General features: G+C 41.3%; 6 protein-coding genes and 2 long non-coding RNA genes across 19 annotated transcripts; 3 read left to right on the forward strand and 5 right to left on the reverse strand.

Annotated features, from left to right (window-relative positions):
- Positions 1-105727: 105727 nt before the first annotated feature.
- On the reverse strand, positions 105728-115550 carry LOC140195392 (uncharacterized). The gene is made up of 3 exons (XR_011885458.1): positions 115085-115550; positions 112775-112965; positions 105728-106652 (listed from the first exon to the last, which is right to left on the reverse strand). It is a non-coding gene; the product is annotated as an uncharacterized lncRNA (long non-coding RNA).
- Positions 114389-181805, forward strand: lancl2 (LanC lantibiotic synthetase component C-like 2 (bacterial)). The gene is made up of 9 exons (XM_072253616.1): positions 114389-115429; positions 122062-122179; positions 128677-128884; positions 139529-139676; positions 146872-147018; positions 150507-150689; positions 153982-154158; positions 170464-170536; positions 181490-181805. Exons 1-9 carry the CDS (start codon positions 115265-115267, stop codon positions 181564-181566), a joined length of 1296 nt encoding a protein of 431 aa, XP_072109717.1. The 5' UTR covers positions 114389-115264; the 3' UTR covers positions 181567-181805.
- A 14412-nt stretch (positions 181806-196217) lies between these two features.
- On the reverse strand, positions 196218-248707 carry vopp1b (VOPP1 WW domain binding protein b). Of its 2 annotated transcripts, XM_072253624.1 has the most exons (5): positions 248536-248707; positions 223329-223387; positions 221528-221605; positions 218328-218479; positions 196218-200651 (listed from the first exon to the last, which is right to left on the reverse strand). In XM_072253624.1, exons 1-5 carry the CDS (start codon positions 248593-248595, stop codon positions 200458-200460), a joined length of 543 nt encoding a protein of 180 aa, XP_072109725.1. In that variant the 5' UTR covers positions 248596-248707; the 3' UTR covers positions 196218-200457. The 2 variants fall into 2 exon arrangements, with proteins under 2 accessions (XP_072109725.1, XP_072109726.1); XM_072253625.1 differs by lacking the exon at positions 221528-221605.
- On the forward strand, positions 248319-278970 carry LOC140195396 (uncharacterized). Of its 4 annotated transcripts, none has more exons than XR_011885460.1 (3): positions 248319-248560; positions 258920-259023; positions 278421-278970. It is a non-coding gene; the product is annotated as an uncharacterized lncRNA (long non-coding RNA). The 4 variants fall into 4 exon arrangements; XR_011885461.1 differs by having other exon boundaries at positions 278449-278970; XR_011885462.1 differs by lacking the exon at positions 278421-278970 and adding an exon at positions 264921-265510.
- Positions 266313-328295, reverse strand: blvra (biliverdin reductase A). Of its 6 annotated transcripts, none has more exons than XM_072253617.1 (10): positions 328207-328295; positions 327572-327646; positions 325729-325855; positions 323036-323223; positions 302363-302489; positions 290210-290329; positions 280602-280699; positions 278166-278273; positions 274980-275151; positions 266313-268011 (listed from the first exon to the last, which is right to left on the reverse strand). In XM_072253617.1, exons 4-10 carry the CDS (start codon positions 323148-323150, stop codon positions 267750-267752), a joined length of 1002 nt encoding a protein of 333 aa, XP_072109718.1. In that variant the 5' UTR covers positions 323151-323223; positions 325729-325855; positions 327572-327646; positions 328207-328295; the 3' UTR covers positions 266313-267749. The 6 variants fall into 6 exon arrangements, with proteins under 6 accessions (XP_072109718.1, XP_072109720.1, XP_072109719.1 ...); XM_072253619.1 differs by having other exon boundaries at positions 328233-328251; XM_072253618.1 differs by lacking the exon at positions 325729-325855.
- Positions 328238-425681, forward strand: coa1 (cytochrome C oxidase assembly factor 1). Of its 3 annotated transcripts, XM_072253626.1 has the most exons (7): positions 328272-328355; positions 354064-354137; positions 411995-412106; positions 417731-417882; positions 418217-418293; positions 421668-421733; positions 425507-425681. In XM_072253626.1, exons 3-7 carry the CDS (start codon positions 412013-412015, stop codon positions 425592-425594), a joined length of 477 nt encoding a protein of 158 aa, XP_072109727.1. In that variant the 5' UTR covers positions 328272-328355; positions 354064-354137; positions 411995-412012; the 3' UTR covers positions 425595-425681. The 3 variants fall into 3 exon arrangements, with proteins under 3 accessions (XP_072109728.1, XP_072109727.1, XP_072109729.1); XM_072253628.1 differs by lacking the exon at positions 421668-421733 and having other exon boundaries at positions 328287-328355; XM_072253627.1 differs by lacking the exons at positions 354064-354137; positions 411995-412106; positions 417731-417882; ... (1 more) ...; positions 421668-421733; positions 425507-425681 and adding exons at positions 328717-328900; positions 349264-349784 and having other exon boundaries at positions 328238-328355.
- A 4336-nt stretch (positions 425682-430017) lies between these two features.
- stk17a (serine/threonine kinase 17a) lies at positions 430018-527086 on the reverse strand. The gene is made up of 7 exons (XM_072253629.1): positions 526858-527086; positions 486289-486501; positions 458639-458783; positions 441636-441762; positions 434216-434264; positions 433950-434129; positions 430018-432058 (listed from the first exon to the last, which is right to left on the reverse strand). The coding sequence occupies exons 1-7, from the start codon at positions 526956-526958 to the stop codon at positions 431761-431763; spliced, it is 1113 nt and encodes a 370-aa protein (XP_072109730.1). The 5' UTR covers positions 526959-527086; the 3' UTR covers positions 430018-431760.
- A 9673-nt stretch (positions 527087-536759) lies between these two features.
- LOC140195398 (E3 ubiquitin-protein ligase HECW1-like) lies at positions 536760-946151 on the reverse strand. Its single transcript, XM_072253630.1, has 29 exons — positions 946082-946151; positions 861230-861530; positions 840152-840259; positions 768683-768777; positions 742152-742224; positions 728657-728826; positions 723149-723291; positions 719127-719227; positions 716368-717723; positions 697234-697335; positions 665140-665290; positions 652698-652768; positions 647155-647276; positions 643308-643493; positions 639091-639225; positions 634308-634413; positions 633245-633341; positions 626174-626257; positions 612951-613060; positions 612223-612343; positions 611454-611567; positions 596491-596643; positions 579671-579769; positions 565751-565880; positions 562766-562912; positions 560294-560408; positions 557321-557406; positions 556710-556822; positions 536760-537425 (listed from the first exon to the last, which is right to left on the reverse strand). The coding sequence occupies exons 1-29, from the start codon at positions 946121-946123 to the stop codon at positions 537314-537316; spliced, it is 4743 nt and encodes a 1580-aa protein (XP_072109731.1). The 5' UTR covers positions 946124-946151; the 3' UTR covers positions 536760-537313.
- Positions 946152-1050266: the final 104115 nt, after the last annotated feature.

Raw genomic sequence — 1050266 nt, forward strand, 5'->3', positions numbered from 1 at the left:
CGTTTTTCAAGGCATAGATAGTACAAGGGAAAAGCAGTAACAAAATGCAGAATATAATGCTACAGTTACAGAGAAAGGGCAGTGCAGACAAGACAGTAAGGTTTAAGGGCAATGATGAGGTAGATTGAGATCAAGAGTTGATCATTAATGTAGAAGAGGTCTGTTGGAGGGATGGAAGCTTTACCTGAATCTGGTAGTGAGATTCCAGCTGTTGTATATTCTGCCCAATGGAAGGGGGAGAATAGAGGATGTCTGAGGTGGGAGGGGTCTTTTCTGAGGCATTGAGAAGTGTTGAAGAAGTCCATGGATTGGAGGCTAGTTTTCATGATGGACTGATAGAAAGAGGACATTCAGCCCATCAAAAGTTATGTCAGCCCACTAACTCCTTCCCCTGGTCCCTGTTTTCATGTACCTTACAATCCTTGTATCCACACTACACTTGGTGTGATTTGGAGTAGCTCATTAACCTGCCAAACTGCACGTCTTTGTGTTGCAGTAAGTGTTCAGCAAAAGCCACTCTCTCCTGGGGGTCGGGGATTGGCCCGTGTAAGGAGCATTTCACTAGCTGCTGTTTAGTTGGTGACATCATGCTACTGGTCCAGGATAATTCTAATGCACAGAAACCACGCTCGCTTTTCACTCTCTGGGTCACCACAGGTTTGGGTTGGTGCCGTGGAAACAGCAAATACTGGAGGTGTTCTGCAGTAAAGTGGGCCCGAGTGCACACTTTGGATAAATACCTGCCATTGTGTGCTCGTTTAGTGTCTGTCTTGTCCTGACACTTCGAGCACTCAACTTGGGTAAGTGTTTGTAACTGAGCAAAGCACAAAATGCTGGAAAACTCAGCAGGCCAGGCAGTATCTATGGAAAAAAGTGCAGTGAACATTTGGGCTGAAACCCTTCAGCAGGACTGGAGAAAAATAAATGAGTGTAACTTGAAGGGTTTATTGAGTGTTTAGTGTCTATCTTATTCCGTAAATAAATAGCTTACTTACTGGTAATGAATATCTTCTATCCCTGTTCACCAGTCCCACAAACCTGATTTCGTCCAACAATTGGCGCTGCAAGCAGGGTTCAGTGACTCAACAGAATGAATATCTTTAAATGGAAAAGTAAGAGAGAAAACCCGCTGTATGAGGAGTGCTGAGTTCCAGGGTGGATCGGCATCAGTGCCGGATTTAGGAGTCTCGCCAACCTATTGACAGGCCAAGGGACCCCAGAAGACTGTTCAGACAAGTTAGACTCCCGTGGGGTGAAAATGAGACACCACATCATGTCTGTACTGAGTGAGGTAGGGTTCCCCAGGTGAATGGGGAGCCAAAGGCAGCCATAGTAATGCAGCAGTACAAGACAGTCTCACTGAAGGAGGAAGAGATGGCTTAGCTTGAAAACGAGGTTGAAGAGCTAAACCAGCAATGTTACCATGGGAGAGGCTGTCCAGTCAGCGCAGACTCATGCCAAAGAAGGTAAGAGACCTGATATTGCAGGGAGGTAACGCCAACGTGGATGGGGGGGGGGGGGGGGGCATTTGGTTAGGTAGTGAGGATGGGGAAGAGAGCCTCAAGGTTTCCCCTCTAAGTGAGCATCCTTGCCCATGCAGCCGCATCAGTACAGGCCAGAGAAGAACATGAGATATCGGAGTAGAATTAGGCCATTTGGCCCATTGAGTCTGGTCTGCCATTTCATCATGGCTGATCCAATTTTCCTCTCAGCCCCAATCTCCAGCCTTTCCCCTATATTTCTTCACGCCTTGACCAAACAAGAGTCTATCACACTCTGACTGAAATAAACATTAAAAACGGACTCCACAGCTGCCTGTGGCAAAGAATTCCACAAATTCACCACTTTCTGGCTAAAGAAATTCCTCATGTACATACTAAAAGGATGCCCCTCTATTCGGAGGCTATGTCCTCTGGCCTTAGATTCTCCCACCAAAGGAAGCATCCTCTCCACATCCACTCTTATCAAGGCCTTTCACTATTCATTAGGTTTCGATGATGTCACCCCTCATTCTCCTAACGTATACAAGACCATTCAATCCTGGAATAGTTTTCGTAAACCTCCTTTGAACCCTTCTCCAGTTTCAGCACATCAGCAGTTAGGTGGTCACGGGGTCCCAGACCTGGCAAGGGGGCTTCTAGCCCATAGCACCTCCAGCTTCCTTGGAACAGGGTGGGGAGAGAAGCAGTGTGAGGGAGAGGATAACACTATCCTCCACTAAGGAACTGATGGAGTTGGGAGAGAAGTGTAAACAGAAGCCGGGGGCATCTGCTCACGAGGGCAGCAGGTTTCAGCTACATCCAGGGTGGCTGAATGGAGCCTGTGACAGGTGATGAAGGAGCGTCACGTTCCCATGGAGTTTTGGAAGAAAGTGCACCCCGGGTGGCAGCCGGATAGACCCACTTCGAGAGGCAGCTATTGGTCTGCTACTGGGCTCTCTTGGCCACAGAATATCAGACCGCTTTTTGGGTGACTACTGAGCAGAAGCAACAAGTTAGGTTTACCAATGGCTGGAGCTGTTGGTGGAGCAGTAAACGGTGGTAGAAGGCTGCTGCTTTCTGCCCTGCATCAGGGAGGGTCGCTACCCAGGAGGGTAAGCTGGGATCTAGCCAATTGGCTGAGCTAAGACCACAACCCTGCCCCTCCAGGAGACAACAGGACTTGTGATCTACATCTACTCCTGGGCAGTGGTTAACAGCATATGGTGGTGTGACTGCCTCATTAGCATAGGCAGAGCTGGGAGTGGCATGGGCTCCTTTTGGGAGCACTTCAACACACAATCACAGACTACCATGTCAATGCCCACACCTCTCAGGGCACTAATTTGCAGCGCAAATTGAGATGGCCACAGTGTTTTCCAAAGAGGAGGAGGACCACAGGTGCCTGGCACATCAGAAGAGTGGGCATCTAGGTAGGGAAAAACCAAGGAAAGGGACAGAAGCCCAAGGGGTGGCGATAAGATGCTGGGATGCAATGGCCACTCTGGGTCCAATCGAACACGTGTTTGTCTTGTATGTAATTTTTACAATCCCAAGTCACAGATTCTAAATACATGAAGTACTGCAGGACCATCCCATCAGCAAGTTGCTTGATAGTGATGGAACTGGACTTACTGTCTTGTCACTTGGACTTGTCATGTACCATTGGACAGTGTGCAGTGCAAATAATTGTCTTGGAAGTTTTTATTGTGATCACAAGACCCAATTGGACATTGGTAATGTAGAATAGAGTAAGTCCAGTTCATTGAGTCATAGGCAAGACCAATGGCAGGAGAGCTTCAGTCATGGTAAGGACCAGGCCCTCCTACTGCGGTGTGTTCTGTTGCATCCACCCAGGGGAGGAGGTGCTGAGGCGGTGTGAGAGAGAGCAGGGGCCTCAGTGGGCACACTGGGATTTGGACTGGGTTGGGGGATGCCCCTCCCATCAGTGCTGCCCCCCTAGTGTTTGCTCGGTGGAAGAACAAGCTGGACCAAGACAAATTACCATCAATCTACAGTCATGGCACTCAGGGACTGGTACTATGTTTTTTTTTAATTTGTTGCAGTATGTTTTCCTGAGATCATAAATGTGTTCTATGTGCAGTGTGTTGGTATTGTGTTTTACATCTTGGCTGCTTGGTTTGGCTATATTCATATATGATTGATAATTAATCGAACAAACTTCAACATTTGATGAGGCCAGGACAGCAGCTGCAAGATGCCTTTCCTGTCAGCAGGCTAAACCCAGGGGGTGGCCAGTGTACGTCGAGACATGATGACAGGTCAGGTATGGAAAGTAGATTATGTGGGGCCCCTGCTTCCAAAGAACAAGAAATGGTATGTGTTCATGCTGGTGGTCACATATCCAGGGGTCCTGGTGGCGGTGCCACGCAGCCATGCTGATCGGGAAAGCACTGTAAAAGGTTTGCGGCACTTGCCGTCAATGTTGTACGGGATCCCCAAGAGATCCAGTTGGACGATGGCTCAAATTTTGCAGGGGCCAAAGTGCAGAGGTATGCCGTGGAGTCTGGCATTCTGTGGGTGTTCCACAGGTGGCAGGGCTAACCAAGTGCATGAGCGAACTGCTGAAACAGCATCATGTTAGTGACTGTGCTCCTGAGGTGTGGCTGAGGCTGCTGCAGCAGGTGCTGAGTAACCTGATCTCCTGGTGTCGGGCCCAGCCGATGGAGTAGGGGGATGTACAGCAACCACCAGAGTGCACACAGATTGTGGTGCATGGGGAAGGCAGTATGCAATGGGTGGCATAACCAGAGGAATAGGGAATAGTCAGTGATTCCCAGCGGGGACAGTTACGTGTCCTTTGCAGGCATTAGGGGAAATAGATGTCGTCAGGGGGGGGGGGGGGTCGGTAAGCAGCAACCTAACTTGAGGCACGAGACCTGACCAATCATTAGCAGAGCAGGCACTTCCACAAAAAGGGCGAGACACCGGAACACAGGATGCTCTGCAGGCAGTGAGCACTCGTCATCACAATGCATCTGAAACTCAGTAATTTTATCCAAGCTTATCAACCAAACAGACATTATTGGGGATATATAAATTGGATTTGAGCGATACGGAAATTCCAGACTGGGTAATTAACCCAATTCTTTGCAAGGTGGAAGAAGAGGAAGAGAGTTTGCAAGAAGAAATAGTCAAAATTCAGAATGACGGAGAAGCAAAAACACTTTTCAAGAATGTCGGCTTTTGTGGTACGTGGCCGCACCATCATGCAATGTTTCCTGGTCTTTGGAGAAGAGCCAAACTGCTCTTCATTGCATTTCCTCCGACCTTGATGTAAGAGGCTTCAGTGCAGTGAACCACATCCTCACAAAAATCAGAACCCACTTAGACATTGCTACGCATGGGGGGCTTGAGGCTTGCTTTGTCACAATTTGAACTAGATTTTTCAACTTGTCTTAAAAACCATCAAGCTCATTGATATTGTAGCTGTTGTGCAATGCACAAGTACCGTGTAAACCAGGTTTAAAGACAAATAAAAACTTAAAGCAAAATCATTTTCTCATGTTAGCATATTGTCGACGTGTTTTTACATTATAGGGGCGCTGGAGTGTATATTGTGCCTAACAGGGGCTTTGGTAAGTATGAAGGCACTTTGGGCTAAAAAAGGTTGTGAGCCACTTGTCTAAATGCCCAGCAACTAACCAGGAGGGAGTGAGAGTGTGTCTCCTGTATTACAGAATGACAAAGTGGTGGATGCTGACGACAGTGGCAATGATGGTGGTCAGTGTGAAATGCTATGCCATGTTCTTATGGATGATGTATGCATATGGGAACCACACCAACACTTCAGACTGTTGAATCTGCATGAGGACGCCATGCCACGCTGATACCAATCCCCTTTCACGAAGACTTTGGAGAAATTTGCCCAGCTTCTTGGGTTTTGGCATTCTGTTTTAGGGGAAGCTGGGAGGGAGTAGTCCACCCCAGCCAACCTTGCCCCTCCAGTTGGGAATGCCTTAAAGACCTTGAGTCTCAGTAACCGTCAGCAGAGTAAGTGTTTTAAGGGCCGGTACTTTCCCACTTGTGATTTGTCTAATCCCGTGCTCCTACCTTGGATATTAATCCTTGTGCTAATGGAAGGGGAAGGGGTATTGCTGCAGGTGGTACGATGAGCACAAGCCAACCACTCACACAGTAAGGGTGAGCAAAGCAGTATTCTGAGATGAGTGTGTCGACACTGAACGGTGCTGTGAAGGTGGGCATCCCTCGCTGCTGGATAGTATGTATTGCGCACACAGCACCCAGGCCCTAGCTGTGGCTTCCCGCAGGATGGCATAGCTGCTGTCTCCCGGGCACGTGGTACCATACATACACCGCATTAATAGCCTGGACGAGCACCCCGGCCGTGAGGGTCAGGTAGTCGGAGGTGTATCACAAGAGGCAGAAAGGATTCTGAATTACAGCCTTGCCCCTGTATGGTGCGGGCAAGCTTTCCTGGGAACTGATACGCAGGGCCTTCGTGATGGAGACACTGGCTCACAGCCACGGTGCTCAAGCATACCAAGAAGGCGCTGAGCAGAGTGACGGCTAAGAAAATGGCTATTCAGATGGCAGCCTTACAAAATCGGAATTACCTGCCCGTGAAGAAAGGTGGCACCTGTACTGAGATTAGTCAGGAGTTCCCCGATAAGTCTGGGAACATTACTCACCAGGCTGATCATGTTCAGCATCAGTAGCTAAGACCATGAAAGCAGGCAGCCTGCTCCATGAGTACTATACCCTGGGAGGCTGGTGGACTACTGTAGCACACTGATGCACTGATAATTCGGGGTGTTATAGTGTTATGTTCTGTGTGTAGTTGAGTGAGGTGTCCACAGGGGTTATACCAGCCTGGGATGTATCTTTTGAGGGAATGCTGCAGTAAGGGTTAAACTTACCTGCCCATCAAAAGCCAGCCCCGTGAGAGGCGGAGATTACACCATGTAAGGAGCATTTCAGCCCATGCCACCAGCTGCCGTTTAGCTGGTGACATCACGCTAGAGTATAAACGTAGCGTGCAGAAAACACGGGCTGGGGGTCGGCGGGTGCGATGGAATCAGTAAACAGTGGAAGTGTTCTGCAGTAAAAAGGGCCGGGTGCACACTTTAATTAAATATTTGCCATTGCATGCATGTTTAGTGTCTGTCAATCCTGCTGTTTCCAGCACTCAATTTAGATAGGCATTTGTAACGGAGTGTAACTTGAAGGGTTTACCAAATGGTTAGTCTCTTTCTTTGTCCCGTAAATAAATAGTTAACTTACTGGTAGTGAGTGATTTCTGTCCCCACCCACTGAACCTGTAAACGTGATTTCAAACAACACTTTGGCACATGGGAGGAACTAGCACAGTGGGAGCAAGCCCATGTGGACACGGGGAATTTACAATCTCCACCCAAACAGGAACAGAGGTCAGGATTGAACCTAGGTTACTGGACCCATGAGGCACCGGCTCTGAAGACTAAATAATGAATCAGAACTGGATTCCATATCACACACTGGCGTGGCGTGAAGTCAGCTGATTTGCGGCAGCAGTACAGCACAGAGGCAAAAATTGCTATAAATTACGAAGTAAATAGTTAAGAAGAAAGGACTGTTCAGAAATCCGATGGCTGATGTGGAGAAGCTGCTGCTGAATCATTGAGTGTGGGTGTGCGGGCTCCTGATGTGGTAACAAGGAGAGGGAATATCTGGATAGTGAGGGTTATTAATGATGGGTAACTCCAAGTAGCACCGCCCCTGGAAAATGTCCTCGCTGCTGGGGAGAGTCCTGCCCATCATTGAACTGTCTGAGTCTACAACGCTCTGCACTGTCTTGTGATCCTGTGCCAGTGGTGCAACGATTCAGAACGCTCGCCTCTGTACATCTGCAAGAAAATTCAGCATGACTCAGGATCAGATTCTTCCTTTGAGTATCTGGCAAATTTATTGAGCATGCGTAATGTTCTCGGGGCTTTGCTTTATCCTTTTGCTCAAATCTTCAACATTATGCCTTTTCTTATCACGTCCTGTGCCTCTTCTCCCCGGAGTGCTAACAATTCCACTTATTAATCCATTTGGATGAATGTACGTTTGGTAAGAGTAAAACAATAACAGATACCCGTTATTTCTGATTTGTATCAAAGATGACCATTTCTTCAATCTGTGAGAGTATCTTTGCTTCTCGCTCCACAGATGCTGTGATGTTATAGCATTTTCTGTTGTTGTTCCAGATTTGCAGCATCTGCAGTACTTTGCTTCTAGTTTGTATCTCCAGTTACAGAATTTCCCCCACTTGCTGTTCTTTCCTTTTATCTGCACTTTGACCCGGTGCATCACTGGCAATTAACAATCCCTCACCATTAATCACAGCCAGCACCACCACTTGCTCCAGATAACCACCCTATCTTAGATATTTGTTTCACCCCACCCCTTCTTCCGCCGCTGTAATCATTTGATTTCTTAGTTTTTATGAAAGGGTATCAACATCAAATATTAATTATCCTATATGTACAGCCTGACCTACTAAACACTTCCAGCATTCACTGTATACACTTAGTGGCTTAGTGGCCACTTCATTAGGTAGGAGAGTGGAACCCAGTATGGTCTTTTGCTGCTGTAGCCCATCCACTTCAATGTTTGACGTGCTGTGCATTCAGAGATGCTCTTCTGCACACCACTGTTGTAACGCGTGGTTATTTCAGTTACTGTTGCTTGAACTAGACTGGCCATTCTCCTCTGACCTCTCTCATTAACAAGATGATTTTACCCAGAAAACTGCCATTCACTGGATTTTCATTTTTGCTTTTCGCACTCTTCCCTGTAAATTCTAGAGACTGTTGTGTGTAAAAATCCCTGGGGATTAATAGTTCCTGAGATACTCAAAACATCCCATCTGCGAAGCAAAACAGCCTGCGGAGCAAACTCGATGGGCCAGATGGCCTACTTCTGCTCCTATATCTTATGGAACCAACAATCATTCCATGGTTAAAGTCACTTGAATCACATTTCTTCCCCATTCTGATGTTTGGTCTGAACAGTAACTAAACCCTTGACCATGTCTGCATGCTTTTATGCATTGATTTGCAGCCACATGATTGGCTGATTGTAAATTTGCATTAATGAGCAGGTGTAACAGTATACCTAATAAAAGTAGCCGCTGAGTGTAATAAGATGTTGATTTGCAGGGAACGTATTCATTCTACGTTCTCAGCAATGTGTTGTTAAAATATTCCACTTACTGAAGTGTGACCAAACAGCATTGCTCAGTTACTTTGCTTTAATGGTTCCCCTATGTCCCTTCAAATCTATTTCTGTTTCTGCCAGAGCTTTTAGAGCGTTTCCCAGGGCTACAGATTTATCATCCTGTGTCCCTGCAGATTTTCCTGATAGCTGTAATTTCTCACGCTTTTAAGAGGTTTTGGAAAATCAAGATCTTGCCATGAAATGATACTGCCAGGCTATAGTTTATTTTAACATTTAATTTGCCTTTCTGTTGTGCAGCCACCTCAGTCAAAGCTAAATCATTCATGTGGAATTCATTTGAATTGCCTTTCATTGGCTGTCACTTAGCTGTAATTTATATAGATGTGATTTTATTGGGAGCCAGCTTGGGACTGTGAAGCATTTGAGTTGGGAATGTAATCTCTCAGAACACATTAAAGAATAACTAAAAGAAAACTTTGGGAAAAAATGCTGGAAATCTGAAATTAAAACAGAAAACAGCAGCACCTTTAGAAGAGAAATAGAGCTAATGTTTCAGGTCAATGACACTTCAGAACTGAGATGGGTCTTCATTAACTCTGCCTCTCTTTCTGCAGATATGCTGCCTGACCTGCTAAGTCATTCCTGCATTTTCTGATTCTGTAACAGGGAAATAGCTTTGCTAAGAAATTTCTGGTACAGTTTGTTGTTTCAGAGTTTATTACTACATGAGTTTATTATTTAGATATCCCAAAGATATCCAAAGACCGATAGTCTACCCTGAAAAGAAAATGTAACCCAAGAAGTAAGAACACATCTATCGAAAGTAGAATAACGTGATGACCACTAGGTGGCACCAAAGAGTTACTGTTGGTAATTAAATGCTAACACAGTGCTTGCACAGCTGCTCGAGAAATGTACCTACTTTTGTATAATCTCACCATTTGCTCTTTTGTACTGCCAAATAAGCCATGCCAAAGGTTAGCATTACACTGGATTTGCAGAATTTACATTTAAAGGTAAATTCCTTTAAAGCATTGCAGAGGAAAATGGTGAAATGTAGAGTTGTGAAAATCTATGGCCCTTGTGGCTACGGGGATCAGGGAGTATGGAGGGAAGGCTGGGGCGGGGTTCTGAGTTGGATGATCAGCCATGATCATAATAAATGGCGGTGCAGGCTCGAAGGGCCGAATGGCCTACTCCTGCACCTATTTTCTATGTTTCTATGAAAAACACTCAGAATCACGAAGGGCCAGTGCATAGAACCAATGAGTTCTGAAAGAGATTCAAACACATACCATAGGGTAAATGACTTCTTTCTGTACTGCAGCTATTTAATGACTCTAGGAAAATGATTGCTATTAGCCTTCTGAGTTAAACACAATTGATCTCTTGTGTATTCTGTGGATTTTGTATTCCCTGCTAAGAAAAGCATAGTTATAGTAATTCTTTTAATCCACAATTTTTTTGATTTTCTTTAAAGTATTGGATTGTGTTACAAATTATCTTTAGCAATAATGGAAAAATTGCCTTTTCCATCTTAATTCCAAAAATCTTGTGCACTCTATGTGAAATTGACAATGTAATCTAGCTTATTTATATTCAAAAATACATATATTTCCTTTAATCAAACTGTATTTTAATGGGTGAATGCAAATGTATCTTATGTTCTTTGTTTCCAGTTGAATTGTGATTAAGTGCAGACTTTCTGATAAATGTCTGAATGCATTTTTTCTGTGAATCCACTAAAATGGCATTCTCATCATAACTGTTTACATTTTCATTAAGAAATTACTTGTCCTTTGGTATGTATGTCCATTATATTGATTCAGTTACAAAATATCCAAAGTGGCTCTCTTTGGAAGGGTATATATGACTGCTTACTGTCATTTTGAGGATAGAATTCAGAGAACAAGTAACAGCACGGATACTCGAATCCAAACAGTTTTCTGGCAACAAATCTAACTACTATTCCCTTCAGTGGTGGAGGAAAAGAAGGTTTAGACTTATATGTATATTTTTTCCTGAACATATTTTCCTTTAGATTTGACTAGCTGCTAAGCTAGGTACTGAAGGGCGGATATCATCAGTGCTTTTAATTTTAACCATATACCAGTCTATTTAGGTTATATTGCTGAGATGCTCCAGGTGTGTACACAAATGATTTGTTTATTTTTTTCTTTTCATATTTAAGAGTATCTGTTCTTGAATGTTTTATGATTTTATTTAGCAGCTTAACTGAACATGTGTTTAGTTATGTGTACAAGATTGTCCTTATTTTCATGCCTACGTTAGCAAAAGCCAGCAAGGGAACTTTGAAATAAGAGATGGAACAATTAGAATAAAGGTAAATTGTAGATTCCAGCAAGTGTCTGTCATAACTATAACCGTTTGGGGTTCTTAGTTGCTCTCATGGCTGGTTTAATTTCTGCATTGCAGTATGGTCCCTATTATAATTTAGTAATCTGTACACATGGACTCCTTGGTGCCTTTAGAGATAGAACATTGCTTGCTCAACATCATATCTGTTCTATTCACCCTGCATCCCCATTGTGGGAGGGGGCTCACATTACCCTACATCAAAATTAATTCGAGACCTTTTTTTTCCATTCACTTAATCCATTAATATATTTCTCCAAGTTAGTTCTTCCTTTGATCGACCCTCTGACTTTTTGCCATCACCAAACTTGAATCTTTGGTAAAATTTAGCTTATTGTTGGAAAAGAGTAATGTTTCGGTCTGAGACCCTTCATCACGACTGGGGGAAAAAAAAGATGAGAAGTTAGAGGAAGAAGGTGGAGGGAGGGGAGGTAAAATTACAAAGTGGTAGGTGATAGGTGAAACCAAGAGAGGGTGAGGGATGAAGTAAAGAGCTGGGAAGCTGATAGGTGAAAGACAAAAAGAACTGGAGAAGGGGGTATCTGATAGGAGAGGGTAGATGACCATGGAAGAAAGGGAAGGGAGCACCAGAGGGAGGTGATGGGCAAGTGAAGACGAGGTGAGAGAGGGGAACAGGAATGGTGAAGGGTGTGGGGGAAAATTACTGGAAGTTCAAGAAATCACATGCCATCAGGTTGGAGACTATCCAGACAGAATATAAGGTGTTGTTACTCCAACCTGAGTGTGGCTTCGTCATGGCAGTAGAGGAGGCCATGGATTGGCATGTCAGAATGGGAATGGGAAGGAGAATTCAAGTGGGTGGCCACTGGGAGATTCAACTTTTTCTGGGGGGCGGAGTGCAGGTGCTCAGTGAAGCGGTCTCCCAGTCTATGTTGGGTCTCTCCGATATACAGGAGGCCACACCAGGGGCACCGGATACAGTAGATGACCCCAACAGACTCACATGTGAAGTATCTTCTCACCTGGAAGAATTGCTTGGGGCCCTGAATAGTCATGAGGGAGGAGGTGTAGGGGCAGGTATGGCACTTGTTCCACTTGCAAGGTTAAGTACAAGGAGGGAGCTCAGTGGGGAGAAATGAATGGACAAGGGAGTCACATAAGAAGAAATCCCTACAGAAAGCGGACAGTGAGGGGAGAGGGAAAGATGTGCTTGGTGGGGGGATCTAGTTGAAGATTTTGGAAGTTACGGAGAATTATGTGCTGGACACAAAGGCTACTGGGGTGGTAGATGAGGACAAGTGGAACCCTATCCCTGGTGGGGTGAGGGCAGACACGTGAAAAATGGAAGAGATGCGGGTGAGAACAGTGTTGATTATGGAGGAAGGAAAGCCCCTTTCTTTAAAAGAGGACATCTCCTTAGTTCTGGAGTGAAAAACCTCATCCTGAGAGCAGATGCAGCAAAGGTGGAGGAACTGAGAGAAGGGGGTGGCATTTTCTAGAATGAAAAGCCTCATCCTTAGACCAAATGTCTTATCTCAATTCTTCATCTCTCCCCCCACTGATTTCCCTCCTGGTACTTAACCTTGCAAGTGGAACAAGTGCCATACCTGCCCCTACACCTCCTCTCTCACTACCATTCAGGGCCCCAAACAGCCCTTCCCAATGACACTACACCTGTGAGTCTGTTCCGGTCATCTACTGTATCCGGTGCTCCTGGTGTGGCCTCCTGTATATCGGTGAGATCTGACGTAGACATGGGAGACCACTTCACTCACCATCTACGCTCCGTCAGCCAGAAAAAGCAGGATCTCCCGGTGGCCACCCACCTGAATTTTACTTCCCATTCCCATATGTCACTGCACAACCTCTTCTACTGCTGCAATGGGGCCACACTCAGGTTGGAGGAGCAACACCTTATATTCTGTCTGGGAAACCTGATGGCATGAACATCGATTTCTTGAACTTCCAATAATCCCTCCCCCCCCTCACCATTCCCATTCCCCTCTCTCACCTCCTCTTCTGACCTGCCCATCACCTCCCTCTGGTGCTCCTCCCCCTTCACATTCTTCCATGGTCATCAACCCTCTCCTATCAGATTCCCCCTTCTCCAGCTCTTTGTCTTTCACCCCAGAGCTTCCCAGCTCTTTACTTCACCCTTCCTCCTCTCTTGGATTCACCTATCACCTACTACCGTGTACTACTTCTTCCCCTCCCTCAGCTGTCCTGCTATAGCTTCTCGTCTTTTTTCCCCAGTCCTGACAAAGGGTCTCAGCCTGAAACGTGACTGTTTACTCTTTTCCATCGATGCTGCCTGGCCTCCTGAGTTCCTCCACCATTTTGTGTGTGTTGGTTGGATTTCCAGCATCTGCTGATTTTCTCTTGATTAGCTTATTATCGTTGTATGTACTGAGCCACAGTGAAAAGCTTTGTTTTGTATGCCACAGATCAATTCATTGAGGCAATACAAGGGAAAACAATAACAATGCAGGATAAAGTGTCACAGTTACAGAGAAAGTGCAGTGCAGGCCGATGATAAGGTGCAAGGCCGCAGCATGGTAGTCTTTGAGGTCGAGGGTCCATCTTATTGTATTAGGGAACTGTTCAATAGTCTTATAGCAGGGTAGAAGCTGCCCCTGAGCCTGGTGTGTGTGCTTTTAGACTTCTAGAATCTTCTGCCCCGTGGAAGGGAGAAGATAAAATATCCAGGGTGGCAGGACTCTGATTATTTTAGCTGCTTTAGGAGGCATTGAGGAAACCTGTGGCTTACTCTCTTAGCATCTAATTTGTTTATTAAAAAAAATGAATATTCAATATTTAGCTAAATTTTGTTGGGGTTTGTTAAATGCCTACATAAACATGTCTGTAAAAGTTCCCTTGTTCCTAACTCAAATCAGCTTTTCAAAAGCACACATTTTTTTTAGGTGTGACTTCCCCTTTACAAATCCATACTGGCTCCATCTGATCAGCTGAGCATTTTCAAGCCAAGATGTCCCACAGATCTACCTTCTGTTACTGTCACACCATGCATGTTCCTTATGTTCACAAAGTAACTTCACGGCATGGACAAGTGTGTGGCAGCAACGAAGTGTTGGAATCAACCATTGTGTATATTCAAGGTACTTATCATCCAAGTTAGGCAAATGAGTTGGGTTTCTCAAGCCTAAGGAACTCCCTGCAGCGAAGTCCAAGAAACAATGTCTATGGGGCCTGCTTTAACAAGGCAGCCCATCATGGACACTAGCCTCCCCAGCATCCAGGACATCTCCAAGGGACAATGCCTTAGAAAGGCAGCATCCATCAATAAGGGTCCCCATCACCCAGGACAGGCCATCTTCTCATCGGGGGGATGTATAGGAACCTAAATGTACACACATTCAATGATTTAGAAACAGCTGCTTTCCCTGTCATCCAATTTCTGAATGGATGTTGAGCCCATGAAAATACTACCTCACTATTTTTTTCTCATTATGAACTACTAATTTAATTTAACTTTTTAATAAAAACTGTAAACTAAAGTTTATATTAATGTATTGCAATGTATTGCTGCTGCATAACAAATTTCACGACATATGCCAGTGATATTAAACCTGATTCTGATTCTGAATCTGAATCTAGTTCTGATAATGAACTGATTGTTCTGGACATGCATTGGGTGGTGTACTCTAATATATAATATGAAACTGCACTGACGGACTGAACAACAATAATTGCATCTCACACAGTGTGATGATCTTTTGAGCTGCATCGCATTGGACCTATGCTGCACCTTGCAGGAAGCCACTGGTTTCAATGATCTTTAATGCATCTGACTGTTCTGCTCAATACTTCGTGGGACACTCTAGACTTGCCATCCCAACCAAATTTCTCTTGATTTAATTCCAAACTTCTCCCAGTTCTAATCGCAGGTCATTGACATAAACTGTTAAGTCTCTTGCTCCATAAGTGCTAGCCTGCTACTGTTTTACCCCCAGCCTCAAACATCTACAGTATATGTATTTCAATCTACCAGTATCGTATTTGTATACTTTCAAAGCCCTGCATGCCTCCCTCTGTTCTGAGCCACTACAAATACTGTATGTCTCCAACAGTTCAGCAGCTTTTTGAAGTATTACATGAATCCAAGTAATGTCTCTCTTCCTGGGACTTTCCAGAAGTACAATTTCCTGAGTGCAAGAGATTTGTTATCACCTCGCCTAAGTGAGGTCATGAGCCCTGTGCTTGTTGGACATCACTCATTTCAGCTTCAGAATATCATCACAGGAGTTCTTTGCGACAGTATCCTCGTCTCAACTCTCCTCAGTTGTTTCATCAATAACCCTTCCATTATAAAATTAGAAGTGGAATTGTTCATTGATTATTGCACAAGGTTCTTTTCTGTTTGCAATTCCTCTGCTAATGAAATGGTCCAAGCCTTCAGCAAGACAATGTCCCAGCATACAGTAGGCTGAGAAGTTCTTGCTATGGCAAGAATATGGTAATATTCCTGCCATAGCAGTATCATCAATAATCTTTTTCAACAAGAGACAGCCTAACACTTTATCCTTGACATTTAATTGCATGACTGCCACCAAGACCCAACCATACAATTGATTAATAGGTTTCAATAGGTAACTATGGGACATCTAAATTCAAAAATATGAAATTTTCATCAGCTTTCATCATTTTATCTAATGGGCAGTTACGAGAACGTGGAGGTGTACCAACACTTTGAACTTCTGCATTCCCTTTGTGAAGATACTGCTATGTAGGCTGTTGGGTGAGGAGTTCAAGGATTAATACTCATCAATGATGAGGAATTAGTGATAAATTTCCCAATCCAGAAGATGTGCAAACGGAAGAGAATGGTAATGGTGATATTACTGATGCTCTTGGGTTTGGGAGCTGCTGTTGGAGAAACTATGGTACATTTTGTACACACTGCTGCCACTATGGAATGGTGGAAGAAATAAAGGTTTAGGTTAGTTGACTAGTGTTAATCATATTCGCAACTTCTTCAAGCACCTTCGCACTGTCCACTACAAAATGCAGGACTACTTGGTGGCTATCTATTCCAATTCAACTTCCCATTCCCTTACCAACATGCCTGTACATGGCCTCCTCTACTGCCATGATGGGATCAGACACAACACATCAAATTCCATCTGGGTATTCTCCAACTTGATGGAATAAACATCCATTTCTCTAACTTCCGTTAATTACTCCCGCCCTTCTTTTTCCATGAGCTAGAATTATATGTTCCCAAGAATCAGTCATAGGGATCTATGGTCTCTTTTTGCTTTTCGATATCGTCCCCATTCTGCTTACCCTTTCACCTCTTCTCCTCACCTGCCCATCACTTCCCTCTACTTTCCCTCCGCCTTCCCTTTATTCCATGGAAAATACCTGCGGCTTCAAGTTAATAAATGTCATGTAAAGATCTGCTCTAAAACAAACATAGTTGCATTCCACTTACCATATGTATGATAAGTATATCCCCTCACCACAATAATCACTATGTAACTCCATATGAGTAATATCCATAAAACTGTAGGACTAAAGTCTGACTAAGACAACGTCTCTGAAAATAAAGCCTAAATTGAAATGGTTATAGATGAATGTGGGGGGGAGGAGGGGAAATGTTCACATAAACATGCCTTTTTGGATATTATCTCAATATCAAAGAATATAATTGTAAATTTACCACAATATTGGAGCTGTTTAGATGCTAGAGCCACTTTGATCCCAAGCGTATTGTTTCTCCATCAATAAGAAAATTACAGGAATAATTCATACTATTTTCAAATCTATTGGACAATCTGTCATAAGAGGATAATGAATGATGCTTCACTGCAGTTACCTGAATATCAGTTCTTTGATCTGAAGATTAGATGAATGCACTTCATTAAGTAGCCCTGTGTGCAGATGGACACTGATATGAAACATTTCCTTTATTAATTTAAAAGAAATATGATAAAGAAAGATGTTTTTTTATTTTGATAGTGAGATTCTGAAATCTTTTCCATTAACTTAAGTACTCTGCCTCCCATTTCAATGAACTAGAATCATATGTTCCCAAGAGTCAGTCATAGGGACCTATGGTCTCTTTTTGCTTTTCGATATCATCACAGCATCTGTTATGAGTGTGGGGAAGAGAAAAACAAGGCAAGATTAACACAACATCAGGACATTACAAATTGCAACCAACTAATTTCTTTTGAATAGCAGTGACTTGTTATGTAAATAAGCATGTAATCAGTTTTCTCATGGTAAGTGCCCACAAGTAACAAATGGAAGATTTTCTGCATTTAAATTTGAACTCATCTGAATTTACAGGATGATGAAAACTACCACAAATAATCATTGTATCTGACAGAATAATGGAAATGATGAAACATAAAATCTTGTTAACTTCTCTCATTGTTTTATGTAAAGATAATCTGTGATGTTGTACCTATTTAAATTAGAACAAATATGCTAGCTAGCGATGAAATTATACAAAGATATTAGTCTACTATTGTCACATGTACTAAGATACAGCGAAAAGCTTGTCTTGCATATTGTTTCTACAGACCAAATCATTGCATGGTTCAGTAAGCTAGAATAAGGTAAATAATAACAATGCACGATATAGTGTAAGAGCTATCGAAAGTGTGCAGTGTAAGTAAACGATAAAGTGCAAAATTATATTGAGATCGTGGTGGGGACAGTGTACTGAATGAAATTATTCCCTGATAAAATATGAAGATTTTTTAAAAAATTCTTCTGCTCATTGTGCTGTACCTGGAGGGTGCATTGCCCATACTGTGAGCTGAGGGAAATTTGTTTGTATAGCCGTGGAGTGGTAGGTTTGATACAGACACTGTGCAGTCTGGTGAAGCTACAGTTGGCCACTATCCTGCAGTTTATTAAATCACATAGCCCAGAAGGAAACCACTCAGCCATAGCACAAGTATTGGTTCTTTGAAATTTTTTTGGGAGGAATAAAGCTACACTTCTTGGCTGTGGAATGATTTTACTCAGTGTCTGGAACAATTTACTTTCAGTGGATACTGCTAAGTGTGAGGCAGATTAAGAAGAGACTGAAGGTTTAAGGAGTGTGCCAGCAGATTTCTCTTTCAGTTCAGTGGTTCTTCTCTTCAGTAGATCACTGGTCTGTGTACAATTAGAGATGGGTTTTGTAATGAAAACCACTCTGCTGCCTGCCCTGGCACATTGGTTCCCATCCCCCTGCAGCTGTAGTTTTAACAACAACACCCCCCCCCCCAGAGCAGTATTACCAAACCTACCTGAGGAAATGTTAGTCCCCATCCAGTTTAACTACGTACAAGCCATGCATTGGAAAGGGAACCTAATGATCCAGAAATGTGAAGTCCTCCCTCTTGCACCATCTACTAAGACACATGCTAATCTGAATTATCTTCCTATTTCTGGCATCAGTAGCGCATGACGTGGGTAGCAATCCTGAGATCAGAATCCTGGAGTCCTGTCCTTTAACTTAGCACCTAACTCCCTGAATTCACTTTGCAGAAACTCGTCGATCTTCCTACTCATGTCATTGGTGCCCACATGGACCACGACCTCGGGCTGCTCACACTCCCACTTAATGATGCTTCAGAGTTTGAAATGTCCCGGACCCAGGCACCGGGAGACAACATAGCATCCGGGAATCTTGTTCTCATCCACAGAACCTGGTGCTGGTTCCCCTTACCATCGAATCCCTTATCACCACAGCTCACCTCTTCTCTCCCCTTCCCTTCTGGGTCACAGAGCCAGACTCAGTGCCAGAGACCTCACCACTGTGGTTTTATTCTGCTAGGTCATTTCACTCCCCCAGCCCTTCCCAACAGTATACATGTTATTGAGGGGAATGACCACAAGGCCTCTCTCTCCCTCCTCCTCCTCTTTCACCATTCTCCCTCTCTCCACCTCCCTTACCTCTCTACCCATTCCCCCCTTCCCCCTCCCCCATCCTTCAAAGATCATGCTGCAAGAAATAATATACTGGAGAGGATAGAAGCTTGACTAATAGACACAAATGCTTTTGCTGATGGTTAACAAGATGAAAGAATTGTGTGCCACAGAAATTACTGCTGGTACACTAACCTTTTACAATTTATATGAATGGCTACAAAGTCAAAGTCAAGTTTATTGTCATATGAACAGTACATTGCACAGGTGCAATGTAAAACTTGCAGCAGCATCCACAGTAAGCAGGAATGTGAGGATGAAATTGCAGTCTCATCGCCCATTATCGGGCTTATTCCAGAACTAAGTTGTCAAGTTGCTTGTATTTTAATTGGTCACTGATCTTAATGATCAATGGCCAGTTAATTTCAGGTAAGTGTCCCCCCTCCACCCACTATTTAACATTGTTTCATTCAATTATGGCATTTGAGAGTTTTAAGTATATTTATTACTTTTATCTTTTTAGTTTTGTTAACAGGTTATTTTAATTATTAAAATTCTTTTTAAAACTATTTAAGCTATGTTATTCAAAGGCGTTTTGGAAATGGTCATCAGTGCACTCAGGAGCAGAACTTCAGGAGAAACTCAGTTGCTACTGACTGATCACTCCCCTTGACAAGACGACTACAGCAAGAAGACCTGCAGGACAACCTTGCCGAATGAAACCTCAAGAATATTCTATAAATTTCCGTCATAAGATTATGAATCATAGGAAGGTGAGAAGATCATCCAGCCTTCTGTGGTTGCTCTGCTGTTCATCAGGACCACGATTGATCTACTTAAATGCCACCTTCCATCACTGACTCCAAATCCCTGAAATTCAATGTCCAGAACTCCATCAATCACCTCTTTGAATGAACATAAAGCTGTGACCCTGGAAAACACAGAAATCACAATGTTCACTGACCTCTAAGTGTAATAGAAATGTCATAGAAAACTACAGTACAGTAACAGTACCATCTAGTCTGTGCCAAGCAATTTAAACTGCCTAGTCCCATCAACCTGTATCCAGACCATAGCCCTCCATAACCCTCCCATCCATGTATCTAGTCAACCTTCCCTGAAACATTGAAATCAAAATTGTATCCACCACTTGTGCTGGCAGCTCATTCCACACTCTCACCACCCTGAGGGGAAGACATTTCCTCTCATGCTCCCCTTAAACATTTCACCTGTCACCATATAACCATATAACAATTACGGCACGGAAACAGGCCATCTCGCCCCTTCTAGTCCATGCCGAACTCTTACTCTCACCTAGTCCCACCGACCTGCACTCAGCCCATAACCCTCCATTCCTTTCCTGTCCATATAGCTGTCCAATTTAACTTTAAACGACAACATCATACCTGCTTCAACCACTTCTGCTGGAAGCTCATTCCACCTGTCACCTTTAACCCATGACCTCCAGTTGTAGTCTCACCCAACCTCAGTGGAAAAAGCCTGCTTGCATTTGCCCTATCATACCTCTCATAATTTTGTTTACCTCTATCAAATTTCCCCTCCCCTCAATTTTCTATGTTCTTGGGAATAAAGTCATAACCTGTTTGAACTTTACTTGTAACTCAGGTCCTCCAGTCCTGGCAACACCCTTGAAAATTTTCTCTGTACTCTTCTAATCTTATTTACATCTTTCTTGTAAGTAGGTGACACAATACTCCAAATTAAGCCTCACCAATGTCTTAAACAATTTCAATATAACATCCTAACTCCTATACTCAGTACTTTGATTTATAAAGGCCAATCTGCCCAAAGCTTTTTTTACAACCTTATCTAACTGTGATGCCACTTTCAATGAAATATGGACCTATATTCCTAGATCCTGCACTCCTCAGTGCCTTACTATGTAAGACCTACCCTGGTTGGTCCTCCCAACATGCAACACCTCACATTTGTCTGTGTTAAATTCCTTCTGCCATTTTTCAGCCCGTTTTTCCAGCTGGTCCAGATCCCACGGCAAGCTCTGATAGCCTTCTTCACTGTCCACCCCCCCCCGGCAATCTTGGTGTCATCCGCAAAGTTACTGATCCAGTTAACCACATTATCATCCAGATCGTTGATATAGGTGACAAATAACGACAGACATAGTACTGATCTCTGCAGTATATCACTAGTCAAAGGCTTCCAGTCAGAGAGGTAACTACTTACTACCATTCTCTTCCTGCCCCACAAAGTCAATGTCTAATCCAATTTACTACTTCATCTTGATTGCCAAGCAACTGAACCTTCTGGACCAACTTCCCAAGCTGGACCTTGTCAAACACCTTGCTAAAGTCCATGTGGACAATATCCACTGCCTTGCCTTCATCAGCTTTCCTGGTAACTTCCTCGAAAAACTCTACAAGGTTGGTTGGCAACAAGCTATAACGCACAAGGCCATGCTGACTATTCCCCATCAGTCCCTGACTACCCAAATACTCATATATTCGGTCCCTTAGAATAGCTTCAAATAACTTTCCCACTACTGATTTCAGGCTCACCAGCCTATAATTTCCTAGCTTATCCCTAGTGCCTTCCTTTCATAAACAGTAGAACAACATTGGCTGTCCCCTAACCCTCTGGTACATCACCTGTTGCTAAGGATGATTTAAATGTCTCTGCTAGGGCCCTGCAATTTCTGCACTTGCCTCCCACAGGGTCTGAGGGAACATCTTGTCAGGCCCTGGGAATTTGTCCACCCTAGTTTGTCTCAAGACAGCAAACACCTCCTCCTCTGTATAGGCTCCTGTTTGGTTCAAGAGCTTGATGGTTGAGGGGTAGTGCCTGTTCTTGAACCTGGTGGTGCGAGTCCTCAGGTACTTATACATTCTACCTGGTTGCAGCATGGCCTGGTGGTGAGGATCTTTGATGAGGGATGCCGCTTTCTTACGACAGCATTTCGCGTCGATGTGCTCAGTGGTTGAGAGGACCAGGACTAAATCTTGCTGCTGCTTTGCCTCACTTCGATAGAATCCGTGTCCACCTTCTGAGTAAATACGTGTGCAAAAAATCAATTTAAGATCTTTTGGCTGCGTGCATTGATCACCATTCTGGTCTCCCAGAGAACCAATTTTGGCCCCTGCAATCCTTTTGCTCTTAACATATCTGTAGAACCCCTTAGGGTTCTCCTTCACCTTGTCTGCTAGAATAACATCATGCATTCTTTTAGTCCTCCTGATTTCTTTCTTAATTGTTCTCTTGCATTTCTTAAACCCCTCAAGCACCCTATTTGTTCCGACCTGTCTATACCTGCTATGCTCCTCCGTTTTTCTCTTAATGAGGGCCTCAATATCTCTCAAAAATCAAGGTTCCCTAAACCTCTTTTCCTTGCCTTTTATTCTGACTGGCACATATAACCTTTGTACTTCCAAAATTTCACTTTTGAAGGCCTCTCACTTACCAAGGACACCTTTTCTAGAAACAGCCTGTCACAATCCACACTTGCCAGATCCTTTCTGAAACCATCAAAATTGGCCTTTCTCCAATTTAGAATCTAGGACCACACCTATCCTTTTCCATAATTACCTTGAACGTAATGACATTATGATCACTGGAAGCAAAATGTTCCCCTACACAAGCTTCTGTCACATGCCCTGTCTCATTTCCTAATAGGAGATCAAGTATTGCACACAGTCTTGTTGGGACTTCTATGTACTGATTAGTAAAACTTTCCTGTACATGTTTGACAAGAACTGTCCCATTTAGTCCTTTTACAGTAGAGGGGGGGTCCCAGTAAATATGTGGAAAGTTAAAATCTACTATCATAGCCTATGTTTCTTGCAACTGTCTGCGATCTCTCTACAAATTAGTTTCTCTAAATCCCATGGACTGCTGGGTGGTCTATATTATAGCCCCATTACGTGATCATACCTGTCTTATTCCTCAGTTCCATCCATAAATCCTTACTAGACAAGTTCTCCAGTCTGCCCTGACAGCCGTGACATTTTCCCTGACTCGTAATGCCACACCTCGCCATTTAATCCCTCCCACTCTATCACGTCTAAAACAAAGGAACCCTGAAATATTGAGCTGCCAGTCCTGTTCAACCTGCAACCAAGTCTCACTAATGGCTATAGTATCATAATTCCATGTGTTGATCCATACCCAGAGCTCACCTGCCTTCCCTACAATACTCCTTGCATTGAAATATATGCAGCTCAGACAGAACATTAGTCACATCATGCTCAACCTCTTGATTCCTGACTTTGTCTGAGGTCTTAACAACGTCTGTCTCCATAACTACTCCACAATCTGTTCTGGCATTCTAGTTCCCCCTGCCCCTGCAACTCTAGTTTAAGCTTACTTTTCATTTCTGGCCTAAATAGCCTATCCCTCATTTAGAGACTGTACCTCTTGGTTCTAGGCTTCTCATTCAGAGGAATCAAATAGACTTATGAAATTTAAAATTCTTGTGCTTCAAGAAGATCTTCTCTCATCCTTTTAAGCGGTAGCCTATTCCCATGGTCTGTGACAATTTGACTTTCTGTAAGAGTTTGAAGAACAAGACCTCAAGACTGATACCAGGCTCATGGTCCAGTAGGCAGCAGTGATTTCTGTCCTCCTGTACGTGTTGGAGATATGAACAATGGACAGGTGCCTCAAAGCACTGGAGAAGTACAAGCAATGCTTGAAATGTTCTGGGAGGTCAGGTGAACTAATATCAACATGTGCGCCCAGAGCAACACCCTGAGAATCCAGGCCAATTTCCAGTCGAATACGGGCCAAGAATGTGGCGGCAGGGTTCAGGCCCAGAGCGTATCGATGCAACAGGGGGCTGTGTCTGAGGGTAAGAAACGACCCGATATTTGGACGATTTAAGTGCCAGGCCAGTTGGATTGAAAAGGCTGGGTGTTGGGACCAGAGGTGAGGGTCGAGCCTGTTCTGCTCACTGCTCCATGACCTTTACTCCACCCTTCACTCCACTGAGCTGAGGCTGTAGGCCTGCTCCAGCTGCACTAGGCTTTTTGCCTGTGGACTGCCTTTCGTTCTTTTGGGTTTCTCGTTTTTTTAAAAACCATCCCTCATATGGCAAAACATCATTCCTGGAACGATTCTCACAAATCCTTGCTGAACTCACCCAGTGCTGGTATGTCTTTTCTTCAGTAAAGTAACTGAAACTTGACAAACTATTGCAAGTAGAATCTCACCCAAGCCCTACATGGTTGCAATTAGACGTCCTTGAATCTTCAATTTCTCATAATAAGTTCATAAGATATAGGAGCAGAATTGGGTTATAAGGCCCATTGAGACTGCTCTGCCATTTTATCATGGCTGATCCATTTTCCTCTCAGCCCCAACCTCCTACCTTCTCCACAACCCCCCCCCCCCATCCTATCCCTTCTTACCCTGACCGATCAAGAATCTATCAACTTCTGCCTTGGCCTCCACATCTGCCCGTGACAAAGAATTCCACAAATTCACCACTCTCTGGCTACAAGAATTCCTCCTCATCTCCATTCTAAAATGATGCCCCTCTGTTCTGAGGCTGTGTCCTCTGGTCTTAGACTCTCCCACCATAGGAAACATCCTTTCTGTCTCCATGCTATCAAGGCCTTTCACCATTCAATAGGTTTCAATTAGATCACCCCTCATTCTTCTGAGTTCTAATGAATGCAGGTCCAGAGCCACCAAATGAACATCATACGACAAGCTTCTCAATCCTGGAATCATTTTTGTGAATCTCATTTGAACCCTCTCCAGTTTCAGCACACCACTATGAAGATAAGGGGCACAAAACTGCTCACGATACTCCAAGTGAGACCTCCGTAGTGATTCATAAAGTCTCAACATTACATCCTTGCTTTTATATTCTAGTTCTCTTGAAATGAATGCCAACATCACATTTGCCTTCCTCACCATAGACTCAACCTACAAACTAATTTTTAGGGAATCCTGCGCAAGGATTTCCAAGTCTGTTTGTCCCTCAGTTTTTTCACATTTTCTCTCTACTTAGGGAATAGTCAACCCTTTCATTTCTTCTCCCAAAATGTATGACCATACATTTCCCAACACTGTATTCCATCTGCCACAACGTTAACCATTCTCCTCATCAGTCTAAGTACTTTTATAGACTCTCAAAACTACCTGCCCCTCCACCTATCTTTGTGTCATCTGCAAACTTTGCAGCAAAGCCATCAATTCCATCGTCTAAATCATTGACATATAACATGAAAAGAATTGGTTCCAAGACAGAATACTGTGGAACATCACTAGTCACCGACAGCCAACTAGAAAAGGCTCCCTTTATTCCCATTCTTTGCCTCCTGACAATCAGCCACTGCTTTATCCATGCTAGAAACTTTCCTGTAATACCATGAGCTCATAGCTTGTTAAGCAGCCTCATTTGTGATACCTTGTCAAAGGCCTTCTGAAAGTCTAAGTACACAACATTAACCAATTCTCCTTTGTCTATCCTGCTTGTTATTTCTTCAAAGAATTCCTACAAATTTGTCAGGCAAGATTTTCTCTTAAAGAAACCATGCTGACTACAGCCTATTTTATTGTGTGCCTCCAAATACCCAAAACCACATCCTGAGCAATTGACTCCAACATCTTTCCAATCACTGATGTTAGACTAATTGGCCTATAATTTAATTTTTTTCTGCATCTCTCCCTTCTTGAAAAGTAGAGAGACATTTGCAATTTTTCCATCTTCCAGAACCATTCCAGAATCCAGTAATTCTTGAAAGATCATTACTAATGCCTCCACAATCTCTCAGCCACCTCTTTCAGAACCTTGTGGTGTACACCACCTGGTCCAAGTAACCTACCTACCTTCAGACCTTTCAGTTTCCCAAGAACCTCCTCTCTAGTTATGATAATTTCACACACTTCATGACTCCTGATACCTGGAACTTTCACCAAACTGCTAGTGTCTTCCACAGCAAAGACTGCTGCAAAATACCTATTCAGTCTGCCATTTTCTTTCCCCCATTACTACCCCTACAGCATCATCTTCTAGTGGTCCAATGTCCACTCTCACCTCTCTTTTACACTTTATGTATCTGAAGAAAATTTTGATATTTGCTTGAATATTATTGGCTAGCTTCCCTTCATATTCCAACTTTACCTTCTTAATGCTTTTTTTAATTGACTTCTGTCGACTTTTAAAAGCTTCCCAATCCTCTAACTTCCTACTAATTTTTGCTCCCTTTGGCTTTGACTTCTCTTATGAGCTACGGTTGTGTCATCTTTCCTTTAGAATATTTCTTTCCTTCGGAATGTATATATCCTGTGCCTTCCGAATTGCTTCCAGCCATTGCTGCTCTGCTATCATCCCTGCCAGTGTTCTTTTCCAATCAATTCTGGCCAACTCCTCTCTCATGCCTCTGTAATTCCCTTCACTCCACTGTAATACTGATACATCTGACTTCAGCTTCTACTTCTCAAATTTCAGGGTGAATTTGACCATATTATGATCACTTGTCTCTATGGGTTCTTTTACCTTAAGCTCTCTAATCAATTCAGGTTGATTCCACAACACCCAACCTAGAATATCTAATCCCCTAGTGCAGCGGTCCCCAACCACTGGGCCACAAAACATCTGCTACCGGGCTGTGAGGAAATGATGTGAGTCAGCTGAACCTTTCTTCATTCCCTGTCACACACTGTTGAACTTGAACATAGGGTTGCCAACTGTCCTGTATTTGTCGGGACATCCTGTATATTGGGCTAAATTGGTTTGTCCCATACGGGACCTCCCTTATCCCATATTTCCCCTGCTAAGGTAGAGCATTCCTATGAAACCTTTTGTGTCGAAATGACGTAAAGCAAAGAAGCAATTACCATTAATTTATATGGGAAAAATTTTTGAGCGTTCCCAGACCCAAAAAATAACCTACCAAATCATTCCAAATAACATATAAAACCTAAAATAATACTAACATATAGTAAGTGTATTAATGATATGATAAATACACAGCCTATATAAAGTAGAAATAATGTAAGTACAGTGTAGTCGGGAAGATTAAGTCAAAACCGATTTGTGGAAAAAAAAATCAGCATGTACGTGCATGCACACGTCACATACGCATACATCACGCAGGCGCACACACGTGCCCATGCAAGGCTTCATGGTCAAGGTAGTCTTTCTCGGGGTAAACTGTGTCCCGTATTTGACTGCTACTTTTGTCCCTTATTTGGGAGCGAGAAAGTTGGCAACCCTAAGTGTAAAAGACATGCTGAAGTGAGTTTAACCCGACTTGAACAACCGCGCCCCCCCCCCCACAGGTCGGCCGGTCCGCAAGAATATTATCAATATTAAACCGGTCCACGGTGCAAAAAAGGTTGGGGACCCCCGCCCTAATGGGCTCAGTCACAAGCTGCTCCAAAAAGACATCTTGTAGGCATTCTAGAAATTCCCCCTTTTGTGATCCAGCACCAACCTGATTTCCCCAATCTACTTGTAATGTATGGATCTATTTCTTTTAGAGCAATGACCTCCCCATTAGCACTATGTATCGATCTGTTGTCTACGCATACGCATGTTCTCTCTCTCACTCTTTCGCTGCAATGTAAATCCACCAGTTAAACATCTCCCGCATGCATATTTTCTTTTAATCAATATGTAGTTAAGCCCAGACACAATAAATTGGCAATGAGTACGAACCTGAATATCAGAAAATATCACAAACAGCGCTGACAGTTACAGGACAAACAGTGAGAGTTAGCATTAGAAGGCTGTCACGGATGCTAACAAAGGAAGGCGTTAGTACAGCAATATAACAGTGAAAGCTGTGCTGAATTTAAAGTGAAAATAGTGTTGTGATGGCTTCATTTGGGAGTGTTGACAAATTTGATAGCGCTAATGAAGGCTGGGAGTCGTATATTGAGAGGGTTGAACTGTATTGTAAAGAGAACAACATGGTGGAGCAAAAGAACGTCCCTATACTTCTTAGCTTAATGGGCCCAAGAATGTACAGTCTCTTATGCAGCTTAGTAACCCCTGAATAGCCAGAAAGCAAGATGATTGACAAAATTGTTACAATTTTACAAAATCACTTGAGCCTTAAACCACTGGTAATAGCTGAGTGATTTAGATTCTACTAAAGGAACCAGTCAAAAGATGAAAGCCTTTCTGTCTACATTGCAGAACTGTGCAAACTTTCCCAGTACTGTGACTTTAGAGATGGACTTTCTGATGCATTAAGTACAGGGTTGTATCTGGCATGCATAGTCAAAGAACTCAAGCAAGGCTACTGGCAGAAAGAGACCTGACCTTAGAACAGGCATGCAGAAGTCTGCAGAAAGTGTCACAGATAAGGTCACATAGAGAGAGTGTGCAAGGAAGACAAAAAGCACGACTGAGTGAAGTCTCAAACACAAAACTAAGCAAATGCATAAAGTTACCAAATATAAAACAGTATCAGACAACATAGAGTCTGACAAATGTGAATTGTCATGCCTAGAACTGTGTAGTATAACTGAAGCAGATCACAATCGATGTGGCCGGTGTAAAACTGAAAATGGAGCTGGCTACAGGGTCAGCTTTGTCCATAATCCCAGTGGCTGTCTACAACAGACTGTTTTCTAAGATACCATTAGAGAAGACCTCAGTGATGCTAAAGATTATACAGGTGAAAAAGTGTTTCCCAAAGGCAAACGGAAAGTAATTGTGATATATGGAGGCCAAACACAACAGTTAGTATTGAAAAGTTGTGGGCCAGCATATTTCAAGCGTGAATGGTTGCAAAAAATCCAACTAGACTGGGACTCAATCAAAGCTGTCAGTGTGGCATCAACAGGCAACTGCAGCCCAAATGGTAGCACTAACCAGAGACTGGCACAGTTGCTTCATGCTAATCAGAATGTGTTGAGAAGGGGATTGGTAAACTCAAAGGCATGAAGGACAGAATTGAATTGAATAAAGGAGAAACACCAAGATTCCATATAGCGTGTCCAGTGCCTTACGTACTACATCCTAAGATGGACGCTGAACTTCAGAACTTGGAGGTGTCTGGAACTCTCTCCAAGGGTGAGTGAAGTCATTGGATCATGCCCATTGTCCCAGTGATCAAGAAAGGAAATGCCAGCATCATTCACATATGTGGGGATTTCAAAGTGAGCATCAACCCAGTGCTGTGTACTGTGCAGCATCCCCTGCCATGAATAGAAGACATTTTTGCATATTTGGCAGGCGGGGAGAAGTCTTCAAAAATTAACTTGTCACAAGCCTATCTACAAATGGAGATTGAGGAGTCAAGTAGGAAGTTCCTCACCATCAACAAGGGACTGTACCAATGTAATCGTCTCATCTTTGGTGTCACATCAGATCCAGCAATTTGGCAAAGAGCAATGGACCAAATGCTCCAAGATATCCCAGGAACATAATGTTACCTTGGTGACTGGTAAAAATGATGATGAGTTCCTCCCGAACCTTAGTAAAGTGCTTACCAGGCTAAGTGAGTATGGTCTGTGCACAGAGAGAGAAATGTGAGTTTTTCAAGAATGGAATCTCATATTGTGAACATGTGATTGACAAGCATGGCTTACATAGGTCACAAGAGAAGACTGAAGCCATGCTACCAGCACCCAAACCAGACAATGTGTCACAATTCAGGTCATACTTGGCCTAGTAAACTGCTACCACCAGCTTCTCCCAAACATTGCTACGGTGTTGCATCCGTTGAATGCACCGATACAGACAGGAAAAGTGGGAGTGGTCAGAAAGATGTGAAAGAGCATTCAAGGAAACAAAGAGACTAATAACATCTGATGAACTGCTCACCCATTATGATCCATCCCTACCCATCAGACTGGCGTGTGATGCGTCCCCTTACGGCATTGGAGCCATTTGTTATACATTATGAAAGATGGATCAGGACACCTGATTGCGCTTGCTTCAAGATCACAGAGAAGTGCAGAATACAACTCTGCACAGATCGACTGAGAAGCCTTCAGTCTAGTATGGGGAATGAAGAACTTCAACCACTACCTCTACGGACAAAAGCTTATGCTAGTGACAGATCACCAGCCACTTGTGTTCATTTTCAATCCCAGGAAGAGAATTCCTGTCACAACGTTGGGCACTATTCCTAGAAGCCCACTTCTATGACATAGAGTTCAAGGGTATCAAACAACACAGCAACACTGATGGCTTGTTATGTCTTCCACTAATGGCAACTGAAGAAGAAAAGTCTTCATCCTGTGACCCAGCAGAAGTGTTCCACACCACATCGGTGGACCAGTTGCTGGTTACACAAGGAATGACCCAACACTGTCAAAAGTCTATGAAACCACCATGTAAGGATGGCGGCTCAGAGTTTCCAGAGTTCTCAGTAAGACAAGACCTACTGTCGGTGTGTCAAAGAACACTGATACGTGGATTTAGTCTTGTGGTTTCTCGAAACTCCGTACCAGAGTGTTAGAAAATCTGCATGAAGGACACCTGTGTACAATAAGGATGAGGAGTCTCACCTGAAGCTATGTGTGGTGGCTGGGAATAGATAAACAGATTGAAAACTTGGCCAAGAGCTGTTTGAGGTGGCAAAAAGTTCAAAATGCACTCCCACAGGCACTGTTGCACCCATGGGTGTGGCCATCCTCACTATGGCAAAGAGAACATATTGATTTTGCTGGGCCATTCATGGACTCCATGTTTCTGATTGCTGTGGATGTTCATTCGAACTGGCCAGAGGTCATACCAATGAAGTCAATCACCTCAGCAAAGACCGTCTCTGCTCTGATGACAGTCATCACCAGAAATGGCTTACGAGAACAAATTGTGAATGACAACTGATCACAATACACATCAGAAGAATTCCAACTATGGGTGCAGAAAAATGGCATCAGATATTTCAGGTCAGCTCGTCATCACCCAGCAACAAATGGATCATCTGAAAAGTTTATCCAAACCTTCAAGAAGTCCATTAAAACGATGGACAAGGAGGACATTTCTCTACAGCACAAGGTGGACAATTTCCTTGTTGTGTATTGGAACTCTGTTCCTGTGATGAAAAATCAAACACCTGCAATGCTGTTCATGAGGAATTGGACCACTGATATACACAGTGGATGGTGGAAACAGACATGGAGAAACCATGTGGACCAGATACTGGATGCTCACCTGAGTCGACTGCATCAAACAAGACGGACACAGTACAGCCACCGCAGTGATGATCATTTCACTGACAACAATGTAACACCAGAAACCAAGAACATCATGTCATACCCTGGTTCATATCTTTACTGTTATGCTGTAGGTATTTCATTTAGCAGCTCTGAGCATTGATCCAGTGGTTGTGTGTTGAAGTCTGTGTTAAACTATTGTTCGGTAAAGTGACTACAATACATGATTATGGATGCTGCAGGGGTGGAGTGGAGGTTTGATAAAATGGTGGGCAAAGACTTTGTTCTAGTTCAGACTAGTGCTGACGTAACGGCATCAGAACTGCCTGGTACTATTAGGGCCGGGGTGGGGGGAGCTGTGGGCTGTCTATTCTTTCCGGGAGGAAAAGTGAAGACAAGTTTCCTGTAGCTGGGGGTGGAGACTTTAAAGATAAGTTGCTCTCATTTCTGTGGAGTGAGAGGAAGGAGTGGTCTGATGTGGAGGGTCTAATGAGTCCTCCAGTGACGGCTGAGCATTCTGAGTTGGTAGCAGCCCTTACCTCTCAGGGGAATAAATGGCAAAATGCCCAGGTTCAAAGTCCCAGCTATCGGAGGCTCGGCCTGTCCTCAGGAACAAAGCCCACCCTTAAAGGGGAAGAGGAGTATGAGACTTGGGCAGAGCGGAACGCTCTGTTGCTGGATGAAGGGCAGTGCTCTGATGATGAAAAAAGGCAGCGATTGACTGAAAGTTTGAAGGGGCTGGCTGTTGACATAATGAGATCCACAGAACCCCTTTGCTACCTCTGTGGCCTACATGCAAGTGCTAGAAAAGGTGTTTGGCGTGACGGGAAGCCCATTGGAGCTTATGATGGGGTTTCAGAACATGTTTCAGGAGAAGGGGAGAAGATTTCTGCCTACATTTTTTGACTGGAGAGGCAGCTAAATTGCTTGCAGGATAGAGGGGCCATTCAAATGGCTGAGGTGAATCAGTTAAGAAGGGACCAAGTGGCGAAAGGTGCCCATTTACCAGACCTGATCGGTTGGGGTCTCAGAATGTCATGTAAGACACACTCCCTCCCTCGTTCGTCATGCTGATAAGAGAAGTAGGAGAGAATGCAATGGAGGTACAGGAGGCCTCCATCCGTAGGGTACAGTCCTCGGTAGTGGTCCCATTGGCTGAGGGGACCGCTGATAACCCGCCCCGGGGAGTGGTGAAGGAGCTCGTGGCAGAGTTTAGGCCTGAGATGTCCCGGTTGTTATCAGCGGGTGTGCCCCCTCCCCGTTATGATAGAGCTGATAGGGAGGCGGCCCCCCCAGGGGGACGATCTACGCAGAAGGCTGCTAGAGGCTGGCGTCCCCCAAGAAGGGGAGTGGCTAGTATTGTCTGTTATAACTGTAGTGAAGAGGGACACTTCAGGCAGGAGTGTGAACGACAGGAAACCCCTCGGATAGTGAGCCCCCGGGTACCTAAGCGGAGAGACCCAGTGAGGGAACGGCCTGCCATCTCAGGGGGAACACATTCCCAGCAATATATCTAGGAGCACCCTAAAGCAAAAAACCCTATTCCTGAAGGCTTAGTGAGGCCAAGCTCCAATGTATCGCTATAGATTGAGGGTATTTATGCTAGAGCCATACTTGACACTGGCTCTCAGGTTACTCTGCTATACCGTTCATTTTACAACCGGTATTGGACGCGTTTACCATTGACGCCACTCAGTGCGCTAGAGATCTGGGGTCTTAGTATGGATGACTCTCCGTACAATGGTTACTTGCCATTGAAGCTGGAGTTTTCAGAGGCAGATGTGGGAACAGCAGAGGTCCTTGATACATTAGTGCTGGTTTGTCCGGACCCAGTCGAGAGGGACGAAGCTTCAATTCTCGTGAGGTCGAATACTCCTATGGTGAGGAGGCTAGTGGGAAACTGCAAGGAGAAAGTTGGAGAGGGCTTTCTGAAAACATTGACCATCAAATCACCTGGTGTTTCAAGCTGCTTTTGAGGACGTGCGTGGCTGCACCGGGCTGGATGATGAGCATTAACGATGGACTGTGTGCTTCACCCAGTCAAAACCAGTCGTGTTACAGCCTGGGGAAGTAGCGAGAGTGATGAGAAACCCCAAATTTCCTGGAGTGCCTGAGGCCAAGGCCAGATGGATGCTCCAAAAGACCATGAAGAGGAGTCAGGGGTACTGGTGAGGCCTGAACTACAGAAGCCCTCAGTTGTACAGGTGAACAGGATGACAGTGAGCGTCAGGAACACTTCGGAGCAGGAGGTAACCCTCAGGCAGGGGATGCCAATGGAGCATCTCCTCCCGGTGATGGTGATGTCTAGTGTCCCTGTGATATGAGCTAGCGAGACATTCTCCCCGAAAAGAGGAAAGATGACTACCAAGTCATTCATCTTTGGGCACTCCCTGGTACCTGAAGGTTGGAAGAAGAGGTTGATAGTGAAAATGTTGAAGCTAGAAGATGTCTTTTCAACTGACAAGTTTGGTATGTGTTGTTCCAAGAGCACTCACCACACCATCTGGGTGACAGGACTCCACATTCAGAGCAGAGTCGTGGCAACTGGAACTTGCAGAGGTGGAGGGTGTTCAGCAGCATCTGCGGAAGTTGAAGGAAGCTGGGATCACCACTGAGTCCAGAAGACCTAATGCGTCTCCAATAGTAGTAGCCAGGAAGAAGAGTGGGAAGGCACAGATTTGGGTGGACAATCAGACTCTGAATAGGCGATAGCCCCGACCAGTTTTCAGTCCCGAGAATCGAGGACGCGCTGGCCTGCTTGAATGGTGCGACGTGGTTCATTGTGTTGGACTTGAGGTGTGGGTATTACCAGATACCCATGACTGAGGCTGATAAAGAGAAGACTTATCTGAAGTCTGTGACTGATATGAGAAGGGAGCTGGAAAAGGCTGATGAATTGGCTGAGTTCTTGGCTGCCAAGCAGAATCAAGGGAAAAAGGGAGGTATGATCAAAAGGTTAGGTTCTCCCACCTCATGCCTGGAGACTGAGACCTCATAAAGAATTTGAAGCTACCTCAGAAGCATAAGTTGAAGTCTCCTTTCGGCAGCCCAAGGAGAAAGATGTGTGTTGGCGCTACTCCTTCCTTTTACAACTTACTTCCCACTGCTAGCTTTGTTTAAACTTTGAAGATTTATTACTTTTAGTGAAGGATTTACGATTTATTTACGATGGCTGGAACCTGAACTGGTATTGAATTAAGAGGTCGCAAAATTGGTTCTGAAGCTGAACAAACAAAGGAGTCAGAGGAAGATTCTACTTCAGAAAGAATGTTTTCTTTGATGCAAGATATTAATACCAAGATCGGAATGGTGGACACCAAGATTGATAAACTGACGAATGCTAATGAAAAGCTTGAAAAAAACGTTCCTGCTGTCCAGGAATCTTTGAGAGATCTGGAATTTCAATATCAGACACTTCAAAAGGACACTAATAGAATCAGAAGAGAACAGGAGACAGTGAATCAAGTGATTAATGAACAAGAATTAAAGATATCTACTATGGAAAATAAAATTGTTGAGCTTTCTTCGGAATTATTAAGAATTAAGAAGAAAATGACTAATCTGGAAAGCAGAAGTCGTAGGGTGAATTTACGCATACTGGGTTTGCCTGAAAACATGGAAACTGGAGAGCCACTAAAGTTTTTCATGAATATGCTATACTCACTTTTTAATGAGATACCTGAAGCTCCTCTGATGATAGATAGAGCTCACCGAATCCTCTGCCCAAAATCTTCTGTTGAGTTGAAACCTCGCCCTGCGATTCTATGTTTGCATTACTTTACTACTAAAGAAGCAATTCTTCGAGATGCCAAGAAGCAGGGGAAGCTAATTTATAATGGAGTAGAGATTCGCATAGTTGAAGATTTTGCCCCAGAGGTTTATACAGAAAGAATGAAATACCGGGAAGTGATGGCTGAACTTTATAACAAAAACTGTCGTCCCTCCTTGCGTTATCCAGCACGTTTGAGAATTTCCCCATCTAAAGCCCGCCCAAAACGATTTGACTTCCCAGAAGAGGCTTGGAAATTTATAAAGGAGTTTAAGCCTGTCTTGCAAGCAACTTAAGCAGTTAATCCTCGGCTGGGAGTCGTTTGTAGCTGGATCGTTGAAAGTTCAGTCTGCATTTTATGACTGCCCAGACATTGTTTTGGCTGTTTTATTTGTTCCTTTGGGATTTTTAGAGTTTAACACTAATCGTAACATATTATTTGGTTGGATATACCTTTTTTGAATATATGATCAATTTTTATTCAATGAAGTTAAGATGACCACTGTTGACTACGGTTTAACCTCTGTTAGATATAATACCAAAATATTTGGAATTTTTCTCTTCATGTATGTGCTGTTGTGTCTTTAGTCAGTGGTGTTAGCATATAACTTTTTAAGACGAATCTGCCTATTGGAGACAGGTTAAGGGATTATAGTTTAGCATGCCTCCGCCTATTGGATGGTTTTCGGGCTTGTGGGGGAGGGGTGGAGCTATTAGTTGAGGCTTTTTCGACTGGGCAGTCCTGAGAGGTTTTCCTGTCAATCATGTTGTTTTTTCTCTCTGATCGAATCCATAATTTGTTCTTCCCTGTGGGTGTGGTCTGTGCCGGCGCACTAACTTACATTATAAAATCTTAAATTAAAGCCTTATTATGGATGTTAATAAAATTAATATAATTTCTTGGAACCTGAATGGCTTGAACCAACCTATTAAACATAGAAAGATCTTTAAGAAATTAAAAGCACTCCAAGCTGATATTATTTTTGCACAAGAGACCCATATCCGTAGGGAGGATGAAAACCGTTTTTTTAAGTTTTGGAGGGACTCTCAGTTTCACTCTTCATCAGTAACTAAAATTAGAGGGGTATCTATTTTTATTAATTTTGAAATCCCTTTTGTACATTTTAATAGAGTACTTGCACCTCAGTTTCATAGATTTTTTTGAGTTTAACAACTTTGTTCCTTCTAGTAAAATCCATCTTAATTATGTTTTTAAACCATCAGTTTCCGATAAGACCTTTTTTAATTTGGAAAACCAAAGGAATAACAACTTTTTTTAGATTTGTTTATGGGGGATTGTTTAATGTCTTTTACTCAGTTAGTGGATAAATATGACTTATCTAATGCTCACTTTTTTAGATATTTACAAATTAGGAATTTTTTTACGTAGTTTACTTCCAAATTTTTCCTCTGCTTATCCACCCAATATGATAGATACTCTTTTACAGGTTAAACCATTTCAAAAAGGACTGATCGCTATAATTTATAAATGGTTATTGAATTTGCAAAAAGTATCTAACGATAAAATTAAAGGTGTGTGGGAATTGGAATTTTGAGAGTCACTTTCAGATAATCAATGGGAAAAAAATTTTCATTTGTTAAATACTTCATCTATTTGTGCCCATCATTCCTTGATACAGTTCAAGGTAGTACATCAGGCACATATGTCAAAGGATAAATTAGCCCGTATTTTTCCCAATATTAATCCTATTTGCAACAGATGTAATATTGTGGTGGCTACTTTAACTCATATGTTTTGGTCTTGTATCAAGATAGATAAATTTTGGAAAGATATCTTTAAAACTTTATCAAAAGTTTTGAATTTGGACCTACAACCAAATTTATTTACAGCAATTTTTGGGATCATTCCACTGGAAGCAAGATATGTTCCTGTTTCTGCTCAACGGATGATAGCTTTTACAAATTTATTGGCTAGGAGAGCCATTTTGCTTAAATGGAAGGATTCTAATCCATCTACTGTTTTTTATTGGCTTTCCTCCATTATGTCCTGCCTAAGCTTAGAGAAAATAAGAAGTCGGACATTTGATACATCCTTTAAATTTGAAGAAACCTGGCGACCTTTTATTCAATATTTTCATATGGTTTGATTTATTGCTCTTCAGTTACTTTCTTGAAACTTTGGATTTGATCAGAAAGTTTCTCTTTTTTCTTGCTTTTACTCTCAATATGGGCTGCCCAGTCCCCTTTTTTTTCTTTTTCCTTTTTTTTCTTTTTTGTTTTTTGTTTATAGAGAATAGTGGGGTTTATATATATAAAAGTTTCTTTATCTTTTTATGATAAGAGGAGAATTGATTACCTTACTTTTTATTATATACTACTAGATTAATACTATGTATGATCTTGATAATGTTTATTTTACCTTTTACATGTATTGTTATCGATATAGATATCTGAGATAATCCTCTTGTTTGTATATATGTACTTTTTAAAATTAATAAAAAGATTGATAAAGAAAGAAAGGAAGCATAAGTTGGCTGACGGCTGGGCGGCTATGCCCTATGTGGTGGAGAGTCAATGCCAAATGTACCAGTTTTCCAGGTGAAACCAGAGGATGGGAATGGGCCTGACAAGATTGTCCAGCAGAACCACCTTCTGCCTCTGGAACAAGAGGTGCGTGACCTGGACCCTATACCTAGTAAGAGAACTCTGCAGCGACGTGGAAAGACTGAAGGATCAGCAGCAGGTAAGATTAGACTGGCACCCACTCCTGAATGGGATATGAATTCAGAGGATGAGGAAATGGGGATGTGGGATATGCTGCCTTCAGTTAATTCCCCACTAATTGAGGAACAGATTCCCAACCCTTCTCATGCTGAGGTAGGTGAAATCGGGGTGCTGTCTGTGGACAGGCAGGTTTGCAGCTGGACCCTGAAGGGTGGCTGGGCTCTAAAGTAACTGGCAATGAAACTGAGCTCAGCCAAGAGGCAGAGGGACCTGAGTTGCTGGGAGGCACGAATAATAGACAGGGGGAGGCCTCACCATGTAGACCAGAAGTATCGCAAGGAATGTCTGAAACTGAAGATAGGATATGGAGGTCTCAGAGAGTCAGGAGACCCCCAGATAGGCTGGCAATGTAACACCAGGGGAACAGAGGGTTGCGACTCTCCCCCAGTGAGATATGTCACTACCATTTACAAATTGATTGGAGGTTTGGAGGTTCTGACATCATAAAATTCCTTTGAAAACAGTGCTATTAATAACAGGATGATAAATTATTTCAAAGTCATGAGGATATGACTATTTGTGGTGGGGAGGAGAGTGTATAGTGCCCTTGTTCACATCTTTACTGTTGTGCTGCTGTAGGAATTTAATTTAGCAGTTCTGTAAGAGCTGTTCTGCGTTCAGCCTGCTTGGGTTATTGTTGAAGAGAAGGGATGATGTGGAATATGTGCCATCCAATTAGCAGGAGGTTTTTCTTGGTGAGGGACAATAAGGTTGGTCTTGGGCTTTTGTTTGAGAGGGGATGAAGAAAGAAGACGCCGAGGGAACCGGTTGTAGCATACGATCCAGTGGGAGACCCATTTCTTCAAGATGAATTGTGAGCGACATTCAGAAGGTGGTGTGAGCTTTCATGTTGACTGAGGGCCCGGCACGTGAGTGACAGAGAAGTACAAGATGAGCTCCAACTTCTGCACATTTGGCTATTTAATTAGAATGGACCCTTTTCTTTTAGTTATTCTTTGCTAACCCTTTAGTTAAGATGCATAAGTATGATTTCTTTAATCGTATGCAGTGTACCGTCTGTTATTTTGTAGCATTAATTTGTAACAGGGTAGCAAATTACACAGCATCTGCACAAACCTGATGCCACTCCACAGGTCCAGAGGTGAGACAAGAACGTTAATGCTGACAAGACACCTGCCAAACCTGATGCCACTGCACAGGTCCAGAGGTCCTATCCTGAAAGAAACAGAGCGTCACCCAAACGACTGAACCTTTAGAACTGTGAATTTAGTTATGGATGGTTATTGTGAAAGCATGTTTATTTGGAATATGGGTTTATGAGAGGGAATATTTTTGAAGGCAAATTTATTGGAGCTGCTGCGAATGGTTTAAACTAATATGGCAGTAGGAAGGGAATCAGTATGATAGAGCTGAGGATGATCCAGCAGGTTTACAAGTAGATGATGGATATAACATGAAAGTAAGGAAGGACAAGCCAATAATTAGGTACAAATGCAGACAGAGCAAAGAGCTAAATTGTACCACAGAGGCCAAATTCAAAAGGGTGAAGAATGCAGGACAGAAGGTGCTGTATTTAAATGCACATAGCATTTAGAATAAGGTGGACAAACCCCGGCGTAATTAGAGATTCGTTGTTATAACATTGTGGGCATCACTGAGTCACGCTGAAAAAAGACCATCGTTGGGAGCTTAACATCAAAGGATATATCTTGTATTGAAAGAACAGGCAAGAAGGCATAGGCGGTGGTATGGCTCTGTTAGTAAGAGATGGAATTACATCTTTAGAAAAAGGTAACATAGGGTCAAAGAATGTTGAATCATTGTGGGTGGAGTTAAGAAATTGCAAGGGTAAAAAATAACATGGGAATCATATATAGGCCTCCAAATAGTAGCCAAGATGTGGATTTGTAATTGCAAAGAGAGCTGGAAAAGGCATGTTTAGAAGGGTAATGACACAACTATAATGGGGGACTTCAAGATGCAAGGGGATTGGAAAAATCAGGTTGGTGTCAGATCGCGAGAGAGGGAATTTGTTGAATTCCTGCAAGGTAGCTTTTTAGAGCAGCTTGTGCATGAGCCTACTCGGGGAAAGGCAATCTTGAACTGCATGTTGTGTAATAACCCAGATCTTATTAGGGAGCTTAACGTAAAGGAACCCTTAGGAGGCAGTGATCATAATATGATTGAATTCATACTGCAATTTGAGAAGGAGAAGCATGCCACATATATCAGTGTCACAATGGAATAAAGGGAATTACAGAGTCATGAGAGAGGAGCTTGTCCAGGTGCATTGGGAATGACAGCAGAGAAGATAGATGGCTGAAGCTTCCGGGAATAGTTCTCATGGCGCAGGATAGATATGTCCCACAGAGGAAGAAGTTCTCAGGTGGCAGGGGTAGGCAACCGTGACTGACGAAGGAGGTTAATGACTGCATAAAAGCCACGGAAGGGGCATAAAGTTGGATGATTGGAAAGCTTTTAAAATCCAACAAAAAGCAATTAAAAAGTCTATAGGAAGGGAAAAGATGAAATAGGAGGGCAGACTAGCCAATAGTATAAAGCAGGATACCAGAAGTTTTTTCAGTTATATAAAGACTAAAAGGGACATGAGGGTTGATATTGGACCACTGGAAAATGATGCTGGTGGAGGTAGTAATGGGACAAAGAAATGGCAGATGAACTTTATGGGTACTTTGTATCTGTCTTCACTATGGAAGACAATAGTAGTGTGCTAGAGGTCCATGAGTGTCAGGGCGCAGGAGTGAGTGCCATTGCTATTACAAAGGAAAAAGTGGAAGGCAAACTCAATAGTCACCTAGGCCAGATGGGCTACATCCCAGAGCCCTGAGAGAGGTTGCTGAAGGGATAACAGATGCATTGGTCATGATCTTTCAAGAATTACTTGATCCTAGTATGGTCCCAGAGGATTTGAAGAATGCAAATGTCACTCCACTCTTTGAGAAGGGAGGAAGGCGAAAGAAAGGAAATTATAGACCAGTTAGCCTGACCTCAGTGGCTGGGAATCTATTAATAATTGGAGTCCAATAATCTTGCTGAAGAGAAAGCTCATGCATTGGTCATGATCTTTCAAGAATCACTTCATTCTGGCATGATCCAGGAGGACTGGACGATTGCAAGTGTCATTCCACTCTTTAAGAAGGGAAGAAGGCCAAAGAAAGGGAATTATATGCCAGTTAGCCTAAATTCAGTGGTTGGGAAAGTGTTTATTCAGGATGAGGTTTCAAGGTACTTGGAGACTAATGGTAGAATAAGCATGGTTTCTGTAAAGGGAAATCTTGCTTAACAAATCCGTTAAGAGTTCTTCGAGGAAGTAACAAGCTGGGTGAACAAAGGAGAGGCAGTGAATGGCATTTACTTGGATTTTCAGAAGGTGGTTGATAAAGTGCCACACATGTGATTGCTTAACAAGATAAAATCCTGGTATGGATCGTGAAATGGCTGACAGGCAGGAGGCAGCAAGAGGGAGTAAAAGTGGTCTTTTTTGGTTGGCTGCGGGTGACTAGTGTTGTTCCTCGGGGATCAGTATTGGGACCACTGCTTTTCACATTGTTTGTCAATGATTTAGATAATGCAATTGATGGCTTTGTGGCAAAGTATGCAGAGATATGAAGATAGATGGAGGGGTAGGCAGTGCTGAGGAGGCAAAGCAATTGCAGCAAGACAAACAAATTGGAAGAATGGGCAAGACAGTGGCAGATGGAATACAGTTTTGGGAAATGTATGATAAAGCATTTTGGTTAAAGGAACAATAGTGTGGAATATTATCTAAATGGGGAGAAGGTTCAAACATCAGAGATGCAGAGGGACTTAGGAGTCCTCATTCCTCATGCAAGACCCCCAAAAGGTTAATTTACATGTTGAGACTGTGGTAAAGAAGGCAAATGCAATGTTGGCATTTATTTCAAAGGAAATAGAATATAAAAGCAAGGAGATAATGCTAAGCCTTTATAAGACAGTAGTCAGGCTGCACTTGGAGTATTGTCAACAGACTGGGGTCCCATATCTCAGAAAGCATGTGCTGTCATTGGAGAGAGTCCAGAGGAGGTTCACAGGGATGATTCCGGGAATGAAGGGGTTAACGTATGAGGTGCATTTGGCAGCTTTGGGCCTGTACTGTCTCATTGAAACCTGCCAAATGTTGAAAGGACTAGATAGGGTGGATGTGGAGAGGATGTTTCCTGTGGTGGGGGTATCCAGAACTAGAGAGCACAGCCTCAAAATTAAGGGGAAACCCTTTAGAACAGAGGTAAGGAGGAACTTCTTTAGCTAGAGAGTAGTAAATCTGTAGAATGCTCTGCCACAGACTGTGGTGGAGGCCAAGTCCATGCATACGTTTAAGGTGAAAGTTGATTGTTTTCTGACTGGTCATGGCATCAAAGGATTTGGCAAGAGGGCAGGTGTATGAGGCTGAGTGGGATCTGGGATCAGCCATGATGGAATGGCAGAGCAGACTCAATGGGCTGAATGGCCTATTTCTGCTTCTATGTCTTACGGTCTTATGGAAATAGAATGTTTTGTACATATACAGTTTTATGATATTTAATCTAAAGGGGGAGCAAGTGTAATGTATGGATCTATTTCTTTTAGAGTAATGATGCCCCCCCCAGCACTACGTATTGATCTGTTGATTTTACATGCGCTGTTGTCTACGCATGCACATTGTTCTCTCTCACTGCAATGTGAATACACCAGTTAAAGCCATCTCCCGCATACGTGCTTTATTTTAACTGATATGTAGCTCTGCAGAGACATAAAGCTACCTGTATATTGAAGTTCCGCCTGACTATTGTAGCATTGCCCTTTTGACATGCTTTTTCTCTCTCCCATTGTAATTTGTAGACCACATCCTTATGACTGTTTGAGGTCTCTATATACAACTCTCTTCAGGGTCTTTTTACCCTTGCAGTTCCTTTGCTCTGTCTACAATGAATCAACACCTTCCACCACCATGTCACCTCTTTCTAATGGTTTGATTTCATTTTTTACCAACAGAGCAACACTGCCCCCTCTGTCTCCCTGCCTGTCCTTTTGATACAATGTGTATCTTTGGACATTAAGCTCCCAGCTATAATCTCCTTTCAGTCATGAATCAGTGATGCCTACAACATTATACATGGCAATCTGTAACTGTGCTACAAGTTTATCTACCTTATTCCATATACAGTACTATGCACATTTCAATATAACACCTTCAGTCCTGTATTCACCCTTTTCGATTCTGTCCTCCTAATATGGATCATAAGCCATTTGCTCTGCTAATCAAACTGCTGCACTGCATTGAAATGTGTACAAGCCTTCAAAGGACTTGCAAATGTACATTACTGAATTTTATTGCTGTCCAAATAGATATATTTTGTATATATTCCCAAAGCCAAGCCAGTAATAAAATTATTTTTATATTTTGTCAAGCTGCTGCAGCGCGTGTGGAAAAGAGGTAGCAGAATGCAGACCAGGAAGCTAGAGCTTCTTGGAGAACACAGACCATCTAGAACATAGAAATTTACAGCAGATTACAGGCCCTTCAGCCCACAATGTTGTGTCGACCATGTAACCTACTCTAGAGGCTGCCTAGAATTTGCCTAGCGCATAGCCCTCCATTTTTCTAAGCTCCTTGTACCTAAGAGGCTCTTAAAAGACCCTATTGTATCTGCTTTCACCACCGCCACTGGCAGTGCACTCCACACACCCACCACTTTCTGTGTGAAAAACTTACTCCTGACATCCCCTCGATACCTATTTCCAAGCACCTTAAAACTGTGCCCTCTCGTGTTAGCCATTTCAGCCCTGGGAAAAAGCCTCTGACTATCCACACAATCAATGCCCCTTATCATCTTATATACCTCTATCAGGGCACCTCTCATCCTCTGTTGCTCCAAGGAGAAAAGGCCCGGTACACTCAACCTGTTCTCATAAGGTACACCCTCCAATCCAGGCAACATCCTTGTAGATCTCCTCGGCACTCTCTCTATAGTATCCACATTCTTCCCATAGCGAGGTGACCAGAACTGAACACTGTACTCCAAGTGGGGTCTGACCAAGGTCTTGTATAGCCGTAACGTTACCTTACGGCTCTTGAACTCAATCCCATGGTTGATGAATGCCAATACTCCATATGTCTTCCTAACAACACTGTCAACCTGCACAGCTCGAGTGTCCTATTGACATGGACCCCAAGATCTCTCACATCTTCCACACTGCCAAGAGTCTTTCGGCTTACCAGAAATCTAACAGATTCAAATGAAAGCGGTGTAGAGTACATTCCTAAGATGGATTGGTGGGATAAAGGAATGGTTATGAGGAATGATCAAACAGATTAGGCCTATGACTTGGAAAAATAAAATGCTATTGAGGGAGGCAAGAGTCGAGTTTGCTGGGTCCTTGACCAGTATTTTCATGTCCTCTCTAGGCACAGGCGAGCTCCTGGAGAACAGCGTAATGTTATACCTCTGTTTAAGAAGGGAATAAGGGAAATTCCTCGAACCTATAGACTGTAGGAAATTGCTGGGGAAAATTCTTAGGGATTGGGCAATTGGAAACCTGGTTAGGCCACATATGGAGTACTGCATACAGTTCTAGTCGCCCCACTATAGGAAGGATGTTGAGGCTTTGGAGAGGGAGCAGAAGAGGTTTACCAGGATGCTGCCTTGTTTAGCGGGCATGTGCAATGCTGGACAAACTTGAATTGTTTTCTGTGGAGCGGTGGAGGCTGAGGGGAGATCAGATGGAGCTTTATAAGATTATGAGAGGCATAGATAGAGTAGACAGGGAGTATCTATTTCCCACGGTAGATATGTCTAACACCAGAGGGTGTGCATTGAAGATGAGAGGGGCTGGGTTCAAAAGGGATGTGAGGGATAGGGTTTTTTGCTCAGAGAGTGATGGATGCCTGGGAGGCGCTGCCTGGTATGGTGGTAGAGGCTAATGCATTAGAGATAGGCACATGAATATGAGGAAGAGGAAGGGATATGGACATTGTATAAGTAGGAGGGATTCGTTTGGGGAGGTGGGGTTGATGAACTTTTAGCTGGTTCAATACAGCAGCGGTCCCCAACCACCAAGCCGCAAGGCATGTGCTACCGGGCTGCACCTTTCCTCATTCCCTGTCACGCACTGTTGAACTTGAACATAGGGTTGCCAACTGTCCTGTATTAGCCGGGACATCCCGTATATTGGGCTAAATTGGTTTGTCTCATACGGGACCGCCCTTGTCCCATATTTCCCCCACTAAGGTAGAGCATTCCTATGAAACCTTTTGTGCCGAAATGGTGTAAAGCGCAGAAGCAATTACCATTGATTTATATGGGAAAAATTTTAGAGTGTTCCCAGACCCAAAAAATAACCTGCCAAATAACACATAAAACCTAAAATAACACTAACATATAGTAAAAGCAGGAATGATATGATAAATACACAGCCTATATAAAGTAGAAATAATGTATGTACAGTATAGTCGGGAAGATTAAGCCAAAACCGAATTGTGGGAAAAAAATCGGCACATAAGCGCATGTGCACGTCACGCATGCGCACACAGGTGCCCGCACAAGGCTTCATGGTCATAGTAGTCTACCCTGGGGTAAACACAAGTGTCCCGGGATTTGACTGCTACTTTTGTCCCTTATTTGGGAGTGAGAAAGTTGACAACCCTAACTGTAAAAGTCATGTTGAGGTGAGTTTAACCCTACTTGAACAGCAACCCCCCCCCCCCCCCGGGGTCGGCCAGCCCACAAGGATATTGTCAATATTAAACTGGTCCAAGGTGCAAAAAAGGTTGGGGACTCCTGCAATACAGCATTGTGGGTCAAAGAATCTGTTCCTGAGCCGTACTGTTCTACGGTCTATAATTCCCATTGAAATATTGAGGGATACAGTGAGGATGTTTCCTCTGGAGGTAATCTAAAGTAAGGTGACAAAATCTGAGAGAAAACATCACTCTCTTAATTCCTCAGTTAGAGAAAAAAATTCTTCCTGTGGAGAGTCGTGAACCTTTTGAATTCTTGAACCTTGAGTATCGTAGATGCTGAGCCATTATATGTATTAGAGACTGAGATAAACGGAATTTCAGATTGTGGAGAAGTCAAGGATTTTGGAAGATAGTTCAGGGAAAGATCAAATTATTGAAGGGCAGACTATGCTCATTGGACTATGTGGCTATTCTTGCTCTTATTTTTTACGAACTTTGGAGTGTTTTTCAAAAAGCACATTGTGCTTTGACAGTTTGACATAATAATTAATACCTTGTTAAAATCTATCTTGCTGAATTTCCTATAATTACATTTAGCAGCAAAAAACTGAGTTATATCAGCCTGACATAAGTGGCAGCTTGCACATTGCTGAATAAAAAGGCAACGTAACCTGCTCATCTCTGAGCATACACTCATTGCAATATCAATGACTGAGATGCAAAACAAGGCGAACTTTGAGTAACAGGTTATTAAAGTGTAGCACTTGTGCCTACTTAAAAGACATTGCTGCACTGTTTAAAGAAGAGCAAGAATAGGGTCATGGATTGGTAAATTGATTTATTATTATTACATGTACTGATACAGTGAACAAACTCTGTCATGCATGCCACTCATAAAGATCATTTCATTATAATCAAACCATTGAGATAGTACAAAGGAAAAGGGAACAATAGTTAATGTCCAAGGTGGTTGGGTCTTGATTATGTTGACTGCTTTAAAGAGTCAGTAAGAAAATTAGACTAAGTACATGGAAGGGAGATTGGTTTTCATGATGAGTTGAGCTGTGCCTACAACTCTGCAGTTTCTTGCGGTCTCTGGCAGAACAATTGCTATATCAAGCAATAATGCATCCAGATAGGATGTTTTCTATGATGCATCAATAAACAACTGGAGAGTTTCAAAGGGCACATTACAAATTTCTTTAGCCACCTGCTGATGAAGAAGCATTGGTGAGCTTTCTTGGACATGACATCAATGTAGTTGGACAAGGTCACAATATTGGTGACACCCACTCCGAGGAATCTGAAGTGCTCAGCCCTCTCGACCTCAGCCCCGTTGATTCCAGCACCCCCCCCCCACCCCCCATGTCAATGACCAAATTGTTTGCTTTGCTGGCATTAAGGGAAGGTTGTTATCATGACACCATGCATTAGGCTCACTGTCTCCTTTGTGTACACTGATTTAATGTTATTTGAGGAACGGACAACTGCAGTGGTGTCATCTGCAAACTTGTAAATGGAATTAGAGAAAAGTCTGGCCAGTCAGTTGTTAGTGTGCAAGGAGTAGATTAGGAGGCTGAAGATGCATCCTTGTTGGACCCAAGTGTTGTGGATAATCATGGTGGGGGTGTTGCTCTCTATCCTCCATGATTATGGTCTCTTGGTCAAGTGGTTCAAGGATCGAGTTGCAAAGGGAGGCGTTGAATCCTGTGTCATACAGCATGAAAATAAGCCCTTCAGCCCAGTTGGTCCGTGCTGACCAGAATTCTGATCTAAGCTAGTCCCATTTTCCCATGTTTGGCTTATATCCCTCTAAATCTTTCCTATCCATGTACTTGTCCAAGTACTTCTTAAATGCTTTTAACATGCATGCCTCAACTATTTCTTTCAGCAGCTCATTCCATATACTGACCACCTTCTGGATGAAACAGTTGTCCCTCAGATTTCTATTAAATCCCTTCCCCTCATCTTAAACCCATAACCAAAGCAGGGAATAAGATGCTGTACAATATCCTATCTATGCTCCTCATGATCTTGTACAATTCTATAAGCTCATTCTTAATTCTCCAATGTTCCAAAGAAAAATGTCCCAACCTGCTCAACCCCTCTACATAATTCAATCCCTGAAGTCCCAGCATCATCGTCATAAATCTCTGCTGCATTCTTTCCAGCATAACGTCCAGCCCAGCTTTACTTTCTTCAGCACCGGTCATTGATGGCTTATCTTGCTGTCAGTATCTGCTGTGCATTCAGTATATTGTGCAGCCAATATATTTGCTGACTTCACAAAATTATTCATTGAAAGTAAATCATGTGGCATTAACATCTTGAGATATTCTTTGATATGTTACATCAAAGTATTTTCTTCATGCTTTTCTTTAATCACAACTCAAGAATTTCAAAACATTCAAATGTAAGATTTATTACTTTAAAACTTCCGTTTTTATTTTATTTGGAGTATCACACACTGTTAAACTGGAAAGGGTGCAGAAAAGATTGCGGGGATGTTATCACAACTTAAGGTCTTAAGTTATAGAGACTGGATAGCTAGGATATTTTCCATGGATCATAGGAGGTTTGAGAGGTCATCTTGTGGAGATACATTATATAAATCAGGAGTGGGTCAAATAGAGCGGATAGTCACGGGGTAGGAGAACCTCAACATTGGAGAACACATGGGAGATGAAAGATTTAAAGAGGACCTGAAGAACAAATTTTTCACACAGATGCTAGTGAATAAATGGAATAAGCTGTCAGAGGAAGCTTTTGAGGTGGATATAATTATTATATGTAAAAGACATTTGGACAAGCACAGGTTTAGAGGAATATAGGCCACATGCTGGCAAATGGGACTAACTCGGTGGTCGTTTTGGTCAGAACGGATGTGTTGGGCTGTAGGGCCTGTTTCTGTGCTGCATAACTCTATGACTTTATAAATGTTTTCATTTCTTTATTCATGGAACATGAATGTTGGCTTGTAGTGAAAATTCATTGAATTGTCTCCAAACTGCTTTGTTGGCCTAACTGAGTCAACTACTTTGGAGGAGTTTAGAATCACGTACAGTGCATAAGACACAAAATGCTGAAGGAACTCAGCAGGCCAGGCAACATCAATGGAAAAGGGCACAGTCAATATTTCAGGCCGAGATCCTTCATTAGGGCTCTTTTCCATAGATGTGCCTGGCCTGTTGAGTTCCTCCAGCATTTTGTGTGTATTGCTTGAATTTCCATCATCTGCAGATCTTCTCTTCTTTGTATAGTACTTTAGATGCAGATTTACTCTCCAAAGAGTATTAACATACAAATGGGTCTTTCCAACCAGCCAATATTTCATGGCTACCATTAAAGATACTAGCTTCCTATTCCAGATTTATTTAATTAAGTAAATTTAATTTCTGTAGCTGCTATTATGGGATTCAAATTAATGCTTCTGGATCAATTATCAGGGCACTGTATGCTGATTCAGTATTTTAACCATGATACTATTTTAGAGATTTGGTGCTAGTGATTACACATTTGTTTGATTTTGAAAGCTATCATTCATTACATCCATATATGCAGAGGCAAGAATGTTGTAAAATGTTCAAACTTCAAAAAGGCAAAGTAAATCTATTATCAAACTACATGCATGTCACCATATACAACTCTGAGATTCATTTTCTTATGGGCATTCACAGTAAATACAAGGAAATTTAATAGAATTGATGAAAGACCGCACACAACAAAGGAGGACAAACAACAAATGTGCAAAAGACAACAAACTGCAGAAAGAAAGAAAGAAAGAAAAGAAATAGATAGATAGATAGAACATGAGATGAAGAGTACTTGGAAGTGAGGCCATAGGTTGTGTTCTGTTCAGTGCTGGGGTGAGTGAAATTGAGTGAAGTTATGCCCTCTGGTTCAAATTATAGTTGAGCCTGATGGTTGAGGGGTAATAACTGTTCCTGAACCTGATGGTATGGGTCCTAAGGCTCCTCTATCTCCTTCCAGCAGTGAGAGGAGCACGTGGAGTAGATGGTGGGAGTCCCTGATGATGGACACTGCTTTCTGCAACAATTCTCCATGTAGATGTACTCAACGGTGGGGAGGGCTCTACTCATGATGCACGGTATCCACTGCTTTTTGCAGTTTTTTCCATTCAATGCATTCATGTTTCCAGTCTAGACCCTGATGCAACCAGTTAGTATACTGTCCACCGTAGATCTATAGAAGTTTGTCAAAGTTTTAGATGATGTGCTGTACCTACGCAAACTTCTAAGAAAGCTGCTGTGCTTTTCTTTTTGTAATGACACTTGTGTGCTGGACCCAGGACAGATCCTCTGAGATGATGGCACCCAGAAATTTAAAGTTGCTGACCCTCTCCACCTCTAATCCACTGAGGAGGACTGTCTCATGGACCTCAGGTTTCCTCCTCCTGAAGTCAATAATCAGCTCCTTAGTTTTGCAAACATTGAGTAAGAGGTGGTTTTTGCTGCGCCACTCAGACAGATTTTCAATGTCCTTTCTAGAAAATGACTCATCACCACCTTTGATTCAACCAATGTCATCAGCAAACAAATATGGCATCGGAACTGTGCTGAGACTCTCAGTCATAAGTATAAAGCGAGTAGAGTATGGGGCTAAGCTTAACCTCGTGATGCACCTCTGCTGATGGAGATTGTGAAGGGGATGTTGTTGCCAATCGAAACTAACTGAGATCTGCAAGGGAGGAAGTCAAGTATCCAGCTACACAATTAGGTATTGAGGCCTACATCTAGGAGGTTGTCAATTAGTTTTGAGGGGACGATAGTATTGAATACCAAGCTGTAGTCAATGAGAATACTGATTTATGCACCTTCATTGTACAGGTGTTCCAGAGCTGAGTGAATAGCCAGTGAAATGGCACCTGCTGTGTACCTGTTGTGATAGTAGGCAAACTGGAGCAGATCCAAGTCACTGCTCGAGCAGGAATTGATATGTTTCATCACAAAACTCTCAAAGTATTTCATCACAGTGGATGTCAGTGCTACTGCATGACATCAGGAAATCAGCGTTGCTCAAATCATGAAGTAGACACAATAGGCCAAATGGTCTCCGGGAAAACACAAATGCCAAATTTGGAGGAGCATAGCTCTCCTGGAGATTACAGAGATATGAGGAAGTGAAGCATCAAGCCATCTGAAGATGAGGTAAGCAATGTTTAAAATGAGGCATTGCCAAAACAGAAGCTGGTTCAGGTCAGCAAGCACAGAGTGATGAATGAATAGGACTTCAAATGATTATTGGATAAATTCACATTTATAGAGGGTGCTGGAAGATGGAATGCCAGCGGGGAAGTATTATCGTGACCAAATAACTACAGAGGCATTGGTGAGGTTTTCGGCAGCAGATGAGCCAGATAGTTGGACCGCGGCCAATCATTCAGCGGGAGTATGAGAAGAGAGCTACCTTTTCACTTAGGTTCACACTCAGGAGTAAAGGGAGAACTTTGCAGCAGTTTTTCGGAGTTGGACTGTGACCAGTCACTGAGCGGCATTGTTGTGAGTGGACCAATGTTTGGAGTGGCTTTGGCTCATCAGGCTCAGGTGACTTGGGTGAAGTAAGTATCTCGTAAGTTTCTCGTTTTCTTCTTTATTTTTCACTCCTCATTCGTAGAGCAGTTACTACAGTGTTTTGTTCTATGTATGAGAGGTGGGAATTCTGGGAGACCTCTAGTCTCTTGGATAACCACATCTATACCAGGTGCACCGAGATGCAACTCCTCAGAGAATGTGTTAAGGAACTGGAGATGCAGCTCGATGACCTTCGGCTCATACGGGAAATTGAGGAGATGATAGATAGGCGCTACAGGGAGGTAGTCACCCCTAGGCTGCAGGAGGCAGGTAACTGGGTGACTGTCAGGAGAAGGAAGGGAAAGGGGCAGCCCATGTAGAATACCCTGTGACTGTTCTCCTCAATAATAAGTACACCACTTTGGATACTGTTGAGGGGACAATCTACAGGGGGGAGCCACAGTGACTGGGTCTCTGACACTGAGTCTTGTGCTGGGGCTCAGAAGAGAAGAGATGTGAAGGGGACTACAGTAGATTCCATAGCCAGAGTAACAGTGGTGAGATTCTGTGAACATGATATTCACACCTGAATGATATGTTACCTCCCAGGTGTCAATGTCAGGGATATCTCCAGTCAGGTCCACAGCATTCTAAAGGGGAAGGGCGAGCAACCAGAAGTTCCAATACATATTGTCATCAATGACATAGGTAGGAAAGGTAAGGAGGTTCTGAAGAGAGGCACAGATAAAGTGGATAGTCACAGGATCTTTCCCAGGGTAGGAGAGCCTCAGCATTGGAGAACACATGTTTCATGAGAGAGAGGAAAGATTTAAAGAGGACCTGAAGAACAAATTTTTCACACAGAGGCTAGTGGGTAGATGGAATGAGCTGCCAGAGGATTTTGTCCACCTTTTACATCGCACCTCTTCTAGATGACTGTAATTTTGCTTCATCAACAGCCTCTCCTTGATGGCAGTCTCACTACAGACTGCTTCTGTTTGTAAACTAACTATTTCATTCTCAGCTCTATCACTACAGTTTCCATTCCCCTGCTGAATTAGTTTAAACTCTCCTGAACATCGAAAGAGTGAATACAGAACTGAAGGTGTTATGTTTGAATGTGTGCGGTATCCAGAATAAAGTAGACAAACAAGTAGCATAGTTACATGTATGATGTTGTGGGCATCACTGAATTATGGTTGAAAGAAGATTATAGCTAAGAGCTTAATGTCCATTGTATTGAAGGGACCGTCAGGTTTTCAGAGGCGGTGACATGGCTGTTGGTAAAAAATGAAATCAAATCACTAAAAAGAGGTGACACAGGGTCAGAAGATTTTGAATTGTTGCGGGTCGAGTTAAGGAGGTGCAAGGGTAAAAAGACCCCAAGGGGAGTTGTAAGTTGATCCTCAAACAGTAGTAAAGGTAGGCTCTACAAATTACAACAAGAGATAGAAAATGCATGCCAAAGTGGCAATGTTACAATAGTCAATGGGCAGGTAAATTGGGAAAATCAGGTTAGTGCTGGATTCCAAGAGGGAGAGTTTCTAGAATGCCAACAAGATGTCTTTTCAGAGCAGCTTGTGACTGATCCCACCCGGCGATCAGATACTCGGGATTCGGTTTTGTGCAATGAACCAGGATTGATTAGGGAGCTTACAGTAAAAGGGACCCTTAGGAGTCAGTGATCATAATATGATAGAATTCACCCCGCAATTTGAGAAGGAGAACCTAAGTCACATGTATCAGTATTGCAGTGGAGTGAAGGGAATTACAGATGCATGAGAGAGCAGCTGGCTAAAGTTGATTGGAAAAGAACACTGGCAAGGATGATAGCGGAGCAGCAATGGCTGAAACTTCTGGGAGCAATTTGGGAGGCACAGGATATATACTTCCAAAGAGAAAGAAATATTCTGAAGGTACAATGACATAACCGTGGCTGACAATCGAAGTCAAAGCCAACATAAAAACCAAAGAGAGGGCATATAATAGAGCAAAAATTAATGGGAAGTTAGAGAATTGGGCAGATTTTAAAAACCAACAGGTGGCAATTAAAAAAGTAATAAAATGGAAAAGATGGCAAGTCAAAAATATTAGAAGTTTCTTCAGATGCATAAAGTGCAAAAGAGAGGCAGGAGTAGATATCAGGCCATTGGAAAATAATGCTGCAGAGATAGTAATGGGGACCAGGAAATGGCAGACAAATTGAATAATTCTTTTGCATCAGTCTTCACTGTGCAAGACACTAGCAGTATGGTGGAAGATCCAGGTGTCAGTGGTCATGAAGAGTGTGAAGATATCAATACCAGGGCAAAGATTCTTGGGAAACTGAAAGGTCTGAAGGTAGACAAGTCACCTGGACCAGATGGCATACACCCCAGAGTTAGGAAAGACGTGGCTGAACAGATTATAGAGGCATTAGAACCATAGAAACTACAGCACAGAAACAGGCCCTTTGGCCCTTCTTGGCTGTGCCGAATCATTTTCTGCCTAGTCCCACTGACCTGCACACGGACCATATCCCTCCATACACCTCCCATCCATGTATCTGTCCAATTTATTCTTAAATGTTAAAAAAGTACCCGCATTTACCACCTCGTCTGGCAGCTCATTCCATACTCCCACCACTCTCTGTGTGAAGAAGCCCCCCCTAATGTTCCCTTTAAATTTTTCCCCCCTCACCTTTAACCCATGTCCTCTGGTTTTTTTCTCCCCTTGCCTCAGTGGAAAAAGCCTGCTTGCATTCACTCTATCTATACCCATCATAATTTTATATACCTCTATCAAATCTCCCCTCATTCTTCTATGCTCCAGGGAATAAAGTCCTAACCTATTCAACCTTTCTCTGTAACTGAGTTTCTCAAGTCCCGGCAACATCCTTGTAAACCTTCTCTGCACTCTTTCAACCTTATTTATATCCTTTCTGTAATTTGGTGACCAAAACTGAACACAATACTCCAGATTCGGCCTCACCAATGCCTTATACAACCTCATCATAACATTCCAGCTCTTATACTCAATACTTTGATTAATAAAGGCCAATGTACCAAAAGCTCTCTTTACGACCCTATCTACCTGTGACGCCACTTTTAGGGAATTTTGTATCTGTATTCCCAGATCCCTCTGTTCTACTGCACTCCTCAGTGCCTTACCATTAACCCTGTATGTTCTACATTGGTTTGTCCTTCCAACGTGCAATACCTCACACTTGTCAGTATTAAACTCCATCTGCCATTTTTCAGCCCATTTTTCCAGCTGGTCCAAGTCCCTCTGCAGGCTCTGAAAACCTTCCTCACTGTCTACTACACCTCCAATCTTTGTATCATCAGCAAACTTGCTGATCCAATGATCCAATTAGTAATGATCTTTCAAGAATCAATTCTTTCTGGCATGGTACCAAAAAATGGAAAATTGCAGACATCACACCACTCTTCAAGAAGGGATAGAGGCAGAGAAAAAGAAATTATAAACCAGTTAGTCTGACCTCAGTGGTAGAGACGATGTTTGAGTCAATTGTTCAGGATGTGGTTTCATGTTACATGATAAAGTAGGCCATAGTCAACATGGTTTTCATAAGGAAAATTCTTGTTTGACCAATCTATAAGAATTCTATGAAAAAATAACAAGCAGGATAGACAAAAGAGAGTCGGGGGATGTCATGTACTTGGATTTTCAAAAGGCCTTTGACAAGGTGCTACAAGCTACAAGACCATGGTATTACGGGAGAGTTTCTAGCATGGCTAAAGCACTGGCTGTTTGGCAGGAGGCAAAGAGTAGGAATAAAGGGAAATTTTTCTGGTTGGCTGTTGATGACTAGTGGTGTTCCACAGGGGCCTATGCTGGGACCACTTCTTTTTGCATTACATGTCAATGACTTCGAAAATGGAATTGATGGCTTTGCGGCAAAGTTTGCAGATGATATGAAGACAGGTAGAGGGGCAGCTAGTTTTGGTGAAGTAGAGAAGCTACAGAAGGACTTACTCAGATTAGGAGAATGGGCAAAGACACTATAGATGGAATATAGTGTCAGGAAGTGTATGGTCATGCACTTTGGTAGAGGAACTAAAAGGGTTGACTATTTTCTAAATGGAGAGAAAATTCAAAAATCTGAGGTGCAAAGGGTCTTGGGAGTCCTCGTGCAGGATTCCCTAAGAGTTAATTTCCAGGTTGAATTGGTGGTGAGGAAGACAAATGCAATGTTAGCATTCATTTCAAGAGGACTAGAATATAAATGTCAGGATGTAATGTTGAAGCTTTATAAGACACTGGTGAGGCCTCACTTGGAGTATTGCGAGTAGTTTTGAGCCCCTTGTCTAAGAAGGGATAAGCTGACATTGGAGAGGGTTCAAAGGAGGTTCATGAAAATTATTCTGTAATTGAAAAGCTTGTTATATGAGAAGCATTTGATAGCTGTGGACCTCTACTCATTGGAATTCAAAAGAATGAGGGGTGACCTAGTTGAAACCTATCGAATGTTGAAAGACGTCGATAGAGTGGATGTGGAGCAGATGTCTCCTATGATGGGAAAATCTAACACCTTAGAACACAGCCTCAGAAGAGAGGGGCTTTTTTTAGAATGGCGACAAGGAGGAATTTCTTTAGCTAGAGAGCGGTGAATAAGTGGAATCCATTGCCACCAGTGACTTCTGAGTTCAAGTCATTGGGGAAATTTAAGGCAGAGACCTAAAGATTCTTGATTAGTCAGGGCATGGAAGGAGACAGGGAAAATGCAGGAGTTTGGAGCCGAGGGAAAATGGATCAGCCATGATGAAATGGTGGAGTAGGCTCGATGGGCCAAATGGCCTATCTCTGCTCCTGTATCTTATGGTCTTATGTCTTGTAGGGCTGGCTGTCAAAAGCAACAAGCATTATGACCATGAATCTAAGTATTATTACATCACAGCATTAGTTAGGTACATCTTAATATTAAAAACTCCAAATTGTTTTTTGTAGATTACAAAGTTGTGGTAGCATATTTTCAGACCTACTTAAAGATTTATTACTTCATTCATTGGGAGCAAAAATACTGAAGTGTTCAATCTTTTTGTGACGCTTATTAAGCTCTGTAGAGATTTAGTAGAAGTCATGATGATTAAGCTCATATATCCTTTGTCCATACATGCTCAATGAATCAAACCAAGCCTAAGGCATATTTTATTACATAATTGTACCTTTAAGAATAGAGTTTGCCATTTGGTATGACTTTTACATGTTGTTATTGATATCTTATTTGTGAGCTACTAGCACCACTAAGCGTGAGGTGTATTCTGTTTGTAATATTATACCTGTCTTCTTATACCAACTACACAGCAATTTACAGACACTATAGAAAGAATTAAACATTTTGCTTGATATTTGAATCTATTTTATCAATACTCTGATATCAATGTTTAAACAAAAACCACATGTTATTTGTAATTCTTTGGAGTAAATTACATTATATTTCACTTAAAATAATATGTCTAAAGTGAAGAGCAATTGGAAAAAACATTAAATAGTGTCAAAGTTAAGATGGATATCAATTTGCTTTAATTTGTATTGTTATCACAGAAAGGAGAAATAAAGGTAACTAGATTATAAAAATGCTCATTTGAAAAGGTGCAGTCACTTCACCTTAATGAATACAGATCTTTGCTTTGAAAGAGCATATTTTGTAATGATACTGGATAAGATGATATTGTCATTATTTTGCTTGTTAAAGGTAGTACTTATTTCCAAACAGTTCATACCTTGCATACTTAATTTGTTTAACTGCAATCTACTTTCCTCATTTGTCTGCCATAATGAATCCAAATGAGCCTCCCTGCTGTGCCTTCTCCTGTTATGGCTGAATGGCTTGCTGTGACTCGATCTATTAACTAGATTTGCTTGCCTTATGTTTCATTAGTAAAATCAAAACAAAATGCATGCAAATACTCTATTGAGTAATTCTAGCTTTTGTGCTGGTGGTGTAATAAATCATTGCAAGAAGTATGATGAAGAATATCCTAATATTTGTTTACACAACTTTTTTTTCAACTTTAACCTCTGATCATTTTCTGACAATTGATTCTTGCAAATCACTTTTATTTCTTCCAATTTAGGACACTACTTTTGGTACTTACTATGTGCTCTCTATCAGAGAAAATAAATTCAAACTGGGTTATCACTTTGCAGAAGATCTCCAGTCTGCTAGGGTGAGTTCCAATTGCCTGTCACTGCACTATTCTTTCCCCTTTGGCTACTATGACCTAGTCTTCTTACTCTCTCAAGGAACAGCATTTCATCTTTAGACTAGGAGTGTTATAACCTCCAGGACTTCAAAGTACAGTTATTATCAAAGTATGTATAGAATACTTGCTGTATGCTTCCGGACCATGGACTAATACACCAGAACTCCAAAGAAACTTAGAAGCAACAGAAATGTGGTTTCTTAGAAGAATGCTGGAAATATCATATAGAGATAGGGTAACTAATGAGACAGTACTCCAACATGCCCACACAAAAAGATCTTTAATGAGAACATTAAGTGAGAGGAAACTTAAACTCCTGGGTCATGTCAACAGAAAGGGAGAAATAGAATGCCTTACATTACAAGGCCGTACGCCTGGGAAACGCGGAAGAGTAAGGCAAAGAAGAAAATATATGGACACTGTGAAAGAACTAACAGATCTAAGTGTGCGAGATATCATTGACGCTGCATGGGATCATTTGATGTGGAAAGCCATGATCACCCAAGCGTGTAACACACGAGGCACATGAAGAAGAAGTGTGGAATATAGCTGTGGGATTTGTCCTCCCACAAGAATCCATGAAACAAAGAAACACCATAGAACCCGTTCAAAAAACATCAAACACCCAACACATGAGAAAGAGGCAAATTGCGCAAATGGCATAAAGCAGGCGAAGAACACACGGAATATCAAACATCAGACCCGTAGTATTCAGCTAGTCCAGTTCAGAGCCGTGCCTTAAGCTAATGCAGACCATAGGGCCATTCTTTGCTGAAGCACACCAGTCCACATTGATCACCCCGATCAACCCCTCAAAAACAGAAAAAAAATAAAGAGTAACCAGAATCTATCAGCCTCGCCGATCAATCCTGGCAATGTGGATCCCAAGATTCCTGCACTTTTCTCCGACAGCAGTGAGAGAGAGAGAGAGAGAGAGAGAGAGGAGAGAGGGGGGATCGGTCAAATGCAGGCAGATGCGCTGAACACCTGCCCATCCTCCACTCTTGTCCTCATTGTCGTCAACCTTGTTCGACAATTCATTCGGAGAGAAGCAAGGGAGTTGTTCATGAACTCACACGGTCGACGCCTCAGTCAGAGTGAAGCAATGGAAACAATCATGGGTTCACACTGTCAATACTCAGTCAGAGTGAAGCAATGGAATCGATCGGGGGCTCACACTGTCGATACTCAGTCAGAGTGAAGCAATGGAGTCGATCATGGGTTCACACTGTCAATACCCGGTCAGAATGAAGCAATGGAGTCAATCATGGGTTCACACCATCGATACCTCAATCAGAGTGAAGCAATGGAGTCAATCGTGGGCTCGTACTCCTTCTCCAGGCTACCAGGCCCCCAGGCTGCACAATCCACACCAAACCTCATCGAATTCCATCAGAAGATACCACATCACTCATCTGGCACCGAAACACACCATCAAAATATAAATCACAGGTTCCAATAGCATGCAGCGTAGTCATAGAATCAAATATGAAAGAAGAAGTAACAGTACTTCATGAACTGTCAGCAGGATGTTGCCACTGGAGCCATTTTGTCTGCAACACTTTCAACAATTTCAGGTAATCAGCCCTTCCAGTTTGTGTCGGAACTAGCTAGTTCTGATGAAAGATCATTCGTCTTTTTCTCTCTCCACAGGCGCTTCCAGAATTGTTGAATATTTCTGCCATTCTTTGTCTTCATTTCAGATTTCCAGCATCTGCTGTTACTTCACCTCTAAATGATTGTTACAGCTTAATTTCACTGAACAAAGTAACAATGCCATAGTAATAATTAAGTATGCACCAATCAACATTGACATCGCAGTAAGCAATATAAAACTGAACTCTCTTCAACAGGTTATGTGCTGAGAAAATAGGACTTAATAAATAAAAGGTACTTGAATTTATAATATAGTGAATATTATTCCCATCTTTTCATAAACATGAAGCACAATAACTATTGCTCATATAAGTAGGTATAGCAGCCATTTGGCACACAGCAAGATTCAGCATTGAATGCCCATATGAGAAATGTCCCTGGGATTTCACCAACTTCACAGTTGTAATTTTGGTGTTTGTTCAGTGGGATCCTTATTTATAAAATAAGTAGGAGTTCCACTGTAGTCTTAGCAGTGATCAGGAAACATGCAGACATGACAATGTTGAAGGGAGGATATTGCCCAGAACACATTGAAAAATAATAGCTTAAACATGCGCCTGGACCAACAGAGAAAATAGACTTTTATTATTTAATCTAAATGATACGACTGTAGCTTACCCTCCATAGTCCACAGTATTCTACAGAAATACTTCTTCAAAGAGTGATAACATATGTATAATTGAGCTTGTGAGATTATTTTCCTTTTTACAGAATAACAATGTTGTCTGTAGATTTCTTTGTTGTTATTTCAAAACCTACCCCTCAGACTAAGGCAGAGCTATCAACAGAACATTCTCTATTAAAGACTTCAAGCTAAGGCATAATGGAGGTGAGGTCCTGGGGTTTAACTTTGAATATCGGAACACGATATGTGAAAAGACTGATGACGGTGCTGACTGGCAGCAGAATCAGAAAAATTTGTGGGTCCACTGGTACATCATGTCACAATATGTATGTTCAGTAAGAATACGGAGCATTGTAATGATTGAAAACAAAAATAAACCAATTGAACATTTTTGATATACTCCATTCATGAATGTGGTAAACTATTGTTGACCCAACTTGTAAAGAGATTTCTTACACCAAAATCTTGTATACAAATTGTAATGGTATGAACACTAAAATATTTAAGTAGCAAGCCATGTTAAAAGTCTCACAGCATATAAAATATTGAAAACTTTTAATGAGCAGGCTACCAAAAAATCTGCAGCTTGGATAGGAAATTAGTTAAAATGAAGGCCAAGAAACCACTAAATTATGTAAAATCCTCAAGATAATAAATTAATGAGCAAGGACTATTCTCAGGACTTTTATGTCTTCCATTCATGATTTTATAAAGCAACAGTCAAATAGTGATTTAAGTTTTGTGAAAAAGGTTGCTAAACATTCCTTTAAAACTCAATTTACTAAACATAGGCATGTTTCACCAATAACAAGCTTCTTGTATGCTGTAATAATCAATGTTGAATTCTAAATGAGTAAATACTGGGTTTTATTTCTGTCCACTTTAAATACATGCGTTATTTTTTCTACTCTTTACCAATTAGTAATTGCTGTATATGTAATACAGGTTGTGCACAACGAAGGCTAACTTAAGGCTGTCAACCTTTGGCTGCTCATTGGGCTGCAACAATTTTTTGTAGAAAGTTCCAGAGACAGTTTGTGAACACCTTTTTAGAAAAGCATACATGGGGAATTTTAATAGAAACCTCTGCGCTTACTACAATTGATGCTGTTAGAGGTTAGGAACTCAATGAGCCCAAACACATTACACTGTCAATGAAGAGAATGACAAATCACAGGCTCAGTGAGAATGTAGAGTTACTATGTGACTGTTTTGGGAGGGTGCAAAGCTCATCATAATTTGCAACACATTTGAGTACCAATAAGACATAGCATGCAAAATTGAATGCAGATGAAAGGTCAGCCCTAGTAATGGTCACCAGTGGTAGACAATATAAACTGATGGACCAGTCAAGGACTGGTTTGATATCATAAACTTTGCCGATTTCAAGAAGGCGTGGGAGCCCTGCAATTTGCACATCAAAAGAATGTAAGTATCTTTTCAGGAAAAACAGAGATCAAGGACGAAGTTATCAGAATGATGCAATATGGAAATTTCATCGATGGAACTGGAACTAAGTACTTTTGTAACTGTGGCAACCTTATATACACCCCCTTGGACAATCAATGTCCCATTTAACGATGCAACAAAGATAATTCTACATAATTTCAATCCAACACCATCTAAATAGTGGAAAATTATGGCAAATGGAATTTACTGTAGACAGTACAGGTAATGCAGGCTGCATGCTTCAAATCAGCCACCGTTATCCCTCTACCAAAGGAGTCTACAGGTTTAGAGCTAGTGCCCAGTGGCATCGACACCAATCATGAAGTGTTTTGAACAATAATGGCACATATCAAAAACTCCATTCTTGCCACACTGGACATTTATCAATATGTTTAACAACGGAACCACTCTACGATAAATGCCATAGCACCTGTCATTCTCCTGACCTTGACACACCTAGAAAACAAGACCACTTGTGTCAGAATACTGCTTCAAGATTTCAGTTCACTTTTCAACACTCTTCTTCTGATGAAGGATCTCGCCCTGAAATGTCGACCAAATATTCATTTTCATAGTCAGCTGACCAGCTGAGTTCCTCCAGTACTTTGTGTGTGTGGCAAAGAAGACAGTCATCGATTTCAGGAGAACTTGCACCATTCACTCTCCTTTTCACTTCCGGCGCACAGCAGTGGAAACTGTGAGCAGTTTCAAGCTCCTGTGAGTGCACATCACACACAATCTCTCATGGTTCCAAACAAACATCCTACACAATCAGTAAAGCTCATCAACACTTCTACTTGCTGAGGAGGCTGAAGAGACCTGGTCTGTGCACTCAGTGCTCACAGCCTTCCATAGGTGGGCAGCTGAGAGCATCTTAACATGCTGTCTCACGGTCTGGGACAGAAACTCCTCTGTGGAGGATAGGAGTGTTCTACAACGAGTAGTTAGGACTGCCCAACGTCAGCCTACCCACCATCAAAAACATACATACAGAAAGGTGCTAGATAAAGGCCGGCAATATCATTAAGGATCCCACCCTCCCTGTTTATGGACTGTTCATCCCACTCCCATCACAGAAGAGACTACTCAGCATCCACGCCAGGACCACCAGATCCAAGTCAGTTACTTCCTCCTGTCAAGCTGATCAGAACATCCAACTACTAGCCCATCCCAACACCCCTACTATTAAATACACCAGGGGTCCCCAACCTTTATTGCACTGCAGACCAGTTTATTATTGACAATATTCTTGCGGACCGGCCGACCCGGGGGGTGGGGGGTAGGGTTGCCAACGGACAAGAGAAGCAGTCAAATACATTGTGTTTACCCAGAGAAAGACTACAATGACCATGAAGCCTTGCGCAGGCACCAGTGCACATGCGTGACTTGTGCATGCGTGTACCTGCTGATTTTTCTCTACAAATCGTTTTTGGCGATTCTGTTCGGGGTGGGGTGGGGTTAATCACAACCGGAGTAGAGGTAATAAGTGGCTAATACACTCAATTTCATTTCTAAAAGGGTTTATCTAACGAATTTAATATTAAACACACAGTGCTTATTTTCCTCGCATGAATATAGTGATAAGTCAATTATCAGGGGAGGACAGGGGAGCTTGAAGTAAGCGTTGAATGAACTTCCAGTAGAAGTGGTAGAGGCAGGTTCAATATTATTATTTAAAGAAAAAGTGGATAGGTATATGGACAGGAAATTAATGGAGGGTTATGGGCTGAGTGCAGGTCGGTGGGACTAGGTGAGAGTAAGTGTTCGGCATGGACTAGAAGGGCAGCGATGGCCTGTTTCTGTGCTGTAATTGTTATATGGTTATATAAGTCACTTATAAGTCAACAGCATCATAACATTTTAAGTAACGTTTGGATATTAAACACACAGCACATATTTTCCCCGTATGAACATATAAAATCATTGCAACACACCGATATCGCTGAATCAGTGGGAGCTGATCAGTGATGGTTACAACACCTTATATTCTGTCTGGGTAGCCTCCAACCTGATGGCATGAACATTGACTTCTCTGACTTCCGTTAATGCCCCACCTCCCCTCCATAACCCAATGGTTATTTATTTATTATTATTATTTTTCTCTCTTTTTTTTCTCCCTCTGTCCCTTTCACTATACTCCTTGCCCATCCTCTGGGCTTCCCCCTCCCCCTTTCTTTCTCCCTAGGCCTCTTGTCCCATGATCCTCTCATATCCCTTTTGCCAATCAACTGTCCAGCTCTTGGCTCCATCCCTCCTCCTCCTGTCTTCTCCTATTATTTCGGATCTCCCCCTCCCCCTCCCACTTTCAAATCACTTACTATCTCTTCTTTCAGTTAGTCCTGACAAAGGGTCTCAGCCCGAAACGTCGACTGTACCTCTTCCTGCAGATGCTACCTGGCCTGCTGCGTTCACCAGTTACTTTTATGTGTGTTAAGTGCAAGGCAAGTTATTTTGCTCAGAGTGGGGTAGGTGCCAGGAATGCGGTGTCAATAGAGGAGGCAGGAGATGATATGACAGCGATATTTAAGAGGCATTTAGACACAAACAAAAGGGAACAGAGGGATATAGATCATGTGCGAGCAGAATGGCATCACAGTTGTTGCAGATATGGGGGGCCAAAGGCCTTTCCATGCTCTGTACTGTTCTATGTTCTATGTTATACGTTACTATTCATCACCAGAGATAAGGATAGGAGGATACAAATTAGTGACTACATAGTTGCTCCAAATGGATCTGTTGTAGCATTGTAACATTGATTGAGGAGGGAGGGGAGTAGTTGGATTGGTTTATGTGTGAACTGATGGATGATTTTCCAAACCAAGTTACTGCAAACAAAATGTTGGAATGGGCAGGCAAGATATAACACTGGAAATGGCATCTCAGAAGGTGAAAGCATTGTTATTCAGACAGCGTATGAATCAATGGCAGGAACAATGCTGGGAGCTCTGACCTTGAATCCAGGACACGTGAGTAAGAATGCTGCGAGGGCCAAGCCCAGCAAGCAACCCTTCCACAGTGGAAAACACTTCGCTTAAGTGTGTCAGTTCAGAGACAACAGATGCTTTAACTGTAGGAAGCAAGCTGCTCAATACAAAATGAAACAAAGTGCTGCAAATCTACATCATGGCTATCAGGAAGTGTCCCAACAGCTAGAAGCAACAACAGTTGAGAAGTTTCACAATATTTGAGAAAATGAACAAAGAGTTTTGAATTTTATATGTACTTATATGGTGATAAAAAGTAAACCAGTATTTCCTTCAAATAATCTGACTTCCATGGTCACCAGTTGCACTGAAAGCCCACAGTGTTTCCTACTGCCACATGATCTGTAAACAAAATTGCTCTTGGTTTGTAGTCTTTTATGATAGCCAACTTGTCAATTATGCTGGCTTGTTGATAACAAATCAGTGTTAAAAAAAATTCATGCTGTTGTATTAAAACTCCTCAGCGTTCCCAACAAATACCATTCATTTGAAATTTCTTGTCTTTGAAGGTCACTTTATACAAACATGGACATTAAGCTCCTTCCTAGCTCCGATTAACATTATTGTATGAAAAACCAAAGGAGGTAATAATATCAATCCAGGCTAATTAATCCCAGTTGTTATTGATTACACTTAGCACCAGTGGAAGTGAAAGATGATCCTTTTAACTAATTCTCACATCATTCTAGGTAATCAGTGTTAGTCCTCTATTCTGCTACTCTGGTCCCCTAAATGTACATAGAACACAGAGGAGTAAAGTTTAGAACAGGCCCTTCAGCCCACTGTGTCTGCGCCAACCATGATGTGCAATCCAGTTAATCTATCTGCATAATCTGTATCCATGACTAAAAATCTCTTAAACTTTGCTGTCATATCTGCTTCTACCTCCTCCGCTGTCAATGCATTCCAGGAACCTATCACTGTCTGTATAAAAACCTTCATTGCCTATCTCCTTTAAGCTTTCCCCTTCTCACTTTAAGATTATACCTTGTAGTTGACCTTTCCACCCTGTGAAAATGACTCTATCTACCCTATCTATGCCTCTCATAACTGATAAACTTCTGGGAAGTCTCCACTCATGTCCCAGAACAAATACACACAAATCCAGGCAACATCCTGGCTACCCTCTTTTGGGCCCTCTCCAAACTGTTCATCCCCTTTCTATAGTGGGCAACTAGAAATGCACATTATATTCCAAATGTGACCTCACTAATTTCTTTTTACAGCTGCAAATTGACTTTCTGACTTTTGGGTAACAATACCATATTCCTTCTTTACCACACTATCCACTTGTGCTGGCGTGTTCCTGTGGACTTCCTCCCCAAACCCATTCTGGCACAAGAGACTACAGATGCTGGAATCTGAAGCAACAAACTATCTGCTGAAGGAACTCAATAGGCATCTGTGGGAGGAAAGAATTTGGATTTGTCAATGTTTCAGGTCCAAGCTGGAGAGATGATGGCCAACTGGAGTAGTGAGACAGGAGTCTGAGGTGATGGGTGGACTGAGAACGGTGTGAGGTGACAATAGATTGCACCAGATAGGGGATGTGAGAGTGGGGCTCATTCTAGATACACAGTATATATAACAATTCTTTCCTCTTGCTTGTGACATCCCAAAATACATCACCTCACACTTGTCAAGATTAAATTACGTATTCCAATTGTCACATAATACTGTTTGGTTTCTGTTGTTGTATGCACTCATGGTGCAAGGAATAATTTTCTGGAGGTTCCTTTGCCTTTTTTTATTGTGCTTCTACTGTATTTCTAAAATACTGCATAAAAAGATATTTAAATGTATTTCCTGGCAGGAATACCTTCAGACCATACACTTTCAAATCACTTCCCACACTTCGTCCTTCAGTGTGTTTTAACCCAAACTTCAGTAGAATGTCTTTTTTTTCCACTTTGCACACAATTTACACATACAAATTCCAACCTGATCTGCCAATATGGTATCTATTTATTTCTGATTTCAATTTTCTTCCTTTTATCTAAATGCTTGCTGCACAGGATTCATTTCACACTTAGTCAAAAAAGGAGAAATAATATTCTATCAGGGACATTTAGATTTAGACCTGATCCCAAAGATGAACAGTGAGAATACTTTTTACCACTATTAAACCACTTACTTATCATCAAGAAAAATCTAATGCGTTATGTACAGAAACACCCAAAATATTTTATGGCATGGATCATAGAACCAAATACAATCGGAAAAGGTTAACCAGAGAAGTGGAATTAATCCTCCAGTTAACTTAATTAATGAGAGGATTTATTAGTTAGTCTTGCCGCACATGGTTTTGCCATTCAACACCATCTATTGAATATGGAAAGACCTAGAGAGGGTGGACATGGAATTTCTTTAGCCAGAGGGTGATGTGGAATTCATTGCCGCAGACGGCCGTGGAAGTCATGTCATTGGGTATATTTGGAGCAGAGGTTGATAGGTTCTGATTGGTAAGGGTGTCAAAAATTACGGGGAGAAGTCAGGAGAGTCAGTTTGAAAGGGATAATAAATCAGGCATGATAGAACAGCAGAACAAACTCAATAGACTGAATAGCCTAATTCTGCTCCTATGTCTTGTGGTCTTTACAACACAGGCACAGGGTGAATTTTCAAAATCCAGCAATCCAAGAACCACACATCAAAGTTGCTGGTGAACGCAGCAGGCCAGGCAGCATCTGTAGGAAGAGGTGCAGTCGACATTTCAGGCCGAGACCCTTCGTCAGGACTAACTGAAGGAAGAGTGAGTAAGGGATTTGAAAGTTGGAGAGGGAGGGGGAGATCCAAAATGATAGGAGAAGACAGGAGGGGGAGGGATAGAGCCAAGAGCTGGACAGGTGATAGGCAAAAGGGGATACAAGAGGATCATGGGACAGGAGGTCCAGGAAGAAGGATAAGGGGGTGGGGGGGAACCCAGAGGATGGGCAAGAGGTATATTCAGAGGGAGAAAAAGGAGAGTGAGAGAAAGAATGTGTGCATAAAAATAAGTAACAGATGGGGTACGAGGGGGAGGTGGGGCCTTAGCGGAAGTTAGAGAAGTCGATGTTCATGCCATCAGGTTGGAGGCTACCCAGACGGAATATAAGGTGTTGTTCCTCCAACCTGAGTGTGGCTTCATCTTTACAGTAGAGGAGGCCGTGGATAGACATGTCAGAATGGGAATGGAATGTGGAATTAAAATGTGTGGCCACTGGGAGATCCTGCTTTCTCTGGCGAACAGAGCGTAGATGTTCAGCAAAGCGGTCTCCCAGTCTGCGTCAGGTCTCGCCAATATATAAAAGGCCACATCGGGAGCACCGGACGCAGGATATTACCCCAGTCGACTCACAGGTGAAGTGTTGCCTCACCTGGAAGGACTGTTTGGGGCCCTGAATGGTGGTAAGGGAGGAAGTGTAAGGGCATGTGTAGCACTTGTTCCGCTTACACGGATAAGTGCCAGGAGGGAGATCAGTGGGGAGGGATGGGGGGGACGAATGGACAAGGGAGTTGCGTAGGGAGCGATCCTTGCGGAATGCAGAGAGAGTGGGGGAGGGAAAGATGTGCTTAGTGGTGGGATCCCGTTGGAGGTGGCGGAAGTTACGGAGAATAATATGTTGGACCCGGAGGCTGGTGGGGTGGTAGGTGAGGACCAGGGGAACCCTATTCCTAGTGGGATGGTGGGAGGATGGAGTGAGAGCAGATGTACGTGAAATGGGGAAGATGCGTTTAAGAGCAGAGTTGATAGTGGAAGAAGGGAAGCCCCTTTCTTTAAAAAAGGAAGACATCTCTCTCGTCCTAGAATGAAAAGCCTCATCCTGAGAGCAGATGCGGCGGAGACGGAGGAATTGCGAGAAGGGGATGGCGTTTTTGCAAGAGACAGGGTGAGAAGAGGAATAGTCCAGATAGCTGTGAGAGTCAGTAGGCTTATAGTAGACATCAGTGGATAAGCTGTCTCCAGAGACAGAGACAGAAAGATCTAGAAAGGGGAGGGAGGTGTCGGAAATGGACCAGGTAAACTTGAGGGCAGGGTGAAAGTTGGAGGCAAAGTTAATAAAATCAACGAGTTCTGCATGCGTGCAGGAAGCAGCGCCAATGCAGTCGTCGATGTAGCGAAGGAAAAGTGGGGGACAGATACCAGAATAGGCACGGAACATAGATTGTTCCACAAACCCAACAAAAAGGCAGGCATAGCTAGGACCCATACGGGTGCCCATAGCTACACCTTTAGTTTGGAGGAAGTGGGAGGAGCCAAAGGAGAAACTATTAAGAGTAAGGACTAATTCCGCTAGACGGAGCAGAGTGGTGGTAGAGGGGAACTGATTAGGTCTGGAATCCAAAGAGAAGCGTAGAGCTTTGAGACCATCCTGATGGGGGATGGAAGTATATAAGGTCCTCACCTACCACCCCACCAGCCTCCGGGTCCAACATATTATTCTCCGTAACTTCCGCCACCTCCAATGGGATCCCACCACTAAGCACATCTTTCCCTCCCCCCCCCCTCTGCATTCCGCAGGGATCGCTCCCTACGCAACTCCCTTGTCCATTCGTCCCCCCCATCCCTCCCCACTGATCTCCCTCCTGGCACTTATCCGTGTAAGCGGAACAAGTGCTACACATGCCCTTACACTTCCTCCCTTACCACCATTCAGGGCCCCAAACAGTCCTTCCAGGTGAGGCAACACTTCACCTGTGAGTCGACTGGGGTGATATACTGCGTCCGGTGCTCCCGATGTGGCCTTTTATATATTGGCGAGACCCGACGCAGACTGGGAGACCGCTTTGCTGAACATCTACGCTCTGTCCGCCAGAGAAAGCAGGATCTCCCAGTGGCCACACATTTTAATTCCACATCCCATTCCCATTCTGACATGTCTATCCACGGCCTCCTCTACTGTAAAGATGAAGCCACACTCGGGTTGGAGGAACAACACCTTATATTCCGTCTGGGTAGCCTCCAACCTGATGGCATGAACATCGACTTCTCTATGCACACATTCTTTCTCTCACTCTCCTTTTTCTCCCTCTGAATATACCTCTTGCCCATCCTCTGGGTCCCCCGTCTTTCTTCCCGGACCTCCTGTCCCATGATCCTCTCGTATCCCCTTTTGCCTATCACCTGTCCAGCTCTTGGCTCGATCCCTCCCCCTCCTGTCTTCTCCTATCATTTTGGATCTCCCCCTCCCTCTCCAACTTTCAAATCCCTTACTCACTTCTTCCTTCAGTTAGTCCTGACGAAGGGTCTCGGCCTGAAACGTCGACTGCACCTCTTCCTACAGACGCTGCCTGGCCTGCTGCGTTCACCAGCAACTTTGATGTGTGTTGTTTGAATTTCCAGCATCTGCAGAATTCCTGTTGTTTGAATCCAAGAACCAGATGCTTTTGAAATCATTCCTATGACATTCAGTCAAATGAAGTTCTGATTTGTTGCCCAGATCCTGGGACACTTCAGCTAGGCATTAGTTCTTGATAGCACATTAGTTTTCCCACTTAATTTATACTGGCATGTTGGTTTAATTCTTCTGCTTCAACTTAAGATACCTTGAACACCACCAGACACAGCTTGAACTGCCTTGATGTGATTACCTATCTTGTGTACCATCGCAATCATTGCCAAGAGTTCTGCACAATCACAAATGGTAGCGTTTCAGAAAGAGAGTATGATTCATGCCTATCTTACAAGGACTAATTATTTTCTTCTTGCTTTTGGTATATTCAAACTCCATCACAGATTTGTCCTAAGGCTTCTACAGTGGTACATGTGGCCTACATTGTAAGTCATAAATTTTGTTTTCAGACATAATTAAATGATTCTTCTGCTGGAATCATGTCGACTAACTAATCAGTGCCTGAAGGAAACTGCTTAAATGAGGATTTTAAATAAGTGTGATAAATAAGGTTGCAGAAACTGTTGTTGGAAGATTATTGACTTGGGAAATTATCAGTTACATCACTGGTAGCTCTAATCTTGGCCTGTGGAATAAAGGGCTGAACCTTGACTCCCAGGAATAAATATATTGTCAGATCAGAAGGTAACATACCAAAATGAAACCTAAAGCAAGCAGGGAAACATCCTTGAACCTGGCTATTTCAAATTTTTATAGAGGCAGGATGCTGAATTGGTGACCAATTTACTTTCAGGAGACAGATCTGTCATTTTGATGTGCATCTGCATATTAATAGGCATTATATTTAAAATCACATTGGGCAAGTAGTTCAGGCTTTTGGTTGCCCAGCATGTAGTGCTAGGTAGGATCAAGTCCATGAGTTAAATGCCTTCAAAGCACTACCTATATGCCAGGAGTATTTCCACCAGACTCAATGAAATATCAAACAATCCTCCCATGCTGATATCATAATATTCGCAAGATTACAACTCACACATCTGTGACTTCCATCATATCTTCCCCAATGCAAATGGATAGCCACAATCTGATCAAGGGACTCACCCATTTATGGAATTCTAGACAGAGAACCAAATGCAATTCTGCCGATCAAGTGAGTGTCCCATTCTGATGCTGCAGGCCTTCAACATTCCCTCTATTTTTTTTTAACAGCTGCAAAGACCAACCAATGCTCTGAGAAGGAATTTTTTACATGACCTAAAACAGCATGACACTTTAAATGTTTTCTGTAATATACTGAGCAAGCAAACACAAACAAACAAATGCACAACACAAGTGTAGTTTTGTATTGTTTCATGTAGCACCATGGTCTTGAAAAACATTGAATAGATGGCATCGGTGGTTTATTAACAATGAGCTACTGTGAACATTCTGTGTTTATTGCTACAGTGTTACAACATAAAATAATTAATAATAGGCATCCGTTAGTCTCATGAGACCATGGATTATAGCCTTGGAAAGTTTCCAGGGCACAGGCCTGGGCAAGGTTGTGTGGAAGACCAGCAGTTGCCCATGCTGCAAGTCTCCCCTCTCCACGCCACTGTTGTTGTCCAAGGGAAGGGCATTAGGACCCATACAGCTTGGCACCGGTGTCGTCACAGAGCAATGTGTGGTTAAGTGCCTTGCTCAAGGACACACACACTGCCTCAGCCAAGGCTCGAACTAACCACCTTCAAATCACTAGGCGAACGCCTTAACCACTTGGCCACGTGCCAACATGAAATACTGACAATGTAAATACTTTGAAGCTCTAAGATGTTCAAAGTAAAGGTTGTGTTACATTTACTATTTAGAAAATGTATGGATTATACTCTTAACACACAATTAATTACACAGTATTTCACAATTATATTAACATAGAGTTCAAAATTATATTAACATTATATGAAAGCAAATTCCAGCTGTGTGGCACCAAAGGCAACATGCGCAGGAGCATTCCATTTACTGAGTGGCTATTTACCTGCACAGTTTAGAGGGAACAGTGCAGGGCTTCCTTAGAGTTATGCTGCAACCAGCTCCTTCCCACACTCCATCCACCCACCTCGTCCTCCTCTAACCATTCCCACCACTCTACCTGCTTGTAGGCCAGCTCAAATATGACATAATGCTATAGATTTCTCCCAGCAAGCCATACCCCACAGTTGACTGGCTCTGGATGAAGAAACTGTAGTAAATTATTTAAAGTTCTGCAATATATAAAAGCAGCAAGATATTCAATAAAGCAGTTCTCCTTACATAAAGTGGCCCTACCACACAGACCACTCTGAGTTAAGTTCCACAGTATAGTTTGCAGCAAATCATCAAGGTAATTGTGACAGCTATCTCTGTCAAAAAGTAGGTACTGTGTGTCATAAACATTTATAGTAAAAGGTAGAATAGAAACAAGACTGCATCAAGATTTTCAGCTGCAGTAAATCCTCCATAGAAGATATTAGCTTGCCTCATTTTCAGCTTTGTGTCATGCCTTGTGTAAATTAAGGCTGCCTCAGATCAGAATGTACGGTAATAAACTCCTGTTTTGGTCAATGTTCCACACTTTGCTAGAATATTTTAAGTTGTCATCACAGTAAATCAATTTCAAAAATAAATACATGGGGTCTAAAATGATAGAATCTAAATCATTTGTAAAGATATAGTCAGTGATATATTTAATAAAAAGGCATTGTTTTTTCTTTGTCAGATCTAAGGAAATTATAGCAAACTGAAACATTGCTATAGATAGAAAATCTTGGTGAACTTAGATTCACCCTGATTTTGAGTCTTGAAAGCAACTATATATATCTTGTGAAGTAAAATCTGGTGGGCTCCACATAACTTGTGAGAAGAGATCTGACAAAGTGCTTTCACCTCCCTCCTAGAGCTGAAGTTATATTGAAGCGGAAAACATTGTATAATTGTGAAAAAGGATCGAGTGCTTTCCTGACATATATGATGAATAAACTCTTCTCGGGCTGCCAGCCAGGTACAGATCTGGATAATTATGTTTGTACTTGTTAATGACCTTTTATATTTCCCACACAAGTGCATCTCTAAATTAGAGTAAGTATTTTCTTTATGTGTCTAACAAAGTGGTCTGTAGTAGTTTCTGGGTCATTAATTTGTTTCAAATGTTCTGCCTGATTTGTTAAATTTCCATCTATATCCTGAAGGTCGAGAAAACTGCAAGACTTTAATGTGAATTCCACATAATTCCAGAAAAATTATTTAATCTGATGACACCTTCAAAAACAGCAAGAAATAACAATAACCTAACTTCATCATTCAAGATTCAGGATCACTTGTGATTCTTCAACACATAATTGTAAAGGAGAGCGAAATAATTGTTACTCTGGATCCAGTGCAGCATAAAAAAAACACAAGAAGCATCAAAAACACAATAAGTATAAATATAAAAGTTCAAGACAGATATATTCCAAACAAGAAATTTTAAGGCAGAAGGACACTACCGTGGCTGACAAGTGGGGTCAGAGCCAAAGTAAAAGCAAAAGAGAGGGCATACAAGGAAGCCAAAGCTAGTGGGAAGATAGAGGATTGGGAAGCTTTTAAAAATTTGCAGAAGGAGATTAATAAGGTCATTAGGAAGGAAAAGATGAATTATGAAAGGAAGCTGGTGACTAATATCAAAGAAGATGGTAAACGCTTTTTAAGCATATAAAGGGTAAAAGAGAGTTGAGGGTAGATATAGGACCAGCAGAAAATGACGCTGGAGATATTGTAATGAGAGACGCAGAGAAGGCAGAGGAACTGAATACATATTTTGCATCAGTCTTCACAGTGGAAGACATCTCCAGTATACCGGACACTCAAGAGTATCAGGGAAGTGAAGTTTGCGCAGTGAAAATTACGACGGAGAAGGTGCTCAGGAAGCTTAATGGTCTGAGGGTGGATAAATCTCCTGGACCTGATGGAATGCACCCTCGGGTTCTGAAGATTAGATTAGATTCAACTTTATTGTCATTGTGCTGAGTACAAATACAAAGCCAATGAAATGCATTTAGCATCGGACCAGAAATGCAAAGAATACTGTTATTTACAAAATAACTGCAAATAAAAAGTAAGTGCTACAGCACACAATTATAAGACTACTGAGACAGTACAATATGGATGCAATACTGCTTAGCGTTGTGATGAGAGGTTCAGCAGGGTCACAGCCTCAGGGAAGAAGCTCTTCCTGAGCCTGCTGGTGCAGGAGCGGAGGCTCCTGTAGTGCCTACCGGATTGGAGGAGAGTAAAAAGTCCATGATTAGGGTGAGATGCATCCTTGATAATGCTTTTCGTCCTGCCCAGGCAGCGTTTGTGATAGAAGTTCTCAATGGTGGGTAATTGGATGCCAATAATCTGCTGGGCAGTTTTCACCACACGCTGGAGTGCTTTGCAGTCCAATACGGGACAATTGCCATACCACACTGAGATGCAGTTGGTGAGTATGTCTCAATGGTACAAAAGTCCTTCAGTATCCTGGGACAGAGGTGAGCTTTCTTGATGCTCCACAGGAAATAAAGGCGCTGTTGCGCCTTTTGATCAGGATGAAGGAGTAGCTGGAGAGATTGTTGCGGCATTAACGATGATCTTTCAAAAATCGATAGATTCTGGCATTGTACTGGATGACTGGAAAATTGCAAATGTTACTCTGCTATTTAAGAAGGGTGGAAGCAGCAGAAAGGAAACTATAGATAAGTTAGCCTGACATCAGTGGTTGAGAAGTTGTTGGAATCAATTGTTAGGGATGAGATTACGGAGTACCTGGTGGCACATGAAAAGATAGGCCAAAGCCAGCATGGTTTCCTGAAAGGAAAATCCTGCCTTACTAACCTACTGCAATTTTTTGAGGAAATTACAAGCAGGGTAGACAAAGCAGATGCAGTAGATGAGGAATACTTGGATTTTCAGAAGGCCTTTGACAAGGTTCCGTACATGAGGCTGCTTAACAAGATAAGAGCCCATGGAATTACAGGGAAGTTACTAGCATGGGTGGAGCATTGGCTGATCGGCAGAAAATGGAGAGTGGGAATAAGGGGATCCTACTCTGGCTGGCTGCCAGTTACCAGTGGAGTTCCACAGGGGTCGGTGTTGGGACCGCTGCTTTTTACAATATATGTCAATGATTTGGCCTATGGGATTCATGAATTTGTGGATAAATTTGCCAATGATACAAAGATAGGTGGAGGAGCGGGTAGTGCTGAGGAAGCAGAGAGCCTGCAGAGATACCTGGATAGTTTTGGAGAATGGGCAAAGAACTGGCAAATGAAATACAATGTTGGAAAGTGTATGGTCATGCCCTTTGGTGGAAGAAGTAAATGGGCAGACTGTTATTTAGATGGGAAGGCAATTCAAAATGCAGAGATGCAAAGGGACTTGGGAGTCCCTGTGCAGGATACCCTAAAGGTTAACCTCCAGATTGAGTCGGTGGTGCAGAAGGTGAATGCAATGTTGGCATTCATTTCTAGAGGTATAGAATATATGAGCAGGGATCTGATGTTGAGGCTGTATAAGGCACGCGTGAGACCACACTTGAGTATTGTGTGCAGTTTTGGGCTCCTTATTTTAGAAAGGATATACTGACATTGGAGAGTGTTCAGAGAAGATTCACGAGAATGATTCCAGGAATGAAAGAGTTACCATGTGAAAAACGTCTGGCAGCTCTTGGGCTATATTCCCTGGAGTTCAGGAGAATGAGGGGGATTTCATAGAAACATTCTGAAAGATAAAAGGCCTGAACAGATTAGATACGGCAAAGTTATTTCCCATAGTAGTGGAGTCCAGGACAAGAGGACACAGCCACAGGATTGAAAGACGTCCATTTAGACAGAGGGTGGTACATCTGTGGAACTTGTTGCCACGAGCAGCTGTAGAGGTCAGGTCATTGGGTGCATTTAAGGCAGAGATAGATAGGTTCCTGATTAGCCAGGGCAACAAGGGGTATGGGGAAAAGACAGGGGAGTGGGTATGACTGGAAGAATTGGATCAGCTCATGATTGAATGGCGGAGCAGACTCGATGGACCAAATGGCCTGTTTCTGCTCCTATATCTTATGGTCTTAAAGGCAATCCAATTAAGCAAATGTATAAGAAACTGTAAAGTGGCAGGACATGAGGGGGATGAAGAGTGCCAATTGGCTATGAGTAGAATTTGAAGGGAAAAAGGAAGTGATCGTGTTTCCTTGGCTTGCTGCTTCTTGCCCTCTTGTTGGTAAAAGCCTGAGGAAAGGGAGGTGTTGCTAAAGTCACCTTTGTGAATGACTGCTCTGTATCCTGATTTTAACTGCAGATACCACAGTATGGTATTCCAATTGCATGTGCTTCACCCTGCTCTGGATGACGTGGCTTCCTGGGTGTTGCGGCAGCTGAAACCATTCAGGAAGGCATCAACTCGTCTCACTTGAATTGCAAATGTCGCTGCATGACATCCCCAAGAAATATATAGACAGCATTACCAACAACAATATTTTCTTTTTTGACTCCTTCAAAGACATTGCTTCCGTCAATCATGAAAAAAGTGTTAAGTACACTTCTTGGCTCATAGAAATTCAACACAATCTTTGCTCTGTAACATTATTAAGCCATGATATTAACCAAGAGTCTCGACAGAACCATCCTCAGTGAAGACCAGTAACAAACAATGTAGTAACATTACCTCAAAACTTTTTTTTCAGTCCTTCCTGTAATTATATTTCATCTTACCTCCTACAAACCTCGCACAGGAGTGGAAATCATCCACAATTACATAGACAGTTTTGGTCTTCCAACATCTTCCCAACCACTGAGGTCAGCCTGTAGTTTCCTTTCTTCTGCCTCTCTCCTTTCTTACAGAGTGGAGTGACATATGCAATTTCCCAGTCTTCCAGAACCATGCCAGAATCCATTGATTCTTGAAAGATTACTAATGCCTCCACGATCTCCTCAGCCACCTTTTTCAGAACCCTGGGGTGTACACCACCTGGTCCAGGTGACTTACCTACCTTCAGACCTTTCAGTTTCCTAGGAATCTCTCTTTACTAATGGTAACTTCACACGTTTCATGATCACTGACACCAGGAAATTCCTCAGTATTGCTGGTGTCTTCCACAGTGAAGACTGATGCAAAAGGAGATGATTCAGTTCATCTCCTATTTCCTTGTCCCCTATTGCTACCTCTCCAGTATCATTTTCCATTGGTCCAATATCCACTGTTGCATCTCTTTTACACTTTACGTATCTGAAGAAATTTTCGGTAATCGCTTTAATATTATTGGCCAGCTTACTTTCATATTCCATCTTTATCTCCTTAATGTTTTTTCAGTTGCCTTCTGTTGGCTTTTAAAAGCTTCCTATTCCTTTAACTTCCCACTAAATTTTGCTCTATTATATATCCTCTCTTTGGTTTTTATTTTCATTTTGACTTTCCTTGTTAACCATAGTTGTGTCATCTTTCTTTTAGAATACTTCTTCCTCTTTGGAATGTATATATCCTGTGCCTTCTAAATTGCTTCCAGAAATTCCAGCCATTGCTGCTCTGCTGTCATCCCAGCCAGTGTTCTTTTCCAATCATTTCTAGCCAACTTGTCTCTCATGCCTCTGTAATTCCCTTTACTCCACTGTAATACTGACACATCTGACTTTAGCTTCTCCTTCTCAAATTTCAGGGCGAATTCAATCATATTATGATCACTTGTCCCCAAGGGTTCTTTTACCTTAAGCTCTCTAATCAATTCTGGTTCATTGAACACCTAATCCAGAACAGCTGATCCCCTTGTGGGCTCAACCATGAACTGCTCTAAAAAGCCATCTCACATGCACTCGAGAAATTTCCCCTCCTGTAATCCAGCACCAATCTGATTTTCCCTATCCACCAGTATATTGAAATCTCCCATGACTTTTGTAACATTGCCCTTTTGGCATGCATTTTCTAACTCTCATTGTAATTTGTAGACCACGCTGTTACTACTGTTTGGGGGTCTGTTTACAACCAGTCAGGGTATTTTCACCCTTGTGGTTCTTTAGCTCTATCTTCTGAGCTTATGTCACCTCTTTTTAATAATTTGATTTTATTTTTTTACCAACAGAGCAATGCTGCCCCTTCTGGTCTTCCTGCCTGTCCTTTCAATACAATGTATATCCTTGGACTTTAAGTTCCCAGCTATAATCATCTTTCAGCCATGATTCAGTGATGCCGACAACATCAAACCTGCCAATCTACAACTGTGCTGCAAGTTCATCTACCTTATTCAAATAACACTTTCAGTCCGGTGTTCACCCTTTTTGATTCTGTCCACCTTCTACCCTGTTGACTGCAATTTTGCCCTATCAACAGCCTCTGCTCACGACACATGGGAGGAGGAGGAGCTTAGGAGGATTAATGGTGCCTAACAGCAACTCCTTTGCTTGCATCTTCAGAAACAGTTCTATTTCCATTTTTAATATCTCTATTTTTCCCTTTCAGGGTTCTTTTGAAGACCCTGACCTGGAGTTACACGCTGATTATGGTTCTTTGCGGGAATGGGACCAGCTCTCGGGATTTCACAACTGGCTGTTATTCGGCACACCAAGGGCTCGGCCTGTGAGCTGAGCTTGCCTTTGGAGGGCCACGATCTTGTGGCTCTGGAGACAGATGGATCGAAGGTCAGTGTCCAGACAGATCGGTATGTTGTGGGAGATGGAGGATCTAAGGCTGTGTGCCCAGAGACCTGAGATCTTTGGGCACAGAGCTTGGAAAAAGCAATGCAACGGACTTTTAACATCATAAACCAGTAAGCTGTTTGTTATGTCTCCCCTCTCGCTGTGAAACAGAGACATCTCTTTCTCCCTTATTAGGGAGAGAGAGAGAGAGCCTGTGGTATGTCGAATACCGGACGAACAAGTTAAGTAGTCTTTGGAACACTGCAAGTCTGTGTCTTTGCTGTGGCTTTGCTCCCGCTTGAGTGCTTAGTGGCGGGTGCCAATGCTTTTTTTTGCTGGTGGGGGGGATCGTTGCTTGCTGCCACTTACGCACAGGAGGGAGGGGGTACTGGGGGGGTCTGGGGTTCTAACATTTAACTGTTATTCATTCTTTGGGGGCACTCCTCTGTTTTCGTGGATGGTTGTGAAGAAAAAGCATTTCAGGATGTATATTGTATACATTTATCTAACATTAAATGTACCTTTGAAACCTTTGAAACATTGTTTCTGTCTGTATACCAGCTACCTCATTTTCAGCACTATCGTCCGCCTTTCCTACGATACTTCTTGCATTGAAATATAGGTAGCTCAGGACACCAGTCACACCATACTCAACCCTTTGATTCCTAACTTTTTCTGAGGTCTTATTAACATCTGCCTCCACAACCTCTTCACTAACTGTTCTGGCATTCTGGTTCCCATCCCCCTGCAGCTCTAGGTTAAATCCTGCCATGAAGCATTAACAAGCCTTCCCCCAAGGATATTAGTCCCCCTCCAGTTCAGGTGCAAACTGTCCCATCTGTACAGGTCCCCTCTTCCCTGGAAGAGAACCCAATAATCAGAATCAGAATCAGAATTAGAATCAGGTTTATTATCACTGGCATGTGATGTGAAATTTGTTAACTTAGCAGCAGCAGTTCAATACAATACATAATCTAGCAGAAAGAGAAAAATAATAATAAATAAACAAGTAAATCAATTACGTACACCAAGATGCAACACTGAGCATCATAGGAAGTCATTCCTGCCTGTGGCCATCAAACCTTACAACTCCTCCCTTGGAGGATCAGACACCCTGAGCCAATAGGCTGGTCCTGGACTTACTTCCTGGCATAATTTACATATTACTATTTAACTATTTATGGTTTTATTACTATTTAATTATTTATGGTGCAACTGTAACGAAAACCAATTTCCCCCGGGATCAATAAAGTATGACTATGACATTAAATAGGTTATTTAAAAATGTGCAAAATCAGAAATACTGTATATTAAAAAAAGCGAGGTGTCCAAAGCTTCAATGTCCATTTAGGAATCGGATGGCGGAGGGGAAGAAGCTGTTCCTGAATCGCTGAGTGTGCGCCTTCTGGCTTCAGTACCTCCTACCTGATGGTAACAGTGAAAAAAGGGCATGCCCTGGGTGCTGGAGGTCCTTAATAATGGACACTGCCTTTCTGAGACACCGCTCCCTGGGTACTTTGTAGGCCAGTGCCCAAGATGGAACTGACTAGATTTACAATCCTCTGTAGCTTCTTTTGGTCCTGTGCAGTAGACCCTCCATACCAGACAGTGATGCAGCCCGTCAGAATGCTCTCAACGGTACACCTATAGATGTTTTTGAGTGCATCTGTTGACATGCCAAATCACTTCAAACTCCTGATAAAGTATAGCCGCTGTCTTACCTTCTTTATGACTACATCAGGAGTGCATGAGGTGTCAGGGAGGGGTAGCACCTCTGGTGGGGGAACATGTCGCATCCTTTCAGGGCAGTTTGTCCACCTTTGGTCCCCACCTGGAACTCAGCTCTCATCTGTGGCTCCCCGTAGCTGTTTGTATGCGACAGCGGCCACACCCTGGGCAATGGCTTCGACAAGCCGGCTAAATCAGGTGAGGGTAGCCAACGGGTCTCAAACCCTCAGTGAGATAGGGAGTTGTCTATCCCAGCATGTGAAGACAGACTCCGGCGGATTGAGCAGACGAGACCAATGGAAGGTCCAACGGTCAAGAAGGCGGTCTCTGCAGGTGTCGTGGAACGTGTAGAGCAGGACAAGACACAGAAGACGTCCTGGTCATCCACTGCACCTAGTCCCATCTCCAGCCGTCTCGAATCTGTCTTGCCACTGGATCCAGATGGGAATTGGGAAGAGAGAGTGAGGCTGATGCCGCGCAACTCTCCCTCACTTAAATCCAAATCAAGCGCTAGTCTCGACACCATCAGCCGGCTGGTAGCGTAGTGACATCAGCGCCAGACTCTGGAGCAAAGGTTCCCAAGTTCGAATCCCAGGTACGCTTTCCATCCATGCCAGGTTGAGTATCAAGCTGGCAACTCGACCTCGTTAGAAGTACTAATGGTGTCGATGTCTTCATCTATGACGATGGACAAACCTTATGAGTGCATCAATAGTTGCAACCAGGTTAGATCCTCAGAGATCTTGACACCCAGGAACTTGAAGCTGCTCACTCTCTCCAATTCTGATCCCTCTATGAGGATTGGTATGTGTTCCTTCGTCTTACTCTTCCTGAAGTCCACAATCAGCTCTTTCATCTTACTGATGTTGAGTGCCAGGTTGTTGCTGTGGCACCACTCCACTAGTTGGCATACCTCACTCCTGTACGCCCTCTCGTCACCTCCTGAGAGTCTACCAACAATGGTTGTATCATCAGCAAATTTATGGATGGTATTTGAGCTATGCCTAGCCACACAGTCATGTGTATATAAAGAGTAGAGCAGTGGGCTAAGCACACATTCCTGAGGTGCGCCAGTGTTGATCGTCAGCGAGGAGGATATGTTATCACCAATCTGCACAGACTGTGGTCTTTCAGTTAGGAAGGATCCAATTACAGAGGGAGGTACAGAGGCCCAGGTTCTGCAACTTCTCAATCAGGATTGTGGGAATGATGGTATTAAATGCTGAGCTATAGTCGATCAACAGCATCCTGACATAGGTGTTTGTGTTGTCTAGGTGGTGTAAAGCCATGTGAAGAGCCACGGAGATTGTGTCTGCTGTTGGCCTATGAGTCAACAATGGGTCCAGGTCCTTTGCAGGAGTTCAGTCTAGTCATAACCAAGTACTTAGTTTCCCAAATATCGATTGGCATCTCCCTAGAGCAAGGGGTTTAGATGGGGTGGAGTTTGTTAGGTGTGTTCAGGAAGGTTTCTTGACACAATATGTAGATAAGCCTACAAGAGGAGAGACCGCACTTGATTTGGTATTGGGAAATGAACCTGGTCAGCATCCTGACATAGGTGTTTGTGTTGTCTAGGTGGTGTAAAGCCATGTGAAGAGAAGGTGTCAGATCTCTCAGTGGGACAGTATTTTGGAGATAGTGATCATAATTCCATCTCCTTTACAATAGCATTGGAGAGAGATAGGAACAGACAGGTTAGAAGAGTGTTTAATTGGAGTAAGGGGAATTATGAGGCTATCAGGCAGGAAATTGGAGGCTTAAATTGGAAGCAGATGTTCTCAGGGAAAAGTATGGAAGAAATGTGGCAAATATTTAGGGGATATTTGTGTGGAATTCTGCATAGGTACGTTCCAATGAGACAGGGAAGTTGTGGTAGGGTGCAGGAACCATGGTGTACAAGGCTGTAATAAATCTAGTCAAGAAGAAAAGCTTACAAAAGGTTCAGAGAGCTAGGTAATGTTAGAGATCTAGAAGATTATAAGGCTAATAGGAAGGAGCTTAAGAAGGAAATTAGGAGAGCCAGAAGGGGCCATGAGAAGGCCTTGGCGGGCAGGATTAAGGAAAACCCCAAGGCATTCTACAAGTATGTGAAAAGCAAAAGGATAAGACATGAAAGAATAGGACCTATCAAGTGTGACAGTGGGAAAGTGTGTATGGAACCGGAGGAAATAGCAGAGATACTTAATGTCAGTATTCACTATGGAAAAGGATGTTGGTGATTGTAGTAAAGATTTGCAGCAGACTGAAAAGCTTGAGCATGTAGATATTAAGAAAGAGGATGTGCTGGAGCTTTTGGTAAGCATTAAGTTAGATAAGCCGCCAGGACCAGATGAGATGTACCCCAGGCTACGGTGGGAGGTGAGGGAGGAGATTGCTGAGCCTCTGGTGGTGATCTTTGCATCATCAATGGGGATGGGAGAGGTTCAGGAGGATTGGAGGGTTGCGGATATTGTTCCTTTATTCAAAAAAGGAGTAGAGATAGCCCAGGAAATTATAGACCAGTGAGTCTTACCTCAGTGGTTGGTAAGCTGATGGAGAAATTCCTGAGAGGCAGGATTTATGAACATTTGGAGAGGTATAATATGATTAGGAGTAGTCAGCATGGCTTTGTCAAGGGCAGGTTATGCCTTACGAGGTTGATAGAATTTTTTGAGGATGTGACTAAATACATTGATGAAGGAAGAGCAGTAGATGTAGTGTATATGGATTTCAGCAAAGCATTTAGTAAGGTCCCGCATGCAAGGCTTATTGAGAAAGTAAGGAGGCATGGGATCCAAGGGGACATTCTTTTGTGGATCCAGAACTGGCTTGCCTACAGAAGACAAGAGTGGTTGTAGATGGGTCATATTCTGCATGGAGGTTGGTGACCAGTGGAGTGCCTCAAGGACCTGTTCTGGGACCCTTACTCTTCCTGATTTTTGTAAATGACATGGACGAGGAAGTGGAGGGATGGGTTAGTAAGTTTGCTGATGACACAAAGGTTGGAGGTGTTGTGGATAGTGTGGAGGGCTATCAGAGGTTACAGCGGGACATTGATAGGATGTAAAACTGGGCTGAGAAGTGGCAAATGGAGTTCAACCCAGATAAGTGTGAGGTGGTTCATTCTGGTAGGTCAAATATGATGGCAGAATATAGTATTAATGGTAAGACTCTTGGCAGTGTGGAGGATCAAAGGGATCTTGGGGTCCGAGTCCATAGTACACTCAAAGCTGCTGCGCAGATTGATTCTGTGGTTAAGAAGGCATACGGTGTATTGGCCTTCATCAATCGTGGAACTGAATTTAGGAGCCAAGAGGTAATGTTGCAGCTATATAGGACCCTGGTTAGACCACACTTGGAGTACTGTGCTCAGTTCTGATCGCCTCACTACAGGAAGGATGTGGAAGCCATAGGAAGGGTGCAGAGGAGATTTACAAGGATGTTGCCTGGATTGGGGAGTATGCCTTATGAAAACAGGTTGAGTGAACTTGGCCTTTTCTCCTTGGAGCGACAGAGGATGAAAGGTGACCTGATAGAGGTGTATAAGATGATGTGAAGCATTGATCATGTGGATAGTCAGAGGCCTTTTTCCCAGGGCTGAAATGGTTGCCACAAGAGGACACTGGTTTCAGGTGCTGGGGAGTAGGTACAGAGGAGATGTAAGGGGTAAGTTGTTTTTTTTAATATATAAACGCAGAGAGTGGTGAGTGCATGGAATGGGCTGCCAGCATCAGTGGTGGAGGTGGATATGATAGGGTCTTTTAAGAGACTTTTAGATAGGTACATGAAGCTTAGTAAAATGAGGGCTATAGGTAAGCCTAGTAATTTCTAAGGTAGGGACATGTTTGGCACAAATCTGTGGGCCGAAGGGCCTGTATCGTGCTGTAAGTTTCTCTATGTTTCTATAACCAACCTCTCAGAGTATCTCATCACAGTCGATGTGAGTGCTACCGGGCGATAGTCATTAAAGCAGTCCACATTATTCTTCTTTGGCACTGGTATAATTGTTGCCTTTTTGAAGCAAGTGGGAACTTCTGCCCGTAGCAGTGAGAGGTTGAACGTGTCCTTGAATACTCCCTCTAGTTGATTGGCACAGGTTTTCAGAGCCTTACCAGGTACTCCATCGGGACCTTCTGCCTTGCGAGGGTTCACTCTCTTTAAAGACAGTCTAACATCAGCCTCTGAGACAGAGATCACGGGGCCATCAGGCGCAGCAGGGATCTTCGCAGCTGTAGCTGCGTTCTCCCTTTCAAAGCGTGCATAGAAGGCGTTGAGTTCATCTGGTAGTGAAGCATCGCTGTCATTCATACTATTGGGTTTCGCTTTGTAGGAAGTAATATCTTGCAGTCCCTGCCAGAGTTGCTGTGCATCTGATATAGCCTCTAACCTTGTTAGAAATTGTCCCTTCGCCCTTGAAATAGCCCTCTGCAGATCGTACCTCGTTTTCTGGTACAGGCCTGGGTTGGCAGACTTGAATGCCACAGATCTAGCTTTCAGCAGACAACGTACCTCCTGGTTCATCCACAGCTTTTGGTTTGGGAATGTACAGTACAGAATGTACAGATCCAAATATCTTATGCCCTCCCCCCGACACCAACTCCTTAGCCACATATTAAACTGGATAATCTTCCTAGTTTAAGCCTGACTAGCATGTGGCATGGCTAGCAATCCTGAGACCAGAGGTCCTGATCTTTAACTTAACACTTTCCTCCCTGAACTCCTTATGCAGAACCTCATCACTCGTCCTATCTATGTCATTGGTAGCTATTAGGACCACAACTTCTTGCTGTTCACTTTCCCACTTAAGATTGCTAAGGACTTGATCTGAGATATCCCGGATCCCGGTGCCTGGGATACAACATACCATCTGGGAGTCTCATTCTCATCCACAGAACCTCCTATCTGTTCCCCTTACTAACAAGTCCCCTATCACCACGGCATATCACCAATTCACATATTTATACATATAACCTGTAATGAATTATTTAAATGAACAAGAATGCTTAACACACACACACACACACACACACACACACACAAGGTTATTCAAATATTACTGAAATATTAAATACAGAGGAGACAGATTCTTGGATATTACGGACTCAAAGGATATTGTGAACAATATTTTTAAGGCATAAGGTAAGCTATAAGTTCAGCAGAACAGATTCACAGGGCCAGATGGCTGACTCCTATTCCTACTTCTTATATTCTTTCTGAGGTGAGGAGGCTCAAATTATGTTGATACTACTAGATGCAAAAATAGGTGATCCCAATAATGGCATATATATGAAAACCTGACTCCATGGCATAAAGGCCATGAATAATATGATTCTGTTTCAGAACAATGCCAAAAGGCAACAGACATACAGAACAAATTTTGTAATGGGGATCATAGACAATAGTTTTACGTTTGCAATCCTTGGATGCCATTGAGACCATTCTCATAATCTGGTTTTGAATGTGGACGAAGAATACTGACAACTTAGAAACAATGGACAGGAAGTGGTGATGAGCTAGAACCAGATATTATCAGAGAACATGTAGAGACAGAAGCTGAGTTTTTGTTAGATTTTGCCCAAGGGATGCAGGTAGATAAGAAGTAGAATAAGTCCCAAGGAACTATTGAGGGAACATAGTGGGAGCAGTCACAGTAACTGAGAGTACAATGGTGGCATAATCATTGTGATTAGACTGATACCCCAGAAGCCTGGTCTAACAGTCAAAGTTGAAATCACACTGTGGAAATTAAATCCGGATTAAAAAACTATCACATCAAGTTTGAAAATATAATTACAAAACACACATCACATTAATACTGAATTTGAAACTGCTGAATTAAAATAAAAAGCTATCTGATTCACCAGTGTGTTTTGCCGAGTAAAGCTGACATCCTCGCTTAGTCTGACCTTGGAACACACCAGGAATATTATTGTCACTAACGGAATCATGTCATTATTTAACCTCGGTAAAAGGACCTGAGGGGTAACTTTTTCATACAGCGGGTGATGAGGGTATGGAATGAACCGCCAGAGGAAGTGGTTGAGGCAGGTACAATAGTATCATTCAAGAAACACTTGGATAGGAAAATAGAGCGGGGGCAACGGGGGCTTCAAGAGATATGGGCTGACTCCTTGTCATATTGCTGTGTGACCTTGTAGCTACGGAGATTGAAAATGGTGGCTCACCACCATCTTCTCAAAGGTGATTTGGGACGGACAATAAATACCGGCCTTGTTACTGAAACCTTCATCCCAACATGAATAGGTAAAAGAGATGGCATTTCTCCTGATGAAAGGGATGGAACCAGACCAAAAAAAAATCCTTCTCATCTGGGAGCTGGTGAAGAGCTTTCATGAAGCATCATGTGATCAATTGAGTTGAAGAATACGAAGAGGTACAAAGAAAAATGTTAGCTTTGTCAGACTCAAATGTCAATATGTATTTTTATAAGAACTGTTGGTAGTAAACTAAGGATGTCATTGGAAGAATTCAAACATGAAGGTCAAGGAAGAGTGGACATTAATTACTGAGACTAGAGCATAATCAAAGGTTTTTTTTAATTTAGAGATACAGCATAGAATAGGCCCTCTGTCCCTTCGAACTGTGGCTCCCAGCAAACCCAATTTAACCAAGGTCTAGCCTAATGGAGTGACAGTTTACAATGACCAATTAACCTACTAGTGGGTATGATTTTGGACTTTGGGAGGAAACCAGAGCACCCAGAGAAAACCCATGCATCCCAAACTCCGAGGTCCCAAGCTGTAATAGCGTTACACTAACTACTATATTACTGTAGCAACCCAGGGAAAAGAAAGATGGCAATGGGATAGTATTTTACAAAGACAGGCAAGGTAAAAATCAGTTAAGTTTCTGGTGTTCAGTGTGGTCATCACTGGATAGAGTCAGTCACCTTAGAGGGAGTAAAGCAGAAAACGCCTCAAAGGCTTGAGGGAGATGAATAGCATTGGATTTAAAATGAGAAGTTTTAGATAGAACTAGGCTGGGCAAGAGGGCAAAGTTGGTTTATAGTGCATGTACTGTATATAAATGCAAAATAAATATGTTGAATAACTGCAAGAGTAATTAGCCATAAGATAATGATGTGCTGCACATTGGAGACTGAAATATGGCAGGACTAGGTATAAGATATACCTCTTTAATATAGAACAGTACAGCATAGTTCAGGCCTTTTGGCCCACAATGTGATGCCGACCCTTTAACCTACTCCAAAATAAATCTGACCCTTCCCTCTGACGCAGCCCTCCATTTTTCTTTCATCGATGTGCCCATCTAAGAGTCTCTTAAATGTCCCTAATGAATCTGCCTCTACCGTCACTCTTGGTAGTACATTCAATGCATCTAATAACACTCTTTGTGTAAAATACCTACCTCTGACATCCCACTATACTTGCTACCAAACAATTTAAACTTATGCACCCTTGGCATTATTGATTAAAGAAAATATTTTAGTGCTAGAGAGAAAGAGCATCCTAGAGTGCCCAATGACAAAATCTATTTAGCTCAAGAAATGAAACAGTAGATATGTCTACACTAATGGGAGAAGATTGAAGGTGGTCAATCAGTGATAAGGTATTGGAGGCTCAAATTTCCACAGATTTTGGGTAAGGACTTGAAACAAAACTTCTTGCAGTACTGTAGGGGGCAAAGAAGGAAGTAGAATTCCTGGGTTACTCATGACTTGATCATCCAAATGGCCTTCTTCCTTCTGAGATTATATGTCATGAATAAATTGGATGTATTTTTATGACAATTGGATCATTTCATGCTCAGTATTCCCTGCATGTTCATGTCCCTGTCTAAACATTACGTTATTATTTACTTCCACCACCCCCAATGCTCTCTGTGTAAAAACACCTGCACTATACATTTTGTTTACACATCTCCCCCCCCATCTAAAGCATATGCTCTTGGAGAAAGACTGATCAGTTATGGCTCTCATAGTGTTAAAAGCTTCTGTTCAGTCTCACCTCAGCCTTCAACAATCCAGATAAAGCAATCCACGCTTGTTCAATTTCACTTTACAGCTTATGAATGAGCAATTCCTCTGCAATCCAGGCATCTTGCTCTTCTGTACCATCTCCAACTCCTTTACATCCTTCCTGCAATGTAGCTACCAGATCTGAACACAGTGCTCCAAATGTGGCACAACAACAGCTTTATACAGCTGCAACTTGACTTCTCTTTTGGTCATTGACTTCAGCAAGTGAGACAGCGTACATGGGCTTAGGACATGCATTTAAAATGAGGAGGGTATGTCCAAAGAGATCTGTGGGGCAATTTTTTTTTACACAGTGGTATAATCCTGGAATAGTCTGCCAGAAGAAATGGTGGAATCAGATAAGAGAGAGGCATTTAAGAAACTTTGGTGGAGATGGTTGTGAGCTTCAAGTTCCCAAGTGTAAATGTCACAGACAATCTGTCCTTGTCCAACCACGTGGACACCATGACCAAAAGAGCACCAAAGCACCTCTACTTCCTGAAAAGGACATGTCCCCAATGACCCTCACCGATTTTTGCAAATGCACCATTAAAAGTGTCTATCACAGCTTTGTACGGTAACTACTTGGCCCAAGACTATAAGCAATTGCTGAGTCTATCAATAAAATCAACCTTCCCTCAATTGGCAGTCTGCATTTCCTGTTGCCTTGGGAAAGTAGCTCATATTATCAAGAAGCAACATATTCCTATCCTAGTCATTGTCTCTTCTCCCCACTCCCATCAGGCAAATGCAAAAACTTGAAAACACGTACCACCAGGATCGAGCACAGCTTCTGTCATGCTGTACCAAGACTGCAGAACAGACCTCATATGTGATTTAAATGAACTCTTCATCTGTCACCTACCACGACATAGTAGGTTATTTGTTTCCCTGCACTGTCCTATCTCTATAACTGTTACACTGTATTCTTTTTCCTTTAGTACTAACTCAATGTACTTACTGTATGTATGGAATGATCTGTCCAGATATTATGCAAACAAAAGCTTTTCACTGTATCTCATTACATGTAATAATAATAAGTCAATTAGCATTATTTTTAAATGTGAGTACATCTGATCCCTAAGAATTGTCTCCATGAACTTCCATACCATTGATGTAAGGTTCACCAGCCAATAATTTTCTTACACAAAGGAACAAAAATCTTGCGACCTCACATATAGCTAGAGAAAATACAAAGATCTCTATCAAGCCTCAACAATCTCCTCTCTTGTCTCTCACAATAGCTGGAATAGACCCCATCAGGCCCTGAGGAATTACCTTTATGTTGTTTAGGAGACCAAACACCACTTCCTTCTTGATATGAACATGTCCTGAAACATTAGCATACCCCACATTTATCTCACTTTCCTCCATGTCCTCTTCAGTGATACTGATCCAAAGTACTCACTTAGTATCTCTCCCAGTTCCTCTGGCTGCAGGCATAAATTCCCTCTTTTGGCCTTGACTGGTCCAACCTCATCCTAAGACTATCCCGTTTTCAATGCCTTGTGATTTTCCTTAATCCTACTTGCCTATGGTATTTCCAATGTAAATAGTTGTTTTTTTACATTCCTTAAATGCCCTGTCCAGTTTTAACTTCCTCACCGTACACAAGCTGCTTTATCTTTCCTAACTCCACTCCTGCACCAGCAGGCCCAGGAAGAGCTTCTTCCCTGAGGCTATGACCCTGCTGAACCTCACATCACAGCACTAAGCAGTACTGCACCCATATTGTACTTACTGTCTCAATACTTTTATATCTGTGTGCTGTAGCACTTACTTTTTATTTACAGTTATTTTGTAAATAACACTATTCTTTGCATTTCTGGTTAGATGCTAACTGCATTTCATTGGCTTTGTATCTGTACTCGGCACAATGACAATAAAGTTGAATCTAATCTAATCTAATCTAAATGGACAACATCTCACATTATCCAAGATTCTCAAACCTTGCATCCTTATCTTTTTTTACCTCACTGGAACATACCAGTCCTGAATTCAGATCAGCTGGTCTTTAACATACTCTCACACGTCAATGAGGATTTATCAGCTGCTCCCATCTACTCTCCCCAGTGGTTGCCTGATGTTTTCATTAGCTTCCCCTAATTTAACACTTTCTCCCAATGTCTACATTTATCCTCATCCATTAAAAACCTTAAAATTTAAGATAGTTCCCACAATGCTTTCCTTGAAAGCCCAATCATGCGACCTGGTTTATTTCCCAATACAAAGTTTAGTATGGCCCTCCCTGGTTGATCCATCTACATCTACATGCTTTAAAATGCTGTGACTAGTTGACTGTGATTCATTAATTTGTTTTTAGTGGTACTAGTTAAAGAAAAAAAACTGCCAAAATATTGGAAGAATTCTTCTTAGACTAGTACCACAGATATTTAGATATATAAAATGAAATCTCACCTCCATATTATATACCAATAATAGGTTATCTGTTTGATAAATAGTTGTGTATTAGTTCATCCTTACTACATATTTTTCATCTTCTTTGAGAGCAATCATCAATTCTTTGCAAAATGTTTTAAATAGACTGCCAGATGGCTGTGTTCCATGAAATTAATGAAGACTTTTCAAACAAGCGAACTGGTTTTAAAACTGAAGCTAAACAAGCACAAATGGATTTCTTGATAATTGTGAAACATTCCGTCCTCTTGACAAGCAAAGTACAAGAAATTATTATTGAGCTATCTAAATAAGGGGCATGGGTCAGGTATAAACTCCCACACTATTCAGCTTAATATTCTAATATCATAAACAGTAATTAAATTTATTATGATTTCATATGTGGCTAATGAACATAGCAAGTAACATATTTTTGAAAACAACATTTAAATATAATGAAAGTTAAATTGATATTCTTGTAAACAAACTAGGGAATCTTGATATATGTAGTGTATTTAATATTGTCAGTAATATTTGAATAATATTGTAAATATTGTTTAAGCATTCTTTGCTTACATAATTCATTATAGGTTTATGTAAGTACATGAATGGCATACATCATTATATCATCACATCACACGTAAGCATCTCATTAAAAGAAAGGAAACAGAAGAACTAAGTAAACATGTCCCGGCTCATGCGTTTTTCGTTCAATTAGCTTCTGGAGTTTTAAAACAGAACAATATATTGTACAATAATTTAAGTTCTTTTACATTGGGTTGCAGACAACATATTAAATTCATTCTGTCTCTAGTTTTAAAAGATGACTTTAAGCATCCAGCATGTCTTGCACTGTTTAGTGACAATGTATCAAATATCACTGATGGATGGCACTAAGCAGCCTCCTCCTCTTAAAGGGGAGTAATACTGTGAATTCAAGAAGTGGTGGGTGTTTTCTCACAAGTTATCTGGTCTGTGGTAGTCTGAGCCACCGAAAATGAAAATGAAATGGCATCATGCAGTTAAGATAACGAACTGCCCGTCTTGGTGGAAGAGTTGGAAATGAACATGGCTCTTCAGTGTTGTAGCAGCCTTTCAGACATATGCTCAGGAAGCAGTTGGGATAAGCAATAGTAGAAATAAATGCCAGGAATGTTGCTCCAACGAGAAGGGCTCGGTAGAAACTTCACAATCTGGCAAGCCAGCTTAATTCTCTTAAATAACAGAACATACCATCTGCACCACCGGTTTTATCCACTGCCTCCCAACAAGCTCTATCAATCAATACTCAGCCGTGAAGTAAATATGCCTTATCTCATCCTCACACAGTTTGTCCTGTTGCAAGCCTTCCAGCCATGATTTATGGCTCGCATGTACTGGCAGCTGCTCAAAAAGACATCCATATCACTCAGACATGACATTCAATCACACATTTCATTCTTGCTTACAAGAAAAGGTTGTGCATACTAGCAGATAACAGGAAGGAACAAGAAAGCGATAAGTGCATCTATAAGTTCCAACCTTTTTTAACTCCCCTTCTTCAACACTATTTAACTACTTAACACTATTCATTTCAGAAGTGAAAGAAGGCACTGAAGGTGCAAAAGAATTATTTAGACTTACACCGACAACCGCCATCTCAGTAGAAGACTGAGTGAGTACAAGTGCATGAGAAAGCCTGCCAAACAAATCCTATTCCCAATCACAAGGAGCATGAAGAATCCAACACTGATTTGGCAGAGGACACCGCACAGTCTTCGGAATTCATCTACTATGATGTGGATTTTGATTGCTAATGTCATTGTATCTAACACAAAGAGCTTTCATTGTATGAGCAAGGTCCAAGTTCAGCCAAAGAAACCCTGAATGCTGTCTTGCAAATTCAGTCAGCTCACGCTATGGCTGTAACATGCTCCCTGATAAAACATGAAGCCAACAAACAACTTGGTCAGTATTCACTCTGGCACTGCAATGTAGGAACTAGACAACTCCAGGCTGATGTGCAACAGCATTAGAATAACTCCAAAAGGTAAATAAACTGATCAAGAGTGGTACAAAGAGAAAATAAATAACAGATTTAGCCGTTGCAAAGGCAGGATTGGCTGCTTGGGGTTCCAAGGTTTAGTTGTTTCAAAAGAGACAAAGAGGGAGGTAAAATGGGGGTGGGGTAGGGGGAAAGAAGTGCTGCTAATTAAGGATAATTTCACAGGTGCAGAAAGGGAGCGTGTTGTGGAGGGATCATCCACTGAACCGGTGTCGGTGGAAGTTAGAAACAGCAAGAGATTAAGCACTCTACTGAGAGTATTCTATAGCACTCCCCTTCTCACCAGTAGCAACTAGAACACTGAGGAGCAGATAAGTAAGCAGATTTTATTTATTTAGCAATACGGCGCAGAACAGGTTCTTCCAGCCCATCAAACCGGGCTGCATAGTAACCCACCTATTTACCCCTAGCTAATCACGTGGGAATTTACAATGAACAATCAATCCACTAACTGGTATATCTTTGGACTGCGGGAGGTAACCAGAGCACCCAGAGGAAACCCACACAGTCATGTGGGTGAGAGCATACAAACTTCTTGCAGACGGGGCTGGAGTTGAACTCCGAACTCCGACACGCTGAGCTGTAATAGCATTGCAGTAACTGCTACACTAACGTGGCAGAAAGTGTGTTGCCATGGGTGATTTCAGGTTTCCTGATTTTGATTGGCACCAATTCAGGCACCATTAGCATAGTTTTATGAGGGCAGATCATGCTTCACAAGCCCGAGTTTTTTGAGGAGTTCATAAAACAAATTTTTAAAGGTTGAAGAGTGCTATATTGATTTTAGTAAGACATTTGACGAGGTTCCCCATGGTAAGCTCATTAGAAATTCATTAGGTATGGGATCCAGCGAAACTTAGCTGTATGGATACAGAATTGGCTTGTTCACAGAAGGCCGAAGGTGATAGCAGATGGTGCATTTTATGCCTGGAGGTCAGTGACCAGTGGTGTTCCACGGGGATCTGTTCTGGGAAACCTGATTTTTGTGATTTTTATGAATGACTTGGATGAGGAAGTGGAATTTTGGGTTAGTAACCTTACAGATAACATGAAGGTTGTGGATAATGCAGAAGGCTGTTGTAGGTTATAACAGGATATAGACAGGATTCAGACCTCGGCAAAGTGGCAGAAATAGTTCAGTTGGAAAATTGTGAGTTGGTTCATTTTGGAGGATCAAACTTAAAAGCAGAGTAGAAGGTTAAAGACACGATCCTTAGCAGTGATATGTGTAAACCAAATGGGCACATGTGCACAGTTTGTTGGAAATAATAGAATAAACAAGATGCAGGTGTTTTAAGAATTGTAAATGTCTCTTAGTGACTCATTATATTCCTGGCACTGGATAGCATTAGAATAAGGTCTGTGCAATTACAAGTTATCGATGAGAACATAAAGATCAAACCTCACAGGAAGAAAGACAACACAACTTGTGTCAAATCACAAAGCAGACCTGCAAGCCGATTGCTGAGGTGGTCTTGGTGGCAAGTTAAAGAACAATCAACATTGCTGACAGTTAATCCTGATCGAGGAGACAATAGCAGCCAAATCATTGCACAAGGTGGATGACCTGTGTGGCTTGAGATGTCGCTAGGTGAGTACTTTTGGTGAAGACCAGCACAACTCCTAATTGAAAGAATGGGATTACACAGATACAGAATAATTACTGGAATTGCTTCATATGTGTGTATATGTGTGAACTTTGGTAAGAGAGCTTTCTACTGATCCAAAGCACAGAGCTCAAATTAAGGGAAACATTGCGGGTTAGTTTAATAAATCAAAAGGTGCAATATTGAACTCAATAGGCTCTCAAGTGATGAGGAATTTCACATAATCTCTTAAGATATGATCAGTTATGACAAAAATGGACAAAAGGACATGCTCGTTAGAGCAGTTTGGCACAGAGTGTCATGATGTGTATATGAATGCCTTGATGGATATGAACAGATGCATTATCCTTTCTGAAAAGCCTACAACATTATTCCTTCTGTTCACACACTGGAATTATTATTGTAGAACAAATAACTTAGTGGAAATTATCAGTATGTGTGAGAATGTACCTGTGCAAAATGATGCTATACAAGAAAAAGAATGTTACATGATTCATTGAAGTGAGATTGAGAAACATATAGAATGTCAGCAAAGCTTCCAATATCCTGAAAGTAGAAATCACAAATCAGGTCAGACTGGGAACAAGTACATTGCCCCATTAATGACTTTGGCATTTTCTTAGAGCATGATTTGTTTGACAAGTCTGTTTGTGTTTTATTCCAAGAACGAGATAAATTACTAAATTCCCACAATCTCACTGTTGATTTTGCATGTCATATTATGAAATATTTGGAAATAGCATCAAGGAATCACTAATAAAAGTATACAATGTAAGCTAGAAATGCAATGGTCATTTACAATCACTGAGCAATATTATTGTGAATTTAAGGTTTCAAACCAAAGTTTGAAACACATGCACAAAACTGACAAGAATACATGCAATATGACCCTTCATAGAGATAACTAAAATAAGAAGACATAGGTTCAAGGTAATAGGCAAGAGGTTTAGCAGACATCTGAGGAAGAACTTTCATCACCCATGTATTCTTGTCAGTTTTGTCAGGAAGGAGGTTCGGAAGCCAGAAGGCAAACACTCAGTGATTCAAGAACAGCTTCTTGCCCTCTGCCATCTGATTTCTCAATGGACACTGAACCCATGAACATTACCTCCCTTTTTTATTATTTCTGTTTTTGCACATTTTTAATTTAACTATTCAATATACATATTTACTGTAATTGATTTATTTTTTTCTATATTTATCATGTATTGCATTGTACTGCTGCCACAAAGTTAACAAATTTCCCAACATACGTCAGTGATATTAAACCTGATTCTGATTCTGAAACTTCCTTCAAGAAAGATCACACTGCTGGAGTTTTCTCAGGTTTAGACTTACACATTGAGGATGTGTGCCCTTTTTTCTTACATTTAAAACATCTTGCTGTTTGGAATTGATAAACATATTATGGATTATTCGTAATCTTCCATTATGGAATCCTAGAATAACAACTTGCTTTTTGGCCCACCTTGTCCATGTTGGTCATGAAGTACTCTTCTACACTGATCCCATTTATCAGCATTTGACATGTAGCTGCCTATGGCTTGGCATTTTAGGTGCTTGTGTAGATTCATCCTATGGCTGATGAGAATACCTGCCTCCACCAGCCACTCAGGCAGTGTTCTCCAGTGTTCTTGAATTGCTGAGCATGTGCCTTCAGACTTCTGTACCTCCTTCCTGACAGTAACAATAGGAAGAGGGCATGTCCTGGGTGATGGGGATCCATTTTGAGGCACCACTCCTTGAAGATGTCTTGGATACTATGGAGGCTTGTACTCTTGATGGAGCTGACCAACTTTGCAACTCTCTGCTTTGATCCTATGCAATAGACCCCTCCCCGCCATACCAGATGGTCATGCAAACAGTCAGAATGCTCTCAAGGTACATCTGTAGTAGTTTTCAAGTGTTTTACTTAATAAACCATCTCCTCAAACTCCAAATGAAATATAGCCCAACATCTTGCCTTCTTTACAGCTGCATCGATATGCTGGGACCAGGCTAGATCCTTAGAGATATTGACACCCAGGAACTTGAAATTGCTCACCCTCTACACTTATGATCCATCTATGGGGATTATTTCATTTTCCCTCATCTTACCCATCCTGAAGTCCACAATCAGCTCTTCAGTCTTACTCACATTTAGTGCAAGGTTGTTGCTGTGACACCACTCAACTAACTGGTATATCTCACTTGTGAACAACCTCTTGTCTCCATCTGAGATTCTGCCAACAATGGTTGTATCATCAGCAAATTTATAGATGGCAATTAAACTATACCTAGCCACACAGTCATGTGTATAGAAAGAGTAGAGCAGTGGACTAAGTGCACATCCTTGAGGTGTCCCAATATTGATTGGCAATATGGGGAGAAAAGATGAGATACAAATGCAAGCTAGCCAAGAATATAAAGGAGGATAGTAAAAGCTTCTTTAGGTATGGGAAGACGAAAAAATTAGTTAAGACCAAAGTTGGGCCCTTGAAGACAGAAACGGGTGAATTTATTATGGGGAACAAGGAAATGGCAGACGAGTTGAACAGGTACTTTGGATCTGTCTTCACTAGGAAAGACACAAACAATCTCTCAGATGTAATAGTGGCCAGAGGACCTAGGATAATGGAGGAACTGAAGAAGATTCACATTAGGCAGAAAATGGTGTTGGATAGACTGATGGGACTGAAGGCTAATAAATCCCCAGGGCCTGATGGTCTGCACCCCAGGGCACTTAAGGAGGTGGCTCTAGAAATCATGGACGCGTTGGTAATTATTTTCCAATGCTCTATAGATTCAGGATCAGTTCCTGAGAACTGGAGTGTAGCTAATGCTATCCCACTTTTTAAGAAAGGAGAGAAAGAGAAAACAGGGAATTATACATTATAACAGGTACTCACATTTTATTGCCTCTGCCTCTCGCCGCTTCTCCCGTCAAGCTCTGAAGGCGACTCTCTCCGCCATGAGGAGGTACTTGGTGTCCCTATCCCAGACCCTTCCACACCTTCGGGACACTTTCTTCGCCGTCTGTAATGGTCGTACCCGTTATTTCATCCTCAGTCGGATTCACGCCTGCAATTGTCGTTTTTTTGACTTTGTCATGTTAGGCAAAGATCGCAAGATCCTACATCGACGGACTCCAGAGCCTGCTGGCCCTGAAACTAGCAGACATGAACTTCAGGTTGCGGCTCCTGCCATTGATCTCGCCGGCTCCAACACCTCAGGGCATATTCAAAACCCTGACTCCAGCAACGACCATGGACACCTTCACAGCGATTGCGCAACCACCAACTGCGACTCCAGCCTTGAGCTCCAGGCCGGGTCTTTACGTGCCGCTGTTGTGACTCCCGTCTCCACTTCCCCCACCACCACTCCGCAGCCCCGTCTCCCTCAGATCCCACCGTCAACTCCTGGGCCCTCGGAGGCTCCATCTTCCTCTCACCCCAACCCTCCCCTCTCCATTGACACCCCCAGCCTCCCCCCTCCCCCCTCTGATCCCAGCTCTCATCCGTGCCCGGTCTTTACCATCCCCTCCGACCTTCAACTGTCGGAGGCAGAGCGCTCTGTCCTCAGTAAGGGCCTCACGTTTGTCCCCCTTCGCCCACACCTCAGCGAGTTCCGTGTTCGCCACGATGCGGAACTTTTCTTCCGCCGTCTCCGAGCCTACTTCTTCGGCAAGGACTCTGCCAACCCCACCGATGACCCCTTCTCCCGTCTTCAACCCTCCTCCTCTTCATGGACACCCCGCTCTGGTCTTCTGCCTGCTCTGGATCTCTTTATCGCTAATTGCTGACGGGACATCAACCGTCTCGACTTCACCGCACCTTGTCCCCATTCCAACCTCATTCCTTCGGAAGCTCTGCTCTCCACTCCCTCCGCACTAATCCTAACCTTATTATTAAACCCGCCGATAAGGGGGGTGCTGTTGTAGTCTGGCGTACTGACCTCTACCTTGCCGAGGCACAGCGACAACTCGTAGATGCCTCCTCTTTTTTACCCCTCGATCGTGACCCCACTAAGGAGCACCAGGCCACTGTCTCCCACACCATCACCGACTTTATCCGCTCAGGGGATCTCCCATCCACTGCTACCAACCTTATAGTTCCCACACCCCGCACTTCCCGTTTCTACCTCCTACCCAAAAACCTGCCTGTCCTGACCGACCTATTGTCTCAGCTTGCTGCTGCCCCACCGAACTCGTTTCTGCATACCTCGACACGGTTTTATCACCCCTTGTTCAATCCCTTCCGACCTATGTTCGTGACACTTCTCACGTTCTTAAACTTTTCGATGATTTTAAGTTCCCTGGCCCCCACCGCTTTATTTTCACCATGGATGTCCAGTCCTTATATACTTCCATCCCCCATCAGTATGGTCTCAAAGCTCTACGCTTCTTTTTGGATTCCAGACCTAATCAGTTCCCCTCTACCATCACTCTGCTCTGTCTAGAGGAATTAGTCCCTACTCTTAATAATTTCTCCTTTGGCTCCTCCCACTTCCTCCAAACTAAAGGTGTAGCTATGGGCACCCGTATGGGTCCTAGCTGTGCCTGCCTTTTTGTTGGGTTTGTGGAACAATCTATGTTCCGTGGGGCAAGAACGTCCCCAATGTCGCCCTCACCCTGATGGCCAGCTTCGTGTGTGGCTGCATCAGGTTGTGTGTGGATCCCAAATACGTGGGCACAAAGTACTACTATGTGCCCAGGTTCTACCTGTCGCCCTGGCTACGAAGGATGGGTCTGGCCCCACTCCCGCGCAACGCCCCCATCAGCTGGTCGTTGCCCCCTTACCTGTCCTTCGTAGAAAAATTCTTCAAGACCAACGCATTTGACCACAGGGCCATCAGGCAGTGGTCGGCACGTAGTGTCCTGCAGGCACTGCAGAAGAAGGACGTGATGGACACAGTGGCGTGGTTCCCTGAGCAGACCGTCCAGTTCATCTGGCAAAATGCCTCATCGCCAGATCTCACCAACAGGCACAAAGACCTCGCCTGGCTGGCGGTGAGAGGGGCCCTCCCAGTCAGATCCCTCCTGTACGCCCGGAACAGTTCCTCCACACCCCACTGCCCACGGGAGGACTGTAATGGGGTGGAGTCGGTGGCTCACCTCTTTGCACACTGTGGGTTCGCAAAGAAGGTGTGGAAGAGAATGGAAGGGACAGTACTAAGATTCATGCCCAGCAGCTGCGTTACCGAGGACTCCGTGATCTACGGGCTGTTCCCGGGGACGCACACGGAGACCATCATCCGGTGCTGCTGGCAGATCATCAATTCGGTGAAAGACGCTCTTTGGTCGGCCCGAAACTTGATGGTCTGCCAGCTGACGGAGATGTCCGTGACTGAATGCTGCCGACTGGCACACTCTCGTCTGCAGGAGTACGTTCTGAGGGATGCACTCAAACTTGGTGCAGCCACCGCGAAGGCCCGGTGGGGAAGGACCACAGTTTAACGTTCATCACCCGTAGGAGGGGGAGAGGTTGGGTGGGGAGGAGACCTACCCTCATCAGCGGTGTGGACAGATAATCAACATGGTGCCCAAGGAGTGGGTGCAATTGTTAATTTGGGAAAGTATTAGAGCCATTGCCTGCCTTTATTGTTGAAAATTTTGATTGTTAATAAGTCTTAACACTTGACCAAGAGTTGAGAGTAAACGCATGATTTACTGTAAACATCTTTCATTTGTAAATGAACAGAGTCAACGCAAAATTTTATTGTTAATAACTGTATTGAATAAGGACTCACAGTCAACGAATGGTTTTCTTTTTCTGTATGTAATTATTTTTATTTTGTAATATTTCTGAATAAAGTATTTTTGGAAAAAAAAATATTCTGGTATCTGTCCCCCACCTTTCCTTCGCTACATCGACGACTGCATTGGCGCTGCTTCCTGCACGCATGCAGAACTCGTTGACTTTATTAACTTTGCCTCCAACTTTCACCCTGCCCTCAAGTTTACCTGGTCCATTTCCGACACCTCCCTCCCCTTTCTAGATCTTTCTGTCTCTGTCTCTGGAGACAGCTTATCCACTGATGTCTACTATAAGCCTACTGACTCTCACAGCTATCTGGACTATTCCTCTTCTCACCCTGTCTCTTGCAAAAACGCCATCCCCTTCTCGCAATTCCTCCGTCTCCAGCGCATCTGCTCTCAGGATGAGGCTTTTCATTCTAGGACGAGGGAGATGTCTTCCTTTTTTAAAGAAAGGGGCTTCCCTTCCTCCACTATCAACTCTGCTCTTAAACGCATCTCCCCCATTTCACGTACATCTGCTCTCACTCCATCCTCCCGCCAGCCCACTAGGAATAGGGTTCCCCTGGTCCTCACCTGCCACACCACCAGCCTCCGGGTCCAACATATTATTCTCCGTAACTTCCGCCACCTCCAACGGGATCCCACCACTAAGCACATCTTTCCCTCCCCCCCTCTCTCTGCATTCCGCAGGGATCGCTCCCTACGCAACTCCCTTGTCCATTTGTCCCCCCCATCCCTCCCCAATGATCTCCCTCCACTTGTTCCACTTATCCGTGTAAGCGGAACAAGTGCTACACATGCCCTTACACTTCCTCCCTTACCACCATTCAGGGCCCCAAACAGTCCTTCCAGGTGAGGCAACACTTCACCTGTGTGTCGACTGGGGTGATATACTGCATCCGGTGCTCCCGATGTGGCCTTTTATATATTGGCGAGACCCGACGCAGACTGGGAGACCGCTTTGCTGAACATCTACGCTCTGTCTGCCAGAGAAAGCAGGATCTCCCAGTGGCCACATATTTTAATTCCACATCCCATTCCCATTCTGACATGTCTATCCACGGCCTCCTCTACTGTAAAGATGAAGCCACACTCAGGTTGGAGGAACAACACCTTATATTCCATCTGGGTAGCCTCCAACCTGATGGCTTCTCTAACTTCCGCTAAGGCCGCACCTCCCCCTTGTACCCCATCTGTTACTTATTTTTATGCACACATTCTTTCTCTCACTCTCCTTTTTCTCCCTCTGTCCCTCTGAATATACCTCTTGCCCATCCTCTGGGTCCCCCCCCCCATCTTTCTTCCCAGACCTCCTGTCCCATGATCCTCTCGTATCCCCTTTTGCCTATCACCTGTCCAGCTCTTGGCTCTATCCCTCCCCCTCCTGTCTTCTCCTATCATTTTGGATCTCCCCCTCCCCCTCCTACTTTCAAATCTCTTACTCACTCTTCCTTCAGTTAGTCCTGACGAAGGGTCTCGGCCTGAAACGTCGACTGCACCTCTTCCTACAGATGCTGCCTGGCCTGCTGCGTTCACCAGCAACTTTGATGTGTTTTGAAGGAATTATAGACCAGTTAGCCTGACATCAGATGCTGGAGTCAATTATAAAGGCTGAAATAGCGGCACAGCTGGATAGCAGTAACAGGATCAGTCTGAGTCAGCATGGATTTAGAGGGGAAATCATGCTTGACTAATCTTCTGGAATTTTTTGAGGATGTACCTATGAAAATGGACAAGGGAGAACCAGTGAATGTAGTGTACCTGGACTTTCAGAAAGCCTTTGATAAGGTCCCACATAGGAGATTAGTGGGCAAAATTAGAGCGCATGGTCTTGGGGGCAGGGTACTGACATGGATAGAAAATTGGTTGGCAGACAGGAAATAAAGAGTAGGGATTAACGGGTCCCTTTCAGAATGGCAGGCGGTGACTAGTGGGGTACCGCAAGGCTCGGTGCTGGGACTGCTATTTACAATATACATTAATGATTTAGGTGAAGGGATTAGAAGTAACATTAGCAAATTTGCAGATGACACAAAGCTGGGTGGCAGTGTGAAATGTGCAGAGGATGTTGAGATAATGCAGAATGACTTGGACATGTTGGGTGAGTGGCCAGATGCATGGCAGATGCAGTTTACGGTGGATAAATGTGAGGTTATCCACTTTGGTGGCAAGTACAGGAAGGCAGATTATTATCTAAATGGAGTCAAGTTAGGAAAAGGGGAAGTACAATGAGATCTAGGTGTCCTTGTTCATCAGTTACTGAAAGTAAGCACGCAGGTACAGCAGGGAGTGAAGAAAGCTAATGACATGTTGGCCTTCATAACAAGAGGAGTTGAGTATAGGAGCAAAGAGGTACTTCTGCATTTGTACAGGGCCCTGGTGAGATGACACCTGGAGTATTGTGTGCAGTTTTGGTCTCCAAATTTGAGGAAGGACATTCTTGCTATTGAGGGAGTGCAGCAGAGGTTCATGAGGTTAATTCTGGGAATGGCAGGACTGTCATATGTTGAAAGATTGGAGCGACTGGGCTTGTATACTCTGGAATTTAGAAGGATGGGAGGGGATCTGATTGAAACATATAAGATTATAAGGGGATTGGACATGCTAGAGACAGGAACCATGTTCCCGATGTTGGGGGAGTCCAGAACCAGAGGCCACAATTTGAGAATAAGGGGTGAGCCATTTAGGACGGAGTTGAGGAAAAACTTTTTCACCCAGAGAGTTGTGGATCTGTGGAATGCACTGCCTCAGAAGGCAGTGGAGGCCAATTCTCTGGATGCTTTCAAAAAAGAGTTAGATAGAGCTCTTAATGATAGCAGAGTCCAGGGATATGGGGAGAAGGCAGGAACGGGGTACTGATTGTGGATGATCAGCTATGATCACAGTGAATGGCGGTGCTGGCTCAAAGGGCCGAATGGCCTACTCCTGCACCTATTTTCTATTGTCTATTGATCATCAGTGAGGAGTAAATGTTGTTACCTATCCACACAGATTGTGGTCCTCCAATTAGCACGTCGAGGATCCAATAGTAGAGGAAGGTACAGAGGGCCAGGTTCTGTAGCTTTTCAATCAGGACTATAAGAATGATGGTGTTAAAAGTGTTAAATCATCAACAAACAGCATCCTGACATAGGTGTTTGTATTGTCCAGGTGATCTAAGGCTGCATGAAGAGCCATTGAGATTGCATCTGCCGTAGACCTATTGTGGCAATTGGCAAACTGCAGTGGGTTTTCACATCAAAAGGACATGTTGCAAAGGTTTACATGGGATTGAATCCAGAGACTGCAATGTAAAATTGGACGTGTATATCCATTGTGCATATAGGAAGTGAGTCTTTATTAATTCATATTTGCCCAGTCCATGCAATGAAATCTGCATCTAATGCTTTAAATTGTGGTCAGAACCTGTCATTGTTCATGTAATAGATAATGGTCAAGAGAAAACAGTTTTGTTTGCATCACATATATAGATGAGGAGTGGGGTGAAATTAACTTAATTTGAGAAAGAAATGTTATTTGTTTTACTTGAAGCAAATGTTTCTATTCCTTACACTGGTCACAGTTCTGAAGCCTTTGCTGCCAATTCTTGGTTGCAGGTCGGCAACACTAACAGTGATTGTGACAAGAATACAAAGGTAGGCTATTCTCTTTGAGATGCCAATTCAAATATAGAACTTCAAAGCATAATGCAATTGCAGATGCGTTGTCAAGGTTACCATTTGAGAATTCACACACAGGCATTGAGAGTGTGATTTTCACACTGAAAATAAGAGGTTTTTCAGTTCACAGTATTGGAAATGGTTGAGTATACAGAAAAAGATTTAATTGTCAGATTTATTAATAAATAAAAGGTGTGTTGAATCTTACAAATGCTCAGTTAAATACATGAGATCAAGCTCTATAGTCAATGAAATACCTTTATTTTGCAATCACTATTTCAATGTATGAAATACAGCTGTCAATCTGCATACAAGATATCATTAGCTATGTGAATATGACATACAATGTTCAATTTTCAGCCTACTCAACTTGTTGAACCAAATGTTTACATTATTATACCAGTTCCACAGCTATCCTTAATATGGCTGACTACAGTGGAATGATGCGACATATGTGCACTTGAGGAAGAAAGCGGGAGGGCTAAAAGAAGGCATGAGATTGCTCTAGCAGGCAAGGTGAAGGAGAATCCCAAGGACTTCACAGATATATTAAGAGCAAAAGGATTGCAAGGGACAAAATTAGTCCTCTGGAAGATCAGAATGGTAATCTATGCATGGAGCCAAAAGAGTTTGGGGAGTTCTTAAATTGATTTTTTGCATCTGCATTCACTCAGGAGGTGGACCCAGAGTCTATAGAAGTGAGGCAAAGCAACAGCAAGGTCACGAACCCTATACCTATTACAGAGGAGGACATGCTTGCTGTCTTAAGGAAAATTAGGGGGGACAAATCCCCCGGGCCTGACAAGGTGTTCCTTCGGACTCTGTGGGAGGCAAGTGCGGAAACTGCAAGGGTCCTAGCAGAGATACTTAAATCATCCTTAGCAACAGGTGAGGCGCAGGAGGATTGAAGGATAGCTGATGTTGGTCCGCTATTTAAGAAAGTCACTAAGAAGAAACCAGGAGATTTTAGGCCAGTGAGCCTGACATCAGTAGCGGGGAAGTTATTGGAAGGTATTCTAGGAGACCGGATCTATGAATATTTGCATAGACAAGGACTGATTAGAGATAATCAGCATGGCTTTGTGTGTGGTAGGTTGTGTCCAACCAATCTTATGGAGTTTTTCAGGATAATACCAGGAACATTGATGAAAGTAAGGCAGAGGATGTTACCTACATGAACTTCAGCAAGGCATTTGACAAGGTTGCCTTGCACAGAAGGTTGGTCAGGAAGGTTCAATATTGAAGTTGCACAAGACATTGATAAGGCCTAATTTGGAGTATTGTGTGCAGTTTTGGTCACATACCTACAGGTAAGATGTAAATAAGTTTGAAAGAGTGCAGAGAAAATTTACAAGGATGCTGTAGGGACCGGAGGATCTGAATTATATGGAAAGGTTGAACAGGTTAGAACGTTATTCCCTCAAACATAGAAGATTGAGGGGAGATTTGAAAGTGGTACAGGGTATATGAAATTATGAGAGATATAGATAGGGTAAATGTAAGCAAGCTTTTGCCATTGAGGTTGGGTGAGACTACAACTAGAGATTATGGGTTAAGGGTGTAAGGTGAAAGTTTAAAAGGAACATGAGGGGAAGTTTCTTCACTCAGAGTGTGGTGACAGGGTTGAACAAGCTGCCAGTGCAAGTGGAGGATGCGATTCCGATTTCAATGTTTAAGTGAAGTGTGGATGGGTACATGGATAGGAGGAATATGGAGGGCTATTGTCCTGATGCAGGTCAATGGGACTAAGCAGTTTAAATAGTTCACAAAGGCTTGATGGTCTGAAGGACCTGTTTCTGTGCTGTAGTTTTCTATGACTCTATATGCCCTGTCGTTGGAAACAGTGGAATAAAGAAGGTGGAAATATATTATTATCAGTTCTCCGTGTCTCTTAGTGATTCACAATATTCTTGGCACCACTTGACATTCGAATAAGCACCCACACAAAATTACGCTTTTGCGTCAGGGACATGATTAATGTACCTCATGAAGAGATGGTGCTCAGTGCCACTAATTTCCATTTGAGTGATTTATAAAATAAAATGGTATTCAGCACATATCTGTTTCACAGGATCAAACAGCATCAAATGGCATAGTACAGAGATCGCTGAAAATTGCCAAAGAAGCAAAAGTTCCCAAGTGTAATAATGAAACATAGATTAGAAAACCTCTTGCTAAATTACATACAATATCCACATTCCATACAGGTTATAAATGGACCAAAGGCAAAGACACAACTGTGTTTGGCTTAGTCAAATTTTGATTAAGGAGGAAAAGAAGCAGTTGAGACAGAAACACAATTATGTCTCAAAGGTTTTAAATAATATGACAGAGCTTACACATTAACATCACCTTAGAACTATGGCATCTAGAAACAGGGCATTGAAATATGCATTGTAGAGGAACACATTGTGAAAACAAGAGACAGAATTATAAATCCGGCAAGTTATACATTATACCAAAGAACTATGTGATCACGAGAGCATTCCAGAAGTTAATCCAATGGATACTGTGCTGTAGAAGAAATGGCACAAAACTCTACTAAGTCCTGTCAAGAAGTAACAGCTTCCACAAGATAAGAACTGGATACAATGCCAAAATCACCGCATTTGAGAAGTTCAGTGAGGTGTAACCTATAGAGTTGTAAATCTACAAATAATGCGTACACGTGAACTGATCTTTTCTTTCAAAAAGTAAAAGCAATGCAGCATATGAAGTGTATACTGAGGTCTGTGTACGTGAACAGAGTAGTTGGAGAGAATACATTAGGCAAGATGGGAGTATTTTAGCATTTCTCCATGTTGCTTCAGTATATTCCTAGTACTATATATTGGTGTAATAATAACACTAACATCACTACAATGACAGTTTTGCTGAGCATTTCTTTGTAATGCTGGTGGTGACACAGTCAAATTATCTATATAACATCAGTGCTGCCAAAGATAGGACTGCTGTCAGTGGTGGTATTGTGAGGTAGATGCAACTCATCTCTAAGATAGAGCAGGGTTGCACCACACAACACAGTATATTTCTACAGTTAGGAGCCTGGATGGTCCATATGAAGAAGTGCATGTCAATTTTAAAAACGATTTGTGCCAGAAATGACGATGCAGTATTTACATGGCTGTGCTGTGCATCAGCTCACTCGAATACTCCTGCAGTGACATTACAAGTGCACAGGTTTGTAAAGAAGGCATATGGCATACTTGCATCTGGAAGCCATGTTGTAGCTGAATAACATTTTTGTTAGGCTACATTTGGAGTATTGTGTGCAGTTTTATTCACCACTGTAGGAAGAAAGAGGAGGAGGTGCAGAAGAGGCTTACCAGGATATTGCTTCGTTTGGTGTGTACGAGCTATGGAGAAATGTTGGACAATGATGAATTGCTTTCCCTGGAGTGTTCGAGGCTGAAAGGCGGCCTTAGAGAAATGTGTAAAATTAAATGAGGCCTGGATAGGGTAGAGAGTTCGTTTTTTTTTGCCAGGATAGAACTGTCAAATACTGGAGGACATGAATTTAAGATGAGAGAGGAAAAGCTTGCACATTTATGAGGCAAGCTTCGTATGCAGAGAATGTTAAGTGCTCTGCACACACCACCATGAAAGGTGTTGGAAAATATATAGTGGTGACATTTAACAAGCACTTAAATAGATGTATTGTCTAGTGGACTTTGGTGATACAAAGCAGAATAGTTATTTACTGCAAGGACGTAGGTAGTAATAATCACTGCAAAGGGCACTCACTTCCAATGAAGGCAGAACTTGTCCACAAGGATTTTAGTAAGACTTTTAACAATTCCCTCATGATAGTCTTACCCAGAAGATTAATATGCACAGGATCCATGAAGACTTGGCTCTTTTAATTCAGAATTGGTTTAACCATAGAAGACAGATAGTACTGTAAAGTAAAAAAATTATTATCAGAGTACATACATCACCACATACAATCCTGGGATTCTTTTTCTGCGGGCATATTTAGCTAATCTATAGAACAATAACTGTCGACTGTAAACATCAGGAACTACTAACTGTAAACAAACTGTGCAAATGCAAGTCTAAATTCATAAATAGCAATAAATAACGAGCATGAAATAACAATATAAAAGAGTGTAGTTATCCCTTTTTGTTCAAGAGCCTGATGGTTCAGGGGCAGTAACTATTCTTGAACCAGGTGGTGCAAGTCCTGAGGCACCTGTACCTTCTACCTGATGGCAGCAGAGAGAAAAGAGCATGGCCTGGGTGGTAAGGATCTTTGATGTTTGATGCTGCTTTTCTACAGCAACATTTCATGTAGATATGCTGAATGGTCGGGAGGGTTTTATCTGTCAAGTACTGGGCCGAATTCACTACCTTTTGTAGGATTTTCTGCTCAAGGGCATTGGTGTTCCCATACCAGGCCACCGCCAGTCAGCACACTTTACATCATACATCTATAAAAGTTTGCAAGGTTTTTGATGACATGCCGAACCTACGCAGACTCCTGAGGAAGTAGAGGCACTGTTGTGCTTTCTACACAATAATATTTATATGATGGATCCAGGACAGGTCCTCTGAGATAGTGACACTCAGAAATTTAAAGTTACTGACTATCTCCATCTCTGACTCTCTGATGATTACTGGCTCGTGGACCCCTGGTTTCCCTCTCCTGAAGTCTACAATCAGTTCCTTGGTCCTATTAGCATTTAGTGAGAGGTTGTTGTTATGACACCACTCAGCCAAATTGTCAATCTCCCTCCTGTATGCTGATTCATCACCACTTTTGATACAGCCCACAACAGTGGTTTCTTCAGCACATTTGTAAATGGTGTTGGAGCTGTACTTAGTCACACAGTCATAGGTGTAAAGCGAGTAGAGCAGGGGGAGACCATAGCCTTATGGTGCTCCTGTGCTGATGGAGATTGTTGAGGAGATGGTTTTACCAATCCAAACTGACTGGGGTCTGCAAGTGAGGAAATTCAGGATCCAACTGCACAAGGGGGTATTGAGGCCCAGGTCTTGGAGTTTACTGATTAGTTTTGAAGGGACAGTGGTATTAAATGCCGAGCTGTAATCAATAAAGAGCATCCTGATGTATGCATCTTTGTTGTCCAGATGTTCCAGGGTTGTGTGAAGAGCCAATGGGATAACATCTGCTGAAGACCCGTCGCTCTGGTAGGTTGATGGAACCTATCCAGGCTGGAGGTTCATGATAGTGGTGTTCTGCAAGGATCCGTAGTGAGACCTCTGCTGTTTATGATATATAAAAATGGCATGGATGAAAATGTAGATGGGTGGGTTAGTAAATTTGCAAAGATTGGTGATATTATGCATAGTGGAGGATACAGCAGGTATAGATTGGTTGCAGATAGGGGTGGAGAGATGACAGATGGAGTTTAATCCAGACAAATATAAGGTGTTGCACTTCAGGAAATCAAAAGCAATTGAGAAGTACATGGTTAATGACAGGACTTTTAACAGTGTTGATGTACAGGGGGATATTGGGGTCCAAGTCCATAGGTCATTGAAAGTGGCTGCACAGGTTGATATGGTGGTAAAGAAGGCATACAGCTTACTTGTCTTTATTAGTTGAGGCACTGAGTTCAAACATCAGGAGATTATATTGCAGCTTTATAAAAATCTGGTTAGGCCACATCAGGAGTATTGCATTCAATTCTAGTCACTCCATTGAAGGAAGGATGCGGAAGCTTTGAAGAGGATGCAGAAGTGGTTTACCAGCTTGCTGCCTGAATTAGAGGGCATATGCTATGGGAAGACGTTGGACAGGCTTGGGTTTTTTTTTCTGGTGTGGCAGAGGCAGGGGGGAGAACTGATAGAAATTTATAAGAGTAAGTAGTGATATCTCTTTCCCAGGGTTGAACCACACTCTCAAAAACATTCCTTACTTGCTCAAAAAAATTTACACAACATTCTCTTAACAAATTCACATTGACAGCCCTTGATTAACCTAGGCTTCACTAACTGCTGATTTATGCTACAAATCACAATATTTTTCCATAGTTAGTTATTCCTCTTTAAGTAAAATTTACACAATCTGTAATTGTCTAGCCCCAGATGAGCAATGAATAATTATAATAACAAGAAGACAGCAAAACTTTAAGTGCAATCAGCATACTGCAGTTCAGTTGACCTTTACACTCATGTCCAAATGTCTGTGATAAATTATAATACCAGAAAAACAAGGCTTTTCTTTTAAAATATGTTCTTTTGCATCGTTCTTATTCTGTAAAAAGAAAATCACATTATGTTGACTATTATTACGGACATAACAAATGAATTTTATTGGATATTCAGTTGCAAGTCAAATTTACTGTTCCCTTGCATAATAAAACAGTAACACTACTTTTGAAATCTTGAGCAAGATATAGTGTGTCAAAAACGATTAATTAAAAGAATTAATAGTTCAAATCAGGTCTTTTATCTTCTTCAGTTGCAGCATTACATAGTGTCAACCATGTCCGAATTATTTAAATGCTTAATTACATTTTGTCTTGGACACCACTGGGAACATTCAACTAAAATTGTTGAAGGATTTCAAACCACATTTGTTGAAATTTGTTAAGTCAATAGTATAGCTGGGAGAGTCAAAGATTGTTAAACTGTTCATGTCAGTCAAGTTATGTGTCATACTTTAAGGTACCTGGACAAAGGCATCCCATAATCTAAAAAGCCTCTTTAGAGTTTATCGGAGATTAATTAGATCACTAATGTACTTAAGAAAGTCATATTTTCTGTGCATACTGCAGTAATTTTAATGCAGTGTTCCATGCAATACTATGTACCAGAATCAGTTAACTTAGAACAACCAGCAATGACACAGCAATATTCCTGCATGTTATAACGTATTGATGCAGACTCACTTTAACTTTCATTCCTTGGCACTGAGCTTCAGGTCCAGTTTGATTATTTGGAAATATTGTTTTGCCCTTTGGACATCAGAAGTACTAAGTCTGAAAATGGTGCTTACTTGAGCAATAAAATGAAGTCTTCATTCCTGATTAAAGTAATCCTTGTGAACCAACATGACAAGAAAAATCTATTCAGTCCTGAGCTCACCAACCTATCATTTGAAGATGACGCTGCACATTACAGGAATGACCACTGCACAGTCCTTGCAGAAACAAAAATCTCATTTTCACACCAAAGACACTACCAATATACTAAATTGAATAGGCTCACAACAGATCTCGCAACTTCACATGAAATGCATCAGAAGCAGAAGGATTGTATTCCACCACATTTTAAAACCTAATCATTCTGAATCTATTTCATACTATCATGATCATCAAGCCAGAGAACCTTCAGTGATTCAATGAGGGGTGTAGAGGAGTACCCTAGGAACAGTACCAGACAAATCTAAGAATGAAATTAAAAAAACAAAGATGCTGTAATCCTCAGCGGTCAGGTAGCATCTGTGGAAAGAGTCCACTCCACCATTTCATCATGGCTGATCTTGGATCCCATTCAACCCCATACACCTGCCGTCTGACCATATCATTTGATGGCCTGACCAGGGATCAGGAATCTATCAACTTCCGCTTTGAAGATACCCACAGACTTGGCCTCCACCACAGTCTGAGGCATAGCATTCCACAGATTCACCACTCATTGGCTAAAAAATGTTCTCCTTACTTCTGTTCTAAATGATTGTGTCTCAATTTTAAGGCCATACCCTCTAGTTCTGGATATCCCCATCAAAGGAAACATCATCTCCACATCCACCTTATCTAGTCACCTCAACATTCAGTAGGTTTCAATGAGATCCCCACACATTCGTCTAAATTCCAGTGATTACAGGCCCAAAGCTGCCAGACACTCCTCATATGTTAACCCCTTCATTCCCAGAATCATCTTTGTGAAACCTCCTCTAGACTCTCTCTGTTGACAATACATCGTTTCTGAGATAAGGTGCCCAAAACTGTTGACAATACTCCAAGTACAGCCTAACTAGTGTCTTATAAATCTTCAGCATTATCTCCTTGTTTTTATGTTCTATTCCCCTTAAAATAAATGCCAGCATTGTATTTGCCTTTACCACAGACTCAACCTGTGAATTAACCTTCTGGGAGTCTTGCACGAGGACTCCTAAGTCCCTTTGCACCTCTGATGTTTGAATTTTCTCCCCATTTACATAATAGTCTGCATTATTGTTCCTTTTACCAAAATGCATTACCATTCATTTCCCAACACCGTATTCCATCTGCCACTTTTTTGTTGTCCATTCTTCCAATTTGTCTATGCTGTGATCATAAAGTCATGCAGCACAAAAAAGGGTCTGCACTGACCATCAACCGCTACTTACAACTTCATTTCCCCACGTTCCCATCAACTACCTCTTGCTCCAGTTCCACTACTCATCCATTCACTCAGGACAAGTTACAATGACCAATTAGCCTACCAATACACGTCTCTAGTACGTGGGAGGAGACTGGAGCACCCTGAGAAAACCCAGGCACAAAATGTACACAGACAATGTTCGAGGACAGTATTGAATCCTGGTTGCTGGAGGTGCAAGACCGCAGCTCTAATATCTTTTCTTCTCCAGTCCTGCTGAGGGTCTCGGCCCAGTATGTCAACTGAACTCTTTTCCATAGATGTTGCCTGGCCTGCTGAGTTCCTCCAGCATTTTGCACATGTAGCTCTAATCTCTGTACCATTGTGCATTAGAAATGGCTGCCCATGGGATTGTTAATAGGCTGAATGCAATTTAAATTATCTGCTAGCATTTATCAGGGCAACTGCACAGAATTTGATGGATGACATTTGATCTGATGCTCGCTAATAGCCATTAGATGATGATGTCTTTTGATGAACATTGAGAATAAATATCAGTAAGTTTCAAGTTTTGTACAGTAGCATACTTTACGTGTTATTTAATGTGCAGTGTAGGTAACGTTATCATATTGAACACTTCATTGTTGTCACTAAGACAAAAGTGAGCTCTTGGAGGCTGGCACCTTTCTGGGAGACTACCTTCACCTGAAAGATGAATGGGACTGAATCCTACCAGAACATTCTTTAGAGGTACCACACTAGGATCTTAAATGCTGCATCTGAGAGTGTAGAAGGCACAGTTCCTAAGCTATACTCAGCTCAATACATCACAGACACGTCTCCCCAAAACTGAAAAAATTTATACCTCAAGAAGTTAATATCTACAAACAAAGACCCCCACTATCCAGGCCAGGACATCTTCTCACAGCTATCGTTGGGTAGGAGATACAGAAGCCTTAAGTCCCATTTCACCACATTCAAGAACAATAACATCCCTTCAACCGCTGGTTCTTGAACCAAGCTGAACTACAATGAACTGTTTTTTATTCTAATGTGTTCTTTCCTACACTATTTTGTATAATTTATGTATAATTCATATTTTTTTCTGAATATTGTGCCTCTAATGCTATGTGTCTATAATGTTTCTGCAAATAAGTTTTTCATTGCACTTGTGCATAAGACAATAAAATGACTTGGCTTGATACCAGCTGCTGTATCAAATTGTACACAGAATGGAGTGAGTGTAGGTCACATATAGTGTACATGCTAAAATTCCCTTAGCTTTTCAGCTTTTCAAATTCGCTGTTCAGTGCCAAAACATTAATGTTTTTATATTAGAGCTCTAGGCAAATTAAAATTATTGGAAAATCAGTAATTAAGATCAAAATTCTGTGCCAGACATCCAACAGGCATATCCTATTACAGTTACACAAGTGGTTTGCAATCTTTATACACAGGAGACAATTAAAATTGTTGTTTCAGTTAATTTCTTTTGACAGCACACACAGAAAGATAATCACTCAAGAAAATAAGGTCAAGGTTTCCAGTTAGGAGAACCCAAAATCATGCAACAATACATTTATCCTTGCTTTGATTAAGAACTTAGAGAACTAAAATAATATTTCCAAACCCTGTAATAATGGAGAATTCAACCAGCAAGAAACATTTTCTCCAAAATGCACTGAAATAAATGAAATATAATTGATATAACATAATAAAGGAATGGGGTTAATGTTCCACATCACTTACATTTCATCAATGCTATCTGATCTACTGAGTATTTTGAGCATATTCTTTCCAGATAACTGGAAGAGTGGATTACTTCACGAGCAATCCCCATTTTGTCAAAGTATCTGCGGCTTCTATGCCAGCCCTGTTAGCCACCCAAGAACACACAAAAATGGAATGGAATTAATTCATCCTCAATTCCAAGGGACTACCTAAGAAGAAAAACAAGGAAGAATAACTTACATTTATCTGCATTAACTTGAGTGAAAGTACAGTCAAAAGTTGAAATGTTGCCTTGGGACTGAATCCAAATGAATTAATTTGACCTTATGGTTTACCATTATAATGGTCTTTGTTATGACAAGTAATAAAAGCATTCATACTACCTGCAATCAGGCTCACAATAAATGATTTAACAGAAAATGTGATCTATTGTTTTGCTTTAAATTACTTAGATGCCTCCAATAATTAAGTGGCTACATAAGTTACTAAAAAGATACTGATCATACATATCTGTAAAGTTCTACTTTCACAATTAGTGTTAAATTAATTAAGTTCAGATAGAGCACAACAGTTTATCTCTGTACAGGAAGGGCCCAGAAGTATAGAATCAAAGAAACTTTACGACACAGAAGAAAAGCAATTTGGCCCATCATATTCAAGATGGCCAAAACATTAATCTCACTTTCCTTCCAACAGTTGGTGCACAGCCCTGCAAGTCAAGATTCATTAATTGCACATCCAGGCATATTATAAATGTGGCAAATGGTTCTGCCACCACCACCCTTTCAGGCAGTGAGCTCCAAACCTCCTTCACACAGTAATTTTGCTCTTCTCGCTTCTAACAGTTCTGCCAATCGTATTAAAGCTAGGCCTCACTGTCTGTTGACCTCCCAACCAAGGGAAATTGGTCATTCCTTTTTCTCTCCAGACACCTCAAAATTTTATACACCACAATTAAACCTCCTTGGTTTCAAAACAAAACGACGGCCTTCCAAATTTTTCATCAAAGCTAAAAAAAATCGTCGTGAATCTTTTTATGAAATCGCCAGGAAATTTTAATTTTCGAGCCACCTCTTTTGAAACTTGCGAGCCAGAGGCAGTTTCATAAGTCAGTAATAATTGGTTCCGCAAAATTATATGCCGTCTTCCATAGAATCGATCCATTCCAAATTACTGTATTTCTAAAAGAAACAACGGAGGACCCCTATTGCCCATTAAACTTTGCTTCGTCCCGCAAAACAGATAACAAAAATTGCGTATTCCGGATTAAATAAAAATGGTTCAAAAAATAGATGGGAAAATGCATGTTTCGATCCACCCAAGAGCACTGTACTGAAATTATAAAGGCACCATTTGTTCATCACAGTGGTCTAATACTCCAACAACAACTGAGTCTACACAAGATTATAAAGATCAGAATAGCTTGATAGCTCTGCAAATCTGCCCAATCCTTTTCACATTCCCGCCTTTATTGCAGGAGAAAAACGAAATACAGTATAAAAGTGATGTGTCGAAGTTCTTGCCGTAAAGCTCATATCTCGATTAGTTTTCGAAAACGGAACAACCTATCATTTTAAAGTGATGTACAGAGTGGCCGGTGCGGGATGAAATAGAAATAAAAGGATCTATATGCTCAGTGCAACGGACGAACGAGCTTCTCGCGAAAGAAGTCAGACTGGAGGGGTTTGTCAGCATTAGGAAAAGCAGATTAGTACAATCGTGTTTTGAAGAGACCAGTAATTGTTTCTAAATCATAAGTGTATTTTGTTTACTATCGTAAGATCGTATTCAAGGGACTATTTTCATGCAGATGGATTTCATGATCAAAAATAGCTTTATTGCAATGGTTGTGCGAAATTGCTTAGTGATGGAGTAGGCTGGTATATTTTGAGAAAAAATAGTTTATTAGCGTGTAGTAATTTATCAATGAATATTGCTTGTATTGAATCGACGGCACTTATACGATATGAGTAGCCTACGCACATACTTGAAGGGCATACGGCGGTGCAGTACATTTTAAGGGCCGGATTAATTTTGTGATATTAGGTGTGTTTGGGTTAAAACCGTGGACAGAAATTTTCTTCAGTGACCTGAAGTGTAATTTATGTTAGGAGTGGGTGTTGCTGTGTAGATAAACTCATTTCGAGAGGTGACGATCTTGGCTGTTTGCAGCGTATATATGTGTATGGAGTTCTTATACTTATGAAGCGTTCATGAATGGTACAATAGTAACCGAATAAAGGGGGAGCGACTGCTGCACTTATAACGAGTGTGCTTGCAAACCGAGATCGGCAAACTGCGCACCGCTGCCGGAGAGCCTCCTCCCACCTTCATTGTTGTCAAGTGTGTGACAGCGCACGGTACTGTGTCCCGGGTTCGGGCTCCTGTCCGCGGCCGGCGGCCGTGCGGGTGTGTGTGGCTGTTGAGGGAGGTGGGAAGGAACGCCTGGATCCGCTGGCGAGGGGCTGCCGGTTTGTCCCGTGCGGAGCTCCGTAGTCCCGGGGTGTGATGGGAGAAACGATGTCGAAGCGGCTGAAGTCAGAAATGGAGCTGGAGATGGGGGAGAGGTCGTTCGTCAACCCGTACCCGGACAGGGGCGACGTCGCCGCGGCCGGGGGAGCGGGACCGCCCGAACAGCAGCAAGGGATAGATTGCTTCGACGCACATGGGAAGGTAATGGAGTCAAGACAAATATATTGGAAGGTGCTAACAGTGAGCAAGTATGGCGGGGGGCGCGGCTGAAGCGAACCTTTCCCCACAGTACAAGTGGTGGCGAAAATGAAGCTTGGCCAAGGTGGAGTGGAGGGGAGGGACTGTGCCGGGCCAGGCTGCTTTCTGCCTGAAAATACTGAGTAGTCCCTCCCCCTTCTCCCCTGAGCCCGCTTGGGTCATTGCACAGGGAGGAGGTGTCGGCAAAATAAATTGCCCGCTGATTACTGGAAATATTACAGCACGCGTGGGGCCGCTGCAATTGATGTGTGAGGGGAGAGGTTTTTACGTTAACCATCACATTTACTCGGAGAGTTGTTTTGGATTGCAGACTGAAGCAAAACGGAATATGCCGGAAGCGCTCAACAAATCAAACAACATTCTTGAAGAGAAAAGAATCAATTGGGATAGGTCCATTCATGATCATTTGGAACTGGAAACGTTTTTAAGTTGTAGAGAAAGGATGGGGAGCTTTTGCAATGGGGCGCGGACCAAAATTGTAAAGTTAACTTTGAATACTGTATTTACAGTGTCCACCAAACAGCTATTTCTATATTTCAAAGATCACCCATGAAACACTTCCATCTTTGTGTACTTGGAACTCACAAGTAGTCGCCACTACTTTTTAGAAACCGTGCAGATTGGATGATTGCTCCATATGTGAGGGTGACCCACGCTTTCTGCCCCTCTATTTTTTCTATTTCACCCCCACTCTGGTTTTGCTGTCTCTGGCCAGAGATGCCCAATGTATAGGAAGATCATACTGTTGGAACTCAGTGGGTCAGGCAGCATTTGTGGAGACTGAAGGATGGTTGATGTTTTGAGTTGAGACCCTGCATCTGGACCCACTGAGGTCCTCTAACAGTTTGTTTTACCTTGCTCCAGATTTATACTGAGTAGTTGTTTTATCTGTGGTCTCTTGTATTTCCATTCCCAGTTTAACCTTGAGGAACTCTACCTCATCTTCCATCTGGGCATGTTCCAGCCCTTAGGACTCCAATAGTAATTTTGGTATTTAGCTTTTTATTCTGTCATTTTCTTTTTTTCATCTTTCTCTAGTCTAGTTGTTAGTGTTTAAAGTCAATAATTTTAGCCTGCATTCTGTTACAAATATTGCTTGTGTTTTCTTGCTCTCATTAATTTGCAACAAACTTATCTTCTCACTTTTCGAATTCTGAGAAGGGTCAGTGATTTGAATTATTAACTGTATTTCTCCTTCCATGAATGCTACATGATGTGCTGAGTGCTTCCAGCATTTTCTGTTTCTGTATCATTATTCCTGTCATTATTGAAAGACTGCAGTGTGACCTCTTTTTGCACCAAGTTCAACATCATGGATTTTAAATTGTCAAATGCTAATTAAAATATTCAAGGCATGAGATTAACCAGGATGTTGTCTGTATTGGAGGACTTAGGTAAGGGAAGAGGTTGGATAGCTTGGATTTGTTTTCTCTGGAATAAAGTAGGCCAAGGAGTGACCTAACAGAGGTGGAGAAATTAAGAGAGGTGTAGAAAGAATTGACCTTGCTTGGTAGGATATAAAGAATAAGGATGCAGAACTGGGCTGAAAAGTGGCAGATGGGGTTCAGTTTGGAAAAGTGTGAAGTGATTTATTTAGGAAGGTGAACTTGAAAGCGGAATACAGGGTTAATGACAGGACTTAAGAGTGTGGAAGAACAGAGAGATCTTGGGGTCATGTCCATTGATCCCTCAAAGTTGTTGCGTAAGTTGATAGGGTGGTTAAGAGGATTGTATTGGCCTCAATTAGTTCAGGGATTGAGTTCAGGAGCCTCAGGGTGATGTTTCAGCTCTATAAAAATGATTTGACTGTCCTTGGGGTGTTGTGTTCAGTACTGATTGTCTCATTTTAAGAAGGATATGGATGCTTTTTGAGAGGGTGCAGAGGAGATTTACTAGGATGCTGTCTGGATTAGAGTGTGTCTTGTGAGGATAGGTTGAGCGAGTTTGGGCATTTCTCTTTGGCAAGTAGGAGGATGAGAGGTGACATGATGAAGGTTTGCAAGGTGATAAAAGAATTACTGTAGATTGAGTGGATAGCCAGAGACTTTTCCCCTGTTTGGAAAAAGCTGATGTGAAGAGGTACAACATTAAGATGATAGGAGAATAGAACAAGGAGGATGTCAGAGGTAGTCTTTTTCACACTGAGAGTGATAGGTGCATGGATGAACTGCCAAGGTGATGGTAGTGGCAGATACATTAGGGACATTTAAGAAACTCTTACGTAGGAACATGGATGATTTTTTAAAGATGGAGGGCAATGTGAGAGGGAAGGGTTGGATTGAACTCGGAGTAGACACAACATTGTGGACAGAAGAGCCTCTACCGTGCTGTAATGTCTTATGGTGTGCAAACATCAACTTGCAACAGTTGCAGTATGAATTATTTAATCAAGCTTTCATACTAACATAATTTTAAATTAAATCATCCATTTGGACACGGAGCAAAGTAATAATTTCTTCTCTGAAACTCTGTAATTCAGTGATAGTCCCATTTTATCACCAAAAGGCAGCATTGTACTACTTGCATCTTCAGTTTTTAGAGCATTGGAAAGCTGTGACAAGGAATAGCCAGTATTAAGAAACTTTAGTACAGTGTGGAGGAAATAAAAACTCCAGTTTCAAAAAAAAAAACTAATTTCAATATAGTATCCAAATCAGTGTAATTTAGTATCATGTTACTCTGCATCTTCCATCGTGGTATGTAAACGTACAAGGTTCTTGAATTTCAAATAGGGTGAAGATGAATAAAAATGATGGCACAAGAAGAATAGTAAACTAAACCAGCCACATTCATGAGAATGAAAGCAGTAAGTTCTCTGCTAAGAATATGGTAGGAACTCCAGAGCAAAATTTGCCTGTTAAATGTTCAAAAATTTCTCAGATATCATAATTGGGTATTTTAGTTTTATGTTTGAAACAACAGTATAGTGGAGTTCCAGCCTTGAATTTTAGAAACACTTCAGGAATTGAACGAGCAACACACACAAAATGCTGGAGGAACTCAGCTGGCTAGGCAGCATCTATGGAAAAGAGTGCAGTCGACGTTTCGGGTTGAGACCCGTCGGCAAGACATCCTGCTGAAGAGTCTCGATCTGAAACCTTGACTGTACTCTTTTTCATAGATGTGGCCTGGCCTGCTGAGTTCCTCCTGCATTTTGAGTGTGTCACTTGGATTTCCAGAATCTGCAGATTTCCTCTTGTTTAAGTATTTAACTAATTCACTTGGATGACTCAGATGTCATTAACTGCCAATCAACCTCAACATGCAATTTCAAAGGGCACTTTTTTTTTACTATTGTATCCCCAAAACCATGCAAAATGTAGAGGTAATTCTACAGTAATTTTTTTCTAAGGTTCTGAATTCCTCATGAGAAACATTCAGTGAAGTAAAACTTTTATGGTGCTTTTATCTCTATACTTGTGCTTTCCAAAAGCCAATAAAGTTTTGTTAACAATAAATAAAATGTTCTTGCTTTCTAAAGCAAAGCTGCAAGAATGTTGTCTTGATAAATAAAACTACCAAAGAAGTTAAAGCTTTTTTGAATACCTTCACAGTCTTATACAGACAGAAGCATCCTTTGGCCCAACTCATCCACACCAACCAAGGTGCTTACCTGAGCTTGCCTGCATTTAGCCCATATCCTTCTAAACCGTTTCTGCACACGTACTTGGCTAATGTCTTTTAAAGGTTGTAATTGTACCCGCCTCTAATACTACCTCTGGCATTTTGCTTCACCTATGCATCACCTATCTGGAGAAAAGTTGTTCCTCAAGTCCCCTTTAAATCTTATCAATCTCACCTTAAACCTGGATATTGTAAGAAGAGATATTGAATTTAATGTTATAATGAAATGGGGACAGACATGTCCCAATTGCAATTACTGGATATATTATTAAATATGTGCAGATATGGTAAGGCAAGTGACTATGTCCTTTGCTGTATATTACAAAGGAACACAATAAAATAGGAATAGAAGATGGCTATTTGGTCCCTCCAGCCTGCCACTGACATTCAATATGATTACTGCTGATCTGTGCTGGCCGCAATATCTCTTTATGCCATTTCACTGTAATCCTCAATTCATCAGATTCTTAAATCTGGTTCCTCTCCATATTGTGAGTTGGAAATGGATTTTTTTTTCCACATAATGAAAATTACTTAAACTTGAAAAATTTATTTCTGATCTTTGAATGTTGGCAGTCCATCAAAATTTTATCAGGTATTATGAAGATCCTATTTTTTTGCAGGGGAAGTATGAAAGTCCTGTGGAGTGAGCCTTGAGCTTTTCTTTTAAAGTATGTTTCGGCTGTTAGAGTTGTGAATAATTGATCATGTACAGCTAACAATGTAATTAACTCAGAAAGCATTCTATTTAAAGTTTAGAGGAAATGGAACTTGTAAAAGAGATTGTAATAAATTTCTTTATCGCCAGAAACGCAAGCACTGAAGATTAGTTAAATTATTAGTTCAAACTATTGCTAAAAATTGTGATGGAGAGTCTTGATTAATGGTGGTATTATCCACTGGTGCCCAATGTCTAGTAACTGTCACTTAATGTAGTCTCTTTTGGAAAAGGTTGCAGGTTAGACCATAAGACAAAGGAGCTGCAGCCGGCCATTCGGCCACTCAAGTCTGCTCTGCCATTTTTATGTGCTGATCCATTCTCCCATTTAGTCCCACTCCCCCGACTTCTCACCATAACCCGTGATACTCTGGCTACTCAGATACCTATCAATCTCTGCCTTAAATACACCCAATGACTTGGCCTCCACAACCGCCCGTGGCAACAAATTCCACCATTAGTTTTATCTTCACAGATGTTTTGTGACCTTTGCTGTTTTTTACGCAGTTGTACAAGCTCTATTCATCTTGTAAGGAAAAGGAAACGCTTACTTATCTGTATTAGTCAAAAGTATTTAAATTACATCCTGGTTTATATACATTGTTGTTTTTAGTATTCTGATCTAAAATTCCATTGGAAAAACAATAATTTTAAATGTTGCTGTTTTGATCAATCATATCTCCAAATTGTTACCAGTGATTCTACTCTCTATTTTAATTTCTATCCTAGATAAGTACATTCAAAGGTGGTGAACCTATGGCATGTGTGCCCAAGGTGGCACATGCTAAAAAATTTTGTTGACCGATGGCATGCAATGCTGCCCCTCGCTCTCTGTCCTTTAAAACCCATCCATAAAAAGATACATAATGATATCTTTACTGCCAAAGAAGCAAAAATTCATTTTATTACAACCCATAAATTCATCCCTTGTTCTTTACAGTGCATGATCATTGTTACTAATTAATTAATGATAATCTCTGAACGAAATTACCGTGATACATGCGAAAATTATCTAGATTATCACCAATTTTGCACACACTCTCAGAAAAGTTCAACAGTCCTGAATATATCTGAATATAAAAGTATAAAATTAGATTTACTATAAATATGCAGTATGAATTAGGCTTTCTTTACATATCTGAGTGAAGAAGGTCAATCAGCTGAAGACCTGAAGAGTACACTACACATTTCCTTAAAGCGCTAAAACCTCCATAATATGATAGTAAATGGACATGTCATAATAAAGTAGTTTTGTTACTGGACAGATCAAATAGAAGCTTGGATTTATATTTTACAGAGTAATTATCTCTTTTTTTTTTTCCCTCTGACCTCAGAAGCTACCCAAATGTAATTGAAAAGCCCATCATGTTTATCTTTATCCAGTCTTTCAACAATGTATTGATCATCAGGCTAAAACCTTGTACGATTTTGTATTCAGTGTAATTTGTTAACTACATTTTGCTTGAATTTACTTTTGATTTCAGTTTAACTTCTCTTGAATATGTATCTCTACTTCTATAAAGCCCATTATGACTTAAATATTTTACCTAGGCATTTTTGTCCACCCTTTTGAGTATATACAGGTTTGTAATTTTAAAATTACAAGCAGTGTCCTAGGACAGATGGAAAGATTACTTACTAGATAGTCTCCTTTTGCTCCAGATTGAGATATACACTATATATTTGTCAGCAAAATAGGAGAGCTACTTGATCCTTGCTGACATCATGGGCACGTTGCAATTTCCACTGAGAGAGATGGGCCTCGTTTCAATATGTCGTTCTTGGATTGGCAATTCCAATTATGTACCACTTCTTCAGGATCATGTTGAAATGTTAATTTAAGGAATGTGTTATAATATCTTGATTGTAGTTTCACTGAACAACCTTCATGAGTATAGCAAATGATCTTTTTAGCCTACCTGTGAAGATTTTCCGGTCATGCTTATTTCCCCTCATCTGAGAACCAAATGGTATTCTGATTCAGATGGACCATTGCACACACCATTTTGAAACTGGAAAAAGGTAATCTTAGATCTGTTTCATTATATGGAAATCAAAACGTCTAGCCATCCCTACAATCTACAAGACATTTTTATGTTGGGCACACGTTTCATCCTTTGGTATATACAAAGAAGTCCTGTGTGTTAAAATTCTCATTTATACTCAGTAATTTTGTAATAATAGACTAACTTCAAAACTGTATGATATGTTTGTATTGTATTTCCTTTTGTAGATTTGTCCTGCCTTCATAAAGCGGATTCAGTCTAAAATCAAAGACCTTCTGATGCAAATGGAAGAAGGTCTCAAGACTGCAGATCCTCATGACTGTTGTGCTTACACTGGCTGGACAGGTGAACATTATATTGCTTCAGTCACTTGCAGTTTCAGATTTCAGACTCTAATTTACAATTTTCTAATAAGGCAGATCAAATGTCCAGGTATCCGGATTTCTTTAAAGATTTGCCATAGTTTATTATGGTCCACACTGTCACAGGCTTTAGAGTAGTCAATAAAACATAAATACTTTTCTGGAAGTCCCTTGATTTCTCCATTATCCAGCGTGGGTCAGCAATTTGGTCTCTGGTGCCTCTGCCTCTTCTAAAACCAGCTTGTACATCTGGCATTCTCGTTCCATATATTGCTGGAGTCTTGCTTGTATGATCTTCAGCATTACCTTACTAGCACGTGAAATTGTTCAGTAATTTGAACATTCCTTTACATTTCTCTTGTTGGGAATTGGGATATAAACTGATCTTTTCCAGTCTAAAGGCCACTGTTGGGTTTTCCAGATCTGCTGGCCTCCTCACGGACTGTTACCTTGTCATGGTGCGGGGCCTTGTGTATCTCAGTGATGCTATGAGCTATACCATGTAGAGCTACACAAGATGGCAGTAGGTTTTTGGATTGGATATTCTTATGGGCCAGAGGAATGAGGGCTCGTGACCCCCTAGGTATGTGAATCAGCAAGTCCGGAGTTTAAGGCCTAGTGTCCGGTAGTTGATATCAAAGGTTGATTGGCAGTCGAGGCCCAATAACCAGTGCCTTAATTCTGTGAATCTCTGTGAGTCATTTTGCTGGGGAAGTTGAAAGCCCAATGTCTGTGAGTCTCTGAGTCCACTGGAAGCAGAAGATGGCTTGGTGTTGGAGGACTGTGTAGATGGGTCAATGGGTGGAAGGGAGGAACAGGGCTTGTGTTGCTGTTGTTATGTCACTTCTGTTCTGTGTTGTTTTGCAGAGCATTGTGAGCATGCTTTGTTGGCACCAGAAAGTGTAGCGACACTTGCTGGCTGCCCCGGCACATCCTGGATGTATTAGTTGTTAATGAGAATGACAAATAAGATAAATAACAGGCTTTTCCATACACTTTGCATTTCTTGATGTATGTGCAGATGTGCTACTGTGTTACAGAAAATCAAGCTATTGACCATTTTCTAGGAACTAAACTCACCTCTTTTCAACCTCCCCATAATGTAAGTGTCATCAGTACATCATTATAATTACTTAGTACTACTTTTCCATTTGTTCTCAGAATAAAGGTATCTCTGTCTAGCTGGGTTGGGGTGACCTCTACATAAGGGACAGGTTGTATCTAAACTGGAGGGGAACCAATATCCTGGTCAGGAGTTGCATTAGTGCTACTTGGAAGAGCTTAAACTTGTTTGGCAGTTAGATGGGAACCAGAGCACCCGGTCAGAAAGTGGAGGGATGGAGAGAATGGTGGATGTTAGGACCAGTAAAAACAGGCAGTAGCAAAATAGTAGATACGATGGAACAAATGGTTTGAAGAGTGTGTATTTCAATGCCTGGAGTATTATAGGTAAAGGTGATGAACTTAGAGCATGTAGTAGTACATGGAACTATGATGTTGTGGCCACTCCAGAGACTTTGTTGAGAGAGGGACAGGAGCTTAATATCGTAGGATTTCGATGTTTTAGAAAAGGTAGAGACGGTGATAAAAGAAGTGGGGGAGTTGCACTACTAATCAGGGACAATATGGCATTGCACTTAGAGGGAACTTAATGGAGGGCTCATCCACTGAGTCTATGTCAATGCAATTCAAAAACAGGAAGGGTGCAATCATTCTGGGATTGTACTACAAATCCCTGGTGGCCTTTGGAACATTGAGGAACAGATATGTAGGCAGATTAAGGAAAGATGTTAAAATAGTAGTATTGTCATGGGGGGATTTCAAATACCCTAATGTAAACTGGGACCTTAGTGCAAAAGATTTAGATGGGGCAGAATTTGTTAGGTGCATCCAAGAAGGTTCCTTTTATCCATATGTAGATAGTGCAGCAAGAGGAGGGGCTGTACTCGACCTGGTTTTGGGTACTAAGACTGGCCAGGTGACTGACATTTTTGTGAGTGAGCAGTTAGGGAATAGTAACCACAACTTCTTAAGTTTTAAGATTGCTCTAGATAAGGATCAGTATGGGCCTTACAGGAGAGTATTAAACTGGAGCAGGGCAAATTACGAAAGCATTAAGCAGAAACTAGGAAGAGTTAATTGGGAACAGCTGTTTTTGGGCAGGTCCACATCCAACATGTGGAGGGTGTTTAAAGACTGACTGCACAGATTACAAAATTATGTTCAGAATCAGGTTTATTATCACCGGCATGTGATGTGAAATTTGTTAACTTAACAGCAGCAGTTCAATGCAATACAGAATCTAGGAGAGAGAGAAAAAATAATAATAGTAAATAAAATAAAACATAATAAATAAACAAGTAAATCAATTACGTATATTGAATAGATTTTTTAAAAATGTGCAAAAACAGAAATACTGTATATTTAAAAGAAGTGAGGTGGTGTCCAAAGCTTTAATGTCCATTCAGAAATCGATGGCAGAGGGGAAGAAGCTGTTCCTGAATCGCTGAGTGTGTGCCTTCAAGCTTCTGTATCTCCTGCCTGATGGTAACAGTGAGAAAAGGGCATGCCCTGGGTGCTGGAGGTCCTTAATAACGGACGCTGCCTTTCTGAGACACCGCTCCCTAACGATGTCCTGGATACTTTGTAGGCTAGTGCCCAAGATGGAGCCGACTAGATTTACAACCTTCTGCAGCTTTCGGTCCTGTGCAGCAGCCCCTCCATACCAGACAGTGGTACAGCCTGTCAGAATGCTCTCCATGGTACAACTATAGAAGTTTTTGAGTGTATTTGTTGACGTGCCAAATCTCTCCAAGCTCCTATTAAAGTATAGCCACTGTCTTGCCTTCATTATGACTACATCAATATGTTGGGACCAGGTTAGATCCTCAGAGTTCTTGACACCCAAGAACTTGAAGCTGCTCACTCTCTCCATTTCTGATCCCTCTATGAAGATTGGTATGTGTTCCTTTGTCTTACCCTTCTTGAAGTCCACAGTCAGCTCTTTCATCTTACTGATGTTGAGTGCCAGGCTGTTGCTGTGACACCACTCCACTAGTTAGCATATCTCACTCCCCTACACCCTCTTGTCACCACCTGAGATTCTACCAACAATGGTTGTATCATCAGCAAATTTGTAGATGGTACTTGAGCTATGCCTAGCCCAGTCACGTGGAGGATATGTTATCACCAATCCACACAGAATGTGGTCTTCCGGTTAGGAAGTTGAGGATCCAATTGCAGAGGGAGGTACAGAGGCCCAGGTTCTATAACTTCTTAATCGGGATTGTGGGAATGATGGTATTAAATGCTGAGCTGTAGTCGATGAACAGCATCCTGACATAGGTGTTTGTGTTGTCTAGGTGGTCTAAAGCCATGGGAAGAGCTATTGAGATTGCATCTGCCATTGACCTATTGTGGCGATAGGCAAATAGCAATGGGTCCAGGTCCTTACTGAGGCAGGAGTTCAGTCTAGTCATAACCAACCTCTCGAAGTATCTCATCAGTGTCGATGTAAGTGCTATCGGGCGATAGTCATTAAGGCAGCCCACATTATTCTTCTTTGGCACTGGTATAAGTTGTGCCTTTTTGAAGCAAGTGGGAACTTCTGCCTGTAGCAGTGAGAAGGAAGGACAAGGATGGCAAGGTAAGAGAATCCTGGATGTCGAAGGAGGTGATGAATTTAGTCAAGAAATAAAAGGAAAAGTATGTAAATCTTAGGAAGCTAGAATCAAACAGAGCCCTTGTGGATTATGAAGAAACCAGAAAAGAATTCGAGAAGGGAAATAGAAAAGCCAAGTGGGGCCATGATAAGTCCTTGCAAGTAGGGTTAAGGTGAGAGCATTGAAAGATAAAGGGGGAATATCTGCTTAGGTGCAAAGGATGTGGGTATGATCCTTAAATACTTCACATCAGTATTTAACAAGAAGGACGAGGCGGATAGGGCAATCAGTGCTGAGAGTATTGATATGCTAGCACTTTTCGAGGTAAAGGAGGAAGTAGTGTCTTAAAGAGCATTAAGGTAGCTAAGTACCCTGGGCCTGATGGGATGTACCCCAGGTTATTGAGAGAGGCAAGAGATGAGATTGCTGGGTTTTTGACCAGTATCTTCGTCTCCTCTCTAGCCACAAGCGAGGGTTCAGAGGATTGGTGAGTAGCCAATGTCTTTCCATTATTCAAGAAGGGAACCAGAGATAATCCTGGAAACTATAAACTAGTGAGGCTCATGTCATGGTGGGGAAGTTACTGGAGAGAATTCTTAGTGTTAGGACTTATTAGCATTTGGAGAACCATGGCCTAATTAGAGAAGACCAGCATGGCCTTGTGCAGGGCAAGTAATTTCTTACTAACTTGATTTTGTATTTCAAGAAGGTGACAAGGGTGATTGACGGAGGTAGAGCTGTGGATATTTACATGAATTTTAGTAAGCCATTTGACAAGGACCCTCTTGGGTGGTTCATCCAGAAGATTAAAATGCACGGGAACAATGATGAATTGGCCATTTGGTTTTGGAACTTGCCCATAGAAGACAGAGGGGTAGTTGCCCATAGTTGTGAAAGGGAGGTCTGGTCTGTCATCAGTGGTGTTCTGCAGGGATCTATTCTGGGACCTCTGCTGTTTAGGATGTATATAAGTTACCTGGATGCAAGTGTCCTGGATTGAATTGTCTAATACAGTACCAGAAGGCATGCATTTAAGGGAAGGGCCAAGTTCTTTTTTACAGGGAGGGTGGTGGGTACCTGGAATATGCTGCCTGCTGTAGAAGCAGAAACATCAGGGACTTTTAAGAGGCATATGACTGAGAGGAAAATGGAAGGATATTGTGCAGGTAGAAGAAATTAGTAAGCCACTTGATTACTAATTTAATTGGTTTGTTATAACATTGTGAGCCAAGGAGCCTCTTCCTGTGCTGTGCTGGTCTCTGTTCAATGTTCTGTCTAAGTCAGGGTTTATTGGTCATCCCTCATTTCCCTTGAATTGCTTGTTGGGCTGTTTCAGAGAGCGACTAATGGCTAATCAAATGCTAAGATGAGTACTTCAGATTTCCTTCAGTGAAGAAAATTTATGAACCAAATGGATTTGATGACAATTCACAGTTCATTTATTTAAAGTTTTCTAGCTGCCACTGTGGGATTCATCCTTGTGCCTCAGATCAGTAGATGATTTGGGCTCTGGATTCTGAGCAGGTGTGATTCTATAGTAAACTATCTTAAAATTTCATTCTTCTGCCATACATAGGACTTTGGTGCTGGATTGGCATATTTTCTGCATGTGGGATATTATTCTCAACCAATAAGCCAACATTCTTAAGTTACTTTTATTTTTTTGATGTTGCACAGTAGTTATACATATAGGATTAACACCCCTTCTCTGAAAATCTGAAAACCTTCAAAATTGAAAACTTTTTTGACCACTAACATGACAGTGCTAATGGAAAATTCCACAAGGTGTTGGAAAGTTGATTCGCAGGTCTCTGCACACCACAGATCTAAGTGATGTCACATTGGGGCACTGTTGGCACCAGTTTATTTTCAGCAGTCATTGTAGCCAAACCTTTGTGCATTATGCACCATGATTACCATGTGGTTTGCACATATCTTCACAGCACAGCAGAGAATATTGTCGAAAATGTCAAAAAGGTTGCAGTTACCCCTATGGGTAATGGCGAAAAGACAAAAATACGTTTATGTTTATCTATTACATAAAGTCAAGTTGTCGGAAAAACTTGAGAGCGGTGTAAGTGTGAAGCGTCTGATGAGGAGTATGGTGTTGGTACATCTGCAATCTACAACCCGAAGAAACAGATAGATAAACCTATGGGGGGTGATTGGTAAGTTTGTGGCCTAAGATAGGAGGAGTCAATTTTAGAAAATATAGCACATTTATTTTTCAACATAGTCCCCTCCTACATGTACACACTTAGTCCAGCGGTCGTGGCACATATGGAACTTGGGCCTCCAGAAAGCGCCCACAGATCGGTGATTGATAAGTTTGTGGCCTTCTACCTTAGGCCATGAACTTATCAATCACCCCCGATGAGTTATTAACTTCAAACTTTCTGCATAATCACTCAGAGTTGAACTGCATGTGCATGTAACGAGAGCTGTATAACTCATCTCCTACCTTAGGCCACGAACTTATCAATCACCTCTGCTGTGGACACTTTCTGGAGGTCCAAGATCCGTATGCTCCATGACCGCTGGACGAAGTGTGTAAATGTAGGAGGGGACTATGTTGAAAAATATATGTGCTACATTTTCTATATGAGAATAAACCCTTTTGTCAGAAAACGCAGTGCTGTTCTTGGAATATTTGTTCATACAAATTCTAATTTTCCTGATTAGGTTGTCTTAAGTTGCTGATTACAAAAATGTTTTTTCTTTTTAGAAATTGTGTTAAAAGATACATATGCCATTTCTGTAGGTTAGGCATGCTTTCAATTTAATTGCAAAGCTGATGTATTCTCTTTTTTGGGACTAGGGATTGCTCTTCTTTATCTGCAATGTTTCCGTACAACCCAGGATCCAGCATATCTCCAGCGATCTCTGCACTACGTGAAGAGGACTCTGCGTAATCTGAATGGTCGAAGAGTCACCTTTCTATGTGGTGATGCAGGACCTTTAGCTGTTGGTGCAGTTGTACACCACAAGCTCAAGAATGCAACAGAATCACAGGAATGCATTGCAAAGTAAGACTCGTTTTTCATTAAGTTCAATAAATGAATTTTTAAATTGAATTTCAAGCTTTGTTGTAACTTGTTTATTCAGAAGTTCATGAGGTTATGATTTTTTTAGATGAGCTAAAGCTGAATAGTTTATATTTTCTTTCCTTCCATTATTATATTTGAGGAGCATGCCTTATGAGAATAGGTTGAGTGAGCACAGCTTTTTCTCCTTGGAGTGACGGAGGATTAGGGGTGTACAAGGTAATGAGAGGCATTGATCATGTGGGTAGTCATAGGCTTTTCCCCAGAGCTGAAATGGCTAGCATGAGAGGGCATAGTTTTAAGGTGCTGGGAAGTAGATACGGAGGAGATGTCAGGGGTAAACTTTTTTCGCAGAGAGTGGTGAGTGCGTGGAATGGGCTGCTGGCAGCAGCGGTGGAGACGGAAGCGATAGAGTCTCTTAAGAGACTCCTGGATGGCTACGTGCTCAGAAAAATAGAGGGCTATGGGTAAAGCCTAGGTCGTTCTAAGGTAAGTATATGTTCAGCCCAGCTTTGTGGGCCGAAGGGCCTGTATTGTGCTGTAGGGTTTCTATGTTTATATAATGTACGTATAACATTTGCAAACAACAGTTTGGAGGTTTTAATTTAAGATGCACTAAGTGCTTTTAACAAATCCAAACTGATGAAATTGTCCTTGTTCTTTCCAATCTACCTTTGGCTTATGCACCTGTGTTGAACAAAGCTGGTAGGAGTAACTACTGTACAAGCACTGTGGAGACAAATTCTGTCTTCACACTGAGCCCTTTCTTCACAAAATATTGCAACTATCATAGACATTGCTCTTTAGCTTGTAATCTTCTTCTTCTCATCATGTCCATGGTCAGTCTATACATGGCCCAGCCAGAACTGGACATATTTTTGTGCCTTGTTGTTGAATTCGGCAAGATCTGCAACAGTACAGGCTTCCTTTAGTGATGGGCATTGCAGGACATGTTGCATAGTTTGTGGCTCAGTTCCACATTCACAAGTTGTCAGGCTGATTGTATATCCCCAATTGCTTAGTGACACCTTTGAACGACCTACACCAGTCCTAGGTCTGTTAAGGCACTTCCAGGTTGCCCAGTTGCAATTAGCTCCAGGGGGAAGACTTTTATCCGGTGGAATTTCCATCGTTGGGGGTTGTTTGAGGCTGGCGAACCGGTCTTTCCACAAGGCGATGCGGGCTTCAGATGGGGTGGATTGTAATGGAACAACACTGTCCATGAAGCTCTTCCTTGACCTTAGGCAGCTGGGTGTAGGTGTATGACCATGTAGAGGGTACCTCTCATCTGATGTTTGACAGAGTCATTCTTTCTTGCTGGCTACCATTCCTCTTATATCACGGGGAGCGATACCCGCCAGGATATATAAGCTGTTGGCATTTGTTGGTTTTAAACAGCCTGTGCTAAGTCGGCAGCTTGCATTCAGAATGGCATCGATCTTCTTAGCATGAGTAGATCTTTCCCATGCAGGGCAGGCGTATTCGGCAGTGGAATAGCAAAGAGCAAGTGCACTGGCTCACAATGTTTTCAAGCTTGTTCCCTATTTTGTGTTAGTGAGCTTATTCAGGATGTTGTTTAATGCGCTCACTTTTGCCTTTGTCTTATTGATGTAGTTCTTGAAAGTGAAGCATCTGTCAAGGGTGACTCCTAAGCAATATTCCCTCTAATTTTTAGTAGTCAATGTGCACAAAAATCTTATGTTGTGCAAATTTTTTTTTCCTGTGACAAAAGTATGTGTATACTGAATGCACACATGGCACAGTTTATGTAGGTTTACAAAATATTTGACATAAAACTGCACAGAATAACAATAAAATAACATACATATTTAAGTCACTCAGTTAGTTTTTTCTCTCTCCTGTCTTTGGCATTTACCCATTCTTTGTAAACTCTATCTAGATTAATAGAACTTCCATCCAATTGACAGCTTTTGATTCTCATTAACATATCCAAATGTCATTCACCTAAATGGTTTCTCAGCTTGTTTTTGAGTTGATTCATTAGGCTAAAACCTCTCTCACAGTCCGCACTAGATGCAAGAAAGGTTCCCCCAATGTCCAACGACTGTGCAGGGTCGCAAAACTGTTCATTTTGAAGTACAAATGCCACCATTTGAGCAAAGTTTGAAATCAGTTTGGATTTAATTTTTTCTTGCACGGAAAATTTGAAATCATTAAACTGTCTAACTATTACAGTATTTTCAGCTAGAAAATCATGATATTTTAGACATAAGGCATTAACTTGTTCATTGCCAAATGTGAAGTCACAATCTGTAATAGCAGAGAAATCAAAAGCTGACCATTCTTGTACCTCATCTTCAGGAAACTTAAATGAACACAAAAACTATTTATAAAAGTCAACAGAGAACTTGTATCTACTGTGGCGTTTTCTTCACGTTGTTGACTTAGCAAAACTTTAACTTTGTCACTCCATGGAACATTGTCTCTCAGATACTGTTTTCTTATCTTGTTAATTGCGCCTCACGCAAATGAAGTGAATTCATTGGTGTCAGGCCACTCTTTTGCAGAATCTTGCACAGTGCAGCCAGTTCATCAAAGACATCACTTAAAACCTGTAAAGCTACTTTGTATGTGATGTTTATCAATTTCTTGTGATGGTATTTAGCCATAGGGTCATTTGACTGATCTTTTTCAATAAAAACTTAGTAAGCTATCTACAGGATTTGAAATAGATCTTTGTAAACTTTACGATATGATCACTATCCGCCAAAGATGGCTGCCGCCGTGATACAGCTGTACAAACTGGAACAGGAAAGGTGAGGTGACGTAAATTAATGACGTGCATTGTGGTATTTGAAAAACTGACTAACTAGTTAACAGAAACATTCAGCTAAAAGATTATTTTCAATAAGTATAATTATTAATTACTACATTATTTTAAGTAACTAACCTTTTGTGCACACATTAATTTCCTTTGTGCGCTGGTTGAAAAATGTGTGTGTGCACGCACACGCGCACAGCTAAATAGGTAGGGTGCCGGCAATGCATCAGTGTTGCTCCACACCAGGTTACTTTAAGCTGTCGTTTGGCTTCACGGTGTCGTTTGGCTGAGGTGGAATGCAGGAACTTGTGTCTTTGATGGGTTTGCGCGGAGGTGGTTTTCTTCATAGTAGGATGTTAGTCCCTTCAAGGCCTCAGAAAGCATTTTCTCCACGATGTTAAAATCAGTGCTTTGGGCCGTGATGCATAAGTCATCAGCATATATAAAACGGCGTGTGACATCATCTGTAGATTGGTCATTCATGTAGATGTTGTATATCGGCGGTGTAAGCACACTTCCCTGAGGAAGACCATTCTTCTGAATATGCCACCTACTGCGCTTCCCACCCAGTTCAACATAGAACCGGCGATTCTGAAGCATGCTTTCAAACAGCTCTGTTAAGTGAATATCTTTTGTCAGAGAATCTCTACGATCTTGCAAAGGAGACGTCTATGGTTTACTGTATCGTAAGCTGCTGACCAGTCTACAAACACAGCACCTATTACCATCCCTTGCTCACAACCATCTTCGATATATTGTGTGAGGTTGAGCAGTTGGCTTGTTGTTGATTTGCCGGGGCGGAAACCTGCCTGCTCTGGAATGATCTTCTCATCTACAGTTGGTGCTGTCCTATTGAGTAGCAGGCGTTCAAACAGCTTATTGATGTGGCAAAGCAGTGAGATTAGCCGAAAACTCTTAGGATCTGAGGGATCTTTCCCGGGCTTTAACAGTGCTAGTACATGTGACTTCTGCCAAATATTAGGTAGCTTGTGTGTTGCCAGACAGTGGTTGAACAATTGTAGGAGCCATTTCTTTGCTTGCTGTCCAAAATGCTTTATCTGCTCCGATGCTATGTTGTCAAGACCAATTGCTTTCCCGTGTTTTAGACTAGATATACCAATTTCCAGCTCTTCCATGGTGAATGGTCCAGTGAAGCCAGGTTCATCGCTGTACTTCTTCCTATCTAGTTGTGCTGTTGCTTGTTTCTTGTTGGTTTTTCCATTTAGGAGCAACTGGTGTGCAACTTGGTTAGCAGACACATTGGGATGTTGGGCAGCTTTCTTGGGATCGGCTCCAAGTTTGCGTATGAGAGACCGTGCCTTGCTGTTTTTTGTAAGATCTGTTGTCTCTATCAAGGTGTTCCAGGTGTTTTGACACTCTTGAGAGATACTTAACATCACCCTCTCACCGGTAGTTATTGTTTCCTCTGAGAAGGGGTCAGATTCAAACATTGAGACGTACTCCCTGTAGAGTTCAGCATTCTCTTTGGTGAGGGCAGAGATGTAGTGTGCTCTACAACCTCGGGGGATCTTTTGGCTGTTTTCTGGACAGCTTTTGCAAACAGGTTGTAGTGCTCAGGTAGTGGTTTAATACGTTTAACCTTATGGTCAAGTGCTCTTGTGCACCCGTTCCAATTGGCCGCCTTGTAGTTGAAGCGCCTTTTGAATGGTACGACAGTTGGTAACACTGCTGCATTTATCTGAATACCAATAGGACGGTGCTGTGTCTGTGGTATTGGGTCTGTGACAGGCTTCATGCAGAGGCCAGCGATGTCGTTGCTGACAATGGCAAGATCTGGGTTATAACTGCACTTCCAGCAGGCACTGTGGAAGGAGGCTGGCAATTTAGGATCATGGATGAGACTAAGCTGGGTAGTGTCCATCCATTCTTTGACTGTTTCTCCATCGTTGTTAGACTCCTTGTACCCCCATTGGGTACTGTGGCTATTAAAGTCTTCAATGATGATCTACGGTTTACTGTGCAGGTTGGATACAGGGTCAGAGAAGCTGAAAACTGTGCCCGGTGGCTTGTACACTGAGGTCACTACTACCTTGTTCAGCTCTACAGTTAGAATTTCAATGTTGTCCTCTTCTGTTTCAGAAGTGGCTTCTATGACTGAACTATCTCTAACAAATATAGCACTGCCATATTGTCGATGAGGTCTTTCAATAACCAGGAACATTCCTGGAATTTTTGGGCGGTTGTTTTCGCTTCCTCTGTGTGTCTCCTGCAGGCAGAGGATATCACACTGCAACTTACTGCATAATGCAGCGAGGATGTTTTGCTTAGCTGCAGAGAATCCTTCAATGTTAGCAGATATAACAGTCAATGCCGGTCTTGAAAAAGACCCGTGTTTCTGACATCAATGACCTCTGTCTTCAGGCATGATCAAATCAATGGTACAAAAATGTTGAATACACTACTTGCTGCGCGTGGTAAGTAGTGTAATAAGTAGAACTAAGCGATTTCGTGACAACAGATCATATCAATGCTTTGTAAATCTGCTTGTCGTTAATGTTGATGGAGTAGATTTCTAAAAGTGGGAGGTTGCAGCGTTTGACAGGTTTGAAATATTTGCTATCGCATTCAGCCAGAATTGCTGAGTGAATGATTCATTTTGGCTTCCTCCTTCCTGTAAAATCCACCATCATAGAAACTAGTTGTCAATGAATTTAATTTGCACCAGTGGATCTCAAGACGTGGCTTAGAGCACTGGATGCACCAAAAACTTTGGGAATAGACAGCATCCCATTTGTTGTCCTACAGTATAGGGCCACCCACATATCTACCCACACTGTGAAATAAAAGGAAAATGGCCCAGGTTGCCCTGTCCACAGAAATGGAATCTGGTTAATTACTGCCTTCCACCCAGTCTTCAGCTACATATTGGGAGATGTTTTCATCAGTGTTTGGCTGATGCTCAGTTTGAGTTTTACCAGGACTATTTCAACTCAAGACCTCTATGCAGCTTTGATCAGATCAAGTCAAGTCGCTTTTTATTGTCATTTCAACCGTAGAAAACTACACTAGACTAAGTGAGACAACTCAAGGCTACACTAGACTATGTAAGACAACACAAAACTACACTAGAGTACAGACCTACACAGGACTACATAAAGTGCACAAAACAGTGCAGAGCAGTACAATAAATAACAAACAAGACAATAGGCGCAGTAGAGCAGGGGTCCACAACCTTTTTTGCACTGTGGTCCGGTTTAATATTGTCAATATTCTTGCGGACCAGCCGACGGGGGTGGTGGGGGGGGGGGGGTGGTGTTCAAGTTGGATTAAACTCACCTCAACTTGTCTTTTACAGTTAGGGTTGCCAACTTTCTCGCTCCCAAATAAGGGACAAAAGTAGCAGTCAAATACGGGACACTTGACTTTACTCAAAGAAAGACTACCATGACCATGAAGCCTTGCGTGGGCACCTCTGGACGCATGCACATATGTGACGTGCGCATGCATGTATGTGCTGATTTTTTTCCACAAATCGGTTTTGGCTTAATCTTCTCGACTATACTGTACATACATTATTTCTACTTAAAATAGGCTGTGTACTTATCATAACATTCATGCTTTTACTATATGTTAGTGTTATTTTCGGTTTTATGTGTTAGTTGGTATGATTTGGTAGGTTATTTTTTGGGTCTAGGAACGCTCAAAAAATTTTCCCATATAATTGCTTCTTCACTTTATGCTACTTCGGCATGAAAGGTTTCATAGGAACGCTCTACCTTAGTGAGGGAAATACAGGACAAGGGCGGTCCCATATGGGAGAAACCAGATTAGCCCAATTTACGGGATGTCCCGGCAGATATGGGATAGTTGACAACCCTATGTTCAAGTTCAACAGTGCGTGACAGGGAATGAGGAAAGGTGCAGCTGACTCATATCGTTTCCTCACGGACCGGTAGCACATGCTTTGCGGTGGTTGGGGATCGCTGCAGTAGAGGGCAAATTATAATAAATGATGTAGATGTCAGTCTCGTCTCTGGGTATTAAGGAGTCTGATGGCTTGGGGAAAGAAGCTGCTGCACAGTCTGGTCGTGAGAGCCCGAATGCTTCGGTGCCTTTTGCCAGATGGCAGGAAGGAGTAGAGTTTTTATGAAGGGTGTGTGGGGTCCTTCACAATGCTGTTGGCTTTACAGGTGCAGTGTGTAGTGTAAATGTCTGTGACGGCGGGAAGAGAGACCCTGATGATCTTCTCGGCTGGCCTCACAATCCGCTGCAGGGTCTTGCGATCCGAGACGGTGGAATTTCTGAACCAGGCAGTGATGCAGCTGCTCAGGATGCTCTCAATACAACCTCTGTAGAATGTGGACTTAGGAGCTGAGTTCTCAGGATGAAGTGAGAGTGACTGATGTCAAGCTAGCATTTGGCCAAAGAAGTGTTAAGGAGTACTAGCAAAGCTGAAATTAGTGGGCATCACATGGAAAAGTGCTGCTTTTTTTATGTCGTACGAAATGATATGGAGTGACTATTGATGGTAAAAGGTATGATCTGAAAACCTCACTGTTCATGTTGTTAACACTCTACCCACTGTCTATGCAGGCAGCATAGCTTGTGTACGTGTTGCACCATATACTGCCACAAAGCAACAAATTTCACAGCGTATGTCAGTGATATTAATTCTGACCCTAAGAATAAATCATTGGGCTGTAGGGAAATAGGATAAGGAACTGGACAAGGAGATTGCCCTTCTTGGAACTGGTGTAGAACCAATGCTATTTTTCTGGGTTACATTAACTTCTCTGAATAGTCATAGTCATACTTTATTGATCCTGGGGGAAATTGGTTTTCGTTACAGTTGCACCATAAATAATAAATAGTAATAAAACCATAAATAGTTAAATAGTAATATGTAAATTATGCCAGGAAATAAGTCCAGGACCAGCCTATTGGCTCAGGGTGTCTGACTCTCCAAGGGAGGAGTTGATGGCCCCAGGCAGGAATGACTTCCCAGGACGGTCCGTGTTGCAGCTCGGTAGAATGAGTCTCTGGCTGAATGTACTCCTGTGCCCAACCAGTACATTATGTAGTGGATGGGAGACATTATCCAAGATGGCATGCAACTTGGACAGCATCATCTTTTCAGACACCACTGTCAGAGAGTCTAGTTCCATCCCCACAACATCACTGGCCTTACGAATGAGTTTGTTGATTCTGTTGGTGTCTGCTATCCTCAACCTGCTGCCCCAGCACACAACAGCAAACATGATCGCACTGGCTTGTAGAACATCCTCAGCATCGTCCGGCAGATGTTAAAGGACCTCAGTCTCCTCAGGAAATAGAGAATAAACATATAGTTGTTAAAGTATATGCAAATATCACATGTATCTATCAAAGAACATTACTGATAAAAAAGCAGTAGCACTGAACTACAATGTAATGTAGATTTAGGTAGCAGAAGAGATTTTGCATATGATGTGTCTAAGATGATGAGAGGCATTGATCGTGTGGATAGCCAGAGGCTTTTTCCTAGGGCTGAAATGGCGAACATGAGAGTGCACAGTTTTAGGTACTTGGAAGAAAGTACAGAGGAGATGTTGGGTAAGTTTTTTACGCTGAGAGTGGTGAGTGCGTGGAATGGACTGCTGGCAACAATGGTGGTGGCAGATACGATAAGGTCTTTTAAGAGACTCCTGGATAGGTAAATGGACCTTAGAAAAATAGAGGGCTATAGATAACCCTAGATAATTTCTAAAGCAAGGTTATGTTCTTACTATAGCTTTGTGGGCCGAAGGGCCTGTATTGTGCTGTAGGCTTTCTATGTTTCTATCTCAGGACATGGTTGCAGGATATCTCAGGATGGTGTCCTGTACTCCAGCAGTGAGTCCTGGATTTTGGGCAAGGTTTAATTGATGTGATTTGTGGATTGGACTGCAGTTCACATTATGAAGAGTATCTGGTCATTCCCTTTTCTTTGTTGCTATTTTGGACGATTTTGAATCGGGGGCAGCCTGCAGATAACAAACCCTTGGCTAAATTGAATATGCCTGGACTCTTTGATTTTGTGTTTTATATTGTGTTTTTTGCTTTTTTTTGTGTTGTCATTTGCATCATTTGGCTTTTTTTGTGCATGCAGGGGGTTGATAATTTTCTTTGAACAGGTTCCATGGTTTTCGTTTTTCATGACTATCTGAGGGGAAGATGAATCTCAGAGTTGTATAGTGTATACATACTTTGAATCTTTGTTTTCAACTGCTTCACTGACTGACCTCTTATCTTAAATTCCGAAGTGAGCATGTATACACAGCATTCATGAGGTTGTTGTCTGCATACAGCGAGATGGAGACAACATTTGAATACTTGCAGATAATTGGCACAAAATGTTCTTGCCAGAAAAGTAGTCATCTTCTTGGAGATCACCAGTACTTCTGACCCCTATTATCAATATCCTTGAGTCCTGTTGACCAGAAACTTAATTGGATCAGCCACACGTGCACTATATGAAGAGACAATCTGAATATCCTTTGAATGAATGATATCAAAAAGTAAAAGCAGGATTAGGCCATCTGCCCACTCTAGTCTACCCTGCCATTCAATATAAACATGGTTGATGTATCCCAGGCCTCAACCAGTCCTCTGTGCCAGATCCCAGTAGACCTCAGTTCCCCAATCTTTCTAAAATATACCTACCACCTCTTTGAATACTTATAATGATCTACCCTTCATAACTGTCTTAATTAAAGAATTAAGGATTTTCTGTCCTCTGCAACGAGACCTTTCTAAGCACACTGGTTTTAAATGACCCCCCCCCCCCCATTTAAAAAATGTCACATTGTTCAAGAAACACACATCAAAGTTGCTGGTAAATGCAGCAGGCCAGGCAGCATCTATTGGAAGAGTTTCAGTCGACGTTTCAGGCCAAGACCCTTCGTCAGGACCAACTGAAGGAACATTGTTCAAGATGTGACCACAAGTGATAACATCACAGCACCTACTATTATCATGCTCCCTTTAGGGTATTTTATATTTCAATAAGATTACCCCTCATTTTTATAAAATTCAAAGAATATAGACCCCTCCTGTTTAGCTTGTCTTGACAGGAACGTCGTCTTGTACCAGGTATTGGCCTAGGGGACCTCCTTTGGGCCACAGTGTTCTACTTTTTGACTAAGAAGATCAAGAGTGTGTGATCTCACCAATTCCCTGTAAGTTGTAATAAAATTTCCATATCTGTAAACTTCAACATCATTTCAGTAAAGGCTATTATACTATTTCCACCTTAATGCAAGTCTTTCTGTGATCGTCAGGGCACTTTATCAGGAGTGATACGGAATACTTTTCACATGCTGGATGAGTGCAGCATCAACAAAACTCAAAGATTGACAATCAAAATGGCTTTATTAGCACTCCATCCATTATCCTGCTTCTTAATTTTCACCACTACTTGTATATCTTAGAGTCCCTACCACCTACAAATGCATTGCTCTTATTCTCAGAGTCATTCCGACAGAAGGTTCCTTATACCTGCCCACTGAAGCAGGCCACAATTGCATGGAATTAATGCCACCCATATGTTCCTCTCCCAAGTCGCACACGGCCTTCGTTTGGAATTACATTGCCAACAATGTGTCTTACCCCTGGAATACCCTTCCTAAAAGAGTTCACCAGAAGTACTGTAGGAGCTAAAGGTGATTCACCATCACATTTCTTAAGCGCATTAAGAAACTGGAAAGATGGCAGACTTTGATTATAGATTTTTAAAAAAGGATTAATATTATATCTAATTGTTTACAGTTCTTTGGATTTAAAGTATTTTCTATCTTGATTGTTGCAATATTTTTTAATGATGACTAAGAGTTTGTTTAGGTGTATATGCTTTTTTTTCTTACTAGATTGATACAATTGCAGAAAACAGTTGTAAGCTTGGACTCTGATATCCCAGATGAGCTGCTGTATGGCCGAGCTGGGTACTTGTATGCTTTATTGTATGTAAATACAGAGATTGGACAAGATACTGTTCCTCATTCTGTTATTCGGGAGGTAAGAAAAACACCTTTTGATTATATTGTTTGGTGTAATCAATTGCTGCATTATTGGAAAGCTACCCTTGGATGTGGTATGGTGCTGTATTCTGTTTCAGAAGATGTAAAAGATTGTGTGAGAATATTTGGAGCAGAGAGTTCAATGTCTTTTATTCAGTGGAACTGAAGATAATGAAGTACTCTTGCTATGTGCTATTGCTTATAATGTTTTCATTCATAAGTGACAAATATAAATTGCTCCTTAAGAATATGATTAAGGCACTGCAAGAATTTGATTAAGATACTGCAGTAGATTTGTTTGCTTGTCAAAGTATGCCTAATGAAAGGGGGGGGGGGGAGAAGCATGATAAATTAAACATAAAGTTGCCCCTGCCAAATGCACTATGAAAATAGAGACACAAGAGAGACTGCAAGATGCCAGAAATCTGGATCAACACACACACACAATGCTAGAAGAACTCAGTGAGTCATGCAGCATCTATGGAGGGAAATGAAGTCTTGATGAAGGGTCTCAGCTCAAAACATCAAATGTTCATTTCCCTACTTCCTCCAGCATTGTATCTGTGTTAACACCGTCAAAATTACCTCCTAAGACTTGTTTGCCATACTGGTAATTACACATTTCCCCTACTGTTTATGAATTCTGTTTATTGCACAATACATAAAGATCTTGCTCTGCTTTAATTTCATGTATTTAATATGCAAGATCCATTTTTAAAATCTCTTCGCAATATGTCCCTTATCTGTATAAATATTGGGACAGATCTGTCGTTGCCCTCAAATCACTCTGCTGACCCATATGGCATTTACTGTTTGTTCTCATCTGGCCTTGGCACATGTGCTGTTGGGTGCTGAGTTCCCAACACAAGATATGTCCAGCCCACATGAGAACAACCGTGGCCAGCTCAGTGGCCACTTCAGGGTCAATGACTGACTGATCTCATCGAACTTCTGATAGTTATTAAGGCAGTCAGTTTTGTTAGAGCGATTAAATGGTTGTGACCAGTTTTGAGATTTGTCAGAATTCGGTAATCTGAGCACAAAATAAATTAACTATGCTTAAGATGTTGGGAAAGATTTGTAGCTTGGGTTGAGGATGTTGTTGTTGAGTAGCTCACTGAGCTGGCTTGTTAGCTTGCATATGTTTCATTACCCAGCTAGGCAACATCATCAGTGCAACTTCGAATGACATGACGAATAAGTACCAACATCCTCACTTGCGTCCTCGGGGAGAGTGTGGAGACCCCACGGCCCCGCCTCCCCCTGGGCGTGGACTGTCGCTGGTAATTCTAAAGTCATGACGTCGGCACTCGCCCGCACCAACGTCCAGCTAGCCTCCAGTTCTTTCCCACCCCTTCTAGCTACAAGTTCTACCTGCCCGATACCTTTAATCAAACTCAACCCTCGCACCAGTACCTCTGCCGAAATGCGATAATCAACTCCACTTACCACACACGCATGATTCACCGGTACCTCCTCCATTTCACACCAACTTACAATCTTATCTCGCTCCATCTTCACACCACTTACTGCAACAACAAGTACAACTTTCCTGAAAAAAAAATCCAAATCCCTGACGGTAGCCCCCACTTGTAACGTTCTGTTGTATTGGCTCGTGAATGTCTAGGGGAAATCCCGCCCAGCACCTGCTTCAACACTCCCCTCAGGGTCAATCGTCGCCCGAATCAATCACAAACATCAATCATCAGCCAGCACACCCAGTAAATTTTAACACATACACTTTATAGATATTACTAATTCTATGGCATTAATATACATTTGATACAGAGAGGAAAGTAATGGGAAAAAAAAAGGCGTCAACACTTATCAAAGTCCAAGTTCTTCGTGCGCTACCGTTGGAGCTCAGTTCAACGTCAGACGACCACCCGAATTCCGTCGACCCACGGCTCGGGACCACCCGGAGTGATCGACCGGAGCCTCTCCGCACGTCCGCCATCCTCCTCGTCTCTCCTCCGACTCCCCGCCAAAACTCAGTCCACAGTCATATCATACAGCATGGCATCCGAAAACAAAACAATACATAACCACCCATTGGCTAATAGAACCTGGTTATCTCATTTAAAGTAAAACAAACTGTTAGCGCAAACTCTCTGCAGCGTTAAAACACAACAAAGCCGCATTCCACAGATTAACATAACAAAATCGCCATTTTAAATGTAACAAAAGAAAGACCCCGTACATTTAAATCTTTTAAAAAAGCTCATCCACAGTCTAAAATTAATCAAAATTAATAAACTATCTTGTGTTACCTTTCTCTTGAAAAATAATGTATCTCATTAATATGAAGACTCATCAGTTAGGCATGGGCTGGCATTTCGATGGAAAATCATTGTACCCACTGTGGCACGGGAAACTGGAAGAATTGATGATTTTGTGGAACACCTGTAGAGATCCCAGAAGTCATCATTTAAGCACCACTGTTAGAGCAGTAGATCTGCTCCATTGCTTTTGTCTGGCTGTTCCCTTTTTATTTTGACAAGCATGTTGTATCTATTTGGGTACCACCACTTTGTTTGTAGACCAGCACTATTGTTGGTATGGGGTTTTATCTGAGACATTTTGCTAATATAGTGGAGAATTGTCCCTGGTGGCATTAAATTGTGAGAGTTGTTTGTAATCCTGTTTCTTAAATGACCATAACGATCTTTTTTGTAACAGAGGTTACCTCCTCCCAGTAAATATCAGGCTGGACCTGGCCTATGCTGTTTTTTTTTTTCCTTCTGTGCTCTGCACCAAGGGTTCCCAACTGAAGTCCACAGACCCCTCGGTTAATGGTAAGGGTCTATGGCATAAAATAAGGTTGGGAACCCCTAATCTTTACAGTGCCCTTGCATTCTGATGATCTGACATTTTAAAAAAAGATGGGGAAATACCTTTTAATTTTTAAGTTGACATTAATGTATGACATTTAAGTGAGAGAAGAAGAGATCTTCATTTAGCTTCTTAGTGAAGGTTAGCAACAATCCAAATGATTGGGACTGTGCTATGATTGGCATAAAGTTTAGAGGCCAAGTATGGCATTATGCAATGAAGCCAGACTGATGATATATGTAAAATAGGAACAAGAGGTCCAATGTATATGATTTCCAATGTGTTCTATAGTCCTGCCCTGTTGTATACAGGCATAATGGCTGACAGAACAATTCAGTACCAACATTGAGTCTTCATCAGAAGTAGCTGTGTTTAAGAAGGTCAAGACCCATTTGAATTCATATTGCAGAAGCCCCTTGTTTTCCCTTAATGTACCTTTTCTGCTCTCTTAATTATCCTTTACCTCCTAAGATCATTTTTCAGAGATTTTCCTTTCTCGGCTGACACTCTTCGTAAATTCATCTTTTGGACATAGATGAATCAGTGTTTGCATATCCACCTTTGACTTCCAACAATTTAGTGGAATACAGTACTCAAGTTACAATGTGAACAAGGCACTGTTGCTTGGTCTCTAAATACTTAGATTCTATTTTGAGAATTTGCCATTCTGCTTGAACATCCTTAATTTGGCGTTCACAAAAGCAGGCCTTTCATTATCTTGTATATCTTTGGTGTGGCAAGCACAACTGCACACAATAGTCCTCATGTCCTAACCAAAGTTTTATGAAGTTACAACGTGATTTGCCAATTTTTATATTCAATACCCTAACCAATTTAAAGGCATAAATGTTGCCTGCTGCCTTTACCACCCTACCTAATTGTGTTAATGCTTTCCAGGATCTATGTGCATCCCAAGATCCATCTGTATGCAAGTCCTCTGAAGGATTCTTCCTTTTACTGTATGTTTTTCTGACATATTTTTCTCTCAAAATGCACCACCTCACACCTTTCCATATTAAATTCCACCTGCTATTTCTCTTCCCATATTTCTGGTTGATCCTGCTGTATCCTCTGGCAGCTTTCTTCATGAGCTGCAACTCCACCTATTTTTGTCATCTGCAGGCTTACTAATCAAACTAGTTGCATGTTGATCCAAATCATTAATATATTACCAATGGATGTCCCAGCACTTGTGGGAGACTAGTTGGAGAGGCATCCCTTCATTGCTATCCTCTGTCTTCTATGTCTTCAATTTTGTATCCAGCTTACGAGCTGACCGTGGACCGCATGTGACTTAAATTCCTGGACCAGCCAAGCATGAGAGATCATGCGGTATGCATTTCTAAAAACCACATCAACAGCATCCACTGCTGTACTCTCATCAATAATAAAAAAAAAATCAAATTTGTATCACAGGACCACTTTCACACAAAAGCCATGCTTTCTTTCCATAGGAAGTATATTTTTTCAAATGCAAATATATCCTGTCCTTAAGAATGTTCACCAATAATTTTTCTACCACTAATATAACGATCACAGACTTGCAGTTTTCTTTATTATCCCATTGTCCTCCTTAAAGAAAAGAACAACATTGGCTATTCTCCATCTTCTGGGAGTTTGCCTGTGGCTGAAAAGGATACAAAGATCTCACTAAAAGCCACTGACCTAATTCAATCTCCATGATGAATACTGTTTAATATGCTTGATTTTTTTTTTTAGTTCAAATTAGATTCTGGAAAGGTGTAATAGTAACAGGGTTGTCATGGTGGGAGATTTTAATTTCCCAAATATCGATTGGCATGTCCCTAGAGCGAGGTGTTTGGATGGGGTGGAGTTTGTTAGGTGTGTTCAAGAAGGTTTCTTAACACAATATATAGATAAGCCTACAAGAGGAGAGGCTGTAATTGATCTGGTATTGGGAACTGAACCTGGTCAGGTGTCAGATCGCTCAGTCAGAGAACATTTTGGAGATAGTGATTGCAATTCTATCTCCTTTATCATAGCATTGGAGAGGGATAGGAACAGACAAGTTAGGAAAGTGCTTAATTGGAGTAAGGGGAAAAATGAGCCCATCAGGCTGGAACTTGGAAGCGTAAATTGGAAACAGATGTTCTCAGGGAAATGTACCAAAGAAATGCGGCAAATTTTCGGGGGATATTTGTGTAGAGTTCTGCACAGGTACGTTCCAATGAGATGGGGAGAGAACGGTGGGATAAGAGAACTGTGGTGTACAAAGGCTGTTGTAAATCTAGTCAAGAAGAAAAGAAGAGCTTACGAAAGGTTCAAAAAACTAGGTAATGATAGAGATCTAGAAGATTATAAGGCTAGCTGGAAGGAGCTCAAGAAAGAAATTAGAAGAGCCAGAAGGGGTCATGAGAAGGCCTTGGCAGACAGGATTAAGGAAAATCCCAAGGCATTGTTAAGAGCAAGAGGATAAGACGTGAGAGAATAGGACCAATCAAGTGTGACAGTGGAAAAGAGTGCATGGAACCGGAGGAGATAGCAGAGGTACTTAATGAGTACTTTGTTTCAGTATTCACTACGGGAAAGGATCTTGGCGATTGTAGGGATGCCTTACAGCGGACTGAAAAGCTTGAGCATGTAGATATTAAGGAAGAGGATGTGCTGGAGCTTTTGGAAAGCATCAGGTTAGATAAGTCACCGGGACTGGACGAGATGTACCCCAGGCTACTGTGAGAGGCGAGGGAGAAATTGCTGAGCCTCTGGCGATGATCTTTGCATCATCAGTGGGAACGGGACAGGTTCCGGAGGACTGGTGAGTTGCGGATGTTGTTCCATTATTCAAGAAAGGGAGCAGAGATAGCCCAGGAAATTATAGGCCAGTGAGTCTTACTTCTGTAGTTGGTGAGTAGATGGAGAAGATCCTAAGAGGCAGAATTTATGAACATTTGGAGAGGCATAATATGATTAGGAATAGTCAGCATGGCTTTGTCAAAGGCAGATCATGCTTGAACCTGATTGAATTTTTGAGCAGTAGGTGTAGTGTATATTGATTTCAGCAAAGCATTTGACAAGGTACCCCATGCAAGGCTTATTGAGAAAGTAAGGAGACATGGGATCCAAGAGGAAAGTGCTTTGTGGATCCAGAACTGGCTTGCCCACAGAAGGCAAAGAGTGGTTGTAGCTGGGTCATATTCTGCATGGAGGTTGGTCACCAGTGGTGTGCCTCAGGGCTCTTTTCTGGGACTTCTACTCTTCGTGATTTTGATAAATGACCTGGGTGAATAAGTGGAGGGATGGGTTAGTAAATTTGTTGATGACCCAAAGGTTGGAGGTGTTGTGGATAGTGTGGAGGGTTGCCAGAGGTTACAGCGGGACATTGGTAATCCTATTATCAATGCAGAACTGGGCTGAGAAATTGCAGATGGAGTTCAACCTAGATAAATGTCAGGTGGTTCATTTTGGTGGGTCAAATATGATGACAGAATATAGTATTAATGGTAAGACTCTTGGCAATGTGGAACATCAGAGGGATCTTGGTGTCCAAGTCCATAGGACACTCAAAGCTACTGCGCAGATTAACTCTGTGGTTAAGAAAGCATAGGTGCATTGGCCTTCATCAATTGTGGGATTGAGTTTAGGAGCCAGGAGGTAATGTTGCAGCTATATAAGACCCTGGTCAGATCCCACTTGGAGTACTCTGCTCAGTTTTGGTTGCCTCACTATAGGAAGGATAGGGAAACCATAGAAAGGGTGCAGAGGAGACTTACAAGGATGTTGCCTGGATTGGGGAGCATGCCTTATTAGAGTAGGTTGAGTGAACTTGGCCTTTTTTTCTTGGAGTGACAGAGGATGAAAGGTGACCTTATAGAGGTGTATAAGATGATGAGATGCATTGATCATGCGGATAGTCAGAGGCTTTTTCCCAGGGCTGAGATGGCTAACACAAGAGGGCACGGTTTTAAGATGCTTGGAAGTAGGTACAGAGGAGGTATCAGGGGTAAGTTTTTTACGCAGAGAGTGGTGAGTGCATGGAATGGGCTGCCAGCAACAGTGGTGGAGGTGGATATGATAGGGTCTTTTAAGAGGCTCCTGGACAGGTATATGGAGCTCAGAAAAATAGAAGGCTGTGGGTAACCCTAGGTAATTTCTCAGGTAAGGACATGTTTGGCACAGCTCTGTGGGTCGAAGGGCCCGTATTGTGCTGTAGGCTTTCTGTTTCTAAATGGTATGCTTAAATAATTTAAAACCACAATTTTACAGATTTGGTCATATGACTGTAATTTAGTGTTAAGAATTGTGTTGTTGCCTTTAATTCAGTTTTCCTTTCTTCTTTCTTTGACCTTTCCAACCCCAAAAATAAAATCTTTTCTATTCCAAACTCCAAACTTGACAAACAGGTGGTTAATGCCATAATTGAATCTGGCAAGAACTTCTCCAAGGAAGAGCGCAAAACGGAACGCTGTCCCCTTTTGTATCAATGGCATAGAAAACAGTATGTTGGAGCAGCCCATGGTCTTGCTGGGATCTACTACATGCTAATGCAGGTTGGCTTCTAATTCTAAACTTCATTAGAATTGTTTCAATGCTGTTTTTTTTTTTTTTTAAGTCATTGGTTCCTGATGACCAAGATGCTCCATCCAAGCTAGTCCCAATTGCCAGCGTTTGGGTCAAAACCTTGTAAACCTTTCCGGTCTATGTACCTATCCAGGTATCGTTCAAAAGTTGCAATTGCACCTGGCTTAAACACCTCCTCTGTCAGCTGATTCCACATAAGTACCACCCTTTGATTTTATTTTAAAGGCTGCCCATCAAATTCATCTTAAAGTTTTCCCTTCTCACCTTAAACCTAAGGCCTCTAGTTCTTGATTCTCCATCTCTAGGGTTGGGGGGTGTTGTGTGGAGACTGAGTGCATTTACCCTATCTATGCCCCTTATGATTTCATATACCTCTATAAGATCATCTCTCAGTCTCTTTCACTCTAAAGAATAAAGTCCCAGTCCGTCCAATCTCTCCCTATAACTGTTCCCTTTTTGGAAAATAAAGTTCTATTTGTGGCATTTCTATCATATTTTAACAGAGCTAAATTCAATAATCTAGTGGACAGAGAAAATAATAAGTAATGTCGTGTTGCCTTCGATACCAAGAACTATAATATTATTACAAGCCAGTGAAAGGAAAAGGTGTCAATCTAATTATATACCAATTATCCTAGCCCATGTTTAGTTGTTTAGAAGCAACAGTACTTTGCCACTTTTACTTACTAAAGAACAGATTGGACAACGATTTCAGGTATCGGTACATTCATAGATTTAAACCAGGAGTTTAAGAACTTTTCATTCTGCTCCTCCATGTTTCTTAAGTCTCTTTTTGACAAATTCAACATCAAAGCATGTTAGATGTGAAGTTCTGAAACATGACATTAGGCACACCCTAAATGCGGTTGAAATAGTTGTTGCTTTTCAATTTGTGTAAACTTTAGCAAATAATCTTAATTACTACTGAACAGACCATAGCACTAAACTGTATTTTTAAAAGCATCTTGTATCTTAATATTTAATGTTGAGAATTTGAAAGAAACTTGCAATATCTTGGTCTATAGGAAACTTGAATATAATTAAGAGTGTTATGCTAAAACTTGTCCGTAACTTGTCTGGGTGTTCAAAGGCACGAGCCCCTGAAATGTATGTGTTGAATAATAGTTTTAAATCATTTTGAACATGCCCCCTAAATATGAAATAAGTGTTTCGTGGAAGTAAAGTTTAGACCTGAACTCAGTAATTAAGATGCTTTCTTTGTCTACATTTTTGAATTTGAAAAGTGCAAATGCTGGCTTTGTGTAGGGGTCCATTAATCTTTTGCAAATTCTATATTTGAGATTGGTGAATATCAGCCAATAAAGCAAGGAGGCGGATAGGGTTGTGTTCTATCACCAGACCTGTTCTCCCGGCACAGTGAAAACATCAGGTGAACCATACAAGACCTACCTGGAATAAGTATAGGAGGATACAATATCACAGCCTCCGCTATGCGGATGATACGGTACGGATAGCAAACAGTGAAGTAAATTTACAGAAACTAGTATCTACCATCAACACAGAGAGCAAAAGGCTTGGCCTAACCTTAAACAAAAAGAAAACTGAAGTAATGGTAATATCAAAGAAACCTGATATCCCAAAGTGTAGGATCGTATTGGGAAATGAAATCCTGAAACAAGTTCACAACTTCAGGTATCTTGGATCATGGGTAACATCTGATGGCAAATGTGAAACAGACATGAGCAAGAATAGCAATGGCATGAAGAGCATTTACAGAAATGAGAAACATCCTAATGAACAAGAAAATAGCAATTGACATCCACCTTAGAACTCTCAGCTGCTACATTCTTCCTATATTGATGTATGGCTGCAAGTCATGGACCATCACAAATGCAATGGAAAAAAGAATCAATGCAGCAGAGATGTGGTTCCTCAGAAGAGTGCTATGCATATCATATACGGACAGGATAACCAACGAAGAAGTTCTACAGAGAATGAAAACAAAATGTACATTACTTAAAAAAATCAGAAAACAGCAATCAAAATCCTTTGGATACATCATGCGAAGAGAGACATTAGAACATTTAGTTACAACTGGAAAGCTGGAAGGAAAAAGAAGCAGAGGCTGACAGAGAATGAAAATGATAGATGGAATAACATCATGGTTAGAAACAGGGGAGGCAACAACTTCAATCCTGAGGGTCAGGGACTGTGATGGGTGGAGAGACATGATCGCCCACGCCAAACGTTAAGGCACCTGAATGAATAAAAGAGATTTGATATTTGTTGCACAATTTATAATAAAACACTTTGAACTTAAACCCGCAAACACAAGGAAATCTGCAGAATTTCAAGCAACATACACACAAAAAGTGCTGGTGAACGCAGCAGGCCAGGCAGAGATAGACTATCTCTTCTTTCAGTTAGTCTTAACAAAGGGTCTCGACCCGAAATGTGGACTGTACCTCTTCCTATAGATGCCGCCTGGCCTGCTGCGTTCACCAGCATTTTCTCTGTGGTATTGCTTGAACTTAAACCATTATTTTCTGGTCCTTTGCATTTTAAACTTGAATGAGGATTTGCTGATTGCATAAAATTATGTAATCAATAAATTCAATAATAGAAATATTTAGTATAGCAATGTGTTCAAGTGTAGACTGTTACAGAAAATGTTGCTTACATTTGAAATATTACATGTTCTCTCCAGATATTATTCTTAGGGCTGTAAAAACATCTGAGTTTTTTTTTTGTTCTAAAGTTTGTTTACTTGCAGCAACAAGATAAATTTACTTTAAAAACAAAAGCATTTAAAAAAAAATCAGAATCAGAAGCAGTAGAAAATATTTTGGAAGCAGGCAAGTTTCTTTAGAAGAATTCAGGACAGCAGAATAATTACATAAATTGTGTCCATGTGCTTAATCTCAGTTACTTGCAGAAGTGTGATCACTAAGCTCCATCTGAAAAGCAATGTTGGTTAATATAAAAAGAGTTGTGAACATTTGTGTAAAGCTGTAATTCATGCGATAATAAACAGCACAAGAAGTTGTGTACTTCGCTCATCAGAGCAAACTTGATTCAATCTATCTGGCAAGAATCTGATGTTACTCTGTTAACTTACTATTTTATGCTCCCCATGATTTCATTGACTAAGTAAAATGTGTAATTGACGCAGAGGCACCTGTTTTTAACATTAGATGTGTTAGGGTGAAATCAATATTTTTTGACTGTGAGAACTAGACTAATCCCACAAGCCTGCACCTGATTTGATTGATTGACTTTAAATTTTTTTCTATTTATTTTCTCACTTTTACAAAATAAAAACTCCATCCACAGGTATCTGTTCTTATTGTCTCTTATTGTAATGGAGTTTAGTTTTGCATTCCCTCTGCAACAAACCAGCTGCAGCAAAAAGAACTTCTACCAAAAATATGTTTATTTTAATGTTTTTGAATGCTGTTTGTTAGGATTTTTATATTAAAAAATAATTCTGTTCCAGCCGGGTTCAAAGGTGGATCAAGAGACTTTGATTGAATTGGTAAAACCCAGTGTGGACTATGTGCGACATAAAAAGTTCAGGTCTGGAAATTATCCTTCGTCATTAAGCAATGAAACTGACAGACTGGTTCATTGGTGCCATGGGGCTCCTGGTGTTATACACATGTTGATACAATCTTATAAGGTTAGTATGTTTTTTTTAAAGGCTCTTTTGGGAATTTTCTGTCATGGAATATGCTTTTATTTTAAAACGGCACTTCCCTTTCCTCGTGATCATGTTTAATGAAAGTAGCTTTAAAGGAAGTGAAGAGGAGCATACTGATATTTTTTTCTAAGGCAAGCCTAAATCTGAGGATCACTTTGGAGCCATGTAATTAGTGGGAAGTATTCTTAGAGATGGTATATATAATTATCTGGATAGACAGGGTCTGATTAGGAACAATCAACATGGATTTGTGCGTGGAAGGTCATGTTTGAAAAATCTTATTGAATTTTTTGATGAGCTTACTAGGAAAGTTGACGCGGGTAAAGCAGTGGATGTTGTCTATATGGACTTCAGTAAGGCCTTTGACAAGGTTCCACACGGAAGTTAGTTATGAAGGCTCAGTTGTTAGGTATTAGTATTGAAGTAGTAAATTGGATTCAACAGTGGCTGGATGCGAGTTGCCAGAGAGTAGTGGTGGATAACTGTTTGTCAGACTGGAGGCTGGTGACTAGTGGTGTGCCTCAAGGATCTGTACTGGGGCCGATGTTGTTTGTCATATACATTAATGATCTGGATGATGGGGTGGTGAATTGGATTAGTAAGTATGCAGATGATACTAAGATAGGTGGTGTTGTGGATAATGAAGCAGGTTTTCAAAGCTTGCAGAGAGACTTAGGCCAGTTAGAAGAGTGGGCTGAAAGATGGCAGATAGTTTAATGCTGCTAAGTGTGAGGTGCTACATTTTGGTAGGACTAATCAAAATAGGACATACATGGTAAATGGTAGGACATTGAAGAATGCAGTAGAACAGGGTGATCTAGGGATAATGGTGCATAGTTCCCTGAAGGTAGAATCTCATGTGGATAGGGTGGTGAAGAAAGCTTTTGGTATGCTGGTCTTTATAAATCAGAGCATTGAGTACAGGAGTTGGGATGTCATGTTGAAATTGTACAAGGCATTGGTAAGGCCAAATTTGGAGTATTGTGTACAGTTCTGGTCACCGAATTAAAGGAAAGATGTCAAGAAAATAGAGTACAAAGAAGATTTACTAGAATGTTACCTGGGTTTCAGCACCTGAGTTACAGAGAAAGGTTGAACAAATTAGGTCTTTATTCTTTGGAGTGTAGAAGGTTGAGGGAGGACTTGATAGAGGTATTTAAAATTATGAGGGGGATAGATCGAGTTAACATGGATAGGCTTTTTCCATTGAGAGCGGGGGAGATTCAAACAAGAGGACGAGTTAAGGGTTAGGGGGCAAAAGTTTTGGGGTAACACGAGGGGCAACTTCTTTATTCAGAGAGTGGTGGCTGTGTGGAACGAGCTTCCAGTAGAAGTGGTAGGGGCAGGTTCGATATTGTCATTTAAAGAAAAATTGGATAGGTATATGGACAGGAAAGGAATGGAGGGTTATGGGCTGAGTGCAGGTCGGTAGGACTAGGTGAGTGTAAGTGTTCGGCATGGACTAGAAAGACCGAGATGGCCTGTTTCCGTGCTGTAATTGTTATACAGTTATATAATTGCCATAAAATACAGTCATAGAATGATAGATTTCATACTTCACCTGCCATCATGCTTTTCCTTCATGAATTGGCTGAAGTGTCTTAAAGCAACATATTCTTAGCAATATTTACTCTTTCATTCCAATTATTATTAATTTCTTTAGCCAGTTGGTGTACAATGAACAAAGTATATAAGGGGATTAACGGTAAACATTTCTTTCTGATGTTCCGTAAATCCATGCAGAATTTTGCCTTGTGAAGTGTCAGAATTGGCAGTGTTTAATTTTTGTAGTGAATATGCTATCTATAATGTAACTTGAAGTATGAAGATTAGTACAATTAAATACTTGTCATCAAAAACAAGATTTATGAAGATTATAAACACAAGATCATACAGATGCTGAAAATCCAGAGCAACACACACAAAATGCTGGAGGAACACAGGTTAGGCAGCATCTGTGGAAATGAATAAACAGTCAGCATTTCAGACTGACCCTTCCATCAGGACTGGAAAGAAAGAAAGGGAAGAAGCCAGAATAAGAAGATAGGAGGAGGGGTTGGAGGACAAGCTGGAAGGTGACGGGAGGTGAGTGAGAGAGGAGGGGATGAAGTAACAAGTTAGGAGCTGATATGTGGAAAAGGCAGAGTAGAAGGAATGTGATAGGAGAGTAGAGTGGATCATGGGAGAAAAAGGAGGAGGAGGGGCACCGGGGGAAATGAGGAGAAGGGGTATGAGGCCAGAGTTGGGAAATGACAAATAAGGAAAGAGAAGGGGATAAAAGTTACCAGAAGTTGGAGAAATCGATATTCATGCTATCAGGTTGGAGGCTACAGAGACAGAATATGAGGTGTTGCTCCTGCAACCTGAGAGTGACCTCATCATGGCAGAAGAGGAGGCCCTGGACCAACATGTCGGAATGGGGATAGGAAATTAAGTCATTGACCACTGGCAAATCCTGCTTTTTGCAGATGCACTGAGGTTCTCAACAAAGCAATCCCCCAGTCTACGTCAGGTCTCATCAGTGTAGAGTAAGCCTAATGAGGAGCACCAGATACAGTAGACAACCCCTACAGATTCACAGGTTAAGTGTTGCCTCACCTGGAAGGACCTGCATTGGTTCCATGTAGCCAACGAAAAGGCAGGTGTAGCTGGGGCCCATGCAGGTACCCATGGCTACATGTACAGAGCTGGTAAAGAAATTGTTGAGCGTGAGGACCAGTTCTGCCAGACAGAGGAAGGTGGTGATGGGGGCAAGCTGGTCCGGTCTGTTGTCAAGAAAGAAGCAGAGAGCTTTAAGGCCTTCTTGATGGGGGTTAGAAATATATAGGAATTGGACATCCATGGTGAAAAGGAGATAATCAGGGCCATGAAATATCACCTCTACCTTGTGGCCGCTCCTCCTTCCATGATCCACTCTCCTCTCCTCTCAGATTCATTCTTCTCCAGCTCTTTGCCTCTTCCACTTATCACCTTCTTGTTTTTTTTTTACTTCATCTGTCTCCCCCACCCACCTGGCTTCACCTATCACCATCTTGCTTGTCCTCCTTTCCCCTACCCATCCCCCCTAACCTTCTTATTCTGGCGTCTTCCCCCTTCCTTTCCAGTCCTGATGAAGTCTTGGCCTGAAGCATCGACTGTTTATCCATTTCCATAGATATGACCTGAACTGCTGAGTTCCTTCAGCATTTTGTATGTGTTTCTCTGACAATTTCCAGTATGCTGTATGACCTTCAATACTAAGATTAAAATTGGTAACTTTTTTTCTATACAGACTTTCAAAGAAGAAAAGTACCTGAGAGATGCAACTGAGTGCAGTGATGTTATCTGGCAGCGAGGGCTACTGCGGAAGGGTTATGGAATCTGCCATGGAACTGCAGGAAATGGGTACTCCTTCCTTTGTCTATACAAGTTAACTCAGGACAAAAAATATCTCTACAGAGCTTGTAAGGTGAGTTGAAAAATGCATGGAGTAATAAATATCTGACTTTTGTATCTAATTGATTAATACAGAGTAGCAATTGTAACATCCTATGCAAGCATTATTTCATTGTAGATATTTTACTTTCTATATCTGCTTCCAATTTGAAGTTTTCTATTGATGTGTCTTGTGCATTGGACATGTTAGTGATGGTGTGAGCATCTAATAAAGGGTGCTTAAACTGGAATGAAATGGGATGCAGAGGATGTGGAAAAAGTTAGAAGTTAGTAGAACAGGTAGTTCCACTAAAGTAGGTTGTAAGGGATTGTGGCTGAAATATGAGAAATAATGCTATGTACTGAGTTGAATGTGAACTTAGCTGTATTATTGTTGAGTAATTTAATGGGTTAATAGTGTAATGTAAAAAAAAGTCTTAATGAACTGTCTTATAACATGGGTAGTTTGGAAATATTGGCAGAAAATATTGAACTAAAAATTGGAATCAGGTTTATCACTGACATGTTATGAAATTTGTGTGGCAGCAATATAGTGCAATAATTTTTTATAAAAACTTTTTCCATAGATGTAGATATTTTTAGTAAATTGTTCACAAGTTTTGGAATTTTTCTTTTGATATGACATGCAGTGCTTTCTAGATTAGTTCAAAACTTCAACTTGAATATATTTTTAAATTTAGAAAATGAAACAGTAATACCTGAAAATAGTTGTGGGGGCTGAATACTTTTTCAAGGCACTGTTTATGTAGGGCCGAGGATTGATCCTCAGGAAAAATTGACACCTAGAAATCTGAAACAGCTCACCCTTACCATTACTGATCCCTTGATAAGGACTGGTATGTGCTCCCTCAACTTTGCCTTTCTGAAGTCCATAAATCAATTCTTTGATTTTACTGACATTGAGTGCAAGGTTGTTGTGATAACTCTCAACCAGTTGATCTATCTCACTCCTGTATATTTCCTCGTCACTAACTGAGATTCTGCCCACAACAGTTGTTCATCGGCAACTTCATAGATGCCATTTGCACTGTGTCTAGCCACATAATTGTGAAGATAGAGAGTAGAGCAGTGTGCTAAGTATACATCCTTGGGATGTGCCTGTGTTGATTGTCAGTGAGAAGGAGATATTATTTCCAACAGCACTCACTGTAGTCTCCTAAAGAGGAAGTCAAGCAGCCATTTGCAGAGGGTGGTACAGAAGCCCAAATTTTTAACCTAATTAATTAATTAATACTGAAAGATGATGGTGTTGAACACTGAGCTGTAATAAATAAACAGCAGCCTGATGTAGGTATTGCAGTTATCCAGCTCATCTAAGGCAAAGTGGAGAGGCAGCGAGATTGCATCTCCTGTAGACCTGTTGCGATGACAGGCAAATGCAGCGGGTCCAGGTCCTTACTTCGCCATGATCAGCCTCTCAAAGCACTTCATCACAGTGGATGTGAGTGGAACTGTGACAGATGTTGTGGCAGCTCACCCTTCTCTTGGGCACTGGTATCAATGTTGCCCTTTTGAAGCGGATGGGAACTTCCAACAGCAGCAGTGAGAGTTTGAAAATGTCCTTGAACACACCTGCCAGTTGGTTGGCACAGGTTTTCGGTGCTCTACTGGTACTCCAACGAGGCCTGATGCCTTGCAAGAGTTCACCCTCTTTAAAAAGTACTCTGATATTGGCCTCTGAAACAGAGATCATAGGGTCGCAAGATGCTGTAGGGATTTACACAGTTGTAATTTTGTTCTCCCTTTTAACGTGTGCATAAAAGGCATTAAGCTCACCTGGGAGTGTGGCATCATGCCCAATAATGATTGCCTTTTGGAAGTAATGGCCTGCAAATGTTGCCATGGCTGACATGCATCTAATTCCATCTCTAACTTCACTTGGAATTGCTTTTTCACTCTTAAGATACCTCTCTGTGATTCATAACTAGACTGTGTAGGATTCTGGATCACACGAGCTAAAAATTAAGACTAGAGTCTAGAGGTAAAAACAGGATGTTTCAGCAAAAAGTGCACAAGATGGGTGAATTTTGGAGACTGATACAGCTTTCAACTCTATGGGTTGTGAAATTCTGCTTGAGGTTGAACAGTATGAAGTTGCAAACAGTTTGTAGACAGCTGCCAAGGACAGGTGTGAATTTTGTGGAAATAATAAGGTAGTTGTTGCTGGTCCATGTGGCCATGTGGCCAAGTGGTTAAGGCGTTCGACTAGCGATCTGAAGGTCGTGAGTTCAAGCCCCAGCCAAGGCAGCATGTTGTGTCCTTGAGCAAGGCACTTAATCACACAGTGCTCTGCGACGACACTGGTACCAAGCTGTATGGGTCCTAATGCCCTTTCCTTGGACGACATCGGTGTCGTGGAGAGGGGAGACTTGCAGCATGGGCAACTGCCAGTCTTCCATACAACCTTGCCCAGGCCTGCGCCCTGGAGAGTGAAGACTTTCCAGGTGCAGATCCATGGTGTTTAATTTAATTTGTTGCTGGTCCGTAACCTTGATCTTGCTAATAAATTCCACAAATTAGGATTTTCACTTGTGCACTGTTAAATGTGAAAATTCTGAATTGACTGGTGTGGAACTCAACACTGGATCACTGTCTTACTGAGATTTCCCAACATTTTTGGATAATTGCCCTCTTTGGATGATATGCTGGGTATGTACAGGATTCAAGAACCTACTGATTTCAAGTCTTTGTCTAGCTCTTTCTTGTAAGTTTGCTGATTATTCTTTTGAATCAGTATCAACAAGCAAGGCCTGTCTGTGTCAAAGTATGGGTGCCGAATGTCTAATCAGGTTCGTGGGTTTGGTAAGCGAGACAGGAAATGCTCTGACTTCAAATAAGTATATTAATAATTTATTTACATACAATAAAACTTTGTCCAAATATTCATGTTTCCCAAGTTACAGGCAATATAAAGATGAATACTCAGCAAACATACATACATTCAACAAACATACTTAACTAAAAGTGTGCGGAGAGCATACCTTCCCAATAGTCTCGCCTAAAACAAAGGAAGAAGAGAGCAAGTCCTTTCCACGTGTTATTTTATATACCCAGGGTATTTGAAACTGGACGCCAGGCATCTATCCCATGTGAAAAGCAGCTGCAGCATCTGAACTAACCAATCACAATGGAGGTGACTTCTGACAATCAGAATAAGGCACGCCCCCACAGGACAGGGTGTGACGCTTCTGGGTCTAGGCTATAATATGTGACTCATCACCACTGGATATTCTTGCATATAACCGCAAAGCAAGGACATTTATTCAGAACTGGTAGGCTGACAAGCATTGTGATAGAGCTGAAGAGCACCAAATCTAGTGTCATATTTTGATTTCTTCAGATCACATGAATGTGAATCCATTTGGGGATACATCTGCAATAAAACTACAAATGGATTATACAGGAAAAGAAATTCCTGACTAAAATTTACTCTGAGTTTATCAGTGCTTCCTTGCTGGTGCACAGCTTGACAATGCAGAATGATTACAATACTGAAATAGGCTAGTACATAGAACATAGAAATTTACAGCACATTACGGGCCCTTCGCTGACAATGTTGTGCCAACCATGTAACTTACTCTAGAGACTGCCTAGAATTTCCCTAGCACATAGCTCTCTATTTTTCTAAGCTCCATGTACCTACCTAAGGGGCTCTTAAAAGAGCCTATTGTATTCACTTCCACCACCGCTGCCAGCACTGCATTCCACACACCCACCTCTCTCTTTGGGAAAAAAAATTTACCCCTGATATCCCTTCGGTACCTAATTCCAAGCACCTTAAAACTATGCCCCCGCATGTTAGCTATTTCAGTCCTGGGAAAAAGCCTGTGGCTATCCGCTTGATCAATGCCCCTCTTCATCTTATACACCTCTATCAGGTCACCTCTCATCCTTCGTTGCTCCAAGGAGAAAAGGCCAAGTACACTCAACCTATTCTCATTAAGTATGCCCTCCAGTCCAGGTGACCAGAACTGAACAACAGTCCTCCAAGTGGGGTCTGACCAAAGTCTTGTATAGCTTAGAGTTGATGAATGCCAGCACACCATAGGCCTTCTTAACAACACTGTCAACCTGCACTGCAGCTTTGAGTGTCCTATCCACATGGGCCCCAAGACCTCTCAGATCCTCCACACTGCCAAGGGTCTTACCACTTGTATTATATTCTGTCTTCAAATTGGACCTACCAAAATAAAACACTTCAGACTTATCCGGGTTGAAGTCCACCTGCCACTTCTCAGCCCAATTCTGCGTCCTGTCGATGTCCCGCTGTAACCTCTGACAACCATCCAGACTGTCCACAACACACCCAACCGTTGTGTCATCAGCAAACTTACTAACCCACCCTTCCACTTCTTCATCCAGGTAATTTATAAAAATCGCGAAGAGGATGGTTTCCAGAACAGATCCCTGTGGAGCACCACTGGTCACTGACCTCTGTGCAGAATATGAACCATCTACAAACACCCTTCATCTTCTGTGGGCAACCTAATTGTAGATCCGCAAAGGCAAGGTCTTCTTGGATCCCATGCTTCCGTACTTTCTGAAGGAGCCTTGCATGGGGAACCTTATCAAATGCCTTACTGAAATCCATATACACTACATCCACTACTCTACCTTCATCAATGTGTTTTGTTACATCCTCTAAAAGAATTCAATCAGGCTGGTAAGACATGATCTGCCCTTGACAAAACCATGCTGACTATCCCTAATCAGATTATGCCTTTCCAAATGCTCATAAATCCTGCCTCTCAGGTTCTTCTTGAACAAGGGAACAACACTTGCAACTCTCCAATCCTCTGGTACTTCTCTCGTCCCTATTGATGATGAAAAGATGATCGCAAGAGTCTTAGCAATTTCCTCCCTTGCTCCCCACAGTAGCCTGGGGTATATCTCATCCGGTCCCGGTGACTTATCTGACATAATGCTTTTCAAAAGCTCCAACACATCCTCTTTCTTGATGCTCAAGCGTTTCAGTCTGCTGTAAGTAAACCCCACAATTGCCCAAGTCTTTTTCCGTGTTGAATACTGAAGTAAAGTATTCATTAAGTACCCCCGCTACCTCCTCCAACTCCGTGCACGTTTCCACTATTGCATCTATTCTCACACGGCTCATCTTCTTGCTCTTCACATGCTTGTAGAATGCCTTGGGGTTTTCCTTATTCTTGCTCACCAAGGCCTTCTCATGGCTACTTCTAGCTCTCCTAATTCCATTCTTAAGTTCCTTCCTAGCAACCTCGTAATTTTCTAGAGCTCTAACAGTACCTAGCTTCTTGAACCTTTCGTAAGCTTTTCTTCTTAACTAGATTTTTTATATACTTTGTACACCATGGGTCTTTAACTCTACCCTCCTTTCCCTGCCTCAATGGAACATACCTATACAGAACTCCATGCAAGTGTTCTCTGAACATTTGCTATATTTCTGCTGTGCAGTGCCTGAGAACATCTGCTCCAAATTTTTGCTCCCAAGTTCCTGCCCAATAGTATTATATTTCCCCCTATCCCAATTAAATGATTTTCCAAATTGTCTGCTCCTATCCCTCTCCAGCATTATGGTGAAGGAGATAGAGTTGTGGTCACTACCTCCAAAATGCTTTCCCACGGAGAGATCTGACACCTGACCAGGTTCATTTCCCAATACCAGATCAAGTACAGCCTCTCCTCTAGTTGGCTTATTAACATATTTCATTAGGAAACCTTCATGAACACACCTAACAAACTCCACCCCAACTGAACCCCTTGCGCTAAGGAGATGCCAGTCATTATTAGGGAATTTTAAAATTCCCATCACAACAACCCTATTATTATTGCACCATTCCAGAATCTCTCTCCTTATCTGCTCCTCGATATCCCTGTACTGTTGGGGGTCTATATAAAAAAAACACCCAGTAGAGTTATTGCTCCTTTCCTGTTTCTGACTTCCACCCACACTGACTCAGTAGACCATCCCTCCATGACTTCCTCCTTTTCTGCAGCTATAACACTATCCCTGATTAGCAATGTGGTTCCCCCACCTCATTTGCCTCCTCCTCTGTTCTTTTTGAAACATCTAAAGCCGGCACGCTCAGCAGCCATTCCTGCTCCTGAGACATACATGTCTCTTTGGTGGTCACAACATCATAGTTCCACATATTGATCCACTCTCTTAAGTTCATCCGCCTTTGTTTTAGATACTCCTTGCATTAAAATGGACACATCTGAAACCATCAGGCTGAGTGCATCTTTGCTCTAACAACTGCTTATCCTTCCTCACAAACTCCCTATGAGTTGTCTCTGCTTGTGCTCCAACCTCCCCATCCTCTGCCTCTTCACCGGTTCCCAGCCCCCTGCAAATCTAGTTTAAACCCTCCCAGTAGCATTAGCAAACCTACCCGCAGGATATTGGTCCCCTTCAGATTCAAGTGCAACCATCCTTTTTGTTTAAGTCACACCTTCTCCAGAAGAGATCCCAGTGATCCAAAAATCTGAATCCCTGCCCCCTGCTCTAATCCTTCAGTCCATGCATTTATCCCCCACCTCATTTCATTCCGATACTCACTGTTGCATGGCACAGGCAGCAATCCTGAGATTACTACCTTTTGAGGTCCTGCTTCTCAGTTTCCTTCCCTACTCCCTGTATTCTGCTTTCAGGACCTCCACCATTTTCCTACCCATGTCGTTGGTACCAATATGTATCAGAACCTCTGGCTGCTCACCCTCCCATTTGTGGATGCACTCAGAAACATAATGAACCCTGGCACCTGGGAGGCAAACTACTATCCTTGGTTCTTTTTTGCACCCACAAAGTCGCCTATCTGTCCCCCAACTCTTGAGTCCCCTATTACCGCTGCCTTCCTCTTCTGTTCCCTACCCTTCTGAGCCACAGGGCCAGACTCAGTGCCACTGTTGCTTCTCCCAGGTAGGTTGTCCTCCCCCAACAGCACTCAAAATGGAATACTTACCGTTAAGGGGGCAGCCACGGGGTGTTCTCCACTACCCGACTCCCTTGCTTCTCTCTCCTGACTTTCACCCACTTATCTGTCTCCTGTGGCCCCGTGGCAAATACCTGCCTATAGCTCCTGTCTATCACCACCTCACTCTCTCTAACAAGCTGAGCGTCATCGAGCTGCAGTTCCAGTTCCCTAACTCACTCTCCAAGGAGCTACAGCTCGACGCACCTGACGCAGATGTGGCCATCAGGGAAGCTGGAAGTCTCCCGAAACATCCCACATCTGACACCCAGAACAGAAAACAGGCCTCATGGTCATATCCACTATTTCTAATGTGCCGAGCTCTGTGAGACGCTCCTTTTTTTAAAAAAAACTCTCCTCCCCGACCTGTGCGAAGCTCTCTGTTTCTGTGAATTGATTGGTCTGCTGCTAATGCATTAAATTAATCTTGTCTCTCATTTAAGCAACTAGCTCCAGACAGATTTTCTTATCCTTATTCTGTTCTATCTTACTCTTTAGCACTTCAACCCTACCTCCTTCATTCATCTAACCAACCTAGCACTGATTGTTAAATTTTGCTCTATCCTTAATCCTACAAATGATTTTCACAGCTTCCAGTCTGAATTAGTTGTCTTTCCCTATCATTAACAGATTTGCATTTACAGTACATTGTTCTAACACTTAAGTTACTGGAAGCCATGTACTTTTTCCATGTATCTCTTTCCATTCCTTTGTAGTTATTTAATTTCTGTCTAATTGTAATCTCAATCAATATTTAGTATTTATTTCCGTTTGGATTAGCTTTCTGTTGCTGGCCATTGCTACATGTTCTGTGAAATATTAGTATTTGTCCCTATACCGAACCATCATTGCTTATAGTACTCCAAATTCAGCTGCTGTTTTCGGTATATCTTCGTTATCACTTGGCTGTTTCTGCATAATGCAGGTTCTTTACCCACTACCCTCTATCCCTTGTTAGAATACATTTAAAATTGCTTAATTTGAGCAATTTTCCCCCTCTCATACAAAATATCAGTTTCCAAAAAGCATATCTTAATAAGGGAGATAAAATGGGGATTTATGGAACAAAGGGTCTCTGTTAACTACAATAAAATTCAAAATACCATTTGGAAGCCAGATGTCCCTTGTGTACAAATCTGCTTTGCACACTTACTTAACAGTGTACTTTGCCTTTGGTCTGTACCCCATCTCATGCAATCCAATTATCTTGGGAAAACTTGTAATATCAACAGTGAAGGATCAAATATGGGTTTAGTGGGTGTATTGATGGCAGTCAAAAAAGAAGGGATATTGTCTAAAGGAATCATTTGCATTGGGGTTCTGTTCTGAGGCCATTAACCTAAGTTAAACAATCTGATTAGAAAGCAGAGTTGACTTATGATTGGATGATTTAAGTGTAAAGATTTTCTTTGGGCTATAGTCATACAACTTGGAAGCAGGCGTTTCGGCTCAACTGGTCCATGCCAATTATGTTGTCTAGTGAGCTAGTTATGTCTGCCCATGTTTGGCCTATAGCCCTCTAAAGACTTTTAAATGTTGCTAATGTCCTGACCTCATCCACTGCTTTTGGGAGCTCGTTCCAGGTGCACATTAGCATTTGCCTGAAAAAGCTGTCCCTGATGTCTTTTTTAAATCTCTTGCATCTGATGTTAAATCTATGTCCTCTTGTGTTTTATTTAGAAAGAAACCCCTCCCGGAGGGAAAAAAGACTGTGCTTTCGCCCTGCCTATGCTCCTTTTGATCTTGTATATCTCTTTCTTTAGCTCACTCTTCAATTCTACTGCTGCTGTTTGCTGTTGCTGCTTGTCTTGATCTGCTGTGAGCATTCTGTGATGGCACCAGAGTGTGCGGCGACACTTACAGACTGCCTCTGGAACACCCTTAGGTGTATTGGTTTTTATGTAAACAATGCTTTTCACCATATTTTTCAAAGTACATATGATTAACTTTGAATCTGCTCTCCTATGTTCCAGGGAATAAGGTCCTAGTCTATGCAACCTTTGCTTGTAACTCGGGCTTCCAAATCCAGGCAATATCCTTGTAAATCTTTTCTGCAATCTTTCCAGTTTAATAACATTTTCCTTATGTGTGACTAAAACTACACAGTACCCCATGTATGGCTTCACCAACATCTCGTATAACTGCAACATAACTTCCCAACTCCTTCACTCAGTGGCATGACTGATGAAGGCCATTGTGCCAAGTACCACATTCACTGCCATATCTACCTGTGGATACTGTTTTCAGCAACCTATGCGCTCTACTCCGAAGTCTCTTTGTTCCGTAACATTAACTGGTGTCCTACTGTCCATTGTACAAGTCCTACCCTTCTTTAACCTCCCACTATGGAATACCTCTCATTTTACTGGATTAAAACCCACTTATCAATCCTCAGCCTGTATACCCAGCCGATTAAGATCCCCCAGTAATTTTTCTGTAACATATACCACTACCAAATTTTAGCATCATACACGTATCTACTAACTGTGTCTTGTACATTCATATCCAAATCATTTTGTATAAATCACAAACAACAGAAGTTCCAGTACTGACCCCTGAGGCACACCACTAGATAGAGGCCTTCTTGTCCGAGAAACAGCCCTCACCCGTCGCTCTCTTCTACTGATTCAATTCTGAATCTAGTCCACTATCTCCCCTGGATCCCATGTGATCTAACCTTCCACACTAGCCTGCCATGAAGAGCCTTGTCAAAGACCTTGCTAAAACAACATTCACTCCCCTACCCCATCTAACCTTAGTCTCTTCCTTGAAGAACTCCAGGAGGTTTGTCAGACACTATTTTCTATGACTTGTGTGGCTTTACTGAATGATCCCCAAGAATAACCTTTTCTAAGGACTGTTGTTATGTCCTCTTTCATCAAGAAAGCAATCCTCCATCCTATTCACCTGCACTTCTGACACACCTGTGGCAAATGAATCCTGCAACATTGAGTTGCCAGTTCTGCCCTTCCTTCAGGCATGTTTCTGTCACCAGTGCCAAGCCATAACTTGAATTCTTCCACATTGCCTGCTAAGCTTTTTGCATCAAAATAAATGCCATTTCAACCAATTGCTTTTCCTGTCCCTGTACTATGCTGATGAATAAACTTTGTTCTCAATAGCCCCTGATTTTTCGTCAACCACCTAACTGCTCAGGACCCCAGCCCTCTGTTGCTCCACTATAAATCTTCTGAAGTAGCATTTCCAAAATTCCTATCCAGCATATTGATTCCCCTCCAGTTCAGGTTCTCTTATACATGACACCCCTACCCCAGAAGAGATCCTAGAGATCCAAGTACTTGAATCCCTGTCCCCTGTACCAGCTCCTTAGCTGCTCATTCACATGAGCTTTCTTTCTGTTTCGACCCTCTATATGTGTGGCACTTGGAGTAATCCAGATGTTACTATCCTTGAGGTCTTACTATTTAGGTTCTCTCTATTTTCACTGCACAGGACCTCATCCCTCTCTCTACTTACACATGTCTTTAGTACTAACATACATCATAATCTCTGGCTTCTTATCCTTAACATTGAGGATATTCTATAGCCTGTCCAAAATGTCCTTGACCCTGTACCCATGAGACAACACTCCATCCTGGCATCTCATTTCAGGCACAAAATCTCCTGTTTGTTCCTTTAACTATCGAGTCTCCTATCACAACTGTCCTCAGGACCCCACCCCTCTGCCACTCTAGTATAAACCTTCCAGAGTAGCATTTACAAATCTCCTATCCAGCATTTTGGTCCCCTTCCAGTTCAGATGCAATAAGTCTCTCTTGTACGGGTGATCCAAGAACATTCCTCTTACCTGCTGAGCCTCAGAGCCAGTCACTGTGCCTCCAACAGTGCCACCATTGCTGTTCCTCCCTAGCGGTATCCAGATATTGTTAATGCTGAGGGGAATGGTCACAGGGAGACCCTGCTCTATCTGTCTCTTCCCCTTGCATCACCTGGTGATCACTCAGCTTGCTGCAGCATACATCTTAGGTGTGACCACCTCACTAAAGCCCTTGTCTCCAATTCTCTCAGCGTCTTGAAAAATCCAAAGTATGTCCAAATCTAGCTCCATTTCTGTCGTGTGGTCAGTCAGCAGATGTACCTGGGCACACTTCCTACACATGTATCTTTGGGGACACTGGGAATCTCATTGATCTCCTACATCTTTCAGGAGTAGCAAACCACTGGCCTAACTGACATCCCAACTGCACTCATTCTAAATAGTGAAGTTAAAAATAATTTGCTAGACCTTACTTGTTTCGTTCCTCTGCTTCACTCCTCTGAGCCAAACCCTGCACTCAGGAATTCAAACTCTGCTATTTATGATTATGATAACTCTTTGCCTTGCCTTTGTTTTATTGGCTGTCCTCTTTGCAAATTAGCCAATCAGACTGTTTCGATGTTCTGTGCAATGTTCAACGTTCATAGTTCGTTTTAATATAACCATACCTAAACAGAACATGGAACATAGTATAGTATAGTACAGCACAGGAATAGGCCCTTCAGCCCATGATAATTTAAACTACGTATGGTCCATATCCCTGCCAGTTAGTGTTTATATGTAAAGGCCTTTTAAACATTGCATTCATATCTGCTTTCACCACTTCCCATCTGAGTTACGAAAACTGGCCTTGTACTGTAAATCTTTCTTGAAGCTTTTTCCCTCTTAACTGAAATCAGAATCAGATTTATTGTCAGTGACTTAGCTGATGTAAAATATGTCTGAAGCACTGTCTGAAGCAGCAGTACAATGAAAAGACAAAAAAAAATTACTATAAATTACAAAAATAGTGCAAAAAGAAGGAATATTGAGGTAGTGTTCATGGCCTCACAAACTGTTCAGAAATCTGATGGAGTGAAAGAAGCTGTTTCTGAATCTTTGAGTGTGGGTCTTCAGGCTCTTGTACCTCCTCCCTGATGGTCGTAGCAGGAAGAAGGAATGTCCCAAATGGTGAGAGTAATAAGACCTAGGAGCACAATTAGGCCATTCAGCCCATCAAGTCTGTTCTACCATTCCATCATAGCTGATTTATTATCCCTCTCAACCCCTTTTCCTGCCTTAGCCCCATAGCCTTTAACACTCTAATCAACCTATCCACCTGTACCTTGAAATGTACCAAATGACTTGGCCTGCACAGTCTTCTGTACCAAAGAATTCCATACTTTCACCACCCTCTAGCTAAAGTCACCAAGACCAGATGGACTACACCCCAGGATTCTGACAGATAGCTGAAGAGATTGTGGAGGCATTAATGATGATATTTCAAGAATTACTAGATTTTTGAAATTACTGGAAATCACTGGAAAATTGCAAACGATATTCCACTCTTTAAGAAGGGAAGGAGGCAGAACAACAAAGGAAATTATAAGCCAGTTAACCTGACTTCAGTGGTTGGAAAGATGTTGGAAAGATCCTGTCTTCTCATTTTATAGTGTCTTTGACTTCCCTTTTCAGCCACAGTTGACTCATCCTCCCTTTTGAATACTTCTTCACCTTTGGTTTGTATCTTTCCTGCACCTTCCAAATATCCCCAGATGCACCACTTTAGCCGTACTTTATAAGTATTTTGCATTATCCCTTCTAGTGTTCCCTTTCAATCTTTGTGGCTGTCTGCAAGGAGACAAGTCTCTAGGTTGTATGAAGTATTATTTGTGCTGTTCCTTTTCGCGCTTTGTGGCACTTCGGGTGGTATTTTTGCTGTTTCTGTAATATTTGACTTTTTTTATGAGGCTGAGTTGCTAGTTTAATGGTCAACCCTGCGTGGGTGGAAAACATGCAAGGAACCAGCTGGATTCGAACTTGGGACCAGTAGCCTTGAAGTCTGGTGCTGATGCCACTACACCACCAGCCAGCTTATGTATGAAGTATACATACTTTAATAATAAATGTACTTTGAACAATCAACTGTGGCCAACTCCTTTCTCATGCCTTTGTAATTCCCTTTACTCCATTGTAATACGGATACATCCAATTTTAGCTTCTCCTTCTCAACTTCATGGTGAATTCTGTCATCATATGATCACTGTCTCCTCAGAGTTCCTTTACCTTAAGTTTCCTAATCCAATCTGGGTCATTATATGAGTTTTAATCCAAAATTACCATTCCCTTAGTAGGTTCAACCATAAGCTGCTCTAAAAAGCCATCTCGTAGTTATTCTACAAATTCCTTCACTTGGAATACAGCACCAACTGAATTTTTCCAATCTACCTGCATATTGAAAACCCCATGATTATTGCAACACTGTCCTTTTAACATGCATTTTCTATCTCCTGTTGTAATTTGTAGCCTAAATCCTGGCCGCTGTTGGGAGATCTATGTGGCTCCCATCAGGATCTTTTTATCCTTGCAGTTTCTTAACAATACCCACAAGGACTCTACACCTTCTAATCCTTTGCAGCTCTTTCTAAGGATTTAATTTCATTTTTTTAACAATAGAGCTACCACACCCCTCTGCCTACCTGCCTGTCCTTTTGATACAATGTGTATCCTGGGGTGTTAAGTTCCCATCTGTGGTCTTCTTTCAGCTACGACTTGGAGATGTGCACAGCATCATACCTGCCAGTCTCGAATTGTGCTATAAGATCATCTGCCTTATTTCGTATACTGCGTGGATTCAAATATAACAGCTTTGGTCCTGTATTTATCATCCTTTTTGGTTTTGGCCCCCTGTTACACTTGAACTCCCTCCACTTATTGCAATTTTCCCCTAACATCTGCCTGTACTTCCTCACAGTCTCACTACACACTGCACCTACTTGCCAACTACCCCATTGCTGATGGTCAACATTATGATCAGCCCTATCATTGATGATGGATGCTGCTATTTTGCAGCAAGCTTTGTGAAGACGTCTTCAATGGTGGGGATGGTTGTACCCATGATGGAGCCAGCTGAGTCTACGGCCCTTTGCATCTTCTTGTGATCCTGTTCATTGAAGACTCTATTCCAGGCTGTGATGCAACCAGTCAGAATGCTCTCCACTGTGCATCTAAAGAAATTTGTAAGAGACTTTGGTAACGTACTGAATCTCCTCAAACTCTAATGAAGAGTGTGCGCTGCTCTCTATGTTTGACATTTTTTTCTGGGGATAAAACTCTTGACTATCGAAGCTATCCATCAGCCTTTGCTCCTGAGAAAACAATCCAAGTTTGTCCAACCTCTCTTTATAGCTAATGTGCTCTAATCCAGACAACATACTGGCTAGATGGTTCCATTCACTTAGGTGTCAAGAGGTGTAGGGATGCTGAAGCGACAGCACTCCTGATTTTTTGAGATACTCTTTTCCTCTTTGTTTTCCCTATTCTAACTTCCTCATGTATGAGCACCACTTTTTGTGCAGTTACACTAAATAAATGATCCAGCGCTTGAGCACAGTGGTATATGTTAATGTTGAAGCTCTTCCGGGATGTTCTACAGGAGACTTTGAATCTCTTTTTTATGCCTCCCATGTGATCATTTGCCCTTAGATAGTTCTCCATAAAGTAACAGATTAGGTATTTTGTCCTTAGACATTCTTCGGATATATCCTGCCCAATGACATGTAATTCTTTTAACAATGGTTTTTGGGACATAATCTGTGTGTTTTGGAATCTTGCCACTTCACATGGAGTATTCTACATAGTTAGGCCACATGGAAATGGTTGAGTTGTCTGGCATGCCTATAGTACACTACACAGTCTCACAAGCATGAAGTGGGCATGACAACAGAATAATATATCTTCAGCATGATCCCTCTTCCTTTCCAAGCTTCTCAATCTTCCAAAAGCAGTGATGGCTTTGTTATCTTGTCTTCATTTTCAATGTTGACTGATCTGGAGAGAGTGATATACAGAAAGCCTCTGACCTTTCACAAGGACATTTGATTCTGTGCATGGGGTGTTTTGAGTATGCTGGTTGTGAAGTGAATTGAACTGTGAATTGTGATAGAAACTTGTCCAGAACAGTTGAAGTATCAACAAATGGAACAATTAGTATGGTCTGCGTTTTCACTTTGTTTTCTTTTTTTTAAATTCTCTTTCAAATTATTAGGCTAGTATATATATTTTTGCATGAGGTTAACCATTCTTTAAGCAATCTTTAGGTTGCAGAAGTGTTAATTTTGTACATTAATTTATGCTTCGTGTGTGTGCGCACACGCATGCCTGCAATAAAACTATAGGCTTAATTTTAAAGCTTTATCTCTGAACATTTAATCCTGACAAAGTCATCTCTGTTGGCCAAATTCACCTCATTTGGCTTTTCTAATTTTCTGTTTCTTGATGCTAGGAGGAATGCCCACGCCCACTCCCCCTCATACCCTATCTATTAACATCTATCTCCATAATTGTAATTCATACCATAGTCTTGTTCGAAACTTGCATGCCTTGTTAAAACCTTAACCCTGGCCATGCCATTTGATTATCATACACAATAGCCTTGTCCACAGTACATACATTAATATATTTCATCTGTGTTGGCCTTGAGCTAGGGTTGTTCATGATTTAGCTTATCTGAAGGTGTGTGCCTGTTAGCCAGAAAAAAAAAGCTTCACAGAGAACTGAACTCCAGTCTAAATATCAGAATTCTTCCTTTTCTACCTACAGCTAACCAACAGTCATATGTAAATGTGTGCTCATTTTTTTTATTATAATGGATTTATTAGATTATCATCTAAATAGTTAAAATGTGGTTAGGAAATGTTTATCAATTTACAATCTAAAAATTATCAGATTGTATGGCAGAATTCTAGTAGCTTCACCACATTGAGAGGGAAATATCTTTATTTCTTACATCTTGCGTCTCTCAATGTAATAACTTGTCTTGGACTTCTTCATTAGTTAATATGAAGGAATACATGTTGTTCAGCATTTAACTTTTTTAATCCTACCATCAGGAGTCTTGAAACAGTGTATGTATTCAATTTTTTTTTCAGCTATCTAAATTTATTAGTCACTAATTCTGAATTATCAAATTGTTAAAAATAAATGTGTTGTCCGTAGGTGCATTTGTGACTCATTATAATTTTGATTGACTGCATCACGGTGTCTCAGTTGGAACCAAAAATACAAAACATTCCTCAGTGTTCTATTTTAACTATATCCTTTGTTTAAATTTCAAAACTGGCCCAATTTTATTATTCCTCAAGAGGATGTGGGCACATAATTAGCTTTTAATCCTAATTATTTTTAAACCAGCTGTGGGGTATATGACAGTGAGTTCATGATTTAACCAGCTTCCCCCCTCTTCACATTTTTTCTGTAAGCCTTTATATGCCTGATATTCTAGGCTTTTTTCTGTGAGCTTTTATATGCTTGCTGCTCACAAGCAATTTTTGACTAGTTATTTAAAACAACAAAGAAATCAACTTAACGCATCTTTGAAACTTCTCATTTATAGTTTGCAGAATGGTGCTTGGATTATGGAACTCACGGATGTCGCATTCCTGACAGACCATATTCTTTGTTTGAAGGTAACACATTGTGCAGTATGTTGGCCTTTTAATAATGTCTTGAGATGATACAAATCTCTGTATGATTTGACAATCTGAAACAAATTCGATTTTATGAAAATACTTAACAGGACAAGTAGTGCTTTTGGAGAGAAAAACAGTTAATGTTTCAGTTGAACAAGTCTTCATCTGAAAATCACAGATAAAAGCTGCAGATGCAATAGGCTAGAAATAAAAATAAAATTCTAGAAAATCTCTGCCCTGTGGAGTGTTGTAGAATGGAATGTTCCAAGGCTGTAAGTACATAATTCCCATAAGTTCTGGCACCTGTAGACTGGTGATGAAAAGGCATATTGTATGTTTATCTTCATGGGCTAGCACATTGAGCAGAGGGACTGGGATGCCATGATACAGCTGTACAAGTCGTTGAGACTATACTTGGATTATTGTGTGTGCTTTTGGTTGATGTACTATATATTAAGGATGTGATTAAGCTTGAGAAGGTACAGAAAATATTCACAAGGATATTATTTGGACTGGAGGGTTTAAGTTTTAAATTGAGACTGGATAGGCTGGGACAACAAAGCAGACTGAGGGGTAACCCTATAGAGCAGGGGTCCCAACCTGTTTTATGCCTTGGACCAATACCATTAACCAAGGGGTCCGAGCACCCCAGGTTGGGAACCCCTGACACAGAGGTTTAAAATCATAGGAGCGTAGATACATTGAATGGGCACAGTCATATTCCAGTTTAGTGAAATCTAAAACTAGAGGGCATGGGTATGGTGGATATGGGGTGGGGTGGGGAATAAAAACTGGCAGAGAAGTGGTAGTGGTAGGTACAATCACAATTTTAAAAGACATGGATAAGGAAGAACTTGGGCCAAACACTATCAAAGGGGACTAACTCAGGTAGGCACTTTGGTCCCCATGAATGAGTCGGGCTAAAGGGCCTTCTTCTGTGCTGAATGACTGTTCGAGCAGCATCTGTGGAAAAAGAAATAGTTAACATTTCAGAGTGAAGACCCTTTGTCAGAAGTGAGAAAAAGAGAAAGCTAGATATTTTGGGTAGCAGAGAAGGTGGAGAGGTTAATATATGGGAACAAAATAAGTATATGTTATAGCATGAAATAATCATACAAAATGGGCATTTGAGCTCTTTTGACTGTAGAATGGGTTACTAAATTTAAGAAGGGTGGGTAAAGTTGTATAGGTGGCAAACTGGGGTAAGTCCAACAGGCCAGAATATACAAAGGAAAGAAAGAGAGTGACAAATGAAAAATGACCAGTCCTGATACAAACAATGGAAGTGCAAGATACCTGAAGATACAGACTTCAAAATTGAGTTCTGATGGTCGCAGACAAAAGATGACATGCTGTTCCCCAAGATTACATTGGGCCTCTTCATCTGAACTTACTAGAAAAGGTGAAAAAGATGCCATTGCTGGGTTGATCTACAAATTGATAAGCATTGTATTTTTTTTTAAGTTTGCTGATTCTGAAACAAATATTAGATTCTGATATTCTCCTATTTCCTGTATCTTCCATTTTTATTTCAGAGTAATTGTTTCTGCAGTATTACATTTTTACATAGTTTCAACTGATGTAATTCTTACATTTGTATCCTGTAAACTCAAACATTATTGGTACAAGTAAATTCCTCCAAATAAATGGAACTCTATTTAATAAGGCTACCATTTTCCATTAAATATTTGCTATTATATTGAGTCAGGACCCAATATACATTTAGCTTGTAATGGAAGTTGAACAGATTGCATGAATGAGGACATATTAGCCCTCTAAATACTGTAACAGAGTAGATTTATTGCACATGTTATACTTAGGTGGGGGGGTGTGGATGTTGTATGCCAAAATGACACAAAAGTTGCATACAGATGATGTGAAAGTTTGCAGTGTTGGTGGATAGTTTAGATAATGTAGGTGCTTGTTGTATGGGACACTGATAGGATACAGAGCAGGGCTGAGCAGTGGCAGATGTAGTTCAGTCTGGAAAAATATGAAGTGATACTCTTTGGAAGATCAAACTTTAAGACAGAGTACAATGTTAATGGCAGGATTCTTGGTATGGAATGTTGATTCCTAGTATGGTGTGTTGGCCTTCATTAATCAGGGTATTGAGTTCAAGAGCTGCAAGGTAATTCTGCAATTCTCTAAACCGCTGGTTAGAACAAAGAACAGGACAGCACAGGAACAGGTTCTTCAGCCCACAATATTATGCTGAACCAGCTAAAAGGTAAATCCAAAATCCTCAAAAACAAATCCATCCTACCTACACAATGTCCATATTTCTCTGTCTTCCTCATATTCATGTGCCTATCTAAACATCCCTTAAAAGCCTCTAATGTATTTGCCTCTACCTGCATTCCAGGCATCCACTACTCTGAGTACAAAAACTTATCTCTCACATCCCCTTTGAACCTACTCCCCCTCACTTTCAATGCATACCCTCTGGTATTAGATATTACTACTCTGTAAAAAAGATAGTCCCTATCTACTCTTTCTATGCCTCACATATTCTAATAAACTTCCATCAGATCTCCCCTCAGCTTCTTCTGCTCCAAAAAAAAAACAACCCAAGTTTGTCTAGCTTCTCATGATAGCACATGCCCTGTAAACCAGGCAGCATCCTGGTAAACCTCTCCAAAGCCTCAACATCCTTCCTATAGTGGGGTGACCAGACCGTATGCAGTACTCCAGATGTAACTTTTAAACCAGAGTTTTATAAAGTTGCAACAAACCTCATGACTTTTGTACTCAATGCCTGGATTAATAAAAGCAAGCATTCCATAAGCTGCCTTAACCACTCCATCAACCTGTGTAACCACTTCCATGGAGCTGTGAATATGGACCCCAAGGTCTCTCTGTTCAGCAACACTTAAGCAACTACCAAAGTGCAGCACCTCAGATTTATCTGGGTTAAACTCCATCTGCCATTTCTCTGCCCATGCCTGCATCTGATCTATATTGCACTGTATTGTTTGCCAGTCTTCTACACTATCCATACCTCCGCCAATCTTGGCATCATCTACAAACTTACTAACCTACACATCTACATTTTCATCCATGTCACTTACATACATCACAAACAGCAGAGGTCCCAGCACCGATCCCTGTGAAACACCACAAATCACAGGCCTCCAGCTTGAGTAAGTCCCTTCAACCATTACCCTGCCTTCTATGCACAAGCCAGTTCTGAATCCACATAGCTAATTTGCTGCATCCTAATCTTTGGATTAGCCTCCCATGAGGGACTTTGTCAAACGCCTTACTAAAATCAATGTAGACAATGTCTACCGCTCTACCTTCATCAGTCTTTCTTGTCACCTTATCAAAAATCTTAATCATCTTGGTAGGACATGACCTACCCCAACAAAGCCAAGCCGGATCTCCCTAATTAGGTCACGGGTTTCCAAATGCTCATATATCCTGTCCCTAAGAATTTTCTGCAACTACAACTACAACTGATGTGAGACTCAACAGTCTGTAGTTCCCAGGATTTTCTCTTGTTCCCTTCTTAAACAGAGGTACAACATTAGCAGTCCTCTGGCGAATAACCTGGGGTAAATGCCATCAGGTGCTGGGGAGGTATCTGTCTTAATACTCATTAGGCAATCAAACACTTCCTCTTCCTTGATCTCTAAATGTTCAAACATATTAAGGCACTGAGCATTGATCTCCATCTCCTGATCCTGATCCTCCATGTCCTTTTCCTTGGAAGTACTGAAGCAAGGTACTCATTAAGTATCTCACTCAGATTCTCTGCTTCCAAGCAAATGTAAGACCACACATGGAGTAGAAAAGATGTGCAAGCTTTACAAAGAATGCAGAGAAGATGTACCAGGATACTGCCTGGATTAGAGAATGTGTCATGAGGAAAGGTTGAGTGAGCTATAGCTTTTCTCTTTTAATCAAAGGAGCATGAGAGGATACTTGACAGAGGTGTATAAAATTATGACTGGTGTGGACCGAGTGGAAAGCCAGTGTCTTTTTCCCCAGGCAGGAAGTGGCTAATACTGTATGAAAGGGCATAATATGAGATGTAATTGGTGGAGAAGGTATTGGAGGAGGTCAGAGGTTTTTTTTCCACAGAGAGTGGTAAGTGCATGGAAAGCACTGCTGGGGATGATGGTAGAGCCGTATACTTTAGGGACACTTAAAAGACTCTTGGACTCATGAGTGAAAAAATATGGAGGGCTATGTGGGAGGGAAGGGCTATTTGGAGTAGGTTTAAAAAGTCAGCACACAGTGTGGACTGAAGGGCCTGTGCTGTGCTATGCTGTTCTAGTTCTATGTAAGATAGAAATAATTATCAATCACAGTCTCCTTCAGATGCCACCCAGCTTGAGTGTTAATACATAATGCAAAGAGAAAATCAATTAAATCACTCAGAAGTTACACATGTATGCCATTCTTCATCCTTTTACAATCTGCATATAGTTTAAAAAAATAAGTGCCATTGACACTGAAATTATACACCTGTAATAATTGACTAAGGATCTAAAATGAAAAGACCAGTAAAAGATTCTTCCAAGTAGTGTTATAGATTTATAAGGCTATAGATTAACACATCAAGGACATGGGTGCTTTGGCCTGACAAGTCTGTGATGACCATGCTCATCATGCCACCCAGCTAGTCCCAATTCCCTGCATTTAGCCCATAGGACCATAAGATATAGGAGCAGAATTAGGCCATTTGGCCCAAAGAATTTGCTCCGCTATTTCATCATGGCTGATCTATTTCCCTCTCGGCCCCAGTCTCCTGCTTTCTCCCTGTATCATATATCATTCTCTGCCTTAAATATACCCAGTGATTTGTAAACAGAAAATACTCTGCAGATGCTGGGGTCGCTCAGTTTTACCTCATGCTCAAGATCCACAAGCCTGACTGTCCTGGTAGACCCATAGTTTCTGCCTGCTCCTGCCCCACCGAACTTGTATCTGCCTACCTGGACTCCATTTTGTCACCCATAGTTCAGTCCCTCCCCACCTACATCCGGGATACATCCCATGCCCTCCACCTCTTCAATAACTTCCAGTTCCCCGGTCCTGACCGCTTCATTTTCACTATGGATGTCCAATCTTTATACACTTCCATTCCCCATCAAGAAGGCCTCAAAGCCCTCCGCTACTTTCTGGACAATAGACCTCACCAGCTCCCCACCACCACTACCCTCCTCCAGTTGGCGGAACTGGTACTCACACTTAATAACTTCTCTTTTGGCTCTTCCCACTTTCTTCAGACCAAGAGTGTAGCTATGGGTACTCACATGGGCCCCAGCTATGCCTGCCTCTTCGTTGGTTATGTGGAACAGTCTATGCTCCAAACCTACACTGGTACTGCTCCCCAACTTTTCCTTTGCTACATTGACGACTACATTGGTGCTGCTTCCTGCACCCATGCTGAGCTCATCAATTTCATCGACTTCACTTCAAACTTCCACCCAGCCCTCAAATTCACTTGGTCCATCTTGGACATTTCTTTCCCCTTTCTTGATCTCTCGGTCTCCATCTCTGGAGACAGACTGTCCACCGACATCTTCTATTAGCCCACTGACTCTCATAACTACCTCGACTATACCTCTTCCCACCCTGCCACATGCAAAAACGCCATTCCCTATTCCCAGTTCCTCCGTCTCCACCACATCTGCTCCCAGGATGAGGCTTTCTGTTCCAGGACATCTCAAATGTCCTCTTTCTTTAAGGATCATGGTTTCCCTTCTGCTGTCATCAATGATGCCCTTACCCGCATCTCCTCCATTTTCCACACTTCGGCCCTCACCCCATCCTCCCGTCACGACAACAGGGACAGAGTTCCCCTTGACCTCACCTACCACCCCACCAGCCTCCGGATCCAGCATATCCTTCGCAACTTCCGCCACCTTCAACAGGACCCCACCACTAAGCACAGCTTTCCCTCTCCACCCCTCTCCGCCTTCCGCAGGGATCGTTCCCTCCGTGACTCCCTGGTCCACACGTCCCTCCCCACAGATCTTCCACCCGGCACTTATCCCTGTAAGCGTAAGTGCTACACCTGTCCCTACACCTCCTCTCCTGCCACCATTCAGGGCCCCAAACAGTCCTTCCAGGTGAGGCAACACTTCACTTGTTAAGTCTGTTGGGGTCATCTATTGCATCCAGTGCTCCCGGTGCGGCCTCCTCTACATCGGTGAAACCTGACACAGATTGGGGGACTGCTTCATCGAGCACCTCCGCTCCATCCGCCACAACAGACAGGATCTCCCAGTTGCCACCCACTTCAACTCTGCTTCCCATTCCCATTCAGATATGTCTATACATGGCTTCCTCTACTGCCATAATGAGGCTAAACTCAGGTTGGAGGAGCAACACCTCATATACCGTCTGGGATGTGTCTCCAGCCCCTTGGTATGAACACTGAATTCTCCAACTTCCGGTAGTCCCCTCCCCCTCCCTTCCCCCATCCCAGTTTCACTCTGCCCCCTCCCCCAGCTGCCTATCACCTCCCTCATGGTTCTGCCTCTTTCTGCTACCCATTGTGCTTTCTCCTATTCCTTCTTCACCCTTCCTGCCTATCCCCTCCCCCACCCCTTTATCTTTTCCCTTACTGGTTTTTCACCTGGAACCTACTAGCCTTCTCCTTCCCACCCTCCCCCCACCTTCTTTATAGGGCCTCTGCCCCTTCCCTCTTCCCTCTTCAGTCCTGACGAAGGGTTCCGGCCCAAAACATTGACTGATCATTTCCACGGATGCTGCCCGACCTGCTGAGTTCCTCCAGCGTGTACCCAGTGATTTGACTTGCACAGCCAGCAGTGGCAATGAATTCCACAGATTCAGCACATTCTGACTCAAGAAATTTCTCCTGCTGTCTGTTCTAACTTGACATCCCTCCATTCTGAGGCTGTTTCCTCTTGTCTTAGACTCGCCCACCAAAGGAAACATCCTCTCCACATCCACTCTCTCAAGGCCTTTCAACATTCGATATATTTTGATGAGATAGTTCTTCATTCTTCTGATTTCCAGTGAGAACAGATCCAGAGCCATCAAATGCTTCTCAGTAGATAAGCCTTTTAATCCCAGAATAATTTTTGTGAACCTCCTTTAAACACTCTACAATGTCAGCATGTCCTTTCTTAGATAAGACACTCAAAACTGCTCACAATACTCCAAGTGAGACCTCACCAGTGCCTTATGAATCCTCAACATTATTTCATTGTTCTTATATTCTAAGCATTCATTTTGAGAGGACAGCATTGCATTTGCCTTCCTCACCACCGACTCAACCTACAAATTAATCTTTAGGAAATCCTGCACGAGGACTTCCAAGTTCCTTTGCACCTCAATTTTTTAAAAGTTTTCTCTCCATTTAGAAAATAGTATATGCTTTTATTTTGTTTACCAAGGTGCATGACCATACAATTTCTGACACTATATTCCATCTGCCACTTCTTTGCCCTTCTCCTAATCTGTTTAAGCCCTTCTGTACCCTCTGCTTCCTCAACACTATCTGCCCTTCCACCTGTTTTCATATCGTCTGCAAGCTTGGCCACAAAGCCATCAAATCCATTTTAAAAATCATTGACAATTAATGTAAGAAGAAGTGATCCAATGCAGACCCCTGTGGAACACCACTAGTCACCAGCAGTCAACCAGAAAAGGCTCCCTTTAGTTGTACTTTTTGCCTCCTGCCAGTCAGCCAATGCTCTATCCATGCTAGTATCTTTCCTATAATACCATGGGCTCTTAACTTGTTAAGCAGCCTTATGTGTGACAACTTGTCAGAGGCCTTCTGAAAATCCAAGTACACAACATCCACTGATTCTCCTTTGTCTATCCTGCTTGTTATTTCTTTAAGGAATTCCAACAGATTTCTCAGGCTAGATTTTCCCTTAAGGAAATACTCTGACTTTGACCTATTTTATCATGTGCCTCCAAGTACCCTAAAACCATATCCTTAACAATTGACTCCATCTTCCAACAATGAGGTCAGGCTAACTGGCCTTTAACTTCCCTTCTGCTTTTCTCCCTTCTTCAAGAATGGAGTGACTTTTGCAATTTTCCAGTCTTCCAGAACCATGCCAGAATCTATTCATTCTTGAAAGATCATCACTAATGCCTCCACAGTCTCTTCAGTCACCTCTTTCAGAACCCTGGTATGTAGACCATCTGGTCCAGGTGTTTTGACTACCATCAGACCTTTCAGTTTCCCATGCACCTTCTCCCTAGTAATAGCAGCTGCACTCAGTTCTGCCCCCAACATTCTCAAACTTCTGGCATACTGCTAGTGTCTTCCACAGTGAAGACATGCAAAATACTTATTCAGGTCATCTGCCATTTCACTGTCCCCATTACTACCTCTCCAGCAGCCGATATCTACTTTCACCTCTCATTTACTCGTTATATATCTGAAGAAACTTTTGGTATTCTCTTTAATATTATTAGCTAGCTTACCTTTGTATTCCATCTTTTCCCTCTTAATGACTTTTTAGTTGCCTTCCGATGGTTTTTAAAAGTTTTCCAATCCTCTAACTTCCCACTTTTTTTTTCTATATTATATGCCCTCTCTTTGGCTTTTACATTGGCTTTGACTTCTCTTATCAGCCATAGTTGCATCACCCTGCCTTTAGAATATGATTTGTTCTTTGGAATGTATCTAACTTGTGCCTTCCAAATTGCTCCCAGAAACTCCAGCAATTGTTGCTGTGCCGTCATCCCTGCTAGTGTCCCCTTCCAATCAATTTTGGCCAGCTCCTCTCTCATATTTCTGTAATTCCTTTTACTCCCTGTGATACTGATACATCTGACTTTAGCTTCTCTTTCGGAAATTGCAGGGTGAATACTATCATATTATGATCACTGGCTCCTTTACCTTAAGCTCTCTAATCAATTCCAGTTCATTGCAACAACTCCCAATCCAGAATAGCTGATCTCCTACTGGGCACAACCACAAACTGCTCTAAAAAGCCATCTCATAAATATTTTACAAATTCCCACTCTTGGGATCCTGATTTTTCCCAATCTACCTGCATATTGACGTTCTCCCATGCTTATTGTAATGTTGCCCTTTTGACATGCATTTTCTATCTCCCATTGTAATTTGTAGACCATATCTTTGCTACTATTCAGAAGTCTGTATATAATTCCTATCAGGGTATTTTTCCCCTTGCAGTTTATTAGCTCTGCCCACAATGATTCCACACCTTCCAATCCTATGTCACCTCTTTCTAGTAATTTGATTTCATGTTTTACCAATAGAGCCACCCACCCCTTCTGCTTCCCTGCCTGACCTTTCAATACAATGTGTATTTTTGGATATTAAGTTCCCAGCTATAATCTTTCAGCCATGACTCCATGATGCCCACAAGATCATACATGCCAATCTGTAACTAGTCATAATAGTCATAGTCATACTTTACTGATCCCGGGGGAAAATGGTTTTCGTTACAGTTGCACCATAAGTAATTAAATAGTAATAAACCATAAATAGTTAAATAGTAATATGTAAATTATGCCAGGAAATAAGTCCAGGACTACAAGTTCATCAACCTTATTCCGTATACTGCATGCATTCAAATGTAACATTTTTAGTCCTGTATTCATCAGGCTTTTCAATTTTGTGCTCAACTCATCCCATTGACTGCAATTTTGCCCTATCATCAGCCTCTTCTTATTAGCAGTTGTACTACACACTGCCTCTGTTTGTAAACCAACGACCCCATCCTCAGCCCTATCACTCCAGCTGTTGTCCTCCAGCCAAGATTTGTCTCCTCCCAAATAATCTAGCAAACCTGCCTGCAAGGATATTGGTCCCCTTAGGGTTCAGACGTAACCCAATCCCTTTGTACAGGTCATACCTTCCCTAGAAGAGATCCCAATGATCCAGAAATCTGAACCCCTGCCCTCTGCACCAATTCTTCAATCACTCATCATCTGCCAAATTATCCTTTTCTTACCTTCATTGGCATGTGATTGCAGCCCTCAGGCAGCAGTCTGGAGATTACTACCTTGGAGGTCCTGTTTTCAGCGTTCTACTTACTCTCTAAAACCTCTCTTCAGGATGTCCTCAGCTTTCCTATCTATGTCATTAGTGCCAATTCATACCAAGACTTCTGGCTGCTCACCCTTCCCCTTTTAGAATGCCATGGACCCAAAACAAGACATCCCTGACCCGGCACCTGAGGGATAGCATACCATTCGGGTGCCTCAATCGCACCCACAGAATCTCGTATTTATTCCTCTATGAAATCTCCTATCACTACTGCAGCCCTCTTCATCTTGCTTCTCTTCTGAGCTGCAACGCCAGACTCAGTGCCATAGACTTGGTCGCTGTGGCTCCCCCCTGGTGGATTGTCTCCTCAACAGTATTCAAAGTGTTATCCTTACTATTAAAGGGAATGGCCACAGGGTTGCACGGGCTGCCCATTTTCCTTCCTTCTTTGAGGTGGCAGACACCCAGTTACCTGCCTACTCATTTCCCTTTAAGACCCTTCCCTGCATGTACCTATCCAAGTGCCTCTTAAGTGATAGCATTGTACCTCAACTGCTTCCTTTGGCAGCATGTTCCATAATAACTATTCTCTGCATGAATAAGTTGCCCCTCAGGTCTCTTTTAGATCTTTCCCTCTCACCCTTAATCTCAGCCCCCTTGTTGTAGACTTTAAGGAAAAGACCGTAAGCACTCACCTTATTAATGCCACATAATTTTAAATATTATTTAAAATAATGTCAGGTAACCCCTTGTTCTGCTATGTTCAGAGCAATAAAGACTGAGCCTGACCAATTTCTACAGATCACTGTTTACAATTTCTATTTTCAATCAGAAATTGAAATGTTTAATATTGCACAGAGCTCCAGTTTCTACTAAAAAAAATCGATGCACAAGGTGGCATGTGGAAATTGTTAGCTGGATGACCTCTCTTACTGGACTATAGATGGATAAATGGGCTAATAACTGTACTTTTGTATTTTATTTTACAGGGATGGCTGGCGCTATTCACTTCTTGTCTGATATTTTGAATCCAGAAGCAGCTCGATTTCCAGCCTTGGAACTGTAATGTACAACAAAGTTGTGCTAATTGAAGAATGAATGATTTTGGATTTGGTGTAGGACATCTTTTCTGTGGAGAATAGGACTTCTTGGTACCTGTTTCCTCAATACCTATGTACTCCCACTGCTATCTTAAGAACTTCAACAATCAAAGGCAACAAATGAAGCAAAATCTCTGAATAACATTGTTTTTGTCTTGTAATTCATTGCATTTCAGTTGAAACAAAATTAAATAACTAAAATTAACACATGCTTACTTCAGAGTTTGATTGTATGCACGCTTAAAATCTTAAGCATTTTTAGTTGTCTTCATTCATTTGGGATCCATGCATTTTGTAAAATATTGGTCATAGTACATTTTGTGCATGTGAAGAAGGTGATCATTGATCCACTGGTGCCAATTTATTTATGATTCTGCTTGAAGATACCCTTTAGAATAAGGTAGTATGTAGTTAGGGTTGTTGGTCCTGTTTGATTTTTTTTATTTGCAACACGACAAATAAAGTACATATTTGCTAAATCTGGCAGCTGGCTTGTGTTGGAAAAAAAAATTAAGTGTAATTATCCCCAAATAGCATCTTTCTCACTTAAGTTTCATTTCTTTCCTACTCTTTCATTATTACCATTCGGTTGTGTTATAATCTTGCAACATCAGTTGTAATACAAATGTTGATTTAATACTGGTTTTGCTGTTGGTGATAAGGAATAATTGCTATAGAAAATTAAAACATAAAAGCAACCTTAAAGGATTTTATGACAATAAGACATAGGAGTAGAATTAGGCTATTCAGCCCATTGAATCTGTTATGCCATTCCATTATGGCTGATTTATTATCCTTCTCATTCTCCTGCCTTCTCTCCGTAACCTTTGACACCCTGCTAATCTATACCTATCAATTTTTGCTTTAAATATACATAATGACTTGTCCTCCACAACCAACCTTGGCAATGAATTCCACAGATTTACCACTCTGGTTTAAGAAATTCCTCTTCATCTCTCTTCCTCAATTCTGAGGCTGTGCCCTCAGGTCCTAGACTCCCCTACTATGGGAGACATCCTCTACACATCCACTCTGTCTAGGCCTTTCAATATTCAAAAGATTTCAATGAGATCCTCCCTCATTCTTCTAAACTCCAGCGAGTACCGGCCCAGAGCCATCACATGCTCCTCATCCAACAAGCCTTTCATTCCCAGAAGCATTCTTGTGAACCTCCTCTGGACCCTTTCTAATCCCAGTGCATGTTTTTGTAGATAAGCGGCCCAAAACTGCTCACAATACTCCCAAGAGCAGTCTGACAAATGCTTTATAAAGACATCACATAATTGCTCTTATGTTCCAGTCCTCTCAAAATGAATGCTAATATTGCATTTGTCTTCCTTACCACCAACTCAACCTGCAAGTTAACATGGTAGGAATCCTGCACAATGACTCTCAAGTCCCTTTGCACCTCTGATTTTTGAATTTTCTTCCAGTTAGAAAATTGTCTACAATTCTATTCCTTCTTCCATAGTGTATGACCATATAGTTCCCTCCACTATATTCCATCTGCCACTAATAGCCCATTCTCCCAATCTGTCCAATTCCTCTGCAGTCCCCCTGCTTCCTCAAAACTACTTGCTCCTCCACCAATCTTCATATCACCTGCAGACTTGACCACTAAGCCATCAGTACCATCATTGAATTATAGTATTGTGCAAAATTGTTAGGCACGTATTGTGAAAAGAAGCAGTCTCAGTAGCGACCCAGAACACCACTAGTCACAGTCACCAACTAGAAAAGGTGCCTTTTATTCCCATGCAACACACACAAAATGGTGGAGGAACTCAGCAGGCCAGGCAGCATCTATGGAAAAGAGTGAACAGTCGGCATTTCGAGCTGAGACCCTGATGAATTCCTCCAGCATTGTGTGTGTGTGTGTGTGTGTAGCCTGGATTTCCAGTGTCTGCAGCTTTTCTCTTGTTTACTTTAATTTTCCCATTCTGTCTTCTGCTAGTGTGCCAATCTTCTATCCCTGCTGTAATACCATGGGTTCTTGTTACGCTGCCTTATGTGTGGCATCTTGTCAATGGCCTTCTGAAAATCCAAGTAAGCAACATCCACTGACCCTCTATTGTCTATCCTGCCTATTATTTCCTCAAGGAATTCCAACAAATTCATTAGGGAAGATTTTCTCTTAAGGAGACCATGCTGGCTTTGGCCTATTTTTATCATATGTCTCCAAGTATCCTAAAACCTCAACCTTGATAATGGACTCCAACATCTACCCAACCATTTAAGTCAGACTAACTGGCCTTTAATTTCCTTTCTTCTGCCTCCATCCTTTCTTACTAGTGTAGGGTTTCACTGATGATGTAAAGGTTCCTCTGTAGCAGCAATGTTTGGGTTATGACTAGAGATGAGGGGGTTTGGAATGCTGTTGTTCTTTCTTGTGAGTCTGGAAGAGAGATTTTCGCGGTCTTTTGCCGGGGAGAGATGAGGAGAGAAGACACGAATGGAGAGAGTTGGTAGACCGCCGGACGGGTGGACTTGGAGCGAGGGTCCAAAGAGCAGCGACGATCGGAGGAGGTCGATGGTGGACAATATCAGTGAGCTCCAACATTGCACATTAGACTGTTTCATAAGATTGGGCCCTTCTTTCTTTTTTTCATTTCTTTACTAACCGTATAATCAAAGTAAGAATTATAAAGCGTAGTCATTTAATCACATATTGCGTACTGTTTGTTATTCTGGGGTACTGATTTGTAATAGGGGACACATCACGCAGCATCCACCCAATCAAGATTTCTTAAGTTTGGCTGGGCCGGGGGCTATCACCCCCTATAGTAAGCCACTAGCCCAAAGCGAGAGTTACAGTGGTATCTTTCCTGTAATACTATTGGCTTTTATCTTGTATAGCAGCCTTGTGTGCAGCACCTTTTCAAAGGCCATCTGAAAATCCAAGTGAACAACATCCACTGATTCCTTTGTCTATCCTGCCTGTTACTACTTCAAAGAATTCAAAACAGATTTGTTAGGCAAGAATTCTTTAAAGGAAACCATGCTGACTTAGGTGTATTGTATCATGTGCTTTCAAATACCATAAAACCTCATCTTTAATAATGGACTCCAATATTTTACCAACCACTGAAGCCAGACTAACTGCCCTATAATTTCTTGTCTTTTGCCTTTCTCTCTTCTTAAAGAGTAGAATAACATCTGCAATTTTGCAGTCTTCCAGAACCTTTACAGAACCTTGTGATTCTTAAGAGATCTGTACTAATCCCTCCACAATCTCTTCAGCAGCTACTTTCAGGACACTGGGGTGTAAGTGAATTTGTTCCAGATGACTTGTCTACCTTCAGACCTTTCAGCTTCCAAAGCACCTTCACCTTAGTAATAGCAACTATGCTCACTTCTGTTTGCTGACACTCTTGCATTTCTGGCACACTTCTAGGGTATTCCACAGTGAAGACTGAAGCAAAATACTTAAGTTCCTCCACCATTTCTTTGTCTCCCATTGCTAATTATCCAGCATCATTGTTCAGCAGCCTGAAATTCACTCTTATTTCTCTTTTACTCTTTATACATGTGGAAAAACTTCTTGTATCTTTTTTTTAATATTCGCAAAAATGAGAAAATCTGCAGATGCTGGTAATCCAAGCAACACAGACAGAATGCTGGAGAAATTCAGCAGGCCAGGCAGCATCTAAAGGAGAGTAAACAGTCGACATTTTGGCCCAACACCCTTCATCAGGACTGGGAAAAAAAGATGAGAAGCCGGTGGGGGGGGGGGGGGTCGGGGGTAGGGGAGGAAGAGGTACAAGGTGGTAGGTGATAGGTAAAACTGGGAGAAAGGGAGAGGTGAAGTAAGAGATGGGAAGTTGACAGCTGAAAGAGATATAAAGGGCTGGAGGAGGGGGTATCTAATAACAGGGTTAAAAACCATGGGAAAAAGAAGGGGGAGGAGCACCAGAGGGAAATGATGGGAAGTTGGGAGATTAGGTGAGTGAGAGAAACAGAATCTAGGAATGGTGAAGCAGAAAAGTTTGAGAAATTGATGTTCATTCTATCAGGTTGGAGGCTACCCAGACGGAATAGAAGGTGTTGCTCTTCCAACCTGAGTGTGGCCTCATCTCCTCAGTAGAGGAGAGCATGGACTGACATGTTGGAATGGGAAGTAGAATTGAAATGAGTGGGCAGCGGGAGATCCAGCTTTTTCTGGTGGATGGAGCATAGGTGCTCGGCAAAGCAGTCTCCTAATCTGCATCAGGTCTCAACAATATACAGGAGACCACACCAGATACATTAGATGACCCTCAACAGACTCGTAGGTGAAGTGTCACCTCACCTGGAAGATCTGTTTAAGGCCCTGAATGGTGGTGAGGGAGGGTGCAGGGGCAAGTGTAGCAGTTGTTCTGCTTCAAGCAAAATGTTGGCTGTTTACTCCTTTGTATACATGCAGCCTCACCTGAGTTTCTCCAGCTATTCTCTGTGTGTTCCTTTTTTATATTATTGGCTAGCTTACCTTCATATTTCATCTTTTCTCTCCCTATGACTTTTTAGTTGCCTTCTGTTTTTTAAAAGCTTCCCAATCCTCTAACTTCCCACCAATTTTTCCTATAGTATCTGCCCTCTCAGCTTTTTATGCTGACTTTGACTTCCCTTGTCAGCCATGATAGCCTTATCCTCCCTTTAGAAACTCATTCTCAGTGTTATTTTTTGACTTTTTTCTTTATTATTGGCACAATTTGTCTCTTACACATTGGATATTTGTCAGTCTTTGTTATAGAGTATATAGTTTTTCATAAACACTATATATTCCATAAATGCCTGCAAGAAAGTGAATCTCAGGGTAGTATATGGTGACATACAGTATACAGTGCCTATAAAGAGTATATACCCCACCCCACCCCAGAAGTTTTCATGTTTTACAATATTGAATCACAGTGGATTTAATTTGGCCACTGATCAACAGAAAAAGACTCTTTTGTGTCTACAAAGTGATCTAAGTTAACTACAAATATAAAACACAAAATAATTGATTGCTTTAGTATTTGCTCCTTTAATATGACACACCAAATCATCACTGGTGCAACTAATTGGTTTCAGAAGTCACAATTAATTAAATAGAGATCACCTGTGTGCAGTCAAGGTGTTTCAATTGATTGTAGTAAAAATAAACCTGTATCTGGAAGGTCCAACTGCTGGTGAGTCAGTTTTGTGGGAAAAACTATACCAGGAAGACAAAAGAAGACTCCAAGAAACTCCACAATAAGGTTATTGAAAAGCACAAGTCAGGATATGGATACAAGAAAATTTCCAAGTCACTGAATATTGCTTGGAGTACAGAATCATCAAGAAATGGAAAGAATATGGCACAGCGGGCAGGCCATCCTCAAAAACTGAGTGACTGTGCAAGAAGGGGACTAGTGAGGGAGGCCACCAAGAAACCTGTGATAACCCTGGAGGAGTTACAAGTTTCAGTGGCTGAGATGGGAGAGACTGAACATACAACAACTGTTGCCTGGGTGTTTCACCAGTCACAGATTTATGGGAGAGTGACAAAGAGAAAGCCACTGTCAGGGGGGAAAAAAAGTCACATGAAATCTCAGCTAGAGTTTGTCAGAAAGCATGTGAGAGACTCTGAAGTGAGTTGGAAGAAGAAAGTAAAATTGATCTTTTTGGCCATCAGTCTGAACACTGCCAAACACTGCACATCAAAAACACACTCTAAAGTATGGTGATTGCTATATTGTGTTATGTGGATGCTTCACTACAGCAAACCCTGGCAGATTTGTGGAGGGTAAAATGAATGCAGCAAAATACAGGATACAGTAATCCTGGAGGACAACCTAATGCAGTCTGCAAGAGACTTGGGGGAAAAAAATTTGTTTTCCAGCAAGACAAATCACCCCAAGGATAAAGCCAAAGCTCCAAAGGTCTGGCTTAAAAAACAACAGAGTTAATGTCCTGGAGTGGCCAAGTCAGACCTCAATCCAATTGAGAATTTGTGGTTGGACTTGAAAAGGGCTGTTCACTCATGTTCTCCATGCAATCTGACAGAGCCTGCGCAGTTTTGTAAAGGAGAATGAGGAAAAATTGTGGTGTCGAGGGTGTGAAGCTGATAGAAATGTATCCACACAGACTCAAGGATGTAATTGCTGCCAACGGTGCATCTATTAAATACTGACTTGAAAGGGATGAGTAATTATTTTGTGTTTAGTAATTGTAATAAATTTAGACCAGTTTGTTGAAATTTGTTTTCACTTTGGCATGAAAGTCTTTTCTGTTGATCAGTGTCCAAAAAAACCAAAGTAAATCCACCGTGATTCAATGTTGTAAAATGATAAACATGAAAACTTCTGGTGGTGGGGGGAGATACTTATAGACACTTTATGTACTTTGACAACAAATTTACTTTGAACTTTATATATTAAAAATGGTTAACCCAAACTGATCATTGCAACTCTTATTATAGCTTGGTGGTTTGATTATTGTTTTTTATTATGATTTATATAGACCTTCCCAGTTAATTAGGTCCCATTAACCTGAAAAAAAGGCTGTTAAATGTTATTGGTCTTCACACATTTATTTCTGTTCTGTCTACTGAAAATCAAATTGTATCTGTTGTGCTTGTTATTGAGACATAGTGCAGAGTACATTGAGAACTTCACCATCAATTTTGCAAATTCACATTTCTTTTTGTTTAGGGTGATTCCAGCCAGTTTCAATTTCTCCAAGGTAGCTTTCAGTCTTTTGTCAGGTTCCTCACTTGAGCCTCTGAAGATGAGTATTTTGTCCATGTGCAGACTACTTCTTCCATTCCCTCCAAAATTTGGTTCATCCTCATCTGAAAAATTTTAGGGGCTGATGAGATGCCAAAAGAGGGAGGCTCTTGCAGGTATAGCATCCATAGGTTGTGGGCTTCTGTGACTCGGGAGCTAAACCATGAGTTTGCATGTAGTTGTGTAGAACTTTGCTCCACCCAGCATACCCAATGTGTGCTCAACAGAGGGTAGAATAAATTTCTCCTGCCTCACTGCATTATTCAGTTTTCTTAGATCAACACAGATTGCCATTGTGTCATCTGGCTTGGGAATAGGAACAATACCTTCACACCAGTAGTAGGTCCATTCACTCTAGTTCTGATGTCAAGCACCCCCATTCTCTCAAGTTCAGCTTTGACTTTGTTCATCAATGGGACTGGTTTATGCTGCACTCTGGTAAGTGAGTAGGGTATCACTCCTGGCATCAGTTGGATAAGGTACTTTTCTTTCAGTACCCCCAGGCCTGTGAACAACTCCAGGTACTTTTCCTGCCACTGAAGATTGTTCAGTGAATCCAGTCTTGCAATGAGGTTCAGCTTCTCGATGGCATGTTGTCCCAGTAGTGGTGAGAAAGTTTCTGAACTTTCTCATTTTTACAAATGGAAGTAGTAAACATCCCTTTCACACTGAGCTTAGTTTTCCCAGCCCCATGAGCACTTTCTTTTTTGAGTTCAGTATAATGCCTGTTTTCTTCACCAGTTTTGTGAACACACATTCCGGGATGGCTGTGGCATCTGCCCCAGAGTCTATTTTGATTGTCACTGCCTCACTTTGCAACTAAACCATAGTACACCAGTCTTGTCTGTTTGAATCTACAACCCCAAGGAAGGCTCTCTTTTAATCTGAATCATGGTCTTCTTTGACCTCCTGAAGAACTGTTTTTAGAGTAACACTGGCTTTTATAACGGCCAATTCTAATGCATTGGTGGCATTTCACTTCTGCTAAATAGAGCTCTTTGACATGGAATGAAGATTTATCACATCTCATGCAGTTGGACATTTTACCTGCACTTTGCTTGTCTGTTTTCTTTGAGCAGACCTCTACTGTCTTCTCTCTCTGTAGTCTTTCTGACTGCACTTTGTTTGTACCCTTTTTGTACAGCTTCTAGCTTTACTTCAGCATTGTTTGTGTCTTGAGTGCTGCCTGTCGCTGATGAACATTCTCACTCAGCCCAACCATAATAATCTTTCTTTAGTGTGAGACGTACCAGCATCTGATGTCTCTCTGAGAATTTAGTGTCTAGTTGCCAGACAACAATCCTGTCTCTAATGAGCTCATCTCTCAGATTCTTATATGCACAGTTGTCTGACAGGAATTACAATGCTGTGATGAAGTAATTTACACTTCCATCTGACTCCTGTTTTCTGGAGTTGAACTTTGCGCTCTTGTATATTACATTTTGCTTTCCTGTGAAATATTATGAGTTTGTCCTGCACTGTTTTGAACCCCTTTCTCTGAGCATCTTTCAATCCTAATGCACCTGTGATGTCATCTGCTTTGTCACCTATGCAGTATATCAGTGTGCTTACTTGATGAACTTCTGAAGCCTGAGTGAGATTGCTTGTAACCCTAAATCTGTCAGTGTCTGAGCCATCTCTCAAAGTCCCATGGTTTAGAGAAATCAAATATCTCAGGAGGCTTTATTAAGTAGATGCAGGTACTGCAAGCATTTGCCCATTTTCCTGTTTGTTTACTTATTATTTGGACTACAGAAGCCTTCTTTTATCTCCCAGAGATTTTGACTGACTTTTCTGCTGTGTATGTGTCCTGTACACTTCCCCAGGCTAGTGGCCCACAGATTATGACAATGTATCCACTTTTGGATGTAGCTTGAAGGCATTGCCTAACAATCCTAGCCTTTTCTCAGCTCAGCCTTGGTGGACACAGTGAGTAAACTTGTATAGGCAGTTTATGTTGATAAATCGCTGGATATTTTTCATAGATGTATGCAAACAAGAAAGGTGGAAAAAGGTGGATAATAGTGCCGAATATGAGATAGTTCACTTACAAACAGAGGCAATGTATAGTGAGGAGAGGCTGTTGATAGGGCAAAATTAAAATGGAAGATAGGAAAAGCATGCCAAAAGAGCAATGCAACAATAGTCATGGGGGATTTCAATACGCAGGTAGATTGGGAAAATCAGTGTATGAAGTTACTATAACTAGAGAGAGGGTTCTTGGGAAACTGAAAGGTCTGCAGGTAGGTAAGTCACCTGGACCAGACGATGTACACCCAAGAGTTCTGAAAGAGGTGGCTGAAGAGATCATGGAGGCATTAGTGATGATCTTTCAAGAATCACTAGATCCTGGAATGGTTCTGGAAGACTGGATAATAGCAAGGGAGAGAGGAGGAAGAAAGGAAACTATAGGCCAGTTAGGCTGATCTCAGTGATTGGGAAGATGTTGGAGTTGATTATTAAGGGCATATAAAGGTAATTGGAGGCATGTGATAAAGCTGTAGGCAGCATGGTTTCCTCAAGGAAAAGTTTTTCTCTGACAAATCTGTTGGAATTAACAGGCAGGATAAACAAAGGAGATTCAGTTAACGTTGCATTCTTGGATTCTCACAAGGCCTTTGACAAGATGCCACTTGTGAGGCTGCTTAACAAGCTATGAGCCCAAAGTATTACAGGATAAAGTAGTGGCTGATTGTCAGGAAGAAGAGAGTGGGAATAAACGGAGGCCTTTTTGGTCAACTGCCAGTGACCAGTGGTGTTCCACAGGGACCTCTTTTTTTGGACCTTTTTTTTTTTAAGGACACTTTATGTCAATGATTTAGCAGTGGACCAATGGATTTGAAGAGAGAGAGAGTTCCACACATGTTCAGGAGAAGAGTTTAAAAAAGGAGGGTTTCATGGGGCTCGGCGCACTAGTGACAGACCAATCGATTCAAAGAGAGAGCGAGCTTTGCACAGGTCGGGCAGAAGTGCACAGACACAGTAACGCCGTCGCATAAGGGTGCTGAGAAAGCTCCAAACAGAGAGAGATGCTGTCTAGCGGAGTGGTCATCAAAAGAGTGGGCATCGGGGTAGTGTAAGAGTAGTAGGGCTTTGGCTCATGGGCTTCAGCAAGGACGGGCCCAGGCAAGGTAAGTTACTTTTTTTTTCCACACCCTCTAACAAGAATAGTGGGTATGGCTGCGAGGCCAGTTTTCTGTTCTGGGTGTCAGATGTGGGATGTCTGAGAGACGTCCAGCATCCCTGATGGCCACATCTGCACCAGGTACATCGAGCTGCAGCTCCTTCGAGACAGAGTTAGGGAACTGGAGCTGCAGCTTAATGACCTTCAGTTTGTTAAGGAAGAGGAGGTGATAGACAGGAGCTACAGGTAGGTAGTTGCCACAGGGCCACAAGAGACAGATAAGTGGGTGACCGTCAGAAGAGGAAGGAGAGGGCATCAGGTAGTGGAGAGCACCCCTGTGGCTGCCCTCTTAACAATAAGTACTCCATTTTGAGTGCTGTTGGGGGCTGCCGACCTACCTGGTGGAAGCGACAGTAGCTGTGCCTTTGGCACTGAGTCTGGCCCTGTGGCTCAGAAGGGTAGGGAACGGAAGAGGATGGCAGCAAAAATAGGCAACCCTCTAGTTAGGGGGATAGATAGGTGATTCTGTGGGCACAAAAAAGAAACAATAGTAGTTTGCCTCCCAGGTGCCAGGGTACATGATGTTTATGAGTGTGTCCCCAATATCCTGAAATCAGAGGGTGAGCAGCCAAAGGTCGTGGTACATATTGGTACCAACGACATAGGTAGAAGAAGGGTGGAGGTCCTAAAAGTAGAATACAGGGAGTTAGGAAGGATGCATGGCTGAAGGATTGGAGCAGGGGGCAGGGATTCAGATCTTTGGGTCATTGGGACCTCTTCTGAGCAGTTGTGACCCGTACAAAAAGGACAGGTTCCACTTGAATCCGAGGGGGACCAATATCCTGGTGGGGAGGTTTCCTAATGTTTTTGGGGAGGATTTAAACTATATTTGCAGGGATGTGGGAACCGAAGAGAAAAGGCAGAGGATGGGGAGGTTGGAGCACAATTAGAGACAGCTTGTAGGGAATTTGTGAGGAAGGATAGGTAGATGTTAGAGCAAAGATGCACTGAGTCTGATGGTTTGAGATGTTCTATTTTAATGCAAGGAATATCATAAGACGGATGAACTTAGAGGGTGGATCAATACATGGAATTATGGCGTTGTGGCCATCACAGAGACTTGTATGTCTCAGGAGCAGGAGTGGCTGCTGAGTGTGCCAGGCTTTAGAGATGTTTCAAACAGAACAGAGAGGGAGGCAAAAGAGGTTGGGGTGTGGCATTGCTAATTAGAGAGTGTCACTGCTGCAGAAAAGGAGGAAGACATGGGGGGGGGATGGTCTACTGAGTCAGTGTGGGTGGAAGTCAGAAACAGGAAAGAGGAATGGTGCAATTATAATAGGGTTGTTGTGATGAGAGATTTTAACTTTCCTAATAATGATTGGCATCTCCTTAGCGCAAGGGGTTTAGATGGGGTGGAGTTTGTTCACGAAGGTTTCCTGACACAATATATAGATAAGCCAACTAGAGAAGAGGCTGTACTTGATCTGGTATTGGGAAATGAACCTGGTCAGGTGTCAGATCTCTCAGTGGGAGAGCATTTTGGAGGTAGTGACCACAACTCTATCCCCTTCACCATAGCACTGGAGAAGGATAGGAGCAGACAATTTGGGAAAACATTTATTTGGGGTAAGGGGAAATATGATGCTATTAAGCACGATCTTGGAGCAGATGTTCTCAGGGAAATGCACAGCAGAAATGGAGTTCTGTACAGGTATGTTCCATTGAGGCAGAGAAAGGATGGTAGGGTTAAAGAACGATGGTTTACAAAGGATGTAGAAAATCTAGTTGAAAAAAAAACTTGTGAAAAGTTCAAGAAACTAGGTGCTGTTAGAGCTCTAGAAAATTACAAGGTTGCCAGGAAGGAGCTTAAGAATGGAGAGCCAGAAAGGGCCATGAGAAGACCTTAGTGAGCAGGATTAAGGAAAACCACAAGGCATTTTACAATTATGTGAAGAGCAAAGCCGTGTGAGAATAGGACCAATCAGGTGCAACAGTGGAAACGTGCATGGAGCCAGAGGAGGTAGCGGAGGTACTTAATGAATACTTTGTTTCAATATTCAACAGGGAGAAAGACCTTGGCAATTGTGGAGATGACTTGCAGTGGACTGAAACACTCGAGCATATAGGAATTAAGAAAGAGGATGTGCTGGAGCTTTCGAAAAGCATTGAGTTAGGTAAGTCATCAGGACCGGATGAGATATACCCCAGGCTATTGTGGGAAGCAAGGGAGAAGATTGCTGAGCGTCTTGTGATGATTTTTGCATCATCAGTAGGGATCGCCGAAGGATTGGAGGGTTGCAAATGCTGTTCCCTTGTTCATGAAAGTAGCTAGAGAGTTTCTCTAGTAGGGAGCTATCACATGTTGAAAACTAGAATAGCCATAGAGAAATACAGCACAGAAACTGAGTTCACACCAAAAGAAATTACAAAGTTCAACTCAAAATATTGCAAGCAGAAATGCAATTACACTTGTGATAAACGTAGGTACAGGGTATGGAGCAAATGTAAAAGGAGTACTGCCAGATTACCAGAATGAATGAATTGGCTTTATTTCTTACATCCTTCACTTGTGCTACCTGTTGGCTGCATGTTGAGAATTAAAAACTGTTTTGTAATCATAGTATTTTAAGTACACTTATACATGTTCAACATACACCATAACTCTGCAGTAGTGGGAAGGTGATGAATGACTGGCAATGCTGGGAAGATGCTCTAAGGATCCATGAATGTTGGTAACCAGTTTGGGGAATCTGGTTACTTGGAGCAGGGGAGGATTTCATGTCTCAGGGCAGCTATTGAGTGGTGAATTGGTTAATTTGAAGCAGTGAGAGGGTCTGATATTTTGGAATACATAAGGAGAGGATCCAGAGTTATTTAGTGAAGAGGTGTAAATGGAATTGAAATAGAAAACAGGCATGCTTTTGTATTGAAAAATCAAAAAATAACTGCAGATGCTTTAAATCCAAATAGAAATTCTGGAAATACCTCAGTCAGGCCACATTTGTGAGAAGAGGAAGAGAGCTAACATTTCAGATTGAAAACCCTACGTCAGAACTGGGAAGATGAGAAAAGTAGCTCATTAAACTACAGAGAGGGTGGTGGACTGGGGAATGACTTGGATGTGGTGAAACCTAATTGACTGCAAGGATAGCCAGCAAACGAGATTATCTTGTTAGTAAACAAATAAATGTGAACAGTTGAAGAGTGACCACATATCTAATTGAGTTTTTTTGAAAAGGTAATTGTGGAAGGCAGCATGATCTAAATAGATCTTAGCAATGCCTTTGATAAGTTCCCACATGGTAGACTGGTCCACAAGTTTAAAACATGTTGGCAAATTGGATCCAGAATTAAAGCCCAAAAAAAAAATTGCCAGAGGAATTCAGTGAGTTTGGTAGCATCTGTGGAGGGAAAGGAATGGGTGACAGTCCAGGTTGAGATGATTCTAGATTCTGTAGTCTCTTACGGATCCAAAATTGGCTTGTTGGTAGGGGACAGAGGTAGTGGTGGGTGGGTGTACTTCTGCCTGCAAATCTTTGAGCGTGATTGGTGCTGGGAACTTTGTAATGCATATATGATGTGTGTATAACGACTTAGCATGCAAGGAATATCATTAGTAGTAACATGCAGATGACTAATTTCAGAGTAATAGATGTCAAAGATGGTTGTTTCAGGTACAGTGAGACAGGAGCTGGAAAATATGGCAGAAGCAAATGGAATTTAATGTAGACAAGTGTGAGGTAATTCTCTTTAAAGAAAAATACTTTTAGGACCTGTAAAATTGCAGGAATCTTAAAAGCTTTGATTACAGAGAAACTTCAAGTGTATGGCTGCAGCTCACCGAAAGTGATAACACTGGTGGATGTTAAGGCCTTTGGTATGCTTGCCTTCTTTGGCTGAAACATTGAGTATGAGAGTTGACATTATCTGGCAACTACACAAAACATTAGTTTGACTATATTTGTAGTATTGTGCAGTTCTGGTCATTGCACTACAGGAAGAATATGGCAAATAGTCTCAAATTAGGGATGATGGTTAAAAGAGTAACAGGTTGCTAAGTACTTAGATAAGGAATTCTTTGCCTTGGAAGATATGCATGCTCAATCATTCAATAAACCCAACGGAAAGATTAATAGAAACTAAGGAATTAGGAGAATATGGAAAGTGGTAAGATTCTTGAGGCATCAGATCAGTTGTGATTTAATTAGATGGAGCTGGCTCAGAACTTTTCAATGCAACCTTGCCAACTTTGGACATATACTGAAAAAAAAGTCATCTATTTACACTCTCTTTTCAGAGCCAAAAAAGGATTCAACCAGAGCAGAGAAATTATTTACAAATGATCCAGAACTTGGTACAATAATTCTGCAAAATTTCATTACACCTCAGCCCAGCCACACACAATACACTGGTTAAAGTAGGGCAGACCATGTGAATGTAGGGCAGAAATCCTTCTTAATCTAAAAGGTTTGTTAATGTGTAAAGGAATTCTCCACTCAATAGAGACTGAATTGTACACTACAGTTGAGACAACAATCAGAATTTGATTACTAAAGTCAGGAAAAAATGGATTGTGCAAGAGCTGGAGGAGAAGTGACCTGATTAGGCATTAATAAATAGCAGAGAAAGTTTGAAGGAAGATAGCTGCCTCCTCCAGCTGTTTACATATATAAGGGGGAGGGGGGGGAAGACACACATTGATGACAGCATGAATGACCAGCTTATTCATGCTGTCATCATTTAGAAACAGGAAAAGTCAGTAAACATCTTTAATGAACAAAAAGTTAATTTAATGTAAACTTTAGTGACTTGAGGCATGAATCCTCAATGTCTTGGATGAGCAGCAGTGCCACCTGCTGTTCAAACATCTATTTAATGGCGTTTCAACCGACAAAATAAAAAATTCAAGTGCCTGGCATTAATTTGAAAGAGATGACTAAGTCAGTAACACTGACAAATGGGAATGCTGTTGGGCACAGGACTTTTAAACACGTTTTGGATTATAATATGAATGCACAAAGTGGTGTTGTGCATACTAATAACAAAGTAGCATCTACTCTTTAAGCCCAAGCCTTGTAGGAATTAAGTTAGCAAAGCAACATACTAGTTTTGGGTAGCAAGTACAAAATCCAACTGAAGATTGTAGTGCAGCTGGTAGAGCTACTGCTTCACAGCTCCAGCAACCAAATTCAATCCTGACTTCAATGTAGAGTATACTAACTGCATGGATTTCTCCCAAGAATAAATTGAATCTAGTAGGCAGTTCATTGCAACACGAGGACAACATAATGGTATTAATGTAAGATTAATATAAATAGATGCTCAATGGGCCTGTTTTTGCACTGTTTGACTTGGCTCTGAGTTGATAATGGGAGACCTTTCTTCCTTGGTCTTCTATCTTCTCTGATCAGATTCCCTTCTTCAGCCTCTCTTTTACCAATCAACTTCCCAGTTCTTCACCACCCCCCCGTTTCACCCATCACCTACTGCCTGGTACTTGCTCCCCCACCCGCACCTTCTTACTGGTTTCTCTTCCTTCCAGTCCTGATGAAGGATATCAGCCAGAAACGTCGACTGTTTACCCTTTTCCATAGATGCTGCCTGACCTGCTGAGTTTCTCCATTCCTTAAAACCACATGTTCTTCACCTGTTCCTTGGGTTTCCTCCCACAAGATATACTACTTAGGAAGTAACTCTTCCTTCAGTTAGTCCTGACGAAGGGTCTCGGCCCAAAACGTCGACTGCACCTCTTTCTAAAGATGCTGCCTGGCCTGCTGCATTCACCAGCAACTTTTATGTGTGTTGCTTGAATTTCCAGCATCTGCAGAATTCCTGTTGTTTGCCTACTTAGGAAGATAATTGGTTCCTTAAAATCCATAGGTGAGTAGGAGAACTTTAATGGATTTGATGGGCAGGTGAGATAATAGATTACAGAGAAATAGCCAACATTGATAGGATGGGCCGAAATTGTATAGAACATAAAACAAATTTCTCATGTTTGAGCTCATTAAAAGTGAGCAACCTAAATTATGGCAAGTATTACAGCTGAACCCAATTCAATCTTCATCCAAAAATCTACATTTGAGCAAGAATGACTGAAAATAGAAGGGTTCCCTTTCTACCGAAGTTTTTCTTTCCTTATCACTTAACGCACTGTTCACTAAATCTTTTAAACTAATATTCAGAAGTTAAATTTCATTGCTGTGCATGAGAATATACTGTAGTTACAATGAAATCATGGGATTAAATAACATTTTGTTAGCTATAAGATTGCAATTCTACAAACTAAATCATGAAAGAACATACTCTTAAACAACCTCATGCCTCCTAAATTAATAAGCCCTTTGATAAAAAGGGAAAATAACTGGTAATAATTTGCTGCTTTTAAAATTGCTTTCTTATATACATATAGCAGTTAGCATAGTGCAGAACTGAATTTATTTTTTACAGATTTTTTTATATTAAATCAAAAATTCTATTCCATTAATTGACAAATCACACATGAAATTGGTGCTCAGAATGAGAGTTGTACAAACTGCTACCTTAGTATTTAAGTAGTTGATAGAACTGAACATCATGAATACAGAGATCAAGCACTTGGCTCCAAAAATTCAAGAGCTACTGAAAAATATACAAATTGAAACAGTTGATTTTTTTTTTAAAAAAACAGAATCAAATACAGTCATGCATCTTTCTGAACACCATAATGTTGAGAAATTATTTAAGGGTTTTTAAATTAACAAGACTGACTTCACTATGAAAAACCAAAAATACAATAAGCATTAACACTACTGAATTCTCAGTCATACCGTTTGTCTAATTTCCTAAATTTACAAAGCACTAAATGATTCTTCATTCACCATTAAATATAATCCATTTATGGAATATTCTAGAGTAAACATCTCTAGCTAGCCACTGTAAACCTGTGTTTCACATGACAAATCCTTATACAAAAATTTATTCAAAGCCTCCAAGGTGCTATTTAAAATACAATGCCTTGAAAAAGTATTCAGCCTCCACAACTAATTTCATATTTTACTGTCTCAATTTCTAAATTTAAAATATACTGAAGATTTTAAGCTAATCTACAAAACATTGTGCATCATGTCAAATCAAAAGCAAAATTTCCAAAACTTGTCAACAATTTACCAAAAATTTAAAACCAAAATTTAGACTGAAAAAGTATTCATCCCCTACGCAATTACTACTTTAACTTTCCTCAGGTGCAATATGGTATATTATTACCTTACCAACTCAACCAATTTGTTGATGTAAAAAACTGGAAGGAAGATCATCTGTTTTCAATTAATTCAAGAATAATTTCAAAAATAAATAACCCCCTCTCTCAGCAAAGTCCAACAGAATGGTAGATTTTTCACAGCACAAACCACAATAAAGACTAACATGCATTCAAGACAAGTCAGGAAAATGATTACAGAGAAGCACAAGTCTGGTAGAGTACAAGACCATCTCAAAAGCACTGAATGTATCTTGGAATTCAGTTCATCTTGAAACCACACACTACCAAGGTCAGGCCACCCCTCTAATCTTAGCTGCTGGAGAAAAATGGCACTTATAAGAGAGGCTACTGTGGCACAGTCACTGAATGAGGTGCAGATGTCAGTGGCTGCAACTGGGGATAAAGTTCATGACTCCACAATCTCCAAGGCCTTGAACAAATAGGGTGTTTATGGAAGAATGGCAAGGCAGAAGCTCTGGCTCCAAAAAAATACAAACTTGCCCATAAAGACTTCACTTGCACACAAAGCAAGACTTAGAAGATTCTGTTAAAATGTGGAAGAAGTTCTTGTGGTCAGATGAGACTAAAGTGGATAAGCCAGATAACACCATATCAACTGTACAGTATGGTGGATGTAGCATCATGCTATGAGGATGTTTTTGAGCAGGAGGACTGGAAATCTGACTGGAAGATGAATGCTAAGTACAGAGAGATCCTGGATAAAAACCTGCTGGCCTCTGCTAGAAAGCATTTAACTGGGGAGGAAGTTAGTCTTTCAACAGGATTACAACCCAAAGTGCACTGCCAGAGTAACCATAGAGTGGCTTCAAATGAAGAAAATTGATGTCCTTGAGTGGCGAAGAGTTGTAACCTTAACCCGATCAAACACCTCTGGCAAGACCTCAAGACTGCCCACCAACTAACCTGGCACAGCCTGAGCAATTTTGTAAGGAAAAAATCTTGCTCCATCACATTTAGGATAAGTCTCTTATTAGCTTTGCACCAAGAATATTGGCTGCAATATCTGCGAGAGGTGGTTCTAATTACATGGTAAGGGGGGATGAATACTTTTGAACTGTTGACATTTCACTTTTTTGAATTTTTTGCTTTTCATGCTTTACAATTTTCCCTGTCTTTTGGGCTTGACTGTGAAAAGGGGGTATGTAATTCACAAATAAAAATTCAGTTAAATTGATCAAAATCCCTAGTTGCAATACTCATTTATGTGAACAAAGGTTTGGGAACTAAATACTTTTAAAAGGCACTGTAAAGACTAAAATGAAATGTTAATCCATAAAACATTTCAATCTATTTTCAATGACTTTAGCAGTTAACAACATGTATCATAAAAATTAAATGTCTTCAGCTTAGCTAACCAGTATGCTGATTAACAAGTCCAGTTAAACTGAGAATGATTTTTCTTCTATTTTAATCAAATCAAAAACTGTCAAATATTTAAAAGGAAGACAGTTTACTCATAACCATCATCGGGAAAAGCATTTTAGACATCTCTGCAGAATCTGATGCACAGTTTCTTCCAAAATCCTAATTTAAATTTTAGGTTTTCAAATAAAACATGTTATTTTCTTTAAATTCCTGATCATTCATGCTTAAGTCACTACAATATATTAACTCATCAAAAGCAGAGCTAAATGCAACTCCTAGGGTGTACTGAGGTCAAGCATATATCACTGAAGATTTGCAGCTCTCCAGACTGTCTATAAAAAGGTAAAAATCAGCAACTGTGATGTTTGCTGAAATCACATGTTTATCTCTCTGATTGCTTATTTGTGGTTTTTACAACTTGCTCATAGGGAGGAGGTGGCTGATTGCAATATGCTGGTGGGGGTGGGTAGGCTGGGTTGAGGAGAGGAAAATTTGGCTGGATTTGGAAAGTTGAGGCCATGGGATTAACAACAGGTGCTCCAGGTTCTGTATAATATTGCATTCCACTCTGAGTATCTGTAAGAAAATAGGAAAAATAATTTACAATCAAGGACAACACTGACATGAAAAATTACTTAAAGAACACAGCAGTACAGAAGTCACAGGCCCTTCAGCCACATTGTTGTGCTGACCTTTTAAACTACCCTGAGCAATCTAACAATTCCCTTCTGCATAGTTCTACATTTTCTTTCGTCCATGTGCTTATCTAAGAGTCTCTAATACACTTGCCTCTAACACCACCTCTTGCAGCACATTCCATGCATCCATTGTGTAAAAATAATATATTGTCAAACTCACATTCTGGAAATCAATCTACAGTACTGTGCAAAAGTCTTAGATATATATACATACACACATACTTGCCCAGTACTGTATTTGTCAAAGTGGAGCAGAGAGTAAGTTTGTAAATCTGGCAGGAGTAAAGGATATTGGGTTTGGCAAGGGTGGAGTGCCACGGGAGGGGGTAGGATGGGTAGCAGAGAAGGAATGCTGGGGTGGGGGGTGGCATGGGTGCAGACACAGCCAGCCCTGTGACACCAGGCAAGGTTATTTGACTCTAAATAATTGGTTTCTTAATCATTGCAGCATGTCTTTCTGGTGCTTCCTGCTCTCTCTCTCTCTCCTCACCCTTCCCCTTTTCCCAGCCATGACTCCCCTCTCCCTGCTCACTTCCCACTCCCAGTCCACAATAAAGACCCATATCAGAATCATTTATCACTAACATATGTCATGACGTGGTTTTTTTTGTGGCAGCAGTACAATACTGTAAATTTACTAAGGTACTATGAAAAGTCTTGGGCATCTTAGTTACATATAAACACAAGAAAGTCTGTAGATGCTAGAAATCCAACACAACACACAAAATGCTGGAGTAACTCATCAAGGGTCTCAGCCTGAAATATCAACTATCTATTCACTTCCATAGATGCCACCCGATCTGCTGAGTTCCTCCAGTATTTTGTGACATATTCCAGCTATTTACATGTGCCCAAGACTTTGGCACAGAACTGAAAATGCAATTTGAATTAAGTTTCATGTAACAAATCAGCAATACCTCAGCAGTAGCCCGAGATTGCCACTCTCCAGAACTACAAAAACTGTCTAAATACAGCTAGCATGTATTCTCTACAAGTATATCTTCCAAGTCTAACTTTTATAAAATAAAGGCAGACTTGGTTATTATTACAATGTAATTACACATTTTAGATTTATAATTTGAGTGAATTTTAAAAGTAGCATTTAAGCCAGAAAAACATTGTCAGCAAGTTAGATTATTTAACTATACTAGAAAATTAGGGAAAAAAAAGATTTCCTTTAGAGTTTCAGCAAGTTTACCTAGTGACCAATGAGAATTGATCAATTAGTTCTCAGTCTGATCATCAGCTTGTGTTAATTCATGGATGTAATGTTCATGCATTAGGGAGAAGTTAAGATGCCCAAAATTCCTGCTGATAAATGTAAGAAATTCTACCCTGAAATGCATTATTCTAGTCAAAAAGAGAGATTCCAACAAAGAATCTTCGGTCTGAAACATTAATTGTAGTTCTTCCCATAGATGCTGCTAGTTCTGATGAGTATTTTCAGCTGTTGTTTTTTCATTTCAAATTTTCAGTTTCTGCAGTTTCATATTTGGTTGTGACAGGCTCCAACAAACCAGCTTACGAGTGGTGCATTAACTAGCATGAAACGAGCAATAACTAAGAATTAATAGACAGTTTAAGATAAAGGATTTGACATGATTGGAGAATGTGAAACAACTATGCTGAGGTACAGCAAGTTGGTAATAGATAAAGGGTGTAAGACACTGTTTTGTGAGAATGCAGATCAGTTTCCGAATTAGAGCTCAAAACATAGAAACATAGAAAACCTACAGCACAATACAGGCCCTTCAGCCCACAAAGCTGTGTCAAACATGTCCTTACCTTAGAACTACGTAGGCTTACTAACAAGCCCTCTATTTTTCTAAGCTCCATGTACCTATCCAGGAGTCTCTTAAAAGACCCTATCGTTTTCACCTCCAACACCGCCACTGGCAGCCCATTCCATGCATTCACCACTCTCTGCATAAAAAAACATACCCCTGACATCTCCTCTGTACCTGCTTCCAAGCACCTTAAAACTATGCCCTTTCGTGATAGCCATTTCAGCCCTGGGGAAAAAGCCTCTGACTATCCACACGATCAATGCTTCTCATTATCTTGTACACCTCTATCAGGTCACTTCTCATCCTCCGTTGCGCCAAGGAAAAAAAGCCGAGTTCACTCAACCTATTCTCATAAGGCATGCTCTCCATCCAGGCAACATCCTTGCAAATCTCCTCTGCACTATTTCTATGGTTTCCACGTCCTTCCTGAACCATAACTGAGCACAGGGTACTCCAAGAGGGATCTGACCAGGGTCCTATATAGCTGTAACATTACCTCTCAGCTCTTAAACTCATTCCCACGGTTGATGAAGGCCAATGCACAGTACGTCTTAACCACAGAGTCAACCTGCATAGCAGCTTTGAGTGCACTATGGACATGGACCCAGACCCCAAGATCCCTCTGATCCTCCACACTGCCCAGGGTCTTGCCATTAATGCTATATTCTGCCATCATATTTGACCTACCAAAATGAACCATCTCACACTGATCTGGGTAGAAATCCACTTGCCACTTCTCAGCCCAGTTTTGCATCCTATCAATGTCCACTGTAACTTCTGACAGCCCTCCACACTATCCAGAACACTCGCAACTTTTGTGTCATCGGCAAATTTACTAACCCATCCCTGCACTTCCTCATCTAGGTCATTTATAAAATTCACAAAGAGTAGAGGGTCCCAGAGCAGGTCCCTGAGGCACACCGCTGGTCACCGACCTCCATGCAGAATATGACCCATCTACAACCACCCTTTGCCTTCTGTGGGCAAGGCATTTCTGGATCCACGAAGCAATGTCCCCTTGGATCCTATGCCTCCTTATTTTCTCAGTAAGTCTTTCATGGGGAACATTATCAAATGCCTTGCTAAAATCCATATACACTACATCTACAGCTCTACGTTCATCAATGTGTTCAGTCACATCCTCAAAAAATTCAATCAGGCTCATAAGGCACAACCTGCCTTTGACAAAGCTATGCTGACTATTCCTAATCACATTATGCCTCTCCAAATGTTCATAAATCCTGCCTCTCAGGATCTTCTCCATCAACTTACAACCACTGAAGTAAGACTCACTGGTCTACAATTTCCTGGGCTATCTCTACTCCCTTTCTTGAATAATGGAACAACATCTGCAACCCTCCAATCCTCTGGAACCTCTCCTGTCCTCATTGATGATGCAAAAATCATCGCGCTCAGCAATCTCCTCCCTTGCTTCTCACAATAGCCTGGGGTACATCCCATCCGGTCCTGGTGACTTACCCAACTTGACGCTTTCCAAAAGCTCCAGCACATCCTCTTCCTTAATATCTACATGCTCAAGCTTTTCAGTCCACTGCAAGTCATCCCTACAATCGCCAAGATCCTTTTCCATAGTGAATACTGAAGCAAAGTATTCGTTTAGTACTTCTGCTGTCTCCTCCGGTTCCATACACACATCTCCACTGTCACACTTGATTGGTCCTATTCTCTCATGTCTTATCCTCTTGCTCTTAACATACCTTGTTTTCCTTGGGGTTTTCCTTAATCCTATCCGCCAAGGCCTTCTCATGGCCCTTCTGGCTCTCCTAATTTTATTCTTAAGCTCCTTCCTGCTGGTCTTATGATCTTCTAGAACTCTATTATTACCTAGTTTTTATAGACAATAGGTGCAGGAGTAGGGCATTCGGCCCTTTGAGCCATCACCGCCATTCACTGTGATCATGGCTGATCATCCACAATCAGTATCCAGTTCCTGCCTTATAACAATTACAGCACGGAAACATGCCATTTCAGCCCTTCTAGTCCATGCCAAACTCTTACTCTCACCTAGTCCCACCGACCTGCACTCAGCCCATAACCCTCCATTCCTTTCCTGTCCAAATACCTATCCAATTTTTCTTGAAATGACGATATCCCCATAATCTTTGATTCCGCTATCTTTAAGAGCTCTATCCATCTCTTTCTTGAAAACATCCAGAGACTTGGCCTCCACTGCCTTCTGGGGCAGAGCATTCCACATATCCACCACTCTCTGGTGAAAAAGTTTTTCCTCAACTCCATTCTAAGTGGCCTACCCCTTATTCTTAAACTGTGGCCTCTGGTTCTGGACTCACCCATCAGTGGGAACATGCTTCCTGCCACCAGCATGTCCAATTCCTTAATAATCTTATATGTTTCAATCAGATCCCTTCTCATCCTTCTAAATTTCAGTGTATACAAGCCCAGTCGCTCCAATCTTTCAACATATGACAGCCCCACCATCCCGAGAATTAACCTAGTGAACAAACACTGCACTCCCTCAATAGCAAGAATGTCCTTCCTCAAATTTGGAGACCAAAATTGCACACAATACTCCAGGTGTGGTCTCACCAGGGCCCTGTACAGTTGCAGAAGGACTTCTTTGCTCCTATACTCAATTCCCCTTGTTATGAAGGCCAGCATGCCATTAGCTTTCTTCACTGCCTGCTGTACCTGCATGCTTGCTTTCAGTGACTGATGTACAAGAACACCTAGATCTCATTGTACTTCCCCTTTTCCTAACTTGACTCCATTTAGATAATAATCTGCCTTCCTGTTCTTACTCACCAAAGTGGATACTCTCACATTTATCCACATTAAACTGCATCTGCTATGCATCCAGCCTGTCCAAGTCACCCTGCATTCTCATAACATTGTCCTCACATTTCACACTGCCACCCAGCTTTGCATCATCTGCAAATTTGCTAATGTTACTTTTAATCTCTTCATCTAAATTATTAATGTATATTGTAAACAGCTACAGTCCCAGCATTGAACCCTGCGGTACCCCACTGGTCACCGCCTGCCATTCATTAATCGCTACTCTGTTTCCTGTCAGCCAGCCAATTTTCAATCCATGTCAGTACTCTGCCCCCAATACCATGTGCCCTAATTTTGTCCACTAATCTCCTATGTGGGACTTTATCAAAGGCTTTCTGAAAGTCCAGCTACACTACATCCACTCGCTCTCCCTTGTCCATTTTCATAGTTACATCCTCAAAAAATTCCAGAAAATTAGTCAAGCACGATTTCCCCTTTGTAAATCCATGCTGACTCGGACCTATCCTGTTACTACTATCCAGATGTGTCGTAATTTCATCCTTTATAATTGACTCCAGCATCTTTCCCACCACTGACGTCAGGGTAACCGGTCTATAATTCCCTGTTTTCTCTCTCTCTTTCTCTCCTTTCTTGAAAAGTGGGACAACATTAGCCACCCTCCAATCCACAGGAACTGATCCTGAATCTATAGAACATTGGAAAATGATTACCAATGCATCCACGATTTCTAAAGCCACCTCCTTAAGTACCCTGGGATGCAGACCATCAGGTCCCAGGGACTTATAAGCCTTCAGACCCAACACCCTATCCAACACCATTTCCTGCCTATAATATAAATTTCCTTCAGTTCATCCATTACCCTAGGTCCTTTGGCCGCTATTATATCTGGGAGATTGTTTGTGTCTTCCCTAGTGAAGACAGATCCAAAGTACCTGTTCAACTTGTCTGCCATTTCCTTGTTCCCCATAATAAATTCACCCATTTCTGTCTTCAAGGACCCAATTTTGGTCTTAACTATTTTTTTCCTTTTCACATACCTAAAGCAGCTTTTACTATCCTTCTTTATATTCCTGGCTAGTTTACCTTCGTACCTCATTTTTTCTCCGTGTATTACCTTTTTAGTTATCTTCTGTTGCTCTTTAAAAGTTTTCCAATCCTCCGGCTTCCCACTCATCTTTGCTATGTTATACTTCTTCTCTTTTATCTTTATACTATCCTTTACTTCCCTTGTCAGCCACGGCCTCCCCTTACTCCCCTTAGGATCTTTCTTCCTCTTTGGAATGAACTGATCCTGCACCTTCTGCATTATTCCCAGAAATACCTGCCATTGTTGTTCCACTGTCATCCCTGCTAGGGTATTGTTCCATTGAACATTGGCCAGCTCCTCCCTCACAGCTCCATAGTTCCCTTTGTTCAACTGTAATACTGACACTTACGATTTTCCCTTCTCCCTCTCAATTTGTACACTTTGTAGATTAAAACTTATCATATTATGGTCACTACCTCCTAATGGCTCCTTTACCTCGAGGTCCCTGATCAAATCCAGTACATTGCACAACACTAAATCTAGAACTGCCTTCTCTCTGGTAGGCTCCAGTACAAGCTGTTCTAAGAATCCATCTCGGAGGCACTCCACAAACTCCCTTTCTTGGGGTCCATTACCAACCTGATTCTTCCGGTCTACCTGCATGTTGAAATCACCCATAACAACTGTAGCGTTACCTCTGCTACATGCCAATTTTAACTCTTGATTCAACTTACACCCTACATCCAGACTACTGTGTGGGGGCCTGTAGATAACTCCCATTAGGGTCTTTCTACCCTTAGACTTTCTCAGTTCTATCCATACTGACTCTACATCTCCTGATTCTAAGTCCCCCCTCGCAAGGGACTGAATATCATTCCTCACCAACAGAGCCACCCCATCCCCTCTGCCCACCTGTCTGTCGTTTCGATAGGACGTATATCCTTGAATATTCATTTCCCAGGCCCTGTCCACTTGAAGCCATGTCTCTGTTATTCCCACAACATCATACTTACCAATTTCCAACTGTGCCTCAAGCTCATCTACTTCATTTCTTATACTTCGTGCATTCATATATAACACTTTTAATTCATTACTCCCCTCACCTTTCATATCAATTCCTATTTCACCTGGCCATACTGTACAATCCTTTCTTCAGCTTTCTGCTCCATTGATTCTGTTGTCTTTCTTAACATTTCTTATTCTCACTTTCCCTTTAACTCCATCCTTATATTTCCAGTTCGTCCCCTCCCCCCACTACTTAGTTTAAACACACCCATGTTGCAGAGGCAAACCTGCCTGCCAGAATGCTGGTCCCCCGCCCATTAAGGTGCAACCCATCCCTTTTGTACAATTCATCCTTACCACAAAACATACCTCAGTGGTCCAAGAATTTTTTGAACCTTTCGTAAGCTCTTCTTTTCTTCTTGACTAGATTTACAACAGCCTTTGTACACCACAGTTCCTGTACCCTCCCATCCTTTCCCTGTCTCATTGGAACGTACCTATGCAGAACCCCAAGCAAATATCCCCTGAACATTTGCCACATTTGTTCCATACATTTCCCTGAGAACATTTGTTTCTAATTTATGCTTCCAAGTTCCTGCCTGATAGCCTCATATTTCCCTTTACTCCAATTAAACATTTCCCTAACTTGTCTGTTCCTATCCCTCTCCAATGCTATGGTAAAGGAGATAGAATTGTGATCACTATCTCTAAAATGCTCTCCCACTGAGAGACCTGACACTTGACCACGTTCATTTCCCAATACCAGATCAAGTACAGTCTCTCCTCTTGTAGGCTTACTGTATCAAGAAACCTTCCTGAACACACCTAACAAACTCCACCCTATCTAAACCCCTCACTCTAGGGAGGAGGGATTGTTGACTCAGGCCTAAGAGGGCAGCATCAGGCATTTTCATGCCTTACCAGGCACGGAACGAAAGACTGTGGTGTGCCACTCCTCACACAGACACAGAGCAATGTGTGGTTAATTGCCTTGCTCACGGTCACAACACGCTGCCTCAGCTAAGGCTCAAAGTGGTGACCTTCAGATCACTAGACGAATGCCTTAACCACTTGGCCACGTGCCCACTAGGGAGGTGCCAATCAATATTTGGGAAATTAAAAGCTCCCACAACAACCCTGTTATTATTACAACTTTACAGAATCTGTCTCCCCATCAGCTCCTCGATGTCCCTGTTACTATTGGGTAGTCTATAAAAAAAAACACCCAGTAGAGTTATTGACCCCTTCCTATTTCTAACTTCCACCCACAGAGACTCCATAGACAACCCCTTCATGACTTTCTCCTTTACTGCAGCCGTGACACTATCCCTGATCAACAGTGCCAGCCCCCACCTCTTTTGCTTTCCTCCCTGTCCTTTCTGAAACATCTAAAGCCTGGCACTTGAAGTAGCCATTCGTGCCCCTGTACCATCCAAGTCTCTGTACTGGGCACAACATCTTAGCTCCAAGTGCTAATCCACCATCGGTCTGAGTGTGTCCCTTTTCTGTCACCTGCCTACCCTCCTTCTCGCACTATCACCAAGCTTTCTCTACCTGTGAGCCAACTTCCCTTTCCTCAATCACTTCAGTTCGGTTCCCAATCCCCAGCAATTCTAGTTTAAACTCTCCCCAATAGCCTTAGCAAACCTCCCTGCCAGGATATTGGTCCCCCTGGGATTCAAATGCAACTTGTCCTTTTTGTACAGGTCACACCTACTCCAAAAGAGGTCCCAATGATCCAGAAATCAGAGTCCCTGCTTCCTACTCCAATCCCTCAGCCACACATTTATCCTCCAGCTCATTCTATTCCTATTCTCTCTGTCGCGTGGCACAGGCAGTAATCCCAAGATTACTACTTTTGAAGTCCTGCTTCTCAACTTCCTTCCTAACTCCCTGTACAGTCTGCTTTCAGGACCTCCTCCCTTTTCCTACCTATATCATTGGTACCAATATGTTATCTGGCTGTTCGCCCCACTTTAAGATATCGTGGGCACAATCAAAAACATCCCGGACCCTGGCACCTGGGAGGAAAACTACCATCCGAGTTTCCTTCCTGCGTCCACAGGATCGCTTGTCTTACCCCCTAACTATAGGGTCCCCTATCACTGATGCCATCCTCTTCCTTTTTCTACCCTCCTGAGCCACAGGGCCGGACTCTGTGCCAGAGGAACGACCACTGTTGCTTCCCCCAGGTAGTCCGTCTCCCCCAACAGTACTCAAGCAGGAGTATTTATTGTTAAAGGAGACAGCCACTGGGACACTCTCTAGCATCTGCCTCTTGCCCTTCCCTCTCCTGACTGTCACCCACCTCCCCAGGCCCTGGAGTGACTACCTATCACTCCCTCACTCTCCCTGACCAGATGAAAGTCATCGAGCTACATTTTCAGTTCCCTAACGCGGTCCCCAAAGAGCTGCTGCTCAACGCACCTGGTGCATATGTGGCTATTCGGGAGACTGGGAGTCTCCAGGACCTCACACATCTGGCACTCACAGAAAACTGGCCTCACACACATACTTTCTGTCTGTACTCTACACAGATAACCTACCTCGCCTCGACCCTTTATCACCGAAACCTCGTTGAGCCAAAGCCTTCCTACTCTGTCTCTCTCTACTCTGATGCCTGCTGCATAAATCTTTCTTCTTTTTAAACTCTTCTTGCTGTTCTCACTGGCTTGCGCAGTTGTGCCCCCATTCAAATTTTCAGAAACTGATTCTTGGAGGAAATGATTAGGCAATACACTACAGGTTTTAAAAAGTTAAAGTAGAGCCAATGGCTGTGTGCTTGGATAAAGTAGGTGTCACAAAAGGTTAACACCAAGGATAAAGGCTTATGGGATTAAGTGCAATATGAGCATGACTGGAAATCAGTTTATGATAGAAAACCAATTAGGGAAAAACAGGTTATTTGCAGTTAGTATGTTGTAATAAGTGAGATGCATGTAGAATCCGTAGAGCAAGCATTAACTTAAAATTTACAGTATATTGTGCGAAGAGAAAGACAGGCAGGAAATTGTGAGAATTTCAAAGGAGATAGGGTAGTTCAGCAAAAGGATAACAAATAGGATGCAATGAGAAAGAAATCAAGAGATTTTCCACTCAGTGACAACAATGGTCCAGAAACAACACAAAACTAATATCAATTTTCAGGGTGCCGCATACTAAGTTAGCACGGAGATACAGCATATTAAAATGGCAAATACAATGTCAGGCTTTATTGCAAGGAGAATTGAATAATACACCAAATGAAGTTTTGGCAATCTTTTTGCTGGGATCATACCTGGAAAACTGAAGTTTTGATTGGCTTACAGACAATATGCAGTGCCTATAAGAAGTATTCAAACTCACCCACCCCCTCCCCCGGAAGTTTTCATGTTTTGTTTTACAACATGGAATTACAGTGAATTTAATTTGGCTTTTTTGACACTGTCTGTCTGTCTAGGTACCATATCCGATGCGGACTTCGGTGACCATGGTTTTCTATATAGATATATCCTTCATTTTTTGGATGACTTCCATTTCCTCGATGTGCAGCCACCTGGCTATGCTTTTGATGTACATAAGCCGAGGTCTTCCTCCAGCTTTACTCCTCTCCATCTTTCCAGAGAGTATGTGTTTTTCTAGTTCACCTTTCCGCATGATGTGTCCTGGAATCTGAGTTGTCTTTCTCTTATTGTTGGTATGAGTAATCAAACTGCTTGGGCTCTTCTGAGAACTTCATTTGATGTGTCTGTGGTCTATGAGACACTGATTTGACACACATTTGACACTGATCAACAGAAAAAGACTCATAGAAACATAGAAAATAGGTGCAGGAGTAGGCCATTCGGCCCTTTGAGCCTGCACCGCCATTTATTATGATCATGGCTGATCATCCAACTCAGAACCCCGCCCCAGCCTTCCCTCCATACCCCTTGACCCCTGTAGCCACAAGGGCCATATCTAACTCCCTCTTAAATATAGCCAATGAACTGGCCTCAACTGTTTCCTGTGGCAGAGAATTCCACAGATTCACCACTCTCTGTGTGAAGAAGTTTTTCCTAATCTCGGTCCTAAAAGGCTTCCCCTCTATCCTCAAACTGTGGCCCCTCATTCTGGACTTCCCCAACATCGGGAACAATCTTCCTGCATCTAGCTTGTCCAATCCCTTTAGGATCTTATACATTTCAATCAGATCCCCCCTCAATCTTCTAAATTCCAACGAGTACAAGCCCAGTTCATCCAGTCTTTCTTCATATGAAAGTCCTGCCATCCCAGGAATCAATCTGGTGAACCTTCTTTGTACTCCCTCTATGGCAAGGATGTCTTTCCTCAGATTAGGGGACCAAAACTGCACACAATACTCCAGGTGTGGTCTCACCAAGGCCTTGTACAACTGCAGTAGTACCTCCCTGCTCCTGTACTCGAATCCTCTCGCTATAAATGCCAGCATACCATTCGCCTTTTTCACCGCCTGCTGTACCTGCATGCCCACTTTCAATGACTGGTGTATAATGACACACAGGTCTCGTTGCACCTCCCCTTTTCCTAATCGGCCACCATTCAGATAATAATCTGTTTTCCTATTTTTGCCACCAAAGTGGATAACTTCACATTTATCCACATTAAATTGCATCTGCCATGAATTTGCCCACTCACCCAACTTATCCAAGTCACCCTGCATCCTCTTGGCATCCTCCTCACAGCTAACACTGCCACCCAGCTTCGTGTCATCCGCAAACTTGGAGATGCTGCATTTAATTCACTCATCCAAGTCATTAATATATATTGTAAACAACTGGGGTCCCAGCACTGAGCCTTGCGGTACCCCACTAGTCACCGCCTGCCATTCTGAAAAGGTCCCGTTTATTCCCACTCTTTGCTTCCTGTCTGCTAACCAATTCTCCACCCACACCAATACCTTACCCCCAATACCGTGTGCTTTAAGTTTGCACACTAATCTCCTGTGTGGGACCTTGTCAAAAGCCTTTTGAAAATCCAAATATATCACATCCACTGGTTCTCCCCTATCCACTCTACTAGTTACATCCTCAAAAAATTCTATGAGATTCGTCAGACATGATTTTCCTTTCACAAATCCATGCTGACTTTGTCCGATCATTTCACCGCTTTCCAAATGTGCTGTTATCACATCCTTGATAACTGACTCCAGCAGTTTCCCCACCACCGACGTTAGGCTAACCGGTCTATAATTCCCTGGTTTCTCTCTCCCTCCTTTTTTAAAAAGTGGAGTTACATTAGCCACCCTCCAATCCTCAGGAACTAGTCCAGAATCTAATGAGTTTTGAAAAATTATCACTAATGCATCCACTATTTCTTGGGCTACTTCCTTAAGCACTCTGGGATGTAGACCATCTGGCCCTGGGGATTTATCTGCCTTCAATCCCTTCAATTTACCTAACACCACTTCCCTACTAACATGTATTTCGCTCAGTTCCTCCATCTCACTGGACCCTCTGTCCCCTACTATTTCTGGAAGATTATTTATGTCCTCCTTAGTGAAGGCAGAACCAAAGTAATTATTCAATTGGTCTGCCATGTCCTTGCTCCCCATAATCAATTCACCTGTTTCTGTCTGCAGGGGACCTACATTTGTCTTTACCAGTCTTTTCATTTTTACATATCTATAAAAGCTTTTACAGTCCGTTTTTATGTTCCCTGCCAGTTTTCTCTAATAATCTTTTTTCCCCTTCCTAATTAAGCCCTTTGTCCTCCTCTGCTGAACTCTGAATTTCTCCCAGTCCTCAGGTGAGCCTGGCAGAAAACCTGATGCAGTCTACAAGAGAACTGAGACATGGGAGAAGATTTGTTTATCAGCAAGACAATGACCCCCATGCATAAAGCCAAAGCTACACAGGAATGCTTAAGAACAACAAAGTTAATGTCCTGGAGTGGCCAAGTCAGAGTTCAGACCTCAATCCAATTGAGAATATGTGACTGGACTTGAAAAGGGCTGTTCACTCAGGATCCCAATGCAATCTGACAGAGCTTGAGCAGTTTTGTAAAGAAGAATGGGAAAAAAATTTTGCAGCGTCCAGATGTGCAAAGCTGATAAAGACCTATCCACACAGATTCACGGCTGTAAGTGCTGCCAAAGGTGCATCTACTAAATACTGACGTGAAGGGGGTGAATACTTATGCAATCAATTATTTTGTTTTATATTTGTAATTAATTTAGATCACTTTGCAGAGATCTGTTTTCACTTTGACACGTCTTTTTCTGTTGATCAGTGTAAAAAAAGCCAAATTAATTCAACTGCTCTAAAACAATAAAACATAAAAACTTCCAACGGTGGGGGATGAATACTTTTTATAGGCACTATATTTAAGCCAATTCAGCAAAGTTTTAACAGATGGATTCTTTGAATTAGGGGGTTGACTTGTGCTGAAAGATGAGCAGATTGGACTTTCATTCTCCAGCATTAAGAACCTCATTGAAACAAGACTCTACGGTGAGAATGTTTCCCTTAAGGATGGGAAAATACAGGACTTCAGAAAAGATCAGCCCCAAACAGCAGAACAAATTTAGTGGCAATTCACTATAATTCTTCTACCGAGCATATTGGAAACGTAGAAAATTTATTCAAGGCAGAGATACTGTACGTTTCTGAACAAGAGAAGTCAAAGTTACAGGGATTCGGCAGAAAATTAAATTGGAGTCAAATATTCGATCAATCTAATTGAATGCAAGAACAGGATTAAGGGGTTGCTATGGACAACTTCAATTCATACGTTTATACCTTGTAGTGTCAGAATATATTCCAGGGGAAAATTGAAGAAGCTACAATGGACCATTATAGCATTACCTAGAGATAAATTATTGATGTAGCAGGAACCAAGTGCAAATTCCTATCTGCCACGCCACTGCATGTTATTACATCATGAACCCGGCAGCAATGAATGTGGAGAGACTGCCTATGAGGATTCTGATTCAGATTACATTTTTGTCATGTACAACAGAGTGCAATGGAATTCCTGGCTCATGTGAAGCAAAGAGTGAACAGTATACTTTGCAATAAATGCAACAATAACTGGTATTATATGGGCTCAGTCAAGCAATGAAGTTATAGAACATAAATGCTGGACTCATGGCTGAAACTTGGGCAGCAGGATGAGTGCAGGCCTTTGCAACACCTGTTCCATAGATCAAGGGTGCACCATATTCATATGGTTTCTCTCAATACCTCCTGTTAGATGTGATAGGAGATGGAGTCTCCCAAGAAAAGCAGGAGCACTTCAGTTTATTATTTCCTTCTTTATAATTGCACAGCTAGAGCAATGGGGATGTCAGGCAGGGTCCCTGGTGACTTCACCTACAAATAGTACATCCAGCTGCAGCTTCTTACACTGTGTTAAGGAGTTGGAAGATGGAACTGGAACTGGATGAACTCCGGTTCATTTGGGAGGGTGATAGACAAGCCATATACAGAGGTAGTTACACCCAAGGTGCAGGATACAGGAAACTGGGTGACAGTCAGGAAGGTCAGAAGGGTTAAACAGCCAGTGCAGAGTACCCCTGAGGCCATCCTCATCAACTACAGGTATACCACTTTAGATATTGTTGTTTGGGGGGGGCAGGGGGGAGAAGAGAGAAGAAAGAGAATGAACTAGCAGAGGAAAGTCACAGTGGTCAGGTCTCTGGCACTAAGTCTAGCTCCAAGACTCAGAAAAGAGGGAGGGTGGGGGGAGGAGGAGAAGAGGCAAGCTGTGGTGATAGGGGATTCATTAATTAGGGGAACAGAAAGGAGAAATGTAAAAGAACAGTTAAAGAAACCAGGAAGACTAGAAGTCATTCTAAAAGGATGTTATAGCAGATAAGGTGAAAGAGAATCCTCAGGACTTCTACTGATATGTTAAGAGCAAAAGGGTTGCAAGGGCCAAAATTGGTCCTATGGAAGATCAGAATGGTAATGTATGTGTGCAGCCAAAAGTGATGGGGCAGTTCTTAAATGGATTTTTTTACATCTGTATTTACTCAGAGTCAATACAAGTGAGGCAAAGCAGCAGCGAGGTCATGGAGCATATACAGATTACAGAGAAGGAGGTGTTTACTGTTTCAAGGTAAATCAGGGTGGACAAATCCCCAGGGCCTGGTAATGTGTTCCATCGGACGCTGTGGGAAGCAAATGCAGAAATTTCAGGGGCTCTAGCAGAGATATTTAAGGCATCCATAGCGACAGATGAAGTACCAGAGAACTGGAGAAGCCAATGTTGTTCTGCTGTTTAAGAAAGGCTCCAAGAACAAACCAGGAAATTACAGGCCTGAAAAGAGAATTTAGAGAACTAGGTAGAAAGCTGAGAAGCAGAATCTTCCGGGTAGTAATTTCTGGATTTCTGCCTGTGCCACGCGCCAGTGAGGGTAGAAACAGGATGATTTGGCAGATAAATGCATGGCTGAGGAGCTGATGCAGGGGGCAGGGCTTCAGGTTCTTGGACCATTGGGATCTCTTCTGGGGGAGGTATAACTGTTCAAAACTGACAGGTTGCACCTGAACCTAAGGGGGACCAATATTCTCACAGGCAGGTTTGTTAGAATTGTTGGGGAGGGTTTAAACTAATTTGGCAGAGGGATGGGAACCGGAGTGAAGGGACTCAGGATAGGACGGATGGTAAAAAAGTAAAGATAGCATGCAGTCAGATTGTTAGAGAGGGTAGGCAGGGGATGAGAGTTAGTTGCAGCCAACAGGCTGAGTATCAAAACATTAGGGATGCAGAATCAGAAAGGATAGCAAATACAGTATTCAAGGTGTTGTACCTAAATGCATATAGTATAAAAAATAAGATGGATGATCTTGTTGATAGGTGAGAAGGCAGGTGTATGGGGTTGAGGAATAGCAGAGCAGACTTGTTGGGCTGAATAGCTTAATTCTGCTCCTGTGTCTGATGGTCTTAATGCAAATGAAATATTGGCCTTCATTGCTAGAGTGATTGAATTTAAGAGCAGGGAGATTATGCTGCAACTCTGCAGTGTAGTGGTCAGGCCACAGCTAGAGTACATCCTTACTTGAGGAAAGATACACTGGCTCTGGAGTTGGTACAGGGGAAGTTCACAAGGTTAATTTTGGAAATGAGGGGGTTAACCAACAGTATGAGGAGATATCATGTCACCTGGTATTATACTCAATGGAATTCTCAAGAATGAGAGTGGATCTTATAGAAACATAAAATTATGAAAGGGATAAAAAAAATATAAGCCATAATAGAGGAAGGAAAGTTGTTTTCACTAGTAAAAGATGTGAACTAGAGGACATAGCCTTAAGATTTGGGGGAATAGATTTAGAACGGAGGAAGAGAAACTGCTTTTCCAAGAGAGCAGTAAACCTATGGAATTCTCTACCCAGTGAAGCAGCAGAAAATACTAGCTTTAAATAGTGAAATTTTTGCATAGTAGGGGAATTCGAGGTTATGGAGAAAGGATAGTTAGCTGGAGCCGAGTCCATGGTCAGATCAGCCATGACCTTATTGAATGGTGGAGCAGGCTTGACAGGCCGGATGGCCCACTCCTGCTCCTATTTCTTATGTTCTTATGTTTTTAAACTAAGAATAGCTTGCCCATTCCAGGTATCAGGCTGATAACATATCTTTGAATTGCTTCCAATACATTTACATGCTTCCTTAAATATGACCAATAACGCACAGAGTAACCCTGATGTAGTCTCACGATGGCCCCATATAACTGAAACAAACTTCCAGATTTTGCATCTCCCTGTCAATAAAAAAAAATTCCTTGATTACATAGAGTACACAGAAACTAGGCCTTTCTGAATAATTCATTCAGATATTCTAGTACTTGAACCCTTGCATCTCTCATTATTTAATAGATACTCTTTTAAAAAAAAATTTCTTGCCAAAATGGGCAAGTTCATATTGTTTCACTTTACCAGATCTTTGTCCACTCAGTTAAGCTATCTTTATCCCTTCATAGCCTCCATGTCCTCATACTAAATCAGGGACTCCCAACCTGGGGTCTATGAACACCTCCGTTAATCGTAGGGGTCCATGGCATAAAAAATGTTGGGAACTCATGTGCTAAATCTTTGTCCACTCAACTTCTTCCCTTCATTGCTCTTCACAAATTATTTTCCTATCTACTTTTGTCATCAGCAAAATTATCAAATTTATATAACTTGTATATAGTTATAAGATATTGACAATGCCAGATATTAAGCACTTGCCTCCTCTCTCTCCTTCCAATTCTCCTCCAGTCTTCCAATTATTGTCATCTTTCCCTAGTACCTACTCAAACCACCACCCCACCTGCCACTTCACTCCTTCCTGGTTCTATCCATTCACTACACTGTGCAACCACATTTGCCTACCTCCTCTATCTGCTTCTGGTTCCAGCTGCCACTCACCTTTCCCTAATGGTTCTTTGTTTTACCATTTTCACCACCTATATTTATCAGAGTACAGTACAGGTAGCCCTTTTTGTCCTGTTAACTCCCTCCAGCAGCTCTCTCCAATCTCCACACTCCCCTCTCCCCACCCCCCACTTGATCTGCCTCTCCTTTCCCACTCTTTCACTAACTCCTAACTTCGCCCTTTTTTCCTTCCTCTACTACCTGCCTGTCATCTTCCACCCCTCCTTACCCAATCAGCTTTAGTTCCTCTCATCACACCTCATTTTTATACCGACCATCTTAATTCTCCACTCAGTACTGAAACAGATTATCAACCTGGAATGTTCCCAAGCAGATTCTCTTTTTGAATAAAGAGGTATTTGTCTCTCCAATATCACGGCAACTTTGAACAAGCAATTACAGTTGTAGTATTTGGCTTATACTCAATACAAACAGAACTGCTTGGTCCAAGGTCAACCAGATTTTAGGTATGCAGGTACTTCACTGCTCTGGACAACTTTCTTTGTGCACTATTTTGTGAGTTTAACGATGTTCAACAGAAATGTACTCACTCATTGGCACAAATTTACTCCTAGAATTTGAGTAAGTTTAATACTTACTTCCCGTAGTCTGACAACCAGTTGTGTTAACAGGTTGCCTGGTGAAACCCACTGTAAAAGGAGGGTCATCGGTCATTTGAGGAGGATGCAGTCTTCTCCGAATGAAGAAACCAGCTCCACAACAAAATAGGACCCCCATCATTAAAAGAAACCTGTGAATAGCAAAAAGAATGATGCACACACATTTTATAAAATTATATGGTATGTGGATGCCACTGGCAAAGCTACCATTCATTACTGTCAATCCCTTGTCTCAGTGGATCCAGGATTTCAACGCTGTTATAAAACCAAGAATGGCAAAACATTTCCAAAGCAGTTAAAAAAAACACAGAAAACCTACAGCACAATACAGGCCCTTCAGCCCACAAAGCTATGCCGAACATGTCCCTACCTTAGAACTACCTAGGCTTTACCCATAGCCCTCTATTTTTCTACTTACATTTAAGGAAAACACTCAGGTTGTGGTTCCTTGGGCCTCTTTCCCTCATCCTATGTCTATACTGACCCAAAGTAAGCTCTGGATTAATCCCTTTCCCTCTTCCATTGTACTCATCCAAGTACTCATAAAACTTTGTGAGGGCTTTTAAGTTCCAGATCACACCCTCAGTTATACGTTTTCCCTCCAGTTTTTCTCTAATAAAAACAAATCTATACTTCGTATTATGTCCTCATGCCCTTGGGTCTAAGGAATCTAGATGTTATTCACACGAAACTTGTGCACATCATGCTTTTATGTAATTAGCTAGAAAGTACAACTCAGTTTTACAATTATAACAATTCAGTAAGACGTTAAATGCTATGTATTCAGCTAAACCAAAAGTTGATTTGTAATAGATTTTATTGCACAAAGCTGACTGCCTGCGAATAAACTAAATATTTAGATATTTCATAGTGTAGATATGGAATGCCTACTGTTCCATGACCAGACCACACATCCACCTGTATATAGGCAGAGACTAAAGAGCAAAGCTCCAGAGTTCAGGACAACAAAGAGGTAGTTGTGGGAGGCAAAACAAAGAGGTAGTTGTGGGAGGCAAAAGAGCAGCTACTGGATTGCTTCAAGTTAGTGGATTGGGCTGTGTTCAAGGACTCATCTGTGCATCTGAATGAATACACCATGGTTGTCATGGTCTTTATAAAAACAGCAGTATCCCCACAAAATCATTCGGAGTCTTCTCCAACCAGAAGCCCTGGATGAACCAAGAGATCTGCGATCTGATGAGGGCCAGATCAGACGCTGTTGGCCAAGAAAATTACAAGAGGTCCAGATACAATCTCTGGAAATCCATCTCACGGGTCAAGTGGCAATTCCAGACTAAATTTGAACCAATGAAGGATGCTCATCAGTGTGGCAGGCCTTGAATGTCATCACCTCTTATAAATTTTGATCAAGTGACATAGGCGACAACAGGGTTTTGCTTCCAGATGGGCTCAATGCCTTCTATTCTCACTTTGACTATCAAAACATATAGGAACCATCACAAATTTCCACAATCCCTGATGATACTGTGACTTCAGTTTCTGACACCAACATGCGAGCAGCCTTTAGGAGGATGTACCTATGAAAAGCATTCAGCCCGGATGGGGTACCTGGCTAAGTATTAAAGACCTGTGCTGATCAACTGGCTGTTCACTGAGATCTTTAACTTATCACTTCGGCAATCTGAGGAACCCACTTGCTTCAAGCAAGGTTCGCTTGTACTGGTGCCTAGGAATGTGGTAACCTGCCTCAATGACTATCATCCAGTAGCACATACATCCACAATGAAGTTATTTTGAGAGGTTGGTGATGAAACCAACTCCTGTCTGAGAAACAACTTGGATCCATTCCAATTTGCCTACCGGAGCAACAGGTCGACAGCAGATGCCATCTCATTGGCTCTTCACTCAACCCTGGAACATCTGGACAACAAAGATGCATACTTCAGGATGCTCTTTATTGACAAAGAATCAGCATTCAATTCCATCATCCCCTCAAAATTAATCAATAAGCTTCAAGACCTTGGCCTCAATACTACCTTGTGCAATTTGATTCTTGATTTCCTCACCTGCAGATCTCAGCAACTTTGGATTGGCAACATCTCCTCCATGATCTCCATCAGCACAGGTGAACCTCAAGGCTATGTGCTTAGCCTTCTGTTTTACTCACTTTACAATTATGACTGTATGGTTAAACACAGCTCCAATGCCATTTTCAAGTTTGCTGATGACTCCATTGTCAAAATGAATCAGCATAAAATCTGGCTGAGTGGTGCCACAGCAGCAATCCCTCAATGTCAGGAAGACCAAGGAGCCAATTATGATTTCAGGAGGAAATGAGAGATCTATTAGCCAGTCCTCAGAGGATCAGAGGTGGAGAGGATCAACAACTTTAAATTCCTTGGTGTAATCATTTCGTAGAACCTGTCCCGGGCCAGCACGCAAATGCAATTATGAAGAAAGCACCATGGTGCCTCTAGTTAGGAGTTTGCAAAGATCCTGCATGAAATCTAAAATTCTGACAGACTTTGATAGATGCGTGATGGTGACTATATTGACTGACTGCATCACAGCTTGGTATGGAAACACCCATGACCTTGAATGGAAAATCCTACAAAAAGTAGTGGATGCAGCCCAGTCCATCACAGGTAAAGACCTCCCCACCACTGAAGCACGTCGACACAGAGCGTTGTCATGGTAAAGCAGCATCCATCATCAGGAACCCCCACCACCCTTCTCAGTGCTGCCATCAAGGAGCTTTAGGACTCACACCATCGGAATCAGGAACAGTTATTACCCCTCAACCATCAGGCTCTTGAACCAAAAGGGATGACTTCACTTGCCCAATTATTGAAATGTTCCCACAAGCTATGGACTCACTTTCAAGGAGTCTTCATCTCATGTTCTCAATATTTATTATTTGTTATTATTTCTTTATTTTTGTGTTTGCACAGTTCGTTGTCTTATGCACATTGGCTGAATGCCCAAGTTGGTGCTGTCTTTTATTGATTCTATTATAGTTATTATTCTATTATGGATTTAATGAATATGCCCACAGGAAAATAAATGTTAGGGTTGTATATGGTGACATATACGTACTTTGATAATAAACTTACTTTGGACTGCATCAAAAACTGCTAAGGTTTGCAGATATTGATCGATGGCTTCTTCCCCTCACATTCGATTACATGAAACCAAAGCATAAAATATCACACACTTACCAAAAATACCATAATCGTTGGATAGAGAATGCTCGCATGCAGCATCTAGTACCACAGCAATCCTCATATGCACGACAGCTACGAAAATATTGGATAAACCAGTCAACATAACTGCTAATGTATTATGTGGATCAATCTCATTTTTTATGCCAACTAAGTCCTTAAGGACAACACAGCCAGTCTCATTCCTGATTATTTCATCATGTGGTACAAGCACAAATGTTTTTCTAGTTTTTAAGCACTCAGTCTCAAACTAGTAAACTGCAAGTTCAATTCCACCGCAGAATTTAAAATATTAGACAAGCAAACAGTAACAAGTGCAACAGTGAAATATTGCGAGCACTGGCATGTGAAATCTTTCAGGGGAGAACATCAACCTGAACCTCAGCTGGTTAACAAATATCATTGCTTTATTACACCTTAGCCAGCATACAAACAAGAATTGCTCAATATCCCTATAAGCAAACTTGGCAGAGGTAGTTTATTACTTCTCAGCTACAAAGGATCTGTATTTTAATAGGTCAAGTTGGCTAATGCCCTGCTCTCACCAAAAATGGATGCTATTGTTCAGTTCACTTGGTTGCTCAGTAGTGTTTCTAAAGTTATGACACAGGCATGGAAGACCAGCTTAACCTAGCTGGGTCACAAGGCCAAACATGAAAGCATAGGTAATCTTCTCTTCAAGTCTGTTATCAAGAGATAACAGTCTGATTAGAGGTTATCAATATCAAAAAGGACACAGACAAATGTTCAGGCCTTTATTTTTAAATATTGCCCTGCCAACTTTTACTTTAATTGTGCTGCTGAATTTAAATTTGAAATTCTGTTGGACCATATGAGGAGGGCAGCCATTTGGTTTCAGCAGAGTTTATCAGTCAGACTGAAACACATTTACAAAAACCTGTTTATTTGTGCCATCAAATTCGTCTTTTTATTCTTACTCAATTGTAATGAGAGTGTTGCCCAAATAAAGCACCTGATGTTTGCATGTTTATATCCTGACTCCTGTGTTCAGTTGAGTGGAGAATGACTTACTGCTGAAATATGTACTTTCTTCTTCACACACAAGGAAAGCAGTACAGTAAAAAGACTGATTTCAACACAGGATTGGCACAGACAGAACAGGATTGTGTAGGTGTGCTTTAGTATTACTTGCAGGGGCAATGCAAAACAAAACCCATTAAAACAAGATAGTGTCAGTAGATTCCATTAAAAAATTTCACCCAGAAAGCAGTTTTAATGAGGAATTTTCCACCTAGTATAGAGGAGATGACTTAACATTTTCATCTAAGGTGTATCTAGGTCATTTCCCCTTAAATCTTCTTTCGTGCACAATCTCACAGAGACAGCACACAAACTGCCATTAGCCTGCGGGTTCAATTAATACTGGTGGCAAAGGGCAAACTTTTCAATTTCTCAGCAAACCCTTTAACCACATATATACCACATCAGCATCCATCTTACCCAAACAGTAGTACTATGAATTGAGGATGTAACCTATAGCAATACGTTGTTGCTTTATTATGATGCCTCAACCCCTAAAACCACAGATAAACCTGGGTATAAAGTTCCAAATAGGCAAAGTAATAAAGGACAAATCATTTTATTTATGTTAATATACATAACCTATAATTTAGAATTGAGGTCTCCATATTTCATATGTTTACACTAGGAAAATATTTTAATTTAAACAACTGGACTAGAATCTTCATCTATCGAGGTATTTATGACTGCTGTATTTGAGTGCATTAACAGTGTGAAATACTGTAAGAAAACATACATTAAGCTCTAAAATACTTACATAAAATAGGTGGGATATCCTGCATCCACATACCAGCAGTATTTTTTGGCCGCTGTACTCTGGGGAGTAAAAAGAAATCATTTAAGTTTTTTTACCAACAGGTTCCATTTCGCATCCTCAGTAGACAAAATACTTACTCAAGTACTGAAACCAAGTCAAACCCTGTGCTCCCACTTCCAATTTAGATCCCGTGCGTTAACAGGATCATCTTCAATAGTAAAAAAGTGCCATACGTAAGCCAATATTTCAAAGAATTTTCTTAATGCACATGCTTTCTTTGTATTTCACACAATAGGTTGAGCACCAAGCTGCAAAAGGAAATGAGGTGATAAAAGATACATCGAGCTACCTACAAATGTAATTTTAAAAAATCCTCAATAATTACTTACAAATAGTTAATCAGCATTGAACACAAAAAAAAATTAGGTTTGTGTTTGTTCTGAAACATTAATCCAAACATTAGCAGGCAGTTCACTGGTTTTCTTGGTCAAGCAGAAATCACTCACTAACCTGGTTCAGTTTGCCTACAATTTAATTTTACGCATTTGTAGATTTATCTCAATCTCTATTTATTTGTGACATTACACACAAAGAAATGAGGTGTAATAGAGGCACAGATTAAATTACTAGACTAGAAATCTATAGGACAGAATGAACAACCGAAGTTCCAATTCCACTATAGCAAGTGTGGCATTTAAATTCAACTAACCTTCTAGAATTTGAAAAAGATTTTTTAATAATGATCATACATAAACTACCAGATTGTCATCAGAACCCATCATGCAAGTGTCTTTCAAGATGGATCTGTCACTATCTGGCATGTATGATTCTCCAGGCCAGAAACTGCTTAACAAAATCCTCGAGGGGCAAATACAGATGGACAATAAATGCTGGGTTTGCCAGTGATGTTCAGATCACAAATATAAAATTACAGTGTTAAAATAAAAGAAATTACATCATGGAATTCAGCATGAGTCAGTACAAAAGGAAATTTGGCTTCAAAGGTGCTGAATTAGCTCATGATATTAAGTAAATATAAAACCCGAGATCTTTGTCTTTTTGGCTTTCACACAAGATAATACAGTCTCCGGATAAACAACTTTCATTTGGCATCATAGGATGAAGAGCCTGTTCCTGTCCTGTACTGTTCTACGTTCCATGTTTCCCATTGAACTAGACAAGTCATTATCAGGATTTAGGCCTTGCTGGCAAAACCAGCATTTATTACTCATCCCTAATGACTCTTGAGAATATGGTAGCATGTCACCTTATGAATTGCTGCAGTCCTTCTGGTGAAAGTACTCATAGAGCTGATGATGGGGAGTTTCAGGACTCAGACTCAGAGATGATAAGAGAAACTGGTGGCAGAGTAGCATAGTGGTTAGCAATATGCTATAACACCAGTAACAGGGGTTCACTTCTGCTGCTGTCTGTAAGGAGTTTGTACATTCTCCCAGTGGGTTTTCTGAGGGGAAGTAAGACATCTTCAATCTCAAGAATTTACCTCAAATTCATTATCTCACGCTCTTGTTATTTAATGCTATTTATTTATATTTGTACTTGGACAGTTTGTTGCCTTCTACACTCTAGTTGATCTTTCATTGATCCTGTTATAGTTACTATTCTACAGATTTGTTGAGTATGCCCACACGAAAGTGAATCTCAGGGTTGTACATGGTGATATACATGTACTTTGATAGTAAAATTTATCTTGAATAATTTTAAAGATCAAAGTAAAACAGCCAATGTGTCATTCCATGGTGATCTGTGCTGCTTTTATCAGCATTGGCATGTTTCTGTCTCTCTCATTTAGAGCAGTATCTTGACATCTCCTCCTGAGAGTGTGACTATTATTGACATACATCTCCAATTATGCCCTCAAACAGTTCATCACTATTCATGCCGTGATCTATCTAGACAAGACAAAAACTATTGGCTTTTGGGCTTATTACTTTCCCTTTCAAATGCATGGCTATAGTCCCTGCAAACTTCCTTTCTGGTTAGGTTGCCACTTTGAAGTTATTCAGAACCTAACTTGGGTCTATATTTGATACAGCATCCATTTTATTACACAAGTTGACAGTTAGGCAAGAAACAGCCACCCAGAGGATTTTTAAGGCAACAACTGTCACTTAAATTACACCTACACTCTGTCCGCCACCCGTCCCATTCCCATTCTGATATGTCTATCCACGGCCTCCTCTACCGTCAAGATGAAGCCACACTCAGGTTCGAGGAACAACACCTTATATTCCGTCTGGGTAGCCTCCAACCTGATCACATGAACACTGATTTCTCTAACTTCAGTTAATGCCACTCCTCCCCTTCTTACCCCATCCCTTATTTATTTTTATTTCCTCCCCTTTTTTTTCTTCTGTCTGTCCCTCTCACAATCACTCTTTGCCTGCTCTCCATCTTCCTCTGGGCTCCCCTCCCCCTTTCTTTCTCCCTGGGCCTCCTGTCCCATGATCCTTTCCCTTCTCCAGCTCTGTATCCCTTTTGCCAATCAACTTTCCAGCTCTTAGCTTCATCCCTCCCCCTCCTGTCTTCTCCTATCATTTCGGATCTCCCCTCCCCCTCTCAAATCTCTTACTATCTCTTCCTTCAGTTAGTCCTGACGAGGGGTCTCGGCCCGAAACGTCGACTGTACTTCTTCCTATAGATGCTGCCTGGCCTGCTGCGTTCCACCAGCATTTTGTGTGTGTTACTTAAATTGCCTGCTCTTTTTATTAAAGGACTAAAAAGGATCACAGTCATACTCAAGTTTTAGCCAACATATCTGGGAGATTACCCTAGATACAGTCAAACCACCAAAATTATAATAAATTCAAAGTCTTCTCCAAGAGAGCCATGTAGGCATGCCTACTGAAAAAAACAGTTTTGCTAGGAAAACATTAGTTTGCAGAAGTAATGGGAGCAGGGCAGAGAGAATGCAAAGCACAGGAACACCAAAGAGCGAGAGAGAAAATGCACTCCTTCCTTTGGACCTTCAGAGCCACGTTCACAACCCATCCTGCCACTGTCAATTCATAGACCACATACAGTAGCAATGCAAGCCAATGTGTGCAACCCACTTAAAATGCTCTGACACTTCTAGTCTTAGTACTCAAGCTTTAACAAAAGTACTGTTGACCTGGAACCCTGGTAACCCAACAACCATTTGGCTAGAAGAGAAATTGACAATTTTTATGTTCAAAAACCATTAACTAAAATCAAAACGCAGAGGTTCAAAAACACTAAGACCTGACAAAGACCCAACCATTCCATTTGTAGCTGTAGAAATTTTTCAATATATCCTTGGTATAAATAGATGCTAGTTTCCCAAGTTTTGCTTTTCAGTAATATCAATGTTTGATGGCTGCCATCAGCAAAAATGGACAGTAATTGTGAATTATCATAGTAAATTCATTATCTGACTGATCCAAGCTTGGCTCTATTGTGCTATTAATGTTCTGTTGCTGAACCATATTTGATTTTTCTTTACACATAGGCCAGCTGATTCCACACAATAGATGTGTTTGTGCTTACAGCACTCCCATTTGTGTGCTGTCTTACCCTTGTAAATGGCAACAAGGAAACTTAAGTCAGGCATGTTGATAGAACAAATGACTTCATAGTTCCCAACACGAATGGTCAGATATCATTCAATATATACCAGGTGATTCATTTCAAAACTTACACTTGTTGAAAAAGCTTCCCTGGCTTGAAAATATAACTTACAAAGAAAAATAACATGCTCCTGATGGTACAAATGTAAAACACTTCACTGTAGCTTACCTGTCTTCCCCCTTTTCTTGAAAAACACCAATGCCCATTGGTTGGAAGGAGGCAAGAATAAAACACCTAACACTGAGTTCTGCAGTAAATTGCTCAACTATTTCTCATGTGTGTAGCTAAGAAGGCGGGACAAAGATAACATGGCACCAAACGGCAACTCCTTTGCTTGCACCTTTGGATAACTTTTATTTCTATCCCAGACATCCCACCCTGCAAAAACTCATTTCAGGGAGATAGCATCATCAATTTGAGGGAGACTCCCGGGAGAGGTGGGATGACTGCAATAGAGTAGCTCCTTAGCAGCTAGCCAGCTAGTTTAAATAACGTTAGCTATGCTAATGCACGATTGACACCTGTTAAACTCACCTCAACATGTCTTTTACAGTCTTAACCCACCATGGGCAAAAGAAAAGTCACTGTTGGAAACAGTGCAGCGAGCAATATTGTCATTATTTTTGACCCCTATTAGGCAGGGGTACACCTTAGTGTAGTCTGGGCTGATGTACATTTTATATTTTGTTTTGGAACACTCTGCCACTCTGACTTTTTTTGGAACTCTCTCGCTCTCTCTCGCGCTTGCTTTGTCGCTCACTCTCTCTTGCGCTTGCTTTCTCGCTCTCTCTCACACTTGCTTTCTTGCTCTTGTGCTTGCTCTCTCGCGCGCATTCTCTCATGCTCGCTCTCAAAAAAATCAATTTCCGGGACATTGTATATAATTTGCAGGCATCAGTGAGCCACTATTAATTTGCGGGAGACTCCCGGACCTTCCGGGAGAGGTGGGATGTCTGCTATCCATGTTCTCTCTTTTTTTTTTCCCCCTTTCAGGGTGTGTGGGATTCTTTTGAAAACTCTGACCTGGAGCTACACTCTGACTTTGGTTCTTTGTGGGAATGAGACCCACTCTCAGGGCCTCACAACCGGCTGTTTTTTGATATCCCAAGGTCACAGGCTGAAAGACAAACGTGCCTTCAGGGTTCCAGGATTTTGTGGCTCTGGGGACGTGCTGACTCTAGGCCGGTGCCCCTGACTGAAACACCGCGGAGAACACGGAACATCAGAAGCAGTGGATTAGCTGCCAGGGGTTGAGTAGCTGAAGAGCTGCGCCTTTTTGGTGCTGCCTCTCTGGGTGAATAAGTAGTTTTTGGGGTACTTCAAGTCTGTGTCTTTATTGATGCTTTGCTGCACACTTGAGTGCTCGGTGCTGATGGGGGGATTGTTGACTTGCTGCTTGTGTGTGGGGGGCTTTGGGGTTCTAATGTTTTCACTGTCATCCTTTCTTTGGGGCACTCCACTGTTTGCGTGGATGTCTGTGAAGAAAACATGTCAGGATGTATATTGTATACATTTCTCTGACATTAAGTGCACCACCTAACAGCATGTTCCGGTTATTTCAACAATATTGATAACAACTACCTGAAGTCAAAAATAAATAATTCTAAGAAATCAGAGAAGTGCTTCAAACATCAGATCCATCTAATTTCTTGCAATTACCAGTAAGAATTCTAAAAACATTGAACTCAATATTTATAGTCATATAATTTTAAATTTCAAGTAAATACAGCAAAAATATGCAAGACTGAACTAAGAGCTTTGCACGAAGCGTGAAGGATCAAATAGCAACTGTTTTGTTTAAAATCATAGGACAGGTAAAATGAACCAGTTCCAAAATATTAGAAAAAGAACCTTTTTAAATCTAAACCCATCATTGGTTAACTAAAAGCTATTTACTGTACAAAACTGCTCCAATTGTATTCTTGTATTATAAGCTTTCCCAAATGGTTTAAGTGATTAAATGTTGTGTTGACCCAGCTTAATCCTAATTTGCATGTCAGTAATAGTATTAAAAGAATTCTGGGCTCTGACACTCATTGCATACAGCAATAAAGTCTTTAGTTAATGTATACAATGTTTCCCTTCAACCACTTTAGGTTTTGCGGGGCTCTCTGAAATTCACACACAAGAACACCAAGATCAAAATCTTCACCATGATTTAAAAAAAATGCTTGGATGTGTATAACAGCCATAACCCACAGGGCAATAAATTAAGGGTTGGGAAATGGAATAACTATTTTTCCCCTGTATAGACAATAAACGGAATGGCCACCTCCTGTGGCATGAATTTCTATAACAGAATTGGACCTGGGTATGAGTGTAACAATTGTAACACTAAGTTTATGATCAATATAGATATCTGAAAAACTCCCATGATTCCAAGTTAAAATTCCATTGCCTGTTAATTTCCAGGGTTGAAACACATTTAATGGTCATTACAATAATTAGTACAATTGATTCCAGTGAATTGGGCCAACAATTAATCGGACACTGTTTAATTTGGACAACTCAAAGAACAAAAAACTTAACCAAATTATCTGGGATTCCCTTTGTTTATTTGGGACAACAGACTGTTGCCGAAAAGTTTCTAACTAGCATGAACTGCATGAATCTGTGTGGCCGTTAGAATCTACACCATGCTTAGAGTGAATAGTTTTCAAAATAGCATCATTTGGGTGTGTTGTGTTAAAAAAAAAGTGATTTTGTCACTGGTAGTTGGAGAAAAATAAGCAGCAATTCGGAAATTTTTGCCCACTGTGATTTCAAGAGTTCAGGCTGGAAGATGCCAGAAACGGCCAGGAGTGAAAATGAAATGTTTTCACTACTTCAACAAGTTAGGAACTACAAACGCATCGACAATCATCTTGAATGTTACAATGAAAAATGAAAATTTAGAGGATACAAGCATCAACAGCATTGTATGAAGGCAGTCCATTATCTGCACTAGGTGGCTGCACTGATTTTGTATATTTACAGTCAAAAGAACATGACACGGATAAGTATTAGGAGCAAATACACAGATTTATGGCACTGTTGTAGTATTGGTTGTGTTCCAATTTGTTCTGTATTTCATTTAAATACATAACGTTACCCTATTTGTTTTTGTACTTTTTAAAAACTATTTCCATGAAACTTCAGCTAATTGGGGCAGCCACTTAATTGGGCCAAAATGTACTGGTCCTCATGTGTCCCAATAACCAGAGCCCACTGAATTTTAAAATTAACATTAATGTTGTTTGCCAATTGCATGAGCTTTCTAACTGGTGATGTTAGAACAAGCCTACAGATGGTTGGAATGGCCTGTGGATGGACAATGCCTTCAGACAGTTAGATGATGGTTTTAAATAAAAGTGGGTTTCATCAGAATCTTTAAAAAGCCATTTTTTCCTTAAAAAAAGTAGAAAAGAGAAGAACCAAGTCATCAAAAATAAAGAGCTTTTAGGAAACCAGGAGCTTGGAAAGAGAAAAACGTAGAAAAATTAAGAGGCTGGAGGGTTGTAATTATCCAAGGTGGAGAAGCAATATTTGACTAGTAAACGTAATGTAAGTGTTTAAAAAAGATAGATGGGGTGGCTAGATGACAGCACACAAAAGGATAAGGGAAGGAAATAAGGGTCGAAGGGGCTGGTGAGGGTGTGGCAGAGCAAGGCCATAATTAACAGAAAATTCCTGAAGGAACAACCACACATCATCATTCATAGTCACATGAGTATTGCTGGAAGGCTTCAAAATAACAAATGTTCTATCCCAGTTTCTTAAAAACAAGGATGCAAGAACAAACCCTGCTGAAGTTTCCAGAAACGAGAAACAGGAAGAATTACCTTTTTCAATAAAAGGTAATAAAAGCTTGTTAAAAGATAGAATATAATCGACAAACAAGTTGAATTTTTCCACTAATTAACAGAGGATGGACAAATCAATTTTTGAATGAGATTTGATAAGCATACCAGGCTGGCTGGCAAAACAAAACCTGTAGAATGACAGGATCAGTGGTGCCATAGATAAAAATACTTATAGGACAAAGTAGAATCGCAGATTTTATTTTAAGGTGCCGAGAAGCAGAATGGTATTCTTCCTCTTCTCACTCACCTAGCAAGTTGTGTCAGACCTGCAAACGCAAAGGAACCTCAGCCCTTAGTGCAGTATACAGCGAGTACAAATGTAGCAGGTCTCAGTTAAACAATGACACACTGAAAAATAAGCAAAATGTTTTCTTCTGCCACAAGTACAAAAGGTAACATCCTGGCAGGAAGATACAGGAGAAATTAAATGGTGTAATTCTCTAAAAGATTGTAGGAACAAAGATGTATTGTATAAATCTTTGAAGGTAACAGGGTAGGTTAAGGAAGCAGTTAAAGCAGCACGTGGCAGTCTGGGTGTGTGCGTGTACACACAGACACACATATATAAAGAACAAGGTCATATTAAACTTGTATAATCACTGATAGACCACAACTAGAGTAACGTTCTGAATCTGAAAGGGCACCAGGTCCTGTGATGGATGCTGATGAGATTTAATAGAATAGAGTAAGGGATTAAGGAATTTTGATTACAAGAATTGCCGAGAGAAACTAGCACTGCTCTAAGAGCAGAAGAGGTTTGACAGCTTAGTAACAAAATAATGAAGAGAATGAAAGGATAAATAGAGAAATCATGCTCTCATTAATGTGGAAGCAAAGAAGAACCAATGTGATTAGAAGATCCAGGGTGACATGACAAAAACTAACTGTAGTTATGATTTAGAATGTACTGCAGTACTGAAAGCACAGGGAATGCGGAATCAATTTCAAAAATAAAATCAATAAATATTTGAAGATCAAAGCATTCACAGGGTTATGAAAAGAATGGCAAATGAAAAGGACTGGATTGTTCTGCAAGGAGTCAGCAAGACTTGCTAGCATAAATAGTTGCCTTGTGCTATAATGATTTGACCTAAAGGGAAGGTCATAGTGCAGGCCCTATCAGCATTTGTATTCCTACCACATTCTCCTCGTCAGCCCCAGCTTCGATCATTTTCGTGAGACCATTGGCTAGGGAGTTGTAGTGTTTAAATTATACATCTACTGCAGAGGAGGACTGGGGACACATCTTTATGACATTAATCCTGGTAAATTAGTTCTTTGCTAAAGCAAAACTAGTCTGTGTAAGCAACTGAATCAAGCATGAAAAATTAAAAAGTGAAAATTCAACACAAAGGCAGTATATGAGGAAAGAGATACAGTTAACATTTTAGGGCAAAAATTCTTCAACAGAATTGTTGAGAAAAAACATGCTGTGGTTAGGGTGAAAGTGAAAAATGCATAAAACAAAAAATATCTCTCAAATGGAGAGGCCTAGATTTCTGTGATATAAGCAGCATATGAAGTCATTCTGTGGATAGAGTTTGTGGTTCTTTCATTAATCAATGTAAAGCAATTACAGAATCAGAACAGAAACAATAGACATTACATGCTGCGAAAAGCAGCAGTATAGGAAATGCAAGTTTGGCCAGTTCTTATATAGACGAAGAATTACCCGAAGTTGTAGAATTTGATGGGAGTCGGTAGGATGCTATGGCCCCAAAAGAAAAATTAAATGGGGATCCTCAAGCTTACACTGGGCCTTGATATAACAGTGTCAAGCTGCATTTGGTGTCTTCAATATTAAAGACGACCAGATTGTGACTACACTAGATTGGAAGAAGTGCAAATCACTGCTTAGGTGCCTAGGTGAGAGGGTAAAGACACAAGGACAATTGCTGCATCTTCTGCAGCTGCCTGGGGAAATATCTTAAGAAAGGGAATGATTCTTATTTCAGATTTTCAGAAGGTTGTGAAGAAAGACATGACCATTTATTTACATCCTGAAGTGCTGGGAGACAAAGCTGATACTGAACATGACAAATCCTGTGAATTCACACAAAGCCCAATTTCTTGGAGAGGCTGGCCCAGTTGCCCTTACTTCAAAAGCAGCTCCCTCTCCCCCAATCTGCATCAGGTCTCAACAATCTACAGTCGGCCACACCAGAACCATTGCATACAGTAGATGACCCCAAAAAACATACAGATGAAGTACTGCCTCACAGGGAAAGACTGTTTGAGACCCGGAATGGTGGAGGAGAAGTGTAGGGGAAGATGTAGTACTTGTCCCATTTGCAGGGATAAGTGCCAGTAGGGAGATCAGTTTGGAGGGACAAGCGAACAAGAGAGTCACAAAGAGAGCGATTCCTGCAGAAAGTGGAGAGTCTGGACGGGGGAAGGAAAGGTGTGTATAGGGGTAGGAATCTGTTGGGGATGGCAGAAGTTAAAGAGAATGATATGCTGGATACAAAGGCTCGTGGGGTGGTAGGTAAGAACAAGAGCAATACTAATAGTGGTGGGAAGATAGGGAGAGGGCAGATGCATGGGAAATAAAGAAGATACGGTGAGGGCAATGTCAATGGTAGTGGAAAGGCACTCTGTTCTTTGGAGGAGGACATCTCAGATGTTCTGGAATGGAAAGCCTCATCCTACGAGCAGATGCGGTAGAGACAAGAGGTACTAAGAAAAGGCATTTTTACAAGTGACAGGGTGAGAAGAGGTACTGTTAAAATAGCTGTGAAAGTCAGAAGGTTTATAAAAGACCTCTAGATGGTCTGTCTCCAGAGGTTGAAACAGATCAAGGGAAAAGATGTCAGAGGTGGACCAAGTAAATTTGAGGACAGGGCGGAAATTAGACATGTTCAGTGTGGATGTAGGAAGCAACACCAAGAGTTGGGGAATATTGCCAGTGTAGCCTTGGAGCACGGAGTTTTCCACATAGCCTATGAAAAGACAGGCGTAGCTAGGGCCAATGTGGGAGCTCATGGCTACATTTTGGGTTCGGAGAAATTTGGAGGAGTCGAAAGAGGACGATAACCAGATGGAGGAGGGTGATTGTGGAAGGGATCTGGCTAGATCAGTTGTCTAGAAGCAGGCAGAGTGCTTTAAGGCATTCCTAACGGGGGATAGAAGTGTAAACGGACTGCTGCATACAGAATATAAACCAGAGATGATAGCATTTCAAAATGGACATCAATGCCCAATAAGATTTTTTTTAGCCTTACACTTCTGACACCACACCAACAATTTTGATAGATGAAAGTGACATACCAATTAACGGCAGAAAAACCACAACTTATCTTAGTTTCCACTGAAAATAAAACTGAAAGTTCACGTCAAGGAATCACAATGCATTTGTTCAAGGTTATAAATGTATGTATTTAATGCAAGCACTCTTTTGGCATTGATAAGGAACCACTTGGGTACAACAATAACACTAAAATTTTCAGTAGAACGTTAGTGGCATCAGTGTTAAAGGCTTAGAGATTTCAACTGAACTCAAGTGTAGGGTATGTACATAGAGCATGCATTACAGAGGTACACATTAGCATCATATTGATTACTATAGTTGGAAATTTCTCAAATAATAACTTGCTTTCGACATCAGTTAATACAATTCTATTGAATTATTGACTTAACATGCAATAAATTTGTACTTAGATTTCCATTGATAAGATAGCCTAATTTCCCAAAAGTTACAGAATGTAGTATTTCAAGACTCTTTACAAGAGAACAACAGTAGCAGGCTATTGGCTCCATGAGCTACTGCCATTCTAATGATCATAGTTTATTGCATTTGCCTTCCTCAGCACCAACTCAACTAGCAAGTTTACCTTTAGGGTGTTCTGAAAGGATTTTCTCCCCATTTAGAATATAGTCTGCACATTTATTTCCACTACTAAAGTACATGACCATGCATTTCTATTCTTTATTTGCCACTTTCTTGCCCATTCTCCTAATCTGTGCAAGTCATTCTGCAGCCTTCCCGGTTTCCTCACTGCCACCTGCCCCTCCACCCATTTTTGTATCATCTGCAAACTTGGCAACAAAGTCATCTATTCCATCATCTACATCATTGATATACAGCATAAAAAGAAGTGGTCCCAACACACACCCCTGTGGAACGCCACTGATCACTGGCAGCTAACCAGAAAAGGAACCTTTTATCCCCACTCACCACCAACCAGCCAATGCTTTAAACAAGGTAGTAACTTTCCTGTATTACCATGGGCTCTTAATCTGTAATAGTGCCACAAGATCATTCACCTCATTTCTTACACCCTGTGCACCAAGTACTGTATTTGCTACCCATTTTGATTCTGGACCCTTAATGCACTGATACTCACCCTGCTGGCTGCAATTTTGACCTATCATCTGCCTGCCCTTCCTGATAGTCTGACTGCACGCCATCTTTGCTTTTTGCCCCATCCGTCCTATCCTGAGTCCCTTCACTCCGATTTCCATCCCCCTGCCAAATTCGATAAAACCCTCCCCAGTAGCTCTAACAAACCTGCCTGCAAAAGATATTGGTCCCCCTCGGGTTCAGGTGCAACCTGTCAATTTTGAACAGATCATACCTCACCCAGATCCAAGAACCTGAAGTCCTGCCCTCTGCAACAGCATCTCAACCATGCATTAATCTGCCAAACCACCGGTTGGTGGCACAAGCAGCAATCCAGAAGTTACTACCCTGGAGGACCTGCTTCTCAGTTTTCTGTCTCGCTCTCTAAATTCTCTCCTCAGGTCCTCTTTGCCTTTCCTTCTCTGTCATTGGCACCTACATGTACTGAGACATCTGACTGCTTACCTCACACTCCAGCTCCCACCAAAATGGTGTGGACGCAGTCTGAGACATCCCTAACCCTGGCACCTAGAAAGCAACATACAATTTGGGTGTCCATTTCACGTCCACAGAATCTCCTGTCTGTTCCTCCTACTACTGATAGTCCCCTATCACTAAGTACTCCCCTCTTCTCCATCTTTCCCTTCTGTACCACAAACTCATGTTCAGTGCCAGTAACCCGGTCTCCGTGGCATTCCCCTGACAGATTTTCCGCACAACAGTATCCAAAACTGTATACTTTTTATTGCGAGGAATGGCCTCGGGGTGCTCTGCGCTGACTGCCTATTCACATTTCCATTTCTCCCGAGTCACCCAGCTGCTCCCCTCCTGCAACTTAAGGGTGACTACTTCCCTGTAACTCCGATTATCTCCTCACTCTCCAGTACAAGCCGAAAGTCATCCAGCTGCTGTTCTGGGTCCCTAACCCGGTCTTCAAGGAGCTGCAGGTAGATGCACTTCATGCAGATGTTGTTCCCTGGGAGAGGCTCTGGGTCTCCCATGACTCCAACATCCGGCATGAAGAACATACAACAGCCATTTACTACACTAGGTACAGTAACAGAAAAAAAAAGGAACCTTAACAGAAGCTTACCCAGAGCCAACGCCTCTTCCGAGCTGAAGCCTTTGAGCCAAAGCCTGACACTCCTACTCTCACTAATGACCTACACCAAACAATGGCCATTCTGCTTGCCCCTTCTGTACTTTTAAGCAAGCTTCATCGCCTGATCCAGTGAAATCTCCTCGCTGTGCTCCGCTCCTGCCACAGGCTGAGCTGCTGGAACGAGTACGAACATCCGCGAAGCTCTCCTTTTAAACAAGCACCGCCAACCTGCGAGGAACCTCCTCACCGTGCTCTAGTCCTACCGCTGATTGGCCCAGATTATATGATAATATAATTATCATTTGTACTATATCAGCTATGCATTTACCAGTAACTTATCCAAATCACTTTCACATCCCTTGGCATCTCTCTCACACTTCACAGTCCCACCTAGTTTCCTATCAGCAAATTTAGAAAATTCTGACTCCTTTCCAAGTAACAGCATTTATATTGCAAATATCTTGTATGCAAGCACTAAACCCACTAATCACAGCCTTCAACCCTGAAAGGGGCCCCATTTATTCCATCTATTTCCTGGCGGTTGTTAAATTGTGGAGTTACATTTGCATCCCTCCATTCCACAATCTATCAAAGTTTGGAATAACTAATGTTTCCATTGACAATCCACCATTTTGCTGCCTCTGTTATAAAGTGGGATGTAGAACAAGCTTTCAGTAGCATTTCTTCCATCAGCATTTAAGTGAGCGAATTTCTTTTAATTCCCATTTCATTATTAACCCCTTGGTTCCTTAGCATTTGGGAAGCAAATTGAGTCCCCTTTCATGAAAACAGAACCAGGTAAGATGTTTTAAATGCTCTGCTCGTTACAGTTCTGATCAGAGGGGCTTAAAATTGTCTTCTCTAATCTCCCCGCACAACACGCTGGAGGAACTCAGCAGGTCGGGCAGCATCTGTGGAAATGATCAGTCAACATTTCGGGCCTGAACCCTTCGTCAGAACTGAAGAGGGAAGGGGCAGAGGCCCTATAAAGGTAGTGGGGAGAGGGTGGAAAGGAGAAGGTTGGTAGGTTCCAGGTGGAAAACCAGTAAGGGGAAATAAAGGGGTGGGGGAGGGGAGGCACGGAGGTGATAGGCAGGAAGGGTGAAGAAGGAATAGGGGAAAACACAATGGGTAGTAGGAGGCGGCGAAACCATGAGGGAGGTGATAGGCAGCTGGGGGAGGGGGCACAGTGAAATAGGGATAGGGGAAGGGAGGGGAAAGGAGGGGGAGGAAGTTGGGGAATTCTATGCTCATACCAAGGAGCTAGAGACTACCTAGACAGTGTATGAAGTGTTGCTCCTCCAACCTGAGTTTAGCCTCATCATGGCACTAGAGGAGGCCATGTATGGACGTATCCGAATGGGAATGGTAAGCAGAGTTGAAGTGGGTGGCAACTGGGAGATCCTGTCTGTTGTGCTGGAGGTGCTCAATGAAGTGGTCCCCCAATCTGCATCGGGTTTCACCGATGTAGGGGAGGCCGCACCGGGAGCACTGGACGCAATAGATGACGCCCCCTTTTACACACTTGTAGAAACTGCTACTGTCTGTTTCCAATCATACCTCTATGCTGAATTCTAAACAGCCCGCAATTCTCAGGCTTGCTACTTTCTCTGGCAATGTCATTGCGTCTAATATGATTCTTAGTATCTTTTTTGCCACATTTGGTCACTTATCCTTGGCTATTGCAGTTTCTGCATTCATTCCCAAAGTATTCGCTACTGCCTATACACAACCATGCCTTTCAAAGAAGCTCCTCCAATCTATTACAGCTAACTTACTCCTCATATTTCAAAAGCTTACTGTTTAGGTTTAAGACCCCAGGTTGGTAACAATACCAGTAATTAACTGAACATAGAACAGTACAGCCCCTTCGTCCGATGATATTGTACTGACCTTTTAACCTACTCCACAGTCCTTAGCTCCAACATTTCCCTTCATATTTCTTTCACCTAAGTTCCCATCTCAAAGTCTTTTAAATGTCCCTAATGCACAAGCCTCTACCACAATCCCTGCCAATGCGTTCCGGGCACTTACCACTGCAGCCCTGGGAAAAAGGGACTGTCTACTCACTCACTGTCTCTTACAATCATGTATTCCTCTATCAATTTGCGTCCTATCCACCTTCACTCCAAGAAGAAAAGCCTTGGCTTTCTCAATCTTTCCACACGTCATATTCTCTATAATGAGGTGACCAGTAATGAATATAATACTCCAAGTGTGGTCTAACCAGTTTTATGGAGCTGCTACATTATTTCACGACTCATGACATCAATCCCCCAACTAATGAAGGTCAACACACCATACGATTTCTTAACCAACCTACCTACCAGCGTAGCAATTCTTATGGATCTATGGACCTCAAGATCCCTGTTCCTCCACAATGCTAAGAATCCTGCCATTAAGCTTGAACTTTGCCTTCAAGTTTAGTCTTCCAAAGTATATCACTTCAGAAGATTGTAACTCAATTGCATTGAAAAAGTTAAAAAAAAACATTTAACAGGACAAATTCATGCCTCTCTTCTCCACCCCAGACTAACATAAAAAGCCCATGTAAGAGAAACAAGAAGCTTACTTAAAAGGGCTGGAACTCCAAATGGATAGTCAACACCTTTGGTCACATAGTTCAGCCATTGTCTGCTATATGGAAATTAGTGAGATTACTTAACATGCATAAAAAAATCAATGGGGGCAACCATACCATTTGTGTGATGTGGAACCATTATCAAAAGGCAACGTGGCGATACAAAGCATTTCAAGGAGCATCTCTGCAATTTAACAAAAGGAATCTAATATGGCGATAAAATGCAGAGTTTTGTTTTTGCAATGGGTGTACTCAAACTCAAAAGATCTGAATATATTCTGACTGGTGCACAAGAAATCAAAAGTAGACTAGACTATCAAAGGCTTAAAAAGGAGTATCACACCAAATCCAAATCCCTCATCAGATAATCTGTTGTAATTATTGATTGGATATCAGAGCAGAAACCCTGACCAATTGCCATTTCCTTAATTTAATAAAATGAGGTTAGGAGTTCCTTTACCCTGGCCTGGACAGGACAGATTAGAATTAAAACAACTTCAATAATAACAGAAACAAGACCGGGGAGGGGAGAGGGAAGAGAAATAACAGGAAATACTGTTTATGCTCTTTCAATAGTCTAATATTTCTCTTTCTCATTCACCATTGTGCAGTGGATAAGTCAAATGATGAATTGTTAACTTTTCAAAAGAAATTATGTGTATACATCTCCCAGACTATAGAAATAGCGACTTTTGTTCAATGCATCTTAACATACATCTTAAATTATATCAGAAAATAAAACTCAATTTTTTTTTCTGCATTTAGTCCACAGGAGTGATGATGAGCTTTCTGCATCCACTTCTACCCTGACCTGTCTGTAGCCCATGAAAACTTCTCTCTGCTTCTATCTGAGCACACTGTAGAATTCGGTAGCATTCAGAAACTACAATTTCAGCCTTCCAATTGCTTTCTTTATCAGAACTGGTCAGATTACTAACTCAAGATTTTCTTTCTCCATTAGCAGAGCCTAACCTTCTGGGTGTGTCCTTTAGCTCCACATTTTGCAACTTTTACATACCTTTACATCCTCACGCTCTAAATTCCCCTTCTTTCATACATTATGTTCTGATTTTCCCCATTATCAGAGGACCTAATTAACTGCTCATCACCAAAGCACCTTACAGATATTCCCTTCATCTTCCCTGCAGTTTGTTTTTTCTCATTCCCAGTACTGCCTGACTTCATGTTTTCAATACAATAGACAATAGGTGCAGAAGTAGGCCATTCGGCCCTTCGAGCCAGCACTGCCATTCACTGTGATTACTGATCATCCACAATCAGTATCCAGTGCCTGCCTTATCCCCATAACCTTTGATTCCGCTATCTTTAAGAGCTCTATCCATCTCTTTCAACATAGTTTTCATTAACAAATCTTTCTTTTCAAATCTTTTTATTGTTATATTATACAGGAAAAACATAAACAAATCAAATCTTCAGTCAATTACTCTGAAAGGTTGATGATTCATGGCTGAAATATATTTGATCAGCTCACAATACTTAGCTGATTTAAAAAATCATTGTTTAATTAACAAAGCTTAATCTTTCCATTTCAGTTTAGTGCAATGGGACAACTGCCTTTTCAAAAGTAGTCTTTCTAATGATATGTTAAAGCAAGGAATCCTCTGACTATCCAGATGGTAAATATACAAATCAAAGGATTATTTGTAGAATAAATCTATTTTTTTCCAAAACAATATTCACGCATCAGACAATAGTAAAGCAGACTATTGACTGTTTATCTCAGTGCCTTCTCCAACTAATTTCTGATAACTTAAAGCAAAAAGCTGCAGATGTTGCAAATCCGAAAAGTGCAGGAAATGCCTCAGTACATCAGCCAGTATTAATGAAGAGACAGAATAATCTTTTATCAGAATTGGGAAAATTAAGAGTACAATGTTTTACTTCACTCATGTATAAAATGGGAAATGATTTTATTGGAGTAAATTGCAAGAATAAGAATGGTGGAATAGTCTGCTTCAGTTTCTGCACTTCTGTTTACATTTCTTTTCTTCCTCTCAGAAGCACAGTTCTCTCCTTATCTTCATTTTCAAAGCAACTTCTGAATCCTCTCATCTAACAAATTCTAAAACATCTTCCCTCTTCTCCTTCAGCATTCCAATGAGACCATTTCTTTTCCAGCTCACTAGTTCACAATTTCACCTCAACAAACATTCACTCAACTTCTCATCGTACATAGAAACATAGAAAATAGGTGCAGGAGTAGGCCATTCAGCCCTTCGAACCTGCACCGCCATTCAGTATGATCATGGCTGATCATCCAACTCAGAACCCTGTACCTGCCTTCTCTCCATACACACTGATCCCTTTAGCCACAAGGGCCTTATCTAACTCCCTCTTAAATATAACCAATGAACTGGCCTCAACTGTTTCCTGTGGCAGAGAATTCCACAGATTCACCACTCTCTGTGTGAAGAAGTTTTTCCTCATCTCGGTCCTAAAAGGCTTCCCCTTTATCCTCAAACTGTGACCCCTTGTTCTGGACTTCCCAACATCGGGAACAATCTTTCTGCATCTAGCCTGTCCAATCCCTTTAGGATTTTATACGTTTCAATAAGATCCCCCCTCAATCTTCTAAATTCCAGCGAGTATAAGCCTAGTCGATCCAGTCTCTCATCATATGAAAGTCCTGCCATCCCAGGAATCAATCTGGTGAACCTTCTGTGTACTTCCTCTATGGCAAGACTATCTTTCTTCAGATTAGGCGACCAAAACTGCACACAATACTCCAGGCGTGGTCTCACCAAGGCCTTGTGCAACTGCAGTAGTACCTCCCTGCTCCTGTACTCGAATCCTCTTGCTATGAATGCCAGCATACCATTCGCCTTTTTCACCGCCTGCTGTACCTGCATGCCCACTTTCAATGACTGGTGTATAATGACACCCAGGTCTCATTGCACCTCCCCTTTTCCTAATCGGCCACCATTCAGATAATAACCTGTTTTCCTGTTTTTGCCACCAAGGTGGATAACCTCACATTTATCCACATTAAATTGCATCTGTGATGAATTTGCCCACTCACCTAACCTATCCAAGTCACTCTCCATCCTCTTAGCATCCTCCTCACAGCTAACACTGCTGCCCAGCTTCGTGTCATCTGCAAATTTGGAGATGCTGCATTTAATTCCCTCATCTAAGTCATTAATATATATTGTAAACAACTGGGGTCCCAGCACTGAGCCTTGCGGTACCCCACTAGCCACTGCCTGCCATTCTGGAAAGGTCCCGTTTATTCCCACTCTTTGCTTCCTGTCGGCCAACCAATTCTCTATCCACATCAATACCATACCCCCAATACCGTGTGCTTTAAGTTTGCACACTAATCTCCTGTATGGGACCTTGTCAAAAGCCTTTTGAAAATCCAAATATACCACATCTACTGGTTCTCCCCTATCCACTCTACTAGTTACATCCTCAAAAAATTCTACGAGATTCGTCAGACACGATTTTCCTTTCACAAATCCATGCTGACTTTGTCCGGTGATTTCACCGCTTTCCAAATGTGCTGTTATCACATCTTTGATAACTGACTCTAGCATTTTCCCCCACCACTGATGTTAGGCTAACCAGTCTATAATTCCCCAGTTTCTTTCTCCCTCCTTTTTTAAAAGGTGGGGTTACATTAGCCACCCTCCAATCCTCAGGAACTAGTCCAGAATCTAAAGAGTTTTGAGAAATTATCACTAATGTATCCACTATCTCTTGGGCTACTTCCTTAAACACTCTGGATGCAGACCATCTGGCCCTAGGGATTCATCTGCCTTTAATCCCTTCAATTTACCTAACACCACTTCCCTGCTACCATGTATTTCCCTCAGTTCCTCCATCTCACTAGACCGTCTGTCCCCTACTATTTCCAGAGGATTATTTATGTCCTCCTTAGTGAAGACAGAACCAAAGTAGTTATTCAATTGGCCTACCATGTCCTTGTTCCCCATGATCAATTCACCTGTTTCTGACTATAAGGGACCTACATTTGTCTTAACCAATCTTTTTCTTTTCACATATCTATAAAAGCTTTTACAGTCAGTTTTTATGTTCCCTGCCAGTTTTCTCTCATAATCTTTTTTCCCTTTCCTAATTAAGCCCTTTGTCCTCCTCTGCTGAACTCTGAATTTCTCCCAGTCCTCAGGTGAGCCACTTTTTCTGGCTAATTTGTATGTTTCTTCTTTGGAATTGATACTATCCCTAATTTCTCTTGTCAGCCATGGGTGCACTACCTTCCCTGGTTTATTCTTTTGCCAAACTAGGATGAACAATTGTTGTAGTTCATCCATGCGATCTTTAAATGCTTGCCATTGCATATCCACCGTCAACCCTTTAAGTATCATTTGCCAGTCTATCTTAGCTAATTCACGTCTCATACGTTCAAAGTTACCCTTCTTTAAGATCAGAACCTTTGTTTCTGAATTAACTATGTCACTCTCCATCTTAATGAAGAATTCCACCATATTATGGTCACTCTTACCCAAGGGGCCTCTCACGACAAGATTGCTAATTAATCCTTCCTCATTGCTCAATACCCAGTCCAGAATGGCCTGCTCTCTAGTTGGTTCCTCGACATGTTGGTTCAGAAAACCATCCCCCATACATTCCAAGAAATCCTCCTCCTCAGCATCCTTAGCAATTTGGTTCACCCAATTTATATGTAGATTGAAATCACCCATTATAACTGCTGTCCAATTATTGCACGCATTTCTAATTTCCTGTTTAATGCCATCCCCAACCTCACTACTACTGTTAGGTGGCCTGTACACAACTCCCACCAGCGTTTTCTGCCCCTTAGTGTTATGCAGCTCCACCCATATCGATTCCACATCCTCCCGGCGAATGTCCTTCCTTTCTATTGTGTTAATCTCCTCTCTAACCAGCAATGCTACCCCACCTCCTTTTCTTTCATGTCTATCCCTCCTAAATATTGAATATCCCTGAATGTTGAGCTCCCATCCTTGGTCACCCTGGAGCCATGTCTCTGTGATCCCAACTATATCATATTCATTAATAACTATCTGCACATTCAATTCAACCACCTTGTTACGAATGCTCCCTGCATTGACACACAAAGCCTTCAGGCTTGCTTTTACAACACTCTCAGCCCTTATACAATTATGTTGAAAAGTGGTCCTTTTTGATTTTTGCCCTGGATTTGCCGGCCTGCCACTTTTACTTTTCACCTTACTACTTTTTGCTTCTACCCTCATTTTACACCCCTCTGTCTCTCTGCACTTGTTTCCATCCCCCTGTTGTGAACTACCTCCTCTCTCCTAGTCTTTTTAATTTGATTCCCACCCCGCAACCATTCAAGTTTAAAGTCACCTCAGTAGCCCTCGCAAATCTCCCCGCCAGGATATTGGTCCCCCTAGGATTCAAGTGTAACCCGTCCTTTTTGTACAGGTCACACCTGCGCCAAAAGAGGTCCCAATGATCCAAAAACATGAATCCCTGCCCCCTGCTCTAATCCCTCAGCCAGGCATTTATCCTCCACCTCACTGCACTCCTACTCTCACCGTCGCGTGGCACAGGCAGTAATCCGGAGATTACTACCTTTGCGGTCCTTTTTCTCAACTTCCTTCCTAGCTCCCTATATTCTCCTTTCAGGACCTCTCCCCTTTTCCTACCTATGTCATTGGTACCTATATGTACCACGACCTCTGGCTCCTCACCCTCCCACTTCAGGATATCTTGGACACGATCAGAAATATCCCGGACCCTGGCACCAGGGAGGCAAACTACCATCCAGGTCTCCGGACTGCGTCCACAGAATCGCCTATCTGCCCCCCTTACTATCGAGTCCCCTATTACTACTACCCTCCTCTTCATTTCCCTACCCTTCTGAGCTACAGGGCCGGACTCTGTGCCGGAGGCACGGCCACTGTTGCTTCCCCCAGGTAAGCTGTCCCCCCCAATGGTACTCAAACAGGAGTACCTATTGTTAAGGGGCACAGCCACCGGGGTACTCTCTATTACCTTACTCTTCCCCTTCCCCCTCCTAACCGTGACCCACTTGCCGCCTCCCGTGGCCCCGGTGTGACCACCTGCCTGTAACTCCTCTCTATCAACTCCTCACTCTCCCTGACAAGACGAAGGTCATCGAGCTGCAGCTCCAGTTCCCTAACGCGGTCTCTTAGCAGCTGCATCTCGACGCACCTGGCACAGATGTGGACGTCCGGGAGGCTGGGAGACTCCACGACTTCCCACATCCGGCACCAAGAACAACAAGCTGCCCTCACACTCATACTTCCCCTCTCCTCAAATAACAACAAAAAATGAATACCAAACTCTCTTCGCCTCGCCCGTTTCCGGCTAAGCCCGTTGAGCCGAAGCCCTTAAGCCTTCACTCTGCCGCCCGCAAAATACGCAGCCCGCTGTATGAGGCTGTGTTCCTTTTAAATCTTCTGCGCTTCACTGCCCAACGTCACACGCCTGCGCAGTCCCGCCTCTCTGAACGCCAATGAAAAAAAAAACTAAAAAATTCAAAAATGGCTTCCTCCGCACTCCCACTCCGATTCTCAGACTTCCTTCTCCGAAGTACCTGCCCAGGCAACTGTAGGAGTTGCAATAGCTGATCTTTGCACTTTTTTTTTGCTTTATTGTAGTTCAGAAGCCCAAACTCTCCAACTAAAAGCTCACCCAGAATCACCCCGTGTTATCACTATCTCTGTTACCATTCTGTCATAAGCAATCTGTTCTCTTCACTGCTCCCATTTCTTTGCAACTTAAAACATGTCCAATTTCCAACCGAGTTCTGACCAATTGTCATTGACCTGAAACAGTAGCTTTCCTTCGCCAAAGATGCTGCCTGATTTGCTGAGCATTTTCAGCTTGTATTTACGGCTGTTATGGTTGGTACTCCAATACAAAATATACTTGAATTTCAATGGCTCCAAGGCCACTACCATATCCCAAGGTTGTGAAAGATGCTGTTAAAAAAAAACAAAAAAAACCTTTTAATAGAGAGCAACAGAAAAGGTGCTGAGGACCTCAGCAGGTCAGTCAGCATCTGTGGAGAGAAACCGACTGTGTCCAGATGAAAGGTCTCAACCTGAAACATTGTCTATTTCCCTTCACAGATGCTGAGTTCCTCCATCACTTTTTGTGTTGTTCCAGTTTCCAGCATCTTAAGTCTCCCATGACCCTGCCTTTCCATAGTGGAATATTTCTAGAACTGAAAAGGTAAGTTTTCAAATTAGAAAACATAATTCTACATCAGTCCAAGAGCAATAAGTGAAAATCTGTTATTTGGAGTGCATCCAAATTTGAAAGTCAGACAGTAATAAATACAGCCAAATAATTCATATTTGGTTATATTACAGATCCATTAGTAGGTACATGGATCAGTTGGTATTGATCCTTGGTTGTACTTTCACCACCCATCTAGTTCTTACCGTAAAAATGCACGTTCAATTAAACTAAAAATAATTTACTGTGATGTTTTTGATATTTGAAACTCAAGTTGCCTCTATTTTATAGATGACGACTGATTGACATTTTGAAAAGTGCATGTCAGATTACTAAATGTCAAGACAGCTTACCTTTAATTAAACAGTTTCAACTTTAGACCAAAATTAACTAGAAAGGATCCAGTTAAAAAAATTAGAGGTACCAAATTCCCAGATGCTAATTCATGGCAATTAAAATATTGTTTTATAAACCATAAAATTGTATCAAAATAAAAAATAAATTAAAATCTCCCTTCAAAGTGGCAGCTACATAATGCCTCTTAGACCTGCAGTCCCAACACCAATTCTCAGAGGAGAACATCGCAAACTTCTCTCTAGTCTAAAAATCAGACATTAGAAGAATTTCTGTTCTTCACTAGTTCCTTTACCATGCTGCATTCATCTCTTTAATCCTATGGACTTAAACTGTGATAAAACACCTTTTAGTATCTATATGTAGTATCTCTGGCACTACCTTCAGCAATCCACTGTCATATCTATGAAATTTACTCATCTACATTTAAGTCAATGTGACCTCCATTTCTTAACATACATTTCCCAAAACACAAGCATCTGAAATTGTTTTGGTGAGTAAACATCTAAAACTGGATGTATTGAAGTAAAACTAGTTGAAAATGTCAAATTACTCCATTATCCACTTTGGTCACATGATCCCTTATTGGTACTTTTTCCACTACCCTTCCATATGTCTAGTGTTATAGCCATGTTAATAAACAACCACAAATGTTATTATATAGCAGCAGTTACTAAATAGCCATCAAGAAAGGAAGTTGAACAATCATTTTCTCCTCAGTCTGTGTGTCAAAAACAATTATGGTCATTCTGACAGACAAGGTCATCTGAGCATTCTCTAGTCTATATATCTCAAACCTAATATTTAAACAGCTACCAGGGAAAGCAGATTACTTTAGAATTGTGAGCACATCATTCTCTGCTCCATTTAGTTAATATCACTAAAAAGCCACAATTCAAACACAAAACTACCTATTTTATGTAACTACAGATAAGTGTTGCTTTGCTAATTACATTCCAATTTTTTCTCCATTAACCATTGACAATAATTATGTCAATAATTTTACATTGCTGTATTTTGTAGCAGATTCAATATACTTGAGAGATTCATGTCCAGCACATTTTTCCAAATTGAATACATGTTCTGATGAAGTCTTCAACCTCAACATTTACTCTGATTCTCTTCCCACAACTGCAGCCTGACTTCCAACATTTTGTTTTAAACATTCAAATATTTTCTTCATTTCCAAAGATATCATATATTATTGGCAATCTGGGTATCAAATTCACACATGAATTTCCAGAGGCCAGCTTAAAGTTTGATGCTGCAGTTTGATCCAACACATTTTCAACAGCTGCCATTGAATAACAACCATGACTTTTCTTGCAACAAACGATGGGGCACATACCATTACTCCAATTAAAACTGAGTCACATGGAATATTTAGTCTATGAGTGGCATTCTGAAAACAATATTTTTATTAGACCTTTAACTGCAATGTGAAAATACTGCTTTAATCCACTAGAATGCCATTTAATTTCTATGTTATAGTCTAATCTGTTGGCAAAAACTTGTGAAACAAAAAAAAATTAAAATGACAGATGAAAAATAAATCCCAAGATAACGGTATAACGAAAGAGCCAGCATTTATAGAAAGAATATATAAAATTTGTGATTACAATCCAATACAAACTACACCTATGACAAAAATATTTTCATTGATAAACCATCACGACTTATCTTCTACAATTTCCAGACATTTATGTAACGGGATACTGGATAATTAACAGATTCTATGACCCCGGACATCGTAAAATTGCAGAGGGTTTAATGATTTGGGGGTATAACTAAGTTTCCAACCCGATCTAGAATAGCTTGTCGCCGCAAACTCAGTTCCGTTTCTGCACATTGACCACGATACATATTCGATGTGTGAGGATTGCCTGTTTAAAACAAAACCTACAGCGGATGCAATGTACGTTTCCAATCCCACGTTCACAGAAACAAATGCTCTTCCATAGTGGGAGATAGGGAAAGGAATGGACGGCTCCCACCCAAGCATCGGGTCCTTCCCCGGAACCCGCCAGACTCAGCCGGTTTGATTAAGACACAAGCTGCAAGACTCCCTCAAACTGTCGACATCGGCCGAGCCGCCTCACTGCCAGCTCGGCTGCTCCGGGGTTTAACAGTTGCTCCGTCCTCCCAGTCCCGCTGTGTAAACGGCCCCGGTCGCAACCCCTCACCTCCAACAGCAGCAGGATCAGGCAGGTAATCGCCGAGCTCGGCCTGGAACTCCCGGCCATCGCGGCCGCGAAAACCACCCCACTACCGGAGCGGGGCCAGAGCACTCAAGCAAGTCTCATGTTCCGGAGCGACCAAGTGTGCTGTTATAATTAGCCTTATGTAATGGACCGCCCCTTCTCGCGCGCACACGAGCCGCCGACGGCGCGCGCGCACACGAGCCGCCGACGGCGCGCGCGCACACACCCACGAGCCGCCGACGGCGCGCGCACACACTCACGAGCCGCCGACGGCGCGCGCGCACACGAGCCGCCGACGGCGCGCGCGCACACACCCACGAGCCGCCGACGGCGCGCGCACACACTCACGAGCCGCCGACGGCGCGCGCGCATCGACCAAGGAAAGGCGATTGGAGGGATCCTGTACAACTCGGCAGAGGAGTGGGAGGGGTTCGTGGTGCCGAACTAGCGGGTGTTCCGGACTATTGGATGTTATAAAACACAGTTTTCTATTTATTTTTGCTTTAAGATGTTACAGGGTGGAAATTATAAGATTTATAGAGAGCTATTAGGTTTCAGGAGAATGCAAGAAATAGAAACGGGTTATTTTCAAGTGAACCTGGGGGAAAGAACCAAGGGAGTTTCAATGGCATAGGAAATCAGAATCAGGGGAGCTTGAAGTGAATCTGGGCCACCAGTCATGGAAAGGAACACGGGGAACCGGACCACAGTGAACAGGAAAAAAAAGGAGCCAGTGTCTGGAAAAAAAACGGAGGAATGAGGCCCTGGGTTTCTGAATCCTTGGTTTCTATTATAGAAGGAATAAAGGTGATGATGCGAACTTGTGCGAGTCTGAGTAGTGAGGAGGATTTGGATGTAGGAGTAAAACACTCTTACTACAATAAAAGGAGTCTTGGTGACACCACAGCTGGAGTATTGTGCATAATTTTAGTCTGCTTACCTAAACAATGATGTATTTCATGGGAGTGTAATGAAGATTCACCAGAGTGATTGCTGGGATAGCAGTTCTATTATATGGGGAGACACTGAGTAAGCTAGACCTCTGCTTGAGGGCTTGACGGAGTAAATATGGGGAGCATGTTTCCCTGGTTAATGATGCTACAACTGGAGTGTCATAGTTTCAAAATAAAAGATAAGCTATTTAGGATAAAGGAGAAGGAATGTGTTCACTCAGAGTGGTGAATTTTTGGAATTCTCTACCGTCACCCCCCCACCACAAAGCCTGTGGAGGGTCAGTCACTGATTGCATTGAAAACAGAGATCATTAGTTTTCTGGATATAGCAGAATTAAGGAATGGAAGGATAGTATTGAAAATATTATTGAAGTAAAAGATCTTTTGAATGGCAGAGCAGACTTGAGTTTCTGAAAAGCCTACTCCTGCTTCTATTTCTTGTTATCTAGATATTTTATTGCAACTACACATGGTGTTACCATGTGTTAGATCTCCAGTTTGTCCCAGAATAAATAGTGGATCTGTATAATACATAACAGGGAGATGATAGACAGATTGATACCTTTGGAGCCATTAACTACGGTGACGTAATTTTGTTTAATACAAGCACAGCTTGGAATAAATAACTGTATCCTGGATGACTTTCTCATTGCTTTGGGTCAGGAGTTTTGTGAGGTTTAATTCAAATGAGCCAATTCTCCCTCTGATGTAATGACAATATATGGAAGAACAGACATGCACAAACCAGAGGATTCAAGGTACAGTTTGTGTATTTTCACCCACAATGGAAGATGCTAATGCTGTAGTTAACCCAACTTAAATTAGGTCAAAAAAATTAACCACACATACTTCACCCATTTGTTCTCTGCTGGGAAAATTTCTATGAGGTCAGCTATACAGTAATAACCTCCATTGCAGAATAGCCTGACAAAATTTGCTTTTCTGAGCAGAGATGAGAAGACTATTTAAATAAGGTTTTGGAAAACTGTGCGTGTGTTTGTACATCAGCAAGAATATTTTATTTATTTTAAGCAAGGAATATGGAAGTAGCAGATAAAGCTAATAATATATATCTAACAAAGCTATTTGTTAGATATTTGCTATTGTATGTTAGTATTTTAGAAAACAACCAAGATAAAACTTATTTGTTTGGATAACACACAAAATGCTGGAGGAACTCAGCAGGCCAGGCAGCATCTATTGGGGAAAAACACAGTCGACGTTTCGGGCTGAAACCCTTTATGTGCATTATCCATGCGCTTTTGTTTATAGTTACCATTTCTCCAATGTATGTGTAAGCTGCATGTACTACCCTGGTTAAAGACCATGCTTTAATTTATTAATACAGTTATGCTGCTGGGCATTTTATTTTCTGCAGATTTTCTCAAAATGCAATAAGTAGTAAATATGCATGGGTATATCGGTAATCATACAAGTAACAGCCCTACTTCCTCTTAAAGAAACATTCAAACTTTTATGTTTGTGTTTACCTCAACCATATTTACCCCAAACAGTTTTATTTATTGGAAATGACCTTTTCATTGTTATTCCCAAGCATTGTCGAATTACGTTGCTATTAGCTTGTATGCACTGTAATAGCTAACTTATGAGTCTACGGTGAGAGGGTTACATGCATAACGTATGCTATAATTTACTGATCTCACAATAACAATAACCAATATAATTAATACACACAAAATGCTGAAGGAACTCAGCAGGCTGGCAGCATCCATGGAATAGAGTAAACAATTGACATTTTGGGCTGAGACACTTTATCAGGGCTAATATAGTTATGAGTGACACCTTGTTGGGTCAGTGAAGCAATGAATTTTTTTTTGATCTCAGCCAAAAAGTCGAGAAGTGATTGAATATTTTAAACTGTAGACAATTGTAATTACGTTCAATATATAGTACCCATGTTTTTTTAATGTCAAGTTACATATAAGTCTAATCCAGTGCGAGTGAATCTAAGAGCAGATCACATGTAAGGAAAGTCATATAATTTGCTGGAATTTTCCAGTAGCGTAAGAGAATAAACACTTTTAAAATTAAATATCTGCATGCTAATAGTTCATTTGAATTGCATAGTTTCAAAGCTAACCACAAAATCCTTCTTCAGGAATTTTGAACAGACAAAACTTACATAGATTTTCATAATTAGTAAGAAGTGCGCCCCAAACAGAGATGTTACTCCAGGGCTCTAAGAATTAGTCTGAAGCAGTTGACTCAGTGAAATTGTTTTCTATTTATCTTCAGAGGAACAATAAACCATAAAGTAGGAATGCTCTGAGCCATATATACTCAGTGGCTACTTTATTAGTACACCTGTACACTTGCTCAATAATGCAACTATCTAATCAACCAATCATGTGGCAGCAACTCAGTACAAAAAAGCATGCAGACATGGTCAAGAGGTTCAGTTGTTGTTCAGACCTGACATCAGAATGGGGAAGAAATATGATCTAACTGACTTTGACCGTGGAATGATTGGTGCTAGGTGGAGTAGCTTGAACATCTCAGAAACTACTGATCTCCTAGGATTTTCACGCACCACAGTCTTTACAGTTTACAAAAAATCCAGTAAGTGACAATTCTCTGAGTGAAAACACCTTGTTAATGAGAGAGGTCAGAGGAGAATGACCAAACTGGTTCAAGCTGACAAGAGATGGACAACTGTGGTGCAAATATTACTTGCTGTTTAACAGACCAATTACTGGATATTATCCGGGTTTTGCAGGCGTGACTGCTTCAATTAAACACTGTTCAGTCATCAGTGCATGACTCTACCTCTGATCTCATGAAGGAAAATGATTATTGATGAAGTGATTGAAAATAATTGGATTTTGGAATTCCTTCAAAGCTGATTTGGAGCTGGTATTGTAGGTGGGCACAACCATATTTTTTTGTGCAACATACAAAATGCTGGAGGAATTCAGCAGGTCACATAGCATCTACGGAGAGAAATAGATAAGCAGAATTTAGGTTTAGACTGATGAAGGCCCTTGACCTGAAATATTAACTATCCATTTCCATCCCGAGCTGCTGCCTAATCCACTGGTTTCCTCCAACATTTTGTGCATTGCTCCAGATTTTGAGCATTTTTCTCCTTTCTCCATGTTTTCTGAATCCGAGTCATAGACCAGTACTGCATGGATACATGCCTGTCATTCCAATGAATCCATGTCAGCTACAGTACATACCCAACTTGTCCCAATTCTTTGTGTTTCACAATATTCCTTTAGGCCCCGACCCTCCATGTACCAATCCAAGTGTTTCTTAAATTATACCATTGTACTCAAGCTAATCACTTTTTCTGGCAGCTCGCTCCACATACCCCACCTATGTCTGTATGAAAAAGTTATGCCTCAGGTGTTGGGTCCCTCTCAAATCCTTCCCCACACCGCAAATCCATGCCCTGTAGCTCTGGATTTCCCAACCCCAGGGAGAAGACCACAACCTTCCAACCCATCTATGCCCCTCATTCTCTTGCAAGGTTTGACTCTAACGGTATGCCTTTCCCTTAAAGCCCTTTGACTTGGAGATGATAAACATGAAGGAAAAGAGAGCAAAAATTCCTAAAGTAAATCAGTAGATAAAGCTAGGGATTACAAAAATAATAAAAAGTAAATGCTAAAGAACCTACACATGAAACAAAACAGAGAATACAAATAGAAATAGATAGGTACTATATATTCTGATATCCATTTCAGTGACATGCTGCAGGACAACATAGACTGGAACATGGTTATTAAAGGGTACATAATTTTAAAAAGAGGGAGTAGAGCTAGGAAAAGATGGGGGAAATTGCACTGCTAATTCGCATTCAAGAGAAATTTCCTAGTTCAGAAAACCAGAATGCGAAAGTAGTTGTGGGAAAGGTACAGAGACCTCCTAATAGTCGCCATGTCTTTGGGCAGGGCATAAAAGAAGAAATTATATAAGTAGTCAAGTATGGTGAAGTACATAGGGGATTTTAATCTACATATAGATTGGAAAAATCAGATAAATAAAGGTCACCAAGATGCCATCAAAGGCTTTGCAGAGCAGCAGGTTCTAAAACCAACCAGAGAGCGGGCTACTCCAGACTCCAGACAGGTATTGTGCAATGAGACAGGATGATTAAATCACTTCGGCAACCCTAAGTAGTGAGATGATTGATTACTATATGAGGACATGAAAGCAAAGCTATATGAACTGAACTGACAGATTAAGTTAAAACATCAGTCAGTTTAGATGCGGTGGCACACATTTTCAGGGATCTTTCTGAATACGTCATAGATGCAATGCAATGCAAAAGAAAATTCCAAAGGGAGAACCAACATCCATGGTTAAGTAAAAGGTATTATAGATAGTAGCAAACATGCAGAAAAAAGGCATATAATTGTGCATAACAAGTAACAGGTCAGAACATGGAAAAGCAACAAATGTCAAGTTGGATTTCTTTTTCTTCTTTGAACATGTGCAGCTTCCCCACTTGAAAGAGATTGAATGCATCTACCCATATAACCATATAACTGTATAACAATTACAGCACAGAAACAGGCCATCTCGGCCCTTCTAGTCCGTGCCGAACTCTTACTCTTACCTAGACCCACCGACCTGCACTCAGCCCATAACCCTCCATTCCTTTCCTGTCCATATATCTATCCAATTTAACTTTAAATAACAACATCGAACCTGCCTCAACCACTTCTACTGGAAGCTCATTCCACACAGCTACCACTCTCTGAGTAAAGAAGTTCCCCCTCATGTTACCCCTAAACTTTTGCCTTTTAACTCTCAACTCATGTCCTCTCGTTTGAATCTCCCCCACTCTCAATGGAAAAAGCCTATCCACATCAACTCTATCTATCCCCCTTATAATTTTAAATACCTCTATCAAGTCCCCCCTCAACCTTCTACGCCCCAAAGAATAAAGACCTAACTTGTTCAACCTTTCTCTGTAACTTAGGAGATGAAACCCAGGCAACATTTTAGTAAATCTCCTCTGTACTCTCTCAATTTTATTGACATCTTTCCTATAACTCGGTAACCAGAACTGTACACAATACTCCAAATTTGGCCTCACCAATGCCTGATACAATTTAAACATTACATCCCAACTCCTATACTCAATGCTCTGATTTATAAAGGCCAGCATACCAAAAGCTTTCTTCACCACTCTATCCACATGAGATTCCACCTTCAGTGAACTATGCACCATTATTCCTAGATCTCTCTGTTCTACCGCATTCTTCAATGCCCTACCATTTACCATGTATGTCCTATTTTGATTAGTCCTACCAAAATGTAGCACCTCACATTTATCAGCATTAAACTCCATCTGCCATCTTTCAGCCCACTCTTCTAACTGGTCTAAATTTCTCAGCGAGCTTTGAAAACCTACTTCATTATCCACAACTCAACCTATCTTAGTATCATCTGCATACTTACTAATCCAATTTACCAACCCGTCATCCAGATCATTAATGTATATGACAAACAACATTGGACCCAGTACAGGTCCCTGAGGCACGCCACTAGGCACCGGCCTCCAATCTGACACACAGTTATCCACCACTACTCTCTGGCGTCTCCCATCCAGCCACTGCTGAATCCATTTTACTACTTCGATATTAATGCCTAACAATTGAACCTTCCTAACTAACCTTCTGTGTGGAACCTTGTCAAAGGCCTTACTGAAGTCCATATAGACAACATCCACCACTTTACCCTTGTCAACTTTCCTAGTAACCTCATCAAAAAATTCAATAAGATTTGTCAAACGTGACCTTCCACGCACAAATCCATGTTGACTGTTCCTAATCAGACCCTGTCTATCCAGATAATTATATATTCTATCTCTAAGAATACTTTCCATCAATTTACCCACCATTGACGTCAAACTCACAGGCCAGTAATTGCTAGGTTTACTCTTAGAACCCTTTTTAAACAATGGAACAACATGAGCAATACGCCAATCCTCCGACACCATCCCCATTTCTAATGACATTTGAAATATTTCTGTCAGAGCCCCTGCTATTTCCACACTAACTTCCCTCAAGGTCCTAGGGAATATCCTGTCCGGACCCAGAGACTTATCCAGTTTTATATTCCTTAAAAGCACCAATACTTCCTCTTCTTTAACCATCATAGTTTCCATAACTTCCCTACCTGCTTCCCTTACCTTACACAATTCAATATCCTTCTCTTAGTGAATACCGAAGAAAAGAAATTGTTCAAAATCTCCTCCATCTCTTTTAGCTCCACACATAGCCGTCCACTTTGATTCTCTAAGGGACCAATTTTATAACTGCAGAAACCCTTTGGATTTATGTTCACCTTACTTGCCAAAGCAGCCTCATATCTTCTTTTAGCTTTTCTAATTTCTTTCTTAAGATTCTTTTTACATTCTTTATATTCCTTGAGCGCCTCATTTACTCCGTGCTGCCTATATTTTTTGTAGATCCCTCTCTTTTTCCAAACCAAGTTTCCAATATCCCTTGAAAACCATGGTTCTCTCAAACTTTTAACCTTTCCTTTCAACCTAACAGGAACATAAAGATCCTGTACCCTCAACATTTCACCTTTAAGTGACCTCCATTTCTCTATTACATTCTTCCCATAAAACAATTGTCCCAATCCACTCCTTCTAAATCCTTTCACGTCTCCTCAAAGTTAGCCTTTCTGCAATCAAAAATCTCAACCCTGGGTCCAGTCCTGTCCTTCTCCATAATTATATTGAACCTGATGGTATTGTGATCACTGGACCCCAAGTGCTCCCCAACACATACCTCCGTCACCTGCCCTATCTCATTCCCTAACAGGAGATCCAACACTGCCCCTTCTCTAGTTGGTACCTCTAAGTATTGCTGCAAAAAACTATCTTGCACACATTTTATAAACTCCAACCCATCCAGCCCTTTTACAGAATGGGCTTCCCAGTCAATATGTGGAAAATTAAAATCTCCCACAATCACAACCTCTTGCTTACTACAAATTCTGCTATCTGCTTACAAATTTGCTACTCCAATTCTCGCTCCCCATTAGGTGGTCTATAATACTCCCCTATAAGCGTCACTACACCTTTCCCATTCCTCAATTCCACCCAAATAGCCTCCCTCGACGAGTCCACTAATCTATCCTGCCAGAGCACCCGCCGTTATATTTTCTCTGACAAGCAATGCAACACCTCCCCCTCTTGCCCCTCCGATTCTATCACACCTGAAGCAACGAAATCCAGGAATATTTAGTTGCCAATCACACCCGTCCTGCAACCATGTTTCACTAATAGCTACAGCATCATATTTCCAGGTGTCAATCCATGCTCTAAGCTCATCCATCTTTCTTACAATGCTCCTAGCATTAAAATAGATGCATTTAAGAAACTCTCCACCTCTTAATCCTTAATGGAGCAAACAACTTTGTTACCTTTTTCTTCCTTCTCCCCTACATCTTCAGTCTGAGTGCACCCAATCTCTGTCCCCTGCCTATCCTCCCTCACACACTGTCTATTAGCTTTCTCTATTTGTGAACTAACCTCCTCCCTCCTAGTCTCTTCAATTTGATTCCCACTCCCCAACCATTCTAGTTTAAAGTCTCCTTAGTAGCCTTCGCAAATCTCCCCGCCTGGATACTGGTCCCCCTAGGATTCAAGTGCAACCCATCCTTTTTGTATAGGTCACATCTGCACCAAAAGAGGTCCCAATGATCCAAAAACTTGAATCCCTGCCCCCTGCTTCAATCCCTCAGCCACGCATTTATCCTCCACCTCATTGCATTCCTACTCTCACTGTCACGTGGTACAGGCAGTAATCCTCAGATTACTACCTTTGCGGTCCTTCTTCTCAACTCCCTTCCTAACTCCCTATATTCTCCTTTCAGGACCTCTTCCCTTTTCCTACCTATGTCATTGGTACCTATATGTACCACGCCCTCTGGCTCCTCTCCCTCCCACTTCAGGATATCTTGGACGCGATCAGAAATATCCCGGACCCTGGCACCAGGGAGGCAAACTACCATCGGGGTCTCCTGACTGTGTCCACAGAATCACCTATCTGACCCCCTTATCACTACTGCCTTCCTCTTCCTTTCCCTACCCTTCTGAGCCACAGGGCCAGACTCTGTGCTGGAGGAACGGCCACTGTTGCTTCCTCCAGTTAAGCTGTTTCCCCCTCCCCCAACAGTACTCAAACAGGAGAACTTATTGTCAAGGGGCACAGCCACCAGGGTACTCTCTATTACCTGACTCTTCCCCTTCCCCCTCCTAACCGTGACCCACTTGTCTGCCTCCTGTGGCCCCGGTGTGACCACCTGCCTGTAACTCCTCTCTATCAACTCCTCACTCTCCCTGACCAGATGAAGGTCATTGCGCTGCAGCTCCAGTTCCCTAACGCGGTCCTTTAGGAGCTGCATCTCGGCGCACCTGGCGCAGATATGGACGTCTGGGAGGCTGGGAGACTCCAGGACCTCCCACATCCGACACCAAGAACAACAAGCTGCCCTCACACTCATACTTCCTCCTCTCCTCACATAACAGGAAAAAAAATGAAAACCAAACCTTCTTTCCCTCACTCGTTTCTGCCTAAGCCCGTTGAGCTAAAGCCCTTAGTCCTTCACTCTGCTCCCGGCTCACTCCGCTGCCCACTGTATAAGGCTGTGCTCCTTTTAAATCTTCTGCACTTCACTGCCTGACCTCACATGCCAGCACAGTCCCGCCTCTTTGAACTCTGATGAAAAAAACGAAAAATTCAAAATGACTTCTGCCGCACTCCCGCTCTGATTCTCAGACTTCCTTCTCCAAATTAAACCCAAATCAGGATTTCTGACCTTTTAAATCTTCCGAAGGTTTTTTAACTGGATTCACTCGATGACCAAACAACTTTTCCTTTTTCCTCCTTTTATTTTTCACAAGTGTGGCAATTTGTTAGTTCCATCAACCATTAGCCATTAGCCATTAGCCATTAGCCATTAATCATTAGTCATTAGTCATTAGACACTAGTCACTAGTCACCAGGTGAAAAAACTGGCTACCACTCCGGACCTTGTAGACTTGTAGACAGATTCGACCTACACAGTCTCCGCTCCCTAATAGACCATTATGTTTTCAAACCAGGTGACCCTTCCCAAAGGTTCCCGAGCTCTCCTTAAACCTCACGCCATTTCCCAGAAGCGCCTGCACACGATGATCCCCGTGACGTGAAGCTCGCCCAAAACGCAGTGACTGCAGTGCTCTTTTCCATGAAACAGTCTCTCAAGTTATTTAAAGTTCAGCATCTTACCGCAGACTCCAACGCTGCTCCCGGACTGCTGCTGTGATGCTGCAGGGTCCCCGCAATGTTCCGGGCAGGAGCCGCACTCAGGTAGTCAGTTCCATCCAGTCTATCAGTGGATTCTTGCTATTACCTTTAAATCTTATTTTCTTTTGCCTCTAGGTCCCAATACTTCCTAGAAACTCTAGTTTGACTTGACAACAAATGATGAAAAGATTCACAAGGAAAAACAAATGGAAACGTAAAGAGGTAGAAAGTAGGAGCAGGTATTGACTTTGGCTCTTTGAATTTATTTTATTACTTAATATGATAATGTCTAACCCTGTGACACAACACCATATTGCCACCATCTCCACATTATATAAGATAAAGCTAATCAGAAAGTTAATATGTATTTCTTATGATCTATGAATGAATTAACATAGTAAATATTGGTCTATGAAACACAAGTTTGAGGCAATAATAATGAAAAATGAGGATGAGGTTGGTTGTTTAATGGGCATATGAGAATAGGTTGCAATGCAAATGGATTGGTTGAAAAGCATTGACACAATGGGTAGAATTGACTCAATCCATGTTTAATAGTGTTGATTCAGTCACTACCTGCTTTCTGTATATATCTAGCGACACTTTTCCCACTTGTATACCAATGTACTGCCTCTGTTTGATCAATCCTGCTGCTGGATTGGTCACTATCCGAGCATGTGTTGATAGTTGACCATGTTCTCTTTAAGGTGTGATTCTGTGAGTACCACTATATCAGGCTTTTGTTTGTTTGGTCTGTGAGATATCTTGCAACTTAGATACCAATTGCCAGATGTTTGGGTGCCTGTGTTAGGAGTAAATTTGCCATATGTGAATTTGGTGCCTTCGTTAATATTGATGATTTGTCTGGCTTTCCTTCATTCTGTTTACTGTAGTCATTCTGATATAAGTGAGTGGCCGACCAACCACTGCAAAGGGTAATTAAGACTCAACAATAAAGCCAATGATCAGGAGTCAGACACCAGACAAATAGAGTAAAGGACAGTAGCTTTCCTTCCTGGTGTTAGTGAACCAGAACGTCTTTACAGTTTTTACAGTTTACAAAAAATCCAGTGAGCACAATTCTGTGAGTGAAAACATCTTGTTAATGGGATTTTCGTAACAATCCAGTGGTTTCCTGGCCATTTTTATCAAGACAATTTCTTTATATATATTTCAAGTAACTAGCTGCTATGGTAAAATTTGAACTTGTATCTCTGGATTGTTGCCAGATGGCTGGGTTAAGTAACATGGCAACATTATCACTTGTTGCCATGCTAAGATCTCAAATCCCAGAAGACGTGATTAATAAAACTCAACATAAGCTTGAAGAAGAATGCCAAACTGTTGTACACAACACTATTTTTGTCACAGCTTGAGTACTACATATGCTGAGGTACAGTGAAAAGATCATTTAATTGTATCAGCGTATCAGTACATTGAGGTAGTACAAGAAAGTACAATAATAGAAGGCAGAACAAAGTGTTACAGCTACAGAGAAAATGCAGTGCAGGCAGAAAATAAGGTGCAAGGCCAGATTAAGGTTTTATTGTACTACGGTATTGTTCAATAATCTTATAACAGCAGGTAGACACTGTCCTTAGGCCTGGTGTTACGTGCTTTTAGACTTTCGTATCTTCTGCCTGATGGGAGTGCATAAAGTGAAGAGGGAGTTAACTAGTGTAAACAGGAGGGTCTTATTTCCTTGAGTAGAAGCATCAAAAACAGGGTAATAGCAGATTTTTTTTCAGCTGGAGAATTTTAGGCTTTGAAAACAAACTCTCACCATATTTAATAAGCATTTGGAAGCACACTTAGAGAGCCGTTAACTGCACAAACAAGAATCTCATACAAGAAACAGGGTTAGATTGGGTGGAAATTTTTTGAACAACACATAACACAATGGACTAAATAGTGTCCTGCATCATAAATTTCTATGACATCTCATCTTCCAGTTTGACATATTACAATCTGACGGACTCAGTATCAAGTTTAATAATTTCAGACAACTATTCATTTTGGTCTTAAATCTCACATCTCTGCCATTTGTTTTATTTTTCTCAGTCTTAATGTGATATTTCAGATTTCATTTACCTCCTACTTACTTCGTATTTCACAAGGAAATAAGCTGTTCTGCCCATCAACTATCTGGCTCTTAGAGCAATCCGATCAGTCCCATTTTCCCATCTATTTCTCTGCAAATGATTGTCATGCTCTGACTTTCCACTGGTTCTCCCAACAGCCACCCCTGGCAAGATTAATTTACAGTAGCCAATTAATCAATCCAACAGCATGTCCTCAAATGTGCAAAGGAACTTCAGAACCCTGGGGAAACTCAAAGGCACCAGGAGAACACACAACCTCCATACAAATTGCACCAAGGTCAAAATCAGACCCAAATCACTGGTGATATGAGGCAGCAGCTCTTCTCACTTCACTGCACTACTTTAATATCACTTTTGTTCCTGTGAAATTCTGTAACCAGGAAAAGAGTAACAGTGGTAAAGATTGGGAACAGGTTCAATCTCCTACAAGCATTATAGTTGCATGTTTCCATCTGCTATTTTGGCAGGAGTTTTGTTTAAAATTCTTTGTTATTCTGTATAAATACATCTGTGCTCTTCAAATTCTAGCTACTTGCACATTCCTGATTATAATCACAGCAGTTCTGATGCTATGCTTTCAGCTCTCAATCCCTGAATCTCTGAAATATCCCCCCAGAGTGTCTCAGTCTCTCTTAATTCCCTTAAAAACCCGCTTTACACCCTACCTCACTGAACAAGTTTTTGGTCATCCACACTAATTTGTGGCCATCAAAAGTCTTGGGATGTTTTACTTTGTCAAAGGCTGAACGAGTTGTTACTGTTTTGTCTTTACTCTAAAAGACCACCATGGTGAACTTGCTGTAGACTATATCCATTGTTCTTTCTACACACAAACTAGCATTCAAGGCAGGTGATGTGAACCCCAAAACAACGAGAATACTCCTAAATATGACAATTTGATCAATTTTAAAATGGACAGAATTAAGAGAGTGGACACCAATTTGTTCAGTCACTTGACAGTGTTCAATCCATCTTTTCTATTCATTGACTTTATGTGAATCTCACTTTTTGATGAGAATGAAAAAAAAATGGATGTAAACCAAAATGTATTGTTAAGTACACATAAGGCAGCTGTTAGATCATCTCTGGACTAAAGAGCTGGCAGTAAACTACATATTTTGATTCCTGTGCTATTGCTGCAGCCCTACCATGGAGTGCTGCTATAAATTATAAATCTATATTGTTGACTATTGGCCCAATGTTAATCTATGTTCAAGTTAGCAGCTGAATTGAAATGGCTGCTTCAGTATTCTACTTGCCTTGCTACAATTTAAATTAACATATCCTTCATGAATGGTGGCAGTTGTCAGTTTCATTGCACCCAGAAGTGCTCATGATTGAATGGTCACTTATGTGTTTTTTGTCCAGATCATTTTTATGTGGTGACTAAAGTAACTGAGACAATGAACAATAATCTAGTATTACTGCTTACTATATTGATAATTTTGATCTGAGTCTTAGTATTCCCAATGAACTTGTTGTTAGGAGACCACAAATGAAGTACCACCATTTTATTTTCAATAAATGGTGTTATTTCTTTCAAGATAAAATCATTTCACTTATACTAAAGTGATAATGTAAATGAGTTACAGAAATTTATTCTCCAAGGTTGTGGAATATTGGCATTTCAATGTTAAAATTCAATACAGTGGATTCTGGTTAAATTGGGCCATCAGTTGATTAGGCAGGCATTTCCTTGGGATAACTCTTAAAGAACAAAAACAAATTTTAAAATATAGCCTTGATTTACTTTGTTTATTTGGGACACTATGCTGCTTAATTCAGGCAGGAGACGATTACTGAATATTTTCTAACTAGCATCAGTGGCTTTTGGCTGTTTGACACTACACTGCACTTAGAGCAAATAGTTTATGAATAGTATCACATGCGTGTTTATGTTCAAAAAGTAGCGATTTTTGTCATTGATGGTTGGCAAGTAATAAAGAGTAATATAATTCAGAACTGTTTTACTCACTGCGGTTTCAGATATTCAGGCTTGGAGATGCCAGAAATGGCCGGGAGTGAAAGTGAAATAATTTTACTACTTCAACAAGATAAGAACTACAAAGAATTTGAAGGCATCGATAATCATCTTGAATGTTACAATGAAATGATTTAGAGGATGCAATCATCAAAAGCACTGTTTAAATGAGGTCCACTATCTGCACTAGCTTTTGTTCATTTAGTCAATCAAAAGAATACATCAGCGTACACTGAATGAATTCCTCCATCAAAAACTACTAGCAAACTAATGCAGTTTTATCATAATGTAGTAATTTTGGTAGTGTTCTAATTTATTAATGATTTCATGTAAATATACAACTTGCTTCTCAGTTAAACGGTAGTTTGTCTTTTTTTATATACCTTTTTAACTATTTCCATGAAAATTCGGCTAATTGGGGCATCTGCTTAATTGGACCAAAATGTACTGGTCCCAATGTGTCTCAGTTAACTGGAATCCACTGTATTTGAGAGTTAGCTGCTAATGGCAAGAAAAATAACTCACATCATAACTTCCTTCTTTTTATTTCTGCCTTCATTTGAATTATTTCACATGAAAAGTAGATGAATACCTAAGGATAATAATCTCTTGTATATTATACAGCACCTTAGAGCTACTTCTTAATGACACAAAAATTCCTGTCAATCATTTATTTAGACTTGTCATTACTCCGTCCCATTTCTCTCAGCCTGTCTTTCTAATTGTACAATGGAAACCGATGTCATATTAATACAGTACATCTAGAATATGAATGACCAGGCCAAGTATCTGTTTCTCTCCTAAACAAATCAGTGAAGAATTCTAGAATATTCAATACAGGACCTGAACAAAGATGAGTTAAACTGATGAACCAATTGTTAGATAAGACTCAAAGAGAAATAAAATAGGAATTAAGAGAAATAGCACTGAAGAAAATAATTCTTTGTGAAATGTTAATCCCTATTAAAACCTGACAGATTAAAATTCCTACTTCTTAAAACTGTCAGTGCCCCTCCACAAACCAAAATTAAGTATCAGAACTTCACACTATTCATCCATTGGAACAAAAAGCCAACATCCAGGTTGTATATTGGTAAAGCTAACAGTGGAGCAGCATATGTCTACAAAGATTGGAATTCCCATTTTTAATAACATACCTGTTTTTAGTTACATATATTTTCTTCTGACATGCAAGGAGGCCATTTGGCCTGTTGCCTATTGCAACTCAGAGTAATTCCATTCCCCCACTGATACTGGACAACAAACTTTTTCAGAAGTGTTGCTTCCCCAGAACTTTGTTTATGATAGACAGCTTGCAGCTGAACACATATATAATTTCAGACTAGTTGTATCATGTAGGAATTTGCAGAAACAAGAAATTAATTTTTATTGAATATGATGTATTTAATTGCATGATGGTGCCAATGCTTTGCAATAGTTCAACTAAGCTAAAAATGTTTAGTAGGTGATTTTCATTTGTACTCAGTGTCTGAGGCTTGTCGCTTAAATGTCCAAAAATAATCAGCCAGCTCTGATAGATTCCAGTTGCCCTGATATCATTTCTCCATGACCTCAATATCCTGGTGAAATCTTTCACTATTCTTCTCACTGATAGCACCAAGATTTGCGGGGAAGAAGTCTAAATGGGAATGCAGAAAATTAATCTTTGTGACGTTGCATTTCATGGTTTTGTATGCTTGAAGTATGTTGTCAACCAGCTCCATGTAGTTTGGTGCTATGCAACATCCTTGAATGCCTTTCATCTGATTTTCTCTGGTCCCAGAAGGTCTCGAATTGCCTGTGATTAATGACCTGTTTGATTTGTGGACTAACAAAAATGCCTTCTTTAATCTTGGCATCAGGTATTCTGACTTGAACTATGAATTGAAATAACAAATATAGGCAATTTCAGAACAATGGTGTGTAATAAGGATTTTTGTGATCAACAGCACAAAATCTTTGTTGTCCAGTGTAATTATTCCTGTAACCTGTTGCCCTCACGTTCTAATGAACATTTTCAGGATCTAATTACTTGCTGACAATTTGTTTGTAGGTTAAATGGGAACTGTTAATGCAATGAGGGAGGAGCCAATGAACCCAGGGGATATCCACCTGGTCACAGGCAGACTGGAGCATACGAACTTCACACAGCACCCAAGTGCAGCATTTAAAACAGGTTGCCGGAGTTGAGAAGCAGAATTGCTGTGAGCTGAACCAGCATGCAGCCGTTAACAAAATCTCTGTTCCTGTGAAATCAGGTAACCAGGCAAATAACAATTATCCTGGTAGAATTTTGGAACAGCTTCAATTTCCTGCAAGGCTGACAGGACAACAACTCTTAACCATGTTATTCGAGCTTTTTATCAATTTGAGACATAACAGTGTACAAAATCTGAAGACTAATTGGTCCAAGTACTCTTCCTTCTCCCATCTTAGTCTGCAATTGTGGAAGTAACAGGATTGAAACATGTATGAAACATACTTTCTGAGAATATAACATTTGTGATTGTGCTTATTGTTGGTGCTGCAGGATAATAGTGGCATTAACAACAGAAGAGATAATGAACCTTGTTCAGAAATCTGTCAGGGAGTAAGTCCTACTCAACATGACGATGGAATACATCTGAATTAGAAACATCAATGCTGACAACTCCAAGTAAAAAATAAAATCTCTTGTGTTTGGATATCATTGTATATTGTGGCTTGTATTAGAATACTTTCTTAGAGAACCACAGTTCCAATTTCATTAAGACAAATATCTTGAATTTTTGTTCTGTCATTAAAATTTTAAAATGTCTGTGGAACCTGGATGACACACTTGAAAGAATATGAGGATCTGTAAAACTGCAAATCCATAGTGGTTATAGACCTTCCCATCCAATTCAGAACTCTCCTTTTAAAATGAATCAATGGTTTATTTTGAAATTCCAATATCCAACATGGAACAGATCAGGAAAGCATGTTTTGTCTTTGTTGTCTCAATAATGTGCTGTTGCTCTGGTTGGTTTCAATGTCTCCGGGCAAGGGAAGTGGAAAATATTAACTAGGCTTCTAGTTTTGCAATGATATTTAATACACCTGCTGGATATTCAGTGAAGGTAGGTTATAGCACAGATGGGGTGCCTCTCTAATTTCTCAGAAATCAAATAGTTTGCTGACATTCCAGTTCATACATGGGGAATTTCATGATTGAAATATAAAGAATGTTAGTTACTATTAAATGTATTGCTGCATGACTGACTGATCTTGATTGTGGAGGGTAAAATTGGAAAATTGCATTTAGAGGGTTTGCCATTGCTATTTTAGACCTATTTAAGTGAACTTATATTGATATTTTAACTGTATAATCTAGCTCTTACATACCATTTGGTTACATTTTTAAAATTCACAAGTTGTGACAAGAACAGAAATCAATTTAATTTAATTAGATGACAAGCCAATGACATAATTTGCATAAATTACATTAGCACATTGAACCTTCACCATAATACTAAATCTGGTTTATTTGAAGTAATCACAAGAATGATTTAAGAATCTCACAGATTATTAAGTCATTCTTTCATTCAAATTCAATTATATCTCATTTATTATATATGACATAACTAAAGGAGAACAGGGTAATGATTGGCTAATAATTTTAGTCACTATGGAAATATAATACAGTGGATTCCAGTAAATTGGGGCACACCGAGATTAGAACATTTTAGCCCAATTAAACGGTTCCCCAATTAGCCTAAGTTTCATGGAAATAGTTAAGAAGGAATAAAATTGACAAACTACTGTTTAACTGAGTAGCAAATTATATATTTAAATGAAATACAGAACAAATTAGAAGACTACCAATACAACAGTGCTATAAAACTGTATATTCGTTCCTAATAGCTATCGACAGAAGAATTCATCCAGTGTTACCCCATGTTCTTGTGATTGACTGTAAATGAACAAAATCAGTGAAGACACCTAGTTCAGATTATGGACTGTCTTCATACAATGCTTTTATCGAATGCATCCTCCAAATCTTCATTTTCATTGTAACGTTCAATGAAATGAACCTTCAAATTCTTCATAGTTCCTAACTTCTTGAAAAAGTGAAATTGTTTCATCTTCACTACTGGCTGTTTCTGACGTCTCCAATCCTGAATGCAAGAAACTGCAGTGAGCAAAACTGTCTTACTGCTCATTTCTTGCCAATTATCAGTGACAAAAATCACTGCTTTTTGAACACAAACATGCAGCGCTAAGTAAAAACTGTTCGCTTTAAGCATGGTGTAGTATCTAACGGCCACATAAATACATGTGACTGACATTAATTAGAAAATTCAGCAACATTCTCCTAATTAAGCGACATAGTGTCCCAAATAAACAAAGTGAGTTCCAGCTATTTTTTTGATTAGATTTTGTCCCAGGTAAGTAGCTACCCTGATTAACCAATGGCCCAATTAACCAGAATCCACTGTATTTAAGTCTCAACTATTACATACCTGTATATCAAGTCTTAATAAGAGTGCATAAAAATGTAGCAAAATATTAAGAACACTTGCCCCATTTATTGCTTAACACAAAGATTATGTCCTTTATAAAGAATAATAGTATTTCCAGTTATGTTAAGTTTTAGCAAATGCTATCATATTAGAACAAAACAAAAAGATTCCAGAGGTCAGACTTCATCCACCTGCTTGTTGGTAACATATAACTATGAAATAACTATATAACTATCACTTTCTTTTTCTTAACACAAATTCTGCAAAGGACTAATAAGGTAACTGTATTAATCAAAATGTTAAAGTTCAGGCATACATACTGTATTTAATCCTTAAAATAATTTCTATTAATCTAACAGAATGTCAATTATATCTGCAGAGTCAGAAATGTAACAATAATTTTATTTTGGTGGTGTCTGTTCACAAAAAATTCTAATCTCATCTGCCAGGCCCAGACAGTGAAGGATGCGTTTCTTTTCAGAGGCGTCAGTCAGCTTTTGCCCTACTAGTTTTTGGGCAAACAGGTTGAGGTCTTTCATAAATAGTCCAACATGATTATTAGGCACTTCTGGAATATGATCCAAATGGTCTGATTTAAATTGAAAATTGATACGTTTTCCACGTTTTAATCCTGGTCCTCTTTCTTCAATCCAGATTACTGGTCTAAAAAAATTAATAAAAAGCAGACACTTGGTAAGATATTGTAAATTGAAATTTCATATCACATTACTTGTTGATACATCAGTAGAACTGATACTGTTACAACCTACTGTTTCAGAATGACATGCCAATCACCCTGTCTCTTGTAACATCAGAGACAGTGGGAAAGCAAACAAAAAGTCACAGTTAAAGTCTCTAGGAAAACGTCTCTAAAACAAACTATTTTTGTCATCATTACAATTATTTGTGTAGAATGAATTGACAAATGTTCAGTTCTGATGTACAGTAACAAAGATGTCCTAATGGAGAAGATTCTTATATAATGGAAAGGGATAAATCCTCTTATACTTAAAAATTGGATCCACTCAATTTATTTCAATGGAGTAATTTTCACATAAAAGCAAACTTTGCCTGTTTTTAAGTGTGCCCATTTCTAGCAGAAGCCCTGCCAATCAGGGAATTGGATCAGAGACATAGTGGTGTCAATTACTCTACTGCAAGTTTCATTTGCTTGTCATATTTCCTGCATGTATTGATGTTATCAAAATGCACAGCTCAGTTTAATTATTTAACTACAGAAATTGGATCAAAAGTTGTGAACACTGCTTTCTTTATCACCATACAATTAAATGTTTATAAATATGAAAATAGGAATTGTGTGTGGTTTAAAGTACAGTGGATTCTGGTTAATTGAGACAGCCACTTACTTAGAACAACTCAAAGAACAAAAACTATTTGAGAAAAAAAACTGGGATTTGTATTCTTTATTGAGACACTACGCCATTCAATTGGGACAGCAGACTGTTGCTGAATACTTTCTAACTTGCGCCAGTCGTGTGCACTTGTGTGGCCGTTGGACACTACACTGTGCTAAGAGTGAACAGTTTTGAAATAGCATCAGTTGTGTGTGTTCAAATAAAACAGTGAACTTGTCACTGATCATTGTGGAGAAATAAGCAGTAAGGCAATTCAGAACTGATTTGCTCACTGTGGTTTCAAACATTCAGGCTTGGAGATTCCAGAAAAGTACAAGGGTGAAAATGAAATTATTTCACTACTTCAGTAAGTTAGGATCTACAAAGAATTTGAAGGTATCAACAGTCGCATTGAATGTTACAATGATAATGAAGATTTAGAGGATGCAATCATCAAAAAAAATGTGTGAAGGCAGTCCATAATCTGCACTTGGAGTCTGCACTAATTTTGTTCATTTACAGTCAATCAAAACGACATGGGAGCATACACTGGTTGAATTTCTCTGTCAATAACTATTAGGAACTAATGTAGTTTTATAGTACTGTAGCAGTATTGGTAGTGTTTCAATTTGTTGTACATTTCATTTAAACAGTTTGTTTTTTTAATACCTTTTTAACTATTTCCATGAAACTTCAGCCAACTGGACCATTTGCTTAATTGGCCAAAATTTACTGGTCCCAAAGTTTCTCAATTAACTGGAATCCACTGTATTCCCTTCCCCTTCATATTGTTCTTCTGTGAAAAAAATCTTTCCATGATTTTTTTCTATTAGAAAATAAATTTGTGTCAGCTAATAAACTCTTCAACCTGTGAGCAGTTTCCAGCAAACCACTCTGCCATTACTCTTACCATCCCTCTTATTCCTGCATCTCATTGCCACCATTTCCCCATCTCCCACCACTTCCCCATCTCCATATCTAACCCACTCACACAACCTATCTGGTCTAGCAAGCTGCTGCTGCCTGTGAAGCACATGGAGGGAGGTTTTTAAATGGGCCATAATTTCAATCCACCATAATTATTTTCTCAATGTCCCAATTTTGTGACTTTATGTGTTTTCTGATTTGGTATTATTGTCATATGTACAGTGCCTATAAAAATTATACATCCCCTTGTAAGTTTTTGTGTTTTATTGTTTTACAACAATGAATCACAGTGGATTTAATTTGGCTTTTTTGACAGTGATCAACAGAAAAAGATTTATTCATGTCAAAGTGAAAACTGATCTCTATAAATTGATCTAAATTAATTACAAATATAAAACACAAAATAATTAATTGCATAAGTATCCACCCCTCTTTAAAATGACACACCAAATCATCACTTCATCATTGGTGTAGCCAATTAGTTTTAGAAGTCACATCATTAGTTAAATGGAGATCACCTGTATGTAGTCAAGGTGTTTCAATTTATTGTAGTAAAAATACACCTGTATCTGGAAGATCCAACTGCTGGTGAGTCAGTTTTGTGGTAAAAACTACACCAGGAAGACAAAGGAACACTCCAAGCAAGTCTGTGAAAAGGTTATTGAAAAGCACAAGCTAGGAGATGGATACAAGAAAATTTCCAAGTCACTGAATATCCTTTGGAGTACAATTAAGTCAATCATCAAAAAATGGAAAGAATATAGCACAGCTGTAATTCTGTCTAGAGCAGAGCAAGCCATCCTCAAAAACTGAGTGACTGTTCAAGAAGGGGACTAATGAGGAAGGCCACCAAGAGACCTACTGAAGCACCTTCAATAACTCCAAAAGACTGAGGTTTGGTAAAATACTGAAAGGCTTTTATTCGCTGTACAATACGACCTCCACGGTTAGTGTCTGCCCCCAGACTGAGGGGGAGGGGCAAGGTGAGACACCTTTATACAGGACTCTGTGGGAGGAGCCACAGGGCAGTCAGTGGAGGGGCGTGTCCAGACAGTTAACCCAGTTACAACATATATATATATATATATATATGGTTTACCACACCTATGACAACTCGGGAGGAGTGACAAGCTTCAGTAGCTGAGATGGGAGAGACTGTGCATACAACAACTATTGCCCAGGTGCTTCACCAGTTGCAGCTTTATGGGAGACGGGCATAAAGAGAAAGAGGAAAAAAAACTTACATGAAATCTCAGCTAAAGTTTGGCAGAAGGCATGTTGGAGACTCTTAAGTCAGCTAGAAGAAGGTTCTATGGTCTGATAAAACCAAAGTTGAGCCTTTTGGCCATCAGACTAAACACTATGTTTGGCATAAGCCAACCACTGCACATCGTTAAACACACACCATTCCTACTGTGAAGCATGATGGTGGCTGCATCATGCTGTGGGGATGCTTCAATGCACCAGACCCTGGAAGGCGTGTGAAGGTAGAGGGTAAAATGAATATAGCAAAATACAGGGAAACCCTGGAGGAAAATCTGATTGCAGTTTGCAAGAAAACCACAACTTGGAAGAAGATTTGTCTTCTAGCAAGACAATGATCCCAAGAATAAAGTCAAAAAGCTACACATTAATGGCTTAAAATCAGCAAAGTTAATGTCCTGGAGGGACCAAGTCTGAATCCAGACCTCAATCCAACCGAGTTTGTGGCTAGACTTGAAAAAGGCTGTTCACTCACGATCCTCATGCAATCTGACAGAGCTTGAGCAGTTTCGTAAAGAAGAATGGGGGAAAAAGTGCAGTGTCCAGATGTACAAAGCTAATAAAGACCTACCCACACAGACTCAAGGCTGTAATTGCTGCCAAAGGTACATCTACTAAATACTGACTTGAAGGGAGTGAACACTTATGCAATCAACTATTTTGTGTTTTTATATTTGTTATTAATTTAGATTGCTTTGTGGGGATCTATTTTCACTTTGACACGAAAGAATCTTTTTCTGTTAATCAGTGTCAAAAAAGCCAAATTAGATCCATTGCGATTCAATGTTGTAAAACAATAAAACATGAAAACTCCCGGGGGGGGGGAATACATTTTATAGGCTCTATAGCACCCAAGAAGAAATGTCCAATTTCTAGACACAGATCTTTATGCCCGAGTCTGTTAAATATTTCTCATGAATTTCTGGAATAGAAATATTCTTACAGAATTCAAGATCAATATTATACAACATAACTAAAAGTCACCAATGTTCTTTATAACATTGATTCTCCCCTGTGGATTATATTAAACATACTTGCATGCAGTAAGAGCTGCTGTGACAATATGAATATTAATAGAGTAAATATTTTGTAAAATTTGTTCCTGAGTTGTGAATAAATTACTTCAGAAGTAGGGAATATTTGAATACCACTACCCTGAGAAATAAGGCGGCAAAATGGGTGACAAACCAATGATGGAAGCCTTTGTATATCATTTTGCAGCAGTTCTGAGTAGCAATGGCACAAACACTGGATCAAGTATAGAATTTCTTCTCATTGTAGTTCTATTGAGTATTTTCAGCATGTTCTGCTTTGGATCCAGTTACACATTTTCTTGTTACATTCAAGTATTTATTTCAGAAGAATGAGAGAAAACATGTTCAATTTTATACTACATAGAGAAATAATTTTAGACATTGCATCATATCCTTTTTTTTTACTATTTCTCTGACTTGTTTCATCACTTAATGATTGTCAATTTTGAATAAGAAAGCAAACCTACTCTCTTAGACTGGACACCCACATCAGGTTTTAGAAATCCATTACAGGTGTAGCTTGATTTGCTTCTTTTGCTGTAGTTCTCTCTAATTAATCTATTTCATACACAGACATTTTCTGTGCTGCCAAAATGATTAAGTTCAGTCCACTAGACTAGAAATTTGATTGCTTTGTGTTTTTCTTGTGTGCTATGAGATTGAATTTTACCTAAAGGTTGATTGCTAAACGTGATTAGTTATTGTGAGCATGCAGAGAGCCACTTAGGAAATTTGCTCCTGCTGTTCTGTCACAATTGCACTTGGACTATTAAGTACTTAACAAAATTCTGATGCCACTTTCATTTTTTTCTACATGGTAAATACCCAATACTTAAAGAGTGTGAGCTTTTGCTTCTGCATTCATTGATGGGGTCAAATTTGCCTGGGCTTCTGGCAATGAAATTTGTTGCTCTTCCTAATGTTAACATACGTCCTGTATGTTAACATCTTCACTATCAATTCCATCCTGTAATTGCTCCACTCCCTTTGGAGCACTGCCTTTGTGATGTCCTCCTCATCAATCAACCTCTACCCAGTGATCCAGTTCTTTCCCTCAGACTGCTGTCTCCGTACCACGTACCAACTACCTCCATAATCTTCTGCCCAATCATCTCCAACCACTACTCTCATCCTAATTTCTGTATTTCCTGAACTTCTGATCCCATCAATCTCTTACTTCTCCCTCCATTCCCAACTATAATGATGATCTTGGTCTTTGGTCTTCTCTCTGTCCAGTATTGAACCTAACCTCATTGTTTCCCTATCCCTTTAGTATTGAACCTAACCTCATTGTTTCCCTATCCCTTTAGTATTGAACCTAACCTCATTGTTTCCCTATCCCTTTCTATGTATGCATCCTTTCTACACTTGGTCATTTTAAATTTCCAGAATGGAAATATACATGTACAGCTCAGGATTGATGTACTATTGTGAGTAATGTTTAAGGCATAATGAGTAATGAAATGTTGGACTTAGAGACTCAATCAGACTCCACTGATCCCTCAATTCTACTCAAGCCCTTTATCACTTTTTGTTTCTACTGTGAAGAGCCACCAAGAAATATCACAAGAAGTGATCCAATGCAATGATGATCTCCTTGCAAAGTTTGTATAGATTTTCTCCCTCTTCCTCTGAGAATCCCATTATGTCTGGCATTCTGTGCCACACTATTGAATTCATGCTGTTAAGTTAGATTGCTGTTAGTTCCTAGGTACAAAATGAGATGCTGCAATTAGTGCAAAATCCTCAATCTTGTAATTTCCATTGAAAAAAATAAACTGAAAAAATGCCCCACTCAGTGTACTGCGGACTTGTGTTAAGAGTTCTCAAGTCTACATGGTCTTCTGCTAGAGTGCGGGCATTCATCTTAGTCAGAGAAATATGGCACATAAACAAAACCTTCAGCCCATCGAGTTTACGCTGACCCATTTACACTAACCTTACATTAAACCTGCGTTTGTATTCTTACCACATTTGAATCAGCTACCTCATATTCTATTGCTCATCTACAACTAGAGACAACTTACAATGCTGAATAACCTACCAATCCACGTGTGTTTGTGGAAGGAATCTGGAACTGGAACTGGAACTGGAACACTCAGAGGTCACAGGGAAAACATGCAAACTCATGCAGACAACACCTGAGGTCAGGAATGAGCCTTGGTCCCTGGCAGTGCAAGGCAGCAGCTCTAATACCTGCTCCATTGTGCCACCTATCTTCTTCTAGATAGGTGCTTCTTTAAGTATTTTTCTTAATGATTGATTGCTCCTAACTCTATTCTTGCCTTAAACACACTTGTTGCTGGTGTTATTGGGCACTCAGTCCTTACCCCTGACCCACTTCTGCCCCACCCCTATTCCTCGCACCTTTCCAAGTTATCCTGACCTTTTGATTACTTCCAGAACATCCTTCATCCTCCAGTCTGACGGTAACTCACTGGTTCACTGAATCTCTCTCAACTGGCTGCTCAACTGACCCAGTCCCCATTGCCTATCTTTTTCCTGAATGTCTCCCCCCAAAATTACTGCCTTCTCCCAAATCCATGACCTCCCACTTTTAAGAATGCTTCTGTAAACAAATAAGTCCTATTCTTTCATGCAGAATGCTAAAATGGCATGGTTGTCCTGTATGGTACTGCTTAATGCATATTTTCAGGCACAGTATAATTTACAGACAGTGGAAAGCAAGTCACTATAGATGATGGGTCAGTACGGGATTCTGATTTCACTATTTCTAGCCAAGCATTTCTATCTCATTTCAACTTTGAAGCCTGGTCTCTGAATCAAAAGATAGTTTTGCAATTTACTGTACTATGACTTTAAGTTACTAAATTCCCTTTTCCTCTATTGGGCCCTGACTGTTACCACTAACCTTTAGCTATACTTTGACAGAAACATTCCCTTTGACAGACACTATTAGCTCACCCTTTACCTCTCTTTCTAAATGAAAGTGGGCAATGCTTCAATTATACTTTACAAATAACTCCTTATTTCTACTGCTTGCAATTAGTAAAACTGAAATTGTCACATGACTGATATCAGAAACTCTAACCTGCTATTTTTAGTGTGGAATTGTACTGTCATCTTCGAGTATTGCTGTATTTGATCTTCACTGAATATAGCAGACTTCAATGTGAGTTCTCCAAGCAAATCCACAAGCCACGTCAGTCGGGATATCCCGCTGAAGGCAAGGAAGCCACTACGTTGTCTATTCAAAGGTCCACCTGGAAGATAAGTAGTTATAAGGCATATAACATATAACCATATAACAATTACAGCACAGAAACAGGCCATCTCGGCCCTTCTAGTCCGTGCTGAACTCTTAGTCCCACCGACCTGCACTCAGCCCATAACCCTCCATTCCTTTCCTGTCCATATATCTATCCAATTTAACTTTAAATGACAACATTGAACCTGCCTCAACCACTTCTGCTGGAAGCTCGTTCCACACAGCTACCACTCTCTGAATAAAGAAGTCCCCCCTCATATTACCCCTAAACCTTTGCTGTTTAACTCTCAACTCATATCCTCTTGTTTGAACCTCCCCCACTCTCAATGGAAAAAGCCTATCCACGTCAACTCTATCCATCCCCCTCATAATTTTAAATACCTCTATCAAGTCCCCCCTCAACCTTCTACGCTCCAAAGAATAAAGACCCAACTTGTTCAACCTTTCTCTGTAACTTAGGTGATGAAACCCAGGTAACGTTCTAGTAAATCTTCTCTGTACTCTCTCAATTTTGTTGACATCTTTCCTATAATTGGGTGACCAAAACTGTATACAATACTCCAAATTTGGCCTTACCAATGCCTTGTACAATTTCAACATTACATCCCAACTCCTATACTCAATGCTCTGATTTATAAAGGCCAGCATACCAAAAATTTTCTTCACCACCCTATCCACGTAAGATTCCACCTTCAGGGAACTATGCACAATTATTCCTCGATCCCTCTGTTCTACTGCATTCTTCAATGCCCTACGATTTACCATGTATGTCCTATTTTGATTAGTCCTACCAAAATGTAGCACCTCACATTTATCAGCATTAAACTCCATCTGCCATCTTTCAGCCCACTCTTCTAACTGCCCTAAATCTCTCTGCAAGCTTTGAAAACCTACTTCATTATCCACAACTCCACCTATCTGAGTATCATCTGCATACTTACTAAACCAATTTACCACCCCATCATCCAGATCATTAATGTATATGACAAACAATATAATATGTTATCTCCTCTTGTCTTGTAACAAGAAGATTCTTAAAATGTAAGTATTTAAAAATAAGTTAATAAGAAACCAAACACAATACATTTGTAATAAATGCCTCCTTAAAACAGTAATGCATTCAAAATTTTGTTGCCGAGAATATAAATGTAGTTTTCAACATAAATGAACGTCAATATTGAAACTACCTTGAGGTATTCAATTCACAATTGATAAAGGAGATGAACCTGGTCTTACGAAATAAGAATCTCTTGCACAAGGATCATATTTTACCATAATTGGTGCTAAATTTGGTTTGGAATCTCAACTGTTTTTACTATATGACGGGAACGAGAATCACCCTGCGCTTGGGTCTTTTAAACCAGAACATTAATTGGTTCACAGCACTTTAGTAACACACACAAAATGCTGGTGGAACGCAGCAGGCCAGGCAGCATCCATAGGAAGAAGCAAGTCGACGTTTCAGGCCGAGACCCTTCGTCAGGACAGCATTTTAGTGATTATTTCTTGAGATGTAATCTTAAAGAGCAAGCATTAACTGCAGACTTATCTGCCTGTAAAGGGTGATTGTCTAAAGATCAGACATGATTTGCTGGCATTCTGGCTAACACCTAACTCTCCACAAACACCAGTTTACACTGGATATTTATGTGAAGTGACATGTGGCCTCCTGAGGAATGGAAAGGTGCTATATGAATACAAATTATTTAGTTCTTATGGGCTGAATTAAAAACATATAAAGTACACTGAATGTGGTAGGAAATGAGAATTTTCAGTGAGAATGCAGAGCTTTATTTTCAATGACAGGTGCGTGACAAAACTGGCCTCAGAGAGAGAAAACATCACTTTCCAGGCATGGAACTGATTAAATATCCTACAACTGGGTGCTTTAATGCCAATGTTTCACTTAAAAAGTACCAGAAGATGGTTTGGGGAGAATTAAGAGTAAAACCTGCAGTAATTTGCTTTTCTCTTCCACAATACACTTCTTTTTCTGCCCTACTTCAAAAATGCACTTCACTGAAATATTAAGCAGCTATAAGTGGACTGATCGTAGTTATTAGCCAGTAGCATGCTTGAGACCCTAAAGAGACTGGATAATTGCTTTTTTGTGCTGTTGGCTGAAAATGTTATGCTCTTCACCTGATTTGTCCTCCTGTTGAGTAAAGCTTTATGTAAAATTCATCACCTTGTTTAAAGTGGCAACAACTACACCGCATGGGGTTACTTCAGATGGTGCAAAACAAACCAAAAATAAAACAACTGCTGAAGAAACTCAGCGAATTAAGCAGCATCTGTGGAAGCAAAGGAATAGTTGATGTTTCTGGTCACATCCTGAGAGAGTCTTTGCCTCCACAGATGTTCCTCAATCCACAAAGTTCCTCTAGCAGTTTGTTTTTTGCTGCATTTTATGGGATTTGGTTAAGTTAAGAAAAACTTGTATTTATATCATGACTTCCATCTATCATACTTTACAGTAAAAATACATTGAAGTGTAGTCATTATTCTAATGTAAAACCAAGTTAACTGATGCTGCCTTCAATTTTAATAAAAGGCGTTCACTGGTGTAACAAATACTAGGATAATAATTCTTAGTTACTTTCTTTCCCTCACTAACCAGAATAAACAAGAAAAGTATTGGCCAGGATTAGCAAAGAGCTGAGAACTCTCGGAATAAAATCATGGTAGAAAAAGAAAATTTTACATTTGTGAGACAGCTTTCATGACATTAGAGCCTTTTAAAATATAAATCAGTGGAGAGGTTTTGATATGTAGAAATGAAATTTTTTGTTATTGAAGGTGAGTTAGCATCATCCTATCACTGCATAAAAGTGTGTCCCAGTCAAAAAGGAAGCTTTTCTTACTTCAGTTATCATCTCTGATAAATTAAACTGTTGTGTTAATAGCAGAATAATATATAACCACGATTGTAAAAGCAAGTTTTCAAGTTTGTATTTTATAATGTTCATTTCTTCTGCTTTTCAGATGCAAGTGTTTTATTACAGCTACCTGTGAAATGCAGAGTACCCTCGATCAGCTCTTTCCCATCCACTTTTTGTTTTAACAGACCGTATTCTGCTGTCAGTAGTTCTATATGCTCCACATGTAGAACCTTTCCTGCATTCAGAAAAATTACATACACAACATATACATTATCATTGTATCTGTGACATCACTGTATAAACAAAACTTACTCAAATACATAAACACCATAAAATTCTAAACAGATTAATGCTATGTTATTAATTCTGTGTGCATTTATAGAATTTCCTCATTTATTTTATGATGAAAGCTGGACTTCAACTACTGCACAGAGTCTTATCATCTTCAGAAGTCTTCTGATGACTCTGCCATAGTTGGATGCATCAGCAACGGAGATGAGGCAGAGTACAGGGCTACGGTAGGAAACTTTGTCACATGGCGTGAGCAGAATTATCTGCAGCTTAATGTGAAAAAGACTAAGGAGCTGGTGGTAGACCTGAGGAGAGCTAAGGCACCGGCGACCCCTGTTTCCATCCAGGGGGTCAGTATGGACATGGTGGAGGATTACAAATACCTGGGGATACAAATTGACAAACTGGACTGGTCAAAGAACACTGAGGCTGTCTACAAAAAGGGTCAGAGCTGTCTCTATTTCCTGAGGAGATTGAGGTGCTTTAACATCTGCCGGATGATGCTGAGGATGTTCTACAAGTCTGTGGTGACCAGTGCGATCATGTTTGCTGTTGTGTGCTGGGGCAGCAGGCTGAGGGTAGCAGACACCAACAGAATCAACAAACTCATTCGTAAGGCCAGTGATGTTGTGGGGATGGAACTGGACTCTCTGACGGTGGTGTCTGAAAAGAGGATGCTGTCCAAGTTGCATGCCATCTTGGACAATGTCTCCCATCCACTACATAATGTACTGGTTGGGCACAGGAGTACATTCAGCCAGAGACTCATCCCACCGAGATGCAACACAGAGCGTCATAGGAGGTCATTCCTGCCTGTGGCCATCAAACTTTACTCTTCCCTTGGAGGGTCAGACACCGTGAGCCAATAGGCTGGTCCTGGACTTACTTCCTGGCGTAATTTACATATTACTATTTAACTATTTATGGTTTTATTACGATTTAATTACTTATGGTGCAACTGTAACGAAAACCAATTTCCCCAGGATCAATAAAGTATGACTACGAAAGATGATTACTAAGTAATTATTCCCTTTAGTACAGGTAAAGCTACAGTGTCTCAGAGTGTGCATTTTCTCAGCCAGAGGTGCAAAGAAATTCAGTTTTACTTCCAACCAACATAAGTTTTCAGTGTCCACATTTCTGTGAGCTTTCTTATCCAAAAATAATAAATATACATCAATAATACTATAAACTTGGATGTTGTACTGTAGTGTATTTAAAAATTTATAGGAAGTTTCTTCTTGAGATGAAGCAATGAAATAAAATTAAATTTTCCAGTGGTTTAATATGCTGGGTTAAAAGGAAAAGATAAAATAAATTCTGCATTTGTCACTGTCATTGGTGTTCAGGTTTTCCATTCAAATTCTCTTATGATATATCTACAATTTAAGATATCATGTGTGGATAATTATACACTTTACTAATGCTTAACAAGGGATGAAAAAGTCAACACCTAATGTTGAATATCAAAACAGATTAGATGACTGGTTGTGTTGCCCTTTAAAAGATATAGCAAACCTCTTTGTCTGAATTGTTTGATCAACTGCCTGACTAAGCAAATGGAGAACTGTACAACATTATAATGTAATGCTTAAATTGTGATTTAAGAGTTGATATTTCTGTGTATAAAATTAAGTTTGATATTTTCATATGAATGGAACACATTATGAGTCTAATTTCAAAATATGCTTTTGCTTTATTTTAAACTCAATATTAACTATGTACTTCTATTAAATGAGTAAATAAGTACCTTTTAACTACAGGGTATAGAACTGCTGTGCTCTTATCAGTGAACTGAAAAGCCTAAAGTTTTGAATAATTACTTAAGAGTTCCTCAATAATACGGAACAAGTCTTTAGCAAAAACAAATAAAGTGTGTATTTTGAAATGTTCACATAGAGTTTATGTATGCATCTGTGAATAAGTTTGTAAAGAAAGCTAACTGTGAGCAGAAATATCATTTCTTCTGCTCCACCTAATTTTATTTTGGAATGCAATGAATGTTCATAGAATAAAATTTTTAAAAAAACACAAGAAACAAAAATAAATTTCCTTTTCACTGTTGAACTGGTGACTGAAATTACCAATTGGAGTATTTAGTGTGCTAGTTGATATTAATATTAGAAGCAATTAGTTAGATAGGCATGCTCAGGGTTGACCCCGATTCTGATCTGAAATTCACCACGCTCTATCATTGGCACTTGGACTCATGTCCAATTATTAATCCAATCCCTGATAACATTGTTTTACCATAACTGTCTCATTAAATTACCTTTGGCATCAGCAAGTTCCCACAGTTCACGGGCAGCATCCACTGAGAGTGCCATTGGGTATTCTACACAAACGTGCTTCCCTGCATTCAAAAATTTCCTTTTGAATAAAATGAACATAATCAACAAACTTGCATGATTATTTTGGAAACAAACTGAATCTAACACAGTCCATGTTCTTCTTGGAAACAAAGGATAATTATTATTTTCTCACTCTTTCTAGTCTGTATCATACTCTGACATTTAAAAAAAGGCATGGAGCACCAGGGAAGGTTTTAGCTTCATGAAGAGAGAAACATAACCATATTGAAGATGATGGCCTGATTGAAGAGTTTTAACATTTCAGACTGGCCTGCTTTTTGTTACTCATAAATCTGAATATGAAATGTATAGTAGAACAGCAAGCAATTTGGCCCACAATGTTGTGTTGAACTAATTAAAGTAGTAATCAAATGCCTAATTAAAACTGATTCCTTCCTTCTGCTTACACAATGTCCATATCCCTCCATCCTCTGCACATTCATGTGCCCATCCAAGAGCCCCTTGATGCCTGTAAGATAGTTGCTTCTACTGTTAACTCTGGCACCCACCATTCTCTCTGTAAAACAAAAATTGCCATGCACATTTCATTTGATCTTACCCCCTCTCACCTTAAATCTATGCCCTCTAACATTAGACATTTTGAGTCTGGGGAAAAAAAGTACCAGTTGTCCACTGTTGTCTGGTCTGCTTCCATACACATTTCAAATTGCCTTTAAGGTTCTCCTCTGGAATCACAATTGTACAGCACCAAAATGGGACCTTTTGCCCACCACATCTATGCTAAATTTTTGACAATTTCTATTATTCCAATGCCTGCATTGGTCAGTATCCTTCAATATCTTCACCATTATAAATTTCTGTCTGAATGGTAGTGATTGAAGCTGATTCCACCACCTTCTTTACCAGAGAGTTCCAGATATCAACCACCCTCTGTACAGATATCAATCACTCAGTTTAAAAAAAAAGCTTTCTCTTCTAAGGATATTTTTCTCTCATCTTAAATCTACAGTATGTCCTTGATTTGTTACCCCTACAATGGGAAAATGATTTTGATCTATACTCATAAACATAATATACCTCTTATCAGTTCAGTCCTCAGCCTCCTTCCCTCTAGGTTTATATAAAAAAAAGCCCACTCTATCTAATCTCTTCCCATAACTAAAGTTCACTAGTCCAGCCAACATCCTGGTGAATATTTAACTCAGTGGTGTAGTCACAGCTGAATTGCAGAGAGGCCTCACGGAGGTCAGGGAGTGAGAAATTTTTGAAAAGGAGCTTTCTTAGGACAGCATTTATTTGGCAATGCAGTCATGATTCATTAGCAAGGGTAAATAAAAATAAAGCAGCAACAAACAGAGTGGCCCTTGTTGGAGTAGACCAGTGATAGAGTGGGCTTTTGGTTCATCAGGCAAGAGCAGGCTTGGGCGAGGTACATATTTGGTAAGTTTCTTCTTCATCATCTGTTAGTGCATAGTTAGAGCAATGAGGATGCTCCAGGTGTTATGTTGTGTTCTTTGTGTGAGATTTGGGAATTCTGAGAGACCTCCAGCGTCCCGGATAACCACATCTGCACAGAGCTGCAGCTACTCAGAGAACGTGTTAAGAAACTGGAGCTGCAGCTCGATGCCCTTTGGCTCATACAGATAACTGAGGAGATGACACACCGCAACCGGGTCTCTGGTACTGAGTGTGGCGATGCAGCTCAGAAGGGAAGGGGGAAGAATAGGACAGCAGCAGTGACAGGAGATTCCATAGTTAGAGAAGTAGACATGAAATTCTGTGGACACAATAGAGACACCCAGTGGTATTTCGCCTCTCAGATGCTAGGGTCAGGGACATGTTAGATCAAGCCTACAATATTCTAAAGGGGGAGGGTGAACAGCCAGAAGTCTTGGCATATACTTTCGCCAATGACATAGGTAGGAAAAAATGAGGAGATCCTGAAGAGAGAATTTAGGGAGCAGGTAGAAAGCTGAAAAGCAGGATCTCGAAGGTAGCAATCTCTGGATTGCTCCCTGTGTCATGTACCACTGAGGGTAAGAATAGAATGATTTGGTAGATGAAATAGCTGAGAAACTGGTGCAGGGAGTAGGGTTTCAGATTTCTGGGTAAGGTAAGACCCGCATAAAAGGGAAGGGTTACATCTGAACCACAGGGGACCAATATTCTTGCAGGAAGGTTTGCTAGAGCTGTTGGGGAGAGCTTAAACCCATTTGGCAGGGGGATGGGAACCAGATGGGCTAAGGACAGTTTACAAGCAGAGGCAGCGTGTAGTGAGATTGTCAGGAAGGACAGATGGACGTTAGGTCAAAATTACAGTCAGTGGGATTAGTTGCAGTGCAAAAGGGGGACAAAGTCGAAAAGGGTGATGAATACAGAATTCTAGGTATTATATCTGAAAGCACATAGTACAGGGAAAAAGGTAGATTGTGTTGTATTTCAGTTAGAGATTGGCAAATATGATGTTGTGAGCATCACTGAGCATAGCTGAAAGGAGATTATAGTTGGGAGCTTAACATCCAAGGACACACATTTTATCAAAAGGACAGGCAAGTAGGCAGAGGGGGTGGTGTCGCTTTGTTAGTTAAAAAAAATGAAATAAAATCCTTCTGACATAGGATCAGAAGATATGGAATTTTTAAGGATAGAGCTAAGAAACTGCAAGGGTAAAAAGATCGTTAAGGAATTTATATACAGGCCTCTGAATCTAGCCAGAATGTGGAGTACAAATTACAATGGGACATAGAAAAGACATGTAAAAAGGGCAATATTACGATAGACATGGGGGATTTCAACATGCAAGTAGATTGGGAAAATCAGGTTGGTGCTGGATCCCAAGAGAGAGGATTTGTAGAATGCTTACAAGATGACTTTTTAGAGCAGCTTGTGGTTGAGCCCACTAGAAAATCAGCTATTCTGGACTGGGTGTTGTGTAATGAATTAGATTTGATTAGGGAGGTTAAGTTAAAGGAACCCTTAGGAGAAAGTTATCATCATATGATAAATTGCAGTGGGACTTCTGAGAGGGAGAAGCTAAAGTCAGATGTACTAATATTACAGTGGAGTGAAGTGAATTACAGAGGCATGAGAGAGGATCCAGCCAATGTTGATTGGAAGGAGACACTAGCAGGGATGTCGGCAGAGCAGCAATGGTTGGAGTTTCCGAGAACAATTCAGAAGGTGCAGGATAGATACATCCCAAAGAAGAAGTGTTCTAAAGGCAGGGTGACACAATCGGGGCTGACAAGGGAAGTCAAAGCGACCATAAGAGCAAAAGAACGGGCATATAATAGAGCAAAAGTTAGTGGGAAATTAGAGAATGGGAAGCTTTTAATAACATATATGAGAGAGAGAGAAGAAAAGATAAAGAATAAAAGTGAGGCGAGAGTAGATATTGGACCATTGGAAAATGATGCTGGATAGGTAGTAATGGTGAACAAGGAAATGGCAGATGAACTGAATAAGTATTTTACATCCGTCTTCACTGTGGAAGACTGTAGCAGTAAGCTGAAGTGCGAAAGTGTCAGAGGTCAGAAGTGTGTGAAGTTGCCATTACTGGTGAGAAGGTTCTTGGGAATCTGAAAGGTCTGATGATAGATAAGGTAGATACCAAGATAGGAGGAGGAACAGGTAGTGTTGAAGAAGCAGGGAGGCTGCAAAAGGATTTGTACATATTAGAAGAATGGACATGGAAATGGCAAATGGAATACACGGTACAGAAGTGAATACTCGTGTACTCTCGTAGAAGGAATAAAAGCATAACCTATTTTCTAAATAGGGAGAAAATTCAAAACTCTGAGGTGTAAAAGGACTTGGGAGTCCTCATACAGGATTCCCAAAGGGTTAATTTGCAGGTTGAGTCAGTGGAGAGGAAGGCAAATGCAATGTTAGCATTCATTCTGTGAGGACTAGAATATAAAAACAAGCGCTTTTTAAGGCACTGGTGAGGCCTCTCTTGCTGTATTGTGAGCATTCTTGGGCCCCTTGTTTAAGAAAGGATGTGCTGACATTGGAGGGGGTTCAGAGGAGGTTCACGAGAATGATTCTGGGAATGAAAGGCTTATAGTTTGAGGAGCGATTGATGGCTTTGAACGTTTACTCGCTGGAATTTAGAAGAATGAGGTGGGGGATCTCACTGAAACCTATTCAATATTGAAAGGCCTAGATAGAATGGATGTGGAGAGGACTTTTTCTGTAGTGGTGGAGTCCAGGACCAGAGGGCACAGCTTCAGAACAGAGGGACATCTATGCAGAATGGAGATGAGGAGGAATTTCTCTAGCCAAAGGGTGGTGAATCTGTGGAATTCATTGCCACAGGTGGCTGTGGAGGTCAAGTCCCTGACTGTATTTAAGACAGAGTTTGATAGGTTCTTAATTAGTCAGAGTGTGAAAGGTCATGAGGAGAAGGAAGGAGAATGGGTGGACAGGGAAATGGATCGGCCATGATAAAATGGTGGAGCAGACTTGATGGGCAAATGGCATAATTCTGCTCCTATATGACTTACGATCTTATAACCACATCCTACTTGTAGTTTGAGATCTGCACGTAATACTCCATGTATGACCTTACTAGTGTTATGAAAAGTTGCAACTCTACTTAACAACCTGCATATTCCGTGCCCTGACCTATGACGGCCAGCACGCCATATGCCTTTTTCACCACCCAACCTGTGTTGCCACAGTGAGGCATCTAAGAGATTGGAATTGGTTTATTACTGTCACATGTAATGGAATACCATGAAATATTTGTCTTGAATACTATACATACAGATCAAATTGTTACACAGTGCACCCGGGAAGAACAAGGTAATACAATAACAAAATGCAGAATAAAGTGTAAGAGTTCGAGAGAAAGCGGACAAAAAAAAGAAGACAATAAAATGCAAAGTCATGCAAGTTATATTGTGAGGTCCAGAGTCCATCTTATCATACTAAGGAACCACTTAATAATCATATAATAGTGGATTAGAAGCTGTCCTTAAGCCTGATGGTACATGCTTTCAGGATTTTGTATCATTTGCCTAATGGTAAAGGGGAGAAGAGATAATGTCCGGGGTGGGTACAGAGGAGTACAGGGAACTACAGAGGCATGAGAGAGGAGCAGAACAAAGTTGGTTGGAAAGGGACACTAGCAGGGATAACTGCAGAACAGCTGTAACATTCAGTTATATTGGCTCGTGTATGTCTAGGGGAAATCCAGCCCAGCACCCGCCTCAACACTCCCCACAGGGTCGGTTGCCACCCGAATGAATCACAAACATCAATCACCAGCCAGCACACCCAGTAAATTTTAACAAATACACTTTATATATTACTAATTCTATGATATTAATATACATTTGATACAGAGAGGAGAGTAATGAAAAAAAAAGGCGCCAACACTTATCAAAGTCCAAGTTTTTTGCGCGCTACGTTGGAGCTCAATTCAACGTCAGACGACCACCCGAATTCCGTCGACTCACGGCTCGGGACCACCCTGAGTGATCGACCGGAGCCTCTCCACACGTCCGCGGTCTTCCTCATCTCTCCTCCGACTCCCCGCCAAAACTCAGTCCACAGTCATATCATACAGCATGGTATCCGAAAACAAAATGATACATAACCACCCATTGGCTAATAGAACCCTGTTATCTCATTTTAAAGAAAAACAAACTGTTAGCGCAAACTCTCTTCAGCGTTAAAGCACAACAAAGCCACATTCCCCAGATTAACATAACAAAGTCGCCATTTTAAATGTAACAAAAGAAAGACCCTGTACACAACATTGGCTGGAGTTTCTGGGAGCAATTTGGAAGATACAGAATAGATACATTCTAAAGAAGATGATTTCTAAAGGGATGATAAAGCTGACAAAGACAGAGTAAAAGTAAAAGAAGGCATACAATATAGCAAATATTAGTGGGAAACTAGAGGATTGGTAAGCTTTTAAAAACCAACAGAAGACAACTATAAAAGCAATAAAGGATGAAGTATGAAGATAAGCTAGCCAATATTATAAAAAGAGGATTCTGAAGGATTTTTCAGATATATAAAGTGTAAAAGAGAGGTGAGAGTGGATATCAGACTGCTGAAAAATAACACTGGATAGTTAGTAATCAGGACCAAAGAATTGGCAGACAAACTCAATAAGTCTTTTGCATCAATCTTCACTGTGGTAGACACCAGTAGTATGTCAGGAGGCCAAATAAGCCGAAGTGAGAGTGATTACTATTACAAAGGAAATATGCTTGGGAAACTGAAAGGTCTGAAGGTAGAGAAGTCACCTGGACCAGACTGACGAAACCCCAGGGTTCTGAAAGAGTTAGCTGAAGAGATTGTGGAGGCATTAGTGCTGATCTTTCAAAAATCACTAGATTCTGTAATGGTTCCTGAAGACTGAAAAATTGCAAATGTCACTCCACTCTTTAAGAAGGGAAGAAGACAAAAGACAGGAAATTATAGGCCAGTTAGTCTGACTTCAGTGGTTGGGAAGATGTTGGAGTCCAATATTAAAGTTGAAGTTTTGTGGTACTTGGAGGCACACAAATAAGCCAAAGTCAGCAAGGTTTCCTTCTATTTGAATTCTTTGAAGAAGTAACTGGCAGGATAGACAAAAGAGTCAGTGGATGTTGTTTACTTGGATTTTCAGAAGACCTTTGAAAAGGTGCCGCACACAAGACTGCTAACAGCACATGGCATTGCAGGAAAAGAAGAATGAGGGGAGATTTGATAGAGGTATATAAAATTATGATGGGTATAGATAGAGTGAACGCAAGCAGGCTTTTTCCACTGAGGCAAGGGGAGAAAAAAACCAGAGGACATGGGTTAAGGATGAGGGGGGGAAAGTTTAAAGGGAACATTAGGGGGGGCTTCTTCACACAGAGAGTGGTGGGAGTATGGAATGAGCTGCCAGACGAGGTGGTAAATGCGGGTTCTTTTTTAACATTTAAGAATAAATTGGACAGATACATGGATGGGAGGTGTATGGAGGGATATGGTCCGTGTGCAGGTCAGTGGGACTAGGCAGAAAATGGTTCGGCACAGCCAAGAAGGGCCAAAGGGCCTGTTTCTGTGCTGTAGTTTCTATGGTTCTATGGTTCTATGGAAAGGTCCCAGCATAGATAGAAGGTTGGCTGACTGACAGAAGGCAAAGAGTGGGAGTAAAGGGGGCCTTTTCTTTTTGGCTGCCGGTGACTAATGGTGTTCCGAAGGGGTCAGTATTGGGACTGCTTCTTTTCATGTTATATGTTAATGATTTGGATGATGGAGTTGATGGCTTTGTGGCTAAGTTTGCAGATGATATGAATATAGCTGGAGCGGGAGGTACTGTTCACGAAGCAGAGTTTATGTGGAAGGACAGACAGATTAGGAGAATGATCAAAGAAGTAGAAAATAGTGTAGAGAATCGTATGGTCATGCACTCTAGTAGAAGAAATAAAGGTGTAGACTATTTTCTAAACAGGGAGAAAATTAAGAAATCAGAGGAGCAAAGGAACTTGGGGGGCCTCATGTACGATTCTCTAAAGGTTAACTTGCAGTTTGAGTCAGTGGTAATAAGGCAAATGCAAAGTTAGCATTCATTTCAAGAGGACCAGAATATAAAAGCAAGAAGGTTAAGCTGAGGTTTTATAAGGCATTGGTCAAACTGCACTTGAGAGTATTGTGAGCAATTTTGGGCCCCTTGTCTAAGAAAGGATGTGCTAGCATTGGAGAGGGTCCAGAGGAGGCTAGAAAATTATTCTGAAAATCAGACGATTAATGTATGAGGTGCATTTGGTGGCTTTGGGCAAGTACTCGCTGGAGATTAGAAGAATGGGGAGGGGATCTCATTGAAATCTATCAAGTATTGAAAGGCCTGCAGAGAGTGGACATGGAGAGGATGTTACCTATAGTGGGGGGGGGGGGGGAATCTAGGACCAGACGGCATTGCCTTAGAATAGGAGGACGTCCCTTTAGAAGAGAGATAAGGAGGAATTTCTTCAGCCCAAGGGTGGTGAATCTGCGGAATTCATTGCCACAGACGGCTGGATTTATTTAAAGTGGAGGTTGGTAGGCTCTTGATTAGTAAGGGTGTCAAAGTTTGCAGGGAGAAGATTGGAAAATGGGGTTGAGAGGGATAATAAATCAACCATGGTACAGCAGATTCGATTGGCTTAATTCTGTCCCAATGTCATAGAGTCGCACAATGATTTACAATCCACAAAGAAATAGCAGATTGGTAAACACTGCCACCTAAGGCAAAGGGTTCACATTGGAAACCCGCAGCCTTAAGCCTACATGATAACTTCTACGACTCTGCCTTCATCAATCTTCTTAGTTACCTCTACAAATATCTCAGTAATAAGAGTAGATTTCTCCTGCAGAAGTCTGATTGTTATGCTGAATGTCCCTAATCAGATATCCCCTTTCCAAATAAACATAAACCCTGTCCCTCTGACTTTTCTCCAGTCATTTCGTTGTCACTGATATAGGGTCCACTGGCCTGTCATTTCCTGAATTATCCCTACTGCCCTTCTTTAATACAGAAACAGCATTAGCTATCCCCAGTTTTCTGAAATGTAATCTGTGGCTAACAAAGATGTAAAAATCTCTATCAGACCCCCATCTATTTCTTCCTGAGTTTGATCAGCCTTTATACACCCCAAGACATCTAACAACTCCTCCTACACAATACTGACCTACTCCAGGTTATCCATATGCCCCTCCCTGAACTCACGGTCTTCCATATTCCTCCCCTTGGTGAATATAGATGAGAAGTATACCTTCCAGGACTTTTGCAGACTTTTCCTTCCATTTTCTCCATCCTCTCTGCAACTAAAACATACTGGGAATCTCACTTTTCCAGTTCTGCTGAAACACTATCTGTTTCTCTCCCCACTGATGCTACCAAACATGCTGAATACCTTCAGCATTCCATCTTTTGGTTATAGATTTAAGGTACGGGCAGCCTCTGGGTTATGGGTAGCTAGCATTCTGACAAGACAATCCAGTCATCTGCATGTCCATTAAGCGAGTGGAAAAAGAATCAATAGTGTTTATTTACCTCTTTTCACATAAATTCTGTAAGAGAGAATTTTATTCTGAACCTCACATTTTTGTGCAGTGATTTGTGAATTTTGAAACAAAGAATTTCTGTTACCCAAATAGCTATAACCTGTAATAGACTGAAGAATAAGAGGCAAATTAAGACATAGCAAAAATCAACTGGTGGATGGTGAAATGTGATTCTCATTGTACAAAATGCTTGGATGAGCACTTGATGTAGTTACAAAACAAAAGCTGGACAATGAATTAAAATAGACAGTACTCTTCCAGTTGGCATAGACTTAATGGGATGTATGGTTTCAGTGCCATAAATTTCAATGAATTAATCATTGTATGTAGAAGATAATGAAAGTGAAATCACTATGTGTGAATGGATGGAAGACTGAATAAATATTTGAAGGTGAGGATAATTGAGAGCTATTATAGTTTTTGGATAAACTAGATAAACTGCAGAATATTCTGTCGCCTTAATCAAGCTAGTACTACAGTGGATTCCTGTCTAACTCATGATCGCCAAGTTTGAGAACCGTCTTCCTTTCAGTACCTGACATTCTCTTCATGGGCCTCATTCTCCACACTGATGATGGCAGCCTGTACTTCATCACTGCCAAGAGCTTCATCCAAGGTGATCTGACTCAGGTGCTCTATGTTGCCTAATGAACGCCTGCAAGATTGAAGGAAGAAGCACAGCAATAAATTCACTTCCAATAATACAGATGCACATGGCAGAATGTTCACTGTGAAATATGAAGAAATGCACCACCTTCCTTTCCTCAGGAGTTACCTCTTTACAAACGCAGGTATCGGTGATGAGTTTCACCGTAACTTTCAGTGCAGCAGCACTGACTGAGGCAAAGAGATCAAGATGTCAAACCCAACACCAAGCTCATCCTCTATTGAGTAGCAGTGATCCTTATCCTCCTGTGATAAGTGGAAATGTAGAAAAGCCAGGGCAGGCAAAGCAGTGGGAAAGTATGATCAATAGCACAACCGAAAACATCCTTCCCATCATAGAGCCATGCGGCATAGAAGCAGGTCCTTCAGCCCAACTTGTTCATGTTAACTAGCGTGTTCATGAAAGTTGGTCCCTTTCGTCTGCAACTGGTCCGTATCACTCTGTAACTTTCTCACCTACAGTATGTAAACACCTAAATGTCCAAATCAGCAAACTAAGGAAACCGTATTTTGTCATAACGTAGAAAAGGGCTTTCTACGTAGAAAAGGGCATAGCAAGGCTAAGCTCTATCTAACTTTCCCACTGACTTCCTAAAAACCTTTTCTCAGCTCCCATTACACAGTTCTCCCACGTCCCACCTACATAAGGGGTCATTTACAGTAGCTAATTAAGCTACTAATCTGTATGTTTTTGGGATGTCAGGGAAAACCCGAGTCCCCTGGGAGAGCATACAAACTCTATGGGTCAGGACTAAACCCGAATCACTGGAGCTACCAGCCAACAGCATCAGCTACTGGGCTACTATGCCACTCTACCCTACTCCAGTGTCCTCCTCCAGAGCAACATTTCAGCATTAAGGCTCTGATCACACTCAACCAGGTTCCTTGGGTAGGCACCATTATCTACAAATGTATCACTAGGTTCTGAGACAGCGTCTGAGTTCCAAAGCAACAGGAGATTTCCTACAGGGGAGCAAAGCTTTCCAAAGAGCTTTCCTTGGAAAATAAAATGAAATACCCTCACTGACTCAAGTAAATCTCAATGTGGAAAGAAAGCATCCTGGAAGGCGCTGAGCCTTGGAGAATATCGAGTGGGAACATGGGGAGCCTTCCACAAACAATTGCAGGAGCATGCACTGTTCAAAATATTCCACTCTCACACACCTTCAAGCAACACATACCCCACATGGGGCAGAGTCTACCCATTCCACACAGGCAACTTAGAACACACAGACTGAAGTGGAAGCATGTTATCCTTGATTCCTAAGAAGAAGGAGATTAATACTTATTCACTGAATTCCTTCTGGAGGAAGATGAGTTTATTTTTGCACAGATCCTTGTATTACCAAATACCAGAGGTGGTTAGGAAAATATCTTAGAATACTGCTAAAAACCTCTTTGGTCTCCTGGGACAGTTTAAATATTTTATAGATGTTCACAAACTCGCACAGGGTTTTCTCTTTTTATCTCACATACTGAGGCAGACATTATTCTAAAACTGAAGTTTAAAATGTCTTGCCAGGATCAACATAAAAAATAAACAGCAATTCCACCAGGACTGCTTTAGAGGAAGTGCTTGAAAAAAAAATCAAGTATGCAAGCAATGCTTATACCAATGGGAAATAAGATCGTACCTTTAGTCAATTTGACTTCATAACCATAGCAAAGTCACAATTAAATGGTTCAGAATCAAAACATTATCTCAAATAGCTGAATTGAAATCAGCACTTTTGATCTCCAGCCCCCACAGCTTTAATTCCCTCTGCAGAATGATGCCCAAACTGGAATCTGCATTTAGTCTAGTCTTTAATTCACTCCCATTTGGGCACCTAAAGCATTTCTAGCCTATAGGCTTCATTTGCTCATTACTTTCAAAAGGCTTGAAATGATTCATGGAATGAATTTCAATAAGGTTTTTCAGTACAGTTTTGCGGAAAGTGTTTTGGATGAGTTCAGCACGTTGGCATCAAAAACACGGCATTAGCAGCCTTTCTAGTTGAAGTATTCTACGATAAGAAGAAATGCCAGCAACATCTATGCTAACGTGATCTATCTCTGCACGATCTTTTTTGCTTTAGATGACACTGTCTTTGAATTCCACTTACAGAATTGTTTATAGCATTATGAAATCAAATAACATAAAGGAGAAATAATAACATTTATCTATAAAGTTACATACTCAATTGCCTTTTGTGTTTGACAACCTTGTATGTACGGTTTAATGTTCTAGCCTATGTCATGGTGCTCCCTTCAGTCTCTTGGCTGGAAGGTTGCTTTCTTTCACTTTTTGTCTTTGGTCACCTATGAGAAGCTCTTGCCCCAGACTTCAGCCATTGTCAAGGGCTACTGAAGGAGCAGATGGGATGGTTGGTTGTAAAGTACGGGTGAATGTGCTACCTGAGGGTATCCTGTGTGGGTAACATCAATGTCCTGTAGCTGCACAGCAGGTGATCTCTCAGGAGACCGAGTACACAATCAGTACAGAATCAAAGAGCCCTAGAGAGAGATAGCACAGAAAAATGCCGTCCGGCCCACTGAGTCAGCACCAACCACCCATTTACAGTAATCCTACACTAATTCTTTTTTTCTGGAATTTCCCTACATTTTCATTAACTTTCCCCAGGTCCTATCACTCACCTCATACTAGGGACAATTCACAGTAGCCAATTAACCAACCAACCTATACATCTTGTGAGGAAAAGGGAAACAAAGCATCTGGAAAAAATCCACATGTCATGGTCTGGTCCATGAAGTCCGCATTCCGGTTCACGGTCTGGTCCATCGACCCTTGCTCCAGGTTTTCCTGTCTACCCTGTTTCGGTTCCTGTTGAGCACTAATTGAGGCAGCTGATTCTCATTGGGGTTGGCTGCATAATTACCTCCAGAGACCAGGGCATAGCTGCTGGATTGTTCTTGTCCTTACTCCTTATATCCCTTCCCCGCCTTCTGTTTCCTTGCCTGAAGCCCTGCCTTGTCTTGCCGATAACTCTCGCCTCGCCTGAAGTTCTTGTCTCGCCTTGCATTGCCTGAAGCCTTGCCTTGTCTTGCTGGTAACTCTCACCTCGTCTCGCCTGCAGTCTTGTCCTGGAGCCACCCTGTACCTAGCTCCCTTCCTGTTCCTTGCCTCCGCTGGGTAAGTCAGGCCGTCTTGCCGTTACCCTGTGGTTGGTCTGTCCCTTCCTGTCCCTTGCCTCCGTTGGGTAAGCCAGGCTGTCTTGCCGTTACCTACAGTTGGTTCTGTCCCTTCCTGTTCCTTGCCTCCGTCGGGGAAGCCAGGCCGTCTTGCCGTTACCTGCAGTTGGTTCTGTCCCTTCCTGTCCCTTGCCTCCATCGGGTAAGCCAGGCCATACCGCTGTTACCCTGCAGTTGGTTCTGCCCCTTCCAGTCCCTTGCCTCCATTGGGTGGAGATCCGCGCCCTGCACAGGTGTACCGCGCCCTGCCCAGGAGGAGCTTCAAGACCTCAAGTCTCTGGTCCCCAGCCTCACCTCAAGACTGAAGACTCCAGCTTCGTCCGGTCTGCCAGCCAAGTCACGTCCTTGCCTAGTTCTGGGGTCCGAGCCAGAGGCAAGACCCAGGTTCTGGGTCCTTGTCCAGTCTCTGGCTTGGAATCTAAGCCTGGGCTTCTAGCTCTCTTGTCCAGTCCTGTTCCAGGTTCCTGGTTTTCTGGTCCATGTCCTAGCCCTCACCCTGTATCCTAGTCCTGTCCCTAGTACTTCAGTGTCTGTGTCTTGCACTTGGGTCCGTTCCCAGCCACCACCTTATGACACCACACAGTCAAAGGAAATACGTGTAAACACCATATGATCTCAAGGTCAGCACTGAGCCTGAGTTTGTGGCACTGTGAGGAAATGGCCCTTTTATCTACACCACTGTGCCATCCTTAAGTATTTTAATGATGTTTTTGGTATGTGGCACCCTGTTTGTGACGAGCATTACAACAAGATTTTAATATACTAATAAAAGTGAAAGCCAATTTTCAGACAAATATAGGATTATTATGAACACGGGTTATAGAATTCAAAACAGAAAATTACACTAGTTTTCACCATATTTGTAGGCCGTTACTCCAGTTTCATGAGCACTCATCTTGCAGCTGAAGAACATGTTAAAACATCAGCTATTCTAGAATTGCTTGAAACATTATGGTAACAATCCATCACAAATTACTGCATCCCAGGAGGGAGTATTTAAAAATGAATCCAATCAGATCATTGTATTATCAAAGATCAACTGAGTTACCTCATCAGGTCTTTCTCCTGCTGTGTCTTATGGTCTTATCGTCAAATGTTATGGGAGAAGGCCGGAGAATGAGGTTAAAAGGGAAAATAAATCAGCCATGATCAAATGGCAGTGCTGACTCAGTGGGCCAAATGACTTAATTCTATACCTATGTATGTCTTATGGTCGCATTCTCATGCTGATAAAAGGTAGCATTTACAATAAATTTAAACTTCAGATGGCTTTCTTGGAATAATGTAGTATTGGAACATAAAGCACTAAGACTTTGCTTGCCTGGCAGTGAGAGAGATCCTTCCTACATGGTCAGAGTCTCACTTCCAATGCATGCTAGCATTGTTGTGGCTCCAAAGTAGAAGAGACAATTTTCCACTAATTTGTGGTCTGTGCATTTGCCAAGAAAGCCTGGCAAAGGATGCAAGTGTCCTTGTTGAGGTTTGCCTGAGCAGCTGTATAACAAAGGAATCTCTGATCTATGGGCTATTCTCACTAATGCATTCTGAAATAAACATCACATGCTGCTGGTAGATCATCACCTCCATGAAATAGGTACTTTGGTTTGTTGAAAACTTGTCGGTTCTCCAGTGTAAAATGTCCGGAAGTGAATGCTGTCAACTGACACTTACCACAATGAAGAAATACAATCTGAGGAAGCCGACTACATACTGATTCTCGGTGCAGCCACCACAAAGGCTCTATGGGGAGGATTATAGTCTAAGTTCTGTAACCAGTGGACCCTGATGGGCTGTGCCCTGTGTAGCAGCCTCTGAAACACTTACAGGTGCACTGTTTAAGAAGGAAAAATGGGTGGTTTTGATACATTTTAATAGAATGTATCAATAGTAAATTGATGGTAAAAATGAATGTAGACAAAGGAATGTATAATTTTGTATTCCTGTATATTATTAAGCATTAAGTATTTTGAATAAAACGAGAGGAAACATGGGGGTCACGTGAGGTCTTGGTATGGAGTAGACGTGTGTCCCGGGAGCTGCGCCTACCTTCACCTTTTGCCTCACCCAAATAGCAGTTAATTCTTATTTTTTAAGTGACTGAAGTGAGCTGTAACGGGCTGAACGAAATGACGAAGCCAGGTAAAGGAAAGAAACAAGAAAAGGGCGCAGGAGAAGAAGATTCTGGCGAGGGTTCCGTGAAGCTAGCTGGCTTAGGAGAAGCTAAAGCCAATGCTGCTAGCACCCCGGTCCCAACTACCATTGAAGAAGTCCTTGTGGTGGTAAACAAGCTGTACAGTTTGGTAGACGGGATACATGCAGAGCATAATAATTCAATCATGAACCTAACAGCGGCTCTAACCGAAGTCAGTAAGCGTGTTTCTTTAATAGAGGATTATGCCGAATTGTATGAGAGGCGAATCGAAGAGTTGGAGAGGCGGTTTGATAGCCTAATATCCCAGAACACGCAGATACAGGCTAAGGTGGATGACCTTGAAGCTCGGTCTCACCGTCAAAACATTCACATTATTGGGGTTCAAGAGAAAGACAAAAACAATACGCCCACAGAATTTGTAGCCACATTGCTTCCGAAGTTGCTGGGGAAGAACATTTCCATCAGCCGATTGAAGTGGACTGTGCCCACCGGAGCCTAGCACCTGCTAAAAATGGCAGGCCAAGAGCTATTATTGTGAGGCTACACCACTACCAGGTTAAAGAGCTGGTGCTACAGGTGTCCAGGGAGAGAGCTCTGCTGCTATATGACGGGCGTCCGGTGTTCATTTACCCAGATTTAACCTTAGTTACCATGAGGAAACGGCAGGATTTTCAGCACATTAAGGAGAAATGCAAAGCCAGGAAAATTAGGTGTGGATTCCGGTATCCGGCGAAGTTTGTGGTTACAGTTAACAATACCACCAGTACATTTAGCACTGCAGCCATAGTGGAGGAGTTCCTGAGCCGAGAAGTGAAAGATTGGCATTCGGACACTGTATCAACCTAAAAACGGATTAACGCTGGGTTATTGGATTTGTCATTGATCGATAGTGGCTTCATCTGGAGACTGTTATGTTCAGTGCACGAGGAACTGAAAAATAAGCTCACTCTAAGATGTGGGTGAGGTCTGATTGTTATTGTTTATTTTTATATTTCAGAGTGTATTTGTGAAGAGGTGTTTCTCCCGTGTTTAGTGAGTAATGGGTAGTTATCTCGCTATTCCAGGCCATATGTTGGTTCTTGGATATAGCTTTGACTCTAGGTTAGGGGTATGGAAGTACCACTCCTGGTGTGTTTTTATTTTTGGGAGGGTTTTTTGTGTTTCTCAAGGGGTTGTTACAGCACATCTATAAGTTCAAGTTACAGTTTGTGTTATGTCACGACCATACAGCATATTTTTTCTGTTAAGCAGCAGTTATGACATCTAATTCGCACATGCACAGCATTGGTGAGACTAAACTTGTTAGTTGGAATGTACGGGGGATGAATAGTCCACTGAAGAGAGGGAAGGTGTATGCACATCTTCGTACACTCAAAGCTGATACTTGCTTTCTCCAAGAAACGCACATTAAGAAAACAGCAGCGAAAGTGCTTTGTCCCTCCTGGTCATCTCAGGTCTACCAGTCAAATTTTAGTACTAAAACTAGAGGTGTTGCAATCCTAATGAAAAAAACCATACTGTTTATTCACACACAAACTATCGCTGACCTGAGGGGCAGATATGTAATAGTAAGTGGAATATTAAATTCTATACCATTGACACTAGTGAATGTGTATGGGCCCAACTTTGATGATCCAATTTTTTTTCAGAACCTCTTTAAGGCCATACCTAATCTGCCTGACTTTAACATAATTGTAGGTGGAGACTTTAATTGCACCTTAAACTCCCTCCTAGATAGACAATGTCCCCAAGTTTCTTCATTTACAATTAGTGTAACACTTAATAATCTCATGCAATCGTATAACATAGTGGATATATGGAGGCTTCTTAATCCAACGAAGAAGGATTTTTCATATTTCTCCACAGTACATAAATCCTACTCTAGGATTGATTATTTTCTGTTAGATTGGAAATTGGTCCAGTCAGTAGTCGGTTGCACTTACTATAATATATCAGATCATACTCCTGTCTCCCTTACACTCAAATTGAACCACAAAAGAGGTGAATATAGTTGGCGTTTAAATAACGCTTTGCTAAAGGATAAGGATTTTTGCTCTTATCTTTCAGATAAGATAAATCTATACTTAAGCACCAACGATGTGGGCGATGTTGATGATTCCACTCTTTGGGAGGCCATGAAGGTGGTTATTAGAGGTTGCATAATAGCATATGAGACAGCGGAAAAAAGAAGACTAAAGAAAAGATTAACTGAAATAGATGATCGGTTGGCAAATCCGGAAGCTTCTTACAAAATAAACCAGGAAGCAGAATTACCTAATAAGATTACTGCCTTAAGGTATGAGTATAATTCTATAATGTCCAAGAGTGTTTAAAAACTACTGACACAAGTCAGACAGAGGTATTTTGAGCTTGGTGAAAAGCCCCATAAGTTATTAGCCTGTCAGTTAAGAGAGATGCAGGCCTCCAGGGCCATACATCGTATAAAGGCGAAAGATGGCTTTTTATTGACGGACCCAGAAAAAAATTAGTAAGTGTTTTGCGCAGTTCTATGCTAATGTTTACCAATTACAAAGCACTCCGGACATTGAAGCTATGGAAGCATTTTTTGATAATCTGAATCTGCCCACGCTGACGACAGATTCAGTAAATACACTTGATGCTGATATAAGCCTAGATGAGATCAAGAAGGTCATCTCTTCCCTCCCCAGTAATGAGGCAGCAGGTCCAGATGGTCTTAGCATGGAATTCTTTGAAGTATTTGGTTCAAAATTGTCACCTCTGCTCTTACGAATGTTGAATCACTCTAGGATAGCTTCCAGATTGCCACCCACTTTATGTAAAGCCAATGTTCCTCTGATACCAAAACCAGGCCGTGATCCCAAGGTGGTTTCATCATATCGCCCCACTTCGCTGCTGCCCACTAAAACCAAAATTCTTGGGAAAGTCCTGGCCAATAGGTTAAAAGAATGCATTTATTCTATTATTCATCCAGATCAAACTGGCTTTATGCCAGGAGGACATATGTATTTTAATTTGCATCGTTCTTTCAATATTTTATATACAAAACACGCAGAAGAGGCTGTAGTCATTTCATTAGATGCGCAACGTGCGTTTGACCAAGTGGAATGGCCATATATGATGTTTGCACTTAAGAAATTTGGATTTGGACCACCTTTCATTAAACGGATTGAGATAATTTATTCACACCCATCTGCTTCTATTATCACTAATCAGAATATTTCCCCCCCTTTTGCAATTCATCGTGGGACTCGTCAAGGCTGCCCCCTTTCTCCGTTTTTGTTTGCAGTTATCATTGAGCCATTGGCTGTTAGCATCAGACAAGACCCTTTGATATCTCCCATTGAAATACATGGACATAAACATCACCTTTTGTTATACGCTGACGATGTCCTTTTATATATCTCCAGCCTACAAACATCAATGCCCGCCCTTCTGACTCTAATTTATAATTTTGGTAGTTTCTCAGGTTTCTCTATTAATTGGGATAAGAATGAACCAATGCCAGTCACTGCAGTGGTTAATACAGCATATTTACAGTCCATTCCCTTTAAAATAACTTAACGATAATTTTTCTTATATTGGTGTGACTATTACAAAAAACTCAGATGACCTTTTGCAAGTGAATTGGTGAAACAAAGTTGAGCAGGTTAAATGCAATATTGACTTTTGGAAAACCCTTCCAATTTCTTTGGTGGGGAGGGTTAACACATTCAAGATGATTGTACTGCCATGATTTCTTCATCTTTTCCAGTCAATTCCATGTTTTATTCCTCTGTCGTATTTTAAACAATTGGATTCTATTATTATACCCTTCATTTGGAATTATAAAGCCATTAGAATTACCAAAAAACACTTGTCAAAGCCCAAGGAAGCAGGTGGTTTGCCCTACCAAACGTTAAAATGTTTTACTGGGCTGCCCACCTATCCATTCTTGCATGGTGGAAAAAAGGCCCACCCTCTACCTCAGACTCGTGCCCAGCATGGTTACTCATCGAGCGAGGGCTTTGTAAGAAGACTTCCTTACCAGCTCTCCTTAATAGCCCCTCTGCAGCTAATAAGTCACATTTTAGTAACAGCTTCGTAGCTGGCAGCTCTATAAGAATTTGAAAGCAGATTCAACTACACATTAAGGCCCCCAAAACTTATATTGACACTCCGATTTGTGACAATCATTCCTTTTTGCCTGGCTTGAATGATACTCTGTTTCTACCTGGAAACAGAGAGGCATCTGTAGTGTAGGTGACCTGTATATTAATGGAAACTTTGCCTCATTTGCGCAGTTACAAGCAGTTTACAATATCCCTGCATCTAGTTTTTTTAGATATTTACAAATTTGAGATTATGTTAGGATGTAAATACCTAACCTTGAAGTTTTAGACAAACATGAGTCCTTAGAGGCAATAAATAAATTTGATCCTGTTACTCGTAGTGCAGTGTCCTATTTTTATCAGATCCTACATAATGGAGCTTGGGTGAATACTGCAGGTTTTAAACAGGCATGGGTGGATAAATGGGGTATAGAACTGACAGAGGAGGTCTGGGATGAGTGTTTAAAGAGGATACATGATTGTTCAGTCAACGTCAGACACAGACTTATACAATTTAAAACAATACATAGATTCCATTATTCCAAAGAAAAGTTGCACAGTTTCTACCCTGATGTTTCACCAGTTTGTAATAGATGTAAATCTGTGAACAGTAACTTGTCACATGCATTCTGGTCATGTTGTAAGCTTTATGCATACTGGAAAAGTATTTTTCACTGTTTCTCTGAGGCTTTGGGGAAGTGGTGGGAACCAGACCCACTCATAACCGTCCTTGGAGCAACAAGCTCCCTATCTTCAGCCAATATGTATGAAAAAATGGCTGTATTGTGTGGAATGGTGATTGCTAAGAAGTTAATCCTGCAAATGTGGAAAATGGACTCTGTGCCTACGTACGATCTGTGGCTGAGAGAACTGGCAAATACTTTACACTTGGAGAGACTGAGACTATGTAATGAGGACAAAGGGGACATCTTTGAAAGGATATGGGACCCTGTATTGGACTTTCTCATGGGGTGAGGACTGAGGTTTTTTGGTGCGGTGCACCTCTGCTGTGTATGTTTACCTTTGCCTTTATATTTTTCTCTCTTTTGCTGCTCAATATTTAATTTGATTTTGTTATGGTTGTGGTTTTTGTGGATGCGCTGTATTTTTTTTGGTTTTTTTGTTTGTTTGTTTGCAATAAATAAATAAAAATGTAATAAAAATATATAAAAGAGGAAACATAAGGGACACTGACACATTGTAAGAAAATGTGCTGAAATAATAGTGTAATCAATTAAGAAAAAGTTGTCTACCATATATATTTACTGTATATAGTTCGAATAAAAAGTGATCTGCACAGAATGTCCTTGAGAGGCTGTGGGGAAACGAGACAATAGGTTCTATTGGATAATTCCCCAAGAAGACTACTGAAGGCATTTGGAGGAATGTTTCATCACTAGAACTCTAACAAGCACCAGTTCTCATGTGGCTGCCGTTGAGAATAGTTCTCCTCATCAAATCCTTCCAGCCTCTTGTGCTTCATCTGCCATGATTTTGATATCTGGGGAAAGAATCATAGCAGAGGAAAAAAAGTGCTAGAGAGGTATAAAAAAAATCTTCAGAATATATGAAGAGATGAATTTCCAGAAGAGTGCATCAGCACAAAAATTTACTGAGTGTTGCCAAATTGTAACAGTACAGTGCCAGATTTATGTTTATTTGCAAGGTTTACAAATGATTTGGGCAAAATTGACAAAATTTTCTGACACTACTAAACAAGGTTTTCTTTTATAAATAGGGGCATGTAACAAAGCAAGACTTTTGTGCTTGGGGGTATACCCAGGCAGAAGAGTTGCACAATGTGAATGAAACCGCTGGTTCCTACCCACCTAAAACTAAGGAAAATTCCAAAGTACACTGTGCCGTCTTTGAAAAGGATTGTTTCAATTTTTAAAAGAGGCAACTCTAGCTTTCAAGAATCCTAACCACAACAACAGCCAGCAGTGCTGTCCTATTTGCTCTGAGAACCAGAGCTTGATATGCCTGCACTCTCCTCAAGTGTGCCTCTGGTGCACAAAACAGAGAGTACAGTATTTGTTAAATGGTGAGAGACTAGGCAGTGCTAACACTTGGGATGTTATTGGCATTCTTGGGCACAGGTCACTGAAAGACAACATACAAGTGCAGCAGGTGATTTGGAATGCATATGGCACATCAGCTTTCATTACAAGAGGAATAGACTACAGTTGGAATGATGTCCTTTACCGTAATTAATATCACAGTACATACTTGCAGCAAGGATTGAGTAGAATAGGCTTGTATTCTCTAAGGATTAGAAGAATGAGAGATTTCATTAAAACCTGCAAAAAGGCTGGACTGATCCATTTGATTCAATTGTATTTCTACTGTGAATGTCTACAAGAAAATGAGTATCAAGGTAATATATGATGACATATATGTATTTGGTTAATAAATTTACTTTGAACTTTGATGAGACTGGCTGTGGGTTTCTCTTTGTGTTTCACCTGTCATCGGTGTGCCAGCAGATTGCTGATTTTTAGCATCAGCTAGAGTGCAACCAAAACCATAAGTTAGTTCAAATTTAGCGAAAACTATATCACAGCCTTATGTTTGAGCAAAGGTTGGCATTTTGGTTAATAGGTCTTACCTGGAGACAAAACCCATGAGTTTAAGATTTTCTATGGGACTGTTAGGCAATGGATTCAGAAGGTCACGGATCCGAACTCTGCCAGCAATACCAATCCCAACAACAACAACACCCAACATTTCAATGTCTGAAAATAAGCACAAAATTGTATAGAAAAATTATGTTAAGTGTTCTTTTACATCAAGCACATTGCCATCAAGGAAAAAACAAAGAAACATATTTGTCATGTTAAGCCACCTACTGGTCAAAGTGAAAGACTGCAAATTTTGCTCTTCACTGTTTCTAGTAACATTAAGTCTAGTTTTTGTAATTATAGATTGAGAAACCCCTTATTGGAAATTCCAAACTCTGAAAACCTCTGAAATTCAAATTTTTTTTGAGCACTGATGTGATGTCACAAATAGAAAATTCCATTAGGTGCTGGGAAGGTCTCTACTTCTCATAGACTGGATAAAGAAGTGACCTCACATATGTAATGAATAGAAGTTAATGAAAAACAGAAAAACACTGCATAAAGTGAAAAATGAAGATCTTGACCATGTATTGAAACAGTGGATTCGTCAGTGTCAGCGTGGTCATACAATATGCAGCTTAATGGTATGCTGATCATAAAACAAGCAAAGATCTATCATGATGAACTGAAAATTGATTACTCAGCAGGCTGGTTGCAGAATTTAAGAAAATCAACGGCATCAAATTTTAAAACTTTATGGTGATGAAAATCTAACACGCTGAACGGCTACATCACTACATACTGTATGTGTGATGAACAAGTGTAAGACAAAGACTGCTTACTGGCACCACATAAATTCAGAGTCGGAAATGATGGTCATGCCAAACAGCCACTGACTGTCCACCTGGGTGGCTGAGGTATTGATAGCTTACCTTTCAGATGGTTCAATGTACACATTATTGTTTCATGTACAAAAATATTAAATTGTGGCGGCTCACCTACACAGCAAGTGAACCAGCTCCAGCAGTCGCGGGCGAGTCCGCAGCCAGCGGCAACCGAGAGGGCTCTGAGTGCGGGGCAGGCCTCGGTCCGGAAGCCGACGTCACTTCCGCCCTGCAAAGAGCAGGGGATGCTGGGAGCAGGCATTTAAGTGCGCGCCAATTGAAACAGTAAACAGTTCAACCAGACCCTGCTCAACTCAGTGTGTTGCTTTCACTCGTTGTGTGTCAGCGCGACTACAGTGGTGACCCTGACACTCCAACGGCACTTGGACCCAGCATGAATGACTCAGCTCTGCAAAATGCAGTTTCCTTTAAACTGCCAACCTTTTGCACCACCCAACCCCTGGTCTGGTTTGAGCAAACAGAGGCCCAGTTCCAGGTCAGGCAAATTGTCTCAGATGCCACCAGGTATTACTATGTGGTGGACACCCTCAACCAGGAGACAGCGGGCCACGTTATCGGCTTTCTGCATCAACCCCCGGCAACAGCCAGGTACAAAGCACTCAAGGCCCTGTTAATCCGCACATTTGACCTCTTCCGCCGTGCGGTTACTGCATATGGATGGCCTGGGCGACCGCGCGCCATCAGCCCTGATGAGCGACATGCTAGCACTGGCAGACGGCCATAAGCCTTGCCTGCTTTTTGAACAGATCTTCTTGGAGCAAATGCCAGAAGACATTCGCCTCCTGCTAGCAGATGAAGACTTCAAAGACCCGCACAGGGTGGCTGCCCGCATGGACGTGCTATGGCGCGCCAAACAAAATGGCGGAACCACCATCAAAATTAGTGCTGCGGCACGGCCGAAAGCCCAGCCCTCCCACACCCCAGCAGCGGAGCACATTACACCCACACCAAGGGACAGCACCACTTCTGAGTCTTGGTGTTTTTATCATCAAAGGTGGGGTTCTGGGACCCGCCTATGCCGACCGCCATGCTCGTTCCAGAGAAACGTCAGGACCAGCCGTCACTGATGGTTACAGCAATTGGTCACCGTGATAGCCTCCTCTACGTTTGGGACAAGCACTCCGGGCGTAGATTCCTGGTGAACACGGGGGTAGAAATCAGAGTCCTACCCTCCCCCCCCCCCGAGCCACAATACCCGAACTAGAAGAACAGGACCGGAACTTATGGCAGCCAACAGCAGCACCATCCGCACCTACACACAAGAACCATCCCCTTGCAGTTCGGTTCCAGCCGCTTTACATGGACATCTACGCTGGCCGCAGTATCACAGCCATTGCTGGGTGCAGCCTTCCTCCGCGTGCACTGCCTGCTCATGGATTTGAAGGGATGACAATTGGTCGATGCAAAGACTTTCCAGACTTTCTCCCTCGGTGAGGTTAGGTTACCGGCCCCGCAGCTGGACTCCATCACTTATTCCGACAACGAGTTCGCCAGGGTGTTATCGGAGTTCCCATCTATCATCACGCCGTAGTTTTCCTCAATAGACCCCGAGCATGGCGTGATGCACCACATCCCCATACAGGGACCTCCCCTTCATGCCCGGCCCTGCAGGCTACCGCCCGACAAGCTCCGCCTCGCGAAACAGGAATTCAAGAAGATGGAGGAGATGGTAATTGTGCGGCGTTCCGACAGCCCGTGGGCCTCCCCTCTCCATATGGTGCCCAAGTCCGCGGGACGGTGAAGACCATGCAGCGACTATAGGAGGCTGTACGATGCCACCACGTCCGATCGCTATCCGATACCGCACATCCAGGACTTTACGGCCAACCTGCATGGGGTGTGCATCTTTTCGAAGATTGACCTGGTCCGAGGGTATCATCAGATCCCAGTCCACCTGGATGATGTACCCAAAACGGCCCTCATTACCTCCTTTGGCCTCTTCGAGTTCCTCAGGATGCCATTCAGGCTCAAAAACGTGGTGTAGACGTTCCAGCGCCTGATGGACACTGTAGGGTGAGATCTGGACTTTCCGTTCATCTACCTGGATGACAAACTTATCGCCAGCCGCTCCCGCCAGGAACATCTAGCACATTTACGCCTGCTCTGCCGCTGCCTAAGCGACTACGGTCTGGCTATCAACCCCGCCAAGTGCCAGTTCGGCCTACCCGCCATCAACTTCTTGGGACACCGGATCGACCGCCATGGAGCTGTGCCCCTGCCGGCAAAAGTTGGAGCCATCCGCCAATTCGCCAGACCCAGCACTGTTAAAGGCCTGCAGGAATCTGTTGGGATGGTTAACTTTTATCACCATTTCCTGCCCTCAGCGGCCCGATCATGCGGCCCCTTTTCGGCTTGATGTCCGGCAAGGTCAAAGAGGTCACCTGGACAGAGGGGGCAACGGCGGCTTTTGAACAAGCCAAGAACATGCTGGCAAACGCCACGCTCCTGGACCACCCTCGGGTCGATGTCCCCACTGCCCACACTGTGGATGCTCCAACGCGGCAGTTGGTGGCATACTCGAGCAGCCCATCAAAGGCCAATGGAAGCCGCTCGCTTTTTTCAGCCGGCACCTACGACCCCCGGAACTTAAGTACAGCACTTTTGACAGGGAGCTGCTGGCCCTGTACCTTGCCATCTGGCACTTCAGTTATTTCCTGGAAGGGAGGGAGTTCACGGTCTTCACAGACCACAAGCCCCTCACTTTCGCGTTTGCCAAAGTGTCAGACCCGTGGTCGAGCCGCCAGCAACGCCACCTGTTGTACATCTCGGAGTTTACCACCACAATCAAGCACATCTCCGGGAAGAACAACGTGATGGCTGACGCGCTGTCACGCACCTCCATCCAATCAGTGCACTCTCTGTCTCCGGGGGTGGATTATGTGGCGTTAGCTGAGGCGCAACGACTGGACAATGAGATGCCGGCGTACTGAACCGCAGTCTTAGGACTCCACCTTGAAGATATACCCATTGGGCCCGAAGGTAATGAGCTCCTTTGTGACGTGTCCACTAGGCAACCTCAGCCCACTGTCCCGACCGCTTGGAGGCGCCGCATTTTCGACGCCTTACACAATTTAGCCCACCCTTCCATCCGGGCGACCATCCGGCTGATTGCAGACAGGTTTGTGTGGCACGGCCTACACAAGCAGGTCGGGCACTGGGCCAGGACATACACACACTGTCAAACCTCCAAAATCCAGAGGCACGTGAGGGCCCCACTGCAATCCTTCCAGCCAACACATAGGGGGTTTGAACATGTCCACGTGGGCATCGTCAGCCCACTGCCGGTTTCAAGAGGAGCGAGATATCTGTTCACCATGGTGGACAGGTTCACGAGGTGGCTGGAAGCTGTCCCACTCGCTGACACGGCCACAGAGACGTGCGCCAGAGCCCTGATTACCACCTGGGTGGCACGGTTCGGACTCCAAGCCCACGTCACTTCAGACAGGGGTGCGCAGTTCACATCGGCTTTGTGGTCTGCACTGGCACAACTCCTCGGAACTCCACCGAATGACTGCTTACCACCAGCTGTCCAATGGCCTGGTGGAACGTTTCCACAGGCACTTGAAGTCAGCCCTGATGGCACGCCTACGAGGGCCAGACTGGGTTGATGAACTCCCCTGCGTGCTGCTTGGCAACTGCATGGCACCCAAGGAGGACCTGGCCGCATCATCGGCCAAACTTGTTTATGGTGACCCGCTCACAGTTCCCAGTGAGTTTGTGCCAGCACCCCATGGCCAGGAAGACATACCTACGGTGGTCCTAACTAAACTCCGGGAGCAGCTTGGAACACATGCCCCAGTCCCAAAGTCCCATCACGGACAACACCCTCTTTCATGCCCAAGGGCCTACAACAGAGCAAGTATGTTTTCGTTCACCGAGGCGCGCACAGACCACTCTGCAGCGACCATATGAAGGACCCTACAAGGTGGTGCGCCATAATGGGACGACCTGCGTTCTCGACATCGGAGGTCGTGAAGAGACTTTTACCATTGACTATCTCAAACCAGCGCACCTAGACCTTGAACGCCCGGTTGCGGTGCCACCCCCATGACAACGAGGCCAGCCACCTAAAAGAACCGACAGTGTGCAGGCTGCGGACTCTGCACCTCCTAGTGCCGGTTCTGGGGTGGGGGGGGGGGGTCATGTGGCGGCTCGCCCACGCGGCAAGCAAACCGGCTCCCGCTGTCATGGGTGATTCTGCAGCCAGCAGCAACTGAGAGGACTCTGAGTGCGAGGCAGACCTCGGCACGGAAGCCGACGTCACTTCCACCCCACAAAGAGCGGGGGATGCTGGGAGCGGGCATTCAAGCACGTGCAGATTGAAAACAGTAAACAGTTCAACCAGACCCTGCTTGACTCAGTGTGTTGCTTTCACTTGTTGCCTATCAGTGCGACTGCAAAATAAAATTACCTTTAGGGTATACATATAAGCTATTTATGGAATGTAAGTAGATTATGTGTAAACTTAGGTCCCATCCCCAAGGCATCTCATTATATAGATGTAAATATTCTAAAACCTGAAAAAATCCAAACTCCAAAACACTTCCGGCCCCAGGCATTTTGGATAAGAGGTGCTCAACTTGCATCACTAAATATTTACGTGGGTGGATATCTCACATTTCTTTAATAGTTTGAAGAATTGTGCATTGGGACACCCATTCTGAAAAAGGATCTGAAATGTTACCTCTTGTTTTTCTTCCCGCAGCTGCTGCCTGACCTGTGGTGTGTTCTTGGTATTTTTTGTCTTATTTTAGATTTCCAACATTTGCGGTTTATGTTTCACGTGCAAAGAGGCAGTTGGTTATACATACTGGCATTTGCAGTGTCATCCTCATTCCAGCCCTTTTATTTCACAAACTGGGAGAAGTGATGGCCATTTGTTCCAATTAAGTGGCACAGCTTTCCACGGATTTATCCAAGATACCACTCAAGATCACAGAGAGAAGCAAAGCCAGCAAAAACCTTTTGGATGATGGTAGAATGGCAGAGTAGTGAACTTGCCACAGTAATCAACACACTAGGCAGGTGCATGGGTGTTACAGTCAATGTAGCACCTGATCCTCCATTTTTTGACCAAGTCATGACTAAGTTATAGAGACTTGTTTGAGAGAGGGACAGGAATGGGTGCTTAATGTCCCAGGGTTTTGATGTTTTAGAAAAGATAAAGAAAGACTTAAAAGAGTGGGGAGGAGTTGCACTGCTAATCAGGGACAATATCACAGCTACACTCCGAGGAGATATAATGGATAGAACTCAAAAATAGAAAGGATGCAATCACTCTGATGGGATTGTACTACAGGCACCCCAATAGCTACCAGGACATCAAGGAACAGATGTGCAAGTAGATTAAGGGAAGGTTTAAAAACAACAGAGTTGTTGATATGGGGGGCTTCAACTTCCCTAATATAAATTAGTAACTTCTTCATGCAAAATATTTAGATTGGGCAGACTTTGTTAGGTGTATCCAGGAGAGTTTCTTAAATCAATATATAGGTAGTCCAACTACAGCAGGGTCTGTTCTGGATCTGGTGTTAGGTACAGAGCCTGGCCAAATGACTAATCTTTCAGTGGGTGAGCAGTTAGGGAACAGTGACCACAACTCCTTAAGTTGTAAGATGGCTATAGATAAGGATAAGTATGGAGCTTGTGGGAGAGTATTAAACTGGAGCAGGGCAAGTTATGAGAGTATTAGGCAGGAACTAAGCAGAGTTATTGAAGAAGAAGAAGAAAGCCCTTAACTCCAAGTGGAGTCATTGGGACGCTGTCATGACAGCGTTTTTTCAGCATGCTTTCTTATTCTTATGAGGCAGAGTTGCTAGCTCGACGCTCAACCCAGCACGGATGGAAAGCGTGCAAGGGAACAGGCTGGATTTGAACTCTGGAGCCTTCGCTCCGAAGTCCGGCGCTGATGCCACGACACCACCATCTGGCAAGGAGAGTTATTGGGAACAGCTGATTTTGGGCAAGTCCACATCCGACGTGCGGAGGGTATTTAAAGCCCAAATGCCGAGTACAGGGCAGGTATGTTCCAGTCAGAGAGAAGGACAAGGATGACAAAGTAAAAGAACCTTGGATGTCAAGAGAGGTGCTGGATTTAGTGAAGAAGTTAAAGGAAAAGTATGTAAGGATTTTGAAGCTTGAAACAAATAGAGCCATCGAGGATTATAAAAAAGCCAGAAAAGAACTCAAAAAGTGAATGAGGAAAGCCACAAGGGGCCATATTAAGTCCTTAGCAAGTAGGATTAAAAGAAATGGCAGATGGAATTTAACCCAGATAGTGTGAAGTGTTGTACCTTGGTCAAATGTAAAAGGGCAGCACACTGTTTAGTGCAAGACCCTTACCAGTGTTGGTGAGCAGACGAATTGTGGGGTTCAAGTTCATATCTCCCCGAAAGTGGCTACACAGGTTGATAGGGTGGTTAAGAAGGCATATGGCACTCTTGTATTTATTAGCTGAGGCATCGAGTTCAAAAGTCAGAATATTATTTGAAGCTTTATAAAACTCTAGTTAGGCTGTACCTGCAGTATTACATACAGTTCTAGTCATCCCTTTGTTGAGGGTACAAGAGAGGTCTATCAGGATGCTCTCTGGATTAGAGGGTGTGTTCTATTATGAGAGGTTGGAAAAACTTGGTTGTTGTCTCTGGAATGGTAGAGGATGAGGGGAGATCTAACAGAGGTTTTACAAGATTATGAGAGCCATTGATAAAGTAGACATACAGTATTATTTTCTCAGGGTTGAATTGTATAATACCAGAGGGCCGGTGTTTAAGATGAGAGGGGCTAACTTCAAAGGAGACATGTGGGCAAGTTATTTTTTTCCCTGCAGAGATTGATGGGTACCTGGAATATACTGCCTGGAGCAGTGGCAGGGGCAGATGTATTAGAGACTTTTGAGAGACATTTATATCGACACATGAATATAAAGAAAATGTAAAGATATGGACATTGTACAGGTAGAGGAATTAGCTAGGATGGCAATTTGATTGCTGATTTAATTGGATCGGTCAATCATTGAGGGCCAAAGGGTCTATTCCTGTGCTAGACTGTTCTATGTTCTGTGTGTTCAGTCGTTGTGGTTGTTGTGTGGGGGTAGTTTAGTTGGTTTGATTATTATCGCATATACTGAGATATAGAGAAAAGATTTTTTTGGGTGCTATTCGGTTAGATTATGCCATACACAAGTACATCAAGTAATAAAAAGAAAAAGCAGAATATAAGTTTCATAGCTACAGAGAAAGTGAAGTACATATAAACAAATAATGTTCAAAGGCCATGAGAAGGTAGATTGGGAGATCAAAAATTCATTTTACATATGATAGGTCTATTCAAAAGTGAGATAACAGTTGGTTGCTGGGGAGGGGAGTAGAAGAAACAGCCAGTGTTATTTAAGGGCAGGATAGGTTGGAGGAATAATTGTTGTTGCTCAGGGATGATATTGGGAGGTGCTGAGTGTGAGGGTGTTTTTCAATGACAGATGATGCAATCTGTGAAGGGACTGGGAACAGGAGATCTGCTATGTGAGAGTGGGGAGCGTTAAAGAGAGGGAGACCAGCAGTTCACAAAGGGATCGGTTGTGGGAAGTCCTTTTGTTAGGAATAGGATTAGGAACACAAGGAGGGTGGAGTTAGCAAACAGGAGGTGGACATTTTATGAGTTGGGGAGGGGAAGGATAGAGAAATCTATGTGCAACCATCCCAGTTTAGTTTCCTGTCACACTGTGCCTTTAAATCTTCAATGACAAGCACCCTATGGCAATGTGATCAAATTCCCCTGCAGATCTTCAAAAGGAGATGGCATGATCCCACCTGATACAGAAATCACTAGGGTCACAAGGATGACTGACACAACGAAGTTATAAAGCAAAGAAATGGGCCCTTTGGCCCAACTCATCCATGCCAACTAAGATACCTTCTTGAGTTACGCCTACAGTATGTGCATATGTTTGACACATATCCCCCTAAACCAGGGGTTCCCAAACTTTTTTATGTTGTGGGCTCAAGTTGGGAACTCTTGCTCTACACCGTTCCTCTCTGATCAATTTTCCTGAACTACGTAATAAGAGCTGGAAATGGTTGCAATTATCATCTACTCTGAATAAAATGATTTTCAAAGCATAGCACTAATAAAATAGCAATGCAGGATGTAGTTTCTATTAAGTGCCCATTCAAGACTCTTCAAAATTGCACCTTCCCTCTCATAAATCCATACATATGTGCCTGAGAGACTCTGTACAAGGTTTGAACTCTACTTCTACTATGGACAAAACCCACATAATGGGGTGTGGGGTATGGCATTTCTGGAAAATAGTCCCATTGCGATATTCCGCATTACAAAGCTGTGTTATCTGCGCATGACTCAAGAAATGCAAATTGAAAAAATTATTATTTTTCCACATAAAATCTGAGAAAGCAAATTTTATTCTTATCTGAAATAACTAGGTGGTGTTTGATGAATTACATAAGAACAAATTCCACTACCCAAACAGATGTAACAGAGGTGGCCTGTAATTATTTATTAAGTTGGCAATGCTAATAGTTCTGAAAATTGGGACATTCACGTCAATGAAGCAACATTAGGGACAGCTCAGGCTGAACTTTCAGCCCACCAAATGAAAATAACTGTATATCTGTTATCAGGAACATGATTTCTCTTATCCTCAATTATGTCCAGGTGTATGCAATTACATAAAAATGGCCAAGCAGTAAAAGATACGTTTTAAAGTCTAAAGCAGGGGTTGGCAACCATTTTGCCTCTGTGGGCCGGATCACGTATTAATGAGTGGATGGTGGGCCAGATAAATGCCATAAAAAACTTGAAATATGGGAACTATCCATTTAAATACATCTAGTTATGTTTTGCCTCAAATTAATAACGCATGCTAGAACATCATTTGTGCTTAACCAAGGATGCCAATTAGTGATCGAAGAACTCAGTTTAGTTGTAATTTCTCTCAATCAAGGCATCTTTTGAATCTATTAAAAGGACAGAAAGAATCTTTAAACATAAAACGTATGAATATGATGCATTGAATAGTGGTAAATTAAGTATAATAAAAAAAGAAAATTTTAATGCAAACAGTCGATAAATCAACGTGAAACTTGGTGCTGTTTGTTGGTTGACAGCTTCTCAATATTGGGTGTCAGACTTGTTGATGCCAAGAGCAAGACATTAACCAGATGGGCATCAGTCAATCTTGTTCTCAAATAGTTCTTGGTATGCTTCATTTTTGAAAATAATTGCTCATACAGATAAGTGTTGCCAAACAATGATGCCATCTTTTTTGCATGGTCCACTAAGTTAGGATACTTTCCACTTGGATGAATATATTTTCTGTAGATGTCAAGCACTGACACATCTTCAGAATGAAATTTTGATCTCAATATGTCATCATACTGCATCTCAATCAATTCCATTTGAAAAATTTCTGATGCAGCGTTCAATTCCACATCAAATGGAGTAGCAAACAGCTTGAACTCAGTAGCATGCAAGCAAAATCAGCAAAACGAGATGAAAACTCTTTTCTTAATTCTTGGACCATATTCACAAAAATGCCTGGATCTTGTGCTTTACGTTTTTGAAATGTGGGAAAATGTGCACAATTTCCTTTTTGAAGCTGGTACTCCCACAATTGCAGCTTTCTTTCAATGGCCATAATAAGACCATACATCTCATTTATCAGCTAATTTTTTTCCTTGAAGTTGTAAATTCAAGTTATTTAAATGAGATGTAATGTCCACAAGAAATGCCAAGGTTGCAAGCCAATCAGGATCATGAAAATGTGAAGCATCTTCATTTTTGCTTTCAAGGAATATTGCCACCTCTTCATGAAATGCAAATACTCTTTCCAGCATTGACCCTCAGCTAAGCCAGTGTACATTGCAGAAATAAGCCAGGTCCCCATATTCTAGTCATAGTCATACTTTATTGATCCCGAGGGAAATTGGTTTTTGTTACAGTTGCACCTTAAATAATTAAATAGTGATAAAATCATAAATAATTAAATATTCTGCCTCCACATCCAACAAAAGCTGCTGAAACTGGCGATCATTCAATCCACGAGATAGGATCAGATTCACCACCTTCACAACAATGTCCGTAACATCCTTTAATTTCAAAGACTTGGCACATAATGCCTCTTGTTGGATAATGCAATGAACTTTAACCAGTTTCTGTGCGATTCCAAGGTTTTCCATTTGTCCTTGCAGCAATGTGATGATACCTTTTTTCTGTCCCCACCATTGCTGGTGCCCCATCAGTTGTGATGCCAATTAGCTTCGACACATTAAGTTTCACTTCCGATATCATTTTCAACAAAGCTTCAAAAATGTCTGCTCCAGTAACCGTGTCCTTTATAGGAATTAATTGAATAAACTCTTCAAAAATTTGAAAAGTTGAGGTCACTCCTCGCACAAACTCTGCAAGTTCAGCAGTGTCTCTCAAGTCTGTACTCTCAAGTGCATTTGAAAAAAATGCAATTCGTTGCAGGCATCCCTTAAACAACTTTTAACATCTGCTGACATTTCTTCAACTCGCCATGTGATCGTTCTTGCTGACAGGCTGATAGATGCAAATAAAGATTTCTTTTCAGGACAAACAATATCCATCACTGACAGTAAATATTCTTTGACAAATTCTCCATCTGTAAAAGGCTTCATCTTTTCTGCAATCCATTTTGAGACTTCGTAGCTGGCATGGGTATCCTTCATTTTCACTACTTTCTGAAATTAGCCTTCATTCGCTCAACTTCATCTTTCCTTGCTTGCCCAGTAAACTTGTTAAAATTTCCACTATGGCGGGTCTCATAATGTCGCCTGATATTTGCCTACTTCACAGCAATATTTTCTAGGCAAATGAGACAAACTGGTTTCCCAGCTTGCTCGATGAAGTAGTAATCTAGTGTCCAAGTGTCTTGGAAATTTTGGCACTCAATGTCTACCTTCCTGCGTTTTGCATTCACCGCCACTGGAATTTTTTTCTTCGATTTTATTTCGAAACGCGAATTATTCAACAAGTATCGTGGCACACATAAATATTTGGATTTCTTGTTAAAACACAGTGACGCTGTTTCTGTTTACAAATTTGAACAATCCCATCTGAAAACCTGTGCGTGCACGAAGAGTATCTAATATATATTAATAAGGCAGTCTGCCTTCCCATCATTCGTATATACCAGTGTTTGGTTTGGAACAAAACGGAACCTGGGGCCAGTGCAACAAGATGCCATGCATGTCCATCAGTGTGGTTTTGTGAAACACTCAGAATGAGAAAAAAAATCGCTCACAGGCCAGATAAGCATAGTATCCCAATATTTGCTTGCAGGCCGGTCAAAATAGCTTCGCGGGCCGGATCTGGCCCGCGGACCATAGGTTGTTTACCCCTGGTCTAAAGTTTATTCTTTCTCACTCAGTGCAACATGCCAGAAGCAAGAGTTGTGGGTTCTAAGTGCAAGGAACAATGGTGATGCACACTACTGTTGCCATTAGGATGTTCTTCAAGCAATGAGTGTAATTGTTTTGCTTTAAACTCTAAAGCGCAGAATAGTCCTATTTCATCCCATAAATATTTGAAATGATTGATAGCCACATTTGCCTAGGTGAAATAGCTGGGTCAATGGATAATGTTATACTTTCAATCTTGCTATTTCCATTGTCCTGAGTTGTAATATCAAAATGAACATTGCTATCCCAACAATATTCAAACAGGCAAAAGCAAATAGTTGGTTGTGCTAAAGATCTGAAATAAAAACTGGAAATTCTGCAAATATTTGGCATGTCAAACACCTGAGAAGAGAGAACAAGCCAACATTTCACAGTGATCTCATTAATCTGGCCCTTTTCTACCTGGTTGAACTCGTTCTCATATTGAACAACTTCAGTCCCTGGCAGAGCATTCTCAGCATTTTCTGTTATATTCCAAAAGTAAACTAAAAAGAGCATAGTTATCTTAACTTTGATAGACAGGTAATTAGAATTCAATGGCAACTCGTGGAGCATAAATTTTATTTTGAACTCCTTTGATCTCTGGCATTATTTTATGATCATTTCTGATCAGTCTTCAGTCGAATTCCCAAAATCAACTTGGATTATACAATACTATTTGGCTGACATCAGCTGTGCTACTTCAGTTAAGTACCAGACTTCTAGATGTACATGGAACAGAACTTGCTTGAAATATTTTCCTAACATGTAATAGAAAGTTCAATTAAAATGCAGTATACACAGTAATTCTTTTTAGAAATGTTTGCAGAAATCATCTGGACCACCTGATTAAAAGCAGTGAATTCTAAAGCAACATATGTTGTAACTCATTTTATAGAGTCATCAACAAAAATTATGGTAAAGTGCCCTTCAGACTCTGGTGTCCAAGCCAACCATCAAATGGACGTTTTTAGACTAATCCAAAACTAACCAATTTTATTCTCACAACATTTTCCATCTATTTACCCAGAATCAACCATTCACCTACACATTTGGAGCAACTTATACTGGGGAAATACCCTACCCACTGTGTGTCTTTGACACGTAGGAAGAAACCAGAACCCCCAGAGGTCACCCAACCCCAGTTCATTTAAATTACATCTTTGCCAAATTAATTCCAGCATCTCAAAATCAACTCAAGACAATAATTTGTGTTCAGTTATCCTTGAAAGAAAATGATCAGCAGTGCAGTGTAATTTATTCATTTTCAGCATGTGGGTACCACTGGAAAGGCCAACAATTATTGTCAACCCCTAATTGCTTTTGAAGTGAATAATCTACTGGTTTATTGCAGTCAACATTTAAGAATCAACTACATTCATGGGCCTAGGGCTATGAATGGGCCAGATTGGGTGAGAATTCCAGATTTCTTCCCCTAAAGAACATTAACTGATGAAGGGACTCGGCCTGAAACCTCGACTGTACTCTTTCCCATAGATGCTGCCGGGCCTGCTGAGTTCCTCCAGCTTTTGGGTGTGTTGCTTGGTTTTAAAGCATCTGCAGATTTTCTCTTGTTTGTGATTAGATGAACCATATGGATTTTCACAGTGATCTGGTAGTTTTCTGGTCTTTGTTACTTATGGCTAAAGTTTTACCAAAATAGGGAACTTCGTATTACTAAACTGTACTTCACTTACCAAATTACTGCCCATTTGCTTAACCAGTCTATTTTTTAATTCCTTTGCAAACACACTGCTCCTTCCTCACAATTTGTTTTTCAAATTTTTGTATCATCAAAAAGTGCAATACATTTAATTTTTTTATCTGTCATTAATATGGATTGTAATTAGTTAAGGTTCCAGCATTCAGCATGGTTGCATTCCACTAATTATAACTTGCCAACCTGAAAGTCATCCAGAAGGGTCTCAGTCCAAAATGTCGACGGTTTATTCTTTTCCATAGATGCCACCTGACCTGCTGAGTTCCTCCAGCAATCTGTGTGTGTTCCCTTGGATGTCCAGCAAATGCAGACATTCTCGTTTTTATCATTGTTTTCTGTGAGATGGTCCATTCACTGTCAATGTTGTTATGTTATCTTTAAAATCACAACTCTCACAACTCTCTACTTTCATGTCACAACTCTCATCTTGTGCAGTAACATTTTATAGATAGATAGATATACTTTATTGATCCCAAGGGAAATCGGGTTTCGTTACAGCCGCACCAACCAAGAATAGAGCATAAATATAACAATACAAAAACCACAAACAATCAAACAACAAAATGCAACCTATGTCAGCTAGAAAAAAGTCCAGGACCAGTCTATTGGCTCAGGGTGTCTGACCCTCCACGGGAGGAGCTGCAAGTTTGATGGCCACAGGTAGGAACTACCTCCCGTGCCGCCCAGTGTTGTATCACAGTGGAATATGGCCAAAGTCCAACAGTTAAAAAGTTCAGTATCCGGTCTACAAACACGTTCCTCTATCGTAATATGACCTGGATTGCACCATCTGTTGTTAACCAGAACAGTAAGCACCCAACTCCTTTCCGCTTACCGCTCTCAGTGCACTTCTGGTCAGCCTGAACAGTCTGGAAGCCATCCATGGAAAAGATTTGATCGGGTATGTCCTCGTGCAGCCCCGTTCCAGTGAAACACATCACACTGCACTCCCGAAATGTTCTCTGACACCTGGCTAGCGCTGTGAACTCGTCCATTTTAGTAGCCAGCGAACTTCTCTTCTCCATAAGTCTCTGTTGTCTCGACCCGGTCCTCTTTCCTCGACTTTGTGATTCCCCCTCTGCATCCTCTGTGTGTTTTCCTCCAGATTTCAGCAGGAGTGTTCACCGCTCTGCTCGCTAAACCAGCCAGCATAAGCGCAAACAGCTGGTCCCTGGAATAAACAATGCAACCATGCTTCTGTCCTGCTAATGAGACATGTTGGAATGTAACTATTTCCAGCACTAAAAACTCAAATAAAACTCTCTCTACCAGCATGTTAGAGAGGGTGCAGCTTCGACATGTTACCGTGAAAAAAAATACAAAAAATAACGTAAGTTAAAAAGTAAGAATACTGATTGAAACGGCTATAACAGGCTGCATGCACGACCGGCGCATACGCCCTCAATTGGCCACCTTATCCATTGCCTTTTTGAAATCCGAATACACTACATGTATTGGTGTTCTAAGGGCATGGCTTCTAGAGAGGCAGCTTGCTGTTTGGCCGCTTGGCATGAGAAGAATTGCCTGCTTCCCCAAGTAGAAAAGAGCTTCTTATCCACTCTGTCACTCAACGAGTAATTAGAAATATTTCATGAAATTAAACTATGTTCTCATTTTCCTAATCCCAATCAATCCCAAAGAGTACTATCTGCAAAGAACAGCATAGGGCAGGGTCTTCAGCACATGATGTTGTGATGAATTAATTGAACTAATAACACCTAATTAATCTAATCTTTCTTCCCCACACATTGACCACATCCTTCCCTTCTCTGCCTGCACTGCCCGCCTTCGCAATGCATTCTAGGCCCTACCACTCTGTGCAAAAGGAAAATCCCTCACTCATCTTTGTACTTTTCCTCTCTCACCTTCAAATTTCAAAACTTGGGAAAGAGATATTGGCTATCTACTCCATCTATGCCTTGCTCAACTTTTATAAAATTCTATTAAATATCCCTTCAGCCTCCACTGCTCTAGAAAAAAACAGCCCCAGCTTTTTGAACCCTTCTCAAGGCACATGCCCTCCAAACCAGTCAGTATCCTGTTAAACTTCCTCTACACCTTCTCCAAAGCCTTCCCATTCTTCCTATAATGAGGCAACCAGAAATGAATGCAATACTCTGAGAGTGCCCTCACCAGACAATTGTAAAGCTGTAACATAACCTCCTGACTCTTGAACTCAATGCTTCAAATAATGAAGGCAGGCCTGTCATAGATCTTCTTTACCATACTATCCTCAGGTTTAATGAATCTCAGAGTTGTATATGGTGATATATACGTACTTTGATAATAAACTTTGAACTGTGGCCACTTATAGGGAACCACGTATTTGGACCCCAAGATCCTTCTGTTCATCAATGCTGTTAAGGCTCCTGCCATTAAATGTATATTTTTCCTATGTGTTGCATCTCCCAAAGTGTAAAATTCCCACAGAACACCACTAGTTGCAGACCCCTATCCAGAATAATACACCACCATTAACCTCTGTCCTCCAAAAGCACCACCACCTTGTCATAGGGTTTGGAGGTTTGTGTGCATTAATTACCCAGACAGCTATGTTGCTGGAGTCAGGGCCCTGTGCTTTGGCTCTTGGTAGGGTCACCCTTGCCAAACAGGTCAAAGAGTAAAGGCCAGACTAAGAGTGCTCCACTGGTCCTCCAGGTTTGGGGGTTCAGCTCTGGACTAATGACCCTGATTGTTCATAAAATTTGTTATGGAAACAGCAATGAAGAATCTTTCTATACCTGAATTCCTGAGTCTCCACCTAGAACTTGCATGGCTGACAGTAGTGACAACTGAGAGGATGCTACTGACAAGATGAAGGAAGCCCTGAACACTACCAAGACCAAGGCCAAAACTGGTTTTTTGAATGTACAAATAATGTACAACACTGGCAAGCTAGCATAAATGTGTTGCTCCAACATACATATATTGGGTGTTAGTGAAGACGGACAGGGTCTGGCAGACTAAAGGCAGCAACTAGTGAAACAGTTTTATACTCAGCAGGGGAAGATAGTCAGCATCATGATAGTGTAGTTGTCATTTTGAATAAAGGCATTGAGAAGTGCTTGTTGGAGTGGAAACCCATCAACAGTAGGCTGATGACAGTCAGGCTGAAAGGGAAGCAAGTGAACATGACTCTACATCAGTGCTATGCTCCAACTAATAATAGTGACATTAAAGAAAAGGATAGCTGCAATCAGAGCCAGAGTTAACACTGTGCCATGACATAATTATTGTCATGGGAGGACTAAATGCCAAAGTAGGAAATGGTAACTCACAATTCACTAGGCTCATGGGCATGCATGGATGTGCAACGATGAATAACAACAGTGAAAGACTGGTGGAATTCTTTGCCATGAACAATCTGGTTATAGGAGGGATCCTCTTTCCAAACCGTGAAATCCACAAACTGACATGGTGCTCAGTCAATGAATGTGACAAGAACCAGATTGACCATTTGATGATCAACCGTATATGGAGACAATCCTTGCAGGATGTAAAGGTGGAGACAGGAGCAAATAGTGATCACTGCCTTGTTGTAGCAGTGATGAAGCTCAGGCTGAGAAGTACTGGGACCAGCACACATGTACAAAGACATTTTGATGTTGTTAAGATCAAGGACACCAGCGTGAGATCTGCCTTCACCATTCAGCTGAAGAACAGATTTCAGGCCTTGCAAGACCTTGACAGGGATGTGTCAATAGACACTATCGACGCACTGTGGCAAAGACAGTGGCAAGGCTTGTCTAGGATACAGAGCTGGAAAGAAGAATAAAGAATTGATACAGCAGGAAACATGGACAGCCTCAGAAGACAGAAAATTAAGAAGAACGTGTTAGATCCAAAGTCAACACAAATTAAGATGAAATTTCAACTAGCATACACTGAAGCTAACAACAAAATAAAGACTTATAAGAAAGGATAAAAGAGTCCATATGGAAGACCTTGCAGTGGAGGCCAGAGCAGCAGCCAATCAAGGTGATCAGGGAAATATATACACGATTTCAAAATCGGTATGTGGGAAGTTCTAGGCCAGATCCAGGGGTCCCGTGAGAGATAAAAATGGTCTACTTTTAAAGGTTCAAAGGTTCATTTTATTGTCAAAGTTTGCTTGTAAAATACAATTCTGATATTTGTCTTCTTCAGATAGCCATGAAATACAGATAGATCATGGAATTAATGAAAGAATACACATCAACTTCCCACTGCTCCAACATGAAAAAGAGAAGAAAAAACTCGCAGATTCCAAAACTCCCCCCTCCACTGAAAAAACAGCGACATCATCAAACTCCACCTACCCCGCAGAAAATAATGATTAACAATCTCCACCCGCAGAAATAAACAGCGATGATAACAATCCCCGACCCTCTCACTCACAGAAAAGAGTGATAGTAGCATTAAAACCCCCAAACCCCCATGAGACAGAAAGCAGCAAAAAACTGGAAGAGAACAAGAAGCATGATGGATACAGTATATCAGAGGATTACTGAATAGAAGACCACCAGAGGAAGAATGTGGCATACAAGAGGCAGCAGAGGACCTTGACATCAACAGAGATCCACCCAAGGAAGAAGAGATTGTTGCTGCAATTTAATCATTAAAGAACAGCAAAGCTCTAGGGCACGACAATCTTAACACTGAACTGTTCAAAGCAGAAACGAAAGTTGCAGCAGCCATCCTGTAACCACTGTTTACTGTAATCTGGGAATGGGGACAAGTATCCAAGGACTGGACAAAGGGAATTCTTGTTAGGATCCCCAAGAAAGGAGCACTAAGTGACTGCAACAACTGGGCTGACATCACACTTTTGTCAGTGGCCAGCAAAATTCCCGCCAAAGTCATTGTCCAACGGATTACAGATGCTGTTGATATGCTTGAGGGGGGAGCAAACTGGCCTCAGGAAGAACAGAGGCTGTGTCGACCAGATCTTTGTGCTGTGAAACATCATACAGCAGTGCACAGAGCGGCAGAGAAAACTGTATGTAAATTTCTGGATTTTGATAGAATTGTTAGGGAGAGCCTCTGGCAAATTCTCAGATCATACAGGATCCCTTCCAAAATTGTCTAGCTTATCTAGAGTTTCTATGATAAAGTTACCTGCACAGTTGGGGATCACAATTTGAGCTTTGAAGTCAAGATAGAAGTCAGGCAATGTCCGCTATATTGTTTAACATGGTGATTGACTGGGTTATATCAATCAAACAACAAAAGATAAGCAGAGAGGCATCAGATAGACTTTATTCTCTACTTTAGAAGACCTTGACTTGTTCAATGGAAAAACATTGAGGAGAGGATACTTTCCATCCCCATACAGGCAATTTTGGCTGATAACAACCTACGAAGTTACATAAATAATATTGATAACCCGTGGGTGAAATGGACTCTGAAAATATGGAAAACTATTATAAAAGAATATAAACTAGAGAGAGACATTGCAATTCTTAAATGGTATGCATATGACTCGGATTTTACACCGAATAAACTGGATGCTAGATTTAAGGGCCGGACAGCTAAAGGAATAACAGCTATTTGCAATATAATGAAAGAAGGAACTCTGTTCAGTTTTGAAATGCTCAAAGTGAACCACTTATTAGAAAATAGAAAAACAAAACTTTTACCGGTATTTACAGATGTGACAGTATGTTAATAGGACAGTTAAAAATGTAACCAAGGCAAATACATGTCTGATAGAGCTATTTAGAAAACCATATAATTCAGACAACGGTAGTAGAATAATTTCAAGCGTGTATAAGGGTTTGTCAAATCTTAAAACACATTTGACTTCATACATTAAAACAAAATGGGAGAAGGAAGGAGGGATAATAATATCTAAGAAAGACCGGACAATAAAGTGTACCAGTTCATAGAAATGGAGGGAGTTCAGGTAGAAAAACTTGATAAGATATTTTATTACATCCTCTCAGAAATCCCATCATGATAGTAACCTCCTTGTTTGCTGGAGAAATTGTGGAAATCAAAATGCAAACTATTATCATATTTTCTGGGAATGCCCTGTTATCAAAAGCTATTGGAGTGGGATACATAATGCCCTACAAGACATCTTTAAATGTGAAATACCTTTAGAGAGTAAGACCATATATTTAGGGTATATACCTCAAGAATGGTTGAAAAGAGATAAATATTTAATGAATGTACTGCTGATGGCCAGTAAAAAGACCGTTACCAGGAAATTGTTATCACAGGGGAGTCCAACTTTAAACGTGTGGATGGAAATTACCATGGACATTTACAAAATGGAGAAGATAACAGCATCTGTTAATCATAAGTTGGAACAATTTTATTCATACTGGAAAAATGGTTTAACTACATAACACCTCATAGGCCTGATTTTATTCTCATACGTCAATGAATATGTTGTAAAAAAAATCACTCCCTACTCTGTACATAGTTTTCTTCTTTCCATTGTTCTTTCTTTCCTCTCCTTTCTGTAAGTGTATACCTCAGATAAATATTATGTGGAGATTTGTGACAAATATGATTATATGATATATATGTACAGTATCTGAAATACATCTTATGGAAATGTTTGCTTGATGATGAAATTCAATAAAAAATAAATTACAAAAAAAAAGAAAAGCTTGATTTTGCGGATGATCTTGCATTACTATAACATACACACCAAAACATGCAAGAGAAAAGTCAGTGCCTGTGTACCTTTGGTGGTCAGGTTGGACTCAGTCAGCCAGAAAAAGACTGAGACCGTGATCCTCAATGTAGAGTCTCCTCCTCCCATCAAGGCATATGGCATCGACTTAACCAGCACTGGCATATTCACAGACCTGGGTACATCATTCTGCAGCTTGGTAGGGCCAAGGGCGACATCCAGCACAGACTCAGCAAAGCTAGAAATGTCAATAGATCAATGAGCAACATATCGGGATCAACCAAGTACAGTATCCACACCAAGGTGAAGCCGTACCAGAGCCGTGTTGTGTCCACGTTCCTGTACGGGTCAGAATGCTGGTGCATGACAGAGAGTGACTTTGCCAAGCTGTTGTCATTTCACACCACGATCCTCCGGAAGATCCTCCATATTTTCTGGCCAAGAAAGACCTCTAGCCGCACCCTACTCCTTCACTGTCATCAAAAGGACATGGCCACAATCATCCTGAGAAAATGTTGGAGATGGAATGGGCATGTAACGAGTAGAGAGGCTGACTCCATCACAAAAACAGCCCTCTGGTGGATCCCCGAAAGGTGGAGGAAATGTGCAAGACAACTTGGTGCTGTAGAGTTGAGGCAAAAATGAAGAACCTGAACTACATCTGGGTTGCAATAGAAAAGATGGCCAAGAACAGAGAGAGATGGAGGACCTTCATTGCTGCTTTATATGCCAACGGGCAGAAATTAAGTATTACCCTTTGTCTTCTGCAGGCAAACCAATTTTGGACTTTCCAATTTCTGCATGAGCCTTCCACAGGGTCCCAATGCTTCTCTAAGAGTCTCTGAAATGTCCCTAATGTATCTGCCGTTTTTACTTTATGTATGGAAATACAGGAAAAAGATTGTGGACTTTTCAAAGTTCAAAGTAAATTTATTTTCAAAGTATGTATGTCACCAAAAACTACCCCGAGATTCATTTTCTTACAGGCATTCACAGTAGAACAAAGAAATACAACAGAATCAATGAAAATCTCCATAAAAAGATTGACAAGCAACCAATGGGCAAAAGACAAACTGTGCAAATACAAAATTTCAAGTTTAATTATCATTCAACCATACATGAATATAGCCAAACAAAATCAGGTTCCTCTGGGACCAAGGTGCAAAATACAGTACCAACAGCACAAAGCACATTGCACGTAGCACAAATTGCATAAATGTTTACGATTTCAGAAAAAAAAAACTACACACACAAAGAAAGAGAAAAAAATAATATAGGTCAAGTCACACACATCAAAGTTGCTGGTGAACGCAGCAGGCCAGGCAGCATCTCTAGGAAGAGGTACAGTCGATGTTTCGGGCCGAGCCCCTTTGTCAGGACTCACGAAGTCCTGACGAAGGGTCTCCGCCCAAAGCATCGACTGTACCTCTTCCTAGAGATGCTGGCTGGCCTGCTGCGTTCACCAGCAACTTTGATGTGTGTTGCTTGAATTTCCAGCATCTGCAGAATTCCTCGTGTATAGGTCAAGTCTCTGAGTTGTACTGGTCCAGCTTGCACTTTCACTGAGCAAACACCTGAGGGCAGCACCCAGAAGAGCAGTCAGCCCTCAATACAGTACAAAATCCAGCAGCAAACAGCCAGTTCTGGTGTCTCCTACGCCAGCAACTGCAACAGGTGAGTCAGAGGCACATGGGCCTTGTACATTCAACAACCAACATAACTCAGAGCCCACTCCCCGACACACACACCGTCAGTTTCGCCAAATGAACTAGCAAACTGAGCTTGCAGTATTCTATGTTACCAATGTCCAACAGGATCTTGCAATCATGATAAGAAACGTCCAAGACAATTATTCACACCATTTTTGTGACCATGCACCATTTTGGCACAAGTACAGGTGACAACACAACAATGGTATGCAAAAAGTCCAGCTCCATTGCCATTCAGCAACTCGCTCCTGCAGTGCTTGAAATTCTAAGCATCCAGCAGTGACACAGCAACCTGAGGTGTACATGGTGAACAAATACAACTGTTGTCACTTGAACAAAGTCACTGGAGAGACTGAGCTGGTAGATATGGAGTAGTCTTTTATTCAACAAAATGAGACACAGCAGGCGTCATATTGATGAACAAGAGACAGTCTGCAGATACCAGAAATCCAAGTAACACACACAAAATGCTGGAGGAATTGGAGGTCCTGTTGTAGGGTGTCAGCCCGAAACGTCGCCTGTACTCTTTCCCATAGATGCTGCCAGGAGTCATATTGAGACCCTTTTGGAGGAAGAGGCCTGCTCGACCCAACACTACATGATATTTTATATACTAAAGATCAAAGGACAATTCTAAATTTACAACGTATCTACAATGCTTCCTTTGAACCACATGCAAGTCTCACAACCCAACCCCAATTTACACCCACACTCCAGACAATGTTAATCAACATTGTGTGGTCCTTTAATCAACTGCTGTTTTCACAGCTCTCAGATCCTTGTCCAGAGCTGCATTTTAAATTTAATCTACATTCCATATTCAGATCTGAAGATTGGTGGTTGAAGTTGCTTGCTATATGTCATAACCCTAAGAACATGCCAACACACATTTGATTGGACCCAGAGTGGCTGCTGCCTCTAAGTGCATCACCATCTTACCAGGGAAAAAAATAATACTGAGAACATTAGTTGTAAAGTCCTTGTAAGTGAGTCCATAGGTTGTGTTCAGTGTTGTGGTGAGTGAAGTCACACACCTGTTGGCTCAGCATTTCACAGCTGCACAGCTCCATACTACCAATAAGTACTTTCGATCAGGAGTCTTGCGACATCGTGTACGGGCAACAAATGGGACCCTTACTCTTCGTGATTTTTATGAATGACCTGGATGAGGAAGTACAGGGATGGGTTAGTAAGTTTGCTGATGACACAAAGGTTGAAGGTGTTGTGGATAGTGTGGTGGGCTGTCAGAAGTTACAGCGGGACATTGATAGGGTGCAAAACTGGGCTGAGAAGTGGCAGATGGAGTTCAACCCAGATAAGTGTGAAGTGGATCATTTTGGCAGGTCAAATATGATGACAGAATATAATATTAAAGGTAAGACTCTTGGCAGTGTAGAGGGTCAGAGGGATCTTGGGGTCCGAGTCCATAGGACGCTCAAAGCAGCTGCGCAGGTTGACTCTGTGGTTAAGAAGGCATACGGTGTATTGGCGCTCATCAATCGTGGAATTGAATTTAGGAGCTGAGAAGTAATGTTGCAGCTATATAGGACCCTGGTCAGACCACACTTGGAGTACTGTGCTCAGTTCTGGTCGCCTCACTACAGGAAGGATGTGGAAAGCATAGAAAGGGTGCAGAGGAGATTTACAAGGATGTTGCTTGGATTGGGGAGCATGCCTTATGAGAATAGGTTGAGTGAACTCGGCCTTTTCTCCTTGGAGCGACGGAGGACGAGAGGTGACCTGGTAAAGGTGTATAAGATGATGAGAAGAGGCATTGATCATGTGGATAGTCAGAGGCTTTTTCCCAGGGCTGAAATGGTTGCCACAAGAGGACACAGGTTTAAGGTGCTGGGGAGTAGGTACAGAATGTCAGGGGTAAGTTTTTTACTCAGAGAGTGGTGAGTGCATGGAATGGGCTGCCAGCAACGGTGATGGAGGTGGATATGACATGGTCTTTTAAGAGGCTTTTAGATAGATGCATGGAACTTAGAAAAATAGAGGGCTTATAGGTAAGCCTAGTAATTTCTAAGGTAGGGACATGTTCAGCACAACTCTGTGGGCCGAAAGGGCTTATTGTGCTGTAGGTTTTCTATGTTTCTATGTTTATCTTGTTTTTCTTTGAACCACCCAACTCATAATGAAAGTAAGGCCAACCATGGCATATCTGTGGCTTATCTAACAACTACAGCACTTTTGCTTATACAGTACAAAGAAACTTTAAAAAAAGACTGAAAACGAGGAAGTATGGCAACCACTTTTCACAGTAATGAGAAAACATGTGCCAATTAGCCAATCATCCTATGAGATTCCTTTATTACAATAGTATCCCAGCAATGACGAAAGGTAGATTACACAATAGCTTCACTCACACTAACTAAATTCTAGCTTCAAATTTGATTCATATTAACTGGAAACTCAGAAGGTCATAACTATTAATAGATATTTATACTGCTATTCCTTTGAAAGTTAAGTTGCTAAAATCTCCATGAACTAGTCGTCTATATTCCTGTACCATATTATTCAGGACATCAAAACAATTTCTCAACTCCACAGATGTCCAGATCCCGAAAAATTATAATTGAGAAGGAATTTCAGGATACAATTATAAATATAACTCTTATTCGTTTAAGTCTACATCCTCTTGCCTTCAGTACAATTTGTTACAGAGAGTATAATATTCAATGAGAGACATATTTAATGAGAGACACTAAAAGAAGTGACTCCTTACATAATGGTATTTCACTTTAAATATGTACAAGCAAACTTCGGTTATAGTTACCAATTAAAATGCATTTACGAGTAATCAACAAATGCTTATCACTACTGATTTCTGAACATGTGCAATTACTTTCTTTAAATACAATTATAAACACTCACCCAACAATACGCAAAAGCCAAGTTATGTAAGATCTGCTTCCGGTAGTTTGAGCATGTCTGACACACGTGATCCGGCTACAAAACATCAAATAGATCATATTCTTATGACGCTGTAGCAGGTAGTTTTCTTTACATTACCATTTTCTTATCCCAATAAAAAGTTATTCCTTTGTAATTTTTACCGGGAGTTGGAATTGAGCGAATGTTTTGCAGTTACATAATTTATACTAATCCTGAGCAACAATATAATGGAACGCATCGGTATCTATATCAAAATAGCAAAAAGTATAAACGGAAAAGCCATTCATCTGAAATGTAAACTTTCTCTCTCTCCAAGACTATAGCCTGACTTTCTTACTATATCCAGCATCGTCTGTCTTATTTCATTAACTCCTTTTTTTTTGCTTTTGGGTGAGAAGAGTAGGGACATCGGTGAACAATTGCGGTGACAATTATTGTTCCGTGGCCCTCGTTGGGAGATAAACGAAGAAACAATTTTAAGATACATCAGTCAATGATTAGTAATATTTAGAGTTTCGTAGTATGTGTTAATAAAGTCAGTGAAAATTAAACTAAACCCTGAAAATGCTGGAAATCTTAAAAAGAAAAAGGAAATGTGGGGAAAAGAGAGAGACCTTCTTCCTGAAGTGCTGGCTCTTACTTTTCTCAGTGAAGAAACCCGACTCGTCAGGGATCCTCGACAATTTCTGTTTTGTTAAAGTTGTCAATAAAGTTATTTTGACAACATGGCGGCCCCCACGGTTTGAAATCGCGGGGAACAGGGGTGAGTAATTATTTTAATTCTGTTTTGTTGCTGTCACCCCAACCCGCAAAATAACACAGATACAGCCATGGGGTAGGAGGGATCGGTGCAGGGTGGACGGTAACGTGTTTCTCCGCAGTGATTTGCTGGTATCTATCACAGCCCGCGGCAGTCGATTGACACGGAGTTTTTCGTGGGTCTGATGAGTTGGCTTGGATCGGAAGGGTTGAATAACAGCTGCATATGTCGTGAAATTTGGTGTCTTTGTACGGCAATGCAATACATAGTACTAGAAAATAAACATGAATTGTGTGTGTATATAGTGTAAAAATAGAATTTAAAAAGTAATGATGTAGTGTTAATGGGTTCAATGTCCATTCAGAAATCAGATGGGGAAGAAGCTGTTCCAGAATCACTGAGTGCGTGCGTTCTCCTGACAGTAGCAATGAGAACAAGGCATGACCTGGGTGATGGTGTGCGCTCAATGGTGGATGCCGCCTTTTTGAGGCATCGTTCATTAAAGATGTCCCGGATACTACAGAGTCTAGTGCCCATGATGGAGCTGAGTAAGTTTACAACTCTCTACAGCTTATTGAGATACTGTGCAGTAGACTCCCCCGCCCCCCCCCCCATACCAGACGGTGTTGCAGCCAGCTAGAATGTTCTTCACTGTACATCAGTAGGTATTTACAGATGTCTTTGGTGACATGCCAAATCTCCTCAAACTCCTAATGAAATAAAGCTGATCTTGTGTCTTTTTTTATAGCTGCAGTGATATGTTGAGTCCAAGTTAGATCCTCAGATGTTGACACTAAAGAACTTGAAACTATTGACTCCTTCCACTTCTGATCCCTCTAGGAGGAATGGTGTGTGTTCCCTTGTCTTACCTTTTCTGAAGTTCACAACTAGCCGTTTGGTCAATCTCGCCTCCATACGCCCTCTTATCACCATCAGAAATTCTGCCAGCAGTAGTTGTATCATCAGTAAATTTATGGATGGCATTTGAGCTGTGCTTAGCCCACAGTTATGGATGTAGAGAGAGTAAAGCAGTGGGCTAAGCACAGATTCCTGAGCGCATCAGTGTTGATTGTCAGCGAAGTGGAGATATTATTTCCAATCCATAAGACCATAAGATATAGGAGCAGAAGTAGGCCGTTCGGCCCACCGAGTCTGCTCCGCTATTAAGTCATGGGCTGATCCAATTCTTCCAGTCATACCCGCTCCCCTGCCTTCACCCCATACCCTTTGATGCCCTGGGTAATCAAGAACCTATCTATCTCTGCCTTAAATACACCCAATAACTTGGCCTCAACAGCTGCTCGTGGCAACAAATTCCACAAATTTGCCACCCTCTGACTAAAGTAATTTCTCAGCATCTCAGTTCTAAATGGATGTCATTCAATCCTGAAGTCATGCCCTCTGGTCCTAGAATCCCCTACCATGGGAAATAACTTTGCCATATCTAATCTGTTCAGGTCTTTTAACATTAGGAATGTTTCTATAAGATCCCCCCCTCATTCTCCTGAACTCCTGGGAATACAGCCCAAGAGCTGCCAGACGTTCCTCATATGTTAACCCTTTCATTCCTGGAATCATTCTCGTGAATCTTCTCGGAACACTCTCCAATGTCAGTATATCCTCTCTAAAATAAGGAGCCCAAAACTGCACACAATACTCCAAGTGTGGTCTCGCAAGTGCCTTATAGAGCCTCAACATCACATCCCTGCTCTTATATTCTTTACCTCTAGAAATGAAAGCCAACATTGCAGTCGCCTTCTTCACAACCAACCCAACCTGCAGGTTAACCTTCAGGTATCTTGCCAAGGACTCCCAAGCCCCTTTGCATCTCTGCATTTTGAATTCTCTCCCCATCTAAATAATAGTCTGCCCTTTTATTTCTTCCACCAAAGTGCATGACCATACACTTTCCAACATTGTATTTTATTTGCCACTTCTTTGCCTATTCCCCTAAACTATCTAAGTCTCTCTGCAGGCTCTGTTTCCTCAAAACTACCCGCTCCTCCACCTATATTTGTATCATCGGCAAATTTGGTCACAAATCTATTAATACCATAGTCCAAATCATTGACATGTATCATAAAAAGCAGCAGTCCCAACACTGACCCCTGTGGAACTCCAGTGGTAACCAACAGCCAGCCAGAATAAGATCCCTTTATTCCCACTCTCTGTTTTCTGTCAACCAGCCATTGCTCCACCTGTGCTAGTAACTTCCCTGTAATTCCATAGGCTCTTATCTTGCTAAGCAGCCTCATGTGCAGCACCTTGTCAAAGGCCTTCTGAAAATCCAAGTACACCATGTCTACTGCATCTCCTTTGTCTACCCTGGTAATTTCCTCAAAGAACTGCAGTAGGTTTGTCAGGCACGATTTTCCTTTCAAGAAACCATGCTGGCTTTGGCCTATCTTGACATGTGCCTCCAGGTACTTCGTAGTCTCATCCCTAACAATCGATTCCAACAACTTCCCAACCACTGATGTCAGGCTAACAGATCTATAGTTTCCTTTCTGCTGCCTCCTACCCTTCTTAAGTAGCAGAGTAACATTTGCAATTTTGCAGTCATCCGGTACAATGCCAGAATCTATCGATTCTTGAAAGATCGTTGTTAATGCCTCCACAATCTCTCCAGCTACTTCCTTCAGAAACCAAGGGTGAATTCCATCAGGTCCAGGAGATTTATCCACCCTCAGACCATTAAGCTTCCTGAGCACCTTCTCAGTAGTAATTTTCACTGCACAAACTTCACTTCCTTGATATTCTTGAATGTCCGGTATACTGCAGACATTGTCCACTGTGAAGACTGATGCAAAATATGCATTCAGTTCCTCTGCCACCTCTGCATCTCTCATTACAATATCTCCAGCATTATTTTGTATTGGTCCTATATCTACCCTCAACTCTTTTACCCTTTATACTTAAAAAAAGCCTTTAGTATCTTCTTTGATATTAGTCCCCAGCTTCCCTTCATAGTTCATCTTTTCCTTCCGAATGACCTTCTTAGTTTCCTTCTGCAAGTTGTTAAAAGCTCCCCAATCCTCTATCTTTCCACTAGCTCTGGCTTCCTTGTATGCCCTCTCTTTTGCTTTTATTTTGGCACTGACTCCACTTGTCAGCAATGGTAATGTCCTTCTTCCCTTTGAAAATTTCTTCTTATTTGGAATACATCTGTCTTGCACTTCCCTCATTTTTCACAGAAACTCCAGCCATTGCTGCTGTGCTGTCCTTCTTGCAAATGTCCCTTTCCAGTCAATTTTGGCCAGCTCCACTCTCATGCCATTGTAATTTCCTTTATTCCACTGAAATACTGACACATTGGATTTCATGTTTTTCCTCTCAAATTTCAATGTGAACTCGATCATATTGTGATCACTGTTTCCTAAGGGTTCCTTAACCTTAAGCTCTCTTATCACCCCTGGATCATTGCACAACAGCTAATCCAGCACAGCTGATCCCCTAGTGGGCTCAGCAACAAGCTGTTCTAAAAAGCCATCCCTTAGACATTCTACAAATTCTTTTTCCTGAGGTCCAGTTCTGACCTGGTTTTCCTAATCCACTTTCATGTTCAAATCCCCAACGATTATCATGACATTGCCTTTCTGACATGCCTTTTCTATCTCCTGTTGTAATTTGTAATCCACATCTGGCTGCTGTTTGGAGGCCTGCATACAACTGCCATTAGGGTCCTTTTACACTTGCCATTTTTTAACTCAACCCATAGAGACGCTACACCTTCCAATCCTATGTCATCTCTTTCTAATGATTTAACATTAGTTCTTATACCCAGAGCCACACCACCCCCTCTGCCTACTAACCTATCTTTCTGCTACACCGTACAGACCGTACAATCCACACAGATGGTGGTTTTCTGGAGGAAGCTGAGGATCCAGTTGCAGAGGGAGGTGTAGAGGGCTGACGTCTGGAGCTTTTTAAATAAATCTATAGGAATGATTGTGTTAAACACTGAGCTGTAGTCAATAAACTGCACCCTGACATAGGTATTTTTATTGTCCAGGCGATCCAAGGCCATGTGAAGGGCCAATGAGATCGCATCCGCTGTAGACCTATTGTGGCGATAGGCTAATTCCAGTGGGTCCTGGTCCTTGCTGAGACAGGAGTTAATTTGAGCCATAACCAGGGTCATGTGTTTGAAAACTAATTTGATGGCATCAGGAGATGAGTTGGAGATTGGATATCAGGAAAGCCAAGCTTCCCCAATGGTGTTAACTTAGATCATGAACCCAGTTGGGCCAAATGACCTGCTTCTGTGTGCTATGACCATGCCACTTTGACAGGCTGGAATCAGCTGCTCAGAGTCACCTTGTGCAGATTTTAAAGTGTTTGACCTAAAATTCCATTGCATTGCCTAGTGCTATGTGGGTGAGGAATGGAATTTTGTCAGAAAAGCGTGTATTGAAAGTGTCCACTTTCATGGAGTTTCCTGTTTTTAAAAAAAAGCTTTGTTTTGGATACCATCCATTTAGATAATTTCATCACATCAGTTCATTGAGGTAGTAGTTGGAGAACAATAATGTAGAATAAAGTGTTACAGAGAAAGTGCAGGCAAACAATAAAGTGCAGGCCATAAGGAGGTAAATTGTGAGGTCAAGAGTCCATCGTATTGACTGTTCAAACTCTAGTATAGGAACCCTTACTGGTTTTTCACATGGCACCTACCAACCTTCTCCTTCCCACCCTCCCCCCCCCCACCTTCTTTTTAGGGCCTCTGCCCCTTCCTTCTTCAGTCCTGACGAAGGGTTCCGGCCCAAAACATTGACTGATCGTTTCCACGGATGCTGCCTGACCTGCTGAGCACCTCCAGCGTGTTGTGAGTGTAGAAGCTGTTCCGAGCCTGGCAGTACGTGCTTTCAGGATTTTGTTTCTTCTGCCTGAAGGGAGGGATGGTGTCTTTGATTGTGCTGTCTGCTTTACTGAGGGAGCGAGAAGTGTAGACAGTCTGTGATTTCCATGACGTGCTGAGCTGTGTCCACAATTCTCTGCAGTTTTTTGCAGCCAACGGGCAAAGCAGTTCTGATATCAAGCTGTTATGCGTCTGGATAGGATGCTTTCTATGGTGCGTCCATAGAAGCATTAGTAAACATGGACAGGCACATGCCAAATTTCTTTAGCTTCCTGGATTAGAGGAACTGGGGCACCTTCTTGGCATAGTGTCTACACATTTGGACTAGGACAGACTATTGCTGGTGTTCACTCCTAGGAACCTGAAGCTTTCGATCCTCTTGACTTCAGCACCATCACTGTAAACAGAAGCTTATAAATCAGTTATTTTGCTTTGGTGATATTGACAGGTGGTTGTCATGACACCATTTCACTAGGCTGTCTATCTCATGCTATACTCTGAGACCATAACTGAGATACTACCCACTACGGTGCTTCATCTGTGTGTTTCACAAGGATTGTCTTATTGTTCCAGATCCTGTGATCAAACGTGGTGGCGTCCAGCAATGTGAAATACCTATTGGGTGCCACCTCTGTAAAATTTATCTGCATGCGTGTGCTGCATGGACAGCAGAGCAATCTCTTTGAAGCAGGCCTTTGCTATCAGTGCGTACACACTAGCATAGCTAGTTGAGTTGCTGCCTCCCATTTCCGAAAAGCTGTTGCACTGGGACAGTTTCACTCTCAAACTCAGAAGTCCAGGCCCAATGGTGTGAGTAGCTGTCACAAACTGCGGTCTTTCTTGGTTGCCGTGGATAACCTTAACCTCTTCCACGCCTTATCGTGCCCCTTGCTCTCCACGAAGCCTTGCAGAGCTACCTTCTTGGCCATTGGATAGCACTGTTGATCTCATCCACCCAATCTTCCAGAAGTGACTTCACATAGTAGGACAGCCATGTCCCTATTTCACTAGAATTTCAGGTCCACTGGCTACCCTCACTTGTTTTAGCACGCCTGTCAGAGTAGTGTATCGGGGTGTGGCTGATGTCACATGCTAACAGAAACTTGGAGACACAGGTAAGAGCTGAGTATCCAGTGGGGACCAAAGGTGAGTGAGCTGCCCCAGAAAGGACATGACAAGCCCCTTCCCGAGTGTAGCTACCCCTCCCTGGGCACCTCATACATGGTAGCTTACTCTGGATGAATTCCTCCATCGATAACTACTAGGAGTTCATCTTCATTGGTTGACGTGGGTGAACATGGTTTAATGTGTCCCTGTTTGGGGGCGGGATGCTAAGCAGGTGCTATACCTTGCCCATTGATGACCTGCAGGTTAGCGGAGGGAAGGAACACCTCTTCTGGTCAAGACTTATCTCCTTCATGCCATCCTCACTAGAAAGGAGTACACAATTTTATAGTACAGGTGTCCCCCGCTTTTCGAACGTTCGCTTTACGAAACCTCACTGTTACGAAAGACCTACGTTAGTACCCTGTTTTCGCTTTCAGAAGGTGTTTTCACTGTTACGAAGAAAGGCAGCACGTGATAAAAGGCAGCGCGCACCCCGAGCAGCCGCTGTCTCCCGGATTCGGAACGGCACTGCTGAAACACGTTGCATTGAGCAGCCGTTTGCAAGATGAATTCTAAGGTGTTGGAAAAGCCTGAAAGAGTAAGGGTGTTACACTTAGCGTAAAACTAGACATAATTAAGCGTTTTGATCGTGGTGAACGAAGCAAGAACAAAGTGGGTTTGGCTCATGGAAGCTGACGAAAATGATGTCGAAGAGGTTTTGGCATCCCATGACCAAGAACTGATAGATGAAGAGCTGATGCAATTGGAAGAGGAAAGGATAACAATCGAAACCGAATGCAGTAGCAAAAGTGAAGTCGTCCAGGAACTAAACGTGAAGCAACTGCGTGAGATTTTCGCTGCAATGATAAAGTACGACTTTTATTTGAAAGGGTACATAGATTTAGGGGATATTTACAGGATGGTTTGAGTCCTTATTAAAGAACTGTGTGATAGAAAAATGCTCGAGGCTCAGCAGTCAAGCAAGCCTTCCACATCAGCGACAGCAGACGACGAACCTCGACCTTCGCCATTGAGCCAGGCAGTCATAGGAGAAGATGAGCTGCCTGCCCTGATCGACAATGAGATGACACCCCCGTGTCCCAACACCCGGGCCCCGGACAGATACTGTACCGATTCACGGAGAATGCAGCGGTAGCTGGGACGCACACAGCACATCTTTAAGAAAAAGGCCGAAATAAACATGCTAATTAATTAGGTGCTGCCTAGCCGTAATTGTCGGCCCAGATCAGTGCCGATACAATCGCCTCTGATCTGCGCCGACATTAACGTGCCAGGCAGCACCTAATTAATTAGCATGTTTATTTCAGCTTTTTTCTTAAAGATGTGCTGTGTGTCTCCCAGCTACCCCTGCGTGCTTCGCGGCAATGTATCAGTCGGCGGCCTGGAGGGTGGGGGCCACTACACCACCCCAACCTGCGACGACTCAGTCTAACTCACCATTATCAGTGTGCTCGATGTCTTCCCATTTCCCATAAGTGATACTACACTGTACAGACATTATTTCTACTTTATATAGGCTGTGTATTTTTTACGTGTTATTTGGTAGATTTGGCAGCTTTATAGTTTAAAGGTTACTGGAGAGTGTGCTTACGCCAACAGCGCTTGCGTGAGATTTTCTGCCGAGAGCATTTGCGTGAGATTTTCGCTATGGAGATCTGTGCAGGCAATTGTTGTAGAGAAGTATTTCTACTTTATATAGGCTGTGTATTTATCATATCATTCCTGCTTTTACTACATGTTACTGTTATTTTAGGTTTTATGTGTTATTTCGCATGATTTGGTAGGTTATTTTTGGCTCTGTGAACGCTCACAAAATTTTCCCATATAAATGGTAATTGCTTCTTCGCTTTACGACATTTCGGCTTACGAACCGTTTCATAGGAACGCTCTACCTTCGGATGGTGGGGGAAACCTGATACTGTAGTAGCATTGGTAGTGTTCTAATTTGTTTTGTATTTATTTAAGTACATAATTTGTTACTCAGTTTTATATACCATGCCGTTTTAACTATTTCCATAAAACTTTGGCTAATTGGGGCAGCTGCTTAATTAGGTGAAAATGTACCAGACCTGATATATGCCAGTTAACCTGAATCAACTGTATATATAAACTCTTTATCCACCTTTACTACCATTTTCAGGAATTTATGTTTTTGTTTTGTAAGGTCCTTCTGTTCACCACCGTCCCAAAGGCCCTGCCTTGTGTCCTAATTTTGTTTGCCCTCCCAAAATGCATTACATCACACTTATCAAGCTCAAATTCCATTTGCAATGGCTCTACCTAATATTGCAGCTGATCTATCTCCCTGTTCCATTTACAAACAAATTAATGTGCATCACAGATAACAAATGTTCCAGTACTGTACTGATCCTGTCATAGACTTCTTTTCAAAAAGTACTCCTCCTCTGCCTCTATTTACCAGGCCAGTTTTGAAGGCATTTTGGGGGTCATGATTAGGGTTGTACAGGTTGGTCAAGAACCAGTTGGTTTAAGAGAAGTAGTTGTTCTGTAATTGGTGGTATAGGATTTCAGGCGTCTGTGCCTCCAGCCCGATGGTAGCTGTGAGAAGGTGAACAGGCTGACATGGTGGGTATTTTTTGACGGTAGATGTTGCCTTGTTCAAATACAACTAACGGTGGGGAGGGATGTAGCCTTGAAGTCCTGGACTACGTCCACTATCCTCTGCAGTTTCTTACATTTCTGTGCATACCAGAATATGATGCAACAAGTCAGGATACTTTCAACGGCACTACTATTGAAAGTATTCAGTGACATGCCAGACTTGCTTAACCTTCTTTTAAACTAAAAGAAGTAGACACTGGTGTGGCTTCCTTGTGATTGCATCTATCTGCTGGGCCTAGTACTAGTCATCTGATATGTTAATATCAAGGAACTTAAAGCTGCTGACTCTCTCCACCACTGATTCCCCAATATAGTCTGAGTGTTCACCCTTCTTCCACTGTATGAAGTCATTTCTTTAGTCTTACTGACGATGAGTGAGAGATTGTTGTTGCAGCACCATTCAGTCAAGTGTCCTTTCTTGCTCCTGGATCTACTTGCAGTGGAAGATAGGGAACTTGGGTCTTGAAGCCTGATGGTAAATTTTGTGATGATTGTGTTGAATATCAACCTTGCATGTGTGTTCCTGTTGTCCAGAACAGAGTGAGGAGCTGGAGAAATCACATCTACTCTCAGCTTATTGAGGCACTAGGCAAATTTAAATTTTTTTTTTTTCTGTATTCATTTTTGGGACGTGGGTGTCACCAGCTAAGCCAGTGTTTATCGCCCATCCCCATTGCCCTTGAGAAGGTGGTGATGAGCAGCCTTCTTGAACCACTGCAGTCCCTGAGGTGTAGGTACATCACAGTGCTGTTAGGGAGGGAATTCCATGATCTTGACTCAGCAACAATGAAGGAATGTCAATATGTTTCCAAGTCAGGATGGTGAGTGACTTGGAGGGGGATTTCCAAGTGGTAGTGTTCCAAGGTATCTGCTGTTCTTGTCCTTCTAGATTAGCAGTCGTGGGCCTGGAAGGTGCTGCCTTAGGAATTTTGGTGTGTTGTTGCAGTGCGTCTTGTAGATAGAACACACTGCTGCAACTGTTCATCAATGGTGGAGGGGTTGGGTGCTTGTGGAAGGGGTACCCATCAAGTGGGCTGCCTTGTACGGGATGGTGTCAAGCTTCTTGACTGTTGATGGAGCTGTACTCATCCAGGTGAGTGGCGAGTATTCCATTCCACTCCTGACCTGAGCCTTGTAGATGGTGGACAGGCTTTGAAATAGATGGAAATGGATCCAGGTCACATTTGAGGAAGGAGTTGATTCACATCATAACCAACCTCTCAGAGCACCTCATTACAGAACTTTGATGTCAGCAGTTTTGGATGGTAGTCACTAAGACAAGTCTTCATGCTCTTCCTGGGCACTGGTACAGTTGAAGCCATTTTGAAGCAGGAGGGCACTTCAAACAGTCAAAGGTTGAAGATATCCATAAATATCCAGCCAGTTGGGCCACACAAATCTTTTGTACCTAGCTAGGTATTCCATCTGGACCAGATGTCTTTCATGGATTCACCCTCTTGAAAGATGCCCAGATGTCAGTTCAAAGACTGAGATTAGAAGGTCATCTGGAGACTTGGAGGCTCATGTGAGTGTTTTATAGTCCTCCCTATCAAACCATGTGTAAAAGGCATTGAGTTCATCTGGATGTGATGGATTATTGTCACTTGCGCTAACTGATCTCACCTTGTAGGAAGTAGCATTGTGCAAACTCTACCACAGCTGTCAAATATTTATCTGTGATTCTAGTTGAAACTGAAATTGTCTCTTTTGCACTCTCAGTGGCCTTCCAGAGGTCATTCTTGGATTTCTTGTAGGTCCTCAGCCATAAATGCCACAGATCTACTCCATCAGATTATACCCTTTCAGTTCCTCTCGGTGTTTTGGTTGGGAAAGACACTGTTTTTGTGGGTATACACTCATCAATGCATTTCCTTATGAATTCATATTCATTGAGGTCTGCTGACAAATCGTTGAATGTGATCTAGTCCACCAACTAGGAGCACTCCTGACTGCACTCCTCTGCTTCTCCTGTCCAGCTCTTTGTGGCCCTCTTCACTGATGCTACGCTCTACTGTCTCTTTATGTAGGCTGAAGAAGCACAGCTAGGTGGTTTGATTTATCAAAGTGCAGACGAGAGTTAGAATGGGAGGCTACTTGGTGGTGGTATGGCAGTGATCTAGTGTGTTAGGTCCTCTAGTTGAGTTGATAGTAGTCAGGCAGAGACTTCTTCAAGCCCAAATCAGAATCAGGTTTAATATCACTGCCAGAGGTCATGAAATGTATTGTTTTGTGGCAGCAGTTCATCGCAATATATAATTAAAAAAACCCTGTAAACTGCAAAACCCAAGAACATTCAATAGTACAGTATAGGAACAGGCCATTTGGCCCACAGTGTTGTGCAAAATCAGCTAAAAAGCAATTCAAATATACCCAAACACTATTCCTTCCTACCTACACAATGTCCATATCCTTCCATCTTCTGTACATCCATCTTGCATCTTAAAAGCCTGTATCGCCATACCAGGCAGCACATTCCAGTCAATCACCATTCTCTGAGTAAAATTTTGCCCCTCACATCCCCCTTGAACATAACCCTCTCACATTGATAGGGTGTAAAACTGGGCTGAGAAGTGGCAGTGGAGTTCAACCCAGATAAGTGGTATTAGACATTTTAACCCTGGGAAACAAATACTCCCTATCTACTCTATTTATGCCTGTCATAATCTTATAAACCTCTATCAGATCTCCCCTCAGTCTCTGCCGTTCCAAAGAAAACAACCCAAGTTTATCCAGCCTCTCATGATAGCATCTGCCTTCTAAACCAAGCAGCATTCGAGTAAACATCTTCTGCACCCTCTTCAAACCCTCAACATCCCTCCTGTAGTGGGGTGACCAGAACTGTATGCAATACTCCAGATGTGGGATAAACAGAGTTTTCTAAAATTAAGGAGTTCCTGACCTTAAGGAGGTCTTGCCCTTAACAGTGTACCATCTGCTTGCATTTGCCCTACCAAAGTGCAACACCTCACATTTATCTGGGTTAAACTCAATCTGCTATTTTTCTGCCTTTATCTGCAACTGATCTGTATTATGCTGTATTCTTTGCCAGTCTTCTACACTATCCAGAACTCCACCAATCTTTGTGTCATCCACAAACTTACTAACCCACCCATCTACAATTTCATCTAGGTCTTTTGTATACATCACAAACAGCATAGGTTCCAGTACAGATCACTGCAGAGCACCACTAATTACAGACCTCTGGCTTGAATATATCCCTTTAACCACTAACTACCCTCTGTCTTTGTACAAAGCAATCCATTGTGGACCCCATGCATCTTAATCTTTAAGATTAGTCTTCCATGAGGGGACATTGTCAAACACCTTACTAAAGTCAGTGTGGATGACTTCCACTTCCCTACCTGCATTGAGCGCTCTCATCACCTAGTCAAAAAACCCATTCAAATTGATAAAGCACAACCTGCCTCAACAAAGCTGTGCTAGCTTTCTCTGATTAGGCCATGGGTTTCCACATGCTCTTATATCCTATCCCAAAGAACTTTTTCCAGCAATTTCCCTAAAACTGATGTGGGACCCACTGCTCTGTAGTTCCCAGGAATTTCCTTTGATCCCTTGTTAAATGGTGGTACAACATTAGCCACTTTGCTAGTCCTCTGAGACCTCCTCCATGCCCTAAGAGGACACGAAGATACTGGTGAAGGCCCCTGCAATCTCGTCTCTTGCCTCCTTCAATAAGTTGGGGTAAATCCCATCAGACCCTGGGGACTTATCCACCTTAAAACTCATTAGGAGGCCCAGCACTTCATCCTCCATGACCTCTAGATGCCCTAATGTATTTATACACTCAGCACAAATCTCTTGGTCCTCCACGTCCTTTTGCTTGGTAAATACTGAAGCAAAATACTCATTAAGTACCTCTCTCACACTCTCTGCATTCTCAAGCAAATGTTCTCCCCTTTATCCTTGAGTGATCCCACTCTCTGCCTAGTTATCCTCTTGCTCTTGATGTATGCATAGAATGCCTTGGGATTTGCCTTAATCCTACTTGCCAAGGAATTTTCATGACCCCTCCTGACTTTCCTAATTCCGTTCTATAGTTTTTTTTTCTGGCTTCTTTATAGTCTTCAGGCACTTCATTTGATCCTAGCTATCAAAGCTTTACATATTTGACTAAATTCATCACGTCTCTGGACACCCAAGGTTCTCTTATATTTCTATCTTTCTAACCGGAACGTACCTTTCCTGTACTCTGTGCAATTGATTTCTAAACACCCTCCGCATGTCTAATGTGGACTTGCCAGAGAAAAGGTGTTCACAATTAACCCTTCTTAGTTCCTGCCTAATGCCGTCATAATTCTTCCTACTCCAATTTAAAACCCTCCCGCAAGAACCGTACTTATCTACAGCTACTCTGAAAGTTAAGGAGTTGTGGTCACTGTTCCCTAATTGCTCACACACTGAAAGGTCACTTACCTGACCAAGCTCATAATCCAACTACAGGTCCAGTATGACCCCTACTCTTGTTGGACCATCCACATATTGATTTAAGAAACCTTCCTGGATACAGCTAATAAATTTTACCCCAACTAAACCCCTTACATTAAGAAGGTCCCAGTTTGTATTTGGGAAGTTGAAATCCCCCATGACAACCCTATTATTTTTACACATTTCTTTAATGTGATTACATATCTGTTCCTCAATGTCATTGGCTATTGGGGGGGGGGGTCTGTAGTACAATCGCATCGGTGTGATTGCGCCCTTCCTATTCCTGATTTCCGCCCAAATGGACTCAGTGTTTGACTCCTCCATTAGGTGACCCTGATTAGTAGTGCAACCCCCCCCCCCCTTTTTTACCTTGTCTATCTTTTCTAAAACTTTGAAAACCTGATACTTTAATCACGCATTCCTGACCCTCTCTCAGTCAAGTTTCAGTAATGGCCATAACATTGTAGCTGCATGTACTGATCCATGCTCTAAGTTCATCACCCTGTTCCCTGCAGCATCTCCTCAGCCACACATTCATCTGTGCTGTCACCCATTCCCACCTGCATTAGCCTATGGCATCAGGAGTAATCTGGAGATTACTATCTTGGAGATCCTTCTCTTCAGCTTCTTTCCTAACTCTATATACTCGCTGCATAGGACCTCTTCCCCCTACTGCCTATGTCAATGGTGTGAATATGCACCACGACCTCTGGCTGTTCACCCTTCCCCTTGAGAATATCCTGCAGCCACTCCAATACATCCAGGACCCTAGCACCTGGGAGGCAACACACCATACTGGTATCTCTTTTGCAGACACAGAACCTCTCCTGTCAGTCTCCTTAACTATTGAATCCCCTACAGCTTCCGCACTGCCTGACTTTACCCTTCCCTATTGAGCCTCAGGGCTGGCCACAGTGCCACCAACTTGGCAGCTGCTGCCACGCCCTGATGGGTCATTTGCCCCCCCCCCCACCCTTCCAACTGCTGAAGTCTCGATGAGGACTCGTGAGTGTTCCTTCAACTTCCCCTTCCTGAAGTCCACAATCAATTCCTTGAACTTACTGACACTGAGTGCAAGGTTGTTGCTGTGACGCCACTCAACCAGCTGATCTATCTTGCTTCTGTACGCCTCTTCATCACCATCTGAAATTCTGCCAACAATAGTTGTGTTGGCAAATTTATAAATGGCGTTTGAGATGTGCCTAGCCACACAATTGTGGGTGTACGGAGCGTAGAGCAGTGAGCTAAGCATGCATCATTGAAGTGTGCCAATGTTGATTGTCAACGAGGAGATGTTATTTCAGATTCCTACAGACTGTGGCCTCTCAGTGAGGAAATCAAGGGTCCAGTGTAATGGAAAAAAAATAGGCACAGGTTTTGGAGCTGGGGTGATTAGAACTGACGATATGATTGTGTTGAATGCTGAGATGTCATTAATAAACAGCAACCTGACTTGGGTGTTACTGTTGTCCAGGTGATCCGAGACCAAGTGGAGAGCCAGTGAGATTGTATCCGCAGTAGACCTATTGTGGTGATAAGCAAATTGCAGTGGTCCAGGACCTTGCTTAGGCAGGAGTTGATTCTAGCTATGACCAACCTCTTAAAGTACTTCATCACAATAGGTGTGTGTGCAACTGGGTGGTGATTGATGAGGCAGCTCACCTTGCTCTTCTTGTGAACTGCTATGATTGTAACCCTTCTGAAGCAGGTGGGAACCTCCGACTGCAACAGTGAGAGGTGGCGGATGACCTGAACACTCAACCTGCCTGGTTAAAGTTTCCTGCCACAGGATGACAGGTGTTGGGATACACTGCTTCATTCTTGCTGTTGTGGAATTTGGCTTCAAGTGGTAGAATGGTCGGCACTTCTCTGCCAGATGCTCCAAGTCAAGGGAGCAGGAATGGGACAAGGCCAACATGTCTGTACATCATGATCAGCTTATCATAATGCGAGTGTTATTGCCTTTTCCCTTTTCCGATGCTGCCATCTGGTCCATGAGGTGGAACAAGAAAGCCTTGGGCTGGAACACTCTGTGTCAGGAGAGTTGGGGGTGAGCCATGTCTGAAACTTTCTTATGTCTCTCTGATAAAGCAATCTTGCACTCATGTCTTCTATCTTGTTCCCAGTACAACTGTGCATTGGCTAGAAGGAAGCTGGGGAGAATCACAATCGGGTTTATCGTCACTGACATAGAAAGCTTCTTCACTCCAATTTAACCTGGTCCTCCTCAGCTGCAAGGTTTTGGCACAATGGAAGTCTGTACCAAGTCTGTCAGCTCTGTGTAAGGTTTATAGGATTGGACTTGAGTTCCAGCCAGTTTCACAAGAACAAGGGTGTAAGAAACCACCACCATCTCTAAACAGCACACCTCTGTGACTTGGAAATATGTCAATGTGCCTTCAATGTCATCGCAACAGAATCCTGCATCCTTGTATCTAACAGCATTATGGTTGTATCTTCACCATGTAGACTGTAGCGATCTAAGACATTAGCTTGCTACTAATTTTTCAAGGGCAATAAGTATGTCTTTGCCCTCATCCCACAAAAGATAAAATCATTGTGGATATTCCATGTTTGCCAAAAATATTCAGCAGGTTTAATTAAACACTTAAGAAATATGATCAGAATGACACAAACATTCTAAATTTTTCATAAATATCTTTCCATTATAGAGTTGTGCTCCTCACTGTATTGAAGAAGCACGAAAACTACTACTTTAATGAAGACTACCTCATACCGGAGAGGGCACCTGACAATTTCACTTGCCCTATCAACATGGGATGGTTCACAGTACGGTTGTTACCAGATATTATCTGCAGAGGGCACTGGCTGACTGTAAAATGACTACATCATTCTGAGACTAAACATTCAAAATTAATATTCCCTCCGCGGATTTCCTGGCACAGTTGTGATACTAAACAGGCATGAATAGGAAAGCAGTCTGAATTAAAAGTAGGCTTTACCTGAAAATGTTAGATGAAATTGCGAGTGAACATTAGAAATATAGAATTATATGCATGTAATCTAATGGTTTCTTGCACCATGCTCTTCTATAATAATATCCTTTACTATTGTGAAATCACCTGTTTTTCTCTCTTCTCATTCTGATCCCCTTTTCCTAAAGCCAGCGTTTGAAGCTATTGACTCCCACCCTCTAACAGCAGACTCATTGTTTGATGTACAAATCGGTACAAGAGTATCCATTGGCACCATGGAAGTCCCGAGCAATAAGCATTTCTTCTCCCATCAGGGGTCAGGGGTTGGTGATCAGAAGAGACCTGGTCACATGACACACACTGCAACAATCAAACTTTGTATTTGTCAATATGCGGTCCTGCTTTTCTCTGCTTTCACAGTGATTAGCACAGAATCATTATGAGCAAGAAGATGAGTACCCTCTTTAGAAGGATGCCTTCCAATATAGAATCATCCATAGCCTAATACAAAATGCTGGTCAATAGAACAACTATCTTCTGTTTGAGAAATTTGATGATGGAGAGCTCTGGAATTAAGTCCTCAGGCAGCATATTTAGAATTTAATTTAACAGGCTGGAATTTTTTTTAGTTTTCAGTTATTCATTCCTGACCTTGAAGAGTTTGCATGTTTTCCTATGACCACGTGGCCTTTGTTCAGATGGTTTGGTTTCCCATATCCCAAAGATGTGCTTGTAGGTTGATTGACTACTGTAAATTACTCTTTGGTATTGGCAGGTGGCAAAAGAATAAAGAGGAGTTTATGGCCTGGTGATAAAGACGAGGTTATGAAGAAAAGGGACTGATAGAATTGCTTTACAGGAAGTCGGCATCAATCCATTGAGCTGAACTACTGTTTCCTGTGCCATATTAAGTAAGAAAATTTCCATTTCTCCTATTCCATCTGTATTTTGGTTCCTTACTGGATGTGCACACAGTTTTACCTTCAGTTTTATCTATGCTTTGACAAAATTACAACATAATGGTTTGCAATGCAGAGGTGAAAGATTTCTGATGTCTACACTGACACAGCACTGTTTCAATAGTTAGTATGGAGTAGTCTGTTCCACACCCTGGATTTATCACTGACCCATTAGTAGGATAGGTTCTACAGAGGGAAGTCGGGACTGAATTAACATTGATTGTTTTAGAAATTATTTCGCATTTCGTTTGGAATTTGATTTTTATCCTGTCTTCCGATTTGGAAATTAAGTGTTTCCTGTCCTGCTGGGTGGATTGAGTGCTGTAGCCTCTGGGGATCAGAACAGCTGTTTCTGTAAATGACACTGCATGGCTGACTTTTGTCTGAGGGGTGTGAGCTGCCTATTTTAATTAGCCATATTAATTAATCACCTTTCCCAACTTTTGCAGAAATATTAAAGATTATAGTGATTTCTATTAGTATCCTAAATGCTCCCTGCCTTTGCATAGCATGGCTGCTTAACACGTAACTTTAAGATTACTATAAAGCAGGAAAAGGCTTGGTTGTCATTTTGGATCATGTTTTCATATGATCATAAGATATAGGAGCAGAATTAAGCCATTTGGCTGGTCAGTCTGCTTTACCTTTCTATCATGGCTAATTTATCATCCCTCTCAACCCCATTCTCCTGCATTCTTCCTGTCATCTTTGATACCCTTACTAATCAAGAACCTATCAACCACCACTTTAAATATACCCAGTGACTTGGCCTCCACAGAGGCTGTGGCTATAAATTCCACAGATTCTCTGCCCTCTGGCTAAAGAAATTCCTCCAGATCTCTGTTGTAAACGGACATTTTTCTATTCTGAGGCTGTGCCCTCTGGTCCTATACTCCCCCATTATATAGACACATCTCCACATACACTCTATATAGGCCTTTCAATATTCAATCGGTTTCAATGAGATCCTCCTCCCCCCAATTATTCTAAGCTCCAACAAGTACAGGCCCAGAGCCATCAAACGTTACTAATGTGTTAACAATATCATTCCCTGGATCATTCTTGTGAACCTCCTCTGGAATCTCTCCATTGCCAGCACATCCTTTCTTAGATGAGGGGCCCAAAACTGCTCACAATGTGTGGTCTGACCAATGCCTTAAGTCTTCAGCCTCAGCATTCCCTTCCTTCAATGGTGCTGGCTCTCTGGGACAGCTCTTTCAGAGATCACTTTACAGGTGACAAGGGTTTTCCCTCTGTAATTCTTTCCTCTCTCGATGTTAAGCTCTACATTGTTAACCCCTCCCCACCTTGTTCCAGAGGAAACTGTCAGCCTCTCTTATTACATCCATCCCTTTAATGTGGAGCCTGTTTTGGGGAAGTACCATTACAGTGCTTCAGCACAGGAGAAGGGACATTGCCCAATCTTATCTGAAGGAGGTGGTGTTGGCCCTTCCATGGTAACCACGAAGCATCATCTACTAAAGATGCAGATAAGGAGCACTAACAATGCAATTTTGAACATCTGTGGATTCCATTCTGAACTGGGTGCTTTGCACCTTCAGAGCGTGCGTTCAGACAGTTGCTGCACAGAGCAATGTTTTCCTATTAATCACTCAACATTAAGCTTTGTGGCTGAAATACTGTGATTAATGAAAGAAGATAACCACCATTTCATTGTGACTCCACTCCTATGCAAATTAACATAATTTAATTGAAAGTAGGGATGCTAGATGATAGAGAAAGTAGTTTCCTGGTTGTAGGAAGCCTACTGAACAATGAATTGCGAACTACATGTTTGTTGCATCTTTCTGCAGCTCCTAAGAACGCTCCTCTCCACTCCTCTGTTCTCAGTTCTTCATTGCATTATCTTAAGAAGAGGATTTCCACTATTAATTATTTTCAGGAAATGGTAACTTTGGGTATAAAGACTTATTTAACATTTCACTGGGAATAGAGGACAGGAAACTCAATCCTGCCTATTTTGTTCACCAAACAAGAGGGTAAGAGGATGATGGCAGTTTATTGTATTGTCTCTTTTCCTAAACTGATTCAGAGAAAAATTATATAAAAGTAAATTGACCTGGCACTCTATCTTTGGAGTATCAGTCTGGCCCAGCGTGAATGAAATATAGAACTGGTAAAACTATAAATGTATAAACCAAAAGAAAGCTGTTTACTTTTTTTAAAAAATCCTTGTGTATATTTTTGAATGAATATAGTTTATTTAGTAAAGTTGATGAAATGTATTACATCCCTATTCTTACCCCTCCACTATTATTGCTCCAGCAGTCTCCTAAGTTTTCATTTAATACTTCAATTTTTATCGATCTTTGTATTCTGTGTAATACTTATCAATAAACTTCAAAGTTTCTGAACCTCTTGCACAGAAAGGAATTTTATACTAAGTTGGCCTTTGTTCTTGTATGCTCATTCTCTGCAGTAAAGCTATCTGAGCTCTGCCTCAGATGTCTGTCTTATATGAATGAAAACTGTCTGGAAAAAGTATCATCTTCAGAGAGAGAGAAAGATGTTTAATATTCCAGAAATTGATTTCTTTGGAATAGTTGTACTTCTTGTTTAATCCTTTAGTGTATGTAAAATATTTGCCAATTTAGATATACTTTATTGATCCCAAAGGAAATTATAGTGTCGCAGTAGCATTGCAAGTGCATAGGTATACAAACATTAGAAGAGAAGTAAGAAGGAATAAAAAAAAATTGTCTCAAACAGTCTAACAGGAGAGGGTCATCACTTCCCCGGCTATAGGTTGACTCATTATCGAGCCTAATGGCCAAGGGTAAGAATGACTTCGTATAGCGCTCTTTGGAGCAGTGCAATTGTTATAGTCTATTAGTAAAAGTGCTCCTCTGATTAGCCAAGGTGGCATGCAGAGGGTAAGAAACATTGTCCAGAATTGTCATGATTTTCCGTTGGGTCCTTTGTTCACCACAGCCTCCAGTGTGTCCAGTTTGACTCCTATAACAGAGGCAGCCTTTCTAATCAGTTTATTGAGACTGTTGGCATCATCCATGTTGATACTATTGCCCCAGCACATCATTGCATAGAAGATTGTACTGGTGACAACAGACTGGTAGAACATGTGAAGGAGAGGCTTGCATATTCCAAAGGACCTCAGTCTCCTCAGGAGCAGAGGTGACTCTGGCCCTTGTACAAAGAAGGCCCTTCTTGGCCCTTCTGGCCCCTCTTGTGTTGATGCTCCACTCAAGTCTGTTATCCAGGCACACCCCCAGGTACTTGTAGGTCCTCACCATCAATAGTAACAGGGAGCTGTGCAGGCTTAGTCTTCCTAAAGTCCATCACCATCTCCTTTGTTTTATGCAGGCAGTAGAAAAATCATCTCACTTGTGCTTGATCTCGTTATTTGAGGTTCAGTGTCACACAAGCCTGCCATTTTGATCTGGCCCATGCCTTCATTAACCAGGCCTAACACTTGGGTAGAGTTGGTGGATGCATTTGAGGGGCTGGGGGAGATAAGGTTGTGGGGTTTAGTGTCCGGAGGCATGTAGATCTGTGGCAGATAGGGTCACAGAGCCACTTTAATCTGGCCCATGCCTTTCATTAACCTGGTCCAACACCGCTTGGCTTAATTAACCAGGTGTGCACTAAGACACATCATCAGTAATGTAACCTGGGGCCTTCGGGTGTTTCTGGTCTAAAATCACTAGATACTCTCACCCAGGTGACCCAGTCAGGATTGATCAGGCCCAGCCTGTGCCTTTCCCATAGACAAAGATAATGAAAGCCATGTCATTTCGGGGTTAGTGTATCTTAGACCTTGTTCTTTGATTTTACTTTGACCATTTGGGGAGAGATATTTTTTGAGGCCTAGTTATTAGGCTTCATCTCAAAGTAAGATGTAAGTTACTTTGGAGGGAGGGAGAAGATGGCGGTGCAACGCAGTGCATGCGGCCATTCCGAATGAATATTGTATGTGTAACTAGGGGGCCGTGCACAATCCGGATTTGATGGAGACAGCCATGAGAAGCATGGAGGAACACCTGGAGTAACTTCTGAAATGTCTGCTTCGCTGCCGCTGCTACCGTGCGATCGAGAATCTCCGGAGATGAAGGCCCCAAATCCTCGGCTTTGCCTATTGCCGGGGCCGGGGTCGAAGCGCTCGGCAGAGATGGTGCTCGGTGCCGGAGAGCTGGTCGGAGGCTCGGAGTTTTCGGATGGACTTGGAGTTGGACTGTGGTTGGATGCTTCCAATATGCTGCATCGGCAAGTTGGCGGCGCTGGAGGTTTACCGTCTGTGTGAGGTGATGGGACTTTTGAGAGACGTTGAGACTTTTACCATGCCATGGTCTGTTCTTATCAAATTACGGTATTGCTTTGCACTGTTGTAACTATATGTTATATAGTTTTTGTTAGTTTGTCGGTTTGTCATGTGTTTCCGTGAAATCATTCTGGAAAAAAACATTGTATCATTTCTTAATGCATGCATTACTAAATGACAATAAAAGAGGACTGCGTGTCCTCATAATCATAATCATAACTTCCCTATTTTAAACTTGCACTGATTTTTGTTTTGCAACTACGTTTGTGGAGATCCCATGGGTTAAATTAACAGGGTCGACAGGAGATTTAGTGCCACTGGAGGTTCAGTGGAGATAGTGATTTAATTTCAGTATGTCTTGTATATAATCAATTTTTACCAGTGTTCTCTTGCTTATATATGCCATGAAGGATATAACCAAGTCTAAAATCCCGTGGAATATCACTAATGGGCACTGAGGTACATGGTTTCTGTTGGAGTATCTGTCATTGGCCTGGTCCTAATTTTGGAAACTTCCTTTTTAAAATCCTCTGTGACAGCAATTCACTATAAGAAGTTTAACCACAAACATGTATGGAAATCGGATTATCAGTGCTGTCGTGCTTGGAAGCTCTAGTACAATGCATTTAAAACAAGCAGAAACCAATGAAACCCTAAACCTCAGCCTCTCTGAGGACATACCTTTCATTTTTTAAATACTGCAGGCATGTGGGATCGTATCTGATGGATGCTTTTAGATCCCGATTTTGTTCATTGCTATCCTCAAGCAGTGTGATCAAAAGCAGACCTAATCAATAACTATTCAATCTTCCAATGGATTCAATTAGACCTTTTAAAGGAATGATCTGAGTTTTTTTTTCTTGTGGGGAAAGTGCACGACAGCTTGATGTGTTGGAGATGTGATGGCTATAAAATCCACAAAAATTTCACTGAAGTACTGGGGAGGGGGAGTGGCTGGCAATAATTGCATGCAAGACTGGCTGCCTGTTGTTCTTTTATCTCCCCATTGTTGGTTCCTGTGAAGGTAATTGAGATAACATGTTAAGAAACTCTTGAATCAATTTAGTGCTAGTAACCAGAAGTGGATTTCTCTGCCTTCAGCATTGCCACTCTTCAGATGTTATTTTTTTCTAGGCTGCTGGAAGAGAGCTGTAGATGGTTAGCATTGCAGCTCGAGAAAATAAATTTATGACTCAGATTACCAAATTCTCTCAAGACAGATCTTTCAAAAGTGTTTTGTTAAAAATGCACTTTTGGTTCAAAATCTCTTTGCAAGGTAGATCAGAAATAATCGTCAACTCAAAAATAGTTGGCTATACCTTACCAAGTGCATTCTATACAGGGCAGCAAATCTGAGGAAGGGTGTATTGAACTTGGAGAAAATTAAGTGCAGATTCATTAAAACAGCACAAGGGATCAAAGTCAAGTTTTCTTGATAAGACTCTCTTTGTGACTGTTGAGAATTAAGAGCTAATGTAGAGCCATGGGATCATATCCAGTAGCACAGAAATAAGCCCTTTAGACCACTGTCATCTATCCATCAATACCGGTTTTGAACAGTTGGCCCACAGCCTCCGATGTCCTGATGATTGTACTGTTCATTTGGATGCTTCCTGAAGGTAGCGAGAGTTCTGCCTCCATAACTCTCTCACACAGTGCATTCTAGATTCCAGCCACCGAATGGTAAAAGAAACCTTCCTCAGATCCCCACTAAACCTTCTAGTGCTTACCTTAAACCTTTGCCCTCTGATTTAAAAATTAATCTATACCCTTCATAATTTTGTATACAACATCTCTTTCAGATACTCCACTCCAAATAAAACAAACCTAACCTATCCATCCAGTCCTTATTCATACCTAAAACACTCCTTCCTAGGTAACATCCTAGTAAATGTCCTCCACTCTTTCCTGTGCAATCTCTCCCTTCCTATGTGGCTGTCACTATTCCAGCGGTGGCCAAACCATTGTTTTACAGAGTCATACCGTAACCTCCCAGCAGTTGTATATCTGTGCTGCTGTTTTTAGGAATCTTTGGATTTGTACACTGAGCTCCCTCTGTTTCTCATTACTTCCTGGGATTTGTCATTGGTCCTCCTAAAATGTATTACTCATGCTTACCTTCCAGCTGAGGCGACACTTCACCTGTGAGTCGGCTGGGGTGATATACTGTGTCCGGTGCTCCCAATGCGGCCTTCTATATATTGGCGAGACCCGATGCAGACTGGGAGACCGTTTCGCTGAACACCTATGTTCTGTCCACCAGAGAAAGCAGGATCTCCCAGTGGCCACACATTTTAATTCCACATCCCATTCCCATTCTGATATGTCTATCCACGGCCTCCTCTACTGTCAAGATGAAGCCACACTCAGGTTGGAGGAACACCACCTTATATTCCGTCTGGGTAGCCTCCAACCTGATGGCATGAACATTGACTTCTCTAACTTCCGCTAATGCCCCACCTCCCCTTCGTACCCCATCCGTTATTTATATACACACATTCTTTTTCTCTCTCTCCATTTTTTCCTTCTGTCCCTCTCACTATACTCCTTGCCCATCCTCTGGGCTCCCCCCTCCTCCCTAGGCTTCCCATCCCACGATCCTCTCATATCCCTTTTGCCAATCAACTGTCCAGCTCTTGGCTCCATCCCACCCCCTCCTGTCTTCTCTTATCATTTTGGATCTCCCCCTCCCCCTTTCAAATCTCTTACTAGCTTTTCCTTCAGTTAGTCCTGATGAAAGGTCTCGGCTTGAAACGTCGACCGTACCTCTTCCTAGAGATGCTGCCTGGACTGCTGCGTTCGCCAGCAACTTTTCTGTGTGTTGCTTGAAATTCCAGCATCTGCAGATTTCCTCGTGTTTGTGTAAATTCTGCCTGTCATTACTTTGCAGACCTTAACAACTAATTGGTAATATCCAGTAGACTAAGATTACCCTCTTTAGTTGTAACAGCATTGCCAATTTTGTGTCATCTGCAAATTTACTAGACATGTCAATCATATCCAAATCATTAATATGTATAACAAGCAGTAAGAGTCCCATCACTGATCCTTGCCTTGTATTACTGTCACGGGTTCTCAATCACAAAAACAACTCTGTGCTTCCTATAATCAAGTCATTTTGGATCCTTAGTAGATTTCCTGAGCTCTTACCTTTTGGACTAGTTACCCATGTGAGACTTCTTCAAAGGCTTTACTGAAATCCAAAAGGACTGCATCAACTACATTGATCTCTACAAAACATTTTGTTACATCTTTGTTAAATTTAATCAAGTTGGTTTGAAAGATTTCCTCCTAACAAAGCCATGCTGACCATCTTTGATTAATTCATACTTTTCCCAGTATAGATTATTCAGATTTTTTTTTCAGTAACTTACTTAACTAATTGTAACATTTAAGATGGCTAAAGGAGTGGGCAATGTTTATTTTCCCTCTCTTTTGATGGATGAAGTTCAGCATCACAGTAAACCGGGTGATGAAAAAGGTACTCGGCATACTGACCTTCAGTCAGGGCACTGAATATAGAAATTGGGAGATTATATTATGGTTGTATAAGTCACTGGCGAGGCAGCTTTTGCAGTACTCTGTAACAAAGTTTGGATTCTCTATTATATTACTTAAAAAATGTTGAACTAGAAAGAGTGCAGTGAAGAGTTAAGAGGATGTTGCCAGGAAGAAAAGACTTGAGTTATAGGGAGAGGTTGGCCAGGGGAGGTCTTTATATCTTGGAACATAGGGATGGTCTTATAGAGGCATTTAAAATGAGAGGCATAGATTAAGTAGATGTTAACAGTCTTTTCCATAGGATAGGGGAGTCCAAAAGGGGCATAGGTTTAGGGTGAGTGGGAAAACACTTAAAAGGGACCTGAAGGGTAACTTTTTCATGCAGAAAGCATTAAGAAAATGAAGTGAGGTGCCAGAGGAAATGGTTGAGGCAGTTATAATAGTAACAGTTAAGGAGCATTTCAGTAGGTGCATGGAGGGGCGGAGCTCGGACAGATACGGGCTGAATGCAGGAAATTGGAACGAGGTAGGTGGGCACAATGATTGACATCGACTGGTTGGGTTGGGAGCTTGTATCTGTGCTGTATTGTGCTTTGATTATATGTGTAAAACAGCCAGATGACTTGGGTTGATGGGAAAAAGCAGTTCGCTACACAAAGGCAGTGAAAATATACAGTTCTCCTTGAGTACAGGTCAGATGAAAATTTAAAAACAGAGGTTCATAGAGTATTTTTTTTGAGAAATGGAACCCTGCTGGTGATTTGGGAACAAGATGCACATAAAATTGTTTTAATGGAAAGGAAGATGAAGCTAGTGGGTTGAGCAGCCCACAGATGTCTCTGGTCCCATGATATATTTCTACAGATAAGTCACAATCTGTAAAAAAAAAGATCATTCCATTTGCTCCCTGTTTACCTTCCATTCTCTGTGGTAGGTTTTTTACCTTATTGTGTTACTTTTCCAGGTCTTCTGTGGACTTGCCCAAGTATCTGCTCTTCATTTTCTTATTCTGCATTTCTACCCGCAATCACCAAATAGGTGAGTTAGTCATTTAACCAGAAAATAGTTCTATTTACAAATAAACAGTAGATTTTACAAAATTTCAGAACAAGTTAATTTGACAGGGATGTGTTTCTCTGGTCAGACTAAATGGTTACATATTAAAGTGTACTCACCTAAACATACGTACAGCACTGGAACGGGCTCTTCATTACCATATCATCCATTTTGCAGTTCCTTAACCTTTCCCGCAAGGATTCAACATCTTCTGATCTTGTCACCTTTTTCTAAGGATTTAATTTCATTTTTTCCCGACTGGACTATTCCCCCCTCCGCCCCCCCCCCCCCCCAGGCCGCCAACCTGCCTTCCCTTTTGAAACAGTGTGTATGAGACACATTTTATATAAGGGCAAGGATGATGTAACACCGAAGCTTTATAAGCCACTGGTGAGGCCTCACTTGGAGTATTGTGAGCAATTTTAGGGCCCTTTGTCTAAGAAAGGATGTGCTCCCATTGGAGAGGGTTCAGAGGAGATTCACGAGAATGATTCTGGAGATGAAATTATTGTATGAGAAGTGTTTGATAGCTCTGGGCCTATGTTTGCCGGAATTTAGAGGAATGGTCGGGGGGGGGGGGCGCGGATCTCATTGAAATCTATCAAATGTTGAAAGGCCTAAACGGAGTGGATGTGAAGAGGATGTTTCCTATAGTGGGGGAGTCTAGGACCGGATCACCCAGCCTCAGAATAGAGTGACATCCAATTAGAACGGAGATGAGGAAGAATTTCATCAGCCAGAGGGTGGTGAATCATATCATTCTTTTCTAATGCCTTCTTTACTCCATCTAGCATCACAGAGCTGCATTTACATATCTTGTATCTTGCATGAAGCTACTGCTTCATCACATATAGAAACATAGAAAACCTACAGCACAAAACAGGCCCTTCGGCCCACAAAGCTGTGCCGAACATGTCCTTACTATAGAACTACATAGGCTTGCCCATAGCCCTTTATTTTTCTAAGTTCCACGGATCCATCCAGGAATCTCTTAAAGACCCTATCGTTTCCGACTCCACAGCCGCCGCCAGCAGCCCATTCCATGTACTCACCACTCTCTATAAAAAAAAACACATAACAACAACAACTTACCATACCCCTGACATCTCCTCTGTACCTACTTCCAAGCACCTAAAAAATATGCCCTCTTGTGCTAGCCATTTCAGCCCTGGGAAAAAGCCTCTGACTATCCACACGATCAATGCCTCTGATTATCTTCTACACCTCTATCAGGTCACCTCTCATCCTCCGTCACTCCAAGGAGAAAAGGCCAAGTTCACTCAACCTATTCTCATAAGGCATGCTCCCCAATCCAGGCAACATCCTTGTAAATCTCCTCTGCACCCTTTCTATGGTTTCTATGTCCTTCCGGTAGTGAGGTGAATAGAATTGAGCACAGTAATCAAAGTGGGGCCTGACCAGTGTCCGATATAGCTGCACCATTACCTCTCAGCTGTTAAACTCAATCCCATGATTGATGAAAGCCAATGCACCGAATGCCTTCTTAACCACAGAGTCAACCTGCGTAGCAGCTTTGGGTGTCCTATGGACTCGGACCCCAAGATCCCTCTGATCCTCCACACTGCCAAGAGTTTTGCCATTAATGCTATTTTCTGCCATCATATTTGACCTACCAAAATGAACCACCTCACACTTATCTGGGTTGAACCCCATCTGCCACTTCTCAGCCCAATTTGGCATCCTATCAATGTCCCACTGTAACCTCTGACAGCCCTCCACACTATCCACAACACCCCCAACCTTTGTGTCATCAGCAAATTTACTAACACATCCCTCCACTTCCTCATCCAAGTCATTTATAAAAATCACGAAGAGTAGGGGTCCCAGAACAGATCCCTGAGGCACACCACTGGTCACCGGCCTCCATGCAGAATATGACCCATCTACAACCACTCTTTGCCGCCTTTAGACAGGCCAGTTCTAGATCCACAAAGCAATGTCCCCTTGGATCCCATGCCTCCTTACTTTATCAATAAGCATTGCATGAGGTACCTTATCAAATGCCGTGCTGAAATCCATATACACTTCATCTACAGCTCTATCTTCAACAATGTGTTTAGTCACATCCTCAAAAAAAAATTCAATCAGGCTCGTAAGGCATGACCTGCTTTTGACAAAGCCACGCTGACTATTCCTAATCATATTATGTCTCTCCAAATGTTCATAAATCCTGCCTCTCAGGATCTTCTCCATCAACATACCAACCACTGAAGTAAGACTCACTGGCTTATAATTTCCTGGGCTATCCCTACTCCCTTTCTTGAATAAGGGAACAATATCCACAACCCTCCAATCCTCTGGAACCTCTCCCATCCTCATTGATGATGCAAAGATCATCACCAGAGGCTCAGCAATCTCCTCCCTCGCTTCCCACAGAAGCTTTGGGTACATCCCATCCTGTCCCAGTGACTTATCCAACTTAATGCTTTCCAAAAGCTCCAGCACATCCTTTTCCTTAATATCTACATGCTCGAGCTTTTCAGTCCACTGCAAGTCATCCCTACAATCGTCAAGATCCTTTTCCGTAGTGAATACTGAAGCAAAGTATTCATTAAGTACGTCTGCCATCTCCTCCGGTTCCATACACACTTTCCCACTGTCACACTTGATTGGTCCTATTCTCTCATGTCTTATCCTCTTGCTCTTCACATACTTGTAGAATGTCTTGGGGTTTTCCTTAATCCTGTCTGCCAAGGCCTTCTCATGGCCCCTTCTGGCTCTCCTAATTTCATTCTTATAACTTCTGTATTTCCATCTGGAGAGATCTTGCTACTTAATCCACACAGTGCATGAATGTTTTCTTGAATTGCATCATCCACATTTCACACATTGACATGGAATTACTTAAACCTTTTCAGGAAGCCAAATTAGTTTTATCTCTCACTTGAGCATTTCATTACCTTTCTAGTCTCAGGATTAGTATTGTATTCCAAATTCGGAATAACTTGCTTTTTCCAATTGACCATTGAGACCACCATTGCCCTTACCATTAACTCTGCTTTCATTGCATGTCCCCATCCTTAAGGCTAAATGGAACTGTGTAAAGTTTCATCCTGTCCCATCTGTAGTGTAGCTTTAAACCCCACTCTCTCTGCGACTGTTATACCAAAGGGCATATTTAATCCCACTGAGTAATTAGGTTTGTTACACAATGTTGAATTTTTGGGTAGTTGATATTTTTGAGCTCACCAAGGTTATTAATGTTAATATAGCTGAGAATGAAATTTTCCGATCCACTGCTAGCAGTAAGTAACTCTTTCATTAGTTACAGTAATGTTAAATCCTAAATGAAGGCCCTCATTCTGTCAGGATGTACATCATGTACATTGCAACTAAATATTCCTGGATTTCGTTGCTTCAGGTGTGATAGAATCGGAGGGGCAAGAGGGGGAGGTGTTGCATTGCTTGTCAGAGAAAATATAACAGTGGTGCTTTGGCAGGATAGATTAGAGGACTCGTCTAGAGAGGCTATTTGGGTGGAATTGAGGAATGGGAAAGGTGTAGTAACGCTTATAGGGGTGTATTATAGACCACCTAATGAGGATCGAGAATTGGAGGAGCAAATTTATAAGGAGATAGCAGATATTTGTAGTAAGGACAAAGTTGTGATTGTGGGAGATTTTAATTTTCCACATAGACTGAGAAGCCCATTTTGTAAAAGGGCTGGATGGTTTGGAGTTTGTAAAATGTGTGCAAGATAGTTTTTTGCAGCAGTGCATAGAGGTACCAACTAGCGAAGGGAATGAGATAGGGCAGATGACAGAAGTATGTGTTGGGGAGCACTTCGGGTCCAGTGATCACAGTGCCATTAGTTTCAATGTACTTATGGAGAAGGATAGGTCTAGACCCAGGGTTGAGATATTTGATTGGAGAAAGGCTAACTTTGAGGAGATACAAAAGGATTTAGAAGGACTGGATTGGGACAATTTGTTTTATGGGAAGGATGTAATAGAGAAATGGAGGTCATTTAAAGGTGAAATTTTGAGGGTACAGGATCTTTATGTTCCTGTTAGGTTGAAAGGAAAGTTAAAACTTTGAGAGAGCCATGATTTTCAAGGGATATTGGAAACTTGGTTTGGAAAAAGAGAGGGATCTACAATAAATACAGGCAGCTTGGAGTAAATGTGGTGCTCGAGGAATATAAAGAATATAAAAAGAATCTTAAAGAAGTAATTAAAAAAGCTAAAAGAAGATATGAGGCTGCTTTGGCAAGTAAGGTGAAAATAAATCCAAAGAGTTTCTACAGTTATATTAATAACAAAAGGATTGTGAGGGATAAAATTGGTCCCTTAGAGAATCAGAGTGGACGGCTATGTGCGGAGCTAAAAGAGATGGAGGAGATTTTGAACAATTTCTTTTCTTTGATATTCACTAAGGAGAAGGATATTGAATTGTGTAAGGTAAGGGAAACAAGGGTAGTTATGGAAAGTGTGATGATTAAAGAAGAGGAAGTATTGGCGCTTTTAAGGAATATAAAAGTGGATAAGTCTCCGGGTCCTGACAGGATATTCCCTAGGACCTTGAGGGAAGTTAGTGTGGAAATAGCAGGGGCTCTGACAGAAATATTTCAAATGTCATTAGAAACGGGGATGATGCCAGAGGATTGGTGTATTGCTCATGTTGTTCCATTGTTTAAAAAGAGTTCTAAGAGTAAACCTAGCAATTACCGGCCTGTGAGTTTGACGTCAGTGGTGGATAAATTGATGGAAAGTATTCTTAGAGATGGCATATATAATTATCTGGATAGACAGGGTCTGATTAGGAATAGTCAACATGGATTTGTGCATGGAGGGTCATGATTGACAAATCTTATTGAATTTTTTGATGAGGTTACTAGGAAAGTTGACGAGGGTAAAGCGGTGGATGTTGTCTATTCGGACTTCAGTAAGACCTTTGACAAGGTTCCACACAGAAGGTTAGTTAGGAAGGTTCAATCGTTAGGTATTAATATGGAAGTAGTAAAATGGATTCAGCAGTGGCTGGATGGGAGACGCCAGAGAGTGGTGGTGGATAACTGTTTGTCAGATTGGAGGCCGGTGTCTAGTTGTCTGCCTCAGGGATCTGTACTGGGTCCAATGTTGTTTGTCATATATATTAATGAACTGGATGATGGGATGGTAAATTGGATTAGTAAGTGTGCTATGCAGAAGATACTAAGATAGGTGGAGTTGTGGATAATGAAGTAGGTTTTCAAAGCTTGCAAAGAGATTTAGGCTAGTTAGAAGAGTGGGCTGAAAGATGGCAGATGGAGTTTAATGCTGATAAATGTGAGGTGTTACATTTTGGTAGGACTAATCAAAATAGGACATACATGGTAAATGGTAGGGCATTGAAGAATGCAGTAGAACAGAGGGATCTAGCAATAATGGTGCATAGTTCCCTGAGGGTGGAATCTCATGTGGATAGGGTGGTAAAGAAAGCTTTTGGTATGCTGGCCTTTATAAATCAGAGCATTGAGTATAGGAGTTGGGATGCAATGTTGAAATTGTACAAGGCATTGGTAAGGCCAAATTTGGAGTATTATGTACAGTTCTGGTGGCCAAGTTATAGGAAAGATGTCAACAAAATTGAGAGAGTACAGAGGAGATATACTAGAATGTTGCCTGGGTTTCACCTCCTAAGTTACAGAGAAAGGTTGAACAAGTTGGGTCTTTATTCTTTGGAGTGCAGAAGGTTGAGGGGAGACTTGATAAAGGTATTTAACATTATGAGGGGGATAGATAGAGTTGACGTGGATAGGCTTTTCCATTGAGAGTGGGAGAGATCCAAACAAAAGGACATGAGTTGAGAGTTAGGGGGCAAAAGTTTAGGGGTAACATGAGGGGGAACTTCTTTACTGAGACAGTGGTAGCTGTGTGGAACAGCTTCCAGCAGAAGTGGTTGAGGCAGGTTCTATGTTGTCATTTAAAGTTAAGTTGGACAGCTATATGGACAGGAAGGAATGGAGGTTATGGGCTGAGTGCAGGTCAGTGAGTAAGAGTTCGGCACGGACTAGAAGGGCCGAGATGGCCTGGTTCCGTGCTGTAATTGTTATATGGTTATATGTTATATGTTCTTATTTTCACTCTGTCACAGAAGAAATACTAGGTTTCCATAACATTTCTTATTGTTATCTGCAAATGAGGTTTTGCTTTTTGTGCATAATTGAAAGCAATATTTTTTCTCTCTGGAGCTGGATTAAAACTGGCCAGATCTATAACTCTGTGAGTCAGTGTGATAACATTTCATCACGGATGACGTTCAAAGTAATAGTGTACAACAACATTTACTGCCTTATTGCAATTAGTTCTTGTTACATTGCAACAAAATTGTTTACCATGAAGTGTGATGTAATGTCCATCCAACTTGATAATGAGAGACTCCAATGGGGAAGTTACAGAAACAGTGGATGGTAAACTGCAACTTGTTGGACTTGATTTGGATTATAATGTAAATCAATGTATATCAGTTCTGCAAGGTGTATCAGATCTTTGATTTTTTTTTGTATAAGGAATTAGCTGCAGAGTAGGTCAATATTCACGAATCAATTTTTTGTTTAAAGTATCAAACTCGTATCTTATAAAATTGCACTTAGCTCTTACAATAAAGTTTTCAATTTAACAACAGCTTAGCTATGTAGCTTTAGATATCTATGTCTCTTTATTTCATTGTAGTATACTTTGAGGGTAAATACTTTTATCGAATACCTATTCTAGCATGCAACATGTACTGATCCCAAGGGTTGCTTTGTAATGTGGGTGGAGTGAATGTAGAGAAGCACTGTTAAGGACAAAGGTAATTTTATGGTTTCTACCTGTTTAAAGTGGCTAAAACTGCAGGGTATATACTTAACTTAATAACACACATATTTGGCCAAGCTAAGCTGCAATACAATCCCATGCTGGTAGCTACAGCTATTTATGGAAGATTAGAAGTAAGCATCTGTCAAATTTAAAGCTATGGTTTTCCAACAATGGGGATAACTGCTAATCATGGGTTTAAATATTTGATGCTCATAAATTCCTTTAAACTTGGGCACCTGTTGCAGCCACAGAACAACCCAACTCTAATTGAGGCCTGTGGGGGTACTTCAAAAGCATCATATTATGCACTTCAGCTGACCTGAATGTTTGTCCATTTGATAAATTGCCGCATCTGCTGGGTAAAAGAAAAGTTTGCAGTAACTCGGGTTTGAGGAACCTCTCCCTCTGAGGAAACCTAGTGGTTGCAAGTTATGCCCTGCTGATTCAATTTGAACCACTTAAGATTGAGGTAAGTTTTCAAGTTCAAGTTTATTGTTATTCAACTGTACATGTATATACTGCCAAACAAGGCCGCATTCCTCCGGACCAAGGTACACCACACAGTACGTATAACTCACACACATAAAATAATATTACCACAAATAAATTAAACAATGAAGATGCATACATGATACAAGTTAAAGAGTAAACAGCATAACGCTACTGGCACTTCATATGTGATGAGACCTGGGTGGTGGCAGGGAGTTCAGTAGTCTTGTGGCCTGGGGGAGGAAGCTGTTTCCTATCCTAACAGTTCTTGTCCTAATGCTGTGCTACCTTCTGCCTGATGGTAGGAAGTCAAAGACATTGGTGTACGGATGGGAGGGATCACTGACAGTGCTAAGGGCCCTGCGTGCGCTGCACTCCTGATAGATATGTCAAATGGATGGAAGAGAGACCCTGATGATCTCTCAGCAGTCCTCACAATTCTTTGTAGGGTCTTGAGATCAGATGCCTTGCAACTCCAGTACCAGATTGTGCTCCTGTGGAAAAATTGATTAAAATGAGTGTGGGGGAGGCCTCAACCATGAACAATCTCAGGAAATGGAGACAGTGCTGTGCTTTTTTTGACCAAAGAGGTGGTGTTGAGGGACCAGGTGAGATCATCCATTATGTGCACTTCCAGAAACATGGTGCTCCTAACTCTCCACGGCAGGAGCTGTGTATGTGCAGTGAGGTGTGTTAGCTTGCACCTTCCGAAAGTCCACAGTCACCTCTTTGGTCTTGTCCACATTGAAATTCAAGTTGTTGTGCTCGCTCCACTCTACCAGCTGCTCTGCCTCCTCTCTCCATGCCGCCTTGTTGTTGTTTGTTGAAGAGGCCAATCATTTTTGTGTCATCAGCGAACATCAGTTTGAACTGTATCTAGCAATGCAGTCATGCGTCAGCAGCGGTCTGAGCACAGGCTAGGGAGCGCTGGTGCTCAGCGTGATGGAGCCAGCGATGTTTCTGCCAAAGTGGACTGACTGATGGATAGATACTTTACTAATCCCAAAAGAAGCTACAGTGTCGCAAAAGCATTACAAGTGCACAGATATAAATATTAGAAGCGAAGTAGAAAGAATAAAAAATGAGTTGCCACATACAGTCTAACAGGAGGGGATTATGACTTTCCCAGCTACAGTTTGACTCATTATAGAGTCCTAATGGCTGTAGGTAAGAATGACCTCATGTAGCACTCTTTGGAGCAGCACAGTTGTCTTGGTCTATTACTAAAAGTGCTCCTCTGTTCAGCCAAGGTGGCAGGATTTTGTGCAGGTCCTTTGCCCTCACATATATGTATTTAATAATGGTGGCATCCTCGATGCACTTCTGTATGTAGCCAGTCACATCTTGTATGTTCGATGATAATGTGATGGTTGTAGGGAGCTGCCTCTCTGAACATGCTTCAAAACGGTCCTGTAACACTGGCCAGGTCTTCATCTCCCTTTGAATTGCTTTGACACACTTAATGAGGGAATTAGCATCACAGATAGATGGTCAAAAAACCAGGGAAGGAGGAGGAGCACCAGGAATTCTTCTCACTACTAGTAGCAAAGTCAACATGCTGACAGAATTTAGGCAGGGCTGTGTTTAAGTTAGAATGGTTGAAGTTAGCAGCAACAATAAAGAAACCATTGGGGTGTGTTATTTGCAAGTCTCTGATGGTGCTGTAGAGCTCACCCGGCACTTCCTCAGCATTAGCAGGGTGGTGGGGGGCTGTACACAGCCAGAATCACAATAGCAGTGACCTCCCTCAGTAAATAGAATGGACTGCACTTCACCATTAATGAACTGTACCATAGGCGAACTACCAAAGTGTTCGCACACCAGGTCTTTTTACTATTAATACATACACCTCCATCGTGGGTCTTGCCAGAAATCTTGGGAATTCTGTCAGCGATGAAGCCCTCTAAAAACACAGGAAAATCTGCAGATACTGGCAATCCAAGCGACACACACAAAATGCTGGAGGAACTCAGCAGGCCAGGCAGCGTCTATGGAAAGAGTAAACAGACAATATTTCAGGACAGGCACTTCATCAGGACAGGAAAAACAGGTGGGAAGTCAGAGTAAGATGGTGGGGGGAGGGGAGGAAGAAGTACAAGGTGGTAGGTGATAGGTGAAACAGCAAGAGGGAGAGGGCGAGGGGGTGAAGTAAAGAGCTGGGAAGTTGATTGATGAAAAGAGCTGGAGGGGAGGAATCTGTTAGGAAAGGGTAGAAGACCATGGAAGAAAGGGAAGGGGGAGGAACACCTGAGGGCGGTGATGCGCAGGTAAGGAGATAAGGTGAGAGAGGGAAATGGGAATGCTGAAGGGGTGGGGGGGGGGGGAAACGATTACCAGAAATTTGAGAAATCAATGTTCATGCCATCAAGTTGGAGGCTACCCAGATGGAATATAAGGTGTTGCTCCTCTGACATGAGTGTGGCCTTATTGTGGCAGTTTTAGAGGCCATGGACTTGCAGGTGGGAATGGGAATGAGAAATAGAATTAAAGTGGGTGGCCGCAGAGAGATCCCACTTTTTCTGGTGGGTGCTTGGTAAAGCAGTTCCCTAACCTATATCAGTTATCACTAATATACAGGAGGCCACACTAGGAGCACCGGATACAGTAGATGACCCAACAGACTCACAGGTGAAGTGTCGCCTCAGCTGGAAGGACTGTTTGGGGCCCTGAATGGTAATGAAGGAGGAGGTATAGGGTCAGGTGTGGCACTTGTTCCGCTTGCAAAGATAAGTACCAGGAGGGAGATCAGTGGGGAGGGACGAATGGAGAAGAGACTGGCATAGGGAGCAATCCCTGCAGAAAGCGGAAAATTGGGGAAGAGGGAAAGATGTGTTTGGTGGTGGGATCCCATTGGAGATGGTGGAAGTTGTGGAGAATTATGTGCTGGATGCAGAGACTAGTGGGGTGGTAGGTGAGAACGAGGAACCCTATCCCTGGTGGGGTAGCGGGAGGGTGGCGTGAGGGCAGATGTGTGTGACTTGGGAGAGATGTGGGTGAGGGCAGCATTGATTGTAGAGGAAGGAAAGCCCCTTTCTTTGAAGAAGGAGAGTACCTTATTAGTTCTGAAAAACGACATTCTGAGAGCAGATGCGTTGGAGACAGTGGAACTAAGAGAAGGGAATGGCATTTTCACAAGTGACAGAGTTGGAAGAGGCCAGGTAGCTGTGAGAATCAGTGGGTTTATAAAAGATATCACTAGATAAGCTGTCTTCAGAGATCGAGAAAGGGGAGGAAAGTGGTGGAAATTGACCGGGTAAGTTTGAGGGCAGGGTGGAAGTCGAAGGCAAAAAAAGTTGAAACCCCCTAGCTGGATGACTGCTTCAGGGATAGTATCCTGAAACCACATTTCCATCAGAATGAGCATGCACCTCTCCTTCATCTCATGCTGATTCAGTCCCAGATGCAGGTAGCGATCAAAATTTTGAAAGCAGAATTGATGGGAGAGCTGGCCTGCAGGATTTCACCCTTAGTCTCACATTCCTCGCTTTTGCTTCCTTGCACACTGCTTCCAACGGCATCTTCCCGTGTGACTGGAGTAGATGACAACATGGTGCGCAATAAACCCATGCTGTAGAGCTCATCTGCTGTCCAACAACTCGCTACTGAGGTGGACTTGTAGTACCTGGCGTTCTTCAAATCCAGCAATGTCTTGTAATCATAAGAAAGATGTAAAGGACGAAAAATTACATCATTAGTTGGAGCCAGAGTGGCCGCTGTATCTAGATGCATTGCCATTTTATCAAATTATTTTTTTGTACTTTTTGCAGAAGGTTTTCGCTATCAGTGACATCAAAGTAAGTGCAAGATGAGCATAGAATCAACATCACAGACAACAAAGTAACAATCCCTTAGTGGATCTGAAACACGTGGTCTCCAGATCAGGTAGCAGCACATTCACTTCTAAGTCAGAAAGTGACTTGAACACAAAATCCTGGGCTGTTGCATCAGTCGAGCACTCAGAGCATTTTGCACTATTAGAGTTTTTCTCATTTGAATAAACTTTAAACCAAGAGGTGATCTTCTCCCTCTGCTGGATGTAAAAGATCTCAGTGCTTTTTCTTTGGTGAGGATATGGGGAGTCTTAGCTAGTGTATCCTTCTACATCATTTTAAAGTTAGTTTATTGCTTTTAGAGTACCTAGTCCTTTATGGACACTGAGTTTTCTGCATTACAAACGTGACAACATTTCAGCAGTATATTAGTAGTATTTTTCAGCCAATTGATTCTATGGCTGTAATTGGTTTATTATTGTCAGCTGTAACCTCTTGTGCTCCTCTATCTAACAAGTTAAGAGCCTATGGTATTAAAGGAAAGTTATTGGCATAGATAGAGCATTGGCTGATTGACAGAAGGCAATGAGTGGGAATAAAGGGAGCCTTTTCCGGTTGGCTGCCAGTGACTAGTTCTGTTCCACAGGGGTCTATGTTGGGACCACTTCTTTTTTTCGTTATGTCAATGATTTGGATGACAGAATTGAGAGCTTTATGGCCAAGTTTGCAGACAATACAAAGATAGAGGGATAGGTAGTGTTGAGGAAGCAGAGAGGCTATAGAAGGACTTAGACATATTAAGGACAATGGGCAAAGAAGTGGCAGATGGAATCTAGTGTCGGGAAGTGTATGGTCGTGCACTTTGGTTGAAGAAATAAAAGCAAAGACTATTTCCTAAAGGGAGAGAAAATTTAAAAATCTGAGCTACAGGATTCCCTAAAGGTTAATTTGTAGGTTGAGTCTGGTGAGGAAGACAAATGCAATGTCAGTATTTATTTTGAATATAGAGGCAAGGATGTAATGTTGAGGCTTTATAAGGCACTGATGAGGCCTCACTTGGAGTATTGTGTGCAGTTTTGGGCCCCTTATCTAAGAAAGGACGTGCTGACATTGAAGAAGATTCAAAGGAGGTTCATGAAACTGATACCAGGATTGAAAGGCTTATCATATGAGGAGCATTTGATACCTCTGGGACTGTATTCAGAAGAATGAGGCATGACCTAATTGAAATCTATTGAATGGTGAAAGGCCTTGATAGAGTGGATGTGGAGAGGATGTTTCCTATGGTAGGGGAGTCTAAGACCAGAGGACATAGCCTCAGAATAGGACATCCTTTTAGAACGGAAATGAGGAGGAATTTCTTTCACCAGAGATTGGTGAATCCGTGGTATTCGTCGTCACAGATGGTGGTGGAGGCCAAGTCATTGAGTATAATAAGGCAAAGGTTGATAGATTCTTGGTTAGTCAGGGCATGAAAGGATACAAGGAGAAGGTGGGAGATTGGGTCAGAGAGGGAAATGGATCAGCTGTGATGAAATGGACCAGATGATGGGCCAGTGGGCCAACTGGCCTAACCCTGGAACCTGTATCTTCCAGTCTTGTAGTCTTGTGCACCAAGATTCAGTGAAAAGGTTTTATTTGTAAGACTTCCAGACAAATCATTTCATACCCAAGTACATTGAGGTAGTTCAAAAGAAAAACAAAACAATGCTGAAACAGTAGTGTAACAGCCACAGAGAGAGTGTAGTACGTGGAGATAGTAAAGTGTGAGGGCCGCTATGAGGTAGATCAAGAGATCAGGAGTTAATCTTTATCATATAAGAAGACTATTCACAAATCTCATATTGTCAATATACTTTTCCCCATTTATTTACTCATTCTATCCTACAAGCCAATCAACTCCCTGTCCTCCACCATCCCACATACCCAGATTCTCCCCCTACCAATGTTCCCTCTGACTTTTAGTAGTCAGTGTGCGCAAAAATCTTACGTTGTACAAATTTTTTTTCCTGTGACGAAAGTATGTGCACACTGAATGCACACATGGCATAGTTTATGTGGGTTTACAAAATATTTGACATATTTAACAGCTAACAACACACTGTTGATAAGAACTTTGATCTCCTCTGGGTTTGATCGTTTTCACTCTTGCTCCTCTGCACTCAACCGTAACATGCGTAGCACTCCTGTAACAGGTAATGACGGGTTCTGTTGCCTGAGCTTTTGTACACCATCCAAATGCAACTTACTTGCCAAATGATGCTTTAAAAAGTCAAGTTTCCAAATATCATCCCATTTCTTTCCACTAGCAAATTCTCCAGCAACTTTTACATCACGACAATATGAACGGATAACTCCAGTTTCTGAATCATACATAAATATTTCTCATAGCTGAACATTCATGACCTCATGAGCTTTCGGTGTAGCAGTTTCTACTGTTTTGTTAAGCCATTCAACTTTAAACAAATTTGCAGTTCATTTGCACTTCACGGCTTTCACTTCTCTTGAGTTCGACATAGTGAACCAATATTTTTTTCAATAAAAACTTAGTAAGCTATCTGCTGGATTTGAAACAGATCTTTGTAAACTTTACAGTATAAACACTGTCCGCCAAAGATGGCTGCCGCTGTGATGCAGCTGTGCAAACCGGAACAGGAAAGGTGAGGTGATGTAAATCAGTGACATGCATTGTGGTACTTGAAAAACTGACTAACTAGTTAACAGAAACATTTAGCTAAAAGATTAATTTCAATAAGTATAATTATTAATTACTACATTATTTTAGGTAACTAACCTTTTGTGCACATTAATTTCCTTTGTGCGCTGGTTGAAAAACGTGTGTGTGCACACGCGCACAGCTTAAAGAGAACATAGCCCCCTACCCTTCTAAACCAAGAGTAATTTACAGTAGCCAATTATCCCCACAGCCAGCAGTTGTTTTGGATGTGGGTTGAAAATGGAGCATCAGAATCTATCCCATCAGTTACAAGAAGTGGATGCAAATTCTGCGCAGATGATACTAGGCGCTAGATTAAACCTTAAATCTGTGAAGTCATTGGGATGCCCATGGTTCAGTAATAGACCCAGAGGTGTCTGGTACTAGAAGTGTTTTTTTACACTCTCTGCTGGGTTCCTCTTGCATCTTGTTTGTTGCTTCAGATTCCGGCATCTGCAGTCTCTTGTGTCTTCAAATAACCTTACAGTTTTGAAAGCTTCTAACGAGATGACAAATGGGTAAAGGTCCAGGTTGACTTCCCTGGCAGGCTGTACAGTAAGGCAGCTACAAACATGGATGTGATGTGGCTGCATTGAACAATGTTTTAGACACTTTTTGCTTTCAGTTTAACCTTTAAAAACCATAAAACAGATGGATACCATTCATTTCTTGTTAACTGGGAAGCAGTTCATGAGATGATTTAGAAATAGTCTAGGAGCAAGCTGTGCAACATTAAATGCAACTGGCCAGCCAGCAATGAAAGTTCCACTGGAATCTCTTGGGAGGTTTTTACAATGATAAAGGTTTCTGCCACTTCCTTTCCAAGATAATCTTCCTTTACAGACATGTACCAATATGATCGTCTCCAACTGACGAGGGCAACAAGAGCTCATTTTACTGTGGAAGAATGCGCTTTGCCTCAGCAACAGTTGTGGTATGATGATTTTCTCCAACCAGTTGTGATGAAGTGATCTTTCCCAACCAACTGTGAGAAGATGATATTCTCCGTCAGCTAGGCTAATATTAGTCTGATGACAGCCTCTCCTTTTCCATTGATCAACACCACCTCTGTGGCCTTGGTTCAAATGTCATGTGTACTGAGTGTTTCCACCTCTGTGGTGTGTGTGGTTGACCTTGTCAGATAATTAGTTAATAAAAAATAACATTTGAGAGATGTAATAAATTTACCATTGAGTTTGAGGTAACACCGTATACATAGAAATCTACAGCACATTACAGGCCTTTCAGCCCACAATGTTGTACTGATCATGTTACCTACTGTAGAAGCTGCCTAGAATTTCCCTACCGCATAGCCCTCTATTTTTCTAAGCTCCATGTACCTATCTAAGAGTCTCTTAAAAGACCCTATCGTATCTGCCTCTACCACTGTCGCTGGCAGTACATTCCATGTACCCACCACTCTGTGTGGAAAAACTTACCTCTGACATCCCCCTTGTATCTACTTCCAAGCACCTTAAAACTATGCCCCCTCATGTTTGCCATTTCAGCCCTGGGAAAAAGCCTCCGGCTTTCCACACAATCAGTGCCTCTTATCATCTTGTACACCTCTGTCAAGTCACCACTCATCCTCCATCATTCCAAGGAGAAAAGGCCAAGTTCACTCAGCCTACTCTCATAAGGCATGCTCGTCAATCCAGGCAACATCCTTGTAAATCTTCTCTGCACTCTCTATAGTGTCCACATCCTTCCTGTAGTGAGGTGACCACAACTGAACACAGTACTCCAAGTGGGGTCTAACTAAGGTCTTGTATAGCTGTAACATTACCACTCATGAACTCAATCCCACAGTTGAATCACACCATATACCTTTAGACATTTAGAAACATGAAAGAGAAGTCAAACCATATTGTTTAAAACTAGGAACTTGCTTTAAAATTGAATGATGGCACAACAGGATCATTTACATTGCAGCAGTTGTGGGAAAATGTAAAGCTGCAATGGTTTTGAATTAATTTCATGAAGTCGTACATTCAAATTTTGCTTCCCCTCAGTTTGCTTCTTGATGCATTCACGTTTGATGGAGGCATTGTTTGTGAATTTTCCAAAATTCCACATGTAGAATGCTTCTAGAATGATTCAAGAGAATTGAAAGGTGGCAAATACATAATCACTAGTGAAGGAGGGAGGAAGAGGGAGAGAGAGACCGAGACTGACTGCAGGCCAATTAACTTTAACATCGTTCGTCATCAGAAAAATGCTGGGGTTAAGTATTATAGTTTAAAGTAAATTTATTATCAAAGCATGTATATGTCACCATATACAACCCTGAGATTCATTTTCTTGTGGGCATACTCAATAAATCCGTTGTAGAATAATAACCATAATAGAATCGATGAAAGACTGCATCAATTTGGGCATTCAACCAGTGTGCAAAAGACAACAAAATGTGCAAATACAAAAAGAAAGAATTATTAATAATAAATAAGCAATAAATATTGAGAACATGAGATGAAAAGTTCTTGAAAGTGAGGCCAGAAGTTGTGGGAACATTTCAATGATTGGGCAAGTGAAGTTATCTCCGTTGGTTCAAGAGCCTGATGGTTGAGGGGTAGTAACTGTTCCTGAACCTGGTAGTGAGTGTCCTTAGACTCCTGTACGTGTTCCTGATGGCAGTAGCAAGAAGGGAGCATGTCCTGGGTGGTGGCGATTGCTGCTGATGATGTTGCTTTCCTGCAACAATGCTCATGTAGATGTGCTCAGTGGTAGGGAGGTCTTTCCCTGTGATGGACTGAGCCGTATCCACAGACAAGAGAAAATCTGCTGATGCTGGAAATCCAAGCTACACACACAAAATGCTGGAGGAAGTCAGTAGCCCAGGCAGCATCTATGGAAGAAAGTAAACTGTCAACATTTCAGGCTGAGACCATTCATCAGAACTGGAGAAAAAAGATAGGAAGTCAGAGTAAGAAGGTGGGAGAAGGGGAGGAAGAAATACGAGGAAGAAGGTGATTGGTGAAACCGGGAGAGGGGAGAGGTTAAGTAAAGAGCTGGGAAGTCGATTGGTGAAAGGGATAAAGGGCTGGAGAAGGGGTTATCTGATAGGAGAGGAAGAAAGGGAAGGAGGAGGAGCACCTGAGGGAGGTAATGGGCAGGGAAGTAGATAGATGGGAAAGGGAAATGGAGAATGGTGGGGGAGGGTGCATTACCAGAAGTTTGAGTAATCAGTGATCAGCTCATCAGGTTGGAGACTACCCAGATGGAATATAAGGTGTTGTTTCTCCAACCTGAGTGTGGTCTTATCACGGAAGTAGAGGAAGCTGTGGAATGGGAATGGGAAGTGATAGACAATTGACAATAAGTGCAGGAGTAGGCCATTTGGCCCTTTGAGCCAGCACCACCATTCACTGTGATCATGGCTGATCATACACAATCAGTATCCAGTTCCTGCCTTCTCCCCATAACCTTTGATTCCGCTATCTTTAAGAGCTCTATCCATCTCTTTTTTGAAAGCATCCAGAGACTTGGCCTCCACAGCGTTCTGGGGCAGAGCATTCCATATATCCACTACTCTCAGGGTGAAAAAGTTTTTCCTCAACTTCGTTCTAAATGGCCTACCCCTAATTCTTAAACTGTGGCCTCTGGTTCTGGACTCACCCATCAGCGGGAACATGCTTTCTGCCTCCAGCGTGTCCAATCCCTTAATAATCTTATATGTTTCAATAAGATCCCCTCTCAGCCTTCTAAATTCCAGAGTATACAAGCCCAGTCGCTCCAATCTTTTGAGATATGACAGTCCCGCCATCCTGGGAATTAACCTTGTGAACCTCCGCTGCACTCCCTCAATAGCAAGAATGTCCTTCCTCAAATTTGGAGACCAAAACTGCACACAGTACTCCAGGTGTGGTCTCACCAGGGCCCTGTACAGCTGCAGAAGGACCTCTTTGCTCTTATACTCAATTCCCCTTGTTATGAAGGCCAGCATGCCATTAGCTTTCTTCACTGCCTGCTGTACTTGCATGCTTGCTTTCAGTGACTGATGTACAAGAACACCTAGATCTCGTTGTGCTTCCCCTTTTCCTAACTTGACTCCATTTAGATAATAATCTGCCTTCCCGTTCTTACCACCAAAGTGGATAACCTCACATTTATCCACATTAAACTGCATCTGCTATGCATCTGCCCACTCACCCAGCCTGTCCAAGTCACCCTGCATTCTCATAACATCCTCCTCACATTTCACACTGCCACCCAGCTTTGTGTCATCGGCAAATTTGCTAATGTTACTTTTAATTCCCTCATCTAAATCATTAACATATATTGTAAACAGCTGCGGTCCCAGCACTGAACCCAGTGGTACCCCACTGGTCACTGCCTGCCATTCCGAAAGGGACCCGTTAATCGCTACTCTTTGTTTTCTGTCAGCCAGCCAATTTTCAATCCATGTCAGTACTCTGCCCCCAATACCATGTGTCCTAATTTTGCCCACTAATCTCCTATGTGGGACTTTATCAAAGGCTTTCTGAAAGTCCAGGTACACTACATCCACTGGCTCTCCCTTGTCCATTTTCATAGTTACATCCTCAAAAAATTCCAGAAGATTAGTCAAGCACGATTTCCCCTTCGTAAATCCATGCTGACTCGGACCAATCCTGTTACTGCTATCCAGATGTGTTGTAATTGATGGAGGCAGATACAATAGGGTCTTTTAAGAGACTCCTGGATAGGTACATGGAGCTTAGAAAAATAGAGGGCTATGGGTAACCTTAGGTAATTTCTAAAGTAAGTACATGTTTGGCACAGCATTCTGAGCCGAAGGGTCTGTATTGTGCTTTAGTTTTCTATGTTCTATGTTGTAAACTTGCGTGCCGGCCCTGCACAGGTCATCTGAAATGAGAACACTGAGGAATTCAAATTTGCGAACCCTTTCCACCTCTGATCCTCCAATGAGGACTGGCTCATGGACCTCAAGTGTCCTCCTCCTGAAGTTAACGATCTTGCTGACATTGCAAAAGAGGTTGTTGTTATGCCACCAGTCAGCCAGATTTTCAATCTCCTTCCTATATGCTAATTCAACATTACTTTTCATTTGGCCTGTGACAGTATTGTCAGCAAACTTGTATATGACATTGGAGCTGCCCCTCCTCCTTCCGTATTTCCCATGGTCCACTCTCCACTCCTATCGGATTGCTTCTCTATAGATATTTACCTTTTCCATCTATCACATCCTGGATTTTTACTCCATTCCCCCCTCCCAACCCACTTCTTAATCTGGCTTTCCCCCTTCTTTTCCGGTCCTAATGAAGGGTCTCGGCCCGAAACATTGATTGCTTATTTATTTGCATAGATGCTGCTTGACCTGCTGAGTTCCTCTGCAGTTTCTTGTGGACACACACAGACCAGTTCCCGTACCAGGCCGTTATGCATCCAGATAGGATATTTCTATAGTGCAGTGATAAAAATTAGTAAAGGTTGACGGAGGCATTTAAGCTTCCTTTAGCCTCTTGAGAAGGTAGAGACATTGGTGAGCTTTCATGGCCTTGGCATTAATGTGGTGGGACTATGATGGGCTATTAGTGATAGTTACTTCTAGGAATTTGAAGCTTTCAACACCCCCCCCCCCCACACTTTCTGAAGTCAACGACCAGCTCTTTTGTTTTGATGACCCTGAGGGAATGATTGTTGTCATGGCTCTGTGTTACTAAGCTCTCTATCTCCTTCCTGTACTCCAAGTCATTGTTTACAGAAGCAGCCCACTATGGTGGTATCAACTGCAAGCCTACAAGAAAATTAATCCAGGTCATGCTGTCTTCTTGCTGCTGCCATCAGGAGGGAGGTACAGGAACCTTAATTCCTACACCGTCAGGTTTAGGTACACTTATTACCTCTTCACTCACTCCAACACTCAACTGATCCAGAATCAATGGACTCACTCTTAAGGACTCTTATAAATCGCGTTCTTGATATTTCTTACTTATTCTTTTCTTTTATTTTGTATTGTCTTTTGCATGTTGGTTAGTTGTCCATCTTTGTTGTGTGCAGTTTTGCATTGATTCTATTGTGCTTCTTTGTACCTACTGTGAATGCTGGAAAGAAAATTAACCTTAGGGTAGTATATGGTCAATTATAGGAACTTTGAAAACAAATTTACTTTTGAACTTTGGAGGAGTTCAGGCTCCAGGTTTAAAACAGTGACTGACATCAGTGCAGCCCTTCTCTGAAGCTAACTGTCTTATACATAGAATATGGTAGTCATCCTGGAATTCAAAACTGCAAGGACTGCAGTAATTCCATCTACAAGTTTGCAGCTGACACTACCGTAGAGGGCCGCATCTCAAATAATGAGACGTACAAGAAAGTGATAGAGAACCCATTGACATGGTATCATGACAACAACCTTTCCCTCAATGCCAGCAAAACCAAAGAACTGGCTATTGACTTCAGGAAGGGGAGCGGTACATGTGCTTCGTTTGCATCAATGGTGCTAAGGTTGAGAGGGTTGATAGCTTCAGGTTTTAGGCCATGGTGTCTAAATGTTTGGACCAGGACAGCCCACCAACGCTTCTACTTTTTGGCATGTGCCCTCTGACCCTCACCAATCAATGTACCATAGAAAGTGTTGAATCTAGATGCATCACGAGTTGGTCTGGCAGTGCCTTCACCCAATAGGGCTAATTCCTTACAGAAGAAACTGTGTCACATTCATTTAATGCCTTGCCGAAATCTGTCTTTACCTAAGGGAGCTGCACTGCATTGCATTGCACAGCATTGGAGTGATCCATGGTAACACTGATAATTGCCTCAATCTGCTGCTAAAGTTTTCAGCAAAATGAAAGACTAAACTATTTGGTTTAATTTGATGTATGGCAACAAAAATAGCTTTTGCTAGCAGTTTAATTGAGTCTGGCTGGAACAGTTGATTGTTCAGTACTGATAACTAAGTGAAAAATGTGAGCTGGAAATAGACATAGTAGGACATGTATCATTAACAAGTGCTAAGTGAGTTATTTTCATGCAGAGTTTTATTTAATATTTTTACAACAAATCACTGGTGTCAAAGAGGCACTTTGTTGCAGTTTGTAGGTCAGAGAACGTGGAAGATCAGCCAGGCTCTGCATGGATTTTGGGAAGGAAAGGGGGCATCAAAACTGTACTGGCAGCGTATATCCTGAGACAAAAATCCCTCTACTGAATGGCCTTCATTGGCCCTTGATGGGCCACTACTTGCAGCATGTAGAAATTGAGACTGACATTTACTTTATCTGACTCATGAAAATTCCTACCGGGATTGGCATGGAACCTCAATGTGCAGGTTATACATGTGTTCCAGCACATGAATTCAATTGAATTGACTTTATTTCTTACATGAGGAGTAAAAATCTTTACGTTATGTCTCCATCTAAATGCGCAATGTGCAATTTATAGTAATTTATAATATATACTATGTACAACAGGATAGTCAATATAACATAGAAATACAGTTGCATCAGCATGAATTAAGCAGTCTGATGGCCTGGTGGAAGAAGCTGTCCCGGAGCCTGTTGGTCCTGGCTTTTATGCTGCGGTATCGTTTCCCAGTTGGTAGCAGCTGGAACAGTTTGTGTTGGGGTGACTTGGGTCCCCAATGATCCTTTGGGCCCTTTTTACACACCTTTCTTTGTAAATATCCTGAATAGTAGGAAGCTCACATCTACAGATGTGCTGGTTGTCTGGATCACACTCTGCAGAGTCACATGACTGAGGGAAGTACAGTTCCCATACCAGGCAGTGATGCAGCCAGTCAGGATGCTCTCACTTGTGCCCTGTAGAAAGTTCTTAGGATTTGGGGGCCCATACCAAACTTCTTGTGCCTTTTTCACTACACTGCTGGTATGTACAGACCACTGTATGTACAATGCACCACTCAACAAGTGTGGACAATAGTGACTAATGGACTTTGATAAGGCAAGACCGAAAAACCATGATCACAAGGAACTGCAGAGAGTTGTGGACAGAGCTCAGCATTTGGCAGAAACCAGCCTCTCTTCCATGGACACTTTCCATGCATTGGAAAAGTAGCTAACACAATCCAAGACCTCACTACCCTAGGCATTCTCTCTCCTCGCCTCTCCCACCAGGCAGAAAATACCAGAGCCTGAAAGAATGTACCATCAGGCTCAAGGACGGCTTCTGTCCTGCGGTTATAAGACTATTGAATCGTCCCTGGTTCAATGAGATAGACTATTAATCTCACAAGCTATCTTGTTGCTACCTGGTGCCTTACTACCCAGCTGCAATTGCACTTTCTATAACTGTAACACTTTATTCTGAATCCTTTATAGTTTTACCTTGTACTACCTTAATGTACTGTTGTAATGAATTGATCTGTCTGACTGGTATGCAAGACAAGTTTTGCACTGTACCTCGGCTAAAGTGTCAATATTAGACCAATTTACCAATGCATTTGCCAGAGAGGGTCTGGCCAGGCAGATGATACAAAGAACAGACAGGTGATCCAGGAAAGCCTTGAAGGGATCTTGGTCTTTAATCAATGAGTAATGATGGGTAAGAATGTTTCCAACTGAGACTTAAGCATTTTGGATGTCTGAACTGTACAGGGAGGGAGGGGAATGGTTAGCAGACCAAAACTTATGTAAATTTGCTGTAGTTAGGTGAGCAGATAGCAGTTTTTCTGGTTACAGATGTGGTTCTAGTATGGTATGTTGCCTCCCTGGTACCACTGTTAAGGATAAGCAGTTACCATCAAGCAGGAGTTACAGATACCTTTAATTCCACACCACCAGGTTCAAGAACAGCAACTTCCATTCAACCATTCAGTTCTTGAACTAACCAGCACCACCCTGATCACTAAAGATTAGCAACACTCTGACTACTTTGATCACTTCAAAATTAGCTTGGCTTTTATTTGGTCTGCTTATGCTCCTCTAATCATGTTCTTTCTAGTTAAAATTGTGAGTAATATTATTTCTGATTTTATGTTCTCCATGTGAATGCTGCTTGTCGGACCATAAGATATAGGAGCAGAATTAGGCTATTTGGCCCATCAAGTCTGCTCCACCATTTCACCCTGGCTGATCCATTTCCCTCTCTGCCCCGATCTCGTGCATTCTTCCTATATCCCTTCATGCCCTGACTATTCAAGAATCTATCAACCCCTGCCTTAAATATACCCAATGACTTGGCCTCCACAGCTGCCTGTGGCAATGAATTCCAGATTCACCATTCTCTGGCTCAAGAAATTCCTGCTCATCACCATTCTAAATGAGCGTTCCTCTATTCTGAGGCTGCGTCCTCTGGTCTTAGACTCCCCTACCATAGGAAACATCCTCTCCACATCCACTCTGTTGAAGCCTTTCCACATTGGATAGGTTTTACTGAGATCCCCTCTTGCCCCCCCCCATCCTCATTTTTTTTTCTGAATTCCAGTGAATATAGGCCCAGAGCCATCAAACACTCCTCATAGAAACCTCTCAATCCTGGAATCATTTTCATGAACGTCCTTTGGGCTCTCTCTAATGTCAGCACATCCTTTCTTAGATAAGGGGCCCAAAACTACTCATAAGTGAGGCCTCATGAGTGCCTTATAAAGGACTCAACATTATATCCTTGCAACAAAGCCCTCAATTCCGTCTTCCAAATCGTTGCCATATGACGTAAAAAGAATTGTTCCCTACACAATCCCTTTTGGAATATCACTAGTCATTGGTAACCAACCAGAAAAGGCTCCCTTTACTTCAACTGTTTGCCTCCTACCAATCAGCCAATGCTCTATCCAGACTACTATCTTTCCTATAATACCATGGGCTTTTAACTTGTTAAGTAGCCTCGTGTGTGGCAACTTGTCCAAGGGTTTCTGCAAATCGAAGTCCACAGCATCCACCGATTCTCTTTTGTCTATCCTGCTTTTTACTTCTTTAAAGAATTCCAAAAGATTTGTCACGCAAGATTTTCCCTTCAGGAAATGAACTTGACTTCAACCTATTTTAACATGTGCCTCCAAGTACTCCGAAACCACATCCTTAACAATCGACTCCAACATCTTCCTGACCACTGAGATCAGACTAACTGGCCTATAGGTATTTTGCATCAGTCTTCACTGTGGAAGACACCAGAAGTATGGTGAAGTTCCAGGTGCCAGGGGTCATGGCGTGTGTGAACTTACCATTTCTAGAGAGAAGGTTCTTGGGAAACTGAAAGGGTTGAAGGTAGATAAGTCAGCTAGACCAGATGGTGTACACCCCAGGGTTCTGTAAGAGGTGGCTGAAGAGATTGTGGAGGCATTAGTAATGACCTTTCAAGAATCACTATAGGATGCAAAACTGGGCTGAGAAGTAGCAGATGGATTTCAACCCAGATAAGTGTGAGGTGGTTCATTTTGGTAGGTCAAATATGATGGCAGAATGTAGCATTAATGGTAAGACTCTTGGTAGTGTGGAGGATCAGAGGGATCTTGGGGTCCAAGTCCTTAGGACACTCAAAGCTGCTACGGAGGTTGACTCTGTGGTTAAGAAGGCATATGGTGCATTCACCTTCTTCAATCATGAGATTGAGTTTAAGAGCTGAGAGGTAATGTTGCAGCTATATAGGACCCTGGTCAGACCCCACTTGGAGTACTGTGCTCAATGCTGGTCGCCTCACTACAGAAAGGACGTGGAAACCATAGAAAGGGTGCAGAGGAGATTTACAAGGATGTTGCTTGGATTAGGAAGCATGCCTTATGAGAATAGGTTGAGTGAACTTGGCCTTTTCTCCTTGGAGTGAGGGAGGATGAGAGGTGACCTGATAGAGGAGTACAAGATAAAGAGAGGCATTGATCGTTTGGATAGTCAGAGGCTTTTTCCCAAAGCTAAGATGGCTAGCACAAGAGGGTATTGTTTTAAGGTGCTTGGAAGTAGGTACAGAGGAGATGTTGGGGTAAGTTTTTTATGTAGAGAGTGCTGAGTGCGTGGAATGGGCTGCTGGAGGCAGAAACAATATGGTCTCCTGGATAAGTACATGGAGATTAGAAAAATAGAGGGCTATGGGTAAGCCTAGGTAGTTCTAGGGTAAGGACATGTTCGGCACAGCTTTGTGGGCCAAAGGGCCTGTATTGTGCTGTAGGTTTTCTATGTTCCTATGTTCTGGAAGACTGGAAAATTGCAGAGGTAGAAGAAAGGAAATTCTACCAGATTTTCATTTCCAGCTTCCTCCTTTTACCCTTTGAATCCTTAAGCAGAACATTACCAGTTGACTTTTAAAAATCTTTATAAATGCCTTCCTTCGATGAGTATGAGTATTAATTGTGTTATTTATTTATTGATGTATCTGTGCTGGATTAGTTGCTGTTGAAAGTCCATATAAATGTTTTAGTTCCATGTGAAATCTGTACATCCTAAAGAAGCTAGGAGTTTGGTAGAAAGGTTTTGGCACTTTCTAAGTTCCATGCTGATGGTGTGACAGAACTAGCAAATACGTCAACTTTAACTGTAAAGGCGGAATAAAAGTATTACCTCTATTAAATCTGAAGTGAAACAGAAGTTATCAATTTTACCTACCTGTATCCTGTAAAGGGTGGGCGTGTTGCTGGGGCAAAATTCTTAAAATTGTAAATTCCTTTCCAGACTTGGCAAGTTCACTTCATGTGCCCATCCTTGATGGCAAATGCTTAAAATTGTTTCTTTGCTTTATTGGTTTTAGTTGCCTGTAATTTTCATTCTTAAAGAGGGGTAACTTTGAAGGTATGAGACGTGAATTAGCTATGATAGACTGGCAAATGACACTTAAAGGATTGACGGTGGATATGCAATGGCAAGCATTTAAAAGTTGCATGGATGAACTACAACAATTGTTCATCCCAGTTTGGCAAAAGAATAAATCAAGGAAGGTAGTGCACCCGTGGCTGACAAGAGAAATTAGGGATAGTATCAATTCCAAAGAAGAAGCATACAAATTAGCCAGAGAAAGTGGCTCACCTGAGGACTGGGAGAAATTCAGAGTTCAGCAGAGGAGGACAAAGGGCTTAATTAGGAAGGGGAAAAAAGATTATGAGAGAAAACTGGCAGGGAACATAAAAACGGACTGTAAAAGCTTTTATAGATATGTAAAAAGGAAAAGACTGGTAAAGACAAATGTAGGTCCCCTGCAGACAGAAACAGGTGAATTGATTATGGGGAGCAAGGACATGGCAGACCAATTGAATAATTACTTTGGTTCTGTCTTCACTAAGGAGGACATAAATAATCTTCCAGAAATAGTAGGGGACAGAGGGTCCAGTGAGATGGAGGAACTGAGCGAAATACATGTTAGTAGGGAAGTGGTGTTAGGTAAATTGAAGGGATTGAAGGCAGATAAATCCCCAGGGCCAGATGGTCTGCATCCCAGGGTGCTTAAGGAAGTAGCCCAAGAAATAATGGATGCATTAGTGATAATTTTTCAAAACTCGTTAGATTCTGGACTAGTTCCTGAGGATTGGAGGGTGGCTAATGTAACTCCACTTTTTAAAAAAGGAGGGAGAGAGAAACCGGGGAATTATAGACCGGTTAGCCTAACGTCGGTGGTGGGGAAACTGCTGGAGTCAGTTATCAAGGATGTGATAACAGCACATTTGGAAAGCGGTGAAATGATCGGACAAAGTCAGCATGGATTTGTGAAAGGAAAATCATGTCTGACGAATCTCATAGAATTTTTTGAGGATGTAACTAGTAGAGTGGATAGGGGAGAACCAGTGGATGTGGTATATTTGGATTTTCAAAAGGCTTTTGACAAGGTCCCACACAGGAGATTAGTGTGCAAACTTAAAGCACACGGTATTGGGGGTAAGGTATTGGTGTGGGTGGAGAATTGGTTAGCAGACAGGAAGCAAAGAGTGGGAATAAACGGGACCTTTTCAGAATGGCAGGCGGTGACTAGTGGGGTACCGCAAGGCTCAGTGCTGGGACCCCAGTTGTTTACAATATATATTAATGACTTGGATGAGTGAATTAAATGCAGCATCTCCAAGTTTGCGGATGACACGAAGCTGGGTGGCAGTGTTAGCTGTGAGGAGGATGCTAAGAGGATGCAGGGTGACTTGGATAAGTTGGGTGAGTGGGCAAATTCATGGCAGATGCAATTTAATGTGGATAAATGTGAAGTTATCCACTTTGGTGGCAAAAATAGGAAAACAGATTATCATCTGAATGGTGGCCGATTAGGAAAAGGGGAGGTGCAACGAGACCTGGGTGTCATTATACACCAGTCATTGAAAGTGGGCATGCAGGTACAGCAGGCGGTGAAAAAGGCGAATGGTATGCTGGCATTTATAGCGAGAGGATTCGAGTACAGGAGCAGGGAGGTACTACTGCAGTTGTACAAGGCCTTGGTGAGACCACACCTGGAGTATTGTGTGCAGTTTTGGTCCCCTAATCTGAGGAAAGACATCCTTGCCATAGAGGGAGTACAAAGAAGGTTCACCAGATTGATTCCTGGGATGGCAGGACTTTCATAAGATGAAAGACTGGATGAACTGGGCTTGTACTCGTTGGAATTTAGAAGATTGAGGGGGGATCTGATTGAAATGTATAAGATCCTAAAGGGTTGGACAGGCTAGATGCAGGAAGATTGTTCCCGATGTTGGGGAAGTCCAGAACGAGGGGCCACAGTTTGAGGATAGAGGGGAAGCCTTTTAGGACCGAGATTAGGAAAAACTACTTCACACAGAGAGTGGTGAATCTGTGGAATTCTCTGCCACAGGAAACAGTTGAGGCCAGTTCATTGGCTATATTTAAGAGGGAGTTAGATATGGCCCTTGTGGCTACGGGGGTCAGGGGGTATGGAGGGAAGGCTGGGGCGGGGTTCTGAGTTGGATGATCAGCCATGATCATAATAAATGGCGGTGCAGGCTCGAAGGGCAAAATGGCCTACTCCTGCACCTATTTTCTATGTTTCTATGTTTCTTTCTTTGTGGCTCTGTCACATTGACATGTTTTAATCCGTTTCAAATCCTAAGATCCAGAAATTCATGGTTTCTCTTTTTGCCTCCATTCTCTATCACAATTTTATTGCCATATATTTTCCATATGCCTGGACCTTGCTCGCTTTTTCTGTCTTTTGTCCATACTTCCCTGTGCACCCCCACCTTTTCTTGGATATTTTCTTTCTTTCCTTTTATTTCTATCTGTACATGTAATTCTTCTTATCTACATCTATATATATAATATATAATATAAAATATATAGTTATTTTTCTGTTTTTGAATGTCTAAAGGTTAACCTTTTAGAACTTAAGGGCATTTTTCAATGCCTATTCTTATTGCAGAATGTCCCCTTAAATATTTGTTACTTTTTTTTTCTCTCTCGTTCTCTCTTTTCTGCTCATTGAAATCTATCGAATATTGAAAGGGCTGGATAGAGTGGGTGTAGGGAGGATGTTTACTATAGTGGATGAGTCTAGGACCGGAGGCACAGCCTTAGACTAGAGGTGCGTCTACTTAGAACAGAGATGAAGAGGAATTTCTTCATCCAGAGGGTAGTGAATTTGTGGAATTCATTGCCACGGATGGCTGTGGAGATCAAGTCATTGGGTATATTTATAGTGGAGGTTGGTAGGTTCTTAACGTCAAAGGTTATGGGGAGAAGGCAGGAGAGTGAGGTTGAGGGGGATAATAATCAGCCTTGATATAATGCTGGAGCAGACTTGCTGGGACGAATGGCCTAACTCTGCTCCTATTTCTTATGGTCCTTTTAAAGCAACACATACAGACTTTGTCATTCATGTCATTTCAAGTGTCTTAATCTCAAAATTTATGGGTTAGTGCATAATTCATCAGGATGTGGTAAAGTAGTGATTACAAAATTGGACTGGCAGCCTTAACATCCTGACTTGAAACCCACATCCACATGGGGGTGGGGATGGGGTGGAAGAGAAATGAATCAAAACCCACGAATCAGAAACATGGAGATGAGAAGGTCCTGCCAAAATTAATGACAAGATCTTATTTGAGTTATTGTGCTGAGCTTCCTGCCTGGTAGCCAGCCAGATTAGGAAACCAGCTGGCTGCCAGTTGGGAACACCTCCTTTTCAATGGCACAGTTGGGAGCTATAGAGCAGGGAAAGGGTGTGGGGTGGGAGGAGGGAAGTTATCAGTTTGTTGGGTGGGCTTTACTGACAGAGAAGTACTTTTGAAGAGTGACTACTGTTGTAAGACGGAATACATTCTGCATATCCAAAAAGCTCCTAAATAACAGTGAAATCATTAATCATCTCTTTAAGGAATTGTTTAATGCACCAATGCCAGCTAGTGTATTAGAAGAGCTTGGCTGCTCTTCTTTAACCAGTACTGTGGGATCTTTAATATCCATCTAAAGAACAAAACAAGGGCTGAATTCTGTATCGTACCTCCTGTGAGAGCAGCACTCCCTCGGTGTAAAATTGAAGTAACTAATCTGGGAGGTTGTTCTGGGGATAATACTTGAACCCACAACATGGAGTCATGCAGCATGGAAACAAGCTCTTCTGCTCAACTGGTCCATGCTGACCAGAATTCAAATCTATGCTTGTCCCATTTCTCTGAGCCTGGCCCATATCCATCTAAACCTTTTTATCATGTACTTGTCTAGGTACATTTCAAATGTGTTAATGTACTTATCACAACCGTTTTCTTGGCCATTCATTCCATACACTGACCATTCACACTTGAACAAGTTGCCCCATGTATTTCTATTAAGTCTGTCCCCCCTTGCCTGAAACCTATGCCGTCCAGTTCTTGATTTCCCCAAACCGAGGACAACGTCTGTTCACTTTCACTCTATCTGATCCGTCATAATTTTATTCTCTATAAGATCACTTCTCATTTTCCTATACTCTAATAAAAACTATACCAACTTGCTTAACCTCTCCATAACTAATTTCCAGCAAAATCCTTGTAAATCTCCTGTGCACTCTTTTCCAGTTAAACCAATATCTTGTACAACTGCAATATAATATCACAACTTCTGTACTCAATACGCTGCTTGATGAAGGACAGCATGCTAAAAGCCTCCATCACTGCATTGTCTACCTGTGATGACACTTCTACTGAATCATGTACTTCTCCAAGCTTCCGGTTTGGTCACCGGCCGCTCGACCATGGTTTTCAGTTGGGTGCCGGATGCTCAGAGAGATTTGGTGGGGGGGCAGGCGCCCGGCGCTCAGCCGGGGGCCATGGTTGAATGGTTGGTGACTTGGGCCGGCTCCCCCACCAGACTTAGTCTGGTGAGGAGGATGTGAAGACACCCAGCAGGACTAAAAAAAAACAGGACCTGACAAAGGGCGGATGAGCTCCTGGTGAGCCAACGGCCATCTTCCGTGGAAGAGATTAAAGCCGCACCACGTATCTACGAATCGTATGCTATGCACCTAGTTAGAAGAGATAGGATGAACTTGGGCGCTGCACCGTGTGCCTGGACCTGCCCAAGGCCTCCGCCTAAGGAAGGGCCGAGCTCAAAGAAGCGGCCGCGGCTGGGAGCCGACATGGCCTCAGGCTCGAGTTCGGCGGAGGTGGCAGCAGGCGGTGCCAAGGTCCCTCTATCCTATAACACTCCTCAGTGGTCTACCATGCACTCTGAATGCCCTACCCTCTTGACTTAGAGGCATGAGTGCTAGCATTCAGCCAATTTCTAACAACAAGTTTGAGAGAGGTGATGTTGAGTCAGAGTTGTACAGTCTCTAGCTGATGCGGTTTTCAGTTTGGAAGGTGCTGTTCAAGGAATATCGATGAGATGCTAGTGTGCTTCCTGTAGCTGGTAGAAACTGCTACTAATGTGTCCGTGAAGTAAGTGAATGGTTTGGACATTGTGGCTATCAATCAGGCTTCTAAATCCTATATGGTGTCACACTTCGTGCATGTTGTTGAAGCTGCACGTATCCAGGCAAGCAGAGTATATTCCATCACATTCCTGCTTTGAGTCTAGTAGATTGTAGACAGCCTTTGGGAACTAGGAGGTGAGTTACTAGCCTCTTATGTAATATTGTAGCCATTTTATCCACATGGCTATTTCAGTTTAGCTTCTATCAATGATAGCCTCAGGATATTGATAGTGATGGTAATGCCATTGAATCTTGGGGGTGCTAACTAGATTCAATCTTGTTGACTATCATTATTACCTGGCACTTGTGTGGCATGAATGTTACTTGCTGGTCTGATTTTGGATATTGTCCAGGTTGTGCTGCATTTGGATGTGGACTGTTTTATCATCTGAGGAGTTGCAAATGGTGCCAAACTTTCATCAGCAAGCACCTCTACTTCTGACCTTACGATTTAATTTCATAACCATTCTGACATGTTTATTACAATAGATGAAAGATGGGAGATTTTCAAAGCAATTCTCATGTCACGCGCAATAAAAATGTGGTTTCAGAGGAAATTAATTTGGCTTAAACTTGCTGTCTAGATTTTGCAATATTAACGGGAATTTCTGTGATCAACAGGCAAAGGTTATATCTGTTCCTGCATACTCATTCAGCTAGCTGTTTTTACAAGTTTATACTGCCACCACAAAGAGAGCAATCCTATTTTAAGTTACAATTTTTAACCCTGATTGCTTTGAATCTAACATCTTGTGTCAGCTGAACTTAAAGCGTATTGCACTGTGCCAAGATGAATACTTGTGCAATACTTATGCAAGTAAAGAGCGATGTTTTTCAATGATGTTGATAAAAGCATAGTGTGGCATGAAGGTGTAGGTTTTCACAAATAAAATGGCGGAGGCACTTTAAGCTTGGGAAAAAAACTATAGCAACTCATTTATTGATCGCCAAAAAAACTGAATATAACGTGCGCTAAAAGTCCTTTACATAATTGCCTCAGCACATCAGACCAGGCTCTTAAAATCAACCCCAACCCAATGTGGGTGATTGTAAATTCTGTACATTTCCACCTACCCTACACTGGCCCCCCACCCCCCACTACCAAAACTGACACTGTGAGCCCGTCATGGGTGGAGGAACAGCAAATGCCTCTGGCTCGTCCAGAGCTGTGTTGACACGCTCATGATCATGTTGTGACAGCAGAGGCATGGTAGCGGAATGAGGGCCGGTTTGAGGCGATATACTAAAACACATTCAGGTTTACCCCTTTTATCTATGATAAAAGTCTATTCTCTCCATTCCAAAACACGGAAAGGGCCATCATTTAGGGTGCCTTAGGAAATGTTGGTGTGTATCACAGTGGCCAAAAACAAACGAGGTGGAATGTAGATCAGCAGTGACCCAAGAGTGCTGTGCACCTTGATGGGAGGTAGGAATAGGTGCAAAGGAATTGAATTTACTGAGGAGGGTGAAACTCTGAGAGGCTAACCAAGCAGTCATGGTGACAGGAATAAAATCACCTGTCACTCGTAATGACTGCCAGCATACCAATTCAACCGCAAACGACTGCAGGTCCTTTTTTTGGAGCTGTACTAAGCCCCAGCAGGACCCACGGGAGACGATCATGCCAACACTCATCTGTCAGGGAAGCCCACAGAGCAGTGTTTAATGAGTGGTGAAACCACTGGCATAGGCTATTGGGCTGTGGTGTGATGTAGCCTAACACCAAGGTTCCAGGCCATCACAGCCCAGAGGTCTGAGATAACTTGGGAACCATGGTCAGAGGAACTATCAGATGGAGTGCCAAACCGAGGAATCCAGGTGTTGATGAATGCCCAAGCCATGTCTGGAGCTGTTGTTGATGCTAAAGGCACCACTCCTGGCCACCTAGTGGTGTGGTCCACCACGGTAAGGAGGTGCGAGAAACCACAGGAGGGGGAAAGAGGACCAACAAAGTCCCCCTTGGTGTGGTCAAACCGTCATTCCAGGACCTCAAAAGTTGCTAAGGACCTCAAAAGTTGCTAATGATGCCTGGACATGCCGGTTAATTTTTGCCCGCAGGCTGCAGTCCAGTCACGCGCATCTAAGTCCACACAAGTTTAGTGCAATCAGTTTCTGTGAGGCCTTCTGGCCAGGATGTGAGAGGCCATGTATGGTGTCGAAAACATCCGCCTTCAGTTTGCAGGCGCTATGGGGTGGGGGTGACCGGTTGAGCCATCACACAGGAGAGCAACCCCACCTTCCCTGAACATAATGTCAGTCAACCGCAGGCCCGTGACTGCTATTCAGTAAGCCTGGACCTCTGAGTCAGTGGCTTGGTTGGCTGCCATCCCAGCATATTCAACCCCTATGTGTATGGCCTCAGCGACTGACTGTGAGAGGCAATCAGCCACAGCATTATTTTCCCCTTTGATGTTATCATATATCATTTGTGAATGCTGAAATGTAGGTCAGTTGGCATTGCCGCCATGCAGACCAAGGGTCTGATATTTTGGCCATTGCATGCACAAAGCATCTGTGGTCAACAAACGCTAAGCAATGGCAACCCTCTAGAAGCAAAACAAAAATGGCGGACAGCGAGCTGGAGACCAAGAAGCTCACGGTCAAATGTGCTGTACTTCATTTCGGATGGGCTGGAACTGCTGAACGAAGAAGGCAAGCAGCTACGACGTGCCTCCGATCATCTGTTCGTGCACACCACCCACAGTTTAGTCTGAAGCATCAGTAGTAATGGCTACAGGTGCATTGGGGAGTGGGCGCACCAGTAAGGTCGTGTTGGAAAAAACTTGCTTAGTGTCATCAAATGCTCTGGTCACATCCTCCGACCGGTCAAGTACATGATGAGGGATATTGCCTTTAAGCACACTACAGGAAAAGCACAAGTTCAGCGTTTCGCAGAATGAAGCAGTGATTGAAATTTACCATGCCTAATAATTCCTTTTTTTTAAGTAGAGTGGGGTGATGTGAAACCCATAATAGTGGCTACTTTTGATGGGAGGGGTTTCACACCTCCTGCGGTGATGCGATGGCTTAGAAAGTCAATGAGTGATAACACAAACTGGCATTTAGCAGGATTAATAATCAACCTGTGTTAGTTTAAGCGCTTGAAAAGTGTGTGGAGATGAGATAAGTGTTTAGATTAGGATGCACAGGTGATAAGTATGTCATCCAGGTAAACAAAAAGAAATTCTAAGTCTTTTAATACAGAATTCATCACTTATTGGAAAGTCTGTGCTGCATTTTTCAGCCCAAATGACATGCAGGGAAACTCAAAAAGGCCAAATGGGGTTATCACAGCTGTTTTGGGAATGTCTTCCAAGCACACAGGCACCTGATGGTAGCCCCTACGAGATCGACCTTGGAAAAGATTAACTTTCCAGCTAAACATGGCGAAAAGTACTGGATGTGTGGACCCGGGTAACAATCAGGGGTGGTGGCCTCGTTAAGGCATTGGTAATCACCAGAAGGTTGACAACCACCATCAGACTTTGGGACTATTCACCCAGCATACAATGCCAAGTATTTCCATGTTGGCAAACTTGGCCTTCACAGTTGCCAGCTTTTCTGAGTCCAATCTACGTGGGCAGGAGTGGCAGGCCGGCCCTATGTTTTGTGACTAGTGGAGAATGTGGGCCTGGTGAGGTTTGGGAATTCACTGAACAGTTGAGTAAACTCACTTAGTCATAGTCACAGTCATACTTTATTGATCCTGGGGGAAATTGGTTTTCGCTACAGTTGCACCATAAATAATTAAGTAGTAATAAAACCATAAATAATTAAATAGTAATATGTAAATTATGCCAGGAAATAAGACCAGGACCAGCCTATTGGCTCAGGGTGTCTGACCCTCCAAGGGAGGAGTTGTAAAGTTTGATGGTCACAGGCGGGAATGACTTCCTATGACGCTCAGTGTTGCATCTCAGTGGAATGAGTCTCTGGCTGAATGTACTCCTGTGCCCACCCAGTACATTATGTAGTGGATGTGAGACATTGACCAAGAAGGCATGCAATTTGGACAGCATCCTCTTTTCAGGCACCACCGTCAGAGTGTCCAGTTCCATCCCCATAACTTCACTGGCCTTACGAATGCATTTGTTGATTCTGTTGGTGTCTGCTACCCTCAGCCTGCTGCCCCAGCACACAACAGCAAATGGTGCATGCGATTGACAGAGTCGTTGTGGGTAACTTACTGGTGGAGGAGGGTAATGACCCAAAGTCCTTGACATCCACAAGCCAGCAGATCTTAAAATCAAGTAACAGTCCTTGGGCACACAGGAAATCTGCACCGAGCAGAGGTCTAGCCAATTTAGCCAAGGTAAAGTCCCATGTGTAACGTCACCCACAGAAGCAGAACATCACCTGTCATGTCCCGTAGGTGTAGGTCCTGCTGCTGTTGGCGGTCTCCAATGTAGTTTCATTGCTCTTTGCCTTCTTATCAATAGGTGACGCTGGCTGCACACTCACTTGAACACCTGTGTCACACGGGAAGCATCGCCCTGGAAGGGTGTCTGTAATGAACAGTAGACGAAGCTGGAACCCATGGTGTTCACAGACCTCTGATGTCCCAGTGCTCTGGCACTGTCAAAGCTGTAATGCAGTTGGCACTTACTAACTTTCTTACCAAAGTGAGCATGATAAAATGTAGGCCCAGTATCATCTGTTTCGCAGCAGCAGGTGTCCTTATGTTGAGAGCCTTGCTGACCAGGCTAACTGAGGTAGAGAAAGGAGGAGGAATGGTGCACCGCTGCCTTGCTGAGTGTAGACTATTTTACTGAGCTCCATATAGTTCTTCATGGGTGCATTAGTGAGGGCTATGCGAACTTGATCAGGCATTTGCTGCATGAACAGTTCTTTAAAAATAAAACAAGGATGTTGATTTCCCAGGAGAGACAGCATGTGGTCCATTAGCTCTGATGGCTTAGCATTGTCAAAGCTGGGCAAGGAGAGCAACTTTTTGGCGTGCTCAGACTCCAATAGTCCAAAAGTCTGTAAAAGGTGAGTTTTTAGTGATTGGTATTCTGTTCTAGGAGACTTACCAGTCTCGTAGCCATGGAATTACTGAGCAATGCTACCACGTAAAAATACTTGGTGTTGTCAGTGGAGATGTCTTGCACCGCGAATTGGGCCTCAGCTTGAACAAACCAAGGGACGGCATTTTGCTCTCAAAATTCTGGCGGTTTCAAAGCGAATGCATTGTCTGTGTTCAATAACTTTGGAATCGCCCGAGAACATCTGGGTCACCAGTGTAGGTTCTCAGAAATAAAATGGCAGAGGCGTTTTATGTTTAGGAAAAAATGTAGCAATTCATTTATAAAACACCAAAAAACTGAACACAGTGCAGTGAAAGTCCTTTACGTAATTACCTCATCACATCAGACCAGCTTCTTAAAGTGAAACCTCAACCCAATGCTAGTGGATGTGAATTCTGTACGTTTCCGCTCATGATACTACCCTACAAGGGCAATGCACTGATACTTCGCTTTATACTTGGGGTGCATTCTCAAGATTGAAAGGAATGAATGCTAAAATGTGTCATAGCATTATACAGCGGAGAGGTGCTTTACTGACAGCACTACAGTGCTGGGAACCATGTGCAGAATCCTGAAGTCCCTGTTGTTGCGGTTGATTCCACTGGTTAAAATGAGCTCATCACAGTGTGACTCATTGTAGAGTGAACCATTGATACAATATGCAGTGGTTGCTGGTAGAGGTTACAGCTGGGCAGAGCAGTGCGACCACTCAGCACTGAGGTGTGGGGTTCAGGACTACACTTTGGCCAGCATGGTAAGTGTCAGCCATTACTGCAAGTAGTAACATCTGTTCCCACCTTAAGCTTGTTACAATAGGGAAAACCTATGGTTTTGGAGAGCTGTGCAATTTAACTTGCAGAAGACTAGACAACAACTTTCATTGCATCCCGTGAAAGTTGATGAGAAAGACCCAGAGAGTTTCAGGTGCTGTGTCAGTATGTGGAGATATCAGTCCCTGGCATTGGATTGGCACTCGCAGAGAGGCTGGGGGGGCAGCACTGAGCTCTGCACTCACTTACGTGTGTCTGCATGAGTCACCCCAGCCTGTCTGACAGCAGCAGTGAGGGCACCAGAAGGAGGCAGGGCTTTGCGGCAGGTTCATGGTATAGTAATCCACAGTCCCAGCAGATAATTTCAGCATTCAGGAAGATACTCAGGTGTGTATGTTCAGACACTAGGTCCAAGAGCACTATGATTTAGTGCCCTGCAAAGTAGGTCTGGTGTGGGATTAACAGGCAGGTGGAGGAAAGTTTCAGGGATGTGCTGAAAGCCTTCTGGGTGAAATACAGCGTCTACATTATCCCCTGGGAAGCCCCGGCCATAGATGCATGAACTGATGAAGGATCATTCATCAGGAACACACAAGGCTCTGTGCAACAGATGGAAGGAGTTCAGCACTTTCACAGCTATGCACAGGCTGCTTAAGAAGCAGTGTAACTGAACTGGCCTGAGGAATCTTTGCCATCTTAGTGTTCTACATTGTGGTGGGATGCATTATAGCAGGGATCATACTGCGTACTCTCTCTCACTGAGTAGTATAGCAAATACGTCCATGGTCTTCAGCTGCTGTAGCCCATCCATTTCAAAGTTTGACATATTGTGCACACCACGGTTATAATGTGTGGTTATTTGAATTAATGTCAGCTTGAACCAGTCTGGGCATCCTCCTCTGGCCTCTCTCATTAACAGGGTGTTTTTGCCCATAGAACTGCTATTCACTGAATTTTTTTGTTTTGTTTTATGCACCATACTCTGTAAACTGGGACTGTTGTGTGTGAAAATCCTAGGAAATTTATTTATCTATTTATTAGGCTTATTCAACGATGGGGCACAGACCTATGAGAATCTAAGTAACCTTGATCTGTTTTGCTGAGTATTTTGAAAAATGTAAGATGGCCGCATTCAAGCATGCAGAATTAGCCAGAGACTCCACCACTCCATTTGTATGCGTTACCTACAATTGCCACATACCCTTCCTGCTTGTCGGTGGGCTGGAATTTACAAACAGCTTCAAATCATCAACTCGTTGCTAGATTTGGAATAAAAGTCAAAATTATCTGGAATAAGTTGGACTACACTGTGATATACACTCAGTGTCCACTTTATCAGGTACTGCCTGCACCTAACAAAGTGGCCACTGAGTGTATCTGTGTATGTTCATGGTCTTCTGCTGCTGTCATCCATCCACTTCAAGTTTTGATGTGTTGTGCTTTCAGAGATGCTCTTCTGCACAACAGTGTTGTAGTGAGTGGTTATTTGAGTTACTATCACCTTCCTGTCAGTTTGAACCAGTCTGGCCATTATCCCTCATAAACTAGGTACTTTCACTCACAGAACTGCCGCTTACTGAATGTTTTTTTTCACACCATTCTATGTAAACTCTGTGCAACACTTAAAAAGTAGTGATGTGGCATAAAGGTCTTGGACAAAACAAATGATTATCAAAATCCTACTGCATCTAAATCATTATCCTTTATTTCAGCATTTCAAAAGGCCAACTATAATTCTGAAACTGAAGCTGTAATTGACGACTTGAGAACTATGACATGGTTTCAGTGCATGACTGGATTGCACGTTAGCGGAAGCATAGGAGTAAGATAAGTAGCATAGATTATTTTAGATAGAAACATAGACATAGAAACATAGAAAATAGGTGCAAGAGTAGGCCATTCAGCCCTTCAAGCCTGCACCGCCATTCAGTATGATCATGGCTGATCATCCAACTCAGAACCCTGTACCAGCCTTCCCCCAATACCCCCTGATCCCTTTAGCCACAAGGGCCATATCTAACTCCCTCTTAAATATATCCAATGAACTGGCCTCAACTGTTTCCTGTGGCAGAGAATTCCACAGATTCACCACTCTCTGTGTGAAGAAGTTTTTCCTAATCTCGGTCCTAAATGTTTTCAGTTTTCTAACTGCAAATAAACTACAATGAATTGAAGCTCACTGCATACTGAAAGCCATGTACAAGCAAGCAAACACTTAGTTTTTGACCTTCAGTATGTCAATAACATCACTTTGATTAGTTGGTGTGAGTTTACAGTCTGGATTGCTTCCGTTGTCTTCTTTAAAAACCTTTGTTTTATGAGAAAATGATCAGAGAGTTAACATCAGAGGATGAGTGGTAATGTTTTTGATGTTTTTCATTACAATTATTACAAACTGGTGAAAAACAAGTGCTGGTTGCCAGTTGTAAATTTGCCAAGAAAAATAACTACTCAAAGTGCAAAATAATTGGAGCAGCTGGTTCATAAAATGATAAGCTTGGAAATTTAAAAAAAATTATGATGAATGACTATATCAGATTTTCTTTCATTTGAAATCTTTCAAAGATCTCTGCCTTCCTTTTCTCACTGATGCAGATGTTCTATTTTGTCAAAGATGTGCAAATCATTGTTCTTGGCTGCAGAAGAAATGAATGAGAGGAGAATTTTTTAACAAAATGATTCTAAGCAAACAAGATATTTTGGAATGGAGGAAATGCAGATGCTGGAAACTAGTTGAAAATGAATGTTTTACAATAATTTTTAGCATTTGGTGGTAAAAGTTAGATACAAAGCAAGACATTGAGCACACAATACAATAAATGAATGAGCAGTCATTTCCTAAAACTAAATACTTTTGGTTGGTCCCAAAGCCAAACTAGATAAACTTCTTGATAAACTAGGGAACCCAGCTCCGCTTGTAAAATCAGAAATAAAGCCTGGGTGTTATACCTGATTTACGTTTGAATTTTAAATCCCGCATTAAAAAAGTGACCAAAGCAGCATTTCAACACAAGAAATATTGCAAAGGTACTTGGGTTTCCATTACATAATGATCCTGATAAACTTTTTACTGGCCTTCCACCCTCTGGCTAAAGAAGTTGCTCCTCATCTCTGTTCTAAATGGATTTCACTCTATTCTGAGGCTGTGCCTTCAGGCCCTACACTCCCCCAACACAGGAAATATCCTCTCCACATCCACACTATCTAGGCCTTTCAAATTTGATAGGTTTCAATAAGATTCCCCCCTTCATTCTTCTAAATTCCTGTGAGTAAAGGCCCAGAGCCATCAATCGCTCATCATAAGGTAAGCCTTTCATTCCCAGAATCAGTCTTGTTAACCTCCACTGAACCCTCTCCAATGTCAGCACATCCTTTTGTAAATAAGGGACACAAAGCTGCTCACGATACTCTGAGTGAAGTCTCATCAGTGCCTTATAAGGCCTCGGCAGTATATCCTTGCTTTTATATTCTCGTCCTCTCAAAATAAATGCTAACATTGCCTTCTGCACCACCGACTCAACCTGCAAGTTAACCTGCACAGGGACTTCCATGTCACTTTGCACCTTGAATTTCTGAATTTTCTCCCTGGTTAGAAAATAGTGTATGCTTTTATTCCTTCTACCAAAGTGCAATACCATCCACTTCCTGACACTATTCAAACTGCCACTTCTTTTTCAATTCTTCTAATCAAAGTCCTTCTGAAGCCTCCCTGCTTCGTTAACGCTACTTGCCCCTCCACCTCTCTTTGTATCATCTGCAGACTTGCTCTGCAAGATATCAATTTGCCATCCAGATCATTACCATACAACGTAAAAAGACGTGATCCTAACACAGACCCTACAGGACGCAGGATATTCTCAATGGGGAGTGTGAAGAGTCAGAGGTTGTGATGTATATTGGCACCAATGAGGTAGGCAGGAGAGGGGAAGAGGTCCTACATAGTGAGCATATAAGAGTATGAAGTAGCTGAAGAGAAGAACCTCTAGGTAGTAATCTCTGGATTACTCCCTGTGCCACAAGCTAGTGCAGATGGGAATGGGAGGACGGGATGGATGAATGAGTGGTTGAGGAGATGGTGCAGGGAACAGGATTTCAAGTTCTTGGACCATTGGAGCCTTTTCTCGGGAAGAAGTGACCTCTACAAGAGGGATGGGTTGCACCTGAACTGGAGGGGAACCAATATCCTGACTGGGAGGTTTGTTGATGCTACCCAGCAGAGTTTAAACTAGTTTTGTGGAGGGATGGGAACCTGAGCCGCAGGTCAATAAAGGAAGGGATTGGACTGGAAGGTAGATGTCAGGGAAAGTAATGAAGAGCAAAATCGAAATAACGGGTATGATAGGTCAGGTGGTTTGAAGTGTGTATATTTTAACGCTAAGAGTATTATGGGAAAACGTGCTGAACTTAGAGCATGGATCAGTACATAGAACTACAATGTTGTGTCTATTACTGAAACTTGGTTGAGAGAGGGACAGGAATGGGTGATTAGTGTACCAGATTTTTAAAGTTTTAGAAAAGATGGAGGAAGTAAAAGTAGGGGGAGAAGAGTTGCACTACTAATCAGGGTCAGTTTCACTATTGAGCTCAGGGGAGACAATGGAGGAGTCAAACACAGAGTCCATTTGGGTGGAAACTCAGGAATAGGAAGGGCGCAATCACACTGGGTTTATACTACAGACCCCCCCCCCCCCATAGCCACCGGGAGACTGAGGGACAGATATGTAATCAGATTAAGGAAATGTGTTAAAATAGAAGAGTTGTTGTTATGGGGGAGTTCAACTTCCTGAATGTCAACTGGGACCTTCTTCATGCAAGGCATTTAGATGGGGCAGAATTTGTATCCAGGAATGTTTCTTAAATTAATATGTGGATGTTCCAATGAGAGGAGGGGTCATACTGGACCTGGTGTTCGGTAATGTGCCTGACCAGGTGACAGACCTTTCAGTGGGTGAGCAATTAGGGAACAGTGACCACAACTCCTTAATTTTCAGGTTAGCTATAGGTAAGGATAGGTATGACCCTTGTGGGAGAGTTTTAAATTGGAGTGGGGAAAATTATGAGGGCATTTAGGCAGGAACTAAGAAGAGTTCATTGGGACGCAAACACAAGGAATTCTGCAGATGCTGGAAATTCAAGCAACACACATCAAAGTTGCTTGTGAATGCAGCAGGCCAGGCAGCATCTCTATGAAGAGGTACAGCTGACGTTTCAGGCCGAGACCCTTCGTCAGGAACGAAGGGTCTGACGAAAGGTCTCGTCCTGAAACGTTGACTGTACCTCTTCCTAGAGATGATGCCTGGCCTGCTGCGTTCACCAGCAACTTTGATGTGTTGTCAGAGCTCATTGGGAACACCTTTTCGCTGGCAAGTCCACATCAATCATGTAGAGTGTGTTTAAAGATCAGTTGCACAGAGTACAGGACAGGTATGTTTCTGTTGGAAGGAAAGGTGGGGATGGAAAGATAGAAGAACCTTGGATGTCTAGAGAGGTGATGAATTTAATCAAGAAGAAAAAGGAAAAGTATGTAAAGCTTCGGAAGTTAGGATTAAACAAAGTACATGAGGAGTATAAAGAAGCCAGAAACGAACTAAAGGAGGGAATTAGGAAAGCCAGGAGGGGCCATGAAAAGTCCTTGGCAAGTAGGATTAAGGTGAATCTCAAGGCATTCTGTACGTATATCAAAAGCCTGAGGATATCTAGTGAGAGGGTGGGACCACTCAAGGATAAAGAGGGGAACATTTTCTTAGGTGCGGAGAATATGACTGAGGTACTTAATAAGTACTTTGCTTCAGTATTTACCAAGGAAAAGGATATGGAGGACCAGGAGATCAGAGCTGAATGTATAAATATGTTAGGGTGTTTTGGGCCTCCTAATGAATATTAAAGTGGATTAAGTCCTCAGGGCCTGATGGGATTTATCCCAGTTTATTGAAAGAGGCAAGGGAGAAAGTTGTTGGGGCCTTGACCAGTATCTTCATGTCCTCTCAGAGCACCGGCGTGGTCCCAGAGGACTGGCGAGTGGCCAAGGATTTAACTCTATTTAAGAAGGGTACAAGGGAAAATCCTGGGAACTGTGGACTGGTGGATCTCAGGTCTGTTGTAGGGAAATTGCTGGAGGAAATTCTTAGGGATAGGATATATCAGCATTTGGAAACGCATGGCCTAATTAGGAAGAGGCAGGGCAGGCTGTGTCTTACCAACTTGATTGAGTTTTTTTGACAAGGTGATGAGAGAGATTGATGAAGGTAGGGCAGTGAATGTTGTCTACATGGATTTTAGTAAGCCGTTGACAAAGTCCCTCATGGGAGGCTAATCCAGAAGATTAAGATGCATGGGGTAACTTGGCTGTTTGGATTCAGAACTAGCTTGCGCATAGAAGAAAGAGGCTAGTGGTTGAAGGATTTACTTGATCTGGAGGTCTTTAATTAGTGGTGTTCCACAGAGGTTTGTGCTGGGACATTGACTGTTCGTGATGTATATAAATGACCTGGATGAAAGTGTAGATGGGTGGGTTAATAAGTTTGTGGATGATACCAAGATTGGTGGAGTTGTGGATGGTATGGAAGACTGGCAAACAATACAGTGCAATATAGATCAGTTGCGGAGATGGACAGAGAAATGATAGATGGAGTTTAACTTAAATAAATGTGAGGTGTTGCACTTTGGCAGAGAGATCTTGGGATCCAAGTTCATAGCTCCTTAAAAGTAGCTGCACAGGTCGATAAGGTGGTTATGAAAGCTTATGGAATGCTTGGTTTTATTATTCCAGGTATTGAATTTAAAAGTCAAGAGGTTGTGTTGCAACATTATAAAACTCTGCTTTGGCCACTTCTGGAGTACTGCATACAGTTCTGGTGGCCTCACTATAGGAAGGATGTTGAGGCTTTGGAGAGGGTGCAGAAGAGGTTTACCAGGCTGCTGCCTGGTTTAGAGAGATGAATAAACTTGGGTTGTTTTCTCTGGAGCACCAGAGGCTGAGGGGAGATCTGATAGAGGCTTATAAGATTATGAGGGGCATAGATAGAGTAAACAGGAAGTATCTTTTCCCAGGGTTGAAATGTCTAATACCAGAGGGCATGCATTCAAAGTGAGAAGGAGTAGGTTCAAGGGGGATGTGAGGAGTTTTTTTTACTCAGAGAGTGGTGGATGTCTGGAATGGGCTGCCTGGTATGGTGGTAGAAACAAATAAATTAGAGGCGTTTAAGAGATGTTTGGATGCAAGGAAGATGGAGGGATATGGACATTGTGTAGGAAGGAGGGATTAGTGTTTGGGTGTTTTTGAATTGCTTTGTAGCTAGTTCAGCACAACATTTTGGGCCAAATAGCCTGCTCTTATGTGTACGGTTCTATCTACTGACCACTGTAGAACACCTCTAGTCACCGGCAGGCAATCAGAAAAGGTTCCGCTTATTTCCACTGTTTATCTCCTGCCAATCAGCCAATGTTCTACTGATGCTAATAACTGTCCTGTGATGCCATGGGCTCTTATCTTGTTTAGTGGCCTCATGGATGGCACCTTGTAAAAAGCCTTCTGAAAATCCACGTACACAACATCCACCGATTCTCCTTTGTCTGTCCTACTTGTTATTTTCTCAAAGCATTTCAACAGATTTGTCAGGCAAGATTTTCCCTTAAGGAAACCATGCTGACCTTGGGCCTATTTTTATTTGCCTCCAGTTACCCCGAAACCACATCCTTAAAAATCAATTCCAACTTCTTCCCAACCCCTGAAGTCAGGCTAACTGACCTATAATTTTCTTTCACCCACCTGCTTCTCCTCTTGGAGATGGAGTAACATTTTCAATTTTCCAGTCCTTCAGAACCATGTGGAAAATCTTGATTCTTGAAGGATCATTACTTGTACCTCCACAATCTCTTCAATTATCTCTTTCAGAACCCTAGAGTGTACTCCATCTGGTCCAGGTGACTTGTCTACCTTCAGACCTTTCAATTTCCCATTCACCTATACCTGAGTAATAGCAACTGCACTTACTTCTGCCCTCTGACACTCTCGAACTTCTGGCATACTGCTGGTGTCTTTCCCAGTGAAGACCGATTCAAAATACCTATTCAGTTCATCTGCTATTTTCTTGTCCCCCACTTCCTGTGGTGCAGTATCTACTCTCACCTCTCTTTTACTCTTATCTGAAAAAGACTTCTGGCATCCTCTTTGATAATATTGGCTAGCTTACCTTCATATTTCATCTTTTCCTCCCTTATGGCTTTTTAGTTGTCTTCCACTGGTTTTTAAGTTTAACAATCCTCTAACTTCCCACTAATTTTTGCTCTATTACATGCCCACACTTTTGCTTTTATGTTGCTTTCACTTCCCTTGTCAGCCACATTTGCATCATCTTGCCTTTAGAATGCTGCTGCTTCTTTGAGGTGTATCTATCCTGCACCTTTCAAATTATTCCTGGAAATATCAGCCATTGCTGTTCTGACATCACTGCTAGTGTCCCCTTCCAATCAACTTTGGCCACTGCCTCTCTCGTGTTTCTGTAATTCCCTTTACTCCACTATGACACTGATACATCTGACTTCAGCATCTCCCTCTCAAATTGCAGTTTGAATTCTATCATATTATGATCACTGCCTCGAGAGGGTTTCTTTACTTTAAGATCCCTAATCAAATCTGGTTCATTACACCACACCAGAGTAGCTGATCCCCTAGTGGGGTCAACCAAAAATGCTCTAAAAAGCCATCTTGTAAGTATTGTCTCCCTTGGGATCTAGCATCAACCTGATTTTCCCAATCTACTTGCATATTGAAATCCTCAATGACTATCATTACATTGCCCTTTTTGACATGCCTTTTCTATCTCCCATTGCAACTTGCAGCCCACATCCTGGCTACTACTTGTAGGCCTGTATATAACTTCCATTAGGGTAGTTTCTTAACTCGACTCACAAGGGTTCTACATCATGCAATCCAATGATTTGATTTCATTTTTTTTTACCATCAGAGCCACGCCACCCCCTCTGCGTACCTGCCTGTCCTTTCAATACAGAGTGTACCTTTGGATATTAGGCCCCCAACTATAATTTTCTTTCAGCCATTACTCACTGGTACCCACAACGTCATTCCTGCCAATCTCTAACTGTGCCTCAAGATCGTCTACTTTATTCCTCGTATTGTGCATATTCAAATATAAAACCTTCAGTTCTGTTTTCATCACCCTTTTTGATTTTGTTCCCTTTTTACACTGGAACTCATCCCACTAACTTCCACAATTTTACCCTATCATCTGCCTGTCCTTCCTGACAGTCTCACTACGCACTGCCTCTGCTTGTAAACCAACAGCCCAATCTCTCCACTACCCATCCCCCTGCCAAATTAGTTTCAACCTTTCCCAACAGCTCTAACAAATCTGCCTGTAAATATATTTGTCCCTCTTGGGTTCAGGTGTAACCCATCCCTTTTGTGCAGGTTGTTCCTTCCCCAGCAGAGATCCCACTGATCCAGAAATCTGAAGCCCTACCCTGTGCACTATTTCCTCAGCCATGCGTTCATTTGCCAAATCATCCCATTCTTCCCCTCACTGGCACGTGGCACAGGCATTATCAGATAATTTTTCTTATTTTTCTTCATCCATTCTTAATACTTAAGTGCTATTGGGGTAAATGGTATTAAATATTATGAATTATAGCTCTCTGTCCTTGTTCTAACATTTCTGAGATTATTTTTGAAATATAATCACTAATGTAATGGAAGAACTGCAGCAGCCAATATGTGCACAATAATCTCCCACAGACACCACAGCAGAAAATCTGGTTTTGTTGGCTGAACGATAAGAATCAGCCTGGACTCCAGGGATAACTTTGTGGCTCTTCTTCAAAATAGTTCAATGGGATCTTTATATTGAATTGAATTGACTTAAGATTTCTTACATCCTTCACATACATGAGATGTAAAAATCTTTATGTTACGTCTCCATCTAAATGTGCCATGTGCAATCATAGTAATTTATAATAAATAGAACAGTCAATGTAATATAGAGTATACTCAAGTCAGCGTGAGTTCATCAGTCTGATGGCCTGTTGGTCCTGGCTTTTATGCTGCAGTAGCTATAATAGATTGTGGTTGGGATGGCTTGGGTCCGCAATGCTATAATAGATTGTGGTTGAGATGGCTTGGGTCCGCAATGATCTTACGGGCCCATTTTACGCACCTGTCCTTGTAAATGTCCTGAGTCATGGGAAGTTCACAACTACGGATGTGCTGGGCTGTCTGCACCACTCTCTGCAGAGTCCTGCAATTTAAGGCAGGTACAGTTCCCATACCAGGCAGTGATGCAGTCAGTCAGGATGCTCTCAAATTGTGCCCCTGTAGAAAGTTCTAAGGTCTGGGGGCCCATACCAAACTTCCTCAACCTTCTAAGGTGAAAGAGGCGCTGTTGTGCCTTTTTCACCACACAGCCGGTATGTACAGACCACGTGAGGTCCTCGGTGATGTGGATGTCGAGGAACTCGAAGCTGTTTACCCTCTCAACCCCAGATCCATTGATGTCAATAGGGGTTAGCCAGTCTCCATTCCCCCTGTAATCCACAACCAGCTCCTTTGTCTTTGTGACATTGAGGGAGAGGTTGTTTTCTTGACACCACTGTGTCAGAGAGATTATTTCTTCCCTGTCGGCTGTCTCGTTATTGTTTGAGATAAGGCCAATCAATGTAGTATCGTCAGCATATTTAGTTAGCAGATTGGAGCTGTGGGTGGCGACACAGTCATGGCTATACAGGGAGTAAAGGAGGGGACTCAGTACACAGCCCTGAGGGGCTCCTGTATTGAGAGTCAGAGGGTTGGAGGTGAGGGAGCCCACTCTTACAACCTGCTAGCGATCTGACAGGAAGTTCAAGATCCGGCTGCACAAGGCAGGGTCAAGGCTGAGGTTTCTGAGCTTCTTGTCGAGCCAGGATGGAACTATGGTGTCCAACTTAAAGAGCAACTAGGAGATGATACTTTTGGTGCAATGCCTCCAAATTAATTAATTCTGCTTTTTCTTTAAAATCTGATTTGAAAGTATAATTGGTCAGGGCTATACTATGGTAGATTTCTGCCACTGTGGACAAATCATTTGTATTTGCTCTAATCATCTACGTCAAACTAAAGGCAGAGAAATTGTTTGTGTGCTGGATACTAACACCTTTCAGTCTGGAGAGCACAGCCAGAGCCAGAGGTGAAAGCTTTGCTACAGTTTGGGTCTTGCTCTCATTTCCTCAAGTCCAGTGAGTTGCTGATGCTTCAGCTTCATAATGCCAATAATACCCTTTTCAATAATGAAGGAGCCTCCATGCAACATGTTTAAAATGTGTGAGAAAACAAGGAAAAAAAACTGCTTATTCTTTGACAACCATCAGCAATCTTGTATGAAGCTCCTGCTTTGGTCTCTGTATTTCGAGAGGCATATGCTTGCATTGAGGCAATTCATATTAGACTCAGTAGTTTGATTTCTGGGATGAGAGGCTCCCATCAAGTTCTTGCCAGGTTCTGAAGTCTGAGTTCTGTGCGGACAGAAAGTCTGGATATCGATGCCCATTGGCCGAAGCCAGGTCTGTCATTCTCTACCGAGTCTGCTGGGGAGATTGAAACCTGGTGTCTGCAGGCCCAAGTCCGTGTCTGCTGGAGGCTGGGGGCCTGTCCTGGGGTTAAAGGATTGTGTATGTGATGGAGGATCAGGATTGCTTTTGTTGTTGTTGTTTCGTTCCATTTTTCTGTTCGGCATTGTTCTGCCAAGCATTGTGGGCATGGTTTATTGGTGCTGGAATTTGTGGTGACACTTAAAAGTAGCCCTCAGTGACTGGACTTCCGGGTCATCAAGGGAATGGCGGCGTAAGGAAAAGGTCTCTCGACAAAAAAGAAGGTAAACTGCCCCATAATCGAATTTAGACAAATACTTAATATTGCATAACTATATTAATAAAAGGGGCAAGGATGATGTCTAAGAACAAGATTAAAAAGTCCACTCCGAAGGCTGATAAACATAAAGAGACGCAGCAAGGCGACGGGCCTAGCTCCCTCACGGCAAGCCAGGACGGAGATAATGAGGGGGAATCGGTGACTCTGTCCTTGATTCTCGGAGAGATTCGCGAGTTCCGACAAGATAACAGCAAACAGCTGGAAGATATTAAAGGAGAAATAGTAAAAACTAACTCGCGGATAGATGAAGCCGAAGCGAGGATTGTTGGAATTGAAGAGAAGCTACAAAACGCAGAGGAGGTGATAGCAGAAATGCTGAAGCTGCAAGACCAGCTCCAGTGGAAACTAATAGATCAAGAAGGCCGCTCGAGAAGGGAAAATGCGAGGATTTACGGAGTTCCCGAAGGAACTGAAGGTAAACCCGGATTGATGATTCCCTTCGTGGAGAAGCTACTTAGAGAGAACCTTGATATACCGGCCACAAAAGACCTACAGATAGAAAGAGCTCACCGCGCGTTGGCACCACAGCCTCCAGCAGGCGCCCAGCCCAGATCGATTCTGGTCAGATTTCTGAGTTACAGAATGAAGGAAGAGGTGCTTAAAAGGGCATGGCAAGAGAAAGGTTTCATGTGGAACAACTGTAAAATCAGTTTAGACCACGACTACGCACCGGGGATTCTTGCCAGACAGAAGGAATATACGGAAACACGGAGAGTCCTGAAGGAAAACAACATCAGATTCCAGACCCTGTATCCAGCTCGGCTGAGAGTCTTTTACGACGAAGGGACAAAAACTTACGCTACGGTGGAGGAGGCAACGTCGGACCTGGCGGACCGGGACTACCTATTAAAGTTATCACCCAACCGGAGTCGCTACTGGAAAGGATTCGGCAGAAGTCGTGGCAGTTAGTGCAGCGAGGACGCTCCACACGAACCAGAGTGTCAAACTACAAGGAAAAGCTGCAAATATTCAGACGCAAATGTACAGAGAACACAGATTAATTAAGAGAAATGACTGAAAAGAGTAAATCGGACTTAAAGGTAAAATGAAAACTGGTAACTGAAAATAAACTAGACGGAATAACTTGAATGATAGCAATATGGTCGAGACATAAATAGGAGAAAATTCTCTATGATTATTGAAACTGCTGAGGGCCCTCTAACACAGGGTGAAGATAGAGATTATCCCTCTGAACTGAGGCGGGTCGGTGCTCAGGCCTCACTGTGGGAAGTCGGGAAAAATTTTCAAATGTTGCACGTTCAAAAATGTCTAGGGTGTGGTTATATGTCTTGGTTTACTGTTAAAAAGGGATTGCTTACTGTTTGGTTAGAAAAGGAGAGTTTTTTTTCTACTAGAGAAAAATGCAAACTGAATTGGAAAAAATAATTTCCTATAATGTTAGTGGGGTTTTGAATCCAATTAAAAGAAATAAGATTATGTCTAAATTGAAAAAAGAGAGGGCACAAATAGCTTTCCTCCAGGAAACACGTATGAGCCAATCTGACCATGGAAAATTAAAAAGAATGGGCTTTAAGCATGTATTTTATTCATCATATAAATTGAGTCACAAAAGAGGGGTAGCTACTTTAATATCAAGTACTCTTAATTATGAACATATTTCAGAGACTAGAGACAAAGAAGGACGGTTCATAAAAATCACAGGAAGAATAGAAGGTACAGAAATAACATTGCTGAATGTTTATGCTCCTCCAGGTTGTGAATGGTCATTTTATAGACACATTTTTGACCTAATGGTCAGTTCTCAAGGGGTAGTAATTTGTGGAGGGGATTTTAATATTAGATTAAATCCTATATTAGATCCTTCAAGAATAGTTACTCAGAATAAACCTCTGACTCGGAAAGTGAATTCATTGATGGAGGAGTTGGGAATTATAGATGTCTGGAGGGAATTACACCCTACTAGTAAAGATTATACATATTACTCTTTCCCTCATTCAGGCTATTCAAGGATAGACTATTTCTTTATCTTTAATACAGATAGACTCAGGATAAAAAACTGTAATATTGCAACAATTGACCTGTCGGATCATAGCCCAGTCTCTATGTCTCTAATCCTGGAAAGGAAAATGAGGAAAACACTATGGAGGCTAAACTCACATATACTCAATAACCCGAAAGTAATGGAGAGATTAAGGGGAGAAATCAAAGAATATCTAGACCTTGATGACACGGGAGAAACATCACCAGTGATCTTATGGGATACATTGAAAGCTGTACTGAGAGGGAAAATTATTTCCATTACCACTCACATGAAAAAAATCAATGCACAAAAATTAGCAGACCTTCAAGGAAAATTAAAACAACTTCAAGTTGTAGATAGCAACAAAAGTAATTCAAATCGAAAACAGGAAATTAGGAAATTGTAAAGTGAAATTGACGATATTTATATGTTGGAAACTCAAAGAAATTTTCTTTACCTGAGACAAAAGAATTATGATGTAGGAGGTAAATCAGCTAGATTATTAGCATATAAATTACGAAAACAACAAGCAGACAATACAATTCATAAAATAAAGAATCCAAAGACAAAGCTTGTGGAGAGTACAATAGGGAAAATTCAAGAGAGTTTTGAAACATATTATCGAGAGCTGTACTCCCAACCCCGGGCCCCCAATGAGCCCTATATAGACAGTGTATTGAATTTTTTAGATCTACCTAAACTTACAGATTTACAAAATGAAAGTTTATTAGAACCAGTAACTGTCAAAGAACTGAACATGGCCATCTCTAGGTTAAAGGCTGGAAAGTCCCCGGGTTCTGATGGGTTTACCTCAGAGTGGTACAAGTCCCTGAAGACACAGTTAGCCGCATTACTACTTAACACCTTTAATTGGATCTTGCAGAGAGGAGAAACTCCACCTTCCTGGAGAGAAGCGATTATTTCAGTTATTCCTAAAGAGGGTAAAGATAAACTAGAATATGGCAATTATCGGCCAATTAGTGTTCTTAATTTAGATTACAAACTATTTACATCTATATTAGCGCGCAGATTGGAAAAGCTTTTACCTGGCCTAATCCATTTAGACCAGACTGGATTTATTCAACAAAGACAAACACAGGACAACATAAGGAGAACTCTGCACATGTTAGAACAGGTTAATAAGAATGAGACAGAGACAATGGTAGTAGGATTGGACACTGAGAAAGCTTTTGATTCGGTTAGTTGGGCATTCCTATACAGAGTGTTAGGAAGATTCGGCTTTCAAGAAAAGTTTATTAAAGTAATTCAGACTCTATATGACAGCCCTACAGCCCGAATTAGGATAAATGGGGACCTCTCTGACTCCTTCATCTTAGAGAGAGGCACTAGACAGGGATGCCCAATTTCTCCTCTCCTTTTTGCGCTATATATTGAACTGCTTGCCCAACTAATAAGACAGAGCGAAATCGTAAAAGGTATCAAGGTGGCAGGGATTGAACAGAAAGTGGCGTTATTCGCAGATGATGTTTTGGTCTATCTGAGTGAACCAGAAAAATCATTTATAGGATTGTTTACACTGTTGGATGACCTTGGGAAAATATCAGGTTATGAAATAAATGTAAAGAAAACACAAGTTATGTCCCTAAATTATACACCATCCAAAAAATTGCAGGATACATATGATCTTAAGTGGGAAGCTAAATCATTAAAATATTTAGGAATAACCCTGCCGAAGGATCTTTCAACACTGTCACAGGTAAATTATGGGCCATTAATCTCAGAGATAAAAGCAGATATGCATAGATGGAATCTTATCCCCTTTTTAAGTTTAAATTCAAGGATAAATACTATAAAAATGAATATTCTTCCTCGGTTATTGTATCTTTTCCGTACTTTACCGGTGGAGGTGGATGATAATCAATTCAGGGAATGGGACAAATGGATTTCCCGCTTCATTTGGCAAGGAAAGAAACCTAGAATTCGATATAACACCTTACAGTTAGGGAAGGAAGAGGTATGGTTCTTCCTTGCCTGAGAAATTATTTTTATGCCTCACAGATAACCCCTCTGTTATATTGGTGTAATAGGGAATATAAGGCTAGATGGAAGGAAATAGAATTTGGATTAGTTGACAGTTTTCCTCTTCAGGCCTCAATAGCTGACAAAGGATTGATGGCCCAGTTGGAAAAATTTAAAAACGCTTGGATAAATCTTACATTAAAAGTATGGCAGAAGGTGGTTAATTCATGTGGAATTAATAACATGTTAAAACTCTTTAGATGGTGTGCATATGATACCGAATTCCTTCCCAACAGAGGAGATAAAAGATTTGAGCTATGGATAGGTCTTACAACCTACCTCTCATTTATAGATAAAAGAGTATTACAATGTTTCCAAATCCTGCAGGACAAACATGGCCTAGAACATAATGACTTTTTTAGGTACCTTCAAGTACGAAACTATGTTAACCAGATTTGTAGATATACAGACCTATCAACAGTAGAATTAGAATTTTTCAAGATTCTGAATTCGGCTTGCAGTACAATACCTAGTAAATCAGTTTCTCGATTATATAATGCACTTTCCCATGCTAAAAATGTAAATACACTGTATATTAAAGAGAAGTGGAAGAAAGAAGCGGGGTTGGTACTTTCAGAGGAGGCTTGGGAGAAAATCTGCAGCTTTCAATGGTCCTCGACTAATTCTTTGACTTGGAGAGAACATTGTTGGAAAAACATTATAAGATACTTCAAGACCCCATATCAGGAAAAATATAAAGATACAAATGTGATGTGTTGGAGAAGGTGCGGCTCCAAGGAGGCAAATCATTTTCATATTTTTTGGGATTGCCCTAAATTAAGTCTATTTTGGGAAGGTATTCATAGAACATTAGTTAAGGTACTTAGGTCCCAGATACCTCTGAACTTTGAGACGCTCTATTTGGGGCATGTATTGTTTCTTGAACAGAAGGAAGATATAAAGTTGCTGCAGGCCCTCTTAGCAGCAAGTAAGAAATCAATCACTAGAAAATGGCTAAATCCAATACCACCTACATTAGAAGATTGGTATGAAATTATCTTGGAAATATTTAAAATGGAAAAGTTGACTTACTCCCTGAGAACTCAAAAAGAAAAATTTTATCAAATCTGGAATAAATGGATTGAATATATAACCCCAATGCGAGCAGACTTTAGATGACTCTCCTAATGATTTATACTGCTCTTCTCTTCAACACAGTAATATTGCTAACGTAAGCACCCCTAGTCTAAGTGTTTGTTTTTTTTTGTTTTCTTTTGGAAAATAGAGTATTAACACAAATAAAGGGAAAGATTTGGAAAGGGATAAAAAAACGAAAAAATTAAGTAAATAAGTACATAGGGATTGGATAATTATGTCTGCGGGCAGGAGCAAGCATGAACGAATTAGGATATAAACACCTACAATGGTTGATACATAGGCTTATATACAACATTTTGGACCAGTGGAAATGGTCCAGAAGGGTTATATGGAAACTATTATTACCATTTTTCTTAACAACTAATTCCATTACTTAGCCTAATAGGTTAGATTTACCACAGTACATAAGTATCTATTTAAATGTTTATTTTCCTTTTATATCATCTCAATGTGTACTTAAGAATGTATAAATAATTGTAGTTTTATACATATAAAAAAATGGAAAAGGTTATATGTGTGAAAAAAGTACATGATATTTGTGAATTCCTTATCCAAATAAAAATAAAATTAAAAAAAAAAGTAGCCCTCAGTATACCTTCTGGTGTATTAGTTGTTACCACAAATTTACTTATTTCACTGGATGTTTTGTTGTTCATTTGACAAGTAAACTTGAATTTTGAATCATAAGTGGAAAGGTTAGTCAATTGATCATTTAAACCCTAGGTGAGTAGTTCCTTTGCTGAAGATTGTGAATCTACAGAATTTTGTACATCAGAGGCTAGGGCTTTGAATATGTTCAAGACTGTGATAGATGGATAGGGAAGTCACACGTAATGGTGAACAGGCAGGAAGGTGGATTACAGGACAATGTCACCACTGAGTGAGCGATATGGGCAGGTTCTCGACCCCTTTGAGGCAGGCCATCGGACAATCTAGTATAAAATTAGAACAAATTTTATTAACAAACAAAAGTTTAAAAAAAAACTTTGTACATAGAGAGACAAGTCAGTTTTCAAATAAAATACAGCTCCCGAGCTACCATCAAATCAAATAGAGTGCAATAGTACTATATTTAGCTTATGGTCTATTCAGTGCTAAAGTCTCAAAGCTGTCCACCACCATGTGAAATGAAATGAATCAATGCAATAAAGTATGTTAGATGAGGTTGGTACATCAGTACAATAAAGCACGTCAGTGCCTCAGGTTCACATGGAAATTTGAGACTAGCCATACAAATAGCACAGGTTAAGCTAAGCAAAATGCTAAAGCACTGGCTCACACAAAGATGTACGTGGTCCAAAATAGCTACGTAGGTAACACACCTCACACAGGTACACACGGTCATTAAAATAGATTGGCCAAGATGATAAGCAATGCCGCCCACTCATCTACTGTAAACTTGACCCTGGTCTAAGGATGTGTGAACAGCAAGCTTCTTTAAGGCAACCTGGAGAGTATAGTCCTTTGCTATTTTCCTTTCAACTGGAAGCAACAGGCACAGTTCTCAGTTCTACCCAGCTATACCTAGATCAGATTAATCAAGTTCTTTTGAAATAGTTGGGCAAGAATGGCTTACTCTTGTTCTTGGTTTCCCTGAAAATGTGTGCAGATCTACTGTTTTTGTCTGTTGCTTGGCATATTCGATTTGGGCAATTGTTTACCAAATTCAGTGTGTCTAATTGCTTAGTTAGAACAAATGGATCCAGCTGCCAGATTTGAGGTTGGCACTCATTCATTGTGAAGATGGACTGTGGGGCAATTAGGCACAAGGCAGCTCATCCCAGAAAGTGTGAATTTTGAGCCCAAGGAAACAAGTCCTTGAGAATGATTTCTCCTTGAATATTTTCAACAACCAAATGATAATCATGGTGAGAGGACGTAAAAAGGTTTGGTGATTTCACTATTGATGACTTGCTGCTTCCCAAGAGAAAAACATCCTTAGTTTCTTTAAAAGCAACCGTGTCATTGTTGAATGGTTTGGAAATAAAGTTCAAAGTAAATTATTATCAAAGTACATATATGTCACCATATACAACCGTGAGATTCTTTTTCTTGTGGGTATTCACAGTAAGATGAAAAGCAATACAATCAATGGAAGTCCACACCTAGCAGGATAGAAAATCAACCAATAGGCAAAAGACAACAAGCTTTGCAAATACAATAAAAATAATAATTAATAAACAATAAACATCAAGGACCTGAGAGGAAGAGTCCTTGAAAGTGAATCCAGGGGTTGTGGGAACAGTTCAATGATAAGCACTACTGTTGTGGAATGGTGTCACTCCATTCATAAATATTCTCATGACCATATCCAGATCTAGAAAAGTTACCAAGATCATCCCAAATAATGAATAAGAAAATGGAAAGTAAGAAACTCAGTGGAATAAGTGGAAGGATAAAACAGCCTTTTAATATCCCCTGCTGAAATTTTTGCCTGTTAAATGTATTTTTCAGTCAAATTATAAAGTTAAGGAGAGCTTATATTTTTATAACTATTCCCTTTAAATACTTCAGCCTGCTAACAATTTTTAACAAATTCCAAATTTGTGGCATTGTGGAAAAGTCTAAACATTGAAAAAAAACTGAGGCAATCACAATTTTCTTTGCAGAAAGATGTAAATCTCCTTTAAGGCCCATCAGGATGCTGTTCTGCTGAATTCAAATACAATCACGTGGGCACTGGTGTAAGGTATAAAACCTTTTCTAACAAGGCAATTTTGACGGCCAGACTTTTCCACATGGGGTGAGGCTAATATATTTACATGGATTATGAACTAGTTGACAGTCTAGAAACAGACTGAAAGAATAAACAATCTTCTGAATGGCAGGCAGTGAATATTGGGTACAGTAAGTTCAGAACTTGGATGCTAATCATAACATACATTAATGATTTAGGTGAGAAAGCTAAATGTAATAGCTTCAAGGTTGTGGATGATACAATGGTAAGTGGGAATTGTGAAGAGGGTGCTGAGAGGCTCCAGTGTGCTTTAGGCAAATGACTTAGAAGTAGGTGTAGATGGGCTGGTTAATAAGTTTGCAGACAACACAAAATTGGTGGAGTTATGGAAAGTGAAGGAAGTTGTCAAAGGATAAGGCAGGATATAGTTCACTTACAGATGTAGATGGAGAAATGGCAGATAGAGTTTAATTTGAGGTGCTTGGGTGGTCAAATGTAAAGGGAAAATATACAGTTAATGGCAAGGAATCTTGGGGTCCAACTCCATACTTCCCTGAACATGGGTACATAAGTAGATAGAGTTACAAAAAAGGTGAATGATGAAGGCAAGTATGCCAGTCTGAGCACTGAGTAAGAATTGGTAAGTCATGTTACATGTGAACGAAAGTTTATATTGGCCACACTAAGTATCATGGGCATTTCTGGCTGCCCCAAGGAAGTAGAGGTTTTCGAGAGGGTGCAGAAGACTTGATTCCATGCCATTCCCCCTTCTTTTGATACTATGTTCCAATTTCCTCTCCTAAAAGCTTTAATCTTCAGCACTTTGTTACTTCCCCCGTCACTTCCCAGTTTCTGGCACTATTCCAACTCTCTCCTACACCATCTGCCTCTCATGCAGCCTCACCTTATCTTTCTATCACTTGGTTGCTTTTGCTTTACCCCTTCCTCCTTCTGTTCATTTGAAGGGTCTCAATTCAAAATGTTGATTATCTGTTTGACCCACTGAGTTCTTCCAATGCTTTGTGTGTTGCTAGAGAAGAATATTGCCTGTTATAGCTGAAGAATAGCAATGCTGTACAAAACTTTACCTTACTGAATGAGAGGGTTTACCAGTTCTGTTAAATGTGGTGTATTGTCAGAATGGAACTGGGTCACATTTTTACATTACATGTGCTTTTACAGCTTTTTAATATTGATCTGGTTTGGTGTTGTGGCAGATGCTCTACTGGCTTTTAGTGTGTAGGAATTACCTAAAATATATATTTTATTTGAATTAAAAATAATCTTGAACTGCATATGTGACCATATGTTGGGTCTGCCTTCTTCCCACGTGCCTTCCAATTAACATTTGAACTATTCATACCCAGAAATTTCACCATAAGAACTGTAAAAGAGTGTTTGGCCATAAAGACGTACAGAGTACATCCATTATTTATCCTACAGCTTTGGTTATGTATGGAAATGTACTATCTCCAGACTTGTGGTAGCATGAGGACAGTTGCTGGGTTCAAAATAGAGAAAAACAGAAAATGCAGGAATTGCACAGCTGCTTGTTAACAACTAAGGGAAGGATAGATTTGTGCTTTTTAATGAGTTTTCTTGTAAAATGCAGAATGAAAGATTCATCTGATCTTTTTATTTTGATGTGCAATAGGCCCTATAACTACAGAGGTTCTTCTAAAATTCTCCAGATTTTTTGGGTATGTCTGTTAATTAAAATATTGAACGTGAGATTACAAATATCTTGGGGACTACTCTTTACTGATATTTAACTTTCTTTTTATTAGGGTCTGAAGTTTTTCACGATGCCGGTTTCAACATATGCTTTACAACAGATGGCAATATATTTAGGAATAGTTTCTGGAGGAGGATGTGCAGTGATGTATTATCTTATGCAAGGTAAGTAAAAAGATGACCTGTTAAACCTATTTTGAAATTCATTGCCCTTTTTGTTTGCTCTAAGTATCCTGTTTACAAATACTCTTACTCATTAAGTTGCACTATCCTCCAGCCTATCTGAAAATAGTCCTTAAAACCATGAGATGTAGGAGCAGAATTAGGCCATTTGGACCATTGAGTCTGCTCCGCCATTCTATCATGCCTGATTTATTATCACTCTCACCTCCATTCTCCTGCCTTCCCCACGTAACCTTTGACATCCATACCAGTCAAGAACCTATTAACTTCTGCTTTAAATATATGCAATAACTTGGTCTCCACAGCCATCTGTGGCAATGAATTACACAGATTCACTATCCTCTGGATAAAGAAATTACTAAAAGGACATCCTTTTCAGAAGTTGTGCCCTCTGGTCATAAACTCATCCACTAGACTCTTGCTGTCCACTTTGTCCAGGCCTTTCAATATTCAGTAATCTCAGATCCCCCCTCATTCTTATAAACTTCAGTGAGTGCAGGTACAGAGCCATCAAAAGCTCGACATACGTAAACCCTTTCATTTCCGGGATGATTCTCGTGAACCTTCTCTATACCCTTTCAAATGTCAGCACACCCTTTCTTAGATAAGAGGTCTAAATACTGTAAGTGTGGTCTCCCCAATGTCTGACTTTTTAAAAAAAGTCAGCATTACTGTATATTCTTGCTTTTATATTCTATTCCTCTCAAAATGAATGCTAACATTGCAGTTGCCTTCCTTACCACCGACTCAACCTGCAAGTTAACCTTTAGGGAACCCTGCACAAGGACTCCCAAGTCCCTTTGCTCTGCTGATTTTTGAATTTTCTCCCCATTTGGAAAGTAGTTTATCCTCTTCTTCCTTCTACCAAAGTGCCTAACCATACACTTCCCTATACTATATTCTATCTGCCGATTCTTTGCCCACTCTTCTAATCTGTCCAAGTCCTTCCGAAGATTCCCCACTTCCTCAGCACTACCTGGCCCTCCATCTATCCTTGTAAAAAAAATGGTCTACACCTTTCTTCCTTCTACCAAGGTGCCTGACCATACACTTCCCTATACAATATTCCATCTGCCACTCCTTTTCCCGTTCTCCTAATCTGTAAGTCCTCCTGCAGACTCCGTTCCCTCAACATATCTGCCCCTCCACCTATTTTCATGTCATCAGCAGACTTGGCCACAAAGCAATCAATTCTGTCATTCAAATCATTGACGTATAATGTGAAAAGGAGCAGTCCCAAAACAGACTGTTGCAGAACATCACTTGTCACCAGCAGACGACGAGTTAAAGGCCCCCTTTATTTCAGCTCTTTGCCTACTACCGTTCTAGTATCTTTCCTGTAATACCATGGGCTCTTACATTGTTTAGCAGCCTCATGTGTGGCACCTTGTCAAAGGCCTTTTGAAAATCCAAGTAAACAACATCCCACTGCCTCTCCTTTGTTTATCCTGCTTGTTTTTCATCAGAATTTCAACAGATTTGTCACGCAAGATTTCCCCTTAAGGAAACTGTGGTCAAACATGTATTACTAAGTTTTAAAATGTTTAGACTTTCTAGGAACTGAGTTTGTTTTGTATATGGGCTGTTATTCCTACAGTTGTTTTTTCCCTGATGCTCGAGTTGTAAAAATGTTCTTGGCTGCAAACATTTGTTCTGTCATTGTTTTAATTGTTGCTTCCTGTTAAACCTTAGGATTTTTCCTGTTGCATAGTTTTGCAAGTGTCATATAAAACAGCATGCCTGATTTGCTAAATTGTGTACCGTGGAGCGGTAAGATTTGAGGTTCATAGTCACAATTTGCCCAAATGTTTAACTACTGATCAGCTCTGTTGCCATGGTAATGTTGGAGGTTTTCCAACAGAGTAAATAAATGGGAAATTAATGTTCTTGAGTGCATCCTTGGATCACAGAGTACAAGTCCACCAATCTGCGGTTTAAGCACAAGATTGACTGAACATACCCTACTAATAGTTCGTAGTCATGGGCCAAAATAATTTAACATTAAACCTTTACGCTATGGAATTTCACTAATTTTCTTCACACACCATTCACCCATCCCAGTTGTTTCACTCAGCTCTGTAATCTGCTCGTCTACAGCAGAGTCCTATGAGTTGGATATTATGTTGCAGTATACAATTCAATGGTGAGGCCACATTTGGAATATTGTGATCAGTTTTGGTCACACCTACATGATGCTACCAAGCTGGAATGAGTGCAGAGGAGACTTATGAGGATGTTGCTGGGGCTCAAGGGGCTGACTAGTTGAGAGAGGTTGAGTGGGTTAGGCCTTTGAAGAGTAGGAGAATAAGGGATGATCTTATAGAGATAGATAAAATTAAGAGGGGTATAGATTAGATGAATGTGCACATTCTGTTAATTAGGTTTGGGAAATTAAGAGCTCGAGAGCATGGTTTCAAGGTAAGAAGACTTAAATGGAATATGAGGGCTACTTTTTCCACCCAGAAGGCGGTCAGTATATGGAATGAACTGCCAGAGGAAGTGGTTGAGGCAGGTACATCAACAACATTTAAAAGGTACTTAGACAGGTACATGACCATGACTTGCAAACTTACAGGTGAGCTTGAAATAAATACATATAAAAGTCAAATTTGAGGTCATGTGTGAAGTTAAGAAACATTTTTAAACAGAGGTTGGTGGAAATCTAGAATTCGTCCCTCCAGAATGTGGCAAGTACTGGCTTAGTTAGAATATTTAGAAACTAAAATTATTGCTGTTTTCAGATAAGAAATAACAAACTATAACTGCTCAAGGACAGAGGAGGAAGCTGATGCCTAGAGCCAGAGGAAGTGGAATACTTTGCATTGGTATTGACTCAGGAGAAGGACATTGAGGATAGCAAGATCAGGGAGGGGTATGCTGATTTTCTGGAGCAGGTTGATAACAAAAAGGTGTTGAGTTTCTTGAACATTAACATGGATAAGTTCCCAAGGGCGGGAGGTTCTATCCCAGATGATTAAGAGAGGCAAGTGAGGAGACTGATGGGCTTTTGCCAGAGATCTTTACATCTTTTTAACTACAGGTGAGATCCCAGATGACTGGAGAATGGCCAATGTTTTACTTCTATTTAAGGGCAACAGAGGCAGACCAGGAAATTATAGACAAGTGAGTTTTGCAGCAGTGGTAGGGAAATTCTCTAACTGTATGCACTACATTATTTTCTTTGTACTCCCCTGATATCACTCTCTATGGCATGATCTGTCTGAATAGCATACAAAACAAAATCTTTTTTATTGTATTTGGTATATGAGACAGCAATAGTCAATTTCAAGATTGTTAGATAGGATCTAATTGCATCTGGAAAATCATAGATAATTATGACTTTTTGTGTGGGTAGGTCTATGTTTTACAAACTGGATTGCAATTTTTTTTAAGAAGGTGAAAAAGCTGATTGAAGGCAGCAGGAGGTACAAATATGGTATACATGGGCTTTGGTAAAGCTTACAATAACATCCCATATATTATCCTGAAGACTGAGGCACATGAGATCCATGGAGAATGGTAGATTGGATTCAAACTTGGATTGGCTATAGAAGACAGAGGTAACAGAGGGGTGTTATTTTGATAGGAGGTTTCCACCAAGATCAATGCTGGAGCCTCTGCGGTGTATAAATAAATAATGTGAATGTAGATGGCTGATCACTAAGTGTACAGAAGACAAAAAATGTGAAGTTGTGCATAGAGAAGGTTGTCAAAGGATGCAACAAGATAAGTTGAGAACTTGCGCAGAAAAATAGTAGATAAAGTTTAATCTGGAGCTCCTGTTCTTTGTGAGGTCAAATATAAGAGGAGAATATACAATCAAAGGCAGAACCCTTAGGGCCATAAATGTAGAGAGGGATCATGGAGTGCAAGTCCATAGCTCCCTGAAAGTGGCAAGATAAGCAGATGGGGTGCTAAAGGTGTGTAACATGCTGGGCTTTATCAGTCAGGGAATTGAACAAAAGCTGAGAAGTCATGTTGCAACTGTATAAAACTTTGATTAGGCCACATATGAGAATATTGTGTGCAGTTTGGGCACTGCATTACAGGAAGAATATGGAGGCTTTGGAGAGGGCACAAAAGAAGTTCAAAATGTTGCCTGGACTGGAGAGTGTTAGCTGAAAGAAGTCGGACAGATGTGAATTGTTTTCTATGGTGTGATGGAGGCGGAGGTGGCAACCTGATAGTAGCATACAAAATTATGAGGCATACAATTTTTTTTTCCTAGGCTAGAATTATCAAATACTAAAGGGCCTAGAGTTAAACTGAGATAAGTTTACAGGAGATAGGCAGAATTTGAGGCAACTCATTTATAAAAACACTGATTGGTACATTGTCAAAGGAAATGACAGAAACAGATCCAATACCCATGAAAGAAGAAAAATTACAAGAATAAGAGACAACCAAGTAGAAAACATTTATTCAAATACTGTAGTAAAAAGTTAACCAATAGAGGGAAAATCTTATTCACCTAATGCAGTACAAAGCTTGCAGAATTATACTTTGTGTAGCCACTACTAGAGGCATATAAAGTCACTTATGTATATAAAAGCTACTTAAAATAAGGCAGATATTTAATTGTTAAACTTCAAAGAAAATGACAATTAAACAATCTGATCCAACATAAGAATACAGAAGCAGAACATTGATTAAATGTTGTTGTAGAGAGAGATTTGGCAATGCTCATGGCTCAAAAAGAGTTGCTGTGCATATATATCAAGTTGTTAGGAATGAAAATGAAATAGTGGCCTCTTTGCAAAAGAAATGTAATATAATGGTAGCGAGGTTCTGCTATAGCTCTACAGGGTACTGCTGTACTGAGCAGATTTGGTCGTCTTATGGAAGAGATATACTGTATATTTTCTATGTAACAATAGGGACAAGATTCAATGGGCTGTAATCTGGAGCAAAAAAAAATGCAGGAAGAACTCAATAGGCTATCAGCATCCATGGCAGCAAGGGGACTGTCAATTTTTAGGTCAAGTGCTTGCATCAGAACTGTCCTGATAGCATCTCAACTTGAAATGTCGACTGCCCCTTTGTCTCCACAAATCTTCCTTCATTCCTCCAGCAGTTTGTTTTTATTTTGCACCACAAATGAAGCTGTTACCTTATAAAGGTGGCTGAACAAAGTGACCTATTGGAATTTCCAATTGACATTCGTAAGACTCTAAATGGGTTTTATAGAGCTGATTCTATCAGAATCAAGATGAATACTTACATCAAAAAGACAAAGCTGTGAACCCAGAGCTGGTAAATAAGATAAATATAGATGGGTGCTTGATGATCAGCATGAATGAAATGCTTGTTTCTATGTTTGACCCTATGATAATGTCATTATTAGGTATTGTTCAGAATAACTGTCATTCATTTTACCTGGAAATTATGAGGATACAGTATACATGCAGTCCCAGGGAGCGATGCATTTGTGTATTAAAGGGAACAGGTATGAATGTACAGAAAGACCAAGTTCAGATGAATGATAATCTTATTGAATTAAGGAGTAGATCAAGGGGCCTTCTTTTTTTTAAGCAATTCTTGGAAGTGCATAAAATGTTCATTATTAATGTATTTTGTGAAGATCTTACAACTATATGATTTTATAGAAAATTTTGCCAAGTCAGAATACTACAAGTTGGCAATTGAGGAGCTCAAGAAAAGTGACGTAGCACTGGATGCCTTGGGAGCCCCTCCTCTCCAGATCCGAAATATCAAACTCACCGACAGAAATAATCGGGTGGATGGAATAAGTGCAAGGGTACAGTATTCAGGTGTTGCTTTTTTTAAAAAAAAAAACTGGTTTTGTACCTGAATTGTAGGTCTCTTCTATGTAAACCAGCAATTCTAATAAGTGGTTTTCCTCTCCCTTGTAAATGCATGGCAGAATTCATGTTTCTTGATTTAAACATAGTTTATCAGTTTTTGTACTGTTACTCATGCATTTGAGAAAGTGTATGCTCTTTGAACTACAGTACCTGGGGTACACAGTTAGAATAAATGGCATTCTAAGGACAGTTATTGGCAGACAGTTACTTTATTAAATTATACTTTTCCCAAAAATATTCTTTATAACTTGTCACATTTGTTTACAGATTAAAATTCCAGTAAGTGGAAACAAATCAGCTGGTTATCTCCACACCTATTGTATCAGAGACACAGTAGAAAAAAGGTAACTTTTAGCTGATGTTGAAATGTCCAGTTTCAAAATTTATCGAATAGAACAAAACAATGCGAGAACTGCTGATTTCCTGAGGCATTTTCTCTTGGGCCTATTTCTGTGCTGTATGATTCTGTAACTGAAGTTAAATATTTTACCCAAGACGCTGGAGGACTTGTGTCAGGCAGCACCTATGGAGGAAAATGGATAGTCAACATTTCATGTTGAGTCTCCTTCATTCCCTAAAACATCCACTTCCATTTTCCTCCAAAAGATGATATCTGACCCAACTAATATTTTACAGAACAGCTTCAAGGATGGAAAAGACTGTGTTATTGTTCTAGAATTGCTGTTTTTGCACAGATTAAGATAGTTTTTATTACCAACGTAAATTTTTTTTTGTGTTGAAAAAAAGATATGTAAAAATAAGGATGGCAATTATCAGAATGGTTTAACCTGACTAAAATGAGGTTTAGGAGATTTAAGCCTAGAAGCTGGGTTGTAAATTTTTTTAAAGCCTTTTATATGCAATTTTGAAAATGCCCTTTAGGACCTATACAAACCTGGAGGGAAGGTTGGATGGAGTTCAGAGATATATGCAAAACAGATTTAAAGTAAAGTATAAAACAGTTAGAATAGATCTGAGGAACAAATTTTCCATTCACAAGTGACTGAGATCTAGCTGAGGCAGGCACATTCGCAACATTTGAAAGCCACCTAGATAAGTACAGGGGTAAGAAGACGTCTAGAGGGCTATGGGCCAATTGAAGGCATGGGACTAGTTAAGTGTGGACAAGTTATACCAAAGAATGTTTCCATGCTATATAATTCTATTACTCTTAAATACATGCGTCACCACTGCTAGAGAGCTATGGATTTGAATGCCATTATCCCTCTGTACATCACTGGACAGAAGGGTCCTGCCATTTATTGTATTTTTGCATTTGACCTTCTAAAATGAAACACTTCACACGTCCCCATAACTCTAACCCGAGGAATTCTGCAGATGCTGGAAATTCAAGCAACACACATCAAAGTTGCTGGTGAACGCAGCAGGCCAGGCAGCATTTCTAGGAAGAGGTACAGTCGATGTTTTTCAGCAAAATGATCTCCCAGTCTGCGTCGGGTCTCGCCAATATATAGAAGGCCACATCGGGAGCACCGGATGCAGTATATCACCCCAGCCGACTCATAGGTGAAGTGTCGCCTCACCTGGAAGGACTTTCTGGGGCCCTGAATGGTGGTAAGGGAGGGAGTGTAAGGGCATGTGTAGCACTTGTTCTGCTTACAAGGATAAGTGTTTTCAGCAAAATGATCTCCCAGTCTGCGCAGGGTCTCACTAATATATAGAAGGCCACATCGGGAGCACCGGACGCAGTATATTTTCCACAGAACGATCTCCCAGTCTGCATCGGGTCTCGCCAATATATAGACACCTGCATGGGTCTGAGCTATGCCTGCCTTTTTGTTGGGTTTGTGGAAGAATCTATGTTCTGTACCTATTCTGGTATCTGTCCCCTACTTTTTCTTCGCTACATCGACAACTGCATTGGCACTGCTTCCTGCACGCATGCTGAGCTCGTTGACTTTATTAACTTTGCCTCCAACTTTCACCCTGCCCTCAAGTTTACCTAGTCCATTTCCAATACCTCCCTCCCCTTTCTAGATCTTTCTGTCTCTATCTCTGGAGACAGCTTATCTACTGCTGTCTACTATAAGCCTACTGACTCTCACAGCTATCTGGACTATTCCTCTTCTCATCCTGTCTCTTGCAAAAATGCCATCCCCTTCTCGCAATTCCTGCGTCTCCGCCGCATCTGCTTTCAGGATGAGGCTTTTCATTCCAGGACGAGGGAGTTGTCCTCCTTTTTTAAAGAAAGGGGCTTCCCTTCCTCCACTATCAACTCTGCTCTCAAACGCATCTCCCCCAATTTCACACACATCTGCTCCCACTCCATCCTCCCGCCATCCCACTAGGAATAGGGTTCCCCTGGTCCTCACCTACCACCCCACCAGCCTCCGGGTCCAACATATTATTCTCCTTAACTTCTGCCACCTCCAACGGGATCCCACCACTAAGCACATCTTTCCCTCTCCCCGCCCCCGCCCCCCCAGTTTTCTGCAGGGATCGTTCCCTGCACGACTCCCTTGTCCATTTGTCCCCCCCCATCCCTCCCCACTGATCTCCCTCCTGGCACTTATCCTTGTAAGCGGAACAAGTGCTACGCATGCCCTTCCACTTCCTCCCTTACCACCATTCAGGGCCCCAAACAGTCCTTCCAGGTGAGGTGACACTTCACCTGTGAGTCGGCTGGGGTGATATGCTGCGTCCGGTGCTCCCGATGTAGCCTTCTATATAGTGGCGAGACCCGGCATGGACTGGGAGGCCGTTTTGCTGAACACCTACACTCTGTCCGCCAGAGAAAGCAGGATCTCCCAGTGGCCACACATTTTAATTCCACATTCCATTCCCATTCTGACATGTCTATCCACGGCCTCCTCTACTGTAAAGATGAAGCCACACTCAGGTTGGAGGAACAACACCTTATATTCCGTCTGGGTAGCCTCCAACCCGATGGCATGAACATTGACTTCTGTAACTTCTGCTAATGCCCCACCTCCCCCTCGTACCCCATCCGTTATTTATATACACACATTCTTTCTCACTCTCCTTTTTCTCCCTCTGTCCCTCTATCTATACCCCTTGCCCATCCTCTGGGTCCCCCCCCCTTGTCTTTCTTCCCAGACCTCCTGTCCCATGATCCTTTCATATCCCTTTTGCCAATCAACTGTCCAGCTCTTGGCTCCATCCCTCCCCCTCCTGTCTTCTCCTATCATTTTGGATCTCCCCCTCCCACTTTTAAATCTCTTACTAGCTCTTTCTTCAATTAGTCCTGACGAAGGGTCTCGGCCTGAAACGTCGACTGTACCTCCACATAACTCTATTTACATTTCTCCACCCATAGAAAGCTATAGACCAAGTGCAGAGATATACCTACGTTTATATATAGGCTTCTTCCTGTGCTCTGCTTTCTTCTGCTTTAACAATTCTTAGAACGGAAGTAGCTACAAAGAATTTGGAGAAAGTTTTCTTTTACAGCTACAGGTGGTAGCAGTTCTGATCAAGGATCCACAGCTAGAAACGTTTCTAGTGCTGTCACCAGATCTGCTGACTGCTTTTAACATTCTCTATTTTCATTTCAGAGTTTGAGTATTTGCCATTTTTTTTTTAAACCTTCATTTATATAGTATTTGTTATGTAAATATGTTGGACTAAATAGCTTCAGATTTTTTATCTTATTATTTTTCATTGGAGTAACCAGAAGGAAGCTTAGGAACTGGAGGAACAGGTAGTCTCCACAATTGACTTGCCTTTTTTTTCCCAGTTTCGCCGGACCAGGCATACAGTGGGATGCAAAAGTTTGGGCACCCCGGTCACAATTTCTGTTACTGTGAGTAGAAGATGAACTGATCTTCAAAAGTCAAAGTTAAAGATAAAACATTCTTTTCAACATTTTAAGCAAGAATAGTGTATTATTTGTGTATTGTACAATTTTAGAGAAGAAAAAAGGAAAGGAGCACCGTGCAAAAGTTTGGGCACCCCAAGAGATTTGAGCTCTCAGATAACTTTTACCAAGGTCTCAGACCTTAATTAGCTTGTTAGTGCTATGGCTTGTTCACAGTTATCATTAGGAAAGGCCTGGTGATGCAAATTTCAAAGCTTTATAAATACTCTGACTCCTCAAACCTTGTCCCAACAATCAGCAGCCATGGGCTCCTCTAAGCAGCTGCCGAGCACTCTGAAAATTAAAATAAATGATGCCCACATAGCAGGAGAAGGCTATAAGAAGATAGCAAAGCGTTTTCAGGTAGTCGTTTCCTCAGTTTGTCATGTATTTAAGAAATGGCAGTTAACAGGAACGGTGGAGATCAAGTTGAGGTCTGGAAAACCAAGAAAAGTTTCTGAGAGAACTGCTCATAGGATTGCTAGAAAGGCAAATCAAAACACCCATTTGACTGCAAAAGACCTTCAGGAAGATTTAGCAGACTCTGAAGTGACGGTGCACTGTTCTACTGTGCAGCAACACCTGCACAAATATGACCTTCATGGAAGAGTCAGCAGAAGAAAACCTTGTCTGCAGCCTCACCTCAAAATTCAGCGTCAGAAGTTTGCAAAGAAACATCTAAACAAGCCTGATGCATTTTGGAAACAAGTCCTGTGGACTGATGAAGTTAAAATAGAACTTTCTGGCCGCAATGAGCAAAGGTATGTTTGGTGAAAAAAGGGGTGCAGAATTTCATGAAAAGAACACCTCTCCAACTGGTAAGCATGGGGTGGATCGATCATGCTTTGGGCTTGTGTTGCAGCCAGTGGCACGGGGAACATTTCACTGGTAGAGGGAAGAATGAATTCAATTAAATACCAGCAAATTCTGGAAGCAAACATCACACTGTCTGTAAAAAAGCTGAAGTTAAAGAGAGAATGGCTTCTACAACAGGATAATGATCCTAAACACACCTCAAAATCCACAATGGACTACCTCAAGAGGCACAAGCTGAAGGTTTTGCCATGAATCTCACAGTCCCCTGACCTAAACATCATCGAGAATCTGTGGATAGACCTCAAAAGAGCAGTGCATGCAAGACGGCCCAAGAACCTCACGGAACTAGAAGTCTTTTGCAAGGAAGAATGGGTGAAAATCCCCCAAACAAGAATTGAAAGGCTCTTAACTGGCGACAGAAAGTGTTTACAAGCTGTGATACTTGCCAAAGAGGGTGTTACTAAGTACTGACCACACAGGGTGCCCAAACTTTTGCTTTGGGCCCTCTTCCTTTTTTGTTATTTTGAAACTGTAAAAGATGGAAATAAAAAAAGTAATCTTGCTTAAAATATTAAAGAAATGTGTCATCTTTAACTTCATGCCTTTTGGAAATCAGGTTATCGCTTAGCTTTTCACAGTAACAGAAATTTTGACCAAGGGTGCCCAAACATTTGCATCCCACTGTAAATATTCTTAAATTTTTTTTTTTTTTTTTTTTTTTTTTTAACTACACACAATCAGGCTTCAAACACAAAATGCTGAAAGAACTCAGCAGGCCAGGCGGCATCTATGGAAAAAAAGAGTACAGTCGACATTTCAGGCCAAGACCCTTCATCAGGACTGGAGAAAAAAAGATGAGTAAATTTAAAAGGATGGGGCTGGGGAGGGAGAAGCACAAGGTGATAGGTGAAACTGGGAGGGAGGGTGAATTAAAAAGCTGGAAGTTGATTGGTGAAAGAAATACAGGGCTGCAGAAGGGGGAATCTGATAGGGAGAGAACAGAAGGCCCTAGAAGAAAGGAAAGGGGGAATGTAGCGCCAGAGGGAAGCTATGGGCAGGCAAGAGGATAAGTTGAGGGGGAATAAAGGGGATGGGGAATGGTGAAGGAGCAAAGGGGCAGTAACTTCCATGGCCTTCTGTCGTCCCCCAACAGCTACCCCCTTCTCCAATCAATTTCCAGCTCTTTACCTCACCCTCCTTCCCTCTCGGTTTCACCTATCACCTTGTGTTTTCTCCCCCCCCCCCCCCACCTTCTAAATCTACTCCTTGTCTTTTGTTTTCCAGTCCTTTTACCATGGCCCTCACAGTCCCCGACCTAAACATTATTGAAAATCTGGTTAGACCTCAAAAGAGCAGTGCACGCAAGACAGCCCAAGAATCTCACAGCACAAGCCTTTGCAAGGAAGAATGGGCAAAAATCCCCCAAACAAGAATTGAAATACTCTTAGCTGGCTACAGAAAGCGTTTACAAGCTGTGATACTTGCCAAAAGGGTGTTACTAAGTACTGACCATGCAGGGTGCCCGAACTTTTGCTTTGGGCCCTTTTCCTTTTTCGTTATTTTGAAACTGTAAATAAAAAAGTAACCTTTCTTAAAATAATAAAGAAATTTGTCATCTTTAACTTTATGCCTTTTGGAAATCAGGTCATCTTTTACTCGCTTAGCTATTCACAGTAACAGAAATTTTGACCGGGCTGCCCAAACTTTTGCATGTCACTGTATCAACAAAATTATGCTTAATAGTCTAAAATTAAACACTTTATTTCTCATTACTGTATTGTGACATGATTACTCCAAGATGGCAGGTTTCATCATGAACCTAACACTACTTGATTTCTTTCAATACTCATAAGGGAGAAAAGGATTAAAGTCTCTCTTCTTCTCCCCCAGCCCCCCCCCCCCCACTTCTATTTGAAAATTTCTTTTTTGCTGGGCAGTCCCTCAGTGTCAAAGCTGGCCCAATTCTAATATAGTTCACTGGAGTCTGGGGTGGCTAATAAGTCGGAGCTGTAGAGGATGGAAATAAAAGCTCTTCAAACCATGTCCATGCCAACTAGTGGGTAGCCATCTGTATTAATGCCATCTTCAAGGTCGGCTGGTGGCGCAGTGAGATCAGCACTGGGCTCGAGAACAGAGGTTCCCGAGTTCGATCCAGTGACAGACCGCCCCCGTGTGCGCTCTCCATCCGCGCCGTGTTGATGTCAAGCTTGCAACTTGGCCTCGTAAAATAATACTGCAAAATGTCTGTGCGAGGAGTGGCGCCCCACACAGCCTTTCGAACTGCGCCTGGTAAGGCATGAAAATGCCCGACACTGGCCTCTCAGGTCTGAGTCAACGTCATTATCATCAAGCACTTGACGTAGCTTTCTATGTCTAGGCATTTGTAGGGTATGTCTTTTTAAATGGTGTCAGTGATTCTGCTGCCACAATTGTCTCAGGCAGTAAATTCCAGGTGCTCAGCATTTAGGCATCAAGGGTCTCCCTGAAATCCTTTGTACATTGTTTACCCTTTAGCTTAAGGTTTTATTCACTTCTGATACACGTTTTGTGCAGTCTTCCCTATCTAAACCCCTCACAGCTTTACATACCTGTCAGTTCTCTTCTACTCCAGGGAAATGGCCTCAGACCTTTCCTTTCATTCAGTTTGTCCCAAAAATGCATCACTTCAATCACTAGGATTAAACTCCATCTGCCACTTATCAGCCTATTTCACTAACACATTACCATCATTCTGAGGATAAGGGGGGAGAAAGGAAGGGAGGGGAATGGAGCTCAGTGGAGCGAGGAGAGGACTAAGAAATGCAGAGAAACTCAAACAAATATTTGTTTTAATATTCCTTTGTTAGAGTTTTGTTGAACAATTGTTAGCCCATAATCTTACCTGTGTTCTTTGCTTTTGTCAGATGGTTTTTGCAAGAAGCCACTTTACAGTTGTTAGATGGTCAACAGCTTTCAGTTTACAGCGTGAACAAGGATGAAGACCAAAGTTAATGCATGTGTGATGGCTTTTAAAATTGTCGTCAATATGTTTATCCTGGAAGTATCTGGATGTGTTTAATAAATCTATACAAATCAAAATGTGCTCAGCTTCTCTGCTATTTAAAAGATAAAAAAAAATCAATTACTTGTACAGATTAAGCTTCATGGTACAGATCTGGTTCATCCAAAAATAATAGTAATATTCTATGAAGCAACACACACAAAATGCTGGAGAAACTCAGGTCAAGCAGCATCTGTGGAAATTAATAAACAGTCGCCATTTTGGACTGAGACCCTTCTCCAGGTCGGTAAAGGAAGGGGGAAGACGCCAGAATAAAAAGATGGGGGCTGGAAGAGGAGCGTAGCTGGAAGGTGGATTGGAAAGATAAAGGGCTGGAGAAGAACAAATATCTGAGAGGAGAGTGGACCATAGGAGAAAGGGAATTAGAAGGGGGACCCATGATAGGTAGGTGAGAAGAGATGAGAGGCCAGAGTGGAGGGAAATAGATGAAGAGTGGCAGGGTTTTAAACCAGAAGGAGACATCAATATTCATGCCATCAGGTTAGAGGCTACTCAGATGGAATACGTGGTGTTGCTCCTCCACCCTGAGTGTGGCCTCATCTTGACAGAACAGGCCATGGACCAACATGTCAGAACAGGAATCAGAATTAAAATGTTTGGCCACCAGGAAGTGCTGCTTTTGGCAAATGAAGGAGAGTATTCTGTGACGCTAGGTTCTCATTTGGTTGATGGAAGGATAGATCATAGCCTGTAAGCTTTATGCTATATATAGACATTTTCAAGCAAAGATGAAAACTTTGTGGTGTGGTTATTTAATAGGCCTAGCTATTATTTTCTGATTCATAATTGTGCAAGAGACCAAATACTTTGGTACAGCACAATAAATGAAATATGAACACTACTTAAATGTTTATTTACTGGAACACATGGTTGTAATTCCATTAAGAAATGTTTTTCATCTTTCAGTCTCAAACATTGAGAAATCATTTTGTAGTGTGAAATGTATACCGACATCTGGTAGAAATCAGAAGGATGCAGAAATATTTCAGCATAATAGATTCAAATTTTAGGGAAGTGCATATGTAAGGAAACAATGGCCACCATTTGGAGGTAAACTGGACATATAGTGGATTTGTTTGGTATGCATAGCTAATCCAACTTGCATTCAACTCCAGATACCAGCATTAAATAGATTATTCAAAAGGATTGTGCTGATAATCTTGGAAAACTACATAAGCATTTGTTTTGACAGAGCTGTTGTTTAGGAAACTCTCTTAAGGAAGGTGTGGGTTAATTCTCCTAACAGTGTCTTGCCTTCCCTTTGTGCAATATATTCATGTCTCGTGGACACTGCTCTTTTTGACCCAAATAACTAATTTCAGCCACAATGGTTATAACTGGGTCCTGTTTGTGAGAGAATTCAAACAAATTAACTTTAATTTGTAATTTTTTCATGAAGCAGGCATCAGTGGCAAAGCCAGTAGTATTGTCTTTGCAAAGGAGGTAGCAAAGTACCTTCTTAAATCATTGAAGTCTTTCTGCTTAATAATTTACTGTGTTGGAATTTCCAGAATTTAGACCCAGCAACAGAGGAATGGCACTGTATTTTCAAATGTACGATTTAGAGCAAAGTGCTGAGGTTCTCCTGAACCTGAAGCCCTTGTTCTTCTTCTTGGTACAGAACTCAGGATTGGAAGGTGTAGTTGGGATTAGCCTGGTTGAGTAAATGCCTGTAACACTTATTGCAGCCACAGTGAACCACTGTTTGGCATTGTAGAAAAATCATAGCAGCATTTAAGTATTACCTAGTCCAATCCCACCTTCCACCACAGCTTCATTAGCCCTAGGGCACTGTTCTTCGGGTATACATTCAATTGTCGCTCCTTCTATCAACTTTAGTGAGTGCTGGACTCCTACATAGATACTAGACATAGATTAGGGAAGATGACAAAAAAGTCAATCCATCAACTACTCTAAATGGTTATTTTTCAATGGTTTCTGATCTATCTGCTGAGCAAACTATGGAGACATCAGAGACGTGCAGGTGCTGGAATCTGGAGCAAGAAACAATCTGCTGGAGGAACGGAGTCAAACAGTAGGGAAGAAATTATCAATGATTTGGGTGCTAACTATGCACCAGGACTGAGTGGAGAGGTAAGATAGCCAGTAAAAAGAGAAGTGATGTGGTGAGACAGAGTCCAAGATGACTTGTAGATTGAAGAGCAGTGAAAGATGACAGGCAAGGAGTGAGATGAGGTTGAGGTTGGGAAATCTTGGTAGGTGAATTAGATGGAGAGAGAGAAATATTAAGAGGCAGATGGATGATGGAGGAGCCAAGAAAGTATAAAGTTTGGATACAATTGCTGGAAGGATATGAGCAGGAACTCAAAGGGCTATCAGCACTGATGAGCAAAAGGAGGACCATTGTTGGGGGGGTGGCAGATGAAACCAGAACATGAGGGAGGGCAGAACTGGGTTACCTACGGGTGAACAGTATGTGTAGGAGGTGGATGGAACCCACTGCAAGGGGATGAAGATGGATGATAGGGTCCAGGGGGAAGGGGGGCAAAAATGGGAGCATGGAAATATGATTGTGGGGGAGGAGATAAACTATCAGAATGGGAGGCTACCTAAAAATCAGAAAATTCATTGTTCATCCCATTTGGTTGTAGACTGTCCAAGCAGAATATGAGGTGATATTCCTCTTACCTAATGGCATTGATAAATGGGTGAGCAGTAGGCAGGGCTGTCAATAGGAGATGATAGGAATGGGCACAGAAAAGTGTGATGTGTACAATCATTTCCATACTAGATGGAAAGAACCACCCATCCTAATCACTTATTTCAGCACTTGACTTGTCCTTCAGGTCAGTGTTCTTCAAAGTGTGATTAGGATTTGTGTCTACCACTCTTTCAAGGAGTGGGTACCATGCCCTATCCACCCACTGGATAGAAAGTTTTCCTTACCACTCCTTCCACGAATTACTGTAACCCTCTGGCCCTCACCCAGGGTAATTAGGTTGTTCCCATTTATACACTAATAAAAGCTCACTGCACACCGTACCACACCCCCCACCCCCAGCCCCAAAGAGGACAACCCAGGCTCATCCAACAGTTTCAATTCTCCACATCTGGCAACATATTTACAGAGTTTCTTTGCACCCCATCGAGTGCTATCACTAGTGGTGATCAGGCTGTATTAAATACTCAAGCTACCTCCTGAATATGCTATCCAGAAAACACTGCAGTATTAAAACAGCAGTGCTAAATCCACAGCGGTGCTATATAGGATCTGCAGAATCTCTTGTGCTATGACTACACTGGTTAAAGGATCCGAAGTGGAATTTTCATGGAGAAATGTAGTTTTGTAAAGCAATGCTGGTTCCAGCTTTGCATACAATAACTAGTCACAAAACAGGGATGTTGGTCTCAGCTTGCCTGTCCCCTTGAGTTTTTTCCCTAGATCTTGTGCAGAGCCTGCGTGCTGCAGAGCGTCTGTTGATGTCTGTTGCTTGTGGAAAAAACACTAAATGAGGTTGCATGCTTGAAAGTGACTTATTGTGCATTAGTTAATCATGTGGCCCATGTGTCTACCACTTCCAACTGGAATTTTTCACTTGGTTATCAGTACAGAATACAAATTGTTCCTGCCAGTTTTAATTATATTTCCAGAAAAAGGCATTACAAAGAAAGTTAAAATCAACAGCCTAGTTTTCTTCCATATTGAAATCTTCTGCAGCACAGAGGGGCAATTATTGGTGATGGTATTAATCACCACAATGCAATGCCATTCCCTGGTACAGGGGCATTTAGTGGACAAGATCCTTGCCTTGACATTTTTCGCAGTAGTTAGGCATCAGTCAAACATCCTGATTAGGAGATTTGTCAGACAACATTTAAAGTTGACAATATTAACATGTGCTTTTTTCATTGGGCAAATTAATGCTTACCTGCAGCTTGCTTTTCTGTAATTTGCAGGACACCTTGGATTTATATGCCTGTGTGTTGAAATGCAGCGGTCCAAGACCAGCTGGGAGTTGGATACTGACTCATTGAGTCAATTTGTGACCTTGAAGATAAAAAGTACTCGAATTATTTTACTTTATTTTGTGAATTTTTAAAAGTTATATTTGAATAGCTTTTAAATGTCTTTACATTTAAAAAGAACAATGCAAAAGTCTTATAGCAGCAAGCTAGAAGTGCATTCTAGATACAGGAACTCAGTATTTTGCTACCCAAAGCTTCCTGCTGGGAGTACAGTACATTTTGCACAACTTCTTTCAGATTTAGCCCACCACATCCTGGAAAAGAAACAAAGTCTGGGTCCAGCATGATTCAGTTCAGTAAGTACTGAGCCCTATAATACAAACATTTGTAGAAGATTTTTACTCAATGATACTCAAACTACAAAAATCAATTAGCATCCAGATGTTTATTAAAGGAAATATATGCATATTTGATAAGGGTACAGAAACTGCTACATTTTCCCCGAGTGGAATATGGTATACATAGTTTCATAGGTAAACACACTGGCTAGCTGTTGATTAATTTTACGGTATTGTCCTGAAAATAAAGGCAAAGTTCAACACAACATTGTTTCGAGAAAAAAAATGTTACGAGACAATTATGAAAATATGGCTCTCAAACTCACCAGAGGGAAATTTACATCAAGAATAATAGCTAGCTTTTTAAATACAGAAACAAAAAATATATCTTCAGTAGCACAAGGAACTGCTCTTTCAGCTAAGATTGTATTCAGCATCATGTGCAGGTGAATACTGCAAATTGGGGGGAAAAAAAACACATTCCTGATTAGACATTTCGGAGTATGATAAGAACTTTAAGAATTCAATCCAGCTGCTTACTTTCAAGTGGACACTTACATGTGAATAAGCAGAAGTTGATTGCTTATACTTTGTGGGAAAGGGGGTGTGAGGAATTCAAAGAAAACTGATAAACTTAAGATTCAATACTAAGATCACCTTAAAATAAAACCTTTTAGTAGTAAAAACAATAATTAAAATGTGACCATATTCAGGGATCCCTGAGTTATTTAAAAAGGTTATTGTAAATTATACTTTTGTGCTGTTGAATTAGGAACTCCACAGTCTGCTGAACAGAACTCACTTTGCAACTGAAGAACTGAATCATAAGCTTGAACTTCTAGAGACAAGCTTTCAGTATTGACTGTCGCAAAATACAGTGCAATACTCCTGTTTAAATGCCTGCACAAAGTGACATGGATAGTTGTCCCAGCATTTAATTTTAGCTACATTTTTAAAATGTATTTAGAAAAGCTATTTTGTAAAAACCCTCTCACTAATCAATAAGCCAAAGTTTGTTCACTGCTCCAAGTAGTTATTCAGGTTACCAATATTGAACAAATTGGTGTACATTTTATCAAATTAATTCTGCAGTCCCTTGCATAATGAATACTATATTAATTTCTAATCTGTAAGGCACAAACTACATCACTGAAATCTTGCAAAATATCACAAAAATCATATGAACAAAAATACATATACAAATACAATATTATTCAAAGAAACAGTAACACAAATCAAGTATGATGAAAGCCATCAAGAAAATCAGCTGAGTTGTGCAATTCAAATATACATAATAAAATAAGGAATGTTGTGAATAGTTCCAGTTCATATCAAAATCAAACATGCATTATTTGTGAACAGTTTATGGGGGAAATACAGGCATTTTCAAATTCCAGCTAAACATCAAGTGCATTATTCACATGTACTGCACATTTAAAGTGTACTGTTAACTGTACAGTGTCTTGAAGGACCAATTTGGAACAGAAGCTTTTCTTCACCCTCCCCAAACAAATTGCTCACCACCCACTGTGCAAATAGAACCAAAAACTCCACCATAATACTCATCCAACCACCTTTCGTGAAACCAACATTAGCTCAGAGCTGTGTACCGAGGAATGTACTTCAATTATATACTATTTCTTACATCGCTTTGCTTGGCTTTAGTATGAGCATTTCTCACACATATCCATAAGATAGGCACATTAGTTTTTGGTGTTTAGACATTGTTTCTACTTGAGTATCTGTAGCAGAAACAGAAGTCTTCTGTGACAGAATCTATTATTAAAATAAAAAAAAGTACTGTCAAATATGAAGTGCTTCATCCCATTACTCAATAGATAAACTCTCCTGAAATTTCCTGTAAAGTATTGAAGGGCTCTTCAAACTTGAAGCGTTTGGAAATGGCCTTTTGGTCAGTTTTTAGATTCTCTTTCTCAGACTGTCTACATTGTCCCAGTGTGTATGATGCCATGACAATGAGCTCTTCAGTTTCTTGACTTTGCCTTTCTGATTCTTCTGAAATTGTGGACTCAAGTGTGCCAACTGAGTTTTCAGTGACAAATCCAGTTTCATCGCATTCACATGCCATCCATGGGTGTTCAAGACACTCCTCAGCTAAAGCTCGTTCTCTGTGAAAGAAAACATACAGCATGAGTTTAATTCCTGGCAAATATAGTAATGTGCCCTTGCATCATAAGGACACAACTAAAATTGGAGAAAGGTTAAAAGTGATGGTGTTCAAAGGTTATTGCCAGGTTGCAAGATAATTTGAATTTGATCATAAAGAACTCAAATAGTGGCTGGCAGTCTTCCTGAAGATGAGGAATAGTTAGTAGAATGAAGAAATACATCTTAAAGTAATAGGGACACTTGAAGCATAATGCATATTCAATGGTAAATGATGGAATGAGAGAATAAACATTAAGCAAAATAGTATGGATGAGTACGGAGACCAAAGTTTCTGTAATGAACTTTGCAAGGCTTTATAATAGTTGGTTACTATTACATTATAAATGTGAGAATAGATTGTAATTGATAAATTTGTACAAAATATTAAGAATTCAATAATACATGTAGAATTTTAAAGAACCTTGTTAGAGAGGTTGGCATCAACCTCTGAGGGCATACAGCTTAGATTAATCAAGGTAAAGATAAGAATGGCAAATGATAGTGCTTTCAAATAGGATTAATTCCATTAGACCAGAGGAGAGAGAATGTTATTCAGTGTTTGATAGAAAGACTACTTCCTCTTCTTTGTTCGTAAACAAAATGCTTTCCAGCAAAGAGAGCCAAGAGATTTGTGTCAGCAGCATTCAAGGGAATATTGGAAGCACATGTAGACAGGAGATAGAGAAAGGAGTAAAGTGCAATTAGTTTTGGAGTCTCAAGTAGCACAAGGCTGTGATCTGTCAATAAACTACTCTCATTAATATGTGAGCCTGCAATTATGTGCCAAACCAGGCAAATAATTAAAAACTGCCCACTACCCTATGTAAAGAAAAACACTCAAGCATTTAAAAGGCAATAAGTACAGAATACAGAGAAAACTCAGTTATTTTGGGTTTGTCAAATGATAAATAGTCCTCACCTATCAAGGGAAAATGGTGACAAAACAATTTTTGCTACACTTGAAGGAGAAATAAAGCACAAGTTTGAATCCAGAATGCTGAATTTTTGTTAATATTTTAGCATTTCTACAGATCCTTCCATTATTAGCTGTCCCTTTGTTTATTATCTTCATTGATCTATATTGTTCACAACTATCTGTTCACTCCTTTCTCCTCCTTTCAGACTCCCACTTCACTCAATGCCATGCACAGTGACCTGGCCTAAACTAACCCCAAGGGAGCTGGTAAGTTCCTGCTTGCAGTGTACGAAAGTAGAGAAGAAGTAGGGAAAAGCCCCTGCAAATACTGTGCAGGATGGAATGAGGAATGGCAGGCAATATATTTGGAATAATCTCACAAAAATCCTATGTACTGGATTTCACCGCCACCCCAACAACAATAAGTAGCCAAGTGGTACAAGAATTTAAAGTGCTGACTTTAAGTTGGGTTGTAAAATGTAAAATATTTTTGGTAGAGAACATTTCAAAATCTGCTACTCATTCCACTTAAAGGCAATAATCTAGTAGAACAATTATAATATGAAGACAATAGGCTTGACACTTAGAAAACCCGAAGCTCAAGCAGAAGATAGCACAAGCTGAAGGAAAGATGAGAATAATGCAAGTTTACTACTTATGAAAATAGGATTCGTAGGAACTCATTCTAGCTCATTAAAAGTTAGCTTCAGCGTCCATTGACCCATCTAAGCATTTAAAAGTTTTAAAAAGCTTTTGTACAACTGACTCAGCATCAACAGAGAACACAGTGACAAAAGAAAATAACAGTTACATCAATGTAACTAGTTGTTCCTGGCCAGGAGACGCAAAGCATAAATTAAGCTACCAACTACAATGGCTTCAAAAAGGTTTGGCATCAACAAATATTAGTAAACATTATTAAGTTAACAACTTACTCAGGTTCCTTAACAAGAAGTGACTTAATGAAGCCTATAGCTTGTTTGGAGACATGCTCAAAATCTTCATCTGTAAAACTGAGATTTATTTGAGAGATGTTGAGAAAAGTTTCTTGCTTGTCATCTCCCAAGAAAGGTGAGATCCCTGTCAGCATAACATATGCAAGAACACCTATACTCCTGGAGAGAAAAGTTGTCATCAGCAGCAGTTTCAACCAATTTCATTGCAGCATGATTTTCTAAAGTCACACTTCAACTTTACTTACCACATATCTGTTGCAGTGCTAATTGGCTCATAATTTAAAATTTCAGGAGCTGCGAAAAAATGAAAACAACAGATTTAAAAGTGAATTTATTGCACAGCACAAACTGCCAAGGTGTGTTACCTGGTGTAACCTTCTTCCCAATATGCCAAAGCAACAAAGGTTTATATTAGGGAAGTAACCAATCCTTTAAAATTAATAGTTGGTTTTAAAAGATTTTTAAATTTTTAAAATTTATTTAGACATGCAACACGCAACAGGCCCTTCCAGTCCAATGAGCCTAGGACAATTAATCTACTAACTCATGTCTTTGGAATGTGGGAGGAAATCCATGCAGTCATGGTGAGAATGTACAAACTCTTTACAGATAATGGCAGAATTGAACCTCGGTCACTACTGTAACAACTACTGAGTTGTCTTCATATTGGGTACTGGAATGAGTTAGACAAGTCTGATCCCATAGGGCAGGTTTTCATGAGCTAGCTTTGGAAGAGTGACAGGTAATCTCATCAAATCACACTAGGGTTTGAGGGTACCAAGAGGCAATTGCCTCCAACTGGTGTGTCTAGAAATGTGGACTCGTACAAGAGGAAACATTTCTTTGAGTAAAGAAAGTGATAAATCTTTGAAATTCTCCACTCCAGAATTGGATGTTTATGTAGTTGTGTGTACTGAAGGCCAAGATCCAAAAGCTTTGGGGCACACAGTAAATCAAGTGGCATGGGAATTAATCAGAAAAGTGGACACGAGGTACAAGATCAGCCTTGATTTACTGTGCAGCAGAGTAGTCAAATGGCAATGTGACCTATTCCTGCTTCTATTCAGGCCCTTACACCTGACAGCACAAAGGGAGGAGGGTATGTCTCTAGTGGACCAGTGTTGAAAATAGGCTAGCTACCACTGGAGCTATGGCAAGTAACAGGAATTCTGCAGATGCTGGAAATTCAAGCAACGCACATCAAAGTTGCTGGTGAACGCAGCAGGCCAGGCAGCATCTCTAGGAAGAGGTACAGTTAACGTTTCAGGCCGAGACCCTTCGTCAGGACTAACTGAAGGAAGAGTGAGTAAGGGATTTGAAAGTTGGAGGGGGAGGGGGAGATCCAAAATGATAGGAGAAGACAGGAGGGGGAGGGATGGAGCCAAGAGCTGGACAGGTGATAGGCAAAAGGGGATACGAGAGGATCATGGGACAGGAGGTCCGGGAAGAAAGACAGGGGGGAGGGGGGGGACCCAGAGGATGGGCAAGAGGTATATTCAGAGGGACAGAGGGAGAAAAAGGAGAGTGAGAGAAAGAATGTGTGCATAAAAATAAGTAACAGATGGGGTACGAGGGGGAGGTGGGGCCTTAGCGGAAGTTAGAGAAGTCGATGTTCATGCCATCAGGTTGGAGGCTAACCAGACGGAATATAAGGTGTTGTTCCTCCAAACTGAGTGTGGCTTCATCTTTACAGCAGAGGAGGCCATGGATAGACATGTCAGAATGGGCATGGGATGTGGAATTAAAATGTGTGGCCACTGGGAGATCCTGCTTTCTCTGGCGGACAGAGCGTAGATGTTCAGCAAAACGGTCTCCCAGTCTGCGTCGGGTCTCGCCAATATATAAAAGGCCACATCGGGAGCACCGGACGCAGTATATCACCCCAGTCGACTCACAGGTGAAGTGTTGCCTCACCTGGAAGGACTGTTTGGGGCCCTGAATGGTGGTAAGGGAGGAAGTGTAAGGGCATGTGTAGCACTTATTCCGCTTACAAGGATAAGTGCCAGGAGGGAGATCCATGGGGAGGGATGGGGGGGGACGAATGGACAAGGGAGTTGCGTAGGGAGCGATCCCTGCGGAATGCAGGGGGGAGGGGGAGGGAAAGATGTGCTTAGTGGTGGGATCCCGTTGGAGGTGGCGGAAGTTACGGAGAATAATATGTTGGACCCAGAGGCTGGTGGGGTGGTAGGTGAGGACCAGGGGAACCCTATTCCTAGTGGGGTGGCGGGAGGATGGAGTGAGAGCAGATGTACGTGAAATGAGGGAGATGCGTTTGAGAGCAGAGTTGATAGTGGAGGAAGGGAAGCCCCTTTCTTTAAAAAAGGAAGACATCTCCCTCGTCCTAGAATGAAAAGCCTCATCCTGAGAGCAGATGCGGCGGAGACGGAGGAATTGCGAGAAGGGGATGGCGTTTTTGCAAGAGACAGGGTGAGAAGAGGAATATTCCAGATAGCTGTGAGGGTCAGTAGGCTTATAGTAGACATCAGTGGATAAGCTGTCTCCAGAGACAGAGACAGAAAGATCTAGAAAGGGGAGGGAGGTGTCAGAAATGGACCAGGTAAACTTGAGGGCAGGGTGAAAGTTGGAGGCAAAGTTAATGAAGTCAACGAGTTCTGCATGCGTGCAGGAAGCAGCGCCAATGCAGTCGTCGATGTAGCGAAGGAAAAGTGGGGGACAGATACCAGAATAGGCACGGAACATAGATTGTTCCACAAACCCAACAAAAAGGCAGGCATAGCTAGGACCCATACGGGTGCCCATAGCTACACCTTTAGTTTGGAGGAAGTGGGAGGAGCCAAAGGAGAAATTATTAAGAGTAAGGACTAATTCCGCTAGACGGAGCAGAGTGGTGGTAGAGGGGAACTGATTAGGTCTGGAATCCAAACAAAAACGTAGAGCTTTGAGACCTTCCTGATGGGGGATGGAAGTATATAAGGACTGGACATCCATGGTGAAAATAAAGCGGTGGGGGCCAGGGAACTTAAAATCATCGAAAAGTTTAAGAGCGTGAGAAGTGTTCCTATTCCTACAGATGCTGCCTGGCCTGCTGCGTTCACCAGCAACTTTGATGTGTGTAGCTATGGCAAGTACTGGTTTGAAGGAAATCAGAGTAGGGAAAAAAAAAAGCATGAAATCCATCAACTAGTAAAAGAAATATACATTGTGTATTTAGTAGCCACTTTACCAGATACACTTGTACATTAATGCAAATATCTAATCAGCCAATCATGTGACAGCAACTCAATGGATAAAAACATGGTCAAGAGGTTCAGTTGTTCGGACCAAACAGCAGAATGGGGAAGAAATGTGATCTAAGTGACTTTGACTGTGGAATGATTGTTGGTGCCAGATGGGGTAAGTTGAGTATCTCAGAAACTGCCGACCTCCTGAGATTTTCAAGTTGCAAGTTTATTGCCATTCATCCATATACCACCAAACAAAACATTCCTCCAGACCAAGGTGCACATTAAAATACATAGAACTCACACACAACACAAAGCAATATTATGACAAATAATTTAACAATTAAAATAAAATGTATTCCAGAAGACTGACATTGAGTATAAGGTGCATTTATGATACAAGATAAAAAGTGAACAGTGTAACACTTCATAACTGATGAGGCCTGGATGGTGGCAGGAAGCTCAGCCATCTCGCGGCATGGGGGAAGAAGTTGTTTCACATCCTAACAGTCATTGTCCTAATGTTATGGTACCTCCTGCTTAATGGTAGGGAGCCAAAGAAATTGTAGCACAGATGGGAGGAATCCTGCGTATGAAGTCCTCCTGATAAATATCCCAGACGGGTGGAAGAGAGACACCAATGATCATGCACAAGAATCTCTAGAGTTTACAGAGAATGTGCAAGATACTGAAAAAAAATCCAGTGAGTGGTAGTTCAATGGTGAAAACTCCTTGTTAATGAGAGGTCAAAGAATAGCCAGACTGGTTCAACCTGTTTCAAGGTAGCAACAATAACTCAAGTAACTGTTACAAGAGTGGTGTACAGAGGAGCATCTCTGAATGTAGACCACGTCAAACCTTGAAGTGGATGGACTACAGCAGCTAAAGACAACATCAGGTTCCACTCCTGTGGCCACTTTATTAAACTCCTATACTTAATAAAGTGACTGAGTATACACATTTCTGTAAAATTAAATTAATATGGGAAAAGCAAACACTGGCAATACAAGTCAAAGTGAGAGGGAACACTGGTGGAATAGATATGGCAGGTAAAATTTAATAAAGAATATATTTTTGCACCAAAATATACTTAGTGGTTTTAATGAGAAGAATGTTGCAAGATGTCTCACAGAAGCAAATTGAAGTTAGACAATAAGCTACATAAGGAGAAATGAGGCTAGATGACCAAGCTTTCAAAGAATATCAAACTAAATGTAGAGAGATGTTATTGGAGGTTATTCCAAAGTTCAGACTCTTGGCATTTAGGGACAATTACATTACATGACTAAGTGTTGCAGAGTGGGATAGATTACTATACAGCAATTGGAATGGGCAAGATCATGGATGGATTTAGAAACAAGAATGAGAAGTTTAAAGTGAAATTGCTGTTTAAACTAAAGACATATTTGTGGATGAGCAAAGGAACAAAATAATAAATGAAGCCGCGAAGCCAGAACAGCAGAATTTTTTAAAATGAGAAGGTCATAAGAGACGAGCAGAATTAGGCCATTTAGCCTATTCAGCAGGCTTCACCACTTTACCACAGTTGATCCATTTTCCTTCCCAACCCCATTCTCCTGCCTTCTCCCCTTAACTTTTCATGTCCTCACTAATCAAAAACCTATCAGCCTCCATCTTAAAAACACCCAAATACCTGGTCTCCATAGCTGCCTATAGCAACAAATTCCATAAATTCACCAGCCTCTGGCTAAAGAACTTTCTCATCGCCCTTCTAAATGGATATCCTTCTATTCTGAGGCTGTGTCGTCTAGTCCTAGACTCCCCCATTATAGAAAACATCGTCTATCTATGCTTTTCTAAATGTATTAGGTTTCAGTGAGACTCCCCGCCCGCGCCCCCCCTCCCACATACCCCATTCTTCTCAATTCCAATGAGTACAGGTCACTGCACAAATAACCCTTTCATTCCTGGAAACATTCTCATGAACCTCCTTTGAACTTTCCCCAATGTCAACACACACTTTCTCTGATAAGGGGCCCAACACCACTCACAATACTACAAGTGCAGTTTGACCAATGCCTTATAAAGCTTCAGTATTAACATACTTGCTCTTTTATTCTAGTACTCTCAAAGTGAATGCTAATATTGCATTTGCCTTCCTCGCCACCGACTTAGCTTGCAAGTTAACCTTTAGGGAATCCTGCAAGAGGACTCCCAAGTCACACTGCATCTTGGATTTTTGATTTTTGAATTTTCTGCCCATCTAGAAAATAGTCTACACTTTTATTCCTCCTACCAAAATGCATACACTTCCTGACACTGTATTCCATCTGCTACTTTGTTGCCCTCCTGCCAATCAGCCAATGCTCTATCCATGCTAGTATCTTTCCTGTAATACCGTGGGCTCTTAAATTAAGCAGCCTTATGTGTGGCACCTTAACAAACACCTTCTGAAAATCCAAGTCCACAACATCCATTATCTATACTGCTTGTTATTTCTTCAAAGGATTCCAACAGATTTGTCAGACAAGATTTTCCCTCAAGGAAACCATGCTGACTTTAGCCTATTATATCATGTGCCTCCAAGTACCCTGAGACCTCATCCTTAACAATCGACTCCAACATCTTCCCAACCACTGAGGTTAGGCTAACTGGCCTATAATTTCCTTTCTTTTGCCTCCCTCTCTTCTGGAAGAGAGGAGTGACATTTGCAGTCCTCCAGTTCTCCAGAAGCATGCCAGAATCATGAAAGATCATTACTAATACCACCACATTCTCTTCAGCTTCCCCTTTCAGAACCCATCGGGTCCAGGTGACTTACCTACCTACGACCCTTCATCTTCCCAAACAAGTTCTCCTTACTAATAGCAACTGCATTCACTTCTGCCCCCGACACTCAAAATTTCTGGCATACTGCTTGTGTTTTCCAGTGAAAACAGATGAAAAATACTGTTTAGTTTATATGCCATTTCTTCGTCCCCATTACAACCTCTCCAATGTCATTTTAAAGTGGATCATTTATCTACTTTCATCTCTTTTACTCTTTATGTATCTGAAAGAACTTTTGGTATCCTCTTTGATATTATTGGCTAGCTTACCTTCATATTTCATCTTTTTCCTCCTTATAGCTTTTTAGTTGCTTTTTACTGGTTGTTTTAAAAAGCTTCACGATCCTCTAACTTCTCATTAATTTTGCTATATCATATGCCCTGTATTTTGTTTTTATTTTGTTTTTGACTTTATTTGTCAGCCACAATTGCATCACCCTGCCTTTACAATACTTCTTTGGGATGCACCTACCCTGTGGTTTCTGAATTTCTCCCAGAAATTCCAGCTATTACTGCTCTGCTGTCATCCATGCTAGTGTTCCTTTCCAATCAACTTTGGCCAGCTCCTCTCTCATACCTCTGTAATTCCATTTATTCCACGGCGTTCATATTATGATCGCAACCTCCTAAGGTTCTTTTACCTTAAGCTCCCTAATCAAATCCCATTCATTACACAACACCCAATCCAAAATAACCAATCACCTAGTGTGCTCAACCACAAGCTGCTCTAAAAAGCCATATTGTAGGCATTCTACAAGTTCCCTCTTGGTATCCAGCACCAACCTGATTTTCCCAATCCACCTTCATTTTGAAATCCTGCATGACTATCATTGCATTGCCCTTCTTTCATGTGTTTTCTATCTCCCATTGTAATTTAGAGCCCACATCCTGGCTACTGTTCGGAGATCTGTATATAATTTCCATCTGGGTTTTTTTTTAATCCTTCCAGTTACTCTACCCATGAGGATTTTGATTTTACATCTTCTGATCCCATGTCACCAGTTTCAAAGGATTTAGATTTCTAGATCATTAAGATCTCTTCTGAGGATGGTATGGCCTGTACAAAAGAGATGGGTTACACCCCAACTCATGAGGAACTGATACCCTTGTTGGCAGGCTTGTTAAAGCTGTTGGGGGGTGAGGGGGGGCAGGTTTAAACTAATATGACAGGAGAATAGGAATTAGAGTGATAGGTCTGTGGACCGGGCAGTTGGTATATAACCAGATAGTGTACAGTAAGACTATCAAGAACAGGCAGATGATAGGGCAAATTTGCAATCAGCAGCAATAGTGATTATTTTCTGGAATGAATCATTGGAATAATCACACATGGGGTAGCATAGATGTCTTTTTAAATACATTATTTGCTCTGATCTGCAATATAACACTGGCAATGAGGCCAAATGCAGCTTTCAAAATATATTCATTTTACAGAAGAATTCATGCAGTGCTATGGAGAAAGAAATGGGATCTAAATTGTATTGCCCTATATCATATACCAATGAGACAAGTATCTTCCCCGTGCTATATCCCCAAAGAAAAATCTTCTTAGATTGGATTTTTTAAAAAGCACATTATTTCACAAACTCAGCAAATCAAAAGAGAATGCAACAAATGGTCTGGTTTTGGAGAGTACACAAATGATTTCAGCTATGCTGCTGTAACTTCAGTGAGGTTGAACTTGGGTTACCTACCTACATATTCAGGTGTTCCCATGATTTCCCTTAGCTCTTCATTATTATTGATCCTTCTAGAAAGGCCAAAATCAACAATCTTAATATCTCCCAGAGGCGACTCACTTGTCAGAAGAATATTTTGCGGCTGAAATGGAAGCAAAGTATAGACAGTGGTTAGAGGGGAACAAATAGCTGTTCCAAATAATATACCAAACAATTGCTCTAACTTATCGTCATATTTTCAATACTCAATTCAAAAAGGATTTCCACACATAGCACAAACCAAGATTTTAAAGTTTATCTTGGCACTATTACCACAATTTAAGAATATTAGAATTTATTAGTCAGATGCAAGCACCAAGGCTCAAATAAAATAGTTGCTTGTTTATACAGCCCAGGTGCAGGACTATGAGACTAGGCAGAATAATTGTTCTGACTAGATGGGCTGAAGGGTCTATTTCCCTGTAGCACTCTGTGACACTAAGATATGGAAGTTTTATTGTAACAACTCTTTCGAATTATTGCTAAGATTTTTGCTCTCTTTATTTTTTCCAAAGTGTACACGATTCCCTCCATTCCTCCCATGCTCAAATTCATGTCTGGAACCATTAACTTGACTGCAAGTTAACAAAGTAAATCTGCGTAGGTAGAGAGGCAGCATAGTCTGTGGAATAGAACAAAGATTTTAGTTGATTGTAAAACACAAACTTAAGTATCTGGAATGAAGGTACTGACAACTGTTTCACATCTGATACATGTGCACAACATATTTAACATAGTTACCGAGCAGTGTGGTGTTTATGTTAAAACTCTCCCTTCCCCCCCCCCCCCCACTGACTGGAGCTACCTAGTTGTGAAAAGATTTAGTATTTTTTACACAAACATTTTGACAATGAGAATGCTGAAATAATTCCCATCTCTCTCAAATACATTCCATCACTGACCATCTTTTCAGAATGCTTTTTCCTCACTTCTTAACCTTGGATCATGCAGGATCACAAAAAATTATATTTGTCTTGGAAGTACAGCAAAAACTGACCAGAATGGTTCCAGGACTCTGGGGATTAGATTACAAAGAACTATTATGTAAAATGCACTTGACTTCCCTAGAATAACAACAAGTTTAAAGAGCAATTTAAGTAGGAATTTTAAGGATTTTGAAAGTAATTGTCTGAGCTGGAAATCTTTTGGCTGGTGTGGTTGTCTAGCAGGGAAGAGGTATATGAAGAAAATCAGAAAGACCACTGGAAAAGTTAGTAAATACTTCTTCGTGCAAAGAGCAGGAGCTGTGTGAAACTCCCTATTGCAAAGAGCAGATACATTATATGCTTGTTTTATATTTTCTCCATAGCATGCAACACAAGTACATTATTCTTGAACATCAGTCACTGAAAGCAAGCATGCAGGTACAGCAGGCAGTGAAGAAAGCTAATGGCATGCTGGCCTTCATAACAAGGAGAATTGAGCATAAGAGCAAAGAGGTTCTTCTGCAGCTGTACAGGGCCCTGGTGAGACCACACCTGGAGTACTGTGTGCAGTTTTGGTCTCCAAATTTGAGGAAGGACATTCTTGCTATTGAGGGAGTGCAGTGTAGGTTCACTAGGTTAATTCCCGGGATGGTGGGACTGCCATATGTTGAAAGATTGGAGCGACTGGGCTTGTATACACTGGAATTTAGAAGGATGAGAGAGGATCTGATTGAAACATAAGATTATTAAGGGATTGGACACGCTGGAGGCAGGAAGCATGTTCCCGCTGATGGGCGAGTCCAGAGCCGGAGGCCACAGTTTAAGAATAAGGGGTAGGCCATTTAGAACGGAGTTGAGGAAAAACTTTTTAGCTCAGAGAGTGGTGGATATGTGGAATGTTCTGCCCCAGAAGGCAGTGGAGGCCAAGTCTCTAGATGTTTTCAAGAAAGAGATGGATAGAGCTCTTAAAGATAGTGGAATCAAAGGTTATGGGGACAAGGCAGGAACTGGATACTGATTGTGGATGATCAGCCATGATCACAGTGAATGGCGGTGCTGGCTCAAAGGGCCAAATGGCCTACTCCTGCACCTATTTTCTATTGACTAAATACAGGGAAAATATAAATGCTGTAAACTATTAATAAAACATGCACATTCCAATCCATAATTATACTCAGTAAAATAAATGTGGGGTGGATTAAGGGTTGGCAACTAAACAGTGTCAGAAAGGAACAGGATCATGTCACTGCCATCATGGAGAAGAGAGGTCTTGTCAACATATAATTTGGAATGAACTGTATCTTGCTCAAAGTAAATTTATTATCAAAGTACACATATATCACTATATACTATCCTGAGATTCATTTTCTTGTGGTTATTCAAAATAAATACTAAGAATCAATGGAAAACTGCACACAGAGAACCGACCAATGTGCAAAAGACGACAAATTGTGCAGATATAAACAAACAATATAATAGAGAATAAATAACACTGAGAACATAAGTTGTAGAGTCCTTGAAAGTGAGCCTATAGGTTGGGAACCAGTTCAGTGATGGAGTAAGTGCAGTTAGCCGTCTGTGGAGTAAATTTTGTGTTTGGTTTCACCATTTAATACTACATGAACATTCTGTACCCTCTTGCAGTTGCAGCTAGGAGCTCTGGAATTACAGTATGCAATATTAGAGTAATCAACAATTATTGATCAGAAACAGGGCAACCAGCCCATCAAGCCTGATGCTGAGCATCACTTCACCTATCCCTTGATACTCTATACCTTCTATTTTTTTTTTTATATACACAAGTGTATAGTTCCATTTTCAAACAAGAAACAGTCAACTTTTGTGGCAAAATACTCCACATTCTAATCACTATGTAAGTTCTGAATTGATATTACTAAAAGTTGACAATTCTTCCTTCCTACACCAAGTGCCCCAAATAGATTACTGCTCCAGATTCTACCATTTGCAGTCTCTGGTATCTTCATGATTTTAGGTTGGTTCTCCAGTTTATGGCCAGTGAAATCAATCCATCATTATATTCCTCAATCACAAATACCTTTATTTAATTTCCCAGTTCAAGTAAGAAAATCATTTTTTCACCCAGCAACACACACAAAATGCTGGTGGTCTCCTGGCAAAGGGTCTCAGTCCGAAATGTCGACTGTACCTCTTCCTATAGATGCTGCCTGACCTGCTGCGTTCCACTAGCAGTTTGTGTGTGTTGCTTGAATTTCCAGCATCTGCAGATTTCCTCGTGTTTGCATTTTTTTTTTCCAGCATTTGCTTTATAACTACAACTCCTTTTGAATTAGTGCTGTATCTATTCTAGTGTGTTGCCTTAATATCTCCAGTGGAGTAGACAATATCAGTCTTTTGTTGTTGTCAGCCAAAGAACAAAAATACATTTATAGAATACTTTCCTCGACTGCAGAGAGCTTTCAAAACCGTTGTCAACAAGCTGCTTTTTCTTGTAAAAAGGTAATTTTTGATATGCACATTGCTGGCATGCTTGGCATTCATTTCTCATCTCTAAATAGACTAAAAAAAAAGATGCATGTGTGAAACAGCCTCTTGAGCCATGGGAATCTTTTTGGTGAAAGTACTGGCACAGTGTTGTTGGGCAGAGTTCCAGGATTCAGACCCTGGGGAAAAACAAAGGAAATCTGCTAAATTTCTAAGTCAAGGCAATGTGCAAATCATGGTTCAAATGGGCCTGCTGCCCTCCTCCTCCTCATTCTGAAAGTTTGTGAGGTGTTATTAGAGCACCCTAGGTGAAAGAGTGCCATATGTTTTACAGAATCAGTCAGCCAGACAGTGGAGGAAATGAATGTTGTCAGTTGCGGATGGGCTACAGTCAGTAACTGCTTTGTTAAGCTTTAAAAGTTATAACTACATCCAACCATTCAATGCAATTCTAAACCCTAAAACCCAATTAGTAAAGAGCATCCTATTAAGCTCTTAATGTTTCCTATAAATGGTGGAAAGGCTTTCAGGTGTCAGGCAGAGTCACTCATAGCCGCATACCTGCCTTATTATCTGCTCTTGTAGCCACAGTATTTATGCACTTGGTCCAGCTGAGTTTCTGGTCAATGGCGACCTCTGGGATGTTGAGAGTAAGGAGCTTGGACAGTGAAAGCTGAGGATTGGTGTTTAGAGTCTCAGTTTTTGAAAATGGTCATTGCCTAGCACTTGAATATGACTTGCTTCTGGGTACCGTCCAAGTCTTGCTTCATGTAGGCATTATCTGCTTCATTTGTTGAGAAGATACAAATAGAATTGAACATCAAAGATCCCCACTTCTGACCTTAAAATGGAAGCTCAAAAAGAAGAACCAACAGAAGATGGCTGAGCTCAGGCATCTGCCCTCTGGATCTCAGAATTATGGGTCCGAACCAAAAACCATCTTCTAATATGCAAGTTTTGACTCCAGTTATTGGAGTTTATTCCCCTTGATTTCAGTTTGGTTTATCATCGTTTCATGATGTTACTATTTGTCAAGTGTTGCTGTGATGCCACCCTCACCTCATCTCTGAAATTCAGCTCTCAGGTGTTGACTTGGACAGAGACGGTGATGAACTCTGGACCCACATGATACTGGTCAAAGCCAAAAATTAGGTTTCAGCAAGCATACTGGAGAGCTAGAGACTATTCAATTAGCCAGATTTTGTCCTGGAACAGGGTAAAGCATGGCAATTTTCGACAATCCCAAATAACTGAGGCATTGTAATGTACTTTAATAGCTTGGCTACAAGAATAGCTCATTCTGCAGACCATAATCTGCGATGATATCTTGTCCCATTAACCTTTGGCTGTATCTAGTGCTTTCAGTTACCTCCTGATATTTACTTGGATTATGCTAATCATTAGTGATGTAATCTCGCAAGGAAAAGAAAACTGTCATATCTATTCAGTACCTCTGGCTGTCCCTGGTTGAAAACACTTTAGCCTCATCTTTAGAACTCACGAGTCAGTTTGTGCTGTTAAGGATGGAGACGTCCATGTAGTCATTCTGGCCCCTCACCCTTCCATTAACTATTTGATTGTACTTCATCATTCAGGACTAGATCAAAGTCACGGAGTCGTAGAGCACACAGCACAGAAATAGGCCATTTGGCCCATCTAACTGTGCCAAATTCTATTGACTCACAGCCGGTCCATAGCCCATCATACCCCTCTCATCCACAGACTTATTCAAATTTCTTTAAGCGTTGCACCAGAATCTATATCCACAACAACAGACACAAAATGTTGGTGGAACTCAGCAGGTCAGGCAGCATCTATGGTCAATATTTCCAGCCGAGACCTTTCTTCAGGACTGTATCCACCACTTACAATGGCAGTTCATTACACACTTTCACCACCCTCAGTGAAGCTACCCCTCAAGTTCCCCTTAAAATATTTCACCTTTCACCCTTTAGCTCAGACCCCTAGTTCTAGTCAATATGGTAAGTTTGGAGAGCTTTGATCTGATCCACTGGTTGTAGGACTGCTTGGCCTGATGCCTTGGTTGTTCTGTGCTACAACTTCAAGACTTGGCACATTATTTTTAGGTACGTTAGGTGCTGCTTCCAACATGCCCTTCTACGTTACTCATTGAACTGTGGGGGAACCCCAGTCAACTGGTGGAGAGAATATGCAGGTCCATGTTGGTAGTATACATTTCTGTTGCTGTTCATGGCCCACAGTGCCTCACAAACACTGTTTGAGCTGCCACATCTGTTGAGAAAATTCCATTGAGGCCATATAATACAATGGATGGCATCCTCAATGCAAAGTCAGGATTTTTGAGTCCATCAGGACGCCTACCAAAGTCACCACTAAAGAAGCAAATGAAGCAAAATGCTGAAGACTACCAGGACTACTCTCTCTCTCTCTCTCTCCCCCACCTGAAGCACCAGCTCTGCAGGGATTGTGCAGACTCAGGGAGACTACACAAAAGGTTCTTTATTAGATACATTTCTGAACTAGGGTCACTGCAATCCACAGCCTGGAATCCCTATTTAAGTGTACTTTTGAACTCGTTAAAAGGAACTATTGATTTTACGATCTCCTGAAGGATCTGGCGAACTTGACTCGAGGATGCAGGTACAGGCGTCACCGGAGTGGCCATTGGTGGGGGGAGACACTGTCCAGACCCGAGAACAGAACACAAACTCATGCTCAGGTCCATAACTCTACACTGATTAAAGTGTCAAGCCAGATTAAATCATTGATGCCTGAGAGTGGAAACCAAACCGCTGTTCAACACCGTCTGCCTGCGCTTAACCCATCTCCCCCTCTTTTTGCTATTACCATCGGACAGGAGGTACAGGGGTCTTGGGTCCCCCACTACTACGTTTGAGGGCAGTTGTTGCCCTGAAGCATCAGGGTCCTGGAATGACTCCACTCACCTCAGCGATGAACCGACTCCACAGCTGCAGACTCACTCTTGGGGTCTCTGCAGCTTCAAGTTCTATGTATTAATTGCTTACTTTAAAAAAAAAACACACTACTTGCACGATTTGGCCTCTTTTGTACATTGGATGTTTATCAGTCTTTGTTGTGTGTATTTTTGTGGATTCTATGAGGTTTCTTTGCTTTGTGAATGCCTGCAAGAAGATGAATCTCAATGTAGTACATGGCATACCTACTTTAATAAATTTGACCTTTGATTCAGTGAATCAGCTGGTCACGAATCCACAGAACACCTCTCTCAATTTAGGTATTAGGCCCCATAATCATGTATGAACTTTGCAAGGTTGAATCAAAATTAGAACCAATTTACTAATCATTGACATATGCTGTGAAATTTATTGTTTTGCAACAGCAATATAGTGCAAAACAAAAATTACTGTCAGTTACAAAAATAAATAGTATGAAAGAGGAATAATGAGGTATTGTTCATGGACTGTTCAGAAATCTGATGGCAGAGGAGAAGAAGCTGTTCTGAAATACTGAGCATGGATCTTCATGCTCCTGTGTCCCTTCCCCAATGGTAATGAGAAGAGGACGTATCTCAGGTGGTGGGGGTCCTTATTATGAATGCTACTGCCTTGAGGCAAGGCTTCTTGAAGATGCTCCCTATGATGGGGAACACTGACCTGTGATGGAGCTGGCTCAGCCTAGGACCCTCTGCAGCCTGTTGACCCTGCACAGTGGAGTCTCCATATGAAGCAGTGTTGCATCTGAATGCTCTCCACCATACATCTGAAATTTGCAGGAGTTGTTGGTGACATAACACAAACTCCTAATGAAGCAGAGCTGCTGGCACGTCCTCTTTGTATTTGTAACAAAGCTTTGGCACCAGGCCAGATTCTCCAAAATGTTGACAACCAGGAACTTGAAGCTGCTCACCCTTGCAAACTGCAACTTTGGACTGGTGAGTACTTTCCAAACTTTGCCTTCCCTATAATCAATTCCTTCGAAGATCAGCAGGTTGAGTGTAAGGTTGTTGTTGCAGCAACACCATTCAATCTATCTCATTCCTGTGCACCTCCTTGTCACCATTGAGGAACGGCTAGAAAAGTTTGTAGTTAAATGCTGGGTAGTCCAGCTGGTTTTATCTTTTGTTTTAACATGGTAGCTATGTTATAATCCAGTGGTTCCCAATTTTTCTGGATTACCACATCCTTGTTCCCAGATCACATCCCCAGCACCCCTCTCTCCCTTTCCAGCCATTGTGTAAAAACTAAAGAATTTTAGTTACAATGGAAAGTAAAAGAAAATAGGCACTGCAAATTGAAAACAGTGACAAACAATTCCAAAAGTTATTTGAAATCTATTTAAAGCTACAATAAATTTAGTTACAGTAAAATTTAACAGGAATTTTAGAGCATAAATTAGACCAATTATTCCCTAGCTTTTTTTTCCCCCATCTTCCTCAATGAGATGAAAAAGCTTGGTATAGTGCATCAGCTTCCTAACATCAGGCTGAATGTTACTCTGAAGGCGTCTCGGACCCCTACATTCAGGAATCTGCAGCCTGTTTCATTGCTTTTAAGAAATTGGGCAACTGGCACTGAAATTGCACTGCACTAAATATGATGCTGGAAAGGGAATAAATAACATCTTGACCTTTTCCCACAGCGCTAGATAGCATTCAGAGATTTCATTCTGCAGCCAATAGTTTTCATATGTTTTTTTGAACCTCTACTTCAGCTCAAAGTCACTTTGTAGTGAGATCAGCTCTTTCTCCATCCTTCCTGTTAATTCCTCATTAACAGTGTTCAGGAATGGATATATTACCAAATCTGGGATTTGGATCAAAATGATCTTGAAATCTTTTTCATGTGTTTATGCAGCTCAGCCAGGTGGGCACAGTCTACTTGAAGATCATCATCTGGTATTCTTTTCTCTTCCAACTCAGAAATATGAAAAGGTCATGGCAGGAAACACTGCACTTAATTAGGGTTAAACTGGACAGAAAAATAGAGATGACTAATTTGACTTGGATAAGATTTGCACCACTTCCTTGTAATTAAAGACTGATTTCATTAAACGTTATGAATAATTCTGACAAATAAGCAATGTCATGCCTAATATTTTTCAGCTGATTACTGAATGAAGCACTCAAGTTTTCTAAGAAATTTAGTTTCAAAAAGTGCAGTCAAGCATCTCAAGCAGTTTCCTGATCAGAGACATGTGACTGTGCAACAGCAAATGTTCAAACTGTTCATCATTCTACATACAAAGCTCTCAAAATAGTCACGAATTGAGAGCATGGGATTTGATTTTATTTACCACTGTGATAACAGTAGTTAATAATTTTTGCAGTCACTTTTGTTTTTTGTGACAAGATGTTGCCTGTGAATTAGTGATATGTTAAATATGTTAGGTACAGCTTTTTTCCCCCCAAGATAGCAACAACTCCACAGTGGCATCCTGGCATTTATGGTGCCCCATCTCTGGCACAAGCAGGAATGTTGGTGAGTGCAACGTCATTCACTTTGAAAAATTGCTCAATAACCCAAAAGTGTTGACTTTTCTTTGTATGTTTCTAGACCCCTTGTAAGTAACATCTCCTGAACCATGCTTTCATTTTTGACGAAGCAAACATAACCAAGCATAGATCTGTTAGCTGACTCATTCAACTGCAGAGCAAACTCTGTTGTCCTATATGGCACATGTGTCTTCCACATTTTCAGACATTTCATCTATTCGTTTTTTAACAGAGTTGTCATTGAGTAGAATCACTAATTATTTGTTCTGGTGACTTATGCAAAACCATACTCACAATTTCCCTTACTGCTGGGAGAATCAGTTCTTCTCCCGTTGCATGGGGCTTTCCAGATTTAGCACTGAAATGTTGTATGAAGCACACAAACCATTACTGTTTTGTTATGAAATGCTAACAGACATATTTTGAAGTACTTTCCATTTCTGTAAGTGACTCAAAATAAGCCCAGTTCACATTTGCTTTATTAGAGTGTATTTTCTTCAAATGTTCGAGGAGCCTGGACAGTTTCATTGCCTCATTACTGAAAGCTTTTTCTCACAACAGACACATTGGCTAGTTGCTTGGTGCTGGTATAAATCCATATTTCAGATACTCCACACTATAATGTCCACACTTTCATTTGCTCTGCTTCTGTTATTTGCATTATGAATTAACGACCACGGTCAATTGCTTATGGCTCACGTCCAACCTCCAATGCTGTGATCAATAAAGGGGAAAGTTATATCATATCTCAGGCAGAACCTGACTCTCTGCCCGAAGGTACATAAAGTGGGGCAGCAGTATGTCAGTTGGGCTGAGAGCTAGAGAAATGTGGTGAAGACCATTCAAGTAGGCAGATTCTGAACTTAACCCCATTGAGTGCCATATCCTAATTCACAGGTATTGTGTCATTGTATGATTAAAGTATGGGAATCATACTAGCTAACACTATACTACAGTAGTGAATGGCAAAATGCACCAGCCGGACACTGAAATAACAGTTTCTTCTGTCCTGATTTCTCATGATATGCCAGATACAGAAGTGTCACATTACTTTTCAACAACTATAATGCACCTTGAGCAAAGTCTAAGAGAACGGTGGGTTAGCAAGAGATGAGGTGATTACGTGATCATTGTAATCAATTATGAGGCACTGAGGATAAAATGTTTATAATAAGTAATTCATTTCTTAAATTAAGCCTGTAATCCTTCATCTGCCACCCCACCCCCACCTTGCTATTAAGCAGTCTCTCACTGGCCCCTTAGAAATTTCCATCACCCCCAGGAGTGCGATATCGTCCATTTTGGGAATCACTTCACTTACAACATAACTGAAAAGCTTTTAGTTTGGGCCTGGAGTCAAAACGATTAAGAGCATTCATTAGTATACAACAAACACAATACATTTTATGTTCATCATTAATGAAAAAAATCTAAATCATTAATTGCAACTATATTCCATAGCCACCATGGTGGAATTTCAACTCAAATCTCCGGAATGTTTGTGCAGACCTCTGAGTTACTGATCTTGTAACTTAACAACACACAAAATGCTGGAGGATATCAGCAAGCCAGGCAGCATCTGTGGAAAAGAGCAAATAGTCAACATTTTGGGCCAAGACCCTTCACGAGGATTGGAGAAAGATCTTATCTTTTTCCCCCCCCAGTCTTGATGAAGGGCATCGACCTGAAAAGACAACAACAATGATACAAGAAGGGGAAGGAGAAAGAATTATAAAAATAACATGCATCTTACCATAATACAAAGTTCCTTTGCACCTCTCATGAATGCTGCCTATCTATTTCATTGTATGACTTAGTACTTTAAAGCACTGAAGGCACAGCTGACTATAGTGGAGTGATAAAAGTTTCAGGATGCTCTAGTAGACTGAAATTGGAGTATCAAAACCTCCAAACTGACAGAGAACAAAACAATGCATTGTTTTGAAAACAATGAGAAAACTTTCAAGTCAATATATTGTTTAAATGGGGTCATTTCTGGACCAGCAAAGGTTACAAATACCAGAGAGAACTTCATTCTTCTTCAGTGAACGCTGGAATAAATTTAATGTCATAATGTTTACTACAAGTATTTCTGCTGTCACAACACGAACTCAGTATTACCTAATGCGTCAGCCTGTAATCTGTGCACACATGTCCACGGTCCTACTTGAATTACAATCTTGTGGCTGCAAGACACAACTGCAACCTCGGAGTCACGGTTAGAACGAAGATCTTGCACAAAATGTAAAATATCCTTACAAGGGTGGGGCTCTTCAAAGGAAAGCCATATATTCCTTGTGAGATTGTGGTTCCTTATCTCATGAACTAGCATGTTACTGCCCGGAAATAAAATCTGAAATCTAGCAAGATTTAATTCCTTTAGAAGAACTGCAACAATATAATAATTTGGGTTAGTTGAGATGATTTTAAAATTCAAGTGAGTAGAGTTGTAAAAATTTGATATCAACACTTAGATGATGTGATCCAACGTTGAGGGTGACCTCAAACCCGGCACTATGCTCAATGTCTACTTGGCAGTGAATTTCAAAAGGTTGGGAGAGATAGGACTGACACCATCTCCACAAAACGCTCCTTATCCTTATGAAAAGGAAGCAAATAAACACCGGGTCAGCACAGGGGCCCTATTTATGTTAAACCAGCTCCAATGGGTAGGTCACATCATCCAAGTGTCTAACACCAAGACAGATGGTTTATTCAGAACTATTTGCTCAAACCTTGAATGAAATGCAACATCTTCAAGACCACCTAGGAATCTTTGGCCTGTGACCAGTCATAAAGGAACAGGATAGCCAGGAAGGCAGCACTGAATATTTTTAAAAGAATAATATAGCACAGAATTGGGCTTTTCAATCACAATGTCTGTACCAACAATGATGCCAAACCAAACCAATCCCATCAGCCTGCCCACAGTCTTCCACCTTTGTTACTTGTTTGTTCGCGTGCCTGTTTAAATGCCTCTTTAATGTCATTGCATCTACTTACACCACTTCATTGACAGTACATTCCAAGTTACCGACAACTCAGTAAAAATAAAATCTCGCCTTGTAGATCTTCTCTAAGCCTTCACCTCCTCACCTTAATGCTATGCCCTCTAGTATTTGACATTTCCACCCTAGGAAATAGACACTCACATTCTACCTTATACAGGCCTTTCAAAATTCTGTATCTGTCAGCTTACACCTCAACCTCAGACACTCCAGAAAAACAAGACTTGTTTAACCTCCCCTTAAAGTTACTGGCCTCTAATCCAGGTAACCTCCAGGAGAGCTTATCTGCACCCTCTCCAAAGCACCCTCATCCTTCCTGTAATGCTGCAACCAGAACTGCAAACAGTTCTCTAAAGTTGTATGCAGCTGTGACAGGACTTCCCAACTTTATACTCATCGCCTTGAACGATGAGAGCACGATACAGCGTGATAGCAGAGCTGTTAGTGTTACATGTTAAGAGCGCCAGTGATCAGCGTCCAATCCCTGTCACTGTTTGTAACGAGTCTGTACGTTCTCCTCATGACCGTGCACAGTTTCTTCCAAGTGCTCCTGTTTCCCCCAAAATTCCAAAAAGACATACAGATTAAGGTTAATAAGTTGTAGCCAGAAGCATGGCAACATTCGCAGTCTGTCCACAGCACACCCCTAGACTGTGTTGGTTGTTGATGCAAATGACACACTTTATTGCATGTTTCGATTTATGTGACAAATAAGCTAATCTCTTAAGTTTGTATTACACCTTTACCACCCTATCTACTTATGTCCCACTTTCAAGAAAATATGGACTTGTACCCGCAGATCCATCTGTACATCAATGCACTAAAGGATCCTGCCCTTTACTGTATACACACTGGATTTCTCCTGCAGTGGCAACCAAACAGTGCATCTTAGATAGAAACATATTGAAAGATATTTCAATATTAAAATATCTTGTCAAGAGTGAGTTAAATCAGATAGACAAGTGGTGTCAGAACAATAAATTTGCACTTAACATCAGTAAGACCAAGGAATTGATTGTGGACTTTGGGAAGCAGAAGTTGACAGAACATACACCAGTCCTCATCGAGAGGTTAGCAACTGATAGGATGAGCAACTTTAAATTCCTGGGCATCAATATCTTAGCAGATCTATCCTGGGCTCAACACACTGATGCAAATCATGAAGGATACCAGTCATACTTCTTTGTTTGGGGTTTGAAGAGATTTGATTTGGACCAAAGGCTTGCAAATTTTTAAAGATATAAACCAAATCTTTTCAAGCTCCAAACAAAGGCTTGTAAAATTCTACAGAGGCACAGTGAAGAACATTTGACTGGTTGCTTCACAGCCTGATATTGAGCTTCCAATAAACAGGATTGCAAGAGGCTGAAGTTAATTGCAGGCTCAGACAGCTCCATCACAGGCACAACCCTCCCAAATGAGGACATCTTCAAAAGGCAGTGCCCCAAGGCGGCAGCATCCATCATCAAGTACCCTCACCAACTGGGACATGCTCTCTTCTCTTTACTACCATCAGGTAGATGGTACTGGAGCCTGAAGACTCACACTTAATGTTTTAGGAACAGTTGTTTTTCCTCTACCAACAGGTTTCTGAATGGCTCACAAACTATCTTTTTATTCTTTTTTGTACTATTTTGTAATTTATAGCAATTTTTATCTTTGTACTGTACTACTGCCACAAAGCAGTATACATAATGTACATTTCACATCGTACGAGTCAGTGATAATAAACCTGATTTTGAGGTAGCACTGGCTTGGTTTCCCACAACAGAGTGTTACAGTGCTTCAGGATTGAGACCATTTTTGGCACACAAATTGTTTAGCCCTGTTCTGACAGGACTATTCAAGTGCTGCCAAACTGCCCTTCCTGCCAAGACCAACCACTTCCAAATTCACTCTATGTGCAAAGAGAACCAATCACTTCTTCAGCACAACTAATCCTTGTAAACAACACTTAATAAACAAAATATAAAATAATTTTGTGAGCTTTGATAATAGCACATTCCTTAAAGACAAACATAAATTGGCCAACTAGTCCCTCAAGTTCACATCACCATTCAATACGATGAAGACTAATCTAATCAGAACCACCACCTCTAGACATACCTTTGGATCCCTCATCCTCAAGTACATTCAATGACTCTTCTGCAGCTTTGACTCAAAGAAACTCCTCATTTCTGTCTGAAACGGCCACCTTTTTTGAAAATGCACTCCTTAGTTCCAGGCACACTTCCAGCATTCCCGTGCCAATGACCTGTTCACCAATGCCCAGTTCAAGCATCAAAAATTGACATTAAGGCTGGGTGGAGCATTAAGTCAATCTGGTAAAATCTAAATCAATACACAACAAAAATGAAAACAATTAAGTAACTGGAATCATATTCAATTTTAATTGCCATTCAAACATACACGAACACGCATGAATACAGCGTTACCCTGTCGCAAAGGTGCAAAACAGCCACACAACAGAAAGCACACATAGCACGAAGATAGCAAGCACAAAAAGTATCAGTAAGACACAGCCATGCAATTAAAAAGAGTCCAGACTTGAGCCATCAACACCACAGAAATCTGCAGTTGACGGCCAAGCAACCACTGGGGGCAGCACAGACTCCAGCATGGACGTCTCGCCACACTACCCCCGGTGGAGCACACCAACTTTGACGCCTCTCTCCTGGTGGCAGTAAACAGGTGACACTATGTCTTGAGGCCGAGTTCATTGAATGCCACAGAAATCTGCAATTGACTACAATAGAGCTCATCATCTGCCGAGCGAACACTGGGGTGGGCAAACCACACCGATACCCCAGTGGCCTGAATTGGCTTCGATCCCTCGCTCCAGGTGGCTGTAAAACCGCTGCTTGAGGCCTAGTTAGTCCTTGCTATGACCGAGGCTGTTCACCCCTGCTCTTAGCCAATATATCAGTGAATTAAACTTGCAGCATTCCTCAGTAAGAACGTCCAAAAGGGTGATGCAACCACAAGAAAAGCGACTGTGACAGTCAGTTGCTATTTGACTGTATGCCCCCTTCAACTCAGGCAGCAGCACAATGCGCAGCTCCTTCATTATCTCCGCCAACGAGCAAATCGCTGATGGGGTAAACCTGCAGTACTTCTCAATGTATAGCAGAATATACTCTACTTGATAGCAGTTCTTAATGTATAGTAGAATATTGCAATCATACCAAATGTATCTAAATAGGACAGTAGCAACACTTCTATCACATCACTTATTTCCTCAGCAGTTTCATAACCCCAACCCTTCTTTCTTCATCATCAGCCTTCCTCCTATCATATGTTTAAACACGGAGGCTTTCATGATGATTGCACCATGCTCAATTCCATTTGTAAATCCTGCACAAATAAAACAGTCCCTGCCTGCACAGAGCACGTCTGAGGTAACATTCAGGCAAGTGCTGATAAGTGACGAGTAACATTCATGCCCTGAACTGCTAGTCAGTGACCTTCTCCAAAGAGAGTCTAAATAAGCTATTGATACTGAATGGCATTACATCACCAAGTTCAACAGCGTTAAGATCCTCGGGACACTTCTGACCAGTATCTGTTAACGGGACAATAGTTTCTTGCTTGCTGTCTCTCTATCTTGAATAGCATTACAGTTGCAGTTTTTTTTTAAAAAAAAACACATCTTTGACTTTTGCAGAATCCAGGAAATGTTGGTAAATGATGGAATGTTCTGATTGTGTGGAACATCCTGAGACGGGTGGTGGTTGAGGCAGGCACATTTGGGGCATTTAAGAAACTGATAGATGGGCACATGGAAAAATGGAGGGCCATGTAGGAGGGAAGGTTTAGATTTACCTTAAGTAGGTTAAAAGGTTGACATAAAGTCATGGGCTAAAGACCTTGTACAGTGCTGTAGTGTTCTGTGTTCTACAACCAACATATCGCTGCAGCCACTTCTTTTAAGGTCCTGGGATGCACATAGCAGATTCAGATACCATTAGTTTACCTACTATTTTTCCCTCTAGTGACAGATTCTTAAGTTTTATCCCTCCCCATAGCCTCTACAGCTTTAAAGAATCTGAACATTGAGGGCATTTTCTTTTTATCTAGGTACATGCACAAGCATTTGAACTTTTCACTTTTGGAGAGACAGATTAAAACACATTGAACACATGGATACACATTCTTAATGATAAGCATCCTTAATGTTGACCAATATGGGGGAAGGAATGCCCCTGCTGTCCCTCCACTGCCCTTCACCTTTCAATATCCCTTTCTGTTCCCTCCTGATTTGGACAGGAGTAATACTTGACTTACGACGCTTCTATTTTGTCACATCCAGCTTTGTTTTACAATTTCTCTAAATGTAAACATGAAGTCATAACCTTTGTAACAAATCTTAATGTATCCCATAGTACATTTTAACTAAATTCTCAAAAATTCAGTTAAATTAGTAAAAATTATTGTAGAACTCCAAAATTATTTTGTGGCATTTAAATCTTTCTCCATCATTGAATCTTCACATTCTCCAAATTTCTAAATGTGTTCTGGAAAATTATGTTCAGCACTGAAATCCCCCCAATTAAGGAAATTATGCACTTAGTCTAGACTATATTTATTAACTTTAATATACAAAGAATTCACTATTTAAATTATACAAGGGCAAAGGTTCAAAGGTAAAAGCTGCATCTGGATTATATTTACTTCACAGTAATTGGTACAAATAGTTCATTGACTACAAGTAGTTAATCTAGATTTAAACTGTACATATGTGTACACACACACTCACTCTCTTAACCAAGGCCCACTGACTTGACATGAAAGGACAATGTACAGAACAACTACAAGTGAAAATCTTCAGATGCAGTTAATTCAGACAACACAGAAAATGCTGGAGGAATTTAGAAGGCCAGACAATGTCTATGGAAGTGAGTAAGCAGTCAACGTTTTGGCCAAAATCCTTCATCATGAAGGGGCTCTGCCTGAAATGTCAGCTGTCAACTTTTCTCCACAGATGCTGCCTGACCTGCTGAGTTCCTCCAGCATTGTGCGTGCACGTTGCACTGATCAACTGCCAGGTCACTTGAAAGCTCGTGGTATATAATATCCCTTCAATTTTCACAGTTGTTATAAATTTTAGAAATAGATGATGACACTTACTTTTAAATCAAGATGAACAATGTTATTTCTGTGCAAAAAAGCAACACCCTCCAAGATCTGTCTCATCAGTCGTTTGACATCTTTTTCTTTGAAGGCCTCTTCCCGCTCAGCTACACATTGGTTGAAAATCTCACCACCAGCAGCACTGTGGATGAAAGGTGAAAGTTAATTTAACATAGTAGTGGAGACAGTAAATGGTTCCAATAGATGAGCTATACTTTCTTTGCTAAGTCCAAAAATAAAATCCAAAGGCCTTGAGTATTTTTGCACAAGTTTTTCCATTTATAAAATGACATACATGAAATACTCTCTTGATTTTGTACAACTTGATCACTGGCTTTATTCCCGTACAAGAACACTGAAAATGATGGCTTTCCACGGCCAGTTATAAAATTTGTATACAAGAGGCCATTCCAGAAGCGTAATGCTGTAGTACTTCCTTACAGAAACAACTTACACATAGGGAAAAAATTTATTGGTTGGAAAATTCACCCCAAAATAAACTTGCGATATAGTAGTACCTGTGGATCACACTCCAGTTAAATTGAATTCCACTGAATTCAAAGGAAGCAAGCTGTGAAATGAAAAAAAAATCTTTTCTGTAGCTTTAAGGGAAAATTATATGGGCCTAAACAAGCTCAAGGAACAGCACCTCAATTTTTCTCTGGGCACCTTGTAGCTGCAGAACCCTGCAGTGAATTCTCTAACTTCAGATGACTTCCGCTTTGTTTGTACCACGGCTGGCCTTTTTTGGCTGTCTTTCCCTTTTATTTTTCATTCTCTGGCCTGTTACCACTAGGCCAGACAATACATCATTACACCACCTTTACAACACCAGCACCACATTAGAAACAAAGCAGCTCTAATTATTCTACTTGGCCACATTAATTCAAGCTGACAGCAAATCCTTTTGTTCTATCCCTCACACTACTCTTTCTGCTATATGAACTAGAATCTCTTTCACATCTCTGATGAAAACATTGATTTCCCTTTTCACCGACAGTGCCTGATCTGTTAAGTTTTTTTCCATTTTTTGGTTTTATTTCAGATTTCCACCACCTGTAGTGTATCTTGATTTTCCAAAAACAAATAACCTCACTTAATTCAGTCTTTTTTTTTAAGATTAAGGCAACACAACGTCAAATGCCATGTTAAAATTGACTCACAGCAAAGCAAAATTTATTGATAATTTTCCATTAATCAAATATTATCTAATCTCTTCATGATGGCAGGGAATCCCATGCATGTTATACTCTATGCACTGCAGGGGACGACTATGAACTAGTGACTTAACCATTGTTCAATTTCAATCAAATATTCCATTCCACTTTCAATGGAACTCAATATTTTAAAATAAAAGCATCTGATAAAGTTGAACTGAAGGTTTATACTTTACCTGATATAGAGAGGTTGTTGCATTCAAATTATTTTAATTTCTGCAGTATGAATGTCAATGTAGGTTTATATTTTAATACAAGTGACAGAACCTATTAATTGCACTAAATATGAATTACTATACCATTTAAAGCTTTTAGAGTAACCACAATATTTTAATTTGAAGGTTTGCAGTCACTTCAGAAGCCCAATGAAAATACCAGCCTAGAAAGCAAAAGCTGCTTAAAAATAGCGGAATGTAACAGCACAGACTATTCTAATTTAAATCTACATTCAAGTTGACATTTGAAATTGAGAAAACCAATGCATCAATTTATCTCCAATTTAATCTTGCTACCTATCTTGCTACAGCAGCAAAAGAGGACACTTGGCCCAACTACTCTACATTGCCATCTTAGCTTCAAAAAGCAGCACATCTAATGAATGCCCTGTTCTTTTTAATAGGTTTTCATTCAACCACTACTAACACGGCAACAATCTCGACTTCAACCATAAATTTTAAGTGATAACCTCCAGTTCGAAGAGTTTATCATGTACATTTGTTCTTGTGGCTTTTTACAGGTGTTCAAATTTCAAACTCACTGCAAGAGGCCATTTATATTTATCCGCTACAAAAAGTTGCAATCCTTCTGTTAAATCACTTAGACATTATTTAACACAATACTAATTTTCCTAAGTTTTTTTTAGTTAATAGTTCGTTATTGTCAATCAGCTGATGACTCTGCTGTATGTAATCTGTTGTCTCAGAATCGCTCCCAATAAGTTGAATACCAGATGGCACTCACTAGTCCAATCAATGCATCTCTACAATTTTCCTAGTGACATTCAGAGCTCTACACTTAGCTTCAATGAGTTTCACCCATCACTGTTCAACATGATAATTTCAGTCAACTATTTAATCCTTACATTTGCTGCTATCCTGATGTAACACACACACACACACACACAAAATTGGGGGGGGGGGGGGAAGGCAGGGAGGAAGGGGATTTTGGTGCCCCAAGATCACCAGTTACTTCTGCTCTGGAAACTTGATTGTCCACTGTGGTGCATGGGACACTCTTGCACTGAAGATCTGGTTGCCAGTTTATTGGCTTGGCCCAGGCCAGCTTGTCAGATTCCAGGCTCACCACTGTCAATGCGGTCAAAGACACTGAATATCCATCTGTAAGTAAGGACATTCAGACTCACGACGTCTGTTAAAAAACACATACACACACCAGAATTTAAAACACCAGAACTAAATCAGATACAAAGCTTCACTTCTGTAGACAAATAATTTTCTTCCATTCATTTCAAATGGACCTGCTGTATTTATGCGAGTTAACCTGGTACAGGTTCAGAGTTGGAAAACCTTCACAATTTCTCTCTGACCAGTTGCAGTGCACCTGTACAGCATAGGTGCACATGGCCAACACACACCCCCAAGCATCAGGCAGCACAAAATCTTCCGCAAGAACATTCAGTATGAATGCTTGAATGTATGAATTCTGAACATTCAGAAGTAGCCTTGTGATAAACACGTCAGCTTGAAGATCTGGGGGGATTCCACACAGTAACAGAGTGACTAAATTCCAAGTCCATCCCTCCACCCCAGTCCCTTTCTATTCCTTTATGAAAGTACCAACTAAACATAGTAAGTTCAAGAATATACCCATTTTCATTCTGCAGTGTCTCCTGCCGAAACCCAGCTTTGAACAACGGAAGTTGAAAGGTGATTTGATGTAGGTGAATAAAACTAAAGGACTGGCAGGGTAGATTGGATCTTAACCACCCCCCACCCCCCCCATATAAGGAGTATAAAAAAAACATTGGTTTATGTTGAGAGGAAAGTGTTAAAAACCAAAAAAAAAGGACTTCAGAAGGTATATATCCCAGAACTCTCTCCCAGAGGTGGTGGTGCTAACAGTTACAACAACCAAGTCTAAGAGACATCTAGACAGTTACTTGAATAGAAGGCACAGGACAAAGGACTAATGCAGGCAAACAGAATTAGCATAGATGGGCAAAAAGGTCGGCTTGGACAAGGTGAATCAAAGGCCCTGACAGACAACTGAATTGCAGGTGACAATTTTAAACACATTTGAAATATTCCAGCATTTAAAAAATGTTTTAAGTGGGTTATAATAGTTACAGATCATCTTGCTCACTTTGAAATTTAACGCAATGCTATTTTCCCTGATAAATGCAACAATGCAAGCTATCCAGTTCTAAGCAGCTGTCGGAGTCTAAATGTCCTATGGCACTATTCAAAGATTGAGGAAGTTCTCTCCCACCACCTCCAAATCAACAAACTATAACTGCTTTAAAGCTATATCAGTTTTAATAATCTCACCGTTAATGGGTTCTTGCTGAGCTGGCCCATCATATAAACAGTAAGCTTCATCATGGTACAATTACAAGAGAATGCTCAACCTTCTACTACAGAATTAAACCTTGAGATCATATCACAATGAACAATAAAGTCACACAGGAAATTTCAACCAGCAACAACACCCTGGAGTTGAAGATCACAATTTCAGCTTGAAATGCTTTACTTGCCTTTTAGTCTGCTCTCTGTGCAATGCATCTGACCCATGAAGCACATAATATAGAAAAGTATTTTCCACTGCAATTTGTCAACTTGCAGTCAGCTCTGTGAAACAATAAATTACCTTCCAATGTGTGGTAAACCATAAATTATATGTGTATGTATATATATGTTGTAACTGGGTTACCTGCCTGGACACACCCCTCTGCTGACTGCTCCTGTGGCTCCTCCCACTCCGGGTAACTCAGTTTATGCAACTGTTGGATTAGAACAAGATGGTTCAGACAGACCTTTTAGTCAGGCCCTCTGTTGGTTGGGGTCGACTATGAATATTGTGTCCTCACTGCCCACGTTCAGTTGATACGTACCAGGGCAGTAAGGTACAGACAGCAAGCTCCTGCTCTCCACAGGAACAGGAACAGACAATACAGTTTGGAACCAGCAGTGCTGCAGGAGCTGCCACTCAGTGCTTACCTCAATGTAGGACTGTCTTAGAAATCCAGCTCCGGACTTTTCCCTCAGGGCTACTCCCAAAGCCTTCCCCAGGAGTGAGTATAGCCAAAGGTGGCAGAGGTTTGAGATGAGTTTTTCTTCTCCTAGATGAGCTGCTTAACCCACAGCTGATGAGCCACACTTGCCCAAAGCAACTAGTTTTAACCCACTTTTGCCCCTTCTCTTGTCAGTAGAAACAGTCTGAGTAGCACTGTTGGGAGCATTTACTAAGTAGTGAGAAATTATCCCCACTACCCAGCCCCCATCCAAGCTATGACAACCTTAATGAACTAAACAATTGGACATCACGGCTCACATCATAGATAAACAAGTCTTTCAAGCCAACGAGTCTTCACTTAGCAACTCTACACTAATCCCAATTTTTTCCTCCCACATTTTAATCGACTGCCACTGATCCTGCTACACATCTACACATAAGGACAAGCCGGTGCCCTATGACCTATATACCCATCTTTGGGATATGGGAAGAAACAGGAGTCAGAGGAAACACACCCCAGACATTGGAAAGTATGCAAACTCCACACAGACAGTACTGGAGATGAAGCTGGCCACGATAATAGAGGGAACAAAGATTAATAGAGGGTACCCAAGCAATAAAATGAAAAGTGAAAATTTGGGCAAAGGTCAGGGCAAAAAAAATATCAGTCCAAATATATACTTGAGCTATGATGAGGGAAGTAAGCATTTTCACTTGCAAAAACTTCCTGGGAGTAGTAGAGAATGTTTCAACATTTTTCTAAAGGCTTTTAAATTTCCTGTCTGCCATGAATGCAGTCGTAAAACATGACGCCACTTAAAACTAAAGATGTAATGACATACGCGTGGTCAGCCAATTTAAAGTGCCCACAGATGTAAAGTTTGTTGTGTTTGGGGGAGCATGATCCACAAGCAGAGAAACAAAGACCTCATGCACATGGCTTCAGCTCAATCCATTTACCTGCTAAGATTCTGGAGGACTGCAAATTCCATTATCAGTGTGTTAAATATAAATCAAAATGTGCAGCCCAATTCCAAAGGTTTTGTGGACAAACACATCTTCTGATATCGTACCAATTACATGACTCAACCCTGATAAAACCAGGAGAGTAATGGGGAGAAAATGAAATATTTTAACTTCCAAACTTACTTTGCTGCTCTAAACACCAGCTGCATAACAGGCAGTAACTGTGTAACTTACTTTGAAGTTTACTTTCCAACCTCTTTATCCCCACCCCACACAAATTGCTGTGTTACTTCTAGGATAATGCTAAAAATAAAATACCTTGATGTATATAAACATTTAATCATTTAAAGCAGAAGATTGGCAAATAAGGAGCACACAAGTTTACGAAAGAACTCCAAACACCAAAATGCAGAATACAAAAGGAAGCACAAGTTTAATAACTGAAAGACAGCAACTCATTCACAATGTACAAAGGGAACGAGTTTGATTACTCACTCAGCTATACAAATTATCCAACTGTCCCATTTCTGCAAAACTAGCATTTTCAAAAGATGTTAAGCTATTTTTTCATGAACATAAACACAAGAAAATAGGAGCAGGAGAAGACCCCAGGGCCCTCATGCCTATCAAGTTTTGCCAATCTATCTCAGGTTTCAGATCCTCTTTGTGCCAGTTCCCAACCGCTCTCAATTTTCCCCTAATTGTTTTAAAAAAATCTGCACTTCCAATGATCTGGTCTCTGCCACCCTCTGGAGAAACTTAGAGATTCACCACCCACATTCTTCTACCATCTCAACATCTGCCCTATGATGCAATTCAGGATCTTGTATGTTTCAACATGATCACCCCTCATTCTTCTAAGCTCCAAATATTACATTACATCTATATTTTAGCAGCTCATGGTGCAGCAGCACTCTCATCACAGGATTCAGTAGAATGAATCTCTTTGGGATTGCCTCCAGTGTAAATACATCTCTTAAATAAATGACAAATGTAACAATACTTTCCTATTGCTGAATTTCAATTCCCTTTTTGCCTTTCTAATTACCTGTTGTGCCTGTTTGCTAACTATTTGATTCATGCACAAGTATCCAGATATCTCTGAACATCAATGGGGTGGAATTGAGAATTCTGGTTTGCTCATCTCATTATTAAATTTAAAAATGAAGTTGATATAATATGGATATTTGAGCCATACAGCTTCCTCTGTGGGGCCATTTTCAACCGATCTCCAAGTATGTTATAGCTACTATATGATATCTCCATTTATATACTATATTCTAGCATGCATTCTTGATTTCTATCTGGATCAAAACCATCACTCTCAGTATCAACTCAAGAGCTTATTGCATTGATTACCCGCTTACACACTGAACCTCTGCTTCACATGATGAACTTTGAACCTATCTCTGATGCAATGACTTACTTCATCTATTTAAATTTAACAGGTTGGAGGTTTGTGATAAGGACAGGCACATGACTGTACATGAATTATTCTGAAGCACTGTATGAGTTAATGGGTTAATTGGTTGTAAGAGTGGTGCAGGCTTGTTGGATCAGAAGGGCCTATTACAATGCTGTATCTCTAAAAAGATTGAATTACAAGGTACAAAGACACACAGATAAACAAGCAAATGAAGCAAACACATTGAGTAAGTGGATTGACCACTGAGTGAAATTTGAATTCACACCAGGGTTGCCAACTTTCTCACTCCCAAATGATGGACAAAAGCAGCAGTCGAATACGGGACACTTGTGTTTACCCAGAGAAAGACTACCATGACCATGAAGCCTTGCGCGGGCACCTGTGTGTGCATGTGTGACGTGCACATACGGGACATGCGCATGTGTGTATGTGCCGATTTCTTTCTACAAATCGGTTTTGGCTTAATCTTCCCAATTCTGTCTAAGTGAAACTACACTGTACATACATTTCTACTTTATATAGGCTGTGTATTTATCACATCATTCCCACTTTTACTATATGTTAGTGTTATTTTAGGTTTTATGTGTTATTTGGTATGATTGGGTAGGTTCTTTTTGCCTCTGAGAACCCTCAAAAATTTTTCCCATATAAATTAATAGTAATTGCTTCTTCACTTTACACCATTTTGGCTTATGAACAGTTTCATAGGAACGCTCTACCTTAGCCGGGGAAATACGGGACAAGGGCAGTCCTGTATGGGACAATCCAATTTAGCCCAATATAGGGGATGTCCCGGCTAATACTGAACAGTTAGCAACCCTAATTCACAAACAAGGAAAAACTACAGCACAAAAAATTTTCTTTCACTTTATTGCAAAGCTCAACTGCACTGATTCTCGAAGTTGTGCTAAATGCAAGAATCAATAGCAAACCCAAGCATTGTTCTTTTATACAAGTGTTTCTCTGTGCAGTTGCGTATGCACGGTACACATTGCTACAAATTTCTTCCATGTAGCTACTCTTGACCTGTTGGCATATCGCTTGCTAAAGATTAGATCAGTTTTCTCCCCATGTTGAAGAAACCCATTAAACAAGCTATCAAGCCTGCATTTATTGACCATTTGGTGAGTTGGTACTATACTTTCTCCTTTTTGCTGTCCCAGTGCTGATGTTCCCACCACAGCATTAGATGAGAAGCTTCAAGATTCCAGTTAGGAAGTATGATGAAATATATCCAAGATGGGATTTTTTCTTAATTACCCAAAAGGAGAAATGTGAAATAATGTTCTTATGAGGTACATCCATTGGTTGAGATTTTTCAAAACTTACTAAATTCAGGAAGGATACCAGAAGCTTAGAAAATAACTAATGTTACTTCCTAGTTCAAAAGGAAGGGGAAGACAAAACATGCTGTATTATAGGCTAGTTACTTTAACATCTATTGTTGGCAAGATATTATTAGAACCAATAATCAAGAAAGGAACTAATAATTTCAGAAAGATAAACATAATCACACCTAATCAATGCAGTTTCATGAAAGGAAAGCCCGAATTCTTTGTGGATGTGATAAGGAGAGTTGATAGAAGGGAACCCGTAAATGTAGTCTATTGAGATTTTCAAAAGGCACCTTACAAGGGGCCACATAAGAGACTGGTGCATAGTTTACCAGCTCAAGATATTGAAGAACAAGTGTTAGGATGGTTCTCATAAAAAAATAGTTTGAATAAATGGGTCTATTTCAGGCTGGAAAGATGCAACGAGTGGACCATGCAGAAATTGGTTCAATACAGAGTATAAATATAGGCCAAATAGCACACTGTGATGAGGACACCAATTGTGATGAGGTGCATTTAGATCGAATGACTGGAAGAAAACCTGGCAAATGGAGTTTAATGCATGGAAATGAGATGTCATGCACTTCAGTCAGAGGAATCAAAAAGTTAGATTATTCCTGTATACTCCTGCAATAGAGAAGATGACAAAAACACCCATATCATGATTTTCCATACCCCGCCCCCTCTCCCATATTGAATCCAAAGTTATGAATGGAAATGGATTCCTACAAGTTTTACATTCAACAGTAACGTTGCCACAGCTGAACTGTCTACAGGCAAGGGAATTCTGATTGTATTGTAGACAGAAGAGACGGTGCTGTTTTAATTAGAAATAGATGTTACAATACTTAACAAAATAGCAACAATATAGGAGGTTGGGTTGGTTGAGGCTGGAATGTTAAACCAGTGATTGGCGAGTTCTGGGATTGAGGCGTGAAGATCAAATCCATGATTAGCGAGTCCTCAGGTTGGTACCCAGAGGTCAGCAAAGTCCAGAGGGCAAAGTCAAAGGTTGTAGTCCAGAGCCAGGCAAATCCGGAGGAAGAAAGCCCAAAAGGTCAAAAACTGAAGTCAGCGAGTGTGATGGTAGAGGGCAATTCTGGGCCAGAGACTGGAGGATTGAGGCTCAATGTCTGTGAGACTGAGAGTCTGGGGCCCAAGGACTGGAGGCCCAGAGGCAGCCTGTCCCGGGCTCGGGGGCCTGTGCTTATGAGGGGAGTTGTTCCTGCTGCTGCTGCAGCTCCTCGTGTTCCGTGTTGTGTTAAATATTGTGGGCATGCTATGTTGCTGCTTGAGTGTGTGGTAACACTTGTGGGCTGCCCCAGCACATCTTTGACTGTGCTGGTTATTAATGCAAATGGCACATTTCACTGTATGTTTTGGTGTACAAGTAATAAATAAATCTGAATCTGTTGTAAAAGCATCGAGATTGACCTGACAATTTCTAAAGCAAACTCTAAGTTCCTGCTATGAGCGCTGACACTGACATTAATAATATTTTCATGTACTTCTGTAGGAAATTCAATGTTAGAAGCATTTTGAATACAAGTTATACAGTAATATCTACAGCCACAATAGAGTACTGATGGAGTGAAGATCAGTGATGAACCAAATGAATAGGGTAACAGAAGGAACCTTTGGCCCTAAAAATCTGCCCCATCAAATAACTGAAAGACAATTGTTCTGAATCTTAACCCGTTACTTAGTTTGGCTCTGAATACTTTTGTCTCATTCATGAGGAGTCCTGAGGCTGAAGGCATTTAAGTCTCATAATCACCATAATTACACAATGGTCTGGTATGGAAACCCCAATGCCCTCGAACAGAAAATTGTACAAGAAGTGGAAATGACTCAGTTGAGGTAGAGTCCTCCCCACAAAAAGCATTGTTGCAGGAAAGTAGCATCCATCATCACGGACCCCCACCAGACAAGCCATGCTCTCTTGCTGCTGCCATCAGGAAGGTGGTATAGCAGCTTCAGGACCCACACCACACCAAAGTTCAGGAACAGTTATTACCCCTCAACCATCAGGCTCTTGAACCAAAGTGGATAAATTCACTCAACCCGTCAATTAACTGCTCTCACAACCTATGGACTCACTTAAGAACTGTTCATCTCATGCCCCATATTTATTGCTTATTTCTTACTTTTCTTTTATATTTGTACAGCTTGGTTTATTTTTGCACATTGGTTATTGGGTATGGTTTTTTATTGAGTCTGTTGTGTTTCTTGGATTTACAGTGTATACCCATGAGAAAACTAAGCTCAAGGCTGTATATGGTGACAAAGATTTACTTTAATAATACAGTGGCATGCAAAGGTTTGGGCACCCCGGTCAAAATTTCTGTTACTGTGAATAGCTAAGCAAGTAAAAGATGACCTGATTTCCAAAAGGCATAAAGTTAAAGATGACACGTTTCTTTAATATTTTAAGCAAGATTACTTTTTTTATTTCCATCTTTTACAGTTTCAAAATAACAAAAAAGGAAAAGGGCCTGAAGCAAATGTTTGGGCACCCTTCATGGTCAGTACTTAGTAACACCCCCTTTGGCAAGTGTCATAGCTTGTAAACGCTTTCTGTAGCCAGCTAAGAGTCTTTCAATTCTTGTTTTGGGGATTTTCACCCATTCTTCCTTGCAAAAGGCTTCTAGTTCTGTGAGATTCTTGGGCCATCTTGTATGCACTGCCCTTTTGAGGTCTATCCACAGATTTTCCACGATGTTGAGGTCAGGGGACTGTGAGGGCCATGGCAAAATATTCAGCTTGCGCCTCTTGAGGTAGTCCATTGTGGATTTTGAGGTGTGTTTAGGATCATTATCCTGTTGTAGAAGCCATTCTCTTTTTATCTTCAGCTGCTTTTTTTTTTAAACAGACGGTGTGATACTTGCTTCCAGAATTTGCTGGTATTTAATTGAATTCATTCTTCTCTCTACCAGTGAAATGTTCCCCATGCCACTGGCTGCAACACAAGCCCAAAGCATGATCGATCCACCCCTGTGCTTAACAGTTGAAGAGGTGATTTATTCATGAAATCCTGCGCCCCTTTTTCTCCAAACATACCTTTGTTCATTGCGGCCAAAAAATTCTATTTGAAATTCATCAGTCCACAGGATTGTTTCCAAAATGCATCAGGATGTTCCTCTGCAAACTCCTGATGCTGAATTTTGTGGTGAGGATGCAGGAAAGGTTTTCTTCTGATGACTCTTCCATGAAGGTCATATTTATGCAGGTGTCGCTGCACAGTAGAACAGTGCACCACCACTCCAGAGTCTGCTAAATTCTCCTGAAGGTCTTTTGCAGTCAAATGGGTGTTTTGATTTGCTTTTCTAGCAATCCTACGAGCAGTTCTCTCAGAAAATTTTCTTGGTTTTCCAGACCTCAACTTGACCTCCACCGTTCCTGTTAACTGCCATTGCTTAATTACATTACAAACTGAGGAAATGGCTACCTGAAAACGCTTTGCTGTCTTCTTATAGCCTTCTCCTGCTTTATTTTAATTTTCAGAGTGCTAGGCAACTGCTTAGAGGAGTCCATGACTGCTGATTGTTGGGACAAGGTTTGAGGAGTCAGGGTATTTAAAGCTTTGAAATTTGCATCACCTGACCTTTCCTATTGATGACTGTGAACAAGTCATAGCCCTAACAAGCTAATTAAGGTCTGAAACCTTGGTAAAAGTTATCCGAGAGCTCAAATCTCCTCGGGGTGCCCAAACTTTTGCATGGTGTTCATTCCTTTTTTTTCTCTAAAATTGTACAAAACAAAAATAATACACTAATCTTGCTTAAAATGTTGAAAATAATGTTTCATTTTTAAATTTATGACTTTTGGAGATCAGTTCATCTTCTACTCACTTAACTGACGTAACAGAAATTTTGACCCGGGTGCCCAAATTTTGCATGTCACTAACTTTAATTTGAACTTTGATTTTCTTGCATCAGGTCTACATCCTGCCATTAATCGCACTCAGTTAGCTTTTTAAAAAAAAAAAAAAAAAAAGTATCCCTCATTGTAAACTCCTTTATACTGAAATTTCTGCCACTTGTTAGCTCGGTGACAGGTGCTATACAGTCAGGTAACATCAAGACAAGAGCAGCCTCTTCCCTAACAGCTAAGAGACTAGCAGGGGACATTATGCAAAACACATTTTAAAAATTGTGGCTTGAGAGCTTTCCTGGCAAAATTGAAATGCGTTAAAATCAGAACTACCTGGAGTCACACTGAGTAAGCACCCAATAATTAAATGAATGAAATCAGAAAATCTTGAATAAGACCACAATGTGTAGGAGCAGAATTAGGCCATTTGGCCCATTGAGTTTGTGCCACCATTTCATCATGGCTGATCCATTTCCCCTCTCAGCCCCAACAAATTTTAAAAAATCAACCTGGAACATTAGCCTCATTTCCCTCTCTACAGTTGCTGACTGAGTTCATTTATTAGTTCAGATTTCCAACATCTGAAACTTCTTTTGCTTTTACAGCAACCAACTTTGAAGAACTGTGCAAAAGCAAAATTATCAATTCCTGATAAACAGAACAGAAAATAGAAAAAAAAGTATCATGGACATGTTACTAAATAGGTACAACACAAGTCATGATCTCAACTAGTGTTATTTTCTCTCTCATAAGGAAATCCTGATCATCTGAAGTCAGGGGCATGTACACTGGATTCAATTCAGGTCTAAAACCAAAAAGGGAAAATCCTGAAGGGCACCTTTCACACACATTAGTTTGATTTGAACCTCTGCCACACTTACTCTCCAGCACATTTGATTCCATTCTTTGCGACCAACTCTCTTCCTGTTAACAATGCAACTGAAGTGTAAGGGGTTTCTTCTTTTATGTTACTGAGACAGCTAATAAAATGGCTTTTCTTTAAGTATAACTGCGATGCAAGGAGTTCTCTCTCTCTCATTATATTATTGATAATAGAGGGAACGAACCAATGAGTGTCCATGTTATTCTTTTGTGGGTGATATTCTGTCTCATATGCTGGGAACCATGTGGTTTGGCAGGCTTTTCAGGAAGGAGACCTGAAGAAGAAGGACATATTGAACGCGCTCTGGTCGACCACCGTGGTTAGTCCCGAGCAGCGAGTCAAGGGGGTTGGAGGAGATCAGCTTGGTGGAATGAGGACCCCGTTAATTGAGCTCCAACGGTTGTGCATGAAGTGGATGAACTCTGATAAGATTGGCGCCTTTTACTTTCCCTTTTATATTGTATCTATTAATTAATAATTCCAGTAAGATTTATAAAGTGTAATCTGTAAATCATACATTGTGTGCTGTCCAATATTTGATATGCGAGTTTGTACCAGGTGGCATTACACAGCAACGACACAAACCATGAGACACGGTTGGGCGGGCAGACAGGGTTTCCCCTAATAAACACGAGCCGATAGACCTGAGCGTTACAGAAGTAAATTATGAGAAGATACCCAGACACAGAGGAAGTGTCAAGTAAAACCAAGTCATTTTCAAATAAGGTGATGGATAATCAGCTTAACTATACAAGTACAATAGAGCTCAGGATTAAAAAATCCGATCAGCTGAGTGGCATATTTAAATTCAATTTAAGTCCTCCAGTTCAGCTGAGGATAGTCCTATGGCCACTGATGAAGGAACAGTATTAACCATGACCCACTTTACAGTCAGAGTTGAGGAGTCAAAAACATTTTTGAAAATACTTCAGCAGGGCAAATTAACCAGGTGTTGTGGAAAATCATGCATCAGTTCAGTTCTAACACATTAGACAAATATTAAAGTTGTACATTTTTATTAACTCAGACTCCATTTTGCCATCATGGATCTGTATTTACCTTGATCAAATTTACAGGCCAATTAAAAGTAAAACATAATCCACAGCAAAGAAGCACACTCAAGCCTACTGGAATATAGAATGAATGAAAAAAAATAACTACATACACACACACCTACCTACCTAATGGAATGGTTTAACTGTCCAGACTTCTAGAATAGTTCACACCGAGGTTTGCTCATTTTGGTACGGATAAAGAAATTTAACTCATTATTCAAATGTTGCCCTCAAAAAATCCACTGTGTAAAAAATAAAGTCTAACTTCCCCTCATGAAAGCAATTTGCACCCCAGACGAAGTTTGCGAGTAGTATCCTACCCAAACTAAACATTGAGCCCCTGGTAACTGAAGGGCCCACTTTACTCAGTGCTGCTTCAGGCCATGAACAAGGACTGTAACGTGCAACTGAAAGGACAATGACACAATGAATTCACAGCAGGAAACCAGTGAGCAATGAGGCCAAGTTTATGTGCCAGATGTATTGCTACTTTTGATCTCAAAGCAGGCATTAAACAATAGGGCTATGCTGTCTAATTCTTCTATAAAATCTATCACTAGTCAAATACACTCAGCAGCTTGAACTAGAAATACTTTCTACTTCAATAAAATCTGCATTATTCACAACAAAGAATAACAATTCTACAAATTACATTTCTTCTTACAGTTCTTCAGAATAGAGACCAACTTGTTTCTCGTGCAGTTTTGAGAGTTTCAGGATAGCTACTGCTAGTTTGGGAATCTGCTGTCAGGGCCCCAAATGACAGGATTTGCCCAAGATCACAGACTCAGTACATGGGATCTCAATGTCAGGAATGCAACCCTGGGAGAGAGGACACTGATGTTGATTTGCTTACCCTTCCCATGAATATGGCAGCTTTGTGGAGACAACATTGGTGGTATTACACTCCATTTAATCTACAAACTTTGTTGATGGAAGACAAAATGTGCTTTCGTTCCTCTGCACAGGAAAGTTCTACAAAGGGCTTCTTCAAAAGTCAAAGGATGCAAACAGATGCTTACGCAATATAGAAGAGAATTATTGCACAATTTCCCTTCAAACAAAATAAGTTGGCCTGGTGCTACTATAACATATGTTAGACACAAAAGAAATCAGGCCCTGCCACTGCCTTCAACTAAACCTTTGTTTATCAAATTAATTTCCACTAAGACAAAAAAAAACTTAGGTTCTTTCAATCACTTCAATGAGCACAAACAAGACAACAGAAGTAAACTTGCAACCAATTTAATTAAAAGGCTTTCAAGTAAATGGATCATTACATAGAAAATAATTGGACAAAACTCATGTCTCATTTTCCCAATCAACTGCTGTTCAATGTCTTAACAATGATGTATATACAGTGGCATGCAAAAGTTTGGGCACCCCAGTCAAAACTTCTGTTACTGTGAATAGTTAAATGAACTGATCTCTAAAAGTCAAAGTTAAAGATGAAACATTCTTTTCAACATTTTAAGCAAGTTTAGTGTATTCTTTTTGTTGTGTACAATTTTAGAGCAGAAAAAAAGAAAAGGAGCACTATGCAAAAGTTTGGACACCCCAAGAGATTTGAGCTCTCAGATAACTTTTACCAAGGTCTCAGACCTTAATTAGCTTGTTAAGGCTATGGCTTGTTCACAGTCATCGTTAGGAAAGGCCAGGTGATGCAAATTTCAAAGCTTTATAAATACCCTGACTCCTCAAACCTTGTCCCAACAATCAGCAGCCATGGGCTCCTCTAAGCAGCTGCCTAGCACTCTGAAAATTAAAATAAATGATGCCCACAAAGCAGGAGAAAGCTGTAAGAAGATAGCAAAGCGTTTTCAGGTAGCCATTTCCCCAGTTTGTAATATAATTAAGAAATGGCAGTTAACAGGAACAGTGGAGGTCAAGTTGAGGTCTGAAAGACCGAGAAAACTTTGAGAGAATTGCTCGTAGGATTGCTAAAAAGGCAAATCATAACCCCTGTTTGATTGCAAAAGACCTTCAGGAAGATTTAGCAGACTCTGGAGTGGTGGTGCACTGTTCTACTGTGCAGCGACACCTGCACAGATATGACCTTCATGGAAGAGTCATCAGAAGAAAACCTTTCCTGCGTCCTCACCACAAAATTCAGCATCAGAAGTTTGCAAAGGAACATCTGAACAAGCCTGATGCATTTTGGAAACAAGTCCTGTGGACTGATGAAGTTAAATCAGAACTTTTTGGCCGCAATGAGCAAAGGTATGTTTGGAGAAAAAAGGGTACAGAATTTCATGAAGAACCCCTCTCCAACTGCTAAGCACTGGGGTGGATTGATCATGCTTTGGGCTTGTGTTGCAGCCAGTGGCACAGGGAACATTTCACCAGTAGAGGGAAGAATGAATTCAATTAAATACCAGCAAATTCTGGAAGCAAACATCATACCATCTGTAAAAAAGCTGAAGATGAAAAGAGGATAGCTTCTATAACAGGATAATGATCCTAAGCACACCTCAAAATCCACAATGGACTACCTCAAGAGGCACAAGCTGAAGGTTTTGCCAAGGCCCTCACAGTCCCCTGACCTAAACATCATCAGGAATCTGTGGATAGACCTCAAAAGAGCAGTGCATGCAAGACAGCCCAAGAATCTCACAGAACTAGAAGCCTTTTGCAAGGAAGAATGGGCGAAAATCCCCCAAACAACAATTGAAAGACTCTTAGCTGGCTACAGAAAGCGTTTACAAGCTGTGATACTTGCCAAAGGGGGTGTTACTAAGTACTGGCCATGCAGGGTGCCCAAACTTTTGGTTTGGGCCCTTTTCCTTTTTTCTTACTTTGAAATTGTAAAAGATGGAAATAAAAAAGTCATCTTGCTTAAAATATTAAAGAAATGTATCTTTAACTTTATGCCTTTTGGAAATCAGGTCATCTTTTACTCACTTAGCCATTCACAGTAACAGAAATTTTGATCAAGGTGCCCAAACTTTTGCATCCCACTGTAAATATTCTTAAATGTTTTCTAAAGACAATCCAGCTTCAAACACAAAATGCTGAAAGAACTCAGCAGGCCAAGCAGCATCTATGGAAAGGAAGAATACAGTCGACATTTCAGGCCAAGACCCTTCATCGGGACTGGAGAATAAAAAAAGATAAGTAAATTTAAAGGGTGGGGGCTGGGGAGGGAGAAACACAAGGTGATACATGAAACTGGGAGGGAGGGTGAAGTAAAGAGCTGGAAGTTGATTGGTGAAAGAAATACAGGGCTGGAGAAGGGGGAATCTGATAGGAAAGGACTGAAGGCCATAGAAGAAAGGAAAGGGGGAAAGCACCACCAGAGGGAAGCTATGGGCAGGCAAGAGGGTAAGGTGAGAGGGGGAATAAAGGGGATGGGGAATGGTGGAGGGAGACAGCAGTAACTTCCATGGCTTTCTGTCCTCCCCCAGCAGATTCCCCCTTCTCCAATCAACTTCCAGCTCTTTACCTCACCCTCCTTCCCTCCCAGTTTCACCTATCACCTTGTGTTTCTCCCCCCCACCATCTAAATCTACTCATCTTTTTTGCCCCCACTCTAGTCCTGCTGAAGCGTCTCTGAGTGAAGTATGGACTGTAATTTTTCCCCCCATAGATGATGCCTGGCCTGCTGAGTTCCTCCAGCATTTTGTGTGTTGTTTGGTTTTCCAGCATCCGCAGATTTTCTCGTTTGTGAATCAAGCTTCAAATTTGTATTTTGCCTGCATATCATCTGAAAATTATACTAAAAAATATTATGTTTTCATTTCATTTGCTGAACATAAATGATTGGGTAAATAAATACATGTCGTGTAATAAAAACAAGGCTTCAAGTTATGGTGGACAATTTCCACATAAACCTACAAGTAGAACAAGTTTCCAGTTCCAAATAATCTCCCTAAATAAACTGCTGCAAAACCTGCACAGAATTTTATTGTTATTATTCAATTTAAGAAATCAAAGGAAAATATTTAAGCACTTCACTTAATGAACAATCAATGACCTGAAATGTTAAATCTCTCTCACTCCTGAAGTTTTGTTTCAGATTTCCAGCATTTGCAGTATTTAACATTATGATCAGAGTGCTTCAAAAGGAGCAGATTATTAACTAATCCAGTCACACTGTACATGGCCAGAACTAAAACAGTTTGCTCTGTTCAGGAAACCAATTCCAAAGGATTTTATGAACTCGTTCTGAAGATTTCTGCTAAATTAATTCCATCAGCCCATGAAATTACACTTGACCACAATTTTGGCCTTACTTTTATAAAAAGTATGCACTGCTACTGTTAAGACTGCACTACTACAGGTAACACTGTTATTCGGGTCCAGAATTAGTCCATCATTGCTTTCCAAGGCACCTCAGTTCTCATCTCCACCTTAATTTCTCCTTCCTATTATTCTGAACAAGGGTGATTTTTAAAAAATGTTGTTCGAACCATTAGATGATCAGATCTTTCTTCCCCCATTCTACCAACCTCTTTCCATATTGACTATCTTTTTAAAAAGAATTCAGACAAATAAAAATTGGGGAACCTAACACACACCTTCCTTTTCTATTGTGTCAACACAATTACCAAATGACTACACCCATAATTCATGTGCACTTGTGGTATAAACAGCAACACAGTACAGCTTACAAACAGAGCCAAATACACTAGCAACTCCTATCAAAACCTACTTGTGTAAATTGTATTAGTTGGGCATTTCCACAATTTCTGTATGATTTATATACAAATCCATAGGACTAGCTGCACCATGCATGCTATTTGCAACACATTAATGGTTAATGCATCATCTGGCTCAAATATCCAAACTGAAGCATGAAAACAAGACTCCAAATGAGTTACGCAAATACAACCTTGCACAATGTTGTTAATTCGCCACAAAATTTAACCATGAAACAGGGTATTTCTTTTTTAAATTCAGTTGTGGGATGCAGTCATCACTGGCGAAGATGCCATTTATTATTGTCCCACACTGCATCTTGGACCAGTTTAGAGAGCAGCAAGAGGGAGTCAACCATACTGGAGATGGAGGGAGGGGGGGGGGAAGGGGGTGAAATCATGTAAAGAGCAGACTAGCCAAGGCTTGCAGATTTTCTTCATAAAGTGCATTAATGAAGCTGATAAGGTTTTCCCTAAATTCAGGTAGTTTCACACAAATTGAGCTTTTAAAAAAAAAGAAAAATCTAAATCGGTTTAATTACTTGAATCCAGGTGCACTGGAGGACAGGATGAAGAGTGACAGAGAAATGTCACGGATTCCATAGACAAAGGGGGCAAAATGGCATTTCTATGGCCACAAACCCAATTCCAGAATGGTATGTTGTCACCCTTGGATCAGTGCTGGGTCCATTGTTATTTGTCATCTATATCAATGATCTGGATGATAATATGGTAAATTGGATCAGCAAATTTGCTGATGATACAAAGATTGGAGGTGTAGTAGACAGTGAGGAAGGTTTTCACAGCCTGCAGAGGGTCTTGGACCAGCTGGAAAAATGGGCTAAAAAGTGGCAGATGGAGTTTAATACAGACAAGTGTGAAGTACTGCACTTTGGAAGGACAAACCAAGGTAGAACATACAGGGTCAATGGTAAGGCACTGAGGAGTGCAGTGGAACAGAGGGATCTGGGAATACAGATACAAAATTCCCTAAAGGTGGCATCACAGGTAGATAGGGTCGTAAAGAGAGCTTTTGGTACATTGGCCTTTATTAATCAAAGTATTGAGTATAAGAGCTGGAATGTTATGATGAGGTTGTATAAGGCATTGGTGAGGCCGAATCTCGAGCATTGTGTTCAGTTTTGGTCACCAAATTACAGGAAGGATATAAATAAGGTTGAAAGAGTGCAGAGAAGGTTTACAAGGATGTTGCTGGGACTTGAGAAACTCAGTTACAGAGAAAGGTTGAATAAGTTAGGACTTTATTCCCTGGAGTGTAGAAGAATGAGGGGAGATTTGATGGAGGTACAGTATATAAAATTATGATAGGTATAGATAGAGTGAATGCAAGCAGGCTTTTTCCACTGATGCAGGGTGAGAAAACAAAAACAGCAGAGGACATGGGCTAAGGGTGAGGGGGGAAAAGTTTAAAGGGAACATTAGGGGGGGATTCTTCACACAGAGTGGTGGGAGTGTGGAATGAGCTGCCAGATGAGGTGGTAAATGCGTTTTTTTTTTACATTTAAGAATAACTTGGACAGATACATGGATGCGAGGTGTATGGAGGGATATGGTCCGTTTTCAGGTCAGTGTGACTAGGCAGAAAATGGTTCGGCACAGCCAAGGCGGCCAGAAGGCCTGTTTCTGTGCTGTAGTTTTTTTCTATGGTTTCTATTACTAGCAAATTCTATGGAAAAACTCAAGTCTCCTCTAAACCTCTCCCTGTGGTCATAGGGATCTCTGCTAAGTGGAACATGTTCCCACAATCAACTTCAGCACTGCCTTTCATAACATTCACTCAAGTCCATCCTCAGACTTCCCCACTACAAAGAAAACAAACCCAGTCTATCAAGTCACTTTCTGAATGAGCACACTGTCAGGGTTCTGAAAATCTGTCACCTGGTCTGTATTCGGTTTTGACAACAAAAAGTTCAAAGCTCAAAAGTAAAAGTGCATATATGTTACCATTTACAATGCTCAGACTTATTTTCTGGTGGGCATTCTCAATCCATTATAGAATAACCATAACAGAATCAATGGAAGACTGGTTGTCTTTTGTTAAACCTGTGTGTAAAAGACAAACTGTGCAAATACAAAATAAAAAAATAATTATATTAAATAAATAAGCAATATCGAGAACATGAGATTAAGAGTCCTTGAAAACGAGTCCATAGGTTGTGGGAACATTTCAGTGATGGGTCAAGCGAAGTTCAGTGAAGTTATCCCCTTTTGTTCAAGAACCTGATGGTTGAGTGGTAATAATCGTTCCTAAACCTGGTGGTGTGAGTTCTGAGGCTCCTGTACTTTCTTCCTGATAGCAGCAGTGAGAAGAGAGCATGCCCTACGTGGTAGGGATCTCTGATGTTGTGCTGCTTCCCTGTAACAATGCTTTGTGTAGATGTGCTCAATGGGGAGGAGGGTTTTTACCTGTGATGGACTGGGCTGTATTCTCTACTTCTTGAAGGATTTTCTGGTTAAGGGCATTGATGCTTCCATAACCATAGCAGCCAGTCAATATACTAGCCACTACATATCTATAGAAGTTTGTCAAGGTTTGAGATGTTATGCCAAATTTTCACAAACACCCAAGGAAGTTGAGGTGCTGCCATGCTTTCTTCATAACTGTACTTAATATGCTGGGCCCAGGACAGGTCTTCTGAAATAATAACAGGGGAATTTAAAGATGCTGATGCTCTCCACATCTGATTTTCCAGAAGGCTAGCTAATGAACATCTGGTTTTCTCCTCCTGAAGTCAAAAGTCCACTCCTTGGTCTTACTGACGTTGAGCAAGGGGTTGTTGTAATGACACCAGTCAGCCAGGTTTTCAATCTCCTTCCTCTTTGTTGATTTGTCACCACCTTTGGTTTGGCCTACAACAGTAGGGTCATCGGCAAACTTGGATGTAACACTGGAGCTGTGCTTAGCCACACAGTCACAAGCATAAAGCAAGTAAGGAAGGGGGCTAAGCACACCACCTTTTGGTGCACCTGTGTTGATGGAGATCATGGAGATGTTGCCAATCCAAACTGACTGAGCCCGCAAGTGAAGAAATGGAGGATCCATTTGCACAAAGAGGAGGCAACATTAGTAGCAGCAAATGCAGTAGACAAGTTTGGAGGTGGTACAGGCAAATCTTTGCCTTACTGGAAAGCCGTTGAGGTCCCTCAATGGTTGTGAAAGAAAATGTGCAAAAAGTGAATAAGCAGGTGAACATGGGGAACAGAAGGAAATTAATATTAGTAAAGCTATACAGGACTTTCCCAGATTACAAATGATCTGACTTATGGAAATCTAAGTTTATGTAAATTTTCCTTTTTAAAAGTATTTTTCAAGCTAGTAATAATATTTTGTGCAACACACATCAAAGTTGCTGGTGAACACAGCAGGCCAGGCAGCATCCCTAGGAAGAGGTACAGTCAACGTTTTGGAACGAGACCCTTCGTTTTGTGGTGCTCATTAATGACCGGATTCAGTCCATTTTCCATTAGTGATGCCAGCCAAGAACTGCTCAGCATGGAAGTAGTTTTTATTTATAGAGGTGAAACTTAACTTAATGACTGTGCAATTTTAATAAAAAGGTTATGCAGGAAATTGAAAATCTTATTAGATTAATGAATGAGAATGACTCAGAACTGTTAGTAGCTTATCCTACAGGATAATAATATCAGTGCAAATATAATAAGTGCTATTGTTTCCCTATCGCTACAACAACGTCAATTACACTTAGGTCAGTAATATTGCTTACCTATGTGGTTTTGACTGGTCTTTCATCTCAGTCCCACATGTGAAAAATTCCCAATGAACATGCATACTCTGTCAGATTACGTCATAATCTTTAATATGGTTCCATTAAAGACTTCCACAAAGTTTTTTTTGTTAATTAGATCAACAAGGATGTGTTATTTTCCAGATTTAGCTTGGACCAATTGATGAAGCTCTTCAGTCCCAAACAGCAGTTTTCAGATTCATCCAAGTTAGGCGACTCTTCAATCAAGTATAAACAGAGAAAATGATACACTACCACGGATATGGTTTTTGGATGTTGAAGTCCTATGTCAGTACAAGGATCCTGTTCAAAGCATTGGCACTCAGTATTCCTGCTAATGTACATCATTTAATTACTATTAACAAAATTAATTATTCTATTTCCTATAGGATATTAGGACAAATTGACAACTTTCCTACATAAATAATGACATTTCAGAAGCAATTGTCATGAAGAAAGAAGAAGAAGAAAGCCATTAACTCTGAATGGAGTCATCAGGATGCCGTCATGATGGCTTTTTTTTTTTTAGCAGGCATTCTTATTTTTAACGAGGCTGAGTTGCTAGCTCAATAGTCAACCCAGCAAGGATGGGAAGCGTGCAAGGGAGCCAGCTGGATTCGAACTTGGGAGCCTTCGCTCGGAAGTCTGACGCTGATGCCACTATGTCACCAGCTGACTATAGTCATGAAGAACTTGGCATATTTTCCTCAATATGAGCAAATACTGATAAATACATCATTCATTGTTCTATAATGAGAATACAACCAAACTATCAGGATTTTGGTGGTTTCAGAGTAACAGATTTTCCATATTTATTGGATGTTACACCCATTAACCCCACATATTTTCAATTCACCATTGTTTTTAGAAGATGATACATAAAAATTCTCCAGTGAATCTCATTAGTTTAAAGGCGGCACAGGAACAGGACACCAGCGAGCCAGATGCCTAGCCATTGGGATTTCCAAACAATTGGTTAGAAGATTATTGCTGTTTTACTGTACAAAGACATAGCTGGATCATTTCTAATTTGGGCAAATATTTACCTGAAGGCTAAACACAAGAGAGAAATGTGAAGGCTTTCTTTTGCTGCAACTTGTTTTCTACCACACGCATATCACCACCCCATTCACCAACATTCTTTGCAATAGCCAATTAAACTATCAGCATATTTTTGAGATGTGGGAGAAACCAAAGCAACACACACACACAAAATGTTCGAGGACTCAGCAGATTCAGGCAGCATTTATGGAAATGAACAAACAGCTGATGTTTTGACCTGAGACTCTTCTTCAGGACTGGAAAGTAAAAGGGAAAATTCCAGAATAAAAGGGTGGGGGGAGGGGAAGGAGGATTGCTTGTAGGTGATAGGTGAAGAAAAGTGGGTAGGAAAGATAAAGGGCTTGGGGAAACCCACATCGTCACAAGGAAAACCTCCAATTTCTACACAACTAGTACCAGAGTCAGGATTAAAACTGGTCCCTGCAACTCTAATGCAGCAATGTGAACTGTTGCATGATAAAATGTCCCATTTGTCTCTCTAACCTTGTGTTGAAGATGAAAGCAATCTTTTATATTGCTCAATTTTAAGCACAGTGGCAGAGCTACCAGAAATTCTGTAATGGACAACAGCTGATGATTAGTGTTTATCTAAAGGACACAACCCAATATCACACTGCCAGTTATCCTATCACACTGGTAGCAGAAACAGCCAGGAAAATTAATTTGTAAAACAGTATGCAGGGTGTTTCCCCATTTTTTTTTAATCTATTAATTGAAATAGGTTTGTCCAGTGGAACAGAATACCATGTGACATATCATACTCCAAGTGATACTGCTTTCGCTGACCCTTTCCAGAACCACAGCTCAGAATACTTATCTAGACAGGGATTGGGAGGAGCTGGAAGTGGATAAAATAAAAGCCACTATTAACTATAGTGCACCATCTAACAATGGAATTTTCCCTTCACTTATCTACTGTCCACAGATTAAAAAGCATTTAGATGTCAAAAACCAACCAATAAGCTCCAAGACCTGGGCCTCAATACTTCCTTCTGCAATTGGATCCTCAACTTCCTCACTTGCAGATCTCAGTCGGTTCAGATGGGCAACATATCCACTATGATCTTCATCAGCACTGGTGCACCACAAGACCGTGTGCTTAGCCCCTGCTCCACTCATTTTACACTTGTGACTGTGCCCTTAGCACAGCTCCAATGCCATATTTAAGTTTGCTGATGACATCACTGTCATAACTGGAAGGAAGATTGAAAAACAGGCTGAGAGGTGCCATAATAACAACCTCTTACTCTTTGTCAGCAAGACCAAGGAGCTGATTGTTTTCAGGAGGAGGAAACACGTGTTCCATAAGGTGGTCCTCAGAGGAAGAGAGGGTCAGCAACTTTAAGTTACTTGATATTACTTTTTAAAAAAAAAAAAAAAAAAAAGACTTGTCCTGGGCCTAGCACGCTAGTACAATTATAAAGAAAGCATGGCAGTGCCTCGACTTCCTTAGGAGTTTGTGGAGATTTGGCATGACATCTAAAGCTTTGACATACTTCCATAGATGTGCAGTGGAGAGAATATTGACTGGCTGCGTCACAGCCCGGCATGGAAACACCAATGCTCTTGAATGGAAGCTCCTATAGAAAGTAGTGGATTTGGCACAATCCATTACACATAAAAACCTCCCCACCACTGAGCACATCTACATGAAATGCTGCTACAGGAAAGCAGCATCCATCATCAGGGAACCCCGGCACCCAGAACATGCCCTCTTCTCGCTGCTGCCATCCGGAAGGTGGTACAGGAAAATCAGGACTCAAACCACCAGGTTCAGTAACAATTACTAATCCTCAACCATCAGGCTCTTGAACCCAACGGTACAACTTCACTTGCCCAATCACTGAAATGTTCCCACAACCCATGGATTCACTTTCAAGGGCTCTTCATCTCATGTTCTCAACATTTATTATTACTTGTTTTATTTTTGTACTTGCACTGTTGTCTTCTGCACTGTACTTCAACGCCAACGTTGGGCGGTCTTCCATTGATTCTACTAAGGTTACTGTTCTATAGAATATTTGCTATGCCCACAAGAAAATGAATCTCATGGTTGTATATGGTGATATACATGTACTTTCATGATAAGTTTACTTTGAACTTTGAAAACCACATAATAAAAGTGGAGAAATGTTTCCTTGCCCACTAATGCACTTCAATTCAAAATGCAAATTTTTTTTGTGTGGGGGGGGGGGAGAAACATGGTTAAGTCATGTCATGAATCATTTGTTCTTTATACACTCAGTGATCACTGTCAAAGTCAGCATGGTTTCTGTAAAGGGAACTCTTGCCTAACAAATCTGATAGAGTTTTTAAGGAAGTAACAAAGGAGAGGCAGTGGATGTCGCTTACCTGGATTTTCAGAAGGCATTTGATAAGGTGCCATACGAGGCTGCTTAAGATAAAATCCGACGGTGTTACAGGAAAGATACTGGCAAGGATAATGGAATGGCCAACAGGCTGGCGGCTGTGAGTGAGAATAAAATGGGGCTTTTCTGGTTGGATGCCAGTGACTCGTGGTGTTTCTTAGGAGTTAGTGGTGGGACTGCTGCTTTTCACATTGTTTTTCATTTATTTGGATAATGCAATTGATGGTTTTGTCGCAAAGTTTGCGGGTGACATGAGGATAGGTGGAAGGGTGGTAAGTGCTGAGGAAGCAGTGTGATTGCCGCAGGACTTGGACAAACTGGAAGAATGGGCAAAAATATGGCAGATGGAATACAATGTTGGGAAATGTATAATAATGCATTTTGGTAAAAGGAACAATAGCGTGGACTTATCTAAATGGGGAGAAGGTTCAAACAACAGAGGTGCAGAGGGTTTTAGGAGTCCTCGTGCAAGACTCCCAGAAGGTTAATTTACAGGTTGACTCTGTGGTAAAGAAAGCAAATGCAATGTTGGCATTTATTTCAAGGAGAATAGAATATAAAAGCAAGGAGATAATGCTGAGGCTTTATAAGACACTAGTCAGGCTGCACTTAGAGTATTGTCAACAGTTTTGGGCCCCACATCTCAGAAAGGATGTGTTGGCATTGGAGAGGGTCCAGAGGAGGTTCATGAGGATGATTCCGAAAATGAAGGGGTTAACATATGAGGAGCATTTGGCAGCTTTGGGCCTGTACTCACTGGATTTTAGAATCTCATTGAAACCTACCAAATATTGAAAGGCTAGATAGGGTGGATGTGGAGATACCCAGATCTAGAGGGCACAGCATCAAAATTGAAGGGCGACATTTTAAAACAGAGGTAAGGAGGAATTTTTTTTTTTTTTTTTTTTTTTTTTTTTTTTTTAAAAAAGCCAGAGTAGTAAACCTGTGGAATGCTCCACCACAGACTGCAGTGGAGGCCAAGTTGATCATTTCCTGATCGGTCAGGGCATCAAAGTATATGGCCAGAAGGCAGGTGTATTGGGTTGAATGGGATCTGCGATCAGCCATGATGGAATGGCAGAGCAGACTCGATGGGCCGAATGGCCTAATTCTGCTCCCATGTCTTACAGTCTTAATTACTTCCTGTAACTAATAAAGTGACCACAATGTATGTTAATGGTCTTCTGCTGCTGTATCTCATCCACTTTGAGGTTTGAAGTGTTGTGCATTCAGAGATGCTCTTCTGCACACCACTTTTGTAATATGTAGTTATTTGAGTTATTGTCATCTTTCTGTCAGCTTGAACCAGTTAGCTATTCACCTCTGACTTGTCTCATTAACAAGACATTTTCGCCAACAGAACTGCTACTCACTGAATGTTTTTCTTTCTGTTATTCTCTGTAAACTCTAAAGCAGGCATTCCCACCCTTTTTTTTTTGCCATGGACCCTTAACATTAATTGAGGGGTCAGTGGAGCCCAGATTGGGGACCCCTGCCAATCACTGTTGTGCATGAAAATCCCAGGAGATCAGCAGTTTCCAAAATACTGAAACCAATCATACATCAGTCACTTAAAGATCATTTCTTCTGCATTCTGATGTTTGGTCTGAACAACTGAACCTCTTGACCATGCCTGTATGCTTTTATGCATTGAGTTACTGTTACATGATTGGCTGATTAGACATTAGTGTTAACATACAACTCTACAGGTGTATCTAAAGTGGCCACTGTGTACAGATATCAAAGGTTTAACAATTTCAATGAACTGATTAATCCATTAGTGCCTTTGTCCAATAACTTACCCAGTGTACTCTTAAGCCAAGATTGAAACAAAAGACAATGGAAAGAATTAAAAGATATACTTACTATTCCAATACCAAGATCATTTCTGATGCTGTCTCATACACTTCATACAAGTTGATGACCCATGGATTGGATTTAGCCAGTTCTAATACTGCAATCTCATGAACAATTTCCATTCGGCAGTCTTGACCCTTCCTTCTTTTTCTCATAAATTTGGCAGCATACTCTTTTCCTGTTGCCTTTTCAATGCACTTTTTAACGACTGCAAATTTGCCTCTGCACGGAAAAATGACAAAACATATTCAAGGTTTCTAAATAGTTTTAACAACACCTGTTTCTTAAAAGACTTCAAACAATTACAGCTCAGCTGTTGCATTGTTTTCCATTTTAAAATGAATTTATGAAACCATCTAAAATTAAAAAGGTATACATTTGGGAGAAACACAAATAAGTTGTTTAGAATTTAGGTTGCATTTTGAAATATAATTAAGATTTATTGTTTTAAAACCCAATTTAAAATTGTCCTAAATAGTATATAACTACTCTTTGAATTAATTCATATGAATGGCTTGCAGGAACCTGTAATGAAATGAAATGAAACGTGTGAGTAATAATCAGGCACAGAAAAACAAAAGTAAATTAGAAGCTTCAGAGTAACTTCAGCTCATTCATTGGCTCACCAGTCACCATAGATAACAAAGCTTTAAAAACAAGTGGCTATTTGCATGCAAGTCAAATAGAAAACATTCTAACCAATGGCAAAAGCTTCATCCTCTGATGACTGTAAATTTGCATAAAGTTGCAATTGCTCAGGTAGGAAAAAATTTTTAAAGGATTTCAGGTGTTCCTATTAACACCACTTCCCTGCAGGGAAAATACCAAAGGTATGCCCAACGCGGAGTGCAATATTGCTCCACCTTCACAACTTTTAAAAAAAACAAAAGAATGTTGACTGGAAAACTTAAAATCTGTATTATTATACCCCACGACATTTCAAACATAATTGAAAAATTTCAAACTACTCTGCCTTCTGAAAGATAGGCCCAAGATTTATTTTGGCATACCCAAACACAGCTGAAAATAATTTAGCTTTGTTTTTCTTCCACTAAGTCATTCTTCGAAAAAAAATTGTTTCTGACCACATCTGAATAGTCGGATGAATATTTTCCGCATTACTTAGAGCAAAAATAACTAGTTTCACTCAGAAAAAAGGTTGTTGCACGGATCATAAACTTTATTTTCCAAGTTTCAAATCCCCGCAAGTTGACTGCATTATTCCACTTTCTCAATCAAGCCATGGCATGTGGAGTGGAGGGCACAGTCATTGAGACTTGCAGTGATGCTCCTTTCTCAATTATAAAGTAGTTTTCTATTTTGGCAATTTATCAAAAGGAAATAGACTACCAGGCTGACAACATAAAATAGGCTTGTTTTAGAACCAGATTGACTACAATGTAATTTTCCACTGTCAATCATAAGGACCGTAACTAAATGGCCTTGAGAGCAGAATCCCTAAAATGGTACAATTGTCTTTTCACCACTGCAGAAATATTGTTAGCAGACAACTATGCTGACAGAAACCTGGGGATTCAATAATTCTTTTCAGCCTGAGTGGTTAAAATGAACCTTCAGTCAGAAAAGCCAATCAAATCTGTAAATGTTTGAGTGTATGCACAGATCTCCCACGTAACTGCTTGAAGTGCATTGCTAAATACATTTACCATATGTGACTAATGTCAAATACTGTTCTTTACATCTTTTTAAATTTGAGTTTGAGGACTGACACCCACAAGTGCTTGTTTTTTTTTAAAAACTGCCACTCAGTGCTGATAAATACCTTGTGTATTTTTCTCTCACTCTGTATGCAATAGAAAATGGACTAGAAGTTTAAAAGCATTATGGTGGTCACATCATGGAAAATGATGGCAATCATCTGACACATCATTCCTGCAACATCGTTTGAAATCTATCCATTTAATCTCACTGCTCCTACTCTTATCCTCTATTCAAACAGTGTTATCCCTTCCATCAATGACAGACAGCACATCTAATCCCACTGCACAAAATGAAAAAAAAATCCAAGTACCTTAAACCGAAAATTTTTGGTTAAGGAAATTTAGACAGTTTAGCAAAGCCCTTCATGATTCTATGCATCTTGATTTAACCTTAGCTGCTTTAAGGGATAAGAATCTAGATTACTGTTCCCCATATAACAGAAATATGAAAACTGCAATTCTGGAGCTCTATTTCAATTGGTTATGTTACTTAGAGCAAGGTAGTGTGTGGTTTGTCAGCTCAGTAGGTAAGGGGAACCAAAAGTTTAATAAAAGAGTATTTAGAATGGGAGATTTAGTTCACTCCCCCACCCCACCCCCATGAGTTTGTTCTGGAGTAGGGGCAAGAAAACACCACATGATAGCTTTGGAAGAGGAAACTCTGAACGCAGATTTCAGTCACCCATTTACACTAATCCTATAGTAATTCCATGTTCAAATTCTTCCCATGTTCCCATCAACCCAGATTCTGCCATTCATCTACCAGATCACTATCATCTACTAAAGCACTAGATCCTTATCGACCACTCTGCTGGTAAGTTCAGAGTCAGTGAAGTCCACTCTATTTGAAGTTGTTTATCCCCCATTGTCACAGTGCAGAAAACTGCCCCATCCCTTGAAAACAGTGGTGCAATTCATCCAGATAAATGTTACCTTGCCACGGTTCCTGACTTGCAAGAAAATATATAGATGTGGGATTTCCATATCCATCATAAAGAATGGCGTAAGCATCACAATTGGCTATCAGGATGATCAGTAGCAGGTTAGTGAGTGAACCAATACGAGACAAATACCCTTGACCTTCTCTACAGCAAGCTACCACTTGCAAATGCAGGGCACACTCCTTGTCAAGGCAATATCTTGTCATCAGATGCAAAAGCAGGAGCATTTCTATAGTGACAATGGTACAGATTCAGAACTGGGCATTCACAAGTCAAACACTCCAGATACTGAAAATCACCAGGGACACTTGACTGGAATTACACCCATGACCCTCTACAACCAGTCAAGATTCAAGATTGTTTAACAGAATTTCCAGTAGACAAATGTAAAAGACAATGAAATAATTGTTACTCCAGATCAAAAAAAACTCAAGATAAAGAACACAATGAGAAAAAAACAAAAATAAATACACAAGTTTATATACAGACATCCCACCTCTCCTGGAAATTTCAGGAGTCTCCCGCATATTGATAGCGGCTCCCTGACACCCGCAAATTATATACAATATCACGGAAATTGACATTTTTGGAAGGAAGAGGGAGAGGAAGAGGAACAGCGAGTGTGAGCATCCTGAGTGGTCTCTCTTCGTGCTAAGACTATCTACCAGTTTTCTCTGTGGGCGGGCTTTACAGTCGACCTCTAAAGTAATGACAGTGTTGCTCTCTGCACTGTTTGCCACAGTGACTTTTCTATTGTCCATGGTGGGTTAAGTGACTGTAAAAGACATGTTGAGGTGAGTTTAACAGGTGTCATTTGTTCATTAGAATAGCTAACATTATTTAAACTAGCTGGTTAGCTGCTAAGGAGCTACTCTATTGATGTCCTACGTGATGAGGCCAAACTCCCCCTAGATTTCCTTAAAGTTGTGATAGAATAAAAAAACGACTCCATGATAATATAAGTACATATTTTAATGTCACATTTTCTGCATATACCCAATTTGGTTTACAGATTAGACAAAATCACTAATCAAAGTATTACATACACCCTGGGAGGTTGACTGGGACGGTGGGGGGTGTTACCTCCCTGAAATGAGTTTTTGCAAGGTGTGATGTCTATACATACATAGATTGAACTGTCCCAATGACGTTAAGCACAGGATGTGTATATAAGGTGACACTGACAGCAAATGATAAAATAGTGCAGGTGGGGGTTGTGGAGGGATGGGTTAATGGGTGGAGATATTGATCAGCCTTACTGTTTGGGGAAATTAACTGTCTCAGCCCAAAACGCTGACTGTATTCTTCCCCGCCCCACCCCCCCAATAGATGTTGCCTGGCCTGCTGAGTTCCTCCAGCATTTTGTGTGTGTTGCTTGGATTTCCAGCATCTGCAGATTTTCTCATTTGTTTGAGGCTGGTGGTCTTGGCACGGATGCCACGTACCCTCTCACTGATGGGAGTGGGACACACAGTGCATGAGCATGGTAGGTGGGATCCTTCATGATGTTACTGGTCTTTTTCCTGACGCTTTTCTGTAAACATGTCCTTGATGGTGGGTAGGCTAATGCCGGTAACACATTGAGCAACATGGACTGTCTGTCATAGAGCCTTTCTGTCCGCTATAGTGCAGTTTCCGTACCATGCAGTGATGCAGCATGTTAGGATGCTCTCTACAGTGTATCTGAAGAAATGAGTACAGATGTGTATAATTCAGCTCTCTTCAGCCTCCTCTGACTGAGGTGGCACTGAACTTCCTTGACTGTGTAGGATGGGCTCTGGAACCATGAGTGGTTGTGTGAGATGTGCACTTCCAGGATTCTGAAACGGCTTGCAGTTCCCACTGCTGTGCCACTGCTGGAAAGAGGGCTGAGAGTGGTGCGAGTTCCCCTGAAGTCAAGAACTGTCTGCTTTGTCTTGTTGACATTGAGGAAGTTATTTGCCAGGCACCAAGCCTTAAGCACTTCCACCTCCTCTTTGTATGCTGTCTCATCATTCCTCACCAGTGTAGTGTCATTGGCGAACTTAACAATGTTATTACTTGGGCGTTGGCCGTGCAGTCATGTGTGAGCAGCCTACAGCAATGGGCTCAGCACACAGACCGGGAAGGGGTGGGGGCGAGAGAAGTTACCATATTGAGGATGACGGGGAGGGAGAAGCTGCTGTGCAACCTGTGAGGTTCGTTCATCAGGAAGTCCAACACCCAGTTGCAGTGATATATTTAGACCAAGGAGCACAAGCTTGTTCACCAAGATCCCTGTTGAATGCCAAACCGAAATTCAGAAACAGCATTCTGGCACAATTGTCCTTATTTTCTAGGTATGTCAGGACCGGGTGCATGACTGATGCTATTGGATTTGTAGTAGAGTGGTTCTGTCTGTAAGCATATTAGTGAGTGTCCAGTATGGCAGGAAGAGTTTTTGCTATGTGCCATTACCAGCTATTCAAAGCACTTCATGAGGATTGGTGTCAGTGCCACCAGATAGTAGTTACTTAGATCTCAATACGTGGTCACTGTGACAGCATTGTGTTGATACTCCAGAAACACAGGAAATCCACAACTTGTGTGTGCGAATGTGTGCACGCGTGGGGGAGGGGGTAGGAAGGGCAAGTGTGAGCATTGAATTAGGGCAGCAGGAACCCTACATGAGCAATACTCCAGTTTACACACCATTTTCACTTCATTCATTCTAAAGGGTCACAATCCTGAAGTCCCTACTCATCGTGGGAGTACTGCTATGTTTTGTAACTTGAAAACATTAAATTAATTAAAATACTCGGGACTGGGAATGCAATCCTAACTTTGTGTTTATTTGAAGCGAGGTGCACACATATCACGTGCTAGCATCATGACTTAAGCAACTCATTTATTTCTACATATAACCAGCAAATTATTTACATGAACATGAATGCAACATACATATACACATACACACACCCACAATATTATTGAAATACTACTGAATTATTCAATACACACATATCTTCATGAGGCTGATGAGGTTCACTATCACATTCTCAAGGCAAGTTAGGTGGCAATAGAGCCATCTTTGCCAGTGCCATTAGAACCACCCCACCCCCAAAAAATATCCAAACTCCAGGTTACAAACTAATGAAAGACAAGGAACACTGAGGCAAACATTTCATTTATGTTGAGTGGGAAAACTCCTCTTCTTTCTCTCCCCCCCACCCCTGCATCTCAACCCAGTTTATTTTTCCACTTAAAGTCATACCAAGTTTATTGTGGGTTTAGTGATTCTGTGGAAACGTGGTAGTAGTAGAGCACACCAATATGTCAATTCAAAGCTTTGAGTTAACAAGAAGCTGTTATTTATTGCTATGTAAGCTTCATAACACCACAGTGCCTGAATATAATCCATTTCAGTGGATTATGTAAAAAGTTAAGCCCTGCTGGCAAGCCATTTATCCCACTTTTCAAATAAACAGTAGAGGTTTGTTTACTGGTAGCAAGTGGCAGAGAAGACATAATTAGGCACTTTTCACTGACTGGGAGTGCATGATCCAAAAGTACAGAACTCCCTGGTGTGACTCACTAATAATTTCCTGCAATGGGAGCCAATGGGAGGTGGTAATGTGCTGCTGCCCCAAATCTAATCTAAACATGCACCCTCCCAAAAAGAATACAAATCTATTCTTTTGTGCAACTGCATTGCTAACAGATGAAGTCATTCATTCACTTCTCTCACACATTTTCTAGAGATTGAGGAATAGTAAATCACGCATTATAAATGTGTTATATAGAGAAAAAATATTTTGAACAGTTTCACTGGATAGATTACGTGCCTGTACATAATAATCAGTCCCTCTTATAGTATGTTTTTAATTTTTTTTCTCCCACATAATTAAAAACTATAATCTAACAGTGTTAATGCCTGCCTTCATCTTTCCAAAAGACTGCAAGTCAGCTCCAGTAATAAAGGAGTTGAACTTAACTGTTAAAAAATTACTACTAATTCCAGAGTCTGAAGTCTTAACAACTGTGCAGCAATTCAATGATACAGCTTGGCAATGTAATTCAATTACAGTCACAGCATAAACTTGTCTGGATACGTCAGAACACCCTGTACATATTTAAAGATGCACTGTTATCCTGATGAAGGAGAGGATTATGTGGTGTACTCATCTCGCAACAAATGTAACTACACCAGGCACACACAATTGAAGGTTACATGTACAGTAAACACTGAAAGCACTATCCTATTGTTTGGAAATCCCAATGGTTTGACATATAACTCCTTGGGCCACTAGTTTCACTTCCCCACGCTCCCTTCAACTCAACTGGCATGGCATTTTGGTAAATTTATTGTAGCACTATGCAAATATCTACAAGAAACAAGTGTGGTGGTCTTAAAAGTAATTCTAATAGTCTGGACAATCCACCAGTACAGCACCAAGGTCCCAAGGGAGTCAGATTAAGTCTACTAAATCTCTGATAAAATTGAATGAAATACATAAATTGGAATCCAGAAGTAAAACAAAGTGACATCAGGTCAGGCAGCATTTGCTATGAGGGAGATCCTCTGCTTAATCCTTCATCAGAACATGACCACATTCATGGCAAGTTCAGCTCATTTTCATGGTGTCTCCTCTGATCATACACATGAAATTTTATTTGCCCAATGTCTCTAGAAAGACTCAGTAGGAAGGACAGCATCAACCCTTCAAGCAGCACATTTAGTTGTGTCATTGCTGAACAGCATTTGAACAACACGGCTGCCCCAAAATGGCTAAATGGGGAACCTGACCAAATGTGAGAAACATCAAGCTCTTTAACTGAATAAAGTTACATTTACTGCTTAAAGCAAAGGTTGGCCATCCCTAGCCTAGACCAGGGATGGCCAACCTATGGTGCATGCGGCAAAAGTGATGCATTGGATGATTAGAAGTGGCACATTGCACCCCAGTGATAATTATTAAGTAAGCCTACTCATGCAAAAAGTATTAACCAAAAACCGATTTGTAGAAAAGACATCTATAACAGAAATTCAAGTAGCTTAGAGCTAGAAATGGCTTTTACTGAGAATAAATCTAAAACTTAGCAATTATTTTTAGCGATTTTATTATTTTGCGCACACCTTTTGGCGAATGTTATCTTCTTTCACATTAATCCGTTTTCAATTTTTTAAAAAATGTTCAATGAGTCAGACTAGGAAAGAAAGACTTTTGTTCTGTACTTGTTCCATAACTGTTCAATACACATTTCATACTTGTTTGATTCTGAGGTGCCAGCACCAGCGGTGCATCGCAGGTTTTTGCCAGTCAGTTTACAATCAACACTCCATAGAACCATAGAAACTACAGCACAGAAACAGGCCTTTTGGCCCTTCTTGGCTGTGCCGAACCATTTTCTGCCTAGTCCCACTGACCTGCACACAGACCATATCCTTCCATACACCTCCCATCCATGTATCTGTCCAATTTATTCTTAAATGTTAAAAAAGAACCCGCATTTACCACCTCGTCTGGCAGCTCATTCCATACTCCCATCACTCTCTGTGTGAAGAAGCCCCCCAATGTTCTCTTTAAACTTTTCCCCCCTCACCCTTAACCCATGTCCTTTGGTTTTCTTCTCCCCTTGCCTCAGTGGAAAAAGCCTGCTTGCATTCACTCTATCAATACCCATCATAATTTTATATACCTCGATCAAATCTCCCCTCATTCTTCTACGCTCCAGGGAATAAAGTCCTAACCTATTCAACCTTTCTCTGTAACTGAGATTCTCAAGTCCGGCAACATCCTTGTAAACCTTCTCTGCATTCTTTCAACCTTATTTATATCCTTCCTGTAATTTGGTGACCAATACTGAACACAATACTCCAGATTCGGCCTCACCAATGCCTTATACAACCTCACCATAACATTCCAGCTCTTATACTCAATACTTTGATTAATAAAGGCCAATGTACCAAAAGCTCTCTTTACGACCCTATCTACCTGTGACGCCACTTTTAGGGAATTTTGTATCTGTATTCCCAGATCCCTCCGTTCCACTGCACTCCTCAGTGCCTTACCATTAACCCTGTATGTTCTACCTTGGTTTGTCCTTCCAACGTGCAATACCTCACACTTGTCAGTATTAAACTCCATCTGCCATTTTTCAGCCCATTTTTCCAGCTGGTCCAAGTCCCTCTGCAGGCTCTGAAAACCTTCCTCACTGTCTACTACACCTCCAATCTTTGTATCATCAGCAAATTTGCACTACGAAGTTGTGCTTTGTTTGTCCTTTGTGAACAATTGTAGTTTTGTACTTTTTTGAAAATTAAGCCTTGTTTGCACATTCAGTTACCCATCACAGTGCAAAGGAAAATGAGCAAAAGAAAAGCAGAAAATGATAGTAAGCATGAATTCAATGAACAGTGGGAAAATGAGTTCTTATTTATAGCGGGTCCGTCAGGAAAACCGTTGTGTGCTGTTTGTGAAAACATTTTCAGCCATGAAATTGATTAAAAACAAAACGAGGTCACGACTGACTGATTCAAATTTGAAGAATTCTCTGCTGCTCTCAGTAACTAATTTAACTCCAAACATTAAAAGCTTGTCAAAATCAAAACAGACTCAGTCTCATTAAGTAATGTTTATCTTGTTTTTATATTAAATCAATGTAAAAATGCTAAATATGTCTATATTAACATATTTTTACAAGAATTGAATGGGGGTACAAAAGTTGTATAGCACATCTGAACTCGTGAGTGAAAAAATTGACGCATGGAATATAAAAGGTTGGCCACCCCAGCCCGAGACACTTGAGGAGGCACTAATGCAGTATGCAAAGATAGAAAAAGCAACAGCCCAAGGAGTTTTACTGGGACAAATCTCAGTGAACAAAGCAAACAGTTCCAGTTTTTAAGGCAGTGTAGAAAGTGGAATGCTACTTTGTTGCTTCAGTAATCGAGGACAGAAACAATGGAAAGCCTAAAAACATAGAACTAATCTCCACCAAATATTCTCACAATACAACAAGACCTTGTAAAATACGATTTGGAACAAGGGACAATAATGGTGCATACAACATTATAGATTTTTAAAACTTGACAAGTTCTCCCAATTCATCGCAATATAAAGTTTCAACTTTCAACTGAAGTTGAGAAGTGACCTAATGAATGAAAGACACTTTCCCTTCTCCCATTCACAAAAAGAGAGACTGTAATCATGTAAAATTTGATAAAGGAACTCTGAGTGGCATTACATCACCTTTCAAACCAGGCAAGTCCTTTTTTCTAACAATATCTTGCAAGGTAAATTGGCAACAAAACATTCTAGAAGTAACACCAAAAGTACAGCAATTCACAGGAGATTGAGTTGCACAGAGTCAGGCTAGGCCAAGGATCGTTTTCCCCCTGGAGCGTAGGAGGCTGAGAGATAACTTTACAGTGTAAAAAAAATGAGTGGCATCTTTTCCCCAGTACAAGTCTAGAACTAATAAAATAGGGAAAAGCATCTAACCGGGAAGCGACAGGCAGTTCTTATCACAGAGGGCAGTGGCCTGTCAGAGGAGTTGGCAAAGGTGGGATCATTTATGTTTAAAAGACATTTAGACTGGTACATGGATAGGAAAGGATTAAAAGGGAAATGGACCAAACACAGTCACAATTTGATCTGGTTGGAGGAGTTGGATCAAGAGGCCCATTTCTGTGATGTATTTACTGTATGCCTATTACATGATGCATATAAAAACAGGCCATCCTATCATTCGTAAGGCCAGCGATGTTGTAGGGATGGAATTGGACTCTCTGACGGTGGTGTCTGAAAAGAGGATGCTGTCCAAGTTGCATGCCATCTTGGACAATGTCTCCCATCCACTACATAATGTACTGGTTGGGCACAGGAGTACATTCAGCCAGAGACTCATTCCACCGAGATGCAGCACAGAGCGTCATAGGAAGTCATTCCTGTCTGTGGCCATCAAACTTTACAACTCCTCCCTTGGAGGGTCAGACACTCTGAGCCAATAGGCTGGTCCTGGACTCATTTCCTGGCATAACTTACATATTACTATTTAACTATTTATGGTTTTATTACAATTTAATTACTTATGGTGCAACTGTAACGAAAAACCAATTTCCCCCAGGATCAATAAAGTATGACTATGACAAAGTAAAGGTGTTTGAAATAGAACTCCATTGCAGATATTCTTTCAAAACTACCACAAGGGAACTCCAATGCCTGAGAAAAACATACAATCGTCACCTGAAATACAATAGCCTTTGGGACCATCTTGGTAAAAGAAGCCATTGAAATAAAACTAGAGGAAAAGAATTTTAACAAAGACAAATGTCTGGCTCTGAGTGAGAACTGGAATTTGATTGTAAACAAGGTAGATGAGCGGAAACCTGATTAGATATTCACCCTATGCCCCTTATGGCCTCAAATGATTGGCGAGCAATTGCATTGTTTGTGGAAGCTGTAGGACAAGCTACCAAACACATTGGTGGTAATGATCGTGGCCTTGGATATATTTTCATGGGTTGAGTGTAGACTTGTGAGAGAAATTAATGACAATTTTCTGGTGCTGGTCAACAGTCACTCAGCGAATCAAAACGAGAAACATAGGGTACAGGTACCACTACTGAATGTACTCTCTCTGTTCAGGCAACAGCCACCAGTTTTGATCTCTTCTTTTCCATCTTTGAAATAGACTGATGTCACACATTCCCCAGTTCCTTACTTTTAAAAAGGGGCAGCTGAGGTCAGTCAGAACAGTTGAAGCACCTTTTGAGAAAGATATCTTGCAGGGATATCCAAAATTCAGCATGAAATATTGCTTGGTTAATCCCTTCAAGAAAGAGCTATGCCACACACAATTACAGAGTATACACTTACACAGCTCTAAGAGGAAACAAAACACTTGAACCTGGATCAAAAAAAAAATTAGCTTCTGTTATTGAATAAAACAGTGAAGTTAAAAAAAAAGTCCCCATCATGCTAATCACAATGGAAAAAAAAACAGTAAAACTCCTTTCATCTATTGTGTACCAGAATTGACATATCCAGAAAATCAAATGCACCAGTTAATCAAATTATAATGCAAATGCTAGAAATTTTGCTTACACTTCATGTCTTGTTATTCAGAATCTAATTGCACATCTAATGCTCTTGCTGTACTTCCTAAGGATTATTATGTTGAGTGCCTTTTGGCATACACTGGAAACTCAGATAACAGCCAGCTTAGAGGAGGGGATCTTGAAATGCTGAAGGCTAGAAAGTGCCAAATGGCGAGATGCCAGATAACAGGGCTTTACTTTATTTAAAGCAAAATGGGCACTTTTGTGTTCGTAGCCCACCACGCAAGCTGAACTTACCCAAGTGAAACACAGCAGCCAGTAAGAGGACTAAGAGATATTTAGTTGAAATTTAGTGATATAATCCAGTCACCTCTGACAGAGATGTTCAATCAATCGAATGTTAAGTTTGGTCAGACTGAAATCCAAAGCGAACTTCAGGAAATAAAATTGCACAACCAAGTCCGACAACAAAACCATTTAATTCAAATCCAGAACTAAAGCAGTCCAAAATTTGTCCACATCTCCGATCAGGTCCACAGTATTTTAAAGTGGGAGGGTGAACAGCCAGAAGCCCTGCATATTTTGGCATCAATCACACAGGTAGGAAAAGAACAGAAGGCCTGAAGAAAGAAATTAAGGAAATTTAGGTAGAAAGCTGAAAAGCAGTACTTCCAGGGTATGAATCCCTGGACTGTTGCCTGTGCCACGCACCAGTGAGGGCAAGAATAGCATGTTTTGGCAGATAAAGGTGTAGCTGAGGAACTGGTGCGGGGGTCAGGTTTTCAGATTTCTGCATCATTGGGATGACGAATACAGGACATAATTGAATGGAGGCAGTAAATGGAATAACATAGATGATCGTGTCGCATAGTTAGAGATTGGTAGGTATGATGTTGTAGGCATCACTGAATCACGGCTGAAAGAAGATCACAGTGGGAGCTTAACACTATCAAAAGGACAGATAGGTAGGCAGAGATGTGGGCTGGCTCTATTGATAAAAAAAATCCTTAGAAAGAGGTGACATGGGATCAGAAGTTGTAGAATCCTTTTGTGTAGAGTTAAGAAACTGCAAAGGTAAAAAGACTGCAATGGCAAATGTATACAGGCCTCCAAACAGTAGCCAGGATCTAGGCTACAAATTACAATGGGAGGTAGATAAAGCATGTCAAAAGGGAATTATAGAGACAGGAATTGGTCGAAGTTGATTGGAAGGTGCAGGATAGATACATTCCGAAGTATTCTAAAGGCAGCATTATGCAATCATGGTTGACAAGTGAAGTCAAGAACATAAAAGCAAAATAGAAGGCATACAATAGAGCAAAAATTAGTGGGAAGTTAGATTGGGAAGCTTTTAAAAACCAACAGAAGGCAACTAAAAAGCCATAAGGTAGGAAAGATAAAATATGAAGAGAAGCTAGCCAATAATATTGAAGAGTTTACTAAAGTTTTTCAGAAATATAAGAGAGTCAAAGAGGCAAGTGTAGCTATCAGGCCACTGGAAAATAACACCAGGGGACTGTAAGAGGGGACAAAGAAATGGCAGATAAACTACAAGTGTTTTGCATCCATCGTCACTATGGAAGATAATAGCAGCTTGCCAGAAGTTCAAGAGTGTCAGGGGCAGAAGCAAGAATTGCTATTATGAGGGAGAAGGGGTGCTTGGGAAGCTGAAAGGTCTGATGGTAGATAGGTCACCTGGACCAAATAGACTACACCCAGAATTTTGAAGGAGGCGGCTGGGGAGATTGTGGAGGCATTACTAATAATCTTTCAAGAACCACTAGATTCTGGCATGTTTCCGGGGGACTAGAAAATTGCAATTATCACCGCACTCTTCAAGAAGGGAAGAGAGACAGAAGAAAGGATATTATAGGCCAGTTAGCCTGACCTCAGTGGTTGGGAAGAAGTTGCAGATGACTGTTAATGTTGAGGTCTCAGTGTACTTGAAGGCACAAGATAAAATTAGCCAAAGTTAGCATGGTTTCCTTAAGGGAAAATCCTGCCTGACAAATCTGTAGGTATTCTTTGAGGAAATAACAGGCAAAGTAGACAAAGGGGAGTCAGTGGATGTTGTTTACTTAGTTCTTCAGGCCTTTGATAAGGTGCCGCACATGCGGCTGCTTAACAAGATAAAAGCATTTCCTGGTATTGCCAGTGACTAGTGATGATGCACAGGTGCTGGTGTTGGGATCTCTTTTGATGTTTTATGTCAATGATTTGGATTATGGAATTGATGGCTTTGTGGCCAAATTTGCAGACAGTGTGAAGACAAGGTGAGAAGCAGGTAGTGCTGAGGAAACAGGGAGGCTTCAAGAGGACTTGGACAGATTAGAATGGCAGATGGAATACAGCGTTGGGAAATGGTTGATTGTGCACTTTGGTAGAAGGAACAAAAGTGTAGACTATTTTCAAACAGGCAGAAAATTTAAAGGTCTGAGGAGCAAATGAACTTGGGAGTCCTGATACAGGATTCCCTAAAGGGTTTTTTTTTATTTTATTTATATATATATACACACACATATATAAAAAGATTATGAGGACACGCAGTCCTCTTTTATTGTCATTTGGTAATGCATGCATTAAGAAATGATGCAATGTTCCTCCAGAATGATATCACAGAAACACAAGACAAATCAAGACTGAAAAACTGACAAAAACCACATTATAACATATAGTTACAACAATGCAAAGCAATACAGTAATTTGATAAAGAACAGACCATGGGCACGGTAAAAAAAAAGTCTTAAGTCTCTCGAAAGTCCCATCATCTCACACAGATGGTAGAAGGAAGAAAAAAAAAAAACACACTCTCCCTGCCGTGAACCTCCAGCGCCGCAAACTTGTCGATGCAGCACCCTGGAAGCACCCGACCACAGCCAACTCAAGTCCGTTTGAAAACCTCGAGCCTCCGACCAGCCCTCCAACACCGAGCACTTCGACCCTGGCCCCGGCAACAGGCAATAGGCAAAGCCGAGGATTTGGGGCCTTCCCCTCTGGAGATTCTCGATCACAGTAGCAGCAGCAGCAAAGCAGGCATTTCAGAAGTTTCTCCAGGTGTTCCTCCGCGCTTCTCACATCTGTCTCCATCAAATCAGGATTGTGCACGGCCCCTACTTAACAAATACGACATCATTTCAGAGCGGCCATGCGCACTGCGTCACGCCATCATCTTCTCAACTTGCAGATTGAGTCAGTGGTGAGGAAAGCTAATGCAGTGTTAGTATTCATTTCAAGACGGCTAGAATATAAAATCAAGGGTTTAATGCTGAGGCTTTATGAAGGCATTGGTACAGCCTCTGTTGAAGTATTGAGGAGTTTTGGGCCCCTTGTCTATGAAAGGATGTGCTGGCATCGTAGAGAGTTTAAGAGGATGATTCACCAGAATGATTTCCAGAATGAAAGACGAGTACTTGATGGCTCTGGGACTGTACTCACTGGAACTAAGAATGGGGGGGGGGGGGGGGGGGGAAAGAGAGGAGGGGGAATCTCATTGAAACCTATCACATGTTGAAAGGCCTCAATAGAGTGGATGTGAAGATGTTATTTCCTACAGTGGGAGAGTCCAGGACCAGGGGCATTGTCACAGAATAGAGAGACGTCCATTTAGAATGGAGACGAGGAGGAATTTCTTTAGCCAAGGGGTGGTGAATCTGTGGAATTCATTAACACAAGCAGCTGTGGAGGCCAGCTCATTGGGGGTATTAAAGGTGGAGGTTGATAGGTTCTGAATTAGCCAGGGCATGAAGGGATGGCAAGGAGGAGGCAGAAGGATGGGGTTGAGAGGGAAAATAGATCAGTCGTGATGAAATGGCAGAGCAAACTCAATGGGCTGCATGATTTCATTCTCCTGGTGTATTTTACAGTCTTTAAAAGTTACCTTCCGCTACTCTGGTCATTATCTAAACAGATACCTTCACCAAGTGGATCTTAAATTTTGCTCAGCCTAAATATGCTTTACTGGTGGCAATTTCTTTATTTTCTCACAAGATGAAGATTGAAGCTACTTGACGATTATTCAAATTGTACGCTGCACTTAAATTTTATGAAGACTCCACTCCCACAACCTATTGCAGTAAGTCACTGATGCCATTTGCTTCAATACCACTTTGCTCTGCAATACCTACAGCAGGTTGTAGATATCAGCTGCATCATCATGAGAACAACCTGGTATGGAAGTTATCCTGTCCAAGGCCGGAAGAAGCTGCAGAAGATCGTGAACACAGCGCAGTACATCACACAAACCAATCTTCCGTCCTTGGACTCACTTTACACTGCACGCTGTCGGAGCAGTGCTGCCAGGATAATCAAGGACATGACCCACCCAGCCAACACACTTTTTGTCCCTCTTCCCTCCGGGAGAAGGCTCAGGAGCTTGAAGACTCGTACGGCCAGATTTGGGAACAGCTTCTTTCCGACTGTGATAAGACTGCTGAACGGATCCTGACCCGGATCTGGGCCGTACCCTCCAAATATCCGGACCTGCCTCTCGGGTTTTTTTTTTTGCACTACCTTACTTTCCATTTTTCTATTTTCTATTTATGATTTATAATTTAAATTTTTTATATTTTAATATTTACTATCAATTTGTAATCCAGGGAGCGGGAAGAATATCGCTGTGATGACTGTATGTTCTAGTATCAATTGTTTGGCGACAATAAAGTACTAGTACAAAGTATAAGAAAATGTGCATAAAAGTATTATTCCACATTTCCCATACTGTTATTACCAGTTACCAACCTATCTGCAGTAGGAACCACCATATCAAGAATGGTAATAAAATAAAAAGGTTCATTATCTCAGTCTCCTTATATATTGAAAAAAAAGTTTCGGCCTAGGCGGCATCACCAATAAACCAAGCAAAAACATGATAATGAAGGGTAATGAAGCAGGCTCTGATCTGATTCAGAGGTACAGTAACACATGGCTAACTACAGTGCAACATCCATATTTGCCTCTCCCAACCTCCTTGGTTTATCATTTCTAATTAGTGTTTAAGTCCTGAACAGGAATATGCATTCCTTGTAATCTGAATTTTCTGTCATTAACAAATAACTATGTTAAAATTTTGCTACCCAATGTTACAAGCAGGACTGAACTACACATTACTTTTTACTTTGAAAAGGACCATTACTTGAGCATACCTACACACTGTTCAGGAACTTTTCAATCGAAAATTACACCTGAAGAGCAAGCCGACTTGTAAATACTACAGTTCAGTTTCACAACACGTTTCTCCATGTGTCACTTACAAAATTAACTATTAAACACAAGGTTGATTCTAAATACCCCACCCATAGTAACCTTCAGAAGCAATGGAGGACAAAATATTACAAATATGCTTAGAAGTAGGTGAAAAGTAAAACGGCTTGTATTACCACTATGAAAATAGCTGATCCAAGTTAACCCAAGAAATTACTTCACTATTAACAAAATGAGCCACCTATTTGGCTGTAAATCAATTACAAAGACATTTGCCAGAGCAGGCCTTTAACAGACAAAACAATGTCAAGATGTATCTGTATCCACCATAAGCTGTATGGATTCACTTCACAGACCATGCAACCAGCATGCCAACATTACCTTTTCCCATTGAACCGAACAGTTTAAAAGAGTCAAGCTCCCTTCATTCCATGCCCAGAAAACACAAGCAGCTCGCTTTGGTGTGATACAAACCAGCCCTGTAGCTTTAAAATCTTTTAATTCTTCAAGGAACAGCTAACTGCCTTCATCACCAATATAATTATTACATTTAGTCTAATAAAAGAATATTACAATTTTATGGTCAGAATATCAATCTCCTCATGCAAATCCCCAAAATAGAAGTGAGCCTTGCATAAAAATGTGGTTACCTGCTCTCATTCCTTGACCAAAATGAGCAAGACATTCACCAAACTTTCTAGTCATAGTATAATATTTTATATATAATAAAATCAGTGCTGAAACACCATCCAAATCCCTATATTGTTAAATAAACTTTTCTTAGACTTCTAGCTGGGCACAGATATTGATTATAACTGATGTTTTGATGAGAGACTCTGCCATCTTCATCGGGGTGATGCCCAGGCACGTCTAGTCCAGTGGTGTTTATAACTCCATAGTCCATCCCTCCCAATTGGCTAGTCCTCATCCAATCAGGTTTCCACTGTCCCACTTTGTTTACCATCAAATTCCAGTTCTTAATTAGAGCGAGACCTTCGCCTTTGTTGAAATTCTTTTCCTCTAGTTTTATTTCATGACTTTTTAACCAGGCAGTCCCAAAAGTCATTGGCACGGTAATGGATCTATTGCTTTTCAAAGCAGCGAGAAGCACTAGATCCTTTTTCACCATGTTGTTACTACATTATATATTGGACTATGGGTGTTGCATTTATTGCCCATCCCGAATTACCTTCATGTAAGTGAGCTTCTGCAACCCTTCCAATAAAAGTGCTCTAAAAATGCTATTGGTAGAGGTCCAGGATTTGGACCCAGCAACAATGAAGGACCAGTGACATATTCCCAAATCTGGAGGGAAACATGCAGGCGATTACTTTGGGGAAGTGCTATCACTGTAACCATCACACACATTGCAGTTGCTGTATACTGTTTAGTGAGGAAATTAAATTCGGGGTGGGTGATGGGGTGACAATCAAGCAGACTTCCTTGTCCTGGATGATATGGAGGCTCTTGACAGTTGGTGAATTCATCCAGGCAAGTGAAGAATGTTCCATTATGCCTCTAACTTTTGCCCTATTGATGATAAAAAGACCATATGTGGTTTGCCTTGGTAGTTTCTACTAAGCATTAATAAGTCCTTGGTTAACAAGTTCTCCATATGTATTCATCGTGTATTGCATTGCACTGCTGTCGTATGGTTAACAAATTTCACAACATATGCCAGTGACCACAAACCTGATTCCGATGTGGATGGTGGGGCTCTACAAATATAATGTCAATATTTATAGTTATCAGACTCTCTATCAAGATGGTCACTGCCTGGTACTCTAATGGCACAATGTGTAGGTACTGTTGCATGCACACTTCACTTGCTAAGAAGCTGCAAGTTAAATATATTGTGCCATCATCAGTGCTTCTGACCTTTATAATAGAAAGAAAATCTCTGAAGCAGAGCTCAAGATAGATCAGCCCAAGACACCATGCGATAAAACTTAACCATAGTCATCTACCTTTGTGTGAGGAATTGAGTGTTTTGCCATTAATGCTTATTGACCTCAGTTTTACCTGAATACCTTACTGCCAGAGTACCTTTTAATTTTGATTCTGACTGGTGAACTACAAGCAGATTTAATCATTTCTCATTCCTTGCACAAAACCACTGCAACCTTTGCACAATTTTCATCTCCCCTCACTACATTCTTCAAACAGTATAAGAAAAAAATCAAACTGCTGGAGCTGGAGGAACTCAGCAGGCCAGGCAGCATCTGTGGAAACCAATAAACAGTCAACATTTTGGGCCGAGACCCTTGGACTGGAAAGGGAGGGAGAAGATGCCAGAAAAAAGAATGTGGGGGGGGGGGTAGGAAGGAGGATCATTAGGTGATAGGTGAAGCCAGGTTGGGGGGGGGGGGGGGAGGGAGGGAGGATGAAGAAGCTGGGAGGTGATAAGTGGAAAAGATAATGGGCTGGAGAAGGAATTTGATGGGAAAGGAGAGTGGATCATCAGAGAAAGGGAAGGAGTAAGGGTACCAAGGGGAGGTGATAGGCAGGTGAGAAGAGGCAACAGACTAGAATGGGGAAATGAAGAGGGAAGGGGGAGGGGAAAGTCACCAGCAGTTGGAGAAATTGGTGTTGGAGGCCAACTAGTCAGAATATGAGGTGTTGCTCCACCAACCTGAGAATGGCCTCATTGTGGCAAAAGAGGAAACCATGTCACTGATGTAGAGAAGGCTACATTGGGAGTGCTGGATACAGTAGACAACCCAAACAGATTCACAAGTGAAGAGCTGCCTCACCTGGAAGGACTGTTTGGGGCCTTGAATGGATGTGAGAAAGCAGGTGTAGCACTATTGCCACTTGCAGGAATGTGGCAGGAGGGAGATTAATGAGGGACAAATGAACAAGGGAATCATGGAGGGTGTGACCCCTATGAAGAACAAAAACTGGGGAGGAGGGTGGCAAGGGAGAGGTAGAGATGAGTTTGGTGGTAGCCAAATTAAAATAAATAAATAAATCACCCATTGAAGATGGCTGAAGTTGCAGACAATGATGTGTTGGATGTGGTGGTGCATGGGGTGATAGGTGAGGACAAGAGGAACTCAAACTATCACTTTTTAGGCAATGGGAAGTTAAGTGAGTGCAGATGTTTGGGAAATGGAGGAGATGCGGGTGAGACAGCAACAATGGTGGAGGAAAGGAAACACTGTACTTTGAAGGAGGACATCTCTGATATCCTGGAAAGGAGAGCCTCTTTCTGGGAGCAGATATAGCAGAGACGAAAGAACTGATAAAATGGAATGGCATTTTTGCAGGAGACAGTGGGAAGAGGTATAGTCAAGATAGCCATGGGAATCAGTGGGTTTATAAAATATGTCAGTAGACAGTTTGTCTCCAGTGATGGAGACAGGGAGATGTCAGAAATGGGTCAAGTGAATTCAAGAGCAGGGTGGAAGCTGGAGGCAAAGTTGATGAAATTGACAAGGTCAGCACGGGTGAAAGTAGCAGCACCAGTGCAGCCGTCAATGTAGCACATAGATTTGGCCGCATTACCAGAGAAGACTTGGATGTGGACTGTTCCACACAGCCAATGAAAAAGCAGGCATAGCTGGGGCCTATGAAGGTGTTCATGGCTACATCTCGAGTTCAGAGAAAGTGGAAGGAACCAAAGGTGAAATTATTAATAAGAACCAGTTCTGCCAGACAGAGGAGAGTGGTGGTAGAGGAGAAATGGTCAGGTCTGTTGTTGAGGAAGAAATGGAGAGCTTTATGGCCCTCTTAGTGGGGGATAGAAATGTACAGATTCTGGACATCCATGGTGAAAATGAGGCAATCAGGGACAGGATTGAAACTTGTTGAGATCAAGAGAAGATAAAATTTCACAGATGTAGGTAGGAATGGACTGAACCAAGTAGGACAAACAATAGGTCTACTCAAACAATTAGGTTTGTGGATTTCGGGTAGGAGGTAGAAACAAGTAGTGCAGGCTAAGGTAACTGAGGTTGGTGGCTATGGATGGGAGATCTTCAGAGTTGATGAGTTGGTGATGGTGTCAGAGACAATGACCTGATGTTCCCGAGTAGGGTTCTTTCTAAGATCAAGAACTACCATTCAACCACAATGAAATTTCTTCAAAATTATTTTCCCAATACCAAAGTTGTGTCCTATGGCCAACTTCAACAGTGAAAACATGGCAAAATGTTTATTGCTCCAGAGTTCACTCATCTGGACAGAGTGTACACAATTGGTCTAGGCAGGTCCTCTCCCCCACCATCAATGCTAAATTCCTGTCATAGTCTGTTGTCCTCTCCTAATCTATTTTTAAACAATTAATAGCAGATTATCTGTGGAAAATTAGTAAATAATCTGGTTGAGAATTTTTTTTTTGTTTTTAAGAAAAAGACCATCCATTTCCTGTCAAGCAATGACCTACCTGTTTATTTTGAATAAAGTAATGATAGAACTTGACGTGCAGTTTTCAATGTTCAAGGCCATGAAAAATTTATAACCATAATGAATAATCGTACTTTTGAAGCAACTACTATAACACAAAACATTATTAAACATTATAATCTGAAAGAGCAGTTATTCAATGACAGAAATAAGTTTGTGTTTTTACTGAAAAGGGATAGAGACTTGCATTTCTGCTTCATCGTTTATCACTCCATAATGGTTAATGGCCATTGCAATAGATGGAACTTCTTGCACTGAAAGGAAGACTACAATTTAAACTTAGGAACTTCACTTTTGTCAAAGCTCAGGGGTGGGGAAATTGGTTTTAAAATTATACAAACTACACATTTCAAAAGAGACATTTCAATATAAAGCACTTAATCATTCCCATCAGTTTATCCCTTTCAAGCAATTCCAATTATATTGAATCCGTACCAGCCCGTCCAAAGTCCCTAACATTCATAGCCTAATATCAGTGGTAAGGAAGAACAACCTTAAGGTTGTTATAGCTGGGGGTGGTAACGGGGATAAGCTCCCATTATCTATTAAATGCTTCATTGGTGTGCATTTCAAACAGACTCTGACAGCCAAGTCCAGCTCCCAGCCTTCACATGTGGCTCAGCTACGAAGCCTGGTTCACCTGTTGCTATTGACACGAGGTGGTGGGTTACTGGCACCTTAAAACCAGCGCATCAGGTAGATTGGGCTCAGCAGCTGTGATTGGCAGCTCACCTAGGAGAACGAAAACTGAATGCAAACCTCTGCTGTCTTGGTTGCTTTACCCACTCGATAGGAAGGCTTTCGGTATTAATCCCAAGGAAAAACCCGGAGCTGGAATCCCTAAAGCAGTTATATTGAGTTTAACGCTGACCGGCAACTCCTGCAATGCTACTGCTGTGAAACTGTATTGTGCTCTGTCATTCCTTTGGATTCATCAGCTGCGTGGAGAGGGGGAGCCCATTGCGTGGGCAACAGCTTGGTCTCCATATCGTACTTTCCTGGCTTGCATATCAGAGACAGCTGGGACACAACATCCATGGTTGACCCTGACCAATGGAGGGCCTTGAGGAAGGTAGTTCGGGGGGAGGGGGGGGGGGAAGAAAAGGGAGAAATCTGAGGAAGAAGATTAGTGATTACTTTGAAATGGCAGGGACTAATCAGAAGTAGCCAATACATCTGTACCGAGGGCAGATGCCATCTGACTAATTTGATCAAATTCTTTGAAAATGTATTGGTGACTGTAGTTAGATTTTAACAAAGCCCCACGTGGAATGGTTCAAAAGATTACAGCCCATGGGATCCAGGTCAAATACGATTGAAGGTGATAGCAGAAGGTTGTTCTTACAACTGGATGCCTGTGACTATTGGTAAGCCACACGGATCAACACTGGGACCTCTTACTTGTAAGATACATAAGTGACTTGGACATGTATGTTGATGGCATGATCAGTAAGTTTGCAGGTGGCAGGAAGGTCGGCAGAGTGTGAAAGTTAGTCAGACTGCAGACTGTTAGCAACATTTTGTTGAGATAGGATTAAAAAACAACAGCAGATGAAGTTTAATGCAAATGTGAGATAATTATCTGGGAGTATGAATGAGGCTTGGACAAACACCAGGTCACAGGGAGTATTGAGGTACAGAGACCACATATTCTTGAACACCAGCTATGCAGGAAGACAATGTGGTTAGGAAGGGATATGGGAAACTGGCTGCAGAACACAAATTTTATAAAATTTGAGTCAGACTTCATCTGTAGTATTGCAGATCCAGTCACCGAGGGACAGGAAGGATGTGATAGCACTGAAAACATGCAAAGGAGATTCACCAGGATGTTACCTAGAGTGGAACACTTCAGCTTTGAGGAGAAATGGGAAAAGCTGGTCTGTTCTCCCCGAAGCAGAGAAGACATGATTGAGGTATATAAAGTTATGAGGGGTATAGATAGTATAGACTACCAAAAACTTCCCCCAATATCAGAGGTAGATAAAACTAGAGGACAAGGAGATAGAGACAGGGAAGAGATTCAGAGGAGGCAAGAGTATCTTGTTCAGTCAGAAAGGTGTTGAATACCTGGAATGCACTGCCTGAGTGTGTGACTGAAATTGGGTTGCTGACATTGTTAAGTATCTAGATAAACACTTCACATTGCTTGGGTATAGATGCCTATGGACAAGTGCTGGGCCATGGTGTCCACCACAGCACAGACAAATTGGAATGACCCATTTCCATGATATACAATGTTACAATTCCACTCAGCTCAGAAATATTACCAAACTAGATCCTCATAACAATCCGCCCCATTACTTCAACTGGCCTTCAACAATTCTTCAGTATACTTTACTACATGTTGGACAAAAATTACATTCCATAATTTGTGTTCTTTATTTCAATTTATTTATAAAACTCCATTGGACAGGAGTTGCTTCTCAATCATGAGTGATTCTGAAACACAACTTTTGCTGAAATTCTTTGTTTCCTCACATGAAATTCTGGTGAAACCAGCCTGTTTTCAAGCTACATTGAAATAAAATGCTCATTTTTATAAACAGAAGAGAGAGGTTTAACTGAAGATAGACTTGTCAAATAAATCTTGAACCCCAGAATGACAGGAAGCAAAATTAAAACAGCAAATACAGGAAGTACTCGATAGTTTTGACAAATCTATGGGAAACAAGAATTAACAATTCAGGTTGAACATCAACTCTGTTTTGCTTCCCATGGGTGCAGCCTTACAGAGTATTTCCAGGATTTTCTCTTTTAATTTAGGATTACCAGCATCTGCAACTTTTTAATCTGATTTTCACTGACAAAAGCAGGCCACTCTTGAATGGCAATTATGGACCGGTACCTGTCGTCAGCTCCAATCAATTTCCTTTCCAATGACTTCAAACACTAGCTAAATAACCATGCGAACCCAGCAGAAGTTCAGTTCAAACCTTTCTTGAGCAGATGCAAAGTTATTAAAATAGGTTGAAAGCTACCATTTTGGTTGGGAAAACAATTGAGCTTCCTTTTACTGTGATACAATACAAGGCAAAGGTCATAAGGACAAACACCAACACTAGGATCAGCAGAAGACAGTCACTTCGCTCCAAACTACAGGAACAGTGAAGTGTATGATGCTTAAATGAGTTTGTTTTAAGTAAATTTCCCAAGACACTCACTGAAGCATTGTACTGCAAAGCAAAAATGTCCAAAGGTGGCACTCCAGAGAATGCTTAGAGCAATGGTAATCAAGCAATTCAAAAATGGCCAAGAATCCCACAGGCAAGCCTGCAGCAAACCAGAACTCCTACAAATTCATTGTCAGGAAACACAATAGTTGAACCCAATTTTGATAACTTCATGCCATCCTTAGTGCTGACAGAAAACTATTGATCTCACTCTAGAATACATTAACACCGTGAGACAAAATGACAAAAGAACTGCAGTGATTGTATTGCCCAAGCAGACTGATGATCCAGAACAGCCATTGAATTGTGAAATAACTGGCACTCAAGACAGAGGACAATCTTGTCTGCATAAGCAACATAATCCACGTTTTTAATAATCAAATTATGCTGAGGAATGCAAGCAGTTTCACTGATCAACACCTCCTTTCCTACTTGCACAAGCGTGCCATTAAAGAACATGGCAGGACTTTATAGATTAAAATTAGAACTGAAGATTAACAGAGACTTATTGTTTATGGCTATTTTAAGTGGTTTTTTTGCTGCAGTTTTCTACATTGCAATAATAAAAAACTTTTAAAGCTGACTTCAGGCACTGATTGTTAAGAGTCACAAGGTTTCAAAATGTTCCAACTGCATTGGCTGGTAACCAACAGTGCAAAACTGAGCAATAACTTTCCTTGTGATTATTTGGAAAGACACTCTGTAAAATCTTTAATTATCCTCCACTGTAAAATCAGTTATTACCCTGTTGACACTCAGTTCCAAGATACAGTACACCAGAACTCCCACTTCATGTATTACCCAAAAATGGTCACAGTTGCTAATGCAGTTAACTGCAATTCAGGGCTGGTCAACACCTTATCCATTTGCAGCTAATTTGAGACCCAGCTATAGCTAACTGCATCTGATCTGGCTAAACATAAACATTATTTTTTTTTGTATCAGGAAACTTATATGATAAAAGGAGTGCTTTTGATTTACTTACATGTTTAAAATAACATCACAATCTTGTCAGCAATTCCTATGATTGTCATTGTAGTTCATCAATATTGATATTCTCTCCTACCTACAGGTTTCAAAATACTGTGAAACTGTACAAATTATTTTAAAATCATGACCTGTGCAAGTTTCAACTAGGTGGTCTGGTTGCTTTTCAGATCATAGCTGGCTACTGGGAATGTCACTGCAGGCAAGTGCCAAATGATTCAAGGGAGAATTTATGTGCATGTGAGTGATTAGAGGAACACAGGGAAATGGAAGGGGGAGAAATGGGACCAATGCAATTGTTTTCTGAACGCAGCAGGTCCCAATGGGCTGAATAGTCTACTGCATAAAAATAAGCTACAGACCCATAGAGGTCATTCCTGGTTACTCAAATCCACCATGGCTCCTCAATGCAAACAGTAGCAGTAAAAACAGTAAATGCTATGATACAAAGCACCACAATGCAGGAGATGCCTGGCTATATTCAGGGCTGTTCCTGGGATTTCACAATAAATTTCTAGTTCCTTAATTATCAGTAATGTTAGGCCTATGTAAACTAATTAAATATAATCTATACCAAAATTCAAACTTTGAAGTAAAAATATCAAAGTACATATACGTCACCATATAGAACCCTGAGATTCATTTCCTTGCGGGCCATACATTTCCTTACAAGAACCATATCAGTAAATCCAAGAGACATATGAAATCAAAGACCACACCCAACAGGGCAGACAAAGAACTAGCATGCCAAAAAAAACTGTCCAAATACAAAATAAGAAAAAATAAATGAGCAATAAATATCAAGAACACAAGATGAAGAGTTCTTGAAAGTGATGGGACAAGTGAAGTTGAGTGAAGTTATCCCCACTGGTTCAAGAGCCTGATGGTAAAAGTCCTGAGGCTCCTGCACCTTCTTCCTGATGGCAGCAGAGAGGAGAGAGCATGGCCTGGGTAGTGGGGCTCCCTGATGATGGATGCTGCTTTCCTGCAACAGCCCTATGTAGTTGTGTACAATGGTGGAGAAGGCATTATTGTGATGGACTGGGCCCTTATCCACTGCTTTTTGTAGGATTTTCCATTCAAGTGCATTGGTGTTTCTATACCAAGCTGTGTTACAACCAGTCAATATATTCCCCACCACATATCTATAGATGTTTGTTAAAGTATTAGATTTCATGCCAAAAATTCGCAAGCTCTTAAGTAGAGTCACTGCTTTCTTCGTATTGCACTTGCATGCTGGGCTCAGTTCAGGTTCTCTGAAATTTAAAGTTGTTGACCCCCTCCACCTTTGATCCCCTGATGAGGGCTGGCTCATGAACCTCCATTTCCTTCTCCCAAAGTCAATAATCACCTCCTTGGTAAGAGGTGGTTGTTGTGTCACCACCCAGCCAGATTTTCAATGTCCCTCCTATACGCTCGTTCATCACCACCTTTGATTTGGTCCATGACAGTTGTGTCATCAACAAACAAATATGGCTTTGGAGCTCTCCTCCACAGTCATACTCTGTGTGCAAAGCGAATAGAGCAGGGGTCTGAGCACACAGCCTTGTGGTGCACTTGTGCTGACTGAGAATCATTAATACCACAAAACATTCGATTATTATTGAAAAATGCTTTAAAAGTGCAAGGAGAACTTGCATAGTAGGATCTCTGTAAATCAATTCATTTGTAACCTGAGGAGCCCTATGTTGCACTTCAACCTCAGAAGTTCTGAAGACTGCAACTCAGCAAGAAGCTGCCCTTTCCCCAACTTGTCACTTTATGCAAGACTGCAGGTGTCTCCTTGGTTGCAATGTTTTACATTTATTGCATAGGCTACCCACACATTACAGGGAAGTCATTATGAGGATAACAAAGACATCACTTGCGCATGTTTCAGCAGTTGAAAAAAAGTTCAGATATTTATTTTCCTCCCCAAGTTTGTTGAGATTTGTGAATACAGTCAGGGTGAATTTCCATTACTTGATCTATGATAACACAAGGGTCACCTGCACAAATTCAAATTTGTTTTTTTTTCAAAATTTTATCTGAACCAGCATAATTATTCAACTATACCAACTGCTTGCCCTGATGTCTTTGGTTTGTTTACATTTGAATATTTGTGAAAAGTTACTTTAAAACAACTTAAATGTAAAAAAAATCTCAAAACACATCAGGAGTTAAATCTCATCTCACTGCAAGAATGGGTGATTATGTCTGTTTTGGAAAAATATTTTTGTTTGAGAACAACCAAAGAAAAGTTTGACTCAACTGAAGATTATTTGCATGTAAACATATCAATTCTGCATTAAGAATATTAATCAAAGTGCTGCAACCTACAGAATGATTAAAAGAAATCTTCCTGGTGCCTGTTCCTTTCTCTATAATGTTGACAATTTCAGTTACTTGCTGTAGTTGTAACAAAAAGTGAGTATTAAAAATGCTCAAAGCTATTAATGAAGCACTTTGAAAGATGCAGAGCAAAGTAAAGTAGTGCACAAATAAAACAATTCTTGTTGACAACATGGAACAGTCCTTTTCCAACGCACTCAAACACACACCCCTGCACTATTTCTCTGCGACATTTGCAGCTGCATTAGTGCTGCTTCCTCTACCTGTGCAGAACTGGTCAACGTTATTAACTTTGCCACCAATTTCCACCATTCAGGAGCAGAGATGGAATTCCCCCGATCCCCACCTAGCTTCCACATCCAGCATATCATCTCTGCCCTCTCCACCATCCAGGTTTAACAGCCCTTCCAGATGACAGATTCTTGTGCACCTCCTCCAACCTGATCTATTGTGTTTGTGACATTGGCTCATCTAAAATGGCGAGACCAGTCAGTGACGAGATGGCTCTTTGTCAGCGCACCAATGCCTTGCCAATAGTGGCCACCTCGAGCTTCTCTTGGCATGGTATTTCTACTCCCCTTCCCAATCCCACACTTACTTGTCTGTTCTCAGCCTTCTCCATTGCAGAGGCAAGGGCAAACAAACCAGAACAACATTTCATTTTCCATTTGGGCAGAATTTAGCCTGATAGTATGAACACTCACTTAAAAAAAAAGTAACACACACCTAGTGCTTCATGTTTACATCCAGACCACCCAGGTTCTCTCCCCACTTAGTTCATCTTCTCCATCCTTTTGCCTCCCTCAAGCTCATTACCTACCTCCACCCAGGTCAACCTGCCCTTCACCCACTCCACAGGGTTTCCACTCCCTTGGTGCCCCTCCCTACCCTGGTTCCACCTGGCCTTCACCCCTCCCTTATCTATTCATTACTAGAAGCAAATATCTCAGAGCTGGAAGGAGAGTAATACATTCATTTTTTTAAAAAAATAAGTTAACCAATCCTTCATAACACTAAAACTCAGTACATCTGAGGCTCTGCAATTATATTTCAGCAAATGCAAAGCAAAACCAGTGCACAACTGTATACTGTACTGTGTAAAATTTCAACAGCCACTGAGGTCCAAAAAAAAAGACATCTTGTTTCATTTCACAGCTTGTTCAATGAGTGACAGCAAAAATCTATTCCATTTATCTTTTACCTTCATCCCTGCAATGTTTCCCAAGGTACTGCTCAGGAATGTGAACAAACAAACAAAAATGGTGCCAGGATATTTATCAACCTGTCATTTCAGGCTTTGCCAGTACCAGCAATTATTTCATACCTGCAGGTGCTTTCCTGTCAAGCTTTGAGAATATGGGAGATGCCAAGAGTTTGTCAAATAGAGGTTTTAAGGAGCACCACATCTGTGTGCATTTCTGGTCACTTTTCTACAGGAAAGATGTCAATAAGCTTGAAAGAGTGCAGAGAAAATCTACGAGGATGTTGCCAGGACCTGAGTTATAGGGAAGGGTTGAGTAGGGATGGACTTCATTCCCTGGAGCACAAGAGAATGACGGAAGATTTATAGGGGTACATAAAATTGAGGGATACAGAGAAGGTGACTGCTTGCAGGCTTTTCCCCTTCAGGATGGTGAGACTAGAACTTGAGTCATAGTCTTAGGGTGACAGGTGAAATATTTACAAGGAATCTGAGAGTGAACTTCATTCAGAGGGTAGCATAAGTGTGGAATAAGCTGCCAGTGGAAGTGTTCGACATGGGTTTAATTTAACATTCAAGTTTGAATATGCATATGAATGAGAGGACCAGGCTGACAGATTAGATGGGCTGAAGGGCTGGTTTGGGCACTGTAGTAATCCATAATACTTCTACTTTATTTGTTAGACGCATGCCAGAGCCAGACGATGCCTGATACAGCTCCTCTTCCATCCATAAAGCTGTTTAAAGTGGCACTCATCCAGGCACACACATTAGAAGGATTTCACTAATAAGCGCAGAGAACCTGTAGCTGGGAAAGTTATCAAAAAAGCTACCAAAAATATTAAGGGCACTTACTTCTAATGGCAAACAATGCAACCAAGTAGCACCAAGCAAACTGCCAAAGCCAGTACGAGGAATTCTGCAGATGCTGGAAATTCAAGCAACACACATCAAAGTTGCTGGTGTACGCAGCAGGTCAGGCAGCATCTATAGGAAGAGGTACGGTCGACGTTTTGGGCCAAGACCCTTCGTCAGGACTAACTGAAGGAAGAGCTAGTAAGAGATTTGTAAGTGGGGGGGAGGGGGAGGGGAGATCCGAAATGTTAAGAGGAGACTTTGCCACATCTGCTATTCCTCCGTCTCCGCCGCATCTGCTCTCAGGATGAGGGTTTTCATTCCAGGACGAAGAGATGTCCTCCTTTTTTAAAGAAAGGGGCTTCCCTTCCTCCACCATCAACTCTGCTCTCAAACGCATCTCCCCCATTTCACGCACACCTGCTCTCACTTCATCCTCCTGCCACCCCACCAGGCATAGGGTTCCCCTTGTCCTAACCTACCACCCCACCAGCCTCCGGGTCCAACATATTATTCTCCGTAACTTCCGCCACCTCCAACAGGATCCCACGACTAAGCACATCTTTCCCTCCCCCCCCCCCCCACTTTCGGCAGGGTTCACTCCCTACGCGACTCCCTTGTCCATTCGTCCCCATCCCTCCCCGCTGATCTCCCTCCTGGCACTTATCCTTGTAAGCGGAACAAGTGCTACACGTGCCCTTACACTTCCTCCCTTACCACCATTCAGGGCCCCAGACAGTCTTTCCAGGTGAGGCGACACTTCACCTGCGAGTCGGCTGTGGTGATATACTGCGTCTGGTGCTCCTGATGCGGCCTTCTATATATTGGCGAGACCCGACACAGACTGGGAGATCATTTTGCTGAACACCTACACTCTGTCCGCCAGAGAAAGCAGGATCCAGTGGCCACACATTTTAATTCCACATCCCATTCCCATTCTGAAATGTCTATCCACGGCCTGCTCTACTGTAAAGATGAAGCCACACTCATGTTGGAGGAACAACATCTTATATTCCGTCTGGGTAACCTCCAACCTGATGGCATGAACATTGACTTCTCTAACTTCCGCTAATGCCCCACCTCCCTTCGTACCCCATCCATTATTTATTTATATACACTCATTCTTTTTCTCCTTCTGTCCCTCTCACTATACCCCTTACCCATTGTCTGGGCTTCCCCCCCCCCCTTTCCTTCTCCCTAGGCCTCCTGTCCCATGATCCTCTCATACCCCTTTTGCCAATCAACTGTCCAGCTCTTGTCTCCATCCCTCTCCCTCCTGTCTTCTCCTATCATTTCGGATCTCCCCATCCCCCTCCCACTTCAAATCTCTTACTTGCTCTTCTTTCAGTTAGTCCTGACGGAGGGTCTTGGCCCAAAACCTCTTCCTAGAGATGCTGCCTGGCCTGCTGAGTTCACCAGCAACTTTTGTGTGTTGCCAAAGCCAGTGATGAAATAAATTCTTGTGTGTAGGGTAGGCAAAGGGAATATTACTGGCTCAAACAAGGTGGCTCTCAATTAATTACATTTCTAAATAACTTTATGGCCATTAGCACTCATCTAAAGTACTAGAAGAGATAAACAACATTTGATTTAACTGTTTTATCTGAAATAAACAATACTCTAAAGCACTGCATTAAAATGACACCAAGATCACCTACTCAAATTCTTGACTGGACAAGGCAAAGGGCACTGTTGTCCATAGAAGAGACCTGGGAGCAAGGATGAAGAGTGATTGACTTTTGTTGAATGCAGAGCGAATATTAATCACCTCGATTTTAAGACAAGATGCAAATCAAAACCAAAATATTCTTTGGAATTCCTTCCCTACAACATTTTTTTTTATTCTTTTAAAGGTCCTCCTTGAAACATCTGTTCGCCCAAACTTTTGACATTTCCCACATTAGAGGCTCTGCAGGAAAACACTCACAGATATGAAATAATTGCTGGAGCTGCCAAAACCTGTAACAACAGGATGATAAACAGCCTAGCACTTTATTTTTGTTTGATCACACTTCAGAGCAGCATTTTGGGAAATTTTGCTGTGATGGTGAAAGATAGATAAATGGAACACATTAACACTTGATCATTCAACAAGCTGTGAAGTGAAGAGTACAATTACAGTGGGGACTGCCATTTTTTGGGACAACTCTTAAAGAATAACAGCTGGGTTGTAAATACTCTGCAGATGCTGGGTCCACCACAACAGACAGGATCTCCCAGTTACCACTATGCTTCACATTCCCATTCAGTTATGTCCATAAATGGCCTCCTCTACTGCCATGATGAGGCCAAACTCACGTTGGAGGATAAACACCTCATATACCGTCTAGGTAGTCTCCAGCCCCTTGGTATGAACATTGAATTCTCCAACTTCCAATAATTCCCTCCTCCTCCCTTCCCCCATCCCAGTTTCACTCTGCCCCCTCCCCCAGCTGCCTGTCACCTCCCTCATGGTTCCACCTCCTTCTACTGTGCTTTCCCCTATTCTTTCTTCACCTTTCCTGCCTATCCCCTCCCTGCTTCCCCTCCCCCACCCCTTGATCTTTCCCCTTACTGGTTTTTCACCTGGAACCTACCAGCCTTCTCCTTCCCACCCACCTCCCACCTTCTTTATAGGGCCTCTGCCCCTTCCCTCTTCAGTCCTGATGAAGGGTTCCAGCACAAAATGTTGACTGATCGTTTCCACGGATGTTGTCCGACCTGCTGAACTAATAGCTGGGATTCTCTTTATTTGGGATACTATTACACTTAATTGGGATAGGAAACTGTTACCAAACAGTTTTTAACTAGTGAAAGTCTTGTGCACTTGTGTGGCTATTAGACACTCAACCATGCTTAGATCAAATAGTTTTTAAAAAGAGCACCAGTTGTGTGTACTTGTATTTAAAAAAAGTGATTTTTATTGGCAAGAAATAAGCAGCAAGATAATTCAAAAGTGGTTTGCTCACTGTTGTTTCAAGTATTCAGGCTGGGAGATGCCAGAAACAGATGAGAGGGAAAATGAAACAATTTCACAACTTCATCAGGTTAGGACTTACAAAGAATCTGAAGGTATGGACAATCTTCATGAATTTTACAGTGAGAGTAAAGCTATGGAGGATACAATCAAAAGGCAGAATATAGTATTAATGGTAAGACTCTTGGCAGTGTGTAGGATCAGAGGGGCCTTGGGGTCCGAGTCTATAGGACACTCAAAGCAGCTACGCAGGTTAACGCTGTGGTTAAGGCAGCATATTGCGTATTGGCCTTCATTAATCGTGGAACTGAATTTAGGAGCCAAGAGGTAATGCTGCAGCTATATAGGACCCTGGTCGACCCCACTTGGAGTACTGTGCTCAGTTCTGGTCACCTCACTAAAGGAAGGATGTGGAAGCCATAGAAAGGGTGCAGAGGAGATTTACAAGGATGTTGCTTGCATTGGGAAACATGCCTTATGAGAATAGGTTGAGTGAACTTTTCTCCTTGGAGTGATGGAGGATGAGAGGTGACCTGATAGAGGTGTACAAGATGATGAGAGGCATTGATTGTGTGGATAGTCAGAGGCTCTTTCCCAGGGCTGAAATGGTTGCCACAAGAGGACACAGGTTTTAAGGTGCTGGGAAGTAGGTACAAAGGTGATGTCAGGAGTAAGTTTTTGCGTGGAATGGGCTGCCAGTAACGGTGGTGGAGGCGGATCCGATAGGGTTTGGGTATTTGATCCTCCATAATATTCCGCCTGGGGATTTAAATTGGAGGTGGCAGTGTTTTTTTTTTTTACAAGGTCCAGTTGCGAGCTCGACATCAACCTGGCGCGGATGGAGAGCGCGCTCGGGAGCGGTCTTTCACTGGATCGAACTCGGGGAACCTCCGTTCTCGATCCCGGCGCTGATCTCACTGCGCCATCAGGGTCTTTTAAGAGATTTTTGGATAGGTACATGGGGCTTAGAAAAATAGAGGGTTATGGGGAAGTCTAGTAATTTCTAAGGTAGGGACATGTTCGGCACAACTTTGTAGGCTGAAGGGCCTGTATTGTGCTGTAGGTTTTCTATGAAGGCAGTCCATTATAAACACCAGGTGCCTGTGCTATTTTGTTCATTTACAGTCAATGAAAACATGGCAGAGTGCATTGAATGAATTCCTGTCAATAGCTATTAGGAACTAATACAGTTTTATAGTACTGCAGTAATACGAGTAGTTTCTAATTTGCTGTTTTTCCCCATTCAGATACACAATTTGCTATTCAGTTAAATGGCAGTTTGTTTTCTTTTTTTAAAAATATCTCTTTTTAACTTTCCATGAAACTTGGACTGATTGTGGAAGCCACCAAATTGGGCCAAAATGCACTGAATTCACTGGAACAAAATAACTGGAATTCAATGTATTATCAAACTAATAATGGCTAATCAGCCTGGACACTCTGCTCAAAAATTGCCTTTTGCTGGCAAGATCTAGGATAAGACAAAGGAGATCACAGGCTTGCAAACAATGTGTCCAGTTGGAGTATTGCCTGATGTGCTCACTCATCTATTGAAATCTAAACTCTGGAGAAGACAAGACCTCCAATGGCCCGTGATTCAGGGACAGCACAGGTCTGCACGCTGGCACATTTATGATCAGTTAGAGGGCCTGCATGTAGATGAGAATTAGAAGTTTGCCAAAGGTAGCAACACCTGCAGCCAAAAACTAACAACACAAACTAACGAACAAAAATGTTACCAAAATTTCTATTCCAGCAGGTCCAAGGGGACCAGGGGGTTCAGCAGTAAACTTTTCACACAGGCTCCAAGCAGAGAGGACAAATGACCTGCTGATACAAATACACATAGGCTTTGCTGAGCTCCCTAGCTGACAAAGTTTGTAAGTAAAAGTGGTAACAACATAATACATTCTGGGGGTAAAATTAACCAAATATTAATGAACTTTAAAAGGATCTGGAGTTGTGACAGGTTTTACCCCAATTAAATAGGCTCAGGCCAAACTGAGTATTGACTATATACAATAGTTGTGGCTTTAAGGTTGTTCCCCTTTAAGGATTGTGTTACAACTTTTAAGGATTGGCATTTTGGGGGTTGGATTTTAGTGTCCCTTGTGCTTTCTGTATGGGAAGGGTTGGGGATTGGGGGGGACCTGATGTTTTTGTTGGTGTTTTTCCCCGTGTGAGTGACCGGTTGGTCTTTTTGCTTCAAGAGGGGGCGATTGGAGGTTTGATATTATTGCTGCTGCCTGCCACCCCCCCCCCCCATGTGGGCAATATGCCAGTTGTTGCTGTGTTTTTTTTTAAAAAAAGAGGGGGGTTGGGGTTCGATGTTCTAGCTGCTGTTTTCCATGTGGGTGATCTGTTAGTTTTTGTGCAAGGGAGGGGGTAGGGGTTTGCGAGTTTTTGTTTCTTTCTCTTTTTTTTTTTGCACAGGGCAGGGTTAATATCTTTTCTTTCAATGACTTCCATGCTTTTCCCCCCCCGTTTCGTGGCTATCTGGAGAAGACAAATTTCAGTTGTATTTTGCAGCTCCCAACAGTGCAATGCTTTCCCATTCTAATACATCCCTGCAACTTAGTCTTGCCCACATGGCCAACTACTCTAAAGGAATTCTTCTGTTATCTACCCACACCACAGGTCAATTTATAGTGACCAATCAACATGCCCATACATCTTTGGGAGCATGATTAATAGCTACATTAACTAATGCCCTCCAAAAATATCTTAAGGACTTTCAGCCAGCACAAAGTGTTTGTGTAAACATTAAATATAGAATAGGATGAATGGTGGAAGCTCACAGTCACGAATGCAAGTTACATGAAGAAAAGGGGCTGGTGGGAATCTCTACTATGGTTTCCAATGTGAATCATCATGCCATGTGTGGCTGCTCAAAGCAGGGAAATGTTTCAATTGCAGAAAGCAAGGACAAATCCTGTGTCTAGGACTAAACAAAATTCAGCAGCCCAAACAAGCAAAGTCAAGTAGTGCCCTGTGAGGAATGCACTTTAAGCAGCATTCATTTTTTTCAAATCAGTCACACAACTGTGATAGAGGCAATGCTTTCAAATTCAAAGATTAATAATTAAAACACCTGTACAACTGTTTACAAGTACAAGTGTACACCTGTTGATAAAGCCACAGACTGCTTCATCATGAGAAGAGAAACTTTTCACCAAAACCACAGGACAGTTCCATTAATGAATAGTTTAATATTGAGAATATACTCTGATAAGACTGAACATGCACAAGGACAAATGGAACATGAAGAACTCTATAATGTGCCAAAGACAAAGCTACTGATTATGCTTATGACTGAAAAAGGATCTAGTGCTTTCACGGTGTATATGATGAATAAACTCTGCGTATGATGCCCAAATCACCCCTGACGAAGATGGCAGAGTTTGTCATTGAAACAGTTATAGTTGATAGTTGTGCTTAGCTGGACGCCTGAGAAGTTTAATCTATTGAGAAACCAATTTCATGAGGGGAAGAATGGTTGAAAGTGTGAAGGGTGGATTGATAGTCAAGGTAGATATTACAACTTTGTTTAAAGCTGCTTCTGGAATAGTATGAAGATGTAATTAACAAATAACTCATGAGGTCACACATAACAAACCAAACTATCTACAGTAAACAGACTCAAATGATGAAAAAAGCTGATGGAAGAGCTAAACAAACCAAAAAGCTGTGGGACACTAACAAGTGGCAGGATGATACATATAGTGGTGATAGCTCGGGCAGCCAAGACCATCCATCTCTAATGAGATTAAGGTGCCTTAATAATCTGATGAAAGACAAGATTCATTTTCAAGGTTTGTAGGCTGATTTGGCAGAGGACAAAATTAGATTCGACTTGTGCCCAAGTCTAGTTAATGCAGATATAGAAAGCCAACACCATTTCAAATTAACACCCACCAAGCTACAGCAGGGAATAAAATAATTTCCAAAATTACTATGGCTGAGATGACCATAAGATATAGGAGCAGAAGCAGGCCATTCAGCCCATCGAGTCTGCTCCCCAGGATATTGAAAATTGTCTGTGCAATCAAGACAAACCCAAGGGGAAACCCCTTTGAATAGAGGAGGGAAGTGCTCATCAACATAGCATCAAGTTTAAGAAAGGCAGCTATTCTTTCACACTGAAGAAAGTGATTTATTTATGTCTATAAGTCAATGTTGTGGCCTGTTAAAAGGTTCAGACCGTCGTCATAGCTAAAAGCACTGCAAAATGTAACTGAGCTCTGGGGCTCCAAGGTAATGGTCTTCCACTACGCCACATCTCTAACCAACCTTGCAAGCGTTGAAACCACTTCACTAATTAAAAAGACACAAATTGAGATGATAGGAAAAGAAAAATAATCTGCTAGAACACATGCCTTTTTCATAGTAAAGAGTCATCACCGAGTCCTTTTTGGTACATCAGAACATAAACTAAAAGCTAAAACTTACTTGATGCATTTCTAAACATGAAGGTCAGGTGATTAGCCACATGTGACCATAAGCAGCTCTATTTATGTATCATACATGTAAAGTACAGGAAAGACAAATCCAAAAGAGAAAGTTTCAACCTGCAAGGTAGAGCTTGTGTACCAAGATCTTCTTACAGGTTGGAGATAAGTGTACATGATCCAAGGCATTACCCTGTGAAGATTGGGAAAAAATTTGAAGATTGGAAAAAAATCTGGAGTCCTCATAGATTACAAGTTTCTTTGCATTTTTCTCCTGGGAATTATGCACAAGCTCAAAGTACATACCATATATTACCCTGAGATTCAGAACAGAATCAATGAAAAACTGAACAGAAGACACACAAAAAAAGTTAATAGACAACAGTGCAAGTACAAAGAGAAAAAAAAGCAATAAATATCAAGAACACAAGATGAAGAGACCCTGAAAGTGACTCCAGGATATGGATACAGTTTCAGTACTGGGGTGAGTGAAGCTATCCCCTCAAGTTCAAGAGCCTTACGGTTGAAGGGTAATAACTGTTCCTGAACTTGGTGTTGTGGGTCCTGAGGCTCTTGTGCCTCCTTCCTGATGACAGAAGTGAGAAGAGAACAAGGCCTGGATGGTAGGGGCTCTTGAAGGTGGATGCTGCTTTCCAGCAAAAGCACTCCTTGTAGATGTGCCCAGTGCTGGGGAGGGCTTTACCAAGATCTTCTTACAGGAAATGCAGAAGACATGGTTGAAGATGCTCCCAAAGAGAACCCACAAACACTCGCGAATAAACAACATTCAATATTTTGGTTAAGAGTCCAGATAAGTCAATATCACAAGAGCCCAAGAAAGGAAGATATTTCAGCCACAGCTAATGAACATGCAAGTTGAACAAAATTAACACCAGGTCAGAGAAGACAAAAACATGTGCTGCAATGAATCAGTCCTTTTAAAAAGAAAATCAACATAGTATGCACCAGTGATCCAGGACTATAAATTATTTTCTTAAGGAAAATAGCATTTCAACAGGCAGCATGGTAGCATAGCAGTTACACTGCCAGCAATCTGTGTTCAATTCGGCTACTGTCTGTAAGGACTCTGTACACTGTCCCCATGACTGCACGGGTTTCCTCCCATGTTCCCAAGCCATGTGGGCTAGTAGGTCACATGGGCATAATTGAGCACCGGGTGCTTGTTTGACCAGATGGGCCTGTTATCATTCTGCATCTCTAAATTTAAAAGACTAACAGCTTTTTCAGCTGCAAAAACCTTTCTATAGAGTTCCCGACACAAAGTGAAGACTCAACAAATAAACTACATATACTTGGACTTCCTGTGTCTCACAGCATCGCTGGTGATTTGGATTCAACACTGATGAAGACACAGTGAAACATTTCCAAAATAGGGCAGTGTACAACTTGGGAGGGGGAAACTCAGAGGAAAAACATCAATGAAACCAATATTCTTGTGCACTTTCTACAATAATGAAAGGAAGCCATTTAATTTACTATCCTCTGACAATCTAGGTCATTTATTATATTATTTAGATCTGCTTCAGGAATTTTCAAAGCTGACAGTGTTTATATCTAAAGCTTCATAATTTATGGAGAGCTTTCAGACAAGTGACAGAATCCCCTCATCTCCATGACATGCTTGTATTGAAGTACTGTAAAGAAGTATGAAGATCCTCATACACTTCATTCTGACAAATCTTTATATTTTAAGCATAGGGTCTGCAACTAAATTGCTGAACTGTGGCAAAACAATTCACAGTTAAATAGACACCTCTGGTGGGAATCTGAAACGCAGTTTCTTTGCTGCCCCAAGTGGACTGACTCACTGCAGATCATCAATCTACTGTTTAAATACACAAAGCTGGAGTTACTCTTGGAAAAGGATGCAGTTCAGGGTGAGGAGTTCAATCACACTGATCAAAGACATTAAAAACAAATAACCTTGAATTTAATAATCTGATTCAAAAATCCTATATATTGGGCTCAGATTGCATTAATATTGAAATACAAAAATGCAAGTTTATTCATATTGACTTTATCTTCCCCATTAAATGAGTAGTAAGCCCTTCAGACTTCACTTTCCATGTAAATATTTTCTTAGTTAATTCCTCATTTCTCAAAAATTTTATAAAGACTTAGCTTAACAATATGGATTGGTTAACCTTTAATCAAATTCTTTGAACGGGAGGTTGATTGCAGCAATATTTCTAATGACAAAACAAATTGGTGAATATTCTGCATGAAAGTTATTCCTCTTTAAAAAACAAATAACCTTTAGTGTCAGAACATTATATTTTACATCTATTAGACAGAAATATCAGACTATTTCTGGTCATTTTCTCTTACTGCATCTGGATTTAACCAATGGGAGTAGGTCAATTTGGGAACTACGTCCTTGCTAAACAGTGCAGCCTATGTACCACAGCGTATCAATTTGTATGATTTCTTTTCCCATTTAATGAGCAACAATTAAATACAGATGAAAGTTTCTAATCCCCAAACGTAGTTTTAAAGCTTCCATTGCGCAATAGAGTAGCCAGCCGATTCTTTTAACTTAATTATTTCACAAACAAATGTGGAATAAAGTAGAACTTAGCAAAGACGCAAGTCAGAGCACAAAGTTCACAATTCAATGTCAATTAAGGAATTTTTCATAAGCTTTGTGAAGCATTACAGCGCCTCAATAGTAGCACGGTACCAGCTTCCTTTGGACTTTCTAAAGTGATCTGGTTATATCGATAAGGGAAAGTACAGCTCTAAATATTTTAAAATATAAACTACTAGATACCAAAACACTTGACTACTTCCTCTTCCAGAATCCGACAGTCACAACTCATTTATGAGTGTTCCAGAACTTACATTACTTACACGTAATGAATAGCAGTGAAGAGACTTTCAAAACTCGCAACAGGTCATTAGAACATGTGGAGCATCTGCTTCGGACACAAATTTCTTCCACAACTTAGACCAACATCAAAAGGATAAAAGTTAGCCGCCTAAAGTAATTCAACCGATTCTCTTAGCCCTCCGCTGTATTATTAAAGACTGTCAACTTTCAAAAGGTGCTAAAGAGTTTCGTTTTTCTTTCCATCTTTTCAGAGAACTCCTCGTTATATCGAATGGGGATGTGGGGTAACCATGGCTGTTTCAATATGAGAGGACATCCTTGGACATAAATCACAATGCACGGCCTCGCTCAGTCACAATGTATAACAAATTTACTCTTTTTAAAATAAAAACGGGATCGCTCTCTCTCTCTCTGGCCCCACACGCGGCCGCCTCCCACCCCTTCCCCGGTCCAGAGCCCTCTCACTGCCAACCATGCCCAATTTACCTTCCGAGCTCCTTGCCCACCAGCGTGTAGCAGTTGTTGAAGCTATCGCTACAGATTCGGGTCTGGATGTCGGACACCAGCCCGCTTCGTGGGTGGGTCATGGCGGCTACAGTGACCACAGTCAACGTGGGTGAGAAAGGACGGACACTAGCAACACCGGTGTACCGATACAAACGCCGCACCGCCTGCACTCCTCCACTGCCGACTCTCGCCAGCGGCCAGACTACACACCCTCCCCCAGCCCCGCCGCCATCACCATGGAGACACCGCTGATTGACAGCACGGGACAAGCGTACGCTGCCGTTTCCATTTAAAACGGCAATGAAACAATCCTATTAAAGAGCCGTTCAGGTGAAGGTTAGCTAATTAAATGTTTATTTTTACCCCCTTATAACTTCCACCAGCGTTTACGGAATAATCTTATTACGTTATTAAAAATACACTACCCTGCGCGGAAGTGGAGACACGAACGCAGGATACTGGGGCAACAGAGTAGAAAAAGTTGCGTTTCTGTGGAGACTTTCACAGCTTCAATTCATTCCGAAGCTTTTCAGCCAGAGAAGATTTTTAAAAAATTTTTGTCGAAGCTGCTGCTGCTGCTGCTTGCGCGGGGGAGGGGGCAGAGGGGGCTTTGGGGTTCTAATGTTCTTCTGTCGTTTATTCTTTTTGGGGTTATTCTGCTTATCGTGGATGTCTACGAAGAGTAAGAAGTTCAGGTTGTATACTATATACATTCTCTGATAATAAATGGAATCATTTGAACCATTTAAACTGTTGTAATGTGGAGAATGTTATGCAGTCTGTACTCAATAAAGCCATAAATGTAGCACATGGAAACTGTAGATATCAATAAGGTTCTTAATTAATATTTTGCAATTGCCTTCATGAGAAAAGGAATGATGACACTGTAGTTAAGTGTGAAATATTAGATGGGATAAACATACTGAAAGGAGATTTGTTAAGGATTCACTGTCCTTGAAAACTGATAAATCACCAAACCCAGATGAAATGCATTTCTGGCCACCAAAAAGTAACTGTGGAGATACTACAATTTTTCAGTGCACTTTGGCGACTGAATTGGTGCTGAAGGTGTGGAATGTTGATGACATCAAACCTTTTTTTTAAAGGATGTAGCGATGAAACCAAGAAATTGCAGTCCAGTTGGTTTAGCATCAATCTATGGCAAATTATTGGAATCCATTCTTAATGTCAGTACACAAGTTCATTTAGAAAGACAAATTAATCAGGCACAGTATTAGGGGGAAATCTGCTTTGAGAAGAAAACAAGATCAATAACAGCAGTGTTAAATGTAATCGATGGGCTTTAAACAAGGTACTCAAAAAGTCCATGCAATCTGGGGATTGGCCAAATTGGATCCAAAATTGGTTCAGTGGCAGGAAGCAAATGGCAATGTTTAATGGCTGCTCTTATGACCAGAAGGCTGTTAAAAGTGGGTTTCCTGAGGGCTTGGAGACTCAGTCACTTACTTTTTATTGTATATATTGATTTCAATCTAAATGTAGCATGCAAAAATTATCTGTTGTTGATAGTGAGGAGCTGTAGATTGCAAGCAGATGGTCTGGTCATGACCTGCACCAGTTAGAGAATTTGTTAATGGAATCTAATCCATCAATAATAAACCATATTATTAAGACTGCATTCTTTCATTTAAAGAACATTGCAAGAGTTCAATTTCTTATCTCAAGATGCAGAAAAATTGATACACACTTTCATTTCTAGCTGATTAGACTATTGTAATGTACTCTTTTCAGGACTGCCTAAGAAAGATATAAATCGGCTGCAGTTTGTTCAAAATACAGCAGCAAGAATTGTTACCAAAAAATAAAGAAAATCTGAGCACACTTCACCTGTTTTGTCATCATTACACTGGTTGCCTGTGTCCTTTACAATCAATTTTGAAATACTCTTACATTGTATAAAAGGCTCTGAATAGCCACTCCTCCATATATTTGGGGTGTCTATCCCCTTACATCGCTAATGATAATCTTAAATCTGTGAATATTGGTTTTCTTAGTGTTCCTAAAGCCAAGCATATAAGAAATGGTTATGTGTCCTTTTGCTCTTATGCACCAAAAACCTGGAATACTAATACTGTGGAACATTTCAAAATGCTTCTTAAAACCTATTTTTTTTAAAGTAGGCCTAGTTATAGGATTATTTGATGTCTGTTGATGTTGATTACACTTACATAATATGGTATATTCAATGACATTTTATTCTATATAATGTCTGTCTCTACTTATGATTTTTAAATTTTGTCTCATATTTTATGGCTATATTGATTTATTTTTATAACCTATGTAAAGCATTTTAAGCCTGCATCTTGATAGGAAAGGTGCTATATAAATAAATAAAGTTATTACTAATCCAGAAAAGGATGGATTATCACATCTGAGGATGTGCAACAAGGCAAAGGATCACATGACAGATTAGATAATACTGAGTTGTGTGGAAGGCGTTAGTAACCTTTGATGACAGGAGATGTCAGGAACTTTGTTTAAAACACATGGGGATGCTATATTTCATTAGCTGAGGAACTCAGTAACATGGAAGTTATGTTAAAGTTATATAATTTACTGGTTAGATCTTTCTTTGAATATGGGATACAGTATTGGTCATCAAAATGTAGGAAAGTTATGACTGCATTGGAAAGGGTATGGGGAAAATTTACAAAGATATTGTTGTTCTGGAAAATTGTAGTAATGAAGAAGGGTTGGATGAGATTGTGTTGTTTTCTGTGCAGTTCCTTTCCTGCAAAATGTGGGAAGTCAGGGAACCTCACAGTCTCCCTAATGACTAAAACTATGGGAAGTGCAGTGGGGTCTGGAAAGCGCAATGGGATCAAGGAATAGAAGCTGGTGTTTGATAAACTCAGGATCTTCTACAAAACTGAAAGTTTCATAAATGAGACCTTACCTGAGGTGGTGGTTCCCAGGATACAGGCTTAAGGTAGATGGGTGACCACCAGGAAAAGTAAGTGGAGTGGGCAATCAATACAGGGTTCCCCTCTGGTGATTCCCCTGACTAACAGATACAACTTTTTGAATACTATTGAGGTAGATGCTCTTTCCAGGGCTGACAGCAGTACTCAGGTCTCTGGCACTGTGATTGGCTCTGAGCTCCAGGTTGAAAGGATGCAGTCAGACAGGGCGGAAGTAATGAGATATTCAATGGTGAGGGGAGACAGACAGGAGATTCTGTGGGTGCAGAAGAGACATCAAAATGTGCTGTCTCATGAGTGCCGGGCTTAAGGATGTATTGGAGTGGCTGCAGAAAATTGTTGAAGAGAAGGGCAACATTCAGAGGTTATTGTACGGTACAAGTTGGTACAAGTGACATGTGTAAAATGAGGGATAAGTTTCTGCAGAATGAATATAGAGGGTTAGGTAAGTAGTTAAGAAACAGAAGCTCGAAGGTAGTGATCTCCAGATTAGTTTCAGTGCCACGTACTAGCAAGGTCAGAAATAGAAAGGTAGGCTAGCTGAATTTGTGGCTGAGGGGCCTGTGCAGGAGGCAGGGAATCAGATTCTTAGACCATTGGGATCTTTCCTTGGGGAGAGGCAACCTGTACAAGAGAAAACAAATTGCATTTTAAACAGAGGGGAACCAATATCATTGAAAGGAAATGCGTAAGTGTTGCTCGGGAGAATTTAGATTGACCAGGGGGTGGGACCCTGAGCAGGACCAAGTCATAGGAGAAAGCAGTAGCCAGCAAGAGCAAGTTTAGTCATCAAGATAGCCAAGGGCACAATAATGGCAGGGAAAAGAATACCTAGTTATACTGTAAGTACTTCAATGCACAAAGTTGAACTGATAAGGCAGGCAAGTTCAGAGCCTGGATTGGCTCAGAGGCTGGTATATTATAGCCATAATAGAACCATGGCTAAGAGAAGGGCAGGGCTGACAATTCAATATTGCAAGATACATATGCTACAGGCATGACAGAGGTATGGGTAAGTAAGGAGAAGGTGGAGCTTTTTTGGTAATAGAGGACACAACAACAGGACTTAAAGATGACATTCTTGGAGGATTGGCCAGTGAGCCCGTATGGGTAGAACCTAGAAACAGGAAGGTGAGGGTCACTCAAGTGGGGCTGTATTATAGATCCTGCAATAGTCAATGGGAACTTTAGGAACAGGTATGTAGAGAAAGTTCTCAGAGTTGTAGGAATAATAGGGTTGTATTAGTTGAAGGAAAAGTGTTTGAATAAAGTTTAGAACTCAGTGCCTGAAAAGTTGAAGGAAACGTAAGAAATAAAAGGCAAGTGCAGGCCTGCTCCATCATTCAATAAGACCTTTTATCTCAGTATTGCTTTCCTGCACTGATGTCTAACGTCAAGAACCCCAAGTGCAATGCAGAGAGGGAGCAAATGAACAAGCATGAGAGTGGATGGGAGAGTAGGTATGAACAAAAGATATTATGAATAAGTGAAGCAAGATCACTGCATTTGTCACATAGGAATGCAATCTCAAGGTAGAAACCATCATCATGATTAAACATTTACTTGGATATGTTCTTGAAGAACCATGTCTTGATTTGGACCAGGTTTGGAAGGTGAGATTAAACTGGAGGTTTCTGTTTTGACAGGCAATGACACAGTAGGTTGAAAGGTCTCATTCAATGTTGTCAGTTTTCTTTAATCCTCAGATTCTAATGTAACAATAACTTGTTAATCTGTTTTGGAGCTGTAGATTGAAGGATAGAAAGAGGTTAGTAAGTCAAAGAGACTTTTCCTGCTTTTCCCCAAAGTGGCATGGTGGCATAGTGGTTAGCACAATGCCTTATGTTACAGGTGACCCTGGTTCAGTTCCTGCTGTTGCCTGTGAGGAGTTCGTACATTTTCCCCGTGATCGTGTGGGTTTCCTCTGGGTGCTCCAGTTTCCTCCCACAGTCCAAACTGTAAATTAGGCTTGGATTACATCAAGAGATTACTAGGCAGTGTGCCTCAAAGGGCCTATTTATCTCAATAAGTGAAAAAATAAATAACGCCAGTGGATTTTTACAATCATTTGAGTGTGCAGTTCAGTGTCTCATCCAACACTGCAACTTTCCCTGAATGCTTTCCGGGAGCATTACCCTAGATCTTCATGCTCTCTCCTTTGGGCAAAGGGTGAATCCAGAACTATTAAGCTATAACTATCAGAAAAAAGACTGAACAGGTTGGAGATCTTTTAATAAAGTGAGAGATTGGGGAATGTCTATAAACAGAAAGGAAAATAAACCCACCAATTATAAAGCAGTCAGTTTTTATCTTGGGTAGAGACTCCTCTAGAGTCAATAATTGGGTCAAACTTAGCTGGCAACGGGGAAAATATAGTTCAATGATAACTTGTGCTTGACTAAATTTATTAAATTCTTTGATGAGTTAAAGGACTGTAGGCCAAGTGAAATTATGAATGTGGATTTATAACAATCACTTGCTAACTAGCAACATAACCGTCTTAATTGGGATCAAGATGGAAGTCTTCTCAAATCATATATCTAGCTGAGGTGTTTCTAGACAAGAAACAGAGCAGTAATTAAAATGTGGCAAACACTTTGCTAAACTTACCTATCATTTCATAGCTTTAACAATCAGTTGATCATGTGTCAATGGGCAGAATATAAAGAAATGCTTTTTAATTGGTTTCATAATTACTGAAGATCACTTACATGAAATACAATTATCTTCCTTTATTATGCAAATAATTAAATCTGGTTATTGTAGCTCTTCATAGATAACATAAAAATCAGTGATGTGTCAATGTGCTTCTATCTTAATGCCTCTACAGAAAATCAACTTAGATAAAGATAAAGAATAGTTTGGAAAAATTCACAAGTAGAATATCAGGATTAAAGAGATCAAAAATATCTGATCAAGTTACATATGTCAATATTAGTAGCTTTTCCTATTTTCTTAATACTCTTTGTTTCTCTCTAACTGCAATAAATTGATATTTCAAAACTGTTTGACATTATTTCTCTTAGAACACATTGTCAGAAAGATGTATTCAGTGTATTCTTTCGACTGATAAAATTTATGCTGGGATATGCCTACAATCAAAGTTAATGAAAAGCTTGATCACAATACATTGAACCATACAGCGCAGAAACAAGCCCTTCACCACGTTGATTTGACCATCAAATATCCATCCACACCAGCACTTGGCCTTTTCTGGTCCTTAACCAGATTTGTTTTTAAATGCACTGTGAGTACCTACCTTCACCACTTTCTCAGGCAGTGTGTACAAAAAACAACTACTTTATGGGTGAAACTACTTTTTTTGTACATTTTCTCAGCTTAAACTTGCGCCATCTATTTTTAGATATTAGTATAATTAAGAAATGTTTCTCAATAGCCACCCTATGTACGTCCCTCATAATTACATATATATCTACCAGGTTGCCCCTCAACCTCCTTCACACCAAGGAAAATAAACCTAGCCTATTCAGTCTCTCCTCATGATTAAAACATTCTGCCCCAGACAACATCCTGGCAAATCTCCTCTCCAGTGTAACCACATCTTTTCTATGGAGCGGCAACTAGAACTGCACACAATACTCCAGCTTTGACCTAACTAAAGGTTTGTCAATTTGCACCATTACCTCCAGGCTCTTTATTCTATGCCCTGGCTAATGAAAGTCAGCATCTTTATGCCTTCTTCACCATCTTCCCTTCTCACCCATTTCTGATGGTTATGTTATAAATGCCAAGTGATATAGCAAGTCGTGCTGTCACCTCACAGTGCCAGTGCCTGGATTTCAATCCCGGCTTCCTGTGCTACTTGTTTGCATGTTCTTGCTGTCATCTCAGGGATTTCCCATGGGTACTCCAGTTTCCACCCATGCCCAAAACAAGTCGGGTGAATTAGATACAGTGGAAATTAGTAGAGGAATATGATTGATCTGAGCTAGCATTGACTCAATGGGCTGAATATCATCCTACATCATAATCAAATCTGAACCAGTACTTAATGTTTCCAGCATAGCTTTTGTTTGCACAATCAAATAGATTAAAATAATGAATAACAATCTAGGAACAACTACTTTTTCAAGGGAAGCACGTGTCTAAACCTCCCCCTCCTCAACAATGTCGAAAATTACTCTTTTTAAATTCCCACTGTACGTTTACTGCAATGATGAAAATGTGCAGTGCTTTTGAAGAGGCCTCCTCTCAGATATGGCATAAAGGTCACATCTGCTCATTCACGTTAATGTAATATTTCCATTGGCATAATTTTAACAAGGAACAGGAGCGTTTTTTTCTAGTTTTCAAGCTGAAAAAAAATCTGGTCACCTTTTATCATTTTGGGAAATTGATATGCACAGACTGCTGCATTTTCTACTTTCAACAATAACCAAATCTCAAAAATGCTTCACTGAAGGTGAAGAAAGATGCAATCAATAGAAATGCAAGGTTCTATCTTTCTCTACAGTTTGTATCATCAAGTCTGATTGCAGTTTCATCTTTGGGACTGCAAGATTCTGGCCAAGGTGCAAAGCCATGCAAAATTACCGTAATGAAATCTCCTGCAATTGAGCTACAGTTAGAATGATAGGTAGAAGTTATGTTTTCCTGGAAAACAAAACAGCAAGACTCACTTCAGCAAGTGAATAGAACTGTGGCATTGTTGTTCTATTAAGGTATATTTCTTCACAGAGGTGAAATGATTACAAAACAAAAAATGATAATCAAAGCAACAGGCACATTGCAGAGAATGAACAGTAGTTATCGATCGAGCATTCTTAAAGATCCTATTTCAGTATCAAAAGCAATGATAACTAGAACAAATTTCTCTCCCTACTCTTCTCGAATTTTAAAACCAGAAGTAGGCTATTCAGGGACAAAGTCAGAAGACACTCTTTCCACAAAATGTTGAAGAAATGCTCCAAAACCAAGTCAGTAGGTCCAGTTAAGACATATACTCAGTGGCCACTTTATTAGGTACACCTGTTCGTTAATGCAAATAGCTAATCAGCCAATCATGTGGGAGCAACTCAAAGCATAAAACATGCAGGCATAGTCAAGAGGTTATTCAGGCCATCAAAATGGGGAAGAAATGTAATCTAAGTGACTCTGAGCATAGAATGATTTTTGGTGCCAGACAGGGTAGTTTGAGTACTTCAGAAACTTGATCTGGGATTTTCATGCACAACAGTCATTAGAGTTGACAGAGAATGGTGCAAGAAACAAAAATATCAAGTGAATGGCAGTTCTGTGGGCAAAAACGCCGTGTTAAAGAGAGGGGCCAGACTGGTTCAAGCTGAAAGGATAGCGACAGTAACTCAAATAACTGTGTGTTACAAAAGTGGTGTGCAGAATAGCATCTCTGAACACACAACACTTTGAACCTTGAATTGGAGGGGCCATAGCAGCATAAGACCATGGACATACACTCAGTGGCCACTTAATTTGGTACAGGGGGTACCTAATAAAGTGGTTACTGAGTTTATATTCGCCATGATTTAATCAAATAGTCGAAATGCTATAAGAAGCTCTTGTGGCTGAATGGCCTACTCCTTTTCCAAAGATATAGAATATGCTGTGAATGAAATATTTTAAGAATGTTTTCATAGTATAAAATAACAAATGCTGAATGTAGATAAGTAATAGGTAAAGAATTCTCAATTAAACCCAAAAATCTTGGTTGATAAACAAAAATCCAATCTGGTACTAGATTCCAGATATGAAAAAGTCACAAACTATCTGAAGCCCTAAATTCAGCCTGAAGAACACCACTACTATAATTCACTATATTTGTTACTAGTGGAATTTTTCACAATTTCTCCAATATTTAATGGTTTCAGAAGATCATATTTTCCATTTATTATCCATAGACATTTGGTATGTGTGTGTGAAATACGCCAATTAATTATTGGTTTTCGTTCTTCTGAGGTCAACATTCAAATTCAATTGTGATTGAAGTGTCATTTCATCCAGTGAATGACACCACAGGCTGAAAGATCTTTTACCAGCCATCCATTCGTTTGATTTGTACTATTTAAGATGGTGTATTTTTTCCAAATTCTAAAATACGTTAATGCAGGTTATGTTTATTTTAAATCATATTAAAATTAACTACATTTTACTGTGGCCATATTAAAATGCAAAATATTTTTATTAAGATTTATATTCTGTCTCAGCATTCTTATGCACTTTAATGTTAGTTGATTTTTATTATTTTGCACATGAAATGGAATGTTTATGTATGCTTTACCAGTATCTACTGTTTGTTCTCTTTTCCATGTCACTTTATCTTCCTTGGTGAAGTACAAATGACACATGTAACATTTTTTATCCTTCACTTTCAGTTTGCATAGTTTGCAACTGATAAGCTATTTACAATTATGGATTTATTTAATGATTTGTTCCTTAGGAAAAACTGGAAACATCAGTTGAAATACTGCAATGAAGGATAACAAAACAACATCAAATTAAAGATGCCATTCTATACAGCAAAATTTGACAACTAAAAACAATGGCTCTGTTGATAATAATAAAACCTCTTCAAATTAAGAGTTTGACACTGCTTACAGAATATGATGGAAAAGAGTGAACCAGTTAATATTCACTGGCTGCATTGGTGCCATTACTTGATGAACTTCTGGCTTTCTGTGACACACTAAATTTACATTTGAAAATAGGATGTGGTGGTGTGCTGCTAGGAAAATATACCAAGTGTATTTCTTTTCCATGGAAGCTAATACAAAAAAAACAGAACACAGGATTTTTGAACATTGCGCCATAACTCAATAACAATAAATTTAAGTCAAATCTGCAATGATCCATAATGACCTTGTACGTCTCTACTTAACATTGATAACTACCATCATACAGGCAACTGATTTTGGATAATCTGAGGAGAAACTGCATAACAAGACTACCATAAATATTGTGGCATAACAAATTAGTTTTATTGACATTCTTATACAGCAGCATGATTGTACAGGAAGTGCAGCCTGAGTATCATGTGACTTTCGAACCAGCCAATCAGCTAATTAATATGTAGTTGTCTGATAGTGAAGTTCCATAAAATATTCCACAAATCAAAGATAGACCCTCTTTCGTGAACTTGTAACTGAATGTGATTACAATCAATGATTCTTACACATTAATTTGCGAAGATGTGTTAATGAGGTTACATTAGTTAACTTAACATAAATGGTCCTGTCAAGAAAGAAAATGGCTTTAATTGCATGAGATTGTCTATAATCCATTTGTTTAGGAGAAATGTTTATTTACAAAAATAAAAAAATGAATCCAAGCAGGAAAGTAGTTACAATGGTTCAACATCAATGTTTTCTTCCTTTCTTGAGATCAAGAGGTGTCTATAATACTTTACATTTCAGGCATCTTCTTTGCACATGCTCATTTTGTGCTTCTCATGTTGTAAAGACAAGGATGCCCTTGCTTACTGCAGTAGTGCAACTCATCATGAGAAGTGAGCACTTCTTTCACTCAAGACCAAAGGTACTGGTTTCTTCCACGGCTGTGAGCAGCTTTTCGTACAGCATAGAATACGATGGGTATGAAGGAAGATCCAAGCGGTTGAAACATGTGTGTGCCCTGCAATGGTACAGAAAAAAAAATCAACATTATTAATATAATTCACTTTTCAACTAGTAGTGCATTCAGGGATAATTTATGTTTATATCCTATTCTTCCAAAAAATTAGCATTGTTGAAATATAATGTCATTGCCATTAGCATTACCCCTCATATGATGAGAATCTAAGGCAGGAACAAATGGATCAAAGACACTGGAAAACCAAGACAAACTTACAGCCACACATAATGTTGCAAAACACTGTAACAAAGATATTTTATAAAAGTTCCACTTGATTCAGCAAGGGGAATCAGATATACCAAGTTTCTGCTGATTACAGAATCTCTTACACAACCTCATTGGGGTGGAATCATGAATACAGGTTGCAAAGCCTGTAACGTTAGGGATAGATGCAGTAATCGAAGTGAGACATGCTTTTTAATGACATCTATTATGCTAGGGGTTGAGGGGTATATTGTAGAGTAACAGGAAAGATGGCTTAACCAAATGCATTGTTAGTGGAGAGTCACTTTAGAGCCATATATGGCAAAAGGGAATTAATGATTACCAGTCATGGCATCAATTACTTCTGCATATACAATCTGCCCTCCCACGGAATAAACCATCTCTGGCAAGGCCTGTCAGCGGGCACACTGCCACACACAATCCTGGTGTAGTGAGTCCAAAATTTCAGCCTGTGAATTTTCCTGAAGGCAGTTTCCAGAATATTTTGACACCAACATAATTTTAACACTTTATTACTGAATACAGTGTTTTGAAAACAATTACTACAGTTTTTGTTTTTGTTTATGAATTCTTGCATTTGCTGTGAATTTTCTCCTCTTGCCTCTTCCCCTCCTTTAAGCTTTACTTCTTGCTTGGGGTTTCATTCCATATTTCTTGGGTACTATCCAGCCAAACTTGGTTTGCATGTAAGCCATCTGAAGCAGGACTGGAAAATCTGTTCTTGGCTTGTATTCTGAATGTGCTCAACAGCAATGTGTGCACATTGAACTCCGCTTCAAAAATCCAGTTCCATTGATTTCAATCATCAGTGGCAAAACAGATGGTAATGTGTTTTCTCATTCAGTATTTAATTGTAGGAAGATCAGATTCATCTGAGCCTAACATAGGACAAACACTCTCAAACAAAGACGATCAGTCGGAAGGTGGAACTGAATGATGTTTGTTGTATATGTGGAGGCTAACCCGCATTGTGTATGTATGTGAGGATGAATGTGTATTTGTGGAAGTGTGTGAGAGAAAGAAATCGGAAAAAGAAGCATGACAGACTTCTCAGCGTTCATTGGTATGACTAATGACCAATAATTGCTGAGAAGTCTGTCATGCTTTTTTTCCTTCCTTCTTTCTTTCTTTCAACACTTCCATAAATTTTGTTTAACATTCCTTATTAAGCTTGATTTTGTAGACTAGTTATTGGCAATCACTGAGTTCCCACTTTGGTTTCCACACATTACATAGCTTTATGAAAGAAGAGTAGATAGTTTAGACATCTAATGCAAGGAGTTCATGCTAAGTAGGCAACCTTTAACCATATGCCCACTGATACTCATGCCTTTCCATCTATAGTTACTTCATGACATAGCTGAAATACACAGGGACTGCAATTCCTAAGGCAATAGTTTCATCAAGAGACAGGTGCAGATAAAGCTGACATTCATCTGACTAAAACCTCAGCATAATTTTAACAGAGCTCAGGCATCATGATCTCCATTTAGCTACTCAGTGCTGGATGACACTGCCAGTTGTGGCTCAGGTGGTACTATTCTTGCTGCTGCTTCAATTACCCATGTTCAAACTTCACTGCAGAGGTAAAAGACCCTGGGCACAATGTTCCAGGTTGACACGCAAGTCCAGTTCTGAGGGAGCACTGATCATTCTTGACTAGCACATTAGTTATTTGCATTTATCTCGCAGTGGAAAATGAAACTATTATCCCTCTGAGAAGTCTGAAAACTAACAAATAAGGAATTCCAGAAATTAATATATGGATAGCAGCATTGAATATGACCATAATGAAAAATTCAAAGAGAAACCCTTTAAGAATAATTAACATATCACTCCTTCTGACTGCACAAACATTTGAAATATTTTGGATTTACTTTTTGGTTCCTTCTCTCACGATAAAAGCTTTCCTATTGTGAGTTAATAAATTATAGGCTATAGTTGTGAGCCTGATGAGTCTATTAATTGTAAAGTAATGTTAATGTTTCAGTTATGTATTTCACTAAGATTTATTAAGACCAAGCCTTTTCCAATGGGCCTCTGCTCAGGGCACTTTACTAGTATGAACAATTGACATGTCATCCATTTTCTTCCTCCCCTCAAGTTAAGATTAGTACACAGAAATTGTAACTTTTTGTCCTGGTATCATACCTTACATTATTCCATTTACATGTCAAGCAACACCTAAATGCTAATGGAATCATACAGAATTCTAATTTAGGTGTGTCGGGGGAAGTGGTTAAGGGCTTCAATATTTCATCAATGCCATAAAAGACAGCGCACATAAAAGATTACGGTCTCATAATAGTGCAAACTTTTCAGGTGGTGTTAGTTATTTGTCTATCATGGTTAATAGTTATTCCTTAAACAATGTGAATATAATTACGAGAATGCCTGATTATTATAATTGTTTATGGGAGCTGCTGTTTGAAAATTGGCTATTGCATTTTATATTTTGATATCATTGACACAATGATTACACTTTGGAGAACATAACACAAAAAAGGAGCACCAATTGGACATATGCTGCTTGTACCTCCGGCACCATTCAATAAGAACATAAAACATAGAATATTACAACACACTACAAGCTCTTCGACCCATGATATTGTGCTAACCTTTAAACCTAGTTTAAGATTAATCTAATCCTTCCCTCCTACATAGCCCTCCATTTTTCTATCATCCATGTGCCTATCTGAGAGTTTCTTAAATGCCCCGAATGTATCTGCCTCTACCACTACTCTGGCAGGGTATTCCATGCTTCCTCCATTCTCTGTGTGGAAAACCTACCTCTGGTAGATCGGAGATCTCATCTTTAAATTCAGTTATATTTTCTTGTCTGATCCTGACCAACATTTATGCTCCTATGGTCCAAATACTTCTACATTAGACTGAAATATACTTAATGGTGTTGAGGGAGAGAATTCCAAGGATTGGTATGTTAAACTTCCTGTGAGAAAGATGTTCCTTCTCACCTCAGTCCTAACTGGGTCTTGTGAGACACATGTTCTTTCTAAACTCAGTCCTAAGTGGGTCTTGTGAGAGAGATGTTCTTTCTAAACTCAGTCCTAACTGGGTCTTGTGAGAGACACGTTCTTTCTAAACTCAGTCCTAACTGGGACTTATGAGAGAGATATTCTTTCTCACCTCAGTCCTAATTCGGTCTTGTGAGAGAGATGTTCTTTCTAAACTCAGTCCTAACTGGGTCTTGTGAGAGACATGTTCTTTCTAAACTCAGTCCTAACTGGGACTTATGAGAGAGATATTCTTTCTCACCTCAGTCCTAATTCGGTCTTGTGAGAGAGATGTTCTTTCTAAACTCAGTCCTAACTGGGTCTTGTGAGGGAGATGTTCTTTCTAAACTCAGCCCTAACTGGGTCTTGTGAGAGAGATGTTCTTTCTAAACTCAGTCCTAAGTGGGTCTTGTGAGAGAGATGTTCTTTCTCACCTCAGTCCTAACTGGGTCTTGTGAGAGAGATGTTCTTTCTCACCTCAGTCCTAACTGGGTCTTGTGAGAGAGATGTTCTTTCTCACCTCAGTCCTAACTGGGTCTTGTGAGAGAGATGTTCTTTCTAAACTCAGTCCTAAGTGGCTGACCCATTATCCTTTGACAACACTCTACTTCTAGATATCCCCAACTCCTCAAAATTTGATGCTTTCATGACATCACCTCTCTCCATTACAGCTCTGGCGAGTTTATGCCATTTTAGTCAATCCTCCCTCATATTATAGGTCTCTCATCTCAAAGAAAAAAGAACTGGTAAATCTTCAGGGCAGACTTTAAAGAACAAAACTGTATGCAGTGATCCAGGTGAAATCTACCAAATCCTGCATATTGTAGCAAGACTTCATCTGCCGTGTTCTCCATCCTCCTGCAACATTCCATCTGCATCCTTAATTACTTGCTTTACCGGTATGCTAGCTTTCTACATTTCATGTACAAGATCACTTTGATCACAAACACTTAATAGTTTCACGCCATCTGCTCTTCTCTTTTTCCTAACACAGTGGTAATCTTATATTCACCTCAATTATACTGCATCTGCCATCTTTTTTCCCACTCACATAAATTGTTTCTCTAAAGACTTTGTTCTGTTCGTAACTCACTCTCTTATCTTTGTACTGTATGTAATAGTGGATAACTTCTATTCATTTATCTATTCTAATGTATTACCCTTAACCCCTTGACTCAATAATTTTTTTATCTGATACCTTATTTAGTGTCTTATGAAAATTGAAATGCACCACATTATCCGTTCCTTGCAAAACTGTAGGAAACATTCTGACACCAGGAATGACTCTCTAAAAAGGAAACTCTCCTTTTCCACTTTGTTAATATGATATTCCCTCTGGGGTAAAAATATATATTAAACATCAATACATCATCAGTTATCTATGTGTCAAATGCCATCAGTGCTGGTTTGAAATCAATCAGGACCTCTGGTAATTTTCATAGTAATACGGAACTGAGCATTTGGGATTGTGTCCCTGAACTAAATGCCACAAGACAATTGCCTTGTTTGTGAACTGATAATTCTCTTCAATATATCAAAACTCGTGTTCACTTAGACCTATTTGCTTGAATGCAGGGCTGAATTTTAATGGATATCAGATTCCATATTTTTCCCAGCCTGTCTTAAATTCCTCTTTTTCCTCCAAATCCACAATAGCCATTGACAGTCTAATGGAATAGCCTTGTGTAGAACTGTGGTCACTGGAAGCACTGAGGAAGCAGCTGTTGTCAGCAGCTGTGCTATGAGAAGTATTTCTTTGAAAGCAAGTCTTTTATTTCTAAAATACACAGATAACAGTAGAAAAAAGGAATATAAAAGATTATGTATTAAAAAGACCCAAAGATAATCATTTCCAATGCTTTCTGAACATTCAATCACATTTCTAAGAATGCACCTTCTCAAGACCAGAAAATAGAAGTACAGGAAAACACATTTCATTGGGCAAGAATCCTGTGTGCCCGGCAGGGGAATCGTCTTAGTAGAGTTAGATTATATTCCACGTAGAGAAGGAGTAAACAAGTAAACTGACAATAACGTTTGAAACAAGGAATAGAATTTGACTGGACAAATAATTCATTTTGGAAATTATTTTTCTGGTAGCGAATGGTGGCAGTGAAATCCAGAAAACAAGGGTAAAGCTTTGAATTACAACCAAACAGATTAAAAGGTAATTAAATTCTGAACATCACTGATGCATAATTTAAATATGAAATTGCTACTTTTAAAGCTAAGACTCTTAGAGGTGTACAGCATGGATACAGGCCTTCAGCCCAATTTGTCCATGCCAACAAGGTGTCTTCCTCAGCTGCATTTGGCCCTTATCTCTCTGAACTTGTCTTATCCACGTACCTGTCCAAATGTCTTTTAAAAGATGTAATTTCATCAACTTCTGCCACTTCCTCTGGCAGATCATTCCATTTAACCACAACCCTCTGTGTGAAAAATCTGCTCTTCAGGTCCCCTCTCACCTTTAAATAACTATTTATGATAATAATTCACAGAAAGATTGAGTAATCAAAACTAAAAGTTTAGAGATCCCATTGCAACACAGTTGTTGGAACAAAAGGCTCACTGCTATCCCTGGTTTTGCTATTAAATTAATAGAACTAGCTTTGGACTTCTTCCCTGAAATACTCCATAGTACAATTTGAAGAATATGATTGAAGATTCATTCCATAAGATAAGTAGCAACAGGCAGAGCAAAACAAGAGCAGTTGCAATGCTGGCAAACCACATTCCCAGAGACTGAAACATATGGTACAACATTGAGAAACAAACCACAAGCCAGAGGACTGAGCCAGAGATAGTGGCGCAATAGATATCAGGCAAGCAGGAATGAATGGAAAAGGGAAGGGCCATATGCTATACCTGGTGATGATATAACCCAATGGCTGCTTTTTCACTCACCATCTGGTATTTAAACACCAACTAATTCCCTGCACCATGATAGAGAGAAATCCGATTTACAAGAGGAGAAATTCAGAATCGGGTTTATTATCACTGGCATGTGACGTGAAATTTGTTAATTTAGCATCAGCAGTTCAATGCAATACATAATTTAGCAGAGAGAGAAAAAAATAATAATAAATAAAATACAACATAATAAATAAACAAGTGCAGGTTAACCTTCACTAATCCGGCACCACCGGAACCTGAGGAGTGCTGGATTAGTGAAAATGCTGAATTACAGAAGTATCACATTAAGCATAATCAGTGCCAGATTATCAAAGGAACCGGATTACAGGTAGTCAGATTAGTGAAGGTTGACTGTAAATCAATTTCATATATTGAATAGATTTTTTTTTAAATGTGCAAAAACAGAAATACTGTATATTAAAAAAAAGTGAGGTAGTGTCCAAAGATTCAATGTCCATTCAGGAATCGGTTGGCAGAGGGGAAGAAGCTGTTCCTGAATCTCTACGTGTGTGCCTTCAGGCTTCTGTACCTCCTGCCTGATGGTAACAGTAAGAAAGGGGCATGCCCTGGGTGCTGAAGGTCCTTTATAATGGACTCTGCCTTTCTGAGACACCGCTCCCTAAAGATGTCCTGGGTACTTTGTAGGCTAGTGCCCAAGATGGAGCTGACTAGATTTACAACCTTCTGCAGCTTCTTTCGGTCCTGTGCAGTAGCCCCTCCATACCAGACAGTGATGCAGCCTGTCAGAATGCTCTCAACTGTACACCTATAGAAGTTTTTGAGTGTATTTGCTGACATGCCAAATCTCTTCAAACTCCTAATTAAGTATAGCCGCTGTCTTGTCTTCTTTATGACTACATCGCTATGTTGGGACCAGGTTAGATCCTCAGAGATCTTGACGCCCAGGAACTTAAAGCTGCTCACACTCTCCAATTCTGATCCCCCTATGAGGATTGGTATGTGTTCCTTCGTCTTACCCTTCCTGAAGTCCACAATCAGCTCTTTCGTCTTACTGACGTTGAGTGCCAGGTTGTTGCTGTGGCACCACTCCACTTGTTGGCATATCTCACTCCTGTACACCCTCTCGTCACCACCTGAGATTCTACCAACATCAGCAAATTTGTAGATGGTACTTCAGCTATGCCTAGCCACACAGTCATGGGTATACATAGAGTAGAGCAGTGGGCTAAGCACACACCCGAGGTGCGCCAGAGTTGATCATCGGCAAGGAGGATATGTTATCACCAATCCGCACGGACTGTGGTCTTCTGGTTAGGAAGTTTTTTTTTAGATTAGATTATGAGGACATGCAGTCCTCGTTTATTGTCATTTAGTAATGCATGCATTAAAAATGATACAATGTTCCTCCAGTCGATATCACAGAAACACAAGACAGACCAAGACTAAAAAACTGACAAAGACCTGATAATTATAACATATAGTTACAACAGTGCAAAACAATACCATAATTTGATAAAGAACAGACCATGGGCATGGTAAAAAAAAGTCTCAAAGTCTCGAAAGTCCCATCATCTCACACAGACGGTAGAAGTAGGAAGAAAACTCTCCCTGCCATGAACCTCCAGTGCCGCAAACTTGCTGATGCAGCACCCTGGAAGCACCCGACCACAGCTGACTCTTGAGTTCGTCTGAAAACTTCGAGCCTCCGACCAGCCCTCCGACACCGAGCACCGAGCACCATCTCTGCCGAGCGCTTTGACCCCGGCCCCGGCAACAGGCAATAGGCAAAGCCGAGGATTTGGGGCCTTCCCCTCCAGAGATTCTCGATCGCACAGTAGCAGCGGCAGCGAAGTGGGCATTTCAGAAGTTTCTCCAGATGTTCCTCCATGCTTCTCACGTCTGTCTCCATCAAATCAGGATTGTGCATGGCATCCTACTTGACAGATACCGATATCATTCACTGTAGAGGCCGCGCACGCTGCGTCGCGCCATCTTCTCCTCCCCAGTTGCAGAGGGAGGTACAGAGGCCCAAGCTCTGAAACTTATCAATCAGAATTGTGGGAATGATGATATTAAATGCTGAGCCATAGTCAATGAACAGCATCCTGACATAGGTGTTTGTGTTGTCTAGGTGGTCTAAAGTCGTGTGGAGAGCCATTGAGATTGTGTCTGCCGTTGACTTATTGTGGCGATAGGCAAATTGCAATGGGTCCAGGTCCTTGCTGAGGCAGGAGTTCAGTCTAGTCATGACCAACCTCTCAAAGCATCTCATCACTGTCGATGCGAGTCCTACCGGGCAATGGTCATTAAGGCAGCTCACATTATTTTTCTTTGGCACTGGTTGCCTTTTTGAAGCAAGTGGGATCTTCCGTCCGTAGTGGTGAGAGGTTGAAAATGTCCTTGAATACTCCTGCTAGTTGGTTGGCACAGGTTTGCAGAGCCTTACCAGGTACTCCATCGGGACCTTCTGCCTTGCGAGGGTTCATTCTCTTTAAAGACAGTCTAACATTGGCCTCTGAGACAGAGATCACAGGGTCATCAGGTGCAGCAGGGATCTTCACAGCTGTAGTTCTCCCTTTCAAAGCGTGCAAATTATGTCTTGTACTGAATACTGAGAAGAGCAGACAACAACAGTTAAGGAATGTTAAGCAACATAGACCGAGTGGATAGTCAGGGACTGTTTCCCAGGGTGGAAATGACTAACCTCAGGGGGAATGGGGGGATGTCAGAGGCAAGTTTTTTCACACAGAGAGTGTTGGTGAATGGAATGGCCAGCCATGGGTGGTGGTAGGTGTGGACACATTAGGGACATTTAAGAAACTTAGATAAGTATATGGATGATAGGAAAAAGAGAGGGTTTTGTGGAGAGAAGTATTAGGTTGATCTTGGAGTAGGTTAAAAGCTCAGCACAACAATGTGTGCTGTACTGTGCTGTAATGTTCTATGTTCTAAATATTTCATTGAAACTATGTTGATGCTGCATAATGAAACTTGTAAACTCCCTTTTGATACCTGTATTGAGATAGATTGAGTAACTGGGCAGAATATGTAGTGTCTCCCTCAAGGCGTGTTTAGGAATGACCCTAGCAAAATTCCGAGGGAACCTCTTATTCACACTGTGGCAGATGTTACTGGGGTAGTTGATAGAAAGGAAATTATTGTGTGGAAGATTTGGCAGAAGAGGAGAAAATGATTTCTCAACACTGTTATGATCTGAGTGCATTGTCTTAAAGGAAGGTGGAAACAGGTTTAACAATGGCATTCCAATAGGGAAAGCAATTACAGAGAAGTAAGACCTCTCTGCCATAAAGGCACTGCAGTTGGACAAAAAGTGCTTTGGTTAGTCACCATAAGTTGGTGAATTAACCACTGGGACAGACATAAATATATACAAATCTCTGTTCAGAAAGGTAGAGATGAAGAGAAGGATGTTCTAGTCTCCGCTGTTGCTTTAAGATTACTGCAATGTCTCAACCACAAGCATTTAACCATAGATTAAGGACTGCAGTTCTTTTCATCCTTTACTGAAATTGCCAAGGTAGGACTTGTGCACAGCTGCCAATTATTCGGTTAATGGTCCATTATCAACATAGGTAGGCAGAGGGAGACCAGTCCTAGAGCCAAGAGTAAGACAGAGTTTTAACAAGAGACAAGGATGACAAGACTTTAGATGAGCAGGTGATGTTCCACATCACCAGTAAATTACCTCTGAAATAGGAATGGCTTCGGGATATCGGAAAGTAAGCAGTTCTTTCTACGAGTCTAAAGCAAGAACACGAGGGCCCATATTTAAGTCTTCCCAGAGAAAACTGACATGACTTTTGACATGTGGGATGAAGAGGAAAAGACAGAGTTATAGAGTAGGTAACTAAGAGGGGAACGGTTAAATGATCAGGAGAATATGGTAGATGGAATGAGCACTATTCTAGGAAAAGATAAATGAAGTGTATGAGGATGACAGAGATAAGTGAGTCAACAGGAAACAATTCCATAAGGCTTAGTGTCTGGCTTACTAATGGCATTAGCAATTCTAGCATTGCACTTCTGTTCTCCTATGCCACACCTAGCAGTCAAAAACAAAGCATTCCATATGCTTTTTAATGACTTAATTGACTAGTCCTGTTACACTTAGGAATTGGGTACCTATAAGTCGAGGTCCCTCTGTTCCTCCACATCTCTCAAAATACTCCCATGTGCCATATGCTCCTTTGTATTTTTACACCTCCTTAAATGCATTATTTCACACTTCTCCCAATTAAATCCCAGATGCCTCTTTTCTGCCTGATTGAGCAGACCATTTATATCTTCCTGCAGTTGAAAACCTTCCACCTCAGATGTAATAAGCTCTTTGGGCCACTGAAGATGTCTGAACAGCTGGCAGTCATTTCTGAAACTGCACGGTCAGCTTCCTTTATAAAAGTTAGAATGTCCCTTTAAATAACTAGAGAAAAACACAATAGTGGGGCACCACTTTTACCTACAGGAGAAGGGGCAAAGGCAGATTATAGGGCAGATGGGGCTCATCAGCTGTGGTTGGCAGCTCATCTAGGGGAAGGAAAACTCTGATCTGAATCCTTCACTGCCTTGTGGCTATACCCACTCATGGGGACGTCTTCTGGAGTAAACCCTGAGGAAAGAGCTGGAGCTGGTGTACCTAAGGCAATCCAATATTGAGGTCAATACTGACTGGCAAATCCAGGGATGCCACTAGTGCCAAACTGTATTGGTCTCTGCTGTTCCTTTGGATTCATCAGCTGTGTGGATGGGGATCCTGCTGCATGGGCAACTGCTTGCTCTCCAGATTGTACTGCCTTGGCTTGCATATGACAGCTATTATGCAACGTCCATGGTTGACCCCAACCAGTGGAGGGCCTTGATCAGCACAAAGTTCATGAGTTAGAATGAGACTGTTCCACCATGACTGTTGTGTGAAGCTTTGGCTCTAATTTATTTTGGTACAGGTGTAAATGGGCATTACATTCATAATGATATCTCTGAGTTTAGAGAGATTCTGGGTAAGGGTCAGTCACCCTAACATACATCACATTATGACATTATTGAACCTAGAACTGATAACTAGCACAATTGACTTGAGGGAAAATGGGTGATGGTTTTTTTTAAATGGAAAAAACAAGCTACATGAACTAATTCCTAAGTTTTTCTTTCTTCAGACTTCACTATCAGGGCTACTTCCCTTCTAAAACCACTTTCTTTCCCATTTTCCATCCCAATGAAGGGCTTTGACCCAAAGTGGCAAAAGTTCCTTTTCTACCACAGATGTTGCTCAACCTGCTGAATTCCTCCAGCAGATTGTTTGTCACTACAGATTTCAGCATCTGCGGCTTCATGTTTCCTTTTCCATTTTACCTATTTATTCTAAAATGTCAAGTTGACTACAAAGTTTAGTAACTAACCTTGGCCATACCTTTCAGCATCTCTACAATGACAATTTTCCTTTGTCCTATTTTGTTTTGAGCTTTTCCCCCTTCTGTTACCTTCAACATTAATGTCTGTTATCTTGTTGCTTTCAGAGCCTTCCTTATTTTTAATAACAGATCTGACATCTTTGGTACTATTTTTGATTTACCATTTCCTGAATTTTTCTGTCCAATTAAATAATTTAAAGACTTATTGATTATCAATTTGCCAAGCATTGATTTCAACCTGATTTAATTGGAGATTAAACAGAATAGCTTTCTCTTTCCACAGTACACAAGATTACAATGCATCTTAATCATCCTTACTGAATGGTGTCCTCCAGTCCAAAGTCCATTTATTTTGATTCACTAGAGATAGTACCTCAACAATAAGACCATAAAAGGTTCATCAAATCATTTCTGGTGTCAGCAATTTTTTCCACATCATCATCCAAGATCAGTCCCATTCCTCTTATTCTTGTGATTCCTGACGTGAGACAACTTTCTTCTAATCTTGTTTTGTTTTCACAAGGTAGCTCATTAAGTTTCCATTTTGTGGAGCAAAAGAAGGAAATACAATCATCCAATGCAAAGCAGTGTCTTCATACCTGTACCACAGGGGTTAATGGCCCCAAGAGCCTTCTGAAGGTATCATTTGTTTAAAAGCACAGTCTTTGGAATATGGAACTCCACATCATTCTGACAACTCTTCCCAACTCAGTGGTCAGGCATATCTCACTTTACATTTTCCATCTGGCTTGCTTATTCTTTATTTCATGACCCTGTCTACTCACTTTTGGTGACTCTTACTTTTCCACCCCATAGTTAAACGTCGTAAAAGATGCATATGCATAAAAGAGGAAGAGTGAATATTAATGTATTTGCCCTGATTTGATGGTACAACTGGATGTAAAGAAGCATGTTTCTTTATCTTCTCTTTCTTCAGGTCTTGGAGACACATCTAGAGGACAAGAAGTTTGTGTGTATAGAGAAGCTGGATATATATTAACAACAAATTAGAGCTCCAGTTCATAATTCTGAAAGGTGCTGGAGGAAACTATAAAACAACGGGGGAGAGTATCAGAATGTATTTTCAGCCTTGAATATGCAACTCACTCCTGCATCTTTTTTTTCTCACTCCTTGTTGTGTAACCTTTCCCAGAAGCTCCAATTCGGAGTTCTCGCTCATGTTGAAGCTGATGGGAATGGTCCATTATTTGTGAGGCCAGTGCTTCTCCGCTGGTGTGAGAAATAGTCTTCTCCATGAAAATATCACAATTAACTGATAGGTCCAAGGCCATTTCTGAAAACAAATCAATTGAAGCAGAACTGGACAGGCATAGAGTAAAAGAAAATAGATAATTGTAGACCATATTCAAAGTCTTTATCTCCTTAATTCATACTACAGTCCTTATCTGTCAGTAAAACCAATATAGTTATCATTTCACAACCTTTCCAGTTGATAATTATGAAACATGATAGCCTTGTAATTTTATTTTCATAATATCATAACTTAAATGCACATCACACTGACATCTACACCTCCATGTATTATCTAATGTATTAAAAAGCTGATAACTGATAACCCAAGTTCTTTTCTGAATGATTGACAATGCAAATTGCTATACTCTTTGGTTTTCTTCAAAAAAAAGTTAACTCCAGTCCTGCTAATCAAATTAACCAGATATCTGGAGCACTTCCAGAATTCTCATTTTCCTGAAGGCACAGACAATGTAGAACATAGAATGGTAAGGCATGGGAGAGACCATTCAGCACATGATGATAGGCCAATTTTGATATATATCTTCCTGTATATCATCCACATCTCTCCATTCCCTCTATATTCATGTGTCAATCTAAAAACCTCTTAAACTCCACCAAACTGCTTGCTTCCATGACTATGCATGGAACCTATCCAAATACCTACCACTCTCTGCTTCGTTCCTCATGTCACCTTCAGACTCCCCACCTCTGACCATGAAAGCACGTCCTCTGGTGTTTGACATGCCTATCCTGGGGAAAAGATTCAGACTGTCCGCCCTAACTATACTTCCCATACAGCTCACGTACAAGAGAAAATCTGCAGATGCTGGAAATCCAAGCAACACACACAACATGGTGGAGGAACTCAGCAGGCCAGGCAGCATCGACTGTACTTTTCTCCACGGATGTTGCCTGGCCTGCTAAGCTCCTCCAGCATTTTGTGTGCATTGATTCTCATACAGCCTCTGAGACTCTAGGGAGAACAATGCGCATTTGTCCAACCTTTGAATAAATGGATAAACAGTCCCAAAGAAAGGTTTCAGCTTGACTGTTTATTCGTTTCCACAAATACTGCATGACCTGCTGAGTTCCTCCAGCATCTTTTGTGTGTTGCTTTGGATTTCCATCAACTGCAGAAATTTTCGTGTTTATAATCTCCTTATACAGTGGCATGCAAAAGTTTGGGCACCCCGGTCAAAATTTCTGTTACTGTGAATAGCTAAGCGGGTAAAAGATGAACTGATTTCCAAAAGGCATAAAGTTAAAGATGACACATTTCTTTAATATTTTAAGCAAGATTACTTTTTTATTTCCATATTTTACAGTTTCAAAATAACAAAAAAGGAAAAGGGCCCGAAGCAAAAGTTTGGGCACCCTGCATGGTCGGTACTTAGTAACATCCCCTTTGGCAAGTATCACAGCTTGTAAACGCTTTTTGTAGCCAGTTAAGAGTCTTTCAATTCTTGTTTGGGGGATTTTCGCCCATTCTTCCTCGCAAAAGGCTTCTAGTTCTGTGAGAATCTTGGACCGTCTTGCATGCACTGCACTTTTGAGGTCTATCCACAGATTTTCGATGATGTTTAGGTCAGGGGACTGTGAGATTCATGGCAAAACCTTCAGCTTGCGCCTCTTGAGGTAGTCCATTGTGGATTTTGAGGTGTGTTTAGGATCATTATCCTGTTGTAGAAGCCATCCTCTTTTCATCTTCAGCTTTTTTACAGATGGTGTGATGTTTGCTTCCAGAATTTGCTGGTATTTAATTGAATTCATTCTTCCCTCTACCAGTAAATATTCCCCGCACCACTGGCTGCAACACAAGCCCAAAGCATCATTGATCCACCCCCGTGCTTAACAGTTGGAGAGGTGTTCTTTTCATGAAATTCTGCACCCTTTTTTCTCCAAACATACCTTTGCTCATTGCAGCCAAAAAGTTCTAATTTAACTCCATCAGTCCACAGGACTTGTTTCCAAAATACATCAGGCTTCTTTCGATGTTCCTTTGCAAACTTCTGATGCTGAATTTTGTGGTGAGGACAGAGGAAAAATCCCCCAAACAAGAAATGAAAGACTCAGCTGGCTACAAAAAATGTTTACAAGCTGTGATACTTGCCAAAGGGGGTGTTACTAAGTACTGCCCAAACTTTTGCTTGCTACTGTATGTGTCTTTCAATATTCTGGGGTATATGCAATAGTGTAGATACAGGAATCTAGAACAAAGAAGCAAACTGATGTGGATCTCCGTGGGTGAGGAGGCATTTATAGAATGAAACAAACAGTCAATATTTCAGGTTAAGCCCCTTCAGCTGGACATATTCATCTGAAAAGCCACCTTTCCATTTCCCTCTGCAGATGCTGCCTGACCAAATGAGCTCCACCGGCAATTAATTTTTGATTCTCACTTTGTTTGTTCTGCCTTGCTTTCATGACTCACTTTTACCTGCTCCATGTCATACATTACCAAGTATTCTTGATTGAGCAACAGGCTTCTCAGTCTCCTGCATAAGAGGGCAATTTTTTTTTTGGGACCAAGTGATAGGCCTGTTTGTAAAGCAACAGACAATTGATAGTCCCATGTGTGTCAGCTATTCTCTAGAATTCAGAAGTCTCCTAAAGTACTTCTATATTATTGTTGCTCTGTAATCTCAAGAGCAGATCTAGGTGCAGCTGAAGCTACAAATTCCTTGATTTATTGATGCCTCCTCCCCCCATCTTGCCTGGCCTTCTCACCCACAGTTATGATTTCCCTTCTGTCTGCATTGTTATTATGCAGCTTACCGCACTTACGTCCTGACACAAAATTAGGTGCATGATGCAAGCCTACTGAGTCAATCCCATACAACAGTTGGCTTGCATCATGCAACTAATTTGTGTCAAGGCACATAGATCTGCTCAAGTGAATTATTCTATACAATAATATTGGAGAATATATTACAGATTATCCTCTGCATACTCTGGTCAAACAATAAAGTGACCAGTTCACAGAATTAATGCTGAAGTCAGGTTGCCTTTCCAAGACATGAAGATTTGAAAGTTGCTTGAAGCACAGCATATGACTTAAAGCCTGGCCTGCTGTGTTTCACCAGCATTTTGTGTGTGTTGCTTGACTTAAAGCATGTTTTGCTTTGATCTGAGTCTACCTACACTTTACGTCTGAAATAGCTGCTGATGATTCAGCTTAGTTCCTGTTTTCAGCCTTTTTGAGAACTATCTTTTTTTTATTATTGTATTTGCCCTGATGTAGCATAGCTATCAGTTCTTGATTATGATATAAAGCCTCGAATTTGCACTGACATTTCTAATGAAAAGAATCTGACAATAAACCCATGACTATGTACATGTCCAGAGAGACTCAAAAGCTGTTGTCAACAATTCCTACTCTTCCACAGGTTTTAACGTTGGAGCATTCTCTAGTGTAATCTCGAGAGATGATAAAAGCTTCGACTATTTACAAATTGTTCTCCTTGTTCAAAATCATGAAATGTTACATCTTGTTGAATTGGTTACAACTCAGTTAAAATGAGCCACAAATACTTCTTAACAATCTCTCTGGCCCTAAAAAACTGCTCTTACATAAACATCCCTACTTCAGATTCCATTGTTTTCTAAAAATATTATTTTTCAGATGCTGCTGTAATCTTGTGTTATTATACTTTATCTTTATTTTGCTTGCTAGTAGGAGGTCTAAGAATTAGTCTTTATTTCCTGATTGTTTGCGTTTTTTTTTCACTGCCCAGGACATAGTGTTACTGAGCACCACAGAATTCCCTTCAGTTGAACCTAGACAACAGTCAAAATCTCATAGAGATCACAAGGTTTGTGAAACGAAAGATTCTGGAAATCCATAGCAACATACACAATATACTGGAGGAGCTCAGCAGGTCAGGCAGCATCTATGGAAGGGAATAAACTGTTGATGTTTGGGGCTGATACCTTTCATCAGGACTAGAAAGCAAGGGGGTAGAAGCCGGAGAAAGACGGTGGGGGGGAGGGGGAGGGGAGTAGCACAAGCTGGCAGGTAATAGATGAGTCCAGGAGAGGCAGAAGATGGGTGGGTTCAGCTGGGGGATGAAGTAAGAAACCAGGAGGTGATAAAGGGCTGAAGTATAGGAATCTAAAAGGAGAGGAGAATGGACCATAGAAGATAACCAAGGGGGAGGGGAATCAGTGGGAGATGAATGGCAGGTGAAGAGGAGGGATGAGATGGGATCCAGAATGGAGAATGGAAAAAGGAAAGGGGGGTAATTACCTTAATTTAGAGAAATGAATGTCCATGCCATCAGTTTTGAGGCTACCAGATGGAATATGAAGTTTAGGATGGTGATGAATATGAGGTTTGTTGTAACTTTCTTTGTGATTGGTGGCAGTGCTATTGCTCTGTTGCTGACCACAAAATCTGGGCCATGGGTTGTACAGTTAACACTCTTTGACAATTTTCATTCAACATACTAAGTGATTTTTTTATATGTCAGAATGATAAAGTCAAAGATCTTAGGCTTGAGGAGAGAAGACACAGTATAGCCCACCTGCAGAGAGCTGCTATGTTGCGGATCACCTCATTTTCTGATTTGCACCAAAATCTGGCTGGGAACCTAGGAGACATTTCTAATTTCCTCCTTTTCTGTGAGGCAGAATCATTATGATATATCTGACGGCAACCCCTGAGCCTGGTGTAGGTTCTGTTTTTGTCTTCAAGAAGATACTAAGACTGCAGAGACAGAAAATTGTTTACTTCTACTTTCTACAAAAGATTTTTCCAGTAATATTTGGCCTTTCCAATATCCTCATCACAACGTCTGATACAAAGCAGTGGGCAACTCAGGTGCAAAATACAATTTTAAAGTTCAAAGTTCAAAGTATATATATGTCAACCTATACAACCTTGAGATTAATTTTCTGTGGGCAATCACACTAAACACAAGAGACACAATAGAATCAATGAAAGACTACATCCAACAGGATGGGCAAAAAACAATGTGCAAAAGAAAACAAACTGCAAAAAAAAATAAACAATTAAGCAATAAATATCAAGAACAGGAGATGAAGAGTCCTTGAAAGTGAGTCCAAAGGTTGTGGGAACAGTTCAGTGATGGGGCGAGTGAAGTCATCCTCTCTGGTTGAGAGATAATTACTGTTCCTGAACCTAGTGTGGGTCTTGAGGCTCTCGTACCTTCGTCCTGATGGCAGCAGCAAGAAGAGAGTATGGGGTGGGAATGGTGAGAATCCTTGATGATGGATGCTGCTTTCCTGCAACAATGCACCATGTAGATGTGTTCAATGGTGGGGAGGTCTTGAGTGTGATGGACTAGGCCATATCCATTATTTTTTGTAGGCTTTTCCGTTCAAGGGCATTGGTGTTTCCATACCAGGCTCCAATGCAACCAGTTGGTATACTCTCCACCGCACAAATACAGAAAGTTATCAAAATATTAGATGTCGTGCCTAATCTTTGTAAACTTCTAATAAAGTAGAGACGCTGCCATGCTATCTTCATAATTGCACTTGTGTGCTAGACCTAGGACAGATCCCCTGAAAAGATAACACTGAGGAATTTAAAGTTGCTGACCCTCTCCACCTCTGACCCTCCAATGACCACTGGCTCATGTACCTCCGGTTTCCTCCTGAAGTTAACAATCATCTACTTGGTCTTGCTGAGACTGAGTGAGCGATTGTTGTGGTGCCACCACACAGCCAAATTTTCAATTTCCCTTCTACGTGCTGATTCATCACCACCTTTGATTCGGTCATTGACCGTGGCGTTGTCAGCAAACTTAATTACGGCATTAGCCTCACAGTCATAGGTGTAAAGTGAGAAGGGCAGGGGACTAAGCACACAGCCTTGTGGTGCACCTGTGCTGACAGAGATTGTGGAGTTGATATTCTGTAGTCCTCTTAGCTCCAGAAATGACCATGTTTAACAACTCATGCATGAATACAAAATGTTTAAAGATTATGCATTTTGCATCATGCATTTAAGCAGTTTTATTAAATTCTATCTACTTAGAAATGCTGGTGCTTTAACTGAGGATTTATCAGTTATCAAAACTAAAAGGCATTAATTTCCTAATGGTCAGCATTAGTTATTAGCATGCAGTGTTGCAGAAATTACACTTTCCATGTATGAAGGACCATACATCCAGTGCATTATTTCAATTAGTTGTTATACAGGAATTAATATATTTGTCAACTATTGTCAAAGTGGGTTCTATTGCTGCTCACATATATTTTAGGAATATAATACAGCCAACTTATGTTCAATATCATTTCTGGGCACAATTCTTCCTTGTAGGAAGTGAGGACAGAGGAACGAAGAACTGAATTATATACATCATATCACCTAGCAAAGAAACACAATGCAGCATTGATTCAGGTGATCAAGAAATCAGCAGGTCTTATCACCTCATTCCTAAAGAACATTTTGATGTACGAAGCAACAGGATTATTGCTACACACTGAAGTAACTTTTTAAAAAATTATTCCCTGAAATATACCTTGGCAGTGATGTCACTTTTCCCCATTTCTCGATACAGAATCGCCTGAGTCCATTGCTCCCTCTCAGTGCAGCAAAGCCTTCGTAAGGGATGCTGGATGTCCCCGTCACAAACTGGTAAAGAAAGTGAAAACTGTCCTATAAATAAATATACCAGCTACTAGTTAACTTACAGTGCCTAATCATGTAAAGAACTGCTTAATTCAAGGACCTCATTACCACTTGTAAACCTGAACAATGTAACTCTCTGATAACATCCTGCATAGATTTAGGCTAACCAGAACATTGTCTCAGGTAAATATTCACATTGCTTTTGAAAACAATCAGTTGAAATTATTTTAAAGAGCTTTCACCGATTATCTTTTATTCTGTAGTAATTTTGTAAACCAAAAATGGCCATTTACAATACTAATTAGCAACACCTCATGCATTCTAATTGGATGCTTCTACTGGTTACTTTAACAGAGGTGTTCAGTGGTTCAACACAGCAATTTTGGGTCTTAAAAACAGTTATAAGAAATGTGAAACAAATGGACTTAAACCAAACTGTTAGGGCTAGCATCCAACCTCCTGAGCCATGTGAGATCAATACCAACCTCACCTATTACGTACCTGTAAAAGCCGGAGACGCTGCTCATTGTTGAAGTGCTCCACAGCCGTCCAGAACCACTTTATCACAATGTGACCATCATGATAACCTGTGCAAGAGAAAACCTGCATTAAATGCAAGACCATATCCATGACTATATGTTTATCAATTGGCTGGGTTTCTGGCACATCTGAACTTTTAACAAGAGTCTTCACAATAATTTCCATCTAGATTTAGTAGGGCAGATTACTCCAGAAAATAATTGATAAATTACTTTCAATCCTGATAATAGCAAAAAAATAAATTGAACTGTATATTTAAATCAATAATTAAATATGTGTGAATGTTGTAGTGGGAGAAGAATTTTTATAGAAGGTTGGAAATAGAACTTATTTCACACAAAAATGGTATTCATTTTGCAGATAACAGGATCACATAGAAACATAGAGAATAGGTGCAGGAGTAGGCCATTCAGCCCTTCGAGCCTGCTCCGCCATTCAGTACGATCATGGCTGATCATCCAATTCAGAACCCTGTACCTGCCTTCTCTCCGTACACACTGATCCCTTTAGCCACAAGGGCCTTATCTAACTCCTTCTTAAATATAGCCAATGAACTGGCCTCAACTGTTTCCTGTGGCAGAGAATTCCACAGATTCACCACTCTCTGTGTGAAGAAGTTTTTCCTCATCTCGGTCCTGAAAGGCTTCCCCTTTTTCCTCAAACTGTGACCCCTCGTTCTGGACAATCCCCAACATCGGGAACCATCTTCCTGCATCTAGCCTGTTCAATCCCTTTAGAATTTTATACGTTTCAATCAGATCCCCCCTCAACCTTCTAAATTCCAGAGAGTATAAGCCTAGTCGATCCAGTCTTTCATCATATGAAAGTCCTGCCATCCCAGGAATCAATCTGGTGAACCTTCTTTGTACCCCCTCTATGGCAAGAATGTCTTTCCTCAGAGGACCAAAACTGCACACAATACTCCAGGTGTGGTCTCACCAAGGCCTTGTACAACTGCAGTAGTACCTCCCTGCTCCTGTACTCAAATCCTCTTGCTATGAATGCCAGCATACCATTCGCCTTTTTCACTGCCTGCTGTACCTGCATGCCCACTTTCAATGACTGGTGTAAGCAACACTGAGGGAAGTGATCAGTTAAAAGGACTGAGGGAGCAAATTGCTCTTTCTAAATGGCACCACAACATCTTTCACATCAATCTAAATCAACAGCATAGACAAAAAATGGTTTTAGATCATGGAAAAATATGACTTTTGGACAATTCAATTTTCTCTCAGTATCGCACACAATGTCAGCTAAATTAAGTGTTCAAGAATAAGTTTGGGGTTCAAATCCTTTTTTAATTAGAGATGAATGACATTGAAGGAAATAACATTCCATTTAATTTGAAATTAGATATGGGGACTGGATTAGCAGTTGATTGTAACAAACCTTTTTATCTCTAGGAAGTGGATGGTAATTTGGTACATGGTGATAGGCTTAAGGTCACCTCTTTCCCTCTCTGTTATATAATGACCCTTCTAGAACAGGTTGGAGAGTCTCAAAGTGGATTTTGGAGATAAATCCTTTAGACAAGATCTGATGAAAAATGGTATTAATGAAAAAAGAAGTATACGCATCAGTGTGAGCTGTAGTCCGGTGACAGAGATAAGAGAGCTGCTACCTCACAACTCCAGTGCCTGGGATTCAATCCCGACCTCATTTTCAGAAAACATTTTCTGATTTATGAATGTCTTCCCATTGCTTGAAATACATAAGAGAAACAGAACTTATCTGATCTGAGGAACTTATCTGAACTAATCTGAGGAAAGACATCCTTGCCATAGAGGGAGTACAGAGAAGGTTCACCAGATTGATTCCTGGGATGGCAGGACTTTCATATGAAGAAAGAATGGATGAACTGGGCTTGTACTCGTCGGAATTTAGAAGATTGAGGGGGGATCTGATTGAAACGTATAAGATTCTAAAGGGATTGGACAGGCTAGATGCAGGAAGATTGTTCCCGATGTTGGGAAAGTCCAGAACGAGGGGTCACAGTTTGAGGATAGAGAGGAAGCCTTTTAGGACCGAGATTAGGAAAAACTTCTTCACACAGAGAGTGGTGAATCTGTGGAATTCTCTGCCACAGGAAACAGTTGAGGCCAGTTCATTGGCTATATTTAAGAGGGAGTTAGATATGGCCCTTGTGGGTACGGGGGTCAGGGGGTATGGAGGGAAGGCTGGGGCGGTGTTCTGAGTTGGATGATCAGCCATGATCATAATAAATGGCGGTGCAGGCTCGAAGGGCCGAATGGCCTACTCCTGCACCTATTTTCTATGTTTCTATGTTTCTATGTTATATTTACACAGGAGAACTGTATGGAGGGCATGAAATTTGGTGGAGAGTTAGAAGGAAGTGGTTGCTGAGATGTGGTGACAAGCAATTAGACAACAGTTAAATGTTCAGAACATTTGCCTAAACTTGTTAAGTATGGTAATCAGGTAAAAAATGCACCTTAAACTGAGTGGATATTGTATTTAATTTTTATTCTTTGAATATGAATTTGAAAGCTTTTCCTTCCCTCAATATTCCATGAATATTGTATTTAATTTTTCCAGATCTGTTGGGAACTAACTAGTCCTGAAAACTGCTGAGAAAATACAAGTAAACCCCACATCTCATTCCTCAGTGATGACGTGAGCCTTCATCAACCCAGCACAGACCAACGTTTATCCCAGGGCCTCAGAGCCAACAACCTCCTTCCAGGGCCCTGGATAGCAAGCTGTATCACGATATGTGAGTGCCATCCCCAGTGCAGTCTTCTTAGATAATCATCTACTAGGTCAGAATACCATGACAGCAGAAGGCCACAACTGCACTGTTGTGTAATGAGGATTTAATTTTAATTCAGGGTGGCAACGAGACAAACATATTGTCAAGCATGTAATTCAGCTATCTGCAGTCTCCCAAGGACTGAGAAACAGGGAAGCACTCACCACTTCGATACTCAGTGTTATTGCGCCAGTCATTCAGATCAATCTCTGCTGTGCCTGCAATCACCAGTTCCAGCTCTCGGGCATCAAACACTGATACCAGCCTTGAATCTACCACCTGTAATACAAGTCAACTGTTAATCTGTTGGAAGTTTAACAACAGGTTTACAACAGATATGACAACTACAACAGTTTATCTGTAGAGAATTATCTCACATTGTGAATCAAAATAGAACTGGAAAAATACATATTGGATGTAGCTTTGTAAGTATAAGATGAATGGTGTTATAAATGTAATACTTGGAATTTGATTTACTGAATCAAAGAATTCGGGAGTATAGACAGAGGCGGCTTGCATATCACTCATGGCACTTCTTTGAATAGTCTAATCTATGTATGTATACATTAACGCCTTTTTCATATATTTATCACTTTTGCTTTAAAACATCTTCATGAGAATGGTGGCAACAGAACAGCTCTATTGTAGACTGATAGCTCACAGGGCTGAGTTCAAACCCAGGCACAGCTGCTGTGAATTTTAATTTCAATTAGTAATCTGGAAATTGTGGGGGGGGGGGGGTCTTCCAGTGGCATCGCTAAACGCTCCACGTCCTTCACTAATGTCCCTTGAAGGTATTTACTTATCCGGCCAGAATGTGACTCCAGACTCAAAGGTGTGGCTAATTCTGAAATGGCCGGGGAAGACATCGTTACAGAAAAGAATGAAGTCATCCAGCATCAACCAAGGAAATGAACTTGAATGTATCAGAGTCACTCCTAGCCCAGTCAATTTTGAAATATCCTCCAGTTGAACAAGTAAATTGGTCTCTAAATTGGGATGGCTGTCCTACAGATTAGTCAGGAAACAGTCTGAGATAGTCTTCCTCATACAATCATACCTTACAAACTCCCTGCACTGGGTACTTCCTGTCCCACTGGCAGGACACACCATCAGAGGAACTACCAAACTAGGAGAGCCAACCTTTACATCGGTAAATTGGTTTAGTATTGTCATAGGTACTGAGGTGCAATGAAAAACTTTGTTTTGTGTGCCATCCATACAATTCATTTCATCGCATCAGTTCATTGAGGTAATACAAGGGAAAAACAATTACAATATGCAGAGAAATTCCAATGTAGCTAGATACCAAGGTCCAAGGCCATAATAAGATAGACTGTGAGGTCAAGAGCCCATTTTTATCATACTAGGTGACTGGTAGTCTGGATAGAAGCTGTCCTTCAGCCTAATGGTAGGTGCTTTTAGGCGTTGGTATTTTCTGCCCGATGGTGGGGGGAGGGGAAGAGAAGAGAGAATGCTGAGGTCATTTGGGTCTTTGCTGTTTTATTGAGGTAGCCAGAAGTGTGGACAGATTCCATGGAGGAGAGGTTGGACTCTGTGATATGCTGAGCTGTAGAAGGCAGCACCAAAAATGAATTGCCTACCTGGTGAATTGCCAACGCAAGACTACATATATATTAAGCAGAAAATGCAGTACACAATTGGCAGAGATAACTAATCTCATAACCAGCAGATGGAAAGTCAAATAGGTGGGAACTTCCAAAAGAGATGGTTCTTATCACATTGTATTAACTGTGACTGATCGTCCAAAGGATCAAATACCCATAACATTTATTCAATAGAAAAAGTAATGGGTAGTTCCAGGAATGTTTGATTTTGTTCTCATAAACAGATTAATTTGAACATATTTTCTAATGCTAGATTTCAATTGCATGACATTATGTCAAAGAAAAACAGTGAATTTATACAGTATATCTGCATGCTTTGTATCAGAAATTCATTTATGACTCATAGCATCCATCAGTCATAAACTGCATTTGTCATAACTTCTATCAGGATTATTGAGTACTCAGTATTAGAATTCTGATCTGGAATTGCAAGATGAGCAATCATTCTATTTTAACAACAATGTCCTCACTCAGAAATTCAGACCCATCAACATCAAATCATTTGTTCCAGCTCCTGGATAACTAAACGTCTAAAATTCCAAAACTTGACTCTCCTAAATGTTAACTGTATCCAGTGACTTCTCCTGAAAGTCTTCACTGGGCAAGATCAGTCTCAGCTATTACATTAAGTAGTTTGTCAACCCTTACTGTTGGGGGTTATACATTATGAACTTGGTCAGTCCATAAGATTTCCCCTGCCAAAGAACAAAAGTTTTCAAAAATTCTGAGAATAACAAGGGGATGTAACGATTGGTGGTTAGGGTATTGGGAGAGAGTGGCCTGTTGTTGGCTGGATGGTGGATCCAGTTGGAAGTAGAAACTCAATTGGAAGTTAATTTTAAAGGAATTTCTCCAATCATTTACTAAAGCAAAATGAAAAATGTATTAATGCCAAGGAATCTGAAATCAGGAAACTCTCAGTAAGTCCAATAGCCTGTATGGAGGGAATGTTGTGTTTTACTGATTGAGCTCATGTATATTTTCAATATTCTAAAGGCTTCAATCTACCTCATAGAACCCACGAACCAAGGCCTCAGTCTGCTGAACAACACCCCTTTCCACTCTCCATTTCACCATCCGCTCAATATATTCCTTTTTGTTTTTCTCTGATACTTGAATATTGGCTCCTCCTGACTTTAGTTCTCGTTCGGTGACCTATGAGTAAAAGTAGTAAAAGCACTATTTAAACACAGAAGTGCAAATATTGAGGGAAGGAAAAGCTTTCAAATTTATATTCAAAGAATAAAAATTGATATTTTATTATTAAAGGTTTGCACAGACAATAAATAAGGTTCATGTACCCTGCTCCTTGGATAATCAGCCTTCCTTTTCCTCTTTAAGTAATAAAGAAACTTAAGATATTTCCCATAGTCATAGAATTACAGTAATCTGCCCCAGGATTTCAGGAAAACCTCCACAAAAACTTTCAGAGAATATGAATGTTTTCGCTGCACAACAAAATGGAATTATCCCATTAAGCAGAAAGCAAACAAACAGCATATTTTACAATCTAAGTTTTCCTATTTCAGCAGGATTTCCACTCTGCATTGAGATCTGACCTCAACCTCAGTAATATCCAAATCTGGTGGTTCCTTAAATATTGCGGAAGCTTAGTTGACATCCCATGGTAAGTCTCCAAATGAGAGAGAGAGTAATTGATGTACTGGAGTGAAAAATCACAACCATGACAATGGAAGCAGTCTCTGTGTAGTCTGTGATATGTACTTTTTAAAAATCTAAATGTTTTTGGTCTGTCTTTCCCACCTGCACATTTCATTGATCTGATTACAAAAAGTGTATTGGTCTCTCTCTGCAAACTTTATAATCCTGCAGCCTGGAATTACTTATCCAGTTGCAATCCAGAAATCATGCCTGAAAATATATCCATTCAGTCGTGTTCAAAATTCCTGGAAATCAATACAAACATGAAAACGAGAAATCGACAATTACTGTTCAGATGCTGTATTCACACCACGAGTACATTTCTTCTTTTAAAAATTAAAATTAAAATTTCAACCATTAATCATTGAAAATGGCACCCATCATCAAGAGTAACACAAATGATGAAGAAGTTTTAAAGAAATTCTAAGAACTTCATTTAGAAACTGACTGGATACACCAACATAAGAAAACCAACTTGGTTTATTTTTGTATGGTCAGTTTCAATTAGGAAAAATCAAAAGCAGAATAGCCAGATTTTGTAAATCTGAAACAGAAACTAAAAGCATTGGAAACATCTTGGTAGCATCTGATGAAAGAGAATTAGATATAACATTGTAGGTCACAGGTGCTTTATTGGAACTGGGGAAAGTTAAAGAGAAACATACTTTAAAATGCAGTCGAGACAGAAGAGACTGCAGATGATGGAAACTGGGGAAACACACAAATGGAAGAACTTTGTGGATCAAGCAGAATCTGTGGGAGGAAAGAAACTGTTGATGTTTCAGGCTTAAACTCTGCATCAGGAGCAGTATCAACATCAGGTGCTGATGCAGGGTTTCGAATCAACATGTGGACAATTCCAGATCGTCTGAGCTCTTTCAACAGCTTGTTTGTTTTAAAATGAAGAGAAAGGTAGTAAGATAGCTTTGTAGTAGATTGGGAAGCAGGGAGAGGAATGACGATTAAAATAGCCTTACTCGGGACTTGACCCCTAACTAAAATGGTTACTTTTGGCAATTAAATTATTTCCAGCTATATTACACAAACTTTGCATTTTGACTGCCCTAAACACATTAATTTAATGTCTTTTTAAAATTAGATTAAAATTAGTTTGAATACAAATAAGGGAAAATGGCTTTGTGCCCAGATCACAGAGTGTGACTGAAGTAAGACATTTAAGAAGATGCAATCACATAAGTTTTTATTGTACCTTAAACAAGTGCCAGAAATCTGTATGAGGAAATCAAGAATTGGTAACACAGGTTCAATGATGTTAATAACTTTTTTCAAGTTGTGTTTGAAAAACTGCTCCAAATCTGAAAGGAGTCTCACAGTTTTAGGAATCTTGGCTTGAAGAAGTCATATTAAGAAATGGGTTATTAATATATGTGAGGGTACATTCAGACTGAGTGGTCAATAAATGATGGTCATATATCAAGAAGATTTTTGGCACAGTGCGCATAACTCAGTCTTGCTCAAAATGTCACATTTGTTTATGTGATGTCCCAGATCGAAGTGCACAGTCTCAGAATAAAAGGATGTCCCTTTAAATGTGAGATGAGGAGTTATTTCTTCAGCCCAAGGATGGTGAATCTGTGGAATACGTTGCCAGAGAGGGCTGTGGAGGCCAAATTGTGGGGTATATTTACGGCACAAATTGAAAGATTCTTGATCAGATAGAGGTTAAGTATTATGGGAAGAATGGAGTTGTAAGATAAATAATCCATGATTGAATAGTGGAGCAAAGTCATTGGGCTGAATGTGCTAATTCCATTCCTATACCTTATGTGTGTTTGATTTAACCCAGACTGCATGCAATTGAGGGAGGAATTACTCATGAAATTTTAACTGAGCAACATGGATCCAACAATTGTCCTTTCAGATCAGTATTGAAATCATTCAATCAGAGGAAATGTTGAGTTCTTCAGTTGCACAACATTTCCTTGCATCAAAAGGAATTCCTTCAATACCATGGAGTGGGAAATGAGAGGGTGTGCCAGGAAGTGGGAATGTAGCGTTTGTTTCTGGGCTGTGTTCCATCCTTCTTGCCTTAAATCGGCCAAATATTTAGCAGGAAGCAGTTTGGAAGCTTGTTCAAGAATGTCTGATAATAAATTTGGAGCAAAATCCCAGAGATGTCAGAAGATGAAAGGCAACTTGTGTGTTAAACAGTGGTTTTCAGGGAGTCAATGAACATTTTGCTGGTGGGCTTGACACTGGCAAATTCATCAAGGAAACTCTTTAATAAATTAACTTCATCACTTTGGCTTTCAAATATCAGCCTCTGTGTTTACCCGGTCTTGCTATTGCTGCAGGAGAAAATGCACAAACCTGTCCAAACACCTCCTCATTAACTGTAAAGGTGAGGTCAAGGATATCTGTAATGTCATTATCCTTCATCCATTGTAGACTTTGATGGAACTCTTCATCCAGGTATTCCAGGTCACTTAAGTCACATGGTCTGAAAGAGAATAACAAACGTTTAATATAAATTTGCAATACTGTATGCATCCTCAGACAAGTTTATCATATGTTTTATCAACTGTAAATTGGTGTTAAGAATAAAAGGGAATTGCTGAATATTGCCCAGTCCACCAATTCAGAACAGTCCTGTAAGCTTCCCTTGACTATACCTTTTTGGTTGGGTTCGGGCAGGTGGGGCTCGTCAGCCTTGGAGGGCTGATTTTAAACCTCCGCTGCCTTGTAGCCATACCAACCCATGGGAAAGGCTTCAGGAGTAAACCCCAAGGAAGAAATCCAGAGCCGGGGTCCCTGAGACAGTTTGATGTTGTTTACAACTTCACTCTGGCAACCTCTGCGACGACACTGGTGCCAAGCTGTATTGGCACTTGACCTTCCCTTGGACCGTATCAGTGACATGGAAAGGAGGAACCTGCTGCACAGGCAACAGTCGGTTCTTCAAATCTTCCCTCCCAGGCTTGCACCCTGGAGAGGACACAGACCACCAGAGGTGCAAAGCCATAATCCCCTGGGATCAACGGCTGCCTACTACCTTTTTGGTCCTCACCATTGGTGTTGCAGTCTGTAGTCTCTGCCAAAAGTACAGCCAGGTGATTGGACTTTCTAAAGTGTGGGTGAGGGATTGCATGGAAAGTATTCTTGATGGTGATATGGTGTTGGCTCCTCTGGCTACAAAGGTGATATGTTGCTGGTCATTGTTCAGAGACTTCTTCAAGTTGGCCTGGTTCAAATCCCCTGCAATAATAGGGAAACTATCTGGGTGTGGTGTTTCATCACTGCTGATTGCAACACTCAGCTCCGTCACTGCCTGTCTGACATTGACCTAAGGTGGAATGTACACCACTGCTAAGATGTTGATGGAAAACTCCCTCGGCAGATAAAATCTCTGTGACTAAGAGCTCTGTTGGTTGTATCAATTACTGCAGCTGATAACTTTGATAAACGCTTTATCAAGAATATGTGACTGAAAGTACTCTGGAAGAATTTCCATGTGAAGTGCTTATTTCTTGATCTTTATAGCCACAGTTTATTAAGTCTTAAATTTTATTTACAAATATCATGAACCCTATTTCCAGTTGTTGAAAGCAAATTCAAAAAATGTAAATAATTTAAGCAAATATGTTTATCAATAATGAAGATATGTAGACATATTTTATGTGTTAATGCTGAATTAATTACTGTGTTATTTATTAAATAGATATTAACCTTTGTAATATTATGTGGAAGTACCTTGACCACATTTTGAAATTTAAATTATTAATTCATGTCCAAAGGTACCTCAACAAAGTGCAATAATAGCAAAATATCTCAAGATATATTTTCTGAAATCTTCAGAATCCATAAAAAAAAAATCAGGAATAGACTCTCTAATGATTTAACTTTTCTAAGAAACGGTGTAGCCTGCATTAACTCTTTAGCGAATAAGAGGAGGCTATGTTTAAATCTTTTATGTTATATCTATGTGGTAGAGTAGATAGTTTGGATAATATTTTAAAAGTGCTTTTGCAGATTATTTAGTACCCTATTACGTTAATAAATGAATGTAGTAATTAGTCAAGGCTTGATGCAATAACTGATGTTTATTGCATGGTGAGTGAAGTCAGCTCTTCACATAACCCTGGAACATCTGGACAGCAACGATGCATACATCAGGATGCTCTTTATCGATTACAGCTCAACATTCAATACTATGGTGCCCTCAAAACTAATCAATAAGCTTCAAGACCTTGGCCTCAAAACCTCCTTGTGCAATTGGATCCTCGATTTCCTCACTTGCAGACCCCAGTCAGTCCGGATTGGCAACAACACCTCCTCCACGATCTCCATCAGTGAAGGTGCACCTGAAGGCTCTGTGCTTTGTACCTTGCTCTACTTGCTTTTCACTTATGCTATACACATATGCACTTATTCCAAGTGCAGTGCCAGTGCTATCTTGAAGTTTGTTGATGACACCACTGTCAGGCCAAATCAAAGGTGGTGATGAATTAGCATATAAGAGGGAGATTGAAAATCTGGCTGAGCGGTGCCACAACAACAACCTCTTACTCAATGTCAGTGAGACCAAGGACTTCAGGAGAAGGAAACCAGAAGTCCATGAGCCAGTCCTCATCAGGGGATCAGAGGTGGGGCAGGTCAGCAATTTTAAATTCCTTGCTATTATTATTTCAGTGGACCTGCCCTGGGCCCAGCATATACTGTACGTGCAAGTACGAAGAAAGCATGGCAGGGCCTCTACATCCTTAGGAGTTTGTGAAGTTTCGGCATGACATCTAACACTTTGACAAGCTTTTATAGGTGTGAAGTGGAGAGTATATTGACTGGCTGCATCACAGCCTGGTAAGGAAACACCAATGCACTTGAATGGAAAAATTCTACAATGAGTAGTAGTTATGGCCCAATTCATCAAGAGTAAAGCCCTCCCCACCATTGAGCACATCTACATGAAATGCTGTCACAGGAAGCAGCATCCATCATTAGGGACACCCACTCTCTTCTCGTTGTTGCCATCAGGAAGAAGATACAGGAGCCTCAGGACTCTTACCACCTGGTTCAGTAACAGTTATTACCCCTCAACCTTCAGACTCTTGAACCAAAGGGGAAAGCTTCACTGAACCTCACTTGCCCCATCACTAAAATGTTCCTTCAACCAATGGACTCATTTCAAGGACTCTTCATCTTATGTTCTCAATATTTATTACTAGCTTGCTTGTTTCTTTCCTTCTTTCTTTCTTTCTTTCTGTATTTTCACAGCTTGTTGTCTTTTGCAGATTGTATGCTCAGCTGGTGTGGTCTTTCATGATTCTATTATGGTTATTGGATTTATTGCATATGCCTGCAAGAAAATCAATCTTGGGCATGAATATGGTGACATCAGTGTACTTTGATAATAAACTTTGTTTGAACTTTGAGCTAATTATGAAATGAATAAATACAATATGCTAAAAATAGAGCAGGTAAACTAATTGCTTCATTGTACTTTAAAACTAACCTTTATATTGGCATATTTACACTCTTGCAATATTTGCACGAGATGTGAATAGATGGAAGAAGTAAACATTATGAGCCTGAAAATCCAATAGATTTGATCCAATGGAGGGAATGCGGCAGGGCAGTTTATTAATCCATCAATCCCCAATCCACATTCCATGTCACACTGTGGATAAGTGCATTGTCTAAGGGCAGGATGAGCCAGAGGAACACAGCAGAACCTCAACAGCACCAGCCTGATCTTCTTAAGGATGGAATGATCCACAGACACTCCACCATGGGTGGATCCAATATTCCAGGCACATCTAGTTTATTTCCACTGGTGTCACTTCACATGAATCTTTTGAGGAGCCTGAAGCATTTCTAAAAGACTCAGCTATCAACTTGTAACTGAATAGAAGATCCCCCTATGCCTCCAGCTCCCGACTCAAAGTTCAAAGTAAAATTTATTATCAGAGTACATACATGTCGTCACACACAGCCCTGAGATTCTTTTTCTGCAGGCATCTAAGCAAATCTATAGAATAGTAACTGTAAACTGTAAACAAACTGTGCAAATGTGGATATAAATAAATAGTAATAAATAACAAGCTTGAAACAATAATACAACAGAGCCCTTAAATGAGTGTAGCTATCCCCTTCAGTTCAAGAGCCTGATGGTTGAGGAGTAGTAACTGGTCTTGAACCTGGTGGTGTGAGTCCTGAGGCACTTGTACCTTCTACCTGATGGCAGCAGTGAGAAAAGCACATTGCCTGGGTGGTAAGGATCTTTGATGATGGATGTTGCTTTTCTATAACAACGTTTCATATAGATGGTTGGGAGGGTTTTACCTGTGACGTACTGGGCTGAATCCACTAACTTTTGTTGGACTTCCCACTCAAAGGCATCGGTGTTCCCCTACCAGGCCATAATGCAGCCAGTCAGCACACTTTCCACCACACATCTATAGAAGCTTGTGAAGGTTTTCAATGACATGCCGAACCTCCGCAGATTCTTGAAAAAGTAGAGGCACTGTCACGCTTTCTTTGCAATAATATTTATATGACGGGTCCAGGACAGGACCTCTGAGATACAGGTCCCCAGTAATTTAAAGTTACTGACCCTCTCCACCTCTGATCCTCTGATGATTATTGGCTCTTGGACCTTTGGATTCCCTTTCCTGAAGTCTACAATCAACTCCTTGGTCTTATTGAAAACAATGACAGAATGGCAGGTGTGAGGGCAAAGAATGAGATACTGGGGAATAAAACTCTATCTTTTCTAGACACTCTCTGGGGTTCTCTCATTTTTGCTATAATCTGACTTTCTGCATATTTTTGCGGTATTACAGCAAAATTGTCCCAGATAACAGATGTAAAAAGAATCATCAACAGAACAAAACTAATTTCTTTGTATTTCATTGTTCTTGCATCACTTTATTCTGCTTACATATTTATCTCACATATCTTCCAAAGGCTTACTTGGCTACTGGAGCAAGGATCATCTCAACGATTGGAAAAACGAATGGTTTTGGGAGAAAAGTGGTCTCAGTGCACTCACCTGAGTCCTTTGTGGCAAGAGCTGTTGCCATGGCTCCTGAATAGACTGACGAAAGAATCAATTTGACTCCACCCAGTTTGCTTCATAGCACTACCTGACATCCAACAGACCTTTGGTTTTTCTGAATTGGTAGATATTTGCAGAATGGTTCTTTATTCTGATAGAAAAACCTGGTATTAAAATGCCTACATAGTTAGATTAAGTAGCTTGCACTAATTTCACCACAGAAGGTTTTATGGTGCTGAGAAATACAAATGAGGAACACTTCCACTATAAACAGTGCACACATCAAAGTTGCTGGTGAACGCAGCAGGCCAGGCAGCATCTGTAGGAAGAGGTGCAGTCGACGTTTCAGGCCAAGACCCTTCGTCAGGACTAACTGAAGGAAGAGTGAGTAAGGGATTTGAAAGTTGGAGGGGGAGGGGGAGATCCAAAATGATAGGAGAAGACAGGAGGGGGAGGGATAGAGCCAAGAGCTGGACAGGTGATAGGCAAAAGGGGATACGAGAGGATCATGGGACAGGAGGTCCGGGAAGAAAGACAAGGGGGGGGGGGACCCAGAGGATGGGCAAGAGGTATATTCAGGGGGACAGAGGGAGAAAAAGGAGAGTGAGAGAAAGAATGTGCGCATAAAAATAAGTAACAGATGGGGTACGAGGGGGAGGTGGGGCCTTAGCGGAAGTTAGAGAAGTCGATGTTCATGCCATCAGGTTGGAGGCTACCCAGACGGAATATAAGGTGTTGTTCCTCCAACCCGAGTGTGGCTTCATCTTTACAGTAGAGGAGGCCGTGGATAGACATGTCAGAATGGGAATGGGATGTGGAATTAAAATGTGTGGCCACTGGGAGATCCTGCTTTCTCTGGCGGACAGAGCGTAGATGTTCAGCAAAGTGGTCTCCCAGTCTGCGTCGGGTCTCGCCAATATATAAAAGGCCACATCGGGAGCACCAGACGCAGTATATCCCCCAGTCGACTCACAGGTGAAGTGTTGCCTCACCTGGAAGGACTGTTTGGGGCCCTGAATGGTGGTAAGGGAGGAAGTGTAAGGGCATGTGTAGCACTTGTTCCACTTACACGGATAAGTGCCAGGAGGGAGATCAGTGGGGAGGGATGAGGGGGACGAATGGACAAGGGAGTTGCGTAGGGAGCGATCCCTGTGGAATGCAGAGAGAGGGGGGAGGGAAAGATGTGCTTAGTGGTGGGATTATACCTCTTGCCCATCCTCTGGGTCCCCCCCTCCTTGTCTTTCTTCCCGGACCTCCTGTCCCATGATCCTCTCGTATCCCCTTTTGCCTATCACCTGTCCAGCTCTTGGCTCTATCCCTCCCCCTCCTGTCTTCTCCTATCATTTTGGATCTCCCCCTCCCCCTCCAACTTTCAAATCCCTTACTCACTCTTCCTTCAGTTAGTCCTGACGAAGGGTCTCGGCCTGAAACGTCGACTGTACCTCTTCCTACAGATGCTGCCTGGCCTGCTGCGTTCACCAGCAACTTTGATGTGTGTTGCTTGAATTTCCAGCATCTGCAGAATTCCTGTTGTTTGCACTATAAACAGTGTGTTGTCAGTTCGTACACATATCTTCAACTGGTGCTGTTGATTTCAATATGCTAAGGATGATTCATCAATTCAAGACACTTCATCTGAGATGATGAAAAGGACACTATAATTTTACTGACTAACGGCTATATACCTTTGCTAAATCGGAAATCATACTGCAGTTGCCCAAATCAACAAAATAATTTCTGAAGTTCAAATGCTGGGCAGAAATATGGACAAAAAAAGTCATTGAATTCTCATTACACTTTAATACAATTGAGTTTTGTACTGATCTTGGGTGGGTCTCCCTGTTTCATTTAAAATATGTTTCACTAGTAAATGTTGATATTCCCATATGGGCTGCACCTGGTATAAGGTCTGTTACCCTTCTCTTCTCCCCTCCCCCCCACTTTCCACAGGGATTGCTCGCTCTAATATTCCCTTGTCCATTTGTCCCTCTCCATTAACCTCCCTCCCGGCACACACCTGCCTATTCACCTCCTTCCTCATCTCCATTCAGGGCTCCAAACAGTACTTCCAGGTCAGGTAACACTTCACCTGCGAATCAGCTAGATTCATCTATGGCATACAGTGCTCCCGATGCAGCCTCCTCTACATTGGTGAGACCTGTTATAAATTGGGGGACTGCTTCGTCAATCCCCTCGGCTCTATCCGTCAAAAGTGGAACTTCCCAGTGGCCAAACATTTTAATTCTGATTCCCATTCCTGTTCCAACATGTTGGTCCATGGCCTACTCTTGTGCCTAAATGAGGCCACCCTCAAGGCGGAAGAGCAACACCTTATATTCTGTCTGCGTAGCCTCCCTCAATGTTGGCAAATCAAAGGAGCTGGTTGTGGATTACAGGAGGAATGGAGACAGGCTAACCCCTATTGACATCAATGGATCTGGGGTTTAGAGGGTGAACAGCTTTAAGTTCTTCGGTATACACATCACCAAGGATCTCACGTGGTCTGTACATACCACCTGTGTGGTGAAAAAAGCAGAAGAACGCCTCTTTCACCTCAGATGGTTGAAGAAGTTTGGTATGGGCCCCCAAATCCTAAGAATTTTCTACAGGGGCACAATTGAGAGCATCCTGACTGGCTGCATCACTGCCTGGTATGGGAACTGTACTTCCCTCAATCGCAGGACTCTGCAGAGAGTGGTACAGACAAGCGCATCTGTAGATGTGAACTTCCCACTATTCAGGACATTTACAAAGACAGGTATGTAAAAAGGGCCCGAAGAATCATTGGGGACCTGAGTCACCCCAACCACAAACTGTTCCAGCTGCTACCATCCGGGAAAGGGTACCGCAGCATAAAAGCCAGGACCAACAGGCTCCGGGACAGCTTCTTCCACCAGGCCATCAGACTGATTAACTCATGTTGATACAATTGAATTTCTATATTATACTGACTGTCCTATTGTACATACTATTTATTACAAACTACTAAAAATTGCACATTTAGACAGAGATGTAACATAAAGATTTTTTCTCCTCATGTATATGAAGGATATAAGTAAGGTTAATTCAATTCAATTCAACCTGATGGCATGAATATCGATTTCTCCTTCTGGATAAAAAAAAATGCCTCCCCCCTCCCCTCTTCTTCTATTCCCCACTTGGCCCTTTACCTCTTCTCATTTGCCTACCACTTCCCCCTGTGTCCCCTCCTCCTTCTCTTTCTCCCATGGTCAGATTCCTTCTTCTCCAGCCCTTTACCTTTCCCATCCATCTGGCTTCACTGGCTACCTTCTAGATATCTTTTCATTCTGTCCTGAAAAGTTGACTGTTTATTAATTTCCGTAGAAGCTGCCTAATCTGCAGAGCCTGCCCAAGCACTTTGTGCGTGTTGCACTAATACTTTCAATGGGAGGAAATAGAAGAGACAAACCATTGCATTAATTCATGTTTTAATTAATTAAGCTTAAACATTTTATTCTTCTACTTTCCAAATCTTTTAGCACTTTTAAAAGATTTTGAATGTTACTGAACATTTGTGAATACCTGGGCCATTCAGAAACAGTCAAGAGTACCTTACAGTTGAGACAGTTTGGCCTACGCTGGAGGGTGTGGCTGAGCCAGCTATTCGAAACTTCTCACTGCACTGTGGTTGGACTTGCTTTGCCATGAGGGATCCATGGTTATCGGGATCACTCTATAAATACAGACTTTATTTGGCCATCAGTAGTAAGCCAGGAATAATAATAGTCACTTTATATATGAGTAATTACTCAACACGTACAAATGCACAGAAATCACTGAGCAGCTATTCAACAGTATCATGTTCCATAACCAAAAGGGATTATTTATAAGGGCAATTTGTACATCAGGTATTGATTACAGTAAATTAATTAAATCTAAACCAAGTGGCATATGTGACAGCAAAGCTTTGCTCTCAGATGAGCTCAATGCCTTTTATGCTCGCTTTAACTAACACCTTCGTAAACTCCCACAGTTGCCGTTGACACTGTGATTTCAGTCTCTGAGGTCGACTTGAGAGCATTCCTCAGGAGGGTGAACCCACAGAAAGCATCTGGCCCAGATGGTGTACCTGGCCGAGTATCAAAGACTGATGCAAATCAACTGGCAGGAGTGTTTACTGATATCTTTAACCTCTCGCTTTGGCAGTCTGCGGTCCCCACCTGCTTCAAGCAGGCTTCAATCACGAAGAATGTAATAACCTGCCTCAATGACTATCATCCAATAGAATTTATACTGTGATGAATGGATTTGAGAGGTTGTTTCAGAAACATATCTACTCCTGCCTGAGGAGTGACGGATGGGCTCCAAATTGCCTACCGTCACAACAGATCAGCTGTAGATGCTGCTTTATTAGCTCTTCAATCATCCCTGAGACATCTGGACAGTGAAGATGCAATATCGGGATGCTTTATACTTAAGACTGTGTGGCTAAGCACAGCTCCAATTCCATATTCAAAATTTCTGTTGTTTGCCAAATCAGCACTGTTTTGATGAATTGGCTTATAGGAGAGAGTCTGAAAATCTGGCTGAGTGGTGTCATAGCAACAACCTCTCACTCAACGTTAGCAAAAGCAAAGAGCTGATTACTGATACAGGAGGAGGACACCGGAAGCCCATGAGCCAGTCCTCATCAGGGGATCAGAGGTGGAGCTGGTCAGCAATTTTAAATTCCCCAGTGTTATCATTTTGGAGGATGTGTCCTGGGTCCAGCATGTATGTACCTTTATCAAGAAGGCACAGGAGCACCTCTGCTTTCTTAGAAGTTTGTTCAGATTTGATATGTCATTTAAAACTTTGACCAACTTCTCTAGATGACAGTGGAGAGTATCCTGACTGGTTGCATTGCAGGCTGCTGTGGAATCACCATTGTCCATGAATGAAATAGCCTACAAAATGTAGTAGATACAGCCCAGTTCATCACAGAAAAAGCCTTCCCACTGTTGAGCACATCTATAAAGAGCTCTACCTCAGGAAAGAAGCATCTATCATCAAGGACCTCACCACCAAGGCAATGCTCCCTTCTCACTGCTGTCACGGTGAAGAGGGTACAGGAGCTTTTAGGTTCCACTCTGTCAGGTTCAAGAACAGTTATTACCCTTCAACCAACAGGTTTCTGAATCAGTGTGGATAACTTCACTCACCTCAATAATGAACTGGTTCCACAAACGATGGGCGCACTTTCAAGAAATCTACAAGTCACATTCTCAAAATTATTTATTGCTCATTTATGATTAATCTTATTTGTCTTCTTTTGTATTTGTAATGTTTGCTTTTTGTACATTGTTTGTTTGTCCAATTTTGCTTCTGTGGAGTTTTTCAGAATCAAAATCAGAATCAGGTTTAACATCACTGGCATATGTCGTGAAATTTGTTAACTTAGGCAACAAACCAGATCTCCTCAAACTCCAAATGAAATATAGCCACTGTCTTGCCTTCCTTACAGCTGCATCAATATGTTGGGATCAGGTTATATCCTCAGAGATATTGACACCCAGGAACTTGATTTGCTCACTCTCTCCACATCTGATCTCTCTATGAGGATTGGCTCATGTTCCCTCATCCTACCTTCTGAAGTCCTCAATCTTTGGTCTTATTGAGATTGAGTGCAAGGTTGTTGCTGCGACACCATTCAACTAGCTGGTATATCTCGCTCCTGTACACCCTCTCGTCTCCATCTGAGATTCTGCCAACAATGGTTGTATCATCAGCAAATTTATAGATGGAATTTGAGCTCTGCCTAGCCACACAGAGATAGTAGAGCAGTGGGCTCAGCACACACCCCTCAGGGCTCCAATGTTGCTCATCAACTGGGAGGTGACTTTATTACCAATCTGTACAGATTGTGGTCTTCTGATTAGGAAATCGATGCTCCAATTGCAGAGGGAGGTACAGAGGCCCAGGTTCTGTAGCTTTTCAATCAGGACTGTAGGAATAATGGTGTTAAGCGCTGAGCTATAGTCAACGAACAGCATCTTGATACAGGTGTTTGTATTGTCCCGGTGATACAAGGCCACATGAAGAGCCATTGAGATTGTGTCTGGTATAGATATACTGTGGAAATAGGCAAATTACAGTAGGTCCAGGTTCTTGCTGAGGCAGAAGTTGATTCTAGCCATGACCAGCCTCTCAAAGCATTTCATCACTATAGATGTGAGTGCAACTGGATGATAGTCATTAAGAAAGCTCACCCTACTTTTCTAGGGCCCGAGTATAATTGTTGCCCTTTTGGAGCAGATGGAAATTTCTGACCATAGCATTGATTCTATTGTGTTTCTTTGTATCTACTGTGCATGCCTGCAAGAAAATGAATCTTGGGGTAGTATATGGTGACATATACATACTTCAATAATAAATTTTAAAAAACAAAAATATTAAAACGAATATGCAAAAATAGAATGGAAGTTGGACGTGAGGCACGCTCGTAGCATTTACAAAAATGGTTCTTCCCCTTGTGCTATGTCATTGTCACTTGATCATTCTGTAGGTTTTGTTCAAAGTCACAGCAGAACTCCAGGAGAACTACATCAATCACAACTCCTGCTCTTATTCGCTATCCACTGATCTCAGTTTAAAATGCACTGGTGCAGATTTTGATCAATGTAGTGTCTGGGTCGTAGAGCGATACAATATGGAAGCAGCTCTTCAACCTAATTGGCACATGCTGACAAAGATACCCCATCCAAGATAGTCCCATTTTACCAGAATTGGCCCTGTAATCTTCTAAATCTTTCCAATCCTTGTACCTGTCCAACTGCTTTTTAAAAGTTGCTCATATACCTGCCTCAACCACTCTGCTAGCTCAGCCCACGTAGATCCATTCTTAGCGCAAAAATGTTGCCCCCAAGATCCTATTAAATCTTCCCCCCCTCACCTTCAAATTTAGGCCTTCTAGCTTTTGATTTTCCATCCCTGGGAAATTCACTCTATTCATCTCTTGCTTTTATAGTCCTCTATAAGATCACTGCTCAGTCTCCTGCAGTCCATGGAATAAATTCCTAGCTAACCTCTCCTTATAATTCAGTGTCTACAGTCCTGTATACATCCTTGTAAATCACAAAATGCTGAAGAAACTCAACAGGTCAGGCAGCATCTATGGGAAGGATTAGGGCATATATGTTTCAAGCCAAGACCCTTCACCAGGACTGGAAAGGATGGAGGAAGAAGCCAGAATAAGAATGTTGGGGGAGGGGAAGAAGTGCAAGCTAGAAGCCGAATGAGGGGGGAGGTAGGTGGGTGGGGAGGGAGGATGAAGTGAGATGCTGGGGGGTGTTAGGTGGAAAAGGAAGTTAGAGATATCCATGTTCATGCCATCAGGTTGGAGGCTACCCAGATGGAATATGAGGTGCTGCTCCTTCAACTTAAGAGTGGCCTCATGGTGCCAGTAGAGGAGGCCATGGACAAACATGTTGGAATGGGAACTGGGATTGGAATTAAAATGTTTGGCCACCGGGAAATCATGCTTATTGTGGATGGAGCAAAGGTGTTTGACAAAGCGGTCCCTCATCTACGTCGGTTTTCATTGATGAAGAGGAGGCCAGACTGGGTTTACCAGATACAGCAGATGACCCTGACATACTCACAGGTGAAGTATTGCTTCACCTGGAAGGGATGTTTGGAGCATGAATATTGATTTCTCTAACTTCAGGTAATTTCATTCCCCTCCCTCTTCTCTCTTCTTCCCTTCCCTATTTTGGCTCCCCTCTTACCTCTTCTCTTCTCCTTACCTGCCTATCACCTCCCTCTGGTGCCCTTTCTCGCATGGTCCCCTCTCCTCTCCTATCAGATTCCTTCTTCTTCAGCCCTCAATGTTAACCACTTATCACTTCCTCCCCCACCCACCTACCTCCTCCACTCCTGGCTTCACCAATCACCTAGTTTTTACTCCTTCCCCTCCCTCCACTTTCTAATACTGGCTTCTTCCCCTTCCTTCCCAGTCCTGATGAAGAATACTGGCCAAAATGTAGATTTTCTATTCCTTTCCATAGATGCTGTCTGACCTGCTGAGTTCTTCCAGCATTTTGTGTGAGTCACTCTGGATTTCCAGCATCTTGTGTTTGTCCTCATAAATCTTTTCTACACTGGTTCAGCACAGCCTATTGTGACATTCGTTGTCTGACTGAATAAGAATGGCTATTTTGGTGGACCAAAAAAAATAAAGCTGGGTATGATAATAGTTACAAAATGTATAAGTAAGAAAAAAGTACTGTGCACCACATTTACCAGATTTTCGGTTCTGAGGAGACATTGTCTCTTTGGTCGTCTATAACTAAATGGCTCAGAATCAACTGGTCAGATGATTTTTTTTAAGTTTTAAAGTCTTAATGGCTTACTGTTATGTAGTGGATTAGTTATTCAACTACACTTTCACTGTCACACATGTTTGAAACTAGAGGTTTAGTAATCTTCAAAGTGAGGACTTGTTTTAATTTATCCAAATTGCCATTGACTGTGCTTTATTCTGTTCTCAGCAAAATACAATTTTGGCAAAAGCATATTGTAATAATTGTTACTCAAGTACAAGAGAACCCAGATATCATTGCTCTTTCACATTCATCTCTGTTCTATGTCTTCTATGATAATGTATTCATTAACATCCACTCACTTTTAAAACATTGTTTGAATAGTTTAAAAATCCAAAATACATCAATGCAGGCAATTTGTTAAACTACCATGGATTATAATCCTGAGTCTTCAAGGCTTTGATTGTTAAAATCATACAGATTTTTCCATTTAGTTGTTGAAATTGATATTATAAAAGTCTAACACCCCTGTAACATGACTGAAATTTAAGGGAAAATTCTTACTATCTTTACCATATCAAACTCTTGCGAAGCTACAATTGTAACTGTTTTTCACAAAAACCATTGAGCAGTTGGAATTCTTTACAATATTCAATGACATAGCCCAGCAAAACATTATGGATCGAGGGAACTCCGTGGATAAAACTGAGGAACAAAGCTGACTGACAACTGTAGGGTCTGCAATGTTAGCTTTTGATTTTACATGCTGTGGGATTCTGGTTAGCCTCAACTAGAGGAAAGTTTACGATTTAAAGCTAATAAAACATTTATTAAAGGGCTAAAATTACATAAAATGGCCTCAGAACCTCATTCCAAAGTATATTAGAATGATATTGCTTTTGAAGCTATATCTAAACAGTTATGATACATAAATCCACCAAATTTGTGCAGAGGCTTGCAGAGTTCTACACTTACAGCCGTAGTAGTGCCTTATAGAAGGGCCGAGTGAAGAAGGCATCCAACAGGTACTGGTGAATTAGGGCAAGGCCCAGAATACGACCACTGAATCGGAACCTGAAAGGAAGAGTAACCACTGTGAGGTTATTAAGGAACCATTTAAAGCCGCACTTGTTAATGTTAGGTTATTCATTTATGCCTCCTACAACCTGAAAAATATCTAAATTGGGACACTCCCCTGTTATGGAAGATGGTTTACATCCAGTCATCAATACTGAGCAGTGCAATAATGAACAGTTTAATAACCCTTGTAAGAGCAGTACACTTGAGCAAAAAATCAGTACCAAGATGACAAAAGCAGATTTACTTTCCATCTGGTTTTCCTGAAAACAACTGCCATGTAACATTAAAAAATACATGGGATAAAATAACAGCTAAATGTCTATATAGTCCAAGGAATTTTGTGGAACATTTAACAAATATTGAGCCGCATAGGAGACATCCAGGGAGCCAGAGGGGCTTCAGAAAAGAATTCCAGGGCTTATGGCCCAGCAAGATGAAGAACAATGCCAATTCAGAGTGATTTATACAGTAGATGTACAAGAAAGTAGAATTGGAGGAACAGAGACCTTTCAGAGAGCTGTAAGACTACAAAGAGATGAAAGAGTGAAACTATGTAAGGAAATGAAAGTAAAGATGTGAGTTTTAAAATCAAAGTGTTTCTAGCCTGGGAACTGATGGAGGTCAGTGAGCTCAGGGGTTTGTGTGAACAGACTATTGAGTTAGGTTTCAGATTGAAGAGTTTTAATTAGTCTATGATTACAGAGGAGGAAAGATGGAAGGTAAAACAATGGAATGGATACATGGTGGCAAGCTCACTTTGTCTCATGTAAGACTCTTATTGCACAAATATGTGCAATAGGGAAGTGGTCCCAACACTTAGCCCTATTTCTGAAATGTTCTTCTTTGATTGTTCTCCAAGCTAAATAAAACCATTGAAATTGATACACTTCAGATTTAGTTACTGGAACTGAGCAAGTAGCTGGACATAAGCATACAGAGCAAACTGGAATGACTGGACTGTAATATTTAAAAGAAAAATCCAACTTCTGAATTTTAGTGAATATCTAGTTAAAATATTGGTATCGCTGAGTATGTAAAATTCAGAAAGATTCTGAAAAATGTTAGACAGAGACACGAGAGACTGAATTTGCTGTAATATGGAACAACAAAGAATCCGCTGGTGGAACTCGGCAGACTGAGTAGCATCTCTGGAGAGGACTGGGGACTGAGGAATTGTCAATGTTTCAAATTTAAATCCTGCATTAACTGAAAAATGTTATCCTTCTTATTGCTGTTCATAAAGATAAGGGTTAAAACACCAATTCTTCTGCACACCAGTTGATAATAAAACACTAGTAAATGTGCAGCTTTAACCCTATCTCATTGTTATTTGAGATATGACCTATCATCATTGTGGATGGTATCTCAAATAACAACGAGTCAGAGTACATGAAGGAAATGGAGAGCTTAGTAATATAGGGTGATCACAGCCTTTCCCTCAATGCCAAAGAGCTGGTCATGGACCTCAGGAAGGGGTACAGTGCACGTGCTCCTGCCTATCTTAATGGTGTTGAGGTTGAGGGGGTTGAGAACTTCAAGCTCCTAGGAGTGACTATCACCAAGAGTCTATTGTAGTCTAACCACATAGAATCCAAGGCCAAGAAAGCTCATCAGTGCTTCCACTTCCTCAGGAGGCTAAAGAAATCTGGCATGACCCTATCAGCCTTACCAATTTTAACTGATGCATCACAGAAAGCATCCTATCAGGATGCATAACGGTTTAATATGGCAATTGCTCTGCACGTGACAGCAAGAAACTGCAGAGGTTTGCATACACAGCTCAGCACAGCTTTGGAACCAACCTCCTCTCCACCGGGTCTGTCTATACTTCTTGCTGCTTCAGTAAATTGGCCAGCATAATCAAAGACCCCACCCACCCCAAATATTCGCTCTCCTCTCCTCTCCTACCAGGCAGAAGATACAAAAGCTTGAAAACATGTACCACCAGGCTCAAGGACAGCTTCTGTCCCACTGTTTCGAGACTATTGAATGGTTCCCTAGCATGATAAGATGGACTCTTGACCTCATAATTTATCTTGTAATGATTTTGCATTTACCTGCAGTACACATTCTCTGTAGCTCTTGCACTTTATTCTATAAAGTGCTATTATTTTACCTTGTTTTACCTCAATATAATGTGTAAAGATTTGATCTGTATGCAAGACAAGCTTTTCACTTGTGGCATGTGACAATAATAATAAACCAATTCCAAATATATAGAAAGAAATTTTTCGGAAGGGAGGTTTGACCAACTGGAAAACATTAAAATAATGGAACAAGCATTGTGAGTAAATAATTCACTTTCTTTATTTGGACACTTTCACTCTTTTAAGGGCAAGGTTTACACATAGTATGATTGGTAAGATATTAAAGGCATTTTATCAATGTTTGAAGTCTAATTTGAAGACATCATTACACGCCAGTACTGTGCCACTGTACATTGATGATTGGTGGTCTGAAGACAGGCTCAGTTGCTGGAATCTAGGGGAGGGAGGGAATGTCGACTCAGACCATGAGAGGCCTGCATCAGGCATTTTCATGCCTTACAAGGCGCAGATTGGAAGTCTGTGTGGGGTGCCACTCCTCGCACAGACCCTAGAGCAATGTGTGGTTAAGTGCCTTGCTCAAAGACACAAACACACTACCACAGCTGAGGCTCGAACTAGTGACCTTCAGATCACTAGACGAACACCTTAACCACTTGGCCACGTGCCCAACACAAATCTGGAATCTAGAACCAGAAGTAATTAGTGGTACTAGTTAGCTTAATCCTAATTGATGCAGTTCCTACAGGTCATGATGAGGAATGTGACTTTTACTTCATATCTTTTATATCCAAGAACCAGCTTTCAAATTGCTTAATCTGAGTTTTGTCATGGTTCTTACTCATCAGCAGAAGAATGCATCTCATCATTTTATTGGATGTTAATACACTGCCAGGAATGCTTGCACCACTAATTGCAAACGGTATCCTGCAGAGATAGTTTCTTCAATTTTCTCTATATTATCAACAAAGTAGTTTCAAAACTTTCTCCCCAAAATTCAGGAGTGCATTTTACTTGTTTTTCTGACCTACTATGATCACTTTTACCAATGTATTACAGTTATACCACACTCGATATAAAAGGAAAAGAAAGAACAAGATCCTTTTGTGGTTGATTCATGCACCCATCTACCCTTTCTGCAATTATCAGTAGTTCATTATTCATAATCATTCCAAGTTCCCCACCCTGAGTGACATGTTTAACATTGTGTAATGTTGTCTTCAGTGTACCTGAGAAACAGCTCAAACAGCACAGCACTGTGACTAATAGATGATGAATAATTATTCCACAGCAATTCAATCCTCATAGCAAAACAAAATGTGAGAGACATCTTTGTAAAAGATGTCAGTAGTTTATAATAAATTATTATGAGTATCTGGATCATGCTCATAGATAGGTACATGGAGCATAGAAAAATAGAGGGCTATGCCGTCGGGAAATTCTAGACAGGTTACATGGTCGGCACAACAGTATGGGCCAAAGGGCCTGTAATGTGCTGTAAATTTCTATATTCTGTGAGATTTTTAAAAATTGTATTGCAAAGGACTTGTCAATAAAGATAGAAGAAAAGAGAGCAAACTTTGCAAGCTTTTACCAGTGCTGCAGAGTTTTAGATTGAGGAAACGTTAAGCTATGCCACACATACTTAGTTCAGAGTATTTGCTCCTCAGAACCCCAATGCCTTGGGAGAAGGTGGAGGGAATCCAAGAAAGGGTAAGATGTCCTTTTGAGGGAGCGTCTGAGAGATAGGGTGACAATTGGGTGATGGGGAGTAGAGAGTGTCAGCATGAAAAGGATCATCATTTGAATGTTGGGGTCATGACAGGAAGGAATGGAAAAAAGAGAAATATTCACATCAGTTAATACTGTAAAATATAACTTGAAGCTTTATCTGTTTATGGATAGGGACATAAAATAATAATGGCACCACTGATAAGGAGATTGTTGGGTGACGTGTAAGGAGTGGGATAAGCAATTATGGTTAGTTATACAATAGAGAATGCTAATTAAATAATTAAGAGCAACAAATTACAGGAAAATAATTTATGTTTATATTGCTCAATTGTAAATTATTCTAATATACTTTACAGGAAAAGGAAATGGTTTAGAAAACTCTCTTATCTCTCAGCAGGTCAGGTTTAAACACTTTATGGAAAATATTTTGCAAGGAAGGAATACTGTGACTCCCTGGTCTACTCATCTCACCCCACCCATCCCTCCCTGACTCAAAAGTTCAAGGTTCATTTTATTATCAAAGTATGTACACAGAATACACCTCTAAGATTCATCTTCTTGAGAAATACAGAAAAACTGGAAATCATTGAAAGAAAAGAGATCAACGCCCCCCCCGCATGAAATAGAAAAAGATACAAAACTCACAGATCCCAATGCCCCCCCCCCCCCCCCAACGACTCCCTCACACCAAAACTAGAAGATCGCCCGCCCGGAAAACAGCAGTCAGAACATCAAACCCCTAACCCCCAAGCCCTTCCCACTCAAAAAAGCAGTGACAATATCAAACCCCCAACCCTCTCTCTCACAAATGAAAAAATGGACAGATGGCCCACGCAGAAAAACACCAACAGGAACATCAGCCTCCAAATCCCCAACCCCTCCCTCACACAAAAAGTAACATATTACACTCCCAGAAAATGGCAACAAGAAAGAAAACACAGAAAACTGAAGGAGACAATATAAACTACAGTCCACACTGATAATTACATATGTCTTGGAAGTTCGAAAACATCCTGTGTCAGCATCAAGAAGAACGACAGTTTGAACTTAGTCCTTCTTTGCAGAGTGACCACCAACCCGTAGCCTTGGTCCAACAACCCACGGCTTTCTGACCACCGGTCCAGTGCGGCCTCCCAACTGCTGGCCCAGCATGGCCTACCGACCTGCAGCCCGGCGTGGCCTCCCAACCACTGGCCCAACACGACACCACCCCACTCCACCCATCCCTCCATGACTCCTAGTACGTCTTGCCTACAGTCAGTCACAAGAGGTGTAGCACTTGTCCTTACATCCCCTCCCTCACTACAATCCAGGGACCACATCAGTTCTTCCAGTTGAGACAAAGGTTCAAGTGCATCTTCTCAATCTTATCTACTGTGTTTGGTGCTCCTGATGTGGGTTCCTTTACATTGGTAAGACCAAATCAATAGGATGTCCATTTTGTACCTGCATTTGGCCCTCAGTGAGCATCCTTAGCCCTTAGTTGCATGCTGTTTCATTTCCCCTTCTCCTTCCCACAGTCACCTATCTATCCCTGGCCTTGGCAATTTAATGTGGATAAATATGAAGTTATCCACTTTGGTGGCAAAAACAGGAAAACGGATTATTATCTGAATGGTGGCCGATTAGGAAAAGGGGAGGTGCAACAAGACCTGGGTGTCATTATACACCAGTCATTGAAAGTGGGCATGCAGGTACAGCAAGGGGTGAAAAAGGTGAATGGTATGTTGGCATTTATAGCGAGAGTATTCGAGTACAGGAGCAAGGAGGTACTACTGCAGTTGTACAAGGCCTTGGTGAGACCACACCTGGAGTATTGTGTGCAGTTTTGGTCCCCTAATCTGAGGAAAGACATCCTTGTCATAGAGGGAGTACAAAGAAGTTTCACCAGATTGATTCCTGGGATGGCAGGACTTTCATATGATGAAAGACTGGATGAACTAGGCTTATACTCGTTGGAATTTAGAAGATTGAGGGGGGATCTGATTGAAACGTATAAAATCCTAAAGAGATTGGACAGGCTAGATGCAGGAAGATTGTTCCCGATGTTGGGGAAGTCCAGAATGAGGGGTCACAGTTTGAGGATAAAGGGGAAGCCTTTTAGGACCGAGATGAGGAAAACTTCTTCACACAGAGAGTGGTGAATCTGTGGAATTCTCTGCCACAGGAAACAGTTGAGGCCAGTTCATTGGCTATATTTAAGAGGGAGTTAGATATGGCCCTTGTGGCTAAAGGGATCAGGGGGTATGGAGGGAAGGCTGGTACAGGGTTCTGAGTTGGATGATCAGCCATGATCGTACTGAATGGCAGTGCAGGTTCGAAGGGCCGAATGGCCTACTCCTGCACCTATTTTCTATGTTTCTATGTTTCTCTACCGTCAGGATGAAGGCCAATGCAAACTATCTTGTACGACATCTCACATTCCACCTGGGTAGTCTACAACTAATGGCATTAATGTTGAGTTTTTCAGCTTTAGGTAACCCTCCCCTCCAGTGGGTTGTTTATCCCTCTCCTTCTGATCCATTTTCGTCCCCTTTCTCTCGATAATTCCCCGTCCCCAGTCTCCATCATCCATCCACTACAGACAATGTTTACCAAATGCATCCCCACTTCCCTGTCTGGCTTTGGTTCCATCTGCCATTCACTCTCCATTATCACACTGCTTACTTATCAAAGTCCAGCACTGGTACAGTTTATCTTTCAGCTCATCTCCCTTCGGAGCCTGTTTTTAGCCTTCACACACTCCTCGCCTATCTTGTTCCAATTAACTCTCATTTTTTTTCTCTCTCTCTTTGACCCTCTCCATCTTGCCACTATCTCCCAACTCTACTCCCACTCCCTCCCCTACCTGGAAAAACGTCTGTTACCTTCCACCCTTCCTCAATCCACCAGTCGTCTTGAACTCTTGCTTCACACTCCCCCAATTTCTCTTTATACTAGCCGTCTTTGTGAATCCTGATGCAAGGTTTCAACCCAAAACGTCAACAATTCCTTTCCCTCTACAGATATTGCTCAACTCAACTCAGCTCAACTCAGTGAGACAATCCAGTGGATTGTTTGTAGCTTCAGATTCCGGGCTGCAGTCTGCTGTGTCTCCAATATCAAAATGACTTGCAACTGATTAAATAGGGGTTTAAGTTAAAAAATGACTTAGAAGATTAGGGTTCAGGCTTAGGAATTGAACTTCATTGCTGGCAACACCAGATTACTCCCCCAACTAACTGGCAGAATAGAAAGGATAGAAAGATTTACTTGGTACAAATAAAAGCAAATCGACCATTTTGATGAAGGCATTAGAGCAGAAGCAGGCGAAAATTGTGCGGGCTGTGTGCGTGAACACTAAATATTTTAGTACAATGGGGAAACACAAATGATAAAATGATTAAGTTGGGAAATTAAAATGATCAGAGATGATGCCATTAGAGGAATAAAATGAGAGGACAAGAATCAGGAGTTCCCTTTTGGAAAGGGTGGTAGATGAAGATTCAACAGGGATTGTTAAAGGTGGTAGGGCATGTTATTGAAAGGAACATTCAAATGATTGAGGGATAAAAGAGAGGCAGTGACCCTAATTAGTTATTTTAATGAGTTAACGCAGGGATAGTGGATGAATTGGTCCCTTTTTGATCTGTGGGAATAGAATACAGAATGCTGTGCCCACCTTTTTACCCACTCGAAATTCAATCTAACCCTTCCCTCCTACAGAGGCCTCCATTTTTTAATTATTCTGAAATGTCATCATTTTAAATGACCGAAATGAAGATAAGAAGTAGTTTGGCAAAAGAAATGCACTACATTTAAGGCAAAGAACAGTAGATTAAGGAGCATCTAGGAAGAAACAGAATTAACATTTCACACTGAAGACTCTCAGAAATAGGAAAGAGTTTTTGTTTTCATCTGCAGTTTTTTGATTACCATTATTTATGGGGTAGAGTTTTAAAACTGAGAATGATAGTTGGATTGAATATATTATAATGAACAAAATGGGAAAAATATCAAGCAAACTAGAGTTAACTATTTTAAAAGAAGACCTAGGCTTGTTACTATGACTCCAAGGTGGACAATAATAGAAATTTAATACATGACGTGCTTGTCTTCATAGGATGGGTCGCTGAGTACAAGAACTGGCATGTCATGTTACAGCTGTACAAGACGTTGGTGAGTCTACACATGGAATAATGTGCGTAGTTTTGGTCACCGGACTATAGGAAGGATGTGATTCAGCTAGAGATGGCGTGGAAAAGATTCATGAGGATGTTGCCAGCACTGGAGAACTAAGGAGAGACAGGAGAGGCTGGAGCAGTTTTTCCTGGAGTGAAGGAGGCTGAGTGGTGGCATTATGGAGGTTTATTAAATCTTGGGGGAGGGGGCAAAGATAATTTGGATAGTCAGTCTTTTTCCCAGGATAGAGGGCATTGGTTTAAGGTGGGAAGGAAAAATTTAAAGGCGACCTGAAAGGCAAATTTTTCACGAAGAAAGTGGTGGGAACATTGAATCAGTTACCTGAGGAAGTGGTATAGGTGGTTACAATTTTTAACAGTCTAGTGAAGCCTATGAACCCCTTCTCAAAATAATGCATTTAAATATATAAAATAAAGTACATTGGATTACAAAATAAATCAATTATATTGAAATATAGTTATCAAAATATTAAAAAACACATTTGTGGTATAGTAATATATGTACTTCCTTATTAATGCATTAAATAAGATTATATACATTTAAAATATAGGCAAGTTAAAATTATATTTTATTTTTTAAAGGTCTATCACTGTGAAAGCTGTTGTTGCTTAGCTTGAACACAAACATTAAATGTGGGGTGATCTTTGACAAAGCAACATGCGTGTCACGTTGGACTTCCAATCACAGGGCTGCCCAATAATTGGCCAGCTACGTTGAACGAGCTGCGATTACGTTCAATCTAGCGGTGTCTAATAACTACCATAATTTTGAAGTAGTGATGAGCATTCTGTAAATGATATTTTGAGATACTGATAACAATATATGACATGAAAATATCTGTGGTTTCTATTATTGGTAAAGTCACAGGCACTGCTAATATCACTGTGGTTTGTTGTCTACATTCTTTATTGAAGGAAATGTTAAATTTCAGTCAGATGTTTGTGAAAGTAAAGATGTAATTTTTTTTCCCATCCAAGTTCACAGACCCCCTGGAATCTATTCAGGGAACCCAAGATAAGACCCCTGGTTTAGAGGGATATGGGATAATTGCAGGCAACTGAATTAGCTCAAGACGGCATCTTGGTCAGCATGGATGATGAACCAAAGGGCCTGTTCCATAAAGTACATCTCTATCACTCTACATTGGGACAAGACTTGCCATGGAATAAGATGTGATAATGCCTCTCCAATACTTTAATTGGCCCTATTGCAACAGCACCCCATTCACAGTGTCCTCCTTGATCTCCATCTCTCCCAATGCTCCACAATATGCGATTCTGTCTAGGTTCTGATACTTACACCTGCCTCCAACCACTTGGCCAGTAGGATCATCTATCCTTTTCAGGCTCTGACCCTCCCACTCATTTCTCTCTCCCTCCCTTACCTCTCATCTAGCATTTTCTTTAGACCAAACTGTACACTAATCTGTTTCTCATATCCCAGCAATTCTACAAAGCCCTAATCTCCACCTTCCTTACCCATACCACTTGCCCGATAATCAGTCCAAGTCTAGGTCATGCTCTATGATGAAAACTGCTGGTCCTTTCCCCATGGATATCTTATGCCAGGCTTTGCTCCTGGATGGCCTATATGCACCCCTGAAAATGTGCAATATTTTGATCTTGGGCGTGAATGAAGTTCAAGGTGGTACCACCACAGTAACCATTTGTTTCAGACTTGTAGAAATTTATTAAGTGTCTCTGGTTTGACCATTCATTATTTCCTGCAGTATGCTATAATCAGAATTGACATCAGATAATGGGAAATCCTAAATTACAATTAAAACTTTGCCAAATTATTAAACTCGATTCCCAAATTTTGATAGCCTTTTGGCTGGGTTTCCAGAGGAAACCTTTCTTGGATATGGATTTTATTTTGAGTAGGCAGGGAAGGGAGAAGACAGAGACAGGAAAAGCAGTATCTATTGAATATTCAGTAGGAATTAAACATCTCCTCAGCAAAATGCCTGGTAAGGCAGAACAGTGAACCAGATCAAATGATCATGCTGCACTCCCTTTAATTCAATAGGTAGCCCCTTTAAGAAGGAATGAAAATATACTTTCCAATTTAGATGTTATCAAGCTGAAATCTAATTGTAAGCTACTTTTAGAAAAGTGTTGTGGCTGAAAGCCATTTTCTAACAGTGGACATATTGTGCTGGCTGTACAGCTGTTTCTATATTGGCCACAAAGAGCGGCTGTTGAACACATTTAAATACATATAAGTGCTTGTTTTGAAGTGCAATTCTTGCAGCAACAAAATGTTAGAAGAAAACTATCTCAATACATATATAGTATGAGTCTAGTCAAACCTAACAAATATAAATGTTTTATGAGCTCAGCATGGATTCCATATTTCTCCGATTGCCACTGCCGCCACATCAGTAACTGAGGGGCTACTTATGCTGAACTGTAACTTCTGGAATTCCTTAGAAAAGGAAGAAAAATAAAACAAAACCATTACACATACACATTTGGGAATATACATGCTGTGATGCTTGTTATCTAACTCAGGTACAGTTACAATTTATATCACAGTCTGTATTTTCCTATGATAGATTGCCAGCTCTGCTTGGAACTACTGGCATGCTCCTGTGTCGCAAGGAATCTTATAATTTATAAATAAAAAAGTAGAACTGTAAAATCATATTGTAGATTGTCGTACTTAAACAATTGATATTTTCCAGTAAAAGTGCAAAAACCTTTCATCATTTCCATAGAAATGATTCCACTTAGATTTGCTTTTGTTTCAAGTTTAGCACCAATCTACCTGAAGCAACTGCACAGTCTACACCCTGGTTAAAGAACAAAAACAAGTTTCTGCATGTTACTGTTAGGAGGATGCATTTTATACATGGTCACATCTCAAACCCACCTGCTTTAAATGAAGGCGCGGAAACGGGGAGTTTTCCTGATCAAACATTTTAAAATCTCCCAATGAGGTAGCATTGCTTCATTTAATATCATTTTTGTTTTTATACCTTCTGCTGGGTTTCTTGATTCATAGAGAACCCAAAAATTTAAAAGGTGAGAGAAGGGATGAAAGCATAAGTCAGCTTTAGGCCTTGATGGCATTGCTTGTGTACCAGAGATGGCATGACTGTATGTCACACTTCTAGGTTTTCTGTCCATAATTTCAACCCATCCCTGCATTGTAGTTAGTGGTTTCACAGTGGCTGGTTCCATATTCAAGCTCATTAGACCCAGATCAAGCTCTCAGTCACCTCCACTGAACCATTCACACCCTCTATGTTATCATGCTGCTTGTCTCAGTTCTGGAGGAGGGACAATTTCCTCTGGTTAAATAATGGGAGGCTTGAAACCATTATGGGATGGAATTTGCTTGGAAATCCCAGTGTTTCTATGCTGACCAGATGTCATTTCTTGATATGAGTGCCAGTAGGTCAGGGATTCCTGCATACTCCTGTATCAATGTGGAAATTACTTTTACTTAGTGATTTCATGACAGCTCCACAATGTTGAACTCCTTATGGAAGTCCAGAATGAAGGCTTAAGCTTGCTGCAGTCCCTCAGCAAAATCTACCTGCTGAACCTTATTCAGAAACATTGGGACCAAGCATTTCAAAAGAAATGACTGCAAGGAACAAAGATGGGCATTAAATGATACATATTTTATGAACTGAGTTTAATTGACTGGTTTTAATAATCCAAAAGTATTTAAAAATGTACTTATAATTTAAATAATTTTTATCATGTTAATTGCGTCAATGTTTTTTTTAAATAGTTTTTGAATGTTTAGGAATGTGAAGGACACAGAAAGTGGGGTTGGGTTTGGATGTTTGTCAGAAGTCTTTGTGGTTTCCTTTCATCCTAAGGACAGGAGACAATATGTTCACTGAAGAATGTACAATGTTCAAATTCATTTGTGTCCCCTCAGAAATTGAAGCTGTCTGTGCTTGCATACAATAGGACCTCTTGCAATCTGTTACACTTTTAGATTCATAGTCAATGCTTTCAGTACTCTTCCATTGCATTCCGTAAAACCAACAGGATTATCACCAATCATGTGGCCCTCTGTGATGGTACAGTACTACAATAATTGGGGGGCTTCCTCACTCAACCCAGACATCTCCAGTAGTGGAAGAACCCTATATAGCAGGAACTTGACCCAATTCAGGCATGTAATGATAAATGCAAGCAATGATTTATAATGCAAATTCCAGGAAATGTCCTTCCTCTGCCACCTTAATAAAAGAGGAAGAGAATAAACAGGGAACTGCAGACCAATTAATAGTAGGAACATGCTATGTTTTGTTATCGAAAAAGTGATAACAGGGGACGTGGATAATGAAAGAGGAATGGTAGAGTCAGCACAGATTTATGCCCAGAAGTCATGTTAGACAAATCTGATAGAAGTTTTCTAAAGTATAAATAGAAAAATAGATAAGGTAAATCATTGATACAATATGTTTGGAGATACAGAAGGTCTTTGGTGGGCGATCATTGAACAAAACCAGGGGGCACAGTTCCTGTGATAATATACAGGTGTAGAATAAGGATTAGTGAATGGACAGAAATTTAGCAGTAGGAATTAATTAATTATTTTAAGATGGAGAGGCTTGAATATTGGATGCTGCAGGAATATGTGGTGGGTCTCAGCTATTCACAGTTGATATTAATGATTAAAGGATCTAATGTAGTATATACAGACTTGTTAAAATTACAGAACTAGTCTGGCAGTGAGGCAGATGGAGGGGTTTTTAGGGGACTCTGGCGAGTTAGCTGAATAAGCATGAACTTGGCCAGTCGAATATGAGACCATAAGACCATAAGACAAAGGAGCAGAAGCTGGCCATTCGGCCCATCGAGTCTGCTCCACCATTTTATCATGAGCTGATCCATTCTCCCATTTAGTCCCACTCCCCCGCCTTCTCACCATAACCTTTGATGCCCTGGCTACTCAGAATCTCTGCCTTAAATACACCCAATGACTTGGCCTCCACTGCTGCCCGTGGCAACAAATTCCATAGATTCACCACCCTCTGACTAAAAAAATTTCTTTGCATTTCTGTTCTGAATGGGCACCCTTCAATCCTTAAGTCATGCCCTCTCGTACTAGACTCCCCCATCATGGGAAACAACTTTGCCACATCCACTCTGTCCATGCCTTTCAACATTCGAAATGTTTCTATGAGGTCTCCCCTCATTCTTCTAAACTCCAAGGAATACAGTCCAAGAGCGGACAAACGTTCCTCATATGTTAACCCTCTCATTCCCGGAATCATTCTAGTGAATCTTCCCTGTATTCTCTCCAACGTCAGCACATCCTTCCTTAAATAAGGAGACCAAAACTGCCCACAGTACTCCAAGTGAGGTCTCACCAGCGCCTTATAGAACCTCGACATCACATCCCTGCTCCTATACTCTATTCCTCTAGAAATGAATGCCAACATTGCATTCGCCTTCTTCACTACTGACTCAACCTGGAGGTTAACTTTAAGGATATCCTGTACGAGGACTCCCAAGTCCCGTTGCATCTCCGAACTTTGAATTCTTTCCCCATTTAAATAATAGTCTGCCCATTTATTTTTTCTGCCAAAGTGCATAACCATACACTTTCCAACATTGTACTTCATTTGCCACTTCTCTGCCCATTCTTCCAATTTATCCAAGTCTCTCTGCAGACTCTCCGTTTCCTCAGCACTACCGGCCCCTCCACCTATCTTCATATCGTCAGCAAACTTAGCCATATAATAGGAAGGAGTGAAGCCATCATCTTTGATAGAAAAACTCAAATAGCAGAATATTTTTTACATGATTGACATGACACCTAGTGAGTTCAGGAGTGTAACAGTGCTATCCTAGAACAGAGGGATAAGGAACACCTCTGTGTTCCTTACCCACATCTACTGGTTCACCTAGACTCACTGTTCACCATTCTCATTTCCATCTGCTCATTACCCATACACCTGTCCATATGGGTTTCATCCCCCTGGCCTACCCTTCCTATTCCCCGTCTGGTTCTATCAACCACCAATTCACCTACCAACCTATCTCACCCCTCCCTTATACTAGCTATCTTCCCTTTATACTCTCAGCCCTGATGCAGGGTCTCGATCTAAGATGTTGACCATCCCTCTGGAAGGCCAGCATGGAACAGTACAGCCCTTCAACCCATGATGATGTGCCGATCTTTTAACCTACTTTCAGATCAATCTAACCCCTCCCTCACGCATAGCCTTCCACAGAAAGATTCGATTGAATTTAGAGTAGATTAAGAACATTTCATCCATGTGCCTATCTAAGAGTCCCTAACTACCTGTCTGGACCAATACTCCTGGCAGTGCTTTTCATGCATCTACCAGTCTCTGTGCAAAAACTTACCTCTGACATCCACCTCCCCCTATACTTTCCTCCAATGATGTTACAATTATTTTCCCTTGCATTAGCTATTTCTGCCCTTGGAAAAAAATCACTTCTGTATACTCTACCTATTAGAGAGGAGTTGGTTATTTGCTAATTATTTTGTTCTCAGGATGTGGAGAATACTGGGTCAAGTTGCTTCTGTGACATGTAGGAAAATTAGCAGTAAACTGTGACCCCTGGCTTAGCTTGATTTTCTTACCAACTGTTAATCTTGCTGTTCTACTTTCTTCTAATCAAAGGTTCAAAGTAAATTAATTATCAAAGTACGTGTGTCGCCAAATACTACTCTGCGATTCATTTTCTTGCAGGCATTCATAGTAGAACAAGTGCAATAGAATCAATGAAAAACTACAGACTGACAAGCAACCAATGTGCAAAAAAAGACAAACTCTGCAAATTCAAACTGAAACAAAAAAATAAATAGATAAGTAAATAAATAATAATGAAGACATGAGTTGTAGAGTCCTTGAAAGTGAATCCATTGGTTGTGTTCAATGATCAATTCAATGTTGTGGTGAGCGAAGATGCCCACAGTGGTTCAGGAATCAGAATCAGAATCAGGTTTATTATCATTGGCATGTGACGTGAAATTTGTTAACTTAGCAACAGCAGTTCAATGCGATATGTAATCTAGCAGAGAAAACAAAATAATAAAAAATAAAATTTTAAATAAACCCAATGGATGAAGGGTAATAACTGTTTCTGAACCTAGTCGCCTGGGCCCCAAGGCCCCTGTACCTCCTTCCTAATGGTAGTAGCAAGAAGAGAACATTGTCTGAATGTTGGGGTCCTTGATGATGGATTCTGCTTTCTTGTGGCAGCACTCTTTGTAGCTGTGTTCATCTACTGTCAGCGACATGACTATGACACAGAGGGGTAAAAAGGATATGGTTCTGTGCATAGAAGTGTCTCATATAAATTGTATCATCTGCTGTAATGTGAAAATTTTGTTTCAAGGGCTCATTATTAAAAGCCATTGATTATTACAAATATATTCTCTAATCTTAAAACAGTTCTTATGAATAATGTGCAGAAAGCTATAAAAAAATTACTTTAATGTAATACCAATTTAATCTTCTGGTAGCAATGACCACAGTGAATCATTCCAGGCCTTCACTGTTTGCCTGTTATAGAGTCAACTGAATTTATAGGGCAAAATAAAGCAGACAGAGTGATCACTGAAGTTTCAGGAGATATGAATGTATGCAGTTTGTTATCTATCAATAAACTTTCTTAGGTTAAGGCCAGCGGGATGTGGACAATTTGACCGAATTCTGACAGCTTATTATAAAAAATAGTTTTAAGATGTATGCAACTGTGAGAACTTTTATTCACTCAAACCACTAAATCCCACTGAGCATAAACCTGGCATGCAAATTGCATAAATTTCCACCATTCTCTGAGTGTTACCACAGATATTCTGGCTAAGTTACAACAAATAAATGAAAGAACTCCCCTTAAATTCATCTCGTAAATTTATTCCAAATAGTAACAGCACTCGTAAAAGAGCATGGCACTGTGAAGGAATCCATACCTAACCTATTTTATGTTTAAATGTTGCTTCTAATATTGAAATGATGCCAAATATCTAAACTTAATATCCTATTTAATAATGACCCATTTTCCCAAATAGATTAAGACATTACTGCTGCCCTCAACACTTTTTTTGACTCACAATTCCAACGCAAGTGCTAAATCTTGAATCTCACACCACCCCAATCCTGCCCTCCATTCTGTGCAGCTCTACTAAGCTAGTTCAAGGAAGCACAGTGGAATAGAATGCCTTCTGGTTCTCTCATAGAAATCAACTCAGAATAGCAAAGATACTAGCAAGAATAAGAAGAAAAGTATACCTTCATTTCTTTAGAGAATAACAACATATGAATTATGATTTAATAGGATAGGCCATAATTCAAGCAAGTTTCACTTCTTGCATGAGCCAACAGGATAAATCAGAGAGGGAAATGGGTAGATAAGAAAAGGGGAACTTTTCACAATGGTTTGATAAGGGTGGCAGTCAAATAATTGTAATTGCCTAATCTTTAGTGACACACCGAGGAAAGCTATGATCTGGAATCACAGGGAGATGGAAGCAGTATCAGTCAAGACTTTCAACAAGGAATAAACCAGGCATCTGAGTGTCAATACATTTCAGAGCTACCAGCAAGGACTAGAGTTATGGGACTGATGAACTTGCTCTGCAGAGCCCTGAACCGGATCCTCAGGACCGTGGTCCCTTTTGTGCACTGTAAAAATCTATTTTCTGATCATTGCATTCTTTACATTAAAATTTATGGGAAATAAGGCTTTTGTGACTTTGTTTTTGGGAACATCAAGAGTGGAGGAAGAATGAAGGAAGAGACGTTACCATTCCAGGTGATTTTCAACAAACGCCGACATCGGACTGATCTGCACAGTGTATGTATCATTGGCTGAGTATTCAAATAAACCGTAGTAAGGATTGAATAGCTCTTGTGATAAGAGGAAGAAAAACTCTCTCGATGGTCCACTGTAATCCAGACTGTAAAAGAAGCACAAAAGAAAATAAGGTACAATATACAGTACAGCTTGGAGGACATCTTGGAACAGTCGTATACTCTACTAAATGAGTTAAAATGCTAACAATAAAGCTGCGTGTTTCTGAGAGGTTCTTCTGTGTCCATTTATTTTCAGGGCGATTTAAGTTAGATTACTTAGTGACTTCAGCCTCCAATATCATGTTTATCCTCTCCCTTAGTAGCCAATAGCTCACAGTGGACTCTCCCACACCTTGTCTGAATGGTAGTTCTTCCTGTGAAAGACCAGAATATTTTGGCCATGTGGAGGCATCTGCTTTTACCATCAGTTTTCAATCTGAATACACTTTTTCAGAAGTTGTCTAAACAAGGTGTGTGCGTCTTCTTCATCTTTGGAATTCCAGCCCACTGAGGTGAAGGTCAAGATTCCATTGGTTTTTTATTTATTACTTTCTATACCTATTCATCAGGTTCTCATGATTTAAGGATGTGGACTACCAAAGTTCTGAGTATCTCACTAGTAAAAGCACTGGAAAAATGGTTTTAATAGTAAGATACCCACACAATCAAACTATGTTCCTTTGATCAATGAGATCATCTGCAATCTTGAATTTTATACCTGTCATTCCCTTATATTTCATAATACCTTTGCTTAACAAAACTCGATCCATCTCAAATCTAAAATTAACAATTATCCTTGAATCAAATCGTGCTTATGAAAGAGAACTTCTGATTTGTCACCCTCAGTTCTAATATGGATTACCACATCTTTCTTATATTTAATCTGTATTTTCCGAACTATTGTAGCTCCTCGAAATTACTTAGTAACTTCCTCCTACCATGAATGCAACAGCAAATCCTTGTCCATAGACTCTGCTTCCTCACACATTTGATGCGAGGTCAAGATCTCTTAGAATGACACTTGGTAAGCCAAGCAAACAGAGGAAAAATGATGTATCATTATTCTTCATGTCTAAAACCTACCACCCACTACACAAGATAGCTTCCAGTTACTCTTGTACATAATCATGCATGGAACACAAACACAGACAACATTACAGACACATCTAGATGTACACGCTGGTCACCTACTTTAGAAATTCAAATTGTTAATCAGACCTATCTTATCCTTCATGTGTTTTTTAAGAGTATGTTGCTTACCATTAGCATTTTCCAAATCACCACATACACTACCCAGAAGAACAAGAGAGCAGGTGCATGGGAATGCCACCACTTGCAGGTTCTCATCAATGATGCACATTATCCTGACTTAAATTATTCTTGTTCCTTCATTGTAAAGGCTGGTATTCCCCACTGAATGGTGCAGAAGTTGTAGCTGCATCAATTGGACTGCAGTGTTTCAGAATGGAAATTCACTATGATCTTCTCATTGATCTTTTGGTAAGATGGCGGCATGCTCAGATGCTGCGGCCTCTCTGGATCCAACCAAAGATGCAATTATTCATCTTTAACATCTTTATCATGATCGCATGACACTTTTGAATATTAAGAACACCGAGAACCTCAAGTCTACCCCACTAGAGAGTTATGGTTAGCAATGGAAGAAACCATTAACCATCTATCTTGCCATCCTATTCCAACTCTCCATCTTGATGCAGCAACCCCGAGGCAGTCAATCTCCTCTCTTGGAGCCCTGGATTCCGGTGTCTGAACACATCAACAGATCCCCAGCCCGATGCTGCAACTTCCTGTCCCAGTACATCTTACACTTTGAGCTCCAGCCATCTCTCCATTCTACAGACCGAGCCACAATTGCCTTCATCACCTCTCTTGACTGGGTGAGCCCTGATCTGGTCTGCTACTAACTGGGACAATGAAACTACTATTTGCAATAAATATGGAGAATTCACTGCTGAGATGTTCGGGGTTTTCGACCATCCGGGAAGTGCAGGGGGTGGGGGGAGAGCAGATCAGATACTTCACCTGTGTCTAAGTTACACCATGGAATTCAAGACCCTCGCAGTGGCGCACGGCTGGAATATGTAAAACACTGCTGGCCCATTACCAGCATGGCCTCTCAGAGCACTTGAAAGATGAGTCATCTACCTAGGAGATGCCCATCGATCTTAAAATCCTCATCACTCTGGCCCTCCAATTGACAAGCGCCTTATGGAACGACCCCTCCAGGTCATCAGCCAGAACCCCAGTTCCATCCCCAGAACCATTTCAGGCTGCAGGACCCTCGTCATCAACATCTTCAGAACCCATGCAAGTTGGGTTTCAGTCTGAAACATCAACTGTACTTTTTTCCATGGATGCTGCCTTGTAAGGCATGAAAGTGCTGGATGCAGGCCTCTCATGGTCTGAGTCGACGTTCCCCCCTCCCTCCCCTGCCTGGCCTGCTGAGTTCCTCCAGCATTTTGTGTGTGTTGTTCAGGTTGGGAGAGCTCACTTAATCCCCTTGAACATTGAACATTGGTGGGGAAACAACTTGTGAGCTTACTGTGGAGCCACCGATCATCCACACATCAAATGCTCACTGCGTTCAGGAAATGACACCACCAGGCAGAGTTCTTGTAGAGGTCTTCTATCTGGTAAGTCTCCCCCAGCTCCTCATCTCAGCACCATACTCTGACTCACTCTCTCTATCCTTTACACCCTGACAGCTCTACACGCACAGGAGGCCCTGATGGACACCAATGCAGCAGGCAATTTCCTGTGCAGTTTGGACTGCCCACTGAGCCTATTTCTCATGCCTTCAACATCACGTCCATTGATGGACATCCCTTGGGGCCTGAGATGGTCAAAGCTTGCACATGAGCATCAGAGAGCACTGTAAGTACATCTCATTCCTCCTGATCAATTTATCCAACACCTGACCTCACCAAATTCCCTTAGGAATACCATGACTTAACTTTTGCCTTCAGTAAAAGGGAAGTCAGCACTCTGCTGCCTCACAGACCACACGAGTGCATGATCGACCTCCTCCTGGGCACCAACCCTCCCCAAGGTCATCTGTTCTTGCTCTCCCCTTCTGAGACCCAAGCCAGGAATGACTACATCGCTAAAGTGCTACAGCATGGCTTCATTCAACCATCCCAGTTCTCAGCCAAGGCAGGATTTTTCTTTGTCAAAAAGAAAGATGGGGGTCTTCGTCCCTGCATTGACTACCATAGACTCAACAAGATCACCAGTAAGGACAACTCCCTTCTTCCCTTGACAGATAGTGCATTCAAAACACTCTGTGGTACCCAAATCTTCACCATCTGGATCTATGGAGTGCATACAACCTGAGCCAGGGGTATGAGTAGAAGATGGCGTTCATAACACCCACTGGCCACTACGAATACTTGATGATGCCATTTGGACTTTCCAAAAGTCCAACTGTTATCCAAGTCTTCATTAACAAAATCTCTGAGATGTGTTACACAGGTAGCTAGGGTGCCTAAGGCTTTTGTACAGGTAAGTATTTGTCAACATGGAGCAGAGAGTGAGTTCGTAAATCTGGTGGGAAATAAGGATGTTGAGAACGGCAAGGGTAGAATGCTACAGAAGGGGTGTGGGACAGGTGGCAGAGGAGTGCCAGGTGTGGGGGTGGCATGGATACAGACACACCCAGCCCTGAGATATCAGGCAAGGTCATTTCATTCCAAAGAATTGGTTTATTGATCACCACAGAATCTCTCTGTGGTACTTCCTGCTTTTTTCCCATTTTCCCAACCATGATTCCCCGTTCCCTGCCCCCTTCCCACTCTCAGTCCACATTAGAGACCCATATCAGAATTAGGGTTATCATCACTCACATATGTCATGAAATTTGTGTTTTTTGTGGAAGCAGTACAGTGCAATGCATAAAATTATGACAGTACTGTGGCAAAGTCTCAGGAACCCTAGTGTAAGACTTTTGCACAATACCATGTTTGTCTACTTCGATAACATCCTCATCTTCTCCAAAAACCCCCAAGATGATGACCGTCACATTCATTCAGTCCTTTGTCTCTTCGAAAACCAACAGTCCTGCAAGTTAGAGAAATGCCTGCTCCACACTCCAGTTGTTTCCTTCCTGGGTTACATCCTTTTACCCGAAAGCATAACCATGAACCCAGAGAAGGGCACGCCATCATTGAATGGTGCCGACCGTGCTCCCTCCAACAGCTACAGCACTTCTTAGGCTTCTCCAACTTCTACTCCCATTTTATGAGAACCTACAGCCAGATCATTGGTCCTCCCACCTTCCTCTCTCTCCAAGCCACCTATGTCTCGGATAACCAGGTCTGCTGCCGCAAACCACGCCTTCGAGAAGCTGAAAAGATGTTTCACCACTGCTCCTATTCTCTGCAATTTGAACTCCTTTTGTGGTAGAGGTGGATCCATCTGACGTGGGCACCGAGGTCATCGGGTCATCCTCTCCCAGCGAGGATCGAACAGGAAGACACACCGTTGTGCCTACTCGCACAAGTTCAACTCTGCACAGTGCCCTATGGAGCTACTCACCATCAAATGGGCCTTGAAGGAAAGGAGATGTTGGTTGATGGGAAACACCGAGCCCTTCCAAACCTGGCCTGACCACCAGAACCTCATATCCATACAAGAGACCCAGCAACTCAGCCTGGGTCAGGCTCACTGGGCCCTCTTCTTCAAAAAATTCAACTTCACCATCTCCTACTGCCCCAGTTCCAAGAACATTAAGGTGGATGCCTAGTCACAGCAGTTGATCCAGCAGAAATGGCGATCAACCCTCAGCCCTTCATCCCATCTTCTCAGATCTTTGCCTTGATTATCTGGAACCTTGAGAAGAGAATTAGATCCACCAGTCCCTACAGCACAAACTCATTCCAGCCAGCTCACCGAACAACTTCATGTACATGTCAGCATCTGTGTACTCTGCGACACACCAGTGGGCCCACACCTCAAACCTCTCCAGCCATCCAGGTGCACAATGGACTCTAGATTTCCTGTGTCACCCATTCCTGTGACCCACCATGATTGCATATATACGTTAGTTTGTTACTGCCTGGTGTATCACTGCCCTCCCCAAACTCAGCCGCTGAGATGGCGGGCCCGGTTCTCCAACATCTATTTTGCCTCTACAGCTTCCAGCTTCCCACAGGGCACGGCATCAGACCGAGGCCTACAATTCGTCTCCCACCTCTGGGAAGCCTTCTGCTCCCTCCTCCACACCTCAGTGAGTTTGTCCCCTGGCTTTCATTCACAGACCAACGGTCAATCAGAAGGAGCCAATGGCAAAATGGAGAGGCTTCTACACTGCTTTGCTATCTCTAACCCTTCCACATGGAAGAAGAACCTGCTCTGGGCCAAGCTGTCCCACAATCTACATACCTCCTTTGCCACCCTTTGAAGTGCGTCATGGCTACCAAACCCTGTTATTCCCCACAGAGGAGCAATGGTGGAGAACTCGGCCTCCAGGGTCCAGGTTTGCCCCTGCCAGAATGCTTGGAAGAGGGGCACGGAAAGCCGTTCTAGCTGCCAACTGCGCTACTGCTGCCAGGCCAACCACTGGCAGTGCCCAGCCAGACGACTCCTGCCTGGAGACCATGTGAGGTCATCCACCCGACATCTGTCCCTGCGCACCAACTCCCACAAGCTCTTTCCCCGGTGTACTGGCCCCTTCAAAATTTCCCATCGCATCAATCCAGTTACATGCTGTCTCCAACTGCCACTGTCCCTCAAGATCACATCTACCTTCTATGTGTCCGCCTCAAGCCTGTTGTCCATGAACCACTTGTACCACCTGAGACTGTATCTCCATTACCTGGAATACTGGAAGGTGGTCTAGTGTGACGGTTTGACGGTTGATGGATTCAAGTCATCATGGATGGGCTATGCTGTATCTGGTTGAGTGGGAAGGGTACGGCCTGGAGGAGAGATCTTGGGTGATGTCCAGTTTCATCTTGCACCCATCACTCATTGATTAGTTCCACAAGACCCATTCGAGTCATCTAGGGCCGCTGCGTGCTGGGTACCGTCTATTGGAGGTGGGAGGGGGTGTGTCTTGTCGGGCCTCCCTTTCTCCACTCAGCTAATAGGAGTCACCTATCAGTCATTTCCAATTCATTACCTGCATCGTATTTAAACCCAGTTCTCGTCCACAACTCTGGTTCACTTATCAAACCAGCCAGACTCAACCAGTTGTTCCAAGCCTTCAGTTACCTTGTTGCCTGTGAGTTTAGATCTGTTCTCTTTTGTTTTGTGGCCCCTCGTGGCTTGTTATTTTGCAGTCAATTATTAAAGTTATCATTCCAGCTATATCGTTTCCGCTGCTCCACTTTTGGGTCAAGCCTCCTCCACATTTTTTGACACATTTGGATCAACTGGTCAAGTCCAAGTGCTCAGTAGTTATTTATGATAAAAGACTTGCTAGCAGAATTTGTTAATAGGATCTTAATGGGGCTTGCAGCTTGCACCCCCACCCCCCCACTAACATCCTTCCTGTGGGAAAGTAGTCAGTTTGGCTGCTGTTTATGAGATTCCTAAGTTTAGAAACAAACATTTTGTACATTTGCCAGGATGAAGTGATAGTTTGCTCCTTTGCAATATCTTCCATTGCACTTTATCAATTGCTCAGCTTGCTATCAGCCACATTAAATATGCAGTACTTCATTTCCCACCAAGTCTCCACATTATCCTATTGTTTTCAATATGCTGGCTTGTTGTCAAAATCAAGTTTAAGCAGTGTTTGTCTCTAATGAATATGGACACATTGAACTGTAATGTCACCATCATTTACTCTAATGCCACTCCCTCAGATTTTTGGCAAGGTTCAAGAATTTTTCCAATTGGTATGTTTCCCGTTTTTAACAATTTATCAAACAAAGGTATTTTACAAGTTGTTAAGTGCATGCATCACTGTTCCTGTTTTTCTTTTTTATTTCTGAAAGAGGTCTAATTGGGTTCTCTTTTTAATTTGTTTTGATTTGCACTAATAGAAAAGATATAATCCAAATGCAACGTGATGCATTCTGGGAGATCTTTAAGAAGTATCTCGTCTAGCGCATGTATGACGAAGGCATAGAAGGCAAAGGACCAAGTGCTGATGAACAGGATTGGTATAGATATGTACTTGATGGTTAGCATAGACAAGGCTGGCTGAACGATCAGTTTCTGTGCCATTTGACGACATGATGAACATACACTTTCCACCTCAAATAAACTGCTGGAGGAACTCAGTGGGTGGAGCAGCATCTGTGGGGGCAAAAGGATAGTCAATGTTATGGCTCTTCACTCTGCATCAGGTTTGAATGTGGAGGGAAGATAACTGAAAGAGATGAGATACAGGGGCTGGTATGTGATATGTGGAACTAGATGGGGGGAAGGAGGATGATGCGTATATGGAACCAGGTGAGATGGTGGGGAAGAGAGCAGGTGTGTGAATCCAGAGACTGGTGGAAGATAAGAAAAAAAAACAAATCAGCAGATGGAGTCAGGTGTGGGAGGGGACAGGAAGAGTAGACCAGGGAAGAGGAAAACCCAGGTGGGTGGGTGTGTGGGTGATCGACAGATGGAATGGAAAAGGTAGGCACAGAGAGAGACAACATGGCTGGAGTGGTAGAAGGAACAGAGTTGGGGGGGTCATCTGAAAATATAACGTTAATATCATTGGATTTCAATTGGAGTTCGTCATATTTCTTCTACACTCTCAGTTCTGATGAATGTCGAGCACCCCTCTGCCTCCACCAATGCTGCTTCACTTGCTGTGTTGCTCCAGCACCTTGCTTCTTTTCTCCAGTGCCTGTAGTCTCTCTTGTGTTAACTTTCCTTCTAAGTTGAACTGACAATGACAGAGATCTGCAAGTTCCTTGGAGCTTCTCTGAATCTGCCATTTGAACTTTGGTAGAAAGTCAGAAGTGGCAATTGTGAAAGGACCTTCAGTCATTACAAAAGTGGAACAAAAAGGAAATTGATCCATCATTGTGAAAAACTGTTGATTGTTGGGATACTTGCTAGTTTTAGAGCTTTTTAAAGAATTCTTGGAACAAAACAATGTACACCCATGTGTATCATGTGAGAGATATGTTAAAAACCCAGCTGATTGTGATTGGAATTAGGGTTCAAGTTTATAGCTTGAAATTTGAGATGGTGTTGGTTTTTTGTGGTATGTGATCTTACAAGTACTACAATAAAGAGTAATTGGAAAATTACTCTTTCCCGGATTACTCTGACCCGGATCTGGGCTGTACCCTCCAAATATCTGGAACTGCCTCTTGGTTTTTTGCACTACCTTACTTTCCCTTTTCTATTTTCTATTTATGATTTATATTTTAAATTTTTACTATTTACTATTGATTGGTACTCCAGGGAGCGCGAAGTGCAGAATCTAATATTGCTGTGATGATTGTATGCTCCAGAATCAATTGTTTGGTGACAATAAAGTAAAGTAAATTAAGCGACAAAATAATTTATTCCTTCATCAAGCTTTCTCATCATTTTAAAGACAAATCATAGAAATGGTACTGCAATCTAGTGAAGGATTTAAGATCAAGTTCTCTTTAAAGTATTAATATTGCTTGGTTTAATTCATTAATTTCCTTAACAATCACAATGGTTGGTAATGGGGTTACCCACTGCAGCACACAACACACGTCTAGTCAATGGAGACACAAGCGATGGCAGATGCTGGAACCTAGAGGAATGTACAATTTGCTGAAAGAATTCAGCAAGTCGAACAATATCTGTTGGGTGGGGGGGAGGAATTGTCAACAGTGTAGGTCAAAGCCCTACATCAAGGCCAAATTCTTCCCCTCCCCTCCCTCTCCAAACAGATGACCCACTGATTTCCTTCACCACACTGTTCATTGCCTATCAGTGAATTATTCACCTTCAAACTTTGGCATCCTCATCTCCAATATTGTTCCCTCACTCTCTCTCTGCCTCCTCACCCCACAAATGCTATGCCCCAGGTCCCATAACCAATAATCCACCTATTTTATAATCCCGTTCACCCTTGTGAAACTGTGATCCCAACCCATATCCACATGTTGGGAATTTGCGAGCTGTCAGTGCCCAACTCCTATACCCCACCCTTCCCATACCTGTTCTTACTTAGCTTAACATGTTTTTCAGGAGTTTGTATGTTGCCTACTGTTTCCTCCTTGTGAACTAAAATGCAGTTGCCTGCACTGAACTTCACGAGTGAATATTCCATACAAGCATCTAAAACTCTGAAGTGAGTTCTTGAAACCGAGGCATTTATGGAAATAAATAAACTATTATACTTCTTAGTTCCATCTTTGTCCCTGAAATTATACCTCCAGTAAATACTTTTTTTTTGAGGTTGATTCTGAATCCATCTTTGAGCTTGCCTAGTAACTGCATGGAATTTTGGTATAGAGCTTTCCTCAGTACTGTTTATTGCTCAATGCTGAAGTGATAGCTCAGGCATGATCTTGCCTTTCTGAATCTTTGAGCTCTGTTTATCAGTCCATGAAGACCTATCTATCTGCACTGCTGCAACGGGAGTAAGGGATTGGCCAAAATCTACCAGACTCAAAGAGGTAGAAATTAGTGGGAGTTCTTGACACAGGTTATGATTGTACAAATGATTCTTACTTCTTCTTGTGAGCTAATTCTACAATTTTTTAAATAGACCTGTTTCCTCTAGCTGTTTGGTCATCCTGTGTGAAGATGTGCTCCCAGATGTGAAATACTGATTCATTAAATACATCTTTTTATGCAGAGATCTTAGAGCTTATTTTGTATTTCTCCTGATTGGATTGTGCTCAGAATGTTTCTGTTCAACAATACAGTCAATGACCACTTTATTAGGTACCTCCTTTACCTAATAAGGTGGCCTCTGAATATATGTTTGTAGTCTTCTGCTGCTGTAGTCCATCCACTTCAAGCTTTTATATATTGTACATTCTGAGACACTCTTCTGCACACCACTGTTGTAACACGTGGTTATATGAGTTACTACCAATTTCCTATCAGCTTAAACCAGTCTGGCCATTCACCGCTCACCTCTCTTATTAACAAGGCAGTTTTGCTCACAGAATTGTCTCTGTAATTCAAGAGGCGGTCGTGCGTGAAAATCCCAGGAGATCAGCAGTTTCTAAAATACTCAAATCACTCTGTCTGTTATCAACAATCACTCCACAAACAAAGTCACTTTGACCACACTTCTTCTTCATTCTGATGTTTGGTCTGAACACCTGAATTTCTTGACCATGTCTGCATGTTTTTATGCATTGAGTTGCTGCCACATAATTGGCTGATTCAATATTTGTATTAACACGCAAGTGTCACTGAGGGTACAAAACCAATTTAAAATGGAGTATTTACATGCTGTGCTTCCCAGTGTTCTGAATTCTATTGCAGTGCCCCAATGGTAATATTCAATGTCTTAGTAGAGTTGTTAAATAGTTCAAATGGCAATTGTGTTTCTCATTAGTGAATGATCTTTGATGACTAAGATCTCTGTTGCTACAACAGAAAACAGTTTGCACTTAAGACCATAAGACAAAGGAGCAGAAGTCGGCCATTCGGCCCATCGAGTCTGCTCCGCCATTTTATCATGAGCTGATCCATTCTCCCATTTAGTCCCACTCCCCCGCCTTCTCACAATAACCTTTGATGCCCTGGCTACTCAGATACCTATCAATCTCTGCCTTAAATACACCCAGTGACTTGGCCTCTACTGCTGCCCGTGGCAACAAATTCCAAAGATTCACCACCCTCTGACTAAAAAAATTTCTTCGCATTTCTGTTCTGAATGGGCGCCCTACAATCCTTAAATCATGCCCACTTGTACTAGACACCCCATTGTGGGAAACAACTTTGCCACATCCATTCTGTCCATGCCTTTCAACATTCGAATGTACACACTTGTACGTTCAGTGAGTGAGCTTGCAGTTTTTATGATCACGGTCTGCATTGCCACGACGCCAGTTGACAATTGCATTGCAGTCGGGGCAATAACATAACCAAATAAGGAAGATTTGAAGTGTCACACACAAAATGCTGGAGGAACTCAGCAGGCCAGGCAGCATCTATGGAAAAAAGTAAACAGTCAACGTTTCAGTCCGAGACCCTTCAGCAGGACTCATGCATTTTGTGTGTGTTGCTTGGATTTCCAGCATCTGCAGATTTTCTCTTGTTTGAGATTTGAAGTGTACTGCTTGAAATTCCCTTGGCATGTTGTAGTGATATCACGTATCACGTGTAAGAACGTGATTGGACAGGATTCAGAGTATGTGCAGAAATGACAGAATGATCTAGAAACTTGCATGGTGAAAACGTGGCTGATGTTTGCTGTTGCAAATAAAAGTTCTAGTTTTAATTCTTCCAGAATATGGTTTGTTCTTAGTAACCCACAGTATATATAAAGAACATAACATGGTGTCAGAAGTTGGTCTGGAAGAATAATATGTTTCGCTAACACAGGAGTAGTGAAGATAATTGAAAAAAGAACGCGCACTTTTTCATTGTTTGCTAACAGCTTTAAAAATGGAAGTTTTGCAACCCCCATCGACACTTCAGCTGACTGGAAATGTAGCTGAAAACTGGAAGAGATTTAAACAGCGTTTTGAAATTTATTTATCGGCAATTGGAGCAGATAATAAAATGGAAAAAACGAAAGTTGCAATTCTACTCCACATAATAGGGGACGACGTAGTTGAGGTATACAAGCATTTTACTTTTCAAAATGGAAAGAATTTAAATTTCAAAGCGATAATGGACAAATTTGACGCATTTTGTATACCGAAGCGCAATATGGCGTATGAACAGTACAAATTTTTCAAATGTCGGCAGAGACCTGGTCAAACGATTGATCAATTTGTTACGGAGTTGAGACACCACAGTAAAACTTGCGAGTTTGCAGAGCTCACAGACTCTCTCATTAAAGACGGAATTGTTTCTGGCATTTTGGATAATGGTCTGAGAGAAAGACTGTTAAGAGAGCAAGACATTGACCTGGAATAAGCTTTGAGGCTGCGCAAAGCTTCAGAATCTGTGATGTCGCAGGCAAAAAGAACTTTTTATTGAGAGCTGCGTAGATGCTGTAAAGCGCGAACATATTAGGAAAAATAATGAAGCGACAATGAAACCGACAGAGAGCAAGACGTCATCTGAAAGAAAAAAAACTTTGTGATTGCTGTGGGCGGCAGCAGCAACCAAAAAATTTCCAACGTATCAGAAAACGTGCAATGACTGTGGGAAGAGTAATCATTTTTCCCACTGTTGCAGAAGTAGAAAGAAAATAAAACAAGTAGATGCTGTGCTTGAAAATGAATGTGAGGAGTTTTATATAGATGTGCTTTGTGAAAAAAAACAAAGTAAGAATGACTGGACTATTCCATTGCAAGTGAACCAAAACAATATTCTGTTTAAACTTGATACTGGAGCACAAGTAAATGTTCTTGCAGAATCTGAGTTTAATGTATTAAAGCCAAGACCAAAGTTACATAAGACAAATATAAAAGTGACTGGGTATTCAGGAGCAGACATTCCAGTTAAAGGAACATGTGGCTGAAGTATCGCACAAAAATATTGTGCACACGCTTTCATTTGCGGTAGTACCAAAGAATGTACAGCCAATACTTGGTTTATCTGCCTGTGAGAGACTGAATTTGGTGAAAAGAGAATTAGTCCTGGATAGTGACACAGAGTCAGAATAGAGTGACTTGATGAAAGAGTATGAAGCCATACAGAGACCAAACTTGCCGGTACAGTAACAATACTGATCTGAAGCTAAAGAGTGACAAGAATCAGGATCCAATTGAAGAATTCAAAGCACAAGTGAAGGAATTGAGAAGTTTTATTCAAATGATGAAGTCTCAGTATAAAAAAGAGATTACACAGTTAATGAATGAATTAGATGAAGAAAAGATTTGTATTTCATTACAAATGGAAGTGGAAGAATTAAGAAAGCTACAGTATTTGAGGAAGTACAACCCAGATCATATATGGTCCAAACCGAAGAAGGAGCAATGTTAAGAAGAAATCGCAAAGACCTTAAGAAAGAGCCAACTTCAGAGTTTCAGTTAACTGATGCAGACCAAACAAAACATGAAAATAACAACGAAACACAAGAACTGTGTGAGCCACTTAGAAGGTCTATTCGTGTTCGTAAACCCCCAGAGAGACTGATAGAGACATGTTAAATTATGCATTTGTTTTGATTAATGTTGCTAATTGTTTTTCTTTTTAAGGAAAGGAAGATGTGGTGATATCACGTGTCACGTGTCAGACTGTGATTGGACAGAGTTCAGAGCATGCGCAGAAATGACAGGATGACCTAGAAACTTGTATGGTGTAAATGTGGCTGATGTTTGCTGTTGTAAATAAAAGTTCTAGTTTTAATTCTTCCAGAATATGGTTTGTTCTTAGTAACCCACGGTACGTATTATTGAAACATATAAAATCCTAAAGGGATTGGACAGGCTAGATGCAGGAAGATTGTTCCCAATGTTGGGGAAGTCCAGAATGAGGGGTCACAGTTTGAGGATAAAGGGGAAGCCTTTTAGGACCAAGATTAGGAAAAATTTCTTCACACAGAGAGTGGTGAATCTGTGGAATTCTCTGCCACAGGAAACAGTTGAGGCCAGTTCATTGACTATATTTAAGAGGGAGTTAGATATGGCCCTTGTGGCTAAAGGGATCGGGGGTATGGAGGGAAGGCTGGTGCAGGGTTCTGAGTTGAATGATCAGCCATGATCATACTGAATGGCGGTGCAGGCTCAAAGGGCCGAAGGGCCTACTCCTGCACCTACTTTCTATGTTTCTATGTATAAAGATTACAACACATGTGAATATAATGGTTTTGCTTCAACTAATTTTTAAAGGGCACATGGCATCTGTAACTGCAAGCATGTGCCTGCACAAAATGTTAGTCAACTCAGCAATTGTTCGATTTGCAGCTTCGCCCCAGTTGTGCAGGTTGTGCTAATCCTTTATGGAACAGAGGATAAAAAGTTCTCAAAAAAAACGCTTTTCCTTTGGTGCTCACTTAACCCATCACTGGAGTCAAAAGATTGCCATGTGGAGTTTGGAATACTCAATCATATTCAGCTATAACACTTAAAAATACTTTGGCTTCCAATACATCCAGAAGCCTCAAGGTAGTGAGGTTTCCCTATACTCTCTCTGCACATTTTGTAAAATATAGCCAATGGCTATATTCTTTATAAAGCAAGTTGGATAGCAGAACTGAGATACAACCCTGTCATCAGTATTTCCCAGTGAGGTTCACTGTTTATTTCCCAACATAGTTAAAGTTACCGGGAGAATTCCTTTAACAATTCACCCCCATGACTCTAGTAAGAAAACAATTTCTGCATGTTGCAAAGTGTTAGGAAATGTTGAACACTAAGTCTCTAGAATCAGATTTTATTAAACAGGACTATCTAGGGTCAATTCTTATTGCAAGAAGAGCGAACTGTTAAAACATGCTGATACTGTACAGGAGAATCCAGGATTGACCCTGAATGCCTGTGGATTTGCCTTGGATTTACATTATAAGGAAAACATTCATGGAATACTGTACATACATTCTTGAATGCTGTTATTTGGGCAGGATTTCATATTATTTGGCAAATCTTAAATCATATGGAACCGTGAAGCTGTAAAAATCATGTATAAATATGTATTAGACATGTTATGAGGTCGTATTCACTTACTGGGAATTTACAATCTTCATCAGAAAACAAATAGATTATTCAGAGGGAGGAACAGTTTGGAATAAGGGTTTAGTGATCAAAGTGAGCTTTTCTATAAAGTTACTTTGGCAAGGTTACAAAAGTATTCCCATTCGTATTGATTGACAATTACTAATGTAATGCAAAAAATAAAGTAAACAAAGTTTAATCAATGGCAAGCTAATGAAGGAACTCCATACCCTTCTTCTCCCACGAATGTGACAAACAGCTTGTTCCGTTGGAGGTCTTTGCGTGAATAGGCCATAACCTGATTGAAAGTACCCTCCAGCAAGTGATCCCGCCGTATAATTAACCTGTAACGGATAGAGTAGTGCTCAGAGTGAGGTAATAGAAATAGCTGGGTGTGAAGAACTGTTGCCAGTGGGATTGTCACTTAAGGAATTTCATTTTTTTATATAATTGAAAGCACATGTATTACTCCTTTAGAAAGTACCAAATTAATTTTCTTGAAGAAAATGTGTACGTTTTTGAATTGGGGTTTTTGTTTATTAACACATCTCTTAAATTGACCTCATCTTCACAAGACACTTTTTAAAAATGAAACTACAAAACACTGTTGACTGAACTATCTGCCATTAGTTTTAATACAATTCTCACATACTTCTACTATCACCAGATAGAGATTCCTTTTACAAAAAAAAGGTGTATTTTTGCAAAGGAAGAATAAAATATGCCTTCATGTGTTATTTCATCATAACATTAGAAATAGCCAAGTGTTTTACAGCCAAAGATTACTAATGTACTCAGTATATTGAGCAGTTACCACAAATATATGTTCTTGCCAACTTTTGCCCATTGGTTTTAAGGATAATACATTCAGTGATGCTCAATCAAACCCTATGCCAAATTTCTACATGGTTCTGTTTCCCAAAGCTCCATGCTGCTGCTTGAGTTTGTAAAATAGAGCTCATTAACAACATGAGGAAATTATAAATGTGGTGTCCTTACTTAATCTTTCCTGGTCCTTGCCCATAACCTTTGGCTTCAAGCTTTCTGTAGAAATTTCTCAATTTAGCTTCAAAATCCCTCCTGTACGGTGCAGGGGCCCTTGCACTTGCACGCTGCATACCTAGCAAATAAAACATTGAACATATCATTTCCATTTTCTAGTTTATGACATGAAGTAAAATCAGGACTTACCCATTTCTGTGACATGAATTCTCTCAGTGCCTGTGCTATGGTCTATATGACAGATTGCAATAATTGGCACAATACTATGATCTGTTTGATCAATTAGTGCCCACCTACACAATGGTCCTTAAACAATTGTATAAAATGCAATGGTGTAGATTGACGTAAACAATCCTAAGAGCCAATCCATCTGATCGGAGTCTGACAGGACCCAACAATGTGTGTCAGCTTCAGGTTCGCTTGCAACACTATTGTTGATCCTTAGGCTTTGATCATGTTCTATTGTGAAATTTAACACTAAGAAAAATAAGTGCAACTACTGCTGAACTACTGGATAAAAAGAATTGAGTCTGTGGTGTTCCAGAAGACATGCAGTGCATATCTATTTTAAGAGCTGCTCACTTTTGTTTGACTGAAAACGACCACCATGAATGAAATTTCCAGTTTTGATTGTGTGCTGCATGGCCTACGCTGGTTTATCTGCCTCAGGTTACAATGATGTGCAGATGTGCTTCAATGCAATTCCAACACGAAACACAATTCACCTGGCGAATTCTGAGGTGAGGATCCAGGGGAGCACCGGGGAGAGTAGCTGTATCCTGGGTGAAATAAAGCATGCGCTGGAACATAGGACATGATTTCATCTTCAAAGAGGCTAAAAGAAAAGAGAGCATAAATCCACATTTGATTTCTTTGGCAATTTGCTTTGGATAGGGGCAAACTCAAAGTTGAGTTTATTGCCATATGCAAAAGTGATACAACTGCTATTGACAAAAACATTTGCTTTTCAGAATGCAGTGTGAATTTTAAACTTACTTCTTGTACGTGAACGTAAATAAGATTTCATACTCAGAAAAATGTTAAAATAAATGCCAGGTGGATTCTGTGGTCAGTGTCAAAGGAATGTTCTTGATCATGATCTTACGATGGGGTTTCTTCAGAGCTACAAACTCTACAGTTTGCTGCTTCCATCCGGGGATTTGTGCCGTCCATCAAAGCAGCAGGTATAGAACAAACGTTCATCAGAGCACTTAACAGTTGACAAAGCAGGAAGTGAAAAAGGGGGCAACACATATCATACATAAGTCATTGGATGTAATAGAAAAGTGGTTGGGACATCTATGTGGTGTGAAAAGAAAGTTACATAGCAAAATATCAATTTTGATTGAAATTTTAATAACATTAATATTTACATTTTCTGTCATGACAATGAGACTCGCATTACAAAAATAAATTCTACACTGGCTGCATCTCTGACAAATTCAGTAAGCTCACTCATAAAGCAAAAGTGTATTCATATCAGTGACTTCTAAACTTCTATGTTTAACTCTGTATGTCTTGAGTTGCTGTTGGTTTCAATAGTATCATATTAGCATCAACTCGAAAAATTTCCCATAAGGAATTCAACATACAGTAATTTTTTACTTGAAGTGTAATCTACATATATTCAAATAATATTGTTCTTCTATATATTTGACATAATAAAGACCTGCAATTAACATATAGCATTTGAATTATATAAATAATTTAAAACCTGACAGCATCAGTCTATAAATAGAAACTGTTGTGTTTTGTAACTCCAAAGTGTAATAAACAATTGAAAGGAAAACAAGGGAGCTGGCAACGTGAGTCCAACCAGTTTTTATTTTAAGTGAGGTGTGTATGTATGGTGTGGCAGCAAAATGACGTTTGCAATTTACATACTTTTACATATAATCCACAGTGAATTCTGTAAACAACAAAGGATATTTAATCAAACAATATATTTACAATATTACTTAAATATTAAATACACTACACTCCTCTCTGCTTAGCTGTAAACTTCAAACTAATATAGAATGCATCTCAACTGTATATACAGTATACTATATAATACAACTACTGTATATAGACATCCACAGCATTGTAAATTTTAAATTGTCCCATTCAGGCCTGAAGATTTAATTGCTGTGGAGGCTTTTTTCACTCTTGTGGGATAAGTAACATCAGGAACAAGTGAAACGACCATTGTTGGAGTGGCTGTCTTTGAAGTAGACAGTGTAGAGTGGTTATTAGAGGCTTTAGCAAGGAGAGGCTTAAGAGAGAGAAGGTGAAAAGGCTGTAGGTAGATTTTTTTCTCCCCGTTTGTTCATTGTTTTCCTTCTTTACACTTACATAGTTAGAACAGTGGCGATGCCAGGCAGGATTGTAGAATGCTTAAAAGATGTGGGAAGGCAGGGAAACCTCCAGTGTTCCTGATGATGACGTCTATGGGAAGTGCATCCCGCTGCAGCTTCTAACAATCCACACTAAGGAGTTGGAGCTGGAACTGGATGAACTCCAGCACATTCGGCAGGCTGACGGGGTGATAGACAGGACATATAGAGGGGTAGTTACACCCAAGGTGCAGGACACAGGAAACCGGATGACAGTCAGGAAGGGGAAGGAGGTTAAAAAGCCAGTGCAGAGTATCCTTGAGGCCATCCCCCTCAACATCAGGTATATCACTTTGGATAGTGTTTGGAGGTGTTTGAGATAGCAGAGGAAAGTCACGGTGGTCAGATCTCTGGCACTGAGTCTGGCTTTGTGACTCAGAAGGGAAGAGGGAAGAAGAGGTAAACTGTGGAGATAAGTGATTCCTTCATTCGGGGAACAGACAGAAGGGTCTGTGGATGAGAACGAGATTACTGGATGGCATGTTGCCACTTGGGTGCAAGGTTCGAGTCCTCAGTGTTCTTTAAGTGGGAGGGTGAACAACCAGAGGTTGTAGTTCATGTAGGTACCAATGACATAGGTCGGAAGAGTGATGAGGTTCTGTATAGGAAATTCAGGGAGTTAGGTGCTAAGTTAAAGGGCAAGACCTCCAGGGTTCTAATCTCAGGATTGCTACCCATACCATGTGCTAGTGAGGTGAGAAATTGTAATATCATACAGTTTAACATGTGGCTAAGGGGTTGGTGTAGGCGGGAGGGCATCAGATATTTAGGGGAGGGGTTTCTTTCAGGGAAGCTGAGACCTGTACAGAAGAGATGGTTGCATTTGAACTGGAAGGATCTAATATCCTAGCAGGATATTTGCTCGTGCTGCATGGGGTGGGGGGAGAGGCATAGGAACCAGAGTGAATGAACAGAGGGTGCAGTGGTTATGGAAGCAGATGTTATTAAGACCCCAACAAAGTTAGGAATCAAAAAGTTGAGCATGGTGTGACTAATGTTCTGAACTGCGTATATGTCAATGCAAGAAGTATTGTAGGAAAGGCAGATGAGCTCAGGGCATGGATCAACACATGGATATTAGTGAGTCTTGGTTGCAGAAGAGACAGGACCGGCAGCTCAATATTCTGGGGTTCCATTGTTTTAGGTACAACAAAGTGGGAGGGACTAAAGGGGAAGGGGTGGCGTTACTAGTCAGGGAAATTGTCACAGCAGTGCTCAGTCAGGACAGATTGGAGAACTTCTCTTGTGAGGCTCTATGGATGGAATTGAGGAATAAGAAAGGTATGATCACATAAATGGGATTATATTATCGACCACCCAACAGTCTGTGGGATTTAGAAGATCAAATTTGTAGAGAGATCGCTGACTGTTGCAAGAAACATAAGGTTATGATAGTAGGTGATTTTAACTTTCCACATATTGACTGGGACTCCCATACTGTAAAAGGACTAGGGGATAGAGTTTGTCAGCTGTGTTCAGTAAAGTGGCCTTCATCAGTCCATAGAAGCCCCAAACAGAGAGTGTGTAATACTTGATCTGCTGTCAGGGAATGCAACATGACAGGTGACAGAAGTTTGTGTAGGGGAACACTTTGCATCTAGTGATCATAATGCTATTTGTTTCAAGATATTTATGGAGAAGGATAGACCTGGTCCTCGGGTTAAAATTCTAAACTGGAGAAAGGCCAATTTTGACGGTATCAGAACAGATTTGTCAAGTATGGATTGGGACAGGCTGTTTTCTGCCAAAGATGTCCTGTAGTAGGCAAGTGCAGAAATTGCAGGGGCCCTAGCAAAGATATTTCAATCATCCTTAGCAACAGGTGAGCTTCCGGAGAACTGAAGGATAGTTCTTGTTGTTCCACTGTTTAAATAAGGCTCTAAAAATAAACCAGGAAATTATAGGTTGGTGAGACTGACATCAATAGTGGAAAATTATCATATTTTTCATCAACAGGATGTAAATTATGCTGTTTTTGAACCTGCGACTTGACTTTTTATCTTTTTCTCTTCCCTCTGCGGTCCATTTATTTTTGTCTGCCCAACAAGTTCTTTGTATATTGTGTCCTACTTTGCTGCATTTTCAACAAGTTTCACTTTTAAACCTGCATTGGTCTGGTATATGTCAGCCCCTGCCACAACAGTCACACAATTAGTTTGGCCAGGCTGGTTATTGTTTAAACAATGGAATTCTCTTCACTCTCACTTTCATTCCTGACTGCAACTCATTGCGTCTCTGTCTGCTCTTTCCATTGATTTTATCTGCTCTTTTAAATGTAAGTTGTATTTCAGTTAGGAGCCGTTTTGGAATGCTTTCTTATAAGATTCCACAAACTAAATGACCTCTCAGAGCATTACTGAACTGACAATGTCCAGACTATCTCTTCAATTCAATCACACTCGCTGAAATGACCTCCCATTCCTTATGAATCTGCTTATGAAACCTAAAGCATCTGCAATCAACAATGGTTTCAGTTCTAAATATTACTGCATCACTTTCACGATATCAGCAAAGCTCATTGTAGCTGGTTTGGTTGGAGCAGTCAAATTTCTAAGCAAACTGTACCCAAGACACTGAGCAAAACTAGCATTCACTTCACACTGGCTATTTCATTTGCTGCAAAAGTACAGCTCAACATGCTCAGTATACATATTCCAGTTATCAGTTGTTTAATTAAGGGAGTCTTTCTTTCTGACATAGCCAGCCATTTCTGCTTTTTTAAAAAAAAATATGATTCTTATTACCCAGTACTCACTGTTTATGAACCTGTGAATTTGTCTTTTTTTTTGCTCTAACATCTCACTGCACTTTTTTTAAAACCTCAAACGTCTCACTGTGCTTTCTTCAGACTCGACTGTCTTGCTGCACTTCAACAGGTAGGTCTCGCGTTCATCTTAAAACCTGGTCGCCACTCCAAAACACAAAAACTAATTGAAAGGAAAACAAAAGAGCTGGGAATGCGAGTCTAACTTCATTTTTACTTTAAGCGAGGTGCATATGTATGATGTGGCAGGGTAATGACGTATGCCATTTTTGTACTTTTACATATAACCCTCAATGTATTATGTAAACAACAAAGAATATTTAATCAAACAATATATTTACAATATTACTCAATTATATTCTAAAATATTAAATACACAACAGAAACCAAGTGTTTGCAGAAACATACAAAATGAAATGCATGAAACACATTTGTTCAAGATTCAACTTGCATTTATTATCAAAGAATGTATAAATTATACAAACTTGAGATTTGCTTGCTCACAGGTTTGTGTTGGTTGTCAGTCGTTTCTGACAATGATGTTTGTGCAGCTCAACAATTGTGTGTTCTACGGTGGCTCTGCAGTCCAATTCTAGGAGGACATGAGTGTTGACAGTGAGGTAGGTAAACCGTCCGGCCACTGTTGGAGCGAGTGATATGGCCATTTTCCTCCTCTCTCCAACAGTGACCAGTTCTGCATGGTGACTATTCTTTAAGTTATTGGAGGCTCGTCTTACCAGGGCATGCCGTCCAGTCCTGTCCTAAGCACTCCACTCAAGTTGCTGAGGAGCAATGTCAGCATGCGTGAGGTTGGCTTTCACACAGGCCTTGAACCTCTTACAAGGTCGCCCCCTGTTTCTTCTTCCTTGCGACAGCTCTCTGTATGGCAAATGTTTAGGTATTCTGGAATTCTCCATGCATATAACATGTCCTGTCCAGCAGAGCTGGGCTTGCAGGATCATTGCTTCAATGCTTGTGCTCTTTGCTCTTTCGGGGACTTTCAGTTTGGGACACGGTCCTGCCAGTGGATGCCCAGGATTGATCTCAGGCTATGTGTATGGAAGAGTTTCAGCATTTCAAGGTGCCTTCTATATGGTTTCACAGCCATATAATAGACTACTAAGGACTACCGCTTTGTACACCTTGAGTTTCATGGCTTTTCAGATATTATGCTGGTTCAGTACAGGTGATCGCAAGTGCCTGAGTGGTTGACTGGCCTCACAGGTAGCCACAAAGCAAGAAACTCAAAGGAACCCAATTAAAGAAAAGAAACAATAAAAATAAAAATAAAAGACCAACACCTGATGCACAAAAGAAAGAAAAAAAATACAAATCATGAAAACATTTGAAGCGAACAACAGCAATTCTGAACCAAAATTGATCTGAACCCCGGAGCAGCCCAGAGTAGGCCCAAAGCCTTGCTTTTCAGTTTATCATATTACCAGGCATGGAGCACAGCAGCCGAGGCAGTCTTCATAGCCTCAGCGCCATGGAGATAACAGCAGAGAATGAGTGAAATCACCTCTTGTCCTGACCAACACCCTGTCTTTTCAGTCCACCTGGGCTAGCATTTAAATTGATCCAACAACAGAACAGCAAAAGGCTCCAGCGCCCTGGAGAGAGGAGTGAAGATCATGGAGTGAGTGAAATCAGCTGGCATTTAAACTGTCTGAACAGCATAATGTACCTCGCACTAGGACCCAGGCACTGCTACACTTAAAGGCTCCGGGCCTAGACCACGTTGCTCAGTGACTTGCTCCGTGCCCAGCCTGAAGCTGCTCTCAAGCTCTTCAGGTCAGTTTGGTGCCCAGAATGACACAACCTCGCACCCAGGCCAGTTGAACGAGCATTGGATCTTCTCTGCCCAGGCCCCAGCTTCTCCTTTTAGTGCCCAAAGCGATCCAACCTCACTCCTGGGCCAGCTGTACTGGCATCAGAACTCCAACTGCAACGATTCTACAACACACTGTCTCAGCTCAGGCCCTGAACTCATCTTACCATTGGCTGCCCCTTCACTCTTGAGGCAATAATTTAACGCGATTTACCACAGAAAAGGTATTTTTAGTGATGTTTTCAATCGGATTTCTTATCTTTTTGACTTCCAGAAGCTGTTGTGCACATTCAGTTGTGCCATCTTAACTGGAAGTAATGTTTTATCCAGCTCTATAGCATGAGATGGTCCTTAGCAATGGCCCAGGTCTGCCATGTTTACAAAGAGCAGCACAAATTCAGTCAGGTTGATTATCATCTTATCCAAACATTAATTTCTTCTACCACTAGCACATTAACACCGCAGAGAGTGAGATCTACAAAATACCTAAAAATAAAAGCTGGTCATGGCAGCAATGCACAAATTTCAGATTGACTGAATCATTTAAGTACCTCTGTAAATCAGCTTTGAAATCTTCAAGGGATTTAATAAAATGGAGAAATTGGAAGGAATTAATTCTGATGGAGAATTCAGAAAGATTACAAGACCTTTTTGTTGAAAGGTGAAATATGTTTAATGGTACATCAAAGGAAACTCCGGAGGAACAGTGCAAGTGCCCTCTTTACGCCACTTTGGTATATCCTCAAATGCTGTATATCATTTTTTTCTTCATATTCTAGTTATTACTCCTGAAATGTTGATTTCCCTAATATTAATAATACTTATGTGGATTGCTTTAATTAACAACATTAAAATGGATGGTTTCCATGTAATAATCTTATGGTCATTTTGTATATTTAAATTTGGGAACACTCATTGCAGGCCAAAACCACCTTTCTGATTAATCAGGCTATTATTTCATGGTTCTTTACAAGCCTCTTTCACCCAGTGTCATTTTAGAATATGGGGATCCTGCTTCAACAGTGGTTTTAATGTGATTTCTTCACTCCAGCCTTCATACCAAGAATGGCACTTCAACCTCTCTCTCTTTACATTTGCTATTATCCTAAAGATGTTCCTTCTAAACCTCTTGCAAAAATATGAGCATGGAAATTAAAATGGACTCTCTGTGCAGTAGTGAGGGAGTGATGTGCTGTCAGATGAATCATCTTTCAGACACACATTAAACCAAGGTTCTGTCTGCTCTCTCGGAAGGACACGTCACTCATTTCAAAAGTATTATTTTGCAGAAGAGTAGAGGAAATATTTCTGGAGACCAGATCAATGTTTATCTTTCATTCAATATCCCCAAAGCAGGTCAACATTGTTGCTTGTGAGAGTTTTCAAAATTCATTGACTGAAGGGGGTGAACAATTTTTTCTATTTTTTTAATGTGACGTACCTTCATGTCATATGAACACAGAAAACGTCATTCTATCTTTTTGCTAAAGTGATATATTTGTGGAGATGGTTCACCACTCCATGCCATTTTGACATCTTAATTCATGTTCTTAGGACAGCTCTCAGACTGAACAAAATAGAAACAATACTTCTAAAAAATCCATTTTTCCTTTTAAGGCCATTTTCATTCTGACCCCCTGCAATATTGATCTCTCTGCTTCTTCAAGAGGATTGTCACAATTTTCCCCTTTTTAAGGTCTTTTATTTTAACCTTTTATGATAGTTTTCCCTAATTTTCAATGGCTATGAGTTTAGCCTGTCAGCTGTTTCCTTCTAATCTTGAGGGCCCTAAATTCAGTGCTCCCTAGCTACTTCTTAAGGTCTTAAAAGTTTCAACAATAATCACTTTGGATCAACCTGTTTTCATAACCTCTAGTTCTGAACTCCATCTGTGTCTACCTTACATTGACTGGCCATTGAAGCAAATGCATTCAGTTTTACTGTTCATTTTTCCTGCGCAGAGACAAATGAATGAGGTATTAAACCTTGTTCCAGGGAAAACAAAACACATTAGCCCTGAAAGCTCTGAAAGTGATGGGGGTGGGGGGAAGCGTTTAGTTTAAATTCTGATATGGCACAAAATTAATGATCAATATAAAAAACTTCATCAAGTCTCTCAGAAGGAATTAATCAAATATGGCATGGTTTTACAGGAAAATAAATCTAATCAATACAGGATGACCTTCTATAATCCGGCACCATTGGGACCTGAGTGCCGGATTAGTGAAAATGCTGAATTACAGAAGGGTCACATTAAGCAAGAGCTAACCACCTCAGCATACCTCTAAAATATCAAAGGATTCAAAGGTTCATTTAATGTCAGAGAAATGTATACAATATACATCCTGAAATGCTTTTTCTTCGCTACCACCTATGAAAACAGAGGAGTGCCCCAAAGAATGAACAACAGTTAAATGTTAGAGCCCCTAAGTTCCCCCCGCTCCCCTCCCTCCCACGCGCAAGCGGCAGCGAGCAACAGTTCCCCCCTCCCCACCGGCAAAAAATAAAGCGCACCCGCTACCAGCGCTCAAGCGATAGCAAAGACACAGACTTGCAGTTACCCCAAAGACTACATTGCACTCGCAGTTACTGAGGAAATCCTCGTTAGTTTCTTTTCCCGCTGGCGGGTGAGACGGGCGGGTGCCGGGCGGCCATGCCTCAGGCAAATGATATTAATAAATGCAGGAAGACAAGCAGGAATCACCTGTCTGTGCTTACAAGAGCGTGCCAACACTTGAAGAGATCTAGCGCAACCAAAACAACGCGCAGCAGATTATCGAAGGAACCGGATTACAGGTAGTCGGATTAGTGAAGGTTGACCTGTACAAATTTATCCAGCATTTTGTATATGTTGCACAAGAAAAAAAGGACTTTATTATGAACAGTAAATCTCTGAGAAATCTGTGATTACTCACAGCAATGAAAATCCTAAACACTTTCCTTTCAAAAGCCTGTAGAAAGTGGATCAACTGAAATTTACAGCCCTGATTAATGAATTAGTATTAGCTCTGCTATCAAGAGATGGTGAAAAGGTGAGTAGAGTTAATATACCAAATAACCAAGATCAAAACAATGTGTGAATGGCTGAACAGCCATTGGAACTAAACAATTCAACATTGCTTTATTTGTCAGTACTTCCTACCTATGAGAAATATGTTTTGAGATTTTCCTGAGGTTAACACCTTTTAATGGAGCTTGGCTAAGAAACGCTTGTGCTGTTGCATTGTCACAAGAAAGATCTATCTACTGGACTATCTGTTGGTTGTCCAATTGGTCTTCGTTCAAATTATTGAGAATACTTTTCAAAGCACAGAACCAAAGCCAAGGATTGATCCCTAGAAGTGTAAAATTGGAGTTGCATGGGCCACTCAGCATTATTGACTTCTGAAAGAGCTGATTTTCTAACTAGTATGTGATGAGTATGAGAGAAAATACACAAAAACTGACTGTTTTGCAAAAGGAGAATGATGAATTACTCAACAGGCTAGGCTGCAGAGTGAGTTCTGATGAAAGGTTGTTGAGTTGAAACGTAACTTGTTCCTTTACCCACCGACACTGTCTAACCTGTTGAGAGTTTCCACATTTCCTTCCTTTATTTTAGATTTCCACCACATAGTGCTTTGCCATTGCACTGAATAATTTCCAGCCCAAACGTACTTTAGTGCTATTGTTCTTTTTGATGTATATTAGTGAAGTGGCATTCAATAATTTCCAAAGTCTGCAAGTAATATGAAACTTGCGGGGAATAGTGAAGAGTGTGGAAGACTGTAACAGACTCCAGGAGGTTAAAGAGGGACCAATGAGAGAGATAACAACTGGCACATTAGACATTGAATGAGTAGAGAACTCAAATTAAATGATACAGTTTTACAGTGGTTTCAAATTTACCCTGTAGTGAACTCTGGCATGACATTTTTTTTACTACACATTATGGATCTTAATCCAGAAACAGGACATACATTTCAAGCAGCTTTTTTGACTGTTGGCAAATATAAGTCATAGAGCATAAGAGTGGATTCAGTAATGGATTTTTTTTGGTTGCTGTGAGCTCCAACATGATATTAATGGCCTGTGTGAATAGCTGGGTACGTGTATTAGTGCTTACACACTGAATGTGCATCAGAAGCAAGCAGAGAAGGCAGATTATCATCAATCACAATTCAATGTCGATGTTAGAAAATCATTTCCATTGTGGAACATAATACTCCTGTTGACAACTTCTCTTAGCTATCCCTTTCCCAACCCACTTCACTCAAGATCACTATTTTATATTTTATACTTTATTGTCACCAAACAATTGGTACTAGAATGTATAATCATCACAGCGATATTTGATTCTGCACTTCACACTCCCTGGATTACAAATACTAAATATTAAAAATAGTTAAAATTAGTAAATATTAAAAATTTAAATTATAAATCATAAATAGAAAATAGAAAAATGGAGGGTACGGCCCAGATCCGGGTCAGGATCCGTTCAGCAGTCTTATCACAGTTAGAAAGAAGCTGTTCCCAAATCTGGTTGTACGAGTCTTCAAGCTCCTGAACCTTCTCCCGGAGGGAAGAGGGACGAAAAGTCTGTTGGCTGGGTGGGTCGTGTCCTTGATTATCCTGGTAGCACTGCTCCGACAGCGTGCGGTGTAAAGTGAGTCCACGGACGGAAGATTGGTTTGTGTGATGTGCTGCGCCGTGTTCATGATCTTCTGCAGCTTCTTTTGGTCTTGGACAGGACAACTTCCATACCAGGTTGTGATGCACCCTAGAAGAATGCTTTCTACGGTGCATCTATAAAAATTAGTGAGGGTTTCAGGGGACAGGCCAAATTTCTTTAGTTTTCTCAGGAAGTAAAGGCGCTGGTGGTCCTTCTTGGCAGTGAACTCTGCTTGGTTGGACCAAGTCAGGTCATTTGTGATATTGACTCCGAGGAACTTAAAGCTTTTGACCTGTTCCACTTGCGCACCACCGATGTAAATTGGGTCATGCGGTCCGCTACTCCTTCTGAAGTCAACAACCAATTCCTTCGTCTTGCTGACATTGAGGGATAGGTTATTGTCTTCGCACCATGCCACCAGGTTCTTAATTTCCTCTCTGTACTCAAACTCATCATTACCCGAGAGGCGGCCTACAGTTGTGTGATCAGCATTTAAAAAGATAATCAACAATCCACAGTTTGCTTATCTTTATAGAATTCCACAAGTCATTAAAGACTCCCATCACCCAGAACATGCCCTCTTCTCATTGCTACCATCAGGTAGGAGGTACAGAAGCCTGAAGGCACACACTCAGTGATTCAGGAACAGCTTCTTCCCCTCTGTCATCCGATTTCTAAATGGACATTGAAACCATGAACACCACCTCACTTTTTTTTATTACTTCTGTTTTGGCACTATTTTTAATTTAACTATTTACTATACATACATACACTTACAGTAATTTATAAACTTATTTATTTTTCTACATTTATCATGTATTGCATTGTACTGCTACTGGTAAGTTAACAAATTTCACGACATAAGCTGGTGACATTAAACCTGATTCTAATTCTGAGCCCTCTTTTGTGGGTTCAGATTGGCAGATCGTTGTGTATCGCAGCAGTGAAAAAGGTCATTCAGCTTATCTGCTCCATTCGAGCTCTCTGTAGGGCAATCCAGTAAGTTCCATTCCCCTTGTTTTAGCCATATTCCTGCAAGTTTATTTTCCTCAAAACCTAACCCAATTCTCTTTCAACATTACTAATCATCTAATTACTGTTTCAACATGTCCTGCCAGGAGGAGTAGGGGGAGAAAGTAATCTCAGCAGGACGTAATATTCAACAAGTAATCCTGATGTGTGAGTCTCATCCACAATCAACATATGATATGTCTCCACCTCAGCAACAAAACCTTCATGGAAATCTGCTGTCAGGAGCAGCCACATTATTTTATTATCTTATCTCTATCTCTCTCTCTGTCTCTCTCTCTCTCTCTCTCTCTCTCTCTCTATCCTCTCTTTCTGTTTCTCTTTCTCTTTTATAACGTCTGAACCACAGAATTTTGGTAATCAAAGGAATTCTTGATATCAAAATAAAAGGTTAACTGCCTTCACAGTCACCTCTTAAAACCTGAGGAGGCATGACATGTGATCCAGGGGATTTGTGGGTCATTAGTCCTACTAATTTTTAAATCTTTTTCTCTACTAATATTCGTTAACTTACATTTTGGTATTGCTTAGCTGGTTTTCCTCCAAGAGCACCGTAACCCTTGTCGTTGGATTTGGAGGGTTGCTTGCCTCAATGACCCAGAGTGCTATGTTGGCTGGAGTCAGGGCTTTATGCTTTAGGGTCATCCATGCCAAAAAGGTCAAAGGGTGGAAGCCAGACTAAGGTTTACCGGTTCTCCAGGTTCAAGGGTTCAGCTCAGGGCTAACAAAATTGTTACAGAAACAGCAACGAAGAATCCTTCCACATCTGAGTGTGACAGTATTCCTGAGTCTCCACCTGGGACTTCCATGACTGACAGTAGTGAAAACTGAGAGGAATCTACTGACGTGATGAAGGAAGCTCTGAACTCTGCCAGAGATGGAGGATTTTCATTGCTGTGCTAAACACCAGTGGTGTAATGGGCAGTAATAAGTAAGTTAGTTGGTTGGGAAAGGGGCTTGAACTAATGAGAGAAATTTTGCGTCTCAAAATAAAGGCTGGTGATAACCAGACAACTAGATAAATTATATCAGACCTCTAATTTATTTATTACATATAATTAGTTGATTACTTTTGCTTTGTATTAGTGAAGGATTAAAGTGAACTTAAGCTTTGACTATAATGTAACTTTGTGTGTTTGCTTGCTATCTGTAAAATGAAAGAGCTTCATAATTTGCATTTCACTAAGTTTTTCAAATAACATTCAAAACATGTCTGTGCATGGTGCAGTCACACAACTATGTCAATGATCAACTAAGAAAGTCAGGGAAAATAACAGACCAAAATAAAATTGTTTTACCTCAGCAAAATAACCAAATCCGCATCACATGACAGCTTTTCAAGACCAAGTGTTCCTTCTGTCCGAATATAATGGATTTTCTCCCTGAAATCAAAAGGTACAGAAATAGAGGATTTTTGCAAGGAACTTAGGAGCATATAGTTAAGCAATTTTGCAGGGAAGAAAAATATGACCTGGATCTATTTACCTAGATTTCCTTTCATAAATGGTTCAACTTTTCTTCTCCGTTGCATGCAAACCGACTTTACCAAGTAAACCTGATACATTAAAACTAATTTCCAATCTGTTTTAATTAACATGAAATTCACTCTGAAGTAGATAATGTTGGGAGTGTGTATCAGGAATCCACGGAAGCACAAAAGTGGAAAACTGCCTATGCTCTGCCAAGGTGCAGAATGGTTTAAGCTTTCTATTCTTAGGTGATCCCAGTCATGTATAAATACATTAACGTGCACAATATTGTATCCGGAGTCCAGGCTACTATTAGTCATAATGATGGACCTGTCCATATGACATAGTTCAGTCTGATAGTCGAGTGAAGGAAGGAAATCTGACACAGGGAAATAGTAGGTTACTTGTTATAACAGTGAACAGAGAAATGTCATTCAATTACCATTGGTTTCTGTTACAAAAAGTAATTTCAGTATTATATTTCCGCTAAGACATAGTTTGTGGAAATCATTCTTTTCTGTATTTGGTATCTTAATTAAAATAAATGAAGAGTTCTCTCCCCTTGTTAACGTGGCGCATTCTCAAAGCTGTTTTTATTCTCCTGTCCTGCTCTCAAGTGCAGAAAGATTATTTGACCTTGGCATCCATTTTACCTGGGCCTAATCTTACAGTCACACAGATAGAAACATTTCCCCACCCTGCCCTATCTAATCAGATCTGCAGCATCTATTCTTTATTTTCCACTCCTTAGCCGAGGATGTTGAGGCTAACTACAGCAGGTGCTGTAAATCAAATTTAACACAGCATGTGGATTGGACCTTCCCTGCTGGTGCCATACAATGCCAGACATCTTAGTCCTTCAGAGTTCATTATTAAAGCAGGTGGTGCATTAGTTCTTTGAAAAATTATATCAAAGTGTTCATATCTCCAATGTAAATGACATAAGGTACATTCTGCCTTCTGTCTTCAGCAGTGGTCACCAAAAGTCAGGAATGTGGCTACCAAAGTTAATAAAAATAATCAAATTAAATTCAACAAAAAAAAAGATATTCCTGTGGCATTTGCCATGCACTATATATTCGTAGTTCTCATGTGACCATCACACATGACCTAGACCATCCAACTCCAACTCATTCAGCTCAGTCCCAAGCCCACTGCAGCCATTGGCTTGACTGATTGGTGTAAGCTTTGTTGAGGTTCAAAGTCAAAGTTCAAAGTGCAAAGTAAATTTAATATCTAACTACATATATGTCACCATATACACTCCTGATATTCATTTTCTTGCTGGCATACTTAATACATCTAATCATCATCATCATGGCTCTGTCTGTCTAAGTAGACAATGGATGCGCTCGGTTCCAGGGCACAGACCTGGGCGATGAATATGGAGATCCTGGGCTGTCCAGACATCAAGATCCTCCTCTCGGCCTTGTGGATGTGGTCCAAAGGAATGCAAAGCAGTACTTTTGGCATCAGCTTGGCTGAAGGAGCTGCCGGGAGGTGATGTGATACGTCACCCAACCGCCTTAGGGGCTCCACTCTGGATTTCTGTAGGGTTTGGTAGCGGGTAGTGGCTCCACATGTCACTATAACAGGGTGTGACGACCCAGCCTTACACGAGTCCCGGGCTCAGCTGGCTCTGGCTGACAGTACCTGGTATGGGCCCCTATTCAGGGTTACAAACCCCACTGCCTTGTGGGTATCTTCGGGAGAAGAGAAGGCTAAATCTAATCATCATCATGGAATCAATGAAAGACCGCACCAACAGGGCAGACAACCAGTTTTTATTTTTCTACAAATACAAAAAGAAATAATAAATAAACAACTAAGTAACTAAGCAAGCAATAAACATCGAGGAGATGAGGTGAAGAGTCTTTGAAATTGAGTCCATAGGTTGAGGGAACAGTTCAGTGAAGTCGAGTGAAGTTATCCCCTCTGGTTCAAGAGCCTGATGGTTGAGGGGTAATAACTGCTCCTGAATCTGGTGGTGTGGGTCTTGAGGCTCCTGTACCTTCTTCCTGATGGAAAGAGAGAATGAGTTGGGTGGTAGGGGTCTCTGATGATGGATGCTGCTTTCCTATGACAATGCTTCATGTGGATATGCCGATTGTTGGGGAGGTGAAGGTTTGTTGACTGTGTAGTTCACACCATGAACTCTTGTGGTGATCATCTCATGTCCAGTTATAAATGGTGACTGGCCCATAGCTTGTCTGTCCTCAACTGGCTTTATTTTAGTCTTCGCATGTGTCTAATAGAATTTAAGTCAGCTGGTAGAGAAGATGTGAATTTGTGACTCTCACTGAAACAGCGAGATGAGGGGTGAAAGGTGTCATAGGAAAAGAATAGTGGGTGGTGGGAAAATCTTTAACTAATTAAAAGTAATCATGAAACAAAGCTTCAGACAAACAAAAATACTTTGGTAATTGTCCAGAAGCAACTCAGTGGAATGCTTCCAGGAATGAGTGGCCTCTGACTATATGAACGCATTGGGAAAACTGGGTTGTTTGCCTTGGAATAGAGGAGATTGTGTGGGAGTCTAAATGAGATATTTAAAATCATGTAGGGTCTACAGAATAGATAGAGAGAAGCTACTCCCATTGGTAAAAGGGTCAAAACCCAGAGGACGGGAAATGAGATTGATTGGCAAAAGAGCCAAAGAGTGAGATGATTTAATACTTAGTGAGTAAGACAGGGGGAGGTGGAATCCACTGTGGACTTTCAAAAAGGACAAAGCAGGTATGGAGCTGCTGATTACCCCTGCTGCAGTAAGCCAGCCCAGTCTCAATGGGCTGAATGGTCTCCCACCATTCTGTAACCTTTCTGCTATTCTGCACAATTCACTGAAGCAGACTTCAGAGCTTTTCCGTATGCTGGAAACTAAAAAAAACAAATGACCCTGTGATGGCAGGAAGAGATATCATCTATTTCTCAAGAGCACTCTCTAAAATGAATGCAGCATGTGGAACTTGCAAATGAACAGTGCAGTGGTGTTGTATATTACTGTCAGTCCATGATTTATAAGAGTACCATTTGGGGAGGGGAGAAAATCAGATCGAACATAGAGTAACACACGCAGTCTCTCTCATGTCTCCACTTGCTCCTCCACCGCATTCTCCAGATTTACAGCATCTGCAGTCTCTTGTGTGTCTCCAAATCAGATGTGGGCTTTCCTTTGTTCTAAAAAGGACTGATAAATCATCCCTTCCAAATTTAACTCACACCACCTTTCAAAAGCATTTGTTTTATCCAGACCACCTGGTTGCTTTCCGTACCCCTGCTTGGTGATTTACCCGCACAACATTTAGTGAACTTTTTATTCAATATTGAACAATATCCTAAACTGAAACAGACATTCCCATCAAATATGAATCCCATGGCCTCACAACCTGCCCATCACCTACACCTCTCTTCCTCTGGTTTGTCACCTCATTTCCTTCATGTCATGGTCTACCATCTTCTATAATCATATTTCTTCTACTTGAGCCCTTTGCCTCTTCCACAAATCATCTTTCAGCTTCTCACATCATCCCCTTCCCCTTGCTCCCATCTACCTTTCCCCCCTTCACCTATTACCTGACAGCTCATCCTCCTCCTCATTTCCCCATCACTTACTCTGGCTTCTGCCCTCTTTCTTTCCAGTCATGATGAAGTGTATTGGCCCGTAATGTCAACTCTGTAACGTAATGTTCATTTCCCTCCATAGATGCTGCCTGACCTGCTGAACTCCTCCAGCGTTTTGCATGTGTTGCTCCAGTTTTCCAGCATCTGTACACTTTCCTGTGTCTTCAGATCACAATTGTTGTTATTTCATTTTGTTATAGCTATCACTGGTTGATTACATTTTCTGTGTTAAAACGTATTGAGAACAAGCAATAAATCCAGCTCCCTTCTCATCAAAAGTAATGAGTAACAAATCACCCATTGTCCATTGTCCATTCTGCCACCCTCATGGCAGTGGGAGATTAGCACTTAATCCTGAGCTTTAAAATATCTAATTTACAGCAGATATGAGGAAGTCCTGTGCATTTAAAAATTTGGTGGGAGCCTTCTTCTGCCACCAACACTTCATTGGTAACCCAGTTAACACAATTCAAAAGTGATTACCCCAAATGTCCAAAAGCACAACAATTCCTGACCATAGTTCTTCAACTTCATGTCTTATTATTAAAGTGAAGATGAGCTACTCTGAGCAAGGGATCAAAATGGAGAGAACATAGAAACATGGAAGACCTACAGCACAATACAGGCCCTTCAGCCCACAATGCTGTGTCGAACATGTACTTATGTTAGAAATTACCTAGGGTTACCCATATCCTCTAATTATAATCCAACTTTTTTTATTAGGTTGGGATATACTTCAAGGTCATTGATCACTTTGGTACCTAGGGATATATATTCCCTCAAGCCTGCTCTGACATTCAATACAAGTTAGGAGCAGCAACTCTAACTGAGCACTTCTTAATAATCTGCACAATTAAGGCCAACAGCATGACTGACCCAAGGAGATAAACTAACCACTTTGGTTCTGGCCAGGATCCAAAGTGCTGATCTTCATCATCTATAAATATCAGTCAAATTATTGTCAATGTGTATTAAGCCACTGGAGGAATATATTTTTACAGTTGCTGCTAAACAAAATCTTCAAAGTCCATTCAAAATTAGAGGTGCATTCAATGAGAACTGTATTGACATTTTCCACTTTATTCTTATTACACCTTCTACGGTCAAGATAGTACCTGCGTACAAAGCTCTTTCATTCTTCTGGATAAATCACAAAACCGATATTTCACTTCATTTATGTCTGTTTTTCATCTTGAACGTGTTTCTAGATTTGCTAGAGGCTGCGATTTCCAGTTTGAAGATCGCTTGAGCAATCCAGCGCTTTGCTGTCTCCAAGAAAATACAAGGATGCCACAAGCACAAATCTCGAGGTGAAGAAACTACGAGACGGGCATGAGCTGATATTTGACTCCATCTTGCTGACTAAAGTGACAATGAAGGTCAAAATATTGAGGTGAATGCAGGGGCGAGTGTCGAAGGCCTTCTGATTGCTAGTGAGATAACTCTGCTGCCGAAGCGGAGGCTTGTGTGGCCTAATGCTGTGCCCGAAGTCTCTCTCTTTATTTTTGCATGGGGGTAAGGGGATTTGGGGGGGAGGGTGTCAATGTTCTTGTTGCTTTTAGAGCGGAGGAGGAGGGTTGGGGGGTTGTTGATCATGCTGGTGGGTTTGCTGTCTCTCTCTGAACTTTTCTTTGTTCTGTGGCTATCTGAAGAAGAAGAATCTCAGAGTTGTATACTGCATACGTACTTTGATAATAAATGAACCTTTACTTAAAGTTGTTCTTATTAAATGGTCTTGTGCAGAATTGTGGTGCAGATGGCAGATTTTGCATCTCAACTGATTGTTCTGACATTCAACTTTGATCCAAATTAATGTTCTGCAGGTTCCCGGAATTGTCTAAAGCCTGAGGTGGTTCAAAAAATGGGGAAACAGTAAAATTCATAAAATAAGATGCTTATGGAAATGTACGGTATTTAATGTGTCTTATTCTATTAGTAATCCAAAGGATTTGAGTATTAATAATTAATTAAGAACAAACTCAGTTTTGAAGGTCTTGGGAGTCAAAATGTCCGTGGCACAAGTCAATCTTGGGTTACCACTGCAATATGTGAGAGGTAACTCTCAAGACCAGTGAGTTACAGTAAGGAAGGACAGCTAAAGGAAACAAGTTCAAAATGATACCTTTACTTAGTGAATTCAGTCTCTGAGCTATAAAGCACACCATGGCCACCTGCATTTTGTAAACTGGCATGAACTTCAATCAGTTCCATATACGGAAACAACACTAAACCATGAACTCAGTTATAAAACACAGAATGCTGCAGGAACACAGCAGATCAGGCAGTGGCTTTGGAGGGAAATGAATGGCTGGCATTTCTGGCTGAGACCTTTCATCAGGAGTGGAAGGGAAGCGGGCAGAAGCCAGAATAAAAAGTTAGGGGAGGGGGAGGAGCACAAGCTGTCAGATCAGAGGTGAGTCCAGATGAGGGGAGGGGTAGGTATGTGGGTGGGGAAAAGGAATGATGCTTACAACTAGGAGGTGATAGGTGGAAAAGGTAAAGGGCTGAAGAAAGAGGAACCTGATAGGAAAGGACAATGGACCATGGAATAAAAGGAAGGAGGTGATGGTCAGATTGTGTGGGTGGGGGAGTGGGAGTGAAGGGATGAGCTAGCCACAGGAATCAGGGAAAACAAAGGCAGGGGTGAGAAAGAAAAACAGAGGGAGTGGTTACAAAAGTCAGATCCGACACAGCAGCCAGGGGTTCCTAATGGCCGTCAGTTTCAATTTCACTTCCCCTTCCCACACTGATGTCTGTATTCGGCCTCCTCTCCTGTCATATTGAGACCAGGTGCAGGTTGGACTTTATATTCTATATTGGCTGCCTCCAACATCACATCGATTTCTCTAACTTTTGGTAACCACTCCCCTCTGTCTCCACCCCACCCCCGTTTTCTCCCACTCCTGTGGTCTCCTCAACCTGTCTCTTCCTCTCCCCCATCTCACAGACTTCCTCTGGTTTCCCACCTTTATTCCATGGTCCACTGTCCTCTCCCATCAGATTCTTTCTTCAGCCTCCCCGCTCCACCACCCATTCCCCCTCTCATCTGCTCTCACTTATCACTTGCCAGCTCCTGCTTCATCCTTTCCCTGCCTTTTTATTGTGGCTTCTGCTCCTTTCCTTTCCAGTCCTGATGAAGGGCCCTGGCCCGAAACACTGTCTCCACAGATGCTGCTTGACCTACTGCATTACCCCAGTTTTTGCGCGGTGCTCAAGACCTCCAGCATCTGCAGATTCTCTTGCGTCTCCCTGAACTCAGTTGATAATATGTATATTTACCTGAGCGTGTGATTTCTGCTTAGGCTGGGCTGCCGCTCTTGAAGCATCTCGAAAATGTTTGCCTGACGGAGGAAAGCTACGATCTTGTCATTGTATGCTGTAATTGGGGAAAAAAATGAGCATTCTAAGCATTTTGTACACCTGTTTATATGTTTAATATTTTGTCAACATTTTTGCTGAAAGATATTGACTCCTAATGGGGACAAGATTTCACACTTACTGATTCACACGTACATGCACATCTTACGCAGACGGCCATTATCTAGCATGCTTCTGAATAGCAAATACAGGCAGTTGGTTCCCCACTGAAGGAAGAATTTTACATTATGATTTAACCCTGTGCTCATATTCTACCTATATATTAATCGTACAACCACAGTAGCTGGACATCCAGGCCTGACTAATCCTTTTCTTTTTAATTGCACCCCTCTAGAAACAGCCCTGGTATTTCCTGAATGAGATTAGCTAACTCTGCAATAGTAATGTATAGAAATTGGATGTAACCTGACATGTACACCTCAGTTTAACCATGAGATGAGGAAAGGTTTGTTTCATATTATGTTGAAGGCAAGGCTGAGGATTTTTTGACCAATTAAAAACCGGAGGAAAAATACGTGATCTGGAATAACATCAAGTTTGTGGAGCATAGAACATTTATTTCCTCTGCCATCACCACCAATACTCTTTATTTCCCCTCCCTCACTCCCCCCATCAACAAATAACATCACCACCATCATTTCCCCACCCTCACACACACACAACTCTTCAAACCCAGGTTGGTTGTAATTAATGATTACTCCTCAACCAAATTAAACTTTAAAAATACTTCTATGCCTCATTTTTTAAAAATCCTATCAAGAAAGTTCAAAAAATGACACTGTGGAATTTCTGGAAACTGAAGCCAGGGCTTAGTGCTTATATTTGTTGCCAATAAACTTAGAAAGCTTTTCCAAAAAGAGTGTACTCTTTCAGAACATGCTCCAAGCAGGACGGCTGAATTTTATCGTAAAGCCCTGTGACAGCGAGAAGGAAATAAAAACTAAATGTATTTTCATCTGCTTACCCACAGGCACAGCATCTTGATGGTACTGATTGCGTATGGCTGCCACCAGAGTGTTAGTAGGTCTGGCTAACAGTGTAGATCCCCGGACTCGTGAAACATCAGAAGCCTATACCAGAGCACGAAATAATCTTTTCAGTATCAGGATCAGGAAATAAGTGACTATTATGACTGAGTACACAGCTACCCAGTAGAGTTGGCTACATGAGTTCAACATTGATGTTTTAAACCACATGACATAATTTTAGTGGAGAACCTCTCCGTCACAACACATGCCGTCCTAAAATATTTCTATTCTTAATATGAAGTTTCATCATCACTAGAAAGCCAAGAGGTAAGGGAGGGAGGGTTCTGGAAAGGGGAATTGTGTTAAGATAAGGAGAAGGGACAAGGTGATGATGCAAAGTAAAGGAATGGATAACGATACCAGAGTTTGTTAGGAAGGAACAAAGCTGACATATATTGTGGGACCCATAGTAATGTGGAGCATATTAATGGACACCGGATACCCCTCTAATTTTCTTATATTATGTTCATATTATTTTTATTGCTTTGGGTTGTTATTTTGTTCATTCACAATTTGATTAATGTTCAGTTGCACTAGCAACGGTAATATTTTAGTGGGTTGGTTGATGGTTACAAGGGGCAAAGCTTACACAGGCACTTGGGGCAGCTGAGGGTTCCTGGGGGGCATGGGAGTGCGCACGTGATGGAGTAGACGGAGATGGCCCCACAGCATGCATGGTAAGCCGATGTGCTTGTGTTCCTGTATCTCCAGAAAGGAAAATAAAGACGTTATGTTAAACTGCACGTCTAGAAGTCCTTTTAGTGCCCGTGTGCAACAATATCAGTGTACTTCTAATTCAAGTCAGAGCAAGGGAAAGTGGTAAAAAGACTAACTTGCAAACATGAGGAAATCTGCAGATTCTAAGGTAGAAGATGATGAGAGGCATTGATCGTGTGGATAGTTAGAGGCTCTTTCCCAGGGCTGAAATGGTTGCCACAAGAGGACACAGGTTTAAAGTGCTGGGGAGTAGGTACAGAGGAGATGTCAGGGGTATGTTTTTTACACAGAGAGTGGTGAGTGCGTGGAATGGGCTGCCGGCAACGGTGGTGGAGGCAGATACGACAGGGTCTTTTAAGAGACTTTTGGATAGGTACATGGAACTTAGAAAACTAGAGGGCTCTCGGTAAGCCTAGTAATTTCTAAGGTAGGGACATGTTCGGCACAACTTTGTGGGCTGAAGGGCTTGTATTGTGCTGTAGGTTTTCTATGTTTCTATGTGAAGCAGCTCTTCACAAGTGAATCCAACAGTTTATTTATTACATCTGGTGCTCATGGTGTGACCTCCTCTACATCAGTGAGACCTGACGAAGGTTGGGGGAAATCACTTTGTGAGCATTGTTGTTCTATCTGCCACACCGGCTTGGATTTCCCAGTGGTCAGCCATTTTAATTGCACTTCCCATTGCCACACCACGAGTGTCTACAACTTCCTCCTCTGCCAGGTTGATGCTAGGCGTAGGTGAGAGGGACAGCATCTCATATTCCACCTTGGTACCTCCAACCTGACATCATGAACATCAGTTTCTCTAACTTCTGATAGGAACTCCTCCTCCCACATTTTGTCCCCTTAAGATTATTCCAAGACTGCGTGCTTATTCTGCCCTGTGAGGAAGAGAGTTCCAAAGATTCATGAATCTGAAGCTGACAGAAAAAAAATTGTTCACCTTTGTCTTAATTGGATGATGACATACTGTATATGTAAACAGTATTCCTTAGTTCCAGACTCTCCCACAAGAGGAAGCGTCCATTTCACATCCAGGCAGTCAAGACCCCACAGGATCTTGCATATTTCAATCATGTCATATCTTACTCTTCTAAACTCCTTTTGTAACAATCCACCCATTCCAAGAACCAGCTTTGTAAACCTACTGCTTCCAATATTCTATCAATCTTCCTTAAGTAATCAGCCAATGCTTTATACACTGTTGCAGATGTGGTCTTACAAATCACCACCAAAAGAAGCAATACTTTTGTTTTTAATATCCCCCCTCCCCTGAGCAATAACTGATAACTTTGTTACTGTTCTTAATTACTTGCAGAACCTGCAATGTTAACCTTCTGTGAAACAAGCACCATGACACCAAGATGCCTCTGCATCTTGGAGCTCTGTGATGTAACTCCCTTTAGATTAAATGTTTATTCTTAATATTTCTTGCCAAGATGGACAGTTTTGAGTGGTGCATTGAGACTTCCAAAAGCCACTTGATAAGATGCCAGGAAAGAATTGAATAATTTTGTGTATGGGGTTGGAAGTCATATACTGCCAAGGAATGGGGATTGGTTAGTGGAGGAAAAAAATGAAAATCAGAAGAAGCAGGTCATCTTTGAGTTGGAAGGATTTGACTGGTGTTGTATCATTGGAATCAATGATGATCAAGCACAAACACTAGAATCTGAGCAATTCTATCATTCAAAACCAAAAATAACTGCTCACTATTTACAAAGCATTTATCAGCCAATATAACAACCTATTTGCAATGGTTTGGCGACAGAATCAAGAGCAACATATCCATGTATTCTGATGATCGAAAGCGTGAGTTGTAAGGAAGAGAGGCTTCAAGGGACAAAAATGTGTTACGTGATTAGAAATGGTCACATCAGATGGAATATAATGTAGAAGAATGCGAGGTCACCCACTACGTTAGAAAAGAAATGTGGAATAATTTCCAAATGATAAGGGATGTAATAGTATTAAATGTCATTTTACACCGAGCGTTCATATAGAGTTATAGCAAGCAGTTAAGAAACCAAAAAGTTGTTAGCCTTCATTGCAGGAAGATATGTGTACAATCATAGGGAACTCTTACTATAATTGTATCACCTGGTAGGACCACAACTGTAATATTGTGCAGTCACTTCATCTCCCTAATTGAAAAAAGTATCTGTGATAGAGGGAGTTTCCGTGAAGATTCACAAAGACATGTCTCTCTTGTTGTATGAAGCTAAAAGGTCAATGCTCTCTTGAGTTTAGAAAGAGACAAACAATGTCACACAAAACACAACACTGTCCCAGAGGAAACACAAAACTTTGATGGGACATGCCAGGATAAATGCTGGGATGATATTTCCCCTGGTTGGAATGTCATAAATCAGGAGTCATACTTTTAAAATAAGAGTTGGTCATTCAGAACAGAGGTGAACAGAAATTTCTTCACCTGGATGGTAGAGGGGATTCTGAAGGTTCATTATCAAAATATATTCAAGATAGAGATTGATAGATTTTGGATAATATATAATGCTTTATATAATGGTATTTGCATTGTACATACATACTGATATTTATATATTTATGTAGATTTTATTCTGTACTTCTAACTTTATTTTTATATAATTTTTTATTCTGTTTAATTGTTGAAAGTCGCTGTTTTTATTTTACATCTCGCGCCAGTTCACCTAATCACATAACTATAAATGGAGAATAAAGCTGATCTTTGATCCTTGACCAAGGGATCAAGGCAAATATGGTCAGCACAGTAAATGGTGCTGAGGTACAATGATGATTTTACTGAATGGTGCAGAAGGTGTGAGGGCTGAATAAGAACATAACAAAAGAAGCAGGAGTAAGCCATTCAATAGATCAAGGCTTCTGTTTTAACAATATTTTCAGCACTAACTCCATATCCCCTATTTTTCTAATATCTCAAAATGTAACAATCTCAGATTTGAAGTTGCTGGCTGAGTGTTAATAGCCCTCCATGGAAGAAAGTTTCAAAAATTCACCACTCTGAATGAGGAAATTTCTCCTCATTTCAGTCCTAAATTGCCATTTCCTTACTTTGAAGCTATTTCATTTAAAATTTGAACTTGATCAATACAGGTCTGATGTCCAAATCTGGCACATTTGAGACAGAGACCAACCCAAATTTCAGATATTGGACAACATAAAAATAAAGTAAATATATATATATATTTTTTTGTATTTACCAAACATTCTTCCTGTTATCTGCTATCTGCTTTCAAAGTTAGGTCATGTGCTTCAGGTTGTTATGGTTTTACAGCAGAGTCACAAGATCTGGCATGGCAAAATAATTCAAACAGCAGAGCTAATCAATGAATGAACTTCCATAAATGTTTAGTTCAGGCAAGATTTGTAATTATGGACAACCAGGATTTGGACATTAGACTGAACATTTGTTCAGCTTGTAAGCCAAACTTATGACATCAGGTAAACTATACATTTAGATTCTTGTTTTGACATTATATTAATCTTCAAAATGTACTGCTTATTTCAGTAGAGAAGAAACATGTTAATTTTATTTCAATAGAACTGGCTCATTCCAGTCTCATTCAAAGGCATCTTACTTTCTTCATTATAAATCCTTTCAAATTTAGCTTATGATTTTACACAATGTTGCATTGTAATTAAAAAATTCAACAGACTGGTCAATAAATGGAGAGAATTCTTGTCTGTGTGGCTTGGCATCATTCGTTTTAGTGCACATGTGAAATCAACTGTAGGGAAGTCTTTGCTTATGGTTTTGCTAGCTGCGGATTATATGTGGAGTACAAATTGAACCAGACTGGTCCCCATAAGTCAGGGGTTCCCAACCTCTTTTATGCTGTGGACCCCTATCATTAACCAAGAGGTCAGTAGACCACAGATTGGGAACCCCTGACATAAGCTATCATCCACAACTGTGCAAAACAACTTAATAGAACACAATTTAAAGGCATGTAAATTTGTTCCTAGAAATTGACTAAAAGTCCAGTATGTACTTACCTCCCCTGCACTGTAACTGCGCAGACGCTGCAAATGCTGCCTATGTGTCAAATGGTTCGGCAAACGGCCATTCTGCAGTGGAAGCCTGGGATCAATAAATGTTGTTGCACGACTGTTGTGATCAACAAAAAATGACTGGAAAGGAGAATGATTCTGTTAGCAAGCTATGTTCTTCATTAATAAACTACTCCATATTAATTCAGGTGTGCAATATTAATATGCATGTAATACTTTTAAACAGGTACAATTACTCAAAACGATATTTTTTAAGTATTTTTGTGATGCTGGAAATGGGCTACAGAGCAAAACAAAAAGCACATAAGATACATAAAACTGAAAACTGTGAGCAATGTTATTGATTGATTAATGTATGATGGTTTAACTCCCTTGGTTAAAACAAGGTAGGAAATAGCATGTTAGAAATATATACATATTACAACATAGAAATAGGACATTGTCTTGACAGATTTGTGCAAGTTAATGCTCCCATAAACTCCCTCCTACTTCATTTGACTCTGTTAGCATAGCTTCAATTTTGTCTTCCTTATCTATTAATCAATGATGGAGCACAGAGCTATGAGAATCCAAGTAACCTTGATCTATTTTACATCGTGTTTTGAGAAATGAAAGATCTCCACATTCAGGCATGCAGAATTAGCTAGGAACTCAGCCGCTCCATTTTTACACTTTACGCACAAGTACCACACTTCTTGTTCACGGACTAGAACTTACAAACTGTTTCAAATCATCCACTCGTGTTGCTAGCTTCAGAATAAAAATCAAACTTACCTGGAGCAAGTTGGCTTACATATACTCAGCACGCACTTTATTAGGTGCCTGTTGTACCTGCTGTGTGTTCAAAGATAATCTTCTGCACACCACTGTTGTAACCATTGTGTGGTTATTTGAATTACTGCACCTTCCTGTCAGCTTGAACCAATCTGGCCATTATCTCTCATTACCAAGCAATTATTGCCCACAGAACTGCCCCTCACTGGATGATTTTTTTTTTGTTCTTTGCACCATTCTCTGTAACCTCTAGAGCAGGGATGGCCAACCTTTTACAGACCATGCGTCAATTTTCTCACGCACGTTCAGATGCGCCATACAACTCTTGTACCCACCCCCCCACCATTCAATTCTTGTAAAAATATGCTAATATTGACATATTTAGCATTTATACATGATATATTGATTTAATATAAAACAAGATAAACATTACTTACCTTAATGAAACTTTTAATATATTTTCTCTTCTTTTGATTTCTTCCTTTATCTTAATCACATATTCTTTCCATAACTCAGACCCAAGCACTAGCTTCAGTTTTCCTCCTACTTCAGTCTGATGTTGTGTTTTATAGTGTCTATTAAGATCATGTCTTCTATTATGTGAGGAAGTGTTTTCACAAACAATGCACAACGGTTTTCCTGACGGACTCGCTATCAATAAGAACTCATTTTCCCACTGTCCCACTGTTCATTGGGAAGGAGGGAGGGAACGTCGACTCAGACCTGGAGAGGCCTGCGTTGGGCATTTCCATGCCTTACAAGGCGCAGATTGGAAGTCTGTGTGGGGCGCCACTCCTCAAACACTGTTTATTGAATTCATGCTTACAATCACTTTCTGCTTTTCTTTTGCACTGTGATGGGTAACTGAATATAAAAACAAGGCTTAATTTTCGAAAAAGTACAAAACTGCAAAGCTCATAAAGGACGAACAAAGAATTAAAAATACACGTGGACTAAGATGTTAACTGTCTTGTGCTATCACCAGTGGGATCATCAGTTGATCTACCACCTGTCTTCAGGAGTTTCGGCCCACTTATGATCAAGACCCCCTCGAGGTGGTGGGCTAGCAGTGCTAAAGCACCACCTCCCACTGGTGAGCTTAAAAACTTGGCATCTGCCTCTATCAGAGTTGCTGGTCACTTCCATCCAACAGATAGTCTGCTCTTCAGGTGTCTATGCAACTACTGAAGGGTTTGCAAGATATGTATACACTGTCTGACTATCTGCCCCTCTGGACATACTTGGTCCCTACCCATGATGATCCTGTCTCTGCTGCCTCAGCTACAGCCCTGCTGGTTGACGATCTCTCTTCTAGTGAAGCCAAGGTCACGCAGCCACTTCTGGAAAGTGAACGCAATAAAGCCATGGCAACCTACTTCGAATGGATAGCATGAGACCTTCCACCCTCTGCCTCTGCACTGTGACCTTAATTCTGCATACTTAGTTAACTTGTGCTCATGGGCTTCACGATGTTGTCTTCCTAATAAACATTGAGTTCACCAATAACCACTTCTCTACTGGTGTCAGACCATACGATTATATCTGGACGCAATGTGGTGAAAGCTATTTGCTCCGGGAAACTGCCTTTCCCGTCCAGGTCGGCCTTGACACACCAATCATTGGCTGAAGAGTGTCAATTGGCGCACGAGTGTCAATTGTAAACTGACTGGCAAAAACCTGCGACGCACCGCTGGTGCAGTTGCCTGGCACCTCAGAATCAAACAAGTATCAAACGTGTATTGAACAGTTATGGAACAACTGCAGAACAAAAGTCCTTCTTTTCTAGTTAGACTCACTGAACATTTTTTTAAAATTGAAAACAGATTAATGTGAAAGAAGATAATATTCGCCAAAAGATGTGTACAAAATAATAAAATCGCTAAAAGTAATTGCTAAGTTTTAGATTTATTCCCAATAAAACCAATTTCTAGCTCTAACCTACTTGAATTCCTGTTATAGGTTTTTTTTTCTACAAATTGGTTTTTGGTTAATTCTTTTTCCATGAGTAGGCTTACTTTTTTATTATTATCACTGGGGTGCAATGTGCCACTTCTAATCATCCAATGCGCCACTTTTGCCGCATGCACCATAAGTTGGCCATCCTTGCTCTCCAGTGTGTGAAAATCCCAGGAGATCAGTAGTTTCCGAGATACTCAAACCACCCTGCCTGGCACCAACAGACATTCCATGGTCAAAGTCACTTAGATCACATTTTCTCTCCATTCTGATGTTTGGTCTGAACAACAACTGAATCTCTTCATGGTTGCATGGTTTCATGCATTGAGTTGCTGCCACACAACTGGCTGATTAGATATTTGTATTAACAAGCAGGTGTACCTAATAAAGTGGCCACTGAGTGATGGCAGCCCCAGAGAATATATTGGCGCATGTTGAGACACTTTTTAGCATAGTAAAGGGATCACATATGATTGATCGGTGTGTATAGTGATTGGTGAAAACCCAAGCACTGCCCAGGAAAGTGTGAAAAACACTGACAGCTCTGACTTAGGTAGATATCATGGCAAACATCATGCATCTCCCTGAATACCTTTGTCACTCTAAAATAATGAATACTATTGAAATTTATTAAAACACTAATTTAGTACAAAATCATGGCCCCACCAAGAGCTAACCTTTCTTGTTTTACATATTTGCCTCTTATTCAAAAATAATTTTTAAATTCTGGTAATGGGTTGCTGGATCCACCCAGAGAGAGGATAAAATTTCAGTCCCTTGACTTGTTTTACCTTTGTTCCATCACATCAGCCTTATCACGTAATCAAACCACTGAAGCAATAAGTAAAAAATCCAACATTCAATTATTCTTCCGCTTCTGAACAAAAATCAAAGCAAATCACCTGGCATGCTAGAGCTGATTTTGGAATATCAAGGAGCCCTGGAGGTGGAAACAGTCTACAAAATAACTGCAGTTTGAGCAAACGCGAATCTCTGCTCAATTTGTTTGTTTCAACAAAGGCAGTAAATTGCTCAGCAAAAGGAGTGTGGTGTAGATATGTTATTATGTGTGTAATCAAAGATAACAATTATACTGCACAATCTTTTTATCGTTTCAGTAAGTGACTTTTTATGCAAATTATGTAAAAAATTATAAAAGACAAAAAAAGTGAATTCATGATATATTATTTGCAGAGCTAATTTAAGTAAAATTATTCACTTTATCAGCACCATAAATCATGGAGTAAAACATTACAGGAAAAAGAACTTCAGTAGAAAAGGAATTGGTCGTATTCTGTTAACAAAATTGTAAAAACATAATGAGGGAAAATAAACTTCTTGAAAGAACTGTTCGGGCAGGGGAGACAGATTGTAGAAACTGGTGGACTGGCTGAGTAGCAAAATTGCATTGAATTATTTACAGTTAACAACCTGTAGAAACATCTTATTTTCTTCAGCCTAGTTTCTCTTACCTTGCCCTGCTGATCTGTCTTTATCTCCCAACCTCGAGGAAGCTCTAGCTGCGTATCTGCAAACATGTTCAGGAAAGTCACCAGGTCCCTGTTATGCTGGTACCGCTCAAAATTCCGGGCATCCCTGCGGACCTTCAGTATCATGTGCTTCAAACAAGTACTGTTGGTAAACATTCGATAGGCACTCTGAAAATGGAAGAAGCAGCCTGAGTGGGTCGACGTAGATTACTAGCAGAGAACAATAACAACTCACTGCTGTCCGCTAACTGTCAGATCTTATTCATAATCCAGCTGGGCCACTCATTTGTCTAAAAAGTGAATTTCTCCCTGTTTTGATGCAGTGAACACATAAAGCGTGCAGCATTTGTGCTCATTTAGATCTACTGCAAAAACTATAGAACTGAGCAACACAAAACCAGCCCAATGGTAATTGTGAGCTAAAGTATGAGCTGAGCAGTTCCCATCAGGAACTGCCTGAGAAGCTTACATTTGTCCGACGACTGCCACAAAGATCATTGGGCAGAGTGTCAGATTTTGAAGTACTTCCCTCTTTGCAGCCTCCAGAAGTCAGTCTAAAAGAAAGCCCTGAGGGTGAAGGGAATCACTCTGAAGGAGAAACATGTGTATTCCTGGCCTCCCATGTGATAGTCCAGTACAAACAAACTCTGACCGACTGTGGCCTTACGTTACTGCAAGGTGTGGAAAGTGAAGGGGGATAAAAGTCTCAACAAGTAGCTCTGATGCAAGCTGTTACACTTTCCATTATCCTGACCCTTGGTAACTGAGGCTGGTAGGTTCTGTGTGCCAGTCATCGAAATCCCACTGCAACCATTTCATAGATGCCCTTTTGCCAATCCTGAGCAATGCACTCCGAGTTTCTCTCTGAATCTTTAATGAGTTACAGGTTGTATCCAGAAGTCAGAAGGTATGCCAGTAATAAAGGAAATGTGTGATACACAGTCCTTCGTATTATTTAGTGTGTACATGATGCTAGGAAACACTAACTGCACGGAGGTGAGATGCATACACAAGTACCTGGGCCACTTCCCAAACAGTGCAATTCCATGTGGCAAGTTTTAATCTGGATAAGATTGGATCCATTTTACATTACCATAGAAGTAACTGCAAGGAAAAAAGCTGGCATACTTGAAATTTAATCAAATAATTTGAATAACTGTTTTCTTGTGTATCGTTTGTCAAGTGATTTTATATTCCTCTAACACAAACACAGAGCTATCACCAATAATAACCTATCAAAGGTCAGATAGGTAGCATAGATAGGAAAACATGGGATGGAAAGAAATGTTTAAAAAAGTCATTTGGCCATTAACTACCGCAAATTTGCTAAACAAAAGAGATAAATCACAAAAAATTATCGTTCAAGAGACACAAAATGAATAAAACAGAAATTGCTAGAAAACCAGCATGTCAGGCATCATCTGTACGAAAGAAAGAGAGTTAACATTTCAGGTTGATAACTTGTCACTAGAATGGGGGAACAGTAAGAGATACGGTTATAGGTACGGTTAGAGGTAAGTTATAGTGATGGGAAAGAACCAAAGGGACAGTGGTGACATTATATGATAAATATGATGGTATAAGACAGTACAAGTTTGAAGGAGATGAAATGCAAAACGATCATCTGAATTACCTAAGGAATTTGCAAAGAATACTGGAAATGCTCCTTATTTGAAATGGTTGAACTCAATGGTGAGCCTGGGGTCTGCAGCTTGTCCAGACTCCTCAGGCATACATTGAGTTTAATTGGAACAACGTGGGACACCGAGAGTGAGTATGAGACAGGGAATTAAAATGTTTTTGTTTTGGGAGAGACTGCAGATTGTGAAGTTGTGTGGATTGAAGATGACTTTGGAGAGAAGGGTGAAGGTTCCAACATTTTTAGCAGAATTAAAACAAGCACAGTAATGAAGTGGGAACAATGCTGCATTGAATCTGGGCATAGAATGGATGGGGTAGTGAATTCAGGTTGCAAGGGAAAGAACACAAATTAGAGCATACAAGAAAAAAATGTAGGCTATATTACAAAAAAAAGACCAGATTATAATGCATGTAATGTAGTGTCATGCTCTGAAGTATTTCATAGGACAGTTAATGAACAAAGATGGACAATAGGTAGGTAACATGGTGAACATGCTTGTCTTCAGTGGATGGGTATTGCGTACATGAGCTGGGGCATAATTTTACACTTAAAGGGATGTTAGTGAGATTGTACATGGAATATTGCTTGTAGTTCTTTCTGGTCACGGCACTAAAGGAAGCATGTGATTTAGCTAGATAGTGGAAAAATGATTCACAAGAATGTTGCCAGGACTGAAGGACTGATGAGGAGGGACTGGATAGGTTTGGACTGTTTTTCCTGGAGAGGAGGCTGAAAGATGATCTTATAGAAGCTTCTTCTTCTTCTTCGGCCGTCCATCGATTTTCAATGTTGACTGAGGCCTGGGCAATGTTGTATAGAAGACCGGCAGTTGCCCATGCTGCAAGTCTCCCCTTTCCACGCCACCGACGTTGTCCAAGGGAAGGGCACTAGGACCCATACAGCTTGGCACTGGTGTCATCGCAGAGCAATGTGTGGTTAAGTGCCTTGCTCAAGGACAAAACACGTTGCCTCAGCTGAGGCTCGAGCTAGCAACCTTCAGATCACTAGACCGACACCTTAACCATTTGGCCACGCACCACACTCTTATAGAAGCATACAAAATCATAAGGGGCAGAGATAAGGTCACAGGTCTTTTACCCAGGGTCGGAAGTTTAAAATAGAGGACATTGATTTAAGGAGAGAGGGGAAAGTTTTAAAAGGAATCCTAGAGGAAAGTTTTTCACACGAAGAGTGGTGGGTGTTTAGAAATGGTGGAGTCGGCTATAAGTATTTACATTTAAAAGTTATCTAGACAGGCTCACGGATGGGAAGGTTTATATAGGCTAAATGCATGGAAATGGCACTAACTCAGGAGGCAGCTTGGTTGATGAGGACAAATTGGAACAAAGGGCCTGTTTTTGTGCTGTATAACTCAATCCCTTCATGAAAATCGGACACTGAACCAATTAGATATTAGATTAATGACCAGAAGATTGGTCAGAGAAGAGATGGGTTTTAGGGAGTTTCTGAGGGAGGAAGGGGAAGTAGAAAAGGCAGAGGGAGAAGAGAAAATTGCCTAGGTTTAGGTTTATGGACAATCATCCAGAAATGACAGGAGGGTTGTCTTGGATGAAGTTTCCAAAAATAGAGAGGGAAATGTCACACAGGCATTTGAAGAATAGGTGAGAAATGTGTAACTGGAAGTCAATATCCATAGGTTTTCAGTTTAATAGTTAAAAAAGAGAATCAGATTTCAAGTTCTTAGAGGCTAGACAGGAATATACTAGAAAGATCAATTCCTGTGATGACAAGGGGGTGTACAAGGACTTCATCCACAGGTGAGTTAAGATACAGTGAAGTCACATGACGTATCAGTGGTGGAAACAGTCTTAAGAAAAACATGCATATTCTCTTCATGGGGTCAGGTTTAAAAGCAAGTTTGTGAATAGTCTGGCCCAATTTCAGTCAGCTATCAGGGAGAAAGATGCAACCCATTGGCTACAGAATAGAGTTTACAGTGGGACTGAACATGTTTCTGCTCAACCAGATGCTGAGCAAAGATTGAGGGAGATAAAGTAGAACTGGGTGTTGTAGACATGCAGGTGGAAACTGGCATTTCCAGTTACAGTATAAGAAATGGTTGGGAACAAGAAAATGCAGAACCATCACATTCAGGTACAAACCAGTATGCTGAGTGTCATTTATTAAACAATAGCAAAAACTGTAGACATCATAAAGTGTACTTACATTGTTTGAGTGCAGCACAGTGAAAAATTCAGGATTGGTAATAAATTTGACAGTTGGAGATTGCAATAACATGTTAATTTTCTGAGAATTCATTGGAGACAAAGAGCCTTCCCGTCTTAGTTCTAGTAAAAAAAAAGTGGAAATACAATATTATTGCTAAAACACACAAAGTGCCAGAAAATGACCATAGAGGCAACCCTCACATTATGGCCATTTGGGTAATGGAAATTCACCTTCAAAGAATTCACAAGTATCTATCCAAAAAATTGACTCACAGAATAAAATTCACACTTACAGCATTAATGTGATAAAATAAAATAAATAGACCTCTTTTCAACTTGTGTTTCTTGACACACGCAAAGTTGACATAGCTTTGCATTATGAAAAATTGGGATTTTGGGTCACCTGTATTCAACAAAGGAGTCGACATACCTCTTTTTGTAAAGGCACTGACATTCAATGTCACCAACCCATCAAGTTCTTCCCTGTTGTGAGGACTGACTTTTAACATAACATTGAGAATACCAGTTAAAAAACTGTGGCTACAAGACCTGATTGGAGATGGGGTGGGGTACTCTTTGGCAAATGATCTACACCTGACAATCCCAAGTGCTTTCACTACCTCACTCTAGAAGACAGAAGTGTGACGAAATACATACCATTTACCTGAATGATTATAGGTCTAACAACACTAAAGAAGCTTGATGGCATCCAGATAAAAGCAGTTTACTTGTTGTAATCTGGTCCATGACATTAAACATTCAGTCCCCCACCAGCTGAGCATTATGAGTGCAGTATACGAGGGGTGATTGATAAGTTCGTGGCCTAAGGTAGAAGGAGTCAATTTTAGAAAACCTAGCACATTTATTTTTCAACATAGTTCCCTTCTATATTTACACACTTAGTCCAGTGGTTGTGAAGCATATGGATTCCTTCTTTGTAGAAGTCAGCATCTTGGACCTCCAGAAAGTGGTCCACAACAAGGGTGATTGATACGTTCGTGGTCTAGGTTGAAAGAGATGAGTTATTAACTTCAAACTTTCTGCATAATCACTCAAAGAGTTGAACTGCATGTGCGTGTAACGAGAGCTGTATAACTCCTCGTTCTACCTTAGGCCACAAACTTATCAATCACCCCTGCTGTGGACCACTTTCTGGAGGTCCAAGATGCCGACTTCTACAAAGAAGGGATCTGTATGCTCCATGACCGTTGGAAATAATGAATGTGGAAAAAATAAATATGCAAGGTTTTCTAAAATTGACTCCTTCTACCTTAGGCCACAAACTTATCTTATTTCTTATACTTGCATAGATTCCCTGGAACAAACTGGCCAGGGCTTCTCCACAAACCAAATTTGTGAGTCCTGCTTTGTGTAGCTCCAGCATAAGACCACCACCTCCTACATCTTCCTCTCCAAGTCACCCATTCTGAATTGGAAATATATTAATGCTGCTCGACAGTTATTGTAGTCAAATCCTAGACCTGTGCTTCCAACTTGAAACCTTGGAGAAATCATGCAGTATACTTGGTGAAAGTTCAAAGTAAATTTTATTATTTAAGTACATATACATCAGCATATTCAACTCTGAGATTCATTTTATAGTGGGCATATGCAATAAATCTATAGAATAATAACCATTATACAATCAATGAACGATTAACCAATTTGGGTCTTCAACCAATGTGGAGAAGACAACAAACTGTGCAACTACATGTAATGCCTTGGTTACAATTTTCACTGCTATGCTGTAGGTATTTCATTTCAGCAGTTCTGTAAAAGCAGTGTTTCAGCTTTTAGGATGTTTGGTTTTAGCTAATAGATAAGGGGCTATGATGTTCAACTTAGGAATGTTGTGTCAGCCAATCAGGATGGTGGAATTGGGAGAAAGCTGGGTGGAGTAAGATGGTGTTGGACAGTGTGGTTCGCGGTTTTTTTTTAGGCAGGAACTGCAGAGAGGACAGGAGGGAAGAAGGCTTAGGATGTCAGGGGAAGGAGCATCCCTTTTGCACAGAGTGCTGTGTGCAAATGAATGGCTCCAAGAAGGAAGGGCCAATACTCCTGAGACAGAGCCCGTTTGTTTGAGATAGATTTCGAGCTAACTTCGGAATGTGATGTGTGTTTTCACGCAGACCGTAGGTCCAGCGTGAGAGTAAAAAAGAAAACTTCAAGATGAACTCTAACTTTATGTGCACATTTGGCCGGTGCTAACAGAAATGGGCCCTTTTATTTTTCTTTTCTTTTTCCTACTAACCGTTTGATAAAGCTGAAACTTGTAAATATTCTTTATTTAAAACTTTATGCTGTGTACAATCTGATATTTCATGCCAACTGACAACAGTATATGGGCACTATTTACACAGCGTTTGCTCAAATCGAGGTTTTTTTAAAATCGGAACATCATGACTTTCCTGTTTGGTTGAACCCAAATCATATCGATCCTAGCTGTATATTGTTTATGAAAGGTGGCTTTCTCACCACTGAATCCCATGGCTGTTAGCAGAGCCAGCTGATGGGCCAAGTTTCCATACGGGCTCAGTGAGGGGGTTACATACAAAAGAAGAAATAATAAATAAATAAACAAATAAATGTAAGATGACTCAAAAATAACTAAGCAGTTCCTAGTTCCTAATTTCTCCCTGAGTTGGGAGAGGGAGTAAGGAGGTTGAGCAAGGAGGAAGAAGCAGGAACATAGAGAGAAGGAACAGAGAAAAAACAGTACTAACATCAACAACAACAATGCCTCTTACTTTTAAAAGAATTGTTTTAAAAATTCTCGTCAGGTCAAATGGTTCCTAGACTATTAGGAAGAAGAAGATCGCTTTGTCTAGCCATTTACTTGAAGACTCTAAGTCCCATGAGATATTTTGTTTGTATTCTATGATTTTGCCTTTAAAGAAAATCTTGGTGGAAGGAAGTGTATCAGAGTGCTTCTGTTAAAACTGATTTGAATTCACTAAATTCCAACCGTTTATTTAATGAGGTGAAAGGAACAAATAACTGACCTCACAGCGCCTTGGAAGTGATTTAACTCAGTGGTTCTCAAACATTTTCTGCTCATGACCCACTTGTGACTTTCATTTACCTCTGTGGCTCCCATCCTCCATGGTCTCTGTTAGTTGCTAAAGTTATTTTTGGTCAACTGTATCAATTATTCTATATACAATCAATATTCATTATTAACGGGTTTTAGGTATTATTATGGGTTAAATATAAAGTAACAGGTGATGAAAAATAAAACTATTTCAAAACTTTGAATAGGATACTTTATGTATACGTTCAAAATTTAAAGTATATTTATAATCAAAGTATGCATAATATATACAAACTTGAGATTTGTTCTCTTACAAGCAGCCACAAAACAAAGAAACCCAATAAGCCCATTAAAAAAGAGTGTTAAACACCCAATGTGTAGAGAAAAGAAAATGAATCATGCAGACAATAAAAGTAAGCAGATAACATTCAGAACCGAAGTTCACAAAAGTGGGTCCACAGCCACAAAGCCAGTCATCACTGAAGCCGACACAGGAGCTCTTTAGAATAGATTAGATTAGATTCAACTTTATTGTCATTGTGCCGAGTACAGATGCAAAGCCAATAAAATGCATTTAGCATCTGACCAGAAATGCAAAGAATAGTGTTATTCACAAAATAACTGCGAATAAAAAAAGTGCTACAGCACACAAATATAAAAGTACTGAGACAGTACAATATGGGTGCAATACTGCTTAGCGCTGTGATGAGAGGTTCAGCAGTGTCACAGCCTCGGGGAAGGAGCTCTTCCTGTGCCTGCTGGTGTGGGAGCGGAGGCTCCTGTAGTGCCTACCGGATGGGAGGAGAGTAAAAAGTCCATGGTTAGGGTGAGATGCACCCCTGATAATGCTTTTCGCCCTGCCCAGGGAGCGTTTATGGTAGATGTTCTCAATGGTGGGCAATCGGGTGCCCATAATCTGCTGGGCATTTAGTAGGTTTAGTTGTAGGCCACAGCCTCAGTTCAGCGCAGGGCCAAGTAAACCTCGTGGAGCAGTGAATTGAACACCAGCCTGTCCCTTGCTTCCAGCCATGACATCCTGATCTTTTCAATTCGACTCAGCGCTTAAATCATCGAACATCGGCTTGTTCCTTGCTCTCGTGCCCGGGTCGCACCACCTTGCCACTTTGGATCGCCTCCAAGTCCATTCGAGCAGCCAAACATTGGCTCGTTCCCTGCACTTGGGCTCATCTGTTCAAAGATTTGGGGCTGGGGTGGAACAGGGCTCAGCGGGCTGCCTTGTAGGGAGTGAAGGGTAATTTGTTCATGATCAAGCAGGAGTAGAGAAAACAATTGACGTGGCGCACACTCCCACTACTGCTGCCACCTCACACTGAGGCTATACTGTTTTGCTGCATCCTTTGCATTATCCAGCATATTTCCCCATTCATTTAATTCAGGTTTTCAATTAAATTACATGTACTCATTTCTTTTTTATTGATATATTTTGGTAATATTTCATTAAAACAGTAAACTTATCATGTCCTATTCACAAACTCCTGCGGCTCCCAGTTTCTTGTTCTTTACATGTCTCCTGGGGAGCCATATGGCCCACAATGAGAACCAGTGACTTAACTACGTGGTTCATGGTGGCTCACTGTCTCCAGGGCTAGGGGTGAGCAATTAAAGGTTTCCTTGACAGCTGCACCCACATCCTATGTTAATGACTAATTTGCAGAAGTTAAAAACAGTGCATACTGTAAATCTCTAACCAGGCCCACAGTGTATCATCTACATGATGCACTGTGGTAATTTATGAAGACGTCCTAGTCAGGAAAAAACTAGAGCTGATACTTTTTAGGTGGCATGCAGTTATTGAAAATCAAACTCAAAAGCAAATCCAATAAGATTCACATTATAAGCAAAGTAGTTGATGGGCCGAGGATTTACTTTATTGTATAAGTATTCAGAGCTTTCAATGTATAATGAATATACATTAAATCTCTGACTTTTCCATAAGCTAATTTGTGCTTTTTGTACGTGGCAACCTTGCTTCAATCAGCATTTCAACGTGTCGTTCACTCCTACATATGTTACATGATGTAAAATAGCTCTGAAGAATCTGTACAAGGTAAGTGATTGATTCCAACTGCTGCAGTTTGAAGCTCATCAGGATTTTCACTACCCCACAGGAGGTATTAAGAGGAACAAGCAGATCACATTTTCTCATGAAAGCTTTCATCTTTTCGCTCATTCTTTTCCTAAACCTGCAGGTGCACCAGAAAGATCTTACGGAGCATTACTGGTTTCTTCACGAGACCTTGATCTACTTTCATGCATTGACAATTAGCAAAAGTATTTGACTAAAATCCTATTAATTACTTTAAGCAAACAAACGAAACTTCACAATAACCACAGAAGATGGTCTTGTGACATTATAGCTGACCTTTTCTGAACATTTTAACTATAGTGATTATGCCTGAGTAAGTAAGAAATCTAGATGTTATACTTGGAACTGTGCTAAGGGTTTACAAAGAACTGTGTTCAAGAATATATTAGGTAAAAATACAAGCCTGTGTTTGGTTGTGAAATCTCTGTTGTGGTCTCATCTTCTGTTGCAATTGTCCGCTGGATATTCTGATACCTGTTGTCAAACCAGAAGGCGAAATAATTTTATTGGAATGCAGAAATAGCTGCACCATGGTGTTTATACTGGAGTGAGGAAAGAAACAACATTTCTATAGTCACAGTTTGAAACCAGTTAAATAATTGCCATGGCAACTAGGTTTGTGTTATAAATCAACCATAACTCAAGTGACCTGAGGCAGTAATGGTCTTTCTTTCAGTGTATAGGTTATTTCTTCTGCCCTTGACATAGTGTTGTCACACTCTCCAAACTCTGCCAGTTCCGATTTTGAAGCAATACACACAAAATGCTGGTGGAGCGCAGCAGGCCAGGCAGCATCCATAGGAAGAAGCACGGTTGATGTTTCAGGACGAAGGGCATTTCAGAGCATGGAGTCAATCCTTACCAGTACATGTGAAAATGTGTTAGGATGCCTTAGTATTCTAATTGCCAGGCAACATGTTATACACATGACCACGCTCTTGTTATGTTTTGTAACTGACAGCAGAACATTACACTAGTTCAAAGGAAGACATGAGAGTCTGAACATGCACATCTAACTTTGAGCTTGCTCTAATAGAGGTGCCCACATATCATGTGGTAGTGTGATGATGTAAGCAATTCATGTATTTATACATATAACTTGTAATGAATTAATTAAAGGAACAAGAATGCTAAATCATATACGTGTATACACACACACACACACACAAGATTACTCAAATATTATTGAAACATTAAATATACAACAATTCTGGAGTGAACACACACAAGCTGAACATTTAAGACACACTTGGACAAGTACTGTAAATGGCTAGAGAAGGTTTAGTGGTATAGGCTCAGAAGTAGATAAGTAGGACTAAATTAGATGGGCATCTTGATCAATATGGACGAGTTGTCCCAAAGGGCCTGTTTCTTTGTTGTTTTACTTTATGATTCTAAGTTATACAGATGTTCACAGCGCTGTTCTTAGGTAAAGACTTCTAAACATTTATGAGAACTTGTATGCTGAGAAAGAACTTGTAACTATTTAGTATCTTTATTGCACTGAAGGGTCCGAAGATAATTTGCAACTTTATGAAACTTTAGAAACCATGCCACATAATGATACTGGCCGTTATGCCATTGGCATTTAGGGCAGCAATGAAGGTCCAACATCTCTGGCAGAGTTCAGGGCTTCCTTCATCATGTCAGTAGCTTCCCATCAGTTCTCACTACTGTCAGTCATGCAAGTCCCGGGTGGAGACTCAGGAATACCATCGGACTCAGATGTAGAGGGTTCTTCATTGCTATTTCTGTAACAATTTTGCTTTACCAATCAGGGTTGTTAGCCCTGAGCTGAACCCTCAAACCTGGAGGACTGGTGGACCACTCTTAGTCTGGCCTCTACCCTTTGACCTGTTTGGTGTGGGTGACTCTACCAAGAGCCAAAGCATAAAGCCCTGAGTCCAGCCAACATAGTTCTCTGGGTCATTGAGGCACACAGGCCTCTAAACCACGACAGGGCTGTGGTCCCTTTGGAGGCATGTTGCACAGGCTTAATTTTAGTAGCAAAATTTTAAAGCATTTCTTAGAAGTTGAAGGGAGATATAGAAAATATTTAGAGAGGGAATTTCAGAACTTGGAACAATATGCACTAAAAATGTTACTATTAGATGTACAATAGCACTCTAAATTAAGTCTGACATCACAGTGGAATAATATTTCATATGCCATTTATGTCAAATATTTTGAAATAGTTCTCAGATTCCAGACCCGCAACACCCCACCTACCAAGAATTGTTGCCTCAACCCAGTTGATGATCAATTTGCACTCAACACAAGAGTTGTACTAAATCCTGCCAAAACATTTAACAACTGTTACAAGAGGATCACTGTACAATCAACAGCATTGTAGCAATAAGAGGGAAAATAATCACCAATCATTGAGAGGAGCCAAGCTTGAAGGGAGTTAAGTTGGTGTTATAGCAACGATTATACAATTTATTCTATGACCTCTGCTAGTGCAACTCCCTGCTGGGAGTATGGATTTGATAAATGTACCCTTTGTGTCGTTCTTGATATCTGGGCTACCACTTTCATTTGTTGGAAAATTAGTGCTTGATTGATTTCAGACTGATTAGGAAAAAGGCTGAGACACTGGCCACGTTACTTATTCAGCTCTGTTACAGCATGAAGTTTTGGTCTTGCATTGCTAAAGTACTAGTCCTTTTATATGTTTATGTATACCAATACATTTGTGTGCACATTATAATCCAAATAGATTGTGCAGACTGGAATATATGTATTTTAAAGCAATGAAGATGATATTTGACGGAGTAATTCAAAATAAGGGTTCATGTCATGCTTATTCACATTCAGAGGGGTGAATAATCTTTCCGTCCTCATTCCCTTTCATCTCCAAGGATTTGTTCTGCGGTCAGCTGCAGGGCCTGCCCACAAAGGATAAGTGCCATTTTGCAAGAAAAGACTATTAGTGTTTTCAGCATTTCCTACATGGACTTTATTGTCCTCCCAAGATTTTTCAAGAAATAAATTATGTCTTAAATTTATTTAATACGACAAGAACAGGTAGTTAATTCAAATATTACAAAGGTTTTTAACACTATTTTCAGTATTTATTTTATTTCCTTAATTTTTAAACACAAAATCTTCATGATTAAGATGTTGAGAAGTACTGACCATGGAGTAAGAAGTGTGGTGAGTGAGGAACTGTTGCCTGGCAATTGTATCGACTCACGCTGCTGTTACATGTGAAGGTCATTTAAGTCCCGGGCCATTTAATGGCTATCACAAAACTTCCCGGACGTTTCCAGCCTCAGTTCACTTTAGCACACTGAACACTTGCCCATCATAAAATGGGCAAAAATAGATGACATCCCATCTGCAATACCCTTTTTCACATATTTATGTGAATTTTTGTAGTGGATTTAATCGAGCATTACCGCTATATACAGCATATATTCCACCAAAAGAGGGTGAAATTCAGTTTCTAGGCAACCAAGTGATCCAATTGGATTGTGAACATGATTTGTCATACATGTTCATCTTCCACTCAGATTAAATCAAACAGAAAACTGTTTAGTAATTTCACAATTAAATGTCAATTTCAGGGTCCCTGCTGGGAATAAAAGGTCTTGCCCACTGACAATGACAGACTCACTTGTCTGTGCTGCACACCTTTATCCACAAATATCACTAATAATGATTGTACCATCTCTTCATTAAGCAGCTCAGTGAAAGCTGGCATAAGCAATGGCACTTTTGGGTGCCATGGCAGTTAGTGCCACTCTATTCCAGCTCAGGGCAGGGGAGTTCAGAGTTCAATTCCAACGTTTTCTGTAAGGAGTCTGTCCGTCCTCTCTGGAGAATGCATGGAAGTGTTTCACACTTCAATACCGTGGCTGCTACAGAGAGTGTTCTTAAACAGCTGACTTGCTTCCCCTTGGTCACTGTGTCAAAGGCATGGCAGATACAAGTTCTTCAGGCAGGCACCTTCAGGAAATACACATGATTCAGAGTGAAAACCCCACTACGGATTTTTCACCAATTTTTAGATTTTTCTTGTGGATTTCCTGATTCACTGTTAGTGCTACACACATGGGTAATAGAGGCTTCTATAGAGCATGAAAATGGGTAAAATCCAACCTATTGGAATGTCTACCAATGGTAAAAGACCTCCTTAATAGTCATTCCTCAGAAATGCCTTCATGGTGATGCTAATGGCTTGGTCTTAGTGGTGTGGAGTAAATGAAGATGTTCATTGCTTTGCTACTTTCAGTGATTAACTAATCATTTTAAGTCAGCATGTTTTGTAGAAATCTGGAGGTATAATGAAGCACACAACCTGAAATAGGAAGTGTAACATACAATAGATAATCCAGTGCCAATCATCATCATCATCATTATGTGCTGTGTTATATGACGTAGGCGATCATGGTTCTATACCCATGATTGTTCTTGGTAATTTTTTTTCTACAGAAGTAGTTTGGCATTACCTTCTTTTGGACTGTGTCTTTACAAGACAGGTAACCTCAGCCATTATCACTATTCTTCAGAGATTGTCTGCGTGGAGTCAGTGGTTGCATAACCAGGACTTGTGATATGCACCAGCTGCTCATATGACCATCCATCACCTGCTCCCTTCGCTTCACAACCATGATCGGTTGGTGGGGGTGGGGGGGATTAAGCAGGTGCTACACCTTGCCCAAAGGTGACCTGCATGCTAGCGGAGGGAAGGAACGCTTTACATCTCCTTTAGTAGAGGCACACCTCCACTCCGCTACCCAATGCCAATATATCTATTAAAAGCAAAGTCAGGATAAAGATAGGATTAAGTGACAGATAAAAAGAAAACAGAAGAAGAGATTTTAAAAAATATTTACCTTGCTATTCCTACAATATTTAAAATCAGAAGAATTGAAACACCACAAATTGTAATTATTAAATTTTAAAGCCAAAGGTGTTATGAAATGTTTGAGGACATAACACAACTTTAATTTTACTCGAATGAGTCATAGATTCATATGGCACAAAAACGTCTTTCAACTCATCCTAACCTTCTGATCATCAAGTACCCATCTATACTAATATCATTTACCAATATTTGAATGGATAAGCTTTAACCCTTTAACATCACTTTTTGAATGCATCTATTACCTAAATAACTTCGGTTCATTCCTTATCTATCATTGAAGTAACTTCAGCTCGGCCCTTATGTTACATGCAGACTTTCTTGGCATGATATAAATGTAGCTATCTGAGCAGCAACTTACACAAAATGCTGGAGGAAATCAGCAGGCCAGGCAGCATCCATAGAAAAGAGTAAACAGTTATGTTTCGGGCCAAGACCCTTCATCAGGAATCTGCCTGACCTGCTGAGTTCTTTCATCACTTTGCGTGTGTTGCTTTGGACTTCCAGTATTTGCAGATTTTCTCCTGTTTGTGAGCAGCAACCTCCCGATTTTCACATTTAACTGCACATGCGCACTTGTCAAATTTTCTTTTGATTTCCTCTTTAAAAACGTGATGTTGATTGAATTTCTCCTAATGAAAATTAAAACAGGTTATCATAGACTGAGCACCTGCGATATCCTGTGAAAAGCTTACTATCAGCACCACTTTCTACTGACATAGGAGCAGGGGATTGTCTTTCATATACACTATCAGTGTTTTCTTTTAACTTAACACAGAACACAAAAAATGCATCTAAACAATTACCGAGAATAAATCTATTTTATGACATTGCTTATCCTGTATCTGTCTATTTTTCCAGCCTAATTTTATATGTAGCACAACAAGCTTTCTTGACATTATGCCAATAATTCAAAGAGATTGCTTAACACTCCCTAAATTAAACCAGTCTCACAATGTTCCTTTATTAGCTGCAGAGAAAAGACAATTCCAACATTCTTTTGAAGACTTTTAAGTTTGTTGATGTAGTGAATTAAACGACTGATCTTTGATTACTGTTGACATAAACATGAGATAATTTCCTCAACTAGATTTTCTCAGAAATATGAGACAGATTGGGAAAAAGTGGATTAAAAGCATTTTATTTGCTAATGCCAATTTAATATTTCAAATATGATCAGTAGTTACAAATAAACTTAACTTTGAAAATCAAATTGTTTGAAATAGTAGAAATAGGATTCCTTAGAAAAAACAAATTATTTTGTGTTGACTCTGGATCTTTGAATCCTCAAGTAGACATCTGGGTTAGTTTCAAGGGCAGAACATAGCAGTGTTTCTGATGTACCTTCAGCGTCTGGAAGTTGAATCTCCTGGGGGAGATTTAAGACAGACAGTATAAAAAGCAGCCTGGATCAGTTACAATACATGGAGATCAAGATAGTTAATAACAGTCTTTGCAGATAATTCAAAGCAGAAACCCTGAGATGTAAAAACATGCTCAATGGTACAAGTTAATGGAAGTTTCCACAATGGAGATTAAAGAACTTAAAGGTGGAATTCCACTGAGAAGAGAGGAATTCCACAAATTCTCAACATTGATTTGCAGTTCAGTAAAAGGAAGTGTGAAGTGGAATAAATGAGTATCTTGATGTTTTATGTCTGATTAGATGGCTGAAGAAACAACCCAGCTTCAGCAAAGTCTCAGAGAGAAACTGGCCAGGTATATAAAGTTAACTATCATGAAGGATGTAATGACAGAACACAAGGAAAAAATAGTAGGAGAGGATGATTAACAGCATAGATTTACAAAAGAAAAAACATGTTTGACCAATCTACTGGAGGTCTTTGAGGATGTGACAAGTAGAATAGAAAAAGTGTGGTTTATCTAGATTTTCAGAAAGCTTTCAATAAATTACCACACAGAAGTTGATCAAGATAGCTAAATGGAATTGAAGGCATTATATTGATATGGATTGAAAACTGACAGCAGAGAGAAAGCACAGTGGAAAGAAGCAGGTTTTTCTCAGATTGGTAGCCTGCGACTAATGAAATACACAATGATTAGTGCTTAGGCATTAGCTTTTCATAATTAATTGTCATATATCTGTGTTTTTTTTTAACTTAACCCAGAACACAAAAATGCTTCTAAACAATTACAATCTCTATAACAGTTTGGATTGGCAAAAACATCTCCTCCACAATCTCCATCAGTGCAGGAATACTGCAGGGATTTGTACTTAGCCCCTTGCTCTACTCACTTTACACCTTTGACCGTGTGGCTAAGTACAGCTCCAACACCATAAACAAGCTGTACTCACTGTACACCCATGATTGTGTAGCCAAGTTTCCATCAAACTCAATATATAAGTTTGCTGATGACACAACAATTGTAGGCCGCATCTCAGGTAATGATGAGTTTGAGTACAGAGAGGAAATTCAGAACCTGGTGGCATGGTGCAAAGGCAATAACCTATCCCTCAATGTCAGCAAGACGAAGGAATTCATTGTTGACTTCAGAAGGAGTAGCAGACCGCACGACCCAATTTACATCAGTGGTGCGCAAGTGAAACAGGTCAAAAGCTTTAAGTTCCTCGGGGTCAATATCACAAATGACCTGACTTGGTCCAACCAAGCAGAGTTCACTGCCAAGAAGGCCCACCAGTGCCTTTACCTCCTGAGAAAACTAAAGAAATTTGGTCTGTCCCCGAAAACCCTCACTAATTTTTATGGATGCACTGTAGAAAGCATTCTTCTAGGGTGCATCACAACCTGGTGTGGAAGTTGTCCTGTCCAAGACTGAAAGAAGCTGCAGAAGATTGTGAACACGGCGCAACACATCACACAAACCAATCTTCCGTCCAAGAACTCACTTTACACCACACGCGGTCGGTGCAGTGCTGCCAGGATAATCAAGGACACAACCCACCCAGCCAACACAATTTTCATCCCTCTTCCCTCCGGGAGAAGGCTCAGGAGCTTGAAGACTCATACAGCCAGATTTGGGAACAGCTTCTTTCCAACTGTGATAAGACTACTGAACGGATCCTGACCCTGATCTGGGTCGTACCCTCCAAATATCTGGACCTGCCTCTCGGTTTTTTTGCACTACCTTACTTTCCATTTTTCTATTTTCTATTTATGATTTATAATTTAAATTTTAATATTTGCTAATTTTAACTATTTTTAATATTTTATTATTTAATATTTGTAATCCAGGGAGTGGGAAGCACAGAATCAAATATCGCTGTGATGATTGTACGTTCTAGTACCAATTGTTTGACGACAATAAAGTATAAAGTATAAGGTTTGCTGATAACACCGCTATTGTGAGCTGTGTCAAAGGGGGTGACGAATCAGCATACAGGAGTGATATTGAAAATTGACTGAGTGGTGTAATAACAACAACCTCTCACTCAATGTCAATAAGACCAAGGAACTGATTGTAGACTTCAGGAGAGGGAAATTAGAGGTCCATGAACCAGCACTCATCAGAGGATCAGAGGTGGAGAGGGTCAGTAACTTTAAACTCCTGAGTGTCACCATCTCAGAGGGCCTGTCCTGGACCCATCATATATGCATTATTACAAAGAAAGCACAACAGCACCTCTACTTCCTCAGGTAATTGCAGAGGTTAGGCATATCATTGAAAACCTTGGCAGACTTCTATGGATGTATGGTGGGCAGTGCACTGACTGGCTGAATTACAGCCTGGTATGGGAACACCAATGCCTTTGAGCAGAAAATCCTACAAAAGGTAGTGGATTCAGCCCAGTATATCACAGGTAAAACCCTCCCAACCACTGAGCATGTCTACATGAAACATTCCGTAGAAAAACAGTGTCCATCATCAACAATCCTCACCATCCAGGCCATGCTCTTTTCTCACTGTCGCCATCAGGCAGAACATGTAAGTGCCCTGCCTCAGGACGCACACCACCAGGTTCAAGGTTACTACCCCTCAGCAATCAGGCTCCTGAACAAAAGGGGATAACTACACTCATTTAAGGACTCTTTTATCTAGTTATTTCATGCTCGATATTTATTGCTATTTAACTATATCTGTATTTACACAGTTTGTTGTCCATTGATGGTGCTTACAGTTACTGTTCTACAGACTAGCCGAGTATGCCTGCGGAAAAAGAATCTCGGGGTTGTACGTGGTGACATGTATGTACTCTGATACTAAACTAGTATAGAGAGGTTTCCAGAGAATTTGGACAAACTGAGTGAAAACATGACAAAATGGAACAAAAACACCGTCCATAGACATGTCACTGAAAGCAAACATACAGGCGTAGCACTTAGAGAGAAAATGATCTGTCGACTTCAATTACAAGAGAAAATGCGCAAATGCTGGAAATTCAAGCAACACACACAAATGCTGGAGGAACTCAGCAGGCCAGGCAGCACCTATGGAAAAGAGTAAACAATCAATGTTTCAGGCCGAGACCATTCCTCAGGACTGGAGAAAAAAAAGATGAGGAGTTAAAGAGTTAGAAGGTGGGGGAGAGGAGGAAGAAACACAAGGTGATAGGTGAAACCAGGAGTGAGGGAGGGGTGAAATAAAGAGCTGGAAATTGATTGGTGAAAGAGATACAGGGCTGGAGAAGGGGGAATCTGAGAGGAGAGGACAGAAGGCCATGGGAAAAAAGTAAAGAGGGAAGAGCACCACAAGGAGGCTATGGTCAGGTAAGGGATAGTCAGGTAAGGAGATAAGGAAAAGGGAATGGGGAATGGTGAAGCAGGGGAACACTACTGGAAGTTCGACAAATCAATGTTCATGCCATCAGGTTGGAGGCCACCCAGATGGAATATATAAGGTATTGCCCCTCCAACCTGAGTGTGGCCTCATCACAACAGTAGAGGAAGCAATGGATTGACATGTTACAACGTGCTTTGCCTGACATGGGAATGGGAAGTGGGGTACACTCAAAAACAAATAGTTTTCATAAAACATGGCAACCTTTTCTGCAGTATAGATGTAAACCTGTCTGCTATACTAATAAGGGCTTTTGTATAGGATGTGGTGGTGATGTCTATAGTTTGATGGAAGTGTTCTGATAGCTGAGATCTGTGAAGGGAAGAAATGTAAGCATATCTGGAAATTGAAAGTTTTGTTATGCTGAGCAAAAAAAATTTTTTAAAAAATGAGTGGCCACTGTGAGATCTTGCTTTTTCCAGCGGACGGAGTGCAGGTGCTCAGCAAAGTGGTCTCTCAATCTATGTTGGGCCTCACTGATACACAGGCGGCCACACTGGGAGCACTGGATACAGTAGATGACCCCAACAGACTCACAGGTGAAGTGTCGCCTCATCTGGAAGAACTGTTTTGGGCCCTGAATGGTAATGAGGGAGGTGGTGTAGGGGCAGGTGTGCATATGTTTCGCTTGCAAGAAGAGATTCCATTTTGTGCACGTCTGCCCTCACCCCATCCTCCTGGCACCCCACCAGGGATAGGGTTCCTCTTGTCCTCACCTACCACCCACCAGCTCCATGTCGAGCACATAATTCTCCATCGGAATCTTCCTTCTCCATCCCTGTATCTATTTCACCAATCAACTTCCAGCTCTTTACTTCACCTCTTCTTTCCAATTTCACCTATCACCTGTGTTCCCTCCTCCCCTCCCCCTCCTCCCGGTTTCACCTATCACCTGTGTTCCTTCCTCCCCCCTCCTCCTGGTTTCACCTATCACCTGTGTTCCTTCCCCACTTCCCTCTCCTCTGGGTTTCACCTATCACCTGTGTTCCCTCCTACCCTCCCATCCCCCCTCCTCCCGGTTTCACCTATCACTCTGTGTTCCTTCCTCCTCCCTCCTCCTGGTTTCACCCATCACCTGTGTTCCTTCCTCCCCCCTCCTCCCGGTTTCACTTATCACCTGTGTTCCATCCTCCCCTCCCCCCTCCTCCCGGTTTCACCCATCACCTGTGTTCCTTCCTCCCCCATCCTCCCGGTCTCACCCATCACCTGTGTTTCTTCCTCCCCCGTCCTCCCGGTTTCACCTATCACTTTGTGTTCCTTCCTCCCCACTCCTCCTGGTTTCACCCATCACCTGTGTTCCTTCCTCCCCTCCCCCCTCCTCCCGGTTTCACCTATCACCTGTGTTCCTTCCTTCCATCCCCCTACCTGCTAACTGACTCCTCAGCACTTTTTATCCAGTCCTGATGAAGGGTCATGGCCTGAAACATTGACTGTACGCTTTTCCATAGATGCTGCCAGACCTGCTGAGTTCCTCCAGCATTTTGTGTGTGTTGTTGACTTTAACTGTAAATCTATATGAGGATAGTTGAAAACAGATCATGGTACATTCACTTACAACCCGTTGGTGAGACCATGCCTAAACTATTTGACTTAATTTTGGTCTTCTTTCCCATAGTGAAGGTGTAGAGAGGAATCAACCGATTTTTCCTGGGGTGGTGTGGTTGGTTTACAAAAAGAAATTCAATAGACTCAGTCTGAAGGTTCCTTCAGGTTGTTATAGCTGGGGGTGGTAATGGGGATAAGCTCCCACTACCTATTGAATGCTCTCCATGGCGTGTGCCTCATATAACCTCTTTCAACCAAGTCCAGCTCCTGGCCTTCACACGTGGCTTAGCTGCTGGGCCTGGCAGAACTGTTTCTACTGACAGGAGAATGGGCAAAAGTGGGTTACGAGGACCTTAATACGAGTCACTTCGAGCCCCCTCACCTTAAATCTATGCCCTCCAGTTATTGATTCCCATCCTTGGGAAAAAGGACTGCACAATGATCCTATCTATGCCCGTCACGATTTATACACCTCTTTAAGGTCACTCCTCATTCTTCTATTCTCAGCCTCTCTCCATAACTCTGTCCCTCAAGTCAGAACAACTTGCTTGTAAATCTCTTCTGCACCCTTTCCAATGTAATGGTGTCTATCCTAATGTAGGGAGACTAAAACTGAACACAATATTCCAAAGGCAGTCTCACCACTGTCTTCTACAACTGCAACATTGCACCCTAACTTTTACGCAGAAAGATGTGACAGATGAAGACCTGCGTGCTTGTACTCATAGTCCTAGGCACCTCTATTCTACAACACTCCCCACCATTCACTGTGAAAGCTCTAATCTCATTTCTCTGCCCAAAATGCAACATTGATACAAATGACATAGCAATGGGTTTAGCACTGATTTCCAGTGAACACCACTAATCACAGTCTTCCAGTTCGCTCAACCGTGTTTATGTCACGTTGCCATGCATCAATAGCTTCTCATGACAATATTTTCAGCTGAGATGTTGAATATGCTAATCATGCAGAGAATTACTTCTCATATATGTCGCCTGTGTACATGCATCGATGAACCTCAGATAGATTCAATTACAATCCAGTTTATATGTCTTGTCTTCAAGTATCAACATCCTACTTGGTCTCAGATAGCAACTCATTGGTAATCTAACACCGTTCTCTTTCCTTCTCACGCTCTACTATTCAGATATTTGGATACGGTGTCTGGAGAGTGTTATTTTGCTCTATAGAAACTGTAGAATCTATCGTTCTATCATTTTGCATCTTTTCACATTCTTGTTTCTATTTCAAATACATGAAGCAACAAGCTTAAGTAGGTACAGAATACATTGTTCACATTCTTGGCTGATCTTTGAACAACATGCAACTTGATATTGAATCCCTCACCAAAAAAAAAGTACCACTGAATAACAGAATGGTTATTCCCCAGGAATCTATCATGTCCATGCCAACTCTTAACCGGTTCATGAGTACTTTCTCCACAGCCTTGCAAATTTTCCTTCACCTTTTCCTAGAAGACCACAATGGAACTATTACTTTTCATTCATTGCCTACACTGTAACTCTCTCTGCTCTGTGAGAGAATTGGCTGCCATAACCATTGATACATACGTGTGCACACACACAAACAGAATAGTCAAACGAAAGGAGACCTTTCCAGTCACATTCTGTCTTAACACTGACATTGATGAGTGGTGAATGCACCACCTACCGCCGGTTAAGCTGTTCCATTTGTTGGATGGAGTTCGACCTGCGCAAACCATCGAGCGTAGCAGCTGTTGTAGGTCGTTGCCATGTTGTTGTCCGGTTTACGTGATCCACATAAAACACCCTCCCGTGGCTATCAATTCGCGCTTCCCAATCTGGAATTTAACAAGACTTATTGTTAGCTTCTATGGTTGAAAATCAAAGAATTTTAATTTCATGCTGAAATATAACTAAACGTCACAAAAATCTGTAATATTATCTGCAGAGAGTTGTGGACACAAGGCAGCATATCCCTCCAATAACTCTGTCTATACTTCACACAGCCTCAGTAAAGATGCTATCATAATCAAAGATCTCATCCACCCAAAATATTCACTCTTTCCCCGCCTCCTATCTGGCAGAAGATACAAAATCTGAAAGCATGTATCACCAGGCTCAAGAACAGTTTTAATCCACTACTGAATGTTTCCCTAGTGTAATAAAATGGACTTGACCTCATGATCTACCTTGTGACCTTGCACCTACCAGCATTGCACCTCCTCTGTACCATAACTATTCTGCATTCTGTTATTGTTTTACCTTGTACTACTTCAATGAGTACTTCAATGTTGTAATGGATTGATCTGCATGAATGGATTCTAAGATGACTTCTTCTCTGTACTTTGAGGCATGACAATAATAAACCAGTTTACCAATTTCTGTTGAAAGTGAAGGAGAGTTTCTAATGGGAAATTCAACAATTCAGAGAAAATCATAAGACACAGGAACAGAATTAGACCATTTGGCCCATAGAGTCTGCTCTGCCATTCAATCATGGCTGATCCTTTTTTCTCTGCTCAGCCCCACACCCTGGCCTTCTCCCTGTAATCTTTGATGCTATGTCCAATCAAGAACCTACCAAGCTCTCCTTTAAATACACCCAATGATCAGGCCTCCACAGCTGCCTGTGGTAACAAGTTCCACAAATTCACCACCTTCTGGCTAAAGAAATTTCTCTGTTTTAAATGGACACCCCTCTTGTCCTAGACTCTGCAACCATGGGAAATATCTTTTCCACATCTACACTGTCTAGACCTTTCAACATTCAAAAAGCTTCAATGAAATCTCCCCTCATCCTTCTAAATTCCAGTGAGTACAGACCCAAAGCCATCCAACGTTCCTTGTATGATAACCCTTTCATTCCTGGAATCATCCTTGTGAACCTCCTCTGAACGCTCTCCAATGCCAGCACATCTTTTCTTAGATGAGAAGACCAAAACTGTTCACAATACTCATGGTGAGGCCACACCAGTGCCTTATAAAGCCTCAGCATCACATCCCTGCTCTTGTATTCTAGATCTTTTGAAATTATTGTTAATATTGCATTTGCCTTCCTCACCACTAACTCAATCTGCAAATAAAGCTTTAGGGTGTTCTGCACAAGGACTCCCAAGTCCCCTTGCATCTCAGATTTCTAGATTTCCTCCTTGTTTAGAAAATAGTCTGCACATATATTTCTTTACTAAATTGCGTCACCATGCATTTTCCAACATTGTATTTCATTTGCCACGTTTTTGCCCATTCTCTTAAGCTGTCTAAGTCCTTCTGCAGCCCACCTGTTTCCTCAACACCACCTGCCCCTCCATCAACCTTCGTATCATCTGCAAAATTGGCAACAAAACCATCTATTCCATCATCTAAATCATTTATATAATTCATATACTGTAAGTCAATAATTTATTTATTGTTATTTTTGTACAATTGATGAATGTATTAATAAAAAAAGCTTTCTGACAGTATTACAATATGGTCAATCAAAAAATATCTAGCTTGGACTGTGGAATAAATGCAATATTGTAAATGGGGAGATATCAAGTCCCGTGTTCTACAAAGGCGGCCAAAAAAAAAACTCATTGGAAAATTATTTCCAGCAGTCCTCGTGAGTACTTTGGGCTGATTTAGCCTCTTGCTCTTATTTTTTTTCCTACTATACTGATGGCCTTTAGCAGGTGTAACGTAGGAGTATTGATCATTACACTGAGACTTACATGATTGATACAACAAGAACACTGTATGGCAGATCCAGAAGGTAACTTCACACCTTCTTAAATAATTAGGTATGGACATTAAATGGTAATCTTGCCAACAAAGCTCAAATCCTTATAAACAAATAACAAATTATACATTTAAGAGCGTAAATCTCAATTATTCTGCATCAAAGTGTCCTGAGTAACATCATGCTAGAAAAAAATCAGCACTTACTGCAGGAATTGTGGAAAGGGACAGGGTTTCAAGTTGATAACCCTTCACCCCAAATTCTGCTTCTCTTTGCACAGGTGCTGCCTAAACTACTGAGGTTTTACAACACTTATTATTCTAATGTTAAAATTCTGCCATCTGCAGACCTTTTGATTGTCAACACAGTATCCTAGACTGATTGAGAGAGTGAAAACAATCAGTAATAAAAGGGTGGGAGTGAAATTAAACTTTAAGTTGTCATTAAGGCATCTCTAGGAGGTTTGAAAGCAGATTTATTTACAGAATAAGAAAATGTGTTTCAGGATCGTCTGATAATTGCAGGCTGAGAATTGAGCACGTTTGTGAGCAGTTTTTATAGCATTGGTGTGTTGTGGCACAACTGATTCTCCTGAACCATCAAAATAGTTCCAAAATATTTTCCAACGTAAAAAATAAAGTTTACCTATTTCAGTTTGTAAGTATCACCTGCCCTCTTAACCAGCAGTCTGATTCTTCTGAGATTCTCTGTAATTTCATACATTTGAAAAATAAGCTTACCAGTTTGAGGTTCATACTGATATTTTGAAATCAAATATAAGTGTTGTATTTAAATTGTCATAACTTCAAAAAGGAATATGTGATGTAACCAGACCGCATGGAGAAAAAGAAAGATAGCTACACTACTGGGAAACTTGTCTCTGCAGTCCAATTGTGAAAAAATACCATGATTTAAGGATTGCATCCAAAGTAATGTTAGGATATGGAGCTAAAATTTGGCAATATTTATATAAAGGATTGAATGCAGCTGTTCAAGGTAGTTAAGATTTTAATCTTGGAAATCATCTTTAGTTCTTTGCTAATACATATATAATTGAACAATGATGTCCTAGTCAAGATACATACATAAACATTGCCGGTGAATGCAGCAGGCCAGGCAGCATCTCTAGGAAAAGGTACAGTCGGCATTTCGGGCCGAGACCCTTCATCAGAAAGGAGAGCTAGTAAGAGATTTGAAAGTGGGAGGGGGAGGGAGAGATCCAAAATGATAGGAGAAGACAGGAGGGGGAGGGATGGAGCCAAGAGCTGGACAGTTGATTGGCAAAAGGGATTTGAGAGGATCATGGGACAGGAGGCCTAGGGAGAAAGAAAAGGGGGAGGGGAACCCAGAGGATGGGCAAGGGGTATAGTGAGGGGGACAGAGGGGGAAAAATGAGAGAGGGAGAGAAAAAGAATGTGAGAAACGTCGACTGTACCTCTTCCTAGAGATGCTGCCTGGCCTGCTGTGTTCACCAGCAACTTTCATGTGTGTTGCTTGAAATTCCAGCATCTGCAGATTTCCTCGTGTTTGTGTCCTAGTCAAGATGCTATCTTGGAAGTATCTTGCAGATTTATACTGTGAATGCTCTGGTTATACAGAAAAGATAATGGAAGCAAAGGTGCACTTAGACACAGTGTCCACAATTACAGAATTGGAGAAGAAATGCTTTGAAGCCCTGAAAATTTTGATACATTATGTGGAACTTCATCAATGATCAAATCTCTTCAACAGAGGCAGAAGACAGGCATATGCCAGATAGTATTACATAAAACAATTATGCCACATTCTCCACATAGGCAGAACAGGGAAGAATAAATGGACTTGTGTTCTCATTTCAAAAACTAAAGTTTTGCAGACTATCACACTAAAAAATGGTACATGCCATAATGGATTATAAATGTATCTTCTGCTTCCCTTTTCAGGTGCTGATGTAAGAACCAGGAGTTCATAATTAATTTCAAAGGCAAGTGGCAGACTGAAGCAATGAAAGCATTACTTACACTGAACTTTAGATCAGAGGCTAGCAACTTGGAACAAATGAAGAGGAATTCACCTCGAGAAAGAACTTGAAAGCAAAGTGAGTAATAGGTAGCAGAACAAATAGGGATGATTCATAGTCATAGTCATACTTTATTGATCCTGGGGGAAATTGGTTTTCGTTACAGTTGCACCATAAATAATAAATAGTAATAAAACCATAAATAGTTAAATAGTAATATGTAAATTATGCCAGGAAATAAGTCCAGAGCCAGCCTATTGGCTCAGGGTGTCTGACCCTCCAAGGGAGGAGTTGTAAAGTTTGATGGCCACAGGCAGGAATGACTTCCTATGACGCTCTGTGTTGCATCTCGGTGGAATGGCAGGAGAGTCTGGTTTGGCAAGCACTCTCTCTGGGTGGCCCTCATTAAGCTGCTTGTGCAAAAATATTTTACCTTCTCACATGCCATAAAGTCTGGTTGAGTACATGGACAGTAAGGAGATTCATACCAACATTGTTACATTAAATATTACCTATTAATGAAGTAATAAATATACAGTACATTGTTGAAATCCTTATAGACGTCATTTTTCAGCCTCAATTGCAGTTATGGAGACAAATAGGCTGTCTCACAGAAATACCAATGTGCTCAGTGCTATCATTGGATTCAAAAGATAGGAAAGAAATTACGTGCACATCTCAGACTCCATTGGTTGTTGACGCAAAGCAGCACATTTCACTATATATTTCGACGCACATATGACAAATAAAGCAAATATTTATGCAATGCCCTGGTAAAGATTTCTACTGTTATTCTGTGAGGTATTTTTATTTTAGCATTTTTCTGCAAAAGCAGTGTGTCCTGGTATCAATAGTGTTTTGTATTTGGCTAAAGATAAGGAGCCATCTTGTCCAATTTAGGAATATTGTGTCAGCCATTCGGGGCTGTCTTGGTATGTGTTGTAACTCTCTGCCCAGTGGATGCAAAGGAACATTCAAGCAGGCAGGGTGGGATGAGTTCTGATGTACCGTAGTCTGGTTTGGGGTCTTTTGGCGGGAGCTGCGGAGTGGGGCATAAGAGAAAATGCTTGTTGAATGCTGTTGGAAGGAGAGTCCCCGATGAAAGAAGTGCTTTGTGCAGATGAATGATTCAGAAGGAGGAAGTGCCAATACTCCAGAGTTATCCAGTTCGCTTGAGGGAAGTTCAAACTGTGGCTGGTGTCCTTCACGCAGAACATGGGTTCAATGACAACAATGATACACTCAACTATGGTGTACAATCTATCATTCTTGGCAACCGATTATTGTGTACGGGGCAGTATTTACACAGCATTCACTACAATCAGTGTTCCTTAATAGGAACATCCCAGCTTTTCTGTTTGGTGGAACCCAAATCATACCAATCCCAGACGTACATTGCTTCTCACCGCTGAGTCACATGACTGTTAGCATAGTTAGCTAACAAGCCACATTTGTATAGGAGCCCCGGTGAGGGAGGGTTACATTTAAAAAACATTTTATTACAAAAATACCTTATTGTTTTGTGTTGCATCAAAAACTAAGAAGAGGAATTGCTCGCTGTGCATTTATAAACATGTTTTTTGTGTACATTTATGAACTTGCTAGAAGAAATCTTCCTAGCATGAGTCAATCACAGAAAACTCATAAGAGCTGTTGATAGAGAAAGGAGTTCCAGGGATGGAAAATTATTGGACATGATTGAAGTTTTCTAACATTGTGTGCCTGATTTTTCTTGCCGTTTGTCTCATGTTTATTAGAGAATGAAACAGGCAGCAGCTATTGATTAATCACATAGATTTCTAACTTCCAACTGTTGTGTATGCAGCAACATTATAGAGCTCTGAATCTATAGAGTTAATATTTCAGATGAAGTTGACCAGTAACTTTGTAAATGGAGTAATAACAGAACGCATGAATTTAAGGATATCTCCCACAGGGATCTTACAGATTTGGCCTTTCATATATTTCCTTTGGCAATTTCTTACATTTTTTTAATTTTATAACTCTAGCTTCTTGTACATTTATTAGTTTCTAAAAAATTCCATGGAAGTATTTAGTGAGTAAGGTTTATGGTGATGATCTCATCTGGGCTCAATGGTATGTTGTGTTAAGGATTTGCAGATTCCTTCCACATACCTAAACCATTAAGAGAAGTGTAACTAGTTCCTTATGACAAACACACCCATGATAATTCCACCTACAGGTTCACGAATTATACAAGTGTTTGTGACAGAAGGCAAGAATGTTTATTTAGCAATGTTTTTAGTACCGGGGTAAAAAAGATCAATAAATGTAGATATGGAATGCAAATGTGGAGAGTGTTTTGATTTTTATTGTATTCTATTACATACTTGCACATACATCTAGACATCCATGCAGTGAAGACAACTAGTAGATAAGAGAAGTTTAAATTTTCACAAAGGATAGAATAGCATAACATCCCCAATAATGAAGACTATTAAGTTATAGAATGGATTTAGTACCAATTTTGAATTCAAGGCAGTAAAAGCAACAAGGCAAAGTAATTTGTTGTGGTTAAATTTAATACTTGCTTCAAGAGTGAGAAGTGAGAATTACAAGCCAAGTTTGAAAGGTTTGATGAATAAACTGATCACCATTTTAATTCAGTGCTGCTTGCTGAGAGCTAATACCACAGAGGTTACAATTTATTGGCACAAAATGAGACAGTCTTAAAACAAAGAAAATGTACTGCAATTAACATACACAAGAAATGTGACTCCAAACATATAAGCATTATTAAAATACAGTCAAAACTCTTTATCCCATTACTAAGTGGCTCCATTCTAGATTAATTCCTCACATCACAAACTGTACTCTGATGCATGATCATAAGATCATAAGACCATAAGACATAGGAGCAGAATTAGGCCATCTGGCCCATCGAGTCAGCTCCGCCATTCAATCATGGCTGATTCTTTTTTCTTCTCCTCCTCAACCTCAGTTCCCGGACTTCTCCCCGTAACCTTTGATGCCATGTCTAATCAAGAACCTATCCATCTTTGCTCTAAATACATCCAACGACCTGGCCTCCACAGCTGCATGTGGCAACAAATTCCACAAATTCAATACCTTTTGGCTAAAGAAGTTTCCCTGTGTCTCTGTTTTCAATGTACGCCCCTCTATCCTGAGGTGTGCCCTCTTGTCCTAGACTCTCCCATCATGCAAAACCTCCTTTCCACATCTACTCTGTCTAGCCCTTCTAACATTCGAAAGCTTTCAATCAGATCCCCCCTCATCTTTCTGAATTTCATCAAGTACAGACCTAGAGCCTCATATGATAACCCTTTCATTCCTGGAATCATCCTTGTGAACCTCCTCTGGATCCCTTCCAATGCCAGCACATCTTTTCTAAGATGAGGGGCTCAAAACTGTTCACAATTCTAAAGGTGAGGCCTCACCACTGCCTCACAAGGCCTCAGCATCACATCCTTGCTCTTGTATTCTAGACCTCTTGAAATGAGTGCTAACATGACATTTGCCTTCCTCACCACCGACTCAACCTGTAAGTTAACTTTAGGGTATTCTGCACAAGGACTCCTAAGTCCCCTTGCATCTCAGATTTTTGGATTTTCTCCCTGTTTAGAAAATTGTCCGCACATCTATTCCTACTACTGAAGTGATGATCATGCATTTTCCAACATTGTATTTCACCTGCCATTTTCTTGTCCATTCTCCTAATCTAAGTCCTTCTGCATCCTACCAATTTCCTCAACACTACCTGCCCCTCCACCAATCTTCATATCATCTGCAAACGTGGCAACAAAGCCATTTATTCCATCATCTAAATTATTTATATACAGCATAGAAAGAAGTGGCCCCAACACCGACCCCTGCGGAATACCACTAGTCACTGGCAGCCAGCCAAAAAAGGATCCTTTTATTCCCACTCACTGCCTCCTACCAATCAGCCAATGCTCGAAACATGTTAGTAATTTTCCTGTAATACCATGGGCTCTTAAATTGGTAAGCAGCCTCATGTGTGGCATCTTGTCAAAGGCCTTCTGAAAGTCAAAATATACAACATCCACTGCATCCCCTCTATCTATCTTACTTGTAATCTCCTCAAAGAATTCCAACAGATTTGTCAGGCAGGATTTTCCCCGAAGGAAACCATGTTGACTTTGTACTATCTTGTCCTGTGTTACCAAGTACTCCATCATCTCATCCTTAACAATTGACTCTAACATCTTCCTAACCACTGAGGTCAGCCTAACTGGTCTATAATTTCCTTTCTGCTGCCTTCCTCCTTTCTTAAAGAGTGGAGTGACATTTGCACTTTTCCAGTCCTCTGGCATCATGCCAGAGTCTAACGATTTTTGAAAGATCATTTCTAATGCCACCACAATCTCTAATGCTACCTCTTTCAGAATCCTAGGGTGCAGTTCATCTGGTCCGGGTGACTTAGGTACCTTTAGGTTTTTTAGCTTTTTGAGCACCTTCTCTCTTGTAATAGTAACTGCACCCACTTCTCTTCCTTCATACACTACAACATCAGGCATACTACAGTCTTCCACAGTGAAGACTGATGCAAAATACTCATTTATTTAATCAGCCTTCTCCTCATCCCCCATTATTTATCTTGCTTCATTTTCTAGTGATCGTATGTCTACTCTCATTTCTCTTTCATTTTTAACATATTTGAAAAACTTCTACTATCCACTTTGATGTTATTTGCTGGCTTGCTTTCATATTTCATCGTTTCCCTTTTAATGATATTTTAGTTGCTCTCTGTAGGTTTTTAAAAATTTCCCAATCCTCTGTCTTCCCACTAATTTTCGCTTTGTTGTATGCCCTTTCTTTTGCTTTTACAATAGCTTTGACTTCCCTTGTCAGCCACGGTTGTACTATTTTACCATTTGCATATTTCTTCATTTTTGGAATACACCTGTCCTGCACCTTACTCATTTTCCCCAGAAATGCACGCCGTTGCTGCTCTACTGACATCCCTACCAAATTTAGGGCCTTTGCACCTAAGGGCATGATCAAAGGGGAACAATTAAATTCAGGGACAGTAAGAAGTCAGAATTAGAACATCATATATATGCTGGGCAGTTAAAGAACTAAGGAGTCATGGGATCATCAACTGATTTGCAAACCAACGTGTGATTTTTAAAATTAAGGCATCACGTTGACTGGGAGCTCGTCTGTGTCAGCAAATGCAGTGACATGAGAAATGGAACTTGTTGTGTTGGGAGATGGGCAGCAGAGTTTTTGGATTAGTCACTTATACACCGAATTGAACAGGAAGATCAATCAGATGAGGGTTAGATTAAATTGAACCCAATGCACCATTAGGTAACACAAACGCCTCTAGTTTGTATTCTTTTATCAGTTAACTTTGTAGGTGGGCATGATTTTATTAGTTTTGTTTCCAATTGAATTGAAAGGTTTAAACATCTACAGTCAGATTTTAAATTATATACAATCAGAATTAATAACAAGTTTTTCCACAAAGGAAAACTGATCCTCAGTATATTGTGTAACAGTGAACAATCAGCATTTTGTGTTGTGTGTTGTCACCTCTAAAAAAGTTAGGACCTCTGCCTATCATGCATAGCATATATTCATTCTTGCATGCGGGTGTAAAGGGCATGAATTCTACCTCTACAGGTGACCCAAAATGTGAAGGAACAGTGAAATGAGAGGACAGCAGCAGACTTGAGGAAATATTAAGTTGTCCTTCTACTTCACTGCATTCAGTGCAGGCGATGTATTCTGCACCAGAGAAGCTAAAGGCAAATTGTGTGACCTCTCCGCAAATCAACTTTGTTCAGTCAGCATGGGTGGCTCTAAGCTTCTAATTGCTTGTCACTTTAATTCTTCATCCTTTCCCCATCCTGATGTTTCTGTTCTTGGTTTCTTATGTGGCTTCAACAAAGACCAATATAAAATAGAGGCCCATGGGTGACCCTAGGTAATTTCTAAAGTAAGTACATGTTCGGCACAGCATTATGGGCTGAAGGGCCTGTGTTGTGCTGTAGGTTTTCTATGTTTCTGAGGAATCTCAGGAATGGCATTTGCATTTCTCAATAATTTCAGATAACCAGCCTCTAGGGGTTTCAGGACCAGCTAGTTTAGATGCAAGATAAACAATTAAACACATTTTATTCTCTCTCTCTCTCCCCTTAGAGACTTCTGGGCTTTTCCAGCATTGCCTTAAATTTCAGTTCCAGCAGTATTAATTTTTCTCTCTCCTCTATTATCATTCATCTCTCTTTAGTTTGACTTCTTGAAAGCATGTCAATTGAAATCAACAAATTTTCACCATGCTTTCACAGTCTACAGATTTACTTAGTGACCACACTATCATAAATATTGCCTTAGCTTCCCCCAACTTCCTTTGCACTGAAAATACTATTTTTTTTCTAGTTATTCACACCAAAAGTCTGTTCCTTTCTCCACAGATGCTGGCAGTCCTGTTCATAATTTCCAGCATTTTTTTCATTTCATTCAAAAGAGTTATAGAGAGCCGGACAAATGGGCTGTAGATTACTTTTTTGGGTACAAATATGAAAGATTACATTTTACTAGAAAAAGTGAGAAGAGGCTAAAACATAGCTCTATAAAACCCTGGTTAGACCACACTTGGACTATTGTGTTCAGTTTTGGTCACCTCATTATGGGAAGGATGAGGAAGCTTTAGAGAGGGTGCAGTAGAAATTTACCAGAATACTGCCTGGATAAGAGGGCTGTCTTATGAAGATAGGTTGAGAGAGCTAGGGCTTTTCTCTTTGGGGCAAAGGAGGATGAGAGGTTCAAAGTAAATTTATTATCAAGGTATATATATGTCATCACATACAGACCTGAGATTTTTTTCCTTGTGGACATACACATAAATCCAAGAAACACAACAGGATCAATGGAAAACCTCGCCCAACAGAATGGATAACGAAAGTGCAAAAGACAACAAACTCTGCAAGTACAAAATTAAAAAAATATATATAAACAGTAAGTGTCTAGAACATGAGGTGAAGTGTCCTTGAAAGTGAGCTCATAGGTTGTGGGAACAGTTCAGTGATGGGGTGAGTGAAGTTAACCCCTCTGATTCAAAAGCCTGATGATTGAGCAGTAACAACTGTTCTTGACCTAGTGGTGTGACAACCGTCCTAAGGCTCCTTTATCTTCTTCCTGATGGCAGCAGTGAGAAGAGACTGTAATGCATTGTAAGGCATTACTGCTAATGTAATGGCCGCTCTGTAACGTTCCACTGCTAAGGTAATGGTTTCTCTGTAGCAGCAATGTTTGGGTTATGGCTAGAGATAACAGAGGCTTTGGAGTCTATACTACCCAATGAGAGGCACGTTGTTCTTTCTTGTGGGTCTGGGAGCGGGGATTTCACAATCTTTTGTTGGCGAGAGATGAAGAGAGAAACGCGAGTGGAAAGAGTTGGGAGACCGCCGGTTGGAGTGGACTCCGAGCAAGGGTCCGTCAGTCAGCAATGCTTGGAGGTCGATGGGGGTCAAATGGACGATTCCATGAGCTCCAACGTGCACTATAGACTGTTTCATTAAAATGGGCCCTTTTTCTTTTTATCTTCTTTAGTAACCCTATAGCCAGATTAAGATTTACTAAGCTCAATTGTTTAATTGCATACAGTGTACTGTCTGATATTTTGCAGTTCGGATTTGTAACTGGGCAACACATCATGCAGCGTCCACACAAATGAGATTTCTCAGTTTGGCTGGGCCAGAGGCTGTCTTACCCTAGACAAACATATGCTGGCCAAACCTCAGGGTTACAAGAGCATGGCCTGGTGGTGAGGTCCTTGATGATGGATGCTGCTTTCCTGCAACAGTGCTCTGTGTAGATGTGCTCAATGGTGGGGAAGGTTTTACCCATGATGGTCTGGGCTGTATCCACTACTTTTTGTAGAATTTTTCGTACAAGGGCATTTATATTTCTATACCTGGCTGTGATGCAACTGGTCAATATACTCTCTATCACACATCTATAGAAGTTTGTCGAAGTTCTAGATGTCATGCCAAATCTTCGCAAACTTCTGAGTAAGTAGACATTCTGCCATGCTTTCTTCGTAATGGTACTTACAAGCTGGGGCTAGGAGTGATCCTCTGAAATTAAAACACTGAGGAATTTAAAGTTGGTGACCCTCTCCACCTCTGATTTCCCCAATGATGACTGGCTCATGGACCTCCAGTTTCCACCTTCTGAAGTCAATAATTAGCTTGAAAAAGAGGTTGTTGTGGCACTGCTCAGCCAAATTTTCAATCTCCCTCCTATATGCTGACACATTACCACCTTTGATTTAGCAAATGATAATGGTGTCATCAGGAAACTTAAATATGGCATTGGAGCTCTATTTAGCCTCACAGTCATAAGTATAAAGCGAGTAGAGCAGAGGGCTAAGCACACAACCTTGTGGCGCACCTGTGCTGATGGAGATTGTGGAGATGTTGTTGCCAATCTGAACTGACTTAGGCACCAGTATAATTGATTCCTCCTTGAAGCAAGTGAGTATCTTAGACTGGTGAAGCAAAGGTTAAAGATATTGGTGATCAGCTCAGACCTTCAGTACTCAGCCAGGTATTCCATCTGGTCCGGAAGCTTTCCATGGGTTCACACTCCTGAAGGATGCTCTCACGTCAGCCTTCAGAGAATGAAGGCCAATTTGAGAGCTATGTGACTTTAAGATAGAGGTATATATGATGATAAGAAGCATAGATAGAGTGAATATACAGAGACATTTTTCTAGGACAGAAATACCTAAATACAAGGGTGTATAATTGTTAGGTGATTGGAGGAATATACGGGGGTAGGCCATTTAGAATGGAGTTGAGAAAAACTTTTTCACCCAGAGAGTGGTGGATATATGGAATGCTCTGTCCCAGAAGGCTCTGGAGGCCAAGTCTCTGGATGCTTTCAAGAAAGATATGGATAGAGCTCTTAAAGATAGCGGAATCAAAGGTTATGGGGATAAGGCAGGAACTGGATACTGATTGTGTATGATCAGCCATGATTACAGTGAATGGCGGTGCTGGCTTGAAGGGCCAAGTGACCTACTCCTGCACCTATTGTCTATTGTCTATTGTCTATCAGAGGTAACAGTAAGCTAGAGTGGGGTTTAAACCAGAAATGCAAGGGGATGGGAACCAGAGTGCCAGAATAGTTAGTGGAGAAGTTATGGAGGCAGTTGTTGGTATGACATCAGACAAAGTTTAGAATCAAAATGTTGAGCATGGTGTAATTAATATCCTGAGCTGCATATATTTCAATGCAAGAAGTATTGTGGGAAAGGTGGAAAATAGTGCTGAAGATGAGGTAGCTGGTTTACAAACAGAGGCAATGTATAGTGAGGAGAGGCTGTTGATAGGGCAAAATTGCAGTCAACAGTATGAGCTGCAACGTAAGAGGCACACAAAATCAAAAAGGGTGAATACAGGACTAAAGATGATATAATTGAATGCGCACAGTATATGGAATAAGGTAGATGAACTTGCCGCACAGTTACTGATTGGCAGGTATGATATTGCAGGCATCACTGAATCATGGCTGAAAGAAGGTTATAGCTGGGAGCTTATGTCCAAGGATACACATTGTATTGAAAGGACAGGCATGAAGGCAAAGGGGGCGTTGTTGCTCTGTTGGTAAAAAAATTAGATCAAGTCAGTAGGAAGAGGCGACATAGGGTCAGAAGGTGTTGAATCATTGTGGATAGACCTAAGGAACTGATAGGGTAAAAATACCCTGATGGGAGATGTATACAGACCCCCAAAACATTAGTAAGATTGTGGCCTACAAATTACAATGGGAGGTAGAAAATGCATGCCAAAATGAAAATCTTACAATAGTCATGGGGAACTTCAATATGCAGGTAGATTGGAAAAATCAGGTTGGTGCTGGATTCCAGGATGGGAAATTTCTAGAGTGCCTGTGAGATGGCTTTTTAGAGCAGCTCGTGGTTAAGCCCACTAGGGTATCAGCTATTCTGAATTGGGTGTTGTGCAATGAACTAGAATTGATCCCAGAGCTTAAGGTAAAAGAACCCTTAGGGGAAAGAGATCATATTATAATCAAATTCACCCAGAAATTTCTGAGGAGAAGCTAAAGTCAGATGTGTCAGTATTAGCCAGGATGGACAAAGGGACGTCAGTGGATATTGCACACTTGGACTTTCAGAAGGCCTTGAAAAGGTGCCACACAGGAGTCTGCTTAAGGGGAAGAGTACACGGACTCCAGGTTTGGAACCCCTGATCTAACCTGTCCTCTGACTTCTACCCTCACTAGCAGAGTGCACAGGGAGTAATCCATGGGTCCTTTAGTTAAAATCTTTTGTCACACTCTAGTTTCACTAGGCAGGGGCTCATCCTTCCTCTACCTCTGTGGTAAATGCCAACATATAATACAACCTCTCTCTCACCCTTCAAAATGTTCTCTAGCTGGTCCAAGACACCTCTGATTCTGTTAGCAGGGAAGGAAAGTACCATTCTGGAGTCTTGTTTAGGTCACCGAAGCGACTCTCTCTTCCCCTCACTAATGAATCCTGCACTACAAATGCTCAATTGGACTTTTCTCTCCCCTGTGTTACATGGTTCTGACAATAACCTTCCAATAATTTTCAAAGGCAATCGCCTCTGATCTGGGCCGACATTTACATGCCGGGCGGCACCTAATTAAATTAGCTTGTTTATTTCAGCTTTTTTCTTAAAGATGTGCTGGGTGCGTTCTGACTACCGCTGTATCGGTATCGGTCCGTGGCCTGGAGATTGGGGACCACTGATCTACAGGATGCACTGCAGCAACTCATCAAGACCCCTTTAACACACTTTCCAAACCTATAATCTCAACCAGTTAGAAGGGCAGAGGCAGTATAAGAATGGGAACACCACCATTGGTTAATTGCCTCCAAGCCACACACCACCCTCATTTGAAAACATATTGGCATTCCTTCACTGTCAAAATACTGAAACTCTCTCCCCAACAGCATTCCAGACATAACCACACCTGAAAGGCATCTGTTAGTCTCATGAGACCATGGAGTTGTGCCCTGGAAGGTTTCCAGGGTGCAGGCCTGGGCAAGGTTGTATGGAAGACTGGCAGTTGCCCATGCTGCAAGTCTCCCCTCTCCACGCCACTGATGTTGTCCAAGGGAAGGGCACTAGGCCCGATACAGCTTGGCACCGGTGTTGTTGCAGAGCAACATGTGGTTAAGTGCCTTGCTCAAGGACACGTCACACTGCCTCAGCTGAGGCTCGAACTAGCGACCTTTAGATCTCTAGACCGACACCTTAACCACTTAGCCAAGCGCCAACACTCAAACCACACCTAAACGCCTGCAGGTTCAAAAAGGCAGCATAGCGGCATATTGTCAAGGGTAGTTAGGGATGGGAAATTAAATATAGATCAGTCTGCAATGGGCACATCCCCTTGAACAGTTGAAAAAAGTATTTTTTTTTATTTTGCTATATTTTGATGATTTAGTTATTATTTAGTTTACTTCCTATTTTTTCCACAATACAGGTGTCCCCCGCTTTTCGAACGTTCGCTTTACAAAACCTCACTGTTACGAAAGACCTACATTAGTTACCTGTTTTCGCTAACAGAAAGTGTTTTCACTGTTACGAAAAAAGGCAGCGCGCGGTAAAAGCAGTGCGCGCCATGAGCAATGGTAATTGCTTCTTCGCTTTACGACATTCTGGCTAACGAACCGTTTCATAGGAACACTCTACCTTCGGATGGCGGGGGAAGCCTGTATCAATAAAACATTGAAAATCATAATAAAGCATTGATACAATTTAACAGAAGGTAAGGTTCCACGCTAGCTTCTTATCACAAGCTGTCAAGACATTTTGGGGGAACTGCCTTTGGCCTACTGACCACTGAGGCCTCCCTACACCTTGGTGGATGCCTGTTGGTGGTGGATGGTAATTTGGCACATAAATGTGGACAGCTGTGCATCATAGTTCCTGTGTCCACGCAGTCCAGGCTCAATATCTTACAAACAATTCAACAAGATTCTCATCTGCTTAAAGTTCACCCCTCAGTGAATACATGTGGAATGTGTGGGATTTCCATTTATGCAAAGTAGTTTGCATTCATGCAAAATGGGATTGTGAACTCCTTAAAGAGTTTCTGAGGGGCATGGTGAATTGTTACAATTTTTAAAAAGAAATTTAGCAATGCCACAAATGATACATCTCCTCTCTTTAAGATGCTATTATGAAAAGTGAAACTTTGACTCAAATTAAGTACTAAACTGACAAGGAAATACTGTATGTTGACAATGAACTGCTGCTCTTGCATTATGCATTATTCAGAGTTTATAAAACTGAGAAAGTTTACAGAGATAAAGACTCTTTAAAGTGAAGTCCCATCTGACTCAGCTGATCCAACAAAATGTAATGAAATTAAACACAGAACTGAGATATTGTTGACTAACATCTTTCAGGTAATAAATAAGGAATGAACTGTTCAAATGACTTGATGATTTGGATGCGAATCTAGATGAAAGGTTTAAAGTGAACGTGAACAATACTAGAACTCAGTTGTTTTATTCCTATGTATTAGATATAATGAATTTAAGGAATATCAGTAGTAAGAAACAGGAGCAGGAATGGACCAGTTGGTGCTTCGTCTATTTTTGAATTTCATTTGGCTGATATAATTTTGATTCAATAGCACCTTCCTACCCCCTCCCCATTGGCAATCCTGTGAAAGAGGAAGCCTATTATCATGTTCATCTAATATGGATCTCCATTTCTTCCACAGGTTCCAGCGAACCCCACTAAGAGAAACATCCTCCTAGAATCTACCATGTCAATCCACCGCAGAATCCTGAAAATCAACAACTTTACATGATGGCAATCTGGAACAAAAACACAAAATGTTGGAAACACTCAATAGTCCAGGTAGTATATCTGTGGAAAGAGAAACAGAGCTAACATTTCAATGAAATAATCTTCACCTTGGACCTGAAACATTAACAGTTGCTCTTTCTGCAAATGCTGATCTGATCCCTGAGAATGATGTACATTTCAATTTTCTGATCTCCAGTGCATATAGACCACTTTTCCATATATAGGCCATCTTACTCAGCAACTCTTCACAGTCAACCTTCATCAAAGGAATCATCTAAATGACCTTCTCTGCATTGTCTTCAGTGCAAACACAAGCTCCTTTTATGATAGTGACTAAAATAGCACATAATAAATATTCCAGGTGCCGTTTTACCAACACCCTGTAAACTTGCATTTAAAATTCCTTACCCACACAGCTTGCAATAAAGACCACATTCCATTAGTCTTCTAAATTGCCTCCTGTCTCTACATGCTAACTTTTAGCTTCATGTACTAGGGTGCTCTGATAACTTTATACTGCAAAGTTTTGTATCAGAATCTAAATGAGGTTTAATATCACTGACGTATATCATGGAATTTGGAGTTTTGTAGCAGCAGTACATTGCAATGCATAGTAATAAGTCTATAAATTGCAATAAACATATATAAAAAATTAAATTAAATAAGCAGGTAAAATACCGAGGCAGAGTTTATGGGTCCATTGTCCATTCAGAAAGCAAATGGAGGAGGGGAAGAAGCTGTTCCTGAAACATTCAGTGTGCGTCTTCAGGTTTCTGCACCTCCTTCTGGATGGTAGCATTAAGAAGAGGCCATGTCCTAGGTGGTGGAGGTCCTTAATACTGGATGCTGCATTTCTGAGATTTCGCCTTTTGAAAATAGGGGGCTAGTACACATGATGGAGCTGACTGAGTTTACAACTTTCTGCAGATTTTCTGATACTGTGCAGTGGCCCCTCAATGCCAGATGGTGATACAACCAGTTAGGATGCTCTCCACAGTACATCTGTAGAAATTTGTGAGTTTCTTTGGTGACATACCAATTCTCCTCAAACTCAAAATGAAATATTGCCATTGTCGTACTTTCTTTTTAATTGCATCTACATGTTGGACCCAGGATACTGTAGATCCTCAGAGTTGTTGATGCCCAGGAACTTGAAACTGTTCACTCTTTCCACCTCTGATCACTCAATGAGGACTGGTGTGCCTTTCCTCAACTTCCTCTTCCTGAAGTCCACAATCAATTCCATGACATCGAGTGCAAGGTTGTTGCTGTGACACCACTCAACCAGCTGATCTATCTTGCTTCTGTATGCCTTGCTCCATTTCAAACATATTTTACTTTTTCATTCTTTATTTCAAAGTGGGTAATGACACATTTCCTTGTTTGATTTTATGTTTGAAGTACACAGGCTTGTTTCAATATCCTGTAGCTTTTTACATATTTGCCACACAATAATGCATACAGCTACAGAAGAAATTTAGCTCTTGCATTTTTTACCACTGACATACATTTTAGCCTTTCATCTTTCTTAATGTTAATTTAAAAATCTTGTGCAAGTCAATTCATTTTCGTTCCAAATAAACCACCACAAAGCAATGTTAGCTGAAAAGGGACTGTGTTTGAGATTCATTATAGGCAATTAATGGCTTGATTAAATAATGGGGCAAAAAGCATAGCATAATGCTCTCACTACTAAACTTTATAAGTTGGCAGTGATATCAAACATGAACATTCGACAAAAGTCAATTGATACTTCAAAAATGATTTCTGAATGGGATTTCCACTGCATGAATAGAAAAGATTAAAGCGGGTGGGATGTAAATTCAAAGGAACTCCCACTCGTTCCTGAAGAAGATTCTTACAGAATATATTGTTCGTAAACTTTGCAGCACATGAGATTCATAAGGATATGTACAGACAACATCGAAACAGAATACAGAATTGACAGACAGTTCTATGATTATAAGCAGTCTACGATTAACACTTAAAATGAATGTTCAATAATTTTTGTTACCAAGATTAAAAATGAAACTGTTGATATGATATTTCATAATTTCCTTTGTAAAAGTGAGTCTCTGTGGTCCCACTTATAAAAGATTAGAAAGAGAAGCAGGGACAGGCCACGTGACCTCATGAGTTAGCTTTGTCATTCAATGAAATCGTGGTTGAACCACCTGTGGCATAAGAATCAAGATTATTGAATGTTGTTTCCTGCACACAAGTGTAAAGGAGAACAAAATAATTGTTACTCCGGATCTGATGCAGCACAGCAAAAAAAACAGTAAGATAAAGAAAACAATAACAAAAAAACTCAATAAATATAAATACATAAGATAGCTTACAGTATATACATAGAGTGATTGTATGTCCATAAAGAGACACTAAGCACAGGAATGTCTGTACATACGGTGACTCTGACAGGAAATGATAAAGTAGTCATGACGGGGGTTGTGGACGGGTGGGTTAGTGTGCGGAGATGCTGATCAGCCTTATTGCTTAGGGGAAGTAACTGCTTTTGAGTCTGGTGGTCTTGGTGTGGATTCTAGGTAGCCTCCTTCCTGATAGGACTGGAACAAACAGTCCATGAGCAGAGTGGATGGGGTCCTTCATGATGTTTTGGCCCTATTCTGGCACCTTTCTGTATGTATGTTCTTGACGGCAGGTAAGCTGGTGCTGGTGATGGGTTGGGCAGTTTAGACTACCCTTTGCTGAGCCTTCCTGTTTGCTGCTGTGCAGCTTCTATACCATACAGTGATGCAGGATGTTAGGATGCTCTCGACTGCACATTTGTAGAAGGTCATGGGCATAGATATGCATAATGCAGCTCTCTTCAGCCTCCTCAGAAAGTAGAGGTATAGGTGAGCTTTCCTGATTGAGTAGGATTTGTTCTGGGGCCGTGAGAGGTTGTGCAAAGTGTGCACTCCCAAAAGTTTGAAACTGTTCTCAGTTTCCACTTTTGTGCCACCATTCTACAGAAAGGTGGGAGTGATACAAGTTCTCCTGAAGTCGTTAGCCATCTCCTTTGTCTTGTTGACATTGAGTAAGAGGTTATTTGCCTGGCACCACAGACCTCAAGCTCTTCCACATCCTCTCTGTAGGTCAACTCATCACTGTTGGTAATAAGCCCCATCACTGTTGTGTCATTGGTTATCTGAACAGTGCAATTTCACGGGTGCTTGGCTGTGCCGTCACATGTGAGCAGAATGCACATCAATGGGCAGAGCACACGCCTCTGGAGGGCATCGATGTTGAGGATGATGCAGAGGGAGAAGCACTTGTGCATCCTGACTATCTATGGTCTGTTGGTTAGAAAGTCCAACACCCAGTTGTGTAGACCAAGGAGTAGGAGTTTGTTCACCAAGATCTGTGGGATAAGACCATAAATCATAGGAGCAGAATTAGGCAATTCAGCCCATCAAGTCTGTTCCATCATTCCATCATGGTTGATCCCAGATCCTACTCAACCCCATACACCTACCTTCTCACCACATCCTTTGATGCCCTGACTAACCAGGATACTATCAACTTCTGCCTTAAACATACCCAAGGACTTAGCCTCCATCAGAGTCTGTGGTAGAGCATTCCACAGATTCACTACTCTCTGGTTAAAAACTTCCTCCTTACCTCTGTTCTAAAAGGTTGCCCCCTCAATAGGAAACTCTCCCCATCCACCCTATCTAGTTCTTTCAAGATTTGGTAGGCTTCAATGAGGTCTCCCACATTCTTCTAAAGTCCAGTGGGTATAGGTACAAAGCTACCAAATGCTCCTCATATGTTAACCCCTTCATTCCTGTAATCATCCTTGTGAATCTCCTCTGGACTCTCTCCAATGACAACACACCCTTTCTGAGATATGGGGCCTAAAACTGTTGACAATACTCCAAATGTGGCCTGACTAGTGTCTTATAAAGCCTCAGCATTAGCTCCTTGCTTTTATATTCTATTCCCCTTGAAATAAATGCCAACAATGCATTTGCCTTCTTTACTACAGACTCAAACTGTAAATTAACCTTCTGGGAGTCTTGCATGAGGACTCCTAAGTCCCTCTGCATCTCTGATGTTTGAACCTTCTCCTCATTTAGATAATAGTCCACACTACTGTTCCTTTTATGAAAACGCATTATCATACATTTCCCAACAATGTATTCCATCTGCCATTTTTTTGCCCATTCTTCCAATTTGCCTAAGTCCTGCTGCAATCACATTGCTTCCTCAGCACTATATACCCCTCCATCTATCTTTGTATCATCTGCAAAATTTGCCACAAAGCCATTACTTCCACTATCCAAAACATCGACACACATCGTGAAAAGTAGCAGTCCCAATACCGACCCGAGGAACACCACTAGCCATTGGCAGCCAACCAGAAACGGCCTCCTTTATTCACATTTGCTGCCTCCTGCCTGTCAGCCATTCTTCTATCCATGCCAGTATTTTTCCTGTATCGCCATAGGATTTTATCTTGATAAGCAGGAAAATAGTGTTGAATGCTGAACTGAAATCCAGAAGCAACTTTCTGTAGAAAGTGCCCTTGTTTTCTTGTCCTTGTGTGCAGGGGTCAGGTGAATGACAGATGCATTTGTTGTAGAGTAGTCTGTCATTAAGCATCTTGGTGAATGTCCTGTGTTGCCTATGCATACACATTGTCTCTTTCTCTCTCACTGCAACGTGAATACACCAGTTAAAGCCATTTCCCATGTGCGTGCTTTTATTTATTCGTAGTTGCAAAGACACAACAAATTGGTGATAAATATGAACCTGAATGTCAGAGAATATTACCAACTGCACTGCCAGTTATGGGACGAAACAGTGAGAGGAAAGAGTTAAACAGTATGGAGTATGTTGTCACAGAATTTAACAAAGGGAAATGTGTGTCATACAGGGCACTGGGAGGTGGACCCAAATGCGAGGCACAGACACTGAAGTACAAGGAACAGGACTAGGTTCGTCAAGAAAGCAAGGGGAGGGGGGGAAGAAAGGTTGCTGGACATGACACAGACCCTGGATGAGACAAGGATACAGAGCCTGGGCTAGGACTTGACTAAGATAGTGGAACCAGGACGTGGAACTTGGAACTAGGAGCCTGGGCTTGGACTCCGAGCCAGAGACTGGACAAGGGCCCGAAACCTGGGTCTTGACTCGGGCTTGGACCTCAGGTCTAGGCGAAGACACGTCAAGGCTTGAGTTCTTCGAGGCCAGGGTACTTCAAGGCTTGGGTATGGACTCCAATCCAGAGACTGGGCAAGGACCCAGAACCTGGGACTTGACTCGGGCTCAGACTCCAGAACTAGGCGAGAACAAGATGTAGCTACAGGATGAGGATGAGGTTTGGATTCTTCGAGGTTTTCCTGGGCAAGATGCGGTACTCCTGGGCTGGGTGAGGCACAAGAACAGGATGAGACCCCGAAGCCTTGACTTGGTCTTGGCAGAACAGGAACACAGAGACTTGGTCTTGGGAGAACAGGAACATGGAACACAGAATCTTGGTCTTGGGAGAATAGGAACATGGAACACAGAGCCTTGGTCTTGGGAGAGACAGGAACATAGAACACAGAGCCGGGACTCCTCCTTGGAAACAGGCCGTAGAGCTGGGACTCATTACACAGAATGCAGAATACGACGAGATGGTTCCCAACACAAGGCAGCGGCAGACTGCCGGACCTACCTTGCCAAAGCGTGGATACAGACAGTTCCCAACACTAAGTAGTGGCAAACAGCCAGACCTACCTAGCGAAGGCGTGGACACAGATGATTCCCAACACTAGGTAGCGGCAAACTGCTGGATCTACCTAGCGAAGGCGAGGACACAAAGGCAGATCCCAACACTAGGTAGTGGTAAACAGCCAGACCTACCTAGTGAAGGTGTGAACACAGAAACAGTTCAAAACAACAATAGACAGTTCCTTATCTTGCGCCGGTGATAGAATTTGACTGCGGTGCAGGCGAGGCAAGGCTTCAGACGAGGCAAGGCAATGCTTCAGACGAGGCAACAGGGGGAAGGGGAGGGGAAGGGATTCAGACAGGGGGTTTGGACAGGAACAATCCAGCAGCCAGAGGCTGAATCCTGAAGGTATTGATGAAGCCAGCCCAAACAAGAATCAGCTGCCTTAACAGAAACTGGGGAAAACCGGAAAACCTGAAATAAGAAACATGGCCCAGACCGTGAACTGGAATGTGGATTTCATGGACCGGACCACGACAGTGTGAGTAACTGCATCGTATACAGTGAAATGTGGCAATGGCTTTAGTCAGGAAAGTTGATGAATTTAATAGTGCAAATGAAGGCTGAGAGCAGTATATCAAGGGGGTTGAACTGTAATGTTACGGGAGCAGCGTGAATGAGGAAAAGAAAGCACCCATGCTTCTTAGCTTAACGGGTTCTAGGATGTACAGACTCTTATGCAAACTAGTAATCCCTGAAAAGGCAGCAAAGACGTTTAATGAAATTGTTACAATTTTGCAAAATCACTTGAGCCCTAAACCACTGGTAATAGCTGAGATTTTTAGATTTTACAAAAGGAACCAGTCAAAGGATGAAAGCATTTCTGAATACACTGCAGAACTACACAAACTTTCCCATTACTGTGTCTTTAGAGATACACTTTCTAATACATTAACGGGCAGCTCTGTATGTGGCATGCATAATCAAAGCACTCAGAAGTAGCTTCTGTCAGAAAGAGACCTAACCTTAGAATGGGCATTGACCATTGTAATATCATTAGAGACTGCAGCAAAGGATGCAGCAGAACTATAGAAAAAGAGTTTAGAATGTGAAATGCACAAAATGTTCCTGAATGGTGCAAAAAGCCAAAAATGTCATTGAAGAGGCAAATCCTCCCACAATGCAAATGATTGTTGGTTCAAAGGAAAAGCTTGCAGAAAGTGTTGGAACAAGATCACATAGAAGGCAATGGCAAGGCAGACAAAAAGCATGATTGAGTGAAAAGTTTCAAACACAAAAACTAGGCAAATGCATATAGTGACCGAACGTGAAGCAAAATTGACGAAGGTGAACTGTCATGCCTAGAACTACATAGTGTTACTGAAGCAGATCACAAAATCATATGGATGACATGTGTCTGGTGTAAAACTAAAAATGGAGCTGAATATAGGGTCAGTTTTGTCTATAATTTGAGAGGCTGATTACACCAGACTGGTTTCTAAGCTACTATTAGAGATGACCTCAGTGATGCTGAAGTACTGCACAGACAAAAAAAAAAGACTCCCAAAGGCAAAATTAAAGTGAATGTGACATATGGAGATCAAACACAGCAGTTAGTGTTTAAATATTGAGAAGTGGAGAGCCTGCACTTTTTGGACGTGAATGGTTGAGAAAAATCCAACTAAACTGGCACACAATCCAAGCTCTCAATATGTCATCAACAGGCAACTGCAGCCCAAATGGCAGCACTAACCAGAGACTGTCACAGCTGCTTACTGCTAATGAGAAGGTGTTTGAGAAGGGGACTGTCAACTCAAAGGCATGAAGGCCAGAATTGAACTGCATGAATCAGCAATACCAAGATTCCATAAAGCGCGCCCAGTGTCTTACGCACTACGTCCTAAAGTGGATGCTGAACTTCAGTGCTTGGAGGCACCTGGAATCCTCTCCGAGGTTGAGTGCAACGATTGGACCACACCCATTGTCCTGGTGAACAAGAAAGGGAAGGCCTGATCCATTGGCATATGTGGGGATTTCGAAGTAAGCACCAACCCAGTGCTGCATACTGTGCAATTCCCCTGCCATGAATAGAAGACGTTTCTGCACCTTTCGCAGCCGCCATACAAAAGACTGAATTTTTAGTGTAGTGAAGTTAAGTTATGGACCATTATTGTGAAAGCATGTTTATTTGAATATGGTTTATGAAAGGGAAATTGAATGTTTTGCACATATGTGGTTTAATGTTGCATTAATCTAAAGGGAGAGGAAGTGTAATGTATGGGTCTGTTTTTTTTAGAGCAATGACTCCCCCAGCACTATGTATTGATCTGCATCCATGCACGTATATTGATCAGTTGTCTACGCATGCGTATTCTCCTTCTCTCACTGCAATGTGAGTACAACAGTTAAATCCATCTCCTGCATGCGTACTTTAATTTAATTGATATGTAGTTGCAGAGACACAACACAGTGGACGCTGTTTTCCCTTGTGTATTGAGTAATACCCTTGATAGCCAGTAACATACACTGGGGATCATTATCAGACAGGTGTCCTGAATTTTTTGTGCGTGGGTGATCTTTGCCCTCTGATGCCTAAGATGAGGCTTTGTCTGGCTGCTCTGAGAGCTGTTTGGTCACCAGACTTGAAGGCAGCGTCCCAGGATTTTAGTAGGGATCGCATCTCTGCGTTCAGGCAAGGCATCTGGTTGGGCCGTGTGATGACGATTCCTGAGGTACCAATGTCGTCTACACACTTACAGATGTAGCCAGTGACAGATGAAGCATATTTCTTGAGGTCTGTGTCTTCTCTGTCAGTCTGTTCAAAACAGTCCTGAAGCATGGAGTCAATTCTGCTGCTCATTTGCTGAAACTCTGGCCCTCTTGGTGTTCAAAAGTGTACTCAACACTGCCAAAACAAGTGTACTGAAAGCAGCAGTTACACTGGAATAGTGAGGATCAGGGGTACCACATGACATTGAAAGTCGATAAAGCATATCCTCCTTTTAAGGGGGAAATAAGTTTGGAAGCACAGTTCAAAGCGTTTGTTGCCGCCAGTTCTTTATTTCATATATTCATAGTGTGCATATCACAAAAATAGACATTTAAAGTGCCATGCACTCTTCAGGCCGTGTAAAAATTTCCTGCTCAGAGCAATGGTTGGTCTGCACAGCTGTTAAAAAAAAAATGAGAGGGAACCTTGCCTGGAAGGCTGCTCTTTATAATGAGATTTATTCAGCAGGTCTCCTTTGGCCTTGTTAAATCTACAGCTGTTAAATCTCCAACTTTCAGTTGTGAAGGAAGGTTTCTGAGCTGAAACACTATTGCTGTTCCTCTGTGGGTGCTGACAGACCTGCTAAATATTTTCTGATTTTATGAGCCATTAGTTAGTTTGACAGTTGAAACAAATATTCCTGAAATAAGAATCCAAAGTTTGGAATAATTTCCCACATTTTTTTGATTCTTGGTGCTGTACCAGGAGTGAGACATTTTCATGTACAGGTATTGTCACAGTTAACCTGAAATAGTGGAACTCATTTCCCAACTCCGACAGCCTTTGACAATTTTATATGAAATCATAGCTTATTCCGTGCATTCCCCAAAGTTCCAGTTGGCACAGGTTGTAGCACACATCTCAAATTTCTGGCAGGCTTCATGTAAGCAGACATGCCTAGGAGATGTGCTGCACCCAGTTTTATATTAGGTGCTGGAGAGTTGTTTCACTTTCTTGACTTGTTAACCCTTCAGGAAAACATATTAAAAAAATTTCTCTTGAGAAGCTGAAGTAAGCTACCGGCTCCCCTACTCTTTATTGGCAATCTTTCTAACTGTAACACTTCTTCAGTCACAACCCTCATGGTGGCACAATGGTGAGAGATGGCAATCTGAGAATAGGATGAGGAATATGTACAACATCAGCCGCAGGATCCTGTGTATATATCCAATATGAAACCACTAAGTCAATGCTAAATCTATGTACATTATTGGTCAGTTTTAGTGCATTCACTTTAGGAAAGATGACTTATGTAATTTAGGAAAGTGAGCAGCCTTTGATCTCTGGAGTTCTACTCTGAAGAATATTGAATAAGTTTTATAGCCACTAGAGTACCAATGTCAATGTTAGTGATCAAGAACTCCACAAATTTCCAGATATAACATTGTTTTGTTTATTTATAGACCACTTTTCAGTGAGGGGTGGTCGGGGATTGTTATTATGGTTGTGTTTTGCTGCAGGTGGGGGTGGGGTGGGGTGGGATTTTGGAGTCTGTGAGTTTTGTTTCTTTTCATTTTTTATGCCAGTTGGAGGGAGTTGATGTCTTTTCTTTCATCAACACCCATAGTCTTTCTGTATTTAATGGCTATCTGGAGAAGAAAAATATCAGAGTTGTATCCTACACGCATACTTTGACAACAAAATGAATCTTATTGCAAGGACAAAAACGCAATTCCAAATGATGTTAAGGCTCAGTGAGATGAATGTCAGCTGTGGCAGTATTTGCATACTATTATTTCCTGTAAGGCATAACCTAACAGTACAAAGGCTGTGATGCTTCACCCCCAGATGGGTTCAATGCATTTTATGCATGGTTTGAAAGGGAGAATAAAACAGTACCTGTGTGAATCTCTGCAGCGACCCTTTGATATCTGTCATTGAGGCAAGAGGGTGAAGCCTTGCAAAGCATCAGTCTCAATGGTGTACCCAGTGGGGTACAGAAAACCTGTGCTGACTATCTGATGGGAGTGTTCAAGGACATCTTCAACCTTTCACTGCTGCAGTCCGAGGTTCCCATCTGTTTCAATAGGGCATCAATCATACTGGTGCATAAGGTGAGCAGGGTGAACTGCCTCAAAAACTATCACTCAATAGAACTTGCATCTACTATGATGAAGTGCTTAGAAGTCAGTCATGGCTGGAAATAACTCTACCTAACAAAGAACCTGGAGACCCTGCAATTTGCCTGTTGCCACAACAAGCCTAGAGCAGATGTCTCACTGGGGTGTGAGACTGAAGACTCAATGGCTCTCCACTCAGCCCTGGACTACCTGGAGAACCGCAATACCCATGTCAGACTGCTGTTCATTGATTAGAGCTCAGCGTTCTACACGATCATACCTTCAGTACTTGTACCAATCAACAAGCTTCAAAACGTAGGCTCTGTACCTCCCTCTGCAACTGGATCCTTGACTTCCTCAGCCACTGCAGATTGGAAATAACATCATCTCCTCACTGACAATCAACACAGGTGCACCTCATGGATGGGTGCTTAATCTCTCTACACTCATGACTGAGTGGCTAGGCACAGCTCAAACGCCATCTATAGATTTGCCAATGACACAACTGCTGTTGCCAGGATCTCAGATGGTGACGAGGAGGCATAAAAGCGTAAGATAGATTGGCTGGTTGAGTTGTGTTGCAACAACAACCTCTCACTCAATGTCAGTAAATCCAAGGAATTGATTGTGGACTTCAGGAGGGCGAAGTTGGGAAAACACACACCAGTCCTGACTGAGGAGTCAGCAGCTTCATGTTCCTGGGCATCAGCATTTCAGAGGATCAATCTCAGGCCCAACATATTGGCCAGCATCGAGAATATGTTCAAAAGGTGGTGCCTGAGGGTGGCATCCATCAGTAAGGACCCCCACCACCCCGGACAGCCGCCATCTTATTGTTACCATCAGCAAGGAGGTACACAAGGCTGAAGACACATACCCAATGTTTTAGGAATAGGTTCTTCCCCTCTCTCATCAGATTTCAGAATGCTCTGTGAATTCACAAACATTACCTCAATATTTTGCTTTCTTTTTGTGCTATTTATCTTTATATATTACTTATTGTAAATTATATTAAATCTTATATGTATTACACTGCACTGCTGCTGCAAATCAGCTTACTTTATGACAAACATCAGTGATAATGGGCGCCACAGTAGCGTAGCGGATAGCACAACGCTATTACAGCTCAGGGCGTTCTGGAGTTCAGAGTTCAATTCCAGTGCCTTTCTGTGAAGAGTCTCTGTGCATCCTCCCTACGGAATCCATGGGCTTCCTCTGTGTCCTCCGGTTTCCATCCACTGTCCAAAGACTTACTGGGTATGTTAATTGGCCATTGTAAAATGTCCTGTACTTCGGTTAGGGCTAAATTGGGTCTGTCGGGAGATGCTGCGGTGTCATGGCTTGAAGGGCTGGGAGGCCCCACTCTGCACTGTGTCAAAAAACAAACAAACAAATAAACCTGATTCTGATTTATTCTCAGTTCACGATTCAACACTAAAAATCTTTGCCAGTTTTGGAGAACAAGAGGAAAGGCATATCATCTGTCAAAGGCTTGCAACGGAATTGTGTTGGTGGGACTTGTTCTGGCTCTCACACAACAACCTATCATGTCATTCAAAGCCTTGCTGTCAGGCTCTGTGGCCATTTGGGCCAGCAAGAAAGGCCTGCTGTTTCCAGAAAAAATAAGTTTGGATGGATGGAGAAAATGGAGAGGAAGTGTGGGCAGCAAGCTTCTAATAAAATCTGGCTCCATAAATTTTCATGGCCCAATAGAATGCCATTGTAATAGTGGGTTTCATAGTGCAGGAAGGAGCTATAAAATGTAGAGATCAAGGACTGATATCACTGAAGTGTTTGAGATTAATAGAGTCATTTTTAAAGTTGTTGACAAGAGAAACTACTCTGGTGGAGAATGCAAGGATAAGGGGAACAACATTATCTAGTTTGTTTGTCATTCAAAAATAATATCAGGAAGTACATCTTTACACGAAAGCTAATAGAATTGTGACCTCTCTCACTTCCAAATAAAAAGCATGTTTTGAAAATGTTTTGATAAATATCGCTAACATTTCAGAAATATTTAAAAATGAATATATATTGAAATAAAAGAAACAATCACCAAAACTTGTTTTAAGATCTTCAAACACCTGTAAATAATTAAAACATTAAAGAAAATTCTAATAACTAAAGTATACTACAGACCTTTACTTTCTCTTCTTTCTAACAGCCCTGCAATCCCCATTCAAAAAAATGAGCTCATGGTTCATGGGCCATATACAGTAAATGCCAGTGAATCTCAGTAACCTCAGGACACTATGAACAGTAAATTAGGGACTTCAGCCTTTATAGACTGCTTGCCCCAAAGCTGAGAGAAAAAAATGTACCCTCATAATGACGAGGAAGTATGTTCTCTCGCAAACAATTTTGATGAAAGTTCGTTGTCGGAAGCATGAACTCTGTTTCTCTCTCTGTTGATGCTACCTAAGCTGTTACTTCCAGTATTTCCTGCTTTTTTAACCTGATTTTATTTAAAAAGTTGATTTCTTTAAAAAGTACTAGTTGAGATGCTTCTTGAAATCAAAGGAGAAGATAGTTATTTAAGTTCAAGAAAGGATGTTAACTGGAGCACTGACAGTAAAATGGCAGTACTGGTATCACATTATCAAGCATTGCTTAACGTGATATATCTATGCTGCAGATGTTGCATGTGCTCTCTAATGGTGTTACAGCATTTGGACTGATCTTCCCCACAAAGGTATGTCCCCCACCTGGAGTTACAAGTCACTCGTAAGGCCCCATAATGGCCAGCAGCAATCCCAGTTTCTCAACAGCCAGCACAATTATCAGAAGTATATGCAAAATAACTTTACATTAATGAACAGGGTCCTAAATTTTGCTATGGAATGATCATCAACTTCAAAATCGTTTTCGTTACACTGGACTTTGAAGCAAATTTCACAGTTTTCTCTGGAGGCTGTAATTATGCAGTTCTATGTATTAAAATCAAATAATGTAGTTAACATGAGAATACACCGGGACATTAACCTCTTGTTACTCCTATCACGACCACATCTAATATTTCATCAATTGTATGATAGGGAAAAATTAAAGCAGATATATGTGTAATCTTCTGCACTCTGCTTTTAAAGTCACTTTTCTGTCTTTGTAAACACGAGGAATTCTGCAGATGCTGGAAATTCAAGCAACACACATTAAAGTTGCTGGCCGAGACCCTTTGTCAGGACTAACTGAAAGAAGAGCTAGTAAGGGATTTGAAAGTGGGAGGGGGAGGGGGAGATCCAAAATGATAGGAGAAGACAGGAGGGGGAGGGATGGAGCCAAGAGCTGGGCAGGTGATTGGCAAAAGGGATATGAGAGGATCATGGGACAGGAAGCCCAGGGAGAAGGAAAAGGGGAAGGGGGGGAACCCAGAGGGTGGGCAAGGGGTATAATCAGAGGGACAGAGGGAGAAAAAAGGAGAGAGAGAGAAAGAATGTGTGTATATAAATAAATAACGGATGGGGTACGAGGGGGAGGTGGGGCATTAGCGGAAGTTAGAGAAGTCAATGTTCATGCCATCAGGTTGGAGGCTACCCAGACGGCATATAAGGTGTTGTTCCTCCAACCTGAGTGTGGCTTCAATTTTACAGTAGAGGAAACTGTGGATAGACATATCAGAATGGGAATGGGATGTGGAATTAAAATGTGTGGCCACTGGGAGATCCTGCTTTCTCTGGCGGACAGAGCGTAGGTGTTCAGCAAAATGATCTCCCAGTCTGCATTGGGTCTTGCCAATATATAGAAGGTCTTTGGTTGTGTTATAAGCACATCTGCTGCTAAAATAACTTTTCTGAATCTGTCAGAATGTCATGATATGTTGATTTTTGTCACTGAGGGAAATGGAACCAACATGCGCTTTTCATGTTGAATGGTAACTGTCCTAGAAGGCTGGAAGATGGATACATCTTGTCCACTGGTGCAAAGTGAAATGGAGGAAAGGGTAGCACATATGATCATGACAGCAACCAATGCCAGGATCCAATTAGGGAGAGGGTGATGGATTTACCAGTTTACCTACTAATCAACAGCAATAGCTTATCTTTGATTTTAAAGGATGACAATCAAAAGTATGTGAAAATATGTTACTTTCCTTAACTGTATCCCTCAGACAACAATAAAGTTCTCAGTGAAATGAAAACATATTTCACATGCCTTGACAATATGGAATCCAAGCAAATGATATCTATTTTAAAGATTGCCATTGAGTCAAATAACCTAGTACTGGAAACTTTAGAACCTCCTTATCTTAGTAGCAGAGGTCAATTATGAATTGCACTCACTTTTGAGTTCCAAGGTCCTTTGTAAATGTGATCACCATTTAATGCAAAACAGACCGATGCATCTTTGGTGAACTTTTTTTGTTCATAACTGATCAAACTGCCTAGTCTTAAGATCAAACAGCCACTTTTGCAGATTTTATACATTTTGTTTCTTAAAATGTGCCTTTTTTGCCAAACATACAATTTGATAATCAAAGCATAACATACATCTTCTGTAATATTTTAAAAGTTGCACATATTTAACAAAAGAACTGGAGATTTTTCTTAGTAGATGCTGGTCTTTGTTTAGATAGATTTCTTGTGAAGAAGTGCAAGCATTTTATTCATTAGCTAATTATCAGTTCAAATGATCTGAGTTGATTCAAAATGAATATAATCAATAGATTCAGAATGAATATAGTCAATATGCTTCCTGCACTGATAACACAACAAAAAGATTACAAAGAAATTAAAGCTTACTGGGAGGAAGGGGCTCATCGATGGTAGGGTAACGGTTGCTGTCTTGTCTCAAAGAAGGCAGCTGATTTATTGTCTGAGCACAGTGTGGTAAAGGGATATCACCTACAAGAGGAAAAATGTATTCAAAAATTATTTTGCTTTACATTAATGCAATAAACTATTAAATATTTTCTTTGTCCCAGTAATTATAAAAACAGCTGATGCAAATGCAAAGCTGGGAAATTATACTCATGCTGAATTTTAATAACACAGGCCTAGATTCTGTGGTCAATGGCAAGACATCTTTGCTCACCACTGACCTAAGAAGGATGACCACACTTACCTTGCAAGGATTTCAAAAGGACAACTTCCTGTAAAATATTGGCTCCCAGCCTAGTAGCAAAGGGTCCTCTGCACATAAATCCCATTCAGCTCAGAGCAAACCCAAGGAAAAAAATTATGAAACTTCAGAGGTAGGTTTAGTTATCAGTCAAAAGCTGTCAAAATTGCATGAATGCCTTTGACATTGAGAAGCAATCAAAAACATTTCAATTGATTTTTATGAAGTGACTGAACATTAAAAAAATTAAAAGTTAAATACAATGAAAGGCAAATCAAAACTATTTAAAGAAACTAAAACAATTCCAAACATACATTTACTCATTCCTCTCCACTCATAAGAATTGAGATGCTATTCATATACTGTGGCTACCTTGGCACAGGTTATTTGTGTGGATGCCCTACAGAAAGAAATGGGTACCTGCCACAGTTTCATACTCTCTAATGTACTTCGCAAGAGGTCCATTGGCAGACCACAGTCAGAAAAATGCAGACAGCCTGCTCCCAGTAAGTTTGGGCATCCTCAGAGTACCCCTGTGACTGTTTTCCTCAATAATAAGTGTACTGCTTTGGATACTGTTGGAGAAGAATGAACTACCAGGGAGAAGCCGCGGTGACCTGGTGACTGTCTCTGTGGCTGGGAAGGGAAGGATGGGGGAAAGACAAGGAGTGCAGTAGTAATAGGGGAGTCCATAATGAGAGGAGCAGACAGCAGATTCTGTGGATGTGAAGGACACACCCTCTCAGGTGCCAGGGCCAGGGATGTCTCCGTTTGGGTCCACAGCATTCTAAAGGGGGAGGGAGAACAGCATAAAGCTGTGGTACACATTGGAACCAATGATATAGACAAAGAAAGGAGGAGGTCCTGAAGTGAGAATATGGGGAATTAGGTAGAAAGCTGAAAACAGAACCTCCAGGGTAGTAGTCTCTGGATTGCCGCCTGCGCCATGCGCCAGTGAGGATACGAACAGGATGATTTGGTAGATAAATATGTGGCTGAAGATTTGGTGCAGAGATCACAATTCTGGATCATTGGGATCTTTTCTGGGGAAGGAGTGACCAGTGATAAAAGGACGGGTTACACCTGAACCTGAGGGGGACCAATATCATTGCAGACAGGTTTGCTAGAATTGTTGGGGGATTTAGCAGGGGGATGGGAAGGGAATTGGAGTGATAGGGCTGAGATGCGGGCAGTTGGAATACAAGTAGATGCAGTGTGTAGTGAGACTGACAGGAAGGACAGGCAGATGATAGGGCAAAATTAAAGTCGATGGGATGAGTTCAATTGTAATAGGGGGCCAAATTTGAAAAGGGTGATGAATAGAGGACTAAAGGTGTGATATTTGAATGCACACAGTATACAGAGTAAGGTAGAAGACCTTGTATCGCAGTTAGAGATTGGCAGATATGATGTTGTTTGCATCGCTGAGTTGTGGTTGAAAAAAAGATACATTTGGGGGTTTAACATCCAAAGATGCACATTGTATTGAAAGGACAGGCAATTATGCATGGCTCTGCTGGTAAAAAGTTAAATTAATTCCTTACATAGAGATGACATAGGATCGGAAGGTGTAGAATCCTTGTCGGTGGAAATAAGAAACTACAAGGGTAAAAAGACCTTGACAGGAGTTATATACAGAACTCCAAATAGTAACCAAGATGTAGACTACAAATTACAATGGGAGATAGAAAAGGAATGTAAAAAGGGCAATGTTGTGACAATCATGGGGATTTCAATATGCAGGCAGATTGGGAAAATCAGGTTGGTGCTGGATTCCAAGAGAAGGAATTTGTAGAATGCCTACAAGATGACTTTTTAGAGCAGCTTGTGGTTCAGCCCACCAGTGGAAAGGCAATTCTGGATTAGGTGTTGTGTAATGAACCATATTTGATTAGGAAACTTGAAAAGAAATCCTTAGAGCACATTTATCATACTATGATAAAATTCACCCTGCAGTTTGTGAAGGAAACGTCAAAATCAGATGTATCAGTATTGCAGTGGAGTAAAGGGAATTACAGAGGCACTAAGCAAGGAGCTGTCCAGAGTTGATTGGAAGAGGACATCAGCAGTGATGACAGCAAGACAGCAGTGGCTGAAGTTTCTGGGAGTAATTTGGAAGGCATAGGAAAGACACATCCCAAAGATGAAGAAGTATTCTAAAGGGAGGATGAGGCAACCATGGCTGACAAGGGAAGTCAAAGAGAGCACAAAAGCAAAAGAGGGCATATAATATAGCAAAATTAGTGGGAAGGTGGCGGATTGGGAAGCTTTTAAAAACCAACAAAAGGCAACTAAAAATTCACCATGACAGAAAAGATGGAATATGAAGGTAAGCTGGCCAATAACATAAAAGAGGATAACAAAAGTTTTTTTTCCAGATATATAAAGAGTAAAAGGGAGGTGGGAGATGATGCTGGGACATGGCTGCAAATGACGCTGGAAGGGTAATTATAGGGGACAAAGAAATGGCAGACAAACTTAATAAGTGTTCTGCATCAGTCCTTACTGTGGAAGACACTAGCAAAATGTCAAAAATGCATGAGAGTCAGGATAAAGAAGTGAATGTTGTTGCTATTACTAAGTAGAAAGTGCTTGAGAAGCTGAAAGGTCATATGGACCAGATGACCAACACCCCAAGGTTATGAAAGAGGTAGCTGAAGAGATCATGGAGGCTTTAGTAATGATCTTTCAAGAATTACTAGATTCTGGAATGGTTTCAGAGGGCTGAAAATTGCAAATGTCACTTCACTCTTTAAGAAGGGAGGGAGAACAGAAGAAAGGAAATTCTAGGTCAGTTAGTCTGACTTCAGTGGTTGGGTAGATGTTGGAGTCTATTATTAAGGATGAGGTTTTGGGGTACTTGGAGGCGCATGACAAAATAGGCCAAAATCAGAATGGTTTCCTTAAGGGAAAACCTTGCCTTCCAAATCTGTTGGAATTCTTTGGGAAAATAACAGGCAGGATGGACAAAGGGAATCCATGGATATTGCATACTTGGATTTTCAAAAGGCCATAGACAAGGCACCACACATGAGGCTGCCTAACAAGCTATGAGCCCAAGGTATTACAAGAAAGATTCTAGCATGTGGATAAAGCAGTGGCTGATTGGCAGGAGGCAAAGAGTAGGAATAAAGGGAGCCTTTTCTGGTTGGCTGCCGGTGACTAGTGGTGTTCCACAAGGGTCTGTATTGGGACCAATTCTTTTCATGCTATACATCAGTGATTTGGATATGGAATAGATGGCTTTGTTGCAAAATTTGCCAACGATACGAAGACAGGTGGAGGGGCAGGTAGTTCTGAGGAAATAGAGAGGTTACAGAAGGACTTAGTGAGACTAGATGAATGGGCAAAGAAGTGGCAGATGGAATACAATGTTGGGAAATGTGTGGTCATGCACTTTGGTAAAAGAAAATGAAAGGGTTGACTATTTTCTAAATGGAGAGACAAAACAAAAATCTGAGGTGCAAAGGGATTTGGAAGTCCTTATGCAGGATTCCCTAAAGGTTTATTTGCAGATTGAGTCAGTGGTGAGGGAGACAAATGTGATGTTTGCATTCATTTCAAGAGATCTAGAATATAAAAGCAAGGATGTAATGTTGAGACTTTATAAAGCACTGGTGAGGCCTCACCTGGAGTATTGTGAGCAGTTTTCGGCCCCTTACAAAGGATGTGCTGAAATTGGAGAGGGTTCAAAAGGAGGTTCACAAAAATGATTCCAGGATTAAATGGCTAGTCATATGAAGAGCATTTGATGGCTCTGGGCCTGTTTTCACTGGAATTCAGAAGAATGAGGGGTGACCTCATTGAAACCTATTGAATGGTGAAAGGCCTCGATCGAGTGGATGTGAAGAGAATGTTTCCTATGGTGGGAGTGTCAAAGACCAGAGGATACAGCCTCAGAGTAGAGGAGCGTCCTTTTAGAACACAGGTGGGGGAGGAATTCCTTTAACCAGAGAGTAGTAAATCAGTGGAGCCCAAGTATCTATGTATATTTAAGGCAGAGGTTGATAAGTTCTTGATTGGTTAGGGCCTGATGAGATATGGAGGGGGGTGGGGGGGGGAGCGGTGTGGAGGCAGGGGTTGGGTCTGAGAGGGAAAATGAATTAGCCATGATGAAATGGTGGAGTAGACTCAATGGGCCAAATGGCCTAATTCTGCTCCTACATCATATGGTCCTATGGTCTAAGATTGGCTGACCAGCTGGAGGCAAAGTGGAAATAAAGGGAGCCTTTTCTAGTGGCTGCTGATGACTAGTAGGGTGCCGCAGGGCTCATTGTTGGGACGACTCATTTCATGTTATATGTCAATGACTTCTATGAAGGAATCGATGGATTTGCGGCCAAGTTTGCAGATGATACAAAGATAGATGGAGGGGCAGGTGGTGTGGAGGAAGCAGAAGGACTTAAACAGACTGGGGGAATGGGTAAAGACATAGTAGACGGAATATAGTGTATGGAAATGCAATGGTCATGCAGTTTGATAGAAGGGATAAAGGCCTGGACTATTTTATAAATGGGGTGAAAGCTCAAAAGTCAAAGGTACAAAGGGACTTGGGAGTCCTTATGCAGGATTCTCTAAAGGTTAACTTGCAGGTTGAGTCAGTGGTAAGGAAGGCAAATGCAATGTTAGCATACATTTCGAGTGGAATAACAAGGATGTAATGGTGAGGCTTTATAAGGCATTGGTCAGACTGCATTTGGAGATTTGTAAGCAGTTTTTGGCACCTTATCTAAAAAAGATGTGCTGGCATTAGAGAGGGTCCAGAGGAGATTCACAAAAATGATCCCAGGAATGAAAGGTGTTTGATGGCTCTGGGCCTATATGCACTGGAGTTTTGAAGAATGAGGGGGGATCTCATCGAAACCTATTGAATATTGAAAGATCTAGATAGAGTGGATGTGGAGACAATGTTTCCAAGAGTGGCTGAGTCTACAACCACAGGACACAACCTCAGAATAGAAGGACATCTATTTAGAACAGAGGTGAGGAAAAATTCCTTTGGTGGTGAGTTTGTGGACTTCATTGTCACAGACGACTGTGCAGGTCAAAATATTGGGTATATTTAAGGCAGCGGTTGATAGGTTCTTGATTAATCAGGGAGTCAAAAGTTACACAGAGAAGGCAGAAGGATGGGGTTGAGAGGGATAATAAATCATGGAATGGTGGAGCAGAATCAGTGGACCAAATGGCCGAATTCTGCTCCTCTGTCTTTTGGTCAAATAGCAGACTCTTAGACATGGGAATGCACACAATTCCACACAGATCTGTCAGTATTTAGGGCATTAATTAGTGAAGGAAATCATATTCTGGCAATAGGATTGGTACTGGAGATACGGTGGCCTCTAACATTATACCATTATTTTAAAAGGGAACAAGGCCTAAACCAAGGCCAGATAGTTTAACTTTGGCAGTGGACAAATTATTGGGAACAGTACAAAGATTCTGTTAGTAAGTAATAGATTAATCAGAGGTAGCCAGTGTACAGTAATAAGGGAAGGTCATGCTTGACTAATAACACAATTATTGTGGAATTAACTTGGAAGGTTGATTTGGTAGAAGTATTTGATATAGTGTAAATCAGGAGTTCCCAAGCTGGCGTCCACAGACTCTTCGGTTAATGGTAGAGGTCCATGCCACAAAAAGGGTTGGGAAACCCTGGTCTAAATGGATTAGAAGTGAAAGGCAATATTTGAAAGATATTTTTGTTAAAGGAAAGCTGTTACCAGTGTGGTGTTTCACTGGACTCATTATTTCATCCCTTACACTCAGTGATTACTTTATCAGATACACCTGTATACCTGTTCATAAATACAAATACCTAATCTGCCAATTATCTGGCAGCAACACAATGCATAAAATCTTGCAGACATGGTCATGAGGTTCATTTGTTCAAACCGAAAATCAGAATGGGGAAGTAATGTGTCTTTGAATAGGATTGTTGGTACCAGATGGGGTGGTTTGAGTATCTCAGAAACTGCTGATCTCCTGGGATTTTCACACACAACCGTCTCTGGAGTTTACAGAGAATGGTGCAAAAAACAAAAACAAAAAAAATCCAGAGTGGCATTTCTGTGGGTGAAAATGCCTTGTTAATGACAGAGATCAGAGGCAGTTCCAAGACTGGTTCAAGCTGACAAGAAGGCAAGAATAACTCAAATAACCATGCATTACGATAGTAGTGTGCAGAAGAGCATCTTTGAACATACAGCATGTCGAACTCCAGCAGCAAAAGACCACTAACGTACACTCAGTGGCCATTTAATGAGGTACACCTAATAAAGTGGCCACAGAGTGTATGTTGAGGAATTAGAACCCAAATGCAGGGGATCGATAAGGAAGTTTGCAGGTGGTTTAAGTAAAGGCAATATACTTGTGAGTGAGGAAGAAAACATTAGACTGCAGGAAGACATCAATCCTCTGGTCAGTTGGCAAAAAGATGACATCAAATTTAGGCCAGAGAATTGCAAGTTAATGCCTTTGGGAGATGCAACAAAGCGGGAGATGTAAACTACCAAGACAGGTCAATAGGTTAATTAAAAACACATATGGGATGCTTTCCCTTATTGACCAAAATGGATAAATGTAAGAGCTGGCCAGCTGTGTTAGTACTGGAGACTACTCCAATTGGACAATTGCTGGTTACAACATTATAAGTAGAACACCCTGGTAAAGGTCTTACTGCTAGTGCTGCAGGGTATTTCATGGAATGGCCTTTCTGTAGACACAGTGTTTGGGTTACTACTGGAGATAAGGGATGCTTAGGAATGTGGGCCATCCAATCAGGAGAGTGGAATGGGGAGAAGGTTCTGGAGAAGGCTGGAGAAGCGGTTTTGTGATTGACGCTGGTGGTGAGTCTTTGTCTTTGTCTGGCGGAAGATGAAGAGAGGACGCTGAAGAGAACCAGGCGTGGGATTCTATTGTGAGGAAACGTGATTCGATAGAGCCGAGGCACAGAGGTCTGCTAAGGATTGGTGAATATAGCTTTTGGAAGATTTGAGCTCCAACCTCTGCACATATGACTGTTTAATTATAATAGGCCCTTTTGTTTTTTCTTTCTTTTCTTTACTAACTCTTTGGTTAAGTTGATGTTCACAAATATACTTCTTTATAATTGTATGCAGTGTGCAATATGTTATTTTATGCTGACTGGCTTTTGCAGGGCAATAAATCACACAGCATTCACACAAACCGGGGTCTGGGTGGGTGAGACATCCCTACCCCACAGATTTGGCAGGACCAAAGTCACTTATGCCCTAGATGCTCAAAGCCGGACAAAGGCGGGCTCTTGCCACGGAATCCAGTGACTGTTACCGAGGGGGTAACGAGCCACATTTCCAGGGATGCCCAGAAAGAGGGGGTTTCATAAGAAAGTACTTACGAAACTAGAAAATTGTTGTTTTAGGGAACAATTGGGTAAGCTGGGGTTGTATTTTTTTGAACACAAAAGAGGAGGCTGAGGAGTCATTTGATTAAGGGGTCAGGTTACAGTGGATAGGAAGAGCTCGGTTCTGACAGCCAATGAGTCAAAATAAAAACAACAAAGGGCACAGATTTAAAGTAATTGGTATGGGGATTAGAGGGGAGACGGGGGAAAATGTTTTTACTCAAAGGATGGTGGATCTGCTAATTCACTACCCTAAGGGTAGTGGAAGCAGAGTCCTACAACTCACCTAAACGGCACTTGAAAGCCATGGCCTGCAGGGCTACAGGTCAAGATATGGAAGGGAGGCTGGGGACTGCCAACTCACCAACTGAACGAGGCAACAGAATTCAAATGGCCCACGTTATAAATTTTCCATGATTCTATAATGGTGAATCAGTCAGTCTTGTCAAACCAAAGGAATGACAGTGCTGCATATATGGAATGAGTTAGCAGAGAACAGAGTTGAGGCAGGTACAAAAACAACATCTAAAACATATTTGGATAACTACATGGATAGGAAAGATTTAGACGGATGCAGGCAAACTTGGGGAAATGGGACTAGATTAGATGTTAGCATCGACGAGCTGTGTGGAAGGACCTGTTTCTGTGCTGTATTAGTTTATGAAAGCATTAGTTAAGTGCCTTCAGCAAGGCATTTAATAAGGTACCCTATGCCAGGCTTATTGTGAAAGTAAGGAGGCATGGGATCCAAGGGGACATTGCTTTGTGGATCCAGAACTGGCTTGCCCTCAGAAGGCAAAGAGTGGTTGTAGATGGGTCATATTCTGTATGGAGGTCGGTGACCAGTGGTGTGCCTCAGGGATCTGTTCTGGGACCCCTACTCTTTGTGATTTTTATAAATGACCTGGATGAGGAACTGGAGGGATGGGTTAGTAAATTTGCTGATGATGCAAAGGTTGGGTGCGTTGTGGATAGTGTGGAGGGCTGTCAAAGTTTACGGCCGGACATTGATAGGATGCAAAACCGGGCTGGGAAGTGACAGATGGAGTCCAACCCAGATAAGTGTGAGGTGGTTCACTTTGGCAGGTCAAATAAGATGGCAGAATATAGCATTAATGGTAAGACTCTTGGCAGTGTGAAGGATCAGAGGAATCTTGGGGTCCGAGTCCATAGGGCACTCAAAGCTGCTGCGCAGGTTGACTCTGTGGTTAAGAAAGCATACGGTGTATTGGCCTTCATTAATTGCGAAATTGAATTTAGGAGCCGAGAGGTAATGTTACAGCTATATAGGACCCTGGTCATACCCCACATGGAGTACTGTGCTCAATTCTGGTCGCCTCACTACAGGAAAGATGTGGAAACCATAGAAAGGGTGCAGAGGAGATTTACAAGGATGTTGTCTGGATTGGAGAGCATGCCTTATGAGAATAGGTTGAGTGAATTTGGCCTTTTCTCCTTGGAGCAACGGAGGATGAGAGGTGACCTGGTAGGGATGTACAAGATAATGAGAGGCATTGATCGTGTGGATAGTCAGAAGCTTTCTCCCAGGGTTGAAATGGCTAGCATGAGAGGGCATAGTTTTAAGGTGCTTGGAAGTAGGTACAGAGGAGATGTCAGGGTAAGTTTTTTTTAAAATGCAGAGAGTGGTGAGTGCGTGGAATGGGCTGCCAGCGGCAGTGGTGGAGGCAGAAACAATAGGGCCTTTTAAGAGACATGGAGCTTAGAAAAATAGAGGGCTATGGGTAAACCTAGGTAGTTCTAAGGTCGGGACATGTTCAGCACAGCTTTGTGGGCCGAAGGGCCTGTATTGTGCTGTAGGTTTTCTATGTTTCTATGACTACGAATAATGTTAAAATGATCTTGAGAATATCAAACAGATTCTCAACTGAAAGCTATAGAATGAAAGTGCCAATGGTTTGGTTATTGCAGCGTAGATGAAATGTTGATAATAACATCTTACAAAAATGGTTTACTGGACAAGAAAGATTATATTCTGTTATTGCGCTCTAAAAGGCCAATTTTCAATATTATTTTATCCACTTGATATCCTTAAGCTGTATGCAATAATACAGCAGCTTGACTACATTACAGACTTGAGGGTTCCTTGCTAGATATCATATATAAAATATTTAGTGGTCTCATAATAGTAAATGGGGAATATTACCAAAAAGATGAGTTAACAACTTGCACTTATGTCACGTTTTCCTTGGACCAGTAGGAAAACATCCCAATATGCTGACAGAAATCCGTTGTAAATGAGAAGTTTGAGGTTTCATGAAAATATAAGACTGCAACATTATATTTACACTAAGAAGTCTTATAACCATTACTTCTATCGAGTGCAGTTCCAAAGTCATTGAGATCTCTGCACTCACCGTAACATCCTGGAACTGGGAAAAAGTAAATATGATATGGTAATTCACACTGCTGTTCTTCACCAAGTGCAGTCAAATGAAGGATTTCAGCCTGAAACATTCCCTGTCCACTTTCTCTCCATGGATTCTTGCCTGATCCACTGAGAATCTCCAGCATTTTTTGCCTTTCTAACGATCCCTTTGTTTTGAATAACGTGGTTAAACCCTACTTGGTTCATTTGACTCAATAGAAATGGCAACTTGGATGAATACCAAAGGTAATTGGTGCTTGTTGAAACCTAATCCCAGCCAAAATCATTCCCTTCAGCAGAAAAGGGAAAAAATACTGCATGCAAGAGAAGCAAGACCTAATGGTCGTTCAGCTAACTGAACAGGTGAAGCTTACAACTTGCAAATCAGAATATTATTGGAATTATCTGCTTTGGTTAACAGAAAAAAATAAGGAAAATGTATTTTTCTGATCCAATAAAAATGCACCTGGAATTTCTGAGCATTTAAAAGGAATTTCCTTACTTTTCAGCAGGGGATGAGGAAACTGGATATTTTCTAGAAATTTCAATTGTTGTCATTCCTTTGAGTTTCTGCTGACTTCCTATATAAATTAAAATAGGAGATTGGGGAACTACATAGAAATTCTAGCCCATAATAAGCAATTAAAACATTCTGCTCAGAATGGATTACTTGCAGAGTAAAGACTAAAAGCACCAGGGAACTAAGCTGGTCTGACATAAAATATTAATGCCCAGATAGTTTGTGAAGTCCTTGGGACAACATTTGATCATCTCTTTAACTAGTACTAAGTCTAGCTCCATAGATAGTCTTATGTGTAGTTTCTTCAATATTTTCCATTACTTTTTGTGCGTGTGTTATTTAAGGAAAAAGTGGATTTATGTGGTACTTTATATGCTCACCCATGCTGCTTCACAGAGAGGCATCTTTAAGAAATCCAACCTGACACAGGGAACAAGGCAGCCCATAAACTGCAACATGATAACGGCCAGGTCATCTATTCATGAAGAATAAACATGGACTTGGGCTCTAGGAGAAATTTCCTGGACCTGATATCATAAGATCTTATTTAATTGTGAGGGAAATGAGACCTCAATTAACATTTCAGCCTGAAGATAAACTCCGAAAGTCCCATGAACCTTCACAGGGGAAACAGCAAAGGTTCTGAATTCAAATCACCAAGTTGGTGTTTCACCCTCAAGCTTCTGAATCATACGTTTGAGCAGAACCACGGAATCAAAGATGTTGCCTACATTAGGATGGAATTTTACTGTCAGCGAATGTGAACCACTTGAGTCAGCAGGATGCAGAGTAGAACTCCCTACGTTTCGCTAACATGTCTTTGTCCGAGTCCCTTAACTGTTTTCTATTGCACCATGTCCTCATTGGCCAAGCTGTAGATATTGAATAGAACATTCACAGTAAATTAACAAACATTTTATGCCATAGGATAATAGGTTCCAGGAATTGATTGACTATTTACCAATACTTTTTCTGTATTGAATGTAAGCTTTCAGTTTGGCATTGTGAACTGGAACTGAACACAAGTCTTTGAGTCAAAATGCGATGCGAGATTTCCCACTACTTTTAGTATCTATACACTGGCTACATAGATATCTACATACTATATAATGCAAAGTTACTAAGCAACCTGACCTAAATAAAACAAATCCTAGTTTGATCAGATTATCCAGAGATCAGAAATTTTAACCAGCTTACTAAGATTTTGGCATGAAACCACAGAACTGGATAACAGTCAGTGAAATCATTGTCCCAAATAAAAGGCAGAGGGGTAGCTATGGGGCTAATTAGTCTAATGTCAGTGATGGATAAAAACCATCAAAGATCATTCTAAAGGACAAAATTAATTTTCATTTGGAGAAGCATATTTTACTAACCTCCACATATTTGTTAAATTAAATTACTCTCAGATCAAAGTACTCTTTGATGAAATTAAGAGAGGGCTGAAAGGACTGTGTATTTTCAGTTGTACATGTGGATTTTCAAAAACTATCCGATCAAATATAATATAATAAGTAACAGGGATAGGTTGAATGAGTTAGCACTTTATTCCCTAGAGTGCAGGAGAATGAGGGGAGATCTTATACAAAATTATGAAGGGTGAATGTACGCAGAATTTTCCCCCTCAGGTTGGGTGAGATTAGAACTAGAGGTTACAGGTTTAGGGTGAAAGGTTAAACATCTAAGGGGAATCTGAAGGGTACTATGCTAAGAGGGCTGAATGAGCTGCCAGTGGAAGTGGTAGATTAAAGTTCAATTGTAACACTTAAAAGACGTAACACTTAAAAGAAGTGTGGATAGGTACATGGGTGAGCAGTATGGAGGGCTACAGTCTGACAACAGGTAGATGGGACTAGGCAGAAGACCTGGCTGGCACAGTTTAGATTGCTCAAAGGATCTGTTTCTGTGCTGTAGCACTGTATGAATTTATAACATTACATTTGAAAAGCCAAAGCATATAGTTCTCAATGGTCAGTGTGATTTGGATACAAAATCAACTAAGGGATAATAGACACGCCAGTGGAGAAGAGTTGGTTTTCTGAAGAGGGAGGGGGAATACGTCCTGAAGTCCTTAGGGGACTTCAGGACACATTGCTTTTTTTTGTTAGATTTGTGGAGCATATGAAATTCAGCAACATGGCAGTAGGTAGGATGGTAAAAATGCTTTAGAAGGATGGCTGCAGTACACTACTGAAATGAGCAGCACATGTGATTCAAGGAGAGAAGGGCCTGGGGTTGATGTGTACTAATCTTAAAGGTTTATGGGACATCTCCATTAGTAAATAAATATAACAACTACAAAAAAGCAGATATGTTAAACCTTCACAATCAATGATTGGAACTCAATTTATCTTTCATAGTTCCTAATGGCAGAGAAGGATGGCATTTTGGTCCATTAAATCTATACTGTTCCTTGACTTGGATGGCTGGATATGAAAAGAAAAATAAATTATTTGAATTTTCAAAATGCAAATAGTTGGGTATTTGAGTAAGGTTGATTTGGGAAGATACAGGGGAGTTAAATGTGATATCTTTTCATAAAACCAATATAAGTATGATATAACAAAAGGCCCTTTTCCTTCTACAAGATTCTGACTATTTGATCCCTTACACTTCCTGGTCTTTTTACTATTAAGAATGCATTCAAAGCTGATTTAAATTGTTGCAACTCATTCTTCACCGAATTGAAATCCTATCTACCAATGGATTTTGCCAACTCATTTGATTTATGTCCTTCTGTAACTTCATGCCCTCATCCACATAACCTTCTAACTTAAGGCCATCTGCAAATTTAATACAACACACATTATTACAAGGTAAGCAGGTGGTTATTTAATACTCTGGTGAAAAGGAATTTCTTCTCCTATAAGACTGTGAATCACTGGAATTCTCTATCTCAAGTGTAAGTTATATTAAAGAGGAGTTAGACAACTTTAATGAGAGATCAGGGAAAATCAGGACCATAGAAAACTGGCACAGAAGATGAGTTGATGCTTTTTGATGTTTATATTGAAAGGCCTGAGATCTCATGTGGTCTACTTCTGCTCCTACTTTCTTGTGCTCTTGCATTTTATGTCATCTCATCAATAATTTAAGATTTATGAAGCCAAGTTCACAGTAGAAATCCACAGATAATGTATTTTTTCTACACCTTGTCAATTGAAGATTTCATTTCGATTTTCTACAAATCCATCCCTGAGAGGCAAGGGGAACACAGGGTTGGTTAGGGCAGGACGTGTATAATCTGTGCTTTCATTGTGTCACATATGATTCATCCTAACCAAGATATGCAATGAAGAATAAAGCAGCATAATGTGATATTTGGTAGAACTTTTACAGATAAGAATGTTGGTTGTCATGTGCATCAAAGGCATTTTTAAGGCTACTTTGAAAATAACATAACAGTATCACTGTTTCTGCGCACACCCAGATTAGCATCCTTGACATAGACATTGGTACTGCTTGGAGATTTTGATGAGGTAACATCACCCTAATGCTGCACATTTGAAAAACTGAAAAGTCTCGATCATATACAACGAGCCAGCAAAACAAAGCCAAAGTTGTTTGGTCTCCTGAATCTTGCACATCTCCGAGGAATAAGAAAGATCCCATCATTCATCAGATTTCTATAATTTAAAGCAGATTAACATTGTCTTTCCTATTTACTTCAATAAAAAACAACTGATCACAGTAAATTACTGTTTTATAGACATTGCACCAAATGAGAAACAAAAGCCAGTAGTAGACAATGAATGTCTTTGAAAGAGATTAAAGAATCAGTCACTATATAAAAAACAAAACTAATATGCCACTTGTGTCAGAAATAGACAACCAATAGAGCTGTTCAAGATAACTGAAAATGCTTTTAGCAAGAAGATTATTTTGGATTAATAACCCAAAACCAAATTTGTAGCATAATATATAACATTAAAAATCAATTCCTTAAAAGTCAATTTAAAATCACTGTGATTTTCCTTTCTTTGAACTTTACTTTGTGGTTTGAAGCTTCAGTTTTGCTATCTTTGCAGAACGCCATTAACTTCCGCGTGTGATATGTGATGCCCTGGAGGGTGACTCTGGCCCCAAGGCCAAAACCATGAAACACATCTCATCTACTTGCTTACTAAAATGTGTTGCAAGAGACAGCTCATTTCTACCTCAGGAGAATTTTGATTGGCCTGAAAGGCTCGGCAGCTAAGAGTGAGGCCTTAGATTCCATATAAAAGTAGAAAGGGTGTCACTGTCCGACATTATTCTGTGAATTTGACATGCTGCATTTTCCAAGCACCACTTGTTTCTTCTCAGGCTATGATCTCAGTAACAACAGTTATCTGGTCCAGTAATGCTCCTCTTTACATTCAAGCCCCTTTGCCCCTTGAGCCGATGCACCATTTAAAAGGAACAAAACATAATCTGGGACTTAAATACATAACTCATCAAATATATCAGTCTCAAATTTACAATTAATATCTAATCAGCATTAATTGTACAAACTCCTAAATCTCTACCAACATCTTGTGTGTGAAATTATTTCCTAACTTCGCTACATATATTTCCGTAGAACACCAGAGGCCTTTTATCCCGAGTCAATGCCCATCCATAGAGCAATCTCACTTCCCCACTTTTTTTCATCGTCATGGCATTCCCACGAATGTTATCATTTTTAGCTTTTAAATCCATGCTGCTTTGGGACATGGGAGAAAACTGCAGCTACAGGAGGAAACCCACATGGTCACTAGGAGAATGAGCAAACTCTATACAGACAGTATCTGCGGTTTGAGTTGATCGCAGGGAGCCTGAATTGTAAGGCAGAAAGTTACTATCTGTGCCAGTGCTGAAAACTCCGGGTCTAATTAAACTGTAATATTAAGGCTTCCCAATAAGGGGAAATAATTTCCACTCTCTGGCCGAGTAGCCCCTACTAATACATTAAATGCTTCAATTAATTTGCTGCCACAAAATGCAGCCTTAGATTCTGCAGACGATCCTCCTAATTTAACCTTAAGTAAATCTATACTCCAAGCTCAGCGTGCTGTCCAGAACCGGTGTGAGTGTTACAGGCGGGGAGGTAAGCCCTCAATTTCCGGTATGAAACACATTTTTGGAAAGGGACTGAGCTGTTTACCATTAGCAGCAAATGTGACGACTCACAGAATATTCCAGAATTGTGTTTGTTACCCTGTTCATGCAAATGGCAGAAGCACTGGAAATTCAAATTTCCTGAACTCACATTATGGATTGAAGCAGCTTAGAACCCACAGGTGAACCTGTACTAAAAACAATGTTGACATCAACTAAAATAAAATTCTAATTGTTTGGTATAAGAAATCCATTTAACCCTATTAGGGCTCAATGTGTGTTGCAAAGTTAATCCTTCTTACAAGGCACTTCTTTGGACTCGGGGATGACTCACTAACAAGCCAGTTGTGTCGTTTTTAAGATGACTAATGAGACACCACAGATTCTTCCACATAGAAGATACTGTTAATTAGTACAAATTAGTAACTTCAATTTATCATTTACTGATTCAACATAGTGAGAGTGTTAGATATAGAGAGCCCGTTCTGAGCCCACCTGTCTACAAGCTCTTGAAACTATTTTGCTATGTTCAGGTTAGGACTTAGTCTCTTTAAAAATCTACAAAGTACGTGGAAACACAAGACCTGAGGAGTTCAGTCTTTCTGCATGGCCAAGGAATTCAGAGAAGGAAAATCTGACATCAGTGTAGTGTTTCAGGTGTTTGCAGAAGGCTCTTCAAGACTCACAACACTCGTTCTGCAGACTACCACCGTGCCCCCTCCCAGCTACTACTGGAGCACCTGAGCAGCTGAATACTACCTGCTTAGATTTAGAATGAACACAGAAATAACTCTATTCTTTGCATTTCTGGTTAGATGCTAACTGCATTTCATTGGTTTTGTATCTGTACTCGGCACAATGACAATAAAGTTGCACCTAATCTAATCTAAAAGACTAAGGGCACATTTCTGCCCAAAGTGCAGAGACTACATTATTGGGTCCCTGGTTGATTTTCCTTAAACACTGCAGGGTTTGATAATTTTTAAAACCATTTTTATTCTTCCTCAATAAAGAAAAACTTCCATCCAATGAAATCTTTTATCATTTACCGAAGTGAAAATAATGCCAAGTCCTGGAGGCCTGTTGCCAGGCAAATAATCTCCTCCTCAATGTCAATAAGACAAAGGAGATGGTTATTGACTTCAGGGGAACTCACACCATGCAGATCCCTCTTTACGTTGTTAGCACAGCGTGGAAACTGCAAGCAGTTTCAGACTCCTGGGAGTGCACATCTCGCACAACCTCTCATGGTCCCAGAGCACATCCTATGCAATCAGAAAAGCTCACCAATGCCTCTGCTTTCTGAGGAGGCTGAGGAGAGCTGGACGTTGCACACCAATACTCATGCGATTCTCCAGGTGTGCAGTAGAGAGCATCGTAACATGCTGCATCACTGCACTGAGGTGGACAAGAAGGCTCTACTATGGCTGGTCAAAACAGCCCAACACATCATCTGTATGAGCCTACCAGCCATCAAAGACATATATACAAATAATAGGAAATATGCTGATGCTGGAAATCCAAACAACACACACAAAATGCTTGAGAAATTCAGCAGGCCAAGCAGTAACTTAGGAAAAGAGTACAGTCACATTTTGGGCCGAGATCCTTCACCAGGACCAAAAAAGAAAAGACGAGGAGTCAGAGTAAGAAGGTGGGGGAGGAGAGGAAGAAACACAAGGTGATAGGTGAAACTGGGGGGTGGGGTGTGAAGTAAAGAGCTGAGAAGTTGATTGGTGAAAGAGAAACAGGGCTGGGGAAGGGAGAATCTGTTAGGAGAAGGCAGAAGGCCATGGAAGAAAGAAATAGGGGAGGAGCACCAGAGGGAGGTTAAAGGCAGGTAAGGAGATAAGGTGAGAGAGGAAAATGGGAATGGGGAATGATGGGGGGGGGGGGAGCAATACTGGAATTTTGAGAAATCGATGTTCATGCCATCAGGTTGGAGGCTACCCAGATGGAGTATAAGGTGTTGCTCCTCCAACCTGAGTGTGGCCTCATTGCAACAGCAGAGGACAGCATGGTCTGACGTGTTGGCATGGGAATGGGAAGTGGAATTAAAATAGGTGTAAAACTGGGATATCCCGCTTTTCCTGGCAGATGGAGCATAGGTGCTCAGCGAAACAGTCTCTCAACCTACGTCGGGTCTCACTGGTGTACAGGAGGCCACACCGGGAGCACTGGATACAGTGGATGACCCCAACAAACTCACAGGTGAAGTGTCATCTCACCTGGAAGGGCTGTTTGGGGCCCTGAATGGTAGTGAGAGAGGAGGTGTAGGGGCAGGTGTAGCACTTGTTCTGCTTGCAAGGATAAGTGCCAGGAGGGAGATCAGTGGTGAGGGATGAATGGACAAGGGAATCGCATAGGGAGAGATCCCTGCGGAAAGCAGAAGTGGGGGGGGGGGGAGGAAAAAATGTGCTTGGTGGTAGGGTCCCATTGGAGATGCGGAAAGTGATGGAAAATTATGCATTGGACGCGGAGGCTGGTGGGGTGATAGGTGACATATATACAGAAAGGTGCTGGAAAAGGCCAGTAACATCGTGAAGGATCCCTCTCACCCTGCTCATGGATTGTTTATCCCACATTCCACAGGGTGTAGGCTAATGAGCATCGATGCCAGGACCATCAGATTCAAAAACAGTTACTTATCCCAAACAGGAAGGCTGATCAACACCTCCACCACTAACCCAACCCACCACTACTGCTTTATCATTCCCTGTCAGAGTCATCTCCTCTGCCTCACGTCACATTATGGACATAATAAGTTACCTTCTGTGTTTATATTTATTGTGTTTCTTTATTGTTGTGTTTTTTTATGCTTTGTGCTGCATCGGATCTGGAGTAACAATTATTTTGTTCTCTTTTACACTTGTGTACTTGAAATAAGATTAAACACTAGATCTTGAATCATGAATGATGATTTCTCCAATGCACATTGACAGTGCTGGAACTTGGAACAATAAAGCAGTGTGTTGAGAGGGAACCTTGGTGTAGGGCTGGTGGGGGGGGGAGATAATATCACCAGTTTTCCCTTTACCTTTGCAAGCTTTATCTTATCTTAGATAAAGCTTGATCTTGATATGAGTTTCCCCAAAGTGTAGGGAGGGGGAGCTAACATCACAAGATTTGTCTTTATTTGGAGAATCATGGTTGATTGTTTTCTGAGTAGAAGTAGCTACCATTTACAATGTCAATCTCCACCACTCTACAACCAATCTATTAACTTGAGCAGATATCAAACATAGCCCCCTACATCTTGCCAACAATATGTTCTTTGCATTACTGATGATGGGAAAATTAAGAGAGAGAGGAATAGATAAGAAAATGCTTCATTATTACATGTTTATGAACTATTTTTATGATGTGAATTTATATGACCAATGAAAGCATAATAGTGTTGAGAGAATTCCAAGCTACTAGCCAAGGTAAACATCTGTGACTCTGACCTTCCATTCTGCTGCTCTGCCCTGCAGCAGCCTCATCATTTACCAATATCCTTTCCAGTCCCTGGGCGGCAGACTCTTCAGGCCACTGAAGGATGCTGTCCACTTGTATTCTGTCACAGTACTCAGGGCTGTGGCCCGACTCTGGCATTGACTCAAATGCACTGTTCTCATCTTCCTCTTCTTGTGAAGAGAAAACTGTACTTTCAGATAGCCGTGCACTGTCAATTGAGGAGAACCTGGTATGGCTTGAGGAGAAGTGATTTGTACTATCGTAACAGGAAGTACTTTGGCAGGAAGTGCTATAACAGGATGTACTGTAACAGGAAGTGCTGTAACAAGAAGTTCTACAACATGGTGTACCACAGATGTCCCATTCATTATTGACCTGCTGTTCCGTATCTGTTACAGTCTCACTTTGATTGCTTTGCTGATCCTTCTCTAAGATTTGGTTTAATTCTGAAAGATGCTCAACTGATGCACTACGAGGCAGCATCCTTCTCCCAGCATTGCTGGGCCCACTTGTATCACTACCGGTTTGAAGCTCTGCTGTATCCATCTCACATGTTCCACTTTGATCCACGGTTTCTTTTTCTGTTAGTTCTAGGGAAACAAAATTGCAACTGGCCTCTTCCTGGGCATCGTCATTATCCAGCTGTGCAGAAGGCAGACTATGGAGTAGCCGGTGCAGAGTGATGTAGTGGGTCCGAGGGGTTTCTGGTTCTCCTGAACCACAAGCTGAAGCAATCACAGATTCCAGCTCTGACACTGGCAGTGAGAATGGCCTGGTTTTCCTCTTCCCTGTTTTCCTCATTTTCAATGTACCATCTTCCTGCTGAAGTGAAGCTTCAGTGTTGTCAGTCTTGTCTACCTCACACAGGTCTTGAGTGACATTTTCAGCCTCGGGCATGGATTGACCAGAACACACTTCTTCTTGTGCGTTCTCTGTCTCATCGCTTTCCAGTGTCCTTTCTCTCTCTGGCGTTGCATCCAAAACTGCGCTAGCCTCAGGCTCGGTTAAATCAGTTACGTCGGCTACTGGCTCCCTGAGATCCAATGTACTTGCTGGTAAATTATCCTCTTTATTGTTGTCACCTTCACCGTTCACATTTTCAATGGTTAGGTCTAATTCACTGACAGGAGGTGATGGTTCATCCAAAGTCACAACATCAGTACTGTTGGGCGGGCTACTCAAGTCCACACCATTCACATTACTTTCACTCTCATTCAACTGCTCAACCTCTTCTGTACCACTGACACTCTGGGGCTCACAACAGGTCTGCTCGATTGCATCTATTATCTGATTTTCCTGTTGTTCAGCTGTTCCTGATTCAGCACTCGCTGAGATATCTTCGTCATCTGAAAGTTATCAGAGAAACAAGAATTAGAAAAAGTGAAAGCATCCTATTATAAACTATTCCATACCACCTATTATGTACGATTCCATACCAAGCTCACATAATTGAGCTTTTAAAAGCAATAAATGCTAGAAGTACACCACCGATCATTAAGAATCCCTAAGAACAAAAGCCAGATCACAAGGGTAATGTTCCACTACTGCTTGTGTTATTTGCCCCAAAACACCTGGAGAACAGTAGAATATCACCACAACTCCACCGACCCTCAGGTCATATGATCTGTTAACTTGGACCGTTGCTTCATCCATTGCTCGTTACTACCCACTCAACTTGTCACTTTCTGGTGTGGTCCTCACTTAAGGAATGACCAAGGATAGTTTAATGTAGAAGCAGGAGGATACAATGTATCATAACTTGGGCTCAAATCCATCCATTACCTGAACCCCTAGATGGGGAGATGAAGTACACGTTTCCTTACCTTTCCCATTTTGGACTACTGATTGAGTTCTATTCTCCTATTACAATCTAAACAAGAGAATATTTTACTTTGTCCAATATCACATGCCCAACTCATTAGACATGAATATGCTTCTATCTTGATCAGATATTTACAGATACCACAATAACCTTTAAAATCAATATGTTAATCTTTAGCAATACAAAAAGCACTGGAGGAAATTAGTAGTTCTGGCAGCATCTATGGAGGGAAATGGACAGTCAATGTTTCAACTTGAGACCCTTCACCTGGACCAGATAAATGCTGCCTGACCTGCTGATTTCCTTTACTGCCCTTTGCGTTGCTTAAGATTCCAGCATCCACAATCTCTTGTGTCTCCACTTCAACCTTTAATATAAGTTGCAAGGATTGTAACAAACAATTCTCATTAATTTTGACCAGGAAACCTACATTAATTGCCATAAAAATCACTTGGCTTACTAGGGTGCTTCAGGAAAGGATTTTTTTTTTTTTTTGGTCACTTAGTTTAATCTATGTGATTGAATCTTGATTGCCTTGCCAGTTCAGAGTCAAATAGAAATGGGCTAAAATTGCTGGCATTGTCCTTGATGCCCACATTCATAAAATGATCAAGTAAAATGCCACTTGATATTAGTTCACTAGTGAACTACAATGTTGTGGAACATTTAAAAATGCATGGAACAGACAAAGTATTGAGGCCCTATCACACCATGCAGACTACCAAACTCAATCATATGATCTCAGCTAATTCTCTGATTCCAGAGATGCTTGTAAATTACGATAAAGTGAAAGGTATTTAGCTATGCTCTTTATCCCCTCATAAAAATTAAACTAAAATAAATCCAATCCCATTGCTTCAGTAGTAACTAAATGTTTTGCTGCAGATGCTTTTAAACTTTCATTTCATGTGTTGAAACACAAACAACCTTGGTGGATTGAAGATGTTATTTCGAATCGGAACTGCAGCTGTCCGCTAACGTGGTCTGTCGGCAGTCTACGGCCCAGTGTATAGCTCACCACTCTGTCCCTGAAAGGAAACAAACAGGTTTAAAGAATGTTTCCCAGATGAATTATATAACAGGATCTGGCCATCTAATAGACTGAAACTAGCTCAACAATTAATGATAAAAAACGTGCAGAGAAAAATTCAGTGCATTTATATAGATTGGCTTTTATTAGTAGCTGTGGGGAGTTACTGGTGACTAGTTACATAAATTCTGTTGAATTGGTAGACACCAAATTGAGTCTAATTTAACTAATTAAGTGGATGATCTACACCATTCACTCAATGTGTTTCTTCCCAGTAGAATTAGCAAGAAAACACTAGTGGCGTTTATTTCACTCCCAAGTAATAACGGATATAGCTGGAAGATCTCAGCGGGTTAGGCTGCATCCATGGAAAAAGAAACAGATAATGTTTAAGACCTGGGACTCTTAACGGAATTGAAAAAAAGAGAAACAAGAGATTTTCTTTTTTGTATATGTCTTGCCATATATATAAAAAAATCCACCATTGGGCTGCAGCAGTCATTTTGCTTATGCCGGTTCTGTTTCTGGGACTTTGACCTGAATTATCTTTGTTTCTCTTTCCACAAATGCTCTCTGAACTGTTAAGTGTTTCCAACATTCCTGGCTTTATTTCAGATTTTCAGCATCTGCAGATTTTTATTTTGCCCTTGCTTTTGGATATTGCGCTACCTCAACCAAATGGAGAAAACATAATAATTCTCCCTTAATTTTGTCACTTTCTGCTCTGGATTTGTACTTTGAAAATCTTATTCAGATTCTTGTTTGTAGTTTATCAACTTCTGGATTGGAACAAAAGGGCACCTAAAAGCAATCAACTGTTTTCAGAGGGCTCAGAGCACATAACCTCACAGCAATAGTTTCTGTTTTTTTTTTGATCAGGTTTGCAGCTTTGATGGAGGCAACATTTCAAAATTATTTAGAACACCTATAGCCCAGGCACAAGTCAAGTCCTGTGTGTAAAACTTTAGCAGTTGTAAATTACATAAGGCTGTAAAGCAATCACAGAAACCAGATCTGTGAGTAATGAAAGTAAAAAAAAGCCAAGAGGTTGTAAATATTGGGAAGGAATCAAACTGTATTCAGTTTCAACTCACATATTTTAAAATGTGAGCATTCAACACCAGATATTTAGTACTAAAGCTGTGAGACAGCAGCACAGTGAAAATTCTTCTACTCCAGATCAAAGTGTGTTGGCTACTCTGAGCTGTTTGACAGTTTGCCTGGTTTTCTATGTATATACAAAAGGCTAAATGTGTAAGAATTTCACTTTTCTGGTTATTAGAGAGACAAATGCCATTGGAGGAAAGGGATTACTTCTGCATCTAACAGAAGGATCTCTCATGTTGCCAAACATACTGTTGTAAATGTAATAACTGTAATGTGTTTGTACATATCAGCCTATTTGAACAGCAGACACCCAGAGCTGGTTCACCTTTAAGCAAAATGCCTCAACATTGTGACATCCCTTCTTCCATCAATGATTTTATATAAGCTCAATCCTCACATAATTGCAAAACTAAATGACTATTATTAAATATTTCTACTTAATCCATACAGACCATCTGGTCTTGTGGAGATTAAATTGTGGATAGGCCATTTGATTCCAATTGGAAACCTCTTGCTATTGTAAAACAAGGATTTAATACTTCACCTTTGCACAGGATAAAGCTGGTTTCTATTCATCTTCTTCAGATAAATGAACCCTAACCCTCTGCCTGATGCAGTATTTGTGAAGGAAAGGATTATTTACTTAGTTTCTCACACTTGGTTCATTTATTAAAGTTTTGGGTCAAGCCCTCCCTTAGGATAAAATCATGTTGTTTACACCAACTCTTTACTGTGGTTTGGAGGAAGTGGTGCATTTGCATTGATGTCATCTGACAGGTGAAATACTGAATTGCAGACCTATCTGCTGTTTTAGGGAAATGTGAAACACCTTGCTGTTTGAAGTGCAAACTGTCTTCACAATGTTCCAGACAACATTTGTCCCTTGAATTATCCCAACTAGAAAATCAAGGTTAGCTAGATATTTGCCTAATATACTGAGGTAGTGAGATGGGAATTTTAAAATTGGTGTTGCTACAGGACAATATTTCAAAAATAAATCATTGATTGTACAGGGTTTGAGGATACAAATGTTACTGTACAAACACAGGATGAAGTTCTGATGAAGGGTCTCGGCCCAAAACATCAACTGTTTATTTACTTCCACAGGTACAGCCTAACTTGCAGAGTTCCTCCAGTATTTTGTGTGTGTTGTTCAGTACAAATAAAGGAGCTTTTTTTCACTACTTTTATTGAAGCAGTTGTGAAATAGCTTGCTGTTTTCTTTCTTCATTCAAAAGTTTGCGGTTTGACATTCATACAATAAAGCAATCTGCCACTCTGGAGTTGTTATTTATAAGTCATCCCAATTCTCACCACCAGAGGGCTGCATGACAACATATACATCATAACAACACAGACTGAACATAAGAACTGCAATATGCTTTCCACTTTATTAGAGAAAATACATTCAACCCTAGGGTGATTACACCTTGCGTGTTGGTAACTCCATTAACTCTCCCTCCAGGTATTCACTGAAACCTCATTTTTACCATTCATAAGACCATAAGGCCATAAGACAAAGGAGCAGAAGTCGGCCATTCGGCCCATCGAGTCTGCTCTGCCATTTTATCATGAGCTGATCCAGAGGAATAGTAAGTCCCATCACTACATCCTACTTTTCAACAGGGGAGGAACAGAGCCACTATATGTGAAAACTTACTAGAAATATCAAACTACTTTTCCTTCAATGCAAAATTATGATTTAAAATAATTATCTGTAGACATATTGTTTTTAAAGGGAGAATATAAGAAAATAGCAACAGGAATAGGCCCCTCGGTCTCTCAGGAATGCCTCATCATTCACAGTGATCACGGCTGACCTGCACCAGGCCTCACCTTCCATCCCAGAGAATGAGTAGTCAAGTGAATGTGACTTCGCTGTACAATTTGTTGTGTTCCAACTATGTTGGAAGCTGGATTAAGCCTTCCATCCGATGGCATTGAACATCACTTGCTTATCTAGCAAGCATTTCAGTCATGGTCAATTAGTCAAAAACATAGGTGTTCTAGTCAGCATGTTGCTCTTTTATGTGGCAAGTGTTAACTATTGGTAGGATCATTACCTGAATCACAAAGCTGTGAGTTTGAAAATTAGAACAGAGGTGGAAGAAAACGATGCAAGGTGGCAGAAGGGGATTGGTGCACCGTTGGAAGGGCCATCCTTTCAATGAGATAGTAAACCAAGGCTCAGAAACCCACTGACTATCACAATGACCAGGAGGTTAGCAGCTCCACTCAGTGGGCCTAGTTATCAAAATGAATTTTGTGGTTTGTGAGCCAACATGTGATAAAAAGATAGCTATGAAAAGTACAGGCTTTTTTATTATGGTCCAAAGGATTCTCCACTGTCCTTCAAGATAACGAAATCTGCTAACCTAATACTTTATGTTGATTTCTGTTTTAGGTAACTGTAGACACTGCCTTGTTGGTGTTGTTGACTTTCCCCATCAAAATTACAAATATAAGAAGGTTTTCCATTCACATCATGATGCAGAAATAGGCAGCATCTGACTATATTCTGGCAGAATTGTACATCATCTATCCTGATCAGAATTTCAGCTTTATCAAGAACATGACAAAACCAAAAACATAATTAAAAAGCTAACATCTGACATTGACTTATGCCTCTCAGTTGTAGTATTATCTGTTAAATTCTGACCTCAATACTTTCCTTAAAAATCAACATTTCATCAAATAAATCACCCTTTTGAATTAGCTACAGAACCAATATTTTCCTACACATAGTATTAAAATATATTCTTCCAGTCAAGATAAACAATTCAATTCCCAATATGAAAAAATACAGGCTTACCCAATTGCATGTCTTTCCAGTAATCTCTGTACTGGCATTGAAAGCTTTCCTAGAAAGCGCTTTATGATGGGACGGCTCTTTGCAAACTTGTCCTTGACCTCAATTTCTAGCACATCTGTGGGAAGTGAAACAAAACTGTGCTGCTGCAAGGGACAGAGAGGGAAAGAGAGAGAGAGACAGGAGAAGAGAGAGAGAGAGAGAGAGACACGAGTAAAAAAAACAAAGCTACATACTACTTACAAAATCCAACAAATAACCCAGCATGAATAAAAATCAAAAAAAAAAACAAACCTCTTGCAATGCTGTAAATTTGAAATAAAAACAAACTGCCAGAAACACCTAGTAGGTCAGGCAGCAGCTGTGGAAAGTCTAGAAAGAGAAAAGAAAATGCTTTGGATCTGTATGCCTTTGAACTGTGTTAAAAGTCTGGCAAACAATTATGAGAAAGTGCCCAGATCAGAAATGTTAATCCTGCAGATGCCATCTGACCTTATGAGTATTTCCAGCATTTTCTAATTTTTAAAAGTTTTAGCCAGCATAAATACCCACTATGTACTCTACACGTCATGTTTACCTCTGAACAGCAATAGCCCTATCTGAACTAGGTTTACATTATACTTTTCTTCTTGTGCCACAATAGTAAATAATGCAATGATCATATTTATTAAACAATGGAACTAGTGTTGCAAAGTAATTAAAAAGTATAGTGAAAATGTTATATAGCTGGAGCTTAAAAGAAAAATATAAATTAATTTCAGCTTTTAAGTCCATTGATTAGCCGGTGCAGGCAGTTAGATTTTCACTCTCCAGTGTAAGGCTGGGCTTCAACAGGCACGGGGTCTAACTGCAGAGGCAATATGCGGAATACTTGCTTGAGTCTGATTCCAACTTGCATTGCCATGTAGGTAATAATGTAGCACATTGGAAAGATGAAACAACAGAAAATGCCTTATTGTTTCCCTGTTATTATCATGGAAAAATCCTGACCGAAGTGACTTTCCTAAACTTCCCAAGATCTTCCAAAGCATTTGGGATATTCCAAAGCATTTGATAACAACTAAAGTAATTTTGAAGCATACCATCATCCTAGGATGAAGTAATGAGAGTATGAAAAATGCAAGTAACAGAGAGATGAGAAAGAATGAAAGCAAGAAATGATTAATTGTATTTGAATAATTTTTAAATTCCCAAATTTTACCTAAAATCTGGAAAAAACAGAACTCCACACTTATAAAAGTCAGTTTTCATTGCAGAATGGTTGTATGAATAATTAAAACGTCAAAATGTGAAAATATTTACCAATGGTGGACAGGCCTGCTCTAACGAGTTCGGTGAATATCAACCAGTCTTTTAGTAAGATTCAATTAAGATTCTGGAGGCACAGGGCAACTCTAACATCAATTGCTGATTTCCACCTTCAACTGACATCAGAAGATTCTGACTGATCTATTATTTAATTACAGTGAGTACAAGTAGACATAACTTACTACAAAATATATGTTTACTATATACAATAAATGCTGGCTGAAGATTTATAAGTATCCACAAGTGAATTCAAAATTTAATCTATCAACAGGTAAACAATTTGAGCTGCAAATCTTAGTTAAAGTATTATTCTGCAGTGCCTGTAGTTACTAATTTAGTTTTCCATGAATGTCCTAACATACTTCAGATGGCAATTGCATGAAAACTAGAAATTCCTTTCTTAGCAAAGGTAAGCAAAGTGATTTGATTTATGTTGAAGTTACACTTGAAAACATTCATATTGTATTGTTAGTGGAGATGTGCGTGGGAATGTGTATGTGCACACATAGATAGGCAACACATTCACTCTTCCTTCAATACTCAAACATCTTAAAGCAACAACACACAGTCCTTAACTTGTTAAAGCAGCAATGAGAGAAGCAGCAGGAAACATAAGCATAAAAATTATACAAAACATTTTACAATCATTGGTTAGCTATTAGCTGAAACTTTGCGTCCAATCTAGGTAGGTGGATGAGATTAATTGACTTGTTCTTTCAATATTTGTAGACATAGAGCTCCAAATGCCTCCTGATGAGAACAAAGATTCCAACCTTGCTCCTGCCATGATATCTAAGATGGTGGGGGAGGAAAACATTTAAAACCAAGGAACATACCCTTAACAATTTTAATCTGGTCTTCAGTGATCTATCCAAAAATGTCATTACGTGTTTAAGACCAACTCATCTACTGTATAAATTCCATACAGCTGCATGAGGACGTTGGGTGAGGCAGCAAGCCAGTCTGAGCCTATACTGGTTTTAGGCAGAAACCACAAATAGGTGATTGCTTGGGGGAAGTTGCATTCATTCTTTTTAATGTCAGTAAGAGATGGATGGCCAGTGCCCACTGTGCTATACTAGAGCTGAGGTCACTGTATTTCATAAGAAAAACCCATCAACCCTCTCCTCTCTATATCAGAGACATTCCCATATCTTAATCATCCCTTCTTCATCTTCTCCACAACTTGAAAGTAGTTTTTCCTCTCTTTCCCAGTTCTGGTGAAAGGCCTCCACTTGAAGCACTAATTCTGTTCTTCTTTGCATTTGATGCTGACTGGCTTGCTGAGAGCTTCCACCATTTCCTGTTTCTTTCAGATTTCCAGGATCTGCAGAATTTTTTTTACATTTTCATCCATTGACCAATAAACTGACAGGTTTGCTTTACTTTGAACCAATATGGGCCAATGGACTCCATCAATGCCACAGCAATTCTATGATTTTATGATTTATTGGAAACTGTGACTTGATTGTATTTTAAATCCCAAATACACATTAGATTTCAAAATCTATTACAGTTTCTTTTGACTTAGCAGCTTATTAAATAAAGAATTTTAAATCGGTTTTTCAGTCTGTAATTCATTTTATTGTCATAGTTGATAAATGTTTGCTCATCACCAATTAAATCTGCCGAATCTCCTTTTTCAAAAGACTCATGAGCAATAAAAATCAAAGTGCCAGGCATAATTAAAGCTTGAGTATAATACATGTAGCATCTGATTTATTAAATATCTAGAGTTAATTCAGTCCTACTTACTAAATCTCTCCACGCGGACACCACTAAATGTTCACCTGCAAATCTCCCATAGAGTATAGCAAGAGATCAAGTGAAATCTATACAAGTCACCTCCTATTACAGATTTAGACTAGGTTATATTTTAATATCATAGTATCATAGTAAATAAGTCCACTTTATCTTATAAAAACTACAATAATATTTCCATTTTAATCCGGTCTTCAGTGAACTATTCAAAAATATCATTACGTATTTAAGAACAACTCCAATTTTTTAATTTATGTGAGAGGAAGTGACTGATTTTGATCAAAAAAGTCTATTTTCTCAATGTTCATAATAAGTCCATAATTATTGTTATTAATTCATTTAGCAATGACAATCTCTGCTCAAAATTACCATGGATGTGAAAGAATTTTTTTTTGAAGATTGTCACCAATTTGGGCACACACTCTCAAAAAGGCTCGCCACCCTTGCTTACTTGATTCACTTTGCTACTCTAGGTTTCGATGGACTTGCATTCCAAAGTCTTGGCTCCTCCTCAGTTCGCTGTGTTCTACCATCCACCATTTATCTATCGAGTTTCCCGTCTTGCTCTCCTTAATGTGATTCTCATTTTATTTGCAACATTGCATACTTTGTGCAAAGTAGCTGCTTAATTGTAACAGGATCAGAATCATACACCCCCACATTGTATCAGGGACAACTTTCAGTGACCAATTAACACTAATCCCATGTTACTCTCCTCACATTTCCATCAACTCCCCAGATCATCCTATTTGACTACACACCAGGGACAATTCACAGTGGCCAATTAATTTACCTTCTCATGGTAGGGGTAGGTTTAAGATGAGGAGTTTTAAAGGGGATTTGTGGAGAAATTTTTCTTTTACACACATGTTGAATGCTTAAAACCTGGAACTCACTGTCAGAGGAGGTAGTTGAATCAGAAACAATCACAACGTTTAAGAAGAATTTAGACAATTAAATATAATCTTAGAAACCACAGATCATTAATGGGCAAACAAGAGAAAATCTGCAGGTGCTGGAAATCCAGGCAACACACAGAAAATGCTGGAGGAACTCAGCAGGCCAGGCACCATCAATGGAATACTTTATTACTTTATACTTTATTGTCACCAAACAATTGGTACTAGAACGTACAATCATCACAGCGATATTTGATTCTGCGTTTCACACTCCCTGGATTACAAATATTAAATATTAAAAATAGTTAAAATTACTAAATATTAAAACTTTAAATTATAAATCATAAATAGAAAATAGAAAAATGGGAAGTATGGTAGTGCAAAAAAAACGAGAGTTAATGACTGTACTTTTTTTTTTCCATAGATGCTGCCTGGCCTGTTCAGTTCCTCCAGTATTTTGTGTATGTTGTGATCATTAATGGGCAGCTACAGCTCACCTTCTTCATCCTGATAATGGTGCCAATCTATGCTAATCCTATTTGTCCACTTTAGGGCCTCTTCATTCTTGTTCAAATATCTTCTAAATGTAATTATACCTGCCTCCATCATTCCCGCTACTGTCTGTAAGTAGTTTGTATGTTCTCCTTTGACTGTGTGTGTTTCCTCTGGGTGCTCTGGTTTCCTCCCACAGTCCAAAGACGTACTGGTTGGTAGGTTAAGTGGTCATTGTAAATTGTCCTGTGATTAAGCTTGGGTTAAATCTTCCTTCATTAATTTCTTGGTTGCAGTATCAAAAATGTCAATCAGATTTATGAGCCAGAATCTCCCATATACAAAACCATGCTGACTGCTCTTTGCCAGTACCTGCCTTTCCAAGTTTGATCCCTCAGAGTTTCCTCCAAAACTTCTCCACAGTTGACAAATGCTCATTGGCCTGAGAATTCCAGGTTTATCCCCAGTGTCCTTTTTGAACACGGTTTTAACATCAGCTACCCTCCAGTCTTCTGGTACCTCACTATTGGCTAACAAAGGTGAAAATCTTTCTGTCAGAGCCCTAGCCATCTCTTCCCTTGCTTCCCTTGACGTCCATAGGTAGATCCCTTCTGTATCTGGGGATTTATTCATCCCAATGTGCTCCAATATTTCTTGCACTTCTTCCTTCCCGATATAGATGTGCTCTAGGATATCAGTGTACCTCCCCCTTAACTATACACCTACATCCTTCTCCCTGGTGAATTCCGATGAGAAGTATTCATTTTGGGTCTCGCTGGCTCCACACATACATTATGGCTCTGGTGCCAGAGAGGACCTTTCCTTTTTTTTAAGCTACCCCCTTGCTTCTAACATACTTATACAAGATTTCAGGATTCTTCACGATCCTACCTGCCAAAGTCATTTTGTGGCTTCTTCTAGCCTTTCTAAGTTCTTTCTTGTCATGTTCCAAATCTCACTTGGTTCAATCAAGGCCACACTGATATAATGTATATTTTTAATTAATGATCTTGGTTCATTGGGTTTGTATGTTAAGGCTTCCTCTTCCTACCTCTCTCTGCCAGACAGGGTTGATGGTGTTAAAAGTAATTCCAGTTCTTTTCTCTTGCCCATGGTGAGGTAATACTGGGAAAATGCTATGTTTGCCCGGCTGAATGGAAATCTTCAGGTAAGGATCAGGATTAAAGAACATCCCCTTCTTCAGACCAATGGCTTGAAACCCTATCAAAGTAATCAAAACATTTTTTAATGAGGATATGAAAGATATTCTCCAATAAAGTGTCAACATTTTATATTACAAATAATTTACTTTTGTGACTTTTAAAACATTTGAGATTCTAATAAATAATCATGATCTTCACATCAAACAATATTGGAATTGGAATTTGACTACAATTGTCACTTGGATCGAGATTTGGTGAAAATCTTGTGTTGCATACTGTTTATACAGATCAAATCACTACACAGTGCATTGAGGTAGAATAGGGTAACGATAATAACAATGCAGAATAGAGTGAAACAGCTACAGAGAAAGCACCATGCAGGAAACAACAATGTACAAGATCATAATAAAATAGATTGTGAATAACGGGGTCGATGATGAGGTCAAGAGTCCATTTTATCATGCTAGGGCAACAATAAATAGTCTTATAACAGCAGGATAGAAGCTGTCCCTTGACTCAGAATTAGCATTAGCAGGAAGCACTTTGAAAACAAATCTTCCTGTGCAAGGTGAAAGTGTTTAAAGTGCTGGAATGTGCATTCCCAGGTGTCAAGATTAAAGCTTTATCAAATTTAATGCTGTGTCAGGACATCCAGTTGGCAGCTGTCTTAAATCTGATCATTTTGATAGATCTCCATGCACCTGCCTGCTGCAAATGCAATTTAAACATTTTTCATTTTTAATAGAAAGATTTGTTTCTGAAAAACCACATCTGGCAACACCAAGAAAATTCATCTCATTGTATTACAATAGAAACATGGTTTACAGGATAGTCTATCACACAGAGGAGTCAAGGCAGAGACCACTGTGTTGTAGTGGAAAATTAGACGTATATTTGAAGTGGAGGAAAGTCAGGAGATTCAAGCGACCATAAGAGCTGACAGATGGGACAAAAAAATTCAAGCTGCTGGGGGGAGGGGTCAGGTGGGAGGATCTCAGTGGGTCAGGCAGTGTCTATGGAGGCAAAGGGATAATTGACATTTCGAGTCATGACTCTTCATCAGGACAGTGAGAGCAAAGGGTGAGCAAGTTGGAAGAGGTGAAGGGAGAAGGTGAAACAGGAGCCGGCAAGCAGTAGGTGGATGCAAGTGAAGAAGGATTCATGGGCAGGTGGGGAAGGGAAGGGTGGGGGAAGAGTTGGAGAAGTGAAAGATGGAGACAACAAAGGGCTTCGGATTATGGAATCTGATAAGAAAGATGATGAATGGAGCCAGATAATGGAGGGATGGTGGGCAGAAGGAACTGTAGTAGGTAGGTATAAGGGATTGTGTGGCGATAGGCAGATGGAACTAGGTGGGGGAAAGAAAAGAAACTGGGTAACATTGGGGGGGGGGTGTTGGGAGAAGGGAAGAGACCAGAATGTGTCTGAAGGAGAGAGAAAGGAATTTAAACTGCCGGTTGGCTGAAATTCAAGAATCAATGTTGATTTCAAAACTATCCAGGCAAAATATGAGACATTATTCCTCTAGTTTGCAATTGGCCTCACACTGGCAGTAGAGAAGTTTGGTGTGGGAATGGGGAGGGGATTTAAAATGGGTAGCATCTGGTAGCTACAGATAGCCATTGCAGATGGAGCAAATAGACGGGGAGATGCTGGTTATGGGATTAATTCAGGGTTATCCTAACAAAGGGTCAGTACGTACACAGTAACTGAATAACCTCCTACTTTAGTGGTGCTTTTGTTAAGAAAACCATTGCGGATTTTCATAACTAAGTACCAATATGTATTAAGTCTAAAATACACTTGGGGTGAATAACATTAATTTGAATGATTACAAACATTGGAATTCTCCATAAAGAGAGGAGTTGCAGATGTTAAACATGCTTGTGTTTGGTGGAAATGCAGTATGGCTGACAAGAGGCCCAAGAAAAGCAGTGACCATGCAACATATTGAATGGCAATTTAAACTGATGGAACTTTGGGCAGAAGTGTAATTGGATGTCCACACTTACTTCTTCTGTGGTCTATCGCAGAAATGGAAATAAGTTTAGCTCTCATTGTCATTAAATATTAAGAGCTGCAGAAATTATTGGGAGTCTCATGTTAATTGATGTAATTTCAAATAATTTAGTGCAATTAATACTTAATAGTATTCTTATTTTCTTACATTAAAACATGATAAGGAGAAATTTACCTTCAAAGAAAGACAAATGAAGGAAACATTAGACAGATGAGATTAATCCCTTTTGTATTATTAAATAATAATACTTGGCTGGCACCGGGGCAGGAATGGATTCTCAATATTCCTGGATTTCAGTGCTTTAAAAGGGATAGAGAGGGTGGAAAAAGGGGAGGAGGGGTGCCATTACTGGTCAGGGATACTATTACAGCTACAGAAAGGGTGGGTAATGTAGCAGGATCCTCTTTTGCGTCAGTATGGGAGGAAGTCAGGAACAGGAAGGGAGCAGTTACTCTATTGGGGGTATTCTATAGGCCCCCTGGTAGCAGCAGAGATACAGAGGAGCAGATTGGGAGGCAGATTTTGGGAAGGTGCAGAAATAACAGGGTTGTTATCATGGGTGACTTTAACTTCCCTAATATTGATCAGCACCTGATTAGTTCCAAGGGTTTAGATGGGGCAGAGTTTGTTAAGTGTGTCCAGGACGGATTCCTGTCACAGTATGTTGACAGGCCGACCAGGGGGAATGCCATACTATATCTAGTACAAGGTAATGAACCGGGTCAGGTCACAGATCTCTCAGTGGATGAGCATCTGGGAGACAGTGACCACTGCTCCCTGGCCTTTAGCCTTATCATGGAAAAGGATAGACTCAGAGTGGACAGAAAAATTTTTAATTGGGGAAAGGCAAATTATGAGGCTATAAGGCTAGAACTTACGGGTGTGAATTGGGATGATGTTTTTGCAGGGAAATGTACTATGGACATGTGGTCGATGTTTAGAGATCTCTTGCGGGATGTAAGGGATAAATTTGTCCTGGTGAGGAAGATAAAGAATGGTAGGGTGAAGGAACCATGGGTGACAAGTGAGGTGGAAAATCTAGTCAAGTGGAAGAAGGCAGCATACATGAGGTTTAGGAAGCAAGGATCAGATGGATCTATTGAGGAATATAGCGAAGCAAGAAAGGAGCTTAAGAAAGGGCTGAGAAGAGCAAGAAGGGCGCATGTGAAGGCCTTGGTGAGTAGGGTAAAGGAAAACCCCAAGGCATTCTTCAATTATGTGAAGAAAAAAAGGATGACAGGAGTGAAGGTAGGACCGATTAGAGATAAAGGTGGGAAGATGTGCCTGGAGGCTATGGAAGTAAGCGAGGTCCTCAATGAATACTTCTCTTCGGTATTCACCAATGAGAGGGAACTTGATGATGGTGAGAACAATATGAGTGAGGTTGATGTTCTGGAACATGTTGATATTAAGGGAGAGGAGGTGTTGGAGTTGTTAAAATACATTAGGACAGATAAGTCCCCGGGGCCTGACGGAATTTTCCCCAGGCTGCTCCATGAGCTGAGAGAAGAGATTGCTGAGCCCCTGGCTAGGATCTTTATGTCCTCGTTGTCCACAGGAATGGTACCAGAGGATTGGAGGGAGGCGAATGTTGTCCCCTTTGTTCAAAAAAGGTAGTAGGGATAGTCCGGGTAATTATAGACCAGTGAGCCTTACGTCTGTGGTGGGAAAGCTGTTGGAAAAGATTCTTAGAGATAGGATCTATAGGCATTTAGAGAATCATGGTCTGATCAGGGACAGTCAGCATGGCTTTGTGAAGGGCAGATCGTGTCTCACAAGCCTGATAGAGTTCTTTGAGGAGGTGACCAGGCATATAGATGAGGGTAGTGCAGTGGATGTGATCTATATGGATTTTAGTAAGGCATTCGACAAGGTTCCACAAGGTAGGCTTATTCAGAAAGTTAGAAGGCATGGGATCCAGGGAAGTTTGGCCAGGTGGATTCAGAATTGGCTTGCCTGCAGAAGGCAGAGGGTGGTGGTGGAGGGAGTACATTCAGATTGGAGGATTGTGACTAGTGGTGTCCCACAAGGATCTGTTCTGGGACCTCTACTTTTCGTGACTTTTATTAACGACCTGGATGTTGGGGTAGAAGGGTGGGTTGGCAAGTTTGCAGATGACACAAAGATTGGTGGTGTTGTAGATAGTGTAGAAGATTGTCAAAGATTGCAGAGAGACATTGATAGGATGCAGAAGTGGGCTGAGAAGTGGCAGGTGGAGTTCAACCTGGAGAAGTGTGAGGTGGTACACTTTGGAAGGACAAACTCCAAGGCAGAGTACAAAGTAAATGGCAGGATACTTGGTAGTGTGGAGGAGCAGAGGGATCTGGGGGTACATGTCCACAGATCCCTGAAAGTTGCCTCACAGGTGGATAGGGTAGTTAAGAAAGCTTATGGGGTGTTAGCTTTCATAAGTCAAGGGATAGCGTTTAAGAGTCGCAATGTAACGATGCAGCTCTATAAAACTCTGGTTAGGCCACATTTGGAGTATTGTGTCCAGTTCTGGTCACCTCACTATAGGAAGGATGTGGAAGCATTGGAAAGGGTACAGAGGAGATTTACCAGGATGCTGCCTGGTTTAGAAAGTATGCATTATGATCAGAGATTAAGGGAGCTAGGGCTTTACTCTTTGGAGAGAAGGAGGATGAGAGGAGACATGATAGAGGTGTACAAGATAATAAGAGGAATAGATAGAGTGGATAGCCAGCGCCTCTTCCCCAGGGCACCACTGCTCAATACAAGAGGACATGGCTTTAAGGTAAGGGGTGGGAAGTTCAAGGTTGATACTAGAGGAAGGTTTTTTACTCAGAGAGTGGTTGGTGCGTGGAATGTACTGCCTGAGTCAGTGGTGGAGGCAGATACACTAGTGAAGTTTAAGAGACTACTAGACAGGTATTTGGAGGAATTTAAGGTGGGGGCTTATATGGGAGGCAAGGTTTGAGGGTCGGCACAACATTGTGGGCCGAAGGGCCTGTACTGTGCTGTACTATTCTATGTTCTATGTTAATATGTGATATCAACATTTGATCATTATTATGGAACATTACTCAACTTTCACTTATGTTATCCTGTGCTAGGCCCTGCATACTTCACTGCTAATAGTTTGAACCCCATATGCTAATGATGACTCTGCTTTCACCTTTATACAGGTCAGGGAGAATTTTTAAGGCTATCAGGTTGAAACCTCCTATAAACCCAACCAATCCCATTCTACACTTGTCAGAACCTGCACCCACTGGTAAGTTTGTGCCAGGCTGCAGCAGGTGAAGTGTTAAGGAAGATAAGTTCGTCCATCTATGACTTGCAGCACATTTGTGATGTTCAGAGAACATTCCCACTAAAATTTGGAAAAAATTCAGCTCTATGTAGTTTTCTTCAGGCCAACAGAACCTCATTTTCACATATAACCAGTCATATTGACAAGTATTAAACTTAATACCGACAGTACTGAATTTGGATACTTAATAACCATGCTAAATCTCGAACAACTAATGGTCATTAGGTTTAATATATCATGTGGGAAATATCTGTAAGATATCACTTGGAAAAACACTAACATTAAAATGAAGTGACATATTCATTTCATATTCATATTCATTTGGGACTGTCTCTCTGCTACTCATCCAGTGGCATGAGAGAGGAACTGGCCAAAGTTGACTGGAAAAGGACACTGGCAGGAAAGACGGCAGAGCAGCAGTGGTTGGAGTTTATGCGAGAAGTGAGGAAGGTGCAAGACAGGTATATTCCAAAAAACAAGAAACTTTCGAATGGAAAAAGGATGCAACAGTGGTTGACAAGGGAAGTCAAAGCCAAAGTTATAGCAAAGGAGAGGGCATACAAGGAAGCAAAAATTAGTGGGAAGACAGAGGATTGGGAAGTTTTTAAAACTTTACAAAAGGAAACTAAGAAGGTCATTAAGAGGGAAAAGGTTAACTATGAAAGGAAGTTAGCAAATAATATCAAAGAGGATACTAAAAACTTTTTCAAGTATATAAAGAGTAAAAGACAGGTGAGAGTAGATATAGGACAGATAGAAAATGATGCTGGAGAAATTGTAATGGGAGATAAGGAGATGGCAGAGGAACTGAACAAGTATTTTGCACCAGTCTTCACTGAGGAAGACATCAGCAGTATACTGGACACTCAAGGGTGGCAGGGAAGAGAAGTGTGCGGGTAGTCACAATTACGACAGAGAAAGTACTCAGGAAGCTGAATAGTCTAAAGGTAGATAAATCTCCCGGACCAGATGGAATGCACCCTCCTGTTCTGAAGGAAGTAGCTGTGGAGATTGCGGAGGCATTAGCGATGATCTTTCAAAAGTCGATAGATTCTGGCAGGGTTCCGGAGGACTGAAAGATTGCAAATGTCACTCCGCTATTTAAGAAGGGGGCAAGGAAGCAAAAAGGAAATTATAGACCTGTTAGCTTGACATCGGTGGTTGGGAAGTTGTTGGAGTCGATTGTCAAGGATGAGGTTACAGAGTACCTGGAGGCATATGACAAGATAGGCAGAACTCAGCATGGATCCTTAAAGGAAAATCCTGCCTGACAAACCTATTACAATTTTTTGAGGAAATTACCAGTAGGCTAGACAAGGGAGATGCAGTGGATGTTGTATATTTGGATTTTCAGAAGGCCTTTGACAAGGTGCCACACGTGAGGCTACTTAACAAGATAAGAGCCCATGGAATTACGGGAAAGTTACATACGTGGATAGAGCATTGGCTGATTGGCGGGAAACAGAGAGTGGGAATAAAGGGATCCTGTTCTGGTTGGCTGCCGGTTACCAGTGGTGTTCCACAGGGGTCCGTGTTGGGGCCATTTCTTTTCACATTGTACATCAACGATTTGGATTATGGAATCGATCGCTTTGTGGCTAAGTTTGCTGACAATACGAAGATAGGTGGAGGGGCCGGTAATGCTGAGGAAACGGAGAGTCCGCAGAGAGACTTGGATAGATTGAAAGAATGGGCAAAGAAGTGGCAAATGAAGTACAATGTTGGAAAGTGTATGGTTATGCACTTTGGCAGAAGAAATAAACGGTCAGACTATTATTTAAATTGGGAAAGAATTCTAAGTTCTGAGATGCAACGGGACTTGGGAGTCCTCGTACAGGATACCCTTAAAGTTAACCTCCAGGTTGAGTTGGTAGTGAAGAAGGTGAATGCAATGTTGGCATTCATTTCTAGAAGAATAGAGTATAGGAGCAGGGATGTGATGTTGAGGCTCTATAAGGCGCTGGTGAGACCTCACTTGGAGTACTGTGGGCAGTTTTGGTCTCCTTATTTAAGAAAGGATGTGCTGACGTTGGAGAGGGTATAGAGAAGACTCACTAGAATGATTCTGGGAATGAGAGGGTTTACATATGAGGAACGTTTGTCCGCTCTTGGACTGTATTCCTTGGAGTTTAGAAGAATGAGGGGATACCTCATAGATACATTTCGAATGTTGAAAGGCATGGACAGAGTGGATGTGGCAAAGCTGTTTCCCATGATGGGGGAGTCTAGTACGAGAGGGCATGACTTAAGGATTGAAGGGCGCCCATTCAGAACAGAAATGCGAAGAAATTTTTTTAGTCAGAGGGTGGTGAATCTATGGAATTTGTTGCCACGGGCAGCAGTGGAGGCCAAGTCATTGGGTGTATTTAAGGCAGAGATAGATAGGTATCTGAGTAGCCAGGGCATCAAAGGTTATGGTGAGAAGGCAGGGGAGTGAGACTAAATGGGAGAATGGATCAGCTCATGATAAAATGGCGGAGCAGACTCGATGGGCCGAATGGCCGACTTCTGCTCCTTTGTCTTATGGTCTTATGGTCTTAAGATACTAGAGCGTACAATCATCACAGTGATATTTGATTCTGCTCTTTGTGCTCCCTGGAGTACAAATCGATAGTAAATATTAAAAATTTAATAGAAAATAGCAAAGGGAAAGTAAGGTAGTGCAAAAAAACCAAGAGGCAGGTCTGGATATTTGGAGGTTACGGCCCAGATCCGGGTCAGGATCCGTTCAGCAGCTTTATCACAGTTGGAAAGAAGCTGTTCCCAAATCTGGCCGTACGAGTCTTCAAGCTCCTGAGCCTTCTCCCGGAGGGAAGAGGGATGAAAAGTGTGTTGGCTGGGTGGGTCGTGTTCTTGATTATCCTGGCAGCACTGCTCCAACAGCGTGCAGTGTAAAGTGAGTCCAAGGACGGAAGATTGGTTTGTGTGATGTGATATCACTCTGGAGAAGCGTTGCTGTACTGCAATCCAACCATCTATCCACCCACCCACTCACTCACTCCTCCCTGCAATGAGGCGAGACACTGGCACTGGGGTCGGGGTCCCCTGAAGAGGATGGACATTCTCATGCCAGAATATCACAGTTATTAAGCAATCTGAAGGAAGTGGATTCTGTGGAACTAGTGTCAGATACTTTTCTTATCGGGGCAACCAATTTCATCTCCAACTTAGCAACAAAGTAAAAAGACCTTGCAGTCTTACCAAATGACAGGATTTCCTCGGTATCTGCTTCATTGCACAGTCTATAATTCATTTGCAACCATCAGCAGCAGATGATGAATGCAAGGCTTCATTTCTTTAGGAAATCCGTTGCTTAAATCCCTTCCTACGTTATCATCAACTTAGTTCCTCAATGCATCCAGTTAAAAACATTCTCACCAAAAACACACATTTTAATGACCTCACACTCTGTTACTCCTTGCCAAGGCTCTTGGCAAGAGTGTATCAAAAGAAGAGAGGATTAAACAGAGTGGCCAAACTGTGAGACGGACAGTGGATTACTTGAGGCTTTAGCCCAAGAGACTTCAGCATTAGAGGCAGAGGCTGAGGCAAGCTTCTGGCAAGTTTAGAAACATAGAAAACATACAGCACAATGCAGGCCCTTCGGCCCACAAAGCTGTGCTGAACGTGTCCCTACCTTAGAACTACCTAGGCTTTACCCATAGCCCTCTATTTTTCTAAGTTCCATGTATCCATCCAGGAGTCTCTTAAAAGATCCTATTGTTTCTGCCTCCACCACTGCCACTGGCAGCCCGTTCCATGCACTCACCACTCTCTGTGTAAAAAACGTATCCCTGACATCTCCTCTGTACCTACTTCCAAGCACCTTAAAACTATCCCCTCTCATGCTAGCCATTTCAGCCCTGGGGAAAAGCCTCTGACTATCCACATGATCAATGCCTCTCATTATCTTGTATACCTCTATCAGGTCATCTCTCATCCTCTGTCACTCCAAAGAGAAAAGGCCAAGTTCACTCAACCTATTCTCATAAGGCATGCTCCCCAATCCAGGCAACATCCTTGTAAATCACCCCTGCACCCTCTCTATGGTTTCCACGTCCTTCCTGTTGTGAGGTGACCAGAACTGAGCACAGTACTCCAAGTGGGGTCTGACCAGTGTCCTATATAGCTGCGACATTATCTCTCTGCTCTTAAACTCAATCCCACGGTTGATGAAGGCCAATTGCACAGTATGCCTTCTTAACCACAGAGCCAACCTGCGTAGCAGCTTTAAGTATCCTATGGACTCGGACCCCAACATCCCTCTGATCCTCCACATTGACAACTGTCTTACCATTAATACTATATTTGCCATCATATCTGACCTACCAAAATGAACCACCTCACACTTATCCGGGTTGAACTTCATCTGCCAATTCTCAGCCAGTTTTGCATCCTATCAATGTCCTGTTGTAACCTCTGACAGCCCTCCACACTATCCACAGCACCCCCAACCATTGTGTCATCAGCAAATTTGGTAACCCATCCCTCCACTTCCTCATCCAAGTCATTTATAAAATCACAAAGAGTAGGGGGTCCCATAACAGATCCCTGAGGCACACCGCTGGTCACCGGCCTCCATGCAGAATATGACCCATCTACAACCACTCTTTGCCTTCTATGGGCAAGCCAGTTCTGGATCCACAAAGCAATGTCCCCTTGGATCCCTTTCTCACTAAGCCTTGCATGGGGTACCTTATCAAATGCCTTGCTAAAATCCACATACACTACATCCACTGCTCTACCTTCATCAACGTGTTTAGTCACATCCTCAAAAAATTCAATCAGGCTCATAAGGCACAACCTGCCTTTGACAAAGCCATGCTGACTACTCCTAATCATATTATGCCTCTCCAAATATTCATAAATCCTGCCTCTCAGGATCATCTCCATCAACTTACCAACCACTGAAGTGAGACTCACTGGTCTATAATTTCCTGGGCTATCCCTACTCCCTTTCTTGAATAAGGAAACAACATCCGCAACTCTCCAATCCTCCGGAACCTCTCCTGTCCTCATTGATGATGCAAAGATCATCGCCAGAGGCTCAGCAATCTCCTCCCTCGCTTCCCACAGTAGCCTGGGGTACATCTCATCCAGTCCCGGTAACTTATCCAACTTGATCCTTTCCAAAAGCTCCAGCACATCCTCTTTCTTAGTATCTACATTCTCAAGCTTTTCAGTCCACTGCAAGTCATCCCTACAATCGCCAAAATCCTTTTCCGTAGTGAATACTGAAGCAAAGTATTCATTAAGTACCTCTGCTATCTCCTCCGGTTCCATACACACTTTTCCACTGTCACACTTGATTGATCCTGTTCTCTCACATCTTATCCCCTTGCTCTTCACATACTTGTTTCCTTCTCTCTTTGTCCATTAGTGTCCAGCTAGTGTCGTGAGGATGGTGTGTTCTTCATGTCAGATGTAGGAATTCTCCAGTCTCCCTGATAACTACATCCGCGTGAGGTGCACCCAAGGGCAGCTCCTGACAGACTGTGTTAGGGATTGGGGCTTCAGGTGAATGACCCACAGCTCATTCAGGAGAATGAAGAGAAGATAGACAAGACCGACAGGGAGGCAGGTAGCTGGGTGACTGTCAGAAGAGGGAGAGGGAATAGACAGATGGTGTAGAGTATGTCTGTGGCCATTCCCCTCTATAATAAGTATACTGCTTTAGAACAGTTGGGAAAGGTGGTCAAAACCTACCAGAGGAAAGCCACGGTGACTAGGTCCTTGGCACTGAGTCCGGCTCTGTGGCTGAGAAGGGAAGGGGGAGGAAACAGTGGTGACAGGGGATTCCATAGTTAGGAAAGCAGACAGGAGATTCTGCGGACTTGAAAAAGACACCTGGATGGTACGTCGCCTTCCGGGTGCCAGGGTCAGGGACGTCTCGGATTGTATCCATAGCACTGTAAAGGGAGAGGGGGAGCACCCAGAAGCTGTGTTACATATTAGTACCAACGACATAGGTAAGAAAGGGGATTAGGTCCTGAAGAGAGAATATAGTAAGCCAGGTAAGCAGCTGGAAAGAAGGACCTCAAGGGTAGTGATCTTTAGTGTTTGCTGGCTGCATCACTTGCCAGTGAGTGTCGGAATAGAATGATCTGACAGACTGGCTGAGGAGTTGGTGTAGGAGACCGAGCTTCAGATTTATGGATCACTGTGATCTGTACTGGGGAAGGTATGACCTGTACAAAGAGGACGAATTACACTAGAATTTGAGGGGGACTAATATCCATGCGGGCAGATTTGTTAGGACTGTTGGGAAGGGTTTAAACTAGTTTGGCAGGGGGTTAAGAATCAGAGTGACATGTCAGAAGAGGGGGCAGTTTGTGTACAGGTAGATAAAGCATGTAGAGGCATGTAGGCATTTGATAATGTTAAATTGCAGTCAGTAGGATGGGTTGAAGTGAGCCTATTTTAATGTAAGAAATATCAGAAACAAGGGAGATGAATTTAGAGCATGAGTCAGTACATGGAAAGACAACATTCTAGCGAAACCTGACTGTACGGATACAGATTTGGATTACCTGTTGAAGGCAGGGGGAGGTAGTACATGGACAGTATTCTGCCTGGAGGTCGGTGACCAGTGGTGTTTCACAGAGGTCTGTTCTGGGACCACTACTCTTTGTGATTTTTATAAATTACTTGGATGAGGAAGTGGAATGGTGGGTAGTAAGTCTGCAGATGATATGGTAGGGCACTGAGGAGTGCAGAGGAACAAAGGGATCTGGAAGTCCAGATACATAAATCCTTGAAAGTCATAGTCATACTTTATTGATCCCAGGGGGAAATTGGTTTTCGTCACAGTTGCACCATAAGTAATAAATAGTAATAGAACCATAAATAGTTAAGTAGTACTATGTAAATTATGCCAGTAAATTATGAAATAAGTCCAGGACCAGCCTATCGGCACAGGGTGTCTGACCCTCCAAGGGGGAGTTGTAAAGTTTGATGGCCACAGGCAAGAATGACTTCCTATGATGCTCTGTGCTGCATCTTGGAGGAATGAGTCTCTGGCTGAATGTACTCCTGTGCCCACCCAGTACATTATGTAGTGGATGGCAGACATTGACCAAGATGGCATGCAACTTAGACAGCATCCTCTTTTCAGACACCACCGTGACAGAGTCCAGTTCCATCCCCACAACATCACTGGCCTTACGAATAAGTTTGTTGATTCTGTTGGTGTCTGCTACCCTCAGCCTGCTGCCCTAGCACACAACAGCAAACATGACAGCACTGGCCACCACAGACTCGTAGAACATCCTCAGCATCGTCCGGCAGATGTTAAAGGACCTTAGTCGTCACGGGTAGACAGGGTTGTAAAGAAGGCTTTTGGCATCCTGGTATTCATAAATCAAAGTATTGAGTATAGGAGTTGGAATGTTATGGTGAGGTCGTATAAGATGTCGGTGAGGCCAAATTTGGAGTATTGTGTGCAGTTCTATTCACCTAACTGTAGGAAGGATATCAGTAAGATTGAAAGAGTACAGAGAAGATTTACTAGGATGTTGCTGGGTCTTCAGCAGTTGAGTTACAGGGAAAGATTGAACAGGTTAAGACTTTATTCCTTGGAACGTAGAAGAATGAGGAGGGATTTGATAGAGGCTTACAAAATTATGAGGGGCATAGACAGAGTAAATGCGAGTAGGCTCTTTCCACTTAGATTAGGAGAGATAACTATGAGAGCACATGGCTTTAGGGTGAAAGGGGAAAGGTTTAGGGGGAACTTCTTCACTCAGAGAGTGGTGGGAGTATGGAACGAGCTGCCATCTGACATGGTAAATGCGGGCTTACTTTTACGTTTTAAGAATAAATTGGATAGGTACATGGGTGGGAGAGGCCTGGAGGGTTATGGACTGGATGCAGGTCAATGGGACTAGTGGAATAATGTTTCAGCACAGACAGAAGGGCCGAATGGCCTGTTTTCTGTGCTGTAGTGTTCTATGGTTCTACGGTTCTATGGTCGGTGGGGTAGGTTAAACTATTTGCTCAACACTGTGGACTGATGGGCCTGTACTCTATGTTCTATAATTCCACAGTTACTGGCTTGGTGAGGTTGATGCTCTTTAAAAGGCCACCATACCTGACAATGTAAAGCTGATCAGTCTCCGGTTTCCCTGGCCTTGAGCACCTTCATTGGAAATAGTTTTAAAAATCTGTTAGGAAGAAGAAGAAAAATATTGAGTTTCTTCCTCAAAGGACCAAAGCACAGAAAGTTACAAAATTTGTAACAGATAGTAAAATTGACAAAATTTATTTGTGTATCCTCACTCTTCGCATTGGTGAAGTATAACACAAAATGCTCAATAGGTTTCAATAGGTACATATAATGTCAGAGAAATGTACTAATGGAAAGATCTCCTCCAGACACGAAGTTTACAAACGAACTAAAATCATTCATGACAAGGAGTATCTGAAAAGAAACAGAAGCAATACTTCAGCATGCAAATTTCTCTTTAACCCTTTGAATCTCATACTTACATCACTGCAGAGTGAAAAGATCAGAATAATCCTCACAGCTATCTCCTCAAAACCAAACAACATACATAAAAGTTGCTGGTGAATGCAGCAGGCCAGGCAGCATCTCTAGGAAGAGGTACAGTCGAAGGGTCTTGGCCTGAAACGTCGACTGTACCTCTTCCTAGAGATGCTGCCTGGCCTGCTGCGTTCACCAGCACCTTTTATGTGTGTTGCTTGAAATTCCAGCATCTGCAGATTTCCCCGTGTTTGCGTCCTCAAAACCAAACTTACTTTCAATGATAAGGACACATTAAAGGGCCATATGGTACTGGAGTACGGATGGGATGCTGGAGAAAAATGTGAATATGACAACGGTTTTCAAAATAATGATAATTAGACAATGAGCTTAGGGGCTAGAGTACATAAAACAAATCTTATAAACTTGAAACAAACAGTAATTTATATTGGACCTTTCAAAAATACTCGGAGACAGTTTTCAAAATGTGTCATGATAGTCACAGCTGGGATGAAGAAAATGGGAGAGGTGAACCAAAATTAGGTTGCCATGGTAGTGTAACAGTTATAGTGACACTATTACAACTCGGGTGTTTCGGAGTTCAATTCCAGCGTTGTTCTGTACGCCCGCCGCATGGAACGTGTGGGTTTCTCTCCGAGTGCTCTAGTTTCCTCTCACAGTCCAAACACATTCTGGGTAGGTTAATTGGTCATTGTAAATTGTTCTGTGATGAGGTTAGGGCTAATCAGGGCTGTGGGGTTGCTGGGGCAGTATAGCTCAAAGGGCCAAAGGGCCTTGCTGTATCGCTAAATAAAAATACATAAAAATCTGGAGCCATATAATGTTGCTTCGAAAGGCTTTTAAGGAAAACTGGTGAAAAGGAAATATTTGGGTATAACGCCCAGGCTACTGCAAACTCTGCAGCCAATGTGGACTCAATTGAGGAGGGGCAGATAGGGTAGTGAGAAGGTTGGCTAAAGGAGATAGGTTGGTAAGATCATTCAGTAATTTCAAGTATACTACGCAGGTTTTAAATTTGAGACAGTAATGGATAAGGGGCATGTGTAGATTTGATAGAGGTTTACAAAAGTATGAGGGGTATAGATAGGGTTAATGCCAGCAGGCTTTTCCCACTGAGGCTGGATGAAACTAGAACTAGATGTCATGGGTTAAGGGTGGAATGTGAAATATTTAAGGGGAACGTGAGGGGGAATCTCTTCACTCAGAGGGTGGTGTGAGTTTGGAACAAGCTGCGAGTGGAAGTATTGGGTGCAGGTTTGATTTCAGCATTTAAGGTAAGTTTACATAGAGGGGTATGGAGGGCAATGGTCCAGGTGTGGGCCGATAGGATGAGACAGCGTAACAGTCCAGCACAAACAGGATGGGTTGAAGCGACTGCTTCTGTGCTGTCGTGCCCCTTGACTTTAGTTCAATGAGGATAGAGATATTTGCTACTGAGACCAGGATTCATTGGATAAATAGGAACTTATGGAGGAGGAAGCTGTATAACGTTCTTCTCCCTTAATGTGGTTCACAAGATCACAAAACAAAGGAGCAGAAGTAGGCCATTCAGCCCATCGAGTCTGCTCTGCAATTCCACCATGAGCTAAACTGTTCTCCCATCTCGTTCTAATTTCCGGCTTTTTCCCCATATCCCTTGATACCCTGACTAATTAGATACCTATCAATCTTCTCCTTAAACACCCTCAATGATCGGGCCTCCACAGCTGTATGTTGCAACAAATTCCATAGATCCACGACCCTCTGGCTAAAAAAATTTCTCATCATTTCTGTTTTAAATGGGTACCCTCTAATTCTAAGACTGTGGCCTCTTGTCCTGGACTTACCCACCAAGGGAAACAACCTTTCCACATCTACTCTGTCCAACCCTTTCAACATTTGAAATGTTTCTATGAGATCCCCTCTCATTCTTCTATACTCTAATGAATACAGTCCAAGAGCCGCCAAATGCTCCTCATATGTTAGCCCCTGCATTCCAGGAATCATCCTCGTAAATCTTCTCTGAACTCTCTCCAACATCAGAACGTCCCTTCCTTTCTAAGATAGGGGGCCCAAAACTGCACACAGTATTCCAAATGAGGTCTCACCAGTGCCCCATAGAGCCTCATGAACACCTCCTTACTCTTATACACTATTCCTCTTGAAATGAATGCCAACATAGCATTTGCTTTCCTTACCGCCGATCCAACTTGGTGGTTAAACTTTAGGGTATCCTGCACGAGGACCCCCAAGTCCCTTTGCACTTCCGATTTTTGAATTTTCTCCCCATCCTAATAATAATCTGCCTGATTATTTCTTCTTCCAAAATGTACAACCGCACATTTCTCAACATTGCATCTCACCTGCCATTTCTTTGCCCACTCTCCTAAACTGACCAAGTCTCTCTGCAACCTTTCCGTTTCTTCAACACTTCCTGCTCCTCCACCTATCTTGGTGTCATCCGCAAATTTAGCCACAAAACCACTTAATCCATAATCTAAACCATCAATATACATTGTAAAAAGAAGCGGCCCCAACACCGCCCCCTTCGGAACACCATTAGTAACCGGCAACCGATCAGAATAGGATCCCTTTATTCCCACCCTTTGCTTTCTGCCTATCAGCCAATGCTCCACCCATTCCAATATCTTTTTTTTGGCATGTGCCTGCGTGCGTGCACATCTGTGCGTATGCGTCTGCGTGTCCGTGTGTGCATCCGTGATGATGTCTTTTTCATAGCTTTTACAAGGCGCGGAGCGAGAGAGAGACTGTGTGGCGCACCACTCCTCACACAGACATTTTCGCAGTATTTTCCTTTTATTTATTTTACAAGGTCGAGTTGCGATCTCGACACTTAACCCGGCACAGATGGAAAGCATACTCGGGAGCGGATCCGACTAGTTTCGAGCCCGGTAACCTCCGCTCCCAGGTCCGGCGCTGATGTTGTTGCACCACCAGCCGGCGCAATATGTTTCCTGTGATTCCATGGGCTCTCATCTTATTAAGCAGCCTCTTATGCAGCACCTTATCGAAGGCCTTTTGAAAATCCAAATACACAACATCCACAGTCTCTCCCTTATCAATCTTATTTGAGATTACCTCAAAAAATTCCAATAGATTAGTGAGGCAGGATCTTCCTTTCATAAAACCATGTTGACATAGGCCTATCTTGTCATACACCTTAAGGTATTTCATAACCTCGTCCTTGAGGATTGATTCCAATAACTTTCCAGTTACCGATGTCAGACTAATAGGTCTGTAATTTTCTTTTTGCTGCCTCCCTCCTTTCTTAAACAGCGGAACTACATTTGCGACCTTCCAGTCCTCCAGAACCATGCCAGAGTCTATTGATTCCTGGAAGATCATTTCCAATGCCTCCACAATCTCCAAAGCCACCTCCTTCAGAACCCATGGGTGCACCTCATCCGGTCTGGGAGACTTATCTATTCTTAGTCCATTTAGCTTCCCAAGCACTTTCTCTTTAGTAATCTTGACTGTACCTAATTCTATTCCCTGAGACCTCTAGCTATCAAGTATGTTGCTAATGTCTTCCATTGTGAAGACAGATGCAAAACACTCATTTAGTTCCTCTGTCATCTCTTTGTTACCCATTATAATTTTTCCAGCATCATTTTCAATTGGTCCTATATCTACCTGTGTCACTCTTTTACTCTCCATATATTTAAAAAAACTCTTAGTATTCTTTTTAATGTTAATTGCCAACTTCCTTTTATAATTCATCTTTTCTTTCTTAATGACTTTCCTAGTTTCCTTCTGTAAGTTTTTAAAAGTCATCCAGTCCTCAGTTTTCCCACTAATTTTTGCTTCCTTGTACGCGGTTTCTTTTGTTTTTATTTTAGCCTTAACCTCTCTCATTAGCCACATTTGTGCCATTTTTCCATTCATGATTTTCTTTTTTCTTGGAATATATTTTTCCTGCACTTTCCTTATTCCTTGTAGGAATTTCATCCAATTCTGCTCTACCGTCCCTCCACCTAGCTTACTTTTCCAACCTACTTGGGCCAGTTCCTCTCTCATACCACTGTAATTTCCTTTGTTCCACTGAAATATCGATACACCTGATACCAGCTTCTCCTTTTCAAATTTGAAACTGAACTCAATCATATTATGATCACTACTTCCAAGGGGTTCCATTACCTCCAGCTCCCTAATCGCCTCAGGTTCGTTACGCAGCACCCAATCCAAAACAGCCGGTCCCCTGGTGGGCTTCTGGACAAGCTGCTCCAAAAACCCATCCTGTAGGCATTCTACAAACTCCCTCTCTCGAGATCCAGTACCTTCCTGACTTTCCCAATCCACTTTCATATTAAAATCCCCCATAATTATCTTGACATTTTCTTTCTGACACACTTTTTCTATTTTGAGCTGTAACTTGTAGTCCACATTCTGACTGCTGTTTGGAGGTCTGTATATAACTGCTAAGACACTAGTCTTTTTACCCTTGCCATTTCTCAACTCAACCCATAAGGATTCTACCTCTTCTAATCCTATATCCCTTCTTTCTAGTGAATTGATATCGTTGCTTACCATCAGGGCCACGCCACCCCCTTTACCCACCTTCCTATCCTTCCTATACACTGTGTATCCTTGGACATTCAGCTCCCAATCACATCCATCATTTAGCCATGAATTGGTGATGGACACAATGTCATATCTTTTAACCTGCAGCTGTACAACAAGGTTATCCACTTTATTTCTAATGCTGTGTGCATTTAAGTACAGTACATTTAGATCAGTATCTGTTACCGATTTTGCTATATTTCTATTGCACAGCAAATTACCCTGTCTATTCACCTGCCTGTCCTTCTTGCCATCTTTGCTGCACAGTATTTTTGACTTATTTCTATTTTCCACTTCCTTGACCCTAACACCCTGGTTTGCTTCCCCCTGCCAACTTAGTTTAAACCCTCCCTAACAGCTATATTAAACAATCCCACCAGGATATTAGTACCCTTTGAGTTCAGGTGTAACCCATCATTTTTGTATAAGTCTTACCTCCCCCAAAATAGATCCCAATGATCCAAGAAATTGAAGCCCTGCCCCCTGCACCAGTTACTTAGCCATACGTTCATCTGCTTAATTCTGCTATTCTTACCTTCATTAGCACGTGGCTCAGGCAGTAATCCTGAGATTATTGCTCTGGAGGTCCGGCTTTTCAACTTTCTTCCTAGCTCCTAGTAACCTTCCTTCAGGACCTCCTCTCTTTTTCTGTCTATGTCATTGGTACCAATATGTACCAAGACTTCTGGCTGCTCGCCCTCTCTCCTCAGAACACTCTGGACCCGATCTGAGACATCCCGTACCCTGGCACCAGGGAGGCAACACACCAACCAGGTATCCTTGTCCGGCTCACAGAATCTTTTGTCTGTTCCCCTCACTATGGAATCCCCTATAATTACTGCATTTCTTGTTGCTTTCTTGATCACTGCACTGGGCAGAGTGCCAGAGTCCTGTTCGCTGTGGTCTTCCTCTGTCAAGTCAACCTCTCCAACAGTATCTAAAATGATATATCGATTTCTGAGGGAGACTGTCACAGGGGTGCTGTCCACTATCTCTCTCTATAGGTATTATCAATCACCTCCTCACTTTCCCTAATTAGCTGAAGGTCATCATGTTACAGCTCCAGAACCCTAACACAGTCCTTAAGGAGCCTCATCTCAATGCACCTGGTGCAGATGTAATCCTTGGGGAGGCTGGGAGTCTCCCAGGGTCCCCACATCTGGCACTCCAAGCACAACACTAATCCTAGATGCATACCTCTAATTACTAAATAAATAAACCTGTAACTTACCCCCTTACTATGAGACTCAATGGTCGCAGGAAGCCTCTTCCCATTTCGGCCTAAGCCCTATCACTCTGCACCCTCTCACTCCGCTGCCCGCTGGATATGTCAGTGTTCTTTTTTAAGCCTTCTGCGCTGTGAGGTCACGTGCCTGTGCAGACCCGGCCTTGCCGCACTGGGAGCAAGTTCGTCCTCAGCCTCTGCTCGCTGAAGCCTCTCGAACCAAAGTCTTCCTACTCTGTCTCCCACTACTCCCGTCTCCTGCTCCTTTAATCTGCTCGCTTTTTAAACTCTCCTGCTGTCTCACAGGCTGACTTTCATGTGCTTGCGCAGTTGTGCCCCGTTCAAATTGCCGAAGAAATGACCGCTCCTTCTCAACCTGCTCGCTTTTTAAACTCTCCCGCTGTCTCACAGGCCAACTTTCACATGCTTGCGCAGTCGTGCCCCGTTCAAACTGCCAAAGAAGTTAAAGCGAAATAAGCTGTTAGAAAAGGTGTAGTAATTTTGGCATGTTTAAAATTGAGCTAGATCAACACCCTTTGAAAATATGGATTCAGTGTTGTCAATATTATCAGGCTGATCAGGGAAGGAAATTACTATTTGCTGAAGTTACATCTCAGCCAATGATATTGGTGGGAAGTCCTCAAGTGATCTGGACTCCACAAGGTACATGAATGATTGTGGCCTTCTAATGGCCTTCTAATCTTGTCTTTTTTAAAAATAATCTCTTTATGTAAGGACTGCAAAAGCTTCACAAAGCAAAGTTAGCCCTACAATATTGATCATATCATAGTGACCTGACCTTTATGATTCATAACAAATTATTTTTTTTTCAAAATACGATTCACAATTCCAAGATTCATGTACATTTTTGGAAAATGAGAAAAGATGTGTGCGACACAACATACTATTACAAAATGCACTGAAATCTCTACTCATGCTTTTTCAGAGGACAAAGCCTTTAAAAGAATATCAAGATTTTATCTATGGTTTCACATATCACACAGAAACAATAGACTGTCCTGAGAATTAATGTTATTGTTGAGTCCAGATGTAGTTGGAGGACATATCCAGTAAGTGTCACTGTTGAACAACCTAAATCTTCAGTCAGCCAGTAACCATGTTGAAATTGAATGAAACAAGGATGGGCAAATACAAGTGTAAATTAATTGCCATTGTTTGCTCTTTTCACCTTCTTTCTCAACGTCCCGCTGATTCATTTTTCTTCTTGGTCATCAATAAAACAAACTCAGAATCACAGAAAACATGAGATGTACTCAGTGGGTCCACATATTATTAACACAAGAGTTTCTGCAGATGCTGGAAATCCAGAGTAACACACAAAAAGTGCTGGAGGAACTCAGCTGGTCATGCAGCATCTATAGAGAGGAATAAACAGTCAACATTTTGGGCTGAGTCCTCTTGAAGGATCTCAGCCCGAAACACTGACTGTTGATTCCTCTCCATGGATGCTGCATGACCTGCTGAGTTCTAGCATTTTGTATGTGTGCTTCAGTGGGAGGGAGAGAGAAACGGAATTAATGATATATGTCAATATCTTTTCAGACAATGAGATGAAATACTCCAGGCAATAAATTTCAACTCCAAAACTATTGCACTGCATTTAAAAATACTGTGTTAAGCGATGGAGCTCCAATGCCAGGAGTGAAGGAAAAGTTAATAATCAGTGGATGCAGATCTAAGACAGTTAGTGCTGCTGTTCCTGCACTGTTTCAGAAATCCAGGTTCACTGGATGCAGTCTGTGATCCTGTAACTGAATGGGTTTTCTCCGGAAACTCAAGTTTTCTTCCACATCTTAAAGGCAAGTTAAATTACCCACTGTAAGTTGCCCCTAGTGTAGGTTATCCACAGGAGAATCAGGAAGGCGACTGAATGGGAATGCTCTGGTCTGGACACGGTGAGCTGAGTAATCTCCTTCTGCTTTGAAACAACATGTGTGGCAAGGAAAATATGAGATTAGGATTAGGATTAGGCTCTTTACATTTCGAGAGGCTGGTCATGGCACACATTAACTCCAGCTTCCCAGACAACATCAACACACTGTAATTCTCCGACAGTTAAAGCAAATCCACATCCCCTGGCCCTACACTCACCTCTGAGAATAAAGACAATTATGCCAGCCTATTATTCATTGACTACATTTCAGCTTTCAAAACCATAATTCCAAGCAAACTCACCTCTGAACTTCAATACCGTCGGACTCAACATCTCCCTTTGCAACTTGATCCTTGACTTCCTGGCCAACAGAATGCAACCGATAAGGACAGACAGCTGCACCTCTGCCATGATAATCCTCAACACCGGTGCCACGCTAGGCCGCATCCTCAAGCCTCCGCTCTACTCCCTGTACCCTTGGGACTGCTCCCCCTGCTCTGGTCTAACTCATTCTACAAGTTTGCTGATGCCACCACTGTGGGCCAAATCTCAAATAACACTGAGTCAGAGCACAAGAAGGAAATTGGGAGCCCAGCGACATGGTGTCATGACAATAACCTTTCTTCAAAGCCAGCAAATCTGAAGAGTTGCCCATTGAATTCAGCAAGGTAGGGTGGGTGCAAACTATCCTGTTTATGTCGATGCTGCTGAGGGGAGAAGGTTAAGAGCTTCAAGTTCTTAGGAGTGAACATCACAAGTTGTCCATCTTGGTCCAACAATGTAGATACCATGGCCAGGTAACTCTAGCTTTTGTGTCTGGCTTTGAGGTCCTGTAGGTTTTAAACACTTAGAGCATGATTGAAGTAGAAAGTGACAACTGTTTTTGCAAATGAGAATACTGCTAAAATTGAAAAAGAAATGCTGCAAACACAAAGGAAGTCGGATAATGTCTGTGGAAAACAGGGCTGTAGTGTCAGGTTAATAGCCTTTCATCAAAACAGGGAACTGTTAGAACTTAACAGATTTTAAAGGTGCAGAGCTTGGTAAATGTTAGGGCCATTCTATAAGAGCTAAACATAATATGCTGTCATTGCCGTATACTACCTTCAAACTATTGATACACTGATAATTGAGGATAAATTTATAGGCAAATATATTTAATTTCATGCTCACATAACAGTCTCCTCCACGCTGGGATGATTAAACATAGATTCTGTGATTGCTTTGCAGAACACAAGTTGTCCCTGCACCCTGCCTGTCACTTTAATTTTTTTATGTTTCTCCTATTCTATCCCTGATGTCCCGTGCTCTCTCACAAGCTGAATGGAAGTTTGAGCAACAACTCTTCACCTTTTTTTCATGCAGTGATGGGTTAACATTGAATTCACTGATCTCATTCTTTCAAACAGTGTGTATTTCTGATTATGTGTCCTCCAGCCCTATGCTCTGTAACTTGTCCCATTAGTTTTTCTCCTCTTAGGCAGTCCCTTAGGCTCGAGGGTAACTTGCTTCCACTCCATATGTGGTTACTAAGGTGACTGATGCGGCCGTTACGGGAGTTGCAGACTCTGGTAACGGTGGACACTGTTGGAGTCAAACAGTTTAATTCTTAGATTGGACTGTTTAATTGCTATTTCCTTTTCATCTTAACAATTAATTATTTGTTTGTATTTTAAGTATTTCTTATGTGCATATAACTGTTTAATACAACTCCAGTGGCTATACAAAGTGTAATTCTGGCAAGCTTTGTTCTGCATTACTTGAATAAGTGCTTTCTCAGTGGTTATCTTGGTACTGAAGTATTTGAATAGTGGCTTTCTAATTGTTAATTCTTATCTATAAATTTGAATGGGATTATCTTTATAATCTGTGGTATTAAAATAGTTGTTCCATGCTGGATGCTACTTTAGCATCTAAGTCTCTTGTCTTTAAGCCTTCTGCTACTAATTCCTGTTCCTGTTTTCTTTGTTCTATCAACACTTAATACAAAAATTGGGAAGCAACAGGTTTTGTGCCTCTTTCCTGACTTCTGAAAGAACACCAGAATCCAAAATGGTGTAGTCAGTGAAGATTTTGAAGATTTAGGATTTGAAACAATCACACAATGTGGAATTTATGGTGCCTAAACAAAAGGGGTAAGAACTTCCCAGTTCCTTTGTTCTCTGAGAGTGAAAAAGTTCTGCCGTCAAATATCAGATGGAAATTAGGATTGAGGACTGCTGCATTGCTATTTAAAAAGAAAACAGCTGTGAAAGTATTGGTTGCAATCTATTTGGTTGTAACCTACTTGATTACAATCTATTTGGTCACACAATGATCTATTTCAATACCTAGTAAAAATAATATATAATCTATTTAGCTGTAATTAATTTGATTGCGATCTATTTGGCACTGGATCAATCTACGGTTATTGGATCAACCTATTCAGATACTATCTATTTGGTTGCTGGATCTATCTGTTTGGATATAAACTATTAATATTTTGAGATTGCAGTCAAAATGATAAAATGCATGTATGAATTAAGATTGAATAAACACAATGGCCAATGTCATGAAACCTTCTAAGACCTCTTACTCGAATTAAACATCTGTTTGATAAAATTAATGAAAAAGTCCAGACAAAAAACAATGTTAAGTTTATTTAGAAAAAGGAGGCATGCATTAAGATCCAGAAAATGGCTGCTGCGGAAGTAAGACGGCGTGGTCCATTTGATTGAATGTTTGAGTGGTTGAAAGAGTTAAGGGATGAGTAAAGTCTTCTACTAATTGAAGGAAATGTGAAACTTGCGATAAGCTACAAAAGCACCATGATAGAGACAGTAAAAAGTCTAAAGAGCTAATCTTTGCATAAACCAAACAAGCAAGAGAACAACATGGTAATTCAATTGAAATGTATTATGCAGAGCTCAGAAGCAAACTAAACCAAAGTGGAAAAGTGCAGTCGCGACTGCAAATGGGTGGATCTGCTCCACCCTGGGAAACACTTTCTCTTTGGCTAACTTGGTACTTCAGTATTTGAATAATAGCTTTCTAATTGATTAATTCTTATTTATAAATTTGAAAGGAATTTTCCTTATCTCTATGGTATTAAAATAGCTGCTCTATTCTGGGCACCATCAAATCTCTTACTATTTCCTCATGTTTGTGATCTTAGCAACTTAGTCTCTTGTCTTTAGGCCTTCTGCTACTAGCTTCTACTCCTGTTTCCTTAGTTCTATTAACACTTAATAAAACAAGTGTTTTGTCCCTCTTTCCTGACTTCTGAAAGAAAGTTGGATGAAAACACCAGAATCCAACAACGCTTATCCGGTAGTTGATTTAGAGGATTTTACAACAGCTGCATTTTTGGTATCTCAACCATGCACTGAGGTGCCTCCTGTAGATAGTACATGTGTTAGAAGGTAAACAATCACAACTGAGTTCTGAGTTTGAGTGTTGATCTTCAAACACAGCTTTCCTCAGCTGGCTAAAGGTTGTGCAGGCACACTGATCTTGAGAACATATAAACTCCTTAACACTCGTATCTCCAGGCTTAAGGACCGTTTCTATCCCGGTGTTATAAGGTTAATGAATGGTCCTCTTGTAAAATAAGATGGACTCTTGACCTCAGTTTACTTTGTCATGGCATTGGACCTTATTGTCTGCCTAAACTGCACTCTCTTTGTGACTGAAGCACTATATTTACATTTTGTGTCCTGTTATTGCTATTCCCCTATACTACCTCAATGTGGATGTGATGAAATGAACTGTATAGATAGCATTTCAAAACAAATGCTTCACTGTACCTCTGTACATGTGACAATAAACAAATTACTAATTACTAATACCAGTCATCTCGCCTTTACCCTTTTAGTCCTGATGTGTGGTCACAACTGGAAATGTTAGCTATTCTCATTGTTACTGTTGAGAAGGAGGTACAGAAGCCTGAAGGCACACATCCAGCAATTCAGGAACAGCTTCTTCCCTTCCGCCATCTGATTTCTAAATGGACATTTAACCCATGAACTCTACCTTACTTTCTTTTCTTATTTCTGTTTTTGCACTATTTTAATTTAACTATTTAATATATATTTATATACTTTCTGTAATTGTTTTTTCTATATTTATCATTGTACTGCTGCTGCTAAGTTAACAAATTTCACAACGTATGACGGTGATATTAAACCTGATTCTATTCATTTGCCTTCACAAATGCTGCCTTGACCTGTTGAGTCTCTCCAGCAGCTTGATATTTACGTTATTCGTACGATACTTTGCATTAACACACATAAATTCCAAGACCATGCCAGTCTGCTTTGCTTTTTACCTCTATGTAGGTCTTCATTTTTCTTCAATATCTGCCATTTTGCTATGTATCCTTCCTAATTTTCCAATGTACCCTGTCTCTCCTCCCGGCAGCAATGTACTAGTTCTACTTGTTTAAATCTGTCAAATCAACCGTGGATCAATTATTTTAAAAAAAAGCAATAAGTTTCAATGTTATTGCATGTCACAGCAGTACTTAAACTAAAGACCTTCTTCATCAATATGACTTTGCTAACCTGCCTCAACATAGTGAAGAAAGTGTGTCTTCTGTTTAAAATATATTTAATCAGCCGCTGATATCTTGTATTTAATAGAGAAAATAAACTAATGGGAAAACTGATGTCAAAAAATTTGGAAGTAATATAAATAATTCAACCAGCTCATTAACTGTTTACTGCATCCTATTTCCTGCTGACTGTTGGTTAAAACTCTTCATTTGTTAAATGTCAGGGGCCTTGTTCTGTTGAATGGAGACACAGGTTTGAATTCCACCACTGCTGATGGGGATTTTAGATGCAAGAAACCAAATAAATCTAGAATACAAAGTTGGTCCTAGTGAATATGATCAGTAGACGGTTGTAAACCATCTAGTTCAGTAATTTCATTCAGAAAAGGAAATGGCTATCCTTACTTTTCTGACACAAGACTCACAGACCCACAGTTAACATGGCTGGCTTTGAATTGTGCTCTGAAATTATGTAGCAAGCCAATCAGTTCAAAAGCAATAAATGCAGGCTTACTCAGCGACACTCACATATCGTGGACAGAATAAAAATAGGTTAGGTGTTTATTTTTTTGCTTCCTAATAAGAAAGGTGCTCGTCTCTGCTTGAATTTCCTTAAGGCCAGTTAACGCATGCTTCTTAAATATGGTGGAGGAGGTGTCATGGGGCTGACTCAGACTGGGAATTGATCCCTTCGTACAACTCCAGGCCTTGATCCCAGAGTGTGACCTATCTGATTGCAAGTACCAAGTTCTAAAATCACAGACATGATCACAGAAACAAGAAAATGAACACAAAGAAATAAATAGAATTACATTATTAAAAATACGGGAGATGGGGAAAATCTTCATAAGGCAATCCTTTCCCTGGAGTTCAGGAGAATGAGGAGAGATCTCATAGAAACATTACGAGTGTTATAAGGCCTGAACAGATTAGATATGGCAAAGTTATTTCCCATGGTAGGGGATTCTAGGACAAGATGGCACTACTTCAGGATTGAAGGATGTCCATTTAGAACTGAGATGCGGAGAAATTACTTTAGTCAGAGGGTGGTAAATCTGTGGAATTTGTTGCCACGAGTGGCTGTGGAGGCCAAGTCATTGGGTTTATTTAAGGCAGAGATAGATTGGTTCTTGATTAACCAGGGCATCAAAGGGATGTGCCGAATGGCCTACTTCTGCTCCTATATCTTATGGACTTATGGTCTTATATAATAGACTTATAACATTGAGGTAGAAACTGCCCTTGTGAGCTCAGGCTTTTGTGTCTTCTTCCTGATAGAAGAAGGGAGAAGAGAGAATGTGGCTGGGGTTTTTGATTATGCTGGATGTGTTACTGAGGCAGTGAGAAGTATGGACAAAGTCCATGGAGGGGAGCCAATGGGAAATGTTCCTGTCCATACGTGCCTACATACACCGAAATTCATTTCCATCGTGTACCAGCTTGATGATTTTATTTATTTATTTTATTTAGTGATGCAGAGTGGAGTCGGTCCTTCTGGCTCTTCAAGCCATGCTGTCCCAGCATCCCCCAGCAACTCCAATTAACGCTAACCTAATCACAGGACAATTTACAATGACCAACCAACCTGTCTGGTATGTATTTGGACTGTGGGAGGAAAGTGGGGAAAACCCACAATTCCATGGGGAAGATGCACAGAGACTCCTTACGGATGGTGCTGATATCGAACTCTGAGCTGTAATAGCGTCACCCTAACCACAAGACATGGTCATTTCCACAGGGATCCAAACTCAGAACAGACATGTGTCAAGAAGGACTGAAATGCCCAACAGTTTTGTCAATCCTACTTGCTGAAGTGCTGCACCTTACATCCAACAAGCTGCCATTGCCCTGTACTTTAGCTCACTGGACTGGAGCCAGTGTGCAGGACAAAGGGGATTGCTGGATCTTCATCGACATTACTCAAGGTCACTCTGATGTCAGTCATTGAACTGTACTTTGCTCCAAAACCAAGCAGAAGGTCATTGCTGAATCGTTCACTGGTGTTGGAGAGAATGGAGCTCCATTTAATATCCACAAAACAAAGGCCTTCTACCAACCAACAGCTGCAATATAATCCTGTCCTCAAACAATAAACATTTACATCAGGAGCCTAGAAAACATGCACCTTTCCCTCATATGTTGGGTGTTCCTTCTCAATGAAGATCAATTCACATTTTGTGCACTGCACACCCTTTGGCCAGCTGAGGAAAAGTGTGTTTGAAGATTAAGACTCAAACTCAGAGCTCAGTTGTGATTGCTTACCTTCGAACACATGTACTAACATTGAGGCGGCACCTCAGTGCACGGTAGAGATATCAGCAATGCAGCTTTTGTAAAATCCTCTAAATCAACTGGCAGGATAAGTGAACCAACATCATTGTCCACCATTAGCAGAGTCAGTGTGTCTCCTGTCAGTCACCTTTGTAACAACAGTTTGGAGTGGAAGCAAGTTATTCTCGAGCCCAAAGAGGAAACAAATGGGACAAGTAAGGTAACAAAGCATAGGTCTGCAGGAGGCATACTGTACACACTGTTGGAAAGAATGAAAAAAACATTACTTATGACCTGATATTAGTGAATTCAGTGTTGACTGTGTAATCAAAAGGTGAAGAGCTGTTGTTCAATTTTCCATTCAGCTTGTGAGAGTAAAAGAGTAAAAAATAAAGTGACAAGCACTAGAGGGCCAACTTGTGTTCTGCAAAGCAATCACTGAATCTATGTTTAATCGGCCCAGCGCGGAGGAGACTGCCATGTGAGCATCATATAAAATATATTTTCCTGTAAGTTTATCCTCAATTAGCACTGTATTAATAGTAGTAAGGTGGTATAATGCAATGACAGCATTTTGTATTTAACCATTATAGAATGGCACTAACATGTACCAAACTCTGCACCTTTAAAATCTGTTAAGTTCTAACATTTCCCTGTTTTGAAAAAAGGCTATTAACCTGACACTACAGCCCTGTTTTCCACAGACATTATCCGGCTTCCTTTGTGTTTGCAGCATTTCTTTTTAAATTTTAGCAGTGTTCTCATTTGCAAAAGCAATCATCACTTTATACGTCAATCATGTTCTGGCACTTGAATGTTTAAAACCTACAGGACCTCTAAAACTAGATTACACCATTGGAATAAGCAACACACATCAAAGTTGCTGGTGAACGCAGCAGACCAGGCAGCATCTCTAGGAAGAGGTGCAGTCGACGTTTCAGGCTGAGACCCTTCGTCAGGACTAACTGAAGGAAGAATGAGTAAGAGATTTGAAAGTTGGAGGGGGAGGGGGAGATCCAAAATGATAGGAGAAGACAGGAGGGGGAGGGATGGAGCCAAGAGCTGGACAGGTGATAGGCAAAAGGGATATGAGAGGATCATGGGACAGGAGGTCCGGGAAGAAAGACAAGGGGCAGGGGGGACCCAGAGGATGGGCAAGGGGTATATTCAGAGGGACAGAGGGAGAAAAAGGAGAGTGAGAGAAAGAATGTGTGTACAGATGGGGTACGAGGGGGAGGTGGGGCATTAGCGGAAGTTAGAGAAGTCGATGTTCATGCCATCAGGTTGGAGGCTACCCAGACGGAATTCCTGTTGTTTGTTCTTTACACCATTGGAATGTTCCCTTTACATTAACAGTTAGCTTTTCATTGGGGTCCCAGCAGTACTTGATAAAAGCCCAAAATCACAGGTGAAAGTGCTCACCAGCAGAATTAGATTTGTCAGTCTGGAAGTAAACAGCTCTTTAATCAGACAGTTTCAGAGCAGAAACTAAACATTTTAAATGAACTTTAGTTTAGCCCAAAGAACAACTTAAATGACACAAAAAACCAATGGAAAACACCTCTTTATGACCTCTGGTTCTAGATTCCCTGGACAAGGGAAACATCCTCCCTTTATCATATATTGAGTCCTGAAAATTAAGTGGGTTCTCCTCTCTTCTATACACAAAAGAATGCAGTGTCAAATTGCTCAGTCTCCATACAGAACAAATCTATCCTCAGTCTACTGAAAAAAAGAGATAGAGGAAGACAGTTAAGTTCCTCTTCTGAGAAAAATTACAGGGAAGGGACATTTAAAATTGAGTGACTTTCTGACATCAGTCATACAGCAAAGAAACAGGATCTTCAACCCATCAACTACCCACTGACCATCATGTACCCATTTACATCAATTCTACACTAATCCCATTTTATTCTCCTTATATTCTCATCAATTAGAAATATAGAAAATCTACAGCACAATACAGGCCCTTCAGCCCACGATGCAGTGCCGAACATGTACTTACTTTAGAAATTACATAGGGTTACCCACAGCCCTCTATTTTCCTAAGCTCCATGTAACTCTCTTAAAGGACCCTATTGTATCCACCTCCACCACCATCGCCAGCAGTCCATTCTACACACTCACCATCCTCTGCGTAAAAAACTTACCCCTGATATCTCCTCTGTACCTACTTCCAGGCACCTTAAAACGACGCCCCATCAGAATTACTCCAGATTCTGCGACTCACCTACACATCTGCGGCAGTCTACAGTGGCAATTATCCTGCCAACTTCATAGCTTTGGGATGTGAGACTCCCTGACATATCGCGACATTTAAAAGAGATAGGCACATGGGTGTAAGAAAAGATGAGTGCTATGGGCTGGTGGGAGGGAAGGGTTAGATTGATTGAGGAGTAGTTACATTGGTTAGCACAACATCGTAGTCTAGGGGGGCCTGTACTGTGCTCAATTGTCATATGCTCTGTGTTCTTGCTGCTCATTTAAAGCTTCTCCAACATTGTGGCCAAGCTCCAATGTAGGGGATGGTGGACCTCATCCTCCTCTCCACTACAATCTTTATTTCACCCAAAAAAAAGGTGGTCTTCAGTGCAAATAAATATGAGTGTAACACAGACACTGGGTAAGGCAGTGGAGGGAAGAGCTCTAAAGGGGACTGACAGAAATGAGTAGCAATGAAGTGTTTACTTGCAAGAATAAGGTGTGATACAGAGAGTGTGGGTTGAAGGGCAAAAGAAAAAGATTTGCCCGAGAGCTTAATAGAAAACTTAAAACATTCACAAAAATAGATTATCATACTATATGTGTTACCTGGCATAACATTCCTAATACTTAAAATAAAAAATCCTCTGACTCACTACGAACATTTCAGGGAGATCTGGCACGTTTACCTCGATCTACAATTTGCTACTCCTAACATTTTTCAGTGTTATCAATCTTACACGCAGGCTTTTTGATTTTGGCAAGTGCCTTAGTTACATACTACACAATACAAATCTGGAAAGATCCCATGCAAAATTGCAATAAATGGGAACCAAATTAGATGCTTATGATGAAAACCTGCAGTGTAACATTGAAATTGAGGAAGTTTAGTCAACAGTTTTAGTCTATCTCATCCAATCAGGATGAGATCAGGCATTCACCTATTTTACTCTCCATCCAATTCTATTTCCTTGATTAAAGATTGTATAGGGCTCTAAACTGACCAAGAATACAGGAATTTCCAGATACTTTTAAAAAATGTCAGTAATTAGTAGACTTTTCAATTTAAGATGTCAAAAAGAATTACATTTTTCCTGTCATTAATTACCCAATACGACATCAAGGCCAAATGTATTGCTGTCAAAAAGACTCTCCTGCACAGTGAACAATGACCCAAGAGAAGTCAGATACTGTAAATCTGGAGTAACACACACAAAATAGTTGAGAAACTCAGCAGGTCAGGCAGCATCTATGGAAGGAAATGAACAAACAGTGTTTTAGGCCGAGACCCCACATCAGGACTGGAGAAGACCTACATTACATCACAGCAACATAGACAGGCATGCTGGTCAGAGATTTCTTCCTGGGTGGGGAGTCTAAAATTAGAGGGAATTAAAATGAAACTAGAAAGATTAAAAAGGGCCTGAGGGCAGATTTTACAACATAGGGAGTGGTGGGTAAATACAGCAAGCTGCCAGAGGAAGTGGTAGGGGCAAAGTTACAACGTTTAAACATTTGGACTGTCCACTGATAGGAAAGGTTTAGTAGGCTAATGAGACAACCTCAGGAAAGTAGCTTAGTAAGCATGAACGAGATGAGCCAAAGGGCCTGTTTCCATACTGTACAACTCTCTAAACCTGTCCATTTTTTGCACTGAATATTCAGTTTCAGAAGATTAATATTGTGCATGGATTCTAATAAGCTTCTTGAATTGTCTTCAAGTAAAACATAATATTTTCAATCTAGCACCATACAGTCATTCTCGTAAAAGATTTTGCTTTAAATATTAATCCAAATGTTTCTCATGGCTCATTGAGTTTATCCTGTAAGTAGATGAACTGCAAGAGCAGGAAGGCCAAAGATTGATTCCTGGTTTGCTCAGTGTCTCAGCTTGGGTAGGTGAGACTATGCGCAAAAATACTATAATCCTTCTCAGTAACTTGTTATGTTGAGGAGGACAAATTAACTTAAATTTCTTTTCCAAATTGTTGCTGATGAAGTTGAATTTTACTTTCCTCAGTGGTATGAGTGATAGTATACCTGCAATCCATTTTACCTGTCCTCTGATTTTTACTTCCATGAACCTCAGTGGAAATAATAATCAGGAGATATGCTAAAAGGATGCCAATTCACTGTTTTAGGTTACTATCCACTGTCAAAACTACCCTAACAAACACAAATTTGTGCCCAAGGGATAAGGGCAGAATAGTGCTAGACTGTGATTATCCCAGAATGAAAAGAAACTTAAATCTGAATAATGAATCTGCATTTATTTATAGAATATAAAACAGAAGACAGTACACCACAGGAATAAGACCTTCACCCCACAATGTCTGTGTTGAACATAATGTCAATCTAACATCCCATTTGCCAGCACATGGTCTGTATCCTTCCATTCCCTGCTTGTTGTTGTGTCTATTAAAATACCTCTTAAACAACGTGTTTGTAACTGCTTCTACCACCTCCCTGGCAGTGTATTACAGGTACTTACCATTCTCTGTCTAAGAAACTTGTCTCTCAAATTGACTTTAAAATTTCTGGCTATCACCTTAAAGCCATGTCCCTTAGTCTAGAATTTGGCATTTCAAGCCTGGGAAAAAGACTCTGCTGATCCACCCTTTCTGTGCCTCTCTGAATTGTATCCACCTCGATCAGGTCACCCTCAGCATTCAAGGTTCCAGAGAAAACAATTCAATGTCGTGCAGCCTCTCCATATAGCTAATCCTGGCAGCTTCTGCACAGCTTCCAAGATCTCCACATCCTCCCAGTGAGATGACAACCAGAATTGCATATAATACCCCAGTTGTGGCCTAACTACAGCGATATATTGCTGCAACACAACCTCCTGATTTTTATGCTCAATTTCCCAACTAATGAAGGCAAGCATACCCAATGCCTTCTTCATTACTCTATCCACTTGTGTTGCCTCTTTCAGGGAACTATAGACTTGCAACCAAACATCCCTCTGTGCATCAGTGCTCTTATAACCATATAACCATATAGCAATTACAGCACAGAAACAGGCCATCTTGGCCCTTCTAGTCTGTGCCGAATGCTTACTCTCACCTAGTCCGACTGACCTGCACTCAGCCTAGAACCCTCCATTCCTTTCCTTTCCATATACCTATCCAATTTTACTTCAAATGACAATATCGAACCTGCCTCTACCACTTCTGCTGGAAGCTCGTTCCACACAGCTACCACTCTCTGAGTAAAGAAGTTCCCCCTTATGTTACCCCTAAACCTCTGCCCCCTAACTCTCAACTCATGTCCTCTTGTTTGAATCTCCCCTACTCTCAATGGAAAAAGCCTATCCATGTCAACTCTATCTATCCCCCTCATAATTTTAAATACCTCTATTAAGTCCCCCCTCAACCTTCTACGCTCCAATGAATAAAGACCCAATTTGTTTAACCTTTCCCTATAACTTAGGTAGCATTCCAGTAAATCTTCTCTGTACTCTCTCTATTTTGTTGACATCTTTCCTATAATTTGGTGACCAGAACTGTACACAATACTCCAAATTTGTCCTTACCAATGCCTTGTACAATTTTAACATAACATCCCAATTCCTATACTCAATGATCCGATTTATAAAGGCCAGCATACCAAAAGCTTTCTTCACCACCCTATCCACATGAGATTCCACCTTCTGGGAACTACGCAGCATTATTCCTGGATCCCTTTGTTCTACTGCATTCTTCAATGCCCTACCATGTACCATGTATGTCCTATTTTGATTAGTCCTACCAAAATATAGCACCTCATATTTTTCAGCATTAAACTCCATCTGCCATCTTTCAGCCCATTCTTCTAACTGGCCTAAAACTCTCTGCAAGCTTTGAAAACCTACTTCATTATCCACAAAGCCACCTATTTTAGTATCATCTGCATACTTACTAATCCAATTTGCCACCCCATCATCCAGAACATTAATGTATATGACAAACATCATCGGACCCAGTACAGATCCCTGAGGCACACCACTAGTCACTGGCCTACAATCTGACAAGTAGTTATCCACCACTACTCTCTGGCGTCTCCCATCCAGCCACTGCTGAATCCATTTTACTACTTCAATATTAATACCCAATGATTGAACCTTCCTAACTAACCTTTCATGCGGAACCTTATCAAAGGCCTTACTGAAGTCCATATAGACAACATCCACTGTTTTATCCTCGTCAACTTTCCTAGTAACCTCTTCAAAAAATTCAATAAGATTTGTCAAACATGACCTTTCACGCACAAATCCATGTTGACTGTTCCTAAAAAGACCCTGTTTATCCAGATAATTATATATACCATCTCTAAGAATACTTTCCATCAATTTATCCACCACTGACGTCAAACTCACAGGCCGGTAATTGCTAGGTTTACTCTTAGAACCCTTTTTAAACAATGGAACAACATGAGCAATACGCCAATCCCCCAGCACCTTCCCCATTTCTAATGACATTTGAAATATTTCTGTCAGAGCCCTTGCTATTTCCACACTAACTTCCCTCAAGGTCCTAGGGAATATCCTGTCAGGACCCGGAGACGTATCCACTTTTATATTCCTTAAAAGCGCCAATACTTCCTCTTCTTTAATCATCATAGTTTTCATAACTTCCCTACCTGTTTCCTTTACCTTACACAATTCAATATCCTTCTCCTTAGTGAATACCGAAGAAAAGAAATTGTACAAAATCTCCCCCATCTCTTTTGGTTCCACATGTAGCTGTCCACTTTGATTCTCTATATTTTATCCCTCACTATCCTTTTGCTATTAATGTAACTGTAGAAACCCTTTGGATTTATTTTCACCTTACTTGCCAAAGCAACCTCGTATCTTCTTTTAGCTTTTCTAATTTCTTTCTGAAGATTCTTTTTACATTCTTTATATTCCTCATGCACCTCATTTACTCCATGCTGCCTATATTTATTGTAGATATTTCTCTTTTTCCGAACCAAGTTTCCAATATCCCTTGAAAACCATGGCTCTCTCAAACTTTTAACCTTTCCTTTCAACCTAACAGGAACATAAAGATTCTGTACCCCCAAAATTTCACCTTTAAATGACCTCCATTTCTCTATTACATCCTTCCCATAAAACAATTTGTCCCAATCCACTCCTTCTAAATCCTTTTGCATCTCCTCAGTTAGCTTTTCTCCAATCAAAGATCTCAACTCTGGGTCCAGACCTATCCTTCGCCATAATTATATTGAAACTAATGGCATTGTGATCACTGGACCCGAAGTGCTCCCCAACACATACCTCCGTCACATGACCTATCTCATTCCCTAACAGGAGATTCAACACTGCCCCTTCTCTAGTTGGTACCTCTATGTATTGCTGCAAAAAACTATCCTGAACACATTTTACGAACTCCAAACCATCCAGCCCTTTTACAGTATGGGCTTCCCAGTCTATGTGTGGAAAATTAAAATCTCCCACAATCACAACCTTGTGCTTATGGGTGCTGCAATTGGCTGTATATTTTCCTCTTGCATTTGACCACCTTAAATGCAATACCTCATAATTACCCAGTTTAAACTTTATCAGGCATTTTCCTGCCCAAATTTCCAACTGATCAATGAGCTACAGTATGCTTTGACAACCTTCCACAGTTCCAACAGTTTTGTGTACTTGCAGACTTACTGAGTTTCCTAATCAGACCACCTCCACTTTCATCCAGATATAAGTAGACTGTGCAAGAAAGGAAACCCCAGGGGACCAGCCTCTCTGTGAATGTTGGTACCCATTTGCATTTTGTGATAAGGAGGATCATAATAATATTTAAATGTTTACGTGCACAGCATAAGGACACATATGCTTTTATCAGCAGCATTTATAAAGGCAAATCAGGATTAAAAGTTGCATGAGATCAGTTGTTAAGTAACGTGCCTTTGCTGCAACTTAGGTAAAACTAAATATTCAGATTCATATTCCAACATTCTTAAGTAGGAGTGTGAGCAGCCAAACATCATGGTACACATTGGTAGCAACGACATAGATAGGAAAAGGAATGAGGTCCTGAAGAGCAAATATAGGGAGCTTGGTAGGAAGCTGAAATGCAGGACCTCAAGGGTAGTGTTCTCTGGTTTGCTGGCTGTGCCCCATGCCAGTGAGGGTAAGAATAGGATGATTTTGCAGATGAGTGCATGGTTGAGAAGTTGGTGCAGGGGGCAGGGCTTCAGGTTTCTGGATCATTAGGATCTCTTCTGGGGAAGACATGACCTGTAGAAAAAGGACTGGTTACAAAGGGACCAATAAAGGTTTGCTAGACCTGTGGGGGAGGGTTTAAACTTGGTTGGCAGGGGTATGGGAACCAGAGAGATAGGTCGGAGAATGGAACAGTTAGTGTAAAGGTAGATGCAACGTGTAAAGAGACTGTGAGGAGAATCAAGAGGTGGATGGGACATAAATACAGTCAGCTGGATGGGTTGAAATGTATCTGCTCCATTGCAAGAAGTATCAGGAATAAGGGTAAGTACGTTGTGGCCATTACAGAGACTTGACTCTCAAGAGCAAGAATGGTGATTGATTGTCCGGGTTTAGATGTTTCAAAAGGGACAGGGAGGGAGGTAAAAGAGTGTGAAAGTGACATTACTTATCAGGGATTGTATCACCGCTGCAGAAAGGGACAATGTTGTGAAGGGATCATCTACTGTGTCAGTATGGGTCGAAGTCAGAAACAGGAAGGGAGCAATCACTCTACTAGGAATATGCAAAAGACACCCCAGTAACAACAGAGACATGGAGGAGCAGATGAGAACAGGGATGACTTCAATTTCCCTATTACTGATTGGCACCTCCTTAGTGCAAGAGGTTTAGATGGGGGAGAATCTGTAAGGTGTATCAGGAAGGATTCCTGACACATTATATGAGCAGGCCATCCAGAGGGGAGGCCATATTGGATCTGGTACAAGGCAATGAACCTGGTCAGATGACAGATCTGGGAGGGTGAGCATTTTGGAGACAGTGAGCACAACTCCGTGAGGGAAGAGATTGTTGCACACTAGCGATGATCTTTGCATCCTTACGGGCACAGCAGTAGTACCAGGAACTTAGAGACTAGCAAATGTTATTAGGGATAATCTTGGGAATTATAGACCAGCAATATTTACATCAGTCATGATCATTGGGGAGGATTCCTAGAGATGGGATTTACAAGCATTTGGAGAAGCATAGTCTGATTAGGAATAGTTTGCATGACTTTGTGAGGGACACGTTATGCCTCGTGACCTGATTGAGTTCTTTGAGTAAGTAACAAAACAAATTGATGAAGGTGGTGGATGTGGTGTGTATGGATTTTAGTAAGGTGTTTGACAAGGTTCTCCACAGTAGGCTCATTGTTAAAGTCAGGAGGCATGGGATCCAGGGAAACTTGGCTGCCTGGGATCACAAAAGGCTGAGGCTGGCTGCCTGGAAGTCGGTGACTAGCAGTGTTCCACAGGGATATGTCCTGAGACTCACGATCTTTATGATTTTTATCAATGTACTGAATGAGAAAGTGGAAGGGTGGGTTAGTAAGTTTGCTGATGACACGATAGCTGTTGGTGTTGTGCATAGTGTACGAGGTTGTCGTATATCACAACAGGACATTGATAGGATGGAAAGCTGGGCTGAGAAGTGGCAGATGGAGTTCAATCTGGAAAAGTGTGAAGTGGTTCACTTTGGAAGGTTAAACTTGAAAGAAGAGTACAAGGTTAATGTCAGTATTCTTAGGAGTGTGGAGTTCAGAGGGATCTTGGAGACCATGTCCATTGATCCCTCAAAGTTGGCAGGCAAGCTGATAGGGTGGTTAAAAAGTAATGGAGTATTGACCTTCATTTGTCTGGGAATGGAGTTCAAGAGCCACGAGCTAATGTTGCAACTCTATAATACTCTGGTTAGACCACGGTTACCCCATTATAGGAAGGATGTGGAAGCCTTAGAGAGAGTGGAGAGTAGATTTACCAGGATGCTGCCTGGATTAGAGAACATACAAGATGAGGAAAGGCTGAGTGAGCCAGGGCTTTTCCCTTTGGAGTGAAGAAGAATGGAAGGTGACTTGATAGAGGTGTCTAAGCTGATAAGAGGCATAGGTAGAAAGGCAGTTACAAAATGCTGGAGGAATTCAGCAGGTCAGGCAACATCTATGGAAATGAATAAACAGTCAACATTTCAGGCTGAGACCCTTCTTCACGGCTGAAAAGAAAGGGGGAAGACACCAGAGTAAAAAGATGGGAAAGGGGAAGGAGGCTAGCTAGAAGGTGATAGGTGAAGACAAGTGAAAGATAAAAGGCTGGAGGTGAAAGAACCTGTTAGGAGAGGAGAGGGGACCACTGGAGAAAGAGGAGGAGGAGAGGACCCAGGGGGAGGTGACGGGCAGGTGAGCAGAGGTAGAGGGCCAGAGGGGGAAAAGAACAAGAGGGGAGGTGGAGTTTTTAAATCAGAAGGAGAAATCGACATTCATGCCATCAGGTTGGAGGCTACCCAGATGGAAAGTAAGGTGTTGTTCCTCCAACCTGAGGAGGCCACAGACTGATATGTCAGGTGGGAATTGGAAATAAAATGTTTGGCCACCAGGAGATTCTGCTTCTGGTGGATGTGCAGATGTGCTCGAAGAGGCAGTTTCTCCTATGGTCCACTCTCCTCTCCTTTCAGCTTCCTTCCTCTCCACCCACTTCACTTTACCTATCATCTTCTAGCTATCCTCCTCTCCTCCACCCAACCTTTTTATTCTGGCATCTTCCCCTTTCCTTTCCAGTCCTGATGAAGGGTCTCAGCCTGAAATGTCAACTGTTTATTCATTTCCATAGATGCTGCCTGATCTGCTGAGCTCTTCCAGCATTTTGAAAGTGTTGCTTTGGATTTCCAGCATCTGCAGACTTTCAAACTCTGCAGAGTGGACAGCCAGTGCCCTTTTCCCAGGGTGGAAATGCTAACATGAGAGGATATAATTTTAAGGTGATTGGAGGAAAGTATAGGGGGTTAGAGGTAGTTTTTTTTAATACAGAATAGTGGGTGTGTGGAATGCACTGCTGGGGTTGTTGGAAGGTGCAGATATATTAGGGAGATTTAAGAGAGTCTTAGAAAGGCACAGGATGAAGGAAACATGGAACATTATGTGGGAGGGAAGGGTTAGATTGATCGTGGAGTAGGTGAAAAGGTCAGCACAGCATCATGGGCCGAATGGACTATACTGTGCTGTACTATTCGATGCAAAAAAAAAGATAGGAAGGACAGGGCCTTATTGATGTGATTTTATGCATTGCAATAAGAATTATGGGTTGCTTCTGGAGACTACAAACAGTGGTGAGAAAGAGGACACATTCTATTTTTGTTCCTGTTTCAGTCAGATGTAAACTTGTCAATACCATGCTAAAAAATTAATGTGAAGAGTAATTTAACAGAATCTATATGGATACACAATGTAAGTAGTACAATGCAGTAAGGAACTCACAGGAGCAGAAGGGTTTCTCACACTGATACTCGGTGTTGTTGCTCGAAGCGCTCCAGTGGCTCCATGGTAATACTTAAAGCAGATTTTTGTTTCAGCTGTAAAATAGATTAAGATCAAATTAAATCTTGGAGAGATTACTGTGTGGGATGTTATAATTTCTTATGGTTCTGTAGCTATGAACAAAGCAAGAATGATATTTTGTTTTCTACATAATTTCTCACCATTTTCTCAATTCTGCAATTTCAATTTTGTGGTAAATGATGTTAGTTCCTGTAAGGAATAGCTGCATTGTCTGACTGAGACATTCACATGAGCACTTCACAAGTGTCACTAGGATATATGAATGTACAGATATCACTGTCAAGCATCATGTCACTTTCGTACAGGTTACAGATAATGATGAATACCATCAATAGTCACAGGGACCCTAATTTCCTCTCTCTGTGTAAGCATGCTATGTTAATTTCAAAGAAGCAATAATCAATATGAACAAACAAAAATAAAACATTAATTTGTGGATTTTTTTTGGCAAGTGCGCGTGTGTGCTTCTGTGCATGTGCGTCTGTGTGCGTGTGTGATGTAGGCAGGACGATGTCTTTTTCATGCCTTTACAAGGCGTGGAGTGAGAGACAGAGACAGTGTGGTGCGCCACTCTTCACACAGACATTTCGCAGTATTTTTCCCTTTTATTTTACGAGGTCGAGATGCGATCTCAACATTCAACCCTGTATGGATGGAAAGCGTACTTGGGAGCAGACCCGACTGGGTTCGACCCCTGGAACCTCCAGTCCAGAGTCTGGCGCTGACGTCATTGCACCACCAGCCGGCCCTAATTTATGGACGTTTTCATTTAAATCATCACTTTTTGTGAGTCCAAAGCAACTTAAGCTTTTCAGATGCATAGGCACATTTAATAAAGCTTCTTAGTTTTGTTTCAACATCTTCAGAGAAAGTTCAAATATACCAGAATCCTTCGAAGTGTTTATCATTTATCAGTTCACTCTAAATCAGATCTCAGCTTAATCCTGAACTAAAGCAGTTGACAGAAAAGAAATAATACTCAGAGTAAAATAAATCCTATTGAGAATAGAGCTGAGTTGTTTTAATCCTGCAGGGTTTGTGCCAGATACAGGACATGCTGCTGTATTAGAGTCTGGGAGATTTGTGAGGAATAAATGTTATGAGTTCCAAGAAAATGAAACACTAACAGAGAAGTATGGCATGGTGATATGGTCTGTCCTCACATTCACTAGAACGGTGCCGCAAGTCTTTTTTTCATTTTGTAATACTTTTGATCAAAAATATAAAAACTCAGGATTAGAAACACTTTAGACCTTTCTCGGGTGCATACGTACATTTACCATGGTTCAGCCTCCTTCACTCCAAGTATGTGTGACTCAATCTTCATCCCTAGTGCCTGTGATTCAAGTACCTTTACCCTATTGCGTCTGTGTTTCAATCCCCTACACCCCTAGTATATCTAACCTCCTATACCCCAGTGTGTGGGCCTCAATCCCCTACACCCCTAGTATATCTAATCTCCTATACGCCCAGTGTGTAGGTCTTAATCCCCTACACCTGTAGTATATCTAACCTCCTATACCCCAGTGTGTGGGCCTCAATCCCCTACACCCCTAGTATATCTAATTCCCTATAGCCACTAGTCTGTGGGTCTCAATCCCCTATACCATAAGTATATCTAACCCCCTATACCCCTAATGTGTCAGCCTCAATCCCCTGCACCCCTAGTATATCTAATCCCCTATACCCCAGTGCGTGGGTCTCAATCCCCTACACCCCTAGTATACCTAATCCCCTATACCCACTAGTGTGTAGGTCTCAATCCCCTACACCCCTATACCCACTAGCATGTGGGTCTCAATTCCTCTACAGCCTAGTATATCAAATACCTACATCCCTAGTCTATGAGTCTCATCTCCTATATCACTACTGACATATACTGTCTGACTTGTCAATAAGGTTTCATCAATATTGGTTGAGATATAAGTAATGATGAGGACTTTGTAAAGGATCTTCAACGTCATTCCTTCTCTCTCCACTGATGTTGCATGGCTGGTTGAGTTCTTCCAACATTTTTTTGTGTTTGATTCAGATTCCAGCATCTGTACTTTAGTTTTTCCATAATTTACCTCATCTGGACACTTGACAATTGCACATCGCCAAGATACAGCACTAAAGTCCCCTGGGCAGGTTCAATTTTCAAACTACCACTCTCCAGTCTTTCTATTTAGTCAGGATCTATATTGCCAACACACCAGTTTTACCCATGTAAGATCGTAGCTGCCATGACCACACAGGTCCTGCCACACAAGGGCAGGAGATTCCAGTATAGATGATTTGCTGAAAGAACTCAAGCACCATCTGTCATGGCAAATGTACATTTGACATTTCAGACTAAGACCCTCCATCTGTACAAAAAGAATAAATGGGAATTAAAGAGATGAGGGGGAGGGCAAGAGCTATAAGCGATGGGTGAATTCAGGTAAAGAGCCATTGAAAGGATTGCAGCTCTTCTATCTCCAGTATAGACATCCTAACTTGCAGCTCAACTCCCCTCTTACAAATTAAGAGCTAAAATCCTGCTTGAGGAAACCCTCGAGTTGAATCATTCTAGATGCAGCTGGTGCCGAGAGTTCTGCATTCGAATAACGTGCTTTACATGCTGACTCACCAGCAGTCCTAAAGTGGATTGCCAATAACCACAAATGTTTAAAATAGCTGGAATGTGCAGCTGGATTTTTCCACTGCAGTGAGTTGTTCAGCTAAGTGTGCATTGCTGCACTGCAGAACTCAGTTCGCTGCTTCACCATGTAATTCTCTATTTCAAAATTCCCTACAGCTATGATTCTACAATATCTTATCCTGCTCTTCTTGATATCCAAGAATGGACAATTCAGCATCCCAGTGGTGTACATGAAGAAGCAGGGATCAGAAAAAGCAGTTACAGAACTGAATCTCTCTTGTACTGTAAATGCTGAGCCCAGCCAAACTGCTTTAGTAACTCACCAGCAGCAGTTCATGCAATGATTTGAGAGAGTGCTAAGCACATCACAACCTACAGCTATGTGTTACTGCAAGCCCACCTGACCAACTTGCAGATCACTGCAGCCATTTGAAGACCTCTGACATTCAAGGAGCTTCATGTGCAGGTTTCCATCATTAACTTCAAATACCTGGGTGTAAATATCACCAAAAATTTGTCTTGCTCTGACCGGGCAGATACTAAGGTCAAAAATGATAGAAACAACACCTCTACTTACGTGGAAGGCTATGGAAGTTCAGCATGTCCCCAACGGCTATTACTATATCAGTTTTTATAGACACATCACAGAAAACATCGTATCGAGATGCATTGCAGCTTGGTATGGCAACTGCTCTGCCCAAGACCACAAATAGTTGCAGAGTTGTGAACATAGCCCAGACAATCACATAAACCAAACTCACTTCCAGTGACTCATTTCCCAATGCTTCCCAGTGCACTGTCCTTGCAACTTCATGCTATATTCTGCATTCTGTTTTCCTTTTAGTACTTCCATGTAACTGTATGGCATAATTGTCAGGATGGCACACTAAACAAAATCTCTTTATAGCATCTTTGTACATGTGACAATAATAAACCAATATCAATATAAACAATGTTATCAACATTGCCCTTCACTTTGGGTTAAGGCATACAGTGTGCTGCACTATGCTTCCAAGGGCAATTAGTAGCAATTGCTTTAATTGGCTTAATTGAATCTGTGTAATATGGAATAGGAGTGCAGGCCAATATGGTCTGCTGTTCCTTTGAAAAGCGCAGTGATACAAAGGATGCAAGCAGTTTTGACTAGATTGCTTGCCATTTCACCAGACTGATTCCAGGGACAGTAGATTTGTCATGTGTGGAGTGATTAAGCAAGCTAAATCTGCACTCTCATGATTTTAAGAGCATGAAAGAGGATCTCGCGAAATGTTTAAAAAAGGTCACGTGGCTTAGTAGAGAAGATTTGGAGATGTTCCCCCTGGTTAGGATGTCTAGAACCAGGAGTTACAGTCACGGAATAAGGGCTCAGTGGTCCATTACAGAAATGAGAAATAATACTTCATATGGAGGGAAGTAAATTATCGAGAGTGCTTTGGAAACTCAGTCGGTTAGATTATTTAAGACTAAGGTTGATATCTGTACTTAAAATATGGGAATCAAGTGATATGGGCTTAGTGCAGGGAAGTGATGCGCCAGTTAAAACATTTTTGATCATCTTATTGAATGGAAGAGGGACCAATTGATCTATTTTTTATGTTCTTCTGACTGTCTGGCCACTGACATCACAGTCCCTCTAACAAGTTTAATAGCTTTGGTTGTATTATGCATCTTGAAGTTACATTTGTCCATACAGGTTTTGCTTGTTATGATGATAGGTGAGTTTCTGGTTAAGCAGAAATGTACAGCTCTCCTAGAACTTCATTTATTTCCAAACACACAATTTAATTGTACCATGTGCTAATCAGGGCAGGAATAGGTTGATAGTACAGATGACCAAGTGGCTGAGGAATAGGTGCTGGGGGCAGTGTTTCAGATATCTGGATCATTGGGATCTCTTCTGGGGAAGATACGACCTGAATGCTCTGGCTCTGTTTGTAATCAATTAAATCAAATCCTGAGAAAGAGGTGACATAGGATCGTAAGATATAGAGTCTTTGTGTGTAGAGTTAAGAAACTGCAAGGGTAAAAAGACCCTGATGGGAAGTATACACAGACCCTCGAACAGTATCCTGGATGTGGGATATAAATTTCAATGGGAAACAGAAAAGGCATTCAATAAGGGCAATGTTGGGATAGTGCTGGGAGATTTCAATATGCAGGTAGGTTGGGGAAATCAGGTTGTTGCTGGATCTCAAGAGAGGGAATTTATAGAATATCTATGAAATGGCTTTTTAGAGCAATTTATGGTTGAGCTCATTAGGGAAAAGTAATTCTGGATTTGGTGCTGTGTAATGAACTGGATTTAATTGGGGAGCACAAGGTAAAGGAACTCTTAGGAAACAGTGATCATAGTACATGGAGCTTAGAAAAATAAAGGGCTATGTGCTAGGGAAATTCTAGGCAGTTTCTAGAGTAGGTTATATGGTTGGCACAACATTGTGGGCCGAAGGGCCTGTAATGTGCTGTAGATTTCTATGTTCTACATATGTTAGAATTCACCCTGCAGTTTGAGAGGGAGAAGCTAAAGTCAGAAGTATCAGTATTAGAGTGGAGTAAAGGGAATTAGTGGCATAAGAGAGGAGCTGGCCAAAGTTTATCAGAAGGGGACACAAGCAGGGAAAATGGCAGAACAGCAATGGCTGGAGATTCTGGGAGCGATTTAGAAGGCACAGGATAGATACATCCTAAATAGGAAGACGTATTCTAAAGGGAGAATGAGGTAACCGTTGGTGACAAAGAAAGTCTAGGGTAGGTAGTCTAATGTGGATAGAAGATAGGCTGATTGCCAGGAGGCAAAGATTCAGAATAAAGGGAGCCTATTCTGGTTGGCTGCCAGTGACTAGTGGTGTTCACAGGGGTTGGTATTGGGACTGTTTTTCATGGCATATGTCAATGTTTGCATGACGGAATTGATGGCTTTGTGGCCAAGTTTGCAGATGATGCAAAGATAGCTGGAGGGGCAGAGAGTGTTGAGGAGGCAAGGAGGCTGTAGAAGGGGACAAATTGGAAGAATGGGCAAAGGATTGGCAGATGGAAATGTAATGGTCATGCACTTTAGTAGAAGGAATAAAAGTGTAGACTATTTTCTAAATTGGGAGAAAATTCAAAAATCAGAGGTGCAAGGGAACTTGGGAGTCCTTGCAAGCAACACAAACAAAATGCTGGAGGAACTCAACAGGCCAGGCAGCATCTATGGAAAAGAATACAATCGATGCTTCGGGTCAAGACTCTACCTGGCCTGTGGAGTCCCTTCAGCCTTTTGTGTGTGTTGCTTGAATTCCCAGTATCTGCAGATCTTCTCGTGTTTGTGATTGAATATTGAAAGGCCTATATTGAGTATACAGAATGAGGAGAGGATGTTTCCTATAGTGGATGAGTCTAGAACCAGAGGGCGCAGCCTCAGAATAGAGGGACGTCCATTTAGAACAGAGGTAAGAAGGAATTTCTTTAGCCAGAGGGTGATGAATCTGTGGAATTCTTTGCCACAGACAGCTGTGGAGGCCAAGTCATTGAACATTTAAAGCAGAGGTTATCAGATTCTTGGTTAGTCAGGGCATCAAATGTTATAGGAAGAAGGCAGAAGAATGGGGTTGAGAGGGATGATAAATCAGCATGATGGAATGGCAGAGCAGACTCATTGGGCTAAGTAGCCTAATTCTTTTTCTAGTTTTTTTACCTAAAGACTGACTGAAGCTGCAATCATCAGTTCATTATAAGCGAGCTTTGAGATACTGGCTGATACGGTAATAAAGGAAGCAGGTGAAAGTGGGTGACGTCTAACACCACAGAGTCTATTGAACAAAACACTTTGTTTTTTTATCCCATATATCTCCTTTCAACAATTTCAACACTGAGACACACATGTTCCTATCAGTCTGTGTCAGGCTGAGATTTTCAGTGGTGGAGTTCTCTATTTATCCAGAAACTCAGTCACAGTTTGTGATCGTACTATTATCAAACGGAGCAGTATGGTTGCCCATGCACTGAGTGCACATGTCAGAGGAACGACGGTTGATTATCTTAGTCCTTATGTGACGCTGATATGATTCTTGACCTGCCAAATTGGGTAGTTTCATTGCACCTACTGCATTATGTAAACTACATGCAGGAAATAGAGCTGAAAGAAGGAAGCTATCTTTGGGTACAGGCAAGAGCCCGATGCCTGTACTAACGTTGGCTGACTGTATAGGGGCTGAGTTGACCCTGGGGAACTGTGGCTTAGAACCTTTTTCAATACAGTCAGTAAAATGTGAGGTGATCAATCCAGTCAGTTCTTTGTTTTAAGTATTTAGCCGCTGTAACTGTTCTCCATGCGGATGGTTGAAGAAAATGCTTGGCATACTTGCACTCATTGGTCAAGATATTGATTACAGGAGTTGGGATGTCATGTTACAGGTGACATTTGGAGTTGTGCATACATTTCTGGTCATTCTACTATTAGAAGGATGTCATTAAACTGGAAGGGGTGTAAAAGGAAGGAACAGCAGTAGATGTAGTGCATATGGATTTCAGCAAGGCATTTGATAAGGTACCCCATGCAAGGCTTATTGAGAAATTAAGGAGGCATGGGATCCAAGAGGACATTGCTTTGTACATCCAGAACTGGCTTGACAACAGAAGGCAAAGAGTGGTTGTAGACGGGTCATATTCTGCATGGAGGTTGGTCACCAGTGGTGTGCCTCAGGGATCTGTTCTGGGACCCTCACTCTTCATGGTTTTTATAAATGACCTGAATGAGGAAGTGGAGGGATGGGTTAGTAAGTTTGCTGATAACACAAAGGTTGGAGGTCTTGTGGATAGTGTGGAGGGCTGTCAGAGGTTACAGCGGGACATTGATAGGATGCAAAACTGGGCTGAGAAGTGGCAGATGGAGTTCAACCCAGATAAGTGTGAAGTGGTTCATTTTGGTAGGTAAAATATAATGGCAGAATATAGTATTAATGGTGAGACTCTTGGCAGTGTGGAGGATCAGAGGGATCTTGGGGTCCAAGTCCATAGGACATTCAAAGCAGCTGCAGAGGTTGACTCTGTGGTTAAGAAGGCGTATGGTGTATTGGCGTTCTTCAATCATGGAATTGAATTTAGGAGCCGAGAGGTAATGTTGCAGCTATATAGGACCCCGGTCAGACCACACTTGGAGTATTGTGTTCAGTTCTGGTCGTCTCACTGTAGGAAGGATATGAAAGCCATAGAAAGGGTGCAGAGGAGATTTACAAGGATGTTGCCTGGATTGGGGAGCATGCCTTATGAGAATAGGTTGAGTGAACTCAGCCTTTTCTCCTTGGAGCAACGGAGGATGAGAGGGGACCTGATAGAGGTGTGTAAGATGATGAGAGGCATTGATCGTGTGGATAGTCAGAGGCTTTTTCCCAGGGCTGAAATGGTTGCCACAAGAGGACACAGGTTTAAGGTGCTGGGGAGTAGGTACAGAGGAGATGTCAGGGGCAGGTTTTTTACTCAGAGAGTGGTGAGTGCATGGAATGGGCTGCCAGCAACGGTGGTGAAGGTGGATACGATAGGGTCTTTTAAGAGACTTTTAGATAGGTACATGGAGCTTAGTAAAATAGAGGTCTATAGGTAAGCCTAATAATTTCTAAGGTAGGGACACGTTCGGTGCAACTCTGTGGACCAAAGGGCCTGTATTGTGCTGTAGGTTTTCTATGTTTCTATGTTACCAGGCCTAGAGAGTTTGAATTACAAGCAGAGGCTAGATAGGCTAGTATTTATTTTCCCTTGGAGTAGAGAAGGCTGATAGGTTGTAGAGTTTTATAAAAGCAAGAGGGGCATAGTAAAGGTAACACTTACAATGTGCTGGAGGAACTCAGCAGGTCGGGCAGCATCCGTGGAAAAGATCGGCCGACGTTTCGGGCTGGAACCCTTCATCAGGAACGTCGACTGATCTTTTCCACGGATGCTGCCTGACCTGTTGAGTTCCTCCAGTGCGTTGTGAGTGTTGCTTTGACCCCAGCATCTGCAGATTATTTTGTGCACAGTAAAGGTAAATAGTCACCATCTTTTCCTTGGGGCAGCAGAGTGAAAAACTAAAGAGCATAAGTTTAAAGTAAGATGGGAAAGATTTAAAAGGGACCCAAGTGCAGGTTTTTCACCCAGATGGTGGTGAGATATGGTACGAGCTGCCAGAGACTGGTACAAATATGATATTTCAAAGTTCACAGTAAAATCTATTATCAGATCACATACATGTGACCACATACAACCCTGAGATTCTTTTTCTGTGGGCATACTTACCAAATGTATAGAATAGGCATTTGGACAGCTTCATGGGTAGGAACGGTTCACAGGAAAATGGACTAACTAAATCAGGCAACTTGGCAACTTGCTCAGATAGGCCAACGGCCTATTTCTATACTATATGTGACTCCATGTGTCTTTGCCTGAGATGCTCCTTCCACACAGTGCTCCACCAGAGACAGTGCCTCTAATTAACCTGTCGACAGACTGCTTCCTGATAAAGGGGAAGCCTTTTAGGACCGAGATGAGGAAAAACTTCTTCACACAGAGAGTGGTGAATCTGTGGAATACTCTGCCACAGGAAACAGTTGAGGCCAGTTCATTGACTATATTTAAGAGGGAGTTAGATATGGCCCTTGTGGCTAAAGGGGTCAGGGGATATGGAGAGAAAGCAGGTACAAGGTTCTGAGTTGGATGATCAGCCATGATCATACTGAATGGCGGTGCAGGCTCGAAGGGCTGAATGGCCTACTCCTGCACCTATTTTCTATGTTTCTATGCGTCTATGTTTCCTTTAGAATTGAAGTGCTAGGCAGATTAACTTCTGCAGTTCTGGCTCGAGGTGGCTTCACCATGAGCAGTAGCCAGTAGCAACCTGGGATACCTCACTGACATTCCACAGCAATGATGGGATCATAAATTTTGTCACCCTGGGGGGACAATAGCTGGGGATCTCAGGAACATTGGCAACAGATGGATGGAAGACTGATTTCCTGGTGAACCCTGAGATCCAGAGCTAAGGTGTCAATGATCTACACTTGCACAGCAAAGGTCTGCATTTCCTTGCAGGGCTCGTGTATTGGGTGCTTCTGCTTGAACTGCAATGGGAGCTGTAATGGTCATCAGATGCTGGGTCTGCAAGTTTTGACAAAGAGTACATCCACATTTCACAGGCAGGCTCCAGGAACAGCCAGAAGACTGTACTGTTCACACATGCTCTCAGCCAGGCTTGACAATGCTCATTCTCCTCCTCCTCCTATTGCTCATCCAGTCTGCAAATGAGTCCCTGGAACAGAACTCCTGCCATCTTGTTCCCTGCAGAACAGCATACAGTATAAGGTACCTATGTCACTGCCCTCTAATCACCTTTGGCAGATCTGACTCTGAACAACCCACCAGAACGCAGCATGTCAGCGTCCCATCTGGTGGATGCAAGTTTCAAATAACAGGGGCAACTTCTTCCTCAGTGCAATATTGCACCATCTCTCCAACAAACTTCCTTCTGCAATGGTATAAAGTTACAGGGAGAGGGAAACTCTTTAGACTTCATTGTCTCCACTCCAGAACCAGAATTATCCCAACCCCAGCTAATGACATACAACATATACTTGCACAAAACCACACTCAAAGGATGCCCTTGTTTACCTTTGAGGCATTTACTGGAGAACTGGCCTTATAATGAATATCTGGAAGACTGATGCCAAACTGCACATCTGCATGACTCTGACCCAGCAATAAGAATCCACAAGAAGATTCTGGAAAACTGCACTATTTTCCATATTTTGGATCCTCTAAACAAAAGTCAAGCATCAAAGATGGGATTACCACTCCCTCCACTCCCTCTGAATAGCCTGAAGGCTGCTTATGAACTCTTGGATGTAGATCAAAAATAGAGATCCGAAAAGAAAAGTTATATTTCTTCCATTAACTCAAGTTATGTTACGTCCACAGGATAAGACAGCATAATTGGAATTAACCATCAGATGCTACACGCACAGAATGCTGGAGGAATTCACCAGGTCAGGCAGCATCCACAGAAATGAATAAACAGTCGACGTTTCAGACTGAGACCCTTCTTCAGGACTGGGAAGGAAGGGGAAAGATGCCAGGAAGTACTGCTTTTGGTGGATGGAGCAGAGTTGCTCAACGAAGGGGTCCCCCAATTTACTATGGGTTTCACCAATCTAGAGGAGGCTGCATCTGGTGCTCTGGACACATTGGGAGACCCCAGCAGATTCGCAGTCATGTATTGCCTCATTTGGAAGCAGTTTTTGGGGTGCTTAATGGAGGTGAGGGAGGAGGTGAATGAGGCCACTTGCAGGATAAGTGTCAAGAGGGAGATTAGTGGAGAGGGACAAATGGTCAAGGAAATCACGGATGGAGTGATCCCTGTGGAGAGGGAGGGTGAGGTGGTAAAGTTATGTTTAGAGGTAGGATCCCTTTGGAGATGGTGGAAGTTGTGAAGGATTGATGTGTTAGATGCAGAGGCTCATGGAGTGATAGGTAAGGACAACAGGAACTCTATCACTGTTAGGGCGGCAGGAAGATGGGGTGAGTGCAGATGTTTGGGAGATGGAAGAGAAGTGGGTGAGGGCAGCAATCTATGGGGGAAGAAGGGAAACCCCATTCTTTAAAGAGAGAGGACATCTTTGAGGCCCTGAAATGGAAAGCCACATCCTGGGAACAAATGCAGCAGAGAAGATGGAACTGAGAAAAGAGAACAACATTTTTATAGGAGATAGGGTGAGAAGAGGTATAGTCGTGATAACCATGGGAATCAGAAAGTTTATAAAAGATGTCTACCAACATTTTGTCTCCAGAAATGGAGACAGAGAGAGTGAAAAAGGGGAGGGAAGTGTCTACAATAATATCTTACATTAAATTTCATTATTTTGTAGTACTAATCAAAAGTCAAATGAATAAAATATGTGCAACACACATCAAAGTTGCTGGTGAATGCAGCAGGCCAGGCAGCAACTTTGATGTGTGTTGCTTGAATTTCCAGCATCTGCAGAATTCCTGTTGTTTGCTGAATAAAATCTGTATTCATTTGCTAATATGCAATTTATTTTTTAAATTAAAAAATAGTCTTTATTAAACAAGTTGTTGTGACATCTTGAAGATGAGCATAATTTACAATTGTGGAATTATGCTGCGTGTATCTTAAAGAAAAAAATGGTCAATATTCTGAATGACATCATTTGTCAGAAAGTAATTTCAAAATGTGGTTCTGCTAAATCGCTCTGGAAACTAGACTTCAGGAAGGGGGCAGTGCACATGCTCCTGCCTTGATTAACTGTATTGAGTTTGAGAGGGTTAATAGCTTCAAGTTCCTAGGTGTGAACATAACCAAAAACCTGACCTAGTTCAACCACATGAATGCCACTACCAAGCAAGATCACCAACGCCTCTACTTCCTTGGGAGGCTGAAGAAATTTGGCATGTCCCTGTCGACCCTTATGAATGCACCATAGAAGGCATCCTATCTGGATGCATCACAGCTTGGCATGATAACTGCTCTGCCTCTGACTTCAGGAAACTACAGACAATTCTGGACACAGCTCAGCACATCAGAGAAATCAGACTGCACTCCATGCAATCTCTCTATACTTGTTTTCCTCCTCAATAAAGCACCCACCTCAGATATTCTCCCTTCACCCCTTTCCCATTGGGCAAAAGATACAAAGGCCTGAAAGCACGTACCACCAGGCTCAAGGACAGCTTCTACTGCACTGATATAAGGTAATTGAATGGCTTCCTGGTATGATGAGATGGAGTCTTGACCTCACAATTAACCTTGATTGGATCTTGCACATTTTTATCAAACTACACTGTACTTCACCGTGACTGTTGCACTTAATTCTGCATTCTCTTATTGTTTCACCTGTTCAACCTCAAAGTACTGTGCAGTGAATTGATGTGTAAAAAGGCTATGCGAGACAAACTTTTCTCTGTTTCTTAGGATATGTGACAATAATAAACGAAAACAAATAAGACTAGCTTACTCTCTCCAATACCAAGTTGGCATCTGTGGATTTTCTGGATCAAGTTCAATTCAAGAACTTAGAACTGTACAGCATAAGAACAGGCCATTCAATTCACAATGCTGTACCAAACAAAATAAATTAATCATTTAATGTGTATCTGAATTAATCCCTTTTATCTGCACAATGTCCATATTCCTCCATTCTCTGCATATTCATGCTGCTAACTAAGAGCTACCTTGATCGTATTTGCCTCCACTACCAACCCTGGCAGTGTGTTCCAGGTATCCACCATAAGTGTAAAAACCTATCCCCTTTCATCTTATATACATGCCTTCTAGTATTAGACATTTCAACCAAATGAGAAAGATAATGGCGATTAACTCTATACCTTCCATACTTTTTATAAACTTCTATCAAGTCTCCCGCTGGCTTCCTCCGCTCCAGAGAATACAATCTGGCCAACCACTCCTGAAAGCAGATGCATTCTAATCTAGGCAATTTCCTGGTAAGTCTTTCACACACCCTCTCTAAAGTTCTGGACAATTGGGTGTCCAGAACTGAATGCAAATCTCCAGATGTAGTTTAAGCAGTCTTATAAAGCTGCAGCCTAACTTCGTTACTCTTGAACTCAATGCCTACCTTTTCTTTTTAACTGTCATAATTCCTTTAAAACTATTTAATAAAGTATCTACTTATTCTGATCCACCATATTTGCTTGTATATTGTTTAATGTCATTCCTAGTACACAAGTGTAAAGAAAAATGAAATAATTGTTACTCAGGATCCTGTGCAACTCAAAAAAAAACACACAATAAGATAAAGAACAGAACGACAGTAAGAAAAGCACAATGAATATAAATACATAAGACATCTTATATACATAGACCGATTGTGCATCCATAAAGTGATGCTAAGAACAGGAACATCTGTACATAAGATGACTGACGGGAAACAATAAAGTAGTGGTAGTTGGGGCAGAGGTGTTGAAGAGCCTTACTCCTTGGGGAAAGTAACTGATTTTGAGTACGGTGGTCCTGGCGTGGATGCTATGAAGCCTTTTCCCTAATGGGAGTGGGTCAAACAGTCCACGAGTAGGGTGGATGAGAGCCTTTGTGATGTTATTGTCCCTCATCTGGCACTTTTCTGTATATATGTCCTCGAAGGCTGGTGCTGGCGATACGTTCGGCAGATTTGATTACCCGTTGCAGAGCCTTCCTGCCCGCCGCGGTGCAGTTTCCGTACCAAGCAGTGATGCAGCTTGTTAGGATGCTCTCTACTCTGCATTTATGGGATGACTTGTAGGATGGGTTCTAGGACCATGGGATCTTGTACAAGATTTCAGATTTCAGGATAACTGGGACCTCTTCTGGGGCAGGTGGGACCTGTACAAGAGAGACGGGTTACACTTGAACTACAAGGGGACCAATATCCTTTCAGGGAGGTTTGTTAGTGCTATTGGGGAGGCTTTAAACTAGATTTGTAGGGGTATGGGAACCAGAGCGCCAGAGCTGACAGTGTGGCTGGGGTGAAAATAAATGATGTTAAAAGTTCAAGCAAAGCCGCAAATAGAAAGGTTGTGAGTGGTGGTAAAAATCTTCTGAGGTGTATATGTTTCAATGCTAGGAGTATTGCGGGGAAGGTGGATGAGTTGAGGGCGTGGATTGACATGTGGAATTATGATGTTGTAGCAATTAGTGAAACTTGGCTACAGGAGGGGCAGGACTGGCAGCTTAATATTCCAGGGTTCCGATGTTTCAGATGTGATCGAGGCAGAGGACTGAAAGGTGGGGGAGTGGCATTGCTTGTTAGGGAAAATATTACAGCAGTGCTCAGGTAGGACAGATTAGAGGGCTTGTCTACTGAGTCCTTATGGGTGGAGCTGAGAAACAGGAAAGGTATGGCCACATTAGTGGGATTGTATTACAGACCACCCAATAGTCAATGAGAATTGGAAGAGCAAATCTACAGAGAGATAGCAGGCAACTGCAGGAAACATAAAGTTGTGGTGGTAAGGGATTTTAATTTTCCATATATTGATTGGGTCTCTCATACTGTTAGGGGTCTGATGGTTTAGAGTTTGTAAAATGTGTTCAGGAAAGTTTTCTAAATCAATATATGGAGGGACCAACTAGAGGGGAGGCAATATTGGATCTCATGTTAGGAAACGAGTTAGGACAAGTGACAGAAGTCTGTGTAGGGGAGCACTTTGGTTCCAGTGATCATAACACCATTAGTTTCAACTTAATCATGGACAAGGATAGATCTGGTCCTAGGGTTGAGGTTCTTAACTGGAAGAAGAACAAATTTGAAGAAATGAGAAAGGATCTAAAAAGCATGGATTGGGATAGGTTGTTCTCTGGCAAGGATGTGATCGGTAGGTGGGAAGCCTTCAAAGGAGAAATTTTGAGAGTGCAGAATTTGTATGTTCCTGTTAAGATTAAAGGCAAAGTGAATAGGAATAAGGAACCTTGGTTCTCAAGGGATATTGCAACTCTGATAAAGAAGAAGAGGGAGTTGTATGACATGTATAGGAAGCAGGGAGTAAATAAGGTTCTTGAGAAGTATAAGAAGTGCAAGAAAATACTTAAGAAAGAAATCAGGAGGGCTAAAAGAAGACATGAGGTTGCCTTGGCAGTCAAAGTGAAGGATAATCCAAAGAGCTTTTACAGGTATATTAAGGGCAAAAAGGATTTTAAGGGATAAAACTGGTCCTCTTGAAGATCAGAGTGGTCGGCTATGTGCGGAACCAAAGGAAATGGGGGAAATCTTAAATAGGTTTTTTGCGTCTGTATTTACTAAGGAAACTGGCATGAAGTCTATGGAATTAAGGGAAACAAGCAGTGAGATCATGGAAACTGTACAGATCAAAAAGGAGGAGGTCCTTGCTGTCTTGAGGAAAATTAAAGTGGATAAATCCCCGGGACCTGACAGGGTGTTCCCTCAGACCTTGAAGGAGACTAGTGTTGAAATTGCAAGGGCCCTGGCAGAAATATTTAAAATGTTGCTGTCTACGGGTGAGGTGCCGGAGGATTGGAGAGTGGCTCATGTTGTTCCATTGTTTAAAAAAGGATCGAAAAGTAATCTGGGAAATTATAGGCCAGTAAGTTTAACGTCGGTAGTAGGTAAGTTATTGGAGGGAGTACTAAGAGACAGAATCTACAAGCATTTGGATAGACAGGGACTTATTAGAGAGAGTCAACATGGCTTTGTGCGTGGTAGGTCATGTTTGACCAATCTATTGGAGTTTTTCGAGGAGGTTACCAGGAAAGTGGATGAAGGGAAGGCAGTGGATATTGTCTACATGGACTTCAGTAAGGCCTTTGACAAGGTCCCGCATGGGAGGTTAGTTAGGAAAATTCAGTCGCTAGGTATACATGGAGAGGTGGTAAATTGGATTAGACATTGGCTCAATGGAAGTAGCCAAAGAGTGGTAGTAGAGAATTGCTTCTCCGAGTGGAGGCCTGTGACTAGTGGTGTGCCACAGGGATCAGTGCTGGGTCCATTGTTATTTGTCATCTATATCAATGATCTGGATGATAATGTGGTAAATTGGATCAGCAAATTTACTGATGATACAAAGATTGGAGGTGTAGTAGACAGTGAAGAAGGTTTTCAGAGCCTGCAGAGGGACTTGGACCAGCTGGAAAAATGGGCTGAAAAATGGCAGATGAAGTTTAATACAGACAAGTGTGAGGTATTGCATGTTGGAAGGACAAACCAAGGTAGAACATACAGGGTTAATGGTAAGGCACTGAGGAGTGCAGTGGAACAGAGGGACCTGGGAATACAGATACAAAATTCCCTAAAAGTGGTGTCGCAGGTAAATAAGGTCGTAAAGAGAGCTTTTGGTACATTGGCCTTTATTAATCAAAGTATTGAGTATAAGAGCTGGAATGTTATGATGAGGTTGTATAAGGCATTGGTGAGGCCGAATCTGGAGTATTGTGTTCAGTTTTGGTCACCAAATTACAGGAAGGATATAAATAACGTTGAAAGAGTGCAGAGAAGGTTTACAAGGATGTTGCCGAGACTTGAGAAACTCAGTTACAGAGAAAGGTTGAATAGGTTAGGACTTTATTCCCTGGAGCGTAGAAGAATGAGGGAAGATTTGATAGAGGTATATAAAATTATGATGGGTATAGATAGAGTGAATGCAAGCAGGCTTTTTCCACTGAGGCAAGGGGAGAAAAAAACCAGAGGACATGGGTTAAGGGTGAGGGGGGGAAAGTTTAAAGGGAACATTAGGGGGGGGGGCTTCTTCACACAGAGAGTGGTGGGAGTATGGAATGAGCTGCCAGACGAGGTGGTAAATGCGGGTTCTTTTTTAACATTTAAGAATAAATTGGACAGATACATGGATGGGAGGTGTATGGAGGGATATGGTCCGTGTGCAGGTCAGTGGGACTAGGCAGAAAATGGTTCGGCACAGCCAAGAAGGGCCAAAAAGGCCTGTTTCTGTGCTGTAGTTTCTATGGTTCTATGGTTCTAAGATGTGCACTCCCAGGAGTTTGAAACTGCTTTCTGTTTCCGCTGCTGTACCACTGCTGTAAAGGTGAAGGAATGGTGCGTGTTCTTCTGAAGTCGATAACCATCTCCTTTGTCTTGCTGATGTTGAGGAAGAGGTTATTTGCCTGGGACCAGGCCTTAGGCTCTTCCACCTCCTCTCTGTAGGTCATCTCATCACTGTCGGTGGTTTAGTATTTATGTGTTCTCCGATTTGATTAAAAAAAGGTTTAAGGAAGGAAAACAATAAATTGCTGCAGTATTACATTAGCTAGAATTTGCCTTGTACATATAGGGTAACACAACTTTTTGCAAAGTAAGTGGTGATCACATTGCACTGTGCAAAAAAGGATGAAGTGAACAAGGAAAGAAACTGTATTTCCTTCTCTCGCCATCACTAATTATAGTGAAGAATTGTAAAATAAGCATGATAACGTATAAATTACCATGAACTAATGTTTGAAAATATAGGAAGAAAAATGGAAAGAGAAAGAAAAAAAGACAAGAATAAGGGAAGCATGTATGTTTTTTAAAAAAATGGCCCACAGCGAAAACTGAAGCTACAAATCTCTATAGTTGAAGTGGTAGAGGTTGACTAGAAATAATAAAATATTTACAACAACATCTAAAAGCTATTCATACTCAATGTGACTACTTAAGTTCTCAGAGGAAAGTTTAGTTGGTATTTACCATGCCAATATCACAACCTTGTGACATTTAATCACAAACACGACAAAATCTGCAGATGCCTGAAATCCAAAGCAACACACAGCACAGTGCCCTGGTGAAGGGTCTTGGTCCAAAACTGTTTTCCATAGATGCTGCCTGGCTTGCTGAGTTCCTCCAGCATTTTGTGTGTGTTGCTCATAACACTTAATGCTGCCAATAACTGAGATACTTTGATCACAAATCTAATGTCACACAGATGAAATCTGAATTTTAGATTATTATGAATATTGTCCGAACTTTCTGTGTCATTCACTAGGAAATATTATCAATGGATTTCTATTTCTGGGAAGAAATGTCTTACCCACTTTACTATTGTAGCCTCCCTTTGTCCTTTCACAAATATGCTCATATTGATATTCCTCCTCCCCATGAAAGATCTGAGCTTAATCTTCCTTTCCTCCTTTCAATGATGATATAGTTCTTCTTTCTACAAACAAAGTGACTGAACTTTCACAAATGCTTTTCTAATATTAATTTAGGTCTGATGCAAACATCATTTATAATGGATGTGTATGACATTTCTTAAAACAGACAACGTATATTAAGGCAACTATGAATGAAGGTACAAGTTCCACTGAAAAGAAAACTGAGAGAATCATTCAAGATGTTCTGAGAGTAGCCTCTTCAGTAACATTTCCTTAAAAACAGATTATTAGCTTCAATAGCTCTAGTGGCTTTGGTCACAGTGAAAAGCTATAATTCTTGTGCCCCGTTTTCATCACTTCAACTTTACCACTGAAATAGGATTTCCATTGCACTGTTAATGTTTATATGGCCGGCCTGGGCATCGCTGAAAAATAACTTTATCCTGCAAAGCCATAATGGATTTCCATCCAAGCACACCAGGGATACTAAAACCTTAGTATCATCCAAGAACTGGCCTATAATTATGTCAAGGATTAGTTTACGAATAAACTCTTCTCGGGCTTAGAGCCGAGTACAGGCATTCTGATCGACTTTTCAATGACAAACTCTGCCATCGTCATTAGAGATGATGCCTGGGCATGTCTAGTCTGGTGGTATTTATACCCCCATCGTCTGTCCCTTCTGATCGGTTAGTCCTCATCCAATCAGGTTTCCTCTGTCCCACCTTGTTTACGATTGAATTCCTGTTCTTACTTAGACCGAGACCGTCATCATCATTAAAATTCATTTCCTCTACTTTTACTTCAATGGCTTCCTTCACAGGCAGTCCCAAAACCCACTGGCGCAGCACAGTAGTTTTGCATTGTCGAAGTCAATCCTATGGCCTTTGAGAATGCAATGTTCTGCTACTGCCAATTTCTCCAGGTAACCCAAACAGATACACCTCCTGTATTCCTTGATGCGGTTTTCCAATGTGTGTCCTGTTTGACCAATATATGCTGCTCCATATTCAGAGGGAATCCTGTAAATGCCAGCTATCCCGAGATCCAGGTCATCTTTGACCCGCATAAGCTGTGATTTGAGCTTCCCTATGGGTTTGTGGATGGTAATTAAACCAGTATTTCTTCAGGATCTTAGTGATCTTCCAGAAACTATGGAAATATAGGGAAGACAGGCAGTAGTTAAGGGTTCCTCCTCGTTGTTAGGTTTCCTGGTTTTTCTGTCAGCCCTTTTAAAGGCCTGATTGATTTTCTTAACCTTGTAGACATTCTGTAGGAACGTCGTGTGTAATCATCTTATTTTTTCATGGAGACTGTCTGGGTCTGGAATAGTTTTTGCACAATTAATCAAAGTAGAAAGAACTGCTCTGCATTGGGAGGTGTAATGGTGGCTGTTATTGTTGAGGTATAAGTCTGTATGAGTGGGTTTCCAATAGATGCTATGTCCGAAGCTACTGTCCGGTTTCCATCATAGAATATCCAGGAATGGGAGGTGTCTGGTGGAGGAAGCCAGTAAAATAAAACTAGAGGAAAAGAATCTTAACAAAGGTGAAGGTCTCGCTCTAAGTAGGAATTGGAATTCCTTTGTAAACAAGGTGGGACAGCAGAACCCTGATTGGGTGAGGACTAACCAATCAGGAGGGACAGATGACGGGGGTATAAATACCACCAGACTAGACATGCCTAGGCATCATCCTGATGAAGATGGCAGAGTTTGTCATCGAAACATTGATTAAAATTGATATCAGTACCCAGTTGAAATTTTGAGGAGAGTTTATTCATGATATATGCACTAGATCCTTTTTCAAGGATTAGTTTACTTGGAGGTTTGAAGAGAATTAATGAAGTTGATCTAAGACTTGTAGACATCTTTACGAGGAATGTGTGGAACTCCTATTCCTGCCATTCCTATTTTCTATAATTTGTTGAAAGGTACAAAATGCTATGATTTTTGTACCAGGTCCATCTGTCATCTCAGGCACATGGGGACAGGCAGGGACAGTTTTCCAGGCAATACTTACCCAGGAGTTTGTGTATATGTTGTACTTCTTCATGTTTATCTTGAGGATTTAATTCAGTTACTTCTGTCTCCTCCAACTGAGCACTTGCTATGACTGAGCTCAGAGAAATAGTGTGCTTCAGGAGACTGAAGCTTGGCCTTTGCAAGTGCATTTACCCATTATGATACTTCACACATGGGTAATCAAATAATTTTGGATTTTCTGCTGAAATTGTGCATTTTTTGCAAGTTAGCTTTTTTTATTCCAATAAATTGTGCTTTTTCTACTGTATCTCTTTATGTAAAATTGCAATCCTTTCCAACGATACAACATATCAACAGAGTAATGGAACGCTGGGGTTCTCCATTGGCCAGGGTTGACCATGGATATTGAGTCCTAGCTGTTAATATGATACTCAAGGTGGTACACAAGCCAGGGCAGTACGATACGGACAGCAAGCTGTTGCCGATGCAGCAGGCTCCCCCTCTCCATGCAGCTGATGAATCCAAAGGTCCGGCAGAGACCGATACAGTTTAGCACCTACGGCATCGCAGGAGTTGGCAGTCGGTATTGAACTCAACGTTGGACTGCCTTAGGGGCTCCAGCTCCAGAGGTGTCCCTTGGAGTTTACTCCCAGGGCCTTCCCATAAGTGGGTATAGGCACAAGGCAGTAGAGGCTTGAGATGAAGGTCTTCCTTCTAGATGAGTGCCAGCCATGGCTGATGAGCCCCATCTGCTCAAAGCAACTGGTTTTAAGGTTCCAGGAACCTGCCTTTGCCCCTTCTCCTGTCAGTAGCGGTGATTCCACTGGGCTTAGTAGCTAAGCCACATGTGAAGGACAGGGGCTGGTCTTGCTTGTCAGAGGATTTTTGAGGAACATGTCATTGGGAGCATCTAATAAATAGTGGGAGTTCATCCGTACTACCTCCCCCAGCTATGACAACCTTAAGGAATCAATGCATTATATAGAGTCCTATTACTCTGACAATTTTAGGGAAAAGTAGTTGAGAGTATAAAGATATTGCATAGATTAAAAAGCACTCACATGAGATTTATCTATGTTGAACATCCGACTGAAAAAATAGGTTAATGTGTGTTCACAGCTAGCCAGAAAAATACCCAGTTGTTGCTCAGAATAGAGGTGTTAAGGTCATTAATCAGAAATGTTTATTCTTCATAAATGGGTTTATGATTTTGTCAAACATAACACACTTAGCAATTTTCTACCAATGTAATCATGCTGCTGCAGAGGAAACGTTTGTACTGTGCATTTAACACCTCAACACCTCTGCTTCTGAAATCCAACCTGCTCAAAACCAAGGCATTGTCATTCTTAATGTGATAAATTTCCACTATAAAACAAAATGTTAACATTTATCAGTCTTGTGTGTATTTTACCCAGTCATTCACATATAATAAATGAAAATCAAATTAGAAATGAACTGTTACACATGAATGGTGAACTTAATTCCAGCTCTTTCTAACCACCTTTTTTTATGGTGCAGCTAGTTCACCTTTAATATTTTACATGCATTTTCTGGCCTCTATATCATTGCTCTATGATTTGTTATTATTACTAATGCACTAAGACCACGTAAGTCACTCTTGTACCATTTCCATGACCTATTCTTTACACTTAATTATTGCCTATCCAAGCAACTTTTCAAAAGCAACTTTGGCTCTACTTGCTTAACACTTGGTACCGTACTAAATTTACTTGTCCTGATGAAAAGTCATTGACCAGAGATGTGAAATTCCCAGATGTTCAAGGCTGCTGAATATTTTCGGCATTATCTGCATTCATTACATTCTGTATGCTCTTGACAGCGCCAGATCTGTAAACTACCTCCCATTCCCTCCCAGGCTTCACCTCCATTCTCTAGGTTACAATTCTGTCTCAGCTTCTAGACTATCTGCTGAGTTATTGCCTCCCCCACCACAGTCCTTCCATGTTCTCCTTCTTGCTGACACAACCATCTGCCCCACCATGGCCAGAAGCCCCAATCTGCCATTCACTACCAACTCCAGACTTTCCATTAACTCATCTCAATTGAAATGAATTGGCACTAGAATATAAAAGCTAGTCATTTACTGTTGTCCAAAATATACAGATTTCCAAGTAAAGTTCATCAGTGGAGAGGTGGAAATAATAAAAAAAATGAACATCTTGTCGAAAAAAGTGAGAGTTACATGAAGAGAGTGGGAGACTTAGAGCGGAAAGAGTGCATTATAGAAACGATGAACAGAATCAGACAAGATAATAAATAAACACTAAGGAATAAGAAGCATTGAGCAAAAAATGAGTGTAAGACAACTGGGGAAAAGAACGAGAGAGCAAACAGGTACAAGAGAAAGGATGGTATTTTTGGTAAAGCACTTTAGATTAAGAAATACAGAGAACTCAAATACTTAAAAAAAACACAAATTACTTTGAGAAATGAGTTTCATCAGTTTGGCAATTGCTTTTTACTTTCCCCTAATGAAATAAAGAACACATTACCATATTTCCAGAACCTGGCATTACTAACAGTTGAAATTCCAAGATTAATTCAATCTGCTTGCCTAAATTGAATATGAACGAGAATAATTTAATGACCAAGTCAAGCTAATTTGCAAGACTCAACATTTATATTTTTCATTACATTCTGTGACAATCCAGAATAGTTGATGAATTAATTGTATCCAATTTTTACTCACATTTCAGTTGCTTTTAGCTTGTTCATTTTCAATACCCATTTCAGAAATAATTGAATATTCTTTTAAAGTACAGAAAAGGAAATGACCGGTTAACATGAAGCTGTGAGTTTGCTTTCATGTCCCCATCATTTTAAGAATATCTGAAGTTTACAGTCTATCTGGAACATGGGTAAAACAGCACATGCCACAGAATTTTGGGTCTGAAACACACTGCAATAAAATTTTTCTACTAATTGTTTCTCTGTCCCTCACTCTATCTCTTTCTGTATTTCTAGTGTCAGTCTTTCTATCCTTCTTTATTTTACTCAATGAATGCCTTTCTGTTGCTTCTTTTTCAATCAACTTGCTATAACTTGTACACTCTTTCTTCTGTTTGATTATTTTTTGACCCTCTCTTTCTGAGTAAGAAAAAGAATCCTTAAAAGGTTTACAAGGATGTTGCCGGGACTCGAGAAACTGAGTTACAGAGAAAGGTTGAATAGGTTAGGACTTTATTCCCTGGGACGTAGAAGAATGAGGGGAGATTTGATAGAGGTATATAAAATTATGATGGGTATAGATAGAGTGAACACAAGCAGGCTTTTTCCACTGAGGCTAAGGGAGAAAAAAACCAGAGGACATGGGTTAAGGGTGAGGGGGGAAAAGTTTAAAGGGAACATTAGTGCGGGCTTCTTCACACAGAGAGTGGTGGGAGTGTGGAATGAGCTGCCAGATGAAGTGGTAAATGTGGGCTCACTTTCAAGATTTAAGAAAAACTTGGACAGATACATGGATGAGAAGTGTATGGAGGGATATGGTCCAGGTGCAGGTCAGTGGGACTAGGCAGAAAAATGGTTCGGCATAGCCAAGAAGGGCCAAAAGGCCTGTTTCTGTGCTGTGATGTTCTATGGTTCTAAATTTCTTCATTGTTTAACAAGATCAGCAAATCTTACAGAACAATAATCATAGCTATGATATTAATAAAAGAGGAAAAATTGTTTATACATTTTTATAGTCAGCTATTCAGCAAGAGGTAAAATTGAGATTCTTCTTAAAATCAGAAAATTCGTAACATGAAAGAAAGTTATATGATCCATTATACCAGTTGAAAAACAACTAGCCAGCTGAATTCTGTCTGGCAGCAATTGGCTGGTACCCCTGCAGAACAAATCCAATTACTTTTATAAATGTGATGAGAGTTTCTGCCTTTACCATGCCTTTAGGCTGTGAGTTTTAGATTCCTTCCACCTTTTGGAAAAAAAAAACTCATCTCCCCTCTAATTCTTTTACCATTTCATTTAAATCTATGCCCTCTGTTGCAGGAACAGTTCTTCGATCTATAAGATGTAAGCCCCCCATAATGTTACTTACCAGTTAAGTCTCTCCTTGGAGACTGCCATTCTGATTTTTTTCTCTTAGCAAAAATTTTCTATTTCTTCCAACATTTTCATAAATTTCTTTTGCAGCATCTCTGGTGTAATCGCGTTTTTCCTACCGAACAGTAACCATACTCTGTACAGATTTTGAGCCATAGTGTATTCATTACAGAATAGAATTACATTACAATCTTGCTGCTGCTATATTGCATTCTGTGAAAGAAAATACTTTGTATGATATGTCCACCTTATTGACTCACACTTATCGACAGCTACCTTTAAGGTCTTCAACAAAGTACCAGCCTTCAACATCTATCTTCTTCTCCAGATTCTTCCATTTCTTTGCAGCAACTAAATTTGTTGGAGGAACTCACTCAGTCAAGCAGTATCTGTGGGCTGATGTAAAGTTTTAACCCACGGTGTCAACAATTAACTTCCCCCAGTGGATGCTGCTCAACCCGCTAAGTTCCTCCAGCAGGTTGCTTGTCGCTCCAGATTCCCACATCTGGAAGAATACGTTGCTTTACTACAAGCACATTTCTGTCCTGCGCAGATGCATTATGGAATGTTTGGCCAGCAGTTTTAATATAAAAAATAACACCTCTAACGTGGGGACAAATATACATTTCAAACTTCATCAGACTCTGAACCTGAGCTCTCAATATGAACTGATATCCAGGCTGGAAAGGGCAGAGTTGTTAGAATAAAAAAGAAGCCCCAAATAGAGGCAAGTGTGTTATAATGCTGGCCTTCTCAATCAGAATGATTAACTGAATGCGGAGATGTATAAGGTGGGTACAATGAATATTTCCTTTTTGGACACATCAGGAGGTTATGGCTTAGATGATAACAGAGCACCATTCTTGATGTCAATATGAAGCAACTTCCATACTGTGTGCTATACCTATGGGAGTAAGTGGAAGAGAACACAGCGAATTCAACATAACCTGTGGTGTTGCAATATCAGGCAATAAATATTTTGCCATGAGACTTTTAATGTTTTTCCACAAAGTGTTGTCTGCTGAGTATTTACACCTCCTCCCCATCAAACGCTTAATAACTTAAGAATATCTGTATCTTAGTTATCCACACCATTGTGAAAGGTTCCATTTTAAGATGGTGCGACTTACTGGTTTGAGTAACAGCTTGCTGGTGGCCAATGAAACAAAAAAGCAACTAAATACTTTGTTATTCACGTTTTTTCGGGTAAATGATGCTGCAAACAGTGGCCCGTGGCTTCCTTATTGGAGTTGAATGGAATCGTCAGTATGATCAGGCATTTTTGTGGTGCAACTGGAGTCTCAGTGGGGCAGGACAGTTGCAGCATGTCCAGAATGGAGTTTCAGGGGTGGACTTGGAGGCAATTTGATACGGTGGAGCTGAGTCATGGAAAGATCCCAGGTTTGATCGAATTAATAGACAAACCGAATTAGAAAAGTTGGGTACGGGCCTTATCGAGGCAACGGAGCCCGAGGACAAGTAACATCTTGAGGTTGGAATGATTTAACTGCAAGGCCAGAGCGAAATGGTTGAGGTGTCAAGGTCAGAGGCAAGAAACTGGCCTGTTCAGCTTGCTGCTCTGAAGAGTTTGCTCAACTTTGTGCTGCACTAAGGTCTTCGAAATCAGCTTCAGTGGACTTCTGAATCAGCTGCAGAGATGCCTGGTGTTGTGAACTTCAATTCTGAATGCTGCTTGTTTGCTTTATTTTTTGGTTAGCTTTTTTTCCTCTTTGTCATTGGGAGTTTGATGGCCTTCTTTTTGCTTTTAGTGGGTTCTATTGGGGGTCTTTGTTTCATGACTGCCTGTAAGGAAACAAATCTCAAGGTTGTACTTTCAACTTTTGAACTTTGAAAATTGAAGATGCTTCCATCAGCAATGATAGCCTTTGTCTACAGAATGATAACTAAATGGTTGGTAAGTTGGGCAGAGAAGTGGCAGATAGAATGTAAAGAAATCTTGACAAGTGCAATGTGATGATTTTGGAAGCTCAAATAAGGACAGAATAAATACCATGAAAGGTGAGGAGGGGTTGAGGAACAAAGGGACATCTGTGTACAAATCTAAAGATCAATGAGAATAGCTGTAAAAGCAGGGAGCTCTTGGTAGAACGTGTTAGGCCACAGCTGGTTGACACTCTTTACAGAGGATATGATTGCACTAGGAGGATCCAGAGGAAATATACCAAGGTGTTGCTCAAGATAGAATATTTTAGTTATGAGAGGAGACTGGATATTTGTTTCAGCATGTTTGTTTTCCTTGGAGTAGAGGAGGCTGTGGGGGCAACATGATTAAAATATATATTATGAGAAGCATAGATAGGGTAGATAGTAAGGAACTTCCACTCAATGGCAGAGACATCTAACTCCAAAGGAAGCAGGTTTAATATGAAGAGTAATAACTTTAAGATGGAACCCCAGGAAGAGTGGTTGAAACGTGATGCACATATATTAGAAACAACAGAAGCACGTTGTCTCACAAAATTTAAGAAGCTGCTGAAATGCCAAAGTACGTTAGACTACAGATGAAGCGCTGGTAAATTAGTATGGATAGGCAGGAATGGATGAGATGAAGCTCCCATTTCTATGGTACATGATTCTATTATAAATAAGATATTGATAGATATACAAAGTCTCACCACACTCCCATTGGTGGTAGAGTCATAGAAATGTACAGCACAGAAACATGGCCTCTGGACCATCTAGTTAAATTATTTCAGTACATCAAAACTTCATAATGAGCAAGGTCTTACTGAGAACTAATATGTGATCTATTTCTACTAATCTTTTTCTAATCTTCTACTTCAGATTCGTTAAGATGACTTTCCTGCTGATACAACCAGGTGAGGGTTTAGGGCCAAAGTAGGGAAAAGCTACCTTGTCAACTTTCCCATCACATGCCCAAGGATGTTAATGGTGAGCATGACAACTGAGGAACAGGGTGCAGCCTGTACTCTGTGATGTTTCAGTCATAGCAGAACAATGACATTCACTTAAATGATACAAGTTTCCCTCTCAATATCCTTGCATACTTTAACTCTAGAATTATGAGAGGAAATGAAAAAGGAGTGCAATGCCAACCCTCCAACAGAGAAAGTTACTCATTACAGTAATATAATTCTGTGAAAGGTGGAGGCAGGAGAATAAATGAAAACTGCAAAGTCTCAGATGTAAAATCAGTCATTTTTATGACCTTCATGAGCTGAAAGAGGCTTCGACCTGTATTTTGTTTTCAGGAAATGCCCTCATTTTGTTAGTACAGAAGTAGTAAATGCAGGAGTAGATCATTTGACTCCTTGTCTTTGCTCTATCATTGAGCGAGATCACAGCTGACTTTAACCTTGGTGCTACTTCCCTGCACTAACCCCATAACACCTTATGTCAAAAACTCTGCTGATCATGTTTCTGAATGCACACAGCAATTGAGCCTCCCAATTGGTAGAGAATTTCAATGATTCACTTGCCTTTGTATGAAATAAAAAAACTGAATTCCATCCTGGGTAACTCCTGGTTCTAGACTCTCCAGCCAGGGAAATATCATCCCTGCATTCATCCCTTCACACTCTTATGTAGGAGTTTCTTCTAACTTCTAGAAAGTATGGGCTCAATGTGCAAGCATATCATTCTTCTGGTACACAATATTCCAGGTGAAATGTCACCTTGTGATTGTAGATCAATGTCTTTACTCTTGTACTCAAATCCTCAAGCAGTAAAGGGACAACTTATTATATGATTTCCTAATTTGCCGTTGTACATGAATATTAGCTCTCAATACAAGGATTTCCAAGATCCACCTAACTTACTTACTTAATACTTCATTGTCGCCAAACAATTGATACTAGAATGTACAATCATCACAGCGATATTTGATTCTGCGCTTCCCGCTCCCTGGATTACAAATCGATAGTAAATAATAAAATATTAATAAATTATAAATCATAAATAGAAAACAGAAAAATGGAAAGTAAGGTAGTGCAAAAAAACCGAGAGGCAGGTCCGGATATTTGGAGTCAGGATCCATTCAGCAGTCTTATAACAGTTGGAAAGAAGCTGTTCCCAAATCTGGTTGTACGAGTCTTCAAGCTCCTGAGCCTTCTCCCGGAGGGAAGAGAGACGAAAAGTATGCTGGCTGGGTGGGTCGTGTCCTTGATTATTCTGGCAGCACTGCTCCGACAGTGTGTGGTGTAAAGTGAGTCCAAGCACGGAAGATTGGTTTGTTTGATGTACTGCACCGTGTTCACGATCTTCTGCAGCTTCTTCCGGTTCTAGGACAGGACAACTTCCATACCAGGTTGTGATGCACCCTAGAAGAATGCTTTCTACAGTACATCTATAAAAATTAGTGAGGGTTTTAGGGGACAGGCCAATTTCTTTAGTTTTCTCAGGAATTAAAGGCACTGGTGGGCCTTCTTGGCAGTGGACTCTGCTTGGTTGAACCAAGTCAGGTCATTTGTGATATTGACCCTGAGGAACTTAAAGCTTTTGACCTGTTCCACTTGCGCACCACCGATGTAAATTGGGTCGTGCGGTCCGCTACTCCTTCTGAAGTCAACAACCAATTCCTTCATCTTGCTGATGTTGAGGGATAGGTTATTGTCATTGCACCATGCCACCAAGTTCTTAATTTCCTCTCTGTACTCAAACTCATCATCACCCGAGATACGGCCTACAATTGTGGTGTCATCAGCAAACTTATATACAGGTTTCCCCACCATATGAAGGTAGAGCGTTCCTATGAAACGGTTCGTAAGCCAAAATGTTGTAAAGTGAAGAAGCAATTACCATTTATTTATATGGGAAAAATTTGTGAGCGTTCGCAGACCCAAAAATAACCTACCAAATCATGCCAAATAACACACAAAACCTAAAATAACAGTAACACATAGTAAAAGCAGGAATGATATGATAAATACACAGCCTATATAAAGTAGAAATACTTTTCCACAATCAATGCCGCACTGTTCTCCGTAGCGAAAATCTCACGCAAGCGCTCTCAGCAGAAACACTCTCCAGTAATCTTTAAGCTATGAAGCTGCCAGATCATACCAAATAACATGTAAAAATACACAGCCTATATAAAAGTAGAAATAATGTATGTACAGCGTAGTATCACTTACTGGAATTGGGAAGACAGCGCAGAGCACACTGATGATGGTGTGTTAGACTGAGTCGTCGCAGGCTGGGGTGGTGCAGTGGCCCCCACCCTAAAGGCCGCCGATCGATACATTGCCATGAAGCATGCCGCGGTAGCCGGGAGGCACACAACACATCTTTAAGAAAAAAGCTGAAATAAACATGCTAATTAATTAGGTGCTGCCCAACACGTAACTGTCGGCCCAGATCAGTGCCGATTGCAACACCTCTGATCTGGGCTGACATTTACGTGTTGGGCGGCACCTAATTAATTGGCATGTTTATTTCGGCTTCTTTCTTAAAGATGTGCTGTGTGCCTCCCGGCTACCGCTGCACTCTCCGCGAATCGGTATCTGTCTGCGGCCTAGGGGTTGGGCTGGTAGGACACTGGGGTGTCATCTCATCGTCGTCTGTTTCCATTAGAGCAGGCGGCTCATCTTCTCTTATGACTACCCGCCTCGATTTTGAAGGTTGAGGTTCGTCATCTGCTGTGGCTGATGTGGAAGGCTTGCTTGACTTCTGAGCCTCGCGCATTTTTCTATCATACAGTTCTTTGTAAGCACTCAAACCATCCTGCAAATATCCCCTAAACCTACGTACCCTTTCAAAATTAAAGTCGTACTTTATCATTGCAACAAAAATCTCACGCAGTTGCTTCACGTTTATTTCACTACTGCATTCGGTTTCGATTGTTATCCTTTCCTCTTCCAATTGCATCAGCTCTTCATTTATCAGTTCTTGGCCATGGGATGCCAAAACCTCTTCAACATCATCCTTGTCAGCTTCCACAAGCCAAACTCACGTTGTCCTTACTTCGTTCACCACGATCAAAACGCTTAATTATGTCTAGTTTTACACTAAGTGTAACACCCTTATGAGCTCTTTCAGGCTTTTCCGATACCATAGAACTCACCTTGCAAACGGCTGCTCACAGGCATGTGTTAAAGCAATGCCGCTCCAAATCCGAGGGAGAGCGGCTGCCCGGGGCACGCGCTGATTTTTTCGTAACAGTGAAAACACCTTCTGAAAGCGAAAACAGGGTACTAATGTAGGTCTTTCGTAAAACGAACGTTCGAAAAGCCGGTGGACACCTGTATTGAGTTCGATGGAAACTTGGCTACACAATCATGGGTGTACAGTGAGTACAGCAGGGGGCTGAGTACATAGCCTAGTGGGGCACCAGTGCTCAGAGTGATTGTAGAGGAGAGATTGTCCCCTGTTTTTCAGCCTGGGTCCTGTCTGTGAGGAAGTTGAAGATCCAGCTGCAGATCTGAGTGCTGAGGCCCAGGTTCCAGAGCTTAGGAATCAGTTTATTTGGAAGGATGGTATTAAAGGCAGAGCTGTAGTCAATGAAAAGGAGCCTTACGTATGCGTCTTAATTCTTCAGGTGTTCTAAGGAGGAATGTAGGGCCAGAGGGATGGCATCTGCTGTTGACCTGTTGCTCCAGTAGGCGAATTGCAAAGCGTCGAGGTTGCCCAGTAGGCTGTGGTTGATGTGTGCCATAACCAATCGCTCAAAGCACTTCATAGCAACTGATGTCAGAGCCACAGGCCAATAGTCATTCAGGCATGCCACCTTGCTCTTCTTCGGCACTGGGATTAACGTTGCCTTCTTAAAACACGAGGGGATCTTAGACTGAAGCAAGGAGCAGTTGCCGGAAGTGAGACCTCCAACTCCAATATCTTTCAATCCCTCAATACTTATAATGATATTTGACCACATATTCTTCGATCTTATTGTCCAAATGCCATGTCCTTGAATATTCACTAGGCTTGTTTACATTGGCTTCAAACCCGACAACCTTTTCACCCATACTGCCACAAAGCTTGGTATCATCAGTAGACTTGAATACCTGATCCTCTCATCCAAATCAGTGATGCAGATTGTGGCATTGATCTCTGCAGCACACAATTAATCACAGTAACCAGTCATCAATCAGTACCAATAATGGACCTGATCTACTCCTTCCATCCATCAATTAATACTAAGTGCAAAAACAAATTATAGAATCCAGGGCTTCATTAGATAAAGGGTCCCGACCTAAAATGTTGACTGTCAAATTCTCTCCATAAATGCTGCCTGATCTGAGTTCATTCAGCTCTTTTCTGTTGGTCCAGATTTGCAGGATCTGCAGTCCCTTACATCTCAATAACACCCCCAATTCCATTTGATTTACCAAATTACTAATTGTCCTTTTTCAATTGCACAATAGTAGGCTTAGAAAAAAGCCTGTCCTTTCATTAGTTTCTCAATAGCCTGATTTTAATGCATTTGTCTTCCACAGTAATGCTGCTGATTCGGTTTGTGCAGTCGATACCTAGATAAAAATCCTATTGTTATTATATTAAGCTTGCTAAATGTCCTTCCACTCTCCTGATTTACATATTCTATGATACCACGTCTGACTGGGGGCCTCTAGCATGCATTGGGTACAATTTGGCCAGAATATTTTGCAGTATTTTAAATTAACTTTACATTGTTATATTAGAAATGAGCTCCAGTACATTATATCTGATCGAGGCCTGAGCCCTATAAATTGTTTTTGCACTTGGAAAATGCCTGCACCATTCTCACACAGGAACCAAGTTCAAATCCAAGGTATATTGCTAATGAAGAGTGGGAATAATGGTGAGATAATGGAAACAAAAACATATACAGTTACATATATTTTAGCACAATAGGTCCATACCAGTATTAAGCTCCACATTACTCTCCTTCCACCTAATTTCAACTCATTCTATTGACATAACCTAATTCTCTCTCCCTCGTGCATTTACTTAGCTTCCTCAAAGTGGTGCTTTTCATTGTTGCAATGGTAAATTTGATTACTGGAATATTATCTGGAATGGCAGCAATATCCAATATTACAGCATACCTTGAATAATAAACAGAGAGCTTAGGAGGATTAATGGTGCCTAACGGTAACTCCTTTGCTTGCATCTTCAGAAATAGCACTATTTTCATCTTTAATATCTCTATTTTTCCCTCTCAGGGTTCTTTTGAAGACCCTGACTTGGAATTACATGCTGATTTCAGTTCTTTGCAGGAATAGGGCCGCTCTTGGGGTCTAAAGACCGGCTGTTACTTGATATGCTAAGCGTGCGGCCTAACAGGTTAGCTCGCCTTCGGAATTCTGGGATCTCGTGGCTCTGGAGACGGGTGGACTGAAGGTTGGTGTCCCAGCAGGAAATCAATGTATCTTGGGAGATGGAAGATTTCTGGCTGTGTGCCCAGAGACCCCAAACCTTTGGGCACAGAGCTTGGAAAAAGCGACACAACTGACTTTTAACATCGTAAATCAGCGAGTTGTTTGTTATGTTTCTCCTCTTGCTGTGAAGCAGAGACACCTCTTTCTCCCTTATTAAGTGAGGGGGAGAGAGAGAGCCTGTGGTATGTCGAATACCGGGTGAAAGAGTAGTCTTTGGGGTACTGCAAGTCTGTGTCTTTGCTGTTGCTTTGCTGCACACTTGAGTGCTCAGTGGTGGGTGCCGATGCTTCTTTTGCTGTTGGGGGAGGGGTGATTGTTGCTTTGCTGCTGCTTACACACATGGGAGGGGGAAGCTGGGGGGATTTTGGGGGATTCTAACATTTAACTGTTATTCATCCTTTGGGGGCACTCCCCTGTTTTCGTGGATGGTTGCAAAGAAAAAGGATTTCAGGATGCATATTGTATACATTTCTCTGACATTAAATGTACCTTTGAAATGGCAAGATTGTCATCTGAAACCTGAGATCTAATACGCATTAAGCATTTGAAACCTAAACAAATGGATCTGGTCTGGATTCAAGCTTCTTCAGTTTTATCTTTAATTTCTATTTTAACTAAGTAGTGAGGGTTCACTGAAGAAGCTCTTGAGTCTGCGAAAAAGCAACAAACAGGTATATCAGGGAAGTGTGAAATGGGGGAGGAGTGAGGGGAACAACTGGGGCTGACTCTCCATCCCTAATTTCCTGCCTTTGGCAGCGCCTGTTAGGATAGGTCAAAACAAAGGAGCAGAGTCTCAGTAGAGCTACTAGGACTTGATGTTTCAATCCCTATGGTAAGTTGGCACCCTCGATGTTGGCAGTGGGCTTGGAGTGTGACAAGGAGGGAGGGTAGGTACATCATCGGGGTCGTCAGGTGGGCACCCTCCTTCTTTGATGTTTCGTTGATAAGCCCACAATGTCTCCAGAAGGCTCAACGGTGCTACCTGGCATCCCAGATACACCCCCTCAGTTCCATACCCTCCTGTTATGGTGTTCAGCTCTTTCACTAATGATGGTCATATCCAGTGTCCAGACAACTGAATCACACTGCCTCCAACATCATACTACAGGGATACTGCGGGTCATTGGCCAGTCCTGAAAAATCCTCTGTGGAATTCACCTGGAGCTGTGCTTTCAGATCAGACAACCTGAATGAAGCAAATAGCAATTTCTTTTCATCTCGTGAATGTAAAATCAAATTCTTTTGAATGCTGCCACACAGATTAGATGCCTGTTACTTCTGTCCAAAATATTGCTCAGAATTTATAAATACGAGAAATTCTGCAGATGCTGGAAATCCAAAGCAACACACACAAAATTTTAGAGGAACTCAGCAAGTCAGGCGGCATCTATGGAAATGGATAAACAGTCAACGTTTCAGGCCAAGACCCTTCTTCAGTGCTGAAAGGAAGGGGGAGAATGCCGGAATAAAAAGTTGGGTGGAGGGGAAGAAGGGTAGTTAGAAGGTGATAAGTGAAGCCAAGTGGGTAGGAAAACTAAAGGCTGGAGAGGAAAGAATCTGATAAGAGAGGAGAGTGGACCATAGGAGAAAGGGAAGGAGGAGGGAAGACAGAGGTGAGAAGAGCTAAGTGTCCAGAGTGAGAAATAGAAGATGGGATGAGGAAGGAAAAATATTCTTACTGTAAGGAGAGATCGATACTCATGCCATCAGGTTGGAGGTAACTCAGACAGAATATAAGATGTTGCTCCTCCACTCTGAGGATGCCCTCATCCCAGCACAAGAGGAGGCCATGAGGTGACATGTCGGAATGAGAATGGGAATTGTAATTAAAATGTTTGGCCACAGGGAAGTTCCACTTTTGGTGAATAGAGCGGAGGTGCATAACGAAGCAGTCCCCCAGTTTACAACAGAACTCACCAATGTAGAAAAGGCCACATCAGGAGCACTGGACACGATAGGTGACCCCAGCAAATTCACAGGTAAAGTGTTGCCTCACCTGGAAGGACTGTCTGGGGCCCAGAATGGAGGTGAGGGAGGAGGTGTATGTACAGGTGTAGCACTAAGTTGACAGAATGTAAGGTGTTGCTCTCTCCCCCAACCTTTTTACTCTGGCATCTTCCCCCTTCCTTTCCAGTCCTGAAGAAGGGTCTTGGCCCAAAACGTTAACTATAATTCATTTCCATACATGCTGCCTGTTGAGTTTATCCAGCATTTTGTGTGTGTTGCTAGGAATTTATGATGCTTTTAACTGAATCCAAATTTCCTGCCAGACTTAGAGCAAGCATCGCTGCTTTCACCCAATGTGCAGACAATACGTGGAGCTGAATCCAGAGAAATAATTGGTTTAGTTAAAAAACAGCTTGCAGACAAACTGCATTGCCCAAGTCACACTGAGCCATGAAGCAAAAGGAAAATTAGCCTTGTTCTGTATATTTCACATTCATTTGAATTCTATAAATTTAAATATTGCCAGTATTTCTGTGATTGCCTGAAAATCTCTCAAAATAATTGAAGCTTAGATCCAAAATGTCAGAATAACAAACTGGTTTAAAAATCACATACAATAGAGAAAATGAACAACTTGAAACCTCTTATTGGAAGACAATTCCGATCAGCCTGACATATCTCAGAATTGTTGGAATATTTCGTGAACCATGACAGGAGAACAATAAGTATACCTTATTAACATTAACAAAATCAGATGTAAACAATTTTAATGAGCTGTTTATAGGATATTCCTTTCACACAAATAAAGTAATGTTAAAAACAATGCTGACAAAACCAGGTTGTGGAATAATCTAGCTAATCAAAGATCAGTTCTGTTGTTCAGGTGTATAATTACCTCAGGAATCTTATTGCTTGCTTGCACCTTAAGATCCAAATGGTCTGAATCACATCCCTCAATTAATGTGCCATTTTAAAGTTGCATGGGAATTGGTGGCAATACCTCTGGCAAACTAACACAGCTGCAAAATGACTTCCTAACTTTTATGTTCAGTGCCTTGACTAAATGAAGTCAAGCATGCTGTATTCCTTCTTTACCACTCTATCCTTATCTTACTACCCATTACACTGCTGGCATTTAAGGCAGCCAGGAAGGTCCTCCATCTCTGTCTGTATATCAGGATTCCTCATTGCTTTTTATATAACAATTGTATTTTGACCAGTCAGGATTGTTAGCCCTGACCTGAACCCCCAATCCTGGAGGACCGGTGGACCACTGTTAGTCTGGTCCCTACCCTTTGACCTGTTTGGTATGGGTGACCCCATCAAGTGCCAAAGCACAAAGCCCTCATTTCAGCCAACATACCTCTCTAGGTCATTGAGGCATGCAAGCCTCCAAACTCTACAAGGTTGTGGTCCTCTTGGAGGTACCACTTTATTACTTGGAAGATGTAGACAAGGTCCCTCTGTACATCAACATTAAGAGTCCTGTCATTTACTGTACACTTCCCTCTTGTGTTTGATATCCCAATATGCACTCTCATACTTATTCAAGATTCAAGATTCACGATTCAAGATCGTTTATTTTCATTCTTCAGTACACAAGAGAATGAAATGATTGTTACTCCAGCATTATAAAAACATGCACAAAGAACAAATATATAAGCGTTTCTTTCAGACAAAATGTACAAGTAAAAAGTGGCAGAGAGAGGGTGCTGAGGGGCTGACACAAATGTAGTAGCGGTGGGAGAGGCGGGTCAATGGTTGGAGGTTTTTATCAACCTGACGGCTTGGGGGACGTATCTGCTTTTGAGTCTACCACGTATCTTCTTCCCTGATGGGAGAGGGACAACAGTCCATAAGCAGGGCGGGTGGGAGCCTTCATGATATTGCTGGCCTTCTCCTGGCACCTTTCTGTACATTTGTCCTTGACGGTGGGTAGGCTGTTGCAGGCTATGTGCTGGGCAGTTTTAACTACACATTCTAGTGCCCTCCTGTCCGCTACAGTGCAGTTGCATACCACACAGGGATGCAGCAGGTTAGGATGCTCTCAACTGAGTATTCATGTGCATAATTAAGCTCTTTTCGGCCTCCTCAGAAAGGAGAGGCACTGGTGAGCCTTCATGACTGTGCAGGATGAGCTCTGAGACTATGAGAGGTTGTGTGAGAAGTGCACGCCCAGGAGTCTGAAATTGCTCGCAGTTTCCACTTCTATGCTGTCGATGTAAAGGAGATTGTGAGAGATGCGGGTCCCTTGAAGTCGATAATCATCTCCTTTTTCTTGTTGACATTGAGGAAGAGGTTATTTGCCTGGAGCCAGGCCTCGAGCTCTTCCAACTCCCCTCTGTTTGTGATTGCTCAGGTGTTTGGCCATGCAGTTGTGAGAGAGTAGATTGTAGAGCAATGGGCTCAGCACCCTGCCTTGGGGTCACCCGTGTTGAGGATGATGAGGAGGAGGGAGGAGTGGCTGCGTATCCTGAGTGTCTGAGGTCTGTTGGTTCAACACTTGGCTGCACAGTGACGTATTTAGACCGAGGAGCACAGTGATGCTAGAAAGTTTGTGAACCCTTTAGAGTTTTCTCAATTTTTGCATGCGTGATCTAAAATGTGATCAGATCTTCACATAAGTCCTAAAACTGGATAACGAAAACCAAATTAACACAAAAAAATTATGCTTGTTCATTTATTTATTGAGAAAAATTATTCAATATTACATACATTTGTTGGAAAAAGTATGTGAACCTTTGCTTTCGGTAACTGGTGTACAGCAAGAACTTCAACCAAACTTTTCTGGTAACTGTTGATCAATCCTACACATTGGCTTGGAGGAATTTTAGACCATTCCTCCATCAAAACTGTTTCAGTTCATCAATATTTCTAGGATGCCTTACATGAACAGCCCTTTTCAGGTCATGTCATAGCATTTCAATTGGGTTAAGGTTCTCGACTCGGTCTTGACCAATTCAAAACACAAATTTTCTTTTTTTTAAACCATTCTGTTGATTTACTCTTGTCTTTCACATCATTGCCTTGTTGCATCATCCAACTTCTATTAAGCTTCAGGTGATAGACCTTTACCTTGACATTCTCCTCTAAAATGTCTTGATACAATTTTGAATTCATTGTCCCTCAATGATTGCAAGCTGTCCAGGCTCTGAGGCAGCAGTGCAGCTCCAAACAATGATGGTCCTTCCACCATGCTTCACAGTTGGGTTGAGGTTTGGTTGCTGGTGTGCTCTGCTCTTTTTCCTCCAAACATAGCAGTGTGCATTTCAGCTAAAAATTTCAACTTTAGTCTCAACTGTCTTCACAGCATTGTCCCAGAAGTGCTGTGGAACATCCAGGTGGTCTTTACAAACTTGAGACATGCAGCAATGTCTTTTTTTGGGGGGGAGCAGTGGTTACCACCATGGTGTCCTTCCATGAACACCATTCTTGTTCTGTGTTTTTCTTAAAGGGGACATATGTATAGAGACTTTAGCAAGTTCTAGAGATTTCTGCAGGTCTTTTGCTGTTACCCTTTGGTTCTTTTTCACCTCCTTTAGCATTACACATTGTGCTCTTGGTGTGATCTTTGCAGGATGTCCACTCCTAGGGAGGGTAGAAATGGAACTGAATTACCTCTATTTGGAGACAATTTCTCCTTCTGTGGACTGATGAACACTCAGGTCTTTAGAAATGTTTCTGTTGCCTTTTCCAGCCTCATGCATCTCTACAATCCTTCTTCTAAAGTCCTCTGAAAGTTGTTTTGATCGAAGCATGGTGCCCATAAAGAGATCTTACCTGAGACATGCAGGCTCTGTCAGTAACCTGACTTTGTCTTTTTTAAAAGGCAGGGCACCTCTACAACCCACACCTCCAATCTCATCTCATTGACTGAAACACCTGACTCCAAGTTGCTCTTGTAGAAGGCATTACCCCAGAGGTTCACATACTTCTTTGAACCTAGACTGTGATTGTTTAAATGGTGAACTCAGTAACGACAAGAAGAAGTACAATTGTTAATATGTTATTAATTAAGGTAGATTGTGTTTGTCTATTTTGTGACTTACAGTAGAGAAGATCAGACCACATTTTATGAGTAATTAATGCAGAAAACTAGGTAACTGCAAAGCATTCACAAATTTTTTCCGGCAATTGGCAGTTTGTTTACTAAGACTTATGGGATAATAATGTTGGATGCTGAAGTCAATGTTGGAAATCAAATCTTCAAGATGATGAATAATTTTGGAAAATCAGTAAAGAATAAGATCTCTGAAGTTGTATTCTCTTTCAACTTGTTATGTACAGGAGAATCAGCAACTTTTAATTGTTAATTTCATATTTTGAGAATGTGCTTTCCAATCAACATCTCAACCTGCTAACAACTTATTCTTTCTCTCTCTTGGGCAAGACCATGAAAAGCCCTAGATATTCCTTCAGTCTTCACAGTGATTCACAAATTCCCTTTCTGTGGGATAGAATAACCACAATTTAAGGGATATGAAGTAAGAATGTCCAGCATCATGAATTGGATCAGCAAGTGCTGGAAATTAGTGGCTTCTCCAAGGATATCAGCACAGATGATCTCAAGGCTGTTGACTTAGTTGAATGCAAATTGTAAGGAAAGTAGGTAGCCTCCAATATCAAAACTCAATTTTGATCCCTTTTATCAGGTCCTATCCAGCTTCTGGAAGCATCATGTTTCTTCTTTATTCTGTTTTCTTTTTCTACAATTGCAGCATCTAGAATTCACCACATGGGACTATTTCTCAGAAAAGACCAATTTACTTGCTGTCTTACTGGAGTTTGGTACCCTGGCAAGATACTGAGTTATTTAAAGGAATTTGTACACAGTGAAACTTGGAAAAACAGGAAGAAAGAGTAATAATGAAGACAGGACAGGAGATGACTCAAAAGGGATAAGGCTCTCTTCAGTGAAAGAACAATGGTTTGTTCAGGGGTCTGGCAAGGAGATGAAAATGGATAGTTTCACACAAGCAGGTGAGCCAGGTATTTGAAAGCTAGGGATGCACTTTCAACACCATGAATCCAAACATCAACTTTCCACCCTGCAGCATTATCTCACAACAGGAGAGAATTACTTGACTGCCTTGAAAACTGTGACCTGACTATCTTGAAAATGTTCCGATAATTCATGTTGAGATTTGGTGGAGCCATTGGTTTCCAGTATTTTCTGATCCTATTCATGATGTTCTACATTCTTACTTCATCCCCCTCGTAAATAAGAAATTATCAGAATCTTCATAGCACATACGTTCAACTTCATTTTGGACTTGTAAGTGTTCACTGCGATCTATCGACCTTATCACGGCTCTTGCGCTTTGTCGACCTGCCTAGAAATCTCTAACTGCAACATCATATCTTGCATTCGGTTTTTAATTTCTTTTTTGTACTACCTCGACGTAAGAAATGATCTGTCTGGACGGCATGCATACACGTGACACTAGCCAATACCAACATCAATTCCCCAAGTAACAAGCAGACCACTGGAATAGGAGCATGCAAGGAGAATGTTTTTCTCTGCCATAGATCAGTGGATACACTTCCCGGGGGGGGGGGGGGGGGGCAGCAATAGGGCACAAACACTCTAGGTCTCTGGCATCTGTTTTATTGCCAGACCTTTAACCCATACAACCTTCAAAGTGAATCTGAAATGCACCTTTAATCTGTGATGTGAATTTCTGCAAAGTGCCATTTACTGTATCAATTCTTCTCTGGGTTCAGCTCATCTACATGCATTGGTGCCAAACAGCTAGACCGGCGGGAAGCTGTTGAGTTACAGGACACTGTGCTGTGACCGACATAACAGGCCACTACTTCTTCATGTGAGCAAGGCACCTTTCTGCTAGATCTGGGGCTACCCAGGAAGCATCTTGTAATATATTCACTAAAAAAACAAAGAACTTTATAATTTGGATAACAAAAACATATATTAGTATTGGAGCGAATTCCATTCTTGATCATTTATCTCCTAATGGCTTGATGGTCAAAGGAATGTTGCTGTTCCAAAGGGCATTATTCTGAAATAAACTAATACAAAATGCATGAGAATGGCATTGTGTAAAATATTTACCTGAAATAGAGTGAACTTTCTAGGTTCAATTTAGTCTGATAGCTCAATAGTATATTAGAAAGGCTAAACAGATTATGGACAAAAAATATTTCAAACTTCTTGCATGACACCTGGGGAATTTGAGTTCCAGAGATTAAAAAGAGCTAAATCTGGAACTTAAAGAAAAAGCTAGTTTCAGCAAAGGAGGCAAGAAACCAAAAGATTATCCTAACATCCTGTCTAGTTCACTTAAGTCTTGAGGGGAAATCTGCTATTCTTCTCCAGCCTGGCTGAATGCAATAGCAAACTGATCAATTCTGATGAATCTTTTCTGCCTCCCTGATTCAGGGACAAATAAGTATGGCCAATAGGTTCTGACATTGCATGTCACTTCAGCATTTTTATGAACAAATAGGTCAAAGAAGAAATAATGCAACACTTAGACATCTTACTGATAAATTTCTATAAAAACAGTTCATACACTTGGAAAAACATTTGTATATTATTCTTTTTACAAATTTCACTTCGGCATTGATCCTTTTCAAAGTTCTTCCAAGTACTTACTACTTTTCTCTAAAAATGTTTAATATTTTTGTCAGATTTTTAATATACCTCCTTTTGAGAAAATTGTAAAACTTTTAAAATACCATTTATGGAAATCACAAAGTGCGTTGTAATGCACAAGAATGAACCATCTGAATGTGTAGGTGTGTTAAATGGTGCAGTTGATATTTTGAGCAACAAGCATAACCCTCAGAGTGTCTGAAAATTGAAGGAGGAAAATAATTACAAGAAAATCTACATATGCTGGAAATCCAAAGCAACACACACAAAATGCTGGAAGAACTCAGCAAGCATTCTCAGCCTGAAACGTCAACTGTTTACTCTCTTCCATGGATACTGCCTGGCCTACTGAGTTCCTCTAGCATTTTGTGTGAGGAAAGTAATTAGTCTGTTATTCACAAATTGGTAGCTGACACATACAGTATTTTATATCTTAAAGAGAAGTTATATTTTAATAACCAAAATTCCAGCTATCTTTGCAGCAGGAAATCATAATAATAAAATCGAAGGAGATTGGTTTATTGTAACCAGACTTCTAAATAGATCACTGTCCTCCTAAGGAGGGAGTTTATAGTGAGGGGTCATAGACATGCACATATCTAAATACCCTAAAATGTTCAAAGTTCAAAGTAAAGTTATTATCAAAATACATATATGTCACCATATACCACCCTGAGATTTATTTTCTTGCAAGCTTGCTAATGAATATAAAGAAACACAATGGAATCAATGAAAAACAGCACATGAAACAAAGGCAGACAAACAATCAATGTGCAAAATACAACAAATTGTGCAAATATTAAAAAAAACAGATAAATATTCAATATTCAGATCATGAGTTGTAGCATCCTTGAAAGCAGTCCATAGGTTGTTGAATAAGTTCACTTTTGAAACATAGAAATATAGAAAACCTACACCACGCTACAGGCTCTTTGGCCCACAGAGTTGTGCCGAGCATGTCCCTACCTTAGAAATTACTAGGCTTACCTATAGCCCTCTATTTTACTAAGCTCCATGTACCTATCCAAAAGTCTCTTAAAACACCCTATCGTATCCGCCTCCACCAGCGTTGCCGGCAGCCCATTCCAAGCACTCACCACTCTGAGTAAAAAATTTACCCCTGACATCTCCTCTGTATCCACTCCTCAGCACCTTAAACCCGTGTCCTCCTGTGGCAACCCTTTCAGCCCTAGGAAAAAGACTCTGACTATCCACATGATCAATGCCTCTCATCATCTAATACACCTCTATCAGGTCACCTCTCATCCTCCGTCGCTCCAAGGAGAAAAGGCCGAGTTCACTCAACCTATTCTCATTAGGCATGCTCGCCAATCCAGGTAACATCCTTGTAAATCTCCTCTGCACCCTTTCTATGGCTATTACATCCTTCCTGCAGTGAGGTGACCAGAGCTGAGCACAGTACTCCAGGTGGGGTCTGACCAGGGTCCTATTTAGCTGCAACATTACCTCTCGGCTCCTAAATTCAATTCCACAATTGATGAAGGCCAATACACTGTACGCTTCTTAACCACAGAGTCCACCTGCGCAGCAGCTTTGAGTGTCCTATGGACTCCGACCCCAAGATCCCTCTGATCCTCCACACTGCCAAGAGTCTTACCATTAATACTATATTCTGCCATCATATTTGACCTACCAAAACCACACTTATCTGGGTTGAACTCCATCTGCCACTTCTCAGCCCAGTTTTGCATCCCATTAATGTCCCGCTGTAACCTCTGACAGCCCTCCACACTATCCACAACACCTCCAACCTTTGTGTCATCAGCAAACTTACTAACCAATCCCTCCATTTCCTTATCCAGGTTATTTATAAAAATCACGAAGAGTAAGGGTCCCAGAACAGATTCCTGAGGTACTCCACTGGTGACCAACCTCCATGCCAAGTGAAGTTATCCACTCTGGTTCAGGAGCCTGATGGTTGAGAGGTAATAACTGTTTCTGAACCTGGTAGTATGGGTCCTCCTGTACCTGCTTCCTGTACTATCGCTTTTTGTAGGATCATACTGTACAACCACATTATCCAATTGAAGTTACATTTTCTAATCACTGAAAACAATTGTCACCACAGAGCCTCAAATTGTTTTGAGATTTTGTCATCAAACAGTCCTAGAATAGACAACTTGCCAATTCCTTGCTGTGTACTAAGAGGAAAATAACAGAAATGTATAGAAAAATGTAACGTTTCATGTGTATGTTTTCTTAGTATTGACATATGTCATAAGAGCATACATACTGTTGCAAACCTACTTGCATAGATTGCCCAAATCTAAAATGCAGCAGTCGTACATGGTGGCGTGTCCTTGCGAAATATTATGTCATCAGTGAGTGTGCCAGAGCAAGCTCAGCCCATACAACTGTACAAAACACTTTTATAGTTTTTTAAGCTATTCTGTTCTCCCAGGCTTCCATGACTGAAAAAAAAAGGAGACTTTGGATGTTCCTATGTCCTGAAAAATTCACAGGCTGCCTTCCAGAACTTTGACAATTACACAAAGGAATACTGACATTTTGGTATGAAATCATTGGCATTTCCAGCAATTGTTCTGGCTGCCTGAATGTCAATCAGGGATCATATCTATGTGGAAAATATCACGAGAAATGTATTGTGTAAACGTATCAAATAAACAAATTAATTCATTAGTTAGCACCCTGAACTTCTTTTCCCTTCATCTGTGTCCCTTTTCAATCCCATTAAGTTCAAAAACCCTTCCAACATCCATCTGCTTCTGGACATGAAGCTGAGCAGTGAGCAGACTTCAGAAAATTGATAATAAAACTATAACTGCAATCACCCAATACCTGAATCACAGGCCTTTTCTTTAAAATACATGTGCTAACTTCAGATTCTGCACATCTGGAATGGATAGTATTTTATAGTTTTACCTAACGACATTTGGCGGGGGTCAGACAATAGTTGTGCGGAACTATTGGACAGTTTCTTTTTAAAGAGCAGGAAAGCTTATATATAATGTGGCAGAAGTGTGTTTGATAAATTCGGCTTATTCTAACCAACACCAGTGCACTTAAACAGTATTAATTACATTGGTTTAGTGTGGAATTACTAGCCTTTCATTACTTATGTCCTTTAAGTGTGGGATTCCTGTGTATGAACAAACAAGACATATGCAAACTTGCTGGCAAGCTGTTTACCAGCCCTTCTCTATGTATGCCACAACATTGCTTCCCACTTAGATGTGGAATTTGAATCCAGATAAAGTCACTCAGAGACCATATAAATATAAACCCTTGATTCAAAGCCTCTGGGATGTTTCTGTTAGTCGCTCAAATAGAAACAGTCTGTGACTGTTCCTGCTTGGTCGACCAACTAACTCACAGTTCCCCTTACAAAATGAATATCATCGTTCAGATACCCCCACACAAGACAGGCTGGAGCCAGACTTATCTATGTATATGACACTCCTGAGAGACAAATGACAGAATAGGCATAATGGCTCACATATACAAAATAGACTGGAGCGGTCTTAAAAGCTGATTTATACTTCTGCATCAAATCGACAGCGTAGGTACGGCGCCACCATGAACCCTATGCAGATCCCTACGCCGTAGCCTGATCTGCACCTCTCCCAGAATGTAACTACGCGTCGCAGCAATGCAGACCGCAACAACTGTGATTGGTCCACTTGGTAGCATCGCATTTTCTCCTACACTGCAATAGCTTCCCATTGGGCGACTGAAGGGCAGGGAAGGAACTCTGGCTGCAATGCTTTCCATAAAGCTTTACAGACCTCCGAGATTATAGAGGACACATTTCGTTTTTATGAAAAAAGACGCTCACTTTAAACTTGCTTACCCCTAGAAAGACTACCATGACCATGAAGCCTTGCACAGGCAGGTGTGTGCACATGCGCGACGTGCCCAAATTGCAGAGTGATGCAGACACACCAACGCACAAGTATAAATGCTCACAACGTGCATAGGCCACTTGCGAAGGTTACGGTGTCCATTTGATGTGGAAGTATAAATCAGCCTTAACTCTGCACATGACTGCACAAGGAGACAAGCATCCTGAAACACTAGTTGGCTTACTTTGGGAAGAAATATTGCTCAGCATTGAATAGCAATATTAGTACATCTGTTGATCATCAAGGTTTCTTGCAGAAAAAACAGCCTGCTATGTTTAACTGACCCTGTCATAGACTCAAGCCAAGTAGCATAAAGTTGTAGCAATTACCTTGCTGTTACATTGGGAAATCAGGCAAAAGAACCTGGTCTGATTGAGAAGTTGCAGAACCTGGGCCTCTGTACCTCTCTCTGCAATTGGATCCTCAACTTCCTAACCAGAAGACCACAGTCTGTGCGGATTGGTGATTACATCTCCTCCTCGCTGACGATCAACACTGGTGCACCTCAGGGGTGTGTGCTTCACCCGCTGCTCAATTCTCTGTATACACATGACTGTGTTACTAGGCATAGCTCAAGTACCATCTATAAATTTTCTGACAATACAACCATTGTTGGTAGAATCTCAAGTGGTAACGGGAGGGCATACAGGAATGAGATATGCCAACTAGTAGAATGGTGAAACAGCAACAACCTGGCACTCAACGTTAGTAAGATGAAAGAGCTGATTGTGGACTTCAGGAAGGGTAAGACGAAGGAACACATACCAATCCTCATAGAGCGATCAGAAGTGGAGAGAGTGAGCAGCTTCAAGTTCCTGGGTGTCATGATCCCTGAGGATCTAACCTGGTCCCAACATATCGATGTAGTTATGAAGAAGGCAAGGCAGCGGCTATACTTTATCAGGAGTTTGAAGAGATTTGGCATGTCAACAAATACACTCAAAAACTTCTATAGTTAATTGTACCGTGAAGAACATTCTGACAGGCTGCATCACTGTCTGGTATAGAGGGGCTACTGCACAGGACCAAAAGAAGCTGCAGAAGGTTGTAAATCTAGTCATCTCCATCTTGGACATTAGCCTACAAAGTACCCAGGCCATCTTTAGGGAGCGGTGTCTCAGAAAGGCAGCGTCTATTATTAAGGACCTCCAGCACACAGGGCATGCCCTTTTCTCGCTGCTACCATCAGGTAGGAGGTACAGAAGACTGAAGGCACACACTCAGCGATTCAGGAACAGCTTCTTCCCCTCTGCCATCCGATTCCTAAATGGACATTGAAGCTTTGGACACTACCTCACTTTTTTAAATATATAGTATTACTGTTTTTGCACATTTTTTAAAATCTATTCAATATACATAATTGATTTACTTGTTTATTTATTATTATGTTTTATTTTATTTAATTTTTTCTCTCTCTCTGCTAGATCATGTATTGGTTTGAACTGCTGCTACTAAGTTAACAAATGTCATGTCACATGCTGGGGATAATAAACTTGATTCTAATTCTATGTTAGAATTGATGCAGAAAATGCATCAATGGAATGAGAAATGCAAAATTGTGGTAGGTAAGTTAGTCTTTTTTGGAATTAATTGCTTAACTCATTTTTTTAAATAACTTAAATGCTCTAAAGTATTTTTGGTTATTTAAAAAAATATTTTGTTAACCTTAACAAGTTTTACTTGCTTTTGAATAGATTAGATTATTAGATTATGAGGACACTCAATCTTTGTTTATTGTCATTTCGAAATGTACGCATTAAAAAATGATACAATGTTCCTCCGGAATGATATCACAAGAAAACACAGGATAAACCTTGACTAAAACTGACAAAACCACATTATTATAACATATAGTTACAACAGTGCAAAACAATACCATAATTTGATAAAGAGCAGACCATGGGCACGGTAAAAAATAGTCTCAAGGTCCCGATAGACTCATCATGTCGCGCAGGCGGCAGAAGGGAGAAACAATCCCTGCCATGAACCTCCAAGTGCCACCAACTTGCCGACGCAGCACCACTGGGAGCATCCGACTGCAGCAGATTCTGAGCCCGTCCGAAAACTTCGAGCCTCCGACCAGCCCCTCCGACACAGCCTCTCCAAGCACCATCCTCTGCCGAGCGCTTCTACCCCACCCCGGCCACCGAGCAACAAGCAAAGCCGAGGACTCGGGGCCTTCTCCTCCGGAGATTCTGGACCACACAGTAGCAGCAGCAGTGAGGCAGGCATTTCAGAAGTTTCACCAGATGTTCCTCCATGCTCTCACATCTGTCTCCATCAAATCAGGATTGTGCATGGCACCCTACTTGACAAATAACAGACATCACCACCGGAGTGGCTGCTGCAAGCTGCCTCGCGTCGCCATCTTCTCCCGATAAAATATTTACAAAAGTCATTGATAAATTACAAATATTCAAAGATTTTGACAACTTTGGCACTTGCTTAAGATAGGGGTAGGGTTATGGGTTACCCAGCCATCAAAGATTTTCTTTGACTTCCATGGTTGGGTTTGTTTTGTTCCCCTTATGAAGTAGTATTCAAGTGTGCAAATCTCTGCAAGTGTGCAAGGACTTGCCACTGAGGATTGGACTAATATTTTGTAGGATATTGGTAACAAGAGCTCCTTTAGTGTGTCTCATGTGATCATTGTGAACTCATGCTATGAATCAGTAGATAACTTTGGTGGCTTGTCACTGACAGGAAATTCTAGGCTATTTCTTCAACTACTGCACTGATGAATTGTGAAGACCTCACAAGGTAAAATCTTTACAAAAAAACCTTTATGTAGCTACAGGAAAACAGACAGCATGAATTCATTCCTGCCCTGCATTTTGCCATTTTGTGCAATGAGATTCTTTTTACACATATATAGCTTTACATTAAGCAATAAACAACTTTAAATTGGCATTTTGTCCAACCAAGGAAAACAGTCTTGCAGTGCTGGCATTATGCCTCAGGTCCACTCTAATTTTAGCAAGTTTAATTTCCTAATGTCAGAATCAGTCTGTAGAAGAATCACGTCATTTGTACCATTGTAAATGTCATGCTTGGTGATACTACTTTCAACACTGGAGGTGCTGAAGACCCGTAAATGAGTCTACTTGCCTTGCAGTGCGAATAGGAGAGCAATAACTATGCTGCTTGAATAATTATGTACACAACTGACTGGTGTAGCACATTATTGACTGATAGGCTCCAATAGGTAAAACAAAGAAACTTAGTTATGCCATAGAAATGTAATACATTCAAAATAAATAATCTTAATTTAATTAGTTAAGAGGAAGGGTTTTGGCCCGAAATGCCGACTGTTAATTCATCTCCATAGATGCTGCTCCATCGGCTGAGTTCCTCCAGCATTTTGTGTGTGTTGCTCAGGATTTCTGGCATCTGCATAATCTCATGTCAATAATTTTAATTGGTATTTGCTGATTGAGTGAGTACTTTTGACAATAACTGGATAACATTATTTGAATTTTCTATCTACAATCCTTAAGTTCCATTTAATACAAAAGTTATAATTTTATTATTCACCATGTAGATTGTCTATAGTAGTTCATTTTAAGGCAGTGATGGACAGCACAAGTTGATGTCATTTGTTCTTGTCATGCAATTAAAATCTTTCCACAGTAAAATGCTTTCTGAAATATGCAAATTCAGCCTATTACTATAATCTGATAGGACACTTTTGCCAAGAAACTTTGTTAAAAGCAAACTCCAGCCATTTTCCTCATGAGACATTGTTATATTTTCCTTCAAAAATAGGTTGAAAAGGTGTAAACAACCTAGATGTTCCTGATGCGGATATCTTTGAGGGCAATGTTACTTACGACGGATAATGTTGTAATTTTAGTTATTGATTGCAGAATTTCTCCTGCCTGAGGCTCATATGAAAAATTCGAGTGTGGGAATCTAATGAATTTACAACTATTTAAAATAATTGTCAGGAAAATGTTTGTGGTATTGCCAGATTTCTAAAGTGTGTAGTTGGAAATGTTACCTCTGTCCTTCAAAGCTTCTTTCAAGATAAAATACAAAAGGGAAAACTGAGAAAAATTAATAAGTATAGAACATTATAGAACTTTCAACATCATAAACCAGCAAGTTCTTTGTTATGTCTCCCCTCTTGCTGTGAAATAGAGATACTTCTTTCTCCCTTATTAGGGAGAGAGAGAGCCTGTGGTATGTCAAATACCAGGTGAACAAGTAGTCTTTGGAGTACTGCAAGTCTGTGTCTTTGCTGCTGCTTTGCAGCACGCTCGAGTGCTCAGTAGTGGGTGCCGAAGTTTTCTTTGCTGGGGGGGGGGGAATCATTGCTTGCTGCTGTTTACACGCAGGAGGGAGGTGAGCTGGTGGGGAGGGGACCTTGGGGTTCTAACATTTAACTGTTATTCATTCTTTGCGGGCACTCCTCTGTTTTCGTGGATGGTTGCAAAGAAAAAGCATTTCAGGATGTATATTGTATACATTTCTCTGACATTAAATGTACCTTTGAAACCTTTGAAACATTAGCCAGAAGAAGAAAGTGATAAATATATAAAAAATGCACATACTAAATATTCAGAAATAAAGTGCTGAAGTACACGTAAGTTTTGACAGGGCTCGAATAAATAAAGACAAGTAAATGTTTTACATACAGATTATACTGTATGTCAAAACGCAAAGGGGGTAGTATAGATTTTTTTATGGATACTGATATAAAGCACACAATATCTGATTGACCCACTTTTAAACGCACTTAGTTTTCATTCTCTTTAACTTGGTTGAAAATTAAATCTGAGTACTGCACTCAACAGGCAGCTGAGCCAATATGGCCCAAAGCTGAAAATTCTCCTCAAAGGTGCTGAAGTTCCAGATAGATAGATAGATAGATAATCATTGATCCCAAAGGAAATTACAGTGTCACTGTGGTATGACAAGTGCACAAATATATAAATATTAGCAGAGTAGTAAAAAAAATAAAAAATAGATTACCTTAAAAATAAGATGTACAAGATTTACAAGTCAAAGCTTACCAGGTTTAGAGATTTCTAAGTTCACAGTGATAAGATGGTAGTGCAAGAATTACCGTACTATTATACAGTACTGGGTGCGCGCGCGCGCGCACACACACACACACACACACCCCGTCCTGATAAGAAGTGATGGTGGTATTGCACAAGGTGTTCGCAATAGCAGGGTGTGATAAGCAGAGTTCCGGTAGACAGAGGTTAATAACAGTCTAACAGGAGGGGGTCATCACTTTCCCAGCTATAGGTTGGCTCATTATAGAGGGTAAGAATGACCTCATATAGTGCTGTTTGGAGCAGCACAGTTGGCTTAGTTTATTACTGAATGTGCCCCTCTGTTCAGCCAAGGTGGCATGCAGAGGGTGAGAAACATTGTACAGCACTGACATTTTTTCCATAGGGTCCTTTGTTCTACCACAGCCTCCAGTGTGTCGAGTTTGACTCCTATAACAGAGCCAGTCTTTCTTATCAGTTTGTTGAACCTGTTTACATCTCCTGTATTGATGCCATTACCCCAGCACACCATCACATAGAAGGTTGCATTGGTGACCACAGACTGGTAGAACATGTGAAGGAGAGGCCTGCATACTCCAAAGGACCCCAGTCTCCTCAGGAAGTAGAGGCAACTCTGGCCCTTCTTGTACACAGCTTCTGTGTTGGTGCTCCACTCAAGTCTGTCATCCAGGCGCACCCCCAGGTACTTGTAGGTCCTCACCACATCCATGTCCTCACCATCAACAGTAACAGGGAGCAGTGCAGGCTTAGTCTTTCTAAGACCATCACCATTTCCTTTGTCTTACTGATGCTGAGCTCCAGATGATTCAGCTCGCACCATTTAACAAAGTCCTCCACCAGTGCTCTGTATTCATCCCCCCGTCCTCCTTTTATACACCCAACTATTGCTGAGTTATCAGAGAATTTTCACAGATGACATGACTCAATGTGGTACCTGAAGTCTAAGGTATACAGGGTAAACAGGAAGGGAGCCAATACAGTCCCATGTGGGGCCCCAGTGCTGCTTTATAGCCATGTCTGGCACACAGCTCTGAAGCCGCACAAACTGTGGTCTGCCAGTCGGGTAGTTCAGGATACAATGGAAGTACTAACCTGCATTGAACAGAGCTATTCCCCTAGCAATGAGGCCTGTGTGGTATTGAAGGCATTTGAGAAATCAAAAAACATGATCCTCACAGTGCTGCCCTGCTTATCCAAATGGGAGTTGGCTCTGTTCAGCAGGTAGATGACAGCATCCAAGACTCCAATGTGCACCTGGTAGACAAACTGCAGGGGATCAAGGGCTGATCTGACCAGGGGTCAGAGGTGAGTTACAACCGGCCTCTCCAGGGTCTTCATGATGTGAGAGGTCAGGGCCACTGGACGGTAGTCATTCAAGACTTTAGGCCCTTCTTGGGTACTGGGACCACACACGTTTTCCGCACAGTTGGGACCCTTTCCAGGCTGGGACTCAGACTGAAAAAGCACTGCAGAACTCCACACAGCTGCTCAGCACACTCCTTCAGGACCTTGGGGTTCACACCATCCAGTCCCAGTGCTTTGCTGTGCCTGAGTTTCCCCAGTCCTTCTCACCTGCTCAGCAGTGAAGGTGAGTCCATGATGACGAGGAGTTGGTGGATGGTAGGTGCACAGGAAGGAGGGGTTGTAGACAGTGTAAACTGTGTTGTTCATCCACGTGTTGAACTGGAAGGGGGAAGATAGGAGGAGGGGAGGTTCTGAGGGGGGTGTGAACGGGAGGGCAATTGTCAAACCTATTGAAGAATCAGTTTAACTCGTTAGCCTATTTATGGCTGCATTCCGAGGCTCTACAGTCAAGCCAATTGAAACCAGTGATGTTCTTCATGCCTCTTCACTCCTCCCCAGTGCTACTCTGCCCAAGCTTGTTCTCCAGTTCTCTCCGACCACCTTGACCTTCTCCTTTAGCTCCCTCTGTACATGTTACAATTCCTCCCTATCTCTTGATCTAAGAGCTCTCTTATGGTGGTTAAGAAGATCCTTTAGATTACTGGTGACACATGGTTTGTTGTTCGGAAAGCAGCGAACAGTCCTTGTTGGTATTACAGTGTTTATATAGAAGTTGATGTAGCCAGTGATGCAATCGGTAAGTCCAGCTGATGTCCTCCCCATATGGTTCACAAAGCACATTCCAGTCAGCAGCCTCAAATCAGACCTTCAAGCCCTCGATGGCCTCTGGCAACCATTTCTTCATTGTATAGGAGAGATTATCCTTGTGCACAAAACGTCAAAAGCTAGCACACAAGTGCAGGAAATCGTCATTAAGGCTAATAGAAAATTAGCTCTTATTTCAAAGGGGTTGGAGTATAAAGTTAATGCTTCAGAAGGAAAACTCATTTAAAAATGGGAATTGGAGGGGATAGGGGAGAGAATATTGTTGACAGGGTGAGGCCAGAATTGTTATGATTATAGAAGTGATAGATGGGTTAATGGGAGAAGTTAGAAGAGAAAATGAATAAAAGCTAGAAATGAGGACAATTAGAGAGTGTGAATGGAAACAAAGAAACATAGGTCTTGCACAACAGGCTAGGTTACGCTAACGAAGAAAGAAAAATTGAGTCAAAAAGCACAGAATAATAACTTACAGGAGAAATTGTCAGTTCTGATTGTAGAGGATTTCTTCCAATCAAAGATTTTAATATTGAGATCAAATGGCAGTCAAGTATCAGGAAGAAGATGAGGCACAATTCCTTGAGGTTACAATGATCAGTAAAAGGGGCTATAGAAACATTGGTCGCAGTAGGAATGGAATGGAAAGTTAAAGCGGCAGACATCCAGCTTTGATGTCTGAATGCAGGAGCTCCACATAGCAATCACCCGATCTGTATTGTTTTTTTCCAATGCTGGACACAGAGTGCTGAACATTAGATTGGAAGAAGTGAAAATAAGTCACCATTTCCTTAGATGATTCCTCTGGATGATGTTCTGCTCTATCTTGCTGCCCAACCTACTGAATCTTCTCAGCTTTTGCTGTTTGCCTTTCAGATTTCCAGCAGCTGCAGGTTTTAGAAAATCCTGTATAATTGCAGGGTTTTCTTTCCCAGTTGAAGGAGATTTATGCCATTTATTATGCCCACTGGATACAAGCCAATTTGACAAATTGGTTCCAAAATTGTCTTTGTGAAAGGAAGCATAGATTGGTGATCAAGGGATTTTTTTTTATATATGATTGAAAGCTTGTAACCAATGGTTGAGTACAGCGATCAGAGCTATGCTACAAACCATCTGGACGTGAATTTAGGAGATATGATTAGCAAGTATAAAAATGACATATAGATTGGTGATACCAATGGTGAGGAAGGTCATTTTTAACTGCAGAATAATATTGATCTGCTGATGAGATGAGAAATGGCAGATGCAATTTAATCTTGAAAAATGTGAGGAGATGCATCTTCAGAAGATTTATATAGCTGGGATATATAATAGGAATCACTGAGAACCAGAAAGACTTTAGAGTAGGTGCTCAATAATCCCTTAAAGCAGCAGCACAAATAGATAACACAAACATGAGAAAACGTGTTTGCACAAATACTGTAGATAAGCTGATTAAGCAGATACATTGGATACAGTGTCACGAGCTGGTGTATAAAAGGTTGTTGTGGAACTATGCAAAACATTAGTTAGGCCACAGCTGGATTTCTATGTGCAGTTTTGGTCAACAAATTATAACATTTGTGAAAGAAGGCTCCAAGTCAAGAGTGTACAGCGCAGGCTCACGATCAAGCATACCTTCTTCAGCCTGTGATTGGTGTGTCAAGGCTGACCAGGACAGGAAAGGCAGTTTCCCGGAGCAAATAGCTTTCACCACATTGCGTCCAGATATAATCATATGATCTGACACCAGTAGAGAAGTGGTTATTGGTGAACTCACAGTCCCCTGGGAAGACGACATCGATGAAGCCCATGAACGCAAGTTAACCAAGTATGCAGAATTAAGATCAGAGTGCAGAGACAGAGGGTGGAAGGACTCATGCTATCCATTCGAAGTAGGCTACCGTGGGTTTATTCTGTTCACTTTCCAGAAGTGGCTGCATGACCTTGGCTTCACCAGAAGGGAGATCAAGTCAACCAGCAGGGCTGTAGCTGAGGCAGCAGAGAAAGGATCAGCATGGGTGTGGACCAAGTATGTCCAGAGGGGCAGATAGTCAGACAGTGTATACATCTTTTGCAAACCCTTCAGTAGTTGCATAGACACCTGAAGAGCAGACTATCTGTTGGATGGAAGTGACCAACAACTCTGATAGAGGCAGATGCCAAGTTTTTAAGCTCACTGGTAGGAAGTGGTGCTTTAGTACTGCTGGCCCACCACCTCAAGGGGGTCTTGATCATAAGTGGGCCGAAACTCCTGAAGACAGCTGGCAGATCAACCGATGATCCCACTGGTGATAGCACAGGACAGTTAACATCTTAGTCCATGTGTATTTTTAACTCTAAAAGATGTGCTTGCACAGAGGAAGCTTCAACAGTGATTCACCAGGAAATACCCTGGGGTGGATGTCTGAACGATGAGAAAAGACTTGGACTGATTTATTTGGGGTGAAGAAAGCTGAGGGGGAATTTAATTGAGAAGTACAAAATGCGGGCTGCATAAGGTGTCTACAATCAAAGAACAAAGTAAGTTTCTGTTTAGTTTCCCTTTGTCCTTACTGTGTCAGGGGTACTTGGTGTAGTTTAAATGGCCATTGTGTGTTCTTCATGCTGGATGTTGGGAGTCCTGGGAGACGAAGAGTACCACAGGGAACTGCATCTAGATGCAGCTCCTTGAAGACCAGGTTAGGGATCTGGAGCAGCAGCTGGATGACCTTTGGCTTCTACCATAGAGTGAGGAGATCATCGATCAGATTTGTAGGGAAGTAGTCACCCCTAAGTTGCAGGAGGCGGGTAGTTGGGCGACTGTCAGGAGAAGGAATGGGATGGTGAATAAGTAGTTAGCGCAGAGCACCCCTGTGCCCATTCCCCTCAATAATAAATATACCATTTTGGGTACTATTGTGTGAGATGACCTCCCAACCAGGGGAATGCCATGGAGACCAGGTTACTGGCACTGAGCATGGGTCTGTGGTGCAGAGGGGAAAGAGAGAGAAGAGTGGTAGCAATAGGGGACTCAGTAGTCAAAGGAACAGACAGGAGATTCTGTGGACGTGAATGGGACACCCAGGTGGTATACTGGCTCCCAGGTGCTGAGGTCAGGGATGTTTTGGATAGTATCCACAGCATTTTGGAGGGGGGAGGGAGATGTCTTGGTACATATTGGTACCAATGGCATAGGAAGGAAAAGCAAAGAAGTCCTGAAGAGGGATGTTAGAGAGCTAGGTAGATAGCTAGGCAGAAAGAAGTAGGACCGTCCGGGTAGTAATTTCTGGATTGCTACCTGTGGCACGCACCAGTGAGGGTAGAAGCAGAATGATTTGGCAGATAAATTTGTGGCTGAGGAGCTGGTGCAGGGGGCAGGGATTCAGGTGTTTGGATCATTGGGATCTCTTCTGGTGAGGTATGATTTGTACAAAAGGACAGGTTGCACCTGAACCCGAGGGGGACCAATATTCTCGCGGGCAGGTTTGTTACAGCTGTTGGGGAGGGTTGAGATTATTTTGGCAGAGGATGGGAACAGGAGTGAAGGGACTCAGGATAGGACAATGGTAAAAAATCAAAGATAACATGCAGTCAAACTGTCAGGAAGGGCAGGCAAATGATAGAACAAAATTGCAGCCAGCAGGGTGAGTATCAGTGGTGCTCCGCAGGGGTTGGTGTTGGACCGCTTCTTTTTATGCTGTCTAGCAATAATTTAAATGAGGGAATAGATGGTTTTGTTGCCAAGTTTGCAGATGATATGAAGATTGGTGGAGGGGCAGGTAGTGTTGAGGAAACAGGAAGGCTGCAGAAGTACTGACACAAATTAGGAAGTGGCAAAGAAAGTGGCAAATGAAATACAATGTTGGAAAGTGCATGGTTATGCACTTTGGTAGAAGAAATAAATGTGCAGACTATTTTCTAAACAAGAAGAAAATCCAAAAACCTGAGAGTCCTTGTGCAGAACACCCTAAAGGTTAACTTGCAGGTTGAGTCAGTGGTGAGGAAGGCAAATACAGTGTTAGCATTCATTTCAAGAGGTCTAGAATAAAAGAGCAAGGATATGATACTGAGGCTTTATAAGGCACTGGCGAGGCCTCACCTTGAGTATTGTCAACAGTTTTGGGCTCCTTATCGAAAAAAAGATGTGCTGGCATTGGAGAGTGTTCAGAGGAGGTTCACGAGGATATTTCCAGAAATGAAAGGGTTATCATATGAGGAACGTTTGATTGCTCTGGGCCTATACTCGCTCGAACTTAGAAGGATGAGGGGGGATTCTATTGAAACCTGTCAAATGTTGAAAGGCCTAGACAGAGTAAATGTGGGAATTCTAGGACAAGAGGGCACAGCCTCAGGGTAGAGGGGCGTCCATTTAAAACAGAGATCAGAATCAGGATTATTATCAACGGCATGTGGCTTTAAATTTGTTAACTTAGCAGCAGCAGTTGAACGCAATACATAATCTAGCATAGAGAAAAATAATAATAAATAAAATAAAACAATAATAGATAAACAAGTAAGTCAATTATGTATATTGAATAGATTTTTAAAAATGCAAAAACAGAAATACTGTATATCAAAAAAAAAGTGAGGTAGTGTCCAAAGCTTCAATGTCCATTTAGGAATCGGATGGGAGAGGGGAAGAAGCTGTTCCCGAATCGCTGAGTATGTGCCTTCAGGCTTCTGTACCTCCTACCTGATGGTAACAGTGAGAAAAGGGCATGCCCTGGGTGCTGGAGGACCTTAATAATGGACACTGCGGTTCTGAGACACCGCTCCTTGAAGATGTCCTGGGTACTTTGTAGGCTAGTGCCCAAGATGGAGCTGACTAGATTTACAACCCTCTGCAGCTTCTTTTGGTCCTGTGCAGTAGCCCCTCCATACCAGACAGTGATGCAGCCTGTCAGAATGCTCTCCACAGTACAACTATAGAAGTTTTTGAATGTGTTTGTTGACATGCCAAATGTCTTCAAACTCCTAATAAAGTATAACCGCTGTCTTGCCTTCTTTATGACTATATCGACGTGTTGGGACCAGGTTAGATCCTCAGAGATCTTGACACCCAGGAACTTGAAGCTGCTCACTCTCTCCACTTCTGATCCCTCTATGAGGATTGGTATGTGTTCCTTCGTCTTACCCTCCCTGAAGTCCACAATCAGCTCTTTTCTCTTACTGACGTTGAGTACCAGGTTGTTGCTGCGGCACCATTCCACTAGTTGGCATATCTCATTGCTGTACGCCCTCTCATCACCACCTGAGATTCTACCAACAATGGTTGTATCATCAGAAAATTTATGGATGGTATTTGAGCTACGCCTAGCCACACAGTCATGGGTATATACAGAGTAGAGCAGTGGGTTAAGCACACACCCCTGAGGTGTGCCAGTGTTGATCATCAGCAAGGAGGACATGTTATCACCAATCCACACAGACTGTCGCGTTCCAATAGGAAGTTGAGTATCCAATTGCAGAGGGAGGTAAAGGGGTCCAGATTCTGCAACTTCTCAATCAGGATTGTGGGAATGATGGTATTAAATGCTGGAGCTATAGTTGATGAACAGCATCCTGACATGGGTGTTTATGTTGTCCAGGTGGTCTAAAGCCGTGTGAAGAGCCATTGAGATTGAATCTGCCATTGACCTATTGTGGTGATAGGCAAATTGCAATGGGTCCAGGTCCTTGCTGAGGCAGGAGTTCAGTCTAGTCATGACCAACCTCTCAAAGTATCTCATCACAGTCAATGTGAGTGCTACCGGGCGATAGTCATTAAGGCAGCCCACATTATTCTTCTTAGGCACTGGTATAATTGTTGCCTTTTTGAGAAAAGTGGGAACTTCTGCCCGTAGCAGTGAGAAGTTGAAAATGTCCTTGAATACTCCTGTTAGTTGGTTGGCACAGGTTTTCAGAGCCTTAACAGGTACTCCATCTGGATCTCCCGTCTTGCGAGGGTTTACTCTCTTTAAAGACAGTCTAACATCAGCCTCTGAGACAGAGATCACGGGGCCATCAGGCGCAGCAGGGATCTTCACAGCTGTAGCTGCGTTCTCCCTTTCAAAGCGTGCATAGAAGGCGTTGAGTTCATCTGGTAGTGAAGCATCGCTGCCATTCATACTATTGGGTTTCACTTTATAGGAAGTAATATCTTGCAGACCCTGCCAGAGTTGCTGTGCATCTGATGTCTCCTCCAACCTCGTTTGAAATTTTCTCTTCACCCTTGAAATAGGCCTCCACAAATCATACCTGATTTTCTGGTACAGGCCTGGGTTGCCAGATCTAGCCTTCAGCAGATGACGTACCTCCTGGTTCATCCATGGATTTTGGTTTGGGAATGTACAGTAAGTCTTTGTAGGCACACACTCATCCACACAGGTTTTAATGAAGTCGGTAACAACTGCGGCATACTCATCCGGGTTCAAAGATGAATCGCTGAATACAGTCCAGTCCACCGATTCAAAGCAGTCCTGTAGGCGCTCCTGTGCTTCCCTTGTCCATACCTTCTTAGTCCTCACTGCTGGCACTGCAGTCTTCAGTCTCTGCCTATACTCGGGGAGTAGAAGTACAGCCAGGTGATCAGGTTTCCCGAAGTGAGGCCATGGAATAGCATGGTAGGCATTCTTGATGGTGGTGTGGCAATGGTCCGGTGTGTTGTCTCCTCTGGTATTGCAAGTGATCTATTGATGGTAGTTTCTAAGTGAATTTTTCAGACTGGCCTGGTTAACATTTCCCAAAACGATGGTGAAGGCGTTAGGGTGAGCTGTTTTGTGTATGTTGATCCCATTACTCAGATCATGTAAAGCCTGCTTGACATAGGCCTGAGGTGGGATGTAAACTGCTACCAAAATGGCCCCAGCTGCAGAGAAATTTCTACAGTCAGAGGATGGTGAGTTGGATGCCTCTCTATCCAAAGGGTGTACCCTCTTGTCCTAGACTCCTGCACCCTGGGAAATGAGTTAGATGCCTCTCTATCCAAAGGGTGTACCCTCTTGTCCTAGACTCCTGCACCCTGGGAAATATCCTTTCCACCTCTACTCTCTCTAGGCCTATTAACATTCAAAAGGTTTCAATAAGAACCCCCCCCGCACTCCTCATCCTTCTAAAATCCAGCGAGTACTGACCCAGAGCCATCAAACGTTCCTCATACAATAACCTTTTCGTTTCCAGAATCATCCTTGTGAACCTCCTCTGAACCCGCTGTGGAATTTGTTACCACGTGTAGCTGCGGAGGCCAGGTCATTGGGTGTATTTAAAATGGAGATTGATAGCTCCTTGATTGGCCACGGCACCAAAGGTTACGGGGAGAAGGCCAGGGAGTGGGGCTGAGGAGGGGAAAAAAGGATCAGCTATGATTGAATGGTGGAGCAGACTCGATGGGCCAAATGGCCTAATTCTGCTCCTATCTTATGGCCTTATGGACATGGGTTTAAGGTGAAAGGTACAAGAATACAAGAAAATGGGAGCGAGTATAGACCACTTAAGCCTACCCCCCCCATTCAGTATGAACATAACTGATCTACTTAGACATAAATACTGTGCATTTTCCCCGTAGTCCTCAATATTCTGATCTTCCAAAAATCTATTTACTCACGTTAAATACGTATAATAATTTAACCTTCACAAACCTCTAGGGTAGAAAATTCTTGATATTTACCACTCCCTGCAAGAAGAAAATTTTACACACTCCAGTTTTAAACAACCAGTTCCTTAACTTGGAACTGTGTCTCCTCATTCATGATTCAAAATGGATTTTGAGGAGGAATTTTTCGAGCCTGAGCACAGTCAAGTCCGGAATGCTTTACCTGAAGAACTGGTAGAAGCAGGTACTCTCATAATATTTAATAAATATTCAGAGGAACACATGGCATCTTGCAGTGTGGAAGGCTACAGGACATGTACTGTAAAATGAGATTATCAAAGATTGGTACCTGAAGGTCAGCTGGAAAACAATGGGTGACTCTAGTATGGTTTGTGGACAGACATTCTATTTTGGGAGTGAGATAGTGTGGAACAAAATGGTTATAAAGCAAACATCGGGTCATTAAAGTACAGCAGAGTCTGACACTGGGCCAGACAGCACTGAACCTAGGCTTTGCCTCACATTCACCTCTTGCAGGATGCCTGTGGCCACAGTAATTTAGCAGGACAGACCAGTGTAGGGGGAAGTACATAGGCAGGGTGCAGAAACCATAGCCCCACCCAAAGACCAACTTGTTGGCCCACTATCAGCTCCTGAAGGAGATATTTAGAAACTGTAGAGAAACATACACATAAAAATGTCCTATTAATTTGAAACACCAAGATTATACAAATTTATGAAAACATTAATGTTAACTGAAATAACAAAGAAACAAATTCCATTTACCTTTATAGAGAACTTCCCTTTGTCCTTCCCCCACCCCACCTTTCCTTTTCTTAGTCTATACCCAGTTTTCTATGCATATTAAAATTTGATGAAGTCATTGCATTAAACCTCAATATACAGTTTACATTTTTAACTCATCAACTATAGGAACATTTTCTTGTGCTGCCCATCTATGAAAGAGTTAAAATAAATTGCAATGAAACCGTTGGGCAGAGGCATGCTGAGCTAATTCTGAGAACTCAGTCTTTTACCCTATTGCATTCTCTGTTCCAGTTACTATTGAGGCAACAAAAATGCATAAATTGCTTATTAATGTTCGAGGGTGAACCAGCTGGGAATTTCAGATTGCTCACATGCATAGATAAAAGCTTTCATTAATGAAAGAGTTCTCAGTTTTAATGAGCAGCACTGCAGATCTCCAGACTGCTTGCTGAGAAACAATGAGCCTAGCCCTGTGATACTGGAACAGCTGCAAAGTGAATGGAAAACAGGGGACCAAGAGGAAGCTCACATGGTCATGGGTTGAAAGCGTAACTTCGACACAGACAGCACCCAAGGTCAGGATTGAACCAGGATTGTGAGGCACTGCCGCCTCGAGCTGCACCATGATGCCGATGATTTAGCAGTCGGCTGGGTACATCTCTGCTGGCTGCTTAGTGAAGCAATAATATCAGATTCAAGAAGACCTTCCCATTGAAATTACTTATTTTGGCTCCATATGCCATGAATGCAGAGATTGCTAACTCACAGGGGTGGTGAGCTGTTGTACGCTGGATAGTCATCTTCGGTGATTGAGAGGGAAATGGATTAGCCATGATGAAATGGCACAGCAGACTTGATGGGCTGAAAGGCCTGACACAGCTCCTATGTCTTATGGTGAAGATGAAAGAACAGCACCATCAAAGACCAAAGACAGGTTGTTCTTCCACTAAAGGTGCAACAGTGAAGCAGTTCAGCACTTAAGAGAATGGTCATTTTAAAAGGCAAATTCTGCTCTTAAAATGTGACAGAAAATTCCTAAGTAGTTGTGGGGTATGAGGAAGTGTATCAAGAGCTTCAAAACATGGTGCTCACTGAGAAGAATGCCTGCTTTGCATGTGGCAAGCATCCATTTACCTGAAAACCTGGCATTTGCAAACTTCTGGCCCCAACCCTTACAGTCAGAGAAGATGAATGACAAGGAAAATCAAGTTTTAATTTCACTTAACAACTGCTAATTTACTCAGCATACACCATAACTCCATTTCTTTTCGAGAGGGCAGAATTTACATTGTGTTGGACCAGTCCAGAAATTTTCACTAGGTTTCAAGTAGGCTGCACAGAGTAGAGTCTGAAAACATACCCTACATAACCTCAATCAACAGGAAGAACAGGCCATAGAATGTGTTTTTCATAACGTGCTCATTATATATGAATGGTGCTAACCAAACTTAGCTTGTTGGCTGCATTCCTGTCCCTGAATCAAAGGGGGAGAGTTTCAAACTCTATTGCAGACAAGTATTGGCATTCAGAGATGGGACCTCCGGCCCCAAGCACTGGGCTGCAATGAACTGGGATACATTCAGAGGTATGTCTTCCCTTTATCATTATGGGTACTCAGAAGTAGAAGGTTAATCATTGTAGGACTATTGCTATGAAAACATGTGGATGTCACAGTGAATCAGAACGTGAGTCCTTTCAGTACCTCAAGCACTTCTCCAAGTAAGTATGGAACAATGAAATTCCCAACAATTACAACTGGGTTGATTCCTCTTGAGATCGCAGTGTTCTTGTCCTCTGTGCACAATTACTGATGAATTTTGAACTCTTTAAAATCAACCTCACAGTACTTTCCAAATTATGTCAATGTTTTAATGCATCAAATTTTTGTCCTTATCATTTTGGCGATATTCTGGATTGTCCATTCATTGTGATCAGATCAATTGTGGATCTTCACTAGTGGGTAAACCAGTTTGTAAGGTTACTGGCCAATGAAGATGTAAACGTACCTTTAATGTTTCAAATGTTTAGGGTGGCAATAGGCTCTTGCAGCTTTTACCAATGAATCTATAGTGATTCATCAAATTAATTTATCACGGACAAATGGTAACTGCTAGAAATAGCAGACCTGATGAAGATCACTGACCTGAAATGCAGAATCTGTTTCTTTCTCCAAAGATGCTACTTGACCTGCTAAGAGTTTTTAGCATTTTTTATTGTTACCTCAAACTTTTAATTTCCACGGTATTTTGCTTTTGAGATTAATTTATTGTGCATTCTTAGCCATATAAACAGACATGACTATTTCTTTTTCAGAAACCTTTTTGCTAATATAAGCAAATAAGATCCTGGGTGGCAGTGTCGGATATACTGGATTCTACTGTTTTATACTTAGTAAAATGTCTTCTCAAAGCAAAGCTCTGAGCAATGCAGATGTAAACCAGATCCAGTTCCCAAGATATTTCAGTAGCATTTTAAATGGTGCCCATTAATTAAGGTGCCAGAAGCCAATATATTAGATGGCATTAACTGATTTTTAAGTTTTTTTTCTCAGGAGGTAAGTTTTGCTGGTCTCAGCTAAGTTTGCAGTTGGAGGAAAAATGAACTAAGGGGAGAAATGGACTGAGCTAGAGATTTGTCTCTACCTTTCGAGATGATCTTGCCTCCTGTCAGCTAATTCTGAACTGACAGTTAATAGCAGATGTGCTGGTTTATCTGAATTTACAGATGCCAGATAAATATTGATTTTATTATTGGCTTTTGATGTGTCCAGTCTAAATATCAAAAAAAAATCACAAAACCAGATGCAAATTAGAAAAAAATGGTCAATGTTGACAATATGAAAAATGATTGCAGACTGTATTGATTTGTTCAGTATGAATCATAATCTAAGTTCCAATGCTTAGATCATTAAAGGGCTGAATCACGTGGATGTTGCTGACAGTTCCAGGTGAAAGCATCAGTGTTCAGCCATTTGCAATGAGATCAGTCCTGAGCTAATGTAAACCCACAGTAAACCCAAGATTTATTGAAAGATAGATGGCAACATATCCACTGCAGTGCAACAGCAGAGCTCAGTCTTGCTGAGGTTCCTTTGCGGTACACTGGAGAATCCACCTCTCTGATACTCGACCACATCCTCAGTGCAGAAAGGAAGGCTACGTTTATTTTAACAGGGATTTACTGCCTGTTGAATAACTAGGGCTATGCTTTCGATAAATTTTACTTTAGTTTAATGTTTTTAATGATATTGAGTGAATGTATGTGCTTTTAGTGAACGTAAAATGTTTTAATGTTTATGCTTTAATCAGTTAAATCAGTTTCAATTAACTTTTAATATACTGAATGACAGAGATATTTACATGCCTTGATAGCTTTGACATATGACAAAGCTCCGTACAAACATGGAAAATTAGGTGCAGGAACAGGCTCTTCAGTCCTTCAAACGTGCTCCTACACATTATCAATTTCCACTTTCTTCCCATGCCTCCAGATGAATTTTAGCAATATAATTATCTCTTTCTCAATTAGATGTAATGACGTTACCTCCATGAACTTTTGTGTTAAAGAATTGCATAGATTTACCATAGTCCAGGTGAACAAATGTCCTGTCATATCGGTTTTATGTAGAGGGGCAGGCAATTTTGAGAAACTAGAGAGGCTACAGAAGGACTTAGGCAGGTTAGGAGAATGGACCAGAGAAGTGGCAAATGGAATACAGTGTCAGGAAGTGTATGATCATACATTTTGGTAGAAGAAATGAAACCGTAGACTATTTTCTAAGTGGAGAGAAAATTCAAAAATCTGAGGTACAAAGGGGACTTAGGAGTCCAAATACAGGATTCTCTAAAGGTTAATTTGCAGGTTGAGTTGATGGTGAGGAAGGCAAATGTGATGTTAGCATTCATTTCAAGCGGACTAGAATATAAAAGCAAGGACGTAATATTGAGACTTTATAAAGCACTGGTGAGGACTCACATGGAGCACTGTGAGTAGTTTTGGGCCCCTTATCGAAGAAAGGATGTGCTGAAACTGGAGAGGGTTCGAAGGAAGCTCATGAAAGCAATTCTGAGATTGAAAGGCTTGTCTTATGAGGAGCATTTGATGGCTCTGCACCTCTACTCACTGGAATTCAGAAGAATGAGGGGTGACCTCATTGAAACCTATTGAATGTTTGAAAGGCCTTGATAGAGTGGATGTGAAGATGATGTTTCCTATGGTGAGAGAGACTAAGACCAGAGAACACAACCTCAGAATAAAGGGGCGTCCTTTTAGAACGGAGATAAGGAGGAATTTCTTTAGCCAGAGGGTGGTGAATATATGGAACTTGTTGCCACAGGCGGCTGTGAAGGCCGAGTCATTGGGTAGACTTAAGGCAGAAGTTAATACATTCTTGTTTAGTCAGGGCATGAAGGGATACAGGGAGAAGGCAGGAGATTGAGGCTGAGAGGGCAAATGGATCAGCCATGATGAAATGGTGGAGCAGACTTGATGGACCAAAAGGCCTAATTCTGCTCCTATATCTTTTGATCCTAAATGTCTTATTCTATATCCTGAGACTGTGACTCCTTGTCCCCCTCGCCCAGTCAGGGAAATCATTCTCCCTCCTGTCAGCTTATTGAATGGTCAGAGTCTTGAACATTTCAATGAGTTCTCCCTAAATTCTTCTAATCTCCAGTGAATACAGTCCTAGATAACTAAATGTCTCCTCAAATAACATACTTACATGCCAGGAATTTGATGAAGATCTTCCGTAGCACTCATCTATGGTAAGTATATCTTTTCTTCTGCACCTACTACTCTAGGTGTGGCCTTACCAAACTCCCATTTAAATGTAGGAAGGCATACTTACCCCTGTACTCAAAACCTCCTGCACTGAAGGCCTACATTTTATATTTGCCATTTCCATATTGCAGCTGCAGCATTTGTTCTAATATTAGCTATTTTCTACTAACAGTCATACTTCATGGATACTCCTCAGTATTTAACAGATAATTCACTCCTCAATGCCCTATAGTATCATTTGGTTAGATTCAGGAATTTAGTTTCAGATTGCAATTCCTCACTTTTCTCCATAATGGAAAATTCAACATCTTATGGCCACTCTTCTTTGAAGGACTCCAAAACAACCAGATTATTAAATAAATGCTTCTCATTGCCCAGTCTAGGTTAGGCTGTCTCCTACTTATCACTATACTGATCTAAAACACTAATCTGTATAATTTGTCCACACTATTAGAGCTAATTTGATTTGATCAGTCCACATGTAGACGAAAGTCACCATGGCAACTGCAATAACTTTGCATCTCTAATTTCCTGTTTAATTACAAGATCAACACTAATATTAATGCTTGTAGACTGCTTGATAACTCCCACCATGATTTTCCGTCACTTGATGCTTCTTAGTTTCATGAACTGATTTTACATCTTGATATTCATTGTTTTCTGTTTAAACTTATCAGAAGTATTCTGACAACATGTACTAAGCTGGATACCACCTGAGACTTAGTTGCTACAGAATCCTCACATTGCCTTGTAACACCATCAGATCCCAGTGGCACATAAAGCATTATATTAGGTTAATACGGATATGGGAGTATCTGGTGGAGATTCAGAACAATCCAGATCTAGTGTATTTTGGCTCAATAAGTTGAAAAATTCTGTATGATGTTTAACTTTAAGGCACAGACTGAATCAATTCCTGAGAATTTAAAATTATGTTGTATAAAAAGTTTAAAAATCTACAAGAAGTAAATAATGCAATGATTTTCTTCCATAGTCTCATAATTCCTTACTTCAGCATAACTGTCAATGCATTTGCAGAAATGTACTTTATCTGTAGCAACAAAATGTTAATTTTGTCTGTAACAGAACGGACCTGTATTGTACAGGAGTGCTTTGCACATTAGCCTTTGTAAATCAAAGTACTGAGTACAGGAGATGGGATGTTATGTTGAAGTTGTATAAGATATTTGTGAGGGCTAATTTGGAGTATTATGTGCAGTTTGGGTCTACCTATAGGAAAGGTATAAATAAGGTTGAAAGTGTAAAGAGAAAATTTACCACAATGTTGCCAGGACTAAAAGACCTGAGTTTAAAGGAAGGACTGAATAGGTTAGGACTTTATTCCTTGGACAGTAGAAGATTGAGGGGAGATTTGATAGAGGTATACAAAATTACGAAGGGTATAGATTGGGTAAATGCAAGATAACATTTTTCACTGAGGTTGGATGGATTACACCCAGAGGTCATGGGTTAAGGGTGAAAGATGAAGTGTTTAAGGGGTACATGAGGAAAAACTTCTTCACTCAGAGGGTCATGAGGGTGTGGAAAAGCTGCTAGCACAAGGAGAGTAGGCAAGCTTAATTTCAAAGTTTAAGAGAAGTTTAGATAGGTACATGGATGGCAAGGGTATGGAGGGCAATAGTCCGAGTGCAGGTCGATAGAAGTAGGTAATTAAAATGGTTATGCATGGATTAGATGGGCTGAAGGGCCTGTTGCAGAGCTGTACTTTTCTATGACTCTATGACACCTGAAATCTGAATGGTAAAAGCATCAGAGACAGCTAAAGTCTGGTGTCAGGGACGCACCAGTAAAAAGAGTATTTAAGGGTGAGATTTGTGGAAACAGCTCTTAAATTTAATCCCTTCAGGACAATATAGTTAGCAAAAGAAATAGAAAATATGGTAAATTGGGGGAAGAGAGACTAGAAATTAGTAATAATGGGACAAGGGGAGTCTTTCCCTGTCCCAAATAAAGGGACACCAGCACAGTATACATTTGATAACTATGGGAAGGGATGGGTGGGAGAATTGCCTAGATGGGCTAAGTGGATAATGCCAACCGTTTCTGATGGACAGAGGAGCCATCTGTTCTATGATGATAGAGGACAATCCCACACCAAGGTCTAGTATGGAAAATATTGTATAACCTTAAAAGGGTCACAGCCTATTAATGTCCTGAAATCAGACCCGGTAGAGGTTTATATCATAACTTTCTACTTTCTCCGGATGTGCCTGTAAACTTATATGGATGAGATTTATTTTGTAATATGCGAGCTACTATTACCTGCATTCCTGGGGGACTTACTGTCTGTATACCAGAAGTCCATAACAGAGGCCAAGAGGTTCTGGATGATTCCCTTTCTGGGATATGGGACTGCTAGGCTGTCCTGGGAAATGATCAATACGCATCAGCTTTGGAGAAAATAGTGAATGAGACCACCATGCCTTTGATCAAACCCAACAAACATTAACCAAGTTGTCGGCAGAACTAGTGGCTGTTACAGACCAGAATGGCTTTGGATTTTATTCTATCAGAAAAGGGGGCACTTGTGCTCTGATGGAGCAAGAATGCTCTACTAACATAATTGATGAATCAGAAAAAATAACTAACTTGGCAAACCACATCCGAGAAGCTACCAAAGAGATGAAGAAAGCAGGAGATCAGTATCACAACCATTTCCCTGCGGGAGATGGATGGTGGACATTCCGGACGCTGGGGGGATGGTGGGTAACTGTTGTGCATCACGGTATCATAATAATAGCTGTTATTCTTTTATGATTTTTGTGAGAAATAACAGGACAAAGGAAAGGATAGTAAGGAAAGGAATGGCTGCTTGTTGAAGTAGGTGGATAAAAAGGGAATTTTGGGTTGGGCATTGAAATTGCATCATTGCTTTATATATTTATATATTTCAATTACTGTATTTGATGAAATGTAGTGTAAAAAGGAGGGAATATGGAAATGTAATAACAAAATGGCATTTCTGTCCGTAACCAAATAGAACCTGTATTGCACAAGAGTGCTTTGCTACTAGTGTTCGTGCAACATTATGCCGATGGACACTGAGTGTATGATAAACTGTAGGATTCAGTTACTGGAAGAATACCAAGTACACTGATTAAGCAGAGGAATGATTGTACCCTGTCCTTGAACTGAGGTGTGGGTAGCCGCACTTGTGTAAAAGGAGAGACTATGCTGTCTGTATTTTCAAAGCTATCACCAGCTCGCGCGGTGCTAGATTTCCCTTGCTGCAAGTAAAATAAATGTGCTTATGACTGATCCACTCTGATTTATTTGTTGTTTGCTATGGAACATAGTGGAAATAAGTTCGACACATTGCTGGCTTTCAAAGTATCTATTATTATGTTCAAATAAAAGGATTTTTTTATTGAATGTACATAGATGGAGGTGGAGTTACGATGGCGTTCAATGGCAACTCATTTGAGTTCATCTGCAGATGCAGCTTAATTTCTACCTTTGATGTCTCTCTTTTTTTCTTTTCAGGGTGGATGGGGTTCTATTGAAGATCCTGACCTGGAGTTACACTTAGACTTCAGTTCTTTGCAGTGGTGGGACCTGCTCCTGGAGGCTCACGACTGGCCACTTTTCGAAATCCCAAGGACACGGCCTAGAAGACTAGTGTGCCTTCGTGGTTCCGAGGTTTCGCAGCCCTGTCAACGGGCTGATTCTATGCCAGTGCTGCCACCTGAAGTGTCACAGGATATCGGGAGCAGCAGATCAGCTGTCAGAGGCTCTGTACACAACAAATCACACTCTCTCTCTCGGTGGTGGGAGGAGTTTGTTGCCAATTCTCGGGTGAGAATTCTTGGGGGAAGAAAGCAGTGTAACAGACTTTATCATTGTAAATCAGTGAGTTGTTTTGTACGTCTCCCCTCCCGCTGTGAAAGGAGACACCTCTTTTTTCCTTTATTAGGGAGCGAGAGAGTCTGTCGTTTGTTGAATTGTCCGGTGAACAATTAGTTTGTGTTGTACTGCAGATCATGGTCTTTCTTGGGGGCTTTACTGTTGTTTGCTTGGTGGGAGGATTGTTGCTTTGCTGCTACTTGTGTGTGAGAGGGAGCTTTGGGCTTCTAACATTTTTACTGTCACTCATTCTTTAAGGGAACTCTTCTGTTTTCGGGAATGTCTGCGAAGAGCAAGAATTTCAGGATTTATATTGTATCCAATTCTCTGATATTAAATGAAATTATTGAATGTGGCTTTATAATTTGTAATATTTTATAGTTGTAACTGTTGGCTGAACATGACCTCCTGCATTATGTTCAATAGTGCAATGGTCTACTTTAAGAATATTCCCTTGATCTGTTGCATAAAACAACAACAACAAATTCAATGAACATAGTAGTTTCTCAGAGCATAATTACACTAAGCAATGGCATTCCTCAGGTGCATCATCACCAAGATGCTCTTCGTGCGAAACAACAACTGGCAGGAAAAGTGTTGTTGGTCAAAATGCACATGAATCCTAATGAACCCCTTCCCTTGATGGTAATGGAAGTAATAAGGAAAGCCACAAAAGACTACATTAGCATAATGTGTGACTCCTTGTACTTGATAGAACCTGTGTGACTTGTCCAAATTATGCCCTTAGGGAAAGTAACACCCAGGACTGTCACGCGTCAGACAGAGACTATGCGCCCATTTGTTTGAAGTGCATGTTTCTATCTCTGCTAATGCTGAGTGCAGAAAAATACATCCAAGTGCATTTCCATCAGATCTTGAGCAGTTTTTTCACATGCAGAACTCCAAATCCATTTGAAAATAAAGTGGAGTGGAACATGTACAAAAATCTAAGCTTAAATAATGAACTTCCAAAGATTTCTTGCTGCGTTCATCTGCTGGTGTGATCATATTATTTAAATAAGGCTAGTCAGCATTCATAAAATAGAAATTGCTTGAGGAAAAAGAATGACTAAGTTCATCTAGTTTGCCATCTACCGCTCTTGTAGTTGTATGAAACAGCAAAAATTGAGTTGTTGATTAATTGCAGCAATTAAGCACTGTCAACTTGTCTCTATCAGTTGCATAAACAACATGACCAACAACATGACTTTTAAAAAAGTTCACTGCAGATGCAGAAGCATATTCAGCAAGAGCACCCAGATGAAGAAAGACATACACAAAAATTGCAAAAAAATACACCAAAACATTCCAGTAAAATGAACTTGTTTGGTTACATTTAATACATCTCCAAGAAACTGCATTCACAACATCCCCCAGTTACTCCTTGATTTGTAACTTGACAGCTGGTACAGATAATTTTGCAAATTGACTCAGCACTTACTGCTCTAGAAAAAAAATGCTCTGCGCCTCCAGTGCCTTATTTCATTCATTTCAGCTCTATGCAGTAAAAAGTTGCCTATTCTGCTGAATGAACGATGGGAACCTGACAGCATCAGAAGGAAAACTGAGTTAGCAAAACAATTAAAGTAATGGTCTGCAGTATGCAGGGAAGTCCAGGATTCATGACTGAAATCATATGTCTACTATCAAGCTTCCAATGACTGCAGAAGGTTTTTGACTGCCCATTTCATTCTGGTTTCCAATGTTATGGAGAATTCAATATGATCTGTACAGCATTCCAATTCTCTAGGAAGGAACCACATAATCCAAGTCTCCTTAATCTGCATACATTATACTGTAATAAAATCAGTACTAAAGCAAAAGAAATGTTTTGCAGATAAGCTTTTACTAAGTGTTATGAAATTTACCTAATTATTTTTAAATAAAGCAAAATCTGTATTGAAGCAGAAAATTTGTCCACATTTCACATTTATTTTGTCACGGCAGAGACACGCAGCCTAAAGTAATAAACTAACTGCCAGAGGAACCCAGGGTGTGGGGCAAATTTATGGAGGAAAAAGAATATTTCAGGTCCTTTTGACATGAAACATTGACAGTTTATTTTCTTTTATGGTGCTGCTGGGCACACTGACTTCCTCTGGCAGGGGATTTGTTGCTCCAGATTCGAGCATCTACAGTTCCTTGTGTCTCTGCAAACAATCTAAACATGTTTTCTTTAAATTACCTGCATCAAAGCATATAATGTTCAATAAGCAAATAAAAACTAAAGATTACATCCTTTAAAATAGTTAGCATAGGCAGTCATTGTACTTACGCTCCACAAAATAAGAACTTGGCTCGATTTTCCAAATGATCTGTCCTTGGTGTGAACCATTAACCCCACGGTTTTTGTAATCCAGGAAGTTTTCAGAGAGAATCTCATCTGTAATTGGAAGAAAGCAGAATTTACAAGATTATTTTACAAAGATGACATCTCGATTACAGCACATCATGTCTCATTGGATTAAGGGGCAGTCAGAAACCTTGTCAATTTCAGGGAAAGAACAAGCACAAATAAAATGACTGCTAAACCACAATATGGCTGACGTCTTCAGATGGTTGACAACACAATGTGAATGAGATCTGAGTAGTTGACAGATATAGTTTGAACCCTAAGGATACAAAACAACCTATACATCAAGCTTTGCTATTTTCTTTATTATATACACTGAATTAACAGCCCATGGGAGGGGGAAGTTATCTTATTTCAGTTGGGTATAACAGGCTGGGGTAACACTGATGCACGCTGCATGATGTGCTTTCTTGAGGTATGATGATGAATAAATGTGACATTATGGTTGCACTTTTATTGAAAAATGATGTTTGTTTAATCACCAGGCAACTTACTGTCCAGTGTTAAAAACAGGTAACTGAAGTACTTATCTTCTCGGAAGGCATCCGAGACCATGGATCTGCGCCTGGAAAGTCTTCATCCTCCAGGGCACAGGCCTGGGCAAGGTTGTATGGAAGACCAGCAGTTGCCCATGCTGCAAGTCTCCCCTCTCCACAACACCGATGTTATCCAAGGGAAGGGCATTAGGACCCATACAGCTTGGCACCAGTGTCATCGCAGAGTAATGTGTGATTAAATGTCTTGCTCAAGGACACAACACATGTTGCCTTGGCTGGGGCTCAAACTCACGACCTTCAGGTCACTAGTCCAATGCCTTAACCACTTGGCCACGTACCCACACTATCTTCTTTTAAGCTTAGGTAAATGTACAATTAATATAGATTTTTTTTAGTCTTCTATCTTTGAAATTGTTTATACATGATATGTAGAATATTATTTACTTTCTGTACTTTTTCTTCTACTTTATTGAAGTTGTGTCATGATTCAGTTTGTGAAACTGTACATGCGTGATTTTCCATTCTGAAGGGCCATTGAACTAACATGTTAAATGTCATCCCTTCTCCACAAATATATCCTGTTCCGCTAAGTATTTCCAGTTCTTCCTGGTTTTACCTCAGTTTTCATATCTGCGTATGGTCAAAATAAGTGGTGCATCATTCACTTGTACGAAACAAAGGAACTCAGTGAGTAACTGGCATTTGCAGTCATAATTCCAGCACACATCAGTAGGCTGTGATCAAGAGTAGGGGCTCCAGTTCAGTTTTCTTTCCTTTAATACAGGATTTCAAGACATTATAATGTTAGCACCATCACCGTGTTTCGGCATGGTCCAAATACTGTTTCCTTATCTTTATGACTTAATTTTAAAGCACTAAGCGCAACGAAAGTGTTGTGGATGCTTCTAAAATGTGGTGATCCCCAATGGCATGTGATGCTCCGATCACAGATGAAAATTGCATGAGTGTCACCCTTTGCAACATCCATTCAGGTGTCATTAAAGAATATTGGATTCATTACAGTATAGGGGCCATTTAGATCATGCTACCTCCTTGGGCAACAATCCATTCATTCTCATTGTCAAACACAACTCTGCATAATATTTCCCTAACTATAAACAAGAGAAAGTCTGCAGATGCTGGAAATCCAAAGCAACACACACAAAATACTGGAGGAACTCAGCAGGTCAGGCAGCATCGATGGGAAAGAGTAAACAGTCAACGTTTTGGGCTGAGACCCTTCTTCAGCAGTGGAAAGGAAGGCAGAAAGAGGGTAGCTGGAAGGTGATAGGTCAAGCCAGATGGGTGGGAAAGGTCAAGGGCTGCAGAAGAAGGAAGCTGATAGGAGAGGTGAATGGACTATCAGAAAAAGCGAAGGGGGGGGGGGAGACCCAGGAGAAATAAAAGGCAGGTGAAAAGAAGTTAAAGGTCAGAGTGGGGAATAGACGAAGAAGTGGGATGAGGGTACATTTTAAATGGAGGAAGAAATTGTATTCATGCAACAGGCTGGATGCTACCCAGATGGAATATAAGGTGATGCTCCTCCACCCTGAGGGTGGCCTTATTTCCCTAACTGCTTACCTATCAAGGCAACACACACAAAATGCTGGAGGAACTCAGCAGGCCAGGCAGCACCTATGGAAAAGAGTAAAAAGTCAACATTTCAGGATGAGACCGTTCTTCAGGATCAGAAATGGTGACTATTTACTCTTTTCCATAAATGCTGCCTGGCCTGCTGAGTTCCTCCAGCATTTTTGTGTGTTCCTTTGTATTTCCAGCATCTGCAGATTTTCTCGTGTTTGTGTACCTATATACTAAATTTATTTTTGGAAACTATGACCATTTCCAAAGCTCCTACATTGTGCTCCAGATCAGAACCTCTTCATGCATAAAAATATGTTTCTTCACATCTACTGTGTCTTTTATCCCCCACCTTCCCACTTTGAAGCCATGCCCCTTGCCCTTGAGCTACCCATTGGTGAGAATAGGCATCCGTTAGTCTCGTGAGACCATGGATTTGCGCCTTGGAAGGTTTCCAGGGCGCAGGCCTGGGCAAGGTTGTATGGAAGACCGGCAGTTGCCCATGCTGCAAGTCTTCCCTCTCCATGCCACTGATGTTGTCCAAGGGAAGGGCACTAGGGCTGATACAGCTTGGCACCGGTGTCATCGCAGAGCAATGTGTGCTTAAGTGCCTTGCTCAAGGACACAACACGCTGCCTCAGCTGAGGCTCGAACTTGCGACCTTCAGATCACTAGACCAAAGCGTTAACCACTTGGCCACGCACCAACACGGTGAGAATAGCAACTACATATTTCACTTTCCCTACCAACTTTTAAAGGACAATTGAAAATACTTTAGTGCCCAACTAGCCATCTGGCATTTTAACACCAGGCTGAGGCATACCAACTTGAAGCAATATGAGATCAGCTTTTAGATGAGAGGATTAAACAAGCTGCTCAAAGTTTGGAGTCATTTTTACAAGCATGAGTCAAACTTGCATGCAGACATACCATCAGGTATGTGAAAAAGAATGGGTAATAATGAATATTTGCCCATTGGCTTTAATATATTTGTGGAAGCACTGCTGTCAAAAGATAAAATTATGCCTGAAAAAAATCACCAACTGTGTTAAGTGAACAAACCAGTTATAAACAAGTTAATCAAATTAATTATTATGAGATATGCTGTATAATTACTTAGAAATAAAAAGATAGTTGTTAAAGAACAGCAACATAGTTTTAAAAAATTGTGGTCAATCTAATTTGACAAAATGCTTGATGAGGTAAAATTAGTTACCTGATTAATATTGTGAAAATTTATTTCAAGAAACTATCATAATAAAATCCTGTATGAAATGTTATTGAATAAGAATTCAGCATGTGAGATTAGATTATCAGTCCGTGTTTAAACTGGGTCATGAAATGGTTGTTTTTGCGTAGGCAAAGCTTATTTATTAATAGCAGTTGCTCTGTGTGGGAGACAGTCACCACGGCTGTGCTGCAAGTATTAGTGTTAAGACTAGAAACAGAAAATGCTGGAAACACGCACAGCAGGTCAGGTAGCATTGTGTGGAGAGAGGAAAACAATTAGCATCTTAGGTTACTGACCCTTTCTTTTTTAGGTCACAAGAAGTGCGAAAAAATGAGAAGTGTGTTTTAAATTGCAGAGGGCAGGGGTTTGGGGAGGTGAAGGAAGCAAAGAGGTTGATCATGATAGGGTGGAGAACAAGTTGAACCACAGGAGACTGCAGATGCTACAGTCTAGAGCAAACTAAACTGCTTGAGGAACAGTGGGTCAGTCAGTTTCTTTGGTAGAAAATGGCCAGACAATGACTGGAGTCGAGAGTCTGGATTGCTTGTCCCAGGTGATAAAATTATTTTTGTTTTTGATGGATGAGTGGTGACAATTAGAGAGAGAATAAAGGAAAGATTGAACCTGCTGAAGCTGTAAGAAGCAGAACACAGCAGCCGCTGGTACCGCAAAACAATAGCAAGTCCTGGAAATACCTATCAGTTCAGGCAACACGTGTGGAGAGAAATAAATGAATACAGATGGATGACCTTACTTAAAAACTAGTCAGCCCTGACACAGGAAAGGTTGATTATCTGAAAATACTGAACACAACCTTGAGTACTAAGGCCTGTAGCAGGTGAGACAGAAGATGGACTGCTGTGCCTTGAGTTTACATTGTCTTCATTGGAACAGTGCCAGAAGCAAAGAATAGAGACATCAGAGAGGAAATGTGATGGAGAATTAAAGCAACAGATCACAGGAAGCTCAGAATCACTCTTGCAGACAGAATGGAGGTGTTCTGTCCAGCAGGTACTCAACCAGCAGCTGGTATGTCTGATGACACATGGAGCACTACTTAACAAGAAGAAATCCCCCAGTGGCATGGGAAAATGCCATGAAACGGGGATTGGTTGGTGTTTTTGACCTGAAATTTTAGTCGTTTCACTTAACACAGTTGCTGCCTGAACCAAGGAGCACTTCCGGTTTTACTTTAGATTTCCAGCAGCTGCAGTTTTTCCATGCTAAATTAGTGTTAACTTGTTTTATCTGGTTTGAATTAGTAAGATCCTTAAATTTGCTAATGACACAGAAAAGTATTTAGGTACCAGATACAAGATTCATATACAGATTGCAGACTAATTAAGATAACCTGAGTTAAGGCCAATGATAACAGAAGACTTTCAGTGCAGAGTTTTATTGGCCAAATTTAATTACCAGGTTGTGACATCTGTCACTTACAGCTGTGGAACTGAGGAAAACTTTAGAGGGAATGATATTGTGAAAGAATGTGGAGTATTTGATCTGAGGATAAGTCCTTCAGTAGTTTATCTGGTTGTAGCTCCATGGAAGCTTGTATGGCCTGACATAGACTGGCATTTGTTAAAGGTAAAAAGGAAAGAAAGATATAAAACAGATTTAGTAAATGCATTTAACTGTCATGTGATGGAAAAGTATAGTGATTATACTCACATTTATACGGATGGTGCGAAGGAACCTGAAAGAGGAGTGACAGGATTTGGGGTGGTAATACCAGCAAAAGAAATTGGAATCAGCAGAAGAACATCTAATAAGTTAGGGGTGTTTACAGTGGAGATGCTGGCAGTGTTGGTTGCGTTGCAATGGGTGCAGAAAGCCAGACAAGCCAAAGCATTGATATGTTCAGATTCATCCTCAGTTCTAGCAAGTTTAAGGTCTTTTCACACAAACAGTTGGCAAGATGCACTTTATGAAGTCCTTCAGTTAGTTACAAGAATTGTAAATCAGGGAGGTCAGGTAAAATTTCTATGGGTTCCAGCACATGTAGAGGTGAAGGGGAATGAGAGGGTGGATGAGTTGGCAAAGAGGGCGTTAAAGAAAGAAAATGTGGAAATGCACATTAGTATCGGTAAAGCAGAGGTTAAGTGTGTAATCTGGGAAAAAGTCAACCGAATGTGGCAAGAAAGATGGGACAGGGAGGGGAAAGGGAGGCATTTATATCAAATACAAAAGAGTGTTGCAGTTACTAGGGTAGGTAATGGAAACAGAAGAGAGGAAATTGTGTGGACTAGGTTAAGGCTGGGGCATTGTGCACTGAACAAAACATTGAAAATGATAGGGAAACACCAGACAGGATTGTGTGAGGAATGTCAGGAAGAGGAGTCAGTAGAACATGTAGTTTTGTGTTGCAGGAAGTATGGGATACAAAGAGAGATGATGAGAAATAAATTAAGGGAGTTGGGGATGCAGGAATTCACATTAAAAGGGTTGCTGGGCATGGGTGAGAGAGCACAAGTCTGGGTATTTTTAGCGTTTTTAAGGGGTACAGGGGTTTTTTATAGAATATGACGAATAAGCAGGAATAGGATACTAGGATGGTCAAAGATGGGAGGGTGAAGTGTAGGTTTGTATATATATATATGTGTGTGCGCACGCACGATTGGGTGAAGGAATTTAGAATGTATGTCTAGTGCACATTCTAGAGCAGAGGGTGGCGGTAATGCACCATTAAGCTGGATGCCAACTGCCGTAAAACAAGATACAGAGAGAGAGAGAGAGAGAGAGAAAACTTTAGAGCTGGGGTGAGTTAAGGAGTGAACTGGTGGGCTGAACTGGGCCATGCTGGGAGGTTGGGTTGGGTTGGGTTGCTGACTGGTGGTTAGGATGGAACTGTGAAGTTGGAAAAGAGCACGGAGGCTGCAACTGCTGAGTTGATGAAGAAAATGTCCTGTAGGATGAACAGGTTGATGGATAGTGAAAGTGAGTTTGAGATTGAGGAATGGAGTGAAGAGAGTGAGGAAAAGGAAACGGGTATGAGATGTCAAACTCTAAGGAGTCAGGGGACAAACAAAAATAGGATAGCAAAACAATGGAAAGATGATGAGATAAAGCAATTATAACACTGCGTGAAGATGGAGTGTCTTTTGGTGAATGGAACCTGATTCATTTGATGAAGATAATCAACAAACTTACAGGTGAAGTCAAAAGAGCAAAGATTTTATGAAATGGATCGCTATTAGTGATTTGTTGGGATAGTGCTCAACAAGGCAAAGTGATAAGGTTAAATAAAATAGACAGCAAAAAAGTACAATGCTCAATACCCAACAATAGAAAGTGGACTAGAAGAGTTAGTTTGGGGATACTAACAAAAGTTACTATGAATGAGATTAAACAGAACATAAAAGGAGCAAAAATTGAGGCCAAATGTTTGAAAATTACAAGAAATGGGAAAAGTGTGATAGTTTATCGGTTATGATCAACTTTGATGAAGGGAGATTGCTGATTAAAGTTTATTTATGTATATGTGTTATGAGGTCAGAATATATATACCACCGCCGTTAAGATGCTTTAAATGTCAGAAATTTGGGCATATTGTGGCGATCTGCAGAGGGAAACAAAGATGTGGAAAATGCGGTGGAGAACATGAATATGGGAAATGTGAGGTGGGAGCTAGGCTGAAATACTGCAATTGTGGTGAGGAACACAGTGCAGCTTATCAAGGGTGCATTATTAGCAAGAAAGAAGCTGAGATACAACATGTAAAAGTAACTCAAGGGATCAGTTACGTAGAGGCAGTGAAAGCATTTGCTGGAAAAAAGAAGGCTATCAAGCAAACAAATACAGGGAATAATAAACCGGTGACCTGTGAGGGTTGTAATATGATAAATAAGGACACACTAATTATGAGTAAGAAGGATTTTGTACTGTTCATGGTAGCTGCAATTAACTGTTCAGTGCAAACAGACAAAAGAACTGAAAAAATTAAAATTATAGTCAAGTCTGCAGAAAAATATCTTGGTACTACAGGGCTTAGGTGGGAAGCAGTCAAAGGTATGCTGAATGGAGGATCAAACAGTTCACAGGCAGGAGAGGTGGGAAATTAATGGCTGTGTGTGTATGTATGTGTATATATATATATATATATATATATAATGAAAGGAGTCATCGCAAATTATCAAGAATTTACAAAATATGTACCAGAATTTATGGGAAAAGCCTCAGATTTTATGTTACAAGAAACATGGTTGAAACGCAGGGTAAATGTGTAGAACTCCATCAACAAATAGAAGTATTCAATAAGAACAATTGAGTTGGAAAGAGATTGGACGAAACGGTACTACATTTAAAGGAGACGGTTTCTGAAAAAGATGCTTGTCAAAAATTCAGTGACATGGAAAACATTAAAAATGAAGGAACTTATTCCAAAGTTACAAAAGGAAAAAGGAATTTGTTGCAAAGTGAGTTATCTACATTCGGATTATAAAATGAAAACATGGAAACAACTGAGGAAGAATTCCAGGATTTCAATAAACAACTGCAGGCTTTGATTCAAGAAAAGGAAAACTTGGAAATAGCAGATAGACTTGGAAAACAACAATTTTAAATGTTAAGCATGCAGTAATGTATATTCTCAAGCAAGAAGCTTTTACTTTTAGAAATGATTCAAATGAAATTAATGTAATTTGAGGCAATGCAATTATTTGGAAACCACGTGACAAAATTTGAGAAGGAAAACAATCTGCGGCAATACTATTTAATGAGCACATACAGCATTTGCAAGCGGAATTATAATTAATTATACATCCTGCGGAGGGCAGTAATACACCTAGATGTGTCTAAACTGCCGGAAATAGAAGAAGAACTTTAGAGCTACATAATGTGATAAGGCTTTTGTCAAAGTGAGTAGGGTATTTGGGTGCAGTACCAGGGCACTGAAAGATGGGTATTGTAAAGTTGGCTTTATACAATAACTTGGTCTTGCTATAATGGAAAATGAACATATTTATTCAAGTAATATTACATTTTGTGACATATCTGTTAATACACAGACATGCTTTCTATCTTTTCCTAAAGACATGATCCATCTGCTTATTTTTATATCCTTGAAGCAATTCTCAATGAGAATGAGACCAAAGTTTAAAAACCTGCCTCAATTTTTAAGATTTTTCTTATTATGCAGAACATCTGTATATTTGGCCTTCTACTGGGCAGAGTTCATTATATGCTTACACACATGCACAGTGAATATGAATGTTGATAAGTTGAACCAAGCATTCTTAAAGAGAGCTTTTCAGCCAGGTGCGAGGAAGTATGATTCACTAGGCACCACAGACATCACCCCTTCAACTGTTGACCCCAAGATGACCCTCCATCATCCACCCTTTCCAGCACTGCATCTCCCTTTTTGTTAAAATAAGATGGAGTAGTGGTTATATTACTCATCCCAGAATATAGGTCAAAAACACGAGTTCAAATCCCACTGTGGCATCAGAGGAATTTAGGTTGAGTCATTAAATAAATCTGGGTTTATAAAAAAGTAGAATTAGTGAGGTTGACCATGAAACAAATAGATTGCTTTAAGACAAAATTCAATCTTTTAGATATGTGAACTACAGTTATCTTCACTGTGTAGAAATGGAGGTATATTAGATTAACTCAAGAAGACACCCAGGTCAGCGGGAGCATGTTGGGCTGAAAAGTATCTCTTTTTATAACTGTATGGTGTAGGACTAATCTTCCTTCCCTGATAGGATTGACTTTTAACTGTCCTCTGAAACTATTCACCTAAGTTAAGGGCAGTTAAGAAAGCGTAATAAAAGCCAGTGTTGCCAGCATCGTCGTGGATGAGTTACAACCGTGCTTGGTCAGCTCAGGACGATTGCCCACCTTTGGCAAGCAGCTGTCTCTGCTTTTCTAGTGTTGGCAATTCCGGATCAAATTGATATGAGGTCTAGCCAGATGAACAGAAGCAGATAACTTGGCATCTCAAGCCTGCTCCATCATTTGATTAGGTTGTGGCTGTACTGCATCTCAATTCCTATTTCATTAAAATAAGACAGATTAAACAGCTGAGTTGTTAAAACCACAGCCTGCTGCCCTCTCAGATGGATGCAAAAAAAAATACTCTCAGCTCTTTACCCAAGAAAGGTGAAAGAGGAATTCCAGGTTGTCCCGAGGTTAAGTAACCCTCAGTGACTGGCAGCTGAAATGGATTATTGAAATAATGGAATGTAATTCAGAGACACAATACCCTGTCCTAACTCTACTAAACTGTTGTTTAGTGCTGCTAACCAGGGGTAGTATTTCTTGATTTATAAGCTTTCAAGTGTGTTGAAGTAGATCTCAAGACTGTATGTCCTATTTGGCTTTCTTTACCCTTGAAGCCAGTTGCAAAAAAATCTGGGCAGTATTTAGGAGGTAACTGTGCAGAGGCTGTAAATTATCTAGTTGTTGTTCACAGCCTTGTTACATGAGTTATCACAATGTTTTCATCTTTTAGGATTTTATATTCAATAACACTTTGGTAGTACCTAGAGAATGAGGGTAGCTTGTTTCCATTTTGGATCTGAGGTGACAGAGGAGAACAAGTTGGGAACCACATTCTCTGGCAGTACCTTGGGACTGAGGATAGATAGCTTGCTTCATTTCTGGATCTGAGATGATTGATAAGGCCAAAGTGGGAATCACAGTCTCTTACACAGTTAGGCAAAAGATGTCTGATGGTTTGGCATTGGGTATTTTGTGAGATTATATTCTGCTTCTGCATTTTGTGCAGATTTCTGTGTGTTCCTGATGCATGGATTCAAGATTTTCAGTAACAACCCAAAGGTTTCAGTCTAAATGGTCGTATGCCAGGGATTCTCAGAAGTCAAAGGGAATGCTGCATTTTTTTTTCAAAGGGCTCTGAGCACACCTTTGCACCTTCCCCTCTGTCTGCCTCAATATTTCTTGAATACTTCCCTCCATCAGCTACAAGTAATGAATGTTCTATGCATGGTTATTTATTTAAAATCTCAGCTATAGCTATGAAAATATTCTCAGCTGCATTTGCTGCATGAATTTTAATTTACAATGTCAATGGCCCACTGTAAAAAGGAAAAAGAACATAAATAGTAAGGTCTAGATATGCAGCTAGTTATGCAATAAATAAAAGCATGGCAAATTTCTAAAATTTATATTGCAAATATAAATCATAATGTCTGATACGCTCTTTATATATTGTGTGAATGCAGATTTCTGACACATAGACAGTTGTGCATCCTTAAAAGAAAACAACAATCACAACCAAGGACCAAACAACGAACAAACACCTTAACTAGAAGACTATCATAACAGAATTAATAATGGGTGGTGGGGTAGAGATATGTCTCTGCCAAAGGAGGTGTAAGAAGTTCCTTCCCTCTACTAGCCTGCAGGTCACCCGTGGGCAAGGTTTAGCACCTGCTTGGACCCACACCCCCCTCCCCAACCCACTATCAGGATCACATGAAGCCATGGGAGCAGCTGGTGCTTATCACAAGTCCTGGTTTTGTGTCCACTGACACCAGGCAGACAGTCTCTGAAGAGTATTGCTAATGGCTGGGGTCACTGCCAGAAGAAGGCAATGGCAAATCACTTCTGTAGAAAAATTAGCCGAGAACAATCCATGATTATGAGACCATGATCGCCTATGTCATACATAGTGATAATAAGATAGCTCATGAATTATAGTGAATCAAAATGATATCTGAATGAAAGCAGAATGAAGTTGATGGTACCATGCCATATATTTCTGAACCAGAGCAAGTCATTTATAAATGAAAATGGAAATATTTCATTTATTATGACTGTTAACATATCTATACACCTCTATAAGATCACTCCTCATTCCCCTATGCTCCAATGAAAGAAGGCTCAACCTCTCTCCATTACTTCGTCCCTTTGAGTCCTGGCAACATGCTTGTAAATCTCCTCCGCACTTTCCCATAGCAGGTAGCCTCAACCATGGCTTGCAATATAACATCACAACCTTTATACTCAGCCTCAGCTCGCTGTCTTCCTCTCCGAAGACAAACTGTCAATCGACATTTGTAATAAGCCTACCAATTCCCACAGTTATCCTGACTATACCTCTTCCCATCCTGTCTCCTGTAAAAATGCTATTCCCTTTTCTCAATTCCTTTGCCTTCACCCCATCTGTTCCCAGGATGCTGCTTTTCTTTCCAGGCAATCGAAGATGTCCCCCTTCTTCAAAAAACAAGGTTTCCCTTCCTCTCCTTCACTTTTGATACTGCCCTCACTTGCATCTCCTACATTTCCTGTAGGTCCGCATTCACCCCATCTTCCTGCTGCCTTGTCAGTGATAAGAGTTGCTCTTGTCCTTACCTACCACCCCATGAGCCTCCACATCCCACACATCATCCTCTGCAAATTATGCCATCTCCAAAAGGATCCTGCCACTAAACATATCTTTACCACCCCCCACTCCACTTTCCATAGGGATAATTCCCTCCACAATTCCCTTGTCCATCCATCCCTCCTGATACTTATTCCTCAAGCAGCCTAAATGCTGCATCTGTCCATTAACCTCTGCCTCATCTCCATTCGGGGCCCCAAACAGTCCGTCCAAGTGAGGCAACGCTTCAGTCGTGAATCTGCTGGGGTCGTCTATTGCGTCTGGTGCTCACAAGGCGGCCTCCTTTACATTGGTGAGACCCATGGTAAATTGGGGGACCGCTTCATTGAGCACCTCCACTGCATCCGCCAAAAGCAGTACCTCCCGGTGGCCAAACATTTTAATTCCAATTCTCATTCCCATTCAAACATGCCAGTCCATTCCCTCTTCTTGTGCTCAGATGAGGCCACCCTCAGGTGGAGGAACAACACCTCATATGCTGTTTGGATAGTCTCCAACCTGATGGCATGAATATTGATTTCTTTCCCTCTCCTTCCCATCTTCTTCTATTCTCCACTCCGTTCTTTTACTTCTTCTCTGCCTATCACTTCCCCCTGGGTCCCCTCCTTCTTTTTGCATTCTCCTATGTTCCACTCTCCTCTCCTATCAGATTCCTTCTTCTCCAGCCCTTTACCTTTCCCACCGCAAAAAGTTGGCTTGCAGGTACAACAGGTTATTAAGGCATAAGGAATGTTGGCCTTCACTGCTAGAGGGATTGAATTCAAGAGCAGGGAGGTCACGCTGCAACGATACAGGACACTGGTGAGGCCGCACCTGGAGTACTGTGTGCAGTTCTGGTCTCCATACTTGAGGAAGGATATACTGGCTTTGGAGGCAGTGCAGAGGAGGTTCACCAGGTTGATTCTAGAGATGAAGGGGTTAACCTATGAGGAGAAATTGAGTTGCCTGGGACTTTACTCTCTGGAGTTCAGAAGAATGAGAGGGGACCTTATAGAAGCATACAAAATTTTGAAAGGGATAGACAAGATAGAAGTAGGAAAGTTGTTTCCATTGGTAGGTGAGACTAGAACTAGGGGACATTGCCTCAAGATTCAGGGGAGAAGATTTAGGGTGGAGATGAGGAGAAACTGTTTTTCCCAGAGAGTGGTGAATCTGTGGAATTCTCTGCCCAGGGAAGCAGTTGAAGCTTCTTCACTAAATATATTTAAAAAGCAGTTTAGATAGGTTTTCACATAGTAAGGGAATTAAGGGATATGGGGAAACGGCAGGCAGATAAATCTGAATTTACGGACAGATCAGCCATGAACTTATTGAATGGCGGGGCAGGCTCGATGGGCTGGATGGCCTACTCCTGCTCTTATTTCTTATGTTCTTATGTTCCATCTGGCTTTACCTATCACCTTCCAGCTAGCCTCCTTCTCCTTCTCTCACCTTTTTATTCTGGAATCTTCCCTCTTCCTTTTCAGTCCTGAAGTAGGGTCTCACCCGAAACGTCAACTATTTATTAATTTCCACAGATACTGCCCGACCTGCTGAGTTCTTCAGCATTTTATGTGTGTCGCTTTATACTCAGTGCCCTGACTGGTAAAGACCATGCTTTCTATCTGTGACACTACTTTCAGGGAACCATATACCTGTACTCTTAAGTTCATCTGTTCTACAACACACCTGAGGACCCTACCATTCACTGTGAATATGCTATCCTGATCTGTCTTCCCAAAATGTAACACCTCTTATATATCCAAATTAAACTTCATTTTCCATTCCCCAGCCCACTTACCCAGCTGATGAAGATCCCGCTGTAAATCTTGATAACCATCTTCCCTGTCAACAACAGCACCTATTTTCGTGTAATCTACAAATGCACTAATCATGCTTCGTACAGTCTCATCAAAATCATTGATATATTTGAAAAATACCAAAGGGCCTAGCACAGAGTCCTGGAGAACATCACTCGTCATGGACCTCTAGTCAGCAAGTCAAACTTCTACCATCAGCCTGTTCTTCCGAACATCAAGCCAAATGTTTTATATCGAATACTTCCTCTGTTGTAATGCAGACTAACCCCGTGAGCTCCCCATTAACTATCTCAAGGTCTGAATTCTTCATATCTTTCTCCAAGGTAAAAACAGAGGGAAAAATACTCTGATTGAGTTAATCTAATTTTATTTCCTATTCAAACAAAAAGACATACTATTTTCCTAAGAACTAATCATTAAAATGACAAAAGATCTTTCTTGACTCAGATGCTTTTAATGCCAGAGAATTTTTTTCCAGTCTGGAGACCAGCCTGGTTCCTCTGAGTACTGTTCTTTTAATGTCTGACTATCTCTACTCACACGTCTGCTTCTTTCTTCGTTCATATTATGTGCGTGTAGTCGTGCTCAGATATAACCATGAGGGAAGCGAATAATGAAGAGGATCTGTATGCATCCTAATGTCCACATGGCCAATGCAACATAATGAAAATAGTGGAAGACTTATACATTTTCCTGTCTTGATTGATTCTTAGAGGCTCTAACCTGAGCCCCTAACTCCCTTCAGGAGCACGTAAATTATCCCATGTCACTATTTCAAACAATAGCAGCAAATTACTTAATACCCTGACCAAAAAATTAAACTAGTATTTTGCAGAGATGACAAAACAAGAAACAAAATTTATAATATATTTTCCAAGTAAGAGTTATAATTTATGCTCAACCTTACTTTTACTTGAAGTAATTAGTAGTGTTGTTTTGAAAGGCAATAGCTTATATAAGGTAAACAGAAGTACAATTTGTTTCTTGTCACCAACAGTCATTTAAATTCTTTAGTATCAATAATGTGTTGTGTTTAGCTTTTGAAAAGAAGTAACAGTTGGCAAAGCTGCATAAAAGGAAATCTGAAACAGTTTTATTCCTTGTACATTTAATTATGCTGTGTTAACATTCACACAGCACAGCTCACTACACCTTTATTGCTGTTGAGTGCAAGTTCACGGCCAATCCAATGTACTGTAAATGTTTTACCTTTATCCCGTCAATGTACATAACACATCAAAATTCCAGTTCCAAGAAATGACCTTTTACCTGCAATAACTTTATTTAGTCTTAACCTCATCTAAGATATTTGAAAAGACAACATTGTTCAGTATTTTGAGTTTAAGATCAGTCTTAAGCATAATTAATTTTACATGTGACAATGCTTCAGCTTTTAATGTTCTTGTATGAAATGATTCAGCTCAAAATATTAATCTAAAATAAAAATAAGAAGGCCAGTTTCAATGGGGTGAGAGTGGATTTGGCCGAGTTAAATCAACCAAAAGTTGACAGGCAAAGCTACACCGGAATGTACCATTAAAGGAAACATGATCCAGGAGAGGCACGTCCCTACGAGGGGCAGAGAAGATGAAACAAATCCAAAGTGATGAGAAGAAGATAAAGCACAAAAAAAAGGCTGCGTAGATAAGTGTCTGGTTGTAAGTATAAGTGAGAATCAGGCTAATTATAGAAGAATTATAGGGAAATAATAATTAAGATAAGATGGGAAAAGAGAATTTTGGAGACAAGATCAACAATCAACAGAAATTAGGATCTAAAGGTATTCTTTAGACATAACAATAGGGAAAAGGTGATGTCAGGTCCGGAAAGGACAAAAATGGAAACTTGTGCATGGATGTTGAGGCCTCCGTTAAGGCACTGATCGAGTTCTTTATTTCTGTTTTCACTACTGATGAGTTACTTCTAAAATAATAGTAAAGAAGCAGACACTTGCAGCATTAAAAGATTGATGGACGGCTGAATTTAAAGTGAGTAAGACAGCAGGACCAGATGGGATACGTTCTGGGATCTTGACCAAAGCACAGGAGGACATCACAGTTGCTCTGATTATAATCCAACAATGACTATTGGATACTGCAGTGATGTTAGAGGACTGGAGAGAAGCTAATTCCCATGTTCAAAAGGATCTAAGGATAAGCCCAGCAACTACTGAACCAATCAGTTTAACTTGGTGGTGAGAAAACTTTTAGAAATATGGATCTGATACAAGATGAACTGTCACCCAGAGAAAAATGGATTAATTAAGGCAAGGCAACATTGATTTGTTAAGGGATGAGCCAATAATGGAATTGATTTGAGTAATGCAGTCAATGTGATGGACATGGACTTGTCGAAGGCTCTTGATACATTGCAACATAACAGACTTCTCAGCAAAGTTGAAACTGATGGAATGGATATCAAGCTGACTAATTAACTGACAACAAATAATTGTAGTGAATGGTTATTTTTCCTGACTAAAGGAAGTGTACATTGACAATCCTCTAGGACAGGAGTAAAGGCCTTTGCCTTTTTTTGATTTATGTTAATGACCTAAACTTGGGGACACAAACAATTTCTAAATTTCTAGATGACACAGAAACTGGCAGTATTATGAACTGCAAACAAGATGGTGATAGATGGAGACAAAATATAAACAGGCTGCTGGAATTGGCAGATGCATACGAGATGAAGAGCACAGAAAAATGTGTGATGATGACATTCGGTAGAAAGAGTGAAGATAGGGCATATAGAACATTGTTCTAAAAGCAGTTCAGGAATTGTGCACACGTTATTAGAAGTGGCAGGGCAGGTTAAAAAAAAAAGGCATACACAATTTTGATCTTTAACTGGACAGACATAGAGTGTAAATCAGGGAGGTTATGCTGAACATTTATAAAACACTGGTCCAGCCTTACTGTGTCCAGCGTACTGTGGTCTAGTCTGTTTGCTGCATTATAAGAATTAGAGAAAGATAGTAAAGAGATTTGTTCAAGAATAGATTTGCTTGAGTATAACCTACCATCAAGAACCACAGTTACATGATAGATGCTTTATTTGGAGGTGGTTAAAGATTTGATTAAAGTACTGTGCGGTATATAAATAATGAGGGGTCTGGACAGATTGATAGCAGGAAACTGTTCCTTTTGGTGAAAGGTTCAAGAACTGGAGCTGTGATGTATAAATAAATGGGAAAAGAATAATGAGTGACATGGTGGAGACAAATTCCATTGTTTCATTGTAGCCTTCAAGAAGGAATAGGATAAAATATAGTAGAGGTAAAGTTGAAAGGTTACAGAAAAAGGTCCAGTGCATGGAACTAGAATGTTTCTCTGGTAGGGAGCTGTAGTGTTTTTAAATTTTGTAAAACATTGGATGAATATCTAAACAGTTTAAAATGACAATTTGACTCTTTTTGAATGCAGCATGCTTGGGCTGTATGTCTGTTAATGTGTAATGTTTGTGAAGTGTCTGTACAGATCAAACACTGTAAGTCTGTTAATGTCTAATGTTTGCTAATAGCAGTTAGATTCTTTCTTAGGCTATGTCCACACTAGACCAGATAAATCCGTAACCGAAGCTTTTTCTCTTCGTTTTGACCTCCGTTCGCACTGAAACGGCGTTTTCCTCCCCCAAAAATGGAGCTTTTCTAAAACGCTCTCCAGAGTGTTTAAATCTGAAAACACCGGCTGGGTGTTGTAGTGTGTACGGGGTAACCGGGGGTTCTAAAAAACCTGTCCACCCTTTCATCAGTGAAGAGACTATGGCTGTAGGAAATATTTCCAGGGTGACCCCTCTGTGGGAGTGGGGAAGATGTTGGTGGGGCCACCCAGGGGTCTGTGTGTCCGTATGTGTAGCTATTGTAGTGGCTGTGAGGCTGGTATTGTGGCGGTGAAAAGTATTTGGGGGGTGCCATCATATTCCTCATCATTGCAAATCCCTCTACAACACAGTTAGTCAGTTTTTCAATGTTCGTCGTCAGCTGGGTCATTCTGTCGGTGAACTCCCTGTCGGTTGCCTCCATACCCTCCAGTATTTGTTTATTTAGTTTTAAGTCCTCCTGCGTGAGAGTCAACAGCTGTCTGTCATTTGGCAATTTCCTTTTAAGTTTTTCTTGTCTGTAACTGGACAAACGTGCACCAAGTATACCGTTTCCTCTTCGCTTGTTTTCTGTAGATGTGTCCTGTGCATGCCCAGTAGCAGGAGATTTGCCCAAATACCCGTTTTAATGTAGACGGAGGTATTTTCAAAAATGCCTGGTGTGGATGCCTATCTTTTTTACGTGAAACCGGCATTTTCAAAATTATCTGGTCTAGTGTGGACGTAGCCTTAGTTTCAGATACCATTAACATGAGGATGTCTGTTAATAACTAAATGTTTGTTAGTCACTTTGAGAGCTAAGTTGATGGATCCTTTCTTAGTGTCTTGTCAAGTTGGCTTGATTGATTATTTTTTGGAGTCAGGCTTATCACGTACATTATATGTAATATTAATATCCTCTAGTGATTATAAAGGAATGTTGTGTCCAAACCATTGGTGGATTGGTGGATGAGGAGAGACCATTAAAGAGACTAATTGATTTATAAGGGTATGCTGAACACTATTTTAACGACCATGTGTTGTTTAAATGAAAAAAAACAGGTTGAGTTAAAGGCATGAGAATTAAAGATCAAGTAGTCTGGCTGTTTCTGGGTTTTTCTGCCTTGTGAAACTTGTGAATATCTTGAACTGTCTTTCCATGGTTTCGTTGGATTTCGCCCAGACCAGAAGTCGCAATTGGTGCCTGCGACCTAGGCTTAGTTTTATGAGTGAGTTGGAATTCGGAATTCCCCTGACATCAGCAAAAATCAAGTGATGTCCAAGAATTGCAAGCCTTGAAATCTTTGTGGAAATCTTTATGACTTGCAACATAGTCATTGGTGAGGTTTATTTGTGCTTTCTATTTTATGATAGTAAATTAGGTTTGTTACTTTGCTGGGCTTGTATGTATATTAGCACATCTCCTGTACACTTGGGTAGATTAGGTCTAATCAACCCAGCCTATTACAGGAGTCAGTGCATACAAATGTCCTCCTTCTGTGCTGTATCTAATCTATTATATTACGATATTCATTTTGTTATTGAGTACTGGAATATTAATTTTTACATAATGTAAATCCATGTTAATTTCTTTTATCAGCAAAATCATCTAAACAAATGGTAAAAATGAGCAGGATTAAATTTCACCATCTAGGAAATACCCATTGGTTTTTACTTTAGCACTTTGTCCTTCTAATCAATGATCCCATATTTTCTTTGACAATGTGAAGGAAAATTGGATATTGTTGCTCTCCATCATGAACTAGTCAATCTTTTTCAATCAAATCTTCCGTCAGAGACAGACCACCCCAGTAGCTTTGCCAGCTTCCTGCAGATCCTCAAGATGTTCACAGGCAAATAGGATTTCAACTTAACCCCACTGCTGTATTGATGAAGCAAGATTCTATTGAGATGTATTGAAATGAATGATCAAATTAAGCTGTTGGCTCTCCCATCCCACAAAGGGATTGGAAAGAGATGTAAAAATTTAGAAGACAATTCATTGAAAACTTACACAACATCTAAGAGCATTCCCTTTGCCTGTCTGATCAGAAACTGTGACCGAAACAATATTAAGTTAGATATGCTTATCATTATCCAAAGCATGTAAGAACCATCCCTTCCCCAACTGAACTCCTCATCCAAAATCTTCAAGTGGCACTTAACTAACCAAGCTCCAGACGTCCAGTTTGTATAAATTCCCTTTGATCCTTAGGCCCACCTGAACTATCAGAACAGTGATATGGAGCATCTTTTTAATATCTTGAAGAAAAGACAAAAAGAATAATATGCCCTCCATGTTTCATCACCGTTGCAGTGTAGACATAATACTCAAGTTGCAGAGTAGGATTCCAATTTAGGTGTCAGTGATCCAAAACATAGAGCACCAGTAACAGAAACAAACAGACATAGGGCCCAGATTTTGTATTAGTATTGATGAAAGCTGCCATTGTTACACCATTAAGCTGACAAGAATCCAGAAGCTACGGTCACTGACGGAGGAGCTCTCCATAGGATGCTCTATTTTTAATAATCTTGACAAAATCAAAAGGCATCATTTGAAATTTTGTAAATTCAAGTTAATTTTGTAATTCGTCATACTGTAAGATCTTTGAAAATCCTACACTTCCACGAGGTCTAGGTAAAATTTTAAGTTCATACATGTGCATTGTAATATTAGATTAGATTATTTGTCACATGTACATTGAAACATACGGTGAAATGTGTCATCTGCATCATCGTTTGTGAAGTGCTGGGAGGAACCCACAAGTGTCACAATTGTGGCTTCAGGTACTAAAACAGCATGCCCACAAATTACTAACCCTAACCTATATGTGTTTCTGGAATGTGTGAGGAAACCAGAGTTCCTGTAGGAAAACCATGTGGTCATGGGGAGAATGTACAAATTCTGAGCAGACAGCAGTGATGATTGAATCCTGATCTTCCTATATCTGGCGTTATAAAGTGCTACACTAGCTTTTTCGGACAAATGAGTTACCAGCATATACCAATTTTTACTATTTAAAATGCGACCAGTATTTATTACTTACTTATTATTTATCTATTTATTTATTTTGTTTCCATATTATCATGTATCGCATTATACTGCAACTGCTAAGTTAACAGATTTCATGACACATGCCGGTGATAATAAACCTGATTCTGATTCCGAGTACACTATTTTCTAGTCCCCCTTTTTTCAGGACTTCTTTGCTTCAGTTTATGGTAAGGAATATTTAAAAATATAAAAAGATTTTAAAAATAAAAGTAGTCTATGATTTAACAGTGGAAGGCAGTGATAGGTATAAACTCTAATAGAGGAATGCAGTAATTGATTATAAAGTCCAGAGAAACAATCACGATTAGAGCCTCAATAAGGGATTTGCCAGTGGAAATCCTGAGTATGAAAGTGGCCAATGCAGTCAATACAGATGGTTTAAATTGGCAACTTCAGTGACACAGTCATACTGCTAGGAAATGTAATTTATTATGTCCATCCTTGGTGACCACTCATGTCATTTGTCCATTTCACCCAGATTTCCACTGAATTTGAGAAACCTTAGAAATTCATGGCATTCATTTCTAAGAAATTGTACATTATTCTTCAAAATATGTACTAGTCTTTTTTGAACAATACAGTGTCACATGATAGTTAATACTTTTAAGAGGTATGCAACTTATTTGGAAAGGAAGCAAAGACAAGTGACCTCTATTATTTCATGAACATTAAAAACAGAAATAGGTTTAGGCTTTTGTCCCTTGACTCCTGCTCTACCATTAAATATGATCCTTGCTGCCCATAACACTTTCCTTTGCAATTTAATGTTATTGCAAGACAATTGTAAATGTCAGATAAAATGAAAATCTGAAAACAAAGGATGAATAACTCTCTGCATATTCTGACTGCACATAATCATAAACAAATCCTCTGTGTATTTAAATAATGGTAATAAACATCCTTACCTATGAGATACATGCCAATCCAATCCCCAGCATCTACCTCTTCCTTAATATCCCAGCAGATGATAAGGTCCTGTGACTGGCCAATGGTGTAGCGGGAGCTGCTGACCATCAAGGTGGAACGACTCCCTGAATTCACCAGGTTCGTGTCACTGTTTGCACGTGGAATGGTGACAGCCATGTTGCGGAATTGCTCAGGGTTGTAGCTGTATCTGAGGGGATCTTTGCATCGCCGTCGGCTCTGAGAGTTTCGGGAAGGCGATGCCATGGCTGCCAAACCCAGGAACCTATTCTGGTACAAGTTCTGAAATAATATAAAATGATTGTCAATTCCACATCAGATTTCTGGTGCCAATTAATCATACACAATAACTAAGTTTGTGGTTGAATAAATGAATGACAATAGTATTTATGAAGCATATTCTTCAAAGTTATTATAGTATTCATGGACAGGACTGTGTGCTATAACTTGTTAATAATTCTTCTTTATAAAATGAATGGAAGTGTAACATTCATGAGATATAATGGAATTAGGTAGCATGCTGCTTTAAGCACTGCTCTTGCTAAAGACATACCTTCAAATTAATAATAGTAGCCTAGGTTATTCAGGAAGGTAAAGAGTTAGAACATTTTTAAACTTTTGTACTTTAAACATGCTTAATCCTCTTGTTCACATGCTTGGAGAGTTTTGTTGCGCTTGAAGAAATTCAAATTTATCTACCAAAATCCTACAACATGTTAGAGAAATTTCTGTTGTCATATACACTGGCATCTGTGTTACTATAGGAATTATCTTCCAACGCTACCTGGTTGAAATTATGTTACTTTGGACAGAAATAGGAAATAAACTTGCGCGCACATTTTTGTAAAGTGTAACTATTAACCTTGAAATATTTTAATCATATATTTCTTTTAACCTTTTGAAAATTATTACAAAAAGCAGAAATTGATATAATTGAATCATTTGTAAAATATTTGTACAAATATTTTAAGTTGGTCATTTTTTTTACATCACATTTTCTTCCAAATGGCTTTCAAAATATGGGTTAGCTCACGAAGATAATTGATTAAGATCAGTGCTGATTGGACTTCATGACAGATTAACAACTGGCCCATTTCATAAACACTGCTGAAAAAGAATTGTACACTGTAAATTCATGCTGGCATTTTGCTGTTTCTGTGACAGTTTTAATGGCAGAAATACCTCCTGATGCCTAGAGTCATGTTATGGATCATTAATGAGCTTTTTTCAAGTGACAGATGATGTTAGTTGGACTAGAGAGCTGTCCATGAACATATGCCTTAAACTCTTATGCCAAATTTAATCTTTGTAAGCAAATTGGCATAGGCTCAGATACATCAAAAGATACATATAGATTTATAGCTTCAGTGGATCTCATCTTTCAGTCCTGAAATGTGCCACACTCTTGAGGTTAGTGACGTGTAAAAGTGAAAACAAGTCGTGAAACCAAACACACAATTGTGTCCTCTAATTTAAATCATGTTTTTAAAAGCTTGTCCAATATCGTACTGCTTCTGTTTCTGGCCTTCAAATGTTTCCAACAGAAATAATTCTACAGACAGGTAATGGAAATATCTTGACCAACATTAATTTGAATTTTTGAAAATAAAGAAATTGAAAAGGTGAAAAAAAGAGCAAAAATTAATTAAGGATATGAATGTAGATAAGAGGAAAAAATCCACAGGATATGTAAAATGCAACTTTTTTCTCAGAATGCAACATTTATAAGGCAAGTGATAAGGCAAATTAACCAGTCTAGAATGGTACTATCCAGTCCAAGTAGCCTTGAAGAAGCTATTTCACTGGGCAAAACATTCAGTGAAATCACCTTATTTCCCGTTTCACTTTGGTTTTGAATATATAATAGACTCTTGTGGAGTTGAATGGACCACTGTTTTGAAAGAATATTTCTGTTTATGATGTATGTTCTATTTCTATATATTTGCCAGCTACATTTTTGTTTTGATTAAGTTTCTAAACTTTGCTCAGAGGCTCCATTCTTACCTCACTCCCTGATGGTGCGAAAGTTCCACTGTGGAACAGAACCTTGAGGCCAGAGGTTGATGAACTCGACTCACACAACAGAACTCTGAGTCCTGCCAATACAATCAGCAGGGAGAGAGGTAAGTATGGTGCTTAGACACATTGTAAAATTAGTGTTTTATCACTCTGTGTGTGTGTGTGTGTGTGTGTGTGTGTATATCTGAGTACATGTATGTGCAGGTGGCAATGTTAGATCTATATAGAAAAATAGCCACAGAGTGACTTTGAGCGGTGCAATGGATTAAAACACCGTCCTTGTATTTTTGGGATTCAAGTGGTTATCAGGCTGGTGGAATGAAGGTCTCGCTGCCTGTCAACTGTTACAACTTGAAATGAGCTTGAGTATTTTTAATTAAATACCTTTAAATAATTAAAATAGCAGGCATGAAGCCACAGTATGAAACTAGCTCTAATTTGGCATTCAGTGGCTATATACACTCAGTGTTTATTTGATCCTAGCTATAATTGACGTGGGTGTATTTGACACTGACTTTGGATAACCTAAGTTAAAATTTGTTTCAGCCTCCAGAAATATCATTCCTCAACCTCAAAGATTTTTTTTAAACAGGGTGTATTTTGACTCGAGCATAGGGTAGGCTGTTAGCTTGGTTTTCTCCAATCTAGTTTTTAAATTAATCTTGAACTACAATCTGAATAATAAGAAAAGTACAAAAATATCTTATTTCTAACATCTATTTTTACTCTATATTTTCTGGAGATAAAGATACTCCTTCAATAGATGAATCTCAAAATTATATGGTTTTAATCAGAGAGGCACTGACTAAATTATTTTGATTACACCATATTGTCTCTATTAGCTAAATGAATAATTACAACATATTAAATTGAATCAATTGAATATTGTTCAAAAATACTTATAATTCACAAATATGTGTTGAAAATACAATTTTCCCTAATGTAGCTGAAGTTTAAACATTCATATTTATGTCCTCATCAGCAGTACAAGAAGATTTAATGATGTAATAGAGATTAGATTAAAAGTATTATAAGGTATCACTTTTTTATTTTCTCTTTTAGATTGGCAGGAATATATTGTTTATCAGATTACTGCCCAGGGCTTGGTTAATGTAATGCACTTTCTGGGAAAGCAGGGGGTAGCTAAGCACAGAGGTGTCTGGTGTAAGAGAAATGTCAATGCTTATGTCATCAAGACCAGTGTGTATACATTTCTTTTGGATAATGGGCCCGAATTCTTGATCAGGAGGATGATTGCTTTTATTAGATTCTGACTTTCACTAGTTGATAGAAACATATCACATTAAAATAAATTCTAATGCCATTTATTAATGAACTTATCAGGAATTTAGCCTATTCTAAGTAGCTATTCTGAACAGTTGTGGACTAGGTACTTATCAAGTGAGCTGCTATGTCTTGTATGGTGTCAAATTTATTGAGTGTGATTGAAACAGCACTCGCCCAGATAACACGAAGAATGGGGAAAGAGTGGAAATATCATATTGAGACTGATGATTAGCCATGTATGTACTGAATGACGGAACAGACTCAAAGGGTCAAATGGCCTACTCTTACTCTTACTTTTCTACTTAACCAAGATTTACACATAAGTAATTCACTTTCTGCAATTGCTGCTGATAATGAGGTGGCATTTAGAGTTCAGGTGTGTGGTATTATAAATTATTACTCAGTGAATTTTATTTAGTCAACCTTCATATACTTTATGATTTTGCAGTCTATATATCAGGATAAGGATAGAGTACTGAAAGAAAGGAACGTTTGCCCAGTAATCTATAACAAAGGTCACAGCAAACATTACAGTCTGCAATGGATGAAGAAATTCATTTAAGGCCATCAAGAAACTGCAATACATTGTGGTTAATTCTGCAGAACAGGTTATTCCTCACAGACTGTTCAAGTAACACTGAAAAATAAGGTGGCATGTTTAAATTAAACTTGAGTGTGGTTTGGTAATAAAATTATTCTGAAGAATTCCATTACTAGAGGGGAAAGGATTAGTACTTCAGAATACTAGGTGCTATGAAATTGATATTGGTAGAGCTTGATCATTTAAAATATATCTTAAATTATTGATTAAATAAGAAAGCTGTCTCGGGAATATGAATGAACTGGAAATAGTTATGGGAGGGTGAAGACTTTCTGAGTTTTGCCAATGCCTACTGCAAAAAGGTGGTTTCCAAATTGCAGCAATGTGATTGTGCTCTTTCAGATAAACCTCAGAATATAAAAGATGGTGATAGTTAATGTAAATGCTTCATCAGAAGCTCAATGGCCAATGTGAAACAGCCATTTGGATGAGGAAAATTCCAGTTTCACTCTTTAGTCTGCTACTAAATACACAAGTTTAGTCAAATGCAGCTCTTTTGCATTGCAACGAAATAGAAAAACATTTGAGCTGTAAAGGTAAATGACTACTCAACGTTTCTGCTCTAATTGATAACCTTGTTGAAAAGTGCAAGTAAAACGAAGATCAGTTGTGACATCCCCCAACGCCTACTGGCATTCACCCTTGATTTTCATGCGCAAAGAATTGCCACTTTGACAAAATGCTAGATGATTGAGCACACATTAGCATACCTCAGCAAACTCAAAACTATCAGGAAAAGGAGAAAGCAAATTGGGGAAATATAATGCACTAGCTTATTAATGAAATACTCAAAATGTTAGATAACAAAAAGAGATTTAAAAATGCACAAGTCACAAGTCAACTTATAAACTGAAAGTTTGATCTATATGATTGGTGACAGTCTATATAAATCAAATAAATGATGAAATAACTCTCATCAAAGCTAGCCACAGAAGCAGCATTTCCACTGTTTATACAAAGGTTCTCATGTTTCAATGTTAGAAAAAAATCTGCTAATTAATATTTACTGTATTAATCTCAGATATAAATTAAATAACATTCAACTTATTTAAATTGTAACAGAAAATACTATGACTTGTTAGCTGGTTCTTACAAAAGATGGCTTAAGCAATATTTAAGGAAGATTGAAATAATTTGAACTGATTCCTTCAAGTAATTATTGGGTTTCGGATTTTACATGAATACTTTTTTTTTGTCCATGACCGTAATTTTAAGCAGAAGATTAAACTGTAAACTCAACTGTATCTCAACATAGAAGAAAAAAAAGACTAAAACCAGAAAGAAAGGAACAAGATTTCCTCAAATCCTAAAAAAAATTGCTTTACAGGGCAGATACAGCTTCAGGGCAGAGAGTAAAAATGTTTTTCTTAATGTTTATGCATATAATATATTGGATTAATCTCCTCCAAAGACATAAACTTAAATTAATGGACGTTATACAGGTTGCTTCAAAGTTCATTTGGCAACTAGCAGAGTTTTAAAAATTCTATATAACAGCAAGTTTGTTGCAGACAGCTATCATATCATGAAAATGCTGTCAATGAAGAAGAAGTGCCATGAGTAATATAATAGTCATTCTGGTAACAATAGGTGGCATAACCTTTAAAGTGTGAGTCACTTAGCCGGTTACATCCTAAAGTCACTTAGCTGGTTTCTACATTATTTTGGGGGAACCAACACTTTAAAAACAAATATAACTTTGATGATGTCAGTTAAGGATAAATATTTGCTGGAATGCCAGATAATAATGCAGCTTCTTTTTGATCAGTGCTATAGAATCCTTTATGTAAATTCAGAGTTGTGATTTAGTTCTCTGAGTTTTAATTTAACTCTCCATCCTCCCAACTTACTATATCTCCTCTAGGTGATTCACCTCTCCATCAGGGGGCTCGGAGTGGTTTCCCAGATGGAGAGATACAATCAATTAGAGAAAAATGGTTAGTAAGTCCAGAACGTACAACAATAAAGTAAAAGAACAGCAGGAGTATTCAAAGCTAAATTGTGCCTATTTTAAGGCTAGAAGTATAACTAGTAAAGCTGATAAACTCAAAGCTTTAATTAAAATTTCAATTTCCATAATATTAATTGCGTTTGCCTTAAAGGTTCAGAGGGAGCAGAATTTTTGAGGTGTGTATTTTTGATGCAGTATTTAGATAGACCAATGAGCAAAGGAACATTACTGGACGATAAATTGGGGAATAATGCTGATCAAGTAGAGCAAGTGTTTGGGGGATTATTTTAGAAGCAGTAACTATATCACCATATATTTTAAAGTGGTTCTGAAAAATGATAGGTTTGAACCAGTAATAAAAGTCTTAAATTACTGGAAGGCTATTTTTATTGGGATGGACCGAGCAAAAGTAGACTGGGACCATCTATTTGCAGATAAGTTTGCATCTGCACAGTGAGAAGCATTCAAAGGATAACTCGCAGGGACAACGTGTTCCTGTAAGGATAAAAGCCTGGGGTATAAATACAGGGGACTTTGGATGTTGAGGGATATTGAGGGTTGAATGAAGAGGAGAAAGATAATATATGAGAGGTACAGAGAATTAATGGGAGAGGCCTGTTAACGTATAAAAAGTATAGGAAAGACATTAGGAAGGCAAGAGGGGTTACAAAAATCGCTGGCGGACAGTATTATGGTAAATCTAAAGGCATTCTTGAAATACATTAAGGGTAAAGGAGAGACCAGTGAAAAAGTAGAGTCCATTAAGATCAACAGAGTAATTTGTGCATGGAGCCAGAAGATATAAATAAGGTTCTAAATGAATACTTTTCATTAGTATTCATAAAGGAAACAGACTTTGTGGCTGGAGAATTCAATAAATGGGAAGGTGAGAGTCCAGAGAAGGTCCCCATAAGTAAAGAGAAGGTGCTCAATGCCCCAGCCGACTCAAAGGTGGATAAATCCCTGGACTGAATGGCATTTATCTAATGTGGTTACAGGAGGCGAGAAAAAAGAATGCTGATGCTCTGGCTGACCTTTCTAAACATTTGCTGCACAAAAATAAGGTACTAAATGACTGGAGGGCAACAAAAACAGTCCCCTGTGTTTTTGATGAGGTAACAAATTGCATGAAAGAGTACAGGATAGTAAGTGATTTATATGGACTTAAGTAAAGCCTTTGGTTACTTAAGGTTGTTAGAGCTGGGTGGGAGGGGGAGGGTTGGTGGGAATGAGCTCGCAACACCTATTAAATGCACCCAAAAACATGCATCTCAAATAGCCTTTGACAACCATGTTCAGCTCCTGGCCTTCACGTGTGGCTTAGATACTAAGGCCAGTAGCACCGTCTCTACTCACAGAAGAAGAGGCAAAGGCAGGTTGCTGGCATCTTAAAACCAGTTGATTTGGGCAGATGGAGCTTGGCCACGGTTGGCAGCTCCTCTCAGAGCGGGAAAACTCTTATCTCAAACCTTCACTGCCTTGCAGTTATGGGGAAGGCTTTGGGAGTAACCCCCGAGGAAAACTCTGCAGCCAGAGGCCCCAGGGCTTATGTTTAGTTCAATGCTGACTGGCAACTCCTGTGATGCCACTGGTGCCACATTATATTCTTCTCTGCTGGTCCTTTGGATTCATCAGCTGCGTGGAGAGGGTGTGTCTGCTGCATGGGCAACAGCTTGTTCTCCATATTGTACTGCCCTGGCTTGCAGTTGACAGTTAGGACTCAACATCCTGACCTTGACTACAGAGTAAAGCCTTTGACATAGTTCCACGAGGGGCATTGATTCAAAAGGTCATGAGATCCAGGGTAAGCTGGATCAAAAATTGGTTGGACAATAAGGAAACAGACTTGATGCAGGATCTCAACCCAGACCATTGATTGTCCATTTTCCTCCACAGATACTGTGTGACCCACCAAGCTCCTCCTGTAGCTTGTTTTATGTTCCAGATCCTAGCTTCCGCAGTGTCTGTGTCTCCCACAATGCTGATTGACTCTACAACCTTCAGACAAAAGCACCAGTGACAGTAACAGCTCACTGTGCAAGCCTGGCTTTAAACTCTTGATCTAATATACCCCCTCACAAATTTTTAGGATTTTAGCATTTTGGTGACTTCACCCAACCTTTTAATTCTAGATACTTGCTATTGGTTTTTTCCCTACTACCCAGTCATAAATCTATTTAATATTAATATCAGCCATCATTTTTGCCCGTGAAAGCATTTTATCTTTATGACTCCACAGAAATTTCCAAAGCTACAGAGTAAAGCAGCACGGATAAGTCCGATAAGTCCATACTCAGCCAGCTAATCGCAATATCTTGTGTTTGGCTCATAACCTTCCAAGCCTTTCCCCTCCATGTACCTGTCCGAATGTCTCTTAAATATTGCAAATGTATCCTCAGCACTTCCTCTGGCAGTTCATTCCAGCTACTCCCTACTCTTTGGGTAAAGAAGTTACCTCTCAGGTCCCTTCAATTTCTCCCCTCTTATCTTGTATCTATGTCCTTAGTTTTGGACTCTCCAACACTGGAGAAAAGACCATAACCATCCACCTCATCCATACCCTTCGTGATTTTATAAACTTCTATGAGGATTCTCTTCATTCCCCTGTGTTCCAGGGAATAAATATCCAACATGCCAACCGTTCCCTGTAACTCAGGCCCTCTAGTCCAGGCAGCACCCTCTACACCCTCCCCAGCTTGCCAGTCTCTCCTGCAACAGGGTGACCAAAACTGTACACACTTCTCTAAGTGCAGCCTCAATAGCAACTTACATAACTGCAACATAACGTCTGTACACCTACACTTGATGGCCTGACTGATGAAGTCCAGCATGGCAAATGTATTCTTCACCACCCTGTCTCCTTGCATGGCTACTTTCAATGTGCCATCCACTTGTACTCCTGTGTACCCTTGTATTTAAATATGTTTATTACAGTAAAAGGCTATCTTTTTTTATTATACATTTTAGTATGTATCATGTGTTATAGCTAAATATGTTATTATTGTATATTATTGAAACTTATGAAGTTCTTGGTTGTTATTCCTATTATACAGTATACCCTTAGGATCAAGACTGACTTGTTTCCAATCTACTTCTATGAATTCTGAGGCAGCTGATGAGGCCAGTGTTGATCTGGTGTCTGAAGACTGCTACAGGTGGATCAGGAGCCGTTAAATGATGGTGGGTTTCGTGAGAGGTGAAGGCAGGGTGGGTGCGAGGGAGGTGTTGTTGAGCGGGTAACTTGGAGGCTGCTCTGTTCCTTCCACCATTTCACCCCGTTCCCATATGCTTCCAACAAGACACTTGTTTCTCAGCACTTTCCGGGGTGCCTCCATATTCTGAGCAGTCACGTGCCAAGGGTTCTCAGAAGTAAGTGAGGATATTTTATCGAGAAGGTTTTGTCTTCCTGGAAATGTCTTACTCTTACTGGACGTGGAGTGATGTTCCAGAGTCTATCGGCAGGCAAACAGACAATAGCTTATAAAAGTGAGTAGTAGAGTCCAAGGGCGACTGATGGAAATAATACTGTCGATAAACAAAAGCAAAGTGGGAATAATGTGAGTGGGTGTTTGACTTGGTCAGCCAAAGAGCCTCTTTTCATGCTGTATGCTCTACAATATTATCATGCCAATGAATTTGGCTTATTTACTTATGTATATCTGCAGTGCATTAAGTGCCAGCTACAGGTTATTTAAGAAATTCTGTTCAAAGGGGGATAGTGGCATTTGATACAGATTGAATATTCCCACCTTTCATCGATTTTTATGTCAATGCAGGAGGACATAGTTACCCATCGAATATAAACCAGTTTACAGTACAATCCGCAAAAGTATTCTCTGCAATCTATTCTCCCCAAAATTCATGAAGCTCTTCAAGTCACCTCTAGCATAAGGAGAATTTATACGGGTCAATTAGCTTCCCAACCTGCACATCTTTAGCATAAGGGCAATTTATAAAATATTCTTCACTGTTTCTCTGAGGCTTTTGGGAAGCGGTGGGAACTAGACCCGCTCATAGCATTCCTTGGGACAACAAGCTCCCTACCTTCAGCCAATATGTGTGAAAAAAATGGCTGTATTATTTGGAATGGTGATTGCTAAGAAGTTAATCCCGCAAATGTGGAAAATGGACTCTGTGCCTACGTACGATCTGTGGCTGAGAGAACTGGCAAATACCTCACACTTGGAGACACTGAGACTGTGTAATGAGGACAGAGGGGACATCTTTGAAAGGATATGGGGCCCCGTATTGGGCTTTCTTTCGAGATGAGGACTGAGGTTTTTTGGTGTGGTGCACCTCTGCTGTGTGTGTTTACTTTTGCCTTTATATTTTTCTCCCTTTTGCTGCTCAATATTTAATTTGATTTTGTTATGGTTGTGGTTTTTGTGGATGTGCTGTATTTTTTTTTGTTTGTTTGTAATAAATAAATAAAAATTATTAAATAAAAAAAATTTATAAGGGTCAGTTAGCTTCCCAACCTGCACATCTTTAGGATGAGGAAGGGATCAAGAACATCTGGGAGAACCCCACGCGGTGACAGGGAGAGTGTACAAACCTCACAGAGTCGACACAACAAGGCTAGAACAAGGTCCACGCAACTGTGAGACAACAACACTACAACCTATCTTACTGTCACCTATACAGCTGAAATCAGCATCACTGAGGCATTTATTGGCCTCAGATCTTACAACCCATTTTTAAAGTTGACTGGTTAGCCATTGTCAGAGGTATATGGGAATCCCACAGGGTGGGGCAATATGCATGACGGCCTCAAGCCAGTGTCAACATATAAATCAGGGTCCTGAGAAATACACAAGAATTCCCACCCACCAACCCTTCAACACAACTTTAGAGCAAATTAGTTGGGATGTGAGTAGTATTGTCAAAGGGATACCTAATTATTTCTCTCTGGGCTCCATAAAAGAATCAGAGTCTTTAAGAATTACAACTCCCCCTGAAATCTTGCCTTCCTGTCAACCAACTGACTTTTAGTACACAATGCTTTTCTTAACCTTAAACCCACAAACTGCATTGAAGCATCCATGTAACTCTGAGGCCCACCAATTGTATTTTGAAAATAGCCTGGGCCTCAAAAGAACTCTCAGCCAAAACACTTTATTTATCATCGTTCCATAAGTAATGATTTGGTCCCAAAACAATTCAGACATTGACATTTCCAGTGGGTTAGTTATAAGATGTAGAGAGGAGGCAGTTTTGATATGGCATTGCTGTTCGGATATTTCTTCATCTCTCCAAATTTATCCCCTTTTCTCCTGATGCTAAAGCTATCAAAACATTTGTAAATAATAAATCTTTACACATGGTTGAGGAATGAGCTCTAACAGAATACTAATTGATTACCCCCATCATGGCAGGGTAATGGCCAAGGCAAATCTTCTCATCACAGAAGTCCCTAACGATTCTGGTTACTAGACAGCAATGGGCCTGATTTTTGCCTTTTGTAGTTCACGGGGTGAAAGGTCAACTTTATAGGCTCTACTAAATCAACAAAAAGCATTTCCGTATCATTAAATCTTCCCCAGCAGAACTATTCGGGATTCTTACAGAAAAATTTAAGAAATGCTTCCATATCCAGGTGCTATTGACAACGGGGTTGGTTCTTAGAGATTAGAGAGCTAAAGAAGAAAATGCTGTACAAGCCATTGAGTTATGATTTAAATCCAGTTGTCATGAGTCCTGATTTTTCATTTTGCTACTTCAACATTATTGTAACCCACTATTCATTTTGAAATATTTTAAATCTGAAGTACAGTTCATTTTCATCCTACTGTTTGCTGTTCATCCCTCTTAAACTTATCATTTTCTAATCAAATATCCAATTACTCTTCCAAAACAATTTATAGATTCTGATTCAGCAACAATTCAACCAGGAACTTATCGCCACTTTTTCCTAGATAGTATCATTCTGCTTCTCATCTAAAGTTCCTCCCTTCTTGTAATTGCCAATTCAGAATTGGCCACTACACTTACATATTTATCCTCTGTTCGGGCAACTTGCATTAAGTGTGCAATGCTTTGGTAATACTGAACAAAGGCAGTATACATGCAGCATCACCTGTGATTAGTAGAACCACAGCCTCTCACTGAATCCTGATCTCTAATGATGTCTATGTGTAGTTTTCATATTCTCCCCTGTGCTCATGTGGGTTTTACCTTGGTGCTTTAATTTCGAAGGATTGGTAGTTTAATTGGCCACTGTTAATTGCCCCTAATGTGCAGGTAAGGGGTAGAATTTGGGGCAATTAATGAGAATGCAGAGGAAGTAAATGGGATTTGTGTAGGATTAGTGTAAATGGGTTGGCATTCCAGATTGAATGACTCTAAAACCACAACAACGGTAAACAAAATCAAGAAAACACTAAAGGGTAGAGAACTATGAATAGAACATCAAAAGAAATAATAATTGAGAGTTTGAACCTGAAAAGATGAGAACCACAGGAAGTGTGGAAAACAGCTTAGATAACTGTTACAGCTTGTCTGTGTACTGAGTGAATGCAGACTAATCAGATTACCCTGCGGTTAGATGATTGGAACAATCTTTGCTGTGAAGTCTGCATGGATGGAAAGGGAGATGCAGCCTCACCAAACCCAGAGCTAAAATGTTTTATAATTTTGTCAAACAAACCATCATAATTAATTCAATTACAGGCGAAAGGTATGCACAACATTATACATAGAATATAATCTATTATTGTTCTGGGCAGTGAAGTAGTTCTGACTGCCTGTGCACAGTAATATTTCCAGCGCATGCTTCTTAACTATTTAGTGGCTAGGACTGTTAAAATTCACGAGGAAGATGAATGATACATTAGGTTATAAATTGTTAACTTTCAGATTTATATATTTTTGTGTTATCTTATGTCAGGGGTCAGAGCATAACCTTGCACATAGGGCACACATGGTAGTGTAGCCGTTAGTGTGATGCTATCACTGCTTGGAGCGTTGAAGTTAGGGGTTCAATCCAGGCATCCTCTGAAAGGAGACTCTGTACGTCCTGCTTGTGGAGTGCGTGGCTTTTCTCCGGGCCCTCCAGTTTCCTCCCATAGTCCAAAGATGTTCTGTGTAGGTTAATTGTTCATTGTAAATTGTCACGAGATTGGATTATCATTAAATCAGATTTGTCAGGGAGTTGCTGGACAGTGCAGCTCGAAGGACCAGAAGGACTATTCTGCACTGTATCTCTAAGCAAATAAAAATAAATATGTTGTTACACATAAGGTGTTTGAACACACTCTAGATTAGGTTTAGAAAAAAAACCTCCTAGCTGTTTTAAGTTTAGACTTTGAAATATGAACAACTGGTATCATTTCCTTGATTATTCATGGAAATAAAAGTCAATTAAAAATGATCCAATTACGAGAATAGCATTACTCTGAGATTGCACCTCTTTACAAAAGTTGAGGAATTGATGTCCTGGCTTCTACACAAGCAATGAATGGCAGCATAGTGACGTCATAAATGCTTAAACAAACTAAAACTTAAACAAGAAATTAGGCAGCACTGTGGAAAAGCTAGTGGAGCAACTGCCAAACAGCTCTGGAGACCTACAATAGGTTCAAACCTGACCACAGGTGCTTCCTGCATGGGTTTTGACCATTCTTCCTGTGGCTGTATGGGTTTCCTCAGGGTGCTCTGATTGCCTCCCACATATCAGAACCCCTTGAGCCCCTGCCAGTCAATGCGATCATGACTAATCTATGTTGGCCGCAACTCCACTTCCACTCCACTTCAGCATAACCCTCAAATGCTCAATCTTTAAAACCCGTCTCCATCTTCACAACATCTCAACATCTATTCATTTATTTCTTTAAAAGTATCCAGCGATGCTCATACTCACTAATTGATTGGCAAAGCTTCATGATATTAATGAAATACATGCATTAGCAGGCAAAAGTGTTTCTTTATATTTTTAATGAAATGAAAGTTGGTCTTGTTGCAAATGCATGTAATATTTTCAGAAATAAAGGAGCGAATAAATCGATTGATCCTTGCTTGGATTTTATTAGCTCAAATTGCAATAACTCAGAGACTCTGTCATATGATCTCACCTTCCACGATATTTGATCTTTGAGCATAATCTATTGACACTTTAACTTTTCTATTTTTACTATATTACATGCATTGACTATGTGAGTCCAGCTTAGTGAACAGCCATTTTCAGATCACTCTGACGTGATGAAGATTTGAGTGTTTCCATAAGGAAACATGAGAAATATTTGAAACAAATATTCTTAAATGTACCTACCTGTGACGTGGGTACCTTTAAATATCATTAAGCTTTAATTGCAAACAAAACTTTACCAGCAAGTTCTTAGCTTCTGAAGGTGCATTCCATTGTCAATGAAGGTGAATGTGTAATGGATAGTGATGAGTGACAAAAACAGGAAAAAAACACTAACCTTAACACTACACAGATGTAGCAGCATAATGACTCACTAACTGCAAGCACATCAAATCCTGGGAAAAGGTTAATGAAATTACTTAGCATTGATTCCTTAGCACAAATAGTAGTCAATACATTTATTAGCAAATTCAAGCACAGATTTGTAGTATACAGAACATCTTTTCAATGAATAAACAATAAAATTTACTCTCAAATTCCACACTGCAGCCATTACATATTTTCATAAGAATATCACTTAGTCTTTTCCTACAGGTGCAGCAGGTTATATAATTGAATAATAGATTTTGTGCATTCAGATTGTCACCAAAATATTTAATCATAAATATAAAATAAAACTACTGTGAAGCTGAATTATAACATATTTATGTAATAGCCCATACTACTGCAGATGTTCTGCAGGGTGGTGTCCTATTCACTTCTTTGGGAGCTTATTAATGAATATCCCTCCATTATAAAAGTCCGTAGCAGAGATGCTTGCTCCTTTCTGGGTGAAGAAATTTCTCCATCTGGGACGTTTCTTCTTGCCGTTACTACCATCAGGAGAAGGCGCAGGAATCTAAATCCCGCACTCAACATTTTAAAAACAGTTTCTTCCCCTCCGCCATCAGATTTCTGAGTTTTGTCTTTCACATTATTTACTTATTTTTGCAACAATATTTCTTTATGTTTGGCACTGTTCTGCTCCTGCAAAACAACATATTTTGCAACAAATGTCACTGATAGTAATCCAGATTCTGATTCTTCTTCTTCACACTGAAATATTAATAGTAGTCATAGTCATACTTTATTGATCCCGAGGGAAATTGGTTTTCGTTACAGTTGCACCAACCAAGAATAGAGTATAAATATAGCAATATAAAACCATAAATAGTTAAATAGTATTACGTAAATTATGCCAGGAAATAAGTCCAGGACCAGCCTATTGGCTCAGGGTGTCTGACCCTCCACAGGAGGAGTTGTAAAGTTTGATGGCCACAGGCAGAAATGACTTCCTATGACGCTCTGTGCTGCATCTCGGTGGAATGAGTCTCTGGCTGAATGTACTCCTGTGCCCAACCAGTACATTATGTAGTGGATGGGAGACATTGTCCAAGATGGCATGCAACTTGGACAGCATCCTCTTTTCAGACACCACTGTCAGAGAGTCCAGTTCTACAACATCACTGGCCTTACGAATGAGTTTGTTGATTCTGTTGGTGTCTGCTACCCTCAGCCTGCTGCCCCAGCTCACAACAGCAAACATGATCCCATTTATTGAGACCATGCAGGTCAAAGCTGATCAGAAACTGGACAAGCTGCCTAAATGCGGCATCTATCAGAATACATCAAAGGGTGAGATTCTGCAGGGAATGACATATCTCTTTATTTCTCAAACACTTTCTTCAAAAAAGGCTAAAATCAGGAGAGTGATGGATGAATGCTACTCTAAGAAACTCAGCAGCATCCAGATCAAAGTAGTTTGCTTGATAGCCACTCAACTCAAACATTCATACCCTCCATATCTGGTAGATTATAGTTTCGGCATTCGTACATCATCTCTCAGATGAACAGCAACAGTCTTTTTGAAATAGCATCACACAAACTCATAATGCCTACTGCCGGTGGGAACAAAGGCATATCACACTGATTAGTTCCCTTCACAGTCACACTTCTGAGAAGGAAATATTGAGTTGACCTTCCATTGTGACTGTGTCAAAACCATAGAAAATCCAAACAGTACTGTTTTTGCACTAAATAGACAGCAACAATTTTATTAGGCATTTCAACATCATTTTCCAAAGGGTGAACAGAGAAGGGCAAAAATTGCTCCCCTTGCTACTGTTTCTCACACCCCATTAAAAACATTTTAAAACGCCACAGCAAACAGTACAACCTTTAGAGAACCCATCAAAGAAAGTTATTGTATAAAGTATCTAAAATATTGTATTTTCTGTTGATTTTGCTTTTGAAGAATTGCTGAGTCCTAGTCTATTTTTGTTCTGCTTATATGGTAAAGGATTAACAGAGTCTTCATTTCCACTGCTCAGCCCATGAATTTCTCTTTGGCCAGCTGAAAATCTGAAAGTGAAAAAGTAAATTCACTGCTGAGGAAAATAAGACATACTTGAGCTCAGTCTCATTGCTGATTGTATTTTTGGAAATGTATTTTTAAGCTATATTTTACATGATGTTTCGGCCTATTATCTTTCAAGCAGTATATTCACATCTAATGAATGACTTATAGAACAGCAAAAGGTATATTCAGAAAAAGAAACTGGCCCTAAAATGCAATTCTTTCCATAATATCAAACATTTTATGCATAAAACAGTATTGAGTGGTTTCTTACATCTGCCTGGAACTTTACAATATATTGCTTGTGGCCATCTATATAGCCACGTAGATGGCTCTGTAAAATAAATTGTCTTTGGTCTGAGTTATATTTGCACATTGCATTTCAGAATTTGTGTACAGCTTGTGGTTCAGCATTTTTGAAGTCATGATGTTATTGCTTTCAGTCTCTCAAAATCCAGGTCACCAACCTATGTTATTACCATGGTATTAATCTGGAGGAACTCAGTGGGTTGAACAACATCTGTAGGGATAATGAAATTGCCAATATTTCAGACCGAGACCCTGCATCAACCACTGTCCTTGCTGACCTAGAAAACTTAGTGCTGAAAGCACCTGGTGAAGATAGTCACACAATGCTTTTGGAGAGGATTTAAACCCAGGAGATTATTTGCAAGCTGGGATAGTGCATTCCCTGGAGGGGAATATGTGGTGTATGTTTTCATGCACCTAATGCCCTTGTCCTTCCTGGTGGTAGAGATCACATGTCTGGGAGCTGCTGTCAGTGTAGCCTGGATAAATTACTGCAACACGTTTTGCAATTGTTGTACACAGCAGTCACTGTGTGCCAATGGTGGTGAAATGAAAGTTTAGAGTAATGGATGGGATGCCAATTAAGTAGGCTCCTTTGCCCCGAATGGCATCAAGCTTCTTGTTGATGCCGTGCTCATTCAAAGAAGAAGAGTCTTCCATCACAAAGAGAGGAAAATCTGAAGATGGAACTCCAAGCAACACACGCAAATCTCGGCCTGAAATATCATCTGTTTACACTGTTCCATTGATGCTGGGTTCCTCCGGCATTTTGTGTGTTTCTTCCATCACAATCCTGATTTGTGCCTGCTAGATAATGAAAAGGCTTTGAAGGAACAGGTGAGCCACTCTTTACTGATATACCGACCTTTACCTGCTCTTGTGAACATGGCATTTATGTGATCCTCTTGAGTTTCTGGTCCAGAGTGACCACAAATGATTAAGAATGGAAATTATTAACAGACTCAGCAATGGTTAAGTATATTCTACTCCATTGTTGTTTAGTTTAACATATCTTGCTACATGGTGAATGAATAATGATCGTGTCCCCTGAACACAACACATTTTAAGCAATTTAAAATTCAATACATCAAGTTGAATTAGATAAAGTTTCACCTCCAGCTATTTAACTGAATGGTCATAGCCAAACCAACTTGTTTTAAAATAATTTAAAATTGCTTTGAAAGAAAGATGAAAAGTCAGAATAGAACAAGAAAGTGGAAAACCAGAAATAATAGCTTGGAAACTACTTAGAAGCTAATTATTCCAATTCACAAAGTGAATTGATGAATAACAGTTCAAATAGACATGATTTTAGTTGGTTTGTGAGGGCAGGATGCACCCTATGACAGGTGAATTATAAAAGAAACATATCAGTTGAGGGAATAAGGTATTTGCACTCCTCGCAGTTCCAGGAGCAGAGTTTTTCTCTTCCCTGTTTTCAGGATCAATGATCAATGTCTATTCAGGGTGGGCTGTTTGGGAGATCTCTACAACTACAGAAGGCCAACAAGTGCTGAAGAAGGAAATTAGCGTGAGGCACCGGCTGTGGCTGCTGAAGGTTGGCCACACACAGTGTGGAAAACAGCCCACATTTGTGAGGAGTTGGTTCACATTTAGGGCTTGACTGAGCTGCAACTATAAGATATTAGGAAGCTAGAGGAGAATGATAAGAGCCCATGCTAGTTTCACTCAACAAAATCGTTCAGCAGACCCCAAAGCTCACCCTCTCTTGAGACAACAACTATACTGGGAAAGGCAAAGAAACTGGTTCGGTCTCCAGTCAATGTCACTCTGTGCGTAAAGTAAGGACATAAAGGCAAGGAAGCAGCTTTTACTCTAGGGGGTAACTGGAAGTGCAAGGCAGAGGGCTGTCCAACTTGACTCTTTTGCATTATATTGGATAAAACAGTGTCGAATAAACTGCTCCTGGGAATTAGAGAATACTTCAGAGATTTCCAATGGAGAAAGTAGACATAATACTCATAGAGAGATATAACACAGACAGAGGCACTTCTGCCCACCAAATCTATGCTGTCCAACAAGCATCTATTTTTACACAAATCCAAACACTGGCCGATTTTATATTTCCCACATTCCTATCAAACACTCACAGGGAGACTGTGAACTCCACACAGATAGCACAGCGGTTAGGATTGAACCCAGATCGCTGGAGCTAGGTGGTAGCAGCCCTACCAGCTGTACCACTATAACATTCATCATCATCATCATGGCTTGGCTTCGTGAATGAAGATTTAAGAAGGGGACTGCCCACGTCTGCTGCAGGCTCGCTGGTGGCTGACGAGGCCAATACAGGACAGGCAGGTCCGATGACAGCAGTTGCAAGGGAAATTCTGTTCTGGGTTTGGTGCTGCTGTGTCACGGTTCTTCCTCCTTCTCCTTCTGTCCTCAATATCTTTACCTTTACAGAAATATCATATCATTTTCTTCATCCACAGTAACAACAGATTTGTTGGTTTGCAGCAATGAATATATTTTAATATTATCAAATCAGAAATCAGACACTTATTTATCCTGGAAAATTCAATCTGCTGCCCTCTCCTGACATCCGTAAACTAAACCATTTACAATTGATTCATTAGTGAGACACAAACGTACTTCACGGGCTGCTTCGTATTCCTAACCCAATGCCAAAATGTTTGTCACTTATTGTTTCCTACTATGTGTTGCAAATTTATTCCTACTGCCTGAGAACTCCCAGCATGAGTAACATGGATTTAAGAGCAACCTGGTATTTTTTTCTGCTCAAGGCTGAAGGGAAATGTTTTGGTACTGTAGAGTTAAATGTTTGGAGCTAAGCAACTGAAAATTCAGATCTGTTCCCGGTCAGGCCATTGATAAGATGTAAGAAAGTCACACCTGGATAAGAACACAAAAACATAAGAAACTAAAGCAAAAAGTAGGCCATTTGGTCCATCGCACCTGCACTCCCTTTCCACAAGATTATTGCTGATCTTCCACTTGAGCATCACTTTCCCATTACTAATCCCACAACACTAAATTCCCTTAATATATGAAAGCCCATAGATATCTGTCTGGAATATAATTAGTGACTAAGTTACCATAGTTCCCTTGATAGAAATAAGTGCATAAATTTCTTCTCATTTCTGCTCTTTACTTGAAGACCATGTTGACCTAGTTGTAAGAACTCATCAATTTATCTCTGCAGATCACCACAATTTTTTCCCTCAATTAAATCAATTTGCGTCTTTAAACTAATTAAATTGTCCTCTAGAATTTTATTAAATATTCCAAGGTATTTTGTCACACATCTTTAATGTTTGAGTGATAAATATTCAGGTATTTTCTAAAGTAGAATTCTTTAAGATGTGTGTAGTGGCGGTAATGCACCATTAAGCTGGATGCCAACCACCGTAAAACAAGATACAGACAGAAGATGTGTGTAGAAAAAAGACATGTTGTAAGGAGCCATGCTTTACTAGAACTTTAATCAGGCAGACACAATGGAATCCAGACACAATAATAATAGGCATCTGTTGGTCTCATGAGACCATGGATTTGCATCTTGGAGAGTTTCCAGGGCACAGGCCTGGGCAAGGTGGTATGGAAGACCAGCAGTTGCCCATGCTGCAAGTCTTCCCTCTCCATGCCACCGATGTTGTCCAAGGGAAGGGCATTAGAACCCATACAGCCTGGCACCGGTGTCGTCACAGAGCAATGTGTGGTTAAGTGCCTTTCTCAAGGACACACACGCTGCCTCAGCCAAGGCTCGAACTAGCGACCTTCAAATCACTAGATGAACGCCTTAACCATTTGGCCACGCGCCAACACACAACTCAGGCAATTAATGTCAAGGCACAGAAAGCTGAATGATAACAAATTGCCCTTTAAGCAGAGAGAAGCTATTAGAAGGGAAGTGTTTCAGATTGGAGGGATGGAACCTATGAGGATCAATGCAGAGTCCATTGATATTAACAACTTAAATTATTGATCTGAATTTCAAGAAAAGAAATTTGGCATCAGAATCGAAGGCAATAACAAATTGTGATTCCAACTGACAAATAGGAAAATGTTGCCGAACGGAAGGAGACAATATAAGACCTGCAGGTCAGTATGTAAATATGGCTCCATGTGAACAAATCATTGAAGGAAAGATGGCATGAAAACAGACTACATGGGTTTCCTCTGGATCTCTGGCCCCTTGCCACATCCTCGGAATATGCTGGTTGTCCTTTGTAAACTGCCATTAATATAGTTCAGTGATCTTCTCTCTCAGCAGCACTTTCCTGCCTTAAGCCCATATTTTTTGATTTACTTAATATTCTGAAATCCATCAGCCTCTATAAGCAATAAGCTGAACCTCTCCAGCCCACTGAGGTAGAGAATTCCAAAGACTCACCACCCTCAGAAAGAAAAATAATCTCCTCATTTCAGCCCTACATTGTCTACCTTTTATATAGAGTTCCAAACTTCCAATTATGAACTGTCGCCAAAGGAAACATCCTTCCTATTTTTACCCTGTTGAGCTCTCTAGTAAATTTGTATTTTGCAAAAGAATCATTTCTCATTCTTTTAAACTCCTGAAATTAGAGATGTTTTCTTTTCAAAATCTCCTCCTAGGTCTATTATCCTAGAAACCAGAAAGATGAAACTTTGCTGCACTCCCACTTTAGTAAGTTTACACTTTGTTGGGTGAGGAGCCTAAAGTTTACATGATACACCAACAGTGGTCTCACAAAGGCCATATATAATTGTTGTAAGATATCCTTGCCATTGTACTCAAATCCTCTTTCAACAAAAGACAGCATACAATTTGCCCTCTCAATTGCTTTTTGCAAATTTATGTTAGCTATCAGAAACCTGTGTGCAAAGTCAACCATGACCTCTCATCATTTATGAAATATTCAATGTTTTTGTTTGTTTCCCCATTATCAGTATTGCAAATTGCACTGGATCAATTTGACCAGTGGCACAGCTAGGTCTGGAGCACAAATGTTTTTTTTAAAATCACAGTCAGGATATTTCCTGGTCCCATTGGGTTAAAGATTGGGGTGAGATGCATTCTCACAATTGTACTGCCTACCCACCATCCATCGTGGATATCCAGTTTGTGGTGCAATTGAACATGACTGTGTTGGGATGAATAGCTGAGGCACACAGCAAAATCACTTACAGGAGAGAAGGAGGCAGTGAAAATATGCTTAAAGCTGATTTCAATCTATGTAAAATGGAAGGAGTACTGCCAGAAAACATGAAAGTAATTCTTCTGAATATGAACATTGGGCTTTGACTCTAGAAGCGTTCAGTGATAGAAACATAGAAACATAGAAAATAGGTGCAGGAGTAGGCCATTCGGCCCTTCGAGCCTGCACCGCCATTTATTATGATCATGGCTGATCATCCAACTCAGAACCCCGCCCCAGCCTTCCCTCCATACCCCCTGATCCCCGTAGCCACAAGGGCCATATCTAATTCCCTCTTAAATATAGCCAATGAACTGGCCTCAACTGTTTCCTGTGGCAGAGAATTCCACAGATTCACCACCCTCTGTGTGAAGAAGTTTTTCCTAATCTCGGTCCTAAAAGGCTTCCCCTTTATCCTCAAACTGTGACCCCTTGTTCTGGACTTCCCCAACATCAGGAACAATCTTCCTGCATCTAGCCTGTCCAATCCCTTTAGGATTTTATACGTTTCAATCAGATCCCCCCTCAATCTTCTAAATTCCAACGAGTACAAGCCCAGTTCATCCAGTCTTTCTTCATATGAAAGTCCTGCCATCCCAGGAATCAATCTGGTGAACCTTCTTTGTACTCCCCCTATGGCAAGGATGTCTTTCCTCAGATTAGGGGACCAAAACTGCACACAATACTCCAGGTGTGGTCTCACCAAGGCCTTGTACAACTGCAGTAGTACCTCCCTGCTCCTGTACTCGAATCCTCTCGCTATAAATGCCAGCATACCATTCGCCTTTTTCACCGCCTGCTGTACCTGCATGCCCACTTTCAATGACTGGTGTATAATGACACACAGGTCTCGTTGCACCTCCCCTTTTCCTAATCGGCCACCATTCAGATAATAATCTGTTTTCCTATTTTTGCCACCAAAGTGGATAACTTCACATTTATCCACATTAAATTGCATCTGCCATGAATTTGCCCACTCACCCAACCTATCCAAGTCACTCTGCATCCTCTTAGCATCCTCCTCACAGCTAACACTGCCACCCAGCTTCGTGTCATCCGCAAACTTGGAGATGCTGCATTTAATTCCCTCATCCAAGTCATTAATATATATTGTAAACAACTGGGGTCCCAGCACTGAGCCTTGTGGCCACTAGTCACCGCCTGCCATTCTGAAAAGGTCCCGTTTATTCCCACTCTTTGCTTCCTGTCTGCTAACCAATTCTCCACCCACGTCAATACCTTACCCCCAATACCGTGTGCTTTAAGTTTGCACACTAATCTCCTGTGTGGGACCTTGTCAAAAGCCTTTTGAAAATCCAAATATACCACATCCACTGGTTCTCCCCTATCCACTCTACTAGTCACATCCTCAAAAAATTCTATGAGATTCGTCAGACATGAGTTTCCTTTCATGCTGACTTTGTCCAATGATTTCACCGCTTTCCAAATGTGCTGTTATCACATCTTTGATAACTGACTCCAGCAGTTTCCCCACCACCGACGTTAGGCTAACTGGTCTATAATTCCCCGGTTTCTCTCTCCCTCCTTTTTTAAAAAGTGGGGTTACATTAGCCACCCTCCAATCCTCAGGAACTAGTCCAGAATCTAACGAGCTTTGAAAAATTATCACTAATGCATCCACTATTTCTTGGGCTACTTCCTTAAGCACTCTAGGATGCAGACCATCTGCTCGCCATAACCAATTCAGCAAGAGGCAGTCTACTGAGGAGAAAACTATTTAGGCTTAATTCCTTTTGTTGGCTCTCTCAATTCCTGCACCAGATCCAGTCTAGAGCTATGCCCTTTAGGACATTATGTTTATCACACCAGGTCACTTTAACTGCTGGACTTCACCCTGTGCCCTCACTACTTTCAATGCAGTTTCCAAGTGTTGCTCAATACAAAGGAGCGCTAGTTCATCAGCTGAGGATGAAAGGTAGGTGGGATTCAGGAAGAGATGTTCTGGCTCACATTTGACCTGGTATCATGAGATTCCATGGAGTGGAAGTAGAACGTGAAGACTCCTGTGGGCACATTCAGCTGCTTGCCTACCATTGCACTACCACTTCTTAACGGTCTGTTCTGGATTGAGATGTACTCAAGGATTGTGATGGAGAAATCTGGCACATTGTTAGATATGATTCCGTGAGTACAACTATGTCGGGCTGTTGTTTGGCTAGTCTCGATTTGTATACTACAGACTTCCACAAACAAGAGAAAATCTGCAGGTGCTGATAATCCAGAGAACAGTCAACGTTTCGGGCCGAAGCCCAGGTTTCAGCCTGAAACGTCGACTGCACTCTTCCGAGGTGCTACCTGGCCTGCTGAGTTCCTCCAGCATTTTTACATGTTACTACAGACTTCCACACTGCTGAATGTGAATTGGAAATGCTGATTCTTGCCGTTAATGAAGTCCAAAGGGGAAAAAGGAAATACTTCTTCAGAGTGCAGTTGGAACTCACTGCTTGGCATGTGGTTGGAACAAATTGCTTAGATGTTCAGCAGATTTCATGGCTTACATGAGGAAAGAAAGAAGTAAAAATCTGTTTAAAGACGAGGTCGATGTATGCACAAACAGTAGAATGGAAGGAGTTATATGCAGAATGTGCATAGTTACATTAATCCATTGTGTCAAATAGCATTTTTCTGCGCTGTATATTCTATGTTGTTGTGTCACTTAATAATTTTAACCTGTATTAATTGAATATTTAATCTTTTACCAGACTAAATATATATTCAGAATTTTTATTTCATTCAAAACTTTGAAAACTCAAATTAAATCTTTTTTCAAATAAAAGGACAATTTTCCAGAATCCTTAAACTCTTAATCATTGTTATTATTTTTGTTGCAAATCTCAGTGTTCTTGCAAGTTCAAAATTATCTTTCCTACTATAGTTGAACAGACTAAACATAGTATTCATGGTGTGACCTGGAAAGGATCCAAAACAGTAACAATCCTTTTTGTTCTATTATGCTCCATTGTTACTTTGCATGATTTTTCCTTCAATTATTCCTGGAATTATATATATTCCTGGGAATATATTAATTCCTGGCATGTCCGGACTGTCTTACGCAGAGAGGTTAGAGAGACTGGGCTTGTACATGCTGGAATTAAGGCGATTGAGGGGGGATCTGATTGAGACATATAAGATTATTAAGGGATTGGACAAGATAGAGGCAGGAAATATGTTCCAGATGCTGAGAGAGTCCAGTACCAGAGGGCATGGTTTAAGAATAAGGGGTAGGTCATTTAGGACAGAGTTGAGGAGGAACTTCTTCTCCCAGAGAGTTGTGGAGGTGTGGAACGCGCTGCCTCAGAAGGCAGTGGAGGCCAATTCTCTGGATGCTTTCAAGAAGGAGCTAGATAGGTACCTTATGGATAGGGGAATCAAGGGTTATGGGGACAAGGCAGGAACCGGGTATTGATAGTAGATGATCAGCCATGATCTCAGAATGGCAGTGCAGGCTCAAAGGGCCAAATGATCTATTTCTGCACCTATTGTCTGTATACATATATGTAATACAATATACATATTAGCCTTGCAATTTTCAGGGAACATAACGGAGTGTCTCCAAAGTTTCTGGAATAAACTCAATAGAAAATCAATGCCATCTCAAGGAAGTGGAAGAAGTTGTCATTCACATATTTTCGTTGGTAGTTTCCACCAAAGTTGCAGTGGAAGATCCAGAGATCCCTGCAGAAACGCTATGACAAGTAGCACGCCTTTGTCACGTCACACCCTTAAAAGCAATCATAACTGATTTTGCAAAACTGTGGCAAAGAACGATGAATATATGGAAAGGTTTTCCAGGTCAGGAAACAGAAGCAAATCCTCCAGTTCATCCAGGAGGCAATCAGATTAACTGAGGGAGGTTGTGTTGGTTTCTAAGAAAGGATGACTTGTTATACTAACTAGCTTGGCACATCACTCCTTGTGTTTGCCGATCAATGGTTGATAAATAAGATTTCTTTGTACACACTACAAAAATATTGTAAAATTTTAAACATTCCCTAATGAATAAAACAAAAAAAATCAATTTAGGGGTCAGTTTAACTGTACCTATGCAGCAAATTAATCAGCTTGGCTTCACAACAAAAAAAAATGTATTGACTTCTGATGCAGAGCCTCTCTATACTGTTGTAATCATGTCATTGCTGGGTAAAATAACTACAATCTGAGCAGAATTCATGTGAAGATAATATAATCTCCTGCCAGTAGCGTATAAAATTAAATGGCTCTGCTCTAGTAATTTGACTCATTTCCATGTGGTACAATCTCCTTGTTGTGAGTTGTAATAAAATAAGCGAAGCACAGCTTCATAATAAAGAGATTTATTGTACTGTATCAGAACAACTGGTGCAATGTAACAAGCATCTTAAAGCACACCAGCGGATCAATGTACACTCGACTACTGTTTTACATCTTCTGGTTGGAAATATTAAGAAACAAGGACTATCAATCGGATTTATTTAGCTCCCTAGAGCAGACAAATACTGGATTTATGGATGTACAGCATTCTGCACCAAACTTTTCTCAATTCTAGGAAGCAGCTGGGTAATGACATGCTCTTAATTTCCCACTTGAGATCCAAGGATAACAAACACTGGAGATAAGAGATCAAAATATTAGTCTGCAAACTCCAGGAGCCTTTCTCAGATGCTGAATACGAGATCAGTGGGACTCTTCTCCAGAGGGCCATTTATTCTAACCTTGTTCTTGGATGTGGAGCTGAGATAAGCAGGGCCCATGGCTCTGCTCCATGATACAAGCATCTGCCCAATCAGTCTAAAGGGTCAGAATGAAGCTATTTTCAGGCCATCAAGGTAAATGGAGTGATTAATTTCTCTCCCCCAATAGGCCTCTTCATAATTGTACATCAACTGGGTACAGTCCTTTGATTGTTGCAATCATTTAGAAGAATTACTCAATACAGGGACTAGAGTAGCTAAAGAATTAACCTGGGGCAAGGCGGCACTCAATTAGCATCACTGTAGACCCTTCACACCCTGGACATCACCTGTTCCAACTCCTTCCTTCTGGTAGGCCCTTTAGATCACTGTATGCCAGGACAAATAGGTACAAGAACAGTTTCTTTCCATTTGCCATCAGTCTTAGGAACACTTGAATTTTAGTCTATTATAGACCAAGTCCACCTGTACATACACAGGTATACCTCATTGTATATAGTTCACGATTATTTGCACTATTGTTTTGTTTGCTTTTTGATTCTGTAGAGTGAGAGCTCAGGGAAACCGACATCAAATTCCCTGTATGTGTCCACATACTTGGCGATAATAAAGGATTCTGATTCTGATTAACAAATGAATTTATATTTTGAGAGAAATGGCAATGTTCTTTAAAATACATAAGAATTAGCTGTCACAGCATTTCGTCAGTTGCAGCAAGAATGCTTCAATGTAAGTGATTGGCTCTGAACGGTATCTGGATCTAAATGGCCCTTTGTACAATAAACTATGTATGTTAATGAATCAGAAGTAACACGTGCAAAGTCAAATTAATTGTGAAATACTGCATCAGCTTGAAATAATTACCCTGTTGGAATGTTTACATATGATAAGTTATAATTTCCTAAATTATGTTTTTTCTTTAATTTTCTTTTATCGTAATTTTATTCTCTGATACGTTTTCTACTATTATCAAATTTGAATTGGCTCCAGGAACCAAAAGACTATAAGACACAGGGGAAGAATTAGGCAACTTGGCTCATCGAGCCTGTTCTAGAAACATAGAAAACCTACAGCACAATACAGGCCCTTTGGCCCACAAAGTTGTGCCGAACATGTCCTTACCTTAGGAATTACTAGGGTTACCCATAGCCCTCTACTTTTCTAAGCTCCATGTACCTATCCAAAAGCCTCTTAAAAGACCCTATCGTATCCACCTCCACCACAGTTGCCGGCAGCCCATTCCACACACTCACCACTCTGCGTATAAAACTCAACCCTGACGAGATGTACCTAATCTGTACCTACTCCCAAGCACCTTAAACCTGTGCCCTCTTGTGACAGCCATTTCAGGCCTGGGAAAAAGCCTCTGACTATCCACACGACCAATGCCTCTCATCATCTTACATACCTCTATCAGGTCACCTCTCATCCTCCGTCCCTCCAAGGAGAAATTTGAACATGGCTGATTTCATTTCCCTCAAACCCATTCTCCTGCATTCTTGCTGTAACACTTGGAGTCTTTACTAATCAAGAACTTAGCAATGTCTGGTTTAAATATACCCAATGTCCTGGCCCCTACAGCTGAGGCTGTCTGTGGCAATGAATTCCACCAATCCTCCACTCTTTGGGTAAAGAAATCCCGTCTCATCTCTGTTTTAAAGAGATGTCCTCTATTTGGCTTTGCTCTCTGGTCCTAGACTCTCCCACTATTGGAAACATCTTCACCAGTATCCACTCTATACAGTCTTTCTAATATGCTGTAGGTTTCAAAGAGATCCCCCTCACTCTTCTAAACTCTAGTGAATATAGACATAGAGTCATCAAACACTCCTCATACATTAAGCTTTCAATTCCCTGAATCATCCTTGTGTACCTCTTCTGAACCCTCTCCAATGTCAGCACATCCTTTCTTAGCTATGGGGCCAAAAACTGCTCAGAATATTCCAAATGCAGTCTGACCAAAGCCTTAAAAAGCCTCAACATCACATCCTTGCTATTATATTATAGCCCTCTCAAAATGAAAGTAGTCTACGCCTTTATTCCTTTTACCAAAGTATATGATGGTACACTTCCCTATGCCATATTCCATCTGCCATTTCTTTACCAAGTCCTTCTACAGACACCCCGCATGCTCATCACCACTTGCTCCTCCACCTATCTTAGTTAGCTAATCCTCTACCTGTGCTAGTATCTTTCCTGTAATACCATGGGCTCCTTCCTTGTTTCGCAGCCTTGTCAAAAGCCTTCTGAAAATCCAAGTAAACAACATCCTCGAATTCTCCTCTGTCTATCCTGCCTGTTATTTCCTCCAATAATTACACCAGATTTGTCAGTTAGGATTTCCCCTTAAGAAAACCATGTTAACTTTGGTCTATTTTGTCAAACGCCTTCAAGTATCCTTAATAATGCACTTGAACATCTTACCAATCACTGAAATCAGGCTAACTAGTCTATAATTTCTTCTTTTTTGCCTCTCTCCCTTCTTAAAGAAGAAAGACTTAAAGAGAAAAACTTTTGCAATTTTCCAGTCCTCCAGAACCATTCCAGGATCTGGTGATTTGTGAAAGATCTTTATAAATGCTTCTACAGTCTCTTTAGCCACCTCACTCAGAATCCTGGGCTATAGTCAATCTGCTCCAGGTGACTTGCCTATCTTCAAACCTTACAGCTTCCCAAACATCTTCTCCTTATAATAGTGACTACACTCACTTCTGTCCCCTGACTTTTGGATTTCTGGCATGCTGCTGGTGTCTTTCACAGTGAACACTGATACAAAGTACTCATCAGTACATCCACCATTTCTTCATTCACCATTACTATCTCTCCAGTGTCATTTTCCAGCAGACCATTGTCTACTTTTACCTCTCTTTTTCTCTTTATATATCTGAAAAAAAACCTTCTGGTATCCTCTTTTATGCTCTGGAGAGCATTCTGACAGGCTGCATCACTGTCTGGTATGGAGGGGCTACTGCACAGGACCAAAAGAAGCTGCAGAAGGTTGTAAATCTAGTCAGCTCCATCTTGGGCACTAGCCTACAAAGTACCCAGGACAACTTTAGGGAGCGGTGTCTCAGAAAGGCAATGTCTATTATTAAGGACCTCCAGCACCCAGGGCATGACCTTTTCTCACTGTTTCCATCAGGTAGAAGGTACAGAAGCCTGAAGGCACACACTCAATGATTCAGGAACAGCTTCTTCCCCTCTGCCATCCGATTCCTAAATGGATATTGAAGCATTGGACACTACCTTGCTTTTTTTTAAAAATATACAGTATTTCTGTTTTGGCATGTTTTTTTTTAATCTATTCAATATATGTAATTGAGTTACATGTTAATTTATTATGTTTTATTATATTTATTATTATTATTTTTCTCTCTGCTAGATTATGTATTGCATTGAACTGCTGCTGCTAACTTAACAAATTTCACGTCACATGCCAGTGATAATAAACCTGATTCTGATTATTGGCTAGCTTACCTTCATATTTCATCTTTTCTCTTCTTATTGCTTTTTTTTTAATTGTCTTTTTTGTTTTTTGTTCAAAGCTTTCCACTAATTTTTGCTCCCTATAACGTGTGCCCTTTCTTTTGCTTCTGTGCTGCCTTTGACTTCCTTTGCCAGCTATGGGTGCTTAATCTACCTTTTAGAACTCTTCCTCTTCCTTGGGATGAATCAATTCTGTGTCTTCTGAATTACTCTCAGAAACTCCAGTCACTGCTGCTCTACCTTCATCCTCCCAGTTTCCCCTTCCAATCAACAATCAGCAATGCTGGGAGACTGTGCAACAGTAGCCCATGATATCCCTCCAATCAATATATATGTCACTCTCTGTGAGAAATTTCACATCCTTTTACAGCACCTAACAAAAGATGACATAATTCAGATACTCTCATCATCACAGGCAAGGAATGTACGTGGAATGGAATAGACTCTCAAACTCACTTTATGAGGCAGCAAAATATCTGTTTATTCTTGTCAACCCCACTGCTACAACCCACAGCACGACTGCTCATGTAAGTCAGTAATTAATAAGGACACAGTCTTAAAGCTATAGTCGCCCTTTTACTGCCAACATAAAATAAATTACAATCACAAACATTAATGGACTGAATTTTGAGCTCCTACTCAATATACCACCTCTCGTTCTGCAACGTCCTAAGTTGAAAGGCTTCAGCTGGTGAGACGGGAGAGCAGGGCAGGGGTAGTGGTGTAGTTGAATCTCAGACCAGGATGTTGTATAATAAACCTGGTGTCATCGTAAGTTGGTTAATGCTGTAAGGTGATCCTACACAAGAAGTGCACAGCCACAAAACTAGCTGGAAAGTTAGCAGCAGGTGACCTCCAGCACACGGACACCCAACTGTTACAAGTTGGAATAATTCTTAATAGGCTCTATGCTAGCCAGCCGGTGGTGTTATAGCATCTGCACCAGGCTTCGAGGCAAGTGGTCCCAAGTTTGAATCTGGCTGGCTCCTTGCACACTTACCATCCGCGCTGGGCTGAGTGTCGAGCTGGCAACTCGACCAGGTAAAACAGACAAATGCTAAAGAAACACCAAGATTGCTGCCTGATGCGCCACAAGTCGTGGAGAGGAACAACAAGCTTCTACACTCAGTGGCCACGTTATGAACAGAACTAATACAGCGATCACTGAGCGTACCTTCGTGGTCTTCTGCTGCAGAAGCCCGTCCACTTCAAGGTTCAGAGATGCTCTTCTGCAATGTGTGTATTTGAGTTAATGTTGCCTTCCTGTCATTTTGAACCAATCTGGGCTTTCTGCTCTGACCTCTCATTAATCAGGCATTTTCGCCCACAGAACTGCCAGTCACTGGATTTTTTTTTTTGTTTTTTCACACCATTTTCTGTAAACTCCAGAGACGATTGTGCATGAAAACCCCAGGAGATCAGCAGTTTCTGAGATACTCAAACCACCCTCTCTGGTACCAACAATTATTCCATGGTCAAAGTGACTCAGGTCACATTTCTTCCCCATTCTGATGTTTCATCTGACCAAGAACTGAACCTCTTGATCACACCTGCATGCTTTTATGCATTGAGTTGCTACCACATGATTGGCTGATTAGACCATAAGACATAGAAGCAGAACTAAGCCATTCAGCCCATCAAGTCTGCTCCACCATTCCATCATGGCTAATTTATTAGCACTCTCAACCCCATCTCCTGCCTTCTCTCCTCAAACCTTGATACCCTAACTAATCAAGAACATCTCAACCTCCACTTTAAACGTACCCAATGACTTGGCCTCCACAGCCGTCTGTGGGAATGAATTCCACAGATTCACCACCCCCTGGCTGAAGAAATTCCTCCTCATCTCTGTTCTAAATGAACATCCTTCTATTCTGATGATGTGCCTTCTAGCCTTAGAATCCCCAACTATATAAAACATCCTCTCCACATCTACTTTATCTGGGCCTTTCATTAATCAATAGGTTTCAATGTGATTCCCCCCTCATTCTTATAAACTCCAGCAAGTGCAGGCCCAAAGCCATCAAACGGAACTCATATGTGAAACCCATCCATTCCAGGAATCATTCTCATGAACCTCCTCTGGATCCTCTCCAATGCCAGCACGTTTTCTTAGATAAGGGACCCAAAACTGCTCACAATGCCTCTATCACCATTGCCATCAGCCCATTCCACGCACTCACCACTCTCTGCGTAAAAAACTTACCCCTGATATCTCCTCTGTATCTGCTTCCAAGCACCTTAAAACTATGCCCTCTCGTGTTAGCCATTTCAGCCCTGGGAAAAAGCCTCTGACTAGCCACACAATCAATGCCTCTCATCATCTTATACACCTCTATCAGGTCACCTCTCATCCTCCATCGCTCCAAGGAAAAAAGGCCGAGTTCACTCAATCTATTCTCATAAAGCATGCTCCCCAATCCAGGCAACATCCTTGTAAATCTCCTCTGCACCCTTTCTATGGTTTCCACATCCTTCCTGTAGTGAGGTGACTAGAACTGAGCACAGTACTCCAAGTGGGGTCTGACCAGGGTCCTATATAGCTGCAGCATTACCTCTCAGCTCTTAAACTCAATCCCACAACCAATGACGGCCAATGCACTGTATGCCTTCTTAACCACAGAGTCAACCTGTACAGCAGCTTTGACTGTCCTATGGACTCAGACCCCAAGATCCCTCTGATCTTCCACACTGCCGAGAGTCTTACCATTAATACCATATTCTGCCATCATATTTGACCTACCAGAATGAACCAGTTCACACTTACCTGGGTAGAACTCCATCTGCAACTTCTCAGCCCTGTCTTGCATCCTATCAATGTCCCGCTGTAACCTCTGACAGCCCTCCACACTACCCACAACACCCCCAACATTTGTGCCATCAGCAAATTTACTAACCCATCCCTCCACCTCTTCATTTATAAAAATCACAAAGAGTAGGGGTCCCAGAACAGATCCCTGAGGCACACCACCGGTCACCGACCTCCATGCAGAATATGACCTGTCTACAACCACTCTTTGCCTTCTGTGGGCAAGCCAGTTCTGGATCCACAAAGCAATGTCCCCTTGGATCCCATGCCTCCTTATTTTCCCAATGCTTTATAAAGACTCAGTATTAGATCCTTGTCTTTATATTCTACTTCTCTTGAAACGAATGCTAACATTACATTTGCCTTCCTTACCACCGACTCAACCTAAATTAACCTTTATGGAATCTCACAGGAGGACCTCAGATTTTTGAATTTACTCTCTATTTGAAAATAGTCTACACCTTTATTCCTTCTTCCAAAGTGCATGATAATACAGTTCCCTATACTAAATTCATCATCATCATTATGGCCATGATTGCTCTTGGTAGATTTTTATACAGAAGTGGTTTGCCATTGCCTTCTTCTGGGCAGTGTCTTTACAAAGTCAGTTGACCCCAGCCATCATCAATACTCTTCAAAGATTGTCTGCCTGGCATCAGTGGTGGCATAACTAGTACTTGTGATATGCACCAGCTACTCATATGACCATCCACCACCTACTCCTGTTTTGTCATGTGATCCTAATTGGAGGGCTAGGCAGGTGCTACACCTTGCCCGAGGGTGACCTGCAGGCTAGCAGAGGGGAGTGCCTTACACTTCCTTTGGTAGAGATGTACCACCACCCCGCAACACTATATTTCATCTGCCAATTCTATGCCATTCTCCTAAGTCCCTCTGCAGAGCTTCCTCAACACTGCCTGCACCTCCACCTATTTTCAAATCATTCACAAACTTTGCCACAAAGCCATCAATTCTTCCATCCAAATCATTGACCTATAATGTGAAAAGAAGTGGTCCTAATACTGACCCTTGAGAAACACTAGTAGTCATTGGCAGCCAACCAGAAAAGGTCCCTTTTATTCTCACTCTTTGTCTCTTGCCAGGCACCCATTCTACTATCCATGCTAGCATCGTTTCTGTAATACCATGGGTTCTTAGCTTGTTAAGCAGCCTCATGTGCGACTCCTTGTCAAAGGCCTTCTGAAAATCTAAGTATACAACATCCCCACTGACTCTTCTTTGTCTATCCTGCTTGTTATTTCCTCAAAGAATTCCAACAGATTTGCCAGGCAGATTTCCCCTCGAGGAAACCATACTGATTTTGGCCTATTTTATCATGTGCCTCCAATACCTTAACAATCAACTCCAGCATCTTCCCAACCACTGACATCAGGCTAACTGGCCTACAATTTCCTTTCTTCCACCTCCCTCCCTTGTTAAAATGAGGAGTGATGTTTGCAATTTTCAGCCCTCCTGAACCAATCTAATGAGTCTTATCAGATTATTACTAATGCCTCCACAACTTTTCAGCTACCCCTTTCAGAACCCTGGGGTGCAGTTCGTCTGGTCCAGGTGACTGATCTACTTTCAGACCTTTCAGTTTCCAAAGCACCTTCTTCCCAGGTAAAAGCAGCTACACTCACTTCTGCCTCTGACAGTCTTGAATTCCTGGCATACTGCTAGTGTCTTCCAAGTGAAGATTGTCACAAAATACTACTAAGTTCATTCACCATTTCTTTCCCCCCCATTACTACATGTCCTGCATTATTTTCCAGTGGTCTGATATCCACTCCAGTTTCTCTTTAATTCTTTATATATCTGAATAAACTTTTGGTATCCGGAAAGAAGAACTGGTACTTTCCCAGCATATATGATGAATTAAGTCTTCTTGGGCTTCCAGCCGGGTACAGGTATTGACTTTAACTGCGGTTTCAATGACAAACTCTGCCATTTTCATTGGGGATGATGCCTGGGCATGTCTAGTCCAGTGGTATTTAAACCTCATTGTCTGTCCCTCCTGATTAGTTAGCCCTCATCCAATCAGGTTTCTGCTGTCCAACTTTGTTTACAATTGATTTCCATTTCTTACTTAGAGACCTCAGTCTGTTAAAATTCTTTTCCTCTGGTTTTATTTCAATGGCTCACTTCACCTGACCATCCCAAAAGCCACTGATGCGGCACAGTAGTTTTGTGGCGTCGAAGTCAATCCTATGGCCATTGTAAATGCAATTTTCTGCTTCTGCTGATTTCTCCGGGTTACCCAAATGAATGCACCTCCTGTGCTCCTTGATGCGGGTTTCCACCGTACCTTGCGTCTGCCTGATATATGCTGCTCCGCAGTTACAGGGAATCCTGTAAACATCAGCCATCCTGACGCCCAGTTCATCTCTGACCTGCTTAGGCTGTAATTTGAGTTTCCCTACGGGTTTGTAGATGGTATTAATCTGGTATTTCTTCAGGATCCTGGCGATCCTTCCAGAAACCATGGAAATATAGGGAAGAGAGGCAGTCGTGATGGGTTCCTCCTCATTGTTAGGTTTCCTGGTTTTCCATTCGACTCGTTTAAGTGCCCGATTGATTTACTTCATCTTGTAGCCACTCTGAAGGGATGTCATGTGTAATTGTCTTATTTCCTCATGGATACTCTCCGGGTTCGAAATAGTTTTCAAACAGTTAATCGAAGTAGTAATGATCCTGAAGAAATATCGGATTAATACAATCCACAAACCTATAAGGGAGCTTGAATCGCAGATTATGTGGGTCAAAGATGACCTGGGACTCAGGACGGCTGGCGTTTACACGATTCCCTTAGAACGCTGAGAAGCATATATCAGTCAGTTGGGACACACGGTGGAAACCCGCATCAAGGAGCACGGGAGGTGTATCCATTTGGTTTACCTGGAGAAATCAGCAGTAACAGAACATTGCATTCTCAATGACCACAGGATTGATTTTGATGGGAAATCACTACTGTGCTGCGCCAATGGCTTTTGCGACCACCAGGTGAAGAAAACCATTGAAATAAAACTAGAGGAAAAGAATTTTAACAAAGATGAAGGTCTTGTTCTAAGTAAGAATTGGAATTCGATTGTGAACAAGGTGAGAGAACAGAAACCTGATTGGATAAGGATTAATCAATCAGGAGGGACGGACGGCAGGGGTGTAAATACCACTGGGCTAGACATGCCCAGTCATTATCCCAGATGAAGATGGCAGAATCTGTCATCGAAACATTGATTAAAATCGATACTTGTACCCAGCTGGAAGCCCAAGAAGAGTTTATGCATTTTGGTATCCTCTTTTATATTATCAGCTAGCTTACTTTCATATTTTGTCTTTTCTCTCCTTAAGTTGCCTTCTGTTGGTTTTTTAAAAGCTTCTCAAACCTCTAACTTTCCTCTAATTTTTGCTATATTCTACGCCCTTTCTTTTATTTTATGCTGTCTTTTACTGTCCTTATCAGCCATGGTTACTTCATTGTCCCTTTAGAAATAATCTTCATCTTTGGGATGTATCTATCCTACACCTTCCAAATTGCTCCCAGAAACTCTGGCCTTTACTGTTCTGCTGTCATCCCTGCTAGCATTCCCTTTCAGTCAAATTCAATAGGTTTCAATAGGTATGTTTAATGTTGGAGAAATGTATACAATATACATCCTGAATTTTTTTTTCTTTGCAAACATCCACAAAAACAGAGGAGTGCCCCAAAGAATGAATGAGTTAAATGTGAGAACCCCAAAGTCCCCCCAGCTCCCCCACCCACACATAAGCAGCAGCAAAGCAACAACCCCCTCACCAGCAAAAAAGCATCTGCACCATCTACCGAGCACTCAAACATGCAGCAAAGTATCAATAAAGGCCCAGACTTGCAGTACCCCAAAGGCTACTTGTTCACCCAGTAATGCAACATACCACAGGCTCTCTCTCTTCCTAATAAGGGAAAAAGAGGTGTCCCTGCTTCATACCTCTTTGGCCACCTCTTCTCTCTTCTCCCTTTACTCCACTGTAATACTGATACATCTGACTTTATCTTCTCCCGCTCAAACTGCAGTAAGAATTCTATCATATTATGATCACTGTCTCCAAAAGGTTTCTTTATCTTAAGCTCCCCAATCAAATTTTGTTCATTACACAACACCCAATCCAGAAAAGCCTTTCCCCAAGTGGGCCCAACCACAAGCTGCTATAAGAAGCCAGCTCATAGACATTCTACAAATTCCACCTCTTGGGATCCAGCACCAACCTGATTTTCCCAATCTACCTGCTTAGAGAAGTCTCCCATGACTATGGTAACATTGCACTTTTGACATATCTTTCCTATCTTACGTTGTAATTCGTACCCCACATCCTAGCTGCTGTTCCAAGGTCTCTATATAACACCTATCATGGTCTATTTACCCTTGCAGTTTCCTAACTCTGCCTACAACAATTTTACATCTCCTGTTCCTATGTCATTTCTTTTTAAGTATTTAATTTCACTTTTTACAAACATAACCACCCATCCCCTCTGCCTACCTGCCTATCCTTTTGATATAATGAATAAAGGCAGGAGGAGAAGATGGCGGCGCACCTGCACGTGTGCAGCCCTCTGGTGAAAAATGATATCGTATCTGTTAAATGGGGGCCGTGGACAATTCTGATTTGATGGAGAATGGGCGTGAAAGCACAGAGGAACATCTGGAGAAATTTCTGAAACGCTCGTTCACTGCTGTCGTTACTGCACAGTCGGGAATCTTTCGGAGGGTAGGCCTCAAAATCCCCGGCCTTGCCTGCTTTTGGCGACCGAGAAGGCGGTCAAATCGTTCGGACAGAGATGGCGCTCAGTACTCAGTGTTGGAGAGCTGATCAGAGCTCGAAGTTTTCGGGTGACTCAGAGTCGGATTGTGGTCGGCATGGCAGGGAGAGTTCTTCTTCCTTCTCCCGTCTGCGTGAGATGTGGGACATTCGAGAGACTTTAAACTTTACTGTGCTCATGGACTTCTTCATCAGGTTATGGTATTGTTGGACTGTTGTAACTATATGTTATAATTATGTGGTTTTGTCAGTTTTTTCAGTCTTGGTCTGTCCTGTGTTTTGTGACATCACACCGGAAGAAATATTGTATCATTTCTTAATGCATGCATTACTAAATGACAATAAAAGAGGACTACGTGCCTTCATAATCTAATGTATATCGTTGGTTGTTAAGCTCCCAGCTGTGATCTTCTTTCAGGCACGACTCAGTGATGCCTGCAATGACATACCTGCCAATCTCTAATTGCACTACAAGATGATCTACCTTATTCTGTATACTACGTGCATTCAAATATAACATCTTCAGTCCAGTATTCATTACCCTTTTGATTCTGCCCCCATATTACACTTCAACTCATCTCACTGACTGCAACTTTGCCCTACCATCTACCTACCCTTCCTCACAGTCTCACTACAAACTGCACCTAATTGTATACCAACTGCCCCATCCTCAGTCCCATCAGTTCTCATCCCCCTGCCAAATTACTTTAAATCCTCCCCGACACCACCAGCAAAATAGCCTACAAGGACATTGGACTGCTCATGCTTAGGTGTAACCTGTACTTTTTGTGCAGGTCATACCTTTCCCAGATCCCGAAGATCCAGGTATCTGAAACCCTGCCCCCTGCACCAATTCCTCAGCCACACATTCATCTGCCAAACCATCCTATTCTTACCCTCCCTGGCACATGGCACAGGCAGCATCCAGACATTACTACTCTGGAGGTCCTGCTTTTCAGCTTTCTGGCTAAGTTGCTAAATTCTTTCTTCAAGACCGCCTTCCTTTTCCAACCTATGTCAGTGGTACCAATATGCACTACAACTTTGGGCTTCTTACTCCCCCTTTAGAATACCATGGACCTGACTCTGGCACCTGGGAGGCAACATACCATCCCAGGTGTCTCTTCCATGTCCACAGAACCTCCTCTCTGTTCCTCTAACCATGGAATCCCCTATCACTACTACTACACTCCCCTTCTACCTCCTCCCCCCTCTGAGCAATAGAGCCAGACCCAGTGCCGGAGACCTGAGGCTAGGTCATTCCAACCCCCCCCCCCAACAGTATCCAAAACACTACAGATGTTGTTGAGGGGAATGGCCACAGGGGTACTCTGCACTGACTGCCTAACCCCTTTCTCCCAGTTACCTGTGCCCTGCACCTTGGGTGTAACTACCCCCCTGTATTTCCTATTGATCAACCTCTCAGCTTCCTGAATGATCCTGCATTCATTCAGTTCCAGTTCCAATTCCCTAACACTGTCTGAAAGAGCTGCAGCTGGCTGTAGCTCTTGCAGGTCTTGTCATCAGCGACACAACAGGTCTCCCTGTCTACCCACATCCAAATGCCAAGTTATGCACAATTCAACGTCTCCTCGGGAACTGTGGTGTGCAGAATATCCCCACCGCTGTTTCTCACTTCTTTTGAACTCTCTCTCCTGCTATGCAGTTCAACGTCTCCTCGGGACCTGTGGCGTGTAGAATATCCTCACTGCTCTTTCTCACTTCTTTTGAACTCTCTCTCTCTCTCTCTCCTGCTATGCAATCTAACGTTTCCTTGGGAACTATGGCGTGCAGAATGGCCTGACTGTCTCCGCTCGCATCTTTTGAACTCTCTCTCGCAAAGCAATTGAACTCCTCCCCAGCAACCGTGACACACAGAAAATGCATTAATGAGCAGGTGTACAGGTGCTCCTAATAAAGTGGCCACTGAGTGTCTGTTGGCAAGGGAAAGCGGGAGCACACCTCTGGTTCCACAAGGAAGGTAAGCATAGAGCATAGAATATATGTTATATGGTTATATGGTTAACAGTACAGCAAAGGAACACGCCCTTTGGCTCACAATGCTGTGCTGAGCCAGCTAAAAAGTAAATCAAAAACACCCAGACACTAATCCCTCCTACCTACACGATGTCCATATCCCTCCACCATCCTTGCATCCATGTGCCTATCTAAAGGTTTCTTAAAAACCTCCAATGTATTTGCCTCCACCTCCATACCAGGCAGTGCATTCCAGATATCCATCACTGTGAGAAAAGAGTTATCCCTCGTATCCCCTTTGAACTTACCCTCTCTCACCTTCAATGCATGCTCTCTGGTATTAGACATTTCTACCCTGGGAAACATACTCCCTGTCTACTCTGCGTATCCATCTCATAATCCTGTAAACCTCTATCAGATCTACCCTTAGCCCCACTGCTCCAGATAAAACAACCCAAGTTTATCCAGCCCCTCATGAGAGCACGTTTTCAAAACCAGGCAGCATCCAGATAAACCTCTTCTGCACCCTCTCCAAAGCCTCAACATCCTTCCTATAGTTGGGCAAACAGAATTGTATGCAATACACCAGATGTGGCCTAACCGGAATTTTAGAAGGTTGCAACATAACCTCTTGACTTTTGAACTCAATGCCTGGACTAATAAAAGCGATCATTCCATAAGCCTTCTTAAGCACCCTAATCGACCTGTGTAGCCACTTTCAAGGAGCAACTAGAAAACGTGGATCCCAAGATCTCTCTGTTCAGCAACACTGTTAAGGATCTTGCCCTTAACTGTACTGTCTCCTTACTTTTGCCTTACAAAGGTGCAAAACCTCACATTTATTTAGGTTAAACTCCATCTGCCATTTCTTTTCCCATATCTGCAACTGATCTATATCATTCTGTATTCTTTGCCAGTCTTTTACACTATCCACAACGCCACCAATCCTGACATCACTGCAAACTTACTAACCCACCCACCTACATTTCCTCCAGGTCATTTATATACGTTACAAACAACAGAGGTCCCAGCACAGATACCTACAAAACACCACTAACTACAGACCTCCAGCTTGAACAAGTCCCTTCAACCGTTACCATCAGCCTTCATGTACAAGCCAGTTCCAAATCCAAACATTCATTTCACCCCGGACTCCATACACCTTAATCTTCTGAATTAGCCTCCCATGATGAACTTTGGCAAATGCCTCACTAAAATCCATGTAGACTACACCCCTATCCTCATCACTCCTCTCATCACCTTGTCAAAAACTCAATCAAGTTGGTAAGACATGACCTGCCCCATGCAAAGCATTGCTAGCTCTCCCTAATTAGGCCATGGGTTTCCAAATACTCAAATATCCTATCCCGAAGAATTTTCTATAGCAATTTCCCTATAACTGACATGAGTCCCACTAGTCTATAGTTCCCAGGATTTTCCCTTGTTTCCTTCTTAAATAGACATACATTAGCCACTCACCAGTCCTCCAGGACCTCACCTGTGCCTAGTGAGAACACAAAGATACAGCTCAAGGCCTCAGCAATCTCGTCTCTTGCCTCAGTCAACAACCTGGGGTAATTCCCATCAGGCCCTGGGGACATATCCACTTTAACACTCATTAGGAGGTCCAACACTTCCTCCTCCTTGACCTCTAAATGCCCTAACATTTTATACACTCAATGAATGAATATTTTTGACTTTCTTTCACATGCATCTACAAGTGGTGGCGTCATCACCAGCAAGTGCCAGGGCATAGGGATGTAGCCCACCTGCTGAAAATAGCGAATTAGATGCACGATTCACAACCTACCTGCTGTGCCATTCCATTGAAAGTAACCTGCTGCTGAGACGATTAGAAACGTCCACAAGCTTGAAGCAGCAATGTGCCCCTGAGGTAAAATTATCCCCTCATCTTCCTTGAAATAACACCTGGGAGTGTAATTGAATTTGTTGCATTGCTTGCAGAAACCTCCCTTCAGTTTACTTCCAAAATCTGCCATCCAACTGTCAAATCTGAGATTGCAAGATTTGTGTTAACCTGAGATCTTAAAGTACATGGGGAAAAGGCCAGGTACACAGAGTTGTGAGATTAAATAGCCACAGCATTGCATGGCACAACAGGCTCCAGAGGATAAATGGCTAACTTGTTTTCCCACATTCCCATGGAGAGTTTCACCCTCAACTTAAAAATAGGGTTACATATTTCTTTTAATTTTGCAATATATCAAGGCCAAAATAACTACATTGCAGCATACAAGGAGGCTATTTGTCATCTATACAATGGAGAGACTTTCGTCTCTGCTTCATTGAAATCAATCAACAAATCCTTCAAAAACTTAGCAATCTCATTACTTTCAAGCTTTGCTGAATATACATCTACACAACTCACTTCAATTAGTCCATCACTGGTTCCACACTAGGTTACTTACTAAAGGTGTACTGCTCTAGTTATTAACTCTCGCTACCTACCACTACTGCCCATCCTCTTCAAAATACCCATGCATACCTCTGAAAAAAGCAGCCTCCTGCCGGAAAGTACCAGTAAACCCAGATGTCCAACATCCCTAAACTTGGTCAGTAAATGGCTGAATAGTAAATGATTGCAAGACATGAAGACAATCCAATAATGAATTATGATGAAACCCCCACATAATATGCTTTATAGATGAGGTGATGGTCTTAAAAAATCTTTTCATGACTATCGTACTAATTTGGCACCCAAAGTGATATAGTTCCATTGCTGATGGTATAATTACAATAGACCCAAATGTGAAAAATAAGATTCAAAACTGCCAGGCAACACACACAAAATGCTAGTGGAACGCAGCAGGCCAGGCAGCATGTATAGGAAGAAGTACAGTCAACGTTTCGGGTCGAGACCCTTTGTCAGGACTAACGGAAAAAAAGAGATTTTAAAGTGGGAGGAGGAGGGGGAGCCCCTAAATGATAGGAGAAGACAGAGAGGGAGGGATGAAGCCAGGAGCTGGGAAGGTGATTGGCAAAAGGGATACAAGGCTGGAGAAGGGGGAGTATCATAGGACAGAAGGCCTTGGAAGAAAGAAAGGGGGAGGGGAACACCAGAGGAAGATGGAGAACAGGCAAGGAGTTATTGTGAGAGGGAAAGAGAGAAAAAAAAGTTTAAAATTAAAAATTAGGGATGGGGTAAGAAGGGGAGGAGGGGCATTAACAGAAGTCAGAGAAATCAATGTTCATGCCATCAGGTTGGAGGCTACCCAGACAGAATATAAGGTGTTGTTCCTCCAACCTGAGTGCAGCTTCATCTCGACAGTAGAGGAGGCCATGGATTGATCATCTCGACATTAGAGGAGGCCATGGATTGATCATCTCGACAGTAGAGGAGACATTGATTTCTCTAACTTCCGCTAATGCCCTCCTCCCCTTCTTACCCCATCCCTAATTTTTAATTTTTAATTTTTTTTTCTCTCTTTCCCTCTCACCTTGCCTGTTCTCCATCTTTCTCTGGTGTTCTGCTTCCCCCTTTCTTTCTTCCACAGCCTTCCATCCTATGATACTCCCCCTTCTCCAGCCTTGTATCCCTTTTGCCAATCAACTTCCCAGTTCTTGGCTTCATCCCTCCCCCTCCTGTCTTCTCCTATCATTTAGGGGCTCCTCCTCAACCCCCACTTTCAAATCTCTTACTATCTCTTTTTCCCGTTAGTCCTGACGAAGGGTCTCGACCCAAAACGTCGACTGTACTTCTTCCTATAGATGCTGCCTGGCCTGCTGCGTTCCACCAGCACCTTGTGTGTGTTGCTTGAATTTCTCCTGTTTGCGTTCAAAACTGCCAGGAGTCAGATGTTTGAGTTCTCTGACTCTGAATGGTGGTGATGCAGTGATTGAATTATCAGGCTCAAGTCATGCAGTCATACAGAACATAAGGCAAACATTACGCCCGTTGGTATGTATCTGCATCAATTCCATTTAACACTACTTGGTCTGCAACCTTCTAAACGTAGGCGATTCAAATGCTTGTTTGAATATGTCTTAAATGTTGTGAGAAAGATCAAAATTCAAAATAAATTTATTATCAAGGTACATATATGTTGCCATATACTACCCTAGATTCATTTTCTGTGGGCATTCACAGTAAGTACAAATAAATACAACAGAATCAAAGAAAGACCATGCACACCAGACAACTAAAGTGCAAAAGGGCACAAACTGTGCAAATAAAAAAAAGAAAACAAACAAAATAATAATAATAATAAATAAGCAAAAAATATCAAGAACATGGGACAAAGAGTTCTTGAAAGTAAGTCCATAGGTTGCGGGAACAGTTCAGTGTTGCGGTGAGTGAAGTTATCTCCACCGGTTCAAGAGACTGATGGTTGAGGGATAATAACATAAGACCATGAAATATAATACATATGAGCAGAATTAGGCCATTTGGCCCATCAAGTCTGCCCTGCCATTTCATCGCGGCGGATCCATTTTCCTCTCAGCCCCAATCTCCTGTCTTCTCCCCATATTCCTTCATGCTCTGACTAATTAAGGATTTATCAAACTCCACCTTAAATATACATACAGACTTGGCCTCTACAGCTGTCTGTGGCAATGAATTCCACAGATTCACCTCTCTCTGGCTAAAGAAATTCCACTTCATCTCCATTCTAAAAGAACAACACTCTATTCTGAAGCTGTAGTCTTAGATTCTCCCACCATAGGAAACATCCTCTCCACATCCACTCTATCAAGGCCTTTCACCATTTGGTAACTGTTTCTGAAACTGGTGGTGTGGGTCCATGTACCTCCTTCCTCATGGCTGCAGCAAGAAGAGAGCATGGCCTGGATGGTGGGGGTCTTTGAGATGTATGCTGCTTTCCTGCGACAGCAATCCATGTAGATGTGCTCAACGATGGGAAGGCTTTACTATCAGAGTAGTGAGGCACTGGCTGTATCCACTACTTTTGGGAGGATTTTCCATTCAGGGCCATTGGTGATTCTATAGCAGGCCATGATGCAACAAGTCAATATGCTCTTCACCATACATCTATAGAAGTTTGTCAAATTTTAGGTGACGTACCAAATCTTCACAAACTTCTAAGCAAGTAGAGGTGCTGTCATGTGTTCATTGTAATATCACTTACATGCTGGACTCACAACAGATTCTTTTAAATGATAGCAGTGTAACACCAGTCTCTAATATCCTTACAGGTAGTGTATTCCAGATTCCAATCACTCTCTGTATGGAAATATCATTCAAATTACACCTTAGCATTTAATCCTTGTCTCAAATCAATATCCTCTTGCGGATGGGACTAGTGTAAATGCAAATAAATGTTTGATGATTCACATGAGCTGTGTCTGCTCCATATTACTCTATGAACCTGTGGTTTCTCAGAGCATCAGCTCCAGCGTGGAAAAGGAAACCTCCTTGTTAACACTCACTGCCTCACCTCAGATGATGAATTAGTGCTCCTCCTTGTTGCACAAGACTTCAAGGAAATATTGAACCAGTGAAATGTGCCCTAGGTGGGAAATTTCCACATCCATCATTACTAATAAGGACTTGATAGCACCATTATGGATCAAGCTAGCCGTGGCATATAGGACATTGGTGCCAGACTGCCTCCGCTGGAAGATGGAAGCTAGGAATATTGGAGGTAAATGTCCTTGCCCTTATCCTCATCAGTCTACCATTTCCCTGCCCCTGATAGCATTGTTTAAGGCGCCAACAGTACAGTCCTTGTGGAGGCAAAATCCCATCATCACAGAAAGGACATTCTCCTTCATGGTGTGTGGCATCGCAATTGTGGTAAATAGAATAAAGTTATAATAGATCTGATTCGTGAAAACTGACCATTCATGATGACCAAAGCTCAAATTCAATGCTCAAGGATAATTTCTACCCCACTGTTAAAAGAATATGAAACAATAATGGACACTTGACCTCACGATCTACCTCATCATGGCCTTTTACCTTATTGTCTACCAGCACTTCAATTTCTCTGCAATTGTAACACATTATTCTGCATTCTGTTGTATCGCCTTAATGTACTGATGAGATGAAATGATCTATATGGATGGCATGCAAAATAAAGTTTTAAATTTACCTAAGTACATATGTTAATAATGAACAAATGGGACCATCAACATCAGCAGGAGTGTACGCCACCATCGGTAGCCTCATGGCCATCACTCTACCATATAATCAAGCTAAGGGAATGATTTTGATTCAATGAGGACATGCTAGGAATGCCTAAAGATGTGTTGCCAACCCATTGAAGCTGCCACAACAAGATACATGTATGCTACAAGGCTGATTGTAGTTTATTTGGCTCCTGTAAATTGCTCCCAGTGTCGGTTGACGGTGGGAGTCTCAGAAGAGCATCAATCGGCCTACGGGAGAGCAAGCATAGAGAAACAGGATTGACAGGATTGCTTTCAGATCCAGCCTAGACTTGATACCTAAATGGCCTCCCTTCAATGATGAAAGAAAATACGGTAATTATGCAACTGATGGGAGGAGGAGGAAGATTTCAACATTTCAACAATGGCATGCCCAGAATGCGATTACTAAAAACAAGGCCTCAGAATATACAACCGTGTTGATCGAGAAGAATCAAATGGATAACTTGTTTCAGCTTCCTCCATTATTCAAACCACTCAAGAGACAAGGGATTCGGCAAAGACCATAAGACCAGACAACATCCTAGTTGTGGTACTGAAGACCTGCACTGTAGATTAAGCCAGACAGTATACTCTATCAGTTCCAGTACACTTGCAACACTGGCGTCTATTGATATGCCCAGTTCACAAAAAAGCTGAACAATAACATATTGTAATAAAAATTCAATCCAGCTAATCACCATTCAATGTTTTCTCTCAATAACCAAAGTGATGGAAAGTGTTGTTTACATTGCTATCAAACAGCATCTGCTCTCCAATAGCTGATGTCTAATTTGAGTTTCAACAAGATTTTGGGTTTCATCACAGAAACAATCTGAGCTTGAGGCAAAGATATAAATTCCAGAGGTGAAGTAAGAATGGCTGCCCTTAATTCTGTACGAACGAGCCAGGAACACGCTGACAAGGGAGATTAAGGCAGCGAAGAAGCACTGTGTTGGAAAACTGCAAAACAGGTTTTCAGACAACGACCCAGTGTCAGTGTGTAAGGGGCTCCAAAAGATCACCAGCTACAGGAAACCATTCCCCCAGGCTGTGGAGAACCATCAACTGGCTGACGATCTGAACAAGCTTTATTGTAGGTTCGACACCTTCATTCCTCCCCCAGCCAAAACACAGACCTACCTGCAACCCCCATCATCCATCACCCCAACATCTCAGTATCCGCTTTCTCACCCTACATTACAAAACTGCTCCCCCTACCCCCCTTCACTTCAACCCTCTTGTACCTGCACTCAGGATCTGTGAGAGGGAGATGAGTCAGCTGATCCGGAGGCAGAAGACCAGGAAAGAGCCAGGCCCAGATGGCGTGTCACCCTCCTGCCTGAAGACCTGCGCTGCTCAGCTGGCCCCCATCTACACACGGATCTTCAATAGATCACCGGAGCTGTGTGAAGTCCCTCATTGCTTCAAGTGCTCCATTATCATTCCAGTCCCTAAGAAACCCACTATTAAGTAAATGACTACAGACCTGTTGCCTTGACATCTGTGGTCATGAAGTCCTTTGAGAGACTAGTGTTGGCTCACCTGAAGGACATTACAGGCCCCCTGCTGTTTGCTTATCGGGCAAATAGGTCAGTGGATGATGCAGTCAACATGGGACTGCATTACATACTACAACACCTCGACAACCCAGGAACTTCTGTGAGGGTCCTGTTACTTGACTTCAGCTTGGCGTTCAACACCATCGTCCCAGAAATCCTCCACTCCAAACTCACCCAGCTCACTGTCTCCTCTGCCATCTGTCAGTGGATCACAAGCTTTCTGACCGACAGAGTGCAGCAAGTGAGGCTGGGGAGTATCATTTCTAGCACCTGGACAATCAGTACCGGTGCCCCCCAGGGATGTATGCTCTCCCCACTGCTCTTCTCCCTTTACACTAATGACTGCACCTCACAGGATCCATCTGTTATACTCCTGAAGTTTGCAGACGACACAACTGTCATTGGCCTTATCCGAGATGGTGATGAATCTGCATACAGACGGGTGGTGGAACAGCTGGCCCTCTGGTGTGGTCCGAACAATCTGGAGCTAAATACACTCAAGACTGTGGAGATGATAGTGGACTTCAGGAGGAGCCCCCCAATACTCCCCCCACTCACTATACTCAACAGTATCATGTCTGCTGTGGAGACCTTCAGGTTTCTGGGTGTCACAATCTCCCAGGACCTGAAGTGGACACCCAACGCGGACACTCTTATCAAAAAGTCTCAGCAGAGGTTGTATTTCCTACATCAACTCAGGAAGTACAACCTGCCTCAGGAGCTGCTGATTCAATTCTATTCAGGAATAATCCAGTCTGTTCTCTGTTCGTCCATCACTGTCTGGTTTGGATCACCTACCAAACAAGACAAGAATAGACTCCAAAGAACCGTCAGGGCTGCGGAAAGGATTATACTTTATACTTTATTGTTGCCAAACAATTGATACTAGAATGTACAATCATCACAGCGATATTTGATTCTGCGCTTCCCACTCCCTGGATTACAAATATTAAAGATAGTAAAAATTAGTAAATATTAAAAATTTAAATTATAAATCATAAATAGAAAATAGAAAAATGGAAAGTAAGGTAGTGCAAAAAAACTGAGAGGCAGGTCCGGATATTTGGAGGGTACGGCCCAGATCCAGGTCAGGATCCATTCAGCAGTCTTATCACAGTTGGAAAGAAACTGTTCCCAAATCTGGTCATACGAGTCTTCAAGCTCCTGAGCCTTCTCCCGGAGGGAAGGGGGATGAAAAGTCTGTTGGCTGGATGGGTCGTGTCCTTGATTATCCTGGCAGCACTGCCCCAACAGCATGCCATGTAAAGTGAGTCCAAGCACGGAAGATTGATTTGTGTGATGTGCTGCGCCGTGTTCACGATCTTTTGCAGCTTCTTTCAGTCTTGGACAGGACAACTTCCATACCAGGTTGTGATGCACCCTAGAAGAATGCTTTCTACGGTGCATCTATAAAAATTAGTGAGGGTTTTAGGGGACAGGCCAAATTTCTTTAGTTTTCTCAAGAAGTAAAGGCGCTGGTGGGCCTTCTTGGCAGTGAACTCTGCTTGGTTGGACCAAGTCAGGTCATTTGTGATATTGACCCCGAGGAACTTAAAAGCTTTTGACCTGTTCCACTTGCGCACCACCGATGTAAATTGGGTCATGCGGTCCGCTACTCCTCCTGAAGTCGACAACCAATTCCTTCGTCTTGCTGACGTTGAGGGATAGGTTATTGTCTTCGCATCATGCCACCAGGTTCTTAATTTCCTCTCTGTACTCAAACTCATCATTACCCGAGATACGGCCTATAATTGTTGAGTCAGCAGCAAACTTATATATTGAGTTCGATGGAAACTTGGCTACACAATCATGGGTGTACAGTGAGTACAGCAGGGGGCTGAGTACCCAGCCTTGTGGGGCACCGGTGTGATTATTGGTGTGAAGCTGCCCTCGATCCAGGACTTATATGCATCTAGAGTCAGGAAGCGAGCAAGCAGCATCACTGTAGACCCATCACACCCTGGACATTACCTGTCCCAACTCCTCCATTCTGGTAGGTGCTTTAGATCACTGTATGCCAGGACAAATAGGTACAAGAACAGTTTCTTTCCGTATGCCATCAGTCTTATGAACACTTGAATTTTAGTCTATTATAAACCAAGTCCACCTGTACATACACAGGTATACCTCATTGTATATAGTTCATGATTATTTGCACTATTGTTTTGTTTGCTTTTTGATTCTGTAGAGCGAGAGCTCAGGGAAACCGGCATCAAATTCCCTGTATGTGTCCACATACTGGCAATAATGAAGGATTCTGATTCAGATCAAGAAGCTCTGATAGAACTGAAATCATAAATTGCACAAAGAAGGATGGTTGTAGTTGTTGGAAGTCAATACCTTGTCAGAGGGCATCACAGGAGGAGCTCTATCATGATGTTCAAAGCAGAAATCGATAGATTTCTGAGCATCAAGGGATATAGGAAAATGGTGCTGAGATGGATCAGACATGATCTTGAGAATGGAGGAGCAAACTGGATGACCTAAATCTGCTCCTACTCCTTATGTTTTAATGAGTTTGTCAGGGTGTTACTTCAGGTCCAGCTATGTTCAGCTGCTCCAGCAATAACCAACCTTCCATCATAAAGTCAGAAGTGTGTACATTATGCACAATATTCAATCATCATTAGGCCACACTTGGAGTACTGTGTCCAGTTCTGGTCGCCTCACTATAGGAAGGATGTGGAAGCACTGGAAAGGATACAGAGGAGATTTACCAGGATGCTGCCTGGATTAGAGAGTATGCATTATGATCAGAGATTAAGGGAGCTAGGGCTTTACTCTTTGGAGAGAAGGAGGATGAGAGGAGACATGATAGAGGTATACAAGATATTAAGAGGAATAGATAGAGTGGATAGCCAGCGCCTCTTCCCCAGGGTACCACTGCTCAATACAAGAGGACGTGGCTTTAAGGTAAGGGATGGGAAATTCAAGGGGGATATTAGAAGAAGTTTTTTTTACTCAGAGAGTGGTTGGTGTGGGGAACGCACTGCCTGAGTCAGTGGTGGAGGCAGATACTCTAGTGAAGTTTAAGAGACTACTAGACAGGTATACAGAGGAATTTAAGGTGGGAGCTTATATGGGAGCCAGGGTTTGAGGGTCAGCACAACATTCTGGACCGTGCTGTACTATTCTATGTTCTATGTTATCATGTGCTGATGCCCAATAAGTAACGTTCATGTCACAGGCATGTTAACTACTGAAACAATGATTATCTCTAGTAAGAAAGAGTTTAACCACCTGTCCTTGTTATTAAATGACATTTCTACTGCCAAGTTTCTTGCTTTCAGTATTTTTGAGGTTACCAGTGACCTGAAACAAAATGGACCAGTAGGTCAAAGGATGGATAGCCTATTTCCGACAACAGATAGTCTTTCTACCATCAGCAATGCAAAGTGGAGCCATACTCATCCATTTGCCTTGACGAGTGTGGCTCCAACTATTCAAATCTGGTAACACATGCATTGCCCAAATATTCATGGCCACTTCCACGGATGCACAGTGGCTGCAGTGTAAACACCAACAAAATACACTGCAGTTCCAATAACATCAAAGGGGGTAAGGGCAGCAAGTACGTGGGATTACCACCATCTCAGGTTCTTCTCCATGTTGTTCACTGTCACACATCCTTTATTGTTACCGGGTCCAAATCCTGGAACTCCCTGCACCATTGGAGTACCTTCACCGGAAACCCTGCAGTATCCAAGGAGTTGACTCAGCACCACCTTCTCAAGTGTATTTGGGAATGAATATAGGAAAAAGGAAATCAATACAGGCACTGCAGTAAGAAAATGGTTGAAGCTATGTTTATGCTATGACCCTAGAATAAGAAATTTATATAATCATTCCAATAAGAAATATATTATTTTCACCACAGGATGGAAAATTAAATATCAGACTTAATCACGATCATGCCCAAATCCCCCCCAAAAAAGATGCAGATTTTGATCTAAAGAGTGATGGTTGCTCGAGTAGCTGAGGGTGGATCTCCAACAGGGCTACAATTAGTATTCCCTTCAGCCAGTTTTACCAGGGTGTTAAGTGACAGGAAATATCTAAGGCATATTACTATCTTTCCAGTGTTCAGAGTACCTGTCCTAAATTCAGCAAGAATATTGAACACCCAAACAAAATGCTCCATTGGGAATAGAAAGGAAAGGGACAGAATCAGGAATAAGGAGGTTGGGGTGTTGGAAAACAAACTGGCAGGCGATAGGTAAGCTCAGGTGAGGGGGGGGAGCTGGATGGATGGGGGGAGGGGTGATGAAGTAAGAAGCTGAGAAGGATTACATGAAAAAAATAAAGCACCAAAGAAGAAGGAATCCCATGGGAGAGGATGGAAGACCATGGAAGAAAGGGAAGGACCTAAGGGAGGTGATGGGCAGGTGAGGAGAAGATAAGGGGTAAGATGGAAGCCAGATTGGGAACTAAAAAAAAAGAAAGAAGGAGGGAAAGACAGAAATTCCTGGAAGTTAGAGAAATTGATGTTCATGCTACCAGGTTGGAGGCTACCTAGATGGTACATGAGTTGCTGCTCCTCCAACCTGAGTTTGGCCTCTTCATGACAGAATACGAAGCAATGGACAGACAGAATGGGAATCAGAAGTTGAATTGAAATGGACAACCACAGGGAGATTATACCTTGCTGATTTACTCCATCATTTTGTGTGTGTGTTGCTCAAGACTTGCAGCATCTGCAGAACCTCTTGATTTTATGTTATTGAACACCCAAAGTCATTTCGAGCACAGAAGATAATACCTGGTTTTAAATAATGCCTGGTTTTCAAACTCCTTTCCAGATAACAAGGAAAAGCAGTGTAATTGGAAAGAATAAAGACCACAAGACCACAAGACAAAGGAGCAGAAGTCCGCCATTCGGCCAATCGAGTCTGCTCTGCCATTTTATCATGAGCTCATCCATTCTCCCATTTAGTCCCACTCCCCTGCCTTCTCACCATAACCTTTGATGCCCTGGCTACTCAGATACCTTTCAATCTCTGCTAAATACACCCAATGACTTGGCCTCCACTGCTGCCTGTGGCAACAAATTCCATAGATTCACTACCCTCTGACTAAAAAAATTTCTTCACATTTCTGTTCTGAATGGGCGCCCTTCAATCCTTAAGTCATTCCCTCTCGTACTAGACTCCCCCATCATGGGAAACAACTTTGCCACATCCACTCTGTCCATGCCTTTCAACATTCGAAATGTTTCTATGAGGTCTCCCCTCATTCTTCTAAACTCCAAGGAATACTGTCCAAGAGCGGACAAACGTTGCTCGTATGTTAACCCTCTCATTCCCGGAATCATTCTAGTGAATCTTCTCTATACCCTCTCCAACGTCAGCACATCCTTTCTTAAATAAGGAGACCAAAACTGCCCACAGTACTCCAAGTGAGGTCTCACCAGCGCCTTATAGAGCCTCAACATCACATCCCTGCTCCTATACTCTATTCCTCTAGAAATGAATGCCAACATTGCATTCGCCTTCTTCACTACTGACTCAACCTGGAGGTTAACTTTCAGGGCATCCTGTACAAGGACTCCCAAGTCCCGTTGCATCTCAGAACTTTGAATTCTTTCCCCATTTAAATAATAGTCTGCCTGTTTATTTTTTCTGCCAAAGTGCACAACCATACACTTTACAACATTGTACTTCATTTGCCACTTCTCTGCCCATTCTTCCAATCTATCCAAGTCTCTCTGCAGACTCTCCATTTCCTCAGCACTACCGGCCCCTCCACCTATCTTCGTATCGTCAGCAAATTTGGCCACAAAGCCATCTATTCCATAATCCAAATCATTGATGTATAATGTAAAAAGAAGCGGCCCCAACACTGACCCCTGTGGAACACCACTGGTAACCGGCAGCCATGCAGAATAGGATCCCTTTATTCCCACTCTCTGTTTCCTGCCAATCAACCAACGCTCTATCCACGTATATAACTTCCCGTAATTCCATGGGCTCTTATCTTGTTAAGTAGCCTCATGTGTGGCACCTTGTCAAAGGCCTTCTAAAAATCCAAATATACAACATCCACTGCACTGTAATAGGTTTGTCAGGCAGGATTTTCCTTTAAGGAATCCATGCTGAGTTCTGCCTATCTTGTCATATGCCTCCAGGTACTCTGTAACCTCATCCTTGACAATCGACTCCAACAACTTCCCAACCACCGATGTCAAGCTAACAGGTCTATAATTTCCTTTTTGCTTCCTTTCTCCCTTCTTAAATAGCGGAGTGACATTTGCAATCTTCCAGTCCTCCGGAACCATGCCAGAATCTATCAACTTTTGAAAGATCATCGCTAATGCCTCCCTATCTCCACAGCTACTTCCTTCAGAACACACGGGTGCATTCCATCTGGTCCAGAAGATTTATCTACCTTTAGACTATTCAGCTTCCTGAGTACTTTCTCTGTCGTAATTGTGACTGCACACACTTTTCTTCCCTGCCACCCTTGAGTGTCCGGTATACTGCTGATGTCTTCCTCAGTGAAGACTGATGCAAAATACTTGTTCAGTTCCTCTGCCATCTCCTTATCTCCCATTACAATTTATCCAGCATCATTTTCTATCGGTCCTATATCTACTCTCACCTGTCTTTTACTCTTTGGCTTTGACTTCTCGTCAACCACGGTTGCATCCTTTTTCCACTCGAAAATTTCTTCTTTTTTGGAATATACCTGTCTTGCACCTTCTTCACTTCTCGCATAAACTCCAGCCACTGCTGCTCTGCTGTCCTTCCCGCCAGTGTCCCTTTCCAGTCAACTTTGGCCAGTTCCTCTCTCTCGCCACTGTAATTTCCTTTACTCCACTGAAGTACCCACACATCAGATTTCGACTTCTCTTTTTCAAATTTCACAGTGAACTCAATCATGTTATGATCACTGTCTCCTAAGGGTTCCTTCACCTCAATCTCTCTAATCACCTCCGGTTCATTACACAATACCCAATCCAGTACAGCTGATCCCCTAGTGGACTCAACAACAAGCCGTTCTAAAAAGCCATCTCACAGACATTCTACAAATTCTCCCTCTTGAGATCCAGTGCTGACCTGATTTTCCCAATCCACTCGCATGTTAAAATCCCCCACAATTATTATAACACTGCCCTTCTGACAAGCCTTTTCTATTTCCAGTTGTAATTTGTAGTCCATATCCCTGCAGCTGTTTGGAGGCCTATAAATAACTGCCATCAGGGTCCTTTTACCCCTGCTATTTCTTAGCTCAACCCATAAAGATTCTGCACCTTCCGATCTTATATCACCTCTTTCTAATGATTTAATATCATTTCTTACCAATAAAGCCACGCCTCCCCCTCTGCCTACCTTCCTATCCTTCCGATACACTGTGTATCCTTGGATGTTCAGCTCCCAGAGACATGCATCCTTTAGCCACATCTCAGTGATGGCCACAATATCATACCTGCCAACCTGTAGCTGTACGACAAGATCATCCACCTTATTCCTTATGCTGCGTGCATTTAAGTACAACACCTTAAGACCAGTATTTGATACTTTTCGCTTTGATTTCACTGCAACTTTATTGCACTGCAACTCATCCCAATGGCTACAAATTTGCCCCATCACCTGCCTGTCTTTCCTGACATCTTTACCGCTCACTATCTTAGATTTATTTCTGTTTTCCCCTTCCTCCGCTCTGTCATTCCAGTTCCCATCCCCCTGCCAAATTAGCTTAAACCCTCCTTAACAGCTCTATTAAACTTTCCCGCCAGGATATTGGTCCCCTTCGGGTTCAGGTGTAACCTGTCCTTTTTGAACAGGTCATACTTCCCCCAGAAGAGATCCCAATTATCCAAGAATCTGAAGCCCTGCCCCCCTACACCAGTCTCTCAGCCACGCATTCATCTGCCTAATCCGACTATTCTTGCCCTCGCTAGCACGTGGTATTACTACCCTGGAGGTCCTGCTTCTCAGCTTCCTTCCTAACTCCTGGAAATCTCTCTTCAGGACCTCCTCCTTTGTCCTATCTATGTCATTTAATAAAGGGATTTAATAAGTGGCAAGTTCTTAACATTAACCTAATATGGGGAAAAGTCCTGTGAAACTTGGTTTTGTGAATCTTGCCTTTAAAGCCACTGTTGAAACAGAATTGCAAAATTCCTTTATCTGTTCATCTTGTGAGGAGGTTATTGGAAACTCACTTCAAGTACCATCACCCAGCCTTCTTCTCTATGGTAGCTAAGCAATGATTCAAAGGAGAGTATATCAAAGAACAAGTAGGTATAAGTGAAAGTGGAGAACAGTAAAATACTGGGAAAGCAAAGATTTTGATCCACTAAATTATTCAAGAATATTGGCTAGTACAATATAAGTATTTTATTACTTTCCATTGCATTTATTTCTACATCCTTAATTTGCAGAAGTATATTCAATGTGCTGAGACAAGTTGATTCAAGGTTTATGTCAAAATCAGCAACATAGTTTCTATTTAACTCAGCTCAGTAGAGAACAATTGTTAAGTTACTTAGAATGGGAATTATGCGCAACACTTCCACAGTGACACAGGTTCAATACATACTCCCCACATAGATATGTAAATGTTATTGTAGCCGCATAATAGTTGAGACGACAAAAGTGGCTGCAAGTTAATGTTGTGTAACATCAAATCTTAAGGAATTTGTATAGACGAAATATTAATGCTGTAAATATTATAATTAGATAAAGTAAAAGGTGCCTTTGACCTAATAGTTTTAGTGAGAAACTCCATCCATCTGTCTAATAAGACACTGCATGCTCAGCATCTTGACCTCAGAAGCCTATACAGTTTACTCTGTGTCTTGATATCTTTGGTTATATATTTCCTGAAGAAAGACAATCTCGGTTATGAATGTGTCTCAAAGTAGCTCACCTTGGTGGCCAGTTGGACGGGCTGCAGTTTATCTATACCAGTCTCACCTACATACATACCCTGTGAAAAACTTGGGTCACATGTCATTGCATGTGCCAAATTTCAAGACTAGTTACTTTTGGTTCTCCATTGTTAGGTTATTCCATCAACATAGGAGTACCACAGGGATCTGTACTTAGATCCCTGCCCCACTCGCTTCACACCTGTGACTGTGTGGCTAAGTACAGCTCCAACACACGTTTGCTAATGAAACTACTATTGTGGGCTGTATCAAATGTGGTGATGAATCAGCACACAGGAGGGAGATTGACAATTTGGCTGAGTGGTGTAATAACAACAACCTCTTACTGAATGTCACAAAGACCAAGGAACTGATTGTAGACTTCAGGAGAGGGAAACCAGAGGTCCACGAGCCTTTAATCATCAGAGGATCAGAGGTGGAGATGGTCAGTAACTTTAAATTTCTGGGTGTCACTATCTCAGAGGATCTGTCCTGCACCCATCATATAAATATTATTGCAAACGAAGTACAACAGTGCCTCTACTTCCTCAGGAGTCTGCATGGCATCAAAACCCTTGGCAAACTTCTATAGATGTGTGGTGGAAAGTGTGCTGACTGGCTGCATTACATCCTGGTATGGGAACACCAAAGCCTTTGAGTGGAAAATCCTACAAAAGGTAGTGGATTCAGCCTAGTATATCACAGGTAAAACTCTCCAATCACTGAGCACATCTACATGGAATGTGGCCGTAGGAAAGCAGCATCCATCAAAGATCCTCACCACCCAGGCCATGCTCTTTTCTCGCTGTTGCCATCAGGCAGAAGGTACAGGTGCCTCAGGACTCGCACCACCAGGTTCAAAAACAGTTACTACCCCTCAGCCTTCAGGCTCTTGAAGAAAAAGGGATAACCACACTCATTTAAGGACTCTTTTATCTTGTTATTTCGTGCTTGCTATTTATCGCTATTTATTTATATCTGAATTTGCACAGTTTGTTATCCATTGATCCTGTTTACAATTACTGTTCGATAGATTTGCTAAATATGCCCGCAGAAACAGAATCTCCGAGTTGTATATGGTGACGTGTATGTACTCTGATAATAAATTTTACTTTGAACTTTGTTTCTTTGTTATCTAGAAAGAACTATTGTAGCTGCAAAGGTTTTATATAGCTCTGAAGCATAGAAAATTTTCTGTCACAATGATGGAATAAGAAAAGAAACAACACAAAGGTTTTGGTTCACATATTAAAGTGAAAACAATTTCATGTTGAAATACAAGGGGAGAATTTCAGTTTTATGAACACCAGAATGAAAATTTACTGAGATGTCATGACTTTGATGGGAAAAGAGTCAAAAATTTGTCTTTTTTCTGACAGCTGTTTCATCTTACTTCACTTCCATCAATCAAAACTCCAGGTTCTCTGTAAATTTACATTGCTATATTCATATAAACACGAGCCTCCATGCCTAGGGATCAGTCATATTTTAAAGTTTAATGCTGAGGTATGAAAGTATGCATCATAGACGCAATAGCAAATGGCTCAGAAATTTTTATACCTAAAAATAAATCTGAAAATCTTGTGCTGTACAAAAACTGGAAAATGCACTTCTGCGTCCCATACTTTTCATTAGCAACATGGAAAATCTGGAAGTATATCTATATAGTATTTCAGGGGAACCTTCAGCTTTCTGTAAAAACATCCTTATCATTGAGTGTCAGTTTACCATGTGATTCTGGAGGACAATATAGTCAAACTCAATTCTGCATCTACATTGACACTCTTTTCAATAAAGATCATTCACTCAGTGCAGGAGTCCGGTTTATTTTACCATGTCATGCTCTAACTTTAATATTATACTCCAACTACCTTTCAAATGAATCTATACAACACCAACTTGTACAATCATCTGTTTAACCAAATGTTCCAATCTTATGAAAAAACATCACATTTTGTCTGTAAATCTGACCATATCTCCCATTCAGCCTTCAGCAACTTGACAAGATATAAGCAAATGCATGTCCTAAACATCAAATCAGGTTATTTTTCTGTTTTTTTTTTCATTCTTCAGGAATAGGATTTCCTGGCAAGCTCACCATTTATTCCATATCCCTAATTATCCCTGAGCATTTTATTGAGCAACTTACAGGCCAGATCTGGTAACGCCAGCAGATTTCTTCTTCTAAGGGAAATTGCAGTCATAAAATGATAGAGCTATACCATTCAGGTCACCACATTCATGCAGACTTGTAGATATTCCTCCATATTAATGCTTATGTCTCATAGTCTTTATGCCAGGCAATTCGCATGTTCATCTATAGAGATATAAGAGACTCTGTAGATGCTGGAAATCTTGAGCAACTGAACAGGCCAGGCAGCATCAATGGAGGGAAATAAACAGCCAGCATTTCAAGCCAACACTCTTCATCAGTACTTGAATCAGTACAAAACATTAGTTGTTCATTTCCCTACATAGATGCTGCCTGACTTGAGTTCCTTCGCCATTTTGCATGCATTGCTCAAATGTTCATCTAAATACTTTTTAAGTGCTGTCAGCTGATCTGAACCATATTTTAACAATAATCTGGTTATTTTGACTCTACTTCTTAAAACAAATATTATCCAAATTTAAATTCCAGAGTTGCCTTGAGATTAGACTCAACTCTGTAGAGTTTATGCTCTGTTTTTGAGGTTGTTGGTCCAGTAATACCATTGGTTAGCTAACACTATGCTGTATTGACATCCAGTAAGCCAGTGAAATGGTGTCATAACACCCCTCTACCCTCTGTGGGGAATCTGCACATAGTTCCCAGAGTGTGGGCAGCACATCTATTCATTTGAACAGGGGGTTGAAATGTGACGGAGCAGTTAACTATTAATTAATTTGGATATTTTAAACAATTGTTTGAATGTATTTATTTTTTTAATTGAATATGTTTAAAGTCTGTTCTAATTGTGTTTAATTCAATGACAAAAATATTCAAAATCCTTCAAAGAGTTTGATAATTTTGACAGTCAGCTGTCAAGGACTTTCTACGGGCTTTTGTGTGCATAGAACTTGGCCTGCAGGCTAACCCTCCCTCCCAATATCCTAGTTTGTCACTGAAGGCCCAATGTAAGGGCAGAATCGTACTGCAATGGAACAAACCAACACTAGATCCTACCTTAGAAAACCACCCCAGCCATCCTTGGAAGTTATGATTCACTTTATATTCCTCAATTCAAATAATGCCACAGGTTCAATGAATTCCAAATTATATTGTGACACTAATAGACTCCTATCACTCCTATGATCCGACATCTTTACTATACAGAGTTTTATTAATTATGATGTGATGGAAAGAATGGAAGCTCATTTTTTTTTAATGAAGAAGGATTGAAAGGTGTTGGTGTTCAGAGGAACCTAGATGTTGTGGCACATAGATGACTAAATGGTAAAGTAGCATAAATGGCTTTTATTGCAAAAGGATTTGAGTACAAAGGTACTTAAGGAAGGACACACTTGCAAGAGGACATGTAGCAAAAGTATATCAGATGGATTTCTCAGGCAGGACAATTATTTGAGAGGTGATCTCAATGAAATATACAATTTCTTACAGAGCTAGAAGGGAGATGCAGGGATGACGCTTCCTTTGACTGCATTGCATAAACGCATGGGTCACAGGCTCAAAATATAGTATGGATCATTCCTTAAGGTTCTGAGCAACAGATCCCAATCAGTGAGGATAGGCAGCAACACCTCCTCCACAATCACTCCCAGTACTGGTGCCCCACAAAACTGCATCCTCAGCCCATTACTTTACTCCCTATACACTCATGACTGTGTCCAGCTTCGGCTCTAACCCTACAAGTTTACATATGGCACCACCATAGTAGGCTGAATCTCAGTGTAGGAAGGTGATAGTGGCATGGTGCCAATGACGACACCCTTTCCCTCAATGTCGTCAAAACACAAGAGCTGGTCATTGATTTTAGGAAGGGTGTAGTGCACATTCTCCTGTCTACATCAACAGCATTGTAGTTGAGAGCTTCAAGTTCCCAGGAGTGAACATTACTAGCAGCTTGTCCTGGTTCAATCACAAAGACTCCATGAACAAGAAAGTGCGCCAGCCGAAGGCTAAAGAAATTTGGCATTTCCACTTGGATTCTCACCAACTATTTGTAGATGCATCAGGGTTTGGTATGTCAATTGTTCTGCCCGAGACCGTCAAAAACTGCAGGCAGTGCGTACGCTGCTCAGCACATTACAGAAACCAGACTCACCTCCACAGACTCTGTCTACCCTTCTTACTGCCTCAGTTAGGCAGCCAACATAATCAAAGACTCCGCCCACCCTCCTCATTCTCTCTTTTCTCACCTCCCATGGGCAGTGATTTAAAAGAAAAGCCTTAAAGTATATACCTCTAGGTCAAAGACAGCTACTATCCTACTGATATAAGTCTACTGAATAGTTCGTACAATCAGAAAGACTCGACTTCAAAATCCTCCTCATCGTGGCTTTGCACATTATTGCCTACTCAGAAGGAACTTCCTTTGTAACTATGACACAATATTCTGCATTCTGTTATTGTATTTCCCCTGTACTACCTTAATATACTGATGTAATAAAATTATTTGTATGGATGGCATGTAAAACTAAAGTTTTCACTGTATCTCAGTACATGGGCAATAAACTAATTTTGCCAATTTACTTGTAAGCACGTCTTATGTCAGGAAAAGAACTTGTATTCAGAGCAGGCATTTAAAAAACAGGCACAAAGAAACTTTGGCAAAAACTTCAAATTATTGGTTAGAACTCAGTTATTGTACTAGCTTCAGTTCTGGAAACCATATAATGATTTATGATTATTTTAACAGGAATGAGTGCAGTTTTGGCTAGTTTTCCTTACGGCAGAGATGAACTTACCAGAAAGAAAATTTAAAAAGAACTGCAGATACTGGAAATCTAAAATAATTACAGAAGAAGCTAGAAATACTCAGCAGATCCAACCCTTCACCTCCCTGACCTGAAGCACTGACCCTGTTTCTTTTCCCACAGATGCAGCCTGACCTTGCTGAGAATTTCCAGCAATTCCTGTTTTTGTCATGGATTTACCAGAAATGCTTAACATTTTCCATAAGACTATAAGTCCATAATACATAGGAGCAGAATTAGGCCACATGGCCCATCGAATCTGCTCCGCCATTTCATCATGGCTGATCCAATTTTCCTCTCAGCCTCAATCTCCTGTTTTCTCCCAGTATCCCTGCATGCCTTGAACAATCAAGAATCTATCAACCCTCTGCCTTAAATATACATAAAAACTTGTCCTCCACAGCTGCCTATGGCAAAGGATTCCACAGATTCACCACTCGCTGACTAAAGAAATTCCTCCTCATCTTCATTCTAAAAGGATGTTCCTCCATTCTGAGGCTGTGTCCTCTGGTCTTAAGACTCTCCCACCATATCCTTTCCACATCCACTCTATCAAGGCCTTTCACCTTCCGATAGGTTTCAATGAGGTCACTCCTCATTCCTCTGACTTCTAGTGAATACAGGCCCAAAGCCATCAAATACTTTTCATATGACAAGCCATTCAATCCTGGGATCGTTTTCGCAAACTTCCTTTGAAACCCCTCCAGTTATAGCACATCTTTTCTAACATAAGCGGCCCAAAACTGCTCACAATACTTCAAGTATGGCCTGATCAGTGCTTTATAAAGTCTGAACATTTTCAATGATTTTGAGCAGGTAGATACGGAGAAATATTTGTACTGATAGGGAGTTTGGCCTAATTGGTAAGGATGAGATAACATCTCTATCTTTCTTTGAGATGCTAGAAAATATTTGGTGATTATTCACTAATCCCATAGACACAATGGCCAATGTGATATCCTTCCATGCTATATGCTTCTGCAGTATCTTGCCCAAATAGTCCGTGAGCCAGGACCCCAAATTTGGGCCACCGGTACCATTTGGGGGGAATAATTCTTATAGTGATTTTTGGCAAGGTGTACACCCCTAGTGCTAGGTATGTGATAGCATTGCAGCAGTGGTAGCTTGCAATGGTAACCTCCATGCTATAAGAACCATGATCCCATGGTGCTTTGCCTATGCTAAGATGAATTATGCCAGGTACCTGTCCCCTTACTTTGCTCAGATGATGAACCTCCCAGAGAAGAATCCTTCTGTGTATGAGGTCTTCAAGACAGGCCAATTCTCAGTGCAGCTGTCAAGTAACACCCCCTTTGGGCAGATCCCTGTGGACCAGGCTATTGAAGCCACAGTGAACAAAGACACGCAGACTCCTGGAGGCACGTCACAGTTCAGCCTGAATGCTGGAGCTATCAAGTGTTACTACTAACAGCTGAGCACACAGTGCATTCCTGGGACAGTTAAGGGAGATGGTGCAAGACAACAAATCAGAGCTTTGTCATGCGGAGCTACAGCGGCCAAGAATCCAGAAGGATGAGGAAGTAGTTTCAGCAGTGGTTAGCCTCATACATGAATGAGTCAACCCATTTGCAGAGAAGTGGGACCTCATTAGCATTTCTACGGCAAAGGCAGCCCCCAAGGACATTGCCTCCGACCTGATGAAGGCATATGAGATTGGTGAGCAATGCTATGCAACCTTCAAGGATGGGAGACTAGAGGAAGACCTACCAGCAAAGAAATTCCATGACCCAATGAAAAGCAACAAGCTGAAAACATTCAGTGATATGTGTAAGAAGAGAGAAGTGAAATCAAATGGGAGGGCGATCATCTTGAAAGCAGACAGGCCTTTGTTTGGACACATCATAGTGATGACACAAGGGCGCAGTCTACGTATGGAGGATATCCTTTCTCATCTCCTTGGACCATTGTCCTGGGCCCTGTCCACACCAAAAGGATTGCTGAGAAAGACAAATAAAGCTACTTTAGCCACAACCTTGCAGAAAAATAAAGCAGTAGTAGAGCAACTACTAGGAAACTCTGCTACAGTGGGTGATGGAATGAACTTGGTCCAAAGAGTGAAAGGTGATCAAGTTACTTTCAGAGATGTTGCCACAATAATTCTGGGTACGGTTCTGAGGGAAGGCAGTCAGAGTAACAGAATAGATGTTGTGTTCAACACATACAAGGAGAACTCTATCACAAATAGTGAAAGATCTCTATGGGGTGAACAGACTGGTCATGAGTTGCAAGGTATCACAGGCACACAAATGCTGAGGCAGTGGAGAAGCTTCCTGACCAAAGTCAGTAACAAAAATAGTCTCATTAGCTTCATAGTCCATGAATGGAGGAAGGCAGAGTACAGAGCAAAGCTACAGGAGAAGATTCTGTATGCAACTGTGAATGACAAATGTTACAGAATCACATCTCAAGACAGCGAGGAGGTGTCAGCTCTTCAATGTCAACAAGAAGAAGCAGATGGCTGCCTACTTCTCCATGCTGCCCATGCCTCAAGAGAGGGATACCAATCTGTAGTGATCTGCTCAGAAGACACAGATGTCTTTATCATGTCTTTAGCATTTTGTGACAAGATTGAGGCCCCACTGTTCCAGAAGTGTGGCACTAGAACCCGTACAAGGCTTGTAGACATCAGGAAGGTTGCTGCCACTGTTGGCATAGAGGTTTGTAGGGCTCTCATCAGGTTGCACGCATATACAGGATGTGACACTGTAAGCGCTTTTGCAGGCAAAGGGAAGACAAGTGCCCTAAAACTTCTGACCAGCAACAAGGAAACTCAGGACACATTCTTAGAGTTGCGTCAGGAATGGGACCTCTCCCCAGAACTGATGGACAAACTGGAGGCATTTACATGTCTCTTGTATGCCCCAAAAGCATCGACCACCAAGGTCAATGAGCTCAGGTATCACCTTTTCTGTCCCAAAAAAGGTGAAATCGAAAGTCATCAACTCCCACCATGCAAGGACTGCTTAACAAAACATGCACAGCAAGCCATCTACCAGGCTGGTATATGGAGGAGATGTTTGGAGAAGGACCCCACAAGTGCCAAGCCCTGTTGGCAGAGGATGGAAGATGGAGAGAGAAGAGGAAGCTGAACAGTTGGTGGTGCACTGGATGGAAGGCCAGCCAGCACCGGATGCTGTCCTGGATCTACTGGTGGGTAACTGTACAAAAAAATGTTCACTCCCAAGATGTATGTGTGTTGCAAATGGCGTCAGATATACTGACATGTGTAGACTGGCAGACTGTGAGAACCAGGCATCCACCTCAGAGAGTGTGGAAAGTTCAGATGAAGATGTGGAAGACGTGGAAGACTTGCAAAAATTATTATGCTTATTAATAGGTTACGAAAGTATGGAAAACAAAGTATGGAAAGCAGTCTTTGATTAAACATATTCATTTTACAACCAAATGGGGCCTAGGTTTTGGCCGTGTGGAACCCCACATTTGAATTATTGTACAGTACTGTAATTCTATATACTATGACAAAAGCTGAAGATTGTTTTGATTTGATACAACAATATGGAAAATATTATAACATTGATAAAACTCCAGAAATCTCTCCAGATGAGGTTTTTTACCTTTTGGGGTGAGGTAACATTTTCTGCTGTACTGATATTAATATGGAATATATACAAAAAGTGATTACTTATTTGAAGTAATAAAGCTACCACTAGTGCAATGCTATCACATATTTTCTAACTCTAGAGATGTATACCTTGCCAAAAATCACTATGAGCATTATTCTCCTCAGATGGTACTGACCAACCCTACTGGCTCACGGACTAAAAGTTCCATAACACAACAATGAAATTCAAAAATTACAATGGTTACAACTTCCAAGTTCCTTACCTATATTTCGATATTCCACTAAAATCATTACTAATACCTATACCAGAGCTGGCAATGCCTCACTACGGACAAACTAACACCACGTTTGCTGAAGAAATTGTAAATACTTCGGAAATATTCCATCTCCTGCTTTCAGTCTAATCAATATGTATATGATCATGGAAATGTGGCAGCTGATGAAGCTTTTGCACCAACAGCAGCAACAGAATTGTATTCAGACTCATGACCCAGCAGTTATCCCACCAAGGGAACCAATCCAAGCTCAAGGAGGAATGTAGAAGGCATTCTGGGAGTTACATCAGATCAATAAGTGTACCTAAATACGATGAGGTCACATCACACCAAAGGTGCAACACGGGAGTACATGTTTGTGAGAAAGAAATTGTTATGCAATAGGCAGAGACAAGTGATCCCAAAATGAAGCCTCCACAATCCTACCAGATCTTGTCATGAATAGTGGAGGCTCCCTGACCTCAACAGTGGTAGGGCCCACCATATGAGTGCCAAAGACTTGACCGAAACATTTGCAACTATGTTCAATCAGAACAGGAAAGAGGATGATCCACCATGGACTCCTTCCAAGATTCCTACCATCCTGGAAATTAATCAACAGCTAATTTGATTCAGTCCATGTTGTATCCCCACTGCTGAGAACCTAGCAATGTACACTTTCCAAAGAGAAGAAATCAATTCCAATTTTAACCATCAGTGCAGTGAAGTGATTAAGGTATCACAATATGCTTTCAAGTGGCAGTTATTCATCAACAGCATCCAGTTTGATTCTTGCCTGGATTGGTTGGTACCGACCTCATCACAGGGTTGCTCTTAGCATGGTAAATCGGGAATGAGTGCCCTTGAGGTTTAAGGATGACCTCATAGAAGCAGATAAGAGCTTTCTTTGCTCCAGGGAAAACAAACACATCCTACCTAATATTTCCCCATAACTAAGCCGCACCAGATCAGGCCACATCCTAATGAATATCCTCTACACATTCTTTCCATAACATAGCAACTAGAAAGGCACACAATACTCCAAGCATTGTCCAAACAGTGTTTTGTAAAATTGCTATATAACCTCCCAGATTTTGCATTATGAAGGCAAGCATCTTAAATGCCTTCTTCAACTACTGACCTGTGTTTTCACTTACAGGGTATCCCTAGATTGCCCTGTTGTTCACTATTTCCGAGTGTACCACCATTTACTGCACATGATACTCAAGGTGCAGTCTCAAGAAGGCCCTGTATAACTGTAGCAAGACATCCCTGCTTCTATACTTGGATCTTCTTTACCAGATGGGTTGCTGCAGTTTATGTAACAACTCACCAAGGACAATTATAGATGGGCAACAAATGCTGGCCATTTTCCAACAATAACATTGTTATTCATGATCAAAGCTTTGACCCAAAATAAGACGTCCTCTCTATTTCTTTCCCATAATTTGAAAGATAAGTAGTAATGCAACTTTTTTAAAAAAATTTCCCAGGTCCAAGTGTAAGAGATACAAGGGTAGAGCAGGAAATTTATGGTCCTTCGCTGACATAATTCTCTCAATCAATTTTATTGACAAAGTTACTATTCTTTAAATATTTATGCTTCCTTCCCTATCCTCTAAATATTATTGAAATACACCTCCCTTTAGTCTTCTCGTCATTATCTGCCATATTTGATAGCCAGCCCATTATAGCATTCCATTGATCTTGTGAACTATTTACTCCCAATATATTAATTTCCCATTTGTCCAGTTCGTAGATGTATTTTTGTTTCTTCTCGAGCCTAGATATTTGGATAAAAGAAATCAATTCCTTTTAAGCTCATTAATTTCCTACATTCTTTACATTGTGACTTTAACCTTTGAAGCACTTTGGATTTTTTTTGCCTAATCCATTAAGCACCTTTACCAAGTTCAAAGTATATCACTGAAACAAACGCACAACCTTGTCCTACATCAAAAACAGCTCAGGACTGACAGCGCAACCGCTCAAACCTTATATCATCACAATCATGCAAACCAAACTCTCAACTCGTTTATGGGAACAGAAACCAGCGGCACAGAGACATGATCCACTGTCACTGATTTCGGTACACAAAGACCAAGAAGGACACCACGTTAACTGGGATACTGCAGAAGTTCTGCTCAAGCAAACACGAAGCAGGCACAAGAATTTTTAGAAGTGGTCCTTCAGGTTCAAGGGTTCGGCTCAGGGCTAACAACCGTGACTGGTAAAAAAAAAATGGTTACAGAAACAGCAATGAAGAATCCTTCTCTATCTGTAGGGGGACTGTATGGACAGACCAAGATGGAGCACCTTCATTGTTGATCTGAACACCAGCAGTGTAATGGACAGATAATAATCACAGGACCATTTACCATCACCAATTAACCTGCCAAATGGTATGCTTTTGGACTGGGAGAAGAAACTGGAGCACCTACATGGTCACAAGCAAAGCGTACAAACTTCTTACAGGGGGCGGCAGAAGTTGAACCCAGGTCACTGGCATATGTCATGAACTGTGTTGTTTTGCAGCAGCAGCAGCACAGTGCAATACGTAATTTAAAAATTATAAACGACATGAAGAAATATTTTTATATAAAATTAAATTAATAAGTAGTGCAAAAAGAGAACTTAAAAATAGTTAGGTAGTGTACATGGGTTCATTATCCATTCAGAAATCTGATGGTGGAAGGGAAGAAGCTGTTCCTGAAACACTGAGTGTATGAGTCTTCATGCACTTGAACTATATATACGTCTGCAAAGTATATGTGAGAAATTCTTCCTCACTGATTAGTAAATATGGGAAAGACCACTTCAATAAAACTACTGAGGGAGAAGTTAATAACAGCGACAGATATCTTAAGGAATGAGGTCAGACATGTGTTGAGGTGTCTTTGGAGGAACCCTTTGGGAGGAATGACTGTAGTTTGATAAACACAGGGAAGCCTTGAAAAGGGATCTAGCGCTTTCCCGGCGTATATGACAAATAAACTCTTCTCGGGCTTCTAGCCAGGTCCAGGTATCAATTATAACTTACATTTCAATGACAAGCACTGCCATTTTTTTCAGGGATTTACAACAGAGTTTGTCATTGAAACGTCAGTTATAATCAATACTTGTACCCGGCTGGAAGCCTGGGGAGAGTTTATGGAGTAGTGTTAGAAAAAAATAAAGTTGATCTTCCAGTTATGGATCTAAACTTGGAGAAGGCAGATTCCAATACTGTAAAACAGGACCTGATAAGTAAGAAGTATTTAAATGCGAGATAATAGGAGTTCAGAGTCTGCATGATTGCAAGTTCAGGAAACTTGGTTAATGAATGCTAAGTTTGTTTTATTTTATGTAGAGATACAGCACACTAACAAGCCCTTCTGGCCAAATGAAACACACCACCAAATTACACCCATACGACCAATTAACCCACTCACCCACATATACTTGGAATGTGGGTGGAAACCCATGCAATCACAAGGAGAACCTATTAACTCCTTACAGACAGCAGCGGAACTGCACTCGGGTCACTAGCAATGTAGTAGTGTTACGCTAACCACCACACTACCTTGTCACTCCTATAGAAGAAGGAGGCATATGTCAAGTATAGGAAATTGTTATTAAATGAGTGGCTTGAAGTTTTTAAGAATATAACAGAAAACCTAAGATCTAAGAACATAGTTACAAAGGATCAGGTCATAAGACCATAAGACATAGGAGCAGAATAAGGCCATTTAGCCCATTACATCTGTTCCACCATTTCATCATGGCTGATCCCAGATCCCACTCAACTCCATACACCTGTGTTCTCACCATATCCTTTGATGCCCTGACCAACCAGGAAACTATCAACTTCTGCCTTAAATATACCCATGGACTTGGCCTCCACCACAGTCTGTGGCAGAACATTCTACAGATTCACTACTCTCTCACTAAAAATTCCTCCTTACCTCTGTTCTAAAAGGCCACCCCTCATTCTTAAGGCTGTGCCCTCCAGTTCTGGACACCCCCACCATAGGAAACATCTCTCCACATCCACCTTATCCAGTTCTTTGAACATTCTGTAGGTTCCAATGAGATCCTCACGCGTTCTTCTAAATTCCAGTGAGTACAGGACCAAAACTCTCAAACATTCCTCATATGTTACCTCCTTCGTTCCTGTAATCATCATCGTGAACCTCCTCTGGACTCTCTCCAATGACAACACATTCTTTCTGAGATAAGGGGGCCAAAACTGTTGACAATACTCCAAGTGTGGCCTGACTAGTGTCTTATAAAACCTCAGCATTATCTACTTGCTTTTACATTCTAGTCCCCTTGAAATAAATGTCAACATTGCATTTGCCTTCTTTACCACAGACTCAACCTATAAATTAACCTTCTTGGAGTCTTGCACGAGGATTCCTAGCTCCCTTTGCACCTCTGATGTTTGAACCTTCTCCTCATTTAGATAATAGTCTGCACTATTGTTCCTTTTACCAATTTGCATTATCATACATTTCCCAACACTGTAGTCCATCTGCCACTATTTTTCCCATTATTCCAACTTGTCTAAGTCCTGCTGCAATCGCATTGCTTCCTCAGCACTACAGACCCCTCCATTTATATTCATATCATCTGCAAACTTTACCACAAAGACATTAATTCCGTTATCCAAATCATTGACAAACAATGTGAAAAGTAGTGGTCCCAATACTGACCCCTGAGGAACACCACTAGTCACTGGCAGCCAACCAGAAAAGGCCTCTTTTATTCCCATTCCCTGCCTCCTGGCTATCCACGCCAGTATCTTTCCTGTAATACAATAGGATTTTATCTTATTAAGCAACCTCATGTGTGGCACCTTATCAAATGCCTTCTAAAAATCCAAGTAAATGACATCCACTGCCTCTTCTTTGTCCACCCTGCTTGTTACTTCCTTGAAGAACTCTAACAGATTTGTCAAGCAAGATTCCTCTTTACAGAAACCATCCTGACTTTGACTTATTTTATCATTAGTTTCCAAGTATCCCGAAACCTCATCCTTAATAATAGAATCCAACACTCTCCCAACCACTGAGGTTAGGCTAGCTGGCCTATAATTTTCTTTCTTTTGTCTTCTTCCCTTCTTAAAGAGTAGAGCAACATTTGTAATCTTCCAGTCCTCTGGGACCATGCCAGAATCAAGCGATTCTTGAAAGATCATGACCAATGCATCCATTATCTCTTCAGAAGCCTCTCTCAAGAGACTGGGATGTAGTCCATCTGGTCCAGGTAACTTATTCACCTTAAGACCTTTCAGTTTGCCTAGCACTTTTTCCCTTGTAATAGCAATGGCACTCACTCCTGCTCCCTAATATTCACAGAGCACTGACACACTGTTACTGTCTTCCACAGTGAAAACTGATGCAAAATACCTGCTTTATATTATTGACTAGTTTGCCCTCATATTTCATCTTTTCCCTCTTATAACTTTCATAGTTGCCTTTCAGCGGATTTTAAAAGCTTCCCAACCATCCTTGGGCCTGAGTTGACACAGTAGTAGTCCCAACCATCCAACTTCCTACTCACTTTTGCTACCTTATACACATTTTTTTTTGGCTTTTATGCAGTCCTTAACTTGCCTTGTCAGCCATGGTTGACTACCCCTATCATTTAAGGACAACTTCTTCTGTGGGACATAATTATCCTGTGCCTTGTGAACTATTCCCAGAAACCTCAGCCATCTCTGCTCTGCCATCATCCCTGCCAGTATCCTCCACCAATCCATCTGGGCAAGCTCCTCTCTCATGCCTCTGTAATTCCCTTTATTCTACTGTGATATACTTACTGATCCATCTGACTTATGCTTCTCCCTCTCAAATTGCAATATGAATTCAATCATATTATGATCACTGCCTCCTAATACTGTGTATAATACTTATACTGTGTGTAATTCTGATCGCCATACTATAGGCAAAATGAGATTACGCTGGAGAGGGTGCAGAAAATACTTAAGATTGTTTAATGTCATTTCCAGTACACAAGTGTAAGGAGAACAAAATAATTGTTACTTTGGATCTGATGCAGCACAAAAAGAAATACACAAAAAATAAGAACACAATAATAATAATTGCAAGCATAAACAATTCTGATAAGAAGTATACACCACTAAACTTAAATGAGACCACAATCCAGAAAAATGAAGACATTATCACTGTTGAAGAAAAGGTTAACCAATGGAAGAGATAACCCTCCTTGGAAGACATCCTCATGATCTGAGCTGATTAGATGTCAACAAAGTAGCATTGAACGCCTGGCTCAGAGTTGGAGACCTCTTCCCAGAAACAGGAGGGCTCCTTGTGGCGATACAGGACCAGGTGGATAACACAAAAAATTATCAGAAATATGTAATAAAAGACCAACAAACTCAAGATGATAAATGCAGAAGATGCCAAGAAATTCCAAGGAAATGTCAGTGTATATTCAGATCATAAAAGGATAACAGTGAGGCCCTTTACCTCAGATCTTCATACAATATACCAGAGTTTAAAATATTTCACAATGATTGAATATGACCATAAGACAGGAGAGCAGAATAGGCCATTCAGCCCATCAAGCCTGCTCTGCCATTCTATCATGGTTGATTTCATATCCCACACAACCTCATTCTCCTGCCTTCTACCTGTAACCTTTGATGCCCTGATTAAGCAAGAACAGTTCAATCTCTACTTTGTATATACTCAATAGCTTGGCCTCCTCAGCTGCCTGTGACAATGAATTCCAGATTCACTACCTTCTGGCTAAAGAAATTCCTCCTCATCTCTGTTCTAAATGGATGTCCCTCTTTTCTGAAGCTGTGCCCTCTGGTCCTAGACTCACCCACTATAGGAAACATCCTCTTGCACATACACTCTACCTAGGGCACGTGGCCAAGTGGTTAAGGCGTTCATCTAGCTATCTCAAGGTCGCTAGTTCGAGCCTCAGCTGTGGCAGCATGTTTGTGCCCTTGAGCAAGGCACTTAACCACACATTGCTCTAATCTGTGCGAGGAGTGGCGCCCCACACAGACTTCCAATCTGCGCCTTGTAAGGCAAGAAAATGCCCGACGCAGGCCTCTCATGGTCTGAGTCGACGTTCCCTCCCCCCCATCTAGGGCTTTCAATATTCGATAAGTTTCAATGAGATCTCCCATCATTCTTCCAAACTTCAGCAAGTACAGACCCTTTCATTCCAAAAAACATACTCATGAACCTCCTCTGGACCCTCTCCAATGCCAGTACATCTTTTCTTAGATAGTGTCCAAAACTGCTCACAATACTTCAGGCGTGGTCTGACCAAAGCCTTGTAAAACCGCATTGTTACATCCTTGCTCTTGTATTCTAGATCTCCCGAAACAAATGCTAACATTGTATTTGTCTTCCTTACCACCAACTCAACCTGCAAGTTAATGTTTAGGGAATCCTAAGTCCCTTTGCAACTGAGTTTGAATTTTCTCCATTCAGAAAATAGTCTGTGCCTATATTCCTTCTACCGAAATGCATGATCATAAAATTTCCTACACTATATTCCATCTGCCACTTCTTTTCTCACTCTCCCCATTTGTCTAAGTTTTTCTGCAGACTCCCTGCTTCCTCAACACTACCTGCCCCCACCTATCTTTGTATCATAACGTGCACCACGACCTCTGGCTGTTCACACTCCTTCTTGAGAATCTTCTGCAGCTGCTCTGAGACATCCTAGACCCTAGAACCTGGGAGGCAACACACCAACCTGACGTCTCTTTCTTTCTTTTCAAGTCTTTTTATTAATTTTCAAGATTATAGACATAAAAATAATAGTGATAAACAGAGAATGGGATTACATTATTAATAGCTAACATTTGCAAATATAAAATTGCTGATAATACAAGTATATTAGATCTCCCCAACTCTAAATATAATTGAACATGGTAAAAGATAAATGGAAAGAAGACTAAAAAAAACCCCAAACTAGAAATGAAAAATGACACACTAAATTGAGCTAAGCAAACCTAAACTAAACTAAAACAAAGTCGGGCTAACATATTACATTGGATATAATCATTGACATCGTTAACTCCACTCCTCTATCTGTATATTTTTAGCTAAAACAAAAGATTCGAAAAAGGTCAAACTACATCATATGAAAATGTTGAATAAATGGTCTCCAAGCTTCTTCAAATTTAGCCGAAGGATCAGAGGTGCCATTTCTGATTTTCTCTAAATTTAAGCAAGATATAGTTTTAGGAAACCATTGAAATGTAGTAGGAGGATTGACATCTTTCTAATTCAATAAGATTGATCTTCTAGCCGTTAATGTAAGGAATGCAATCATCCGGCAGGCTGAACGGGATAAGTAACTACCTTCCATCATTGGTAACCCAAAAACTGCAGTGATGGGGTGAGGTTGTAAATCCATACACAAAACTGTAGAAATAATATCATCCTGACGTCTCTTTAGTGGTCACAGAATCTCCTGTCCATCCAGCTAACTACTGAGTCTCCTATTGCTATCACTCTGTCTGATTTTACCCTTCCCTGCTAGGCCTCAGAGATGGCCACAGTGTCACTGGCCTGGCTGCTGCTGCTGTGCTTTGATAGGTCATTCCCCCCAGCAGCATCCAAAGGGCATACTTGCTGCTGAAGGGAATGGCCTGCACTGATTGTTTACTCCCCTTATTTCTCCCGGTGGTCCCCATCTACTCGTTGAAGCCTGCACTCTGGGTGTGACCACCTCTATTGGGTTTTCAGCAGCTGCAGCTGGATGCACTTCTCATAAATGGAGTCATCACGGAAACTGTCACGTAGCCTGAAATTCCACATCTCACTCCCTTAACTACCATCCTGCCTAAACTTGTTATGCCTCTAACTTCTCAAGATTGAGTTCCAGCTTACACCTGTTCTTGCCCAAGTCTGTTGAGGCAAAGTCTGGCCACTCTAACATTGTCCACTCCAACAAGGGCTGTTCTGCTTACACCCCACTTCTTTATGTTGGCCCCTGCCAAGTGCCTAAGAGACATTATGATTGCAGCCTGATTGGAAATCTATGATCATTTGTGTCCACAGCGTCTGGTGCTGGGACTTTTAATGTGTGTGATGTATATTAATGACTTGGATATGAACATAGGAGATATGATTAGTAAGTTTGTAGATGAGATTAAAATTTATGGTATTATGGATAGCAATGAAGTTTGTCTAAAATTACAGCTGGTTATAGGTCAGATGGAAAGATGAGCCGACCATTGGCAGACAGAGTTTAATCCCAACAAGTACAAGGTGATACATTTTGGGAAGTCTAATAGGGGTAATACGTGATTGGCCAGTAAGGAATATTGATAAACAATGAGACCTAGTACACAATTTCCTGAAAATGACCACACAAATGAACAGGATGAAGCAGAAGGCGTATGGTTTGTTTGCCTTCATAAGTTGAAGCATGGGATATAAGAGTATAGGCATTGTATTGTAGCTTTATGAAACACCGACCGTGTGTGAAGTATTGTCTGCAGTTATATTGAATCTTTATAGAACATTGACTTGGCCTCATTGGGTACTGTGTTCATTTCTGGTTGTTCACTACAGGAAGAATATGAAGGCATTATAGTGGGTCCAGAGTGATTTACGAAAATAGTTTCTGGGATATGAATTTGCATGGGTTTGCTTTCTCTGGAATGGCGGTGGAAGGTCTAAATAGAATGGATTGTGGTAAGTTGTCATCAATACTAGAAGAATTGATGGATAGAAAATAAAAGGGAAGAGTAACGTAAGAAAATATTTTTTTTTTCTTTTCAGCATGTGGTTAGAGTCCTTTGCTTTAGTTATCATGGGACAGATTCCATTATGACCTTCAAAAAGGAACCAAAGACTATATGGTGGAGAAATTTTCATTAGATATCAGACAAATCCAAAACCGTTGAAACATCCTGGATGGGGTTTCTGCATGTGGGGGACTGGGTCATACGACCAGACATAGAGAGTTGCTACTCTGTAGTTAAATGACAAAGTAAAGCAGTTCAAACTATGGATTGTAAGAACTATAACGATGGAAGTACTAAGAATAAATAGGCAACATTTTGAAAAGGAACAATGTAATATCTTTGGAAAGAAATCAAACACCCCAAGGATCTGAACCAGAAATATAAACAGAAATAAAACAATATATTTATTTATATTTATTTAACTATATTCCGAAATCCAGCATGGCAGTAACTATATTTCATCTTTGATATATAAAGAATTTAGTTTTTAAAACGCCAATCAGCATCACTGGGTCAATGAAAGAAGCAAAGTCTTCAATGAGAAATCATCCCTGCAAACGAGTGACTACTGGGGAAACATACTTCAACTTGTAAATTACATACCCATAAATATGAAATCTTAAAAATAAATTATAAAATCTACTATTAAAATGTATCTATTTTAAGTATTCAAATTTAAATTTTCACTTCAGATAATACTCCGTGGAGACCTTACTGACTCATTCGTATAATGTGTTAAAAGCAAAGGCACTGAAACCCCAGTCAAGGGAATCCTGTTACTGTCACTGGAGTCAATGCGCTCATTCTTCTGCTATTTTGTTCACGCCAAGGGGCTTCCTTTGGCATGCTCTATTTCCTCAGCAGACACTAATGGTGTACATCACAAGCTTCCAAGGAGGAACTGATAAAAAATTGATTATTTAGTTAGAATAATGAACAACTAGCATGTAATTATCCTTTGCTGTATTATTCTTCCCAACTATCTTTTCCTGAGACAACAATACCATACTTGTTCCCTCTGAATGGGTTTATAATGGTGATGTCACCATATAACAACAGATTCTGCTTTGATGTTTAATTGCTTGCACAGTAAGAAACAGTGTCAGAATGTAGTACAGCATAGAAACAGAATCTTGGTCCACTATGTTATACTGCATATTGCCTACCTGCACATCCCACTTGCCTGCATTCATTTCATATCCCTCTATGGTTTTCTCACTGAAGTACTTGTCCAAATGCCTCTTAAGTATTGCCTACACTACCTCCTTTGGTCACTCATTCCAAATACCAACAACTAGAAAAAAGTACCCACTCATATCCTCTTTATACCTTCTTCCTTTCATCTTAAACCTATATGACACTAGTGCCTCTGGCTATCTACTCTATGCATGCCTCTCACAATTTTATATACCGCTATCATGTCACCTCTCAGCCTCCTTTGCTCTGGGGAAAACAGACCCATCCTATCCAATCTGTCCCAATAACTCAAGCCCTCCAATCTGGGCAACATTGCTTGTGACCTTTGCTGCTCCTCTCTGGTTTCATCACATCTGTCCTGCACTGGGGCAACTGGAACTATGCACAATATTCTAAGTGCAGCCTAACCAGCGTTTTGTGTAATTGAACTATGACATCCCAACTCTTAGACTCAGTGCCTTGATCGATGAAGGCAGGGATGCCATACAGCTTCTTCATCATGCCGCCAAACTCTATTGCCTCTTTTTGGGAACTATGTACCTATATCTCAGGTCTCTCTGTTCACCAATACTCTGTAGGGTTCTGTCACGCTTTTCAATATGTCTCACTTTGCACTTGTCCAAGTTAAATTCTATCTTCTATTCCCTGATCCATGTTCCAAGCTGATTTAGATCCTATTGTAATCTTCATTCTCCACTACACCACCAATTTTGATGTCATCTGCAAAATGAAACCAAGGAATCTATTGTGCAAATTTTGTCCATTAAACCAGTTATAAATTGTATTGTACTGACTTTTTAAATCAGTTTATCTGTAACTCGTAAAGCATGAATATCTGTTATTTTTCAACAGTCTCTCCAGATGTTTGAAGTCCCGGAAGGAAAACCCAAGAATAGGATCTTAGTGTCCTGGTCCAGATTCCAGTGGGCCCATCCATTGTTCAGGCTCATCACGCTCTGGCCCCAGCCGTTTGGACTCAGATTCTCTGGATGCAAAGACTGAATCAGCTGATTCCTTCAACTTTGACCCTAAGGCATACCTTGAGAGGCAGAGTTGGCTCTGAGTGGAGAGTAGGCCTCAACTATTATGTCTTCAGGTGTAACAATTTCTTTGAACCCCTAGCATCAGGCAGGAGAACTGTTAGGATGGAAACAGCTTTCTCCCCCAGGCGGTAAGGCTACTGAACTCTCTGCCACCACCCAGGTCTCATCATGCATGAAGCACCTTATTATTTGTTAATATTACCACAAATAAATTACTTTATGTGTTATGTGTGTGAGCTATATGCACTGCGTTGTGCAACTTTGCCTGGGGGAATGTTGTTTTGTTTGGCAGTATACATGGAAACAGCTGAATGACAATAAACTGAACTTGATCTGATGCTGTGCCTCAGAACATCTTGGTCACCTCTGGAGCCTCTTTTCTGACACCCAGAGGCATTCAGAAAACATTCAAGTCATTAACAAAGATCTAAAAATAATAAAAACACATTAAAACATGACAGATAATATCCATCAGCAGATGGTCAGGTACACCACTATTTGATCTCCAGCTTGCCTTGGCCCTCTGCGTTTCACTGGCATGCACTCATGTCTAGTCATAGAGAAGCCTGAGCAGTTAACAGCCAGCTGTCAGTCAGCTCGGTTTGGTCCATTAAATCCAAATTTGGAATTGCCACAGGAATGAATCATAAAGAGCTAAATAGCCAGAATTGCAGAATCACCAATGGCACTCACCTCTTTCAGTAATTCTGTCTTCTTTGGGTTCCAAATTTGCACACACAAAAAAATACTGGTGTTTTCTCTGAATACCTTGGTGTGGTCCCAATTGTCCAAACTATATGTTGAACCAAGCCATGGTGGTCTTCTCACCAGGTCAGACTGGTGAGGAAAATGAATCAGTATCAGAAAAGAAAGATAACAAAGGGAAAGGTGATTCAACACTAGATGATGACCCCTATTAAAACTTTGTGCCCCACCTACTCCTCTCCATCCACCACAAGCCTTTCCAAACCTTCTCACAGCTACTTGGTTAACCATCACAATCCATTGCTTTAGATCCATGATGACAGCTTCCTGTGGCCTGCCATTCTACACCCACTCCACCCCGATCCTCACACTTGCAGAAGAACATATGCAATTCCAGGGAGCTCACTGAAGGCTGAAGCTGAAGTTGGGGAGTTTCACAGAGGTTATTGGTGGTCTGGAGTTGTCAGGAATAGATAAATGTATGCCACACGCAGAGAAGATGACGCCAGCATACAATGCTCCCTCAGTTGACATCTTCCAGATAGCAAATTAAAGTAGCTTTTTTTAACTTCTTTTACGTCTGTTTTTCACCTTAAATGTATTTCTGGGACTGCTAGAGCCTGCAATTTCCAGTTTGGAGATCATTTGAGTGATTCAGCACTTTACTGACTCCGAGAAGATTCCAGGAAGCAAGCGCATACTCAAACAGCCTCGATGCCAAGAAACTTCAAGATGGGGCCCAAGCTGAAGTTCGACCTCGTTTCGCCACTTAGAGTGTCCATTAATCACTGATTAAAGCATCGAAGGCAACTGAGACATCGAGGCGAAAGCAGAAGGCAAGCTAGACCTTCAGTGTCGACCGCCTGACTTTTGATCACTGCCAGAGAGGAGTCTGTGAGCGGCCTTTCACTGTAGGCCTCACTGCCTATCTTATCATGGTTCTGGGTGTCTCGATTGTACAAATGGATCATGGACATTTTCAGAAATGGATTTTATATTGTGTGTTTTTAAATCTCCTGTTCCTTTTCCGTTTTATTGTGAGGGGGAAGGGGCTTGGGGGTTGATGTTCTGTTGTGTTCTGCAGGGGAGGGGTGGATTTTTGGGGTATTGATGTTCCTGTTCCATTTTGTGTGGGGGAGGAGGGTTGATGATCAGGATGCCATTTTTTTTGTATGGGGGGGTGTTGTACTTTCAGTTTCACTCTGAACTACTTTCATCTTCTTTCTTTGTTTCTTGGCTATCTGGAGAAATACAAATTTCACAGTTGTATACGGATACATGCCCAAAACTGCTTACAATACTCCAAGTGAGGCTTCATCAGTGCTCTATAAAGTCTCAATATTACATCCTTGATTTTATATTCCAGTCCTCTTAAAATGAATACTAAAATCACATTTGCCTTCCTCACCACAGATTCAACCTGCAAATTAACCTTTAGAGAATCCTGCACAAGGACTCCCACGTCCCGTTGCACCTCAGTTTTTTGTATTTTCTCTCCATTTAGAAAATAGTCAACCCCCTTTCATTCCTTCCACCAAAGTGCATGATATAAACTTCACAACATCTGCCACTTCTTTGCCCATTCTCCTAAACTAAGTCCTTCTGTAGCCTCCCTACTTCCTCAGAACTACCTACCCCACCACCTATCTTCATATTCTCTGCAAACTTTGCAATAAAGCCATCAATTCCATCATCCACATCATTCACATATAACGTAAAAAGAATCGGTCACAACACAGACTCCTATGGAAAACCACTAGTCACCAGCAGCAAACCAGAATTTCCCACTCTTAGCCTCCTGCCACTGCTTTATCCATGCTAAAATCTTTGCTGTTATACCATAGGCTCAAAGGTTGTTAAACAGCCTCATGTGTGGCATCTTGTCAAAGGCTTTCTGAAAATCCAAGTAAACAACATCAACTGATTCTCCTTTGTTCATTCTGTTTGTTATTTCTTCAAAGAATTGCAACAGATTTGTCTACCCTGTGGTGTAGTCCATCTGGCCCAGATAAATTATCTACCTTCAGTCCCATCAGTTTAGCAATGGGACTCCCTAGAAATGGTAACTTCACAGACTTCATCACCCCTGACACCTGGAACTTCAACCATGCTGCTAGTGTGTTTCACAGTGAAGACTGATGCAAAATACTTATTCAGTTCATTTGCCATTTCTGCGTCCTGCATTACTACCTCAGGACATTTACAGCATCATTTTCCTGCTGTCCAACATCCACTCTCGCCTCTCTTTTACACTTGATGTATTTGAAGAAATTTCTGGTATCCTCGTTAATACCATTGGCTAGCTTACTTTTGTATTCCATCTTTACATTCTTAATGACATTTTTAGTTGCCTTCTGTTGGTTTTTAAAAGCTTCCCAATATTCTGTTCCCACTCATTTTTGCTCTAGTATATGCCCTCTCTCTTTGACTTTTATGTTTGCTTTGACTTCTCTTGTTAGCCAAGGTTGTGTTATCTTTCCTTTAGAATACTTCTTCCTCTTTGGGATATATATATCCTATGCCTTCCAAACAGCTTCCAGAAATTCCAGCCATTATTGCTTTGCCGTCAGCCCTGCCAGTGCGCCTTTCCAATCGATTCCAGACAACTCTTCTCTCATACCTCTGTAATTCCCTTTAATCCAATGTATTACTGACTCATCTGACACTAGCTTCTTAAATTTCAGGGTGAATTTGGTCATATTACGATACTTGTCCAATTGTTCTTAAGCTCTCTAATCAATTCTGGTTCATTGCACAACACTAAGATTTCTGAATGCTCACTCTCGCCCTTAAGATCGCCATGCACCTGATCTGAGACATCCTTGATCCTGGCACAAGGGAGGCAATGTACCATTTGGGTTTCTCTATCACACCCACAGAACCCCATCTCTATTCCTCTGACTATGGAATCTCCTATCAACACTGCAATCCTCTTCACCTCTTTGCTCTTCTGAGCCACAGCACCTGAGTTAGTGAGTTAATTCCAGAGACCCAGTCACCATGGTCAACCACCCCCACTACCCACTCCCACCCTCCCCTCGTTGGTCATCTGCTTCAATAATATCTAACGTAGTATACTTATTATTGAAGGGAATAGCCACAGGTATACCCTGCACTGGCTGTGCATTTTCCCTCCTTCTCCTGACAGTCTCCCAGTTACCTGTCTCCTACAATCTAGGGGTGACTACCTCCTTGCATGTCCTGTCCATCACCTCCTTATTCTCCCGTGTGAGTCAAAGGTCATCAAGCTGCAGCTCCAGTTCTTTAATACGTTCTCTCAGGAGATGCAGCTTGGTGCACCTGGTGCAGATGTGTTTATCTGGGAGACTGAAGGTACAAAGCACTGGCCCTGGAGCTATTCTCACTGAGCTTCTATGTCCTAACAGATGAGGAATGAACAAATAAGAACAGAATGAGAGTAACTGAAAGATATTTTACCCGAGATACTTCACCCAAGCCAGATCTCTGGCCTGATGAGCCAAAGCCACTCTAAATACTGGCACACTCACAACAATGGCCGCTCCGCTTGCACCTTTATTTGCCCTTTCTAATTAATCCTTCTTACTGATTTGTCACTCCTCGACTCAGAGGAACTGCTGCAAAGCTCTGCCTTTAAAATCTTGATCATCATCCTGATTGAAAGCTAGCTCTTTTTATGCACCGCTGACCTGGGTTGCAAACTAACGGGGCATTCCGGTCTGATGCTGAAGGGAAATGATGAGACAATTCAAGCAAAAGGAGTCAATATCGTAGCTCTAATGTATGAGGGAGCAGCAGGATCAAAGTTCAAAGTAAATTTATGATCAAAGTACATATATGTCAGTGTATACTACCCGGAAATTCATTTTCTTACGGGCATTCACAGTAAAAACAAAGAAACACAATCAAGTTAAAAAACTGCACACAACAAAGACAGACAACCAATATGCAAAAAGCAACAAACTGTGTAAATTCAAAAATGAAAAAAAAAGCAAAATAATAATAAATGAATAAATAATATATATTGAGAACTTGAGTTGCAGAGCCCTTAAAAGTGAGTCCGAAGTTTGTGGAATCAGTTCAGTGTTGGGGTGAGTACCATCACCCACTCGGGTTGAGGAGCCTGATAGTTGAGGGGTAACAGCTGTTCATAAACCTGGTGGTGTGGGACCTAATGTTCCTTCTCCTCCTTCCTGACGGCTGCAGTGAGAAGAGAGCATGGCTGGGATGAAGGTGGTCCTTCATGATAGATGCTGCTTTCCTACAACAGCACTTCTTATAGAAGTGCTCAAAGGTGAGGAGGGCTTCACCACCAGTAGGGGCTATTATGTGGAAAAATGAAGTAGTTTTTAGCATTGAGTTGCTAATCGTGCCAAGAACTTTGTGACAGCAAGAGAACTGAATGCTCCTGTGGGTTAAGCTGGAAAATAAGTCTCATTAGCATTAAAGGAAGGGAAGCTACAGTTCACAGGGGTGGAAGGACATGAGCCTTGCCATGAATTCTTGCTAGCGCATGAATCACAAAACGTTGGTTTGCAGGTGCAGCAGGCTATCAAGAAGGCAAATGGAAATGTTGACAATCGTTGCTAGAGGGATTGAATTTAAGAGCAGGGAGGTTATACTGCAACGATACAGGGTACTGGTGAGGCCACACCTGGAGTACTGGGTGCAGTTCTGGTTTCCTTACCTGAAGAAGGATATACTGACTTTGGAGGCGGTGCAGAGGAGGTTCACCAAGTTGATTCAGGACATGAAGGGGTTAACCTATGAGGAGATATTGAGTCGCCTGGTACTGTACTCGCCAGAATTCAGAAGAATGAGAGGAAAGATCTTAGCGAAACATATAAAATTATGAAAGGGATAGATAAGATGGAGGTAGGAAAGTTGTAGGTGATGGTAGGTGAGACTAGAACTAGGGGACATAGCCTCAAGATTCGGCGGAGGTAGATTTAGGACGGAGATGAGGAGGAACTGCTTTTTGCAGAGAGTGGTGAATCTGTGGAATTCTCTGCCCAATAAAGCAGTGGAGGCTACCTCAGTAAATATATTTAAGACAAGGTTGGATAGATTTTTGTATAGTAAGGGAATTAAGGGTTATGGGGAAAAGGCAGGTATGTGGAGATGAGTACATGGCCAGATCAGCCATGATGTTATTGAATGGCAGAGCAGGCTCGACAGGCCAAATGGCCCACTCCTGCTCCTATTTCTTATGTTCTTATGGATGCCATGGGAGGCGCCTAAACTCAAAATGCTATTCTACAGATCGGTGATAAAACTGCCTTTGGACAAAACACATTGTACCTTGTACAATTCCTTCAAGAAGCTAGCAGCCAATGGAGGAAGTCATACCTGAATTAATACATGGCAAAATAATAGAACAGGCTTACAGAGCCATGTAGACTGGAACTGGAAATATTCAGTGCTTTTGGTTGAACCGCTGAAAATAATGATTAAGATGATGCTTGTAACGCCATGGAGGGAGCAATCATAAGGATGTGTTCTGAACCCTTCTATATTGAGACAAGATGCATATAAAGAATATTTCTACCACTGTCCAAGGAAGTGGACCAAGAAGTGGATCAAGGAATATTTCTACCACTGTCCAAGGACGTGGACCAAGACATGGATGAGATGGACTGTTGGGTGAGTAGAAGGTGCAGCTGCATCCAGTTGCTTGCTCTGGTTATGAGTCAACGTCATGCAACAATGCATGTCCAGCTTTAAAGTGCCATTACAAAGAAGGCACTACAGTGCCTCTACTTGCTTAAAAGCTTGCAGAAATTTGGCATGTCATCTAAAATTCTGACAAACTTCTATAGATGGAGAATATACAGCCTGGTATGGAAATGCCAATGCCCTTCAATGGAAAGTCTACAAAAAGTAAGAAATTCAGCCCAGTCCATCCTATTGTGGTGATAGGCAAATTGCAGTGGGTCCAGTTCCTTACTGAGGCAAGAGCTGATTCTAGCCATGAAAAACCTCTCAAAGCATTTCATCATTGTATATGTCAGTGCTACTGGATGATAGTCATTAAGGCACTCACGCCGTTCTTCTTGGGAACTGATATAATTGTTGCTCCTTTGAAGTAGGTGGGAACTTCCAACTGTAGCAAAGAGAGATTGAAAATATCTTTGAACACCCCGGCCAGTTGGTTAGCACAAGCTTTCAGGGTCTTATCAGGTACTCCATTGAGGCCTAGCACCTTGCGAGGGTTCACCTTCCTGAAAGACAGCCTGACATCAGCCTGCAAATCAGAAATCACAGGGTCGCTGGGTGCTGCAAGGAACCTAGTAGCTGTAGTTTATTCTGCCTTACAAAGCGAGCATAAAAGGCGTTGAGCTCGTCTGAGAGTGAAGCATCACTGCCATTCATGATGTTGCTTTTCCCTTTGTAGGAAGTAATGGCCTGCAAACCCTGGCAGAGTTGGCATACATCCAATGTCGCCTCGAGCCTCACTTGGAATTGTTCCTCAGCTCTTGAAACAGCCCTCTGCAAGTCATTCTTGGTTTTCTTGTACAGATCTGAGCTGCCAGACTTAAATGCCACAGATTTAGCTCTCAACAGACCACAAACTTCTTAGTTCATTCATGGTTTTTGATTTGGTTATACACAGTAAGTTCTCAGAGGCACACACTCATCCACACAGGTTTTAATGAAGTCATTGAAAGCTGTGGCATATTCAGAATACACTCCAGTTCACCGATTCAAAGCAATCCTGTAAGCGCTCCTGTGCCTCCCTTGTCCATACAGTACTTTCTTGGTCCTCACTACTGGTGCTGCCGTTTTCAGTCTCTGCCTATACTCAGGGAGTAGAGGTACAGCCAGGTGATCAGACTTTACAAAATGTGGGTGTGGGATAGCAGAGTAAGCACTCTTGATGATGGTGTAACATTCTGATTCTGATTCTAACAGTGGTCACGTGTGTTAGTTCCTCTGGTACTACTAGTGATTTGTTGGTGATAATCAGTTAGAGACTTTTTCAAGCTGGCCTGGTTAAAATCCCCTAAAGTAAGGGGGAAGGCACCAGACTATGTTGTTTCATGCATGTTGATCACAGTTCATCTAGAGCCTGACATTGGGCTGTGGTGGGATGTACACCACTACCAAAATGATCGCTGTGATCTCCCTCGGCAGGTAAAATGGACACCACTTTATCGCGAGGTGTTCCAGGTCTGGTGATCAGGACTGAGACAGCACTACCACATTTGTACACCATCAGGAGTTGGGTGTGAAGCACATGCCACCACCCTTGCCTTCGAAAGACTCAGCAGTCCTACCTTGGTGGTGTATTGTGAACACATCAATCCAAATCGCTGCATCCAGCCAGAAGGGGTTAACCAAGAGTCTGTAAAACAGAAGATGCAAGTGGTCCTAATGTCCCTCTGATACAGCACACTAGCTCCGAGATCTTCAGAATGGATTCAACTTTATTGTCATTGTGCCAAGTACAGATACAAAGCCAATGTAATGCAGTTAGCATCTGACTAGAAATGCAAAGAATAGTGTTATTTACAAAATAACTGTGAATAAAAAGTAAGTGCTACAGCACACAAATATCAAAGTACTGAGACAGTACAATATGGGTGCAATACTGCTTAGCGCCGTGATGTGAGGTTCAGCAGGGTCACAGCCTCAGAGAAGAAGCTCTTCCTGTGCCTGCTGGTGCGGGAGCGGAGGCTCCTGTAGTGCCTACCGGATGGGAGGAGAGTAAAATGTCCATGGTTAGGGTGAGATGCATCCTTGATAATTCTTCTCGCCCTGACCAGACGGCATTTATGGCAGATGTTCTCAACAGTGGGCAACTGGGTGCCGATATCCATTGACTCCTGATCTATCCTGTCTTTTTTCCTCAAAGAATTCCAACAGATTGGATAGGCAAGATTCCCCCTTAAAAAACTATGCTGACTTTGGTTTATTTTACAATGTGCCTCCAAGAACTTTGAGACCTCATCCTTAATAATGGACTCCAACATCTTCCCAACCATCGAAGTCAGACTATCAGGCCTATAATATCCTTTCTTCTGCCTCTCTCTTTCCTTAAAGACTGGAGTGACATTTGTAATTTTGTAGTCCAAAAGAACTATGCCAGAATCAAGGGATTCTTCAAAGATCACCACTAATGCCTTCACAATCTCTTCAGCCACCTTTTTCAGAACCATAGGGTGTAGTCCACCTGGTCAAGATGACTTATCTGCTTTCAGAACGTAGCTTCCCAAGCACTTTCTCCTCATTAATATTCACTCCACTCACTTCTGCCCCCTGACATTTGTGAATTTCTGGCATACTGCTGGTGTCTTCCACGGTAAAGACCAACGCAAAATACTTAAGGTTTGTCCACCATTTCTTTGTTTCCCGCCCCCCCCCCAATTATTACCTTTCCAGCATCATTTTCTAGCGCTATGATATCAACTCTCACCTCTCTTTATACCCTTATACCTCAGGAAAAAAATCCTCTTATCCTCTTTTACGTTATTGGGTAGCTTCCTTCACAGTTTGTTTTTTCTCTCCTTATTACTTTTTTAATTTCCTTCTGTTGGTTTTTAAAAGCTTCCCAAACCTCTCGCTTCCCACTGATTTTTGTTATATTACATGCCCTCTCTTTTGCTGTTGTGCTGTCTTTGACTTCCTTTGTCAGTAACGGTTCATCATTCTGCCTTTAGATTCTTCTTCTGTGGGATGCATCTATCTTGTGCCTTCCCGATTGCTCCCAGAAACTTCAGCCATCGCTGTTCTGCCGCTATCCCTGCTAGTAACCCCTTCCAATCAATTTGGCTCGCTCCTTTCTCATGCTTCTGTAGTTCCCGTTACTCCACTGTAGTACTGATACATTTCACTTTAGGTTTCCCCTCTCAAACTGCAATGTGAATTCTATCCTATAATAATCACTGCCACCTAAGGGTTCTTTCACCTTAAACTCCCTAATCAAATCTGGTTCATTACACAACAACCAATCCAGAATTGCCTTTTCCCTAGTGGGCTCAACTACAAGCAACTTTAAAAAGCCATCGTGTAGGCATTCTACAAATTCTTTCTGTTAGGATCCAGCACCAACCTAATTTTCCTAATCTACCTGCATATTGAAATTCCCCCATGACTAGCACTGCCCTTCTTACATTTGTTTTTTATCTCCCAATGTAATTTGTACCCCACATCCCAGCTACCGTTTGGAAGCTTGCATATAATTTCCATTGGTATCTTTTTACCAATGTAGTTTCTTAACTCTACCCACGAAGGCACGACAGATAATTTGCTGGATCTGGAAAAAGAGAATCGTTCACTCTGTGACCAGATCAAGCAAATTAAACTGAGGTGTCAAGTGTAGCTGCAAGGTTTAGAAACATAGGTGCCTAATCTCCAGGAAAAACCAGGGAAGTCATCTGCTGAACAATATCTCAGCACAGTAGGGTAGTACAAAAGAAAGCAATTCTTCACAAAAGTGTGTTAAATGAAGCCCCCACAGTTGGGAAAGCCAGTGAAGGAGGAATGGTTCAAGGAATTGCTGATAACTGGAGAGAAACAGATGAAGCTACTGCAGAGATGGCAACTCAGAGATTAGCTACAGAACATTATTAACAATCATCCCCACAAAAAGTTGCTGGCTGACTTCAAAGGAATATTCAAGGATGCTCTAAATATTAGAACGGGGGCTCCTGGTTTGTCACTGAAAACTGAGTTATGTTTATTTGAGAGTAAAGGGACAGCAGCAGCAGAAACAATGGAATGGGGATAATGTGTAGAAACAAAGGGCTGGTTTACAATTCACATCAGCATCTTAACAGTAGATTTTGCAAACACACATCAAGATTCAAAGATACTTATAACACTGAAAACAGCAAGTTCTGATATAATGGACATTGACATAAAAATACACAGCACTGGTCAAGAAAAGGAGGAGAAATGCTTCCAGCCGCTGTAGGCTGAGGGCAAGAGTAATCTAAAGATAGACCAAGGCTCCAGAAATGGAAACAGTACAGTGAACACAGGGCTGTAAACAGGTTGACAGTCAGAAGCCAGAATATGGAAATAAGTGACGATGGATGTGGGTGCAAACAAGAAAATGAAGAAGCTTTGAAGAGAATATGAGCCATGACTCCCCTCATTCAAATTAAGTGTCACACATGCTTGATCAGTGTTGCTCAGGGAACATCACATTTAGATTTTGTAGGCCATTGACGGTGCAAGGAGGTTTGGACGATTCAACAGGGGGCAGTAAGTGGATTGTCTACATAGCCTAGGGTTGCCAACTTTCTCACTCCCAAATAAGGGACAAAAGTAGCAGTCAAATACGGGACAGTTGTGTTTATCCCAAGAAAGACTACCATGACCATGAAGCCTTGCGCAGGCACCTGTGGGCGCATGCGCGTACGTGCCGATTTTTTTTCTACAAATCGGATTTGGCTTAATCTTCCCGATTCTGATACACTGTGTACATTTATTATTTCTACTTTATATAGGCTGTGTATTTATCATATTATTCCTGCTTTTACTATGTGTTAGTGTTATTTTAGGTTTTGTGTTATTTGGTATGATTTGGCAGGTTATTTTTTGGGTCTGGGAATGCACAAAAATCTTTCCCAAAATAAATTAATGGTAATTGCTTCTGCGCTTTACGCCAGTGGTCCCCAACCACCGGGCCATGGACTGGTACCGGGCCACAAACCATGTGCTATGGGCTGTGAGGACACGATATGATTTGGCGATATGAGTCAGCTGCACCTTTCCTCATTTCCTGTCACGCACTGTTGAACTTGAACACATGCGAGGTTATTATCCATGTCAGCGCGGGAAGAAGATCAAGTCCTAGAGCTTGCAAATGATGGTGGGCTGAAAAGTATGTTTGACATAACCTCTCTGCCAGCGTTCTCAACCAACGTCAAGGCTAAATATCCTGAGATAGCCATGAAAGCACTGAAAACGCTGCTTCCATTTCCAACATATCTCTGCAAAGCGGGGTTTTCTGCAATGAATGCAAAGGAAACTAAATTGCGGAATAGACTGGACATAAGGAACCCCCTTTGAGTATCGCTGTCTCCCATCACCCCTCGATGGCACCGTCTTGTCGCAGGGAAACAAGCCCAGGGCTCGCACTGATTCAGCGATATTGGTGTGTTGCAATGATTTTATATGTTCGTACTGAGAAAATATGTGCTGTGTGTTTAATATCCAAACGTTACTTAAAATGTTATGATGCTATTGACTTATAAATGACTTATAATTGACATCACTATATTCATGTGAGGAAAATATGCACTGTGTGTTTAATATTAAATTCATTAGATAAGCCCTTTTAGAAACGAAATTGTGTGTATTAGCCACTTATAAGTGATTTATAGTTGACTTATCACCCATATTCCGGTCATGATTAATACACAACCCCCCCCCCCCGGGTTGCCAACTGTCCCGTATTAGCCGGGACATCCCGTACATAGGGGTAAATTGGTTTGTCCCATACAGGACCGCCCTTGTCCCATGTTTCCCCCGCTAAGGTAGAGCGTTCCTATGAAACCTTTCGTGCCGAAATGGCGTAAAGCGAAGAAGCAATTACCATTAATTTATATGGGAAAAATTTTTGAGCATTCCCAGACCCAAAAAATAACCTGCCAAATCATACCAAATAACACATAAAGCCTAAAATAACACGAACGTATAGTAAAAGCAGGATGATATGATGAATACATAGCCTATATAAAGCAGAAATAATATAAGTAGTGTAGTTTCACTGAACAGAATCGCCAAAAATGATCTGTAGAAAAAAATCCGCACGGACATGCATGTGCATACAGGTGCTCACACAAGGCTTCATGGTCATGGTAGTCTTTCTCGGGGTAAACACAACATATTTGACTGCTACACTCACAACACACTGGAGGAACTCAGCAGGTCGGGCAGCATCCGTGGAAATGATCAGTCAACATTTTGGGCTAGAACCCTTCATTAGGAATGAAGAGGGAAGAGGCACGGTGGTTGGAGATCTACTACCAGCCTTCTCCTTCCCACCCTCCCCCCACCTTCTTTATAGGGCCTCTGCCCCTTTCCTCTTCAGTCTTGACGAAGGGTTCCTGCTTGAAATGTTGACTGATCATTTCCACTGATGCTGCCCGACCTGCTGAGTTTCTCCAGCATGTTGGGAGTGGTGCTTTGACCCCAGCATCTGCAGAGTATTTTGTATTTGACTGCTACTCTCATCCATTGGCAACCGTACCCCCCACGCCCAACCGGTTGGCCAATCCACAAGAATATTGTCAATAATAAACCAGTCCGCAGTGCAAAAAAGGTTGGGGACCCCTGCTTTACGCCATTTCGGCTTACAAACGGTCTCATAGGAACGCTCTACCTTAGCGGGGGAAATATGGGACAAGGGCGGTCCCATATGGGACAAACCAACTTAGCCCAATCTACGGGATGTCCCAGCTAATACAGGACAGTTGGCAACCCTAACATAGCCCGAACACAGCAGCACTGCATTGGAGAGCTCTGATGGAGACAAAGCCCAAGATCCATGTATCCTGAGGGAAAAAATGGTGACTAAATCCACAGGAAGGAATAAAAAGCAAAATAAGTGAGAGGCATTGCTGACAGTGAAATGTTTTGTAGATTAAGACTTAGACACAGACAATTAACAACTGATCAAATTTACAATGTATGAAAGTAACTGTAAGGGTTTATTGCACGCTTATTAAAAGGTGCAATGTAACATCTATAAGTGTGAGTGTAACTTTACAAACTGAGTTAACAATGAGATGTAGCGCTCATACATTGTTCATCCAAACATTATAGTTTAATTTAAATAGCCGTCCTCAATACAGGATATTCTGTTGGTGGCTCTCCCTTGTCTGAGTTGTACTTGCAGCTACTCCAAAAAAACTCTCGACATTCCACACATACAAAACACAGACTGAATTACTCAATGCAAATGTGAAAGCAGGAGACATGAAGCCACATGGCTCCCATTGGTCATGAACATATTTAAGATGTAAATTAAAGAGCTCAGGATTTAGTGAAGGATTACAAGAGGGACCAAATAGCACAAGGAAATGATGAAAAATCAGCAGGTATTGATTCTGTCAGATTTCCCATTTCAAAAGTTGGTTTTTAATAATTATACAACAAAAATATGCTTAAAATACAACCTGTTCAGTGTCCTTCCTGTACTTTTACTGCAAATGGTCACTCCCACATCAACCTATCTTTAAATGTATTCATGTCAGTAGCTTATGAATTCTTGATTTATTACTTATTGTAAGTAGATTTCTTTCAATACTCCCCATCTTTCCAGTTAGTATAGGGAGTTAGGTAGAAAGCAGGATTTCAGTGCTGGTAATCTCTGGATTACTGTTTGTGCCATGTGTCAGTGTCGGTAAAAATAGGTCAATGAACATGTGGTTGAGGAACTGCTGCAGGAGGCAGGGTTTCAGATTTCTGGACCATTGCCATCTCTTCTGGGAAATGTATGACTTGTACAAAATGGGCAGTTTACACCCAAGGGGAATCAATATCCTTGTGGGAAGGTTTGCTAGAGCTGTTGGGAAGGGTTTAAACTAATTTGGCAAGGAGATGAGCATGAGAGCGACAGGGATGAAGATGGAGCAGTTTTTGTACAAGTACTAACAGTGTGTGGTGAGACGGTGAGGAAAGGCAGGCAGATGATAACAGCAAATTTCAGTCAGTTGAATTGTAACACAGGAGCAAAATCAGAAAGTGTGATGTACACAGGACTGAAGATGTTATATTTGAATGCATGTAGTATACGGTAGATGATCTTGTGGCAGAGTTAGAGATGGGCAAGTATGATGTTGTGGGCTTCATCGAATCATGGCTAAAAGAAGATAAGAGTTGGGAGTTTAACACCTGAGGATACACATCATCTCAAAAGGACAGACAGGTGGACAGAGGGGGTGGATGGCTCTGTGGGTAAAATCAAATCCTTAAAAAGATGTGACATAGAATGGGAAGATATAGAATCCCTGTGGGTAGAGTTAAGAAGTGCATGCGGCTGGGTGAACTGGAAGACCATGTTAGGAATCTGGAGCAGCAGCTGGATGACCTTCGACTCGTAAGGGAGAATGAGGTAGTCATAGATGAGAGCTACAAGGAGGTAGTCACACCTAGGCTGCCAGAAGCGGGTCGTTGGGTGACAGTCAGAGGGGGGGAAAGCGAAGGTGAGCAGACAGGTAGTGGAAAGCACCCCTGTAGCCATTCCCCTGAATAATAAGTTTACTGTCCTGGATACTGTTGGCAGGGACGACCCACCATGTGTGAGCCACAGTGGCAGGGCCTCCGGCACTGAATCTGACCCCGTGGTGCAGAAGGGTGGGATGGAGAAGAGGAGAGCTGTCGTCATTGGAGACTCTATAGTCAGGGGAGCAGACAGGAGATTTTGTGGATGTAAGAAGGACACCCGCATGGTTTGTTGCCTCCCGGGTATCAGGGTCCGGGATGTCTCTGACCGGATGCACGACATCCTGGTACGAGAGGGGAAACAACCAGAATTTGTGATACATGTTGGCACCAACGACATAGGCAGGAAGAGGGATGAAGTCCTGAAGTGTGAGTTTCGGGAACTAGGCAGAAGGCTGAAGAACAGGACCTCAAAGATGGCATTCTCAGGATTGCTGCCAGTGCTACGTGATAGTGATGGTAAGAATTGGAGGAGATGGCAGTTGAATGCGTGGCTGAGGAGTTGGTGCAGGGGCAGGGTTTTAGATTTTTGGATCATTGGGACCTCTTCTGGGGAAGGTGGGACCTGTACAGATTGGATGGGTTGCACAGAACTCGAGGGGCAGCAATATCCTTACAGGTAGGTTTGCTAGCATGGTTTGGGAGGGTTTAAACTAATTTACAAGGGGGATGGGATCCAGAGCGATAGAGCAGTGAAAGAAGTGCATGGAGTAAAGCCAGATCTAACATATAAAGAGGCTTTGAGGAAAGAGAAGCAGAATAAGGGGTGTAAAGACAGTAAGGCAGAAGGGCTAAAGTGCGTGTCCTTCAATGCAAGAAGCATCAGGAACAAAGGTGATGAGCTGAGAGCTTGGATACATACATGGAATTATGATGTAGTGGCCATTACAGAGACTTGGCTGGCACCAGGGCAGGAATGGATTCTCAATATTCCTGGATTTCAGTGCTTTAAAAAGGATAGACAGGGGGGAAAAGGGGAGGAGGGGTGGCATTACTGGTCAGGGATACGATTACAGCTACAGAAAGACTGGGTAACGTAGCAGGATCCTCTTTTGAGTCAGTATGGGTGGAAGTCAGGAACAGCAAGGGAGAAGTTACTCTATTGGGAGTATTCTACAGGCCCCCTGGTAGCTGCAGAGGTACCGGGGAGCAGATTGGGAGGCCAATTTTGGAAGGGTGCAAAAATAACAGGGTTGTTATCATGGGTGACTTTAACTTCCCTAATATTGATTGGCACCTGATTAGTTCCACGAGGCAGAGTTTGTTAAGTGTGTCCAGGATGGATTCCTGTCACAGTATGTGGACAGGCCAACTAGGGGGAATGCCATACTAGATCTAGTATTAGGTAATGAACCGGGTCAGGTCACAGATCTCTCAGTGGGTGAGCATCTGGGGACAGTGACCACCACTCCCTGGCCTTTAACATTATCATGGAAAAGGATAAAATCAGAGAGGACAGGAAAATTTTTAATTCGGGAAGGGCAAATTATGAGGCTATAAGGCTGGAACCTGCGGGTGTGAATTGGGATGATGTTTTTGCAGGGAAATGTACTAAGAACATGTGGTCGATGTTTAGAGATCTCTACAAATGAGGTGGAAAATCTAGTCAGGTGGAAGAAGGCAGCATACATGAGGTTTCGGAACCAAGGATCAGATGGGTCTATTGAGAAATATAGGGTAGCAAGAAAGGAACTTAAGAAGGGGCTGAGAAGAGCAAGAAGGGGGCATGAGAAGGCCTTGGCGAGTAGGGTAAAGGAAAACCCCAAGGCATTCTTCAATTATGTGAAGAACAAAAAGATGACAGGAGTTAAGGTAGGAACAATTAGAGATAAAGATGGGAAGATGTGCCTGGAGGCTGTGGAAGTGAGCGAGGTCCTCAATGAATACTTCTCTTCGGTATTCACCAATGAGAGGGAACTTGATTTTCAGTGAGGACAATATGAGTGAGGTTGATGTTCTGGAGCATGTTGATATTAAGAGAGAGGAGGTGTTGGAGTTTTTAAAAAACGTTAGGATAGATAAGTCCCTGGGACCTGACGGAATATTCTCCAGGCTGCTCCACTGCTCGAGGCGAGGAAAGAGATTGCAGAGCCTCTGGCTAGGATCTTTATGTCCTCGTTGTCCAGGGGAATTGTACCGGAGGATTGGAGGGAGGTGAATGTTGTCCCCTTGTTCAAAAAAGGTAGTAGGGATAGTCCAGGTAATTATAGACCAGTGAGCCTTATGTCTGTGGTGGGAAAGCTGTTGGAAAAGATCCTTAGAGATAGGATCTATGGGCATTTAGAGAATCATGTCTGATCAGGGACAGTCAGCATGGCTTTGTGAAGGGCAGATCGTGTCTAACAAGCCTGATAGAGTTCTTTGAGGAGGTGACCAGGCATATAAATGAGGGTAGTACAGTGGATGTGATCTATATGGATTTTAGTAAGGCATTCGACAAGGTTCCATACTGTAGGATTATTCAGAAAGTCAGAAGTCATGGGATCCAGGGATGTTTGGCCAGGTGGATTCAGAATTGGCTTGCCTGCAGAAGGCAGAGGGTCGTGGTTGAGGGAGTACATTCGGATTGGAGGGTTGTGACTAGTGGTGTCCCACAAAGATCGGTTCTGGGATCTCTACTTTTCGTGATGTTTATTAATGACCTGGGTGTGGGGGTAGAAGGGTGGGTTGGCAAGTTTGCAGACGACACAAAGATTGGTGATGTTGTAGATAGTGTAGAGGATTGTTGAAGATTGCAGAGAGACATTGATAGCTTGCAGAAGTGGGCTGAGAAGTAGCAGGTGGAGTTCAACCCGGAGAAGTGTGAGGTGGTACACTTTGGAAGGACAAACTCCAAGGCAGAGTACAAAGTAAATGGCAGGATACTTGGTAGTGTGGAGGAGCAGAGGGATCTGGGGGTATATGTCCACAGATCCTTGAAAGTTGCCTCACAGGTAGGTAGGGTAGTTAAGAAAGCTTATGGGGTGTTAGCTTTCATAAGTCGAGGGATAGAGTTTAAGAGTCGCGAGGTAATGATGCAGCTCTATAAAACTCTGGTTAGGCCACACTTGGAGTACTGCATCCAGTTCTGGTCACCTCACTAAAGAAGGATGTGGAAGCATTGGAAAGGGTACAGAGGAGAGTTACCAGGCTGCTGCCTGGTTTAGAGAGTATGGATTATGATCAGAGATTAAGGGAGCTAGGGCTTTACTCTTTGGAGAGAAGGAGGATGAGAGGAGACATGATAGAGGTTTACAAGATATTAAGAGGAATAGATAGAGTGGATAGCCAGTACCTCTTCCCCAGGGCACCACTGCTCAATACAAGAGGACATGGCTTTAAGGTAAAGGGTGGGAAGTTCAAAGGGGATATTAGAAGAAGGTTTTTTACTCAGAGAGTGGTTGGTGCGTGGAATGTGGTGCCTGAGTCAGTGGTGGAGGCAGATACACCAGTGAAGTTTAAGAGACTACAAGACAGGTATATGGAGGAATTTAAGTTGGGGGCTTATGTGGGAGGAAGGGTTTGAGGGTCGGCACAACATTGTGGGCCGAAGGGCCTGTACTGTGCTGTACTATTCTATGTCTATGTCTTGCAGGGTGTTAGGGATAAATTTGTCCCGGTGAGGAAGATAAAGAATGGTAGGGTGAAGGAACCATGGGTGACAAATGAGGTGGAGAATCTAGTCAGGTGGAAGAAGGCAGCATACATGAGGTTTAGGAAGCAAGGATCAGATGGGTCTATTGAGGAATATAGGATAACAAGAAAGGAGCTTAAGAAGGGGCTGAGAAGAGCAAGAAGGGAGCATGAAAAGGCCTTGGTGAGAAGGGTAAAGGAAAACCCCAAGGCATTCTTCAATTATGTGAAGAACAAAAGGATGACAGGAGTGAAGGTAGGACCAATTAGAGATAAAGATGGGAAGATGTGCCTGGAGGCTGTGGAAGTGAGTGAGATCCTCAATGAATACTTCTCTTCAGTATTCACCAATGAGAGGGGACTTGATGACGATGAGGACAATATGAGTGAGGTTGATGTTCTGGAGCATGTTGATATTAAGGGAGAGAAGGTGTTGGAATTGTTAAAATACGTTAGGACGGATAAGTCCCCGGGGCCTGACAGTATATTTCCCAGGCTGCTCCACGAGGTGAAGGAAGATATTGCTGAGCCTCTGGCTAGGATCTTTACGTCCTCGTTGTCTACGGGAATGGTACCAGAGGTTTGAAGGGAGGCGAATGTTGTCCCCTTGTTCAAACAAGTTAGTACGGATAGTCTAGGTAATTATAGACCAGTGAGCCTTATGTCTGTGGTGGGAAAGTTGTTGGAAAAGATTCTTAGAGATAGGATCTCCGGGCATTTAGAGAATCATGGTCTGATCAGGGACAGTCAGCATGGCTTTGTGAAGGGCAGATCATGTCTAACAAGCCTGATAGAGTTCTTTACGAAGGTGACCAGGCATATAGATGAGGGTAGTGTAGTGGATGTGATCTACATGGATTTTAGTAAGGCATTTGACAAGGTTCCACACGGTAGGCTTATTCAGAAAGTCAGAAGGCATGGGATCCAGGGAAGTTTGGCCAGGTGGATTCAGAATTGGCTTGCCTACAGAAGGCAGAAAGTCATGGTGGAGGGAGTACATTCGGATTGGAGGGTTGTGACTAGTGGTGTTCCACAAGGATCGGTTCTGGGACCTCTACTTTTCGTGATTTTTATTAACGACCTGGATGTGGGAGTAGAAGGGTGGGTTGGCAAGTTTGCAGACGACACAAAGGTTGGTGGTGTTGTAGATAGTTTAGAGGATTGACGAAGATTGCAGAGAGACATTGATAGGATGCAGAAGTGGGCTGAGAAGTGGCAGATGGAGTTCAACCCGGAAAAGTGTGAGGTGGTACACTTTGGAAGGACAAACTCCAAGGCAGAGTACAAAGTAAATGGTAGGATACTTGGTAGTGTGGAGGAGCAGAGGGATCTGGGGGTACATGTCCACAGATCCCTGGAAGTTGCCTCACAGGTAGATAGGGTAGTTAAGAAAGCTTATGGGGTGTTAGCTTTCATAAGTCGAGGGATAGAGTTTAAGAGTCGCGAGGTAATGAAACAGTTCTAAAACCCTGGTTAGGCCACACTTGGAGTACAGTGTCCAGTTCTGGTCGCCTCACTATAGGAAGGATGTGGAAGCATTGGAAAGGGTACAGAGATGATTTACCAGGATGTTGCCTGGTTTAGAGAGTATGGATTATGATCAGAAATTAAGGGAGCTAGGGCTTTACTCTTTGGAGAGAAGGAGGATGAGAGGAGACATGATAGAGGTATACAAGATATTAAGAAGAATAGGTAGAGTGGATAGCCAGCGCCTCTTCCCCAGGGCACCACTGCTCAATACAAGGGGACATAGCTTTAAGGTAAGGGGTGGGAAGTTCAAGGGGGATATTAGAGGAAGGTTTTTTACTCTGAGTGGTTGGTGTGTGGAATGCGCTGCCTGAGTCAGTGATGGAGGCAGATTCACTAGTGTAATTTAAGAGACTATTAGACAGGTATATGGAAGAATTTAAGGTGGGGGCTTATATGGGAGGCAGGGTTTGAGGGGTCAGCCCAATGTGGGCCGAAGGGCCTGTACTGTGCTGTACTATTCTATGTTCTATAAACTGTAAAGATTAAAGATTCTGATAGGAGTTATATACAGGCCTCCAAACCATAGCCTGGATGGTGTAGAAATAACAAAGTAAATACGAACGTTTGTAGAAAAGACACGTAAAAAGGGTAAATGCCAGTCATTGGGGAATTTCAATATTCATGTAGATTAGGAAAATCAGGTTGGCGCTTGATCCCAAGTGATAGAATTTGTAGAATTCCCACAAGATGTCTTTTTAAAGCGACTTGAGGTTGAACCCATCTGGGAAAAGGCAACTCTGGATTGGGTGTTGTGTAATGAACCAGATTTAATGAGGGAGCTTAAGGTAAAGGAACACTGAGGAAATCACCCTGCAGTTTTTGAGAGAGGCTAAAGTCAAATGTATCAGTATACAATGGACTAATGGGAATTACAGAGGCATGAGAGAGGAGCTGGCCAAAGTTGATTGGAAGGGGACACTAGCAGGGATGATAGGGAAACAGCAATGGCTGGAGCTTCTGAAAGCAAGCCAGAAGGTGCAAGATCGATACATCCCAAAGATGAAGATGTATTCTAAAGGGACAATGAGGTAACTGTGGCTGACAAAGACAGTCAAAGGGAGCATAAAAGCAAGAGAGGGCAGAAAATATAGCAAAAATCGGTGACAAGTTAGAGGACTGCGAAGCTTTTATAATCCAACAGGGTAACTAAAATGGCCATAAAGAGAGAAAAGACAAAATATGAAGGGAAGCAAGCCAATAATATTAAAGAGGATACCAAAAGTTTTTTCAGATATATAAAGAGTAAAAGAAAGGGGACAGTGGATATCAGACTGCTAGAAAATTACACTGGAGAGGTAGTAATGGGGAACTAAGAAATGGCAGATGCCTTAATAAATATATTGTGTCAACCTTCACTGTGGAAGACACATGCAGTACGACAGAAATTTGAGAGTGTCAGGGGTCAGAAGTGAATGTAGTTGCAATTAGTAAGGATAATATTTTTGGGAAGCTGAACGGTCTGAAGGCAAACAAGTTGCCTTGACTAATGGACTACACTCCAGGGTTCTAAAAGAAGGAGCTAAAGATATTATGGTGGCATTAGCAGTGATCTTGTTCTGGAATGGTTCTGGAGGACTGGAAAATTTCAAATGTCACTCCAATCTTTAAGAAGGGAGGAAGACAGAAGAAAGGAAATTACAGGCCAGTTAGCCTGACTTCAGTGGTTGGGATGATGTTGGAGTTGATTATTGAGTATGAGGTTTCAGAGTACTTGGAGGCACATGATAAAATAGGCCAAAGTCAGGGGAAATCTTGCCTGACAAATCCTTTGAAATTCTTTGAGGAAATAACTAGCAGGATAGACAAAGAAAAGTCAGTGGATGTTGCTTACTTGGATTTTCAGAAGGACAAGCTACATATGAGGCTGCTTAATAAGGTAAGAACCCATGGTGTTACAGGGAAGATCCAGCATGGATAGAAGATTGGCCGACCGGCAAGAGGCAAAGGGTGGGACTAAAGAGGGTCGTCTTGTAGTTGGCTGCCAATGATGACTGGTGTTCTGCAGGTGTTGGAATTGGGACCACTTCTTTTCTCATTGTATGTCAATGATTTAGATGATGGAATTAATGGCTTTGTGGCCAAGTTTGCCAGCAATACAAAGGTAGGTTGAGGGGGCAGGTAGTGTCAAGGAATCAAGGAATCTGCAGAAGGACTTAGTCAGATTGGGAGAATGGACAAAGAAGTTGCAGATGGAATATAGTGTGGGGAAGTATATGGTCATGCACTTGGGTAGAAGAAATAAAGGCATAAACTATTTTCCAAATGGAAAGAAAATTCAACATATCAGATGTGCAAAGGAACTTGGGACATTATGCAGGATTCCTTAAAGGTTAACTTGCAGGTTGAGTTGGTGGTAAGGATGGCAAATCAATGTTAGCATTTGTTTCAAGAGGACTAGAATATAAAAGCATGCTGTAATGCTGAGGTTTTATAAGGCATTGTTCAGACCACACCTGGAGTATTGGGAGCAGTTTTGGGCCCCTTACGTAAGAAAAGATATATAAAGGGTCTTATAAAGGGTCCAGAGGAGGTTCACAGGAATGATTCTGCGAATGAAAGGGTTAACATATAAGGATCATTTGATGATTCTGGGCCTGTATTTGCTGGTGTTTCAAAGAATGAAGGAAGATCTCATTGAAACCTACTGAATATTGAAAGGCCTAGATAGAGAGGATGCTTTCTATAGTAGGCAAGTCCAAGGCCAGAGGGCACAGTCTCAGAATACAGGGACATCCACTTAGAAAGCAGATAAGGAGGTATTTCTTTAGCCCAAGGTAGTGAATTTGTGGAGCTGATTGCCACAGACAGCGATGGAGTCATTGAGTATATTTAAAGCGGAAGTTGACAGGTTCTTGATTTATCAGGGCATCAAAGGTTACAAGGAGAAGGAAGGAGAACAGGTTTGAGAGGGATAATACGTCAGTCGTGATAGAATGCTGCAGCAGACTCAATGGGCTGAATGGTCTAATTTTGCTCCTATGTCTTCCGGGCTTAAACGCAAAGCTCATTTCCAAAGACAATGGAAGGACGCCCTCCATTGCTTTGGAATTGTTTTGTGCACACTATAGGTCAGAACAAGATCCTCCCTTAGCTAACATTTCTAATTTGTTCATTCCACTTAGTTGGCACTGACCTCCACAAAAACAATTTCCTAGTGCAAATTACTTGTTTTCGTTAGTAGAATTTTAAATATTGAAGAATCCTCTGTCCTGCTGTGTATACAGTGCCTATAAAATGTATTCACCCCCTTGGGAGTTTTCATGTTTTATTGTTTTACAACACTGAATCACAGTGGATTTAATTTGGCTTTTTTGACACTGATCAACAAAAAAAGACTCTTTTGTGCCAAAGTGAAAACAGCTATCTACAAAGTGATCTAAATTAATTACAAATATAAAACATGAAATAACTGATTGCATAAGTATGCAGCCCCTTTAATAGGACACATCAAATCATCACTGGTCTAGCCAATTGGTTTTAGAAGTCACATAATTAGTTAAATAGAGATCACTGTGTGCAGTCAAGATGTTTCAATTGATTGTAGTAAAAATACACCTGTATCTGGAAGGTTCAACTACTGGTGAGTCAGTATCCTGGCAAAAACTACACCATGAAGACAAAAGAACACTCCAAGCAACTCTGCCAAAAGGTTCTTGAAAAGCATAAGTCAGGAGATGAATACAAGAAAATTTCCAAATCAACTGACCTTGGAGTACAGTTAAGTCAATCATCAAGAAATGGAAGAATATGGCACAGCTGTAAACCTGCCTAGAGTAGGCTGTTCTCAAAAACCTTGCAAGAATGGGACTGGTGAGGGAGGCCACAAAGATACCTATGACAATGTTGGAGGAAATAAAACCTTCAGTGGCTGAGATGGGAGAGACTGCACATACAACAACTGTTGCCCAGGTGCATCACCAGTCACAGAGTTATGGGAGAGTGGCAAAGAGAAAGCCACTGTTGGAAAAAATCTCACATGAAATCTCAGCTAGAGTTTGCCAGAAGGCATGTGGGAGATGCTAAAGTCAGCTGGAAGAAGGTTCTATGATCTGATGAAACAAAATTGAGCTTTTTGGCCATCAGACTAAATGCTATGTTCCCTGCCATCCCTACCTTGAAGCATGGTGGTGGCTGCATCATGCTGTGGGGACTCTTCACTGCAGCAGGTCCTGGAGAGCCTTGGAAATCCTGGAGGAAAACCTGATGTAGCCTGTTGCGAGAAGTGCAGTTTGGGAGAAGATTTGTTTTTCAGCAAGACAATGATACCAAGCATAAAGCTAAAGCCACACAGGAATGGCCTAAAAACAGCAAAATTAATGTAATGGAGTGGCCAAGTCAGAGTTCAGACCTCAATCCTATTGAGGATTTGTGGCTGGACTGGAAAAGGGCTGTTATCAGGATTTCCATGCAATGTGACAGAGCTTGAGCAGTTTTGTAAAGAAGAATGGGGAAAAATTGCAGTGTCTAGATGTGCAAAGCTGGTGGAGACCTATCCACACAGACTCAAGGCTGTAATCGCTGCCAAAGGTGCAACTACTAAATATAGACTTGAAGGGGATGAGTTTTTGCAATTAATTTAGATCACTTTGTAGAGATCTGTTTTCACATTGACACAAAAGAGTCTTTTTCTGTTCATCAATGACAATAAAGAAGCTAAATTAAATCCACTGTGATTCAATGTTGTAAAACAATAAAACATGAAAACTTCTGGGGGGGGGGTGAATACTTTTTACAGGCACTGTAAGTAATGTGAGATGCAAGAGGACAGGTCCAATAGACTTTCTCTAATCATTGGTACACTGGTAGAGCAATGTCCACATATTGCCACTTCTGTTTACAGTTGATGAGTCAACTTTCAACTATACAACTAGCAATCGCTAATTTAAATGACCAGCTGTTTAAGTTGGGGATATGGATCTGTATAGGCAACCTTTAAAAAATTACTAAATTATACCTGCTATTTTGCTTACCGATTTACAGTAGATTTATAAGATATAATCTAACACTATCTAACTTGAGAAAGTTTTCTCCACAGGATCTTCATACTCTTTCAAGAATATTGATAGATTCCAAAATACTACTTGTTCCATCCATACCAATGATCCTGTTCAAAACACTGCAATTTTAATAAAAATATGCTTCTCAAAATATTAATTTTCTCCCTGGCTTTCACAAGTCTATCAACACAGGTATATTTACACAAGAGTATAATACAGAATACTGTGAGAAGTAGCTAATTTAAGATGCCCATATTGATGAGGATTCAATAAATGCTTGCCCTGGAAGAGCAATGTTTAATTGCTTTATCTATTAGTTATCAAGTAGGTTTTCTATTCTAATGGATGTACGGGTTTCTGGAAACTTCAAGGAGGACCTGGGTAAATATCTAGCAATCAAGTTAGAATGATTGGTAAGAGTGCATCTTTCTAATGTAATAACATCCCTCCTGCCAAATAATATTCCAGAGCAGCTATTAATCTGATATTGTAGAAGACTGCCTTTCTCTTAAGTCTAATTGCCATCTTTGCAACCTGTTCCCAATCAAAAATTACTTATTTTAATACAATATAACACCCCAGGGTGCTAAAAATTGAGTGACAGCATATAATTTCTTTTAAAAATAGGTCAATGCAAATTATATACATATTGAAACCAATTTTTATGTTCCATTAATTCATTTAATCTTGCCTGATTCTGAATGAGTTTAATATTCAGTCAGTGTCCGAGGTTTACCACTTGTAACATTTGGATGAGAATTTGTCTCCCACTGTATATGTTGATTTTTTTTTTTTGACTTTCTGATAAAGGAAGCGCGAATGTTGGACCTTTGAAAAAGAATCCATTACCTAGCTTTGAAATAAAATGCCTCTGCAGCTGGCAGAGTGCCTGAAATGTTGGACTGGCTTGCCTAGCAGTATGCGTCATTGTATCCCTGACTGCAGTGCCCAAGGCTGTGGCTCAGAATTAATGCTGCAGCCATAGTATAAGAAAGCCCATGCAAATTTACTACATTGTAAAATTGTCAAAAAAAATTCAAAATACTCAACTGCAATAATAATGTAAGTACAAAAGGTTTAAACAAAACATCTGCCATAGATTCAAATATTTTCAGCATGCAGGAAAAACATGCATTAATTAAAATTAACAAGCATTACAATCCAAATAAACACAAGAATTTTCACATGATTGGGCTGCTCTTTCTATGCTTCTCAAATCCATTTCACCAGTTACATCATACTCCAGTTTGATTTGCCTTTGTCCCAAATTCCTTATTAAAATGTGTTAATCTCAGTCATAAAGATTTAAATAACCTGCATCCATAGGCTTTTGGGGTGGGACTTGCATATTGTCACTAACCCTTCTTTAATGAAATGTTTCTTGATTTCTAAAAGGTCTGTCTGGTTCCAATTTTAAGAAATAATTCTTGTGCCCTCTTGCTCTGATTCAGGAATAATTCCCCTATCGCCTCTGTAAAATCTCCTAATGTTTTCAAGTACCTCAATTCATTAACTCCCAAAATTACATCAATAGAAATGGAGCTGCTGCAATGGGTGGGTGACCTGCTCTGCAAGATTACCGACACACAATTACTGACAAGATATTATACAAACCAGTTCCAGCCTAACCCCCAGCACACAAATCCTGAGGCTTGGTTGTGGTTGCTTGTTTATACTTAAGCGTTAGTGTTGAGTCATACCCAGATTGTCTCTGCAGTGAAAAAATACACCTGTGAAGAAAGTTCAATCACAGGATAAAGGAAAGATAGACTTTCTGCAAGCTTGACCGATTGCTCACAATGCAAAATATGATATCTATAAACTGTGAACCCAATTTGCCATTTATGAAATATTTTCAAGGCAACTTCTCTCTAAAGTACATTCAACAGCCAGATATCAAGTCCACTGAAAACCTAGTCCAGAAGGTCTTAAAATAATTAAAATAATCTTATTTTTTTTTACACATTTGAGGAAATCAACACTATGAAACAAGAGGTGCTGGAGTGTTGAGGCAGATAATAGTTGATAAATCCTTGCAGTGTGATCAAGTCTATTCCAGGATATTGTGAGAAGCCAGGGAAGAGGTTTCAGGGACTTTAATAGAGTTTTTAGTACCTTTCTTATCTCTGTGAGGTATTGAAGACTGTAGGGTGGCTAAGGTGGTGCCTTTCTTTAGGAAGGAATGCAGAAGCAGAAGGGGTTTTGTTTTAATACTTCATCCAATACGTGACATCTCCAAAAAGATAGGGCTTGATTATTTTAATTTAAACTGGGCTAGCACCAATTACTCTGGCTGCAATTAAAGAAGCAGGAACATTGAACTTCTGTGGTTAACGTCTCAATCTCTAATTCTAACTTTACCCAAAGACAGATGAAAACCATAGCCAAATAAACAAAAATTGGTTATCTACTCCTTTTCAGGAGATGTTGCTGATCCTGCAAATTATGGTTGGAGACTGGATCAAACTCTATTGAAGATTAAGCCCTTTAAAATACACAGAGGTTTGTATAATATCCTTCAAACCATCTTACTTTATCCATCAAACAAGAACCCAGATCTCCCTTGCAACCTATCCTACCCAACTCCACTCCCAGTTCTAAAAATATTTCAGGCGCATCACTCATATTATGTCTAAAATTAAGGCCAACAAGTTCAGACAGAACCATTCTCTTTGTAATTCATGTGGACTCCCATTGACTATAAATTATTTTGTTGGAGTTTGTGGGGAACTACTAGGCTTTCTCTGAAAGAGTTTGGGATTCCAATGCTAGCAGAGGTGTCACAAGCCTACTAACCAATCTTCATTTGCAATTTCCTCCCAGCTCTCCGATATTGAGCTCCCAATGACCCCCATAAGCAGTGCTATAACTTACAGCAATTCCCTGGGAAAAATCTACTCACTGAAGCTGCTTCTCATTAGTCCTGGCACAGCTGGATGTGAAACAAGTTATCTATTAGCTAACTAACATTGTTAATTAGTGACATGTTTAATTATTCCAATGTCTTAAATGCTCCAAGTATTTTAGTTTTTATTTATTGTAATTTCAAACAACATTTAAATTATTTTAATTGGAAATTAACAGTTTTTAAATTTTTGATAGAGTTTGGGATTCCAATACCAGAGACATTCAGAAACATTTATTTGACAATTGACAAAGCAGGGAGTATAGATTAGCCAGCTTGTTTATGGTTAGATGGGACTTATCCTGCCCCCTAACATGAGAACTTCATATTGCACAAGGGGCTACCTCCACACATGGGTTTGTCATCAGAAATCAGGCAAGCTTAGGATTGAAAGTTGACCATGGTGTTTCTCCATGGTTTTACTTATCACAGTAAGAAGCAGAGGCAGCCCGTTGCTGGGAGTAAGAACTGACTGATTATTGCTTGGATACATGAATAGCTTACTCATAGTAATTCAGCCCATTACTTACATGTATATGAAGACAGATTAATGCAGGATATGGACATCATATAAGGAGAATTAATTAGTTTATTTGGGCATTTGATTACTAATTTAATTAGTTCAGCACAACACTGTGGCTGTAAGGGCTATTCCTGTGCTATACTGTCCTATGTTCCATTGTGTTACCCTATTTACTGAACTTTCTTGTACTGTAGTCTTTTTTCAAACTATAATGTTCATCAATGGATTACAGTTTTTCCATTGTTTATCTCTTGGAAAAATAATATCTAAATTAATCATAATTATTGCAATGGTCAAAGGGTACTTATTCTATTAAATAGCTCCAAACATGTCTACCATGCAAATGTATCAATGTGCCATTAGAAACCATAGAAACTACAGCACAGAAACAAGCCTTTTGGCACTTCTTGGCTGTGCCGAACCATTTTCTGCCTGGTCCCACTGACCTGCACACGGACCATATCCCTCCATACACCTCCCATCCATGTATCTGTCCAATTTATTCTTAAATGTTAAAAAAGAACCTGCATTTACCACCTTGTCTGGCAGCTCATTCCATACTCCCACCACTCTCTGTGTGAAGAAGCTCCCCCCCCAATGTTCCCTTTAAACTTTTCCCCCCTCACCCTTAACCCATGTCCTCTGGTTTTTTTTCTCCCCTTGCCTCAGTGGAAAAAGCCTGCTTGCATTCACTCTATCTATACCCATCATAATTTTATATACCGCTATCAAATCTCCCCTCATTCTTCTATGCTCCAGGGAATAAAGTCCTAACCTATTCAACCTTTCTCTGTTACTGAGTTTCTCAAGTTCCGGCAACATTCTTGTAAACCTTCTCTGCACTCTTTCAACCGTATCAATATCCTTCCTGTAATTTGGTGACCAAAACTGAACACAATACTCCAGATTCGGCCTCACCAATGCCTTATACAACCTCATTATAACATTTTTGTGCATCAGTAATGCGAAAGTTATCACAATGTCACTTTCATAAAGCAAATGATGGAGAAGCGAACCAGACAAGCAACATTTGGATCTTAACAATAAATGAGTATCTGCTTCCCATCTAAAGTTGCAATTGAACTTAACCAATGTCATTGATTACAATTTCTACTTCATTTACATCAATATCACTGAATGAGCTCAAATTCTTGCTGATCAGTGCCCCTTTGAATACTCGGAAGAAAAACATCATGTTTTTCTTCCAAGTAAACATATGTTTATCTTTTTTTCAGAGCAATTTTCTCATCACTTTTTGTACTCTTATTGCCCTCTTACGATTGTACGACTGGAAAAAATTACTGTTGGCCCAGATTTCCGATCAAGCTAACCCTGACCTTAATAAGATTCCTTGATATTACTATATAAATACTACTGCAACTGTACATGAGAATCAGATGCTCATCATAAATATCCAAAATTTGCTCTGGGTTCATCTCTCCACTATTAGCTTTACAAAAGTACCATTTTGCTGACTTCCTCTCAACTGATATACACAGGGGTTAGCTTTAATTGTTACATATATATCGATACATGCAGTAAAATGTGTTGCTTGCATCAAGGTAACTCACATGTGTCAACATGCTTCCAATGCCAGCAAGGCAGGATCACATCTTAATAACCCTAACCCATGTGCCTTTGCCGGCTGGTGGCGTAGCGGCATTAGCGCCGGACTTCGGAGCAAAGGCTCCTGAGTTCGAATCCAGCCAGCTCCCTTACACGCTTTCCATCCGTGCTGGGTTGAGTGTCGAACTAGCAACTGGGCCTTGTAAAAATAAGAAAGCCTGCTAAAAAAAACCGCCGTCATGACAGCGTCCTGATGACTCCACTCAGAGTTAAGGGCTTTCTTCTTCTTCATTCACCTTTTGGGGAATGTGGGAGGAAACCCCTGGGGTCACAGGGAGAATGTACAAACTCCTCATAGACAGCGGCAGAAATTGAAACCCAATCTTACTACCGGCACTGTAAAGCATTGTGCTAACCACAATGCTACCATGCCACCTTTAATGGCATTAAGGACTAGTGTGGCAGACATGATTTGAAGCCACACAGTTATATATGTCCAGTACTTAACAGTACAAGTACTGTTTGAACAATATAATAGTTATTAAATACTGCCATCATCCCTCAGGAATTAGTTAACAGTGCAGAGTTCAGTCCCCGAGCTTCATGATTTTGAGAGAACAGTCCCATTTTCCCAATGTTTTCATTCCCAAGTCTCCTTTTCTATATTTCTTTTCCTGTACCTGATTAAACCTTGAATATAACTATTTTGTTTTACTCTCCTCTCTGTCTTTCCATTGTTTAGTCCTCACTTGTTAAATCCCTGTGGCTAAGGAGATATTGGAATCCCTTGTTGCACAATTGAAGGACACAAGGGGAAGTCCAACCAATGACAGAAACCTACAAAAGCAATGATGATCTGCTGAGCAACATTTCCCCATTATTCTTTTCTTTTCTCAACTCAGATTATATATAGATTTTTCTTTCCTCCTCTTATTTTAACATGCTTATTCCCTATTGGGGAAAATTACTTTTCCTCCTCGTCTCCAGATGTGAATGTAGGAGTTATGATCAGTAAGTTTACAGATGATCTGAAAATTGGTGGTATCATGGGTAGCAAGGAAGGTTGTCCAAGGCTACAGAATGGTATAGCTGGAAAATTGGTTAGCTAGAAAATTGTGCGGAAAAATAGCAAGTGGAATTTAATACTTACAAGTGTGTGATGATGCACTTTGGGAGGACGAACAATGGTAGAATGTACACAGTAGTATTGTTGATGAAAAGAGGGATCTTGGGATTCAAGTTCATAGGTTTCTGGAAAAAGGAGCACTGGTGGATGAGGTGATGAAGGTGGATGAGGTGATGAAGGTGGCTGATAACAGCTGGGACATGCTGTTACAAATCTGTTAAATATTGACTAAGCCACACCTGGAGTGTCCTGTGTAGTTTGAATCATCACATTGGAGAAAGGATGTGATTGCACTGGAGAGGAACAGAGATTCATTAGGATGTTGCCTGGATCAGAGTATTCCAGTTGTAAGAAAATGTTGTACAGGCTTGGTTTTTCTCCCCCTGCCATTGAGCAAGCAGGCTGAGGAGTGACCTGACAAAGGTATATAAAATTATAAAGATGATAAATAGTAAAAAAATCTGGGAAGGGGGTGTCAAAGATGTGATGACATACTGTAGGTTTAAGGTGAGACATGTTTAGTGGAGATTTGAGGTAGAATTTTGTCATGGAAAGGGTAGAGGGTGTCTGGAATATCCTTTAAGAAGCAGTAGTGGAGATAGATACTCTCAAAACATTTAAGAAGCATCAAAACCAGTATTTTAATCAAAAAAGTACAGAAGGGGACAGCCCTAACATGGATAGATCACATTCATGTAAAAGGTTCAATAGACATCATGCACAGGATTGGCTAAAGAGCCTTTTACTGTGCCTATGACTCTTGTTAATCAATTTATTGATCTAAAGGCAATTAGGATAAGGTTTCTCCTTGCGGAATTTAATCATGCATTTATCTGACACATTCTCTATCATGTTTCTAAAAGTGTTCCACATGCTATGCAAGGAATTTTTGATGAACCTCTTTTATGAATTTGCAGTTCTGTTATTTATTTATAATTTCTTTCTTCTGAGCAAATTAATGTCCTACTTATGGCTGTAGAATACCTTGCTTCTAGCTTTCATAAACTGGGTTATTATTGTCATATATATTGAGGTACAGTTACATACTTCTCTTGCATACCTTCCATACAAATCAATTCATTATAACAGTTCATTGAGGTAATGCAAGGTAAAACAATAACAGAATGCAGAATTAAGTGCTACAGTATAGCTACAGAGAAAGTGCAATGCAGGCAGACAATAAGATGAAAGATCACAACAAGGTAGATTGTGTGGTTAAGTGCCCATCTTATCACAATAGGGAACTGCTCAATAGCCTTATAAAATCAGAACAGAAGCTGTCCTTGAGCCTAGTTGTACATACTTTCAGACTTTTTTAGCTTCTGCCTGAAAGGAAGGCGGGGAAGAGAGAATGTCCAGATGTTTTTTTCAGACTTATAAAGAGTAAAAATCAGATGAGAAAAGATATTGGACCGCTGGGAAATGATACTGGAGAGATAGTAATGAAGGACAAGGAAACGGCGGATAAACTGGATAAATGTTTTGCACTAGTCTTCACTGTGGAAGATACTAGCAGAATGCCAAAAGTTCAAGAGTGTCAGAGGGCAGAAGTAAATGAATTTGCTGCTATTAGGGAGAAGGTGTTTGGGAAGCTGAAAAAGACTGAAGGTCGATAAATCACCTGGACCAGATGGACTATGCCTCAGTGTTGTGAAAGAGGTAGCGGAACAGATTACGCAGGCATTAGTAATGATTTTTCAAGAATCAATAGATTCTGGCATCTATTACTGTAAAATTGCAAATGTCACTCCACTCTTCAAAAGTGGAAGGTAGCAGAAGAAAGGAAATTATAGGCCAGTTAGCCTGACCTCAGTGATGGGAAAGATGTCGGAGTCGATTGCTAAGGATGTGGTGTCAGGGTACTTGGAGGCACATGATAAAATAGGCCAAAGTCAGCATGGTTTCCTCAAGGGAAAATCTTGCCTGATAAATCTGTTGTTATTCTTTGAGGAAATAACAAGCAGGATAAACAAAGGAGAATCGGTGAATGTTGTGTACTTGGATTTTCAGAAGGCCTTTGACAAGGTGCCACACGTAAGGCTGTTTAACAAGAAGAGAACCCGTGGTTTTACAGGAAACGTACTAGCATGGATAGAACCTTGGTTGATTGGCAGAAGGAGAAGTAGGAATAGAGGGAGCCTTTACTGATTGGCTGCCAGTGACGAGTGGTGTTCCTCGGGTTCGGTGTTGGGACCTCTTTTTAAGTTGTATGTCAATTATTTGGATGATGGAATTGATTGCTTTTTGATTGTGGAAAATATGAAGAAAGGTGGAGGGGAAGATAGTGTTGAGGAAGCAGGGAGGCTGGATGAGGTGAATGGGCTAAGAAGTGGCAGATTCAATATAGTGTAGGGAAGTGCAAGGTCATGCACCTAGGTAGATGGAATAACTACATAGACTATTTTCTAAACAGAAAAAAATCAAAAATCCAAGGTGCAAAGGGACTTGGGACTCCTTGTGCAAGATTCCTTGAAGGTTAATTTGTAGATTGAGTCAGTGGTGAGGAAGGCAAATGCAATGTTAGCATTCATTTCAAGAGGACTAGAATTTAAAAGCAAGGACGTAACACTAAGGCTTTAAGGCACTGGTGAGACTCCACTAGGAGTATTGTGAACAGTTTTGTGCTGATACTGTATTGGAAAGCATTCACAGGATGTTCATGAGAGTGATTGTGGGAATGAGTCCATGAGGGAAAATTATTTCACGAGGAGTGACTGATGGCTCTGGGTCTGCACTCACCAGAATTTAGAAGAATGAGGGGGGATCTCACTGAAACCTATGGAATGTTGAAAGCCCTAGATAGAGTGGATGAGGAGAGGGTGTTTCCTTTATTGGGGGATTCTAAGATCAGAAAGCACCGCCTCAAAACAGAGGATGTCTATTTAAAACGGAGATGCGGAGGAATTTCTTTAGCCAGAGGGTGATGAATTTGTGGAATGTATTGCCACAGGTGGCAATTGAGGCCAGGTCATTAGATATATTTAGGGCATAGGTCGATGGGTTCTTGAGTAATTAGGGCATGAAATGTAAAGAGGAGATGGGTTTGAGTGGGAGCAGGGTTAGCCATGATGCAACGGTAGAACAGACTCAAAGGGCGAAATGGCTCAATTCTGCTCTCATGTCTTGTGGTCTTATGTCCGGGTGGGGGGAGGGGTCAGTCTTTAATTATGTTGGCTGCTTTACAGAGATAGTGATAAGTGTAGACAGAGTCCATGGAGGGAAGTTTGCTCTCTGTGACGTGCTATGTTGTGTCCACAACTTTCTGCAGTATTCTTGCCGTCACGGACAGAGCAGTTGCCATCCCAAGCCAGACAGGATGCTTTCTGTGATGCATTAGTAAAATTGGTGTAGGTCAAAAGAAACATGCTAGATTTCATTGGCCTCCTGAGGAAGTACAGGTGTTGGTGAGTTTTCTTGGCTGAGGTGTCTATATGGTTGGATCTGGACAGGCTAGGAATTTGAAGCTCTCAACCCTCTTAACATCAAATCTATCGATGTAAACAGGAGCACATGCACTGCTCTCCCCCCACCCCACCCCCAAATCCACAATCAGCTCTTCTGTTTTGCTGACATTGAGAGAAAGGTTGTTGTCATGATGCCACGTCACTAGACCCTCTATCTCTTTTCTGTAGTCCGTCTACTCATCATTTGAGGTTTGGCCCAGTATGGTGAATTAGAGTAAATCTGAACACATATTCGTGAGTGTATAGGGGGCTGGGGATGCGGCATTGTTGGGCATCAGTATTGAGAATAATCATGGCAGAGTTGTTGCTACCTATGCTTACTTATTGTGGTCTGTTGGTCAGGAAGTCAAGAAAAGGGAGGTGTGAGGTCCCAGATCTAAAGATTTGGAGAGAAGTTTACTTGTAATTGAAGGCTGAGCATATTCAATAAACAATCGTCTAATGAAAGTACTGTCCAGATGCACCTGAGTGTAGGGCCAGAGAGATGGCTTTTTCTGTCAAGAGATGTGTAACTAGAGTAGTGCTCAACACAGCTTCCCTCCTATTTTTGGAATGTGAATACTGTCTGATATTAGGACGTGATACACCTCTGCAGTCTGTGTTATATTTTGTAGTAGCTTTAATCAGACATAGTGAAATGTAGGGTTGTCACAGAGGAAGTTAAAAATGTTGGAGATGTGTAATTGCAGTCACATTCAGGGCAGCTAAGTAAAAAGATGGGTGTCTATGGCACTTTGATACCCTCATGATCTTTATTTACAAATATCCAATTTTCATTTTAGCAGTTTACTTAAAAAAAATCAAATTCCCATGATCATATTTGAACTCAGCAATTCTGAACTTTAGTCAGGTTCGCTGACTTATGACTGTGAGCATTTTTCTGTATCCATAGCAGTGATTTTTCATTGCAAAGTAACGTCCGCTTCCCAGTCTCCTCAGTGAAACTTTGCTGTTAACTCTACAACCAGAGATAATTATCTTTGCTTATTCATTCTGTCAGAGTTCTTCAAACTTTTGAAAACTGCTATTAAAGTTTCTCTTAACCTCGTTTGTTCCACTAACAGCCCCAGCATTTCAAGTTACTCTTTATAATGGGGTATGCTGCCTAGGAAATGTATAATGAACACTTACTTTGGTTTTAATGTCTCTGTAAAATGGGTTCTACAAAACTGCACACACTATTAATTTAAATGTTCAAGCCAATGTATTGTATGAAGTAAACAACATCTCTTTATTCTCCACAAATTACTTACTTAATCTGTCTGTACTCATGCATTAATGGAATTATATACTTCAGCAGCAAAGTCTTTGTTCAGCTGCATGTTATTGTCTTTTCTATGAGTCCATACTACCATTCCTTTACTTTTTCCCTATAAAGCATCATCTTGTGCCTTTCCATATTCTTAAAGTGTTCACATTTCTCCATCATTTGTCAGCTCTCCTTCTGTTTTATCCTAAACAATGAGCAAGTTGGCCTTTATTATACCCAAGCCCAAGAGGACGAGGTATTTGGAAATCAAAATATTGTTCAGTTGGGAATCCACCACTTCTAACTCAGCAGCATGGTCCTTCTTTGTGATCAACCAAATCTGCACTCTATTGCTATTTTGATGTAAGCTTGAACATGTTTAAAGTTGGCTAAATGACCTTGTTGAAAATATGTGCAAAGTTATTTTAGCAAACTTCATACATGGCCAGTGCTATCATGTTTGCTGTTGTGTGCTGGGGCAGCAGGCTGAGGGTAGCAGACACCAACAGAATCAACAAACTCATTCGTAAGGCCAGTGATGTTGTGGGGATGGAACTGGACTCTCTGACGGTGGTGTCTGAAAAGAGGATGCTGTCTAAGTTGCATGCCATTTTGGTCAATGTCTCCCATCCACTACATAATGTACTGGTTGGGCACAGGAGTACATTCAGCCAGAGACTCATTCCACCGAGATGCAGCACATAGGAAGTCATTCCTGCCTGTGGCCATCAAACTTTACAACTCCTCCTGTGGAGGGGTCAGACACCCTGAGCCAATAGGCTGGTCCTGGACTTATTTCATAATTTCTTGGCATAATTTACATATTACTATTTAACTATTTGTGGTTCTATTACTATTTATTATTTATGGTGCAACTATAAGGAGAACGAAAACCAATTTCCCCCGGGATCAATAAAGTATGACTATGACTACTGTGACTATGACATCACAGCTTCTGTATTTTGATTTACAACTGTACTCAGTTCAAAGATTTCATACCCCACTCCTTTAATTTTGTTTACTGTTTTGAAAAAGTTAAGTTCCATTTTTATCCATTATCTCATTTGTGAATTTAAAAAATGAACTCATTTTAATTTACAATATTGTGCAAAAGTCTTAGGCACATAGCTAGAGTGCCAAAGATTTTTGTTCAGTACTGTATATTACATATGTCCAGTTGCCAAGAAACACTTAATACTATTGAGCTAATACAAAGATAAATAGACTTATTTCTGTTTCCTTGTCACCTTCCTATTTTAACCAATACACAGTATTACAATTATATACACATGCCTAAGACTTTTGAACACTACTGTATAACTCAACAATTCAACGGAATAGAAAATCAAAAAACTGCAGATGATGGAAATCTGAAATTGAAACAGAAAAAGCAAGAAACATTCACTTCAGAAGGTCCAACAACACCTGTAGAAAGAGGAAGAAAGTTTTGTTCAGGTCTGGAACTCTCATCAAAACTAGGAAAAAATAAACAAACTAATTTAGAATAAAACAGAAAGCGAAGGAGGTTTCGGTATAATAAAGGGCAACATCTTTGATAGATGTTCAGCTGGGTTAATGGGATTAATTATGAGCACAATAAACTTTTTGTTTGCATCATGCTGTTGTAAACAGCAAGGTTGTGGACCAGGCTCAGCAGAACAGCCCATACAAAGAAAATAAGAAAAACTCGGCCAGGATGCCAACAGGCAGGAATTTACTGTTAACTATTTCAATGATGCTCCCTTAGCATTCTGCCAAGACTATCCAGATCCAGACACCATTACATCTTTGACAAAAATATGAACAGAAAAATTGAGTTCGAAAATGAACAGACAGTGACTGCCCTTGACACCAAGCCATTTGGATAAATATCCATTGCACTGAGCCACAACTAGCACAAAGAAAATTGCTGTGGTGTTGGAAATCAATCATCCCAGCCCCAGAATACATGTCAGGAATTTCTAATGCAGTCTAGGCCCAATTCGCTTTAAAGACATGTCCTTCCTCATGAAGTCAGATTGAGGTAAGTCTACTGATAACTGTACCCTACATAAATCCATTAGTAACTCCTCAGTTAATGAGGCAGCTTATCTCTGCATGTAATAAAACCTGGAAAAGATTCAGGTATACTGAGATAATTGGCAAGAAATGTTCACACCATCCAAGTGCAGGTCAATTTTCATCTCTGAAAAAGATACTCCCTGCCATTACCTTGCAGTGTCCCCCAAAGTCAGAAAACATGAGGGGGGCATCACCACAGATGGGAACAGACTGGCCGTACACAAGCAAGTCAGAGGCCAGGCATTCTGCAGTGAATATTTCAGCACATGTCACCCCAAAGCCTTTCCACCACACAGGACATACAAGTCAGGAGAGGACCAGATGAGTGCAGTTCCAATAACACACAAGATGTTTTGCACTATTCAGGAAAAGGTCAGACAATCACTTGGCAGCTCCATCGATCAGTTAATGCCTTAGTCCTGTAGTTACTATGCACTACTTCTTTGACATCATGTCTCTAACCTGATCCTTCCAACATCTCTGTCAAGGACAACAGGCAAACAGGAATGCTATAGCCTCTAAGTACTCCTCCAAGTGCACTTCGCACTGGCTTGGAAATTTCTTATTCTTCTTGCATCATTGTCGTGTCAAAGTCCTGGATGTTCCTCTCCAAACAGTACCATGGAACAACTTCACGACAAGGACTGTAGCAGTTCAAGAAGTGGCTCACCATTGCCTTCTTAAAAGCAATTACGGATGAGCATTAAATTCATGCCTACATGCCACTTACATGTACAGAATTAATCAGAAAAGAATTTCCCTCCCATCTCAACAGTTGACAATAACTACATCAAAACTTCTGAAGTACAAGGGGCATTGATGATTGTCCTAACAATCATTGATGACTGTATTAAGCACGTGTGCTTAAGTAACCTTCTCCATAATCACTGTGTTACTTGAGATCTATCTTGTCACGTACCCCTTTATTCTCTCCACAACCTTCTGCCACCCACTCATCTCCGCACAAATTAAAACATGCTCATAACTGTAGCTGATACTGAGGAAATGTAATCAAACTAAAATGTTAACTCTGTTTCTTTCACGACTGATGCCACTGAGTATTTCCAGCAGGTTTTGTTTTCATTTATTTCTCCAGCATCTGTAGTCCAGGTATCATAACCAACCATATTTGTGTTAGTAATCATCAATACCGACATCTCTGGGAAAATATAAATACACCACATTTGCCAAGTTGCAAGTTGTAAAGTAATCAAAGAGCTATCGCTTGTGTGTAAGCATGAAGAAGCAGTAAGCATAACTGTGTCATTATTGGACCATAACTTGTTATATGGCAGTGTTGGCCTGGCTTATTTTCAAAGGTTTATTATCAAAGTGTACAACTCTGAATTTCTTCATCTCCAGGTAGCCATGAACCAAGAAAGGCAGCACAATCATCAACCCCCAAATCCCTTCTCGCACACAGAAAAATTAACAAAACAGAACAGGGTCATTGACCTCCCCCACCCCACAAATCCCCCTCCATGGACAAAAAAAAAGAACAGGCAAAAACCAGAATATAAAAAACTATAAGACTAAAAAAAAAGTCTGTAGTCTAAGTCCATACGCTAAACGCAGAAGACCTGGGTAACATTCCATGGTTCTTAAGATTTGTCACAATTTCAGCCCCAACTGCGAGAACATTATATATAAATGTGATATATAGCAGTGACCGAAATCAATGGAAATTAATGTTGAAAAGTGGGTATGTTTGGATGATGTCAGCGTAGTGGTACGATGAACTTCTAGGCACTGGTCTTTCCACAGCTGGAAAGACCTTTCGTGTCTCTTTGAATCTACTTAATAATAAGCAAACACATCCTTCTAAATATCACCAGCAATTTAAATAATCTCCCCTGCATGAAATGCTGCTCTCCCACTGACACTACTCAGGACTTGAAAAGCAATCTCAATACCTACTGCTACTGGGCACAATCTCCTCAGTAAAACTTGCTTACAGAGGTGATTTAATGAAAGATAGTTTCCTGTATTATTGTAAGGTTGGAACATCATACTCAAGATTAAACAATGAAAATAAGCTGAAGAATTTTTGTACGCTGCTATATTATCAGCTGACAAATACAAGTTCATATCTGATGATCATCAGGAATCACAGAAAGGGCAGGGACAGGTGAAAGAGAAAATCTGGTTTATTTTCCATCTAGAAATAATCTTCTATAGTACAGCTCTGTAAGTATTGTGGATTATCGAATCAGAGTGTCACGGAATATGGAAATAGGCCCTTCAGCCTAGTTCGTTTATGTCCAGCCAGTTAATCCCATCTGCTCGCATTTGGCCCATTGGTAACTTTCCAGTAAACAAAATAAATCTTGAAAACCAATGTCATGACCCTAAGTATCAATTTACTTTGCTTTGAGGAACTGCATCTGAGAATTGCCAGGCATTCAGTGAAAGAATTGGAATTTCTACTTTCACCTTCTTTCAAAATGGAGTAGTATGTAAAAAAAGAACCATGCTCAAAGTGAAGAGGTTATACGTTTATAGAAAATATAGAAAACCTACAGCACAATACAGGCCCCTCGGCCCACAATGCTGTGCCGAACACGTACCTACTTTAGAAATTACCTAGGGTTACCCATAGCCCTCTATTTTTCTGAACTCCATGTACCTATCCAGGAGTCTCTTAAAAAGACCCTTTTGTATCCGCCTCCACCACTGTTGCTGGCAGACCATTCCACACACTCACCACTCTCTGCGTAAAAAACCTGCCCCTGATATCCCCTCTGTACCTTCTTCCAAGCACCTTAAAACTGTGCCCTCTTGTGTTAGCCATTTCAGCCCTAGGAAGAAGCCTCTGGCTATCCACACGATCAATACCTCTCATGATCTTATACACCTATGTTGGAGCACTACAAGTGTGGACTTTTTCCTTATGGAACTACTTCATTGAAAAGGCTACTTTATTGTTGAAGTGACATTTGTACAAGCAAAGTATTACTTAGAAAGAGCTCAAAGAAAATTGCTGTGGTGTTGGAAGTCAATCATCTCAGCCCAGAATTCATGCCAGGAATTTCTAATGCAGTCCTAGGCCCAATTTGCTGTAATGATGTGTCCTTTCTCATAAAGTCAGAATGAGGCAAGTTTACTAATAACTGTACAGTATACTGAGCTATCTAATAAATAAGATCATTGAAAGAGAAATTAGAGTAATAAGCTAGTATCCTTGAAACCAGCAGGATAAAGAAACTAAAACAATAAAATTTCAGCTGGAACTCTGCACATCGCCTGCGAATGAATTTTACTCTTAGAACAGCATCTGTCATAATTAACTTCTTCTGCATATGCACTATTTATTGCTCAAGTCAACAGGCTGAAGATCAAAGTGACAAATCGGAAAAGACACAAATTGGTCTGTCTTGAAGACCAATTTTCTAAGAGATACAACGTTACTTTTGGCTTTGCTCAGATCTTGTTCTCCTACTCTTCTCCTTATACATGTTCTGCTTTGGAGATATCAACAGAGAGCACAAACTTGATGCCAAACTTATACAGATAACACAAAATTGTATATCTCAATTGATGATGATAACACCCTTCTTCTCTGATTTATTGCTAAGAATGTAATACACAACTGGATGAGCAATAATTTCCTCAAACCAAGGCAGGAATGGATTCTCAATATTCCTGGATTTCAATGCTTTAAAAGGGATAGAGAGGGCGGAAAAAGGGGAGGAGGGGTGGCATTACTGGTCAGGGATACTCTTACAGCTACAGAAGGGGTGGGTAATGTAGCAGAATCCTCTTCTGAGTTGGTATGGGTGGAAGTCAGGAACAGGAAGGGAGCAGTTACTCTATTGGGAGTATTCTATAGGCCCCCTGGTAGCAGCAGAGATACCAAGGAGCAGATTGGGAGGCAGATTTTGGAAAGGTGCAAAAGTAATAGGGTTGTTATCATGGGTGACTTTGACTTCCCTAATATTGATTGGCACCTGATTAGTTCCAACGGTTTATACGGGGCAGAGTTTTATAAGTGTGTCCAGGACGGATTCCTGTCACAGTATGCTGACAGACGGACTAGGAGGAATGCAATACTAGATCTAGTATTAGGTAATGAACCGGGTCAGGTCACAGATCTCTCAGTGGGTGAGCATCTGGGGGACAGTGACCACTGCTCCCTGGCCTTTAGCATTATCATGGAAAAGGATAGAATCAGAAAGGACAGGAAAATTTTTAATTGGGGAAGGGCAAATTATGAGGCTATAAGGCTAGAACTTGCAGGTGTGAACTGGGATGATGTTTTTACAGGGAAATGTACTATGGACATGTGGTCGATGTTTAGGGATCTCTTGCAGGATGTTACAGATAAATTTGTCCTGGTGAGCAAGATAAAGAATGGTAGGGTGAAGGAACCATGGGTGACAAGTGAGATGGAAAATCTAGTCAAGTGGAAGAAGGCAGCATACATGAGGTATAGGAAGCAAGGATCAGATGTGTCTATTGAGGAATATAGGGAAGCAAGAAAGGAGCTTAAGAAAGGGCTGAGGAGAGCAAGAAGGGGGCATGAGAAGGCCTTGGCGAGTAGGGTAAAGGAAAACCCCAAGGCATTCTTCAACCATGTGAAGAAAAAAAAGATGACAGGAGTGAAGATAGGACTGATTAGAGATAAAGGTGGGAAGATGTGCCCGGAGGCTGTGGAAGTAAGCAAGGTCCTCAATGAATACTTCTCTTCGGTATTCACCAATGAGAGGGAACTTGATGATGGTGAGGACAATATGAGTGAGGTTGATGTTCTGGAGCATGTTGATATTAAGAGAGAGGAGGTATTGGAGATATTAAAATACATTAGGATGGATAAGTCCCTGGGGCCTGACGGAATTTTCCCAGGCTGCTCCACAAGGCGAGGGAGGAGATTGCTGAGCCTCTGGCTAGGACCTATATGTCCTCGTTGTCCATGGGAATGGTACTGTAGGATTGGAGGGAGGCCAATGTTGTCTCCTTGTTCAAAAAAGGTAGTAAGGATAGTCCGTGCAATTATAGACCAGTGAGCCTTACGTCTGTGGTGGGAAAACTGTTGGAAAAGATTCTTAGAGATAGGATCTATGGGCATTTAGAGAATCATTGTCTGATCGGGGACAGTCAGCATGGCTTTGTGAAGGGCAGATCGTGTCTAACAAGCCTGATAGAGTTCTTTGAGGAGGTGATGAGGCATATAGATGAGGGTAGTGTAGTGGATGTGATCTACATGGATTTTAGTAAGGCATTTGACAAGGTTCCACACGGTAGGCTTATTCAGAAAGTCAGAAGGTATGGGATCCAGGGAATTTGGCCTGGTGGATTCAGAATTGGCCTGCCTGCAGAAAACAGAGGGTCATGGTGGAGGGAGTACATTTGGATTGGAGGGTTGTGACTAGTGGTGTTCCATAAGGATCGGTTCTGGGACCTCTACTTTTCATGTTTTTTATTAACTAGCTGGATGTTGGGGTACAAGGGTGGGTTGGCAAGTTTGCAGACAACACAAAGGTTGGTGGTGTTGTGGATAGTATAGAGGATTGTTTAAGATTGCAGAGAGACATTGATAGGATGCAGAAGTGGGCTGAGAGGTAGCAGATGGTGTTCAACCTGGAGAAGTGTGAGGTGGTACACTTTGGAAGGACAAACTCCAAGGCAGAGTACAAAGTAAATGGTAGGATACTTGGTAGTGTGGAGGAGCAGCAGGATCTGGGGGTACATGTCCACAGATCCCTGAAAGTTGCCTCACAGGTAGATAGGGTAGTTAAGAAAGCTTATGGGGTGTAGGCTTTCATAAGTTGAGAGATTGAGTTTAAAAGTCGCTAGGTAATGATGCAGCTCTATAAAACTCTGGTTAGGCTACACTTGGAGTACTGTGTCCAGTTCTGGTCGCCTCACTATAGGAAGGATGTGGAAGCATTGGAAAGGGTACAGAGGAGATTTACCAGGATGCTGCCTAGTTTAGAGAGTATGCATTATGATCAGAGATTAAGGGAGCTAGGGCTTTACTCTTTGGAGAGAAGGAGGATGAGAGGAGACATGATAGAGGTGTACAAGATAATAAGAGGAATAGATAGAGTGGACAGCCAACGCCTCTTCCCCAGGGCACCGCTGCTCAATACAAGAGGACATGGCTTTAAGGTAAGGGATGTGAAGTTCAAGGGGGATATTAGAGAAAGGTTTTTTACTCAGAGAGTGGTTGGTGCATGGAATGCACTGCCTGAGTCAGTGGTGGAGGCAGACACACTCGTGAAGTTTAAGAGACTACTAGGCAGGTATATGGAGGAATTCAAGGTGGGGGGTTATATGGGAGGCAGGGTTTGAGGGTTGGCACAACATTGTGGGCCGAAGGGCCCGTACTGTGCTGTACTATTCTATAAATGAAGATAAAACTGAGATACTTTTGGTTCGTCCCAAAGCCAAAAGAGGAAAAAAAATCTTCATAAACTGTGGAACTTGTAATATCAGAATAACAAACCTGGTGTTTGATTCAGATTTGAATTTTAAACCCTTCATAAAGAAAACAACCAGAGTAGCATTTCTATACTTAAGAAATATTACGAAGGTATGTAGATAATGATGCTGAAAATCTAATTCATGGCTTAATATAGATTTAACTAGATTACTCCAAAGCATATTTTACTGGCCTTCCAAAGCAATCTATTGACATACTTAAAACCCATTAGACTTTTAACTGAAAGCAGGATGAGGGAGCTTATCACTTCCAAACTAGTTATCCTGCATCGGCTTCCTGTCTCTTTTCCGACTGATGTTCAGGTTCTCCTACTTATTTTGAAAGCTCTCAATGGTCTGGGACCAGAGTACATCACAGAATTGCTTTGGCTTCATAATCTTGCTCGAGCTCCCAGGTCTTCTTCTGCCAGTCTCTCAAACTTAAACAATGTCTTCAAAAGATAATTGGCTGGTCAGCTTTTTTGTACCACAATCCTAAACTGTGGAATTCAAAACCTAAAACTATAAGGGATGCATTCAGCTGACACTTTTAAAGTCCAGCTCAAAACCTTGCAATAACTAACATCATTCTGTCTTTTATATCATGTTTGCACTTTATCCCACTGTAAAGTACTTCGAACTCCATTGTACGGAAAGTGGTCTATAAATAAGTCAAATACGTAAAATAAAGCAGATCAGGCAGCATGAGTGAGGAGGGAACAGAGTCAATGTTCCAGGTTAAAAAGTCAGGCAGGCAGGATTTCAAATCAAAACTTCAACTATTGCCCCCCCAACCCCCACAGATGCTGCCTGATTTGTCACGTCAGTAGAATAATAGAGCACTACAGAACAGAACCAGCCCCTTTGGCTTTTCCAGTTCGTGCCAACCTATTTTTCTGCCTAGTCCCATCTAGCTGCTCCGTAACTCTCCATAACGTCACATCCACATACTTATCCAAACATCTCTGAGATGTTGCAATTAAGGTTGGGTGGGATTACAACTAAAAGTCATGGGTTAAGGATGAAAGGTGAAAAGTTTAAGGGGAACATGAGAGGAAACGTCTTCTCTCAGTGGCTCCAAGGAGGCAAATCACTTTCATATTTTTTGGGATTGCCCTAAATTAAGTTTATATTGGAAAGGTATTCACAGAATCCTTAATTAAGGTATTTAAGACTCAGATACCTCTGAACTTACAGACTCTCTATTTGGGGCATGTATTGTTTTTGGAACAGAAGAAAGACATAAAGCTGCTGCAGGTCCTTTTAGCGGCAAGTAAGAAATCAATCACCAGAAAGTAGCTAAATCCAACATCACCAATATTAGAAGATTGGCATGAAATTATTTTGGAAATATTTAATACGGAAAAGATGACTTACTCTCTGAGAATTCAAAAAGAAAAATTTTATCAAATTTGGAATAAATGGATTGAACTTTTAACCCCAATGTGAGCAGACTTTATATGACGCTGCTTAAGGTTCACACTGATTTCCTCATCAATATAGTTACAGTGTTAACGTAAGCTCCCTTGGTTAGAATGTTCACTGTTTTATTTATGGAGAACATGGAATTAATACAAGTAAAGGAAAAGATTTGGGGAAAAAAATGATAAAATGAAGTAAATAAGTACACAGGGATTGGATAAGTTTGCCTGTGGGTAGGAGCAAATATGAACATTTACTTGTGAATGTATAAATATATACAGATTTATACATATATAAAAAAAATGGAAAAGGTTTTTATATGCAAAAAAGTTTGTCTAATACTTATGAATATCTTTCCCAAATAAAAAAATTAAAATATATAAAAAAAGAGTGCAGAGAAAATTCACAAGGATGTTGCTGGGATTTGAGAACCTGACTTATAGGGAAAAGTTGAAAAGGTAAGCACGTTGTTCCTTGAAACAGAGGAGAATGAGTAGAGATTTTACACAGTGGGAGGTAACCTTCATCAGGTAACCTCTTGGCCTTCTCTGCTCCAAAGAAAACAGTCTCTCTGAATAACTGAAACAAATAATTCCAGGCAACATCCTGGTGAATCTCATCTACACTTTCTCCAATCACTTCCTTCCTATATCTTGCTGACCAGAACTGTGTATAATATCCAGCCATGGCCTATCCAATGTTTCATCAAATTGTCATCATCATCATGTGCCATGCCCAGTTTGAGCTTTGACTGCCATGGCCCACACACTCCTGTTTCGGATCAAGTAGATCAATTCATTGGTATTCATTTCCAGTTCTCTGGCTGCTGCCTCCATTATCATTTGTCTTTGCCTTCCTTTTGCTTTCTTCTCTTCAATCTTTCCCAATAACTTTGGCGCTGCCAAAGTTGTACCAACATGTCTCCTGCCCCACTAGAGGCCTGAATATACTTGACCACTGCTACACAGCAGTCAAGGATGCCTACTGTTCCGTCCCACAACCTCACTTCGGAAAATCAGACCATCAGGCCTTACTCCTCCTCCCAGCTTACAAACAGAAACTGAAGCGGGTGGTCAAGGTGTCAAAAGTAGTGTCGCATTGGACGGAGGAAACGGATGAGGTCCTCTGTGACTGCTTTGAATCAATGGACTGGTTAGTATTGAAGGACTCGGCAGCTAACCTCGATGAGTATGCCTCAGCTGTCACGGACTTTATTTGGAAATGCACAGAGAACTGTGTGTCTCGCAAGATGATCTGGGTATTCCCTAACTGGAAACCTTGGATGAACTATGAGGTCAAGTCCCTTTTAAAGGCTAGAGCTGCGGCTTTTAGGTCCAGGGATACCAGTTGCTACATGGAATCCAAGCGTGAACTCCGGAACGCCATTAAGGGCGCCAAGAGGCAATATCGAGCCAAGTTGGAAGCCCAGGCTAACCAGAGGGATGCCAGTAGACTATGGCAGGGTCTAAATGAGATCACTGGGCGCAAAGAAACCGCTGGAAATATCAATAACTGCGGCGCTTCTCTTCCTGACGAACTAAACGTATTCTACGCAAGATTCGAACAGAAGAGGAGCATCCCGCTCCCTTCGGATGAACCGGACCTGGTGGCATCGAGATTCATTATCACCGAGGAGGACGTTAGAAGGGCCTTCCTGAAGATAAATCCAAGGAAGGCGACCGGCCCAGTTGGCGTCCCGGGATGGGTTCTCCGGGCCTGTGGAAGCAAGCTAGCAGGAGTGTTTGCTGACATCTTCAACTACTCCTTGCTTCAGTCGAAGGTCCCCTCGTGTTTTAAGAAGGCAACGATAATCCCAGTGCTGAAGAAGAGCAAGGTGGTATGCCTGAATGACTATCAACCGGTGGCTCTGACATCAATTGCTATGAAGTGCTTCGAGAGATTGGTTATGGCACACATCAACCACAGCCTACCGGTCAACCTCACTGCTTTGCAATTTGCCTACCGGAGCAACAGGTTAACGGCAGATGTCATCTCTCTGGCCCTACATTCCTCCTTAGAACACCTGGAGAATAAAGACGCATATGTAAGGCTCCTTTTCATTGACTACAGCTCTGCCTTTAATACCACCATTCCAAATAAACTGATTCCTAAGCTCCACAACCTGGGCCTTAGCACTCAGATCTGCAGCTGGATCTTCAACTTCCTCACAAACAGGGTAGGGGACAAGCTCTCCTCTACAATCACTCTGAGCACCGGTGCCCCACAAGGCTGTGTACTCAGCCCCCTGCTGTACTCACTGTACACCCATGATTGTGTGGCCAAGTTTCCATCAAACTCAATATATAAGTTTGCCTATGACACAACAATTGTAGGCCATATCTCGGGTAATGATGAGTTTGAGTACAGAGAGGAAATTAAGAACCTGGTGGCATGGTGCAAAGACAATAACCTATCCCTCAATGTCAGCAAGACGAAGGAATTGGTTGTTGACTTCAGAAGGAGTAGCGGACCGCACGACCCAATTTACATCGGTGGTGTGCAAGTGGAACAGGTCAAAAGCTTTAAGTTCCTCGGGGTCAATATCACAAATGACCTGACTTGGTCCAACCAAGCAGAGTTCACTGCCAAGAAGGCCCACCAGCGCCTTTACTTCCTGAGAAAACTAAAGAAATTTGGCCTGTCCCCTAAAACCCTCAGTAATTTTTATAGATGCACCGTAGAAAGCATTCTTCTAGGGTGCATCACAACCTGGTATGGAAGTTGTCCTGTCCAAGACCAAAAGAAGCTGCAGAAGATCGTGAACACAGCGCAGCACATCACACAAACCAATCTTCCGTCCTTGGACTCACTTTACACTGCACGCTGTTGGAGCAGTGCTGCCAGGATAATCAACGACATGATCCACCCAGCCAACATACTTCTCGTCCCTCTTCCCTCCGGGAGAAGGCTCAGGAGCTTGAAGGCTCATACGGCCAGATTTGGGAACAGCTTCTTTCCAACTGCTGAACGAATCCTAACCCGGATCTGGGCCGTACCCTCCAAATATCCGGACCTGCCTCTCAGTTTTTTTTTGCACTACCTTACTTTCCATTTTTCTATTTTCTATTTATGATTTATAATTCAAATTTTTAATATTTACTAAATTTTATTATTTTTAATATTTTTAATATTTAATATTTGTAATGCAGGGAGTGGGAAGCGCAGAATCAAATATCACTGTGATAATTGTACGTTCTAGTATCAATTGTTTGGCAACGATAAAGCATAAAGTATCGAGTATAATTACCATGCATTCTAACTCCTCTTTCCTAATCTCATATCCAATGAAGTTACATTGCCTTTTCATGATCTCATACATTATTTCTCTTTTTGTGCTTGGTCTGTTCATGACATCCTCGTTAGATATTTGTTTCATCCATGCTATTCTTTGCATCCTCCCCAAAAACCACATCTCCGCTGCTTCAAATCATTTCCTCATGTTAATCACGTTTCAATCACATTTCCCCAAATTGTACCTAATCTTCTGTTCCTATATTCACTGGCTCAGCTAATAAAGTTAAGAATTGTGTATGACTTTGTAATCATACCAGCCACATATTGCAACCTTCAGAGACCACTGGACACGTATACCAAGATCCCTTTCTTTCTCAGTACTCCCTAGAATCCTAGCACTCATTGTACTCAGCCTATCCTTATGAGTCTTCCCAGAATGTGTCACATGGCTTCTTTCAAGATTCAATTCCATGTGCTGTTTCACCACCAATCCTACCTACTGATTAGTATTACTGCACGGCTAAAGATGATCTTTCTCATTGTTGTGACTGTGAACAAAGTCACCAGAGAGACACTGAAGCTGGAGATAAATAAGTATTCATTCATCACAACATTCCGGAAGCACCCTTGGTAGAGGCTTACAAATCTAAAAGTACACCACATTTTTATATTCTTAAGATCAAAGTTAACAGTCAGCGATTCAATACAATTTCAATAGTTACAATGACATTGTTTACTTCAACATCTGGGTTGACAAATGATTTCTTTGAGATATAGTATATATTTATAGTGGAAGCACATTGTAAGATACCTCCAAACATTCAAATGCCTTTGTTCAGAGAAAATAATTAGTACAGATTTTCTAAAACCTTCTCACAACAGAAAGCCACACACTCAAAAGTAACGTTGTCAATACTGTCTCTAAGTACACAAAAACTATTGATTGTCTATACCTGTGACCATGTTTGATATGCTAAGTGTTAACATCCATCTGGTCTGCCAGCTTGAACTCAAGTCATAATGATGCAAATAACTTAGCCAATATGGCTTCGTTTTATGCAAGCCAATTAACACAGCCCCAATATCTTAATGGTTGGCTCATGCATATGCAGATATCGCATGGTCACCATTTTGCAAACCATATCTCAGTCTGTGGGCTTTTAACCAGTTTACTGCTTTGCAATTTACAATAAAAACTGAAGACTGGTTCTTATTTGAAGTAATATCTACTATATTCATATAACTCTTGAATACTCCTTAACATACCTTCCTCTTGGCCCCAGACAGAAACCTGTCGCAGGAAAGCCAAATATTAAGGAGGATCTAATTAAGTAGGGCAGCAAAAATACCCTTCACGTTGGATCCTTTCTCCAATTACTAACCTATTATGTCTCTATGTACATCTACATTATCATCCCTAACTGACTAGCTAAAGATTAAGCTAGATTAAGCAGAAAAGGCAATAAAACATTACAGAAATTTGATCATATCTTCCTCTTGGATATTTTTGTCCTCTCACTGTCAAATGGTCTTTAAAATACAGTTTTGCCATTCTTGTGTTTGTTGCCTCCTCCCCCGTTGACCTACCACAGTTTAATCATGTCCTTACCTTTGTCCATTTATCCTCTGATAGCTAAAACTCAGCAGTGGCTATCAGTAGTTATTCTGTGGGCAGGGGCCATCAGCAAGCTGACTATATCAGACTCACAGACAACTGCTCACTTTCCACACCATGACAAAAGATTGTCAGAATAATCTGACAAGTCTCTCAGACCCTTTGATCAATGTACAGGAGGGCTAGGGTAGTCTCTATTCGAATGTCTGCAAGGAACTCACCCTAGTGACACCCCCTCCTGGATTGTCCTTTCGCTCGCTGACCCAGCTGAGAAAAACAACTCATTTGTTCACACACCTATTCCAGGCTCGGGGTCAATGCCTGTAGACGCTGTGTGTAATTTCTTCTCCTTCCCAGTGTGTCTTGCCATCAAGGTTGTAGAACTTGATGTCTCTGCCATAACTCAGATCCTTTCCCATCTATTTTCCCCAATATCTTTCTATTCTAATCCATACAACTAATCATCTACCATCCAGAAACAGCCTTCATTGCAAATTTCAGTTGCTGCATTACTTTAACACTTTATTACAGTTGCTGACGCACTCTCTCCGTGCCTACTGAATTTGTATTTCCGTTGTCTTTCATCTGTGTGTCTACTTGTATCAGGAGTGGCCAGATGTGAAGCAGCAGGCTGGCGTTCATCACTTAGATTCTCTAAAATGACATTGTTAATGGGTAGACCTGATCCCTTGTTTTGTCTGTGGGGGCAACAAGAAGGTGAGTCATACAGTCCAGTGTTTCCACTGGCTGCCTGACCGGGTCTGCACACTGACACAGGCATCATTTGTCACCTGTGTGAGCTGCCTTAATGACAATTGTCCAGTAGCACTCATATCCACAATGACGAACTGCCTTCAGAGGTTGGTCATGGTTAGAATGAACTCCAGCTCAGCAAGGACCCGGACCCACTACAATTTGCCAATCACCACAATAGGTCAACGGCAGACCTAATCTCATTGGCTCCTCGCACAGCCTTAGATCACCTAGACCATACAGGATGCTGTTTGTTACCACAGCTCAGCGTTTAACACCATCATTCCCACAGCTCTGATAGAAAAGCTACAGAACCTGGGCCTCTGTACCTCCCTCTGCAATTAGATACTCAACTTCCTAACCGGAAGACCACAATCTGTGTGGATTGGTGATGACATATCCTCCTTGCTGATGATCTACACTGGTGCGCCTCAGGGGTGTGTGCTTAGCCCACTGCTCTACTCCCTCTATGCACATGACTGTGTGGCTCAGTATAGTGGAAATGCCATCTAAAAATTTGCTGATGATACAACCATTGTTGGTAGAATCTCAGATAGAGATGAGAGGACATATAGCAGCAAGATATACCAGCTAGTTTAGTGGCGCTGCAGCAACAATCTTGCACTCAATGTTAGTAAGACAAAGGAGCTGAATGTGAACTTCAGAGAGGGTAAGACGAGGGAACACAAACCAATCCTTATAGAGGGATCAGAAGTGGAGAGAGGGAGCAGTTTCAAGTCCTGGGTGTCAAGCAAGATCTCTGATGATCTAACCTGGTCCCAACATATTGATGCAGGAATAAAAAGGAAGTAAGACAGTGGTTATATTCCATTAGGAGTTTTGAAGAGATTTGGTTTCTCACCTAAAACACTCTAAACTTCTATACATGCTCCGTGGAGGGGCGTTCTGAGAGGCTGCATCACTGTCTGGTATGGGGAGAGTTGCGGGGGGGAGCTACTGCACAGGACTGAAAGAAGCTACAGAAATTTGTAAAATTAGTCAGCTCCATCTTGGGTACTAGCTTCCGTAGTATCCAAGACACCTTCAAGGAGCAGTGCCTCAGAAAGGACCCTCACACCACCCCCCCCCCACCCCCGGACATGCACGCTTCTCATTGTTACCATTAGGAAGGAGATACAGAAGCCTGAAGGCACACACTTAGGACCAGCTTTCCCTTCTGCTATACGATTTCTAAATGGACATTGAACCCATGAACACTACCTCATTTTTAAAATATATATTAATTTGATTTTTGCATTATTCTTAATTTAGCTACTAAACATATGTACACTGTATTTACTGTAATGATTTACTTATTTTTCTTTCTATATTATCCTGTATTGCATTGTACTGCTGGGACTAAGTTAACAAACTTCACAACACATGCTGATGCGAATAAACCTGATTCTGATCCTATCCACCTGGGAGCCGTTTCAGGCAGCTCCCTTAATATGCCTTGGTCACTCAGCTGTGGGAGGAACATCTTCCCTCCCTCCGTCTCTCTCTGATCTGCAATATGTTGCTGCTGTTTTTCTTGATCTATCCCTCAACGCATTAACCTGGTTGCAGTTGACCTTCACATCTCCATTTAATCGAACTAAATTGGCTCCAATTAGTTTCTTTTTCTTCAAATTCTGTCTTGTGTTCTTCTGTTGCATCTTTGCCCCATGATCTGCACATTCTTGTCCTTTCTGCTCCTTACTCTGCCCTTTTGGTGTGTCTTTACATTAACTGTTGCTCCCTCTGCAGGCAACTGCTCTGCTTCTACATTTCTAGTCGATATTGGGGCCCTACTCCTGGGACTTTCTGACATGACTCCCACACTGTTCCTGCTGCCTCGCTGTGGGCCATGGTGCCTGTTTTGTGGATCATACTAGTTTGTTGTCCCTGTCATGTCCATGTGATTTCTCCCTCTCCTGAATCTATGATAGCACATACCCTATGTAGTGCACCTATCTCCATTTCAGTACCCCACTGTTTGGGCATACCCAAAATTCCACAGGATACTGCACTCCCTCAATTTGAAATATTGAGGCTTACTTCTCCCTACCCTTTACGACCGGCACTGGTAATGTAAATCCCTTCTCCAGTCGTGGGCAAGGGTAGGTCAGTTATTGACACTGATGAGCCCGTGTCCACTAACATATCACACTGCTGGCCCCACCCCCTAATAAACCTTTCCTGTACATCTATGGGTGACCACTACTGGCAATGGGGGCTGCTGCCAGCCATTTCTCGAACATGGATGCTACATTTAACAGCTCTATAAGCTGGTCAGAGGTCAAATTGGACAGAAAGGGCATTGTCATTTCTGCCTGTTTCCTTCCTCCCTTTTTAGAGCACTGCCTCCAACCATGGTCTGACAGGCCACAGCTGTATCAAATCATCTCCTTTATCCTTCTGCATCTATTCTGGCAGTTTCTTGCTAGGGGCCCCGGTTGCTGGCACACAAAACAAATCTCTGTGCCTTCACAGCAGCTACATCCATTACAGTTACTTTGTGACTTATCTTCCCCCTCTCCGTTTTATCTCCCAGCCCATGCTACTATCGTGGGATGGGTTGATCCTACTGCTATCCCAAATCTAAAACTTCTTGGTGGGCTTAACTTCGGGCTTCTTTCAGCATTTTCAGGAAGACTGGATTATCCCTCTCTGGATTGTCCAGCCCTATGTACTCCTCATACAGTATGCTCAATATTAACACCCTGTATAACACCATGGCTGGCTTATCAGTTCTCTGAACCGCTGACATTATCATTCCCCAGTTACCCTCACCTCCACTAGTTGCTGCCTCACTTCACCTTTAAAGAAATGATCTCTCTCTTCTTTACTGGCATCACCAGTAGTTATCTATCTACCATCCCACACACCCTGTCTCACATATCCCTCAAGCATTTTGCTTTACCCAACACATGTATATCTTTGGAATACACCTGCTGAATTTCAATCATTTCCTTGCATCAGAATTCTGAATTCCCACAAGCAACATTAAGTGAGGGCAGTTCATACGAATTGCTCTGCTTTTCCCTGGGGTGAAGCGTCTGTGAATGGTAGTAATCGGGGTCAAGGGCTAGCTGGGATTCTCAGGATTCTCAACATGTCGTTGTCTGACCTCAACAGATGCCATGCTAACAGCTTTCCTTAGTTACAGCCTTTCACTCAATATAAAATTCCCTTTCATATAAAAGTCTGTTACTCCAAAAAGTTTCAAACTTATTCTTAAAACACACAAACACATGCACAAACGAACATACTACTACACAGTATCCCAAGTATACACGTATCCCTCTGATATCCTGAACAGTCAGTAGCTGTAACTAGTGGCCCTGCCTCACCAAACTACCCAAAAACTGTCTGATTGTTGGTCCCTTATACAAACACACGTGTGTACACATACACACACACAACTTTTATATCTACCAGTTCAGCTCTCTGCCATGTTCTTTGATACTTTGTCAACCCATGGTCATTGAACAGACCATGTGAACTCTGACCTAAGCATTGGTGCTACTCTTAAAAATACTCACCACCTTAGACCACTTAAATCGCTGGCCACACAGTGGGTCACAAATGTATCCCAGACGAGGCCCCAAACATTGAAACTGTGAACGAAGTCACTGGAGAGACACTGAAACTGGTGATATAGAAGTCTTTTTCATCACAAAAAGCAGACCATCATTCTGGAGTCACCTTTGGTAAAGGCTCCCAAACCCAAAAATACATCACATTTTTATATCTTTAAAGTCAAAGTTAACAGCAGCTGATTCAATACAATTTCAATAGTTACAATGACTGTTTACTTCAATACTTTGAGTTGACAAATGGTTCCATTGAGGTACATAATTACAGTGGAAGCATATTGTAATTGATAAGGCACCTCTGAAGATTTAAACACCTTTGCTGCAAGAGAGTAATTGCCACAGATATTCTAAAAACTTCCCATGACAGAGAGCCAGGCACCCAAATTTAATATTGTCAAGGTGCACAAATATCCTGAGTACTCAAAACTATTGATTACCTATATCTGTGACCATGTTTGATACACTAAGTGACAACATCAGTCTGATCTGACAGCTTGAACTCAAGTCACAATAGTGCAAAGCCAATTAACTCTACCCCATTGTCTTAACATTAGGCCCTTGCATGTGCAAATGCTTCATAGTCACCATTGTGCAAATCATATCTCTTAACTTCAGTTTACTGCTTGCAGTTTACAATAAAAACTGAAGACTGGTTCCAGTTTGAATTAATAGCAGATATTTTCACATAACTCCAGAATACTCCCTGACTCACTGCCAGCAATCTTTAGATTAGATTATGAGGACACGCAGTCCTCTTTTATTGTCATTTAGTAATGCATGCATTAAGAAATGATACAATGTTCCTCCAGAATGATATCACAGAAACACAAGACAAACCAAGACCAAAAATAACTGACAAAAACCACATAATTATAACATATAGTTACAACAGTGCAAAGCAATACCGTAATTTGATAAGAACAGACCATGGGCACAGTAAAAAAAAAGTCTCAAAGTCTCTCGAAAGTCTCATCATCTCACGCAGACAGTAGAAGGGAGAAACTCTCCCTGCCATGAGCTTCCAGTGCCGCAAACTTGCTGATGCAGCACCCTGGAAGCACCCGACCACAGTCGACTCTTGAGTCCGTCCGAAAACTTCGAGCCTCCGACCAGCCCTCCGACACCAAGCACTGAGCACCATCTCTGCCGAGTGCTTCGACCCCGGCCCCAGCAACAGGCAATAGGCAAAGCCAAGGATCTGGGGCCTTCCCCTCCGGAGATTCTCGATCACACAGTAGCAGCGGCAGCGAAGCAGGCATTTCAGAAGTTTCTCCAGGTGTTCCTCCGTGCTTCTTCATGTCTGTCTCCATCAAATAAGGATTGTGCACGGCCCCTATTTAACAAATACTATATCATTTCGGAGCCGCCACACGTGCTGCATCGTGCCGCCATCTTCTCCTCCCCTTCTTTGAGTCATTTGCAAAGTTACTGTCTAAGTACTTGCTCATCCAGAAGCACGGGTCGCAGCACTAATTGCTGTGGTGCTCTGTTGGTCAGAGCCCATACTTCCCTCAAACGCATCACCTGCCATTAGCAACCTTCACGATCTTCTCTCGTGGCCAACATCAAAACTATTTACATCACTGACACTACCAGTGTTCTCTCTAATCCATCCCTTCTGCAAATTAAAACACTCTCAGCTTCAACTTTGTCTAGATCTGATGAAAGGTGATTGTTCTGAAATAATTTCCTTGACAGATGCTGAATATTTCTGCTCTTACTCTGGTGTACAATTGACTGTTATCATTAAAAATCTGATTTGATTTGATCAGTGATTCTTCTATCCTAGTGTAGTAATGATTTTGATTCTGTACACTTGGGTATCTAAGTTAAAGGAATTAATTATTTAAAGAATGTAGCATTTTTCATTCATTTTATCTTAAATAATTGTTGAACAACATCCACCAATGAACATACACTCAGTGACCACTTTATTCGGTACCTCCTGCACCTAATAAAATGGTCACCGAGTGTATTTTTATGGTCTTCTGCTGCTGTAGCCTATCCACTTCAAGTTTCAATGTGTTGTGCGCTCAGAGCTGCTTTCCTGCACACCACTGTCGCAAGGTGCAGTAATTTGATTTACTGTCAGCCAGAACTAGTCTGTCCATTATCCTCGGCCCTCTCTCATTAACAAGGCGTTTTTGCCCACAGAAGCTGCCACTGACTGGATGTTTTTCACACCATTCTCTGTAAACTCTGGAGAATGTTTTGAGTGAAAAATCCAGGAGGTCCAGTGTGAGAATAGAAACATAGAAAATAGGTGCAGGAGTAGGCCATTCGGCCCTTCGAGCCTGCACCGCCATTCAGTATGATCATGGCTGATCATCCAACTCAGAACCCTGTACCTGCCTTCTCTCCATACCCCCGATCCCTTTAGCCACAAGGGCCATATCTAACTCCCTCTTAAATATAGCCAATGAACTGGCCTCAACTGTTTCCTGTGGCAGAGAATTCCACAGATTCACCACTCTCTGTGTGAAGAAGTTTTTCCTCATCTCGGTCCTAAAAGGCTTCCCCTTTATCCTCAAACTGTGACCCCTCGTTCTGGACTTCCCCAACATCAGGAGCAATCTTCCTGCATCTAGCCTGTCCAATCCCTTTAGGATTTTATACGTTTCAATAAGATCCCCCCTCAATCTTCTAAATTCCAACAAGTATAAACCTAGTTGATCCAATCTTTCATCATATGAAAGTCCTGCCATCCCAGGAATCAATCTGGTGAACCTTCTTTGTACTCCCTCTATGGCAAGAATGTCTTTCCTCAGATTAGGGGACCAAAACTGCACACAATACTCCAGGTGTGGTCTCACCGAGGCCTTGTACAACTGCAGTAGTACCTCCCTGCTCCTGTACTCGAATCCTCTCGCTATGAATGCCAGCATAGGTTGAGTGGCCTTGGCCTTTTCTCCTAGCAGTGACGGAGGATGAGAGGTGACCTGATAGAGGTGTATGAGATGATGAGAGGCATTGATTGTGTGGATAGCCAGAGGCTTTTTCCCAGAGTTGAAATGGCTAACACGAGCGGGTATAGTTTTAAGGTGCTTGGAAAAGGTAACAAGGGGAGGTCAGGGGTAAGTTTTTCAGATAAAGAGCGGTGGGTGCGTGGAATGCCCTGCCAGCAGCGATGGTGGAAGTGGATACAATAGGGTCTTTTAAGAGCCTTTTAGATAGGTACATGGAGGTTAGAAAACTAGAGGGCTATGCGCTAGGGAAATTTTAGGCAGTTCTAGAGTAGGCTACATGGTCGGCACAACATTGTGGGCCGAAGGGCCTGTAATGTGCTGTAGATTCCTATGTTCTATCAGCAGTTTCTGAGATATTCAAACCACCCTATCTAGCACCAACAAACATTCCACAGTCAATGTTCAAGTTTATTGTCGTCTGACAGTACATATATACAACCAAACGAAACAGCATTCCTCCACACCATGGTTCACCCCAACACATACATCACACACAGCACATAAATATAATTCAAAATGGATGTAAAGTGTGAAGTACACGTCAACAGTAAACAGCTCACTGTCCTGGTGATGAGACCTCGTTAGTGGCGAGGTATTCATTAGTCTCACAGCCTGAGGACAAAGCTGTTACCCAGTCTACCAGTCCTAGTCTTGATAGTCCTGATCAAAACCACTTATATCACGTTTCTTCCCCATTCTGATGTTTGGTCTGAACAACAATTTAACCTCTTGACCCATGTCTGCATGCTTTTATTGAGTTGCTGCTACGTGATTGGCCAATTAGATATTTGCATTGATGATGTACCTAATAAAGTGGCCACCACATTTATCACATTGTATCCTTCTCAATTAGCTAACTTCATAGTGGTTTGTAGTTTTTGCGTGCAACATCCCAATCCCTTTGATTCGGCATAATATCTCCAAGGTACATTGTGTTTCTAACTTCAGCTCCAGCCTTTGTGTGCCTGCATAGCCCCTTTGTATTTTTCTAAGCCATACTTCACCTTGGATGCCTTTTTCACATGTCAAGATCAGACATACTGACATTAAGTGAGTGACTCTCTAATTTCTTAGCTTCTTTCAGATAACATAATGTGTGATAATTATATTGTATACAGCATTCAACTCTACTTAAGTGACTACGTCCTTAAAAGACTTCTTCCCTCTAACAGACATTCCACCCTGCAAAAACTCATTTCAGGGAGGTATCACCCACACCCCCACCCCCGCAACCCCATATCCCCCCACCCCGACCGTCGACCTCCAAGGGTGTATGTAATACTTTGTTTAGTGATTTTGCCTAATCTGTAAACCAAGTTGGGTATATGCAGAAAATATGACATTAAAATATGTACTTATATTATCATGTTCATTCCATTACAACTTTAAGTAAGTCTACAGGGAGTTTGGCCTCATCACGTAGGACATCAATAGCGTAGCTCCTTAGCAGCCAGCTAGTTTAAATAACGTTAGCTATGCTAATGAATGAATGACACCTGTTAAACTCACCCCAACATGTCTTTTACATTTTAACCCACCATGGGCAATAGAAAAGTCACTGTTGCAATCAGTGCAGCGAGCAACACTGTCCTTATTTTTGAGGTTGACTGTAAAGCCCGCCCACAGAGAAAACTGATAGGTCTACTTAGCAGGGGTCCCCAACATTTTTTGCACCGCAGACCGGTTTAATATTGACAATATTCTTGCGGACCGGCCGACCCGGGGGGGGGGGGGGGAAGGGGGTGTTAAATGCGAACTGCTGCTCCTCACTTGGTGAACAATTGTTGGTGTAGGATTCACGACGGAATATAGGTGATAAGTCAATTATAAGTCAATAGCATCATAACATTTTAAGTAACGTTTGGATATTAAACACACAGCACATATTTTCCCCGTATGAACATATAAAATCATTGCAACACACCAAAATCGCTGAATCAGTGGGAGCCCTGGGCTTGTTTTCCTGAAACAATACAGTCCCATCGAGGGGTGATGGGAGATAGCGATACTCGAAGGGGGTTCCTTGTGTCCAGTCTATTCCGCAATTTAGTTTTCGTTGCATTCATTGCAGAAAACTCTGCTCCGCAGCGATATGATTTTGGAAATGGAAGCAACGTTTTCAGTGCTTTCGTGGCTATCTCAGGATATTCAGCCTTCACTTTGATCCAGAAATCCAGCAGAGATGTTAGGTCAAACATACTTCTCAGCCCGTCGTCATTTGCAAGCTCGAGGAGTTGATCTCCTTCCTGCGCTGACATGGATGACACGCGGGTAATAACCTCGCATGCGTTCAAGCTCAACAATGCGTGACAGGGAATGAGGAAAGGTGCAACTGACTCATATCGTTTCATATCGTTTCCTCGCAGCCCGGTGGTTGGGGACCAATCTTAGCACGAAGAGAGACCAATCGGGATGCTCGCGCTCGCTCTCCCTCTCCCTCTCTTTCTCAAAAAAATCTATTTCCAGGATATTGTACATCATTTCCGGGCGTCAGAGAGCCACTATTGATACACGGGAGACTCGCGGAACTTCCGGGAGATTAAGGGAGTTGGGGATGCAGGAATTCACATTAAAAGGGTTGCTGGGCATCGGTGAGAGAGCACAAGTCCGGGTATTTTTAGCGTTTTTAAGGGGTACAGGGGTTTTTTTTATAGAATATGACGAATAAACAGGAATAGGATACTAGGATGGTCAAAGATGGGAGGGTGAAGTGTAGGTTTGTATATATATATGTGTGTGCGCACGCACGATTGGGTGAAGGGATTTAGAATGTATGTCTAGTGCACATTCTGGAGCAGAGGGTGGCGGTAATGCACCATTAAGCTGGATGCCAACCGTCGTAAAACAAGATACAGACAGACAGACAGCACAGAACTTCCGGGAGAGGTGGGATGTCTGCTCTAAGGAGAGTTTCAAGCTTGTCCAGCTACTGGAATTGCCAGCTTTTATAGAATAAGCCTTTAGAAACCCTTTACAAGACAATGTGGAACTAACTTTATGCATTTTTTCAGACAATGGATAAAATTAAGGTAATGATGTGTAGCATGTTAACTAATTTCTTTTCAAAATTCAGTAAAATAAAAATCCTACACCAACAATTGTTCATCAGGTGAGGAGCAGCAGTTTGCATTTACGTAGCACCTGATTTTGTGGAAGACACTCTGCAGTAGGCTGGATGTATGAGTTAGTTGATCAGAACAAAGGTAAACCTCTCCCTAACTGGCACTTATGCAAACATTGAAGGATAATAAGGTTTGTCCAGGTATTTCAAGGCTCAAGTCAGGTAATTCAGTGCATGTTGTAATTCAAACCTGGAACTATCTAGTCTGCAAGGTTTATTTAACTGCCAAGTTAACAGGAGAGCAGTTTGATAGTGAAAAGCAAATCAACAATCATATCAACAATCACAGAATATCAATTAAAACTGACCTGGCAAATGGAAACGGTTAGGGCCCTTTTTAAGGTGAACCAACATTTCAGATTCAGCTTAGTTTATCATCATATACACCAAGCTGCAATGAAATTCCTGGCTCATACGAAGTTGAGAGAAAACAGTATACATGATAATAATAATAAATACAAGAATACAATGGTAAATTGCAGTGCAGACTGAGGTGACAATAACAGAAGCACCAATAGAGGGAGAATTAAGCATATAGGAAAATGGCACCACTACTGGAAAAGGGTGTGAAAGAGGTGATTGGTTCAGAAGTCTGAAAGCAGTGAGGAAGGAGCTGTTCTTGGGTCTGGTTGTCTGGGATTTCAAGCTCCTGTATCTTCTCCCAGAAGACAGAGAAGTGAAAAGGGTACGGCAGGATGGCAGGCATCCTTGATGTTTCTACCAGCCTTCTTGAAGCAATGTGCTGTCAAGATGGACTAGATGGAAGAAAGTGATGAACCTGTGATAAACTTGGCAGTGTTTACAACTCTCTGCAGGTTACTTTAGTTCAGAGCAAACCAGTTTCTATAACGAGTTCAAGAATCCTTGTGGACATGTCAAGTTTATGTAAGCACTTTCTTGATCAGTGCTCCATTAAAGCGGACAGAGTTGTGTTCATTTCCCCCTCACTTCTTCAGGTCAAGAGCCAATAGTTGATTACAATAATGGAATAAATAATATATAATAATTCATTATTGGCAGGGAGAAGGCATGGAAATTAACCTGCTCTCTTCTTATTTTGCTGATCTTTGAGATGCTCCGGAGTATATTAGTTGCAATGACACACAATGAATTGAAGTCTCCTTCATCTACTTCTTCTCCTCCTGTTTCCAACATCTCTTCCTCTTCCTCCCATTTCCCTTGCTCGGCGTCTTCCTCTTTAAGGGAAGGAGAAACAGGTAGACTATTCTGATACTCAGCAAAGGCAAAGCAGAAGGAAGCTGCATGCAAGCTGTGGTATAAGCACCTTTATGGTGATGTAAGCAGCTCAGATGGTAATTACGATATCTACTCTGGATTAAAACCAAGGGGATCACAATGAAGCACTGCCAGTGTGCAAACCTGGTAGGTCACATGAGTTTGGGAATCAGTTTCCTGTATTGCAAACAGACAATGAAATCATGACTCTCCATCTTTCCCACACCTCTCATATAGATGCTCTTCCTCTCATTTCTTGTTGTCCTTGCCTGCATGGAGATGATGAAGAAAACTGAGTATGTTTGTCATTATTGCCTAAATTGAGACTTAACTCAATATTGAGATTGAAGGTTGCGGGGTTAATAAGAACACAGGAACAACATAGGAAAACAGGGATAGGCCACAACCCCTCAAGCCTGCCCTGTCATTCAATCATGTCTTGCCTGCCCACCTTCTGTATGAAGGCATGGAGTAGCTCAGGACAATGCACTAATTGTCACACACATGCAGCAAAATTTCAGCAATTGTATTTAGCTGAGTGGGGTCCTATTAGAGATTGCCCACATAATATTTTTGCAGAACTTGAATAATTCTGAATAATTCTCTTAATTATTTTGATGGACAGCAGTGTGAAACACTAGAATACATCGCCGCATCAAATTCAAATTTTAACCATGTATTTCCCAGTGAGATGATGTTTGCTCCACAAACAACAGACAAGCATCCTACCAAGAAAATTTTATTTTGTGTTTATTGTATACTTAGCAACATCTAGAATATGCTTTATTATGTAGCAAAATGTTTTTTTACAAGAAAGCCTGCTTTGATCTTAACCTTGAAATTTGTAAGTCATCCTGCTTTCGTTTATTTTGAGTAGTGTTCTCCAATGTAACAGATAATCACACCAGATACTACAAATTTGAAGCAATATTCTTCAAAAGAAAAATCATGTAAAATGTTAAATATAGTCTGGGTTCCAGATAACACAGGATAACCACCCATTTGTTGCTAAATTATACAGCTGCTATCAGGCCATTCTGCTAAACTATATTTAACAGGCAGATTTTTATTCTTACTTATTCACTCCACAGAATACATTGACGTATTCCAGGCAGACACATATATTAGGGACACTCAAGAAACTCATAGATAGACAAATGGATGAAAGTAAAAAAGAGGGCTATGGGAAAGGGTTAGATTGACCGTACAGCAGGTTAAAAGGTCGGCGCAATATAATGTGCCAAATGGCCTGCTGTACTATTCTATGTTCTATAAGTACATTTAGTTGCATTCGGTCTTGCATGATCAGAGAAATCATTTCTAAACTAGAGCATTAAAATGATGCACTCATTGTTATTAACCTCAAAGTTAATATTTAGGCAAGAGAAACAGTTCCACTAGGTTACCTACTGAGGAAACTTTGTCAACTGTTTCTAGTTTGGCATGTGGAGATGAAGAAAAAGCAGCCAGGGACCATCTCCCAACATGCTGAAGTATATCTCCTGATGGATAGATGAGTGAATGTCTATAGGGAAAATGTCTATACATTGGTTGAAAGTATCTATACACTATATATCCAGCAGTGAAGGGATAAGTAGGGGATGAGCTGGAACTGATTTTTTTAAAAACACCATCTCGTTTGAGGAAGGGGAAAGAAGGAGAAGTGATAGAAAACTCCACCTTGTTTCAAAAAAGATGGAATAAGCAAAAATGGATAACTTGCCAACTGGTCTACCTAAATCTTGGTAATGTTGGAAACAGTGCTTCCATTGAATGGAAATGAATAAATCTGCAGAATAACTTTTTAATTTGAGAGACTCTATAGTGTGACTACAACGTTAGCTTGCATATAGTGCACAATTAAAGAAAAAGAAACCTCGTGCTCAGAATAAGCAGAAATTTACCATTCCAAATAACAAGCAAACAAGGCAATTTTTATTTTAACAGGTGTTGCAAGTTGTATACATAGTAATGCACATAACATGCACTTAAAAGAGTAAAAATTGTGATTATTACAAATCACTTAATCCATTCAAAATAATGCTTTTTTATAGGTAGCCAGGTACTATAATCTAACATTCTGAATGTGGAATATCTAGGAATATGCTACTATGGGCTTCTTTTGCATGATGAAATTGTAACTGTCCTTTGCCACAGACAGCGTGCTTTTTCCAGACAATGAGAAAGGAATTACTACTTCCATTGGTTCACAAAATACTGCAGTTGAAAGAAAATCTGGCAGCATACTACACATTTTGTTTTATACTGTTAATAATAGAGAAAATATAAAAATACAGCAAATATGTAAAATCCATCTTAAAATTAATCTTATAAAAAGAGCCTGTATTTATTTCCTATTTTCTTATAGAAACATTACTGTCGTTTAAAAAGCCCTTACCAAAAGAATTGCAAAGATATGCACATCACAATTTCCAGCATAAAACTTTCAGCATCTGTGTATTTTTTGAAAGACATTAAATAATGATGGTAAAGAGAAGCAGAATATTAAAAGTTAGATGTACAGAAAAAGTTATCCAGATTTTCTCGATTGATTTAAATTCAAGCTTTCTCAAATATACTGTAGATATTCTTCCAGTCTATAATCTTAACTCCTGGCAATTACACTGTATCACCACTATAAAAATACATTAAACAGTTTCTTAGAACTTCCTCTAAATACAAACCAAGTGACTTGAAATCATTAATCAGGTCATACTGTATATAAAACCGACTGCTAATCTGACTCCAAGACAATCCAATGATTGACACGGAGAGTTGGGCAGTGGTTTAAAGCTATCTTCTCTCCTCACTTAAGGTACATGGGCTCTTGAACAGTACCCAATTTATACATTCCGTATAACCCTGCAGTAATAATTTCCAATGTTTATATAATTTCCAATATATTTTCCAGCTTAAAATACATTTTCTTTCAAATGTCATTTGTCAATAGCTGAATGCAAGTAAAATTAACATATAAAATTCATATACTCCTTTGAAATATAATGTCACACTATATTAGAGCATAAATAGATCTAACCACAACGAGACATTATATTAATGGCAATAATTTTTTAAGCATGAAAGTATAGCTAAACATATGACTGTGAATTCTTTGGGACTGCAAAATGGTCCCTACTAATCAAAATCCTATTCAAGCTGAGGGTGTATTTGCAGCGCCCTAACCTTACTAATTAAAGACAGCAGTAGACAACAAAAGAGGTTTCCACCCTGCACTGGAAGAATTGGTAGTCTCTGTCACTGGAAGATACGACTGTCAGTCCCTACTTCTGCTAAGCACTACAGAAAACATATTACATCAACCCCGATCTGTAGCGTGCTTAATGCTCGCATTACATGTCATTCCCTTTGATTGAAAATATCTATCTTAATTATGTACTGTCACTATTATTTTCTTTAATTTTGTCGGGACTTACAATCAAAAGCCTGTTAGGAGCATTGTTTTGTCTTTTCAATGAGCCATCAGGTCTGGAAAAATAGATACTACAGGCTTGAGAACCTGCCGCAACATAACCTGGCTGTGTACTGTTCAGTGCTTGTGTTATTTATGCAGATCTTACTTCACTGGCAAAAGGAAACATACTACCTCAGTTATTATTTTAATTTCTAAAATATTATAATCATCTTCTTCTGCAAATAGTTTTCATCACCGCATTACACGCGCTTCACTAATGATTAGTCTTGAGTGCCCATTTCTTGCCAGCAGTGCAATGATTTTCTCGTGAATATGCCACATCACGTATCATTCACAGAACTACGCGAACAAAAGTGCTCAGCTAGTAATTCACCTGCAAAGTAGCTGCAGCAGCTATCCTAGATCCAAACACACACCGATTTCATCCTGTTATCTGTTGATTAAACGCTATCCCTTGTCAATGCCTAATGTCAACACTAATGCATTGCCTGATGCTTTACTAGAAAGCAGTAAAATCCGTTTTTCCTTGTAATTTTAAGCAAAAATCATACCAAATATACATTACTTGCTTAGCAACGGAAAGAGCATCTCATTACGTTACCTGTACAATAATGGTCTGGGCAGGAATCATACTTCACAGGCTGGCTAAATCAAGTGCAAACCCCTCATGATTAGATTTGTAGTAACAGTCCGTAAGCCAATCACTGATTCATCACATCCCAGCACAAACAACAGTTGCTACAGTGAGATGTTGCACACTTCATTTCCGTTCCACCCTCTGCCTCTCTCTCGGCAACAGACAGCTGCAGCCAACCAGCTACTGTTTCCCTGCTACTTAGGCTATTAAACCAACCCCTTTCTTTCCTTATCCTCCCCACGTACACACAAACACACTAATACCACACATATCAAGCAAGTGCTCAGCAAAGCGTTGTCAATTCTGCAGCTGTACCTCCCTGTCCCAGGGGGCTGTCCGTACACAAGCCTGATCGTTTCCGCACTTTCTGCTGCAGCAACGAGTTTCCTTCAGGCTGGGAAGAGCATTATTAGAAATTTATATATATGATGCTGCTGCTGCTGTGTGATATTTAGGTATAGGCAGTAGATGTAATTCAATGCTTCTCTTAAGACAGTTATCCTGAATTAGGTTTTCCAAACAATAGTAATTTAGAATTTTAGACACAGGAATATCCTAATATACGTTTAAGATTCAATATTCCGAATTTCATAGAGAACCAGTGTTTCCTACCTGTTTTTAATGCGCTCAGATTAGATGAGGGAAAACACATAGCCTGTTATATTATTTTTTTGTATTAACCAGTCTTGGCAGAGTAGAAGGTTAAATTCATTCAGTAAGACAGCTCTCTGCATTCCATCTGGTGGCTGCCAAAATGCAACACTTTCACAGAAACTGCAGAGGAAGTAGAAGCAATTGAGCAAGTGCTTGATACCGGTGTCATTTATTCTGATACAGCCAGCCTTTCCAAATACTGGACTGGACTGGACTGTGCTAACCAAGCCTAAATTTCAGCAGTAAATCTCACTAAAATCACGTTTTTTTAAATTTTATTTTAAAGAAATTAAATCTATTTCAAAAAGTTCCTTTTCATCATCAATAATTAGAATAAATGTGATGTAGGCTTTCTAAAAATGCATTGTTGATATTCTAATACAGCTGTAACTACAATGAATTTAAAAATATATATCTGAACAAGATGAAGTGATAAAAGTGTAAATTCCTGCATCACTTCAACTTTAAATGTTAAGCACTATATTTTTTTCTAGGGATGAAAATCTCTACACTTCTGAATTATGAGATTAAGCACTTATTTAGGAGGCACTGAATAGAAATACTTTTATCACAGTACTCAGCCAATTATCTCCCAGTACCAGTTCACTTTCTCCTCTTATTTTGTGAGCAGCTCAGTGCTGACAAACCAATATGACTAACGACAATGTTTAACTGCTTTGCTGGGACATTCCTAAGAAAATTCTGCATTTAGTACTAAGTTTTGCACATTCCTTTCCATGGAACTTTATAGCTTCCAAAGTGCAGCCACTCACGCAATACAAGAAAGATACCAGTCAACTTGTGTTCAGTAAGCAGCAGTGTCATAATAAGCAGGTTACATTTTTTCCATTATTCACTGAAGGGTATTTTGGCCAGGACACTCAGTATAGTTTTTATAAACAATGCACTTTTCAAAAATATGTCAATCTGAGAGAATGTTTTAATGATTCATTCATATCTTTAGATATCTTCAGCATTCTTTCAGTATTGCATAGAAATGGAATCAGAAAGAAGCCCCTTTGGTCTATCATGTCCATATTAATCATTGCATTTATCCCATTTACCTGCACTTGGTTCAAAGCCTTCTCTGTCTGAGTGATTCATCTGCTTATGTAGATGTCTTACCAAGAGAGCATCTGTCTGCACCACCCAGATGGGTAGTAGTGTTTTGAAGACTCCAACCACTCTTTGGGTGAAAACATCCTTTCTCAAATTTCCTCTGAGCCTCCTACCTCTTATTGTAAACATGGTTTAGACTCCCCCTACCAACCCCCGCCACGCCACGCCGAGAGAGAAAGATTATTTCTATCTCATACATCAAGGAAACAGTCCAATTGGTCCATGCTAGCCAAGATGCCCATCTAAGCTGGTCCCAATTGCCTAAATTTCACCCATATCCCTCTAAATCTTTTCTATTCATTCACCTGTCCAAGTGAACCTTAAATATTGTTAATGTACCTGCTTCAACCACTTCCACTGACAGCTCATTCTGTATATAGACCACTCTCTGGGTGAAAAAGTTACACCTCAAATTTTCATTAAATCTTTCTACTCTTACCTTAAACCTCTATCTCTATCTAAACTTCTAGTTCTTGATTCCCCAACCCTGGGGAAAAGATCATGTGCATTCACTCTGTCTTTGGTCCTCAAGTTTTTATACACTACTCATTCAATGAATCAATACTCTAGTGACTAAAGACTTAGCCTTCGAAACCTCTCCATATTACCCAGTCCATTAAATTCTGGTAACATCCTCTTAATTCTTTTTTGCACTTTTTTCCAGCTTAAAGGCATCTTTCCTATAATGTGGGATCAAAACTGAATGCAATACAGTATTCCAAATGTAGCTTCATCAATGTCTCATAAAAATGCATGCCAACTTCTACACGCAATGCCCTGATTGAAGGAGAGAATGCCAAAATCCTTCTTCACCATCCTGTCTAGCTATGACACCATCTCCCCCATCTCATAATTTTACATGCCTCTATCAGGTCCCTCTCAGCCTCCTCTGCTCTAGGGAATACCAAACCAGCCACCCTAATCTCTGCTTATAACTGAAATGCTCCAATCCAGGCAACATCCTTATGAATTTCTCCCACACTGTCTCCAGCATAACCACATCCTTCCTCTAATGTGGCGACTATGTGGCACACAATTCCCCAGGTGTAGCCTAAACAATGTTTATAAGGTTAAAACACAAGACGTGGGAGAATAGGACCAATCAAGTGTGACAGTGGAAAAGTGTGTATGGAACCAGAGGAGATAGCAGAGGCACTTAATGAATACTTTGCTTCAGTATTCACTACAGAAAAGGATCTTGGCAATTGTAGGAATGACTTACAGCAGACTGAAGAGCTTGAGCATGTAGATATTAAGGAAGAGGATGTACTGGAGCATTTGGAAAGCATCAAGTCACTGGGACCAGACGAGATGTACCCCAGGCTACTGTGGAAGGCAAGAGAGGAGATTGCTGAGCCTCTGGCGATGATCTTTGCATCATCAATGGGGACGGGAGAGGATCCAGAGGATTGGAGGATTACAGATGTTGTTCCCTTATTGAAGAAAGGGAGTAGAGATAGCCTAGGAAATTATAGACCAGTGAGTCTTACTTCAGTGGTTGGTAAGTTGATGGGGAAGATCCTGAGATGCAGGATTTATGAACATTTATAGAGGCATTATATGATTAGGAATAGTCAGCATGGCTTTGTCAAAGGCAGGTCGTGCCTTACGAGACTGATTGAATTTTTCAGGATGTGACTAAACACGTTGATTAAAGTAGAGCAGTAGATGTAGTGTATATGGATTTCAGCAAGGCATTTGATAAGGTACCCAATGCAAGGCTTACTGAGAAGGTAAGGAGGCATGGGATCCAAGGGGACATTGCTTTGTGGATCCAAAACTGGCTTGCCCACAGAAGGCAAAGAATAGTTGTAGACGGGTCATATTCTGCATGGAGGTTGGTGACCAGTTGGGTTCCTCGGGGATCTGTTCTGGGACCCCTACTCTTCATGATTTTTATAAATGACTTTGATGAGGAAGTGGAGGGATGGGTTAGTAAATTTGCTGATGACACAAAAATTGGGGATGTTGTGGACAGTGTGAAGGGCTGTCAGAGATTACAGCGGGACATTGATAGGATGCAAAACTGTGCTGAGAAGTGGCAGATTGAGTTCAACCCAGATAAGTGTGAGGTGGTTCATTTTGGTAGGTCAAATATGATGGCAGAATATAGTATTAATGGTAAGACACTTGGCAGTGTGGAGGATCAGAGGGATCTTGGGGTCCGAGTCCATAGGACACTCATAGCTGCTGTGCAGGTTGACTCTGTTGTTGAGAAGGTATACGGTGTGTTGTCCTTCATCAATTGTGGGATTGAGTTTAAGAGCTGAGAAGTAATGTTACAGCGATATAGGACCCTGGTCAGACCCCACTTGGAGTACTGTGCTCAGTTCTGGTTGCCTCACTACAGGAAGGATGTGGAAACAATAGAGAGGGTACAGAGGAGATTTACAAGAATTTTGCCTGGATTGGGGAGCATGGCTGAGTGATCTCGGCCTTTTCTCCTTGGAGTGATGGAGGATGAGAGATGATCTGATAGAGGTGTACAAGATGAAGAGAGGAATTGATCATGTGGATAGTCAGAGGCTTTTTCCCAGGGCCGAAATGGCTAACATGAGAGGGCACAGTTTTAAGGTGCCTGGAAGTAGGTACAGAGGAGATGTCAGGGGTAAGTTTTTTTACGCAGAGAGTGGTGAGTGTGTGGAATGGGATGCCGGCGACTGTGGTGGAGGTGGATACGATAGGGTCTTTTAAGAGACATGGAGCTTAGAAAAATAGAGGGCTATGGGTAACCCTAGGTAACTTCTCAGGTAAGGCCATGTTTGGTATACTGTAGCTTTGTGGGCTGAAGGACTTGTATTATACTGTATGCTTTCTATGTTTTCTGTGTTTCTATGAAACATGATCAGGATTAGAATCCACTTTATTATCATCAGCATGCATCCTGAAATTTGTTATCTTCACAGCAGCAGTACAATGCAATACATGATAACAGAGAACGAAAAAAAAGTAAATCAATTGAAGTATATACATGTATGTTAAATAGCTAGATTAAAAATAGTGCAAAACAGAAATAATATATGTTTAAGAAGTGAGGAAGTATTCATGGGTTCAATGCCTAATTAGGGATCATACAGCAGAGGGGAAGAAGCTGTTTCTGAATTGCTGAGTGTGTGCCTTCCTTCCTGACAGCAACAATGAGAAGAGGGCATGTCCGAGGTGATGGGGGACCTTAATAATGGACATCACTTTTCTGAGGCACCACTCCTTGAAGGTGTCATGGATACTATGGAATCTAGTACCCAAGATGTAGTCGACAAATTTTACAACTTTCTGTAGCTTCTTTTGGTCCTGTGCAGAAGTGCACACCCCCCATACCAGACAGTGATGCAACCTGTCAGAATGCTCTCCAGGGTACATCTGTAGAAGTTTGAGTGTTTTATAGTCATAGTCATACTTTATTGATCCCGAGGGAATTTGATTTTCATTACAGTTGCCCCAACCGAGAATAGAGTATAAACATAGCAATATAAAACCATAAATAATTAAATAGTAATATGAAAATTATGCCAGGAAATAAGTCCAGGATGAGCCTATTGGTTCAGAGTGTCTGACCCTCCAAGGGAGGAGTTGTAAAGTTTGATGGCCACAGGCAGGAATGACTTCCTAAGATGCTCAGTGTTGCATCTCGGTGGAATGAGTCTCTGGCTGAATGTACTCCTGTGCCCACCCAGTACATTATGTAGTGGATGGGAGACATTGTCCAAGATGGCTTGCAACTTGGACAGCATCCTCTTTTCAGACACCACCATCAGAGAGTCCAGTTCCATCCTCACAACACCACTGGCCTTACGAATTTGTTTCTTGATTCTGTTGGAGTCTGCTACCCTCGGCCTGCTGCCCCAGCACACAACAGCAAACATGATAGCACTGGCCACCACAGACTCGTAGAACATCCTCAGCATTGTCTGACAGATGTTAAAGGACCTCAGTCTCCTCAAGAAATAGAGACAGCTCAGACCCTTAGTGTAGACAGCCTCAGTGTTCTTTGACCAGTCCAGTTTATTGTCAATTCATATCCCCGGGTATTTGTAATCCTCCACCATGTCCACACTGACCAAACCAAACCAAATTGTTAGGTAACAAACCAAATTTCCTCAAGCTCTTAATGAAATACAGCTACTGTTTTGCTTTCTTTCTAGCTGCATTGATATGATGGGACCAGATTAGATCCTCAGAGATGTCCCTCCAGTTGTATCTATATCATAGCTGATGAAAACTACTATCCCAAATGTGTTTTTTTAAACCAACCTCTCTGCCTGTGTTGCCATTTTCAGAGAGCTATGGAAGAGTACCCCAACACTCCCAGGGTCCTACCAAGTACTGTGTATATCTTACCCTTATTGACCTTTCAAAATGCGTCACTTTGCACTTGTCATGATGAAATTTCACCTGCCATTGCTCTACTCAAATTTCCAGCTGAGAAACAACCCACAATCTGCAACAGCACCAAATTTTGTGTATTTGTTTGGTATCCTGGATTTTGTGTTCAACTGCCTGGCACAACGTTTAAACCAGCTCAAGGGCCAAGAGTTTTTATTTTGCACAGAGCGTGACAGATGTTCTCTGAGGTATATTATTACATTAATCTGTTGGTGAGTGCCACAGGAAGTGGTGGGGTTTGGTACAATTACAACATTTAAAAGACATTTAAACATGTTCATGGACAGAGAAGATTTATAGGGATATGAGGCCAAATACAGAGAAACAGGACTCACTGAAGAAGACTTTGGTTGGGATGGATGAGTTGGGCTAAGCAGCTCTTTCTGTGCTCCACAAGTCCGGGTTGTGTAATCTCAGTATGTTTTCCACTAATTTTCGCAAATCACATTTGATGCATTTAAAAGATCAAGAGATTTGACAGGATAGATACCAGACATCCCACCTCTCCCGGAAGGTCCGGGAGTCTCCCACAAATTAATAGTGGCTCCCTGATGCCCGCAAATTATATACAATGTCCCGGAAATTGATTTTTTTCAGAGCGAGCGTGAGAGAACGTGCGAACAAGCGCGAATGAGAGTGACCACGAGAGAGTGCGAGAGTGAGAGAGCGCGTGCAAGAGAGAGTGCAAGAGCGAGAAAGCAAGCGCAAGAGAGAGAGAGAGAAAGAGAGAGCGAGAAAGCAAGTGCGCGAGAGACAGAGAGCGAGAAAGCAAGCGCGAGAGAGCGAGAGCAAGAGTGAGAAAGCAAGCGTGAGTGAGAGCGACCACAAGCGAGAGAGTTCCAAAAAAAGTCAGAGTGGCGGAGTGTTCCAAAAAAAATATAAAACGTACGTCACCCCAGACTACACTAAAGTGTACCCCTGCCTAATAGGGGTCAAAAGTAATGACAGTGTTGCTCGCTGCACTGTTTGCAACAACGACTGTTCTATTTCCCGTGGTGGGTTAAGACTGTAAAAGACATGTTGAGGTGAGTTTAACAGGTGTCATTCGTTCATTAGCATAGCTAACATTATTTAAACTAGCTGGCTAGCTGCTAAGGAGCTACTCTATTGCAGACATCCCATCTCTCCCGGAAATCCCCCGCAAATTGTTGGTGCTACCTCCCTGAAATGAGTTTTTGTAGGGTGGGATGTCTGAGATACAGACACATTGTTTTACACAAAATTGCAGTGCAATATCGTAATCTAAAATGTTCTGCAGTTTTTTGTGGATGCCATCATTTGAAAGCCTCAAGTCCATATCACTGGATCATTAGCTGCTGGATCAGGTAGGCTTCTTGGCCCTCCAGGAGGCCTAAAGAGTACACTAATGGTCTTCCAACAGGCATAAGGGAGAAATGTGTGTGCAGGTTCATGTACATGCAGTGTACTGGCTGTCATGACTTGTAACCAAAATCACTTTAACCTTTGCAACCACACCGCATTAATACGAACAGTATTTTGTTATTGTGAGAAATTATCTTTAAATTAAAATAACACTTGTGGTTTAGACTTATCCATGCAAGTTTATCACACGGACATCAAGAGTACAGAATCAATTACAGTTCCATAATAAACTCAACAACCTAGTTCTACATATTCCACAGTTACCACGCTTGCCTTTAATGGCTTCTGGACTTGTGACTATCCCAGTTCTCCTACGTATTCACTCTCTGTTTTATCACATAAAATAAAATAAAATCCCAAATGTTTTGTGTTTGACAAAACAAAAAGCAATTCCATTACTAAGTATGGTCACACTTCATGTGATTACATAAAAACACATGAAGTAGAAGTAGGGACTGTTTCATAACTGCTCCACCATTCAGTAATGATATGGTTGATATTTAACCTCAGGTCCACTGTTTTCAGTAGCTCTACAGTAAATAACTTGATTCATTAATATTTAAATCTTCATTGCTCTCTGCCTTAAGCATACTCAATAACAGAACTTGCACATTCCCTTGGGTAGAGGTCAAAAGACCCTTCCAATGAAGGGATTTCTTCTCATCTCTGCCACAGTCATAGACAATGGAAACAAGCATTTGGCATGACCTGTTCATGTTGACCGATATGCTCAGCTACACTTATCCCATTTTTTCTGTGTTTGAGCCATGTTCCACTATTTTATTTCCATCCATGTACCTGTCCAAATGTTTCATAACTGCGTCTGTACCTGCTTCTACCAACTTGTTCCATATACCCACCACTGTCAGTGTGAACAAGTTGCCTGAATAGCAGACACTTATTATGAGACTGTGATCCCTGCATTCACACACTCGGTCAGGGGAACCATCAGCCCCACATCCACCACGTGAAGGCCTCCACGAAGTTTGAATGAATGGGATCATTTCTATATCACTAAGTGAAAGATCGTACATAATCTCTCCTCATATGTTTGCCATACTGAGAGTTAATCTGAACATTCTTATAGAAACTAGTTCTGCTGTTGGTAAGAACGAACGCACAGTGCTTATAAAAAGTATTCACCCCACCCACCCCACCCCCAAAGTTTTCACGTTTGATTGTTTTACAACATTGAATCACTGTAGGTTTAATTTGAGGTTCCTTGACACTGCTCAACAGAAAAGACTCTTTCGTGTCAAGGTAAAAACAGATTTCAACAAACTGGTCTAAATTTATTTCAATTATTAATCACAAAATACATTAATTGATTGCATAATTACTCACACCCTTCAGGTCAGTATTTAGTAGCAGCAATTACATCCTTGAGTCTGTGCGGATAGGTCTCTATCAGCTTTACACATCGGGACACAATTTTCCTCCATTAGAACCATAGAACCATAGAAACTACAGCACAGAAACAGGCCCTTTGGCCCTTCTTGGCTGTGCCGAACCATTTTCTGCCTAGTCCCACTGACCTGCACACGGACCATATCCCTCCATACACCTCCCATCCATGCATCTGTCCAATTTATTCTTAAATGTTAAAAAAGAACCCGCATTTACCACCTCGTCTGGCAGCTCATTCCATACTCCCACCACTCTCTGTGTGAAGAAGCCCCCCCCAACGTTCCCTTTAAACTTTTCCCCCCTCACCCTTAACCCATGTCCTCTGGTTTTTTTCTCCCCTTGCCTCAGTGGAAAAAGCCTGCTTGCATTCACTCTATCTATACCCATCATAATTTTATATACCTCTATCATATCTCCCCTCATTCTTCTACGCTCCAGGGAACAAAGTCCTAACCTATTCAACCTTTCTCTGTAACTGAGTTTCTCAAGTCCTGGCAACATCCTTGTAAACCTTCTCTGCACTCTTTCAACCTTATTTATATCCTTCCTGTAATTTGGTGACCAAAACTGAACACAATACTCCAGATTCGGCCTCACCAATGCCTTATACAACCTCATCATAACATTCTTCTTTACAAAACTGCTCAGGCTCTGTCAGATGGCATAGGAATTGTGAGTGAACAGTCCTTTTCAAGTCCAGCCACAAATCCTCACAAAACAGAGGAACATGAGGCAGCTACCACCATGCTTCATGTTTTTGATGATGTGAGGTGTTTGGCTTACGCCAAACACAGTGTTTAGTCTGATGCTTCAGAGTCTCCCACATGCCTCCTGGCAAACTCTAGCTGAGACGTCATGTGAGTTTTTTTTAAATCAACAGTGGCTTTCTCTTTGCCACTCTCCCATAATGCTGCAACAGTGAAGCACCTGGGCAACAGTTGTTGCATGTGCAGTCTCTCCCATTTCAGCCACTGAAGACGGTAACTCCTCCAGAGTTGTCAATAGGTCTCTTGGTGGCCCCCCTCACTAGTCACCTTCTTAACGGTTATTCAGTTTTTGAGGATGGCCTGCTCTCAGCATATTTACAGCTGTGCAATATTCTTTCCATTTCTTGACGATTGGCTTAACTGTACTCCAAGGATTATTGTATTCCTTGGATCCATCTCCAGACTTGTGCTTTTCAACAACCTTTTCGCAGAGATGCCTGGAGTGTTCTTTTGGCTTCATGGTGTAGTTTTGCCAAGACTCTGAGTCACCAGCAGTTGGACCTTCCAGATAAAGGTGTATTTTTACTACAATCAATTGAAACACCTTGACAGTACACAGGTTTATAGTTAGCACACCCTAACTAATTATGTGACTTCTAAAACCAATTAACTGCATCAGTGATTATTTGGTGAGTTATATTAAAGGGGGTGAGTACTTAAGCAATCAGTTATTTTGTGTTTTATGTTTGTAATTAATTTAGATTACTTTGTAGATATCTGTTTTCACTTTGACATGAAAGAGTCTTTGGTTGCTGATCAGTGTCAAAAAAGCCAAATTAAATCCACTGTGATTCAATGTTGTAAAACAATAAAATATGAAAACCTCCAGGGTGGGGGAGGGGGGGCAGAGGTGAATAGTTATTGAATACATCAGACTTTTGAATTTAATAATATTATGGGAGTTTGTTTGTTTGTAGGGGTGTCCATGTGTTGAACATTCTTAACCCATTATTGGCTTGTAGTAGAGTATCAAGCATAACAATGATCTTTCAACCATGAGCCTCATACATGAATTATCTACTTATCTCATGAACTTACTGTGATTTCATGGTAGTGTGCTACTCATAAGTTGATCACCAATGTACTAACATTGACTCCTGTTTAAATATATTGTACAAACAAGTTTTTTTTTCTTTCCAGTGAATTTGATTGCAGCTTTCAGGAGGTTTATAGTTGCTGGCATCTTAAAACCAGGTGCTTCGGGCAGATGAGGCCCATCAGCTGTGGTTGGCAGCTCACCGAGGAGAAGGAAAACTCTGATCTCAAACCTCCGCTGCCTTGCAGCTATACCCACTCATGGAGAAGACTTCAGGAGTAAACCCCAAGGGAAAGATCCAGAGCTGGAGTCCTTGACACAGTTCTACATTGAGTCAATGCTGATTGACAACTCCTGCAACACTGTAGCTCCCAAACTGTATCAGTTTCTGCCGTTCCTTTGGGTTCATCAGATGCGTGGAGAGGGGAGCTTGCTACATGGTCTCCATATTGTACTGCCCAGGCTTGCATATCTAGACAGCCAGGATGCAACATCCATGGCCAACTCTGCTGACAGAGGCCCTCACTCACTCACTATATACTCACACATGTACAGTATTTTGAAGACTAGCTTTATTTGTCACATGTACATCGTAACAGAAAAATACAGTGAATGCATTGTTAGTGTCAAGTATGCGCTGTGGGCAGCCCGCAAGTGTCACCATGCTTCTGGAACCAACAGTCAAATTTCAAAAGTTCAAGGTAAATTTATTATCAAAGTACTATACATATATGTCACCATATACAACCCAGCGATTCATTTTTTGCAAGCATTTACGATACATGAAACGTAATAGGATCAATAAAAGTCTGCACCCAACAGGATGGACAAACAATCAATGTAGAAATGGCAACAAATTGAGTAAATACAGAAAGAAAGAAAAATAAATAAATAAATAAGCAAGCAATAAATATCGAGAACATGCAATGAAAAGTCCTTGCAAGTGAGGCCATAGATTATGGGAACAGTTCAGTGATGGGTCAAGTAAAGTTGAGTGAAGTTATTCTCTCTGGTTCAAGAGGCTGATGGTTGAGGAGCAGTAACTGACCCTGCTGGTGTGGGTCCAGAGGCTCCAGTACCTTCTCCTGATGACAGCAGCAAGAAGAGAGCATGGCTTAGATTGTTGAAGTCCTTGATGATGGATGCAACTTCCCTGTGACAGTTCTCCATGTAGATGTGCTCAATGGTGGGGAGGTCTTTGCCCACAATGGACTGGGCCATATCCACTACTTTTTGTAGTGTTATGCTGAATGCTAGGCTGCCTTAAACATATAGGTGTTTAAGTTATAAATCTGTCTCTATGTGGGAAATGCCTTATATATCAACTAATGTATAAATAAATTCAATCAAGATAATTTTAATACTGGAAAATAAGATATTTGGATTTAATGAATTCCAACACTACTTTGAAGGCAATTCTTTATGTGAGGTCACTTTGCATACAAATCACAAGAGGTGCTTGATAGACACAGTGAATTTAATATATGACGATGTATTTTTAAAATATAAGCAGCAACCTTGCAAAGCTTACCTTTGGAATGGTCATGACAGATTTTAACCCATTTAATAAACTCACTAATTCCCTAGGTCTTGTTTCAAGGTTAAAAGTAGCTTCTGTATTTTCCAGCAACACACACAATTTCCCACCTGTATACCTGGCCAAAACTCGGATTACCAATATCAAGACACATATTAAAAACCAACATCCTTAATAGAAAATCAGGTATGAGACAACGACAATGTGCCATTAACAAAAACCAGTTCAATGTATTGTAATCACCTGCCTTAATTAAAAAGCCTTTGGCAGTCCTTTGACTGCCTTGCTTATCAACCAACTGGATTGTGCAATGATATGGTCAGACAGGAAACGTTCAAATCAAAAAAATGTGTAAGATTTGATAAAGTACAGGAAAAAAGCATGCAAGTAATTGCCAAATTTCCACATGCTATCTTGATGATTGTATCCTTGCAGAATTAACCTGGTGGATATACATTAGGATCAAATCCTGGAAATTTGTTCAACTAACACAAATTTTTAAAATGCTAATTGTTAAATTTAAATTACTTGGAGAAGATCATTCAAGTGATTATATCTAGGTGACCACAAAACTGCAATAGGCATTTTCATGTATCTGAACTCATGCCTGAATTAGCAAAGGTCCTAATGGTGTCGTAATTAACAAATGAAGGGCGGAGCTTAATGATGATCATGCTAATCGGCAACTCCTTTGCTTGTACTTCTGAAACAGCTCTATTTCTATCTTCGATATCTCTTTTTTCACCTTTCAAGGTTTTTTTGAAGACCCTGACCTGGAGTTAGACGCTGACTTCAGTTCTTTGCGGGAATGGGACCTGCTCTCAGGGCCTCACGACTGGCTGCTTTTCGATATGCCAAGGATGCAGCCTGGAAGACTAGCACGTCAGGGTGCCGGATTTTCGTGGTTTTGGAGAAGGGCTGATTCAAGGCTGGTGCCGCTGCCAACTGATGTGTCGCAGGAGAACACGGAAGATCAGGAGAGGAGAGCTTGCTGCTGGCTGTGTGCCCAGAGACCCAAGTTCTTTGAGCACAGATCTCAGAAAAAGCGACACAACGGACTTTCAACATCATAAATCGACGAGTTGTTTGTTATGTCTCCCCTCCCACTGTGAAAGAGGGACACCCCTTTTTCCCTTATTAGGGAGAGAGAGAGAGAGCCTGTGGTATGTCGAATACTGGGTGAACGAGTAGTCTTTGGAGTACTGCAAGTCTGTGTCTTTATTGATGCTTTGCTGCACGCTTGAATGCTCGTTGGAGGGTGCTGATGCTTCTTGCTGGTGGAAGAGGGGGGGAGGTCGTTGCCATGCTGCCACTTGTATGTGGGGGGGGAGGCTGGGGGAGGGAACTTTGAGGTTCTAACATTTAACTGTCATTTATTCTTTGGGGCACTCTTCTGTTTTCGTGGATGTTTGTGAAGAAAAAGAATTTCAGGATGTGTATTGTATACACTTCTCTGAAATTAAATGTATGCATTGACCTATCGACTTAATGAACTTCCATTGGTAGTAACACAAAGAGAAGCAGGGACCAAAGTACAACCATGGAGTATCTCTTAGATGTGTATCACGTTGCCATCTTTTCTCTACATTTTGTAACTTCTATAGAGAGAAAGACTCTGCACCAGGGATAAACTTGTTTACTTCATTTTTACTTTAAGCGAAGTGCACACATATGATGTGGTGGCGTGATGATATACGCCACTTATGTACTTTTACATATAATCCGTAATGAATTATTTAAACAAAGAATGCTTATTCAAATATATTTACAATATTACACAAATATTAATGAAATATCAAATACACAATGCTCCTCCTTGCTTAACTATAAACTCCAACTCAGTAGAGAATGTATCTCAATCATATATACACCATCTACTATATAAAACAACTACTATACCGACATTTACAGCACAGTTAATTTTAAATTGTCCCATTCAGGCCTAAAGATTTAATTGCTGTGATGGATTTCTTACTCTTGTAGGGTAACATCTTTCCAAACAAGTTTACTCTGCTTGGCAGGTGAGACTTGTGGCTGTGAAACAATCTTAGGCCTCCAACATGGTGGTTGTAGGAGTTGGCTTTGTGAATGCTGGAAATGGTTCTGATAGCTTTGGACACCTTCCTTTTGGACGTGTCTCCTTTACCTTTTGGAAAGCCACCTCACACTGCTTTGTCTGTTACCATTTCTTCCCGATCTGTAGTAATGTGTTGAAGAGGTGCAGCACAATAGCCAGGATAGGCAGGAACCTGTTGTAGTAATTGGCAAATCCTAAAAAGGACCACAATTGTGACATGTCCTTTAGACCTGGGGCATACAACACTGCTTGAATTTTCTCCGTACACTTCCAGAATCCTTGTGCATTAATGGTGTGACTACTTGGTTTAAAGAATTCACACTCATTGCATTGTGTTCTGAGCCCATAATATTCTCATATTTTTAACAATATTTTAAGATTTACAGACTTCAATTTCTGAAGAAACTTGGAATGAGATTTTTAAATTGGTTAATACTTCATCGTTATGTGCTCGTCATTCCCTCCTACAATTTAAAGTGGTTCATAGGGCTTATATGACCATGGATAAGTTATCTCATTTTTATATGGATATATCTTCCTACTGTGATAGGTGTTACAATGGAGAAGCTTCATTTATTCATATGTTTTGGACATGTCCAAGTCTTGGAAAATATTGGAAGGAAGTACTGTATTCCAAACTTTTTCTGTCCTCTTTAAAGTAAATTTTAAGGCTAATCCTTTGACTGGTCTATTTGGTATTGTTCGAAGGAAAGATATCATTTTAAAGACATCTGATCTGCACATTCTGGCTTTTACCTCTCTTATGGCTAGGAGGACGTTTTTGTTTAAATGGAAGAATGCTGTTCCGCCTAATTATGTTCAGTGGTTACGGGATGTTATGGCATGCCTAAATTTAGAAAAGATTTGTTGTTCAATTTCTGAATCTAACCAAGATTTTCAAGATTTGTGGGGGCTGTTTTTAAATTATTTTCATAATCTTTGACTTCTCATTAAAGTACAGAAGTTGGTTAATAGCATATTTTATTACCTGATAAGTTTTTTTCTTTTTTTTCCACAAACGGCTTCGACTTTGGTAGTGGGTATAGATTTTTAAAATAAAATTATTTATATTCTAATATACGAATTAATCTAATCTATATGAATATAGAGTAAGGAATTCGTTAATGTGATTCAATATACTGTATCTGGTATTATTATATTTTTTCTTTTGTTTTATAATATGTATTCTCTTGGACTCTGTATTCTTCTATATAGAAATCAATAAAAATATTGGAAAAGAAAAGAAGATTCTGGTAATGTTCTTTGTCATCCTTACTGGTAACAACGGAAACAACAAGTGTCTCGACAGCCTTGCTAGAATGCAGCTGCAGATGTTACTCCAAAAATAAGCCTATTGTAGCGATAAAACCCCTTTGTGAGTGTTTACCATGATAAACATTTTGGACTCTTCTTACATTTCCATCTGAAGGTAAGCCTCAGCTAAGCCCGCTTTGCTGAAGTGTTTTCCTCCATAGAGGACTGCAAAGATATCCTCTATCCTGGGTAGAGGGTATTGATCTACTTTCAATACTGGGTTGATGGTGACCTTAGAATCACCACAAATCCTGGCGGACCCATTCTTCTTAACTACTGGGACCACTGACACTGCCCATGGGCTCCACACAACCTTGGAAAGAATTCCTTTAGCATCCATGTGATCTAGCTCACTGGCTGCATTATCACAGATAGTATAAGGAACTGGATGGGGTTTGCAAAACTTGGGTGTGGTATTTTCAGTTAGCACTATTTTACCCATGATATGTTTGAGTTTTCCAATCCCATCCTTGTTGCTACTGTTATGTTTTGTAACTCCAAACCATTAGACTAATCGAAAGAATGACATGGGACCAGGGATAAACATGCGTTTACCTGGCCTGCTGAATTCCTCCAGCATTTTGTGTGTTGCTTGGATTTCCAGCATCTACAGATTTCCTCTTGTTAATAAACGGGTGTACTTCGTTCTTACTTTAAGCATGGCGCACACATATGATGTAGTGGCATGATGACATATGCCATTTATGTAGTTTTACATCTAACCTATAATGAATTATTTAAACAAAGAATACTTAATCAAACAGTACATTTACAATATTGCTCAAATGTTGCTGAAATATTAAACGCACAACAGTAACATTGTAGGTAATCTACAGGGATGAACTAGACACAAAGAAAGAAATATTGGCCATCCACACATTATTGGGGAGGGGAGGTTCATTCCTAGAAAATGGACCACATGAGTTCCTTGAGACATAATCTTATTCTGTCTCTCAAACTTTTTGGTATTGATTTGTGAATTTCTTTAACCTGAACAACTGTAACACAGGAGTTGCACATCTTTTTATGTACGGAAGGTGTTTGTGCTGTGCCTAGTCACATAGTTTTGGATGTAGAGAACATAGAGCACAGGGCTGAGTACAGATCCTAAGGGAACACAACCGTTGTCGGCTGAATCTCAGATGATGACAAAAAGACGTACAGCAGTAAGATAGATCAGCTGGTTGAGTGATGTTTCAAAAACAACCTTCCACTCGATGTCCGTAAGGAATTGATTGTGGACTCTAAGAAAGGGAAGTCGAGGGAACACACACCAGTTCTTATCGAGGGGTTAATGGTGGAAAGGGTGAGCAGTTTCAAGTTCCTGGGTGTCCACATCTCTGAAAATCTGTCCTGGGCCAAACATATTGATGCAACTACAAAGAAGGCATGATAGCAGCTTTACTTCATTAGCCATGGAGAGCATTCTAACTGGTTGCATTACAGTCTAGTCTGGAGGGGTCACTGCACAGGATCAGAAAAAGCTGCAAAGGGTTGTAAGACCATAAGACATAGGAGCAGAATTAGGACATTCAGCCTATCGGGTTTGCTCCACCATTCCATCATGGCTGATCCCAGATCCCACTCAACTCCATACACCTGCCTTCTCACCATATCCTTTGATACACTGACTGATCAGGAAACTATGAACTTCTGCCTTAAATATACCCACGGACTTGGCCTCCACCGCAGTCTGATTCACTACTCTGTGGCTAAAAACAATTCCTCCTTATCTCTGTTCTAAAAGGTTGCCCCTCAATTTTAAAGCTGTGCCTTCTAGTTCTGGTTACCTCCACAAGGAAAAATCCTCTCCGCATCCACGCTATCTCGTCCTTTCAACATTCAGTAGATTTCAATGAGATCCCCACACATTCTTCTAAATTCCAGTGAGTACAGGCCCAAAGCTCCCAAAAGTGCCTCATATGTTAACCCCTTCATTCTCAGAATCATCCTCGTGAAACTCCTCTGGACTTTCGCCAATGACAACACATCCTTTCTGAGATATGGGGCCCAAAACCATTGACAATACTCTAAGTGCAGCCTGACTAGTGTCTTATAAAGCCTCAGCATTATCTCCTTGTTTTTATATTCTATTCCCCCTGAAGTAAATGCTAATATTGCATTTGCCTTCTTTACCACAGACTCAGCCTGTAAATTAACCTTCTGGGAGTCTTGCACAAGGTCTCCGAATTCCCTCTGCATCTCTGATGTGTGAAACTTCTCCCCATTTAGATAATAGTCCAGACTATTGTTCCTTTTACCAAAATGCATTATCATTCATTTCCCAACACTGTATCCCATCCACTGCTACCAACCTTATAGTTCCCACACCTCGCACTTCCCGTTTCTACCTCCTACCCAAGATCCACAAACCTGCCTGTCCTGGCCGACCTATTGTCTCAGCTTGCTCCTGCCCCACCGAACTTGTTTCTGCATACCTCGACACGGTTTTATCTCCCCTTGTTCAATCCCTTCCTACCTATGTTCGTGACACTTCTCACGCTCTTAAACTTTTCGATGATTTTAAGTTCCCTGGCCCCCACCGCTTTATTTTCACCATGGATGTCCAGTCCCTATATACTTCCATCCCCCATCAGGAAGGTCTCAAAGCTCTCCGCTTCTTTTTGGATTCCAGACCTAATCAGTTCCCCTCTACCACCACTCTGCTCCGTCTAGCGGAATTAGTCCTTACTCTTAATAATTTCTCTTTTGGCTCCTCCCACTTCCTCCAAACTAAAGGTGTAGCTATGGGCACCCGTATGGGTCCTAGCTATGCCTGCCTTTTTGTTGGCTTTGTGGAACAATCTATGTTCCGTGCCTATTCTGGTATCTGTCCCCCACTTTTCCTTCGCTACATCGACGACTGCATTGGCGCTGCTTCCTGCACGTATGCTGAGCTCGTTGACTTTATTAACTTTGCCTCCAACTTTCACCCTGCCCTCAAGTTTACCTGGTCCATTTCTGACACCTCCCTCCCCTTTCTAGATCTTTCTGTCTCTGTCTCTGGAGACAGCTTATCCACTGATGTCTACTATAAGCCTACTGACTCTCACAGCTATGTGGACTATTCCTCTTCTCACCCTATCTCTTGCAAAAATGCCATCCCCTTCTCGCAATTCCTCCGTCTCCGCCGCATCTGCTCTCAGGATGAGGCTTTTCATTTCACAACGAGGGAGATGTCCTCCTTTTTTAAGGAAAGGGGCTTCCCTTCCTCCACTATCAACTCTGCTCTCAAACGCATCTCACCCATTTCACGTACATCTGCTCTCACTCCATCCTCCCGCCACCCCACTAGGAATAGGGTTCCCCTGGTCCTCACCTACCACCCCACCAGCCTCCGGGTCCAACATATTATTCTCCGTAACTTCTGCCACCTCCAACGGGATCCCACCACTAAGCACATCTTTCCCTCCCCCCCCCGCTTTCCGCAGGGATTGCTCCTTACACGACTCCCTTGTCCATTCGTCCCCCCCATCCCTCCCCACTGATCTCCCCCCGGCACTTATCCCTGTAAGTGGAACAAGTGCTACACATACCCTTACACTTCCTCCCTTATCACCATTCAGGGCCCCAAACAGTCCTTCCAGGTGAGGCGACACTTCACCTGTGAGTCGGCTGGGGTGATATACTGCGTTCGGTGCTCCCAATGTGGCCTTCTATATATTGGCGAGACCCGACGCAGACTGGGAGACCGCTTTGCTGAACACCTACGCTCTGTCCGCCAGAGAAAGCAAGATCTCCCAGTGGCCACACATTTTAATTCCACATCCCATTCCCATTCTGACATGTCTATCCACGGCCTCCTCTACTGTAAAGATGAAGCCACACTCAGGTTGGAGGAACAACACCTTATATTCCGTCTGGGTAGCCTCCAACCTGATGGCATGAACATCGACTTCTCTAACTTCCACTAATGCCCCACCTCCCCCTCGTACCCCATCTGTTATTTACTTCTATACACATATTCTTTCTCTTACTCTCCTTTTTCTCCCTCTGTCCCTCTGACTATACCCCTTGCCCATCCTCTGGGTTCCCCCTTGTCTTTCTTCCCGGACCTCCTGTCCCATGATCCTCTCGTATCCCCTTTGCCAATCACCTGTCCAGCTCTTGGCTCCATCCCTCCCCCTCCTGTCTTCTCCTATCATTTTGGATCTCCCCCTCCCACTTTCAAATCTCTTACTAACTCTTCCTTCAGTTAGTCCTGACGAAGGGTCTTGGCCTGAAACGTCGACTGTACCTCTTCCTAGAGATGCTGCCTGGCCTGCTGCGTTCACCAGCAACTTTGATATGTATTGCTTGAATTTCCAGTATCCGCAGAATTCCTGTTGTTCACTGTATTCCATCTGTCATTTTTTTGCCCATCCTTCCAATTTGTCTAAGTCCTGTTGCAATCACAGCACTGCCTACCCCTCTACCTGTTAATGTATCATCTGCAAACTTTGCCACAAAGCCATCAATTCCATTATCTAAATCATTAACAAACAATGTGAAAAGTAGTGGTCCCCATATTTAAGCCCTGAGGAACACCACTAGTCACTGGCAGCCAACCAGAAAAGGCTCCCTTTATTCCCACTCCCTGCTTCCTGCCTGTCAGCCATTCTCTTATCCATGCCAGTATCTTTCTTGTAATGGGAAAGATACCTTTGTAAACTCAGCAAACTCTATCATGGACACTGGTCTCCCTACAATTGAGATCATCTTCAAAAGGCAATGCCTCATAAAAGCAGCATCTATCATTAAGAACCCCCACCATACAGGACATCCCCTCTTCTCATTACTATCATCAGGGAGGAGGTTCAGGAGCCTGAAGAAACACACTTAACGTTTTAGGAACGACTTCCTCCCCTCCGCCATTGTAATTCTGAATGGTCACTGAACTACTACATCAACTCAGGCCTGGGGGCCGGTGTCGGGCATGATGACGGACTCTCCACTTCTCCTCTCCACAGGCTCGGCTTCCAGATTTCCTTCATGTCGTTCATAGCCCTCCACGCCAGCGCCTTCCGTATCTTTATGTCCTTCTCCGAACTCATCATTGAACCCATGAACATTACCTCACTCTTTTGCTTTCTTTTGGCACTACGTACGTAATTTTCATATTTATATATTAATGGTTAATATATTTTCATAATTTATATTATATTTTATGTCTTGCCGCCACTGAACAACAAATTTCATAATATGTCTAATAATGAAGCTAATTCTGAATACTAGAAACACGTATCCTTTATCATTTGTAAAGAAAAACATGAAAACAGTTCATAAATGAAAACTCTAATAATTTTCATCACTAATTTCTCTGTCAAATAGTTTTATCAACACCGGCTGATCAAAATGGTGTTTGTGGCTTGGATACTTTATAATATAACTTATTGTTCCTTATTTAATCAATTTACATACCTTGCTTTACTTTTCTCAGGCTATTCACTATATATTCAGTCATTATATTTGACAATACAGTGAGCAATATTGTGATGTACCTTTGAAAGCATATTTATATTATTGTGTCCAGAATTGACCAGTAAGGATATGATGGCACATTGCGGTGTTTCAAATTTAAATCACAAATAATTAAAAAGTTCGAGATCTCACTATGGGAAATCAAAATCAAATAAAGTACAAGAAGAGCTGGAAGGCAGTTCTATCAGTGTTGAAACTTACCAGTGAGTTTCTCCCTTCCGTATAACACCAAACCAATCCTGGCAAGCTCTCTGTTCAAGTGAGAATTAGAGTCATTATCAATCCCATCATCACTCATCACCTACAAATGTACAGCAAAAGTAAGGGTCAGTGGCACTGCTTATGATTGGCAGCCACAGCTAATTTCATTACAACTACATTTCTAATCATCCCCTGCCCCATTGAAAATAGGAACCGCTGATACCCATGCTTGTGCCATAATATACCGTCACATTTGACAGCACAGCTAAAAAAAAACCAAGTTGAATATGCAACATTTTAATTGGGTGAACCTTTCATCTGGAGCAATTTCTTAAAATCTTTTGTTAGAGCTACCAATAACCGTAAGCCATACCATTAGAACTGTCAGGAAAGACACTTAAGAAATCCCAACCAAAAAACAAATGGAGTATCACAAATAGAACATAGAACATAGAATAATACAGCAAAGTATGGGCCCTTCGGCCCACAATGTTGTGCCGACCCTCAAACCCTGCCTCCCATATAACCCCCCACCTTAAATTCCTCCATATACCTGTCTAGTAGTCTCCTAAATTTCACGAGTGTATCTGCCTCCACCACTGACTCAGGCAGTGCATTCCACGCACCAACCACTCTCTGAGTAAAAAGCCTTCCTCTAATATCCCCCTTGAACTTCCCACCCCTTACCTTAAAGCCATGTCCCCTTGTATTGAGCAGTGGTGCCCTGGGGAAGAAGTGCTGGCTATCCACTCTATCTATACCTCTTAATATGTTGTACACCTCTATCATGTCTCCTCTCATCCTCCTTCTCTCCAAAGAGTACAGCCCTAGCTCCCTTAATCTCTGATCATAATCCATACTCTCTAAACCAGGCAACATCCTGGTAAATCTCCTCTGTACCCTTTCCAATGCTTCCACATCCTTCCTATAGTGAGGCGACCAGAACTGGACACAGTACTCCAAGTGTGGCCTAACCAGAGTTTTATAGAGCTGCATCATTACCTCGCGACTCTTAAACTCTATCCCTCGACTTATGAAAGCTAACACCCCATAAGCTTTCTTAACTACCCTTTCTACCTGTGAGGCAACTTTCAGGGACCTGTGGACATGTACCCCCAGATCCCCCTGCTCCTCCACACTACTAAGTATCCTGCCATTTATTTTGTACTCTGCCTTGGAGTTTGTCCTTCCAAAGTGTACCACCTCATACTTCTCCAGGTTGAACTCCATCTGCCACTTCTCAGCCCACTTCTGCATCCTAGCAATGTCTCTCTGCAATCTTTGACAATCCTCTACACTATCTACAACACCACTAACCTTTGTGTCGTCTGCAAACTTGCCAACCCACCCTTCTACCCCAACATCCAGGTCATTTAATAAAAATCATGAAAAGTAGAGGTCCCAGAACCGATCCTTGTGGGACACCACAAGTCACAATCCTCCAATCCGAATGTACTCCCTCCACCACGACCCTCTGCCTTCTGCGGCCAAGCCAATTCTAAATCCACCAGGCCAAAGTTCCCTGGATCCCATGCCTTCTGACTTTCTGAATAAACCTACCATGTGGAACCTTGTCAAATGCCTTACTAAAACCCATGTAGATCACATCCACTGCACTACCCTCATCTATATGCCTCATCACCTCCTCAAAGAACTCTATCGGCTTGTTAGACACGATCTGCCCTTCACAAAGCCATGCTGACTGTCCCTGATCAGACCATGATTCTCTAAATGCCCATAGATCCTATCTCTAAGGATCTTTTCCAACAGCTTTCCCACCACAGACGTAAGGCTCACTGGTCTATAATTACCCGGACTATCCCTACTACCTTTTTTGAACAAGGGGACAACATTCACCTCCCTCCAGTCCTCCGGTACCATTCCCGTGGAAAACATTCATGGAAAACATAAATGAGACTTTGTTCACATGGCCTTTTTCCAACAAGTGCATAAAAATCACTTTTGACAGGATTGGAAATTTGGAAGAAATAGCCATTCTTTAAAAGTGCTATGGAACCAATATTTTCTAGTATAAATCCCGTAAAATTATTATCAAATTCTTAGACAGGACAAAGTTCAAGTAGAAAGATGGAGGTGATTTTACAAGGTATCCAAAAAGGGACAAAAATTGAAAAATCAATGCAAAACATAAAAGATATTAAGTGAATTATTAGGTAGTGGTTAAGTGATATTAAATGTGCATTGTTAACAGCACACATTTAATGTTACTTAGCCACACACAGAAATAGCTCCTTCCCCTCCACCATCAGATTTCTGAATGGTCCATTAGCCCATGAACGCTATCTCATTAATCCTTTTTTTCTGCTATTTGTTTTGTTTGCAACATATAGTAATTTTATGGTTTTGCGCTATATCACTGCTGCAAAACAACAAATTTCTCATGTACAAGTCAGTGATAATAAATCAGACTCTGATTCAAATAAAGAGCTGGTTTTAAATTTATCAGATCTCACACAGATCTGGAACTGTCACACACCCATGGGCTGGAATGCAGGCAGCATGCTAATTTCTTGCTGGCTGATAATTACAATGATTTCTGTGAGCAGCTATTGACCATGGTGGGAGATATCATTAAAGGGAATCTGCACTCCTTAAAGGGGAGATACCTTGTGGTTGCAGCACAGGCTCACAGCCATTACTCAGACAAGCAGCGTAGCCACAAGAAGCCAAATGCCCACCACCGCTGGTAAGAGAAAACATGAGAATTCTGAAACTGAACATAACCTGGGAAAGGGATGTCAATGGGTGTCCTCCAATTTCTAGATGCTTCACAAGAGGACTTGCTGGAGGAAGAGGATGAAGTAGGACAGACAACTCTCCAGAGAGTTGAACAATGGAGAAAACTTAATGATGATGTTGAAGGTCATAAGTGTGGTCCCAAGGCCCTGGTGCTATGCCTTTAATGATTTGACGACCCCTTGTGCTTGATGAATCTTTTTGAGTTTTTTGAAGAGGTAACCCAAAGGGTAGATGAGGATAGGGTAGTAGATATTGTCTATTTGAACGTTAGCAAGGCCTTCAGCAAGGTCCTGCATGGCAGGCTGATCTGGAAGGTTAGGTCCCATGGAGTTCAAAGACAGCTAGTTAGTTGGATTCAAAATTGCCTCAGAGGTAGGAAGCAGAGGCTGGTGACTGCAAGTTATTTCTCAAAATCGAGGCCAGCGACTATCGGTGTGCCATAGGCATTAGTATTGGGATGCTTATTATTCATCACCTATACTAATGATTTGGATGGGCGTGCATAAGGTTTTATCAGCAAGTTTGCTGAGCTGTTTGACATAGTGAAGATTATTGTAGATTACAGGGGAATCTTGCTCACTTAGGGAATTAGGTGAAGGAGTGGCAAATGGATTTCATTGTGAGGTGAAACTTTTTGGAAATTCAAAGCAAAGTAGAACTTATACCATGAATGGTAGGGCACAAGGCCATGGAATGAAACAGAGGGACCTCAAGTCAAGTCAAGTCACATTTTATTGTCATTTCGAACATAACTGCTGGTACAGTACACAGTAAGAACGAGACAACATTTTTCAGGACCATGGTGCTACATGTATCTAGGAGTACAAGTGCACGGTTCGTTGAAAGCAGCATTACAGGTAGACAGGGTAGTGAAAAAGGCATTTAGCACATTGGCCTTTATCAGTTAGGGTCCTTGAGTATAGGAGTAGGGACATTATGTTGTAGCTGTATAGATCATTGATGAGGCTGCACATATCTTATCGTTTATCTTCTCCTCACCTGATTGGGAGGAGAAAGAGATTATACACTTACAAATATACAGTGTTCAAAGTGAAGCCTCATGTGGAATTATTTTCGCTGCACCAAATTTGCAATCCAACCTTAAGATATAGTTTGTGTTGAAAGTCAAAAGAGAGGCAAAGTTCATGTTGAAGTGAGACCTCTGACATTTCTGACCTCCGACATTTCTGAATAAAGGCAGAACCAAATACAGCTCTTGTGATACAGTTGTGTTATCCCATGTAGCGCAGTAAAACACCTGCACTGACATTCTTTAGCGAGATGTTATTAAAAGTGGTTATTACACTTAAGTGGAGGTCATTAGCTCATCACTTCAGCAAAGCTGAACAGGCTATTGATCTTCAAGAAGCATACATGCACATTTCACACAAACATGTCTTTGTCAGAGGTAGCCTTCAGAGGAACTTCTCCGCCCAAATGTTAAGGCTTTACAGGAAAGGAGAGAGCAAAGCGAAGCAAGCATATGAAAGTAGGCTAACTGCAGGATATTTGATCCCACAGCAGCAACCCTTTGCCAGATCCTGCTCTTGCCAGTCAACTAAATCAACAGTCACACTAAGAACACTGGCTGCTTCTTTCATCTAAACCCAGAGATAAAAGGCCGGTTTTAATCTCCTGCAATCTCAAGATTGCCAGAACAAAAATCAGTGAACTTCTTTCTTCTGTTCCTGATCTTCATTTAAAAGGTACTCATCAGACTTTCAAATTTATACACATCAGTCCTCCAGTGCTTTTGAGAACTGTTCTAATGACTTTTAAATTAGATTATCTTATCAAGTCGACTGTACAACCTTACCCTATCATCTGCATATCAAGGCAATACCCCACATAATTAAACTCTCTTGCTTAAATGCAGCCAAGCTTGTCAGTCCTTAGGACTTCACTCTGCATACTGCTCGATATCAAAATGCTGCTGCATTGCTGCTACTGAAATTGTGATTTAAGGCTACATTTGAGTACTAGTGAACTCAATTCACTAATACAATGAGCAGCTGATCCCTGCAGACGTATCACCCTTATATCGTCCTTCAGCATAGTAAATTAACTCATTAGCAGGCCGGTATTGGCTTTCACAAGTAGCCTAGGTTAACGGAAACTAGGCAAGTCACTAGAAAAAGGCAAGAACACCAAATTAGTAAGGCGGAACCTGACAGAGTTGTACAGATTTGGTAGATTGTAATAAACATTACCCCATACCATAGATATTTGGTACTATATCAGTTCTATATTTCTTCTCTTCCCTACTCCGACTCCCTTCTTACCTATTTGTCTTCTCCTCACCTGCCTATGATCTCTCCCTGGTGCCCCTCCTCCATCCTTTTTTTCCTCTATAGTCCACTTTCCTCTCCTATCAGACTCCTCCTCCTTCAGTCCTTTACCTTTTCCAGCTTCTCACCATCCCCCACTTGCCCACCCCACCTAGCTTCGCCTGTCACCTTCTAGCCTTTTTCTTTCCACTCCCCATCCCACTACCTTATTCTAGCTTCTTCCCCCTTTCCTTTCCAGCCCTGATGAAGGATCTCAGCCTGAACCAGCAACTGTTTATTCCTTTCTACAGATGCTTTCTGACCTGCTGAATTCCTCCAGCATTTTGTACGTGTTACTCTGGATTGCCAGCACCTCTTGTGTTTATGTATGAGAGAATTTGATAATGGCACACCGAAAATTAACTACCTAGAAGAAATTAGGAAAAAAGCATTAGAATCAGACATAATGATCAGAATATTAGTCTTCAGTTTTTTGTTCCAGACATTTCCTTATGACGCACCTCTGAACTACTTAACGATCCAAATTCAGTTTTTGCAGAGTACATAGACTATTTTCAGAGGCTTGGCATTCATCTTCTTAGTTTGGCCTCTTGGACTACCAAAGGCAATTCACAGCCTAATGGTTCTGGTAAATCAAATTCTGAGAAGGAGGTGACATAGGATCAGAAAATGCAGAATCCTTTGTGGTAGAGTTAAGAAACTGCAAGGGTAAAGAGACCCTGGTGGAAGTTATATACAGGCCCTTGAACAGTCGCCTGGATGTGGGAAACAAATTTCAACAGGAAATAGGAAAGACATGTAATAAGGGCAATAGTCATGTGTATTTCTATATGCAGGTAGACTGGGAAAACTAGGCTGGTGCTGGATCCCAAGAGGAAATTTGTAGAAAGCCTGTGAGATGGCTTTTGAGAGCAGCTTGTGGAAAGGCAATTCTAGATTGGGTCTTGTGTAATGAACCAGATTTGATTAGGGAACTTAAGGTGAAGAAACACTTGGGAGGCAGTAATCATAATATGATAGAATTCATCCTGCAGTTTGAGAGGAAGATGATAAAGTCAAAAGTATCAATGTTACAGTGGAGTAAAGGGAATTACAGAGGCATAAGGCAGGAACTGGCCAAAGTTGACTGGAAGAGAACACCAGCAGATCAGCAACGGCTAGAGTTTCTGGAGGCAAATCGGAAGGCACAGGGTAGATATATCCCAAAGATAAAGAAATATTGTAAAGGAAGAATGAGGCAACCGTGGTTGACAAAGGAAGTAAAAGGAAGCATAAAAGCAAAGGACAGGGCATATAGCAAAAATTAGTGTGAAGCTAGAGGATTGGGAAGGTTTTAAAAACCAACAGAAGGCAACTAAAAAAACTAGTTGAAATTAAAAATAAAAAAACTAGAGAAAAAATTAATTATGAAGGTAAGCCAGCCAAAAATATCAAAGAGGATACCAAAAGATTTTTCACATATATTAAGAGCAAAAGAAAGGCGAAAGTGGAAATTAGACTGTTTGAAGTGATGCTGGAGTGGTAGTAATGGGGAACAAAGAAATGGCAGATTAATTTAATTCCTGTTAAGTTTATAACTCCCATCATGGTCTTTTTACCCTTGCTGTTTCTTAATTCCACCTTGAAGGATTCTACATCTTCCAATCCTTTGTCACCACTTTATAAGGATTTGATGTATCAGAACTACTATAAAAGGCAGTGAATTGTCTTTGATTGTCCAATCGTCAAGACTGAGAAGATTCACTGTGGATGACACTAGCAATATGCCAGAAATTTGAGTGTCAGAGGGCAGAAGTGAATGTAGTTGCTATTTCTAAGAAGGTTCTTCGGAAGCTGAAAGGTCTGAAGGCAGGTAAGTCACCTGGACCAGATGGCCTACACCCCGGTGTTTTGAAAGAGGTAGCTGAAGAGATTGTGGACGGATTAGTAATGATCTTTGAAGAATCAATATATTCTGGCATGGTTCCAGAGGACTGCAAAACTGCAAATGACATGCCAGTCTTTAAGACTAGAGGGAAACAAAAGGAAACTATAGGTCAGTTAGCCTGACATCAGTGGTTGGGGAGATGGTGGAGTCCATTAATAAGGATGAGGTTTCAGGGTTGTCGGAGGCACATGATAAAGTAGACCAAAGTTAACATGGTTTCCTTAAAGGGAAATCTTGTCCAACAAATCTGTTGGAATTCTTTGTGGAAATAACAAGCGGGATAGACAAAGGAGAGGCAGTAGATGTTGTTTACTTGTATTTTCAGAAGGCCTTTGACAAGGTGCCACACATGAGGCTATTTGACAATATAACAGCCCATGGTATTACAGGAAAGATACTAGCATGGATAGAAGATTGGCTGAATGGCAGGAGGCGAAGAGTCAGAATAAAGGTAGCCTGTTCTGGTTGGCTGCCAGTGACGTGATGTTCTGCAGGAGTCAGTACTGGGACTGCTTCTTTTCACATTATATGTCATCGATTTGGATGATGGAATTAATAGCTTTTTGGCCAAGTTTGAAGATGAATCAAAGATACGTGGAGGGGCAGGTAGCATTGAGGAAGCAGGAGTCTGCAGGAGGACTTGGATAGATTGGGAGAATGGGAAAAGTGGCAGAAGTAATATAGTGTAGAGAACTGCATGGTTATGCATGTTGGTAGAAGGAATCAAGGTGTAAGCTAATCCAAGGTGCAAAGGTATTTGGGAGTCCTCATGCAGGGTTCCCTAGAGGCTAACTTGCAGGTTTAATCAGTGGTATGAAAGACAACTGTAATGTTAGCATTCATTTTGAGAGGACTAGAATACTGTATGAGTAAGGATAGGATGCTGTGCATTTACAAGACATTGGAGTTGGAGTATTGTGAGCAGTTTTGGGCACCTTATCTCAGAAAAGATGGGCTGGCATTGGAGAAGATCCAGAGGTGGTTCACGAGAATGATTCTGGGAATGAAAGGGTTAATGTATGAGGAGTGTTTGATGGCTCTGGGCCTGTATGCAACGGAAGTTTAGACAAATGCGGGGCGATCTCATTGAAATATATAGAATATTGAATGGCCTAGACAGAGTGGATGTGGAGAGAATGTTTCCCATAGAGAGTGTCTAGTACCAGAGGGTACAGCTTCAGAATAGAGCAGGGATTCGCAACCTAGCATACACGGACCCGTTGCTTAATATAATTGGTCCATGGCATAAAAATGGTTGGGAACCCTTGGAATAGAAAAACGTCCATTTAAAACAGAGATGAGAAGGAATTTCTTCAGCCAGAGGGCCATGAATCTGTGCAATTCATTGCCACTGACGGCTGTGGAGTATATTTAAAGCATAAGTTGATAGGCTCTTGATTAGTTGGCACATCAAAAGTTTCAGGGAGAAGACAGGAGAATGTGGTTGAGAGGAATAAATCAGCTTCAGTGGAATATCGGAGCAGACTCAATGGGCTGTGGCCTAATTCTGCTCCTATGTCTTAGTCATCTTATTTAATACAAGCATGTTTAGTGTTGCAATGTTAACTCATATATCAAACCTGTGATCTTCCTTACATTTCTTCATTGCAAACAAACTCAGTGCTCCACATGAAGAACTGGATAGTTTCCTTTACGTGAGTCATACTGACTTAATTCCATTTATGATTATATAAAAAGAAATAGATTTTATCAAAATTCATAAAAATGTGAAAAAAATGAACCAGCAGCAAATCTGTTAGGGCCTGTTCTATATTTGCTGGTCATTGCTGGTCACATGATGAGAATTTCAATTGAAACTGATCTACAGCTGATGATCCATTATAGTGCTCATTCTGATTCCCAATTACTACTCAAAATTATTTTCCAGCTTTGCACGTTGTCAATCAGAGTAACTCCCAGATGCAAAAGTATCTTGTTTTAATGGTCCACACAGAGTATCAAGTAATTCTACATCTTTAATGGTAAACGGCTGTAAATCTACATACTCACCCGGAGGGAAACAACCAGTAAACATTCATGTGGGTCAGACAACATTCATACTATCCTCAGCATCAACAAGCTTAGAGAGACTTGCACCATTATTTTTTAACTTTAGCTATGAAAGTTTACACTTACTTTACCTCTTTTCACCCATTGGGCGTGGTACTCACCTTTTTTACTATCTATTTATCTTTCCCATTGGAAGTGGCACTTACTTTGTTGCTAATTAACATTACTACTTCACAAAATGTAAATATCACAATCAAATGTCTGAAACTTCAACTAAGAATGGCAGTATGTTCTGACACATAGGGATTCACAGAAAATTCTGTTAACAGGTTTTTAAATAGTTTTAAAAGGTATTGCATGTAGAGATGCTGTTAAAAAGGTGCTGTTCATTGGACCTCATCACTGAAGCCACAGGGGAGAAATTTCTTATGTGATCAGGATGCATGATTTGGCATTTATAACAGTAGAAAAGTCAGGCGTCATGAAGATAAATGTGAACACCTAGGTATAGCACTGAAGTGGATGGACAGGGTTTCCTGCAAAAGAGAAAGATCTTATCTTGACCATTGAGGCATTTGGTACAATAATAAAATGTTATTGTTCGTTTCAAGTGGCAGTCAAGCTGAAATTACCTGATATAGGTGGACACATTAACTTATGCTCAAGCTAGCTTTCATCCTCTTGTAGTCAAGGCTGATTATTTTCAACAGATAGCTCCAAGGTCTAAAGTCACAGCAGATTGTCAGATTCAGATTTACTGAATTTATCACATATGCATCAAACCATATGTACATTGAAATGCATCATTTGAGTTAACAACCAACACACCCTAATATGTGCAGGGGGCAGCCCACAAGTGTTACGACACATTCCATCGCCAACATAGCATGCCCACAATGTTCAACAGAAAAACACAAGCAGCAACAACAACATAACAAAAGATAACAACAGCTAAACAAGCCCCTTTCCAACCCTGCCATCCCCTTGCACACACAGATCTCCAACCACAGCAAAGGCTCTAGTCCTTGGCACCAGACTTTTAAACTTACATTATGACCATGTTAATGGGGTTCCATTATAGACCCCCCAACAGTCCATGGGATTTAGAGGAACAATTTGTAGAGAGATCACAGACTGTTACAAGAAACATGAGGCTATGGTTAGTGATTTTAACTTTCCACATATTGACTGGGATTCCCATTCTGTACAAGGACTAGATGGGAACAACAGGAATTCTGCAGGTGCTGGAAATTCAAGCAACACACATCAAAGTTGCTGGTGAACGCAGTAGGTCAGGCAGCATCTGTAGGAAGAGGTGCAGTCGACATTTCAGGCCGAGACCCTTCGTCAGGACTAACTGAAGGAAGAGTGAGTAAGGGATTTGAAAGTTGGAGGGGGAGGGGGAGATCCAAAATGATAGGAGAAGACAGGAGGGGGAGGGATGGAGCCAAGAGCTGGACAGGTGATAGGCAAAAGGGGATACGAGAGGATCATGGGACAGGAGGTCTGGGAAGAAAGACAAGGGGCGGGGGGGACCCAGAGGATAGGCAAGGGGTATATTCAGAGGGAGAAAAAGGAGAGTGAGAGAAAGAATATGTGCATAAAAATAAGTAACAGATGGGGTACGAGGCGGAGGTGGGGCATTAGCAGAAGTTAGAGAAGTCGATGTTCATGCCATCAGGTTGGAGGTTACCCAGACGGAATATAAGGTGTTGTTCTTCCAACCTGAGTGTGGCTTCATCTTTACAGTAGAGGCGGCCGTGGATAGACATGTCAGAATGGGAATGGGATGTGGAATTAAAATGTGTGGCCACCGGGAGATCCTGCTTTCTCTGGCGGACAGAACGTAGATGTTCAGCAAAGCGGTCTCCCAGTCTGCATCGGGTCTCGCCAATATATAAAAGGCCATATCAGAGCACCGGACGCAGTATATCACCCCAGCCAACTCACAGGTGAAGTGTTGCCTCACCTGGAAGGACTGTTTGGGGCCCTGAATGGTGGTAAGGGAGGAAGTGATAAGTGCCAGGAGGGAGATCAGTGGGGAGGGATGGGGGGGACGAATGGACAAGGGAGTTGCGTAGGGAGCTCTACGCTTCTTTTTGGATTCCGGACCTAATCAGTTCCCCTCTACCACCACTCTGCTCCGTCTAGCGGAATTAGTCCTTACTCTTAATAATTTCTCCTTTGGCTCCTCCCACTTCCTCCAAACTAAAGGTGTAGCTATGGGCACCCGTATGGGTCCTAGCTATGTCTGCCTTTTTGTTGGGTTTGTGGAACAATCTATGTTCCGTGCCTATTCTGGTATCTGTCCCCCACTTTTCCTTCGCTACATCGACGACTGCATTGGCACTGCTTCCTGCACGCCTGCAGAACTTGTTGACTTTATTAACTTTGCCTCCAACTTTCACCCCGCCCTCAAGTTCACCTGGTCCATTTCCGACACCTCCCTCCCCTTTCTAGATCTTTCTGTCTCCGTCTCTGGAGACAGCTTATCCACTGATGTCTACTATAAGCCTACTGACTCTCACAGCTATCTGGACTATTCCTCTTCTCACCCTGTCTCTTGCAAAAACGCCATCCCCTTCTCGCAATTCCTCCGTCTCCGCTGCATCTGCTCTCAGGATGAGGCTTTTCATTCTAGGACGAGGGAGATGTCTTCCTTTTTTAAAGAAAGGGGCTTCCCTTCCTCCACTATCAACTCTGCTCTTAAACGCATCTCCCCCATTTCACGTACATCTGCTCTCACTCCATCCTCCCGCCACCCCACTAGGAATAGGGTTCCCCTGGTCCTCACCTACCACCCCACCAGCCTCCGGGTCCAACATATTATTCTCCGTAACTTCCGCCACCTCCAACGGGATCCCACCACTAAGCACATCTTTCCCTCCTCACCTCTCTCTGCATTCCGCAGGGATCGCTCGCTACGCAACTCCCTTGTCCATTCGTCCCCCCCATCCCTCCCCACTGATCTCCCTCCTGGCACTTATCCGTGTAAGCGGAACAAGTGCTACACATGCCCTTACATTTCCTCCCTTACCACCATTCAGGGCCCCAAACAGTCCTTCCAGGTGAGGCAACACTTCACCTGTGAGTCGACTGGGGTGATATACTGCGTCCGGTGCTCCCGATGTGGCCTTTTATATATTGGCGAGACCCGACGCAGACTGGGAGACCGCTTTGCTGAACATCTACGCTCTGTCCGCCAGAGAAAGCAGGATCTCCCGGTGGCCACACATTTTAATTCCACATCCCATTCCCATTCTGACATGTCTATCCACGGCCTCCTCTACTGCAAAGATGAAGCCACACTCAGGTTGGAGGAACAACACCTTATGTTCCGTCTGGGTAGCCTCCAACCTGATGGCATGAACATCGACTTCTCTAACTTCTGCTAATGCCCCACCTCCCCCTCGTACCCCATCTGTTACTTATTTTTATGCACACATTCTTTCTCTCACTCTCCTTTTTCTCCCTCTGTCCCTCTGAATATACCTCTTGCCCATCCTCTGGGTCCCCCCCCTTGTCTTTCTTCCCAGACCTCCTGTCCCATGATCCTCTCGTATCCCCTTTTGCCTATCACCTGTCCAGCTCTTGGCTCCAACCCTCCCCCTCCTGTCTTCTCCTATCATTTTGGATCTCCTCCTCCCCCTCCAACTTTCAAATCCCTTATTCACTCTTCCTTCAGTTAGTCCTGACGAAGGGTTTCGGCCTGAAACGTCGACTGCACCTCTTCCTACAGATGCTGCCCGACCTGCTGCGTTCACCAGCAACTTTGATGTGTGTTGCAAGGACTAGATGGGATAGTGTTTGTCAAATGTGTTCAGGAAAGTTTCCTTAATGAGTGCATAGAAGTCCCAATGCGAGATTGCGTGATATTTGATCTCCTATTGGGGAACGAAATAGGGCAGGTGACAGAGGTCTGTGTAGGGCAAACACTTTGCACCTAGTGACATATTGCCATTAGTTCCAAAGTAAGTATGGAAAAAGGTAGGTCTGGAGCTCAAGTTCAGACTCTAAATTGAAGAAAGGCCATTTTTGATGCTATCATGAAAGTGTGGATTGGGACAGGCTGTTTTCTGGCAAAGGTGTACTTGGTAAGTGGAAAGCCTTCAAAAGTGAATTTATGAGAGTACAAAGCTTTTATGTGCCTGTCAGAGTAAAAGATAAAGATAACAGGTTTAGAGGTTTTCCAGAGATATCGAGACCCTGGTCAAGACAAAAAAGGAGGTGCATAGCAGGTATAGACAGATAGGAACAAATGAGGTAATTATGAATTATAAGAAATGCAAGAGAACACTCAAAAAAATCAGGAGATCTAAAAGAAGGCATGAATTTGCCCTAGCAGACAGGGTGAAGGAGAATCCAAAGGGATTCTACAGGTATGTTAAGAGCAAAAGGATTGCAAGGGACAAAATTGGTTCTCTGGAAGATCAGAATGATAATCTATGTGTGGAGCCAAAAGGGATGGGAAAGATCTTAAGTAGATTTTTTTTTGTACCTGAGGAGACTCAGGAGACAGAGACAGGAAGTGTTTGCTATTTTAATTTGGCAAATTAAGGTGGACAAATCCCCAGGTGTTCCCTCAGACCCTGTGGGAGGCATGCAGAAATTGCAGGGGACCCAGCAAAGATATTTAAATTATCTTTAGGAACAGGTGAGATACCGGAGGATTGGAGGAGAAGTAATGCTGTTCTGCTGTTTAAGAAAGGCTCTAAAAACAAACCAGGTAATTATAAGCCGGTAAACTTGACATCAGCAGTGGGAAAGTTATTGGAAAATATTCTTAGGGACTGGATATATGAGTATTAGGATAGAAATGGACTGATTAAGGATAGTCAGCATGGTTTTGTGTATGGTAGGTCATGCCTAACAAATCTATAGAGCTTTTTGAGTAAGTTACCAGGAAAGTTGATGAAGGGAAGGTAGTGGACGTTGTTTTTACATGGTCTTACATGGGAGGTTGGTCAAGAAAGTTCAGTCATGTGGCATTCAAGATGAGGTAGTAAATTGGATTAGGCATTAGCTTTGTGGTAGTAGATGCTTGCCTCTCAGACTGGAGGCCTGTGACTAGTGGAGTGCTGCATGGATTGGTGCTGGATCTGTTGTTGTTTGTCATCTATATCAATGATCTGGATGATAACGTTGTTAACTGGATTAGCAAATTTGCAGATGACACCAAGATTGGGGCATAGTGGACAGCGAGGAAGGCTATCATGACTTTCAGCAGGGTATAGAGCAACTGGAAAGATGAGGTGAAAAATGGCAGATGGAACTTAATGCAGACAAGTGAGAGGTGCTGCACTTCAGTAGGACCAACCAGGTAGGTCTTGCACAGTGAACAGCTGGGCACTGAGGGGTGGAGTAGAACAGAGGAATCTGGGAATGCACGTCCATAATTCATTAAAAGTGGCAGCACAGGTAGATAATGTCGTAAAGAAAGCTTTTGGTACATTGGCCTTCATAACTCAAAGTATTGAATACAGGAGATGGATGTTATATTGAAGTCGTATAAAATGTTGATGAGGCCTAATTTGGAGTGTTGTGTGCAGTTTTTGTCACCTACCGAGAGGAAAGATGTAAATAAGGTTGTAAGAGTACAGAAAAATTTACAGGGTTGTTTCCGGGACTGGAGGACCTGAGTTTTGAGGGAAGATTGAATAGGTTAGGACTTTATTCCTTGGAACGTAGAAAATTGAGGGGAGATTTAATAGAGGTATACAAAATTATGAGGGGTACGGATAGGGTAAATGCAAGCAGAAATTCTTCACTGAGATTGGATGGGACTACATATGGATGTCATGGGTTAAGGGTGAAAGGTAATAAGTTTAAGGGGAACATGAAGGGAAACTTCTCCACTCAAGAGTATCATGAGAGTGTGGAACGAGCTGCCAGCACAAAACTGTGAAACTGCACCACTTAAGAGAAGTTTGGATAGGTACATGGATGGTAAGGATACGGAGGGCAATGGTCCAGGTGCAGGTCAATGGGAGTAAACAGTTCAAATGGTTCAACACAGACTGGATGGGCTGAAGAGCCTGTTTCTCTGCTGTATTTTTCTATGACTCACAGAAGTCAGGCCCCCTGTGGCCTGGACTCCAAGACTTGCAGTCATCAGGCCTTCAACCTCCAGTCTCCAGTCCAGACTTGCCCAGATGTCTGGACTCACTTCAACCTTCAGCTATGCCCTCAGGACATCATCAATCTCTGGATATGGATGCCATGACTCACCAATCACGGGTATAACATTTGAGCCTCGCCCTCCCCCCCCCCCCCAAAGGACTGGCCAATCATGGATCAGACCTCTGGGCCCTGATCCTAGGGCTCGCCAATCATGGGTTTCATTGCAGGACTTGCCAAATGTGGGCTTGACTTCAGATCTTGAGCGACCCAATATCTGGGATCATCAAACATCATTGTGTGCCAGCTTAATTCACTGCCACATGCTCAGCATCTCCACTTTGATGGAGGTTGGAAATCAGAATCACACATTAAATTGCTAATCAATTTAGCATTTCAATTTATTTAGAAGCCACTGAATTTCTAAACTAGAACACTAAATCAGCAATCCATAAATAACAACTGGGAGTTATGGAACCCACCTGTGATATAATTAATATAACAGCAAGATTTAATCTGGGATGTTACTGCAAACTTCCCAGTATATGGATACACATAATGACAGAATATGGAAACTCCTTATAAAATAGAAACAGCAAATTATGGAAATACTCCATTACAGATTCAGCCTGACCTGCTGAGTGCCTCCTGCTTTTTCTGTTTTAATTTTAGATTTCCAGCATTGGCAGTTTAAAAAAAATTCTACTCTGGATATCAATCCTCTAACTTGCATGCTGGACCGGTAATTAAATCAAGGAATTATTTTTAAAAAACTAACACTGCCAAACTGGGTAATTAAGTTTGCGTGGATGCTGTGTGATGTACCCCACCCCGCCCAAATAACAAACAATACACCATATACAATTAAATAAATTACAGTTTATAGATATTACTGGAACTATGTAATTAATAGAGATAAAATAAAAAAGGAAAGTAAAAGGCACCAAACTTATCACAGTTCAACCACTTTGTGCACAACAGTTGGAGCTCAATTAACAGGGTCCTCTTTCCACCATTCGATCCCCTCCGATCTCCTCAACACGCAGCCTGGGACCAACCACGGTGGTCAACCAGATGCTCCACACGTGTCTGTCTTCATCTCCTCTCCTTGCTGAAGACTCTGGGCCTTGGACTCCCACTCGGGGTCCATCCTATCGGCCAGCTTACAGCATCGCGTCCACTCTCTCAGTCCCCATCGCGCCTTCTCCCCCAAAGCCCGTGCAACACAATAGCTTACAGATACAAAAGAAAGAATAACACCTATCCCAATTGGTTCGTTCTCTCTCTTATCAATAATATAACCCAAACAAGCAGAGAGAGAGAGAACTCCTTACATTGCAGTTATTTCAGAAAAGCCATTTTAATTATAACATAACAAAGAAGCCGTTCGATTAGCCTACGCAGTAACATAAAAGAAGAAATCCCTAACACTCTCCCCCCCACCAAATAAAGTCATGTTGTCATGACTTCTAAATAACGCCCACCCTTCCTGCAGAGACAAAAACCCAATCCAGGTACAAACAGTCACATGGCACCCCAAACAGTAGAACTTACGCCCTGTTCCACAGGTGCTACATAGGCCAACCTATCTGGGAGTTTCCTAATCCTCCAAGACCTTCGTACCCCCTCACCTAAACCCTTAAGGCTCGGACACCACTGGGGATACCTTGGGTCTGCTTGCCAGCTCCTCTCTCGATCTCTCACTCATGCCCCCACTGCAACTTGGAGCCCCCTGTCCCATGTCCAAGGCCCTGCTTCTTTTCCTTCAGGGTCCTGCAGTAACCCAGGCTGCCCACAACTAACCCTCTCCATTACACCTGACTCAGTGGGAGAAGGGCCAAAAGTCTCTTCTCAGTCAAGGGGAAGTTAGCGAAAGGCAGCATGTACCACACATCCAGCACATCATCCTTCGAATCCGTATTCTTCCTCATTTCCTCAATCAGTAGCTGCTGTTTGATTTTCTCTGAACTGAAGCACTTAGCCTGAGCTGCCTCTGCAGCCTCTTCAGCCTCCTGCAGTCAAGACGTCAGCTTCTTCTCTGACACCTCCAACTCTCGCCCCAGTCTCAGCAGTTCTGACCCACGCTTCGTGTCCATCTCCATCTGGGACCCAATTACACCACCAGCTTCTTCCAATCTGTTCTGGATCCATTTCTTGAGTTTCTGCTGATCCTTTCGAAGATTGGTCATTGTTCCGTCTCTCTGGATTAATTCATCAGTACATGACTGCAGTTTCGGCTCGGAATTCCTTTCTCCGTCTCCGCTTTGACGAGCCTGAACTCCAATTCTTCAATGGTTGTCCTGGGCTCCGGCACTCGCCTCACATCATCGTCCCCCAAGGCAAATCCAAACCCTAGATGATCATCCACATACGCCAAAACTCCAAACACCTCCACATCCCCCATGGTCTTCCCCATGCCCTGCGGGAAGGTTGCAAGGGCTCCCGATATGCCCTGTGGCATCTTTTCGAATCAGAAGAGTCCTAGGGAACCTATAATGGCTGCCTTCTCCTTGTCGGCCTCACTCATCGGGGTCTGGCAACATCCACTCCTCAGATCCAGCACATTAAACCACATCGCACTATACAAACAGACCATAGTGTCTTCGGCCCTCAGGACCGTATTCTGGTCAATGACACTGCGCCTGTTCAGAGTCCTATAATCCACACACACGCTGCCTACGTCTTCCACGGCTACAGGGTCCAGTCGCCACGACCTCTCTCTCACCGAGGTGTCTTCAGCGGTCAACTCCCCTCCCTCGTGATATTTTGGAGCATCTACTAAGAGGGTCTTACCCTCAGATACTTCCCCCAGGCCGTACCACAATCGGCTCTCGTTTAAATTTGGTACCGGCCCAAGGCTGCTACACACGTGCTCACAAGCAGTTCAAAACGCTGGGTGCACAGACAATGCCCCCATGAACTCCAGTTTCACTAACCAATAATCGTCTTCTGGATAATCACTGGCACTGGTACCCCAAATCTCCAGTGCCCTTAATGTTGTCAAGGGTAAATGCTTCAGACACCGGTTGTAAAACGAACTGTACAACAACTTGACCTGCGCCCCGGTGTCGAGGATGGCTTTTGCATAGCTTCCATCTATCCGTAACGACACATGGGGGCGTGGTCCCTCTAAGTCTTCAGGAATAGGGTCTTTTCTTTTTGGAAGTTCCTTGGTACATTGCTAGGAACGTGCTCCCCCAAAGACCCCAAGCTGTTCCCCCACTGGGCCTCCACTAAGTTTCCCAACACCTCTCTGATCAGCTGAACAACTGAGGGAGGGGCTGATCCCCCTGGCACTACAAGCAAATAAGCTGCCCTCCTAGCCAGAGAAGATACACTGAAAACTTTTCCCCAATCTCCTGACACAGGTATGGAAAGCCCCCCAGGCACTGCATTTTACTTCCTGTCGAACCAGACGCATTTCCCCCGCTTTCAGATAACTGTCAGCTATCACTACGGGGTAATTGAATCTGAAGGTTCTAACACCGTCAACAGCCCGCCTATTCAAACTTTCAACTAATCCCTGTCGCTCTCCCTCAACCGAGCACTGCCACTCATCTAACAACTGAGAGATCCGCTCTGCCCACGTCTCATACGCCTCTGCCCCTTTAGGGATGGACAATATCCCAAAAGCCAGGCGGAGCCTGCCATAGCTGGAATATTTATCCGCAGACACTACCTCAGAATCAGACCACTCTTTCCTCTCTCTCCTAACCGTATGGACAGCCCCTGGTCCCGCTGGCATTGGCAGTCCCACCACCAACTCGTCAGTGCTAGTCTGAACTCGAACAAAGACCCCACCCAAGATGCATGCAGTAATAACCAGCAATCCCACAGGGACACAGCAGCATTGATTTAAACAGGGTAATCACACAGCACACCACTGAATTCAATCTCAGACAAAGCCCCCAAATGTAGCCCCCTAGTACGCCTCAGGCTCACTCAACTTGCTCTCGTCTAAGGGAAGCAGCCTTCGGCCCGCGAAACTGGGTAATTAGTTTGTGTGGATGCTGTGTGATGTACCCCACCCCACCCAAATAACAGACAATACACCATACGCCAATTTCCCCTGGGATTAATAAAGTATGACTAATACTAATACTAACATGCGAGTAAATGATTACAATTTATAGATATTACTGGAACTGTGTAACTAATAGAGATAAAATATAAAAGGAAAGTAAAAGGCGCCAAACTTATCACAGTTCAACCACTTAGTGCACAACAGTTGGGGCTCAAGTAACGGGGTCCTCTTTCCACCATTCGATCCCCTCCGACCACCTCGACCCGCTGCCTGGGACCAACCATAGTGGTTGACCAGATGCTCCACACAAGTCTGTCTTCATCTCCTCTCCTTGCCGAAGACCCTGGGCCTCGGACTCCCACTTGGGGTCCTTCCCGTCGGCCAGCTTACAGCATCGGATCCACTCTGTCCCCATCGCGCCTTCTCCCGCAAAACCCGTGCAACACAATAGCTTACAGACGCACAAGAAAGAATAACATCTATCCCAATTGGTTCATTCACTCTCTTATCAATAATATAACCCAAACAAGCGAAAGAGAGAGAGAGAGAGAGAACTCCTGACATTGCAGTTATTTCAGAAAAGCCATTTTAATTATAACATATGTCATGTGTGAAGCCAAGCAGGGCTGCAGAACGGATGCTGTTAATGAGAGAGATAATGAGAGACAACGGAGAGCCATTCAAAATGCTAATAAGAGAGAACAGAGAGATAACGAGAGAGAGACACATAATTCAATATGTTGGCGTCTGCCACAGACAGTTTGCTTTGAACCCGAACTGCTCATTAACAATCCTGCTGAGACAATAGGAAGTGTGAAGTTTGATGGACAGGTGATACCCCATCAGGGGGATAAAAATAGTGGGTTTGCCGAGGCACGACACACACGCCACGACACCCTGGAAAGAGCATTGTGCCCCACGTTGGTGGGAGTTTGGAGGACCGATTCACGGGAATCGGTCAGAGGCTCACAGGGTGTAAAGGTACAACCGGTGGGGACCTGTTGTGTGTCCGCCCTTGCCTGGGTGCTGGGTTCACCATGGAAGAACGGTCGCATCCGGAATGGAGGGGTCACAGTCGGTGACCACAGTGGGATCAGAAGGCATCGAAAGGTTTGCCTGAAACCTCAACTGTATCTCTCACTCTCTCTCCTCAACGGTACAACAGCGATTACTTCGAAATACACTAGACTGAACTGAACTCTGCTTCACCTTAAGACTGATCATTTTACCCCTAGACTGCGATAGAGCTTGGTTGATTCCTATTATCCTATTTCTGTCTATATGTGTATACTATCATTGCTAACCTGTTACATTTATATCCTTGCAGTTAGTGTACTGTATTACTTATTTTTGTTAATAAAACTTTATTAGTTTCTAGTAATCACAGACTCCAACGAGTGTTCCATTTCTGCTGGTTTGACAACCCAGTTACAGGGTACGTAACTTAAGTGGGGGCTCGTCTGGGATTTTAAACACCAAAATTGGGACTGGTTAAATTGATTGGGTTAAATTCCTGAATTAGAAAAAGGGCAAACAGCAGAAATGGAGATTGAGGAATTTCCAAAAGGCGCCAACCTTGGAGGCATTAGAGGATGCCAAGAAAGCAGAATTGGCGACTGTTGCAAAACGGTTGAATCTTTTAAAAGGGAAGCAGACAATGAGCAGAGCGGAGATGCACAGAGCCATCGTAGAGTATCATGTATCTAAAGATGTGTTTCCCCACGGGGAGCTGGTGTCTATGAGCAAACCTGATGGGGAGGCGGTGCGGCTGCAGATGGAAAGATTAAGGCTCGAGCATGAGTTCCCAGTAAAGCAGCTAGAAAGGAAAGAGAGAGAAAAGCAGCTAGAATGGGAAGAGAGAGAGAGAAGCAGCTAGAAAGGGAGGACAGAGAGAAAGAAAGGGAGGCAAGAGAGAAGGAAAGGGAGTTTGAGCTGGAGAAGTTAAAAATAATGCGAGAGGCGGGCCAAATGCCGGACCAACGTGGAGGGTTCAGGGCGACCCAGGTTAGGTTGGTTCCCCCATTTGAGGAGGCTGATGTTGATTGCTACTTTCTACATTTCGAAAAAGTCGCTGCAAGTCAGGACTGGCTGAGAGATAAGTGGGCTGTTCTACTCCACAGCGTGCTTAAGGGGAAGTCTCAGCAAGCTTACTCAGAGTTGTCAGCAGAAGATGCACAGAGGTATGATGTGGTAAAAGAGGCTATACTCAGGATTTATGAGTTGGTCCCGGAGGCATACCGGCAAAGGTTCCGGAATGTGAGGAAGCAGTGGGGCCGCACATACTTAGAGTTTGCCCGTGAGATGCAAATGTATGGTGAGCGTTGGTGCGCCTCGAAAGGGATCACTGGGGATTATGACGGACTGCTACAGCTAATAGTGATTGAGCAGTTTAAAGGCTGTGTCCCTGAAGGTATGAGGCCCTATCTAGATGAGAAGGAGGCAGAAACCTTAGCCGCAACTGCTAAGTTAGCGGATGAGTACGCGCTAACACACAAAGGAAAGTTTACCCTGAGTAACAGCTACCAGAAGGGTAGACGAGAGGGCAGAGAGAGTCCGCTGGCTAAGCCAGAAAGTAAGCCGGGGAGTAGTGAGAAGGATAAGGAAGACGGGAAGCAGTTTGGTAGGAAGTCTCCTGGTTTTCTATGCTATAATTGTGGGAAAGCCGGTCACATTGCGTCCAGGTGTTTTGCCCCAAAGAAGGAGACGGGGAAAGGAAAAACAACGACTCCGACTGGCTGTATTGAGCCAGCAAACAAACCACTAGGGAAGAAGAGGTCTGATAGAGTTCAGGAAGGGCGTGAGAAGTTTACTTCAGCTGGATTGGTGTCGGTGAAGGAGGGGTCAACCCCAGCTCCAGTACGGATCTGGAGAGACACTGGGGCTTGTCAATCATTGATCTTAAGGAGGGTGTTAGAATTCAGTGCACAGACTGAGACTGGGAAGTCAGTGTGATAAAAGGCATTGGAAAGGGGACTGAAGCAGTACCTTTGCACCAGATATACCTGAAAAGTGACTTGGTCTCTGGACCTGTCACGATAGGGGTGAGGTCCAAATTACCGATGGAAGAGGTGGAGGTCTTACTCGGTAACGACCTTGCAGGTGGAGATGTGTACCCAGCAGTAAAACTGACGAGCAAGCCTGCCAAGACTGAGGACCCGCCCGTGGATTCACAGGTTTATTCCACTTGCGTAGTAACTCCATGCATGTCGAGAAAGGCTGCCGAAGTGAATGTGGATTTAGCTGAGATGTTTTTACCAGCCTTGTACCAGGAGGGGTTAGAAAGTGAGAAGAAGAAGCACAGTGGAGCGGAAGTGAGGGAGTTGAGGTAGATTTATCATTAGCGAGGAAGGAATTTATACAGGCACAGGAATGAGATGAGGAGTTGATGGTTTTGACGTAAACAGCTCTCTCAGAAGCAGAAATGAAAAGGGAACCAGTGGGCTATTATATGAAGGAGGGAGTACCAATGAGGAAGTGGAGACCAAGTACCGTGCCCAAAGATGAGGAGTGGGGGGGGGGGGTGGTACACCAGGTGGTAGTGCCAAAAATTTATAGGGATGAAATTTTTAACCTGGCCCACAAGATACCCCTCGATGGACATTTTGGAGTGAGGAAAACAGTCGATAGAATTATGAAAGAGTTTTACTGGTCGAACATGAGGAAGGAAATTATTGAGTATTGTAGACGGTGTCACACCTGTCAGGTGGTAGGTAAGCCGAACCAGGTCCTGCCAAAAGTGCCCCTTTGACCGATACCCACTTTCAGGGAACCTTTTTCCCAAATAATTGTGGATTTTGTTGGTCCCCTGCCCAGAACTGCAAGTGAGCGAGAGTATGTGATGACTATGATGTGCGTCGCCACTAGGTTTCCAGAGGCTGTGCCCCCGGCAAGCGTCAAGGCTCCCGCAGTGGTAAAGGCGCTTGTGAAATGGGTGGGGTTGCCAAGGGAAATTCAGTCAGATCAGGGGAGTGTCTTCACATCTCACATATTCCGACGGATGTTGGATGAGATGGGAGCAAAGCAGATTTTGGCCTCTGCGTACCACCCGGAGTCTCAAGGGCCGTTGGAGAGATACCACGCAACGTTAAAGACCATGATTAAGACTTATTGTCAAGAGAACGCTAGAGACTGGGATGATGCCTTGCCTCTCTTGTTATTTGCCGTAAGGGACATGGTTCGGGAGTCATTAGGGTTCGGCCCATTCGAGCTTGTCTTTGGTCATAGGCCCAGAGGACCTCTGACCTTACTGAAAGAACAATGGTCCAGCCCGACAGTACAAGTCAATGTGATTGATTATGTTTTAAAATTTCGTGAGAGGCTTAAAAGGATCTGTGACCTTGCCAAGGAAAATCTACAAGACTCCCAAACAAAAATGACACAGTGGTATGATAGATGAGCCCGAGAGCAAGTGTTTCAAGTGGGCAATATGGTCTTAGCTCTGTTTCCAGTGGTAACCAGCCCCCTCCAGGTGAGACTCCACGGTCTATACAAAGTGATTAAAAAGATAGACTCTTTGAATTATGTTATTGAAACGCCGGACAGAGTAAGCCGACACAATTAGTGCATATCAATATGCTAAAAGCTTACCACGATGAGAAAGCAGATCCAGTTGGTGCTATCACAAAAATGAATGAGGATGTGGCGCCAAATGATAAGGAGAAAACACGTCTTGAAAAGATAAACATGGTGCCGACCAGATTGGAGAACTCTATTGTTTTGGCCAACTTTGCTGATAAGGTCTCTTACTTAACCCCTGAACAGAGTGAGCCACTGATAACGCTAATTAACTGGCATGCAGGTTTATGTCCGGATGTCCCAAGGCGATGCAAGGGGACGGCACATGACGTTATTGTTACGTCAGATCAGCCTATTAAGCAACATCCCTATAGGATGAACTTGGAGAAGGGCAAGCTAGTGGAGAAAAAAATTGAACATATGCCAGCCACAGGTATTTTTATGCCATCCAAATTGGAATGGGCCTTTCCCTGTGTGGTTGTCCTGAAACCCGATGGGAGCATACGATTCTGTACAGGTTACAGAAAGGTGAACACCATCACAAAAACTGATGCCTACCCCATCCCAAGGGTAGCCAATTGCATCGATAAAGTGGGGAGGGCTAAGTACATCACAAAGATCGATTTGCTGAAAGGGTACTGGTGCGTTCCTTTAACCGACCGGGCTAGAGAAATCTCAGCATTTATCGCTCCATCTGGGTTATACGAGTATAATGTTTTACCTTTTGGCATGAAGAACGCCCCAGGGACTTTCCAAAGGATGATTAATACAGTGATTAAAGGGTTAAAGAACGCAGAAGCGTATATTGACCATTTGGTGGTCTGGAGTGACACGTAGGAGGAGCACATTGTGGC

The sequence above is a fragment of the Mobula birostris genome, chromosome 3, assembly GCF_030028105.1.
Source record: "Mobula birostris isolate sMobBir1 chromosome 3, sMobBir1.hap1, whole genome shotgun sequence".
Lineage (NCBI taxonomy): Eukaryota > Metazoa > Chordata > Chondrichthyes > Myliobatiformes > Myliobatidae > Mobula > Mobula birostris.

Bases quoted from the DNA above. Each gene is read 5' to 3' on its own strand.
- lancl2 (XM_072253616.1), top strand. From the start codon at position 115,265: ATGGGAGAAACGATGTCGAAGCGGCTGAAGTCAGAAATGGAGCTGGAG. The intron at 147,019-150,506 runs GTTGGCTTCTAA...ATTCTGTTCCAG, and splicing joins TCTACTACATGCTAATGCAG to CCGGGTTCAAAGGTGGATCA. The intron at 170,537-181,489 runs GTAACACATTGT...TTTATTTTACAG, and splicing joins ACCATATTCTTTGTTTGAAG to GGATGGCTGGCGCTATTCAC.
- vopp1b (XM_072253624.1), bottom strand. From the start codon at position 248,595: ATGGCCGGGAGTTCCAGGCCGAGCTCGGCGATTACCTGCCTGATCCTG. The intron at 221,606-223,328 runs GTAAGTATTTTA...ATATTTTCGTAG, and splicing joins GGATATCCCACCTATTTTAT to CTGTCGTGCATATGAGGATT. The intron at 218,480-221,527 runs GTAAGTGTGTGA...TGCTATTCACAG, and splicing joins CAACGATTATGGTATTTTTG to GTTTCTTTTAATGATGGGGG.
- blvra (XM_072253618.1), bottom strand. From the start codon at position 323,150: ATGCCAGTGCTGGTTAAGTCGATGCCATATGCCTTGATGGGAGGAGGA. The intron at 290,330-302,362 runs GTAAGACCTATT...TCAATCTTGCAG, and splicing joins CTCATGGGTTTTGTCTCCAG to GCGTTCATTAGGCAACATAG. The intron at 268,012-274,979 runs GTTAGAGTTTCT...TAATTTTTTTAG, and splicing joins TTCCACACTAAAAATAGCAG to ACCAGTAATCTGGATTGAAG.
- coa1 (XM_072253626.1), top strand. From the start codon at position 412,013: ATGCCGGTTTCAACATATGCTTTACAACAGATGGCAATATATTTAGGA. The intron at 412,107-417,730 runs GTAAGTAAAAAG...ATGATTTTATAG, and splicing joins GATGTATTATCTTATGCAAG to AAAATTTTGCCAAGTCAGAA. The intron at 417,883-418,216 runs GTACAGTATTCA...ATTTGTTTACAG, and splicing joins TGGATGGAATAAGTGCAAGG to ATTAAAATTCCAGTAAGTGG.
- stk17a (XM_072253629.1), bottom strand. From the start codon at position 526,958: ATGACCCACCCACGAAGCGGGCTGGTGTCCGACATCCAGACCCGAATC. The intron at 486,502-526,857 runs GTAAATTGGGCA...TTTTCCGTGCAG, and splicing joins GTGGGCAAGGAGCTCGGAAG to AGGCAAATTTGCAGTCGTTA. The intron at 434,130-434,215 runs GTAAGTAAAGTT...TTTTCTCTCCAG, and splicing joins AGCACTGCAACAGATATGTG to GAGTATAGGTGTTCTTGCAT.
- LOC140195398 (XM_072253630.1), bottom strand. From the start codon at position 946,123: ATGCAGCGATTTGGATTGATGTGTTCACAATACACCACCAAG. The intron at 652,769-665,139 runs GTAGGTGGTGCA...GTTTGACAACAG, and splicing joins ATGGAACAGCTTAACCGGCG to GTATCAGAATATCCAGCGGA. The intron at 626,258-633,244 runs GTAAATATACAT...TTTTGATTTCAG, and splicing joins AGCAGAAATCACACGCTCAG to GGAGAAAATCCATTATATTC.